Raw genomic sequence first — 1,025,235 nt, 5'->3', positions numbered from 1 at the left:
ATATACATAGCAAAATTCAGACAAATTCCGTGGCTTTGTTTTCGATTTGCGTAATTTAGTAGTCGCGTAAGTAAGGTCATGCCCTGATGCCCTCTTCTTTCCTTTCAGGGTGTCCACCGTCGATCGCAGATGACATCTGAGACTGTCGAGGGTGCGGAGACGGCGCCGCGCTCGCATCTAGCTCGATAAATCTAAAAACCGAGAGCGTTCTAACCTCAAAAGTCCACTAAAGAAGTGTTAATGGTTTTACGCGACAAGCACCGCGCGGCGGAGCCCCAGTGTACCGCCATGGCTTCGGACCAACCGGTAAAGAAGAAACAAAGGATAGACGCTCCTGATTTAACGGAAAATGAGGAAAATTATGAAATTTTCTCAAACAGTTTGGAAGGAATCACGGAATCCATCGATGCGAACGCGGGGTCGCCCGACAGCGGAGCGCCCAGTGAGGATGCGGTGGATTGCGTTCCCAATTCTCTCTCCGGTTCCGTCCAACGTCCACAGCGCTTCCTCATTTCGCAACCATCCACGTCTGTCGTGCACAACGGTATTCACAACCCACACTATCCTTTCACCGTTCAAAGTTTGAGTCCGTTTCAAGAGTACAATTCGTTTCCATCCAACTCTAGACTGCTCGCAAAAGACAATAGTGCCGGGGTGGAGCCCGAGAGTGTACTTTTAGAGGGATTCACATCATTTCAAGAACATTTAGTGCAACAGTGCCTGTGTCAGTTGAGCCGTAAATCTCTGCCACTGCCTTTCAGTCGTAGGATAGACATAGCGGAATGGCCGCCCGACAAGATACTCATCTTCCTATCCAACATGCAGCTCCTGTTCGATGTATATCTCAAGCAAAATCACAAAGGCACCATTTGCTCTCGACTCATGGACGTGTGCGACGCCCTGGTCAGAAACGAATTCGACTGGCTGGGAGAAGTGATAGATCTAGCCGACCATCGCAGTCAGTTTGTCAATTTCATGGCCGGCCGGGTTGTGTCAAGCTTTCTCATAGTCGCCAAAGATAACGTCGACTTAGGCTGGCTCGAAAAGTTGATAGAGAATTTTGTTTTCGATAAGAACACCATGAACTTGATCACCGTGCGCAAAATTAATTTTTCTCTGGACGTCATCAAGCGCATTGTGGAGTGGAAAGATATAGATCAACATCCATTGGAAGACAGCGCATACATCAATACGGCGAATCCGGTCCCCGCCGCATCAGAGTCTGGCTCCTCTGCGGCCGATGACACATTCGCTGGTCATTCCAATGAGACTAATCTGCAGAGCGCCTTCTCAAACCTTCACACGACCAATAATACCTCTCCAGCGCTTGACACACCCTCTGCATCTGCCCCTTGCGGTTCTTCTGTCAGTAGAATTGATACTTTTAAATTACATGAACCTGTATTAAAATTTCCTGTCAATCAACAGATACACAGCTTAGAATACTCCCACAACCCTTCAACTCATATGGCGACGTTGCCTGACCAAATTGATGATGATGAATCTGAAATTTCAATAGTCGACGACGACTCCAGAGTGTCAGAGGCGGATCGAGCACAGGAAGGCCGAGGCGGGTCTGGATCGTGCATGACTATCACTCTTACCGATTCCGAATCGTTCGACACATCGCCCATCAAATGCCTCGTCATCAGGTGTTTGGAAGGGCACTGGCCTACGCTAGTGAGCAATGTGAAACAGTTGTTAACTCGGTTCTTAAACATCCCAGGTTCAGAAAACTGCATACTCAGCTGTCTGTCGTTGTGGGAAAACATCATCAGTGTCAAAGCCAATTTATCCGTCGTTGATACGAAGCCTTTCTACATGGATTTGCAAAGTTTTGTTGAATTACTTCGGTGTACGACTCTCCCGTCACTCATATACACACAATTATTGAGCCTGTTTAATGAAGTTCTTTGCTACGGTTCCACTTTGGCATTGCAGGATTCTTTACCTGATGAAACTTGCAGCCTCGCTCACAGTATTGTGAGATTCGTTAAAGATTTTCTACTTTTAAATAACATCAGATTGAGGCACAGCCGGACAGGTTTCGGGTTTATCGGCCTCGAAAGCCCTCTAATAACGACATATAGTTTTGCAGATTATCAATCGAGACAGATCAGCAGTTCAGATTCTGTCAGAAATGTAGCTGATTTCGATAGTACTACAATACGAAATTACAGAATGGGATCCACCTTTGGCAGCGAAACAGATAAGACCATGCTCCAAAAAATGGTTCTGTTAGTTTTGAAATCAGTAGCAGTCACCGTGAAAGAGATGAGATGCGACTCGTCAGACAGTTCCATCGATGATTATAATGCCATTCAAGAAATGCAAATGGTTGAGAGATCCATATGGGACGTTTTAAAGAAGCTCGATGTGTTTTTAAAGAATGCTTTAGATTTCTTGCCTGACAGTCCTTTTACAAAGATATTAATACATTTGTTCAGCGAACAGGATGATTATTTGATCGAATCTATGGTCTGCACTTTGGATATTATCGTAGGAATCGTCTATGGAAATTCGGTCTTCCCCGATTTAATACCCATGCTCAATCCCATTCTTACTTTTATAGAATTCTTGAAAGTGGTTTCACACGACTCCAACGTGTTATTGGACTATTTGGTGAGCAATGAAACGTGTTTTCTATTATATCTTCTGAGATTTTTGAAATACGTTAGAAGAAATTGGTCAAAGTTTGTCGCTTGCCATCAGGAATTGGGTTCCGGGTCGAGTGACTTGGAACGCACTATGACAGTTTTAACACGGTTAAGATTACAAATTAGCAAGCTGGTCGCCAGGAATCTCTTCCCTTATAATATCAGCCCTGTTCTTAGGCTTTTGGAAAATTGTGAAAGCTTGTACGAAGGCAATGAACTCAGTTGAAAACTATATATTTCAAATTTTGACTTGGTAGATTGTCACACCTTTGATTTACTCACCTATGAAAAGATAACTTATATGAGGAGAAAAATGATGTTTCTCATCTTTCAGTGAATTAAGTACATTATCATTTCCAATGGCATCTTAAATGCTTACAATGAATGATTTCAGTCTAACACTATTTACTTAAGGCTATACTTCAGCGAGGCATGGTCTAAAAAGATCGTGACTACGCGATGCGCAGATTGTGCAAACGACGCATGACGACCAAAATATAATTTGTCATAAAAATTCAAATTGTTGAAAATTATTTGCCGTTTCACTGAAGTATGCTCTTAATAATTGTAATATCACGGAATATATTATTTAATACCATCATAATATTATGAGCTTAGCAATGTAGAACTTAGAAATGATTTTTACATTCATAAATCAGATTCCATGCTATGAAAGTAATTCATTTTAAAGTGAATATGAATTTGTTTTCCGATCATTGCCTGTGGACATTACAGCTAAAATACTATGTAATGCTATATTATTCGATCACTTACCCAATTCGACATACTTAATTTTTAGGCTATATAAAATTGAAAGGGGTGTTTTTCATTCATTGTTTTTTATCCTTTTTATTATATTTCACACCTGAGAAGAGGAAAATTGTGAAACAGTTTTTTTTCTATTTATACTGTTCATGTAATGTATTCATCAATAATAACCTAAAATATACCTTTACCTTGTACTTAGTTTTGAATATTGTTAATGGTTAAAGTTATGAATAAAAAAAAAAGAAGGAATGGGCATATGTACAAATCACAGCAATCAAAAAGGCCGGCAAATATGGCCAACATTGCGTGATACACAACATAAAATACACAAAATTACAAATACATACGAAGTTTATACGAACACGTACAGACCACGTGATATATTTGTTTACCCAAAATCATCGCTTTCCAAGATTGCGAATTTGGTTGCCCGTTTTTATACTGCAGTGAATCAGTATGTTCCCTCCTTTCTTTTTTTATTCGTTGGGTTAAAGAGATGGTTTTAGATTATCGTTATCAAAATAATATTATTTATGGATGAATTGGGTTGTCCTGTGACATAAAACATAATAGGCATATTTATTAATTTATGAGACATCAAATAATAAATAATTCTGTCCAAGGCTTATATCTAAATTAAAATTTCAACTATTAATTGTATAACAATACATGGGTATTATAGATAGGCTTCACAGGATGTGGTAAATGCTATCGCGTATTACAAAATTCTTATTATGTAACAAAAATTATTACGCTACCAACAATACTGAGGTGATTCTATTTACTGATTACTGAATGGGATATCGGTAATTAAATGCGGTTTGTAAATTAGTTATATTTTTCTCGTAAACTTTGTGTAAAATAATCCTGACCTAAATTGTTCTACACTATGCATTTATGAATCAAGCAATCCTTATATCATTGAACAATAAACCCGTTCCGTTCTTATGTTGAGTCGGACTTAATATTGATTTTATTCCCACAGAAGTTGGGTGACACCTGAAAACTCATGAAATTTCGCTTGATCAGTTGATTTATAATACCATTCAAGTTTGGAATAATAATTATATTACGCAAAAATAAATGAATTCTTTCGTCAATACTTCAATAATCTTAGCAACATTCTTTATAATATCATACAAGTTGTGCAATATTGTTAGTATTTTTCTTTAACTTCCACGCCTTTAAAATTAGATTCATTATATTTTTTGTACGAAGCCACTTTATACCGGTGATTAACTCCCTGCAGAATGCATTTCATTAAAGCAATTTGTACCTGCGGCTTATTTTATTGTATTTTCCCATTTTTATCATTGGGCGGGCAGGCTAATTATCTGTTTCATAAGAATTCATAAAATAATACTCAAAAAAACCTTGTGAAACTGACTATCCACGGTCACAGTCATAACATTAGTTCAGTATTATATTTATACCAAGTTAATATGTACGAATAAGATACAGAAACATTCTATATAATAATATGTAATAATTGAGATGTTATATTATATTACTATTTGTGTACAAATTTTTATCTTAATTTGAACTGCACACATTGCTTTAGCGTGAATCGTAAATCATAGACAATTAGAAATATATAAATTAACTATAAAAACAAATAATAAACCGAAGAATGTACTTACGTTCTTCGTAATAATATATAAGTAGGTACCTAACATAAGTTTAGAGTCTTTGCAATTTATTTAAGACGACAGGTGCATTATAGGTTAACCTAATTTAGTATTTTTGTTGTATGTAATATAATATACTTACGCTGTATATTTTTTATGTTATGCCAATTAAATCTGACGGACTGATGATAAATAAAAATAGTTATTAATATAGATGAATCCTTATCAAATGCTATACTTGCCAAGTACTGACAGTCATTTTGTATTGTATAAATTATTACATACATTGTAATTTACATCTAATTCTTTTAAATATTATACATACCGACTAATATAATTTTTATAAGATTATAATTGAAATATTGTCTATGTTCCGTATTCTGACTTGCTATTATAACATATTCCGATTAAGTCGTTACTGTTAAATCTTGTAATGTACCATTTTGGTGATATAAAAATGTATTATGAATTATTTCTGTATGTTTATTAATAAAGCACAACACTACAAAATTTATTAAGTTTTTAGAAACAAAGAAATGTGTTATTAGTTATGTTTTCCTTGCAGAAAACAATATAATCTATGGAAATTCTATATTACTTCATGTCTTTCAATGTAAAATAACCTGTTTTTTTTCTCATGAAGAAAACATTACTAATCTACCTTTTCTTTTAACGTTCGAAACAATGAGATATGACGTGTTATGCTCTAAAATGGCAATGTCTGAAAAATTTGTTTCAAGGTAAATGAATATTATAACTCCACTCATATGACCATTAAGCCGATGATCTTAGTATAATATGTAGTAGGTTTATAAATATTTCGCAATCTCCACTAATTTTGTCAATGTATTTATATGGACTATGGGTACTGTTAAAGAGCTACGAGGATTATTTATGGTATTTGCAGATCCAATTCATTTTTATTAGTGGGGGTAAAATTGTAACACCAAAAAATGTATTGAATAATTTAGTACTGATGATAGTAGTCATTGTATGAAATAATAGTTTTTTTTTAAATTAAAAAGTAAATATGTGACATCTTCAAGTGCAATTTGTATCTGAGTATGAAACCACCATGACTTATGTAGGTATATTAAAAATAATCTATTTAAATTTTGACTGATTCACAATTTCAATCAATGGCATGAATCTGACGGAAACTTAGGGATACGCATAATCTGTTAATGATGAATTCAAATTAGTAATATTAATTATTTACCTGCACACAGTATTCTTTTCCTATAATAATAGTATGGAAAAGTTGTTACTCGGTTCAATTGTTGTGAATAAGAATGAAATAAGCCATTCGTTTATAATATTTAACTCAGATTATATTACCATAGAACAATGTAATTGATTTACTGCATTACATATTCACATTTAGACGAAACACAGGTGTAACCATTTGCAACAACAGGTACGCTCACTTGCCAATACTTATGTTTGCGTTAGGACTTCTAGCTATGGCATCATTAAAACTTTACTTCTATGGAGTGTTGTCTCACTATATTATTATCATTATGAAATTGTTAGTTACAGCACAATACGTCGTTTTGGTTCCTTAAAGTTAAATAATAGTAGTGAAGAAACTGATGCACTGTGCACCAGCTATTTTTTGTCATGTTTATTAAAAAATATAGAACAAAAAAACTCGGATTGCCCTGTTGATTTCATAACAATTATAAAGTGTGATATAATTCTTCTGAAGAGATTTATTAACACCATGGCGCTACTAAAGGTCCTCTTACGCTACATATGCACTAATGCAACCACAACCGGCGTCGTTGCGGCACGATTATTAATTATAGTCATTGGTGGCCGCATTAATGCATGCTTAGCATCAGCACTATTTTTTTGAGAAAACGCTTTTAGTAATGGCTCTCTTTGTGTAATTATGGCAGATTCGCGTGTAAATTAATTATATTATCATTCCACTTGTATCTTAGATTTTCTATATCAAAATTTTACACTAATGAATTTTTTACTCTGTGAATAATAGTTTAACAATAAATAGCAAAATAAAATAAATTATTGTTTAAATAGTTGTCAATGTTAGTTTTTTACGAATCTCTTTGTTTTAAGAATATTATAGATTTTAATTCCGTCACTGCGTTGACAATTGCCATTTCTGTTTATATTACGTTGCGTACATTATATTGATATGTATAATTTTGAATAAGCAATACTTAATCATTTGTAAGTTATTTAAATTAAATTATAAACTAATTTCTATATAATGTGATATTTATTATTTCATCCCTTTTTTTATCCGGTTATTATGAATGGTCCAAGGAATATATCTTACATGGGCAAATTGTGAGCTTCGTATTTTTCCACTAGGTGCCTCTGGTAGGCAAGTATTCACCTTGGTATAAGATTTAATCTATAAATGAATAAAAATAATCGTAAATTTATTGGGTTATACTTATTACCTCCATCGCTCGCCCGAGCGGTATTGTGTTGACTTAAGTCTCAGATTCAAATCCAGGGTCTGGCATATTTTTTTCAATGTGTGTTTGGACTAATAGGTTGACCAAGTGACTAACATCCATTTCTCGTAAAATCAAATATTTGTTAATACACCATTCACTCTGGAGGCCCATATGGCACCCTCGCAACTAAACCGCCACAAGTCCAAATTTACGTGTTTTGAGTTAATTACTACGTATCATTGTCTATCGTTCATAGTATATGTACCGAAAATTTCATATCTCTAAGTCGTCAAATTAAAGTCAAAACTTCATTCAATATCTAAACATATTTCAAAAACACAGTACAAAAATGCGAAAGGTAAAAACTTCAAAGCTGATTTTCTTTGTTTGACGTTTTTTGGATTGTGGCAGTTTAGTTGCGAGGGTGCAATATGCTCTGCTTAAGATTGAATATGATAATTTACATACTTACGTTAAATAAATTAATAAAATGTTTTCCTATTTTTCTTAATCTTCAATATTACACCTAGTAGGTTCTCAAAACTCTCATGCTACAAAAGATTCCAGACCAGCATCCCGTTTAATTATGTTATCGGAGTATTCTTCACACTGAACAGATCATTCTCATATTATTTTTGTGAATGCCTCAGTATAAAATGAGTTGACGCATATTTTTATAAATTAAAAAAGAACAACAGACATAAAGAGTAAATAAAATAACGCTGTCTCAACAGCTCGAGGAGTAAACCACTGACAGGATAGCGTCCGCATTGCGCAACTAGTGGCTCCGTCTGAACACAACCATTTGTATGTATAATATGCAATGTCCTGACACCGGTGTCTCATGAAATGGGCTCTTCCATAAGACCATCTGTATGCAAAATAAGTTAATAGTACGAGGGTGGGTCAATAATTCCTTAGAAAAAAGCATTAAAACAGTTTTTATTTTTGTATTTTTTTTTTATTTCTCAACATAATCTCCTTGGAGCTCAATACACTTGGTTAGACGTTTCTCAATTTTTTTTAAACCGTCATAAAAATAAGTTTTCGGAAGGTCCTCAAAATAAGCATTTGTCCGATCGATGACTTCTTCATTTGAAAAAAAACGTTGTCCACTTAGCCATTTTTTTAAGTTTGGGAAAAGGAAAAAGTCACTGGGGGCTAAATCTGGCGAATACGGTGGGTGGTCGACCAATTCGAACTTCAATTCTTCAATTTTAGCCATTGATCGTAAACATGTGTGAACACGGGCATTGTCCTGATGAAAGAGGATTTTTTTCCTGTTTAAATGAGGCCGTTTTTCTTCAATTTTGTTTTTTAGCTGGTCCAATAAAGATGCATAATAATCCCCTGTTATTGTTTTTCCTTTTTCCAAATAGTCAACGAAAATAATTCCACGTGCATCCCAAAATACAGTAGCCATAACCTTACCAGCTGATTTTACGGTTTTCGCCTTCTTTGGACATGGTTTGCCTTTCGCAATCCACTGCTTTGACTGTTCTTTCGTCTCGGGAGTATAGTGGTGTATCCATGTTTCATCTACAGTCACATAGCGACGAAAAAATTCATCCGGATTGCGTTGCATGAGTGACAACAGGGCTTTAGAGGCCACCACCCTATTGCGTTTATTGTCGACTGTGAGCAAACGCGGCACCCATCTTGCAGAATTTTTTTTCATGCCCAATTTGTCATGTAAAATAGAAATGACGCTACCTTTTGAGATCCCTGTAACCTCAATTATCTCACTCAACTTTAATCTTCGGTCACTTAACACCATATCGTGGATTTTATTGATCATTTCTGGTGTAGTCACCTCTACAGCACGTCCTGAGCGTGGTTCATCCTTTGTTGATGTACGACCACGTTTAAATTCATTTAACCAGTTATAAATAGTTGCAAGTGAAGGAGCAGATATGCCGTGAACTAAATCCAACTCATTTTTTATTTCCTTTGCTGTTAACCCTTTTATATTAAAATGTTTAATAACAGCTCTAAACTCAATTTTCTCCATTTTTCCATTTTCCACAAGCAAATTTTTTTTTTAAATGTACGAGAAACACAACAACCCGACCAATCTGATTGAAACTTCGCAGTATACTGAATCGGTAGTGCCGCTGCATGAAAACAAACCGCTTACAGTACTAGTCGCGCCACCTGTCGGCTTTTCTAAGGACTTATTGACCCACCCTCGTACAATACACTAACAAGGGCTGATATTATTGCATATAGCCCATTTTTTGTCAGAATCCAATCAATTCAAAAGAATATAATATATTTCAAGTGATTTATTGATTACATGTATATCAATAGATTTGATCAAAACATCAAATAGGTAAAAAATTATAATATTATGTCCATCCAGTGTGATCGTCAAGGTCACCACTGCGACTAATGAGCAATGCTAACTAATCTTCATCACAAGTGCATTGTCATTTTCTTCAATGATGCAGTATTCACATATCCTCAGTACTCCACTTGTAGCTTTCAGCATCAAGTGCTTTTCTGTTGCTTTTGGCCTGGAAGTAGTTCTTCTCGTGGCCATTGGACCTGTCGACTCCGTCCCAGCGATGGCCGGGCCTTATATCAAAACGATTTGGAGGGTAGGGACCTTTGTAAATTGGTGGAGCTGAAAGCAATTTTTCATTAGTAACAGGTAAATAATTCATAATAGGTGTGTGTATCAGCATTTCTGTGTATGGCGTGAATATGTTTTTAAGTCTAAAAACATCAATTCTCAGGACAACTATTTGTACGTTTGGTGTCTGTGGTAAATCAGGCGTTTTTAAATTTTAGTTGAGAATTTACGATCGTTTTATTAAAATTCAAAAACATAATCTGATTTACCACAGAAAGCCAAGCATACAAATAACTGCCCTGAGAATTTATGTTTTTAGACTTACATATTCATGCCATACACGGATATATTATATAATTACTTATGACATTCGACCCTCATATAAGTATATGCAGTTTTCACAAAATGTGATAGAATTAGTGACTAAGACAACCGAACAACCCGATCAAGAAATTTTATAGTCAATCAATCGGGCCAAAATCAAACCATACATAAAACATAATATATTTTTGAACTGGTGATGTGACAATAAATAAATTATAGTCAAATATTAAATGGCTCGGAGAGCGATAACATTATAATGACAACAGCGAATTATTACACACGTTCTCATTAAACAGTTTATAATTTCTGTGAATATTTGCAATCTATAGATTGTAGTTTCAAAGTCGATAACCTCCATCTTAACTGATATTTTTCTTGATTCTGATTCTGCAAGTACTTTCCATCATATTTTATGGCTAGGTAACTGTAAACATGGTTTTTTTATTAATCCTAATGACTTTAAAATAAAATATTCTATTTGCAGTCTTAATTAATGTGCTTGACAGTTTTTTGTGATTATCTCAAATTGGCCGAATATGGAGGTTACCGCCTTTGAAACTATAACAGCCACACATGCATTATTTTCAGTTTGCAATAACAATATTAAGCAAAAAAGAAATCATTTGGGACTCATCATCATCAGGATTTCTTCATGTGTACTGCCAGGCCAATCCTTTCGCGTTGTCCATATTATAATTTTGTGGTTCTGATTAATTTTTGACAAGTATACAAATAATTTTGTTGATTAAAAATACTTATCCCGATTCGCCATTCATTTATTGAAATAGCACTAATATAAAAATTTTAATGAGACCTTTGCCTGTCAGGGTAAAGGTGGTATGATTCATAAACTACATGACCTGCACGGTGTACAGTAACAATATAATATTAATCACGGTCACTACCTTTGGTGACAATTAAAAACGAAGAGTAAAATACTTTAATATCGCATTTACTTCGGGGTCTTTTTTACCCCATGCATAATGTAAAGTTTCAGATATAATTTGTGTTATGACAAATGCATCTATCTATTCACTATTATTAACTGATTCAAATCGTTAACTAACCTTCAAAACCGTCAGTTTTCATTTTCTCCTGATCTATCTTCCTCATATACTCGAGCATGGGATCTCCAGTTCTTTCCCGTCCCATCAAAGCTCTATCCAGGTCTTGGTCATCCTTAAAGCGAGCTAAAGGTTTTGACGCCTCATGAAGGTAGTCCTTTACTTTCGCTTCTTGCTCTTCGATTTGTTTCAGGCTGAAAATAATAAGATACTGAAATATGTATAGATGTGATGTTGCCAAAAGAAAAATTTCAGTCATTGTTGGTCAAATAGTATGCTTCTTTCGATCGACTATTGAAGATTAAATATTAAACTAGGTGAGACTATCGAGATAAAAGTATATTTGTTATTACCCTTTTCCCCATCGACTGTATTTACCATCGGTCACTTTTTGCTTCTCCTCTTTTTCCAGTTGCTGTCTCTTTTCTTCTTCCGTATCTCGAGGTTTACCTGAAATTATTTAAATCGGTGTAGTGGATTGTCGAATGATGTTGGCATATTAAAAAATGCCGGATATCAGTGGCGAGGGGTGGAGGTAGGCTGTTAAGATTCAACATAAATAGTACACACTAAACTTTGTCAGTCATACTTATTTGTTTTCATTGAACTACGAATACAATTTGCAGATGGCACTGGTTAGTTTTTAAATTTCAATTAAACCCTGCCTATTGACAATAACACAGTTTTGAGATAAACGTAAATAAAGATTTTGCTAGTATATTAAACAATATCTTGTAACCGGATACATGTATGACATGGAGCTTTGTGTCACCAATAAATGATTACGCATTATCAAAACCGGGGCTAACTCAAAACATTAATTTTTGTAGATCTTGTGATCCTAAAACACCGTATTAAAAGTATGTTTTGACATTTTGTGATTATTTACATATGACATACCTATGCAATTTTTTTATAATTGTTCATCTAAATATTCTAAATACTTATGGTTCAGGGTATTTGTCTGCCTATTTATGTACAATAATTTATTGACTTAGTCTGTCTTTTTAGACTTATAAAATATATAAAGTTGAACATGTGTCGTTTTCGGAATAATCCATGTTTGTAGTAATTAATAAAACTACACAATCCATTTATAATAAATTGATGTTTTAGGTTTTATCTTGGTTCAATTGCTTTGTATTAAATAATTAAATGATTGTTGATTAATTTAATAAAATGCAAAATTTTTTAGTACTTATTCCACTTTTATTATTTAATAAATCTGGACCGGTTTCGTCCGCCTCAGAGGGACATTTTCAACTCAATGTCCTTCAGAGGCAGAAACCGGTCCAGATTTATTAAGTAATAAAAGTGGAATAAGGACTAAAAAATTTTGCATTTTATTAAATTAATCAATAATACAATGCAGTTCTACCATGAATCGACAGTTGTGTCGCTAAATTTCAAAACCCGCTATAACACTTTTTCATTATTTTGAGAAAATCAATTAAATCTTTTTGAATTAAAAAGGTTTTTGAATGTTACACATAGTGTCATAGTGGGAATTGATAGACGCATTGATTTTGTTTCATAAATGACAAATCGTAGCAGGTTTTGAAAGAGGCGATAAAATTTTCGTGTAGAGATTTTAATAACGAATACATTGATACATATATCTTAATTATTTAAAAAAAAAAGTGTTATATGTAGCGGGTTTTGAAATTTAGCGACATTGTTAACCCTACACTGCATGACATTTTCTTTTTGAACGAAAAAAATATATGTGTTGTGAATTATGATAAAAACCATGGGAAAAATATTTAAAAAAATATATATTAACTTTTTGTATTTTTTTTTTCAAATAAACAATATGATGCCAAATGGCATCTGCATGCAGTAACGTGAAGTACATTTTTTTCATTTTTTAAAGATATGAAAATTTTTCAAACAGTTTTTATTTTGTCTTCTCCTTGTCATTCAATGCTCGTTTTCTAAAATTCATTACAGTAAAGAAATTAGAAATTGAGAACCAAATCATTACTGAAGTACACGCAAAAAGCAGTCCGGCAATGCATGATGATGCCAAATGGCATCACAAACATTTTTCGAATTATTTCTATATATTTGATATTCAGCATTAAAATGATAATGGAATCATAAAGTACATACCTAAATGTATCACGAAATATTTTTTTTATGATCTTGAATGGACGTTCTTTGGCTCAAAAGTATATTTGAAACAGGTGAATTTCAGGTTCAACCGCTTTCACTTCCGTCAGAGTTTATTTGAAGTTTTGCAATAATTTGGAGACATCTGCTAATTAATCCTTTCTATGCCGCAATTAGTTAATTGATAGTAATTAACATAAGAATTGGTGTAATTAGGGCGTCTTTAATTTAAATACTTAACCGGTTAACTGTACTACTAATTACTTAGTATATTTACTAATAAAACATAGTAAAACATTTCAAAAACGAATTTGTAGATGGGGTTAATAATATTTGCATTAAAATATCATGATGCCAAATGGCATCACTATGCAGTGTAGGGTTAACACAATAAAAGAAATTATTAGATAATTATTAAATCTGACCGTGTGTTGAAACACATGTGGCTTTTGACAGATGCGGATAATAACAGTGTTAAGTTTGCTACAAATGAACCTGAAATTGGAAATAACTTGCAGCTAATTTAAGCATCAGTCTAAGTAACCTTATTTTGAATTTCACATTCATATAATTAGGCTCTGTTTGTTTTCTTCTTTGGCTTATACAGAATACTTAATTCATACCTATTATGTAAATAAAAAAAATATAAATGCATAGAAGCTTACCAGTTCTCATGTCTCTTTTAATTGTCTGTGCATTTTTTCCAGTGAATTCTTCAGATAATTTTCCAAACAATTCGCTCTCCTTTCTTCTAAATTCGTCATTTTCTGTTTTCAACTGCCTGGCATCTTGCAAGCCAGCTCTTTTCCCATCCAATGTCTTGTCCATCTTCCGATTTCTGGAACCATCTTCAAGCTCTTGACTCTCATACCCTTTGGTTCTGTGATCACTGCGATGTGATCTTTCTCTGTCTGAAGTATTTCTTCTGCTATTATCATTATATTTTTTCTTATCTATCGGTGATCTATTCCTTTCATCTTTTATTCTCGATAAGTCAAAACGTTTATCACTGTTTCGTCTACGGTCACTGTGATGTGGGTCTTTGACACTATCCAAGTCCTTATTTCGTCGTTGATGAGAATCCTTACTGTCACTTTTGGTAGTTTTGTTTTTTTCAGAATCAGACAATACTATAACATCATCATTATCAGTGTCATTCCAACGACTCTTTTTCCGTCTTCCTTCTTTTTTTTTATCAAGTCTCAAATCTTCTATTTTTCTTTTATTATCGGGCGATACTCTCCCAGAAATATTCTCTTTCTTAAGAGCTGTTCTGGGCGGAGAAAGATCAGAATCAGAATTGTGATTTTTATAATGGATTTTGCTGTGATGAGAAGAATTAGATTTGTTTTTTGATGACACATTTGTGGCAGTATTTATTTTGTCCTTTTTACTCCTAGGCGGGGAAAGATCAGAGTCTGAGTTTGGTAAATACATCAGCTGAACATCTTTTTTGCTAATCTTGCTGGAAGTTTGAGACCTGTCTCCTTTTTTGCTCATATTTATTCTATCATTTCTGGCAGGAGAAAGATCAGAATCGGAATTACCTCTTCCAGTATTTTTTTTACTTTTATGCGATCTACCTTGATCATCTTTATGATTTCTAGGTGGAGAGAGATCGGAATCTGAATTTTTATTTATTATTTTATCATTTTTGTTATCGGATTTAAAAGAGTCTACCCCTTTGTTTATAATTTTTTTATTGGAATTTCTGTCGGGGCTTAGATCCGAATCACTATTTGGTGGAGAGTTATTGTCAATCATTCTGTGTGACTTTTCTCTATTGGATATTTGTTCAATGGTTATTGATGCATTGTAGCCATCATCCTGCAAATAAAAAATATATTCTTCTAAAACTCGCAAATTAAGACATGATATAGAAATATTAACAAAGTAATGTTATTTTTAATTTGGTAGCTTTAATAAAAATCAGGGGTTTAGAATCACAGGGACTTAACTACAAAAATGTGTTTTGAGATAAGCCAGTTTTTCGGTAATGCTAAAAATCATATTTATTGTTGACACAAAGCTCTAACTCCTATGTATTGTCGTTTACAAGATACGGCTGGACATATCTATAAATGAAAATATAAAGTTAGAAACACAAAGGCATATTAACTGTGTGTATTGTGATAAAATGTTTCTTTAATAATAGTAATTTAGTTTCATAGCACCAAATTCTTTACAAAGAATTACAAACCTTAAAAATGATCACACTTCAATTATTAAACAATTAGTTCAAACACTTTTTATTATTTTTCCTGGTCATAAGGAAGTTTGAGAAAAATCAAAAAATATCAATATCACAAAAAATGTAAAACTCTTCCTACCAGAAAACTTGGCAGAGATACATTTACCAAAAGGACGCAGATAAACAGGAAATTAATAATTGTCTATCAAAAAAAATAAGATACTACGCATGTGTCCATAAATAATACTTCACTAAAAAATATCAGCAATTCTGGAGTGGATGGATCATAGTAGGGGTGACACGTAGTTAGTTGTGCATTCTTACGGAAACTGATAGCTTGTTGTCCCTTGCTCACCAGTGTAATGACGCACTTTTAGTCAGACTATGTTAATTATACTAGTTATAACAATTATCAGATTTAAATGACTCACTCGATTGATAACTTTCCACTTGTCGCTGCTGAAATTTTCCAGTTTTTTTATCTCCTCTGGTCTGTCATCAATAATGCCAGCAATTTGTGGAGCATCTTCTCTGTCACCAAACAGATCCAGTTCGTGGCTCTCGAGCATTCGCATCTTCGATATGTCCATAACATCGTCTGCGTCAATAATTTTCATTCTAAAATATTTCATACACATTGAGTAATCTACAGGTAACCCCCCTTTGGTCGCGGGGGAAACGTTTCGCACACAGTCGCGAGCCGGGATAATTTCGTGGGGTAAAGGTGATTTAAAAAAAACAATTTAATCTATGAAAACACTTAATAAAAAACTGAATAACAAATTAAATATCTTAAAGTAACTTTGCAATAAATTGAAAAAATAACATTCATTTTGATCCACGTTGTAAAAACGTTGTGTTGCGATGCATCGGCAAACTTTTGTTTCACTTGTGCTAGTAAAATTATTATATGTGAGCAAGCTAGAAAGATTATACACATGTCATTCCATTCATTGTGATTATTGCAAGGCAAGTGGCAAGTGACAAATGCCAAAACCAATCACACTCGCCTGGGTCACGATGTTTGTTTTGCTGTAAGGAACAACTTACCAACGTATTATGCACGTCCACATGGACACTTGGGTTACGTATTATTTTGGATTTTTCATTATAATCGATATAGGTTACCTATAATGAATCAAATACTTATTTACACTGTTTTAGACGCATATGTGTCATTGGCAAATGATCTAATTGAAATTATTCATACAACAGCCTCAATTCTTATTAATAGCGCCTGTACATGTGCATGGATTTACTGGCACCAATAGTGTGTAAATTAAACTATTGTGATAATAACTGTTTACACGCAAAAGTTCTGACTGTCTCGCCAATCTCATTCTTCAAGCGTAATCAAGAAGCGTTGCTGTGAGTATATGGTGCCATTTGATATGTTGTGAAAATTGGTAAATGTCAAAATGCTCTGAGCAGTGTAGTTCGTATTTTTCCCAGCAGGTTCGCCACTATCATTCTACAGACATGGAAATGGTAGGGTATGGAGGTCTAGAAGCACTTGACTTTGGGGTATCTGACTGAGTCAGAGATATCAGTAGCAATCCGTGGCCCATTTTTGTTATATCGTTTGTGTGCCCCATAGAAATCTCACAAATCCAATGACCCGATCGTTTAGAACGAATCGCCTAATGTAATAGGACTCGGAAGTGTTTCCTATTCACGCTTTAGTACCACACCTCTCATGGCTACACGGTTTGTCTTTCAGTTTGTTCATAAAACGAGAAATAGACGATAACCTAACTTTAGTATCTGCTACCTAACTATTTCCTTAATACATTTAATAATGGTTAATTTCATCTTACCCTACTCCAGTTACTTTGGTGCGTTTTTTCTTTTTCTTCTTTTCATCTTTCTTTCCACCGCTTAAATATTTTTTCAAATATTCTTTCTGATCTACTTTGGCTGACATTTCGTGAAACGACCAACGACGCGATTATTATTCAAGTTTGACAGTTCATATTCCTTGTGCACTTGACCAGTGCTGCCAGAATGCAAAATAAATTCATTTTCTAGTAAACCGAGGTGAGTTTGAGCAATACCAATCAAGGCGGTTTTTGGTCCCTCACATCTTAGGCCGGGAATATACGGGCAACTTCGTGTTGTTGCTGCTGGCAGTAAACAAGCTGCCGACAAGGCAACTAATGTTGCTGTGCTTGGCAGCAAATGTGTCAGCGGGAGCTGAAGTTTACGAACGAATATCGACTCATATCCAAAATGAATGTTGAAGGAGAAGCAGTGTTGTTTATGAAAGTGTTGTTCCTTGTGCTTTTAGTACGTAAAAGAAGACGTAGAAAAACTCGCAGATTTTGGACACATCCTATCATGTCTCAAAGGGCTGGACAAGGTGAATTTCATACTCTATTTATGCAACTACGGCACATTTTACAAATAAATCACATTTTAGATTCCAAATGCACTCATAGTTTTTTATGTCACTTATAAAAGTGACCGTGTCAAAATTATTGTCGTCCATATTTGGCAAAAACTCGGACTGGAATGACGGTGCGCATAACTACGCGACAGGCGGTGAGAGAGGTGGGAAGGGCTGAATTGGTATACCGGGCAGCTAAAGCTGCCGAGTGTATTTTTGACGCGGCGACAAATTAACTGCCGCAACTCGGCGGTTCCTGGCAGCGCGTCGACTGCAGCTGCCGAGGTCGGCAACAGTGAGTTGCTGTGTATGCGTCCATTATGAGTTTTGTATGAAAAATTGGGGTTCTCCGAGTTGCCACTGCCGACAGCAGCAACACAAAGTTGCCCGTATATTCCCGGCCTTATGCCAGCGCTCCATTGGCGAGCCAAAAGTCCGAGTATAATAAATCGTCCGATTTGTCTATGCTCTGCTACTGATCAACGAACGAATAAAAAAGTCGAGCTGTCAAAAGTCAAAAGTTGCGATTATCGTAATGTTTTCCGATAATCCTATAAATTTGTGTTATTTAGGTATATGAAGAATTGCATAAAATAATATAGCAGTGAAAACAATACAAGTTTTACGTTTTCTTTTATGAATTTCATAAATATAAATAAAAAAATAATTGTTAAATTTCTCATTTTCTAATGTCTAAATTAACAAATTAATCAATGAAAATGTTTAAAACAATTACAGATTTTTTACGGTCCGAATGATATTGCGTACGCGATCGACAGACGAAGTCTGGCAACTCGGAGACTAAAATATCAAACATGTTTGAAATCCAACGAGCTTGGGTCTGCGGATTAAAAAGGGCGTGCATTTTTGAAGCAAGTATTAATAGACAGTTTTGAAAAGTTTTTAAATAACAACTGTCAGAATTTTAAATGAATGGTAAGTATTTATTTCAAATTATCGGTATAAGCCCGCCAGTTTTAATGTTGAATGTAAAATATTGGTACAGCAAGAAATAATATTCAAAAATCAGTAGTAAAAATAAATAATCATTATTTAAATGACATGGGCCAATAGATAAAATCAATATCCATTATTATTTTGATAGTATGAAAAGTAAAAAACATTCAATGGGGCGCACGGCATTTTAGGGTTACCATTATCGCATATAAAGTATATTAGTCTATGCATTCATGAATATCGGTAAGAACAAACTATTTATGATTATATTATTATTAAAAGAAGATCAAATAAGAAGTCGCAGAGGTGCAGAAAAAAGAGCTAGATGGATATTTCACAAAATAAATGCGAATAACCTCAAAGATTAAATTAATAATTGATCAAAAATATAGGTTCTCTAGGTAGGTACTACAAATATTACAGAAATCATTTTTTTAAACTAAGTACATTTTTATTACCTATTATTGCCTAATTTTATAAAAAAAAATGAATCTCAGTTTGGGTACAACAATAATTAATAGTATGATATTAAATTTACCTCAATTAAAATTGTATGCTAAATTATTAATTAGTTAGGGATCGTGGATTTTTTATATTTTACATGTTTTTTACTCATCACTACAAAAAAGGTTTTTTTCAACGTGTTTTAAAATTACTAATTTAAGTAAGTATCTTAATTATTTATATAATATGTATATTATTATTTTTACTTTTAGTGTAAATGCTGAATCAGATAATAATTTAATATTGTTAATTTATTACAGTATGTAATGTAAACAAGACCGTGAAACGTATTGCCATTGGCGAGCCAAAAGTCCGAGGACAATAATTAATAAGTCGTCCGATTTGTCAATGCTCTGATACTGATCAACGAACGAATAAAAAAATCGAGCTGTCAAAAGTTGCGATTATCGGAATGTTTTCCGATAATCCTAAAATGTTGTTATTTATATGTAGACTTGCATAAAATAATATAACAGTAAAAATAACACAAATTTTATGTTTTCTTTTATGAATTTCATGAACGTTTTTAGTAATAGGTTGTACGTAATTGAAGGAAAAGATTTTTATGTTATCGTTTGACTGGGTGTGTATTCTAGATTATCATTTTCAATCATTCACGTCATTGATCGACATCGGTCGTTTTTAGTAATAGGTTGTATGTAATTGATATATCATTGAAGGAAACGTCTTATTCTGCATATTATGTTTGTTACCATTGATTATTATTGTGAATTTTTGAACACAAGAAATACATTTATTGTAAACAACTGAAGTCTGTCTTATTATTTAATGGCTTCAAATTATTTGGTAAGTATATATATGCATTAACAGCAAGTATTTTAATAAAAAATCGAGCAAGTATTTTATTAAAAAGTTGGGAACTATTTAATATGAACAGCAAGTAAAAAATGATTAGTGGTAAGTATTATAATATAACAATGGAAGTATTTAAATTATGATAGAGAATTATTTGAGTAATTTTCGGGAATTATTTAAATAATTAATGGTAAGTATAAATATCAATTTGTCAGTATAAAATCTATTTTGGACAGATTTTTTCTTTTACAGAAATAACTTATTTAGTAGCTTCCTTATTATGTTAAATTTAGTAGGATAGTATTGTTCTTTCTATCTGGCTCTCCAGAACAGATTGTACTATTATAATGGTATTTCTCTATTATTTCATCCCTTACGCTTATTTAGTGTAGCAGCATTTGTGTATCTATATAAAGGCTCAATGATGCAATGCGAGTCTCCTGAGCAAGCTTCTAGTGCCTTTAAGATACTATTTCATTTTAACTATCAGCTGTAACTTAACTTAACTGCACCTTCCGAACCATCAGTTGTAGGTAGCTGTTAGGCATACACTCTTGATCTAAGCCCACTTCAAAGATATAATTATGTAACCTTACCTTATGAGATTCAAACCCTTAATCTCTACTTCATTGCGGAGTTAAATAAATTGTAGTGTCTATTATATACATTTTCAACTTTGCAATAATAACAAGACATACTTCAGACTTGTATAGTGCTTATTACATATTATTTTCAGTATCAGAATTAAATAATAAGACAGACTTCAGTTGTTTACAATAAATGTATTTCTTGTGTTCAAAAATTCACAATAATAATCAATGGTAACAAACATATGACAGAATAAGACGTTTCCTTCAATGACATATCAATTACATACAACCTATTACTAAAGACGACCGATGTCGATCAATGTGAATGATTGAAAATGATAATCTAGAATACACACCCAGTCAAACGATAACATAAAAATCTTTTCCTTCAATTACGTACAACCTATTACTAAAAACGTTTATGAAATTCATAACAGAAAACATAAAATTTGTGTTGTTTTTACTGTTATATTATTTTATGCAAGTCTACATATAAATAACACAACATTTTAGGATTATCGGAAAACATTCCGATAATCGCAACTTTTGACTTTTGACAGCTCGATTTTTTTATTCGTTTGTTGATCAGTATCAGAGCATAGACAAATCGGACGACTATTAATTGTCCTCGGACTTTTGGCTCGCCAATGGCAATACGTTTCACGGTCTTGTTTACATTACATACTATAATAAATTAACAATATTAAATTATTATATGATTCGGCATTTACACTAATAGTAAAAATAATAATATACATATTATATAAATAATTAATATACTCACTTAAATTAGTAATTTTAATAGACGTTGAAAAAAACCTTTTTTGTTGTGATGAGTAAAAAACATGTAAAATATAAAAAATCCACGAACCCTAACTAATTAATTTAGCATACAATTTTAATTGAGATAAATTTAATATCATACTATTAATTATTGCTGTACCCAAACTGAGATTAATTTTTTTATATAAAATTAGACAATAATAGATAATAAAAATGTACTTAGTTAAAAAAAAAGATTTCTGTAATATTTGTAGTACCTACCTAGAGAACCTATATTTTTGATCAATTATTAATTTAATCTTTGAGGTTATTCGCATTTATTTTGTGAAATGTCCATCTAGCTCTTTTTTCTGCACCTCTGCGACTTCTTATTTGATCTTCTTTTAATAATAATGTAATCATAAATAGTTTGTTCTTACCGATATTCATGAATGCATAGACTAATATACTTTATATGCGATAATGGTAACCCTAAAATGCCGTGCGGCCCATTGAATGTTTTTTTACTTTTCATACTATCAAAATAATAATGGATATTGATTTTATCTATTGGCCCATGTCATTTAAATAATGATTATTTATTTTTACTACTGATTTTTGAATATTATTTCTTGCTGTACCAATATTTTACATTCAACATTAAAACTGGCGGGCTTATACCGATACTTTGAAATAAATACTTACCATTCATTTAAAATTCTGACAGTTGTTATTTACAAACTTTTCAAAATTGTCTATTAATACTTGCTTCAAAAATGCACGCCTTATTTAATTCTGATACTGAAAATAATATGTAATAAGCACTATACAAGAAGTATGTCTTGTTATTATTGCAAAGTTGAAAATGTATATAATAGACACTACAATTTATTTAACTCCGCAATGAATTAGAGATTAAGGGTTTGAATCTCATAAGGTAAGGTTACATATATCTTTGAAGTGCGCTTAGATCAAGAGTGTATGCTTAACAGCCACCTACAACTGATGGTTTGGAAGGTGCAGTTAAGTTAAGTTACAGCTGATAGTTAAAATGAAATAGTATCTTAAAGGCACTAGAAGCTTGCTCAGGAGACTCGCATTGCATCATTGAGCCTTTTTATGCTACACTAAATAAATGGGCGTAAGGGATGAAATAATAGAGAAATACCATTCTAATAGTACAATCTGTTCTGGAGAGCCAGATAGAAAGAACAATACTATCCTACTAAATTTAACATAATAAGGAAGCTACTAAATAAGTTATTTCTGTAAAAGAAAAAGTCTGTCCAAAATAGATTTTATACTGACAAATTGATATTTATACTTACCAATAATTATTTAAATAATTCCCTATCATAATTAAAATACTTCCATTTTTATATTATAATACTTACCAATAATCATTTTTTACTTGCTATTCATGTTAAATAGTTCCCACCTTTTTAATAAAATACTTGCTCGATTTTTTATTAAAATACTTGCTGTTATTGCATATATATACTTACCATATAATTTGAAGCCATTAAAAAGTCCGCAGATATGGGGTGCTCCACGCGAAAAAAAGTCCGAAGACTGTAAATCGTCTGACTTGCGTGCCAATGGAGCGCCGGCTTTACAAGGCAGCTGAGTTTTGTAACTTTTTACGTCATTTGTTTTCGGTAAATGTTATTAAAACCGTATAAAAGAAAATCAACAGTAGTTATTTTTTTATTCTATGTTTTTAGGTGGTATATTTGTGAAACCACAAAATAGCAGTATGACTAAAAAATATAATTAACATGTATTTTCGAAAACAATTTGAAAGTTTAAATGTAAGTATACTTATAGCATAGCAATTAAAATACAGACTAGAATTTATTTTTTATGGAATTTCTTCAATTATTATTTGTTGTAGTTCGTGCAGGACCAACGCGTTCCACGAGGTTTTTCTCTGGTACTTTACAAGCCACATCTTAAGTGCTATGTGCAGGTAAATGAGCAGACTGATACCACCTTCTTTCGAGTGGTACTTGCACTTTGAAAGCATTACCGTTAACAACTTCTTCTTTTGATCGCTAGTAAAATCTCGGATCAATTTCGTATGTACTTTGGAGCATATCTACCTTGTCGACATAGGTACCCCATGTGCTTATTAATTGTACTCCGAAACTACGATAGGACGCTATCACTCGTACTTACCAGTATTATTTTTCCGTTGAACAGTTGATGGTGCGGATTGTGAGAACGAGTAGCGAATAATAATTGAACAATCCTCCTGTCCATCCAGTTTACGCATACCTAATAACTTATCGATTGTTGTCCTGCAATCAAACTCTCCTCTTTTCAATTGCTTGTTCGGTTCAAGTCTTTGGGTATCCCCATTCTACCGTTTCTAATAGTACCACATGCATGAATTTTCTCATGTTTTAATTTTATCAATAGGGCAAGAGGTGAAATAAATTACATAATATCAAAGTAAACATGATAATTTTCATTGACAAGAGATCTTCGCTCACTACCTACTCTGTAACCCATTTTTTTCAAGATCATTGTTAAGTTTTCCCGTGTACCTATATTTGAAATTTATCGATGTACCTACCCGTATTGATCTGCTCTCACCCAAACTTGTACCCACTTCCATTTTATAGGTTTATCGGCATGAATTGCCGAACGCCAACCGGAGACCTTACTTTGAATTGTATCATGGACTGATCTATTGATATTAGGTAGTGACATATCTAGGGTTGTCGGGTAGCTCAGGTGGTGGTGTTTAGCACCCCTCAGTAGTACAATTTTTTTTTTAGTTATTTTTTTTAGTAACTTGTTATTTCTAGTCGTTCTCGTTGATTAGGTATATCCGGGTGTGAAACACAGTTTTATTTTATTTCCAGTAATAAAACGCTCGGAACTTTTCGAGTTATTGTTTATTCAGAACACAAGTACACATTATATTGTTTTCTCAATTATTTGGATAGTCACACACCACAAAAAGTTAGGGCCGCTTTCAGTGAACCCCTGGTTTAATTATAGTTCATTTCTAACTATATGTCGTTAGATAAAATTTATTACCAATCTCAATAATAGTTCACAATTAAATTTAGGTTCTCCCTTGGAGTACCTCTGGCTTAATATACTTCGCTTCCAACTTCAAAAGTTAAAGTTAATTTTATTTAAAATAAACTTCGTTAATATTGTCAATTAAATTTAGGGTCCACTTGGAGTACCTCTGGTTTAGTATATTTCGCTTCCAACTTCAAAGTTAAAGTTAATTTTATTTAAAATAAACTTCGTTAATATTGTCAATTAAATTTAGGGTTCCACTTGGAGTACCTCTGGTTTATTATATTTCACTTCTCACTTCAAGCGGTAAAGTTAATTTTATTTAAATTAATAAACTTCGTTAATATTATGAATTAAATTTAGGGTCCCACTTGGAGTACCCCCCTGATTTAGTATATTTCGCTTCCAACTCGTTAATATTTCACAATTTAATTTAGGGCCTCGCTTGGAGTACTTCTGGTTTAGTATATTTACTTATTTTATAACTTATTATTTAATTATATATAATTATTCTGTTGGTTATTATTTTTTTATATATATAAATAGCTAAGTGTCAAAGTGACGTTTCTTTATTTACATCCGGAGACCGGAGAATTCCAGAATGGCCACAAAACTTGGATTAAACGGACGTGGTGTCCTTTGAGGAGTAATTTACAACTGTTTTATTTAAAAGGAGTGGGCGGTCTCATAGGTCCGCAGCGGCCATTGCAAAGTTGTGATTGGTCGATTCCAAAGCGTCCATTGAGGACGCCATGCGTTTACAAAAAGCTGCGCTGTTTTTTCCACTTTGAGCAGTGACCGACCTTTCCAAAGGCTGTAGTGTTTTTTGTTTTCCTTCATATAAGTGGGTGTACTTGTCTCCAAAAATTCCGGAAAATGTTCATTTAAATCCTTTTGAAAATTTATCATTCCCACTCTTTCACCTGTCAGACGAACATTCCGAAAAAAATGAACCTTCTCCGAATCAACTCGTTGAGGTCTCAAAAGATAGGTAATCTCAATCCAGAAGGGAGATGCCAAGAAAATTACGAGCTCGCGGAATTATGATCGATTTGAAAATTGTTTCTACCCTTAGGCTATAGATACATCTAGACGCCACCCGTTGCATTGCTAAATGAAGCCGCGTGCCTTGCGTTTGGTTTGTGGGCGAGCGAACGCATTCGTCTACAAATGTTCGAGACCATAGACTATTTCGCTAGTGCTCGCCCAAAGTGCTCGCACTAGACGCTCAGAATTAAAATATAATTTTCTATATTTTTACGTTATATAGTATTTTTAACCGGTGAAAATGCAAGGTACAGATATCCATAATTTAAGTTATTTTAAAGAAACACTAGGTCACTGATATTAAAATATGTAATAAAATACAAATAAATTATCACGAACATGTATCAACTTACCTATGAAACGTAATACCATCTTTTTGCTTATCAGTACGGCTACCACATTTTAAGACAACACACAGGACCATCTTTTCTAGTTAATTAACTAAAAATATTTACCATTGACTTTATGTTAAACACAAAAAATATAAATTTTAGCAACTCGAGCTAGCAAGTTATCGACGCTATGTGAAGCGTTTCGCCCCGATTTGATGGCGATACTTTTGGAAACTAGCTCACAGATATGTAGACCTTTTATCTTACTCTAGCGCGTGTTGCAGAGATTGTAAGGGTGCCGAATACTTTCTCACTCGCACTCATGCATCGTTTTTGTTCTGGCCTTGTTTCTACCTGTTTTTTTTTTTGTACGCCGACTTTTACGGTACATTCTTAGTCTAAATCTTACATAATTATTAAATCGCATACTGGTAAATTACAATTTCACTATTCCTAATACTCAATATCTAATTATTTGCTTCCGCTCATCCCTTACCCACCGGCAAAATCCCGCTAAATAACCAAGTGATACGATCATAGGTTTTTCTGCTCCGCTAATTGACTTAGGAGGTCAAGAGCCGCATTTTAGGCCTAGAAAACCTTATTTCCGACTATGGGCATGTCAGTATGCTTGGTAATCGTATCAGAAATGATACCCCGATATTATGGTCTAAGTGTGTACAACTTATCGTAGTTGGCATAATCGCGTAAGGGTTAAACTACGTTGTTATTGAGATGCATATTTCCAAGAAGCCAATCAAAAAGCATCCTAGGAATTAATTTTGAAATATATGTATCTCGTAATTCTATATGAGTTGACCAATGGTCACGATAACTGGTGTCACCAGATGAAAAAAACCCCCAGTCCGCAGTTTCAAATCACATATCCACAACCTAATCATACGCCCTCGAATTAGGGTTCACCACCCCTGATTTACGAAATAACATCGCCACGGGACATTTCAACAGCGGCAAAAAGGGCGAATACCTAAGCCCAGCTACTAGGAAATGGTAACTTGCCGAGAGACAAACAAAAATTTACCGTAATTTTTGTTTCATCCCTTTGCCCCTCCCTCTTGCCTCATCACCCATAGATCCGTCGTAGATAATTGCTGGCAGTACAAGTTCTCCCGGGAGAGTGGTAGGTGTCCAGGACCACGTGCTCGGCGTGGCCTGGCCACGCTTGTCTCAATATGATAAGTTAGTGAATCTCTTTCCCCGTTATTGTGTTATCAATAATCCCTATAACCACCTCAAAACCACGCGTCGCGTCCCCGACAAAACGTTTTAACCCATAGTTTTGTGAATTTTATAAATAAAAATAAATTCTCTGGCGCCCTATTATTAAAAACCCTAAACAAACATAAAAATATAAACTCGCCCACGCTACATACCGATAAAACATAGTGAAAATGAAGAGACAAAGAAATCCGACAAGAATAAATTCGCGCGTAAACCAACGAAATAAAAATCAAAACCAGGGGTGTTCAACCTCATAAACAGTGTTTATAAAAATAAATGCGAGCCTTCAAAAATTAAAACGATGTTATAGTCCGTGAAAAGAAATCTAGTGAAACGAAACCCGAGAATGCCATGAACGTGGGTTCTCACAGAACGGACGTTCCTACGATGCTGCAGCCACCCCGTCTACTGGCAGCTGCCGGGGACCACCGACACCGGAGGTCCTGGAAAAGTCCAGGGTATAACCTGCCTGTCAAGGTCGCCCCCCTCTGCCCGACAACCCCTAGCACGAGAACTCAGCCCTGTCTTCGCATCCCCGCGTCAATCTTGCGACGGCGTCGCCGGACTCGAGCACACGTCCAGATTGCACCTCCCGCCGAACGACACCTGATCTCCGCAACCCTCCGCCTACCCCTGAATAGGCAACCCAGCCCCGACCACTGCAGCAGTCCGAAGAAGCCGATCATGTGACGACACCCTACCGAAACCGGCTACCCCTCCAGAACCGTTGGCACTTGCTGAGGGTATCTCGCAAGACGAACTAGAAACCTCGACGACATCACCCCATAACCACAAAACGTGCCCCATGAAAACATATCAATGTGTTACCAACGCGAACCATTCGAAACCCCCGCAATTTATTAGTAAGATTTTCTTTGTTTTGTCAATACACGCTCCATTCACATTACGTGGTTGCCGATATGAAATTTGAAACAAAAGATGGCAGGGTGGTTTGTCACCAGATGGAAAAAACCCCCAGTCCGCAGTTTCAAATCACATATCCACAACCTAATCATACGCCCTCGAATTAGGGTTCACCACCCCTGATTTACGAAATAACATCGCCACGGGACATTTCAACAGCGGCAAAAAGGGCGAATACCTAAGCCCAGCTACTAGGAAATGGTAACTTGCCGAGAGACAAACAAAAATTTACCGTAATTTTTGTTTCATCCCTTTGCCCCTCCCTCTTGCCTCATCACCCATAGATCCGTCGTAGATAATTGCTGGCAGTACAAGTTCTCCCGGGAGAGTGGTAGGTGTCCAGGACCACGTGCTCGGCGTGGCCTGGCCACGCTTGTCTCAATATGATAAGTTAGTGAATCTCTTTCCCCGTTATTGTGTTATCAATAATCCCTATAACCACCTCAAAACCACGCGTCGCGTCCCCGACAAAACGTTTTCGCGCCCGTTTGGCCAATGTGTTCAAACACGTGCTCCCACATAGTGCTCCCACATAGTGACTGTGCCATAGCTAAATCTAAGACTCCTTTAAGTGTAATTAATAATGTAACCCAACCAATGTCTGGAAAGTTAATGTAATTAAACGTCCCTGCGCAGGGAAATTGTCAAATCAAAGACGTGTTTTATCTTGAATTATATGTCCTGATGTCCACACAACCCTCAATCAAGGTGATACTCGTGAAGAACGCTGCCAGCATACATGTGAGTTCTCCAACCCATTCTTCTCGGTATCATTCTGGCCCCCGAACGTGGTGCGACAGGAACCGATGGGTTCCGCGAACGTACGCCCTGAGAAACCCAAGTGTGTGACATCAAAAACCCATAGTTTTGTGAATTTTATAAATAAAAATAAATTCTCTGGCGCCCTATTATTAAAAACCCTAAACAAACATAAAAATATAAACTCACCCACGCTACATACCGATAAAACATAGTGAAAATGAAGAGACAAAGAAATCCGACAAGAATAAATTCGCGCGTAAACCAACGAAATAAAAATCAAAACCAGGGGTGTTCAACCTCATAAACAGTGTTTATAAAAATAAATGCGAGCCTTCAAAAATTAAAACGATGTTATAGTCCGTGAAAAGAAATCTAGTGAAACGAAACCCGAGAATGCCATGAACGTGGGTTCTCACAGAACGGACGTTCCTACGATGCTGCAGCCACCCCGTCTACTGGCAGCTGCCGGGGACCACCGACACCGGAGGTCCTGGAAAAGTCCAGGGTATAACCTGCCTGTCAAGGTCGCCCCCCTCTGCCCGACAACCCCTAGCACGAGAACTCAGCCCTGTCTTCGCATCCCCGCGTCAATCTTGCGACGGCGTCGCCGGACTCGAGCACACGTCCAGATTGCACCTCCCGCCGAACGACACCTGATCTCCGCAACCCTCCACCTACCCCTGAATAGGCAACCCAGCCCCGACCACTGCAGCAGTCCGAAGAAGCCGATCATGTGACGACACCCTACCGAAACCGGCTACCCCTCCAGAACCGTTGGCACTTGCTGAGGGTATCTCGCAAGACGAACTAGAAACCTCGACGACATCACCCCATAACCACAAAACGTGCCCCATGAAAACATATCAATGTGTTACCAACGCGAACCATTCGAAACCCCCGCAATTTATTAGTAAGATTTTCTTTGTTTTGTCAATACACGCTCCATTCACATTACGTGGTTGCCGATATGAAATTTGAAACAAAAGATGGCAGGGTGGTTTGTCACCAGATGGAAAAAACCCCCAGTCCGCAGTTTCAAATCACATATCCACAACCTAATCATACGCCCTCGAATTAGGGTTCACCACCCCTGATTTACGAAATAACATCGCCACGGGACATTTCAACAGCGGCAAAAAGGGCGAATACCTAAGCCCAGCTACTAGGAAATGGTAACTTGCCGAGAGACAAACAAAAATTTACCGTAATTTTTGTTTCATCCCTTTGCCCCTCCCTCTTGCCTCATCACCCATAGATCCGTCGTAGATAATTGCTGGCAGTACAAATTCTCCCGGGAGAGTGGTAGGTGTCCAGGACCACGTGCTCGGCGTGGCCTGGCCACGCTTGTCAATATGATAAGTTAGTGAATCTCTTTCCCCGTTATTGTGTTATCAATAATCCCTATAACCACCTCAAAACCACGCGTCGCGTCCCCGACAAAACGTTTTCGCGCCCGTTTGGCCAATGTGTTCAAACACGTGCTCCCACATAGTGCTCCCACATAGTGACTGTGCCATAGCTAAATCTAAGACTCCTTTAAGTGTAATTAATAATGTAACCCAACCAATGTCTGGAAAGTTAATGTAATTAAACGTCCCTGCGCAGGGAAATTGTCAAATCAAAGACGTGTTTTATCTTGAATTATATGTCCTGATGTCCACACAACCCTCAATCAAGGTGATACTCGTGAAGAACGCTGCCAGCATACATGTGAGTTCTCCAACCCATTCTTCTCGGTATCATTCTGGCCCCCGAACGTGGTGCGACAGGAACCGATGGGTTCCGCGAACGTACGCCCTGAGAAACCCAAGTGTGTGACATCAAAAACCCATAGTTTTGTGAATTTTATAAATAAAAAAAAATTCTCTGGCGCCCTATTATTAAAAACCCTAAACAAACATAAAAATATAAACTCGCCCACGCTACATACCGATAAAACATAGTGAAAATGAAGAGACAAAGAAATCCGACAAGAATAAATTCGCGCGTAAACCAACGAAATAAAAATCAAAACCAGGGGTGTTCAACCTCATAAACAGTGTTTATAAAAATAAATGCGAGCCTTCAAAAATTAAAACGATGTTATAGTCCGTGAAAAGAAATCTAGTGAAACGAAACCCGAGAATGCCATGAACGTGGGTTCTCACAGAACGGACGTTCCTACGATGCTGCAGCCACCCCGTCTACTGGCAGCTGCCGGGGACCACCGACACCGGAGGTCCTGGAAAAGTCCAGGGTATAACCTGCCTGTCAAGGTCGCCCCCCTCTGCCCGACAACCCCTAGCACGAGAACTCAGCCCTGTCTTCGCATCCCCGCGTCAATCTTGCGACGGCGTCGCCGGACTCGAGCACACGTCCAGATTGCACCTCCCGCCGAACGACACCTGATCTCCGCAACCCTCCGCCTACCCCTGAATAGGCAACCCAGCCCCGACCACTGCAGCAGTCCGAAGAAGCCGATCATGTGACGACACCCTACCGAAACCGGCTACCCCTCCAGAACCGTTGGCACTTGCTGAGGGTATCTCGCAAGACGAACTAGAAACCTCGACGACATCACCCCATAACCACAAAACGTGCCCCATGAAAACATATCAATGTGTTACCAACGCGAACCATTCGAAACCCCCGCAATTTATTAGTAAGATTTTCTTTGTTTTGTCAATACACGCTCCATTCACATTACGTGGTTGCCGATATGAAATTTGAAACAAAAGATGGCAGGGTGGTTTGTCACCAGATGGAAAAAACCCCCAGTCCGCAGTTTCAAATCACATATCCACAACCTAATCATACGCCCTCGAATTAGGGTTCACCACCCCTGATTTACGAAATAACATCGCCACGGGACATTTCAACAGCGGCAAAAAGGGCGAATACCTAAGCCCAGCTACTAGGAAATGGTAACTTGCCGAGAGACAAACAAAAATTTACCGTAATTTTTGTTTCATCCCTTTGCCCCTCCCTCTTGCCTCATCACCCATAGATCCGTCGTAGATAATTGCTGGCAGTACAAATTCTCCCGGGAGAGTGGTAGGTGTCCAGGACCACGTGCTCGGCGTGGCCTGGCCACGCTTGTCTCAATATGATAAGTTAGTGAATCTCTTTCCCCGTTATTGTGTTATCAATAATCCCTATAACCACCTCAAAACCACGCGTCGCGTCCCCGACAAAACGTTTTCGCGCCCGTTTGGCCAATGTGTTCAAACACGTGCTCCCACATAGTGCTCCCACATAGTGACTGTGCCATAGCTAAATCTAAGACTCCTTTAAGTGTAATTAATAATGTAACCCAACCAATGTCTGGAAAGTTAATGTAATTAAACGTCCCTGCGCAGGGAAATTGTCAAATCAAAGACGTGTTTTATCTTGAATTATATGTCCTGATGTCCACACAACCCTCAATCAAGGTGATACTCGTGAAGAACGCTGCCAGCATACATGTGAGTTCTCCAACCCATTCTTCTCGGTATCACTGGGTAACCGTTTTATTCCCATTATGAAATTCTAAAAATGGTAAAGCTGTCGGCCCTGATAATATTTACAACGAAATGATAAAATTATTAGAAGAAGGTCAATTAGAAATTCTCGTTGATTTGTTTAATAAAATTTGCGAAACGGGCATAATTCCCGATGATTGGTTGAAATCGACATTCATCACTCTACAAAAAAAGGCGAATGCAAAGGAGTGCAGCGAGTTTAGAACAATAAGTTTGATGAGCCACATGTTAAAAGTTTTATTAAAAATCATCCATAATAGGATTTTTCGAAAATGCGAAGAAGACATGGATGACACACAATCTGGCTTCAGAAGTGGTTTGAGCACTCGCGAAGCACTTTTCAGCTTGAATGTTCTAGTGCAAAGATGCCTAGATGTTAATGTTGATGTTTATATGTGTTTCATCGATTACGAGAAAGCATTCGATACTGTTAGGCATCCTAAACTTATCGAACTCTTACAGGAGAAAGGCATCGATGCAAGAGACATTCAACTCATAGCTAACTTATATTGGAATCAAACAGCAAATATTAAGATCGAAAACGAAATCAGTGGAGAGGTAAAAATTCGTCGCGGTATAAGACAGGGGTGTATAATTGTCACCTCTGTTATTTAACATGTACTCAGAAGCTATTTCCAAGGAAGCCTTACAAGGTGAATCGGTGGGTATTATGGTTAATGGCAAACATATTAACAATATACGATATGCCGATGATACTGTGCTGATTGCTGATAGTTTAAAGAGTTTACATCAACTGGCAGAAAAGGTTATTGAGATCAGTAATTCTTATGGTTTAAAAATGAACCTCAAGAAAACAAAATTATTGCTAGTATCAAAAATAGCGACACCAGACACCAACACAAATTTTGTCATTAACAGCGAACCAATCGAACGTGTGACCCATTATAAATATTTAGGTACATGGGTCAATGAGAAATGGGACCAGTCTCAGGAAATAAAAATAGAATTGAGATCGCAAGTAGTGCCTTTTTCAAAATGAGACGCCTCCTTAGCAATCGAGATCTTAACCTAGGTCTGAGACTGCGTATAGTACGTTGTTATGTTCTCTCAATTCTTTTCTGTGGTATGGAAGTATGGACGCTAAACCAAGAGATGTCACGGAGACTTGAAGCTTTCGAAATGTGGCTGTATAGACGCATCCTCAAAATTCCTTGGACTGACCGGGTGACAAATGTTGAAGTTCTCAATCGAATGGGGAGGACCGAGAAGCTCTACGTAGTATCAAAACCAGGAAACTACAATACCTCGGCCACATTATGAGAGAACAAAAATAAAGCATTCCCCAACTTGTCATTCAGGGAAAGATCAATGGGAAGCGTAGCAGAGGACGGCGCCGTATTTCGTGGCTTAAGAACCTCCGTGATTGGTACGAGTGCAGCTCCACTGAGCTGTTCCGGGTAGCAGACGACAAAGATAAGATCGCCTTGATGGTGGCCGACCTCCGCTAGGGGATGGCACAATAAGAAGAAGGAAATTTATTCCCAAATGGTGTTTATTTTTGAGTGGCTTATAGGATTTGTTTGATTTGTTTGTTGTTCTACCAAACTATCTAAAAACAAGCAACTGAATAATATTTCTACAGGCATTTCAACAATATCTGGAATATCCCTAGGTCCACACCGTTCGGTAAAGTCATCAGGTTGAACATGCGAATATTCTGCAAACTACGAAAATACCTATATCATTTGTTGCAATAGCTTCAAGGACCAAACTACTTAGAGGGACGTCATCTTCCGAATTGAATACGTACATTATTTATTTTAGAATTATTTCCTCAGAATCTTGAATCACTGATTTATTGTCAAATGGAATTTCCGCAGAAATCAATTATTCATAATCCTGCTCATCCAAGTTCTATAATGTCTCCGAAAAAATTCAGTTTGTTTGTATGTGTGCAAAAAAACAGCAATGTTACACTTGTATGCAGCTTTGAGGTCGTTAGTTATGTACCTATACCACACTATATTTTTAGACTATAAAAATCACACGTCATAACAAAAAAACAGGATGCCGGACGAAATCCCAAAGGCCGAAATCCCGAATGGTCAAAATCTCATCAATCAAATACAATAAATAATATTATACAAAAATAGGTTTAATATTATTTTTATCCTTTTGGTATTTTTGATAGACGATCGTGAAATAAATCACACATTAAATTTGGTAAGCTGCGCTCCGGTTCGTTCTAGTCCATTTCGAGCGCTGATTGTCGATTATTTTTTCTGGGAATGCTCCGGATCTACAGCATCCATTGACCGCACGCAACTCATATAATATGTTATGATATAATATCATATATTACATAATATGCGATGTTGGATAATATATATTCTACAGAGTGAAATTCCGGGTAGCAAAGATTTAAGCCGATTGATTAAGGCGAATCCTCTACCTACCAGAGGCACCTAGCGGAAAATACTAAGCTTGTAATTTGAGACTTTTTTTGTATGTTTTGTATGTTCATTAAAAATAATGTTACATTCTTAAATCTTGTGAATTAATTAAAAATAGTTAATAAATATGAATCTGAAAACATAAAAAAGTAAAAAAATATTCAAAGATGAACTTACAATTAAAAAAAAATAATGTGAATTTTTAAAGGATCTCATCCAAAGAGATTAGGAGGATTGGGAGGAGTCCAATCTCTTTGATCTCATCTTATTATTACGTATTATTTTATGGTCATATTTATTATTAAAATTTAGTTTATTAAGTCATTAGGAGATTTTTGACTAATTCATAGTTTTATTATTTTTAATATTTATTTTAAAAAACATCGATTTTTATAAAAATGTAAATGTGTATAACTTGAAACCTTTTTATTTATATCAAATCTTAATTAGGTATGGTCACAATATTGAAGCTTGACACTGTACACAATAAAATATAGCAATAAATGTATTAAAATATGATGTTTATAATTTGAGACAATTTACGTTTTTAAGTGTTAAATGTCATTGGTTTTAAATGATCAATTTCGGAATGGTCACAATACTCACAATATTGAAGCCTTGTTTATAAATAGAAAGAATTTCAAGTTGTTTTTGATGTTTTTTTTTAATAAATATTAAATACAATAAACCAATGAATTATTCAAAAATATTTTCACTGCATTAGAGAAAACTTGATAAACTAAAGTTTAATGTTAAAAATATCTAGAAAATAATGAGAAATAATAACGAAATCATATTTTCTAACGTTCTTTAATTACTATTTAAGTTTATCTTTGACTTTAAATGAACAATATAATATTTTAGTTTTTATTTATTTTAGTTACGTATCAATTAATTAAAACACTTAAAAAAATAAAATGTCAACAAATTGGCTCAAATTACAAGCTTTGTATTTCACGGCTAGGTGCCTACGGTAGGCGGAGTATTCACCTTAAATGTGAGAAATGCTTGTATGGAAAATCGATTGTCGAATATAAAATTATAGTAAATTACTTAATATTAGATCTGTGGTGACACTTGTGTACAATTTTAAGATACTGTCTAAAGTCATACATATAGGTACACACAGAGAAAAAAATACAACGTAATAACATATTATTATGTGTAATAATTAAACTATTACAGCGCTCGAAATGGAAAATTTTATGAACTTATGGCTTGATAATTTTCCAAAATTATTTAAATAATGTAACGATTTTTTGTTATATCTATACCTACCGTCGATGGATAAATGCAATAACGGTATTTAATGTTCTGACATGTGACATACTGAAGATTGAACAGGGGGGGGGGGGTTGCCAACTATAAGTACATGACTTTAATAATGCATATGAAAAAATCTTACAGGTACTACCTATATGTGTAGTAAATTACTTATATTCTACTAATGTTTGTACAATTAACAATATAAAAAGTTATAAAAATATCAAATGTTTTGGCTGACATAAAAAGATAATTATCTTATTGGGTTTGTGATATTAATATAAAATATAATGCGTAGTAAATTTTCTATCCTTGGTGCTAACATTTTTTAGTGCACCACTGCTGGTACAAACACAAATGAGATAAAATAAAGAATATTGCCATGTCAAAGGTTAGGCTACTGATTAGAGCAGGGATTACCAACACTGTCTTGTATAAACCCACGGACTCATTTGTGAATTTTATAATTGTGATATATTGCTAAAACCATTTGCAAAAAGTGAGAATTTTTGGAATCTGGTTGATCGAAAATATCCCTCCGTAAAAAGTGAAGCATATAAGATAAAACCTCGCTTTGGTTCAACTTATTTTGCGGATCATTATTTTCAATAATGAACATAATAAAACCGAAAAACTGATCGCGACCTATGAAAAATTGATCAAAGAAATCCAATGCTGATCCCACTAATTGAAATGTCATTTTATGGATACAACGTCCATATATATTTTTAATAATAAACAACATATTACATATTTACAATTATCTGTTTTATTATAATGATGTTCGGTGACGTCCCGTGGGGGTAGGCACGTCATGTGTCAGGTCGTAGGGTCGACGAATTATAAATGGAGGTGAATGAAGGAATGAATACAAATATCACAACATTTTGAGAGGAGTGGCGGTTTTATATGAAGCAGACGATGTCGTTCCATTTGAAAGTATCGACATCTTAAAGCTTTAAGAAAAATCGAAGCACAAAAAAAATCCTGACAACATAACTATTACTATATTGTAATATATCCATTCTGCAAGCCCGTCAGCTACACATACATACTAAGACCACCACTGTCGAGAGGAGGATGTATCTATAGTCTAAGAGAGTAGGTTTCGTGGAATGGTCTATCTATGACCTATGTGATAGTAGATGGTGTGAATGCCAATAATTTAAAGATTTTAAATTTATTTGCCTGTTTAAGATAGCCGAGAGTAAATAATGAAATAGGTAAGTGGGTAATGAATTTGCAAAACAATTTGAAACTAAAAATGAAAGAAGACAGTATTCTAAGTCTGCTTAAGGACGACACTTTGCCTAGAAACGTTACTGATAATGTTATTAGATAAGATTTATTTTAAAGTTTCATTGATATACGAGGGTTGTCCTAGAATTAAAGACCTTTATCCATTTTTGGCGACGCGGATGTTATTTCTCTCAAAAGACGGCAGCACTGGCGTGTAGCGCGTTCCCTTTCCAGAACGAGTGGTGAGCTGGCTCGGTAGCTGCTTCAGTTACAGTATCTGAGTATGACCTTTGCGTACGTTTTAGATTTAGATGGACGCTCCGCTGTCGAATCCCGTCGCCTGCGAGGTGCGTTCAATCAATTGGTTTCTACACCAGGAGGGAGTCCACCCTGTTGAAATCCATCGTCGTCTGAGATTCAATTATGATAATGAGATGAACCAGCGGAATGTCAGGAAGTGGTGTACTAAGTTTTCGAGTGGTAGAACGAGTGTTGATGAGGAGGGGAGAGGAAGGAGGTCCTCGATTGGTAACGTTTTGTTGAAGAAAATCAATGATAAAGTTCGTGAAGATCGCCGTCTGACAGTCCGTGAGCTCTCAATTTTGATCCCAGACGTCAGTAAGTCTACGATACAAATGATTTTGAGGGTGAAATTTGGTATGCAAAGGGTGTTCATTGGGTGCCCAAAATGTTGACGGAAGCTCACAAGCAAAATCGTGTGAAAAGCGCTTAGGTCTTTTTGAACCTTTTGGACTCATTCAAATGGGATGTCCTCCATCATCCTGGCGCCGAGTTATTTCCATCCTTTTCTTCACCTGAAGTAACATTTGGCCGGAAAACGCTTCGAGACCGACGAGGACGTAGACTGCAGAGGAAGAGATGAGAACAATTTTGAGGATGTTGGCGCCGGAGTTCTATGACAAAGGAATCAAGGACCTAGTGCCACGGCTCACGGAGTGCATCGATCGTAATAGTGGGGATATGTACCTAAAATTTCATATGTTTTTTTATAAAAATAAAATTTTCCTGATTTTTAAAATAATAAAGGTCCTTTTCTTAGACATCTCTCGTGAGTTATTGTAAAAAATAGAACTAATTTTATTTGTCAAACATATACCTAGTATTTTCTGTCTAAGTTTTATTAGAAAAAAACCCGCCATTCCATTTTTCGCTATCCCGGTATAAATATGGTTGGGAACCCCTGGATTAGAGGGTGCTAAAATTAATCGTTCTATTTGCTTCCACAGTATTCAAGTCCGCAGTAGCGAAACGTAAACAAGAAAAATTGTCGCCCACTGTCGGCTCACTAATTAATAATTGTACATACTAATTTATAATAATATTATGTATGATGAGATAGTCGCTTCGTAGTATAATAATTAAACTAACCTGTACATTTATAGTTATTCAATAATTGTGTACAAGTGCAGTGTAGTGCACCAGATAATCGACATGTAAGAAACAGCATTTTAAAAATCGTTTCCACAACCCGGTGTGCATTTTCGTAATTTTTAGTTGGCAGTGTTTATTGATTAGATAGGGACTTTTTTTTGCTGAACGAGGGCTTTATTCATACCAAATTTTAGTTAAGTATTTATATACCACGCCCATAGGTGTTTGTAAACCTCGGCTAGCCTACATGCCTAGTAGATGGTTCCATTACAAAACAGAACAGTGACAAAACAGAACAACGATAAATATGACCTTTCAGTAAAAATATAAATTTAATATTGAAATTGTCCTATCTCTATTATGTTGATAGATTTTTAATAGCACAGATTTTCAATACGCCATAATAAATCAAATTATATACCTAATTTCTGCATTCCTAATCGCTAGAAAGCCTCAAATAAACGGGACTTAACTCGGTGTTGCCGGCAAGCTTAGGATATCTCAGCTTAATCAATATAATATGTTCAAAATGACTGGGTGACTAGGTATAACGAAATAATGACCTAACCTAACATAACCTAAATAGATTCCACGAAAATTAACTTTTCATTTTTCCCCTGGTTGTTCTGTTTTGTCACTGTTCTGTTTTGTCCGGTTACCATTTTTTAATTCTCACCAGAATGGACGGTCATTTGGTGTTTAAAAAACATACAAATTTTGTAATAAAAATGTTGTATTCATTTAACTATGTACCTAGTGTATTGTTAGTGTATCTCCGTTATTGTTTTTTATGGTTGTTGACTTTACTTATTCGATTTTCGTACGAGTCAACGCATTCTCTTCACGCATTATTGACGATCATTTTTTTTACAGGTTCGCCTGGGTTACTGTTGGACTTTACTTGATAGTGACTGTGGCCGCACATATTATAAGCGAGGACAAATGTATCACATCAAGAATTCACCTCGGCAACAACTTCTACTCACTTCCAGGTGAAATATCACGTCTCAACGCAAAACCGGGTAGAATACTTTTCCTTAATGGAAGAATAAGCTATGAAAAAAATGGCGTTATGATTGACCAAAAAACAGGAAGAAAATCTCCGTATATAGCAAAAAAGATAGATTCTACAATAATTCAAGATCAGCTTGGCAACAAAATGTTTATTGACAAACATAATGATATATTGGTATATTTAGCGAAAAACAAACAAGTATTTAAGATACAACCAAACATAAAAGACGCTCGATTCAGTATGAGTTTTGACCATCGAAATGTGTTCGTGACTGGAAATAGTCCTGGTGGGTTTGTGTATATGACTGATATCAGTAATGCTTGTAACACTAATAATGATGTGATTACACTTACGCGGGTCGATGAAATGGGAAAAGAAATATCATCAATGGCGGTCGATCCTTTGGATGGAAGAATAATTTTTGTTCGCAATATAAATAAGAAAAGTGTAATTTATCTAATGAAAAAGTTGCGTACTGATCCTTGTATAAAGGTGGAAGATAGAAAAGATGCGGACATGGAGTTTATGGATACATTAATACAGTCTGTCGATGAAATGTTGCTTACTCATCAAGGTAATATGATGTATGACTTTAATACATGCGAACCATCCACCCACCTCGTTGGTACGTGCGGCAAAGTTGAAGATTTGAAAACAATTTTTGATGTAAAACTTTCACAGATAAAGTTTGCTCATCAGAAGGTAATCAAGGAGTTACAATTGACGAACGATCGGCTGATGGATAAACTTAAGAAGACGCAGTCAGTAGGTAAACAATGCGGTGGGTTTGCTGACAAAGATATTTTTGAAGAATCTTTTAATATTGAAGCTGTGTCATACAAACCACCCAAATATAACTTACCAATAAAGCACCAAAAAAATTCGAATAAACATAAAGTACCATTGCCAAGAGAGAGAGAAAAAGATCAGTCGACAGCTGTACATCAGGTATTTGTTGGCATTTCAGAAGCTTCTGGTGATGGTATCGACGACTTTTTTATGTATCATATCAATCCAAGATTTGGAATTGATGATTAAATTCAATTTGTTATTTACTAAGAATGTCGATCATTCTTAAATGATATATTTTTTGGTACAGTTCGGTTATAAGGAATACAGCGGAAAACACATTTTGAAAATAGCCGATATACTGAATTATTTGTTAGGTTAACCTAAACTAACCCAAACTAACCCAAACTAACAAATAATCCAGTATATCGGATATTTTCAAAATGTGTTTTCCGCTGTATTCCTCATAACCGAACTGTACCATTTTTCTTTTATTAAATATAATAATAAAATTTGTTGGTGAAGCACAGGGGTTCCAAGTTCCAAGTGATTTCTGATCAGTAACATATTATTATGATCAAGAATGGAATGGCGGACACATATTTTGGAAATCTATCTTCCATAATTTTAGACACCCGTAACACTAAATACCTATAGCCTATAATTTAACGAACAATTGGTGGATTCTTTTTTTGATTGAGAAATCACAGTTTTTAACGGTTAATAATAAATAAAACATCCAAAATTGCGCCCAGGCCCAAAATTTAAGAACATTGTGACTTTTTATCAGAATTATTTACAATATTTAGAAGTGAATTGAATAACATTGAGAGGTTAATATTACAATAAATTAACCGTTTGTGGATGAAATTTTGTTTATTTTACTTTTGGACCGAATTGTTAGGTACCTACTTACCTAATTTCAAAATTCAAGTAATAATTTTTTACATTACTATGTACCTACGATCCTAAGAGGATCATTATAGTTCTCCACATAGTGGATGATGTATTAATAGTTTTCGTTTATTTAATAGATTTTTTACATAAATGAGATGATTATAATATACATATAAAACATTTCTTTTCTGTTTATCAACATTTTTATGCGGGTACCTTCAAATAGGGTTGGGAGCACATCCGCGCTCACGTGCACGCTTTTGGGAACTTTGGTATGGAAGTTTCTTAATATATAAAAAAAAAATAAGCATCCGTATGAAATAATACTCATTATGATAATTGTATATTTTAGAGGAGTAGTTTCCAAACTTTATGTTACTACGCCCCATTTAAAAAACATCTAATATTGGCGCCTCCCCCCATATTTTGTAAAATAATATACACACATTTTAAACGGTAAAAAACGGCCTACGTATTAATGCTTATGATTTCTAAGAAAGGAGACTGTTTCAATTAATCCATGTTTTCCATAATGTATACAAAATATTTTTTTTAAATTGTTTGAATGCATGGATTTATTTGGAAAAATAAAATAAAATTGTTCACGTTTTATCGTCGGGGTTCTCAAAATCAGTCAGTGCATCGGGCTACTACGTCACGTGCCACTGTCTACCGTTTATAATTTATTTCATTTACATGGGCGACAATAAACCTAATTCGGAAAGATGCGACGATCCAAAAAGCAACAGAGATTAAATGACTGTAGTAACTAATTGAATATACTGATCCAAATTTGCATGCACAAATCAAAAAAGCTCGGCAACTAAGCTCGGTAACCTCTGAATTTTCACGCGACAATTTGGATTGTTCGGTATCGGCGAACTTGCCGGTAAAAAAAAAATGACCTACACCGCGCAGACTCATTTTGAGGTTAACCGATTTTCACTACCTGTCAAATAGAACTATAAAATAACAACATCGCGTCTCGCTTATTCTTGAAGAATGAGATTGGATAGGCAATAAGCACTTTTACGTGTAAACAGCCATTGTCGCGATAGTTTAAAATACACACTATTACTGCAAGTAAATCCATGTACGTATACAGGCGCTATAATACACAATACGAATAGATTCCCAGGCTTCTTCTTTCGCGGTACACTTATAATAGCGACGATGGTTTGACAGACACTGCATTAAAGAATCTAAATGCCTTACGTAGGTGTACCATACGTTTTGTTAGTGTATAGCAGGGATGGCCACAGTTTTTTTTTCTTGGATCGACTAGTTGAAAATAATATTTATGGCGATCGACCGATATCACTTGTAATTATATCATGCGAGAACAATGAATATGTCATTGTGCGAGAACAATAAAAACCCATTTTTTATAATTCAAATATGTATTTTGAAAACAGATATTTTATACATATAAAACATAACGATACATAAACATCGAATTATTTAAAGTAATTAGTTATTAATTATTATGTCTTTCACTTCTAAAGAAATTAAGTAGGTACACATTAACTGTAATTTCAACATAGTTACACAATTTACCTGTAAATCGAATAAATTAGAAATTTTGTAGTAGCCAAGTAACATACAACACTTTGCCAGGAAACATACTTAAAATAAATTCTATACAATATGAATTAACATTTAATTAAGTACATCGAAAATCATATCACATCAAATTGCATCGCACAGCCATGTATTTTAAAAATTAAATATTCCTTGAGGAAAATAGCGCCGCAGGCGACTTTCGAGCAAATTTGTGGTTTGTGTTTGATTACTTAACTGGTCGACCCGCTGCGCCGGGCTTCCCTCAGGCTAGAGCCCTGTCAGACCCCCCCCCCCTTGTGGGAGCCATGGCTGCCGGTGTATATTGCAATGATAACTGATAAAAGTGGGTACTGTTTCCTCAATTTTACATAAAGTAATAAACGCAACATGATTCTCAAACATAGCAAGAACTCCATCAGTCGTTACCGATACTAGTTTATGAATAGGAAATCGAGTACGATTAATATAAGTACACATATTATATTTATTGGTACCAGATACTTATTTTTTCCAATTATTTTACGAATACCGGTATTCAATAGGAAATGCCGAAATACCGGTATTGATATTTTCAATCGGTATTGCAATCCCTACTTATGACGCTATCGATTGTCGCCGATTTGCAAAGCTAATCAAACCTTATTCACTGTTCTGGACGCATTAGCAACAGCTTATGTTTAACTATCGTATTCTTAGCTTATAAAATTATTGTGTGATTATATTTTTTTAACCAGTGGATTAAAATATATGAAGTTAAATATAAATTATTGTTGTTTTATTATCAGCAAACCCAACATATTATCTGATATCAATCACAGCCTGAATTTACTGTTTTGAAAAATCAGACTGTAGTAATATGTAGTCATAACAATTTCGTGTTATTCTGTATTGTCAATAATATTTTTAAATTACAGCATACATAGTTTGATAAGAACGGGACTGGCGTCTGTGGGGCCATTCAGATCGACCTCTCTGGGAAAACCAACCAATTTTTTTTTAAAATTAAAATTATCTTATTATTTTATATTTTACACATCATTACTATTGTTCTTTCAATGTAAGTATTCACTTGTCATTTGTGATACAATTGTGGCATAACTACGTTTAGTAAGGAGTGCTTCTACCTACAGTGAATAGTTGGCAGAAAAAAATGATTTTCTCAAAAAATAAACAATTTCTAGAAACTACCCACGTTTTCGTATATAATAGCATGCTAATTACATCTAATAGCCACCTGATCGTTACGCACTAGGCGCGTCGTTAGCGTATTTTCTACCTGTATTCTATTAATTCTATAATTCTACCTGTATTCAAATGGGCGTGGATTGTGATGTCATTAATAATTTATCAAAAAAATAACCAATACCAAATAATAAGAATCTTCACCACACCTAACTCAAATAAAAAACCCTAAGTTCTTGCGTGAAAGCTATATTGGAAGTTATATTGGAAAAGTCTGGTTTTTTTTCAAATATATTAGAATGAAGTAGGTATGTAAAAAATGATAATAGCCGTATTCTCCTAGGTGAACTAATTTATACAACAGAGTTTTCGGTATTCTTGGTTAATTAGCTAAGTGGCCAACAGATTACAGCACTCCTTAAAAGTAGAAATTTATGGCTACCAAAATACCTACCCATGATTCAACTACCTACCCCCTAGCACAATACAGCTTTGTGGGCGAGGTACCTACAGCCTATTTTACTTTTCTAGTCGAGTTTTGCAGTTGATATTTTCAATCAACCACTTCTATACAACGGTATAAAAAGTTAAATTAAAAAAATAAATAGAACGCGATATAGGTAAGACTAGGGATACATTATTCTAAAAACGTGGGAAATCCCATAGGAGGTTCGTTGTCATCAGATATTATTTGAAGTCATATGAATTTTATAATTGTTTTTTGACTGTTCGAATTCTACATAGTTTAATTAAGTAAATGTCATTTAGCTATTTATCTATAGCTAGTATTTTGTGCATTTAAAGGCCCACATGCTCAGCGTAGGTCAAAATGGAGCTTTTATGATATTTTCAGAGCATAATCCTGGACATTCCTTAAACGTTTTAGATAATCTATTTATATAATTTTGAAGCCTTATTATCCTTTATATTTATTTTAAACATTTGATGACTGCATAAAGTATTTTTATTACATAAAATAGTATTCTTTTAAACCTCTCGCTCTAATGTTTTAGAATATACTCATATTTCAGTATATCCATGTGCAGTGGTGTTAAGATTTTTTAGATGTATTAATTTTTAAACGCATTTATAACACCATTAGTAAAATTAATGTTAACATTATATAGTGACATAATTACGTTAAAAAAATATATTTTATAATCTTTGTGATCCCAAATTTGACAAGAATTAGGCATTTTATTATTCAAAAAATGGGCACGATTAACACGTTTGAAGATAATTATTCTAAAGATACTGATTATAAGCTATGTCTTTGACCATTCAAATGTGATAAACATCCTACGAATAATGATTGATTTATAATAATTATTGCCCTAAGAATAAGGTAGTATTTTTTTGAAATACGCCATTTCTATTTAACTACACTTACACTAGAAATGGTGTATTTCAAAAAAATACTATAATACGTTTAAAAAATAAATCTTAACACCACTTCACATGGACGTACTGAAATATAAATATATTCTACAACATTAGAGCGAGAGGTTTGAAAGAATACTATTTTATGTAATAAAAATACTTTATGTAGTCATCAAATGTTTAAAATAAATATAAATGATAATAAGGCTTCAAAATTATATAAATAGAATATCTACAACGTTTAAGGAATGTCCAGGGTTATGCTCTGAAAATACTATAAAAGCTCCATTTTGACCTATGCTGAGCATATGGGCCGTTATCATCACGATTCAAATATGATTGCCTCTACTAAACTTTGTGCAATTTTAAATCATCAGAAATGACTAAAATGCTTAAATATTATTATAATCCGTTGTGTATTTAGAATTATTATCTATTTCTCTAATTTAATCTTACTGGCACATTACTATTTAAATTTATTATAAACTTACCACTTCAGCAAAGAACCGATATAATATTATGAAAGTTTTTATAGGTACTAACTACTTGAATGCGTTTCTGCCATTCGTGAATCAGTCTGATATTTTCAGCGTTTTGTATAATTTTATTGTTTTTGTGTAAATCATAATATTATATTGTAACCACTTGTCACGGCAAAACATGATATTTTGACAATTAAACTAGTTTACCTTTCGGGCCCAGACACACATTAACCAAGTATTTATAGGTAGAGGCAAAAGGTTACAGTAAGAAAAATAACTACGTATTTAAATCGGTTTAATTTAAAATACTATTGCCGTTAGAATGCATCCTTCAATGTTTAAATTGTTGCTGTCGCCATTACACCGTATTTAGAATGGAATACTTCGAATGTCATTTACATAAAATTAGCATTACGAATTAAATAGAGTCAGTTTGCATGTCCACAACCCGTAATAATATAATATATTTAAGTATTTACAGTGTCCGTGCAAAAACTTATAAACGAATTCATATTTATGCTGTTCTACGGATATACGTTTAAGTCTGATGGTCAAGTTAACAGAATAATATGTACAAATTTATGATTGGGTTGATATCAGTGGCAAAAACTGTATTCAAGAAATGTCAACTATTGGTATAGGTATAGTACCTACCTACCTACTTTTGTACAGTCATGATCTACGAAAGTGGTTTTAAACTGAGTCCTTTCACGGCGGATTTAGTGTATATTATAAAGACTTTTTCTAGCGCCCTAAAAATCCGATCAGTGAGATCAGGGAACACTGAATTAATTGGGACTGAAATACCTAACGGGTGTGGAGTAATAGGCAACCGATCTCGAGTGTGAAAGAATATGGGATAAACTTAAACACGTGTCAAGAATACTTAATTCTAAGCTAGTCCTCTGTTCATAATATTGGTGTATTTGAAAGTTGCAACAGACACTATTGCACGTATAATATAATGTGTGTTTTATTTTAGGAGGACACTCACACATTAAAAACCATGCTTCAAAATGTAGTGTATTGGTGTATAGCTTGTGAGTGAGGTGTATAATTGTTCACCACACAGTTTCTCAAACCTTCGAATAATCTATTCCCTTCTTCAATACCATATTGAGGCTTTAGTTTTGTTACAGGTGCCGTTAAAGATCCAGTTTTGTAGGAGTAAGTAGTTGTAAATGGTACCTGAATTCGCTAAAACTCAACCAGTCTCATATTGATAAATTTAATGTCATTTTTAGCATGTTGTCGCAAAACAGTTTAATCAGATGCTCTTCTTCTGCTAACGTAAAGTACGTAACATAAAAATTGAACTCTGAATAGGTCTTGAATACATGTGAATTTCTGTATAATATTATCATATTAGGCGTAGGAGTTTTGTTGAGACTGCCTAAGTTAAACTTTTTTTTCAAAAATCTCGACGCGCCCTTCGATAATCATCACAGTGCCCCCGGGCGCTGAGGCAAACATTTTGAAACAATCTGGTTTACAATAATAAAGTAATACAAGTAGGTACAGTTGGTAGGTAGGCTAAGCGTAATAATATCACGATATGGCTATTAATTGATATATACGCTAGGTAGCCACTCACTATTGAATACGACATGAAAAATTGACGAACTTCTAATTTTTTGTAATTTTGTGTAGGTACTGTATGAAGATTGTGATTTTGGAAGTTCATTGGCTTATAAATGAATTGGTGTATCTTTTTTTATTTCTCTTACATTATTTATGTACTTATAATTAAGTTTTTGATATTTTGTTATATTCAATTTTTTGAATAAGTAATTTTATTTAGTGTTAAAAATGATTTTCTAAATTTCAGCTATTTCTACAAATTAAATAAGTAAGTATCTATTTATTTGCTTACATTTGACAAAATCTATGATTTTAAAATCTTAGTCTTAAAAACGCGACGTAAGAACTTTTACCCTGCAACCTGCAAATATTTTGAAAATTAAAATTCTATTGTTATTTTTTTTCGTACGGGTCCTCAAAATTCAGTCAGTACGTCAGGTTTCTACGTGCAATAGCCCCCCCATTTTATTGCCGTGTTGACATTGTATCTGGTCACTATATGGAAAAATCTATTATATATTACAAATACGGCGAATAATTACTGAATATTAGATAACAATATATCGTCATTGAGCTTTTAAAAGCTCCGATGTGACAAAATTAAATTTTACAGGAAAGACAAAAAACTGCTCGCAAAGATTTATACCTACGCACAAAAATGAATGTAAATTTCACTTCTCACTTCAAGTTTGAATGATTTGATTTATCTAAATAACAGGTAGTTAGAAATCCGTCATCTTCGAGTGTTTGTAATAACACCCATTAAGGATTGCAATACCAAATGAAAACACCAATACCGGTATTTGGGTATTCCCAATTGAATACCGGTATTAGTACCATTATTCGTGATATATATGGCAAAAACCTACCGATATAATATATAGATATAAAAATATCTTTAAAAAAATATTTTATAGCTAAAATATCTAAATAGGTACATATAATATGTCAATCTTTAAAAATAGGCAAAGGTAGTAATGCTGAAGTATCTTTCACTGCACTTTCTACTTCGAATGATCTTTCAATAAATTTATATAATGAAGAAAGTGTTAAATGTACATATTGTGCATACAATATTGCTCATTTATTTATATTATCATTAATATTATTATTATTCTTTAACCCGACAAAAAAATTACAGTCCTGTTAAAGCTTTTATGTTAATTAATAGGTTTTTTTACACTTTCAATACCAAATATATCAGTATTGCCTGATCTTTAAAACCGGTATTTCGGTATCGAAAAACCCTGGGATAACGATTTTGAAATACCGGTATGTGAATCTCTAACACCCGTGTGATAACTGCTTACATTTTAGAAATAACGTGTTTATTAAAATGATACACGTTACGTTAGAGGTTTCTACAATACATTGTATTTTAATATACATAAATATGTGAATTTGAACCCGTATAACCATTGGTGTCGCGCCAATCAGTACATTAACCAAATGCTACGAGTCTCCTATCTAATGACGACAATTTAGATATGAGGCTAGTATGGTTATACGGGTTCAAATCCCGTCGAGTTTCGTATTTTTTTTTTCAAATAAGTATATTTTTTTCTAGTGGGTACATATCTGAGGTGTTTTCAAGTTATGTATGTTCAATATATAGAATGTAACATTCTCAAAATCTTGTGAATTATTCATTTGAATAAAAGAAATGGTTTATTAAGTAATAGTACTAAACGTAAAATATATTGGGATATTACTCGTGTACAATAATATTGGTTGTATGATACATATATATATATATATATATATATACATATATATATATAATGAAGATTTATATTATCTGTATTCTAAAAGCCACATTTTCTAAAATATCATTGATAAATAATATCCGTGGTACCTACATGGAAACGTTTCCAATAACACAATATTAATTGTCTGGAACATTTCACCTAAAACCAACGGACTGAGATAAAAGTCAACGCCGGAAATAGTAAAACAAATTATTGCCATCTGTCTAGAGCACACTATACAAGATACATTTTCCTTTTAAGTGCCCTTTTATGGAGTAGTGATTTTTCATTATTTGTGATGGCTTTCATTACATTTCAAACTTAAGAGAAACTCTTTACATAATGGTTTTGAGTTTTTTTTTTCGTAAACCCTAGTTATGGGCTAATTCTAGCCTAGTTGGTATATAATAGAATCGTAATAAGTTCCTAGGTACTATAATATGTTATGTGCATTTAGACTGTAATACGTTACTATGCATTTCAATTTAATATAATTATATTTGTTTTAAGTTAGTTTTATAGTACCTCTTGCCACCTTCCCAAAAACGAACATGATGAACAGTTAACAACCAATTAATATTAATGTCTTTGTTCTTCAGCGGAGTACATTAACATAAATAAAGTTTTTATATCTTCAGGTTGTTTACGAGCCAAAATTATTCACCATTCGCTGAACACTTTAGGTCCTTGCTCTGGATCAAAAATACGCAGTGAATAAAAGTGTACGTATGCAGTTGGTCGTATCACAGTTTGCTATGACATATTGTATCGGAAATAGATGGCCGTATAGCATTGAGGTCAAATTCATATCTAAATAAAATACCTTATTATATTATATATATATTATATATAAAAATCACCGGCATATAAGAAAATGACAGAAGAAAATATGTAGGTATCAGATTTATTATTATCAGCTGATATTGAATACCAGTCAAACTCAAATTAATATTTTTAATGAATGCAATAATTGGAACATTACCGTCTGCAATTATCCGGGAACAATGCGTCATTTTTGATCTCAATACTATACCGCCATCTCTGACACGCTGATGAAATGTAATATTTACAATTTACATGTAACCGAATAAATTAGTCAACATGTAAATTTGCCAGACTCGAGTTCCAAACCAGTGACCCACGGCCACGCTCTGCCACTACTCCACCGCGGGTGTCAAGTACGCATAGTAATATACATAGGTAAGAATGATAGGAATATTCAATTTTAGTGACGAATACAGTCACCCGTATTCGTCTGGAACAGTTGCTGCGAGAAAAAAAATCATTTCTCATGACCAGATTACACGTCTAGTCATCATGTATGTTGGTTGTCAAGATAGATATCGTAAAAATATCAGTTTCGAGTCTAGCAGCACAGTCTGAAGCAAAATAAAAAAGTATCCATATTTTCCCGACAAGACTCTTAATTTCCTGCAAACAATACTGACAACGGCCGAAATATTATCCTTGGAAGAGCAGCACATTCACAGCAAGCTTTCAGCGTTATACCATGTTAGTCATAGAAATCCCGACAAACCGAAACCTCATCGGAAAACTATTAACGCGTTAAAACTATCGTTGAAAAGATGATATCGAGTTTCGACTTCCAATTACCTACTCTTATAATTCTGAACTTCAGACAAGAATTGCGGACGATTATTTATTTTCGATGGTTCAGTTAGTAAAAGTTGTGAAAATAAAATTGTTAAATATAGTTAAAAATAGTTAAATCACAACGAAGTGGGTAAAGTGATGATTGTGGTCATGTATCAAAAACTTTTGCCGTAATTTTTTTAACAGTTGATGACCACAAACAATTATTATCATTCCAAGTCCATTTTTTGTATCAAATGAACTGGTAATGCCATCTTGTGGAGAATTTCTTAATGTATTTTATGTGTAAAAACATTTTCGGAAAAATAAATCTGTGTCATATAAAAACGTGTTTCTAATAAAGGTGGTCAAGGAAACATCATTCCATGTGCACGAATAATGGGTAATATGTATTGTATTTTTGTCAATTGAGTAAATTTTCAAATAAATAGTAGTGTTTATTAACCATATTTTTATGTTAAATAATTATAAAAATCGTTTAAAAATTATAGTGAAAGATTAATTGTAACAACTATTCAGAGTTTGAAACTTTAAAAATCGATTTACTCAAAATGATACAGATTTAACATAGAATGATATTTGCTTGTGGTCTTCAGTTGTTTTCGACAGTGTTCGTCATTTGTTTTTCTACGGTGCGGTATATAAATTGTTCAATATCGTACTAAAACAATTAAATTTTATCATAGCAATGATAAATTTAATATGATGATCATACAATGATAATACCCGTTTTTGCCAATAAAATCTAATTAACCAAAGATTTATTTTTGGCTGGACAAGCAAAATTGAGTGAAAATCCTCAAGAGATTCATGAGGGTCGATTGCATTATAAAAAAATGATTGTCTGGAGCGCACTTTTATCTGTCGATGATTTCTTCCAAGATGAGGCTGGTGTTGTACTAACATTTAATGGCAGTGATTCCCATCATGGGGCTTACGCCCCATCGGAGGGCAATTTTAATGTTTTAAGGGGCAAAAAGGTAATCATGAAAATCATTTGAAGACGAAGCTTAGCACAATGATTGCATTAATTTTCTTCCAACTTGTACATGTAATACATATTTACTTACGAAAGTTAAATTAAATAATTACAAGATAAAAATAACTTTTTAAATACCACGTTTTTAAATTTTCTGTTGAATCATATAAACTTGACAATTCTATGTATTAATAAAAACTTTTTATTGCACTTGATAGAAATACTGAATAAATATTATAGAATACAGAAAAGTCATTTTAACATTTCATGTTGATTTCCATGGTAACGCACGTATATATTAATAATTTAGTTGCTAGGACCCAATTAGCAACCAATTAATAATAGTGAGTAGTAAATATTACTTTTAAGGATTTTTTTCCGAAACATACAAAACAGAATTAACTGAAAATGAATTCAATTCTGCTTAAAGATGGCCAAAAGTAGTAAAAGAATGCATTGTCGTCGTGTTCTGATATATTCTAAATGTTTCAAATGTCTAGCTAGTCGGGAAGTTAGTTAAAAATCTTGGACAAACAAGAAAATATTTGTACTGCACAAGAAAAAATCTGTACTGGACAAACAAGAATACGAGCTAATAAAAACGTGGTAAAATAGTGTTGCCTATGTGCATTTTTTATTTGAAGCAATTCATTTATTTTTCAGATCTAGTTAGGTAACTATACCTACATTTCATGGAGATTTTTGAAGCGTTGAAGTGGGGCTTGGCAGAAATGAGGTTGGGAAACACTGGTTTATGGTGACCGATAGCGTTCAATGATCCGAAATTATTTTCGACTTAAATTAGAAGATATTATATATATATTATGTGACAAAATTGTGGTTCCAACAAGACGGGTACACACTACATAATATGCTATAAATCCTTGGAAATCATGAGTTTACTGAAGGACCATTCAAATATTAGATTGCTTCCCGATAAAAAAATCCATATGAGGAATATGTTTGAAATTTTATATCTTATAACATTTATTAAACAAATATTTTTATTGTAATATCTCGTTGTAATAGTAAAGAGACATTGCTCTTCTTGCCTGAATCAGTAGCCAGACAGAGCGGCGTCGTGTATAACATTAAACCTACAGGACGAGACAAGGAGATCAATAGTGTATTAAAATATAACAAGGCAAAGATTTCTACGTCTCTTTTTAAGAAAATAGAATTTCGGTATAGACATAACGTATTCTTGTTCTCGGCTTGTCGACATTAATAGGCAGTCTATATAATATGGTAATTACTGAATAAATCAAAATTGTAATATATCTTATAATAATCTTCATAATATTATGCTCTAGAATTTAACTGCCAATAATCGATTCCTATTATTACTTTTTTTCTTTTGACTATGTCCAATCGTAATAGGTTTGTATTAACAGATTTTTTGTTTTTACGAGAAATGGATGTTAGTCACCTGCTCAACCTATTGTGTCCATACTCTGACTCCAAACACAAATTGAAAAACAATATGTGTATTTGCCAGATCCAGGATTCGAAACTGGGACCCACGACATTATAAACCAACGCGTAAGCCGCTCGGCCATCGTGGGGCCGATACCTATTATACTAAATATAAATAATTCATAGTAATATCATTATTGTTTTTGCACATGTTTCCCGAGCAAGTAATTAATGTGTTGGCTTATATTTTGTATTGTTGTGGGTTAAGCAAACGGTTAATTTGAATTTCTCTTAAAAATATAAAATCTGTTAATACAACCCAACCTCCATCATATGATTCTCTTAGTATCGAACATGGTAATTCATGGTAATCAGGCGAACTAAATATGTAGCTACATAATTCAAAGTATCTTACAGTGTCAGTACCTATCTACATAGTTTGCCAATTACCAATTTTGGTGCTGCTTCTATATACTTAACATTATTTAGTAGTTATCTAACTAATTTAACATCATTTTATTCAACAATTTTAGTGATCTGGCGTTGACATGGTAGCACACTACAATAATGATTTTGATTTTTGTTAATTCCACTTTTAAGTTATTGGTGGTAAATTTATTGCTAGTTTGTTTTTAATTATTGATTATAAATGTAGAATTAAATTAATCATTAACAATTATTATAGTATTATTATTTAAGATTGAATATACCTACGTTAGATTCAAGAATGTAAGATTCTTTTTATCGATACTAACTACATAGTTACCCATTTTAAAATCTCTGAATGATACGTATTAGAAAAAAATCTAGAGGAAATCGAACTCACTATCGATTTTCGCCGATGGCTATTATCCATTAACCATTAAGGCCATACCTCAGTTGAGACACGGTCTAAAAAGATCGTCGCTAGGCGATGCGCGGATTGCGGGTCGCGGGTGCAAATGAGGCATGTCAAACCAAATATAATTTGTCTTATAAATTTGTATTTAATGTTCTGTTTATTGTTTTATCAGTAACAATAATAATATATGCATTGACATGTTTTCTTTTTAAAGTAAATGGGTGACGTTTTAAGTCATCTTTACACGATTTAAGAATTATTACGGCCGTCGCCATCACGAAGCAAAATGACGTGTTTCCAGCTCTACATTCTCTCTCCGAATGGAAGCGAGTGCAAAATTTCGTCGCGCCTATGGTTGAAAATAAAATTATTTGCCGTTTCAGTGATGAATCACCTTAACCAACATCACGTCATTTGCAATACTGGTGGAATTGCGAACACCTCAGGTAGCGGAGTTATTAGCAACTATTCCTAAAATGAGAATCGGACAAGAATCATCGCTTAAAAATGAAAAATGTGATTTTCAATTCTCCTCGGCTTAAGAAAATCTAGATTTTTTTTTCCTAATAAGTAGATAAATGTTTTTGAGGTTTTTGAAAATATGTAGGATTCAAATATTATTTCCGTTAATGTCATCATAATCATATACGGTAGGTAAGTATAATGTATGTATCAGAGAAATATTTCCAACTGTATTACTAATATTGACACGCTTTATGGTGTAATTTCATAATTCGGTGAACGCAATGGTGTTTTCGCTTGAAGGTAGGTACGACCATCGAAATGCATTTGAGGGCTCTGGAAACAATAACGGCAGTTTTTATTTTCGTAAAATATTGGCAAGGCAACAAAAATGTACAAAATAGAATCGATTAGATGAGCAGTTGAATTGCAATATTTCAGTCAAAATGCATAGTAAAGTAGACACAATGTAGTAGGTAACGAGTGCGATGATCACATAAGTAAAACCACTGCCATTTTAATATACCTGTACATTCAATTTGGTTGCGATAATGATCACTTAACACCATTTATAATATAATATTGTAAGCTTATAAAATCTTTAAAATAAATAAATATTAGATTTTAACATAATTTATAAATATACACGTATATTTAGAGATTATGTTAAAACAATCCAATAATTTTACATAGTAGTTTAAACCTTGGGTACTCATTTCACCAAAACCAAAAACACTGCCTTTTTACTTAGGGCAGTATTGTGATATACCTAATATATTATGTATTTTAGTGGTACCATGGTTTTATTTTTTTGGAACATGAAAATAAAAGAAGAGCAGCACATTCACAGTAAGCTTTCAGCGTTATATCATGTTAGTCATAGAAATCCCGACAAACCGAAGATGCAAGTCCTCATCGGAAAATTATTAACGCGTTAAAACTATCGTTGAAAAAATGATATCGAGTTTCGACTTCCAATTATTACCTACTCTTATAATTCTGAACTTCAGACAAGAATTGCGGACGATTATTTAATTTCGATGGTTCAGTTACCATGGTTTTATTTTTTTGGAACATGAAAATTGATGGTTAATCGGTCATTAGAAGTAGGAATATAATTTTATCTGTATAATATAACAATACGGCAAAATATAAAACCAATAGTACCTAGTCCTTAAAACATTGAATATAATATATTATGAAAAGCTTATTTTTATAGAAGATATTAAATAGGTGTGGTATCTACATTTAAAAAAATCATTAACTTAAAGAAATACAATATACGGTAGATATTATCCACTTTGGATTAGAATTGATTAACAGTATAAAAGCTCTTTTCCACGTAACTGGAACTTTCTACCATATACTATACGGACATTAATGTTATTTTCATCAGGTTATCTGTGAGTAATATAATTTTGTTTACTGGAGGGCAAATAAGCAAGAAAACTCGAGAAAATGCCAACACGAAATGTCAGGAACCCAACGACAGAGCTTCCTAAATATTAAAGATAATTAACCAAAACAGTCTTACATTAATTTATTATTGTACTTGTTCATATTATGACTGCTTTTGAGTATTTTATCACATGTATTCGTAATTCAAGGATAACGCTTTTGCATTTTTAAAATTATTTAATTAAAAAATATTTTAACCAAAACACCGTTTGAATCAAAGTTGGTATTCATTGAAAATTATAAAAGATAGTCACCAATAAATATTACGGGAAATTAAAATATTCTTAGGAGATTTATGATGGTAACGATGGCTTAATTTATGAATAAAGCATACCGTATGAATCGCGATGTTTCTGGATTGACGAACACAACCATTTGTTTAAAACTCATAGCGTATTCACACCTACACACATTGACATTAAGTTAATGCCAAAAATGTTGAACCTTCTTCAGGATGGAGCCTTGCTCAAGCTCAATTGCCAAAGGCAAATTTAGTTTGATGTAAATACCGTTTTTATATGCAAAAAAATATGAATGCTTTCATAGTCTGTATGAGCGCTGTATGTAGTCTAGTCTAAATAATGGGGTGTCGGGATGGACTTTACACCTGAAAATGCGGGTGAATGTATATATTCGTAAATCTCCGGTAAGGAATCCGCAGCCATGACATTAATAAAATCTAAAATCTAAACCAGTCGCCATAGACCAAGACTTTGAAGGCAGTTTTGATTTATGACTTAATAAGAGGAAAAATATACAAAGCTATGCGAATGTCTTCAAATATAGTGAATATTAAATGACAAAGTGTTATATTGACATAAACAGTCGTAAATATTGAAAATAACATATAATTATTTAAGATGTGTTTATCTTATATTTTTGTTTTATACTAATTAGTTTTGAACAATTTTATTATTAATGTTAAATTATTAATTTAAGGACAGATGTGGCTATATTCATCCGGACTAGGCATTACAGTTTTATGCAGTTTGTGTGTACATAATATTATTATGATTAATTTAATTCTGAGTCGGATGGTGATGATAATAATATAATCATCTTGCTTATTCTTGCTACGTTTTCAGAAGCTGAGGTATTGGAACAAAGAAAATATGTAGGCGGAGAACGACAAAGAGTGTCCACTTAATAAACGACTGGGTTGTCAAAAGTGGAATATTAATTAAACAGATGAAAAAATACATACTAGGTACTTAATTACAAAGAAAGAAAAAACAATATATTGTTTCTGTGCAAAAGAAAAATAAGAATATGTACATACTAACAACATTTACTGAATAAAATACAAAAATTAAAGACCAGTTGTCAGTAGAGTTTTTGTCATTAAGGGTGTATTTCAGAATAAAACAAACGCCGTAATAGGTACAATGTTTCCGGAAGGAGCTTTTTAAAATTATGTTATCTTTAATAGTAGTTTTGTTATGTTACATATTTTTATATACCTACTTCAAATTGATAAATTAATTTTTAATATTAAAGAGAAATAAGAATTCTGTAGATGGGCAGACATCAATAAGAATACAGAGAGGCTGACTACTGAGTGTGACTGACTGGAAAGAGAATCCTAATTGACCATGCTGTCAGCTAAAATAGATTTATTTAAATGAAAGTGTTATAAAATATTGTTTAATAGTTTAACAATACAATGATAATGTGTTCATTCGCCTTTTTTGTTACTTTAATCCACAATTGCATTTTAATTAAAATATAACTATTTAAAAAATATTATGGTATTGTGGCAATAAAAGTTATAATATTTCATAAGTACCTAGAGTATACATTTTATGACTTTGCACTATTTTTGCACTTTTTACTACACTGATACGCCTCTTTGCTTGATTGTCTCGCATAAAATTAGATCAAATGATATTCAATTGTATTAATATGATATATAGTAATAAGAAATAAGTGGATAATATATTAAAAAAAAATCTTTTTAGAATATCAATATTACATCACAAGCAATATTTTTTTACATTACGACATAACGCGCGAAACATTCTTTTGTCACATGCGGAATAGCAACAGACAAAACTGTAAGAAATACAATTTGTGGGAAAAAATATTTGAAGAAATACATTATTTTACTGTTAAGATCAATTTCATCATATCGTGAGAAATAGTGAAATGTTTTATTACGCTTGTATTGAGTTAGCCATATAGGGTAGGTATCGTATATAAAGGATCTTCCGCTGGTTTTCGGTGAAGAACCTGCGATCCACGTGACGATTTCTAAGTTCCCGTATCGTCGAGAAAATATAATGTTTTTATGAATAATAAAAAAGTATTTGAAAATAAATAATATATCAAAAATTTGCATTACCTATAGGTACAACCGGTAAATTCTGAATCAATAATCTAATAGACTTATTAGGCATAATATGAAGGCGGGAAGTTGGACGGAATTAATAATGAATGAAATTATAATTAATTATTTGGTATTTGGAATATTATTGTATTTCCATACCCATTGATATAATAATTTTAATGGTAGGGTGTTACCTACAATAAATTATTGTTACAATTGAGTATGTTAAAAGCAAAAGAGCTACTCTCAATTTTTTTAAATGCATAAAAAAAACTCCGAAATATTCAACATAGACAAAATAACATTATTATTTTTAATTTCAACAATGTTCAAAGTAGCTCAGTATACTATATTAATATAATATAAAACAACTTATAATGTACTTACATAAAAACTGTTTAAAACTGTGTTATTATTTTTATGTGAATAATAACTCAATGTGTAAGTGATGGAGAGAAGCTCTTTCGCTTTTGACCCACTCAATAAGATTAATCATTAATCAATAATTATGTTCCTAAGTTAAAGAGGCAAACTTTAAGCTTTTAACATCAAAATAAAAAATATTACAAGATAAAAAGAACTTTTTATATACGTTTTTAAATTTTCTGTTGAATTATGTACGCTCAATATGCTCAAACTTGTACTTGATATGAAGTAAATAAAAAACAAACAAACAAACAAATACAGAATACTGAAATGTCATTTTGACATTTCATTTTGATTTCTATAGTAACGCACGTATATATTATTAATTTAGTTGCTAGGACCACCCCCTTAGCAACCGATAACAGTCTTTTACTTTTTACGGATTTTTCTGAAATAACTTTCTATACAAAACAGAATTAACTGAAAATGAATTCAATTCTGCTTAAAGATTGCTAAAAGTATTAAAAGAATGCATTGGCATCGTGTTCTGATATATTCTAAAAGTTTCAAATGTCTAGCTAGTCGGGAATTTAGTTAAAAATCGATTGCAAGATTTGTACTGGACAAACAACCACGGGACAAACAAGAATACGAGCTAATAAAACGTTGGAATATTAAAAAAAAAATAAGCATAGGTACCCACTTATTTAATTGTTTGTACATACCTACACGACTTGAATATAGGCACCATGGGTTGCAATTAAAATTCGAATTGAATGTTGATGATTGGCCCCCATCCATGAAAAATGGTTCGCTCTCACTGTCTTTGTTAATGTATTAATAATAAAGTTTATCCACATTGTAGATATAAATAGAGTGTATAAGTATAGTTATGGATGAAATAATATGTACATATGTACATCATACATCATTAAAGAAAAGCGTGTGGTAGTAATTACCTATTGCGTGGTAAATAGTAATAAGCATGTGCTAAAAATTTAATTACTTAGTTTAGTTGTTTTATTATCGCAAAGTTCATTACTTCAATTAATTACGGATAAGTAGTTATGAGTTTTTTGAGGTGGTGCCCGAGACATTATGCTTCAGCGGATATAGGAATGGTACATTCATAATAAAACATACTGTTATCAATCAACATTCACCTTTAGTGTATGATGTATAAATAGTATATTAATCGATAGTCTATGGTATCGAAGGACTAAAAGATGATGACTAGAGAGGAACAGTAAAGTTATTTTGGTAACCACAATACCTAATTAAGAGCAGACTTCAGTGAAACGGCAAATAATTTTCAACTATAGGTGCGACGAAATTTCGGACTGGCTGCCAATCGGAGAGCGAAAGTCGAGCTGTGAACACGTCAATTTGTTTTGTGATGGCGTCGGGGGAATTAATTCTTAAATCGTGTAAAGATGACTAAAAAACGTTACCCATTTACTTGAAAAAGAAAACATGTCAATGAATGTATTACTATTATTACAAATAGAACAATAAATATAACACTAAATGGACGCATGTTGAATTTTTATGATAAATTATGTTTTGTTCTGCACGCGTCGTTTTCACAATCTGAGCGTCGCGCAGTAACGATCGTTTTAGACCGTGCCCCAGCTGAAGTATAGCTTTAAATATTTCTACACTATAATAATTGATCGTTTACAACCAGTGCTGCCATCTGTCATTGACAGAAATATGGAAGATTTGACATAATATAAATGATAAAAAGCATTTCAAAAACTGATAGGTACGAGTATGTACTTATGAACATAATTTTCTTCAGAAAAAAGACTGAAGAATAATTTTAGGAAAAAAATAGTCATCGCTTAAATACGACCGTCGTAATTTTAATTAAATATTTCTCAATAAAAATCTTGAATAATGTTGTTTTATAATTAATGAGAAGAGGTACCTACAGTAGGTATCTGCCAATATTAGTTGCCTCTATTATTAATCGGTATGCGATATTTTAGAATAATGGTTTACACGAAGGGCCATTTTCCCATTTAAATACATTCCATCATCAAAAAATATTTAATAATCATTTGCATGTAATAAATAATAATATAGTAAATAAAAGTCTTTTACCATTATCCAGGGATTTATATTAAGTTGAAATATCTGAATCGTCAGATGAAAACCAATATAATAAGGTAATCGTCTGGTACATCATTGTACTTTTATGAAGCCTACAATATTATGATACCTAATCCAAGGTGACACATTTTCTTTTTTCTGTTTATATCTGTCTTTACTCTTTAGTACGTCTTATCATTATTGATTTTATGATTAGTAAACTTAACATTCAAGTATATAAAGAAGTCAAAGTGAAATGTAATTGAAAATTGAAGTGTTCTGAAATATTGAAAATTAAACTTTTTAATGTCCTATAGCATTCACACATAGTATGTTTTTAATTATTAATATAATCTGTTTTGTGAAAGGTATTTGGCTCTTGACTATAAGTTCTTTGTTAAAGGTAGCATCATCCGATTCAGCCAAAACCCAACGTCTAAAATAGGCTGGCCATGTGATACGTATGTATGATCAAGCATCGACGAACGATTAATTGTTATGTAACAAAGAAGTGAAGAATAGTCAAGATACAGAAAGATTTACGAGCACCGGGAGCGATCTATTGGAGAAGAAAAACTTGTAACACTAATGCAGTTAGCTTATGGCTGATAGGGAAAAGGTAAAACGCCGCAGTTTACCGGCTAGCGACCACTTTTATTTTTGTAAACTTTACGTACCTGTCAATGTCATGTCTGTGGCTGATCGCGTATGATCAGTCACGGATCACTATCGCCTCCCGAGGCGTTCCGGTCTTCGACCGCTTTCCGAACGCCTCCTCCCATGTTGTTCGTGTAAACAGGCTAATTTATTAGAAACTCATGGTTCTGTTTGATGGCGCGGTTGGTAACGGATGAATCGCGATATCTTACCTGCTCGTGTAGAATGGCTCTTATTATGTCACAAATAGAAAATTCTTAACCGTAATATTTAGCAGCGTACTTACATTAAAAAATATATGAAACGACTTTCAGTTAATTTACAATTATTATTAGTCATTGTAACCCTTTTCACCATCATTTTCATAATATCATTGGCCTATTATCGAACGGTAGTATCTCGAAAATAAATTGAATGGACTATACAGCTTTTGTTAATATTAAATCCTCTGTCCAACGGCGACACTGTTGTAACCTATTTTTTCTGGAGCTATTCACAAAAATATAGTCTTACCTACTTCTACTGAAATTATGCGCGTGCTCTGGAGTTGTCTGTGTTAAAATACTTAATGAAGTTAAGACGTGGCTCGAAATATATTACTGACAGATGTCAGTTCTATAAGGTTGTTTCTTGGAATTTGAACCCCTGAACAAAATTCTATTCATTATTTTATATTTTGGTTTGGTTTGGGCTAAAGTCTTTAGCATCAATTATCTGAAATATATGATTTATAACATACAACCTGGATCCAGAACAGCGATATAATAATTATGTAGTATTAATTTAAAATGTTATTTGAACAGAATTAACGTGTACCGTTATAAACATGGGCCCCACAAAAGGGGGGCTGACAGAGCTCTAGCCTGGGGGCCCGGGCTCAGGAAGGGCCCGGCGTGGCGAGTCGACCAGATAAGTGATATAAATATACATCACAAATTCTCCCTACCAGTAAAAAAAGTCGCCTGCATTATATAATTAGGAATTATGTGTTTGTACGATACAATTTTTATTTGTGTATCGATACTCGACAACTCCATAATTCAAATGGATGTACTTATTAAAATATTAAAAAAACACTAAAAATATACACATTAATTTTACCGCGTAAACCATTTGGAAAACTCTACTGTGGAGCATCACACTGGCTTTATCCTTAGCGATAGGTAGGGGGGCCGCCAAAGATCCTAGCCTGGGGGCCCGTTTCAGGATGTGGGAGCCATGGTTATAAATATACAGAATTAGAATACCTCAGATATGTCGATTATAAAAATACTTAAAACAAAATATTGGGTTGGGCGGAACTAGAACCCGAATCTATCGGGTTGCGGTGTTGTGTTTCACTGTTTTTAATACAGCAATAAATCAGAAACGATAATAAAATAAACATAACTCATGAACTAAATAAATATCGCCGTGGTATATATTATGCATTGATATCAATAATATATACCGATACATTGTCATTGGGTTAAAACTACCCCCAAGTAACCATTATTAATGACATTAATACTGAAGTAAAAGTTTACCGTCACAGCTCGATGTAAGGGACAACTTATTATAATATGGCTAGCGTGTCACGGATGCCCTTATTGTTTCTCTTATGACGTGCCAAGGGGTTATGATCGGGAGGGGTGGAATACAAAAAAAAAACAATACTTATAATACATGCCATATTATATTATTTTTAAATAGTTTAATTTTATGTAACCCGGAAACAACTGGAAAATATTATTTGTTTGTATTGTCTAAATAAACCCTGGTATTAAATGAAAAAAAATAATTTAATTCTAAGCTTAATTATAATTATCTTTTATTCAGTTAAGGGTCAAGATACTGTGCAAATGTACTTATCCTACATAGGTAATTTGTATACTTTGTTGGAAAGACGTACATTAGGTTATGTTTTATGGTATTAATATAATTTCATGTGCTCAACAAAATGTTAATTAAATTAAATTTTCGAAGACGACAAGAGAGATACTATCGCATTGACATAGTAATATACATTATTTCTTATAAATTATACAGATTATTTAGGGTTAGCTAGCGAAGACATCCCAAATACTTCCTTTTTTACCTCTTCATTTTAGCTTTTAGTGGTTTCTACAAAATGTAGATTATTGTTAAGATGAAACAGTAGAGTAAACCCAATGTAAATCTGACTATAATAATTATTAACTTAACTATATGTCAGCATCGTGGCCCCCACAAGGGGGTGCTGACAGGGCTCTAGCCTAGGGCCAGTCGACCAGATAAGTGAGATAAACACACAACACAAATTTGCTTTAATAGTAAAAAAAGTACTTTCCTTCATTAATGTTATTATATAAAATTACCTATATGGTTGTACAATAAAACAATTACTTGTGTATCGACACTCGACAACTCCTTAATTCAAATGGATGTATTAAAATATACAACAAAAAACACTAAATATACAGGTTAATTTTACCGCGTACACCATTTGGAAGACGCTACTGTAGAGCATCACGCTGCCTTTATCCTTAGAGATAGGTAGGGGGGCCCGCCAAAGATCCTAGCATGGGGGCCCGGTTCAGGATGTGGGGGGCATGGTCAGCGTTGTCTATCATAATCTACCTAATAATAATTGTAGTATTGTGCTGCATAAAATGAAAGAAAGTTGGTTATACGAGTACTATAAAAAATAATTCAACCATTACAACGATGTGAAATATTGATACTTCGAAATAACTGTATGATATGCTATAAATTTTGTACTTAAGTTATTGTAAAAATGATGGCAACACTGCATTCTATAATACTTATATAGTATTGCCTTCACAATGCTCTAGTGTCGAAAGTATTAGGATCATAATCTATTCCCATCAATTTTCCACCTGGCTCTTTTCATCTCGCGATGCCCGGGTTTGTTAAGGAGCCAAGACGGTTGAATGATAATGATACTGAATCCATCGAACATAGTCATTATATAGATAGACTGTTGGCTTAATAGTTCCACTATCCAGAAAACTGGAAAGGAATATAAAAAAATATATAGTAATATTTTCATTTATTATATTGGTGACTGAGTATTATGGAATAAGGATGGGTTTTGTTGATGCATAGCCCGAATTAACTTTCAACATTATACGATAAGTCTTTGTCGTATAAGCATACCTTTATATATCTTCATTATAGCCGCATAGTTTGCAAGACACAACGAGAGAGAATAAAATCAACCCCAGGGTAGTATAGTGTTGAAGGAGGTAACTGAGTATTTTATTGGCGTCTTGAGTTAGAAAATATTGTTGAATCTTTCAAAGGATTTAAATACTTAAAATTCTTCAATATAAATACTTCGAGGAAAATTCAAGGCTTACAATATTAGATGTCTAAACAAGTGCACGATATTATAATCATTTCTCAGTATACATAATAATAACTGATACTAAATCTTACAATTAAAATCCGTTTAAAATAGACTTTTATACCAGCTAATTTGACATTATAATAAATTTATAAATAGGTTCACTACTACTCTACTATTTTGTATGTGTATTTATTTCATTGAAATATCTACGTTGGAAGATATCGCTAACCCCTTAGATGCCAACATTTCTAGTAGAAAAATAATGTAAAAGTATTATAATATGATGTATGTAATCAATCATTGATGGACCAGTCATTGTTGAGGCGTTTTTATTCGTAGAAATATAATGGATTATAAATAAGGGCTCTTCTCTGTGTAATTTTAATACAGGCGGTATAAAATATTTAAATAAATTAAATAATTAGTTATAAATGATCAGTAAACTATAAAGTATAATCGGCAAACACTTTGATTTGATGAAATTTAACGTTTATAATTAAAACGTGAGAGATTTGTTAACAGGAATAGTTAGTTGTGATAATTGTGGATTGTCAACTAAATAATATGGTTTTTTTAGTACGTGGGCGCTGTTCTACAGAAAAAATGTTAATATAAACTTGCGGTATTTCCAAAATTCCACACGGCCAAGAAAACAATTCCTTCATATACATTTATTATTTCAAAGTCAGATATTATAAGCGTGCTGATCTTTTCTTTGCGCCTTACAGAATTCAGAAATAGTGAAGTCATCCTAGTTTCTGTTACAAATCCTCTTTATGTCATTAATATTTTTTTTATCCATTAGATATTGATTCAATAGGTACGGGAATAATTGAAAATAATTGGTGGCTATTGAGCTCCAAATTTACGCCATGGTACTTACTAGAAAAGAAAAATTTGAGAAATAAAAATGAAATCTGAATTTACAACACAAAACTAGGCTACTATCAAATATCCAGCATACAGATGTTATTTCTCTTCTTCTTTTACCGTTTACGCTACTTACTAGTTATGGCTAGTTTCTCAGGGGCATCAATCCCCCACGTAAAAATATATTTATTGTCAATTTAGAACTCGTTGTGAAACTTATATTTTGCTCATCCATAGCCATAGATTTGCTGGCGCTTGGTCCATTCCATTAGGTCCTTGCTATGGATTATACACAAATTTATAAAATGGCACCCACGGCTTCAAAAAAGGGTGCTCTGCCAAGTACGATATGGAAGAGATTATATAATATAATTATTATTATACGCTTTTAAAACATGTCATGTTGACCTACAATGAAAAATATACTTTATTACATAGAGGATGGCGTACGAATTTGATTAAAACACGCATTTTTAAATACCTATGGCAGATTTTGGAATATATTGTTTTTAGATGTGTGCTGAAAAGATTTTGAAAGTTATTACATGCTTTATTAACTTTTGTATTGAAAACACAAGGATAAAAATTTGTAATGATAGAATAAGTATTATGACTATAAAAAACAAAGCCTATCTGATGAGGGTGGGCAATAAAGATTATTCTCTCCTTCGTTAACAAACGCACGGCGGTATATCTTCAGAACATGATGGGAGACGTTGGTAAGCTGATGGAAGGTATACTTAATCGCTCTAACATATCAAAAAAAAAAAAATTAGAGGAGGGTATGTTTTGGTTATCGTAGTATAAAAATACGTCCTTAACATCCGTTGACAGTATAATATGGGATACACGACAAAGATAATATGATCTGATGCTTAAAGAACAATTTAAGATATGAAATTTTCAATATTTTAGACGAAATATTGAGTATCTGAGGTTTTAAGGATTAATAAAACACTTTTAATAAGTAGTTATGTAGAAGTATTAATAAATGTTGTTCTATTGACCATTTTTATTGATATATTGTTTTATAAAATAGTGTGATTATTGACATTTTAGATAGGATGCAGATGAAAGTACTTAATAAAATGATGTGTGATAGAATATGAAGTTTTGAGACAATTTTATTAACAACCCTATATGCCCTAACAGGTTTTCATCCGCATACATACAAAGAGAGCCTGTCGACAAGGCTACTGGAAAAGTCGTTTTTGTTAGTTTAGTTTCGACTTTCGTGAAGCAAACACGCCTTTCTATCGAACAAACAAAAACCTATTCGGCCATATTATTATTTAGTTTGACAGACGATAATCGCGGGAAAAATAAAAAACTCTTTTCAATAAAATGGCGCTTTGCTATTATGTGATTCGAATTTCAATTATTGGACACGTTCGGTTTTCACTGCATTAAAATTATAGTCAGTATTTGGACCATAAAATACCGATGTGTATGAACAAAAAACGGTGATACAGTTTTATGTTATTGTGCATTATATATGGATTCAGCAATAACAATATCTAATTCACATGACAGTGCAATAGAATACTATAGTTAACAAACAAATCTAGGTAGGATATAAAATGGAATCCTTTACATATTAAACTATACTTACACAATATCTTTAATAGAAGGGACAATGAAAACATCCATGGGAATATAAATAAATTTTCAATTACGTTTTTTCGAATGGCAACATTTAAGTAGTTAGTTTAAATATTAATTTTATAGATAATATGTCTTTATTTTTAATATCTACTTTTATAATATATAAAAGGATACAGATATCGTGTACGCGATACTGTGGTATAGGTAGGCACCGTAATATTTTAGTCTTTTTTCAAAGAGGAATAAGTACATTTTTTATCACTGTCTATGTTTATTTATAATAACTTTTCAATATTTCTAATACCATTTTTATATTATTCGATAATATTGTCAGAAGAAGCCGGTTTCAGAATGTCATAAAATGTGGAAAAGTTACTATACATTAAAACATTTAACATAATTATTAATAAATATTATAGTAATTGATGTTTGTTATTAACTATCTCATTGTTTTTCGACCAACTAATAACAATAAAATAAAACTAATAATTATTTGCTATAGGTACTAACTAAAAATGATATGATGTAATGATTATTAATTATAATATTTTATGATAAATTAATAACTCTTGATACTATTATGCAAAACTAATAAAACACAAAAAAATCGATATTCCTTACAAACTTGATTTTTAATTTAATAATACAGCTCACACGAAAGGTGATAATATATACGTAATTATAATATAATTTACAGAGGAGAATTTTATTTATGATTGTGAAGACTGTAGAATTAAAATTAAATATAATTTTAATTACTGATATTGTCTACAATTTTAATTATAAAACCCTTATTTTTTATTTAATTCATAAACTGCTCTTCCTACAAAACGAGATTGTAAGCATTCAACATTATTTGTTAAAACCCAATGCAAAAATTCATCTCTGATTTATGCCTAATAATACATTTTAAACAAACCAAAAAATCCAACGTGTAGTATTTTTTAACGTATTTTCTTGCCTCTTCAATTTTCAATCTTTGACAGCTAGCAGTCAACCCGAAAACCTTTTAACACATAATAAAACTCTACGATTTTTCAATGTGGTATTAAGCAAACTCTTCATTATAAAGAAACTGTCAAAACGTACACATACAAACAATACATGAAAAATGTAGGTGTGTGTACACGCTTAGAAACTTTTTTGACGTTTACGACATGTTTGCGTTAGGGGCGCGTCTTCCATTTTATGCCTTTTTTGCGTACCTTCTTCAGGTTTATTATTCACTTAACCAGTAACGTTATATTTTTTCAGTCATACATTTTTTAGTTGGTCTTACATTGAGTGGAAAACTCCAATTCGGAAAAGTAATATTCATGTAATGTGTATTAAATTAGAAAAACGTTATTGCCCACATGAGATATACGCATAACGGATGTATCTACTCAAGGTTCTCATTTTGGGAATAAAGATTTTGTATAGGTAGTCTTAATATCGTATAGATGTCAGAAAATATTGTATTTGAACTCTTTATATCACATTTAAAAATGACTTCTAAAAACAAATAAATTATTTTCATAAATATTTTTCCTATTAAATAAAAAATATGACAACGTTAAATAGGCATTTACATGAAATTAACCGATGAATACATAACTAAGAAGCCAACTCGATTTTAATAATACATATTTCTTTATAAAGAAGCATGCATGTCTACTACAGCTTGCAAATAATAATCAACCTATATTTATTTTTATGTAATTTGTTGTTATTCAGTATAGTTATATAATTAGTAATTAATCAGGATGGATTTTTCTACTTAGAATAGTGATTTATAATCTATATTGTTTGGATTCTTTGAACTATTAAATAAAAAATTTAAAGAACATCTATCTGGTTGATAAAATTATCAAGTGTTGACAGCCGTTGTGAAAATGACAAATATATTTTATTTAACCTCTAGTCCTAATAATTATAAATAAACATGGTTCATTTATATGTTTTGTGATGATTTTGACTTGATGTAATTATTAACTATCAATCGTTGGTGGAAAGTCATTGTAATACTTAAAAAAAACAAATTTATTATACTTATTCGATATATTCACAGAGTATCTTAAAAATAGTCGAAATTGATCCAGCTACTCATTAAAATGATAAGAAATAACTAGTATATTATGTTATGGTTTATTTTTATTAATAATATCTAAACAAGAAACATTTTTCAAAATGTGTCAATGTTAATTAATAACTATAAATAATTTAATAAGTCAATTTAAAAAACGGTAGCATGTGGTGGTTTACGAAAGCTTTTGTGAATTCTCGCGGAAACCTGGTTGGAAAACTCGAATGACGTTTGCTAATTTTTTACGGAACTTCTTATAGTTCGTATGTATACAATGATGGAATTCCTTATATATTTTAGCATTGCATATAAAGAATGCACTACAGATGAACAATAAGGTTTCAGATCAAATATCTCGAATTATTAGCTACATTTTTCCAAAAAGAATTTGTACCGTAGGTAAATGCAAATAATCGGACTGTACAGATTCATAAAATAATCGAACAGGTTTATATAAAAGTGCATACAGCACGTGTAATAGCGTTGTGACAACAGCTGTTGTTGACACTTATTAATGCAAAAGGTTTCTCGCAATCATTAAACATGACCAGTCCGTGTCATTTGCGCTTTGTTTTCTAGAATATTGGTAGGTACACAGCCGATATAATGTGTATGGATTATCATTACCTCGGCAATTTAGTACACAAGTAGTGCAGTAAAAGCGATCTGACTCAAATACTGTCTCATCCGCTAGATATAAAGTTTGAATGTGTGATTTAGGATTTTTCGTGAGACCCTTAATTGATTATTTTACCTCGCAAAACTCTATTTGAGAAAGGTTAACTGATTTATATTTATGGTATTTGTTGCTTTATCGAGCCCGTATACGTGCATGGATTTACTGGCAGCAATAGTGCGTACCTATTTTAAACTATCGTGACAATAACTGTTCACACGTAAAAGTGCTGACTGTCTCTCCAATGTCATTCTTCAAGAGTAGGCTAGACTCGATGTTGTCATTTTATGGTACTATTTGACAGGTAGTGAAAATCGGTTAACTTAAAAATGAGTATACCAAGTTTTTTTTCCGGCAGGTTCGTCACTATCATTTTGTGAAAATCCCTACTGTCGCATGAAAATTCAGAAGCTTCTAAACTGTTTTGATTCATGCATGCAAGCTTGCAACTGCAGGATAATACATGTTTACCCATACATTGTCTTGTTATGGCCGCGATAATACTTACTGTCAACAGTAAATACATTTACGTGTAAACGGGGTATTATTTAATTTAATATAAGACCATTGTGTTATTGTCAGTTTAGCTGTGATTTGACGATCAATATTATACGATGCATTTAAAGTTCAAAAACAAGTCTGCCAAGGTTGTATATTGTCGCCGGCACTTTTAAGTATTTATGTAGATAATCGAAACTAGCGAAAATAATATGTGCGATCTCCTTGGGTGGATTGAAAAAGCAAGCGCTGAATTCGGGCTTAGCATTAACGAATCTAAGACGAAATTAATGATAGTCGACTGAACTGACAAACTTGTCCTCACTGGTAGACTAACCGGAACAAGTGATCGATTTCATATAATACGTCGGCTCAAGCCTTAAGAGTTCGGTAGCTGTGAGAAGGAAATTAGGAAAATTGCGATTCTTAAGAATGCTATGAGTTGTCTTACTGTCCCACTAAAAATACTCATTTAAGCGCTAATATTTCCAATCTACCTATACGTCGTTGAAACCTGGACTTTAACAGAATCCAATGGGAAGAGACTTGACGCGTTCGAGATATGGTGCAGGCAGATGATGCTTCGAATTATATGGACGGCCCGGGGTATACATATCTCTGTACTAGAAAAGCTAAGTATCAAAGAATGCCTCTCATTCAACTTCAAGAGACGCGTTCTCCGATTCTTAGGGGTAAAAAGAGATCAAGGCAGCCTCAAGAGAAGAGTGATCTCAGGTGTCGTCAAAGGGAGCGTGCGCTTTCCAAATGGAGTGACACTATTAAGAAAGTGACAGAGTCAACAATAACTGAGGCAACAAGATCAGCATAAGTTCGCTCTATATAGAACGCTAAATGAATTTCGACGCTTGTAATTAATGAGATAAACTATAAATGAAAGATTATCATTTAAAATACATCCGGTTTAAAAACAAAAATGGAAACAACACGTGTGCTTACAGAAGCAGTAAACAATAATTGTACTGTATTGCACTGTTTTACAATGGGCCTGATGCGCCTCTGTTGAATATTCATAATAGACTGTTACGTGAAAACAAAAAGGCATTTCATGGCTATCGGCTTTATGGATCGCGATTCTCGGGCAAACCAACTTTTCCGACATGTCATGTGAACATTTTTTAAATCAACTCAACTAGTTGTCGCCGGTCGATAGTTAAGATACTCTGCAAAGTAAGGAAAACTCTTTGCTTTCCGTAAAGACTCCTACACACTAAAGCGAAATAGTTACGAAAGTTACTCATCAGTTAGTCAACGTGAAATTTAAAAAAAATATCCAAAGTAGGTACATACCATACCAGTTAGATACCATTACTATGGCATGACTTTTATGCTTCGAATGGATGATATACTAAATTTATGTCAACATAAGATTTTTGTTGTGTTAGTGTTGAAATTTTCATGACAATCGAGCTATTTACGCGGTTACCCGGCCGACTTGAAATCATATCAATCCACCTCGCCCAGATTTATCCACTTGATCATGTTTTACAAAGTGTCAAAACAATACTACTTTTTTTTACCATGCTCGATCCTAAGATAATAATATTAACCTACACAGAATGGAGATTGTATTAACACATTGTTATTTTTTACGAGAAATGGATGTAAGCCACTTGCTCAAGCCGCCCGTCCACATGCCAGTAATAGTGTGAAAATTAAACTTTCGCTACAAGAAAAGTTTACACACAAAAATGATGATTGTCGCGCCAATCCCATTTTAAAGTGTCAGCGAGACGAATTTGTTGTTGTGCGCATGTTGTATGTGCTGCACGGTGTATATCGTATATTTTTCGCCAGTGATGTATTTTTGTATATATTTGCCGCCACTATCATTTTACCGCGCATGCGTATTAACGTGAAACCATCGCATGAACATTTAGAAGCTGTCTTGAAACAACTTTTTTGAAACATACATGCAGTGTTGCAATTTGCACGACAATTCACATTTTCCTTTAATTTTTATGGTCGTGAAAATACGTACTGCCAGCAGTAAATTCACGCATGTGTAAATGGGCTATTAGTAAAAAGTGAAAATGGAAATTCCGTGCATAGTTGCTATACATTGACGATGGCGATGTTAAAGAGTACAAAAATGTAAACCAACATAGAAAGTTTCATTTCTGACGCTTATGTTCGCAACACACTATTTTTTTTTTTAACTGCACACACCCTTAATAGGCGCTATAGTTTTATGGAATATCTCGTGCAGCATAATTCCATTAGATAATAAAATATTAAAAATACGAAAGCTTTCGTAAATTAAAACATTTGAAAATCGAACAAAAATTATGATATAAAAATAAAACGGTTGACTACTTACCCTCCGTAAAAAAATCTATGCAAATAAATGTGTTGCAGTGTAACATAAAAGTTACTTTTTTTCATGACCGCGGATACAGTAAGACTAAATTGCGTCAATTTCATTTTATATGACATCTAATCACGCTAGGCTATTTCCCAGAATCAATTTTTATTATTTTCAAGTTGGTAAAATTTTGCGGCAACTAGTTTTTAGTTTATGGCGGCTATGGCGCTGAAGTCGCGTGGATATTAATTATTATTGTGGTCAATGTATCGATGATAATAATAGTATTCCCTACCATAGAAATTAGACAATGATGCTGAATCACATTGACTATTTTATATACCTACTTAATTCTCTATATAATGATTAGTTCTCAATTTGACAAATATCTGATTATACCCAAGTTGCTTTAACAAATATATTATTTTGAACTCAGAGTATCTCCTATATATTATTATCCTAAGAGATTTTGGAAAACGCACCGACTTTTTTATTTAAACACCGTTTTGTTGATTATTAAAGGAATTCACTTTTGCAGTCCCAAATCTGTTTCCATTTGAATCGGGCACAATCTGATAAAACGCGACACAATCACAGATAATATCGTTTTTAAATAGCGTTTTATATCCGTCACCATGCATTTTCGCTACTTTACTGTATATCTACCGCAAATTGATTATAATGTCGCTTAATACTGTCTGTTTAATCGAAATTTCACAAATCTAAATTAATATTCCACAAAATTATTCAAATCTGTAAGTAGCACATTGGCGTATTCTTGAGTTTTAACACAAAATAAATACATATTTCCTCACTAATTATTACGAAAATATTATCTAACACCATGTCACTGCTTTTTATCTGTCAAACTAATAGACTGATGATTGTCATTTGTTTTCTTTTGCGAACGCTTTCATTTGACGTGTCAGAATTCAAATATAGAATTTGCAGAATTAATCGAAAAAATGTGACATTTCTATTAGCATGTTAAATAATCAATTTCAATCAAGACCTTTTTATTGTAAGATGAGTTTTCTATTAATTAATATTAAATTTGATTTTTTTAAATACTTCTTTGTGGCTGTTCACGAACTCTTTTTTATCGAATAATTACCTAGGCTACTAATTTCCATAGATATAGTCATATTAAGTTGCCATTGCAAACAATGAAAGAAATTAATACGAATTGTTATAGTTAACAAAATGTGTGATATTGTATAATATCTACCTATTTTTATCATCCTTATCATTATCAATCTTGACCTATCCACTGCTGGATGAAGGCCTCCTTAGCCTTATTCTACTCCTTACTTACACATGAATTATTATATTCATCAAAATCAGTGATATTATACTATCTACCTATCTATATTTATAATGACATTATTATCACGAGCCTAATTAAATCCACTGCTGGATGAAGGCCTCTCTACGTTGATTGTATTCTTGACAGTATTGGATTTCATAATCATCATCATCAATCCACTGCTGGATGAAGGGTTCCGAAACGTGATTCTACTACTATCGGTTTAACGAATTTGTGTATTATACCTATTTCTATCATCCTTATCATCATCGACCTGAACTAATCCACTGCTGGATAAAGGCCTCCCATGCCTGATTCTACTCCTTAAAGTCATTTGAATTGCTGTATTTATCAAAATCGGTGATATTATATCTATTTATATTGCCATTACCATCATGAGCCTGAATCAATCCACTGGTAGATGAAGGAAGTTGTTTGTATTTCTGTCGATCATATGAATTGCTATATTTATCAAAATTGCTGATATTATATTTACCCATTCATAATATCGTCATTATCATCATCAACCAAGTTCAATCCACTGCTGGATGAAGGTTATTCCAACCTTATTCTACACTTCTTAGTCATATAAACTGCTACATTTTTTTTAAATTTGTGATTTTATATACCTACCTATTTATATCGTCATTATCGTCATCAACCTGTATCAATCCACTGCAGGATAAAGGCCTCTTTAAACTGATTCCACATTTTTAGGTTTTATAAATTCCTATTATTATCAAAATTGGTCTATTCCTCTCAGATATAATATGTATTGCTTTCTTATTTATTAACATTTGTCTCGATATAAATGTCCCGCACATTGGTTAAGGTTAATTTTGAATTAAAAATTTGATTTTTAAATATTATTCTATGGCTGCAAGCATTTATTTTTTATAGACAATGAAACAAAACAATGTTTAAATTTGTTTTTAATGCTACTAACCTTTTTTTATTATGTAAATGGTACCTGAAAGAGATTAATATTTGGATATATTGGATCGCTTTTAATGATATACACATAATATTGCTGTATATTCGAATGAATGAGATGTATAATTATTTATCATATTTAAATGCACATACTTACACATATATTGTATTAAAATTAAAATGTCATTGGTAGCAATCGGCAATTGCCAGCTGTTCTGCTAGGCCTAGCAGCCTGAAGTGGTGTCAGGTGATATTGTGAAGGCCTAACTCCAGAATAGCCTACGCATATGACTCCAAATTTGTATTGGCAGTGACGACATGCAAATCTTAAAACTGACAAATCAGCGAAATGTCAAAATGTCTGACGTAAATGAAAATCCATCCCAAAGGGAAAACTTTGGCGCTGCCTATACATACTTTACAATTATATTAAAATCCAACACCATGTCATTATGACGAAAACATGTCTGCAAGACCTAGCGAGACAGACTGGCGAGAGCCAGCTGGCTCAGCTAGTACAGTATAATATTATAGTTTAGAATTGTTCCGTTGCCTAGGCAGCGAATTTATTATTGTCGGCTATTTGCAATTCCTTACGTAAACATACGATTAAACGTCAGAGTGACAGTTGGTACTTTAAAAATAACCATTATATAATTTAGTAATATAAATTAAAGTGTATAGAAATAAACCAACGGCGTTCCAATAATGCTTATGCATGGTACCTACGTGAAATAGGAATCACAAATATCTATAAATATTTATGTTACCCTTACAGAATAAGAAATACTCAAATATTATGTTTGAACCTAGCTTACTTAAAAATAACCAGAATGGACTTGCTTCACTATGGTTGTGAAACACTCATATATAACCTATTTGATTAAATAATACATTATTTTTGTATTCCATCCAGGAAACACAAAAATAATGGATGTATGATACTGTCTGGGTGTAGCTAAAAGAAAGTACAATTATCGACTTTCTACGGCGATAATTAATGTACAAATCGTCTTTATCACATATTTAATAATTATCAATATCTTTTTATTATAAATACACATGGCATAAACATAATATAACAATCTCATATGACGTAATAAGTCTATCTAAATTAATATATCATTCGTATGATAGTTTTCCATGGTGTACACCATTCATAAATACTATTAATTATGACTGATGGATTAGTTTATGTACCTACCCAATTGATCGAAAAAAAAAACGTAAATGTCAACCTATCAATCAGCCCCTTACCAATGAACGGCTTAAGCATCCCCCCTTACAAAACGACGCCCCGTAAATATTTCGTTGGGCTTTTAATAATTCACTTACAATATGTAGGTATACCGGAAATTCAATTCAAGAAAATGCCATAGTATTAATGAGTTTCGCGCGGTTATGAATCAATTTATAATGAGCTTATTATTGTCAATATTTAATCTTGGCCAATTTTTAATGTACGATACGAAAAACTATGTTACCTTCTTCAACCCAAAAATCTCATAAAATAAGTCCTATTTTTCCAATAACATGACGTGTTCCAAATACTTACATTGTTTCTAAATCCAAGCCACATAGTTATTTATGATCATGGTCAAATTTCAATGCCCTTGAACCAACTAATACCATGTCTAATTGAAACATAGTTATAAACATAATCTTTCGAAGAATATGCTAACTGTATAAAATAATATGTAATATGTGACACTGTAACAGGATGGTTTGCTGTCACGATCAGAGTTGGACAAGCTGGCTTCTTTGGTGCTTTTTCATCGTTATCATACTATACCAATAATTAAAAACTAATCGAGGCATAGTACATAGCTGTCACCCCCCCGATGAAGTTATGTGATCTAGACTCTAGAGTACGCTGATGATGTTGAATTTTTGAAAATTGAAAATTTAGATATCTTTTCATATATGGGGTGCACATCACGGGAGATGATACTTGGAAAAGAGTTCTCGCTCGAGTCGGAATGGGAATGACTGGAGCACTTAATGCAGAATGCCTAGAACTCACCGTTATTATAAGTGGTCAGTTATAACCAAATGCTGCATGTTTAACGCATATGATGGTGCTGCTTTACGTTAATAAGTCACGGTACCATACGAAGACATAGAAACTTTATGTTGAGTTGCAACAACATATTATTATGTCAGTCGAGAAAACTTTATCAAAAACGAGGAGATAAGATAAAGGGTCATTAAGGGCAATTATCATTACATCACGAGTGAAAATGCATCGTTGCACCAGACTCAACCACATAAAATAAATTCGTCAAAAGAGATTCGACGTGCCCTGTTTATTTTTCAAGGGAACCAGATAACCTTGAAAGGTACATACTCATGTACATACATATTTATAGGTATTTGTGATTCCTCTTTCACGTACCATGCATAAGTGTAACCCATGGTATAGGTACCATTGAACTGTAATGCCGAAACGAGAAAGCCATAGAGTGCTTTTACATGACTGAGGAAAATACTATGAAGCTATGACCTAAACCTGGGACTCAGAAAAAGAATGGTTAAAAATATGGAAGATGAAAAATACCAAATAAATAAGCAGAGAAATAAAATCAATTGGTTGGCATACTTTGGTCACATCATGCGGGATCCTGAGAGATATCAACTTCAGTATCATAGCATTCAACAGAAAATCTCCAACAAGCGAGCTTAGGTAGAGGAAGGAAATTCTGGCTCAACAATATCAGAGACCGGTTTAAACTCAGCACTCAAACCCTATTTAGATCAACGACGGACAGCGGGGAAATAACTGAACTTGTCGCCGACGTCATATAATGGATATAGCACATAAATAAGAATATTATACTTGCCTTTCAGGTAAAAAAAATAATAGGTGTTCCTCTTAATTAAATGATAATAACCAGATTTAATATTATTAGTGTAAAATATACAAATAATAAAAGTCAACATATATTTTAATGATAAGAGAGGTGTATTCTCTGGTTTAATTGTTGAGAATTTTATTTGCGTATTTAAATTTTGGTTTAGAATGTTTAGATACTAATCTATCACAGCTTATTTAATGTGCAGGTTCTGGATTACAATAATTTGTTAAGACACCTGAATGAAAGCGACCTAACTTCGCGGAACCTGTTTGGAAAATTCTGCGCTATGAATGAGTATTCTTTATTGTTATGTTGTGACAATCGTAAAAGATTTTTCTCAACACAAAAATTATTAAGGTCGTCAACGTGTAATAATGAAGTTTGTTTTAAATACATATAATGCGTTAGTTAATCACAATCAGCATAGAGTCACGTTCGTATGATTAGTAAATTTTATCTGATTTGAATCGTTCGATTATGAACACTACGTTTAGTCAGAGCGTATGTAGTACGCCTTGAATGAAACGGCATGCTAGTTTATTGTTTACTTATTCGGATGATGTTTTTCTCGTTAGATTCGTGTTTATTTGATCGATAATTCGGGAAACCAAAGCAACAGAACGATTGTACGGTTACCTCTAATAGACTACATAAACACACATACAATGTACGTTTACATATTATGCTGTGTTTACTATTTTTAAATAACAGCTGTTGTAAGTTGTTCTTTTTTCAAATTTAGATCATGAATATATTTCATTAGAATTTTTATTAGTCGATAACCATAAAGTAATCACTGTGTCGTTAATATTCTCACGTTGGCCGAGTGGTAACCTGTTTACTCGGTAAATAAAGTCTCAGGTTTGTTTTCGTGGCACTATGCTTCTTTTATCATTCGTTTACCTTCATCCATAATATAGCCTACACCAGGGTTATAATTATTATGATGGATTGTTATTGATTGAATCTTTTTGTTATTATATTAACATAATATATAATATAACGTAAACTAATTTTTCTATTCAATTATTTAATATTATTCCAAATATTACTTTGGTAATTTTTATTTTTATTACATTTTCCCGATTGTGTATAATGCTTATAAGAGGATGCGGAAAATATTGACATGTTTATAGCTCAGCCAAACATCAAAGCATTTTTGTGTATCAAAATGTTTATGAGAGAATGTAACCGGCAAGTATAAATAATTATAATACTACATGGTTTAAGCTAACATGTAATATTATTATGAACATAACCATTATGAATAATATATATGTATTGACCGTGTTCGATCATAATTAGATCATAATATATGGGCGTCCACAGAGGTTTGTATTAACAGATTTTTATTTTTACGAGAAATGGATATTAACCACTTGCTCAACCTATTAGGCCCATACTATGACACCAAACAACAACAAATTGTAAAACAATACGCATTTTTGCCAGACCAAGGATTTGAACTGGGACTCACGACATTATAAGCGAACGCGTAAGCCGCTGTGTCATCGTAATATATATATTTTAAAATAATATAATCATTATTAATCTTGAATAAATTGAATGTATTAACAGTATTTAAATGTACAGCTAAATAAATCTCAGTTGAGACTTTGTAGTTTAATAATAAAAAAAAGTATTTGGAGAAATCATTGAATTACAAAAGTGTATATTCTAAGTGGTTTCTACCATAATATCATATTTATTATTTACAACACCGATTTTAGATGCTTATAAAAAAAATGAAGGGTGGATTATAAAAACAACATAATAAGTCAGTTTTTTTCATATTTGAGATTTGCATGTCATTTTGTTTTAATAAATGTTGTCTATATGCTCGCATTTACCATTTTTTTTTCAAAAACAGCCCATAACATTTATTAGTTAAAATGTATTAAAGCTTCTTTGATTCCAGCAAAAAAAATCATTTGACAAAAGAGTTTCTACAAATACACAATATTAATTATATCAAATGACATCTGTCTATTACACATTTTTCTGGTAGGTACTTCAAAAGTTCTAATGATTATTATTTCTCATTGAAAAATAAACATATATTATTGTGTAGTATCACATCAAAAAATTTTATTCATAATTCGCAAGGAAGAGATTTTATTACGTTTTTTGCTCTCCTGTAAAATTGTTCAGTTCTGATATATTATGTTATTTTTGTAATCCACCCATCAAATGTTTTGTTATCTACATACAGATGTTGTCATAGATAATGAAGGAAAATTATTATTACATTAATTACGTTTCCCCTTTTAATTATAATACATTGTACCTATGGGTTAATTAACTTTAGTGTAGTTACGTGATTAAAATAACAAATACGAACTAGTTTTTTTAATCTGCCGATTAGAATAGTCGTATTTTTTTTTAAATGAGACAACACCACTGCCAGTTGTAATAATAATGTCTTGCGTTTTCATGAAGCGGCACGCAGAATATTACGAAGCACGTATGCCATATTAATATAAGCAAGTACAACATTACGATAGCGTAGTTACGTATTTCTTTTAATTATATGACTCGCGGTTAAGTTTGGTTATGGATTGGGGAAACGTGACGCGCCCGTAAAGGGTTAGAAATGTATGTATATTATCTATGGTTAGGAAGTAGGTACTATGTAATAGTCTAGCCAGAAAGTACTTACGTAAATTATTACAGTATTTGTTGTATATTATGTAAATAAACACATACAAATTGATACTACGTTTATATCCGGTTGCACAAAGGAAACCTGACAGTATACTGGGGAAGGGAAATTTGTTTTGTGGCATACTAAATAAAACTCTCGCAAAAAGTTATATTCTTTATTCATATGATAATATAATATAATATTATTATATAGGTACGAGTACAAATTATGTCAAAATGGGGGTCTAAGTAAAACGTAACCCCTAATCTACATTCAGTAATTGTTCCAGTTTTATTATTATTTATTTTCATTATAAACCCAAATTCGCAAAAATACGACGATTTAAACGGCAACAGAGATTTAATGACTATAGTAGCAAATAGCACCTGTAAACATGGACGGATTTACTTGAAACAATAGTGTGTATTTTAAACTATCGCGATAATAACTGTTAATACGTAAACGTGCTGTCGGTCTCACCAATCTAATTCTTCAAGAGTAAACGAGACGTGATGTTGTCATTTTATAGTACTAGTGATAATCGGTTAACCTCAAAATGAGTCTGCGCGATGTAGTTTGTTTTTTTACCGACGGGTTCGCCAGTCGCCACTATCATTCTACTGCGCAGGCGCAGATATAGAAGAAATCCCAACAGTCGTGTGAAAATTCATAAGCTTCCGAATTTTTTTGATTCATGCATGCAATCTTGCAACTTGCACAATAATTCATGTTTACACGTACATTTTCTTGTTATGGTCGCGATAATATGTACCTACTGTCAGCAGTAAATCCATGCACGTGTAAACGGGGTATAATGGATGATATTTACTTCAAACCAAAATTTATATCTCTGGTCTGTACAACTGAAACATTAGATTATACTATCATCATTTTTTACTCTGAGCAACGTTTGTTCTCAGATAAACAGAACGATTTTCTAGAGGCGTTCGCACTCATATACTTTGTAGTATTACACAATAAATTATTTCTTGTCAATGGCTTCTGCAACGAGGCCGAAACGTCAAGAAAATAAACAGGAAGAACATGCGGTGACAACCCAAAAATCTATTATGATAGGTACTACTATTACGGCATACTTTTTATTTCTAAACCTACTTTCTTACTAGGAGTTAAGTGATTCATTTTATAATGAATGATAAAAGTCTTCTCTTGCCGCCTCTGCGTGTTTGTGTGTTCTCAGAAAAACTCGTGGAAATCTATCAAAATAACAAGCAGACAATAGCCGTAGCACTGTAGAAGAGTAGCACTATAAAGGCGTAGCGTTGTAGAGTCGGTGTCCCACAGCGATTCCATTTCACATTAAAAAAATATTACCATAATATTGACGACAGTTTCATAATTAATATTTTTCTATAATAATAGTATCTATTTAATAATAGCTGAATATTCAAACCCAGACAATATGCTTTATCAATTGAAATACCTGCACTCTAAATAATTAGGTACAATAAAATTAACTAATAGTCATACATCTAAAGCGTTTCACAAATTGCATTAATATTGGCAATTGATTTTTATAGCTTAGAGTTAAGGTAAGTATCTATTATGGGTACCTTTATACATTTGTAGCGAATGGGACTTGCCCCACAACCTTACCAATGCAGAAAGTGACAGATTTATCTGTTAAGCGTGAGATCCAATCACTAATTGTATAGCTGATTCTAAGAATATGAATTCCAAATTCTGGCAATGGGCGACCATCTTTTTTTATTTTTGAATCAAAGTAAGTAATAATAACAAAACACAATAATATTTTTTTATCTAATTATATATACTTAATACTTTGGACGCTTAAGACGCACAATGCGCGTAATTAACGTGCATTTTAAATGTGCTAATTAAAAAATCATTATCTACTCAGCAGCGAATGCTTTAATAGATTTAATAAGTATAGATTCACACTTTTGTTTAACAATAAGTTGGCTTGACATTATTCCTAGATAGTGTAATTTTATTTCAAAATTTTAATATCCGTGCACCATTTAATATTTTACAACGTTTTTCTTAGCTCATATTATTATTTGTCCGGTGGTTCTTTGTACGGTACAAATCTTGCAATCGATTTTTTATTAACTTCCCGATAAACTAGACATTTTAAACATTTTGAATGTATCAGAACACGATGCCAATGCATTTTTTTAATACTTTTAGCCATCTTTATGTAGAATTGAATTCATTTTCAGTTAATTCTGTTTTGTATGAAAAGTTATTTCGACACCATTATTGGTTCCTAAGAGCTGGGGTCCTAGCAACTAAATTATTAATATATACGTGCGTATGTACGTATGGTTATCAATATGACATGTCAAAATGACATTTCATCAAAAATTCAAGATCAAAAAAAGTTTTGATCGTTTAGGCTAGTCAAGTCAAGGTTATATGATTCAACAGAAAATTTAAAAACTTTGTATATAAAAAGTTCTTTTTATCTTGTAATTGTTTTAAATTAACTACCTAACATTTTTAAATTATTAATAAAAAAAACAATAAAATAAACTATGACATATTTCAGATAATATTAGGAAGAAATATTTGTTGTACAAACCGTATTACTAAAATGTACGTGAACGATTATGTGAAGCGATGTCTACAGACGTAGCCACGTAGAAGCGTAGCAGTATACTGACGTAGCAGCGTAGACTATTTGAAAGCAAACAAAGCAGGAGTTATTAACCCTCGACTTAAACACGCCAAGACACGTCTTTCAAAAGAACATATTAATTGAAACAAATCATTACTTTACCTATCGTGTGTAATGTATCATATTATTTGAAAAGTTAGGCGAAAATTTTATGTTTGCATTGTTTTTATGTCTACAATCAATTTAATATTACAGAGCTTATTGGTACCTCTTAAGTGCTGATCATCATTATAAATAATGATGTACCTATTGAATTATAAATCACCAATAGTTGACAAGCTATCGGTAATTATTATAACGATATTTATATTGATGTTCATAATATTGTATAAAAAACTATTTTTTTTATTCAACAAATAATTCACAAGATTGAATAATGTAACATTATTTTATTGAACATACATAATTTGAAAATACTTAAAAATAAAAAAAACATGATCCTGCTGGGTGTCATAATTTTTTTTTCAAAAATATTTTATCTTGTGGTTATATATTTCTCAGAAGTATTTTAAAATTATGTTTATATAATATATGTATATACTCTTTTTAACACTACAATTAATAGAACATGCATCACAAACACCCAAGTGTTGTTACCTTGCCAAAACAGAACCCGGTGCTCCCGAAAAAGAAGCCAATACCGGTGTCTCAAAAAATACTTGAAGTACAATAAAAAAATATTATTATCAATTTTCCTATGAATTAAAGACCTGAGGATTAAAAGGACTCTAGTGAATAACATGTGAATAATTGAATAAATCAACATCGGTTGCTTGTCGTTAGCGTACCAAGATATTTTTTATATATATTACTAGCTGAAGTACCCGGCTTCGCACAGGGTCGCTTCGTGGTTATATTTATCTTAGATATTTAAAAAAATAATAAGAGGTAATTATATTTTTAATATCAAAATATCTGTGTAATATAATATGGCAATATGGAAATAATTCTAATAGGAGTAAAGGTCAAACAAAAGACCACTAAATTAAAATCGAATCTAAAATATGTAAACGTTATTAGTGTTATTAATATGTAGTAAATAAAAATCTTATTGGATGGAACAAACAAACAACTGACAAAAGTTTCATCGCAATCGGATGAATGGTATATGCTATATGAACGCATACGAATAGAAGAAGAAGATGATTTTAAAATTCAGAAATCTTTGTGGGCATGCGCACAACAACTCACCAAAGTTTCATTGCAATCGGATGAATGGTATAGGAACGCATATGAATAGAAGAAGAAGATGGTTGTACTAATTCAGAAACCTTCGCGGGTGTTGGCACAACCACTAACGAAAGTTTCATTGCAATCGGATGAATGGTATAGGGACCATACGAATAAAAGAAAATAGAATGAAGAAGAAGAAAAAGATCGTTTTTCTGATTTAGAAATCTTTGCGGGTGTGCGTACAATAACTGACAAAAATTTCGTCGCAATCGGATAAATGGTATAGAAACCATACTAATAATATAAAATAGAATGAAGAAGAAGAAGAAGATGATATTTTTTATAATTCAGAAACTTTTGCGGGTATGCATACAACCACTTACCAAAATTTCATCGCATTCGGATGAATGGTATAGGAATGCATACGGGACAGACAGAAAGACAGACAGACAGACATTCATTTTTATATATTATAAGCCTATACTCTTCGCGCAAGTGTAAGCAATAAGTTGACAAAGTTTTATCGCAATCGGATGAACGGTTTGTTAGCACATAAAATACGAACAAACAAATATTGATTTTTATATTATAGACTAGCTGAAGTACCCGGCTTCGCACGGGGTCGCTTCGTGGTTATATTTATCTTAGATATTTGAAAAATAATAAGAGGTAATTATTTCTTTAATATTATAATATCTGTGTAATACAATATGGCAATATGAAAATAATTATAATAGGAGTAAAGGTCAAACATAAGAACACTAAATTAAAATCGAATCCAAAATATGAAAACGTTATTAATGTTATAAATATGTAGTAAAAAAAAAATCAAAATTGGATGGAACAAACAAACAACAAACTTTGTATGTTATATAATAATAATTTAGAAACCGCACACAACTGACAAAAGTTTCATCGCAATCGGATGAATGGTATAGGAACGCATACGAATAGTAGAAGAAGATGATTTTCTAATTCAGAAACTTCGTGGGCATGCGCATGACAACTCACTAAAGTTTCATTGCAATCGGATTAATGGTATAGGAACGCATACGAATAGAAGAAGAAGAAGATGGTTGTACTAATTCAAAAACCTTCGCGGGCTTGCGCACAACAACTGGTCAAAATTTCATCACAATCGGATGAATGGCATAAGAACGCATACAAATAGAAGAAGAAAAAGATGATTGTAGTAATTCAGAAACCTTTGCGGGCAAGGGCACAACAACTCACCAAAGTTTCATTGCAATCGGATGAATGGTATAGGAACGCATACGAATAGAAGAAGAAGAAGATGGTTGTACTAATTCAGAACTCTTCGCGGGCGTGCTCACAACAACTGGTCAAAATTTCATCGCAATCGGATGAATGGTATAAGAACGCATACAAATAGAAGAAGATAGAATAGAAGAAAACGAAAATAGTTGTAACAATTCAGAGACCTTTGCGGCGTGAGCACAACAGTTGATCAAAATTTCATTGCAATCGGATGAATGGTATAGGAACGCATACGAATAGAAGATAGAATAGAAGAAGAAGATGGTTGTACCAATTCAGAAACCTTCGCGGGTGTTGGCACAATTACTGACGAAAAATTTGTTGCAATCGGATGAATGGAATAGAAACGCATACGAATAGAAGAATATAGAATAGAAGAAGAAGAAGAAGAAGAAGAAGATGGTTGTACTAATTCAAAAACCATTGCGGGTGTTACCACAGCAACTGACGAAGGTTTCATCGCAATCGGATAAATGGTATAGGGACCATACGATTAAAAGAAGATAGAATGAAGAAGAAGAAGAAGATGGTTGTACTAATTCAGAAACCTTCGCGGGTGTAGGCACAATTACTAACGAAAATTTTATTGCAATCGGATGAATGGAATAGGAACGCATACAAGTAGAAGAATATAGAATAGAAGAAGAAGAAGATGGTTGTACTAATTAAAAAACCATTGCGGGTGTTACCACAACAACTGATGAAGGTTTCATTGCAATCGGATGAATGGTATAGGGACCATACGAATAAAAGAAGATAGAATGAAGAAGAAGAAGAAGATAGTTGTACTAATTCATAAACCTTTGCGGGTGTTGGCACAATTACTGACGAAAATTTTATTGCAATCGGATGAATGGAATAGGAACGCATACGAATAGAAGAATATAGAATAGAAGAAGAAGAAGAAGAAGAAGAAGAAGAAGAAGAAGAAAAAGACGGTTGTACTAATTCAAAAACCATTGCGGGTGTTACCACAACAACTGATGAAGGTTTCATCGCAATCGGATGAATGGTATAGGGACCATACGAATAAAAGAAGATAGAATGAAGAAGAAGATGATGATTTTTATAATTTAGAAACCTTCATGGGTGTGCATACAACCACTTGCCAAAATTTCATTGCAATCGGATGAATGATATAGGAACCATACGAATAAAAGAAGATAGAATGAAGAAGAAGATGATGATTTTTCTAATTCAGAAACCTTTATGGGTGTGCATACAACCACTTACCAAAATTTCATTGCAATCGGATGAATGGTATAGGAACCATACGAATAAAAGAAAATATAATGAAGAAGAAGAAGAAGATGATGATTTTTCTAATTCAGAAACCTTTATGGGTATGCATACAACCACTTACCAAAATTTCATTGCAATCGGATGAATGGTATAGGAACGCATACGGAACAGACACACAGACAGACAGACATACAGACATACAGACAGACAGACATTCATTTTTATATATTAGTATAGCCTATACTCTTCCCGCAAGTGCAAGCAATAAGTTTACAAAGTTTTATCGCAATCGGATGAACGGTATGGCTGCGCATTAAATACGAACAAACAAACACACAAACACACAAATATTAATTTTTATATATTAGATTATGTTTTATGTATCATGCACAAATATTATTGTCACACGAATGAATATTTTCATATGCATACATAGGAATATGAAAACTGCTTTTACTTATTCCTCACGTGTATTCCTTCAAAACTCAGCTACTCAATTACGAGTATTATTGTGATGTTTTATCTAGTATGGTTAATTAGTATTATGACATTTTCGTGATATATTTGGTAGTATATAGGTACATATTATTAATATTATGCATTTTAAGCTTCCGAAAGCTATATAAATTAATTATATTTAGTCTAATATTAAAAAAAACATATTAAATAATCTATATCGGTATAACAGAAGTATCAATATTATTTATTTATATATTTTAAATACAGTCTTCAACCCCAATATGAACGAGTTCTATTAACAGAGTAATTTTTAATATACTTACATATAAAGTGCTATACATTTTTGGTTACAAATATATAACAGAAATATAAACTAAATATCAACTGAACAGTTGGTGTCAACATTTAAAGTGCAACATTTATTAACTTTTATCAAAGTATGAACTGAATCCATTTATAAAAAAACGGAAAATAAACTAACAATAAACAATATTATTTTGATTAGTTTGGCACATAAAAATTTGGAATTAAATTAACAATTCATTAAGACTTTTGAAGTGCCAAATAAAAATAACTAAAATAAATTATTCAGTAAATGTGGACAATGGAACCAATTTATTACTATTATTACATTAATAAAATAATTATGGTGTGAATAACTGGTAGAAACCGTTGATGTACACACTTTTGTGAGAGCCTGCTGTGAGACTCAATAAAGATAAAGATGGGGTGTAATACGAGTCAAGAAGCTGCTCAGAAGGTGGAGGAAGAAACGAAGCAGATGAAGGAAGACATTAAGAAGTTAGAAGGCAACCACGTGACTGAAATAAAAGGTAGGAATTATAATAATATATTTTACTGTTCTTTTGCAGTGCTGTACGTACACATGACAGACATAAATGTAATTGGGTAATTGTGCCGCAGAAGTGGACACGAGCTTTTATATTTTTTTTCATGAAAACAGTTTATTTTTTACAATTATAATAAATACCCTTTTCTGTCGGCGCATCGGCTTTTCGATCCAATGATCGTTAACTGAAAATTTGAATTTTTCATATATTTTGATACACCATTATCACAAACTAAGATTATATGAGGTAATATTAGGTAGGGGTAGGTTAGATTAGGTTAGGTTAGGTTTGGTTTGGTCTAAAAAGAAAGTTGTAAAATCTCATTTCCACCTCTGCGGCACATTTACCTGTAATTGTTTTAGAAATAGATTTATATATATATATAAGATCAATAATATTGAACGACTGTGAATTATAAATTAATATACAATTTATCTTCTTCTTTGTGCGCTGCTTTCTAAATGAAGACTGATTGCCAAGATTGGCAACAATGAAAAGTAACCGTTTGGTATTGTCGATTCACTGACTAAGAAAATTCATCTACTTCATCGGTGTTTATATTTTCTATATAATTAATTAAAGCAGTGTAAATATGCATTTCCTATATTCTATCACGAAATATAAAAGTGTTTATTTTACCAGAATGAATGAGATTGCTTGACTTTGAAAGTTTCAGCCCATATTTTTGATTACCATATCGCGACGAATTATTTGTGTCCATGGATATCTTAAAGATCTCCCGTAAACCTATATCTCGAAAGCTTTTTCTATATCCCATTGATTGAGTAATAGTTCACGAGGCCCAGGGCGGACGTCTTCAGCGTGGGTCAAAATGGAGCTTTTTTTCTATTTTAAAAGCATGATCCTGGACATACCTTAAACGTTGTAGATAATTTATTTGTATAATTTTGAAGCCTTATTATCCTTTATATTTATTTTAAACATTTGATGACTGCATAAAGTATTTTTATTACATAAAATAGTATTCTTTTAAACCTCTCGCTCTAATGTTTTAGAATATAGTCATATTTCGGTACATAACTGTGCAGTGGTGTTAAGATTTTTTATATTTATTAATTTTTAAACGCATTTATAAAACCATTAGTATAATTTATGACGAGATAATAGTATTATATAATTTGACTAGAATTAGGCATTTTATTATTCAAAAAATCGACAAGATTAACACATCAATTTATGGCTACGGCCGTATGTTGTAAATTGACCACTAGGGGATGACAAAAGAAATGGCGTATTTCATAAATACACTACCTTATTCTTAGGTCAATAATTATTATAAAGCAATCATTATTCGTAGGATGTTTATCACACTTGAATGGTCAAAGACATAGCTTATAATTAATGTCTTTAGAATTATCTTCAAATGTGTTAATCTTGTCGATTTTTTGAATAATAAAATGCCTAATTCTTGTCAAATTTGGGATCACAAAGATTATCAATATAATTTTTTATCGTAAATATTTTACTAAAATTATCTCGTCATAAATTATACTAATGGTTTTATAAATGCGTTTAAAAATTAATAAATGTAAAACATCTTAACACCACTGCACAGTTATGTACCGAAATATGACTATATTCTAAAACATTAGAGCAAGAGGTTTAAAAGAACACTATTTTATGTAATAAAAATACTTTTTGCAGTCATCAAATGTTTAAAATAAATATAAAGGATAACAAGGCTTCAAAATTATATAAATATACTAGCTGACCAGGCAAACGTTGTTCTGCCATATAAATTATTTCTAGTGAATATTTTGGTTGTTAAATAAAAAGTAACGAATGTATCGTAAGTGTGTGGGGATGGGATCTATGACAGAAAGAGAAATAGAGCACTGTAGACGATGACCACCGATAAAAACAAAAAAACATCAACCATTCATTTTCTCAATTCAAAATGAGTAATGATGTTCATAATGAATGAATTACCTGTGACAGGATCTCGTTGTTTAATGTTTATGCAATATCCGTCTTGTCCCTTCCAGAAAATTAGCGGATATTGGAGAGCGTCGTATGAACGGTGTGTGTCAGCGATGAACTCCAGATTATTGTTTCTTCTTCGAATCACGATTTCTCGCGTCGATGTGCGGTCGCCAACCATGATTCCAGCAATGTCGTCAACAACTGTTGCATTGAATCGACGTACGTGCTCTCCAGCTGGTGTTTTATCAGGATTGATGACAATAGCGTGATTGTCACTTTGCAATTCGTGCATGCGTGCTTTAAAGAATTTCAATAATTCATTGTGCTCATTCAACAGGGAGTCCAGTTCGCCGACGATGCGCCTGGCATTAGGCGAATTGAGGCTATTGTAGCCGCAACGTGCATCCACATGATTGATGTCCTCACCGCCGCGCCCATGAAGTAGATTTGTAAAAATGTATGTGGTTCGTTTGGCATTAGCAGCAATGAGCCTACTTTGTGGTATACTTGACCTTTGATTTTGAACGTAGAATGGAATTGTTGACCATTTGCCGCAGTATTGTGAACTATTTCTGTTGCTCCGGACGAAGTCATTTGGAAGCATGAATTGAATGTGCGAATGGACTTCAGAAACAGGTTTGAATCTGGAACCGTGCCAATGAGCAAGCTGTTCAATGGTTGTGGTGGTATCTCAATTTCTGGTAGTTGCACTTTTCCTGATGCGCAACACATCCCGGCTGACTCATGTTTGAATTTGAGCGCATGACAATGGGGACATTCTTTGTCCATAGCACCAATCAGCACTTTCGGATGAGCGGAATATTCAATATCTGGCTCGTACTCGAATGCGAGACGAAGGAACGAAGCGGATGTAAATGTTCGATGTACTTGTTGGCGTTGTCGGTCATTTGCTCTGCGTGTGTTAACTACGAACCGGCGCGCTTGGCTCCGTTCCAATTGTCGTTGTTGATTTCGTTCAGCTCGTGCCTCTTGTGATTGAGATGCACGCAATTGCGACATGCTTACACGCACATTTTTGTTATCTTGTTGGATTTGTTCGTCTGTTCTTTCTACTCTACTATTTCGCATGTTTGTTGCTTTATTCGTTCGACGGCCTAAATGGCCCCCCTTGCGTCTTGCTGGCATTGAGCACTGTAATACACGCACATAAAAATAGATAAATAAAAATAAATCGTACAAAATTTTGCACGCACTGCGTTGTGATTTGCCGAATGAAATGTCAAAATGACGCGACGCTTCTCTTGAATTCTTCTCGGACGTAGTGCTATCTGTCATTCAACAACATAAATAATTTCGTTCTGTTTGAAATACGAACGACGGTTAAATTTGTTCATACAAAAATAATAAAATCGCGATTAAAAAATGGGAGGATGGGGGTAGGAAAGTAAAAATTTGAGGTTATTGGTATTTTTTATGCCAAATAATAAAAAAAATACAAAAAAAAATTGTCAAAAAAATAAAAGAAAATTTTTCTGGATAGAGATACCCTAATCACCTAGCGGTATGAAATATACTTGTTGACCTATTCTCATACCTAACAAATATACATAAAAAAATTCATAAAAATCGGTCGAGCCATTTCGGAGGAGTTCGACCACAAACATCATGACACGAGATTTTTATATATATAGAGATTATCTACAACGTCCGGAATGTCCAGGATCATGGTTTTAAAATGCAATAAAAGTTCCATTTTGACCCACGCTGAGCATGTCCCCCCTTAAGGCAACATTTTCTCCACTGACATAGAAACCCCTTTCCATTTTATTATATATTAATTTTAGCAGTTATAATCTTTGTGTATATCCAGTACCTAAGTATCTAAAGTGAATGGATATACAGACTAATTACTTTTATTAGGTTTGATGTTTTTTTCTCGTTCTCTTAGTGATTAGTCCATGCCTGATCCATCGTGGAAGCTTATAGACGACATGCGGCCGCTCACCAGTCTTCCCAAATCATGTCAGCATCCCGTAGTTCCGCCGTATACCCCCTGTGTATGATATTGAAGCATCGTATTGTGAACGTGAAAATCTTTCCACTTAGCTCATTCGGCAGTTATTAGTTATTGATTTATATTTTATTATATTGTTGTCTGTTCTTTATGCCCCTCTCTCACATGATGGTGTACTCTTAACTTAAATTAATAAATGTAAAAGCATAATTTAGTATGTACATAGCGACCTCAGTTTTGAGTAACTGCTCCTTAGATATTCTCGGGCATAAACAACTGGCAATGTTCCACATCAAACCTAGGAAATGGTAATCGATCGATTGAGACCGGGTGTGATGCGGGAAGTTTGTTTTGGAGGGTTCTTTATTGTGGATGATATTTTGCACCGTTCCATGATGCCAAATGGCTTGAATAACATGCGGTATTTAGTTTTAAATGCGTAGGTATAGCCTTGAATTCCAGACATTCCGCATCGTGTTGAATATTTTTAAATGAATTCCCATGTAGACAGCAAGATGTTTGAAGCCGTTAAATATTTTCATATAATGGTAACGGAACGTATTCGTCGTAACTGCCATTCAATGAATAGCATAGATATATTAAATTGCATTTGCTACAATCCTAGGCATTGAACCGATACTTGAAAATATCTTTTATGCACATAACACTAATTAAGTCAACTGTCATATTATTAAATGACTCGGAAACATGGTGCATAACCAAACACATGGAAAGAGTGCTGAGTTCATTTGAAAGTAGCGTGCTGCGCGGTATCTTTTTACTCATTCATGACACACAGTCAGAGTGGGGACAGAGTTACAAAAACGAGGAGCACGCTTTGAAGCCTGGACATTGTACGGTGTATAATATTGGGAAAGAAACTGACATTCGCGAAACGGGAAGAAATACATGGTAGACCTCGTATAAGGTAGAGAGATACTGTCGAATTAGATTTAAAGACTTTAAGTCTCCAACACTGAAGGGAAGTATCCTTGGACATTGTACGGTCTATAATATTGGGAAAGAAACTGACATTCGCGAAACGGGAAGGAAATACATGGTAGACCTCGTATAAGGTAGAGAGATACTGTCGAATTAGATTTAAAGACTTTAAGTCTCCAACACTGAAGGGAAGTATCCTTGGACATTGTACGGTCTATAATATTGGGAAAGAAACTGACATTCGCGAAACGGGAAGGAAATACATGGTCGACCTCGTATAAGGTAGAGAGATACTGTCGAATTAGATTTAAAGACTTTAAGTCTCCAATACTGAAGGGAAATATCCTTGGACGGACCTTGGATGGGGGCAGATTCCAGAGGAGGCCAAGACCCACACAGGGTTATAGCACCAAGAAGAAGAATAATTTTAATGTACCTACTGTAAGAATGAAACGTAAAGTTACGTAGGTAAGTCTCGAAAACATAATATTTAACGGAAACTAATAGCTAAACTGTTATTGGGCACACCGCTGCCTTTTCTATGCTATAATGTAATACAGGCTTTTGTATTGAAATGTAAATATATTTTTTGAATTTAGGTTGGGAAAATCAATAAGTAGTTAATCATTCGTGCACATTTTATTTCATGCGTATTTATCAATCACTTTTATTGTCGTAGACATGAGATTATACCATTTTAGTGTTATTCTGTTATTGGATTAATTATTTTATTGGTACTTGATAGTATAAATTATTGTAAGAAAATCGGACCAAACGTCACGTCACGCACGATCATGAAAATAATTTAAAACCCGATGAATATTTAGAACACTATTTTATATTGACATCTGTTGAATCGTAGCAAAACTAATTATTGAAAAGCGTGTCAAAGATTCGAACCAATTACAAATAGAAATAATTTTCACAATATAGGGGCGTGGCATTCGTTGAAATGATTATAATTCAATGAATTATATCAAGGTGGCATAATTACGATAATTTGTTTTTAGTTTTTCTTATAATAATTATTGCAATTCCTCACTGTTATTCACGGCAACTTTTGTCAATTTGCTGTTCAATGAAAGCTTTCAAATTCTTTACACGGTTCTGTGGACTTTGGGTATTTAGATACTACTGCCAGAGATTTGGAATTAACTTTAGTATTATTTCATTAAACTAGCAGCCAAACTGTTTAAAAGATGTGTTTATTGTTCTCAAACGATACTACATTGTTACTATTCCATAAAAAAAAATATTGAGTTTTATTGACGTTCTGTATGTGTGAAGCTATAAAATTCAGCCAACAATATTATGAAAATAACAACATTTTATATTTCAGAAATTCGTGGAGCGTACCACAATTTTAGGAATAAAATGCCTAACAACGTGTCATACAAAACAGTTAAATGTTTGAATGATATAGGCATAACATTATATATTATTATATAATAATTATGTATTGCAACATTATGACTTATCGTTCTTTACGGTGAACGCCAGAAAACTAGTCGTCATGATTTCGAGTCGAGGAGGTGGAGTGGTAGATCATTGATAATACGTAAGTACCTACTTCATTTACGGCCAGATTCTCCGTAAGTATTTTTTTAATACAACTTTTTAGCATTTGTTTTAGAAAGTACAAAATACTCGTATATAATAATATGACAGTTATACGATTATGATTTATCTAAGGCAGCGATTTCAAAACTGTGTCTCCATGGGGAGGCGCGGAGCATTGCAAAGGAAGGCGCGAAAAGTTTAACACAAATGTAGCCACAGGTTTGCAGTTTGCAATAATGCATAGTTTGTAAACAGCCTGGGGGTTCGGGCATAACAGACATCAGAAATTTACTCTATTAGTTAAAAAAAAAGTCGCCTGCTACTTTGTTTCAAGACTATTAAATATTTTAAATATGTGGTTGTGCATTTTAATTTTATGTGATACCTATATTATTATGATGATTTTTATAGGTAATTAAATGATAACTCTCGCATATAATTTAGGAAATACTACTTTATAGCACTACACTGCCCTTAGCGCCCTTAAGGCCCGCTTCATGATGTGGGGCTCATGATAGAATCCATTTGTCAATGAACGATGATGAATTTGGATTGACTACTATTGAAAAGGAAGAGATTGATAGAATTATCATGCGATAATTCATTGAAACAAAAACTGGAGTTCAATTTTGATTGAATCGAAGTGAAGAATAATAATATAATTACTTTGTCAAGAAAAGCAATGCAAGTTGTAAGTAAAGTACTGCTACTATTCGTAACATCATATTTATGCGAAACGGGATTTGCTGCATTAGCATTAGCATTAGCATTAGCATTAGCTGCAATGAAATCCAAATATCGACCCGTTAAGTAGAAAAAGAGCACTTTGTGATAATAAACAAGCACATCCATGGCATGAAAAACAAATAAATTTAAAAATGAATATAATGAAAGTAGTAAAACTTTGTTTAATTTTATAATTAAGTTATTTTTCATTGTTGTATTAAGTACTTTTTAAATTTTTGGCTATTTAAAAGGGTGTCTGTATTAATTAATGAAATAAAGGGTGGGGAGGCGCCAAGAATAGATTTTTTTAAAGGGAGGCGTAGTAACATAAAGTTTGGATACCACTGATCTAAGGTATCCAATTCTACAATAATAATACATTATTGTTTTTGTACCGACTTACAGTCTCGAGCCTATTTGATTTTTTTCAAATGTTATAATAGTAAATAAATTTGTTCTACTAAGTTTATTTTACCACATTTTGTAGTACATATGTACTTGGGTTAATTCTAATAATAATATATTCATATAGTTGGTAAATTTATAGATACTATCTTGTTTATTTCCATACAACAACTTAATACTGTCAAGATGAGAATATATTTTTCTATTGCTATCAATTACAGGCCAACCTTTTTCAAATCGCGACCTTCTAAAAATACATTTTCAATAAGGCAAAGAAATAATCACTTTATAAATAATCATCATCATTTTATTTTATTTTGTTGACATCTGAATAATTCGCAATCATCATATTATTTTCTTTTATGTCTGTGTCTGGTTTAACATGTTAACATAGTTAAGTTTTTAAGATAGGGTCTATCAAAGTTCACTCTGTGTGCTTCCATCTACTTTTATTTTGTTACTTATTTTACTTATTTTCTTATTTTAATACTTATTTTCTGTATTTTCATTTTATAAAATTATTAACACTTATTTTATGTCATGTCGTGAACGCTTTGAATTTATAATTTGTTATGTTCATTATATGTCAAATAAATAAATTTGATTTGATTTGATCATGGTTTGCTTTTACTTTGAAATTTGCAAACATTACAGTTATTTTTAAGTTATTTTTATTAATTAGAGTTATTTTTTTAAATGCTGTATAACGGTATTCTGTCACGTAAACGTAAACGTCAATTCTATCGATAGTTTATTTTTTTCACTGCCAAGCTTGGCTAGTTTTTTTCAGAGGGTTAGCTTCTATTTTTAAATTGCAAATATTACACTTGGTTTCACTTTACTACCTAGTCAATTTATTTATTATCTTATCATATATTAACTTTTCTAGGGTCTTGGAAACTATATTATAATATAATATATAATAATATATCCTTTCTACCGGAAACTATTTGTTTGTGAATAATAATATATTGACAATTGTACTTTTATAATCTTTATAACAATAACAACAAAACCTCTGGCATCAACGTTATCGAGTATCGATTTCCCAAGTGCCACATCATTTCACACGGACAATAATTTATACATTTTTCAGAATATAAATCCATGTATTCTACATAATATATGCTATTGCGCCCGAATAAAGTTCATATTACATAAACAATAAAAAATAGTACATATAAAAAAAAGTTGAATAATATATTAATGACATTTTTTTGCAGTTCACCTTGAATTGGTGAATTTGGGAAATGGTGCAAGTGGCCATTTCAGAGCAATATGAAATAATTTATTTTATTGGTCTCGTAAAATATTTTCCACTATCATACCCTGTAAAAAATAGAATGATATATATTTTTTTACGCCATATTATAATCTGTTTAGAAGCGAAACATGGAAATTAATATTTATTTATGTTACGTATAAAATCAGGGCTCGAAATGGTAAATTTTACGAACCGGAGCGCTCGATAATTTTACGAAAATATTGCAAAACATGCAAATACACAGCTATCTAATTTTATGTTTTTTTTTTATAAAAATAAGTGTGTTAAATTCTTTGATAGGTATATGGCTTATCAACCTCATATAGTCAAGTTATTTTTTTCACAAGACAGAGCGATAATTTTTGGGAATTTTATGAATCGGAACGGCGCTCAGGTCATTTCGAGCCTGTGAAATACGTAGGTATTATGTAATAATTTGTAATTATTAGCAAGGTGTTGCAGTGAGTATTTCAGTAATCGAATAATTATTATAATTTTGCTTGTCACTGAGTACGTCTGAGTGAAATTTTGAATTGTTACCCAAACACACATAACAAAAGTGTCAGACTGTTCATATTTTGGCGCCAACTCAACATGAAAATTGGCGAACAATGCTCGTTGTAGTATTGATTTTTAGTACAGAGAGGGCGGTAGCGACAATGCCGCGCGAAAAGAAAATAATAAAAGAAAACTGAAAGGCAACCTAATTATTTTTGATGCTCCTTTGTGTATTGTGGCATATCAATCACTATTGTTCTCTCTCATAATAAGACTATGCTTATTATTAGGTTACCTACTTGTGATATCTACATAATATTATAATGTATGTATTATATTTACAACAATACAGTTTTTCGCGTTGTTAATTAATTATGTTACAATTATTGATAAGCTTTATTGTAAGTCGTATACCTTTAAAGAAAAAAAATACAATCAGATGACTTCCATTAAAGTACACTATTTCGACTCGTTAAATGTGAAATAACAGTTATATAAATAATTATATATTATGATGTATTTAATTATATGTATGTATCTAAGGTTATCTGTTACTATTAGGATGCGGGTTCAGGATTTATACGCCATCTCTGCGAAGAACGAAGACAAGTACGTACAGCGTAGGTAATGATTTTACGATATTCAAGCAGTGTATCAGATAATATACTGGGCAAGCGTTGAAGTACGAGTGTCCCCAGCAACTGACCAAATAAATGACTCAGGCTACGATACGTATTAGCCGATTCTATTGTAAGGCTATCATGTCCTGGTATAACTGAAGCCTGCCTTCCCGGAACTGGGCAGTCTAGGCGGGAGGTTTTTGTTACAATTCTTGTAAACACAAAATAAATTAATCCATCAAACTGGCACTGGCTTGTTTTTCGAGGGCGCCATAAATATAGGTACATATCAGAATATATATTGATCACTGTTTTTTTTATTATAAATAAATAATGGATATAAAAAATATGTGCACATAATTTGAAAATAAAAAACATGCAGGATGGTTTTTAATATTCATATCTCGCAATGTTTTGCATTATCTAATTAAATTGTTCATAAAATCCTTATAAATGTTCATTGTATAAAATATGTTCATTATAATCCTTGTAGATCTCAAAAAATGGCCAAGATGACCTGGGACATCTTCTTTACTGGATAGTAAACTAACGTCAGTCTTGTACCGCAAAATAGGATATTAATTATAATATTGTACTTAAACCATCGTTAACTTTTCCAGGACTAAACGAAATAAGCCATACTCTAAAGCTCAGTTATGCGTCTTGATTTAATGTAACAGTATAATATCGTATTCTGTTTCTTTTTGACGGAAAGTACCTAACATATATGTAAAATTAAATTCGTTCTGTGGATTGCCGATAATGCAGAATTTCCAACCTCAAATTTAAATCTCGTTTCATGGATCTCTGTTAAGTGGAAAGTAACGGTAAATCAGATGGTTACAGTACCTAGCTTATAAGTTCATAATAATATTCTATAAAACACCCAAGTATTATTATAGGGTACATATACGTTAACTGTCTAGGAATAGCTTTATATGAATATTGAAGCAAGACCTCGATTTCAGTTCGTGTCCGGAAACTTGTACGTATGCAGTTCGCCGTATCACACTTTACCGTGAAATATTGTATCGGAAATATATGGCCGTATATTAGAGACCGTCCAATCTCTTTGGGTTGTATTTATAGTACTGACATAAAATTCATACCTAAATAAAACACGGTTCTTGTCGGTTTACACTTTACACTTCACAGGAAGCCAGCAGCAAACAAATTTTATATACTTACTGGATTATTTGTTAGGTAAGATTGTTAGGTTAGGTTTTTTTTTTAATATAATTATTAATAGCTATGTCGCTGCTTTTTCGTAACAGATGGTTGTTAGTAATTTTGAACAATCACAAACAACCAGGCTCTGAGAAAAACACATAAATATTGTGTCCTCGCCACGGATCGAACCCAGAAATCTCAGGTGGAAGGCCAGCGTCTTACTCACTGCACCACGAGAGCCACCGTTAGGTTAGATCAGGTTGTGTTAGGTTAGGTTTTCATTTTTCTTTCCGATAGAAAGCTCACGGTGAAATATTTTACGTACAATTACATGTAACCATTTCGGTTAGCTTTAGCGTCTTGTTGAATAGTTTCAAATCGAGTGCGCAAACGAGACGGATGGGTACTTATAATAATAACAAGGATATAGCAATGGTGATACTTCTCTCTTATAAACTCGGTATTCACCATATAGGTATAAAGATTGTTTTACGACACGTGTTCCGCTCACATAATGAGCTTTATTAAGCAAGAGTATCACAATATGATATAGTAATGTAAAATTATAAAATAAAAACGTATAATTGAAAATAACAATATCACAAATTACCTACCACCAAGTTATTGCTGAATCTCTTGAAAAGTGATACTTTGTATTTATTTTTAATACATAAAAATATCAATTAATATTTTTTAATTATGCGTAAATATGTCAGAATCCGTTATTGAATCTGCAAGCGTCTTTTAATATCGTTTCCTCTTAATGAAAAATAGAAATATAAATTTCCTTTGCCCGACGGAAGAAATAAAGTCTCGTATAGACTGTTTCCTTTTCCGGCCTACCGTCGGATTTATGTGTGTACATTTCTTTACAATAAAAAGTGTTTGAAAGAAAAAGCAGTTGGTTTCACTAATAAAGCTTCAGTGACATTATAATACTGTTAGATATAACGTAGGTATATCAAGTAGCCATATTATTAGTATAAATTCACCATTTTTATTTTAGTTTAATATGTACCATTAATTTGGTGCATGATGAATAAAATAAAGTATATTATTTCTTTAATGAAATGAGAATTGACTCTGATAATTAATGTATGATACCTACAACTACTGAACTAAACAACATGACGTAGCAAGATAAAAAGTTGCGATACGGGAGTGAATCCTGACAGCTAGATAAAATATCCTATTATAATATATTGTTTTTCAATCAATAATTCGAACGTAGAACATGTGTGTTAATAGTGTTTTTTTTTATCTTTTTCGTTTATATTTTACTGTCCAGAATGCAAGTGGTTGATAACCAATCGATGTGAAACTTTTATTAAGAAAAACATGCCTACCATATTTTGGTGTTTATACTATCATCAATTTGTAATAAAAATGTTAAATTAAAATATTTAACCTATTTATTTAATGTATAAAAGTTTAAAAGTAAACCAATGAATATGTACTCCATCCTAAATATTTAATCGTCATTAATGAGAGTGGTTTCTTTAGTCTTTATGTCATGGCGTGGCGATGAAGTATACCTACTAGGTACGAACTACCTATTATATTTTAGTAAATTTTTCATTAATTTATTTTGTTCATTAATAATTGTCTACGGATAAAAAATAGTACCTACCCATTCAATGAATTCTTCTTTGGTATAATTGGTAACATAATAGGTGTATTTTAATTCATATAAAAGCAAAAAAAACTTGAATACTTTAGACATATCGTTAGGACATATAAACACATGCTACATACAAGAAAAAAACTAAGGGAATGGTTCAACCAAAACTCGAGTTAACTGTTTTGGGCAGCGAGTTCTCAGATATTTTTCACTACGATTATCGCTGATTTTCAACGAATCATTGTCTGTTGAAAAATAATTATTATACTAAATACTAATAGTATTCGATATATTGAAACTGGCTTTAACTAAATATATACCTACATTCTTTGGCTTAGTATTTTTATATGTACGTACATTATCCATACAACGTGCTTGGTCCAAGGTATACGTTAGTAAACGTAGTATGTTATGTCGTATGACTTGTTAGGAATGCTTTGTGACTCTGCTCAACTTTCAACTACTTCAAAGCGAATACAATATACGTACTTACACATTCACAAGCACAATACTAATATATCTACACACAGATATATAACACCTAAAATAATATTTTTTTATTATTTGAAAAGTGCTAAAAAAGTGTCAAAGACTTTCCACGCCTTTCGATCCTCTACTTATATCAGGGCAGAGTGAAGGCTGTCCTCGGTTAGTAGGTACCTTAATTTGTTGGCTGACGCTCTTCTTCTGCTTCGCCTTCCTTAGAGACTACCGAAAACCACTAGTATATCCAAATCATTTGATCCGCGCCGAATAATGTGTCCAAGAAACAGTAGAATGTGTCTCAAATACGCTATATAAAAATAGTATTATCACACTATTACTAGACGTATTTCATTTGTAAAAGTGTTGACTTGTTACGTTTTATGTACATAATAATATTATAGAAAATAACCCTAGATATTGTATTTTAATTATATGAAAACATTATTTCATACATTATTGAAAGCCTTCTGTCAAAACATTATTTTGAAGTCGCTTACCATATTTTATTAATCTATCTATAGTCTATATCCATCATTAGCGAGTGGACCAAATTGACAATATTACTTGACTTAATTGAACAAATCAAATCAAATTTATTTATTTTACATATAATGAACATAACAAATTATAAATTCAAAGCGTTCATGACATGACATAAAATAAGTGTTTTTAAAAATTAAAATACAGAGAAGTGCGAGTTAATAATACAATAAGTAATAAAATCAGAAAATAAATAACAAAATAAAAGTAGATGGAAGCACACAGAGTGAACTTTGATAGACCCTATCTTAAAAACTTATAAAACAACGTCCACCTAAATTCACCCTCACGTAAGTGGAATATATCAATATCCGAAGCGATTTCATTAAACATGGTTACTGCCCTTCTAATTGGCATTATTAATGAATGGCAGGTTAGTTCTGCACCGTGGGAGAACAAACAACGGATGCCCTCGATTCTTAAGGTAATTATCAGAGACACACAAGCCAAAACCACCAAGAATGGCAGAGTTCACATTTACGCCGCGTATAAGTCTGAAAAAATATGTAGCTAAATAAAGATCCCTTCTAAATTTTAAGCTGCAGTACAGGTTGATACCAGGCACTACTGTGCTTTATAGAAGTTGGCAGATTATTGGAGAATTCAGTTACGTTTATTAAATCAGCAACATTGGCTGACTCATTGTAAGAGTGCTTATCTAAATCATTGGTGCCCAGGCGGACGAGGAGTTTTAAAAATCTTAGTCCGTATGTTTAATGAATTAAACTCTCATTAAGTAAATAAAAGCTTTTAATGCAATAATTATTCTCGACGAAAGAACTTGAAATTTATAATATAAAATTACATTATACGCATACTTTATAGTTTATTATTTTAATTATAAAATATTCAATCATGGAAAAGCTCTATGTTCTGTTTCAAATTGGATTCTTTATTTTAAAATGACAATCGTATCAAAACAATTTGGTATCATACACAGGTACTGTAACAAGATAGATCCCTTTTTCAAAACAACTGGTAAACAAAGACGAAAGCTTCGCTTCGAAAGATCACTTCCACTTTGTGGTGGATTTACGCCCACTTCTTACGAAATGAGACACGTGTATACAACGTTATTACTACGAAATCTACATGTATGTGAGAAAAAAGATCTTTTAAATTAGATAAGTCAACTAAATTTTATTTTCTGTTATACACAAAATGAAATCGACAATGTGTATCGAAGGGTGGAGGTAGGCTGTTAATATCCAATATGAATAGTGCACACTAAACTTTGTCAATCAAACGTATTTGTTTTCATTGAACTAATACTACAATGTGTAGATAGTGTTTGTAGGTTTTAAAAATTCAATTAAGTCCCGCCTAATCTAAGCCATAGTAGATACTAGCCAAAAATACTTGTTTATCTGTAAAATATCTAAAAATTTGCCATTAAACCATACATAAATAGTTTTAGATATTTTATAAATAAAGATTATTTTGTATCGATTACGGTTTGGTTTAGGCAGGGCTTATTGAATATAAAAAACTAACGAACGATATCTGTAATATGTACTCTTAATCCAATGAAAACAAATACGTTAGTATGGCTGATAAATTGTGTACCTACTATTTTTTTTCGGATCACCCATAGCGTACCTAAATTATTATGGATTGATTTAGGCAGGGTTGAATTGAATTTTAAAAATTAACCAGCACCATCTGAAAATTGTATTCTTCGTGCAATGAAAACAGATAAGTATTACTGGCAAATTTAAATGACTTAAAATTAAAAAAATAACATTTTTCTTTTTAATGTTTTCAGATACATATTTATTAATTAATACAGTTTAAATTGTAAATTACCATAAGAAATGTCACAAAATTTCAAGCTACGAGTTTTTCCGCTAGGTGCCTCTCGTAGGTAGAGGATTCGCTTTAAATGGATTGCCCTACAAGTTGTTATAATAAAGTGTTTGGTCACATTTTCTGTGTTTTTGTAGCGGAATGTATAATTTTGAATATTTCTTAGCGTGTCCGGAAATTTGTATCTATGCAGTTCGCCGTATCACACTCCACCGTGAAATGTTGTATCGGAATGTATGGTCGTATATTAAAGACTGTCCAATCTCTTTGGGTCGTATAGCACTGAGATAAAATTCATGTCTAAATAAAACACGATTCTTGTCGGTTTACAGGAAGCCAACGGCAAAGAAATTGTAAAAATAGCCGATATTCTGAATTATTTGTTAGATTAGGTTGGGTTGGGTTAGGTTTTCATTCTTGAATTCATGAAGGTTGCCAAAATCGGCTATGAAAATTGACGCGGTTCCCGCCTGGCTTCCTGTGAACCGACTTGTACCTAAAATCTTACAAAATACGTAGAAATATACTAATACTAATAATACAGTAGAAAATAGGTATGTAATCAAATTAGAAATATAGAACAATGCGTATTTTTTTCATCTCGGTGCTATTATAGAGATGACCGTATAGTATACAGTCATATCATTCAGATAAGAAAGCTCACGGTTAACTGTGCTATGGTAAAATGCAATATGTTCAATTTACGTAATGTACCTAACCGTTTTTTAGAGGTGATATGTGCTCTTTTAGAAGAACAAAACATCGTATTTATATGATTTTTTAATCAGTGTGTATCAGCTTAATACTAATTTAAAGTGGTCAAACGCATATATTATACAACGCATTTGATTGTCTTTAAATAGAATATTTCCAGTTAATTTCTTTGTCTTATGAACCTTTACCAGTTTTGTTCTTAATTTATTCCAAGAAAATCTGGTCACAGTAGTCACACTTAAAATAAATAATGAAATATTATTTTGTATTTTTTTTAATTTATAACTAATTTTTATTGTTTTATCGTATAGCTTAATAAAATCGTGCCGTGGATTCACACCCCACCCCGCTGGCTGAGTAAAATTCACATTTGTTGAATCTAGGGCTTGTTAATAATGAGTTTAAAATGAATAACAACAATATTTTGTAACAAGTATGTTTACATAAAATATCGAGGTCCATAATTATGGTCTTCAAAATTATATTTTATTTGATGCTATGTGAATACGTAATTATCATCTGGATCTGACCCGCTGTTGGAGGGAAGTCTCATCTAGCTCATTTTGTATTTTTGGCGACCTAAATTTTTATTAATTTGAATCAATTTATCACTATCGTAGGTTTTAGAGAGTTATATTGTAGCGATTTATTGCATATTGGAGAGCGATGTTTCTGTGCTATATCCTTTGTCTGGCGTCGGTGAACATTTTGGCCATCAATTCCATCTATCGCTGCTCTTAATAGGGATGGAGTATTGAGCTCATACATTTTACTGAGATTCTTGAGCCAAGAAGTTAATTTTCTGGTAGGGTCTCGCTTACCACAAATTTTACCATGAGTGGTAAAATTTGGAAGTTTATATCTCCTGAGGTGGCGCAAAATGTCACTAAATTATACGAATTTCATCTTTGATTATTTATTTGGCCCTATTAATTTTTGATATCACATCTATCTGAGTTCAAGATAATGTGATAAATACAAACAATATAAAAAACTTTAATTTAAAGTAAAATTTATTTTAAAAAATTTGAATTGTTGGTATTTTAACTTATTGGGATTTATTAGCACCCATTAGGTAAATAGAATCATAATAATTAAATGTTTAAAATTATTTTTAAATTCACTATGTAGGTGACAGAAAAAGAAATTCCATGTATGTGATATAATTATAAAGGAATTCTACTACGTAAACAACAATTCAAATAATAAATTATACCCAAACCCAAAGTGGAAGCCAATTTAGATTAACATTTAAAATAATTAATACTGATGAAAGTTTTCACTTTTCTACCGGGATATAACCAGTGAAACTTTTTTTTTGCGAATAGTAATAATATCTATCGTTGAATCTCGTGTGTTTTTGATTAAGAAAACCTAATCGGGTTAAAAACCAAATAAAAACCAAGAAAACAGCTTGAACAATACAAAACTTAACAAGACTTTATAACCTGTTTTTATTTAATTATTTAGTAAAATAAGTACAAACAAATTATAATAATAATTCTCCACTAATTTCATGGAAAGTTAAATTCGATTAAAAACATGAAATCGAACCCGGAAAAACAATGTTTTAGCCCACCCCTTCCAGCATTCAGCAAAACAATAATGTCTTATTTACAATATGAATAAAGATCACAATCGTCTACCATTAAAATAATGGCATATATTCGGTTTCGCTTCTCTCGCACACATAAAATTATTTCAAAAGCTCATGATATAATCGACGCTTTTCTTTATATCAACCGAGTGTATTTTCCTTCAAATATATGTAAGTGACTTACAGCTTTTTAGGATTGTACAATTTTCCTCCTTTCCCCTAATGAAATTTTGAATTTAAACCAAAAACACATTGTGAAATGGCTCCTTTTCTTCCAGTCCATAAAGTCTATTATTTCCTGCAGAATGAAATGTATTATAACTTGTTTTGGCGGAACATTTGAGCGTCACGAGGCCTTCCACAGTATCGCTTGTGAACCGTATCCGCAAGGCTTATTTTCACATGACTCTAAGTTTTGGTATATGTTTCAGTTTGAAATTGAGTTTTCACCAGTGCCACCCCATTTTCCTTCGTGTAGGTTAATCCGTGTCAGACTTTTGAAGCAGACGGTCGCGTAGACGTTTCAAATAAACACCGAAATATATTTAAATTTGAAGTTATCAAAGGTAATTTCGGATATTTATCAATTAAACCGTATTTAGATTACGGTTATTGGTCGTGTAATCAAAAACGCGCGTGATTTGACGGTAAATATTACATTTTCTCGCTGTTCTACGAAAATTAGCAGTGTGAAAGGTAATTTTTAGTCGATTAAATAGGTTTTTGGGCGTTGGACATTGCATTTGAAAGGTTATACGTGATCATAATTTATAACCGTTTCAAAGTGAACTGAATTGATTCAATAAATTCAACATAAAAATAAAACTGTTAAAATAAACTTACTGTTCGCGATCGCTAGGGGAATATTTTCAAGCGATTTCACACAGACTTATTCGTCGTCATTGTAAGTAGAATGAAAACATTGTTAGTAGATTTAGTTTTGCATGATTTGTTAAATGTCAATCATTAAATATTCGTAATAATATTACTGTTCAAAATGTCATTAAAAATAAAAAAATATTACTCAATTATTAACATTTTTTTTCGAAATTATAAAACTAAAACAATCACCGATACTGAAAAGCTTAATATTAAATGATAAAATATACAATTTGAATATAAAATACGAAAATATCAGTAACAAATTATTTATTATAATATACGCATTAGGTATTTGGTATTTTCATATAATTCTAGTACATAATATAATCCTTTTTAATTTTATATTAATAACTAGATATTTTATATTTTTACGTTATTTTAGTCAAAAACTAGTGCAATATTTATCGTATATACATAATTATTACTATTTTTTTTAAATCATAAAATTTTCTTAACATAAGAAATCCATTGATGGGTGTTGTTTTTATAAATACACAATCCTTTCATATAGTGGAATTTATAGAATAAATCGTACCATTTTTTAATATGTAAGCTTATTTTACTATTCTTAAAATAAAGAAACAAATCAATCTAAGTGAAAATCAATGGTCCGGATTTTTAATAGATTTTACGATCAACAAACTATTATATTATTATCGGCAGTCAATGTGTATAATAGGTATAAAATAATTGAAAATTTAACAACGTATATTTAATTAGATTTTAACCACACGTTGACGATTAATCAAACTCATTACACTTAGTGTTTCTAAATAACATAAATAATTGTTTGCATTTTGTTTACAATACTTTATTGAAATTATAATCGAAGAGATGTTTATACAATTCTTTATAATCGGTTTTGGCCACCGGGCTTCACCGGGGTATATATTATATATATATATGGTACGTATACAAATGAAATATAGTTACTATTTTAATAACTTATAAAAACTAATAAGGTATTAGAAAATGTTATGTATTACACATTTCGTATAGATAAAATATAAAAATGAGCTTTACTTTATAGCCTAATTAATAATTTAGTCTATTGTTCCAAATATTAAAACATTTTAATACCTAAATCTATATAAGTAGGTACTTTAGAGCAATTCTCTTGTACTTAAATATGCAATATTATTTTAATCACAGTTTGGTATGCAAATAGTAAGAAACTTGAATATTTTGTTGGTTGTATATATACCACGGGTAGAAACTAAACCCTCGGGTTACTAAAGCCGATACTAAATGGAATAAGCACACTGTCGTCAACACGGTATAGAATTAAAGCTCAATTCCTATCAATCGATACCATTCATTTTAATATAATCGATTGATTCGATATTATGTCTTATAGGTACGGCAGGTATTTTGAAAAGAGGAATTAGCTATATATTTTTATTTGAAATATTATTTTATTATTTTATAAAAAACATATTATAAAATTAGCAAATACATGTGAATACAAATTAGAAATAATTGAAAAAATTAAAAAATATCATCTAATTAAAAGATTAGTAGGTATACTTCTACATATTTATTAATCTTTTAACTCTTTTGACGAGGGCTTCATACATCTGTCACGGATGATATTGCTATATCAAAAAAATATTATAATTACTTTGTATAACGTTAGTGTGGTCTCGGGTTCGATTCCCGGGTATGAAAATTTCACACGTTGATTTTTAATGTAGGTATTTTGGACCCAGAGCATAAATACCTAATAGCTTGAGCAAGTTGCAAACACCAGTGTCTCGTAAAACATCTTTTGAGACATTTTTTCGAGGGATTGTAGAGCCAATAGAAAAAAAAATTGTAAATAAAGGAATTACATTTGTTGTGAATTTTATAAAAATATAAAAACCGTAATTATATTCAATAAATAATAATAATAATAATAGCGTACTGGTGACCATATTCAGTAAAACGACCAAATGATTCATTGTTACCTACTACTGTTAGAAAATATATTCATACTTCTTAATATCAAAACATCAAATTAGATACGTTGTAATATGTAAAAATATTCGCAATAGAAACAAATAGGTAGATAATTCCCAAAATGTTTAAAAACCAAATAGAATTATTACCAAGCTGATGCCATGTTTGCCATTTTGCATAAATAATGTACGTAGTTAATGGGACCTTTTAATTTCGTGAAATATATTTTAGCTTTTGAACAAGGCGAAACAAGGCACAGCGCGAAAACCTTGTCCATGTTTTCATAATGAACCAAACCCGCATCTTTTGTATTGGTTTGACCTAGTTCTTCATACAAATAGTTGCAGCACGAGAAAGACAAATAGGAGGTTGCGTCCGGAAACGGATATTTTATATACATTTTAGGCGAGTGGTTTAAATTGGCCAATGCCAGAATAATAATCGCGCGGCGTTTATTCGAGTTGATTGTAATTGGCAGTTGAAATGCCAATAGAAACTTCGCAACGAAGCTAAACTATGTTTTGTTAAAATAATTTATAGTCGTGCTAAACATAGAATCCGCTCATAGATTGGAATGTTAAAGTTGTGGAACGAATGACTATTTTGAATTATTACTTATATCAAAGAGTTTGGACTAAGTATATCTACAACCAATCAAAATGTCAACTTTTTAACACTTCCGTTACTGTAATGTCACCTTAGGTTACCCATTAAATTGAAAATATTTCAATTAATATGCACTTCATCATGTTCATATTTCGGCCATTCCTAGAATCTTTAATATTACATCTGAAATCGATGGTATTATCCAGTAAATACATATAATTGACAGACATTTACTTGTCATAAATGTACATTACAAACAGAGCATCGCATTATATTACGAAATAATTACAAGATAAAAAGAACTTTTTATATACAACGTTTTTAAATTTTCTGTTGAATTATTATGATCAAAAATCTACTTGATGTGAAGTAAATAAAAAACAAACAAACAAACAAATATAGAAATACTGAATACTGAAATTTCATTTTGATTTCCATAGTAACGCACGTACTATATATTAATAATTTCGTTGCTAGGACCACCAAGCAACCTTAGCAACCGATAATAGTGGATTGTATTACGGATTTCTTCTGAAATAACTTTTCATACAAAACAGAATTAACTGAAAATGAATTCAATTCTACTTAAAGATGGCTAAAAGTATTAAAAGAATGCATTGAGATCGTGTTCTGATATATTCTAAAAGTTTCAAATGTCTAGCTGGTCGGGAAGTTAGTTAAAAATCGATTGCAAGATTTGTACCGGATAAACAACCACCGGACAAATAAGAATACGAGCTAATAACAACGTTGTAAAATGTAGATAAATCCAAAATTATATGCTACAATGAGAGACACACTCAATAGGGAGAAAAATACGTGAAAGTAAGGGGTGAGGTCAATATAGTATTATGACTTGTAGGCTGTAAGAATGTGCAGAAATACTCGTGTAATTACAATAATTAAGATTTGAAGCTTTATTAAGATAGCAAATAATGATGATAAAACCTTACTTATATATTGCCTAAATTTACATTTTTCCCTTTTATCTACTGTAATATTGTTAATGTCGTACGGTAACCCAAGATCACATCACCGAAATGGACGAAATTATATTAGCATCGGATTAGAAGGTTAATGTAATATCTTTTTTAAATACCTATAATATTAAATTACACAAAACTTTGTAACACCATAATCAGCTGTTATTTCACATATCCTAATATTGCTTTAAAGTTACAGAACATTTTTTATTAGAGGCAATATTGGTATTTTTTATTTTAAATGGAATATTTATTTAAAAAAAAATCAGTGATTCATTATTCTTCTTATCGTGCCATTCCTAGCGGAGGGCGATCTTAGCCTTATCATCTACTACAAAGAAAAGTTTGGTGGAGCCGAACTCGTACCAATCACGGAGGTTCTTAATCCACGAAATGCGTTGTCGTCCTCTACTACGCTTATCGTTGATCTTCCTTTGAGTGACAAGTTGGGGAATCTGTGCTTTTGTCCTCTCATAATGAGGCCGATTTACTATAGTTTTCTAGTTTTCATACTACGCAGAACTTCTTGGTCTGTGATTCAGTATCTAGGTATATTATTCTGCAATCGATTGGCATAATATGAATACGTGTATTAATTAAGGCGCTAAGTACCAAAAACAAAAAAACTGACATTTTTATAGAAAAGTGTTCTACATACTAACGCCAATAACTTCAACTATGGTCTAAGTGCCTCAAGCAAGTCAAAAAAATACAACAAAATATTTAAACCTGTTGACGTTGTAAGTCCGTTGGCCTGTTTTATTTATAATGGTGTAAATAGCACTACAGTGGTCAACCTCATTCAATATAAAATGGCTGTCGATGGTGTGTTGACACTTGTAAGTTCTTAATACCTAAAATTATAGAAACTGCCGTGATTGCTTCACACTGTAAAACCACATTTTTCAAAATGTCTGCTTCATGAAATTTTACTGCAATGACTCAGTATTTTGTAACTACAGGCAATACTACTTTTTGGTACTTAGAGCCTTAATTAATACACGTATTCATATATATCTCAAAATCAACCCTTTCACCATGTATCACTGTTGATATATATAAATTAGCTTAAGTAATCTGTTTTCAGTATCCCTTTCATATATTAAAGCCTAATCTTTATGGAAAAATGGTTTCTTCAACAACGTTCTTCTTTACATTAATATCCGTTATCGAACGTCAGCGAAGATTTTGGCCATATTTTCGGGTCTAGGACGATTTGGCGACGGGACAACTGGACGCCACGCAATTCGAAAATAAATAGACGTTAGGTACTTATACGTAATTAAAAAGAAATTTAATATTATTATTTATATTTAAATTTAAATTATTATATTATGATTTAATTGTTGGTGAGAATTTAAATATGCACACGTAAATAATGATTTAATCGTGCATATGTTTAAGTTCCAACGAAAAAAGAGTTTTTTATTTTTATATAAAGCCTTAGGCATGGTAATTCTCAATCCGCAATAAAAAAAACATTATGTTAAGAGTAAAATGGATTAAAATTACTAAGTAGTAGATAGAAATTGATTAAAATTCATCGTCTACGTTCTGTTTGCGTGTCTACGACAATGCGGCATCCAATTGTCCTGGCGTCCAGTTGTCCCATACCCATATTTTCCATGTCTGTTGCTGCTCTAAATCGGAATATTTAGTGATATTTTTTATGATCTACATACTGCATCCAATGGCCATATTATATTATAATATTGTTTATAATGCCGCTTCACTTACAAAGTTATATAATAAATTACTATCATGATGATGTATTATTAAATGAAAATGACTGAAACATTTATTTAAATCATTCACTAGGTTGTCATTTTTTCAGAAATAATACATCAAGTTATCTTATATTTTGTTTATTCAGTAAAAATACTATGGCGTTATAGTTTTTGGGCAATGTGCCAGATAGTATACGACAGACAAAGAAATTCATAGTGATACAAAGAAGATAATATTATCATAGAAATAAAAGTTGAGTATTATAAAAAAATAATATTTTATTTAAAGTAAATATGAGAACAAAAATAAACAATAATTCTTAAGGGTTTAAGCCTTATTAGTTTCAAACAACACAGCAATATTAACAGTGCTATAAATCGGTTTACCGCGTGATGAATTTAATCTTATGACTGTCTTGCGATGGAGTATTATGAATACACTATTTTTTTTAAATTTCCATACGACAGCAGACGGCGAGATCTAACTGCAGTAATGTACTATACGTAGGTTGGATAAAATCACATAATACATTATGACCTCACCGGGATGAAGACATACGCAATTACAGAAAGTGATTTTAAAGAATATTATCGAGTCAAGAGTATTATTTTATAATATATATATATATATCAATAAAATAAGAATATTAGCGATAGCCCGCGATTTCGTCTACGTGAAATATTCTGAATCAAGAAATAAACTGATTCAATTAGTTTTTTTCAAATCAACGAGATATAAAACGGTTGAATTTAGTCATCAGCCCTCACCACACTATCGCTGATATCTAACCACTTCATCATTATTACAAGTGCGATATATTCGACAATGTTTGGACATGAGCACGCGCCATTTTACCCGCAACTCACCGCTGCTATTTGATCACTGTACTGAGTGCGTTATTTTAAATAATTTTTTATCTTGTAACTTTGGATGCTTTTGAGATATCAAAATAAAACTATAGTTAATTGTTAAAAGTAATATAGTACATAATCTGTGTAATACACCATTCACACATGGATGGATTTATTGCTGACAGTACGTATTATCGCGGCCATAACAAAAAATTGCGCGTCTAAACACGTATTATCGTGCAAATTGCAAGATTGCATGCATGCAATGACATTATTAATGGACAACGCACTCACTACAGTAGCTAGCAAGTAAATTCGCGCTTAACGACATTCGCACATTTATAGGTAGACGTCACGTGACAAAATTTCGCAATTTCCATTATGCGATATCACGCATCGGGAATTTATAGCAATACCACCTTTATTGTAATGGCGTTAGAACAGTGTTTCTAGTGTCAATGTTCATTTGAGCGAGCGATATTGATATTAAAATATCCGATTCGGCAGACCCGACAAAAAAGTGAGTGTCATTTTTTTTCCAGATGGTCCATATTAATGTCATTGCATGCATGGATCAACAAATCAGAAGCTTCTGAATTTTCACGCGCCTGCGCAGTAGAACGATAGTGGCGAACCCGCCGGTAAAAAGTTAATGTAAAGAGGTTAAATAATTTACACGGCCTGTCATATAGTACCATACAGTGAGAACATCGCGTCTGGCTTACTCTTGATGAATGAGATTGGCAAGACAGTCAGCACTTTTACATGTAAACAGTGTTATTTTCGCGATAGTTTAAAATACACACTATTGGTGCAAGTAAATCCATGCGTGTTTGCAGGCGCTATAAGATTAAGCAAAACTCTTTTGGTAGCTTTTGAGTTACAAACAGGAGAGGAATAGTACATACAGATAATACAATTTTATTATGTAGGTACCTAGTATAGATATAATTTATAACTACAATATAACAAAAAAGAACATGCTGGGGTAATGATAATGTGAGATAATTGATGAGGAAGTTATATAAACATACATATTTCATTAAATAACAACCTAATATTATTTAAATGTGTTTGGAGATTGGCATCATATTATTATCACTGTCAATAAATGTTACATAGTTAATAGGTTGATTTCATTCAAAAGGTACACTAGCGCAAAGGTATATGAAATAAAAAGTTAACTCTTCTGTCACTCAATGTCAGTTAAAAAAAATCTTTTATTATACGAATTTTCCGACAAAATCTCGGCTTCTGTCTAATATACATCATATATATATATATATAGTGGAGTATATAATAATATTTCATACGGCCCAAAATTTATTCAAAGCATGAAAAGGGCCCCAGGTTTTATTCTCGTAAAATACATACCTACCACGTTGCGTGTCCTATAATGTCAAAAGTGGTATACATGACAGCTATAAATCTGTTTTTCAACCATCCCTCCTCTTGGATTCTGAGTATGCGAATCATTTAATATTTTAAAAGGTTAATGTGGATTTTTGTATTGTGGATTATTGAGGCGTTTTTGCTTTTGCAACGTAAAAATTGGTGGTCATTAAAAAGAGTGTTATTTATTTTTCCCATTTGTTGTAAAAAAAAAATATTTCCTGGGTCATAACATTTTTATACGTCAATAAAAATGAGTATGTACTTTGAAAAATTCATGACCATCAACAATAAGGGGAACTTGGGGTGAAATATAACAAAACAAAAATTTGCATTTGATTTTTTTTTAAACTATAATATTATACTTACGTTAAGCCTAGTACCCATGTACGTTCTTCCTCAACGGTTTTGATCGATCGAACATGTTGACTTGGAAGCATGCTCGTCGTTGCGTCCGCACAGTCGAGCAACTCGACACAAGACGCTGTGAGGCCACCATCGCACGACTTCGACCACGAGTGAGAGCGGGGCCACACGAGCCTTGCCAGTGCGTCCTCACTCCCTCAATCAAACTGCATCGGGCAAGAATTACGGACCTTGAATCTTAGCAAACTGCTCGAGCCAGATGGTACACACGTTGAGACATGTTGGAACGAGCGTAAAACCGTCGAGCCGTTACTATTAAAGGTGACGGATTGTTATGATTGAACCGGTTGATCACTTTGACTCGATTTTTAAATTTAATTACGTTTTGTATACAATAATATAATATATGATTGTGCAGTATTGCCAATCTTTGACAAACGTATTTCGTCAGATAGAGTAAAAAAATAAGTTAATCCGCAGAAAAAAATCTATAAACTAGCACTGAAAAAAACATGATGGTGAACGTTGTTTTAAATAGAATTGATAGTAAATCTGTGATTATTCGTATGATACCGTATGATACACTTATTCAATAATATAGATGTAGAAAATATTTTTAAAGGGTCATAGTTACATAAATGGTGCGAATGGCATATTCATACATTGATGCCATATTGCATAATTTTCCTCAAATTTGATCTAATCACAGGAAGTATTACGTTTTTACGCTATCATTTTATGATTAATAATGATTAATAGTAATTTACTAAAAGTAAATTATTTCAATCAAAATTCGCATTTCTCTGACGTATATTAATTATGTTTTGTTAACGTACAAATTCTCTCTATACTTCGTAAATGTTAAGTAAAATTCTACAAAATTAACAAGATTCTTAATTTCCGCAGTGAGTACTTGTAATGAACACAATGACGACGCGATTTTTGACGATAGTGTTGTCACTCAGCCATTGACAGCTGACATTTTGCATTATTACGCGCGCTGTCTAGTACGCAGTGACGTCACACGTGATGTTTCCATTTTTTCGATATTCGTTATTAGGTCGATCAACGGATAAATAGCTTATAAAATTTTTCGTAATTTCATGCATCAGGCTCTATTAGCGCCTGTACACGGATTGGCTTGGAAGGATTTACTGGCAGCAATAGTGCTTATTTTAAACTATCGTGGCAATAACTGTTTACACGTAAAAGTGCTGACTATCCACTGACTCCAATCTCACTCTTCAAGAGTAAGCGAGACGCGATGCTGTCATTTTATGGTACTATTTGACAGGCAGTCAAAATCGGTTAACCTCAAAATGAGTATAGTTCGTTTTTTTACCGGCAGATTCGCCACTATTGTTCTACTGCGCAATCCTACAGTCGCATGAAAATTCAGAAGTTTACAAATTTTTTTGATTCATGCATGCAAGCTTGTAGGATAATACATGTTTACCCATACATTTTCTTGTTATGGCCGCGATAATACTTACTGTCAACCAGTGTTGCCATCTTTTTCTATGCTGATTATAGTACAAAAGCATAAAGATTATAGTATTTCTGAAAAATATATAGTACAGAAACATTTTTTGTGTTGGATCCTTTAAAATTATAGTATTTTGGTATATTTGGCGTAAAACTATAGTATTTTACATTTTTCGCGGAATTAAAATTATAGTATTGTACTATAATTATAGTACGGTTGGCATCACTGCTGTCAACAGTAAAACCATGCACGTGTAAACGGGGTATAAGGATAGAGAGCATGTACATATAAATATAAAAATAAGATAATTCTATTAAATACGTCAAGGGAAGCATAATATCATTTTATTTTTGTTAAATTTATTGTTGAATGTTGAACAATACAATGATATGTACGTTCCCATAGATCAGTTTAACTTTAATTTTAGATTAATACATCATACTCAATTAAAAAATTATAACAAAGGCACTCCGTGACATACTGCAGCCTACAAATCACATTCAAATCGAAATGGCGTCGATGCATCGTTAACTCGTTCAGGGTTGAATTGGCTAAAGAAGAAAGCACCTCAACTTTATTTATCACAATCACTGCTGACCTTTTAATTACCACATTTAAATAACACATTATTTATATCTAATGACCAACTGCTCCAAACGTGCCAGTCGCGGTGTTAGCACTAAATGAGTTAATTCAAATTAAAAGTTGATCAACTTTGTTTAAATATGTTTCCCGCTGATCAATTTTATTTCAACTGCATTCAACATAAGGTTGAACGACAAAAATTGACGCATGGAAACGCAGCATTGATCAGTGGTTTAAAACTTGTCAATTTACAATTTATTAATAACTCGGAAATGAAAACAGGCGTACCTATATGACTTTATCCAGTGCTTGAGTATATCATTATATCGATTTTAATATAAAAGGCAATTATGTCCTTAGGCGCCACTTAGTCTGTGTGCATAAAAGATTAGACATGGCGCTTTAATCAACGGTTCACGTGATTTTTCTGTTGAAAAAATGTAAATAATGACACGAGATCATAAATAAAATTCGCTAATAGACATTTTTAATGACGCGTGTAAAGCGGCTCAAAGCGAATGTCGATCGATTCCAACAAAATGAACCTTCCGTACAAATAAATGAGAGCCTTTTCAATTCACACACTACAACATTTCAGTTTTGTTATAAAATGTACAAAGTTTTGCCAATAAATGCCGCGCTTTGAATCAAGTATCAATTGGTTATTTTATACACCTATTAAGCAATACTGATGAAATATATTCGATACACTACTTAGGTATTTTGTTGTTTAACTAGTAATGGCGTAATAATAGAAATAAACTCGTAAAACAACGACACTGATTTAATATAACACTGTTAAAATAATAATGCTGAAACTAACTATTTAATAAATAATAATTTATAAATTTATAGGCAAGGTTTTGAAATTCGATAAAATAATAAATTGTGAACGTAAATTTTTATAAACAAAATACACATACGTAGTTTTGACAATTATTTGACAACCGCAAAATCAAACTAAAATCAATCTACAGAATTTGATATGACTTTTTAGTATGTACTTATCATTTTTGTATATAAATATTGATGAGACGGATATTCCAGAAAGAAAATACAACATTAACATATTATTTTATACCCCGAAATGGTGTCGGTTAGGTTGAACAGGATATGTCATCATTCAATCTGAAATGTTACCCAAGAGATAAACCCATTGTATCCCTGGACCCAAACTGGTAAGTTAAATAAGTACATACAAATTACATATGTACTAACAGTGCCAGTATGCGTGTAAGGATATACAATACATATATTAAAATTAAGTCAGAAGGAACACATTGGATAAAGTTGTATAAATGATTTGATTTAGTTTTCTATTTTCGGTTTAATCGATTAGAATGTTTTGAAATTGTTTTAATAAAATGTAGTTTAGTTAATAGCATACATATATTATAAACAATGTTTTATATCATATTAGAGTGATATGGAATTTTACTATAAGTACATGGTTTCGTTGATCAATTAATATAAATTGTTTGTTAAAGTTTTATTTAGTTACTTCTTGATACCATATCTATAATCTTCATCTCAATAATTCGCGAAATTTTAAAAAAAGATGGATGATTTATATAAGAACTGATTTATATAAGAAAGTTTTCATAATTAATTATAACTGATGAACAAAATAATAGAATAATAATTCAGATAACATTTCACCAGGGCTCGAAATGGACCGGAACGCACCGGAGCGCCGTTGCGGTTCATAAAATCTCCAAAATTATCGCTCCGTCTCGCGGAAATATTAATTTGACCGCCTGAGCTAGATATGTCATATAATAAAAAATCTAACAGACTTATTTTTATAAAATACATATACAATTAGATAACAACGTTAATATTTTCATAAAATTATCGAGCGCTCCGGTTCGTAAAATTTTCCATTTCGAGCGCTGCATTTCACATTTATTAAGTGTATACTGCAATCAGCAAGTCATAAAAATACAAAATAAATAAAAATAATATCAAATGAAAATCATGTTTGATAATATACTTCTATCATATTATTATTATGTCATAAATAACATGAAAAATCATGTAATATTTAGCTAACTTAAACAAACCAGTCAAAAACTTTGTCTTTTTATCATAGATATGTATAAGTATAAAATACAAATTGTATTAGTATTATTATTAATCAAATACAGAGTAACAGAGTGAACTATACGTTTATACAAATGTACAAACATGTTAGTTACACATAGAGAAAACAACATAGATAAAAGTTTGAACAAAGAGTAAATGTTGTCGAACTTTGTTTCGCATTTCTGTCTCTTTATTTTCAGCGATTTCGTTATTTGATTTCAAAGTTTGTTTCACTGGTTTCATACAAACTTCTCATGAATAATAGTTATTGTTATATGGTTATACAATACGAACTCGTACATGCTGTGTTGTCTTATGATAGTTAATTCTTCAACTGAAGTCGGCACGTCTAGTTGTAATACTTACGGATACTGTGTTAACTGAAAACGGACTAGATACTCAATCAAATTACAAAAAGGTTTCGTTTAAACACCTAGCTTAATGGAGTGGACTATAAATACTGGTTTTCAATAATTAAAAAAAATACACTACGAAGATGTCAAAGTTTGTCTACGAATTTAAAACAAACCCGACATACACTGTTAATAAAACATAATTGAACGTAGTTATGCAGAATGTAGCCAGTCCACAATAATGTCCAGCTGAGATATTGGCACTTTAGCAACAACATGATATTAAAAATGTATGTTAAATTGTAAATAGTATTTTATTTCAAGAATTATTTTTTTGCGGCTTGGCTATTTTCAGCAGAACGTAGAGAAAACCTTCTCGCATCTGATCTATATTATATCCCATTTTTTTATTTTTTGTTGACTGGCTACTTTCTGCATAACTATGTCCAATTAATAGTATTTCAAAATATATTTTTTTATAATTTTGATGTTAACCATTAATCTATTTATCTAATATATTAAAATATAAATATTTAATTAAAACTTGACCTGTGTGTCCGTATCCATACAATAGTATTTAATATCCACCAAGCTTGGATAACCGGCTGTGAGTAAAATAATAAAATACAAATATACATAATATTTATATACAATATACTAGAAAAAAATATCTGTCAATATTCTTGCCGATGCGCTAGTTAGGTATCAATAATACTATTTTTATATCATAATCAAAGCAATATAGGGTAAGTAGCAATATTTATATCTAAATAACGCGTCGATGTGAATACCAATATATATTGGTAGGTATCTATTTCGATAAAGCCGATGTATGTTACGTGTATTTCATTGGTATTGGTTAAAAAAGCGTGTGAGCTATTTATGCATATAGTAACTAAGTGGTTGAGAGAAGCGCGCATTAAAATATTGTAATGTGGGTGTTCTATGTATGCGATCGCGCAACAAAGACGCTTTTTTCATGAAAAATTACGTGCGCCAGAGAGATGCAGTTTATTGTTAGTTATACATAGCTTTCACAGACAGAGAGAGCGAGGAAGAGTGTGTACAAAAATGGAACAACGCACTACCATATGAACGCCATATTGGTATCGTCATTCGAATGTCAGATTCTATCCAGTTGCGAGTCTTGATTGGGTAGTTTTCGACTGTGGCTCCAATATCAACTCTTCAGATAAGTTTGTAGGTCTGTATTATGTATGTTTGCTATGTAGGTATGATGTGTTGCGCTGCGTGACAGACAGACAAATCAAGTCAAATATATAATGTAATAAAAGGTCCCGAATCATTGAATATAAATTGATGTTAATGTTAACTATAGGACTACCAACATCAAAGCAAACTCGTCTTTGTTTTATGACTGAGGATTCAAATACATTTTTAAGAGTCAGCAAAGATGCACATTGTCTCAAATTATATTTAATATATACTTCAAATTGATCTTATAATGTAAGGATACTGAAAAAGTAAACATGAAAATAAATTTGTGAATGTTGATTTTGTAATATCTGATACTGTTACGTTCACATTCATGTACACGAGGAAACGTGCATGAAAAACTATGAACCGGGATAATGTGCTGAGAAAAAACTACACGTGTCGTAGCACGCCATGCGCAAATAAATTATTAATTCTTCGTCAAAACTGATTACAAGTTTTCTCATTCCGTGACGCGAAAGCTTTCGATGCTCGAACGACGCAACTTTGCCCACAGTTTTTCTATGGTAGAAAGTTTTCGGTTAAACGTAGATTTTTTTCACTGAAGTTCAATGAACCTACCGATATTTAGCTTCAATTTGAAGTCTGTATTTAAGTGGGTAATGGCTTTATCAATAAAGCAATTTGAAAAAGATTTGGGACTATAGGAAGAGACGGATTCAGATAAACTTTTCAATGGAAATTCTTGAATGGCTTAAATGTGGACTTATTTATTTTAAATAATTCAAAAACGTACACTACCAGTTTTTGTTCGGCCCTCATAGTTAGTTTTTCACATGGGGGTGCGCGTTTGATTCCCGGTGAGGTAACAATACATGTAGGTAGGTATGTGATTTTATTATAGCATGGGTATTTCCGTAATAGTTTCACTTCTACTGCTACACTATTTTTTCACTACGCTACTTTCACCAGACCTTGTGACCTGTTGTAGTGATAATAGAAATTGTATAAGTATATAATTAAAATAAGGACTATTTTTATTTCATACTAAATATACACACGATTTAAAACTGTTAATTTACATCAATTGGCCACAGTTAGGTTAGGTAGTAATGTTGTTTACCTTAATTGAATTGAATGTCCGTTGCCATTCAATTGGCGGAATTTGAAATATCTCAGAAAGAGTAGTTATTAAAAATAATTCGCATGAATCGAGCGCTTACATGATAGAGCTTTAACCAGGAAAGTGAAATATGTCAGTTCAAGTCCTACACGGTGAAACATTTTTTCTATATATTTTTTAAAATAATAAGTATATTATTGAGGTTTACCAAAATTATATATTATATAATAGGTATAGATTTTTACTCTTTGATTAAGCTTCTCATCGTTATTAAATTATGTAATATACCTAAGTATCATGTATTGTGTTTTATTTTAATTAATACAATGTGTTTCCATCTAAAATTGACGATAATACTGGTAAAGTAGATTTACCCTCAGAAAAGTGAATATTATTCATATTATTAGTAATTTTATATAAATATACCTATTTAAAATAACGTCTGCTGTTATTATTTTGATTCGATTACTTTCTCGTATACTACATATTATTATTATTTACAATGTTACGTAATTTTGGACCGTACTTACGGTTGTTAAATTATCAAAAGTTTGTCGATAATATAATATTAACTATTGATTTCAGTGAAGTAATCGAAAGTGGTATCATATAATATTAAGTAGCTATTTTTAAACAACTTGTATATTTTGATGCAGGGATAAGTTTACGGAATTGCCCCAGTCTAGTTAATAAATTTAGACCTCTATATAGAGGAAGTCCTTAAATTTTTTATCGGAAATGACGATGTTTCCTTTTCCCTTACTTTGAAGATGGCTTTAATAGAAGTACTTAAAACAACCTTCTTATTACTCATGGAGCTACTACCATAAGTAGTACACATTTACCCCCTTCTAATGTCTGCGTCTACCGAGGTCTGCCCAAAGTCGCTTTGCTTCAGTTTTAGACTTTCAATTATTTTCAAATTCAACAATTCCTCCATATTGTCAAGTCTATCAGCATTTGCTTTGTTTACTGGCTTCCCCAATCTAATTAATTTCACACTATTGTTATCCGTCATAATATATAAATGGTTGGGCCATCTAAGACGGCCCAATTTGATGAGCTTTATGATGTGTGGAATTTCTTGCAGAACTTTTAGAAGCTCATTGTTGTACCGTCATCTCCACCCCGACGATGTGTCATTGTCTGGTCCGAAAATACTACGCCAGACACTCTATTCAAATGGACACAGCACTATTTCATGTTTTTTTTTTATGCACCAAGTTTCCGATTCATCCATGACAATTGGTAATATAAATATTTCATACAGGATGCATTTCAAATATCCGTTTAATATCTAAAAACGTAAACACTTTGATTCAACTGAAACATGTCGTTACATTAATGCAGAAATAGCTTTTGTGCCTCAAGCTTGGGAGTTTTACCACTATTATTAGGCTTCACGGCCTCTTGTGGTGTTTAATAAAGAAACAAATAAAAATTAAATTAAAAAACTAAAAAACTGCGAATTGTACCTATTTACACTTTCTTAATTATATCATAATTCGTAATAAAAATTGTAAATAATAAAATAATTTAATGATTTTTTTTTAAGAATACTTTCTTTTATTTTGTTAACTGTCAATTCATGGTGGAACTGCATTGTATTGTTGTTTTTATTTAATAAAACGCAATTTTTTTATAGTACTTATTAAAAGTGGAATAAGTACTATAAAAATTGCGTTTTATTAAATAAAAACAACAATTAAGAATACTTATTTTTTGTTTCGTATACATACATATTAGGTATAACAATAAATGAAAAATATTCATTTGAATGTTAGTCAAACCAAACTGACAAACGTCCGCTTAAGATAGATTGTTCATATTGTGTACATTTATTTTGTACATGAACAATTTTTTAAATATTTTTTCAACCATAATGATTTTTAGTTACCTATTTTAATATTTTATCTAGTGCGTTAAAAAAGCGATTTGGTGCTCAGTAAAATAGAGGCATCTAATTCCAAATAGCAATTAGTCTCAATTTAATATTTGTGTAAGTACCTATAGGTTGTTTGTGTATTTTGACCGTAAATCGTTGGTTTAACATTAGTGTTTTTTTCCACCATACTAATATTCAAATTAGAGTGATATGATTTTATTTACCGACATAATTTGAGATATCGTTTAAATTTTTTAATATTTTTTGTACAATTTTCGCGAGTTTTGGAAGTTAAAGATCATTATAATATATTATATGAAATTAATCATGTGTACATTTTTTGTTATATTTTGAGTGTTTGTTGATTTATTAGTTTTTTAAAAATGGAAGCCTCAATATTTCTTTAACCTAAAATAGTGGCATACTTATATAAATCGTAAATAAAATATTTTCGATGATTCTCCAGTAAGTATATTAAAAAGAAACATTACAGTAATCCGTGTAAAAAACCGAAAACGAATATTGTTCATGTTTTTAAAATTCACGTACGCGTAAAAAATATGTTAATTGAAACAAATGTCGCAGGTACCGACGCTTGTTTTGATTTGGCTGTGTTTAAAACGCGATTTTAGCGAGAAATTAAAAAAAAAACAAAATTAAAAAGTCAGTGAAGTACGGAGGCAAATATTTCTTATGGCGGGGAAAAAACAGAAATATTCGAAAAAATGTGAATGCGAAAGTAATTTCGTCCTACCCATTGGCCTTGTCAGATGAAAAACATCCCGCCGTAATTTGTCAAAGGGAAAAATATTTATCTCTTCCTATCTCCAGTGGCGTTGACGCGTACACATGTGATCTCCACTTGAATCAAGTCTAGCAAAAAACACATTAAGTAACACACTACAGTAGGTAGAGTTTTTCATACAATTTTAATACGCGAATGGCATCCACTGGGTGCTATTACCGGACGGTAAAGTAACGCTTTTGTGAAATTAAGATAATTTGCTGTAAAATTCCCTTTTTGTATTATATAATATATATATTCTATAAATAAAACCTATGTAGAAAAGCTTAGTATTGATATGGAATAAATCGTGTAGGTACTTGTATTTCGTTCTAAATCCTATTAAAATAACATTGATTAATATTTTCCTCTATATCTTATGATAAAGGTTTAACATTTAATATGAACAACCAGAGTTTGTACTTTTTACGCCGGAAAATAGATCCTTCTGTAGATTTATGTACTGCAATACAACATTACAGTATTATTAAATTAACATTATCTCATATTTGCGACTGTTATAAATTTTAGGCACAAAATCATTGGAGGTAAAACTTTTCTCTAAAATTAAACGCATTTTATTTGAAGAAATAAAATCCGCAGGTCCAATTGGAACTGCACGCTTCAAATAGTGAATCTCTTCAGTTGATATCGCAAGAATTTTGCAAGGGATGTGTTCCGAATCTTCCTTAACATCACTACAAAGATAACGTGAAGAGTGTTTGCTCAAGAAACAGTTTATAACTATAGAAAAAAGGATTCTCATTATAAACTTTTTATATTAACTATATCTTTGACAGTAGTTCCAGTACGAGTGTATTAATTATAGTTGCTGGCATAATTAAAAAAATATAGTAAAAATATACTGTTATTAGCCATTGAGTAATTGATTATATAATTCTAAATAGTATATTTTTTTGTTAGTACGGTCCTGGAAAATACATATGTACACTGAATACAAGTATAAATGAATACGTAAAGCGAGACTACTTGCAGCTAACTTAATAATTAGCTTTAGTATTTTTTGACTTCATATAATTAAGTTCCACCTTCAAAATAATAGTGTTTTTTGAAATCTCTTTATTTATATCTTTCTTATACATTATGTCATTTATTTGATGGATACATTCAATAGTATTCAAGCTAGATAAATATTTATTTTGTTAGGTACATAAAATCATACAGTAGTGCCGACTCTAGTTGGCAATACTATAAAATCAGCAACTTGGGTAGACTTGCTCATTAAATATAGAAAACAAATAAGCTGTCTCCATTTATTTCGGGTGTGTAATTGTAGTTACTAAGGTCGTAATTGTAATAATTACTAATTGTAACAGAAAAAAGTCGAAAACTTACCTAAACAAATCATTAAAATAATAAATTATCACAAATTATTTTGTTTTCACTAATAACTCTTGATGGAATGGCAAGTGATTAAAAATACGATACATAAAATATATATAAGTAATTAAATATTTTAAAAAGTTTCTTTTTTAAATCAAATGTTAATTTGTTGATGATAACAATTTTCTTCGTGCATATAAGGCTTTACTTATGGTGTAATAATCCTAGAATTAAGTGTCTAAGTAATTTAATTACGATATTATTCATTGATGTTGTTATTTCAGTGCAAGGAGATAGATACTTATACATTATAGATTTGCTATGCGAAAGAAAATCCAGACATTCATTACCCAAAATACACCTGCGATTGAAGTTTTATTGACCTAATTAACTAAAATAAGCTTGTCTTATCTTTGAAACGTGATTGAAATACTTAATTTACGGCCGTGATTTTGAGTACCTAAGTGCTTTACGCAATCGCAGAATATAGGAGGCATCTATTTTCTAATACAGAAATGAAAACATATCAGCTAACAGCTAACATAATATATTCGTACATTAATTTGTTTATATTCAAAGGAAATTAGTTCATGTGAAAATTATGTAAATATGAACAACGTGTAGGTATAACTTAAAATCATTATACCAATTAGAATCACAATGGAGTAAATATTATAATATTACATTAAACTTTGCATAAGAAAATAGCTTAACATTTCCGTATATCGCCATATTGATTGTTCACATAGAAATAACTAAAAATGTATTTTTCAATTCTGAGCTGTCATCATTTATTTTTCTTTAACTTTATTTTATTAATCATGTCCTCGAAGTTTTTTAAAACACCACAGCAGAGCGGCTTTCGCAGTCATATGCCTACCAATACTATTTACCACAGACCACAGACCACAGACCACAGTATCATTAATCTTTTTTTAATGTATAAGGAGTGTGATTCGATAACATCTTCACTTTGATTGCTCATATAAAGCTCCAGCAAATGATTCCGAATGGTAAAAATTCAATTAACACCCCAAACAACATTAAAAGCCTTGTAATCTAAAATTGATGAATAAACACAGATTTTTTTTTAATATATTTCAAATTTGAGTCTGAGTAGTAAAATATTTATTTTCAATTGGCAAAATAGTATACGTCAGTAAACTTTATTCCCATAGGATACCAGCGTGTTGTAAGTTTGAGAAACACTTAGTGATTCCATTATTATTTAAGTTATTACAATAAAGCCTTGTCTTTTGTAATAATAATTAAATTATAATATAGAATAGTCTTGATTTAGTAAACTACGTTTATAGACAACGCTTCTACTTTATTATTTCTATAATAATATAAACAGAAACAACAATATATTATTTCAGCTAGAAAGCAAGTTACTGGGGTGTAGTATATCAGCATTTTACCAACAGCGATGTGGTGATATTATTCCCAACGTGGGGACCAATAAAAACTTTATTACGAATAAGAAATGTGGGGTCTTTCAATGGTGGGCAGATCTAGGGAAGATAATAATTCTGTGCTCAGTATCTTGCTGAGGCACATAAGGTTTCTTATTACTGCATTTTTATAATGCCTTTATATGGCAGAACTGAATGGATTTCAAAAATACATTGTTATACTTTCATAACAAGTTATTTTAAAAAAAGTACGCAATATAATGGCTTCTTTATTATACCAAGATATATTTTGGTGTCTGCATTTTTATGATGGTTTTATACGGCAGAAATTAATTGTTTAAAAAAAAACATTATCACACTTGAGTTGTATAAAAGCAAAAACGCCACTCTCCATATAAAAAATTAAAATGACATACCTATGAATGTAAAAATATTATTCATATTCTCATGTATGAGTATGTGTACAACTTAACAGATTAGAAAGAAAACCATTTAAAAAAAACTTATAAATTGGGTTTACATGCAGTCACCACTGTCCACACATAGTGACGTTATTCAAATCCACCATTGTTTAAATCAGCCAATTAGGAGACAGCATAAGAAATTAAAAAGCAAAATGGCTACCCTATATTACGTACGAACGTTGAGATGCAAACTCACCACTGTTCGAAAGTTACAAGCAAATTCACCACTGTCCATTACCAAATCATTAAATTTAGTCACTTGGATTAGATTAATTTAAAAAATATTTGTTTTTATTAATATCTATAATTGTTCACTTAAAACGCACATGTTCATATTATGAAGTATTAAAATTACCCTTTATTTGATTTTTAACTATATGACTTTGAAGGACAGTGGCGTTTTTGCTTTTATACAACTCACTTCATTCACATCACAATATCACAAGCTATTTTAAAAAGAACATAGGTACCTACCCATTGTTTGTTACGCTAAGTTACCATTGCTTATTAAATATATTTAAATTTGTGAAGATATTCATCATATCGACATTATTACCTATTATATTTTCGAGGTCAATTTCTAAATTTAAAAAACGTATTTGAATCGACTTATATTAATATATTCGCGTTATTAACTTCCAATACTTATAGAACTACCGAGAAGATTGTGTAATCTAGATAAATTGAAATGGGGTTTGAAGTATGATTTTTGGCATGGTAATAATACAATACAGGAATACTGTTTCATAAACAAGATGTTAACATTGAAGTGGACATGTTATCAAAACAGATTATTGAGTTGAACGAAAATCAGCAACTGTTATCATTAGTAGTTAAACATAACTATTAATTTTTAGGAAAATTTTATATATGTATAATATAATGTTACAGTAATATTTGACAGATATAGAGGCGTTAGCGGAATAGGATAAAGTGCATGCAGATTTTCTGTATAAATATTAGACTGTATTACTATGAATGAAGATATACGGTGTTCTTTTTTTAATACTGATATATTGAGTTTCTTTCACGGGAATTTGGGGATAATAAACTTAAGGTAATACTGGGATTCGGGATTCCTAGATTGAAAAGTTTGTATACCTACGTGTTACATCTACGGCTCTTGTGGTGCAGTGCGTAAGGCGCTGGCCTTTCATCTGGGAGCTCCGGGTTCGATTCCCGGTGAGGAAACAATATATTTATATGATTGTATCACTTCTATCACTGAATACACTACTGTCATTGGGCCTCTAGGCCTGTTTTAGAATTAAAAGAATATAGTATATATACAATAATTAATTGTGATATTTCTATTGAATAGTAGATTAACAGTGTGTGATGCCTAGGTATAATTTAAAAATTATGAATACTAACAAATATATTATAATATATACATGCATAGAAATTATAAATAATATCTCTAATAGTATTACTTTAAATAGAAACTGTATAAAAGAATGTCTGCCTGAATATTTTTCCAGTCGTTTGTATAAAATTTGCATTGTCTTGGAAAAACTACATTAAAATGATGATTTCATACAAAGCATAAAAGCAATGTTCTTTTATACTGGGTTAGTGTTCAATTTTATAAAAGTACAATACGTACAAAAGTAACTTGTATAGTAGTACAGTATGGCCAACACGAATAGACTGCAATGAATATATGTTTACAAAGAGGAAATAATATTTTTTGCAAAAACACGACTCTCGTTTCTGTATTGGCTATCGCGTTTTCTTAGCCTTGCTGTATTATTGCGAAGAAAAATAACTACACTAAAGCATTTATAAAATCTTATAAGCATTCAACTTTTTTTTGTAAATATAAATATTTTTTCATCCATTTAATATTGAATATTAATTTTGGAAATATACGAATATTTCAGCAAAGAATGCAATGAGATACTCTACAAAATACATACGCATATAACAATCATATCTATATAGCTATAGGTCCAATTTTAGACCCACGACTTCTGGTTGATATAGCGGCTGTCTCTAAAGTAATGATGTATGTTTGATGCAGAGCAAGAATCCAAAGGATTTGGCCAATGGTTATTAACCATTTCTCGTAAAAATGTCTCTTAATATTAAATCCACTTTCTATAGGTATTATTCAGAAATATATAAAAATAAAAAATCACTAAGATAACTAATTATTTCATTGACTGTACGCTAAATGTATTGAACATTATAAAAGAAACACTGATCTTTGTTATTAAAAGTTATTTTTGGTGAAAAAGAGTGATCAATATACAATTCGTTTGCTTAATCTGCCAACCAGTTGGCGGCTCTCGTGGTGAAGTTGGTAAGGTGCTCGCCTTCCACCCGAGAGTTCCTGGGTTCGATTCCCGGTCGTGACAAAAACATCTATGTGTTTTTCTCAAAGCCTGGGTGTTTGTGATTGTTCAAAATTACTAACAACACAACCACCTTGTACGAAAACGCAAGGACATAGTTAATAATGTATATGAAGAGCGGAGTTGTTCCATTTACGAAATTGGAAATTTGGCACCTGCAGTTAGGTGTTCTGTGTGAAGAACGATAACGCATTTATTTATAGGTTTAGTTAGGACCTTGAAATGTTGTGTGAGCATAGAAAACATGCTTTATAACAAAATGCCATGAAAATATCATTTTTGGTCAAAAGTGCAGTTAGCTGGTTTGCAGATTAAGTAGTCGAATTATTGTATTGTAATATCAAGGTGCTTATTAATTTTATTCAATATTCTTTCTTTCTTCTTTCAACCATGTCCGATCCAAATAGGATCATATGGGCATCCACAGAGTAGAGGTTTGTATTGACAGATTTTGTTTTTTACGAGAAATGGATGTCAGCCACTTGCTCAACCCCTGACACACACAAATTGAAAAACAATATGTGTACCTACTTGCCAGACCCAGGATTCGAACCTGGGACCCACGGCATTATAGTCCAACGCTTAAGCCGCGCGGCTACCGTGGGAATAAATATAGCATTGTACAAGTAATAATTATATGAATAAACTTGTAAATCTATGCTCGCGATCAATTTTATTATTCGCATTTCAAATTAAATTGACAATGTACCTCTGACCGAACTATCCTGGATCGTATCGATTTTTTGACATCCATATGAACATGGAAGGTATTTAACGTTATTGTGCAAAAATTTTCAGTAATTTTCTCAACCATTTACAAGTAATTTGTATATATCGGTATAATCTCGTGTGAATCAAATACGTTATAATGTTATTTATGATAATACGTTTTAACCTATTTGAATAATGATATTCACGACCTTTTGAACACTTATATTATACTTAACCAAACTATTTGTCTTATTGGATATTGGTAGGTACACGAAAGTTTTGGAAACTCTCGTCACCGCGAGTCAAATTTGATTGGCCAAGGGGCGGCTCGTGAAACTTACTTTTTGGATCGAAGCCTTCACTACGGAAACTAATATAATAAAAATAATAAGTTAATAAAATTACATCAATAATTTAAATATAGGGGTTCCGAGGGAAATAAATCATAAAACCGTTAGATGGATCATAATATAAATGTATCTAGATATTGAAGAAAATATAGTTTATGATCAGGGAACTATAGAATAATGTGTACAAATTTATGATTGGGTGATATCAGTAGCGAATACTGACCATTCAAGAAATGCCAACTACTGGTAAAAGTATAGTACATACCGATACCCTAGTTCAATAGGGGAACAACTCATAAAACCCTGTTCCAAGATAATGGCGTTTGAATTTTTTGCAGTAATTCTCATTTTAATTTTAAAGCCTTGATTTCGATGAAAGTGTATGTTTTTTTTATATTTAATTTAGTGGAATTCATCAACGCACAATGAAATTGTACATTTTAATAAGGAATTAGCCAAAAAAATTGATAATATAACGGAATTACTGATTAATCTCAGAAAGGGTTATTCGATTTTATGACAAATTTAAGACTATTTTTTTGTTGAATTACAAAGACCTTTCTACATGGAATGGCATTCTTAACTCAAAACCTTTACATTTTGAGTTGTTCCCCTATTGAACTGTGGTATCGATACTTGTACAGTCATGATCTGCAAAAGTGGTTTTAAACTGATTCCTTTCACGGCGGTTTTAATGTATAAAGACTTTTCTGGAGTCCTAAAATGCCAATCAGTGAGATCAGGGAACACAGAATCAATGGAAATTGAAATATATAATGGGTGTGGAATAACAGGCAACCGATATCGAGTGTGGAAGAATATGGGATAAACTTAAAACACGTGTCAAGAATACGCTTGTCCTTCGTTCTGACAACTGCTATCGGCTTGTGCACGGACGTTTATTCAATATTGGTGTATTTGAAAGTTGCAACACACACTATTACACGTCTATAATATGTGGTTCATTGTCGTAGGACAATCACACATTCAAAATCCTGCGACAAAATGTATCGCGTATCGGAATTCTATTGATTAATCTATTCTGTGTTTATGATATATCTATTCATATCCTTTTTTGAAAATGAATAAGTGAATGACCGTTCAGGTTTATCTGCATAGTTATAGTAGACTAATTCGCAAACTTAGGCTTTGATAGAACAGCAGTCGTAAAGCGCAAACTCGATCTGGCGGAAAGGATTTTAAGCACTAGAAGATCACAATCAATTTCAATAATGAGTTGGAGTCTGTTCTAACTCAAATATTCACAAAGACTCAAAAGTACAGTAAATTAATTATTTCGTGCCATTTGCCAAGTTACACTGTGCAGAGATCGCCAAGAGTTTGACACTGAAAAAGCGAGCTTCGGTGGTTTATGATAGATGTCACGTTTAATAACTACCAATCAATTAAGTATGTTAATTTGTAAAAATGTTTTCAAAATATCAACAATTTTATGCTTACGTAATAATTTAAATTTAAACAGTTATTGCAGTAATTTTATATTGGAGTGTTATCCTAAAATAATATAAAGAAATTAAAATTTAATAAATATAATATTTTCTAGATAAATATTTTATAAATATATTATTATGGAATACTTACAAAGGTAATGGTAAAAATAATTTTATTTGTTAAATTAAATAGGCACTTATTTTATTGCCGCATACATATTATGTAGGTCAAATACAAAAAGGCGTCTCTCCATCACTTGGACGTTGAGATGTGTGCATGAAAATAATGACACAGTTTTGAGATGTTTTTAGGTACAATATAAGTTTTATTATAATATATTAATATAGTGTTACTGAGCTGACCATTGCATATATTAAAAATAATTTAGATGTTTGGTCTAATTTGAACATTTCAGCAAGTGACTTTGGCATTTCATGGAGTGATTAGACTTTTTGGTTCTTACTTATTCATTTTAATTATTAGTAGGTAGGTACCTATCAATAATTATGGGAATGATATATAATCCTAGAATAAGGTATTAAGGATAACCATTATCTTTCCATTGATGTTTAATTGGCATATAGGGAACATAAAAAAATCACTGAAAGTTTGGTTCAATCGCACGTGCGATATAAACAAATATCGGCGGTTAAAAAAATGACTAATATTAATTATTAATTGTCAACACAGGTCGAAGCGAGACGATGTTGGTACATTAATATCAGCAACGTCAGGTGCACATTCTTTCGAAGCTGTGGTGATATATTGTATGTTGCCGTGGTCTCATGTGTCGATTTTTGTTGATCAACTTTGTGTTGAATGTTGAAAAAAAAATGAAAAAATATTCTCACGTATCAATTTAAGCTAAATCGATAGCCGTAAACCAATATGACGACGAGTGAATATATTATTATGTTAGTTCGTTAACGTCGCCGCCATGTGACGCATGACATAATATAACTATGACTGTAATCGCATGCAAATCAAAACAAGTCTGACGTGGCGATACAAAGAATCTCAACTTTGTTCAATTCAACTTACAAACTGAGCAACTTGTTAAACTGGGGTTTCCACTTATCATCAATAATTGACGTTCAACTGTCAATCAACATATAGTAGAACAACAAAAATCACCACACGAGAGTGCAGCATAATACTTATCATTTTCACTACATTTTGAACTTTTTATTGATCAAATGGGTGTTAATACAATCATTATTTTGTAGATAGATTTAATATTTAAATTGTTATCACTTCTCAGAAACTAAGTATATTTTTGGACCAAGACACACTCTTCAAAGTTGGGCTGGGGGTATACTAGAAAAATCTTCTCACGTCCTTGGTTCTGACTGGCGTATACTAGAGTTTATTGCAGAATTTTTGATACATAGTGTAATCAATATTGTAAAGAAACATGACCCGCCAATGTGTACTTAAGACTGAAAAAATGTTAGTCTCTAATTTGGCTCCAATACAATTTCATATATCTCACAAATGAATCATTTTTCAACCAGATTCAGCCACTACAAATAGGATCATATTAATAATAATATGTAATGCTCAAGTCACAATAGCAATACTAAATAAAACACAACGAAAGTGTGAAAAATATCTTTGCGATACTTATTCTCATTATCGGTTATAAATCAAAATGATTGACTGCAGCCGTATCGATTCTAAGCCCCTGCTTTGGCAGAGAGACACGGCGACTATGTTTTTTTCGTACCGAAATTTATTGCAAACGACCCCCTCGTATGACACCGACGGGAGAGGAGACAGGGGGGAGGCAGAACGATGTTTTTCTTGTTTTTTTAAACTTAATCCAATTTGCTTCTGACATTACTGTCGACGCGACGCCGGAATGGCGACTTAGCGCTAATTTCACGGCACTGCCATTGTGAGGACTTTACGTAATTTTAATTCAACTAAATAGCGTTGTGATTAATTATGATTGTCAACTGTTTACGTCATACGATTTTTAAAATGAAAAAAAAAAAAAAAATATTGTGATCATCTCGTTTAGTCTTTAGCAATTCAAATTAGTTATTCAGTATAATCAGCAACTAGAAGAAGTATATGAATTATTCTGGGATTATAATTATTAATCCTCGATGGAAAAGATATCATTTTTTATATGCATGTGCAAAAATATGTCCATTTATGTATGTTTTTAAGATATGAAATGCATGAGAAATGGACATATTATGTATTTGAATGACACAATATTTTCTCATATATATTATTTGAACTAACAATATTTTTACAGCATAAAGATACGATGCAGATGAACATTTTGTGCATGTTAACTTAATTTCAATAAAAACTGGACATGCAATATCTTTGCACTAAGCCAAATAAAGATGTTCCGTTATTCGGTATTTTCTGAACCCCTTTTGTCACAAATAATCGCATTATAATTTTTTTTTATTCCAGGAATAAAACACAGGATTTGAGAATGTATCTTTCTATATTATATTGAATAGATATAAATAATAGATAAAAATTTGACACATGACGGAACTTAAAACTGTATCTGCTGGATTCGCGCAAGTATGATTTTCCAATTAAGCTAGGGCATCTTACTTAATTGCGACGATTTTAACTAGTAGTTGTTACATGAAATGCTTATCGAATTGCGTTATACCGTTGTCTATCGGGCTTAGTATATTAAATTAACGTATGTATCAATTAATTCCTTAATTACTAACCAACGTCGTGGATTACTCTATTCTTTAGTTTTTACAATGTGTGTCGAATTTTTGTCTACAAAATGATTTTTTCTAGTATGTATATGCATGACATGTTTTCAAATTATGTATATTTAATCACATTATATCAAAGTCATCCCTTATTTTTGTGTGACGTCATTTTTGGACGCCTCCATAATCAGGAATATTATATTTATAGGTTTACAATTAATATAATATTTTGTAAATCGACATAGAATAAAACAAAGAATAATTAATGATTAATAAAGCAATATAAGTAACAACGTTTTTTTTTAAATAAACGCGCTGTACCTACCTGTTTTATTAATTTAAATGCATATAATTACAATAAATAATTAAATAATAGGTTTGGTGCATTTAATCCTCTCTTTACTATAAAAATACAGATAACAGCGAACGCATTACCTCTCGTTATCTTTACGCTTATTTTGATGTCACATTTCTCATTTGAACGGCATTTACCTATTTTATCAATAATTAATTAATAATATGTTTGTGACATTGTCCTCAAGGCGCGGGCCAAATGTCTCCATTTATTAATTGAATGGATGAGGCCTAACTGCATTTTGAAATAAAACCAATACATACCTATATATAGTGCAACTTCTGCAGTGATATAAATATATATAGTATATAGTCTGAAAGCTGAATTGAAAATAAAAATATAACGACGACAATTAATTAAAAAAAACCTATTATTTTCTATTAATTTGCTAAAGAGTCTTTTAGTGGCCTTTTGGACTTTTTTTTAAAACATCGCATTAATACGATGAATATTTTTGATACGAAATAAACGAGGAGTAATGATGATTATTATTTTAATGTATAGTATTAAAATTAAAGCGACCCATTTTTCAACGAGATCTAACCGAATTTTATTTTCTCCTGTGGAATTATGATTTTCATACGAAAATAATGCACGTACAAAAAGAATAATACCCATTTGCCATTAAAAAAAAAACAAAAAAGTCCTTGATGTAGTCTCGCGCTGGGGTTCTGATTAATTATGAAAAAACGAACCCCCCGCCGCATGGCTATACAACTTGCGAATAAAGAGAGAATTTGCACTTAAATTAATGGAGGTGTTTTCAGTAGATATTGTGAAAGAAAACAGAATACGTTATTTTGACCTGAGAGCTTAGAAAAAAAATAGAATTTTATAGACACTGCATTAGCACCAATAACAAAATTATAAATTTTAACCAATCCAAATTAATTTTTACAATAATAAATTATAAAACTATTTCTGTATATGTCCCCATAATAGCGTAGTTGGCATATTACGTATCTCTGAAACCAGCAATTCTGCGTCTGTGGAAAAAATGTTTTTTTTAACATGTCTTTGATTCAGAGCATAGATCTAATGGGTTGGACAAGTAGCTATTGAAAATTTTCCGTACAAAGTCTGTCAATATAAATATAAAAACTCTGTAGAAAGTCAGATGTTTTTCTGACACGGGCATAAATTAAACTTTTGGCTTATTATGGGATATAGAATAATCATACTTTTAGTAAGTATACATAAATATCGATATTGCTTTTACACAATTGGACAATTAAATTTGTTACAATGTTATAATATAAAGTCACATAAAAACTTAAAATTATTTTAGAAAATATAAATAATCTTTCTATGTTATCGATTTAATTGTTACAGAATGACAAATAATTTTGCCAAGTAAAGGGATTGTAAATAAATAGATACTGTACCTATCTTAAAAAACTTACAAGAAACATTCATATTACAGCAGGCATTATGTACATTATGAATAAGTAGTTTTAAAATTTGTCAAAAAAAACAAATGTGATATTTTCATTTCTCCTTTTTCAAAAAACAAAACAAACACGCCATGTCTCCGATGACCTTTATAATGTAATGGCATTCAGCAAGGTACCGCCTGTTTTTTCGATTACGTGATTGGTAGAAATGGTTTGACTGTGATTGAAAATAAAAATGCTGGATTTGTCCACTATCAACAACTAGTGCCATATTTAGTAGGGATCTAAACGATCTGATGCTAAATTTGGGGAGTTCTGAAAACCACATAATGTCAAGCACCCAGAATAGAGTGATCTTGCATTGCCATCATTTATAACATTAATGTACGTAGTTTTGATTTGTTATAGTAACTTATGGAAATGAGTCATTTAAATACAAACGGAAGTCTTTGCGTCAATTATTACATTCCATGACTCGTTCTGATTAATTAGGTCATTCTAGTCAAGAAAATCTCTTTTCAAATGCGATCATTGAGAACGCTCTGAATCGATTTCATTTTAAAACCGTTCACGAATCACGTCCGTTGGATAGAAACATACCTTTATAGTCGTGACGTCATGAGTCGGTCATGAAGGATGCGCGTAGGAGGTAGTGTATGATTAGCGGGCAGTATCTGTCTCATACAGATTGAATCAGTTGTCTATGAAAGCCGCACGTCTACAATTAATAAAATGTTACCATATTTGATCAATCAACTTAAAGTTTTTTCTGCTCAGAATATTTCTATTCTATCGTATATACCAATATTGCTTACATTTGGATTGATTCTTCGAAATTGTTAATTAAAAACAAATTAATAACAATTAGAATAAGTTAAGATTATGTTTTTGTCTTTTTATTTGAATTGGTTGAATATATCTTTATAAAACCATGTATAATGAATGATTAAAATAATTAAAGAATTATAATCAAAGCAATCCTTTAATGGTTGAAAATACAAAATATAGCGAAGATTCTAAAGCATGAACATAATGTAAATGTACAATAATTTGTATAAGGTTGTACTATTAACGGTAATTTATAACTAATGGCCAATAAAATACGTTATCTTCCATTTTGTACGCCGTTATCTGCTTTCGTGTGACGTCATCGTTCCTGTAAGCCAGGCGTTTTGTTTCAAAGCCTCTCTCATGCATACCAAATAGAGCCTTTTGAAAAAAAGCAATGATAGCAAGGTAGAATCTCACGTGTAAAAAAGTTGAAATGGAGATAAGAAGTAAGCTGTCTACATTTTTAATTAAAAAAGTTAAAATCTAATTATGTTTTAATTTTTAACGTTAGAGACAATACTTACGCAAGATTAATTAATGCAATATTTTTTATTAAGAATATGAAACACTTCAAATAGACAATTTAATAGCATTATTTTTTCAATTCCGTCGGCAGTATAGTTGGTTACGTTACAGGTAAGTCGGTCCAAGATTTTTTCAAGGATTGTATTTTGAAACTACTGTGGTGTAATATTAAAATTTTTGTTTTAAGGGTGATTCTCGATTTTGGGTCCACGGGTGTCTCGAAGGTCGGCTTAACTAAGTTTTTATATCGGGGGTTTCCTTTCCATAGACAAGAGCCCAGTTTTATGACTGCGTATTGTTATTATTTTATAATTATGTACATCTGTCCAATGAGCATTCTTCCCTACGGCTACGAAATTAAACTTACATTTTAAAGTACACGAGCATTGCGAAATCTTCAACTGAGAGAAAAACCAGGCCACAGCCGTAGCCTTGCGTCAAGGACCCGGTTAATTATGTATGCATTACACGTACCTGTACCCGTAAGAAAGACTCTATATTTTTTAATAATACACTTAAAGGGTGCTATTCATCAGTAAATATATGTATTATCGAATACATCATTAAAATATTACAGTTGAATGAATCTTACCAGCATCCTTAGGAATTTTTGATGCTAGAATATAAATTTACAATTTTTATTTGATTTAATCCGAAAAAATGATTCGATTTAAAATACAAGGATTCCCTGTTCAATACATTATATAAAAAAAATATATATAAAGTACTAAGTTACAATACATGTAAGAAGTAGATGGTTAAATTAAATAGCAGTCGAAAAGATGAGTGATTAATAATTTAGCTTAGATTTATACAAGTATTGATGATTTGATTTCTGATGAATTTGCATTATTTAGTAGACGTGTTCTCGATTTAATATTAAATATCTGCTCGTCTTTAAATCAAGTATTAAGTTGAAATCCAAGTCAGTTCTCGAGGTAAAATAAAATACATATTGAAGCGATCGATAAGTAATACTAGTGATCGTAAAATAAAATAGCCGATAAACTGGATTATTTGTTAGGTTAACCTAACCAAACCTAACCTAACCTAACCTAAACTAACCCAAACTAACAATTAATCCAGTTTATCGGCTATTTTCAAAATGCGTTTTCCGCTGTATTCCGTATAACCGAACAGTACCGATTTTTTATTATTATCAGTCTTTAAACTTCTTATATATAATATTGATAGTCTAATGTTAATATACCGTAAGTGACTTTATACAAAAATTACAGGAAGCTAAAACACTGAATATTTTTCTGACTCAATATATTATTTCCTTGGTTTTTTTATGTTTAAATACTTTGTATTATCCTAAATATAATAGATATGGCTTACTTCCATAAATATTTTCAGTTACAGAGCTACCAGACTATTCATTTTAGTTTACAAAGAAAATTAATAAAAGGTTTAAAATAGTTATCAATGAAATAATAACAATACAAGAATGTTATTGAAATAATTAAACAACAAAATATATCGCATTCATGTATGACGTATATACGATACTAAAAAAAATATTCAAATATTTAAAAACATAACAAAAAATTCTCATTAACATTATATCGGAAATCAGTTAAACACCATGTTATTGTGTTACTTCAATCAAAGGGTTCCTAATAACATCATTTTGCATACGTGCATTTTTACGTTATCTTTGTATTTAGGTAATAAATATACGTATACGTGGTACCTGTCCTTTTAGAGGAACCATTATGGGTTGCTTATTTATTCTTGGAAATATATTCCCCAGTATGTATACTTTTTTTCTTCCCTAGATGACTTCTTCCTCTAAAACTTCAAAACTCCATAAACTGTAATTATTTTTGGAGTAGTGAATATATTGTAAAACTGACTTTAGAGGATTTTTTCATAAATTAGATATAAATTTCTGCATTTTTTTAAATAATTTAGAGTATTTTATTCACTCCAAACCATTTATTTAAATTTAACTTATTTGCCAATTTCTAGTACCTAGATATTCAATAATATTGAATTCAATCGTACAGACGTTTGACGAAAACTGATATCTTCCATATATTTTTTCATCCGTTTCCACCAAGTCGTATTTCGCTCGTACGGTATTACTCAAAGCCATGCTACACAATAGGTGAAAACATGTTAGATTCAGTGAAAATGAGTCGACAAAAGTGTCAATAGCGCGACTTGTGACCTTCCGATAGCAGAATTTGAGCTTTCACATGACTCAGAAGGTCGCAGCGACCTCGCAAATCAGACCCCTGGAGGTACCGCGACCCACTTTTACAACCGATGCTACAACTGATTCGCGTTTTTGAAAAGAGGCTTACAATGTTGCATTGAAACGGAAATGTATGGATCACAAATCATAGCAATAGTTTAGGTTAGGTACAAGCGGAATGAATAGAATCGATAAACCGTTGAAGTATGTGTTTGTATTATATTTTAATAGTTTCTGTTACAATTAAAATTCATTAATTTGCTAGTGGCACTATAGAAACACAACTATAGATATTAATACAAAATAGCATAGTCAAATTAACTTCATTATAAAAGAACCGATAGACCAGTAATCCATGCCAATTAAAACTGAAAAAAATGGTAATAACGCTTTTCTATCGCACTGAATAAAGTAAGTCAGATGTTCACAGTTTTTTCTATAAAAAAAAATTGGCAGAACTATACACTCAAAATTGTTACAATAGTAACGTAATTGCTATTCATTGTTTTGTTAAAATCTACTTAAACTACCAACAGATGAAGCCATCCCGATGAAAATGAAAACATAGATTTATAGAACAAACGTTCCATTTTGTTTTAGTTGTTTTAAAAGAAGGTAGATTTTACGCGTTTGGTAAAATATTATTTCTCTTTATCAATTTAAATAAATGCGTAATTAAGAGATCGTAAAGTATAGTAATATTAATCGGGTAAATAATTATGAATGATTGAGAACATTAATTGTTTTTTGAAAAAAAATCGACAACTAGCAGGAATCGAATCTGCGTCTCTCGGGTTTCTCGCCCACGCACATCGACGCTATAGATATCCTATCTAATTTCGATAAATTTTAACTAATGGCTCTTACAATACTCTCTGAAGCGCTTTCCAAATTGAGTTACTATTGGCAATCGGATTTTGTATTTTAAATCAAACTAGGTAGACATTAATTACTTTAATTATTAACCGACTTCACGGATCACTCCAAGATTTTTTTGTTGTAACTTACTTGAGCGTGGTAATAGTTTAATTAACTATTTTTTTATTCGACGAATGAATGAATTATTCTAGTGTGTTGATAACATGCTTACTGTATTGCGATTAGTTGAACTCTCCAAAACACAGATACATTTAATGACTGTGTAGTCTAAATATGCGTTCCGTAATAATACTATCGTAGTACAATATATTTTGTCGGGTGTTCAATGTACGATAGTAGACTAGTAGAATATTAGTTGTTATACGTTTATATTAAGTAAGACAAACATAACATGATACTTTTTGAGTATTAAATACGAAAGCTCACGTAAGGCACATATGGTGGCCAAGTTAATAGAGTGGCTGTCTCTGACTGAGTGAGTTGGCGTGGGGGTTCGATCTAGTGGATGGGCACAAACAATTCTAATAGCGCAACCATCACTTTGTTTAGGTCCATTAATTTGCGCTGCTCACTAGCAAATATGGATTTTTTTTACCAGATACAAATAAATATCGATCAGTGATAGTTTTCTATTCGTATATATGATTATATTGATTATCTTTAAGTTTATTAGATGTTGTATACTGTACATTACTCAACGATAATCAATACAACAATATTATGGTGTAAAAATAAAATGCAATAATTCCTACACAAGTGATAATATATTATATCACTTGTGAGATTTTTTATTTGTTGCTGAGTGTTATGAAGCTTTGCGTGATACATAATGATAAAATTATTCATAAAAAAACTAATGAAAACTATAAAAAAAAATATAATTATCTATGGCATATTATATAACCGTTGATATTATATTTGGTTTTTTAAAAGCGCCCACGTTCGAATAAAATAAACATGTCACGCTTGGAATTATTTTAAATAAAAATTGCGCCAAGCGAAGAGCATTTCCACGCTCGTGTTCGTATATGCCCTTTTGAAGCGGATTTTATTTCATGCCCCAGTTAACTGAAAACTCACTGACTTGTTCACGAAGGCGATTTAATTTGCTCTGTTCCAGTAGGCAGGTTATCATTCACGGTTATACTGATATATTTTCAATAATTTATTCAGAGTCAAGTATGGGTCGTAATATTGTAAACCTTATATAAATTACATGTAATTGAGAATTTAAATACTGTAAGAAAGCGTTCACAATACTCACTAAAACGTATAAAAAACTTTGACATTCACATAAAAATATTATAATGATAAAACAATGCCATTAAATTACGTTTTCTTCTTGAGATTTTTTTTACATACTCGCTTTTTCAGTGGGCCACGTGAACACCACGCGAAACTTCTAAGGATCTTTATTGCTCATCAGTCTTTTTGCACTTTCAAAGGTCGTGCGAGAATCCTTTAACTATGCTGTACTCTTTGGAGAGTATTTTATCGGCTTTATATAATACCGAAATCCGGTTATCTTGAAAAAAGGCAGTCTATGTTACGACTCTTTCGAGGAACCCGTAGAATGTGACCGAGCCAAAGTCCTACCCTTATCTTGGATGAGAAAAGAACTTGTATGATCTGCTCTTAACGGTAGAGTCATGTCACTAATATCTGCTGCTAGAATCTGATCTGAAAACTAAGTATGCGTAGATCGGAGTTTGTATGGTATCATGATTCATTAGGGTAAAATAGCTCCGTCAGATTTCAGATATTTATTTAATTTAATAAAACAAAACATTGTGGACACAAGAAATCTAAATTGAAGACGTTCGCAACATGAGATTTACAGTATAACTAGTATTACCCTCATAAGAAAGAAGAAGAAAATATATTAAAATGAAAGTACAATTTTACACAGAAAAATAAAATTTTGAAAACAAAATATTTAGCACGTCACTGAAAATATATATGTCTTTGGAGAGCGCATTGACTAGTCTTGCACCCCTTGCCAATGTTGCCTGATAGGGTTGACACGATAAAACGGTTCCGACCCAGAATAGATCATGGCTGCGACCACGTAGGTAATTAACAGGTGAATGTAAATTCAAATTCTTTAGGACATCAGAATTGGAAACCATCCCTCGTGATGAAAAATGTCTGAGTAGAGTTAGTGACCTACGAGATTCAAGAGAGTGGAAAGTAAGCATGCATTGTAGAAAGGCAGTCAGAAAATAATCATTTGTCGAATTATCGAAAGGAAAATATGAATTATTGTACAATGCACCAGCCATTTTCATTCAGATAGAAATCTATTTTTTCCCGGTGGCTTCTCCAGTGATGTGCATCCCCATTTATTTAAATCTGTTGACTCTAAATGTTTTTCTTGTTGCTAATTAGGGAAAATTACAAATATTATAGCAGAACACATTAATTTTCTTCACATTGATTTTCAAACCAACCTGAAACAAATTAATGAGCGATACAAAGGGTTTCGATTGCTTCTTGAATACCTCCGATTGAGTTGTCATATAGAGCATCGTCATCTGTATACTCCAGGCAGTATAAATTTACCGTAGGGGTGCCAACTATTTCACCGCCAGGTGGTATTCATTACCTTTCTTAGTTTGAAGTCAAAGTGGATGAGCTTTTTGCTTATGTCTATAAAAGTAATTTTCTGTGATAAGCTGTTTAAGTTTTCTCTCGATGCTCTGTTCATCACTGATCAGACGTCGATCGGAATTGTCACAAATGATTTCAGATTGGTTATACAGTTTAGTTGGACACCCACGACGTAAGTCAACATTTATAAACGTACAAGGTGCGCCAGATGAGCGAAATTTTTTGAAAGCGTATAATTAAATGAATTTTCATATTTCCATAATATTCATGTGAGATATAAATACACATTTTTTAAAATAACGCTTGATAGATGAGTATCATTTCGACACAACCATTACTGTAATCTTACTTGGAATATTTCCATTACTCGTTTTCACATATCTGTTGGAATCATCGCAATTTATTTTTCGTTTTTTTTATTTATATTTATAATGGATAGGTATTGTATTTTAAAATAAAAAACAGGCCAAAAAATACGCAAAATAAAACAGAAGTGAATTTTCAAAAAACTAGTCTTTTGAAGGAAATACGTCATCAAAATTCACACATTTTTAAGATTAGACAAAAGTAAATTAGCATATGGATATCCACTGATTTAAAGTTATATTAAAATACTTTAAGGTACTAAGTTTTTGTAATTAAGCTACACACGCAGTAATGATGTCCAGAAAAGTAATGCATTACAATCGTCTAAAACTTTTAAACAAATAAACATATCGAAAGAAAAATTATTCCACTGTGATAATGATTGAATTCCCTTATGGTAACTATCAATTTTAAACTGCCATTATGGCAGCCAGCCTTTTTTTACAATAAGTGGTTATCAGTCAATCTCTTCAACCGATATGTTATTACACTTAATCAAACATGCATTGAAAATCAATAATATAATTTGCCACACATGGAATCGAACATGCAAACTAGGCGTCAGAGACGAGCGCTCTATTAAATATGCCACCGTGGCCACTTTTTTCATATTCAATTCTATTTTTTTTAATAAACCTTTTACTATTTTTTCCCGTCGTTACTATGTATTGTAATTACATATTCTACAGTGGCGAAGGGTGGAGGATGCTGTTAAGATCCGACATAAATAGTACACACTAAACATTGTCAGTCAAAAGTATTTGTTTTAAGCTAAGACTACAATGTGTAAATAATGTTGACTATATTTTTTTAATTCAATTAAACCCTGGCTAATCCACACCATACGTAGATAATAGTAAAAAAAATATTCATTTATTTATAAAATATCCTAAATTATGCCATTAAACCATACATAAGTTTAGATATTTTACAGATAGATGAATATTTTTTATCGATTATGGTTTGGTTAGACAGGGCTTAATGAATTTTAAAAAACTAACCAACACCATCTGTATAATATTATGTATTCTTAATTCAATCAAATCAAATAAGTATGACTGAGAAAGTGTGCACTATTTTAGTCTGATTGCCCATAGAATTTTTTTTTCGACCATGTCCGATCCTAATAGGATCAAACGGGCCTCCATACAGTAGAGGTTTGTATTAACAGTTGTTTTTGTTTTTTTACAAGAAATGGATGTCAGCCACTTGTTCAACCTATTAGGTCCATACCCTGACTCACACAAAAATTGAAAAACAATATGTGTACTTGTCAGACCCAGGATTCGATAGATTAGATAGTGATAGTCCAACGCTTTAAGCCGCGCGGCCACCGTGGGTGAGCCCATAGCATACCTAAATTATTATGTCTTGGTTTAAGCTGGGTTAAATAATTTTTTAAAAAGTAACTATCACCATATGCAAATTGTATTCTTACTTCAATGAAAACAAATACGTATGACTGAAAAATTTAATGTGCGCTATTTATGTCGGATCTTAACGGCCTACCTCCACCCTCGTCACTGAATATTCATTATATGAAAAGTTCTTTGAACAACATATAAATAAAAATGATTATAATCTTTGAATTTATTGAAAATTTTGATTTTCTTTCTAACTCAACTGTACTATTATTTATTACTCACGATAAGTGGACTTCGAAAAAAATATATAAAATTGACTTTGAATAAGTACTCTAATAATATTGCTTTGCAGGTGATTTACGGTGCACCTGTCTTAAGTTTATTATCGAAAGAAAAAAATATTTTGCGAGATAGATTACGTCTTGGGGGTATTTTATTAGGCGATTAAATCCAATATTTTTACATAAATCCTAAAGAGGGCTACTCATAATCATGATAACCAAATATTGTGAAATTTATAGCTGCGTAGATACTTTATTTTATTTATATCTATGAAATCTAGCTGATATGCTAATAATTTGGTAAACATAATATATTCTGTGTGTAGAAATGTTAAACTTTATGCAAACTATTTAAAAGTTTTACTTCAGCAGACGTTTTGGGATAAAATTACAATTTAACTATATACAGGTAAACACATGAAACACAGTAACGTTAATTTATAAGTGATGATTTAAATTCTTGGTTAAATAAATACTTCACATTATAAGCAAATCTTCGTTTTTGTTGGGTTAAAACTGCCTGTCTTTCTCGTTACCTACTATCAACACCTCGAAGTTATGGTTTTCTAACAATCTATTTTACCTTTGGTCCACAAACATGACGAACTTCGTCAAAGCTAAAATATCACATTACAGGTTTTTGATTTTGATAAATCTGATAAAACTCATTAAAGAGCTTATAAAGCTCGTGATTGTGGTAACTTCGTCAGATGATATCATCTGACTAGCAGATAGGATCAAAAATCTTTTGCAAGATTCTACGCCCGATTACATGCAACATTTTGAAATCGCTGACCGTTATTAACTTTCTTCTCTCGGAGTAGTAAAAATAATTTTCTACCCTTTAATAATAGAATTAAATTTTGTCTACACGAAAATTTTATCGTTTGTACAAATACATATACCAAATTAAGTAAATAATATTGATTAAATCGAGATACAATCTTCATGAATCTGCTTTTGATCCAGAGTAGAACTAAATGGATCGAGTAAATGGATAACGATTAATCCTAGTGGAAAAAAAAACAACATACGAATAACGAGTGGCTCACGCGTCGGCTTATAATATCGTAGGTCTCAGGTTCGAATCCTCGATCTGAAAAATACACATATTGTTTGTCAACGTGTGCTTGGAGTCAGAATATAAACCTAATAGATTGAACAAGTGGCTAATATTCCTTTCTCGTAAGAAATCTGTTAATACAACTCTGTGGGCCTCCCATTTCATGATATTCTTTGGATCGGCTTTGGTAAACAAAAAACAGTTATCATCACCCTCTCTCTACTCTATTGTGTTCAAATTGGCGATTTAACTGATAATTCTGCGGCCTGTAAAAGAATCAGCAGTCTACACCGAAAATAAAATACGATTTAATTACGATGTAATGATGTGGGTAGTTGTACTTAGTTAACGATTAGTTTCACTGTGTAACGTTATTTCTAGAAGTATAATTTGTACGAATTAGTTTTTAAAAATCACCATTTTTTCTTCATATATCGCATAGCGTGTCTTAGAGAAATTTCATTAAAAAACGCTTGTTAACTTCATTAGGTACCTAGTTATAACACATATATTACTTCCGAAATCGGAAAACCTTATGGTGACATTATAGTTGTGTTTTTCTGAACCATTTTTATTATTTTAATTTAATTTGTTTATTGTATAAGTGTTGTTTATATTGTAGTTAAATATTGTACGATAATTCATTAATTATATTTCGAGTTAAGTTCATCTTAATCTTCTAATTGAATTTATGCAAGGTAAGTCAAGATGGATATTTACCACTTGGAGTTCACAAATCCTAGTACCTACATTAGATAAAAGCTTTTAACTTATAGTGAACATAGTTTTTATTGTTCATTGTTTTATATTACTTTATCATTATGTAACTGACTGTCAATAATTAATGTTGTAAATACATTTCAGACATTGAACAAAACTAATTTTATTATACATCATCCACAAAATTGTGTAGATTAAATTAGTACCTGTGTTGATTGTAGTCATTTGATTTAATGGTTTTTAAACGAAGTAATTATTGTTAACTCTACTTTAATTAAGTCATTTACGTTGACAGTTGTTTCGAGCAATAAATCCATCTTTGGAACGGTGGACTATAGCTAAAGGTAAAGATTCGGATAACTTGTTTCTAATCTCGGGCTATTATGATAGAGCGAGATGGTATATAATATGTCAATATATTATGAATATCTGTTATGTTTATTAAGTACTATTTATTTTATACATACATATATGTATAATATATCACACACTTCACAAAAGGGCATATTCCGCTCCTTAGCCCATTGAGCAAAAAACATTTTTCAATGTTTACATCATGGGGAAACATAATAAAATATAATGTACACATTTGTAATTATATCTGAAAAAAATAGATATTTGAACAAGATTAAAAAATCTCTATTGTTTTATCAATTCTGCGTGTGAAAGATTGTACAACAAAAAGAAGGATATGTATATATCTACACACATAGAGAAGGTTGTATTTCTATTAAACATACATGTTCTATATTTTATATATATGGGAACTTTAATTAAGATACTTCAAGCATTGTTTAGATCCATATACAAATAGGAACAGAAATGTGATGAAGGACGGCTGGATTTAATCTAAACTTTTATCAATTCTGCGTGTGAAAGATTGTACAACAAAAAGAAGGATATGTATATATCTACACACATAGAGAAGGTTGTATTTCTATTAAACATACATGTTCTATATTTTATATATATGGGAACTTTAATTAAGATACTTCAAGCATTGTTTAGATCCATATACAAATAGGAACAGAAATGTGATGAAGGACGTTTCGGCACCGAGACAAATGGGCGGTACGCAATCAAATAAAATTCGAAAATAGACTTTCGTGAATTATATGTTGGTACTTTTAATATACATATATATTTAAGACTTATATACTATTATAATATTATTTAATACTTGGTTTGAATTTGAATATGCACAGTCACGTGAATCCTGGTTTAAATGTTCAGATGTTTAAGTTCTAACGAGAAGAGAGTTATTTTATTTTTATATAAAGCTTCAGGTATAATAATTCTCAATCCGCAATAGAAACATTATTTAAAGAAAAAAATCAAACTACTACATACTAAAAGTAGTACATAGAAATTTATTAAAATTCCTCGTATACTTTGTGTATCAAATTATAACGAACGTCAATTATTTATCTCATTCGACAGTGCGGCACCCACTTGTCCTGGCGTCCAGTTTTCCCAGTATCCAGAAATGGGAGTAAAATCTTTCGTTCTTTACTATTCTGAAGAGAAATTTATATTACGACTATTTTTATGTTAGGTATCATATAATAGTTTACTTGTTTAATAATACGTTATAAAATTCTGCATTATTACAACAGCGTTAATTTATTTGAATCCAGCGCTGTGTGAACAGATCTTGAAAGCAATAAATTTTCGCACGAGCAATTAATTTTATATTTATGACCCCCGTAAAGCGATTACATCAACTTATTAAATATGTAAATTTGGTTTAAACTGGCCGAAAAGAAAATTCTCCAACATGAAACACAATATTTACAACAAAATGGCGCTACCTGGAAACCGTTTATGTTTATTTTGTTAGGTTCGTTTAAACATGAACAGATACAGTATAAGAGTGTGAATAATGAAATTTAAATTATAATAATATATAAAACATATATTGAGAGTCAGCACATTAATTATTGAAAGTATATTGTGCAGTGAACAAAAGCGACACATTAATAATTATCGTATCGTGACCTGTGACCTGTGACCTGAATAACAAACACACTATAATTTAGCTGTGTCTTACTTAAGCCTTCGTGAAAGTCTTCGTAAGATTATTTATATCGATTTTGGAAATATTCTGACTTTCTACAATCGTAGTTTAGGGGCAAATACAAAGCTAAAGAGAAACGAGCAACATGCTTATTTTTATAAATAAATATTAGAATATACAACAAACTATTTACCATGTTATTTATCAGCGGGTATATTCTATACACAAGGCGACTATCGACCGCTTAAGTGATAAAGTATTTATTAAATATTTGTATTGAGCTATTATAATTGTTATAATAACTTAGCCGTCTAAACAGTCAAAAATGTCTATCTCGCTCTAAATTTTATCACAGTTAAGAGAGATGCTGTTAAAATATAGCACTTATTGCAACAATTACAACCAACTTATTGTAATTGTTACAATAAATGGTAATACTTTGATACAAACCTATCCTAGTTATCCGTCGTATTTATCACTTTATCACTTTAGCGGTCTATAAGTATAGAATAGACCCACAGGAATTATAATAATATTTTATGCTTCATAGATACCTATATATCATTTTAAAAATTTTAATTGATATTAAACCTTTTGTCACAATTTTCATAAGATTAACATTGACTGAAATTACATGCTTTAAGATTATAATATCTTATTTATGGTACCAAAAAAGGTGGTAATATTGATTTAGATATCTATTGATTAATGAAATTAGCAATTCTCCATCTAGAATTTTAACATGCATATTATTAAAACAATAAATTATTATGTCTTATATTTAAGTCGTATAGTATCAAAAGTAGATCTGTGCGTTATTCTTTATTTCGAGAAAATCACAAAAAACGTTTTGTTGGGTTTTTTAGTGTTATAATAGCATGAAATATGTTTCTACATTAAGAAATTAGAAATTCAATTCAAATTCAACAGTTCTACTTTTGTTTCCAAAGTATTGAACAGTTCTAATTCTGATACCAAGCCATATTTTCCATCACAATTTTATACCACACAGATATGATTTTGATTCGAATATTATATTGCTAGTCGTACATTATGGTCAGAAGAATAATTTGGCATACTTAGTGAAATTTCGATATATTTGCGACAGTTCTACTTTTGATACTATACGACTCTTATACCAATTTAATTTTTTTTCCGACCAGCATCAAGATCCAGAGTTTTTTTAGCGTTTCCTACAATTTATTTTAACACTCGGTTTGTTTTTATTTCCAAAAAAACCTCTAGCTTCAGTTTCTATTCCAAAACATTTTTTACCCTCCAACCAGTTTCGGTTTGTTTTTAACACATCCGGTATTTTTTTCAAACTAGTGCGTAGTTTTATTTCCCCATAGTATTTTTACCATGATCGGTCAGATTTTAATGCGATGTTAAGCTCATCTCGACTAGTTTAAATAGGGTAATAGCCTCGGAACGAGGTGCTGAATGGCTACAGCAGGTGATTCACCGCACTCCCTGTGGACAGGCTATAACAAACTGACCGGAGAGAAATGAGAAATGCGGTCGGGGCTTTAGCCCAGCTTTACGTATTAATCCATACACATTGCAAAACACGGTCATATAACCACCATACATGTAGTCGTAGTCCACGTAAATCAATAAACTAGAAGTACTCTCTATCTATATTTTAGTGAAGTATATTTTTTGTGGATTGAAAAGATACCTTGACAATCTTAAACGACAACTCGAATATTAATGTTTGTAATAAAATAAAAATAAAAAAAGAGAAACTTTAATTTTTTAGTACGATAAATATACAATAAACACTAAAATAAAGCGAAAGTATTTTCTGTTTTTCTCAAGTTTCTTTATGACGATATACCTAGGTAGGGTTTTTGAATCTTTAAACCAGTTTTACAATTTTATTATTTATGAGGTTTTTATTAAGAAATCCCATTAAAAGTCTTACAAGCCTGTCATGAGCTAATGCTGTGACATCATTGTCATATGGTTATAGTATAATAATTAATAAGGTACTTTATTTTTTATTACTTTACCTTAGGAGGCTATAAAGCTTACCCCTAGATTCATGAGTCGTGGGACCGAATCCCCCATCTGGGCCAAATTAAATTGTGTTTATTTTTCAATTAATGTTCCTTTAAACCCTATGCATCTGTATATCTATGGGTTGAACAAAATGAGCAATTTTAAAGTTTTTATTTTTCACCCTGCAGAAGAAATATTGATTTTCTTTTTAACGTATAATATATAATGTCGTATTATGAAAGTCTCAGACAAAAGTGTCTTACGAAAATGCCACGTTTTTTGTCGACATCCACATTACAAACGAAATATTTTTCGTGGGATTACGAGGTTTCAAAACCGTGCTTTACCAGAACCAAAACCGCGAAAGCTTTCGGCACGAAATGGCACACTCTACCCCTAGACTATCGGCGTAGTTGGGCAGAGTGAACAAGAAAACTATGTATCCGAACGCAAACAAACATATTTTTTTACTTAGACTTTTATTCCACAATTACTAACGGTATAAGTACTTGATGTAATAAACATTTATATTGATATAAAGCTTTTTCAGTATTACTATTATGGAAATGAAATATCGATTGGACAACTTCACATAGTACCTGGCTGCCGTACCTACCTATCACAAATTTGTCATCATTAACTAATAATATACTTCTGCATGCATATTCTTGCTCTCACGTTTGCTGAATGGAATTTATTACCTGTGCATGCACAATATTGCAATTCTATCAAAGAACATGCATTCACTTCACCAGTAAGCGTGCAAGTGTAATACTCCGCTTTAAGTGAATACACGTGCTAGAATACATAGATAATTGTTATATCGATATTGAATTAAATATAATTATTGCACACACAAAAAGTAAAGGAATATCATCACATAGTTGGATTTGGAACAACATTTTTTGGAGGCGGAATGTATTTTATGGACGTGAAATGTGAAAAATCACTTGCATAAATTTTAAAATATGTTTAAAAAGAGTTTTGCTGTTTTGTGGTTACATAGTCAGAATATAATATAATAATTTGTAAAAAGACATAATTTGCGTTAAATATTGTGGGTCGATTACATGGTCCGACCAAGTGAATTACGCTACAGTTAGAATACAGTCAGCTGTGCAGACGGCGGAATGACTGGACCGCTGGAGAGACATAATATTTGAAATGAATCATGATCCTCAACTAAATATTAAGAATTTCATTCAATCAACGATAAAATTTGTATAGCTTTCTCGTTATTGCAGTTCTGGATTGTTGTAAGTGTGATTTATTAATTTAGAGTTAATCGATATTTAAGATTAAATTCGAATATATGCGATGAAGTTATATTATATGGCTGAATATATGTTTTGTAACGAAGACTTATTTTTTTTACTGAAGTGACACCAACATTATATAAATGTGTGACAATAATCATTTAAAATGATCATAAAAATCATTTTTCCAATATATATAAGGAATGGGTTAATGAGAATTTCTCTAAATTTTAACATTATGTATAGATTTTCACTTTTACGTAAAGTAAATGATATATAATAAACTAAATACATGAATTTTCTTATTCTGATAAGTGGATAAACCATTTTTTGTGTTTAACATTAACATGTAACATAAAGTTTTAACTAAAACGTCTCTTTAAACGCAAACAGTAATTTAGTCAAGTGAGTTCCCGTTATGAGGCTACTCATGTGGAATGCTAAACACTACACACTAATTAGACGCAGTTAAACAAAAAATAACCAATCTACAAAAGTTAAAAAAAATACGTACGTACTTCAAAGATGTACGGCTTAATAGTATGTTAACGTTTTGACTGAAATAATACTTATTTGATCTATATCCGTCGCGCAGCTAAAACGATTGACTATTATGATAATTTGATGCAAAAGGAAATTATCGCTCTCAGCGAATTGTAGGTTGGAGGTTTATTTCAAAACAGTATATAATTTCTATGGGTCGAGTACCCTTAAAATATGTACATACATGAATAAATAAATCACTGGTAACGTCTAAATAGACCTCGGGGGTAAATACATATTATATTACATTTATTTGTATTTCAAAACGTATTCTTGTAGTTTCTATTGTAATAATAACCTGCGTGCTTATATATTTTCTATTATTTGTGAGTATTTCTAGAACATTTGGGTAAACACACTTATAAAATCAATGAAACATAATATCAGACCTTTAAAATACACAAATAATTAAAATAAAAAGAAATCTTTATTTATAATACTTCAACCCAATTCACGTGTTGAACGTATAAAAATTACAATTTAATATCGAGGAGACAGAAAATGAGTCATCCATAAAAATATATTAATAATAATTGATATTTTTTTAGTAGCACTGTAAACACTAAATTGTATTTAAATGTATAAAAAAATATTGTTCCTAACAACTTTACTGCTAATGCAATCGTTTGAAGTGTGAAAACGATGTATACAATAAAATTTATTTCATCACGGTTAATTCGCTGCCCGGTTAACATGATTCAGGCAAATCAAGCGTCAACTGTACCAATTAATAATCCATTATTGACTTGTTGAGTTATTGAGTTTTGAATTTAAATAGTTCATTAATATTAACGATAGGTGCCATTTTAGATTTTAATTTTAAAAATGTATACTAGGTACTAAAAAACTAAATTACTTTAGCTAACCTAACCTAGCCTTCAATGCTTAAGAAAATTCATTCAGCATGTTCAGTCAGTTCAACCTTTAATTATTTTGAGTTTTTTTATTATGAAGAGTTTTATAAGTTGCACCATTTGGATATGCAACATTTATTAAATATATTTAATAAGAAATCCAAAACTATTGAAAAATCAAATCTTCTGTAAGAAAAACCCACATTTTATATTAAATTGAGCCAAAAAAGGAAGGACTTCTGAGTACATTTTAAGATGAGAGAGTATTTCTGTATATTTTTTGCATAGAAATAGCACGTATATACGAACGTCAAACTGTATTTTTTTTGTATTTTTATAAGAAAACCACGGAAGGCTCCATTTATAAGAAAATTCAACAACTATTGTTATTGTTAATATTTTATAATTAATTTTGCAGTTTTGTATAAATGCATGAAATTTGGCATGATCGCATAAACTAAGAGTCATTTTAAATATATTGAGCCGCTTCAAAATTTACCCAGGTGTCCCTAAATTTCAAAATTACAAAGAAAACATATTGGTAATTGTGCCACAGATGCCGACATGAGCTTTTACGATTTTTTTTACGAAAACAGTTTATTCCATGTAGACAATTATAATAAATACTTTTTTATGTCGGCGCATCGGCTTTTTGTTCCAATAATCGTTAATTTAAAATTTGAAATTTTCATACATTTTGATGCATCATTATCACAAACTAAGATTATATTAGGTAATATTAGGTTGGGATAGGTTAGATTAAGTTAGGTTTGGTTTGGTCTAAAAAGAAAGTTATAAAATATCATAACGGCACGGCAGCTGCGGCATATTTACCAACATATTTTATTTTATAATTACTGTCTGATTTGATTAATTTTCTCTATGGATATGTATCTTATGGTGTTGAATACTAGTTCGAAGATCACACTTGACAATTAAAAATTGGAAATCTATTAAATACCAAGACGGAGTTCAAAATGTCAACTGTCTGTAGATAGAGTCTAATTTTATTGACTTTCAGTTTATAAATTCTAAATTCGAAGTTAACGTTGAGATTTTATAATTAACTGTAAACCTATAAAATATCAAGATCTCGGGCAAAAAACGGATATTTATATTTTTTCTGATAAGATTCATTATTTATAGGACTAATAATAATTATTGTCAGTGATCGCTGTGAGATCGCATGTGAGATAGTTAGGAAATAATTAATGTTACTTTCCTGTTAAAGTATTTTTTCAATTTTTAATAATCAACCAATCCCACTGTGATACACATTACATAACATAAATATAAGATAATACACCGATAGTTTTTTAATGAAAAAATATTGATTCCGGTCTGAAAAATGATCTGGAAAAATTAATTGATCATCGTTAGATTTAGCAAGTCACTTAGTTTGCGATAAGCGAATCATGTTGAAAGAATTATCGATGATAAGACACCTACAGTATAAACTAAGCGGGTATCTCAGTGAACAAAAGCGGTGGGTAGGCCAAATAAAGGGTGGGATGATTGCGTAAAGAAAATATGGAGTAGCGTAAGAAAGCCTGGAAACCAGAGGAGAGTGACGAGGGATGTATCGTTATCTTATTTATTAAGTCCAATCAACGGGAAATTTACAGAAGTATGTAATATTGATAAATATAACATTAAGGATTGCAATACCGGTATTTGAAAACCGGTATTCCAGTATTTATCAATACCGAAATACCGGTTTTAATTTTCCAAAATACTGGAATTTTCAGTTTTAAGAAAGCACACTAATTTACGTTTTTGGAAATGAATGCAACAGATGTGAAATAATGAAAAAAAAAACAAAATCTATCAAATATATTATAAAATTATCATAATATAATTTCGAAATAGTAAACAATTAATGACAAATGTTCAATTATTCTATTATTATTGATGAAGCGTTGAATTTAAGAAGCTTTTCCTACAGCCGCATTATTTGCACTTGATGAACTAGCCTTTTTGAGGGCTTTAATTAAAATCATCAATATATTAAAATTATTTGTAAAAGTCATCAGTTCTACTATATTATGAACAATAGATATTTTTAAATGTCAACATAATAACTGTAGGTATATCGGTTTTTGCTATAAAATAATGTTTTAAAGAAATTTTAATAGACACAAGTAGTACATCTGTTTTTTTATGTTTTAATGAATACCGGTATTAATACCGGTATTCAATAAGAAATACCGAAAAACCGGTATTGACATTTTCATTCGGTATTGCAATCCCTATATAAGATACATCAATACTAAATACAATATAATGGTCCCAGTAGCAAGTAGAAAGAATCATTAAATCAAATTTCTAATATAAAAATGATGTTGAAGTAGGTAATTAATTCACCAGAGAATTAACAGCGCGTCTATTCTTAAGTACGTTTCTATTATTTTCATTGGTCCAAATTAACATGGAAGGCATTCCATACGCAAGACGGTGATCGATAGCTATCTAAAATAATTGGTAAATTTGTAATGCGGTGAAAATTTAGGCTGGTAGACATGTCGGTCAAATTCGAGTATATTCGTGCTGGCGGTTATGGCCGAACCCAAGCGGATACACCTGAACTAATGTGGATACGCCAGAACACAATAATTTTGTATTGACACGTCAGACATAATCAACATAACCAATATTTTTATAGTCATACCATTACGATTTCAGCACAAAATGTAATTGCAGTAAAACAAATATTATGTTACTATTAGCTTTTATACTAGCCACTCGATATTTGACAACTCGCGGGGAACTATAAATTAAAACGGCGGCCGTGATATAAATCTGCAGAAAATACTGAAACTTATTTTTTTATGAATGAATGTTATTGTTTAATTAACTACAACAGTATATTAAAGATTTTGAATAAAAAAAAATGTTTGAACAGTACCGGAAGTAAAGTATTAACAATATAATGCAAATTTATTAATTATTTATAAACAATAATAATATGTAAGCAATAGATATATGTAATTTCGAATGAGAGGGCAACCCGCATCAATTATTGTGCGCAGATAGGCAGTCAATCATACCAAATCACTACTATTAATAATATTTAGATGAACACTCACAAAAATTATACTTACGTAGTAACCAAACGTCAAAATAGGCTACTACCGTCTTTAGAATTATATATTTTTATATGGATACTAATTCAACCACAAAGTTTGTGTATTTCTGTTTTATTGCTGCTACGAGCTGATGTTTCACTATTACTACACTATTTGTTGTAATTGGGCTTCGTGACCTGTTTTTTTTAAATTAATAACCATGCCCTTGCTTTTTCGTACAAGGTGGTTGAGAGGGTTAATTATATTACATATTATATGCTGTTAATTATGTTCCTCTATTTTGTCTTTACTTTCTTTTTATTCTTTTACGGTAGCCGCGCGGCTTAAGCGTTGGACTATCATGCCGTGGGTCCCAGGTTCAAACCCTGGGTCTGGAAAGTACACATATTGTTTTTCAATTTGTGTTTGAGTCAGGGTATGGACTTAATAGGTTGAGCAAGTGGCTGACATCTATTTCTCGTAAAAACAAAATCTGTTAATACAAACCTCTACTCTGTGGAGGCCCATATGATCCTATTAGGATCGGACATGGTCGGAAAAAAATTATGTCTTCAATTTTCTTTATGGCCAGAATTAAATATTTGACGTACCTAGCTTATGTTGTTTTGTTGTTTAGTATTTTGTGAGGTGTTTGGAGTTCAATTTATGATATTACATCGCTTCTTTTCTAGTATTTAGCAGACGTTGATGACATGCCACACAGTTTAGGATGTATCGCCGTCACATGGACACCAGTCATGTCATGTTATTAAGATTATTGTTTAAACTTGTTGGTCATTGACTATTAATTTTCTCTTCATGGTATAAAACAAATAATTACAAGATAAAAAGAAATTTTTATATACAACGTTTTTAAATTTTCTGTTGAATCATATAAACTTGACTGACTAGCTTAAACGATCAAAAAAAATTGTACCTGATAGAAATACTGAATAAATAAAGAATACTGAAATGTCATTTTGACGTTTCATATTGATTTCCGTAGTAACGCACGTATATATTAATAATTTAGTTGCTAGGATTCCAGACCCCTTGCAACCAATAATAGTGTTTTACTTTTAACGATTTTTTTCCGAAATAACTTTTCATACAAAACAGAATTAACTGAAAATGAATTTAATTCTACTTAAAGATGGCTAAAAGCAGTGGCGCACCCAGGATTTAATATTGGGGGGGGGGGTCCAAGGAGGATAATGTAAATTAGTCCATAGGATCTTTTTCTTCTTCACAGCCCAATTTCTCGTTTATCGGCCTTTTGTCTATTGCATTCGTTGTACTTATACCATGGTCCCCACATCCTGAAACGGGCCCTCAGGCTAGGATATTTGGCGGGCCCCCTACCTACCGTTTCTCAACCCGAATTCGGGTGGACACCGAGAATTTTTTGACAGTTCCATTAGGGATTGGGTTTCTAAAAAAACCTGATATTAGTGTTTTGAAATTTTTGTGTTAGAAATTTAAATCTAAGAAATTTTTATAAAAAGGGTGCTGGAGAATTACAAATAAATTTTTTGCCGTGTTTTTATTTGTCTAAGCCCAAAGGTATAGTTTATCGGCTTTCAATTTCAATGTTTAAAATCATTCTGATAATTTTGGGGGGTGCCAGGGCCCCTCCCCCCCCTGGATGCGCCACTGGCTAAAAGTATTAAAAGAATGCATTGGCATCGTGTTCTGATATATTTTTAAAGTTACAAATGTCTAGCTAGTCGGGAAGTTAGTTAAAAATCGATTGCAAGATCTGTACTGGATAAACAACCACCGGACAAATAAGAATACAAGCTAATAAAAACGTTGTAAAATACATTTAACTACTACCTATGTAAATGTAATTATGTTGACAACGATCAATTAAAGTCAGTAGCTTAATAATTAAAGTGTAGAAGTAATTGCTCTAAAATTATTGGAATGATAACAATTTTCGACGAACGAATTACGAAAACTTTTCTTAAAATATCCAAGCTTTTGCGTATATATCAAAGCCAAGAAGAATAAAACCGCGACTAATTAAGGTTGTAAATTAAAGACATTTAAACACTGTTATCATAACGAACAATCCGAAAACTCCATTATAATGGCTGAACGTAAAAAAATCTTTTAGTTCTTTGTACTCCATTCGTTAGGGAATAATTTATTTTTGTGAGCGTTAAAATATTTCTGAACCTGACAAGTATCTCAACTATATTTTTTCATGAATTAATTATACATCTTTTTTCGCGTTTTAATTATATTCAGAGATCTAAGAAAATGGAATGACGCTCGGATATCTGATTCAAAAGTTCAAAACGATTTCTTTTATTGTGTAATCTTTGCTTAATTACTTGCTAAAAGTATTGTTCACCCACTCATCGCGGAATAGAGGTTAGTAAACTGCGTTGTCTAAAGCTACCCGTATACGATTAGTATTATACCCCGTTTACACGTGGATGGATTTACTGCTGACAGTACGTATTATCGTGCCCATAATAAAAAAAAATCACATGTAAACACTATTATCGTGCGAGTTGTAAGATTGCATGGATGATTAAAAAAGGTTCGGAAGCTTCTGCATTTTCACGCAATAATTGGTAATTTGCATTGTGGGTGCGCGCGCATGTGGAACAGAAAGATAGTGGCAAACCTGCTGGAAGAAATGCAAGCAATATCGTACAGAATATTTTGACGTTTACCGATTATCTACGAACTTTTCCAAACCTGTATGAATCTGCCAAATAGCACAATGTACGATGTACGACGGCAAAATCGAAAAAATAAATGGATGCAATCGGATGAGAATCATTATAATATCAAAATTCAAATTTAGTAAAAACACGTTAAAAGTAATAAAAATATAAATATCAGTAGATACCGACAGTGATACTGATCGTGGAGGGTCGATTAAACGTGGACGTCATTTTCATAAATACTGTCAGTAATATTAATCGTGTGCGGTGTGCTTTTTGGTGAATTTAAAAATAATTTATATTACGCAATGGGAACCAAATAACTGAAAACACAATATTTCATTCAGAATTCAAATCGAAATAAGGTGTGAGATGTTTGGTATTTGCTGTATTCATCAAGTTAAATTCAGATTAACCCGTATGTTATCATTTCTAAATAATTAAAGACCAATATTTAACAAAATTAATTAAAATAAAACACAATATGTATTCCACATAATTGTAAAATGATAACACAGATTGTTTCATTTGCCCGCTTTAATAGAACATTCTCAGCTGATACAAAAATATACATCCTTGTAATGATAGCATGATTGCAATAATTATTATTAATTAAATCCTTATAACTCAGACTAGAACATAGATTAATAAAACTCATTTTACATAACTTAAAATACCTAACTACTATTATTTTATACCTTCATGTCTTCAATATTTTTTTTTTAAATTCAACAGTATGAACACCTTTGAGAACTTTTCTCGTATGGCAGCATGGTGTATGAATTATTATCAACACTGATGAAACAGGGAGATATTACAATATTCAGTTCCATCTCTGTGGAAACTTAGGTATTATTAGATGATTATAATATTGATTATGACGCCTCTTATAAAAACAATATATTTTTACGCATCTGGTTAAGTACAGTATAATGTCTATCGCTCTATTCTATTCGATGATGAATCGGATCCTATGGAAGCGGACAAAGCCAATTTTCATTAGCATTAAATTATGTGAAATAAGTATTATACTATAATATATTGTGTCTTATGTAATTTCATAGGTGCAATGCCTTTCCTCCAAAATTAGACAGTTCACATAATGTGATCAGTGACCAAGGAGTCAAAAAAAAGTTAACTCACTGAAATAATTTACTGCAAAATATTATTATATTTAACAATAAATACGTAGAGTTAAAAATATAATTTTAGACGAAACGTACCTAATAATATGAAAAATTCACTTACTTCATATATCATTGTGGAATCAGTGTACATATAAATATTATATTATACAAAATATGTAATGCGGTTTGTCTAATAAAGAATAATACAAACTTTATCATATTTACATAAAGGTATATTTATAATGGTAATAGAATATTATTTACTTATAATATGATTAAAACGTCTCGTAACAAATTGGTACCTACAATGAATGTTTAAAATTCTTTACATACATGAAAATATTTGTTAAATTCACCACTTTTGTAATTTACAATGTTCCGGTATGGGCAAAATATGTAATACACTTTGTCTAATAAAGAATAATACTTAAGGGGGGACATGCTCGTCGAAGGTCAAAATTGAGTTTTTATTGTATTTTCAAACCATGATCCTGGACACTCCTTAAACGTTGTAGATAATCTATTTATATAATTTTGAAGCCATATTATCCTTTATAGTTATTTTAAACATTTGATGACTGCATAAAGTATTTTTGTTACATAAAATAGTATTCTTTTAAACCTCTCGCTCTAATGTTTTAGAATATAGTCATATTTCGGTACATAACTGTGCAGTGGTGTTAAGATTTTTTACATTTATTAATTTTTAAACGCATTTATAAAACCATTAGTATAATTTACTACGAGATAATTTTTGTAAAATACTCACGATAAAATTTTTTATTGATAATCTCTGTGATCAGAAATTTGACAAGAATTAGGCATTTTATTATTCAAAAAATCGGCAAGATTAACACATTTGAAGATGATTCTAAAGATATTTATTATAAGCTATGTCTTTGACCATTCAAGTGTGATAAACATCTTATGAATAATGATTGCTTTATAATAATTATTGACCTAAGAATAAGGTAGTGTTTTTTTGAAATACGCCATTTCTTTTGTCATTCCCCAGTAGTTAAACTACAACATACGGCCGTAGCCATAAACTGACAAACTATAATTAAAGTAGGGAGTAAAATTGTGTTAACGCGCGTGTTTGAACATGTACCTAACCGAATTTTTTTTTATTTTTTTTTAAACGGTACATGTTCAAACATGCGCGTCAATATAATTTTACTCCCTACTTTAATTATAGTTTGTCAATTTATGGCTACGGCCGTATGTTGTAGCTTAACCACTGGGGAATGACAAAAGAAATGGCGTATTTCAAAAAAACACTACCTTATTCTTAGGTCAATAATTATTATAAAGCAATCATTATTCATAAGATGTTTATCACACTTGAATGATCAAAGACATAGCTTATAATAAGTGTCTTTAGAATCATCTTCGAATGTGTTAATCTTGCCGATTTTTTGAATAATAAAATGCCTAATTCTTGTCAAATTTTGGATCACAGAGATTATCAATATAATTTTTTATCGTGAATATTTTACAAAGATTATCTCGTAATAAATTATACTAATGGTTTTATAAATGCGTTTAAAAATTAATAAATGTAAAAAATCTTAACACCACTGCACAGCTATGTACCGAAATATGACTATATTCTAAAACATTAGAGCGAGAGGTTTAAAAGAATACTATTTTATGTAACAAAAATACTTTATGCAGCCATCAAATGTTTAAAATAACTATAAAGGATAATAAGGCTTCAAAATAATATAAATAGATTATCTACAACGTTTAAGAAGTGTCCAGGATCATGGTTTGAAAATACAATAAAAACTCAATTTTGACCTACGACGAGCACGTGGGCCGTTAATAGAATAATAACTTTTTCATATTTACATGGAGGTAGGTATATTTATAACGGTAATAGAATATTATATACTTATAATATGATTAACACTTCTTGTAACAAATTGGTAAATATAATGAATGTTTAAAATTCGTTACATACATGAAAATATTTGTTAAATCCACCATTTTTGTAATTTACAATGTTCCGGTATGGGCAAAATATGTAATACACTTTGTCTAAAGCCTCAATTACTCGTACATTGAGCTTCTTTACGAGCTGTTTATTGGCGAATTTAAAAGCGGGCGATTCAGCTACTGTGATTTGATGATTACACACAAAACTTTCCATTCGCTGAAAAGCCACAAGCCAGCCACTATTTTGACGGAACGTAGTTCATTTTTTTACCGGGAGGTTGGTACTGCGCTCTACTGCGCAGACGCAGTAGGCCCACACCCCGGCGTGTAGCGTGTAAAGTTGACCGGCTTTCAACTTTTCTCGGTAGAGTGTTTACAACCTGCTTATTAGCTTATTCGATGATTACACTGGGCGTCTTTACAGGCAGATTGTAAATTCGCCAATAAACAGCTCGTAAATAAGCTCAATGTAATTGAGGCTTAATAGAGAATAATACTTAATAGAATAATAACTTTTTCATATTTACATAGAGGTAGGTATATTTATAACGGTAATATAATATTATATACTTATAATATGATTAAAACTTCTTGTAACAAATTGATAAATATAATGAATGTTTAAAATTCGTTACATACATGAAAATATTTGTTAAATTCACCACTTTGGTAATTTACAATATTCCTGTCATGTGTAAACGTATGGGTAAGGGATTGCAGGTATTTTAATAAATATAGGTCTTCCAGTAAGTCTATGATAAGGTGAAGTTTCAGTATCACGAAGCTGCGATAGCGTTGAATAGACTATAGTATTATTATATAATTAAGTAAGTAGGTACTTAACGGAGCTTAAAATTTTGGCAAATGTTCGCATTGTGGAAAACAAAGCAGTGGGGGATTTCGAATGAATTATATTATTATTCGCCGAAAGGGGGTTTTATTGGTGATGTTTGCTTTCAATGAATACTAGGTACTAAATACTCTGACCTACAAAGTTTGGAGTTTATTAGAGGTTCATTTTATATTCGATGGTATAATAAAATTCAATTCGAAATCAGTCACAATTCAAACATTATATAATTTATGATAGTTTGATAAACAAATTGAATGAGATAGTAATTTAACAGGACTATAAATAATTGGTATCAATCTACTATTTGATTAAAATAAATATTAGATTATAGTTCGGTATGTTATATAGTTTTCATTTAACAGTACAGCAGTGGAAAATGAGATTCGTTATATAATATATTTTTATTTTTGAAAAGAAAACCAGTCATTCGTCAAATTAATACAAGTTAGATGCAGTTATATCTAATTATGTACTATCATTTAAAACTATTAATGCTTGAATTTCTGGCTTTAACGGCTCACATGACTCCATGCTCAGCGTAGGTGAAAATTGAGCTTTTATGGTATTTTCAAAGCATAACCCTGGACATTCCTTAAACGTTGTAGATAATCTATTTATATAATTTTGAAGCCTTATTATCCTTTATATTTATGTTAAACATTTGATGACTGCATAAAGTATTTTTATTACATAAAATAGTATTCTTTTAAACCTCTCGCTCTAATGTTTTAGAATATAGTCATATTTCAGTACATCCATGTGCAGTGGTGTTAAGATTTTTTAGATATATTAATTTTAAAACGCATTTAAAAAACCATTAGTAAAATTAATGTGAACATTATATAGTGACATATTTACGATAAAAAAATATATTTTATAATCTTTGTGATCCCAAATTTGACAAGAATTAGGCATTTTATTATGCAAAAAATGGGCACGATTAACACATTTGAAGATAATTCTAAAGATACTGATAATAAACTATATTTCTGATCATTCAAATGTGATAAACATCCAACGAATAATGATTGCTTTATAATAATTATTGACCTAAGAATAAGGTTGTATTTTTTTTTTGAAATTCACTATTTCTTGTGAAATTTCCCACTGGTTAAGCTACAACATACGATACATGTTCAAACACGCGCGTTACCATGATCTTACTCCGTACTTCATTTATCGTTTGTCAATTTATGGCTAAAACTAAAGAAAATTATCAGAATAATCTATAAATTTTGACTTACCTAAATATAAAGATAGATATATAGCATGAAAAATTAATAAACATCATAACTAAATATAAATGCACAGTATTTGGCACGTGGATTTGAGTGTGAAAAAGCTTTGCACTTTGTGGGGATCGCTTTTTCACAATTTCGTCCATAAACCCATACACTGAGCATTCATTAAACATCCTATCTTAATAATAGTCTTCAATGAGTGGAGGTTTGTATCAACAGATTTTTGTTTTTACTATAAATGGATATTAGCCACTTGCTCAATCTATTAGGTTCATACTCTGACTCTTAAAGAAATTGAAAAACAACATATGTATTTGCCAGACCCAGGATTTAAACCTGAGATCCACGATATTATAAACCGACGCGTAAGCCGCGATAATACACCGAAATATGGATGTAATACTGTTAATATTTAAAGTTACCCACCACTGTATCTCGAAGATCTCTGTAAGGCGTGAAGAATTTAATAGATGTTTACTATCAGTAATGCAGTATGCATGTAAAACATTGTATGTATGCTAATATCCACAAATCAAGAGCAGCGTAGCGCGGCATGTAAATGTGCATGCAGGTGTAACTTTAAAAGACCAAAAAATAAATCAATATAAGAGGAATAAAAATGGCTCAGGAAGAGCCCGGCGTGACAAATCGACCAGATAAGTGATTTAAACACACATCACAAATTCTATCGAATAGTAAAAAAAAGTCATCGATATTAATAATATTTTAAATTGTGGTTGTACGATACAATTTTTAATTGTGTATCGATACTCGACAACTCCATAATTCAAATAGATGAATTAAAATATACAAAAAACACTAAATATCGGTACATATTAATTTTACCGCGTACACTATTTGGAAAACGCTACTGTAGAGCGTCACACTGCCTTTATCTTTAGCGATAGGTAGGTGGCCCGTCAAAGATCCTACCATGGGGGGCCGCTTCAGGATGTGAGGGCCATGGGAATAAGATATGAGTACCTATGTAATATATTATAATATTTGTTGTTTAACTGATGAATTGGGCTGGATACGTAAAGAATATGCAGGCATATTATAGTGGTACTAAAAAGGCACTAATCTATTCTGTAATCCGCTGAAATGAGAAAATTCATCAAAATCTGTTGAAGTACGTCATAAAAACAGAAATAATAAAGAGTGGAAGGAGCAGTAGGAGATTTAATCCTGCAATATATCGACGCAAATCGATTATAATGATTACTAAACAGTGACTTTTATTTTTTGGTGATATTCAAGTCCACACTACATTCATACAGATATTCGAGCGTAAAATATTTTGCCATAGCAAAATATATTGAGGAAGAATCATGAGCTGTATATTAAGCTCTTTGGTGAGCCTGGTGTCATCATATTAATCAAAACCAATACCCACTATATTCAGGTAGGGGCGCGTAATTCATCTTTGGTCGAAGTGTTAGTTATTGTTCATACAAAGAATACAATAAACTATATTATAGTAAACTCGAATATCGAAAAGATTAGTAATTCAATTTTCAATTTCAATTTATTTATTTTTTAACATATTCTGAACAATAAAAAATATAAGTTTAAGACGTTCACAACATGATATGAAACATTATTATAAAGAAGAAAGAAAAATAAAAGTAATAAAAGGGATAAAAATGAAAATTTATAAAGAGAACATAATAATATAAACATATAAAAGCAGTGAAAATACAATTATACATCTATAAAAGTTCAAAGAAGTATACCAAGTTTGCTAAGGAGATCCTATTTTAAGAATTTATAAAATAGCATCCACCTAAACTCACTCACGGAAGTGGAATATATCAACACCCGAAGCAATTTGGTTGAACACAGTTATCGCCCTCCCACTTGGCACTACCAGGGCTCTGCACCTTGGGAGAATAAACAACTGATGCTCCCTATTTCTAAGATAGTTATCAGGGACATACATGTCAACACTGCCCAGAATGGCAGAGTTCTCATTTATACCTCGTATAAGTCGAAAAAATACGTAGCTAAATAAAGATCTCTTCTTAATTGCAGACTGCAGTATGTAAGCATACCTAAGAGAAAATCAGTTGGATAAAGCCACCGATAGTATCCATACAACCTCAAGTAAAGGAGTCTCAAGAATTTCTTCTGAACCCTCTCGACCAACATATATATTATATCAACAATAATTGTAATTTATTGCGGACTTGTTACCGCAATGCACTCAACGTCAAGCAATAGCTAGCACTACCATATCACATTGGAATCTGTGCCGCCGTCTAACTATAGACGGCCTTGACCAAAACGGATCACTAAGTAACAAATATTGATGATCAAGCACAGATGAAAATACGTTACGCTTAGCTGCACAGAAGAAAAATTTAGTGCGAAAAGAGCACGATGTAGAGACAAAATAAATAGTAAGAAATTTATGCATGCTAAAACAGAAGTTGGAATGGCTTGAATAACTAGTGAGAAATTGAGTTTTTTTCTATAACAGTTTTGAGCTACGTTTTGGAGTGGAACTTGTGATTTATATTAGTCTCATATAATCGGTTTTTGCGAACCATCACTGGTCATATGAGATAAATTACTTTAACATTCTCGAATACTGACTTTAGAGAGATTATTTGTATGTATAAAAAAGTAACGGCCTAGCCTACAGAATTTAACAGGAAATCTAATTAATGTGTAAACGTCCTTGGGTATCGTAAAATAGTATTCTTTCAAAAGCAAGCAAATATGCTACTTTACATTACATCTACATTATTCAAAATGTCAGGTTTAGTATAAAAAAAACTTGACAGCATTTCTGTAACGATTTTTTGTATGATAAATTTGATAGCCTGACCAATTTTTCACTCAATATCGCTGTGTATCACTGGCAAAGGGTGGGGTGGGCTGTTAAGATTCAACATAAATAGTGCACACTACAATTTGTCAGTCATATTTATTTATTTTTCATTGAACTAAGAATACAATTTGCAGATGGTGTTGATTAGTTTTTAAAATTTAATTGAACACTGCCTTAGCCAATCCATAATGGTTTAAGTATGCTACGGGTGATTATATTATATTATATATCAATTAATGATACATATTACAGATTATGTTTGTTAGTTTTTTTTAAATTCATTAAGCCCTGCCTAAACCAAACCACAATCGAAAAAAATATTCCTATATCTATAAAATATGTATGGTTTAATGGCATAATTTTATATATAAACGAATACTACTATCTCATATATATATATATATATAATATTATATTATTACTATTATCAAATATAGCTTGGATTAGACACGGTTTAATTAAATTTTAAAAACTAACAAACTTAACACGATTTGCAAATTGTAGTCGTAATTCAATGAAAACAAATACGTAAGACTACAGAGTTTATTGTGCACTATTTATATCGGACCTTAACAGCCTACCTCCACCTTCACCACTGCGTGTATCGTCATACTATAATAAATAATATTTAAGCGTAACATTAGGCAGATGGAATTTGAAAGACTATGGATTGGTCATAGCAATCATAAAAGTTATTTGTGGAATTAACGGTTTCAGTGACTTAACAAATATTTGAAAGATTTTTGATAAATGCAGGTGACAATGTAGTGAACTAAACTAAATATTTGAAATGAATTGCCGTTAATGTAAATGATCGAACGTCAGTCATTTTTGTTTCAAATTACTTTTATATAAGTATTTAGACACCAAATAGTAAAGAAGATCATCTCCTTCAATATTTTTGTTAAAATACATACTTATATCTTTTAAAATCTAAATCGTTCACGTTAATAATGTTTTTTTAATATGACTCAAATAAAGATTTTTTGATAGATAAAGATGAAGCTCAATATTACAGTTATTTTAACTGTAATATAATAAAATGATTCAATGTATAAATATTATATTGCTTAGATGAGTGAAAAATATTAAACAACCATATTAACCCAATTGTTATCATACTAAATAGCCATAGCGCACTATATAATACTTAAGTGTATATCTTGTGTATTTAATTTAAATACGGCGTACGACTTAATCAGAATTTACCGTTGCGGCTCTGTAAAATTGCTTAGATATAATTTATAATTTTCCGGCTGTACGCGTAGCAAGCTATGCGAAAGCAGCAAAATATGAACAGGAAATGAGAATCTATCTCGGGGAAGGCAAAAAAATTGACCCGCTTTACCGGAACAAGCGTCGCGGAAATCCTACACAATAGAAAATAATCGCATTTTCTCTTTTCAGTCTTCAAGCACTGAGTTATATTGAATTTAATTTAACGTCAGTTGAACTGTTTAATCTTGCTATAGCCATTCTATGACTCTAATTAAGCTGCTGCTTACTTACTTTCAAACAGAATTTTACTTAGTATTTCATTCGTAGTATTCTAGCACTGATATCAGATACTAGTAGGAATTTGTAATTTTCCAGATGTTTATTTAAGATATTTTAATTAATTTTCAGTATATCAATTATATACGTAAGTATAGTAACACAAAGTAAAATAATAATCATACTTGAGTATCGTTTAATATAAATATGCTTATTATTTTCATGATCCTCAGTACAAACTTTCAAAATCAACAAAGGGGACTGTTGTAAATTCTTAAATAACTTAATTGGACAGTTTAAATTAGTTAAATTGTCCAATATATAGATACATTACTTCTGTAATTTTCACGGATTCTTTAGTTGTCAATATTTAGTCTGCTAGCAAAATTCTTAAGACATTTTGATTATGCGAAATAACTGATATCGAGATTAAATGTACTGACAATGATATTAAGGGGTAAAATATTAGCAACGCAAGATATAGACAACCCCAGAAAAACACATAAATTTTCTTATAGACTATAAATCAAGTGATATTTATATATTATTTATTAACGCATTAGTTTGTCGGGGACATATTCTCAATTTTGAGTCGAATGATAATTTACAAAGGCAACGAGTCGCCAAAATTCGTTATAGATGGTTAATATACGTAGGTATATTTTTATGAAACAAAATAATCAAATGAATTAAGCAATAAATTTCAATGATTCTGTATTATCTATATGTATTTAATTTTTGAATGATGCGTTCGGAATAATGATTTGTATAGTTTTATAACAACTTGTGAATTAAGTACTGTATTTATTGCATATTATAAAGGTTATTAAATTAAACCACACCTATAATAAAATGTAACGGAACTCAAAAGTGATAATTTAAGAAAAAATAACTAATCGATTTTTGATAATTATTAATGCGTAAAATATAAAAAAATTAATCAAATATATTTGTAGAATGTTCTAGATTTTTTATTTATTTATTAGCTGATTGAAGAGATAAATACATATTAAGAAAAATATAAATAATAAAACAAATAATAAATATTAACTATGCGATAATAAGTAATATATATTTTGTAAACTAAAAACAAAATACAATTTAAATACAATATGTTAAAACGAGAAAATAAAAACCGACCATTTCGTCGACAGGTTTTATTTTCTTGATTTTATTTCGGTCCGTTTTCATTGTAGGACCTACCGTTACCGAGCAATAATCCTAAACCACCCATCCAACCCGCAGGGCGCAGCCAGCGGCCGATTTCCAAAATGACTGCCCTCGTGGCTCTAGGATTCTCTGTCATACTTAGTAAGTCTTTTCAAATACGCTTTGACAGTAATACTTATAACAAAATAATTGGTAACACTATCAAAGAAGCACCGGATTAATATAGCATACACGTGGAATGGTTGCAGTGCCATAAATGATGACACGTGGAATCCAAGACGGTAGCGTTTCACGGACAGGTCGATCAGGATGATACTAAACACTACGAGAGCAGGATCGCTGTCAATCAATTACTAACTTACAATTTTATACTACTACAGTTAAATAACTGAAAAATAGGTTACGGTAGGTAATACAAGACTGACGCTTCATTGGTATGGGTAAAGTGTCGTCACGTGATATTTATGTTGACTCCCTTTGGCCCTTTCACACGCACTATTTACTATCAGACGATAAAAAGACGGTACGTATGGCACATTATACAAAAACGCAATTACTAAGGAAAATTGGTCGTAACGATTAGGGCTATTCACAAAAAGTAGAAAAGCGTTAAAAGCAACTACTTATTATCAATTAGCACTTTGCACAAAAAGCAAATTTTTATGAATTAAAAAAAATAAGTAGCATTGATTTCGGATGCATACAGAATTTATATACAAACAATTAAATAAGTGAATAGAACATTGGTTCTAAATTTAAAAAAAAATGATAATAATTATTACGGTGTAAACTTACTTACTTACCGTTTAATCATTAAACATGCTTTATATACCTAAATGCTAATACGAGTTTCTTTATAAAAGGTTGCACTTATATAATTCATCCAAATTTATAATTATGTAATATCGGTAAGAAATAATGTAAAAGTGGAACATCGTTGGTTCTGCTGAAGCTACTTATTTATAACAATCGTGAAAATTACCGTATTATTAGTATGAAATATTAATTCGTCATTGTTTTCATATAAATTTCGTATCGTAAATAAATGTCAATTATTTTTAACAATCGTTCAAAATAATCGCTTCGGCAAAGAGCTGATAAATAAAATTTCCATTCAATTTCAATGCTTTCTGCCATTTGTGAATTGACCTCCTAATGATTTCAGTAAAAAATCCTTCGTACGTATATTATCATATAAATTAAGTGTACGTAAAATATGAAATATTGCTATGATTCTACATACGCAGCAAGAATCGTCTAATCAAAAATGGCGCGTATGAACGGGGATTACCTGGGAGATAAAACAATCGTACCCACTAAAGTTGCGGAAAAGTTAAACATTAAAGTGTCTATCTTACTTTTATATATCATAGTCAAATATAATTATGTCGCCAAATTTGATTTACTTCTCGTATCCGGTGCTTCCTAACAGTGTTACCATATAAATACATAATTTAGTACGCCAAATTCATCAGCTTTATATGAGTTATTAAAGCGTATAATAATTCTTATTTTGTTGATATACCTGTATCCTGAGCGCATGGCACAATGTTTTCAATCATCTTGTTGTCTATATATTTCTTTTACACACACATGTCCTCTCTACTGCAATATATTGATAAGTAATTTGCTTTCCTTATAAACCATGAATTAACTCATCATTTTTTATATTCTAATAAGATTAGCATAAAAAAAATCAATAGATCACGAAAAAAATATACCAAATGAGGAAAAAAATATATCCATTTTATTTAAAAATTTTAACGTTACAAATGACAAAATATGGGTACGATAAAAGTGAATTTATTACGGATTTCAAAGGATAAACTAGACTAAAATATTATATTAATAAAAAATGTGATTTATTCTGAATCATAAAACAATGAAAATATTTCTACATTGACTTCTCAAAATAAAATATTTTGAAATAGTAATAAATAAATTAAACATCCAAGAATCATTAAAAAAATGAGACAATGCAACCAGATGACAATTTTGCAGTATACGTTGTTATATATAATACATATTTTATAAATAAGCTAGTAACAATATATCGTTATATACTTTTTGATCTGTAATATGCTTTTCTAAACATTATAAAATGCTTTCTAAAATGTTTTAGATGATTTTCTGCAGTGTTTGTATATTGATATAAAAAAAATATACAATATACCTCATTAAATACTGTTTGAATAATAAATAACCATGAAACAGTCGTACAACCCATAATTACTTGCTTCCTATTACTCATGTTCATAATCCTTTCTCAACTTTTGGCACAGATTTCCACTTTCGCTCACAATGTAAGTAATTCCGCTTTAAATGTTCAAATTATAAAAGCTTTCGACAACATGTATTATAGCTAAAGCTTCTACTTAGACTAAGCCGATTACACATCTGATTCTGTACTAGTAAGATAAATCACGTATACTGTTGTTTTATGAGTTATGTGTTCGTAAATACTCTATGTAAAACAAAATGACACGAATTTTATTACAATTATTAATATATAATATTTACATATTTTACTATCCGTGACTATTTAATATTTATTTGATTATTTGGACAAAATTTGTGGTATTTTTTTTATCACAGCTCATTTTGCTTAAGTAATATTATATTTTAAATCAATGGTGTAGTTGAAAACGTCTTATTGAAACTGACGAAATCAGTTTTGGCTCTTATTAACAATTTCGAATAATAAGTAGGTACCTACTGCATATTGTGTTTTATTTATATAATACACTTGTAGATTAAAATTAATAATATCCGATATAATTGATGTAAATCAATGTAGGTAAAAGTAAGGTTAAGGTTAACGATAAGGTTAATAAAAATAGCTCTTACCTGCTGAAATCATATGGAAATTTTAAATTAATCTACAATTCCTGTTAATATTAACTTATACGCTTAGCTGAGCACGTGTCACTTGATAATATAATAAAGTTGCCACTTTATAACTTTGCATCCGGTTCTAGGATGAAAATGATGTAATATATTCTAAAAATATTTATTTATTACTACATATTAATAATACAAGAGAATATCATTTAATTTAATTTTATGCGACGTAGTCAGGCAAAAAGGCATATCAGTGTAGTAAAAAAGTGAAAAGTTAAAAAACGTATACTCTAATATTATTTAGGGTATTATTTTGCAATATCAGTTACCCCTACCTTCATGTGTTAAAAATTAGGGGGCTTAAATTTCTTTCTATCATAAATATTAGTTCATTATTATTTATCAAATAAAATTCCTTCTGCTATTAAAATTGTGTTGGAATCTGTTAGTAAGTTGCAATATCGGTACATCTGCATCAATATAGCTGTACCTGCAAGCCAATATAAGTCAAAATACATTACTTTTAGGAAAATGCAATATAAAATTTTCCAGCCGTTTGATATTTGAAAACTTTCGGTTTTTTGGTTTCATAAATTTTAGGTTTCTGTTATTAATTGGCTCTGAAAGATATGGTACCTGTTTTGGATACAACATCTATTCTTAACTAATTTTTTACAAAATTGTACACACGACATACTAACTCTGAGTACAAATATTATTCTACTAACGGTAATTCTGTCGTCATTTTCAATATCATATTTTTTAAACAATGCGTTAGTCAACGCAAATATTTTATTTTTATCGTTATATAGTAGTTTAATATAAATAATAATATGGGTTTTATAATAATAGGGGTTATAATATGTATACGGTTACCAGATTTAACTTTTTGCTATTTTTATAGAGGTAATAAACTTACAATTTTAGCATAATGTTACAGTTATTTATATATTTACAACACTCGTTTGCTACAAATAGCAGCATATTTTCCTGCAACAAACTGATATCGATTCAATATACGTTAATACTCTACACCGTTGCAATTTTCAATACCGGTTCTTCGAGTATTTTGCACCTGTTTCTTTATTCAACATTCGCATTATTCTACTTTGTAATAAAAACGGAAAAAAATGTTTTACTTTGAGTAAGTAGCGTTACATATATGCACGTTAAGAAAGCACTCACGTAAATAAAGAAAAATAAAGAAAAGCACTTTGCTGCCGTAGATGTCACTCGCTTTTGCTAAAAGACATTATGCTAGTACTGATGATGTTAAATTTGAGTCTGCAATATAAGATCAAAATAAAAATCTTTCAGTAAAAGCTTTAGTAGGCATACTTATTCAATTCAATTAAATTTATTTATGTTTAAGCAGCGTAAATTTAAAAAAAAAACACTTTTTTATGCCCACGTTTACATATATTTTTTCAAACAAATAAGAAAACAAGCTATATATGCAGTATTTAAAGAATAATATATAATTAAAAATACAATAAGAATAGTGAAGACTCTACCAACTGAGTCAAATTAAATAATTTTGGTACTGTTCGGTTAAAGCGGATACAGCGGAAAACGCATTTTGAAAATAGCCGATAAACTGGATTATTTGTTAGGTTAACCTAACCAAACCTAACCTAACCTAACCTAACCTAACCCAACCTAACCTAACCTAAACTAACCCAAACTAACAAATAATCCAGTTTATCGGCTATTTTCAAAATGCGTTTTCCACTGTATCCGCTTTAACCGAACAGTACCATAATTTTTATTAGTGAAATAAATTCTATAAATTTGAGTAAACATAATTATCATAATAATATTAACGCAGTATTGAAAGAACCTATATTTTGGCATTTGGATATATTCATATAATTTATAAAAGTCGAAATATGTTTGTTTGATTTCCTTTTCCTACTTGGCGTGGCCCCAACTGGCATCGACATATATTATAGAACATACAGACATTGTATTTTTCAAATTACCTTTCATGCCTTTCCAATATTGAAATTTCACGACAGATTAAGATAAAACAGCGTATTTCGGATTCGATTTTGATTTTATGTTCTTTTGATTGAATTAGCTGCCATAATTATTTTCATTTTGACACTTTGTATGTTTATTATTGTTTTTTTTTAATACTTAAGATACCTGTATATTAAGCAACCTCGGGCAAAGCCGAGTACTTCAACTAGTTTTACATTAAACTAATTTAAAACAAACATGTTTATAAGATAAGTAGATATTAAAATAGATTTAACTATCATATATCATAACATCGGAATCCGATCAATATACTTTACCAATTTAGCTACCTACACCCTACTCAATTCCGACGAATATATCCAATAGTCTCATGCAACTGAGTCGCTTCGCAAATGACGTTAATATTGGTGACTGGTTTTTATAGTTTGAATCAAGGTATTAACGAAATATAAGAGGCGTTTCAGTTGTATAACTATTAGTGTTGCAATTACGTACAGCATATTCTAACTATTCGAAATCTTACATTCTCAAATCTTGTGAATTATTCGTTGAATAATAATAATTACAAGATAAAAAGAACTTTTTACAAACCACGTTTTTAAATTTTCTGTTGAATCATATAAACTTGATAATTCTATGTATTAATAATTTAGAACACATGAGGCAATTTGTCAACAAATCATTTTTTTGCTATTTTGCAACAAATAAACATACAAATATAGAATACTGAAATGTCATTTTGATTTCCATAGTAACGCACGTATATATTAATAATTTAGTTGCTAGGACCACACCCTTAGCAACCAATAATAGTGGATAAGATTACGGATTTCTTCCGAAATAACTTTTCATACAAAACAGAATTGACTGAAAATGAATTCAATTCTACTTAAAGATGGCTAAAAGTATTAAAAGAATGCATTGGCATTGTGTTCTGTTATATTCTAAGAGTTTCAAATGTCTAGCTAGTCGGGAAGTTAGTTAAAAATCGATTGCAAGATTTGTACTGGATAAACAAACATCGGATAAACAAGAATACGAGCTAAGAAAAACGTGGTAAAAGTAGTTTATTACCATCAACAGACTTTATACGTAGAGTCATTATTATTCGTTCAAACTATTAACTGTGGTATTAAAAAATGTAATCATAGGATTCGAATTCGTATAGCGTTCATTCCATTACAGCACCAATAATTCATTCATACTTGTTCATTATATAATTTATTACGATCTTTCAAAGATATTATTTTTTAAAGTTCGAGTAACACTATAATTAAATTAAAAATAATGTGATTTCTGATTAATGATCCATCGTATTTGATTCAAAGCCTATTGTCAGTTTAATATGTTACACTGCAATAAATACTGCCCATAAATTCTAATTTAGCCAGCTTAGAAATCATGCCACTGCGTATTCCGGGGGAAATGTATCAACGTTTCACGATATTACGTAAGGAAAACCTTTTTAGGTTATGATATAGGCTCTGCTTCGAAGCTTATTCTTTGGATACTGTGAGGCAGTGACTGGAAATATTTTAACGAAAATACTTTCTTACAAAATAAACAGAAATTTATTAGAAACTTTATCGAAAATATTTTGTTTGTTCATTGGTATGGTAAAAGTAGATCAATATTGTGTTCGAATGAAAATAAAACAGTCTAAAATCACTACATACTTTTCAGGTAAAGAAAATTCAGTTTTTCATTTAAATTTAAAATTTATTAATCTAGCAGTGTTGATTCGACTTAAACCTTTTCCTCTTTAGTCGTACTATGTATCATAATAAATTTGGCATATTCAATTTTTTTATTTTATAAAATGAGTCTACCATACAAGTATTCAACACCATGGCCCCCATATCTATCTACCTATCACTAAAGGAAGTATGTCGCTTTTCAGTAACGTTTTCTACATAATGTTCGACGTAAAATTAAGAATATTTAGTGTATTTTTAGCGATTTTTTGTATTTTTAATATATCCACTTAAGTTATTGAATTGTCAAGTATTTATTTTTTCTTCTAAATGCCTCTATGGATACCTCGCATTTATGTTTAAAGGAAATTAGCGCCGCAGGCGACTTTTTTACTATTAGAGTCAATTTATGATGTGTATTTATCTCACTTATATGGCCGACTCGCCACGCCGGGCACCTCGTAGAGCTAGGGCCCCCAGGCTAGAGCCCTGTGGAGGGCATGTTCAACACATATTATAAAAAATATTTTACAACACGTATTTCGCTCACTATATATTTCTTATATGACAGTGGTAATTACTAAATGATAATCTTATAATTAGAATTATCTTCCTTTTCATTTCGTATACGCTGCTAATCGGAGTATAGAGCGTGGCCAAGCCATATCTGCACTATTTAACGGAATTCAACGTCAACTACGCATCTTGCCATATTAGACATGCCGCGCGTTGATCAGGTGTTTAATTACGTGTCCTTGTAGCAACGAGCTGCGTTTCGGGTGTGCAGGGTGTCGCACTCATGGGCATTCGGAGAATATGTCCGAATCATATGAAACACCTGTTCAAATATAAATTTACAAAATTTACATAGCTGTTAGCACAGGAAGGCCCGTTAGGTTAAAATACCTACGCCTACTGACAAATGTTATTTGCAAATTATATTATTTTATATGTTAATAGTCAATTAAAATTAATTTTTCTTAAGAAGGTAGAATTTAATTAATCGCCTAATATGAAGTATTCGTCACTGGTACCGGGTCATGATTTTTTTCATTCATGGTACTTGTTAATAATATAATGATTTCAATTATTATTAAAACAATCAAATAGTTTACGTGTACAATAAGGAAATATGCGTGCATGCATGTAATTACTATTCTGCTAATTTCAATACGCGATTATTATTAGCGTGTATAGCGAAATCCGGCAAGCCAAAAGTTATGAATTGCTGTTCCGAAGATAACACAGGGCGGTATCTAGATATTTCGTCCGGTTTCTTCTAGTGGCTTTTACCCTTGTTTCAAAATATCCGCCTTTCCCCTTTACCGAGTCGCACACCTTCTGTCTCATTTTGCCTAGCTTCTCCGACGCTTCGTTTCTGCTACACCTCGCGCCCCCCTTTCCATGTCGCCCGAGTCTCCTCTTTATACCCTCGTCGAGTTGATTCTTGGACCCTAGGGAAGTGCCCCTTTTCGCGCTAGGATATGATCAGACCCGTATCGGCGAATGCATTGCTATATAAACGACACGTTAATCTCTTTTAATGATCAATAACAATTAAATCAATATTATAGTCGTAAATATTGGTGTTTGATATCTATTAATTTTGATGTCGACAATATCTTATAAAAATAAAATTACATATTTTTTTAAATAAATCGGTACTAATATTTCTTGAAATGTTGTACCTACATTATGTATTTACATGACTATGTACTGCATTGATTTCTTAGACATAGAGTCTAAAACGTTATAAATAAATATTATTTCATTATAATAATATATTAGCGAAACCTGCAAAAACTAATAAAAAAATTACATAAGAAAAATATTTGTTTATTTTATCAACATATCGCAAGCAATACGCAATTGCCACAATTCAAATATCTTCTCAAATAGAGAGAATCCGCATAGAACTTATTACAATTATTGTAGGCACCAGTCCGAAAGGGGGTGGGTATTAGACTAATTTTCCATTGCGATACCGTATTTAATATTGCCAATCAATCTGCTGACACAGGTAAACAGTTATTTACCGGTATATGAGTCGCTGGGAATTTGTTATTGCGGTCGAATAATGTGATACATTAAAAATAGATATATTGATCAACAATATACTGACACACAATCATCAATAAAATTATATTTTTTACTGTTATTTTGAAATATATTCAGAAATAACACGTGCTCTGTATTAATATTACAATATTGCAGTTAAATATGATTTTTTAACCTACTATTTAAGTTGAATTAATTATTTTTTTTATAATATGAAACTATTAGTGTTAAAGTCGATTAGATTTCGCAACTTTGAGATAATCGCAAAAAAACTGTAAAGCAAATTTTAGGACTGTAAATAGATTATTCTCTTTTTGCCAAAATGTTCATGATACAAAAAAGACGAAGAGCGAAATAAAATGACCTTAAGTTTATATAAAAACATATTTAAAATCAGTGAAAATATACTTATATAAAAATGTTGCGTGATTATAACTGATTTTGCAATCGACCTCCGGTTTAATACTATTTTATGATAAATGGAGACGGACCTTGAAAACAAATAAAAAAATAGAGGTAGGTAAACGACGTTGAAACTAATATCGTCATAATGTCACATAACAAAATTGACCTAAAATTACCTTATTTGTTGTTTATAAGTATAGTGAACACAACAATTATTTTGATATGATAGATACCTACATATTATTATAGTAGGTAACAACTATGGTAGACTCGTAATACATATTTTTGGAATTGTAAGAGTTTCATTAGGGATGTTACATGTTCAGAATAATCGATGTGAATTACAATGTTTAATTTATTAGAAACAGGATTGAAATCCCGAGCAGAATTTTCAATTATTAAGGGATTATGGAGTTAGTTATTTTTCAATTCGAGACAAAATACATTAAAGAAAAATAAAATATCAGTAACCGACGATATAAAAATTTATAATAATAAAAAAATACAAAATAGCAATCTTACATTTTGTAATACTTTCCTGAATGATGATTTAGTGTAGGTACATTTATAATTAATTATAAAACTTTGTATGAAGTTAATAATGCATTTTTTGAGATATAAATATAAATATATTTTTAATTATTTTACCAAAGATGTATTTTTCTTCGAAGTCTTATAGAATGTAATTTTCAAATTCCACCACCCCTATTTTAATCCAAGGATTTCCGGATCCGCCGTTACCAACCCTAGTTAGTAGGCACATTTGCGGTAAGTATATATTTCTATAATATCAGCTGTTAATACTTTAAAAATTTGAAATGAATGTAATGTATGTAAATTGTATCTTAATATTGGGTCAACTATTTAAGAACAGCAATGATACCAGAAAACCTGGACTTGAATGAGACTAAAGAAAATGGGCCAAAGTATATGGATAGATTTTCACCATAGGGCATCATTAGAAAAGGGGAAATGGAATAAGTCTATTCTACCATCACCATGAGAGGTGCCCTGGTTTGTAGAGTCTACTTTGACGAGGAATGAGCTTAAGTTAATACTGAGGCTAAGAACAGGGCAAACAATGGGCAAAAGATTTGATGTCCTCATGGGAAGATGCGAATCACAACTCTGCGATGAATGTCATGTTTTAGAGGACATTGTACATATAGCACTACAGTGCCCTAAATATGAACTTCACAGAGTACAACTGCGAATTGCGGATATCTATGAGAATGTCAACGAATTGAAAGGTGTCCTGGCGGTGGGTAAGACGGAAGAGCTAGGCAAAATTGTAAAGTTATTTAACAGAATAGGAGTGAGGACCTGATCGACTTCTAGAAATTTCATTCTAGAAAAGAAGAGGCGATATGACAGCGAGTCGCAGTCAAAGCCTCGGTAAAATCACAAAAAAAGAACAGCAATAAAAAAATATATGTTTAATTTATATTGAAATGGAGTTGGTGTTTTAAAATATTTCAAATGCGGTCCTGAGTATAAATTTACTAAAAGAGGTATAGGTACTCAGTTTGATATTGTAAAGGGACTAGAGGTGATAAAAGACCAATTCACGAGAGATGAATGCTTATTCATTGTAAAAATCGTTTTTTTCCATACGCAGCTCACGATTTTTTCTAAAGAAAAATACATTTTATATTCGTACACAAATTATTAAAAAAGAGGCTGCATTCAATTTGAAGTTTTATATTAATGGTTATTTATTTACGCAAATTCTCGTAGTATAAGTATCTGTTGTATTGTCTGTATATTGTCATTAATATTATTATTCAACATAAGAAAATATTATTAAATTATTATATATATATAATATATAACAACCTTGGGAGAATAAACAAATGATGCTCTCTATTTCTAAGATAGTTATCAGGGGCATTAAGGACAAATAACATATAAAAATTATAAAAGTGGCAGAAAAATACATTGCATTTGAATGTTTCTTCTTGATTTGTACAAGTGTAGCGGTTCAAGATATCAGACGATAAAGTAAAGATTCCTGATTGGTAGAATTGGTAGAAGATTGGTCGAATAGAAATACAATTTAAAAAGTCACGTTCTTCTTCTCTGTCATTATTTGATAGTCTTACCAGATTATTCCAGAAAGATCTAGCTCTCAATATGTACCTTGGTTGGTATTAATAAACCTTGTAAAATGCCGAAATCCAGTTGGTTTGACGACAATAAAGGTCAGATTGAGACTCACTTGAGTAACCCGCAGCACATTCTAGGTTCAATGTCATGTCTTCAGCGTACGTGTAACAATAGCCTGCATGGTTAGCTGTCTTATCTGACTAACTTATGCTTTACATTATGTTGCAAGATAGGTATATCAGATTATGTTTCTAAGATCTTGTAAGATGCTATAACTTGCTAGCATAAAAACTATGTAAAAATGTAAACATGTAAATTGTGCGTATTTCACCGTGGCACAGTTAGCCGTGAGCTGATTTTGGCAAAATTTATCAATTAAAAAATGAAAACTTAACCTAATCTAACAAATAATCCAGTATATTGGCTATTTTCAAAATTTGTTTGCTGCTGGCTTCTTGTAAAGTGTAAACCGACGAGAACCGTGTTTTTTTTCATTTAGACATGAATTTTTATGTCAGTACTATATGACCCAAAGAGTTTTGGCGGTCGGCCATATATTTCCGATACAACATTTCACGATGTGTGATACGGCGAACTGCATACGTACAAGTTTCCAGACAAGATAACCAAGATGATTAAAAATACACTATTTTTATAGGTATCACAAGTGTATTTAATAATATGTATATGTATATTCTTACATTAAGAGTTAATACAAAAAATATAATTTTAAAAAACGTCAGCCGTATAAATCCCAGGATTTTTTTGTGTAGATTTAGTATTGAATAAAAACTATATCAATCACTGGCCACTTGCTAATAAGTGTTTTGACCGTAATTAGACGTAAGGAATATTTCTTTTATCATCTTATTTTAATTGACTACCTTCTTCATTTCTTAGGGTTACGTCATAATATGAACACTAAAATTATGTTGATAGTCTCGAAGAATGTTAAACCGGGTATTGCCGAAGCCTGTTAGATTTCGTCAGGATCATGTAAAAATACCTAAAAAATATTATTATTAAGGCATTCATATTTGATGAATTCCGTTAACCTTTTACAACAATGTTTGGAACTGATTTTATGATAATAATTATGTATTAATAAACAGGTAAAATAGATTATTTTTACTCAGATAGAAATTCAACCAAGAAAATTAATGTCACCGATTTTACTTGTTATTTATGATTGATGAGACAAACTTTTGGGCAACTATTCAAAGTCTAAAGGCATTCGAGCGTCTACTAATGAATTCATTCCGTTACTTGTAGGTACATAATTTTATTTCAGCATATTATTATAATACGTTTTTCTTCTTTCGTACAGTCTATTCAGCCATAAAAGAAAGCATGGCATAAGCAAGATCGATGAAACTGTCGGTGGAAAGCAAAACAAACTATTTACACCACTTTCGCAGCGAAAACTTGCTTTATGTTTGTCGTTTTCATTTTTTTAGGAAATGGGAAACGCTCTTATAGGTTGTATTTTTTCCTTTCAGTGACGTCAACGGGTTTCTTTCTTTTGAGAAAAAAAGTCCATGATATTTGATCTACAGAAGCATTTGAAAAATGTGGCACTTTACTATTGTAGGGAGTTTTGCTGTGGAAACCGTATTTCCGCGTATATCACAATATATAAAACGAGGATAATATACTTAATACAAATACATTTGGCTTTAGTAGAATACCATAAAGTTTATCTTCATTAGTCATGATTGATCCACTCATTTTACCAGGTCTATCTTAGCTCATTTCACACTTCTCGGTCCTTACTTTTTTCTTCCACTGAACTAGGCATTGAAATACCGGTATTTAATTATTTCTCGATACCGAAATACCGGTAATTTCGGTATTAAGTAAACATACAAGTATATTTTTTTCAAAAATGAATTTAATGTTATTTTTTCATTACTTACCAACCACTATATTGTGTACTAATAAGGTGTATGCTGCCAAAACGCAAATATATTGACTGAATCTAACAAAAGTTAAATAATATGAAAACAGAACCTTTCAAAATAAATATACTTATAGAATTGTCGCCATGAATTAACATGTTTCGAAAAAGAAAACATTCGTGGCAAATATTTCCAATTATTCTATAACTATTGATCCAACGTTGATAGTACATCCAACAAATGTTGAATTTCAAAAAGATATTTTACTAGTATTTGTAAAAAAAAAATTAGCAGTAGTTCTAAAAAAATATTATGATGTATACAATATATTTACAAAAGTCAATATAATAAATGTAGGGATTGTTGCTATAAATTGGTGTTTTAAATAAATTTCAATAGTTATATTTAATGATAGGTATTTATTTTTTTTCCATATTCCCGGTATTCAATAAGAAATACCGAAATATCGGTATTGATATATTCTTTCGGTATTGCAATCCCTACACTGAGCTTGATCGTTAAATTCTTAGAACTCGGGTACTACACTAAACCTGTATTTATTTAGGTAATTTTAATTTCACCATCTTGAAAATGTCTATCGTATCACATACTCTGTTTTCTTATACACTGGTTTCTTCTGTGGTATTTTGATCTAACCGCATTATGCCCACCATGTACTTTTTATGGCACGTTACGAACGTCTATTTTTTTTTTATTGATCAGAATCTCATGACGAAGGATCGCGACCCATATTATTTAGGTATCTGTCACTTGCCTCTTTTCTCCATAGTTCGATTTTACTGCTATTAACCTATTACGTATTTATTATTTTTATTTATTAGCTATTACCCAAGCCTTTTAGGCCATTAGGTACTCTTGATGTGGTCTAGCATTTCATCGTTCATCTTTGACGTTTGACCTGATCAACATCCACGTATTTTTTAGGTTATCATTCTGCATACGGAGAAAGCTAGAGATCCCAGCTAAGATAAACAGATGTGAGTCTATCAACCTCTTACATTAAACGTCCATGTTTCAGATGCATACCTTAGCACTGGTAACATATATTGGTTAAACACTTTGCTTAGGCACAACCAGAGGTCAGTATTGAAGATACCTTTTTAATGCCCATGGAAAATTTAGTAAAGATGTAGATAAAGTACATTAGCATTGAAACCTAAGTAAATATAGGTAGGTATGTATCAAAGATATTGAAGAAAACCTTATTCTATAAAGATGGAACCCGAATGTATAAGAGTGACACTGAAAATAGGATTCATGGTTGACTGAAATGACAAACTGAAACGTCTTATTAATTTTTATTGGCCTTCATAATTTCATATAATTTCCATTTATTCACGTTCTACTGGGTCCAATAATAAAAATAACCATTTTATAAACAACTGGTTCGTTCACTGTAATTCTCAGTAATTTAAAAAAATAACAATGGCTACCAAAGATAAACTGGGTCACGTGTAATAAATTATGAATGTTCGCCCTAAGGGCAGGTTTACTGAAAGCCGAGTTTTCAAAAGTAAACACTCGCGGGATCGTTTTTTTTGTTCATTTGTTGTACTTACTTCATTGGAGGTAAAGCCTCTCTCTCATAGTTGAGAGGTGCAAACACTAGAATCAAAACCACTCCTTTATTATTTCACACAAGATTCTACCTCGTTCGTTAACTGCTCTGGTATTACTACCCTGTGTGATGCTTTGTTTAAAATACCGGGTGAACAATAATTATCAATATCCATGTTATATAATTAATAATATAATATAATTAATATAATAATATAATTAACTATTTTTTTTATTCAACGAAAAATTCACAAGATTTATGAATGTAACATTATTTTATTGAACATCCATAATTTGAAAACACTTCTGTGAAATATATAACCAATACAAAAATTCTTTTAAAAAATATTTTTTTTTTATAATACTACAGAACATATTAATAAATAGAATTCCGAAAGGCTATATCCCAATACAGTACATTTAGATGCAGGGTTTGAAATGTGTGAGTATCCTATGAAAATGAAACACGCATTATTAACGTACAATAGTGTGTGTTGCAACCTAGGGGCAGCAGGTTATATGAAAGTATGGTGAAGCAGGCAATTATGGTGAAAAGGTATGGTGAGATAGGTTGGTAATCAATTTGCGCCAAAATTTAAACGTTAACATTATTTTATATGGGTACGTTATAATGACCAAAGTAAACTCTTCGTGATAGCCTGCATTTTTTTCATCGCGTCGCTATTTCTCGTAAGTTGTCGGCTATCGCTGGCCTGCTTTATTCATTTGTATGAGAACGCCGATTCCTTGCCCCTCTTTTTATTTAATATCTTTATGGTTGCAACCTTCAATACAGCAATATTAAATGAGCGTCATTGCATAAACTGAGAGCAGTTGTCAATATTCGACATATGACGTATTATTGACACGTGTTTAATTTTATCCCGCATTCTTCCGCAAGATTGGTTGCCTGCTTCTCCACACTCGTTAGATATTTCAGTTCCCATTATTTCTGAATTCCCTGATGTATACGTATATTATAATTTAAATTAGATTAAGATAATTATAATATTACTTTTAATGCTTTGCATTGCATAGTCATATACTTCGTCAGATATTAACTATGTTATCGATCCAGCCGCCAGCGACCTCTAGATCTAACATTCACATGTTTTCTACCACTTAGATATGGTAGAATGATATTATGTTATAGATTTGTCCATGTATTTTCTTTGTGCTATATATCCCACCTTTAACAATTTATAAAAGAAAAGTCTTTCACATGATTTCATTAATTGCTTCATATATTTTATTGTATTTAGAAAATTTGCGACGTCATACTGTCGACGTGAAGATTTCTTTACTTAGATTGTTCAGCAGTTTTGTATAAGATTTTGTTGTTTAACACATCTTATTTTTAATGTGCCTCTATGTTCTCCTTTCTTCAGGCACACTTCAGTGCATGGTGACCTAAGTCTTAGGGCAACTGCTCCTGAAACATTCCCAGTAATAAAAAATACGGATGCTTCACAACCAAACGTAGGGTTTCTTGATACGCTCGATTAAGACCTGGTATTGTGCGAGGCATGTGTAGTTTGGTAGAACCATTAACTTCAATGTATTCCATTTTTGTCCTTATTATGTCCACACTAAGTTTCTGGACGTCTTTATTATGTATATTCTCGTGATTACGGAGAGTACACACTTATTGAAGAATTTGCGTTTTAGGTAGGTACAATGTAAAATAATATAAAACATATTTCATGAACACCCGTTAAAAGTCTCATGTCGTACTTTCGTCGGCGCTTTGAGTATTAACACTTCACAGAGTATCTATACATTTATAGAAGCATGTCTCCCGGATTTCTCTCGAAGTTTACAGTATCAAACCACGACGCTCTATTTAAACACAATGCTGATATCCGACACAGATACCTATACGTTGGTATGTCGAAAGTTAATTAGCCGAGGTAATCACTTTCTTACTGAAATCTAAAATGTCAAAACTAACTTAAACAGCTTAACATTTATTTTCTATTCAATGAATAAATATAAATAAATAAACTATTCAAAGAATTATTGACAAGATTTAAGAATATAAGATTGTTTTATTAAACACACATATTAATTTGAAATCGCAATTTAGAAATCGTTTAAGAGAGAATTGTATAAATTACCAGTTGATTTCGTAGTAATTAGAAAAGACGCACATAATTTAGTTGGTAGAGCACATGGCCGTAAATCCCAGGAGCGTTTTTTCAAATTATGTATGTTGAATAAATAGTTTATTAAATTATTAGCAAGTGAAAGAAGGTTGAAACTAAAATGATATCATGACGTCGTCTATAAATAAAGGTAAGCACCTATTATTGGTATCTAAATTTAAACTACACATGTTGATAGCGGCTCTCGTGGTGCAGTGCGTAAGGTACTGGGCGGCTTTTCCATCTGGGAGCTCTGGGTATCGATTCCCAGTGAGGTCACAATATAATTATGTGATTTTTCTCAAAACCTGAGTGTTTGTTTCACTTCTATACACTACTGTTTCACCACACTTTCATTGTCATTGGGCCAGGCCTCAGGCCATTTCTATTGAATAGTAGATTAACAGTGGGCGATGCCTAGGTATATTTCAACACTTACAATAATTATTGGTAAAATTCATTGGCCGGAATACAATGAATGCGGATTTCGTCCCGCGTCGTAATTTTTAAAAAGATTTTTTCTCGTATGTATGTTGTATGAGAATATTTTAAAGTTAAACAGGTAAAGTTGTGTTGTGTTTGCATAACTTAAATAGGTACTAATTAGCAAAAGTGGGAGTGTATCCTAGCAAAGAGGTTGGAACCTTTCCATTAGATATTCGATTCCAATGGGAAAAAAAATAATTAATGACCGTGGATACATGCGTGATCGAGTGTTTGTGACGCGATTGCACCAATTAAGTATACCCCAGAAATATTTGGTGAATACATCGATTATCATAACCCAAATATACCCATACCCCATACCGTTGGTCACTTGATACGGTTTACTATGTGAGCGAAATACATGTCATATTAAATATTTTTAATGAGTCGTGAACACCAAGTTATAATCAATTAATAAACACATTTTATAAAATACTTTGTCTTCTTTCACATGATACACTATTATGATTTATAATATATTTTGCGTGAAATATATAACATAGAATTTATCAGTTTTATTTATGGAATTTTCATTGAGGCGCTACCCCAAGCTACCATAATATATAATGTTTTTTAGTGTAGGTACCTGGCATTATTCGTAGAATATAATATTATTTGTGTATTCACATAATGTAGACTCTGTGTATTCGTTAAGCGGATATTCTGAACACGGCGCCTGGCGGAAGTGGAGGCTTTCACGCATCGATTCAGGCATTTTCTTTTTTATATTTTCGTATTATTTTTATTTCGCAGGTCAGCCTTAACAAAGAGCCACCTGGCTTTTACCCGAAAGACTACATTTGACCCGACCAATAGAATACAGCTATAAGTAGACAGGCACCATTATATTTTATGACACATTTGATTTTTAACATAATGTAATGAATGGAGAAAATATTGACGTAATAAAAAAGGTACAAGTGTATATTTTATACCTAATATAATAATTATATATTCCTACACCAGTTCTAGTAGTTTTTACTTAACTTGTCATAAGTGCGCATTTGGTATTAAGGAAAAAAAAGACTTTCAGAAATAATAGTCATGTCACGGATTTGAATACAAAGTGTGTCAATAACAAAATCAACATACATTGTGATTTTTTTTATTCAGGTGTGAAAATCACATTCAATCAAAGATTTTCAGTAAGTATATTACTTATATTACTCTGCACTATCAGACCAAAATTTCATCAATGTATGACATATTGACATTCGTTTCATCAGTGATGAATACAAAAGTATTTATACATTCACAGATTAATTAATGTCTTCTTTATCTATATTTATTTTTTATATATATTTATCAAACGTTATACGAAATCATGTTTCACGTACTGCAGCGTTTCGGATGTTGATATATTCCATCTACGTGAGGATGAGTATAGGTGGACGTTATTTTATAAATTATTAAAATAGGGTCTGCTTAACTCATCCAGTGTACTTCCTTATACCTATATATTTTTTTTGTATTTACACATTTATACTGTAGAATAACTTAATACTGATCTATCTCTTTTGTTATGTACCTAATATTGTTTTACTAATATTTCGTTGTTTCTAAATGTCATGTTGTAAACGTCTTAAACTTAAAATTTGCAATGTCCACAATATGTAAAATAAATGAATTGAATTGAATTGAATAAGACTTATTACACTTAGTGTCCCATGATGAACTGCATACGTACAACTTACATGTGACCGCTCTGTTCTTAAAGCTCAGTATGCAAGCGTATAGCTTATAATAAATATTTATAGTAGACTGATGAATATTTTAATAGGTTTATCAACTTCTTGAAAATAAAAACTATATCTATATACGTTTTTTAATAACTCCATGTTTTTCCCATAATGAATTGACCTTTAATTGTATATAAAATATGGTATTAAACCGGTAATAGGTGAAACATGAACCCTCAGTAAAAGATAGATGCTTAATATACTTGGTAAGGATATGTGGATACTGGGCATGGCGCTAAAGTATAATAAACGGAATGTTTGCATAAGGGAACGTACAAGGGTATGCGATATAAAAGAGATCGTTAAACCATAAATATAAATGACACAATTTGAAGAAGGAACAACTGATGGATAAATCAAGTGGTTGGTGCCCAAGAAGTCGAAAATGTTTGAAAGGTTCTTCGGAAATATAAAAAAATTGAGAGAAGTCAATGCGGCTTGAAAAGGCTTTTGTTAAGCAGTGGATAGATTTAGGCTGATGATGATAATGACGATGATACATCACATTGTAACTCCGAAATTTTCAATTGCTTTAAATCACTAATCAAAAATAACAACCCCGCTAAAAACGTTTTGACCCATCAAAGACACATAAAATGTGTTGCCAGAAAATAAATAAAATTTTTGAATGTATGTACCTAATTCTTCTGTTATTTCACGAAATTTTATATTAGGTATACTATTGACAATTTATTATATTCTTACACACGCGCACATATACACAAACATACACTTTCTGTCGGGCAACACACACAGTACACTATGAACAGCTAACAATAACCTGTCTCTCTCCAACGCACATACATTTGCATGCAAAAGAGTTTGCATCTTTGTTGCGCGACATCATAAATATAACACCCATGTTACATCCCTCTCATGCGGGCTCAATTTAATCGCTCAGTCGCATTATATGCATTTCACCCACGTAAATTGCAGGGCTTTATCGAAATTACCTAATCGACAGGTTCTTCAGCTATGAATATTGTTACCCCACATTGCTTTGCTTATGATAATAATATAAACAGTAATACTGTTAGTTATATTACATTATTTTTGAGAGCAGCGACAAGAATTTTGAAAGGTCACCTGATATTTTTTTCTCTTACCAAAATAATAATTGTGTTCACTATTTCAGTTATAAGTGGGTATTATCTCAATTTATAATTGTGTATAGTTTATTCCAGGGCATTTAGTGGGCAAGTTGCAATCTCAATATTTATGCAAACTAATCCTAGCTGTGTTCAGCAATTTTTCATATGACTAACTTCGTTTTATATCCTTACCGTTCTCTCTTTCGTGATCTTATATCTTATTAGCTTTATCTGACAATTATGTTGGAATCTTTCTCTTGGCTATCTTTCTCTCACCATCTCCAAGAATTGTTAAGTTGTCAGAGAGTCTTCTTAAGCAAGCGACAGCAAACTTATGGAACGCGTGCTACGTTTGGCATGCACTGAAACTCTGCTGATATACGAAGGAATTTTAGAACGCCACCCGAGATGACACTGGTGACAAAATCTGGCAAATAGATGATAAGCTAAAAAGCACAATGAAAAACTTTTTTTGGAAAATATAACTAAGCAGCAAGGTAATCTCTATATTTCTAGACAAAAAATAAAATTGGCAGTAAAAGCTAAAAAGTGCTCTTGACTTTTTTATGAGCTACGTCCTCTCTAGAGAATTCATGTTCACTCAATATAACCAACAAATGTCAAAAGGTTGTATACCTATGCTCTAACGGAAAATCTTTTCAAAGAGAAAAGTGTTTATGGGGACATAAAATGCTGTTCGCTGTTTTCTTAAATTACAATAGGCCTTTTATAAAATACATTAACAATAATGTTGTGGTTTCGGGGTGAATTGGTTGCAGCTGAGATAATCAGTTTTGAAAAAAAAACACAATTTTAAAAATACTTCTACTTATAAGTTAATTAGTAGTGTATCTTATTTTTATTCCTTATAGATTACTTATGTATATATTAGTTTTTGATATTTTGTTGTATTCAATGATTTAAATAAGTAATTTTACTTAGAGTTAAAAATGATTTTCAATTTAAGCTATTTCGACAAATTAAAATATCTATTTATTTTGCTTACATATTGTGACAAAATCTATGATACACAAAAACAGCATACCTCTGTATACACACTTACATTAAAATCTTTATTTCGTGAAAACGTGACTTAAGAACTTTTACCCTGCAACCACATAACTATAATAATATAATGAAATTATATTGATGAAATGGTATATTTTGTTTTGATTTTTAAATAGGTAAGCAAATAATCTTTCAATTACATTATGGATTTATGATTTACTCATAAAAGCTGACCATTTCTGGCTTAACATTTTTTTTCCTAATGATCGCAAATAATAATCATGTTTTACGACTTGATTGTTATTTCCGCTGGTCATGCCATCGTCAGATAATGCGATCGTAAAGTACTGCTGTAAATTCCTGTTGATCAATTAGATACGAGTATATGCTGTTTAGATAATTTTACCCTGTTAACACATAAAAATTTATTTCATATTCTTGAATGAAAATATAAAATTATTTTCAAGTAAACTGTACTCGGCTCATTGTCATCACATTTGAAAAACATATACTTATAAATAATAGATAGATTTTACTTATTTAATTATATTTTTGTATACCTAACGCTCCTTTGTATGTCTGTATTTTTAATTCAATTTAAATACACATATAATTTTTTTCATAAATACTAAATTTATTTGACCCACCTGTAACCTTGTTTAACCAAAGTTTTAATGAATCTAAATATTACAGAATAATCATTTTTTCAATAACATATTTTGTCCATCCACTTTTACGTTCGTTTAAAAACTTCAAACATTAAAAAACGATTATCAAAAAAAGTAACAACAGATATATCAGAAGGTTATGTTAAGTTATTTTTAATTAACAAAAAATACTTCAATCATAAAGTAACCAGGTATGTAAAAGCTCTCGACTCTGATTCTGGGCTGAAAAAATTGCTTTATTGGGTTATAGCTAAATTAATGCGTCCTTAAATAATGAGAGGTTACCTATCGAAAACATGATTTTAAAAGATATTTAAATACATACTATTAATTAAGTGATAATTGAAAAAAGTGTAAACTAAAGCGGGAATGTATACTTAACTAAATAACCCATAATTTTTAACTTCACATTAATAATTTTAAATAGTTATAATATAGAGATGAAAATAACGAGTATTTGAAGACTTTTATTAAATAAAATAATGCTTTTACTATACTCGTTCTTTTTTAGGTATGCTTTAATTTACAATACCAAATTATCTAAAATATAGGACTAAATATCAATTTAACTTTTGTTTTTATTTTTGTATATTTGTAACAAAAAGTTTTCACGTGGTAGGTGATTTATCTTCTTCAAAACATTATCAAAGCGTCATTATCTATTCTGATATTGATTGAAAATGTGACACGTGTAGTCAAGGAAAATAATATACTTAGGTACTTATAATATATCGTACAAGAAACATTTTCATATTGGATTTTTAAAACAGTGATTTTTCTATATTCAACAGGCAGCCAAATTCATTAGACTTGGTTATTAATTATATACTCGTATATAATTAGCTACTTAGCTACATATATTTGACATTAAAAAGTCATTACACCATAAACATCATCTAAGTGTAATTAGACTAACTATTTGTCGGAATAAATGTTATTATATTGTAAAATTTAAAATCACGGGAGGATGGGAGAGTGAAACAATGTTAAATAAAAGTGATATATTATACTGGTATATTTTAAAATCATGGATTAATTATCATGCAATTATAGTGTTTGAAGTTTAATTATAAATTATTATTGATTACTGTGTAATTACTTATATTTTTTATCATTTATTGCTACAGTTAATGTAAACTACAGTTGTAAATACGAAATAGTACTATATATACCAAATTATAATTTGAATACTTGCATGTTCACTACTTACAACTGAATCAGCGTTTCTCATTTAATTTTAGTCGCGGAACCCTGTTATTTATTGTACAACATAACCAAACTCCTTAAATATTTTACCGTGTTTATATTAACAAAAGTGCGCTGAATGCAAAATATTGTATATTCGCTGCGAATTTCTTCTTGGGTATTGGAAAATAGTCTTATTTTTCTCAACAATTTTGATTAACAATTGAAACTAATGGACAATGACAATATTGGTGATCTCGCATCAAAAATGTGTATTTTTTGTGATTGACTTTATGGTGATTGATTTTATAGTGATGAATATTTAATTTTGTAATATATCCATTTTTGATAACCACAAAATATTATTTAATTGAAATCTATGAATGCCATATATATATATATATATATATATCAATATCTCTTGGATTGAAGAACGTACTAAGAGTAAAAACAGATATATCCATGAGCAAAATTAATATATATAATATGTAAATAAATGATGAAGAAATACGTTAATTAAATATAACTTAATTTGTCATCTGTACTCATTATTGTCCGGGATAGTCGTTTATCCGTGAATTGAAAAAAATGATCGTGTGATAAAAAAATCCAGGACGCATTTATTGTAATTTTCCGGCAACCTTGTTTCAATACTTAATTGAATTTTATTGACCATTCTCTCACATGACTATCAAACACAGTCATTTATGTTTTTATCGGCATTGAAGTTTTCCTGGGTGAGATAGTGAAACTAACAAATGGGGTATGGGCTCGGAAAAATTTCCGCTGAAAGCTTTAACAAATATAACCATCGCCATTTTTGTTTGCCCGTAAAATCCGCAATCTATTTTATGAGGGATTTATTACTCTTCGCAGATTACTTTCAAAGCGATTTGAGGATATTATCATTTATGATTACGACTCGTCAAATAAAAATAAATCGTTGGTAATTTTATTCATGAAGCATTTTTATTAAAACGTAAATTACAAGCTAACGGTAGATAATTTATATACAATTATTATTGTAACTAAAACTTTCTGTGTAGATAGAACTTTTGGGGCCCTTGCGGTGGTATAGCTGGTGTAGTGCTTTTCTTTAAAGCCGAGATTATAGTTGATATTACGTCTGGCAAATATTATTTCATATAAATACAAAAAAAAATACTATTATAACTGGTAATAAAAGAACATCCACATAAATTGACCCCATGCAAGTGATTTATAGATATATAAAGAAATTTGACAGGCTGTAATATTTAAATGAATAATTACTTCATATTACGTGGGTTGTATCTGATCTGTTAAACATTTCAAGGTGGCAAAACTGTATTTTTTTAAACCATAGAACAGCAGGTAAACTTTCAATTAATTGTTTTTTGATTAGTCTCTGATTGACTTGATTCATATAATTAACAGATAGTAGAAGAGCTTGTCATCTTTGAGTGTTTGTAATCTCCGACGTGATGACTGCGTATAGGTATTACTGTCTTATTACATGTTAATTGGTTTTTTGATAGGTAATTAATTATATATTTTAATTTTGGTAGTACTGAAAAATACAGAGTAATATATTATATTCACACAGATATATAAACTATTTTTACAAAATTTTCTGATCAGCAAAATTATATTAGTTCAATTTCAATTTATTTATTTTACATATTATGGACATTACAAATTATAAGTTTAAGACGTTCACAACATGACATTTAGAAACAAAGAAATATTATTAAAACAGTTTTATGTACATAACACAAGAGATAGATCAGTATTAATTTATTCTACAGTATAAATGTGTAAATATAAAAAATATTAAGTATATAGGTACAAGGAAGTACACCGGATGAGTTAAGCAGACCCTATTTTAAGAATTTAAAAAACAACGTCCACCTAAATTCACCCTCACGTAAGTGTATTAGTATAGTGTATGCATTAGCAATCAATAAATGACTGGATACCATGCATAATACCGTTGGGTGAAATGAACGACTTGTGTATCTATTAAGTTTAAGGGATCATAATATCAGAGCTTAAATTAACCGATATGTATTTCGGAAGCTTATGGTTATATTTTAATGACATTATATTACGAAACTCAATGATCAGTCCCCATTATCACAAAAAAGCTTTTAACATATTTTAAGTATTTTGCATAATAAATTGAATAGTGCATGTAATTAATTCCAATCCGTTTCTAATCGAAAAACATTATTTTTTAATAAATTAATGTAACTACTATGCTCAAATAGCAAGTATTCATAAATTATAAAACTGATTTTTTTTTCCATAATACTATCTTGCGGTTAATTAATTTAATATCGCCATTCGTATTAATTTTCTTTATATAAAGTATGTAAGTATGTAATATTTTAAGGATGCGTGCGTCTACAGCCATATCTCGGAATCCTCAACTATCCGTGATCCTCTCCTGACTTAGCGTCCATACCTTTATACCCTAGAAAAGAATTTAGATAATATAGCAGCGAATCATACGCAGTCTCAGATGTAGGTAAAGGTCTCGATTGCTAATGAGGTGTCTTATTTTGAAAAAGAAACTTCTTGTTATCTCAATTCTAGTTTTTATTTTTTGAGACTGGTCTGGAGACTGACCCATGTCACACGTTCAATTGGGTTGCTGTTAACAACAAAACGACAACAATTATTACAGATCAATAATGACAGTATAAACTCTAGTTGACGTATATGGAATAATAATTCAATGTCCACCATTCATGGCAACTGCACTCTATTAAGTAAGTCATCATCATCATCGGTCTGAATTTATCCACTGCTGGATGAAGGCCTCTCCAAGCTGATTCCACTTCTCTGGATTCTGTGCATTCCATTGCCACGCACATCTATAGAGTTTAACCATTTCATCGATTCAGCGGCGGACGTTTTGTACTTCTAGGGTCTATATGACTAGATTTGTCCAGCGATTGTCTCTTCTTTGAGCTATGTGTCCAGCCTGTTTCCATGCGAGGTTTTCAGCGAACTCTATAGCATCGCAAGTCTGTTTCCTTATCAAATCATTCCGCTTTTTGTTCTTTTGCGCCCAGCATGCACTTCTTCATACTACGCTGAAGTACTCTTAGTTTATGGATTTATCTTTTACTTAGGGTCCAGTTTCACAGGCATATGTGATTACAGGAAGCACAACCTGGTTGAACACTTTGCGCTTTAGGCACAGTGAGAAGTCATTTTTGAAGACTTTATTCAAGCGACCAAAAGCAATCCAGCAGACACTTGTTGTCCCAGATAGATGTAGTTTTTCACATGTTCGAGCGCCATTGCTGAGGATCTCTTCTTAGGCCACAAAGCAGTTGAACATTACTTTTGTCTTTGTTACTTACATTTATTTGCAAGCCTATTTTCGTTGCTTACTTCAAAGAGTTCCTGCATTCTGCTTTAGAAGTCTTCTGAGTCATAAAGGGCAGATGACTCAGGTATTCTCCATTTATATCCCTTTGTCATTCCATTCAATTTGCCTGAATAAGTGTTCAAGTGTAACTGTAAATAGTTGAGGTGAGATTGTATCACGTTAAGTAGGTACTTCCTATAGTAAATTACGTGTCAGGAAACTTGTAAGTATGCAGTTCGCCGTATCACATTTCACTGTGAAATGTTGAACCTATCGGAAATATATGGCCGTATATTACAGACCGTCCAACATATTTGGGTCGTATAGTACTGACATCAAATTCATGTCTAAATAAAACACGTTTCTTGTCGGTTTATACTTTACGTGAAGCCAGCAGAAAATAATTTTTGAGAATAGCCGATACACTGGTTCAATTTTTGGGTAAGGTTAGGTTTTCATTCTTGAATTCATGAATTTTACCAAAATCAACTATGAAAATTGAATTAATGTTCATATATAATCTAATAAAATTGGAGACCGCATAGTATACAGGCATCCCTTTCCGATAAGAAAGCTCACGGCGAACTGTGCCCCTATGAAATGTTTTACGTACAATTTATAATATGTAACCAGCAAATTATTGTATTTTTTATGAGTCAAGATAAGTATTATCACTATTAGGTATTTAATCATCATTAGCAATATAAAACAATCATTGATTTATAGTTTCATATTTAATATGTACTTACTTTTAATATTTAATTTGTAAAACATAAAAACGACGGAAAATGTTGAAAAATATTGATAGATTGTGGTTCAGATAAAGTTTTAGTGGTCTGTGTAAACAAACTCGTTTGTATTATAATAATTTTCTTGCGTTTCCGTTTAAAATTAGTACGCGACGTTCTTAGTTCAAAAACACACGAAGGCGGCAAACAAAATTCAGCGTATCAAAAAGCTCGGCGTGCTGTCAATTTCGAAAGTTCAAAAATTCTCCCCTTTCACATTGTCGACCTCCAAAGCGCCACTAAAAAAAGACTGAGGTCAAACGGGTTATTAGCTCGAGGTCTTTATTTCAGAGACCCTCTAAAAAGGCTCTACATCAGTCGTGGTAAACACTAGGGAATCCAAACGTCTTGCTTATTCGCCGTAATTTTGAAAGAATGGATATTCGTTATTCGTCTACTAGACAATTTATTTTAAAATAATGACAATAAAAATAAATCATTGAATATCAAGATCTACTCAATGTTCATTTTTATAAAATATAAAAAAAAATATAATTTAATTTGGTTGACACCAACAGACTTCTAAAATGATTTTTTGTCAACGAAAACTTACTATAGATACCTACTACTTAACTAACGTAAGTTGTCCGCTGAGTGAGGGTGCTACGTGTTACGAGTGTTACGACTTTACATGCTACGACAGTAAAATTGACATACATCATTCAGAATTTTTTAAACTTGCTGATCTCAGTTCCAAATTCAAAAACCGGACGATTTATATTGGTATGTTTATACGTAGAATCAAACATAGTCAAAATTAATAACTATTCTAAGCATAACAATACTTTGCATTAAGCCTTTATTTTAAACTGTTATATTATATATATAATACATTTCAAAAATAAAGAACGGAGGAGGTAGCCAAACGATACGACTCGATCTGAAACTCAAAACGATAAAATATAAAGCCCTTGTTGCTCAGTAAGTAAGGCGCTAGACTTTCATTCGGGAGCTCCGGCTATACGATTCTTGGTGAGGTAACAATACATTTATGTGATTTGCTGAAAGCCTGGGCGTTAGTGATTGTTTCACTTTTATTACTAATTGCACTATTTCGTCTTACTGCGGACGTGAAAATGACGTCTTCACGTAATTTTGTTTGTCCGTATTATTTTAGCTTTATTTTTTGTGTCGTATATATCATTAAATTCATTTATTTCTGTTAAGTCCCCGTGCCTTTCTCTCCCTTGGCACTTTTTATTAAATTACATATTTCAGTAAACTCAGTCAAAGCTCACTTGACAGCGTGGCGATCACAGTCTTGATCTTGATCTCACAGATCTCTGCTCCTGAGACATTTTCAAACTTACAAAACTGCTGATGATTCTCATCCAAACATAGGGCCTCGTGATACGCTCGATTAACACCGAGTGTGGCGCGGGGTTGGTTAATTTGGAGGGGTCTATGTTTGTGTTGCACTACTGTTTCACTACATTACTGTCATTGGGCCTCATGCCCTGTGGTAGTGTTAAAAAGAATATAAATACTGTCGGAGATAGCATACACAGATAGATAGGAATAAATGGTATTTGCACACTTTACTTTTACTTTCATACCACTGTCGTAGGTACCACACCTACCTATGAATATTTTTAAACCATTTTGCCATTGTCGATCAGATTGCTTACATAGTCATATTATTATGATTTAGCTAAGCAATTTATCGTAAATTTTAATCCTCATATTAGTTTTAATTCAAATTTGTCTATGCGGAGTTACCAATGTCTAACGTACACTTAATATTAACGTTACGGTTAGGGACATATAAAAATAGTTACTGGAAGAAGCCAATACTTTTACGGGTTTGTAAGAAATCATTCAAATCCTTATGGTTGAAAGTCACTAGTACCAGGGTAAATAAGTACAAGGCACTGTTTCGATATTGCAAAGGAGAAAAAACTAATTCCATTTAATACAGTCTTATCCCGCATTGAAATTGTTGGGTCTCTCTACAGCAAATAAGAAAAACTAAGACAAACGTTTGAGAGAGCACTTTGGTTTTATATTTTACTATTATATCGTGATACATAAGTTTATTTCTGCCAGTGGCGAAGCCTCGGCAATACTCGACTTCGATATGTTGATATGTAAAATATACCCAATAATTGAATCATGATTGTAAGAAACACCTAGTAATTGTAATAAATTGTTTTTTTTTTTTTTTACCACGTTTTTATTAGCTCGTATTCTTGTTTGTCCGGTACAGATTTTTCTTGTGTGTCCAGTATAAAAATTTTCTTCTTTGTCCAAGATTTGTATTGGACGATTGAAATTTTTTAACTAACTTTCCGACTAGCTAGACATTTGAAACTTTTAGGATATATCAGAACACGACGACAATGCATTCTTTTAATACTTTTATTCATTTTTACGCAGAATTGAATTCATTTTCAGTTAATTCTGTTTTGTATGGAACGTTATTATTGTTGGTTGCTAAGGGGGTCCTAGCAACTAAATTATTAATATATACGTGCGTTACTATGGAAATCAATATGAAATATTGTCAAAATGACATTCAGTATTCTCTATTTATTCAGTATTTCTATCAAGTAAAATATTTTTTTTTATTAATACATAGAATTGTCAAGTGTATATTATTCAACAGAAAATTTAAAAACGTAGTATATAAAAAGTTCTTTTTATCTTGTAATTATTCTGTTTGTAAGAGTATTGAAAATATGGCATGTGATACTAGCGACGCTATACAATTATTATGAATTTTTCCAACAATAGTTCACATTTTTTTTAATCTATGAAAAGGTACAACTCAGTATAGACATATAAAAATATAGATTATTTACAAGTGGAACAGTATGGAATTGTAGGTAAATTTTTAACATGTGGACAATTCTGGGACATTGTTCGAACACGTCACATAGATTTATTTGTAATTGGTATATAGGTAAATGCTATTGTTAAAGTCACCGGGAATACAATTTGTACGTTTGTCAAATGTAATTATATATTTTTTAAATACAAAATGTTATATTGTCTGATTGTTTTTAAAATTCTATAAATTTTGCAGGTGTGTAAATTATTATTTATTCAATAGTTTCCAGCGGAAATATGTGGCCGTGGCGAATTTATCAATCACCTACTTAAATTAAACATGAACGTAAAGCCATAAAACATAGTTTATGAAAAATACTAAACATTTTCTAGGAAATTTTCTACACTAATAGACACTATTAAAAAAAATACACAATAATGTACCTACACTAGAAACCAATTGCTGTCGTAAAGCATATTGATTATTGAATCCATTGTATTCGATAGATTACTCTCTCTAATTAAAATATGTCTTTATCGAGTATGATAAATTTTAAATTACTTAGAAAGCTCTTGATATAGTCATTAGGACCTCATTTTTAGTGATTATGCTAATAATTATCATCATTAGCAGGCAAACAATCCGGAATGGGTCCTGGTTTCATTCAATACTATTTTTCACGTGTCCTTATTCAATTTGGTGCACTAAGCATACAGCATTAAATTTGTCAGTAGCTCGATACACTAACGGGGCGTTTTACGTGGGCGATGTCGCGCGAAGCGTTGAGCGGCACGCGCAACTCAAACGTATAACCGTGTGTAAAAATGTTCGTAAACAGTCTTTTTTTGGTTGTACGTTTATACGTTTGAGTTACGCGTACCGTTCATCGTTTCGCCGACGTCGCTCACGTAAGATGAGCCGTTAGATCGTTAGATTTTGGGTATGTCTCTTCTCTTACTGAACATTGCTTTTGGTAAGACTATAATAAGATTATTTTGTACAAACTGTAGAGGTCAACATTGTGTCTTCATTATGAACGATAGGTTTCTGAGGTATAGGTTAGTACACGCTGTACAAGTCTCTTTATGTTACGCGCATAGAGACATGCATGATTAAACGTGTTATTAATTCGCTAATATAGTAAGCATTAATTTGTTCACTAACGTGATTCTCTTATTTATTACGTACCTATTTATGATACCATTATGTTGAATTCATGAAAGAACCACGTTTTACAAAACTAAGCTCACGACTAAGCATATCAAACAAATTGTATGCATTTAGAATTTTGTTGTCGTTTCTCGTGGCATGACAAAGATGATATATTTTTTGCCTCGTTTACGTTTTAGACCCATTTTTGACTGAGAAAGTATCAAAGCGGTAAATGCTATTTTCAATACAAATTTTGAGAATTAATTACTATCAATACCATCGGTGTATGCCTACTACTATATATACTCCGTAAATATTGTGTCGCTGCTTATGCAGGGATATTCCAGTACGTTAATTAACTCCAAAAGGTGATAAATATGCTATGTCGTATTCCGAGAGTTAATTATCCGGGATATGACTGTAAGACGTAACGGTACGTAGCGGAATTGAGTTGTCGGTCTTTCTTCTCGCCCTTGCGCCTGTTTTTTATGGTCATTAAAATGAATTACGTCACGTCACCTACTTTGTTCACTACCAAATCAAACGCGTTATATGGGCGCAGCACATTTTTGGTACTCGTGCGTAAAGCGTGGTGAGACACTCGCCATCTGGGCAATGGCTAACAGCCATTGTGCATGCGCTATGATGCCACTGTATTATTTTTTTTAAATATTATTACACAATGAAATTTTACTACAAGCGGGTGAGTAGTATGACAACTCTGACTTGATGACTCGGTGACGGCAGTGACGCAATCTTAATATTAATTTTCCAAATCGATGTAATTGTTGTTCTCTATCTTGCTCTAAGCAGGTAGGGCACACAGTTTCTTTGCGATGTTATATTTCGCGATAACTGGCAAGATGTATTCTCGCCAGTATACAAGCTAGGTGACGTAATTTATTTTGTAATAGCCATACAATCTTTCGTCTCGAGCGCGAGGCGTTCGTAATTCATTTTTGAATGGCTATAAACGTCGCGTTGTCGAGAGTCTCGCGATTGTTTGCGCTTGTCGTGTGAGAGATAACACCGCAAGAGTGCATGTAAACGGCTCAATTAAGTCACTTGTACATGGAGAACGCGCGACGTGTTACGAGCGAGTCAAATCGCGCCATCTGATCAAGGCCTTAAGTGTCAACTTGCAATTTAAATAACCGCCTTGTATACAGAATTAACCCGAGCGATATCCGTGTTATTTCAGTATGAAAACTTGGAATACTTCTGCTGGCATTGATATATTTATATCCGATATCACATACTTCAGTACAATATTATAGATTAGCTTTGTCAGTATGTCAGCTGGCTTGTTGTATCGTTATAAATGGATTAGAATGGCACAGATCATGATAGTAGTATAAAGGCAATTAAGTCTTAAATTTCAAGCAAAAGAATAACGACGGTAAGCAATATAAATACTTGCCGTGTCCTTATTTTAATCAAAACGAAATTCGTGATGTGAATTTATTCTGTACAAAGTTATGGACGGTTGGAAAGATAAAAGCGATTATTCATTTTTAGACTGACGCTTAAGGCTACAAAGTTTTTTCGAGCGAGCATTCTTTTTTTTTTTGCTAAACAAAAGGATCAAGTTTTTCTATAGAACTCAAAACTTGCTAAATTTCGGTACACTTGTTAAACGATAACAATGAAAATTGTTTTTATTTTTAATAAAAAAAAATTACCATTTTTTGTCGTAACACTTTATAGACTAGTTAAGCGAGATCTAGTTTTCTAGTTCCGTCAGAAATACAAAATTAAACTGCTATCTTTGCTTCTAAGAGGAACATAATAATATGAGGCTTTATAGAGGAGAGGATATATTAATACTTTGGACGCGGAAGACGCACACGGTGCGTAATGACCAGGCGGCCGATCGATGTAATTAACGTGCATTTTAAAGGGGGCAATTAAAATCTCATTATCCCTTCAGCAGCGAAAGCGTTAATAAACTTTTTTTATATTGACTGGTTGTTAGCTATTTTCGCAATCGAAGGAGTCTGTGCTCACAATCAAATACACATTGAATGGCTGAATCAATCGAACCCACACTATTAGCTTTAGCCAAAGGCGCTCTACATGGAACACAATAGCACATAGAACAACCAGAACATAACAGAATAATGTGAATTATATTATTTTACACTAAGCTGAGAAAGTTGATAAAATTGAAATTATATTTTAAGTAACTACAGTTTCATAACTCGTTTGTAATTAATTTGTAATGGCGTTTCATAAATCTACTTCTTTATCGGCAAATAATTTTTGATCAATCAAAATCCTTAGATATAGGTTAATTTAGGTTAGGTTAGATTAGTCTATGTATGGTTATATTAGGTTAACAAACTACTTCTGTTATTCAACGAATAATTCACAAGACTTGAGAATGTAACATTCTTTATATTGAACATAATAATATGTAGATACGCCATATTTTTGTAATTAAGATTTTTTTAAATATGTATATTAGATTAGATTTGGTTATATCATAAAATATTTGAAATATAGGAAGTAACCAGATGTGTCCACACTTTGACGCGATTTTGAAATGTTACGATTTTAGCTATTAGGATTATAACCTTGATCCACATTTCTTCTTAAGCGATGGCTAGACGCTCATGCTTTACCACAAACTTACCTGCACAAACCGGTTTACATCGGGAAGACCGTGTGTATGGACGGGAAAACTGAAGCTCGCGCAAACTGAAAATACTATACAGCGCATGCAAGTCGCTGCCGTTTAGCCGGCGCACACATAGACAAATCAAAATGTTATGATATATTATTTTGAAGTACATCGCTTTCAGCCATTATTAAAAATACTGCATTAGAAATATATTATAAGCATGATTTGTTTTATCATTGTTTCAATATTTTGTTACACAACATTCTCTCATCACAGCCTGATATTAATTTGTATTAGTTTTTGTTTCAGGTAAGTGAAAAACGATTTGTATCTTAAAGCGAAAATTAATCTGGTAAGCCATTTTCTTTCAAACATATTAAGATGTATTTTGAGTATGTAATTAATACTTCAATCAATTTTTAAATAATTTAAATATACCTTATTTTTAAATTTTATAAATTAACTTACTGTCATTTAAGTTTACTTTTACGGAATATATTAATAAACATAGATTACATGTATATATATACAACGATATACAATTTGAGAGTAGAAACAATCAATACTACAGACTTCTTGTGTATTTATCAGCAACTGACACATCAATGCGTTTAGCTATCTAGAGGTGGTAAGAACGAAGTGGAAATGAAGATAACACCGGGAAAATTTATTGATTAAAAATACGACGTGGGAATTTACCCAGCATGCAGGATTCATATCGGGATCAACAAACAGCAAGTGGAACGTGATTTTATTTTAGACTAGTAGGCTAATCAGATTAAATTTGGTTGTATTTTTGTTATAAAACTTTTTTACTTAAGCTAACTTCACTATCATTTCTCACTTTAACCTTTAATTTGAATTGTTAATAGCTGAATGGTGTAGAGTGACTGTTGAAAGTAGGTAGGCTATGAATAGTGCATAACGTAGGTCCTTGTCAGTCATACTTACTGGACAATGATAATAATATTATGATGTTACTAGTAATGACACCGTAGAATTATAGTATCAGAGAATTAAGGAAATAGATGGCGTTGGTGACTTAAAAAGATAAAAATTTATTGTATTTTAAAAATGGCAAAGATTTCTTTTGACACTATTGAATTTTTTTAATGAATAATCCATCAATCTATAGTGAAATTTTCCGATGTTTTACGATATTTTTCCTGGATAAGTGACGATATTCAGTACAAAAATATTATATATTTACGTACGGATTATTACAGCCTTTGAACCCATTATCATATGACGCAGTACAGCTGTAGGTTAATATATTTCGATAACATTTCTTCGTCGACACATTCAGTCAAATCTTGACTAAATGATATTTGTATGTATATCGGTAAAATAACGTTTAATAGGTATTATACATTTTTTATGAAATATGCTTCATGATCTTATTTCATATTAAATCATAAAATGGCGATCGGACACCGATGATACGATAAAAAGTAACCAAGCCTCACGATAATAACAATAATATTACTCCGTAGTGATATTGGAAAAACAATGAAATTGACCATTCCATGCGAGTTTCTCGTTTTATGTTCGCATCCCATGCGAGAGTATGAAAATCCGGAATATATTGAGAATTTTACAGCAGTGTTTATTTTATTATCGTAAACCATGTAATAAAATAACATTTCTTTACCATCGTATCATGTCCGACAAAATATGGCTTGTAAAATAATATGGCCTATTTTTTAAAGGAAGCACATTTTATGCCTCAAAATTTCAAAAAATTAAGGTCAATATTATTTATTTTCAATAATCTAATTTTTCTATACCGGGGATTCATTATATTTCAATTGCATGTTTATTGACATAATCAACACCTCCGTTCAAACACTGGAGCATTGCAAAATAACACATCCTGAAGTTTTAAATATTATTACGCTATTCTGAAAGGGTAAATTTTAGTATTGTCTTCCAAAAGACATTAAGTCAAATTGAACAGTTAATGAACATACATAATTTTGAAAAACACTTTCTGAGAAAATATATTACAACCAATAGACAAAATCTTTTTTGAAAAAAGTAAGCCACCCCGGCAGGGAATCGAGCCCTGCATCTCCCGGGCTTACGCCCCGCCCCATCCGCGCATTACCTCTATGCTACGCGGCGACATACTAATTGCGAAAAATTTTAACTATTGGCCACTTTTAATACCCACTCATCAGCACTCTTCTAAATCAAGCTACTTTGGCAATCGATTTTTGTTTATTAAATCAAAGTAGATACCTATTACTTCAATTACTAACCGACGTCGTGGATTTCTCCAATATTTTTTATGATGTAACTTACTTGAACTTGCTAATAATTTATAAATAACTTTCTTTTATTCAACGAATAATTCACAATATTTAAGAATGTACCATTCTAATTATTGACCATACGAAAATCAAAAATCAAAAAAGATTTTTTCTATTGATTAGAAAGTGTTTTTCAAAATTATGTATTTTCAATAATTAGAATGGTACATTCTTAAATCTTGTGAATTATTCGTTGAATAAAAGAAATAGTTAATTATGAACAGTTAATATTTAGAATCTATTGTTCTAATAATATTATATTGAAAAAAAAACTTTTTATAAAAGTATTTACGTACTGATTTGGTAACTAAACTAATTTTAAAAGTAAAATGTATTGAATTACTACATCTTTGTAAGTACGTCATTAGATTCACCTTATAGCACAAAGTCATGTTTAATATGCCATATTTTATGATTAAATTAGTTTCAAATTTCGAATACGAAAAAACTAATATTGTTCTCTCCACCGACTGACAGGCGCCTATTACATACTTAAACTTTTTGTCTCGTTCATTTTTTTATTATTTTTCAAGATATAACAATGGCTCTTGATGGCCTAACCAAACAATAATTTTGCAAATTTTGTGCGTCTTATATTTTATTTGTATATTCTCGTAGGAATACGTACTTACAAAAGTCTCCCAAATCTGTGTAAAGTTTGCTTCGAAACAGATGAGTGTTATATTTTTAAATATATATTATTACATTTTTAATCGAGAGGCCGCAGTTTAAAATAAAGCCTCTTTTAATATCGGCATCAATATAATATAATAATATCGTCGCATTATAAATATAAAAAAATATCATCATACAGTTATCAAAGAATCGCACGGTAATAAATATCTATTATAGTTACAGGAATAATATGATACACCGATACAATGTTCCTATGTAATAATACTAGTGTACTACAAAGTAAATGACAACGAAGACAGTCATTAGTACTATCGACTGAGGGTACTTGATGGAGGTTGGTTGTAAAATAACCACACATGAATATACATAGTGCTTGAAGAAGACGAAATAAGGGTCACTAAAACGATTCAAATGGAATAGTACAAAACTTAAATCAATTAGAAAATAGTAAACCTGTACATAGTAATAACTGTACTAGTCAAAATAATATATCATTTAAAAAAAATACACACACCATAGATCAGATATCCACTCCACGTTACTTTGCATCACGAATGCAGGCCACATGCTGACCGAGTATGATATTTTTGCGTATATTTGGACCGAGAGCTTCTAGTTTACATTCCACCACAATTTTTGGTTCTAAAAGGATCATAATATAGGCTTCCACAGGGTGGAGGTTGTATTAAAACATTTTTTTTACGAGAAATGGATGTTAGCTACTTGCTCAACCTATAAGGTCGGTACTCTGGGACCAAACAGCATGTAACTATGCCTGACCTGAGATTCGGGATGGTTACTTACGATATTATAAGCCAACATGTTACCGCTCGGCCATCATTAGTGATATGAAATAACCATTTGTCGATAAAAGGCCATTGAAACTTTCTTGATACATTAGAAATCAGTTATGTATTCCATTTTAATACGAATATGTTTAAACGTAAATATCAAATATTAATCAAATTGATTTACAAGCGTTTTAACATGAAAAGGGTTTCTTCGTTATTAATAAAGAATATAGTCAATCAAGTTTCATGGCAAAATCTTTATTTTTACAACGCAATTGAGAATGAGCTGGGGAGACTAATATAAGGAAAATTTAAATTAAACTTTCTTTTCAAAAGCGGTAATGTAACATAAAATCGCGGCCTAATAACGCGATGTACTTTTACAAATGAAAACCAACTCCATTTAAAAAATCCCACTTTAAAAATGAAGTCGCATGTCATTAACCAAATCTGATTCTATCTCGTCTTTATTTTGTCTTATGTTTAGCATAATTTTATTGATAATATTTTATACCTATATTATATGAATGCAAATAGCATAGTTTTTCATTTATAATATATCTGCATCGCTCGCAATATTTCAAATGGGTTTTATTATTTTATAATGTTCGTATTTGTAGTAGTACGAATATTATAATGTACTAATGGAATTCAGCCCTTCAGGGAACTTTTGGCGGCTCAATATCTTAATTAGATCCCTCAACTAGACCTTCGCTACACGAGCTAAACGACGATGCATACAAATGCAATGTATTCATTCCATCCAAAAATATTCATTTCTAGAACTCTACTTTGTATGCCATCATCATCATTTATGGTACTACAACCCTTGGCGGATCTTGGCCTCTTTCAAAAACTTCCAGCTCCAACACTCTCCAATTATTTTAACCGAGCATTTTTAAATCTCCCGTGGCACAGCCCAGCCATCTCAATTTCGGCCGTCCAGATCTTCTCTTGCGACCGGGGGTTGCGTACATAGCCCGCCTCGCCGATATATCCTCCGGCATTCTTTTCACGTGGACAATCCAGCGCAGTCTCAGCATTTTTATATTCCACGTGATCTTTTACCCCATAAAGTGTGTATAGCTCCTCATTATACTTTGACCTCCAAATGCCATATTCTTGGACCGCCCCAAATATTCTTCTGAAAACTCTCCTCTCAAAGATATTCACTGTAATATAAGATATAACTTTTTATGTAGACATCGATAATGTTTATATGACAATACTGTTCCTTAAAATGAATAGAATCAACTGTCACCACTTCGGTACCTGTGTACTGAATTCATCGAGGTCTTGATACAAGAAATAGGAGAACATTAAATTGAGCGTCCTAGTAAATCATTGCAGATTTTATTTTTTTCTTTTATATTATTAACCAAAATCATCTAAATTATGATTTTATTAGATCCGTTATGCTTAGTATAAGGCTTTTTAGGCGTATTATTAAAATTAAATTAACGCACATTATTTTTTATATTGATACGAATAAGATAAGAAATCAATAATTACAAGATAAAAAGAACTTTTTATGTTCAACGTTTTTAAATTTTCTGTTGAATTATTATGCTCAATATGCTCAAACTTGTACTTAATATGAAGTAAATAAAAAAACAAACAAACAAATATAGAATACTGAAATGTCATTTCATTTTGATTTCCATAGTATCACACGTATATATTAATAATTTAGTTGTTAGGACCACCCCCTTAGCAACCAATAATCCTCTTTTACTTTTTACGGATTTTTCTGAAATAACTTTCCATACAAAACAGAATTAACTAAAAATGATTCAATTCTGCTTAAAGATGGCTAAAAGTATTAAAAAAATGCATTGGCATCGTGTACTGATATATTCTAAAAGTTTCAAATGTCTAGCTAGTCGGGAAGTTAGTTAAAAATCGATTACAAGATTTGTACTGGAAAAACAACCACCGGACAAACAAGAATACGAGCTAATAAAACGTTGTAAAAAGTGAAGGATTCGTCGTGCCATTAAAAGAGTTTTTCTCTATAATTCAATAAAATAATGAAGGTATTAAATATTGAACGTATTACGAAATCGCAAAACCTTTTCAATATGAGGCAACGGTAACCATTCCATTTTTTCTTAATTCTGATTCTGTAACTACTTTTCCATTGTATATATTCATGAAATACCAAATCCTGCAATGTTTTTTCATTAAATAAAATAAAACCGGGGATTGATTATAAAATAGTCTATATTCATCAGCCGCTATTTGTTATATTTTATGTCTAACTTTAAACATGTTTTTTTTTATTAACTGTAATAATATTTAGGACATTTTGTTTGTCTGTTTGCTTTTTCTAATTGTTTACATGTTTGCCAAAAGAAAATATTCTATTTCCAGTCTTAAATGTGCTTGATATGTGTTTTGCGATTGTCTCAAAATGGTGGAATATGGAGATTATCGACTAAAAACTAACATCCTCATATATTATCATCATTATTATTATAGTTTTTTGTTGGAATTTTTAGATTATTTCCTGATTGAATTATAAAATTTCGTTTAATTTAAAAAACAAAGTTTTCATTTTTAAAAAGTGTTGCAAAATGTTGAAGCTATTCATATTCAAGGATATAGTTTATTGAATTAGTTCCATATTTAAAGAACTAAGATATAGATTGATATGTAATTTTTTACATTATCCTATTTCTATCTAAATAATCCATAAGATTTATTACGTTTGATTATCTGTTCACTGGTATACAATAACTTTCATGAACGGGAACTTGTAGCTGTCATTCACATTTACACATTGTTCAATATGATAATTAATTGAAAATCAACGGCATCTATCGAAAACAATTAATATTATCATTTAACACACTGTTCTATTATTTGAATTTCATAATGAAAATTGAAATAGGCGTAACATTCACCACGCGTTAATAATAACAATTTAAAAACATAGACAATTATTTTGATTTTTATCGGATTTGGACGATACATCAAAATAAGTTTGTAGCAGAAAATTAAAAAAAAAGTTAACCATAACGTGAGTTCTCAACCTTTATTTTAATGCGAATTATGTTATGGTATCATCTAGAATCTAGATTCTAGACAATACAATAAAATGTGTTTTTTACAACTTAAAACGAACTTAAAACTTATAACAAATACAGTCCAGAATCAGGTTTATAAGAAGTCATACGATTAGAAGACAAAGAAAAATCTCATCTATACTATTTTTTCATTAGTCACCAGAAAAAAAACAATTTATCTCCAGTCGTCCAGAGAGTAAACAGTATAATAACATTTTTTGACATGGCAACGAAATTTAGGGCGGTAAATATATTCGTCACTATCTCGAAAAATCTTTCATTTATCTCGATTATTTTTTTCGATAGACATATAATATTCGATGTCGTGGGTGATATTCAAGACCGTAATATTATTATACACGGAGGATGGGTAAATTATATTTGCTTGCCTAAGACGATTAGAAGTGTTGCCACTCAATATTATCGAATGGGTGTGTATATTATTCTATACACACCCATTCGATTGAAATACAATATAGATTTTATTAATATTAGTATTATTGATATTTACCATACATCTACATTAAAACAAAAAAATGGTCTATTTATACTAAGGAGTTTTTATTTTACTTTAGTACCTAGTACTTTCTAGTGAACATAATAGACATAAAACATCTCTGATATATACCTACTAAAAAAAATATTTAACAAAAATACATAAATAAAAATTGCGTTCAGCGATTATGCTTATTTTTTCTTAAGGGGTTCGTTAATAAGCGGGGTTGTCACAATAAATGGAGTGTTACCAATTATACACACTACATTATATTTACAAAAATTTACCGTTTGGTGCGGTTTACACGCAGGTGTGATCATCGGACTTTATTTCATCAAAATTTAGCCGAATCTCGTATTACGGTCAGTGGAAATTGTTACCAAGCCAATACAATGATTTTTTTTTAAATATGGATGCCATTGATCCGGACGAGATGTGATTTTAATAGTATGTCGCTATGTGACATACGACGATCGCAACCATCGACGTATTGAAATCAAAATATATATTGGCGATAAATTGATTTCGACTTGTTAGTTGGCCTCCAAGGTCAAACGATTTGTCATCTTTGTGACTTGTTTGAATTTGTTGAATTTATGACTTGGTTGCCAACATTTTTCGTGATATTCGTGATTTAGGTATGGCCAGCAGTGCTCATAAATGTGGCCCAAATTGTACATCCAGAATGCGCTTCATCAAGGACAGCAGCGGTGGCATATGCTTGAAATCATTTTTTTCAACCATATCCGATCCTAATAAGATCATAATATGGGCCTCCACAAGGTGGAGTATTATATTAAGAGATTTTGTTTTTACGATAAATGGATGTCAGCCACTTGCTCAACCTATTAGGTCCATACTCTGACTCATACACGCATTGAAAAATAATAATATGTCTACTTGCCAGTCCCAGGATTCGAACCTGGGATCCACGACGCTATAGGCCGACGCTTAAACCGCGCACAGTCTGTAAAAATGTCCTATATAGTCTATACCAAAAGCAATGTTATGTAGGAGGAGAGGCAGGTCCAAAAGTCGCTAGATGGATCGAGCTATTGACAAATGCCGTATGCTTAGTGCACCAATTGAATAAGGACACGTGAAAATAGATTAAATGAAGCCAGGACTCATTCAGGATTGTTTGCCTGCTATTGATAATAATTATCAAAATTAAGTTCTAATGATTATATCAAGAGCTTTCTACGTAATTTTAAATGTACTACTCAAAAAAGACGCAATTATTTAATTGAAAAACAATAATGTGTACTTGCCAAACCCAGAATGCGAACCTGGTACCCACGACGCCATAGGCCGAGGCACGGTCATCGTGGATTTCAAATATTAATGATGACATGATTATAAGTTAATTTTCACAATTTAAGGTTCTATCGGGCTTAAAAACATCTTTTATAACCGATACTTGGTCTTTGATTTTATGTATTCATTGGCTAACATTACAAGGAGTTATTTCGGTTCCTGTCGGCTTAAGGGAAGCCAGTGACAGTTTTTTAAAATAGCTAATACACTGGATTATTTGTTAGGTTAGGTTTTCATTCTTGAATAATTCATGATTTTTGCTAAAATCGGCTATGAAAATTAGCGCAGTTCTCGACTGGTTTCCCGTAAACCGACTTGTACCTACTGGTATTTCTTATTTCCTAGCTGGTATCATTTTCACATACAACATGACATACATGACATGAGGAAACAAAGCTTTTGTTTCTTTATCTAAATATTTAATCAATATTTTACAATTATTCATTTTATATATTGACTACTTTTATACATAATTATTCTATAATAATTCATACCGCAATATACGTAATGATGAATGTGATAATAATGTTGAGTAATATAGAGAACACAAAAAAACCCAGGGTATATTTTTTGTAACGATAAAAATCTCTGAAATATCGCTTTATTTTGTGAAATAAGTGCCGCTCGGACAACACAATGTAGAATAAAGCTTACGCGATCATTAGAATAAGCCTACAATACGACAGGTATATTGATTGATGGTGCTAATTATGACACCGCATTTTATTTTCAGGTGGAACGGCCTGTCAATATCGATCGAGCTTTCCTGTGTCATTTTTTGGATACTTTTAAAATGATAATAATTAATATAAAGACTGTCAATAATGGCATAGGGAAGCTATACGCATGTCACTTATTGATCATATTGAGGTTTAATGAAAATACTTTTACAATACATTTCATAATATGTGTTGGTTTATATTACTCCATAGTCCATTCTGTAGTTAAATGTAAAATCTTGCCTCTTTATGCATGTTAACTTTGGGTAACGTATATTGCTCTTATATTAGGTACCGCTGATATAATGATGAAATAATGAATTAATAATTATTTAAACACTAAACTTGCAAAAATTTGCAATCAAAGTGTTAAACAAAATCCAGAAACCAAACCAGGTAAGTGGATCTTGTATATATAAAAGTGTAACTGAAAAATACAAAAATAGCTGCAATTCATTTCGCATTGCAGATCCATTTTTTGTTACAAGCGTCACATTTGAGTTCTCAAGTTTAATCCGGGTCACATTTCGAAAAAAGCGGTCTTGCATTAATTCCTACAATAACTGTACTTGAACTTGATAGAAATACTGAATGAATATAGAATACTGAAATGTCATTTTGACATTTCATATCGATTTCCATAGTAACGCACGTATATATTAATAATTTAGTTGCTAGGACCCCCTTAGTAACCAATGATAGTGTTTTACTTGTTACGATTTTGTTTACGAAATAACTTTCCATACAAAACAGAATTAACTGAAAATGAATTCAATTCTGCTTAAAAAAGCTAAAAGTATTAAAAGAATGCATTGGCATCGTGTTCTGATATATTCTAAAAGTTTCAAATGTCTAACTAGTCGGAAAGTTAGTTAAAAATCTTCAATCGTCCAATACAAATCTTGGACAAACAAGAAAAAATGTGTACTGGACACACAAGAAAAAAATTGTACTGGACAATACGAGCTAATAAAAACGTGGTAATAAATAGTTACACAAAATATTATATTACCCTATTTGGGTAGTTCGATATATATTAATAAATAATAACGCCCTAAAACCCTCTGAGTAGACGATTTCATAAAGTTCGGTGGATGTACGTGGCACCAAATAACTAGGGACCATAAAGATTGGAAGGAGCTAGGGAAGGCCGAGCAGTGGATCGATCCCGACTGATGATGATGATGATGACACAATAATTATGATATATTATTATTATTATATTATATCATACTATAGTTTTAATTTATTAGGATATATAAATAACATAAACACTAATAATATCCCTCTGACTATGAATACCAAACCACTTAGAAATTATGCCATGTATTTCGATTATGTGAGTTTATTGGTGTCACCTACTGTCAGTTATTAGTGGAAAGTCATTATATTACTTAATTAAATTAAAATAATACATATATTTGGTGCTTAAACAACGTATTATATTATTAATATTGATCAGGGCTGAAATAAAGTATTTTTAGTAGCGAAATTAAATTATCGATAATAATTAATTAAATGTATTAAATAGTATTATTTAAATATTGTAAATATCAATAATATACAAGATCTAAAAAATAAATATTTATATGCATATCTTGCATAATAGAAGAATAAAAATATCATCGATTTGCCAAGCCAATTGATACATTTAATTATATTTAACATATTATATTTTAAAAAGATAAACTAGTGTACCACCGCAGTGTAAAATTGCTTAAAAAGAGAATTTGAGATGAAAAATTACTAATAAATATAGTAAAGAATCAGATTAGTATAATATACCAGGAGGTATATGGGTGATCACATATGCGTGTGAAACATGGACCCTAAGTAAAAGAGAGATCCAGAAACTTAGAGTAGCACAACGTGGTATGGAGAGGTGCATGCTGGGCATAACGCGAAAGGTCAAAAAGAGGAATGAGTGGATAAGGAAGCAGACAAGGGTTTGCGATATAACAGAGTTTATTAAAAGCCTTAAATGGAGATGGGCTGGACACATAGCTCGAAGAAGAGACAATCGTTGGACAAATTTAGTCATCCAGTGGTATCCAAGAAGTACAAAACGTCCGGAAGGTAGACCTAGAGGCCGCTGGATCGATGAAATGATAAAGTTCTGCGGAAGTACGTGGCAATGCAATGCACAGGACCGAGAGAAGTGGAAGCAGCTTGAAGAGGCCTTCATCTAGCAGTGGAATAGATTCAGGCTGATGATGATGATAACTAGGAGGTAGGTATTTGATTCTGAAACAAATGAGCAATGAGAAAAAAAAAAGTCAAGTATAATATTATAGAATATTCGAAATCAAATAATTAAATTTCAGATGAAATAATTGATTATGATTTCAGAAATGCTCATTTTCACTAATTTTTGTTGTATGATTAAATGACTATTTCATTATTGTAATAAAACACAAAGAACTTTTCTAAAAATTCTCTATATTTTTGTACTTTTAACATGTATCAAATGGTCAATTTACACATGAATGGTAAATACTATTAGGTTTTACTTCTGTCACACGTGAATGACAGATACATTTTTTTTCAACCCAGTGAAGTTATAAAATAATACTTATTATTAAAATAAGCAATAATTAATATTATAGAATCTCATTATTGGATTCATCGCTCAATAATAATCAAAATTTGACATAATAATCAACTCTTTCATTACCTATTGTATCATATTGTATAGTCGAAGAGCCGAAAATAGCATCGAGCTTTTAAAGCTATGCAATCCAGTGTCTCCGCTTAAAGCGGCAGTACTTCAAAGAGCTTTGTAGGCCGTAGCTTTCCCTTTGAAGTGCTCCCCGTTGGCAAATTTTTAAAACAACGTCACGTGACGTACTCACGAGGCCTGACTATCAGTAAGTTGAACGTCAGCTCTGTTTATTCAGATATTGTCACAACACTGATGACAGTGAAGTGTCAATAGTGAAATTATAAGGTACACACTCGATATAGGAAACGACATGATTGATGGCTTAATAATTTTAATAATTAAAAAATAATAATGCAAATAAAAATACGTAGAACAATAACTAACAATTGTATTAATAATAGGTCATACTCAATGGTATTTCAATATGAAAATATGAAACGATGTTATAATGAACAGCTAACATTAATAAACTATTTTTTTATATTCAACGAATAATTCACAAGATTTTAGAATGTTACATTCTTTATATTGAATAAAGATTCAATATAAATAATATTGTATTCACAAGTCTTGTGAATTATTCGTTGAATATAATTAAATAACATATCAAATTATTAGCAAGTGCAAGTACGTTATAACTAAAATTTGGAGTGATCCGGGTGTCGGTTAGTAATTAGGGCATTTAATAAATTTCTTCGTAATTGATTAGGATGCCCTTTGCTTAATTGCTAAAGCACATTGGTGCGAATGCAGTAGTAACAGATTCAAGTCGCGTCGGGTGTCGTATTTCTTCAAAAAAGAAAAAAAATCCAGTAGGTATATATCTGGGGTGTTTTCAAATTGTGTATATTTAGTTATATATTAGTTTCGGTGATAATTATTTTATTAAAAAATAAATATTAGGTACGAATCATTACAATTATCTACATTCGAAATAATTAAATAAGTAATTATAATGGCGGCCAGTACGTAAGGCGCTGGCCTTTCATATGGGTGCCCCTAGTTTGATCTCTGTGAGGTCACAATATATTTATGTGATTTTATAAAAGCCTGTGCGTTTATGGTTGTTTCTCTTATATTACCAAATACACTACTGCTTCACTATAGTACAGTCATTAGACTTCATTGCCTGTTGTAATTTTAAAAAGAATACATATTATATACAATTATATTTTTAATACTTATGGTTTCATCATTTGAGAATATTCTCATATGAAAAAATAAGTTCAGCCATCCATTGGATACGATAACTGATTAATTACATTATGTTAAAAATGCGGTTTCATTCGTTATAAAATACATAGAATGTTTCATTATTTAGGTACCTATATATAAATTTCTTCCATGACAAATACAAGAATAGTAAAGATACAGACAGACAGTATAAAAGACAAGAGGTAGCGAGAAGCTAGACGGATTTAAATGTGGTTTTGGAGGCGAATGTTTCTTGGACAAACTCTACTCGGTTTATCTACGAAGGATTAAACATTGTTGTTTGGTCATAATATAGCCCGCAGTGTGAATGAAAATACGGGACAATCGTGGTATTTAATCCATAATTCTTGACAAATTTTATCAGTGGTCATTTGCGACGAAGCAACGACAGAAAGCTGTTGCTTTGTAGAAAATACTAATAAATATGCGTATTTTTTACAATCTGAGTATAAAAGAATCAAACATTTTTTTTTTAATTCTATGTATTACGTTACTATTGCTATATTTTCAAAATATGTAAGGAGATATCCAAACCTGGCACCACTTCGGGTCTCCAGCGCATCTATTCTATACTTACACAAGGCTGTTATCGGCGGCTATCGAGGGTAGTTTATCATGTATTTTTTTATTGAGGTGGATAAGTCGTGCAATGCGCAAACCGCGCGTAGAAATTAACACTATAATTAAATGTGGTCATTAAGCGGTCAGCATTAATTGCTACAATAAATTAACCGTCTGAAATGTCAAAAAGTGTGATGTTTTAACAGCACCTCTTTGGCTGTGTTAACTTTTAGAGCGAGATAGACAGTTTTGATAGTACAGACGGCTTACTTATTGTAACACTTATTATAATACCTCAATACATAAATATTATAAACTATTTGTATAAAATAGATGTGCATTTCTACATAAATCTTCCAATGAATATTATGGGGTGGGATATATAATATGTTATATATGAAAATAACCATCAGGCACTGGTTATAATTACGAGGTGTATAATTTTTTCTACAATTTAATAAAAGTAAAATATAATAGTTTTATTGTTTCATAGCTAAGAGGTCAGAGTCAATCTCGTAATTGCCTGTTATAAAAAAAGCTGCTTTGTAAAAGTTTGGCCAACTTTTAACAGCGTTGTCAGGAACGTATATTAATTATCTCTGTTCTTGCCATTCGTCCAATAACTTATGTTCGATGCAGGTACATTTAAATGAAACAATTATAAACGATTCGTATTACTATTATAACAAACTTTTGTTAATACTTTCTTTATAAAGTATTAAGTAGAATTATTATATTTTAGGTGTTGGATATCGCAATATATAACCCCACCAACATTCTCTCTAAGCTGGGTCTATATTTGTGTTGCATAACCATATTACAGGTACGTTACTGTATTTTGTGGTAACCAAGTTATATAACATCACAAAACTCACACTTGCTCCGACCCACACTTGACGCCGTGACCTAATTGCGTTCAATTTTTTAGACTATTATCACACTTATGGTAATGATTAAAGATACGTCCAAACTCGTTTAAAGAGGTAACGCATTACTTTCTTTAGAGCGGGTTAACTTACTGACACCTTATTAAGTAAATGAATCGGGTAATAAATAACGGTATGAGGCAATATGATAAAATCTATATTTTGTTACCAGGTAACGGTCCTAGAGTACTGGATCTGAAGCGAGCAATGTGCATAAAGAACTGTTGACTCGGTTTAATACATACATAAATCGTCTCGAAGCGATACAAAAGCGATTTCCTAAGCACGTTAATTTTAAAGCTTACTGTTATGATTTATCTAATTCTATTTCGACCACTGCAACTTTTATGGTACCATCTTTGGAAAGTCGACGTTCTATATCTCATCAATATTTTCTTTTTAAAATTATCAATGGTTTTGTTGACTCGCCAAATCTAATCGAAAGGGTGGGTTTCCATTGTCCATCAAGATTTACGCGAAACCAAACTTTGTACCATATTAGTCGTAGCGGTTCTAATTATGCACAAAACTCTTTTATTCGGCGCTCTTGTTTAAATTATAATATGTATTTCTCCACCGTTGATCCTTTTAATAATTCACCTGTTTCATTTAAACGCGCTATCTCCAAAATTTTGTATAAATATATATATTTTTTTTTTTTATGTTACTTTTTTTGTATATAATTTTATTATTCATTATTCTTCCTCATTTTTCTTATATTGTAATTTCTTTATATTTATGTTATTCTTACTCTCTATCTTGTTAGGCTTAACTATATTATAATGTGTACATGGAAACTTTGCTGGTTGCAATAACTAACTATAAAAAGTAATCAATATGTACCTAATTGTTTGTTTCCTTAATAAATATATATATATGTGTGTGTGCACGCGCACACTTTTTAATATTACAATAGACAATCCCTGACCGACCATTATTGTCACTAAAGCTGGGTTTATATTTGTTATATAAGTGTGTTACAGGCACTCGTTACTCTGTTTTTTGGTTCTCCGCGACACAGAAATAATCAATCTTTCGTAAAAGTAGCCTTTAAAGATAGTGAATGAAGCATCTAAAAATTTAACGACAATTAATAATTTTTCGAGTTCATTTATCTACGAAAAAAAAATATATAATTTTTTTTTGTACAACATGAACAACTGAATTGAGCAACTTTGAACAACTCAGATGAGTTTATGACTCGTACTTATACAAATTAGAGGGAACGTTATCCCCTAAATCGCATAATCCACAAACTATACAATTTAAAATCTTCCAAAACTCATTATTTACTTAGTCAATTACGAATTTAAATTACAAGTTCTAATTGATATCTAAACATTTTAGTTACAGCGTTAAAGCGAATTCGCTAACCGGAGACCGCAAATTTTGGGTGAGTTTGTTAGTTTAATACGGACCGTTAAAACTTAATTTGCTTAACAGCAAGAGTTTTTTTGTCTAAAAAAAATCTTGACCTTTTTGTGGACTGAATACTTTAAATATTTGCATGTATTTATATTAAAGTACAATTTGTATTTTTAAACTTAGGTACAGGAAAATATTTAAGTTGTTAATTGTTTCGTCATATTATTGATATGGTTCATACTTTGGAAATCAAGATTTGACCAAGTTATTATTACTCCCATCACTAATCAAGTATTTGTTTATTGAATAGTAATAAAAATTAACAAACATGAGTAGCATAATCTTACTACATTAATCAAACTGCAGATAGATTACGATCATTTTACAGATTTAACGTTTATTTGACAATCAATATCTTGTTTAAATGCAAACATAATGTATTCATATTTACTATTAAAACCTAGATATTATAAAAAACAGAATATTATATTGAATATAAAAAGTTGCAGAATAAATAAACAAATTGCAGTTTTGGTAGATAATTATAGTATTAGAATGTAACATTTTCACTTTGCAGCTGGCTTACTGGTCACAAAAAATATTATATATTATACATAAGTAATCGATTTTTTTAATAGGCTTTTATTTGTTCATGTATTTGTTATACTTAAGCGTGTTCAAATATCGAACCAAGATGACTTTTCAAAACCCTGCTTTTCTTTTTAAAAGGGTCACATAAAATATTATTAAATTAAGTATTTTGATTAAATTATAAAAATGTGACAAGTTTTATATAAAAATTCTTGTGTAGTTCTGGACAAAATCCTGAAGAACTTGCTAAATCACTAATCGCGCTAAATCTTATTAAAAGATACTGATTAAAGTACCTACAGAGCCTAAACATTAACTCATTCACTGCGGACCTGTTAATTACTAATTAATTACCACATGTAAATAACATGCTAATTATATATAATGGCCATCTAATGGGCAACACAATAGTTGCGTTGGATGCACGTACTGAGTGAAGGATGGTATTTTAGTCGGAATAACTAAATGCCTAAACACATTTTTAAATAGTCACCTTATTAAAATGTTTTATTTTTTTTAATATATTCAAAATTCAGTATATTTATTGCAATTTGTTTCGTTTCACAAAACCCCTCCTTTGGTATTCTTTTTGACTTAAAAATAACACAAAAACAACGGTTTTTATTTTACACCTATCACGTCAATATAAATATAACTATCAAATATTACCATATGGCAGCACCATTTTTCAACACTATTATACGTCTTATCCCTATCTCCCCATTTCTTTCATACGATTACGTGTCTGTTCTATCTTACTGTCTTTGTTCTAGTATTTTAGACTAAATTTTTTGTATGTGAGCTGCTGTTTCAGCTGGAGGAGTCTTTGTAGAATTTCCGGACATTGCCGACTACGCCATCGCTGAACTCGTTTATTTCTCAAACGGCGACGCTTAGCTGATGATTCTTCCTCATCTATAACCTATCTATTTTTGATTGTTGTTTTTTTTTGTTTTTTTTTTAATGTTTTTGTATGTTGCATAAGGTTACAGCACCAAATAACTATTATAAATAACGTAAAATCTCTTTGATAATACTACTTTTTTTTTATCTAAACGACTCTTTGTTGATTTTTTAAAAACTTTTACTCCGATTTATCCATTTCCCAAAATCTCTTCAATTTAAAGTGAGTATTTTCTCATAAAAAACGACATTTTCAGAGATAATATATGATTTTCAAAATCATGTTTCCCATCCGATACTATCTACTTCTTTATACCTTTCCGTTAACATTTCATAAATTAATTGCATTCAATGTTTTCTGTATATTAGATATGCTATTACTGCATTGTAGGCATCTATCTATCTATTATAGGAATATCCTATCATAAAGTTTTCGTTCATTACCCAATTAATAAAACAAATGATTCCTATATTTGTGTATCAGTTTATATTTTTAATTTATAATTAGCGGTTTACATGTGTGAATACGTCTTCTCCCTGTTTCGCTCATTAAATATTTTTATATTTTCTCAACATATTAACTGACATAAATAATGATGATGACAAGTACCCAAATTTGAAAAGAAATGTCATGCAATTTATTATTCACAGTACACTGCTATCACGAAAAAAAATAATTTGTATGAGTGGACCCATATATTTTCTAGTAGGATCGTCTACGTGGGAGTTTTATTCTTCAGATGCAGTGTTCATTAAGAAATAAAGCCAATGTAAGTATATATAATTAATGTTTATAAACAGTGGTAAAAAGTTGAATACATTTTATTTGTACTATTTTAAAAAAACAGTATCATTATACTCTTAATATATTCAAACATATTACTACAAATTTATAAGTAAATACCACTGAATAAGCCAGATATAATTTGCATGAATTAAAATCAAGGTATTTGATAAATCAAGAATATTTCAATATTGGCATTATTTCTTTTTATCCAAATAAAGAAATCGTTAAAATCAAAATTTATTATCGTCATTAATTTTAAATTTATCGTGAAAACTTTGTTAAATGAATTCCAGTAGATTGGCGCGCAGGCTATATGGAAAGCTGTATCCCTCAAAGAAATCCACTTGAAGTTTTAAAAAGTTGGCCGGGGGAGGTTGGGGTTTGCCCACACGAATTTCCATAAACATGAGAATAAATATTGATTGACTAAAACGGCCTATATTCCGGCACGGCGAAAGCAGTCTCGGCGAACCTTTTTCATACTCACGCTTTCAATGCGCCCCATGAATATTGTAATGTGCTTTTATTGGAAAATGACCGCTGCCTTTTGGCGGGATACGATTTGCATAGTGTATGGAATAGAATATCAGTAACCAAACATCAACGGGAATTATTATATTGACTATCTTTTCTAAAATCAACATTCTTAACATACCGTTCAACTCAATAACATACTAAAATATTATTTTAGTCTCTTAAAATAATACTTTCTTCCTTCCGACATATTGAATCGAGATAAAAGATTTTTGTTTCTACAAGAATTATTCTAGTTTAATAGTATTAAGAGCTCAGTAATTAGAAAGTATTATAATTATATTACAAAAAGGCATCACCCTTATTTAATTTGACATGAAATGTTACACTAGTAAAATTTTTCTTACACAATAACTTTGATTTTAATAATTAAACATATTATAATATCTTCCAATCTGGTGTCTTTGGTTGACGCAACTGAACTATAGACTATCACCCTCTCGCCTTCATATTTATAATAACTGCATTCATACAGCTAGTTATTGTATACTCTTAGGCTAGGCCCACACTACGCGGAACGCCAATACATTTTATTACATATAATTTACGGTCATCGGGCACATTACTCGGAAGATCGGTTGTCCTCAACATCGGCGTTTGCTCCATCCTCCGCGAACCGATCTTCCGTCAGCGTCAGATCAGCAAAGTCGCATTGTACGTTACTTAAGGTGACGCATCAGTGAAACGCCAAATAATTTTTAACTGTAGGCGCGACGAAATTTTGGAATCGCTCGCATTCAGTGAGAGAATGTCGAGCCAGGAACACGTCACTTTGCTGCGTGATGGCGACGGGCCAATTAATTCTAAAATCGTGTAAAGATGACTAAAAACGTTACCCATTTACTTTAAAAAGAAAACATGTCAATGAATATATTATTATTGTTACTAATAGAACAATAAACAGAACATAAAATGGACGTATGTTGGATTTATATGACAAATAATATTTCGTTTGACAGGCGTCATTTGCACCCGCGACCCGCAATCCGCGCATCGCCTAGCAACGATCTTTTTAGACCGTGCCTCAACTAATGCACGGCCTTAATGCAACGCGGCACATTCGGCGGATAGTCGGCGTCGCGTGCGCAAGTAAATAAGCTTTGGCAGTCGACTGATAATCTGCCACGGAATATTGAATGTGGCTGCAATGTTCAGTAACGGATGTACCGCGACGTAATTTCAGCGACGGAACTTCCATCTAGTGTGGGTTTAGCCTTATACATTATCTTTTTAGAATAGGCTCTGCGACGAACTCAAAACATCAACTAAAAAAAAAAAATAGAACATACGGTGACATCAAAAACCAAAGGGTGTGATTTTACTTATATGATCATATCGAACGCTTTGAACAAACGCATGTAATATGTATCTACTAACTATGTGATCATTGCATAATTATGCGAAATCACCCCTTAATACGATTACATAGATCGTAAAAGTGTCAAGTAATATATAATAATACACAAATAAAATAGTGTCTCATCCAGCCATTTACGTATCTTAGCGCGTAACATCTTTGGATTTTTATGCGTATTTCTCGGTACTCTGAATGGTACTTATACTAACTGTCAGCTTACTAAAAATAGGCGGCTCTCGTGGTGCAGTGCGTAAGGCGCTTGTCTTCCGCCCGAGAGTTTCTGGGTTCGATTCCCTGCCAGGACACACAATATTTATGTGTTTTTCTCAAAGCATGGGTGTTTCTGATGGAGATGGTTATTAATAATTCTAAAAAAAAAGCTAACTGACTAATATTTTTCACCGTACTCATGTGTAGAAATGTCTTTGAACTTATTAAAAGAAGTCGGATGTTACGTTAAATTAATAAGCAGTACCTAGTAGTACTTGTATGACGTGCATAACACCATTTATGGTTTTCGATAGCCTATCAATACAGAAACACCTACTTACACAACATATTTTCCCGGATATCTATATATCTTTATTATTGTTCCACCCGTGTCCTCTTTATTAGGTAAGTTGAAAGTATGAGAAGAGGGGAATGTTCGGAAACAACACGTTCGCAATATTGACGGTACGAATTTTGTGTTTTTTGCTGGCAATGCGAAATAAATTAATTCGTGGTGGTGCGGGAGGCGACATTTTAGAGCGCGGTGGTGGATTTTTTTTCGCATTGAGACATTATGAATTTTATTTTATGCCTTTTCGAAGAATTTTTCGATTAAATCGGCATAAATTTAAATTAAAATACTTTCCATACACCCGAACATTTTTGTTATAGACTTACAGGGGCATTTATTTCGATATCTATTTTTGTTGACGAAACTCTACTAGTCTAAAAAAAGGTCATTTACGTAGGTGGCCGGTAAAGTCATGTTATTAATTCTTTAAATAGACTTAAAGCAATGAATCTAAATTCGGCATACATTATTGACATACCTTATAGTTTTGTTAATAGTAAAAGATTTTATCGTAATGCTATAAGTTGATTTGAATTTTTGACTTATTAGGAGCCTATTTATATTCATAGATTACTGAGGTATTGATATTTATAATCAATATAATTTCGATACATTTTCTTCATTGAGTATGATGAAATATCGGACTTATTTACTTCTCTTTATAACATGTAAATACTTCACCCTGTCATGCTCCATGATCAAGCAAAAAGTTGCGGCATTTCTCTCTGACACTTCTCATACTGTTATTGTAATATATTCTGTCAATATGACCGAATATGCGTTGTTATAATATAAGCAGTGACGTCCCGTGGGGGTAGGCAGATTGAGCGTCGCTTGGGGGCGGCAAATCGAGGAGAATCATTTGCCATATATAGAAATAGCTACCTAAACTGGGTACTTAATAACTAAAATATATTTCTTTAAAAAAATCAGCTCACTGGTTGGAAACAAAATGTATTAATTAACATAAAAGGTTAAACAGGATTGTAATTTTTTTTCGGGTTCGCTATGTCTAGGTTACTTTCATTATCATAAGACATCCTTGGTGACCAGAAACGATACGGGCACGAATGATAAAAAACATTGTATAAAAATGGGGCGGCATTATGGCGCTGCCCAAGGGCGGCATTTTGTCTAGGGACTTCACTGAATACAAGATCATGGAATGTTAAACTCTAAAGCGTCATTCATACACCCGCATTTTCAAAGCGACTTCTTCGCCTGTGAGTGTCCATGCCTTCACTCCGTATAGAGTAGAACCGAAAAAAACCATTCCCATTTTGATTATCAGATTTAGGTCGTGGTTACATAGTAATTTTCTGAGTTGTGTAAAAACTGTGTCATGCGTGTCTGCGACGATGTCATTTCAGTCAAATGACATGGTCGCAGTATCAAGATATAATGGAATATGATCGGTTTAAAGACACTTCATTTACTATTTAGTGTACGATTTGACAAGTATTTACATACAATAATATTAAAATAAAGTGATAATTTCAGTTATGCGATGATCGCACCGTATTTATAGGCCCTGGAAACAAAAAAGCCAATTATTACTTTAGTAAAATCTTGTGCAAGTCATAAATAAATATATCATAAATGAATGTAATATACTTTTTATTGAACAATCTTAATTTGAAAACATTTCTAAGAAAAAATATCTTCTGGGTGTCGTATTTTTTCAAAAAAGATTTTTTCTATTGGTTATAAATTATGTAGTTAAATATATATAAATTATTTCTAAATGAATTACACTAAAATTGTTTATTAAAAAAAATAACATTTTAGAATTGTTTACTATTAATTTATATTATAAGAAAAAAAATAAGATTGATTTTTACGAGAATAGAAACTACCGTTTTTGTTTCCAGCGTTTTTTGTTTTATCATTTTTTCAATGCGACTGCTGAATTACAATAAAATGTATGATTGTAATAAAAATACGCATACAAAAATTCAATGAACAGTTGCATCACAATGCATTTAACTGCAATACGATCACTGTACAAGTAAAATCACAGCCATTTAAATGTACGCATTCCATTCGGACGGCTGAACACTAACGAAATATAATACTTTTTGTTGAGATATAAATGCAATACTATTTATAAGGTACCTACCTAATACACATGTTTCGAAACTGTGCATGGATTGCTGACTAACTTTAAAGGAATTTAATTTGAAATTGACAATTACTAATTGAATAATTGATGTCTTGTGCCTATTTGCAGCACCATACTATAAAACAAACTTCTACAGACTGCCCATTTCGTAAATTCCAAGTACAATGTTGAGCAATCATTATAAAATAGTTCCCAATCGTATAGGTATCTCCAGTATCTATATTAATCTTCTTCAAGCTACTAAAGTTTTTAACATCAAAGCAAAATAGACTTTGCCCCGATACAGCCAACCTATTCCAATTAACTCAGGCAGGCCGAGACGTCAATCTTACCCTTTGCCCTAATTTATCACTGAAGCACTATAACTAGGCAATTTAATTGTATAACATTGAAAACTAAACTTAAGAAGCGCATTCAGTTCAAGTAGTCACTTACTTATAAATTAAGGGACTATGAATCAAAATATTCTTAATCATTATATTTTTGAAATTGTTGAGATTGAAAGTTCTTTTTAAGTCACATTTTTCAAAAAAATATTTTTTTTTGATGAAAACCGCAAAAAATATTATTGATATCATCTTATAATAATGACAAAATAAAAATAACTTTTTATGTACAACGTTTTTAAATTTTCTGTTGAATCATATAAACTTGACTTAACTAGCTTAAACGATCAAAAAAATGTGTACTTGATAGAAATAATACTGAAATGTCATATTGATTTCCATAGTAACGCACGTATATATTAATATTAATAATTTAGTTGCTAGGACCCACTTAGCAACCAATAATAGTTTTACTTTTTATCGATTTCTTCCGAAATAACTTTTCATAGAAAACAGAATTAACTGAAAATGAAATCAATTCTACTTAAAGATGGCTAAAAGTATTTAAAAAATGCATTGGCATCGTGTTCTGCTATATTCTAAAAGTTTCAAATGTCTACCTAGTCGAGAAGTTAGTTATAAATCTATTGCAAGATTTGTACCGGACAAACAAGAATACGAGCTAAGAAAAACGTTGTAAAAAATAAGTTGCAACACTTCAAACCTTCAATGCTAAAGATAAAACGCAATTAACATTTTGTCCATGAGAATCAGAATTTACTTACTAATACCCGCATCTACAGGATTCGCGCTAATGTGCGATCTAGGCAAGTCTGCACCTCATCAATTCACCGCTACTAACTGTCAACCTCACGTAATCGTGATAAATTGTTGGAAGTCCGTTATTTTTGAAAAGATTTTCAGAATGTTTCGAGACATCAATATGAAATCTTATTAAATTTATAGCTATAAGTCTCAAAATCATGTTGCGGAGTAATTGCAATTAGAAGTTTGATATGCCTCTAAAATCAGGCATATATAATGCTATTTTTATACTTTATGTACATCTTCTATAATATATAGAATAACCTTGATTTTTTTCTAGCATACATATTCATATATAAACACATAATCCGTTGTTAAATCTAAATACATAAATTATCGACTTAGCATCATGAAATTCGCAACCGCACCATGTAGCCTACAATATGTGCAAGTTTCATTTTGAAATGAACAGACAATTTAGAAAAAAATATACTTCTTATTTACTCAGCTGTAGCGAAGGGTGGAGATAGTCTGTTAAGATCTGCCATAAATAGTGTACACTAAACTTTGTCAGTCATATGTATTTGTTTTCATTGAAATAAGACTACAATTTACATAGTATGGTGTTGGTAGCCATAATAGATAATAGTCAAAAAATACTCGTATATGTATAAAATTATGCAATTAAATCATGCATAACTTTGGATATTTTATAGATAGAGTAATATTTTTTACTTGTTATAGGTAGGTTTAGGCGGGGCTTAATGAATTAAAAAAAATGAACCAACAATATCTGTAATATTATATTCTCAATCCATCGAAAACAAATAAATATGAATGACAAAGTGTACACAATTGGATCAAAAAAAATGAAAAAATGCAAACAATGGATCATGCATCATAGTATAGGTACTTAAACTAGTATGGTTTGGTTTAGGCAGCGTTTAATCGATTTTTAAAAACTAACCAACAGCAGCTGTAAATTGTAGTTTTGTTCCATAAAAAAATACGTATGACCAACAATGATTAATGTGCATTATTTATGGCGGATATTAACAGCCTACCTGCATCCTTCGCTACTAGTAATTAGATATCGTAAAATTAGTATAGACTTTCTCGTTTAGTGCTAACACTGCGACTGGCGCGTTTGGAGTCGTTGGCCATTACATATAATTAACATATTGTGGTATGTAGAAAATTGTATGATTGTGACATAAAATCACAATCACAATACGAAATACATTTCAACTCAGTTGAGACATGAGACAATTACGGGTTTGGGGTCGTGTGTTACCTGATCTTCGGAGCACATCTGTCATACCTACCACGGCTTCTCGTCCCGGCAACAATTCTTCGTATGCTATATTAATGAAATGTTAAGTTACCATTAAAGTTTATCCCGCGGCAGACGCCACGTGGAATAATAATTGAAATTGAAAGACAAGTGTAATGAATAGGGAAGGGCGCCACACTGTTGGTTAGACAATGAAATTAATCTCGAAAACAAATAAGATATGAAAGACTAATAAAGAAAAGTAACATTAACAAAGTTATATTCAGAAATTGACAAAGGAATATTCAGGTATAAATAATAACGAACGGCATTGAAACAAATTGTAGAATATGAATAATTACAAACCAACGACTAAACTGAAATCACAAGATTGTAAAATAATTAACGCTTCTACGGTACGACGATTTTGTAAGAAACAAAGTTCGATGGATCAATTACAAATAAAATAAAAGAAGGTGTATACTGATATCGACCTCCGGCGCCGATGGCCGTGGCTCCAGTCTTGGGACGTCTTTCTCGTTCAGCAGTAGATACTTAAGAGAGAACTTCTCACATTCCAGCCAACGCTTCAAGTCCACTTCGCGCCGGAAATTCGAAGGCAGCGGCCTCTCGCCCGTAACGAAAAACTCTTCCAACTTGGCCATAGATAATCCATAAGGTTGCCAGTAGCGACGGGAATAGTTGGTCATGTTATAGATAACCAACGCACGTATTATTTAAATGTGGTGATTAAAAGGTAATTAAAAGGTTGACAGTGATTGTGATAATTGGGTACAAAATTAAATATTCCGTACTATATAGAAAATACTAATATGTGGTCATAAATAGCAGATAATAATATTATTATAATTACTTGAATAATAAAATTTCTTTCATATAGGTACTGAAAATAAATAAACACGCAATATTGACCAATCGGAATTCGAATCGCACTTTACCTATGTCGATAACAGGAAGCGCTATAAATAATGTATACTTAATCTTTTCAGAATCTACGCTTTTGACATTTATTTTTTTACACGCTGGTGTTTTTATTTCGGCGAATTTCGATGAATTATTATATTTTACCTTTGTCGTGAAATATTCATGTGTCCAAATCAGAGCTTCCCAACTGATGCAACGTCATAAAACATTATTACGTGTGTACAGTAACACTCGGGTCTAGAATATTTTGGTACCGCCGCGCCGTCCGGATGCTGTCGACTGGACTCAATTAAATTCGATTACTGACCGATTTTATTATAATTGTATCAAAATATATTTTTTACGTTAACTTTTCAAGCATCTGTGAATCTTAGGTTAGGAATCAGTGGGTCTAGAAATAGAAAATATAAGCGATTCCTCTAGTTCTAATAATGGTACAAAAAAAAATTTTCAGCTTCGGTGAAAATAATTACTTATAATCTCATATATTTTCAAAATATATTCTTTGAAAATTATTGTATTTCCGCGACGATATTAGTCGAGAAAATTGGCTATGTTTTTATTTATTCTTCTGCGGAAAATACGAATAGATATACGTTATGCATAAATAAACTTATTCGATTTGTCTTTTTTTAATCAATGAGATAGATGGTGGTTGGATCTAGGCTCGCGCTTATTTACCAGCGTCTTATCGCACCATTACATTCCTCCATGCTATGGATGCTATGGATGCATGCATGCTAGAGCTATAAATTGTTGCAATTCCGTTATAAGACAACAATTGGATGTAAGCGTGCCTACCTATCTACCTACATCTCACCTCACCACTCTACCGCCACTAATTTATCACTTTTCTTGATGCGTTATTTTTAAGGAATTTTATATTGTAGCTTCGGAAAACCTACTAAATTGGTAAGTAATAAAAACATAGTCTACGAGCTGTGCCAAGTTCATCAATGTTGATGCAGTAGTTTTCGAGTTATAAGATCGGAAACGGAGAGACAGTATAATAAATTTTAGAAATTTAAGGCAAACTATGCAGTCAATAAACTGGAGATAGCCTTCAGCTTTTATACTTGTTCCAAATAGACAGTCGTGATGGTATTCAACCTCTGGTAGGAGAAACCCATTAAGAAAACACATATAATAGGTATAGGCTATTCCACACTAGTGACTTAATAATATAATTGAGAAGCTTGATAAAAGAGAGGTCTAAATAAAATAGGGAAATTTCGTTATAACTTGTTTTAAAAAAATTGATTTTTGATTCAACGTGTCACCATAAAACATTTCGATGTGATGACTGTTTTTCTCAAACCTATATTTTGACAGTTCCCTCTTCTTCCTAGCTCCTCAATTACTATGTTTCAGTAGGTACCTTTTTTGTGAATTAGAAAATGATAATTCCAACGTATTTTTTCGTAATCTTTTTATTTATTTATTTAGGCCTCTACGACTAATCTACGTCTCTTCGCCTAATACACACTTCTACGCCGCTACGGATATACACCTCTACGTCGCAGATAGTCAATCTGTACGGTCCTGATGAAACAAAATATATTGATAATTGAGCCACATGAACATATTATAAAATAAATTTCAACCTTACATGAGAACAACGATTTGAAATAATATGCTTTTTATTGATTTCGTTATATCATTATATTTTATATATGTTTACTTACTTGGGATTAATGGCGCTACAGCTCTGTGTGAGCCCTGGTAACCTCAATCATTCCTCTCCACTATCTTCTTTTCCTTACATTGGAAAGTAGTTGAACACACTGAGTCTGGAGTACTTTAAATACTTCGTTCAGCGACCGGGGTGATGATCTCCCAGTGCGTCATCGTCCTTCCAGCTTGACGTCATCAAGCACTTCATGCTTAAACAACGCTACCAAATTATTCAATTTTAATTTGAAAATTTGTCATCATTACGCTCAACTTACAGACGTCTTCGTGATTTTTACGGCGCACATAATCGTCCGTATAATAGAAAAGAATGGAACTTCAGATAATAATATATAGAACTGTCATATATATAACTTATCAAGCCAAACACGGAACGCAACATGTTGCAATTTCACCAAAATTACGAGTCGATTACAGGCTTCGTTGACTAATTTACCAAATATTCTTTCTTCTTTTAATGATGTCAGATCCTAATAAGATCATAATTATGAGCCTTTACGGAGTGCAGGTTTGTATTAAAAGATTTTATTTTTACGGGAATGGTTATTAGCCACTTGCCCAACCTATTAGGTCCATACTCTGACTCAAACACGTATTTAAAAACAATATGACGTGTATTTGCCAGACCCAGGATTCGCACCTGGGAACCACGACGTTATGGTCGAATATATTCGACTATAATCTGTTTTTTTTTTTATGAAAGTTGAAGATGTAATTCGTGTATTGACAAAATAATAATTTGAAATTTGAAAAGTACTATAACCACGGATAGCTGATGTACCAAATGTGGCTTTATTCTCATTTTAACACGACGATGTTAACAATATTACTCTTTTATAATATTAATATGTTTTATTTAGTCAATTAATGATAATTTATAACATTTTAAAAGACAATGTATCATAATGACATATCATTATTCATTCTTTCTACAAAATCTACAGATTTATTTAAGCTATGTTCGAAAAGACAGAAGAGTCAGTTATAAAAGATACATAATAGTATGTATTTTTCAATGCTGCAATTAAAATTTATGTTAGTTTTTAATCATAATAAGAATTCATAGCTTTCTGTTTATTGAAACAAATTTAATTTTATTGCATGGAATGTATGTGAGAATAGTACCTCTAAAATAGAGGAAAGATACTTTGTCTGTGGTGCGAGATAGCCTCCCCCAGGGTACCTCGTAAATCATCTGCCTTAAATTTATCGCTGCCTTGTCCAACGACTACGAGGGTCTACGTTCGTCATGTACAGTGGTTTAAAAAAGCTGCATACCCTGTTAAGTTAATTTAATCCAATTATATTTAGTATATAAGTGAGAATTAGGAATTCTACCCTTTATGTCTTTCGTTTAAAACAACACAGAATACATGTTGATATGACATGATATAATATTATATTTTTGATACAAGTTGTACAAGTTTATACCCAAAGCATAATAATAATACTATCTATAATTTAAAAAATATTTTATTGCAATGGAATTTAATTAATGAGGTAAATGTACTATAATGAGACTTAAATAAGTGACTAACTTTCGTCGTATAAGACGTACTACGTACTACTCAGTACAATTATTATTGTACTGTTTGTATATCTTTTTGTTATCGTTTCATCCCTGAAAACTTAAAAGTTAAAAATATTGAAATTTACACAAGTCATAGACTATGTATATTGTCAGTACTAACGAAGTGAAGTTTCTTATTATTCTGGAGCTTTAAATATGATATCCCTATACAACCTTCTTCCAAAAAAAACAAACTTTTGGACAATAAATAAATATAAAAAAATACTGCACTGGTCAGATATCATCGCAATGGTGTCTCATCATGTCATTGGTGAGGTACGCATACATCCAAATATTGTCGATACAAAATCACAAGCTATCCAAGTCCCAAGCTATCCTATTCAAGTATGTATTATGAAAAATTTATATTTCATTTATTTATATAAAAAAAATAAATGCAATTACAGCAGTGAAGTAAACCGGTTGCATAAAATCCAGGAAAATCACATAAATATATTGTAAGCCCACCGGAAATCAAACTCAGAGCTCCCTAGTGAGAGTTCATAACAGTTCATATTATCAATTGAGAATATTATTATCTCACAATCAAGAATATTAACAAATATCTACGTAATTTTATAATATATACGTCTTTAATTAACATCCAACTGATGCAATTTCATCTAGAACGAAGGTAGTTGTAGTCGCTCAGTTTGATGTACATAGGGTCTTTATCATTTACTACCAGCAACATGCATATCAATGACACCGATCTCATGATTTCCGTTTCACTTTATAGCTTGACCAGACATTACTGTCGACACAAAGAGGTTGGTAGCATATCACCCAGCCAAGTGAACGATACTTCTGACATTTCAATACCTTCAGCTAAGCGGACACCACGATTGCTACTAACTAAAATTTACTAAAGGGAGAGTAAAATAAAGAATCAATTTATTGAATGGAATCACACACCACAGAAAATTTTCCGATTCTAATGATGAAATCTGAAACCAATTTACGAATAAAATTCCGCATAGAAATTGAGATCAGTCTGCTTCAATGAACAAATAGGTAAACTTCAATATTAATATCGAATGTGGCAGATAGATAAATTATTATTCATTATTCAGCAGCCGTTATTTCCGAGTCGCGTGGTATGTGTGTATAACTTTTCTTTTGTGAATTTTATGGCAAATGATTGCACATCTAATTGTGATGGATAGTCTGAAACATCTAGGTACGAAGGATTGGGTGCAATATATTTTTTTCTTTTTGATTTATTATTATATTTTGCATCAACTAACTATCCACGCAGTATGAATAATAATAATGACGTTTCATAATATATAAACGAGTGTGGATAGAATTTATAAGTTAAATTATATTGAGAATATAATTGTGGAAGTGGTCGATGTGAGGGTCGATGGTGTTGTAGATGAAAGACGATCGTGGTTATTCGCGGTAATGGAGAATTAAGAGTTTATTTATAGTTAGTATAGTACATTCGGTACAATAATATAAATAAACTGACAGTAAATATACTGAGATAGTAACGGACCAGGTACTTAGATTCTAGTGACGTTTTTCGATGAATTATTATTCGCTATTTATACAATCAAAATAATATTCTTTTTATTGAAATAATCGAGTCAATTGATGACTAAGTGAAAAACGGATATGCAGAATTTATTATTGAGGTTAGCTCCTTACCGAGTTTGCTATAATTTGACACTACGAAAAATATATATTTAATTTGTAATTCTATATCTCTATATAATAATTATCATATTGTAATGAATGGACGATGGTATAAGAATCTATATAATCTATCTAATAAAATAGTATGCTTAGGATATAATTAAGTTGAAGAAAGATAAATTATACGTATAAAACTTTTCTTTAATATAAATTAATAAGCCTTTAGAAATAATATTTCTTTTTGACCGACCATTGCGACTTCTACGAGGAAAAAATTCATTAGCTTTCAAAAAGTTTGCGTCATCTTATAGAGAGCGAGAAGATTTCTTCACATAAAAACTCGAATATAATAATATTAAATCCAATCACGCATACTCCATTTTTCACACCAACCAAGGTCTTGTGAGGTTGTATATTATTATGGTAATAAATAAAAACCGATTGATTTTTATCAATGTTATGGTTTATTAAAGTATTATAATAGTAATTTAGAAATATTTTATTTTGAAAAACCTAAGAAACATTCGGATCATAAAATATCTCAAAAAAATATTGGACCTAATGGGAGGGATTCAAATTAATATCTGGGTGAGTACTTTTTTATGCAAAACTGTCGATTCGCCAATAAATTACGCGAATCACTATTCAAAGGCCCACTATAGTCAGGTCGTGACACGAAACTGTCAACTTCTATGATACCACTAGTTATTGCTCATACTTCGAATGCAATATGATAAACTGATGAATGTTGAATAAATTGTGTTAATTTGAATTCAATCAAAAATCTTCATTTATTGCGAATATGTTACCGAATTACATTCGAATATGATCAATGAATTGCACTACCACCATAATTCACATTTCAGTACCATGACATATAGGTATATAGTTGGCATTGTATCTTTCCTAGCAAACTTCACCAAAAATAGTAACCAGATTTGTGAATAAATCAAAGTAATACTTATCAAAGTGATTCATAAACGATGTCAGGTGTTTACCATTTTTTATGACGCCAGACACTTATTAATTAATATCGTCAATTAAATTATTTTGGTTGAGGTGTGTTTCTGAAATTTTTCAACTTACTTCTGGTACTTATTTATCTTCAATAATAAGAATCTAACATTCTTAAATATAAAATTCTGTAGGTATTGAAAACAAAAATAATAATGTAATTAATAACAATTCGCAATTCTATGGCTACAGTATCTATATCTTTCAATAATAATCAATTACATTCTCGTCATCTTAGAACGAGCTATGACAAAATGTCTCTTGTGTTTATTTTTAATCTCTATTTATGAAAGTATGCCCTTCTCGGATACCGGGATTAATGTCGCAGCAAAAAAAAAAAATTTATGCTTTCTTTAAACATTACCGAAGTTTATTCGCGTAGGTACGCTTTACGCACCTGCGTTTTAAAATATTATTGCATAAAAAAACCAGAGCATGCGAAAAAGTTATTCCTCAATGAATAATACCCACCTAACGTTTTCATGTGACTTTTATTACGTCCGCGTTATTATGAATGCAAAAGCTGTTACACCGAAAGAAAAAACTTTTTTCCTTACCTTACCTTACCTACATAACTACTCCACCTCTTTTATTATGGAAATATAATTCCCCGAATCGGCCGGCTGTAAAAGTGGCCACGTATCAGCTGAATATTTGAATTAAAAAATAAAAATAAATTTTGTTCGAATTTCAAAATGACACAATAACATACCAAAGATACGGCATTAACCAAGATGATTTGAAACCAAATATAAAATGATAATATAAACAAGCAAGTTGATATTAATTATTACTTTACTTATATTATGTATCCAGGTTCAAATAACATTATCTATATATCAGTCACATGTCGTTATTTTTTTAGTCAACCATTTGGATTCAGATAATCATATTATGGTGCTTGGCTTTTTTACATAATGTACGTCTTCTCATTCACAAAGAGGTAGATATACCCCCTACATATTATATATAACCGACATATTGACACGAGCAGAAACGCCGACCTTCAGTTAGTGTTTGTGGCAGAGTATGGTTTAACGACATAACTATACAAATCTAGCCTTGTAGTCAATTCTACTTCTCAATAGCCTTGCGACAACCTCACGACACGGTTCAGACAGGATATATAAGTCCCATGGTTCTAAACTATGGAAGAAGCGGGGAAGAAATGGTCGAAAGAGACCATGAACAGGTAACCAGTAGCGTAATCGTTTAGTAATAGGAAGTAAAATGTATGTTGTTAACCTTTTCTTTGTAAATGTAATAAAATTTTACGTAAAAAAATTTCGCCTCCGAAAATCGAGACTGCTAAAGTGTAATTGGAGCGCTGTGACCACAGGCCTCGAAATGACACGTCGCGTAGATTCGGCGCGATCTAATTTGGAAATAATTTCCGGGAAATCTCCATTAAACTTAGAAAATAAGTTATGGAAGAGATTGTTTACGTAAAATTTGGCAAGTACATGCTTCAATAACTTTTATAGCAATAATGGAAATGTATGAGAATTGAAAAAGAAAATTGAATATTTATAAATTTATATACTGTATAATTATAAATAAAGAATTTTAATACTAATTTTATCAATACAAGATAGAAGCTAACTACCGTTATAAAAATACTGTAAACGCGTACCTATACTTATAGACGCGTAATTATAATTATAGATTTTGTTAATGCTATAACTTGCTGACTATAATGAATATTGTAAAAGTAACAATTGGAAAAACTTAAGATTCTGGTATAGATGGGTTTCTACCCATAAACAATAATAAATCTTAATCGCATCCTAAGTAATAAAAGAATCAAAAATCACAACTAAAAATACGAATTATCGCTCAACCTTGAACTTTAAAGAAAATCTATTTCAGTCAAAAGTACCGACCAGCTGGTTCACGTCGCGAGACAAAAATAGATTCAAGGTTGCATTCAAATTACTACATAAAAGCTACCATACAAGATTAAATAAGTTAGTAACTGCTCATGTATAAAATCTTGTTAGAATTAAGCATTTATATACTTAAGTGGAAATGTTAAGTATAATATTATAGTATTTTCACGTAATAATGTTCGTCCGAAAGGTAAATATCGAATGAGAAGTTTCTGCGGCTCCAAACAGTTTTATTAAAACTTAGTAAAATTCTATTGGCCTAAAAAGGCCAAGAGTGGTGGAAAGGACTAGTACATGGGTGTCAACCTTTCGTTTTGACATTTTAAATTTAAAGACTGCCATTCCCTTATTTAGTACCCGAATACTTATTCCGATACCTCGATGGAAAGCTAGAAACTTTCCCCTTCGTTTGAACACAAAAAATCATATAAAATCAACTATTTTGCTTACGTCATCCTAACTGCGCATTTAAGGGACATGTTCTAGAGGGTGCTTGAAACACCCCTATTAAGTCTTAATTTTGCGAAAATAAAGTAGAGTAAATTTAACCCGACTAAATTAGAAGATATCTCTATTAGAAAGTTGCCAGGAACGGGAGATATACGTAAATTTATCCCGTGAGAGAAAGATATACATCTGCTATCCCTTACGGACTGTTTCCTGTTAAACCTCTATCCGAAGGGTATAAAAGGCGACCACTTTTCCCGTAAAATCATTAGTTTCTACACTCTTCACCAGCGATCTTCAGCAAGCAGCAGTCCTCACTGCAAAGTTGTGAGACATGGTTCTCAGTACATTCGCGATTCATACGTACCAGTAAGTCCCCTTCGGCGGGCAAAACGTAGCGCGAATATCTCGTATCTGTCGGTAGTGACGTCGGCCGCTAAAACGTAGCACGAATACCACGTATCTGTCGATAGTGACGCGCTCGCGGAGTAATTTTATTTTTCATTACTCATCATACGAGGTGACGTAATCGGGATAAATTACGCGATCGGATTTGTTTTATAAAAACAAATTAATAAACTCAGTCTGTAATAATAAATTTTACAAATCTTTTCGGGATTATAAAATAAATTTTTGAAACTTTATTAAGTAAACATAATTATAAAACAAGTTTTGGTAAATAAATTTGTAAACATAAAAACAAATTTTAGTAAATAAATTTGTAAACATTAAGCAAACCTTTTGTAAACAAGTTTGTAAACACAAATAAATATTTGTAAACATGCTGTGAACATAAATAAACTTTATAAACAACAATAAAATAAATTCTATTCTTTTTATAAACCTAATACTGTGTGACCAAAGAATAAATTATATTTTCTTTCTTATGGGAAAATATTTCATGAATTAAAAATATCCAAAGAATATCTGCGTATACATTCTCTGAATTAGGTGTGCCTTTTTGGGAATTTGTGAAAGATTTCACAGAGATCCTATAGTGAACAAATAAATAGTTTACTGATACTTTAATGAGATTTAATTACGGGAACAATGACAGTTAACCTTATTGTGTGACCGTGAACTCTAGAACCCGAATAAATTCGGCACCACACCAGCTGAGAGTTTTATTTGGGAATTCAAAAGTTGTGATACTACAAAGGAGATCCACCTCTCCTAGTTCATCACTAGTCTCCTCAGTGACGGCCCGGTAGCATTATTGTGCTAGCCGTGAGCCGGGTCATGTCAATATTCGCAAGATATTTCCTTCATTTTTGTATGTCTATGTGCCTTGTCTGGAGAAAAATGTTTAATAATAATATTAAATTTCACGACGGAGTTGTCGTGCGCCGTAGGTGTGGTTTCGCGTCTAATAACTACGTGTTATTTTGTGAACGTGTGCTTGATCGAGGTGACCCGATGGTTTTTTAAATGGCATACAACCATTTTTCATAAAAACCCTGTTAATATAACTGCCACTGTGTGGTAACCCATGTGCCCCGCTGAGGAGTGAATGAAAATGGTATATTTTTTTTTTAATATTGTTGGATTAATGTGATTAAAAAGACTGTCTACATATATAAAATTATTCTACATTAGTGAATATGTAAGTATTTATAATATCGTCTAACATATTGTTAGCAATATTGTCATGTCATATAAATAAGGGCTTATCTGTTAAATATAATAAATACACCGAAGTCTCAAGATCGGATTAAAAAGAAAAAGTGTGCCGTTAGAATTTCGAATATGGAATAATATTCGTTTTAACATCTGCCACTGATATTGCGATTGGTGGATTTGCATAAATATTCGGCCAATCGGTCGTGTGTAACGTATTTCTCAAATTGATTTTACAGCCCATTCAGAATTTGAATTTCCGCTATTTGGCACACGGATAGGTTTGTAATAGGAAATGAATACGCATTTTCCATGTTGTGTTATACTCCGTTTACACGTGCGTGGATATATTACTGACAGTACATAATATTATCATAGCCATATCAAGAAAAAGCAGTGTACATATATTATGTATTACCGTACAAGTTGCAAGATTGCATGCATGGATCAAAAAAGTTCAGAAGCTTCTGAATTTTCAGGCGATAGTTGGAACTTGGATAACATATTATGCACAGTTGTGGACATATTGTGCGCAGTAGAACGACGACGGCGAATCTGCCGGAAAAAAATACGAACACCATCGCGCAGCGGATTTTGACGTTTATCAATTTTCACAACCTATCAAATAGCACCAGACAGAAACAACAACGCGTCTCACGCTTGAAGAAAGAGATTGACGAGACAGTCAGCACTATTACGTGCAAACAGTTATTATCGCGATAGTTTAATTTACATACTATTAGCGGCAGTAAATTCATGCACTTATGCACGCGCTATTAATATGTTATATTTCAATATATGTGTATTTTTTAAAAAAATATTTAATATGGTAAATAAAAACTGTTTTATGCTACTGAAAAATTTAATTTGAAAACGTTTTTGTCCCTTGTTGACATATCAGTTCATTTATAAGATGGTCTCCGTTCGCTTACTTCATTGGAATATACCATAGATTAAAACGCAAGTACACGTGAGAGAATGCTTTATTTTTTTTATTATTTAATACTGAATAGACACGAAATTTAAGAATATTAAATTCCTATTTTTTAAAAATAATAATTTTGAAATACCTCAGAAAACACACATACCTACTTGTTACAAAAAAAGTCCACCTTCACAAAGATTGTAACACATCATTGCGCGTGTGTATTAGATTTACCTTTCATAAATTTAATCATGGGCAGACCAATAGGTGAAAGGCTAGAGAAGTCACCTGGATAGTAAAAAAATTTGAAGTTCAAGTACATTTAACAACACTTTTTTTTAGGATTTTATAAATTTATGTATGTTTTCTGAAGATTTAAAAATTGTGTGCTTTCAATACCTAAGGGAAATATATTATTAAAAATAATGCATGTTTGTGATATTGAGTGGATACTGGATATTAAGATTCCTGTCCACGTATTAAATTGGGCCAAAAAACAATGCCCATACAGTGCCCATCTCGCAGATTTGCATCCTCTCAACAAACCGAATGTATAGAGCAGTTTCGCAGCGAGGGTGTGCTTCTGTAAGATAAATACACTATACATATTTCTGCTGCTAGAGGAATACATAAATTGTATTAGTACTAGATACAATCATTTAATAATAGCCATTATTTCTATAATTATATTACGCGTGTTGAATTCTTGGCGATAAATTCAATTGTCTCCGGAAATTTGACAGCATTTTCTCACATAATCAGTTTCACAGATTTCTTTAAAGCATTAGACTCTAGTAACTTAAAAAAATAACAATCATATAAAATTGTATAACAAAGATAATTATTTTAATTATATTGATCACTTAACGATAATATTGTATTTTACAAACGGTAACGTCTTATAGTCAATTAAATCAGTTAAACGAGTGAACTGCTCCTTTAATCCATACCTAAAATGCAGCAACCATAAAGTAAACAAAGTTTGTTTTTTAAAGCCCGGAACTCAAATATTAGATACTTAATGAACGCTCTTTTTTTGTATGCAGTCAATTTTATATTAAGTAATCAAAACGTGTCTGTAATGAATCATTGAATGTAATGCAAATTTTTTGTGGTGGATGGGAATTCGGCAATTATTATTATGGTTACTATCTCAACTATAGTACCTAATTCATTGCCTTCCCGCCCTCGGAGCCCATTCGACTACATCTTGTTCATGGCAAAACTATTCTCAAACTTGTAAATATCCATATACCACAACTTGAAACATACGGACATGATAACAGCTGAGTTTTAAATAACATTTATTGCATGGTTGTTAAAAAATATATGCGTGGGTAGCTCAATCGGTAAAGCTCACCACCCGTGTCGGTTTTCTTTCTAATTTATTAGTTTTTGAGATCGTTCTAAATTGTATTTGCTACTTTTCACTCTAATACTTAAATAGTGTGGTTAACGTTAACGGAAAAAGCTCAAAGTTTGGACTTTTTCCAAAAAAGAATTATTATGAGGTCGTAACGGGTTAACTAAAAATCATGTAAGCCTTGCTTTTTTCGTAATAAATTTTCGTTTACGGCCATCTAAACACAAAAATTATACAGAAAACGCCGTAAATAATACAGCAACTGCGAACAATAGTTGAAATTTGAAATGTCACGGCTCTAATGTAATATGTTAAAGTCCAGCTAAGCCGAGTAATAAATGTATTCAGATCATTTCAACTTCTGCCCTGAGAAGGGTTAAGCCGGAATAATATCATTATTCCTGATATACGAATACTTAACAAGGCAATAATTTGAATGTTGGGTAAACAAACAACATACAGGAATTTATTCTAAGAATCAATACCAGAATAAGCCCACGATGAGATGTAATACGACGTATTATTTGTGGAATTATTACCATGTCAATTTATTGAACTGTTGTTCTCGTGGATATTAACAATATTATATTATTTTTTTGTATGAGTATAATACTTTTTGCTGACTCAAAAGCGATCTTCGTTCATTCAAAACAATCGGGTCAATAACTAAGTCAAACTCGACGATATGACAAGATTGCAAGATCATAAAACCAAACTGGCATAGAGAGTATTGGGATGCCTGAAACGTTATTTTTTTTCAAAAATTACCTCAAATTGTGCTTAAAGCAAAAATTATTCAACAAATTTAATGTCAGTACTCACGTACGCACACTTGTGACTAAAGTGAAAACTACGTGTTGAGCATGACGCGGAAATACTCTAATGGGTAAACTGATGCAGACTAGAGTACGTGATGTGTATAGAGGTCGCCAAGCTGATGAAATGGAGTCCAACACGTCACTCGGCGAGTGGACAGCCACTGAAGAAATGCAGTCATTCGGTGGCATTAAACGACTACATGGCCACCTTAAAATCTGTCAGATCGTTGAACTCACCAAGTACGCGCCAACAAAACACTATAGACTAATTCAGCTGAGTGGGTTACCAATATCAATGAAGATCCTATCGTATTCTTAATATGGTCAGTCCACCATATAGTCGTTGTTGCTTTTTCTCTTTTACCGTTTAAGCTGCCAATCGATCTACGAGGGTTGTACGTAAAATAAGGTCTCCAAGGCGCTGAAGTCGCGAATACTGGCGTGTAGCTTGGTTTCCCGCGTACAAATCCGCACCACTCCGAGCTGTTTACGACGCTTAGTCTTGGTTTGGTAGCCGTTCGCGATGGAGCATCCACTCGCTGCTACCGCCAGGTGTGTGTTACGTTTTGTTATTCCTTTTTTGTGTGCTAATGTTACTACGCCTATATAATTTTATCGACAGCTATCTAGAAATTGTATCTATCTATCCAAGGTGCCTTCAAAATCATATGGCTAAAGAAATGAAGACTAAATCATCTTAGTTCTTTCAGTCCTCATTTAGATAGTTGGGTCTAATTTTTCGGTATTCCTGACTGTCACAGGAGATCTGAACATTTACCTCTAATACCATATCTAAATTTATAGATGCTATTATGATACGCTGCATTTCTTAGTATATTTTTCTTTACATCAATAAAATAATATATTAAATAATCACCAATTTGTATTCATAGTGATCAGTTTTAGTCACCTTGTAAGTATAGTACCTACCTATACTTACATATTACGTCAATCATTTATGCAATTTCTTGGCCTGACTCTATTTCCACATCCTTTTAGATTTCTCGTAGGTTCATTGTTACTAGTTTATACGGTACAATTAATGATCTAGCCAATGTAATTTCTACATCTTAAATAATATAGTAGATACGTAGATTGTTGAGAGCTTGTTCGTAAAGGAGTAGAAGTGTGTTCTAATTCTGCATCTTACAAACACAATTGTTTTTCTTAGAATGTGGAGCACAAAAATTTCTCGTAAAAAGTTTGTTAATATAATATCTAGTCTGTGATAGACCCTCTTTCCGTTTATAGATTTTTAGTCTCTATATTCATAGAAAAAGGTTTTCTTGAATATATCTACTATATTTTTATTTATTAAACAAAGAATGAATATATCCGGTTTTCATATAATAACATTTACAAATAAAATCTTCTTCGATTTGTTTGTCTTTGCTACGTTTCAAAATACAAGATAAATACGTACCTTTTCAACGTGAATTTACTAGATCACTTTTAGCACACAATGAGTTTACGATGAATTCATTTTTATTTCTTTATCTCTTATGTTCACGCTTAGAAACTCTAAGGCAGAACAGAGCCTTACAAAAGATTGATAGGTGTATCGAATCTCGGAAAAAGCACGTTCATTATTTGAACATGTTAGTCCATAGTTTATTAGGTAAGTATATACGTAGGTAAGTTCAAATCAATGTCTAATATATATATAATCAAATACTTTATTATCTAGTGATTTAATGTGGAGAACTTCTCTAAACTTCTTTCTAGTCAATAATAATTATTACCTATAGTAATTTTAGGAATAATTATTGTAAATAATTGCAACTTTGCAAAAACTATTTTTTATTAAATATTATATTCGTTAAGCGCCGATGTGCCGTATAAAAGGGTTAAAGAATTAAATATGTGGGTTATCTTTGAAACATCCGTCTAAACATTATGTGGACTTTATATTATGTCCTATCTTTATTAATTCTAGAAATCAATATACCATAAAGGGTTATTATTGTAAATGTTGACGTTTAAAAATTAAAATAAAATATTCGAATTGTGTCGCTACATTTCAAAATCAGCCAAGTCTTTAGGTATTTTTGACTTTTTTGTGAATTGCTGAAGAACTACTGCTTTCTAACATTTCTGCATTATCAAAATGTGGAATTTATTAATTTTAAATATTCTATAATCGAAATAATATAAACTTTCACCCTTGTGACTGTGTATTTGAGAAAACAAAAAGTTGTTTTTCTCCTATTCATCTATTATGGCTGATTTTGAAATCTAGCGACACAATTCATCTGGGTTTCAATGGAAAATATTATATTGACAAGTTGGAAGACGTATTGTAATTTTTTGCTAAAATTTATATCTTCAAAGAGGTATTAACATGTTGTACGTTTGAGAAACACTGATTTACAAAAGAGGCAGCTTAAGTCATTATTTATGGTCATTGGGTGTTACGGTAACCCTTAATATAATTACTTTCCAATAATATTCTAATATCTACCATCAGACGTCTTTAGTATTCCCCCATTATAAATAGTTTTAATAATTAATATTGAGTATCCATGAAGTCTTATATCGAAATGCATATTGTTTTATAATATTTTTAAGTGCTTTGTAATATATTAACGACGTAGTTATGTAGTTACAAATGTTGTGATTTATTACAAACGTTTAGATACACTTAGAAAAAGTAAGAGAAATATCTCATCTTACGGTTTTAAGAGAAGAAAAAGTTACATTAAATCCCAACTTACTGCCTCGTATTTCTCACGATTTATTTGAAAAGGTGTTTTAGTGAGTCGCAAACAATTGCTCTTTAACACATACATTTACATTTTTTTTTTATTAATTTACATAAACTCATGTAACACATACTTGGACACAAGTTCGTATTAAGACCACATGGAAATTATTTATTTTTTCATTGGCTCCCAAATCCGATGTAGTCCATATAGTTTTTTTTATGAGAAATTGATAATAGCCAGTTATTGCTCTACATATTACAACAATGTGCTCTGGGTTCAAACACACATAATATTCGCGGTTACATGTAAATTATACGTATTACATTTCGTCTTACCACAGTTTACTATGAACTGTCCTTACTAAAGAGATATCAAATCAATCAAATCAAATTTATTTATTTTACATATAATGAACTAACAAATTACAAATTCAAAGCGTTCACGACATGACATAAAGTAAGTTTTAACAATTTTTAAAATAAAAATACAGAGAGATGTGACTTAATAATACAATAAGTAATAAAATAAGAAACAAAATAAGAAAAGGTATAAAATAAAGCAACAAGTATAAAAGTAGATGGAAGCACACAAAGTGAACTATCGATAGACCCTACCTTAAAAACTTGAATAAAAAATTGTGCATGGAGCATTGGAGACAGTAACTAATGTTCCAATTTTATTCGATTCAATAATAACATTAATTTAGTAGTCATTGCTATCAAATCTCTGATAATAACACTGTCACTATTTGATAGGTATGACTTGATACTTACGAGCATTTACCAGAATAATTGTATATAATAATACGATATGATTGTATTTCTAATTTAATTAACTAACTATTTTATTCTGCCCTTTTTTGTATTCCGGTGGGTTTTGTTATGTGTTTTTTTAGACACGTATTTGGACTCAAAACTAAGTGGTAAAAATGCGTGATTTTCTTCTTCATCTCAAGTCGAGCCCTGGTCTCCTCCACCGCCGTCCTCCAGCCGGAACGGTTTTCCGCACGTATTTTCCAGTTCCTGATTTTTAGCAGCTGGTTGGCATCATTTGTAATGTTATCAAACCATCTTGTGCGTGGCTTTCCCACTGGCCTTTTCCCCCCTGGGTTTCCTTCGAGGATCTTCTTCGGTATCCGTGACTCTGATTCCGTGATTTTCACTCCATCTTACTTTAAAAGTGTTCGTTGAGCATTGATATACAGTAAACACCATTCCATACAATATCTGAACACAAAACAGGATACTTTTTTCTAGAAAAGATCATAGACATATGGCAAAATCTGTAGGAATCACTTTTATTACAATGTACCTAGCTACAGTTCAGTTTTAAGTACCTTCATACAATACATATTATACTCCTTATTTTTGCAATAAACAATTTATAGGTAAGTAATGACGTACGCAAATTGACGCTTGACCTTTATTTCACTTTCTTTTTTATATCACTTTCATCGATATATAAATATATTTATATAAATACAGATAACTGTTTATTTTTTTACAACGTTTTTATTAGCTCGTATTCTTGTTTGTCTGGTGGTTGTTTGTCCAGTATAAATCTTGCAATCAATTTTTAACTAACTTCCCGACTAGCCAGACATTTGAAACTTTTAGAATATATCAGAACACAATGCCAATGCATTCTTTTAATACTTTTAGCCATCTTTAAGCAGAATTGAATTCATTTTCAGTTAATTCTGTTTTGTATGGAAAGTTATTATTGTTGGTTACTAAGGGGTCCTAGCAACTGAATTATTAATATATACGTGCGTTACTATGGAAATCAAAATGAAATGTCAAAATGACATTTCAGTATTCTATATTTGTTTGTGTTTTATTTACTTCATATCAAGTACAAGTTTGAGCGTATTGAGCATAATAATTCAACAGAAAATTTAAAAACGTTGTATATAAAAAGCTCTTTAGACATTATGTCAAAACATTGCAATACTTTTACACAATATAAGAAAAGAGGTAGTTTAAAACTTGGGTTTTCATATTTTCACTAAAACCAAAATCACTGTCCGCAGGGCAGCACATTCTTCATCTTAGGACGATCATTTGAAGGAAGAATTACGTTAGTTACTACACGGACTGGTAGCTGTGATGATTTAAAATGATCAAGTTTGGTATGCAAAGTTTTCTCTAATCTAATTTCATACATAAAATAATCGGGTATCACCGAAATCTAATTTAATATTAGTGAAATTGCTTCTACTCTGTACAATAATTTACAAGTTGTACGTTGTATATAAAAAGTTCTTTTTATCTTAAAAGTATTATTAAATAATGTAGGTATAATTTTATTTTTTCAACACTTTGTTTAATACGTCAATTTCGTAGAGATGGTTAAATGACTTATAACCATTATTAATAAACAGATAAGATGCTTCCATATTGTGATGATTCATCTTATAGTAGTTTTAGAGATAAAAATGAAAAGGTGACGAACATTCTGCGTACCTTTATACAAAAGCATTATCTTTTATCATGAAAAAAAACAGCTCCCTACCAGGCCTTTCCAATCTTGTGATCTTTATCGCCCCTTCTATCAAACTAATCCCGCCTTTGTCTTTGGCGTTCGCAGCTTCTCGCTTTGGGATTAGCAGAGGCCGGATTAACAAATACAGTGGTTCCAAAACGGTGTGAACTCAAACCCGAGCACCGAGTAGATATTACAAGTCAAAACAGCATGAATATTTAAATATCATATCCGATGGCATTGTTCTTCTTCATAATAGCCGACACGAGATAGCGTCAACCCATGTTTATTATTAAACACCACAAAATTGTTTTCTTGTTTTTCAATTTTCTTAAAACTTGACACGTGTCAAGAAAATATTATATTATTTCAATTATTAATGTTATTTTATATCATTGGAAATTTTGTTTTGTAAAATGTATTTTCTTTAGTCCTTAAGATCATCTAGTCTAAAATATTTTCTCTAAGTGAAATCTTTTTCAGTGACAGATTTTGTATTAGTAAAAAGTGATCTCTTTATCAGAAAGTCCAAAATCATAAATAATCTTAAATCTTATTTTTAAAGTAAAATAATCCTTGTAGTATAAACTATTCTACTGTATTTTTGAAAATAAGTAGCGTCATATTGCAATCTAAATTTCAAAAGAGGAATCTGTCAAAAATACGAACAAATACTACATATCATAGAAAGGCCATCAATATTTTTACATACTACAAACTTAATATTAGAAAATATGTTTTTAAAAAATCTACCATAAGGCAGGCATGAGGCATTAAATCTTAATTACGTTTAACACGGATTGATTTCGAAAATCAAAGCGATTCAGTCCAACAATCTGATCATTGCTTGCCCTATTTGGATCGGGATCATGGAGTAAGCTGACTCATTAGCAACGTCTAAGGTCTGCCTTGGAGCCTCAAAACACATGACATATTCGTGTGTTACATCGCTTTTATCCACCCTTAGTACCTTTATACCCTTTCTCCAGTCCACACTATATTTTTATTATTAAAATTTCACATACTTATAACAATATATTATGTATTTTTATTAAATATTAAAATTATAAGTGATCGATTCCGACGTATGTTATTTTACAACGTTTTTATTAGCTCGTATTCTTGTTTGTCCGGTGGTTGTTTGTCCAGTACAAAGCTTGAAATCAATTTTTAACTAACTTCCCGACTAGCCAGACATTTGAAACTATTAGAATATATCAGAACACGATGCCAATGCATTCTTTTAATACTTTTAGCCATCTTTAAGCAGAATTGAATTCATTTTCAGTTAATTCTGTTTTGTATGGAAAGTTATTTCAGAAAAATCTGTAAAAAGTAAAAGACTATTATTGGTTGCTAAGGGGGTGGTGCCAGCAACTAAATTATTAATATATACGTGCGTTACTATGGAAATCAATTGAAATGTCAAAATGACATTTCAGTATTCTATATTTGTTTGTTTGTTTGTGTTTTATTTACTTCATATTAAGTACAAGTTTGAGCATATTGCGCTTAATAATTCAACAGAAAATTTAAAAATGTTGTGTATAAAAAGTTCTTTTTATCTTGTAATTATTTATAAATTGAAACTGATTTAAAATTTCGCCAGGAAATTTCTGACTTAATAGTGTCATTTTTATTAGTTCCGATTTTAACGAAATTTAAAAAATGAAATAAATATACGCAATGCAACATTTTTTTAAAAATTTTTTTGACAAATTTCAGAATGCTAAACAAATTAAGTCGATGGATCACTGGATAATGAAGATAATATATCAATATCAAAATACTACCACACATTTGTGACAAGTGATGACAATTCAATAAATCATTTTCCTCTTACAACTAGGTAGAAACAGGGTAACGAAATATATTATGTCAATGTAAATGGCAGGTAACTAAGTATGTATATTTCATACCGTATAATGTGACACGAGGTACACCCGACTACAATGGTGGATAAAGAAATTCATCATTTATGGCACAACAACCTTCTGAGGGTCTTGGCCTCCTTCAGAAACTTCCTCCATTCTGGACGATTCAGCACCAACATTTTCCAGTTGCTTTGACAGAGCATTCTTAAATCTTTTGTGGCGCAGTCCAGCCATCTCAATTTCGGCTGTCCAGGTCTTCTCTTACCCTCGTAGATTGCGTATATCATGCGGTAGTCTATGCATGTGGCTAGTCCAGCACAGACTTTTCATATGCCATATCTTTTCACTTATACAAAGTGTGTACAGCTCCTCATTACACCTTAACCTCCAAATGTCATCTTCTTGTATAGCACCAAAGATTCTTCTCAAAATTCTCCTCTCAAAGATATCTATATCTCTCATGTGGATAAGGTAGATTGCTTTAATTTTGAGTCAACCACGTAAATAAATCAAAACTCACGCGTCTTCAGAAACAACAAAACAAAAATTGTCGGTTGACATTCAAAGCATCAAAGACAATCTATAATATATTTGAACTAAATTGGCCATTTTGTCATATACGCGTACAAATATGTCAGAAACTTGTGAGTAACTTTGTGATTATGCGAAGAACCGATGAAAATACAAATTTAAAACGGACAGAAAAATAAAAAAAGTTGGTAAGTAGATAGAAGCGGGATGACATAATGTGAAATTTTAAATCATTTTAAGTCGTGATTAAAACATAATAATACAGACTAAAGTATTCAGTTCACTACCAGCCATTGTTTTAATGATTAATGTCGTCGTATAATATAGGTACACTCCTTAATTTTACAATGTCAAATCATTTTTATTCCACGCACCGCCCCCATTAATATAATTTCTTTTTTCGGCGACCATTCCTCCTTTACCTTAAACCCTTTCCAACAAGCTCATTTATTTGAGTCACGGTTCGTTCATTCTGTGGAAGTGATTAATCAGTCTCGCATTCCATGTTCTGGATGTAGCCGTAGATTTTCAACTTGGCGGCAATTCACGATTTGAATAGAGAATTATCCGCCATTTTAAAACAAAGAATAAAAACGAGGAATCAAAATGGCAGTCAACATGTTATTATTATATAATTTAAATAGTTTAAGTAGAAATACATTATATTACAAAATATGAATTAAGTACAAACTATTTTTTTTAATTCAATGAATAATACACAAGATTTAAAAATGTAGCATTTGTTATTAACAATAGATAATTTTGAATATAAGGAACATACCTAATGATTAAATATTACTTAGCGTCGTGGACTAGGACAAATACAAGGTTGGGCTTCTTCCCTCGGTGAACTCTCGCGCCTCCTGCCATATAAAACCTACAGCACGTAGATCGTTTGTATAGCACCGCTGCATGGTGAGAGAGAGCCGGCCACGGCGACGGAACTCTTGAGGTTGTACCACAAGAGTACGAAGTGTGGCTCTCTCCATGATTAAAATAATATACGAGGGTGGGTCAATAATTCCTTAGAAAAAAGCATTAAAACAGGTTTTATTTTTGTATTTTTTTTTTATTTCTCAACATAATTTCCTTGGAGCTCAATACACTTGGTTAGACGTTTCTCAATTTTTTTTAAACCGTCAGAAAAATAAGTTTTCGGAAGGTCCTCAAAATAAGCATTTGTCCGATCGATGACTTCTTCATTTGAAAAAAAACGTTGTCCACTTAGCCATTTTTTTAAGTTTGGGAAAAGGAAAAAGTCACTGGGGGCTAAATCTGGCGAATACGGTGGGTGGTTGACCAATTCGAACTTCAATTCTTCAATTTTAGCCATTGATCGTAAACATGTGTTCACACGGGCATTGTCCTGATGAAAGAGGATTTTTTTCCTGTTTAAATGAGGCCGTTTTTCTTCAATTTTGTTTTTTAGCTGGTCCAATAAAGATGCATAATAATCCCCTGTTATTGTTTTTCCTTTTTCCAAATAGTCAACGAAAATAATTTCACGTGCATCCCAAAATACAGTAGCCATAACCTTACCAGCTGATTTTACGGTTTTCGCCTTCTTTGGACATGGTTTGCCTTCGCAACCCACTGCTTTGACTGTTCTTTCGTCTCGGGAGTATAGTGGTGTATCCATGTTTCATCTACAGTCACAAAGCGACGAAAAAAATCATCCGGATTGCGTTGCATGAGCGACAACAGGGCTTTAGAGGCCACCACCCTACTGCGTTTATTGTCGACTGTGAGCAAACGCGGCACCCATCTTGCAGAAATATTTTTCATGCCCAATTTGTCATGTAAAATAGAAATGACGCTACCTTTTGAGATCCCTGTAACCTCAATTATCTCACTCAACTTTAATCTTCGGTCACTTAACACCATATCGTGGATTTTATTGATCATTTCTGGTGTAGTCACCTCTACAGGACGTCCTGAGCGTGGTTCATCCTTTGTTGATGTACGACCACGTTTAAATTCATTTAACCAGTTATAAATAGTTGCAAGTGAAGGAGCAGATATGCCGTGAACTAAATCCACCTCATTTTTTATTTCCTTTGCTGTTAACCCTTTTATATTAAAATGTTTAATAACAACTCTAAACTCAATTTTCTCCATTTTCCATTTTTCCATTTTCCACAAGCAATTTTTTTTTTTAAATGTACGAGAAACACACAACAACCCGACCAATCTGATTGAAACTTCGCAGCATACTGAATCGGTAGTGCCGCTGCATGAAAACAAACCGCTTGCAGTACTAGTCGCGCCACCTGTCGGCTTTTCTAAGGACTTATTGACCCACCCTCGTACCTAATATTTACACCAATCGGGACATGATTCCATATCAATCGCATTACGGGAAAAATGCTAAAACGCCAAAATTTACTAACTGCATTTAATAGATTATTACAAAAATTCTTTGTGTAATCTAACATATATCGATAGAAAAGTATTTCGCTAAAAAGGGAAAAATATTTCGCAAAATAATCTATTCGAAATAACTTGAGCTAATGTCAGCATTAGCCATATTTCAGAGACACGTGCATATATTTAGCTCTACCTACACACGTGTTGTATACACAACTATCGGAAAACGAAATTCACACGCCATTCGCCACACGTATTCACGGGGCATGTTTTCTTCAACCCTTGAAGAATATCGTCCTTAATTATTTCTGAAAGGGGCGCTAATTTCTTGGCTTCTACAGTAAAAAAAGGATTTGAAAATATATCTGTCTACCAGTGGCGTGCGATGCATATATGCTACGGATGCGTGCCTTAATTATTCTATGATTATTATTATATTATATCCTTAGATATTCATAATATTATGATAGTATAATTTGTCCATAAGCCCAATAAATAAATTTAATAACATACTAGTTGCCTGGAACCGCTCATTCTGGGAGAAAATATGGTGTGGTGTGGGACTTTACTATTAGGTGGTATCTTTTCCATTGTTCTTTAAGAACTTTTTCAGCGTATAATTATTCAAACCAAATGATGTAACAGTAACACTATATTCATTTGTTTTGAAAATCTGTCATCGAGTATTCTGTAGATGTAATGTAAATTTGACTTTCTAGCTTTAGAAAAACATGCCACATCTCAAAGACACCGCCATTGGTATTTACCATTATTAGTAGGGACCAAAGATATCAAATAAAATCTCCTTCAATAGAGATGAAGTCTAAACATACAAAAATAAGTTAAAAAGAGACTTCTAAATTTTAAAGTAACGTGAAATGAGAAAGTATATCTAAATTACGTCAAATTACAACATTCATCAGTGATTTTATAGGAAAATCATAAAAGTTGCGATTTAGAAAAATTTTCAACATTTTCAATAGGAAACTTACTTATTAGGTACTTGTTATCCAAATATGTTTAATAAAACTTCTTCTATAGTCCAAAATATGTATTAGTACCCAATACATAATAATGTTGAATCAGTGGTTGCAAAAAATTTTCACCATATAGAAACATGAAACTTTGAGAGATGTATGCTTGTAAAAATCATATATGTTCTTTGGCACGTACTGATGTTTAATAAAGCGGGTACAGTGAACAGTGGAGGTATGTCAGTCGTGTATAGAATGTGTTTATATAAATGGCCCCTTGAGCCTCTGAGGGTTAATGAAATACAAAACGTTGAATAACCAGCATGTCAATACACCTTCAGGTTGTAAATATGGCGCGAGAATCAGTATACCCTGAATGAACGAATTTGAAAAGAGAAACGTCGGCCATTTTGAAAGCGGTAAATCAAGATGGCGGGCGAGTATGTCGCGTCAAAAAGTGCCGCGTAATCCTTTCAAAAGAAATATTATTCAAAACGCTGGCGCGGAAAATATTTTCGGTTCTGCTGAGTCCTTTGTAAACAATTTAGGCAGATGATAGCCCGGCGGCAGGGCTTATAAACATGTTTTCGTTTGTTAATTCGCGCCATTTGCGGGTAGTATTGCGGGGGCTTATCAAACGGCCGATAACGCCGTCTGATCCTCTCACTAAGCCAGCGAATGAGAGGGCCAATCGGAATTTTGGTTGTATTATTAAAAACATAACGACTACACGCAGGTGTTCGTTCGCTTCGATATGACAACTCAAAGCCTACTGACACACGGACACGATCAACCAACACTTCATTTGGATGTTATGTTGGATAATCAACTAACTAGGTAAGTTGCAAATGAAGGCAGAGTAAAAAGAATCACTTCATGTAGTAATTATGCAGCTTAATACGGACTAAAAAGCTTAAAAAGGCTAAGGTATACAATGCAACCATAATGGTTGATTAAGAGTCCTGATCACACGTAATACATTATCCGTGAAGGGATCCGGCTATGCAATTATACACCTGTAAAAGTACACGATAGTATATCTTAAATTTGATTTTTCTATGACTAAACAGATTCGTATTGTGGTTTTCTACTAATTACTATTTTTGTGCTGGGATATTCATTGGTATGATTTATTGTCAACGGAAAAGAATAGAATTCTAAAGTAATAAATAAATAATATTGTGTTTTAAAAGTCTGTCACGGGATCTACAGTATGTCACTTAGCGAGGCGTCGTACCATATAATTATATATCCATGTTTGCTATAATTATATGCATTGCATGACTGATGAATCTGAAATTCAGACACATGATTGGACAGAGGTCTCACGGGGTAATAATATTTTAATTGTAAATAGTCCCGGCATTGCAATATTTTTTATGTTTAGCGATCTAACTTTGAATTGAATCAAAACACAATATAGTACGTATGAAAAAACAGGTGATCACCGCTTTTTTATTTATATGATATTTTTAAGCAAATTTTTGACAACCTCTCAAAATTGGATAAAATATCTAATAACCGCGTACAAATAATATTTGATAGATATTATCTACTTTCGAAAGATGTTTGTTATACAAATATGTGACTTCACTCGTGTAAAAGAAATATAACTGTGATAATTTAACAACAAAACAAGTTACTATTTTTTAAATATATTTATCTTTCGGTTGTACACTTTCAATAGTCATCACCAGGATTACACATTAAAATGAGATCCATCAATTCAATCAATCAATGTGCAATTAAAGCTAACAATAATGATAGTTCATAAATTGTTGGTTTTATCGATACATATTGTATTCATACCTATAGCAAAGCGAGATATCAAGTTTTTTAATTGAAACTATTGAACTTACATTGTTTTTACAAATTTTATAATAGGTAAGAACTCTTGAAGTTGGTTGTACGTATGTAAATGTATAAGTATATAATTTTATATGTATACCTACTATGAAAACAATATCGTATAAGTAATTTAAAACAGTCGTTTATAGGTAATTCTCTGGTTAATTTCATGTTAATAATTGAAGAAAATTTTACGTTTAAAAGTATTTAAGTATTTTATAATCTTGAATTATCTGTTAAATAGGTATAAAAGAAAACATATGAAAATGTGTAAGACCGCAACACAGAGAGATATTAAACATGTTGGTATAAACGCAAATTCTAAATTTAAAAAATCGGAGGAATCGTTTATTTTAATCAGGTCATAAAATAAAATAAATGGCATTCTCATATTAGTTTGACAGCTGATGGTACAGACCTACAGACGTATCTAAAGAATGGATGGGGGAGCCACTGTCGAAAACTACCCAATCAAGACTCGCAACTGGACAGAATCTGACATTCGATTGACATTTTCAAAATGGCGTATATGTAGTTCCATTTTTCACCGTTCTTTAGATAAGTTTGTAGGAGTGTGATAGCATATCGACTGAGTAGAGTATCTTGATATTTGTGTGTTATCCAAGAGATTTAAGAGTATTTATAATAAGAATAGCGTAATTATAAAAAAAAATAGAAAACTTAGAGATAAGGAAAAACCATCAGCTGAGTGTCCCCGCTGGACAAATGAATAAGTTCAGTGATGTTGTACCAGGCAAATTCAGGAGACTACAAAAACTCTGCCAGGCTGATGCAGCAGCTCACAGACAAATAATGGAGTCTGAAAGACCAGAACAAAGACAGTAAGATAGATCATACACGTACACGTACGAGAGAAAGGGATACATGGGATAATAGGTATGAGAAAGTAGACGGGTGGTACTAACACCTGGTAATATTTGCTAGTAGTACCTATAATAAAGTATCTGTATCAACTACTCGTAATCTGTACTAAATCTTATTTGAATGAATTAAAAACTCCTAATACTGCGAAATAAATCACTTTTTATTTATACTTAAATATCGCAAATATTAATGTAAAGCAAAGATGGTTTTAGTTACTAACATCTTTCTAGTTTAATCGCTATCAACACATTTTCCAAAAAATACCTCTCGAAAGCTACATTAGGATACCCAAAATTAAATATTTAAAAAATGTTGTCGTTAAAAGGAAATTGATTTTGCTATATTTGAAAATATATATTAATTTATTTAGCCCTTAATACTTTCAAAAATATTTTAAAGTCCAATGTTTTCGTTTCACAGGTCATGGAAAATCTGTCAAATTAGTAAAGCTCTTAGTGTCAGGCGAGCGAAGTATTTTGTAAGGGAATTATTCAACTTTAAAAGTTCTCCCGGCTTACAAAGTAGACAAAATTATTTATAATTTTTACTATGAATAAAACCTTCATAAAGTAGGGAGAATTTATTCTGAAATAATAAAAGTAGAGAGCTTCTGGAAAACTATAAAACTCTGTAAATAGCATAACTATGTTGAAAGATTTTTTATTATCGTTGTATTTCTTCGATATGAATAAATAACATATTAAATTAATAACTTTTTTTCTAACTACTTTATATTTTTTAGTCAATGGATAATAAATACATAATATTTAAAAATGCAGAAAATTGACACACCTTATATTATCATATTAGAAAAATTAAAGTCCATATCGCATTTTTTGTATATCCGAGATATTATTTCAAATTCCGTCAATATTGGCGACCACCGTTTATAATTTTGAATCAAAATATTTGTTGCAATTATACTACTCGGCATTAAATTAGTGACACACTTTAATATGTAGGTTTTGTTGTTAAAACAAAACATTAGAGCAATAATAATTGTCAGCGTTTCCTCAATCATAACTAGATCAGTAGTGGTAATTACGACAATATCTATTGTAACATAATTATGTACTGCATTAATATAAATAATAAGAACAATCTATGAATCCTCACTAAACTCATCGAGTCCGTCACGAGACGAGCTGCTATTGTCACGAATTCTTCACTCGACATTGTACATCCGTTATTCCACTCGAATAAAATCTCTCAGTGCATTCGTATAATTAAACTCTTGATCATATCGATCTCACCATTACATCATTACCTCGTGATTATAATCTCACGCCATCATCCTTATTATATTCAGTGTATTTTTGTATCAACCAATAAACTCTCCTTCAAACAACTTTAAAGCAAGACGACTCTTCCATCTACCATCTACCTCCACCTCATTCTTCTTCTTCGGCCATATCCGCCCCTTAGTTGGAGCATATGGACACCACGTGGCGCCTCCAAGAATCCCTGTCGTTCGCCAGTCTTCTTGCTTCGTAGCATCCCGTAACTTCGTCGTATACACTCTATAGATAGTATTTAGCGGCCTTCCAGGACGCCGGGATCCGGTCGGCTTGAAGAACAGGCAAGCCAGATTGAGATACTCTTCTGGCATCCGTTCCACGTGGCCGAGCCAGGTCCAACGTCACCTATTCACTCTCAGCGTGATGAGAGGCTGCTTGGTGCGTTCACTTATCTCCTCGTTGCTCCTAAAGTCATACCATCACGACACATCTAGTATCCGTCGCAAACATCTGTTTTCGAAGCTCAGTTTACGGTTGAATACAGCCTAATATTTATTTATGAAAAATCACATTAAAAAAATATCAATACCTGGAGTTGGGTTTAATCGGCCAAATTTTCTTATTCGTATCTACTAACAGTAGGTATATATAAATTATAAAAATGTAGAGAAATAGTTTTAAAGCATTCATTTATCAGCGTCTTTTGTACAATCTTAAAGAAACATTCTTCAATTACTTTAATTCTAATGGAATGCGAAACTTTTCTGACATTAGGTGTGTATTGTCTATATTTTCGTTGATAGAGCTAGGTTAGCGATAGAAACATTTTTCAACTTTAACCTGTTCGCTTATTTTGTATGTAAGTTGGTGGTACTTGGTACACATTGAAAACATGATAATTTTATTTATCGACCTGGAAATGGCACCATTAATATGGCAACAAAGGCGTACTTGAAACGTTGCGAAATTTATTGTAATTTCGCTCAAAGAATCGCGTGCAGACAGCTACGGAATATTACTTCAAAGTTACTGTACATTATGTAATACTGTAATGTATGGCCATGGTAAAGTTTCCGAATAACTTTGGCCTTTACAATGAAACATGCATGTTCATTTCCAACTTTGATTGATCAAGTAATATGGTGAATCGATTTGTTCATATGGAAAATGTAATTACTCTTTGTAAATACGTAGTTCAAAAGTTTTCAGCACTCGCTTCACTGGGTACAAAATATAGTTGAAAAGATTAATAGATTACACGCAGTATTTCATATTAGTTAGTTACCTGCATATTTACGTTTCTAGCCAAAGAATTTTGACTATATAAATAGAAGGTATCTTATTTATATTACAATTTTTAAATTATTTTTCAATTGCATGAATTATGGTTAGGTTGGCAAAACTCCATAAATATTAAGATCATTTGTTGCATTGCCATTCCGATTTTCTTAAGGGACCCGTAAACAAGCATCAAAAATTGCAGATTGCCGGTACAATTGCCAAAAAAAATGGTGTAACTATTGCCCAGTTGCTGGGCAATGTATGACCCCTCATCAGTGTCGGGCAAGTGAGGCTGATGTATTTTGTGCGTACACGTGACAACAACGACCGGCTATGAAGTTTCTGCACCATATTATCTCGTCCTAAATAATCACATAAACAAATCTAAAATAAAATAAGGATTTGGATCGTGTCCTACTTAAAAAAACGTGAAACAATAAGTAATATAAACCAGAAATTAGTAAGTATTGATAATTATTTATTTAAAAATTTTACAAGAATGACAAAAATTGACTTTTAGTAGGTATTTGTTAAATACAATAATTAGTGCGAAGAAAAAGAAAGTAGATACAGTTATGAAGAAGGCAACACTGATTACTTGATTAATATTATACTGCCAGTCACTCTTCGATTTTTGCCAACTGGAGATTCATACAGGAGTTAAATGTATTTATTCAGAGTATTCAACTCTTTGATTGCTCATATTGTTCCAGATCCAGACGTTTGTTCAGCTTTGATAATTGGCCTTTTCATATTTTGATCATTATATAGTTTGGCTTCCACGTTCCCATAGTTCAAGACGTAAATAAACCTCGTTAATAAGCTTCAATACCCTGTTGTGGTTTGTTCATTTATTCATTGTACGTAGTGTGAATTGACGATTAGTAATAACACCATAATAATATTAATAACGACACAGCGAAAAATTATAATAATGTATTGTTGAATCGGCTGTCACTACATACAATGTTTTTATTGTTGCTAGGGGTGACGTCAAACAGAGATGCATTCATGAACCAAAGTGAGAATGAAATAGATTTATCTAGCAATAATTATTGCCCTATTTTCGATTGCGTTCGATATTACATATATCGACCAGTTGCCTGAAAGCATGGGTAATAGATGTAAAGTTTCGGCAACGTAGACTACTATTGTCGTGTTTTGGGGAACTATTAACGGCGACACAATTGCCGTATAAATTGCCGTAAAAAGTAGCTCGTTTACGGGCCCCTTTAGATACGCAATGGCGGCAATTTTTTTAATCTTCATTGTGATTCTGATTACTTACTCGTGTGCAGTTATAAACTGTTTTACACAAGTTTTATATGATTCTTCAACTAAATAATAATTCCGAAGTGTAGTATGTTTGCCTGTTTATCCACTCATCGTGGCGGACTGTGTTTTTAAACGGCCTGCATACTGGCTAATAAAAATGACACTGCAAATGATGAACCTGCAATGCGTAGTAATTTTTAGATAATTTCATGTGTACCAGTGGTTATTTTTTTGCTACAATTTCCTACATTTATGCTATATTTCTATAGAAGGAGGTTTTCAAGATCTCAGTAGTTAAATATCTAAACTGGACATATATACCTAAAATTAGTTAGCAGCGGAATATAATTCTACAGCTGGTTGACTTTCAATAATTGCCAAAAACATCAATTTCATATTGGACAGCGGCTTTTAAAAAATGGTGTAGCATTCAAATCAGGAGATGTCCGACGTTAGTGACAATCATAATGGGCAACGAAAAGTCAGCCTTTTTTAAATTTTACTCTCAAATTTCATGCGAATTTGTAAAATGTATAACTACTTATGTTATTGTGTTAAGATACAGACAAATGCAACAAAATTTTGAAAAAAAATACATAAATAATCTACTGAGGATTAAAGCTTTTCCATGAAATCATGAATCTCTAACAGCGGTCGTTTTAGGTAGGTACGTGGAAGTCTGATACGCTGAAAAGTATGGAGGCTCCTTGAGATGTTTTAAAACTAATTTATCGGTACTGCTTCCATAAGTTGTAATGATCATATTCGTTTGGCGGGCCCCCAGGCTAGGATCTTTGGCGGGACCCCCTACCTATCGCTAAGGATAAAGGCAGTGTGACGCTCCACAGTAGCTTTTTCCAAATGATGTACGCGGTAAAATTAATGTGTATATTTTTAGTGTTTTGTTTTTATATTTTAATACATCCATTTGAAATATAGAATTGTCGAGTATACACAAATAAAAATTGTACCGTACAAACACATAATTTAAAATAATAACACTATTGAAGGAAAATGACTTTTTTTTACTATTAGAGAGGATTTGTGATGTGTATTTATATCACTTAATCTGGTCGACTCGCCACGCCGGGCCCTTCCTGAGCCCGGGACCCCAAGCTAGAGCCCTGCCAGCCCCCCCTTTGTGGGGGCCATGTCCTACACCCACGGGACGTCACTGAAAATCAGATTCATTTAGATTTTTTTTAAATTACATCATTGCGGGCAGCTCGAATTACAGAAAAGTCGATTTATCTCTGAACCGTTAATAGTGGATACCTACATAAAATTTTGACTGACATCCACTGACTTTTTTTCTAGGTAATCTGAGATTCATACAGTTTTAATGTTCAATGTAAAATTATCACAAAAAGCTGCATAAGAGATTTTACGCAATGTCATAAAAGGGTAATCCATTATAATCCCGTTAATAATTATATTATAATATGTAATCTAACCGAGATTTATAAGCGTGAACGCGTGATACAAAAATCTATTATAGCTGTATAAACATAGTAATTTCGTCGTGGGTCTGGCTTAAAAATGATCAACCCACATAATCCCAAAATGATGAGATGCTGGGAACAACATTGCAGACTGTTTTAATAATGTGCTTAGGAACATATCAAACAAAAAAGACTATTGTGTTTTGGTGTTTTGTGTGAGCGCCGAACAGTTTGTCGCCACTTTGCTCATACACCTCTCTGCTAATGATCCAACTTTTAAGCGATGCGAAAGTTTTGCCAGAGCTTTCGGACCTACTTGAAGGCTTACTGTGTGTATGAGTTTACTGGTTTCCTATTTTAATATACAAAAAAATCTTCTACTTGCGCCAGATTATGTCGTAAGAGTTTTTTGTGTAATGTACTTTATAGCTTTTTTATTTATAGCCTTAATAAAAATGTTCCTGTCGAGAATAATAAACCGTATAAAATTGTTTGTCATCAGTAACACATTTTAAAGAGACAACCTTTTCTTTTACTTTTACCTATTTGATATAATAATGAAAAATAAAAAAAAAATAGTTTTCTTATTCGATAAAAGATTTCAAGTATATTTTTATACATATATTTGTACTAATTTTATCATAGATAAAAGAGCTGTATATTTTAATTAATAATATGTAATGTGGAAAAAAATATTTTGTATTTATATATATGTCTTATTTAAATAGTTATTTTCTGACTGTTTTTTCATCGAGACATGCAAGAGATAGCAACGCTACATTCATTTATTTTAAAACCTTTCATTGTGTATTTAAAATTTACAATATCCGGCGTGATAAATAATAATACATTTCTAAATAGTTCTTACCATTTTAATTTAATATAAGATACCCACGAAGGGGAATCGTTACATGGTTTGTCAAACGTAAAAAAATCTATTCATATTATGTTCTGGTGGTTTTCCATTTCTATTCAGAATACAAACTTTTAATATATGAGTATTTTATGAGTGATTAGCTAGATTAGCTACACAGCGTGCCTTAAGTTATGGAAGAAGGCAGCAACAACTTCCAGTACTGGGCTATAAGACAGTATGGTTCGCATGTTATCTACAGAAGCATAACGGCTAAACCTAATACTAAGCAACAAGGGAGATAAGACCGTATTACACATAAGTAATTTGTTAAAGTTTTTCTTTTTTTATTGTAAAAAAAACTATGTTCTAACACTTTTCAACGTTTGAATAGTAATAATATCTATTCATATGGAGATTTGGTAACTAAAATAATTAGTTAAGGGGGGACATGCTCGTCGAAGGTCAAAATTGAGTTTTTATTGTATTTTCAAACCATGATCCTGGACACTCCTTAAACGTTGTAGATAATCTAGTTATATAATTTTGAAGCCTTATTATCCTTTATAGTTATTTTGAACATTTGATGACTGCATGAAGTATTTTTGTTACATAAAATAGTATTCTTTTAAACCTCTCGCTCTAATGTTTTAGAATATAGTCATATTTCGGTACAGAACTGTGCAGTGGTGTTAAGGTTTTTTACATTTATTAATTTTTAAACGCATTTATAAAACCATTAGTATAATTTATTACGAGATAATTTTTGTAAAATATTCACGATAAAAAATTATTTTGATAATCTCTGTGATCCCAAATTTGACAAGAATTAGGCATTTTATTATTCAAAAAATCGGCAAGATTAACACATTTGAAGATGATTCTAAAGATACTTATTATAAGCTATGTCTTTGACCATTCAAGTGTGATAAAAATCTTATGAATAATGATTGCTTTATAATAATTATTGACCTAAGAATAAGGTAGTGTTTTTTTGAAATACGCCATTTCTTTTGTCATTCCCTAGTGGTTAAGCTACAACATACGGCCGTAGCCATAAAATGACAAACTATAATTAAAGTAGGGAGTAAAATGATATTGACGCGCGTGTTTGAACATGTACCGTTTAAAAGATGGGCATACATGTTCAAACACGCGCGTCAATATCATTTTACTCCCTACTTCAATTATAGTTTGTCAATTTATGGCTACGGCCGTATGTTGTAGCTTAACCACTGGGGAATGACAAAAGAAATGGCGTATTTCAAAAAAACACTACCTTATTCTTAGGTCAATAATTATTATAAAGCAATTATTATTCATAAGATGTTTATCACACTTGAATGGTCAAAGACATAGCTTATAATAAATATCTTTAGAATCATCTTGAAATGTGTTAATCTTGCCGATTTTTGAATAATAAAATGCCTAATTCTTGTCAAATTTGGGATCACAGAGGTTATCAATATAATTTTTTATCGTGAATATTTTACAAAACTTATCTCGTAATAAATTATGCTAATGGTTTTATAAATGCGTTTAAAAATTAATAAATGTAAAAAACCTTAACACCACTGCACAGTTATGTACCGAAATATGACTATATTCTAAAACATTAGAGCGAGAGGTTTAAAAGAATACTATTTTATGTAACAAAAATACTTCATGCAGTCATCAAATGTTTAAAATAACTATAAAGGATAATAAGGCTTCAAAATTATATAAATAGATCATCTACAACGTTTAAGGAGTGTCCAGGATCATGGTTTGAATATACAATAAAAACTCAATTTTGACCTTCGACGAGCATGTCCCCCCTTAATGAAAAATATTTTATCATTTTCTATTTTCATTTTATTTATACTAGTACTTTCTTATCTAAACTTAAACTTTCAATTTTTATTTTTCAATGGTATTTTTCAGTATCAAAATAGTTTCACAGCAGTTTGAGAAACTTTAGATATTATAAAAGTATTTTGCATACCCAAGAAACTCAAACTTTAGCACTGTACATCGCTTTATTAAAAAATAGTACAAAGAGTATCAGCGTACAATAAAAATGATACGAGACTAAACTTTGCCTCTTTGTATCATGCCTTTAAGAGGTTATTGTAGGTCTCGCGTTAACTTAAACTAATTTATAAAGTAAATACTACCAGTTCGAACTTAGGCTTCTACTCGCAGTGGAATTTCTTGGAAGTTGTTTAATGTACTCGTGCCTACGCTTTGCATTGCTATCCAAACGCAATCTTATATCATCCTTTGTTATTTTAGGAAACAAATAATACACATACGTTTGATTCCTTCCGAAGATTTTAGTTGGTTTACTGTTGTAGCAAATTTATAATTAGACATTCTAGATATTATTGCTATAGCATCTATATTGTCGAAAGATTAAATTGAAACGAATGTATTATATTTTGCTATCTCTCATCATTAGGCAGTATTCTACACATGTGCCCAATAGTCTAAATGGAGACACATTCCACTTTTTTATAAATGAGACGTCTCAATGGATTCTTTAATAATCCTTACACACTTAACATAGAATAAATAGTTAGTGAAACATATGACGAAACGAAAATGTTGAACAAAATCTTGCATGAGATCAGTAAAATTAGCGTTTTTTAAATTACTGTTTAATTTTTCAAATTGCCAATAAAGCTCTTTTTGCATAGTTGAATTTTCTTAATATATGCAAATATTTGTGACGTAAAAAGGGCGTAAGTAAGTATTTGCAGCTAACAGGAGAGCAGTTTATAATATGGATCCTTTTCATTTATTTACTACCAACTACGTAAAAAAATAGTTGTAAATTCGTCACTGATAGAATAATTCTTGCTGACGCACTTTTGTAAAACTGAAGATGACATTCTAGCAGGGTTTCCTAATTTTTTTTTGCGATGGAACACTTTGCCAATTCTAAAACTTCTTCTTCTTCTTCAAACCTAAATAATACATAATCAGTAAAATTTGAAAAAAAATGAGAAAAAACAATAATTATTTATTATTTTTAAAACATAACACATAACAATGGAGTTCGATGATTTAGAGCATTGAAGTCAAATATATTTGAATTTGTTGCAGCCATTATTTATAGCATATAAAACCGTTCCAGGTTTTCGCGGAACATAGTCAGGAAAACCCTGCTAGGTTACTAAAGATTTTTTATGATAGGTATATTTTTATGTGTTTTAAAATTTCGTTCAATCCCTAACATCAGGGATTCATAACATTTTGAATAGTTAATCTATCGACATCTTGAATACCCTATTTTATGCGCTCAATTGGTAGGTATTTTTTTTTTAATTTACAATAAACCAGTGTGCAGCAACATAAGTATTTTAAACTCTAATTGATCCAAGTTTTATACTTTACCATTTATGTAATATTACGCGACCCAGGTTCAGTCTTTCGGAATCTTTAAACATACTTCTACTAGGTACCTATAGATTCTACAAGGGCTACAAGCTATATAAACCTGGGTTACCTTTTCCAACCGTCAGAATCTTTAAAGCAACAGCCTGTAGTCTTTTAAATCGACACAATGAAGATGTTGTAGAGTTTTTAATATGTTTGGACCCAGTGTATATGCTATAATTTCTCATAAAAAACCTAGATTCATACCACACTTTAGATCAAATTTTAAAAAATCCATTCCACCGGCTTAATTTTTTTTCCGTGCCAATGTTTGTGTTTTGCTTCTTGATTTATATCGTGATATTACGTTTGAAATTTACATTTTAAATAAATTTAGAAACTTTACGATGCGTAAAAAATATACAATATATACATCTTTTGATAAAAGAAATAAGTTACAGATAATACAAAACTGAAACGAAACCTACGTACATACATATTGACAAAAATCACACTCTTAATAGTTTGGATTAAGATATTTATAATATTGTTATTGTTTTAACCAGTTGAGTCCCAGCTATCTTTTCAGTATTTTTCTGATGTCACCAGGAGGACGAATTCTTTAACTTCCCTATCTGATTTTTTTGTGGATCTCCAATGACTATTTTACCACGTTTTTATTAGCTCGTATTCTTGTATGTCCAGTACTATTTTTTTCTTGTGTGTCCAGTACATATTTTTTCTTGTCTGTCCAAGATTTGTATTGGACGATTGAACATTTTTAACTAACTTCCCGACTAGCTAGACATTTGATACTTTTAAAATATATCAGAACACGACGACAATGCATTCTTTTAATACTTTTAGCCATTTTTAAGCAGCATTGAATTCATTTTCAGTTAATTCTGTTTTGTATGGAAAGTTATTATTGTTGGTTACTAAGGGGTCCTAGCAACTAAATTATTAATATATACGTGCGTTACTATGGAAATCAATATGAAATGTCAAAATGACATTTCAGTATTCTATAATATTTATTCAGTATTTTTATCAAGTACAATAACAAGTTTTTATTAATACATAGAATTGTCAAGTTTATATGATTCAACAGAAAATTTAAAAAACGTGGTATATAAAAAGTTCTTTTTATTTACTCTAAGCTGATATTATATAATATGAACCTCAATTTATTATGATGATTGTTGATTATCTCTTTCCACAACCTATTAAGTCCATACTCTGCATCTATATATGTGAATTTAACTTATTTTTCTGCTAGTTTACAGATTAAAAAACAATCGTTCAACATTTGTGTTTCATCATCTGGAACTGCTCTACAAATTTAATTCTTTCATACACAACAATGTAATTGGAAAACAAACCATACATGCATTTGCAATAATAACTGTGATTGAAAAATTATATTCATGTATTAACATCATTATTGTCGTATTCTGCTATCTTGGCTATATACGTATGCTTCAATATTGCTGCATACACACATACATTCGATTGTACAAATATACTCCAGTCACTCTGCAATAAGAGTGATTGTGGCAAAGTTACGTTCACATCTATAACCTATTTTGTGTGTCAAATGTCAAATGTAATATTGAAAATGTATTAATGAAAGTAATTCAATGCTGTGTTGTCTTTTTCTGTACAAAAATATATGTATAATTTGATGTGTTTTATCAATATCCTGTGATAATGATATTTGAAAAGGTTGACAAATTGTTTGAAATACAAATACGCCGTAAAGAAATATACCGAAAAAAAATATTTTTTATATTTTATCAACATGTAATTTCAACGAAATCGGTCGCAATTTCTTTCGCGTATCTTATAGAATGATGTAAAATGATATTTTTGTGTATGGTATTATTGTGATTATAAATCCACACGTGTTCCAAAGCTTGTCACGTCATGGTACCTTATGCTTTTATATTGATCCACATTTCAAAATTATTATATTTTATATATCTATCTACTGGAGATTATAGTTTCATTATTACAACATACATCAACAGCTAAATCATTACATAATAAATCAAAATAAGGTAAACGTTTATAAAACCATATATTATAATAATGGACAGTATTGCCAACAACACTATAATTATTATAGTACAGTTTCCATAATTCCGTATTTGTAAATAGTAAATTGTACTATAATTTTCGCTATTATATGCCAAAATTATTATTTTTTTAAGGATTTATGCGAAAAATATTCCAAATAACACTGATTTAGAAACTATTTGAATCGTTTTACTAATCATTTCTGGGTATAAATACTATTCTTGATAGAATGCTATTATATTTAACCGAAATGCGTAATATAATTGATTTTAGTCCTGTACTATTTCATTTGAATTATTGATGCATGAAGATGTCGAAAGGCGAAACCCGAGTCGTAAAAATTACTCAAAAGGAATAGTATTAATTTTATCATCATCATCATCAGCCGGGGTCAATCCACTGCTGGATGAAGGCCTCCCTAAGCTTCTTCCAACTCTCTCGGTCCTGTGTCGTTCGCTGCCACGTATTTCCGCCGAACTTTACCAGTTCGTCAATCCAGCGGCTTTTAAGGCGACCCTGTGGCCGTTTCGTGCCCCTTGAGTACCACTGGATGACGGCATTTGTCCAGCGGCCGTCCTTTCGGCGAGCAATGTGCCCCGCTCATCTCCATTTCAGTTGTTTGGCAACGTCTATTACATCGCGTACTCCTGTCTGCTTCCTAACCCATTCGTTTCTCATACGGTCCTTTCTCGTGATGCCCAACATACACCTCTCCATGCCTCGCTGATTAATTTTATAAACGCATATACCTAATTTTACTATACATTGCTTTGCAGAGCGTTTCTGAAAAGCTATGATTTTTTTTGGAAACATTTTAGTAACGTCATGGATACTGGCTCTCTCAACAAAATCCGATATCGTCTCTGGCACACTTGGATTAAATTTATTTTATATATAATTAATACAATATTATCAACTAGTATATTTTTACTTTGAGCAACGTTTGCTATCATCTACTTAAAAGATTTGTATATGTTACACCGAATGTGCGAAATTGACTATTACATGAAATGGGCAAAATTTTGGCTAATTCATGTAATAGTCAAGCCTGTTGCCTTATTCATGAATTAGGTAAATTTTCTGCTGAGTACATGAATTCGCCAGGGTATGGAATTCTTGAACTGTCAACATGACAGAAGAAAAAGTAAATTTATTACGGATGGTTTTATTAGTTATAATTGGACATAATATAATATTATTATTATTAGGTTAGGTTTTGTAATTCTGAATTAAACTATTCAACTGAATGTCCATTTTGAGGTTAGCTATCAAGTGTCAACAAACTATCACAAACATTCAATCGACCATTGCACGTTTGATACCCAAGCACGAATCAAATCGCGAAAATACTTTTCAATAAAATTCTTCCGTTATCATATTATAGTTCTAAATTTTTTTTGCGCATAGTAAATGGATATGAACGTCATTGTAGTTATTGATTGGTATATTTTTATATTATAGTCAATGACATTTCACACATTTTTTTAGTTTGATTAGTTGCAAAAAACACCACCGGAGCGCGACATCTATTTTGACCATAGATAATATATGTACATTTTGACCAATGCATGAGCATTTGATACATTTAGTTTAGTTGCAAAAAATACCACCGTAGCGCTACTATCTAATTTGTCCAATACATGAACTAGGCAGAATTACTGCCGAATTCACGCACTCTCCAGATATTTTGTCTAATTCATGAATAAGGCAACGGGCTTGCATTTTTCATGATTTAGGCAAAATTTTGTCCATTTCATGTAATATTCAATTTCGCACATTCGGCGTAACATATATACAGATCTCTTTGAGCAGCGTTCGGTAACCGAAAAAGTGGGCTTGATTTTTCTTTTTAATTAAAATACTTTCAATATATTACAGTAATAAAACTTATTTGTGTTTAATTATATTATCATAGTGAATTCTACACTAAAAGTTATTTCCATTTGGGAGAAGAGTAATCAATTCATCACAATTTATCATTGACCGACTTTCCTAACCGAATCCTTGTTTATAGTAATTAATTAAATTTACTTAATTCGTGCACGAGGGATACGAATGTAAGTCGACATACTTGTAAATTATTTTACAGAGTAGAAGCAATTTCACGTATATTAAATTAGATTTCGGTGATACTCAATTATTTTATGTATGAAATTAGATTAGAGAAAACTTTGCGTACTAAACTTGATCATGTTAAATCATCACAGCTACCAGTCCGTGTAGTAACTAACGTAATTCTTCCTTCAAATGATCGTCCTAGGATGAAGAATATGCAGCCCTCCTGACAGTGTTTTTGGTTTTAGTTTAATATGAGAACCCAAGTTTTAAACTACCTCTTTTCTTATATTGTGTAAAAGTATTAGAATATTTTGACATAATGTCTAAATAATTACAAGATAAAAAGAACTTTTTATATACAATGTTTTATTAATTTTCTGTTGAATTAATATGCTCAAACTTGTACTTGATATGAAATAAATAAAAAAACAAACAAACAAACAAATGTAGAATACTGAAATGTCATTTTGACATTTCATTTTGATTTCCATAGTAACGCACGTATATATTAATAATTTAGTTGTTAGGACCACCGCCTTAGCAATAATAGTCTTTTACTTTTTACGGATTTTTCTGAAATAACTTTCCATACAAAACAGAATTAACTGAAAATGAATTCAATTCTGCTTAAAGATGGCTAAGCGTATTAAAAGAATGCATTGGCATCGTGTTCTGATATATTCTAAAAGTTTCAAATGTCTAGCTAGTCGGGAAGTTAGTTAAAAATCGAGTGGGGGCTATGCACTAAAATTACATTAATTAATGTTTTTTTTATTTGATAAATAAGTTAGTTAAAAATCGATTGAAAGATTTCTACTGGATAAATAACCACCGGATAAACAAGAATACGACCTAATAAAAACGTTGTAATAAAATAGATACTGTCATTTGTCACATTATGTCACATCATTTGTCACATTATGTCAAAACAATCCAATAGTTTTATTTAACATTTACATTTCACAATTTTACACGGCAATCGATATTATACCGGTGCTCTTTGCTATTTTTTGTTTTTTCTTTTCAAGCAGAGTAAAATAATAACACAATCTTTTAATGTATCAAATGTCACGACTTAAAGAAAAACAACGCCGTTATTTAATGTGTTCTTATTAAATTTCGTTACAATTCGAAGACTGATACAAAGTTATTTTACATATTAGAAAATAATATTAAAATATACGTCCCTTTTTGAAGTTATGCTTCTTTTGGCGCGTTTGGTAAATCAGATCAGAGTGTATTTTTGGCGTGTGATATATAACACATAATTTATTTTTGACACGAAAAAAAACGCACTCGATTGTATTCGAACCACCGATTGTTCGGTTATCAGCCGAACGCACTACCTTTACGCCACAGTATGATACTTCAATCGTGACGATTATACAGTATCATATTATAGTTTAGAATTGTTCCGTTGCCTAGGCAGCGAATTTATTATTGTCAGCCATTTGCAATTACTTATTACGTAAACAAACGATTAAACGTCTGAGTACAGTTGGTACTTTAAAAATAAAAACAACGAGAAACCATTATATAATTTAGTAATATAAGTTAAAGTGTATAGAAATAAACCAACGGCGTTCCACTTAGTATTTAATTTAACAAGATAATTAAGAGCTAGTCAAAGAATCTAGTTTATCACAAGTTTTGTTTTTGTTTTGTTACGCCAAAGAAGTATAACTTCTAACACACATCGATTTTTTTTTTGTGTAATAAATTGGGTATACATGATGAGAATGTTATCTGTTATGTTATGGAGTACTTTTATACTTGAATAAAGAAGCAGAATTGCATAAAGCGATAATGGATTGTATATTCGTCAAACAATATCCCAAAGTGCATGATTAATGGCCACCATATGTTCGTCGTCTTTCTAAATTACCCCTGATACAAATATGAAATACCCCCGTAATGAAAAGCCTTGGAATATTGTAATTGCAAAGCTTTTAAGCCCACCTGCTCAGGGCTGGTACAATTTTACAGAAATAAAATTGCATTAACGGCAGTACTGCAATAAACAAACTAATTTTCATTTAACCGACATACTACCCGTAGTTAAATATATGAGTTTTCAAATTTAATTTAAAGCAAAAGGATTTATTACCATTTTTATTTCAATTCACAACAGTCACACTCTAAAATATCCAAACTAGACTAAAATATAACAAAGTTATTGTTGATTTAATTAATGGTCAAAGTAGCTCAGTTATTAATGTATTATAAAAAAACATTAAGTTTGTACTTCAGCTGAGGTTTGGTCTAAAAAAATCATGACTAGGCGATGCGCGGATTGTGCAAATGACGCGAGCCGAACGAAATATAATTTGTCATCAAAATTCAACATGCGTCCTTTTATTGTTATGTTTATTATTATATTCGTAATAATAATAGTATATTCATTGACATGTTTTGTTTTTCAAGTACATGCGGAAAGTTTTTTAGTCATCTATACACGATTTAAGAATATATTCCTCCGACGAATTGGCAAAAACGAATTGACGTGCGAACAGGTCGACTATCGCTCTCCGACTGGCAACGCGGCCAAAATTACGTCCCACATACTGTTGAAAATTATTTACCGTTTCACTTATGTACGCTCTTAATGTAGGTACATAAAACTCCATTTCAAAACTTTGTAATTATTATTATGCGCATATCTCAATGTCTAAGTGATGGAGAGAAGTCCTCTTGCTTTTAACCTACTCACATTGCAAAATAATAGTATAACTACAACATTCATTAAATAAGTTGCTCTATTGTCCGTTCATGGTTGAATGATTACAGTTATCCCTCAAATAATAAATAATTGGGTAGTTATCTTTATATTATAACTCCACAGTAGACTAATGTTATAGTGAACATCTCTGAAACCGTGTTATATTTAGTCAATAGCAAGAACACCTAAGTCGTTTAACTAATAAATACTCCTGCCACATACAAAACATTCATTTGGGAATTTAAATTTTAGTGAATATTTTCTATGATGTATTAAGTATAATAAATAACATATGCGTGTGAAACATGGACCCTAAGTAAAATAGAGATCCAAAAACATAGAGTAGCACAACGTGGTATGGAGAGGTGCATGCTGGGCATAACGCGAAGGGACAAAAAGAGGAATGAGTGGATAAGGAAGCAGACAAGGGTTTACGATGTAATAGAGTTTATTAAAAGCCTTAAATGGAGATGGGCTGGACACATAGCTCGAAGAAGAGACAATCGTTGGACAAATCTAGTCATCCAGTGGTATCCAAGAAGTACAAAACGTCTGCAAGGTAGACGTAGAGGCCGCTGGATCGATGAAATGATAAAATTATGCGGAAGTACGTGGCAACGCAACGCACAGGACCGAGAGAAATGGAAGCAGCTTGAAGAGGCCTTCATCTAGCATTGGATAGATTCAGGCTGATGATGATAATATAAATAATGTGTAAAAATTTCCGGATCCATACAGTATATTTTTTTTCTGGCACTGCATTCTATGGTTGATGTTGGTCGTCTCAAGCAGGTGCCTCTATTCTGCCAGGTTCTTCACTCTATTCAGTCGACCACGCATAGTTTTATTTACAATTCAGTACGCGGTCTGATATATAGGCCTTGGGTATTATGGTAAACCGGTGCCGCCATTACCGGCAATAAAGCCCTGCGTTTGCCTCGCCTGCGAAGTATGAAGGCTTTCACCGCTCGGCGCTCACGCACACCATCGCGAGCGGGCGTGATGGATTCGCGGCGTGACGTCACTTCCGGATCCTGTCCGCCGTTATTGTAACGGCCTTGCCACCGTTACCGTTGCGACCGGCTCGCACCTTCTTTCAAATCGATTTCGTTCCCAACGAGTTTTCGCAAAATATGGCAGTTTGACTTTGGCGAAAAGTTTAGGTAAGTAATTACTTCGGCGAACATTGCCGTGGAGATGTTTATTGCGTGCCAGATATTAATAAATCTTAATTTTGTTTGAACACTTCAACAAGTCGTACTCTTTTGAGAGAAAAAAAAATATTAGTCTTGAGAATAATTGATACATTACGTATAGATAAGACGTTAAATATGATAAACTTTCATTGAATATTAACCAATTTTTACCATAGTATACTAAATGTGTCTTCATTGGATACGATAAGCTAATTAAACATGGTTTTATTTAGATTAAATAAAAATAATTACAATTAAATTTTCCGTTGAATCATATAAACTTGACTTGACTAGCTAAAATGATCAAAAAAAAAATGTACTTGATAGAAATACTGAATAAATATAGAATACTGAAATGTCATTTTGACATTTCATATTGATTTCCATAGTAACGCACGTATATATTAATAATTTAGTTACTAGGACCCCAGACCTCTTAGTGACCAATATAGTGTTACTTTTTACGGATTTCTTCCGAAATAACTTTTCATACAAAACAGAATTAACTGAAAATGAATTCAATTCTACTTAAAGATGGCTAAAATTATTAAAATAATGCATTGACATCGTGTTCTGATATATTCTAAAAGTTTCAAATGTCTAGCTAGTTGGGAAGTTAGTTAAAAATCGATTGCGATATTTGTACTAGATAAACAACCACCGGACAAACAAGAATACGAGCTAAGAAAAACGTGGTAATAACACAGATTTATACATAAATTAAATATATTAATATTATATTATTCATCTCGTATGAATACGTATGAATTTTAATCGTTTTTTAAATACTAAAACTCTACTTGTCATGATCAGTAATGTCAGTAGGTAGTAGTGAAATAATCACATAGCCAAGGAGACTTCAAATGATAAGCCAGTGCCATTTGCACTAGATTAGTAGGGATATTCTATTTAAATTAGGTGTTGCATTACGATTTTTTTTGGTGTATTTTTTTCTTTTTCTTATTTACAGTTTACAGATATCTACCTTAAATATGGGCTAGCCCAGAAAAGGGTTTATGAAAGCTATATATACTAAATAATCTTATAAATATGTTGAAAATGTCAAGGTACACCATAATTTTTCAATAAACTCTTGATTTTTTTTTTTAATTTAGTAAACTAATTGTAATATCTTTACTTTAAAAATACTCAATTTTAAAATAAATAAACAAATTTAGAATGTGTTTTTCCTGATTAATATACGTATATATTTTTTTAAATATTAATAACCATGCCCTTGCTTTTTCGTACAAGGTGGTTGGGTGGGTTAGTTGCATTGGTGTGGGGCTAATTAGGTTCCTCCATTTATATCTTTAATTTTCTTAATGGCCAGGATTAAATATTTTGTGTACGTTCTTGTGTTGTTCTATTGCTTATATCTTGCTCTATATTCTAGTTTTGAGAGTCCATCGCAAATGCGTGTTGAGTCGGTCATGTGTGAGAGTACGCTAATTGCATTGTTCCAAATAAAGGTGATTGGATTGTGATCTGAGATGAGATTATCTTGGTCTTCTACTGTCCAGTTAGCAATTATACGATATTGATTATTGTATGTATGATTATGAATAGAAATAGTAGGTATATAGAATATTCAAATACAACTTTCATTGCATATTGATCTTAATTAGCTGATTGATTGATTGTGTATGTGTGTATTATACAAAGAAATTTAATACAAACTACTGGTAAGATCCAAAACAAATATTACCAGTCTTACCTTTCACCATTAAACAGGAGCTTTTAAGTATCAGCTCATATCCTCTTTATAGTCATTCAATAAAAGTGGAGGCTTTAGTTCCTTTTTACACCGCCCAGAGGCAGCATTGACTGCTGTCGATAAAAAAAAACAATTGCTTTTTTTCGTAAATTTCTTTCACCATTGAAGGTGTTAATGGTATTTTTTTATATCTTGTTTTATTTAAGTACATCCATTAAAACGTTTCATTTGAATTTGGTAATAAAAGTGGTATATTTTAAAGCGGAAATGTGTTCAATTTGTGGTCTGGTATGAGTATAATGTGGACAATAATATAATGCAGAGAGCAGTGCAAGGTTATAATAATAATATTACATTTATATCAGAGGGGCTTGAGGTTCACTTAATCCAAGGTATTTTGTGTGGCTTTATAAAATACCAAATACACGCAAACATTCATAGATAAAACTCATTGTTAGTATCATTATGTTATATTGATTATAAATTGAATAAAAACATAACAAGCAAATTTATTATAGGTTCAGTGAATATTATTGAAATGGAGCAATAAAACAATCCACACATTATGACAATGCTTAATTATTTCTAATTTAGTATGTATTTATTTGTCAAATATATAATAACAAAATTAACGCAGTTCACATTGAAAATAAATTCTATTGTTTCTCCCATTCTAATGAATGTATTTTATTTATGTATAATTTTGCATCTAATATGAACCTTATTTTTTTAAAATATCTTTTTAAAGTGTCTGTCATGTATAGTTTCAACATACGTAACTTTATCTTAATACTATAAATAGCAATATTAGTAATACTAATATATTAAAAACTTACATTTAAAATTCATTCATTTATAAAATTTAACATACAAATAAGAATAACATACGCATAAAAATGTTCTGTATAATAAATATTTTACAATAAACACATTTTCTAAAGTACTGGTTTACCTGAACGGAGGTATTGCATATGTCAATATTCGGACAATTCGAAAGAGAATATTATATCTTTTGTATGAAATTAAGAAGCTAATAAAGTATCCTAATCATGATTTAACGCATTCTAAAAACATAATATTTCAATCTCTTCACAAATGAAAAATAATCGTAAAGTTGTGCATAGTAACAAAATGAGAAATTTACAGTTAATAAGTGAAACGTGCAGCATTTGCTGACTCGGAATCCAAAGAAAAATCAACGGTATGTGTAACAAACGACGACATCGCATTTTGTGGCGTAAAGTTAAGTAAGAGTACAGCTCTGCCGAACTGTTCTGGGTTACAGATGATAGAGCAAAGTGTTAATCGACTTCCAATTTGGTGTGACACGAGAAAAAGAAGATTATTGTATCGTTATATTATATAAGAGTAATGGGACATTGAATTGGTATAAATTTAATAATGAATTATCTCACTACATAGGTATTTTATCAAAATTAATTTTTATGGCCAAATCAAGTGAAATTACTGTGAAGTTTAAACAATTCTTTCAATGTTGGTTGATACCGTACAATTTTCAATCATACAAATTTAATAATATATACATTTTTCAAAATCAAACCTCAAATGCCAGAAAGATTCATACTGTCAAACGAGTATTTTTTTTTATTTTCAAAACTTTTTTTCGGGAGAGAGAGCAATAACATAGTACCAACTAACAGAAACATCTGGTCTAATTTATGACATATCGAAACTTTGAGCATTTTCTTTCACGTGAAAAATGGAGTACGCTTTGTCACACAATCTCTTTTAGTTTTTCTTTCGTGGTTTGAATTTAAAGCCTCTTAGAATTTGTTAGCCGAAGCCTCTTGAGAATTCTGCAATGAAAGAGGTTTTTTTCATTATTATTCTATACAAAAGCCCCACTGCTGGAGTTACGTACTAGTGAATACTGATTTATGTTAATTGATTTTGAATCGTGACTATAATAAAGTTTACCGTTGACTGACTTACTACTGAAAATTAAGGTGATATATCGTAATTCATTTTTAATATTTTTGGTAAACTTTGAGTATGTATATACTAGTGTAGCTGGCAATGACCTCGGGGTAATTATTTCGGCAATCAGCATATTCAACATGTGTGACATACGTTGATGTAGTTCGACCCTACCATAATATCATACCTGGTCATCGAAATGCCTCGAAGTTGCAACATGCAGCGGTCAGGAGATTTCCCAATTTCGAACTACATCAACAATGACTCTCGCAATTTACCGAATATATGAATATAACATACATATACATACATGTATATAAATCACGAGTCATAATTGATGGGTTACCCCACTCTCTCAGTGTCAGTCAGATATTAGTCCGTTCGGTAATCTCAGACCTTTAACATAGTCATCACTATATCACAACTGCTCCGTGCCATTTTACCATTGTACTTAATTATTTGTCAGCAATCAACTCTCTCCCCGGATCATTCGAGCCACTCCAAACGGATTTTCATCTCCTACACCTTCACCCCTAAACTAGTATCAATGAGTTCAGAGCTATTATTTTAAACTTACAGTTAAATCCGGTCAATTATCTTAAATGCACCAATTGAAAATAAATATATAAACCTGAGACAGAGAGTTAAGTTAGGAATAAAATATGTAAGTTTTTAGAAGAAGAACTATATTATGTTTTCTTTTCCAGATTGCTTTGATTTTAAATTACTTTAAAGTTTATTGTTATCAAAAAATTCATAGAAAATTGAATACATGTCAGATTTTAACCACCGTCTCCAAACCAGAGGGTTTCCAGGATCCAAATGTCTTGAAACCCAGGGGAAAGACAACATAATTTGGTGACAGACAATCGTATTTTTTTTACTTTAGTGGTCGACTTTTATTTTAGTGTTGTGTATGTATACGGTATAGTGGCGTATGATACCAATACGTTTTTTTTATTAGAACAGCTATACTATTATAATATTATTATAACATGATTTTGTTTATATTTATATCGAATTGAGCTTAATTGCACCCTATATCACTAATGCTCTGATATATAAACATGAAAAAGATGTCAGTTTACATTTATTTTCATTATAATTATATAAAAACAGATTTTTTTTTAAATTAAAATTTTTAATTAAAAAACCTTTCTTTTAGAGAAAATATTAAGCAACATTTTTAATGTTATTCATAACTGTAAAATAAAATGTAATAATAATAATAAGATTAAAGCCTTCAACGAATACACATTTCATAACAGAGGACAATGCACAATTACTTGTAAGTTTAATTTTCAATTAAAAATCTTTTTAATGTTTATAGATAGGTAGTTACGTTTTAATAATTTAAATTTAAAAAATCTGTAAAGTTTATTAAATTTGAAATCCTTCACCTGTTCGCGTCAGCATGCTGACACTCTATTTCGCCATTCTTCAAAATTACCCAAACCATATTAAGCTTCCATAGATTCTGCGGGCCTTAACAAATAATTTAAAACCTATATTTTTTATCTACATACATTTTCACAACTGAAAATGCAAAGTATGTAATATTATACATATGGCTAATAATTATTTATGTAAGCACAACACAATTAATTTATATGAGGAAAGTACACACCTATTAAAATCTATATACCATATGAAATTTATTTAACTTAATAACATTTCGTTTTCAAGCATTTTTTTTAAGGATAATGCTGGTCGTCTCTTAATTTAATTATACCCACCTTTTTATCTTTCATATTTTATGGTTGTTATTTTTGGGTAAATCTAAAGAGTCTGTTAAAATAAGTACATTTTAATGTATGACTAGATAAAACCTTTATGCAATAAAGAAGGTTTCGTTTACTTTTAATTGGATAAACGGATTAAAAATTTCCCTCCGCCCTCGCAGAGAGATCGTTAAAAGGTTTTCATTTTCACGCACCTTTTTAAAAATTCACAATCGCTTATATGAGTAAACGTTTTCCCAATTTAACCCACAAGCTGCCATGAGACTCGAATTAAAAATTCCGTTTGAGGCGACCAAATAATGTATTTTTACACATTTTCGGAAAAAAAATGTTAATCAGACGGTTTGGAATCGTATGCCATAAATGCAGAGCAACACTCATATGCTATGCACAGTCTTACTTAAGGCTTTGTATTAATATAAAATTAAGTATTTTGCAAGTACTCTAAAATGGTTGGTAGGCCTTAGTATTTAAACATATAAATTAAATATTATTGCGCATCTATTAAAGAATCTATGAAACTATTAGGAGCAAAGTCAACGTTATTCTATATGATTAAGAAGTCGCCTGGAGTATGATAATAATCTAGGTTCAAATCTCACTCAGGCCAAAATATTTTTAACGATTTACGGAAAGGTATGTTTCTGAATGCCCACGATCGCCGAGCGGGCAACGCCTCGTCGGTAATAGCGTGGGTCCCGATTTTATTGCGTGTTTGGACCATTGATATACTACTGGATGAATCATATGCTTCTTAAAATGACGCCCGATTTTCAGCGAGTCGGCCTTTGTTAAAACTTACTGAGTAAGCCCGGTCTAGCTTGCATCTTACTCTAACTAATAGTCAGCGCATGACGACTTGCTCTGTCTGTTTTGCGTTGCAGTCACCCTTAGGTTCACTATTCCAAGAACGCAAATTTAGTTTTACAGCCAGGGCAATACGGGTGAAATTCGGGAATCCATGTTAACGGTCTTAACGCATTATACCTACAAGGAAATATTATAAGACGATATTCGTTATATCTTTTGTGGTACATTTTTAAAATGACACTTGTATGGGAACTGCTCATTTAGTAGTATATCAATGGTTTGGACCGATAGTATAGACCTAATAGGTTGGGCAAGGTGTCTAATATAAATTTCTCATAAAAACAAAAATCAATTCCACCCTATGGAGGCCCATATTATGATCTTCTCAGAATCATACATGGATACAAAAAAGGGTTTCTTAAACCGTTACAAATTATCATGTATGTATAATTGATATACTTAATAATTCTTTTATACATTATCATTATTTGGTAATTCTGTGATTGTTTAACTGTTTATTCCTCACTTTTATCTACTATATTAACCTAATAAAATTGGTCCTAATGGACAGTTATAGTTTTAGATTGAGAAAAAAGGTAAAAAGTGTGTTTATATAAAGAAAAAAATACACACTAAAGATCTCTAAGATTTATATAATGATATTATATTTATAAACCGATTATAAGTCATTTCTGATAACAAAGTGAACAGTCAAAGTATCTAAAAGAAAGTAAGAAAGAGTAAGTAAAGTTAACCGAGCTTTGATACTTAATGCTATTTGGAAACAGAGAAACGAGCTTTATTGATATCTGAATGGCACTCCACAAGTCAACTGATCTCTATATCAAATACTACGCTGACAATACGAAATAGCTTGGAAATATCTCGAATCGTATTACAATTATATAATATCGTGTACACATTTCAAAGATGTTGTATATTTTCTACGTTAATTGAAAATATGTGGTTTTTTTACTAATTTATACAATTTTTAAAAATATGGTTTTATTGACAGTGGAAACTTTTAAAAAAAAAATATTATTAAGATAATAATAATATTATGTATTATTATTATGCGGGTTATCAAATAAGAGATATATTTTTAATTTTAAATAAAAATAAAACGGTATTAACATAATTTGAAAACATTAAAAAAGGTTTTTTATAATGGTTATAAATTTCTCAGAAGTGTTTTCAAATTATGTATGCTCAATAAAAATAATGCTACATTCTTACATCTTATGAATTATTCGTTTGAATAAAACAATATAATATTTTATTTTATTTTAAAGATTAATTCATGGCATTAACATTTAAAAATGATTACATATGAACAAATGCCTTTGGATTATTTTAAAAAATTGATTCTAGATCACCAATTATTGGTAATTTTTCCAAATAAATCTGCACTTATTTCATCAATGATACGAATAATGTTGGTTGAAAGTGTGTGTGATTAATTTATTAGAGTAAACCAATGATTTAACATAACCTTAGAGAAAAGGTCTAATGGAGTTATATCGCATGATCTTGATGGCCAGTTCACATCGACATTTCTTAAGACTTTGTATGGCATGTTGTACCATATTGTTGGAATCAACAAGTCCAAATCAAAATAATCGAATAATTATTCTAATTCATGCCAGAAATCGTGTTTCTGTAGCGTTCTCCATTGACAGTAACTGCATTACCAGTTTTGTTTTCAAAAAAAATCGGTCCAATTATACCTCCAGTCCGTAAACCACACCAAACCGTTAATCTATGTAGATATAAAGTTATTTCTAGAATATGTGGTTTTTCATTACTCTAAATGCGACAATTATGCTTATTTACGAAATTATTTAACCAAAAATGAGCTTCATCGCTTAAGATGATTTTTTTTCAAGATATAATGGTTCTCTTTCAAGTTGCTCTAAAGCCTTTATTTTAATAATTTGTATATGCTGCACAACTGTGTATCTCTATGTTGATTTGTCAAATAATACTGAACACAAATGTCAATTTTGGTGAGAATAAGAAAAGAAAATAAAGCTGCTATGACGTTTTAAAAATCTATAGTAGGTACTACTTTGATAACCCTTTACATACAATATATAGTAAATAATGCACGATCTAATCTTACTAATGATCGGACGCATTTTCATATAACTTACATAGAACATGTATTTACCTATGTGTTTACCAGTGGCGAAGACTCCATACTAGGCGATTATTTAAAGGGAAAATAAGTTTTAATTGCCTATTAACTTATTTAAATAATAACTTGATTATTTTATATTCTACAAAATGGGCAAGATTAACACTTTTGAAGATAATTCTAAAGATACTAATTACGTTTAAAAATTTATAAATGTAAAAAATCTTAACACCACTGCACATGCATGTACTGAAATATGACTATATTCTAAAACATTAGAGTGAGAGGTTTAAAAGAATACTATTTTATGTAATATAAATACTTTATGCAGTCATCAAATGTTTAAAATAAATATAAAGGATAATAAGGCTTCAAAATTATATAAATAGATTATCTACAACGTTTAAGAAATGTCCAGGATCATGCTTTGAAAATGCAATAAAAGCACCATTTTGACCTACGCTGAGGATGTCCCCCCTTAAGCCTAACAGGCCCTTTATTTTGTATATGTATACATTAATTTCTCTCTTCCCTCTTATCTTCAGGACTATCGTGATAGCACAATTTCGAGTTCGAATTGTAGTTGAGCCGGGTGGGCATTACCTTTTTAAATAACTATTTTAGTGCCTGTTGTCTTTTTTTCGTTTAATATCTATTACATATTATTATATATACATAAACATTAATATATTTTTTTGTTCAGTAAAATATTGAAGATGTGAAATACTGTGAATTCTGCCGTCCTAGAACTGGTTTTCAGTTATCTACCGCAGCCTACCTAACTTATACAGGCATCCTTTGCCACTGGTGTTTACATATACCTATAATCATTTTCTTCAGTAGCATAATTAGTTACAGTTTTGTAACGGGCAATTTTCAGTTAAACTAAATTCAAGGAGAGGCATATTAGTAAAGCTAACAATCCACATAATGTTTAGATTCTAGAACAAACCATCGTCAGCAGAATAATTTAATAAAAATCTTACATTTACATCAAACATACTACTGTATTGTAGGTAACTACTACGATATTTTTTTATTAGTGGACCGTAACACAAAGAACATTAGCGCCGCAGGGTTTTTTATGTTGCGTCATATATATTGCTGTCACCTTATTAGATGAATGGCAAAAAATATCTTTCTATCCTTTCTTGATTCAAACAACAGGTCTGCAAAATTTTATCGACATGACTTGAACTTAAAGACATATTGTACCTTATCCATTTTTTGTTTAATTAAATATACTAATAAAATATCAAAATCACTTAAAAAGTAGATTCTCTCACTTTAAAAAACATGATTTTATATTTTTTTAGGCTTTGACTGCGACTCGCTGTAATATCGCATCTTTTCATCTACAGGAGGATCCGCCGATCAAGCCCTCACTCCAATTCTGTTCAATAACTTTACAATTCTGCCAAGCTCTTCCATCCTATCCATCGCCAGGGCACTTTTCAATTCTTTGACATTCTCAAAGATATCCGCGATTCGCAGCTGTATATTATTATTTAGGGCATTGTACTGCTATAATTATGTACAATGTCCTGCAAAACATCACATTCATCGCAGAGCTGCAAATCGCTTCTTCCCATGAGGACATCAAATCTTTTACCCATCGTGAGTCCTGTTCTTAGCCTCAGTATCAGCTCATTTCTCTTCAATCGAGACTCTACAAAGCAGGGCACCGAACGTGGGGATGGTAGAATGGACTTACCCCATTCCCCTTTTCTAGAGATTCCCTGTGTGGTGAAAATCTATCCACGTGCTTTGGCACACTTTCTTTATGGCCTCATTAGTGTAAGTATTCTGGTACCCACTGATATCGCAACTTCGATCGGACAGCTTCTGTTGCCAGATCATCAACCCTATTTGATTTATATTGATGCATTTTTTGACGCTAATTTTTTAACACGTTGTTATTGTATACATTTAGTTTAAATGTCCTGTTTAATGATTATATTGTATCGCTAAGTCTGCATAAATATTTGTTTAAATTGAAATTTCTATCTGCAATATTATTCATTTGCGTTAAACAAATCGATTGTGATCTTTATTATTTGATGTAAATTAAGTAAGTACATACATATTTTATTTCATATTAACTAGTAAAATAATAAATAGGTAGATGTTTACGTAACTAATTTAAAGTGCTTTCTTCGAAAAACCCCAAAAATATCAAATTGATTTTGTATTCTGAGAGGCATTTATTGTCTCAAATGTTTACCTCTCTCGTGAATGCTACCGGGTATTGTATATCGACTTAAGGTATTAGCTCCTCGTTTCCTATCTTCAAGCAATATTGATCTTACGAGAGCGCATGACTTACGAATGGGTCATATTTGCTCTTCCTGCTACTTAGGGGTAGGAAGGGATTTCTTAATATATATAGGTATATATATCTATGTACGATTTTCTGTATTTACGTCCTTTTAAAAACAATAAAACACGCTGAGTTCTGTCAATTATTGTTTAAGAAAAATTTGAAATTTATATTGAAGTAAATAATATAAGAAAAAGGCTAATAATAAATCCATGTTGTCGTCATTCTGACAGTAAAGGGTAACTAATTCCATAAACAATGATTTGATATATTTTTTTGAAGTTATACTTCTTTTGGCGCGTTTGAGAAATCAGATCAGAGTGTATTTTTGGCGTGTGACATGTAACAATTAATTTATTTTTTCACACGAAAAAATATGCACTCGATTGGATTCGAACCACCGATTGTTCGGTTATCAGCCGAACGCACTACCTTTACGCTACACTATGATACTGCAATCGTGTCGATTATACAACATAATATTATAGTTTAGAATTGTTCCGTTACCTAGGCAGCGAATTTATTATTGTCGGCCATTTGCAATTCCTTACGTAAGCGAACGATTAAACGTCACTGACAGTTGGTACTTTAAAAATAAAAACAACGAGAAACCATTATATAATTTAGTAATATAAGTTAAAGTGTATAGGAATAAACCAACGGCGTTCCAATAAGCGGTCCTTTTTTTGAGTGTGTAATTTAACAAGATAATTAAGAGCTAGTCAAAGAATCTAGTTTATCACAAGTTTTGTTTTTGTTTTGTTACGCCAAAGAAATATAACTTCTAACGCGCATGTACATAAATACACACACCGATTTTTTTTAAATTTTAAACTTATGACACAACATAATATTATATTATGATAGATATATTGCATAAAATTAACCAATTTACAGTTGGTTTTCATAATTGGTAATATTTATACATTGTTTGAGACTTTCAATGTCATCTGTTAGTTTTTTGTTTATCATTGTGCATTCTTTTTCTTTTTTTCCTCAATGTTTCATTATTGTTATGTAGAGCATTTTCAAATAAATGCATCGAGCCTATGACGTTGAGGAAAGAAAGAAAACGAATTCACGGTGATAATTTAAAATCCAAATTCGATAATATGGACAGTTTAAAAAAAAATAATATTTAATGCAACGGGTATTACTTTTATGAAACAATCAGTTGACACTTTAATTAAGAATATATACAAGAAATTGGAATTTATTTTACACGTATGCTGTCATTAACGATGATAATACGTTGTTATAACTACACAAAAGCTACGTGTAACTTGATGTGCAGGTTGCTGATAACTTAAAAAGAGTACTAATACAGTTTTAGAACTTTTATAAATAACAAAAATGGACTGTTCGATGATATTGAGCTTCCAGTTTTCTGTCAGAATGAAACGAATCGACGTGAAATACTCTTAGTAGAAAGAACAATTAAAATAAGTAAATATGTAAGTATTAAAAACTATTACACTTCCATGTTCATTATTATTCGTGGTGCACGATTTGATTAATTCTTAATACAGACATAACCGGAGGTAATTTTCAAAAATAGCTAACTCTAAATTTAAAAAAGTACTGGCAATACTAGATCACTCACTGAAAGGTGATTTCAGAACTCACCAAATTAAACATCAAATCGTTTAATTTTTTAATAGTGGACAATCCAGCAGGCTTATTCAAACAGGGTCAAATCCATTTCAACCAATCACGTCACCGCAAAGGTGGACGTCATTTTTCCAAATGCGATACATTATAAATAACGTTATCAAAAATACAAGTATCATGTTTGTTTTATTTCTAGTAAATACAAACATTTTAGAAAGAAGGAGTAAAGGTATCGGATTTTCTCACTTTCTCAAAAGTTATTCTCATTTGACAAAATTTAAAAATTACCTCTTGAATTCATTTAACATATAAATTAATATGTATATCAATACCTCGCAGTATTAAGGTTTCAAGATTTGTAAAGGCAAAATTTGTATCGTAAATTATCATCCACAAAGATACTAACTTGAAATAGTGTCTTTTCTCAAAAGTTTTTTCAAAAATATCCTCCGTTATAGGACTTTAAATTTTGTTGACACACATATTTTTATCATGATACTTATATTTTTTCTGTGGGATCAAAATGACCACATTATTGGCTAACCTCAGAGCTTACCAAAGTGTACGGCTTATCACCCTCGGGTGCGACAGGCTATTCGAAAAATTTAACAATTTCAATCAACAACTTTAATTCAATGCGTTGCTACATGATTACAATAATAGATTTGCATGATGTAGTATTTTCTTTCTTTAGACAATAACAAAAATTTAGCGTAGCATATTATTATTTTCCTGTCATTAACATTACGGATGCAATAGTAATCGGATATGACCTTCAACCATTTTTCCATACCAGCTCAGAGATCAATTGTTTTTGTAAACACCACATATGTACGGAAACATAAATAAAGTTAGCCACTAAAAAATAATATTATAAAAAAGTAGGTACCTATCATGTAAGAATATTATTGAATATTAATTGTTTAACTTATAACTTTTAAAGACTGATATCATAGATTTATCTCATTAGTTAACTCCATTAATTCCCAATACGTTACCATTGTTCCCAGAATGGACGATTTTACACCTCTTGAGTGTAGTGCTTTTATTGTTTATAATTACTAATGATCTATTATTAGGTTTTGGCGATTTATTATACGCTTATCGTGTGTATTATTATTGATAAGGTAGGGGTTTTTTTACAAACACTTCAACTATTCATATAAATTTGTTTGTGATATAATAAAAAAAATAAAAAAAGCCTTTTTATTTCCTACAAACAAAAGTAAATGACTATATCGAATGAATATATATATATAACCTATGAATATATCTATTATGTATATATATCTATCTATGTTTGTATTATCTACTTATTTTCTAGTTTATATAGTATTAATTATTATTATTTTTTTATATTTTTGTATAATACATATTATATATATTAGGATTTTTTATTTTTGTATATAATACTATTAGATAATGTTTATAAATTAAACAATGATATGTAATTAGTTTGTTTGGTTTGTAAGAACCCCTCTTCGGGTGAAGGCCTCCTCCAAAAAGTGTTAATCTCTGGCCTCTCTGGTTTTTTTCTCCATACCCGTTTGATTTCGTAGCTAAGTAATCGTCTTGTCTGGGTTGACCTATTTTTGCATTTAGGTCACCCATTATTATAAAAGTTTTATGTGTTTGGTTAATAGCTTTGTTTACATTTGTATAAAAAGTATCAATTTCTTCTTCTTTCGCTATTTCTGTGGATGCGTATACTTGTATGAGAGATAATTCGTTTCTTGTATTTTTAAATTCAATAGTGCTACTCTATCTGTTATACCTATGAAGTTTTCTATGTTGTTCTTGTGTTTTTATGTATTAAGAATCCGACGCCATACTTTCCAAGTATCCAGGTATACATGCCTATGCGACTTGTTTGTGATATATATATATATTATTGTATCCTTGTCTTAATAGGTAGGTGATAAAATTTTACCTACTTTATTGTATTGATTTGTTATATAAGTTAGAGCTAATAGTGTTCGTTGTCAGTGTGTGTTTGCCTTTTGGTAAGTGTATACAATGCCTGAAGATGCCGAAAGGCGAAACTCGGGTCGTAAAAAACTACTCAAATGGAATATTAAAAAACTTCAAACATTTAGAATTTAAATTCAAATTCCATCAAGTACCTTCAATCGATAGTATTAATTATAAAGCTAGTAGTGTTTAGTTAGTTTGATTCTAATGTTTGAGAAATTATGTACCTAGCTTGCCCATTCCATTAAGTGATGTTTCTATGGTGTCGACAAAAAATCTTTGTATAGTAAGCACGCCGTGAAAAGAAAAAGTCTGAAAACCACCGCTTTAGCCTAGGATGAAATGATGCCATTAGAAAAATAAATCACACAGATGAGCACGATTCCTTACTATCTTTTTATTGATTTATGCCGTGTTTAATTGACTGTGACGGTGTAATGTCAGCAAATCTTTCATGTGAACCGAAAGCAGTACATATTATTATGAACGCTTTATGTCGTTTGATAATAATAATAATACATTAACCTAATGTAAAATAAATAATTATTATTCGCATCCGTTATGTAAAGCGGAAAGGAAGAGAAGGCCATGGATAACCAATTATGACGCATTGAGTTGCGGGTTCGAATACCGCGTCTGACTATCCAATTTCAACAATTATTTTTTGAAACCACCTTGGGAGAATAAGCAACTGATGCTCTCTATTTATAAGATAGTTATCAGAGAAACACAGGTCCAACACTGCCCAGAATGCCAGAGTTCTCATACATCACATGTAGGGAATCCAATCCCGAGCCAAAATTCTGATCCCGGGATTTCGGGATTACAATTTGACAATCCCGGGATCCCGGGACTGGTCCCGGGATTGGCATTTTTTCCATTGTTAATATAAAAAATTTATATTTACAAATATCATTGATAAAATCGATCAAAAATAAATCTAGTATAATTTACTTATACAATTTAAGACATTTATTGTTAATATTGTATACGTTCAATCTTGGAAATACACAAGTTTAACGGAGTAAATAATATTGTAATTTAAATAATAATGTGAATTTAATAGGAGATTGCTGTTTCTGATAGTAAAGACTTAATGAATGGATTAGCGAGATTTAAAATATTAAAGCAAATAATCATGGCGTATTTATGGCCTTTCCGCTTCATAAATCTAATTAGTCAGACAAATATGAAACTGCCGTAAAACGTATGATATACTTTGTTAAAAGTGCAAAGCATTGTTTTTTCCAATCTTTCCATTTTTAATAATTCACGTGAAAAAATAAAAGGAATCGGCAACCTACACATGGGTATAAATCAAACTTCATTCAAACTCAGTTTATTTATAATGTAGTTATTTTTTATTACAAGTATGTTTTCTGTTATATTTCGCTTTTATTTTATTTTCCATAAAAATTGATAAAAAAAATCAATCCCGAAATCCCGGGATTATGTTTATCAATCCCGGGATTCATAGGTATCGAAAATAGCTCGAGATCCCGGGATCCCGGGATTCGGGATCCCGGGATTGGAATCCCTAATCACATGCTATTTTTTAAGTGAAACTTTTTTACACACTGTATGGTACAAGTCGATTTACAGGAAGCCAGGAGGGAACCACGCCAATTTTCATAATCGATTTTGGCGAAATTCATGAATTCATGAATGAAAACCTAACAACCGAACCCAACAAATAATCCAGTATATCGGCTATTTTCATTTTTTCCGCTGACTTCCCTTAAACCGACAAGAACTCACTGTACATTAAAGTTACTAGTAGGCGCCAAAAGCATCATGGCCGACTTGAAAAATGAATAAATGCCCCCTACCAATGAACGAATTACCAACCTCTTGTTCTATAATCGAAGTTATCCATATTATAATACAACAAAAATATTTCTTATAAACAAGTTTTTTTAATAATACTAATTTCATAATCGTTTGATTAAAAAATAATAAAACAAGTTTAAAAGTTACATCTATCAATTTTAAATAGAGTTGTCAATAGTGTAATTATAAAAAAAGATTTATAATATGTGTTTACGATATGATATGATATAAGAGTATATGTATGACACTTGATTCACTTTCTACCTTGCGTGCCCCGCATGTAAACACACATTTTTAAATCCACACCATGTAGTTACACTCTATATATCCATGGACATAGTCCAGCTTTGCATCTGGGGGCTACGGGTTCAATTCTCGATGAGGTAATAATATATTTATGTGATTTTCTCAAAGCCTGGGTTTTTGTAATTGTTTCTTTTCTATTACTAATACACTTTTGACACCCACGGTGGCCGCGCGGCTTAAACGTTGGACTATCACGCCGAGGGTCCCAGGTTCGAATTTTGGGTCTGGCAAGTACACATATTGTTTTCAAATTTGTGTGTGAGTCAGGGTATGGACCTAATAGGTTGAGCAAGTGGCTGACATCCATTTCTCGTAAAAACAAAATCTGTTAATACAAACCTCTACCCTGTGGAGGCGCATAAATGATCCTATTTGGATCGGACATGGTCGGAAAATACACTAATGTTATATATGTCTCGTGGCATATTGTATTAAAGAATATTATATGTAACATATCTTTCAAATTGAATTACTAACCAAGTTTGAGTCTTTTTTTTGTACTCTTAAATATTGAATACATTTATTCATTTTTAATAATGATGGTAAAATACTAAGATATGGCAGATTATGAAAATTACCGGCATTCAGTGATTTAAATAAGACCTTGTTATACGTTTAACATATTGTGTCGAGAAAAAATTCGCAGCCAACCAGGTCCAGCCTTAGTTATTAATAGCTTGCGGCATAGAAAAGTATTGATTTCATATAAAAAAAAACGTTAAGTAACCTCTTTGGAAAACGGTCAAGATCCACATCGGATTGTAAAGCTAATACTGACAATAATGGTGGATGCTCACTAACAGCGAGTACGGTTGGCTCTCGTTTCTACAATGGATTAGTACAGTGAAGGAATTAACCTTATTACCTAGCTACTAGGTTAGGATAAGCTCATGTATAAAAAAACAATGTTTGAAGTGTTCGTAAGACCTGCATTATATACATTGAGTAGTCACTATTAATACGTTCAATGAGCGCATTAAATTATTCGTCATTACTCGTGAAAATTAATCCATTCGTTTTTAGTGTGCATTTACCATTGGTAATTTCGCATAGTGGCTGAAGATGCCGAAAAGCGAAACCCGAGTCGCAAAAAGGACTCAAATAAAATAATACACACCTTAAATCATCTAGAATGATAATATTATTTGAAAATCTTGTTTCTTGAAATGTAAATGAAGTATTATTCTGTAACCATTGTAATATGAAGTACTCGTCGTTTTAAAATAGAGACTTAAGTTATTTAGATGTTTGCGGCGTGTGAAATCTTCATATGATAGTATGTCACAACAACGCCAAGTTATTATTAGGAATGAAACATCAAAAGACGTAATGAATTCGGTTCCATTCCACTGTTTGAGGTATGCGGGGTTTATTTTCACTCCTCGGGCTTAGTTAACGGTCCTTTGAGCGAGGCTTTGTAAAGAGTGTAGCGGTTTAATTTAGACCCCGCGCAACCGGTACTCATCCGAGTACACCACACCGCCCACTGGCTCACACTTGCTGTGGACAATGGTCTACGCTGACAGACAAAGGGCAAAGGAATTATTGTTCAACAGTCTGAGTTGTTTGCGAGTGGAATATGAAAGGATTTCCTTTTAGTACAAACGTGGGCGGTGCATATTATGCTGGCAGGGTTGTTTAAGATATGTGTATTGTAGTTTCTCTGTTTTTTCAAATAATAAATATGATTTTTTTCACTAATTAACTTAAAAATTATAAAATCATAAACAAACATACTTAATATAAAAATATCGAGTGAGATTCCCTCACATCACTTCTGCCTTGGTGAGTACTATTTGTCTCTAAGCTATCGTTCCATCTACAATTCTTGCGAATTATTTATAATAACAAATTCTGCATTCAAATTATTCGATTGCTATAATTTGCTAGAATCGTTGGAAAATATTAGAGCACTGTAAAGACAGTGAATGATTTGAATCTCATTCGGTTCAACTGCTTTTTTCTGATTTTTTGAGGTTTTTCAGAAAGATGTGTTTTTTATAATAAGAATATCAATGGTTACATATTATTGTGTAGATCAGGGTTTCCCAAACTATGTTCCGCGGAACACCAGTGTTCCGCCGAACCTGAATAGGTGTTCCGCGACAATTTGGAAAGGTTTTAGACACTTTTGCAATATTTTCTGAAAACTAGTAAGGACGATTCCTGGGTTCCATTTTCCATTTTCCGTGACAGCTAAACCAGTAGGCTTAAGCGCAAGTGACTATGAAAATCTTATTGATTTAATTAGTGACTCTGATTTAAAGATCAGCCTTTATATGATTTCTGAGCGAGTTTCTCAGAAGTCAATTTTTCAAAACAAGCTATTATTGTTTTCATGGCCCCCACAAGGGGGGCGCTGACAGGGCTTTAGCCTGGGGGCACGGGCTCTGGGTGGGCCCGGCGTGGCGTGTTGATCAGATAAGTAAGATAAACACACATCATAAATTTGCTTTAATAGTTAAAAAAAAATTATTATACTTCATATCTATTAACATTTTTTGTTAATTTTAAACTATATAATTGAACGATATAATTTTTGATTATTGCGTATTGAATCTGCAACTCCATGATGAAAGTAGATGTATTAAAACTAGAAAAAAATAATTAATAATACACTAAATACGGTCCCTTAATTTGAGCTGTAACAAAATTTGAAAAATATTAATGTGATGTATCACACTGCCTTTAACATTAGAGATAGGTAGGGGGCTCGCCAGAGATCCTAACTTGAGGGTCCGCTTAAGAATGTGGGGGCCATGATTGTGTTACTTCCATTTTCTACTACCTATTTATCCGAAGCGGAATTTTCTATTTATGCTGCAAAGAAATCAAAGTGCAGGAACAGGCTCGACGCCACACCAGATATTAGAATGCAACTTACCAATATTGTGAATCAAGAAGATACGCAATTCAAGGACTCACAATTATCAAAGTCATTACCTAAGTGCTTTATTTATTCTTATTTTTATGTTTATATTATATTATAGTTGTATATTTAAAAATATGTAATTACTAAATAAATAATGTGTTTTAATAACATTTTTTTTAATTTTGACTAGTAGGAATCAATCTAAGAAATAAGCGTTCCGTTAAAATTTTTGGGTTTACGAAGCGTTCCATTGCGGAAAAAGTTTGGGAAACCTTGGTGTAGACAATGAATAATAAAAAAGTAATACTTACATACTATTATAGTTTATAAAATAAATCAATCACAATTTTTCCATCTATTATCCGTGTTATCGAAGACTACAAATTTTGATACAAAGGTTTTAATGTGATGAAAATAATAATTATTCATTCCATTAAAATTTGATATTGCATATTGTATCCGTGATAACTGAATGTATTATGTTGTAGTTACATATGTAAGTATAACATAAGATTTAAGAATGTGGTTATCGTTTGTGATTATATTTTTTTTCGAAACACATAAAAAGCCCAGCATCCAGAATGCTAAGAAACAATGTCTAATTCATGAGGTTGAGACATTGTGACAAAAAAATACTGCAATCTTATATTATATTGAATCACCACATTGATGCGATGCAAAAAATCTCTCAATAGGATATGGGTACGAGTCTGTTTACTGGAAGCCAGGCAGGTACAGTGGCAATTTTCATGAATTCAAAAATGATAAGCTAACCTAACAAATAATCCAGTATATCAGTTATTTTCAAAATTTGTTTGCCGCTAGCTTCCACCAAACAGACAATAACCGATATATGTTAATTATAGGTTTACACTGATGACAGTATCATTGTCTTTTTCAGTGAAATTCCCAATTCTAGTTTATACTTTGCTTTCTTTCTACAATCCGAGATTACATTTTTTTGCTCATCTTGAATTATGCCATGCAACCAACGTAATGCGTGACTCCTAACACTCCTCAAACTGAATGTTTTTTCGGCTTCAGCTGGTCAAGCCAAGTCCATTCATCGGACATGACCAGTCCACTTTCTCTGAAAATATTTATTATTGCTCTGAGAATCTTTCTTTCATAATATATTAGCGAATTATATTTAATGTATCTTATATCGAATTTAGTATGCAAGTGCAATCTTATCACACATATAAATTTATTATACAATCGTTACATTTAGTTGAATCTCTCACTGCTTTAGTTAATGTTTCAAAAATTCTATATTTGAATATGAAGAATAGCAAATACCTACATCTTCATATGATTATTTACCCTGGCATTGTATATTAATTTCATTTGACTACATTGCGAAATCCCTCCTTCATAATAATATGTTGATGGAACGTTTGTTTAATTTGAGCCTTGGACAATTAATTTTTGGTCGAGACTTATACATTACTAACAGTTGGTATCTGACATTGCATGTCATGCTTTTTTGTGATTGATGATAATAATAACATTTATTTTGTTATTTTTATCAAACAGTGACATCTGTTCCTATATATTATATATATATATATATATATATATATATATATTATATTCAAAATAATAAAACATAGACAAACAGTCATAAATAATGTTAGACTGAGTGATATTTGAATGTACCACGTTGTTATATACCTACCTCCGCTTAACTATTTCGGTGATTAGCGGCAGGTATTAACTACTTGACAATTTGATTTTTCCAGCGATTATATTATCTTAAAGTACCTATACTCCTTATTTATATTGAAAGTTTTTATCCTCTCTCTCTATTCTCTATTACATTATTTACTTCTCCCTGCCACGCCCCAGCATTGGGACATAGGACAAGCATTCGTCAGCTGAATGCAGAACTATTCTAACTTACATTTGAAATTTTTGAGGAGAGAGTTTTTTGAAACAACTTACTGAAATTATTTTTTATTTTTATGGATAAATGGATGCATCATATTTTAGTAGGACTATTGATGAATAAAATGGTGCATACACATTTCCATATAAATAATAAATAACTGAAGTAAGCTGTTTCAAAAAACTTTTCTGCAAAATATTTCAAATGTGAGTTAGAATAGTTCTGCATTCAGCTGATTCAGCGATGGTCGACCGCGAGACCTACAGCGCATAGATCGTTTTTGTAGTACCGCTGCAGAGAAATTGAGAGTCTTTGTCCGCTCACTTACTCTATATTATACCCTTCTTGCTCCTTCGTTCCTTTGTCCAAATATTTAAATTTTGGTTCATACGGGTCATGCACAACATGCACCTTTCCACACCAAGCTATGCTACTTTATATTTTTGGAACTCTCCAATACTGAAAGTTAGTTGGTATTTCGTGTCTACCTGTTATTACGGATAATACATCTGGTATAAAACTTTTCGTTTCTACATTCTAACAGCATTCTGCCCAATGTTGATGTACGAACAATTTGATTAACAATACACCAATCTATAGTCACCTATTCGTGTTGTTGATAAAGATTTTTTTCAGTTAGCAAAGCAGATAACAATATGACTTTTCTCGATTTATGTTAAATCGGGGCTTGAAATGAACCGGAGCGCCGTTCCTGTTCGTAAAATTGGTAAAATTATCGCTCCGCCTCGTGGAAAAATTAATTTGACCATCTGAGCTATATAAGCCATATAATAGAAAATCTAACACACTTATTTTTATGAAATACACATAAAATTGTAATATCTTCTACACTAAATATCTATACACCCACGGTGGCCACGCGGCTTAAGCGTTGGCCTATCACGCCGTGGGTCCCAGGTTCGAATCCTGGGTCTGGCAAGTACACATATAGTTTTTCAGATTGTGTATGAGTCAGTGTATGGACCTAATAGGTTGTACAAGTGGCTGACATCCATTCCTCGTAAAAACAAAATCTGTTAACACAAACCAACCTCCACTCTGTTGAGGCTTATATGATCATATTAGGAAAGGACATGGTCAAATAATAATAATAATAAATATCTTCAGAAATCTGTCGAGCGTTCCGGTTCGTAAACTTTTCCATTTCGAGGGCTGTGGTAAATAGACGTGTATTATTACAACTGATGCTTTATTATAAACTAATTATGTGTTTTTCTTTTTTTACAGAGCAGTTGACTGAAATCTTAGATTCGGGAACTGCTGAGGAAGAGAAGGCAGCAACGAAAATCCAAGCGGTGTTCAGAGGACACCAATCTAGGAAAACCACTCAAGGAGAAGACGGGACAGAAAAGACGATGAGTGCACAGAACGCTGAACCCGAACCCACCAAGGCCGAGTTGGAAGCGGAATTCAACCCAGCAGACAAAGGTTAGGAATTCATACTTATATACAAAGCTAATAACTTTTTAACCAAGTTTTTGTTTCTTATTTGGTGCAGTCATTTTTTGTGGGCAGAAATGAAATTTTTTGTTAATGTATTAATTAGCTTGGTCATTTACGCATAAAAAAAACATTTTTTGTGGAAAGAGAGACACAAACACATTTGTTCTACAAAAAATGGTTTTTTTCTCTTTTTAAACCTTGCGCAATTCAAGATAAGTGTTAAGATTGCGCAATTATCACTGTTTGTATTTTTTATTTTTCGAGATTTCGGCTTTCGGCATTCCGGCCATTCGGGATTTCAGCATTCGTAATTTCGGCCTTCGGGATTTCGGCTTTCGGGATTTAAACTTTCGGGATTTCGGCCATTTGAGATTTTGGCCTTCAGGATTTCGTCCGGCACCCCATTTACGCACAAATTGCAACCAGAATTGCTCCGATCAGATGAGGCATTCTCTCGCTACAGTGGTCTCAAGTATTGCAAATCAATCAAACTTCAAGGTTCGCGGCGCGAGATTTCCCGCCGCCTGATGAGATTAGTGCGATAATATTATATATGACGCATAAAATCTAAGGACCGACCTTTGCAATTATATATTTAAATTAAACGTAAAGCTTATTCTTGGAGAGTATTTGCCTGCTATTTTTTATACAATGCGATCTGCCATTTATTATTATTACCTATACGTATTTTTTTCTCTTCAAACGCGTGCCATTCAAAATTATCTCACGTACCACTGGTGGCACGCGTGCCATATGTTTGCCTCCACTATACTAGGACTAGTTACTTGAATGACAAAATTATTATGAATTGAAATTCCATGAAAATTAAATTAAATTAAAGACAATTTATAAGTGACGTAGAATTAAAGCTTTTACAAAACTTAAGGCAAACTTTAAAAAAGGAATATCGTGAGTTACCGTCATATCAGTGCCGTACCTACTCGTAAATTATAAAATATTACAAAAATTACTCACGTCGTGTTATATTATCGATTATTTACGTAATAAAGAGTTGTTCCGATTTACAATGTTTACTCAAGTCCTTTACTAACGCGACTCGGCAGGTGTTCTTGCAATTAACGCTATCAACAGTGCTAAGCTTATGCCAGGTACACTGAATATTATTATCAAGTAATTGCATACGATATTACGTAGTCTGTTTTCATGAATATGCTTATATTGCGTGTGTATTATAAAGTTTTGCTCGTACGTCAACCACGGGTAATCTTTTCTGATTACATGTTCATAATTATATTTTATCAAACATTAATTTACCATATTTAGTAAAATAATGTTAGCCTTTTATCTTTGAAATGATTATTTTACTTATGCGATGATCGCTTTAGTGTTTTTGTTTATTTCATTTGAAGGCTCCGGAAACAAAAATAGCATGTTCTATTTTAGTAAAATATTGTACAGATCAACAAAAATGTATAATCTCTTTCATATAAGTACCTATATTCTAAGCAGAGTATTCTAAAATATTAGTAAAAAATAACAGTTTAGAACAGTTTTTCAGAAATTACACTCATAAGAAAGATATAATACATTTTAATTGACTTGCCATCATTTTGCCACTTTTTTTCAATGACTGCTGAATTAAAAAATTTTTTTTTTAAATATCGTTTCAAAATCAAAACGATTATATGAGCTATTGCATTACAATGTATGTAAATGTTATACGATCATTGCATAAGTAAAATCACTGCCATTTGAATGTACACATTCAATTCGGTCGAATGCGATCATCGCAGATACAATTAGGGATCCCGAGCTATTTTCGATACCTATGAATCCCGGGATTGATAAACATAATCCCGGGATTTCGGGATTGATTTTTTTATCAATTTTTATGGAAAATAAAATAAAAGCGAAAATATAACAGAAAAAATACTTTAAAATAAAAAATAACTACATTATAAATAAACTGAGTTTGAATGAAGTTTGATTTATACCCATGTGTAGGTTGCGATTAATTTTATTTTTTCACATAAATTATTAAAAATGGAAAGATTGGAAAAAAACAATGCTTCGCACTTTTAACAAAGTAATTCTACCATGATATCATACGTTTTACGGCAGTTTCATATTTGTCTGACTAATTAGATTTATGAAGCGGAAAAGCCATAAGTACGCCATGATTATTTGCTTTACTATTTTAAATCTCGCTAATCCATTTATTAAGTCTTTACTATCAGAAGCAGCAATCTCCTATTAAATTCACATTATTATTTAAATTACAATATTATTTACTCCGTTAAACTTGTGTATTTCCAAGATTGAACGTATACAATATTAACAATAAATTTCTTAAATAGTATAAATTATACTAGATTTATTTTTGACCGATTTTATCAATGTTATTTGTAAATATAATAAACAATGGAAAAAATGCCAATCCCGGGACCAGTCCCGGGATCCCGGGATCGTCAAATTGTAATCCCGAAATCCCGGGATCAGAATTTTGGCTCGGGATTGGATTCCCTAGATACAATCACATATCGTAATATGCAATAACCGCATTGCAATATCGCAGCCAACTGACTTATACTAAAATGCAAAAAATCTATAATCGAGTGCGATAACATTTATTCAATTTTGATTTAAAAAAAAGAACTAAAATTTCAGTAAAACTACCGTTTAAGAAAGATAGTGAAATTAGTTCCCTTTAGATTATCGAAAATTTTAATAATTCTAAGAAATCTTACTTAAATGCGTGTCACTCACGTTGATATAATATTTATATGAAAACACAAATAAAGCTATTTTTCTCCAAAAAATATAGGTAAGTATATCAGAAGATGTCCATAAATGATTCAATTTTTAGCTATATCACCTATCTATAATATATCGTATATTTTCAGTGAGTGTTGGGAGTCATTAGTTAAAATTTGTCGTAATTAAGTATGACTCCTTTAGCATTGTGGTCAATGTGCGTAGGCGCAATATCCGAGAGATGCAGGTTCGATTCCTATGAGTCTTACTTTTTTCAAAAAGTTTTTTTCTATTTTTTTTTAATATATTATGTTCTCAAAAGTGTTTTCAAAATTATGTACTTACTTATATTTTATTTGGAATTTTCAATTATCGTGGTTTAATAATTAAACGAAACATAATATATTTTCAAAGTCTGCACTTCAGTGTTATATGGTAGTAATCGATGTTTTTGTGGTTTAGTCGTAAATGATTGATACAAATAATAACTATATCTCATTTTTTTATATCGATTAATCCTCCATAAGCAACAAATCGGACAGGCCGGTATTGGTTTATAAATTTTAAACAAGTTATCTGAAGTTTTCTGTATGGCACTGGATTTTTAAATTATTTGAGAGATTATGGACATTATAGATCGTTATTATATTTTTAGTAAAGTTTTACCATACTCGTAGAAAAATAGATGCCTCAAGTATTCAAGTTTTGTATGGTGGCATTTCATCTGCGAGATGGCTATTTTGTGATGGGGCGAAGCCAGTCTGGGCAGCCTCGAATCATAAAATACGCAATTACTCAGCTGTCGTATCCCCGCTTCGTAATACAACATTAAACTTCCTAATCCACATAATATGTGAGGATATATTATTATATCTCCCATATAACATAATATTATGTTCGACAAAGAGATTTTCACGACTCCCACATACATAAAGGTCATAGCTTAAGGTATTATCGCACTGCCCACGAGCTATAATATCGTATTTTACTTCGGATATAGACATGAAAATTTATAAATAAAATGTTGAGTATCAATTTTCGAGACACTGACGGATTTTTGATTACAAAAGAAAACTTCTAACGTCAAAATATAGCTACTGAAAAGACTTGGGACGACGCTTTTAGCGTTGGCGTGACTAAAATCGTATCCGGAAATTTTTACGTAAATAGTTCACCGCTGGACACTTATTCGTACGCCACAGTACGTGAAACATGAGTTCGTGTAACATTTAATCAAATGACGAGTTCTTCGTTGAACATTTATTTCTGCTAAGTAAAGACAGTTTTTAGTTTAAGAAAAATGAGAACCCATGTTGTAAACTACATTTTCTCTTATATTATGTAAAATTATCAATACACTGTGTATATTTAGAGATTATGTCAAAACAATTCAATAACTTTACATAATATAAGAGAAAGGGTATGGGTTCTCATTTCACTAAAACCAAAAACACTGTCTCTTTACTTAGCAGGGCAGTATATGCATGAGATGTTTTCAAACTATGTATATCAATATATACAATGTTACATTATCAAATCTTGTGAATTATTCGTTGAATAAAATAAATCGTTTATTATAATTATGATAAGTTAATTACGAGCATAGTACATTCAAAAAAATAAAATACAATTTAAATAATTACTTACCAGGTGATTTAGGTACGAGACAATATTATCAGCATATTATATTATGTACATTAAAATTTTTCATGGAACATTATTCGTTCATACTTCACAAAATAAATACGTGGGCGGGTACTTATTATTATAGTACCTATGTATAATCAAACAAAGGGTAGATGCGTGATAAGTAATTAATGAAAATATATAACCCCGTAAAAAAACATATACAAATATGTGATAAAGCTTTTATAGAATTAAAATTTACATTGATAATTTTTACTTTGTCGTTATTTTATTTGGCATTTTCAACTTTTATAATTAGAAATATTTTAATAAAAAAAAAAAAAAATAATAATTAGAAATAATTCAATATTTGGTCAATGAATATTATATCACATAACCATGCTCGCGGCTAAGGAGATTATAATATAGGGCTCCACAGAGTTGTATTAACAGATATTTGTTTTACGAGAAATGTATGTTAGCCACTTGCTCAGCTTAGTAGGTATATACTCTGGGTCCAAACACATACTAAAAAACTTCATGTAAATTTACCAAAATCGATCTCGGGATCAACGACACTATAAGCCGAAATGTTACCACTCGGTCATCTGGATATGAGTAAATATATATATCTCTATATATATAAAAATCTCGTGTCACGATGTTTGTGGTCGAACTCCTCCGAAATGGCTCGACCGATTTTTATGATTTTTTTTTATGTATATTTGTTAGGTATGAGAATAGGTCAACAAGTATATTTCATACCGCTAGGTGATTAGGGTATCTCTATCCAAAAAAATTTTTCTTTTATTTTTTTGAAAATTTCTTTTTGTATTTTTTTTATTATTTTTCATCAAAAAGTACCTATAACTCCAAATTTTCACCCTCCTACCCCCACCCTCCCATTTTTTAATCGCGATTTTATTATTTTTGTATGAACAAATTTAACCGTCGTTCGTATTTCAAACAGAACGAAATTATTTATGTTGTTGAATGACAGATGGCGCTACGTCCGAGAAGAATTCAAGAGAAGCGTCGCGTCATTTTGACATTTCATTCGACATATCACAACGCAGTGCGTGCAAAATTTTGTACGATTTATTTTAATTTATCTATTTTTATGTGCGTGTATTACAGTGCATAATGCCATCAAGACGCAAGGGGGCCATTTGGGCCGTCGAACGAATAAAGCAACAAACATGCGAAATAGTAGAGCAGAAAGAACAGACGAACAAATCCAACAAGATAACAAAAACGTGCGTGTAAGCATGTCGCAATTGCGTGCATCCCAATCACAAGAGGCACGAGCTGGACGCAATCAACAACGACAATTGGAACGGAGCCAAGCGCGCCGGTTCGTAGTTAACACACGCAGAGCAAATGACCGACAACGCCAACAAGTACATCGAACATTTACATCCGCTTCGTTCCTTCGTCTCGCATTCGAGTACGAGCCAGATATTGAATATTCCGCTCATCCGAAAGTGTTGATTGGTGCTATGGACAAAGAATGTCCTCATTGTCATGCGCTCAAATTCAAACATGATTCAGCCGGGATGTGTTACGCATCAGGAAAAGTGCAACTACCAGAAATTGAGATACCACCAGAACCATTGAACGGCTTGCTCATCGGCACGGTTCCAGATTCAAACCTGTTCCTGAAGTCCATTCGCACATTCAATTCATGCTTCCAAAAGACTTCGTTCGGAGCAACAGAAATAGTTCACAATACTGCGGTATATGATCAAGAATTCCATTCTACGTTCAAAATCAAAGGCCAAGTATACCACAAAGTAGGCTCATTGCTGCCAATGCCAAACGAACCACATAAATTTTTACAAATCTACTTCATGGGCGGTGAGGACATCAATCATGTGGATGCACGTTGCGGCTACAATAGCCTCAATTCGCCTAATGCCAGGCGCATCGTCGGCAAACTGGACGCCCTGTTGAATGAGCACAATGAATTATTGAAATTATTCAAAGCACACATGCACGAATTGCAAAGTGACAATCACGCTATTGTCATCAATCATGAGAAAACACCAGCTGGAGAGCACGTGCTTCGATTCAATGCGCCTGTTGTTGACGACATTGCTGTAATCATGGTTGGCGACCACACATCGACGCGAGAAATCGTGATTCATAGAAGAAACAATAATCTGGAGTTCATCGCTGACACACACTGTTCATACGACGCTCTCCAATATCCGCTAATTTTCTGGAAGGAACAAGACGGATATTGCATAAACATTAAACAACGAGATCCTGTCACAGGTAATTCATTCATTATGAACATCATTACTCATTTTGAATTGAGAAAATGAATGGTTGATGTTTTTTTGTTTTTATCGGCGGTCATCGTCTACAGCGCTCTATTCCTCTTTCTGTCATATATCTCATCCCCACACACTTACGATAAATTCGTTATTTTTTATTTAACAACCAAAATATTCACTAGAAATAATTTATATGGCAGAACAACGTTTGCCGGGTCAGCTAGTATATATATATTAATCACACTTCTCTAAAAGAATCGACTATAATAATATTATATTGTTTATTTTATAATATTAATACTATTGACCGAGGGTTTGAATTTGAATTAAAATTCTAAAAGATTGAATTTTTATACTACTTTTTATTAGATACTTTACTTAGTATGTAGGTATAGGTAATAAAGTTTTTACGTACTTTTATTATATAAGCAAGAATTAACTGTATTAGTTTTAAATATACATTTACCATTGGTGAGTGCGAATAGTGCATGAAGATGCCGAAAGGCGAAACCCGGGTCGTAAAAAACGACTCAAATGGAATAATACAAAACTTAAATCTATTAATATTTATTTTCAATTAAAATTTTTATTATTATTAACTGTACTATGAACCTGTTATGCCATCATGTTGTGTCTCAGTACGGCTACCAAATTTAAGCACAACCTTATTTTCTACTAAATTAACGAAAAATAATTACCACTAACTTTATATTTGACACAAAAACAATAAATTCCATCAATACGTGCTCGCAGCTTTTGAATGAATGGAGTCATTCAATCCAATATTTACCGGCGACGTGTACAAAAAATATTTAATTCAGCCGTAGAAATTCTATATTTACTTTAACGCATATTGCCGAGATATAAGCGTGCCGAATGCTTTCTCATTCGCACTTATCGTTCGTTTCTTTTCTTTTGATTACTTTTTCAGCTTGGAGAGACTTTTTTCCAGCAGTTTATTAATCCAGGCTTATAATCACGACGATGTAACATCTACTATATTAATAATTACAAATTAGTTATTAGCTACCTGCTTAATTCAGTTAATTTTACCAAACATTATACAAAAATATCCAGCAATATAGTTACAATGGATATATTACATAACAATTATGGTATTTGAAGGTTACTACTTATAGCAGTAACACATAAATTTACTTCATGTAAATTACATTCGGCTTCAATGTCGTAACAGTAGCATGGCTATTAAATTTAATATTTTCCATAACATACCAATGGGAATAATATTGAAGACTATCGTTAAACGCTTTATAGTTTAAATATACAAATTCGTACGGTATTGCGAGCTTTATATAAACTTAAACCAATCTCCTAATGCATTGGCCGAATGAAATCGGGTTTAAAGTTGAAAAGTTTTATGACCGGCTCGTGTACCGATTAGCTACCGAAATCCCATGGAGACTGTTTCATATAACAGTTCCAGTCACACACAGTACGTTATATTATGTATATGTATTTTCTATACATCAATAGGTGTTACTTTATTTCGTAACAGTATCATTAAAATAATTGACACTATTAACCCAATGTTAGCCATGAAAGCTTTCAAAAAAAAATCCACTATCATTTATCTAACAAAAGCTCACTACACTACGTGACTCTTAACGCGATGATTCGTAGGTAGACGTCTGAGGCAAGTATTTAATATTATCCCGTATTAGGTTGCATGCTGATTTGTATGATATCGTGAACCGGTTATGGTTATAGTATTGAAGCAGCATTAATATTAAAATTATGGTTTATATTAACCGAAGTTATGGTTTGTCTGAGTTATACAGTATGTATTATGTACAAACGTAATATAAGTCTGGAATTTGGACAACCGAGGATTAATTACGATATGGTATCAGTGACGTTCCTAAACAGAATACCGCCCCTAGGCAGCGCCAAAATGCTGACTCACTCTTTATACAGTATTTTTTATCATCCCTTCATGACTCCAATAATATCTAAGAAATATGTTGTATGGATACATTATTAAAAAAATATTGTCTGTCAATATTCATTAGTCACCAAGGACGCCGAAGAAAAACGAAAGTAAACTAGACATCGCGAACCCGAAAAAAATTACAGACCTGTTCAACCTTTTATATTAATTAATACATTTTGTTTCCAACCAATAAGCTGATTTTTTTAATGGAAAGATATTTTCGTTATTATTAAATTTAGATACTTAGCAATGTATATATATACCAAATGATTCTCCTCTATTTGCCGCCCTTCGAGTAACTGCCGTCCCTAAGCGACGCTCAATCTGCGTACCCCCACGGGACGTCACTGTATGGTTTTAAAACTCAATCATATATTGTTTCTTAAATTTCAAGTGAGTAAAAACTGATCGACATGACGTTGGCATTCAACAGGCTGTTTTTATTTGAATTGTTAAGTTTGTTTTAGTCTTAACACCTGGCGTTTGAATACGTCACTATATAAATACCGGCTACAATATCTTCAGTTTCTAGTATATATGCAGATATTGCTACAGTCCAACGATAATTTATATCTATATTTTACTAAATTTAAGCCAACTAACATTCCTTTTGGTATATTAAAGACGAGTCTTTTGCGTGGTTGAGGTGAAGTCGTCTAACTTTTGCATGTTAAACTATGGTGAAATCACTTTCAGTCCGTGCCTTTATACCTTTTGTACTACGTGCCATCTCAGAACATTTATGTTCTCAAAAATACGTTATCTCAATTTATTCGTTTCAACAGATTTCTAGTCGATCTTAATAGCTGTATCATCACTCAGTTAGAATAGTTTAATTCAAGAGTGTAAAATATAATACTCGTTTTAAAAATTGAGCATCGAATAATATGTATAACTGTCATGGAAACATAAATGTTAAAAATTGTATTAGTTAATACACCCACGATAGCCCCGCGGTTACACGTCAAGTTTATAATGCCGTGTATCTTGAATTTTGTGTCTGGAAAAATCACATGTTATTTTTAAAGCTTGTTTTTTTAAATGTTGGGACCCAGAGTATGAACATACCTAATAGATTCAGCTAGTGGCTATCCATTTATCTTAAAAACAAAATTCTGTTAATTCAGAGCAGCATGCACAATTTAAGATTTCGTTCCTAAGGATAAATCGCCGAAAAGGATGACTTAACTATAGACAATCCTGAGTATAGAGTTAAGGAATCCTTAACCATAGACTACTTTTGTTATGAACACGCCCCTTTCTGTATTACCATTTACCACTGACAGCTGCTGTCAAAATAAATTCGCATGTATATAAAACAGTCCATACACTCAAATTCATTTAACAATGTATCTCAATATGGCTATTGATAGTGTTAATTCGTTTGGCATGTACTTGCAGAATATTATTTTACTTTTATCCAGCCCGCAGAAATACAAAATGCCAGGTGAAGAATGACACTTGACGCTAGTGTTACCATGTTAAAAAAATATCTTGCGGTGCCTGTGGAATCACGTATAATGACTTATAACGGAAACATAAGAGTATTATAATTAAATAATAATATGTGTTTATAGTTATTGCATTTATAAAATGCAGTTGTCATATTTTTGTCATCGTTTAACAATTATAAAATAATTTACCTAAACTATAGGAAAGAGAATTTTTAAATATGGTATTATTTTCAATGGAAATCTTAACTTAGGACAATGTTTCTGCATAGTGTTTTCTGCTAAGGAAATTTTAGTTACGACAAATGTTTCTGCATTCCGCTCTCAACCTCTAATCTGTAGATTCCCATACGATCCTTTCACAGAATTAATGTGGTATATTACAAACATATTGTGTATGTATGTAATAATTCATATTCTGAGAAATCAACTACTTACCATGAATCAAATTGAGTAATCTTATTACTTCGATTTAAAATTACAAATAATGCAGTAGTGATATGTCGTCGGTTTAAAAAAAAATAAGTACATAATAATAATCTGATATAAGTTATCTGCAAGAAAATTAATTATACGAAACATTATTCCAAGAAAAAATGCATTTATTTGTGTTTAAATGATATTCAATCAAAGATTATCTTGAATATTTCTAATATGTACGTTTTATAGGATTCTCCATGTTATATATTTTTATAATCGTTTAATAACAATTTGATATGGGTAATGTAAGTGTTTTGTAACAGTCTCCGGAATTACTCCGTAAAACTGAATATATTCGCGCAGTTGGTTGCGTAACAACCAAACTTTACAGGTCGATCAATTATTACTCGCCGTTTCTGCTTGACGGAAAATCGAATAGACATACCTATTTCCTAATCTCCTAACTCACCGGAAAAGTTGGTAATAGTATTTTATTTGGCACGCCCTTACCTTAATCTCACTTTCATTTATTATAATTACAGATATTATTAAGTTACGCCAAATTCAGGTAATTTTATCATCCATTACCAGCACATTATCACTCCAGCATAACCTCTGTTGGGCGGGCTGGTTACATATAAGTTGTACGTATGCAGTTCATCGTGGGATACTTATTCGTGCGTCGCAGTACGTGAAACATGAGTTCGTATAACATTTTATCAAATGACGAGTTCTTCGTTGAACATTTCACCGTGGAATACATTTGTACGTATCTTACAAAATGTGGCGATAGTTTGCAAATAGTACTGTTCCAATTAAATAAACCCTAACCTAACCTAACCTGCTAATGCTAAAGGCTAAAGCCTAATGCTACTTTGGCCTGTTAAGACATTTTAAGTCCCGCATACTATCTCTCTTAGCTTATCTCTAAAAGCACTCGTACAAGAAACTTGTAAAGCCAGTGCTCACCTACGCATCGGAAACCTGGACATTAACTCTGCGAAATGAACGAGCCCAGAACATCTTTGAAAGAAAAATTCTCCGCCGTATATATATGGCACCAATTGGAGGAGGAGATATAATGCTGAGCTCTACGGGCTGTACGAAGATTGCAGCGCAGTTCAATCAATTACGATTGGGAGACTGCGATGGCTAGGTCATGTGCACCGTATGAATGACAATGAACCGGCAAAGAGAGTGATGTCCAGCAATCCAATAGGACGTAGAAGAAGAGGGAGGCCAAAGATTCGCTGGTTGGATGAAGCTGCCAGGGACTGCCGTATTCTGGGGGTACCGAATTGGAAAGCGGCCACACTGGATAGGGACAGGTGGAGGGAGCTGTTGGAGGAGGCCAGGACTCACACTGGGTTGTCGCGCCTCTGATGATGATGAACCTAACCTAACCTAACCTAGTAAAGACATCTCTACATGTTGTAGCATACGTACAAATATCACGGTGAAATGTTCAACGAAGAACTCGTCATTTGATTAAATGTTACACGAACTCATGTTTCACGTACTGTGGCGCACGAATAAGTGTCCTGCGGTGAACTGTTTACGTACAAATTTCCGGATACGGGGCGGGTTGTGTCTCAAAGATGTAAGATACCAAACCATCTATGATTTTCCCGTTTATAGATAGGAAAAGTAAACAAGGGTTGGGAGACCAAGATTGCGGTAATTTCACTATGAAAATATTCGTGGTACTAAAGCAGCTTAGATAGTTGTGAAAGACAGATAGGAATGAAGAGGATTCTTGGAAGCAAGCAAGCTTTATATTAATTGGGTTATCGTGTTAATGAGACTAATAATATGTGCCTCTCATAGGCCAATACTTACTTCACTGAATTCTCATCTAGAGACTTTGATTTTAATTTTCGATGAAGTCACAATACACACATGTGACTTTCTCAAAGCCTACGTGTTTATGTAATTATTTAGCTGCTAAAAATATACTATTGTTTTACTATTACTACTACGCTACCATCATTATGCTTCATAGTTTCTCATGTTAAAATAATATATCGTACATATATATGTATTAATAAATATGTAGGTTAGTCTTTTAATTATATATGTATAAGTAATTAAGTTGGCTATTCGATTCTGTAAGTCACGCAATGATAAAACATTTTTTTAAGCTCTACGTGTTTTTTAATTATGCATGTTTACTAGGTAATTACATGAAAGAAACTGTACAAAAGTAATTTGTTTAAAATGGGTAAAATAAGGTATTTTTGTTATTTCTTTAGAATAATGTATTGATCGCAAAACACGCATCGTTGCGTTCTTAGACTAAACATTTTGTCGCTTGTAAATTTTGTACTTAAGAGCCGGTAAATATCGTATGCTAAAAATAACACTTTCAAGTAAACGTAATTTTAGATATTTCAGTTGCTTAATATGTATAGATTTTACACATTTGGACACAGGAATATCAAATGTCTTTTATGAATAAACTATAAAAGTTAAACTAGTCACTAGTTGGAACAACGGTAAACAACAAGTATATAACAAATGAATAGTAAGTATAATATTTAGGGATTGCAATTCCTATTGAATACCGTTATTAATACCGGTATTCGTGAAATATATGAAATTATCTAACAAAAAATATATATAATATATATAATATATATATAAATAAATAATTAGGTACAAGATAAAAAGAACTTTTTATATACAATGTTTTTAAATTTTCTATTGAATCATATAAACTTGACTTGACTAGCTTAAACGATCAAAACAAATGTACTTGATAGAAATAATACTGAAATGTCATTTTGACATGTCACATTGATTTCCATAGTAACGCACGTATATATTAATAATTTAGTTGGCTGGACCCCAGACCCCTAGCAACTAATAATGGTGTCGAAATAACTTTTCATACAAAACAGAATTAACTGAAAATTAATTCAATTCTACTTAAAGATGGCTAAAAGTGTCAAAAAATGCATTGGAATCGTGTTCTGATATATTCTAAAAGTTTCAAATGTCTAGCTAGTCGGGAAGTTAGTTAAAAATCGATTGCAAGATTTGTACTGGACAAATAAGAATACGAGCAAAGAAAAACGTTGTAAAATATATAATATGTATAAAAAAAGTTATGGTAGAGATGCTGATGTTTATAAATACCTAGTAGTTGAACTATTGGCACTTTCTTTATGATTATATAAACAAACACCATTTAACCGGCATTTCAGATATATCTATAAAGGTACTTAAAAAGACAACTTCTAAAACCCGCGAGCGACTGGTGAAAATATTTGGATAAATTTCAAATTGCGGAAGTAGGTACCTACCTTCCTTTAATAGTTTAATGCAAATGTATTTCGCAAATCTGCACGTGCCATTGCTGGTCACCAAGAAAATCGACAGGAAACGGAACTACTCCAGACATCGTGTAACCCGATAAAAAAAATTACAGTCCTATTAAACTTTTTATGTTAATTAATACGTTTTGTTGCTATCGAAAAATACCGGGATACCGGTTTTGAAATAACAGTATTGCAATCCCTAATAACATTACACGCTTACACTATTTTTCATTATCTTAATTCTTATAAACCAAGCATTACTATATTTTTTATCAAACACGAGTTAGCCCATGCGATCGACAAAGGTTGGATGTAGCCGCGCTTCTCTCTACCCGTACCCCACCTCACCACTCCATCCTTGCTATCTGACCACTCGTAATGAATTATCGCAAGTGATTTATTTAGAGAAGTATATATTATAATTTCAAAATATTTTCAGATATCGATATAAAACGTTGACATTTATCATTTTATTTATGAGCTGTGCAAGTTTGATCAATAATGCTTCAGTAGCTTTTAACTTAAGTATGGTGAAACGAATAGACAAATGGACAAGATTAATATTATATATAAGTATTTAGGTATAACGGAAATAGCCAAAACACTGATCAATTGTAAATTGAATAATTCAAAATCAGACAGGCAGTTCAATTTTATAAGTCTTCTTCTTCCTCGGCACTAGATCCATCCCATTTGACTTTCTCCACAAGCACTGTCTACTGACTATTATTCTTCAGTAGTCGATTCCAGTTTCCAGGCCTCTAAAACTCACTATAGTTCTCCCCAACACAGTTACTAGTCATCCTATCTTTAGGTTGTCTCCGCTAGGGGGTGCCCATCTGGTCAGGATCTGTTCTCAACTATCATTAGATATTTTCTCAATGTGGTCTACCTATCGTAATCTTTGCGTTTTTCAAAATTTACCCAATTAGATGTCCTGTTCATGATTCATTTTTCGTATCTATGTAGTTTTTAGATTCCTCGATTAGTCAAAGTTTCCTCGCAATATTTTTCTTCTAAAGATTACTGGTTTATTTTCGTCGGTCTGAGTTTGTTACGATGTATCACAATCATAAATCAACACTGACCTTGTTATGGTTTTAATTTTATTATCAGTATAGAATATAATAAATTATTAATAAATATTATAACCTGTTACATTGTAACTGTTTTTCAATATATTAGAGTTTGAAACAACCCTTAGTGTATTGACCCTTTAATTTATTGATGTCCAACGGCAAACAAATCACATTAAACAAATGTTTTTCATTGATACTGTTGTACACCAGATGTCTGTCAATATTGGTATTAGTTTAGCTAGACTAACAAGTTTCATGGCTAGTGGAGTAATTAACCCGAAGATTAATTTATTACTTGAACAAAAGTCTAAACACACCCTTTTGGGTCGGTTTTAAAGGGATTTGGTTAACTACAAAAGTTTAAGTTTAATGCAGGACATTATTTTCTGTTATAATAAATAACATCAGTACACACACTATCAACAAATTTAATACATTATTTAAATTCAGAAAATATTCAATCGAATATTTTGAACATTTCTGATATGTGTCGCTACATTTCAAAATCAGCCAAGTCCACATTTAGGTATTTTTGACTTTTTTGTGAATTGCTGAAGAACTACTGCTTTCTGACATTTCTGCATTATCAATATGTGGAGTTTATTAATTATAAATATTCTATACTCGAAATAATATAAACTTTCACCCTTGTGACTGTGTATTTGAGAAAACAAAAACCTGTTTTTCTCCTATTCATCTATTATGGACTTGACTGAGTTTGAAATCTAGCGACACATATAATATTTTATTGATGAACATTCTGTTTTCATGGAAAACTCAAATGGAAAATAAAACATTTTGAAATTATTAGTTTTTACTGAATACTGAATAATATATACAAGATTTAAGAATATTGAAGATTCTTTATTATAGAAACTAACATAATTTTAACAAAATACTTAACAAAAATGTCAATAATAAAAATTTGGATCGCAACGGGCATCTGTTTCGATTACGTTAATAATGTTATTCATTTTAAACGGAAGTTTATATTAATCACGTTGGAGCCACCATTGTAAGTTTAGTCTTCGATTGTTGATCAGGGAAAACGTGAAATCATTTTGATTATTTGTTAATTTTATCCGATTATAATATTTAATGTTAATTGCACATGACTGTGTATCTTCTACCGAGGCCTACAATGGACTGGTTGAATGAGATCCGCTACAATCTTAATTAAACGAGTACAGAATAGATTACGTCCTGATTAGCAGAGTTATCTCAGTTAAACGTAGTTATTACAAATAATTCACGTAAATCGATAGCTTCACTCATCCAAGTCGAGATCAGTCATCCAGAAAGTGAGTAATGTGAGTTCGAGTTCTAAATGATTTTTCCATAAAAAGTTTATTGAATTGTCAACGATGTATTTCTCATTTTTAAGCTAAACTACGGTATTAGAAGTATATCTTACTTAATTATGAGTTGTTGTCTTAGCCCATCTTGCCTCCTTGGTTGGAGCATATGGCCACCACGCGGTGCTTCTAAGAATCCCTGTCGATCTCCACTTTTCTTGCGTCGTTCCAGTTTGTACCAGAATCTCGTAGCTCTGCCGTATACACCATATAATATTTAGCGGCATTCAAGGACGTCGGAATCCGGTTGGCTTGAAGAACAGGCATTCCAGGTTCAGGTTCTTTTCTAGCAGTAGCCGAGCCAGTTCCAAAGTCGAAACGTCGTTATTGTTGAGTAATGAAATATCTTTTTAAATGGACAAATAATGTCAATAATACTGTAAATTCGCATTAATTGAGCGTAACACGATGGGTCATGGATGGCATAGATAGGTATATTATTTTAGGCTTGGGTTCATCGCAAGAATACTTTGTTATTTCTATACATAGATTATAGAGCATTCCAGATGCATTTTGTTACTTTTTGAAAATAGTGAAAATATGTTTAATAAATAATAATTACAAGATAAAAAGAACTTTTTATATATAACGTTTTTAAATTTTCTGTTGAATCATATAAACTTGACTTGACTAGCTTAAACGATCAAAAAAAATGTACTTGATAGAAATAATACTGAAATGTCATTTATTGATTTCCATAGTAACGCACGTATATATTAATAATTTAGTTGCTAAGTCCCCAGACCCCTAGCAACCAATAATGGTGCCGAAATAACTTTTCATACCAAACAGAATTAACTTAAACAGAATTAATTAAATGAATTCAATTCTACTTAAAGATGTCTAAAAGTATTAAAAAATGCATTGGCATCTTGTTCTGATATATTCTAAAAGTTTCAAATGTCTAGCTAGTCGAGAAGTTAGTTAAAAATCGATTGCAAGATTTGTACCGGACAAAGAACCACCGGACAAATAAGAATACGAGCTAAGAAAAACGTTGTAATAATAATAATACTAATAAAAATGGGTGTGTACCTAGTTCCTTTGTAAGATGGGTGAAACAGGTATTATATGCTGTGTGAAACAGAAAGGTGGGTATTATGATAATAAATGAAAAAATAATTAATTGTGTGCTACAATATTTTATTTTATACTTTGAATGCATTGCACTTGGTAAGATTAATAACAGTCATATAATAATCACACTGGAATAATTGGTTGACAACCACACTAAACTATATAATTTGTTTGATTATTATGTACACCAATAATTGGCGTTAAATATTCAATCACTTAAATAAACTATTATTGACATGTTCACTATGTATAATCTATTTGAATTCGGTATAAATGTATTGATTTATTTACTCAAACGATTATTGCGGTATATTTTTAATAATCGTAATCGTTTCTTTAATAAATTAAATATAATACCAAACACTATTTCATAATGTTATCATATATACATATTGATGATAATTTATCATAACCACTCATATGACATTTATTGACATGTAGTAAACAGTCTATTATTAATATTCTAACACAAAAATAAAGTAGATGCGATGCGGTAACCTTCTAAAAACGCGGAAAAGAGACATAACAATGCGGCCAGGTGAACGCATCGATTTTATTCTGAACTGAATTTTAAATGAGCAGACACGTTTAACGCCTACGATAAGATAATACAAAAAACACACATTTGTTACATTTATATATACACATACTTACACTACGTAAATATACATAGTATTTAACTGGGCCCTGGGTGTTGATATAGTTTTAAATATGTATATAAGTATTGTCCACACTCTAGACCAGACATGTCCAATGCGTCAATCGATTAACCGATCGATCTTGGATGGATTTTGGTCGATCTGTTATGTCCCTAGGGGAGGAAGGCAAAGGAAACAGGTAGCTTGTGTTGACAGGAACCTAATGTTGCATGATGGTATTACCTTTCCTTCGATTCCTTACCAAAGACAAGACTTCTGTGCAACTCCTGATGTAATACTCACAGATGTTATGTTTAGAGATCGTCTTGAAGGTAAGACTAGATGGCGAGATTATAATCGGGAAACAATAAGTTTTCACGTTAAAACATAAAGTTTATTCAATCGGAAATGCAAGTACATAAAATGGATGACAGAATATACGCGTTACAAGACTTTAAAGTAAATGACAGGGCGCAAGTTGCGTGTCACCTTTTATATAAAATTTTAGTGATACATTTTAATTAGTGTATTGACCGTACCTCGTATGATCTGGCGTGTGTACAATGTCGAATAACTTCCGTCGCCTTTTACATTTGTGTTTATCAAGTTTAGAATATTATGTAAGAAACTGTATCATATTACAAGGTTATAGTTTATCAACCCTTATAACTTGTACAGTTAAGTAGGTATGATATACCTACATAACAGATCGCAGCATAGGCCTATAGTAATTTAGTCATCGAACTGTAAAAATCGTGTACATTCCAGATGTAAAATAACATAATTCCATTAAGATTTTGCAGAAGAAGAATTGACCATTCTTATATTTATTTCCATAATCAACTTTCGTGGAAGTCATTTTAAAATTAATCACAAGGAGGTACGTGCAACGTTGTCGTATTTGATTTATATTGTGCGTTGCTCACGGCCTGTCGCAGAAGCGAGAGAAATATGTGTGAATCCCCATACTTTAAACTAAGGCGTCGTTTTCTATTACCATCGTGCAGTAAGCTCTTTGCATAGTAGACGAATAATTTGACAATTGGTGCCCAAAAGAAGACCAAAATATTATTGTCACGACTAATCGAGTATTTTTTTTTGATGGTGAAGACAAGTGTTGCTATTTTTGGAACGCCTCGGTATCTAAATATAATACGTTTGTTCAAGTTGAAAAATGATAATGGCAGAATGTGGTGGATCACTATCAGTTTTAATACTGGATAGTAGATTACAGCCGACTTAAAATTGGATATGCCAGTTATACAGTAACGAACGATACTTCATGTCATAAAATCATGGACAATTTCTATGATAACAGTTTTAACAATGTTTCATTTTTTTTTTTAAATAAAAGGTATGAGAAAAATTCTTAAACCTATTCAAGAAGGTAGAGTCCTGAAAATAAAACACAATAAAATAATATTCACTTAGGCTATCCATTCAACTGCTGTGATTCAAGTGGTAATCAATGGATATTTGGGTTGATTTAGGCTGCAAAAGTCATTAAAATTATAAGAACTGTGTTAATGTTTAATATGTGCTATATCTTTTTGTTAAAATAACTTATTGTCAAATAAATAAAATGGTTTATAGTCAGAAAAATAATCACAAGTTAATTTTTCATATTATTATCTGATTTTCTTATTCTATAATATATATCAAACATGAAGCATATTATATTTAAGTCATCGATTTAAGGCACACTCATCCATAAATAATGTAAGATGTTTATAATGTATATTAATTATACGGAACAAATCCGAACGAGGAACAAATGAACACATTTAGATGATATACTCACTTTGTGAATGTATTATTTGGCATACAAATATAATCTTAACACTGTAACATGATTATCTCTCTTTACTGTTAATAATACTTGATGGAAACACAAGGTATTATAAATTACGAACCCTTAAACACAATTCACAATAATTATATTCAAACCAAGTTGGTTTCTTTCTAACGGATATTTTCAATTGGCATTAATTGAGGACACAGGTTTTCAAATTAGTTACATTTATAAACTAATAATTATAAATGTAACTCAAGTTTCAAGACAAAATAATATGCAGTAATTATTTTACATTCTATATCAATCATCTGGACCGGATTTTTCCACTTCAATGGGATATTAATTTATAGCCATTGTTGTTTGGTTGTGTTTTATTTAATACAATCTCTTTCTACGAATAATTGACATTTAACACAAATGAAGATACCTCCATAAGCTTTTTTTCTTATATATCCACAAAATATATACTATTTGTTTTGACAAATACAATACTCACTCTTAGTAGTATTAATTAACTAAACAAAAACATGAATTTTGAAATGGATCAGTTAAAACAGATTCTAACCATCAGCAAATGATATTTTTAATATTTTACAACAAAATAAGGTTAACTCTAGATAATGATTTATAATTACCACTTTTAAAATGCACATTAATTACATCAATCGTCCGCCTGGTCATTACGCGCTAGGTGCATCTTCAGCGTCCAAATTATTAATATTATAATTATTACAAGTAACTAAAACAGAATGAGCTTAATTTTATGATTAATTAACTATAACTAACGTCATAAAAAAGAACAATATTATTAACAACTACATATATTATCGTGGTAAATTGATTCTACAACACCCTAAAATATTTTTTATTAACAATAATATTATGTGGATAAATCAAATACATTTTAAGTATTGGTATTTTCAATTTAATGTTATAATGTATTTGCCAGACCATAATTCATCTGAAAATTTTGTTTTTTATGTGCATAAATGTGATCATTAGGTACTGACAATTATCTAAATACTCTGATTTTATAAATTCTAATTAATGCATTGAAAGCCTATACTCTTTCAGTACATTTCATAAAATGTATCTATGACAAAAGTATTAATAACTATATTATTTTAATTATTCATCAAAAATAAAATAATAATAGTAATAACTAAGCAATTACACAAATTTTACATTTATAAATAGCATTAGTGTAAAAAAGAGATTGCATTCAAATTTGACGTATTATTCTGAAGGAGAATGATTAAAATTTCTAATAAAAAGTGATTCTTCCGTCATAGCATTATAATCGGTAATTATTATTTTGAAGGGCAGAAGATGAGTTCAGACCCAAGGGTAAGCCTTTCAATTCGCAGGCTCATTCTCGTGTTAATAATATGATCCCGTCAATTTTGTACGCAATCTGTTGCATCATATTATCACCGGGTCGATAATTTTCTATCTCACCCCTTTTAAACGATTTTTCAAATAAAATCATCACCAAAAGATTGCCTAATAATTTCATAAACAGATGTACCTTTTTGCATAAATGTAACGTAGAAACTGATGCTTTAAAATATGTTGGTAAATTCTCCCATAGCTTATTTTAGGTGTTTATATTATGTACATCCGACTTAACGAGTTTGTTGATCCAGCAGGATTCATGGTGGTTCTGTTTTCGTTTTGCATTTGTCTAACGATTATCTACTTGTCGAGGGATATGTTTGGCCCATTTCCATTTAAAAATCATATACACCTCTATCAAAATAATAATTTTACCTGTCTTCTTATTCATTATTTTATTTTATGGTCTTTCTGCATTATTCCCAACATGGATGATTTCTTGTATTAAATCCATATTCCGCATTTCTCAATACATCGGTTTAGTATTTTATGCAATAAGAATATTGAGAGGTTACCTTTTGTTGAATTCATATGAGATAGTACCTATCATAATTTATAATTAGCATGTTATTTAAATGTGGTAATTAAAAAATAAATAAATGCTCAGCAGTGAATCAGTTCTGTCAACATTTCAGTCAGGTCTGATGCTTAATTCGCGTTTGACAGCCGAATGAATCCGTTACGCATTTTCCGTAACAATAAACCACGTGTTTTGACTTACAAACCACCCTCAATATAATTATTATAGTATATACACCAAATACTTACCAAATAAAATAAACCAGTACACTCTACGTCTTGCTAGTGCATTGTATTCTAAATTATTATGGATCGATTATCTGAAACACTTAAGCAGTTTCCTACATGCTTATTTTAGAGCGTTTTAAGAAGAAGTCTTTGTATTTTATCACTATTTTCCTTTTAATAATTTGCCAAATGATTATTTTCCGACTGCCTTTCTTCAAAGCATGCCCGTTTTTCACATTCCCTCAAAGATCTAGGTCACTTTTTCTCTTAAGACATTTTACATTCGACATTTTTGATTGTGATTAAAAAAGAGAATTTTAAAAAATACAATCTTAAACTTTGGATAAAACTGAAACGAATACACAATGAGCTTTTCAGCCGTTTGCCAAGTTAATCGCACTATTGATTCGAAACTGGTTAAACGTTGAACTTCGCTCGTGCAGAACTCGTTCCCTCTCCCTCGCGACCGACTTCCGGTATATCTAAACGGCGCCCCCCTTCAGACTGTTGTCTAAAAATAGCAAATAATTCAATACGGATGATTGATAAGCAAAAGGCAAAAGCTGGGCACGGTCGCCATGCGAGAGCACAGGTTTGCCGGCCCGACGGAAAGGTTACTTTGACAATGCGTCATCGTAAAATATTGGCAAATAGCAATTTTATTTGTATTCCGGTCATTTTTTATAGAAACTTAACACAATATTTCGTAAATAACTGCACATCAAAAAAAATCGGTGTGTGTACTTATGTACGCGCGTTAAGCGTCAATAACATTGAGATACGTTACGAGCTGCTTGTTGGCAAATTTACAATCTGCCTGTAATGTCGCCCAGCGTCATCATCGAACAAGCTAACAAGCAGATTGTAAACAATCTACCGAGAAAAGTTGAAAGTCTAAAGTTGTGGGCCTACAACGTCTGCGCAGTAGAGCGTAGTAGCGACCTCCCGGTAAAAAAAACGAACTCCGTTCTGTCAAAATAGTCGCTAGCTTGTTGGCTTCTCAGCGAATGGAAAGTTTTGTGTGCCATCATCACAATCGCATTAGCTGAATCGCCTGCTTTTAAATTCGCCAACAAACAGCTTGTAAAGTAGCTCAATCCCATTGATGCATTAGAAGTTATACTTATTTAGCGTAACAAAACAAAAATAAAACTTGTGATAAACTAGCACTTAGTTATCTTGTTAAATTACATATTCAAGATAAAGGACCGCTTATTGGAACGCCGTTGGTTTATTTCTATACACTTTAACTTATATTACTAAATTATATAATGGTTTCTCGTTGTTTTTATGTTTAAAGTACCAACTGTCACTCTGACGTTTAATCGTTTGTTTATGTAAAAAAATTCAAATGGCCGACAATAATAAATTTGCTGCCTAGGCAACGGAACAATTCTAAACTATAATATTATACTGTATAATCGTCACTATTGCAATACCATATCATGGCGTAAAGGTAGTGCGTTCGGCTGATAACCGAACAATCAGTGGTTCGAATCCAATCGAGTGCGTATCTTTTCGTGTGAAAAAATAAATTATGTGTTACATGTCACACGCCAAAAATACACTCTCATCTGATTTCCCAAACGCGCCAAAAGAAGTATAACTTCAAAAATTTTAACCTTTTATCAGATTTTTAATACAACATTTCTTTTATTCAACGAATAATTCACAAGATTTGAGAATGTAACATTCCATTATATTGGACATACATAACTTGAAAATACCTCAGATATATTTGTACATCCTGTAGAAAAAAATAACGCAATTTGATATAAGTATTTCATGTAGAACCTATTAGTTTAAATTATCGCAATTAGGTAGAACGCGTCGTTTCAAATATAATTTTACTAGTGGGTATTTATCTGAGGTATTTTGAAGTTATGTATGTTTTATCATTTTGTTTAATTGCATGATATATAAGCACATTACCTGGTTTAAACTGAAGCAAAGCATTCATATATTATGTTCCTATAGAATGAAGGAAGGAATAGTAGTTATTAGCCATTCGCTGTTCGGTTTATACATTGAATCAAACACATTTGAAACAACAACTTGGCCTCGGAATCAAACGGGTAGCCTGCGATTTCAAATACGATTACTCTACCAATTACGTCATTGCGGCTGCTAGTAATAATTATGCCAGTAATAAATACTTTGTAAAGAATTTATTGTATTGTATGTCTTTATTTATAAACGTCGAATACAACATTGCACCTGTAGCAAAAAAAAGCTTTAAAAAGCACATTGGCCGTAATCCAGTTCATACAGTTCCGAGTCTTGTTCGGCTTCATATTCGATTTCAAGATTTTTTTATATTTCTGAGATGTTTTTCATGTGTTCAACATTTCGGTGTAAATCGTAGCTGTCTACAAGTGTTTACGATAAAAAAATAAGCCACTTGCTTAACGTATTAGGTTTACTTCATGGACTCAAATACGTATAAAACCACTTTATACATAGACATAAGCAGGCGTATATCTCACGATTTACGGATTAAGAAGTGGACGTTTTAGCACTACTACATAGAGGGTGCAATTCATACTATGAGATACTGATTTTATTTATACCCCTGTTTTTATTGACATATTGCCTTATGATTGTGGATCAATTAATAATCTAAAACATATTGCGTTTATCTCATGAAGATTTACACCACTCAGTTAGTAGCATAGTGGTAGATAAATACAAACAATACACTGGTCTTTCCACGCAGTCGATGAAATGGATTCGCACCTTCGTGAGAATACACCATACCAATATACTTACTGTATTTCTAATTCATTTTAGTAAACTTTGACTCGTAGTACTATAATGTTCCTATCATTACATTATTTTTTATTTTTTTCGTTACTTCTATAATACTATTATATTCAGCCACGCGTTTACATACAAATACAGAGTATTTTTAAACTAACACATGCTAGTCAATCGTTTTATTAGTAAATTATATATTATTATTTTAATATAAATACTATTAATTGACTTCATAGAAGTTAGAATTATATTCTAATTGATAGGTTGTGTACTTTTTCATATGAATCATCGTTTTCATATTTCTTACTAGGGATTTCAATACCGAAAGAAAATATCAATACCAGTTTTTCGGTATTTCTTATTGAATACCGGTATTCGTTAAAACGTATAAAAAAAACAGTAGCACCTATCAGTAAATATAGCTACTAAAATCTCTGTAAAACATTTTATAGCAAAAACCTACCTACCTACATTTCTCTCTTCATTAAGTGCAAATATGTGCGGTTACAAGAAAAGCTTCTTAAATTCAACGTTCTAAATTTTATTATAGAATAATTGAACATTAATAATTGTCAAGGATGTTTTCTATTTCGAAATAATAAATTATATTTATTCATCGCGAGAATTTTATACACATATGAGATGGCTTTTATTTTATTATTATTGCACCTAAGTTGGATTTAATCAATATGTTATTTGCATTTTAGTAGCACATAACTTATACACTCAATTTAATTGGCAATATGGTACAAAGTAATGAAGAAATGATATTAAATTTATTTTAAAAAACATAAACGAGTGTGCAATAAGAAATTATACCGAAAATTTTGATATTTTTGATTTTTAAAATCGGTATTGAAAAATACTGTTATACCAGTTTTGAAATAACGGTATTGCAATATATATTATTTATAGTATAAAAAACTTTCAAAAAATACAATTCCGGCAATTAAACAAAATTACTTTCAAATTATTTTCATTTTCTCAATATAAATACAATATAATATAAAACCGCTGTTGTATATAACTTACTTATTTGTAAGAATTAAACTAATATGAATAATAAGTAAACAGAAGAAATTAAACTAGGGGCGGATTGGCATACGAGAATATTCAGGTATATTGTCTTGTTTTCGACAACGGAAATCCTTACCAATAGGCCTTGATCTTTCACGTCGTCCAGTGGAAAATTTATGTCGTTAAATAAGACTCGATAGATGTTAATCTTCAGTCATGTTTACTCGCCAATTAATCTCAAATATAGTTACATGGTATAAATAAAAGGAAACTCAGGAGAGTTTGATCTACAGTGAAACAACGCGGAGAATAGAGCTTATTTAAGTCAAGAACAAGTTGAGTGGTATTAGAATCATTTACAATGTTACAAATATGAAAATTGTAAGTAAGTAATATTAGTGACGATTATTTCATGTACAAGGGTTTATATGGTGTATGGTAATACAGCCAGATAAGGTGGATGCATTGGGGTTGATCAATAATATAATATTGAGTAGGTACATTGCAATAGTCAAAATTGCACTAATCGAATATTCTTAACAATGGGTAGCTACATAATTATTAACTAAGGGCGTCGATGAATTAAACAAAAGACAATATTGTCATTGGGGAGATATCACAGAGAGGGGAGTTAAGGATAAATGACAATATATATTATGTTTCCTCATCATTTTAATAATATGATCATAGTTATATTTTTATCTGATGGCTATGTTAATTACTTGTATTTTTTTTTTTAAATATTATTTACTATTTTTATATATTAAATACCTTATGCCGTAATCCTTATTGCAACACTTTATTAATTGTATCCATTAAATATGTAGCTTGTTTAAAAAGCTTTCATATTATTCTTTTGTTTAAAACAATAGTTTTTTATGAAAGCAATCAAATGAAACAAACTTTTCCATTGTTCGCGAGACCAACTACTATGACGTAGACCTACGCCGTAGAGCGTAAAGTTAAACAACGCTAAGGTATCCAACTTCTACGCTGAATAAAAAAACTATTCAATCAAATATAAGGCACTGTGAGCAATAAAATATTAATAAGTACAATTTCAATACACTGTTTTAAAGATCCCGGATTCATACCCTATTTATTTTTAAATATATTATTTGATCAAATAACATATTTCTACATAGGTACTTGTAATATTTAAACTTGCCATATTATATTATATTCTTTCTTGATTTAACTGAATGATAAAATCAACATTAAAACTGTTCATATAATATGTACGAAGGGAAGGAAACGAGAGGATTTGAGCTCGGCACTTCAATACACTATTTATATTACAACTGTACTCAGTATCTCAAATCTTATTTCAATTTAGCCTAGCAGTTATATTAGGGTTTGTGTAATTTTAAAACGTAACATACTCTACAGTTAGTATATAACAATACGTTTTCGCCATCTGGCCCGCCAGGACATTTGGACAACGGCCATCTTGATACTGATAAATATTAATGAAATACGTTACGAAATTCTCATACATTACGATTTTAAACTGCAAGTAGTCAAAGGAAATCTTATCTAATATTTTAACAAACTAGAAAATATAAATATAAACTATTGTAATATATATATATATATATATATATATCACAGTTTCGGGTAGATTATGTATCGCTTGGTAATATATTTTTCATTTGGATCTACAATCCTCTATGGATGTAGAACCTGCAATATTATATGTATAACGTATTATGAAGTGTATATTTTCAAAGTGTACGTATTAAACAAATTTTTGTATTATAATAAGTTACTTTTGTAACTAACTCCGATTTTGAAGTTCTAAATATGAATTAAATGCTATTAGGTTCTTCTATACAAAAAATACTTGTTAAAATGTTATCCTTTAAATTCTGGCATTCATAACTCACTTTCGTCAAGTAGTGGAATAAGTTCACTTTGAAAATACACCCTTCATATCACACTGATGCAACCCACATGGCGTGTATGTTAACTACATGGATGATTTACTGACAAACTTTGCGAAATATATTAACTTTTTAGTTTGTTATGTGAGTATTTTCAGTTGCCTTGGAGTAAAAACACTGCCGTGGAAATATTCCACTGTGTTGTACACAATATGCATTACCGTTATTATGAAGTAATTTTCTATACATTATTAATGCGACGCGTTTTGCCCACAACGCAAAGCTGCCACACTATAACGATTTAAGCTCAAAACGATATTGAAAACAGTTACGTTAACATGAATGGAATAATAACGTACTATAGATCAAAGACGTTGGAAAAAACGTTATTCTAAGAGATTCAAATTAATTCAAATTTAATAACTCACTTATAATATTTACAAGTTATAGATTGAAGACATTCACAGCATGGCATGAAAAATATAGTAATAGTATGAAAAGGGTAATAAAAAAAATAGAAAAAGAAACAGTTTTCGAAAAATAGTATTGAATTGTATAAAGACTAAATACAAAAAATATAACGTATCTACATGGAAGTATGCCGAATGACCTTATTTTAAAGATTTATAAAATAACGTCCACCTAAACTCACTCTCACGTAGGCAAAATATATCAACATCCGAAGCGATTTGATCGAAAAGAGTCATTGCTTGCCCGATTGGCATTACCAATGGCAGGTTAGTTACCTTGGGAGAAAAAACAAACAATGCGATAAAGCATAAACGTATGAAAGTGAAGCAAAATAAGAGGCCTTGGTATATTAACTGTCATACAAACTAAAAATTTAGATATAAACATGATGCCCAATGATATTAGTGTAGTGAAATAGTAGTGTGATTAGTAATTGAAATGAAACAACCGCAAATACCTAAAGATTGAGAAAATCACATAAATCTATTGTGGTCTTACCGGGAATCGAACTGGAAGCCCCCAGACGACGGCCGAGCTACATATGAACGCTAATTCTAAATTTGAAAAATAAACTGACACGCAAATAAAAGAATCGTATATTTTAATCGGGTCGTTAAAAAAACAAATGAGAGGATACTATCATAATAGTTTGACAGATTTTTACAATATAGTAATAGCATATCGCCACATCCAAAAATGTTGATAGGTGGATATTTTTGGCATATTTTGCGAAATATTTATAGTATTTCACATTCACTGGATCATAGAAATGATTATTTTAATTAGGTACTTATATCAGATTCAAGTTTTCTATAGATGTAGAACTAACAAATAAAATTTTAAAATCGTTAAAGTGGTAAACACAAAAATTCTAGTTCCATTACTCAATAATAAAGTATATAAAATATTTTTAAAGCATTCTTAATGTTGATACGATTATTTAAAAACACAACAGACCATTTCTCGGTTACCTCTAAAAATGACTTTATTTATGACAACACAATAGAGAAAATGTTAATTAGTAATATTATTAGGAACATCTTAATAATCACCTGTCACCGAAAGAGTTGAGGCTAATGTCAGCGGTTTCTAACACACTAAAAGGTCTGGGGTATTAGTGGCTACATGTGTTTATGTGTGTGCGTACATGTGTTAACGCTTTGCTGCCTGAGTCTAAAGTTGTGTTTTGCCTTTAAGCAATTAATGCGCGCAGTGTTTTTGACAGCGGCTTTCAATCTGAAACGTGGTAAAAGAACTACTTTGTTACTTACTTTCGAATCGATAACCCCTTTAATATTCCAATATTCTACAAATAAATAGGTATATTTAAAATATATTTTTGTGTTAAATTCAATGTAAATAGGTACTGAACAACTATTTCAAAAAAACGGATATAACCAAGTAGTTTTTTAACAGTAAGCAGTACAAATCATCTGTAATATAACATAATAAATGCTTGTGTTGTTACAATAATGCATAAAAATAATGATTATACATTATAAATATTTAAGTGCCCCCATGTAATCCATTGTGTATTGTACTCCGGGTGCAATATTAATATCAAAACCTTAGTGTTTCTGAGATTTTTCAATTGTCCAATCCTAATGAGATCATATATGAGATCATATTATATGGGACGTTTGTATAAACAGATTTTGTTTTTACGAGAAATGGATGTCAGCCACTTGCTCAACATATTAGGTCCATACCCTGACTCAACACAAATTGAAAAACAATATGTGTATTTGCCAGACCCAGGATTCGAACCTGGGACCGACGACGCTGGGACGGCTGACGCTTAACACATTAGACTATAGATACACTGTCAATTGCTACTACTATACTATTACTCAACTACTTATACACCACTGCCTATTATAACTACTTTTCATGGCATATTGTAGTTCTAAAATGAAAAAAAATAATGTTTCAATAAATACTTATTAATATGATTGATTTTATAAAAATGAATAATAAGTATTATTCATTTTTATAAAATCTTATTTTTGTGTATTCGAGTAAACGACTTTAATATGTAATGTATTTATTTATTAACACCCAAAAATAAATCTTCAACTACATAGAGATTTCAATTTCGAAAAGAATGTTCAATCTTCGGATTATATGATTAGTTTTTTTTATTACCTTTATAGATATCAATATGGCATAAATTTGTAATAATAACAAAGTAAATAATATACTCCGATACTTATATCACAGTTAATAACCACCACTTGAATGATTCACGATTTGTTTTAAGATTTATAATTATGCATATTATTTCTGATCCCGTTAAATGAATATTATTTCTCCTAATTTTTATTATTACACACATTGCTTAAATAACAAAAATAACACATTTTATCAAAAATAATTCCATAATGTCGGAATTCCAAAATCGCCTATCCAGGGATTTTTTTGATCAATAAATAAAGCGGGATCTCGAGATTGCAAATCCCACGAGATTATCATATTATCTATCTTTCATAAAAATGATTAAGTATCAGAAGCATTACCTAATTCATATAATTGTACGAAAAGCTTTATTTTCATCGCACTTTAGGGTTTCATTACTATATTATATTGTATTTATTTTTTATTTGAAATTAGCTAGAATGTTTTCTAGTTTATGAATATACTATTTCAATTAGGTAATGAAGTTACTACTATGTATGTAGTCCGATTATAATCCTTACCGAACTCCAACGAAATAAGCCCACGGTTCCGTTAGATCGATGCAACGAACAGACGCGCAACGAAACTGCATGGCTTGCAGCACTATTAGGAAATTACTGACCGTAACCTTAGAGATCAGAAGAAGATGATTGATGATTCCAATGCTTGATCTAGAGTGTAAGTAGTGTAGCTTCTTCCACGGCGCTAGATCCCGGGGTGGGATTTGGCCTCCTCCACAACCGCTCTCCACTCACTCCGGTCTCTCACCACACTTATCCAGTTACCGGGTCTTCCTATATGAAGCCAATCCACTTCTACGGCGTCAGCCCATCTTTTTCTTGGATGGCCTCTGGGTCGCTTCCGTTGGGGTAGCCACTTCATCATGATCCTTGGCGCTCTAGCTTCAGGCATTCTCTCCACATGTCCCGCCCATCGTAGTCTTTGGGACTTACAGTATCTTATGATTGTTTGCTGTTCAATCAGCTCTTCCAACTCGTGGTTCATTTTTATTCTGTAGTTCCCATTTTCCAACGTGGGTCCAAAGATTTTGCGGAGTATTTTGCGCTCGAAGACAGCTAATTTGTTTTCCTCGTTTTGAGTTAAGCACCAAGTCTCACAGCCATAAGTGACCACTGGCCTTATAATTGTTTTAGAAGTTTACTTCTTCGGCCTAGAATTTTCGACCCCACCAGTCGTTTGCAGGCATGCCAGCATTTATTCCCGGAGATAAGGCGGATTTTTATCTCCTCTGCTGTCTTATTTTGGGTATTTAGACTGTATCCGAGATACGTGAACTTGTCCACCCCTTCATATGCATGCTGTCCTATGTATATATTCTGCAGCGGTACCTGATCGCGTGTGCTGACCATATACTTAGTTTTTGAGTTAAGTAGTGTATATTAGAGATATATTATGTCAACCAATTGTAAGAACAAAATATCCTTTTTCTTTTCGTGATAAATATTATCAGTATTTTGACAATGACAAGGTTATTTTCAATTACCTTTATTGTTTAATTATGTCAAAGTATATTTTATATCTCTGCATTAACTACTGTGTTGGCAAAACTTAACTTCCACTATTATAAGAGGAGTAAGCGATGATTTATGTGGAATATATTGATCGTGTTTACTTTGTGAGCGTAAATTGAATGACAATCAACATACGCTATTTCGGGAAATCCACTTTCGAAAATAACCTCAAAGAAGGTTTTGTAATTTATAAGATAAGCATCAATCTATTTTTATACCTTATTTAATCTATTTCGGATTTATACTGTCAACATCTACCAGATAGATTATAGTTTATAAAGTTAAACGTATTAAATGTACTTTATTTGATAATTTTGTATTTATGTTTAATGATAATATATCACTTGATGTAATATTAAAATATATACATTATAATTATGTATATTTATAATTTGGTGGCGCTTTAGCAGTGGACTGTAATTTGAAGATGCTGGTTGGTGGATTGCGGATCTAGGGAGGGGGGTTAACATGATGCCAGACACTGACCTCTTATGCTGAGAGGGCTGGCGCGCGCTAGAGCCGGTTCGGTGTTTACACACTCACGCACCGGTAAACGGACGGGTCGGAATGTCACTCTTGTGGTTTCACTTGTGTTTATGAGTGATGAGAGCCGGTATCACGGCTTGCTCGGTATTCAGAAGTACCGCTTGAATGACGATCACAATATACCAAGCTGACCCGGCCGTGGTCTACGAACAGCTTCTGAATCAGTCTGTATAATCGAATTAATCAGTTAACGACGGTTTAGCTGTAACAAGCCTGCATGTGTCCGCTTTCTGGATGTAACTTAATGTTATTTGCAATCGCGGTAGATTCGTGACCCGTAACTGCTGGTTGACTGGTTTTGTGACTATAATAAGGAATTTGGAAGTAGGTGGGAAGAAAGGAATGAGGGCTAGCATAATTGGCCCAAACATAATTATAATGTAAATTTTACTTATCATTAAAATTAATATATTCAAAAGATGTTTAAGAAAGCTACTAAGCCCGATGGATGATTCAACTAATAATTCGTTAAATTAAAAGGCCTCGACTCTATCCAATTACAGTATTGATTAATTTACTAACCTTAAAAAATGTATTTTTTTTTTCAGAAAATGTATTAAATTGCATGGTTTATATTCCGTCGCTAGATGCCTCAAATAGTAGGTAGGTACTGCACTTTGCCTTAATATAAAGTTTGTAAAAAATATCATTGCTTATTATATTGCCAAATCCATTATTGAGTAGGAGGGCGTATCGCAGTTTTAATAATAAATTATTACTCACAGCAGTTATTTGCGACCCTTTCTTGGAAATTTCGATTCCACTAAACTCGACACGAACCGTAATATTTCTTCTGGACTCGCCTCTCGTGTTACTTTTCCGGATTTCTACATATATATTCCACAAAACCACAATAATAATAACCATTTTCCATCACATTCATTGTACTATCATTCCACTCATTTGGTTTTTTAAACTATATACCTACATATACTATTTATGAATAATTTAGGTTTCTTGACAACGGCTGTAAGAAAATCTTTTGTTATTTATTTTTGTAGTTACAATTTTTCAGGCACGTTTGGAAAATCAGATCAGAGTGTATGTTTGGCGTGTGACATGTAACACATAATTTATTTTTTCATACAAAAATAAACGCACTCGATTGGATTCGAACCACCGATTGTTCGGTTATCAGCCGAACGCACTACCATTACGCCACAGTATGATACTCCATCCATGACGATTATACAGTATAATTTAGAATTGTTCCGTTGCCTAGGCAACGAATTTATTATTGTCGGCCATTTGCAATTCCTTACGTAAACAAACTAATACACGTCATAGTGGCAGTTGTTACTTTAAAAATAAAAACAGCGATAAATAATTATATAATTTAGTAATATAAGTTCAATTGTAAACCAACGGCGTTCCAATAAGCGGTCCTTTTTCTTGAGTGTGTAATTTAACAAGATAATTAAGAGCTAGGTAGTCGAAGAATCTAGGTTATCACAAGTTTTGTTTTTGTTTTGTTACGCCAAAGAAGTATAACTTCTAATGCGCGTACATAAGTACACACTCCGATTTTTTTACTACTCGGTGAAAGGATCTTTTTTATTCTTTTGACCATGTCCGATGCTAATAAGATCATATGGGCCTCCACTAGGGAACTCAGAAATATTGGAAACTAAACCACCGAACGGGTGTGCACTAATAACTGGCAATCGATCTCGAGTGTGGAAGAATATAGGATAAAATTAAACACGTGTTAAGAATACGCTTGTCCTTCATTCTGATAACTGCTCTCGGCTTATGCACTGACGCTCATTCAATCTTGGTGTATTTTAATGTTGCAACACACACTATTGTACGTCTATAATGTGTGGTTATTTTTCGTAGGACATTCACACATTCAAAACCTTGCGTCAAAATGTAGTGTATTTGGGAATAGCGTATCGAAATTCTTTGTATTGTGGCGTCCTCAGAGTGGAGGTTTGTTTTAACATAATATTGTTTTTACGAGAAATGGATGTTAGCCACTTGCTTAACCTATGAGATTCATAATGTGACTTCAAACACAAATTGAAAAACAATATTGTGTATTTGTAATACGCCGGCCATCGCATAATATTATGTTAGTTGTATATTTTTACGTACTTATCTCTACAATTAAATTAATATAATAAGCCCGGTTTCTTCGTACTCTCCAGATGTGTATATTTGTCAATATCTAAGTAGCTACTCATTGAACTAGAAAAATATACCTATTATGTGAAACATGGACCCCACAAGAGGGGAGGGGCTAACAAGGCTCTAGCCTGGGGGCCCGGCGAGGCAATTCGACCAGATAAGTGAGATACATCACAAATTTCCTTTAATAGTAATTGCTTTAAGCTATTTTCCGTCTATAATATGTGATTGTACCATACAATTTTTATTTGTATCTCGATACTCGACAACTTCGTAATTCGGATGTATTAAAATATACAAAAAAAACAAAATATACACATTAATTTTACCGCGTACACCATTTGGAAAACGCTACTGTAGAGTGTCACACTGCCTTTATCATTAGCGATAGGTAGGGGGGCCGCCAAAGATCCCAGCCTAGGGGCCCGCTTCAGGATGTGGGGGGCATGATGTGAAATCTCATTTGGTCCAATCCTTTTTCTAATAGGTATGTTTCTCATGATTTTTCAAATTTATGTATTTTCAATATCGATAATATATAAATTTATTTGGTTTTATATAAAATACAATCCAAATATACAACTTTGTTCCAAAAAGTCTTGTCTTCTGCAGCTGTAGATAACGCCTTTTCTAAATTTGTGACTGATTATTGTCAAGTCAATAATTTTATGTATCTATGAGAGCTCGCCATAAACAATATTATAGACTACGTAGGAAAATGTACATGTCATTATGATTATTTGTCTTTTTCCATCCTATAAAAATACTCACTTTTAATTTAATGATTCATTTATATTATATAGGAAAATAATATAGTCGGTAATGTTTTGAAAAATTTGCGTTATAATTCAACTCGTAGCAAATTTTGTGTATTTTATGGAATATCATTATAATATAATCATTTGAAGATTTCTTTTATTTAATATATATTATGTCATAAAATAATTAAAAAAATTTTTCGTTATAAAATGCACATACTAATAATACTAATTTCAAGTCAGACATATAAAATATCGTCCCATTATCAATCCCTGTTTCTCCTCAATTATATTTCAAATAATTTTATATATTTTTTATTGTTTTTTTTTAATGCTAATGCTTGTAGCATTATTTAACATGCACATGATATCTAATGAACCATTAAAATTTAACTAGAAACTTAACATATTTTTTAGTCAATCTATAATACATTTACCAGGAATTCCGTAAAATATCGCATTAATTACACACAACGAAATCACATCGGCTATTTTTCCAGCAAGCTTTCAGTAATATTGATTGAGTCGTTAGGAAAACAATAACCAGAAAGCTTTTTATTATTCCCACAATTATATTATTAAAGATATCCGAACTTTTGATTCGTATGCTAATAGGCATGAAAATTTTCTTTATTGTAGTATTCACATAAATTGGCACTCGCTTTCGATTGAAATATATTCATTTTATCCGGAATTAATGACTCCTTGTCATACAATGTTAGAAATAATTTTAACATAATATTTAGCATGTATTTCACATTCTCTAATTAAAGATAAATTCTATTACTCACACGTAGATACTAAGTTATTTTTTCAATCTGTAACAATAGAAAATGAATCTTTTCTATACCATTTAAATGTGACATGATTTATGATATCCGTTTTAATAAAAATTACAATCAATTCAAATGACATGGGTAATAAATTATTCTACATACAGAATTTTATATATATATATATAGTGTTGTTTAAGAAAAGTCAATTTGTTTAAAAATTCATAATATAAACTGTTCAACTGTATCAGTTGTTGTATAAAAAATAGCTCATTTAATTAGGAAATATATTATTATATTAAACATATAACTTGTAAACACCTCATACCCACTAAATAAATCACATTTGAAAAAAAATACGATGCCTGACGGGTTTTGTACCCGTATATCTACTGAAATCGCGCCAATATGCTTTAGCCAATCAAGGTATGGGCCTCCTACTTAATTGCGATCCTAGATCCCCGATTATTTTTTTCAGATCTGAGGTATTCACAAGCTATATGCGTTCAATATATTATAGAATGTTACATTCTCATACCTTGTGAATTGTTCGTTAAATAAAAGATAAATGGTTTATGGTTATTAATTATTATATTAGTTCTGAATATTTTTTATTCTAAACTATTTTCAATATTTAATGATTCATCAATCTTTATTGAAAGTAGAAAAAGATTCAGTCTCAGTAGATTATTTCGCTAAACCAATCGCAAACAATAACGTAAACTATAGAGCAATATTATCATTTACGCCAAATATTTTTAATATGAAAATTATACTAACTATAATTATACCTATGAATTTTTATTTTTTCTACGAATTTCTGATTTTATCATATATGAAATGAATAAACCCCAGATTTTCTGTAATTGTTTCATTTAATAGTAACTTTGATTTGTATATATACGAATATAATAAGCAGACTTCTCTTATAAATGCCAAATAACAGCTTCTTCCAAGCACTATAATAAAAATATTGCAAAGTATACAATTGAATATAGTATACATTTAATCACAATGTCATTATGCAAAATAGAATGACAAGTTTTTGATTCATGAGCTCGTTAATTATTAATTCTTTTATATCAGCAAAAATTAATATCACGCTGTTATCACTGCTTTGTTCTCTTTTATATCAGTCTATTTTTACCTACGAATCGCTTCATAAACGAGATTGTTTAACCTTTGAAAACAGAGATAAAAAAGTTCACATCCATTAGGCGCGTTTCTATCTACAATGTATAATTCATTTTGTGACAACTTTTACAGGTAAGTATACGTATTACATTATTAGAAATCAGCCAGGTACGCTTATCCTCGTCTGCGTAATACGGCTTTAATGACCCAGCCCAGCTATCGGCAAAAGTTTCGCTAATGGTATTTCCCAGCAGCGGAGGAAGGCCATCCAGTGGAATCGTGGAAAATGGAGGCTTTCCACGGACTGGCAGTCACGCGATCAGGCCATCAATTCGGGGGCTGGGCGCGCTGGCTAACCCAACTGTGCTGAAACGCGGTACACCACTTGTTGGCGAGTGTGTAATATTTGAGATTGCCTTAAATAGTGAAGAGGAACCTTTTTAAATACTGAATAACCCTATTTTCTTAAATACGTATCTGTCAATACGACTAAAATTATCAAATCTCTAATTTTAAGGATCTCTTACCGTAACAGCAAGGTTTTATGAAACTATGTCCTTTAATTCTTTATACATAATATTTAACTTCAGTCCGGCCTGTTATTCCAATTATTCTCTCTTGCATGTTTTCCAAAGATAGCACTTTTTAATATGCATCCATTCCATACATATTATCGTGTGTAATAGCTCCAACTATTCTGATATTCTTTAAAATACCATGTAATTTTTTTCCCCGTGACTTCCGTAAAAACGATCACATCTATTACCACTGTATGGAAGTATATAGTAATCTCAATTACAACGAAATGAATGCTTTTACAAACAATAGTGTTCTCCATACTTTTTTTTAAAGTTGTTGAGTCATAGGCTCTGAGGGTAAAGAAACAGAGGGCAATATTGATGTCTTCAAAATATAATGTTTTTGCTGAATGTTTTGTATAATATTTAGGACAGAGTACATAATGAACCAGTCAATCATCAAAGTCATCCAGAGACTCCAGAAAAAAGAATGATCTTCGACGATATGCTTGAGATTCCTATTGCATTTTTTATATATAATTTAGCGTGGACGAAATAACTTATAGGGAGTTTACTGTGGCAGCCATTATTCAGCTCTGATAAAAACAAAAGACCATAAGGAATGGTGCATCTTAATCGCTGCATTTTAGGGTGGTCACGATCCTCAGCTGCGAAAAAACGACCGAGAAGAAAAACCAAAGTAATATTGTGGTATAGTCATATACCTTTGGGTTATGAATCACTATGTTGAATTACTCCAGTCGACATTTTAAATTTATTACCCGCCGTATTTGAACTGGCAGATTGATTCCTGATCGTCTGGATCGCTGATTTATTTGACTGTGTCACGAGAATCCTCTATTTAAAATCCCTGTCAATAAAATTCTCCAGGGCTTTGCCAATAAACATTTTACATTCGTTTTATGAATTGAGACATCATCGGATACGCCATTACCATGAATAAAAGTACCTACACTATTATATATGTATTTAAATTACTTAATAAAGTGTGTTTTAATAAAAATCATCTATATCCTTTAACAATAATATGGTATTTACTTTCAATAGTGCCAAATAAAATCATAATTAGTATTTCCTGTATACTGATCTACGATTCACGCTGATTCCAGTGTTAAGTTCAATAACTTTTACTTAATATATAGATCGCATACAAGCTTATTTTGTAATCAATTGACAATTATTGAGAACTATTCAAGTCAATCCGACCTCCAATTGAGCCGATCGCCTATTCCAACCTGCGCAGCTATTCTTAACAGTTAGCACTTTAGCACGTTTACGTTATTTTCATTGGTCCAAAATAACATGGAATGCATTCCATACACAAGGCGGTTATCGATGGCTATCGCCGGTTATTCTACAATCATTTGTAAATAAAATTCGTAGTACGGCGAATTTAAGTTGGTAGACATGTCGGTCAAATTCGGGTATGTTTATACTGGCGGATATACCCAAACCCAAAATTTCTGTATTGAAACGTAAAACATATCAAAATAACCTACAATTTTATTAATCATGCCATTGCGATTGCAGAAAATATTAGCATATTTTAAAACATATATTATGTTACTACTAGCTGCTAATAGTCACTCGATATTTGACAGCTTGCGGGGAACAATAATTAAGGCGGCAGTAAAAACAGTCGGATCTTGCATCTTAATTCTCAATATGTAAAATTGACGTACTCTATCTCGCTTTAAAAGTTAACACAGCTAAGAGAGAGCTCTTTTTGACAATTCAGACGGTTAACTTATTGTAATAACAGCCTGAATACATGAAGCGATATATTTATCACATGTAGCTCTTTTTGGATGTTAAGTGATATTGTATTAGAATAGCCTCGCTTACACTAATACTTAGCAAAAGTAGTTACATAAAACTATTATATTAAAAACAGTAATTTTAAAGAACATGAAAAGGCTTCCGGTATTATGCAAATGCAGGTAACATGATATAAAAAAGTATCGTTGACACTTAATACACTTAATAACACACCGGTCTCAATGTTGCTATCAAATGGGTTAACCGCACGATATGGAGTATTAAAAACGCCACATCCAACCTGCTATGGGGTATCTTAAAAATACCATAATTTTACTGTAATAAATCGTTGGCTATTGATGCATTTGATACCACCATTTTTTCAAGGATAACGTAATATCGTACATTTCTTGGGCATTGTCATTAAAACATCATTATAAAATATCTCTTTAATAATGTGCAAATACTTACGGATAATTAAAAAAGACATTTGTAGCTCTAAAGTTTATCTTATAAGACCATTTTTGAGAATATCTTCCTTGCACATAAAGTTTGTGTTGTGTAAACAAGTTTTAATTGTATATAATAACCGTTCTTCCAGGCTCATTTTCTCCTTGGCTAGTTTAATTTTTCCCCTTAGCTCTCTAAATATATTAACACAAGGGTAAGTGGGGCGCCTCTTAGAAAATAATTAACATAATTAATAGGCAGAGAATATGTGCTCAGTTTTCTACTTTCCGGTGCATAAGACACCTGTGGTCCATGAACAAAGCTTTGTATTAAGAGAAAGTTTTACAAAATTTGTCAGTTGTAGTATTACTAGGCGTAAACATAGCTAAAACAACATATTGTTGTAATAAGTTCGTATTTATTTAATATATATATATGAAAGGTTCTGTATAATGATAGATTCTGGATTAGTCTAGAGTAGTTTACAAAGTTATTAATAATGTAGGTGGGTGATTCTCCGGCTGTAATATTATTATAATCATTTTAGAGTGCAATTTGCAGTCACAGTAATAATAAAATTGATAAGTTAGTACGTTATATTATTATGTAAATATTTATTCACTTTTATTACACAAATATTTTAATAATATTGCAGATTTACCGCTTTCTACTAATCATGCTACTTCACCGGCCAACGTTCAATTTGTTACAAAACCTAAAGTAGATAATAATATGTGGTAAATAGTAGGCATATACCTAATATATGTCATTTTTAAAACTAAATTTATATAATAAAAAGTTACGACACACCACTGGTTAATATGGTGTAAGTAAATTATTTAAAAAGTAAAGTATATTCACATTTTTGCTACCACAGGAATGATTTTTACTGATTGATTTTAACTCATTGCGAACTTCCTATCTAGATTCGCACAAATACTTAAACAAATTCCATGTGATTTTTTTCCAGACGTGGAATTCAAACACACACCCAAGGTTTTAGTGAGCGGCGGTCTGGTACTACTGCACTGTAGTACCTACTTAGGCTACTATAATATAATGCAGTATTTTGATATTGCTCTACTCTCGGAGCATAAAATAAGCAAATTTACACCCTCATTGCTTCTTTTGTATTATCTCTCTTATGCTTAGTAGTTAACGGTGAACGAGGATAAATTATTGTGATAATTACCTTGTGACTGTGTCACAAAAATATTATATTGTACTCTCAAACACCACTCATCTTCTCGTGAACTGAAGTTATAATGTACAAAGGATACTAATTCTACCAAAAATACAATATTATGGTTATGTATAATAATGAAAATGAAAAATTTAAAGTTATTTCATATTCTAAGAACCTTTCTATTTAAAAATAAGGCAATTAGAATTACGTTGTTTTATAAAAGATATTGATATAATCATCTGCTGAATAAAATTAGTATTATTATAATGAATTTAATGTAAGTGCAAACATAATTAACAAAATGTCCACGTAAAAACCAATAGTAAAAGAATTGTATCTATTGAGAAAATCTCCTTGATTATTATTAAACAAAGTTGAATAAGTACTAAATATTGTATTTAATTTTAATTGTCGAACAATATTTTCCCGCCAAAAACTGACAGATTGCACGATTGAAATTGATTATTGTATAATATATTATTTATAATATTTTACTTGACAAATATATTATTTTGATGGCAGTAAAAAGTTTACAGAATATCATAAAATAAAATAAATATCTTATACACAAATAATATAATTCAAACAGAATAATATATGAGAGAGTCTTTGTTATTTTATTCTTTTTATTTGGGTAATGTTACCTTTAAGTAAAGGTTCGAATTCCCTGTGTTTTACCATTATTACATGTTGTTTGTGTGTGAAATTTTGGGCACCTAATACAGCTGCCGTTAGTTAGGTGAAATGGATTTATTTTACCACCTCGCTAACAAATTTGCTATAAATAATTACCTGTACACTACTAACGAAAGGTAGCTATATTCTACTTGACCAAGTTTCACTACAATTAATTTACTCATGAAGATACACCCAAATCATTAATCTATTTTTCTGTGTAATATAAAACGTACTTATAATTCATATATCAGTATATATATATATAAATAATATTAAATAATAAAACTTGCTTTAAAAATATTACTTTACCCGCAACTGCAAAACGTGATCGATACAAACCCCAAAAGCATTTCCGTATTTTCTATGAAATAAATATATGCAAACGATGTTTACGTTATGTATGGTGTGTTTTGGCTTTCAAATAATTAAATATCGGGCAACCCAAATAATAAACGTTGAGTTCTTAAAACATCAAATGGAATAAAATGGAAACTTTACAATAGCAAGGTAAAAGTACGATTTTTATATGAATCTCAATCTAAATACCAGATAATTGGAGGCCTATAAGATTAAAGTATTATAACAAAGATAATATTATATTGGACGTTTCCATAATTCTTCTTATTTTGGTAACATTATTATTATTTGGAAACTCGATATTTTACATATAAGCGTTTTATGTATTACGAATTGGAGTAAATTAGACTTCCTATTGCCAGTAAGATAAGAACAATAAGACAACAGGACAGCAGAAAAGTTGCATATTTCGGCCATCTGCGCTTTTTGCAGTGAACTGTAATTTGAAGATGCTGGTGGATTACGGATCTAGAGGAGGAGGTTTACATAGGATGCTAGACACAAATCTTTTATGTTGAGATGGTTGCGAGATGGGCGCGCTGGGGTTGGTTCGGTGGTCATGCACTCACGCACTGGTAAACGGATGGTTCTGAATGTCACTCTCACAGTTTCAATTGGGTTTTGGGATAAATGATGATGACACGTTTAGGATGGATGATAGACGCAACGTTCACTCAAACCGTATCAGATTTCGCGCAACGAAGGTTGAACAGAAGCATTCTAAATAAGTCACTATGTGGTTAACGCGGATTCGGTCGTATCGTATCAGATAGAGCGCGATAGCTTTAATAAGCCTAGGTGCTTCTGCTGTAACTGGATATAACGTAATCACGGTTGACGATAGCCCATGACTGCTGGTCGCCTGGTCTTGTAACAATATCTGGGGATTTGAGATAGGTGGGAAAAAGCGCCCATAATCGGCCAAACCATTTCTTATAAATTAAAAATTATATTTTAATTTAAGTGGTTTATAAAAACATTGAGGGTTTTATTTAACTATGCGATCTAATATAGGCAAACATAGAATATTAAAAACTCTATTTTAATAAAAAAAAATGTCACAAAAGAGGTTGTTACAACAGCTCAATGGCAATAATAATATGTAGTAAGTTTTTGTAAATCCCTAAAATATAATAAGTATGCTAATAATCACTGGCGATATGAAAATTTACTTAAAGGGGTTGGACCTACAATATTATTATTGTATTATCTCAGTGTTGTCATTATATATTTTATGTCATGCAGTGAACCGTTTTAACGTATAATTTTAAATACTTATTCTTGTAAGTAAATGAGTTTAAATTTAAGCTTGAAAGAAGATGGCGCATTTCCTTTCTGACGGCGACACTTCTCAAACTGTCAAATAATATATAACACAAGAATGTCAGCTGACAGAAACAGAACTTTGGTCCCTCAACAATAAATGGGCCAAATTAATTAAACATCGTCATAGTTACAAGACAATCACATCACTTACAAACAATTCGATTATACTGTATTAATAATTATTTTTATTATTATAAATTATATATTGATCTACGGATTGAAGTAACTCTCAGCAAGGCCAATAAGTGATATATTTGAGAGGAAAGTGCGACGTATGATATAATATGGGCACATCCTAGAAAGAGACGATTGACGTATTCAGCATAACCTTATAGCTCTAGAATCTAGAACCTTTTCAGAAAAGAATGTATCTCCGCATTCATTATACTCTTATGCTCCTTACCATCTAGCAATACTGACAGTGCTCAATCGCCGAATGAAATCCAAAGATACGAGACCAGATGGTTGGAGGTCAATTGGCATTCTTAGACTTCGGTTGTTGGATGGTGTCAACAAAGATGATATAATGGTCGGCGCAGACCCCTGGAGGATATTGACCTAGGATAAGGGAGATAGAAAAAGTTCTTCAAGAAGGCTAAGAAGAACCACCCTAGGTTGTTGGGCTACTATGATAATCAACACTTTCTTCTTCTTCTTCTTTCGACCATGTCCGATCCTATTAGGATCATATGGGCCTCCACAGAGTAGAGGTTGGTATTAACAGATTCTGTTTTTTACGAGAAATGGATGTCAGCCACTTGCTCAACCTATTAGGTCCATACCCTGATAGACATAAATTGAAAAACAATATGTGTACTTGCCAGACCCAGGATTCGAATCGGCCACCGTGGATGATAATCAACACAATCGCCAAAAAAAAACTTATCAGCAAGGAATGTGAATTCATGCATACACCTTTCATACAAAAACAATGTACTTTCTCTTAATTCAAAATAATATATATATCATTTATGGGTACATAATGATATATTTGCTTACACACATGCATACTCTGTATTGAAAACTATAATTTTTTGAAAATTATAATAATATCCATCTAAACGTTTTTTTTTTAAATAAGTAGGTAATGAATCGACACAATTTGACACCCACGATGGCCGCGCGGCTTAAGCGTTGGACTATAACGCCGTGGGTCCCAGGTTCGAATCCTGGGGCTGGTAAGTACACATATTGTTTTTCAATTTGTGTGTGTCAGGGTATGGACCTAATAGGTTGAGCAAGTGGCTGACATCCGTTTCTCGTAAAAAACAAAATCTGTTAATACAAACCTCTACTCTGTGGAGGCCCATATGATCCTATTAGGATCGGACATGGTCGAAATGTTCAAATAGTTTTTAATGTAATATCTATATTATAATTACATTGACAAATAACATGTTACATCTACATCAGACTTTTACAAACGTATCCTACTTCAAATAAAATAATAAAGTCCAAAAAATGTGAAATTGGAGTACATGTAGAGTGATCAAACGTACCGTTTTTTAACATTTTATCCTACTGTCCCTACAATATTTGTCGAGATAGTTACTAATTTAAATGTCCGATACTTGTGTACTTTTTGTAACAATCTATATTCACAGCACATATGAAAATAATATTTCGTAATAGTAAATCGATATGTTGCAAGCTATATATCAACAGAGTCAATAGTCAGCTTTACCTGTTGCGGTAACATCAAAATATATATACATGTTTTTATAAAACGAATTTATATTGAAGAATACAACATATTATTATACATTTTCGAATTTACAGCTGCATATTTTAAAATCACCAATTATTATTTCGTTGTGCAAATTGTAATTATTTTTAGATACCATAATTGCAAAAAAAAATACAATCATGTGGTAAAAAAAACCACAGCCATAATAAAAATGTTACTGCTTCATTTTGTAAAATAAAATATTAAATTAACTGAAAAAAATCATTTCAGTTATCAACAGAGATGCCAATACCTAATTATAATGTTGAAAAAAATACTGTAAAAGTCCCGTATTAATCTCGTATTACCAAAAATTTGGCAACCCTGATTAAATGGTGTTAAATGAATATATTACACTTTATAATAATTTTAAAACAGAACTTTTAATCGCTTTTTGGGACCAATCGCAGGACTCATTCGACCATTTTTGTCCAAAACATGAGTGCTGGAATGTGTAACATAATGCTTGTGTTAAAAAAATAAACCATGCACTTAGTGCTTGTCCAGTTTTATTTTTATTTTTTAGCCAGAGGGATTTTTCAGGCACATTGGACCTTTAAAGTGGAATTGGAAATGGCACATAAATATGTTGAATAAGAGTGTTCTATTTATTTCAGGTATTATAGATATATCATATTATTTTTTAATCGAGGCTTCCAGGTCACTTGTCTAATAATTTAAATTATAAATAGCAAAAAAACACTATCAATTATGAAAGGCAACAAATACCACAATTGACTATTGCTAACTTTTTAGTAGAGCATTAACAATAAATTCATGAAATCATGCGATGTGAAAATTATAATATAAAAAAAGTAAATAATAACGATACATCGTTTCGTTGTACTGATTCTTGTAACAGACCGCAAGGGCTTACAGAATATGCGATTTTGCTTTTTAACAGTCGAATATAATCACCAAAATAATCTGAAAATAGTTTGTTAATGTACACTCATAACGTAGGTATACCTTCACATTATAGAACATTTTTTATATTATAGTTGATTATGGAGGCTAGAAATATAGTCAGTATAAAATATTAAAACCAACAAATATAAATGACCTGAATTCATATACATATTCTCATACAAAACTCATTTTAAAAGTTGGTAAGTAAATTAGTTTAATAATTGTTTCATTCTTCTTTGCTATTTTTGGCGGAATTAATAGTATTTTAATAAAAACACAACACAGTTTGAATTAATGATTTATTTTTATTGTATATTTTCTCCTTTTATTTTTAACACTTACATAACCAATACTGTGAATTAAAAATATTTAATTGATGAATAAAATGTATTGGTAACATACTAAATAATATTCAACTCTTAACGTTAATCCATGCGTAAGACACTGGCTACTTATATCTCGCTTTCCGGGTTCGATTCCTTACGAGTTCACAGTGTGTGTGATTTTCTCAAATTGTTTCAGTGACCTGCTAAATATAGAGTTGCTTAAATGATAAAAATGATGACATATTCCACCTGCGTGAGGATGAGTATAGGTGCGGATTGTTTGATAAATCCTTAAAATAGGGCGTGCTTAGCTTATTCGATGTACTTTTTTGTATGTAATTTATGTTTTTTTTTTGTGTTTACACTTTTCTACTGTTTAATAACTTAATACTGATCTATATCTTTTTTATATAATACTGTTTTAATAATATTTCTTTGTTTCTAAATGTCATGCTGTGAATGTCTTAAATCAATATTTTGCAATGTTCACTATAAGTGTGTAAAATAAATAAAGTTTGAATTTGTATAACAAAACGTAATAATTACATTTTAAAAAAACTTTACAATAAAATATTTTTTTGAATAAATTTATACTAAATTGGTAGTTATCCTTATCATGAATTCTATTGATAATAATAAAAATTTATATTTCTATTTTGGTGACGATTTTGAACATGAGGCGTGAGATTTTCATTTTGAATCGACTGAATTTGAATTGACACCAAAAACACACTGTAGCAAGTGTGTTAAGCAAAAAGAGCTTTAGCAGGTTTTTGGGAAAAATTAACTACATTTTTTTGAGGAAAATATGTATATAATTTAATTTCCAACATCGAAAACGTCCCGTCAGCAAAGTTAATTGCGTGATGAAGCAACGTTTTTTCTCGTTAGGTTGTTTGTGAGAAATGTTTTAAAACCAATTAGAATTTTATTTCATGATGATCTTCTGTAATATTAAAATTGTTCCCTTATGCTCTTAGAGCGCGATGCAGAACCGTTGACTAAAACAGCCGTTCTAGCAAGAAAAACACGTCACATGTTCTTTCTCTCTTCAACGTTCTAATAATAATTATATATTATGTTTTTCTCACTGAACTAAGGTCGTCAAAATCGGCCCCTTAACGTTAGGCGCGTATCTTAGGGACTGACGCGTCTAATGCTGCGATTATAATCAAGCGCGACCCAAATTGAGGTGCATCTGCCTACTGTCACGGGCTGCCGCTACGGAAAAAAGTGTGTAATGTCGTTGTTCTTGGTGTTTAAAATGTTATCAGACTGATGCTCCCATCCCGTAGCACATTTTTAACCTTTAAACGAACATTGTCAGTTGGCAAAATCTTCCGTAATCACTAAAACAACCATGAGGTCATCTCACGTTGAACTGCACTGCATTGACACCTGCATGACGTTTTGAACGTTTTTATCATATTACACATGCCTAGAGTTTTCGAATGTCGTGTCAAAATCACGATTTTTTGTTTTTAGTGGTTGGCACTATGTATTTTCTATGAGAATGTTATCTATCATCTATGGTCTGCAGGTTGGATTCTATTGAAAATATTATCTATGGATGTCATGTCAAAAGTAATTTTAACGTACGTACACGTAGAAACTGTTAAAATTAATAATTGAAGTTAGCATGAATAATTAATAATAATTCAAATTACTAATACATTATAGTAAGCACTCTTCATCAGTGTCATTCTTCAGTGAATTTACGGAGATGGTGCACGTTCAAAATATTCTGCAAAATGACGAAACCATAGACTAAATTTTTACCGCGACAGAGTAACAGTAGGCGACATGCACCATGACATGCACCTCAATGTGGGCTGCGCTTCATGATCACGACACATCCTGGCACGGTGAAAATTTATGTATATGGTTTCGTCATTCCGCAGAATATTTTGAATGATCACTATCTCAATAAATTTAATTATGGAAAATTCCAACATTAACTTATCAGTATTTTGAAATATTATTCATTATTCATGGTAATTTCAATTAATCTTAACAGTTTCTACGTATGCGTACGTTAAAATTCCTTCCAATATTGCATCTATAGATAATATTTTCAATAGAACCCATCCAGCAGACCATAGATAATATACGTACATATGAGATATAGGTGATAATTGAATAGAAAATCCATAGATAATAATGTATAGGCATGAAGAGCATATTAAAAACGTTCATTCAGTCACACGGTTGGCGATGTAGCACTATACACGTGAGGTAATTTCATTGTTGTTCTGGCCATTTCGGCAGATTTTTCTAAAACTGACAATGTTCATTTAAAGGTTCAAAATGTTTTACAGGATGGGAGCATCAGTCTGATAACATATTAAATACCAACGAAAAACGACATTACACATTTTTCCCGTAGCGGCACCTTACTGTGACAGCACGTGGCAGCACGTAACGTGATGATAATGTATTCGAAACTATGTATAGTTCTGCATCGCACTCTTAGCATGTTAGTATGGTAAAACACTTGGATGTATCGAAACTACGTGGAAAATAATAAATAGATACCGATAACCTTTTTGTGAATGGGCCTTCATTCAGAACCAGAATTTTAGACGGGCTTACTCAATATAAAGATCATTATAATTATCCCTATTATTATTGCACTTAAATCGGGCTTATTAGCTTACATGATTTAATTCAGTGACTCATGGTTTCAAAAATAAATATTTTACTACTTGATCATCGCGAGCGCCAATAAAATAACAAAATTATAATTAGGTGGTTTAAATGAATTCCCATAAATTGATTAATTAACTAATTAAGTAACTAACTAATTAATTAATCAATTGATATTATTTATATAGATATGCTACCAACCGTAAAAAGTAAATTGCTTCCTTTGTTTAAAGCCCTCTAAGCGCAGTTTCATTAAATTGTACTAAACTAAGACTATTAAACTATATCTTGTGTTTGCGCTATAACCACATCTTTTGGAAAACAACCGCGCATAAAGTCTCTGGTAATCCCCCAAGTAGAAATAAACACCTTAGTAGGTTACTGTTACCACAAAAGAGGCGGTAGAAATTCTAAAACGAATCAGTAGAAAATGTTGCCCTTTTATAACTATCTGGAACTTAACTATATCCATAATATACATCAGACTACATTTTTCTGATTTTCTTTATACATGTAAATAATATCTCGGCACGTAATTCATTTGGAACGTGCCACATAAGACTTTTGTTTTGTTTAATGACATCTGGCATTTTTCATTTTTGTTACCATAGAAACGGCAATCCAATGAGATCTCGCCGCCTCCTGAAAACATATCATCAAGAGATCTTTCGTGACATATGGTTATTATCTATTATCTAAACCTATAAAATTGTTTTGTATTCAAACATATATTCAGAAAGTAATACCTATCTGAATATATAAAAAAAAATATCTAACCTGCAATTCATGGGGGTCTAGGACGATTTGGCGCCGGGACAACTGGACGCCACGCAATTCGAAATTAAATAGACGTTAGGTACTTATAGGTACTTATTAAAAATATATATATTATTATGTATACTTAAATTATTATATTATGATTTCATAGTTGATGAGAATTTAAATATGTATACATAAATAATGATTTAATCGTGCATACGTTTAAGTTCTAACGAAAAAGGAGTTCTTTATTTTATATAAAGCCTTAGGCATGGTAATTCTCAATCCGCAATAAAAAAAACATTTTGTTAAGAGTAAAATGGATTAAAACTACTAATTAGTAGATAGAAGCTGATTAAAATTCCTCGTCTACTTTCTGTATACGTGTCTACGACAGTGCGGCGTCCAATTGTCTTGGCGTCCAGTTGTCCCATTCCCATTCATGGCGTAACAAGTAGATATTCTTCCACTCCACTATTATTAGCGATGTTTTTATTATTTTAGATCACTACATCACGTGACTTCATTGACACTCGATTTTTATAATCCACATTTAATAATTTCCCTAACCGGTGACTTTATCTATATCGATATTATCGATAACGTTGTTAATATTCTATGATATCCTGAATCAAAAATCCGTATTGTATTTGGTTCAATCCACTGCAAGGATCTAATAACTTACAATCATTCCTCATAAAAAGTATCGTAATAAAATCTCCATCTTTTGGTGGTTCTTGTGCTTTTCTTACGAGAGAATCAAATAGTTTATTTATTAAAATTACTAATATACTACGCTCTGTTTACTGTGATTTAATTTAAACAATTATTTCTAAATTCTCACTACATTTCCTTACATATAAGCTTTATATTCTAAGGGTATAATAGTATATGTACATAATCCTTCTCTTGGGTACTTATATATTTCAGAATGCACTTTAGAGCAGGCCGCATACATTTAAGGCAAGTCTGCGGAAACTGGAGTGGACCACAGAAGCTATGTGGTATATATTATTACATTATACCCGGGGGCAGTTCCAACTAGAATAATATGTGTAAAAATAGTTAAATAATTGCACCCTATTGAATTCCAAAAAAAAGAGTCAATACTCATTTACTCAATATATATATTACATTTTTATTATCGTTACCAAAATCTTCTACATATTCACTGAATCAGCATCTTTCAAATATATCAGCTTCATGGCGTTTTTGATATATAAATTTATGTTCAATATAAATCTTTCATAAAAGAAATTCTAATCACTGATAGGGATGATAAGCTGTTCACAATACAATTTATCAAATCTTAAAATCAAACTAGACATAATACCCATCATTTCACTCCTAGAATTAGGTACCTACTATTAATTAGAGATTATACTTTTTTATAAAATTAGCTTATATACTTTGGTGTGAGTAATTCCCTGAGAATTATACAACAGATTTTGTTATCTCCTGAAACAGTCATGGAATCATATGAGTATATCATTATAACTGTGCATCAGCGCATTGACTTAAGTGTTTTATTTAATGTATTATGACAATTTGAAAGTCTCTGGACTAAATTATTAAAAAAAATAATAAATATGAGTTAGGAAATTCCTCTCCAATGACACCTCAGATCAAACTTATACTTAACTATGTATTATATTACTAAAGATACTCTCTTAGTCTCTTAAGATGTATGTCTGAGACGTGTGCTATTGATATCTAGTACATAAAATGTTTACTTGTTTTTTCGATTTATTTTTTTATTTATTTATGTCTGTGTTATTTTCTTTACGCTTAAATAAAAATTCAATAATATTTTTCCATACAATTTTATGTTGTAGATCACGTAAGAAAGTTATTTTTATACGTAAAACTTACTAGGTGCCTACGTACTTAAAAAAATACATCAGATTTTATTGATCTTCTTTACTGTTATATAGTTAAAATAAATAACAAAGTAATTATTAGTTCTTATCTAGAATGCTTTTCTACATTTTTATAATAAACTAGGACTGGTTTTAACATCTTACTTATTCATTTTGTAACAATAATATACAGTAATTGTATATCAAAACAAAATTAATAAATCATCGCATACATTCTATACAAAATGCTGCCATCGGCGGCTATGGATGGTAGTTTATCATATTTATGTATTGAGGTACCTATTATAATTGTTACAATAAGTTAACCGTCCAAACTGCAAAACTGTCTATCTCGCTCTAAAAGTTAACACAGCCAAGATATGGGCTTTTGACGCTTTTTCACAGTTAACTTATTGTAACAATTAATCGCCTCAATGCATAAATATGATGAACTACTGTCGATAGCCGCCGATAGCCACCTTGTTTATAGAATAGCTTTGCAAGACTAGTTTGAACATCATATTTATTCATTTTGTAATAATAATATACAGTAATTGTATGTATATCAAAACAAAATAAAAAAAAATCACATAAACATATATGTATGTCAATAATAATTCTAGGGTCTATGTCTGTGTGACCATTTTGTTCGATTATAACTAAAAATTAGTGGCCCAATAATGATGAAACTTCACGGGTTCATAAATATTGCTCCTCCACTTAAATAGACTTTCATTTCAAATCTCGAGATATCAAAAGAAACTTGTCGAAAAGCACGTGGTTATAAATCGAACAATTAATACTTCAAATCGGTCTATTACGTTTTTTTTCTGATTTCACGTTGAGAAAGTCGTGGACTATCACTAGTTATAATAATAATAATTATGATAATTTTGTTTAATAGTATTATTTTGTCTTGCAATACGTTTAAAAAAATACATCCATTTTATTTAACGCAACAGTGCAACAAAACAATAAAAATTGTGTATAAGATTTTCTTTGAATTTTAACTCATAACGTTTTACTATTTGCCAGCTTGTTGCGTATTGATGTTCCGCTCTTTTACAATTACGGCTTGAAGGAGGACTTTTCTGCAATATTCAGAAATTTGTTCATAGTATATTTTTTCTCCTGTTCTATATGGTGTGATATAATTTTAATCAATAAAAATCATCACTAAAATACCGACCTAAACCTTCAACAATATGTTGGGTGCCACTTCTTACTAAATTGAAATAATTACAAGATAAAAAGAACTTTTTATATACCACGTTTTTACGTTGAATCATATAAACTTGACAATTATATGTATTAATAAATACTTTTTTTTAATTTTTTGATGAATTATCCCATCAACTGATCAAATGCGTAATAAAGAGAGCAATTATAAGAAATTTTCAAACATTTATTAATTGAATAACATATGAGATTTTTAAAACTTGTACTTGATATGAAGTAAAAACAAACAAACAAAAAACAAGAAAGCGAGTTAATTCTTTTTTCAAAATCGTCGAACGCCGTTTCGCAAAAGTGCAAGCATTGAATTCGATCGAAGCACCGCCTTGCGGATTTTTTCCGAACTAATTTTCCATACAAAACACAGAATTAACTGAAAATGAATTCAATTCTGCTTAAAGATGGGTAAAACTATTAAAATAATGCATTGTCATCGTGTTCTGATATATTCTAACAGTTTCAAATGTCTAGCTAGTCGGGAAGTTAGTTAAAAATCGATTGCAAGATTTGTACTGGACAAACAAGAAAACTAGTTAGTAAAAACGTGGTAAAATATGATGTTCAGCCGAAATTCAATAGCACAATATATATTTTTTTTATCGTCCATGTCCGATCCTAATAGAATCATATGGGCCTTCACAGATTAGAGGTTTGTATTAACAGATTTTGTTTTTACGAGAAATGGATGTCAGCCACTTGCTCAACCTATTAGTTCCATACCCTGACTCACACACAAATTGAAAAACAATATGTGTACTTGCCAGACCTAGGATTCGAACCCACAGCGTGATAGTCCAACGCTTAAGCCGGCCACCGTAGCTGTCATATATATATACAAACACATTTATTAATACAATTTCTTTTAACCGATAATTGACACTATTGTTAGTATTGAGCCTCCCTATAAGCAAAGGTTTACTCACACCATCACTGCAACATTCACACAAATCAATTTTACTACTCATTTAGTTTAGGCCAAATAAAAATATATATATCAGGCCCATAATTAAATAATTCATTTTAAAAATTCTGTATCTCAAAAAGTTAAAAGTTGGCAGAAGTTAAATTTGTAACCTAGGGGCGGCAGGTTATATGAAAGTATGGTGAAGCAGGCTAGTATGGTGAAAAAGTATGGTGAGGCGGGCTGATAATCAAGTTGCGGCAAAATTTCCACGTTAACATAATATTATATGGGTACGTTATAATGACCAAAGTAAATCCTCCGTGATTCCCTGAAGTTTTTTTTATCGCGTCGCTATTTTTCGTAAGTTGTCGGCTATTGTTGGCCTGCTTCATTCAGTTGTATGAGAAATCCGATTCTTTGCCCCTCTTTTTATTTAATATCTCTATGTTTGTAACCAATGTAAAATTAGAAAAACAAGATGAATAAATATAATAATAAACAAAGTGCTTTCTTGATATTTATTCATATATTAATACGTTTCCATGGGTGTGGGTCGTTAAAAGATTTGATGTTATATTATTATGCTCTTTGTGGGTAAAACTTAAGATAATTCGGCGTAACAGTAGGAGGGTAATGGGTACTAATATTGAAAAACATTAATATAGACGCTTTATTTTTTCATAAATAAAGATTATTTTCATTACTGAAATACTATTTTATAAACTGTATTTCAAATTATCGTACTAAATTTCCCAGCCACTATTTGCTGATTACGATTCAAAGCAGTTTATTAAATCTATGAAATTCTCCTAAATTGGAACAGCGTCCACTGGCAGGTATTTATAATTAATGGGAGAACAAGTTTTCAACTCATCACTTGCATATGTATGAGCCTAAGCCTACGGCATCCAGATCGTAGTAATATATTATGTTGAACTAATTAATTTAAATACTCGCAAAAGTACGCAACTAATTTCATTATAACATAATTTATTCAAATGACTTAGAATTGTCTGTTGTAATATATGGAGAGATTAGCGATGTTTGAATTATGTTTAATACTGCAAAAAAATATATTACTAAATTTTATTACGTCATGACAAATTTCCCTTCAAAACTATAATCATCAGTGGCAGTATTTCTTTACATCCGCGTATCCTGAGTATTATCTTACAGATGACTGCAACGGCTCTCTAGCATTCTTGTCATTACAATCCAACCACCGAATGTTGTGTCTATTTTCGAACAATAACTTCTTCTCCACGTGTTAAAACTGTGAACTAATTAATCGCACTTCCGTTATTAAATGAGTAACGCCCCCAAATTTATCATTTCATTTCATGTTTCCATGGTATACGGATCTATCAACTTACATAATCTTTTTGTAATAAAAATATGTCTAAAACGATTAGGAGTGATGTTAGAATTATTAATAGTAAACTTTTGATTTATTGCAAAGAGGAAAAGGAGTCGCATCTAAAAGGAGATCCGATACAATATTTAAACACGCGTTGCCGCCATGACAGGTACGTCAATGAGAAGTTTTTTTTATATGCGACTACAACGACTTTCTGTTTTCGACGAGATCTTGTTGTCGGACAGTACCAGTTGCATCCGTTTAGTTTGTCGTCCAGAATGCCCTTTTGTGACCCACCCATCGGAGTCTAGCAACTTTAACAAATGTGAATGTATGTCGATTCATCATGGAAAATTGGGTTGTCTTCGGGTTATGTTGTATACGTCATTCGTTTTCTTCTAGTATATGGGGTCATACATCATATATGCAGCACATTTTTCTATAACACATTAAGCTCTAAGTCAGCCAATAGATTTGATGAGAGTGCACCACTCCGGCCTTTTTGGAGGTTTCCAGTTAGCATATCGATGTAGTTGAGGTAATATAATATGTCATTCAATAGATTTCACGAAGTATCATTAAATTTGCTTTAGAATGTACTTCAGTCAGAAGATATGCCCTTTTCCGTATTGTAATATTATATTATGTATAATCTTGTATTAAAGTTCTGTCCAAAATACTATTTCATTCTAGCTGTTTTAATATTCAGTAAACAGTTGTTCCTAAAAGATAATATATTTAAATAATTTTAATAAAATATTGCGTATATTTGATTATTTTATTATTAACACACAATTTTTCTTACATAAAATATCCGAATGTGTTCAAAGTCGAAAAAATAAGACGATTGTTATGTATGTGATTTTTTTCATTGCGTTATTCAATTTCTGAGAAGAAAAACATTATTGATGGTTATCAAATAATGAAAATATATTAATGGTACGGTGAATTCATACAAAAACACGATTGACGCGATAACGCATATTACTTTTTACCTACAAACTAAAATTACTTTAGATAAGCAATCCCATATATGTTGATTTTCGCATATCTTACATATTATATTACAAAAAATGACAATTTATACATAATATATAAATATCAAGTCAGTGTTACGCCCAAAATGGCATGTGACAATGAAGAACTTTACAAGAAAGTATATTCCATTATCGCCCTAACAGATTCATCCAACTTTCAACTCAGAATCATCGTGTCAACCGACATAATATAAGGTGACATTTCTTCAAATTGAAACAATATTTTTATTTGTTTCGTATCTATTTCACCACTAACACCAATCCAAAAAAAAATATCACTTTGCCACGGAATAACTCTTGCAGAAGTAAAATTAAATTATAAAAAAAATATTTCACCAACATATTGTCATTTATGCGTATTTATCTTAGCAAATGGTTTATGTGTACACCAATTAAAGATCACAAAGTGCATAACTAGTGGGTTTTCTTTTCGTAATTTTAGATTTATTCAACGCTAAAATATACACGATAAAAATATTATTACAACTGTAATATAAATATATCAAGATGTGTTCCAAATGTCTTTTCCCTTTCAACATCTGTATAAATTCTAAGCTGTATATCGGTAAAGAAAAATATTTTTTATGATTTATATATACACTTCTAAATATATATATTATAAATCAAAATATATATATTTATTAATGTATATTTATGATATTGGCAGTTTGTTGAATTAAGGTTCAAAATGTGATATTTTCATGTAAATATATCACCTACGAAGATGATTGATTGTTGCACTAAGAATATAAAACAAATATACTATTTTATAATTACGCATGCTTGAAATATTGGTTGTGTTGTATATAACCAGTATATCAAAGTAATAAATACAAACTGAGTAAATTCGCAAACATAAAAACACCGATGTTTCATATCAAACGTAAGATACCTACTCCCAATTATTAAGACTATGTGTGATATGGGGTGGATGAGGTTTGGTTTCGCCATTAACTGCAATATGCTCAAAACCTTAAAATACAAGCTTGTAGGTGCTACAGTATCGCTGAGTAATGATATTAGATCAACTGATGCGAATAAAAAAAATAAACACGCAGTTAATCGGCAAATTTAAAAAAATGAGGCGACGCAAGATTTGTACAATGTTGATTTCCGCCACCCGCACCTATCATGTACACTTAAAAAACGTTTTGGTATGTTGAGGATTGCTCCCCTCCTGGGAGTAATTCAAACAACGTTCATCCTGGATACACGTACATCAACGGAGAAATCATGGCGTAATAAGTATTTTCCAACAACCTTTACTTATTGGGATAGATGTCACAATATGTGATATTATGCTATAATATCATAATGAATGTTACAGTCTAATGAATGTTACAGGCTTCGAAATTAAATTAACTATTTTAAAATAACAAAATTAATGACTTTAAATAGTTTGTTGTCATCGGTTATTAGGTATTCAAGTAATATATTAAAAAAAACAAATAAGTAATATAATAGTAAATCTATTCCTATCTGAAACGCGATTAGGGGGCTCAAAGTGTAGAGCAAACACAAAGTGCATAACTGGCGTGTTCAGTTGGACCCTAGCCAACATTTTCAGTCGACGCGAAAACCAGGAGGTACATTATGTCGTGGCGTAGAGGGTATACGGTGGAGAGATGCTACGGCGTAGAGGGGCTACGGCGTAGACATGCAGGCAGCTAACCGACCAAATTCCCCGGTGACGTTGTATGTACATTCCGTACACGTACAGTATTTACGTTGGCCCGTGTTATTTGGGGCTGTTTTCATTGTAATTGGAAAATACATCTGAAATAAATCTAATTAAGTTTATTTAACGTAGTGTTTTGTTAACTGTATCAAAGTGCTTGATAGTAATTAATTTAAATTAAAAGATTATAAATCTATTGTTTTATCAAGCAAAATTGCTTTAGAAATAATTTACTGTTTATAGCACACCATTTTGTCAAAATAACTTTATTGGTTTCGTCAATATACTATAAAAAGAAGAGGTTTTACTGACAAACTTATGAGAAACTGATGGTAGCATTTTATATTATAATGAGAAGCCATGAATTTTCAAACCCTCTTTCGGTTAAGTAGTCATGATATAGTCCCATGCTCACTGTTGTGTTTATTACATTAATTTGTAATGTCCACAACTTCATAACTGGATGTTATACAACAAATAAAACTGAATTATTCCATATAATAAATTGATATTATTTTATAACAATGTATTCTTATTAAACGTATAATAGTATATAACAGTCACTATCCATTTATATAGTCATAGACTTTACATAATATACAGGATTTATTCTAAACAGCCTATAGGGTTACACTATGTAGAATATATTCTTTCCAAAATTACATCAGCAGAAGTTTTCAATGACAAAATATTACAACTATTTTTTCATATGTTAGTTATTGAAAAATATATGACAGCACCAATAAAGTTATTTTTTCAAAATAGTATTGCTACAAAATGCCAGTATTGCCTTTTCGGCTTATCTCCGTCTAGGTATATAATACAGTTTAACTAATATTTCTTGCAAAGAATTTTTATGTTGTATAGGAAATATCTATAACCTTTTTTTCGTTGAGTGGACGGATGGATGGACGGAGTAAGGCGGATATAACATTTACGACTTACCAGTTAATCAAAATCGTTTTTTATTATTGCGGAAACTGCAGAATCCTACCGCAAAAACATTTCTCTATCCGATTAAGTTATCCGTATAACGGCCTTATATATACTTAGTTTAGTATAATACGGCACTGTACCTCTTATTTTTGGAGAGGAGAAAAGCTTTTTATCTTCGCAGCAAACACCTCCAGACGATCGTATCAATTGTCAGGGAGCATTCTTGTTTTATCGACGATAAAAATCCTCTTTATTTGATATCGTAAAAAAATAGATCCACATGCATGGGGTGCCAAATTTTTTTAACCTTTGTAGTCAAAAACACATATCAACCAGATACGCTTTTTTAATTGTGTAATTGAAATATTACATTTGATTCACACAGCTTTTTATAATATATCTGCATTATCAAGCCATGACTTTTGTAAATATGATTTTTTTTTATTTTTATAATAATATAGCGGTGACTCTAAAAAAATTTAATACTGTTACTTACGATACAAAAAATAATTGCTGTAATTCACATATTATGTGAAAAATTAAACTTGGATAGATCCTGATGCCATATAGGAGTCAAAGTTACTACCTATTGTTCATACGTTGCATCAAATTAACAAAAGATGGTCGTCATTATTAACTGAATTTGAAACATTACCTCAGTTGCATATTTTTGGATGATTATCGGTTTAAGTCCTGTTCGGTGTAAATATTTTTTCCGTGTATGTTACGGAAAACTATGTATATGAAATATACAAATATGTAGCGAAACTTCGCATAGAAATCTGCATGTTGGGTATAATGCGGAAGGATCACAATACAAATCAATAAAATGGTAATCGGCTAGACAACTATTTTTTATCAATGGATTCAGTTGTTATTTTTATAAATTCGTAGATTTTTTATTCATTATCAGCGCTAAAATTGAATGTGAGTATTAGCCATCTAATAAAACCCTATTTCCTTATGTTCCTCCGCTTTCCATGTTTTTTTTATACAGTGCAACCATTTCAATCTACGACTCCCAATATATATTTGAAGATAAGTCTCTTGAGTGGGTAGGTGTCTCCTATTCTTGAGATATGGCCTGCCTAATGGAGTTACAGGGAAGTATTGTATAACGCTTCGTGATTATATCGTAAACTTGTCATATTAAAAATGCGTCAAGCGCGAAATGTATAAGGTACAACTACTGAGAAGATAGAAGCATATTAAACTGACTTGCTTATTTACTCCAACAAATCGAAACGTACGTCTATTCCTTTGCGCATTTAATTCAACTGTGCGGCGTCCAATCCTCCCGGAGGCCAATTGGGTCGGCGTCGAATTGGGTCGGCGTCCAATTGGACCGGCGTCCGATTGTACCGGCGGCCAATTGCCGGAGGCCAATCGCCGGAGGCCAGTTCGCGGTGCCAAATCGTCCCATTCCCGCTCAGATGACCTGCTTCAGAACATTTCATTGTAAATATTTTTAAACATTGTTTGGCTATTTAAATATCGAGTATCATACGTTAATTTTCCAAAAACGCTGTCATCAGTGACGTCCCTTGGGGGTAGGCAGATTGAGCGTCGCTTGGGGGCGGCAGTTATTCGAAAGGCGGCAAATCGAGAAGAATCATTAGGTATATATAGACATAGGTACCTAAACTTAGTAATCGCGGAAATATCTCTCCAATAAAAAATCAGCTCACTGGTTGGAAACAAATGTATTAATTAACATAAAATGTTTAACCGGAGTGTTTTTTTGTCGGGTTTACGATGTCTAGTTTACTTCCGTTGTTCTTGGACGTCACATCTTTGATGACCAGCAATGACACGTGCAGATTTGAAAATTATATTTGAATTATCGGTAGGTACATACTTACCTAATTAATTTATCCAAATATTTATGCCAGTCATTCGCGAGTTTTGAAAGTTGTCAGGTGTATTATATTTAAATGTATCTGAAAACCGCGGACTCACAATATTGTCTATTGAAGTAGAGATGACATTTAAATTAGATTTAGTGGTATATATTTTGTTAGTAATGTATCCATACAACACTTTTCTTAGATATTGGAGTCATGGAAGGATGATTAAAAATACTGTATAAAAAATTGGGTGACATTTTGGCGCTGCCTAGGGGCTGCATTTTGGCTAGGGACGTCACTGGCTGTCATAGTTATGTTACAAAACCAATTGTAACTATTATTGATAAGTTGAAAGAAAAAACTATAGTATAAAAATGCTTATAAGATTGTTTCGTTAAACGCTTTTGGCGTCCATTGTTTCGGGGTGCTTCTGTATCGCATACAAATGAAAGCATATAAAAACCGGCCATAGTCGTATTTTATTTTTTCGTCGGAGAGGCTTCTTGAAAAGTTTCGAGAGGTCGTAGCGGCAATTTGCCGCCAGGAGTGACCTCGCTCGCAAGAGGGTTAGCGGAAAGTTTGACGAGAAACTATCTTCGTAGAAAATGGCCTAAACCCTTGGGACTTGGAACATTCTGGGTACGCAGTACCTACGAGTCTACTTTCCAACTTTTAGCTCCATATAATTTCATCTAGTAATGTATTATGTACATATCTATATACGTACCTACTCAAGATATTGAATATTGTTTAGAAGTCTTGTCACTCATTTTACATGTTAGCAGAACATTAAAGATGGTCTCGTAAATATTTGAGCATATTATTATTTTTAAAAACTTTTTTTTAAATAAAATTTTATTCATAACTTCTATCATAAAAATTATGATATTTTAGAAGTATTAGAATTCTGAAACAATCGATAAAAAAAATTGTAAAAAAAATATATTTCAATTTAATTAAAAATCTCCCAGAAACACCTCACAAACATATTTGAAAATATATGATGTCGGGCAAGACTCGAACCTGCATCCGTCGATTCCGACCAATGTGCGACATTTGATAAACGCTTCAATTGCATGACTCTTATATTATTTTCATTTTGTCATAATCAGGTAGAGCGAAGGTGGCTAAATTACTAAAGCACATTGCCAGAAATCCGATGGATGCGACTTCATGTCGCATCCAGCATCATATTATTCACTGATGCCTATATTCATATAAATAATGTTACTTTCTCATTATATTGCGAATTATTTTGTTGAATAAAAAAATTATTTATTAACAATCATGATAAATTTCTGAGAAAAAATATTTTTTATATCGACCGTGTTTAGGAAAAAGGGCGTAACCCTCGATTGTATTAGATTTATTAGATATTAACAATGTATAAAACTAAATTCACGTTCTATAAAAAGAAAGTAAACCGCAAATGCCGAATTATTATCTAAATTCAGGTTTTAATTGAGGTTTATTAATTTTTAACTTATGGAAAAAAGCATTTATCCGCAATTTTAATGATTTTTCTGTAACAACTTTTTTAATTATTATTAGATCTAAAATATATTACACCAAATCATCAATCACCATGCACCCAATGTATGTGCTTATTTTTTTTTTTTAAATAATATTAAAATAAAAACTCTCAAAAAACGTTTTTTGCCTCTCCTGTAAAATTTGTTCAGTGAGGTTTACGTCCTTTTTCCTAAACACGGTCGATATAATAGTTTTATCAGTAAATCACAGTGAATTTTTACACTTGATTACGGAACCAATCCAAACATTTATTATAGAAAGCATAAGTTGTTTTTACTGTGTTATAAATAAAATAACTCTCTATTTGACATCATTAACTCGATACCTCATTTTTTAAACTAGGGTATCGATGATGTGTTAATAATAAATAAAGTCAATATTTATCAACAGTACCTAATAATAATAAAAACAAGGGTTGATCATTTTTTTAATTCTTTAAAATATAAACTGTATTCATGCAAACACGAAATAATATGATGAACTTTGCATGGTTTCATGAATACAAAATTATATTCAAAAATAATCATTTTGCAATGACAAATAACAATCTTAATCCGTAATATTATTATTATTTAGATATTTTTCTCATCAATTCAATATTTTCTTTTGCTATAATCATCGTCAAAGCAGCCATTTATTTCTTTTCAAGAGTCAAAAAGTTCAGCAATCCAACTAGTAGTTAGATGCGACAGTTACTTCAAAAGTCTGGCTGCATCTACCACAGTATTACTTTTTCTAGAAAACTTTCATTTCTGTGAAAAGATGGCTTTTGGAGAGTCAAAAAAAAGTTGTTTTTCTGTGGAGGAAGTTTATGTTCTTTCCTGGCGTTGTGCTGTTTATGGAACAACTTGAATTCAAAACTTCTTTTTTGTAAAAATAATGTGAAGATATTTTTCTAAGCTGGTTATGTTTATGACTGCGATTTTACGTTCCACATTATTTGTTGTTGTTAAAGAAAGAAAGAAAAAAAAACTTTTGAATAAGATGTCAAATATTATTAACCTATTAATTCAATTAAATTTATTATTCAGTGAAACTCTATTTACACTATTATTGAGACAATATAATATTTTAATGATATTATGATTGCCGAAAATACTTTTGACTATTTGTAGAATTAATTATGATTGCATATTGTAATTATGTAATCATTGTAAACTTGGTTTCTTATCTCATATTGTTTAATACATTCATTTATTGAAGACATATATTATTATTAATATATTTTAATTTATTCCACTAAAACTATGAGTCCTTGGCCGAAAAGTATTAAGAGCTCTAAGAACATACGATAAATAATATTATCTCTCATTTAGCGTTATTAAACGTATGTCCAATAATCAATTATATTTTTTTATTAATTAAACTGACGATTACTTGGTAAGACTCCAAACATACAATGAAAAACAATATTACGTGTATTTGCCAAATAAACCGATGCATAAAGCCACTCGGCCATCGTGGGACTGTGATTATAAAGTATAAATCCATCTCCAAATAGCTATCAACGTAAATGACTTAAACAAAGTAAAATTCACAAAATAACTTTGCTTCAAAACCGTAATTATTAATGCTTTTAGTAATTATAATAATTATATATCGCGAAAATTTTTATAAGGAATTAACTAAATATGCCACAACTTCGTATAATATAATATATTGTAGTAGGTAAGTCAAAACTAATGTACCTATAACACAAAGAAATCCCCCTATTTATAATCATGGCATATTTATGATGGGTATCCATTTAAAATACAATGTAACATTTGATGCTAATCAAATATGAATTCAATGAGGTATGGTTTCTATTAGTTCAGCATCTTTCTATTTTTCAACCTTTTTGTAATAATATGAATGTTTTGAAAAAAAATGTACTCATAATAGAGCTCAAATAATGAAGATTTTATTTTTATGTTGATGTTCAAATGTAACTTCTTTTGATGTATCTTTCAGCTGCTTAGTAGCAATAAAAGTCATCATTCAAATGAACATTTACATTAAAAATATATCAATATTGACAAGAACAAAGAAAATTATTCATTGCGGAACATAAAAACCGAAAAGCTTATCGAAAAAATTCGTTTAGCCAATATTATTCTGTCAAGGTTTATCTCACGCTTTTTCTTTTTCCATGATATTTTCTCGGGCAGGCACTACCGCACTTGGCCCGTGCCAAGATATGCCCCTTTGGCAATAAATCCGCACAAAGATATGCCATTTCTGGCAATAAAATTACATGAAAGTAGGTCACGTACACATCGCTTCACATAAGGATTCCTAACATGCACACTTTCACCCCCGTTTGCAGCTTTAAAAAGCAATTATACACATCAAATTACACAGTCATCCTTTTAACCTATAAACGATGCATTATTAATTGATTATTAAAAAATTTAAATACCATTCAATAACAATTCTTTTATATGAACTATTTAAAAACAATGATTTCTTTCCGTGAACTCTAGTCTAACGTAATACACAAACATGTCACAGATGATATTATTTCATTTTTTTTATATGCCGTCGTAATGTGTGAAATGAATAACTTTTTTGTTTGTTTGGTAAATAATCTTTTTGCAACACTTGTTTTGTCATCACATTCAAAATAAATTGCCGCAGCGATTCTCTTAGTAATATTAAGTGGTGCAATGCTTAAAACAAAATTTACTCTTCATTTTCTATCTTACGCCATATTTTTTTTTTATGATTACATTTCATAATTAGACATAGTGTGGCCAATATAATAATGCATTATAGCGTCTGTATCTACCGTGCAAGATTTACTTGCATCAATAGTGTGTATTTTAAACAATCGCGATAATAACTGTTTACACTTAAAGGTAGTGCTGACTGTCTCTCCAATCTCATTTTTCAAGCATAAGCAAGATATTGACATTATATGGTGCTATTTGATAAATTCAGACAGGTTCGTAGATAATCGGTAAACGCCAAAATATTCTGTGCGGTGTACCTAGTTCGTATTTTTTCTGGCAGGTTCGCCACTATCGTTCTACTTTGTGTGCGTACCGCCATATGCAAGCATCAATTATATCGTGAAAATTCAGAAGCTTCTGATTTATTTGATCCATGCATGCAATCATGCAACTTGCACGATAATACATGTTTACAAGTGCATTTTCTGGTTATCGCCACGATAATACGTACTACGTGTAAACGGGGTATTAATAATAAATATCAAATGTTATTATTAAAGAATAACACAATATTATGATAATTAAACACGCGCGTTAACATCATTTTACTCCCTACTTCAATTATAGTTTGTCAATTTATGGCTACGGCCGTATGTTGTAGCTTAACCACTGGGGAATGCCAAAAGAAATGGCGTATTTCAAAAAAACACTACCTTATTCTTAGGTTAATAATTATAATAAAGCAATCATTATTCGTAGGATGTTTATCACACTTGAATGGTCAAAGACATAGCTTATAATAAGTATCTTTAGAATCATCTTTAAATGTGTTAATCTTGCCGATTTTTTGAATAATAAAATGCCTAATTGTTGTCAAATTTGGGATCACAGAGATTATCAATATAATTTTTTATCGTGAATATTTCACTATAATAATGTCGATATAAATTATACTAATGGTTTCATAAATGCGTTTAAAAATTAATAAATATAAAAAATCTTAACACCACTGCACATTTATGTACTGAAATATGACTATATTCTAAAACATTAGAGCGAGAGGTTTAAAAAATACTATTTTATGTAATAAAAATACTTTATGCAGTCATCAAATGTTTAAAATAAATATAACGGATAATAAAGCTTCAAAATTATATAAATAGATTATCTACAACGATTAGGGTATGTCCAGGATCATGCTTTTAAAATAGAAAAAAAGCTCCATTTTGACCCACGCTGAGCACGTCCGCCCTTAATATTTTTCAACATTTTCCTTTGGTATACCTACCAGTTTCATAATATCTCTATATCTTGGTTGTCCAAATTTATAACATAGCAAGACACACTTTCTCAAAAATGGATTTTATTGTATTTTATACACAATCTCTCAATACAGCTCCTGTATGTAAAAAAAATACTTAATTTTCGAGATATTTAACATTTAAAAACCTGGCAACTACGCCTAGTTTACAAATTCATTACATAGTATCCAACATAAATTATTTTGAAACCAAGAAGGGACGCAACAGTCGCTTTGTTATGATTTAGGATTGTGGCATTTTCTTAATATTAAATTATGGTATTCTTATTGGACTATGGCCACACTATGATTTTAATTAGGGTTTTGTTTCATTGAGTATAATACGGATAAACATAAATTGATAAACACCCAGTTCTTTGAAAATTTCTTCTTGAATTAAATAATAGCACTAATGACATCTACGAGTGTCTAATAATTTTTTTTTTAAATTTGAAATGATTAAAATTTTAATAATATAAACGTCTAGAATCAAATGTATGTATATACCTACTCTATTTTCTATTAAGGAATCTTGTATTTATTATTCTTGTATATTGTATTTCACATTGATAATTATTAGTAAATGCCATTACATTATTCTATGATAATTGTAGCAATGCAATTAATAAAAACGTGCTTTTTGGGTTTTCAATTTTGACAGCCGATTTGTTGGCAGTTACCGCTTAAAAACTTTCATAGTCGTTTATGAACTACGGCGTACGAACACTATTTGATATAATAAGTTTACTTCATAATCATAAATTTATGGTTCTAATAATTATCAAAATACCTCACGCGTGAAATTTTGTTGTTTAATCAACTCTCACCGACCTATATGTACCAACCAATTTTTTCAGCATGCACCTTTCCATACTACACCACGCTATATATACCTGTCTTTAATTAACATTCCATATTTTGCATACATATTTGATTATGGAGAGTATACACTAGTTTAGTACTGTTCGTTTTATGCACAACGGATGGTTATTTATGAAAATATTATTCGAACGGTCAAAAACAATCTTGCTCGGTTTTAATCTGCGAACAATTTAATGAAATATGCACATTATCTGTAAACACGTATCATCATAGATATATATTAACTATTTTTTTATTCAACGAATAATTCACAAGATTTAAGAATGTAACATTCTAATTATTGAACATACATAATAATTTTGAAAACACTTCTGAGAAAAATATATATTATAGCCAATAGAAAAAATTAAAAATTATTAGCAAGTTCAAATAAATTACAATCAAAAAATCTTGGACTGATCCGTGACGTTGGTTAGTTATTAAAGTAATACCTACTTTGTTTTAAAATACAAAAGCCGATTGCCAAATAATAGCTCAATTTGGGAAGCGCTTCAGTGAATATTAAAAGACCAATAGTTAAAATGTGGCGTTATTAAGTATGACTCCTTTATTGATTTATATTAATAAAACGGAAAATTGTTTTGTATTTATTCCACTTTTTTATTCAATAAATTTGGACCGGTTTCGTCCGGCTCAAAAAGACATTTTAATACAATGCAGTTCCACCATGTATTGACAGTTAACGCAATAGAAGAAATTATGACACCTTTGGCATAGTGGTCAATGTGCGTGGACACGATACCCGAGAGATGCAGCTTCGATTCCTGTGGGGTGTCTTAGTTTTTTCAAAAAGATTTTTTTCTAATAATATATTTTCTCAGAAGTGTTTTCAAAATTATGTATATAGATATATATAGTTTGTCACCTGTTTGAGCTGAGGAAGCTGACTAAGATCTCTTCTAAGAGACTCTAAGGAATCTTTATCTAGTTATATATTATTACTATAAATCCATTTAATTAATTTTAAGTGTTAAGTTGTAGTAATAAAACTGTAAATATCTTTTCTATGTTCATTTGGAGACAAGTCATAATGAAGACAATTTATCAATTGGTCATATATAATTTTGAAAACACTTTCTGAGAGAGTATATTATTATAACCAATAGAAAAAATCTTTTTTTGAAAAAAGTAAGTCACCCTGACGAGGAATCGAACCCCGTATCTTCCGGGTTTACGCCACATCCGTCGCTTTTAACCAATATGCTACTGCGTGACATACTAATTGCGACAAATTTTAACTATTGGTCAATTTTAATACCTACTTATCAGCGTTCTTCCAAATCAAGGTACTTTGGCAATCGATTTTTGTTTCTTAAATTAAAGTAGGTAACTATTACTTCGATTACTAACCGACGTCGTGGAATTTCTCCAATATTTTTTAGATGTAACTACTTGCACTTGCTAATAATTTATAATTAACTATTTCTTTTATTCAACGAATAATTCACGAAGATTTTTTCTATTGGTTATAATATATTCTCTCAGAAAGTGTTTTTCAAAATTATATATGTTCAATAATCAGAATGATATATTCTTAAATCTTGTGAAGTATTCGTTGAATAAAAGAAATAGTTAATTTATCAATTGGTATTTGCCACATATAGACCGTTTTCGGTATAATGTATTGTAATTTGCACCAAATGAGACTTGAACCCATATAAATTATCATATTATGACTCAAGCAGAGTTCAAACTTTTTAAACATCGTATCACTTGTCAAGTTGCAAATATTCATAACTTTTCGGTTTGAGTCTATGAATTTATTTAATAAAATGGAAATAAAGTCATCATTGGACGCTTTTCTATTGTTTATTTTCCATTTGCCATGTAAATGAACTGAGCACTTTTTCAGTAAAGCTTAACGGTGGGAAAATAAGAGTGCGGAGTAAATTGTATTGTGCTGCTGGGAGAGAAAACACTCAATTTGCGGTCGCTAAGCAACCGACGCCGCAAGAAAATACCAGCTGTTCTTAGAATCATGAATACGGAATTATTTCGTGAATAATGAAGCACGAGGAGACTTCCGGCACGGCCTGGTTAAATCGCCTTCGCATTTCCGGAACGAAATAAACATCGACTGAAGAACTTTAGAGATTGAAAGAGATTTTTAAATGGAGGCTCACTTTAAAGTTTCTCATAGCATTAGCGTCTTTGAAAAGTTCATTTAAAACCACAATGTGTTTTTAAAACTAAATGAAGATTCAATTATATATCTATATTGAAGTGGATTGGAAATAAATTGAACTGAAGCCGACGAAAACCTGAATAGTCGAGATATTTGCTTTTATATCCTATACTATGTTGAAGAAAATTAAAGGTAGCGTAACCTTATTTTATTTAAATACTAATTCAGTGACGGATTTCAGTTCAGGACTTGGAAGCTCGAAGCATTAACTGATTTTGAGATCTCGTATAATAAACAATAAACAATAAAAAAAAAAAAAAAAAAATATCATCTGCGAACATACCTAGTCAAAATAACAATCTATCATTTACCTATTCAATCATTGAAAATTACTAGTGATGACACAATATAATAAATTAGTGGTTTATTTTTTTTTGTATGCAAGTACGTATCTGTTTGAGTGGTTAAGTTATATGCCATTTTAATGTTAATGTGTTATACCTACAAAATTTGTCAGGAATACACGTTTTATTAAGATTTTAGTATACCGTATGACTGCTGGCTCCTTTAAAAACTATGACGAATCGATTGCATCAACCTTCGTCAAAGAAAATCACCGCTACCTAGTAGTCATTCAGCAGCTGGGTCATCCTCGAAAAAATGGGAATATCAAAAGGGGTGCAGAGAAGCTGATAATTAATAGGTATTCCTTAACCTGATCCGTGCCACGGACGAACTAACTTGCTAAAGCATGTATGTCGCGTCAGGCCACGGACGAATATATTCGCGGGTTCTTGTAAAAACGTCATAACTTCTGAATAAACATTCTGTGTGTATTTTCTAAACAATATTTATCATATTAGTGTGAAAATATTCACGATAAACTCGATAAACATGTTGTGTTGCTAAATTTTCACAAATACTTATCATTCTTTTCCTATTTCATATTTTTTAAAGGATTTATTTTATTCCGAAAATAGCTGGCCTACAAGTGTCCACTTAGTAAAAATTGGCTGGCAGTGATAAGGTTAAGGATAATTGTGTAGTCAGCCTAAATATTGTATCTTGGCTGCCTTCCTAGGATATTTTGTTAACAAATTTTTACAAGAAATAGTTGTTTGTTATTCGCTTCGCATTATTGTAACGACCATTATGTTATATTATGATTATAAAAAAAATATATAATTAATGTGGAAGGAAGGTTTATTAAGCAACCAAAAAACTAATACATTAAGCATACTGATATACTCCAACTTCCCTTTTTTCATGCATCATGTATGATAAACTTTGTAAGAATATTGTGAAAGATAATAAAAAACAGTTATCATATGTATTTAATTATATTTTCAAGGTGCTAATTATCTATATTATGTATAACATTGTCTTATATTATTTATTCAGAAAATGTACTGTGGCATAAAAGTTATTAGAAAATTATAACTAACATACAGTAAAAAAAATATTATAAATTAATATAAGTAGAAATTAAGAAAATTCAATAAAATCCGTTCACTGAGTCAGCTTTTTCAAATAAATGAACTTACAGTAGTATAAACAATTATTTATAAATTCCACGAAGTTAGTTGTCACAACTATATAAGTACCTACTTTTGTGATGATTGATTATATATATTCAATTTATCGTCGATGTATGGTTAAGCAAGCAACTTAATTAGAAATGTGTAAAACTGTATACATTTAGCGATTTGTGAAAACGCATCAGTGTTGCCAACCGTACTATAATTATAGTAAAATACTATAATTGTACGCCAAATATGCCAAAATACTATAATTTTAAAGGATTTAAGCCGAAAAATGTTCCTGTACTATATTCTTTACAGAAATACTATAATTTTTACGGATTTGTACTATAATCAGCATAGAAAAAGATGGCAACACTGAAGCGCATGCACCAGTGCTGCCATCTAGCAAGGTAACGATTCAGATTTGGTCTATTTATAACTGTGCGTGTGCAAAAAGCCAAGGTGTTGAACAGAAAATAAAATAATATCTCTTCCTAAAAGTAGGGCATATTATAAAATAAAATCTTTATTTGGTTCAACTTATAAGTATATGAAAACAATTATTTTCAACAATGAACATAATAAAATCGAAATTCAGATCTCGACCCACTGATCGTGAATCAAAATGAATTTATGAATAGAAAAATCCACACACATTTCTAACTACGAAAAATTGATTGAAGAAATTCAATGCTGAAGATCTCTCATTATTTTCTCATTTTTTTTTTTCATATATTATATTTTTGCATACAATATTCATTAATAAAAATAATATAATAGCATACTTATTTCAAATTATCTGTGTCATTATATTCAATAATACATACCTTTGATTAATATTTAACAATTCATTAATAATAGCGTTATATAACTTATTATCTGTCTGTTTTGTAAGTTTAATTGGAAAAAAGTCCCCGCCATTCCATTGTTTGGCTAATAATGTGCTCCTGATAAAAAAATGGATATTATAGACTATAAAAAATAAACGGTTTCAATAAAAATCTTATTTGTAGATGACATAATATAAGGATTCCAATACCGAATGAATATATCAATTGAATACCGGTAGTCGTTAAAACATAGTAATTGTAGAAAAAAGAAGTACTTATCAATAAATATAACTAGTATAATCTATTTAAAGCAATCTAAAGTACTTACCTACATTTATTATTTTGACCTTTATAAATATGTATAGATCGATCATAATATTTTAGAACAGCTAATTTTTACAAATACTGTGTAAGTCTGGGTACAGGAAAATCTCTCTCAAATTTAACGTTTGTTGGATGTACTATCAATGTTGGATCAATAGTTATAGAATAATTGTAAATATTTGCCACGAATATTTTCTTTTTAATGCATTGCGACAATTCTATAAGTATATTTGTTTTAATATTATTTAACTTTTATTGGTTTTAGTCAATATATTTGCGTTTTAGCCGCGTAAAACTTATACAATAAATGTAATATACAATATACTTAGTAGTAACGTAATAAGCAATGAAAATATAATATTAAATTCATTTTCAAAAATCATGAACGTGTATGTTTTCTTAATACCAAAAATACCGGTATTTCGGTATAAATAAATAATTGAACAAATACCAGTTTTGAAATACCAGTATTACAAACCCTAATGACATAGGTCTAAATTTACTGTCTTCACTATTTTTTTTTTAAGTTGACTACAATTATTACAGGATATTATTAATTTCCAAGATGACTTCATGCATTCAAGATTGTGACGTTGGTAATTTATATTCTGTCGATAAGGCAAAGAAATTTATATGTTTAACTGTCCGAAATCGGTTAACTCGTATGGATTATCCATTATCACTATCGCAATGCATACGGCAGGTATTGAATCAATAGTGACTGACTGCAGCGATAAAGCAGTTCTCTGCAAATACTCCGAGCGGAAACTGACAGACGAAATCCACTGAATAAACATTCGACAACTCATGAATCTAATTGGTGCGATTTTACATATTACATGGCGTCAGCTATGCAGAGTACCTCATACATTTCACAGTAGCATATACGGCTATATTACAGGATGAATTCAATATATTTACGTCTGAGATTTCTGTAGGTTATTAATTTACATAGGTACATATCTCGCCGTTTCCATTGGTGTCATACACACCTGACACATCTCTTGTCAAGACAAATGACCGTAAACGAAATACAATAATCATTCTTCATAATAATCGACACTACTGTGTTTACTCCTCTGCATCTGCCGCAAGTTTCTCCACTATCTTAACCTCAGGGATGATGTATATCTTTCTACACAGTTTATAAATGATAATTGTATTTAAACGGCAAGCTTATAATAATATGATTTAATATCTGAAATAAATGAGTACATACCGAAATAAAGTTTTAGTTTTATTGCAATAATAATTTATATTTATGGGTAATTGATTGAAATTGACATTTTAGTTACAAATTGATGAAATATTTGTTCTATCTCATATAAATCGATTTCAGAAACTCTCGTTTTTTCTTTTCTAGTACGAATATCAATAGTATACTTTTGTACCAATTTATCAATGATGCAATTTAAAATTTTCTTCAATACCATGCTTTAATAATCTATTTTAGCCAACCCTATGCCTATACCAGGTAACAGAACTTGGTAACCGACCAAAGTGCAGCAATAAATGTGAACCAGTTACAAAGATATTCCAGGAATATTCCCAACTTAATTTGAAATGCGTTTTTAGTTAGTTACTCCATGCATGATGTCCTAGTGGTAACATTTCGGCTTATAATTTCGTGGATCCTAAGATTCAAACCCGGGTCTGGCAAAATCACGTATTGTTTTTCAATGTGTGTCGACCTAATTGGTTAATCAAGTGGTTTATACTCATTTATCGTAAAAATTAAAATCTGTTTTAATACAACCTTCACTCTGTGGAATCGCATTTATTATGCTCGTCTTAGGATCGAACAAGTTTGTATATCTGGGATCGGTATTTAATTCAAAATGCGATGACACATCTTACCACTATAATAAATATGGAAGAATCGGATAATTTCAATTGCCACTAAAATGATGCTTGTGCAAACATTTGTGTTTCCACATTTTTGTACGACGTCAAAGTCCCTGAAAGCAAGAAAGTGGAAGGCTATTGACAGTTGGCACCAAATACTTCGCATCTATTAGACAGATTCCATGACAAACCCGTTAACCATTCAGAGACTACAGATAAATGAACGGCTCTTGACTTGCCCTCCTTAGTAAAATGACAGTATTTTTAGTTTTGGTGAAATTAGAACCCAAATTTTAAACTACCATATTTCTCCTATAGGATATAAAATTATTGGATTGCTTTGTCATAATCTTTAAATAGACAGTGGACATTTAGACCTTCACTAATTCCTGAGATAAGCAGAGGACCGAGAGGGGTGGAAAATTTTGGTCGCTTGGAAGATGACGAAATTTCAAAGACATCACGATCTTCAGCCATGACCCCCAGGGGGGGCTGACAGGGCTCATGAGGGGCCCGGTACGGTGGATCAACCAAATAAGTGAGATAAATATACATCACAAATTAACTCTTAGTAAAAAAGTCGCTTGCGACGCTAATTTACTTCAAATATTAATGTTGATTGTGGTTTTAAAACATCTAGCTATGCGATGTAATTTTTGATGGGTGAAAAATACTAAAACTTGCTAAAAATATACTAAATACTCTTAATTTTACTTCGAAAACCATTTGTGTAACGTTACTGTAGAGCACCATACTGCCTTTAATCTTTGCGATAGATAGGGGGGCCTACCAAAGATTTTGGCCTGGGGGTCCGCTTCAGAGAGTGGGGGCCATGTCCTCAGCTATAAGAGAACGACCAAGAAGTGAGGATCGAACATAGAGATGTAATCATATGGAATACTATAAAAAATATCATCAATTCAAATGATTTATATTTTTGCCAGTATTAAATTGGCCCACTAAAAATGTGAGTAATAATAAATTATGAAAATAATCTTTCTTGTTTTCTTCAGTCTTTACCTTTCTGCGGTGGAATAACGTATGATGTACTGTCTACGAAAGGTTTCCATATTAAATATAAGCACGCAAAAACGTGCTTTGAACTGTCTAGCTCTTATTAAATATGAAATGCTTGCCTAAAAATAGCAGCCATCCATTTTAGTCAGAATATTATTTTCCATCGCGGCATTATGAAGCAGCGCCAGTGGGAAAGTGGGAAAATTGGAAAATGCGTCTGCCGTCTGACGTTTCCGGTAAAATGGAGAAAAAGTCATCGATTATATTTTTTTGTAAATTAGCCTGTCATTTTTTTTTCATAGAAAATTATTGCTTCGCTTACTCCAGGAAACAGAACTCTTGTACAAAATATTATAAATATATTAAGTGAGTGTTCTTGACACTTTTTACACAATGTAAATTATATAAATATATGTAAAATATAAATGTGTAAACTGTCGTCATATACGAGTATATCAGAATAACAATTGAATCTAGATTTTTATTTCACACTTGAAAATAATTTGTTAATTTTTAGACATTAAAATATAAGTACATATTTGGAGGTACGATGAGGTGGTGTTAGATGAAAAGTCGTTGTTGCTTGGTTGTTGAGATGAGAGTTTGTTAGTTGATACAAGAATACACTGAATATAATAATAACGATTATGACGTGAGATTATAATAATTGCGAGGTAAGGATCTACTATGTGAGATCAATATGATCAAGAGATTAATTATAAGAATGTATACTGAGGGACTTGATTCGAGAGGAATAACAGATGTACTATGTCGAGTGAAGAACTCGTGACAATAGCAGTACCTACGTCTCGTGACGGACTAGATGAGTGGAGTGTGAGGATTCATATATTGTTCTTCTTATTTATATTAATGCAGTACATATATTACTGTAGATGTTGTCAAACAAACACTACTGGTCTAGTTATGATCTAGGGAACGCTGAAAATTATTATTGCTAATGTTTTATTTATAACAAAACCTACATATTAAAGTGTGTCACTAATTTAATGCAGAGTAACATAATCGCTATTCTTATATTCATATCACTTTTTTACATAATAAATACAACTGAAGAAATAGCATACTTTTCCACAATTTTGTCTCCATATATATGAAAAATCATTTTGAAGTCGTTTTCGACCTTTGAATACACCTTAGTATTTACTTAAACTTCGAACCTCCAAAATGGCCGACGTGTAATAATAATTATAATGTAATATTGTTTTATTCATTTTTGGATGACGTAATTTACGAAAAGTACTCAATCTCTTTATAAAATCTTTTTAAAAAATAAGTAGGTACCTAATGAATCGATAGACAATGTGAAACTAAAAATAGTGGGAGACAGAATTCTAAGTCTGCTGAACGGCGCAACTAAGCCTAGAGACGTTACTGGTGGGGTGGTACTGACAAAAATCTCACCGAAAAGTAAACATCAAGTAAAAATCTAGTCTACAATATCATAAAAATATGAAAATATTTCGTGACGTTTCCATAATTATTTGTTACTTTATATTTTGATATTCGTGTTAAATTAAATCAATACACATGCTCTGTTGGCTATAATTGTTTTATGTTTTATATTATTTGATAACTGGATTCCATGTTTTAAGTTATTATATTTTGTAAGAAAGGTCTATGTACTTGATGGGTTTTGGAAGTGATATAATATAAGTAAGTAAATTGAATTTAGGCTTTAAATATAGCAGTCAGTATTTCTATTTCACAATAAATATAATAGGCACATTTATATTCCAAGTTGCAAACCTCTTTCTTGTTGAGATTTGTTACTTGAAAAATATTGCGACAGCAAAAAGTGTTTTTAATAACGATGCTGTCAAACGTCAAAATACGTTCTCTAAATCTAATTCACTAAAGTATTTATTTTTTGACATTTTTAATATAAAATGACTACGTTTTACAGTTTATTATTTATAAGTTTAGACAAGGCGACGCAGTGGTGTGCCTGCTTTTAAATATCGCATTAATAAATGCGATATAGAACTAAGCCATCGGTACCAGCAGCAGCCGTAGTATATTTAATAACTCACATGTTTTCATCGAACGCGCTATTTCATGTTATATAATGGATCCTTATAGCAATTCGAATGTTTTTTTTGTAATTATTTTTGCACTTCTCTTTTATTTGTAGCTCTATTTTTTTTAAATTATAACGAAACGGTTAACCAATTTAAAACATCATAATTAAGAAAAATATATGTTGGATGTAAGTGATGTAATTCTATTTGATAGGCAATATTATTTTTTATCATGTCTTTTTACATAGGTACTTACTTTTTTTTCATAGAAATACCTACTAATAATCACGTAAGTTCTGTTAACCGTGTAAAATTACCCAGTTTTTAGTTACTTTAGAAACATACGGTTACCCGGTTAACCGCTTTCGGTTTTACCGGTTTGGAAGCTGTATTTTACCACAAGGCTAAGTTTTATTATAATTAACATTTATATATGAAACCTTTACTGGTTGCATCATTTTCCCTTTACACATATTGCATAATATTTTATATTTTACAAAATACTGTAACGCAGATGCTGCATTTCATCGAACATATCGATTTTATAATGATCGTTATAAAAGTTCTGCTGTAAAAAGAATTCACACCTTTGGAACCTTCGGCTAATACAATAAATGGAGTGTCAAAAACAAATTATGTATCCTCATCATTGGCATGACATGCGTAACCGCGCCTAAGCTAAACCGGTATATACATGGCTTAAATTTCAGCTACCTTAATTCTCTCAAGAACCAAGATAAGAATATTAAAAACAACATTAGAAACCAAATTAATTCTACTTTAGTCTATTTGGCCATTTTACGTCCCACCTATTACACCAAGACCGACTATATTATACAGGCCGTGGCACTGAGTTGCGAATTACGATGGTAGTGCAAGTTATTGATTAACTTCTTTGCAATAAATGAAAAATTTTAATTGCATATTTTTTTCAAATCACGCACTTAATTTAGCACCACGTTCAAAGTTTACAGTTTCGTGTCACGCCCTGACTAATATATATTTAGTGCATTACAAGTTATTAATCCAAGTTATAATAGGAAAAGAAACCAAATAAAAATATTATAGAAAAAAATAAACAATGAAAAGCAATTTACTAAACAAAAATTGATGATAAAACAGAATTTAAAAAATAAAATACATCATTAAAAATGTCTACGTCTCTAGAAGGCGCATTGGCCAATCGCAAAACCCTACTATATTAAAGGCCTCGTTGTCATAGTTCCACGCACCCACAGTAAGCTTTATTTGAACCATGGCCCCCACAAAGGAGCTGACAGGGTACTAGCCTGGGGGCCCGGCGTAGCTAGTCGACCCAAAGTGAGATTAACACACATCGTCAATTTTATAAAATATATTTTAAAAAGACGCCTGCGACGTTATTTTACTTGTAGAGTAATAAATAACATTAAAAAATATCTGGTTGTTCAAATTAATTTTATGTGATAATGATGATTAATATAATTAATAATTGATACTTCGTGTGCATCATTTTATTCTTCTATTATTCTTAGTGTATTTCCTGACTTAACTTGAATAGACATAGCTATTTATCCAATATGGCGAGGGGTTGCATATTACTTGGCTACCACAAAAGCGGGTCATGATCAGTGCTTCATATAATGCTGTATGCTGACAGCTCTATAATTTAAGTGGATTTATTTAAAAATACAATCAATCTCTAAAATACTTCATTTTACCTCGCAGAATCATTGGGCTCCACGGAATACTATTTGAGAAATGCTGCTGTAAAGCATCACTCTGCCCTTAACTATAGCGATAGATGGGCTGCCAAAAATCCTGTCCTGGAGGCTCGCTTCAGGATGTGGTGGCCATTTGAACATACGTGTAAACTTTACGTAAAGTATGCTCACATTACTTTTGCGTAATGATAATGATCCAATATTATTATTAGGCTTCTTTCGTATAAAAAATACATGTTTAAGGAACATATTCATCACAGACAGGTGTTTATTTAGGTTGTTGATTGGAGTAATAATATTATTATTTGCTTGTTTCAGAGCTTTGTCATGCGGCGACCAAAATCCAGGCGTCCTTCCGAGGACACCAGGTTAGAAAGCAGGCAGAGCAGGCGACCGCCAAGGAAGTTGATGAACTCTCAGCTAAGGTAAGAAAACTTATAATATTATTTAATTGGATAATCCATGTGCAACAAGGATTGAACACTCTTTTTCAAAATATTATAATAGGTCTTAATAACCACGTGGTAATGAAGAGATAGTGTTGTAGAGAATCTTTATGGACGCCAATAAATAAATAATTAAGTTAAGTAAATCGTCATGTTTTAGTTTACATCATAATATATATTATGTGTGTTTATATTGATAATATTTCAGTGATTAGTGAAAAGTCGCGTTTTTACGAAATTAAGATGTTAGTCCCAATATGTGTAAAAAATTGTGCTCTTTTTTTTAAGTACAAATTTATATAATATTTTAATTTGTAGGAATAGCTTTTTTAACTCTAAGTATTTTTTTTTACTTTGAATAATATACTTAATGCAATATCAAAAACTGAATTAGCCATAAATAATGTACTTAAAAGTTATTAAGAGCATACTTCAGTGAAACGGCAAATAATTTTCAACAGTAGGTGAGACGTAATTTCGCACACGTTGTGCGCATCGTGCAATCGGAGAGCGATTGTCGACCTATGATGACGTCAATTTGTTTTGTGAAGGCGTTGGAGGAATTAATTCTTAAATCGTGTAAATATGACAAAAAGACATTAGGTATTTACTCGAAAAACAAAACATGTCAATGAATATATTATTATTATTACTTAAACAACAATAAACATAACATTAAATGGACGCATCTTGAATTTTTATGACATATTATGTTTTGTTCGTCACGCGTTGTTTGCACAATCTGCGCGTCGCGTAGTCACGATCTTTTTAGACCATGCCTCAGCTGAAAAAGAAAATCACCAATTAACTTCTAATCAAGAGTATTTTAAAAACTGTGATTTATTTCAAAACCATTTATCTCAGCTGGAAACAAATTGATTTAAGCAATTTTACTCCGAAACCATAAAATTATTGTACCTTGATCATAACTGATAAAATAAATGCATTAAATTAAACGCCTTGCTCTTATTTATATTATCGTTTTAAATGTGATACATTTATGATTTGCATTTTCCCAAAAAAAAAACATTATTATTCTTATAATATTACATATAAATATAATATGTATTCTAGCTGTCTGCTACTGCTCACTGTGTGAAAAGTTGGCATTACTATTTAGTAGTGATAATTAATAAAATATATAATATAGTGATATTCATAGTTAAATAAAATGAAGCAGTTATTTTTCAGTACGTAATGCAAATGATAGCAACACTGCATTAATTTGTTTTAAAATTCTCGAATAAAAAAAGTATCGAAATAATTTATTTAAAAAATGCTATTTGGCGTGACAAAAAATGTTGCATATTATAAATATATGTATACGATTACGAACAATACACATATATTTGAAAATATCCCTTACTTTTTTAATATACCTGTGTACATTATAATGTATTATACCTAAACGTAGATGATCTTATATTACATGTACCTAACGAAAACAAAAGTCGAACATATTCACTGTAAATTGTCTCTATAGTACTTTACTTAATAACAGCACTCACTCTCTTGCGTGTCATTTTCAATATATCTAAGTGTGTTTCGCGATTATCTGACGTCACTGAGAAACGAAGAAATATTTTACAAATGAAAGCACACTATTCGTTTTCGCTTTGATTCCTCTCACAGCAAACGCAAATGGATTCGAAAACTCGGAATCTCAACAGTCAATAATATTAAATTTTACGACGCACAATAACAACCGTTCAATCGTATTATCATATTTCTAGCGAACCATTTCAAGTTTTAATATTAGCGTCAGATTGAATTCATCATGGCGTCGCATAGACTGGTTTATATTTGTATTATGTTTAAATCATTTATCACATTGTATTATATGAAATAAACATACATTGTTAGATGACTCGGATTTTTAGGGTATTGAACGATTCGGCGCCGCCGACTGGACCGACTGGGCGACGCCAACTGGATTACGCCGATTGGACAGATCTGGGTACAGCACAAATTACACGTATATTACAAAGCTAGTATAAAGCAAGTCTTATTTATAGTATATATTGATAAGCGAGGTTTATATCTGTTGTAAAGATTGGAGTCGTCGATCAAATATATTGATTCGTCTGCTAAATGGAGCCGTACTATAATATTATAATCACAGAGTGGAGGTTGTATCAACAAATTATTATTTTAAGTCCATAGTTTGTATTTGAACACATATTTAAAAACAATATGCGAATTTTTCCAGAAACGGGATTCAAACCCGGGATATTGTAGCAGATGCGGTAACTGGTCAGCTATCATGAACATTATATGGTTTTCTCTTAAAATCACTGAAAACAACTTTTCAAAAGGTTTTCTTCGTTATCTTTGGTGCAAATGTTATACTTTTATATTCCAATCGTGTACTAAACTTCAGCAATATTATGCAATAGTACATATTAACATAAATTTAACAATATAATATATTAACGTTAGCCACCTATACCAACCATATGATCAATTAGATTAGGTAATGTTAGTGATATTTTTTTTCAATATTTCAAAACATATTTGAAAGTTTTCTCATTATAATAATTAATAACTAGTAAATTTCGCCAATTTTATTCTTCTTTCTTTCTGTCGACCATGTCCAATTCTAATAGGATCGTATGGGCCTCCACAGAGTGGAGATTTGTATTAACAGATTTTGTTTTTACGAGAAATAGATGTCAGCCACTTGCTCAACCTATAAGGTCCATACTCATACACAAATTGAAAAACAATATGTGTACTTGCCAGACCAACCTGGGACCCACTACGCTATGCTTAATCCGCGTGCCCATCGTGGGAGTTTTATTCAATGTTTTAAAAATACTGGGAAAATTTCTGGACTATAATTTAGTTTTACATAGATAGATAGATGAAAGTATACTATGGAAATGATTACAACAACCATAAACCTCGCTTTGTTACATTGTATTTATGTACATTATTATTTATTATGCTTTCTTATCTACTGGCTAGTCCAAGTTTTACGTGATTTTTTTCACGCATTTTATACATCTGTGCAGTGCCCAGATATCCTTATCGTATTGTTACAATCCAGCATTCGGTCGGCATAGTTTTTTCGGCGGCGTCCATTTTTGGCGGCACGGAATCATCCCATTCGTGTATATTATAATTATTACGTTAGCACATTTTTTGTCTTTTCTACGAGAGTTTCATAATTATTATGGTAAGCCAACTAATAATTATCGTCTATTTTTAGATTTGTGCGAATATTCTATTTAAAAAAACTTGTTGATATATTCGACATACAATAAAAAAATCTAAAAATACACTTAAACTATTGAAATGTGAGAAAACTTTACCCTTCTTTACTATACAACGTAAACCTCTTTCATATCTATTTCAGTGACAAAGACAAGATCTTTCTATCAATTTTTCAGAATGTAAAACATAATAGCGTAGTACCTACTCACGAGTGGTCCAACAAAAAAACTTTAGCAAATCAGATTATTTGTCCTCCGCAAGGTCAATGGATCTGTCACTTCCAAAGAGTGAGGTCTGAACATTTTTTTTAATAAAGGATCAAACAGTTTACGGATTTTAGATGGAATTTATTAAAATAGAATAAATCTGTTTAATAAAAAATGAACATGGCAAAAAGAAAAAACCACCTACCAACAAAATATTTTATAAATTGTGGTATTACTTCCAATAGTGTCCATATAATGATCTGATAATCTACTTACTTCACTCTGTTATATAATACTACTAACAGCCTCAGAGCATATTATAAACATAAAGTCACACCATTGTACGATGTCACTCTAGCACCGTTTGCACATAGTATCATTGTAGTAGGACGACGGACACCTTGAAATTGAGTTATCGGGTCGTAAAGCATCTTTTTGTGAAACACCAAAAACTCAAGCATTCGCCCACGGTATCAATCGCGTGTGTCGTGGTCATACCAGTGCATCAATACTCAAAAGGCAAGTCGCTTGACTTTTGTTCAGGTGCTAAGTTCTCACACAACCACTCAGGACTAGATATTGGTCTTCACATGATATAGCCGAGACATCCATGCGACTGTAATGCAGTTAAACGTGAAACCAGTCATACCTTTAGCCCTTGCTTATATCCTTACAGTAATCCTCGTTGTCAAATGTTTAAGGATCTAGCGTCTTATCCAGGTTCTCCGAGTTCGATCTCGGTGAGGTTATAATATATTTATGTGATCGTTTCACTTCCACTACTATACTACTGTCATTGCGCCTGATAGCTAGTTTGTAGCGTTATTTTTTTATACAGCGACGGCAAACTATAGAAATAAGTTAATTGAAAAATGGTTAATGAAATTAAACATCAAGAGTAACATGATTCAAATAAGACCTTCGTATTAAATTAATACAAAGGTCTTAAAGACATCTACTTCTATCATTTGCAAGTTCAATGAAATATTACAAAGTATATAGTATATAACATAAATAAAACATTCATATCTTGAATTTGAAATAAACCATTTATCGACCATCATAGGACCTCAACATTACAAGTTGCACTAGGAATAACACGGGTTCGGATTAAAGTGCTGCTATCTAGATACACTTCAATGTTATCACTGGGTCTAGATTCAAACCGAAAAAATACACTTCTTTTTTCCAATTAACGTGTGTATTTAGATATCTACCCTTTTATCTCTTTAAAACCCCTGTGTGCGGGTTGAGAATACCAAATTATCGTAATAAATAACGTCATAGTTTATTCATGAAGCTGGAATAATGCAAAAGAATTCTGAATTAAATTAAATATAAATCGAATTTGCTCTTGATTATCTCAATTACGAATGTTTTCAGAAAAATACTTATGAACAATTATTTTAATTTACTTGGCTATTTATGATTTTCAGACAACAATTATGAAGGTACCTACTCTGTTGACCATACATTTTTACAACCTTGTTAGGATCATTATTTTCTGAAATAAAAAACTAGACGAAACTAGATTATACTTCAACCTACGTAAATCCAGTTGCAAAGACTCCACACTAGGTGATCATTTAAACTTAAAGCCTACCTTCATAATAAAAATATTTTTAATTTTATATTTAAGGAATGTATTGTAAAATATGCCACAGCGCGAGCCATTTGTTCTCAACTATTGAATTATACGATTATTTTGAAGGATTTCAGAATATATTTTGTATGACCATCAGGTCACGTGACATCAGATCCGTCTAGGGGGATGTATGCAATTCGATTGGCTTTCGCGATCGGCATAATGTTATTGTCTATGACTGCAGCCTTGTCAAAAACAATTAATTATAAGTTTTTTTTTAATTCTATGAGAATTCAATCACATAATATAAATACAAATTATTAAGAAAAATAAAAAATAAATCTCATGATTTTATTTATCAGGTTAGTTCAGTCATAAACTTACATATTATTGATTTGTACGATTTGTGATTTAAATTCAGCGTATTATTGTGTTTTCTGAATGTGAATAAATTATTTGATTTTGTGCCTAAGTCTTTCATCCAGTGTTTTAAATATATGTGTTTTTTTAAATGTCTAGTTTTATGGGTGAAATTTTAAATTATTGTTATATGAGAAACCATATTTTAGATATCGGATTTTTAAATCTGACGTTTGACAATCTTCTTATTTCCCGTAAGTATAAATGTTTTTTTTCTCTGATTTCACAGCCTACCTCTTTCCAAAAACCACCCTTCACTATTGCGTAAATTTATATACAAAATATATTAATGATAACATAGTACAAAATATTCCTGGTAAACTAATTAATTCCTTTTTACAAAGGCTAGGATAGTAATAATATTCATCCGAAATATAATTAGCGCATAAACATCGATGTAGACATATTAATGCGAAGAGATTTTATACAACAGAAGCCATTTAAGTGATTTAATATTCTTGTATCTTTACTACATGTGTAAGGTTTCTATTCAGCTGACTACAGACTGCTTTGAAAACAAAATGCGTAGATACTTACCTACACAATCACTACCGTTAATTACTAGAATACTGTAACGTCATTATAATATTGCTTTAATAAGGCGAATATCGTATATTAAATTAATATGTTTTAAAGTAACTACCTAAAAAGAAATAAGCTTAAAGTCTTGATATATTACTTGGTAGTAGAGGTTCGTAATTTAATGCTCTTCCCTAAATTGAGTCAATCTATAGAATAAAATGTTGAATCTTAATAAGTGAATTCGTCTAATAAAGCTTTAAAAGCACACAGCAGGCTACTATAAGTTTCAATCCACCATCAACTGGTTAACATTTCAAGCTAATGGCCTCACCAAACTACAACCGCCGCGCACCACATCCGATCTTAATCGGGCGTATCACGGGACCCTACGTTAAGGTGTAAAGCATCAGTTTTTATGACTGGGCATGTCTCAGGAGCAGTAACCCAATACTAAGGTCGCCATGCACTCAAATGTGCTTTGACTGAATTTACATTACTTTAAGTTAAGGCACCCATGGGAGAGACAAGCACGTAGAGACAATGTTAAAAACTATAGTAAGGTGTTGTATTTATTTAGACAATGGTAAATATGAAAAAAATGTGAATACTGAATAAATTTGACTAGGTGATTAGCTTTCTCTACATTCGGGCGTTTTTTCATTCGCTAGATGAACGCATCGCAGTGCAAGCTTATCTTGCGCATTGCTTGCCTCAAACCGGTTTCAAAATGGCCTGTTTTCGTGATGTAACTGCCATCGCACGTGGCTCTATCACCGATGGATTTCTGTTCGATATTACGTGAGTGTTGCCAACTGAATAATTCCGTGTAAATTATTCTTTAATCTCAGTAGGTATTATATTGTTTTATTATTTTATTATTATTACCATGTTATTATTATACCTGATCACTGCCAGAGCCCAGTTAACTCGTCAAATCATGTATGTCGCATCAGGCCATGGATGAGTTAACTCGCGTTCTTGTAAACGTTATAACTTCTGAATAAACTATTTGTGTATATTTTCTAAGCAATATTTATCATTTTAATGTGAAAATATTCACGATAAACTCGACAAACATGTTGATTTGTGTAAGTTTTCACAAATATTTGTCATTATGTTCATATTTCATATTTTTAAGCGATTTATTTTATTACAAAAATAGCATGCCTACAAGTGTCCACCAAGTAAAAAATAGCTGGCGGTAAAAAAATTAATCATATTATCCATTATATATTACATAATATGCCAATAATCAGTGATAATAAAAAAAAAGTTTGATGGATATATCTGTAAAATCATCTCCAATGCTACGTTATTAGGTGACCTATATATTATTTTTAAATAACGATTTGCAAATATTCAAATATAACTGACTTATGCCGTAGATTTTAATGTATTTATCATTGTGAAAGAATACTGTACCTACTCAACGAGAGTTTAAAATTAATATCTCCTACATTTTCATACAATTTTGGCTCAAGACATACCCTTGCGAGATTATCATTCTAAAGCAGGTCACCCTATAATAATCTCAGGATAGCTCTACTAACGCATATACTGGTAGCACGTAGAGGGAACGCAGTGACTAAATTAATTGATAGCACCCGCTGTGTGGAATAACAGCTTCGACTTAATTGAAAATAAGACTGTGACCCCCCTACGCGCACCACTGCTTATTTTTGTCCTCTTCTACATAGATAATGTACCTTTATTCGTATTACACAGTGAGGTAGGTACTAAGTTTGACTGTGACTATCAGGGCTCCAATTTTATGTACATTCACGACTACGGGATACTATTTCGCGACATTAAATCTTATAAAATATTCTAAAACAATCTGATCATAACGTTTCTAAAAAGCTGACTTTATAAAATAACAGTGATGTGAAAATGATCTAACACGGTCCGCGTGTAGACCACCCTCCACGTAACCTTGCAATTTAGAATAGATTTTTTTGAATTATTTAATGAAATCAGGCGCGGGACATTTACTGATACACTAATACGCTATGCGTATACATACTAATCTTTTCACTGTGTACAATGGCAAAGTTACGTGGAGGATACTGTAGCAATTTCGCTAATTTAGAAAACATAAAATAAATAAAGAATTTATTCAGACATTATAAAATTAAAATGTTGGATATTTTGTGTAAAACAAATCAATTGGATTTAAATTCATATTCTATTAACTACTCTCAATTAATAGTATTAATTTAAACATATTAATAAATTTCACCTGCCATGAATTATTTTAATAATCACTTTAGGAATTATCGCAGCGATTCGGGGAACTAAAATTTCCATAAAACACTTAAATATCGACATTATTGCCACCTCCACGTGGCTTTTTAGTTTATTATATTCATAGCTCTTATTGCTTTACATACTAAGATTTAAAATATTTCAAATGGTTATATACTAAATATTGTATCCAATACACATAGGAATTCATATATTTTTATAATAAAAAAGTCAATTATATCAAACATAAATAACAGAAGTATTCAATAAATCACTAAATTAGTGAAATGGGTGATTTGTGGGTTTCACATCTAATACGTAAATAACGATAAATCGAAAATCTAAAATGGCTCACGACTCGAAGCTTTTGAAACTTAATTAAGTACTTATATTTTCTTAACTTTTTTAATTTACTCTACCAAATAAATGCTTATTCAATTGGTAAACAAAAATTTCAATAACCATGTCAATGTTAATTTAGTATGTAATCCCCAATGTATTACATACATAACTTAAAAAAATATTTCCCAAATAATTTGTGATTGCGGTCAAATGCAACAGATTTAATATTGCATTTTTTTGTTTATTTCAGTTAAACATATTTTTGGTATGAGTGATTTAATAAACGTTTTTATAGTAGGTACGTAGCTAAATATTTAAAAACACGACATTTTCGTCATCTCACGCTTGTCTGCTGTGCTGTCTTGGGTTTGAATCTCTAACCCGGAAAATTTACATGTAGTTTTATTTTTAAATATGTATTTGTACCCAGAGCATGTACCTAAAGGTTAAATAAGTGGCTAATAATAATTTTACGTAAATAAACCTCAAAATCCACATCTAATACTATATAATATAGAGAATTCAAAATACTATTAAAAAGAAAACAGGAGAAATGAAATGTGATTAGCTGAGTTATAAAATAATATGAACAACAATATTTGTTTTATGTCTATGTATGATGTATATAAAATATATTTTATTTAAACAATTTGTTAAATTAATAAGAACAATATATATTCAGGCTTTAGTCCAACAGAAGAAAATGCATTAAATATTCACTAATATTGAAAATAATTTAAGTATATATTTTTATAAATTTTTACAAATACTATTTTTTATAAATTTTAATAATAACTATTATAATATTTCATGTAATTTAACAAGTCATGAACATTATTATAACCATAGTTATAAGGGATTTCATATACCCATTCCACTAAATTATCAGCAAATTCATTATTGGTTATAATATACGTACTATATCCATTTTTTCCTTTATATCCATTATTTCCTGTATATTCATTATTTCCGGTATATCCATTATTTCCTGTATATCCATTATTTCCTGTATATCCATTATTTAATGTATATCCATTAGTTCCTATGTATACATTATTTCCTGTATATCCATTATTCATCATATTTTGTTCAGTGTGAAAGCTTTCATCTGATTCGGTCAGCATCGAGAACAATATTTCCTGAACTGCATTCGATAGTATCGTATTATCAGTCTTGTCAACCACATATTTTTCGGTTGCGACTTCTTGACCGTTTTTTGAGTAATGGATAACCAGATAGAGGGTCGTTGTTTTTTCCTCTGGATATATGTCAATTGCTTGAACAGTACCATTTGTTTTCAAGACACCATTCTGTGCTCCGTTTTGCGGTTTTTCAATAACATTACTATATCCATTGTCAACATTATGGCAGGCGCTCCCAGCAGCATTGTTACTATTTAATTCATATTCAACCGGTTCTTTAGTTTTATCAGTGTTCTCTGTTGTCACAGATTCATAAATATTTTGATTGTTATTAATATTATTTGTTTCATGATAATCATAAGCATTGTTAATTTGTGGCGTTACCGTTTCGTATGGTGTGTTATTTTCTTGTATATCAACTTTCTCGACGTATTTTTCGTCTATTATTTCCTGTGTGACAGTTATATTTTTTTTTAACATGTAATTTTTATTCATCTCGTTATCATCATTGGTGATGTTTGAATCTTTTTTATTTGTTGATGCGTCATTTGATTTATCATCTTTATTGTCTTCATTGATTTTATTATTGACTTCTTCTTTATTGACGCCTTTCGTGTTTTCTTTGTTAGTATTTTTTGTTGAGTCATTTAGTTTATCATCATTATTTACATCATCTTTTGTGATGCTATTTTTGTCTTCTGCATTTGTATTTTTTGTTATATCATTTGGTGTGTCATCATTATTGTTTCCATCAATTTTATTATTCACGTCATCTTTGGTGATATTTTCGTCTTTTGTTTTTGTTGGTTTATTATTTTTATTTTCATTTGTGTTGATCTTTGTATTTTCTGTATTTTTTGGTTTATCACCTATCATATTTCCGTCATTTTTATTATTTCCATCATGTGTATTGGTTATGTCCGTGACATCGGTATCTGAAGTTTTAGGTTTACCGCCATCATTGTTTATACCATCATTCTTTATTTCATTGCCATTTACTTCATTTGTGTTAGATTTATCATCAGTTTTAGAATTTTTATCACTTTCATTAATGTTATTTATTCCATCTGCGCGTTTTATTCTAGCATGCACTGGATTGGCATTCACCTGAAAAATAATAAAAAAAAATACGTCTTAATATAGTAGATAAATGGTAATAAAAGGTCATCCACGGTTTATACTTTGTATAAAACTTTATATATTATGTACATTTCTGGACTTCACACTGTAAAAATAATCCTAAAAATAAAAATTATAAGAATCAATTTTATTTTAAGCCACGTTACTTCTCCGTGTTAATGGCGAGAGAGAGACAAGGAATATTAAAAATAAAAAAATGCTTTAGTTTTAAATACATATATAAGTAGTGGTTGAAAAAATTAGTGTATGCATTTTGTCCAAGTGCAAACTCCATAATATGGACAAATCATTACAGCAACCTGTTCACCACCTACGTCACAGTTATGTCGTAACCTCCGTGTCTTCCGGTAAATTATATGTAAAAAAATGCACAAAAATATTATGGCAGAAAAACCGGCGCATACTCATTGCAGATGATTATGATTAGATATTCTTTGACAAATATTTCGTCGAACGGTAATTCTGTCCAGATGACAAAAACGGATTAAATGTTAAAATCATGATATACTTTTATTATATATGTATTACGTCATCTAGTCAGCTGCCAGAGATAAATTTACTGATATTCTGCAAACATAGGGTCACAAATAAAAAAATATGAAATCTTCAGTAAAAAATAATGTCATAAATGAATGTGTAAATTCTGTTAATACAATACGATGAAAACGTTTATTTCAGAGAACGAACGCAATAAGTTGGGTTAATAAATCGATGCGATTATAAAATTATCATTCATTAATGATTGTTTAATTATTAAATACGTATCATTTTTCAAAACCAGAGTATATTGTTTATTTCGAATACCATTCGAAAAGCAAACGAGTAAATCATTAAAATATATTCAATGATAATCAAGACTCTTGAACCTTTTTAAAAAGAAATCAAAAACATATTATAGAAACAATAAAATAACTCACTCTTTAACAAGACTATAGAGAATGGTCCCACATGTGATACAATACTTTTGGTATTGGAGACGAAAAAATAGTTAATAAAATTGATATTGAAGCTAATTTATATCATTTGACGTGTAGATGAGGTGAAATAGATAAGAAACAGGCAGTGGATAAGAGAATATCGATTGCATAGATTTAAGACATGTACATATTATGAAATGCGGGTTTTCCAGCGATTTTTAGGATAAATAAACAAACATTGTGTTTAAGGTGGACCCCAATTTATTGATGCTGCGTGTAGGGACCCTGAACGGTTAAAAAAAATACGCCCCTACGCCTTGCTAGATGTTCTTACGTTCAGGTATCGGCGCCAATATGTATTGCATAGACCCGGACCTGAATGCTCATTAACATTTTCTGGAAGAACTCCAGATGATAATGTCTAATTTGTGTATCTTATGCTTAAACCTGTCGATTATCCTCAGATAGTCTCTCCATAAATATACCTAATATTTATACTAATGCTTTGTAATATTCAATTGCTTAAGTAAATTTACTATTAAATAATATGTTTTATACTCTTAAATATTTTATTAAGTTATTAAGTATTTCAAATCATGCAAAAACTACGGAACCTATTTCGGTGTTTTGGTGGCTTGAATGAAAAACCTGAGTGCCAAGATATGTTTAAAAATAAATTATATTACAAGAAAAGAGTAAGCAAATGAATAATACAAAGCTAGTACACGTAGATTTTTTCAGATTCATCAAATGTTTTTGTCAAGCTTAATTTTAAAAACCGACTGAAAAATAAGCTCACATTACTTTCACTGGATTATTGTATGTAAAACAAAATACATAGTTTATAGTAGCATCTTTCGACATAATATAGAACTAACGATTTCAGTCTAAAATAAAGTACTCGTCCCAAAAACAGTTGATTTAACTGACATTAACTGAACTTATTGTATTATATATAATGAGTAGCCGATATCAAACCTTTCAATCGAGCAGTTCACAAATAATTTCTAAATTAAACAATATTTTGTCCGCAATAGACATATAACTAGCAGAATAATAAAGCCATACCATAATGTAATATTAAAATATACATGAAATAGTAAACAACCATACAAACAGTTCTGTATTTATTCATTTAAATGTGTATCCATACATATAAAAAAAAAACTAAACTTAATAGTTGGACGTAATACGAAATTAAAATATACTTCTGTATAAATATACAACTGCACATCATATTGTTACTAAAATTATCAATTATTGATGCTATTTTACTATGATGTAAAATGTATTAATGATTTTTTTGGTAGTACCTATAAATTCATATAATGTTGATATAAGACATTAAAAAAATCGGGAAAAACTAATATTTTTTATTCATCACGATGTTGAAAAAATAATGATTTCCCAATCTCAAAATTGAAAATTCTGGCCGGGACTGCAATGTCGAGTCAGAGGCAAACTTATGAAAATCCGTACTATACGTTATGGCTTTTGATAAATTAATATAAGTATAATAATCAAGTGTCTTACCTCGTGTTCGACATTGATGACGAAGAGCGCCACTATAAAGAATATTAATTTCATAGATATATTTGCCATGATTATACTTCGAAGTCACGGAAAATACTAAATTTGAGATCGCTTCGTGCGACTTACAACTTTACATTACGCTGTGAATTTAAAAATGTGGTATCGACAACCAATGGGCACGGTCTATAAGGATCGTGACTACGCGACGCAAAGATTGTACAAACGACGTCTGCAGAACAAAACATAATTTGTCATAAAAAATCAACATCCGTCAATTTAATTTTCTGTTTATTGTTCTATTAGTAACAATAATAATATATATATTCATTGAGATGTTTTCTTTATCAAGTAAATGGGTAACGTTTTTTAGTCATCTTTATACGATTTAAGAATTAATACCCCCGTCGCCATCACGAAACAAATTAACGTGTTCACAGCTCGACTTTCGCTCTCCGATTGCCAGCGAGTCCAAAATTTCGTCGCACCTATAGTTGAAAATTATTTGCCATTTCAATGAAGTATGCTCTTAATATAAAATTATTGATCTATATACTCGTATTATAATTTGTTATAAAGTTTATATTTATGTATAAACGTAATATCAAAGTAAATCATTTATTAACATTTTGGTACCGTCTTCTATTGAAATTTCAGTAAATCTCTCTATTTTCAGCCTGGTTCAAATTATACTAGTATTTTAATCAATTGGCGAGTGATTTACTTATTACTAAATGTTTTAGTCACTAAAAATTATCCGCACATAGTAGATTAGTGAGTGTCAGTCAAGACTGAATCGAGTATAACATAGTGTATATTAAAAATATTTTTGAAGTTATATTTCTTTTGGCGCGTTTGGGAAATCAGATCAGAGCGTATTTTTGGCGTGTGACATGTAACACATAATTTATTTTTTCACACAAAAAACGCAGTCGATTGGATTCGAACCACCGATTGTTCGGTTATCAGCCGAACGCACTCCCTTTACGCCACGGTATGATACTGCAATCGTGATGATTATACAGTAGAATATTATAGTTTAGAATTGTTTCGTTGTCTAGGCAGTGAATTTATTATTGTCGGTCATTTGCAATTCCTTACGTAAACAATCTATTAAACGTCAGAGTGACAGTTGGTAATTTAAAAATAAAAACAACGAGAAACCATTATATAATTTAGTAATATAAGTTAAAGTGTACAGAAATAAACCAACGGCATTCCAATAAGCGGTCCTTTTTCTTGAGTGTGTAATTTAACAAGATAATTAAGAGCTAGTCAAAGAATCTTGTTTATCACAAGTTTTGTTTTGTTACGCCAAAGAATTATAACTCCTAACACGCGTACGTAAGTATACACACCGATTTTTTTTAATGGCTACATTAGAATAAATGGAGAAAGAAATTAGATAGAGTAAGAGAGAAAATAAAGTAGATCAATATGAGAGATGTACAATGAGCTTATTTACTTTTATGGAGTGGAGAAAAAATTAATATTCCGACACAAATTTTAAAGTTATATCTCCAACAAAATAATATTTTTGCAACCATAATAATCAACTTAAAGATTCTGTCCTAAAGATTCAAACATGTCTCGCGGCTTATTTGTTATTTACTGAAGGGTGGTGAGCGTCACTAATCAACCGAAAAAATAGAAGAAAATGGATTCACTTTATAAAGTGATATTACTAAATTATTCCACTAATGTGTGATTGTTAATATATTATGTTTTGTTACTTAATTACTCGCCAATCGACTAAAATACCAACAAAATTTTAACTAGGTTTTAAGCCAATTGTACCAGATCCTCAACGATTTGGACATAATCCCCCTTCCCCTTACTGACGTTTCGTAGCTAAGAGAATTTTATTCCTTTCTCTACATTATGGGTAAGAGTAAATCCTACTTATGATTACGTAAAATAAGCATACACCTTATCTGCGCTTTTTATAATATACGTTTTTTTTTTTTGTGATTTTACCGAGGCTTTGACTGCGACTCGCTGTCATATCGCCTCTTCTCTTCTGAAAGGGGATCCGTCGATCAGGTCCTCACTCCTATTCTGTTAAATAACTTTACAATTTTGCCTAGCTCTTCCGTCTTACCCATCGCCAGGACATCCTTCAATTCGTCGACATTCTCATAGATATCTGCAATTCGCAGCTGTACTCAGTGAAGTTCATATTTAGGGCATTTTATATATATACAATGTCCTCTAAAACATGACATTCATCGCGATTCGCTTCTTCCCATGAGGAAATCAAATATTTTGCCCATGGTGTGCCCTGTTCTTAGCCTCAGTATTAAGTTAAGCCCATTCCTCATCAAAGAAGACTACAAACTAGGGCACCTCTCGTGGTGATGGTAGAATAGACTTACTCCATTTCCCCTTTTCTAATGATGCCCTATGGTGAAAATCTATCCACATACTTTGGCACATTTTCTTTATAGCCTCATTCCATTCCAGGTTTTCTGGTATCCACTGATATGGTACCCCTGAATGGCCAGCTTCCTTTGCCAGATCATCTGCCCTTTCATTGCCCATGTGCGATGGAATCCATTGAAGGCATAGATCTCCTCCTCTGTTCTAGTATACGTTGTATTGTCTTATTGGCCCATCTTAACACGTCCTCATTGGCAATGTGATCACGTCATGGGACGCCCATACAGCCACATCTCGAAAACTTTCAGTGATCAGAGTAACAATAAATAGAAAGCGGCTATTGTTCGGCAAAATGAAGCTGTTTTTCTTGCGTATAACGCACAGTAGAACCTCTATTTTATTATTATCAACTTAACTATGAAACGTTATACCATCATGTTGCTTCTTAGTACGGCTACCAAATTTAAACACAACATAGTTAACCGTTTGTTCTACTAAAATAACTAAAAATAATTACCTTAGTGGTACACCCTTTACATTTAACACAAAAACAATAAATTTCAGCAACACGTGCTTGCAGTTTTTAAATGAATGTAATCATTCAAATCCATATTTACCGGCGACGTTTACAAAAAATATTTAATTTAGCCGTAGAAATTCTATTTTACTCTAATGCACAATGCGGAGATATAAGCGTGCCGAATGTTTACTCACTCGCACTTACGGTTCGTTTTGGTCCAGGCCTTGTTCCAATGTTATTATTGTCCGTTCCTTTAACGTTCAGTTTACGACTCCTTATGATAGCATAGTTATTATGAAGCACTTAATCGCCCTCCATCGAGTCCCCATACATGTCTCGATTACAGAAGAGCCTCTTGCCGTCTCAATCCTGGTATTGATCTCTTAGTCTGGGCTCTGATCTTCGTGTAAACTGCAAGGTGTTTTACATGAGTCATCCGCTTTACAGACCTGGCTTCAATATGGGGGTAGACTCTTTATTTTTGTTGATTCAAGTCTCATTTAATATGATGCTTACTGTAGTCAGTAAATATTTAAGGTCGTCAGGATTATCCACCAGTAGTACTGTAATATGTAATGTAGCACATAACGAAGTTAATTTATCCAACTACCAATAATCCGTACATATTTTTGGATGTCCTGTCATCATGGCCCCCACATGGGCTGACAGGGCTCTAGCTTGGGGGCTCGGGCTCAGGAAGGGCCCAGCAAGGCCAGTCGACCAGATAAGTGAGATAAACACGCAGCACAAATTTGCTTTAATAATAAAAAAGTCTACTTTCCTTCGATAATATTATTACTTAAAATTGTATGGTTATGCGATAAAATTTGTAATTGTGTATCGACACTCGACAACTCCTTAATTTAAATGTATGTTTTAAAATATACAACAAAATACACTAAATATACACATTAATTTTACCGCGTACACCATTTGGAAAACGCTACTGTAGAGCATCACACTGCCTTTAACCTTAAAGATAGGTAGGGGGCCATGCATGTCATATTATATTATATTTAATTAATATAAAGGTTTTGACTTCATCAGCAATGCAAGAAAGTATTAAAAATTAAAATATGTCCTTATATAGATTATATGATTTCCAAGAAATTGTATATTTACACTTTTTTATTTGAAAGTTATTTTAACTTATATTTATATTTCATATCAGTACTTGTATAATATATTTTTAAATAGGGACCTACTCAATTTGTTACGATATTTTTATTTATGTTTCTTAGAGCTTTTACAATTTAAATTAATCAATATTTTACTCAATAATACGTCATTACGTTGTTATATATGTTATATATCTATCAGAACAAAATCTTTAAAAAATATTGCTGCTTTGTGGTATGTTTCTTGGGTGTATGTAGGTTCAATAAGAAATGCGACATTCTTAAATCCTATAAATTATTATTTATTGAATAAAAAAATAATTACCATATATATATTTATTTTAAGTAGAAAAATGTTCACAATCGCTACAATATTGCACTGTACTGCACATTAACTGTATATACTGAAAATTGCAACAGACTGTAAAATTTTAACTGTTAATTGCGAATTTGTAACGCGTCTTATTGTATATTTTATCATGCGTGTAATTATGTAAAATGTTTTATTGGAAACTTTTGAATAACACAGAAAAATAAATTATGTGATAACGTTAACTGCATGAATTCAATTATATTATGTCACTTGCTTATTTTGTCGGACTATGTAAAACCATACATATTACATAATATGATTATATTATAATAATATTGACCCTAACACTACTGCTTTTACTTTTAAAGTTTGTTTTTCAAGAATTCTCCTAAATAAAAAAATATTGGCAATAATTGCTCTACACACACGATAGAAGTGAAACTTACACATCGAATCACATCATTTTAGGCAGGGTTTAATTTAATTTTAAAAACTAACTAACTACTATTCTCTGTAAATTACCATTAATACTACCATCTGTAAATTGTATTCTTCGCCACTGCTGTAAATTAATTCTGTCAGAATTCAAACATTGAATAAATGTAGCATTTAAATTTCGTTATAATAATAGGCCATACATGGACTGAAACCGTATGCGGTTTCGAACCGTGTGCTATACTAAGCTTATATTTTCTGGTCATGGAAATATATTTCCACAAAGTATATTATAAGCATCTGATCGTATCCATTTATACCATACACTTACATTTACAAATTTAGTGAAAATGTATTTTCATGAAATCATAAGTTTAGTATGGCACACGGATCTAAACTGAATACGGTTTCAGTCCATGGATGGGGAATGGGACGATTTGACACCGCGAACTGGCCTCCGCCGATTGGCCTCCGGTAATTGGCCGCCGGTACAATCGGACGCCGGCCCAATTGGACGCCGACCCAATTCGACGCCGACCCAATTGGCCTCCGGGAGGATTGGACGCCGCATAGTTGAATTAAATGCGCAAAGGAATAGACGTACGTTACGATTTGTTGGAGTAAGTAAGCAAGTCAGTTTAATATGCTTCTATCTTCTCAAAAGTTGTACCTTATACATTTCGCGCTTGACACATTTTTAATATAGATTGAGAATAATTATTATGCCTTATGATGTTTATTAAAAGAAAATAAGTCTTCCCTCGCTAAAACTTAAAGATGTGCATAATCAATTAATTTATTGTCTATACACGGGTACTTATTTATATTTACAACAAATATTAAAAATAATGTTAGATGTTAGAATGAAAATTACATTATATTTCAGCGTTTTATCGACTTAATATTATAATAAAGCTTAAACATGTATATTATTATGCATAAATGCGTATTTTAAGATAGTATGAAATTAAAAACAAAATATTAAGTAAGTTATCTGCTAAGTATAAATGTTTCAGTAGTTTGATTGATAAACTACTTAGGTACTGGGTGCTGGACGAAATCCCGAAGGCCGAAATCCCGAATGGCCGAAATCCCGAAAAATAAAAAAATCAATAATTGCGCAATTTTTGCAAGAGAGACAAAAACCCATTTTTGGTGGAAATATAAAAAAAATGTAAAATACACACATCAATAATTGCGCAATCGTGCGCGCAATTTTTGTGAGAGAGACAAATCTCATTTTTGCGGAAAATGGGTTTTCCGATTGCGCAATTTTTTCAGGAGAGACCATTTTATAGAACGAATGGATTTTGTGTCTTTTGCAAAAATTGCGCAATTCGCGATTGCGCAATTATTGGTGTTTGTATTTTACTTTTTTTTTTTATATTTCCACAAAAAATGGGTTTTTGTGTCTCTTGCAAAAATTGCGCAATTATTGATGTTTGTATTATTTTTATTTTTCGGGATTTCGGCCTTCGGGATTTCGTACCAGTACCTTCCCAGTACCTTATCAGTAGCTTATCAATCAAACTACTGAAACATTTATACTTAGCAGATAACTTACTTAATATTTTGTTTTTAATTTCATACTATCTTAAAATACGCATTTATGCATATTAATATACATGTTTAAGCTTTATTATAATATTAAGTCGATAAAACGCTGAAATATAATGTAGTTTTCATTCTAACATCTAACATTATTTTTAATATTTGTTGTAAATATAAATTAGTACCCGTGTATAGACAATAAATTAATTGATTATGCACATCTTTAAGTTTTAGCAAGGGAAGACTTATTTTCTTTTAATAAACATCATAAGGCATAATAATTATTCTCAATCTATATTAAAAATGTGTCAAGTGCGAAATGTATAAGGTACAACTACTGAGAAGATAGAAGCATATTAAACTGACTTGCTTACTTACTCCAACAAATCGTAACGTACGTCTATACCTTTGCGCATTTAATTCAACTGTGCGGCGTCCAATCCTCCCGGAGGCCAATTGGGTCGGTGTCGAATTGGGTCGGCGTCCAATTGGGCCGGCGTCCGATTGTACCGGCGGCCAATTACCGGAGGCCAATCGGCGGAGGCCAGTTCTCGGTGCCAAATCGTCCTAGACCCCCATGGATGGCCTCTTAAAATAAAACTAGAGAAACCATACAAATTATATTTTTAGAGAATACCTACTCCTTTAGATATTCCTATTCGAGTATAAAATTCCCATTTGAGACGAAGTGCCGATAGCAACCTTAGTATTAATAGTAGGTATATATGGTGATTGAAAAAGTAGAATATATATTAAATAGAGTTTAAATAAATGGCCAAAAACTATTTTTTTTTTATAAAACGGTCTCTTATTATTAAACTAATTATGTAAGTATCTGTGGAATAAATGAACCAAATTAAGAATGCCTTACACAAATCTTTCTTTTCGCTGAATTCTGAAAAAATTCTAGCAACGTCGTGGAGACTAAAAAATCGCCCGGGTTTCGATCCTCAGTAATAGGGTTTGATGATGATTTGTGTTATTTAAAAAATAAATATGTAAATTTAATAAATAAAATAAAAATATGTATATTGTCAATATTTTGTCACAATAATATAATAATAATAATAATGATTAATAATAATATTATGACTATTATTATGTATAAAATTTTGTAGAAAGGCACTATTATACTTTGGTTTACATCAGCTGTATACCTATGTAAATAGAGTAATAAATCAAGCTGAGAAATATACTGAGTACGTCAGTCTTGGTTGACTTAACATTAGTTTTTTATAGGATCAATAGAAACACTTTATTATGTTAATATAAACTTTATAGGTAATAGCTTATTTTGCAAGCTTACTGAGTGCAACGACCGTTTTTATATTATCATCGTTGCCGGAGAACCTGTATATTATTAAGATAAATAAAAATAATATAATTGAACCAAACGTTACTTTCTTCAAATTTTCATTCCTGTCAGTTCTAATTTTGAATTAGATTTTAGTTTATTTTGTTTAATTTTAGCTGTCAGGATTATTTTCAATTTGATACACTGTACGCCTAGATATAGTACGTTTTAAGATAAAAGTATATAGATCAATGAAGCGACCTCGTGTGAAACCGGGCATTTCTCTAGTATTATATAAAGTAGATAGTATTCTAATCAAACGTATCCACAATATTTGATGATAATTATTATACAACTGGTAAGAAAAATATCACAGATTAGACACAGAGACAAAAATCGATGTCACCGTATCCGAAGTCGCTAGAATCTATCAGACAGGTTGTGGTTACTAATTTTTGGAAATAACGATCTCGCAAAAGTGAACAAGTGACAAACAAACGCTAAAAAACTTTATTGCTACGTCTAAGAGCTAGGAAAAAGTAGCAAAAAGACTTTTTTTAACATATTCTGTTTCCATGACTATTCACATAACGCCAGATGCAATGACAGAAATAAGTGAATGTAGGTTCCTTGACAAGTTTCAAAATATTCTAGCAGTTTCTTTAGATGTAGTTTTGGAAGAATAGAGGGAAAGGATGCTATATTCAGGAATATTACCATAACGTACTTATTGTCGGGATTTTCATCACCTTTCTTACAGCGTCTTCAGTCGACTTGCCTTTTTCTGGAACCGAATCGTGTATCTGAAAGTCGTGCACTTTCATCCAAATAAATCTCAATCCTAGTGAACAATAGGTTCTCTAACACATTGTCAAGAGCCGCCGATAATATGAGTATTAGAAGGTGGTATGCTTTAGAGTCTGATAGAACGTCATTGCCTACTTCGGGGATTACTTTCATTAAACCTTGCTTCCAGCAATCGGAGAATGTGCCACTTTCGATGCAGCCATTGAATAGATAAAGTACTACTAATAGACTAAATAAAGCGAGAGCTCATACATGCGTAAAAATGGTGTTATTTATGTAGAAAGGCCTGGAGCTTTACCGGAATTTAATGCACCTCCTGCTCGAAATTCAGAGACAAAAACTATAAGCTAAAAACACATAATGTATCTTGGTTATCCGAAGAGACAGCGATGAGTTATGATGGTAAAAATGAAGAAACTTCAAGTCGTTATGCCCCAAGTACCCTACCATCTGTAATTATTCGTTAATATATAATTTGTTTGTATGTTTATAACTGGATAAAATAAACTTGTAAGAAACGGTATACTTTTAAAGTGGGTCTACATCTGCGACTTTTGTTGTCAACCTCATAAAATTTAACGACTATGTCTCGGAATAGGGTAATAAAATCGAAGGTGTTGCTTCTTGTTGACGTTGCTCATTTGTCCACACAGAGAGGCAACGTGTTGCGACAACGTCATTTTTTCTTGTAAGCCACGGAACGTTCGTCTGATTATTATTATTTATTCGTATTTGTCGCGAGTCGGGACACGCTATACCTACCTACCAAAAGGCGCTCGATATTTGCGACTGGGACTCATGCACTCTTTAATGTAGGTACCTATTACAGTGGAAAATATTATAGGTACTTATTTATATATTAGTAAATGTAGGTAAGTAGGTACCTACTTCAATTTGGTCGATATCAAACTTCGAGAAAAAAGACAGCAAAATTATTATTTTACTTTACTATAAATTCTTCATAAAAACATAAACCATACCAATACGATAATAATAAATATCATTGTCTTCATCTATGGCATATTATTTTAAATCAAACCTCGATGTAGATATAGGTAGGTACATGTAAACACTTACAAGTAGGTTATCATTCTTACCTATCAGAGAATTATGGTTATATTTTTTTATTGCTCGCGTGTTATAATAATGATGCAATTAGGGATTTCAATACCGGTACATATTTCAAAACCGGTATTCAATTATTTATCGATACCGAAATACCGGTTTCAAAAATCAATCAATGAGTCACCTGTACCTCGACCGCGCACGAAAAGTGACACACAGCGATTACATCAATGGCTCAGTTCCATAGAAAAGTCAAAAAATTCAAGTTTTGAGCTATGTTGGCCATTATAGTGGTATATCGCTCCTCTTCTGTTCCACAAAATTACAACTCAAAAAAATTACAAAATGTCATCGAAGGTTCCATGTTTTTGTCACTTTTAGGTGAATCAAAACTGTGATCAGCCATTACTCAAAACTAGTAATTCCTAGTTCCAGCCATCGACATGCAAACGACTCAATTCACTTGTACCTGGAATGCGCACGAGTTTTTACGCGCGAAGTTACAGTTATATACCACTAACTAATCTCTAGCTATCTAGATAATAATATTAATAATCTAGATAATAACATTATCTAGCTAGGTACCTATTCTAACTCATACGGATTAAAGGCATACTAATAATTATCAGTACAATAATTATCAAATTATAAAATTTAAAAAAATATATATAAAGTTCCCACCTACCTACTATCACTTCCCTCCATTTTGGTAAGAGAATTTTCTCAACTGTCACTTTGTGTTTTGTTTTCTTTTTTATCGTCTGTATTTGGGATGAAGGTGGATAACTAAGGCACCGGAATTGTGATGGAAGCGGCGAGTTTATTTACGTTTATTATACTATATGGTTACATTTTTTAATAATTTAATTCTACGGAGGGCGAAATGTACGCGTTCGCGATTTTGCTGCTTGTCGCGATCTCCGCGCCATCTTGTGATTTTTTCCAACGAAACCGTCGTCGAAAAGAAAGCGACGTTGCAAATCTCCAACGGTTATATAAAATTTACGGCATTGCCGGCTGGGCTTTTTTATTATTATTTATTTTCGTAATCAGCGCTTTATTATTTGTTGGCTTTGATACCGATTCGGGCGTCTCCAGATACATAAAGACATCCCCAAATGGGGACTATACGGGGGTGTCACAAGCGCACCTCTCCGGAAAGGCCCGAATGAGGATCGGGCCAACTAAGGGCTGATTACGATAGCGTGTGTAACTGGACAGTGCGGCGGCTTGATAAGGGGTGTTTGCGTCTCTAGACGTTGAAGGATCGAAGCCCTCCCGGTACGTCGGCGGCTGGAGAGACTCGGATGCAGCACTGTAGCATAGTGGTTCGCGGTTCCCAGGCCTACCGTAAAGCTGCTGAGAGAGGAGGGCGTCGCGCCCAGCCCTCTCAATACCCTCGGACCGTCGGCAACCGGAGAGTTTCGGATGCAGCACTATGCCGCTTTGTGGGCGTAGTGGTTCGCGGCTCCCCATGTCTACCGTACGGGCGGATGCTGAGAGAGGACGTCGCACCCAGCCTTCCCAACAGCGACCGTCCGAAAATCAGTCGATCCCTCACGAAAATGCATACCGGCGCATTACTCGACCCCCTTTTTTTTTTTTTTGCTCGCTTGCCCTGCCGCGGCTATCGAATTACACGCACTGCACTGATATTATACTAATATAATATGCAGAAAACTTAATTTAATACTTAAAATGGCTTTAAAGTTTATAAAAATAATTTTAAAAATATATCAGGGCCCGAAATGGACCGGAACGCCATTCTGCCTCATACAACGCTCCGGGTTGTAAAATTTTCCACTTCGAGCACTGAAATAACTTATTATACATCGCTTCCAAACACAAAACACTTAAAACTAACTAATCTATGATGCTAATGGCTGAGGATGCTGCTTGGCTGCTATCCGCTGATGGAGGCTGCTTTGCTCAGCTGAAGAAGGCCGCTTTGTAGCTCTCTTCATCCTGGTGCATATGGGCCAGGGCTGATTGCAAGGCTCACAGACACGCTGCTGTTGACGAAGAGGGCTCAAGCGGCTGATGATGCAGGGCGTTTGATGCCGTTTTCCTTCGTTGGAGCCAGGGTCTTGCCCGATACACTCGTCCGTGGGCCAAGTTCGCTGGCGGATGCAGTTGGTCGGGAGTACATCGGGAGCCCTGACTTCGCAATCCGGGTGTTTCTGCTCTTTTCTTCACTGGCTTGGCTTTAGCAGCATCCTCTTTCTACTGCTTATTATTATACTTTGTTGAGCGCCACCAGAGGCAAGCCTCTAGATGTTTCTTCCTCGCCGTTTCCTATTCCGGTGTTTGGATCTCAGGGTGTGTGTCCGGGTGAAAGAAATTCCACCTGCTTCTTGATTCCAGACGATCAAAATCAAGAAGCGTAGTCCCACGTTGACTGGGGCCACATATCACTCCCTTCCATTTTGGTAAGAGAATTTTCTCAACTGTCACTTTGTGTTTTGTTTTCTTTTTTATCGTCTGTATTTGGGATGAAGGTGGATAATTAAAGCACCGGAATTGTGATGGAAGCGGCGAGTTTATTTACGTTTATTATACTATATGGTTACATTTTTTAATAATTTAATTCTACGGAGGGCGAAATGTACGCGTTCGCGATTTTGCTGCTTGTCGCGATCTCCGCGCCATCTTGTGATTTTTTCCAACGAAACCGTCGTCGAAAAGAAAGCGACGTTGCAAATCTCCAACGGTTATATAAAATTTACGGCATTGCCGGCTGGGCTCTTTTATTATTATTTATTTTCGTAATCAGCGCTTTATTATTTGTTGGCTTTGATACCGATTCGGGCGTCTCCAGATACATAAAGACATCCCCAAATGGGGACTATACGGGGGTGTCACAAGCGCACCTCTCCGGAAAGGCCCGAATGAGGATCGGGCCAACTAAGGGCTGATTACGATAGCGTGTGTAACTGGACAGTGCGGCGGCTTGATAAGGGGTGTTTGCGTCTCTAGACGTTGAAGGATCGAAGCCCTCCCGGTACGTCGGCGGCTGAAGAGACTCGGATGCAGCACTGTAGCATAGTGGTTCGCGGTTCCCAGGCCTACCGTAAAGCTGCTGAGAGAGGAGGGCGTCGCGCCCAGCCCTCTCAATACCCTCGGACCGTCGGCAACCGGAGAGTTTCGGATGCAGCACTATGCCGCTTTGTGGGCGTAGTGGTTCGCGGCTCCCCATGTCTACCGTACGGGCGGATGCTGAGAGAGGACGTCGCACCCAGCCTTCCCAACAGCGACCGTCCGAAAATCAGTCGATCCCTCACGAAAATGCATACCGGCGCATTACTCGACCCCCTTTTTTTTTTTTTTTGCTCGCTTGCCCTGCCGCGGCTATCGAATTACACGCACTGCACTGATATTATACTAATATAATATGCAGAAAACTTAATTTAATACTTAAAATGGCTTTAAAGTTTATAAAAATAATTTTAAAAATATATCAGGGCCCGAAATGGACCGGAACGCCATTCTGCCTCATACAACGCTCCGGGTTGTAAAATTTTCCACTTCGAGCACTGAAATAACTTATTATACATCGCTTCCAAACACAAAACACTTAAAACTAACTAATCTATGATGCTAATGGCTGAGGATGCTGCTTGGCTGCTATCCGCTGATGGAGGCTGCTTTGCTCAGCTGAAGAAGGCCGCTTTGTAGCTCTCTTCATCCTGGTGCATATGGGCCAGGGCTGATTGCAAGGCTCACAGACACGCTGCTGTTGACGAAGAGGGCTCAAGCGGCTGATGATGCAGGGCGTTTGATGCCGTTTTCCTTCGTTGGAGCCAGGGTCTTGCCCGATACACTCGTCCGTGGGCCAAGTTCGCTGGCGGATGCAGTTGGTCGGGAGTACATCGGGAGCCCTGACTTCGCAATCCGGGTGTTTCTGCTCTTTTCTTCACTGGCTTGGCTTTAGCAGCATCCTCTTTCTACTGCTTATTATTATACTTTGTTGAGCGCCACCAGAGGCAAGCCTCTAGATGTTTCTTCCTCGCCGTTTCCTATTCCGGTGTTTGGATCTCAGGGTGTGTGTCCGGGTGAAAGAAATTCCACCTGCTTCTTGATTCCAGACGATCAAAATCAAGAAGCGTAGTCCCACGTTGACTGGGGCCACATATCACTCCCTTCCATTTTGGTAAGAGAATTTTCTCAACTGTCACTTTGTGTTTTGTTTTCTTTTTTATCGTCTGTATTTGGGATGAAGGTGGATAATTAAAGCACCGGAATTGTGATGGAAGCGGCGAGTTTATTTACGTTTATTATACTATATGGTTACATTTTTTAATAATTTAATTCTACGGAGGGCGAAATGTACGCGTTCGCGATTTTGCTGCTTGTCGCGATCTCCGCGCCATCTTGTGATTTTTTCCAACGAAACCGTCGTCGAAAAGAAAGCGACGTTGCAAATCTCCAACGGTTATATAAAATTTACGGCATTGCCGGCTGGGCTCTTTTATTATTATTTATTTTCGTAATCAGCGCTTTATTATTTGTTGGCTTTGATACCGATTCGGGCGTCTCCAGATACATAAAGACATCCCCAAATGGGGACTATACGGGGGTGTCACAAGCGCACCTCTCCGGAAAGGCCCGAATGAGGATCGGGCCAACTAAGGGCTGATTACGATAGCGTGTGTAACTGGACAGTGCGGCGGCTTGATAAGGGGTGTTTGCGTCTCTAGACGTTGAAGGATCGAAGCCCTCCCGGTACGTCGGCGGCTGGAGAGACTCGGATGCAGCACTGTAGCATAGTGGTTCGCGGTTCCCAGGCCTACCGTAAAGCTGCTGAGAGAGGAGGGCGTCGCGCCCAGCCCTCTCAATACCCTCGGACCGTCGGCAACCGGAGAGTTTCGGATGCAGCACTATGCCGCTTTGTGGGCGTAGTGGTTCGCGGCTCCCCATGTCTACCGTACGGGCGGATGCTGAGAGAGGACGTCGCACCCAGCCTTCCCAACAGCGACCGTCCGAAAATCAGTCGATCCCTCACGAAAATGCATACCGGCGCATTACTCGACCCCCTTTTTTTTTTTTTTGCTCGCTTGCCCTGCCGCGGCTATCGAATTACACGCACTGCACTGATATTATACTAATATAATATGCAGAAAACTTAATTTAATACTTAAAATGGCTTTAAAGTTTATAAAAATAATTTTAAAAATATATCAGGGCCCGAAATGGACCGGAACGCCATTCTGCCTCATACAACGCTCCGGGTTGTAAAATTTTCCACTTCGAGCACTGAAATAACTTATTATACATCGCTTCCAAACACAAAACACTTAAAACTAACTAATCTATGATGCTAATGGCTGAGGATGCTGCTTGGCTGCTATCCGCTGATGGAGGCTGCTTTGCTCAGCTGAAGAAGGCCGCTTTGTAGCTCTCTTCATCCTGGTGCATATGGGCCAGGGCTGATTGCAAGGCTCACAGACACGCTGCTGTTGACGAAGAGGGCTCAAGCGGCTGATGATGCAGGGCGTTTGATGCCGTTTTCCTTCGTTGGAGCCAGGGTCTTGCCCGATACACTCGTCCGTGGGCCAAGTTCGCTGGCGGATGCAGTTGGTCGGGAGTACATCGGGAGCCCTGACTTCGCAATCCGGGTGTTTCTGCTCTTTTCTTCACTGGCTTGGCTTTAGCAGCATCCTCTTTCTACTGCTTATTATTATACTTTGTTGAGCGCCACCAGAGGCAAGCCTCTAGATGTTTCTTCCTCGCCGTTTCCTATTCCGGTGTTTGGATCTCAGGGTGTGTGTCCGGGTGAAAGAAATTCCACCTGCTTCTTGATTCCAGACGATCAAAATCAAGAAGCGTAGTCCCACGTTGACTGGGGCCACATATCACTCCCTTCCATTTTGGTAAGAGAATTTTCTCAACTGTCACTTTGTGTTTTGTTTTCTTTTTTATCGTCTGTATTTGGGATGAAGGTGGATAATTAAAGCACCGGAATTGTGATGGAAGCGGCGAGTTTATTTACGTTTATTATACTATATGGTTACATTTTTTAATAATTTAATTCAACGGAGGGCGAAATGTACGCGTTCGCGATTTTGCTGCTTGTCGCGATCTCCGCGCCATCTTGTGATTTTTTCCAACGAAACCGTCGTCGAAAAGAAAGCGACGTTGCAAATCTCCAACGGTTATATAAAATTTACGGCATTGCCGGCTGGGCTCTTTTATTATTATTTATTTTCGTAATCAGCGCTTTATTATTTGTTGGCTTTGATACCGATTCGGGCGTCTCCAGATACATAAAGACATCCCCAAATGGGGACCATACGGGGGTGTCACACTACGTAATAGTTGGATATGCACAAGTAGGTAAGTGGGTAACTCGGTAGGTACAGCATGCTGTAGGCTACTCAATTAAAAATATACCCCTTTAATTAAAGAAAAAATATTGTACAGAATAACTGCATAATAAATGCATGTTCATTTAAAACAAATTTCTACATGTTTAAAAAATAAGCCGATTTTTTGAATTCGTGGCGTTTATTGAATATATTAAAAAATATACACAAAAATGAAAGAAAATAAGGAAATATAAAAACATTTAATAACACGCTAAGTACTTAATTTTTAATACTTAACGGCCCACGTGCTCGTCGTAGGTCGAAATTGAGTTTTTATTGTATTTTCAAACCATGATCCTGGACACTCCTTAAACGTTGTAGATAATCTATTTATATAATTTTGAAGCCTTATTATCCTTTATAGATATTTTAAATATTTGATGACTGCATAAAGTATTTTTATTACATAAAATAGTATTCTTTTGAACCTCTCGCTCTAATGTTTCAGAATATAGTCATATTTCGGTACATAACTGTGCAGTGGTGTTAAGATTTTTTACATTTATTAATTTTTAAACGCATTTATAAAACCATTAGTATAATTTATTACGAGATAATTTTTGTAAAATATTCACGATAAAAAAATATATTGATAATCTCTGTGATCCCAAATTTGACAAGAATTAGGCATTTTATTATTCAAAAAATCGGCAAGATTAACACATTTGAAGATGATTTGAAAATCAGCGGTGCATAACTTATTTAAATAGGTTAAAACATCAGCCGTTGTTGTATCTCTGTGAAGCGGGCAGATGTGATACTGCTTCACAACAGTTTTTGCTCGTCCAGCGAGGTTTCCCCGAACTGCGACACGCCGCTTCCGTGCAAGGGTGGCCCATCCATCAACAATCCTAGGCGTAGGTAAATCTTTAACTGGTTTCGGTTGTGAGGCCTCGGGTGACAACGAGGAGTCCTCTTCTGGGGCGACTGCTGGGATAACCCCGAGTGCAGGATAATTTTCCTTTCCAGGACGCAATCGTTCTAACGCGGCTTTTTTTTGAATTTGCATCGATTTCTTGTTTCGTCGATGCTCGGCGCTTATTTTGTGCTCGCGTTTCAACAGTCATTTTCGAACTTGCTGTGCTAATTGGTTTCACCGTATTATCACTAATTACGGCGGACGTAATTACTGGCGAAGTCCACACTGTATTCACTCTATCAGAGTCACTAGGAGTTGCTTTATTTAATTTAAATGAATTTATTTTGAGGAATTCCTCAATTCCCTCAACTTTATTCATAAGTTTTTCTATGAGGGCACTTTGTTTGATTATAATATTCGTTAATTCAGTAATTTCAGCCATTTTGTTTCAAAGAAATAATAAAACAAAACAAAAATTTAGTGAGACAACACTATGTATGTGTCAACTGCGCGGCGTACAGTAATAGTATGAAGATATGATAGAATATAGGATATGAAGAATGTAATATTATAACTCAATTATAAGTATTGAAGATACATAATTTTGAAAACGCTTATGAAAAAATGCATGCTATCCCTTTCTAAAATATTGCTGTCAAATGATATCACCCAGCACACTGACTTAACAAAAAATTATATAGTAAAGTTGTCAAACGAGAAGCATAGGAAAGTGATAATGAATAATTTATAATTAACTATTTCTTTTATTCAACGAATAATTCACAAGATTGATTTAAGAATGAACTATTCTGATTATTGAACATACATCATTTTGAAAAACACTTTCTGAGAAAATATATTATAACCACTTGGTTGACACCAGGTCTTTGAATGTAGGTACATGATGCAATATAGAAAAAATACTTTCACACAAGTACGTGGAAAAAATTGTCAAGAACGAGATTTCGGAGAGTCCGAAAATACTATTATTTTGATTCTGTAAAAAATGTCACAAATGCGTAACAAATAAGTAATCAAAATAAGTGCTAGACATATGCTCCAATTGATTGGCAATCGCTACCTACACGGGAGAATAAAGAGTAAAAAATACATAGTCGATATCACTAAATTCCTGTACCTACCTACTTACGTAGCACTTCGTATTAAAATCAACTGGTATGTGAATTTTATTGATATTTACCGCCAGTCCTCGAAACAAGTGGTGACGTCGTCTCGCGACAGAAATTCGATCCGCAAATACGATAAAACCAATTAAAACGTACGGACTAAAGTGATTATTTCTAAGATGGCTGACCTCATTTTAAAATGTTGCCATTTGTTTATCGCAATGAGGACGGTTTTGGCAACTCCAACATTTATCATCTTAGTTCAACAAACGATTACTGTAATTTATGGTCCAATAAAATATGATAACTATCGTTAAATTTTATGAGGTTGAGAACAAAAGTTTCTGGTCAGGACTCAACTTTATGTTCATCTGGAGAAAATCTAAAGTAAATTTGAGAATACTTACAGCATTTTTCATTCAAAATACAGCTAGTCTTTAAAAACATGAATGTTAGAAAAAAATATGGAAAGAAGATAGGATCGAGTGCGTTTTATGAGTTTAAACCAATTATCACTTCAAAAGATGTGTATTTTTAGTAGTACACCTAATAATATTATTAGGTATATTTATTATCATCTTTAATAATGTATATTGAGATTTAAATATTTCAATCGGTTATTTTTCAATTTATGTTTCAGCGCCGTAATTGGCATAGAAAATGTAATGAAATGGTTTTTGTGCATTACAAAGATAAATAGATTAGGTATACAACAATGAAATGTTGCAATCTCTGTGTTACTGTAGCTACTGATATAATGTTAATCACATTGTTTTATCACACTATTCAACCTTATATTTCAATTTGCAATGCACTATATTATTATCTATGAATGGAAATGTTTACTTTATTGATTGTTTAATAATCAGAGCGCTATATTAAATGCAAATATATTTATTATAGACAATTAAAACATGTTTTAATTAACTAAGTGTTCTACCATAGTTTAAAAACGCATCAATATGAGTACTATATTAAAAAAGTGTTTTTTGAGAGTTCTAGGTAAATTTCTGTACTTATTGGGTTTGTGAAAATTTGAAAAACACATTTCAATGAAAATAATTTATTTAAATCACCAAGGTAACAAATCGAAAAATAACATATTGATTAATACATTAAACTATTAATTTACAATAGCTAACCATTAAGTTTACAATCAGGAAGCAGAATTAAGTTATGAGATTATAATTCTAAAAACCAAAGTTTTTGTTGAATCCAAAGTTTTTGTTGAATCCAAAGCCGTTATTTCCACCAAAGTTTTTGTTGAATCCAAAGCCGTTGTTTCCACCAAAGTTTTTGTTGAATCCAAAGTTTTTGTTGAATCCAAAGTTTTTGTTGAATCCAAAGCCGTTGTTTCCACCAAAGTTTTTGTTGAATCCAAAGTTTTTATTGAATCCAAAGTTTTTGTTGAAATTATTATTGTTCATACCAAAGAATTTGTTTGCGACTTGATTGTTTACCATATCAACGGCTGTGGTGATATCATCCATACCAACGAGATTATTCATACCCATATTATCATACATATCAAAATAATTATTGGCAAAATAATTGATGACTCCATCGTCCTGGCCCTCCTGGAACTGAAAAATAGCGAAAATTAGTCTTTATTAACGAATAAAATACACAAATCACTGCCATTGAATTAGTACTAGATTAATTTAAACAGTATTATATTTATTACTATTTCTATATTTGTCATTTTTTTATTATGATAAATCAACACTAAAAAACTTAGGTACATAATCAATAATTATGATAATCTCTGCTGTTTATCGCCTCATTTCTTTGTTCATTTATTACGAGATATTGTGGTTAATGACGTTTGATTTTTTCGCTGCGCTCATGGAGACGTTCTGACAAACGCAAATCGTACATTAGGTGATATCTCATTGGCCGCATACCGTTTAATATCATTACGCTGACCAAAAATTGCCGATTCATTTTATTTTTTCACATAAATTAATAAAAATGAGAAATATTGGAAAAAAACAATGCTTCGCACTATTAACAAAGTAATTTCACCATGATCTCATATGTTTTGAGGCAGTTTCATATTTGGCTAACTAATTAGATTTATGAAGCGGAAAGGCCATAAGTAAACCATGATTTGCTTTACTATTTTAAATCTCGCTAACCCATTCATTAAGTCTTTACTATCAGAAACAGCAATCTCATATTAAATTAACATTATTATTTATATTACAATATTATTTACTCTATTAAACTTATGTATTTCCAAGATTGAACGTATACAATATTAACAATAAATGTCTTAAATAGTATTAATTGTACTAAATTTATTTTTGACCGATTTTATCAATGTAATTTGTAAATATAAAAATTTTATATTAACAATAGAAAAAAATTCCAATCCCGGGACCAGTGTCAAATTGTAATCCCGAAATCTCGGGATAAGAATTTTGGCTCGGGATTGGATTCCCTACTCCGAATGCTTTTCTAAAATATCAGTAAATGTGTTTGCATCAAATCTATGTGAATTTTGTTAAGGGGGAGAGGCATGCCACCAGAGAACCTAGCGAAAAAATACGAAACTTGCAATTTGAGATTTTTTTTGATAATTTACAATTTCAACTGTATTAATTAATAAATGTGTATCTGAAAACAGTAAGAACATTTTTTTTTTAATTCAAAGATAAACTTACAATAATTGTAAAAAAATGTAATAAAATGTGAATTCGTTGCAGGGTCATAACTTATTATTACATTATATATTATGGTCATATTTATTATTAAAATTTCGTTTACTAAGTTTTCAATTTTTGACGGTTTAGATTTTTGACTAATTCATCGTTTTAATATTTTTTATATTTATTTTAAAAAAACATCGATTTTCATAAAAATATAAATGTGTATAACTTGAAATCTTTTTATTTATTTACTTAAGGGGTCATCATCTTTTATAGTAAATCAATGATTACGGTTTAGTGTTTTTCTCAGTATTTTAATTAAAATCAATGAAAAAAATATATTAAATGAGGTCCTCACGTATAAGATAGTTGCTTATGTATGTAATTACACAAATAAACTTTTTTTAAATTCCGGCGAATCTTCAAATCATTATAAGGATTATTGCGTAAAAAATTATATGTTGCCATGCTAAATGTTGACTATATATTTTATGTTGGATTTTATGTTTTATTTTAACTTATTATAAAAGAAGGATTTTGGTAAACATAAACAGAATTTATTTATTAATTAAATCAGCATAATAATTCAATTTTACAAATAATATATTCTAGGTATAAATGAATTTGCATTTACCTACCAAATATGAAATAATTATATTATGTATAATGGTAATGCTTTAAGGCATAGAATAACTCAAATTCGCAGGAGCAATATACTATAATGGTCTGGAGGAAAGTACATTAAATATTCTAAATTAATACAGTTTCAAAGGAAGTAGGTATTAATGTTGATTAGGTTATTATGTATTGTCACCTGTACGAAAGTGAATAATTATCTATTTTAATTTTATAAAGTTTCCATGTACATAGATATTTTTCTGGAATAGTAAGGGAGAGAGCCATCTCATTCATATGCGAGTCATTTATCTTTGTACCCTACCGAAATTTCGAGAATAATAGCAATATTACTCTAAAAGTCTCCTCAATCTATATTTATTTTCCTTCAGTAGGAGACAATAGAGAGGCCATTTAGCTCCTTCTCCATCTGCATAGATACAACAAATAAAATATTTTTCAGTGCCGACTCCGTTAATTTGAAGTATAAACCACTGTATGACCTCTATTTTTCCCTGTCATTATTTTTCTTCCCTCAGACCTGCGGCAAAGTGTCACGAACTTTTCGTCAATATGCATACAAACGATACAGGTGACGAGAATAAAAGGCCGTTTGGCCTTGGTGCCTCATATAATACCTATATATAATATGATAGAAATTACCGATGTAGTCTTGATAATGCTTTTACAACCGAAATAGTTATCCACTTAAAAATATCCTGTAGAATTTAATATAATTAAATATTATTATTTTGAATAATCTATTTATTTAAAATATTTCTTACACATTCTGCTCCAAGGAAACTGGCCACCACCAGGAAGAAATATGCGAAGTATTTCATTTTGGTATATAGTGATACTCTTGGATGTAGCTTTGATGATACAAGTTGGAATAATACTATACCAACCTTTTTCGATTAACGTTCTTTTATAGGTCCAACAAAAACGTTAAATTTATTTTTGTGTAGTAAATACGCATACTATAATCGAAATACCGAACATAATTTCCATAATCTCTAAATGCATTGTATTGATTTTAAATGTGATTGTTTCCGATAAATTACTACTTTATGGACGGTTAAAATATATTTTGTTTTATAACTATAACGATACTTCAGTAACAATGTTCCTATAAAGGGGGAGGCGGGGCTTGTTGTTACAAAAAAATAAAAGTTTAAATATCTCTAATCCGTTTATTTTAAGAACCACCACAGCTTATTTGTATCCATACATATCTTCCAAAAAATAATAATTGCATTAAAAACAAAAAATGAAAACGACGATGATGTTGATGAATGATATCAACGTGCCCCAGCCGTGGGCGAATTGTTTCATAATAGGGGCATATTGTTACCAACTAAAACAATAATTGAAAATGTATATAAAAGAACTCTTTTTGCTTTTGATTTACTTCGTATTTATATTTAATCACTAAAATCACAAGGCTGACACATAAAACAAACTTTGTCCCTACGAATACAGGAAATGTGAACCCAATTTTTGCATGTTGTGCATTGGATCCATTCTTGCCCAGGCTTAGAGCAAGCGTATTTTTTTCTCCAAACACACCGAACAGAAACATTCTTCAGTTTGAAGAAGATAACACCACTTTCTTTTTCAGTTTATTAAACACCATCAATCAAAATAGGTTTTACACCTTTTTTAGATTTGCGGCTTTTTTTTCGTTTCGCAAATTCTCTTCCTGTTCAATTTCATTTTTAATCAAAGTATCCGTTAATATTACTGATTTAATTTTTCTCCTTGAAATGGAAACTCCCTTCCTCGGTACAGCTTTAGGAAATGGTATAATTTGTTTGGGCGTTTTGTGGTGTCTTTTTAGATTTTACGTAATCCACTAACTTGGAAGTGGTCGGACGATTATCTTTACGTTTTATATAAAATTCTAGCTTGTAAAGTCATAAAGTTTACTTTGTATACTTGGGCAGCTTTTCTAAGAGATAATCAATTACTTCTTTACTCGCTCTGTCGGTTCCTCAAAAAAATTACCTCTATCGGTTTTCCTTTTTTATGTATATATTGTAAGATAACAAAGAGTTTTTAGTAAAATGGCAGTAAGTAAGGTAAGTTGTTACAGTATAAACCTGCCCCCACCTTACTATAACAACTAACCCCGTTGACCCAATTATCACGTAAATTGTAATAGTTGCTATTTAGTAAATAATCAAAATATTAGCAGAAATATCTATTTTTTTAAAAGCATACTCTGAAACAACTTACCTATTATAGTTTGGTTACAACCAAACTTCAAATTCAGCCAACCAAAGTTACTTTGAGACACGAAGTTTACTCAAAACGGTTTTATTTGAATTGCATACAATCAATGCAGGAGACCTCTTGTCAGCGACTCCGGGCAGGATATTTACATCTGATAGCGACAAATAAGCCAGAGGACCTTATGGTTGGAAAGTTAACCACTATGTAACAAGGTGCCCCCGTAACAACTAACTCCGCCTCCCCTACCGTTGATTTACCATACCTATAATATTATGTAAAATTAGTTTGGTATTGGTTTGATGAAAAACTACAATTGAAATTATATAAATTATTTTAATACAGTTTTATTTATTGAAAATATATAACTTAGAATAGCCAAAAAAACATAATATATCAGAAAGTGATTACACAAATATATCACTTAGCACACGGCGAGTGCTTTAATCAATTAAATTACTATAATAATAGCTATACATTTTTATTTTATACCTAGCAAATAAACAGTGTCGAAGGTTGGAGGTAGGCTGTGTAAGATCCGACATAAATAGTGCACACTAAACGTTTTCTTCTTCTTCTTCTATGGCGCTACAGCTCAAGTCGAGCCCTGGCCTCCTCCACCGCCGTCCTCCAGCCGGAACGGTCCTCCGCACGTCTTTTCCAGTTCATGATTTTTAGCAGCCGGTTGGCATCTTTTGTAATGTTGTCACCACATCGTGTGCGTGGCGTTCCCACTGGCCTTTTCCCCCCAGGGTTTCCTTCGAGGATCTTCTTCAGTATTCGTGACTCAGGTATGCGCTGGACATAGCCTGCCCAGTTTAGCCTCTGGAGTTTTATGAAGGTGGTAGTTTTGAATCTTGGTATAAGCGGTATAGTTCCGTGTTGTACCTAATTCTCCACTCCCCACCATCATTCATGTGTCCGTATATCCGCCTCAGGATCTTTCTCTCAAAGCAATCCACCATTTCAGCTGCTTTCACATTTAGCGTCCATGACTCGCACCCGTATGCAACTACTGTGCGTTTGGCGGTTTTATAGAGCCGGGTCTTAGTTTTTCTGTGGACATTTCTGGATTTGAATATGGGCAGCAATGAGAAATACGATTTATTTGCAGTGGTTATACGAGCTTTTATTTCTTCCAATTCTTTGTTCTCTTTTGTAATATTGAAACCCAGGTATGTGAACCGGTTGACAACCTCAAATTGATGATTTCCAAAACTTGACCTTTGGCACAGCCTTCTCTGATTTTGTCGGCTTTGCACCATGACTTTAGTTTTGTTTTCATTTACTCTTAAGCCAATCTCTAGTGCGGCCTTTTGGAGGTGGTCAAATTCTTTCTTCACAATCTGTATGGATCTGCCCATCATGCTGAAGTCGTCTGCGTAGCCAACCAGTTGACTCGATCTGCTTAATATAGTGCCGCTCCTGTTCACTTGAGACTTTCTGATAGCGTTTTTGAGGGCTAGGTTGAACAGCATGAAAGCCAATCCGTCTCCTTGCTTAAAACCTCGAGATACTTCAAAGCCCTCCGTCAGTTGGCCATTCACCTTCACCTGAGAGTGTATATTCTGCAGTGTAATTCTAACAAGCCTGACTAGTTTCGGTGGGAAGTCCAGAAGGACAGTGAATAGTTTTTCCCGGTCGATGCTCTCATATGCCTGCTTAAAATCAACAAAGAGCTAATAAATGTCCACATCGAATTCCCAGCATTTTTCCAATATTTGGCGAACTGTGAAGAGCTGATCCGTTGTAGACCTTCCTGCCCTGAAGCCAGCTTGGTATTCATTTACTATATTTTCCGCGTAACCTTCCAGTTTTGTCTTCAGGATCATTGTGAATACCTTATAACTTGTGCTCAGGAGTGACATCCCTTTGAAATTTTCACATCGCAGTCTGTCTCCTTTTTATATATTGGACAGATAACGCTGATCTGCCAATCCACTGCAATGCTTTCGGACTCGAAGATAATAAGCATTAACTCATCCACTGCTGCTATTAATCGGTGTCCACCATACTTTAGAAGTTCTGCAGAGATGTTATTGGCTCCTGTTGCTTTATGATTCTTGAGTGTCATAATAGCTCTTTCAGTTTCACTAAGCGTGGGTGGAGAGATGCATGGTTTGTCGCACTGATGCTGTAGTCGCGGATCCGGTGGGGGATTTTCATCCCGTAAGTTAGGGTTCAGGAGTTCCTTGAAGAATTCCATCTATCTTTGTTTAATTCCTTCTTCACCACCTATAATCTCTCCCATTTTCGTCCGGCATAGGCTGGTGGTGGGTATAAAACATTTTTTGAAAAAGTTGACCCCTTTGTATGCGTCTCTCGATCTGTTATTCCTAAAGTCGTTTTCCATTTTAAGCACTGTTGCGTTTAGGTATGCTTGCTTTTTTGTTGTTATAATCTTGTTTGCTTCTCTTCGCGACTGCTCATACTTGGCTCTTTTGTCTCTCGTTGGTCTCTCTAAGTATGTTCGTCTATCTTCATTTCTTTTCTGTATGGCTGCTGAGCAGTCTTCGTCAAACCATTTACTTCTGGTTCTTCTAGGGCTACTGCCTATACTCTTTTCAGCTGAGAGTGCGATAGCATTTTTATGTTGTTCTAGGCATCTTCAGTGGAGATTGTTGATATTGGTATATAACTTTTGGGTCTTCAAGGCTGTCGATATTTATTTGTGGCGCTCGTTGGTGCTCGTCTGTTTTTCTACACGTTATACGGTATCTATAGGACTTGCACAGTAGATAATGATCAGAGTCGCAATGGCGCCTCTATAGCTTCGGACCTTTATTACACTAGAGGAACTCCTTTTGTCGATCAGTACATGATCGATTTGATTATGGTGTTTGTCATCAGGAGAGGTCGATGTCCACTTGTGTATGTCTTTTCTAGGGAACTGGGTCGAGCTTATAACCATATTTATATTTTATTTTTTGACCGCTTCGTTGTAACAACGTCTTTTTTGCGCTCTCAGCATTTTTAAAGAATACGTATTATCATTTGTTGGTATTAACAGTCAGTCAACAATGCCAACTAATGACAAATATGTTCAGTGTGAGGATGTGTCGGTTCCTGAGAGAACATTGCTTTTGGTGGAATTATTAATGAAAAAAGTGGAACAGCTGGAAGAAAAAAATAATAATTATTCGTGTTTGTGTCAGTGCGTACGTCTTCCCCCGCTACCGCCTGCCACTCCGCAGTTAAAACCGAAGCCACTAATTGCACCGACGCTAATCGGCGTAATCGACGTTAATGCAGCTGTTAATGAGCCCAAACCACTGACAGCTCAAAAACACTCAAAGACCCGTGCAACAACTATAATAACAAGATCACAAAAAATTGCCGGAGATTTGAAGGACACAACTCGTGCAAAGGAGACTTCAGCGGGAAAGCGATATGTCACTCCCAAGGCCTCGACATCTCAGAAATCTGATGGGACACCGGTATCAGCAAATGATGTGTCTCTTGGAAACTCCACTACCGGTGAAGAATGGTCAACGGTAGTGAAGAGGAAGAGGGCAGCCATTGCGATTCGTGGTAGCTTTGGTGGGGCGGTGAGGGGGGTGGAGGTGGTTAAAAATTATCACTTCTACCCCTTTCATCGCGACACCACAGTTGCGAACTTGAACGACTATATTAAAAAAATTACAAATTGTACTGCTGATTTCACAGTCACATTTCACAGCTGAAGTCAAAAGGTGATTACGCTTCATTTAAGGTAGGGATCCCTACTAAGCTAAGTACGTTGGTTTTGAAGGCGGAAAATTGGCCCCGCCATTCATTTATTAAAGAATGGGTTGCCAGGATGGAAACACCACGGCTACCGAGTAGCTGACTTAATAATAACAATAAAAATAAGAATTGCCCTAAGCAATTATTATTCTACTACCAGAATGTTCGGGGCTTGAAAACAAAATCTGTCGATTTTTTGAGCAATGTTTTGGCTGATGACTATGACATCATAGGGTTAACTGAAACATGGCTCAATGGTAGTGTTTTTAGTCGTGAATATTTTGAAAGTGAGTACTCAGTCTTTAGGAGGGATCGAGACTCCGGCGCAGGCCACAGGCAGGGTGGGGGTTGTCTTTTGGGGGTTAGAAGTATAGAAGGGTTACAGGCCGAACGTTTCCGTGCTTTGGAGACTCAAAATGAGGACCTTTGGGTGAAACTGACCTACGACGGAGACACTATTTACGTTTGCGTCATTTATTTTCCACCAGCAAGTGACTTGGAGGTGTATAAGTGTTTTATTGAGAGTATGCTATCTAATATCAACTTAATTGGAGATAGAAAGATTATTGTAATGGGAGATTTTAATCTAAACTCAGCACGTAGTGGTAAAAGAGTCAGCGATGACCTTGAATTTCTATCTTCTGTTTTTGGATTTTCTTAGCACAATGATGTCTCTAACTCTAGCAGTGGACTTTTGGATAGGGTATTTAGCAATATCGACTTATCGCTTTCACGATGCACATCTCCTCTTGTACGCGAAGATGTGTATCATCCAACTTTAGTTTTTCTGCTCAGGTTTCGGTCGACTCGTCCGCTTCAGACTCCAATTCCCTCTTACAAAACCAACCAATTCGGCGGGTGGAGGTTTGAAGGCGGAAACTTCAAGCTACTTTACTCATTGATGAGTGAAGTGGACTGGAGTGAGTTGCTCGAAATTTGTGATGTGAATGAGGCGGTACAATGTTTTTACAATATTGTGTATAATATTTTTGATCAATGTTTTTCGAGGAAGTCGCCATGTCGTGGTGGAAGGCGATACTCGAGGTGGTTTTCTCGGGAGATTATTGGGGACATTAAGGTCAAGCATAACTATCATACAGTATGGAAGGCTGGGCATGATCAGACTGACTATATCATGTTTAACATCTATCGTTCGAAAGTGAGACAAGCTGTTCGACGGGCCTATCGAACATATATGGAAACGGTAGGAGATTCCATTCGCGAAAATCCTAAATTGTTTTGGAATTACGTAAAATCGTTAAGAAGAGATGGTGGGTTTACTGATAGGATGAGTTGGAAGGGCGAAGAGGTGACCGGACATGGAGTGGCAGAAGCATTTGCTGGTCATTTCAAGTCTGTCTACGCAAGTAGTATTCCAAATCTGGATGTTGCCTCAACGTCAGGAAAACCGTCATGTGGTGCCCAATCCGTCGATATTTTTTCAATTAATGAGGGCTATGTACTTCAGTTTATTAAAAAACTGAAGAATACTCGCTCTTTGGGACCTGATTATGTTCCTACATTTTTTTTAAAGGGTTGTATTGACTTCGTTAAAGGCCCGCTTTCATATATATTTAATCTCGCAATGAAGACAGGTATCTTCCCGGAAACGTGGAAGATGTCGAAGGTTACTCCAATCCATTGGAGTGGTACAGAGTCATCAATTGAGAATTACAGGCCGGTAGCTGTTCTCTCTGCACCAGCAGAAGTTCTTGAGATGATTATGCACAACATGATTTATCCAAAAATTGAGTCATTCATAATAAATGAACAGCATGGATTTAGAGCAGGCCGATCAACGGAAACTAACCTGATGGTATTTACCGATTATGTGTCATCGGCACTGGATAGAGGCCACCAGGTTGACTGTTCTTACAATGACTTCTCGAAAGCATTTGACAAGGTCGATCATGACATCCTGATGGAAAAACTCCAACTTATTGGATTGTCGGATCGATTTTTGAAACTATTCGGGAGTTATTTTAGGAACCGTCAACAATACGTATCGTACGGCCTTTATCAGTAACAGACCTTTTACACATTTTCTGGTGTCCCCCAGGGCTCAAACTTAGGGCCGTTGCTGTTCACGATTTTTATAAATGACATAGCATTGGTAATAAAAAATGCTATGTTTTTGTTGTTCGCTGATGAGTTGAAACTCTTTTTGGAAGTTGTCACCTTGGACGATTGTCGTCAGCTCCAACTTGATATAGATAATGTATTAAATTGGGGCAGGCGTAACAAACTAGAATTCAATATTGATAAATGCAATCTTTTATCGTTTACCAGAACCTCAAAAGTGTTGTTTTTCCAATACTCGATGCATGGCAGAGTTCTGTCACGAATATCATTTGTAAGGGATCTTGGCATTACGTTTGAGAGTAAACTGACATTTATTAGCCATATAGTTACCATTTGTAACAAAGCGCTTAAAATGTTGGGCTTCGTCATGCGTACTTCCCGGGTCTTTTCAGATGTTACGGTATTAAAACTTTTATTTAATTCTTTAGTTCGAAGCAGACTTGAGAGTGGGTCTATTGTTTGGGCACCGCACCAGTTGAAGTATGGCCTTATGGTGGAGAGGGTACAGAAGAAATTCTTGAGACTCCTTTACTTGAGGTTGTATGGATACTATCCGTGGCTTTATCCAACTGACTTTCTCTTAGGCATGCTTACATACTGCAGTCTGCAATTTAGAAGAAATCTTTATTTAGCTACGTATTTTTTTCGACTTATACAAGGTATAAATGAGAACTCTGCCATTCTGGGCAGTGTTGACCTGTGTGTCCCTGATAACTATCTTAGAAATAGAGACCACCAGTTGTTTATTCTCCCAAGGTGCAGAACCAACCTGCCACTGGTAATGCCAATTGGGAGAGTGATAACTATGTTCAACGAAATTGCTTCGGGTGTTGATATATTCCACCTACGTGAGAATGAGTTTAGGTGGATGTTGTTTTATAAAATCTTAAAATAGGGTCTGCTTAGCTCATCCGGTGTACTTCCTTGTACCTATCTAATTCATCTACTGATATATCTCTTTTTTTTATGTAATACTGTTATATTTATATATCTTTGTTTCTAAATGTCATGTTGTGAACGTCTTAAACTTATAATTTGTAATGTCCACAATATGTTAAAAAATAAATGAATTGAATTGAATTGAATTATTGGATATAGCAAAGTCTATGATCCGAATACCGTTATTATTGGTCTCATTATGTACTGATGACTGTTTTTGCCTATTGTTCTCTGATATTTTTGTTTTTTTGCCGATTTTTGCATTTAAGTCTCTGATTATAATTTTTATATCGTTTGAGGGTGCTTTATCATAAACATCTTCTAATTTAGGTACTGTAGAACGTATCATTTATTAGGTCATCTTTATCTTCTGTTTCTGCATGTACATTGATGATCAATAGGTTAAAAAATTTAGTTTTTAGTCTGAGTACACATATCCTTTCATTAATTGCGGTAAAATCTAGAATATTGCCTTTTTATTTTTTTGTCAACAATAAAGGCAACTCCAAATTCATGGTAACCGTTCTCCTTACTACTATGTAATGCCGTGTGAGATTTTAGGTCAAACGTCCCGCTGCCCATCCATCTAGTTTCTTGGACTGGCAGAACATTAATTTTATATTTGTCTATTGCGGAGACCAGTTCCTTGAGGGCTCCTCTTCTATACAGTGTTCGTGTGTTCCATGCACCAAAAATCAAGTCCATGTTTCGTTTGCAAGGTCGTCGTGGAGATGTTGCCGGTTTCCGAGGCTTTGGTTGAGAATTCGTAACAGTTGGGTTTTTACAAGGTGGGGTTGTTAACCCTACGCTCAACCCCCTTTTCAGAGGGCCATTTCTTCCTTATCCGTTAGTCCTGACCACACCTTCCACCAGGATTGACTACCTGATCTTAGGTATAGTTGCTCAGGCTTTCAGGATTCACCACATAGAGGTAGAGATAGGCATTGAGTAGGAGAGGCTATGCGACACTATCAGGATACAGTGTCGTGCGGTATACGTATGCACTACTCCGTTAGACACCCCCTAAACTTTTTCAGTCAAACGTATTTGTTATCATTGAACTAACGTTACGATGTGTAGATAATGTTTGATCAATTTAAAAATTCAATTTAACCCTGCATAATCCAAGCCATAGGAGATAATAGGCAAGATGCCATTAAAACATTAATTAGTTAATTCATAAATTATTTAAGTAATTTTGGATATTTTATATGTAGAAGAATATTTTTAATCAATTATGGTTTGATATATATAAGCATTCTTAATTCAACAAAAACAAAAACACATAAGTATGACTGAAAAGTAGGTATGCACTATTTTTGTTGGATTGCCCATATTTACCTTAACTATTATGGTTAGGCTTAGGCAGGGTATAATTGATTTTTAAAATCTAATCAGCATAATATGTATTCTTAGTTAAATAAAGACAAATAAACATGACTGACAAAGTTTAGCGTGCACTATTTATGTCGAACCTTAACAGCCTACCTCCACCCCTCGCCACTGATAGCTACTCTAGAAAAGTAAACTTAGATACGTCCTAATGGATTCAAGCTCTGTACTACTCCATTTAAGGTGTTTTTTACGACCCGGGTTTCGCCTTTAGACATCTTCATTTCGGTGTTGCGGTCGATAGTATTAATATTAGATACGTCCATTTTGATGGGTCACTCACTCACTTCTGACTTTCGGCTAATGATTGTTTGTTTTTTTTTATTATGTTTATTTCACAGTCTACCTCCACCTTCCGCCTAGGCATATAATATTATAGGTACATATGAATTGGTCATATAAAACATTTTTAATATCTTTTAATCAGATTTAATTAATATTTTTTTGATTTATTAGACAACAGCATAATTAACATAGATATAATATATTTTAATTAACTCCGGGTATTATTATTTTAATTTCACACCTAAAGATAAAATAAAATATCATCAAATAGTATTTATTGCTATGTCTGAGAGCTAGGAAACAATAGCTAAAAGACTACCTTTTTAACATATTATCCCCATCATCCACGACTATTCACATTACGCCAGATGCAATGACAAAAATATGTGAATATAGATTCCTTAACTTCAAGATATCCTGGTAGTTTCTTTATATGTAGTTTTGGAAGAATAAAGGGATAGGATGTAATGTCCAGGAATATTCCCATAACGTACTTATTGCCGGGATTTTCAACACCTTTCTTAGAGCGTCTTTGATTGACTTGCCTTTTTCTGGAACCGAATCATGTATCTGAAAGTCGTGCACTTCCACCCAAATAAATCGCAATCCTGATGCACAATAGGTTCTCCAACACATTGACAAGAGCCGACATGAGTATTAAAAGGTGGTATGCTTTAGAGTCTGATGGAACTTCACTGCAGTTACTTTTCACTACTACTATTCTTCTATTTTCAGTAAATCACTGAATAGATAAAATACTAGTAATAGACTAAATATAGCGAGAGCTCTTACATACTTAACAATGGTGTTATTTATGTAGCTTAGGCCTGGAGCTTTACCGGAGTTTATTGCACCTCCTGCTCGGATTTCAGAGACAAAAACTATAAGCAAAAAACACATAATGTATCTTGATTATCCGAAGAGACAGCGATGAGTTATGATGGTAAAAATGAAAAAACTTCAAGTCGTTATGCCCCAAGTACCCTTCCATCTATAATTATTCGTTAATATATATATTTTTAGTATGTTTGAAACTGGATAAAAAAAACTTACAGCAAACATACAGCATTTTCCATTGAAATTACAGCCAGTCTTAAAAAACGTAAGTGTTGGAAAAAATATGAAAAGAAGTTTGGATCGACTGCGTTTTCTGAGATTAAACCAATTATCACTCCAAAAGATGTGTACTTTTAGTAGTACCTACACCTTATAATTTTATATATTTATTATCATCTTTAATAATATATATTGAGATATAAATATTTCAATCGGTTATTTTTAAATTTATATTTCAGCGCCATAATTGGCATAGAAAAATAAATGTAATGAAATGATTTTTGTGCATTACTAAGATAAATAGATTAGGTATACAAATATGAAATTTGCAATCTCTGTCACTGTTGCTACTGATAATGTCAATCACATTCTTTTATCACAATATTCAACCTTTTATTTCAATTTGCAATGAACTATATTATTATATAATATGAATGGAAATGTTTTCTTTATTGATTGTTTAATAATTAGAGTGCTATATTAAATGCAAATATATTTATTATAGACAATAAAAATATGTTTAAATTAACCAAGTGTTCTACCATATTTTGAAAACGCATCAATTTGAGTATATTAAAATAGTGTTTTTAATAGTTCTAGTAACACACCCTCAATAGCACGACACAAATCTGGCTAGCTCACTTGTTAGTGCACGTACCATAGGGTGGTTATTAAATGTTTATAGTTTTTTTTGGAAATGTATACAATGTGAATTAAAGTCTTAAAGAAAATATTAAAATCTGTTTATTTATTTATTTTGTTATAAACACGGTCTTTTTATCATTTCAGACATTACAGGGTTATTACATTTAATTTTTTTATTAACTCTATATAAAACGGGTTATTTATTTAGGAATTTATTTTTTTGATATTCAATTGATAATATTTTTATTTATTTAGTTATTAACTTGCACGCCATAAAGGAGCGTGGGTTTTATACTATAATCCTATAGGAGCCGAATATCGAACTCAACTATCTTGTTAGAAGAGCGAAATCGAACTAAATCGAACTGATCACACTACTTCTATTTCGGGAGAGGACCTATTTTTTAAAGCCTGTCCCCCTTCAGAGGCACCACCTAATTAGCAGTGCGATCGCGCGTATTATTCCTTAACATTTAATTTGTTATAAACTCTTATTCTAATCTATAAACAACTAGGTAAAATTATTTAAAACATAATTACGGAAGAAAGCTACGCAGGAAGTTAAGTATTTAAGAAGTTATTTCAATTTTCAAATTATAAAAACATTGCGAAGAAAAAAATTTATATAGTGATCTCCCGCCGAAAAATTTTCTTTCTTTGTTTCGAATCGGTGTGAGCGGTGCACACACGCTATCAAAATAGTCCCGATTCACGCATATCGAGTGATTGACAGAATACGCAGTGCAGTGCGTGTATTATTTTAAATTTACAGATTTTATTTAAACAAGTTATTTATTTTAAATTATAAAATGCAGCTACTGAATTTAATTATACAAAAAAAAGCTACTGAGTTTAATAGTAACCCTCTTCGGTAATTTTGCTATACATGTTATTACATTTTTAATGAATGCTGATATTTATTTATCGTAGTTCTCATTCTCTCCGGCATTCATCTCTTTTATAGTATATCAATTTTACATCTTCCTCACATACGAGTATACATAACTATTAATAAGATATTTCTTTATTTAAAACTTACGTGCTATGTACATACCATATTATTTGAAAACATAATTAAACAATTTAAATATTTTCTTAATCTATTGACTCCATTCGTCACCTCGCATACTTGTTTCAATTTACCAAATTCTTCCCGCCTAGTGTACACCAGTGCATACACAGGGCGAGGACTTAAACTGAAATAGAAAGATAGATTGACGATTTTCCAAGGGATTTTAGTTACGAGTTTTATAAAGCCGCCGGGGTAAAGATTAGGTGACAATGTTTGGGCCATCAAATATATATTATATTATCATAGATATTTAAACGGTATTTTATGTTGGTGTTACTAGGCTAATTTATGTACTTATTGGGTTTATGAAAAATTGAAAAACATATTTCAATGAAAATAATTTATTTAAATCACCGAGGTAACAAATCGAAATTTAAAATATTGATTAATAATACATTAAACTTTAATATTAATTTATAATATCTAACCATTAAGTTTACAATCAGGGTGCAGAATTAAGTTATGTGATTTTAAAATCTAAAAACCAAAATTTTTGTTGAATCCAAAGCCGTTGTTTCCACCAAAGTTTTTGTTGAATCCAAATTCGTTGTTTCCACCAAAGTTTTTGTTGAATCCAAAGTTTTTGTCGAAATTATTATTATCCATACCAAAGTTTTTGTTGAATCCAAAGTTTTTATTGAATCCAAAGTTTTTGTCGAAATTGTTATTATCCATACCAAAGTTTTTGTTAAATCCAAAGTTTTTATTGAATCCAAAGTTTTTGTTGAATCCAAATTCGTTGTTTCCACCAAAGTTTTTGTTGAATCCAAGTTCGTTGTTTCCACCAAAGTTTTTGTTAAATCCAAAGTTTTTGTTGAATCCAAAGTTTTTATTGAATCCAAAGTTCTTGTCGAAATTATTATTATCCATACCAAAGTTTTTGTTAAATCCAAAGTTTTTATTGAATCCAAAGTTCTTGTCGAAATTATTATTATCCATACCGAAGTTTTTGTTGAATCCAAATTCGTTGTTTCCACCAAAGTTTTTGTTAAATCCAAAGTTTTTATTGAATCCAAAGTTCTTGTCGAAATTATTATTATCCATACCAAAGTTTTTGTTAAATCCAAAGTTTTCATTGAATCCAAAGTTCTTGTCGAAATGATTATTATCCATACCAAAGTTTTTGTTAAATCCAAAGTTTTTATTGAATCCAAAGTTTTTGTCGAAATTATTATTATTCATACCAAAGTTTTTATTTCCGACTTGATTGTTTACCATATCAACGACTGTATTGATATCATCCATACCAACGAGTTTATTCATACCCATATCATCATATATATCGAAATAATTATTGGCAAAATAATTGATGACTCCATCGTATGGAACCTGGCCCTCCTGGAACCAAAAAATATCGAGAATTAACCTTTATTAACGAATAAAATACACAAATCACTGCACTTGAATTAGTGCTAGATTAATTTAAATACTATTTTATTTATTACTATTTCTCTAAATCTCTGCTGTTTATCCCCTTATTTCTTTGTTCATTTATTACATGCTATTTTGGTTAATGAGGTTTGATTTTTTCGCTGCGCACAATATGGAGACATTCTAACAAGCGAAAATCATTGTCTGTACACCGTTTAGTATCATTACGCCGACCAATAAATGGCTCCGAATGCTTTTCGAAAATATCATTAAATGTGTTTGCCTTAAATCTATATGAGTTTTGTTAAAGGTTCATCATTCTATATAGTAAATATATGACTGCGTTCTAGTGTTTTCCTCAATATTGTCATTTAAATCAATGAACTAAATAATGAAATCGGGACCTTGCGTATAAGATAGTTACTTATGTATGTAATTACACAAATAAACTTTTTTTGAATTCCGGCGTATATCTTAAAATCATTATAAGAATTATTGCGTAAAAAAATATATGTTGTCATGCTACATCTTGACTATATTATATTTTAAGTTGGATTTTATGTTTTATTTTAACTTATTATGAAAGAAGGTTTTCGGTTAACATAAACAGAATTTATTTATTAATTAAATCAGCATAATAATTCAATTTCACAAAATGGTAATAGTATAAATTGTATTGTATAAGAATGTTGAATGTAGAATTTGCATGTACCGAACTAATATGGAATAATTATATTATATATAATGGTAATGCTTTTAAGGCATAGAATGACTCACATTCGCGGAAGCAAAATAATGGTCTGGAGGAAAATACATTAAATATTTTAAATTAATACAGTTTCAAAGGAAGTAGGTATTAATATTGAATAGGTTAATATATATTGTCACATGTACGAAAGTGAATAATTATCTATTTTAAATTTATACGATTTCCAAGTACATAGATATTTTTTCTGGAATAGTAAGGGAGAGAGCCATCTCATTAATATGGGAGTCGTTTATCTTTGTACCCTACCAAAATTTCGAGACCACGAGCAATATTACTCTAAAAGTCTCCTCAGTCTATATTTATTTTCCTACAGTAGGAGACAATAGAGAGCCCATTTAGTTCCTTCTCCATCTGCATAGATACAACAAATAAAATATTTTTCAGTGCTAACTTCGTTAATTTGAAGTATAAACCACTGTACAACCTCTATTTTTCCCTGTCATTTTTTTTCTTCCCTCAGACCTGCGGCAAAGTGTCATGAACTTTTCGTCAATATGCATACAAACGATACAGATGACGAGAATAAAAGGCCGTTTGGCCTTGGTACCTCACATTATACCTATATATAATATGATAGAAATTATCTATGTAGTCCTGATATTGATGTGACAACCGAAATAGTTATCCACTTAAAATATCCTGTGGAATTTAATATAATTACATATTATTATTTTGTATAATCTATTTATTTAAAATATTTCTTACACATTCTGTTCCAAGGAAACTGGCCACCACCAGGAATAAATATGCGAAGTATTTCATTTTGATGTATAGTGATACTCCTGGATGTAGCTTTAGATACAAATTCGAATGGTACTATACCAATCTTTCTCGATTAACGTTCTTTTATAGGTCCAACAGAAACGTTAATTTTATTTTTGTATAGTAAATACGCGTACTATAATCGAAATACCGAAAATAATTTCCATTAATATGTAAATGCATTGTATTGATTTAAATATGATTGTTTCCGATAAATTATTACTTTATGGACGATCGAAAAACATGATTAAAACATATTATATTATATTGTTTTATAACTATAACGATACTTCAGTTACAATGTTCCTATATAGGGGGAGGCGGGTCTTGTTGTTACAAAAAATTAAAAAGTTAAATATCTCTAATCCGTTTATTTTAAGACACATCATATTAATTAATATTAATTTTACATATATTAAGCTGTTACAATACGGCTTACTTGTATCCAGACATATCTTCCAAAAATAATATTTGCATTATAAACAAAAAATGAAAATTGTATCAATATGCCCCAGCCAGGGGCAAATTGTTACAGGGTAGGGGCATATTGTTACCAACTAAAACAATAATTGAAAATGTATATAAAAGTACGCTATTTGCTTTTGATTTACTTTGTATTTATATTTAATCACTAAAATCACAAGGCTGACACATTAAACTAACTTTGTCCCTACGAATACAGGAAATGTGAGCCCAATTTTTGCATGTTGTGCAGTGGATCCATTCTTTCCCAGGTTTAGAGCAAGTGTAATTTTATTCTCCAAACACACCAAACAGAAACATTCTTCAGTTCGACGAAGATAACACCACTTTCTTTTTCAGTTTCTTGAACACCATCGATCAAAATAGGTTTTTTAAGCATTTTTAGATTTGCGGCTTTTTTTTCGTTTCGCAAATTCTCTTCCTGTTCAATTTCATTTTTAAAGAGTATCCGTTAATATTAGTGATTTAATTTTTCCCCTTGAATTGAGAACTCCTTTCCTTGGTCCAGCTTTAGGAAATGGTATAATTTGTTTGGGCGTTTTGTGGTGTCTTTTTAGATTTTACGTAATCCTCTAACTTGGAAGTGGTCGGACGATTATTTTTACGTTTTATATAACGTTCTAACTTGTAAGGTCATAAAGTATACTTTGTATACTTGGGCAGCTTTTTTAAGAGATAATCAATTACTTCTTTACCCGCTTTGTTGGTTCCTCAAAAAATTACCTCTATCTTCGGTTTTCTTTTTGTATGTATATATTGTAAGATAACAAAGAATTTTTAGTAAAATGGCAGTGAGTAGGGTAAGTTATTGCAGTTACAACCTGCCCCCACCTTACTATAAACAACTAGCTCCGTCGACCCAATTAACACGGAAATTGTGTTTGTTGTTATTTAGTTAATAATCAAAATATTAGCAGAAATATCTATTTTTTTAATAGCATACTCTGAAACAACTTACCTATTATAGTTTGGTAACAACCAAACTTCAAATTCAGCCAACCAAAGTTACTTTGAGACATGAAGTTCACTCAAAATGGTTTTATTTGAATTGCATACAATCAATGCAGGAGACCTCTTGTCAGCGACTCCGGACAGGATATTTACATCTGATAGCAACAAGTAAGCCAGATGACCTTATGGTTAGAAAGTTAACTACTATGTTACAATGTGCCCCCGTAACAACTAGCCCCGCCTCCCCTGCCCTTGATTTACCATATAATATGTAGAATTAGTTTGGTATTGGTTTGATGAAAAACTACTACTGAAATTATACAAAGTACTTTAATACAATTTTCTTTATTGGAAATACATAACATAGAATAGCCAAAAAAACATAATATATCAGAAAGTGATTACACAAATACATCACTTAGCATACGGCGAGTGCTTTGATCAAATAAATTACTATAATAATAGCTATACATTTTTAATATACCTATCATATAACAGTGTTGAAAGTTGGAGGTAGGCTGTTAAGATCCGACATAAATAGTGCACACTAAACTTTTTCAGTCAAACGTATTTGTTTTCATTGAACTAATGCTACGATGTGTAGATAATGTTTGATCAATTTAAAAATTCAATTTAACCCTGCATACTCCAAGCCATAGGAGATAATAGACAAAATGTCATTAAAACATACGTCATTTTGGATATTCTAAAGGTAGAAGAATATTTTTTATCAATTATGGTTTGATATATATAGGCATTATTAATTCAACAAAAACAAATAAGTATGACTGAAAAGTAGGTATGCACTATTTTTGTTGGATTGCCCATATTTACCTTAACTATTATTGTTAGAACTATTATTGTTAGGTTTAGGAAAGGTTTAATTGATTTTTAAAAACTAACCAGCATAATATGTATTCTTAGTTAAATGAAGGCAAATAAACATGACTGACAGAGTTTAACGTGCACTATTTATGTATAATCTTAACAGCCTACCTCCACCCCTCGCCACTAATAGATAACTAAAAGTAAACTTAGATACGGCCATTTTAATGGGTCGCTCGTACAGTCACCTACGACTTTCGGCTAATGATTGTTTGTTTTTTTAATTATGTTTATTTCACAGTCTACCTCCACATATAATAATATAGGTACATATGAAATGGTCATATTGATCATTTTTAATATATTTTAATCAGATTTAATCGATATATTTTTTATTTATGAGACAACAGCATAATTAATACAGATAATTAATTATGATATACTTTACGTAACTCCGCGTATTCTTACTTTAATTACACACCTCGAGATAAAATAAATCATCAAATAGTATTTATTGCTACGTCTGAGAGCTAGGAAATTACTAAAAGACTACTTTTTTAACATATTATCCTGTCTCCATGACTATTTACATTACGCCAGATGCAATGACAAAAATACGTGAATTTGGATTCCTTGACTTCAAAATATCCTGGTAGTTTCTTCATATTATGTAGTTTTTCAAGAATGAGTGGATAGGATGTAATATCTAAGAATGTTCCCATAACGTACTTATTGCAGGAATTTTCATAACCTTTCTTAGAGCGTCTTCGGTTGACTTGCCTTTTTCTGAAACCGAATCGTGTATCTGAAAGTCGTGCACTTCCACCCAAATAAATTTCAATCCTGATGCACAATAGGTTCTCCAACACATTGCCAAGAGCCGACATAAGTATTAAAAAGTGGTATGCTTTAGAGTGTGATGGAACGTCACTGCCTACATCGGGGAATCCTTTCAGTGATCCTTGCTTCCAGCAATCGGAGAATGTCCCTCTTTCGATGCAGGCACTGAATAGATAAGTAGAGAGAGAGCTCATACATGCGTAAAAATGGTGTTATTTATATAGTTCAGGCCTGGAGCTTTACCAGAGTTTAATGCACCTTCTGCTCGGATTTTAGAGACAAAAACTAGAAGCAAAAAACACATAATGTATCTTGGTTATCCGAAGAGACATCGGTGAGTTATGATGGTAAAAATGAAAACACTTCAAATCGTTCAAACTCTAGTGCCCTTCCATCTGTAATTATTCGTTAATTAAGTAAGTTTGAAACTTTTATGTTCACCTGCTAAAGTAAATTTGAGAAAACAGCATTTTTCATTGAAAATACAGCTAGTCTTAAAAAACATAAATGTTAGAAAAAATATAGAAAGAAGTTTGGATCGAGTGCGTTTTATGAATTTTAATCAATTATCACTTCAAAAGATGTGTATTTTTAATAGTACACCTAAAAATATTTATAATCATCTTTAATAATGTATATTGAGATTTTAATATTTCAATCGGTTATTTTTCAATGTATGTTTCAGCGCCATAAGTATAGAAAATGTAATGAAATGATTTTTGTGCAATACTAATATAAATAGATTAGGTAAACAACAATGAAATGTTGCAATCTCTGTCACTGTAGCTACTGATAATGTTAATCATATTCTTTTATCACAATATTCAACCTTAATTTGCAATGCACTATATTATTATCTATGAATGGAAATGTGTACTTTATTAATTGTTTAATAATTAGACCGCTATATTAAATGCAAATATATTTATTATATACACTAAAAATATGTTTTAATTGACCTAGTGTTATAACATAGTTTGAAAACGCATCAATATTAGTATATTAAAATAGTGTTTTTAAGGGTTCTATGTTAATTTCTGTACTTACTGGGTTTGTGAAAAATTGGAAAACACATTTCAATGAAAATAATTTATTTAAATCACTGAGATAACAAATCGAAAATTAACATATTGATTAATACATTAAACTATTAATCTACAATATCTAACCATTAAGTTTACAATCAGGGTGCAGAATGAAGTTATGAGATTTTAATATCTAATAACCAAAGTTTTTGTTAAATCCAAAGTTTTTGTTGAATCCAAAGTTTTTATTGAATCCAAAGTTTTTGTCGAAATGGTTATTAGTCATAGCATGGTTTTTGTTGAATCCAAAGTTTTTATTGACATGATTATTAGTCATAGCATGGTTTTTGGCATTTATGGCAATTATGGCGTTTATGGCAATCCAAAGTTTTTGTTGACATTATTATCGTTGACATTATTATCGTTGATTCCGACATCATTGTTTACCACATCAACGTCTGTGTTGATACCATTCGTACCAGAGAGTTTATTCATACCCATATTATCATACATGTCGAAATAATTATTGGCAAAATAATTGATGACTCCATCGTATTGAAAATGGCCCTCCTGGAACCGAAAAATATCGAGAATTAACCTTTATTAACGAATAAAATACACAAATCACTGCACTTGAATTAGTGCTAGATTAATTTAAAAACTATTTTATTTATTACAATTTCTCTAAATCTCTGCTGTTTATCCCCTTATTTCTTTGTTAATTTATTACATGCTATTTTGGTTATTGAGTTTTGATTTTTTCGCTGCGCTCGTGGAAACGTTCTGACAATCGTACATTAAGATGATATCTCATTGGCTGCATCAAACCTATGTGCATTTTGTTAAAGGGGGAGGCATGCCAGTAGAGAACCAAGCGGACAAATACGAAGCTTGCAATTTGAGATCGTTTTTTGATAATTGATAATTTCAACTGTATTAATTAATAAATATGTACCTATCTGAAAACAGAAAAAAGATTTTTTTTTAATTCAAAGATAAACTTACAGTAATTGTAAAAAAATGTGAATTCGTTGCAGGGTCATATCTTATTATTGCATTGTATATCATGGTCATATTTATTTTATTATTAAAATTTCGTTTATCACATTTTTAATTTTTGATTGCTTAGATTTTTGACTAATTCACCGTTTTAATATTTTTTATATTTATTTTAAAAAAACATCGATTTTTATAAAAATATAAATGTAGGTATATAACTTGAAATCTTTTTATTTGTTACTCAAGGAGTCATCATTCTTTATAGTAAATCAATGATTGCGGTTTAACGTTTTTCTCGGTATTTTAATTGAAATCAATGAAGAAAAAAAAATCAGGACCTCACATATAAGATAGTTGATTATGTATGTAATTACACAAATAAACTTTTTTTTATATCCGGCGTATCTTCAAATCATTATAAGGATTATTGCGTAAAAAACTATTTGTTGCCATGATTTTGACTATATATTTTATGTTGGATTTTATGTTTTATTTTTACTTATTATAAAAGAAGGTTTTTGGTAAACATAAATAGAATTTATTTATAATCTGCATAATAATTCAATTTTACAAAATGGTTATAATATAAATTGTATTGTATAATATATTCTACATATAAATGAATTTGCATGTACCTACCTAATATGGAATAATTATATTATGTATAATGGTAAAGCTTTAAGGCATGGAATGACTCAATTTCGCGGAAACAATATACTATAATGATCAGCAGGCAAGTACATTAAACATTTTAAATTAATACAGTTTCAAAGGAAGTAGGTATTAAATATTGAATAGGTTGTTATATATTGTCACCTGTACGAAAGTGAATAATTATCTATTTTCAATTTTTACGTTTTCCATGTACATAGAATTTTTTCTGGAATAGTCCCATGGTAAGGAAGAGAGCCATCTCATTCATATGCAATTCGTTTATTTTTGTACCCTACCGAAATTTATAGACCACGTACAATGTTGCTCTAAAAGTCTCCTCATTCCATATTTATTTTCCTACTATAGTAGACAATAGACAGGCCATTTAGTTCCTTCTCCATCTGCCTAGATACAACAAATAAAATATTTTTCATTTCTAACTTCGTTAATTTGAAGTAGAAACCACTGTATAACCTTTATATTTCCCTGTCATTTTTTTTCTTGCCTCAGTCCTGCGGCAAAGTGCCATGAACTTTTCGTCAATAGTCATACAAACGATACAGATGACGAGAATAAAAGGCCGTTTGGCCTTGGTGCCTCATATTATACCTATATATATCATAGTATGACAGAAATTATCTATGTAGTTTTGATATTGATGTTACAACCGAAAAAGTTATCCACTTAAAAATATCCTGTAGAATTTAATATAAATAAATATTATTATTTTGAATAATCTATTTATTTAAAATATTTCTTACACATTCTGCTCCAAGGAAACTGGCCACCACCAGGAAAAAATATGCGAAGTATTTCATTTTGGTATATAGTGATACTCTTGGATGTTGTAGCTTTAGATACAAATTCCAATGGTACTATACCAATCTTTCTTGATTAACGTTCTTTTATATGTCCAACAGAAACGCGTACTATGATCAAAATACCGAACATAATTTCCGTTAATTTGTAAATGCATTATATTGATTTTAAATGTGATTCCTACATACCGCTGATTTACCACACCTATATGTACAATTAGTTTGGTATTGGTTTGATGAGAAACTACAACTTTTTCAGTCAAGCGTTTTTTTTTCATTGAACTAAGCCTACGATGTGTAGATAACGTATGATAGTTTTTAAATTCAATTAAACCTGCCTAATCCCAGCCATATGAGATAATAGTCAAAATACTATTAAAACATTTTTGAATCTTTTGTAGATAGAAAAATATTTTTTATCAATAATTATGGTTTGATATAGGTATTCTTAATTCATCGAAAACAAATAAGTATGACTGAAAATGTATGCGCTATTTTTGTTGGATCGCATATAGTATACCTAAGCTATCATGGTTTTGTTTGGGCATGGTTTAATTAAATGAGCACAAATAAATATGACTGACAAAGTTTAGCGTGCACTATTCATGTCAAACTTTAACAGCCTACCTTCACCCCACGCCACGGATAGATACTCTAGAAAAGTAAACTTAGATACGGCCATTTTGATGGGTCGCTCGCACACTCACCTCCGACTTTCGGCTAATGATTGTTTATTTTTTTAAATTATGTTTATTTCCTTGTTTACCTCCACCCTTCGACCAGGCATATAATACTATAGGTACTGAACATTAAAATTTGTTATATCGACCATTTTTAATATCTTTCATTCAGATTTAATCAATTATTTTTTTATTTATTAGACAGATATAATATTTTTAAATTAACTCCGGGTAATTATTACTTTAATTACATACCTGGTTTATTGAAATTTATTATACTCAGAGATAGATATATCAGTATACTGACAATGCGCAGGAGTAGATCTCCGAGCTTATGAGTCCCAAAATTTAAAAAATAATATTGAAAATATTTCTTCAATAAATACTTTAACCACTTAACATTTTAAAAAATTCACGATTTATAAGTGGTTGATCGAAATGATATTAATAAACTTACAAAATCATTTCACGCTATTTTGATTACTACTATCGGTTCAACTTATATCGATATGTAGAAATAATGCTTGAGACTACACTTTAACGGTTGTTTGCCATCGTAATTGATTTTTGGATTTTCTCTGCGTGTACTTCTTCTTTCTTTCCGGGCTCGTTACACAAAGATCGCCATCAAACTATTAGGTTGATGCACAAGTTCTTGCGATTCTAAATGTACTTATTTGTAGATTATGAAAACCACAGGACAGATAATAAATATAATTCCAATAAACAATATTCAATATACTACATTTTGATGCTGGGTTTTGAATGTGTCCTACGAAAATGAAACACGCATTATGCACGTGCAATAGTGTGTGTAATAGGTACACCAATATTAAATGAGCGTAAATGCATAAATCGAGAGCAGTTGTCAGTATGACGTATTCTTGACACGTGTTTAAGTTTGTCCCGGTTAATCTTTACTCGAGATCGGTTACGTGCTACTCCTTACCCGTTAGGTATTTCAGTTCACATTATTTCTTAGTTCCCTGGTGGGAAAGGTAGTTTTTTGTTTTATTTTTTTTTTGTTTTTCCACTCTCGTACACCCTGTACCTGATTATGCCAGTTTGCTCTCAACAGTCGATCGATTCGAAAAAAAAACATAATATATCAAAAAGTGATTTCACAAATACATCACTTAGCATACGGCGAGTGCTTTGATCAATTAAATTACTGTAATAATAGCTATACATTTTAATATACCTAGCACATAACAGTGGCGAAGGTTGGAAGTAGGCTGTTACGATCCGACATAAATAGTCCACACTAAACTTTTTCAGTCAAACGCATGTGTTTTCATTGAAGTAACGCTACGATGTGTGGATAATGTTTGATCAATTTAAAAATTCAATTTAATCCTGCTTAATTCAAACCATAAGAGATAATAGTCAAAATGCCATTAAAACATACGTAATTTTGGATATTTTATAGGTAGAAGAATATTTTTTATTAATTATGGTTTGACATAATATAGGCAAGGATGACACACAATTTGGCTTCAGAAGTTGTTTGAGCACTCGCGAAGCACTTTTCAGCTTGAATGTTCTAGTGCAAAGATGCCTAGATGTTAATGTTGATGTTTATATGTGTTTCATCGATTACGAGAAAGCATTCGATACTGTTAGGCATCCTAAACTTATCGAACTCTTACAGGAGAAAGGCATCGATGCAAGAGACATTCAACTGATAGCTAACTTATATTGGAATAAAACAGCGAATATTAAGATTGAAAACGAAATAAGTGGAGAGGTAAAAATTCGTCGCGGTGTAAGACAGGGGTGTATAGTGTCACCTTTGCTATTTAACATGTACTCGTAAGCTATTTTCAAGGAAGCCTTACAAGGTGAATCAGTGGGTATTATGGTTAATGGCAAACATATTAACAATATACGATATGCCGATGATACTGTGCTGATTGCTGATAGTTTAAAGAGTTTACATCAACTGGCAGAAAAGGTTAATGAGGTCAGTAATAATTCTTATGGTTTAAAAATGAACCTCAAGAAAACAAAACTATTACTAGTATCAAAAACAGCGACACCAGACACCAACACAAATGTTGTCATTAACAGCGAACCAATCGAACATGTGACCCATTATAAATATTTAGGTACATGGGTCAATGAGAAATGGGACCAGTCTCAGGAAATAAAAGCTAGAATTGAGATCGCAAGGAGCGCCTTTCTCAAAATGAGACGCCTCCTTAGCAATCGAGATCTTAACCTAGGTCTGAGACTGCGTGTGGTACGTTGTTGTGTGCTATCAATTCTTTTCTATGGTATGGAAGTATGGACGCTAAACCAAGAGATGTCACTGAGACTTGAAGGCTGTATAGACGCATCCTCAAAATTCCTGACCTGGACTGATCGGGTGACAAATGTTGAAGTTCTCAATCGAATGGGGAAGGACCGAGAAGTTCTACGTAGTATCAAAACCAAGAAATTACAGTACCTCGGCCACATTATGAGAGGACAAAATACAGCATTCCCCAACTCGTCAATCAAGGAAAGATCAATGGGAAGCGTAGCAGAGGACGGCGCCGCATTTCGTGGCTTAAGAACCTCCGTGATTGGTACGACTGCAGCTCCACCGAACTGTTCTGGGTAGCAGGCGACAAATATAAGATCGCCTTGATGGTGGCCGACCTCTGCTAGGGGATGGCACAATTAGAAGAATAATATAGGCATTCTTAATTCAACAAAAACAAATAAGTATGACAAAAAAGTAGGTATGCACTATTTTTATTGGATTGCCCATATTTACCTGAACTATTATGGTTAGGTTTAGGCAGGGTTTAATTCATTTTTAAAAACTAACCAGCATAATATGTATTCTTAGTTAAATGAAGGCAAATAAACATGACTGACAGAGTTTAACGTGCACTATTTAAGTATAATTTTAACAGCCTACCTCCACCCCTCGCCACTGATAGATACTCTAGAAGAGTAAACTTAGATACGGCCATTTTGATGGGTCGCTCATACAGTCACCTACGACTTTCGGCTAATGATTGTTTGTTTTTTTTTAATTATGTTTATTTCACAGTCTACCTCCACCCTCCGCCCGGTCATATAATATTATATGTACATATGAAATGGTCATATTGATCGTTTTTAATATATTTTAATCAGATTTAATCGATATTTTTTTTTTATTTATGAGACAACAGCATAATTAACACAGATAATTAATTATGATATATTTTACTCAACTCCGCGTATTCTTACTTTAATTACACACCTCAAGATAAAATAAATCATCAAATAGTATTTATTGCTACGTCTGAGAGCTAGGAAATTACTAAAAGACTACTTTTTTAACATATTATCCTGTCTCTATGACTATTTACATTACGCCAGATGCAATGACAAAAATACGTGAATTTGGATTCCTTGACTTCAAAATATCCTGGTAGTTTCTTTATATTACGAGTATGTAGTTTTGGAAGAATAAGTGGATAGGATGTAATATCTAAGAATGTTCCCATAACTTACTTATTGCAGGAATTTTCATAACCTTTCTTAGAGCGTCTTCGGTTGACTTGCCTTTTCTGAAACCGAATCGTGTATCTGAAAGTCGTGCACTTCCACCCAAATAAATCTCAATCCTGATGAATAATAGGGTTTCCAACACATTGCCAAGAGCCGACATAAGTATTAGAAGGTGGTATGCTTTAAAGTGTGATGGAACGTCACTGCCTTCATCGGGGAATCCTTTCAGTGAACCTTCCTTCCAGCAATCGGAGAATGTGCCTCTTTCGATGCAGGCACTGAATAGATAAGTAGAGAGAGAGCTCATACATGCGTAAAAATGGTGTTATTTATATAGTATGGGCCTGGAGCTTTACCGGAGTTTAATGCACCTCCTGCTCGGATTTTAGAGAGAAAAACTATAAGCAAAAACACATAATATATCTTGGTATATTGAGATTTAAATATTTCAATCGGTTATTTTTCAATTTATGTTTCAGCGCCATAAGTATAGAAAGTGTAATGAAATGATTTTTGTGGATTACTAAGATAAATAGATTAGGTATACAACAATGAAATGTTGCAATCTTTGTCATTGTAGCTACTGATAAGGTTAATCATATTCTTTTATCACAATATTCAACCTTAATTTGCAATGCACTATATTATTATCTATAAATGGAAAAGTTAATTGTTTAATAATTAGACCGCTATATTAAATGCAAATATATTTATTATAGACACTAAAAATATGTTTTAATTGACCTAGTGTTATAACATAGTTTGAAAACTCATCAATATGAGTATATTAAACTAGTGTTTTTAAGGGTTATATGTTAATTTCTGTACTAACTGGGTTTGTGAAAAATTGGAAAACACATTTCAATGAAAATAATTTATTTAAATCACTGAGATAACAAATCGAAAATTAACATATTGATTAATACATTAAACTATTAATCTACAATATCTATCCATTAAGTTTACAATCAGGGTGCAGAGTGAAGTTTTGAGATTTTAATATCTAATAACCAAAGTTTTTGTTAAATCCAAAGTTTTTGTTGAATCCAAAGTTTTTATTGAATCCAAAGTTTTTGTCGAAATGGTTATTAGTCATAGCATGGTTTTTGTTGAATCCAAAGTTTTTGTTGAATCCAAAGTTTTTATTGACATGATTATTAGTCATAGCATGGTTTTTGTTGAATCCAAAGTTTTTGTTGAATCCAAAGTTTTTATTGAATCCAAAGTTTTTGTTGACATCATTATTATTATTGATTCCGACATCATTGTTTACCACATCAAATTCTGTGTTGATACCATTCGTACCAAAGAGTTTATTCATACCCATATTATCATACATGTCGAAATAATTATTGGCAAAATAATTGAAGACTCCATCGTATTGAACCTGGCCCACCTGGAACCGAAAAATATCGAGAATTAACCTTTATTAACGAATAAAATACACAAATCAGTGCACTTGAATTAGTGCTTGATTAATTTAAAAACTATTTTATTTATTACTATTTCTCTAAATCTCTGCTGTTTATCCCCTCATTTATTACATGCTATTTTGGTTAATGAGGTTTGATTTTTTCGCTGCGCTCGTGGAAACGTTCTGACAATCGTACATTAAGATGATATCTCATTGGCTGCATCAAACCTATGTGAATTTTGTTAAGGGGGGAGGCTACTGGCATGCCTCCCTATACGATATCCTAGAGATACGATAACCTAGCGGACAAATACGAAGCTTGCAATTTGAGATCTTTTTTTGATAATTGACAATTTCAACTGTATTAATTAATAAATATGTATCTGAAAACAGAAAAAAAAAATTTTAATTCAAAGATAAACTTACAGTAATTGTAAAAAAATGTGAATTCGTTACAGGGTCATATCTTATTATTGCATTATATATCATGTTCATATTTATTTTATTATTAAAATTTCGTTTATTACATTTTTAATTTTTGATTGCTTAGATTTTTGACTAATTCATCGTTTTAATATTTTTTATATTTATTTTTACTATATAGTAAATCAATGATTGCGGTTTAAAGTTTTCTCAGTATTTTAATTGAAATCAAAAAAAAAATAATGAAATCAGGACCTCACATATAAGATAGTTGATTATGTATGTAATTATACAAATAAACTTTTTTTTAATTCCGGCGAATCTTCAAATCATTATAAGGATTATTGCGTAAAAAACTATATGTTGCCATGATTTTGACTTTATATTTCATGTTGGATTTTATGTTTTATTTTAACTTATTATAAAAGAAGGTTTTTGGTAAACATAAACAGAATTTATTAATAATTAAATCTGCATAATAATTCAATTTTAGAAAATGGTTATAACATAAATTGTATTGTATAATATATTCTCCATATAAATGAATTTGCATGTACCTACCTAATATGGAATAATTATATTATGCATAATGGTAATGTTTTAAGGCATAGATTGACTTAAATTCGCAGAAACAATATACTATAATGGTCTTTTAGGAAAGTACATTAAATATTTTAAATTAATACAGTTTCAAGAGAAGTAGGTATTAATATTGAATAGGTTATTATATATTGTCACCTGTACGAAAGTGAATAATTTTCTATTTTAAATTTATACGATTTCCAAGTACATAGATATTTTTCAGGAATAGTAAGGGAGAGAGCAATCTTATTCATATGAGAGTCGTTTATCTATGTACATTGACGAAATTTCGAGACCACAAGCAATATTACTCAAAAAGTCCATATTTATTTTCCTTATTTTCCTACTATAGTAGACAATAGACAGGCCATTTAGTTCCTTCTCCATCTGCCTAGATACAACAAATAAAATATTTTTCATTTCTAACTTCGTTAATTTGAAGTAGAAACCACTGTATAACCTTTATTTTTCCCTGTCATTTTTTTTTCTTGCCTCAGACCTGCGGCAAAGTGCCATGAACTTTTCGTCAATAGTCATACAAACGATACAGATGACGAGAATAAAAGGCCGTTTGGCCTTGGTGCCTCATATTATACCTATATATATCATAATATGATAGAAATTATCTATGTAGTTTTGATATTGATGTTACAACCGAAAAAGTTATCCACTTAAAAATATCCTGTAGAATTGAATATAATTAAATATTATTATTTTGAATAATCTATTTATTTAAAATATTTCTTACACATTCTGCTCCAAGGAAACTGGCCACCACCAGGATAAAATATGCGAAGTATTTCATTTTGGTATATAGTGATACTCTTGGATGTTGTAGCTTTAGATACAAATTCGAATGGTACTATACCAATCTTTCTCGATTAACGTTCTTTTATAGGTCCAAAAGAAACATGTACTATGATCGAAATACCGAACATAATTTCCGTTAATTTGTAAATGCATTATATTGATTTTAAATGTGATTGTTTCCGATAAATTATTACTTTATGGACAATCGAAAAAAAATGATTAAAACATATGTTTTATGACTATAACGATACTTCGGTTACAATGTTCCTACATACCGCTGATTTACCACACCTATATGTACAATTAGTTTGGTATTGGTTTGATGAGAAACTACAACTTTTTCAGTCAAGCGTTTTTTTTTCATTGAACTAAGCCTACGATGTGTAGATAACGTTTGATAGTTTTTAAATTCAATTAAACCTGCCTAATCCCAGCCATATGAGATAATAGTCAAAATACTATTAAAACATTTTTGAATCTTTTGTAGATGGAAAAATATTTTTTATCAATAATTATGGTTTGATATAGGTATTCTTAATTCATCGAAAACAAATAAGTATGACTGAAAATGTATGCGCTATTTTTGTTGGATCGCATATAGTATACCTAAGCTATCATGGTTTTGTTTGGGCATGGTTTAATTAAATGAGCACAAATAAATATGACTGACAAAGTTTAGCGTGCACTATTCATGTCAAACTTCAACAGCCTACCTTCACCCCACGCCACGGATAGATACTCTAGAAAAGTAAACTTAGATACGGCCATTTTGATGGGTCGCTCGCACACTCACCTCCGACTTTCGGCTAATGATTGTTTATTTTTTTAAATTATGTTTATTTCCTTGTTTACCTCCACCCTTCGACCAGGCATATAATACTATAGGTACTGAACATTAAAATTTGTTATATCGACCATTTTTAATATCTTTCATTCAGATTTAATCAATTATTTTTTTATTTATTAGACAGATATAATATTTTAAAATTAACTCCGGGTAATTATTACTTTAAATACATACCTGGTTTAATGAAATTTATTATACTCAGAGATAGATATATCAGTATACTGACAATGCGCAGGAGTAGATCTCCGAGCTTATGAGTCCCCGAATTCAAAAAATAATATTGAAAATATTTCTTCAGTAAATACTTTAACCACTAAACATTTTTAAAAATTCACGATTTATAAGTGGTTGATCGAAATGATATTAATAAACTGACAAAATCAGTTGACGCTATTTTGATTACTACTATCGGTTCAACTTATATCGATATGTAGAAATAATGCTTGAGACTACACTTTAACGGTTGTTTGCCATCGTAATTGATTTTTGGATTTTCTCTGCGTGTACTTCTTCTTTCTTTCCGGGCTCGTTACACAAAGATCGCCATCAAACTATTAGGTTGATGCACAAGTTCTTGCGATTCTAAATGTACTTATTTGTAGATTATGAAAACCACAGGACAGATAATAAATATAATTCCAATAAACAATATTCAATATACTACATTTTGATGCTGGGTTTTGAATGTGTCCTACGAAAATGAAACACGCATTATGCACGTGCAATAGTGTGTGTAATAGGTACACCAATATTAAATGAGCGTAAATGCATAAATCGAGAGCAGTTGTCAGTATGACGTATTCTTGACACGTGTTTAAGTTTATCCCGGTTAATCTTTACTCGAGATCGGTTACGTGCTACTCCTTACCCGTTAGGTATTTCAGTTCACATTATTTCTTAGTTCCCTGGTGAGAAAGGTAGTTTTTTGTTTTATTTTTTTTTGTTTTTCCACTCTCGTACACCCTGTACCTGATTATGCCAGTTTGCTCTCAACAGTCGATCGATTCGAAAAAAAAACATAATATATCAAAAAGTGATTTCACAAATACATCACTTAGCATACGGCGAGTGCTTTGATCAATTAAATTACTGTAATAATAGCTATACATTTTAATATACCTAGCACATAACAGTGGCGAAGGTTGGAAGTAGGCTGTTACGATCCGACATAAATAGTGCACACTAAACTTTTTCAGTCAAACGCATGTGTTTTCATTGAAGTAACGCTACGATGTGTGGATAATGTTTGATCAATTTAAAAATTCAATTTAATCCTGCTTAATTCAAACCATAAGAGATAATAGTCAAAATGCCATAAAACATACGTAATTTTGGATATTTTATAGGTAGAAGAATATTTTTTATTAATTATGGTTTGGCATAATATAGGCAAGGATGACACACAATTTGGCTTCAGAAGTGGTTTGAGCACTCGCGAAGCACTTTACAGCTTGAATGTTCTAGTGCAAAGATGCCTAGATGTTAATGTTGATGTTTATATGTGCTTCATCGATTACGAGAAAGCATTTGATACTGTTAGGCATCCTAAACTTCTCGAACTCCTACAGGAGAAAGGCATCGATGCAAGAGACATTCAACTGATAGCTAACTTATATTGGAATAAAACAGCGAATATTAAGATTGAAAACGAAATCAGTGGAGAGGTAAAAATTCGTCGCGGTGTAAGACAGGGGTGTATAATGTCACCTTTGCTATTTAACATGTACTCGGAAGCTATTTTCAAGGAAGCCTTACAAGGTGAATCGGTGGGTATTATGGTTAATGGCAAACATATTAACAATATACGATATACCGATGATACTGTGCTGATTGCTGATAGTTTAAAGAGTTTACATCAACTGGCAGAAAAGGTTATTGAGATCAGTAATTCTTATGGTTTAAAAATGAACCTCAAGAAAACTAAACTATTACTAGTATCAAAAACAGCGACAACAGACACCAACACAAATTTTGTCATTAACAGCGAACCAATCGAACATGTGACCCATTATAAATATTTAGGTACATGGGTCAATGAGAAATGGGACCAGTCTCAGGAAATAAAAGCTAGAATTGAGATCGCAAGGAGCGCCTTTCTCAAAATGAGACGCCTCCTTAGCAATCGAGATTTTAACCTAGGTCTGAGACTGCGTATGGTACGTTGTTATGTGCTATCAATTCTTTTCTATGGTATGAAAATATGGACGCTAAACCAAGAGATGTCACTGAGACTTGAAGCTTTCGAGATGTGGCTGTATAGACGCATCCTCAAAATTCCTTGGAATGACCGGGTGACAAATGTTGAAGTTCTCAATCGAATGGGGAAGGACCAAGAAGTTCTACGTAGTATCAAAACCAGGACACTACAGTACCTCGGCAACATTATGATAGGACAAAAATACAGCATTCCCCAACACGTCATTCAAGGAAAGATCAATGGGAAGCGTAGCAGAGGACGGCGCCGCATTTCGTGGCTTAAGAACCTCCGTGATCGGTACTAGTGCAGCTCCACCGAACTGTTCTGGGTAGCAGACGACAAAGATAAGATCGCCTTGATGGTGGCCGACCTCTGCTAGGGGATGGCACAATAGGAATAATAATATAGGCATTCTTAATTCAACAAAAACAAATAAGTATGACTGAAAAGTAGGTATGCACTATTTTTGTTGGATTGCCCATATTTACCTTAACTATTATTGTTAGGTTTAGGAAAGGTTTAATTGATTTTTAAAAACTAACCAGCATAATATGTATTCTTAGTTAAATGAAGGCAAATAAACATGACTGACAGAGTTTAACGTGCACTTTTTATGTATAATCTTAACAGCCTACCTCCACCCCTCGCCACTAATAGATAACTAAAAGTAAACTTAGATACGGCCATTTTAATGGGTCGCTCGTACAGTCACATACGACTTTCGGCTAATGATTGTTTTTTTTTTTTATTTATGTTTATTTCACAGTCTACCTCCACATATATTATTATAGGTACATATGAAATGGTCATATTGATCATTTTTAATATATTTTTATCAGATTTAATCGATATTTTTTTTTATTTATGAGACAACAGCATAATTAATACAGATAATTAATTATGATATACTTTACGTAACTCCGCGTATTCTTACTTTAATACTTTGGACGCGGAAGACGCACACGGTGCGTAATGACCAGGCGGCCGATCGATGTAATTAACGTGCATTTTAAAGGGGGCAATTAAAATCTCATTATCTACTCAGCAGCGAAAGCGTTAATAACACACCTCGAGATAAAATAAATCATCAAATAGTATTTATTGCTACGTCTGAGAGCTACGAAATTACTAAAAGACTACTTTTTTAACATATTATCCTGTCTCCATGACTATTTACATTACGCCAGATGCAATGACAAAAATACGTGAATTTGGATTCCTTGACTTCAAAATATCCTGGTAGTTTCTTTATATTATGTAGTTTTGGAAGAATAAGGGGATAGGATGTAATGTCTAAGAATATTCCTATAACGTACTTATTGCAGGGATTTTCATAACCTTTCTTAGAGCGTCTTTGGTTGACTTGTCTTTTTCTGAAACCGAATCGTGTATCTGAAAGTCGTGCACTTCCACCCAAATAAATCTCAATCCTGATGCACAATTAATAGGTTCTCCAACACTTTGCCAAGACCCGACATGAGTATTAGAAGATGGTATGTTTTAAAGTGTGATGGAACGTCACTGCCTACATCGGGTATTACTTTCAGTAAACCTTGCTTCCAGCAATCGGAGAATATGCCTCTTTCGATGCAGGCACTGAATAGATAAGTAGAGAGAGAGCTCATACATGCGTAAAAATTGTGTTATTTATATAGTTTAGGCCTGGAGCTTTACCGAAGTTTAATGCACCTCCTGCTTGGATTTTAGAGTCAAAAACTATAAGCAAAAACACATAATATATCTTGGTTATCCGAAAAGACATCGATGAGTTATGATGGTAAAAATGAAAACACTTCAAATCGTTCAAATTCTAGTGCCCTTCCATCTGTAATTATTCGTTAATTAAGTAAGTTTGAAACTTTTATGTTCACCTGCTAAAGTAAATTTGAGAAAACAGCATTTTTCATTGAAAATACAGCTAGTCTTAAAAAACATAAATGTTAGAAAAAATATAGAAAGAAGTTTGGATCGAGTGCGTTTTATGAATTTTAATCAATTATCACTTCAAAAGATGTGTATTTTTAATAGTACACCTAAAAATATTAAGTATATATTTATAATCATCTTTCATAATGTATATTGAGATTTAAATATTGCAATCGGTTATTTTTCAATGTATGTTTCAGCGCCATAAGTATAGAAAATGTAATGAAATGATTTTTGTGCATTACTAATTAATATAAATAGATTAGGTAAACAACAATGAAATGTTGCAATCTCTGTCACTGTAGCTACTGATAATGTTAATCATATTCTTTATCACAATATTCAACCTTAATTTGCAATGCACTATTTTATTATCTATAAATGGAAATGTTAATTGTTTAATAATTAGACCGCTATATTAAATGCAAATATATTTATTATAGACACTAAAAATATGTTTTAATTGACCTAGATCAATATGAGTATATTAAAATAGTGTTTTTAAGGGTTCTATGTTAATTTCTGTACTTACTGGGTTTGTGAAAAATTGGAAAACACATTTCAATGAAAATAATTTATTTAAATCACTGAGATAACAAATCGAAAATTAACATATTGATTAATACATTAAACTATTTATCTACAATATATAACCATTAAGTTTACAATCAGGGTGCAGAATGCAGTTATGAGATTTTATTATCTAATAACCGAAGTTTTTGTTAAATCCAAAGTTTTTGTTGAATCCAAAGTTTTTATTGAATCCAAAGTTTTTGTCGACATGATTATTAGTCATAGCATGGTTTTTGTTGAATCCAAAGTTTTTGTTGAATCCAAAGTTTTTGTTGAATCCAAAGTTTTTATTGAATCCAAAGTTTTTGTCGACATGATTATTAGCCATAGCATGGTTTTTGTTGAATCCAAAGTTTTTGTTGAATCCAAAGTTTTTGTTGAATCCAAAGTTTTTATTGAATCCAAAGTTTTTGTTGACATTATTATCATTGATTCCGACATCATTGTTTACCACATCAACGTCTGTGTTGATACCATTCGTGCCAAAGAGGTTATTCATACCCATATTATCATACATGTCGAAATAATTATTGGCAAAATAATTGATGACTCCATCGTATTGAAACTGGCCCTTCTGGAACTGAAAAATATCGAGAATTAACCTTTATTAACGAATAAAATACACAAATCACTGCACTTGAATTAGTGCTAGATTAATTTAAAAACTATTTTATTTATTACAATTTCTCTAAATCTCTGCTGTTTATCCCCTTATTTCTTTGTTCATTTATTACATGCTATTTTGGTTAATGAGGTTTGATTTTTTCGCTGCGCTCGTGGAAACGTTCTGACAATCGTACATTAAGATGATATCTCATTGGCTGCATCAAACCTATGTGAATTTTGTTAAGGGGGGGGGCATGCCAGTAGAGAACATAGCGGATAAATACGAAGCTTGCAATTTGAGATCGTTTTTTGATAATTGACAATTTCAACTGTATTAATTAATAAATATGTATCTGAAAACAGAAAAAAGATTTTTTTTTAATTCAAAGATAAACTTACAGTAATTGTAAAAAAATGTGAATTCGTCGCAGGGTCATATCTTATTATTGCATTGTATATCATGGTCATATTTATTTTATTATTAAAATTTCGTTTATCACATTTTTAATTTTTGATTGCTTAGATTTTTTACTAATTCATCGTTTTAATATTTTTTATATTTATTTTAAAAAAACATCGATTTTTATAAAAATATAAATGTATATAACTTGAAATCTTTTTATTTATTTACTCAATGAGTCATCATCCTTTATAGTAAATCAATGATTGCGGTTTAACGTTTTTATCAGTATTTTAATTGAAATCAATGAAAAAAATAATAAAATCAGGACCTCACATATAAGATAGTTGATTATGTATGTAATTACACAAATAAACTTTTTTTTATATCCGGCGTATCTTCAAATCATTATAAGGATTATTGCGTAAAAAAATATTTGTTGCCATGATTTTGACTATATATTTTATGTTGGATTTTATGTTTTATTTTAACTTATTATAAAAGAAGGTTTTTGGTAAACATAAACAGAATGTATTTATAATCTGCATAATAATTCAATTTTACAAAATGGTTATAATATAAATTGTATTGTATAATATATTCTACATATAAATGAATTTGCATGTACCTACCTAATATGGAATAATTATATTATGTATAATGGTAAAGCTTTAAGGCATGGAATGACTCAATTTCGCGGAAACAATATACTATAATGATCAGCAGGCAAGTGCATTAAATATTTTAAATTAATACAGTTTCAAAGGAAGTAGGTATTAAATATTGAATAGGTTGTTATATATTGTCACCTGTACGAAAGTGAATAATTATCTATTTTCAATTTTTACGTTTTCCATGTACATAGAATTTTTTCTGGAATAGTCCCATGGTAAGGAAGAGAGCCATCTCATTCATATGCAATTCGTTTATTTTTGTACCCTACCGAAATTTATAGACCACGTACAATGTTGCTCTAAAAGTCTCCTCATTCCATATTTATTTTCCTACCATAGTAGACAATAGACAGGCCATTTAGTTCCTTCTCCATCTGCCTAGATACAACAAATAAAATATTTTTCATTTCTAACTTCGTTAATTTGAAGTAGAAACCACTGTATAACATTTATATTTCCCTGTCATTTTTTTTTCTTGCCTCAGTCCTGCGGCAAAGTGCCATGAACTTTTCGTCAATAGTCATACAAACGATACAGATGACGAGAATAAAAGGCTGTTTGGCCTTGGTGCCTCATATTATACCTATATATATCATAGTATGACAGAAATTATCTATGTAGTTTTGATATTGATGTTACAACCGAAAAAGTTATCCACTTAAAAATATCCTGTAGAATTTAATATAATTAAATATTATTATTTTGAATAATCTATTTATTTAAAATATTTCTTACACATTCTGCTCCAAGGAAACTGGCCACCACCAGGAAAAAATATGCGAAGTATTTCATTTTGGTATATAGTGAGACTCTTGGATGTTGTAGCTTTAGATACAAATTCGAATGGTACTATACCAATCTTTCTCGATTAACGTTCTTTTATAGGTCCAACAGAAATGCGTACTATGATCAAAATACCGAACATAATTTCCGTTAATTTGTAAATGCATTATATTGATTTTAAATGTGATTGTTTCCGATAAATTATTACTTTATGGACAATCGAAAAAAATGATTAAAACATATGTTTTATGACTATAACGATACTTCAGTTACAATGTTCCTACATACCGTTGATTTACCACACCTATAAATGTACAATTAGTTTGGTATTGGTTTGATGAGAAACTACAACTTTTTCAGTCAAGCGTTTTTTTTTCATTGAACTAAGCCTACGATGTGTAGATAACGTTTGATAGTTTTTAAAATTCAATTAAATCTGCCTAATCCCAGTCATATGAGATAATAGTCAAAATACCATTAAAACATTTTTGGATCTTTTATAGATGGAAAAATATTTTTTATCAACAATTATGGTTTGATATAGGTATTCTTATTTCATCGAAAACAAATAAGTATGACTGAAAAAGTATGCGCTATTTTTGTTGGATCGCATATAGTATACCTAAGCTATCATGGTTTTGTTTGGGCATGGTTTAATTAAATGAGCACAAATAAATATGACTGACAAAGTTTAGCGTGCACTATTTATGTGAAACTTTAACAGCCTACCTCCACCCCTTTAACTCCTAACTTAGATACGGCCATTTTGATGGATCGCTCGCACACTCACCTCTGACTTTGGGCTAATGATTGTTTATTTTTTTAAATTATGTTTATTTCTTTGTTTACATCCACCCTTCGCCCAGGCATATAATACTATAGGTACCTACTGAACATTCCAATTTGTTATATCGATCATTTTTAATATCTTTCAATCAGATTTAATCAATTATTTTTTTATTTATTAGACAGATATAATATTTTTTAATTAACTCCGGGTATTATTACTTTAATTACATACCTAGTTTATTTAAATTTATTATACTCAGAGATAGATATATCAGTATACTGACAATGGGCATGAGTAGATCCCCTAGCTTATGAGTCCCCGAATTCAAAAAATATTATTGAAAATATTTCTTCAGTAAATACTTTAACCACAAAACATTTTTAAAAATTCACGATTTATAAGTGGTTGATCGAAATGATATTAATAAACTTACAAAATCATTTCACGCTTTTTTTGTTACTACTATCGGTTCAACTTATATCGATATGTAGAAATAATGCTTGAGACTACACTTTAACGGTTGTTTGCCATCGTAATTGATTTTTGGATTTTTTCTGCGTGCACTTCTTCTTTCTTTCCGGGCTCGTTCTATTAGGTTGATGCAAGTTCTTGCGATTCTAAATGTACTTATTTGTAGATGGTGAAAACCATCATAGAACAGAAGATAATAAATGTAATTCCAATAAACAATATTCACTACACTACATTTTTATGCTGGGTTTTGAATGTGTGAGTTTCCTACGAAAATGAAACACGCATTATGCACGTGCAATATAGTGTGTAATAGGTACACCAATATTAAATGAGCATAAATGCATAAATCGAGAGCAGTTGTCAGTATGACGTATTCTTGACACGTGTTTAAGTTTATCGGTTACCTGCTACTCCTTACCCGTTAGGTATTTCAGTTCACATTATTTCTTAGTTCCCCGGTGAAAACGGTAGTCTTTTGTTTTTTTTTTTTTTTTTGTTTTTTCACCCTTGTACACCACATCAGTTTGTTATCAACAGTCGATCGTGTAAAAACAAAAAAATAGCAATGGCTGAAAATCAAATTCATTTATGACATTGCATGTGTTCAAAAAAGAAGTAATGCCACTTTTTAGTTATTATAATGTTACAAAAATTATCAGTATAATTACTTTATTGATTACTCCCCATAATCCATTACACTAGTAGATTATGATATCATATACTACTACTAATAGTAGTTATAGGTACATAGTATAAATAAGTACGCATCGAAAATATAATGACAGACTAATTCGACATAAACAATTAATATTTCTGTGTATTTATTAACTCGTGTTCTTGTTTGTTCGGTACAAATTTTTTCTTGTGTGTCCAGTATAAATTTTTCCTGTTTGTCCAAAATTTGTTTTGGATGATTGAGGATTTTTAACTAACTTCCTGACTAGCTAGACTTTTGAAACTTTTAGAATATATCAGAACACGACGACAATGCATTCTTTTAATACTTCCATTCCAATACAGCCATCTTTAAGCAGAATTGAATTCACTTTCAGTTAATACTGTTTTGTGTGTTTCGGAAAAAAATCGTTAAAAGTAAAACATCATTATTGGTTGCTAAGGGGGTCGTAGCAACTTAATTATTAATATATACGTGCGTTAATATGGAAATCAATATTAAATGTCAAAATGACATTTCAGTATTCTATATTTATTCATTATTTCTATCAAGTACAAAAAATTTATTTATAAATACATAAAATTGTCAACAGAAAATTTAAAAACGTGGTATTTAAAAAGTTCTTTTTATCTTGTAATTATTATTTAAATAAATTAACAAACCAACGGTGATCATTATGTAATCTTTTCCATTGTACAGCGTAAATAATCGATGTTTTATTACGACTAATGTCATCTTTCATTCACCATTCTAATTAAATAAGTAATATGTTAAGACAGGGAATAGGACAACTGGGCATCAGGAAAATTGGGCATCATCGAATAGTATAAATAAATAGACACTCGTCACGATGTTATACTGAAATAATTGACGAGGAATTGTAATCAGTTTCTTTCTACTTACTTAGTAGTTTTAATTCATTTTCCTTTTAGCATATTTTATTTATTTATCATGCCTGAGGCTATATATGAAAATAAAATAACTCTCTTCTCGTTGGAACATAAATATATTATGCACAATTAAATCATTATTTACGTGTTCATATTAAAATTCTCACCTAGTATTAAATATATATCAGATAATAATTTAAATATAAATAATAATATTAAATATATATTTTAAAAGTACATATAAATAACGAACGTCTATTTATTTTCGAATTTTATTCGAATGCTTGGCGCCCAGTTTCCCGGCGTATATATAATAGTCCATTAATACAATTAAGACATTATAGCGATCATTAAGCAAAGGCTAACAATACCTATAATAATTCGTTATTTACTATTATAATACGTGAATCTTGGTATACCTTAGAATCTTAGATGTAACTTCTAAAGTAATTTAATGTTCGCCTATTATTGTAATCTAAAAACACCACACTTTTATTTTTTTTCGGCATTTAAGTATGTATATATGGATACTTTATAGTTTGTTTTATTATGTGTAAAAATAACGAACTTTTCTTTTTGGAATCAGTTCAAAAATGAGGAAATGAAAATTACATAATATGTGTTAGTCAATATCTGGTTTGATGTCATGAAAAAAAAATCTAAAAGAACGTTGTAGGATTCCTCCCATTTATATTTGAGACTATCCAATAGTATGCTCTGTCTAGAGTTAAAATAGTAAAGTAAAACCATTGTGCCCAAACCAAACCAAACCAAATTAGCAGATGTTTTCATTATAAAATATTTTCCATCATTCAGTACACCTGTCATAAAATAATTTATAGATAGACAATAGTGTATTTTTTTAATATTTTTCTGTAATCTCTTATACCATTATTCAGCAATAATATAAAATAATTAGGTTGTTAAGTAAGTGGCTTTTTATGGAAGGAGAAGAATGGCATATCCGACATAACCTGGAGCTCGACAACCTCTTCCAAGAAGAATGTGTAGGTGGCGTCGATGTGAGGGCCAATTGTGTTGAGGAGTGATGAGGAGAAATGAGAAGTCATTGTTCGCAATGATGGAAGAGTAGGCGTTTATTTGCGATTAAATAAGACAAGGGTACAATCGAATAATATGATATAATAATTTGAATAAACTGACAGTACTGGGCGATGTGTTTCTGTCGGAAACCTATAATCGAATTACTTTCAATCAATAATAATTGTGATACACCGTATATAATTCAATCAAATTATCTCTATATATATAAAAATCTCGTGTCACGATGTTTGTGGTCGAACTCCTCCGAAATGGCTCAACCGATTTTTATGAATTTTTTTATGTATATTTGTTAGGTATGAGAATAGGTCAACAAGTATATTTCATACCGCTAGGTGATTAGGGTATCTCTATCCAGAAAAATTTTCATTTATTTTTTTTGACAATTTTTTTTGTATTTTTTTTATTATTTGGCATAAAAAATACCTATAACCTCAAATTTTCACTTTCCTACCCCCATCCTCCCATTTTTTAATCGCGATTTTATTATTTTTGTATGAACAAATTTAACCGTCGTTCGTATTTCAAACAGAACGAAATTATTTATGTTGTTGAATGACAGATGGCACTACGTCCGAGAAGAATTCAAGAGAAGCGTCGCGTCATTTTGACATTTCATTCGGCAAATCACAACGCAGTGCGTGCAAAATTTTGTACGATTTATTTTAATTTATCTATTTTTATGTGCGTGTATTACAGTGCACAATGCCAGCAAGACGCAAGGGGGCCATTTGGGCCGTCGAACGAATAAAGCAACAAACATGCAAAATAGTAGAGTAGAAAGAATAGACGAACAAATCCAACAAGATAACAAAAACGTGCGTGTAAGCATGTCGCAATTGCGTGCATCTCAATCACAAGAGGCACGAGCTGAACGAAATCAACAACGACAATTGGAACGGAGCCAAGCGCGCCTGTTCGTAGTTAACACACGCAGAGCAAATGACCGACAACGCCAACAAGTACATCGAACATTTACATCCGCTTCGTTCCTTCGTCTCGCATTCGAGTACGAGCCAGATATTGAATATTCCGCTCATCCGAAAGTGCTGATTGGTGCTATGGACAAAGAATGTCCCCATTGTCATGCGCTCAAATTCAAACATGAGTCAGCCGGGATGTGTTGCGCATCAGGAAAAGTGCAACTACCAGAAATTGAGATACCACCAGAACCATTGAACAGCTTGCTCATTGGCACGGTTCCAGATTCAAACCTGTTCCTGAAGTCCATTCGCACATTCAATTCATGCTTCCAAATGACTTCGTCCGGAGCAACAGAAATAGTTCACAATACTGCGGCAAATGGTCAACAATTCCATTCTACGTTCAAAATCAAAGGTCAAGTATACCACAAAGTAGGCTCATTGCTGCTAATGCCAAACGAACCAGATACATTTTTACAAATCTACTTCATGGGCGCGGCGGTGAGGACATCAATCATGTGGATGCACGTTGCGGCTACAATAGCCTCAATTCGCCTAATGCCAGGCGCATCGTCGGCGAACTGGACGCCCTGTTGAATGAGCACAATGAATTATTGAAATTATTCAAAGCACACATGCACGAATTGCAAAGTGACAATCACGCTATTGTCATCAATCCTGATAAAACACCAGCTGGAGAGCACGTACGTCGATTCAATGTGACTGTTGTTGACGACATTGCTGGAATCTTGGTTGGCGACCGCACATCGATGCGAGAAATCGTGATTCGAAGAAGAAACAATAATCTGGAGTTCATCGTTGACACACACCGTTCATACGACGCTCTCCAATATCCGCTAATTTTCTGGAAGGGACAAGACGGATATTGCATAAACATTAAACAACGAGATCCTGTCACAGGTAATTCATTCATTATGAACATCATTATTCATTTTGAATTGAGAAAATGAATGGTTGATGTTTTTTTGTTTTTATCGGCGGTCATCGTCTACAGTGCTCTATTCCTCTTTCTGTCATAGATTCCATCCCCACACACTTACGATACATTTGTTACTTTTTATTTACCAACCAAAATATTCACTAGAAATAATTTATATGGCAGAACAACGTTTGCCTGGTCAGCTAGTAATTATTATAATAATTAGTCAGCTATTATCTAGAGTAAAACTATTTTCTGACTGAGTGAGAAACAGATATGCAAACATTATTGTTGCGGTCATCGATTTACATGGTTTGCTCTAACTTGATACTATGGAAATGCCTATTAATTTAATTTGTAATATTTAATATCGTCGATTGATTTGCTGACACATGTAATGAATTGTTTATCGCCATAAATGTATGAACTTGGTAGCCTCCGATGAGCGTGCCATGTAGCAAGAGTGAACAGTGCTCAACCAACGAGAGGAATCGACGGTCGGAGATCGATTGCCAGACTCAGAATCCGGTAGTTGGACGGTCTCAAAGGAGATGCAAGAACGACAGCCAGACACCTCAAAGACACCGGCCCGGGATAGGGGGAGATGGATAAAGTTCTTGGATGAGTCTAGGACCTGCCCTGGGATATTGGACTACTGACCACTGACATCTTATTTAGGTACGGTCCCAATATTGAAGCTCGATTTGATATAATTAAAAAGGATTTCAAGTAATACACATTTATATTTTTATAAAAATCGATGTTATTTAAAATAAAACATAAAAAATATTAAAACTATGAATTAGTCAAAAAATCTTTTAATTGCATCATAGAAAACTTAATAAACTAAATTTTAATTATAAATATTACCGTAAAATAATATGTATATAATAATAAGATGGGATCCTTTTACAAATTCACATTTCAGATACATATTTATAAATTAATACAGTTAAAATTGTAAATTTAAGAAAAAAATGTCTCTAACTGCAAGTTTCATATTTTTCCGCTAGGTGCCTGTGATAGATAAAGACTTCCCCGTAACAGTTTATTTTTTATGAAAGGACACTTGTCTTGTTAATTTCACTGGTTTCATGTTCTAGATCTAGATCCAAACACACATTTAAAAATAACAAATTTGCCACACCCAGGATTTGAGCTCATGACCCATGACTTCATAAGCGGATTTCAGTTCTCGAAATGGACCGGAGCGCACCTGAGCGCCGTTCCTGTTCGCAAAAGATATGTCATTAATATAAAATCTAACACACTTATTTTTATAAAATACACATGAAATTTGATAACCATGTAAATATCTTCAGAAAATTGTCGAGCGCTCCGGTTCGTAAACTTTTCCATTTCGAGCACTGGTGGATTTGTTCCCAATCTTGGCGTAATAAAATTTCTTTTTGGGACAAAGACTGCGCGAAATATATATATATATATATATATATATATATCTACATTATAATCCACTACTTATAGATTGTGCGAATCAAGAAGACCGGAATATTTATGAATTGTTAATTATTATTGGTAAACTTCTACAATGGGGTTATAAAAAATTAAAAAAAACACATGTCTGTAAAAAAAATATTTTATTTTCCGAAATTCCATAAGCGATGATAGTCGAAAAAATTGTTTTTAGCCTAAATCATTATAGTTGTCAGTCAGAGTTGAATCAAATTAGCTTATTTTTTAATTTTAAAAACCAAAATTTTTATTAAAATTAAAAAAATGCTTTTTTCCAAACGTGTTCATTCCCATGTTATTATTGTTGACGTCCATGGTTTTAATGAAATTGTAAAAATCATTCTGTTGATTGTTTCCACCAAAGATTTTGTTAAAACCAAATGCTGTGGTTACATCGTTCGTAGTCATGCCATTGTTTTTCATATCGAATATATTGTTATTATCATTAAATATTTTGTTGAATATCATGAACTTATTAAAATTGTCGTTATCATTCATATTAAAAAAATTGTTTAAATTCTTGTTATTTTTATTCATGTTAAAAAAGTTGTTAAAGTCAAAGAATTTATTAAAATTGTCATTCATAATATTAAAGAATGTATGGATATTGTCATTGTTATTCATGTTAAAGAATTTATTGAAATTCTTATTTTTATTCATGTTAAAGAATTTGTTAAAATCAAAGAATTTATTAAAATTGTCGTTCATATTCATATTAAAGAATTTATTGAAATTATCATTGTTATTCATGTTAAAGAATTTGGTGAATGCAAAAAATTTATTCATATCAACATTATTATTCATGTCGACAAAATAATTGAATCCATTGGGCAAATCCTGGAACAGAAAAAAATGTCAAATATATTTAATTATACACATAAATTTAAAAATTAGATTTCTGACTGGTTATCAATGATACCTATATCTGTAAATTAAATAACCATAATAACCATTTTAAACAAATTATTATAAATTTAATATTAGTAAACTTAGAACTATGAAAAATTACTTTATTTATATTCTCCATAAATTCTGTGCACAAAAGTTTATCAACAATAAAAAAATAGTTTATGTTGGCAATGTTATCTATTTTTATTTTATGTACTTGTTAAATATGAATTACTTAACTAAATTATAAAATTGAGAACTAAAGATAGTTACTTAGTAGATACTTCCAGAAGTTAAGTCTTTTAAGTTATCGACAAATTAACTGATCTTTGTAAATATTACTTCCCAAAGAATATTTGGGTTGGGTGATTTTATATATATTATGCTAAATAAATAATTTTATATAAATGATTTTAATTAACTTGAAATATAATATATTAATTTTTAATATTTCTTACACATTCTGCTCCAAGGAAACTGGCCACCACCAGGAAGAAAAATGCGAAGAATTTCATTTTGATCTAGAGTGATACTCTTGAGTCTTCAGCTTTAGATACAATTCTGGATGCTACTGTGCATATTCTATAACTTTGCCAGTTCTTTTATAGATCAAAAATACAATTTAATTTAATGTATCTTAATATTTAACAACAATACAAATGTAAAATGTAAAATATAAAATGGGAATTCCATTCATATGTAATTTTATATTGTTTTTAATGAAATTGTTTGTGATAAATTTGATACAAAACCTGCCTATAAATCGTTAAATTATTGAATTTTATCGAATCGAAACTTTATCTAAATCACTATTTCACCAGAACAATTGAACGGTCAGTGACTTTAATAAAACAAATTATAACAAAATAGCCGTAAAATACGCATTGACCATACGTAGATATTGATATCATATGAAGTGCCAACCTAAAATTGAAATGTAAGTAAATTAGTACTTAACAATTCATTATAGGCATAACTCGGTAACTGTGCAACAAATACATGCTCGGTAACTGTGTAACGAATAGGTAATTCACAGGATACAGCATGCATGTATATGCGGTGCAGGGTGCGCGGAGAGGACGCATAAAATAAGCTTAGATTGCGTCAGTATGAACGTATCTTAATAATAAATAGAATATGTCTTACCTATGATTAAAATAGGTGGATAGTAGCACGTATACTCTTATTATTACTTTTTGTAATTTTATTATATTGTAAAATATGTGATTTTATCCACAGGTCACAGGCTAGAATCTACACCTGGAAAAAAATTCTACGTAATAAAAATACCTGTTGCCTTTTCAATGATTATATAATTCCAGAGTATGGAACCAAGAGGTTGATCATATATCTGCCAATAATCTGTCTAACATACTCTAATATAAACCTCCAAATCTGGATTGTAAAGTCAATAACGGAAGAAAGAAGGATATTATGTGTTTGTTAGCTGATTGCAGAACTATTCTAACCCATATTTGATATTTTTTATAAGGAAGTTCTTTGAAACAACCTACTTCAAGTATTTATCATTTATATAAATAAATGTATACATCGTATTTTAGTAAAACTGTTGATGAAAAAATGGTGTATAAATTTGTTTATATAAATATCTAAAGTAGGCTGTTTCAAAGAACACTCCTGTAAAATATTTCAAAAGAGAGTTACGAGTAGAATAGTCCTGCATTCAGCTGATGGTTATTTTTTAATTTTGTTTTTAAAAAATGTAGATTTCTTGTAACAATAATCTAAAATATAAAAATTAGTTTTATTTAAAATTATTATAGCAATTTTTATTTAAAATATATATATTAATTACATCAAAAAGTCTCAACAAACCAATCAATCCTATCTAAAAATCTAGAATAGTAATGTGCACTCAGCGCGACAGCTGAATGTTTTTTATATTAATATTAATAATTTGGTATATTTTATAGCCTTTAAACTTAACTTGGGGCATGTATCTATTCGCATTTTACCCATAGTACATAATTTGTTTTAATTGAAAATAGAATATTGAGTCTCAAAATAATTTTTACTTTTAAGAAAGCGTTAAGTTGTCTAAGAAAATTTATATAACCATCATTGCTGCTAAATCTGCTTTTACGTTTGAAGAATTTATAATAAACCTCTACATAATCTTTTTAATTAATAATATTCAGATTCTGTACATATGTAGTAATCATACCACTCAGCATTAAATAAATGACAGACTTTAATATGTAGGTTTTAACTACATTAAAAAAAATTAAGGGGCACAAACTAAGACATGAGAACAAAATCAAAAGCAAGCGATATTTCTAACGATTTTGTTCTTGTAACGTTTTTTATTAATAAAAAAATCAATAGTTTTGTCCGACCACTAAATACATTTGGATATACCATAAGCTAAAAGGGCTCGTAAACGAGCCACTTTTTACGGCAATTGTGTCGCCGTTAATAATTCCCCAAAACACGACAATAGTTAGTAGTCTACGTTGCCGAAGCATTTCATCTATTGCCAATGCTCTCTGGCAACATGGTTGGTCGATATATTATGTAATATCGAATGCAATTGAAAATACGGCAATAATCGCTAGATAAATCTATTTCATTCTCGCTCTGCTCCATGTATGCGTCTCTGTTTGACCTCACCCCTAGCAACAATAAAAACATTATAGTGACAGCCAATTGGACAATACATGTATTATTATAATTTTTCGCTGTGTCGTTATTAATATTATTATGGTGTTATTACTAATCGTCAATTCACACTACTTACAAAGAATACATGAACAAACCACAGGGTATCGAAGCTTATTAACGAGGTTTATTTACGTCTTGAACAGTGGAACGTGGAAGCCAAACTATATAATGATCAAAATATGAAAAGGCCAATTATCAAAGCTGCACAAGCAATCAAAGAGTTAAACACCCAGAAGAAATACATTTAACTTCCGTATGAATCTCCAGTTGGCAAAAATCGAAGAGTGACTGGCAGTATATAGTAATCAGTGTGGCTCTCTTCATAACTATATCTACTTTCTTTTTCTTCGCACTAATTGTATTTAACAAATACTTACTGAAAGTAAATTTTTGTAATTCTTGTAAAGTTTTTAAATAAATAATTATCAATCACTAATTTCTGGTTTATAATACTTATTGTTTCACGTATGTTTAAGTAGGACCCGATCCAAACCCTTATTTTATTTTAGATTTGTTTATGTGATTATTTAGGACGAGTTGTGGTGCAGAAACTTCATTGCCGGCCGTTGTTGGCACGTGTACGCACAAAATACATCAGCCTCACTTGCCCGACACTGTTGACGGGTCATACATTTCCCAGCAACTGGGCAATGGTTGCATAATTTTTTTGACAATTGTATCGGCAATCTGCAATTTTTAATGCTCGTTTATGGGCCCCTTTAGGAACAGACAAAATATGTAAATAAAAAATATTTTTATGACAAATTAGTTGCCGCAGATCGATGGGCGGGCGATAGTTCTTCTGCATCCCTTTACTATTATCCCCATATCATAACCATTCCTAAAATGTATAACCTAGAGTCTAGACTGCTACTTGCGTCTAGCCGTCGTCATGTGCGACGAGCCATAGCGATCAAGTCAGAGTAGCACAAATTCATTTGGGTTCGTATTATCCTCTCTCAACAAAAACGTGTATTTTCCACACACTGTTAAGGGTAGTAACTAGGTAGTAACAAAATATTTCTTTATATGTATAGAAGAGTAGTACCTTCTGTAATAATTTTTTAAATTACGTGTTTTTGAAAAACAGTTCTTGCACCACAACTTGCACAAGGCTTAATATTCATTTTAGAGATATATATTGTAAGAACATGTTATTAACAGTAAGCACAGCTCCACTCTTTAATAAATAAAAAATATACATGGATACGTAAATAAAAAGAACATAGAAAATATATCAAATTTAAGTGTGTTGCCACAAACTTATAATAAAGCATAAAAAATATGTATTCGTTAAATATAGCAGTAAATCCTGTTGACTTTACTATTATTACAGTACTCGAAATTGAAAATTCTACGAACCGGAGCACTCGATAATTTAAAAAAAAATATTTACATAGTTATCTAATTGTTTGTGTATTTTATAAAAATAATTGTGTTCGATTTTTATTATATGGCATATCTAAGATCAGACGGTCAATTTAATATTTCCACAAGACCAAGCGATAATCTTCAGGATTTTATCTCCGCTACGGTGCGTTCCGGTCCATTTCGAGCCCTGTTATTATAATATATACTTCCTTGGATAAGTGGATTCAAACAAAAAATAAAGGTATTAAAAAATGTTTGCTTGATGAAATATTTTTTTTTTATTTGTTTAAAGGTTATAAGTTATAATACATCTGCAATGAGATGTCTTGACATAGCATTATACAAAAATTAAAAAGATATTAAAGTTCAAATATCAAAGTTTATCAAAAGATAATATCAAAGTTTGGTTTTTGTCTAGGACAATTCTGCGCCGGGACAACTGGACGCCACGCAATCGAATGAAATTCGAAAATCAATAGACGTTCATGAATTATAATATGTACCCAGGTACTTTTAAACTATATGTATTATTATTATAATATTATTTAATTCTTGTTGAGAATTACAATATACACACGTATATAATGATTTAATTGTGCATATGTTTAAGTTCCAACGAAAAGAGAGTTATTTTATTTTTATATGAAAACGCCTCAAGCATGATAATTCTCAACCCACAATAAAAAAAAATACGTTAAAAGCAAAATGAATTAAAACTACTAAGTAGTGGATAGAAACTGATTAAAATTCCTCGTTTACTTTCTGTATAAAATCGTAACGAACGTCTATTTATTTCATTCAACAGTGCGGCGCCCAATTGTTCTGGCGCCCAGTTTTCCCATTCCTTACTCTTTTGTATATAAATTTATCAAATGGAAAACAGAATAGTAATTTTTATTCGTTAATTTTAACGTAAATTTTAACGTCATTATTCCTTGACTACTCATATTTATTATGTTATTCGTAATTAAGAAAGCACGTCTTGCCTGCAACATAAAGCAATCCAATAGTTATTCTCAGGGTATTAAATCACTACAACATATTAAGTTTTATTAATCACATCTTGTACCCAAAAATATGTGATTCTGTAATTATTTTAGTATTGCAAAGAATGTAACTTGAGATAAAATATTATTAAATGGTCGTAGTGATTAGTAATTGAATCAATTACGAGTTCACACTCTTATTTAAAATTCCATCCAATATATTTTACTAAATAGAGGTTGAATAAACAAAAAACAAATTTCTGATAAATCTATTGAGATTATTGTTGTAACATTAAGGGCAATTTTAAGATCATTATTTTTATCTTACCAAGGTACCAAGTTTGACGAAGTACTATCATAATTATTATTAGAGTTGAACGAATCTTTCAAACTAAACCAGTTAAACAAATTTAAACTTATAAATTTTGCGTCTGGGTTTAAATCATTTTCGGTGAGAATGATATTTTCATATTCATCGCTTTCGTCCAGGATTTCTCGAAAATTATTGATTGTTGTCTCATCGGAGTTATCAATCTGTGAAACATAAAAACTGCAATATTAAATGTAGGCTTTTTTTTTTTTAGGAATTTTCTTTGGTTTTAAGCGAATCGAGTAAAAATTCGAATCCAATTATATATAACTTTCCGTATATACTGATGTTACCTTCCAATATCATGATTTTTAATACCTTACACTGATATAATATATACATATTATAGGGGATCAAAACTACACATATTAGAAATTACTAATAATATTTTTTTACCCTTACGTCAGGACATTTTTATTTAAATTTTAAAAATATACAATAAAGTTGCAACATTTTTACCATCAATACCCGCGTATATTCAAATTTTATACCTTCATAATCAGTCTATTGAGACTCTGAAAGAATTACTTTCAAGTATAACAGCTGTAATGTGGCAGTCATATATCGGAAATTTCAAAGTCAATAAAATATAAATATTATTTTGTATTAAAATATATAATAATATACTGCCTCCGTACATATACTGAATTATATCTCAATATAAAATTCAGGCGATGTACTTATATGAATTAAATATTCGTTTTAACAAAATTATTTTTTAAACAACCAGATATTTTGCTGCCCTTGAATCCTGCCACCCCGGTTAGCGTAGCCTTCTTTTTTCAGTAATAATTAATATTCAAGGGTGCGTCAGAATATCGACTATCTGTATTAGAAATCTCTGTGCCTTTCTCCCCCACGGCACTTTTTATTAAATTACGTCTTTCAGTAAACTCAATCAAAGCTCACGCGGGTTGGGCATCTGCTCCTGAGACATTCCCAGGTGTTAAAAACCGCTGATGGTTTACATCCAAACGTAGGGCCTTGTGATACGCTCGATTAAGACCAAGTGTGGTGCGGTGCGGGTTAGTTTGGATTGTCCATGTTTGTATTGTTAAGGTGACGCATCAGTGAAACCCCAAATAATTTTCAACTGTAGGCGCGACGAAATTTTGGACTCGCAGCCATTCACTGAGAGAATGTCGAGCCAGGAACACGTCACTTTGCTGCGTGATGGCGACGGGTCAATTAATTCTAAAATCGTGTAAAGATGACTAAAAACGTTACCCATTTACTTTAAAAAGAAAACATGTCAATGAATATATTATTATTGTTACTAATAGAACAATAAACAGAACATAAAATGGACGTATGTTGGATTTATATGACAAATAATATTTCGTTTGACAGGCGTCATTTGCACCCGCGACCCACAATCCGCGCATCGCCTAGCGACGATCTTTTTAGACCGAGCCTCAACTAATGCATGGCCTTAAGAAATCAGTTTGTTGGCAGTTTGTAATTAGAACATTTATAATAATTAGAAATGTATCAAACGCACAATGATTGTTAGAATAGAAATAAATTTTATTTTCTTACACAGACTACTTCATAAAAGAAGAACACAGCGAAGAAAAGCGTTGTTTTCATATTATTTTTATTAATTACATTTTCTGGTTTCAATTTTCAAAAACCTGTGTGCAAATTTTGAAAACAATATAGCTCTTATGTTGGAAAAATACCCTAGAGCTACCGTTCTTTCACAAACGACAGTTTATTCATTTTAACACTATTATTAATTGACACTTAATATTTCCGCTTAATCGAACGCAACTCGTTTTGAAATGAGAAAACCTATGAAATAAGTCATTTTATAAGCGATTGCAAAGCGTCATTAACCACTTATATTGTGGGTAATTAAATTATTATGTTTTTTTAATTTTTCTCCATAAATGCACAATAATAAATACGATGCGAAACTACCAATACCAATAAATAATACCATACTAAACTAGTTAACTTAATTTATATTGCTTTTCATATTATATATATCATATCAATACACTTGAATGATGCCATCTCGTGCAAGAACATAACATTCCCAGCACAGAAGTGTGAATATTTGAAGAATGTTAATTCATAATTAATGGTGAAAGTGTGAACCAACAAGATATTATATATGTGTTTCTTTTTAAATTAGCAACAACGTCAATTAAAAAACTGAAATAGATAATTAAAACGAGATTTATATATGACGCCAGTGGCGAGGGATGGAGGTAGGCTGTTAAAATCATACATTAATAGTGTAGATACACTAAAACCTTCGCACGTGTATGGATTCACCAGCGATAATAGTGTGTAAATTAAACATTCGCGATAATAACTAGGTACACGGAATACATGGAACATACGGAAAAGTGCTGACTGTCTCGACAATCTCATTCTTCAAGCGTTAGCTTCGGTAGTCAGGTTTTCCACTATATTTCTACTGCGCATGCACAGTATCGCGTGAAAATCAAGAAGCCGCTGAACTTATTTGATCCATGCATGCAGTCTTGCAACTTGCATGATAATACGTGTGTATACTTACATTTTCTTTCTATGGTTGGGATAATACATACTGCCAAACATAAACGTGGACCCTACAAACCAACTCGCCCCTCAGCAGACTCGATATATTATTATGAGAACAGTTAAATCAAACTCATATTTATATTAATTAAACTTCATCTATTATACGTCTCTAAGACTCATCAAGAATTACAGATAGAATTGATTGAGCTCTCAGAAGATAATTTGTAAGTCAACATTATAACAAAACATTGTAAGTCATTATTTGATTCTTATTATTATTATTGAAACATGAAAAATGCAGTAAAATATTTACTAGCTAAAAGCAATTATATGATATAAAACAGTACCTATTTAATAATACTACTACATAATTCAAATACGAAGAATGGTTTCATTTTTATTTTTTAGAAATATCCTTCAACTAAATATAAAATACCTACATAATATGAATTATTCCGAATTCTCAACTTCTTTAAGATAGCTTATCAAATTTCATTTTAATGATCACAATAATCGTAAAAAATATCATTTTTTTTCACTATTAACTTTTGATCGAACGACATGTTTAGAAATTAAAACACTTCAAATTGTTTAGTTATAATTTTATTAGTACTTATTCTGGGCTCGAAATGGGCCGGAGCATCGTTCCGGTTCATGAGATCTTCAAAATTATCGCGCGCCGACTTAATGACCGAATTTGAACACAGTTATTTTTATAAAAAACACATTAAATTAGATTCGAGCGCTCCGGTTCGTAAAATTTTCTATTTCAAGCGGTGTAAACTTATTCAACAATAATTATTAGAATACACCCACGACCAGTTCTATTTAAATGGATATTTACAATTATTGGTAACAGTTTTACGGAGAGATCTCGTTGGCAGTCTGCAATTTTCTAAATGCAATAGAATTGGCCTCTGTGGTGACGAGGTCGGACAGTCCGATGGTCTCAACAACAGAACAGATTAATAAATGGAAATGTAAAAACTATCGCCATGGACCAATGTTTTGAAGCATTGTACCTTTATGACAGTCAGGCCATAAAACCCATATATCGCACCAAATTGCCACAGTCTATTGAACTTTTTTGACCTCTATTTGAAGACTTAGAGACATATGAAATTGTCTCTACATGTATAACAAATGATAGACTATGAAACGTGGTACTTAACTCAATAAACATAATTTAGGACTTGGATGCTTAGTTGCGGGGGTGCGATATAACAAAGCGTACCGACAGCACTCTATATTGAATGCACGTTTCATTTACGTGATGAACGTGAATGCATATTAATATCATACAAACGTAACTATTGACAATAACAATATATTATTTAGCACGTGTTTAAGTTTATCCCATATTTTTTCACGGTTGACATCCGTAGCCTGTTATACTACACCCAGTAGGGTAAGACAATTAAGAAGGGTAAGAAATTCACTGGCAACTGCCTCTTCATCTTCGGGGAGCATCATAGATCGTCCGTTTAAACCGTATGGTAAGCATTTTATGGTTGATAACAACGCACTGCCGTGTCTACTTAAAGTAGTTGAACAATTTTGACCTTTTTTGGTTCTCAGTGGTATCATTATGGTATCTGCCCTTATTTTTAGATCTGTTGTATTCATTAGATCAGCCGAGGATAGGTATTGCAGATGAATTATGGAAGTAGTTGTTCGTGATGATGGAGGAGGCGAGAATTTATTTACTATTTCAAATAACTGCCAGGTTATAGGTAAATCGTTTTACAGTGGCACCATGGGTACGGCGGTAAACGCGGCTTGCAGTTGTAGTGGTATTGTTTGCTAGCATTGAAACAGGCATTGTCGCAAGCAATTCAATACACGTGCGAATCCCCTATGGTGCCACTGTAGAATGATTTACCTATACAATCGATGCAATATAATAAATATACCAGTAATTCGGTGTGATGTGTCTATAACGAAAACTTGTAATCGAGTGAGATATACAATCGATTCTGACCCGCTATTTATTGACCGGCGCACTATGAAATAATATGTTGAAATTATTATGAAATCATATTATATATAGGTGCTGACTGATTGTACATGAAAAATGAATATTTAATAAAAAATATTATATAGAGATCTGGGTTATATAGGAATCCGATGACTACCACAGACTTCCAAGCTTCGTGCCGATGATCATCAATAAAAGAGTTCCAAATGTAGAGATTTCATCGCCCTTCTTAGCAGCGCCTATTGCCCATTAAATTCACTATACTATCATCATAAATATAAATATTTCTATATCTATAGTATAGTATAGGGATAGTCTACGATGGTCAAGCGGTAACTTCTCGGATTATAATAAGTCGAGTGTTGTTTTTCAATGTGCGTTTAGAGTCAGAGTATGGACCTAATAGGTTAAGCAAGTGGTATATATTCATTTCTCGTAAAACAAACATCTGTTTATACAACCTTGTATAGACGATCGAACATTGTGATGTAAATGTAAATACTAGGGATAGCCATCATTTCAATTATTGTGTTTTACTTTTTGCAAGCTACCTTCTAAATTTGCATGTTAAATGAGTAAACAACATATACATTTTCGTTAGTATGTGTTATTTAATTTCTTTCAATAATATCAGTGCTTTGTATGTATCTGTATGTTTTTACCAGTAGGTACTGTGACACCCCCGTATGGTCCCCATTTGGGGATGTCTTTGTGTATCTGAAGAGGCCCGAATCGGTATCGAAGCCAACAAATAATAACGGCTGATTGCGAAAATAATTAAATAATAATAACAGAGCCGAACCGGCAATGCCGTAGAGTAGATTATAACCGTTGGAGATTTGCAACGTCGCTTTTTTTTCGACGACGGCTTTCGTTGACACAAGATGGCGTGCAGAACGTTACAAACAGCCAAATCGCCAACACGCCGATTTCGTCCTCCGCAAAATTAAATTATAAAAAAATGTAACGATTATAATATTAACTTAAATAAACTCGCCGTTTCTGATCACAATTCCGGTGTCTTAATTATCTACCTCCAAATCCTAAAACGCAGACGATAAACCAGATACTAAAAATAAAAGTGACAGTTGGTTTTTCACTTACCAAAATGGACGGAAATGATAGTACCTATACGACTAATGAACATTTATTTTAAATGAGTAAACATCGATCTGATTTTGCAACAGTATAATCTCTTATTCCGCGGCGCTACATCCCGGGGTTGGATTTGGCCTCCTCCACAACCGCTCTCCACTCACTCCGGTCTCTCGCCACATTTCTCCAGTTACCGGGTCTTCCTATGTGAAGCCAGTCCACTTTTACGGCGTCAGCCCATCTACTTCTTGGACGGCCTCTGGGACTCTACCGTTGGGGTAACCATTTCGTCATGATCCTTGGCGCTCTAACTTGTGAAGGCATTCTCTCCACATGTCCCACCCATTGTAGTCTTTGGGACTTACAGTATCTACAGTATAATAAGACGTCATCCAATATAAAAGGTATCAGAATATTTTCACGCAATTTAAATTTGGAATATTTTTATAATAATTATTGGTTATCCATATTTATTTTAAAAGATTTTTTTAAAGAAATATTTGGCCAACATTACATTTTATAATCATTTAGGCCACCAATAACGTTACTTATTATATTATATTATATTACTTTGTTATAGTTATCAATTCAACACACTCAATGCATCAAAAATCTGCTAATCTGTCAAAAACACAAATCATAATGGAAGCATACAGAAATAAAATAGAATATAATTACTAATACATAATACATAACTCAATCGATTCGACGCAAATATTGCTTGGCGATCATTTGGCCATACCCGCCATACCATACCCCATATTATATGCGATTGTGATAGTTTAATAAACTAGTAACAGTTAAATAAAAAGTCATTTCAATGCATAGGTACTGATGTAATTTGGTGAAAATCATATCATTTTAATGTTAAACAAAGAACTCTCTAGATCAGGGATCGCGAACCTTTGTACGTAGGCGTGCCAAAATTTCCCAAATATTATTATTCGACTGTCTGGCGTGCCGAACACTTTTTCACAGGGAAAATTTGTTTTTAAGAATTCTATTTAAAAAGTTTAAAAATTACAATTGTGTTCTATCGCACTGTTTCTAGCCGAAGGCATATGTTGGTATCTCTTATTCTTTGATTTTTTTTTACTTTCCTTGAAAAAGAGGTCGTGGGAGAATTTTAACCACGCTTCGTTCACACTTCCCCGCGGCCTGTTGAGGTCAGTGCAGTAATATTATGTGTGATGCATAAAGCGTAATAACCTACCTATACAATACAACGTAATGCTTATTCTTGAAGAGTATTTGCCTGCTATTTTTATACCCCAAAGCAATCTGTTATTTATGCATGAATTTCGTCGTTTCCGTTTCCTTGTCGATCGGTAAATAATATTATTGAAAATATTATTAAAAACCGAAGAAAATACGAACGGCTATGTTGTCATTATGTTTAAATATTATATAAATACATATTTTATATTTTTGTAAAACTTTTTTGTAAAACAAATATTTTATTAAATTGTTATAAGTAGGTACGTATTTTTTCTCTTCAAAATAAAACATTCGCGTCCCACTATTGGCGCGCGTGCCATAGGTTCGCCATCCCTGCTCTAGATATATGTGTCCCTATATTTTTACGATTTTGTAAGTGGTAAAAAATACGGGACAATATTTAATAGTTATCTACATAAACATAATAATTGAGTTGCTTAGAGTCATAATTCACATAGGTATTCCAAAAATCTAGTTTTCAGATAATCGCAAAAACTACCAGAGCGCTGTTTTTTGTAATTAAAAAAAAGTTTTGTACTCCCTTGAATATTAATGAGTGAATGAGTCGATTTACATTTTTTTTAATATTTGTAATAATATGTACTTCTAAGGCTGCAGACACACAGCATACTATGAAAAATAGAACTCCCGCATTGGTTAGAAAGGCCATCGTGACAAAATTCACATTATTCATTAAAAAATGTGAGATATGACACCAACAGTCAAGTTTATCAACGATTTTCACATGGTTTAAACTTTAAAGTGACTTTTAATATCCACCTATTTTTCTTTATAAGTATATTAATGCCTTTAGAATCACTTATTTTATAGTTAACTCAAAAATGACAAAATTTCAAAATGTAAGTTATGACTCTAGGCGACTCAATTATATGAATACATGAAATAAACCTTTTTTTATTTGGCCCTGCTGGAACGGCTCCAAAATTTATCTGAGTGCTAATTTCATTATTTTTTAGGCTCGGCACACATTAGGGAGGCTAGACGTAACCACAAATTGCAGAAAATAACAGTACAAATTGTACATTTGAGAAACGGTTCAGATAAGGCAATATTATGTGAGGGGTAATAAAAGTATCGCATGCCTGTCAATCCGCTTCGCGATCAAAATAGAGCTGTAGTTCGGGGGAATTTATTATTTACTTTTAATCGCGGCGCGAATTGATGCGTTCAAATACCTCGCTACTTCGTGCGATTTGTGGTTGCGTCTAACCGTCGTAATGTATAATGAGCCTTAGTGTTCTAGACAGAGCGCTCAAAAATTTTTAGTTCATTTAAAAAAAGATTATATGTGTTGAATACACTAACAAACACGCAGAGCTCCACTTTTTAACCCTTAACCAGGCCGCGTTAAACAGGAAATAGTAAAGTTATTCTAAATAGTGATTTGTACTTATGAAAGGCTTCAAAATAAAACATAGAACAAGTTTTTTTTTTTAATTTTATCGTTTTTATTGTAAAAAATGTGTGGGAAATATATGTCCCTATGCCCACATATGTACATATTCCTGTGGGAAGTAACAATCCCTATGCCTTTTTAGAACAAAAATATGGTATCAACAAAAATGAGTATAAAAACAAATAAACTTAAAAATGGTCAATTAAGAAATAATACATAAAAGAAATAATAACATCAATTCACAAAGGTTGTGGTCTGTGAAAATTTTTCCATTATGTGTATATAAACGTTGCAAATCTTACAAAATATGTCAACAGCCATAGGGAATATAATATCCCGCAGTTCAATAACACCATGTTCTTGTCGGGCAGGGGGTTATATATTAGTTCCCACAAAGTGCAAAGTGCAAAGTGCAAAACATTGCACTTAACGGATTTTTTGAAGACATTATTAGCAGTTTTATGCAGCTGATATGAAAAACCGTTGGCCTGAACACTCGCAAACTTCTGAGGTGTGTAAAATAAAAGCTTTTTGTTAAGTAGCGACATCTTTATGCCCAAACGATAGACAATATATCATTGTATCAAAATGACAATAAGCGGGACTTTAAAAACCCATGGCCTAGTAGAAATCAAACAAAAGTCGCTTGGGAAGTATAATATATCCCCCAGCCTGGTTAAGGGTTCAAAAACATAGACATAAATAAAAACAACTTAAGTAATTTATGCAATTTAAATATAATAGTTTCTTATTTTTTGATACAATGAAATAATGTGAGCGATGAAACTATCGTTTTGTTAATATATTATATTTTTAAATATTAATATACTTTATAATATATACCTATGTATTACATTATTATATTGCACGTGGTATAATATAAATATAAAAACTAAGCATCATAATTAATATATTGATAAATTTATATATATGATTTTTCGCTTTTTTTAAATTCTTTTTGGAGAATGATCTTATTCGTATAATTATTTTAATTATATTTATAAAAAAAATATTTGTTTTAAAAATTAATATACTTACATGAAAAAGCGTTTATGACTTTATTATTATTATTTATTATACCAAAGGTTTAATTATTTTTTAACTTGTTTATCGACAATGAATCATTATAAACGTCGTCACAGCTTTGCATATAAAAAATAATATACCAGCCCTTATTATTCTTCAATTGCAGTCGTAGTTCTACGAAAGTTCACTTGAATCCCCTAGCATCATTGGCAATTGTAGACATATACATCCGGTGCAGGCTATACTTGCTGATTTGAAAATATAGCACTTCGTGTCACCGATTTTAGTGTAATACATTCCCGTCAGTTTTTGGGCATCTTTACAACTACCTAAATCATCTTTACACATTGAGTATATGATCTGCTGGCACTGTCGATATTCTTTTGGATATATATCGAATGGAAATTTAAAAAATGATTTATCTTCGTTAAGTTGTACGTGCTTTGGACCCTCATAGCACTCTGGATCTTCGTAGTCAAGAAAACTGCTGTTTGGTGTATTATTATCAATTGTTTCCTGCAAAAAAAAAGTCACAATATCGTCGCCTGATAATTATGGTAGATAGAACTATTTCGCATATCTATTAATACTAAATCTACCCTTCCTAATTAAAATACCCTATAATTAATGCCAAAATTTCCTTTAAAAAATTAGATGTATACGACTGCTGGCAAATACCCAAGCTTTGCATTCCTTGCATTTAGAAAAAAAAATACATCCTCGACCTTGGAATGGCCCGAGAAAGTTACAAAAATTCTTAACGGTAATTTTCTATCGAAGCCGTTGGAGACTTTTGGAGGTTCTAAAAATCTACCCTCGCCCAAGTGGTTACATGTAAATTATTGTACGCAAAACATTTCACCGTGGCACAGTTTGCCGTGAGCTTTCTATCGGAAGGAGATGACCGAGATGAACATTAATTCAATTTTCATAGCTGATTTTGGCGAAATTCATGAATAATTCAAGAATGAAAACCTAACTTAACCCAACCTAACCGAACCTAACCTTACAAATAACTCAGTATATCGGCTATTTTCAAAATTTGTTTGCTGCTGGCTTCCTGTAAAGTGTAAACCGATAATAACCGTGTTTTATTTAGACATGAATTTTCGTCAGTATTACCTATACTACGGCGTAATAATACAGTGAACTGCATACGTACAAGTTTCCGGACACGCGTCCAAGTACCAATGCTAAACAGTATTATTTTTTTAAATATTTTATCCGTTGAAAACGCACCCGGCACCATAAACCGAAAAGAAATTTGAATTTTCTTTATGTTTTTGAAATACTTAGTTGCAACAATATTTTTTATGTTCGTTATAAAATCAAATTAAAATAAACATAAATTACATCAACTCAATCACAAATTCACTTATCTCAATAATACAGACATTTCCTCTTCAGAACAAGGAAGTCTTTTGAATTTATTTCATATACCTACAGCAAAAAAGGTTTGCACAGCCTTTGACACAGTTTTCGAAATGTATAAATACTGTAGTGAAACACGGGGTAAAACTGCCCACAAGAAATGTTTCATAATTAATTTACATGTGTTGAGAATATAGATAGTTTATCATTGTTATAAGTAATTATGTTGAAGACAATTTTGCCTTATCGGCATCAAAACCTAACATGTATAAAGATGTATTTAGATTTTTATAATGTGGGTAGAATAAACCTAGAACATGGATAATTCTTCTTTAATATTGCTTTAGTAATAACAATACACTGTGAATATAAGTTGATAGTTTTTGCAACCAATATAATTATCTTCCAATCAATCTGTACCTAATACAAAATAAAAAAATACCTAATAACAGACCATCGTAAAAAACGGCGTGGCTTTACTATTTGTATGCCCTACATTTTCTTATGTTAGAAATTAACATGTCATGTGGGTCTATTCTATACGTATCGACCGCTAAAGTGATAAAGTGATAAATATTATCAAACTTAGGGTAGGTTTGTATCAAAGTATTAGCACTAATTGTAACAATTACAATAAGTTTGTTGTAAGTGTTGCAATAAGTGCTATATTTTAACAGCAGCAAGAGAGGTGCTGTTACAATATAGAACTAATTGTTACAATAAGTGCTAATACTTTGATACAAACCTACCCTAAGTTTGATAATATTTATCACTTTATCACGTTAGCGGTCGATAATTATAGAATTGATCCACAGATCATATAAAATAGAATAAGTATTATCTACCCTAAAAAGGTAAAAGTAGTGTAAACGTCGTTGTTTAAAATTGAGACTCAAACCGTATTTTGATGAGATATCCGTGACTATAAAACTTTTTGGAATATTCTTTTATCCATACGTGCACTATGAATTTAATTATATGCATAACGAATAATATGTAATGAAAACAATATAAACAAACTTTTTATTGGACTTGGCCAGTACCTAGTAATTTCGGAGAACTTTTACTATTTTGCGTTTTGTATTAATTACCATGTTACATTATTATGTAGGTATGTATTATTAACTCGATTCTCAATTCTTTCTTTCCCATGCGGCTCCAAATGAAACAAATGAGTCGATCGCAACTATGTGTATTTCAACCATTTCTTTAGTTTTGCGTCGAATATCGAGAAGACATTTTGTATGTCGCGGAATGGCAGTCCACGCGAAAGAAATAAAACATGCATAAGCAGTAAAAGAGTTAGCACTCTCAAGTATAATTTCTTAAAAATGGTAAAGTTTTCACCACCAACGTATAGATAGATGTGTTCATTAAAAATGCGACAATAATTTTCGCTTCTTGAACCATGCGTAGATTTGTAACCACGACGGAATATGACAACAATCATTAGCATTAGATGGAATTGAATACGACTCCATTCGAGTTGAGCGACCGAATTTGCGCATAAATGATGATAACGATAACGGTGTCCTAAAATATGTACATATGCAGTTGGCTGTATCACACTTCACCGTGAGATGTCGTATCAAAGATATATGGCCGCATAGTATTTAGATAAAATTGATGTCTAAATAAAGCACGTAGATACATATTTTTTCTGATTATAACTATTTTTTGTGTACTTTACGATAACATAGTTATATTATTGTAAAAAAAATGAGAGATTTTTTTTATAATTTATATTTCTATATGGTTCAGGCGCGGGAACACGACTAACATTGACTTTATTGTAACCACCGGAATATAATGGAAAGAGAGAAAAAATAGGTAAATAAATTAAATTATAATCCATTAGAATTTAAATTCAAATTCCACCAAGTACCTTCGGTCGATAGTATTAATATTGTAAATAATTTCATTGAATTTTCATATTTATGAAAAATTCTGGTAGGTGCCCATAAGTATCAAATCTTACTTATGTTAAACATGACAGTGTTATTATCAGATATTTGGTACCAATCAATTTTAAATTAATGTTCTTATTGACTCTAACAAAAATGAAACATTACTGTCTGCATTGCTCCACGAACAACGCGTTATTTTTTTATATCTCAATGCTATACGACCATCTCTTTCCAGTTTGACAACTCATTATGAAATGTGCTACGGCGTAATGTAATACGTACAATTTACATGTAACCACGATACTAATGCAGTTGTGACGATGACATTATATGATGATATACTATAGAACGTTATAAATAAAATCTCACTCCGTCGGCTTCCAGAAAAATGGCAAGTACCACAAACAACATAAATGTAATAAGAAACCTCATGATAGATGAGTGACTTGGACACTTTTTAAAACCAATAATCTATATAGTCATGAAAAAAAATCTAACTCTTATATAGGTACCATTGATTTTTTTTAAATTGAAATGGTAATAAAAATATACTTTTATTATGTTACTATAAATGCCATCAAAATAAAAATGAAAAATACATTTTTACTTTTTACGGATAATTGATGATTGTGTAGGTATTGTATAATCACAGTATCATATAATATTTGTGTGTATTCCTATACTCTTTTAACATTACAATATACCGAAAATGAAACAGTCATACTATAACCACACAGATTTTGAGAAAATCATTTAAATGCATTGAAGACCTCAACAAGAATCAAGCCCGGAGTTCCCGGATATAAAAACAGTGTTTTACGCACTATATTACGATAGTAGAATTATTAGCAGATTTTACTTTGTAATATTGTATGCTAGAGCATACTATTGTAATTAAATTCTAAAATATTTTTAATAAATTTACCATTTTTATGAGAAAGAAAATATTTTTGATAGATAAATCACTATAAAAATGGTACCACATACACTTGCAGTTCGTTTATTTTGTTAGAAAATATAACGTAGTTAGATCGACGAGATAACGATGCAACAATAAATGCTTCATTGAGAACAGTCGGGAATAAGAACGGTAACGATAATTAAATTTATTCTATTTAATTCGTGCGCAGTAGAAGAAATTGAAATCTGCGCAATTATTGTGCAAGATTAAGGTGTTCCACTCAAAAACTTTCGACATCTGTGTACCCCTTCTATCATTTTCGTAACACTGAGTACCGCTCCTCAAAAAAAATGAATATACTTTAATAACAATCAAAATATATTTATTTTTTCCTTTTTAGTACATAAGCAAAATAGTAATTAACGAGAAATTCATTCATAATAAAATAAATGAAAGTTATATAATAAATAACATGCATTGTAATCAATGAGAAGAATTACATTGTTTATGTTGAGACAGATCATCATAATTTGGTTCCCCGATTGTTAATTTCAATCTGAGCTGCGTTCCACATCCAAAAGCTTGATGAAAAAGCAACTTCACATATATATTAAGTTGGAAAAGACAAGATGTATTTCAGGACTTTATCTGAAGCTAATTCCAACAATTGCTCTACTTCCACATGCGATAAATCTTCTAGCATTGATGTTGTATTGATGTCGTATTAATGCTTGTTGCACCAGGCGCAACCATAGCCCGGTGCAGCGCGTAAAGCTCTTACCGTACCCTAGGGGTACGCGTACCACACTTTGGGAAATACTGCACTATAAGAATATCGACACTTACCTATACAATTAGCAAAGGAAACCCCATTGAAAATGAAGAACTTTCTTAATATCATTAATGTCATAGTAATGTCCATATCACTATATGCAAGCAGTTTTATGAGTTGTGGAAAATTGAAAGCAGTTGTTTCCGGCAGTGCACATCAGGTTATAATATTCACCTAATGAAATATAATGTGTATTATTTTATGTAACTCAACCCTGGGTTCGAATCAAATTTTGTGTGATAAAATTGTATTTATAATACAGATCAACGCTATAAGAACACAATAAAATATTAAACAATAAAATTTAGAGGCGATTTGGATTTCCAAACCTCTGGTAAGTATCAATACAATGTCTTCCAAATAACATTGTTTTCGTGAATCCGTAATCCGTAATATAATATCCTAATCGTGGACGGTTTCCGAATATAAATGTGATAAAAACATGAGTGACATCGATATACTTTTTCAAATAATATAACTTAAGCATTGCATTATTGCGTGTCGTTTTGTGCATGTAGCGGAGGTTAGTAGGTAGATAGATATGTGACGGGATTCGGAACGGGAACTTGAAGGCCGCATCTTATTTAGGTATGGTCCCAATATTGAAGCTTGTTTTATATAAGTAAAAAGGATTGAAGTTATACTCATTTATCTTTTTATAAAAAATTATGTTTTTTTTTAAATAAATATAAAAAATATTAAAACTATGAATTAATCAAAAATCTTCTAATGACATTATGGAAAACTTAATAAATTCAATTTTAATAATTAATAATGACCATGAAGTAATATGTAATAAGATAAGATCCTTTAAAAAATTACCTGTTATAACATTTTTTAATTGTAAGTTTATCTTTGACTTAAAATAATAAATATTTTTCATTTTAATGTTTTCAGATTCTTACTTATTTATTAATTAATACAGTTTAAATAGTCAATTATAAAAAAACTATTTATGAAGATTGACTATTTATGATATTTATTTATTAACGACATTTGACATCTCGAGGTTGAACGGTCATGTGCGGCCTTGTTAAAAAATATCACGCTAGACGGTTACCTGTAACTAACTATATGTTAATAATTAACTGCCTTTATATGACATATTATTATAACCAGTTTTTTTTATTGATTGTGGAGTTAAGTGATGTTAGAATAGCCTTGCAGGTCCGTATTTCCATGTTTACGAAATCTTTCCTGGCTTGGCCTATCGCACGATATATCAAAGTAATGTTTAAACAATAGGAAATCAAACATTATTTTAATATAAAATATAAATTTAATTAGTTGTATAATAAATGTTTTTTCAGCTAAAATAGATATTTCTACTGCAATTTAGCAATGATATATAAATACACAACAAGTAATTTATTAAATACGCATTTGTTATTATTTCACCGTTTAGGTTAGTTTATAGGTACTATAAAAAAGGTATTTAACAATTTTCACATTTTGATTATGAGATTTTTACATATCCGTATAGTTTAATCATTAATTATACATATCGAAGGTAGGAAGCTGAAATTTGGTATTTTGTAGTTTTTGGTACCTAATAAGTAAACATTGCTCATAGTCATGCAAAATTACTTTACTTTTAGTTAATTACTATAGATACATATGTATGATGTATTTTTTTTCTTAAATTTTTGACCATGTTATTTAAATTTATCAGTTTTCAAAATACTCATCACATTTGTGCTATTAAAAAACAATACTTGTTTTAAATACAGTTACTTACGTCAATTATGGAATAATACATGTTATTTTTAACAATAAACAGTGTACAATATGATTTATTTTATCCTGGTATTGAGGTGTGGTGATGAAATATATTTATAGTACCTACTATAAGTATGACAGTAACTTTGTAAATATAAACAGAATATATTGTTGTATTTTTTTATTATTTTTTTTTAAATCCAGTATAAAAGTATCAAAAATATAACTAAATGAAAAAGAATATACAAAAAAATCATGATCTGGCGCCACGTAAACGCCGATTTTTTTGAAAAGAGTGAAATGGTAGGAAATTATTGTCAGCATGATGTAATTGTTGACATAATGAAATTTTGACTCTCGTTTATATGTTTATGTAAGCATCGAAAAACTTGTCATTGGTGATAACCAAAGTTTTTAACAAAGAATTTGTTATTCATGTTGTCCTGCTGTTCGTTTCCTTGGTGGAGGACGCCTTTCATCACGTGGTTTAACATCTTTTCAAGATTAGTATACTGTAAGAACAACAATAACATATGACTAGGACAATTTAAAAAAAGAAGGCGAAAGATATTCATCGGAAATTAAAATATTATTCAATTATCAGGATTCACAGTCTAGAATCTAAATGACTTGAACTAATAATTAAAGCATATACTTATAATAGTAATGTATTAGTACATATTCATTTGTAACAAGTTTCTAGAGTTATTTTCCAGGGCTGCACTGATATAAAAGCGGTATTTCGTGAGTGTTTTCATACATAAGCAACCAAGATGTAAAACTAGAACATCATAATATTGTCTATTTCCAAACATCGCAAAGCTCCAATCAATTGGATTGTCGTTTAGTGTTAGAATACAAAATAAGACCTTAGTATTAAGCTGGTCGCGCGGCTTAAGCGTCGACTTATATCGTCGTCAGTCCCAGGTTTGAATCCTGAGTCTGGCAAGTACACATATTGTTTTTCAATTTGTGTACGAGTCAGACTATGGACCTAATAGGTTGAACAAGTGGCTGACATCCATTTCTCGTAAAACCAAAACATGTTAATACAAACTTATACTCTGTGGAAGCCCATGTGATCTTATTAGGATCGGACATGGTCGAAAAAAAATAGTCGAATATCTTTGGCTTAATATGCTGGAATAACATTTTGAATGTCTTTGATTTTCAGCTCTTAAAGGAAAAGCACGGATGTAAAATAGTACAGCAATAAATAGTCGTACTTACAGTAATCACGAAAAATGGTTAAGTATGTTTTTATTTTCTAGAAATATCGTCGGTTTAATAAAAAAACAAATTAAAACAATGAACTATTAATAACTATGTGCGTTTTCGAGAACGCTTACCTTTTCGAACTTCATATATTTTAATCATTCTAATAGTCATAAAAGTACGTAATAATAAACAGAAACCATTCAACAAACACTTAGGTACATTTAGTATAACAGTTTTTTTTTATTTAACTTTATATTAGTTTGTCTCTATTTTTCTTCTTATTGTTTTTAGTTAGTTGATTAGATAATTTAAAATACTGTCCAGTAAACCGTATTTCAAAAATCGGTCACCAAATATTACACTCCACCTTATCAATAATAGGTCTAAGAAATCGAACTCGTCTAAAAAGGCTATTCTAATATATCACTTAATATCCAAAAAGAGCTGCATGTAATAAATATATCAGATTTATCACTTTATGTATTCAGGCAGTTAATTATTACAATAAGTTAACCGTCCGAACTGTCAAAAAGTGCTATCTTTTAATAGTCCCTCTCTTGGCTGTGTTGAATTTTAGAGCGAGGTAAAGTACGTCGATTTTACATATTATTGAGAAGTAACATACAAGATCCGACACTTTTTATAAATAATTAAGTCACGGACGCCACCTTGATTTATAGTTCCCAGTGACCTGTTAAATATTAAGTGACTAGTAGTAACATAATAATATATTGTTGTACTACATGCTCAATCGCAATGACATGACTAATAACATTGTAGGTTATATTGATATGTTTGACGTTTCATTGCAAAAATTTTGGGTTCGGGTGTATCCGCCAGCACGAACAAACTCGAATTTGACCGACATGTCTACCAACCTAAATTTTCGCTGTATTAAATATACCAATTATTGTTGATAACCGCCGATAGACGCCGATAGCCGCCATGTGTATGGAATGCTTTCCGTGTAAATTTGGACCAATGAAAATAACGGAAACATGCTAAATTTCTAAGTGTTAAGAATAGCTGTGCAGGTGTGGTTTTTTTATTATCTTCATTTTTTCTTTCAACCAGTTAAATTTACTACACATAAATTTACCCTACTCCACAGTAGACGTGGCTGTATCGATAAATCGTCAACTATTCGTTTCACTTAGCGTAGTAGGAGAATGTAAGTTATAATAACTTACAAAATAAATTAAAATTAATAATATTATATCCGTTACTTACGCAACTGACTTCTTGGTAAGAAATAGCCACCAATAAGAAAAAAAGTGCTACGTAGAATTTCATACTGATGCTGTTCCGTGGACCTTCTAGTTTGGATACTGAAAAACTTGTATACTTATTCTGTAAACTCAGGACCTTTTATTGTAAATTTCTGACCTTATTTTTACGGTTCAAATAATACAAATAATAGTAGAATAAAGTTTATGGTTCAATATTTACGCGCCATCAAACGCGACTCAATTCCTGGTCGATTTGCTTCGATTAGATATTGGAATCACAAATGTAATTTTAATAAAATAATTGATTAATTGATGAAAAATACTAAATATACGAGTATTAGATTTACTTACATTAGCAACAGCTTATAATCAGTAATTTTAGAATTATCTTCAAATGTGGTAATCGTGCCCATTTTTTAATAATGAAATGCCTAATTCTTGTCAAATTTGGGATCACAGAGATTATACATATAATTTTTTATCGTAAATATTTATATTATTTAAGTAGTTAACAATTTACTAATGGTTTTATAAATGCGTTTAAAAATTAATGAATCTAAAAAAACCTAACACCACTGCACATGGATGTACTGAAATATGACTATATTTTAAAACATTAGATCGAGAGGTTTAAAAGAATACTATTTTATGTAATAAAAATACTTTATGCAGTCATCAAATGTTTAATATAAATATAAAGGATAATAAGGCTTCAAAATTATATAAATAGATTATCTACAACGTTTAAGGAATGTCCAGGCTTATACTCTGAAAATACCATAAAATCTCCACTTTGATCTACGTGGCGCACGTGGGCCGTTAATATGTAGGAGAAAGGGCTTGGGACATTTTTTATTTTTTAAATTATTGTACAGCCATCTTTTGTTCGAGTAAGAAAACCTTTTAGCCTTGCACAGGCAATAACTAGTAACTGTAGAACTGCTGTAGCTTTTAGCTAACAATCATTTATTCTATCACCAATGCATACATTACTACTCATCATTCAAACAGATGGTTATTTTTGTCCAAAGGTACAACCGTTGTACCTTGGGCCAATAATGGTTCTACCTAGGGATTGCAATACCGGTATTTCAAAACCGATATTCCAATATTTATCAATACCGAAATACCGGTTTTAAAAATCCAAAATACCGGAATTTTCGGTATTAAAAAAGCGCACTCGTTTACGTTTTTGAAAATGAATTATAAATTATGTGCTGCGAAAATGCAAATATATTGAGTGAATCCAACAGAGGTGAAAAAATAATAAAACAAATTTCATCAAAGATATTTATATATGTAATTGTCGCGATGAATTATCATAATATTATTTCGAAATATAATATATCCGTGACAAAAATATCCAATTATTCTATAATTATTGATGACTGAGCGTTGAATAAGAAGCTTTTCCTGCAGTCGGACTTATTTGCACTCGATGAACTTTTGAAGGCTTTAGTTAAAATTATCAATATATTCAAATTATTTGTAAAAAATCACTAGTTCTACAATTATGATCGATATATATTTTTAAATGTCAACATAATAAATGTAGGTATGTAGGTTTTTGCTATAAAATAATATTTTTAAAAGATTTTAATAGCTATATTTATTTTTAAGCACCTACTTCTGTTTTTTTAATGTTTAAGAAATACCGGTATTAATACCGGTATTCAATAAGAAATACCGAAAAACCTTTATTGACATTTTCATTCAGTATTGCAATCCCTAATTGGAAAATTGGGGTATATATGAATATTGTAGTTTTTTTAGAAGATATGTTTTTAATAATTGCCTAGTATGGAATCTTTGCCAGTGCTGTACATAATTCAAGGCTTCTCACTATTTGGTATCTGTGACACATACGAATCTTGCCAAAAGTGATTTTACGTGTTTTTCTTTATCAATGTATCTTTGGAGAGCAAAGACACGATATCATGCCAGAATGACTAACGGTCATTTCATGTTTTAAGAAAAAGAGACCTATTTCGTAGGCTGTCGAAATCCAAACAGGACTGTAATATCCACTAATGACGACGATGAAGAAATTATTTTATATTCAACCTAAAAATCTATCGCACTGTAAACCATTGAGGATTATATTTATCTCGATAAAACTCCTTCACTCTTCTAAATCGACTGAAAGAAATATATTTCTTCCTACTTCTGATTGTCTGTCCCAATGACAATTGGTCTGTCCATATTTTTTTGTTCTTTTTTGCTTTTTGAAGAGGAGACTTTTCAATGAATGGGTGACTTCTATTCTTGAAACATAGCTTGCCCAATAAATGTGCTTTACTTAAAAAATAAAGGTATGTGATGTTGATGTGACGCTGTTATCGCTATAACTACTTTTCTATGAACAATAATCACACTTATCTCTGAAGATCGTTTACTTATAAATATTTTACTCACCATTTCATCTTAAAAGGGCCTGATTTATTATTGATAAAATAGTAAAATTGCCATTTCCATTGTATGTAAAGGGGTAACACAAAAAACTTTTTTTAATATCCAGTCGTTTAACGCAGTGTCAAAAAATTTATAACCACCCCTTTCGATTATTTATTTTTTAAAACAATATATTACTAGTCTTGCTAATGTTGTTACAACTGAAATAACTAACGACTTAAAAACAATTTTACTGTTGTTTTTTAAAGTGGAAATGCTAACTCAATTAATCATCATCATTTATAGCACTACAACTCTTGTTCCCCTTCAAAAATCTCATCCATCCTGGACGATCCAGCGTCGACACTTTTCAGTTACTTTGGCCGAGCATACTTAAATCTCCTGTGACGCAGTCCAGCCATCTCAATTTCAGCCTTCCAGATCTTCTCTTGCCCTCGGGGGTTGCGTACATAGTCTACTATGCTGATATATCCTATACACATTCACCGGCATTCTATAGACGTGGCCGATCCAGCACAGTCTCTGCATTTTTTCACATACCATGTGATCTTTTTCGCAGCCAATTATTTTCAACCAAAGTTAAAAATATACATATAATACTCCGATGTAATAAGTCTCATTTTGATAATCCCGTAATACGTATAATATACCTAAATAGTCAACACACTGGAGCTATTACAAACACCTGTTTTTTTATTTTTATGAACCCCCGTCTACGTGTTATTTAAATGAATCAAGTTATTCATAAGCTTAGAAAAAATTTAAATTCTACATTTATTTTTGTGCTTATAAAACGGTTTCTTGTCTTTATTGTATAATTTCAAGCTAATATATTATAAGGGAGTACTATATACCTACTCCACATCGTCATTTTGCTTAAGGTGTTTTGGCATGAAAAACTTAAGGCTATACTTCAGTTGAGGCATGGTCGAGGCATCTAAAAAGATCGTGGCTAGGCGATGCGCGGATTGTGCAAATGACGCGTGCCGAACGAAATATAATTTGTCATAAAAATCCAACATGCGTCCATTTAATGTTATGTTTACTGTTTTATTACTAATAATAATAGTATATTCATTGTCTTGTTTTCTTTTTTAAGTACATACGTAAAGTTTTTTAGTCATCTTTACACGATTTAAGAATATTTTCATCCGACGCCATGACAAAACAAATCGACGTGCGGACACCTCTCTGTCTGTCTAAGATAGCCGACTAGTGAGAAATTTCGACGCACCTACTGTTGAAAATTATTTGCCGTTTCACTGAAGTACGCTCTTAACACAACCTACTTATTTTTGGATGACAGTAGGTTGTGTTAGATTATGATTTGGTTGTTCATCTCAAAAGACCTCGATCACAAAAACGATATGGAGTAGACCAACCTCCACGTAACCTTGCAATTTGGAATAGATTTTTTGAATTATTTGATGAAATTAACAAATCAGGCGCCTGGCATTTACTAATACATTAATACGCAGTGTGTATTGCAAAGTTACGTGGAGGATACTCACCAATTTCAATATTGTCACATCGGTGGTTTCAACACCTCGGCGATCAAAAATATAGTACTCAATTAAATACTTATTTTTTAACTTGTGAGGTAATTAACTTCTCGGCAAGTGATCCATTATTTGTTTTCTATTATGAAATTATAATAAGCAAATAATGTAAATAATCTTTTATACGTGTAGTTTTTTGTATTAAAATCAACAATGGATTCGATATCTAGGTACTATAAACTTTGATGTTTTATAAAACAATCGTAACTTTGTATTAGCATGAACCAATATGGTTACAAACAATAAGTTTATTATTGATTGTTCCAAATAAACAATGCGTACCGAATGTTGCATTTAAACGCCAATTGAAATGTCGCAAACTCAAACAAAACAATATCAATAATTTTATTAATCAAAAGTATTGTTTTTACTATTATTTATAATGATATTCGTATGATTATCATTTATCAGTATCACTTATCAGCGTTGCTAACTTCTAATTTAGTGTTTGTCGACAACGCAAACAACTTAAAATTTCAACCTTATTTAAAACCTTACTAAAACTTCCTTAAAAATCAACATGCTATCCTCTTTTACTCTTTGTTCCTAATTTTTTTAATAATATAATATGATAAAGTAAGATACAATATTTAGCAATAACTACATTTTGTACCTACCTGATTAATTTTTGATTGTATGATTTTTTTATCACAAAACTATGTTCAAAAATATATTTTTAAGTGCTAATTTCTAGACATTATTTTAATAATCATAAGACAATCTAGAGGTTTTCCTGTCAACTAGCTTATTTTCTTAACCTACCTATCTGACATATTAATGCCAATAGCAGAGGAAAAATCCCGCAGCAAAGAAAAATATAAAAAAAGCCTTCATTGTGTCGACTCTCTTCTTTGACAAATATATAGTTCTTATTTGAAATAACGAGTGAACTAAAATGTTTAAATACATTTTTACTAATATAACACGTGCAATCCTACTGCAGTCTATTATGCAGTTTTATATTAATATTGCATGAAATTAGATTGTATTTGAATTAAAAGCATTAAAATTTTCTTCGGGAGTGTTCATGTCGCTGTAATGAAACTACTTCCACGGCGCAAAACTATTCATTACAAAGAGACTAGGAGCCTGTGAAGCCCTATTTTTTGTTTCAAATAATATATTTTTATGAATAACATTAAATAATTATTGCTGGTGAATCACAGCTTTCCGTAACATGTATGATATTATTTTCGGCTACATATTTTTTTTTAATAACTAACTTTTAAATAACCTTAAAGGTTTGAAATAACGAGTGAACTAAAATGTTTAAATACATTTATACTAATATAACACGTGCAATCCTACTGCAGTCAATTATGCAGTATCAAATTAATATGGCATGAAATTAGATTGTATTTCAATTAAAAGCATAAAAATTTTCTTCGTGAGTAATCATGTCGCAGTGATGAAACTACTTCCACGGCACAAAACTCTTCATTACAAAGAGACTTGGAGCCAGTAAAGTCCTATTTATAGTTTCAAATAATACATTTTTATTAATAACATTCAATAATTATTGCTGGTGAATCACAGTTTTCCGAAACATGTATGATATAATTTTTATGTTTTTATTTTAAACCTAACTTTTAAATAACCTTAAATATTATATAAATTTTGTCGGGAGTTTCGTCGAGGCAGGAGCTTCTTGGTGTTTGTCGACAAGATGGCAAGCGACCTGCCGGTATCGCGATGATTCCATTAGATGTATGGTTTGGTTTGCTACTGTGGTGGATACACTCGTGGTATCTCGTCTGAATAAATCAATTTAATCGTTAGGCTTAGCACTCTTAGCTGAGTCTAATATAGCCAAAAAATACGACTATCTGTCCCCTGGGTTTTGAGACATTTGGACCCTGGGGAGCGTCTGCTTTGAAGTCAGTGACTGAGATTGGTCGTCGCTTGACTGATAAAATAGGTGACTTCCGTTCAATAATTGATTGTAATTTATTTTGTTTTACTCTTTTATTATTAATATTGTTTCTCTATATTCTTTATTACTTCTATATATAATTCTAAATGTAATGTAGTATGTAACTGTTTGTAATTCAAATATATATATGAATAAAAGCTATAGTATATTCAACCAGAAAAACTATCTTTATGCACGTATTTCTTATTTAATTTGATAATGAAATACAAACATACTTTTATAATGTGCAATTTAAAAGTTAAACTTTACACGTGGGTGCTAATGCTGCTTTTCCGTGTGATGTCTCAATTTAATCAACGTATGAAGTTACTGATTTAATAATATTTTATAATTATATTATTCCATTACACTGACACTCAATTAATGTTATTTTGTAGTATATTGTATAATATAATAAATTTGATTAGAATTTAACTTTTACCATAACTTTCTAGATATCTATTGTTTAGACGCCATTGTTTTATTACATACTATAAAGCTTTATAACCATTGTGAATACAATTCAAGATTATGCAATTGACCATCTCTTTAACTAATGTTTCATTTCCTACTATTTAAATTATTACCATTCTACATTCAATTTCTAAAGAGTACTATGAAAAAATAGAACAACAAAATTGTCCATTCATATCGATACAGGTTATAAACAACATATAGGACTTGCCAACCACATCAGTTTCTGCCATATCTAGTTATATTCATAGCCATTTCCATGGCCCCCACAAGGGAGAGGCTGACAGGGCTTTAGCCTGGGGGCCCAGGCTTAGAGAGGTCGACCAGTTAAGCGAGAAAAACACACCCCACAAATATACCTTATCGGTAAAAAAAGTCGCCTGCTGTGCTATTTTCCTTATTGATTATTAATGTTTAAAAACATATGACTGTGCGATGTATTTTTATGTGATATAATTAAATGATAATTCGCCTGTTGAATTTTTTTAGGCGTATTACCTATAAAATTGTTTTTTATCCAATTTGGCGAATGGTTGCATATTACTCGGTTACCACAAAAGGAAGTCGCGATCAGTCCTTCGTAATAATATGCTGAGTGCCAACATCTCAATAAATGAACTGGATTTATTTAAAAATCGCTAAAATACACGGAATACCCTTAACTCTGTGATTCCGTGGACACCACTTAGGGAACACTACTGTAAAAATTACACTTCCCTTAACCTTAGCGATGGGTAGGGGGGCTGCCATAGATCCTGGCTTGGGGGCCGCTTCAGGGTGTGGAGGCCATGGCCAATTCTCTTTCTTTTTAACCTAATTCCTTAATTTTTTAATTCACTACTGTCTCTTTGGGTCGGCGAGGTTTTTCTTTGCCTTACATTTTCCCGTGTGTTAGTTTTTGTCGTGCATGACTCGCAATGGCATATCATCTACGCCTACGGTGACATAATTTGATGAAATATACGACCTGAGGGCTAGGTAGTGTTTATTATTCTCGTATATGTCCATCTCCAGTTCAACTGTGAGACATTGATTAGTTTAAAGATGCCACGCAGCACAATGTGCTTAAATAAGCCTCGCACTCATTCCATGTTTTTGGTCTTCTACTAGGATTCCAAACTGGTCAAATGGAGCATATTGTTCATCATCCAATTTCAACTGACAAAAAAAGGAATAACGTACTCAGCCGAGCCGATACCCAATGCGATTTGGAAGGCGTCTATCGGTATTTTTTTAAACTGTGGCTGTCCGAAAATCAAGCGGCTTGTTCTGGTGCTTGGCTCTGATGATGTATTATGTATCCGTAACACTACTGTCCGACAAGAAGATCTAGGCAATAACCGGAAGTCACTGGAGTCGAAGTGCGATTAACTAAATATGAGGGGTTTGTCAGTTCACAGTTTTAACACGTGGAAAACTCGTCGATAACCGGAAGTCGTTGCAGTCGAAGTGTGGTTAAAAACAGGAGGGGATTATTAGTTCACAGTTTTAACACGTTGACAAGAAGATCTTGTTCGACAGTATGTAGTATTATTTTGTACACTTGTTGAATTGCTAAATATAAATCTTTTTATGTTTGTTTATTTCAAGGTTTTTGAATTTTAAGTAATTGTATGTAACGTAACAAGTTCACTAGTGAGACTATTGACTTGTTGGTATGGTGACATCAAAAATAATAGATTTTGAAAAATCAAAATTATAAGCATTTTATTTATTATAATACTTAATAATATATACTTATGATATGCAATAAAAAGGTTTTGTTATTTGATAGAATAGACACACCTTTTTTTATATATCTATAGGTATAGGCCAATAACTCCTGTTGAAACATTCTATACTCACACCGCCAACACAGAATATTGTAGGTTGTTCATCGTTGTTTACTGTAAAAGAAATAACAATATATTTATGTTTCAAATCCAACATTATTAATCTATTTTTGTCCGTATTTTCTGTATACAATGTGTAACCAAATTAAAACCACCTTTGGCTGTTTTAAATATAATGCATTGCATTAACGTGTTTACCATATCTTATAAAAGAATAATATCACATTAATATAATCAGAGGTTAATTTAAAATATACAATTTATAGTCACGCCGGATATTCCTATTTTGTAATTCGTTATATTTCCTGTGACTTATGTGATTATGCCCTAAAAATTGCTCATCTAGCAAACTTGCCACTTTTTTTAAAAACTTATTATTCGCAATAATAATATTCAATTTTATGTACAATTTAAAATGTCTATTACACTTATTTTATTGTTCACAACCAAATACCAAATTCAAAATTATTTAATCCCACACTTGACACTACACCACATTTGGCCCCACAGGAAATAGCAACAGTCAGACATAATATAACCGAAAATTATATTTGCGTATCCTCAGAAATCATACTCTTTAAAACAGCATGTTACGATTTACTATACTTATATAATATGTAAAAAAATTAATTCATAATATTATTTACTACATATAAATATATTTTTTTTAAATAAAGTATCTTACGCAGCTGCTTTCGATGAAAAATGCCGCAGCAAAGAAAAATATTACAAAAGCCTTCATTGTGTCGACTCTCTTCTTTGACAAATTTTCTTATTTGAAATAACGAGTGAACTAAAATGTTTAAATACATTTATACTAATATAACACGTGCAATCCTGCTGCAGTCTATTATGCAGTATTATATTAATATTGCATGAAATTAGATTGTATTTGAATTAAAAGCATTAAAATTTTCTTCGGGAGTATTCATGTCGCTGTAATGAAACTACTTCCACGGCGCAAAACTATTCATTACAAAGAGACTAGGAGCCTTTGAAGTCCTATTTTTTGTTTCAAATAATATATTTTTATGAATAGCATTAAATAATTATTGCTGGTGAATCACAGCTTTCCGAAACATGTATGATATAATTTTCGAATACATATTTTTTTCAATAACTAACTTTAAAATAACCTTAAATAACTAAATATTATATAAATTTTGTCGGGAGTTTCGTCGAGGCAGGAGCTTCTTGGTGTTTGTCGACAAGATGGCAAGCGACCTGCCGGTATCGAGATGATTCCATTAGATGCATGGTTTGGTTTGCTACTGTGGTGGATACACTCACGGTATCTTGTCTAAATAAATCGATTCAATGTCAGGCTTAGCACTTTTAGCTGAGTCTAATAAAGCCAAAAAATTCGACTGTCTGTCAACTAATTGTATTGTCTGTCCCCTGGGTTTTGAGACATTTGGACCCCGTGGAGCGTCTGCTTTGAAGTCAGTGACTGAGATTAGTCGTCGCTTGATTGATAAAACAGGTGATTGCCGTTCAATTGAGTACCTGAAACAGGGAATAAATATAGGAATCCAAAGATGTAATGTAGTTACTGTTTTAGGTACTCTTGAGGTATCCAGGGTACTGGAGGAGGTATTTTATGTACTTGAGGAAAACTAGTATATTAGTGGTTTTATAATTTTTGTTATGTTGGTTTATAATTATATTTATATATATGCGGGTACTGATATCGTTTAATTTTACACTTTTTGTCATTTATTTTGTTTTACTATTTTATTATTATTATTATTGTTTCTCTATATAATGTATTACTTTTATGTATAATTCGAAATGTAATGTAGTATGTTACTGTTATTGTTCTATGTCCATCTCTAGTTCAACTGTGGGTCATTGATTAGTTTAAAGATGCCACGCAGCACACTCCGCTTAGATAAGCCTCGCACTCATTCCATGTTTTTGGTCTTCTTCTAGGATTCTAAGCTGGTCAGATGACAACTGGTCTTATTAATTAGTATTGTGTACTTTGAAGAAATAATTTACTCAATGCATGATGAAACGTCATGCATACAATGTTACACAGTTATATATTACGTTTAAAAAATTGGCTTGGTTACATTTTCGATATATATTTACATTCCAGTTTAGTTATAAGCAGATAATATTACGAGAATATTGTTCATCATCCACTTTCAACTGACAAAAAAAGAATTAACGTACTCGTCCGAGCCGTTACCCTATGCGATTTGGAAGGCATCTATCGGTATTTTTTTATACTGTGCCTGTCCGAAAATCAAGCGGCTTGTTTTGGTGCTTGGCTCCGACGATGTACTATGTATTCGTAACACTCTGTAGTATTATTTTGTACACTCGTTTAATTGCTAAATATAAATCTCTTTATGTTTGTTTATTTCAAGTCTTTTAAATTTTAAGTAATTGTATGTAACGTAACAAGTTCACTACGGAGACTATTGACTTGTTGGTATTGTGACATCAAAAATAATAGATTTCTTAAAATAAAAATCATACATATTTTATTTATTATAATATCGTACATAATATATACTTATGACATGCAGTAAAAAGGTTAAGTTATTTGATAGAATATAAATGCTTTTTTTATGTTTCTACAGGCCAACACACGCCATTTAAACATTGTATACATACACCATCAACACAGGTTATATTAGGTTGTTCATCCTTAATTTTTAAGGTTGTGTAGCCATTGCCAATGCCATTTAAATTCAATTTCCAAGTATACAAATCATTACCATTCCACAAATTTACATCTGTGAATCCAACGGTGTACTGTTGAAAAGAAATAACAATATATTTATGTTTCAAATCCAACATTATTAATCTATAGTCCGTGTTTTGTGTAAACAATGTGTAGCCACGTTATAACCACATTTGGCTGTCTTAAATATAATGCATTGTATTTACATTTGTATTTACATCTTGTAAAAGAATAATATCACATTAATATAATCAGAGGTTAATTTAAGATATACAATTTATAGTCACGCCGGATACTCCTATTTTGTAATTCGTTATATCTACTGTGACTCTATGATTATGCCCTAAAAATTGCTCATCTAGTAAACTTGCGACTTTTTTTAAAAACTTATTATTCGCAATAATAATATTCAATTTTTATGTACAATTTAAAATGTCCATTACACTTATTTTATTGTTCACAACCACCAAATTTAAAATTATTTAATCCCACACTTGACACTTCACCACATTTGGCCCCACAGGAAATAGTAACAGTCAGACATTACCGAAAATTATATTTGCGTATCCTCAGAAATCATAAATTCTCTTTAAAACAGCATGTTACGATTTACTGTATATAATATGTAAAAAAATTAATTCATAATATTATTTACTACATATAAATATTTTTTTTTTAAATAAAGTATCTTACGCAGTTGCTTTCGATGAAAAATGCCGCAGCAAAGAAAAATATAAAAAAAGCTTTCATTGTGTCGATTCTCTTCTTTGACAAATATATATATATAAGTTCTTATTTGAAATAAAGAGTGAACTAAAATGTTTAAATACAAGCCATTTATACTAATATAACACATGCAATCCTGCTACATACAGTCAATTATGTAGTATTAACTTAATATGGCATGAAATTAGATTGTATTTGAATTAAAAGCGTTAAAATTTTCTTCGTGAGTAAATCATGTCGCAGTGATGAAACCACCTCCACGACGCAAAACTCTTCATTACAAAGCCTATGAAGTCCTATTTTTTATTTCAAATAATATATATTTATGAATAACATTAAATAATTATTGCTGGTAAATCACAGCTTTCCGAAACATATTTATTTGGCTTTGTTTTAAATAACTAAAAATGTACCTATTTTAAATTTTATCATATATTTTCTTGCATATAACTTCTACGATGTATGATACCTGAAAAAGCTACTTGTGATTTGCATAAATACTCAGAATCGGGATGTCTATAAAACAGTTTTGTCTCAATTCAAGTTACAAAACTATGAAAAATATTGAATCCTATCCCAACATCTCCTATAAGTAATCAGAGTTAGCACCTAACGTCCTTCTAAAATGGTTTTAGCATTCACGGGATACAATATCTCTCACTAACCTTTAACATATTTCCAATTTTTGAATTAATTACTTTTTTTATTCAATGAATAATTCACAACATTTAAGAATGTAACATTATAATTATTTAACATACATATTTTTTTTAATCACCTCTGAGAAAATATATTAAAACCAAGAATCGAACCTGCATCTCTCTGCAGCCCACGCACTCATACCACTATGCTAAATGTACCATACTTAATTACGATAAATTTTAACTAATAACGCGTATAATACTTTCTGAAGCGTTTTCTAAATTGGACTATTATTAATTGACTATCAGCTATCGGCTTTTGTATTTTAAATCTTGTTGAAATGAAATCTAAAGTTGGAAATACTTTAATTATATATTATAAAGAGTATAGGTAATGTTATTATTAAAAAAAATAAGATGTTTATTTTTATTTCAGTATAAATATGCATATCATTAGACAGACTTATTTTTTTAATGATTTCCGGCAGAGGGGTGCCAATCGGGTGTGTTAATAAGATCGATCGCGAAATTATTTTTGATCGATCGCCAAAAATATTTTATTTATTTATTTACACTTTTTCATGTGGATATGTTGAAACTTGAAGAGGAAATAATTACAAAGAGCTTAGGAAGATAAATTTTGGAAATATTTACCAGCAAATAAGTATTCAAATCTATTAAAATGTGCTGAAAAATTTTACGCCTGTTTAGACATACTCGAGCGAATCAGCGTTTTCGCAAATGAAAATTATAAAATCGAAGTACAGAACAATTTTAACGAAGGGACATTTGAGAAATGGTTTGAGTAATTACACCCCCAATTTCAGAAAAAAATATTGTTCTTCTCCAAAGTAGATCTTATGTCAAAATTAGTTGACACCCCTGATATCGATTATATAATCATGTGGAATTATTATAAAGTAATATAAAATATTTTTCAGCCACAATATAAACTTAATTTATTCCATATCAATAACACAGTTAAATGACCTGTTAATAATGATTTTGCATCAGTGGTGTATATCGTAATATTATCTAATTGGAGAACGCATAGATTTTGTCGCAATACATATAGGTAGGTAGTCATGACTTCATAATCATAAGTCATACCATTGCCCACTGAAGAAGAAAGCCCCCCCCCCCCCCCCCCGTTGTCTATGGATGACCTGTCATTGTCTATAGAGTGCTCATACTGACGCGTCTGTCGTGTTCACTTGTTGGAGTATTCTTCCTTCTTTTTCAGGGCGTATTTACACAAGAAGCGTGATAAGTATAATAAGAGAATGTGAAGATCAATTTTTCAAACGTATGGACTTACTTGATTTCAGTTTCATTCATTACAAGCCATTCTATTTTCAGAAAACATATTCCGACACTATTCATAAGATATTGATACACTGCTAATAAAAATACGAGTATTAAAATGATATTACAAATCGATATTTCCAGCTGCCTTGACACAGGGAATTGTTTGATTTGGATAGATGAGTTAAATGTTAAATAATACACTAGCATTAATACACTTTCCACAAATGTAATGCATAGATTAATGCTACATAATTTTTGGAAATCGATATTATCACCGTTTTTTGTGTGAAGGACTAGTCTGACTTTGACAGCTGATGAATAACAAGAATGTATATTATTTATAAATAACACTGATAGTTAATATATTTGATTTGAGAATTTTTCATAATTCAATTTGAAACTAGAAAGGGCGAATCAATATGTCAAGCAATCTGGGATCTGATTTTGACAGCTGAAAAGTGGACCACTCGTTGCTTGTGCAAAAAGTTATACTCAGGCTTTAATAATCTAAATATGGCGGTGGTCATACTCATAAGTATGGCCAACAAGTCGATTACAGCCGTATTCATAGTTTTTGCAATATCGCACTTTTGTATGGTCTGGGGATCTACTTCTACATCATGACTGCATTATAAATAGTAGGTATATGATACTCGTAAAATAAATACCATACACTGGTTAATGTAATAACTAATAAATAATACATGTTAATGGTTTTGAAACATTTATTTTCTTGATTCTACGATACTCGAGCTACTTGTGCTGACATATATTTATGTAGTATAAGTGGTGTAGTTTTTATTTTTATTTTTAATTAATAAAAAACCATATGATTTTCATGTTAATAGACAATTTATTTCAAAATCATTACAATTGCGGTTTACAACGTAAACGCCGATTCAATAATTATAATAATATTTTTTTAATTACTTAACAAAAACTGATTTCATCTGGTGAGACATTTTTACCACAATATTTAACCAGGATGTACGGCAGAGAGGTGTCAAAATGTCGATTGTTAAAAGAACTTAACCCACACAAAACAAATTTTACAGCAGCCACAAAATGTTTTTTAGAAAGAAGTTAAAATATAAAATAAACATAAACTTGGATTGCATGATAGTTATTAATTTAGTGTTTTATTTTCTCAATCTTATCAAAGAAAAACCAATAATAATTATTATTATTTATTGATTTTGTTTCCCACTTTACTTTCTTATTTTCCGTTGCAGCTTAGATCATTTAGATATAATGTGTATTTAGTCGTGTTCAATGTTATTATCCAAAAAAACCTATTTTGAAAATACTGAGTGTGAAATCGTTTTGAATATTATAATATAAAGCTAAGTTAGGTTATTATAGGGTTATATATTTTTTCTCTTGTATTACCTAATTCATTTTGAACAGTTTTTAAAAATACAGTGAATATGATTTGTTGCCAATAATTTTGCTTCATTTATTTAGTAATTAATTAAAAATGGCATTTATTTTAGTTAGCAATATGAGTATGTATTGTGTATTATTTATTCAATGATTCGTAATATGACAAACGTGTAAATAGCATTTATAACAAGTATTATTTTCACAATAATAAGAAACACCTGTGTTCCCATGATGTTGCGTCTTCTTTACTGTACACACCCCATTGTTGCAGTTTGTGGTTGTGCTAGTGTAAACGTTTTGTTGGATAGGTCCGTTGCCATCTTCGGTGACGCTGCAAACTCCATTAATGCATGTTATCTGCTGCGTATTCCAATAATTATTAATATCGGATTTACCATTGTAGGCATTATCATATGAATTTGTAATCAGAACCGATGACTGCAACAAAAAAGATATCTACTGCAACAGGTGTAGATATTACAACATTTGAAAGCGATTCCTTATAGTACCTACTTGAGATAATAAATAATATTATTTCAAATTGTTTTTTTATTCAACGAATAATTTACAAGATTTAGGAGTGTAAACTTCTTTTATTGAACATGCGTAATGTGAAAACACAATAAAAAATATTTTTGAAGTATGCTCTGTAAGTGATAAAGAAAAATGGCCTAAATTATATTTTTATCAGGTTTCAAAATGGGCCGGAGCGCCGTTCTGGATTCATATAATCCTGAATATTATCACTCTGTGTCGTGGAAATATTAAATTGACCGTCTGAGCTAGATATGCTATATAATAAAATTCGAACACGCTTATTTTTATAAAATACACCTACGTACTTAGATTACTGTGTTAACTGTTCGTAAAATTTTCGAGCGCTGGTTTTTATTTACAATAAGTACAGTATCCAAAATGAGAAAGTGAATTTTTTTTTTAAGTGAAAGACAAAAGATTTCTTAATGCAACAATAATTATTATGAATGACAATTATTAATACAATGTATTATCAAAATAGAAAAACATAAAAGTGTTTACGCTCACGCATTCAACTCCTTTTAAAATTGCAAATGCAAGAAAAAATAATAATCCGACAACCCTCATTGTGTTGACTTTATTATATGGAGAATTTGTTTCAAATGATTTAAAATTGAATAGTGTGAATATTATATTATGGTATGCCAACACTATATTGTGAGCGGAACAATCTAAATAAATTATATTGTGTAATGGAGTGTGACTTTTCTTAATAAATAAATAATCGTATTTTTTACGATGTTTACTTTTTTAAATTTACACAGAAAAATATCAAATAAAATTAGAACATGAAAAAGTCAAATCAATTTTATGGGCAATTTCAATTCAAAAAAAAATTATTGTCAAACCTGTATTTTTATGAATATTGTTTTAAATAATAATTGTGACAATTATTATTATTATATTAACAGTGAATAAAATAATATTTACTGTAATCAAATAATATAAAAATCCTCGAGGTATAATCATCATCATCATTAGTCTGAATCTATCCACTGCTAGATGAAGGCCTCTTCAAGCTGATTCCACTTCTCTGGGTCCCGTGCGTTGCGTTGCCACGTACTTCCGCAGAAATTTATCATTTCATCGATCGAGCGGCCTCTAGGTCTACCTTGCGGACGTTTTGTACCTCTTGGATACCACTGGATGACTGGATTTGTCCAACGATTGTTTCTTCTTCGAGCTATGTGTCCAGCCTATCTCCATTTGAGGCTTTTAATGAACTCTATCATATCGCAAGCCCTTGTCTGCTTCCTTATCCACGCATTCTTCTTTTTGACTTATCGGGTTATGCCCAGCATACCACGCTAGGCTACTCTAAGTTTCTGGATCTCTCTTTTAGTTGGGGTCCATATTTCACACGCATGTGTAAATACGGGAAGCACACACTGGTTGAACACTTTGCTCTTTAGCTTCTTGCGCACAGTGGAAGGTCAGTTTTGAAGACATTATTCAGGCGGCTAAAAGCACCCCAACCTAGCTTTATTCTGCGAACAATTTCATCATAATATATATAATAGGTGACCTAAATGAATAACGGTGGGTATCCAAACCATTCTTAGACTTGATAATATAATCGGATAAAGCGAATGACAATCAATCATTTCTCATAAATAAACGTTAAGAAATTTCGTCGAGAGATGATCATGATTCTCACTGGGCAAGAGCCAAGTCTAGCCGATAGTATTACTAACACGATCACACATAAACGACCAACATGTATAATTGAGTTGCCTAGAGTCATAAGTCACATCATGGGCCCCACATCCTAAAGCAGGCCCCCAGGCCAGAATGTTTGGCGGGTCCCCATACCTATCATTGAGGTTAAGGACAGTGTAATGTTCTACACTTTAGAGTTCCCTAAATGGTATCCCCAATGGAACCCCAGATTTCCGCAGAGAAAAATTAAGGGCATTCTTTGTATCTTCTGTGAATTTTCATATTGTTATATAAATTCACTTAAGTTATTGAGTTGTTGGCACTTGGCAATCAATTATGAACTACTGATAGCTACCTCCTTTGTCGTAGTTAGAGATTCCAATACCGGGATCCCGAGCTATTTTCGATACCTATGAATCCCGGGATTGATAAACGTAATCCCGAAACTTTCGGGATTGACTTTTTTATCATTTTTTATGGAAAATAAAATAAAAACGAAAATATAACAGAAAAAATACTTTTAATAACAAATTACTACAATATAAATAAACTGAGTTTGAATGAAGTTTGATTTATACCCATGTGTATTGCCGTTGCAAGTTGCCGATTCATTTTATTTTTTCACATAATTTAACAAAAATGAGAAAGATTAGAAAAAAACAATGCTTCACACTATTAACAAAGTAGGTAATTCCGCTATGATTTTATACGTTTTACGGCAGTTTCATATTTGGCCGACTAATTAGATATATATATGAAGCAGAAAGGCCATAAGTACACCATGATTTGCTTTACTATTTTAAATCTCGCTAACTCATTCATCAATGAGTCATTACTATCAGAAACAGCAATCTCATATTAAATTCACATTATTATTTATATTACAATATTATTTACTCCATTAAACTTATGTATTTCCAAGATTGAACGTATACAATATTAACAATAAATATCTTAAATATATAAATTTTATGTTAACAATTGAAAAAAACGCCAATCCCGGGACCAGTCCTGGGATCCCGGGATTGTCAAATTATAATCCCGAAATCCCGGGATCAGAACTTTGGCTTGGGATTGGATTCCGTAGTCGTAGTCAAGTTAACATGCACCCTTTAAATAATTAACATAAATTTCTAAATGTGAAATATCATTTAATTATATCAACCATCATATTATCACATAGAATTGTATCATATGGGCACATATCTGTAAATGTTAATAATGTATGAAATAGCGCCACAGGCCACTTTTTTTTTGTTACTATGAGAGCAAATTTGTGGTATGTGTTTATATCACTTAACTTACTGGTCGACCTGCCACGTCGGGCCCCCTCTACGCCCGGGCCCCCAAGCTAGAGTCCTTTCACCCCCCCCCCCCCCCACGTTGTTCCACTCACATACTCATTCCAAAAATCGACTTTTGAGATAATCGCTAAAAACTACCAGAGCACTGTTTTTTTGTAATTAAAAGAAAAGTATTGTATATTGAGTCGATTTACATTTTTTTAAATATACATAATACTTCTAAGGCTGCAAACACAGCACACTATGAGAAGTAGAGCTCTCTGATTGGTTAGAAAGGCATTGATTACAGAACTCACAATAGTCATTGAAAAATGTGAGTTATGACACCAACAGTCAAATTTGTCAACGATTTTCAGCTGGTTTAAAGTAACTTTCGATAACCAACAGTTTTTCTATATATAGATTAATGCCTTTAGAATCATTTGGTATATTTATCAAAAATGACAAAATTGCAAAATGTGAGTTATAAACTCTAGGCGACTCAATTATCAAACGAGTGAATTTTTCTTGTATTGATAACATCCCAAACCAACTTAATAGATAAAAATATAATTTTCGAGGTATTTTACGTATATTTTCTAGTAATTTTGTGATATGTGTGTAAATTTATATAGTTACGTACCACTTGTGACGACCTCAGTCTTGGGTATCTGCTCCTGAGACATTACCAGGCGTAAAAAAACTGCTGATGCTTTACATCCAAATGTAGGGTCTCGTGATACGCTCGAATAAGACCGAGTGTGGTATTGGGTTAGTTGGTTTGGAGGGGTCTATGTTCGTGTTTATCTCGCTTTAAAAGTTAACCCAGCCAAGAGGGGGGCTATTAACATATAGCAATTTTTGACAGCGTAGAGATGGTTAACTTATTGTAACAATTAACTCCCTCAATACATAAATATTATAAACTACCATCGATAGCCACCAATAGCCGCCATATGTATAAAATAGACCCACTGGTATGATTTCGAAGAGGTCGTAGAGAGGACTTACTCACGGTAACCGATATCCATGAAGTGAAGTTTAGTATAGGGCAGTGGTCGGCAAACTCATTAGTCAACAGAGCCAAATATCAACAATACAACGATTGAGATTTTTTTTGAGAGCCAAATTTAATAAACCTAAATTACATACCTAGGTAGGTACACTGTTTATTAACTTAGTAAACTTTAATTAAAGTTTTAAGTCTAAATTTAACTATAGGTACACTAAATAAAACTTGATATCATACTTATTATTATTTTAAAACTTTAGCTGCCTTTTATCGTATTATAAAGATACCACCTTACGTTCAGTCTTGTATTTTTATCGACACTGTATTAATATGAAAACGATAGACTAAAAGGAAAATATGAAAGAAAAAATCATGTAAACCCATGGAACTCCATACTTATATATTTTTAATTGTGATTATTTTATTACATAGTCATACACAACAAAAATAACAGAAAAATATTGGGCATGTCGTTGATCGAAATAAGAATTATTGTAAACATTTTATTTATGATACGTTGTTGTATTATAAAAATGTGGATATAATCGATCAAGTTGGCCATGACTGCCTTTGACCTAATGTTTGATGCAAAGTTCATAATGATTGTAATTGTGCTGGAAAGACTCTTAAAACCCAGTACATCAACAAGAGAGTCAAAATTTAGATGACGACGACTACTTCATCATCACTGTAAAACTTAGCTTTAATGAGCAAGACCTTTATGTGATTAAGATTAAACTGTACCATATTTCACCCGTAGTAGATGTTCAATACAACAATGGAAGACAATTATATAATAATCCTATTAGAAATATATGGCGCCCAACGTGGGGCTGATGTTAGGTTATCTTAAGCATTGTTTATCATATCAATCAGTAAAACTTTATAATAATTATTTAATATCTACTTAATCTAACGTAAATGTCAGCGATATCGGCTAGTAGTTTGTTTTTTTTTCAATAATATATTTCCGTATTTTTGCATATTATTAATAACTGTTAAAAAATAGTCTAATTCAAATATGTGTTGACGTAATTGTATTTATTTATCATATCGGCGGCGTTGAAATATTCGTTGATAATGTATTTGTTCATCATATTCATATCATTGTAATATTTGTCATAGTATGTATTCAGATTATCGTTAACATTGAAATATTTGTTGACTTTGAAGTTTTTGTTATTGTTGTTGTTGAATTTAACGCCATTTTGATCAACATCTAATGAGTTATAGCCATACGGATCTGCAAGGGCAGCGTGGTATCCATTGATGCCAGTATCTACAGTGTTAGCCTGAAATTTTTAAAAAAATACGGATACTTTTTAACTTTTTAACAATTTTTAATTAAATTCATTACAATTTATCAAATAAATAATATTATAATCAGTCTCTTCTCACCCTCGATGACGATTTTCAATTTTAAAAAAGTAGTCCGAACTAAGAAGATCATAAATAGGCCTCAACGAACCTCCAAGAAATGTAAGATTTTTTTCTTTATATTATCAGTTATGCGATAAAAACACCTTTATAATATCTATTGAGATGTCACCGGCTTCAATGTTAGATACCAAATACAGATATTGAAAGTGTCCTTATAAAGAATTTCTTTGATTTAAGGGATTGAAGAGTTTTACGAAATAAATAAAATTTCCATGTCAATTGAAGACTTAAATGTCTTTATTAGACCCAAAAAGATGACGGACAGGTCGACAATAATTTTAGTGTAGTGTAAGTGTAGACAAACTTGTAGAGTTATATGAAACCGATGAACCCCTTTTAAAAAAACCGACCCTAAAGTAAACTCATCAGCAGGCGTTAATTTAATAAACAGTATAAAATAACTACAATTCATCGTGAATAAAAGTGCCTGTATACGTGCATGGATTTAAAGGCACCAATAGTATGTAAACTAAACTATCGCGATAATAACTGTGCACACACGATATTGCTGACTGTTTCGCCAATCTCATTCTTCAAGCGTTAGCGAACGCGTCTTTTGTCATTGTGTGGTGCTATTTGACAGATTCGGACAGGTTGTGAAAATCGTTAAACGTCAAAATGCGTAGCGCGGGGTAGTTCTTATGTTTTTTTCCGTGAGATTCGCTACAATATTTTTACTACTGCCAGCAGTAAATCCATTCACGTGTAAACAGGCTACTTATAGTATTTTTTTACATTTACCTCGAATACATTATTAAGCACGCTGCTGTGAATACCGTCTTCCCCTGTCGTGTATTCATTAATCTCTGACAGACTTTCAAGATGTTCTCCATTAAAATCTATGTCTCCATTAAGTATATGTTGGTTATGATAATAAAACGCGTCATGTTTTTTTGGAGTCTGAAACAAAAAAAAAACAAAAGATAATTCTACGTGAAGAAAGCCATTTTTTTTTAAATCTAAACGCATTCTAAAATTATGACAAGATATCCTCTGATTTGTAACTTCAGATAACATTTGAGATAAGAAAATGTGACTAATAGTTAAATGAGAAACCCTTATAGAGACGATACAATAACGATATTGTTTCCATAGTGAAACATCGGTTCGTTTTTCAACTGCAGAAAGGAAGTTGCGTGCTGCCAGCAGCAAATCAGTTGTAAAAATCGTTAAACGTCAAAGTGCTTAGCGCAGAATAGTTCGTATTTTTTCCGTGAGGTTCACTACAATAAATCCATTCACGTGTAAACGGGCTATAATATTTTTTGTCACTTACCGTGTATATAACAACATTATCTAGATTGCTGTAAACACCGCCTGCCCCTGCCGTGTATTGATTAGTCCCAAACGGATTTTGAAGATATCCACTAACCCATCCAATATTTTTAGCATTCTGAAACGAAAAAAAAACAAAAGATAATTTTACGTGGACGAAGCCAATTTTTTATTAAATCTAAATGGACTTTATTAAATCTAAATTATGACCAATTATCCGCGTATTTGTAACTTCTGATAAGATTTGAGATGAAAATATGTAACAAATAGTCAAATGAGAAACGTTGACGTATAGATAGAGAGGATACAACAACGGTACTGTTGCCAAAAAGAACGTAATTAAGCCGTATCCACATTGGCAACAAGTTTCAGGGCAACGTCGTTAAATTTCGATTAAAATAATTTTTGGTTAAACAAATTTTGATAATTATCGTGAAAAAAGAAGTAATTATTATATTAGAAGCACCCGATATACTGCGATTATCCAACCAATGCGGTCGTATGTATAAAATAATTTACGATTAGGACTGAAGACAATATTTATATTTCATCAATCAAACCACATAAAATATGTTCACATCCTACTTCTTTTTTTGTATAAGTAAAAAATATGGTAATATGGAAATGCTTTATGCATAGATGACGAATTAGGTTAATTTATCAATTTGTACTGTCTCCACGTTTTATTGCTGCTATCAAAGACATTGAAGGACAACGAAAGTAAACTAGACATCGCGTAAGCCGACAAAAAAAATACGTCATGATAAACCTTATTGTTGTTTTAATTTAATAAAACGCATTTTTTTAGTACTTATTCCACTTTCAATAAATATATTACGACCGGTTTCGTCCGCCTCAGAGGGACATTTTCAACTGTGTAGAAAATGTTGAAAATGTCGAACGAAACCGTTAAAATGAGGCGGACGAAACCGGTCCAAATATATTTATTAAAAATGGTACTAGTGGTAATAGTACTAAAAAAAAATTACGTTTTTTTTAAATTAAAACAACAATACAATACAGTTCCACCATGAATTGACAGTTAACAAAATAAAAGAAATGTTAAACCTTTTTTGTTAATTAATACATTTTGTTTCAACTTTCAATACCGAATACTATATCGGTATTGTCTGATTTCTAATACCGGTTTTTAGATATTCAAAAATATTTGTATTACATACGGTTTTGAAATATCGGTATTGCTATCCTGAAGTTTAGTATAAGTAACACAATAAAATTATTTTCACAGCGTGAACATTACAATTTAAATACAGTCATAAATTATTTTGATAGAGAGATAATAATGACGTGTATCGGGAATCCACAGGAAGGTAAAAAAAAAATTCTAGTACAATGGTAGACATGCTTATGCTATTATGGAATATCATAAAATTCTAGTTACGCTGCTAAAAAACTGCACGAGCAGGTATGCAAATAAGACGAAGTATTTCATTTGGGCGTTTTCCTTGTTTGGTACTAAAATGAAACACCAAAAAATCCAATGTGACTTACAATGCTCAATCTCTGCCTATTTAAGCAGATTTTTTTCAAATTGTTTTAACTTGTTGAACACGGAAATCATTATTCAATTTGACGCTACTCAATAACTTGTAAACACTGAATTTTATATATATTCAAAAAAACAGTACGTAATTCAATAACAAGTGATATTTTTTTTGTGAGTTTGTTTATTTTTTGCATGTTAAAACTTTCCTTTAGGGCGGTCTGGAACAGAGGCTGTGGTCTATAATTTGAAAAATACTGAGAAAACTTGATTCTTGTTTCTCAAGATTTTTTATTATTTAAATTTCATGATTTGTTTTCTCGAGAAATTATAAATGCGATTCTCGAAAATCACTTGTGCGCATCGTAATATATTCATTCCGTGAGATCTACAGAGTATAAATTCAAAAACAATATAGAAACTATGAAAAAAATTATAAGAAAACCTAAAATAAAAACTCTCAACTTCGACTCTGAACGGAAATAATAATTCAAACAAAGAATTCGAAAAAATATTCATACGAAATATTTCCCTCGCATAAAACTTATTTTTTACCATGTTCGATCCTAAGAAGATCATAAATATGGGCCATCACAAAGTAGAGGTTCGTATTAACAGATTATTGTTTTTACGAGAAATGGATATTAGCCACTTGCTCAACCTATTAGGTCCATACTCCAGAATTCAAACACATACTGAAAAAAATATGTGTTTTTTTCAAGATTTTCCAGTGCTCGGCTATTATGGGCGGTAATATTAATTGAAATTAACTTAAATTTCTCAAGAATTCAATAAACCATTCTTAAATTTCCAAGATGAAAATGTACTAGGTAAAATGTCATTTTCGATTTTTCCAATCTCTAGAGCACTTTGCTGTTTTAGGGTCACCCTAGGATCAATAAAAATAAATTAAATACACGATGAGTAATTTTTTCAGTTACAAAGTATCTCTACTTGTGTAATTATTTTTCCCTATTTGTACAAGACATACATTTGAACATTGCCATCCGTGATAGTATTGACCTACAAATTCCTAAAAACTATCTTAGAAATCGGGAATATCAGTTATTTATTTTCCCAATTTGAAGAGCTAAGCTGCCATTGATAATCTTAATAGGGACGGAAATAGCTATAAAAAAAGAGTAGATATTAAATCGTTGAAAATATTAAATTTTAATCCCAATGCACTTCTGCATAATCAAGCATAATACAATAATAAAAAATAACTTTAAAATGATTAAAAAATATTTATATTAAAAAAAGAATCGCCGAGAAAAACTAGCAAAACTAAAACAATAACACATGACGTGTGTGAGTTAGTGAGGCATCTGTGATTTTTCGGTTACAATAGGTATCCAAATCATATTTTTCGTCGCTGTCAAGTATGCTGGGTGTACATCTGACATCTTTAGAATACCTTAAAGTGTTTTCCAATGATCAAATCTTGTTCCAATTATGTTCCTTGTTACATATTGCAACAAAATCTCTGTTCATTTGAAAGTTGATCAATAAAGAATAAACTTAAAATTTAATACTGACATTTTTTCTGGATTACTTTTTCTATATCAGGATCGCCGATTAAATATAATTATATAATGTCAAAAAGTCCATTATAGCGTTAATCTGAGGTAAAAGATCTTGGCATAATGTTTGACACTTCATTTTCTTTTCACTCGCACATATTCTCTACAGCTCTATGTACAACTAATACTCTACGATTCATCATGCGACAAGCTAAACCATTCAAGATTTCAAATTCCATACTTACACTACGTCTCGCTAGACTATGATTGTATTAGTTGGAGTCTTTGTGAAATTTCCTACCACCTTATTTTAGAGCGCGTCCAGAAGAATATTTTTCGATGTCTTTATTGACATATAACTATATTCCTTTCGATAATTTTCGATAATTTAATAATAATCAGGACTGGGTTCGTCCACTTCAAAAATACATTGACAATTGAATAAACTAAGTGAATTTAATAGTAAATATTGTATTTTATTTTAATTAATACTGATAACTGGTGTTAGATTTAACTGAGATCCTTGAATTTTTATTACAAATGTCTATCCATAATATGCTTATTTTGTCAATTGAAATAAACCTGATGTTTTTCGATTATAATACACTTAATTATTATATTATATTACCAACAAATTTTCAGTGCCCAAACAGTAAATGAAACAGTAGTAAGTTATAAGCAATCAAAGTAAATATATATTTATATACTGATACTCTCCTCCGCAGTATGACGCTTCCTTGAGGGTGGGAGTACTTCATCTTGGGGTTTTAGTGTACGAGAGTCACATGTAGGGATTCCAATCCCGAGCTATTTTCGATACCTATGAATCCCGGGATTGATAAACATAATTTGATTTTTTTATCATTTTTTTATGGAAAATAAAATAAAAGTGAAAATATAACAGAAAAAATACTTTTAATAAAAAATAACTACATTATAAATAAACTGAGTTTGAATGAAGTTTGATTTATACCCATGTGTAGGTTGCCGATTCATTTTATTTTTTCACATAAATTATAAAAATGAGAAAGATTGGAAAAAACAATGCTTCGCATTTTTAACAAAGTAATTCCGCCATGATATCATACGTTTTACGGCAGTTTCATATTTGGCTGACTAATTAGATTTATGAAGCGGAAAGGCCATAAGTACGCCAAGATTATTTGCTTTACTATTTTAAATCTCGCTAATCCATTCATTATGTCTTTACTATCAGAAACAGCAATCTCATATTAAATTCACATTATTATTTATATTACAATATTATTTACTCCATTAAACTTGTGTATTTCCAAGATTGAACGTATATATTAATAACAATAAATGTCTTAAATAGTATAAATTATACTAGATTTATTTTTGACCGATTTTATCAATGTTATTTGTAAATATAAAAATTTTATATTAACAATGGAAAAAAATGCCAATCCCGGGATCAGAATTTTGTCTCGGGATTGGATTCCTTAGTCACATGATAATTCAACCATTGTCTGAACCATATCTGAATAAAGTAATAAAACACAGAACTTTTAATTTCTTATCTCTACGTTTTGGTATATTATTATTTACAAAAACGCTAACATTAGGGGTATATTATAAAGATCTGAAAATGACATAGTAGAGATAAATGATTAATGCTACACGTGGTTTAGGTAGATGCGATTTGGTTATTTCACTGACCGTCACTAAGTCATCCCTTCCATATCAATGATCTTAAATCTTTAGATCACTGACATCGAAGGGATACAAAATTACACTTGTTATGAGACGTACCTATTTGTTAGATTACGATCGATCTTATGTCACTTATTAAAAAAAAAAAATTCTAAACTCAACGCGGGTAATTTGACGTCTCGTGGAACCACTGTCCAATGGCCCTCCCTTGCTGGTGTGAATTTTCAACTAACTTCTCATCATATTATTCAAAAACATGACGATATTATGTCTATCGCCGCAGGGCACAAGGAGAGGTTTCCCTCGTGTGCGGAAAACGGGGAAGCCTTCTTTCTAGAACATTTTCAGCAGAAAATCACCGTTATCTTTCTGTTTCTTCATCGTGGTTGGTTAGCCTCAGACATATTTTTTTAACGAATGTACCAACCACCATGGGATGGATAAAATATTACGATTTTATATTATGTTGGCAGTATGCGCCCACGATGGCCGAACGGCTTACGCGCCGTCTTATAATATCGTGGATTCGAATCCGCTATTCGCTAACAACATGTCAAGATAGTTTTTTACGGTACCTTAAGGGGGGACATGCTCGTCGAAGGTCAAAATTGAGTTTTTATTGTATTTTCAAACCATGATCCTGGACACTCCTTAAACGTTGTAGATAATCTATTTATATAATTTTGAAGCCTTATTATCCTTTATAGTTATTTTAAACATTTGATGACTGCATACCTAACCGAATTTTTTTTAATTTTTTTTTAAACGGTACATGTTCAAACACGCGCGTCAATATCATTTTACTCCCTACTTCAATTATAGTTTGTCAATTTATGGCTACGGCCGTATGTTGTAGCTTAACCACTGGGGAATGACAAAAGAAATGGCGTATTTCAAAAAAACACTACTTATTCTTAGGTCAATAATTATTATAAAGCAATCATTATTCATAAGATGTTTATCACACTTGAATGGTCAAAGACATAGCTTATAATAAGTATCTTTAGAATCATCTTCAAATGTGTTAATTTTGCCGATTTTTTGAATAATAAAATGCCTAATTCTTGTCAAATTTGGGATCACAGAGATTATCAATATAATTTTTTATCGTGAATATTTTACAAAAATTATCTCGTAATAGATTATACTAATGGTTTTATAAATGCGTTTAAAAATTAATAAATGTAAAAAATCTTAACACCACTGCACAGTTATGTACCGAAATATGACTATATTCTAAAACATTAGAGCGAGAGGTTTAAAAGAATACTATTTTATGTCACAAAAATACTTTATGCAGCCATCAAATGTTTAAAATAACTATAAAGGATACTAAGGCTTCAAAATTATATAAATAGATTATCTACACCGTTTAAGGAGTGTCCAGGATCATGTTTTGAAAATACAATAAAAACTCAATTTTGACCTACGACGAGCACGTGGGCCGTTAATTATGTTCACAGTGCCGTCAATTTTGTACACAACATGAATTAAAAATTCCACCCAGAAACTGAAACCGACAGGATTTTTTTTAACTTTTGCCAAATTCCGTCCAAAACCAAATTGGAGAGTTTTTCCGCACAAAATAAATATGTGTTGACTTTTTGATATTATTTCACTTTTATGGTGTGATTGAATCGTTTAAGATTTAGTATTTTAATTTTTTTAATTAGTATCAAAAATACCGGTAGCTTTTATTTTTTTATAAAACCGATTTTGGTATCTATGAATAGCAGATTCCCGATTTTCGGAATACCGGTATTGAAATTCCTGCTCATACCTACCGAACTAAATTTAAATACAAATAGGTAGATTTTATTAATCAAATCAGTGGCTGTCGTTGATGTACCTAATGTTTGATACAAAATCCTTTACATTTACAGTTGCGCTGACAATATTGACACCCAGTCCAACGAAATGAGCAATTTTACAGATGACAGTAACGATTCCAAGCCCATTTTTGAATTCAATTTACAAACTTAATGTTGTATAGTAACTATACATATTTTAATGAGCAGGACATTTCAGTGATAATCTACCAAGTACGTTCGCTCGAGGTGTAAAGATGTGTGATACCAAAATTAAAGACAATATGTATGCATTCCTTTCACTTCTGCTTTATTACTGATGACATATCTAATAGATAGTGTTTAAGATTTATAACAATATTTTTAAAAATGCCTGATCAATCGTACATGTAACGAGTATCAGGTAGTCGTAGTTTTCATAATATATTGTCCATATTTATGTGTATATTATTAGTAGCATAATAGTTTAATTGAATTAATATTTGTTGTTCATCATATCGACGACAACAGTATATTTGTTGAAGTCATTGTATGTATTCATAGCATTGGCAACCTTGTAGTATTCGTTAATTTTGTATTTATTCATCGCATCGACAACATTGTAGTATTTGTTAATATTGTATTTATTCGTCTCATCGACGAAATTGTAGTATTTGTTGGAATTGTATTTATTCGTCGCATCAGCAGCATTGTAGTAGTTGTTTAAATTGTATTTAATCATCGCATCGGCAGCATTGTAGTATTTGTTGACATTATATTTATTCACCGCATCGACTAAGTTGTAATAGTTATTTAAATTGTATTTATTCATCGCATCGGTGACAGTGTAGTATTTGTTTAAATTGTATTTAGTAATCAAATCGTCAAAATTATATTCGTTCGTGATGTACATGGCTGCATTGGTATCAATGTCGTCATAATATGTATTCACCATATCCTCTAATCCGGTGTAGTCTCCATTGATACCTGTGTTCACAACCATCAAATAATTCTGAAATGAAAAAAAAACGAATATTTTTTAACGTCATTGAAATATACTTTAAAATAAATGTAGTACCTATACAAAATAGAATTTTAAAACAAAGTAGTATATCAAATAGAATCACCCCGAGAGATGCAGGTTCGATTCCTGCGGGGGGTGTCTTACTTTTTTCAAAAAATCTATTAGTTATAATATATTTTCTCAAAAGATTTTTCAAAATGTTATGTATGTTCAATGATACGATGCAATGTACGTATAAATAGAATTCATTCATAACAGTGATGTATGTACATTAGAAGACTACATTAAAATAATAACAAGATAAAAAGAACTTTTTATAGATGTTAAATTTTTCAATTTTCTGTTGAATCATAATATAGACTTGACAATTCTATGTATTAATAAATACTTTTTTTGTACTTGATAGAAATACTGAATAAATATTATATAATACTGAAATGTCATTTTGACATTTAATATTCATTTCCATAGTAACGCATGTATATATTAATAATTTAGTTGCTAGGACCCCTAAGCAAGCAATAATAGTGAGTAGTAAATATTACTTTTACATTTTTTTTCCGAAACATACAAAATAGAATAAACTGAAAATGAATTCAATTCTGCTTAAAGATGGCCAAAAGTATTAAAAGATTGCATTGTCGCCATGTTCTGATATATACTAAAAGTTTTAAACGTCTAGCTAGTCGGGAAGTTAGTTAAAAATCTTGGACAAACAAGAAAAAAATTGTATTGAACTCACAATAAAAAATCTGTACCGGACAAACAAGAATACGAGCTAATAAAAACGTGGTAATAATAAAATAATGCATATTAACCTTTTTCAATACATTGTATGAATCGCAACTAGGAATCCAATCCCGAGCCATAATTCTGATCCCGGGATTTTGGGATTACAACTTGACAATCCCGGGATTGGCATTTTTTCCATAGTTAATATATTTTTTTTATATTTACAAATAACATTGGTAAAATCGGTCAAAAATAAATTTAGTATAATTTATACTATTTAAGACATTTTTATTGTTAATATTGTGTACGTTCAATCTTAAAAATACATAAGTTTAATGGAGTACATAATATTGTAATATAAATAATAATGTGAATTTAATGAGATTGTTGTTTCTGATAGTAATTAATGAATGGGTTAGCGAGGTTTAAAACAGTAAAACAAATCGTGGTGTATGGCCTTTCCGCTTCATAAATCTAATTAGTCAGCCAAATATGAAACTGGCGTAAAACGTATGAGATCATGGTAGAATTGCTTTGTTAAAAGTGCAAAGCATTGTTTTTTCCAATCTTTCTCGTTTTTATTAATTTATGTGAAAATATAAAATGAATCGGCAAATGGGTATAAATGAAACTCAGTCTATTTCTAATTTAGTTATTTGTTATTTTTTTTTATTTATTTTATTTTCCATAAAAATTGATAAAAAAAATCAATCCCAAAATCTTCGGGATTCTGTTGCCAATCCCGGGATTCATAGGTATCGAAAATAGCTCGGGATCCCGGGATTGGAATCTCTAATCGCAACTATTGATTCAAAGACCAATAGTTACCATTGGTAATCGACTTTTTGATCTCTTTGTAATACCAGCTGATTTGTATGGTTTATAGCAAAAGTCAAGTTAAAATTAAATTATTATTAAAAATAACTTAGTATATTAAATCAAAATAATATTTTTTCATTTACCTTCGAAAGCCCCTTCTGGTTGCTGTGAACGCCACCTGCCCCTGTAGCCACATGGTTAGTCCCAAGAACACTCTCAAGATAGGTGTTATATCCAGTACTGTCTGTGTCCACATTATTTACTTTCTGAAATAATAAACAAACATATGATTTTCCACGTGGTTTAAAAATTATGAAAAATTATCCGCTAACTTCCAGTGAGGTTTAGGCATGAGCAAATCCATGACCCGCGTAACTCAACCAATATATCGGACATTCTTTATTTGAATTTCATTGTCTTATCCACCAAGAGGTACTACCCTCAGGGGTTCAAATAGTCAGTAGATACATATATTTTACATACGTTATTTGTAATATTAATCTAATAACAGTAATATTGTAGAAACAGGAGTGTAGTTAGTAGAAATGAAAATCACGTAAACTCCTAGGCTTGGGTGAGAAATGTTTGTTGGCTAAGCCGCGGCCATGAATCAAAACTTAGCAACTTCGTATGCGGGTATAGCAAGGCCGTACGAAGACGGTGGCGTCACTCGACAAGCCAAAATGAATGATGAAGTGCAACATTTCGGGATTATTCCCTGCGCTTCATGTCGGGGGAAAATAGTTGCATGTGCTTCCAGATGTTTTTTCAAACTAAAATGTTTTATTCCAGCAGTGTGCGAAGGTCCTTTGTTTTCCTACCACCACCCGTCATGTATGTACAGCGGTGGATATGCACGACCGCTTTCCATGACTATATAAACGTGTCTGAAAGAAGTGATTTTAAGAGCTCATTCCGTTCCGAAACGGCGCCGCATAGTACTGATGCTACAACCATACACCGTAGTGCTTAAAGAAGAAAGTTAAGAAAGGAAGAAAAAAATCGTTTTGGACTGGCTCTGCTGTCCACTGATGTTAAGCGCCCTATGCATCCGCATACTGAGCATCACGAGTTGAAATGGATGAGTCGACGGAGGAGTCGGGACTATCCCGCTCCTCATACGATGCTGCAAATTTCTCGAATCCGCAATGTTGGACTCGGTTTCTATCAAATCTGCGTGGCCAATTGGGCCCGTGTGATAACGGACTCTGGCAAACAGCTCCGCTCGTTCAGGTTCCATGAGCAGGCAATCCCAGAAGACGTATTCAACGCCTTGGTGGTCATGCCCGCAGGTACATCCCGGTCCATCTACTATCAAGTCAAACTCGTGGAGTTTGGCGGCAAAGTTGCCATGGCCGGTGAGGAACTGGCTAATCCAGTGCGAAGACTGGAGTCTTCTAGTTTGGTGCCTGCAGAATACGTTTGAAAAGAAACGGTAAGTGTACCAGCCCTTGGGGGACGCCGTCCACCTTATCTGCCATGCCTCATATGCGGTATTGTACACAATGTCGCTTACAGTCTTCCTGTAAGGAACGTCTCGGATCTCTGCGGTGGTGTCAGATGGACACCGGCGAGTGTAGTGCTGATTCCCCTCAAGAGGAGGGTGATCGATCCTCTGACTTGGACGTGCAGATTGAAGGGTAGCACCGCCGCGAGTACGGCAAGCACGTCAGTAGAAGTTGTGTGGTAGGCTTTGGTAAGCGAGATCAGCGCAAGTCGCTAAGGTCCATAAGATTACGTGTGTTTTGTGAATAAGGATGACGTCGCATTGACGTATTCGACACGTGGCAGACGAGACAAGCTTAGATGTGAGCCGGCTCTTAGTTTCAAATTCGGTAACTTCCATTGTTACTTTTTTTTATATATATTTCGATTCTGGTTGTGTAAGTACTTAGTACGCATAGTAATAAAATATCAAATCCAGCTTCGTTGTTAGTTAAATAGAATTAAACCGGAGGTTGTAGCAATATATTTTATCAGCTGCCATTATTTATATTCTGCGACTAACATAAACATGATTTTTTTAATAAAATTAAGTAGGTATACTACATTATTTCGCTCTTTTCTATTTTTTCTAAATGTTTACCAATATGTTGCCATTATCTCAAAATTGTGAAATGTGGAGGATACCTCAATTATTGTCATGAATCCCGGTGCATAAAAAATCTCGGTTGAGTAATCTATATTGTTCGATTTTGACTTTGAAGTCCTTGAGATGGGGTTTGCTCTTCCTTCTTCGCGTGAGGTTATATTCTACTAATTTATTTTTCTTTTTCTTGTCGTTGGTCATTCCTCCATTTTTATTAACTGGTCATACTCGCGCGTCCCTTATATTATGTCATAGTGCTTTTTTGTATATCTATGTAAATAATGGATATATGAGGCAAATATAGGAATGGTATTAGTAATGGTATGGAATGGTAATTGGTATGGAATGGTAAAGGTGACAAATTAAGTGTTAATATGGCAATTTACGATGACAAAGTATTAAATTTTAAAAGAGAGAAAATAAAGTATGTCAGGAATCTACAGAAAGGTGAGGAGGCGACAAAATAAAATTATCTTCTCAATGTACTATGAACTAAAAATCAAACGAGAAACGTTGACGTATAGAGAGGATACCATAACGATATTGTCGCCAAAGTGAACGTTAAACATCAGTTCTTTTTTCAACTTCTATTTTCTAGGTTCGCCACTATATTTCTACTGCGCATGCGCAGATATCGTTCAAGTTGCAACTATCACGTGAAAATTCAGAAACCGCTGAACTTTTTTGATCCATGCATGCAGTCTTGCAACGTGCACGGTGTTTACATTAAATTTACATTTCTTGTTATGGCCGCGATAACACATACTGTCAGCAGTAAATCAGTTGCAAAAATAGTTAGACGTCAAAATGCTTAGAGCAGTATAGTTCGTATTTTTCCGTGAGGTTTGCTACAATATTTCTACTACCGCCAGCAGTAAATCCATTCACATGTAAACGGGCTATAATATTTTTTTCATTTACCATGTATTTAATACCATTATTCAGTTGGCTGTGAATACCGCCTGCCCCTGTCGTGTATTGATTAATCCACAACGGATTTTGATGATATCCATTAACTCCATTAGCATTCTGAAACGAAAAAAAAGCAAAACATATAATTTTATGTGGACGAAGCCAATTTTTTATTAAATTTAAACGCACTCTAAAATTAAGATCAACTATCCGCTGATTTTTCCATTGAAAAAATCAACAATTCAACTTCAATTGAACAATTGATAAAATGTTACGAATAGTCAAATGAGAGATCCTTATAGAGATGATTTATAATAACGATATTATTTCCAAAGTAAACATTAAACATCAGTTCGTTTTTCATCTTACATTTCCAGTCATCATCACTGGAAGCACCCCCAAAAGACCTGGCCCTCCAAGTTGGGGGCTGCGGAGAGAATTAAAATCGACCATACCATGGACACATACTAAACTCATCTAGATGACCCGGACAGAAAAATTGATTAAAAATTGTTTTTTTTATCTAGAGCAGCACAACACCTAATCGAAGAGCTTTCCAAATATAAGGTCCATATTACCACTACACAATAAATCCGGTGGCGAGATAGCAGAGAGCTCATTATTGGACAACACGGCATATAATACAGCGGAAACTCAGATAACAAATATATATTTGGTACAGTTTTCGTAGTTGCTAAGAAAGCAGCCGATACTGTATTCTCCTTTGAATTAATCACTCACCACATAAATATTGTGTGCTTAGAATTAAAAGCCATGGTTTAACATAGTCTTTATTAATGTGCATATTTTACAGAAGCTTCTGAGAAGAAAGAGAAAGACGGTTTTAACGATGTTCTCGAACCCACTTTAACTGGGTAAAGAAACTGCTTACAAGGATATCTATTGGAAAAGAAATTCTGCATGACAAAACAAAGGGAATGAAGGTAGTTCTCTTCTGCAGTGCAAACAACGTGATAGGACAAATAATTGGAATAACATTTAAAAGTAATTTCAAAAATTTATACGCATTCCTGTGCAGAGGCAACAATACATTACATTTGGACGAATCTCTGCACGGAGACTGTAAACTCGGGTTACTTTTGGAAACGACTTTCACTCACAAAAGTATCCGCAAGGCGGCATGGGATGGCAGAATTTCCTATCAGATAAACACATTAAAACATATTTTATAGACATATAATGCTAGATGGCTGTAAAAGAAATTGAAACTACATATGCCCCGATTCTGATACCGATCACACTCTATCAATAACTACTGTTTTTTAACTCACGAAAACCACCCGCAAAATTGCGAAAACGAGAGTTACACTGTCTGAAAAAACAGACGAATAAGGCTCGAAATTATCTGAGAATGCGCAAAAGAATCTGTATCAAATGCCGCTTTGGAAAAATGGAGGCAGAGGGAATATAATCAATATCTGTTGCGAAGACTTAGGTGGACCGGTCACGTTCTTGGTGCGATGGAAATAGAGCTCTCCATAAAGTTTATGAAGTAAACCATAGAGGTATTAAATAGAAAGAGGGGCAAGGAATCGGCTTTCTCATACAACTGAATGAAGCAGGCCATGAATAGCCGACAACTTACGATAAATAGCGACGCAATAAGAAAAAATTCAGGGCATCACGGAGGATTTACTTTGGTAAATCAACCCGCCTCAACATACTTTTTCACCATATTAGCCTACTTCACCATACTTTCATATAGCCTGCTGCCCCTAGAAGTAAACCCTGTAGAAACTCGCCCCCTGGGCCGCCTTTGGTGGAAGTGGGTGGATAGCGTCAAGATAGACGCAAATAGTTGACTGGAGAAAGAGAGTTCGGGGTAGATATTTCTGAAATATAGTTGTGTAGTCGGCCATGGTCTGGAGCGCTTGATTAAGTTGGTAAATAATATACATATAAAATTTTGAAAGAGCGTATAAAGACGATACTGTATAAGTATATTCAATACGTGAACGTCACAGTTCCAGGTTCGAATCCTGGGTTTTGAAAATACACATTTTGTTTTTCAATTTGCGTATGAGTCCAGGGTACGGTGCCAATAGGTTGAGAAAGTGGTTGACATCCATTTCCCATAAAAACAAAATCTGTTAATACAAACCTCCACTCCGTGGAGGCCCATATAATCATATTAGGATCGAACATGGTCAAAAAAAATATATGGAATAGAATAAAATTTTACTTACGGTGCTAAAGAACTGCACCAGTAGGTATGCAGACAAGACGAATAATTTCATTTTAGCGCTTTCTTTGTTTGGTACTAAACTGAAACACTTATCAATCTAATATAACTTACAACGTTTGGGCTTTGCATATTTATACAATTTTTTTAAGCTAATCTAACTTTTTGAATACGGAAATTATTGTTCAATTACACGCTGTTCAATAACTCGTAAACACATAATCTGTTAAAAATATTTAAAAAACATTAAAAAAAAACTCGCATAGAAACCTACTAACTAATCTTGAAGAACAATATGTGGATTAGGATTATTGTGGACTAACCTAACCTAACCTAACCTAACCTAACCTAACCTAACCTAACCTAGCCTAACCCAACCTAACCTAAACTAACCCAAACTAACAAATAATCTAGTATATCGGGTATTTTCAAAATGTGTTTTCCGCTGTATTCCTCATAACATAACCGAACTGTACCAAAAAAACTTATGTCTCACTATTATCGTTCATCTGCTTTATAATAGAAATAAAAATGTTAAAACTATATACGTATTATAGTTATCGTAGTATCATTAGCAGTGAAATGCAACATCGGTAAGCTCTAATGCAGTGATCACCAAACGGTCGCTCGCGAGCTACCGGCAGCTCGCGGCGGCATCTTCGGTAGCTCACGCTATTTACATGTTATTTTAAGCCTGAGCTGAAATTAGCGTTATGTTTTGAAATTTTTTCTCGGCACTGTTATGTGCCATTCAAATTTGTAACTGTTAGTGGGTCAGCCAGTGGATTTGACTGGCTGAAACAATGAGTTCATTATTATTTTTACATGTTAAATCTTGTTTCATTTCTTAAGTTTCTTGCATCATTCAATTGTTCCTTTCTAGTAGTATTCCAGTATATAAAACACTCTTCAGTCAGACTTCTAACAAGAAACACATACTGTACCTAGTAATATTCAACCTTATATTAGTATACCAGTAAAAATATGTGATGTTGTGTTATAAAGTGGAAATAAAAGACAACATTAAATACAATAATAATATCTTTTAATAATTCCAACCCATAACAGCACATAACAAGGTCGTACGTCAACTTCGTCTTCATCCCCGAGACATTTTAGGTAGCTCGCGCTATTTTCATGATATAATCATAAATATGACTCTCAAATTTTATTATTGGACTCCGAAATGAAATATTTCTCGAACTAAGTTTCAATAATATGCTTAACAAGTTGCCGTTATAACATGAATTTCTTGGCATAACGATTTTGTGCGTACAAACGAAGTAAAATATAGAAGCAGTCAGTGATGTATTACGATGAGAATGCTCAAAATGAAGGCATTGTTTTGTTCTATCACTTTTGTGAATCAATGAAAATAGTTAAACGTAAATATAGAAACAGAGCCACAGATCTTAATAATTGCATTTGGATGAGAGTGACAAAGTATTCACCGAGAATTGAAATTGTGGAGGAAAGTGAATGCCATTATTTTCAATAATTATTTTTACTTTTACTCACACTTATTTCTAGATAGTTTACAATTATTATTTTGTTTATAAATAAAAAAATAAAGTACGCATTTTATGTTTTATTGGAAGTCCGATGTCCTAATTGATTTTAAGTAATATAATAGTATTATAAAAATGGTACGATAAAGGACGATGATAAAAAATATAAAGAAGGAATATGTATAAGTAGCTCACTAGACAATTTCAATTTCTGAAAGTAGCTTAATTCTTATTGAGTTTGGAGACCACTGCTCTAATGCACATTACATTTACTAAAGTACTAAATTAATTTGATCAATGATACTTACGCGTACCTACAAATGTAGACATAGCTATACAAGTAAATACATTGATATATAATAATAATATGATGACGCACATACTTATTTCGTAGTCATACTTGCATCGGGGATGGGATTCCCAACCCTGTGCTTGCGGGCGCAGATAGATTCGCGCACTTTGGGTAACGTCTGAGTTGTGTGTACCTAGTATAAACCAAGAAAGTCAGACAATTTAAGACTGATCGAGTAAAAAGTCTTATTTGCTTGCCTCGATCTCGAATGTGATTCTGAAAGTAAATTATGAACTATTTAATTGCCAGCTCAAAAAAATTGTATAACACAGTTGTCACGTGGGATTCGGAAAAGAATAATTATTTGGCATCTCAGGAGATAACCAAAGAAAAAATCCCACATAAAAGATAATGCCATGTCTTTGCGGAAATAATTTAGCGGATCCGAAAAATGTTAATGAAAATTAGTTAATGAAATGAAAAAAAAACCCGCACGTATTATTAATATTTTTGAACGTATTGAAAATTTTAAATATATTTTTTTTCCTTTTTTAAACCAAATTGTTTTTAGTCCACCCATGCGGATCTATACTCGATACGTGAATGACATTAGCCATTTTTCTTCAATTGCCAAAACCAGCCACCAGCATACTATCATAATAATATGTACCGTCATATTATAATATGAATAGGTTTCCTTTGCTCATTGCATCGAGCAAAAATTTCTAACTTCTTAGTCCCCATATATAATATGATTTAGTTTAGATTACTTGTTTTAATTTTCGTAATAGATTATTAAGTTAGCACCATGGGTTCTTCCTTTTTCTTTCCTCAGCGTTTACAGCTCGTCGCAGAAGCCATTCTCAAGAGATAAATATACATATTTAATTTATTATTTTTTACAACGTTTTTATTAGGTCGTATTCTTATTTGTCCGGTGGTTGTTTATCCGGTACAAATCTTGCAGTCGATTTTTAACCAACTTCCCGACTAGCTAGACATTTGAAACTTTTAGAATATATCAGAACATGCTACCAATGCATTTTTTAATACTTGTAGCCATCTTTAAGTAGAATTGAATTCATTTTCAGTTAATTCTGTTTTGTATGAAAAATTATTTCGGAATAAATCCGTAATCCAATCCACTATTATTGGTTGCTAGAGGTCTGTTGTCCTATTATTAATATATACGTGTGTTACCCATGTAAATCAATATGAATGTTAAAATGACATTTCAGTATTATTTCTATCAAGTACAATTTTTTTTTTTTTGATCGTTTAAGCTAGTCAAGTCAAGTTTATATGATTCAACAAAAAATTTAAAAACGTTGTATATAAAAAGTTCTTTTTATCTTGTAATTATTATATCTAACTGACACCCCGGAAGTCCGGGTAGGGAGGGGAGTCGGGGCCGCACGGCCGATCCGACCTCAGAGCTCGACTCGCCGGTCAACCGGGCGTCAATGAGGCCCTCGTAGCGTGCCGTCGGCAGAACGCGCGAGCCACACGACCAGCTTCCACCCTTCGACTAGCTCAGAATAGTTCAAGGCGGTCAATAGTAGCTGGTTTTTAGTCCGGTAGAGCACGTTCAGTGCACGGTAGGTCTTGACAGTTGGGGGTAAATGCAGGATTGACGGGATGGAAAAATGATGAACGCACGTTGTTCGTAGCACCAATCGTTGCCGAAAGTTTTATTACCTAATTAGTTAGGTTCACGAAAAAAATTACACAACACACATTACATACACAACACAATATTACTACACATTAACAATTTCACACTTTATAAATTTTTAACAGCCCTAAATTTATTAAAAATGGGCGCCTAGGCTGTCAATTAAAAATTAAGCTTCCACAGGGCACACAGCCTGTCGCGTTTGGGAGTCTTACCTAACTAACTTTCTACCTGCCGTGTTGCGGCTAGCTCTCCTTCTTTTGAGCTTTATCGCTGTCTCTTTCAATCTACCCCTGAACGACCACCCCTCTCTATCATTCTAGCATGCGGCGAATGTTTGGCCTTTGCCTGGGTTTTACCGTAAGGGTCGTCCAAGCTACCTTTTTGGCAGGCAGACTGAAAGTTACAGAGATTTCTAAGAATTGAGCCCAAAAGAAGCAACATTTATAGTTGATTACTAAAGAGCATTTTATGCATAAAACGGCGATGGAAGGATTTTGGCGGGATATGAGAAACATGAATGTGGCATCCATATCTTCGCTCGTGATTTACTATTAAGGGGTCCTCCATGCCCGTAGAAACGTGGAGGTATCAAGCGGCCCCATTCAGATTCGAGCGAAGTGCCCATTCTGTTTCCCGCCATCGTCCCTCCATCCTCGCTCGTATTACCGCAACACAGCGGTGTGCTCCTTGCCCCATTTACTTTATTGACGGTGACATGACCAAACTCAATAAGTTTACATATAACGGGCCCTTCTTAGGGTCAGTTTAAAATTATATTCTCGCAAGTAATTCATTACAATTCAAGAAAGGCATCGGGGCGTCGCCATGAGCAACCTAAGTTCACATAGTTTTTTTTTCAGACATGAAATATAATTCGTATCTATAAGGAATTTACATTACAAGACCGGACGTCATTGTCCGCCTCCATATCCTGCTTGAAGAGCTTATTAATTAATCTTATTAATAACGACCCTCTTCCATTACAAAAATATTTTTTTTTTTTTTTAAACAATGCCTTTCGCTACATTTCGCACACGTCACGAGTCTCCATGACGCAGCTACATTCGCGACTTCTATTTTAAGCTTACAACTTTCATGGTTATAAACAAGCACTAAGCAGCACTCACACACGGTTATTCTGGGTCCTCGCCATTTGGTCGCAACACCCAACCGTTTACCGTTACTTTGGGTTTACCAACGAGACTATCCCCCACCGTTCATATCCCGAGGGAGGGTCGACGGACGCCCCTAGCTGAGGTGAGTGGTTCAGACAGACCTTTGCGTGGTCGATCCCTCGCCCACATGCTCAGAGCGTGAACATCGCCCCCCATCGTTCAACCACCAGCAGAGTATACCTCGCTGCAGTGCCCCCGCGGTGGACAGTGATAACCAGCCTCAGTATATCCTGTCACCTAAGTAGCGGTTACAAAAACAAAGCACAATCTTACAAGGTGGAATCTGGCATGAACGACATCGTTACAGGCTCATCACCTTCAGTTCGCTACCAATTACGCACACCGGTATTCTTACTCGGTGACGCTACATTTGCGAGAAATTATGTTTTGACAGGCATAATCACAAAGCAACATCTATTACACATTACAATAAAAGAAAAAGAAGACAATTTAACAGCAATCGACTTCTGGGTAGAACTCTATCATTCCTGCCTCACTACGCTAGTAACAACTTATTTTTAAATCACAACAGAAATTCAAGACATAACTAGGATGAAAACCACAATTACAATCAATAAACAAAGTATAAAACCTTAAAAACTCGTCCCTCCGCCATGAGGTGACCCTGATGCAAGCTTCCTACCTACGTTTCGAACCGCAAGAAGAAGGCGAGTAACTGAAGTACCCACATCGCTAGGTTGCGAGCGATTGCGTCAACGACGTTTTCGACTCGTATGGCGGCAGTCCGTGCTATTTTAGTTTCTACCTGTTTATTTCTACGCACCGTTTTAGGTCGCGCACGTCTACGGTGGCTATCCCTACCGATTTCCGTGGTCTGAAACCTCCTCGATTTATATCCTTCTTGGTGAAGGCTTCCCCTTGCACCTTTATATAAATACCTTGAATTTCTAACTATAAGGGTAGATTCCGCACCACCCGTGTCCACTCTCCTTCGAAAGAGTAGATGGTGGAGCATCGCCCGTTTTAACTCCGCTGAAGGCCTATCCTCAACGCATACTCCAACACTACACTACTGCACTACTTTGCTACTTCACCCCCCCACTACTTATTTTGAAAAAAAATTAAAATGAAATTAGATTTTCTGATAATTCGGGTAGACACAACGACGCCATTCTGTCTCGCGGCTAAGCGAATGAATGCTGATGTGTCGCCCTTTCTGACACGGCTGAAAGCCCATTGTTATCTATCACGTTCGCTAAGTTTTCACAACAATGTTTCGGATTCACGTCCACTAGCTCTTAAAGATTCATCCTCACTCAGCGATATACAATTCACGAGAGGGTTGTGGCATTCCGACCTTGCATGTCAAATTACTAGAATATCCGGCACCGATCGATAAGGGACCCTCGACACATAATAAAAATACACCTCAATACTGGCCTCCGCCAGTAGTATCTCGACGAAGAGTCGACAATCGGCCCCTGCGGTGGTGAGAGGGTCTGTGCCGACATAGGTTTACCAACGGACTCTCACACAAGGGTGAGAGGGTCTTACCGAAGGCGTACGAGCCGGCCTCCCACACACTCGCCGGAGAGACGAACGGCGCCCCTCAATCAATCACCCCCGACAGAAGACAAAACCAAGGTGCCACAATAAAAAAACAAATTAAGCTTCGCCTCGCTACCCATTCATGCACGGCGGAATCACTCCGCCGGCACTACCCTTCGCGATCTAGGCTTCCTCTCGACACACGCGTCACGTCAAGTCTCCCGCTCACAATCGGTACCATTACCTAGATGCAAGTTACTTCCACAGTGGGCTCTCGCAAGATGGCGCGCGTAGCTAAGACTCATCTCGTCGACTCGCGGCAGCTCATCCTAACACCTCTATTACCACCTAACGAACGCGCACACTAAAAATCGTACCCTATATTCATCACCCGTATCTACATGCGTACATACATACATCCTTTCTGATACGGCTGAAGGCCTGTCGTTATCAACTACGCGCGCTAAGTTATCACAGAGATGCTGCGGATTCACGTCCGCTAGACCTCAAAAATCTGCCCTCATCACACGACACCAACTCACGGGACAGTTGTGGGGGACACACCGCCCATTACTAGAATATCCGGCCGCGATCGACTATTGACTCGTGACACAAAGAAAATACAAATAAAATACAAACAAAATTACGGCGTATCTGGTGCGAACAGATTCGTTACACACCGACGCCCGCCGCATCACTACTCTATCGCGCACACTATCACACGTGCTCAGTGTCACTACATTCGTGAGCCCGCCTATACTGACAGAGAGCCGACAGATGCCCCCTCGATCAATCGCCGATCGAGAGACATGGTCCAAACTCAACGAGCCAACCAACCAGCCGATGACGCCATCATCTAGTCAACCGCCCCGTAAGAAGATGCGCGTAGCTAAAACCTATTCCATCGGTTGACGGCAGTTCATCCCAATACCTCCATTCCTCCTTAACAAACGTTCCTCGCTAACGACCGTTACTACCTCTCGCCGTCATTAGGTAAATTAAACTAGGCAAAATTTATGGGATACAATTAACAAAATGTGCTTACAAAACAAAATTCAAAAATTTAAAATAAGTATTCATGGTTATCATACTTAGTACACCATCCCTCCGTACTAAATACGCAATACCGAGTCATCAACCTGGCCAAGGTAGATTTATAAATGATAATAAAGATTCATTTTCAACATTTTTCATCTCATCTTAATTGAGTGAATAAGGTCATTAATATTTAATTATTCTATTTTATTCCGTCGTGTCCGACAACATAGGTTAATGCAGTACTAAACTGCGGCATATACTGTAGTTAAATTGTAGGTCTAACAACACAATGACACATCAATAAGACATACACAGCAATGATAATAATACACAAGCATTACAACACGAAAATAAACAACAATATAAAATATGAATTTAAATGAAAGTTTTATATTGGCCTGGTCGTTCCTCCGTAGGGGGTCTCCTTCCTCGTCATCTTCTCCAGTTAGGGCCTGACAGGCGCTAACCGGCTGTGTGGCGGTCTGGCACCGCGTCGTCCGCGCCGCGATGGCGCATCACGCCTCTCCACGGACATTTCGTGGCCAGCATCCCTCTTGGTCCGCGCCGTCTTCTCGCAGATACACTGCACGGTACAACACTCAATAACTTCCATCAAGTCCGTATCGCAGTTATCCAACGTAAAGTTATAGATAAATTTAGTATTTATAATTTATTATTATTGTCGTTGATCCTTATTTGCACGCACTGACAATTGTTAGTATTGCAAAATTAACAGAAAAAATATAAACTTGAAAAAATATGTCCAAATGTCAAACTGACAGATGACAGCTGTCAAAAGCGACAAATGACAACACTCACAGCCGATCCAAGATGGCGGATGTCAACAGACTCAGCAGTTTCAAGATGGCGGACTATCACAACACCACAAACGCCAAAGTGACAGTTGACAACCCTCGCAGCTGATTCAAGATGGCGGATGTCAACGGGATCAGCCGTCCCAAGATGGCGGACTATCACAACACCACAAACGTCAAAGTGTCAGATGCCAACCACAACAACTGTCCTCGCACTATCACAAATGTCAAAATGTCACTGTCCACGTCAACTGTCAAACGTTTTAAGCACACTAAATTTATTACACTGAATTTAGCACTGACTCTATTTCCTAAGTCGTGGATCCGGTGAAGCTCCTTCAGTACTTCACTGCCCTATTTCTGACAGATGCTTGCCAACATGACAAGAACTGTCACAGGTCCACGTTGGGCTCGCCAAACTTGACACCCCGGAAGTCCGGGTAGGGAGGGGAGTCGGGGCCGCACGGCCGATCCGACCTCAGAGCTCGACTCGCCGGTCAACCGGGCGTCAATGAGGCCCTCGTAGCGTGCCGTCGGCAGAACGCGCGAGCCACACGACCAGCTTCCACCCTTCGACTAGCTCAGAATAGTTCAAGGCGGTCAATAGTAGCTGGTTTTTAGTCCGGTAGAGCACGTTCAGTGCACGGTAGGTCTTGACAGTTGGGGGTAAATGCAGGATTGACGGGATGGAAAAATGATGAACGCACGTTGTTCGTAGCACCAATCGTTGCCGAAAGTTTTATTACCTAATTAGTTAGGTTCACGAAAAAAATTACACAACACACATTACATACACAACACAATATTACTACACATTAACAATTTCACACTTTATAAATTTTTAACAGCCCTAAATTTATTAAAAATGGGCGCCTAGGCTGTCAATTAAAAATTAAGCTTCCACAGGGCACACAGCCTGTCGCGTTTGGGAGTCTTACCTAACTAACTTTCTACCTGCCGTGTTGCGGCTAGCTCTCCTTCTTTTGAGCTTTATCGCTGTCTCTTTCAATCTACCCCTGAACGACCACCCCTCTCTATCATTCTAGCATGCGGCGAATGTTTGGCCTTTGCCTGGGTTTTACCGTAAGGGTCGTCCAAGCTACCTTTTTGGCAGGCAGACTGAAAGTTACAGAGATTTCTAAGAATTGAGCCCAAAAGAAGCAACATTTATAGTTGATTACTAAAGAGCATTTTATGCATAAAACGGCGATGGAAGGATTTTGGCGGGATATGAGAAACATGAATGTGGCATCCATATCTTCGCTCGTGATTTACTATTAAGGGGTCCTCCATGCCCGTAGAAACGTGGAGGTATCATAACTACCAAAGTCAGAGCGCGTATAATATTTTGATTTGACGTCTGAAAAATATATTAGGTATTGATATACGCCTTCCGCAGGATGACGCCTTTAGGTGCTTCATTTTTGGGCTTTGGTGGAAAAGGGTGAAGGGGAGTGTTTACAGAGACTTCTAGTAGAATATAGACTTTAGAACACATAGTTATTTTTCAGTATAATCAAAGAAAACACAGAACTTGTAATTTGATACCTCTGCGTAGATTTAGGTTAATTATTATTAATAATACAATAAGATAGGGGCATATACAGACCGGACAACTGAGTGTCTAAAACATTTAAGATATTGGTATTAAAAAACCAAGTGATCTAGGTAGAAACGGTTGGAATATCTAACTGACCGGCACTTTGGGACACTCACATCGATGGGATTCAATATAACACGTCTTATTTTTAGACTATTTGTTTGGATTACAGTAAGTTGATCTTATGTCACGTATTAAGTAAGATAATTTTTAAACATTGCACCAAATAAACGCAGGTAATTTAATGTTTGGCAGAAACGCGCCGCTTTTTCAGAGTGGGACATGCCCAAGCGGGGGTGATTTTTCTAACTGACGAATATTCAAAAATAAAAATCTCAAGAGTACCGTAGGATTTTTTTCGTGCCTTGTAGCAACGTCCTGTGTCATATTAAGCTTTCTCTCAATTGCTTGGACATCCTTTACAAGTGGTATTTGTTTTTGTGCCAGTGGTTGTGAACATCCCACAAGTTCAGGATACATTGCTGTTGTATTTAATGTGTATTTTGACGTTGGCTATGATATGCTTTTAGATTTGTTATGGGGAATTAGGGCATTTTACAGGAAACTGTAGATTTGGTAACCATATTACCTTCTTATACCCTTAATTCATCTTTAAAAATCAGACAGAACTAAGAAAAATAAGAGGCGAGGAAAAAGGAAGAATCTAACTATTTTTGCGAGGTATTGAAGAGTTAACGGCAGGCCACACTTTTATGGTACTTAGGCTCGTTTTCAGCAATTTTATTCGGCCTCCGATTGGTACTCGGCAGGTTAGGGTTTTTGATGTCGTCAAGTCACTGACCCTTTTGATTTCTTTCGGCAGGACGTGCCATTGGCTTCAAAGAAATGGGAAAGCGGTTGGTGGAGGAGACCAGGTATCATTCGGCGAAAGGCAAAATCTTGACGCGTCTTCAGACGCGACGACTCATTATTTGCGCAAAATGCGGCAAATATGGCTGTATTATCTCTTGTGGGATCGTCGAACAGTGCGAAAATGGCCTTAACTGGCAGGTTAGATTCTGGGGTCTTCCAGGACCAGCAATGTTAAAGGTCCCCAGTGGGTGTTGGTAGATGATGAGTGGCTTCAGTCTCGTGAAAACGTCCATTTCATGAGATCTTATGTTCATGACATTTTAGGTAGGTATAGTATTTACACAAGGTTTATAAGTTTGTTCTTGGTTTGATTATTATCATAAATATAATTCTAATCGTAAGCGTGATCGATTAAATAATATTATTGTTGTTGATTATAGTTATCACAAATCTCACAAAATATTCAGTTAGGCATTCGGAGTAGGTCACTCTCTGAGAATAATTTGTCTCCCGACTTTAGGAGATCGGGTCCCACGTTGGGCGCCATATGATATACTCCTCCAACTAGATGACGCTTTTTGGTATGCCAGAATACTTCATTGTAGGGTTAGGGTAGATAAGGGAGCACAGGCAAATTAAACATTGTAATAAGTAACAGTATAAAGTATTACAAACACATAGATCAACAATGTTTAATGCATTTAAATGGAGACAGACGAGATAAATTACTTTCATTTTATAGTTAAATTTTGGTTACAGTGGTTAAAAGTTAATATTATGTAGAAGAGAATATAACGTTTGATTGTAGCGAAACACACAGTGACATAATTTTACATGGGGGTTGATTAACCTTAGATCCAGTGGCGGCTCTTCTACTTTCTATGTTGTGGGGTTTAATCATTCATTATTAAATATACATACCTATCTACTTTCTCATAGTATTATACATTATGTACCAAGCTACTTATAATAATATGATTTTATTTATGACTAAATAATAATAATTATTATAGATTGACCATTATCAGTTTTGAACAACGACATACACCGAGCGTTTTTACTCACCTAGGGGTTATTTTATTCGCTCCCCAGTATGCGTATACTAACGCTAATGCATTCACATACTTTGTAGAACTAGATTTGTACCGCGTCGACGGGCTGGGGCTGAGTGACTCTGGTCTGCATAAAATATACGTCAACTTTGTCTTCATCCCCGTGGACCCATGCACTTGCCTTAAGTCAGACTAAATTACAATTCTGTATTATAGATGTTTTGGTATTCTTAACATTTTTTATGGTGAATTAGAGCATTCTATAGGAAAGGGTAGATTTGGTATTAATAGGTAGGTACATTAAATTAAACAAATCACCCCTGTTGAAAGATATTTATTTTTTACTAAAACATACAAATAATTCGATACAAAAATGTTAATAATATGTGCCTACATTCAATGCCAATATTTCCATTTTTATAATATGTAGGTATAAGGTGTAAAATATAATTATTGACAACTTTCATAACATATTCCATTCGTACTTATATTACAAGTTTTATTGGCGTTATTGATTTTATATCTGAGTTTATATCTCCAATTGTTATGTCAAGATGTTCATTTTGATTTTTATTGTTATCAATATTATTTAAAATGTTGTTGAGTTGACCATTCGATTATTTGACATTATTGTTATTATTATTATTTGCATTCAAGTCATTTGACATATTTCAATATGTAATATCGTCATCTCCAATTTGTATGTCAAGAAGTCCATTTTGATTGTGATTGTTATTAATAGTATACGCATCGTTTAACATGTTATTTAAAATGTTGTTATGTAGTTGAGTATTTAAATTATTTTTATTGTTATTATTTGCATTCAGTAATTTAAAATATCTACATATGTAATATCGTCATTTCCAGTTATTATCTCAAGAAGTTCATTTTGATTGTGATTGTTATTAATAGTATACGCATCGTTTAACATGTTATTTAAAATGTTGTTACATAGTTGAGTATTTAAATTATTTTTATTGTTATTATTTGCATTCAAAATATCTACATATGTAATACCGTCATCTCCAGTTATTATCTCAATAAGTTCATTTTGATTGTGATTGTTATTAATAGTATACGCATCGTTTAAGATGTTATTTAAAATGTTGTTATATAGTTGAGTATTTAAATTATTATTATTGTTATTATTTGCATTCAAAATATCTAAATATGTAATATCGTCATCTCCAATTATAACCTCAAGAAGTCCATTTTGATTGTGATTGTTATTAATAATATACGCATCGTTTAACATGTTATTTAAAATGTTGTTATATAGTTGAGTATTTAAATTATTTTTATTGTTATTATTTGTATTCAAAATATCTAAATATGTAATATCGTCATCTCCAACTATAACTTCAAGAAGTCCATTTTGATTGTAATTGTTGTTAACATTATCAATGGCTTGAGATATTAGAAAATTATTTCCATCATATCCAATAGCGGCGCCCTGAGTCTCCTATAAATAATAAACAAATAGAATCATTACAATCAAAATTATATTATATTTATGACATTGCGTTAATATTCACAGACTGACGAATTTGGGGTGTATCTTAAGTCTCAATGACACTGTGCTACTTTACAAGCTACTTGTTAGCGAATTTAAAAGCGGGTGAGTCAGCTAGTGCGATTGTGATGATGACACACAAAACTTTCCACTCGCTTAGAAGCCAACAAGCTGGCTAGTTGAAACCGTCATTTTTGGTACTATTTTGACAGAACGTATTAAGTAGTACGTTTTTTTACCGGGAGGTCGCTACTATCGCTCTACTGCGCAGACGTAGTAGGCCCACACGCCAGCGTGTAGCGTGTAAAGTTGACCGGCTCTCAACTTTTCTCGGTAGATTGTTTACAATCTGCTTGTAAGCATGCTCGATGATGACACTGGGCAAGTTTACAAGCAAATTGTAAATTGGCCAACAAGCAGCTTGTAAAGTAGCTCAATGTCATCGAGGCTTTACGCACCCTTCCCCGCGCACGCCGCACTTTTCAGAACATGCGCGCTGTAATCATTTGATATCTTTGGACTTTGCACTTTTGACTCTCCATATAGATATCACTTATTACCCTCCGCTGATTCGTTTTTTAAAAATTGTTCTTAATTTCACTTCTACAGAACAACAACATATTATATAATGAACAATTGAACATGTTATTATTTTAAACGGCATTAAATTTCAGTTGTCATACATAGAAATAGTCAATATACAAATATTTACGAATGTATAGAATGAATCAATAGCTACGATAATTTACAATATACTGTTGCAATAGACATGCGTCTATTTCTAATGAATTATATCCTTAATGTTGCTTCATGTACGACCGGGCGCAGACATACGTAGGCATGTCATATATATAACATACCGAAATAGAGCTATACCTATGTCTCTATCATTCAAACACAATACCCTCATAAATATATAGAATCAACCAATAGCTACGTCAATATTAACGATGTACCTACTGTTGAGTATAATCCGTGCAACTCTTTCTAATTCATTAATATCTACGAATGTTTCAGTGTCATTAACACTGCCCTGCTACGTAAAAAAATAATATTTTGGTTTTAATGAAGTTAGAAAACCAAAGTTTTAAACTACTTTTTCTCTTATATCATATAAAAATATTGAATTGTTTAAAGATTATGTCAAAACAATCCAACGATTTTACATAATATAAGAGAAAAAGTAATCTAAAGCAAAATACTTATATCTGAGTAGATTCATATTTTTCTATAAGTACGTACTAATATTTAACGAGCAACTTTCCGAATGTTACAAGTTGCTTTGTTAATTAAATCCAACATGCCAAGTTTGATACCTACCTGTATGTCAAATAGGACCATAGTATACATAAAGAATATAACCTAATATTTACTGCTTATAAATAAGTTGTGGGCGTTTATTAGACAATTACCCAATAGTCATAATATGTGCAAGTGTCTTATTTTTTTATCTCAGATATATCTTAAAATAACATATATATTAAGAAAATAAAAAATGATTATATGTCGTGCAACATTATAATACTAAAAATAAATCGCCCGCCAAAATAAACGGGTCTTCTAAATTCAGTTTCAATGTGAAGAGCGTCAGTCAGCAAGTAGATGAGAATACAATAATAATTAATATTATATGCCATTGAAAGAGCACAACAAATAAATAAATAATATACCCACGAAACAGAGTCATACAAAAATATATATTTAAAAATATAATAATGCAATTTTGCATGTCCATAACTTTACCAAAAAAATGATAAATAGAGAGAAAATAATATGACATAACTTTAACTTAATTTATAATAATATTGTATATTTTGCTTACTTGAAAGAAGAACTGAGCCGATGTGACAACAAAGAAAAGAAAAAAGAAATTCATCTTGCTGTCAAATAAACGATCTACACCTGTGAATTTGTCAATCGAATGTGGTTTGATCCATTTACGTTTTGCAATATTTAAGCATTTTACTTAATGCGATTAACCATGACCATTTCCGATGTAATCTTTTTTAATTTTCCGCTAATTTTCTATGAAATTATTATAAGACTATTTTAACTGTATTCTTATCAATTTCATAACAAATATCACAATCTATAATACATTGTTTGAAATGCATACGAGCTGACAGATCTCACTGCGGCATCGTACTATCTTATATTTTCTAAATCTCACTATTTTTCTCCAAAAATATCAGTAGATTGACAATAATTATTAAAAGTCAACGATATAACTTTTGAGATTTTAGAAGTAACCATTAATGTATACAGCTTATTATAATCTTTTTTTATCTTTTAAAAACATTAAATACACATATAAAAAGTTATCTACAAAGATTTATACAAAATATAATTATGAAAAACTTCAAAAACATACATATAAGAAAAATCCTAGACAAACGTTGGACAAGTGGAAGTCAAACTCACATTTTCATACTCCATATAAGTGCTCTCGGCTATCTATCGACCCTTCGATGATTCATACAAATTATTCCTTATTACAACGTTTTAGCTGAGATACTTCAAACTCCGCCAATCAGGAGGCAATCAGTTTTGTGATCAAATAACGTACCTAGGTAAATGGCATTATTAACTATATCGATAAGAATAGGTATGTACCTATACTTTTATTGAATTATACATAATATACAATAAACTATTTTTTTAGTTCAACAAAATAATTCACAAGATTTAAGAATATTATAGCAATTCTTATTAAACATACATAATTCGGAAACACATCAGATATTATATAGTAAGTATATAAGAAAAAATCTATCCATCGGATTCCGGAAAATGTGATTTAACAATCTAGCAACCTGCGCCTCACTTAATTACAGCAAAATTAATCGGTAGTCATGCAACTGAAGTGCGTCTGCATTCCTTCCCTATCTGCACTTGATAATATTTATTTTTTACATACCTACTCGGATACATGGTTATTAAAAGAAAAAATGTTTAAAAAAATTAAGAGAAAAATTCGAGAATTTTCGAGATCTCGAGAAAAAAATATCCCAGAATTCGAAAATTTTCAAATCTCGATAAACGAAAAATGACGAGAAATCACAAGCTCTAACTTTTACATCGAGCATATTTCTTCGTTTTCTCTCATTTGACGCCGCTCTGACTGTGTCTTGTCTTATATCAATACCATCGCTTTTGGTATTTTTTTTAAACAATGACTTAAGTTCATTCATCTTTTTAAATAGAACATTAAATAATACGTAAAAGTTTATACTTATATTAAAAAAAATAATATAACTTTACTTACATTATGCTATAAAGGGAGAACTGATAAATTGGTATTTTTTTATTTCAGTTCGGTCCAGTCACAGCGTTTTACAAAAAAATCGTAATCACATTTCTTATCGATAGAAACACGCGTTTATAACAAATTACCTTCACTGTTTTTTGATAGAGAAACCTCAGAAGGCTTCATCTTCTATGTATACCTACATCATCTTTGATCGAAGTAGCCCATTTGATAAAATATATCTTGAATTACTAAAAAAAAATGGGTAGAGGGATAGTCATCAAAAAATAATGAAACAACATCCTTTAATTTCATTCAATGAACAGTGAAACTATACTTTGAGGTTATATATTTTATATTTTTTTTGTATCCGAACTATTAATTTATATATTTTATTTCACCAAATCAGTAATAGTTATATGACAATAAAATAAAACAATTTCATATTGCGACGGCATAGATTTTATTAGCCACACTTACCCAAGATTGTAGGACTTTCTTCTTCTCCCTTGGATGATAGCATGCAGGAGACCTTTCGGGTAGATTGCATGAAGTGGCCAAAATAAGCTTATTTTAGAGATTTGACTTCTTTGACCCCTTTAATTGTCGATATCTCCTAGATATTCATAAACAACTATGTAGTTCTAGTCAGCGCTCGAAATGGAAAAATTTACGAACCGGAGCGCTCGACAGTTTTCTGAAGATTTTTACATAGTAAAGTTATCAAAGTTTATGTGTTTTTTTTTTCATAAAAATAAGTGTGTTAGATTTTCTATTATATGGCCTATTCAGCTCAGACGGTCAAATTATTTATTCCACGAGACGGAGCGATAATTTTACCGATTTCACGAACAGGAACGGTGCTCCAGTGCGTTCCGGTCCATTTCGAGCCCTGGTTCTAGTAACAAAGAATAATATCTAGGTATGTATATACGTTTTGGGAAACGTTGAGTAAAAGGACACACGGTGGAAACCTAAAAATCTACTACGATAATATACTATTATGTGCTTACAATCTCAAAATAAGCTCATTCTAATCAAGATTAAACAAAATAAAAAAATGTCAAGTTGTACATAAAAATCAATGTTATTTAAAATAAATAAAAAAAAATATTAAAACTGCGAATTAGTCAAAAATCTCTTCATGGCATTATAGAAAACTTAATAAACTAGATTTTAATAATAAATATGACCTTAAAATAATATGTAATAATAATATGGGATCATTTAACAAATTTTTCACATTCTATAAGTTATAATATACAAATTATAAGTTTATCTTTGAGTAAATTTAAAAAAGTAAACAATTTTTTTTTTCAGATACAGTTTAAATTGTAAATTATCAAAAAATATCTCAAATTGTGCCTCTGATAGGTAGAGGATTCGCCTTAATCCATTGCAAATATTTTACGATTATTTATGTGGATTTTATTAAAAAAATATATATATTAATTAGTAGAGAAGGTAAATAAATAATGAAAACACGGCATGTCAGAGTATATCATTTATTATAACTATTCAGATAAGTAAGTAAAATAATTACAGTTTTTTTTTAATTCCATAAACCTATTAACAACTAGTACAACGTCCATTTAAATTTGAGCTATAAAAATTGTAGCCATAGGTATTTGTGATGTTCTGAAATTGAAAGTTATACTTACATAGCTGATCTGCTTTACAGATTTTTTTTAAAGTTAATTTACTCATTTAATATAATATTGAACTGAAAAGTGTTTAATGTGTTGATAATGTATTTAGGTAAGGGTCATTTCTTTCATAAATTAATTAAACACCATTTCACACACACAACAAACGTGAGCATGGAGTAGAGATAGGTATTTAATGATTGTTAAGCATTTTTTAATGAGTTTCTTTATTATTTCGTTTGTTTATCAGAATTATCACACTACCGAGCAGTAATATTATTGAAATCAATTTGATTTTAGATTTTCTGAATTCATTATTATTATTATACTTATTATGATTAAAGGTTTAGTAAAAATATGTAGACTATCCTATCTACGAGTATTTATGATCAGCAGACAGTATATCATATCAGTATACATATCTGATCAGTGATCATACATGATATAGTTTATTCTTATTTGTACTATCAAAATAAATATCATAATCAAATCAATAGTTTTATCTCTAATTAAAACAGTAAAAACCTTTACAGTAAGCCAATAGTTTAACCAACAATAATTATTATACATTTTAAGCTTTGTATATTTTATTGTTTTTTATTATTTTTTTGAGTATTTTGTTATTCTTATTATATTTTCCATCAAAACCAGTGTCTTTATCACCGATATAGTAAGTTTATTTGCTTAAAATGTTACTTATAACATCATTATTATTAAAGAGGCAAACGCATGTTTCCATTTTGTGCAACCCCAGTCTTCATTAATTGACTTTTGGGTGGATAGTATTATACTCAGGGCTCTTTTTCAAAAGCAATAAGATGAAACAATGTCCGCGTTTACATAGTACAAGTTTAATGAATTTTCCTGAATCATCTCATATGAAAAGACATATCGTGAAATCTATCGCGTTTGATATCTTATGCATTGAATTCAATTACCATTTTTTCAAGTGAATGAATCTAATAATTACCCTAATAAGAGGTTCTTTGAAGACCAAAACAGTTTCGGCACTTTTGTTCATCAAACTCATTGGACCACCTTTGACACTTTTTGATCCTTCAAAATACGTAGAACGGTGGTTACTCAGTGGAAGACATTCGTCCATAGAGTCTAACAAGAAAAGAAATTTGACGATTTGCCAGACGAAAATTGGACCGAACTTTGGAAATCATCATGGCCCCCACAAAGGGGGGACTGACAGGGCTCTAGCCTAGCATCGACCAGATAAGTGAGATAAACGCCCATGACAAATTTGCTCTAATCGTAAAAAAATTCGCCTGTGGTGCTAATTTCCTTCACATTTTAAAATATGTGGTTGTGTAATTGAATTTTTTGGTTATTGTAAGTTTGTTGATACACCGAATACCCTTAATTTTACCTCGAACACCATTTGAAAAACGCTACTATAGAGCGTCACACTGCCTTTCACCTTAGTGATAGGTAGGGGGCCCGCTTCAGGATGTGGAGGCCATGGAAATCACTATAACTTTTATTCAAATAGGTATATGATGTTTTTACAATTTTATTTTTTACAACTTTAGTTGTTTACTTATATTTATTTGTTTGTTTATTTTTTATGCGCTTCGTGGCATAGGAAAAGTTGCTTTACATGATATTTTAATATAATTTTCTTTAGTAGGTAAGAAGTTTGGCAAGAATTCAGTTCCGGCACCTCTGTTTAAAAAAAAGCCCTGATTATACTCATTCATCAATTGTCAACTAACCTAGTATGATAAGCATAATCAATAATTAATAAACCAGTCCAATAAACTGCCTTTTTGCTATTATTGTCGATGATGTCAAATCAAAGCGTATTTTTATCACTACCATAGTAGTTCTTGTAATTAAAGTTGTGGATGGCGTTGTACATATTATTTTTGTTCAATAATTGTCGATTGCCATTATAGTAATAATTATATAAGTTGTAAACTACAGTAAGTCATCGACTTACGCGAATTTGACTAACGTGAATTTGTACTTACGTGATTTATAAAAATGTATTGTTGTGTCATTCTGTGATTAGAACAATTATTATAATCGGTAAAATTTGAATCATGTTTCATGGTAAAAACAAATCGGTACCAATACAATCTAAGTTAAATAATAATAAAATAAGAATATTAATAGAAGAAATGGAAAATATATTCATATTATGGACATAAGATATGCAGCAGCAGCAAATTGTAATAAACGTTATGCTAATACCGGAGAAAGCAGTGAGTCTTTTTGGAGAAGTGTACAAATGATTATAGTATTGATACTCATACATTCACTGCAGGCCACTGATGGTTTCAAAAATATAAAATCCGTAATAAACTACACAACATCAAAGTAACAGGTGAAGCTGCCAGTTCAGATACAGAGGGAGCCAAGAATTTTATCAATAGTCTAGCAAAAATCATAAAATAAATGAGAATTAGAGAGATTAGGTTGTTTACTTAAATGTATGTAGGTCCATTTTATTTTCACCTATCCTTTGAAACTAATACATTCATTTTTTTTTTAAATCAACGATTTTTACTCTTATTCGACTTGCACGAAAATCTTCGCAACGAATTAATCACGTAAGACGAGGACTTACTGTACTCCAGTATTCTAACCAAATTTATCAATTATCATCAGATAATAAACCGAAGCAATGTGTTACCACTTGACCGTCATTATCGACGGCATCAAAACAGGGCGTATATTTATAGTTTTTGTAATTAGCGTTGTGGGTGGTTGTGAACATATTGTTGTTCAATTTCTGGTTGCCATTATAGTAATTATAATATAAGTTGTCAACTACTCCAGTATTCTGATCTAAGTAATCATCATCAACGCAATATGTTACCAATTGAGCGTTATTATCGGTGAAATCAAAACAGACCATATTTTTATCACTACCATAGTTCTTGTAATTAACGTTGTGGGTGGTTGTGAACATATTGTTGTTCAATAATTGTTGGTTGACATTATAGTAATAATTATATAAGTTGTCAACTACTCCAGTATTCTGATCAAAATAATCATCATCAATGCAATATGTTACCAATTGAACGTTATTATCGATGAAATCAAAACAGACATTATTTTTATAATCACCATAGTTGGAATTAAAGTTTTCCACGCTGTTTAACATGTTTCCGATATAATTATTAATATTTTCAACAATCAAGATGTCGTCTATTCCATCTGCGATGGCCTTCGCCCAATTTCCAACTAAGGTTTTTCCTACTATTCCATTTCCCACTACACCGACAAGGTCATTTTCAATGTACACGTTGTCATCATCGCTTATAATTTTAACACCATTCGGGAGGACATCAATATTGGGTACTACACCACCTTGCGCCACCTGCAATTCAAAACACAATATATGTATCAAATTTACGTCATTCCTGTATCTCATATCGTCACCACAAATATTACAATTAGTCATTGGCGTACGAGCACGTGGTGTACTAGCCAAAATTAAATATCCAAATAAGTACAAGGTTTTATTACATGAATTTGTAATAAACGTAAATACAATATGACATTTTTACTTCTCGAATGTCTAAAATTTAGTCATGATTTCCATCTAACATTTCTCGAAGTTCGATCAGCCAGTTTATCCACGTTTTTAGCTACAAAGATTCCAACACCTTATTCCTTTAGAATGTTGTCTGTGGTGAAGGATAAATATCGAAGTATACAAAGAAAAACTGAACACAAGAGACGATTTGGTCACTCCCATTATGAATTATGCTTCCCTCGTAAACAAACTAAGTGGGAATTAGACAACTGGGCGCCGCACTGTCAAATGAAATAAATAAACGTTCATTACGATTGTATACACAAAATAGACCAGGAATTATAATGAGTTGCTATCTACTACATACTTAGTAGTTTTAATTAATTTTTCTCTTCAAACATATGCACAAATAAAACTTTATTTACCTGTACATATTTAAATTCTCACCAAGTATTAAATAATAATATAATAATTTAAATATTAAATATATATTTTGAAAGTGCCTACAATTCATGAACGTCTATTTATTTTCGAATTTCATTCGATTGCGTGGCGCCCAGTGGTCCTGGCGCCGAATCGACCTAGACCCTACTTAGGAAACCTACACGTACGTAAAATTGACAACAAATGTAATAGGTATCGCATTGAAGTCGGTGGTAGGTTTTATAAAATTAGGTATTTAACGTTACAAATTATTCGTGTGTTGTATTTCATTTAATTATTTTAGAATAGCCATCTTGCTTTCAAAATACATTTGGTGTTAAATCAAATATTTGTGTATACTGTAAACAGTTTAATATTTCTCATTATAAATTTAGAATACAAAAATTGCTAGAAAATTATCATGATAGACTTTGGGACCTTATTTTTCTTCTTTATTTTTTAAAAAGAGCCAAAAACTTTTTTATAAGTAGGTATATAATTTGTTGGTAGTACTAATTTATATATTTTTGTAAGAATTTTTTAAAAAACCTGGCAAATTTTCTGCCTGGTAGCATATTTTCTAACTCGATCCGGAATATTTGCCAATATTGCCAGGTTGATCAAACTTATCTTTCAAAAGTATCCACAATTCTTCATGTTCTACCTCTAAATATTTAACAAAAAGTCGTTGTTTCAATTTTTTAAATGAAGATCGAAATTTTTCATAAAAATATTTGATCAATTTGATACAAAACATCCCATAAAATAGTATCTTAATAATGATCACTTACTGGACTGAAGATTTGCACCTTCACACACTTGCACATTCGGGAGGACATCAATATTGGGTACTACACCACCTTGCGCCACCTGCAATTCAAAACACAATATATGTATCAAATTTACGTCATTCCTGTATCTCATATCGTCACCACAAATATTACAATTAGTCATTGGCGTACGAGCACGTGGTGTACTAGCCAAAATTAAATATCCAAATAAGTACAAGGTTTTATTACATGAATTTGTAATAAACGTAAATACAATATGACATTTTTACTTCTCGAATGTCTAAAATTTAGTCATGATTTCCATCTAACATTTCTCGAAGTTCGATCAGCCAGTTTATCCACGTTTTTAGCTACAAAGATTCCAACACCTTATTCCTTTAGAATGTTGTCTGTGGTGAAGGATAAATATCGAAGTATACAAAGAAAAACTGAACACAAGAGACGATTTGGTCACTCCCATTATGAATTATGCTTCCCTCGTAAACAAACTAAGTGGGAATTAGACAACTGGGCGCCGCACTGTCAAATGAAATAAATAAACGTTCATTACGATTGTATACACAAAATAGACCAGGAATTATAATGAGTTGCTATCTACTACATACTTAGTAGTTTTAATTAATTTTTCTCTTCAAACATATGCACAAATAAAACTTTATTTACCTGTACATATTTAAATTCTCACCAAGTATTAAATAATAATATAATAATTTAAATATTAAATATATATTTTGAAAGTGCCTACAATTCATGAACGTCTATTTATTTTCGAATTTCATTCGATTGCGTGGCGCCCAGTGGTCCTGGCGCCGAATCGACCTAGACCCTACTTAGGAAACCTACACGTACGTAAAATTGACAACAAATGTAATAGGTATCGCATTGAAGTCGGTGGTAGGTTTTATAAAATTAGGTATTTAACGTTACAAATTATTCGTGTGTTGTATTTCATTTAATTATTTTAGAATAGCCATCTTGCTTTCAAAATACATTTGGTGTTAAATCAAATATTTGTGTATACTGTAAACAGTTTAATATTTCTCATTATAAATTTAGAATACAAAAATTGCTAGAAAATTATCATGATAGACTTTGGGACCTTATTTTTCTTCTTTATTTTTTAAAAAGAGCCAAAAACTTTTTTATAAGTAGGTATATAATTTGTTGGTAGTACTAATTTATATATTTTTGTAAGAATTTTTTAAAAAACCTGGCAAATTTTCTGCCTGGTAGCATATTTTCTAACTCGATCCGGAATATTTGCCAATATTGCCAGGTTGATCAAACTTATCTTTCAAAAGTATCCACAATTCTTCATGTTCTACCTCTAAATATTTAACAAAAAGTCGTTGTTTCAATTTTTTAAATGAAGATCGAAATTTTTCATAAAAATATTTGATCAATTTGATACAAAACATCCCATAAAATAGTATCTTAATAATGATCACTTACTGGACTGAAGATTTGCACCAGAATTACACCGCAAAATAGAAAGAAGAAATTCATTTTGGGTGCGATCAAGTTGACTGCACTGAAGAAACTTTCAACCTACTTTGACTTCTCGACTAGTCTGGACGCAGTTAATATATTATTATATTATCCGATTTCAAATTGATTAACCATAAAATTACAAAGCAATATTTTATTCAATTTTCCGCTGCTTTCGTCTTGTTTTTAATCTAAAACGGAAGTATGACGCCAACATTTTATTTTCAATTTATATTTGTGAATGTTATGTATTGCGAAATAACTTTAGTATCATTATTAAAGAGGTGAAAATACTCCTTACTATATACTCGTATTATGGAACACAAATAGTATGTATGTTCTAGGGATAGTGTAATGGTAGGTACTAGGGGTATCTAACCACACAATATGAAAGATGTAATTGAACGGTTACGTCATGTATGTTGTACGTATGCAGTTCATCGTGGGACACTTATTCGTGCGCCGCAGTACGTGAAACATGAGTTCGTGTAACATTTAAATAAATGACAAGTTCTTCGTTGAACATTTCACCGTGGAATACATTTGTACGTATCTTACAAAATGCGGCGATAGTTTGCAAATAGTACTCTTCCAATTAGATTCACTCTAACCTAACATAACCTAGTAAAGACATCTCGACATGTTGCAGCATACGAAAAAAATATACTCCACGGTGAAATGTTCAACGAAGAACTCGTCATTTGATTAAATGTTACACGAACTCATGTTTCACGTACTGCGGCGTACGAATAGTTTAGTGTCCTGCGGTGAACTGTTTACGTACAAATTTCCGGATACGCAATTGAACACCTTTTACTGATAATTTACATTTTAAACTGATGAATAAAAATCAATACTAACCCTAAAACAACATTATTGTAACCTTACTGAAATTAGATTTTATATAAATAAAAATAATTTCAAATTATACATTCTTATTTTCATTTTTTATAAAAAATCTGTGTTTTTTTAAATAAATATAAAAATCAGTAATTAAAAAAATGAATCAATCATATTACAATAAACATGACCAGTAGGTACGTAATAAGAATTAACTTTTTTAATTATTTTTTTTTAATTGTAAATTTATCTTTGACTTATATTTTTCATTGTAATGGTTTTAGACATCTACGTATTTATTAATTAAAACACTTATGTTTAATTAAAACAATGTGAAATATCAAAAAAAAATGTCTCAAATTTCAAGCTTTGTATTAAATTTGTGCGCTGGATGCTTCTGGTAGGTGGAGTACCTATTCACCTTGAAATGTTTAATAAGTTGTCTCGGATGTATTTTTATCGAATATTTTTTAATTTGTTATGGTTTTAATGTATTTTTCAAATAAAAAAATTTGTCATATTATAAACTTTCAAACTTTTGGGTCAAAGGTGTGCATTATCTTTGTCCCGAGACCCTCCGATTGGCGTTGCCAATTAGCATTTTTTTCGCCAGTTCTAGCGTTTTTGAATGAATAGGTATCTAATTTATAAAATTCGCATATGACGTATTGCTTTAAATTTAGCGTCTTCCGACACTGCAGACAGCTTAAATCGATTCATAATACAGCTAAAATGTGCCAGATTTTCTTGAAAATCAACATGCTGATTTGATTCTACGTGTGTGTACGTTACTAGTAATATTGCATCCATAAATAATATTTTGAATAAAACCTGCAGATCATAGATAATAGACAACGTTCTAATAGAAAATACATAGTTCCCGCCACTAAAAATAAAAAACACGCGATTTTGACATGAGTCGAAAATGTAGAAACTGATAAAAACCGTTCATCGAGTCATGAGGGTGACTCCATTGTTGTTCTGGTGATTTCGGCAGATTTTGCTAACTGACAATCTTCGTTTAAAGGTTCAAAATATACTACGGGATAGGGGCATTAGTCTCATAACATTTTAAATACCAAGAAAAACGACATTACCCACTTTCTTTCCGTGGCGGCAGCTTATTGTAACAGCACATGACTTGACTTTGGATCATCCTTCAGTGGTTATGGGGCTCACTGCGTTAAGCATTATCCCCTTCGTCTCTATTTTTTGGTCGCTGGTGAAGGATTCTCTGAGTTTACGTGTGCGATTTTACTCCGGGACTTGAGGAGACCCGTTTATTTCGGGGTCTTGAGGAGACCCGTTCGAGTCTTGAGGAGACTCGGGTGAGGTTTTTTCGATCCTCTATATGGCAAGGGGTGTTGTTTAAATAATGATTTTAGTTTTAATTTATATTTTTTTTTTAAATCTTAGTTAAAAATGAGAAGGTTTTCAACTAATGATAGATATAAGTCTTTTAGGCATTCACACTCGAGCCACAGCCCGGACCTCCGTCACCACCGTCCGAGTTTTTGCCCATCAGCCGATCATCAACCGCCAAAGGCCAACGGCGGTATTGCCTTTTTGCTTGGAGACGTCAGAGGAGGAGGAGTTTGAGTGTAGCATCGGGACATCGGAATCATGCACGGGGCGGAGTTCATCGTTGAGAGTCCGCCGCGCCAGCTCATTGTCCCATCCAGTTTTAGCGGGCTCGCCAGCACGCCATCTCAGGAGGCCTGTCATGTTCGTTTCGAAGCGTACACCACACCAGTCCAAGTGAATGAAGTCGAAGAAGAAGAAAGAAAAACGATAACCAGTCGTATTGGGATGTTAAGCCCATCATGATTGCTCATCAAAATTTGAGCCGCGGTGGGGTGAAAAACTCCGGGAGTGTTTGTGAGACTCTCCCGGCCAAAAACCCTGCCGCTGTGATTTGCATCTGTAAACTTTATTGTAAAAAGAACAGGTTAGTAAAAGGAAGGAAAAGGTTGCGGTCTATGTGTTCGAGAGAGGTGTCATCTAGTACGGGTCTTGGGCTGCTACCCTCCAGTCATCCATCTATGTGGGCTGTTGAGGCCAATTGACGCTCGACTCAGAGTTTTGAGGGCGGTTCGCGGCAGCTCGAGACTGTGGACCGAGAGGGGCAGCTTTGGAACTGTAATCAGATTTCAGATTTGGGTCTCGAATTTATTAGGCATGCGTTATGTTTGTGGTTGTTGGTCTGGGTTGTTGTCGTCTTTTTTTGATCTTAGCTGGTTCCCCGTCCGATTTTCGTCCTTGCGCTTTGGATGACCCTCATGACCCTCCTGGAACAGCACATGACAGCACATAATGTGATCATAAAGCGCCACCCAAATTGAGGTGCATGTCAGGGTGCTTGTCGCCTACTGTTACGGGCTGCCGCTACGGGTGAAAAAGCGTGTGTAATGTCGTTGTTCTTGGTATTATCAGGCTGTTGCTCCTATCCCATAGCAAAGTTTGAACCTTTAAACGAACATTGTCAGTTGGCAAAATCTGCCGTAATCACTAAAACAACAGTGAGGTCACTTCACGTTGAACTGCACTGCATCGGCACCTGCATGACGTTTTGAACGTTTTTATCATATTCCACATGCCTGCACTTTTCGAATGTCATGTCAAAATCACGTTTTTTTTTGTTTTTAGCGGTTGGCACTATGTATTTTTGATAAGAACTTTGTCTATTATCTACGGTCTGCAGGTTGGGCTCTATTATCCATGAATGTCATGCCGCGTGTATTTTAACGTTTGCACACGTTGAAACTGTTAAAATTAATTGAAATTAGCATAAATAATTAATAATAATTCAAATTACTAATACATTACAGTAGGCACTCTTCATCAGTGTCGGTTTTCAGTGAATTAACGAAATGGTGTACGTTCAAAATATTCTGCAAAATGACGAAACCATAGACTAAATTTTCGCCGCAACTGCGTAAAAGTAGACGACATGCACCGTGACATGCACCTCAATGTGGGTTACGCTGATTAATATATTTTGAACCTATAGCTACCACCACAACGTCACCTCACTTTCTCTTGTGCGTGCGGACACAACCTTTTGGACCGCACATGCGAAATTGATTACCAGAAACTTTATATAAATTAATCAGTACAAAAATAAATGGATCGATACACGTGATTTTCTCTATGTACAACCTTATTTGTAAAGTTATTCATGTATGAATGAGCACCTATGTCCTTTATTATGTCCAAAACATTAAATTCAACATTAAAGTCAGGAAAACATTAAATATTTTTCAGCCGCTTGTTGTCTATGAACTTTTGACTTTTTGGTTTTTGGAATTTTAGGTTTTGTTATGAATGAACTCAAAAGGTGCATTGGTTCTGAAAGATATGATTCTATGAAGTATAAAATCGTGTGTACTATCTCCAAGACACAGAAATATAGATAGTATTGCAAATACAAGAAAACATACTATTAATGGAGCAAATTCAATAATATAAATGCTTTTGTTTCTAATATAACCTTTAATCTTTATGCGTAATAATAAATGTATAATACTTGCAATACATATCGAATTAAGATTGTTTACTTTTGTTCCAGGTATGTATCCATTGCTGCGGAAAGTAAGCTTTAAAGAAAGTGCCTACCTAGTAAGTAGTAAGTTTTATATTATTATTATATTTCTTGTATCGTGTTTGTAAGTCTAAACCTCAACCATTGACGTATATATTATAGCCGAAGTGAGTAAAAATAAAATTACTTCAAAATTTTAATCAGCCCTGTAATAATATAGTGTGTGCCAGAATAGTTTTTTTTCCGAATTATTAATAACCATGCCCTTGCTTTTTCGTACAAGGTGGTTGTTAGTAAATTTGAACAATCACCCAGGCTTTGAGAAAAACACATAAATATTGTGTCTCCTAACCTGGAATCGAACCCAGGAACTCTCGGGTGGAAGGCAAGCGCCATACGCACTGCACCACGAGAGCCGCCTAAAATATTATTCCGTGTTAAACAGATAAATAGATGAAAATTACGTAAATAATTGAACTTTACTTTCATTGTAACAATGATACATTTCCAAACTAAATAAATTTATATTTATAATTAACTTTTTTTTCATTCAACGAATAATTCGCAAGATTTAAGAATGTAACATTATTTTATTGAACATACATAATTTGAAAACTCTTCTGAGAAATATAAATACAATAGAAAACATCTTTTTGAAAATAATACAAGTAGGATACGAACCTGCTACTCTCGCGGAGTCGAGGAATCGCGCTCATGTGCACTGACCACTATGCTATAGGTATATTATCTAATTGCGACGAATTTTACCTAATGGTTCTTGGTAATTGGTTACACATTTATCAGAAGTCTGATAGGAATGGTGTATCACATGCCCCACCCCCACAAGGGGAGAGTGACAGGGCTCTGACCTGGGGGTCTTGGCATAGAGGGGGGTGGCGTGGCGGGTTTATCAGTTAAGTGAGTTAAACACACACCACAAATTTTCTCGAATAGTAAAAAAAAAACTTATATATTTTACGTAAAGAATATTAACATTTTAAAAGATGTATCTATGCGATGCAGTATGACGTGATATGATGATTTGTAGGTATAATTAAATATTAATTCACGTGTCAATTTTATGTTATGTTTATTGTTATGTTGTGTTTCCTGACTATTTATCCAATATGGCGAAGAGTCGCATGTTACTTGGGTAGCAGAAAAGGGAGTCGCGATCAGTGCTTCATAATAATATGTTGCCGACAACTGAATGATTTAAGTGTATTTATTTAAAAATATAAAAAATCCCTAAAAATACAGAATACTCTTAATTTTACCCCGCGACACCCAATCCCAATATACCGCGCCATTTGAAAACAGTACTGAAAAACATCACACCTTAATAGCGATATGTATGGGGGGAGTTTCGGGATGTGGGGGCCATGGTGTATCATATACCTAGTGTGTATCATAATATAGTGTGTATCAATGCTCTAAACCAGTGGTCTTCAAACTGTGTTCCGCGGAACACCGGGGTTCCACAGCACCTCTCTGGGGGTTCCGCGAGTCAAAATAAAATTCGACAAATAGACCTAGACTTCGACAAATTGTGTAAAAAAAAATGTAATCATTTTAAGATATATTTTTCTAAGGATGGGATGGGGTTCCCCGAAAAAACTTATAATTCTAAAGGTTCCGTTAGTCGACAAATTTTGAAGACCACTAATCTATATAATCTATGCTCTATAAAATACATGCCGGTTCTCCACAGTGCAGCAAATTATAATACCAGCATTATTCTTAGCGGCAATTCTATTGTAACTGTGGATTCCACCGAACAGATTAATAAATAGAAATGTAAAAGCCATTTCCGTGGACCAATATTTTGTGGAAGGCAGTCAAGCCGTGAAACCCAAATACAACAAAGCATGCCAACGACACTCAATATTGGATCCACGTTACATTTACGTAACAAACTTTAATTCATATTATTACCATAAAGACGCAACTATTGAAAATAACATATTATTCTGGTTGATATGTTCCCTGGTGGATACATGTGTTTATCTAAGGTCCCTTGGTACAAACACTACGACATAGGAGATTTAAAAATGCTCGGTCAAAGTAACTGGAGAGTTTCAGCGCTAGATCGTCCAGGATGGAGGACGTTTTTGAAGGTGACCAAGACCCTTCAAGGGTTGTAGTGCCATAAATGATCCTCGAATCATAATCGTCGCTATTGATTCGACAATCTATGGTTACTTAGAACCTGTCCACATAGCGCGTTTTTACGCGCGAGTGACAAATCGCGCGTTCTCCAGGTACATGTGACCCAATTCAGCTGTCCACAAGCGCTCGCGCGTGATGACTCTCGCGCGGAATGCGCCGGGAAAACGCCAGACTCTCGACCTTGCGCGTGTTGTGCGCGAGTCGAGGTACTATGCCACCAATTATTGCGCCCAGTTACAACGGGATCGCCAACGTGCGCGGAAGTGATTTGTCGGCTCGTTTTAAAATATACATTATTTTTTTTCAAAATGGAGCGTGAACAGAATTATTTATTGATGGAATGAAAAAAAGGAAGGCTATATGGGACATGGAATCTTCTGATTATTCTAATAGAAATATAAAATTCACAAGCTGGGAAGAGCTCGTAGAAATATTTTATAAACCTGGTGATTCGGAAGAACAAAAAACAATTCTAGGTAAATGAAAAACTTTATTTCGAAAAATGTTGGTACTCTAACAATGAATTATAGTTAGTTATATAGTTATAGTAACTCTCAGTAACTAGAGCTGTATTTCAATTAAATTTACTTATTTTTGTTATTAAAATAACAGTTTGTTCAATAAATTGGTGAAAGTGTATTTTTTACTTGTTATTTAAGTAGGCTCGGTAGGTACATAAATGTCCTAGATTTTTGGACCGAATGGCCTAAAATACTTACATGTTGACCCTTTTCAAAAAAAAATTGTGACCGCTGCATTAGATCATCTTGTATGACCATCGACGGTATGCAAGCCACAGTTTCCTCGGTTTCCATGTTGAATACTGAGCGTAAAGCATTTTTGGTACTCGCGAAAATGCGCCATGTCGACAGGCTCTTCAATAACACATTTTCAGAGGGTTATTGTTATATAATTGTTAAATTATAGTGCCAAAGAACCAAATGCCGCCTATTCGACGCTTGCATTCTGACGGTGCTGCTTTACGGTCGCGAATCATGGCACCTTACGAAGGCTCAGAGCAACTGTATACTGAGCTTCGAAAACAGATGTTTGCGACGAATACTGGGTGTGCGGTGGTATGACTTTAGGAGCAACGAGGAGATAAGAGAACGTACCAAGCAGCCTCTCATCACGCTGAAAGTGAAGAGGCGACGTTGGACCTGGCTCGGCCACGTGCTGCGGATGCCAGAAAAGAACTTTAACCTGGCTTGCCTGTTCTTCAAGCCGACCGGATTCCGGCGTCCTGGAAGGCCGCTAAATACAATCTACAGAGTGTATACGGCGGACCTACGGGATGCTGGTTTGACCTGGAACGAAGCAAGAAGACTGGCGAGCGACAGGGATTCTTGGAGGCGCCGCGTGGTGTCCATATGCTCCAGTTAAGGGGCAGATATGGGCAAAGAAAGAAGAAAGAAGAATTGCTAAATTGGCCAGAATAAAAGTTTGTGCACCACTGTTATCCAGTTACTAAAAAGTCATGTATAAATTATTGAAATAATTAGCGTTCTTTATTTATTGAAAAAAAGTTTATTACAAAAATATAAAATGATCGTTCTTAATGTGGTCCTTATTTAAAAGGTTCCGGACTTCATTACTCCGGTTAAAATGTTAATCATATCAATTTTATTGGCGATGTAGTTCAAGACAGGGATATCATTAATATTGTCGGTATTCGCCCCAACGATTTTAACCAAATTTCCGACCATAGTTTTGCCAACAACCCCAGATCCGACGATTCCAACGACGCCATCCCCAACGTAAATATTATCCCCATCAGTAGCAATTTCAACGTTATCCATGGTCAGGGTATTGATTCCAAGTGGGTTCATGGGACTAGCTATAACTTTTTTGTCAAAAAAGCCGTTTATTGCAACATCGTTGAACATGCCATTAACGCCAGTATCGAAAACATTGTTGGTGTTTTCAAATCCATTCACACCATTCACATTATGATTCATGGTATTTACAAATGTGTCAATTCCCATATTGTTAAAATCTGTCGTGACAACATCGTTGACTTTAGAATTTATTCCGGTAAATGCGCCAATTATGTCATCTTTGTTGACTCCATTAATTCCATTAAATCCATTTACTGGTTTGAAGACAGCTACAGCATTCTGTAATAAACATATGAACACTTTTTACTCAGATATATTCAAATATTATACTAGAGGGAAGTGATATGAATATTAATTGATATTAAAACACCAGTGCAGTACCTAACCATATAAATATTTTGTGCATTGGCAGTAGGGATTGCATTACCGAATAAAAATACCAATACTAGTATTTTGGTAGTTACTATTCAATACCGGTGTTAGTAAAATAATTGACAAAAAACAGAAGTATCTTCCAATATACCTACCTATATCTTTAAAATATTAATATTTTATATGTGTCATTGGTGGTCACCAAAGATAATGAAGGACCACTCAGGTAAAATAGACATCGCGTAACCCGACAAAAAATACAGTCCTGTTAAACCTTGTTTGTTAATTAATACATTTTGTTTCCACTTTCAATACCGAATAATATATCGATATTGTCTAATTTTTAAAACCGGTATTTCGGTATCGAAAAATACTGGAATACCAGTTTTGAAATACCGGTATTAAAATCCCTAGTTGGCAGCACTGAATGCAATATTTGTAAACAAAAAATGAGATTTCGCTTAATTAATTCCGTACAGTATAACCTCGATTTAACGGACTAATTTGGACGAAGGTTATACGGTAAAGCTTAAAATCCGTTGTATAATAAAGTAGATTATCTGAATACGTATGTAAAAAATGATAAATAACTTTGTGTCTTTCTTCATTTGACCATGTCCAATCCTAATAGGAACATATGGGCCTCCATGGAGTGGATATTGAGATATTTACGTTTTCTGTGACTTCAAAGCCTCAGTTTTTCTCAGCCTTTGTTAACATTTTTTCAATTATATGTATTTTACTATACAATTTAAAAACTTTTTTGAAAGCAAACAATAAAAACACGCCAATCATGCGTCGAATATTGTTGACGAGCGGTGATTCACGATATATGGGCGAAAATTTTGTCCGTTAAATGCGAAATCAGTTAAATCTAGTTCCGCTAAATCGATGGCTTCCTGTACTATTATTTAAGATTTTATATTATTGATCATTTGAGCATTATTTAGCGGTTTTTTTTTCATTGCTACTTTGAAAAATTATTATCAGAATAAAAAGTTAAATTTCTTACTTATTTGACAGTGTTAATTATCAATCCTTGGAGGAAAGACATAAAAATTAATAAAAACCAAACATAATAATTAGTACTTATTATAGTATAGTCAATTAATCATTAACCTTTTCTAGCTTCACCTTTATTTATAAAAACACTTCGTCTAGATAAAATACCCGGATTTATATCACTTTTCTCGCGCTACAAAATAATCAGTGTACAGATTATTATTTTTTTGTTTTATTACTATCCAGCTGTACGTATATTTATACAATTGTGTTAAATTCAATTAATACAAGATAAATTAATGATTATACCTATTATAAAATATGCATAATAGATAATATATACATATTAGCTTCAATAATGTGGTAATATAATGTATACATGCAGATTACATTGTCTTTTTGATACGCAAACTCGATTTGATGTTTGGCTGAGCTGTAGACATATATTATCTTGATAATTTTGTCTTCAACAATTTTCTAAGAGCCTTCGTCTTTGACCATATAATCTACAGATTATTTATATCAAAAAAGGAGTCTCAGAATATGAATAATAATAATATATTCTTTCACTACTCTAATTTTTGAACAATGGGGTGATTTAAGAGTAATTTTCAAATATGGAGTTAATATTGTGTTGCATTTCTTATGAAATAAACTAAATCTTTGAGTAAATAATTTATTGAATAGTTTAAAAAGTTGTCAGTACCTAATCATTCTGACAGCACCCTTATAAGTCTGTCTACTGTTATACAATTACAAAACGTATTGAAGTGTATAAAAATTAAATACTTACTGAACTAAAAGTTAATACTATATATTCAAAATAATGTTTGTAATATTGTATTTCTTTTGAAATAAATGTTTTATTATTATTAAAATTATACTCACGCTGCTCAGGATTTGTGCTGCTGCGATAACCAAGAATACTAAGAAGTTCATTTTGATTTTTGTTTTGAACTGATCCGCAACAATATCAGACTGAATATGATTTTACTATATTATTTCTAGTCTATTTATACTTACTAACTTGACGTTGGCAAGATTTAACACGATACCAAACTATTACACAACACAGTTAAAGTATGGCACATATTTTTATTTCAATTTGCCGCTATTTATACTTATCAATATCATTTTATTGTATTCCTTTGTTTTCCCTCCACGGAGTCTGAATACGTTATCGACGCCGTCAAATCCTTTCTCGCGTCTTATCATTTATTAGATTTGAATGAAAACCTTACTATATAATTTTCAGTTCAGGGAAAATTAACTGCCGCCTATAATAACAACTGACCCGAGACAACAAAATAATGTTTACCCAAATAAACCTGAAACCAGACTAACAATAATTAAAATATACTGGTTACTCAATTCATTGGCTATAAAGTTTTTAAAGCTCAAAAGAAGACATTGGTATGAAGACACCCACGGTGGCCGCGCGGTTTAAGCGTTGGACTATCACGCCGTGGGTCTCAGATTCGAATCCTGGGTCTGGCAAGTACACACATTGTTTTTCAATTTGTGTGTGAGTCAGGGTATGGACCTAATAGTTTGAGCAAGTGGCTGACATACATATCTCGTAAAAAAACAAAATCTGTTAATACAAACCTCTACCCTGTGGAGGCCCATTATGATCCTATTAGGATCGGACATAGTCGAAAGAAGAAAGAATAAAGACACAGTATGGACACCAAATAATTAGTACGCGATCCTAATAAATAATTATTTAGCATCTAGAGTCGGTTACAGTATCTGGAACGGTTACAGTTACAGCTCGCTAATGAGTACCCGGCTTTATAAAGCAATTGTAAATTATTGTTTTGTAATGACATTGTCAAAATAATTGTAAAGAGGCGTGGAAAAGGTTGCTGGATGCCCCTTGAATGGTTGTAAAGCCAAAAATTCTTTTGTGCGTCTAGAATTAAGAAGACTTAAATTTCTTTATATTTCGCTTTGAGTGCGTGTTTTTTTATATCATGTAAATCTGTCCCCGCGTGTCATTATTGTCAAGGTATAGATTTTTTTTCAAGTACCTTCCTTCTTTAAGTATTGTAATATGAAGTCAAAAATTTAGTAAATCACACAAAACTGGTAGACAGGAATTTGATCCTTGTCATAAAGCGAGTAATGTAATTGCTTTTCGTGAGCTTTCATTTTTCATTTCATCATATAAATAGTAAGTACTTTTATAATACGCATCAGATATAGGATATTCCATAAGTAACTAAACAAATTTAAAAAAATCTTTATTATGTCTAATACCTATATATTTTTAAATTTTTGGTTCAAATTTTGAAAATTTGTCCCCTGAAAAATGATTATGGAAAACACTATTTTTTAATTCAAAATTAGTGTTTTTCTACTTTTCTAAAGCAGAGAGCATTCATACAATATGCACTATTACAATGTCAGTGATCCACTCACAACACCAGGAACATATCTCTTTATTCAAGGTATCAATAATACTCAGTAGTGTGTTGGTGATTTGGTACAGTATAACATACTAAAAGATGTTACTTTTTGAAGACGAGGTTGACAATACGGTTACAATGATCGGTTTTTTTTTGGTTTTTTGGGGCATCGTATTGCCCGCAATGGTAAAATTGCGCAGCATATCGCTGTGCAGAGGTGCCACGTGCAATCTCTTTCCATGCTCTTTATACAGAAATTTTGAATCCGCCTGCAATTGAAAGCAGTGGCTATAGCCTGGGGGCCAGGGCTGTGGGAGGCCCGGCGTGTCGGGTTAATCAGATAAGTGAGATAAACACACATCGTAAATTAGCTGTAATAGTAAAAAAAGTCGCCTGCGGTGCTATTATACTTCATAGCCATGAACATTTTCAATTATATAATTGTGCAATATATTTTTTGATTATTATGTGTCGATACTCGACAGCTCCATTATTAAAGTAGATGTATTAAAAATTGCCAATAATTCACTGTATAAGTACCCTTAATTTTAACTAAAACACAATTTTAAAAACGTTAATGTAGTGTTTGACACTGCCTTTAGCCTTAGCGGTAGGTAGGGGGCCCGCCAAATATCCTATCCTGAGGCCCGTTTCAGGATGTGGGGACCATGGTGTAGGTACACCGAGTGCAATCGACAAACGACCGATAAACGAGAAATTAGGCTGTCAAGAAGAAAAAGAGCCTATGGGACTAATTTACATTCTCATCCTTGCACCCCCCCCCCCATTATTAAATCCTGGGTGCGCCACTGATTGAAAGAATGGCGAAGTGTAGCTAGAGATGCGACTACGGTGCATTATCGATGCCCGAAGAAAAGCTGCTACCTAGGGACTTCGCAGTTTGGAGGACGATACATCAGATACGAGCGGGAGTAACTAGAATCAAAAACAATATGAAGAAGTGGGATTACTCCGTTGATCATTCAAACTGCGCTGAGGAAACTATAGAACATCACGTGATAGTCTCTCACTCGTTGCAACCAGCTACACTACACCATCGATTATATTTCGTCACCTCAATACTACAACTAGATAACTCTGATTTGGTCATTGTTGGGAAAATGAATATGAACATAAATCTAGGCTATAATTATTATTTAAAATAAAAATTGAAAATTGTGCTTGTCTAATTCGGAACAATTGAAAAATGTTCAATTGTATGAAAAAATATTTTAGATCTATTATTTTATTTATTTAATGCATTTATGGTTTTAAAGTTATATAATATTTTCAAACACAAAATTAATACAGATCCCATTAACTTTTGACTTAGGTACCTAGTTATATAAATTTGTAGAGAAGAAAATGTAAAATCATATTCAATAGCTATCTGAAAAACAGTGAAAATCTGTAGTATTAAGGTGACGATTTATTTGAATCCAATGACGCGACTTGTGGCCAAGGCATGATTAAAAAGAAACTAGACGCATCTCGCGACAGAAGAAGAAATGATAGGTGAGCGATTTTGAGGAATACTAGAAAATGTTAGGCATTCTGCAGTAAAGAAAAGACAGTAATAGCAATACTACTCCACACCCTCTTTTCATCGCCCAGATTTTAGACACTTTGTATTATTTAACTTAATTCAGACTTTACTTAGAAACAGATACTTTTCTTATTAATATGTAAGTACCTATATATGACAGCAAAGATAAAAACTAGAGTGATGAACTCATGTCTCCTACCATGCTTAACATATGCCTGTCAGACCTGGAGATACTCTAGCATAGTAAAGAACAAAATCACCAGCTGCCAACGCGGTATGGAACGTAGTATGATAAATATCAACAAAAGACAAAAAATAAGACACACAAAAATAAGAAATATTTCAAAAGCCACAGACGCTTTAATTCTTGCTCAAAGACTTCAATGGAAATGGGCGAGTCATGTAGCGCGACTACAAGATGAGAGATGGACAAAAATAATTACTTCATGGAACGGCCCAAAAGGGAAACGCTAAAGAGGAAGACCCCATGCGAGATGGCAAGATGACATCATAAAGACAGCGAGCCCAAATTGGCTACAAATAGCCAAAAAATCCAGTGGGACTCTTTGGAGGAGGCCTTCACCCGAAGAGGGGTTCTTACAAACCAAACAAACTAATTACATATCGCTGTTTAATTTATAAACATTATCTAATAGTATTATATACAAAATAAAAAAATCTTAATATATATATTATGTATTACACAAAAATATAAAAAATTAATAATAATTAATATTATATAAACTAGAAAATAAGTAGATAATAGATAAATTCAGATAACAGATAAATTCATAGATTATATATATATATATATATTCATTAGATATAGTCAATTAACTGTCAATTACTTTTGTTTGTAAGAAATAAAAAGGCTTTTTTCAAAAGCCTTATAGGTACTATCTTCTTCATATTTGATAAGAAGAAAATGTAACCCATTCATATTATATATTTTTTATACATATTTTCTTTGTTGTACTTTATTATAAAATAAAACAAAGAACAAAATTAACAAGCAAAATGTATTTAATGTTTAATAATGGTTGTGACTTATGGGCGACTGTATGATAAATTAAACCTCGCGTACCAGTAGGATATCACCCAATAAGATTCGTAATCACGGAAAAAAAATTCAATACTGGGATTAGGTACTTACTGCTTTTTCCAATCTCAGGAGTGAAGGTAATAAACGAAGCTTCTCAAAATAAACTCTCGAGGTTTTACCAAGTTATGCTAATGAAAGAAACCTTTACAGATATAGATACGTTGGCATTTTTTAGCAAACGTGGAGATTTAATGTCATTTAATCTACCGATATAAAATGTAGCACAAAGGACTTGACAAATATTCCTTAATACATTATCTATGAGTACATTCATGTCTAACATAATGCACCCGTACCGGTACATACAGATTGCCGGTTGAAGATGTTTGTCTGTTTTGATACTTGGCTGTATTTGTCTGCATGTATTTTTTATGGTTAGGTACACAGTTTTTTTTTAATATTATCTACTATAATTAGCTTTTTTTAATTTTAATTCGTATCGGCCCAACCAAAATAGATATTTTGTCATCATTCATACCAGAGTTTGAAATGGACCGGAACACTAAAATACTCGATATTTCGCTCTGTTTCGTGGAAAAAATAACAATGTCCTTCCGGTTCAGGAATTATTATGAAAATCATGATCTACAATAATTTACTTTTTTTAGTAAAATTGACATATCGTACACACCGATTTCTATAAATAATTTATGTGTTGTTTTATTACAAAGTTTTTAGGTTATCTTAAGGCTATACCTCAGTTGAGGCATGGTCTAAAAAGATCGTGGCTAGGCGATGCGCGGATTGCGGGTCGCAGGTGCAAATGACGCATGCCGACCGAAATATAATTTGTCATATAAATCCAACATGCGTCCATTTAATATTTTGTTTATTGGTTGCAGCATCAGTCCCGTGCGGCTCCGTCTCGGGACGGAATGAGCACTTAAAATCACTTCTTTCAGACACGTTTAAAGCGTCACAGAAAGCGGCCGTGCATATCCACGGCTGTGCATATATGACGGGTAGTGGTGGGAACCACATGTTTTCTTTTTAAAGTAAATGGGTAACGATTTAAGAATTAATATCCCCGTCGCTATCACGAAACAAATTGACGTACTGACACCTCGACGTTCGCTCTCAGACTACCAGAGAGTACAAAATTTCGTCGCGCCTATAGTTTAAAATTATTTGCTGTTTCACTGAATGAGTTTCACTGAGTATCGCCTTAAAAAAGGATAAACTCTGATTAATGAAAGTTTTATACCATTTCATAGTATTTGGATTTATTATTCCAGGATTCCCTTTCCGATTTCTTTAATGTCTGTGTGTATTGTATGATATTACTAATTTAACTAAATAAACGATCATAAAATAATGCTGTATTTATAAGTACAAAGCAATAACGTCCCGCGGGGGGTAGACACACCATACACTGCTAATATGCGGCAGATAAAGAAAAGAAAAATAATAATACCATTTTTGACATATTTCGTAAAAAGCATTATTTTTCGCATACAATAATATTTTCGTAAAATTATCGAGCACTCCGGTTCATAAACTTTTCTATTTTGAGCGCTGATCAATACGCTCTTGATGCAATACAAATGCACTTTAATTCTGTATTTGTCTTTATTGACACTCTTTAGGGCTTAGGCATAACGTAAAATACTTAGTAGGTGTTTCTTTTAGTTTTTTTTTAATAATGCGTTTGGTAGTCTGGTTGATCGAAAATATCGTGGCTTCTACGATAAAAGTTTGTCATCAGTGGACACATCTTAAAAGTATACGTAGACAGTATATTCCAAGGGGTGGTAAATTAAGGGTGGACAAAAAATCAAACCTCTTTTAAAAGTAGGTTTCATGGAGTGGAGAATTTTATTTCTCAGCGCCGCAGAAAAAAAGTATTACTGATTACTGCTCTATTCGTCAGTAGATATGAAAACCATACGTATAAATAGGTATTGCATTTATCGAAATAAAATATCTAATGTAAATAAATAGTAATAAATTTACAAACAACAAAAATGGAAAAAGGCGGCCGCCTAGGAGCCTCAACACGTCCATCTAGGACAGGGGTGGCGAACCTATGGCACACGAGATGAATTTGCACGGCACGCGAACGAAAACCAATCAAAAATTTCAAAAAAGTACAAATAAATAGTATATTTACCTACATATAAAAAAATAATGACGACATCGCCATGCGCTTTTCCCTGCGGCCCGCGGCGAAAATATTTTCCTAAAATAAACCAGCCGACTGTTTGGCAAGTCAGACAGAAATTTTGGCACGCGTATGTAAAAAGGTTCGTCATCCCTGATCTAGGATGATTCAATAATTGATAGTTAAATTGAAGTGGTCGGCAAACTTTTTTGTAAACGGCCAAATAGTAAATGTTTTAGGTTCTGCGAACCAAGAGGTACGCTCAAAGATGTTTATGTATTCTTCCTTCTTAAATAAAAAGAAAAATTCAGTTTTCACCTAATGAACAAGACAGAGCAAACAGGTGAATAATAATAATATATTACAAGTATTCTACAATAATAATTTTTGTTTAAAATCCAGCTATACTAACGAGAAAAATGATTTTTTTTTAAGATAAACATTTAACCAAAATGTTACCGTTCAATTTCAAATTTAACGGTAAATTGTGTTTTGTTATTGTTGGATAAATTGTACTTGATTGTATAGTTTCATTACTATTTTTCTGTATGCTTTGTTTTACTGTTGTATTTCATATTTCTTTTTCATTTCTGCATGCGCCGTTTATAAATAAATAAATCGGGGTTCAAAGTCAGTACTGCAGCGGGTCTATTCTATACAAAAGGCTGCTTTCGTCCGCTAAAACCGCTAACTAGGGTATGTTTGTATCAAATTATTAACACGTATTGTAACAATTATAATTAGCCGGTATTAATTGTTGCAATAAATGATATATTTTAACGGCATGCCCCCTGCCTTGCTAAAATTTAGAGCATGAGCGATAGAAAGAGAGCGAGAGAGAGACAGTTTCGACTGATTAACTGATTACAATACAATTACAATTATAATATTTCAATATAAAATGTATGTAACAAATACTAACACATTATCACTTTAGCACGTTAGCGGTCGATAGTCGCCTTTTGTATAGAATAGACCCGCTGGAGGGTCTATTCTATACACAAGGCGACTATCAACCACTAAAGTGATAAAGTGATAGTATTTATTACATATTTGTATTGAGGTATTATAATTGTTACAATAAGTTAGCCGTCTAAACAGTCAAAACTGTCTATCTCAGTCTAAATTTTATCACAGCACAGAGAAGTGCTGTTAAAATATAGCACTTATTGCAACAATTACAACCAATTTATTGTAATTGTTATAATTAGTGCTAATACTTTGATACAAACCTACCCTAGTTAACCGTTGTATTTATCACTTTATCACTTTAGCGGTCGATAAGTGTAAAATAGACCCACTATCATCGAAATCAAATGTGCTGACATGTAATAAATAATAGTCATCGCTTGGAAGACATTTACATAATTCAGTTGGATTGATCTCCCAAAGAATTCATAAATGCAAAATCTATTCTTAGCTCTTGGGCCGTACAAAAATAGATGTAGGCTGAATCCCACAGCTCTAGTAAAGATTTATAGGCTCTGAGGACGAGGCCAAGCGTCTCGTCAGCGCTCTGGAGACCTCAGAGACTGCTCTGAGTGTCAAACTTGCAGGAAAAAAGCAGCCTCGCATTATTATTTTTAATATGCCGGCTTCCACTACAGAACCCCAGCTTCGGGAGGCAATTTACAACTCTACAAGAGAGCAAACGGGTCTATCTGAGGAGGCCTACCAGGCCGTACGCCTCAGCCACAAGGCGGGTCCCAGGACTGGCAGATGCCATTATATCACGTATGTACCTGCCGCGGTGTGGTCTGCTCTCATTGCAGATGACAGACTGTACATGGGGTGGGACTCTTTCCCACTCCAGAACTATCTAGGTGTAACCAAGTGCAATAAATGCCACTTATATGGGCACATGGCCAAATCATGCTCGGCAAAAGACGTCACCTGTTCTTACTGTGCCGAACCAGGCCACGACCGTGCGGACTGCCCCGTGAAGGAAGCTTCACCAAAATGCGTTGCCTGCCGCCGTCACAAGCGGCCATATGACCACCCGACCCATAGTGCAACATGTCCGGCTCGCCTGTATGCGGAGCAGAGGGAGCGATCAATGACGGACTACTCAATTGAAATCCCTCACCCATCCTCAGCATGACTCGCTTATAATAAGCATCATTCAACAACTTCCGCACCTCGGTCATGCGAGATTTATTATCAAAATGTAAGAGGCCTAAAAACTAAAGTAAATACATTTAAAGAGGGTATATTGTGTGCCCGACCATCGATAATTGCTCTAAGCGAAACATGGCTCGACGACACCATATCGGCCAATGAGCTGTTCGGAAGTGAATATTCTGTGCATAGAACAGACCGTCGAAATGGTAGACGAGGTGGGGGCGTTTTGCTGGCAATTAGAAATGGGGTAGCATTATCCACACAAACTTTATATCCAACCAGATCAAATTTAACTGAATATGATTTTGATTTTAATTTGTGTAAAGTTAATTTTAACTTTTGTTCACTGTACTTGGCCGCTGTATACTTCCCTCCCGGCAGCTCAGCGACTACATACAGTGACTTTTTTCACATAATAGAAAATTTGGTACTGCCCAACAAAAAACTAATTATTTTGGGAGATTTTAATTTGTATTCCGCTGGTATAATTGAATCTGATTATACCAGCTTTAATAATTTATTTAATTTAAAACAATTTTCTTCTGTGAAAAATAGTCTCGGTCGGACGCTTGATTTGGTGCTATCTAACGTTGGTTGCACGGTGGTCAGCGCGTGTGATGAGCCTCTCGTTCCTGAAGATGTCTATCATCCCTCTACTTGCACAATTTTATCTTTTAAGCATGTATCGCACAGAAATGATTCGTCGATTCCTCCACTGAATAGGCATAATCCGCAATGGAATTTTTCAAATGGAAATTTTTTAGCGCTGTATAATTCTTTGAGTACTACAGATTGGACCTCTTTATATGAACAAATTGATGTAAACACGGCATTAGCTATTTTTTATAATAAATTTTATAATAGTCTGGACTCCTGTTTCCCTCGCCGGCTCGTTCATCTACCGAAGTACTCATATCCTAAGTGGTTTACGCCAGAAATTATTTATAATCTAAGGTCAAAGGCATATTATCATGCACTGTGGAAAAAACATAGACGGACTGCAGATTATAGTAAATTTTCCTGTCTTAGAAACTCATTGAAGTGTGACATCTCTTCGGCTCACAAATCATATCTAACGTCGATTGGTCGAAATATTGTCTCAGATCCTAATTGTTTTTGGAAATATATTCATTCGCTTAGTTCCAGTAGTACTACAAAAGACAATGCCATGATGACGTTGAATAATGATCCTATAGAGAACCATGTTATATCTGATGCATTTGCTAAGCATTTTGAATCACTTTATAGCTCAATAGAACCGCTACTTGACCCCGATTCTGCTGGTCCTTCGTCTGCAACGCAAGATATTCAAATCTCAGCTTTTGACGAGAAAGATATGGAATATGGGTTTTCAAATTTGTCTCCCAAAAGTTCATTTGGTCCAGATGGCTTGCCACCTTATGTGGTTAAGGGCTGTTACGAACATATATCCTTTCCGCTTAAACATATATTTAATTTAATCATAGCATCCAGCACTTTTCCTGATGCATGGAAAATAACCCGCCTAAGGCCGCTTCATAAAAAGGGATCTAGATCAGAGATCTCTAACTATAGGCCAATAGCAGTTCTTTCGGCTCCATGTAAATTATTTGAATCGATATTACATATAAACATCAACCGTCAAATAGACTCTCGCCTCTCCGATTCGCAGCTTGGTTTTCGACTTAGGCGGTCCACAGTAACAAATCTTATAGTGTATAATAATTTTATTTCAAATTCTATGGATAAGTCAATTCAAGTTGATTCTGTGTACACAGATATTTCCAAGGCATTTGATCGTGTTGATCACGATATTTTATTACAAAAGCTTTGTACATTTGGCGCGTCATATAGTATAATATGTTTTTTTGCTTCTTATTTGAAAAATCGCCGTCAATTTGTTGATTACCATGGGAATGAATCGCGGATTTTTAGAACAAGCTCTGGTGTTCCTCAAGGTTCAAATCTTGGCCCAATTTTGTTTTTAATATTTTTTGATGATATTGTCAAAGTTATAACCAATTCTTCTTGTTTGCTATTCGCAGATGATCTTAAACTTTTTCGAACTATTGAAACCCCATTATGCTGTGCGATGTTGCAGTCTGACTTAGATGCTATCTCGCAATGGTCTATCTTAAATAAACTTGAATTCGCTACCTCCAAATGTAATATTATTTCATTCAATCGTTCAAGGCACACCTTATTGTTCCCATACACATTGTCTGGTATAATATTGAGTAGGGTAACGGAGATAAAAGATTTGGGAGTATTGTATGATACAAAGTTCACTTTCAATCAGCATATTCTTAACATCAGTACTAGATCTAGCAAAATGCTTGGTTTTGTTATGAGGGTTTCAAAATCATTCGAAAACGTCCGAGTACTACGTACATTATACGTATCATTTGTGTTGAGTATTCTTGAATATGCCAGCATTATTTGGAGTCCTAATAGGTTCATGCACACAATTAAGCTGGATCGAGTCCACAATAGATTTCTTAGATTTCTCTACTTAAGAACATACGGGTTCTTTCCTTATGATAATGACAATAAAATGAATTTCCCGACTCGTTTTCTTCTGGGTATGCTATCAATGCAATCCCTGTCTACCCGAAGAGTGATTGTTCTTTTAAAGCATTTCTTTTTACTTCTTCGTGGGTTCATTTACAATCCGCATATACTGGCAAATATTAATTTTCATGTTCCCACCAATATCACTCGCAGCTCCACGGTCTTCAAGATACCTCGTCGCAGGACAGATGTTATGTTTCATGATGCTGTGTATCGTGCAATTAGCTTATTTGATGGCACCATAAAGGTTGATTTGTTTTTTATTAATTATATAATGTTTGTAGACGTTTTAAATAGGATAAATTTATAATTGTATATATTATCATATTTCTTTAATATTTACACATGCTGTCTTTTCCTCTTTCTTGTCATATTAGTTGTTATTTGTAATTAAGATATTTTTATATATTTGTATGTATTATGTATTATGGCGCATTGGCCAAAAGCTGTAATGCCGTAATACTCTTTTTTATAAATAAATAAATAAATAAAATTAGTAGGTACTATTGATTTTTAAAACGTCATAGCAGCCATTTTTTCCGATTTCCACCAAAATTGATATTTATGTTCAGTATTTTTTGGCAAGTCATCATGGAAAGATATACAGTTTTAAAGTCTATACAAGGTATTAAATGTATTACAACAAAAATGAACATATTCGAGCTACGTTTCGGACATTGCGTGAATGATCAAATTAATAATCGGCCTACAGAGCTTACTGTTCGTAATTTAATTGGAAAATTTCAATAAAATGATCATTTTTGTCTTGTTAAGAATCCAACTCGTCAAAATGTATACGTAGGTACTGCCGAAAACAACGATGTTGTTAAAGGTGTGAATGAAAATCAATTACACGTAGTTCTCAAGAGCTTGGCCTTTCTTATGACACTATATAGAAAATTTGCAATTTAAGCCGCATAAAATACAGTTAACACAATAAATTATACCGAATGACTATTTGATGCGTCGAAATATTACTGGTTCATTATTTCAGACTCATTATTTCATGAAAAAATCATCTTCGGTGATGAAGCTCGTTTAAAGGCTGAAAATCCAATGCTATTCTTGAAACACCTTTACATCCACAAAAATTATCAGTTCGGTGTGGTTTGTGGTCTAGAGGTGTAGTTGGACTGTATTTTTTTTAAACGAAAAGTGTAATGCAGTTAATTTCAATGGAGAATGCTACAGAAACATGACTACTGATATTTTGTGGCATGAATTACATGATTTTGATCTGGACGATATGTGGTTCTAACAAGATAGTGCAACATACCGTACAGATCATAAGACATCAGGGCTCGAAATGGACTGGAGCGCCGTTCCGTTTCATAAAATTCCCAAAATTAACGCCGTCTCAAGGAAAAAATATTTTCAACGTTTGAGCTAGATAGGTAAAATACCTAACAGTTTTTTTAGAAATACACATAAAATAAGATAATTATGTAAATATTTTCGTAAAATGATTGAGCGCTCCGGTTCGTAAAATTATGCATTTCGAGCGCTGCACCACATTCAACTTTTTAAGATATATGTCTTAAATATTTATAATATATCTTATTTAATAACCATATATATCGTGTAAAGTAGTTTGCAATAACAATTGAAAAAATAAAGTCAACAAAAAAAGATAAATGTTTTAATAAAATATGTGTATAAATAAAAAAAGAATAGGCAGTTGTGCGTAATAAAATAAAAAATAGATGTATTATAAACAAACACATCTCAAGAATGAGACGTAATTTAGTATAGTCTCAAAAATATGCCAATTAGAATGATTAAAATTGCAGCACGAAGAATGATGGTAATGAATTAAATACTAAAGCTATCGCACTATTTTAAATTCTGTCGTTATTTTTTTATTAAGTTTGCAATGTGCAATATTATAACGGTATATCATCAAAATAAATAATACTTTTTTATGTATACATGTGTTTAATATTATTTAATACTTGGTCAAACAATTTTATTTTTATTTAACTTTTCTATCATATAAAGACTATTCAATAAATAATTTATTAAATTATATGAACAGATGCAGATGTCCATTGTGAAAAGCATAATTAAATGTTAAATAATATCCAATTAAAAAGCTGAAGTTGTATTTGTCTTTATTTAGTATAATGGTTTTTATTACAGTAATATTAAATCGTTATTCAATCATAACAATAATGAAGGTTTATTAGAATTTGTATTAATTCTATAATAAATTGTTAGCATATGATTAACCCGGTCATGTGGAGACTGAGCTCATTTAGTTTGCCATTGTTTCAATCTTGTCGTTGATAGCATACAGGGCATTAAGGTCATTAATATTATTGGTGCTCTTAATTATATCTGAAATCAATATTGAGAGCAAAATTTTGCCAAAAGAGCCATTTCCAATAACTCCGATGGCGTCGGTTCCAACGTACAGGTTGGCTCCATCGGTATTAACCATAATATTTCCTAAGTATGGTTTATACATAGTATTCAACCCCAGTACTTGCTTCATGGTTAAAACTAATGGGTCTTTGGTCGGGTTATTAATGTGTCGTTTATTTGCATTTAATTTTATTTCTCCATTACCTGAAAAAACACTAGGGTTATCCCAAACCTCTTTATTTGCGAAATTATGCTTCGGGATATAAATAGGATCTGACCAGATTCCACTATTTGTTAGTTCGTTTGATTTTCCTGGGAACCATTTTGGTTCTTTATTAGCTGTAGAAGCAATAGGATTATCCCAGACTTCATCACTAAACTTCACAGTGGGGTTGTCCCAAACGTCATTTATCGTATGTCCGTTTACTTTTTTAAGATCCAATTTAAAATCTTTATTAGCCGACGAAGCACTGGGGTTATCCCAGACTTCATCACTAAACTTCTCAGTGGGGTTGTCCCAGACGTCATTTATCGTATGACCGTTTACTTTTTTATGATCCCGTTTAAAGTTTTTATTAGCTGACGAAGCACTGGGGTTATCCCAGACTTCATCACTAAACTTCTCAGTGGGGTTGTCCCAGACGTTATTTATCGTATGTCCGTTTACTTTTGTAAGACCCCATTTAAAGTCTTTATTAGCTGACAAAGCACTGGGGTTATCCCAGATTTCATCACTTAACTTCACAGTGGGGTTGTCCCAGACGTCCTTTATCGTATGTCCGTTTACTTTTTTATGATCCCATTTAAAGTCTTTATTAGCCGACGAAGCACTGGGGTTATCCCAGACTTCATCACTAAACTTCTCAGTGGGGTTGTCCCAGACGTCATTTATCGTATGACCGTTTACTTTTTTATGATCCCGTTTAAAGTTTTTATTAGCTGACGAAGCACTGGGGTTATCCCAGATTTCATCACTTAACTTCACAGTGGGGTTGTCCCAGACGTCCTTTATCGTATGTCCGTTTACTTTTTTATGATCCCATTTAAAGTCTTTATTCGCTGACGAGGCACCAGGGTTGTCCCAGACGTCATTTATCGTATGTCCGTTTACTTTTTTCAGACCCCATTTAAAGTCTTTATTGGCTGACAAAGCACTGGGGTTTTCCCAGACTTCATCACTTAACTTCACAGTGGGGTTGTCCCAGATGTCATTTATCGTATGTCCGTTTACTTTTTTATGATCCCATTTAAAGTTTTTATTCGCTGACGAGGCACCAGGGTTATCCCAGATTTCGTCGCTTAACTTCACAGTGGGGTTGTCCCAGATGTCATTTATCGTATGTCCGTTTACTTTTTTATGATTCCATTTAAAGTCTTTATTAGCTGACGAAGCACTGGGGTTATCCCAGACTTCATCACTTAACTTCACAGTGGGGTTGTCCCAGACGTCATTTATCGTATGTCCGTTTACTTTTTTAAGACCCCATTTAAAGTCTTTATTGGCTGACAAAGCACTGGGGTTATCCCAGGCTTCATCACTTAACTTCACAGTGGGGTTGTCCCAGACGTCATTTATCGTATGTCCGTTTACTTTTTTATGATCCCATTTAAAGTTTTTATTCGCTGACGAGGCACCTGGGTTATCCCAGATTTCGTTGCTTAACTTCACAGTGGGGTTGTCCCAGACATCATTTATCGTATGTCCGTTTACTTTTTTATGATGCCATTTAAAGTTTTTATTAGCTGACGAAGCACTGGGGTTATCCCAGACTTCATCACTAAACTTCTCAGTGGGGTTATCCCAGACATCATTTATCGTATGTCCGTTTACTTTTTTATGATCCCATTTAAAGTCTTTATTCGCTGACGAGGCTCCGGGGTTATCCCAGACTTCATCACTTAACTTCACAGTGGGGTTGTCCCAGACGTCATTTATCGTATGTCCGTTTACTTTTTTCAGACCCCATTTAAAGTCTTTATTGGCTGACAAAGCACTGGGGTTTTCCCAGACTTCATCACTTAACTTCACAGTGGGGTTGTCCCAGATGTCATTTATCGTATGTCCGTTTACTTTTTTATGATCCCATTTAAAGTTTTTATTCGCTGACGAGGCACCGGGGTTATCCCAGATTTCGTCGCTTAACTTCACAGTGGGGTTGTCCCAGACGTCATTTATCGTATGTCCGTTTATTTTTTTATGATCCCATTTAAAGTTTTTATTAGCTGACGAAGCACTGGGGTTATCCCAGACTTCATCACTAAACTTCTCAGTGGGGTTGTCCCAGACGTCATTTATCGTATGTCCGTTTACTTTTTTATGATCCCATTTAAAGTTTTTATTCGCTGACAAGGCACCGGGGTTATCCCAGACTTCATCACTTATCTTCACAGTGGGGTTGTCCCAGACGTCATTTATCGTATGTCCGTTTACTTTTTTATGATCCCATTTAAAGTTTTTATTAGCTGACGAAGCACTGGGGTTATCCCAGACTTCATCACTAAACTTATCAGTGGGGTTGTCCCAGACGTCATTTATCGTATGTCTGTTTACTTTTTTATGATCCCATTTAAAGTTTTTATTCGCTGACGAGGCACCGGGGTTATCCCAGACTTCATCACTTAACTTCACAGTGGGGTTGTCCCAGACGTCATTTATCGTATGTCCGTTTACTTTTTTATGATCCCATTTAAAGTTTTTATTAGCTGACGAAGCACTGGGGTTATCCCAGACTTCATCACTAAACTTGTCAGTGGGGTTGTCCCAGACGTCATTTATCGTATGACCGTTTACTTTTTTATGACCCCATTTAAAGTCTTTATTAGCTGACAAAGCACTGGGGTTATCCCAGACTTCATCACTTAACTTCACAGTGGGGTTGTCCCAGATGTCATTTATCGTATGTCGGTTTACTTTTTTATGATCCCATTTAAAGTCTTTATTCGCTGACGAGGCACCGGGGTTATCCCAGACTTCGTCGCTTAGCTTCACAGTAGGGTTGTCCCAGACGTCTTTTTTTGTCTGCCCATTTATGTTTTTAATATCAGACAAAGCACTGGGGTTATCCCAGATCTCATTATTTGCTTGATTTTGAATCGGGGTATAAATAGGATAGAATAAGTTTCCATTATGTACTTGTCCATAAGTTGGAAATGAATCCATAAAAGGGCTAATACTGTATGTTTTGTCTAGTACCTGCAACGAAAATAATAAAACATGTTTAGTGTTTGAAAAAAACCATAGTTCAACTACAAAAATTACAGTGTTGATTTTACTTATGGGATGAACGCATAGTAGGCATAAAAAACATAAAATCAAATACATTTATTTTTATTAAATATACATAAAATTTTGATAGTCTAGAAAACATATCGAGCGCTCCAGTTCATAAAATTTTCCATTTCGAGCACTGTAGTCATATAAAATTGGATAAATTATATGTGCATATACAAAATAATATGTTGTATACATTACGTTTAGGGAATCCAATCCCGAGCCAAAATTCTGATCCCGGGATTTCGGGATTACAATTTGACAATCCCGGGATTGGCATTTTTTCCATTGTTAATATAAAAATTTTATATTTACAAATAACATTGATAAAATCGGTCAAAAATAAATGCAGTATTAGTATAAATATAGTATCTAAATTTATTGTTAATATTGTATACGTTTAATCTTGGAAATACATAAGTTTAATGTTGTAAATAATATTTTTATATAAATAATAATGTGAATTTAATATGAGATTGTTGTTTCTGATAGTAAAGACTTAATGAATGGGTTAGCGAGATTTAAAATAGTAAAGCAAATCATGGTGTACTTATGGCCTTTCCGCTTCATAATTTTTTTTCCAATCTTTCTCATTTTTATTAATTTATGTAAAAAAATTAAATAAATCGGCAACTTACACATGGGTATAAATCAAACTTCATTCAAACTCAGTTTATTTCTAATGTAGTTATTTGTTATTAAAAGTATTTTTTCTGCTATATTTTCTTTTTTATTTTATGTTGCATAAAAATTGATAAAAAAAATCAATCCCGAAAGTTTCGGGATTATGTTTATCAATCCCGGGATTCATAGGTATCGAAAATAGCTCGGGATCCCTAATTACGTTGTCTACATGATTTACATAATATCATACATTCATGTACTTATGTGTTATAAATCAATGTAAATCGCCAGCATAATAAAGTCTCCAACTTTTAAGTAGGTACTGAATTACTATTTTTTTGCAATTAGGTAATAGTTAACAATAATTATCGTTCAATATATTTCTGATACATTTCGTCAACAAATAATGATGGTACCTATTTTCGTTGTCTAATTACTAACTAAACTAAAATAACTAAAATAATTTAGATACGTACGGTATTATGGTTCATTTAATGAAATATACAAGTAATTACTAAGTTAGATGCATCATAGAAATTTACACCGTGACCATACTACATAGGGATTGCACTACTAGTAAGTTGTCAGATGTATTTTTAAGTAGATATAAGTATCTGAAATCCAAGCTAAATACTATTCGTTTGTATAATGCCAACTCAATAACTCAACTGTATAATAGCAACTCAACTATATCTTACTTTTACCTATTTTTAAAAGTCTACATATAGAATGTGATTTAGATATTTTTGCTATAAAATATTAATATTTTAAAGAGATTTTTATATGTATACTTATTGTTAGATACTTCTGTTTTCCCATATATTACACAAATACCGGTATACAAAAGGAAATACCGATACCTATTGGTATTTTAATTCCACCCTTAATACCACCCACACTGTTGACTTAAAATAAAATATATTTTTCTTTTTAATGTTTTCAGATACATATTTATTAATTAATACAGTTGAAATTGTAAATTATCAAAAAAAAATTTCAAATTGCAAGCTTCGTATTTTTCCGCTAGGTGCCTCTTTAAAAGGGGCTCAGTAAAGGCTTTACCTTAAGTCACTTAGTACTCTTATCTTGACGACACATTATATCATGGCTCAAAAATACTACAAATTATTGATTTAAATGATCAAGGGATCAGTGAAAAAATATCATAATCGTGTATAACCCATTAAACAAATATTACTTTAAGAGTATACTCACATAAGTACTGTATACGCCATGTGCTAAAGCCATGACCAATACGAAGACAAAATACATGTTGCTTGTTTGTCCAGGGCTTCTCCAATGATAAACTAAAAATAATTTTACCGCATTACTTTTAGAATATTCAGTGGCGGAACTACATGATGCCAAATCCCTGGGGTGGGGGCATATTCACCATTATTAAAAAAAATTGGTGAATTGTCTGAGTTTATTATGTTCATGTCATGTTTTATTGCTATCTTAAAAATATCTCGTGATTATTCGTGAATAACAGATAATATAAGAATATTTTTTTTATTACATTAGTATATTAGCTTGTCGAAACGTGTATTAAACTTTACTTGTGCTTTTATTGTTTGAGATAAAATCAAATTCGTCTTTCCCCATTATTAAGTATTGTCATAAAAAATGCGTAGGCACCTCTCATCAAACAATGTTCGGAGATCCGAGAAATTCTGAGAAGGTACCTATTACTAATTACATATTGTCATATCTTTATATGAAACTCCATTCAATCACTGTCTGGTTTAGATTATTTTAATCGAGTGGCGAGTAATTTAGTAACTAAACTTGTATGAACAGTAAAATTTAGTCGAGTAATTTAGTAAAATCATTAGTTAAGTCAATACGTTTTGTTCTATTTGTTCGGTCGAGCAGCGATCCCCACCAACCCCTCACTAAATAGTAAATACCTAATAAGCCGCAAGATAAGTCTGAATACATTATATTTTGCTTCATTATTATTATCGCAGAAATGTCGTTTCGTTATAGCAATGATACAACTTATGTAATATAATATTAATTTTTGTCGGAATATTTAAATTTTAATACATGGGTTCCTTTCCGCTTTATAAAAATAAACAAGCGACCTAGTGCATCTCTTATTTTGATCTATTTTCTTATCTCTCTCGCTCTAATTTCTTACTCCATTATTATTCGAATGTAGTCATTAGAAATAAATTTATTAATTTATTTATTTTTACTTTTTCACTCGACTAAAATACTAGCAGTATCTGAACATCAAATACATCATACATCAAATTTTCAAACTATATACTTAGCCTTGTAATAATTAAATCAATCAACAGTATGTACACGATTGTTGACAATACAGAGTCACATGAAACAAAACCATGTTCGTGTCATCATTTTTCCAATGCCCATGAAATATAATCGAATTTAAGGAATAAAATATTTCTAACTTTTCATACAAACCATTTACATTATTGAATCCTTTTTAACCATAAATGTGGTGCGGAAACTGCTCCTAAATTATACTTAATTATATCGCTTGTACTCGTTAAATCATCAGCACCTCAATTGTAGTAACACTTAAAATAGAAGTTTTGTGTCCTCCTCACCCACCCATCACCAGGTATCATGGCCCCCACATCCTGAAGCGGTCCCCCTACCTATCGTTAAAGATAAAGCTAGTGTGACGCTCTGCAGTAGTGGTTAGGCCAATGACATTAATATGGACGAATCATCTGGGAATAAAAATGACACTCACTTTTTTGTCGGGTCTGCCGAATGGCATAATCTGTTTTAACGCCATTACAATAAAGGTGATATTGCTATAAATTCCCGATGCTTTTAGTCGGGTATGCCGAACGGTTCGGTTTGAACGGATTCGCTCAAATGAACATTGACACTAGAAACACTATTCTAACGCCATTACAATAAAGGTGATATTGCTATAAATTCCCGATGCGTGATATCGCATAATGGAAATTGCGTGACGTCTGCCTATACATGTGCGAATATCGCTGTGCGTGAATTTAATTGCTAGCTACTGTATTGAGTGCGTTGTCCATTAATAATGTCATTGGGTTAGGCGGTAAAATTAACGTGTATGTTTAGTGTTTATTTGCATATTACATCCATTTGAATTATGGAGTTGTCGAGTATCGATACAAAATAAAAAAATGTATCGAACAACTATATAATTTTAAATAATAACGTTATTGAAGAGAAATAGCGCCGCAGATGACTTTTTTTAACTATTAGAGAGAATTTTTTATGTCTATTTATATCACTTAACTGATCGACTCGCCACGCCGGGCCCTTCTTGAGCCCGGGCCCCCAGGCTAGAGCCCTGTCAGCCCCCCTTTGTGGGGGCCATGCCAGGTATATATTATGTCGAAATTTGGCCGTTTATTGGGGGCCCTGAGAGTTTTTCGCTGGCCGAAGTGTAAATTTGAGGCTACGGCACTGAATCTATTTTTACGACATATTGCTTACTAAAAATAATTATTAAATAATATTTTTATGCTTCTTTTTAATATTTCAATTTACCGCCATTTGGTATACCTACTATCGTTATCGGTTATTACAAAAATCTTCAACTCTTGAACATTGTTGAGAACCATCCACACAACTTGAAGAGAAACAAAATACGTAGAGAATAAGGCATTTTCATTTTCTATAAAATTCGGTCATATTCGCTTTACATTTGAATAAAAAAAAACATTAAACTGTTCTATTATAAAATACCTAATAATAAACAGCCTGTGTGCAATGAACATTCGTTTTAGCAGTTTTTTTAAATCGTAACTTTTACGTTGAATTAAAAAAAATGTATAATTATTTTTTAATAATATATATTATTGATGAAGCAAGATGTCTATTTCCCAAAAACTAATAATACTTTTTTGTCAAAATTGTGTAGGTATAACTTATAAAACCCACCAAAAGCATACGAAAAAGTATTTAAAATTGAGAGACAACTAATTTGAATGATACAAATAATGAATGGCGATAAGTTTTCAATTTAACAAGAAATTTCCATTCCTTATTAAATCGAAATTTATGTTGATGAAAATGAAGAAACCGATTCTTTTTACAATGTATATTATAGCTTTATTTTTTTTAATCTCAGTCGACTCGAAAGCTTTTAAAACAAAATAATTAGGAATTACTTTTATAATTTAAGGCTGAAACGTTTACTTTAATGAGATTTTTACAAACAACTTTTCTTTAGGATCAATCTGACATTATCTAAGAATGAAATTATACAAAATGATCCTTCAAACTAAAATGTTCGCTGTACATTTTGATCATACTAACAACCCCACACAATTAAAACATCAAGCGTTTCTTTGATTTCGTTCGACTTGTGAATATATGAACGGTGTTGTCCGATTTGTGAACATATGAACGGTGTTGTTCGATTTTATTATGAATAATTCCAAATTCACTCGAATGAGATAAGTCGATACTCATTATGTTTGACTCTTTTCGTACATATACAGACCTTTTATTTGCTGTAATTAATGAAAAAGGTATCCGATCCTGCTTAAGATAGTGGGGATAAAATACTCCCATATTATAATCATTAAGGCCATACAAAAGGGAATATTTATTAAATAGGTACACGTTGCCAAGACCTTTAGTTAAAATAGTGGTATAATAAAATTGACGTCAGTATTTTAAAATTTATCCATGTATTATAGTTAAATAAACACTCTATGGTTACAGATTACTTACCTAAGTTGTATATAAAAACACATTATGACTTATTTAAAATCTTTTTCTTTAGACCATGTCCGATCCTAATAGGATCATATGAGCCTCCACAGAGTGGAGGTTTTGTATTAACAAATTTTGTTTTTACGAGAAATTGATGTCAGCCACTTGCTCAACCTATTAGGTCCATACTCTGACTCATACACAAATTGAAAAACAATATGTTTACTTGCCAGACCCATGATTCGAACCTGGGACCCACAACGCTATAGTCCGACGCTTAAGCCGCACGGTCAATGTGGGAGTGCGGGAAAATCTAAGTATTCATTAACATTAAATTATTCATCATTTTTTTGCACATTTAATCAAAGTGGTATAATACGTACTATGTATCATTTTTGAATGTACCTACAAACAATTTTATTCGTTTAAATGTTTATCTGGCAGTTGTGAGTCGATTAATTTAAAACAAAATACGAATAAATAATATTAAGAAATTACAGTACAGTCATTGACTCCGATCGTAGACAGGCTCTGATGCCTATTTTCACTGGAATAATTATTTTTTTGACAAATAATAACATCTCACAGGCATTGTTTTAAGTTGTAACAACGGTACAGTTGGAGAGCTTGATTGCCCACAGCAGACTGTAAACCATTGTCATAAAAATAATAAAGCAGATACATAAGATCAGAATTTGCTTCCAATGATAATGATAGAAATATTTTCTAGGACAATATACTCATCAAAGAGCATGGAAATAATAAACACAAATACTTGCATTCTTCTTATTTAAAAAATAATATCATTACAAAGTTATAGAGATGAGTATAATATTCCATTGATATAAAAAAGAAGACTTTTCAAGCTACCAAGTGACAAATTTTATTTTAAAAAATACAAAAACGACAGATTGTGCTTATACATTAATAAATATCAATTCCTGGATAACCGAGCGTGTCATTTAGAACGTTAATGAATGCCATTCACCCCGGTCATTTTGTTGATCATGTCCACTTTGTGTATGACATTTTTCATAATATTGATATCATTAATGTTTTTGGTATTATCAACAATGCCCTGAAGCATTTTTGACATCAAAGTTTTGCCAATAACGCCTTTTGCAAGAACTCCGATGGCTTTTGTTCCAACGTAAACGTGGTCTCCGTCGGTATTAACAAATATTTTATCCACGTTAGAGTTAATCGTTGGCATTTGAATTGTCCCGTAAGAAAAATTATCAGCATTCTGAAACAAAAAATATTTTTCCATTATTGCTAAATTTGCTATGTAACGCAATTGGACATTCATGTGCAGAAAAGATCCAATTCACAACCTACTAGTTTTGAGATATTTGAGGAAATAGAAGATTGGATAAATAAAAAATCACAGTAAACTGCCAGCTTTCAAAAGTCATCGTAAATAATGGAATGAATATCTATCCTGCTAATGATGTACAGTTTATACAAAATTTACATTTCATTAATGAGTTATATAGTAATTTATGGGGTTAGTTCATTATTGTTTAAATGTGTTGTAAGAATAATTTAAAATGTAAAAATAATCTAATGAGAATTGGATCTTTTATGAATTTCTATTATGACTGGAAACATGCACGAAAGATCCAATCCATAACCTGCGTATATAACAATTATTGTTATACTATATCATGAGACAATCATCCATGAACAATCAATTATTTTTACACGTATGTTGTATTACAATGTAGACACACCATAGTAATGGGTTAGTGCATATATTTTGTATGTAACGTTTTTACCAAAATTGAGTTATTATGAACGAATGTCTCTTCCAGAGTCTCCAATAATCCTACATTTGAAAAGATGCCGGTTCGGGGTCCAAAAATTCATTATCAATGCTTCCAGTACCCATTTAGATTTCAAAATAATGAGGTGTCTTTAGGGTTTCAGGATTCCTATTTAACTAAAGTTGGTTATAACTAAGATACGTGAGATACGGAATACTTATCAGGATTATGATCCCTAATCCCCCTACCAAACAGAGGGAGAGCGGGTATGCACAAGGATACATCAAGTTAAAATGTATTACGATTGAGATAGAAAGCTCAGTATAGCTAGTCTGGAGGAGAGTAGTACACGATATGGACTTGGATGCTCTTTGTCACCAGATAAGTTTAATATTAACAATAACATGATTATTTTAAAATCTACTTACGGTCAGCAATAACTGCGCCAAAGCAATGACCAAAAAGATGAGAAATTTCATGTTGATTGTTTCTTTTGGACCTCTTTGAATAGAATGAACATAGTTGTAACATGTTTCTGCAAGTCTATTTATAGAAATTATTTTACAAATAATAAATTATTAAATAATACATAACAGGGCCGCTACCAGGAGTATAGCCGTAAAGAAATATTGTAAACCAGTATCGGTTTGTCCTACAGGTTTTTTGACATAGCAATCATTTTTAAAGCTTTCATAAAAATGAGTTTTTATAATAATTGTAAGTCTCCTTCACAATGATTGCAACCCAAGTCTTCTAAGACAAACAATAGCATCGAGAATCTAGCGTTATCTTGACAAATAATAATCACGTGTTCTTACCCCGTTTGGTATAATTTCACCAACAAAAGTCTGAAACAATGCGCCTTCTTCAAAAAAAATACATTTAACTAACTTAACCGTGTTTGAAAATCCTAGTAATGACGTTAAGATTAAATTAATACACATCAATTATAACATGGGAAAATGTATTTTAGAGCGGTATTGCATTATTTGCTTATTGGATATTTGTATCATAGAGCCCCAAAATAAGAATGCCAGACGTATGGCCCACATATCCTGAATAGATAACAATATTGTGTTACCGATTGTTAAAAATCCCAGCCACACACAGAAAATAAAGGTGGGTTTCGACATATTACGCAACATAACCATTAAAGTATGCAATTGAAAACATCATATTATAATGGTCATGTATAAATAAAATTATGGAAGAATAAATCTGCATTCTTTTTTATATTCAAATTTTTAGATTTGGATTGTTGGTTAAAAAATAAACTCCGGCTGTCTCTTGTATGATATAGGTACATAATATAAAAGGGGATAAGGCGCCCCTGTGCGTTATGTAATATGGTAATATTATTTTAATTTGTCGCCACTAACTCGTGTCGTTATCAATTCAATGTATTCAATAATATTTTATTTCCACGGAGTCTGCGAACCAAATGTAAACATTTTACGGGTCACAGAAAATTTATGGCCACGGACAATTATTGCCTATAGAAATAAAATGATTATCCGTTATGTTATTTACTTTAAGGTACGAGTATGTACCGTTTATTTGTTTAATTTATCGTCACTGCATTATTTGGCAGCGGATAAAAAGAAAAATCTATTGATGTAACTCGTTTAATTGAAGGCACCCCTCAAACAACGATAAGGGGCACCTTTCAATAAACTAGAGGAATGAAGAAAAACATCTAGTCAAAATACATTTATCATTGTTCTACTCACTTCATTTGGCACTTGTTTCCCTGGAACTGAGGCTCCCCTTTTGGAAATAATATATGGTTTCCCAGCATCTTTTAGTTTTTTTTTCCTTTTGACATAACTTCTATTTTCGATGATAATCTTCAATTTTCCGCCTCTATTTCGAGTGCTTAAAGTCAGACAACGTTATCTACAAAAAAAGTGTTTTTTTTTTTTTTTGAGAAAACGTTATTTTACATTGACGGCTACATGATAGTCAAACAACGTTATGTCAATCTTTTCTAATTTCTTATTAAATCGTCAGTAAAGTTTAACGCTAACTACATAAGTTACCCTTGTTTTCATATTTTTTTAAAACTATCCCTATAAATTTTAACATCATCATAAGCAAGATAAATGTACAATACACAATAAATTATAAAATATTAACATTAGGTTTTAAATAAACATTTCCCTTGTTGAGTTACTAGAATCTAAAATAACGAATTTTGGCTCTCCTGTAAACTTGCACTTTTGTAGATAGTGTTGTTTGACACTAAGCCCTCGATTTAATAATTGATTTTTGCCACTAGATGACTATGCTCACACCACTAACATCCACCATCTTTGTGTTGCTTATCGTTGTTCTTGGATAAAGCAGTTTTCAAAACCTTACATCACCACATATGAGTGAAGGATACACCTTTTCGAAACATTAAAACATTCTAAATGATCTACTTACTTAACTCAATATGTGAAATATGTGCCGTTTATCGTTGTTGGTACTGTTGGTAGGTACCTTAAATTTATCTGCAGAAACTACAATCTGTATATTATCAAACATAGTAGTTATTTTGTAAAAATACAAATTGAGATAATAAATCCACAACTAATCTGTTTTTCTAACTTTATATTGATTATTAAAAATGAGAATATTTGTTTTGAGAAGGCTTGCAATTCTGTACGCGAGTGTACAAATTATCAGTGGCGATTTAGACGATATTTGGTGATTAACATTTACCTACAAATCCTGCATGATAGGCAACCCGCTCGACGTACCTATTTATAATATGGAATAGTACAATGGTTTATATTTATAATATAGAATGGTACAAATGGAATAGTTCATAAATAAAAAATCCATTAGTCAATTAGTGCCTATTTGTTTTCAGGTTGATTTCACTATTAGAGAAAAAACATGTCCTGCGATATTATATTGTCACATACAGTAATATTAAATACAAGGGTGTATCGGAGTAAAGCCTGTCTCGTCTCGTCTCTAAAACACTGGCAAGATTACTTACATACATATTAAAGAATATTATATTTTCTATCACGAGATACTCAATACCCATGGACCGTTCTTGTCACACGGACAGCTAGACAAGAAGGCAGGGTCATTTTTACCATTTTCGATTATTATAGTAGGTACTTTTTAAATGTTCGGTATTTTCGTCAAAAATGAACCGTGAAACTAATAAATATTTTTTTGAAATAGTATTTTTAGAAATTTCATGTTTCAAATATTTTTTTCCTGATTGCAGAATTTATAAACACTATAAGACTTTTTCGCATCTCAATCATAATAAAAGTAATATGTCTGTAAATGTATAATTGAATACATGCTTTATTTACTACTATCGTACAAAAACTGAAATAGGTACATTAGCAAACTTTCGAAAATTTTCAAAAATTGCGGGATATTCTTATTAATGAAACCCTTTCAGGGACAAAATGATCATTAGAAAATATTTTTGTCACAACTTTTTCTTTTTACTTGGTGAATAAGACAAAAATATATTTTTTCAACATTCGATAATCCGGAAAATTTATGTCTCCGTGTACTCGGTGCACCTGAGGTTGTATTTTTTTGTATGTATGATTTTTTAAACATTTTATTATAATTTATATTTATGAAACAAATATATTTTCTGAATTTCATTAAGGCCTTGTCCACGTGGCGCGTTTTGACTCGCGCGTATTCCAAGTACATGTGACCTCATTGAGCCGTCCACATACACTCGCGCCATGACGGCTGACGCGCGCAGTCGAGTTACAGGTGACGTCATTGAGGTGTCCACATGCACTCGCCGTGAATCACGGGAAAACATGCGCCATGTGGACAAGGCCGAAATGTTTAGACGACTGATAATGCTTAAATTAAAATCTTATTTTATCAACCCCTAATCCACATTACATAATAAACATAAAGACTGGAAATTTCGGTCGTTAATAAAATTAAACTTATTTTTAATTATGAAATTATTTCCATAAGTATTTTTTTTCTTCGTTTCCATACAATAAGAAATAAATAATAAATTATTGTGGTACTACGCTCTTTTTAAACACCGAGTATCTAATTAATTGTAATATTTTGTTTTATTTATGAAAGCAATCTTACCCCCATTTCAGACGGGACACTGGTGTCGCGCTCGTATATAATAAGCAGGCCTTTGAATTCGAATAAAGGGGCCTTTGTATTATGTTTATGAACGCCCAGAGCTAATGAGTCAACGCATAATTTTGAGATATAAATTAGAACATAAAACTGGCTGCGGTCATAAAAACATGTGCATCGGCGGCTTGAGAATGTAGCGGCCGACGGAAAAGTGTACTGGACACGCGTTGACTCATTAGCTCTGGGGCGTTCATAAACATAATATATAAAGGTCCCGTCATTCGAATACAAAGGACTCCGTATTATATACAAGCGCGACACCAGTGTCCCGTCTGAAACGGGCCTTACAATCAAACATTGCAAAGAATGTACATCGATTGTAGTCTGTACCACAGTGATGTTATCTTCCAAGACTTTTTCCGCATTATAAAGTCGCTAATTTAAAATAGTTTTATTTAATTTCGTAAAAAATATTCTTTTTCGAAATACCAAAAGGTTAAATAATTATATAACAATAATGATATGTATCTTTATTTGGTCGTATTTAATTATGTTATACAAAAATTTTGTTTAAAGTTTTTTTCCACACTCCCTTTACTGACATATATAAACATTATTGGAGAGGTGTCAAGGGTTGTTCCAAATTATGTAAGTACATTTATTGTAATCACTGGATATTTTAAAAATAATAATTATTATCGGTTGCTTGACTACTTAATAATCCATTTAATATACTACACTATAAAATTAACGACTGATTTAATGATGGGGTTAAAATCTTTCGTTAATTCTTTCACACAGCCCTTAAGTAGTGAATAACCTTCGGTTAAAAGGGATTTATTTACATTCACGTTGTGTTCGCCAGTAGGCACATCACCTTGTCCTTCGTTCAATATCTTGAAGGCTTTGTCCAATGTCCCCGGAGTCAATATATCTGAAATTAGTTTAGTAACATGTTCATCGGCATTTAATGATTCCAACATTTTCTTCAAAATCGGACTATCTGGCGTCAGTAAATCATTCTTTTTGAGGTTTTTTAGTAACACATAGACAAGATCGTCCGTATCTATTAAATTGATTTGTTCATCATTCTCTTTTATATCTTGATATTCTGTCAACGATAACAAATATACAACATCTTTTGTAGTACGCTTATTAATATTTTGATAATTAGTATTCATCTCGAGGGAACTGTTTTTGTAAGTGTTTGCCATTTTAGCTATCACATCTTTTATCGTGACCATATCACCCAAAGTGTCGGTTGAATTGTCCATTTTGGTGGAATATATTTTGAAAAGGTCTTGTAGAATAGGATTGCTCTGGATTAATTTAATAGGATGATTATTATCTGAGGCATCCATCACAACATGATTGTTTTTCAGCTCATCATTATCATTATTCACTTTAATAACGTTAGTCATCTGTAATTCAAGAAAGGACGAATAATAATTTCGAAAGATACGTATAAAAATAACCAACTTACAAATTAAAATACCATGACAGAAGGCTTTTAACTTGTTATCGATTTTCTATTTGATAACTTATTTATTGAACATTTATATAAAACATTTTAAATAACCTTAGAAACACACTTAATAGAAGAAAAAAAATGAAAAAGTACACTGCCCTGCTACGTAAAAAAACAGTATTTTTGATTTTGGTGAAATGAGAAGCAAGTTTTAAACTACCTTTTCTCTTATATTATGTAAAATTATTGGATTGTTTTGACATAATCTTTAACTATATGCTGTTTATTTAGAGATTATGACAAAACAATCCAATAATTTTACATAATATAAGAGACACTGCAGTTTAAAACTTGGGTTCTCATTTCACTCATATCAAAAACACTGTTTTTTTTTGCTTAGCTTGGCATTATAATATGAAATACCGAATGTGACTCATATTTCACACTGCCCGAACTGCGATGGATGTAGGTGGATACATTTTTTTCCTGATAGGGATGTTTCTGAGGTTGTTCTACGCTATTTATGTTAAATAAAAAAGCTATATGTAGTATTCTTAAATTAAGTAAACACCCACGATGGGCGCACGGCATACGCGTCGGCCTATATCGTCGCGGATCCCAACTTCTAATCCTGGGTCTGACAACTACACATATTGTTTTTAAAATTGTGTATAATTTAGAGTGTGGACCTAATAGGTTGAGCAAGTGGCTGACATCCATTTCTCGTAAAGATAAAATCTGTTAGTACAAACAGTTTAACTAAGAAAATATTTTACTATTTTGTTTATAACAAAGATCAGTTATTAGATAATATACTTTCTACAAAATGTGATAATTATATAATAATTCTTGATTGATTATTGTCTCAAATACTTTGTATGTAATATGTATGAACACGTTTTTTTATTACGTGATTGGCAAATTTTCTTATACGAACAATAAAACTTCGTACCTAAAAAATCATAATAATAATATTATGTCTCTTAATGTGGAATAAGAGTATCAATTTTTAAATACAAAATAATTCACTATTTTAATAATGCAAATACTGAAAGAAAAATAGTCAAATTTTATACATTTTCATCAATCCCGATATTCGGGATCAAGAAAACTATTCCCGAAATTATTGAACAATAATTATATCCGGATTGTAATCCATGAATGAGTCATTGCTAGTGAGATTAATTGGACTTAAATATTGTACTTACGCAAATATTGAAAAGGGTCGCCTGCACAGTCAACAGAAATAAAAATAGTTTCATTTTCCTTTTATTCATCCAATCTATACCGATTTTACTAGAAACAAATACTCGTCGATTACAATAATTGGTGTCAAAAATTTGGGTTTAGTTTATTTATAAACAAGTGTTTATGTCACTGTCATAGAGTACAGCTTTATAGAGAGCAAATACACTAATGCTATTACGATAGCTATTTTTTTCAATTTCCATCTGAAAATTTTATTATTTAAGTAGCAGAATATAATTTTGTCGGAACTAACGCGCATTTAATGGCGTTAGAAAAAATGAGTTTTCATAATCTCCTGAACTTTGTGGTATTAAAAATGTTAACGCAGAATAATTGATTTACATACCGACATAATAATTATTTATACCATAAAATAAGCCAATCACGCAGTTTGTGCACTAGTCAATAATAAGTAGCAATAATCTTACCTATATGTAAGATTATTTACTTCTCTACATGATTAACGTCTGTTTAACTTGATTGATTTTTAGTTAGCACCGTTTGATCGGCGTTTAGGGTTTCGGGACCAGAATTTATTCCACTGAGAATAGAGGCACTTTTCGCTTAGAAATGCGTATGACCGCAAATTTTAAATATTGCATTTTGAAAATAAAAACAATAAATATCTATACTAAAAATGATACGAGAATTTTATCTGCAGTTGTTGGCAAGTGAATAAAAATTATTACTTACAATTAAATTATTTATGAATGTATACAGTAAGTATGTCTTTTTAATTGCAATATTACTGATTGAGTTGAATGGAATCCGATTATTGTATTTCCATACATAGATACTATTAATTGATTATTAATTATTTAGGCTATATTAATGACTTTATATAATGAAAGAAATCAACGGACACATTCTTGATGTTTATGGACCGGAGCATACCAGCTCGCAGCTTTGGCTCGTGAAATCCTCGAGATTCTGGCTCCATTGAAGTGGAAAAAATAAATATTGCGATAAATATATAAGAAATAATTAAATTCACGATTACATATTTTTTTAAATTTTACTATAAAACTTGTCGGAATCATGGTTAAAAACTAATATTTATGACGTATTGTAAGCACCGATTTTTGCCGGCGGTGCTAACAAGATTTCCATGCCCTGATCTTGCATGCCGCATATTTAAAGACATTCCAGTAGAGTTGACCATTTGAGCTTGGCAGCAGTGGCGAGGGGTGAAGGTAGGGTGTTAAGATTTGACATAAATAGTGCACACTAAACTTTATCAGTCATACTTATTTGTTTTCATTGAACAAATAATATAATTTAGAGATGGTGCTAGTTAGTTTTTAAAATTGAATTAAACCCTGCTTAAACCAAACCATAATAATTTAGGTATGCTACAGGCGATCTGACGAAAATTTTGAACACTTTTTCAGTCAAACTCATTTGTTTTCGTTGAATTAAGAATACATATTACAGATGGTGTTGGTTAGTTTTTTAAAAATTCATTAAACCCTGCCTAAACCAAACCGTAATCGATACATAATGTTATTCTATCTATAAAATCTCTAAAATTATATATGGTTTAATGACATCATTTTAGATATTTTATAGATAAACGAATATTTTTGACTAATATCTACTATGGCTTGGATTAGACAAACACAATCTACACATTGTAGTCTTAGTTCAATGAAAACAAGTACGTTTGACTAACAAAGCTTAATATGCACTATTTAGGTCGGATCATAACAGCCTTCCTCCACCCTTCGCCACTACTTGGCAGGTATATAACAAAACAATCTAATACACTTATGTTTGTATAATATAATATACAAAAATACGTAATAACAAAATAATAGTTACGGAAAATTATCGAGCATTCCGGTTCATAAAATGGGCGCTGTAATCATAAGTCTTCATTTCTTACTTCAAGTGAATTGGTGTCATCGATTTGTTTTAACCAATTTATATTTATCATGACGTGTAAAAAAAATGAAAATAAACAATACTGTGTGGCTAAAATATTCAAATTGTAAACGCGTACCAATTTTCCACAATCTAAGTATAAAAATATCAGTTGCTTAATTGATAAACGTTTATAAAAAAATATTTGAACCCATGTTTCTGATTATGTTTATTCAGTAACAAATGAGACATTCATAAATCTTGAATACAATTCAGTTGAATTAAAAAATCATTAGGTATATTTTAAATTGCATGTCCAAACAAACAAAAATCCGCATACACCACTTTTTTTATTGTCTACTGTTACTAAAAATGGCGTCGTTTGGCACCTTTTTGAGCAATTTCCTGAAACGGAAAATTATCAAAAAACGACAGCCAGGTTGAACTATTTTATTTGCTAGCTTACGAGTGATGGCATCGTAAAATACATTATAAAATCAATTGATGTTCAAATGAATACTATTCGATCTCATCAACATTCTCCAATAAGGGCATCCCTATTAATTGCTAAGACTGGCCCAAACTTATTTCCAGTGATGACCACTAAAATAATACAAACATTATAATTATTATACAATGCATTCAGCAATTCAGAGTTTAAAAACTTAAGAACATCCGTCATTTGTATTGGTGTAGCAGGTAGCTCTACCGGACTGTTCCGGGTAGCAGATGAGAAAACGAAGATCAACCTTATGGTGGCTGGCCTCCGTTAAGGGATGACACGATAAGAAAAAGACTGTTATTTGCGGGTGTCAATGTGATTGTGCATCTAAAAAATTATATTGTATTGCAGAGCTGGCCACGTTATTTGTTATCATGATCATTTTTTTGCCTAAAAACACAGTCGCAAACTACTTATTAAATTCGAACTATAAATGAGCAAATAACCCATTATACATTAAACCAAAGTGTCTTGATTTCAATGCGGTCCTATCAAATATACGTCAAAGTGATAAAATTAACTTATTATGTGAAATAACACATCTTAGTTATATTTTTCAGCTTTACCTTCATATATTTAAGATCTATCTTCATGGAAGAAGATTTTCATCAACCTTATACCTCATTTTTCATTAGAAATATTGAGTTTTTAATCCAGCTTCGCTATACTTACTTACATTCCTCACCCTATCCCACTTCGCAGAGAACCTATGGCACACGTGCCACTAGTGGCACGCGAGATGATTTTGCATGGCACGCGAATGTTCCATTTTGAAGAAAAAAGAAATTGCTATATTATATTTATTTAAAAAATGTTTTTTTTTATAAAAATATTTTATAAATAAATATATGACTCGGTACTTACTAACTTATATATAATGTTAAAAAATAATGATTACATAGCCATGCGTATTTTCTTTGGTTTTTCATATTATGTTTACTAATCGATGTGCAAACGGAAATTTATGCATAAATGACAAATCGCATTGTACAAAAAATTTATAATTTATAGCAGGCAAGTCCTTTTCAAGATTAATCATCACGTTTAATGTAAATATACAATTGCATAGATTGGTCCTTTATGATCGGGCAATTAAAAATAAAAATATTCAATCAACAAACCTTATGAAATCAATTATCGGCAGTCATTCAAATATAATAACTGCTTGTTATTTTGCCTCAAACATAATCTCTAAAAATGGAAAATCGTTTAGCGATGCAGAATATAATATGAGTGATTTAAATGCTTCCACGATCTCTTTTAAGTCTTTGAGAGGTTTGGAAACAAGGAAAAAAATATTCAAAGAATAAAAGATATGCCTTCGGTTTGAAATACGAGAATAGAAAGAATATCAAGATATAATTGTAATTTTTCAGCTACCTATTTCAATAGAATTCTTTTTTTAATTTAATATACTTTTTTTAATTTTTTTTAGAAAACTATAAAAAAAATTGCCATAAAAAACTGCTTGGCACGTCAGAAAGTCGAAAAATGTTATTTGAGAAATTTTGGCACGCGAACGTAAAAAGGTTCGCCAACCCTGCACTACAGCATCGTAGAATATGCATTGCAATGTTCCGTACCTTCTGCCATGTGAGACCTGCGAATTCACGAATCCTAGCAGACCGCTTCCAATGATCACGACTTAATTCGAACAGCGGAAAACATTAAACAGCTACCTCACAGCAACAATGAGATACAGTGAAAAAACGCCGATTTTAAATGCCAATCGATTGCTGAAAGCTGTACCTGCATAATATTGAGTCATTGTTATTTTAAAATGTATATAATACCCCATTTAAAAAATAAAATGCTGCTTTAATTATTAAAATTCCCATGTAACTTTAAAGCAACAGTGAGATAACAGAGATATCTCACTGGTAAAAATGTTACATAATATACAAAAATCCTACCATCATCATATAGTTAACTTTTTAATTTGTATGACAGAAACATTAAACTTCAATTATTATCTTGAAACTATTATTTTTGACATATCCCATTGTTGCTTTCATTTAGTAATATATGCAATAACGATGCGCATTTTTTGGCATTGCGAGCAATATACTAATATTTATTAAGTTTTTTTAATTAAAAAAAATAATAAGCAGTGATTTATAATGTATAATATTATATTTTGGTGATTTTCATACAATCGGTTATTATAAAAAGTGAATAATTATATTTTCATATAAAATAATATATATTATACGCTGAACTGAAGTAGACTTTCAGTGACCAACAGTAGCGTGCGATGGCTTTTCTTGTAGAGATTCTGTTGAAAAATATGTATAAGACCTAATAATTGTAATAAATTATTAGCTACTTGAAAAATATACTATTTATTAATTTCGGCGTGCATCCGACAAAGGTGTAAGGTATGTGGTATTGTAACCTGCTGGCTCCATTATATTTCAAGATAATTACATAATATTAATAATATAAAATCTTTAAAATTAAAGTTAAGTAAAAATTACCATACAATTATTGTACAATAAATACCTGCACATTGTACTATAACTCGATTATTTCTGAGTATGCGGAGCATGTACAGCATCTATGGACCGTATGCCACTGGTGACCATATTATATTCTCTTATGTTCGATTATGCACCTAATAAATCCCTTCTACTAAATAATACAAAATATGACAGTGATTCACAAATGGTAACGTGTCTGCTTATGAAGTCATGCTCAGACCATGGGTTTTAGATGTTTCTTTGGTCAAAGTTTTGTATTAGGTCATTCATTGGCCTCTCTGTGTCTTTGTCCCCGATGATCACTCAAAGTTTTAAAGTATAGTAAACTCATGAGAGTCGGCACTCTATAATGATGAAGCATCGATCGCAACCACTTTTTTGGTAGTCAAATAACATGAGACCCTTCAATTTAGTCTGGAAACACACTAAGAATAATTCAAATAAATTTCTATTTCATTATATCAATCATCATATAACATCATATAGACACAAATTTGTAAGTGTTAATATTTTTCAAGTAAAATAGGCGCGCAGGCGACTTTTATTTCAATTAGAGAAAAATTGTGATGTGTGTTTATCTCACTTAACTTGGTCAACCTGCTACATCGGGCTCCCAGGTTAGAGCCCTGTCAGCCCTTCCCTTGTGGTAGCCATGGCGGAGAGTTAAATAATTTATACTATCATGTAACTGTGGGGACAAAAACAATAGGAAAATCTAACTACAAGGCAAGACTGTATGAATGGAGATGCTATCATACTGGCAAAACACAACACCTAATGACAGCCAGGCGTGGAGAGATAACCTGAAAAGAGGCAATATCCCCAATGGATTGTAAAAGATGAATGAATGAATTTATAATAAATTTTAATTTTAATATTGTTACCAAGTACTAACATATTAACATTACACAAGCGACTCTTGAAAAAAATGAATGCCATCTACTTATAAAACCTTCAACTAAATATGAACAGATAAAAATAGAAAGTTTGGGAGAGTTTTTAATTAAGTATTATAGCGGATAGTACATTTATTTTAAGATAGGTAAAACTTTTTAAACAAACCATTTATTTTTGTAATTCTCACTGATAAATGTGTGTCGTCATCCACTTTTAAATATAGTATTACTCTAGAATTTTTTCAAAAACTTATTTTATTGTTTTTTTATTCTTGTCCGCGTCGCCCGTTTTTTCACCCAACTTGTTTTCAACGTCGTGAATTGCGCAATTGTCGTCACCCCCACACATGACTACACCAACCTTGCCTTCTTCCTTATTCACAAATCCAACGATTTTTTGACCAAGAGTACCGACATTTAAATTCACCTGTCCTATCACCTGGACAACTCCACAATTTCCAGTTGCACAATTGTCCAATCCTAGCATGTCTCCAACGATCTTTTTCCCCGCCACGCCTTTACCGATGAGTCCTATGTCTCCGTTTCCCGCGTAGAGCACGTTGTCTTTCATCTGCACAACCACAATCCCATCGTCAGTCAATCCAATGTGGCCGATTACATGTTGGTTAATATTGGTGATAACTTTGTTGACAGAGTCCTGGTTTTCAGCAAGTCCAAGCGCTTGGCCCCCTTTTAGTCCAGCCTTATTACCAACAGCAACATGATTAATTTCAAAATTGTTTCCTTTGTGGTTTTGAGCTTTCTGTAAAATAAATAATTTGCTAATAAAAAAAAAAAATATTTTCATCATATGTCATCATTTTAGTAAATTACATTGGTTATTTTATCATTTTTAGCACTAGAACAGGCCTTGAAAATCTGTGAACTGAATAATGAAGTTTTGAAACTGGCCACTAGAAGTAACATTGCCGTTCAAAGAAATTATCTATGGTATCTTTTATAATACGCGGCATATTCGACTGCCAAAATTCTAATGTTGTTTCAAATATATATATATGCATAATATGTATATCTCTATACTTAATTCTGACCAACAAATTAATAAGTTTTATTTCTTATCCGGCTGCTTATGACTCGATTTCCGATGAGATTATAATACAATGACGTTTTTAAAACTGAGTGTTTCTATAATTATTGTCCTTTTGGAATGGATGTCCATTAGTACGTGATGTATCCGGGTTTGGGTCAAAATCCCGAAGACCGGAATCCAGAAGGCCGAAATCCCGAATGGTGAAATCCCAAATGGCCGAAATCCCGAATGCCGAAATCCCGAATGCTGAAATCCCGAATGACCGAAATCCCGAATGGCCGAAATCCCGAAGGCCGAAATCCCGAAAAATAAAAAAATACAAACAGCAATAATTGCGCAATCTTGAATTACGCAATTTTTACAAGAGACACAAAAAACCATTTTTTGTAGAACAAATGGGTTTTTGTCTCTCCTGCAAAAAATTGTGCAATCGCAACACTTATCTTGAATTACGCAAATTTGACGAGAGACAAAAACCCATTTTCCACAAAAAATGGTTTTTGTCTCTCTTGTAAAAATTGTGCAATTATTGTTATTTGTATTTTTTTATTTTTCGGGATTTCGGCCATTTTTGATATCAACATTTGGGATTTCAGCATTCGGGATTTCGGCCTTCGGAATTTCGGCCTTCGGGATTTAGGCTTTTGGGATTTCGGCCATTCGAGATTTTGGCCATACGGGATTTTAGCATTCGAGATTTCGGCCTTCGGGATGTCGGCCTTCGGGATTTCGTCCGGCACCCATGTATCCACATAATCGCCATATGACATTCTACCATTAACCGTTAAATAATGCTAATCGATCATATCTAATGTTTAGTAGGTATTATAATAATTAAAAGTGGCACCTGTGAATAAAATCTACAACTATTTTTGCTCACTGCAGAAAACTGCAAGTTTTGAATATAATTTTATTCATACAAAAATATATAAAGAATAACACAGTTTGTTACTGAAAGAGGAAAATGGTAGAACACGAGGCTATTAAAATTTTACTATTCATTCTATAAACATGAAACTAACGACCAAAATATAACTAGGAAAAATATGTTTTCAGAAATGTTATAATAAGTCCCTATAATAAAAACTGTGGGTCTATTTTATCAATACGGCTTACTTTTAAAACAGAATTTGCCAACTGTACACAGCATGGTTACGTGTATGTATACTCAGCTTATATTATAATATAAGCAAGCGGAATCTATATACATAAAAATAAAAGTATTTACGTGTTACGTGTTATTATTTTCATTATTTTTAGTGATGGACAGTCCCACTTCCGTGCCGGTAAAAGTTACCTTGTCATCAATCGATTGATGCTTCCGACTTGCATAATAATATCATATGCGCATTCATTGTTACTATAATAATTTTAATCGCCCGAAAATGATGATAAAACGTAACTACTAGAGTAACCTCCGATTCACACGTAGCGAATTTTATCGCAGCGATAATTTTCCGCCAAGCGTTTGCAGTGGAGCATGGAACCGTATAGCAGCTTTCACATTACATAGAAGCGGCTTTTTCCGTCCGGTAATTTATATCGCAGGGATAAAATTCGCTGTGCGTTAAACTGGAGTAAAAAAACATAAATAGGTTCTACCGTACGATCAATGGCTATTAGTTTTGTTCTTCTGCCCAAGCAGAATAATTTTATATTAAATATATATAAATCTGTTATTCATTTTTTGTCAAAAGATTCCTACAAGAGCCCGACAGTATGCCGTGAGTACGGATTTTCTTCCCGCGTCTTGCAAATATTATACTTATGTTGTTTTCAATATGTGCTTGATCCAGAGATATGACTAACAATTCTTCATAAAATTCTGTTAATATAACCTTCATTATATGGACTGTGGTGGCCCACTTTTTCCGATTATTAGGCAAATTTATAATTCAATTCGAAAGAAAGTAACGAAAATACACTAAATTTCCGTGTTCTCGGCACAAAATTTGCTAACACTAAACGTCTTATTTATTAGCTTTCACATTTTTTTACTGTAGTATACACCCACCTAAAGTTTTTTTCAAAATTATTTAACAAACTAATTATTCTTTGGTCTAAAAGAATACCGTTAGGCACAACTTACAGTGTAACGTGGTCTGAAATGTAAATTTTGCAAATCCGATTTCGTATACGTGATTTGTTTCAATTAATATTCAGAATAAACCAAAGCAATTACATGACACAATTTATTTAGGGAAATACTTTTTTAATTTAATTGTTTCCGTCGTCGCTAGATTTAAATTTTAAATAATCTGCAAGTGGATGAAATTTGCATGCTAACTTACTTGCAAAGACTGAACTGTGCATAAACAAATAAATATGAAATAAAATAATAATTTAATTACCTGGAATATTAAATTGAAATAAATCCGTGTTATTTTAGGATAACAATATATAAACCAATTTTTGACTAAAACCAGCTGTAAAACTATTTAATGTTATCGCCTCACTCTACTCTTATATTTATATGAAACTACGTGAACCATAAATAAACTTTAAGCTTTAATGATTTTAAATTCACTTATTATGGAAACATGAGTGAAACACAAAAAAACGCAGGAATTCACTATTTTTCATAATAAAATACAATTCGTTATTTTAGTAAGATTAACCATTGATTCTTCGAGAAAATACACTGCACTTATTAAAATAAATTACAATATGTATAATAGATACTTATTTTAAATCTAGCAATGATCATGACCGGTTTCATCATAACTACAATAATGTTTAATGTGGAGCTAATTACATTTAATTAGGCATCTCTTCAATTTAATATATTTATCGTTAAATTTGTTATTTTATTATACATAGCTGTAATTTTTCATCATCTTCATCATTATTAATGTATGTGTAATAAGTACTTATTACATATTATTATTTAGTACCTACAATTAAATTTTAAGCCGTTGAAAACTGATATGAAATTCTTAATAAATATACTTGTTGACAATAATTTAATAATTGTGGTTTTATCAATTTTAATTTACACAATATCAAAATAATACCCTGTTGGGAATAGCGTATTATTTAATTTAATGCTTTCCTGTAAAGATTATAATATATTGTTTTAACTTACACAGTTTTATTATTTTTACCTGAAGAACAAAATAATATTGTTGCAAAGACGCATTGAAATTTTAAATACCTATCAACTTTACTGCTGTAATGTTGCTGTCATTTTAATTGAGTCCATTACTAAGTTGGTAAATGAATTTAATATCATGCACTTATATAATAAACGGGAACTAATTAAAGATATTATTCTTACAATGTTCAAAAACAGGAAGACAGCAACAACTAAAAATCCAAACAGCTTCATATTGGATTTTTATTGATTATATAACGTTTACCTTAAAATCTATTACAAGACTGTACATAAAAGCTACCACATGTTGTTATTTATCAAGGTTTTTTTTATGTCCCTTTACTTATCTTGGCTGTAAAGTGTAAACTGTAAACGAATGTTTATGTTTTTATTTCCAATCATACGCTTTTCAGAAGTCGTTTAAGCGGAGCTCCTAAAACAGACATTGTTTCGTGGAATCATAAGCTTGTATTGAAAAATGAAAATACGTCAATCGCTTTATATCATAGATTGTTCCGGGTGAGCTGGGCGCCAAATGTATTTTTTCTACGGCATTTACATACGTATTAGTTAGGTCATAAAATACTCATAACTTTTCCGTATAACTACGATGTATAATATATTAATTTCCCATCAAGATTATATCCAGCGTACAGAAACATAAAATTATAAGGTAGTAAAGTATGGCCTCTTTATCTTACAATAAATTAAAATAAATACGTACTACCTAATATTTCACTCCAAACCAATCCACCTGCTCACTAGATTATTACTTTTTAATTACCGCATTGAAAAAGCATGCTAAATATATCGAATGACCACCTGATCATTACGCGCTAGGTGCGTTTTTAGCGTCCAATGACTGGATCGTATCACGTGTTTAGATCTGAATCATCAGCATTTGTTTACACCTGGGAATGTCTCAGGAGTAAATGCTCAATACTAATGTCGCACTTAAGATTCTAATTAATTGACATATAATATGTAAAAACAAAGTTAAAATAATACGGAGATACTAAACTATATGAAGAGATCGTGCTTCCTGTCTTGGCCGGGGTCCTTCCTCTTGACTCGGCCATCCTGTGCATCCACTATATTACTATATACTGCCCACTTCTTTCTAATGACGGTGACCGCATCCACGACGCCGTGTTTCTAGCATATACTTTACTATTTATACAATACTTTTATACATTGATACTAAACACCTATATTCATTATGTGAGTGAAGCTTTTAATGAATTTTTTAACCATGTCCAATCCTAATAAGATCATGAGGCTCGTATTAACAAATTTTTGTTTTTACGAGAAATATATGTTAGCCACTTCCTCAACCTAGTAAATCCATACTCTGACTCAAACACAAATTTAAAAATAATATGTGTATTTGCCAGCCCCAGAATTTCAACCTGAGACCTATGACATTATAGACCGACACTTTAGCCGCTCGGCCATCGTGGAGTCGTTGTAATGGATTACCCTAGGGGCGGCATAGTATATGAAATTATGGTGAAGCCGGCAAGTATGGCGAAAAAGTATGGTGAAACAGGTTGGTAATCAATTTGCGGCAAAATTTCCACGCTTACATTATATTATATGGGTACGTTATAATGACCAAAGTAAATCCTCCGTGATCGCCATTTTCCTTGAGTTATGGGCTGTTGTCGGCATGCCTCATTCAGTTCTATGAGGAAGCCAAATAGTGGCCTCTATCTACTTTTAATACATCTATGGGATTACCTATCTATACATTACTGTTTTATTACTTGGAGTATTTTCTTCTTTTTCATTCTAAGTAACAGTTGTGTCATTGTGATGCCTTATCTTATCTTGCAGTATAATGTACCTATATACTAATAATGATTTACACAATAAAATAGTATTACTAAAAACCTTATAAATTGAGAATGCTTATTAACCATTCGTCCAAACCATTGGGTCCATGGACTGATCATACATATATTGAACAAATTGCATGTAAATTGAGCCAAACATAGGATCGAACCCTCACAGCCCCTCGAACCCCATTCAGGCAGGGGCGCTCTACCAATTTCGTCACCACTGTAATCTAACATTTCTATTTTTTTTCATATTTCGTTTCATTGAATGTGTTTATAACAAATAAGAAAAGAAAGATTATGTAATTTTAGATAAATATAATTTAAAAATACCATTTCATGTAATTTTTCATAGGCTGTTTACAGTGTTGTTTTACTTAATACTATTATGTTGTAAGTAAAGTTAGATAATTATAGAATGGGGTTGGCTAGTCGCTTCATGATTTAGAATAATTAATGTTATGTTGGATTTTTTTACAAATATAATGGGAACACCCAAGTTTCTGGTATTAATTTGACAGCCAACTCATTATTCAGGGTTAAACAATTGATTTCATTTGAGTCTTCGTCGTAGCTAGTGCACCAGGTATCAGTACCAGTCTTGTTAACCATGTGGACTTGTCCGTTGACGGTGACTGTGACGCATTTGTCTTTGCCATCGAGACAATATTCGTGGTTGATTATCAATTTAGAATCTCCCTCCCAACTGTCCATCAAGACAGTTATATCACCACTTTCGTTTATTTTTATACAATTACTGCCTTTATTGTCGTCACTAACTTTGATACAAATTAGCTTTGGCGAATGAAATTTTTTTCCATCGTTTTTTCCACTCGAAATACTTGATCCATTATCCGTTGGAATCTAAAAAAATATAACATATTTATTATTTACACAAAGCTAAAATAAATCATTGTTTTGAAGTTTTTAATAATATTTTAAAACATAAAGTACCCTGTTAATGGAATACATAGTATAATCTCCTAAGTATATATTATTATCCTACAGCTTTCCCGGGTTTTGGCGAGCGATTGTGTGCCTTATTCGTCATGTCCGATGGGTTTAAAAAATAATCGGTTCTCGGATGGTTAAAAATGGGTTTTCCATAGTTGACAGCCGCATGACTAGATTCCATTCGAATTCGATGATTTTTGTTCATTTCCCGATACATTTTCCAGCGACATGCGACTTTATTGACAACTGATTATGTCGGGATTTTATTTTTTCACAATATTTGCAACACTCAAACCAACTCACCAAAGAAGGCCGCTTTAAATTTAAAATGCGTTTTAACCGATATATACAATCAATTTTCACAAACTAATCATAATAAGATTAACCGAGAAACATATTAAAACTGATTTATTTAAATTTTTATGAATTAAATTCTTTGTTTCAAGTTAAGTTTCTACACCTCTGACGGAAAGAAAGTCTTTTGACACTACGTATTTATCACGCCATGTATACTAAACTACATTATTTCAATTTACTCACCACATATTTACTTATCGGATGTATTTGAGTGGCTATAATTCGAAGCAAGCACAATTTTATAAAACTCAACACAGTCACAAAAAAATCACTTTTAAAAACTACCATCCATCATTCTTAGGTTGTAATTGTTTATGTAAAAAACGACAGGTGATTATTATTTACGTCTCATAATGATTTAAAAATGCACAGCACTATATAATAACTCACATTTATAGCAAGTACCTATAGATAACTATAATAATTCAAATAAACAATAACATTTAAGACTGTTTATTTCATTTTATCCGCGGGCATGTTTCGCATTTCACAATTAACATAAGAATAATATTTCAAATTTTGATAACGTTACATTTATTTTTTTTGTACGGCTGTTGTATGATAATTTTTTTGAACCAATGAAACTTATATACATTTAATTAGCTCATATAACCCAAAAATATTTAAAAGGTATTCAACAATAATCGGTGCTATAATATACATATTATTTAAATCATCATCGACCTGAACCAATCCACTGCTGGATAAAGGCCTCCCTAGCCTGATTCTACTTCTTTCTGTCATTTGAATTGTTGTATTTATCAAAATCGGTGAAATTCTATTTTCCTACATATTTATATCGATATCATCATCATCATCATTAACCAGGATCAATCCACTGCTGGATAAAGGGTTCCGCCACCTGATTCTACTACTAGCGGTTAAACGAATTTGTGATATTATACCTATTTCTATCATCCTCATCAACATTGACGTTAATCAATCCACTGCTGGATAAAGGCCTCCCTAGCCTGATTCTATTCCTTTCTGACATTTGAATTGCTGTATTTATCAAAATCGGTGATATTATATTTATCTACATATTCATATCGTTATCATCATCATCAACCAGGATCAATCCACTGCTGGATGAAGGTTTCCGCAACTTGATTCTACTACTAGCGGTTAAACAAATTTGTGATATTATACCTATTTCTATAATCCTTATCAACATCATCCTGAACCAATCCACTGCTGGATAAAGGCCTCCCTAGCCTGATTCTACTCCTTTCTGTTATTTGAATTGCTGTATTTATCAAAATCGGTGATATTATATTTATCTACATATTCATATCGTTATCATCATCATCATTTACCAGGATCAATCCACTGCTGGATGAAGGGTTCCCTAGTCTGATTCTATTCCTTTCTGTCATTTAAATTGCTGTATTTGTCAAAAGCGACCGCCAGCTGGCTCAGCTAGTAATATATTAATATTCTCTGTTTTATAGCACTTGGCACAGTGTTGAAAAATTGCGTAAAAATATACCTATATCAGATAAAATTAAAGCTATTTGGGAGAGAAAGAAAGCATTTTTACTGTCTACTTCAAAATTTATTTACATTCTTTTTGCTAAAAAATACCCCAAAACTTTTCTTTGCATCAAATATCTACAAAATTTCATTCAGATTTAGAGTAGAGAGCTTTTATTTTACTTCTTTGAGCCAAATTTATTTACTATTTACAAAATTCAATACACACGCAAAATATTAATGAGCTTTTGGCTTCTCTCGAAAAAAATATGTTAGTTTGTTATTTAAAAAATTCAATCCCCAATCAGTCGACGTATTTTTCTTTAAGTCGTCCGCCAAATATTTTTTTTATTTTTTCCTGTAACTTTTAAATCAGTTAGATGCCCACTCAAGAACAATACTGGAAATTATGCATTTTTCGAGACTTAAACCAAACCATAATATTTTAAGTATGATATGGGCGATCCGACACATAATAGTGTAGTCTCTAGTGTAAAACAAATACGTTTGACTGACAAAGTTTAGTGTGCACTATTTATGTCTGATCTTCAGCCTACCTCCACCCTTCGTAACTGAAGGTAGTAGGTACCTACCTACTTATAGTTTTCACTCCACATTTATCAAAAAAATTATAATTTATACGATAAAAGTTAATCGTTGACATAATGAGTTGCATATGATTAATTTTCAAATAAATAATTTATATTGTCGATGTTATTTATCATTATTAATATGAGAAGAAAAAATATAATATTAAATATACTTGCACAACATTCAGATGCAACAAGTAAAAATACGCTCAATATGAGAAACCGCATTGTGACTGTTACTCGTGAGTGTTTTGTAATAAAAATGTCTTTGATTTATTTTTATCTGAGTAGTTTTATTCAGTAAAACAATAAGTTACTTTAAGCCGGTCACAAAATTACACGTTAATTTTCACAGTAGGTTTCAATTGACTGAAAGTTATTATAATAAAATAAAATGTAATAAATGATAATGATAATATTCAACGCACGTTTGAAATGATATATTTTACAGTTAATTTGATTGTAAATAGGTATTGACATAATAATATTGTTTTATTTTGTTTCATAAGCCAGCGTTTCCCATGTGGTGCGTCGCAGAAAAAAATTACTGGGCCGAGATGTTAATTATCTCTCAAAAATTAGAATACATATTTTTAACGAACGTGTCTTTTTGCTACTAGGGTGTGTAAATGCAGTGTCGTAATAGCTCAATTGTTTTATGATTTCAAAATAGCCTTAATACGGGAAAACATAAACTGAGTACTTTTTTCCAGAAAAGGTTATACACATCTTACGAAAATCTGGAAACATCGATCGCCATAATGCATTGTAAGTAGAGTTTCATTTTGAAGTAGGTGCATATGACATGCATTAATTTATAAGATGAACATCTGGCGTTGAAGTATAGGCGCATTGACGTGAAAAAACTTTAATGAATGCAACCAGAATGAAAAACTTTAATGTGTACAAATTAATGCACTTTGGAAATTAATTGACACGTATTCCAATGCAGATATAATTTATTTTTCCGTCACTTTCATCTATATTTATTAGTTTATTAGAAAAAAATATACATTTTTGGAATGATTCTGGCAGACTCAAATTTTGGTGTCATATTTTTCACACAATTCGTCCATTAAAGATATCGTCGCTATAGGAATTGTTTCCCGAATAGACCAAATGTCAATTTTACAGGAGACGAAAAACAAATTTCACTGTCGTATATTTTAATATCAGTAGATGTAACAATCATTCTTTCTATACTGTATGACTGCAACATTATCTAAGAATAGATTCCAAGAATAATATACTGGTATAAATCATTAAATGAACAGAAAATGCGTTTTATTTACAAGTACTCACTGTGGATATTCGGGAAATTTTTAGTGCTCTCTCAGAATAATGGATATTCGGGACAAAACATGGACGTTCGGGATTTAAGACCGTAGCGTATTGCTGCACGGCCCACAGATTACTGAGTGGTCAAAAAGTACGCGCCTCAAATGTTATATTTATTTACACGATAATTGTTAATAATTACCTCTACTACTTAAATACTTAATGATCGTAATTACCCAAGTTCGTATGTAATAATAACACGCGGCAATCGCTTTTTTAGGTTTTTTTCGGATTAAGTAATAAAATAGTTTTTAAGTAATTAACTATTTTTTTATTGAACGAATATTTCACAAGATTTAAGAATGTACCATTCTAATAATTGAACATACTTACATATTTTTTTTAAATCACTTCTGAGAAAATATATTATAAGGTATCTACTACTTCAATTACTAACCGACGTCACGGTCATTTCTCCAATATTTTATGATGGTACTTACTCGTACTTGCTAACAATTTTATATTAATACTTTTTCCAAAAAAAAAAAATCTATTTATATATATCTGTATATTATTATATATATATATATATATATATATATATATAAGTATGTCTAAGGGCAGTTGGTGAATCAAACCGTCCACAAATTACCGGAGTTACCTGATCATTTCGACTTATTGGCTCATTTGTCACTTACTTGATCATTGTCAGGTATAGATTTATATGCAGTTGTGACCAGCTCGACGAGCTGGTACCGTAGGTACCTATAACTCAATTTGATAAGGTAAGTGATAATTTCGAAGGCAGTAAATAGGCTCCCATATACTTTTTTATCCCTGAATATAGAACGTGACTTCGTTGATTATTTCCGTTCATTATTAATCGCCTTTAGCTGATCAGAGAGTGCGACGTTGCCACTGCAAAGGAAGAGGTGATAGGAAGGTGAGACGAGGGAGGTGAGGGAACGGTGCGTGAAATTTTATAATTTCAATGATATGCGAAAATATCCTTTGCGTAAACTGCATAAGAAATATTTTTTACTGTAGGTACAGGTGCTGGAGACGGGTCCATTGTTTACACCTGAATAAAGTGACACCATTATCAAGACTATTCAGATAGGCCGTTTGCCTTTGCTTAAATACTATACGTATAGGTAGATGAAGACAGAATACATTTTCTTATTCGTTGAAACAATATTATGACTTTGTATACTTATTATTAATTGTAATATTATAAATACTTTGAAAACCCTAAGTGGGTTTTTAATGGATATCAAAATACTTTTAGTATTTTGATACTTTTTTGTTTAGTATTTGGACTAGAAGTCATTTCAAGCAACGTTTCGATTCTGAATTGTTGTCTTTCACGATATTGAGAGTATCCACCGCTCCGGAACTTGCCGCAAGTATACTATACTATAATATTTTATAGTAATTAAACGTAAAATAACACATATGAATCAAATAAAATTGACTTAGCACGCCGCGTTCGAACACGCGATCTCCGGATTCGTAGACGAGAATCTTAACCGTTCGTCCACGGAGGTCGTCAAATGATTTGAATAGCAAAAAAAGTGCGTAATAATTGTATAGACTACATTTTAGTAGATATGTGCTTAACTATAAGCATACTATTAAAGTTGAAATAAATGGCACGACCTACCAGATGTTTTATTTTTTGCTTGCTTGTATTGATCCAATATGAATACATAAATACACTCAATAAATAAACATCTTTGAATTATTTCTTTTATTCAATGAATAATTCACAAGATTTTGAGAATGTAACATTCCATATATTGAACATACATAACTTGAAAACACCTCAGATATATACCCACCAGAAAAAATCATATTTGAAAACAAATACGAAACTCGACGAGATTTGAACCCGTATAACCATTGGTTAATGAATTTAATGCAACTTGGCGCGACATGGAAATTTCGAAAATTATTTCCGACGAAAATAATTACATATATGTAATCAAAATAATACCAATCACTTTACTTACACACACGCATCACCAAAAAGGTATTTTGTTTTTCACTTGAAAAAACAAAAATTTTACAGTTCGTCCACTATTGAAAAATTATGTGAAAAATGTTTTGTTTTGGTACCTGTAAATTTGACTGTATTTAGGGTTTTTAAGAAATTTTGGCTCTCATGTTTTTTCAAATATTGCATATTGGTTAAAATAACAAAAAATATAACTATTGATAAATAATATTATAATTTCTTGTTTTTTAATGATTTGGGTTCTGTAGGTAGATACATAAGCTAGATAACATTAAGATCTTCGTTGTTTTTTAGGTTTGCATTTATCAACAAAATAATAGTACAAAACAGGCATAATCTTCACTGTCTGGAAAGCCCACGAAAATACTCTTGGTATTCCTCTGGTATGTATTTAGCGTTGTCACTAAATCACGATATTTTAATTTAGAAATATGATTTCTTTGGATTCTTAATTATTATAGGTATATCTGGAACAATAACAGGAATTCTTTCTATATTTCGTCGTTAACCAACTACCATAAAATCATTTTCTTCAAATGATGTTTATATAAAAAGAGTCTCTCAAAATCATCTCTTCAAACGTGAAACCACGCCATATTGTATATGGGAACTATTTTACCACACAATGTTTTTTTGTAATATAAATTAAATGGTGCGTTGGGTTATCATATTTAGATGCGAATGATTTAAAAACCTGAAACGTCATTGATACAATGAATTTCCGCATTCTTTGACAAAATTACACCAGTCATTGAATGTGAAAATACTCATCGTAGACAGTTTTTTTTTTTTGCTTTATTATGCTTTGGCCATGGTCCCCACATCCCGAACCGGGGCCCCATGCCAGGATGTTTGGCGTGCCCCTTTACCTATCACTGAGGTTAAGGGCAGTATGATGTTCTACAGTAGTATTCCCCATATTATCCCCAAATGATATTCCGTAGAATCCCTGGGTTTGGCGAGGTAAAATGAATGGTATTCTGTGTATTTTTTGTAATTTTCAAATAAATCCACTTGAATTATTGAGTTGTTGGCTTATTATGAACCATTGATCGCGACCCCCTTTCATGGTAACATAGTAACATGCGACCCTTCTACGTATTGGATAAATAGCCATTTATATTAGTCAGGAAACACACTACAGATAACTATAAAATAAAATTCCAAATGTGAATTATCATCAAATTTAGATAATTTATTATATCACATAAAATTGCATCACATACATACAAATATTATAAAATCTTGGGTCAAGTTGACGCTAAGGTACAGATTTGGATTTCGCGTTATACACATTTTTATTTATCTAAAAAATCAAAAAAATGAATTATTCAAAATCATTTGAATTTGTGCTGCACAAGAGAAAAACCAATAATCATAGGGTGAAAAACATAACCATAAAATAAAAATTAATAATAAGATGGTATCATTTCACAAATTCAAATTGTATGGTTATTTTATTAATATGTACCTTTTAGGTGGAGAATTTATATTAATAAGTTATAAAATAGTTGGGGTGCATCGAAAAGATTAACAGTAGGCATAATAACAGAATGATTTAAAAAACGCCAAATATAAAATTTAATACAGTTCTAAAATCTAAAAAGTTTTTATGAATAAACACGGCATAAAATGAGAATCTCGTAAAATGAGTAATTTTTCAATTATTAGTAAACAAAAAAAGGTAGCCATTGTTTAGTGGAAAAAAAATAAGCCCAAGCAGTACAGTGGTCATAATGCTATGTATTGTTTTTACATGCACTTCACAAGATAATTTTATTCATACAAAATATTATTTAGTAGTATGGGTGCCACTGGCACTGGAGACAAATTTATAATTGCCGAAAAACTAATTAGATTTATTACAGTTCACACCTTCATCTGTCTTCTCCAATAGTATGTACATATCCCTGGTGTGGACGAATTATTTTTTTGCATGTACCTACTTACCTTAATAATTAAGGTACACCACACCGTACACCACACATGTAAATCATTCATTTAGGTACAATACCTATCGTCTTAATCATTTCTAAATACTTTTATTCATGATTTTATCAAGATACCGACTAAACAGATATTTTTCTTATCGATAGTCAAATTTCATTTTTCAAAGCAACAAACTCATTCCAAAATAATATATCAACTTGATTTTTTTTGTAATTGTCAAAATACAATATAATGTTAGTACACAAAATTTAATTTAATTTATTTTTCTAATATTATTATCTTGTAATTTACATTCAAATATAAAATGGTCTTAAAAACTCTCATCATAACAATACAACAGCTGTAAACATTAGTTGAACTAAGCTAGCTCTCAGTTCTGTGTGTTCTGAATTCAAGATAATTTGGCAACGTTGCATGAACGAACAAGTGTGTTGATCAAAATGATCAATGTAGAGACATTAAAAATAGATGATATTTTTTTGGGTATAAACATAATATTTATAGTTAAGTGATAGCTGACCATGTTTTAAATATAACGAAAAAGACAGCAAGTTGCTACCTCATCCATGTCATTATATATGACATGTGAAATAGTGATCGACGAAGGTCGTCTATTCACACATGAGCCGCTAAATGTGGTCGGATATAAATATATATATATATATATATATATATATATTTCTATAATTGACAATTAAACTTATTACAAACCACCAAATAAATATTATATATTTACTATTGTAAGGAACAACAACACAAAATAATAGCATGTATAAATTAATTACCATTGGCTGCTAATATTAGGTAGGTACCAATATCCTAAGTATATAATATCCACCAAATAAATAGTTACTAACATACATATTAAATTAAAATATTAATTATCAGCGCATTCAAAAATAAATAATAGCATCGCCTTTATTTTCATAGAAATACCTAGAATAAAAGTAAAATAAAGACAAACAATGTTTGATTAATAATAATTTGAAATAATAATTATTTTTTACGTCATAGTAGTTGCCGGGTCATACTGTAGAATTCATATAACCGTTGGGATTTTGTGTCATTTATCAAAATCAAAATGCAGTTATTTAGGTTGAAATACTCACTTCCACAACTCTATTGTAAGTTCAGGGCAAACTGGTGATGTATCAGCTATGAATGATCTCTTCAAATTTGATGAATTCACTATTAAAACAATAGTAACGTTAAAAACAATATCAATAAGACGAAATTTGAAAGAAGTCTCCAGACGGCGGAAAAATATGAAAGTGGGCGTGATTGTTTTAGAGCTAGACAGCGTGAATGTGGGAGCGAGATGCACGGCGTGAGCGCGGTTTGATTGGCTAAAGTCATATTCGGGAAATAAACACTCAGCCAGAGATATATTTCGACCGAAATTAACTTGGATATTCAGGTACGAATAGTTGGTCATTCGGGAGAAAACCACGGAGTAATTGTAACTTAACATGGCGTATTCGGGTTTTTTAAAAAAATATCTCTGTTTCTAGATAAAAATATATTGTTTTTATAAATGATTTCGGTAGAGTTCGATAAAAGAAATTGAACTGCATTAAAATGTCGATTTCGACAAAAATGGATATTCGGGAAACAAATCCTATAGCGACGATATTTCAATGATTGCAGTATATCATTATCATCTACCGGGGTTGATCCACTGCTGGATGAAGACCTCCTATCTCCTTCAACTGTTTCACTCTTTCATATCCACCGAACTTTATGAGTCCGTCCATCCAGGGGGTTTTAAGGCCTCCCTGTGAGCGTTTAATGCCCCTTAGGTACCACTGTATGACGACATTTGTCCAGCGGTATCATTTTGCTTAGCGACCTCTATCACATCACATATTCTTAAATACATACATAATTACCAATAACATTTGGAATAAATATTGGTGGTGTATAATAGCTCACCTTCTAGTATGACTTTCCTACTATTCATTTTAAATTCATGTAAAACGGTATCTTATTTTATGAGGAATAAAAGTTTTGCAGTCCAAATGACTCAATATGTATATTAACATTAATATGGTGATCTGCACATTTATAATGATTTTTAACCCATTACTCAATCAGGATTACTACCACCCTTCTTGAGTCTTCTAGCGCGACGCAAGGGCCAATAGCATTACTTTGTGGATCATTACTTCACGGTTTTTTAGGATCACAGAACCTAACCTAACATAACTACAAAAATGCATGTGTTGAGTTAGCCTCGGTTTCACAATGCCGTAATCACATATATATGTGAGACAAAGCTCTATGTCGTACATAATATATCCGTTTACAAGGTATTGTTGAGCAATGTGTGTTTTATTTAATAAAATTTTATTAGTAGCAAAATCTTTATTTGCGTGTATCTCAAAACTGTGTTATTGCAGATAAGCCCATGTTATCCTCAACCCCCTACTATAGACTGACAATCCGGTTTTAAATGAATTCATATAAATATTGTATAGTCCATCAGCAAGGGCAATAAATCATCGTGGAAAATTATTGCACATACGGGCTGACAAGCATATTAAAGATTTACCTGCTCACTGTAATATTATAGAAAATTTATAATTACTATTATAAAGTAAAAAATATTTACTTTTGTGAATTGGAGTAAATTATTTTAAATTTTGAATGATTCGAGTATCCAGTCAATAAAATAAATTACACCAATGTTTTTTTTATATTTTTATTTGTATCCATACTAAAAAGCCATAGCCAAAAAGAATTTAAAAACAATCAAAGGCAACATTGTTTTTCATCAGCAGCCAAATATCTAGAGTAATAAATTTTCCGTGAATCCAGTCTATCTTACATTTTATATCAGTAATACGCAACCTTTCTTCTCACGAGGGCCAAATTAAATACGAAAAACTTTTTCATTTATATAATATCTAATTGACACCCCGGAAGTCCGGGTAGGGAGGGGAGTCGGGGCCGCACAGCCCGATCTGACCTCCGCGCTCAACTCTCCGGTCGACCTCACGTTAATGACGCCCTTGGTAGCGCGCCGTCGGTCGATACGTGTGAGTCACACGACCAGCTTCCACCCTTTGACTAGCTCAGTGATGGTAAATTGTTCAGGGCGGTCAATCGAAGCTGGGTTTGGTTTTGGTAGAGCACGTTCAGTGTAATGTAGTCTTGACAGTTGGGTAAATATAGGATGCCGGGATGATAAAAGTGATGAACGCACCAATTAATCGACGCAAAGGTCAACGGTTTTATTATTAATTATGGTTCACAAAAAGTTAAATACACAACACAACACACAGGTACACAATTATTAAGTTTAACACAGTTTATAAAGTTACAGGTGCATTCGAGATTAACGGTCGGTCAAAAGTTTGCTGAATATTAATTAAATTTTCACTAGTAAGTTCATTTATATTTTTATTCACAGTGATCGCACGGCTACACTATTATTTATAGAAGGGTTATCTAAGCTAATTTCTCGATTTTTAAATTATCTAGACAACTCTGGGCGCCTTGTGTCGCCAGCAAATCGCGATTCACGTCACTTAACTGCTATGGGAAGTTAGTATGTAGTAAACACGTGTTGACTAACCGGATCGATTCCTGTCGATACAGAAATCGTTTTAAACAAATTATAATTCACACGGCGAGACGTGGTGTCTCTCTCCGACCTCGGCGTACTGACCTGGCAGATCGCACCATCGGTTATGTTCCCCTTTTTTTGGCTTTATCGCTGTCCCTCTCGATCTACCCCTGAACGCTCACCCATCTCTTTCATTCTCGCCCGTGGCAGAATGCTTGGCCTTTGCCTGGGTTTTTACCTTAAGGGTCGTCCAGGTCACCTTTTAGCTAGGTAGTCGAGAGTTACAGTGATTTCGGGGGAATCGAGCCCAAAAGAAACAACATTAGGTAAAATACGATTTAAAAACTAAAATTATTTCCTTTGAGTCTCGATCATACTAATCTCTCATGACCGACCTTTATCTCACTTAGTACATTTTTTCGTTAATAAATAAAAGTACAGAGCATTTTATTTGATCGAGCGGCGATAGACGGATATTTGGCTTAGCGGACTATAAGAAACATGAATATGGCATCCATAGCTTCGCTCGTACTTTACCCTAAAGGGGTCCTCCATACACGTAGAAACGTAGAGGTATCATAATAATATAATATATTTTTGTGCACAATTACTCAAACCGATTGTTTCACAGAACTTTATAATCTTATTCATTCTTCAACATGTTATTATTTTTTTAAATCTTTGCTAACCCGTGGAAATTTATCCGGGGGTGTGGCGCGTGCATTCCACGGGTTGGTCATCACTCATCACACTCATCACTCTAATAAACCATTAAAGTTGTGTTTAAATAAACAATGCTTCTACTTGTAAATTGTTTTTATTGAATTGAAGATTGTTACAGAATTCATCAATTCATATAATATTACTTTTGGTATACAACATTTAGCTTAATTTGATTGATATCTTATAATTACTGCACAATCGCCTCATGTTCGGTTCACATTACTTCATGATATTGAAAGAATAAAAGAATGTTAATCAGTTCAGTTCTCCGTCATTTTAAATCCTCCAAAATACTTCTACTCTGATAATCCTCTATTGACGGCGTCAATAATGTGGCTTTGTCCGTTATTGAAGGCCACGGCCTTGATTAATTTGTTAAGGTGATCCATAGGGGTGTGTAGGACAGAAATCGCACTGTTCTTGAAATTTTCAGTCGTGACAGCTACTCCACTTTGGATAAATTTGAAATGTTTGACATATCCATGGTTATTCACTATGATGCACGAGTCCTCAGTGTCGCATACGATAAGGTCGCCATTATTTGTCTTCAGGTTCATCGTTTGAACTTTGCCAAACGCGTTTTTTTTTTCACGCAAAGGTGTCCTTCAAGATATGGTGCTTTCACACATCCTGATACTGCATTTGTATTTAAAACATGTATTTCTGAAGCCTAAAACAATAATATGTAAGGAAAATGGTCAGGTTTTACCTCATAAGCTGAGCACAATATTGACTTTTACGGCATGGAAATGAGTCACTTAAATATGAACGTAATTCTTCGCATCAATTATCAATTACATTCCATGTCTTGTTTTGATTGATTGGGTCATTCGAGTTACGAACAACATCAAAAAATCCTCGAACGGGTTCATGGAGAATGCTCTGACTCACTCTTGTTTTAAAACCGTTCACTAACCACGCCCGCTGGATGTATGCATTTAGGCACATCATGAAATAGTTTACCACTTAATAACGGGCAACCTCTGCCTCGTACACTTTTAATTAGTCCAAAATGTACGTCACACGGCGACTCTACTCTGCGTTACGTTAACCGGCTTTTTAGGTGAAACGGTTGCTAACCATTTCGGTTAATACTCTTAATCAAACATTTTTAAATTACATGTCATTTTTGCCAGACGCAGGACTGAGACCTCAGAGATACGTGCTATACCAACTACGCAACCGGTCACAAGTCACAAGTAGATAATATGTCTTATATAATATTACATTTTCCAAAATGTTAAGCCTGGAATGTGCACGGGTCTTCTGCCCAGTTCCATTATCATAAATATTATTTAGGAATCAAATCATGACATAACAGATGATCAAAGCAAATAAAAATAGCGTTTTTATCATTCGTGTTACACACTGAACAAAACTGATATCAATTCAATTTTTTTTTTGACCATGTCCGATCCTGATAGGATCATATGGGCCTCCACAGAGTAGAGGTTTGTATTTTAATTTTTTTACGAGAAATGGATGTCAGCCACTCGTCAACATATTAGGTCCATACCCTGACACACACAAATATGTACTTGCCAGACCCAGGATTCGAACCTGGGACCCACGGCTTTATAGTCCAACGCTTAAGCCGCGCGGCCACCGTGGGTGATAAAAATTCAATTATATGTGAATACTTATAGAGATTCCTTAAAATGGTGTGGAAGATTTTTCAACGCATGAAAAAGTATTGAAAAGTTTTAGGACACATTCTAACCGTTTGGATGACTTCGTTAATTATTAATTATGGAATTAATACTTTCACAGCTTTTACAAAATTATGATTGGATTACGTAGTTACTAACTGTATACGAGAACTATAGTTCCTATATTCCGCCTAGTAAGATAATAATTTCGAGAAAGTTTAATTTATTTAATTTTAGTGCAAATTAATATGGACGAAAACTATCACAAGTATGACAAGTATCGTAATCATTTCGAAACAAGTCAAAGAATAAAACCCTGTTATGAGAGAAACTTACTTTCTCTGAGGTGTGTGATTCCCATTCACATTAAATATATTATGACCAATCCATGATCAGAAGACACCCTCTCTCTAGCTGTAAGAAGACATCACCGCAAATGTCATATATTTCGATATTTCTATTACAACTTACAAATATTTCGTTTTTGTCCGCTTCTTACGTGAAATATAATAAATAAATAAAATGCCACCATTCAGTACCTCCAAGCGCTATCAGAACAAGTGATATTTAGTACCCTTTCGAGAGACTTGAGAAAATTGAAATAGGTACAATGTAAAACATATTACAAAAAAAAAAACTTAAAAAATTAGAATACATTAATGCATCGAGAATACTCACACAATACGCAACTGCAAGTAGCAAGAAGAAAATAAGGAACTTCATTTTGAGTTTTGTTTGGACTGCGGACAAAAACTAACTATATCCGTTTCATTCTCCTAAAACACTTGTATACAATTTTTCGTTCTCCTGTCGACTATTATTTTTGCGATTGCACGGCTTTAGGATCACAAATATTATTTTATTTACCTGCAATAAATAATTTAAAATTGGTCTAGCTCAGGTCTGGGCAAACATTTTGGATGAAGGGCCACGTTAGGAATATGTATAAAATGAACGGCGGGACACAAGTAAAATACTATTTTTAGACATACACTATTATTACCATGAAAAGGTAATTTTAACATTAAAAAAATAAATGATTTTTAATAATAGTCAACAATTTAATGAGAAGAATGAAACTGCTTGTACATATTCGTCGGCGATGCTTGATCATAAAGAGTTTTTATTGATACTTATTCATAATTGAAAAAAACAATTAACAAGTTGACAAATTCTCTGCATTAAAAGGCGATAAAAGTAGAAATTTTAGAAAAAAAAACGATTAAAGCTCGCGGGACCCACAGAATTACTTGGCGGACCGCATGCAGCCCACGGGTCGTAGTTTGCCCAGGCTTGGGCTCTAGATCAGGGGAGGGCAAACTGCGGCCCGCGGGCCGCATGTGGCCCGCCGGGTATTTTTTTGCGGCCCGCCATCATTAATTGTACTTCTGATTACGAATAACTTTTTTTATACTTTTTTAAAAAATATTGACAATAGATTAAAATTTGAAGAATTTGTTGTTTCGTTAATGTATTATCTCAGTACGTCTTCCTTGCGTCTCGTCTCACACTATGTTACTACTTACTATTTTCTATGTTGAACATCGTGACACATTTTAATTCTTTTAACTCTGCGTTGCAAGGAAAAAAATATATGCCCACGATATGGTGAAGAGTTTGAATGGATTTCAATTATTAAAACTCAAGTTGTTCCTTCGACAAATATCGAATAACAACGTGGACCACTTTCCAACTTTGAAGTTGCTGAATATACCAGAATATAAATTTGAAGAATATGGTAAAATTATTAAAGCTCTGAATGACGATTTTTTCAACCTATGTATGTGAACAAACATTTTCGATCATGAACATCAATAAAAATTCTTTACAATCAAATATCTCCGATGCCCATTTACAAGCAGTTTTGAAAATATCAACCACAAAATTAACACCTGAATTTGAAAAAATGTTGAAAAATGTTGAAAAATGTACAACACTTTCATTCTTCTCATTAATTTTTTTGTAATTTTTATTTTTCGTGATAATAAATAGTGTATATCTAAAAATGCTAATTTACTTGCGGCCCGCCGCTCATTTTGAATTCTTGAATTTGGCCCTCCATCCAAAAAGTTTGCCCGCCCCTGCTCTAGATAAAGGTACAATAGAAATTAGTAATTCGTTTATTTTTTTAATAGCCATGAAATTATATTATTTTATTTTTATCCATTGAACTGATTTTGAACTTCGATATAATAAGTACTTTCGTTTATATTTCGTTATCTAATTGACCTAACTTCAACCGATATGGATATCTTGATAAAATGGTATAGACATCTACTTTTCGAGTTAAGAAATTAAAATGAAATATTGATAAAGTACATAATATAACACAATATGATAGATATACGACGTAGTTAAGAACATATTATATTGTTTTGTTTTAACCAGAGGTTGGAACGCACCCTTTTTTGAGTTACTCCGTTCCGGGACCTAATACTTGCTCCAGCTCCGCTCCAGGGTCTGCTCCGCTCCGGGTAAAAAGTTTTAATAGCCTATATAGTACCTATACAAATGTTAAAAAAATTAAAATGTAAGTAACTAGTTTTGAAATAAGGTTTATTATTCGTCCTTTTCATTATTAATTCTATTAAACAAAATTACCGTCAGCAAATCGTCGTTCATTATCTGCCTCTTCTGTTTAAAAAAAATCAGGCTATTTATCACTCGGCAGTGTTGCAGTATTTCAATTAAGTGTAGTGTTGCAAAGTGTCAAATATAATATTTTCATTTGATTGTTTGACGAAAATTTAATAATAATAAAATCATCCGGAGCAGTGTGGCACTACAAATTTTCGGTGCTCCAGGTAAAACCCCATTGCTCCACTGCTCCGTGCTCCTACTTCGAGCTCCGCTCCAATGCTCTGGTTTTAACGAAGAAGGTTCCGATTTTTGATTTCATGGAACCGGTATGCATAATATGCAAAACTTAAAAAAAATGAGTTCTGGCAGGCTTGGCCAATTAGACAGTTAGAGAGACGAACTCTTTATCGAGATTTTACCGAAGCAATATTATATTCTAATGCACGACGCCGTATACACAGCAACGGTATGCTCTAAGTGCAGGTCTTCCCAACCAGTATGCCGCCAGATTTAATCTTATTTGTTTTATAAATCATAAATTCTGATAAAAAACTATATTTTTGTACACTTTTACCACAAATTAGTTCTACGCGTATTATATAATGTAGGTATTTAGTATCTACAATAAAAAAGTATAATTTTCTTTGCTATTTATTATGACGGTACTTCAGTGAAACGGGAAATAATTGTCAACTATAGGTGCGACGAAATTTTGGACTCGTTGGCAATCGGAGAGCGAATGTCGAGCTGTGGCTACGTCAATTTGTTTCGTGATGGCGACGGGGGTATTAATTTTTAAATCATGTAATGACGACTAAAAAACGTTACCCATTTACTTGAAAAAGAAAACATGTCAATGAATATATTATTGTTATTACTAATATAACAATAAACAGAACATAAACAGGACACATGTTGGATTTATATGACAAATTATATTTAGTTCCGCACGCGTTATTTGCACAATCCGCGCATCGCCTAGCCACGAACTTTTTATACCATGCCTCAACTGAGGTAGCCTTAATAATATTAAAAACTTTTCACGTCTCAGCACTCTAAAATATACTCACACATTATCCAGCGCTCGGAATGGACCGGAACGCACCGGAGCATAGCTCCGGTTCGTGAATTCCCCGAGGATGGCGTTCCTGGGACTTCCAATGACCCGTTCATTTATTTATGTACATACTTAAGTTTTTTTTGAAATAGTGATATTGTAAGACATAATATTTGAGAAACAACCTTTTTTCAAGACAATACTGTATGGCCTTCAAAATGCACCAATAGACCTTTTCGCGACAATGGTGATAAAACAATAAAAGTGTATACAAAAAAATGCACTGGGGTTACGGGTAAGATTTATTGCCTTGTCCCATTTATGTAGAATAATGTATATTCAAAAAAAAGATTTTTAGGATTGTAAGGTAGGTAAGCGTCGAAGCTATTTTACATTGGAATGTAGGTACATATTATTGTAGTATTAATTTATCAAACGAGAAACTTATTTTTTTTGCACGTTCCTACACATTATTTCAATAAAGTTAAGGTACGTGCCAAAATATAGTGAGATAATGACGTACTAATTATAATCCACACTGGAACTTTTAAATTTTCAATTGAAACACATTAAATACCTACCTTATTTTTTAATCTAAGACTTTCCCATATCTTTAATGTGTAAAACATTTAATTTGTTAAATATTACACAAAAATAACATAGTAAAATAGTTTGAATAAAACTAAGTGCCCTACCTAAAGTATCAACTTCTGAGATAGGTAGGTATACTATATCTGTCCTACCGAGGGTTGAAATTCTTGAGCATGTCTATGATCAATACAAAAGTGATAGGCAATTGTTTTTTGTAATTTTATATAAATATGAATTGATGAACTTCAGTGGAAATACTTTGCAGTGAAAATTAAGTAGGTACCGTGAGAGATGGAATAAAATAAGGGAGGCCTTAATCGAGCACTAGATCAACCAAGGTTGATGGGTTGGGTTCTAAATAATTATTATTGCATATGTTACGCCAAATGTTCGAAATTGACTATTACATGAAATGGGCTAAATTTTGGCTAATTCATGTAATAGTCAAGCCTGTTGCCTTATTCATGAATAAGGTAAATTTTCTGCCGAGTACATGAAGTCGCCAGGGCATGGAATTCTTAAACTGTCAACATGACAGCAGAAAAAGTAAATTTAATACGGATGATTTTATTAGTTATAATTGGACATAATATAATATTATTAGGTTAGGTTGGGTTGGGTTAGGTTAGGTTAGGTTAGGTTAGGTTAGGTTAGGTTAGGTTTTAAAATTCTGAATTATTCAACTGAATGTCCATTTTGAGGTTAGCCAACAAGTGTCAACAAACTATCAAAAACGTACAATCGACCATTGCATGTACGATACCCAAGCACGAATCAAATCGCGAAAATACCTTTTAATAAAATTCATCCGTTAGCATATTATAGTTCTGGTTTTTTTGCGCATAGTAAATGGATATGAACGTCATTTTAGTTATTGATTGGTATATTTATCAATGACATTATTTGACACATTTGGTTAGTTTGATTAGTTACAAAAAATACCACCGGAGCGCGACCACCTATTTTGACCATAGACAATATACGTATATTTTGACCAATCCACGAGCATTTCACACATTTAGTTTAGTTGCAAAAAATACCACCGTAGCACTACTATCTAATTTGTCCAATGCATGAACAAGGCAGAAAAATTACTGCGGAATTCATGCACTCACCAGATATTTTGTCCAATTCATGAATAAGACAACAGGCTTGCATTTTTCATGATTTAGGCAAAATTTAGCCCATTTCATGTAATAGTCAATTTCGCACATTCGGCGTAACACATACATGAAAAAACCTAGCTATTGCAGCAGCTGTTCAATTGTTATATTTCCGAAAAATCTTGTGCTCTGACATCGTTTAAAAACTCTTTGTAGGTACTTAATAGCTTTAATTATTGTTTAATAGTTTCTAAGGGGGTGAAATATTTCAAATTAAATCTATTATATTTTACAGTGAGTGACAAAAAATATCATTTCGTCATATATATTTATTGTTTTAATTTTGTACGCATATTTTTCGGGTTGAATGAATTGTGTTTTTGATGGTTAAATTAATATTAATACATTTAATAACTTAACTAAAATAATTCCATATTCGTGATCATCGCATGCGTTTGGCGTGTGACGGAAGTTGCGCGCGCCGATGCAACACAATTTATTATTATGATTATATTCATTTTGGTCTCGAGGGTAGATGCGCATGCGCATAGTGTCATTTAGTTAGTCGATCAATACAACGAAGTAAACAGCACGTGTTGTAAACATAACCAATATTTCTACACTGTTAATTTATATTCATAAAACTTTATTTATATTGGAGTGTATATTTATTTTTCATTGTAAAAATTGTGTATCAAGATTTGAGGCTATATGTATGTAAGTATTATTTATGAGTAAAATTATATAAATAAATTTTGTGATTGAGTTTTGACTTGGTAAATAATTCAAAAAATATATTCAAATTTGATTTTGTATTATGGGCACTTCTGAATCGATTATAACCGCTGTATGGCAAAGATGAGTTTTGGTCCAATACAATAATTAAATTACAATTATCATGTGCTATATGAGACACAGATGAATCGCGTACGTTTTCATCAACATAATCCACTGTAATATTTATACTCAGGTAACGGCTTATTTTGTTTTATTACGCCAAAGAAGTATAACTTCTAACGCGCCTACATAAGTACACACACCGATTTTTTTTCTAATAATATGTACCTACACTCCTGAGGTTGTTTAAAATGATTCATATTTAATAAATAATACTACATTCGGAAATCTTGCGTATTACATATTTTTTAAATTAATTTATTATAAACCATGCCCATGCTTTTTCATATACGATGGATTGTAATTTGATTAAAAATAGTTTACTTAATCAAAATATTTCGAATTTACGAAGAATCAGAGCTTTGAATAAAGCGGCATGTATTTTGTTTTAACCAAGGTATCTTCATTCATATTTCTATCCACTCTTAGTTGGATATTTTTATTCAAACTCCTAACGAAACCAATAGGAAATTGTGATTAGTTTGGCTATTATTTCATGTCATTTAATAATGTTTCTCATCCCAATTAGATTCATATACATTTAGGTATTTATATTTGTATAATTATTCATGTTGATACCTATTAATAATGTATTTTTTAGAGAACGATTTCGCAAACTAAAATGATTATATATTTGTATGTTACCATTGATGATGAAAAAAGTACATTATGTAAAACTAAGAGTTATTTTTATATTACAGGAATTATTATATCTAATATTACACATTTTTGGACAATTATCGAGCGTTCTTGTTCGTGAAATTGTCCATTTCGAGCACTGACATTATCAGATTTTCGCCGTATACTGAACATTATTTCTTCATCTGCCTATTTCCCCTTAAAACAAATACCCGCATGAGTGATTTACCTCCAAAATTAAACCTTTTTTTTCTTTTCTTATCCGCTACCCGTTTACCTCTCAAAACACAATTAATACCAAGAATCCGGGTACAAGCTTGAGCAGTATCGAAGGGTAGATATAGGTTGTTAATATCTGACATAATTAGTGCACACTTAAGATTGTCAGCCATACGTATTTGTTTTCATTGAACTAAGACTACAAATTATTGCTGATGGTTTTTAAAATGTTATTAAGCCCTGCGTAAACCTAAGCCATCATAGTTGAGGTATGCTGTGCGGATCCGACAAAAATAGTATATGCTTTGTTCAGGCATGCTTATTTTTTTTTTGAAAATACATTGATTTGATGGTTATATATTTCTCAGAAATGTTTTCAAATTATGTCTTTCCTAATAACTAAAAATAATTATTACTGAAGATAACAGTGATGAGATGTATTGATATTAGTGGTTTATGCTTTTTTGTACGTAAGTAGGTAGGTATAGAAACGTTATAGTGGTTATGTTAAAGGCCCTTCTGTTTTAGTTTTAATTGCAGCGACTTGACTACGCTTTGGGTAATATTTTAATAATCAATCAGTGAGAAATACCTAGTATTTCCTCTGAAGGAGGATCCTTTTGCCAACAGAGAACCTTGCGGAAAAATACGAAGCTTACAATTTGAGATTTTTTTTTTTGATAATTTACAATTTATATATTAATATATTGTGATTATTATTATTATTAATGAATATGTATCTGAAAACTTTAAACTTAAAAAAAAGATAAACTTAAAATTGTAAAAAAATGTGCATTTGTTACATAATTATGTCTTCACCGGGTGTCAAATCGGGTGTTAAAACACACAAATTCAGATACTTGACGATTTGGTCTTATTGACTGCTGTGTTGAAGTTTTATTGAAATTCTCGAGAATTTAGATTTTAGACGGATGTGGTCAAAAATAGTGTAAAGTTTACTACAAAATAATTCGCAATGCGAAATCACTCGCAGCTTATTTTAATGATTACTCCATGAAATTTTCTCAAACGTCTTTGTTCCAAATACTCTTAAAATGCCTGTAAAATATAAACAATTAATTTATATTTAATATTATATTAACTTTTTTGTTTAAATTACAGCATTAATGACTTTTCATTACCAATTGAAAAATGTCGCCTATGGAATTTCGCGTCGAATATAATAATATAACGTAACTATTTTTTTAAGTGTTTGTGAATGTTTGTATATGCATAGTTCCGTGATATACCTACACGTATAGACACAATTATGTTTTCCATAAAACTAAGATAATCGGTTTTGAATGTTTGTATTTTCTGAACTATGTATACAATCAACACAGTGGCTTTCGAATCTCGGAAAGCAACGTGGGGCAATATTTTAAGTGTTATTTTGACAGTCATATAATTTACAGATTATACTAGTAACGCATTGTTTAATGATATGATTTTTATATGCTTTTTCAATTAGGTCAAAACCAAATAGGTCAATATGTATTTAATATATAAAATAATGTAGGTATATATTGGTACCAATTAACGTAATAAATGACCAATTCCTCATCTGAGTCTCAATCGAAAATTCTGTAATCGACAGAATTAGGGAGAAAGCATGCGCTGACACTGCTACGTCACGTGATTTTGCGTGCTGATACTATTACGCCACGTGCTCTTTGAATTTTGACTTGTCATACCATATACCTACTCTGTATTTGACACCATTGAGAGGAATTAAAAGCTTTTCTCTGCAATGCTCTTCGTCGGTTTCCGCAAAGGTTGAAGCATTAAAGCAGACTGAATTATGGGTGCGGGGAAAGTAAATTCAGCAGATGGGTTTTAGTTCCAAAAACGACCGTGGTGATGATGTAGAAGACTTGATATAAAAGTTGCACTGTATATTATCATCTCTGCTTGACAGCCAAATAAAAAATTCTACAATTCTGACATAACGTAAAGAGTACAGTTATATTCACCCCGCGTGGCTTGAAGGGAAAGTCAGTCGTCGTCGAGCTCTCAATAATTATTCGCCGCTGTGGCGCATCCGGAAAACTTTGATGCACAGCGTACTCACTAATATTTTAATAAGTCTTAAAAAAACAGATGTAAAGTTGGGGAATAAAGTAAATAAATGCTGTTTCTTTTCTAACAACAAACTTCCCGTAACATTTTGACGATCATTTGATAAACTTTCACCTATGTTTTTGTTACTTCTATGTCCTATATCTCATGTGAACAGGATAATGTTGTTATATTTATTGGCTCCGAATCCATGGTTTTAATTATTTCAAAACAAACCCATGCATCTCTCCATATCACTATTTATACATTTGATGTTGCATGTTGATAATTATTTATTTTCCACATTGACAGTTGCCTATTAGATTGAACTGTGACCAATCGTCGATAGGTGATATCTGCCATCAAAAGCTATCAAATGGCGCCACAATAGTTGTGTCGAATATCTGGAATAATAAATAAATGGATTGCATGGGTGGTTATATTTGCAAAGTAGCTAATGGTGATGGAGATGTTGACCATTTAAAGTTTATCACTGATTATGAAGCTGTAAAAAATGAAGTCAAAGAACTCAAAAAAAAATTTATGTTATGGTCAAATATATTGAGTCAAACGGTGAACTAAATAACAATTTAGGAATCGATATAATCAATACTGTTAACGGACTGGCAACCATTGTTAATAATTACAAAGCCGACCATAAACATATTCTTCCACAAACGTTGACCATGAAAAATATGATTTCTCAAATTAATGCCAATGTTTTGAACATCTAATCTCATTAAATTCAGTGAGGTTAAGCAAGCCTACAAAAAAATATAGCATTCGCAATACCAGTAATAACAACGAAAAAGTAATGTAGATCCAAACAACCATATAGCGATCGGTGTGGGTGACGATGGTATGGTGTGAGGTCTCAAAGTTTTCGTTTTTCAAATTGCAATGACTGTCTTTCAAATACCAGATAATTGAATATAGTCGATTATATCTACAACAACTGTAATGTTAATAATAATGATACAGTATTTAGTAACGTCTAATATATATATATATATTATATATATATATATACGTCAGTTATCTATGGTAACGTCTTAAATTCAAAGAGTGTCAACTGATACGTAGTTCTATTGGGGATCACTAATAGACAAGTTTATACAATATATTGTATATGATAAAATAACCAATGCCATCTATTGTTACAAATAAAAGTAGTTTAAAAAGTAATAATTCTGTAATATTTAATATAACATGACAATTGTAAATTCGTCCAGTTTGTTACGTGTCGATTACAGCTAGAAATACTGTTTAGTTTGTATATCCTGCAGGCATAAATAAATTATTATTCAAGATCTGTTTTTTACATTTATTCCTACCCAACCAGTGACGTCCCGTGGGGGTAGGCAGATTGAGCGTCGCCTGAGGGCGGCAGTTACTATAATTATTATTATTATTTATTATTAAACTGGCGCTAGGGGCCGTTCAGGTCCATGGCCGACTGCACAACGTTTCTCCAGGCATCTCTGTCCAGCGCTCTCTCTTCCCAGTTGACTATCCCCAGCCTTTCCGCATCCCTTTGAATGTTGTCCGCCCATCTCCGTCGAGGGGGGCCAAGAGGTCGAGTGCCAGCTGGTGTGCCTTTGTAAATCCTATAGAGAGTTCTAGATCGTACAACGTGGCCCGCCCATCTGAGCCTTCTTGACCTCAGAATATTAGTGATTCTAGGTTGGTATCGGTCGAAGAGCTCAGCGTTTGTGCGGATGCGCCACCGGTGGTTCTCATTGACGGGTCCAAGTATTCTCCGGAGGATTCTGTTTTCAAACACTTGGAGCGCCTTTTCTTGTTTTTCTGTTAAACCCCACGTTTCACATCCATACATGACGATTGGCTTGATGACCACGTTATACACCCGGAATTTCATTTTGATGGACAGCATTTTGGACCTGAACAGACGACTCAGCGCGAAGTACGCTGCATTTCCACTTCTCAGGCGGTCAGAGAGCTCTAGGGACATTTCATTTTTAGAGGTAATGTTGGAGCCCAAGTACTTGAAGAGAGAGGTTCTCTCGAACGAGGAGTTTCTTATTCCAATGTTTCCAGAGGGTTCAATGCCTCTTGTCATTTTCAAATACTTGGTCTTTCCCACATTTACTCGTAGGTTCAACCTTTTCGCTGTGTCCTCCAGAGGAGTGAAAATATCTCTGACTTCTTCTTCAGATTCTCCGAGCACCACCAAATCATCTGCGTAGCCCAATATTTTATGGGACCGGCAGTTACTATAAGGGCGGCAAAACGAGGAGAATCATTTAGAATATATATAAATACCTATTATTATTTTTAAAAATCAGCTCCCTGGTTCTGTTGGGGTCGCGATGTCTAGTTTACTTCCGTTGCCTTTCGACGTCCTTGGTGACCAGAAACGACACGTGCAAATTTATGAATTACAGTCTTAGTTATTAACCAGTACGCACGGAAGTTGCGTTGGTCGTCGAAATTAAAGATTCACCCTCCTCTTACAGAGCGTCCCACCTACCACTCCGGTCCACGATTTTAGTCTGTATCGAAGCGTCACACCGTCATCGATTATCGATTTAATAGTGCCTAAACCTTTGCGATCTCAAACTAAACATATCATTACAGTAGAACATATTTCTTAGATATTTTGGAGTCATGAAAGGATGATAAAAATACTGTATGAAAAATGGGGCGGCATTTTGTCTAGGGACGTCACTGTACCCAAAAACTCGGTTACCATTGCAGGTACGACAGAAAATATTCTTAATAAAGGTGTGTATTTTTTCAATTATCTTTAACTTGTATTTCAAATATTTAATAGGTAATGTCATTGAGATATGACGACCGTAGTACACAGCAAGCACGAGTGTGGATTTTAGTTATGTTATTACTGGTCACTAGCGCTGTGAATCTACATATTATGCAAAATGTCCTCTTTAGAGGAATAATTATCTATCCTGTTTGTCTTCAATAAACAATAATGATTAAATATATTGCGTCTTTTATATTATTCATACCAGCGGCGAAGATTTCTTACTGAGCGAGTATTTAGCTCTGTAGAATACTTTAACCAAGTACATTGTACATTAATCAAAAATTTATTTTAATTACGACCGAGCATTCAACACAACATATTATAAATACCCCGGTTTGGCATTTTATGTACCTATGTAGTATACAACTTACTATGTACATACAGTTAATTATCCGTGCATAAATTTAATTTTAAAAAAAATCGCTCACTTTTATTGAATTTGAAGAATATATACAATTATTTGGAAGATTTGAAACTCGATGAGACAGGCTCATATTGTAAGTGTTTGTCTACAAAGACACTTTCTTTGTCTAAAGAAACATCCACTCGAAAACAGAACCGATAATAAATAGAATTCCGATAGGCTATATATATATATATACCAATACAGTAAAGTTTGACGCAGGGTTTTGAATGTGTGAGCGTCCTATGAAAATGAGCCACGCATTATAAACGTGCAATAGTGTGTAAAATACACCAATATTCAACGATCGTCAATGCATAAACCGAGAGCAGTTGTCAGTATTCGGCGTATGACATATTCTTGACACGTGTTTAAATTTATCCCGTATTCTTCCTTACTCGAGATGGGTTGCCTGCTTCTCCTTAACGTTAGGTATTTCATGTCCCAATATTTCTGAGTTCCCTGACTTGGAGTCATTAATCATTTAAAGAACGTGTCACAATCATATTATGCTGAAAGTGAAGAAGAAGAAATTATCAATCGCATTAGTCACAACTCGGCACTGACTTGTATTGACACTTTATTTGAGTACAGCAACCAATGGTAATTCGAATATAACGATATAATAGCTCTTAGGAATATTCGAACTGATATTAGAAAATCATTAAAAGATTCCTACAAACAAACCAAAATCACAGATTTTCTTAATAAATAACGAGTATTAAACGTGTTAAAATAATTGTCTGCTTTTAGAAATGTACCCATAATATGTAGTATTTTAAAAAGAAAAAAGCATAGATCGCATTATCCGTGTTTTTCGTTTATCCGTGCCGCCTCTCCCCACCATCGCACGGATAATCAGGAGTCTACTGTATATTGAATTATTGGATATCACTACGACAAGAGCTTAACGTATTATTACCATCACGATAATTCATTAGTGATATTTGTTTTATAAACCGATGCATTCATTATTAATTACGGAGAGATAATTTAACATTGGCAGAGTCGCTCATTTTTTTACAAATTCCAAATTGCCGCCTTTTTTTGTAACTTGGCTTGCTTGATCTGGGAGGTGGGAAAAGAAGAAAAGCAAACATGCCCTTACCTAACTTTACTGGACACAGTGCCCAGTACCCATCGGAATCGAGTCGCTCAGTAGTTACTTGGAGACTTTCGTTCAATTGGAAGTAATGATCCGTTCTGACTGGTTCGTTCATTTGAGTCAGTTCGACACATAAACGTAATGCGCAATATCATTTTTAAACACGCGAGTCTGTTTTTTATTCTTCATCTTTCATGACGTCTCACTATTCTCGAAGAAACAATCATGGCATCAAGACATGAATCATGAAAACATGCTTATAATGCCATTAATCTGTATTTTGTATTCGCATAAAAGCTAATTAATGACTGTTTCACAGGCAGTCTCTGACTATGACTATGAATACCTAGCTTTTAGCAATGACAGAATAAGTCAGACACGACGCATTCGCGTAGGTACAAGATGGTGCATGAGAGATTAAAGTCCGAGGCACAGTGAAGTGCATGTCACGGTGCTTGTCGCTTGCTGTCACGGGCTGCCCTTTAATCATTAAAACAAGAATGAGCGCACTTCACGTTGAACTTCACTGCATTGCACACTCACTACACTGCATAATTGAACGACAATTGAACGTTTTTATCATATTCCACATGCCAACATTTTTCGTCTGGCACGTCAAACTTCTTTTTTGTTTTTAGCAGTTGGCACTATGTATTTTCTATGAGAATGTTGTCTATTATCTATGCATCAGGTTGTGTTCTATTATATATGCATGTCATGCCGCATTTATTTTAACATACGCACACGTAGAAACTGTTAAAATTAATTGAAATTACGATGAATAATTAATAATAATTCAAATAACTAACACATTATAGTAGGCACTCTTCATCAGTGTCATTATTCAGTGAATTTACGAGATGGTGCACGTTCAAAATATTCTGTAAAATGACCAATACATAAACATTTTTATCGCCGTGAGTTCACGTGATAGTCCGCGACATGCACCTCAATGTGGGTGGGCCTTAATGGACAGACTCAAGCCAAAACCCTCCCTGCCCCTCCTTTTTTATCAATTTAGTGCAGCTCAGATTGTAGAAAGTAGGATCTCTTTCGGAAGATATTTTAGGAGGAAAAGGTATCAATTAAAATAAAACACAATATGTAGTACTTTTTTCCATGGCCCCCACATCCTGAAGCGGGCCATCTGGCCAGGATAAGGTAAAATGCAGTCTGATGCTCTAAAGTGACGTTTTCTAAATGGTGTTCGAATTAATTAACACATTGGATTATGTAGTTGTCGAGTATCAGCACGGAATAAAGAAAAATTGCATCACACAACCATATATTTAAAAACGGTAATAATCTGAAAGTAAAATAGCACCGCAGGCGACTTTTTTTACTATTAGAGCATATTTAAGATGTGTGTTCATCTCAATTATGTGATCGACCCGCCACGCCGGGCCCCTAGACTAGAGCCCTGTCAGCTCTCCTCGTTTGGGGGCCATACTTATTCCACTTAGCTTAATAATAATCAGGATCGGTTTCAATATTGTCATGTTGATAAAAATATATGTGGAATAAGTTATTCCACTTAGTTTAATAATAATCAGGACCAGTTTCTTCCTCTTCAATGGTACATCGCCAACTGAAACAGCATAACAGTGTAGTACACTTGTGTTTTATTTTAATTAATTCCATGTCTTTCCATCAAGAATTGACAGTTAACAGCGTTAAAAAAGAAAAGACGAAAGAAGTAAATGGAAATTTAAACATCGAATGACCTATAGAAAAAAAAATCTCATCACAATACATGTTCACCAATCCATCATATCACCCCCCCCCCCATAAATTTCCTAAATTCACTCATATTTATATAAAGTACCTACCTACCTATATCTTTCTCACAATTTTTTTCCATGTATAAAAATGAATCGTGATAAAGTAGGTATATAATTATATTTTTTTTTCGATTATTGTTTAAGTATCAATAGTTCGCATTATGTTTTTGTGTAGTTTATTGTCTTGTATGTTGACAATTCATTATTGTGTGGTACATCGAAATTTTTGGTCTTAAATGTGAAACCTGGCAAAACTTTCTACTCCTGTCTGTTTCTTTAATCTTGTTATCTTGTCTTTTCTGTGCTTGTTATATTAAGTATATTTTGTGGCCTTTCCGTGTTTCCCAGCACCTACCAACCCACTCTTAATTTTTGGATACATAATTATTTTATGATAATATTTAATAATTAAACAATCAATTTTATTTATTTATTTTATTTATTTTGATAATATATAAACAATTATATTCGTTATTTTTTGATAATATATCTACGTCTATTCACGACTCGTAATGGTACCCCATACCGGAATCACAACTAGACTAAATGGCGTTATTAGATACCATATCCGTGTTGTTTTACTCCCAAATTATGAATATTTGCTTTGCCATTTGTATTACCTAGTCCTCCGTTCCACATGGTTGATTTCACAAAGGCATTCTTATTATATAATTGGTCGGTGCCTCCAAGATTGTGGACATATGCGTTATCATTGATAACATCCACCACATTTACTCCATTTGTATTGTCAAGTCCCCCGTTCAATACATCGGATTTCATGAAAGCATGCTTGTTATAATCTTGCTGAGTTCCTCCCAAATTATGAACATTTGCGTGGTCATTGATAGTATCTACGACATTTAGCCCGTTTGTATTGTCCAATCCCCCGTTTAAGACAATGGCTTTCGTGAGGACATTATGGTATGCCTGGTCAAACCCTCCCAAATTGTCAACATTTGCATGGTCATTAATGGAGTCAACAATGTTAAGCCCATGAGTGTTGAAGAGATCGCCGTTCAATGCAACAGCTTTCATGAAAGCTTTCTTATTATAATCTTGCTGAGTTCCTCCCAAATTATGAACATTTGCGTGGCCATTGAGAGCATCTACGATATTAAGACCGTTTGTGTTGTCCAATCCCCCGTTTAAGACAATGGCTTTCGTGAGAACATTATGGTATGCCTGGTCAAACCCTCCCAAATTGTCAACATTTGCATGGTCATTAATGGAGTCAACAATGTTAAGCCCATTAGTGTTGGAGAGATCGCCGTTCAATAGAACAGCTTTCATGAAAGCTTTCTTATTAAAATTTTGATGAGTTCCTCCCAAATTATGAACATTTGCGTGGCCATTGAGAGCATCTACGATATTAAGACCGTCTGTGTTGTCCAATCCCCCGTTTAAGACAATGGCTTTCGTGAGAACATTATGGAATGCCTGGTCAAACCCTCCTAAATTGTCAACATTTGCATGGTCATTAATGGAGTCAACAATGTTAAGCCCAATAGTGTTGGAGAGATCGCCGTTCAATAGAACAGCTTTCATGAAAGCTTTCTTATTAAAATTTTGATGAGTTCCTCCCAAATTATGAACATTTGCGTGGCCATTGAGAGCATCTACGATATTAAGACCGTCTGTGTTGTCCAATCCCCCGTTTAAGACAATGGCTTTCGTGAGAACATTATGGTATGCCTGGTCAAACCCTCCCAAATTGTCAACATTTGCATGGTCATTAATGGAGTCAACAATGTTAAGCCCATTAGTGTTGGAGAGATCGCCGTTCAATAGAACAGCTTTCATGAAAGCTTTCTTATTAAAATTTTGATGAGTTCCTCCCAAATTATGAACATTTGCGTGGCCATTGAGAGCATCTACGATATTAAGACCGTCTGTGTTGTCCAATCCCCCGTTTAAGACAATGGCTTTCGTGAGAACATTCTGGTATGCCTGGTCAAACCCTCCCAAATTGTCAACATTTGCATGGTCATTAATGGAGTCAACAATGTTAAGCCCATTAGTATTGAAGAGATCCCCATTTAGTACAACCCCTTTCACAAATTCAGTGTTCGTATGTCCACCTTCCAAAACACTTTTGGTCATTTTATTTATATTAACGACATCATTGGTAACTCCAATTATTTTGACTCCGTTAACTCCATTGCTTATAGCTACATTATCAGCGATGAACTGTAGTATGTCTACAGTTCCGTCTATGTTGGTTACCGTACAGATATTTTGGCCAGTGCAGTCAAGTTGTTGTCCAGACCAGGTATTCGCCAATACGTTTTTGGCTCCATTTAAGTGTTCTTGGACGCACACCTTACCAATCGGATGATAAAAACATGTCCCACCAAAGGGCAACTGTGAATACGGGAAAAAACATTCAGTTATTTTATTTTATTTATTTATTGTATTTGTTTCCTTATTAAACACCATAAGTGAAGCCCAATAACAGTGGTAAAACTCCCAGGTTTGAGGAATTTACATATTGGATTATGTAAATATATTTTGACCTCACCGGGAATCGAACCCAGAGCTCCAGGATGGAAAGCCAGCGCCTTACGCACTGCACCACGATTTATACTAGGTATGAATATAATATTTCAGCATACTACTAAAATTTCCACGTAATCATTTTATTTTTTAAATACATACGCTCTGCTTTTTTTACTTCAGTAGATAGATATGTCAAAAATCAACTTGATTAAATAAAAAAAAGATATTGCGTATTAATAAATGCAGACTATGCATAGTTATATAAATGTAATTATATAAAAAGACTGAGCTATGAAAAACAACTGCTAGTAAAACCAAAAAGTAATCGTTTCTTATAAATCAAAGATTGCATAAATTCGAAGCCAATTATCTCAGTTTCTATAAAATGTCGCCATGTCTATAAATGCGTAGCACGGTCCAAATATGTTTTCCAGTTTTTCTAATTTAAATACATTTTCAAAACTCTACACGTTTATTAAAATATATAAATATAACTACGTATGAGCTATACGCTTATACTGTTTCGGGCGTCAGGAATTTTTGTAGCCCGTAACGAATTACATAATTATTATTATAGGAGTCTTCAGCGGCAAATTTTCCATGTGGCTAAATGGGCTTATAGCTTAGGATCCCGATTGTTAGTTGGCTTGGAGCCGTAAAAATAATTGATTTTAATAAAATGACAGGTGATTTTGTAATCATGCAAGAGCAGATTAAAAAAATTACGTTTTAATGAGTTGGCTTTTTGAGGAGTCCGATAAATATTAGCACAGGCTCCTTACACGTGGACTTAAATCCGGCACTGTCTATTTGTATAATCTGTATATTGTATAAACTATTTCTTATTGGAAATTAACTAATGTGACATTTTTATTTCATGAAGTATCGATGAAAAACGATTTTATTAAATATAATAAAAGTGACACATATCATAAAATATTGACTGTAGGTATATAATATATTATTTCCAATATATATTTGTGTCGAATCTATTCAGAATATGTATGTTTACATATATATAACTATCAATAACCTAACGAGAGGCTTAAGATCACGTGTCGTTAAAAATACGTACGAATCTTCTTGTAGAGGCTACCAAGACACAAATCGGATTATAGATCAAATATGATCCAATATTTATAATAATAAATTCCACAGATTAATTTTTAGTACATGCGTAGGTATGGCTATTTTGATTGTTTTCTTATCAAGACTACCCGTGAGTTATAAAATATGTATTTATGTAATGATATTACAACCGAAATATTTACAGATTAAAAACGAATTATGTGGAATTCAATGTTACGAGTATTATAGCTAACATATTTTTCTTGATTTATCTATATATCTGTATGTCTGTAACGCATGGGAGAACACACGCGTAGATGTGTAGGAGAGAACAAGACAGTGAGAAGACGTATTAAAAAATTAAAAATATATAAGATAAAACATACATGCAATCGCAAATTCTAAATTTTAAAAATAAACCGTCACAAATAAAGGGTCGTGAAAGAAAACAAATCATAAAAGTTCGACAGATGCTTACAGGGCAGTACAATCATATCAAGTAACAGAAAGGTATAAATAATTATGGTGTCTGGTGGTGGTTAATCAAAATAATTTATGTTGCAAAACTAAGCGATAATCAAGAATGTTGACAGGTGTTATTATCTACTTAATAATACTAATATAATGTATTATATTGTAACGTGGAATTCTATCAAGTATCTAGGCGATCAATAATTATTCTATTAAGTATATATAGCTGTCCCGAATCTATAAGTCCACGATTATGTGACAGATGATTTTTTTTTTATATAAAACTGTATTTACATCGGTAGATTGAATGCTTAACTAGAGAAGTTGCTTTAAATTAAAAGTAATTAAAATACTCACAGAATTGATGAATGCGGGAAGCAAAAAACAGGCAAAGAATAAGTACTTCATATTGTTATATTGTGTTTAACAATTACAAAGCTCGAATGATATTTAAAAAAAAATCACACCTTTTTATACGAATAATATTTCAATATATCGGATACTTTAAACCGCTTGATATTTTTTTAATTTTCCGCCAACTTATAATTCAGGGTCGTAACTGGGAAATAATTCCCGTCTGATTTCTTATCCAATTAACGAAGTGTAAAAATTACAACGGTCACTGTGATTAAATAAATATGTTTTTGCTTAAGGCCCCGCGTATCGTATATTGGACAAAAATGAAGAATGTGGGGTATTTTTAGGTTAAACCTGAACATACTGTAAACATATTATATTATTTAAAATGTTATTTGTACTTATTCTTGAAGTTAACTAAATAGTTTACATAATCTACATACTCATTTCTCGGTGTTTTAAGAGATTATTCATCTTAAAAATAATGGTTTTAATTAACTATTTCTTTTATTCAACGAATAATTCACAAGATTTATGAATGTACCATTCCAATTATTGAACATACATAATTCTGAAAACACACATGAGAAATGAGAAAAATATAGGAGAGATCCGTGACGTCGGTTAGTAATTAAAATAATAAATGCTTTGATTTAGAGTACAAAAATCGATTACCTACCGTAACTCAATTTAGAGAATTTGTCGCAATTAAGCATGGCAGTCGTAGCATAGTGGTAATGCATAGGGCGCGAAACCCAAGAGACGTAGATTCGATTTCTGCCGGGTGTCTTACTTTTTTCGATAATGATTTTTTCTATTGGCTATATTATTTTCTCATGAGAGCTTTCAGAATTAGATTAAATTTAAAAATAATGTCAATTTATTGCTTTTGGCTTCGTACATTAAATTGACGATGGCCACGATGGCTGAGCGGCAACATAACGGCTTATAAAGTCGTGAGTCTCAAGTTTCAATCCCGGGCTTGGCAAAGTCACGTGTTGCTTTTTCAATCTACATACTATGTTTTGACCTAGACTAGTGCATTGACCCAATAGGTTGAGCATGTGGCTAACATACATTTTCTGTTAAGAAATCTATCTATTCGTGAGGCAGATCCACATGGGATTGTAGAGCTTATTTCGGTAATATCGGTAAAAAAAATGTTTATTTACATAATATGGTGAACTTTACAAATTACAAATCCATGATGTTCACAAATATGACATGAAAAGCTAATAAATAGTGTACTTATGAACACCAAGCGTACTCGTATAAGTCTTAAATTATAGCGGAATGCCGTAGTATAAGTTTTCTTCAAATGAACCTGCTCTGCGAAGTCACTTGTAGCTAACTTAATTCTTAACATTTAAAAAGAGCTAATTGTGATAAATATATCATATTTATCGCTTTACGTATTCATGCGGTTAATTATGTAAATAAGTTAACCATCTGCAGGCCTTGAACTGTATCTTTTAACAGCCCTTCTCTTGACTGTGTTAACTTGAGGAGCGAGACAGAGTACGTCCATTTTACATATTATTGAGAATTGAAGAAGATCCAACTGTTTTTAAATATGATTACATCACGGCCGCTGTCTTAATTTATAGTTCCATACAAGCTGTCAAATACCGAGTGATAACTAGTAGTAACTAGCAGCTAGTAGTAATATAATATTTGTTCGCAATGGCATGGTTATGTTGATATGTCTGAAGTATGAATACACACTTCTTATGTTCGGTCTTGTTTTAACCGTTTGGTTTCGGGTGTAACTGCCAGCACGAACATACCCGAATTTGACCAACGTAAATTTTCGCCGTATTACGAATTTACCAACTAAGATTGAGATAACTTACTGCTAATATAACGGAAACGTGCTAAAGTGATAACTGTTAATAATAAACCCGCTGGAGCTCTTTTTTGCTTCAATTTCATACATTTAGGCTCCATCTCTATATACGAATGTGTTTATCAACCGGCTACCGTAAATTGCAGCCCGTATGTTAATTTAATTCAATCAATTATCAATCAATCGAATCATTGACATATGAACTCCAACATGCCGTGCCTTATAGGCCATCCATGGACTGAAACCGTATGCGGTGTATAACCGTGTGCCATACTAAGCTTATCTTTTCTGTTCATGGAAATATATTTTCACAAAGTACATTATAAGCACCTGATCGTATTCGTTTATACCATACACTTACAAACAAATTTAGTGAAAATATATTTTCATGAACAAAAATCATAAGTTTAGTATGGCACACGGATCTAAACCGCATACGGTTTCAGTCCATGGATGGCCTCTTAATAGGTTGAATAAAACAAATCACAAACCTATTAAGTACCTACCCAGTAAAAAATATCAATGGATCTTTTTTCTATAATCACATCCTTTAACTAAAAATAATAATTATTACTTATGTCATTGAAGATGATATAGATGACGTAATATTTGACATTAGTGGTCAATTTATCATTATCAGTCTGTATCTATCCACTGCTGGATGAAAGCCTCTCCGAGCTGAATCCACTTATCTTGGTCCTGTGCGTTGCGTTGCCATGTACTTGCGTAGAACTTAATCATTTTATCGATCCAGCGGCCTCTAAGTCTACCTTGCGGACGTTTGTTACCTCTTGGGTACCACTGGATGACTATATTTGTCCAACGAACGGTCAATTATTTGTACTTATAATATTTTATACTCAATTTTGAGAATTATCTATCTTTTAAGTTTTTTGTACCACTAAATGATTATATATTTGAGATGTTGGTAATTGTGCCGCAGAGGTGGACACGAGATTTTATATTTTTTTTTACGATTATTCAATTTCATTTCCACTTAATATTATTGTCTATGGCAGGGGTCGGCAAACCGCGGTTCGCGAGCCACATGCGGCTCTTTGGGTATTGGCGTGCGGCTCTTTTCCAAATTCCGAATTCACATTTTTCACAGAAAAGGTATAATTATTGTCGTTTTAAATCCGCCCATTGCAAAAGTCGACAAATTAAATTTTTCTCCATTTCATATTGACACGAACACTTTTTAAATAGATTTTTTTGTAGATTTAACAAGAAAAGAGTTATGTAGCTCCAATTTTGTAGGTTTTGCCACCAAAATTGAAGATTTGGAGAGAGAAAAATGCAATTTAATTTCACAACACAGCGGAGCGCTCTAAAAGGTCTACATAATAAGGTAGATACTACGATTTTTAATACATGGTATAGCTTTCCGAACTCATATTCGAGTCTACATAATATTTGTGTGAACAATCATTTTCAACCATGAACAATATAAATAGCATTTAGAGAAGCCAAATAACTGATGAGAATTTGGAGTCGCGCCTAAAATTGAAAACTACAAGTTACAAACCAAACACACAGACACTCTCCAAAGAAATGCAAGGAAGGTCATTGTTCACATTAGTTTTAAGGAATGCGTGAAAATTGTATGTGACTCATTTTCTGTAAAAAATATATTTATAATTTCAACAATAAAAAACATATATTTTCGTTAGTTTTATTCGGAAAATCTTCTTCACTTGATAAATAAACAATAACATTCACTGAAATAAATCATATTTATAAAAATATATGTATGGCTCTCGAAAAAAAAAATAACCGTTATGATACTCATATTTGGCTCTTTCCATCCAAGAATTTTTCGACCCCTGGTCTATGGTATAAAAATGAACATAGACAATAATACTTCGATTACAGAGTTGGGTAAACCTCTACAAACATAATACTTTCTTTATTAAAAAAAAAAAAAAAAAAGACACTGTGAAGACGTGTGCAATATAGTTTTGCCACTGACATAGGCCCTTAAGGTGGGGTGTAATAGGTATTAACATCTATTGAAACAACGCCAATTACCTTTGACACAACATGATCAATACAAATAACGTAAATTTATTTATAAAATAAAGATTATAATCTTGTTTCTGTCAGATTAGCACCAACCAATCGATGGTGTACAATAAAATTCCAGTGACTATATTTCCTTGGCGTATTAGTAGACAATATATTGTTGTTTTTGTAATTTTTCCGATTTTCCGAACGCTTGCCACTAAATATTGTTGTTTTCCCATCAAAAGTGATTTAGCTTCTTCAAAGCCTTTTAGCTATCTCCCTCTGAAAAAAATACTCAACACGATCATCACCATTTGGTCTGCAGATGTGGACACGAGCTTTTATATTATTTTTTTTTACGAAAACAATAGTTTATTCCATGTAGACAACTATAATAAATAACTTTTTCTGTCGGCGCATCGGCTTTTCAATCCAATAATCGTTAATTGAAAATTTGAAATTTTCATACATTTTGATACACCATTATCACAAACTAAGATCATATGAGGTAATATTAGGTTGGGGTAGGTTAGATTAGGTTAAGTTAGGTTAGGTTAGGTTTGGTTTGGTTTGGTTTGGTCTAAAAAGAAAGTTGTAAAATCTCATGTCCACCTCTGCGGAACATTTACCCACCATTTTTCTTGTGCAACAAATTACGAGTCCATTTTACAGACATTTTACATGTTAAATGTTAATCTAATAATATTAGTCTATTGTACGAGTACATTTCCTTTCAGAATCAGATCAGGAGCTTTTTTTACTTTTTGTATAAATGGAAATTATGCGTTCACAATAATTAAACGTGAGAATTATCAACTGTTCATGTCTTCCAGGCTAACAATCGGTAACGGACGTCCCCTAGTAAAGGTGCAGCCCTTAGGCAGACTTAGGATACTATCCCCCTTTAGTTTTGAGTCTCAAACTGTATGCAAATTTGTTGGGTAGGTACCTACCGACCTATTTTATTAGTCATCATCTACTGCACATTAGAGCATTTCCACGAAACACATTCAACAGCGATGTTTTTATGAACGTGGATGTCTGTGTCGCTGACAGATTTGGAGGCCCCTAGTGATTTTTTCCTACCGTTGGATATTACAATACAAAATAGGAATAATACTATGTTTAATGCTAATATTATTTTTTAAACTCGTCTGCTTCGTGGAAAAACACAACTGCCCTCAAAAGTAGTACCTAATGTTCGTGTTCATTTCTACATTTTCCACCCTTACGTGGGATACATTCGATACGGGGAATTCACTAGTTCGGCATACAATTGTTACCTGTTTATTAAGCATACTCGCCGAATACTATTAATAAGAATCATTTTTCAATGACAATTATTAGTGTAGGTGTCGAAGTTGTGAGTACTACTGAGGACTACTTGGATGATTTATTGTGCGCAAGTAAGATTATATTAGATCTGCGCCTGCGCAGTAGAGCGATTGGGGCGAACATGCCGGTGAAAAAACGAACTACTCATTTTGAGCTCCGATTTTCAATACGGATATTTTATACAGGATAAAATGACAACCTCGCGTCTCGCTTACCCTTGAAGAATGAGATTAGAGAGACAGTCAGCACTTTTACGTGTAAACAGTTATTGTCATGGCAGTTTAAAAAGCACAATTGCCGACAGTAATTCCATGCATGCGTACAGGCGCTATTATTCTTTTTTTATAGATACCTACCTATTATTCATCGTATCTCGTCGTAGGTATATCAGCAGTATATTCTGGCAATTGTGTTTGGTCTCCAAGTAAAAGTTGGCACCTACGTGTAGGTATATTGTATCCATGGCCCCACATGCTGAAACGGGCCACCAAGCCATGCTCTTTAGTGGGTCCCCTATCAATTATTTCTAAAGGCAGTGTGATGCTCGACAGTAGCGTTTCCCAACTTATATTCTGCGGAACCCTTGGATCTATAGTATAATCAAAGAATATATAGTACACAGTAGGTACTTAGTATTTAAATGTTAATATAGGCGACTTTTTTTACTACTCGTGGAATAAATAATTAGTAATGTACGAAAATATTACATCATAATTTCAGAATAGATGACGACCCCTAGAAATCTTGCGACCCATGAGTTGGGAACCAACGATTTAGAGTTATTCGTAATAGTGAAAATATTTTTTTTTCGTTTTGCAGTACTACTAATGCAAAGAATTTTGTAAGTTTTTCTGTACCGTAATTATCATTTATTGAAGAGAAACATTTTATATTTTTTATTCCGCGACTATTTTTTTTATTGAGAAACGCTGCTCTATGGATTTAGGATAAAATAAATTAGTTTAAATGGTGATACATGAAGATAGTGCAATGTGGCTAGTAAAATAATATTGTTGGAACGGAAATTATAACAACTGGACCAGTTGAACGGGGGTTTACTCTACTTGATGATTATTCTGGATCATTGCATAATTTATTTATCATTTGCGCATGCATTGGTGAAGAGAGTGCCCATTCTTTGTTCCTTTGGAAATGGTGTCCTCGCGAATTTTGTGATTATTTTAGTTACGACAGTAAATGTGCCTGCTAGAACAAACCCTTGAGAGTGGAGTGGAAATTGGACGGTATTATGCAACAAGGAACCAACCCTCAACATGTTAAAATATGAGTTAATGCTATAATGTGGTTCCTATAAGAGTCGATTGTTTAGGAAAAAATGGAACACGTGTAAGTGAACGTTACTGCCATATTATATTTTTGTAAGAACCAACCAATCTATGGACTATGTCAGTTTTGCAACAAGGAACTAATCGACATTTTTTGTTAAAAAATGCATTAATTTCCTCAGATAAAGCAAAAGTTAAGTAGTCAATATAAATAAATAATTACTTTCAATATTGTTGAACTCCCAAAAGATTTGTTCATGAATACCACATTGTTTACTAATACATACAACTTGAAGGCATTTATTTATCTCAGAAGTAAATTTTTGTGGATTGGTTCTTTGTTGTATAATATCGTCCAATAATTGTCAAAGAAGAAAAGAATATAATAGTAATAATAATTATGTTTATTTGTACAAATATAAGGGTAAGTACCTACTTAAATTAAAAAAAACACATTCGTGATTTTAAGGGTCCTTGTGCTGTATAACGGTCGAAAATTATGAATTTGAGATCCCATTCTAAGATGTTCCAATCTCTTCATAATTACGAATTCATTGCCAACTCGAACTCCAATGGAAAATTTTAGGAATCGAATATATTTTACTATATAATCTTAAGTAAACATTACTAAACGTACAGATTCGTGTATTGATAAAATAATGATTTTAAGAAGTCCTTCGGTAGCCATGGATATCTTATGAAACAAGCAATCGCTTTATTCTCAAGTTTAGAACGATTCCATTTAGTATAAGTACTCTTTTAGGGTATTAATTCATTTTATAAAAATGTTGATAGATAAGAGATAAAACAGACCACCATTATAACATATACATATTTCATATAAAGTTTTCAGATTGTTCAGGCTTAGCTCCCAAAAATAAGTCATTTTCTTCATTATCGGCCTTAATACGGTACGGAGACCCTTAAGCGGTCAATTTGGCATAATTCTATTGTACCATCAATAAAATTTACAATCTCTCCGTAAATAAACCCGTGATAAACAACCCATATTCAATTCATCGATATTCACTACGCCACCCTTGAGAATGATATTTTTTAATAAGTTGGTGACTGTTGGTGTTGGGTTTGTCAGTTGATGTGGTTATCACAGTTATATCAACATTCGTGGTGGTCAATGCTAGCCCCCTTTGCCGGCAGGCGTCGGTCTCAAAACTGTGGTAACATTAATGGTGGATCCGGCATCGGCTTTCACCTGAACTTGATACACGTGTCCCGTCGTATTTGTGTTCACACGAATTTATCTGTCCTTCGTGCATCGCTTGACAATTTGTTAATATAAATTAAAAAAACAATTAAATTCTTGTTTTCTTATGTACATATTATTATTTAAGGCTGCCATTGAGTGACCTTCTGATAAAAAAACAATCACAGCGCACCTCGCCTGAAAATAATAAAACGGTACCTACGAAATTAACAATTTTTGTACCTATATCTTTGTTTTATTTATATTGTGTATAAATTTTGTTGTGGTGAATATTTTTTCTAGCGCAGAATGGACGTTCTATAAGAAATACTTACATCGAAATAATTTGATGGGGGATTACTGCAGCATTTAACATAATATAAGCGACAGGAAACATTATGATGGCTGAAGCCAAAACTCAATCTCGACTGTATGATTTCCAGGGAACTCAGAAATAATGGGAACTGAAATACCTAACGGGTAAGAAGAAACAAGCAACCGATCTCGAATACGGGATAAATTTAAACACGTGTCAAGAATACGTCATACGTCGAATACTGACAACTGCTCTCGGTTTATGCATTGACGCACATTTAATATTGGTGTATTACTCACACTATTGCACGTCTATAATGCGTGATTCATTTTCGTAGGACACTCACACATTCAAAACCCTGAGTCAAAATTTACTTACGATATGTATATAGCTAGGGTTTCCAATCCCGGGATCCTGAACTATTTTCGATACCTATGTATCCCAGGATTGGTAAACATAATCCCGAAACTTTCAGGATTGATTTTTTTTATCAATTTTTATGGAAAATAAAAACAAAAATATAACAGAAAAAATACTTTTAATAACATATAACTACATTAGAAATAAACTGAGTTTGAATGAAGTTTGACTTATTACCTGTGTGTTGCCAGTTCATTTTATTTTTTCACATAAATTAATAAAAATGAGAAAGATATAATATATTATGTAAACACTTAACACAATATTAACAATAAATTTAATGTCTTAAATCGTATAAATTTAATTATACTAGATTTATTTTTGAACGATTTCATCAATGTTTTTTATATATATAAAAATTTAATATGAACTATCGAAAAATACCAATCCCGGGATCCCGGACTCGTCAAATTGTAATCCCGAAATCCCTGGATCAAAAATTTGGCTCGGGAATGGATTCTCTATATACCTATAGCCTATCGGAATTCTATTTATTATGTGTTCTGTGGTGATTTCCTATTCTTCTTCGTAATCGGAACCATGATCCTTTTGTGAACCTGGAGATTTGGCCATCGGCTAGACTTCTCTAGGACTCGACTACACCCCTCATAGGTATTCTACGACACGCAGAGTTTTAGTGGAAACTCCTTAAAATTCTTAATTTGGCATGGTCTGCAGTGGATTTGACCCGAATCTGAAACCGTGAGTGTGGGTTTATTCGTCAGGCAAAAACCAAATGTTTTTCAATGTCTGATCTAGGACCCAAATTTATTGGGTGAACGTTTAACAACCATGCGTCAGAAATTTTAAAAGGGAACCTCCAAACCTAAATAGAATTATTATTAAATTATAGGTACCTACCACAATCTAAAAAAAATACGGATTTTTCATAAATTGATTTTGAGATGGATATCGATTTAGATTTCACAGAAAAAACGCTCAACAATCTTAAAATCAGTGACGTCATGTGGGAAGTAGACAGATGATGCGTTCTAAGAGACTAATAATGAATAATAATAATATACCTACCTACGTCATACACAGATTCCGTGGACATAAAATTAACGAAATTAGCACTAACGTCCTACCCAGGGATCACAATGTTCTGTTCTGTAGACCTGCCTTAATTGAAATTTATATACCTACCTATATCATCATCAGCCTGAATCTATCCACTGCTGGATGAAGGCCTCTCCAAGCTGCTTCCACTTCTCTCGGTCCTGTGCGTTTCGTTGCTACGTACTTCCGCATAAGCGATTATCCCTTCTTCGAGCTATGTGCTAGCCCATTCTCATTTGAGGTTTATTTTAAGCTCTACCAAAGCAAAGGTTAGTTCAATTGAAATAGGAAAACATTGATCATAAATTCATAAAATCAATGTTTTTTTAACTATATTAATGGTACGTATGGCACTTACGCAGTAGACGAATGCTGGCAGAAAATCACCTTAATTTTAATTAATTGTTTTGATTCTTCAGCACAACTATACACGTGCATTTGTGGTGCTCTTTTATATAATATGCGTCAGGATTACACTATTTAAATAAGTTCATATTTAGGCTCGAAGTGGACCGGAGCGCATTGGAGCACAACTCCAAGTTCATATCAGTTCAAAAATGTAATATTGTATTCCGATTCACGAATTATAAAAGAAGTTATTTAATTCACGTATTTTATATAAAAATAATAATATATATGTTTAAAAGTTTAATACGAAACTTTTTGAAATCATGGTAAAAAAAATAATATGTACTTATGACCATTTATTAATTTTTCGCCAACGGCACTGACAATATATATGCGACTGTTAGCAGACCGAGGCTGTTATTCTATTTGATACTATACTATCTAAACTAGGTAGGTACATATACTTAATATTTTTTAAATCTAACACAAGTATTTTTATATACTTATCTAATTCTTCTTCGATGGCGCTACAGCTCAAGTCGAGCCCTGGCCTCCTCCACCGCCGTCCTCCAGCCGGAACGGTCCTCCGCAAGTCTTTTCCAGTTCATGATTTTTAGCAGCTGGTTAGCATCTTTTGTAATTTTGTCACCCCATCGTGTGCGTGGCTTTCCCACTGGCCTTTTCCCTCCTGGGCTTCCTTCTAGGATCTTCTTCGGTATCCGTGACTCAGGCATGCGCTGGATATGGCCTGTCCAGTTTAGCCTCTGGAGTTTTATCAAGGTGGAGAGTTTTGAATCTTGGTATAAGCGGTATAGTTCCGTGTTGTATCTAATTCTCCACTCCCCACCATTATTCATGGGTCCGTATATCCGCCTCAGGCTCTCTCTCTCAAAGCAGTCCACCATTTCAGCTGATTTCATATTTAGCGTCCATGACTCGCACCCGTATGTAACGACTGTGCGTATGACGGTTTTATAGAGCCGTGGACTTTTCTGGATTTGAATATGGGCAGCAGTGAGAAGTACGATTTATTTGCAGCGGTTATTCGGGCTTTTATTTCTTCCAGTTCCTCGTTCTTTTTTGTAATATTGGAACCCAGGTATGTGAACCGGTTGACAACCTCAAATTGATGGTTTCCAAAACTGGAACTTTGGCCCAGCCTACTCTGATTTTGTCGGCTTTGTACCATGACTTTAGTTTTGTTTTCATTTACTCTTAAGCCAATCTCTAGTGCGGCCCTTCGGAGGTGGTCCAATTCTTTCTTCAAATACTCATCTAATATACCTACATAAATTTTCGAAACATCGAGCACTCCGGTTTTTAAATTTTTACATGTCGAGTGCTGATCGAACATAATAAATAGCTGGGACTAATCGATTTTGCACTACTAGTGTTAAGACGATAAAAATAATTTCCAATTAACAATCTAAATGCGCATATTTTCAATATTTTTGTACCTACCTACTTCTCATCGAACAACGACTGCCTCATTTGATTCATGGAAAACCGCCACTGAAAAAGAGTTACGATCGTGGACATTCTGTTATGAAATTTTCGCTAATCGTAGAAGTTTTGGCAGATGTTGCATAACAGCGTTCCAGCCGAGGTTACTATATAACTGTATTATGTATGACCTACGCGACTTTTGAGATTGTTCATCTAAATCAGCGAGGACGGACATTGTATGTTACGTGCCAAAAATCTAAGTAAATAAATTTGTAAAAACAAGTGACCAACGGCTTGTACTGGGAAAAATATTAATAAGGGACATCGTGTATACATTTACAAAAATAAAGTCAGTCAAACATGATACATTAAAACATAAATAATATGTAATATATTAATTGGATGTCTGTTCTTAACTTGATAAAAATATCACTGAAAATGACAGAAACTGGGGAAAAACAATTCACTTACAAGCAGACTTAGTTGGTAGAGACTTATTTAAAATGCTTGTGGAAAATCATTTAATTGCGATGATTGTTCATATATTATTATCTAATTTATAGTAAGCCTAGCAATAGGTAAATCTTCTACTATTTCAATAAAATTTTATCCCTGATTTCGAATTCTGAAATTAAAATGAAGCACACTAATGTCAACCATACTTATTTTTATAATATAGTTTTCCATCACTATATTTATGGTTATGGTTTATGGTTTGGAAAAGTTTACGAACCGGAGCGCTCGACAAATTTTCTGAAGATATTTACATAGTTATGAAATCGTATGTGTTTTTATATAAAAATAAGTGTGTCATATTTTCTATTATATGGCCTATCTAGCTCAGACGGTCAACATATTTTTTCCACGAGACGGAGCGATAATTTTACAAATTTCACGAGCCGGAACGGCGCTCCGGTGCGTTTTGTTCCATTTCGTGCCCTGGTCTGGCATTAAATAACATTGTATAATATAACTGGCCGCTTTGATATGTGACAGACTTTCAGCATATTTTATTAAATAAGTCGATAGTTTACTCTTATATTATACTTACTTATTAAATTAATGTTAAATAGATACTTGATAAAATTTATTTCATATTGAATTTTTTTGAATGCCTACAGAATCTTTTCATTCTTCTTGGATGCCATAGGTTCACACCACTGATCTAAATATTATAAATAATGGCGATTTGGTGTATTTCGCTATCTATATTACATTATGCACCTCCAGTCTGTTCTTTCACAGGCACTTATATGTATTGAGTGAAATACCCCATTTACACGTGCATGGATTTACTACTGACAGTACGTGTTATCGTGACCATAACAAGAGCATAATGGACTTGTAAACATGTATTATCATGCAAATTGCAAGATTGCATGCATGAATCAAAAAAGTTCGGAAGCTTCTGAATTTTCACGCGACAATTGGGATTGTTCGATATCTACGCCTGCGCAGTAGAACGATTGTGGCAAACCTACCGGTAAAAAAACGAACTACACCACGCATTTTGAGGTTAAACTATTTTCACTACCTGTTAAAAAGTACCTAGGTACTATAAAATGACAACATCGCTTCTCGCTTACTCTTGAAGAATGAGATTGGCGAGACAGTCAACATTTTTGCGTGTAAACAGTTATTATCGCGATAGCTTAAAATACCCACTATTGGTGCAAGTACCTAAATCCATGCATGTGTACAGGCGCTATAAATCTCTGTTGAAATGTTTGCAATTTTTGAGAGTTACGGGAGATAGGAGCATGAATTTTGCTGGACATGCATCTGTAATAAGAAATTGTTAGTCCTAATAAATTTTTTCTCCTTTACTTTCAAATGATTAGTCTTTCTATATAGATAATTTCTTCACATCTTTGATCGTAGATAACTAATATAAGTATCATTCTTACAACTAGTTAATAAACTTCTATTATAATAGCGCCTGGCAGCATAAGAGCATATTTTAAACTATCATGACAACTGTTTACACGTAAAAGTGCTCACTGTCTCTCCAATCTCATTCTTCAAGAGTAAACGAGACGGGATGTTGTCATTTTATGGTACTATTTGACAGGTAGTGAAAATCGGTTAACCTCAAAATGAGTATGGTTCATTTTTTTGTCGGCAGGTTTACCACTATCGTTCTACTGCGCAGGCACAGATCGAAGAAATCCTACTGTCGCATGAAAATTCAGAAGCTTCCAAACTTTTTTGATTCATGTATGCAATCTTGCCAACTGCAGGATAATACATATTTACCCATACATTTTCTTGTTATGGCCGCGATAATACATACTGTCAACAGTAAATCCATTCACATGTAAACGGGGTATAATATTACTATGTAATAGTACACTTTATGATAATGGATGAATATGCCAGTAATAAGACAGATATCTAAATATATCGTTGTTTCTGTTTTCAGGCTGAGGAGCTGGACATCGATCTGACAGACCCGGAGCTGAACAAAGCGGCAACAAAGATCCAAGCTTCATTCCGCGGCCACAAGGTTCGCAAGGATACCGACCAATAAATCCATACTTTAGAGGAGTTTCCGCGGTGAAGGTGTTGCCAGAATGTGGCCAACACATCCAATTAATAAAAGAAAAATAATAATCCCTTGATACGTCGTCGTGCTGGCGACACCCTGAGCATGTAGCATGTCATACAGGGCTGCCAGCCAACGACCAAATCGACAACTTAGAGCAATTTCTTGTATTATTATATAAAAATATTTATTACCTCTTGTATCCTTCATTTTTTCTATGGTTTGTTTCAAATTTTGTACTTTGAAAAGAGGAAACAAATGGTATTTATCGAATAAAATATCCGAGTCAAATAATATCATAACTAGACCGACTTCGTACTGATCGTAGGATTTAGTCAATAATAATTTATATTTTCTACATCTGTCAATTGCAAACTCAGAAATAAACCATCATTATATGTCATCATTTATATTTGTAAAATTTCCACAAGATCCCTATGAAAACAACACCCATACTTCGAGATTTTAATGTCATGTAAACTGAACAGGTATATTATATTATGCCATAAAATATCATCAAAAGTAAACAAATTTGACAGGTATATTTTACATTCTTCCATTTGAGTATTTAATTTGGCAATATCAAAATGAAATTGTAATACATTATTATTAAAGACGATACATTCCTTCTTGTACGAGTGTGATATTATATGACTCGCTTTTATTTGAATATAAAGGGAGCAAACTTTGACAACTTCTGGGTAATATGTAAAATTCGAAAATGATGTTTGATAAACTAAAAATTTAATTATGATGTACTCGCATAATTACTAATTATGTTGACAGTTTTTTGTGAAAAATTTTGCAACTTTTAAGTATCACCAAAATGAATGGATAATAATATGCCACGCATACATGAATGCAGAGACTAAACAACTACAAATATAATACTGATTTGTCGGTGATAAGATCATCTTGATTTTGTTTTTTACAATATCTATACCAATACGTTTAAAAATAACAGCTTTAAAATATTATCACCAACAGTAAAAATCTTCAATCATCATTGAAAAATGTTATCAAATTCAAATTTAAAAAAAGAGTATTATTTAACTACAATTTATTTTTATTTTTAATCATGGTGTGTGTAAATAATCTAAAAATTGTTTTAGAAAAGCATGGTAGATGGCAATCGATCGATATATTATGTATTCAACTCTAATTTCCAATGAAAAATATAATATGAATAAATAAGAAATTTATCTTTTTTTTCATAAAAATTAAAACAAATAAATATATCACCATCATTTTGTTGTATTATGATTTACGATACTTATTCACAATTTTATGTATGTATAATAAATGCATTTCAATTATATTATCGGTAAATGCTTGATTCCTATTATAAAACTAATTATAGTACATATTTATTATAATATATTATGCTATAAACTCATAATTAAACCAAAGATAATGTGATTCGAAATACTTTTCATTTCATGTACACTGGACAGTGTCTTTAATAATTATGTTCTATTTTGCTTTCCTAGATTTCTTAAAATAATCTAGTTTCATAGTAAATTTTAATTTATTTCAATAATTATTATGGATGAACAAATATGTATAAGTATCCGAATTGTTTTTTTTTTATTAATAAGAGTTTCTGTGTGTTTATCTTTTATGACAATCCTGTGTAGCGTTTTGGTATATTCGTCTTAATGAAATATAATAATTGTAATACTGAACCCTGCTGAACCATACGATAGTTAATTGTCATTATTTTCTAAACTCACAGTGCGTTTTACGTCTCCAAAAACTAAACAATTTCAGACACCTAATAGGTAATTTGAATGATAACCTAGAGTTGATTTCTATTCAAATATATTATAATACAGTACACTCTCAGTAATCCGCCACTCGATTATCCGACAACTACTATAATCCGCCGTTATTTTTACCTCCTCAATCTATAATCCTAAACCATTCAAGATCACTGAACAACTGGTTTTGTCAAGTGATTTACTGTATAAATATGTATAATTTAGTAAATATTTGAATTTTACTATAAAAACTGTAATTTGCTAGTACAGATTTCTCAAAAAAAGTATTTTTACGAAATACGTATTTTAATTTTTACGATATTTTGTATGTATACACTATAATCCGCCGCTTTCACTAATTGGACACTTGTCTGGTTTTTAGGGTGGCGGATTACCTACTGAGAGAGTACTGTATGTATTATATTATTATCATTGATTTATTATAATTATGTTGTATACCAGGAAAACCATTTAAGAAAATTAAAAGATGTAAACCTTTTGTTATTTTTTTTTTTGCTTTTACAGTTTATAACATCACCATAAGAAAATAGTTATGTATATTAAACGTCAAGCATATTAGTTAAAATTAGAAGATATATTTTGTGTGATTATTTTATTCATGGTGTTAATTATGTTTTATAGTCTCAACAAGTGTGAACAGAACGGGTAAAATGTAAGTTGTATTTATCGTTTTATTTTCAAGATGGCGTCAATTTAATTACAAAACTATTCCTCTGGAATAATTAACCAATAGAATTAAACATTAGTAACTTAACGGATGTTAAGTATAGTAAAATAGTGTTGGTAAATAGAGAATGATATTCAGTAAACTGCACCTATTATCATAATTGCACGTGAAAACAAAATACAATGTAGGCAGTGTAAAATCTCCGAACATCAATAAAGTAACGAAATCCCAGGGTATACTAATGAGAGTTTTCCAGTGTATTTTAAGAGTGATCAAAGTCCATTAAATTGAATAATTCACGAATAAGCAAAGAGAATAATATTCTAGAACCGTGTATTATCACTTGGATGTTTTTGTTGTAATATTGGCAGTTCTTTATTAAACCTAAAGACTGAAATTTGTGTATAAGAAGAAATGGGTAAATTATTTTCATTAATAATACAACAACAGATATTCAAACACCATATTATGTCAAAGATACATAGGAAATATAAGAGAAGTTGTTAGTTTAGAACATTATCTAACGTTAAATAAAAGAATACATACTGATTTGAGAGGTAAATAAATAATTAGCCATGAAGATTACAATGCAATGAACATCCTTATACATTGGAAGAATTTCATCAATCTGATACCTTTGGGCTATCGTTGTTTTAGCATTAAAATTGCTCCACCAACTTTCAAGGCAGATTCAATTGTATTAAATATTTAAAGAATATGTAATAATTGAAATAAAACATTAACTTAAGCTTTAATCTAGTTAAGGATTTTAAATCTGTATGATTTTAAGTTAATGAAAACCACTGTCCTTTTTGAATATGAAATATATTTAATACTATATAGACACATATTGTATGAAATTGCAGGTAATTTTAAAGTATTTGAAAAATTTTGAAGCGACTCATCGGCTGTGGTATTAAGCCCGTCTTCGCATGCATCATGTTTTACGACAAAATATGCAGGATACTTGTAGATGTGACATGATAAATATTTTTTTTGTTTGCTTGAACACTGCCTAAAAATGAATGAATGCGTTTTAATACAAAAATTAATAACAAAAAATAAATGGTCACACATGGATGATTACTGTTTTAAATAAGGCATGTAATGTTTCAGCTTTTGCCCTCAGATTAAATTAGATGAACAGTATTCCACATAATAATACCACCGATTAGCTTGGGAGATAAACTATGCTGTTTACTGGAATTGATCATACAAACACATGGAGCCATCTATTATTTTGTACTAGCTAAAATCAAGTGCACTAAAATTGGCCAGTTAATACTAAGTCCAAAAGATTTCATAAAACTTAATACAGGAGAGTTCTTTAAATTGTTTTATTCTCATTTAAAATGAAGAATGTTTATAACAGTCAATAAAAATGTCATTTACAATGACATGATAGAAGCATGGTGTATTATTAATTTATAATATATCCATTGATGAGATTTGTTATATGTTATTTCACCTGTACCATTGCCAACGGGTCGCTTAAAAATACAAATATGTTTACGATAAAATATTCTTCATTACTTTATTTATTATACAATATATGCGATATAAAATAGTGAGATATTAAGGACACTATTCATATTTTAATCTGTAATAAGATAAATGATTATTATTGCCATAACTGAAATTTGAAATAATAACAATATATTATTAGTCACGAATATTATTGCATCATATTATTCTATACTACAAAAATATACTAATAAGAAGAATTCCTAAGTAAATCAATAAAATATACTTACGGTATCCATCGTATTTGATGCTAAAGATTCTTAACGAATGTATAGCTGGCGACACACTTATTCTTCCGTCAGACAAACAAGGATAGAATATACTCATAGAGAAATAAAAAATATTTCTGCCAATCATCATACAAATTACTAAGATAAAAATTACTAATCTGAAAAATCAGTACTTACTTGGAAGAATAATGTGTCTCTGAACCTTATTAAACTATTTTAGGATTGCCAACACAAAAGCACTCCGGAATTGTTTACCTATCGTAATAAGAATTTTTATTTATAACAATTTTCAATCCAATTTATAGTATACCGCTTTATTGAAAGTATAAATAAATAAATAATAAAGAATCATGTGTTTTATTTTTGTCAGACTGCCTAATCATATTTACCACAAAATCTGCACCTGAAAGCCAATGTATTGTAAATCCAAAAAGAACACTTTCGGGAATACACAATATAACATTTTTCAGCCGTTTGATTTCTATGGATTTTCGGTATTTTAGTTTAAGCAATTCCAAGTTTCTGTTAAGGCTAATTACATCACCAAATACGCAGACCCAACCAGATTCAACAATCTACTCTGACCGGCGTAACCAATCGTCGACTTTAAATAGCAATTACACAGAACGATTTAGTTTCAACTTGATCGTGTGGACGATCAATTTGATTATTTCATAATAATATACAGTGAGGTGCTAGCATCAAGATTTATAAATATCTATTGGTCAGCTTGGTGGCAGCACTAAACAGTCTTACTTGTATGATGTTACTTGAAACACCAATGGAAACTATTGAAGATTACATTTAGACAAGTAACAAGTTGTTGATTGTATTTACTACAATATTATTTTTGTGTTGTATAATGGGTGGAAATTAATCACACATCGTGTTAGTCAAAATTCACACGAACAAAAAATATTCAAACATTTGGAAAATAGTTTTCTATAATATAATAAACTAAATAATACCAAACAAAAGTGACATATTATCCACCTTTTCGTATTTGAGTGTTACAATAATCTTTTGACAAGTGAGAACTATTTCTTTCCATAGTGAAAATCTACCATTTGACTGTTGCCAATCATTTGTGGAACGATTCATTTCCAATGTGAATTTCATCTTTTTAAATATAGTCGGGACTTTGTGGAAACAGTCTATTTAATTGTGCAAATATAATTATTCCCCTAAAATAATGAATGCAGTTTGGTCGCTTTTTTTATGTAAACCTCAAATTTGCGTTATATCAAAAGCAAGGCAGGACAGTCCGCATACAAACATACTCAGAAGCTCACGGTTAATTTGGATATTTTTGTATATTCTCGGTAATCTTCGACCCAAGTGTCACTGATCAGCGATTGACTCGAGGAAACAATCCAAAGTAACGTAGTAATGTTGCAGACGATCGAGATGAGATTCTGCCAATGTAAAGCTCAAAAGGTGAATTGGCTCCGAAAAATGAGTACATAACTCATTTCCTACAAAATCATACATACAACATACCAGGAAATAGACCAGAACATTGTGGCATGTAAGTATTTAGATTGAAAAGGTAAAGGTAATTATTAATACTAGGTACTTAAGGCTGATTTTATAAATTTATTAAATGATAAAAACAATACATCAATAAACTACATAATTTTAGATTTGACACGCAGCAATGTATTACAATCACAGACTAACCCTAGTATTCCGGTATTAGACCAAAACCAGTGAAAATATGCCCAAAAACTTGTTATATAAGTATGGTCTGGTGCCGATATAATATAAATAATATATACATATTAAAAAAAACATATTTCATAATAATTAAATAAGTCAAAACTAAACTTTGAGCCTCAGCATCAAATTATTCAAGAAAAGATTTCCGGTAGGCGACGCCCTGGCAAAAGAAGAACATCCCAACTTAACAATGTCGGAGAATGGTTTAAGTACAACACTATATCATTGCTGAGAATAGTGACACTACAGGGAAACCCATTGTCAACATCCAGTAACAGATATGGCTCAGAAAGAAGACCACTTTCTTAATATTGATAATTTAGCTTTTTCCCAATCTCAGAATATCATGAAAGTTGGGAGATTACGGTGAATACTCCACATACCAGAGGCACCTACCGGAAATATACAAAGCTTGCAAAAGCATCTAAAAACAATAAAAAGAAAATATTTTTTATTTAAATGTGTCTGTGTTGAAAAATGTGTTAAACAGACAGGTTGACAGACCGCACATAAAAATTTGAATTTGAGTTATCTCGTCTGGATTTAAACTCAATTTAATAGCCACTGTCTATTGCATTTGCATAATTTGCATAATCTAAAAAATTAAACACACAGTGACATCTATTTGAATAATTATGAAATACTAAGCCACAAATTATCGGTATTACAGCGATTTTAATAAGAGCTTCGCTTTACATTCAACGCGTGTCGTTAAAAACTGCGGCCTGTTAGATAATGTCATAGTAATATCGTGAGGCATAGATAAGCTTAAATCTCGACTGTGTAAGCAATATATTCTAAATACTCATTTCTAAGACACGTGTTCAGATTCTAACTGATTTAAATATGTACTATATCATCTGAATCGTCATATGTAATCCCCAAACCCTTTTATGAAAAGAGGAATTGCAAAGCCATAACAAATATGTAACATCTTTTACCAAGTGTTTCCAAGTAACTTTAATATTTTCATCTGCCAATATATTATATACACAGAATGAATAGGGCATTGTGTCTTATTTCTGATAAAATTATGCTTACATACATGTGGCCCATATACTATTAACTTATTTATAGCCGTGGCTGTACAATCAACACTCAGGACAAAAATTATGTCACAATAAGACAGGAAAACCTGTGTCATAAGATCAATAATCAATAATTTAAAAAAAGTCCATCATCCCCAATCTTCTGATTTTGATACATTCTGAAAATCCCTCATTGTCAACTTTCTGATACTGGGAGGAAGATTATAAACTCTATTCAATTGTTCTGGATAATTCCAGGACATTAATTCTGTTAAATCAGCATCTGAAGCCATTACACTCATAAAAGCTTGCCTAAGTTTCGGTGAGTCATTTAAACTTCGCTTCCTGCGGCTGGTAAACCAGGAATTAAGATTAAGAGTTTCATTTGCTGAGATAGCATCTTTAGATGTAGACGGATGATCTTCTCGGTCCACTGAAAATAGAATTAATAAATAATTTTAAAGCGGTTAAAATAATGCGTTCTTGTTGTTTATGTTAATATCAATATGTTAGGCCTAGCGTAGACTACTCGAGACTAGTCACAGCCCGGACAATAAGAACAAAAATTTGCGATGCGCACATTGACGAGACGTCTCATAGACAAAATGTAATAATAATAAACATTTCTGACAAACTGCTGTCTGCTTCCTTTTAAAATGTATGCAAGCGCGCAGACTATGACAAAACAGTCTAGCGTCCGCAGGGAAAAGACATGTTTTGTCCAGAACCATTTTTACGGAAGAGGAACAAACAACAAAGTTAATCGGATGAGGTAAAAAAGTGGCCAGTTCTTTACAATAAATTGACAAAAGAATATTCAGACATCAATTTAAAAGGGAAGAATGGGAAGAAGTAACTGATATAATAGCCTTATGTAGATTCGTGTCTTGATAAGTAATGTCCCAAAGTAAAGGCCCAATCAATTTTAACAAATTACCAAAGCTGGATGGATACACATATTCGAAAACATTCGAAAAAATTTCGTCGGTGATCTCATAAACTACTATTTCGTGTATAAAATTTTCCATTTATTAGTCTTTCACTATACATGAAATGGACCCAATAATCACTTTGCCTTAATTTACATATTGCCACGGTGACGTCCATTTTCATACTAACAAGAAATTTGTCACAGTCTATATAGTGATGTGACTTAGAGTGCGCTACATGGTATTCGAAAACGTGTTTGTCTAAATTTTTTTACGACAAAGACAAGTCTGGCTAGAGACCGTCTTGTCTATGGTCTGCAGAGACTGCATATAATTAAATGTCTACTCTTGGATTACTAGGTGCATACAATCCAAATGTGCACCACCACATGTGAAAATATGGGAAACAAACACCACAGAACAAACAAATGCTTATTCCAAACTGTGACATATCTTTGTTGAAGACTTGATACTATAAACATACTACATTAGTGTTGGGTTTGATAGTTTTAAAAGACAACAAGACATGTTCAGAGGTGCGCCGACTGGGAGAAAGTGACGCAATATTGTTAATATAAGTACAATCAATAACGCCAACTGTAACAATAATCACATTAACATTGTCTAAGTCCTGCGCACTAAAAAATCACATCTGCGCATAAAATAACACTTACTGGTAAACTTGTAAATAGTGAAATAATTATAATATAAACTATAATTGAACCATTTAATTATTAATATGCGAAGATGCGGTTTCTCCTCAGTACAGTTGCCATTACCAAATGTACTTACATCAAGTGTATCGCACTGCCTTCACACACTTGGGGCTCTTCCAAATATCATGCCAAAACTATCAAACCTCACGCTAATGTGGTGTGTTTATATCAACGCTATTTAAATACTAGATAAGGTATTAAATTATTGGATCTGTAATCGCAACTAATATTTGTTGGAAGATTAGCATAACTTTAGTATAGAGACACAGAATGTCATGTGTGAGACACAAAATGTCATGTGTCTTGCAGAGGACAAAAATCTTTGCAGTAACGACGATGATTATAACTAAGGTGAAAAAGATTACTCAAGTCAAGACAATGAAATGATTGTAACTACCTTCATATCGGATTGCATCCAATTGCTCTCTTGTGTAATGAGAATATTTGCAAGTCGAATCAAATGGACAATTTCCGCTCGTGTGAAATCTATTACACGGATTTTTCAAACTCTCCTCTGCCAATATCGTTCGCTTATCTGAAATTAGTGTCAGTACATATTATAAAAATATAGTTATCAACCAAATCAGGAATGCCAACAGTGGGTTGAAAATTGATCAATTTCAAAGAATTTGTTTTTGAACGAATCTAACTTATTTGGAATTTAATTTCTTAACAACAACGGATATCAAGAAATATATTATAATAACATTTTTGTCATCAAATATCTGTGAAAGGAATTATGATTGATTTATATTATCAATGTCTCTAGCTACTGCCATCTTAGATTCAAGACATCTAACAGGCCACCAGCCACAATTTCGAGTAAAACACCTGATCAATCATGATTGAAGAGTTCATAAATGTATTCCAAGTAGCCATTCAATTTCTTCATTCAAAATCCCACAGAATAACATAATTATGCCCTTACTTATTGCAATATGGGTGAGATAATTTTTCAGTTACATTCATAAATGCATTCATCTGTTTGAGCTACATAGTTTTTTATTCATATTCATACTCATGATATTTAAATTGTGGGTGGATATATTATTCCAATGACATAATTTAAAAGATTTCCATGTTAAAAGTTGGTATGTAATAAATAAATAACACAATATTATGATTACTTAAAAATAAATTACCGAACAAAAAATAATCAACCTACTATTATTAAACAGAGCACTGACATGATAATACACAATTAAAAATATACTAATATTATTAATTGAGTTAGCATTTACTTGGTAGAATTCCATTTTACAAGAAATGAAAATATAATTAATATTAAATTAACTAAACTATGTTCTGAAATCAACAATAGTCTTCATGATAAGATTCTCTTGAAGATAATATTTTTCCTTAAACAGATTAAACGAAAGCTTCCAATATAAGATATTCCACAATTGTGTAAAGGAATATTATTATAGCTTGTATGTCATGCTACATCCAGCCGAACTTCGTTTTCGACGACGACGCTGCATGTCTGACCTACCTATATGAATTTGTTAGTGGAATATCGAATTATTATTCAGATTTATTCATCGCCATGATGTCAAGCTAGGTGATAGCTACTGTGGTAATGGTGCCGCAGATGACCGCATCACCTTTTATAACTTTTTTTCTAAACCAAACCCAACCTAATCTAACCTAACCTTAGTGTGTGATATGATGCATCGAAATATATGAAAGTATCAAACTTTAAATTAACAATTATTGGATCGAAAACCATCTCCGCCGACAGAAAAGGGTATTTAATATAATTCTCCACATGGGACAAATTGTTGTCGCCAAAAAAAAATGATAAATGGTCATGCGGTCATCTGCGGCACTATAACCGCTACTGTGTATGGTGTATTGTATGATAAACTGGCAGCTCTGTGATCTCTTTAAAATAATATATGTAATATTATTATAGGTAACCTACATTAGTAGAATGAAATTGATAATCGAATTAATAAAATAATATGGATAATATGCTGTATTTCAAAATGATGTTATGACATACTATTTTACTGACATTGACCATGTTAACCTTTCCATATTGCAGTGTGTATACCTAATGTTCTTTCTGTTAACCCTTTGGCTGCTACGATGTTGTGCAAAATCCGGTCGAGGATTGCTACCAATAATTGTCGATAAATTAAAGTATTGTATTATTTTTAGACACCTTACCACTCTAATTGATTCTGCGAAATCGGAATATTATGAAAATACGTTTCGTAATTAATTTATCGTTTTGAACAGATAATGAGGTAATTAGATATCGCCCGCTGCATGTGCTATTAAAAGTAATTGACATATCTCTTTCTCGCTCCATCATACGGGCGATCGCAAGAGCGAGCGAAATGCATGATCCGCGCACGGAGTTTTGATTTTTATCAGTTATTGGAAACAATCGGTTATCCCACACGAAGAATAATATGTACAAAGAAGTAGAATTAGGAAACTACCCGGCTGAAAAGAAATTTTTTTGGATGGTGGCCTCGTTAAAAGATCGCGTACAATATGCGTGATTTGTGAAAAGGGTCTTAATGGTGTTTGTTTATTGGAACATTTAAAATATGCATTGGAAATGATTTTATTTCATTATTTTTTATACTTAAATGAAACTGTTTTTATATAGCACAAATCCACTTTACTTTAAACACTGAGTTGAGTAAAAGACTTTCCCATTGTTTCAAATGGATAAAATAAAATAAAACATTGTCCTTCTACCAAGAATTTGACTGTAAACGAATTTTTACATTGTAAACTGTAATTTGTATTTGGAATTAATGTTTTTACTGTGAAAAGGGTGATGCCATGAATAGTTAAGCTCAAAACATGTCCAGTAACAAAACATATGAATCGGGTTATATTACACAACAATACAACTAAATAGATGTTAAAACAATGTTTCGTACCACTGGTGCATTAGTATGTTCCCAAATCAACTTAACATTTCAGCCATGAAAAGCAAAACGACGATGGTTGTTAGCATTTCTGGCCATTATCAAAAATAACGATATATCGTTGCGTAGCATTCTAAGGGTTAAAAGATAAATATTAACACTACAAAGGCCATGAGGCCCAATGACAGAAGTACTTAAGTACTTTGTAAGTAGTAGAAGTGAAACAATCAAGCCCGGGTGCTTTAAGAAAATCACATAGGGTGTAAATAAATTGTAACCACACCGAGAGTTGAACAGTGAGCCCCGGGATGACAGGTCAGCGCCTTACGCACTGGATTACGAGGACTATCAGGAACATTATCATTAACGACCCGACCCGTTGTATGAAGACTTTTATAAATGAATACTTCGAGGACTCAGAATAATACAAAATTATCAACCAATATGTTCTAGATATTTTATAAAAAAATATATTATTAATCACTTTAAACAATATGTTCATAAGCTAACCTCTAAATTTTGAGTAATGAATTTTCTTTAAATTTTGGTGGTTTAATCCATTATTGTGTTTTTTTACAGCTTGTGGAGTATCTATGAATGATTTATCACAATAATCACAATAATAACGTCTTCCCATGCTGGATTTTCATTATTACAATAAAATTATCGAAAGAATACTTTCATCTTTCAAATTTGACATTTCTGCCAGCATAGACCATAGACAAATATACTATATTTATTTTGTCCATGTTCTGTCGTATTTTATAGTTAGTTAGTTAGTTAGTTAGTTACATACATAGTTATGTCCGTCTGATTATATAATTTTATTTACGGATATTGAGTAATGTTTCAAAAAAATCACTATGTAGATAATACTATTATTACTAGTTAAGTACTTAAAGTTATCTACTATACGACTAATTAAACTAAATTTTGAATAATGTTTACATTTTTACATTAATTATAGCCATGTCAAATTACACATATAACATGCTCTAATAAGCATATGAGAAAAGCGGTTAATGTTTTTATAACAATATGAAATTATTACATAGTAAATTATTTATATATTATTTTAAACTGCTTTTGATTTAATTTTTTTTAATTTCTCTTTTAATAATTAGGCTCCTTTTTATCGTATGTACTTAGTAAGTTTGAAAAAAGCCGTGCTTTCTGTAGTATGTGATTTGTGTTAATTTACTGCATACCCAATTGAGTAATGCATTTTTAATTTATTTTATAATGTTACAGTAAATAAAAATCAATTCCCAAAATAAATAATTGTAGGTACCTACCTACCTACTCTCCCAATTTGTTAAAAAAAACTCTGGCGCGCGTTCATCACGCTCTAAGTGCTCGTCCGTGGTGGTTAGGCGGGCGCGGGGCGGCGGCGGGGCGGGCAACTCAAACGTATGAACACGTCTCGACGTGTCCGTAGACAATGCGCGGGGACGGGTGTTCGCGCGTGTTGTTTTGGCGCGTCTAGCTCAACGCAGGCAAGATCGTACATGCGGCGGGCTCTTCCCATACTGCGCGCATAGAGGTGTCCGCACTGAATGGACGGGCACCGACGCGGGAAACGAGCGAGTTGCGGGTGTCTCAAACCATCATGAGCTTACCGCGTGCGTCTGGTGTATTTATGGTATTATTTTCACAAAGCATAGATAGTGCGAAGTGATGTAAAGTAGGTATACGTTGTATAACGTTGCACTTTTCACTACACTGATACGCCTCTTTGCCTTATTACGTCGCATAAAATTATATCAAATATATATAAAAATTATATATTCACTTGTATTAATATAATATGTAGTACTAAATAAATATATATTATGTAAAAATAATATCTTTAAATTTCAATAATTCTTAACGCACATATAATATTGTATACTTATTTTACTTATAGTTATAAATGTAGGTACATAAAAAAATGTTTTTTTTGTCTATAATTATTCAATATTCTTTCTCATTTATCTCTTTATCTAATTTCTCTGTATTTAAATTTTAATATGATTAACTATAATTATTATAATTTATATGGAAACTTTGCTTGTTGCAATATCTTTTTCTAGTCTATTTTATACATATTTGTAGTCTATGTAACTGTTTGTTTTCCTTAATAAAAAAATATAAACATAATAAAAATAAAATATATTAAGTAGGTACATCATTTCCATCCTAGAGCCGGGGTGCAAAGTTATGAAGCGTACATTCTACACCTACATTCACACCATATGAACCGAAAAGTCTGTTTAAACTTTAACTTACATATTATCCAATATATAATCAAATTATAAAATCGACCAAGGGTACTTGATGGAATTTGAATTTAAATTCATAAATATAAATTTACCAAATAAACAGGAATTAACTGTATCAGATGACAGTGCATATTCACCATTGGTGGTGTTTGAAGATGCCAAAAAAGGCGATAGTCGGATCGCAAAAAATTACTCAAAAAGAATAGATAAAAACTTAGATCAATTAGAATATACCTAATCAAATATTTTCTCATGTTACTCTTTTTCGAAAAACTTGTCTGGTTGTTCCCGCAATTTCTTGTATAAGTTATAAAATTCTTCTGCTAAATTAGTGCTTTCCATATTGATTTCATTGGCCCCATATTTTGGTGCAAAGTTTTGCCATTTCAAATAGGAGTTTTCCAGTAAAAACTTTTCTGTGTTTATGGTTTCCTATCCCTGATTTGACGCTGAACACGACTGGACGCGCGCGGGCTACTACGGACACTCTACCCGTGCCCGTCCCCGCGCCAATTCCGCGTCGAAGACGCCCCATGACTACGGCCAAGCGCAGAGTAATTATTCTGCGGCTGATCCATTGTAAAGAAAACCTGCTGGTTTTAAAAGATCGTCTGTATTTTTTGCTAGTGCTTGAGTTCGACTGACGATAGGGGTTGGTTGGTTTGCCGGACTAGGTACAATCTAAGTTCTTTCGTTACCGCCACTACGAGTTCAAGCTTACGGCACGTATAACAACACTATGTTCTATACTTTTTTTGATGATTGTGTTGTATTTTCTCATGATATATTTATGTATCTACTTGTATGTAAATAAATACCCAAATAACACGTTATTATAGAATTATTTGTGCAACAGTATTGTGGGTAGCGTGTAGAATGCAGACTGTAGACTTTTATTACTACAACAGGAAAATTTTATTATACCTACCTATTTACTCGCTTTGTCAATCTTCTGTTGTTCATTGTCAGAGCGTGAACAAAATCAAGAAACATTCAGCTAACTACCTACATTACGCCCTTTGGTCCTTCGTTTTTATAGTCAGATCATTATATAGGATGTGATTTTTTGTAATATACGTACCTACAATAAAATATAATAATATAATATATACCTACATACCTACCCAAAAAGAACGCTAGGTAGTTACTATAGTAAAGCTATCATTCTTTCCAATTTTCTGCCTCAAAAACTTTTTATATAGGTAGGTAGATGCTAATCTTCAAACATTATAATTTTTGTACCTACCTAGTAGGTATCATATCGTAATTTGCACCATTGTATAATAATACATTCTTTAGGTAGGTACCTACCTAGTTTGATAGCTTATTGAAGTAATTCATGGTATTTTTTAAATTGAAAACACACATATAAACGTCACTGTTCTACTTAATTATAAGTTGGAAATTATTTATCTACTGTTCTATTTTCACAATAATATTGTACCTACCTACCTACTCCCTTTTCATAACATACAAATAATAAATACCTAATGTTTATTTTGTGGGCGAAATAGAATTCGCAAATGAGTAATTTCGTGTGACGTGGAATGTCAAAATGATAACATTATATCAGATTTTAAAATATTTAAGACGAAAATACTTGAATCCCGGGTTTGGAAAAGTAATACTTTTCCAATCTCTTTGTTTTCCCTATATTTTCATCGGTGTAGGGATAATATTAAATTAAGTCGGTAAAAAAACTTTATATTACTGGTAACAAATTAGTACGGCGACGACCATGCATTTGTCAAGCGGTCATACGCGCCCGCGATGTGTCAATCCGCGACTGTTTATCATTCGTATATACACAACTCTGGATGTTATTACGCGGCAAAATAATGAGAAAACGCATTATAAAATGTATTATAATTAAGTGATTAGTTTTAGGTGGGATTCAGTGTTCGATGCGCTTGTGAATTTTTGTGTTTTTCTAATTGTGTTATTCGGGCAAAATGGCGGCCTCGAGGGGTCGTGTCCAGCAAACCAAAAACATATCCTCGATATTTTCGAAGCTTCAAGGGGCGTTCTCCGACGCAGTGTGTCCGCCAAAATTGGCGACAGATAAAAGAACATTGGATAAGACATGGAAATTGATGGACAAAGTTGTGAAACTATGTCAACACCAGAAGATGAACCTCAAAAACAGTCCACCGTTCATACTAGACATTCTTCCGGACACATATCAAAGACTGAGGGTTATTTACTCAAAATATGAGGATAACATGGCTGCTTTGAATTCAAATGAGCATTTTAATATATTCATTATTAATCTGATGCGAAAATGCAAGCAAGCGATTAAATTGTTCAAGGAAGGGAAGGAGAAAATGTTCGACGAGAATAGTCATTACAGAAGAAACTTGACCAAGTTAAGTTTGGTTTTCAGTCATATGCTGAGTGAGCTGAAGGCGATATTCCCCCATGGAACCTTCGCTGGAGACCAGTTTCGCATCACCAAGAGTGACGCCGCTGACTTCTGGAAGTTGAAATTCGGGAACAGGTATTTACAAACTTATTTATTTGACACCATTAATAGTTCTGAACCATAATATACCTATGTAATACGTATTTATTATCATCTAAAGAGCACGTCCAAATATTATTAAAATATAATAGAATAATTCATCACAACTACCTTAATAACTTAGTCATTATACTTTTAATAATAATATTATCTTTATTTTACCTGTCAGCGTGGTATGAAAACGAACAGGTGACACGTCCTGTCATTTATTTTAAAAAGCGAAGTACCTGTACATTGGAGTTTTCATAGATACTAATTACAATTAGGTATATCGTTTCCAGTCTCAATGCAAACACTGTAAACTGTAAAATAAATCAGAAATCAGAAACAACTTTATGCCAGTCGACGTCCATCAGTCACCAAAGGGAGATCTCGGAGTTTCCTGATATTAACTTTTATTACGCAGATAGGTATGTATCATTTTGATATGCCCTTATGAAACATGACAATATTTTTATCAATCAATCAATATCCAAAGTTAAATTTAATAATCGAATTCTTTTCCATTATCGTAATATCCTCCTTAAGTAGGTACTTCCTTGTTTCTTGGTCATTTCTCACGTAGTCATCATTTTTATTTAATTTTCAATATTCTAATCAAAGTTTTACTTTTTTACCGTATTGCACAAAGTGTGCCTATGTTTATAATAATTGTCCATCCAAAGTGATTGTTAAGGGCGGACGTGCTCAGCGTGGGTCAAAATGGAGCTTTTTTTAATTTTCAAAGCATGATCCTGGACATACCTTAAACGTTGTAGATAATCTATTTATATAATTTTGAAGCCTTATTATCCGTTATATTTATTTTACACATTTGATGACTGCATAAAGTATTTTTATTACATAAAATAGTATTCTTTTAAACCTCTCGCTCTAATGTTTTAGAATATACTTAGTCATATTTCAGTACATAAATGTACGGTACGGTACATGTTCAAACACGCGCGTTAACATCATTTTACTCCCTACTTCAATTATAGTTTGTCAATTTATGGCTACGGCCGTGTGTTGTAGCTTAACCACTGGGAATGCCAAAAGAAATGGCGTATTTCAAAAAAACACTACCTTATTCTTAGGTCAATAATTATTATAAAGTAATCATTATTCGTAGGATGTTTATCACACTTGAATGGTCAAAGACATAGCCTATAATGAGTATCTTTAGAATCATCTTCAAATGTGTTAATCTTGCCCATTTTTTGAATAATAAAATGCCCAATTCTTGTCAAATTTGGGATCACAGAGATTATCAATATAATTTTTTATCGTAAATATTTCACTATAATAATGTAGATATAAATTATACTGATGGTTTTATAAATGCGTTTAAAAATTAATAAACGTAAAAAATCTTAACACGACTGCACATTTATGTACTGAAATATGACTATATTCTAAAACATTAGAGCGAGAGGTGTAAAAGAATACTATTTTATGTAATAAAAATACTTTATGCAGTCATCAAATGTTTAAAATAAATATAAAGGATAATAAGGCTTCAAAATTATATAAATATATTATCTACAACGTTTAAGGTATGTCCAGGATCATGCTTTGAAAATAGAACAAAAGCTCCATTTTGACCTACGTCGAGCATGTCCCCCCTTAACTCTTTTTTTTGGTCCAGAGCCCATGAATTATTTTGTAAAATCTCGGGGTGACATTTAATAAACAAATAAAATAAAAATTAAAAAGCTTTTTTATTTTTTACAAAAAAAGTAAATGACAGTTAAATGACTATATTATCTTGTATAATACATAATATATACATTAAGATTTTTTATTTTTGTATATAATACTATTAGATAATGTTTATAAATTAAACAATGAAATGTGATTAGTTTGTTTGGTTTGTGAGAACCCCTCTTCGGGTGAAGGCATTTAATACGATAGGTTAAAATAAGACTAATCAATGTTACGCTATGTTTAACATACTAAATCAAAACAAACATTATATATTATTTACCTATTGATTAGGTTATAACTATTTTGTATTCATATTTAATAAGTATGTAGGTATTTTTATTACTTTGTCCAATAATAACACATTGAAGCTAAACTTTCAAAATGGTTCATTGTTTTATTAATAGCCCACGTGAAAACCTCGATTTTTTAATCTTTTTACTTAATTCATGAAGTTGCAAGTTAATATTTTTTGCACACTTTTGTGTTTTCTGACTGAACCTTAGCTAGACGATATTGACTGATCCAACCTAAATAGACTTTGAACATTACTTACCTGCCTCAGTTGTGTAGCTAGGTAGGGACCTCAATCACAAGACTATGCAAAGTATTGGGGCCAAACCGTACTAGGGGCACTAAATTGTGCTTGTAAATGATTTTTCTCTTTTATAATAGGCAGGTTTGCCGTTCACAGAAAATATAAATATTTTTATATTTAAAAAAGTGGAAGAAAAGCTAATTTCGCTCTGGACTTTGATTTTGGAACCCTGCAGGGGGAGGAAGGAGCCTTGCATATTTTTTGCATAGGAGCTCAATATTTCCAGCTACGCTACTGAGTTTACTGCTAATGTTGATGTAGGTACCTACATAACTACGAATATTAAATATATTTACCGACCCAGTTTCATAGTAGGTACCTACCTATATATTTTTAGAATCCTCTGTCTTGATTGGTATAATACATTTTTAATGAATAAAATACCTATATCTTTCCTATTAGCCATAAAAAATATTGTTCTATAATTTCTGCCATCATTGCATTTCGCTCAGTGATGAGTGTGATTACTGATTAGTGATTACAGATGACTAGCAAGATTAAAGACTTGTCGTTATCAGTGTTTTATTACACTTTTATCACATCATCACAATCGATTAAATATTTGCCTTTTTTCTGCGTAATGACGTTACTCAATTTTACTTTTTTTAAAATACGTAAGTAGATAGGTACTTGGTACAAATCGTATCGATAATTACTAGATTATTTACCAATCTTTTATTAGAATCTCACCTATACCTATTATCAGTCGAACCTTGAAAGCATTTCAGGTGCAGTGATATTATATTGGTTATAAATGTTACGATTCAAATTAATGACAAGGAAACACTAATAATTAAAGAAGTGCTGTTGTCGATGTGCCTGCGGGGTGTCAAACCTGTCTTTTACTGCACCAAAAGTGATACAACACCACTGATTACTGTTTTTTTTTTATTATAATGGGCATATTAAATTTGATATTGACCGGAAGATCCAGTCACTTTTATATTCTCAATATGACATCGTCGTTACATAGATCCATTACGCAGTATACCTAGGTATTATACAGTTTCGTATAATTAGTAGTATTAGGTAGGTATATAGCTATTCAAAATATTTGTAAATAAATAATAAATGACGTGTGAGACCATACTTTAACGATACATAAGATGTGCATAACAAAAAAAGAAGAAAAGCTCTTCCTGCAGCAGTGCCAGCGAGATGAACCTAAGTATTTAATATTCTGGAATTATAATATAGACCTGAGATGGAATAGACGCACTCATACCTGAGCATATTTTCTTGAACACATGCAATCTCAATATAAATCTCTCTAAAATTGAAACGGATGTCGATTTATTAGTGCAGCCTATTAATTAACATTAAATTGAACAATTTTACTATGAGTTTCCCTTTATAACTATTTTTTCAATGCACAAAGCGACCAATCTAAACTGCCCGTCGACACTGATTATTTCCTTCGCTTTGTATACAACTATGGTATAGCCGTTAGATTATACATACTATACCGGCGATGGCGAACCTTTTTATGCTTACGTGCCAATGGCTAATATTGGGGGTAAATTATAAATTAGCAACTACATCATGTGCCGATTAGTAGTAAGTATTAATTGATTATTATATTGAAGGATTTATATATATATATATATATATTATTTCCACCCTGTCGTCTCCAGCGATAGTAAAAATAAAATAATAAAAAAACTAGTTAAAATGCGATAATATGACACATATTGGTGAAACATCAATTAAATGAGATGTTGGTTATTATACAAGCAGAAGATTTGACCAGTTCAATACACATTCATTATAAACACCGAGGAAAAACCGCAACAAGCACGATATTTCTGAATTGACAATTAATAGAAGGTCCACCCAAAAATACAATGCTGGTGAGATAACCGATGACGAGCGATTTACATCAGATATACCTTCTTTATTAAAAATTTAACAACTTACAAATGTTCCAATGAAAATTGATTTCATCTAAGATTCATTCATTCGTGTGCCATATGTTCGCCACTGCTGTACTATTATACAGTAATGACAGCATAGTATATTATAGTACCTATCGATATACAATGGACGTGGAAGCCCCGCCCCCTTGATCGGTTTGCCTATTGTAGTGCACAGTCACATCTCTAACGATAATAATTATTGTGGACGATGAAAGCTCTTACGAGAATCGCCAAGTAAAATATTGCACATGATTTAATGAAATTATAAATTAAATGTAATATGTCGATCGGTTGTCTGACTAGGTTGGATAGATATCTGCCTATATGACATTATATATTTCTATATTTTATTTCTATACTATATTTATTTTAAATTGTCGAAAAACCACACGAGTAAGCCGTAATATGTATATAGTAATAATTTTTGTTTTTTCCTTCGTTTGCTACGCGAGTTAATCGAATTTTAAAACTTCACACAGAGAATAGTCCAAAAAATATAAAACGTATCAATATCAGGAAGAATAGGAACATGATTATTCATGATTATTTAAGATAAAGAAGCAACGCAATGTACCTATAACGCTTTATTTAATTTTCTCAGTACAGCGCCGGCTAGACGCTCATTCTTTACGACAAGCTTACCTGCGCAAACCGGTTTGTATCGGGAAACCCGTGTGTATGGACGGGAAAACTGAAGCTCGCGCAAACCGAAAAGCGCTGTAAAAGTCTATACCGCGCAGGTAAGTCGTCTAGCCGGCATTATATTATATTTTGGTTTAAAAATATATTTATTATATACTTACTATACTTACCCATATTATATTATTATTATATAATATGTTCTTAATTTCAGAAAAAGTAAATCGCGGAGGATTTTTCTTCTCCAAAGTAGGTAGATCTTATGTAAAAATTAGTTAACACCCCTGTTATATAGTGACTGAATGGGTAGCCCACTGTTCACTGGCGCCTTTGCGAAAATCATAAATTCTGAAGAGTTGGCCAATATTTTTATGCCTGCTGGTGCTGATACAGCGATGTTCGGAACATTGTTTTTCCATTATAATGTAAATTAAACGAATATGAATGAAGGAGGCCCGCTGCGTATACAATCCATTCATGTTCTGTGTTATCTTTGTTTATTTTCATATCCTCCGTAAAAATATATGATATAATATAAAACGATACCTGGATTGTTATGATTTATGAATCATAATAATTCTTATCGGAAGAGATGCGATATACTTGCGTAGGTGGAGATGGAACATGCACTATGTCAAAAACCTTAACATTTAGTAGGTAGTAAGCAATAAGCATTACCTTCGAAAGAAGTGATCAAATTTATTGAATTTAATCTAGTCAAGACCGAGGACATCTGTATACGAACAATGTTTTCCATCCGCGTCGGAAATCAAAAATACGTTTATATTTGTATAAGAATATATTTAATGTTAGGAAACACTTTTGATACAACTTTCGAACAGTTTGTAATAATATACGGTGTATCTTGATCTGGAATAGGCATTATTAAACAATCCAATATTCCTTGAATAATAATGCTGCCCAAAGGCCAAAATGGATATGTGTATGTATGTACCTCTGTGGCAAACTTGGAACCTACCACACCAATATCGTAGATTTCTATGAAAAATGATAGATTGACAGTCTTCCTACGTATGCTCGAGAAGTATGAATAGAACGAACGACCCACTATGTATTGTACAGACAGTAATAGGTAGGTACTCGTTGAAATATTTTGAATGAAAAATTTCTTTTATCATCTTGGTCAGTGATTCCCAAAATAGGCGCCGCTGCCCTTTGGGGAACGACAGAAAGGTCATCAAAGAGGCCACTGGCAGAAAAGGAGGCGCTGAAAAAGAATGGAGTGGAATAGGCGATGGGCTTCTCAAAAGGGCCATACAGTAGTGAAGTGTGGAGGTAGGCTGTTAAGATCCGTCATAAATAGTGCACATTAAACTTTGCTAGTCGTACGTATTTGTTTTTATTGAATTAAAACTACAATTATCAACAGATGACGTTGGTTAGTTTTTTAAAATCAATTAAACTCTGCCTGAACCAAACCATAAAAGTTTTGGTAGGTATACCTATTTTGGGCGATACGACAAAATTGTGCACACTTTTCATATTTGTTTTCTTTGGATTTAGAATAGGTACATATTATTACACAATATATTATTGTTCGTTCAATTTTTTAAATACATTAAGTGCTGCCTAAACCAAACTGTTTAGATTTAAAATATTATTCTATCTGTATTTCATGTATGATTTAATTGTATAAGTTTATATATTTTATAGATAGACGAGTATTTTTTGACTATTATCTAGTATGGCTAGGTTTTCGCTGGGTTTAATTGAATTTTAAAAACTAACCATCCATCTGTAAATTGTAGCCTTATTTCAATGAAAACAAATACGTATGACTGACGGTGTTTTGCACCCATGACTATGAGGATGAGGTTTACACATATAAAAAATAAAGCGTTTACATAATTTTTCAGTACATTATGTCACTGTGTGTTTTTAAGTGCTCAGAAACAGTAGTGTAATAAATAATGGAAGAGCAACAATCACAAACACAGGCGTTGAGAAAATCACATACTTAAATATATTTACCGAGATTTGAACCCGGAGTCCCTAGATGATAGGGCAGCGCCTTACGCACTGGACTACGAGAGCATTTTGCCTACGTCTGTATGTATGTAGGTATATTAACAAGCATCGGATTGTGTGTAATTTTACATATTTTTTAAGATGCGGCTCGCATTGTAGGTACCTACTAAGAACAGTGAATTTATATTGGTTAGTAAGTAGGTATATTATATGTATTTTTAAATAATACATATTTTGAGATTCATTTGGGTGCCCTTCATCGTCGAATAATAAGTATAGAATAGAAGTTACGCTTGACTTAGGATATCAGCGATTACATTATTTTACTGATCTTTTCAGTTGGAGAAGGGGCTGGTGGAAATATATGCTCTAATGGGGTCGGTACCCCGATAAATTCTGGTCTAGATCCTTGATAATAATGTACGAGAAAATATTGTTATATTTAGTTTTTATATCTCGGATACTTTCCCTGAAAAGCCCACCCGTTGGGAAAAGACTTCAGACCTCCGTCGTGTCGTTTCGAGAAGAAAATTGTTTTTCTGTGTTGGGATTCGCCAATGCAGTGCGCCTGGCAACTTCTTGACGCGAGCCAGAGATTGCCGCTTCGTTCCCTCGGGGCCATTAAATTTTTCTCTTCTGGTTTTGTCAATAGGATTATTTGTATTAGATTAGGTACCCGATGTTTATCTATTTCGTTTGTAAAGGATTTCTTTCTCGCATATTGTACTACATTCTTGCCTGTCCTGACTGTACATTTGTTTATCGGAAATACAATATGTAGATTGTAGAGTCTGTCTTCTATAAGCTGGCGTGCCGGTTTCCCCCCCGCTTCAGCATCCATCTCGTTCCCTTCCATTGAAAACTTGCAACAGTTGAACGCAATGGCACAATGCTTTCCGTGTGACGTGTACGCCAGTTTATAGAATACAGACTCTAGGCACTAGTGGCGTGGGGTGGAGGTAGGCTGTTCAGATTCGACATAAATAGTGCACACGACACTTTCAGTCATACTTTGTTTTCATATAAATATAACTAAAATTACAATTTTCAGATGGTGCTGGTTAGTTTTTAAAATTCAATTAAACCCTCTCTAACCAAACCATAATGGTCGTCTAGGTACGCTATGGTCTAAGATTCATTAAGCCCTGCCCTAGCCCAAACCATAATAGATAAAAAATATTATTCTAGTATCTATAAAATATCTAAAATGATGTATGGTTTAATAGCATAATTTTTGATATTTTATAGATAAACGAATATTTTTTTACTATGTATTAGGTATCTACTATGGCTTGGATTAGGCAGGGTTTAATTGAATTTTAAAAACTAACAAACACTATTTTTATTTATACACATTGTACCTACCTAGTCTCAGTTTAATGAAAACAAATGCGTTCGACTGACAAAGTTTAGTGTGCACTATCTATGTCGGATCTTAACGGCCTACCTCCAACTTTCGCCACCTACATATTTTGCGAGCAAAATGTTTTAACTATAACAAGAGGGAGTCATATGTGTTTTTTTATTCCAATGACTGACAGTTTTGAATAGGTAGTAAGAGAAAAATAATATTATGTACGTTGGCGCATTGAAACATGGCGGCTGTATACCATTGTCCCATTGTGTATAGCCACCATCTTTGGCGTTTCAGTATTATTTGCGTAAAGCGTACACCATTTTTGTGAGTGACCATCCAAACATTCTACGATTTAAATAGTGGTGATTCGATGTCCTACCTACCACTACCTACCTATATGTATAAATAATTGTCGCAGCTACTGTGTCAGACAGTAGTATGACTATTCGCACTAGAATATGAATTATAATTGGTGTTGGTACAAGTCGATTATGAATCGTGTTTGGAATAAAATTAGTCAAACAATACCGTCCATTTACCTGCAACAAATTTAGATTTCAGGATTTGTGTTGGTAATATACCTACATATGCATAATAAATTGATCGGATTGTGAAAGTGACGTCTAAAATTCTATAAAAAATATTTGCAATTTTTGACAAGTTCGGGCGATAATGGTGTGAAGTTTGCTTTAAATGTATTTGTAGAAAGAAGTATTTCTAGAAAATGTTGTATGCAATGTCTTGATGACTGGTTACTGGCTAATATGTTTCCGCCACAATGAGTCCGTTTCAACTTGGTGTCATAACGGTTGTATTTGATACGCTAAAAATAGGTACGGAATGCTTTCTCCTGATCAATAATATGCAGATGCCCACAACGAAATAGTTATACAATGTTTTGAAAATGTTTGGTCGGTACACAGATTCACGTGGACAACCACTTTTTTTTAAACTCAACATATGTCCACAGATGAAAACATTGCTGTCAAATTATAGATAGTTTAGTTCACATCGTACAAATTTGCACGTTTGAGTATTCCAGGAGACCACGTATATGGCTAATATCATTGCCATACTAGAGTATAAAGTCGGCTATGACCATATTAGGCTACACTTGCACGTGTTTTTGATATGCTGTGGATAAAAAAACATCGTAAATTGTACTTTTAAATGTGTTTATACAAATATTTGTAAATATTTTTTATTGTAAATATCAGTTTTTATACAGTATGTTGGTCTGGTCTAGAATTAATATATTTTTTTGAATGAATCATACCTCCTGCGAAGAGTGCTAAGTATATATTAGGGAAAATTAACACTATGTTTTTTCTATATCTATCATTCATATATGTGCGATATTAATTTTACATTGTTACTCATTGTTATTGTGTATGATAATTATTGTCTACCTAATCATATTATGTATTCAATGTATACATACTTACTAGTTTTATAGTTTATATTTAAAAAAATATATATTTATACATGTTCATCACATTTATTTGCAACATGAAATCAGCGTAAAGCGTGTAGTTTATGTACATACATACATACAGATACACACACCCCCTTCCGATATTTCGATTTAACAAAGGACATGGCAATTTTATTCGACTGATTCTACGAAAACAACGTTATAAAATTCGTATGATGCCTTCAAAGCCCCGTGTCACATCATTTATTAAAGTTACGAAAAGTAGTTGCTGTACAACAGAGTCCCTACTGAGATGTAGGCACCTACTTGCATTTGTGTTTTTTGTTACGAAAGTAACTTTCAAACTGTGAGTCCATCTATCACTATCTGAACTATACGTTTATATAGACTAGGTATGATGGCATTTATAGCCTTTTCATTTATTAGCGAGAGTATTATATTATAAGTATGTATTTCACGATCTATCCAAATGGTTTACATCAGGGGTTAACAAACAATTTTATATATTAATTATTTACTAATTAATTATAATAAAGAACATACAGCAGACTCGGCATTCTAATGATTTCAATTTGTATATAATATACCTTCGTCGATATTTACCATATATAAATAGAATATGTACATTAAGGGCCCACATGCCCAACGTAGGTCAAAATGGAGGTTTTATGGTATTTTCAGAGCATAACCCTGGACATTCCTTAAACGTTGTAGATAATCTATTTATATAATTTTGAAGCCTTAAGTATTATCATTTATATTTATTTTAAACATTTGGTGACTGCATAAAGTATTTTTATTACATAAAATAGTATTATTTTAAATCTCTATCTCGTTTTAGAATATAGTCATATTTCAGTACATCCATGTGTAGATTTATTAATTTTTAAACGCATTAACAAAACCATTAGTAAAATTAATGTTAACATTATAATATAGTGAAATAATTACGATAAAAAATATATTTTATAATCACTGTGATCCCAAATTTGACAAGAATTAGGCATTTTATTATTCAAAAAAATGGACACGATTGACACATTTGAAAATAATTCTAAAGATACTGATTATAAGCTAAGTCTTCAACCATTCAAATGTGATAAACATCCTACGAATAATAATTGTTTTATAATAATTATTGACCTAAGAATATGGTAGTATTTTTTTGAAATACGCCATTTCTATTGGCATTTCCCAGTGGTTAAGCTACAACATACGGTCGTAGCCATAAATTGACAAACGATAAATGAAGTAGGGAGTAAAATCATGTTATCGTGCGTCTTTGAACATGTACCGTTTAAAAAAAAAAACGATTTTTTTGTTTTGTTTATAATGCAAATGTGTATATGTACTTTATCCTATTATCTTTAAGGTGTTGAAATGTAATGTCTCCATCAATTTTTATATGTATCCAGATCTTTTCCTTAATTTGAATTAAATACCTAATATCAGTTTTATTGTACCTACATATTATGACATGATTATATCGCTTCCCCGTTGACATGATGTTTCTGTACCACTAAATATGTTTCCAACTAATATTGTTGGTGTCGCAAATTCTGGCAGTTGGTGTGAAACTGGTAAAATATTACACGTGCCACTGTTTCAGACCACTAGCGAACTCAATAAGGTGTGTTCGCCAGCCTCGCTTCTGCTCAAACTTTTCAGCACTACCGACTTGGTAATTATTAACGTTAATTGCTTTGTCTGAAAACAAAAGAGGGTCAAATGCGATTGGAGCTAAGCCGCTAATACTGCCGAAGAATGAGAATGCCCAATTCATGGTGACTTATTTGCAGTTTAATCAGGATAGTAACATTTCACTTTGGCACAGAAAAATGTCATTAGGTCATGACATCAAGATACATTCTAATTCCATCAAGCACCTTCGGTTGGTCGATAGTATTAATATTATAACATCAAGATGCATTTTATAGTTGAATATTGAATGAACCGTGAAACACCTTCATTGACAGTTGAAATGGAGTGGGCAGCAGCCTAACCGCTTGATATTAAATCTGATATTGTTTATTATGTCTGAACTTCATTTCATCAATAATAATTAATTAAAAAGACCAAATATAATGTTAAATTAAAAAAATAAATCCCAGAATAGGGAGATACTGAAATGATAATTAAAACAAACTAAATTTATTTATTTATAAATGGCGCATAATGTTTTTATCACAGTATGATGTGAAGCAATGGAGTTCTCATCATCACAATATCTTCACCTTCGCATACACACAGTTAAGTGGTCCTCCCACCGTGACAAGTTACTTCCCCGTAAAATACAAAATAATATACAAAGAAGGTATTTCCTATTATGGTCTGGCTTACAAAATGCTTTAAAAACAACCGAATTTCAAAGAAGGAAAAGAAGACGCTCCGAAATTTGAGTAATCTACCTATTGATCGAAAAATGGTTTTTACGAGTAGCTCTTTCAAGCATTGCCCCGTTCGTAAAAGTCACAAATATCTCATTGAAAGAATTGATCAGCTGTCATTCTGTAAAATTATTTTTAGCGGGGATTCAAAAAAAAAATAGATAAATGATATAACACGAAAAAGATTTGGAATTATGTACTAATTTAAAGTATAAAATCCTGGTTCTGTGCCATCGGGTAGGCTTTTTTTAAATTTTTGCAGACTACCGGTCCTCATATTTGATATAGTGTCATATAACAGTCAAGAGATATTCTCCGTGACATCACATGTTTCCCAGAACGCTATTTATTATTAATGAATGTATTCCATCCACAGAGCAGATTAATTATTGTTGTGTTCCTTGATTCCCAACCATAGAATACATAGATGATGGTTACAAAAGAATGAGGCAATGTTTTTACCGCTATCTTCTGTATCTGTCGTGTGCATCTCCGCTATAATGACTCCGTATTCTCCAGATCAGACACCATAATATGACGCCACATAATGAATATTATTTACACCTACATAATATGTGAAAAACTATGTTATTTTACTTGTATTCCCTACATGTTTTGAGGCACCGGGCATAATATAATAAAGAGCAAGTTTGACAGCAAACTTAGCATTATTACGGCTTGGCGACATGGTCGATATTGTTCGACCGTTTGGCAATCGGCGTTGACCCGTTCGGACAGTTATTCCATCAGACGTGACTTGCTGGACGGCATGGACGTCGACGTATAAGGAAGCCGCGACAGTGCGTACGGCCGCAGCCCGTATTATCGATTGTGGTCACTCACCAGTCTTCGCTCGTCACTGGTCTAACCTAAACACAAAGGGTTGGGTTTGTTTTTCATCGGCAAACTGGATTGACCGGAGTCGTCGATCGGTCACTCATGCGGAGGTAATATGCGGTTATTTTACCACTCGCCAATAGTCATCGCTCATCAGCAATTCGCAATGCATCATCGAAGTTCTCACTCTGGCTGATGTATTATCAATTGACATGTTATGCAGTGTGCAGTAGGTATGATGTCAGATTTAATAGATTTGTGTAACTTTGTTGAGATGTCGTGTTATTTGGCCGATAAAAGCGTTTCTTCATATCTTAAATTTCATCTAACTTGACTGTAAAGTAAGTAGTAGACATTAAATTTAATGCACTCTTTTTTTCAACCGCCGAACGCTGTTATGTACTTATATATCCAAGCTTAATGTAGTTAAATCAAAGACATCGAAGAATACCATCTGTGTATAAACGTACCTAACCCAGATATTATATGAAAGTGAAGCTGGACGAACACCTAAAAGATTAGTGAGTAAGTCATTTAGTAATGCAGAATAAATCTCGGAAAAATTTTGTTGCCACAGAATCTGTCATAAGCTGCAAGAATTTCAACACAATATTAGATTTACTCGAATCAGTCGCAAATTAATAATATGATAATCCCTGAAACATGATTTTTTTTTAAATTGTGAATTAATGATCTATTCTACTGCAATAGACGTTGACTGTGCCGAATAAGCATTTATTTGGCGTATACCGGAACCAAAGCATTCACTCTATAAAACAGAATGTATGACTGTCCGCGAAAAGACTGTCCGCGAAAAGACTGACTGCGTCAATTGTGCACCGATATTATACTGACAAATACACCTAATCATTACTTGGTCAAATCTTGACGATATGTCAAAACCGGTCCACATCTTTGATTGCGCTAACGTACAGAATATTATTTCTCTATATACCTACTACCAATTCCACCACATTTAAAGGTTGAGAATCACTATGAAGTGTTCGTTGTAATACAGAAAAGCTCATCGGATTCTTATAGGATTAAACTAGGTACCTACATCTAAGACGAAAATAACGTAGATAATAATAGGTATGATGGCTAATTATGTTATATATTACTAAAAATTAGCAGGATTAACCTAGAGTAGCTATAATATATAGCCGAAGATTTCCGAACATCCTCCGTTCCCAAAAATATTCGAGGTGCCACAACAAAATGTAACTGCTGTACCTACCGTAAATTAACAGGTGTTTTATTATGTTGATAAATGCGTCTTGAATTATTACGGCACCCGGAGATGATTCGTAAATAAAAAATTGTTCAATGTGGCGAGTGAGGAGGTGCCGCTCTGCCAGCAGTGCCAGCCATTATTGCATGCAAGGCTGGTGGTGCTTGGCGTGTATTATGCAACCCGTACACGTTTTCTGAGTAGGTATTAAGTACTCCCATGGGAAAAACCAATTTTCACAAAGCACACACAGGTCGCGTATCTATCGCAAAGCTGCGACAAACTCGGTAATGTAATTCAACGCTTGCCAATCGGTGTCACCGCACGGCCGACCACAACCAATGAATATAATCCACATAGGTAGGTATAGTTTACTCACCATTCTACGTTTTTAATATTATAGCAGCTGATATCCATTATTTGGTCCAATAGATTTAGGAATCAGACGAAGCTACATGTAATTAGTTGCAAGTTACTACTTTCGTTCAATGTTCGCGCCTTTGATTGTCGGACACAGAACAGAGGTCAGTCTGTTAGTGCCAGCGGGTCGAATAAAAGTCTCCTGCTGTTTCTCGCTACAATATCTATATAATATATACTCTCACAATACTGAATGGTAATCATGGCAACGCCTAATCTGTTATCTGCTCATCAACATAAATAATTCCTCTAAGAGAGAAAGTGGTGGCTTTTAATTTTGTAATACCAAGGAATGAACTTTGTAATTCTGTATTTGCGTGAATTGGTTCCCTTGTAGAATGTCAATACAGCTTATAGGTATACTGAGTGTAATAATCTCTACTGTGGTTTGTTACCACTTTTGTGATCCGGTTAACTAATTATTACACTGTGAAAGCGTGTGTCTTCCCAGACAAAATGTTTCTTTATTTCCTGGTGTACCCAACTTGTTTTTTTCCTAATGTTAATCGAAAATTTTAAATATTGTACAAACACAAGTCCACACTCGACAGCATCATATCATAAATAGCAAATAGGCTGGCCTAACCCATCATGGTAAAAATAAATTACTTAATTTGAGGTTGTAAAGTTTTTCTCTGTGTGAACAGTGCTTTAAGTTATTTATCCGTTATTTTTATGATGGCTTGCTCAATGATATTTAACGTATCGACTCTTCGCTTTGATAGCTGATAATCTTTTCGACTGTCTTGGAGTATATAGGTATTGCAAATCACTGGTAGAGGATTGGATGATAATATGTAGTTACATTTTGTACAACATTTTAAGCTCCGAATATGCCATAGCTAAAACATTTTCCTTCCTCTAATTCCAATATGCTTTCTCGCATCGCATGTTATGAAAGTCTTGAATTTGTAAAGTAAATACATTTGAATTTGAATCTCTCATCCCGTAACCATTTGGAGTAGGCGTTGTATAAAAATACAAAATATAATAACTTTTCTAGTTTTCTACGTTTGTTAATTGATTGCCCTTTCGCGCCTATTCTGCAATATGTACTCGTACTGGTGTTGTAGGTAGACGATACTATAATAATTAACTATAGTATTTGTACACTTTTGAAAAAGTACCTATTGAATATGACCCTGAAAGCTAAATATTTGATTGGCCGCTCGGAATAAAAATATCGAATCTGGTTACCAAGGGAAAATTTTCAATAATTATTGGTGGCCGCTTAGAAAATAAATAAGGATGAACTACGACCAATAAAATGGTACCTACCTACTCCTATGTTTAATTCATTCGTACTTCACATAATTGCGAACAATACCGATTCACATCCTCTGTAAACGTCCGCAGGTTTTTTTACCTTTTATTTTGATTTTGGTCGGAGTTCTTTCTGTCAGTGAGTAAATAGGTATTTTATTTAAAAAGGTTGTATCTGTCAAGTCTCTAAAAATAATGTAGACAAAATGCATGCATACTTGGAATGAGCTGAAACAATGGATGATTGTTTAGCGTTCGATCATGTCTCCTTGGCACGCTTTGTTTATTATTTTTATGATAAACGATTCATTAATATTGTTCATGCAATATTTTTATGTGCATTACGCAGGATCGTAGAGTTTACATATATTAATTTAATACAATAGATTCGATTAAATAAAATGTTGACATGGCACGACATGCATGTATTCCAGTATGCTTACTGAGAGCATAGGCATAGAAGTCCTTCGATTCTCCTTATTACAGGAATATTATCTTAAATAGGTAAATGAATCTCATAATAGAAACAATAACATAATGAAATATCGACGAAATCACCTGGATAATGTTATATGAAATAACTAATAATAGTTATAATATAAGATTGTTTATTTAAAAAAAAATAGAAACACCTCCGGGTTTAATATTTATTCAGAGTTCGTGATTGATCAACAATACAAGAGAATACTTCAACCGGTGCACGGAAATAGATTAACAACATAAGATGACTCGCTCGACCTAATGAGCAGATGAACTTGCGAAAGGATTAGTTCACTTCAGGTGCATATCGAATTTGACAACTAGATGACCACAATTAGCACTAGAAACGGATCTCAATGGTGTTAGGTGCTAAGTCTCAAAATAGAGAACCTGTATGATCGAAAGGGTCAGAGCTAATCAGACTCAGCTGAAGCTGAGAGATTGTGAGTGAAGGTTACAAAGTGAACATAGGGTTAAATTTTATTCCGTCTGCATAACGCTTGCGTTTTCCAGAGAAGTGGGCAGCACCATCTGTGGGCCTCTTTTCGAAGTCGTGGTCGCTACATTATTAACAAAATCACAGCTAACCTTTTAATTACTACATTTAAATAACATGTTAATTATATCTAATGGCCATTATCCGACTGATCTGAACTAGTCATTAGACACGAATTAAGGTGCTAAGGATTGAACTACTATCTCAAACGATCGTATATTACAAGTCAAGCCAAAACATTCGATAATAATAAACGATAATAATGAAAATAATGGCATTTTATACACCATGTCAACGGGATATACACCAATGCTGGGAATACCATTGCTTAATTATCTTTTCATACAAATCACTTTCATGCTTGATAACATAATATAATACTACTCCTACTTTTAAAATATTAATCTAACATTTACTAAAAATAACCTAATTCTGCAATTCTGAAACGTAGAGTCGTATTTACCTATTTGTTTAATCGTAAAGTTCTTTGCAAATCAAAATGTTCTAAAAAAGAACAAAGAAAGCATCTCCCAAAAATAGCTGCTGTAAGGATTTCTTAGTAATTAATTAAAAAATATGTTGTATTAAATAAAGCTGTAGGTATTTCGTTTTTGAAATATCATTTTCTGTGTCTACATTTTTGAAATGGCTCTGTTTATTAATCGCATTTTGCGTTCTCTCTCGCGCACAGTATCTCTTTCTGTCCCCTTCTGTCTGCCCTTTTGCAAAGCCCTCGGAAATACACGAACTTTGTGAATAATTATTTTGACGGCATACTTACTTAATATAAAATAATATAATATACAAACACTTTGAAAGCTCTCTGCTCCTTGGCAGAGTTATCCCAAAGTCTTGTGTTCTAGATTAATTGGTTTTGGAGATTATGTATTTAAACAACTGCCACTAAAATACATAATCTCCACAATCTGTCAGTTATACATCAACCATCTCGAAATTTCATAATCTTTAGAAGTTGTGTAACGTGTTGAATCCTGACGACATGTTTGACACGTCGGAAAACACGTCATAGTCAATTTGCTTAATTTATCGTGACATGAATACATCCGATCAATTTAATTTATCCATTCACTTTTCTTAAGATAAATGAAAATAATATCTCATGGCATAAGATAAGAAATATTAGATAATTGAGTATCAATATCTGTATCTGAGATCCAGACTACCTTATCTCTAAAAATAACACATCCGGGAAAATGCACTTTAACTCTTATACATGCGCATCTATTATGCCGGGTCCACACTGGCAACATGTCGCGCGACAACCTCGTTAAATTTTACGATAATTATCATAATTGCTTAAGAAATTTTACGATAATTATCATACTTACCGTAAAATTTAACGAGGTTGTCGCGCGACATGTTGCTAGTGTGGACCCGGCATTACATACACGAGACCGCTATCGGCGGTTATAGAGTGTAGTTTACCATATTTAGGTATTATAATTATTGTTACAGTAAGTGCTATGTTTTAACAGCCCCTCTCTTGACTGATAACTTTTAGAGCGAGATAGACAGTTTTGAGACGGCTAACTTATTGTAACAATTATTATACCTCAATACATAAATATGATAAACTACCCCCAATGGCCGCCGATAGCAGTTTTGTGAATATAACAGATACGATGGTGTGAAACGTGTAAAAACGGAATTGGTGTGTTAAATATATTTAATTCATCTGTTTTCATTTTTGCTTCCCCCGTGCACAAAACAAGGGTTTTTTTGAACGCATTTTTCATTTTCGGGGACAGACAGGAGTTGCCGGTTCTAAGTCTGGTAAACATGAACACTGGGATAAGTTTATCGGCTTGCGGATAAGGTGGCGCTAGTTGGCGCGCTTTCTTGATACCTACAGGATCGACGCGTTTTCTCACGCAACTATAGCCATTTCATCCTGTTGATTTTCATCGGTCACGAACAAATCCATTTCATCTCATATCAGAAGGGTTTCATTGATTTTTTATTCATTAGTGTTCTCATTCGTTTTCGACGTGTTTGGGTTAAGCTCAAATTACATTGGCAGATTGCGTCTGGCCCGATCGTCTGCCACGACTGTCTAAATGTATTCTCTATGGTTTTCAAGGATCGGGAGCGATCGTGAGTAAAGTAGGATAAATTCTATTTTCCGTCGTCCCGATCCAAGCGAAGATTGCCGAGAACGTACGAAGATATCCGAACACCGCCCACTAGGTTTGACAGCTCAGTTTTGACGTAAATTTGCGCTGGAATACTGTTCTGTATAACCACCAATCTAACGTAGAAATAGTTTTCGTTCAACCTATATTTTTAATAATAGCAACACTATGTTTATTTTAAACCAATCAAAAACAAGAACTGACGCGATTGAATCGTTGCGTGTAATTGCAAATAGTGTAAGAACGTTGGCCACGACGGTCGGCGTGGATCGTTGGATCGGGTTGGGTCTGCGCGTCTGCCAATGTAATCAAGCCTTTACCTGGGCGTTCATCGTCTCCGATTATCTTCCGACAATGTATCTATTATCTAAGCTCCCGACCATTGCTAAAACTTTTGTGTCACTCGGAAACTAGCGTACGTGACATGGTAACATCCCCGTGCACCTCCATCGACAATAATTATTGTAAACTTGTATTGTAGTTTAGAATGTATTATTTTAATTAGTTAATTAAGTTGTTTGGATGTTGACCTGAGAATTCTGTCCTAGTTTCCTCTCACAAGGTACCTACTGTAGTTCTCTAGTCTAACTTCTCGGTATTATTCGATTCGTTTGATGACATCAAAATTATTCACCCTGTCAGTTCAAGGCGTTTTCAGTAAACGTCTATACAGCCACACCTCAAATGCCTTTACACTCCGTGATATTTCTTGTTTCAGTTGATTTGATAATAAATTAATTTTCATTGCCGCCGATCTCATCAATATTGTGCGGTAGCTGTTCTGTCCGGCCGCCTTGCTGCGGTCCGTCAACAGTGGTGTTAATAATTCAAAGCTTTCCCGGCGGCCGGCTGAACCGGGACGCTCCAGATATCGGGAAAACTTTTAATGCTACTCTTAACCCTGCCGCCACTTTGGGATGGATATTAATGCAAAATGGTTTGACACGGGTCCCTTCGTCCCTATTCGTTTTCATGATTTTGCTTTCGCACATCAGGTGTAGGTACTACCGTAAGGTTTTGATGTGTATGGTATCTTGTAATTTTTTGTTTAAATCATGCATTCATCGTGTTATGTAAAGTTTGTGAATTATTACTGTTTATGACTGTCATAAGATAACCAATTAAAACATTGTTAAAACATGAAAACTCGAACACGGCTAGTTGTATATTTGCACTTTGGAAGTCCTTGATACGATTAAATAAATTGTGAATATTACCGCCTACCTTGGAGCAGTCGCGATTCTGCGCATCTATTCTATGCACAAGACTGCTATAGGCCGCTATCAGCAGTTATCGAGTTATTAATGTATGTATACCTATCATGTATGTAATATGTCATTACAGTCTTGTGCATGGCCCCCACATTTTAAAGCGGGCACCCCGGCCAAGATCTTTGGCGGGCCCCCTACCCACCGCTAAGTTTAATAGCATGCGTGATGCACAACATAAGTGTTTTCAAAATTCTGTGAGGGTCTTTAGCTGTTTTTTGTAGTTTTAATACATCTACTTGAATTATGGAGTTGTCGAGTATCAACAGAAAACAACCAAAATTGCAACTTACAACCTCATTTTTTAAATGTTAATAACCCCTTCGTGAAACAGTGCCTTTTTTTTGCTATTCAAACAAATTTGTTATGTGTGTTTATCTCACATATCTGATTGACCCGCCACTCTGGGCTCCCCCTGAACCCGGGCCACTAGGCTAGAGTCTTGTCAGACCCCCCTTTGTGGGGGGCATGGTCTTGTGTATAGAATAGATGCGCTGGTCTGCGTAAGGGAAAATTTCGGTAAGCCGACGAGTGCCATGTGCATGACTTTCGAAAAACGCGTAGATACCGAATATAATATTACATAAATTTGAAACTGTTGAATGAAATCGTTTTGAGAGTGTTGATTACACTTTTATCGCCTTTCGAGGCGTTTAATATCCATTCGAGCTAGAGAGAGAATCAAGATACTATTAAGGCATTAATTCAAGGTGTTGAAGTAATGTCTAACGACCAATCGTCATAATAGAATTGTTAAAATATCTCGGAGTAAATGCGGTATTTTTCGTTTATATAAAAATTAATATGTACTTTTAAATTAAATTATAGTTCGTCGCAATAAATGTTTTTTTTCGTTTTGTGGGAGACGTAATCCAACGTAAAAATCAAACCAACCGGGAAAGCCAACAAATTCAATAATATATTCAAATTCCTTATATTATCTAAAGCTTTAAGTACCTACGCTCAATATTATACGCGTATTCGGACACCCTTCTTATATGGAAGCAACTCCAGGACAGTTGAAAATCCATTTTTAATCCTTTCCTGAATAAATTTGTCTCCGAGCCTTGTATTAAACTTGGCATAATCACTAACGATTGAATCTTAGCTCCCTTCCTTTCAGTTACGCCTTGGTTTCCATTTCAGAATCAATATTACTAAGTAATCCATGTGTTTTGAATGGATAGATATTCGACTGGACTGGGTAGCTTAGTAATAAGTACATCGTAGAAAATAATAACGTATTATGGATACTTATATATTTTTTTCTACTGGAATGATTTTGGGGAACAAGTGTAAATTACCTCAATGAGATAAATGTGAAAATTTGTGGGTTATCTTATCATAGAGAGCTTGAACCTGATTGGACAAACATTTCTTCGTTGTGTTGGGGCAAGAAAGGCCCGGTATAAATAATCGTAATGCCGGGTCCACACTGGCAACATGTCGCGCGACAATCTCGTTACATTTTACGTATGTATGATAATTATCGTAAAATTTCTTAAGCAATTATGATAATTATCGTAAAATTTAATGAGGTTGTCGCGCGACATGTTGCCAGTATGGACCCGGCATTACAACAATCTGTTATTGTGAACAAGGTGTTTCTACCCTTAAGAACTTGAAAGCATACTACAGAAATCGATAGAAACACGAACACAGCATCAATGTTGTTCAGCATACATCATTTTGAAAGCGCCACACATACCTATTAGTACCAAAACGTGCAGAACCAACCTGCCACTGGTAATGCCAATTGGGAGGGCGATAACTATGTTCAACGAAATTGCTTCGGGTGTTGATATATTCCACCTACGTGATGATGAGTATAGGTGGACGTTATTTTATAATTTTTTAAAATGGGTCTGCTTAACTCATCGGGTGTATTTCCATGTACCTATATAATTAATATTTTTGTATGTACATATTTCTACTGTTTAATAACATACTATCTATCTCTTTTTTTTATGTCATGTTGTGAACGTCTTAAACTTATAATTTGTAATGTCCACAATATGTAAAAATAAATAAATTGAATTGAATACCTATTAGAAAAGTACCCAACTCTATCAGATTCCGGCCAATATGCTTTACCAATTTAGCCGCCTGCACCATACCTAATCACGACAAAATTAACCAATAATTATGTGTCTGAGGTGTTAATCGAATTTTTTAAAATATCGATGAATATTTTTTGCCATTTTGAATCACGGTGTAGGAAGGTACTTTCTAATAACCTGCGTTGAGGTATGTTTCTGAATTATGTATGTTCATTAGAGAATGCTATATTCTGGAATCTTGTGATTTTTACATTGGATAAAAAAGTAGTTCAATGTTTACATGATGAAAAATTAAACACTATTTTTCCAACACCTGAAAAGTGGAGTAGTTTTGAATGAATCGATTCACATAATCAATTTTTTATGTGTGCTATTCTTATTTACAGTACCTATAGTTTGGTTTTTTCCTCGTAAGTACTAGAATAATAAAAATGTTTCGGCTCGCCTGTGCATTTTTTCGTTTTAAATCGCTTGACACAGACGATGTTGCGATAATGTCAAAATATGCCCAAACCATATCGGAAATATTGATCACAACTTCATACATTTATTTTATATAGTCGGCGTACCTCCGGATTACGTTCTGACGCCATATCCCCTGCGCTTCGTCGCGTTTTCCGTCGCGAGTGAAGTTTTCCCGGAAGCTCTGTTTCCGCCCCCTGCCTCACATCCATTCTCAAGCTCCCCCCCCCCCTTCGACTCCGTGTTACGATTTTATTTATTGTCCCGCGGCAGTACGTTTTCAATTTATTCTCGGCTGGTGGAATGGAGCAACTATATTTTGGGTACGTAACATGACTAACGTGACCATTTATTTTTTCCCCCAAAACGGGACACCTAAAAAAAGGTAGGTACTTATCCATTTTAGGCGCCTCACACTTTCATATAATACAATTGACAAGATAGTAATGTTTTTTCTTGTCATATTAGGTTATCTATTTTATTTATTTATTCGAAGATTATCGGTAGGTATGTTTGAGTAGACGCATACGACGATAGAGTTCCTGCATCTTTTTAATAGTATATATTATTTTATTTATTAATGAAAAGTACACACAGGTAATGAATATATGAAAATTTATCTGTTATATTTTTGCGAAGAAAAAAATTATAATATATAAAAAATATCTGGTGTTGATTTCAAAAACGAAAGAAATTCTTGGCAGGATTTTTTCGAATTTACTTTTATAATTAACATTGATTTAAGGACATCTACTTTCAACTGTGTTTTTTCACTCGTCTACAACTTATTCATAAGAGAGAAGACCCTTTCTACTGGTGCATTAGTGCCGGGTAGACATAAAATATGTTCAATAATAATTATACGAACATTTTTGTGACCGCGATCCTGATTTTGCGAAAGTGTTTGAGCAACTCCACCCAACGACTTTCGGTTGAAACATTCCTAGTGTTCCATTCAGACAATTTTTGCGGTGTAATGTAATAGAAAAAAGTGAATACCTACTCATGAAATATTTCTGTTTCTTGGTCACAAGTTTCTTTCTTTTCGAAAGCGGGACATTTTGGCGTCCCGAATAGAGTTGGGTATTTCCCGAGAAAATCTCAATCTCGAGATTCGGGATTTCCCGAAATGATGAAATTTTGAATTGTCGAAATATCGGGATATTTTTAAAAAAAAAACCTGTAAAAATCCTAAAATCAGTATGAAAACAGATAAATTCCAAAAAAATATGATAGTATTTTTTATGTATGTAAGAAGACAAACAAAATAGAAGTAGGAAAACAAAAATAAATAAAAACATTACTTATTGAAATGGAATTTCAAAAAAAAACAGACTCAATCGCTGTGTTTGCGAAAATTGCGCTCATTTTGAGTGGACGTTGGCTTAATTGTGTTGAATGCCCGGATAAGTATTTGAACGTTTTGTATTTTCTGTCCGCTTTTTTCATATAGAAAATTGTTTTTTTCAATTAATATTTGATAATAAAGAAATCCCGAATCCCGAGAAAAGATTCTCGAGATCCGGGATTTCCCGAAATGTTAAAAAATTTCAATTCTCGAGATTCGGGATGGAAAATCTCGAAAAATTCTCGAGAATTCCCGAAACCCAACTCTAGTCCCGATGCTGTGTTCGGGAACACCGGGACACCCCGCCTGAGAACGGGACTGTCCCGGTGAAAACGGGACGTCTGGTCACATTAAACATGACGGTATTACATGAATTTTAATAATATCATTCGTTTCCTACAGTAACCCTTGTCAGTTTAATTTGTAGTATATTCTTTCACATCAGCTCGACATCTCTCTTACTCAATATTATTTAGAGTGTAGTTAGACTCTCCTTTAGCCGAAACCCCCATCGTTCACGTTCACGTCCCCTTGGATTTTCGCCTACTAACACACAACTTCAGTTATAGTTTTACTTAAACTTTTTTATCTAAGTAACTGAAAAAATATTTATTGCAGCGATATTTTTTATCGGTGTCTCCATATATGGATACGACTGTAAATTATGGACATATTTTTCGTAGTTTAATATTTAGATTTTGTTAAATGTTATGTGTCCAGTGACGTCCCTAGACAAAATGCCGCCTCATTTTTTTATATAGTATTTTTTATCATTCTTTCATGACTCCAATATCTAAGAAATGTATTGTATGGATACATTACTAACAAAATATATACCACTAATACAAACGAAATTAAATTTAGATATAAAAAGCAAAATAAGCAATAAATATAATATAGGTAATTAAGTTAGACATCCAAATCACCAGAGTCTGAGGTTCTATTTCTGACACATTTAGCAATACACAGAGCTATCATTTTCATACCCTTTTACTATGCTATTATTGTACAACATGTAAACAAAATAATTTTAGCTATTTCTATTTATAAGTATCATATTTCTATATACATATTCCAAATGATTCTTCTCGATTTGCCGCCCTTCGAGTAACTGCCGCCCCTGAGCGACGCTCAATCTGCCTACCCCCACGGGACGTCATTGTATGTTTCCATGTGTGTTTATGTGAAGTTCGAAAACACCAATGAGCATATGAGAGAATTCGGTTGAATAAAAGAAACAGACAGCTTCAGTATAAAATTAATGAATGGGCAACGAACAGTATACTTTCAAATAAAAACCATCAGTTACCGGCGGAAGAGATTAAAATTAGTCTTCGAGAGACTTGTAAGAGTGTTATGTTTAACAGTAAACAGAGACTATTGAAACTAAATGAATTGTTTGCTAAGTTAAAAGTGGAGCAAATTCACTGTGAAATATTGTAATCTTTGACATAGTGCAAGATCCCATAGACTTATATGCGGAACGCATTCTGACAATTGGAATAGATTTTAGGGGTCATAAAGATGTATAATGTCGATGTTGCCAGGCGATATTAGTGGTAATTTTTTTTTATTGAGGTTTTAATTTTTTTTCTTATAACCCACCAAAAATTGTTCTGAGTTCTTCAATAAAACCATGGCCGAATCAGGGATTGATTGAAAATGCAATAATTGTACCATGCCATCGGCATGGTCGTAGAACGGTTCGTCCCATTTGAAAAAATAAAAATAGCAGGTAGTGCAATGTGTTCTAAATTATCGATTCTTAGGATCCTCCTTGGCTTAAATTATTTTATTTAGTAATATTTTTGTATAGAATCACCCAGATTGGTTTCTTTACCATATATATGCATATGACCTTAGTTGTAGTATTATGGTCAATCCAGAAACAGTGTAGGTTGCACATATAGGTAGGTGAATAAATGAAATAACGATGACCACTAACCACACTAAATACACATTTATTAAAAAAAAGAAACAAGTCATGTGTTCAAACTGCTTTAAGTAACATTATCATAGTTTTTACAAACACTAATTACAGATTTGCACAATGATATAGATGTCAAAGCCGATTTCTTATAAATACGTGATAATGTACGGCAGTTAGAATTACATTTGCATGGTTTTATGAATATGGTTTAATGAACCTCTACCAATTTTTTTTTATTTATATTTAAATCATTATTATCACGATAGGACAAAATATTCATCGTTTTCCGGTCCAAACATAGAGTTTGTAGGTATTTTTTTGTAATTTGCTGCACATAAAAATATGACACTGAGCTAACGTACTGCCTCTCTGATTCTGATTAACGTAGAGTTGGGTTTCGGGAATTCTCGAGAAATTTTTGAGATTTCCTATCCCGAATCTCGAGAATTGAAATTTTTAACATTTCGGGATATCCCGGACTCGAGAATCTTTTCTCGGGATTCGGGATTCCTTTATTATGAAATATTAATTGAAAAAACGATTTTCTATAATATTTCATATGAAAAAAGTGGACAGGAGGGCAATTTTTGTAACATCAGGGATAATAAATTGACAAATCACAAACAGTTGTCATAATATATTTAATATTAATACTGTAAAACGTACGAATGCCCTTTATATTTCGTTTATCATGAAAATCCTTCTGAACATGTTTGATCAGTAAACAAATTCGTAAAAATATTTAGTTGAGTAAGGTCACGAAAATATATTAAGTATACCCTTCAAAAGAATGAAGAATCATACTTATTCTTTGAAGTTATTATGCGAAAAACTGTCTCGGAACATTGCTGTGCGTTATAGTGAAGCTTTCAGCTATAAGCGAAGTATTTTTACTAAGAGAACAAAATTAAAATAGTAATAATCTAATTTCTAACTAGACTATAAAATTGTCCGGGCGGGACTCAACTTTGCAAATATCTGTAATGAACCGAATAAAAACAAACCTAACTGTCTACAAGACTAGTAAGGAGAGTACCTACTCAAATCATTCGAAACTACACAACGATCTCCAGTTTCGTAACTGTATTACAAAATCCAATCGATTGCCAGCGTTTTGAATTTTATGTATTAGGAATATTAAGTAACTTCTCTTTACAATAATTGTGTTATACAATGTGAGTTTCTGCAAGATTCACAAATTAATGAAGCCATTTCAAATCGTCTTTTTATAACCTTACCAAAATGTACTATGTAAGATTTATATTGGTAGTATGGGGTAGACATCGCATTTTTTTAATGAGGGCACAGCTTTAATCAATTATACGATGAGTAATTGATAGGTACTCTTTGTTGAATCATTTAGAAATAAAAACGATCAAAAAGTTTATGCGATTTCAAATTGCGTTTTCATTCAACGATGAGTATAAATAGGTAGGTAGTAGGTAAGTATATGTTTATAATTAAGATGGCATGCAAGGCCTGAACAAAAATGAACCATAAGTGCGAGTGAAAAAGCATTCGGCACTCTTATATCTCCGCAATATGCGTTCGAGTAAAATAGAATTTCTACGGCTGAAAATTATTTTTTGTACACGTCGCCGGTAAATATTGATTTGGATGACTACAGTCATTTATAAACTGCGAGGACGTGTTGCTGAAATTTATTGTTTTTGTGTTAAATAATATAAAGTTAGTGGTAATTATGTTTAGTTAATTTAGTAGAAAATATGGTTAACTATGTTTTATTTAAATTTGGTAGCCGTACTGAGAAGGTGGTATAACGTTTCATAGTTAAGTTAATAATAAAAAAAAATGAGGTTATACTGTGCGTTATACGCAAGAAACACAGCTTCATTTTGCCGAACAATACACACTCTCTTTATATTAGGTATTACTCTGAGATGGCATACTATTTTTTAATCCCTTTAGTTTAATATTGGAAAATACTCATTTTTTATTCTATAAGTGCCTTTTGGAGACGTCGTGTCTTCTGTACAAAAATATTAAATATTATGCATGTTGAACGAAATTATTTGTTACCGCCCATGCCACGGTGAACCGCAGCATGTTTTAATGGCTATGTATTTTCTGTGTCTATATGGTATCCACCGTATTTTAATTAATTGAATAGCTGACGTCCTAGAATGATGAAGCCACTATTTTATGTACGTATGTGGTCTACCCCAGGCTATATGATCCAAGCACCCCAAAACCCTACCTGTGGGTACTTTTTCGACATAAATTCCCTGACAATATACATAATTAATTACGTCCCATTGGGTCATAAAAGAAAGGGTCTATTTTATGAAGCACCGACTAAAAAGAAAGGAAGAAAGCTATCTCTTTTCAATGCTTCGCTGAATAATATTAATTAATTTCTCTTTATTGCTCTGCCTACTCTTTTTATAACCGTTTTTTCAGATGCCTGAATTTGTACAAATCTTTCAATTCCATATCCGCTATCTTGCTATAGCTATACCATTTACGACATTTAGGTACTGTTTATGAATGAATGAATGAATATACAGAACATTGCGTAGTACCTACGTACAATCATTTTTAATCGTCTATTTCTAGGTATTTCACACAGTTGTAGATCAAAAATTTCAACGGATTGTTGGATGTTTAATTTAATAATCATAATATTTGTATCCATTTACCAATAAGTGTATAGATATGTAAGTAGTTACTTATATTATATAGATTTGAAAAAAATCGCATTCATGATTCCGTGAATTCCTAATATATTATGAACAATCATATCCTCTTTGGTTTGAATTTCTCGCTACAAAAAAAATAAAATAGAGTCAATTTATCACTGCAGAACTATGCTATGATAATTTACTTGATTTCCGTTATTGTGATTTGCTCTCGGAACGGCTGACTATGCTAATAATTGCGGCCACGTTTATCAGTAGGTTGGGTCCACGTTCGAAATGACAATGTGTTACTCATTTTTACGTGATATGCAATTTATCAGTTTAATATAATTATTGATAATATTTTATTCCACTATGAGGCAGTCCGTAGTTCTTGATCGGAAAATAAATGAAACGTTCAGTACTTACGCCTTCTTTAATACACGACAGTGTTGAAGTCTGACTGTTGGGCGGAGATAGACAATTATAACAAATGAACAGTTTGTAAAACGGAGATGTAATATTAGATATATACCTACGCACAATAAAATATACACCATTTTCACTAAGCGCCGACAACATTGAAAAAGATGAAAGTCAACATAGAAATGGATGGTTTTCACAAATGAATGACAACCGTCAAATGGTATATTTTCATTATGGAAAGTAATAGTTCTGAGTGTTCTGACTTATCAATAGATCGTTGTAACTAATCAGTAATCACCCATAACACTCGAAAATGAAAAGATGCATTAATAGTCATATTTGGTTATTATCGTTTAAATTAATTATAAGAATATTTTAATATGAATAATGTACCTACATAATATATTCAGATAAAATATTATCATAGCACTACCCAAATTATGTGATTTTTTTTTAAGTCGTATCAACCTGAACATGACAATTTATGAACTGAAATAAGTTTTTTTTATTTGTATTCCATGGTTTATTATTCAGTTATTTTTACATATTATTTTAATAATGTCAAATTAGAAAATAAAATAAGTTCAATAATTTTCAATTCTTATTCTCTCATATTAATTTGGTTTTATTGATATGGGATTATTAAAACAATAATTTCTACATCAATGTCATAAGTAGGTACATACTTAAATCTTTAACAGATCTGAATTAGGTATTATGTTAATGTCTCGTGCGATGACGCGACGTTGTCGCAGATTCCCATGGACTATTTTGCTTGATGAAATAATTTTTCGCTATGTGATTTCGGCCCTTTTCTGTGATTCAAATTATTTTTGCCAATGTGACTAGTTGTGAAAATTATGTTTAGGTACTTATATTTTTAAAATGTGATACGTTACTTTAGTTTGGTATTAAGTTTACGTGAAAACCATTTTCTAATCAAAATGTTTGAATGTTTTGTTGTGAATTTGATTTCAATATTCGATTAATACCCACCCTTTATAAATAAATATATATATACATACGAACAATATATTTTATAGAATATACATTATAATACAATGATCAGTTTATTTTAACCACATAATATTATCTTTATAATATGTTCATACACTTTAATTACGATGACAAACCAATATTTTTTACACATTTAAAGGGGCCGCTATGTAATTTCATTTCTTACGCGTGGAATAATCACAATACTAAATTGAATCTTCGCTATTGGTCCAAGTTTATCTCATTTTCACAATAAAATATTACTTGTATTATGTATATGTTTAAATAAAATGATGACAATGCATCTAGACATGATCTATTATAAATATAACAAACTCAAGCTAATAGGTATTATACCAGTTAAGAAGTCACCGACGATAATGTCGTTTTCAATAGCTATATTTAAAGTGGGTGGTTTCTCCATCAAATTGTATAATCATGTCGAGTAAGGTCAAGGGTTCGTTGAATGTCCGACAAATTACCGCCGTAAATGCGAATCAAATATTATGGTAATTATTTTCATCTGACATGCAAAGGCTTTTATCAAAAAGGGTGCTTGGGTAACTATTAGGTTGAGGGAAATAATAACGTCATTGACAATTTTGCGATTGATTTTAAATGATGAGATCTTGAAACGATAGTTATGCTAATTAGTACGAGTGCACTTACTACAGCAAACTTAGCAAGTATACATGTATCGCTTTGTTGATGTATAAAAAATAATTTCTTTGTTGTTATTTTTGCTTCGACGGCTTATTTGCTTGAATGAATAAATATTTGCTACAATCTTTCTGAATTATACAAATTTTATGTAAACATAAGTAGGTTTGTGTACATTGATATACATTGATAATTTCATTCGTTGCCATTTTGAAAGGTATCCTGAAAAAAGGTATTAGTGTCAGCTGTTTCAATTGCGAAAAGGCTTTCGGAACGCCTTTCTCGTATTAAATTTGTTTCACTAATCCCCGTAGAACCAAGAACAATAATTTTATTAATATTACATAATTAAATACATACTTTGGCGTGTATTGTGTTAGAATTTGCACAAAATTACTGTTTTTAAACACTGAACACAGTTGATGAAAACTTTTTAAGCCGCGTGAATTATCCCCAACGCGCTTTGTTGTCACGTTCATTGTTTGCGTATATTGTGTACCTATATAATAATATGTATTAATTAAAACCAACCCTATTATAGCCGATCGCCGATAGGTATATTTTTAACCAGTGCTTTGTCGTTGATGGAATACAGAACCGGATCCGTTCCTATCCCATGATAAACAATAGACTATCGCAAATCCTATATCTAAAAAGTTCGTTGCTAGGTACTAGAGCTTGTAATTTCTCGAATTTAAGATTATTTAATTCTCGAGAAGATTGCTTTATTGATTTCTAATCAGGCTATTGTAGGCCGGGACTATCTGCTAAACTATTTCTATTTCTGCAAAATTTCTCGGATTAGTTAATATGTTTCATGCCTCGAATCATATCGACGGTCCCTACGTAAACTAGGACATCTACCAAAAAAACCGTTTTTTACTTTTTCCTGCCAAAACACTTAAAAAACTTCCCCCTTGATATAAAATTAAGAGAAAAAAAATCTCACTTAATTTCAGAAAAAAATGTACATAAAAACGGACAAATACCGTAATTTTATTAAATGAACCGCGTAAACACGGATATGTTAATATGTCCGTATTTACATCGTACACGAGACAATTACTTCCGGTCACATAAACAGATAAATGCCAGTTATCTTTATGTAAGTCGTGCAGGTTGCCTGTTGTCTTTATATACTCCGTACAGGTGGCCTAAACAAAGTACGCTAGAAACGTTCGTGTATTATTTTGACTGTTTTCGTTCGTTATATCAGAGAATAGGTATTTTAAAATTAGCGGTCACATAACACATAACCATCGTAAAAATCCCCGAAACAAGCATGGCCTTCATAAACTACAAAAGATGTTTTTTATTGTAATGAACGCTGGTAGGTTCACAAACCTTGGATGTTTCAACCATTGGCGGCTCTATGCTCAATGATTTGGTAGGTCAGTTTTATATTATTTTAATTTGCCTTTTCGTTGTACACTTAAAAGACGTATAGCAAATTGGCTTTTTATACATTATAAAAGAAGTGATATAAATTGTTAGATAGTTAGATTAAAAAGATAGATACCTACTTAACCTTAAAAAAAAATGTCTATTTTCACATCAAATAATCAAAAATATTTAATAAAAACTCCGTAGCTTTTTCATTAAACTATCACTATCAGAAAAAGTGTTGTGTACTGTTATGAAATGGCGGGATCATGTATATATAAACACTTTTTATATTTCCACTGATTTTATTAGAAGGTAACTTTTACGATTAATATAGCAGATTACATTTTAAAGGGTAACTTTTATACAATGGTTTAACTGTTTAATACAATGAATGCAGTCGATGCGTTTTAGTCAAAGGTTGTATTTAAACTAAACTAAAAAGCTATTTTTGGTTGAGTACTATAATATTACAAAACAAACAATGACATTGCATAATATGAAACTTTCAGACAACAATAGGAAGTTTGAAATAATAAAAATATAAAAAAATAATACGGTTGAAACCATGTTTGGTAGGTAATATAATACATGCTCATGCTTAGTAGGTAATATAATACATGCTCGATGAAATCGCGAGGCAATAATAATTAATAACAGAACAACGTTTTATACCTGTTTCCTTTAACACACTGAAAAATGTATTGTTATCTCTTTCTGGGACAATGACGAAAATCTTGCCTATGCATCGTAAAAACAAATTAAAAAAAAGACTGGCGAAATGTGTGTTTTCTCCATTTCACATATGGAAAATGAGAGAGAAAGAGAAATAGGTAGAAATATTTTATTCCGGCATATTTCCAAATGCCCAAATTATAGCGACCGAGCGGATTCATTTTGTTTGAATTTTATACACACAGTTCGTTCGTCCGTGTGCGTCTCGCCTTGACGTGTTAGCCGATAATTATTATAATACATTGTACCTACATCTTAGATTATAACCTACATAGATTGTAAGATGTTTATTTTTGGAGGGTCATTGACCAATTGACCTAATGGACCAGCCGCTATTGGTTTCAACCATATGCGTGGATACTTTTTCATTATTGTCGGCGAAAACAACAATTATGTAGATACTTAGACACTTGACTAGTGTCATAAACGTAATCCGTCCCCGGCGGCATCCTGTCTGATCGGATTTTATTGCTTAGGGTCGAAATGTTTTTAAACGATCGACACATTAACAGTATTTTAGCTCGGTATATCCGATAAGTTGCTCCCTAAAACAGTGAATACCTACATGTATTTAGAAAATCATAAACCAAAATGTTAACGAATGTTTCCTCATTACATCCGAGATTTCGCTATGTTCGAGATCGTAATAACCGAGTTCGACTGTAGTGTGATTATTGTTTTATTCGCTGAATGATACCAATCCCACTGAGGAACACTTCAGAATAAAGAAATCACTCGCCAATTAAAAAATGAGGATAAAGCGGATAAACATCTACATTATTATTGATAAAAGATTTTTTAAATAAAAAATGTTAGTTAATAGGAAGACAATATTATTCTAAATAGTTATGACTGTTATGAGGATTTCATTAGTAATAAGTAAAGTTGCTAATAATTGATATGAATTCTTTCCCACATAAAGTGAGACATGTGGTAGTTGTCTCATTAACGGATGTTTAGAAATCGACGTAAAGTCGGACAACTACAGTTCTACCAAAAGTATATAATTTAGAAAGAATGTAATAATGAGTAAATAAACTGTGTATAGTATTTATCCCTGAATTTCAGGTGCCTAATAATAAAAACATAGAAGTTCAGTAGAAAACAAACTATTTTTACTTCAAATAGCTCTCCTGTAAAATTACGTTTTTGTAGATGTCCGAGTTTACGTAGGGACCGTCGATATTATATAAACCAGCATAAACTTAGGTAACGACATTGAAAAGATATATTCATTCCACCATAAATACTGGGCAAATGTAATATTATATTTTAATGACGTGTGATACAATATTGACGCCATTCGTTTACCATAACCACTTGACTTGGTGCGACAGGTTGCAGCGATTGGTAGGTGAGTTTCCCACCTGTTCATAGCTGGGATCAAAGCATGGACTATCTGGCGAAGTGCTCAATTGCGCTAACTTGCTGTGTAATTTTGAATTCCGTATGCAGACGTCCCATACGAATAGTATGTATTTACCATGGTTATTATGATTCGTTCCAATTCTTAATACTATTGATATCAATGTTGGCGTTCCAGTGTTTTTTTTTAATTTTCAGTCAAGCTTAGAAAAACAAGTACCTACCTACTTAAATCATTATCACAGAACACTGTATAGTGCCATTTTAGAGATGTTCCCCTCCGTCATTGTTGATTGGGCAATCATGCAAACCACTAAAGCCAACTAGCCTATATACCTACGTCATGATCAGCTTGTCGCGATTTTGATTTTACACAACGTATCTATTTCCGTCCTCACCCTCTCTGGCGATGTTGAACACTTTTTATCGTTCGCCTAACTTATCGAATCAAAATGGATTTTCAACCGTAGTAGCAATTTTATTTATATAAGTAGGTAGGTATGTATCTAAAAAGATTCCGAATCGTAACCGGGAACGCTGTCATTTACTCGTGGCTGTCGGTATTCTCACGTAGCAATCAACCAAAACTCAGGCGGGAGACGGCTGCTGTTAAAAAATAACGTTTTAAAAAATCCCAAACTATAAATGAGTTTTATTTGCGGCGCATGCCCTCGATTCCTAAGGTAATTATCAGAGACGCACAAGCCAACACCACCAAGAATGGCAGAGTTCACATTTACGCCGCGTGTAAGTCTGAAAAAATATGTAGCTGAATAAAGATCCCTTCTATATTTTAAGCTACAGTATGTAAGCATCCCCAAGAGAAAATCAGTCGGATAGAGCCACGGGTAATATCCATATAGCCGAAAGTAAAGGAGTCTCAAAAATGTCTTTTGGACTCTCTCCGCCATAAGGCCGTACTTCAACTGATGCGGGGCCCAAACGATAGACCCACTCTCAAGTCTGCTTCTAACTAACGAGTAAGTAGAATTTTTAGTACCGTAACATCCGGAAAGACCCGGGAAGTACGCAAGACAAAGTCCAATAAACTACCTCTCTCTACACCTCGCCATGAATTCTCCGCCCGTGAGATGGTTTAAATCGACAAACGTCGTTTCCATTGCAAAATTGAATATCTGCAAAATCTCAAGTTTTCAGGGGAGCATAAAAACAGTTTACAAAATGTATGGCACTTGAATCAATTCAAAAAAGGTTTTCATAATTTAATCGATAATGCAATTTTTGTAAATTGTGTTATTTTGCATGTGTGTAAAGGTGATTTTTGCGGTTTTAATTATACAAAAATGTCGAAAACGCATATTTTGCAGATATACAATTTTGCAATGGAAACGACGCAAAGCTGTGGCAGTAGAGGATCTGAATCTAAGGAACTACGATGTCTGGCGCCGTAAATGGCAGGTATCTAGGTTGACCCCCCATCTTATGATATAGGTACTCCATGATTAACGTGATCATTTATATGTTTCCCCAAACCGGGACATCTAAACAAAAAGGTAGGTAAAGGTACTTACCGTTTTAGGCGCCTCACACTATCACAAATACAATTGACAAGATAGTAATGTTCTCATTCCCCCCATATTTTTCCCACATATTTTTTCATAGTAAGTACATATTATTTTATTTATTAATGAAAACTACATCCAGTGGGTCTATTCTATACTTATCGACCGCTAAAGTGATAAAGTGATAAATATTATCAAACTTAGGGTAGGTTTGTATCAAAATATTAGCACTTATTGTAACAATTACACGAAGCTGGTTTTTATTGTTGCAATAAGTGCTATATTTTAACAGCACCTATCTTGCTGCTGTTAAAATATCGCACTTATTGCAACAATAAAAACCAGCTTCGTGTAATTGTTACAATAAGTGCTAATATTTTGATACAAACCTACCCTAAGTTTGATACTATTTATTACTTTAGTGTTCGATAAGTATAGAATAGACCCACAGGAATGAATACATGAAAATTTATCAGGTGTTATATTTTTCCCAAGAACAAATTTTCTTAAGTAGGTATATCTGATGTTGATTTCAAAAACGAATGAAATTCTTGGCAGCATTTTTTCGGATTTACACTTATAATCGACATTGCTTTAAGGACATCTACTTTCTGTGTTTTTCACTCGTCCACAACTTGTTAATAAGAGAGAAAACCCTTTCTACTGGTGCATTAGTGCCGGGCAGACACAAAATATATTCAATAATTATTCGAAAATTCTTGTGATTCAAATTATTGTGCGCGAAAGTGTCCACCCAACGACTTTCAGTCGAAACATTCGCAGTGTTCCATTCAGACAATTTTTGCGGTGTAATGTAAGTAATTAGAAAAAAGTGAATACTCATCAAATATTTCTGTATCTTGGTCACAAGGTTCTTTCTTTTCGAAAACGGGACATTTCGGCGTCCCGAAGCTGTGTTCGGGGACACCGGGACATGCCGCCTGAAAAGGGGACGTCTGGTCACATTATCCATGCCCCCAAATAGGTACATAATGGACCCAACTCGCATAGCCTGCGGAATACATGCGCATAGCCATGCTAAGCATAGGTGGGTATTAAATCCCTCTCTTTTGTATAATTGCTACGATAACTAAGCTGCTGATCAAATTGCTGCGTCTTGCGTCTCATGAGTCTTTCCTGGGGTACTTTCTGCCACCTACCAAGCTATTTATTTTGTTTGCGTTTGTGACTGGGCGTTGTTTTTGTGTCATCTACATCTTGCCGCCATACGAGTGAACTCAGTGAACACCATGAGTCTTTATTTTTTGTTAATACGCATGTCTTCTTAACTATAAGCTAACAAAAAAATTAAAATACATATTTCTATCAGAACCGTGGCCTAGAGAAATAAATACACGAATAACCCGTATTTCATTTTTAGTATGTTCACAGGTCGCGGTCATAAATTTAATATGCACCGAATCCGAAATTACAAAGCCTATTCGAATCGCGTCACGATATTTCCAGCATGCGAGTCGGGTGGACGGGACGGACACATAGTTAAATATTTTTGAGAAATCTCCGAATAAATGATAGCTTCGTGAATCATTTTGATATTATTTGTGTAGTGATGTCACCGCAATAGAAGGACATATACCTACATACCGTCGCTATAGGATTTGTTTCCCGAATATCCATTTTTGTCGAAATCGACATTTTAATGCAGTTCAATTTCTTTTATCGAACTCTACCGAAATCATTTATAAAAACAATATATTTTTATCTAGGAACAGAGATATTTTTTTAAAAAACCCGAATACGCCATGTTAAGTTACAATTACTCCGTGGTTTTCTCCCGAATGTCCAACTATTCGTACCTGAATATCCAAGTTAATTTCGGTCGAAATATATCTCTGGCTGAGTGTTTATTTCCCGAATATGACTTTAGCCAATCAAACCGCGCTCACGCCGTGCATCTCGCTCCCACATTCACGCTGTCTAGCTCTAAAACAATCACGCCCACTTTCATATTTTTCCGCCGTCTGGAGACTTCTTTCAAATTTCGTCTTATTGATATTGTTTTTAACGTTACTATTGTTTTAATAGTGAATTCATCAAATTTGAAGAAATCATTCATAGCTGATACATCACCAGTTCGCCCTGAACTTACAATAGAGTTGTGGAAGTGAGTATTTCAACCTAAATAACTGCATTTTGTTTTGATAAATGACACAAAATCCCAACGGTTATATGAATTCTACAGTATGACCCGGCAACTACTATGACGTAAAAAATAATTATTATTTCAAATTATTATTAATCAAACATTGTTTGTCTTTATTTTACTTTTAATCTAGGTATTTCTATGAAAATAAAGGCGATGCTATTATTTATTTTTGAATGCGCTGATAATTAATATTTTAATTTAATATGTATGTTAGTAACTATTTATTTGGTGGATATTATATACTTAGGATATTGGTACCTACCTAATATTAGCAGCCAATGGTAATTAGTTTATACATGCTATTATTTTGTGTTGTTGTTCCTTACAATAGTAAATATATAATATTTATTTGGTGGTTTGTAATAAGTTTAATTGTCAATTATAGAAATATATATATATAGATTTTTTTTTTTTTGGAAAAAGTATTAATATAAAATTGTTAGCAAGTACGAGTAAGTACCATCATAAAATATTGGAGAAATGACCGTGACGTCGGTTAGTAATTGAAGTAGTAGATACCTTATAATATATTTTCTCAGAAGTGATTAAAAAAATATATGTAAGTATGTTCAATTATTAGAATGGTACATTCTTAAATCTTGTGAAATATTCGTTCAATAAAAAAATAGTTAATTACTTAAAAACTATTTTATTACTTAATCCGAAAAAAAAACCTAAAAAAGCGATTGCCGCGTGTTATTATTTCATACGAACTTGGGTAATTACGATCATTAAGTATTTAAAAAGTAGAGGTAATTATTAACAATTATCGTGTAAATAAATATAACATTTGAGGCGCGTACTTTTTGACCACTCAGTAATCTGTGGGCCGTGCAGCAATACGCTACGGTCTTAAATCCCGAACGTCCATGTTTTGTCCCGAATATCCATTATTCTGAGAGCGCTAAAAATTTCCCGAATATCCACAGTGAGTACTTGTAAATAAAACGCATTTTCTGTTCATTTAATGATTTATACCAGTATATTATTCTTGGAATCTATTCTTAGATAATGTTGCAATCATACAGTATAGAAAGAATGATTGTTACATCTACTGATATTAAAATATACGACAGTGAAATTTGTTTTTCGTCTCCTGTAAAATTGACATTTGGTCTATTCGGGAAACAAATCCTATAGCGACGATACGTGTAAATGACAATTTATTCGACCTACGAATTGAGATAATGCGGCTAGGTCAACCAGTTGAGTGGTGACTTGGCGAGCGGAATTCCCGAGGAATTCGGCTGTTGTTAATAACGTTTAATTGTTGTTTTCCCGGGATCATATCCGCTGGCGGGCGGGCGTCTATCCTCGGCCGCCGTCGTCGCGTCACCAGTACGCATTATTCATTATCTTGATCCTCTTAAGTTATTTAATTAGCTAAGCCGGGTAAAATATGACGTCCGTACTTAATGTGTATTGTCAGGCTGAATATTCCCTACTCTCTACAATTAGCCTGAACACATGATGCCGCCGCCTAAATTAAATATTTATATAATATTTGAATTACCGTTATCTGCCCAGATGCCAGGTTTAAAATTCGTTAATAATTAGTATGTATGTAGACAACATCATAATGTATTAATTATTTGTCAGCATACAATGATTTCTACAATAATCAGTAGAGGGTTCTATGATAAGTTAGGTAAAAATAAACACAATTTCAAATCTCACATTATAGTGTCAAGTATCATTATCAAGTAATATTATTGTTACTAAACTGCATTAACATTTTCAGGCAGATTTGTCGTTTCTTTTTAACAGCTATTGAAGGAACAACCTCTAGTATTTTTGTTAAAATGCAAAAAAGTGAATGTGAAGTGGGTGTTGATAAAATATTATTTTCATTACGCAAACCATAACAAAGATTTAGAATTATTACGGGGACTCTTCGCCATCGATTAAAATGTTTCACAAGTGGCTTACCGATTTTCGTTTTGGGCATTCAAGCACTAGTGGTGCCGAACGTTCAAGATACCCATTTGAGGTCACCACACCAGAAGTGATTGAGAAAATCTATGATATTGTGATGGACGACCTGCGAGTGAAAATGCACGAGATTGGTGAGGCTGTAGGCATCTCGATTGAATGGGTTAAAACATTTTTTATAATTATTTGGATATGGGAAATATTTCCGCAAGATGGTTGCTACGATTGCTCACAGTCGACAATAAACGCACACATGTGACAGAAGCAAAGGCATGTTTCGATGTGTTTAAGCGTACCTAATCAAAATTAATTTCTGCATCGATTTACAGCTGCGAACAAAACATGGATCCATCACCATACACCAAAGAACAAGGAACAGTGGGGTGGGGTTCTCCTGGTGAGTAGCACCGAAGAAGACAAAGGTGGTTTACTCGGCTGGAAAGGTTATGGATAGTTTTTTGGGATGCATGTGGCAAAATCGACATCGACTGAATTAAAAGGGGATAAACGATTAATAGGGAATATTACTGCAATTTATTGGACTGTTTCAACGACGCTTTGATGATTCGATCGTATTTTGCCAGGAAAAGTTCTCTTCCATCGGTATAATTGATGGATGCACACGTTTCCATGGCAAAATTGCATGAATTGAAGTTTGAATAATTGTTTCCTCATCCATCATATTCTCCAGATTTCACCCCCTGCGACTATTTCCAGATTCAAAGAAATGTCTCGGTGGAAAAATATTTGGCACTAGCGACTAGTTCATCAATAAATAAATGCATATTTTCAAGGGTTAATATTATTGTGAAGGGAACACAAAATTGGAAAACACGACGGTGTATCGAGCTAAAACGGGTCAAAGTTAAAAAATTAAATGATTATTACCAGACTTACCATACCGCCCTCGTATGTCAATATTTATACATAGAGGTGTAAAAAAAGTGTCGATTCTCGCTATTAATCGTTATTTATACGCAAGTAAACGCAAAATAAATAAACAAATACATATTCCAAAAACACAATTGCTTCCCATTTGCAGAAATATTTTATTAAATAGGAACTTAATTCACAGTTTTCTCCATTACAGTGATGAACATATATGCATACGATCGGCCTGCGATTTTTCGTGTCTCGCTTATGATTCCTCTAAAGAAGATAATTTGCATTTTTTTTTCTATATGGGTATGTTTCTGGTGTTTTACGAAAATTTATATATTGGTCACCTGAGTTTCTTCACCCTCCCATTCACAATATTTTTTACCAAATTATCATCCATGTTCAACAATTTCCAAAGAGTTCTTGAATTTACTTGCAAATATCTAATAAACCCTTACATATTTTAAACCAACCACCAAGAATAATTTATGTACTTTTACAACACCCACGCCACTGCTGACCCTTTGGATGACAATATTAGATTTTATCTATTAATTTCAAATTTTCTTTAATAGCCGATTTTTATACAATATTTCACGTCCACAATGATTTTACTGAAATCGGTGATCGATTTCTGTTCAACTTGATACTATCTCGAATACAACGCAAAAAGGTAAGCCCACACGTCGATGTGTTTCATCTCAATCGTATTTACTTTATCATAAACCCCCGGTCGCCTCGCAATTGAGCGAAGGGGTGCCGGGGGCTATAGGATTCTGGCCGGGGGAGGAGATGGAGCCGGTTATCAGTTTCAAAACACAACTGCTCTATTCTCACGGGCAAACGTCTATAGTACAAGCTCAGATTTCACGTGGCTTCAATGTGGCAACAATAACGTAATGCACACACGTTTCTAAATTTGACAACAATATTCTTGTTCAGTAGATAATATTATGTTATCTGAACAATTCTCTTTTTTATTATGATTTTTATTTTTAAAATCACCCACTGTTGAATAGAGATGTATTAAATATCTCAAATCAATTACTAACCTAACCCAACAGTACCTTTCGGTTATCGTCATCGTAATCGTCGTCATGTTTCGTGGTGCAACATCCCGGGGAGGATTTTTACCTCATCAAGTTGTCTTCTCCAGTTAGATTACATCCTCCAATTTGGGATTCCAATCACTCGTGCATCTTGGGTGTCCCCTCATTCCTCTGCCCAGATCCGAATGAAAAACTTTCCGGACTAGTCGCCCCAGGTTCATTCGTTACATATGACGATCTTGTATTCGATCAATATTCTCTCCTGAGTATGAATTAATATTCCCTAGCTTTTTATAAGTTTTTTCATTGTACACTTGGTTTCAAAATATGTAGGATTAAATTCTCCTAAATAGTTTTATAAAATTTATCAGTCGCCTCCATCGAACAGTACAATGTACCTATAAGCCACGTCCACGTTTCCCACAATCGCATGTGGTTGATATAGTTACCATTGTGCATGATATTATTATTAGATTATTACGACTGCCATCTTTTTTCCTCACCACAAATCTGGAATTCTGCCATTCTTCCGACCGAATTGTGTGAATCGTGAGAAAGGCTGTATTGTTCTGCAAATTTTATTCCCGCCTTCCGTTTGTTTACCGTTCATTGATTGTGTCTGGCCCGGCCCCACTTGGCGAACATTTTAAGTACTGCCCGCCACCGTGTGTAGGTGTGTGTTGGTTTTTCGTTTTTTTGGTCCGCTTGTGTGTGTGTGAGAGAGAGAGCTCGGCCTTACAGAGGACTCATCCCAGTCTATTTTCGAGCAGTTTCATTCATTCAATGCCGATCCGTGAACTCCGCTCTGTCAGAGAATGTGCTCGGTTATTTCATTCATCATTTTTCATTCAAACGTACTCATTCGCGACCCTCTATTACGTCTTATCAGCTATCGGATTCGCGGCTCTTTATAAAGCAATAGTTTTACGTAACTATGGGCATGCGTTCCGTGATACACTTCAAAATGAGAAATCGTCGTCTATAATCATATATGACTGTACGACTGTGGTTTGAATTATCATTCAATTTGACATGGCAAAAATCTTTGTTTTATCTCATTACACTTGAACGGTTCCCACATTTTTACTATTCATGATACTCTAATTTCCTTACTTATTGACATCCCTTAATTATGTGTACATATTGATATAAAATTATGACTGGTTTCCTGACTTTTCAGAACAGTGGCTCTCAACCAGTGTGCTGCGAAGTCGAAACATTAGGCCTTTACTCTTATAAGTATGCATATGTTAATAATAATAATTGACATGCATATATCCATATGAGCTCAAAGAAGAGATAATCGCTCCACAAATCTAGTCATCCAGGGGTACCCAAGAGGTAGAAAACGTCCTAAAGGTAGATACTTTAGACTAGAGGCCACTGGGTTGACGGGATTGTTAAAAATTCTGCGTAGTTAAGTAGCAATCTGTGAAAACCTGCTCGGACGGAAGAGATTTTCAAAAGTAACACGGTATTATGACACTATAATAGTGATGGTCAATGCGCCACAATACCTACACAGTTACTAAACATGCCATAGTTATAAATGGTGAAGTAGAGAACATACAATAGACAGAATTGAATTACTCTGGATTACTATAAAAAATATACCATCATAAATCGTCAGGTGTTCGAATTTAGAACTAAGCTCATCCCATTATACAAAATATTGAATAATAAAATGTCAAATGTTAGCATTTGTGGCGCCTCACTCGACCGACAACTTATACTGGTGGATCTATAATAATAAGTTATGATCCCTCGGCTGTTAATTTATAAAGGCTTCAAATTATTTGGTAAGTATATATATACATTAACAGCAAGTATTTTAATAAAAAATCGAGCAAGTATTTTATTAAAAAGGTGGGAACTATTTAATATGAACAGCAAGTAAAACATGATAATTGGTAAGTATTATAATATAACAATGGAAGTATTTAAATTAGGATAGGGAATTATTTCAAAATTGTCTATTAATACTTGCTTCAAAAATGCACGCCATTTATAAATATGTGTGTTGGATGCAATGCTAGGACCCAATGCGTGAGGGCAAATATCTAACAATACTTCTTCGGGGAAAAGTCTGTTAATAATATAACTTTGCTTTGTGGACGCCCATTTGTTTCGTTTCATAGTTAAAATGTTAATTTACTTCTAATTCCAATACAATATACTATAATATACCTGCCAATAATTTAATCTCGGCAAAAAGGGAGTGACTGGTCAAAAGGTAAAATTTCAGTATTAATACTAAGTAAGAATTCATCCGGTGTAAAATTTGTCTTGGTTAAAGAAACATGTTTTTGAAAACCCCGTGAAGGTTTGATAACTAAATCAAAACAAAAAATATTTCATTACTAATCAATCATATTTTATGTATCTCACATTTGCGATATGAACAAGTTACCTGAATCTCTTCGATTGTTTGACGTTCACTGAAGTCGTCCGTTAACGATAGGTACCTACGTAGGTACATATTTTGTTTTGTCGTGCAAACTTACAACGAACGTAGTCTATTATAATATACTCGTAATCCATAGAAGACGTGATTATATTACGTGGGAGTAGCAGTGCCTAATGAAATAGGTACATAGTTATTTTATTACTTGAGTATATTATCCTTGTGTGCATTCAGAATCGCCTCGAATGAAATTTATATGCACCGAACGTGTTCGTATTCCAGTTCGATTTCATTGATTCGATTTGCGTATATGACAGTATTATCAACATCTAATTATTACATAATACGCGGTATGCGTGTTGCGTGTTGCATACCATGCACCGTGTGTTTGTAAATAACATTATTATCATCACTTTTGTCCTCCAAGACGTGTCGAAAGAATACATGTTATTATGTTTTCTATAATATATAATTAATTACTAATAAGTATACATACTAGTAAATACTAGTTGCGTTTCTGGAACAGTTCTTGTTTTTATAAATGTCATCAGATAGTTACCTATTAATTGTTTGTTTGGAGCAATGCTTGCCAATCTTATTCGTGCCACGATTATTTTCAATTCTTAAATTAACAAAAAATGCGTTCAAAATTCGGTTCGATCAAAGCAATTGTTTATAATTAACTATTTCTTTTATTCAACGAATAATTCACAAGATTTAAGAATGTACCATTCTAATTATTGAACATACACAATTTTGAAAAACACTTCTGAGAAAATATATTATAACCAATAGAAAAAATCTTTTTGAAAAAGTAAAGCTGTAATCGAACCAGCATCTCTTGGGTTTACTCCCCGTCCGCGCATTATCCTCTGCCACGAGGCGACATACTAATTGCGACAAATTTTAACTATTGCCCTTTTAATACCTACTCATCAGCGCTCTTCTAAATTAAGCTACTTTGGCAATCGGTTTTGTTTATTAAATCAAAGTAAGTACCTACCTACTACTTCACGGCACGGTATCATATATATTATATGGTATTCACTCGTCTGAACAAATCTTGACTCGCACTTTAGTCAGTAAAATTTAGAATTTCTTCGGCTGAAAATAATTTTTGTTTGAAGTTTTGTACGTTTCGCTGCCATAATATCATAACTTCATAACATGAAGCATCGGAATGAGTATTATTCCGCCATGACACATTGTCTATTTTTCTTTTCTTTTTATCGTACCTTAAATTTCATCTTCCGCGCAGATAAGCATGTGATGTGTTCAAAAAGAAAATTTCAACTTTCAAAAAGATTCGAGGAAACTTAATTAAATTTAAGGTTGAAAGCTTTCTGCGATTTCGGAATATATTTGCGTAGGTAATAAATCCATAACTCAGATTTCTGCGCGACGATCAGCAACATACATTTCCATCTGCTGTTATAAATTTCAGATCTCGTAACTATTGAATTTCTTCGTTTGGTTCGGTTTTCCCACTTACTCGTTATTTGAAGTCGTTATAATGTTAATAATTGATTAGCCTGAATAATTTATTTTTTCTAGACAGAACAAAGCTCTTGTACAAAATGTTATTTCTACTGGCAAGTATGTATTAAAATTATTTGATCTTTAAAAAATACGATTTATAAAGTTTTTTTAAACCAATCGTGATATTAGGGATTGCAAAACCGAATAAAAATACATACTAATACATACCGGTAGTTCCTATTTAATACCGCTATTGAAATATATGGAAAAAATTAGAATTATCTACCAATAAATATATCTACTTAGGTATAAAAATATCTAAATACGTACATATGTATAACTTTTAATAAAGGTTAATGTTTACATATGATAGAGATGCTGATGTTTGTCCTATTAAAACTTTTATGTTGATCAATACATTTTGTTTCCACTTTCAATAAAGAATCTATGTATCGGATATATATGTCTGATTTTTAAAACCGGTATTTCGGTATTGAAAAATACTGGGATACCGGTTTTTAAATACCGGTATTGCAATCCCTACGTAATATATATATCTGTGTTTATTTTTAATGACCTTATTGCCATGCGTGTGGCCCTTAATTACATAAAAGATATTATGCTTGGTACTCACTTTGGAAAAAAAATGCACGCAGACCGCTTTGACCTTTGGTAACAATTTCACGTGAAAAACTTATACCTACACGTCCGTCATGTCTGTAGAACTTTATCGGCAATACTGTCAGAAGACATTTATTTCTTCCATGTCCGCTTCCTCAGTCTGTTCATAATAACGCCCCCAAAAATCCCTGTCGCTCGCTAGTCTTGCATCTTTCCAGCTCTTGTGAGCATCCCGTAGCTCAGCTGTATACATCAGGTGGGTGGCATTCAGTGGGCTTTCAGAGTACCGGAACCCAGTTGGTTTGAAGAAAGGGCTGTTCAGATTGGCTTGAAGTATTCGTAGCACATGGCTGAATCCGATCGCCTCTCCTTCGGTGTGACAACAGGCTGCATGGTCCGCTTTCTTATCTCGTTAACCACACCTAGTCCCGGCCGCAAGCACATTTTCTCGAATTTCATTATGTATACGATTACTCTGAACTTTAGCATTGTACTGTGGCTCGTTACCGTAGAGTAGGACCGGCAGAAGTCAGAATCCAATCGTCAGACAGGCGGCTTTTAGTTTTAAATGCCTGTCCCAGACATTACCATTCGGATAGTTTTTTTTATCAAGATATTTTTGCGCAGTGTCATTAATAAATAGCCAGCATTATTTAACTCGATTTCGTCTTTGACATTTCAAACTGCCTGCGACAACACGACCCCTAGTAGGTAATCCGATGTTAGGTACCGTACGTATTGTCTAATTTTGTTGCATGCTGAATTGTTTTTTAAAAAAAATGTAAATTTGAATAGATTCAATTGTACAAATGAGGACTGGGACAGGATGGAAAGTTCCGTAAATCAGAAGCGAATGACACTTCTGGAGGAGGCCAAATCCCGCTCTGAGATATGGCGCCAAGAAAGTTTTTGAATGGATCGAATATGAAACTAACAGATTCCATAACAATCATCAACTTTGGAACGTTACTAGTAACGAGCGTACAAAAACCTAGAAATAATATTAGTATAAGCATATTGGGTGGGCAAACCAGAGCTGGATACCGGTAGTAGCATTGTAATATCGTTCGTATTAGTTTGTGTAATAAAAATTCGTTATAATTTGCTAATGTTTAGTTTCCGACGAATTGACGCACTATTTCACCAAATTGCAGAGCCAATCTCAACATTTAATTTGAGTATGTTTACGTATGCATCGTGTGCGGTATTCACATATATACCTACCTATATTGTATCCAACCTTTCCATAGTGAGTTTTCGGGCATGGATAGAATATAGAGATACCTGTTGCCATTTTGCGATAGTCCATATTCTATTTTGATAATTAACATTCTCTTGGCACAGCTGCCAGACACTAAAACGGAGTCAGATTATAAGGCCGTCACGATTTCCCATTCATGATTTCGTGTTTGACTCGGTGTGACGCGCTTCATTTATGTAATTTGGCTTTACACGAACCATACGCGATTTTTGACGTAAGGCACACTGGCCATATCACTTATCCGTCAAACTGCGAATGATGGTTTCAGCGTAGCGCCCGATTTCGCGGAATTGTAATCTGATGGCGCATATTAAACTAATTCATTCACATTGCGAATTTATTTATTGTCTTTTAAAAATAACGAGTGTATTCTCAATCTTACTGCCTAGTTCTAGTCCATACTAAGATAGGTAGGTACACCAAAATATCACCTGTTGGCGAGGTTGATCCGGCTATTTATTCTGTCGCTTACGTATTTAGTGTTTGCAACAAAGGGCCCTAGATAAACGAATGAATCCAGTGTGCAAAAGCATCGCCACCGAGGATAAGGCTGTTATTGTCATTTGTTGCACTGTGGATAACTGACATGTTTTTGTTTTACTTTCATTTATCATTAGTCCCATATTCGCCTCAGCTGACTTTACGAAATAAATGCCTTTTTGAGGGGCTTCTAGAGACCGGGAAATAACTTTGATATAATTGTTTATAACAAATAATAATACTTTATTTTGTAAAATCGTCGACTTCGATAATCCAATGGCCGCCCGGGCCTTCTCGGAATATATTCACCCTTGCCAACGTTCGTTTCAATTTTGTGTAATAATAAAGCAACTAAATTGAGTAAGGATTGATAACAGCAAATTAAATTGGGACGAGGGTATGGAGCGAACATTGAGTAAAGCTTTGGCTAGTCAAATCAGAATATTATGCAAAATGGGCATAATACTCGCATTTCCATACGGGCTGGCGCTATTCGCAGGAATGAATTATTATTGGCCGCCGTGAAAAGTTTCCCTCGTTTATCTTGGGTACCGCTCTCTTTCGCCGAGATGTGGGTCAAACGATCGATCTCCTCTCGTCCTTTCCTTCTTCCGTCGAGTATCCACCCGTCTTGTCGCTAACCTGACATCTTGTAAACCACTCCGCGAATGTGCCATTTTACCGCTTTTATTGTTTTTGTTTTTTCTTTTCCTATTTATTACACAACGGGTCAAATGTGGTCGTAGGTAGTAGGAAAGTACAAACGTTGAAGAACTTTATTGTAACGTATCATTTATTGAACAACTAAAAAACATTTAAGGGTGCCAACATCTTGAATGTATCCTACACCATAGCGTCACGTAACATAGACATATACTTATATTATAATCAAACTAAAATAGTATATAATATAAATGTTGGACCCTAACTACATGAAGCTCTTCCTCATGATCACATACATACATAAACAAGAGCTGGCGCATTTTCTAATGAACATAGTCAACGTAGATTAACACGGCATAATCAAATTACTAACAGTAATATTGGTTTTGTAAATTTATTATTGATAGCGAGTGTTCTACATTCAAGAGCGAAATACACAATGAAGGAATAATTCTGTATTTATTATTTTATTACATTCTTCTTTTTCGTTTGTTTACTGCTCATAGGAAATTCGGTATCATGGTCAATAACTTCAACATATAGCTATCCTAAAAGGGTTGACAATCCATGGAGATTACTTTAAATTTCACCGTGAGATACGTAATTCTCCTTCTTCAACAATTATTGTCTTTCCTCGAACTTTTGTCTGCAGGACCTACGACATGTATGATTTCACACTTCCTACTTATTATCACATGACCGAATGGATGACATTTAATTTTTTCTTTCGATTTTGGAAAGCTTTTATGACAATATTCTCCACTAACATTTGAATTGAATAGTATTCATATAGTGGGCTGTCATTTACTATCCACAATTAAAACTGACAGTAATCTAACACACTACCACTGTCACTCTTTAACTTGGACAATGTATTATAACATTTAGCTCGGGCGTTACGTCATGTTGAATAACTCTTATGCCGGGTCCACACTGGCAACATGTCGCTTGACAACCTCGTTAAATTTTACGATAATTATCATAATTGCTTAAGAAATTTTACGATAATTATCATACTTATCGTAAAATTTAACGAGGTTGTCGCGCGACATGTTGCCAGTGTGCACCCGGCATTACCATGACAAAGAAATAAATAAGTACCTCATTTTTCCATTTGTCGTGAAAATAAGTTTTGGTCTTGTAGTTATTCATTCCACCAATATACAAACTATTCTCCTACAGCACAACGGTACGAGGAACTACGCCTCGATTTAAAGTTCAATGATTCACATCTTCTTTTTCTCTCACTCCTGCGGCAGAATGGTTAAATTTCGTCTTCAAAATCACAATGAAATACCATTATATTACAACTGTATGTAGGTATGTGCTAAGTAAATGCGTTTTACATTATCATGGATGATTTCCTATAGAATCGATCAATATCCATCTTGCGAGCGACTCATTGGGCATTTACATGCCAAGCTGCATTATATAAATAAGCATTATTTATCTAGGATTTGGCGATCGTACTATGGGGGGTTTTCAATGTTAGGCTAGCGGCTTTAACTGTCTTCTGTATTTTGTTGGTGAGAACTTACCGATTTCGTTGAAAGAAAGAAAAAACAAATATTTGGCTAATGGCCGCTCATTCGCGTGTGTAAAGTGTAAAAATAATTCAACAAAATGCCCGGCAAACAGGAAGCGGTTATCGCTGAGCAGCGATTCAGCATCCGGCCTGCTAGCTCACATCAGCGCCGCCGAACTACACGTAGGTACCTACAGACTATTCATTAGTGACACTCAGCTGAATCATAATATTATTATTAAAAAGTAATCAATTGGTATGTATAGAGATTGTGGACATTCCTATGCTGTATTTTTCGAAGTGGTACTGGTCATCTTTCGTGTACCTACCAGTATTGTATTCTGATCAATCATCATACATTACCATTAACCTCTGATTTGTCTGATTTCCATGAAGGTAACAGTCATAAGCAAATGGGAAAAGATTATCACTTTATTTAACGTCCGTAGTCAGTAGTTTTTAACAGAGCGTTGAAGCGGACCCTTTTTGAGTTGCTCCGCTCCAGCTCCGATCCGTGACCTAATACTTGCTCCGGCTCCGCTCCAGGGTCTGCTCCGCTCCGGGTAAAAAGTTTTAATAAGTATTATATGTATTTATACAAATGTTAAAACAGTAAGTAGTTTTAAAATAATCGTCATTTTCATTATTAATTATATTAAACAAAATAAATGACAGCAAATCGTCTCTCATTATTTGCCTCTTCTGTCAAAAAAGTAAGGTTATTTATCACGCAGTGTTGCCATATTTCAAATAATTCCAGTGTTGCAAATCCAAAATATACCATTTTCATTGGATTTTAGGACAAAAATTTAATAATAAAAAAACAACCGGGTCAGCGGAGCACTACACATTTTAGGTGCTCCGGCTCCGCCCCTGCTCCGGGTAAAATCGCATTGCTCCAGTGCTTCTGCTCCGAGCTCCGCTCCAACGCTCTGGTTGTTATCTTAATTTTTCACTTCAACCTTGTATATTAGCAAATATGCACCTGGACAAATTACCACACGGACGGACGGAAAATAAAATATTTATATTAATATAAATAAAAAGGATTTCAAGTTATACACATTTATATTTTTTATAAAAATCGATGTTTTTTAAAATAGATATAAAAAATATTAAAACTGAATTTGACAAAAATCGCTTAGGTGATGCTTAGAAAACTTAATAAACTAAATTTTAATAATAAATATGACCATAAAATACATGTAATAATAGGGTGCGGATCGATAGAACAAATTCACATTTTATTACATTTTTTACAATTGTAAGTTTGTCTTTGACTTAAAATAAAAAATATTTTTATTTTTAATGTTTTCAGATACATATTTATTCATTAATACAGTTGAAATTGTAAATTATCAAAAAAATGTCTCAAATTGCAAGCTTCGTATTTTTCCGCTAGGTGCCTCTTTAAAAAAGGCTCAGTGAAGACTTCGCCTTAAATGAGACAGCAGCAGAGTTTTATTTGTATCCATTCGTGAATAATGCAAAAATAAATGGTTTAAAAAAAATCTGGCATTACATTACCAACATAATACTGTGATCGTCTGCGGTTAATTTAACAAACGCTGTAGTAGGTACTTAGTTAACGTGTCACCTATCTGAAACATTGGAGCGAAGATCATTTTGTTATTTGCCTTCAGCAGTTTCTCTTCATTGCATTTTACCACAATACAAAGAGCAGATTAGCACACAGTGGCGAAGGCGACTTTTGGAAAAAGGTAGATTGTGAAGATCAGAGAAAAACAACACACTTTTCAGGTATACCTACGGGAAATAAGAAGATAATACGACATTACTACTGATGACAACGACACACTTATTCCATAAAATTTCATAGCTCACTGACGACGTAAATTTGAGCGATGAGCTTAAATTATATATTTTCCTAAACATTTTTAAAAACAATCTATATTTATACCTATGTGATTGAATGCCATAGAAATTATTTTTTTAAATTATCTAATTATTAATTGTTTTGGACAAACGTGCAGTAGTCATCGACAATAATAGTATACGCAAAGATTTTAGTCTTAACCATCACAGCCTATCATATTGCATACATTGCGATAGACATGCTGAGGTCACGTGACACAAAGTCCATACAAAAAAAATCACCATTCCTCGGGCAAATAATCCGATAAATACGTTAAGACGGATGGCACGCTGTGGCATATTTTTTAAACCTTTAACGGGTGGTGCTGTAAGATCTGGGTATATATTTATAATATATTCCTACATATACGACAGATGTCGTTGGTAAATGAAATTATTTTTATGTAATATAAGTGAAGAAGGTAGGCTTTAAGTAATCGCCTAGTATGGAGTCTTCGCCACTGGATGAGCATATGACTGGCGTCGTTCACCTCACCACACTCACATTAGATGTCCTCACCGGTTACAGATGCCCCACCTCTTCAGAATTGTCACTACCGCAGCATAGACACTGGCAAATTCTATGTACCTACTCTATATTACGATAACACGCATTATCTTCTCCATAGAACATTTTTCAGAAACACTTACTGACTTAGCAGACTAAAGAACATTCTATTTTGTTATAGGAATAAACTTGACTGATAAATTATTTCACAGGCCTCGTGAATACCCTGTACCTAGTTATCCGTGTGTGCTAGATAGTCTGTATCGTTGTGCTCAGCCATATTCAGTTCATGTATGGATTGTATGCAAAGGTCGGAAAATTATGAACTTAGGTAGGCTAGCCGCTAGGCTGTTGACATCGTCTTTTACAATTTTTACATACTTGTCCAATACATTGACATTATTTTTATTCTTCATTCGTCCGGACCTCATGACAGGACTGTAACCTCGTTAATTCCGTCGGGCAGCAGCTTTTTCCACGGTTCGGCACCATCGTCTTCGGTATAAGTCGGCGTGCAGAGCCTGTCTCATTGGAAAACCCGTGAATTATAAGACACATTTTATAGCTATTGCCGCGTTGACACGGACCGAGTGCCATCCAAGCGCACTCGTATGAGACATCTTCATACTAATTATTCCTATCCAAGCTAGCTTGGATGAGTAGGACGCGGTCCGAGTAGCTTGGATAGGAATAATTAATTAGTATGAAGCTGTCGCTTGGATGGCACTCGGTCCAAGTGTACTTGGATCGTACTTGGACCGTGTCAACGCGCTTTTACCGAAACAAATATTCTATCTCTCGTTCACGATGAGAGGATCTATAAATAATAATAATATAGGTGCTTTCAAATATTAAATTATTATATTTTTATGTCTAAACACTCTGAACAATCCGTAGATGGAAAGCGAAGTGACAAACTATATTGTGGGTACTGGGATTTTGGTCCGCCCACCCGGAGGAATTTTTTCCTTATCCTCTCCCATTGTCTTTCGTCCCGACCAAATGCGACCAGAATTTTGCTAGGTTGTCAGCCTTCCTACGGGCTATGTGATATAAACAAACTAGCAGAGTCTGTCTCGTATAAAAGAGCTCACTGGCGATGGACTCGTTTGTCCGTTTAGCCAACCGCGAAATTCAATATCTGCCTCCAGCACCACATTTCAAGTCTCAGAAAAATAATTTAATTAACAGATGGATTGGTACTTTTGTTTTTGTCCTTCCAAATTGGTTGCAGTTTCAACATTGCATTTTGGCCTAATGAATCGTCTTCTGAATTGTAAGTATCAAATGCCAATTTATTTATATTCACTTTTGTAACTAGTGACATCCAATTTCCTGACAAAGGTATTATGCGTATAATCACCATTATGCGTAACTATTAGGTATTTACAATACCGTAATCCCATTACTGAGAGAGGTCTATTATACCGTGGACGTTGCTGTCTTCTGCTATGAACCGTTAAATGAGTCGCTCAAATAAATACAAACTCGTATCTATCGATAACCACTCCATCAATGCTATAATAATTGGATACTTAAAAAGAAAAAAAATAATATCGTTCTTTGAATAAATTCATACTAGGTAAAGTACTTACTATAAATTTGTAAATGCTTAACAAAAATATTCTTTTATTATTTTTGACATAGAAGATGAAGATGTCTTACCAGTTTCGCGGCCACAATATAATCGTGTTGTTTCTGTCATTTCGTTTAAACATTTTTACCAGAATAATATGTCTCATATCTAAACACAATATTATTTATACCCTAACCTAACCCGTAACAGATCTGATAGATTCCCGTATTTAGCGTTTCATGAATAGGCGTGTTTGCAGAGCCACGGATAAGATATTGTATTACGGTAGGACGCTTGGGCGGCTCATGTCGCCATCATGCAGGAATCGCAGCTACCGCAAATAATATTAATGGCAGCGAACCCGGAGGGAAGGAGGCAATTTTTAAAAACAAAACATGATTTGACTACGTCTCACTACTATAATAGATACGTAGATTGTAGAGAGATTGTAGATTGTAGAGCTAATAATGATTATGTACATTTGTATGCACATTATAAATATTATGTGATTTCAATTTATGAAATTACAATGTTGCCCGTGTTCATATTTCCAGACTTTTTAAAATACGTTAAGTGTCTTATATTTCTTTTCATTAATCATTAAAACATCACGCTTACCTCCCTACCCACATAACCGTTTAACTTCCGCAATGTGCTTTGGTACTGATGACTCTTAAGTACATATTGATGTTTTTTTTGTTTCTATACATTACCGGTTACCCTTTTGTTCCATGTCTCTTGTTCGTATAATGCTCACATCACGTCGCTTTTTTTTGCTAATTACCAAGCCAACAACGCCCGTGCAATTCGCAGCTTTTGACTTCTTTTGTGTCCTGCACTTGTGTCTCACCTGTCCGTTGCAAAAAAACTGACAAGTGGTCAGCGCTGTCGCAATGGCGAATCGCGATGCGGGGCGCTCACTTCCCGGAAAGGCGCTCGATCACCTGTCGCAGCTCAGCCGACCCACCCTTCTACCTGCCCCCGAAACTCTGCTGTGGAATAGCACTATTTTATTTATTATTCAGGAACCTGGAGACTTGTTTCGACTTGCTACCCCGTCTGCGGTGCTATTGTTGCGGCTTGATAGTTTTATATTAGTTTTGTGCTTGTTAACAAAATCTCCAGTTGCCAATGTAGGTACCTATTTTTGTGATGTTATCTTTCAGATGCTTTGCTCTCAATGTTACCTCTATGAAAAACATCTACATCAAATACATACAGGGAGGAAAGCCTTGTGATCAAACTGATACAACGTAGGATATATTAACAGACTGATAGGAGGAATGGTTGGCTTCAATAATATGTAAATTGTTTTACTTCATTTCGCCATATCACAGTTTACCGTGAGCTGTCGTAATGGAAAAGATTGCTGTAAGTATAACATTTTGTTCAAAAATGGCGCGTTCGTGGAGCATTGCAGATACTGATGTTCCAATTTTATTAGATTCAATAAAAACACTTATTTGATATTGGTATGTACGACTTGATACTTACGAGCACGTACTTGTTAATCTACTTTTCAATCATTTATAATTTTATATACATAAATAAATATGATATTTACCTACCTATTTTCTTGTTTTTCCCTTGTATTTCGGTGGTTTTTATTATTTATTTTCGAATGTTTTATTTATGCATGAATTTGAACAGAATGCTATACGGCCATCGGTTTCTGATATTTCATCTTACTGTGAACTGTGATGATTACAATTTTCGACACGGAAGATCTTCGCCATCTTGCGGAAAGTCAGTAGGTATTGGCATTATTTATGCCACAACAATTTTTTGTCGCGTAAATGTTTGATGGCTCATTCTGTATTTTTTTTTGTTTGTACTGTATGTAGTGGTTTCGATCTCGGGCAGCAACAATTTACTTTGGTCCTTCTATAAAGTAACTGTATTAATGACATGGATAGAAACTTGCGAAATATACAACATTTGTAATGTCCCCTTTTCTCTTGTATATAGACATTTTCGCTACACATGTTACGTGACCTGTCCTTTTCAAAGCAATTTCGGAAGTGAATGTTAATAAAAAAAACGAAGCCACGTTGAATCGATAGATAACAGACAAAATAATGAGATTACGGTCGACCGAGTACCCTGTTCCAAGGAATTCGCCGAGAATATTATTTGCTATTTACGATAAATTAATTATTTGATGACGTTACGGCCACGATGGCCGAGCGGCTTACGCGTCGGCTTATAATGTCATGAGTCCCGGGTTCAAATTCTCGGTCTGGCAAATACACATATTGTTTTTCAATTGTGTTTATGTATGGACCTAATAGGTTGGGCAAATGGCCAAAAACCAAAATCTGTTCATACAAAACCTCCACCTTGTAGAGGCCCATAGGATCGTATATGGTCTCTAAATAAAAAGTGCATAGGTACTGTGCTTGTTCCGAAGCGGATTATAATATATGCCTCCACAAAGTTGAAATAATATTAACATATTTTTACGGGGCATAGTTGTTACCCATCGGTTCCACTGACTAGATGAAATTTAATCATTGAAATAAAAACAACATGCATTTTGTTGACCCGTGAAACCATGAGTTTTCGTATTTATACAAAAACGACCGGTCTACCAAAAACTCCAGCGTGGTGTATTATTTAATTGCAAAAAAGCGAATTGACTTAAAATTATCTTTCAACCGTTGGATGACAGCATGCTGCTTACCAGTTGTTTTTTGCAACTACATATTGCATATTGCTCTCACGCACACATCTACGATAGGATAAGCATGCACACGCACACTATTGACGACTTGCATTCACTGCTTCCGTTTTGACGAAGGGCCGTTGAACTGAGCCCTCAACACGTTATCTCCTGTAAGATTGTTGATTATAAATTAATTAATTATCCCACACGGTTCTAACTTACTCTGTAAAATATCTCTGGCGCTACCTCCTTACCCATTTGCTTCTTGAGTGGCATATTTCCGCTATGCCCAACGTGGAGCTTTTCAGCACATCTATTAATTTTCATACGACATACTTCGACTGATAGCACATATTGTTTGAATCTTTCCTCAGGCACGATCATATAGGGTGCTTTTGAAATGCAGGTGTATATATTCTAATGTATCATGTTTCGTGATTGAGGTTGTTGAATTTCAGGTAAGATAACTGTAACTTACTGTATGATCAAATATTATTCCTTTAATACGTGTTGAAAAAAAATACTGTAATGTTATTTACTGCCTTCGCCGAGTTTATGCGTGGACTGAAGGAACCTCGAACGGTGTTTAAAAACGTAAACTAACGGCCCAATATTATTTTTAGGCCAAAATATTGTAGTAGCTAGAAATGCAATATTTTGATTTTATTATATAATTTGAAGTAGATAACTCATTAACGTTATAATTTATATTGAAATTGATGTGTTTTTTAGTGCATTGATTATAATAATAGTTTGAGGCATTGGTCGATTCAGCGATTATTATGAAATGAATAATAAACAGTGTCATAATGTCGACGATTTTTTTAATTTAAATTGTATTTAAAATATATATATGAAAATTGGTAAAGCTTTCAATAATCAATTATTACGTTTGTGAATTATTGATTGCGTAGCTAGATAATAAGTAAAACAATGTATATCACCCACTTAAGGAGAAGGGAAGAGAGCCTGATCCAATAACCAATAAATTAAATGAAAACTTCTTCCAATGATGACAACAGTCAGCTACAAAGCGATTGTTATTAATTCTCCTCGGTTTCCATCAATCTCCGACCTGTCCTGCACGCCAAGCATCTCTCCCCTTCACTCAGTGGATCCATCGGAGCCGTGGTCTTCCCACCTAGGTGTTCGGTTAGGTTTCTGAACTCATGTGTTTGGCATTATTGCGGTGAACATTTCTTGCCTACAACAGCCGTAACTGACAGTTTGATATAGATGAAAAGCCTGGGTGCATTGTATAGCACTTAGTTACGTCTAAATCTCCAGATTTCTCTGAACTTTTCAGGAATTGAAAACAATTTAATTTCGAAATTTCACCCTTTCGACACGGGATTCGAAATTCATTGACGAAACGCGCTACCTTTGAGATACGTCTGGATGATTTTTTCGTATTCAAGATTCACGTACCCGGAAAAGATTTTTTCATCAGTATCTACTATAAATTAACGTAGCGCAAACTGCACCGTTGTATTCCTAATATTATTGTGCAATGTTAGGGTTTTTTATGCGGTGGTCGTGAACGTGTTTACCGCTAGCTCTGCGGAATGACGTTTAATGGAGTAATGAGACAGGTGTTGCCGGCAAATCGATGCCCTAACGCAGCGGCTCTCAAACTGTTTCCACCGCTTCCGGATGCGCCCATAATCATCAGTAATCTAAAGAAATTCGCTGTTGGAAAGAATGCTGTTATTAAAAATATAATTTTTGTGAATCCATTCGAATTTTTGAACTTATTCATAACCAACATGCACTCTTACTGATATTAATTTTAAGAAAACGTGTTTTATTGTGTTAGAGCTCTTTCTGCGTAGGAACCGTCTAATGAATAGAAAAAAATATTATTCTTTTGAAAGATAGATAATAATATGGTTTCATACATTTGCTTCAGCGGACAATTAAGGATTTTGTCACCGGTAGAGAATAAGCCTTAATACTCTGATCAAGGACAGCTTATAATAGGTCAGAATATTTAAGACTGTTGTCTTTGTCGTCTTGCGTATTTCATTCCAATGATTGAGATACCTGAAAGCTGTTTTATTTAAATTAACCATTTTCGATAAATTTCCTCATTGTTTGTTTCTTTATGGTAGTTTCATGATTTATTATCCCTTGTTCCAGCACCCTGGTTCCATGGAAGCACTTCCGACAACAGCTAAACTTGGTGCACCCAATCACACCCGGTCTGGAAACGATGGCTCTCAAGACAACTATAGACTTAACCTGCAACGATTACATTTCCAATTTTGAATTTGACGTATTTACTAGGTAAGTTTTTCATATTTTTGTTACAGTATTATTGTGGAACAATTATTTAACCTTGGTTATGCACAGATGCGATTTCTTCAAATGCGCACGTATTAACAGAGAGAATTTAATTATTGTTACGGTTTCTATTCCCATGTTTAATGGCATCGATTTCAGGCATTCGGTTTTTAAGCAGGGTTCACTTTATTACTTAAGGGGGCCATTTAACAAGGGAGACGGTGTGCCGACTGACCTCAAATATTGAATGCGTGTTATGTTGACATGACAAACTTTAATGCTTATTATTATAAGACAGATATTACTATTGAAAATAACACGTGTTTAAGTTTATTCCATAATTTGCACTCTCGAGATCTTTTATATATATTTTTTTAACACTGCGACAGGCCATGAGGCCCATTGATAGTGGCGTATCTGAGAATCAATCACAAACCACACAGGTTTTGAGAAAATCACATAAATCTCTTGTGACCTCACTGAGAATCGTAGTCGGGGCCCCCGGATGAAAGGCCAGCACCTTACGCACTGGTCTACGAGGGTTGTACCGTACTATACTACACCTGATAGCGTTAGCCAGTTCTCATTAATTTTGTGTTCCCTGGTCAAAACTATCGAACTTCACACTAATGTGGTATGTTAATGAGAACAATATCAAGTCAAGAAACATTTTTATTCTTGTGTCCTATTGCAAAAATGTTAATATTTTAAAAAGAAAGAACTCAAGGATCTTCATATTTTATCTGAAATGTATGCAATAATGTTACACAATATTTATTGTACCTACACACTGGCGGCCTTAAGCCCGAAAACGGGGTAGGTCAATTTTGGATATATTATTTTAATTTGCCTTTTCGTTGTATACTTAAAAGACGTATTGCAAATTGGCTTTTTATACATTATAGAAGAACTTTTAGAAATTGTTATAGGTAGTTACTTATCCTTAAAAAAATGTCCATTTTTCACATTGCCAACCCATCGTTAACCGAAATTGCACCCAACACGATATAATTTTTTGTAAATTAGGTCAAAAACCAAACTTTGTGTGTCTATTTATATACCTAATAACTGTACCTAATACTATTTAAGTACATAAGATTAAAACAATCAAACACATTTAATAAAAACTCCGTTATAATACCTAGTGTTATGGAATGGCAGGATCATTTATATATAAACACTTTTTATATTTCCACTGATTTTATTAGAAGGTAACTTTTATGATTAATATAGCAGATTACATTTTAATCGGTAACTTTTATACAATGGTTTAATATAGAGAATGCAGTCGATGGGTTTTACTTAAAGGTTGGATTTAAACTGAACTACAATAATTAATAACATATGAAACTTTCAGACAATGATCAGTTTGAAATAATAAGCATAACAAATAAGGGTACTGTTCGGTTAAAGCGGATACAGCGGAAAACGCATTTTGAAAATAGCCGATAAACTGGATTATTTGTTAGTTTGGGTTAGTTTAGGTTAGGTTATGTTGGGTTAGGTTTGGTTAGGTTAACCTAACAAATAATCCAGTTTATCGGCTATTTTCAAAATGCGTTTTCCGCTGTATCCGCTTTAACCGAACAGTACCCAAATAAGAATAAAAAGGTTTGCCGCTCAAATGAGACCTTAAAACCACAGAACAAAACTCTTGAAACATTTAAGGAAAAAGTGTTGAGTAGTATGACGTTTTATATCATTCTGTTTCATTTGACATAATTGAAAATGTATAGCTATCTCGTTTTAGGCAATGACCAAAATTTAGTGTATGCGAGCGATAAAACAATATGAAAAAAAGGCGTGTTTTGTGCTTTCTCTCCGTCTCACATGTGAAAAATGAGAGAGAAAGAAATATTATTAACAAATATGAATCATAGCATTCTCTCAATTGACTGAGACAGCGAACGTCTGTGAGAGTTGAGATATGTGTGTGTGTATGGTGGTTAGACACATATGTACATATAAATTAGCGTGCGTCATGTTACAATCGCTCGCCAAAATGGAAAAAGTCGTAGGATAATAATATATAGGAGATAATTGACATTGTAAAATGTATATAGATTGTAAGATATTTTTTTTTGGAGGGTCATTGACCATTTGACCTAAAGGGCCAGCCGCCATTGATTGTACAAGCAATAATATGAATTTATATAATACAATATATAGTATTAACATGCCACATTAGCGTGAGTTTAATAGTTATGACAGAAAATTAAATATAGTTGGAGTGGGGAGTGAGAGAAAGTGATACAACTTTGTAGGTGTAAATGCAGTCCAATTAATTGTCCTGCCTAATTGCTGCACACTAGAAGAAATCGCAACTGCACATGTTCAAGGTTAAATTGTTTCACTTGACTACACGAACATTGTGATATAATATATCGTCACCGTTCAGGCAAAAGTCACCAACCCTGAAAATGGCAGTTTTGAGTTGAGTATGTCACACGAAGCGTAAAATTATGTTCTTTAAGATGCAAAAGTCACCACGGTACATTAGTTAGTAAAATATTGCTTAAATCCGAATTATTTGTTTTCCACTAAATAACTTTCGATAAAATCTTAACAAGCAAAAGTCATTATAGGTGAATAGACATTATTGACTCTAAAAAAATAAATCCTTCGTTATAAATATACAAGCAAAAGTCACTATACTATGAATGGTGAGTTTTACTGATTTGTCATTTGAAAACTTCTAACACTTGTCTGAAATACGCAAAAATAACCAAACAGGAATAGTTTACCTAAGCTTGTTATAATAAGATCGCTTTGGTCAGATTATTAACAAGCAAAAGTCACCAAACCATAATTGAGCTACCTTACCTCCTTCAAAATCTTCTAGATGTTTTAATTAGCATCAAAAAGTAAAAGTACCTTAAAGAAATTATTAAGAACACATGAGAAAATAATGTAATGTAGATAAAATCTTAAAAACATTTAAATCTGATTTTTCCTGCATTTTCAAACTTTCAAATTGCGATATCTCAAAACTATGTTTTTAGGGTTGGTGACTTTTGCCTGAACGGTGACGATATATACTGCTAAGTCTCCTCGTCACTTAACATAATTGTTATTTTATGTCCAGTACCACCATGTAACTCTAAATCGCTAAAAATGTACATAAGTTTCTTTGACTTAATGGGTTGAATTGTAATCCAAAATCAGCACATTACATCGCACCTACCCACCTAAGTACTAGGAAACGATGCGCACAGATTTTTATTTAGGTATTCAAATTTACCATGAATTTGGTCACTTGATTAGAAGAAGGACCTGCAAAGAAAAATATTACATTACTACACTGCTTATTAAAATGTATGTTGACAAGTGCAATATAGGACAGTTATTGCTTGTACATGAAAGAAGACAAATCATCCCTGGAAAAATGTAATTTTCAATATAAGGGTATTAATTGGTCTTGAACCAAGATTTTTTGCGACTACTGTGCATTTTTTACGAATTACACTAAATATATTTAAGGGATTCCGTTATTATGTACAATATATAAAAGGGTTTGTGATTAAATTTAATTGGGAAAGGCTGCTTTATGCTAATCTAACTTTATAATGATGCATTAATAGTTTTTGTCTTCTCACTCATACCTCCATTCTATTCCAGATTATTTCAACCGTGGGGTACACTAGTTCAGAATTGGCAAATTTTAGCAGTTACGCATCCTGGTTACGTGGCATTCCTCACCTACGATGAAGTGAAAGCAAGACTTCACAAGTACATCAGCAAAGCAGGGAGCTATGTTTTTAGGTTAGTACCAAATATATTATTAATTGAACTGGTATTTATTTGGTAGAACTTCATTATAATGGTTTTGAAACAAAGTTATTTTTGTTAAATCTACTTTAATTGAGTTATTTATGTTGATATCTGTTTCGGGTTATAAACCCATCTTTTGAATGGTCGACTATGACTATAAATAGTTATAACTTAGTCAAAACCATTGTACCAAACAGTTTGGACAATAACTTAAAGGGTTCTTTTGTACTTTTTGTATTATAAGGTTTTCTGTTTCTAAGATGCTATTATTATGGTTGAATCGGTAGCCATATTAATATCATATATTTTGGTGTTTTGAAAAATGACAGCTATAATTAAGATTGTTAAAGGAAGCTGTACATATTATTTAAAATGTTTAATTGTTTTAATGGCATAGGTACGGTTATTTGTAATTGTTCATCTTTTCAACTAAATCTCGGAGCACAAAATGGTGATGTTTTCTACATATGAATCTCGATGCATATGAGCGCGAAATTATTGATGAATTTCGAAATTAATTTTATTGTTAGCCTAATAACCATTTTTCAGCTTCACTGTTTGATATATTATTTTCATCCAAATTTTTTGGTGCAGATCTTAGACTATAGATACATCTAGACGCCACCCGTTGCATTGCTAAATGAAGCCACGTGCCTTGCGTTTGGTTTGTGGGCGAGCAAACGCATTCGTCTACAAATGTTCGAGACCATAGACCATTTCGCTAGTGCTCGCCCAAAGTGCTCGCACTAGACGCTCAGAATTAAAATATAATTTTCCATTTTTTACGTTATATAGTATTTTTAAGCGGTCAAAATGCAACCATTAGGTAAATATATCCATAATTTAAGTTATTTTCAAGAAACACTAGGTCACTGATATTAAAATATATAATAAAATACAAATAAATTATCACGAACATGTATCAACTTACCTATGAAACGTAATACCATCTTCTTGCTTATCAGTACGGCTACCACATTTTAAGACAACACACAGAACCATCTTTTCTACTTAATTAACTAAAAATATTTACCATTGACTTTATGTTTAACACAAAAAATATCAATTTTAGCAACTCGAGCTCGCAAGTTATCGACGCTATTTGAAGCGTTTCGCCCCGATTTGATGGCGATAGTTTTGGAAACTAGCTCACAGATATGTAGACCTTTTATCTTACTCTAGCGCGTGTCACAGAGATTGTAAGGGTGCCGAATACTTTCTCACTCGCACTCATGCATCGTTTTTGTTCAGGTGCAGATTCTTTTTGAAAAATCCCTATTTATATTTATGAATTGGATCTTCTTAATAATTCTTGCAATATTTTCAGATTATCTTGTACTCGGCTTGGGCAATGGGCAATAGGCTATGTGACAGCAGACGGAGAGATTCTTCAAACTATCCCCCAAAATAAGAGTCTTTGTCAGGCATTATTGGATGGATATAGAGAAGGATTGTAAGTTTATCAATACAATATATTTGAATGAGCTCAATATTATCATTAGTGGTTCGTATTGATAAGTTTATTTTCCTTGTAACCATTTGTGTTAATATTTCTAGTTACCTGTATCCTGATGGCCGGGACGTGAACCCGGACCTCAGCTGTGCGGTGCAGTCACCGAGTGAAGACCATATTGAAGTCACTTTGGAACAATATGAACTCTACTGTGAAATGGGTCAGTGCAAGATACATACTCAATCATATTTATCAACCATCCTCGAGAATTATCAATTATCCTGATTTCAATATGATCACCAGTTTTAATTTTATTTTTTTGCGGACTACCCTCATCCCAATTTGTTTAAATTGTGTTTACTGGGCACTGGAGGGGTCTCTAGGTGTTGATAGTCCCCAAGGCAATACATAGTAGGCATTGAGGAGCAAATTGCCAATAAAAAATATATAGCCTTAATGAAAACAAATTAGTAGGCTCATCTCTCTCTTTGTCACTCTGTCTATTTGTTTACTAATCATAGTGGGAAATCTAATATGTTTATATACAAATTCATTTTTATACATTGTTTTATAATTTCAGTTTCAAGTATCATTTCCAAACTAGCTTTTTTAAATTCATAAATTAATTGATTTTTTTATTAGTTGAGGTGGAAATAGAATTTACCTAGGGGCGGTAGGGGGGGGGGCGCCGAAAAAAAACTTAATGTCAACAAAGCTTGGGAATCGTGTTTAAGCCATCGAGGCTCTTAACATAATTTTCTTGTACAATTAATCGAATTCACAAAAGTGAAAACAATAAAATTAATTTAAAATTTTGTACAGAAATGAACAATAATAAAAAAAAATATTTGTTTTGGGTTACAAAATCTGTTTTCTTGATTTATGTAATGAGAATCCCACTAAGTATTGTAATACTGTAAAATAAAACAGGTATTCATGTATTAATTTGTTATTGAACTTGTGTTTATAATTGAATTTATTATTGTTTTTTGCTTTAGGAAGCACATTCCAACTGTGCAAGATTTGTGCAGAAAATGACAAGGACATCAGAATAGAACCGTGCGGCCATCTCCTTTGCACTCCCTGCTTAACAGCCTGGCAAATTGTAAGTCATGAAATATACTTTCAATACACTCTAACTATTTCTCTAGTCGATAATGGCAAATGCTGTCTATTACATTTTTGCTTTTTTTCCATTTAGGATTCGGAAGGCCAGGGTTGTCCGTTCTGTCGGGCGGAGATTAAAGGCACTGAGCAGATAGTGGTGGACGCATTTGACCCCAAAGGACAGAAAGGAGCTCGATATAAACACCATTCATCGTCTGCTTCGTCGAGTAACACCAGCACGGATGGAGGTATATTATTCATTATTATTCAGATAATATTTTCCATCGTTGATAATTAATGAAATTATTAAAGTAATTTAATTTATTTTCCTTTATGAATTCATAGAAGTTTGTAAATAATTATTAATCACTTTGATCACTTATCTTACTCGGTTGTTATTTTATAATCGTGAATTATCTTAATTGATTGACACAGCGGTAGGTATTTAGTTCATTATAATATTGACTAGATGCTATGTATTTATAAATAACTGGTTATGAAAGAACATACAGCCGGATATCAAATGCATGGACTGTCGCCTAATTTGGATATCCCAAGACCTCAGTCGAGCATGAGATAGATGTTCTGTCATAATTATATAACAACATATATGAATTAAAACTGGAATTCTGTTTGTGTCTTCAATGTGTGCGATACTGGAAAAAATATATTTGAGTGAATGAATGAATAAGTTATAGCCAATTTAACTCGGGCAGTCGTTAAGTTGCTTCTATTATATAAAAACACATTGCCATGTGCTTTATTTACATCTTACTCTTTATATAGCAGCCCTCTAGTCCAATGCATAAGGCATTGGCTTTGCATAACATTACATATTTTGTAATTTTCCTAAGTGTGAGTTTTTCTGTGATTGTTTAACTACTGTAGGTTAATTAAAAAAAAAAAAAAAACAGCGGCTTCAACCAGTGGTGCATGAGATGATTGGTGGTACATAAATAATTTGTGCAATATATAAAAATTGTTTTGGTGAAACACATTAAGGAAAAGATTGAGAACCGCTGCTTCATATGGTTTGGGTGAATATAACAGATATGTTTGTACCATTAATATAGGATCATGTGATCAAGTGCCCATATCCTCCCCGTCACAATCTCAAAGTGCTCGCTGTTGGTCGGCAGGTTCTCGGGACGAGGCGCACGGATCCTCCTCTTCGTCAGGGACCTCCTCGCACTCCAAATCCTCGCAGCCCGTCTCGCTCGCCAATTTTAACTCGCTATCAGATGACTTCGATGACTTGGAGGTGTGTTATTTAATTTCTTTTCTGCAGATCTTTCATCTACATCTCTTTGCAACTCTTTCAAACTGTTAAATGCATGATCAGTACCGTGGTTCGTATGATATATTGACTTAATTGTAATAGACAGACCATCTTATATAATTGGTGACCAGGTTTTTCCTCTATCCAGTATCGTGTTGTTGGATGTTTCCAAATTATCAAAGATACTGTATTTTTATCAACAACCGTGTTATCTGTGCATGCTTCTAATAATTTTCGAAGGAACTTTCATGGTAATCATACATATTTTGTGTTATATTATCATTTATGTTATGTATTTCTTTTTAAACAGATAAATTCAACAATCATTATTTATCCTAAAAATAAGCATTTGTCAATGAACCAGTATAATACCCATACGTCTATTGAAATATGAACAATATTTTTATAAAGCTAATTTATTCAATAGCATTTAAAAGTCTGTATCTTTGGAGGTAACCTCTAATTTACATGCTTTCCTAAATAAAAAGTATCGGCAATGCTAAGTTTCTTTTTCCATTCATTCAAGTCTTTAGCATAGTTAATAAGTTATTTATCATTTATAATAATATGTCATCCCATCTTTATTGTTTATTAATCTCACTCAAGTACAGGTACCTAATTTCTAAACAGTTATACATGAGCTTCTATGTTTACGAACTTTCATAAACAAGGATACTTTAGTTAGAGGTAGCATCACAGTAATGCAACAATTTAGACACGTCGAAATTAATACAACACCTTTGAAAATAGACATGCACAGGCTTTCATTACTATTGATTACAAACTATAGTTAGAATTGTACAAATACGTCTGGCAGCCATTTATTGAAAACATATTATTACATATTTAGTTGTAAGAGTATATGAAATACAGAATGTTTGGTAATATATACATTTTCATTCATGCATTTATTATCCAATTGTGGGTTTGTTGCATATTATACAGATATACATAAATGTCATAAAGAAAATGGTGTCATTGATACATAATATTATACGATAGTGATTATACAGTGATACAGGTAAGGTTGAGGGAAACCTTCATAATTTATTTAAATATTTTTAAATGCTTCAGTTTAAACTTTAAACAGTGAAATAGCTTCTGCACTCCTTTTAATACACATTAAATAAAATAATGTTGAATCAGTTTTAATGGTGGAAAATATTGTATAATGAGTTTTGTATTTCATATTCTCTTTCCTTGTTTCCATATAAATAATAATTATTGCTTCAAGCATACAGTAAAATTATACCAAATACATTAATAGTAAATGTTCTTCAACACATCGTTCATCAAAAACATTGTCACAAGGATAGTTTCAATAATATTAAAAAATAATTTAACACTACTACTGCTATTCACTGTTCAAATAAATCACAATTTAATATTCAGTGTGACATATTTCAATTAATTATTGACAAAAGATACAATGTTTTAAATCATGACTTCTATGTTCCTGCAATAATTATTATAGGTATTGTGTGTGTTTTTTTTTTTAAAGTTTCTTGCATCACGATTTTGTTTGTTTGCATTATTTTGTTTTGTCTGTTTTTTTTCTCCATTTTTTGCCTGCTTGCTCCTGCATATCTTTTTTTTTCTCTTTTCAGCACCACCCCACACCACCGCATGGCTGAAAACAGTTTTTATCTATATGGCCCTTTCAATACATCCAACTGTGCAACATAGACATTTAAAAAAATATATTTACAATCAGTGTTGCCGATTTCTCAAATCAAAACCACTCGTTACGTTCAGCTATAGCATAAACAATATGAAACATTCCACCTAGTTAGATCAAATACTTTTTTTATTATCTGTGACACGCTGAGAGTTAAAACAAAACCGAACGCTTATTCTTTTGTTGATTATTTTAGGTTTAGATTGTTGTAAAATGCTGTGTATATTATTTTTTCAACTAAGAACTCGTTTTTTTATATACATAGAGTGCATGTCTGTCTAGGGAGTGAATTTTTTTTATTCTCAGATGGACATAGTAAAGTGACTTATATTTATTTCATGTTTTAGGAGTAAAAACTCTCGTGTGGCCTCTTGATATTTTTTGTGTTAATTTTATAATTTTACGATCTCCGAATACTTCAATTGGATGGTTTTGATAGACCTGCTCAGTTTGAATAAACTTGCATAACACACGCAGCAATTAGTTGTTGCTTTTATATTTTTATATTACTCACTTTTTTTAGCTAATACTTATTTTACAAGACTGCTGTTTATTTAATTTATTGCTTTCAGGTAGTCAATATTTTATTTAATAGTTGTAGGATAATTTAAAAATAGTTGTGGATCTTCGAAAATCCTAATTTTAAATGTCAGGAGTTAGTTTATAACGGTGTTCATAATTTATAAAATTATCATTTGCAAAACATTCACGAGTATCTGATATTCATATATTTCTTATTGATATTATGAAGTCCTTTTTAGGAATAGTCCTTATGAACAAATTCTCTTGTTCGTTGAAATTGTACAGTTATTTTTTTAAATATACTGGCCTTCCGCTTCATCCATCCACTAAAATTAAAAAAATACTTATAATGTTAATTTTTCTACACAATGTAAAATGATATTTTTTAATTTTACGATTTATCACCTAAGTATACGTTCTTCCAAAGTTATCAATGTTCAATTCGATATTATATATTATACAATTTCTATGAAATAAATACAATATCTATTTTAATACGTAAATTAAATATTTTTAAAGTTATATTTTTTTATTTTATATTTCCCTTAATTGTCATGGTATGTGTGTGAAAATTATTATACAACAAAACCTAATCATTTGGCATCATTTTCTTTATGTTAAGGGTAATTATTATTGAACAATCAACATTCTATTGTACACATCAGCGCATCTATTAATTCTATACTTAAGACTGCTATCGGCGGCTATGGAGGGTAGTATGATAAAATACCCTCGTTAGCCGTCCATAGCACTCTTGTGTATAGACTAGATGCGCAGGGCTTGTCCATCATATATGACATCGCATTGCGCCTTAAGATGATAAGTATTATATCCTGTAATCATTTGTGATGAAAAGAGTCAAAGACTTATGGCGAAATGTAATGTCACAGAACCAACAAATATAAACATATATTCTGAGAATACAATATTCCGTGTGAACAATGTATGGAAATTAATGATTTCTTTTTAACGGATGGGGTGTTCAAAAATGTCATGTATTTTAGGCAGGATTGTAAAAGATTCTGTGATAATGGAGGGAGAGAGTATTAAAAGATACCAATGAGATATGACACATCTATTACGGTCAAAGCTACGTTTCACTGATTTTAACACCTGTGTCTCTAGCATTAATTATTACACTCAAATATCCTATTTCATGTTACAATAGACAGTACTGCAGCAGTAATCATCTTTCTACATTAAAAGTAAAAATATTATGTATAACGTTTCTCATTGTTTTCTAATGCTCAAAATTAATGTTTGTGAATCCTGGTCGTATAAATACTTTTATTACTGTCATTGATATATAACTGCACAACAAATTTTGTGGGCAATTTTCAATATGTTAAGACAATCCTGTCCTCAAAGAACCGAAGCTATCATCAGTTATAGCGAAACACAACCTGCGTACATGCTGCCATTTTTTTTGCGAATTACTATAACCATTCCCTCTGCGCATCTTAGGTCACTAATAAGAGGTATGTACAATTTATTTCATCTTTACTTTTATGGCCATGGCTTGTTTTTTAATGTTTTACCGTCCGTTGAATAGTTCAATTTGTATCGTATCAGGTGGTGATTGTTAATAATTTGGAAGAATATCAACTTAGATGAAGTTATTAATATAAAAAAATTCGACAAAATTAGTATGGTTATAATTATATTATTACATATTTTTTTATACTTGTCATCTGTTGAAATCGAGTGTAGGTAATGAACCATTTAACTATTCAAATTTTTAATGTCTTCAACCAGCCCTGATTTAATATTTTCAATATTTTTATAAAGAAGATTTTTATTTCACCTTTACAAATTTATTTTGGTTGCAGGACTGTCAAGAGTTCAACGCGGCCACCAGCTGTATTCAGGCTCTCATCAAACATCAGCGTTCCGAAGACATTCCCCATAGTCCGTTGGCCTCGCCGCGGCCCGTCCGAAAAGCCAGCCAATCACGGTCGGTGACTCCGACTCCGCCTAGTCAATCGCAAAACAGCATTTCCCCGCCGATAGTTCCTGCCCACAAACCGACTGTGAACATCAGCAATAATAATGTTCCCGCAATACCAGCACACAAAAACTCAGCTCCTTCGGTACCCCCTCAACCGCCTTCTGGCTCAAGATCAAATAATTCACCGGGAAACAGCGTTCCGGCGGTTCCCGCTCATAAAGTGATCAACCAGTCGCAGCCTCCGATACCGGTACCGTCGACCAGCGTGCGAAACTTGAATACGGTAACGCCGTCTACTGAAAATACTTACGGAGAACTGACAGGAACCGCTCCGAGACAGACTGTGGATTTAATTTCCGGCTGCCGATCGAGTGAACAGTTGTTGGGAAAGTCTGTTTTGACACCCAAACGCGTTCAAGATCTAACGGCTCCCCCATTACCCCCGAGAAAATCGGTATCGCCGAGTCCCGACGGCTCAAAAACTATAATGGATCTGTTAAACTCCCCCAACTCGTCATCATTCCGTAAGCCTTTCAACGGGCACTGCAAGCAACCCAGAGAACCTCCACCTTCTGATGGAATCGCACCTGAACTGCTGCAGAATGGAGGCAACAGAAGCCCACTCAGTAATGCTACCAGTATGATTAATCTATCTTTTCAAATTAACATGCAAAGTAATACCTGTAGACAGAATGGTCACAATAATCTCCTGGACGTGGCGAGACCTTGCATATCTACCAGCCGTAGTTCTGAAGATCTGAGTAAGTTTCCCATCGGACAGAGTATTATATCGGGTACTGTCTTTGATTTTAGACATTTTAACGATCAGAACGATCAGAATCAAACTGATAATGATAGGAAATTTAGCCTGGGCAATGCTGCCACAGGTGAAAATAGCCTCAGTTCCGTTATCTTGGGATCCACGGAAACAATTTCCGGCCTAATCGATACGAGGTATGAAGTGTTACCTATTCACAGGTCAGCGATTCCAGTGCAAGATCCTAGGATATTCACGAAGCCTCTTGTTTTAGGGAACACCGTCGTGCAATCCAACATCAGCAGTCAGCCAAGGCAGTTGCCTTTAAAGAATTGTAACTTAGAACAAAATAAAATCATTCAGAAACAGACTGAAACTCCTAATCAAAGGCTACACACAAGTCACTTTCAGAATGAATCTTTAGTGAATCTTAATGATTTTGATGCTGCTGTTCACAGGCAAATCAAAAACTCCTGCAATACTTTACCGCAAATTCGACAAATACACCCGATAAAAGTTCAGAATATTTCCCCCGCGCAAGTCAATGAAGGAGATATCCGTAAAAATGTTACAAATAAACCTTTTCTTAACCCGCCAAATGAAGAAAACAAGAATGGTCTATGTCAATATGAGAATGTTACTCTGAATAGCCAGGGAGTAGTCGTATCGATAAAGAGACAACAGCTGCCCCAAAAGTCACAAAATTCCGATCTAAACTCGTCACGTATCAATCCGTTGACACACAATCAGATGGGTCAAAAACTCGACGAGAGCTCTTCGGTGAATGTGCCGTACGAGAATATAAATCTGGACTACATCGCTCGATTGGTCAGCGAAGGGTATTCAAAAGATAGTGTCGTACGGGCGTTAGGAATCACACGGAACGATATTGATATGGCCTTTGATATCTTGCATGAATTCGGCACCAAGTCTGTCAAATGCCACAATAATAATGGAGTAGATTGAGAGGACGGGTGAAAAGTATAGTAGTTTTCATTTTATTGGATTGCTGATTCGCCTTGCAGAAATGATTGTGGATATCAATCAACCAGTGGTTTAAGGCATGGCATAATATGTTAAAATCCTAACATAATATGCTGCGCTTACACTGACTGCTTAGTCAACATAAGATAGCGCATGGTTAGTTAACGACGAGATGTTCCTTTTCACCACAGATATAAAGGTTATCAAAGTAGTGCTTCATGAACATACGTTAAATTCATGAAACCATAAAGAATAAAGAAAGCTTGTCATTAAACTCTTAATAAACTTAGATATAATTTCATTAGTTCTGGAGATACAAAAAGGTTACATAGAATAACTTTATTGAATCCTCAATTTTTTCTGAATCTTTTTAAATTGATATTTCTCAATTCAAACACAAGATACACCCAGTTGTGAAAATCAAATAATTCTGGAATTGAACCAGAGTTATTTAAAACTGAATGGTTGAATGTGTGGCAAAACACAATAAGTGGAAGGCTATATTATTTGGTATTCTCACAATCATCTGCATTTATATGACGCGTCACATCATAAGTTTCACATGTTCTATTGGCGAACTCGACAGATTAAACCATCATCCACATCCTCACATTTCTTCATTATGCACCGATTTCAAGGCATTGTGTGATGTCACGCTGGTCTAATCGATTTTCGATTCATTATCGTGTATAAGAAATAACAGACGTGCTCAGTATGTTTAATAAGTGTGGGTTTTGGATGCCAAAATTACAGACTGCATGTCTCCGATGCAAATATTTATGATTCCTATTTACTCATAATGCTATAAATATATAACGGATCTTACATAAATGCTAATTAAGGTGAAATAATGCTCCGCATAAATGTATATTTTAAAATTATGTAGTATGTATTTTATTAATTGTGTATAAATGGGTTGGTCAATATCCAAGTATGTTGGCACATGAAGAATTTCAAACCAAACTGAAATGCATTATTGCTAAGTATAAAGAGTATGTTACAACCTCGTATTTACGTGTATTGATCACAATACCATGAAAATGTATCTAAATTCAGTCTTTTCATATGAAATTATTGAATACACATTGATAGCATGTCAACTTGGTGTGATTCAAATTTAATAAAAATAAGTCTTGATTATTCATTTATACAGTTTATACAGATATGTATCTTGCACAATTTTTCTTTATTGAAGGCTTGTAAAAAAATAAAGTGTCACCTCGAGTTGAAAATACTCGTCATCCAAAACATTCACCATTTTAATGGGTACTATAAAAAACACTTCTATTGGATGTTTAGAATGACAGATAAAAATATGGGTGTACATCTTAATTGAATATTGTATTATGATTAGCTACCGTTCAAAGTCTTTGATGCATATTTAAAAAATATTCTCATGGAAGCACTGACTAAACCGAAAAAAAGTAAAACGCAAGTGTGTTATGAAGTGTTGTAAGAATAGTGATCTTACATGTGGCACGGTTGCACATATTTTGTGCGTGCTTTCCAGTGTATCCTCAGGGATATTCTCTTGCTATATTGTGGTACTAGACATAGACATACAGTGAAAACACACTCATAATGACAAAATTAATAGTGATACATATTCTGACTTATAATTGGTTTTTTTTTAAAACCAAGTACATAATATGTATTATATAATCTAATATGAAATTTTATTTGCACAATTAATCACATAAATATTTGTGGAGATATTAAAAGTTTAAACAGTATAATGAAAATCTTTCTTATTGTATAATCATATATGTATTTAAGAAGACTTAATTTCAATTATGTAAATCACATTTAACTTATTATAAATATATCCTAATTTTCTTAAAAAGTTAAGAAAATAAAATGATTCAGATATCTGGCAAAATGAATGAATTAATTGTGTCAGTTATTCTTGTATCGCCATCTAATTTTTGCCACATAATGCCATATTTTATTTGACACATTTATCTGCCGGTTTTATTCTGAATTAAAATTTTATAATGTTAAAAATAATATATGAGGAGTAATTTAATTTTTACGGGCCACCGTAAGATATCTAGTCAAATACTTTGATTAAAATAAGAATCGATTTACATTTTACATCACATTATTGATATTGATGAAATTTTGCATATTTTTGTCAAGTTTTTTCTCTGTGTAATGTACAGTTTTCCATTCAGCTGGAAATGTTTACAAAAATATGCTTGGGAAATATCAAATTGGTGATCTATCTATCTGTGTGAACAAATAGTGTTCATAGAAATCCACATAAATCATGACTAGTTTAACAATCATAAAAAATGTGTTATGTACATAGTAATGTTTAATTAGTTTTTAAAAAATGTTCAGAATAATCTGTGACAGAGCTAGCCTAAACTTAGGATAAGGGGGTCCCCGTATTCATTATTGAATTTACGGTAAATGAAAGGTATTGTGTGTTAGAAATAATTTCTCTCAGTAATGAGTATGGTACAATTTATTATGCGCTGGCTTTTTGATTGTAATAATAATATTACAGCAAATACACTGATAGGATATAGCAGTATGTCAACTGTTTCTCTAGTAAGTTAAGGACGTTTTGTGAACATATGAAGTATTAATTGTTAATTCAGTTATCAAATATTTCATATTAAAGCCGTAAATGCATTTGGTTTAAGTAATATCTATATAGTAAAATAAATTATTTTATTATCAGACTGGATATTTAACCGGAGACTAGTTCAAGTAGTAACTCAAAAACAAACTGAAATCAATAGGATTAATGATAAAGTTAAGATCTTGGTGTTTCTGCATTCATTTCAATATTGTGAGGAGATTCGAGTTTAGGGATAGTTATTTCACATAAATAATATATTATTATGAGATAAAGATCAGTATATTTTCATATTCCATTGTATTTTTTACTTCGCAGGTGAATTAAATAATACTAATGCTGGATTCACCCTTTAGGCCTATTCTTGTTCAATGTTACTTGCAGTAAAACCTCGTTAATAGGAACACGGATAATTCGAAATTCGCCCTAATTTGAAATTTTCGCAAAAAAAAAATTTCTTTGAACATTATTTTCATATAAAACCATACCTTTAATTCGAATATCGTAATTCGCAATGATTTCAGAGTCCTGGCATACAAATATATTCAATAAATCGTAATAAAGTACACTATTTCATGAGCCAGTTATTGAAAATTATGACAGATTTTTCTTAAAACATAAATTACTTATTTTAAGAAGGTAATATAAATAATCCCGACATTTTATGACCCATTAACACACACGGAATCGGAAATTTGGTAGGCTAAATATGATCATAAACGAAATTAATGAAAATCAAAAAAAAATATTGATTTTCGTTCCCATGGAATTCATATAAACGAGATTTTACTGCTACAAGATTATCTTTAAAATGTATATATACTTGCCATATCTGTTTTAATAGTAGTTGTCTTCATTGAGAAAAATTTAAGCGACAGCATTAATTATTATTTTATTGATACGCTACTTGCATTCATAAAATTATACACAATAGGAAGAAAGATAGGCTTGTGGGGTAAATCTCAGCGATGATCGTATTTCATAAAATAAGCAAACGCTTTATGAATAGCACATCATAAGTTACGCACCGCAGCTAGTTTAGATTATTTACTTCCGTTGTTGACTTAGAAAGAATGTGAAACTCGTACTCCCTTGAAAGTATGAGTATAATTTAGTATTAAAATATTACTACTATTGAAGTACGATAATATAACATTCTAATGTGATATTTGTAATTGTAATTAGATTACACTGTAACTATTATAGTTGGTGTGTATGTAATCTTTACGTTTCTTTTGTATATGTATTTCGTATTATTAAGTTTTATTGCATTTGAGTCTTTTAATTAAGACGCCATCTTATCACATCAAGTTAATTACAGACGTTCTTTGAATACTCGATGGTTACGTGCACTTCTTTTGATTGCCAATAATTAGAGTTCTTGACATGACATGAGGATGTCACCGGTGTAGGAGAGGGGGGGCTATATGAAAACTGTTTTTCACCATTTGTGCTCAAACCAGCATTCAAGAGTTGTGAAGATGGCATCTGTCAAACATGACTAATCTCCATACCGAGTGCAGTCATTTAGTGCTGATACCGCGACTAGCGCGTTTGCGTTACTTAGCCATTAGATATAATTAACATGATATTTAAATGTGGTAATTAAAAATTAATTAACAGGTCACAGTGATTGTGTTCAAGACAGTTGAAATTCTCTTATAGAAATTATACAAACAATCATGTCAACTGCATTGATTTGAATCCATTGCAACAACAATATACTCACTCAATCGTTTTAAAATAACACTTTCATATTTATTTATTTTCCGACCGTGACCGATCCTAATAGGATCATATGGGCCTCCACAGAGTAGAGGTTTGTATTAACAGATTTTCTTTTTTACGAGAAATGGATGTCAGCCACTTGCTCAACCTATTAGGTCCATGGACCCTGACTCACACACAAATTGAAAAACAAAATGTGTACTTGTCAGACCCAGGATTCGAACCTGAGACCCACGGCGTGATAGTCCAACGCTTAAGCCGCGCGGCCACCGTGGGTGTGTTCATTCATATATATATTTAATGGTTTTTAAAATACGAATGCACGTAATTATTAAGACATTCTGTAAAGAGATCTCTGTACTGATCTGTATTATTCTTCAGAACTTTGTTGGAAAATTGAATGTCCAGTTTATATTTTGTAAATTATTTGAAATCTTCGGGGTCCAAAAAAAAGGCACAGTTTATATCGAGCTTAAATTTTTTCACAGCACTTCTTATTATGACCTCAAATTACTGTACTGAACAAAAACCGACTTACTAAATTAATAAATTACTCTTGTCGCTTTGAGAATATCGAAGTAATAAAATTATAGTTCATCAAATTTTAATTTAACTAATATGGAAGCAATTTGAGATCGCTACCGAATAGATGACATGATGAAAGTCAGCCAGCGCCTCCCTGGTTACTAATTCGTGTTTCGGAAAGGTATTCGTTTGTTATATTTGTTGATGGACTATAAATTTTACAGAACAGCATTCTCACATATTTTCATAATAAATTCTATGTACATAGTCTAGTCACACAAAAGTATGTGTCCCAATTAATCACTTCCCCAGCAATGTTACTTAATATTTCTTTCTGTACCTATTAAACATGTATATGAGTATAATATCAATTTGAAGCAATATTAACACATTCGTATTGTCATGTTTTTATATGACTACATTGCGTGTGTTTGGCCGTTTTTAATATATACTCATCTATTCACTACACATATGGTAAGCCGATTGTAATCAATATTCATTAGCTTATTTCATGAAATCATCCAATATTTTCTACAAATAGTCTAAAATTTTACCATGCTAAAAGATGTTCCTTATAAAAAATAATCATTTTTAACGTAACATCTATTGATTCATGAAATCATTTGATTCTTCAAAGTTAGCTGTTTATCAATGGGGAATTTTTATAGTATGTACTCCGTTTTCTATCAATCCACTCAACATATCTGGAATCTTTGGAAAACAGCTTGATATCGCAAATATCAACAGACAATTACTATAATATGCCCATAGCAGTATCCCTGTGTAAAAAGCTATTGATATTCATTCATATGCATCTACCCATTGTTTATCAGCACCTCAGAATTAATGAATGTAAAATAATTAAGAATCTGGGTGGAATAATCACCGTGTTGAAATGAGCATTTCTTCGAGAAAACACAAGCAAACCCATTTTAAAAAAATTGTTTTATGCTTATTATTTAGTCCAAATTGCAAACTTTTTTAATCTTTGTATTCACAAAGTATTCTAGAATCAAGTAGAGTAAACTTACTTACAAATAGATATTTCATACAGGAACTGATAATCACATAAGAACATTCAAAATGCCGATGCCTATAGATCCACCAGTATAAGTTGTCCGCTGAGTGAGGACGTCACATACTAAACCTTGACAAATCATTAAATACTTTTTATACTGTAATGAGCTTAGTTCTAAATTCGAACACCTGACAATTTATGATGGTATATCTATACCTGTAATTTATTAGTAAACTATAAAATTTTTTTAATAACTGATGTATTTCTTCGAGTAAATAAGCATGACTCGAAAGTATTTTTTGTTACCTGCTAAATGTAGAAAATTGAGTACACGAACAGCCATATAAAATATACTTACATCTATTCAATGAATGCACCGTCGTCAAGTGATACAGTATGAAACTAATTTTTGTGAGAATTAAAAACAACGTGGGACTCTACAAAAAGGAGGGAAGCTCTTATTATATGTTGCGTGATTATTCCACCTGGATCCTCAGTTATGGTAGGTAATTAAGGTTTCATCAAATCAACTTTAATTAAGAAAATTTTCTTTCTAATAAATAATAATACGCAGTTTTGACATTTGGTGTATTTGAAATTGTTAGATGTTTACGGTTATGAATATAAAAAAAAAATAAGAGAGAAAATTAAAATCGGGCAGAGGCGCCTATCAAAAACTACCGCATTTTACAAATGGTCTACTTGTGACTGATGACAAAATATATATTATATTATAAGATGTAACACGTTTCAATGAAAAATTACAGTTCCGGTCCAACACACTACAATTTTATTAATTTCTCTGATGCGATTTTATAATATTGTGTATTTAACCAAACACCATATCAGTATGTAACCGAGCTAAAAATTATATTTAATTAAAATGTTTTGGTTTACAAAAGATGTCTATTACATATTAGTGGATCCTGAATAATTGAAAACATTTTTTTACAATATGCAATTTATTTGAGTTGTGTATAAAATATTATATTTATAAATTTTATTTAGTGTTAAATTTGTCATGTTTGTTATGTACTATGTAATTCCATTTGTCATCAATACTATCCATGTGCAATAATATTAATGTATGTATGATGACCAAAAATAGAATATACTCATATTTAATTAATTAGTAAAGATCGTAAAAATATTATTTATCTTGGCATAATTATATTATATATATAACTTATTTGAAGTTATAGGAGCAAAGGTAACAATGTCCCGCTTTACTGTTTTTTTTTTCAGAACTACTCCAGAATGTACTCAACTAGTAACTCATGTTTGCCTATGTTAAAAAAAAAATTAACAACCTTTTCAATGAATATTAAATTATCATTAATTTAATAATTTAGATTGTCTTTGCATCAAGCGGACTCCAGCGGGTCTATTCTATACACAAGCCTGCTTTCGGTCCGCTACAGCAGCTAAATAGGTTAGGAAAGTATAGAATTATTAACTCTTATTGTAACAATTACAATAACTTCCAAATTTGAAAAAATTAAAAAAACATCTAAAAACCCATTTTTAATGATTTTGGACTATGTGGAATTTGCTCCTAGTATATTCATTTCTTTCTTATGAAAACCTTTACAATATGAACAATGAATAATTAATTTTTTTTTTTCACTATCTTCTAGGAAATGTGTGCGAGATTCTTAGAAAATATGTCTGCAAAAAGCAATTTCTTTGTCTTATTGTTTAAGGTGATAATGTTTAATTATTCAGGATCTACATTTTAGATTTTAGTAGTCTTTTAATTGTAAGATTGCTTTGTAAATAATTGTATATATGAAAAATAATGAAATACCGTGTTTGTAAAATATTTTTGCTGGGATATCCTTTCGTCTACTTCGGTGACAATCTCTATCTAATCAAACAAATTAGTCTACCGTTGGAAAGATGTATGAATAAAAATCATGTGATATGAAATTGAATAGTTTATTTTATTTTCTTGTCATTTGTATAAATTGTATCCATAATTTATTTTGTACTTAACACCCACACATCACCCAAAATAGTTCAGCGCTATGTTTAGTGATTCAATCGATTTTCTTAACAAATTAAAATGGTCTCCAAATATATCGGTAAAAATTTTCATAGAAACATTTTGCACAATGATTCATTTTTACCACAAGTAATTGCATAAACATGATTCACATTATACTAAAAATGTTCAGTATCATTAAAATAAAAGAGCATTCTGCCACCTTCCTTTTCATACTCCAATATTAGATACTTTATTATTCACTAAACTCAATATTTGGTAGAATTTTAAACATTGCCCTTATATGGATCAAAGATAAGGCCTAGCTAAAAATATTTTGATAAGACTTAGATAGATACTGCTAGATAATTAATTTTATTAAAAGTCAACCATTACAGTCACTATAAAGATATGAGTAATCGCTAATCGCTACTCGGCCCTGTTTTTGGATTCAAAAGTCTGGCGGCATCAAGAGGTAAAGTCTTCATTTGAATGTTTGAACTGCAGCAACAATTGTTGGCATATTTTATGGATCGTAGATTTCAATTAATAAATATTTAGCGGTTATCCAAAATTGTATGCTGACATATTATAAAACTAATATAAGTGTGTCTTTCTTCACATTCCAGGAAAAAGCATTTTCACTGTTTCAGTTAATTTTGAATCTCAGCTGTGGAGAAAATAAAGGTATTTTCTAAACTATGCAGATTTGCATGAAGAATTTAAAAAACAAAATTTTTGTTACGGATACAAAATATAAAAAGGTTCCATTACTAAAATGAATTGTCTAACACTGCCATATACAATAAATTGGAGACCAAATAAAAGAAAATTCAAAGTAATATGACGTATTGTAATTATTATTGCAAAATGCGTTAATAAACACATCCATACACGGTTCATTACTTAGACATTAGATAACTAAATCAATCATTAATCTCTCCTGGTCTTCTTGGGACCATACTGTCCATGAGAATCTCCATGATGGTCCCTCTTTCCTGACCTCTGAGGACCCGATTGAGTGTTGCCACTCGCATTGCTTCCAACTCGGTCAGCTCTTTTGGCTTCTGTTAAGAAACGATCCAGACCGAAGGGATCAAAATCGGCATCCGCACGGTTGTTGGTTGGCTACAAAACAAAAGAAGCATTCAAATTAACACATTTTGCTATACTTCTCGCCCCCGTTTCTCATTGTTCTTGATTTTTCAATAATAAAATTTATTATAATATAATATAGGCTTATGATATAGATATATTATAGATTTATGTTTTTACAAGAAATGGATGTTAGCCACTTACTCAACCTGTTAGGTCCATACTCTTGACTCCAAACACAAATTGAAAAACAATGTATTTTGCACGATTTAAAAAAAAATAGCATATGATCACAATTTTGGACCTTGGCAACATCAGTCTAAAATGTCATAAAATCATGCGAAATAGATTTTCTTTGGACAAATTACACACCTGTGGTTCACTTTGCTCTCTGTGGTTGCCATCTTTTTCAAATTGGACTGGACCAGACCTCTGAGCTTGGCCGGACCATTTTTCAGCGCCTGAGAATTCTTTGTCAGGAACAAAACTGAAAAGTAATTATTGAAAATCAGAAATCATGCAGTAGATAATAAATAAATGAGAGATTCCAGAGTTGTGTGATTTACAGCCATCTTTGTCACAATAATAATTGTTTATGAAATTAAACCTACACCATACTTCATTGGAACTTGTTTTTAGCAACTTTTAAGAATATTTTACCGATTAGTTTTGATGATGGTTTCCAGATCTCCGCCGTAGTTATCTTTGTCGACATTTTTAGTTGGTCTGTAGAGGTGATTCCCGAGAGAATTCTGCTCACGCCAAGGCTTATCATATACATTGTACGCCTCATCATCTCCAAATCCTATAATATTATGAGGAGAGAATGAGCTATATCTTCATAATTATGATTACTAATTTGTGTGAAATAACACACAAATGAGTAATGGAACCAATAAGAATTATGTATAAGAAATTCTGTATGTGAGGAATAATGAACAATAAGCGATAATTTCCAAGCAAATCAATTTATATATATATATATATTATGTACTATACGCAAAAATAAGAACTACATTATCTATCATTGTTGTGTAATTTAAAACACTAAAGTGGTGTCATTAAAACCATTGGCTTTTATAAGATAGTTTTTTAGCTAATTTCTCATAGTTTTTGATAGTATAGAATGATTTTGTGTTTTTGGTCATACATTAATCTCTGTCCATTGGGTATGTGGTAGTGTATTTATAACCAACAAGGTATTATATTTCAATTTTATTGTATAGCAACTTCACAGTAATCAAAACTAAAAACTGAGCTCCATACAATTTTTGCACATATTGGCATCTCCATAAACAGTAGCAATAAAACTACAACAACTGTATAAACCTCCTTGTGACAGGTCAGAGCGGACCCTTTTTTGGGTTGCTCCGCTCCGGGACCGAATACTTGCTCCAGCTTCGCTCCAGGGAAAAAGGTTGATTATTCGTCCTTTATATTATTAATTCTATTAAACAAAATTGCCAACAGCAAATCATCTTTCATTATTTGCCTCTTCTGTCGAAAAGGGGTTATTTATCACTCGGCAGTGTTGCCGTATTTAAAATAATTCTAATTATAATAAGTGTTGCAAAGTGTCAGATAATATAATATTTTCATTGAATTTTAGGATGAAAATTTAATAATAAAAAAAACATCCGGAGCAGTGGAGCACTACAAATTTTTGGTGCTCCGGATAAAACCTCATTGCTCTACTGCTCCGTGCTTCTGCTCCGAGCTCCGCTCCAACGCTCTGCTTGTGACAAAGGCTCAATCTCTTATTGGTCAAAATTGAAAATATTCTTTCAAATTGAAACTTTCATGAACTGATTGTGGAAGCTATGGGTGTTTTGTTATTACTTACAGCTTTGTAAATAATAATTTACCAACATATGTATTGATGAAAGATTATTACCTGAGTCCATTCCCTTAGATGTGTTGAATAATCGTTGATCAAAAAGTCCTTCGCCTCCAGCATTGCTTTTGGCTGGCATGCCGAGAGCGATTTGTTCTGAGATATCTCTTTCACGATCCTTCACCAGCTTTGATCTGTAATAAGAAAGATTTTAAAGTGAGCATTTTGAATGAAGAGGCATTGCAATGATTGGGCTATTGAATTATAAATTAAAACTGCATTTGAAAAGTAAAAGCAACCTCATTTTTCAATGATCGTGCTTACACACACACCTGACTTAAAAAATTCCTAGCAATACTTAACCCTTTTACTCCCAGCTGATTTAGCCTAGCATATGTGAAAACTCCCAAGCGTTTTTTGCCAAAAAATCGTCGATTTAGTTTTTTTTAAATAAATAATTCTACACATGTTTTAAAAATTTTAAACTTATTTTGTGTGTTCTCAATGGTGTATAAAGCAATAATAAGTAATAATATTGATAGTTTACACCAATAAAACAAAAGAAAAAAAAAATGTATCAATATTTATTTAGAAATGAACGGATAAAACTATGTTTGAACCACAAAACAAGTGTGACAACATTTTTTTATTCATAATAAATTGATATATCAAATTCTATAATATAATCAATTCTTATCTAGTAACAGAAACAAAAATAAACATATTATTTCTCTATGAAATAGAATTTTTATAAAGTAATCAAAAAAAATCGTATAGTGTCAAGGTATTCAAGAATATTATTCAATTCACGAAATTGCAAGAGAATTCGATACAGTATCGAGGAGTAACTGATATGGGAATGAAGTAATTTCAAAAAATAAGTTTCAAACAAGGCCTGAACAAAAACGATGCATGAGTGCGAGTGAGAAAGTATTCGGCACCCTTACAATCTCTGCGACACGCGCTAGAGTAAGATAAAAGGTCTACATATGTGTGAGCTAGTTTCCAAAACTATCGCCGGCAAATCGGGGCGAAACGCTACACATAGCGTTGATAACCTGCGAGCTCGTGTTGCTAAAATTGCTATTTTTTGTGTTAAACATAAAGTCAGTGGTAAATATTTTTAGTTAATTAAGTAGAAAAGATGGTTCTGTGTGTTGTCTTAAAATGTGGTAACCGTACTGATAAGCAAGAAGATGGTATTACGTTTCATAGGTAAGTTGATACATGTTCGTAATAATTTATTTGTATATTATTATATATTTTAATATCAGTGACCTAGTGTTTCTTTAAAATAACTTAAATTATGGATATCTTTATCTAATGCTTGCATTTTGACCGCTTAAAAATACTATATAACGTAAAAAAAATAGGAAATTATATTTTAATTCTGTGCGTCGAGTGCAAGCACTAGCGAAATGGTCTCGAACATTTGTAGACGAATGCGTTCGCTCGCCCACAAACCAAACGCAAGGCACGCGGCTTCATTTAGCAATGCAATGGGTGGCGTCTAGATGTATCTATAGTCTAAGGTTTCAAAGCACTAAATCATTTATAATAATATTTATTCAGTGGGCATCCATTGTTTGATCAGTCAGTTCATAAATATTACAAAATTCATTTTGTAATATGACATATAAATCATAAAACAACTAAAAGAAATATCAGAATTTAAAATGTGTCATAAAAATAATGTTTTATTATTTTTATGACCCTCTGGTCTCGAGTTCGACAGCAAGAGCAATTATGACTTGTGAGTTATTAGGGTATGACACAATTATAAACAAGTGACACTAAAATAAATATTAGTCACACCCAACACAGAGTGAATATAGTGCTTTGTCTACACCAGACGAAATATGACGGGAAAAAATTTGGAATAAATCGTAAATTTGGTTCTAAACTTTCGGCCGATGAATCGGCCCAGATGGAGTTTTCGCATAGGTATGGTGGGCCGAAATATCGGCCGAATGGGAGTAAAAGGGTTAATGTGCCTACTCATACAAATTGCATTCTTTTGTAAGACAAGACAAAAATGTCATCCTTCTAAATGCATAAATTAATAGATTGAATCAACATTTTGCCTAACCTCTTATCTGGGGCTGCTCTGGCCATATTCCTATCTCGCTGTCTCTCTCTGTGTCTATCAGCCCTCAGTCTCTCCCTTTCTTCCTCGCCAACAACTTCACCATCCGGACCTTCGGATGGACCGACCATATCTAATTCACCAGCACCGTCTCCTAGCGTCCTGATACCTGAAATTGGCAAATATACATTGAACCTTCATAAGTCTTACTGTCAAAATTGGCGTTTTATTGTCCACAAACATAAATTGTCTAAAAAAGCCATGGATAGACACACAGGAGGACCTCGACTTTCGCACATAATTGGTTCCTGAAAATGTGTGTGAATGTTGAATGTTCGAAAGTAGAAAAAAGTAAAAAAAAAATTTAATTGTGTTTATTTTAAAATATTTGTTTATCAAGTAAATATAAAATGTATAAGAGGCGTTTAAGAGCATACTTCAGTGAAACTGCAAATAATTTTCAACTATAGGTGCGACGAAATTTCTGACTCGCTGCCAATCGGAGAGCGATTGTCGAGCATGAACACGTCAATTTGTTTTGTAATGGCGTCGGGGGAATTAATTCTTAAATCGTGTAAAGGTGACTAAAAAACGTTACCCATTTACTTGAAAATGAAAACATGTCAATGAATATATTATTATTACTAATAATTATAACATTAAATGGACGCACGTTGAATTTTTATGACAAATTATGTTTTGTTCTGCACGCGTCTGCATAATCTTCGCGTCGCGTAGTCACGATCATTTTAGAGCGTGCCCCAGCTGAAGTATAGCCTTAAGAGACATGTTTAAGTGGGATTTGCGAGTGTTTCCCTTAAAAAGTTATGAAGAGTTAACTGTTCGCCACTCTTCTTTTTCTTTTCTTCATATAGTATTTTAGAACATAAATAATCATTTTATAACAACATTAAACGTAGCTATCACCGTTTGGTCCATAGGCTGTATAAGGCAGGTAGTATTTCGAGGAAGAAACAACATTGATTTCTGGGTATAAATTCTGTATAGATTTTGGGTGTCCTGGACCATTGTCTAAGATTAATAATATTTTAAATGTTAAATTAACTTTACAATATTGCTTAACTGCTGGCACGAAATGTAAAGTGAACCAATCTTTAAATATTAACGCAGTAACCCAGCCTTTTTTATTTGATTTCCAAATGACTGGAAGCAATTCTTTATCTTTCCCTTTCAATGCTCTGGGATTTTCTGCTTGATAAATTGACATTGACATCAATTTTAAATCACCAGCTAAGTTCCAATTAAGAAGCAATGTCAATCGGTTTTTGGAAGTTTTATGCCCAGGGGCAACTGATTCTTCCTTAGATAAGAATGTACACTAGGCATTTTTTTCCAAAATATACCTGTCTCATCTAAATTAAATATTTGGCTAGAGGAATATTCTACATCTTCAATAATTTTGGATAATGAGGAGATAAATTCTTTTGCAGCATGTTTATCCGCATCAGCCGATTCTCCAGCGAATTTAATATTATGAAAAGAATACCTCATTTTAAAATTGTTAAACCAACCGTTACCTGCTTGAAAAATCGTGTTAGAATCTTCTTTTAATCTAGCCTTCTAATCTTTGTGCAAACTAAGAGCTTTCGCTTGAATAATTGAACTACTCAGAGGGGAACATCTATTTGATGTTGGTCATCGATCCATGATGACAAAGATTTTTCCATTTCATCCATAACTGTCTTTTGGAAACAATCTTTACAGATATATTTCCACAATTTTGAAATTATTATGGCGAAATATTTCAAATGAATAAAATTAGCAAAACGCACAACATAACACGCCCGCACGCACTCCTACGCAAGACTAAACCTATCCTAGCTAGATCACAGGCAAAGTGACGGGTGCGAGCAGGATGGAAGTGATACAAGAAATGCACTTGCTTGTGAAGCGAGCGAGAGGGGGATATCTTTACCACACACACAGCGCGACGTTTTAAAAAAAAGATTTTTTTGAAATGTGCGAAATAGCAAATTGTGCAAAGTCAAACGTTCGAAAGGCGAGGTCCACCTGAACTCCTGTCTGTAAACAACATCCACCGTTTTATTGACAAGTGTAAAACAGCAGAAAGGGTCATAGTAATAACCCAAATTCCGTTGTCTTCATTTAATCGTTCATAGTTTAAATAGATGCGCAAAAATAAATAATCAACAGCTTCCCAGCAAAGCATGTGGTCCTTTACAGAGAAGAGAAAATATTAATAAACCTATGAGGAATGCTTGTAGTTGTTTGCCCATTCCATTAGGCCCCTGCTCTGGACCAAATACACATTGGAAAACAACAATTTTTGCCAGATACAGAGATCGAACCTGCAGACACTGCTTCAGATGCAGATACTGTTACATTAACTACTTCACTGTGAGGCCAAAATATGTACATATTTGAAAATAAACTGACCATTTCTGTGGTCCCTGGCCTTCTGAGCCATCATCCGGAGGTGGTCTTCTTTCTTTTCCTTTTCTCTTTGAGCAAGTTTCCTTTCCAATTGAGCACGGGCTTCAACAGCTTCACGCGCTTTTCTGCATAATAAAAATACATAATCATTAGATATCTAACAAGGTGTATAGCATCTTGTTCAGTGTTTATTCTATTTTTGTATTAATCAATTAAAAATGTTAAAGCAAACAACTACATAATAGTACAAACCTGTCAGCGATATATAGCGCCTCTGCCAATTTTGAAAAGTTTTCATTGATATGTACTTGCTGTAGACCTCTTCCATCGGCTGCCAACCTTTTGTCCAGTGGAATTGTGTACCCTTTAAAATAAATGAAACAATTAAAAATTAGATATTGATACAGATATTAATGCTATTTCTGGTTAGACTACAAAGCTTAATTATAAATTGTTTAATGTCTAAAGTCGCCACATTAACATTGATTCTATCAGATGAATGTCTGTGTAATTAACATGTGGATAAAAAACCTTTGGAATTCTTCCAATGGCTAACACAAGGAGGAATTTTCCAGTCTCTTTGCTGGCGAACGGAGACTCTTCTAGGTGGAGAGTGCAATACGGGGGCGGGCGGCGAAGGAGCCCCTCGAGGAATTTTTTTGTTGATGGCAAAGCGTGGGGGTTCCATAGGATCCACTTGAGCCTCCACCATTCTGAAATAAAATAAAAATTCATTAAATACTGAAGATGGCTAAATTATGAACCTTTACATAATATGACAAAACAGATGCAACTCAATATGGAATTCAGGAAGTATACAGCCAGTCGGCACAACTCAGCACCACTCATATCCTGTCTACTAAATTACTGCATTCCGGCATACATTCCCCATGTTCAGACACTCTACGCTTAGATTTTAGCGATCCTAGCCTACCAGTCGGTGGAACTTATCACATTCACAAATGGATATCGTGTATGTGTGTGCGAGGTGGAAGAAAACCTTCTATATTATATAGATTGTCCCGAAAAAAAACAGGATTCCTAGTCCACTAATTTTCATACACATCATCACAAGCGTCATCTTCGGGCTTGATACATTAAAAACAATTCGACTGGGTCTAAGACGTTTTCTATTGCAACAAATATGTATTTCATCTTTGTGTTCGTTTAATTCAGCATGTAAAAGATAATTGCAAAAGACATTTTCTGTATGTTGACAACGTTAGTTGTAGCACCACCGAAGAAAATTATTCAATATTATTAATTAATTCTAGTATATATAAAATATTATAGACCTGATAACTCTCTGTTTCGCTCCAGAATTAAATGCCGCTCCCTGCTGTGCCGGAGTGTAGCGAATATATTGAGCCGGAGCCTGCAATATTTGAAAAATTGACCCTTTAAAAAATTGTGAATAAACTATCGAATTATTTCAATAGATCTAATTTCAAAGACAGTGTATGTTGAATTAAATTATTATTATTTATTGATACTAACACTCTTTTCCACGCATCTGACAGGCATGGCTGCTGATATTTTGGTTTGTGTCAATTTCTCTAAGGCCAGTCGCGTTTTTTCAGTTGTCTCATTCAATTCCTCATCGTCAGGCTTTTCCAACGACGGATCATCTTCAGCCAACACTTCAGCGGGTAAAAGATCTGATAATTTTGAATATATTATCTGGAAGAAAAGAAATTCTAATCCTATACTCCATACAAAGTATATTTATAATATGACTTATATTGTTATACATATTCGAAAATTTATTGTCACTATTCTTAAATCGAAAGAGTAGGAGAGAAAACGATTTGACAAAATAAAATGATTTCCATTGACAGTAAAAAATATATAATCATCTCCACTAGAGTTTGTAATATGTACTTGGGATGCCACCCAAATTCTTGATCGTGAAATTGTAAACTGTTAGACCTTGCAGATCGCTTGGCGTCCTAATCAAATAGAAATATTGATTTAAAAATTTGATTTTAATAAAATGACGAAAAATGTCTGTTTATCATGAAACCCATTGACTTGGCACGCTGATTACTTTATGTACTGTCCAACAAGAAGATTTAGGCACAAGCCGGAAGTCGTTGTCTTCGATTAAATAGGAGGAGTCTTAGTAGTTCACAGTTTTAACACGTGGACAACTCGTCGCTAACCGGAAGACGCTATAATTGAAGTGCGGTTAAAAATGGAAGGAGCTTGACAGTTCAGTTTTAGGGCTTGCGCAGACAGGCAGCGGTCAGGCGGTCTGCGTTCCGCGTTCGGAGTTCGGCGTTCTTTGTACTGTACGGACTTCATACTGTATGGGCACACAGCCGGCGGTCAGACTGCGCCGGTCAATTGGAACGCTAGCGTTCTAGAGTTCTATTCCCGCAATTACAAAGAACTCCGTACCTCTCAACCGTTGCAATGTCTGGATCAGAAAAATGAATCGATATAGAGAAGATTGATACTTGATTTAAGTGACGCAAATTATATAAATCGTTTTTAATACTAACATATTGTTTTTAAATCAACACTTGATTGATTTACGTGCATAAATACTTGATAATTTGGCGAGATTTATAGTTTTCATAGTTCAATAATAGAATAAATTTGACATGTGAGGTTATGGGTAAAATTAAAAGGTTAGAATCGAAATGTCAAATATTATAGATAGAGGTAGGTACACAAACAAATAAGTTTATATGTCACTTTGTTTAAAATCATCGATATTAAGTTTTTATTTGTTGTTGATTACAGCAGTAATTTTAGTACCTAGATTATATTTAGTTTACAAGTCAATGTCAAATGTAATCAAATTATATAATTCATCGAAGCTTTGTATTGAAATGCGAAAGTAAATAAAAATTTGAATGGAATTTGAGCAGTCAAACAACATAGAGCGAAACCACACGGGGGAGTGAGTACGCAACAGCGGTGCTTTCTCACTTCCACTCGCAGTCGGAATATAGCGGTCTCGCATTATGCAGCGCCTGTGTCACTACAACGTTTGTATACAAATGGAACGCATATTGTTGACCGCCACCTGTCTGCTGTCCCTGAACGCTAGCGGTCAACGGTCGGTTGAACGCAGAACTTCGACCGCTCTCTGTCTGCGCAAGCCCTTAATACGTAGCCAAGAAGATTTTGTTCGACAGTAGTAGGTAGTTTGGATGGAGTCGTAGTTTTTTCATTAGTTCGTACATTTAGATAATAAATAGCAGTAAAAATAATTTGCTGTTCATTCAATGGAGGGAGATTCCATTAGATTGAAAAAATTACTATAAAAACTATTTCTCATAAATGACTATCCTATATGACTACATGAAAGTGAAGAAAATAGTCAAATGAATTTAACTACCTATAGTGTGAAAAGTATAAGGAGATGTGCGGCAGCTTGGAGAACTAGATCCCCTCCTCTCGCGTTTCAGTACTTCACAATACTTTGAAATCGAAAACCATAGGTAAGATACAACACGAGCGCCGCCGCCAGGCCCCACGTTAAACTTTTCAGTCTCTACCTAAATGTTTATTATTCTCTATGAATTATTCTGACAGCTCAAATGATTCGATATTTGAAAGTAAATAATACGCATGAAAAACAAACGAAATTGGTGTAGTCTATCAAATGATGCACCCAGTGAAGTATCATTTTAGAGTGGAAGGATTTGATTAATCAATGCAGTTTTATATGAAGTTTTAATCTTTTCCTCCCTATAATAATTGTTGAACGCCAATGTGGCCTTATTAGATATCAATAATCATAACAAATGTTTGGAAAGAAACAAAGTATATTGAATGTAATTAGCGACGTGGTAGTGTATTATGATAACACTGATTTAAATGTCGAAAAAACTACCGAAATATATAGGACAGGCGTTTTTAAAAGTGATATTATCTATGATACGCCAAGATTTTTAAAATTGTGCTAGGAAGTAAGTTCAGGACTCAAAAATCGAAGTGAAAATGTTAAAAAATAAACAAAGTGTCTTTTAAATAAGAAATTGGTGTTATCTAAGATATTTCAAGATATATGTAGATTATTGATTTACATATTATTATAAAACTCCAACATGTATGCCAAATTTCAGCTTTTTAGATAACAAAATGGATTTTTGATCAATTATAGTCCATCGTTTACTGACCTATGTATGTTATAATATCGTATATTAATAAAAAAGTGGAATCAACCATAATAGGTATGTACGCATTTACTTTTTAGGAATTAAAGGAATCGCCAACATTTATACCCAGGCAGTGGACAATGGACTTCCAAACGCTTGAATCTATAGATCACAATACTGCCTATGTCCTCCAAGATTACGGCTGGCCTTTAATTTTGATTTTGAATAAATTTTAAATAATCAATAATAATCTAAATATAACCAATAACATAGTGACCGAAAAATCTGGCCAGCTCTTGCGTTTGTCAATAGCACCACCTACAAGGTGTACATTTAGAAGCTGTTTAACCTTATCTTTGGAGTGACCCTGTCTGGCGATGGCGTCATATTTCACCCGCCCCTGATCATCCAATCTGACAGCCAAGACGCCTCCCCTTCCTCCACCACTGGCGCCGGTATCCTTTCCCTTGAGACCCATTCCGAGGGGGTGCTGTGCCACCTGGATCTCAGGAAACGCCCCGCCATCTAGCAAGAAAGAAGCGGTTTGCATAGTAAAAAGCGAATAGAGGTGGTAAGTACTTGACTTTCATAAATAATCAGTTCTTAAAAATGTGTACAAAAGTAGAAGAATGTGAAAAAAAACAAAAAGGGTATTTTTAAATATTTATTTATTATTATTAGAGAGATAACATGGAAACGTACAGTTTTTGCATTATTGACAAAAATCTGAATTTTAAGAAATGTATGAAACAGTGAATTGTATTAAAGTCGAGGACCGCCTATATGATATTACAAACCAAATTTTAAAATGACTCAACTAAAATTTACTGAATAAGGCATACTGATAAATCATTCCACCTACTTTTGAATACATCATCTTTGATTCTACGATATCCGATATGTGCCACTTTTGTCAGTTTGTCACTGCCTACTGTTTAGCTTTAGCATGACCATATTGCAATTTATTACACTCAACTTTACTGTGTGTCAACTAAGTAGAGGTTCATGCGAGATTTAAAAAAAATGTTTTAAAGGTTCCATCAAACAAAAAAGGGTTTGGAATCAGTGGACAAATTAATAGTCATACAGTGGTATACAATGTCCTCCTAAAACCCGGTAGATTGATAAACTCACTGAGTTCGGCAAAAGTAGACTACAGCAAAGAACTAGTGATCAAGAAAAGTGGAAAGCAGTGGTATAATTCTGCATTAAATTAATTAATTAAATGCTTTTTTGTAGAAATATGTACAGTAGAACCTCAATATAACGGACTTACAATATAATGGATATCCAGTCAAATGTGAAAATTGTTAAAAACATCCTGTTAATGATTTACATCTTTAAATCCAAATGTCACCGCTCGTAAACAATGTTCTCAGCATGATAATCATGTTATACCTCTCTCACTCGAATTCGAGTCATAATTGCTCAGAGACTGAACGTAGCACTGACATTTGCAACGCTGGCCGCTATTCACACACCCGCACAGCGATTTAATTTGTTTACCTAAGTTAATGGATGCATTTATTACTCCATTCATCAAGTCCACTGATAAGATTGCATCTCGAGAAATCTAATAACATGTATTGACTATTCGTTAGATAACAAAATTCAACTATATTATACTGATTTTCATATTTTAGAGAGTTGATTATAAAAAAACAGCAGACTTCAAAAGTGCAAACAAAACTTGATTCTTTTTTGAAAGCAGGATTACCGAAAGCAGTGACGTCCCGTGGGGGTAGGCAGATTGAGCATCGCTTGGGGGCGGCAGATACTCGAAGGGCGGCAAATCGAGGAGAATCATTTGGTATTATATAGAAATAGCTACCTAAACTTAGTTATATTATAACCAGAGCGTTGTAGATGTTTTGTTCCAGATGTTTTTTTTTTATTATTACCCAGTAGGTACTCGCAGCGATTTTAGTATGATGTCACGACGCTCCGCTAGTGATTTTTTTATTTTATTTTTGACTGCTCGGTTTCGTATACAAATGCCAATAAAATTGGCGCCTAGACACATTATGAATATTTTTATAAATGTAAAACACCACAAACGAATAATAAATCAGTCATAATAATATAATGTCATTTACTCAGATTAAAGAGTTCCTTTCATAACAGTGGTAGGTATACTGCGCAAAATCCAATTATGTCGCGCCATAGTTATTAAAAGAAAATAATTATATTATATATATATCAACGTTGGTAACGAAACAAGGAGAATTATGGTAGAGATTTATAGGTAGGTACATACCGTATTTTTTAATTTATCCAAATATTTTTGCCAGTCACTCGCGAGATTTAAAAGTTGCCGGATGTAGGTACATATTGAAATAGATACCTATACATCTAATCTATACATACTAATACATCTGCGTAGGTATTACTAAATGCTTAGATTACCAGTACCAGAGTACAAACCAAATGTGTCAGACATATCAACCAAATAGCATCTCAGACTCTGGTGATTTGGGTAAGTGTCTAACTAATATTATATTTATTTATTAATATCTAAATTTAATTTTGTATGTTTCAGCTTAGTGGTAGTTATGTATTTTGTTAGTAATGTATCCATACCATGGCCCCACAAGGGGGGGCTGACAGGTCTCTAGCCTGAGGCCCGGGCTCGATAAGTGAGATAAACACATATCACAAATTTACTCTAATAGCAAAAAAAGTCGACTGCGGCGCTATTTTCCTTCAATAATATTCTTATTTAAAATTATGTGGTTGTACAATACTATTTATAATTGTGTAGCGATACTCAAAAAACTCCATAATTCAAATTGATGTGTTAAAATATAGGAAAAAACACTACTTAAATATACACAAATTAATTAATTTTAATGCGTACACCATTTGGATAACATTACTGTAGAGCGTCACACTGCCTTTATTCTAAGTGATAGGTAGGGGGGGGGCAAAGATTCTAGCCTGGGGGCCCACTCCAGGATGCGGGGGCCATGCTTCATACAACACATTTCTTAGATATTGGAGTAATGAAAGGATGATAAAAAAAAATGGGGTGGCATTTTGTCTAGGGACGTCACTGACCGAAAGCAAGCGCGTCGACATCGAACATTACTCCACAACGGGTGTCTGGATATATCATCCGAAGACAAATAAACAGGATTTTGTTTGTTTTTATATAACGGATTTTTGGCTTTAATGGATACCCCCTCATACGCCCCTACCCACTCCTTTATATCGAGATTCTACCGTACTCGTTATAGCGTCTATTGGAAACAATTTTTGTTTTGGACAGAAAAGTTGATGACTTTACTACACTTACTGCAATGTTTGCAGAAACAATACAACTTTGTTGGGGTCTTTTTACTGGTTCTCCGCCACTGCTCTCTGTCATCTGTCTCGAGCGCAGTGTTGCCAACCGAACTATAATTAAGTACATTTTGGTTCGCATACTTTTAAAAAAGTATAGTACGTCAAAAAAACCAAAATTTTGAAAAATGGAATTTATTGAATTCGCCGATTGTGCGAATATTCCCCATTGCTTATTTCATTGCGTTTAAAAGATGGCTATATTGTCGATGTTTAAAGTTCCATAAAATGTTCGTACTTCAATCACAGCAAATCGTAATAACGTGAAGCGAGGGACGTAGTAAGTATAATATAAATAATATAAGATCTTAGTGTGCGATATCAGTCTATGGACGCAGTCTTGCGTTGTATACTCTAAAAAACTAGCGTGACAGTTAATGACGGCGGCCGGTGTTAGCATTTTTCGGCCGTCAAAGGTGTTTAAATCAAGCAGGGCATCGGAATTTCTCGAATTCTCCGTTATGTTTATGTGACAAACAAAAAATTAAGATTTTCAACACGTCCTATAATTTTTGCCGAAATACTATGATGTCTTGGACCGCGTACTATAATTCGATGACAAAAAAGGCTCTATATTACGAGAGATCACCGTGGGTAAACGTCAGATTTTTTTCGTATACACTTGAAAGTATCTAAATGCCATTTTTTGAGCATAGACAACCATGGCTAACCAGCTATTATAATCGTAGACAATAAAAATAACCGCTATTATAAGCGAAGACAATAATTACGGTCACAGAGAACAGTGAAATATTTTAATAAACTTAATACCTAATTAACAATACAATTATTACGTTGGCTACAATACTTGTAGTTTACATTGCATAGGTATAATATTCTCTATACCGGATCTATGTTCTTCGTTCATTCTCTTGGCTGATCTCGACCGATGCACCACGTGCTAGCTGATCTGATCATCGGAATTATTCATTCTTCGAGTACGAATAAGTTTCGCTGCATTGCTGAGCTTCCACACACGTACGTACTAGTGAAGTATTTTGTAGTATTTTCTTATAACGTTTATAGGTTAGATAAGTAGGTACTTAATACGCATTTATTACGTGTTTCTCATAACGTTTATAGGTTAGATAAGTAGGTACTTAATGCGCATCCATCATGTCACGGTTTATACTGACAATTGAAAAAATTTATCTTCTTAGCAGTACCGAAGAGGCCGCACTTAGTTTTTTACAGGAAAGAAAGTGTGCGAGGCTGCAAGCACCTCTCTGCGGTACTTGCAACAGAATCACGACGTGGGTGCGACATGGGCCTGGACAACGCACAAGAGTTCTATACTGATTTTTGAAAACGGCGAATTTTATTAGGTAATTGCATTGTAAAAGATTTTTATATTTGTACTTATTGTCTATGCTTATAATAGCGATTTAGCAATATAATAGCATTTTTTCAATGATTGTCTATGCTCAAAAAGTGTCGCTTAGATGCTTTCAAGTATTGAATAAAAAAATCTGACGTTTCTCTGGGGTGTACTCTCGGTAAATTGAGCCACAAAAAAATAGCTAAATTCCAAAATGGCGACTGACAGATAAAGACAACGGAGAACCAGTAAAAAGCACCCTTTGTTGTTTTGTGTGAGAAATATTAAAAAATTATAGCAATCCTGATCATGGAACAGTTTAAAATCTCTTTCTATCGCTATCTAACTCTGGGCGGCTACAGATACAAGATGAGTTTAGTATGCCGGCTTAGCACCAGTAGGTAGATTTATATAACAAGAGTTAAATAACTTTTTAAATTCGCATACAAATACACAATTACCTCCATAGTCATCTTCAGTCCTCGGTATCCACCCTTTTCTTTTTCCGTAAGGAGGGACATTGGTTTGCGTGACAACTAGTGCGCTGCCAATCTTTTTGCCCATTTGAGAACGCCTCTCATCATCCCTGTCCCATATCTCTTGCGTTGGAGCCGGTAAAATGCTAAAAAGACAACGGTGTTTAATAATCAAATACCTTACACACATAATACAATTTCAACAGTCATCGGAATATTGCTGCAAAAACAATGCTGACATTTTGACGTTTCAAATCATAATATAGAAAGCGATTTATGTTGTGAAGGCGTATTTTTCAATTACGTTTAAAATAAAATACACATATGAAAAAATCTAACCTAGACAAAGACATCTTGATTAACGAAACAGCAATCTCGTTTATAAATATTTAATAACAATATTCTTCCATCAGATTACTGTCAGCTATGGACAAATTATCAAGCAGTGTCAAGCACCATCAAGAAAAGAAAGAAAGTATATTAGTCTATGGAAAGAACGTAAATTATTATCTATGAGCAAATTGTCTATGACCAATCCGCCACCGTGGATCACTGATTTTTTTAGAAATCGGCGAGCCAGTTACTGGTGAGATTATTATTTGATGATCATTTCCTGAAGAAACACATTGTGTTTCTTTATGGGGAATATATTATATCCGCACAATTTAATAGACTGTTTTCACAAAGCGCTGACGACATTTGAAAAGATGTTCGTCATATCGGAAATTTGTGATAGGGTGAATGCTATAGTAATGGGACATTTAAGGAAAGGACTTTTTTAAAAAGTGTATAAGTCAAAGAATATTAGCCTCTACGGAACATATCTGATATGTAAAGATGCGGACTTGAATAAATTTTAAGAAAATGCATGTTAAAATAATAGAACCAAAAGCATTTATTAAAAATTTATATTCTTCCGAAAAAAATGAGAAAACATAGAAATGGGACCCCTTTGACATAGTAATGGGACGCCAGTGGTACAGTTATGGGACACAACATTTTAATCAAATTACAGATTAGTTTAGATACCTAAAGTCTTAGCCTAAATGGAGGCTATACCTAAAAACATAATTAAATTTTTCAAAAAACAAAAATTATAAATAACCTATGTTGTAGAATCTGAAACACAATAAAAAAAAAAGTTTTAGTAATGGGACAATACGGTGTTATAGTGATTGGACACCTAGTCAATAATTGAACGCAAAGAGCTAATCAACTGAAATTTTGTAAATAAGCTAATAATAAATAAGCACGAACCATTAAAGTCTACAAAAATTCATTAAAATTAAATAAATTTAAGCAAACACACTAATTGGTCAGGCTGTCCAATTACTAAAAAATATTAAAATCTGTTCTAGTAATTGGACACACTTACATTTAGGGTTATTTTTCGAGCTGATAAGAAAATCTCAATGTATATAGATATTTCGTGGTCCCTCGCACTTCCCTAAGAAGTTTCTTCCCGAAATTCACAAAACTCATGTTAAAAAAATGCCACGGAAAGATCACTGTTCCTTATAGGAAGTGATAGTACAAACACGTGATTTTGCGATTTTGAGGTGACTTCAACTGAGAATTATATTTTGTAAGTAGAGCCAACTAGCAACGGAAAAATACAAATGCAGTCATATAAAGAGAAAATGACAAAATAGATCTGTCTCCTTCACACTTACAGAAATGCTTAGCTAATCTTATTTTGGGAGTTTAAATTTGAGGTGTCCCATAGCTAAACATGTCCCATTACTATAGCAGTCACCCTATTCACAAATCAACTTTCAAATAATCAATTTGCACTATGGAAAAAGTAATCTTCACGTATCAATTCACTAATTATTAATCGTAAATGAATAGGTACTAAGAAATATACTGTACTTACTAAGAAAAATAGATTTAATAATTTTAAACAATATTTTGGCAAAACATTAGTATGTTTAGGTACCTACCAACTAAGTGTACCGCAGATGCCGTCATGAGCTTTTATGATTTTTTTTACGAAAACAGTTTATTCCAAAGAGATTGGACTAGTCTAATCTCTTTGGTTTATTCCATGCAGACAATTATAATAAATACTCTTTTCTGTTGGCGCATAGGTTTTTCGATCCAATAATTGTTAATTAAAAATTTGAAATTTTCATACATTTTGATGCATCATTATCACAAACTAAAATTATATTAGGTTGGTTGTATATTGGGGTACGTTGGGATAGGTTAGATTATGTTAGGTTAGGTTAGGTTTGGTTTGGTCTAATAAGAAAGTTATAAAATCTCATGACAGCATCTGGGGCACATTTAATGTAAATGTACCAGTAGTTGACCATGTACCAGTAGTTGACCTTTTTTCAATAAAATGCCCAAAATAAGAAACATAGACACGGGATTGCTCTAAATTGTAAAGTTGAGACAAGTGAAGCCATCTGTGGTCGGATTGAGGAACTAACACATCACCATATGTCATAGGAGCGTCATAGCAGCTATTTGAAAAAAACACATCACGCCGTAAGCATTTTATTTTTAATTTCTTAAGTAAATTGTTAAGGATATCAGTGGATGTAAGCATATGGCAATTTAATGTTTTTGACTTCATAATATCAAGTTAATGCATTACGGGCAGTCATAATATTGAAGTATCGATATCATTTGTAATTTTTAAGTTATATTTACAAGGAAGCAAGTTTGTGGGGGGGTCAACTACTCAAACTTTTTTTAATACTTTTTCAGTAGTTGATCAGGGTGGTCAACTACTAGATAAATTAAATAAAATTATTTCACTTAGTTTTGAACAATTTTTACATTCATAAGTATGGAACGATGATTATTTATTAATTAGAAGTGTCTATGGTGGTTCTGTCCAGTAGATGACCTAGGCATCAACTTTATTTTTTTATTTTTTCAGCAACGGGTTTGTGTATTTTTTCTTCGGAAAACAATAATTTCTTGAATTATAGCCCTGAATATATAGCAACTGAATGAAGCAGGCCAACAATGGCCGACAACTTACGAGAAATAGCGACGCGATAAAAAAAATGCAGGGCATCACGGAGGATTTACTTTGCTCATTTTAACGTACCCATATAATTAATAATGTTAACGTTAGTTTTGCCGCAAATTGTTTATCAGCCTACCTCACCATACTTTTTTATATAACCTGCCTGCTTCACCATACTTTCATATAACCTGCCGCCCCTAGAGGAGCAGGGTCTTAGCCAAAAAAGGAATCGAGACAGTGTACCAGCAGGTAAATGACGACGATAAAGATTGCATAACCGTCATAAAAACAGGGAGTGTCGGTGGGGCTGTAACACCAACGACAGTCCTCTACAAGTACAAAAGAATTCCTCAAGAAATTTCCGAAAATGTGGACTTTGTCCATGGAGCCCTTAAGCTGTAACAGTACCAGGAGAATCATTAAGTGTGCCTTCAATGGTTACATCAGAGGAACCCAAGCGGTATTTAGAAAGAGTTCCTGAGTAAAAACATTGATGAGGAAAATCTTGAATCATTCCGCAAAAACAACTAACCTGATCAAGATGACAAGTCACTGTTCGCACTGTGACGAAAAGTAAAAAATGAGTTGGAAAATATCACTCCACCTGACCCGGTCAGACTCATCAATGAGAGATTGCAAGGAGAGGAATCCGATGATATGATGTCTTTGGCCGCCTGGAATACTATGAATTATTATGATGTTTCATTTCCAATCGCTAGGGCACCTGTGGTTGGTCTAACGACTTGTGATGGTGATTCGTCTCTAATCGCCAGTGCACCTAAGGCTGGTATAAAGATTTGTAATGATATTTCGTCTACAATCGCCAGTGAACCCATGGCTGGTCCATCAAATATGCGTAGTCCATTCAAGAGACATTTTTCTTCCCCGGTGAAGGGGAAGAAAAAGTCAAGAAGAAAGCAAAAAAGGGAAAAAACCCCCACCAGTGTTTCCGGTAAAACTTGCCAGGAGTATTTCCTAAACAAAAAGAGGAAGAAAGAAGAAATGGAACGGTTGAAAAAAGAACGAGCTGCAGAGAGGCAAAGAAAGAAAGAACTAAATGAGCAAGCAAAGGAAGAAAAAAATGAGGGAATTGAAAGCAGTCAAGAAGAAAATGGGTTTTTCTTCCGAGTCTTCTAACCCGTGTTGACATTTCAGACTCAGCGGAGAGTGAATGGCATAAGTCTAGTGATGAAAGCTTCAAGCCTAAAACTCGATGGTTGCCCGTTATGAAAGTCATTAATGAACATTATATTATTCCCGGGAAAAATCGTCCATATTTCTAAAGTAAAAGCTACTACTCGTATTTCAACGATGCAAAAGTGCGGGAGACTATAAAAATGGCCAGAGCGACCCGATGTACTTAGCTATGAATAAAAGGTGGTAGTATCCCACATAAATGACCCGACACAAGTAAGCAAAACTCGTAATCACAGAACACATAATAAATAGAATACCAATAGGCTATATTCAATACGCCGCATGGTGAAGCAGGCTTTTGAATCTGTGAGTGTCCTACGAAAATGAAGCACGCATTATGCACGTGCAATAATGTGTGTAATACACCAACATTAAAGGAGCGTAAATGCATAAACCGAGAGCAGTTTTTAGTATTCGACGTTAAACGTATTCTAGACACATGTGTAAGTTTAAACCGGATTCATCCTTACTCGATTCGGTTACCTGCTATCGCCTTACCCGTTGTGTATTTCAGTTCCCATTATTTCTGAGTTCCCTGCTCGTAATGTTTATTTAGTTCCGGAATTGGACTTTATTTGCAATATCTAAGGATTTTTATGTTAAGTTTTATTTTGGTAAGTACTGAGCCTATGTGTTACTATGTAGTATGTATGTACTTAGTTGCTAAAATAAATATATTTTTGTATTTTTAGTTTACTACTAGTTAGTAACTAATTTTGCACGTTTTGTTACCCGAACAAAGCTGATGATTGGCTTCAAACAAAATCCTCTCCTATGTAACTTGTTACTGAACCGCCCATTGCTACCAAGTTGATTCAAGTAGCTATAGGCTAGAGTGGTCTGACAGGAAGCCCTGAGGCAACTCTGATGACAGATATGCCATAAAGCCTTCTGATTAGACATGGTCAACTACTGAAAAATATAGTGGTCAACTACTGTAACCCCTGATTAGACACGGTCAACTACTGAAACATATAGTGGTCAACTACTGGAACTTTCAATTTATTGGATGGTCAACTACTGGAACAAAAACATGGTCTTGAAAAATTTAACGCAATTTTTTTGTAACAGACCCTTTATTAATTTTTGTCTTGTCATATTAATTAAGAAATTTGATCCATTATGAGTAGACTTGCTTTGCCAACATTCGGTGTAATGCTAAACGTTAATCATTATTTTTGTTGATTTTTTTTCTTAAGTGGTCAACTACTGGTACGTTTACCTTACCAAAACCTATATCGATGAACCGAATGGTGGTGTTATTTGGTTGTAGATTTACAATAAATCATAATAATATATGAACGATAGCAGCACGAATATATACCTAGGCAGTGACGTCCCGTGGGGGTAGGCAGATTGAGCGTCGCTTGGGGGCGGCAGATACTCGAAAGGCGGCAAATCGAGGAGAATTATTTGGTATTATATAGAAATAGCTACCTTATATTAGTTATATTATAACCAGAGCGTTGGAGATGTTTTTTTTTATCCAGTACTTACTAGAGTACATATTTTAGTATGATGTCACCACGCTTCGCGAGGATTTTTTGTTTTATTTTTGACTGCTCGGTTTCGTATACAAATGCCAATAAAAAATATTTTTACTACTCTTGGCACGTAGACACATTAATCATTATGAATGATAAATGTAAAACACCAAAAACCCATAATAAATCAGTCATAATATAATAATATAATGTCATTTACTCAGATTAAAGAGTTCCTTTCATAACAGTGATATTATGTAGGTATACGCGCAAAAGCCGTCGCGCCATAGGTGACGCCGAACAAGCGACGTAGGTAGGTATTGAAACAAAATAATATTACCTATATAGATTTTAACGTTGGTGACAAAACAAGGAAAATTATGGTAGAGATTTATAGGTAGGTACATACTTCCGTATTTTTTAATTTATCCAAATATTTTTGCCAGTCACTCCCGAGATTTAAAAGTTGCCGGATGTACCTATTGCAAAATAGATATTCATAATGATTATTAATCCATTGACATTTGTCATAATTAATTAGTATTCGTGCATATAATAGTATTTACATTAAGTACCAGCTAATTGTAATAAAAATGTACACTAGTAGGTACCTACTTATATTATATCGTATTTATCGTGCTGTGAATAACAATACCTTCTTTTCAGTCATTTTTTTGTAAACATATTTTGTGCTGATAATAGTGTGGATTTGGGTATTTTATTTCAATCATCAACGGTTGAGTGTTGAGACTATTAATTAATAGTGTATTTATGATTAAAAATAGGTTTATATTAAATAAATAATGAGGAAAATTATTGTGTTTACATATTGTAGGGTACAATAATAGCATAGAAAAAATGGTGTAAAAATATTACGTCTGCGTAGGTATTACTAAATGGTAGACCAATGTGTCAGACATAATATCAACCAAATGGCATCTCAGACTCTGGTGATTTGTGTAAGTGTTTAACTAATATTATATTTTTAATAATATCTAAATTTATTTTTTTATGATTCAGCTTAGTGGTAGGTATATATTTTGTTAGTAATGTATCCATCCATACCATGCCCCCCACAAGGGGAGGCTGACAGGGCTCTAGCCTGGGTCCCGGGCTCGATAAGTGAAATAAACACATATCACAAATTTGCTCTTATAGCAAAAAATTCGCCTGCGGCGCTATTTTCTTCAATAATATTAATATTTAAAATTATGTGGTTGTACAATACAATTTATAATTGTGTAGCGATACTCAAAAACTTCATAATTCAAATGGGTGTATTAAAATATAAAAAAAACACTAAATATACACATCAATTTTAATGCGTACACCATTTGGAAAACATTACTGTAGAGCGTCACACTGCCTTTATCCTTAGCGATAGGTAGGGGGCTGCCAAAGATCCTAGCCTGGGGGCCCGCTTCAGGATGCGGGGGCCATGCTTCATACAACACATTTCTTAGTTATTGGAGTAATGAAAGAATGATAAAAAAATGGGGCGGCATTTTGACGCTGCCTAGGGGCGGCATTTTGTCTAGGGACGTCACTGTACCTAGGTATTTATATTACTACGTTAAATATTATTTATATTGACATCTAAGCATCATTTTTACTTTTGCCTTCTAATAAATTGTAATGCCGCTACAATTATTACTTTGACATAATATGTGAATTTCTACCTTTTCTTTGTGCGATATACCTATTATTAAATCGGTGAAAACAATTTTACCAATGTGTGTAGTTGTCAAAATTGAGTGAACTTATATTATTCGAATTTGGTTTTGAAGTCCTTGAGATAGGGTTTGCTCTTCCTTCTTCGCGTGAGATTATATTCTACTAATGTATTTTCCTTTTTCTTGTCGTTGGTCATTCCTCCCTTTTTATTTACTGGTCATACCTACCTAACATTTGACATTTGGTCTATTCGACAAACCAATCTACAGCGACGATATGGTGAATTAAAATTTTCTTCAGATGATGACCTAGGTCCTAGAGGATATTTTTGTAAACAAACCCGAAGCACCCGATACACAGCACCCGAAGCTATGTGCACATGACAATAACTGTTTTGCAACAAAATTTTTAAGGAACAAAATAAAAGGTCATTTTTAGTGGCCGGCAGTGGATGATGTGGCTGATATTTATTCCGCTGGCATCAAAGAGATTGGACTCCAATCTCTTTGGCTGACATAGATAAAGTATTGACGCGGCCTAAAATTAGCCGTCGTGGTGTACTGGAATTTGGCTTTAATTTTATGAATTATTCAATTCATTGGATTTGTATTTGCATTTTATGGGTATGTACCAACCTGTAATATATAATTTTTATTCTGAGGCATTATTTTCATGGTTATTTTGTTACTTCTTTATAAAAGCAGCATTATAAATACTACTTTACCTACTGCATTGAAATATGAGCATTTATGAAAATTTAAGTCAAATGCTACAGCCTATTCTCAACTTAAGTATGGAAACAATAAATACAGTGATGTCCCTAGACAAAATGCCGCCCCTGGGCAGCGCCAAAATGCCACCTTATTTTGTATACAGTATTTTTATCATCCGTATCGTTTATGTTCACAATGGATGGAAGGGTGACGGACGTAAACTAGACGTCGCGAACCGATTAAAAATACAGTCTTGTTAAACCTTTTATGTTAATTAACACGTCATTTTGCTTCTATTGAGTAACTATAGTTAACTAGTGAGTTAAATTTTATAATGGAAAGATATTTTCGTTATTACTAAGTTTAGGTAGCTATTTCTCTATGTACCAAACGATTCTCCTTGATTTGCCGCCCTTCGAGTAACTGACGCCCCCAAGCAACGCCCAATCTGCCTACCCCCACGAGACGTCACTGAATAAATATCTCTATTTTTCAGGACATAAAATCAAAATCACTCACAATATGTATGTACCTTAGCCAAATGAAACCAACGACACCAACATTTGAACAAAAATTTATTGTGAGTAGGGAAAGTTGCAGCATTTTCCCTTATAATTGCCTGTTTTTTAAAGAGGTTTTAATTGTTATATCTGTATTAATGTGTTTTTCTATCAATACTGTACACAGTGACAAATTCTCTATCTAAATCAATTTTAAGATAATTAATTACCCTACTGATAGTCTATATACTGATGTCCCAATTTATTTTTTAGTTATAACTTATTATGCATGTTCTTTTTTATAAACTTTCTTTCCAATCTCTTATACTAGGTACCTGTTTTTTTCTCTTGTCTCATTTTTAACTTCTCCCTTTACTGTATTTATGCGATTATAAATGACAGTACCTATTAATGGTTGGTTTAAATAATGCCTTGTGTCCATTTATTGTTGGGATTTGGGACCATCACTTATTCATGTATTTTATATTTACCTTAACTCTGATTGATTGTCCTTAATAAATAAAAAAAAACACTAAAAAGGGTTTTTAAAAAATATACCTAGCTAACTATATATTTTTATTCCTTACCTAGATATTCTTTGATAACCCTGGATTAATGATGATATTTGTATGAAAAAGTCCATAAAGGGGATGGTAACATAGCCCAAATATTTGTTCTACAAAGTGTTGTTTATTATGCCTCAAACTTTATGGGATCGGTAAGTTTAGCCAGTTCTATATAATAGTTCATAAGGACGTAAGAGTAATGACTATTATTCAATGTACAAGATCAATGGGCAATGTTGAAAGAAATGGCTGATAATTTTGCCCGCTTCAAAAAATTCAAATAATTCCTAAAATAATTGCTTGTTTTGTATTTTAAACAGTTTTTCAAACTTATAATGATATTAGTGTTCATTTTTAAATAAAAACGCCAGAGTACCATTTTTTTTGGTAAAAATCTACGAATACATTAAAAAGTGGGCAATGTTGGATGATTTGACGGTAGCCTTTGACATTTCGTTAGAACTATCAAAATAAAATATCTTGGATGAACGTTAAGTGATCAGTGATTTAGGCGCAACGTCTGGAAGTCCATGAAGAGGATATTCTGAAAGCAATGGACACCAGACGGCGAAGCAGAACTGTCACAGGAGGAAAAGTTCAGCGTACGAGCATCGATTAAGATGCTGATGTTTGAGGTATCCTCGTTACGTACCTTATTTTAGCAGGGGGACCGGCAAGGAGTGGCACAACGCCTAAAACAATTCTTGGCGGCCCCTGCGTTCGTAGAGTTAGGGCTCAATGAAGAGTTGCGTCGGTACGACCACTCGTCATCAGCTAGCCATCTGACGGAGAGGACCATCGCGGCCCTCCAGAATGCGATGTTTACCCAACGGGACAGCTTCTGGAAGGGTATGCAAGGGTTAGTGGATTGGGCAACCAATCCTCAAAACATCATGGCAGCGATGTGCCTGTACAAAAATGAAGAGAATTTTGGGGACAACGCATAATAAAATTTGCGTGGACATGACTCAGATTCTCACCGGAAAACGCGCCGAGATTATACAAGCTCGGCGCCAGGTGATTTTGTCCTCAGTGAAGGATACCTTCACTCGGGAGGCACTATCAAGGATACCTCTGAGCTCAGAGTCGCTCGAACTCACATTATGGCCAGGGTACTCCCAAGGGGTGACGTCCTGTGGGAAGGGAGTTCTCCAGAGAAGGTAGGGGCTCCACCAGGGGTCCGTACTCCAAACGGAGGTGACCGCATCTGGACGACCAACAACATTGAAGGTCGCCTAAGAGACTTTCTGGGAGTCTGGATGGCTATACCAATATTGGTATAACTGATGGCCGGAGCCCACATACCTTTTGTGCGGAAACCACCATTGGTAAGTCGTTCTTTACTTTTACGGAAAGAATTTCAAACGCGACAATCAGTAAAGGTCACTCTCCAGATCGAGGATTTAAAGAACTCTGGGGTTCTAGAAGAAGCGGGTCCAACCCCCAGTTTTCTCTCAACCCTGTTTCTGATCAAGAAACGAGACAGGACCCTAGGCCCTATTTTCAACCGAAACCGTCTGAATGCATTCCTATAGCCAAAGCCATTCAAACTAATTCACCATTACAAGGTTCCAGCCTTCTTACAAAAAGAAGACTGGCTAGTAATAATATATCTAAGCCTGGCGTACCTCCAGGTACCCATAGCTTCTCACAGTGGCGCACCCAGGATTTAATATTGGGGGGGGGGGTCAAGGAGGAGAATGTAAATTAGTCCCATAGGCTCTTTTTCTCCTTCATATAATTATTTTTACATACTTTCACAATACACGGCGGTATATTTGTACAGTTTCTCCTAGTTTTTATTAAATTGGAGGCACTTACACTACCACCAAATAGTGGGTCTAGTCGTTCTTTTCACCGAATTTTAATTCGTCGATTTTTGGTTTTTTAATATTGATGTTCCAAAATATTAATTGAAAATGGACAAAAAAAGTATTAGTGCATTTAACTTATACGATACCTACACAAACCTACTCAACACAACACGGCCAAATTTCTCGTTTATCGGTTTTTTGTTTATTGCACCCGGTGTACCTACACCATGGCCCCCACATCCTGAAACGGGCCCTCAGGTTATGATAATTGGCGGGCCCTCTACCTACCGCTAAGATTAAAGGCAGTGTTAAATACTACATTAACGTTTTTCAAATTGTGTTTTAGTTCAAATTAAGGGTACTTATACAGTGAATTATTGGCGATTTTTAATACATCTACTTTAATAATGGAGCTGTCAAGTATCGACACATAATAATCAGAAAATATATTGCAAAATTATATAATCTAAAATGTTCATGGCCATGAAGTATAATAGCGACGCAGGCGACTTTTTTTTTTTACTATTAAAGCTATTTTATGATGTGTGTTTATCTCACTTATCTGGTCAACGCGACACGCCGGGCCCCCTATAGCCCGGGCCCCCAGGCTAGAGTTCTGTCAGCCCTCCCCAGCCATGACCTACAACCACTCCGGAATTCGGGTGGACACCGAGATTTTTTTGACAGTTCCATTAGTGATTGGGTTTCTAAAAATACCCGACATTAATGTTTCGAAATTTTTATGTTAGAAATTAAAATGCCCTGTTTTTATTTGTTTAAACCCAATGTATAGTTTATTGGCCTTCAATTTCAATGTTTAAAATCATTCTGATAATTTTCATATTTGGGGGGTGCCAGGGCCCCTTGCCCCTCCCCCTCCCTGGGTGCGTCACTGGCTTCTCAACATCGTCGATTCGTTAGACTAGCCTACCGAGGGGAGCTCCTACAATTCACTGCAGTACATTCTACTACAGTGTCTCACGTTCATGCTGTCAGCCGCTCTGATTTTGTTTGTGTCTCTGACCAATTGGGTCGCCGAACGCCTACGAAAGAATGGCTGAGAATATTCCATTACCTAGAGTCTAGACGACTTCTTAGTAGCCAAGCAATTCGAGAAACAGTCTTGGTTCAGGTGGAATACAGGATAACCTTCCTATAGTTTTTAGGGTGGATAATAAATATAAAAAAATCCTGTCTGATCCCTAGCCAACAATGAGGGTTCCTGGACATCACGTGGGACACACACATTAATCGGAGGTTCCTGTCGCTGGTGAAGTGTGTAGCTCCTCCACGAGGAAAGTTGCATTGCCGACGGCTTCAACTCTCCAATCATCAATATTGTCGAGGTCCCATCATCGCCAATTGGCGAATATCCCACCACAGGCCCAGCAGGACATCATGTGGTGGCTTCAGGCGATAGGATCCTCAGAGTTGACACACATAAGGACATTCAATCACTTCCTGATGACAGAAGCAGCTAACACAGGCTGGGGAGCCAAACTGAATGAACACCACCGTCACCACCTACAGGTCCAAATGGCATGCCATGGCATTAAAACATAAAGAAAATGTTTGCAGTTCTCTCTGCAATTCAATCTCGGATACAAACAATCAAATGATCAGATCTGCTTCTGCAGACAGACAACAAAACAGTGGTGGCATCGTGGCATCAAAGAGATTGAAAGACTGTCCAATCTATTTGGGTGGCATATTACATCAACAACCTATTCATAACAACTACCAGAGAACGATGGACACATCACCATCATAAGGAGAAAGGAACCCATTAACTTCTCTATTCAACCCTATGCATTGAACGGCACGATGGTCTATACCTCGTCAGTGAATCATTGTCACAACAGGAATTTGGCATACCGAACACCAGGTGATAACAAACAGATATCTCAAGAACTTCAATGTCAAATTCGAATAATGAAAGGAGTTTTACCTACCAATAAAACTTTTATTATTCAAGTTGACTTTCAAGTCCAGGTAACTTCTACCTGATTCCTTGAGCCATATCATAATGACAAAGGAGTCCCAAACTCCCTACATAATTATAAAAGGGACGCGCGTTTATGACCAGTAAATACAAAGGGAGGAATGACCAACGACAAGAAAAAGGAAAATAAATTAGGGGTGGGAATTAATCGCACAATGCAATAATCAAACTTCACAAAAAAAAAATAACTTTAACATTTGGAAAGTAGTTTTCACATATTATATTAAATGATTTCACAAATAAATAGATGAAATCACATAAAATAGTTTGTTTTACAAAACAAAAATCATAAATCACTCATTTTAAATATAAATTCACTCAATTTTGACAACTGTAGACATTTGTAAAATTGTTTTCACCGATAAATAATATATCGCACAAAGAAAAGGTAGAAGTTCACAAATGTTAAACTAATAATTTTGGCAGCAATACAATTTATTAGAAGACAATCGCAAAAATGATGCTTAGGTGTCAATATAATTAATGTTTAACGCAGTAATATAAATATGTATATATTCGTGCTGCTATCGTTCATATATTATTTGATGTAAATCTACAACCTAATAACACCACCTAGGTATATCTTTTTCGGCTCATCGATATAATTTTGGTAAATGTGGCGCAGATGCCGTCATGAGATTGTATAAGTATCTTTTTTGAACTAAACCTAACCTAACCTATTCTAACGTAACCTAACCTAACCTACCCCAACCTAATATTACCTAATATAATCTTACTTTGTGATAATGAAGTATCAAATTCTATGAGCATTTCAAATTTTAAATTAGGAATTATTGGATCGAAAAACCTATGCGCCGACAGAAAAAGGTATTGATTTGTATACATGCAATAAACTGTTTTCGTAAAAAAAAATCATAAAAGCTCATGACGGCATCTGCGGCACAATTACCTAAGTTTTAAGTATCGTCACTTTTTAAATAGGTATTTATAGTATTATTTGAATCTGAAAGTAGGTACCTAATACATACTTACGTTTTGCCAAAATATGGTTTCAAATCATTAAACCTAATTTTCATAGTGTTTGTATTCTTTTACGATTAATTGGTTACAATAGTATATTGATACGTGAAGACTACTTTTTCCTTAGTGCAAATCGATCATTTGAGAGTTGTAGTTGATTTGTGAATATCATCCATTTCCGATGTGACGAACATCTTTTTAAATGTTGTCAGCGCTTTGTGAAAACAGTCTATTCAATTGTGCGAATATATATTCCCCATAAATTAGTAGAATATAACCTCACGCGAAGAAGGAAGAGCAAACCCTATCTTAAGGACTTCAAAGTCAACACGAATAATAAGAGTTTTATTGGTAGGTAAAACTCCTTTCATTTACAATGAGTGATGTATGATTTTTGTTTTGTGAAACAAACTATTTTATGTGATTTCATCTATTTATTTGTGAAATCATTTAATATATGTGAAAACTACTTTCCAAATGTTAAAGTTATTTTATTGTGAATTTTGATTATTGCAATGTGCGATTTTCCCACCCTTTCTATATCATATTATTATTGTCTTGTGCATTATTTCCAAAGACTAATTCTATATTATTGCTATGGCAACAACGTGTTAGGATTTACGTCGTTTTTATTTTTTTAAAGCTTGCCACACTAAAGTCATAGACAATTACTTAAGTCAAGATTACAAATCAAATGCGGGTGTATTTCATATGTCTAAAATGTCACTTAGCCTTGGTAATTACTTAATTTCACTCTCGCATTATTTTTATAATTGAATTAATTACATTATACTATTTACAACGATTGCATTTTTCACTATTTTAGACGACATTTGATATTTTATTACTTTTTTATGATTTTAACATTACGTACATAACCTCACATTCGGTTCAAAACACGGGCTCAGAGCATAAAAGTATATTATTTTAACGTAGCAGTAGGCACCCATGTAAAATTGATATGTATCGTTAATCATACCGCGTTCAATTTCAGAACTTAAGCGCCGGCTAGAAGTAGATGATCAACCGTTATCAAAACGCTTACGTTTGGCCGAAAATGTGCTATCATCGCCCTTTTTCCCGGCGGTGAACCGAGAAGAGACAATCATAGAGTGGATTTGCTCAAATTTAGAACTGCCTGACAGACAACAACATGGGCCCGCGGTGATTGTGTCGTTAAAGACGTGTTTAAGAAACTCACTGAATTTCAAGAAATTTACGCCTGCTGCCAAGTCGAACCTTATCAAGGTACCTTCCACCATCATATTTTGTTTTTATTTCTTCAATTCTGTCAACGAAAATGTTTTCCCTGTGCCAATTCATACCAATATCAACTACTTATCTCAGACTGCACCATTTGTGACAATATCGCTAATCCTCTTCATGTAAGTGTACAAATTGTGAATGTACAAAATCACTATGGTGTGTCTTGTAACGAATTCTGCTGTACTAAATCCAAACTATTCGTAACATTAGGACATGCATAAGTATAAGTTGTAATGCTTTATACTTTGAGTGAAGACATAGGTACATGTCATGTTTTTGTAATTTTACTAATATTATACTTCTATCAAATGAATGAAAAAATGTGACAAACTTTATGACTAGCTACCAATCCGGGCACAATGTGCTGAAAAATTACTCAGCGGGATTTTAAAATGGTCAGTCAGACTTCTATAAACTGCTTCACTAACCGTGTAAAAAATGGTTTCATAATGTTTTTAGAGTTGAATACCTATGTTTCAAACTGTGGCTTTTTGGAATCAGGTAGTTTTCCTCACTTTACTATATGGTATGAATTCATTTAAGGTTTCTTTTTTTTTATTTCAGATCCTGTCACATTTACTTGAACAAAATTCTAAGCCCTCGGCCGACAACCGTTCTGTGAAGTGTGCTGAAGAAAATGTTGATTTGGTCGAATGCTGTTTAATTTTGATTGAAAACTCTAGTTTGACTGCACACTTTCAACAGTTTATCATCATATACTTTACATTCGTGCAACTAATTTTGAAAAACATATTGTTCAATTCGTCGGAGTCAAATTGCAAGAATGCGGTATCACAAAAGAACACATTGAAATCATTTGAAAATGATCTTCACATTTATATTGTATTTTCAAGAAGGGCTCTCAATGATTTGCAAAATTTTACAAAGAGTTTCAGCAAGAAGGCGTTACTTGTGGGCGCATTCATCGAGACTCGTCTTTTAAATATTATCCTGGAGATGTCCAATTATCCCAAATTGACACTGAAGGCATTGAGTGCTTGTCAGTTTATCTTATTTCCGAGTGCGTCTCTCGCTGTTTTTAAAAGTTATCTGAGTACCATTTTGAATGGATCAAGTTTATCAGCATTAATCGAAGAGAAAGGAGAATCTCTTCGACCCGTTGTAAAAATTATAGATGTCCTACTGAAATATGATGATGAATTCGACAAAGACTGTTCATTTCTCAGCAATTATATAAAATTATTTATTTACTCTTGCGCATCCAACGATTCGTTAGCGTTCGTTTTTAATGTACTTCTAACGCAATGCCTTGGTATTAAACAGGAATATATTAAGGTAGCAGGTGACATTGCTAATATTGCCTTGGCTGAAAATATGTCCAAACATGTATACTTTCAGAACTTGAAGTATTTAACTGAATATAATGTCAATCTAAATTCAAAATATCCTTTAATCTCGAAAGAAGCCGGAGAATCTGAATCTACGAAAAGTTTTATAAAATATTTGCAAGAAGTCATTGTAAATATTCTGCAGGATGACACAACGGCTACTGCAGATTCGCTTCTCATAATAAATCAAGCGTTCAAATTAGATCCCGCCATCTTGGAAAGTAATCTAGATGAAATACTACCGGCAATAATGATTGAGAAGAAAGTTGGCACACATGCCGGTTTCAATGATTTCCATTCATTATATCAGTCTGTTATGATTACAAATCTTGATCTTCATTTTAAGTTGAGCAGAGGGACAGACTTTGTAGTGAAGGCTTTGCCGAAACTTAAAATACAATTAGAGTCCATGAACAGAGCGCAAGAAAAGCTAATTCAGAAACAGAAGAAGTTGTTGGAAAATGGTGAAGACACTTCCAAAGTGAACAATAAAATAATTCTTTCTGAAGATATTATTTCTGAAGAATTTTGTGACATATTTGGGAAACTTGGTGCAACATTGACGTCCGGACAAAATATAGACATATTCAAGAGTCTTATAAATTGTTTTTATGAGTATGGTATCTCACAACTTGACATTCAAGTGAATTGTAAGTTAATCTTTTTTTACCTAATGTGTATTAGACATGCAGGCCCAGAGAACTCAAAAATTATGGAAGTGTTTACCTTCTGGGTGTGGCTGTAAGAAGGTACAATTTTCGAGTGGGGAAATGTGGGATAAACTTAAACACGTGTTGGAGAATACAATATTTCCAATGGTTATGTCTGTACCATAATATGTATTAACGTTTGTCACTTAAAAAAAATGTTTATCTAATATTGTTAATATTTGAGGAGACTCAGCGGGCTTTGCATTTCTTGAGTTTTATAAACCAAAACTGAAAAGTCTTGGTCTATGGCAACTGGGTTTCGCATTTCTATCTTATTAATCTGTTCTGTGCGTGGGTCTTAAAATAATTTATATTTTTATTAACATCAATATGTACCTGAAATTCCATTGTGTGTTATTGTACCAATACCTTTTTTTAGCGCCGAGTGTCATAATACTACTTGAAATATTATCATCGTGGCTATCGTCATATATGGATCACAACAAAATGGCCGACCAGAATATTCCTGAAGCAATTGTCCGTGAATTTATAGATACTTTCGAAAATTTTGGTTCTGAACTTCTTTCTAAATTTGGAGCCGCTGTAATCGTGCTGCCTTACGTAAGCTCTTTCTGTACATTTAAAAATCACTAAATATCTGACATTTACAAATATTGGTCAAAAGTTCATTAGCTATCATGTATAATGTATTTTTTTTTGTCTCGATTTTCTTGCAGAATGATAGATTGCTGTATTCACTTCTTCATTTGTGCCACAGCTATGGCCAATTAAAGTTGCTTCTTCTGAGGTTTCAGCCTTACTATGAATTGCACAAGCATCTCAAAGGTGATGACAAAATTGATGTTCAAAATGACAGCGTTTATAATATTTCAATGCTTCATTCATACTTAAGCGGCAAACAATGGAAAAGTATTTTCAAATTGGTAACAAAGAATGTTAATGAAAAATGTTCTTCCATGATGGTAAGTTGGTTTTTGTAATTTTTAAGCTTAGTACAGACCTACATACATCTACCTATATACGAATGTACACTGTTTCTTCTTCTTCACCAGGACTTCATGACAGGAGAATATCGTCAGTGTTTTGTAAAAAGGGCGAATTAACCAAAATGCTATTTTACAGGAGAAGGATTTTTAACTTTTGATATTTATTTATTAATTATCTGTGGATGATTATAAATGTCTAACAAGTTTATAATAAAGCTTAGAAAGAATACTGTCTTTATAATATAATATTTTAAAAGGCCTCATATGCAGCGGCGGCTGGTCTAATATCATACAAGTGCACTGCACTGCTTGCATTGCTATGAAACATCGTTCAACATCGTAAATCATATTTTTTCTTCATAGGTTTTTAATATTATCGCTCACTTATTGTAATGCAAACCATAAACCGATGTGCCCATATTGTCAATAGGCGATAATACAGTCACTATGCACCGTATACGTCATCCTCACTGAAATCATTTGCGCCCGGGCAATATATTTAGTTTACTTAAAATTAACCCAAAGCTTAGTATGAACTAAAGCCATTAAAAAACAACTTAAACCTTGCTAATAGTTTTCGCCATGCGTAAGTTCCAGAATATCATGCGCCGACCGGGTAAAATGACATCATATTGGTCTGAGTTGAGAGCAATTACAGATTTGAATTATGGTTTGTTATTATAGACGCCGTAGCTTACTGTTTACGGTCAAATTATGTTTAGTATCATATTCAGCAATCTCGTATGTAAAATGCACCTTGCTAATAGTTTTCGCCATGCGTAAATTCCAGAATATCATGCGCCGACCGGGTAAAACGACATCATATTGGTCTGAGTAGAGAGCAATTACAGATTTGAATTATGGTTTGTTATTATAGACGCCGTAGCTTACTGTTTACGGTCAAATTATGTTTAGTATCATATTCAACAATCTCGTATGTAAAATGCCTGTAAAACTAAAAACAATAGAATTCATTATTTTATAAATTTAAAATCGGTAAGAAATACAATGTCGGTAAGATATTTTGATTTATGTGTACTCCAATTTAAATCAGTGAAGATAAAAATTATTTTGCTACCTACCGCATTTCTGGAAAATTAATATTTCATTATCCTGTGTATTGACTAAATGCGAAATGATGTCGGTTATTTATAATATAGAAAATTATTAATTCATGAATTCTAGTGATGAGCTAATAAATCTTAATACTATTTCACAAAGTGCAGTTTCATAATAATCATTCACACAGTGTACAAATTGAAATTGAAATAGAATAAGATGGCTTCCGTTAAAAGTAAGAGGTATTTATCTACTATAAGAGATACAATCGTTTCTTAAAACTAATCCAATAAAGATTTAAGTAACTCGCATCATGTTTTATTAAAAATATAAATATACAGGTAATTTCCCAAATGTCAATAACCTTTTGTCAAATCAAAAACAACGTTGAATTGATTTCATTTTTGCACCCTCAAAAATTACAATCCAAAAAATCACCGGCCGCCACTGCTCATATGTCACATTCACTTTTTATTCGTAACACTAAGTGGATATTCGCCTTACTATTATTGTTTTTAAATACTTTCAGTTTTTAAACAACAAAACTAGTGAGGTACATATTGTTTTTTTATTAAAATCTCGATCGCCAAAATGGTTGATTCGCCTTCGCTTTTTACAAAACACCGATGAATGTAAATATTTTCATTAACGCATGCATAACTAGGCAGAAGCATATTATAGATGAGTGGGAAATAGTGTTTTTTTTTTTTTTTTTTTATAAATATTCATTGTTCGTTATTTGTTTCATCGAAACCTCACTACTGAGGATCGTGATTAAAATGTTTGGCCATCGAGCAACCTTCTCCATTCCTTTCGACAATTAGCGGCACGCAGGGTCCGGGTCCTGCTTAGAAGTCCTAAAATTTTTTTTTTATGTTATGTCAAGGTTAAAAAACATTGCAAATAGACTGACAAACAAGCAAAAAATGTGGACATGTTTGCAAAAAAAGGTTTACTCGGAGTTTTGAATGTTTACTGGAAGTAGTGACTCGTAGTCTCATGGAGTGTTGTTTTGTGTGAATTTTTGTAACTTTAACTGTCCAAGGTACATTTCATTCGATAGAAACATTTTCAGGTGTGTTGAGTTTAAAATAAATGTTTGGTTTAGGTAGGGTTTACTTGATTTTTAAAAACTAACTAAAACCGTCTGTAAATTGTAGTCTTAGTTCAATAAAAATAATTTCATATGACTAACAAAGTTTAATGTGCACTATTTATGGTGGATCTTAACAGCCTATCTCCACCCTTCGCTACTGATGTATACTCAAGAGATAATACATAGTCCCAATTGAAATATGTACATGTAGAATTAAAGATTTACGTAAAATTAATTATTTTGGAGATCTACTCACAAACCGGATGACATAAAACCAACTTGTTTTACCATAAATAACTTTGGGAAAATACTTAATAATATATCACAGGTTAGCCTTTGATAGCAGCGGCATTTATGAATCAGCATGCAATCGTTCTTCAATATTAAGGTTATCAAAGGTATTGACGTAAACGATCATTCTTTGATGTAATGGCGATTTCAAAATATTTCATCACACAAATAAATAAGCTTAAAATGTATGATTTCTTTGCTGGCAGGTGTACGTAGTTCTGTACCATCTATAGCTATACAGTGTACATGTATACTGCATTTCCTTATTTTAATTATGTATTTGCTTTGTTTTTAGAATTGTCTTATATTGCAAAAGTTGACAACTTTTGACGTTTTCAATATAAGGCCCGAATCGGTTGAAATAAAAGAGAATACAAGACGACATACATTTGAAAACTTGGACGGCCTCTGGCTATCGCTGATGACCACAGATTACAACACTCATATTCTGTTTTCTAATTTAAATGCGTCAGAAATAAAAATGGCTTCCTCAAAAATTGTTTCAAAGATTTTGGATGACACGGACACTGCTGATAATGCGCAGTCGATTAATGTATTAAAAATGGATAGTGTCAAAAACAATCAGAACTTGCTGTCTGCAATTTTGATCGAGTCAAATCGAAGCTTTTGGCGGTCATACGACAAACCAAAGGTGCTAAAAAAATATAAATCAATATTTGAAGCATCAGATATTGAAAACTTTGATTTAAAAGTGTTTTTCAATGAAAATATTGATGATGTAAACGGATACTGTGACACTTTGATTGACTGTCATATTTTAAAAAGTTCAAATGGTATTGAAAGGATTATGAGATTATTAGATTTACTTCATGAAATACCTATTCAATACTTAAAGGAAAATTATCAAATAGCAACCATTTTCTCAATATTTTTAATGAAATTGGCAGCGCATAGAAATGAAAATGAAGAATACGCAATCATATTTGATGAGATTGAATCAAAATGTGACAGAATAATTTTGAGAATATTTGAACTTTCATATAAAGCACCGAATCTTATGCATGTTTTCCCACCTAATTTCCTTTTTCAAATTGGAAAAAAAAATCTATTTGAGTTGACAACATATTCAGGAGGAAAATATAACATAGCATTTAAAACACTGAGGTTAATTTTCGATAGAACTGTTACGAAAGAAAATGTGAAGAGCTTAAAATATGTTGTCAAATATTTATTAGATTCTTGTGCGTCCGTGGAAGCTGTTGAGCCCACCAATCATGAAAAACTGCTGAATGTCCATTTCCAGACATTGTCAGTCTTGCTTATATATTTAGCAAATCTGAAAAAGGGAAACTTATCCAGTGACATAAAAGCACCTGTCATAAAAAATCAGAAAAAAGCCATCGAGGCAGTTCAGGGTATTTTTAATTCTATCGAATGGGAATCTTTTGATAAAAAAACCCTCGAGACATGTGGCAACATTAATACAAATGATGATACGAACATGGATGTGGATGAAATGCCGAGTACTTCTTTGGGAAATAACATCACATTTACAAATAATGAAAATAAAATAGAAAGACTTGTAAAGAATGACACGACATTAGCAATTTTAAATTTGCTAGAATCTTTTGCAATAGTTCTGAATGTAGATTCTGATTTAAATTGCGAAGAAGCGGATTCACAAAATTCAAAAGGAATTGGATTTTTTACGGATATTGCTGTAAGTATTTATTGAAACAAGTATTTAATTTATTCATAAAAATTAGTCAAAACATAAGAGTTCTTATGCATACAACATTTTATTTTTGTCAAGAATTTTGATATCATCATTAATGGTGTCTTCATCTTACAGCTTGCTGCAATATCAGACCAAGATGTGTGCTCTCAGCACGCAAAAGGCGCTTGTTGTCTATTGAGTGTTGCTTTAAAATACCATACACACTCCAAAGATCAAAAAGAATTCCACATGAAGGCGTGGAAGGCGACATTGGATTTTATCGAAAACGACACCCGAAGGTCAGGGAGTGAGTGGATGGAAATCTCCAGTTCGAATCAAGAGAACATAAAACTTATTTTTGAACTCTGCGAACCTAAGTTTATAAGTCAAGTTATGACCAAGCAGTTTTTGAATTTTACAACACAAGTTAGTATTTTTTTCCAGTTTTGTCCTAATTTTTAGTTTACTATATTTTCAGATAGTAATTAATTGATTATATTTTACGAGTTCAGGAAGAATTATAAATTTATTAAGAAAAAAATCAATATCGACGTTGGAAAGGAAAAGGGGCGTAAGCCTCAGTTTTTGCAAAGTGGGTTTTATTTGTTATTAGCAAAGTATTCAACTCAATACATGGTATGCCCAAAGGATTTAAGCTGCAAATGACTAATTATTATCAAAATTTAGCTTTTAGTTTTTGGAAATGAAGGGGGTGTGAATTTTACGTCCAGGAAAAGGGGCTTAAACCACATCAATGACATTATAAGTCGTTCAAGCAATCTTTTGTGGTAAGGAAAAGAGCGGTAAGCAACTTAATCCGTAAATGTATGAGAATAATGGCAGTTTTACTAAACGCTGACGACCGTCCTGGTCAGGTATGAACCATAGATGAAGATTAAGCCACCTACTAGTCTCGCCCGCTCGTTTGACAGTCAACACGTATTTCGACACTCTCCATTAAAATTCATTTAAAGTATACTAATCAAGTGAAAGTGGCAATAGAAAGAAGTTAAAATATTCTTAAAATTTGTGGTGTTAACATGGATGGAATAAACAACACAAAGAAAAATAGTAAGTCCTTAAAATTACGCCTTGGAATTTTTATGCCGCACAAGTGAAGCGTCATCGTTAATTCTCTGTAAATTGTTATAAAACATTGTGTCACAACTTATATTGTGTCTTAATCATTGGTTAATGATCTCTTGTTCTTATTAGATGATAAAATTAATAAAATATTTGCTATATTTACTACAAACACCACCGTGCGGTTTATAGGTTATGTGACGTGCCAAAAACAATACTAAACTGAACTGGGTCCTAAGTACGCTTATATCTACGATTAAAATCATTGTAATGGACAAAAATTATAATTATGCACCGTATTATTTATAGTAATAACATAAATCTCGAGAAAAATGCGTTTTGTTTTAATTTGTTGTCAGGAGCCACTGATGGAAGTGACAAGTGATTGTCAAGAACCAAATACATCCGCAAATATTGGTTATTTGTTATAATTATTGTAAATAACTAAGTTGAATCTATCTTATACTTATGTCTATCTATATATAATAAAATATTTGCTATATTTACTATTATTATTATTACTATTATGTAATGATTATGTGGCATTTATGATTTAACAAAATACTTTTTTTCTGAAAATAATAAATTATGATTGTTTTAATTTTAACCTTAACCTTTCTAACGCGGCAACTGACTTTAGTCAGCCTATACGCGCGAGTCATCCGCGCGTCAGCTGACTAAAGTCATTTCGATTTTCGTTTGCCTAGTACTCCTTTCGGCCAGGCGCGAATAATTCGAACATTGATTTAATTTATTCAGAAATCATCCTTCTCTTGACATCTGTCAATGGATAGCCTAAACTTTTGTTCTATCTAATTTAAATAAATATTTTTCGGGAGCGTGTCTTGAATAAAAAAATATCAGTCATCGGGCCAATTCAAATTTGCCGCGTATATAGTGTCTTATCGCTTCTTAGTGCATGTGCGTCGAAGACATTTGACTGACGTGTTTGTAACGATACGAGTTTGCGATATAATAAGTTATATTGTTTTTTAATGATTGAAAAACTATTTGGTGCGTAAACTGTTAAATAGAATATTCGAAATTTACATTGATCAAAGTGAATTTACAAAATATTTTTACAAAAGGAATGCTTTTGGAGATTGCATTCATTCGCCTATCTGCTATTATATTATCCGCGAGTAAATAGTTTCGGAAAATAATTTGAACAAGGTGTCATTTAAATATACCTAGGAGTCCGCGATTCAATATGTCTCTTTGTTTATCATTGATTAACATTTTTAAATACTATTTTCTGGTTATAGAATTAGGTGAAACAGACAAAAATTATTTATTTACCCTAGTTATCAGCCATTTATAAAGAAAAGACACGAACAATCAGATGCCCGTTCCCGCATAAATGCGGAAATTGTCGTATTACGCTACACCAGGTCCCGCGCTACTGAATTTTTATACACTGCGCGGCAAATCATCGTCTGCTGGTGTGAGACAGACACTTGAGAATTATTTTTTTCGTAACACTATTCAAAAGGGTTTGATTCATGACTACTATTTTTTTTTATGGAGAATTCTTCTTATATTTATAGTCGAAAATAACTCGAGTTACTTACTATCATGTCATTATAATAAAATAAGAGATTACCTATTCTAGTACCAGTGGGTCTATTCTATACTTATCGACCGCTAAAGTGATAAAGTAATAAATATTATCATACTTAGGGTAGGTTTGTATCAAAATGTTAGCACTTATTGTAACAATTACACGAAGTTGGTTTTTATTGTTGCAATAAGTGCTATATTTTAACAGCACCTATCTTGCTGCTGTTGAAATATCGCACTTATTGCAACAATAAAAACCAACTTCGTGTAATTGTTACAATAAGTGCTAATATTTTGATACAAACCTACCCTAAGTTTGATACTATTTATCACTTTAGTGTTCGATAAGTATAGAATAGACCCACAGGTTATTGAAGTAATATAATAAAAAAAAAAACAAATGAACTTGAAAATAAAATTGTGGTGACTATAAAGCATTTAGAAGTGCAAAAAGTGTTTGAAATTTAATATTTTACGAATTGTAATAGCCTAATAGGTATTCGAAAAATAAACCGTTTTGTTATAAACTATGTGTCATTCGATTCCATTCAGTTCGGGGTCAATGGTAGGTACAAACCAGGCACTGGTGGTAAGTACATTACTCTCAAATAGCCAGTAGTTCTCAAGGATGATTTATTTATACTCGACCTGCAGTGCTGCAATGTGTATGGGAGTTCAAATAAAAGTTACACAGTTTGAGATGTCCTGGATGCTATAAAAATGAGCTATTTATGACTGATATTTTTTTAACACACTCAACAAAAATGCTCATAAAAGTCATAAACCATATTATTATTCATTATGTGTATGACATATTTGTCGAAATCGTAGCCGTAGACTATAATACTGAACTGTTCTTACACTTGTTAATCTGTCATCGACGCATTAGTCCAGCACCATTTCGTAAGTGTCATGGCGCCGCTCGAGTAAGCCGGCATTTTTTCAATGAAGAAATCTTGTTCGTGATTTCTTATCAGTTTTAGGCGACGAATGTTTATTTTTAGAGTCACATAAAATATTAGGTTCAGTCATAATCATTTTTGAACTTGACTCCGATTTTTTACTACTCTATTTGTGTATGTTTGACTGACATTTATTACGATTTATTGATGCTTGAAATAACAACGCGCACTGTTGTACTAAGTCGGGATTCGTAACGCTTAGAAAGGGTTAATATAATTAAACCATGGGAAATGAAAAAATATTAAATAAACACCTAATGAAACACTATAAAGAAATACATTCCCAAGAATTTAATTTAAAATAAGTGAGAAAAAAGGCTATTTGCTGCGCAAGTCCACTGTATTTTATGAATACGACATTTGAAATTGGTAAGGAAAAAGGATGTTACCATCATTTTTCAATAACTTACGTAATTAATGTCAGATTGGGAAAATAATACACCAAATTATTAATCATTATGCACTTCAAGTCTGTGTATATTTTTTATTTTGATTTTGACAGGAAATCATTGAAAAAAGGTTTTTTGCTCCTGTAAAATTTGTTTTGTGTGGATTACGCCCTTTTTCCTTTTTACAGTCGATATGTAATATCAATTGCAATATGCCTCTCTCTGACAGATGTTTATTCGGACTCGTGTGTAAATAATTATTGTGGAATGTGGACTTTGTTCACTACATTGTCTTGCAGAATGAATGAGTGTATATTGGCTTTGTGTTGATGGTAATGTATATTATTATTATAATTGCAGCTAAAACCGAATGTAACCTCGACACAGATGACAAGAAAGTTATGGTCATGTTTCCTTAACACTAATTTCAAAGTTGCCGTGAAAAATGAAGCTCGCTCCAATTTGGTGAAGCAAATGTGTTGGCATTTCTTCTTCTGGCTGCGGAACAATTCCAGTGCGGCCGCGCAAGATGCTGGAGATTCGCAAGGAGCTGACGCAGACGAAGGTTTTGTCGATGGGAAATCGGAGAAAAGGGAGGCCATTGCGTTGACAACTAAAAATGTGGAAATCGCCAAAATTTATTTTGAAGTTATGACCGAATTTGTTTGCACTAAAAAGGTGACTAACTAAAATTGGATTATGTATTTAAGAAAATATATTTATTTTTATAATGCTAAGAAGTTGTTATATCAGTCAAGATTATGTAAAATGAATTAATAAGTTATGTAGAGAAAGGACAGATTCTTTTGGTATTGCAGCTGCGTTAAATCACTTTGGAACGGTTTTAGTTTCATTTGAAAGTAACGATACTAACACCTAAATGAGTAGCCTGCACTGCCACAAGAGTCTGACACACCATTCTACCTGCTTATCTTGCTCATTTCAATTTCTAATCTGCTAATAGCACTTTGACAATTTCCATAAAATGATGAATATAACAATCTAAAATAAACCAGCTACTGGAATGGAAGTGACAATTAATATTTCGTCACCGTTTTAGCAAAACCATCTATGTGTCACTTTTATCAAAAATGACTTTTAAATACCAAGTCATTCCTTATTTTTTTCTCTATAGGCCAGTAAAATGATCTATGTGTTGGGTAAACTCGCTCCGAAGTTATTTCAAAAAATAAAAAACAGCTATGTGTAAGGTTCAAAAACCACTATGTGTATATTATAGTAACATATATGTAGATGGTATTTTGATATCGAGAGTGTAATGTTTTTTTACAGTTTGGCTACACATACTTTGTTTCTATGTTATATGCTATGCATTATGGTCTTGCACGACGGTTTGAAAGATGCTTTCTCAAAAAGAGAGACAGGAAATATTCAATAATTTCTGGAAGATGCCTACATGGTCAATAGGGTATAGGCGAGAATTAATTTAAAAGTTGGATAAACAACTACAAACGTCTCGATGACAGTGGCCAATTGAAAGCAACAATGACAGGTAATAAGAATCTGACTGAAGATAAATAATTGGTAGTGCAACCAAAAATCAAAACGGAGAGATTTGTGGAAAAATGTTACATTATGGTTGGATCTAATTCCAAAGTTCCCAGCCATTATTGCAGAGAAAATACCTCCAGGGTGTATGTGGAATCGTGTTTCCGATCCAAAATACAAATGCATGATGAATATAAAAAATGGTCTCTGGAAAATGGTCATAAAGCAGCAGAATATACTCCAGTATATTTACTACCAAAAAATCAGTATCCACCAACCACGTAAAGATCAGTGTGCCATCACTGCCATCTGCTGTAGTTATAAAATGAAGAATGTTTCAGAAATGGAATACAATAGCCACATTATTAAAAAAAAAAAAAAGATGCTAGAAGACCAAAAATGAAATGAAGGAGAGTACCAGAACGTGGACGGTTAGTAATCACAATGGATCTCCAAAGTGTGCTGCTATGTCCAAAACACAGGCACAAATGTATTATAAACAAAAGCTGCAACTACACAATTTCACCATATACATTCTTCATAATGTATCTTCTAATGAATTTGTCTCATCTCATCGAAAGCAGGACAATACAATGAAATAATTCTAATATCGGATGGGTGTGGATATCAAAACCGAAATAAATTATTCGCTACTGCTCTAAGTTATATCTCTAGAGAGAGAAAACATCGAGATTCAACAGCTTTTTCTGGAAAAAGGTCACACCATGATAGAGGCCGATAGTGCACATGCCACCTAAGAAAAGTATTTTAAGCCTCCAATATATTCACCATCTGATTATATAGCACGTATGCGGCTAGCAAGACCAACACAACCTTATAAAATTAATGTCATTGATTTTAATTTTTAAGAATCATGGATAAGATTAAATCTGGATTAAGTTCAATCAGACCAGGAAAACGAATCGGAGATCCTGTTGTATATGATATTAAAATGTTACAGTATCTACCAGATGGAACAATCTTTTACAAACTCAACTTTATCAGTGCAACCGTTTGACTGCCTTTGTAATATGTATAATGAATCATTGCCAATATCGCAGTCGAAATACATACATCTTCAGGAATTAAAAAGTGTAATAGAGAAAGATCACCACTATTTCTACGATAACCTAGCATTTAAACCTGCTAATAGAAAGTAAACGAACTTATAAATATAATATCATCTCACTATTGCATTAATAATTAATAAAATGATATTGCAATTTATCACTAACGCACTATGTATATTTCAACTATTATTTATGTAACAGTTTTTCATGAATTTATTATTATTCACATTTTGATGAATAAATTAAACTATGTGTATTTACAAAACGGTCAAAACAACTTATGTGACATCACAAACTGTATTTTTATTATTTTTGTATTAAAAATAAAAGATTTTTGTAAACAAAATAATCATGTTAGACCATTTTCTGATTATAATAAAGCATTCTTCATAATTTTAATGTTTAAATGTAACATTATTTTTTTATTCAGTTTTATCCTTCTCCTGCACAATTTGAGAAAGTGCACATAGATGGTTTTGCTAAAACGGTGACGATTTGTAAAGTTGTATTGTATGTAATGTTATTCTTTACAATTAATACTCTTTCAGATGGTCTTGTCTCATTCAATAATCGACATTCTGCTGCAAATGCCTGTGATAGTCAACTTTGATGTGCAAACGAGTCAAAGTTATGGAAATCAAGAGTCGCTGCGTATATTTTGCACCACATTTGAGAAATGCACCCTCCTGATCAATTCTATACTACTACACCGATCAGAATTGTTACAAGACAGGTATGCATTTAGGAATAATATCACCCATAAAACGTCAGATGCAATAATTGATTTTTTTCATTAATGTGACATTGGTGTTTTATTTTTCCAGATGGCCATGCTTCATGCAAGTTTACAGAAAATTGATCAAAAACCTTAGCATTAGGTCAAACCTGGAGAAAGTTACAAATAAAAATGAGATAGAGAAATTAGTTTCTCTCGCTATTAATATTGAAAAGTAAGAATATTTTGTTATTATTATCAATTAATATTGCCAACCAAGAAATAAATTTTCCAAGAATAATTGTATTAATTTTAGATCAGTACTATATTTATCTCAATCATTTTTGACCAGCAACAAACTACATTATCCAATCTCACTCACGCAAGTCACAATAAAATTAAAACATTACAAATCACCCTTACCTCTGTACAGAGAAAGTGAAAGTTATACACAGATGTGTAGCAGGCACATTAAAATGAAACAGCAATAATTGTATACCTACCAGCGCCTTTATCCCAATGCACCCACCGCGAGTGGAATGTATTGTGTGTGGATTATCAAATTGTCACCATGGTTACATTTAGGTTACTATCGGTTCTAGACGCAGGTACAATGTCAGTATTATGTCATTTTGGAAATTAAATATTTCCAGTTCATATTGTCAAACTTTAGGGTTTTGCTTGGACAAGATTTGCAATAATTGATTCAGCCATTTCTGACAATCTTTGGACCATATAAGTTAAGATTTAAAAAATAATTATTTCTACTATTTGTTTTTGTTTTTCAATATCTTGTAGGAAGCGCCGCAAATAGATCTGCAGACAATGTCGGGATGGGAACAGACTTTAATTCGCACAAAATAGTGCTTAATTTTTTTTCTTTGATTACAGACTTACACAGACTATGGTGATGAAACAGAGGCAAGATCTTGCAAGAATAGCATCCTACTTGGTTACTGATATTGTGGGAAATTTCCAAAAGACCCCTATTTGTCCGCCTGTCAAATTCCACTTGCAAAACTGCGCTTATTCCTTACTCCAATTACTTGATACACATGCTATCGGCTTCATAATGAGAAATATGACCGACTCGAGTAGAATTATGTTCCAGCGTCTCTATGACAACTATAACAAGTATTATAAATATACTGGAAAGTTCTAAGTTTACTTTTTTGTTTGTAAATAATATAAGTAATATGAATGTGAGTGTCAAATTGATTATTTCAATTTTGTCTATAAATTCATCATTGATAATAATATTATTATGTATGTAGAAGTTTGTCCCTCACAATTAGGTATATTGGGGGTACTAAAATGCTATCACCATTGCAATCATCCAATGGTAATAGTATTGTATGTATATATATACTATATTAATTTTTCACTTAATTTTTTTGTATATATTTATGGACTATTTTGGCTCCGAGTTCTGTATGTAGATATTGTCTGGTATGCAACTATGTAGTAAAGTTGGCAGTGGAGGGCGGGGAATTACAACATATGTGTAAAGGTCCTTTAAGACGTCAGTTTCGTTGTCCGTGCAGTCGAGGTTTTCATTTTGGTCTGTTCAGTTTTGAAACGGCGGTATATTTAGACGACCAGTCTCAGTTGACAGTTCAGTTGGGAAACGGCGATGTATTTTTTATCCACTAAAAATGAATATTATTTTTATAATAACTTTCTAAACATATTGGTTGGTATAATATAGTACCTATGTTTGAAAAAATAATAATATTTCAATCGAAATTAGAAAAGTAGTATGAAAAATACGGTAGCATAGAATTTACATGTCAATTTAACTGGCAACTCTAAAAATGGATACGATAACTGATAGAAAATCAATCCTGTCTCGTGACAGTTCAGTTGGGAAACGGCGATGTATTTTTTATCCACTAAAAATGAATATTATTTTTATAATAACTTTCTAAACATATTGGTTGGTATAATATAGTACCTATGTTTGAAAAAATAATAATATTTCAATCGAAATTAGAAAAGTAGTATGAAAAATACGGTAGCATAGAATTTACATGTCAATTTAACTGGCAACTCTAAAAATGGATACGATAACTGATAGAAAATCAATCCTGTCTCGTGACAGTTCAGTTGGGAAACGGCGATGTATTTTTTATCCACTAAAAATGAATATTATTTTTATAATAACTTTCTAAACATATTGGTTGGTATAATATAGTACCTATGTTTGAAAAAATAATAATATTTCAATCGAAATTAGAAAAGTAGTATGAAAAATACGGTAGCATAGAATTTACATGTCAATTTAACTGGCAACTCTAAAAATGGATACGATAACTGATAGAAAATCAATCCTGTCTCGTCTCTGTTTCGATTTCAGTCGGCCGCTTCAGTTTTGCATTTACAACTGACAACTCGACTGAAACGGAGACTGATCAAACAGCAAAACTGATTGTTTAAAAGCACCTTTAGCCGAGGTATGTAGCGTGTCAGCCAGAGTATAGGCACCATACTGTAATTTTTTATAATTGTTTATACTTATCATTGAAGCCATGATTGAAATACTGCAAAAGTGATCCTGAACATTTATCGCAGATGTGATGTTGAATGTAGGTTTATATTATAATGGTGTAAGGATGAACCACAAAAATTATTTTGTTCAAGAAATATGATCTGAATATTCAGAAACATCCTTTTATATCTTTGTATCTAATTTCTTACAAAGTTTCATATAATTAATTATTAGCTTATAGTTTCACAAGATTCGTCTTATGTATATAGAAAGTAATAATATTGCCATTTCAAACTGTTTAATTATCTATTTGTTTTTATGTTACGATAATTAAGTAATCCATGTAACATGTAAAGGACCACAATAATTTTGTTAAATTATGACGCAAATAAAATTATCTAAAGCTATTGATATTATTGTTTTCATTTACCTATAACGTTTATTTAAAAAGTTGAAAAACACTACCGTAAATGGAACTGTTCAAAGTTGCCACTATGCAGTTGCTTTGTAAGACTCAAGTATTTGTGCAAATCTTCGACATCAGACCAAAACCTTACGAATATGTCACTGTTTTAGTAATTGTAGTATAACCGTATTTTCATGTGTCTCACAAATTTCTTTGTTCATGTCTGCTTCTAATCCAATGTCAACCTTTTTTTTCTTCGGGCCAAATACATATATTTGTAAAGTAACGCGGGCCGCATCACTACTGATGTGACGAAAAAAATCCTGAAACCCCCCCTTTTTTACAAAACATTTTTGAGATTTTAAAAATTATGCGTGTTTTTTAAATTAATCGTGTGCAATAGCAACATTCTTATACCAGATCTGATGTGGACCATAATGACGATCCTCTTCGGGTGTCGAAAAAGTCGAAACGAATATCAAGATATACGAAATTCCTGATAATAAATGTGTTGAGTATCGCTGTTCTAATCTATAGCATATTACCTATGGACACCACACAGCGCTTCCAAAAATCTATATTCCTTGCCAGTCTTCATTATGCCAGCATCCCATAGTTTCTTAGTATGTATACACCCTGTGGATAGTATTTAGCGGCATTCCAAGGCGACAAAATCTAGGTGGTTTTAAACAACGGGAGTCTTGAGGTATCTATAGCATGTGGAATGGCCATGGATGTATGTGGATCTGGGGTCATATGAAAGAAAAAGTATCGATACATAATATCAGCAAAGTACCAATGCCCAAATGTTGATATTATTTCAAATATAAAAGATACAGGATTTTTTGACATAATAACCATGGTATGATACTAAATTTATGTAGCTAATCATGTGGGATTGCTATTTCAAATTTGAGGCGTGAAACATTAATTAGGTACAAAAAATGTTGAAAATAGCATTAGTCTGATCTCACCCCATTTCACGGTAAAATATATTTATTTCATTATACGTTTTAAAAAGTTTGTGTTGCGGGAGTTGGATGTTTTTGACACATTGACTCAAAATGGCTGTCAAATTATTACTTCAAAACTGTATTTATTGATTAATATAATATTATATTTATTGGCGAACAACACACATTTTTGATATCCCTAATCGCATCTTCAAATTAGATGTAACGAGAGACTACATCTACTGGAAACATTTGTTTTAAAAGCACAGTATACGGTTACTCTAGTAATTGTAATATGCCTTGACTTGGTTTGTTACTATTAACCCTTTCCACGCGGGCGGTACACCTGTTGTACACACACTAATTAATTGGCCATTCGATATAATTAGCATGTTATTTAAATGCGGTAATTAAATAGTAATTGAATTCTCCGCGCTCAACAAGTTAAGTAGCACTGTCAGTAAAGTTTTGAACATTCAGACATTCCACATTGAATTGAATGTTATCTAGTCATTCCTATTTGTTTAGCAAGTTTTTGCAAAATGTCATCTCCTATGATTAAGAAATAGAAATCTAGATCAGTACAGATATCTTTATATTTCACATTCTGTTAGTTTTCTTTGCGTTGATGTTCAGGCTGGTGCATGATGAATTGTTACGCAGCCTGTCAACTGTCTCTTGAATATTCTTGATAGAGTTGTAGCATAGGACAGCGTTATTGGTGTACTTACTCTAGGTTGTATTGCTTTACTGTCGGGGTGTCAGCTATACCTTAAATTTCATTTCAATTTCACATATCATTGCTATGATTAAAAAAAGCAGTGTTTTTATCAATTTTATTATTCAACAGTTTAATAACTTGTTATTTAAAACAAATTTACTCTTTTGGAGATCGTTAGGTACATTGTTTCTGACCTGTTTTATATTTTAATTTTAGTGTTGCTATCAGGTTTTTTAGTTCTATCGAATGATAGATGTATATTCAATAGTTTTACCATGAAATAAGACATGGCCAGAGGAAAATCAAGCAGGAGAAAACGATGCAATAGGTTTGATTAAAATACAGTCGAGAATAGAAACCGTAACAATGATCATATTATTCCTGTTTATGGTTAAATTATTCCACTGTAAAAAAATCATATTTTTTAATAAAAAGGAATATTTTCTTTTGATCATGTCCGATACTAATAAGACCATATTATGGACCTCCACAGAGTGGAGGTTTGTATTAACAGATTTTTGTTTTTTTTTATGAGAAATTTTGGCCTCTTCCTCAACCTATTAGGTCCAATTACTCCAAACACAAATTGAAAAAAAATATGTATATTTATCAGACCCAGGATTCGAATCTGAGCTAAAAAGGAATACAGCTCCTGTATTATTGATAATTATAAAAATAAAAACTAAGCTTATTATACGGACAGCAAAATTTATGTGAAGAGATCACGCCCGCAGTAAGGGCCCATCAGCTGGTTGGACCGACTCGAGTAACTCTTCCCTCTCGGAGCACATTATTTGACATCACATAATATTATTAAGAACAGTTTACTCAGGGCTGGATTTATTATAATAAGGCTAAAGGGGTAAGGTAAATAGCTGAATTGGTAAGGTTGCTTCGAAGCCAAAAAAATTAAGCCAAACAGCATTATATGAAAAATATGACGATTATTAAAATAATTACATTTTAATAAGTTAGGTTTTAGTACCCGCAGTACCCCTAGGGCCCTTCCAAGTATGTATACGGCCCTGAGTATACTGTTATCGTTGGTAGGTAAACCAGTATACAGTGGAGTGGCACCATAAGCGATTTGTGGGTGTTCAGAATTTTATCGTTTGCTGTAATATCTGTTTCACTGCTCGCAAAAAATAGAACTCCAAGCCACTTTTACCATGCCCTTGGTGCTACTTTATATGAATGCTATACCACATTATGGCAGCAGATTTGAAATTGGAAAATTCATATGATTTAAATAATATTCAATATTCCTTGACAAAGAGTAAAACTAACATTTTAGACGAGATTTATCATTAAATTTATGTACTTATGAATACTGTTATGAACTAGAGAAATTCATATAACATAATATATAGGGTAAATCGTATTCATGCATTCAAAAATAATAACACATTTTAACAATAATCATACATTTTACTATAAAATTGGAAATATTTTCTGAAACAATATTTTAAATATTCCCTCTCTTTTAAAAATGCAAGTAGTGATTAACTTCCGGCAAACCATATTTGGGCATATGATAAATCTCGTTACCTGATTGGTTGTAAATACTGTCTGATAAAAATGACTCATAAGGAATATATTATTATTAAAATAAAAGAATTATGACGTATTTACGCCCAATTATGGTATAACAAACAACAGAGATTATTTGTACTAGTTCGGGTTTATTTGAACGATTTTAATATAAATATGCATTGACAGAGTGATAGTCATGAACATCGCGCGGATAAGCGTGAAATAGTAATGTCATCAATATTCTGTTCTTTAAATCAATTTTACAAGTGATCTAATTAACCTCGGAAACCACGAAAACGAAAAATTTCTATTCAATTCACAATTATTCTAATTTATACCTATTCAAGAAAAATTGGAAAATCGGTATTTATTTTTAAAAACATCCGCGCATGCGCGGTAGTGCGTTGAAAAACGAAATACAGTGAAGCCAATAGTAGGAAGTGGAATACTGATCACTGATCAGTAGTGCCAACTAACAAACTGAAAAAGCCAGTTTTTTAAGTGTCTGTAATCGTGAGCTACGGTCGTGGATTAACATCTAGTGATAATACGAGTATTGTCATCCAAAAATGGTAAATTTTCAATTCTTTGCATCGGTATAAGTTACTTTTGGCCTTTCCGATAACCGTTGCATGTATCCATATTGCATAAGACGCTTTAATTGTTTCAAATGATTCGCCCTTACCGGCGTCGCCATATTATTTGCACACCCATTCGAATTTGCATGCTTTTTATCTCCACTTCAATAGAACGTACTCTCGAAAATTCGATGTCAAATGGTTATGTTTTTTCCTGTGATTGTTTATGTATTTGTATGCCAGTTATTATTAGTGATATTATTTAAACATTTCTACATACAAGACACCGGTGTAGAATTTCAGACCTCCTCGTGTGGGTACCTATTACTTTGCAACGCCTTTTTTGACAATCCGTGTCATATTTTTAACCAAAACTAATAATTCGCTGAACCGAACCGTCCAAAACTATCGTACGAGTGCGCTGGATTTGGAAATATAGTATTTCTTTAATCAAAATATGAGATTCGTGTAAAATTAATCCACCGGAAGATATTATAATTATTGTACAAATTCCAATTAACATTCATCTGCCAAAATGCATAATAAGTACACTTTGTGCAATCGTAAAATAGTAACGTTACCATTTTTTGGTAAACATCTGATTCATTAGCTGCTGTGCCATGTTATCAACAAAGGAGAGGAATATTTTCAACATTAGTCATTGCCAAGTTACCCGTCATTGAACCTGCAAAAAAACGAGCTCAAAATGAATGACAGTACTCGTACGTACTTCCACTTACGGTGCCGTTTACCCTTATATGGTCGTATTAATTAATTTAAGGATTTATTATGCCCAAACATGTTTAGTTTAAATGTACTTGTGTCGAGGGGCTAACGAATTATGCGGGAATATAAAATTTAATGATTTGTAATATTATTGTTAACCTCTCATATTTTCATGTCACAAATAATTAATTATCGTTGAATGTTAATATTATCGTCTGTGTAGTCTTTTTTACTTACTCTTGGAATACTCTTTTAAATAAAATCACGACGCGTTAATAATAATTGTATAAATTTTACAGTAAGTGGCATGATACACTGGATTAATTATACAACCATATTATATATATTATAACTACTTTTGCATGTTTCAATTATTTGTTTAAGCTTCATTTGAATTTGTTTACTTTTACATTTAAAATTTCAGTATCTTCATACGTATTAGGTACATACCTACCTAGTTATGCTATAATAAATTATTTAACTGATCTATGAAAATATTGATAATGTGTAATTGCCATAAAAATGAATTAAGTATACCCATTAAAAAAAACTCTATACCTTCATTATAATAATAATAATATTAAAGGTAGCTTTTTGCATAACCAACAGAATAATAATATACCTACCTAGGTAGGTACATTTAGTAAATCTCGAATAAATAATGTTGTCTATTATGGAACTTTCATCCTGAAATTAAATAAGGAAATTTTACACATTCGTAGACAATATATAGATAGCTGCAGAAAACCATATATATATCATAGGACATAGGTATATATATAGTAGGTATAATATAATTTAAAATTAACTCTGTACCTACGGATTGCTTGTCATATTGGTGGATATAATATGGTGGATGTAAAACATTTTTGAACTACTATATTAATAATAGTGTACCTAGTACTAGAAAGAAGAAATAAGTAATCTAAAATATTGATACACTTATGATATTTATAATTAAAACGAAAATATTAATATTGCGTTCACAGATTGACAGTCGAATTTGTAATCAAATAAATTATGCAGAAGTTCGTTCGCAAGGACATTGGCCCCTGTTATTGCAGGCAGGTCCCGGTTTCAGACATGCGATTTCCGTCACTTTTATAACAATAAACAATCATTTGGGCTTTTTTGTTGCATTTATGGTACTTACTTATTTGAAGCTTGCTATAATAATGTGGTGTTTATTTGGTATTCTTTAGTAGGTATTGTCCGCTTTGGCCGGCCGGTGATCGCTGTTGGATCAGTGTCTTTCAAACTTCTCAATTTTCATATTTCGTATATTATTATATTATGTAGTTGCTTACTGACCAATTTATTCAATACATATTCGCCATTTACGTCAATATGTCCGTTTTATACACCTTAATGGCACCACGCTATATTCATATTTTAAGCTTATGCTGGCTATCACAATGGCCCAAGCAGACAAATGTCGGTGGGTCACGTAGTGCCAATGACATTAATATGGACGAAGCATCTAGAAAATAAAATGACACTCACTTTGTGTCGGGTCTGCCGGATGGCGAAATTCATATTTTAATATCGGTATCCTACGCTCAAATGAACATTCTGCTTGCAAGCGGTCTGGCGACACCGCTGGGTCTGCCCATACAAAATTTCTGACTGTCAGGTTTCGACTCCACCGTTATTATTGTGTTACAAAATGCCAATGTGCCTAGTTAAAAATTGTAAAAAAAATCTATTAAACACTCCAAGAAAGATGGGATATCACTTTTCATGTGTTAGTATTATTTATTATTTATAAAATGCCATTTTAAGATAATGTTTATTCAATGCAATTGAATGACAGAAACCATTGGACAGTCGCCTGTGATTTCTGGGCTCACTTGCGTCTAATCTCCGAGAAGTCGTAAGTAACCGAGAATCTGTTTATAACGCAATGAGTCATGACACTAATACGCCATTACAATAAAGGTTATATTATTATAAATTCTCGAAGCTTGTATCGCATAATGGAAATGGATACGTCATATGGTCACGTGACATCTACCTATACATCTGTGAATGACTTTCATGCACAATTTCTCGTGCGCGCCGGTATGAAGTGAGTTGTCCATTTAATATGTCATTGCGTGGTGCTCACCATTGTGAAGGGCGACATTCGCGTTGGCCAACAAATGTTTGCCGTCAATCGACACACTGTCGGTATCTCAACTCGCATCAAAGGGCGTCAACATTTGCCTGTCTTGAGCCATTCTGAAGGGGGTCATTATACCTAATTTGTTCCACAGATTCGTTGTGATGCAATATATTATTACCAGGACTTCGAACCGGAACTGAACCGAAAACTGTTATTTTTTGTCGGAACGAAAACCGGAACCGAACCGAAAACGAAATATCGGTTTTTTTCGGTTCGGTACATGTTCAAACACTCGCGTTAACAATGTTAACATGATATTACCCCCCACTTCAGTTGTCGTTCAGTTGTCGTAGGCGCAACACGTCTTGACACTCACTACCATCCACTCAGAGCTAAACCAAAAACTGGAAAACCGTTATTTTTTTCGGAACGAAAACTGAAACGAGAAGAAATACGGTTCGAAGCCCTGATTACATAATATTATATTGCATTAGGAGGGCACCGCATCATATCGCCCTTGTAATTGCTAGTATATCACTAAACGGCTGATCTTCATATATCTTCATGTGATTCCCAACCTTTTTTGATTGCCGGAACCCGGAACCCTTGAGCTATTTTGGGCAATCTTGGGGAACCCCTACAGCCTACATCAGTGGTTTCCAACCTTTATGTTACTACGCCTCCCTTTAAAAAAAATCTTATCTTGGCGCCTCCCCCCCTTTATTTCATTAAATAATACAGACACTTTTTTAACACACAAGTTTTTACTACTTACTTATATTAAATTCATTTTTTAATAATTTTTTTTTTCATGCGACGAATGAGCTTGTTTATTACCACAATCAATTTTAATAGAAGTCAACCAAATTCATCATCGTTCATTGACAAAAATTAATGGATTCTATCATGGGCTCCACATACTGAATAGGGCCCACAGGCCAGGATCTTTCACCCATATATTTAAAATATTTAATAGTCCCGAAACAAAGCAGCGCCGCAGGCGACTTTTTTTTACTAATAATAAAATAATATGAAAAATGCATAAGCAAACTAACCAAGAACTCAGGAAATAGATTTTTGTTTGCGAGTGACATTTAAATTTGAGGTTATTGTTTTCATGCAACCAGCGGTCGTTTTGTGCATTACCGAAACAGAGCGTTTGCAAAAGCGCCATTTTTTAATTTCTCCGCTCCAAATATTTTTTAATATGATTTAAATATATGTATTATGTATTATATATTAAAATAAACATTCATGCACTGAATTTTCACTGTTACGTTAAGATATGAAGTTTTATTTATTTGTAGATATTATGGTATAAAAATTAATTTATTAAAAAATTTTGGCGCCTCCCCTGGCAATAGATCGCGCCTCCCAGGTTGGAAACCGCTGGCCTACATGGTACAAATCAATACCTGGATACATTTTTGTACACCACCTAACATGTTCTGATACAATTTTCCATGAATTTTTGTATTCTGGCGGGGATGGGAAGACATTGTTCAAATTATACATATACTCACGGTCTGGACTAGACTTTATAATGGAAAAATAGAGGCGACCGAAACTCTCGCATGCATTGACAGGTCACACCCCATTCACACAGAAAGTCTCAATATTAAAGCGGGAACATTAGCAGAATATGACAAATACATGAACGCTAATTTGCAATCTCGTCATCGTCAGCCGGGGTCGATCCACTGCTGGATGACGGCCTCCCGTAGCTCCGTTCACTCTTCTCGGTTCTTAGTTTTTCGCTACCACGCACATCCACCGAACATAGAGTTTTTTTTCTATCCAACCGGTTTTAGGGCGTCCTTGTGGTCGTTTAGGGCCCCTCGAGTACCGCTGTATGACAGCATTTGTCAAGTGGTTGTCCACTCGCCGAGCGACATGCCAACCCATTGCCATTTCATCCACTTACCGACCTCTATCACATCAAGTACTATTGTCTGCCTTCATTGTTTTATTTTGTGGTCTTTTCGCAACGCGTCCAACATGCACCTTTCATGCCACGTTGCGCTACTAGTAATTTTTGGATTTCTTTCTACATGTTTCACACGCATACGTGAGCATTGGTAGCACACATTTTTGACTTAAGACACAATGGAAGATCACGTTTGAATACATTATCAGACTCGCTCCATGCCAGTTTGGTTAGTGGTTAGCCATGATTAGGGATTCCAATCCCGGGATCCCGAGCTATTTTCGATACCTATGAATCCCGGGATTGATTAACATAATCCCGGGATTTCGGGATTGATTTTTTTATCAATTTTTATGGAAAATAAAATAAAAGCGAAAATATAACAGAAAAAATACTTTTAATAAAAAATAACTACATTATAAATAAACTGAGTTTGAATGAAATTTGATTTATACCCATGTGTAGGTTGCCAATTCATTTTATTTTTTCATATAAATTATTAAAAATGGAAAGATTGGAAAAAAACAACGGTTCGCACTTTTAACAAAGTAATTCCACCATGATATCATACGTTTTACGGCAGTTTCATTTTTGTCTGACTAATTAGATTTATGAATCGGAAAGGCCATAAGTACGCCATGATTATTTGCTTTACTATTTTAAATCTCACTAATACATTCATTGAGTCTTTACTATCAGAAACAGCAATCTCCTATTAAATTCACATTATTATTTAAATTACAATATTATTTACTCCGTTAAACTTGTCTATTTCCAAGATTGAACGTATACAATATTAACAATAAATGTCTTAAATAGTATAAATTATACTTGATTTATTTTTGACCGATTTTATCAATGTTATTTGTAAATATAAAATTTTTATATTAACAATAGAAAAAATGCCAATCCCGGGACCAGTCCCGGGATCCCGGGATTGTCAAATTGTAATCCCGAAATCCCGGGATCAGAATTTTGGCTCGGGATTGGATTCCCTAGCCATGATTAGTGGTTTGGTTAAAATGTTGTAAAGAAAGTTTACTCGAATTTGCAACGATGCCCCATATTGTAACGCAATGTAAATAAATACGTATGTATATTTTATTTTGCTTGGATGCCTTCTTCACATGATGCTTCCATTGGTAAATCAATGCTCACATGTAGAGTTGCATTTCGGGAATTTCCCGACGGGAATTCTCGAGATTTTCCATCTCGAGAATTGAAATTTTCTGTGGAAATACCCAACTCGACTTGCTGTGGCGTCTTTGATGATGACCGTTGACAATAAACCATATTACAATGAAAACAATGTGTTATTTCCTCTCCTCTCCTATGGATATTGTATTGAATAAAAGTGATATTCAACAATTATATCAAATTGCATGCTTTTCCCAATACGTCATGGATAGTTCCTGAATCACTGACTATCGCAGACCGAATTCGGAGAACGCTGATCTAAATGACATCTTCTCGTAAAATATTTTTATTATTTAAACCAGTGCTCCGCAACCGGTGTGCCGCGTGACGATGCTAGGTGTGCCGCGGTGCATTGCTACAAAATAAAATCGCAAATATTTTATATATTATGCAATACTTACATAATAGCAAAATTTGCGTTCATAGCTGGTAATATTTTTGAGCACCTGAATGGACTTAATAAAACAATACAAGGTCAGAATGAAAATATATTGACATGCTCTGATAAATTAGAAGGATTCGAAAATAAACACGAACTTTGGCAGAAAGAGATTATGATCTCTACAAATGTACCAAAATACCTACCAGACCACCATTGAAAACAAGCAATTAGTTGTGGATCTGGCTCAAAAACATTTAACTTTGCTGCAAAATCAATTTCATCATTACTTTCATACAATCAATACGACTGGATTCGAAACCCTTTTGCAACCAATGCCGAAAATTCCATAGGAACACTTTCCCTATAAATTCGACAGGAATTTGTTGAATTGAGAAACGACGGAACACTAAAACTGAACTTCGCCAATGTTCCATTGGCTATTTTCTGGATTTCGGGTAATAAAGACTAATATTCTCAGATTTCCGACAAGGCTATCGCAGTTCAGCTCCCATTTTTTACGACATATTATCTAGCTGAGCAAAGTTTTTCAACCCAAGTTATAATTAAAAATGATAAGCAGTCGTGCTCGAAGGGTCTTAACCAAGAACTTCAGGTTGCTCTTTCAATAATATCAAGCCAAATATATAAAACTTTTGAGTTCATTGAAACAAGGTCAGGTATCACATTAATTAGTTATTATATTGATAATAAAAATACATGGAAATATGTACATTTAGTTCTTCCTCGTGTGTTATGTATATTTAATTATATATCAAATAAAAAAAACATAAATTAATGTAATGTTGGTGCATGGCCACGACAAGGGGGGGGTGATAGAGCTCTAGCCTGGTGCTCCAGGCTTAGGGGGGGAGGCGTGGCAGGTCAACCAGATAAGTGAGATAAACCGAAATTACAAATTTGCTTTAATAGTAACAAAAAGTCGCCTGCGGCGCTATTTTGCATGCCCTACTATTAATATTTTTAAATATGCGATTGTGGGATGCAATTTTTAATTATCGTGTCAATACTCGACAACTAATCATAATTCAAGTGGATGTATTAATAAATACAAAAAATCACTAAACATACAATGCATACATACCATTAATTTTAATTTTTTCATTTGGAAAACGCTTCATCAAAGGAGTGGGGTCCATGTTTTGGTGTATAAATTGTTTTACGTTTGGTATGCCGTGGGTATGAATAGGTTGCGGAGCACTGATTTAAACTACACGTCATATTTTATCAAACACCACGCTAAACCTACCATATGAACAAAATATCTGACTGTTGTCGAAAGTGCAACCACATTTGGTATTTTACTAGTAGGTTATAATTACGATTTGCATTTTAAATGAGTGACGATAAAATCATAATGTAATCGCCTTTCTCTAAAAAAACTTCAAATTAGATCCGAACCAAATTCACGACGCGCGAGTTATTTGCAAACGAGTGGCGTGACTTTTTTTTTAATCGTACTGATATAGGACAGTTTAATTGAGAAGGCTATGAAATTGTGATATTAATGTTATTTTTCAATTCTATAAAAATAGACTCGTAAAGTACTTTCGTTGCTGCTACCCTCACAGTTAAAAAGTGGAATTCTAATCACGGCATTTAGTGTGTACTTATTTAATTTTACAATTTATTTCCATTGACTTAGGACTTTTCTCATTCATGGCAGTGTTTGGTGTTTGCTTTTATGTCTGGATACTCTCTTCCTTACTTAGGTATTTAAAAGGGACATGTTTTCACTACATGGGCTGTGGTGGAGTCTTTTAGCCCCGGCTAACTCAGACGCAGTCTGATTTTAACAATTGGAAAACAATATTTTGAATTTAGAATACAAAAGTCGATTTGGGTCGATTAAATGTACCTACTACACCGGTGTACACGGCAAGTGTTTGCAAGGGTCAGCCAAATCAGACTCCTCGAGTCTTTTTTTTACGCACTTCAGCGCATCTATTCTATACACAAGGCTGCTATCGGCGGCTATCGAGGGTAGTTTATAATATGTATGTACTGAGGGTGTTGATTGTCACAATAAGTTAACCGTACGAACTGTCAGAAAGTGCTGTTTTAACAGCACTTTTCTTGGCTGTGTTAACTTTTATAGTGAGATAGGCAGTTTTGATAGTTTAGACGGCTAACTTATTGTATCAATAATTTTAATACCTCAATACATAAATATGATAAACTACCCTCGATAGTCGCCGATAGTAGCCTTGTGTATCGAATAGCAAGAAAGAGCAACAAAACACCAGAGACCTCGATACTATAGATTTCTTGGTGTATTTTTGTCAAAAACTGAGACAAAACTTTGAAAAATAATCAATTAGTGGAATGCAAGTAGAGTTGATATTCCAATTACATACATGCATACAAAATATAAATTGTATGTGGCAATATTTAAGCGGGCATCGTCAGCTGAATTTTAAAATAATGCTGTAAAGGTAAACTGTAAAGTGTAGACATGATCGCGCATTAGTCTGTTTTTTTTTTAAACAATAATAATAGTTATGTTTATGACAGCAATACAATTTGTATAAGCAGCCCAAGATTTTATGAACGGGGGGGGGCTCATTTACTTATGCCAATTTATTCTTTACATGTTGCGTCGATTAGTCAATGCGTGTTTACTTCTACAGTAAACAAAATATTGAATCATATCTTGCATAACGTTTTAATCATATATCATTATATTATTGTGAGTGGAATCCATTTTTTTCTCCCGTCACTTTTGATTTTTGTCATCGCTTATCAGCGAATAGTAATATTCTCGTAATGATCCGCGTTCCTACTTCAATGATGGCAGCAGATGCAGAGAGAGAGATGGGAACGATTTTTTAAACGGTTTCTTCCTACCATTCGGTATATTCTCGTCACAGTTTGTGTTTTTGTGTCTACGCGATGTACTATTTTTAGTGACGGGGCACACTGTTTGGTTCAGTCTCCGCAACTGGATGGCTTCCAGAAATAAAATGAATCTCATAATATGCCGTTTTACAAAGTATGAAAGAGTCTTCGCGCGTATTTACACTAAATCATGTTTGTTAGCCAATTTTCGGGATCGGTGATTAAGGCCGCTCTAAATTGTGCCATCTAAATAACAAATCGACGAATTAGCGTTGGACAATGGACATGTCTATTTTTTGTACACTCGACCTATTACACGCTCACCCATGTGGGTTTTTTAAGCACACAAAAACCCCCTCTGTACATTATGAATTCTCTCCACTTTGTTAACGGGGGAAGATGCATATTTTAAATGTCTCACTTTTTGTTGGCCGCTTCGGCAGATTACGTAGAGCAGTGTTTCTCAAATAGTTTCGAGAGCTGAATTTAAGGGTTCCGTTTTTTTGTAAGATATGATTTTGACAAATATATTGAAAACAATACTAGTTAAACGTACTTAATCACACTTTATACTGTACTAGACGAGCGGTCCAGATTATTAATTCTATGAAAAGATAGCTATGGGTAATCACCACTCGGGCATACTGTTGCATTCTGAAGTCCTGTGGCATAAAGTACTCAACAGAATGATTGAACTGCGGGAAGAGTTGTTAGCATATTATTCCTGGAACATAACTTTATGCACAAACATATTCGTTGTTACTCATAATTATTGCATACCTTGCCGACATCCGCAAAATGAGAACGATACCATATTGTCATTGCAATTATTTCAGGTCTTCAAATGTGTTTTGGTAAAATATTTAATAAATAGATATTAGCAATGTACATGTACAATATATAAAAGGGTTCCATGACTAAACTGATTGGAAAACTCTTGTAGAATAAAGATCAGTTGTGATTATCACTCTTTCCATGGGGTACCAGCGTGTAGTTTCTTTACACGCCCCCCCCCCCCCCCCCTGATGGCCCCATATACCCAGAAAACAACTGTTTTTTACATTGATAGATAGCTAAGTTGATAAGACGATAAGATTAAGAGATAGGCAAATACGTACTGTCTATCCGGTGTTCTCGCAATTCGCTATTTATCATTAAATTTCTAACCACGTGTTTACGCACGTAACTTTTGTAGAGTTCGTTACACGATATCACACATATTTTGGGGACAATCCTTTTGGAAGTGGACACATTTAATAATAAAATGGTGAAATGTTGCACTTATTCCGGAGTGTGTCCGGTATTTTTTACGAGGAAACAAAATGACCGAAAACATTGCTCGATTCACAAAATAGGCGAAAAGCATTTTAGCCGAATTGAATTTTCACCAATCAGCACTTTTTTTAGAGCCTGTAATTTCTCTATTTTTTTCGAGAATTCGAAATTGGTTTATTGATTTCTCCAGACATATCTTTATTTTTTTTAACTTTTAACTATTCTTGAGATTCCCATAGACGATTTCCCGAAATTAAAAAAAACTCTAGATTCGAGATTCGCCTTTATAAGAATTGTCGCTCACAGCCTTTGCACCTTTTGATGATGCGGTGATTTGTATTTATTTGAGATGCGACATTTGTTAGAAAACAATGATATTCCACTTGGTTTAATTTCAAAGAGAGATTCAAAAATACCTAAGTAACTTTTAGTATTTTTTAAAAAGATTATTTAAAACACATTCTTATATAAAATACTTACCAATCGAACAGCTTCCATGCCCTTGCTGTCGCGGTCATAAACGAGTAGGTCTACCGACGATAATAGCTTCCGATACATAGGTTAAAATGAATAAATAATCCGATACAATTATTTGTTATGCTCTTATCATATGGGACACAACTTCGCAAGTAGTCGATTTTTTAGTTTGTAGAATGCAGATATTGCAGGACAAAAATTGACAAATTTACAAGCATTGGCTAGATTAGGTACCCCATCACCGTTGGCAATAATATTCCGTCAGTACAACATTCATTAATTTGTCGATTATAAAACCGCAAATACAGGCGGGTCCGCAGTTGACTCAGAATTCGTTTTTATCAATAATTACCGATTTCCAATACTGACATGATTAATCGTTCCTTTCATTTATAAAACGTATCGAACATTTTGTATTCACTTGAACTTCGGAAAATTATTGTTTTCAACTATGTATTATTTTTGTACATATGCCATACAAATGCACGTTTACAAACATTTATTTAAAATTCAATTCGCATCCACACCTGCAAAGATTGCAATTGAATTAAATATGGTTTGAATTGTCCACGTCGTACAAATTTGTGCATTTTAATCAAACCATATTTGATAAGACCACGCGTCGCTACTTCCGATGAAACAGTATTTTTGTCTTGAAAACATTGCATGTTACATTATTACACATGCCACACTAATTGCTTGCTTGTCAGTGCAGATGCACTGTTATATTGTGTCCACGGCGAAATAATAAGAACAGTATTATTAATTGTTTAAATATGTAATATAATTGTTTTAAAAGTTTTTTTTTGTTTAACGCCGTTTACGGAAAGATATACACTTGAACAGACCATCTATTCTATACATAAGGCTGCTATCGGCAGCTATCGAGGGTAGTTAACCATATTTATGTATTGAGAGGGTAATTGTTACAGTAAGTTAATCGTCTGAACTGTCAAAAAGTGCTATGTTTAACAGCAACTCTCTTGGCTGTTAACTGGAACGAAAAAAACAGGATGATTTTCGATTCTAGATTACCTAACTAAAGACAAAAGACAATCACCACGGATAAGTAAAGTTAAGTACCTACTGTAATTTGAAGCATTCGAGAAAAACATCGCAATGTGTTCGTATAAAATAAAATATGAATAGGTATAGGTAATTTTTGTGCCGCGGCGGTATCGAAAGTTGGGAAGCCACTCTTTAATCCCTAGTGCAGCCCATCTATTATATGCACAAGGCTGCTATCGGCGGCTATTGAGGGTAGTTTACCATATTTATGCATTGAGGTATTATAATATTGTTACAATAAGTTAGCCGTATAAACTGCCAAAACCGCCTATCTCGCTCTAAGCCTCTGTTCAGACACGGCGGATTGGACCGCGCGGAGTCAATTTGTACTAGCTCCGCCGCGGACAAGTGTGAACGAATATAATATAGAAGCTAATTATGTAATACAAATTGATTCCGCGCGGAATCCGCCGTGTCTGAACCGAGGCTTAGAGCGAGATATACGGTTTTGGCAGTTTATACGGGTAACTTATTGTAACAATATTATAATACCTCAATACATAAATATGGTAAACTACCCTCGATAGCCGCCGATAGCAGCTTTGTGCATATAATAGATGGGTTGCACTAGGTATTAAACAGTGGCTTCCCAACTTTCGATACCGCCGCGGCACAAAAATTACCTATATTCATATTTTATTTTATACGAACACATTGCGATGTTTTTCTCGAATGCTTCAAATTACAGTAGGTACTTAACTTTACTTATCCGTGGTGATTGTCTTTTGTCTTTAGTTAGGTAATCTAGAATCGAAAATCATCCTGTTTTTTTCGTTCCAAGTCTCCGGATTGGGTCCTGGTTTCCATTTTTCTAAACCTAGAATCTTCCGATACCGACTTCACGTCGTGGTGTCAATTGTCCCAGCGCTCTACTGTAAAAATGAAATTACGAAATGCATTTTTTACTAAGATGATTTTCGCGAAATCTATGTCTTTGAATTGGTCATAATTACTTATGCTAATTCATTCGATTATTATAAATTATAATATAACTAATACAGGGCGAAATGTGAATTTTAATGCTTTGATTACATTCTGTGACATTAGTTGGTACATATCTGTTGGAATGATTTGTTGTGAGTGTGGTGGATGGCTGACGTCATACGAATGAAATATGCGAACAGCTGTTTGGATGTCTCATTCATCTTGGAATTAAATTTACACTCCTCAAGAATGCATTTCTGTTTTTCGAAACCAGATTGTATACGTTTAATTATCATAATAATAATCTTCATCAGCCTGATTCAATCCACTGCTGGATTGAGGCATCCTCAAGCTGATTCCATTTTTATCGGTCCTAGGAATTACATTACCATCTACTTGTGCAGAACTTAACTATTTAGTCGTCCCAGCTGCCTCTATGTATATCTTTTGAACTTGTACCTTATAGGAGGAGTACCACTAATGACTAGAATCTAGATCTAGTTCTAGATGAATAGATTTGTTCAGCAATTTCTTTGAGCTGTGTCTTGCCCATTCTTTTTAGCAAGCTCTATTGAATCTATTCCATACCAATTACATACTATGTATTACTATTTTACATGAACGTCTCCTTATCTATAGCCAGCTGTCATATACCTAGTCATTAAAAAAAAATATGGATTTATAAAATTACTTGAATGGTATATTATTTAATTTATGTCTTATTGGGCGAGAACGGGGTTGAAGAAAATGGGGTAGGTACTTTCATAGAAGCAAAAAAATCTAGACTCAATTTAAAAAAAAGCTGACTAAAATCGATAATCTAGAATTTTTTTTTTGTGTTTCGGTTTTTGGAATGTGACATAATTTAGACAAAGTATTTCGCGGCAAAATCTGACGGCGGGGGTGAGGGGGGGGCTCAGGATACCCAAAAACACCTTAAAATGTGTGAGTAATGCACCTCCAGAAAACTATATTGGTGATTCCAATATAGTGGATTGTTAGCTATTAAAAGGTTGTTTATATTTTTATAACAAACATTAATCTCTATTTTAAAGTGTATATTAATTAGTTGTCATGATTCATGTAATATTCTTCAATTAAAAATGAGAAAAAAACGTGTGTTTAGACTACATACAGATAATAAAAAAATAATGTTTCTTTTGTTATAGATAGCATGACATAGTGTTTCTGTTTTTTGTTTGTTTGCTTCCGCTGCAAGAGTATTTATTCCGCACAGTTTTTGTTTGCATGGCTTTGCTGTTCCTGGTGAAGGTTCCATTGCCTTTCCTCAGCCAATTATTGAGGAAACGACTTCCGTGCCAGGGAGATGAAGGTACTCTCCGTTTCCATTTATTCACCCCCACCTCTCTATCTTGGGGTTTGCGGGGATTGCGTACTGGAAATATAGTTGTTTGTTTGTGGCACATTTGAATTGATTGCGACCTTTGTGTGTATGATCGATTGAACATTCGTAGTACCATCCCTTCCTTTAAAATACCTAACAGTAGTAGTGAAATCACCGTATTTATGTTATGTGAGTGTGTGTATTTATTTAATTCATTAATATTAATTCCTACAATATTTAATTAGGTCATTACCATAATATTTTATGGAAATGAATTATTTTCCGATGCTTATTCTCATTCTATCTCTGATATATCTATTTCTATTGTATGTCAAATATTAAGGGCTTTCCTTATACAACTAATAATAAATGATCCCTTATACACTGTTGTTGTCATTTCGGAATGTGAAACAAAATATATGATGTGGCTTAATCCATTATCTGAACTGTTTTTTTCCTGCTTAAATTCTTAGAAGGACATTATTAACAACTGATACTGACAAATTCATTGTAACAACTATTTACATATGTACATTTTTTAATTGTTATGTTTGACATGATATGAATATTAGTAGGGATTATATTGTATGAAAAAGTATTGATACTGAAGTCCAGTGTGTTCATAAGAATGATATATCGACATATTGAAGTATCAATATTCATCATCAGCCGGGGTCAATCCACTACTGGATGAAGGCCTCCCCTAGCTCTCTCCACTCTCCTTGGTCCCTAGTTCTTCGCTGCCACGTACACTTTATAAGCTCGTCTATTCAGCTGGTTTTAGGGCATCCCTGTGGGCGTTTAATGCCCCTTGAGTACCACTGTATGACAGCATTTGTGCAGCGGTGGTCTACTTGCCGAGTGACATGTCTGGCCAACAATAATCAAACAATCCTGAATACTCACAGAGCTTTATCTACTTCATTTATGGCCAATCATGTTGCTAAATATCAGAACTTAAATGTATATATGAATAAATATTTCACAATATTTTCTGAATCATGGGTGAAGGTATTGAAAGTGAATCACATTCAATACCTACTTATATGCGAAAGTATAAGATGATTTAACATTGACTGATCACTGACATTGACAATCTAATGCTTGGGCGAAGGCCACCAAACATTATTTCCTCTTCAAATATTATAATACTTTAATATTAACATTTTTTTTAATGATATTTTTTTCAATATTTACAAACAATCCTATTTATAGTCTGCTTTATTCCTGAAATATGGATTGTATGACGTGTAAGCTGACTATCCTATTAGAATATTGAACTGATCCTACAAAATTAGAGCATTTGAATCTATTTTACCCTGCTGCCCCAGATTCTGTGAATTCGTGATTTTACATCTGCTAAATTTCAACATAATATAAACAAAAAGAAAGGTGTGTTGTCTTATCTATTTTTATATCTTTATCTAATGACTTAACTGGATTAATAATATATCATGTTAATAATTATATTGTCCACTTGGATACTGGGTTATGTTTTACTGATGTTTGAATGTGGATAGTAATTTTAGATAGTGGTAATTATTGGGGTAAATGTCTATTTGCGGAGTGGCTTGGCATGTGACATTTGCTTTTATTACCGTAACTGTTAAATCATCATTGTGGAGGTGGTCTCAATTTAAATTGAAAATATATAATTTATTGGTCATAAACTTTGGTACTATTAATCAGTTAGAGTGTGTACATGAAAATATCTGGTGAAGTGCCAATATGCATGTCATTAAAATTTCGTCAACCATGTACAAAGCAAGTTTTCAAGACTGCTGCAGAAAAAAGGTAATAGCACATCGTTCCCTCATGTCAATAATTGCTACAGATTTTGCATTGTACAGACATGTTCGACACACTATGTATTGGTGTCCAAGCTCTTCTGTCACTATGATTGATGGGCACTAAGTGAGATAGAGTATCCCCTATCAATGTCTTAACATTGCTCACGGATCTCATGATTTCCTGAAATTTTTTTTGTGCATTACCTTTTCCTACAAGAAATGTATGTTAGCCCTATTGGACTAAAAACAACATGTGAATTTGCTTGAACTGGGTGAACCCGAGACGAGACTCAAGGTTTTATAAATGGACATGTTATCATTCTATCACAGGCGCTGCAAATACAAAATAATGGATGTTATTTATTAATTGAACTGGCGTTTACATGGTAGACCTCCATTATAATTTACTTTAACTTTACGATTTTCAAACGACAAGCGAACAGCAATTGTAATATAAATTATAAATTATTGAAACAATCGTTTTTAAACTGCTAAGGGTTACATCTGAACAGAAATAACATGGAATTTGAAATGTATTTTCTGTTTCCGTTGGATGTTTCTATTTTATTGTTTGACTTGACTTGAATGTGATAGTGCAGCACCATGAAAAAATAGTCCATCAATATTTATGATTGAATTCTGATTCCAGGCTTCAGGAGTAACAGTATCAGACATCTGCAAGACGACGTATGAGGAAATTAAGAAAGACAAAAAACACCGTTACGTTGTGTTCTACATCAAGGATGAGAAGCAGATCGACGTTGAAGTAATCGGAGACAGGAACGCCGAGTATGAGTCCTTCCTTGAAGACCTCCAGAAGGGAGGCACTGGAGAGTGCAGGTCAGATTTAGATTAGTTCACCATCAATTTTATTATTTACCACCTTTTCACATTTTGTTTTTTACCATGTTTGATTCTAAGATCATATGGGCCGATTTCTGTTTTTACGAGAAATGGATGTTAGCCACTTGCTCAACCCAATCAGATCCGTACTCTGGGTTCAAACACATGTGAATTTGCCAGATCCGAGATTCGACCCGGGATCCACGACATTATAAGTCTGACGCGTAATCGCTCAGCCATCGTGTGTTATATTATCATTATATAATTTTATAAAAAAGGTAGATCATCTTTTTGACTCCAAATAGAGGGATAATTACAATTACAAACATGTCATCATATAACACGGTCAAATAAACAATCACGTCTTCTATTACTGAGATCGTAAAATGTTGTTTATATTTTGGTTTTCAATTTTCCAGATATGGCCTGTTCGATTTTGAGTACATGCACCAGTGCCAGGGAACATCGGAAAGTTCAAAGAAGCAGAAACTGTTCCTCATGTCATGGTGTCCTGATACCGCTAAAGTCAAGAAGAAGATGTTGTACTCTAGGTTGGTTTTATTGAACTTTGTTATTTAAATGTGGTTTTTTTTCCAAGTGTTGGTTGTTATTCAACCAATCTTCCTTTCTGAGTCCGTTATATAGATTATAGTAAGATTATAAAAAGACATGGTGATTTTTGTTAGACACGGGATTCGAACCCACACCCACGGTTTCAAAGGCTGGCCTTCACGAGTTGTTGACTTTCATGTGGACCCGCATCAAACCCTATGTCTAAATTGTCCCCGCATTGAAAACATTGCCTGCGATTCATTGCAATGTTTGGTGGTTGTGTGTGGCCAGTCTTGTCTGTTGAACATTTGCATTGATTGCTAATATATTTTTGTTTTACCTTCAGTTCTTTCGACGCCCTCAAGAAGTCCTTGGTAGGAGTGCAGAAGTACATCCAAGCCACCGATCTGTCTGAGGCGTCTCAGGAATCCGTTGAAGAGAAACTCAGAGCCACAGACCGTCAATAAGAAGGGACTCAACAACTTAATTATAACATCATCAAACAGCATCATCATCATCATCAACTTTGCACACGATGAACTGACGCCCGGTGAGGTTGCCTGATGTTAGCCCCCAACTGATTGCATTGTTCATCGTGTGCGAGGCTATTTGGAGACGCAACATAGATTGTTATTTCTCTGATCATCGTCAACATTATCAAGAAGTACAGTGAAACACTTTGAATAAGACTGCCCCTTTTGAAATGCATTCGGCGCTGCCACGGCCACAGAACATTGTATACCATCAGGCCGCCGCTTCGGTCATCTACGATTCTGATTTCTAATTATTTTAGTTACATCGTTTGTGTGATAATGTGGTGAAACATTTCTCTGTTCTGTGGAGAATGTTAATTTACTTTCTCTTTGTGGTCAAATTACAAAGATATCGTGTGCAATTCGAATAAAGTATTGTTTTACATTTTAATGTAGCTCCGAGCTATATGTATTGAATTATATTATTTTAATATGCATATCTGTAGATTTGTTTATTCTATACATATTTGTAGATGTTAGTATTCTGACAATAAAATAAACTTTGTGTAATTTTAATTTTTAAAGGCATTGGACTGTGTCAAACGAGTAAAGCGTTCATGTTGCATTTGGTTTATTGTATTGCAGAGTTGTCAGATGACTATTGTCAAGTCTTACATTTATTAATATTTACATTAATTTTAGGAAGGCAAAAAACATGCATGTAGCGGAGCGGTTTCGCAGAAATAGACTACTTGAGATTATTCTATCCCTGTACTTTATTTACATTATATTTTGTAAAACGTTAATGAACTTTGGGAGCAGTATATTGCTTTTCTGTACTCATTTTATGTTAATAATTTTATGTACTATTTAATAAAGCTTATCTACTTTTTTTAATTATAATCTGTTTGGTTAATGTTGATGGTCGATGAATCCAAACGCTTGCGTGGCTTTGCGGGCGCGGTCAAAATGCTCAAAACACATTTTTTATGCCCAAATGAACATTTTACAATATCAATAAAAATATTTTCACGAGTCATTTTCATAACATGTACAGCGAATTTGTAATTTATGAAGAAAATAATAACGGTTACAACACAACACTGCAGTTTTTGTACAAGTTTACATTTTCAGGCAGAGGCTCCTGATTTAGGAAAAGGAGAAACCTACTTGACGCGTGATAAGGTTGGTAAAAAGATGGACACAAAGTTATATTAAAGAAAATCTTCTATGGCATTGAGTATGGTTCTGTGAGAATTCACAAAAAGCTTCCGAAAAAGGTACAACTTGGAACCGTTTTGCTGACGGAATAGAAAAAAGGCAACCCTATATTTAATCTGTGAGGCAGTTTGATTAGGCATTGCGCATCATGGTGATTATGATCGAAGTATCTAGGGCAGGGATGGCGAACCTTTTTACGTACACGTGCCACCCAAATATCATCTTTTGACTGTCTTGACGTGCCGAGCTGTTTCATTGGGAAAACATAAAAAAAAAATATTGTTAAGGCTATATCTCAGTTGGGGCACACAGTCTAAAAAGATCGTGGCTAGGCGATGCGCAGATTACGGGTCGTGGGTGCAAAATGACACATGCCAAACGAAATATAATTTGTCATATAAATCCAACATGTGCCCATTTTATTGTTCTATCAGTAACAATAATAATGTATTCATTGACATGTTTTCTTTTTAAAGTAAATGGGTAACGTTTTTAGTCATCTTTACACGATTTAAGAATTAATATCCCTGTCGCCATCACGAAACAAATTGACGCGTGTTCCCAGCTCGACGTTCTCTCTCTGAATGGCAGTAAGTCCAAAATTTCATCGCGCCTATAGTCGAAAATTATTTGCCGTTTCACTGATGTATCATCTTAAGAATTCTGTTTAAAAAGTTGGAAAATTACAATTGAATTCTTGAGATTCTATCTTTCGCCGTGTTTCTAGCCTTTTTATTCTTTGAATAATTTTTTCCATATTCAAAGAGATCGTAGAAGCATTTTATCCACCATCATAGTCTTCCATTTATAGCGATAATATTATGTGCGACGCATAAAGCCTATGGACCGACCTATAAAATTATATATTTACATTAATTTAAAAAACGTAATGCTTATTCTTGAAATTTGTTGTTTTGCATGCTATTTTTTATACAATGCGATCTGTCATTTATGAATTTCGTTGTTTCCGTTTACACATCGACAGGTAAATATTATTAGTAAAAATAACATTTAAAACCGAAGAAAATTTGTAAAACTTATATTTTTTTAATAGGTCATTTTTTCCCCTTCAAAATAAAACATTGGTGTGCCATGCAAAGCCACCAGTGGCATGCTGCCATAGGTTCACCATCCCTAATCTAGGGAGTATTTTACTTTAAAATTTTGTAGTTCTACATACATTGGAGTTCACACATTAGAAATGGCTGTCGGCACCCGCTATGCACTGTTCCGTCTGTTTTCGTTAGGAGTTTCAAGCACTAAAAATGTAGACACTACAGTTACAGCACAGTATTGATAGCTGTTTCAAGTTATAGTGAGGACCTGTACACGCGTTATAGGGGTGATGATTCATAAGAAAACATAGATACTGCACTGGATCAGCCATATGCATAGAATGCCGGAGGATATACCAGCAAGACAGGCTGGCTATATATGCGACTCCCGAGGGCAAGAGAAGACCTGGACTGCGCCACAGGAGAGGCTAAGGGTTGTAGTGTTACATCATTGTCATTCACAAAAATATGCCAGGTGGAGTAAGAAGATACGACCAACAGATAAATGTCAAGTACAATTTCAAAAAATTAAGTCATAATTATAAACATTTTTTCACAAGAACAATGATTGTAGAACATTTTTCATTTTAAAAGTCAAAAGAAATAAAAATTAATCCAGGTCTGAAATTTTGTTATGACTCGTAATGACATTGCATCAAATTGTATGTAACATCTATTTTGATAAAAATAGGTAGGTAAGGTATTTCTTTTGAAATTTACCCTTCGACCTTAATATTATGTCTCAGCCAGGTAGTGGTTCTCCAAGATTGTATAAAACGTTCTAAGGAATCCGTAAAACAAAGTAGCTTGGGAATTGCTATTCTATAGAAATAGACGGTTTGAAGCAAAGAAAAGACCGAGTTAACTAATCCTAAATGTAAGCTGAAAAATTGTTGGCTTATTGTTTCGTAGCATGCTTCTGTAATTTTGATAAGGAAACCACAGTTCCATCCGGCAGGACAGTTAATCCAACATCTTTGTGAATACAATATCCTATTTTGACCATGTCCTAGGATCATATGGCTCCTCCACAGAGTTGAGGTTTGTATCGACAGATGTTTTTGTTTGTTTTATGAGAAATGGATGTCAAAGTCACTTGCTCAACCTGTTACTCTTGACTTCAAACACAAATTGAAAAACAAAATGTGTACTTGTCAAACCTGGGACCCATCACATTATACGCCGATGTGTAAGCTGTTCAGCCAACGTGGGCTATTCTATGATTGTTAGATAAATGAGGTTCTAACCAACCTGAGAGTTTACCAGTACTTGGAAAAGAGAATATCTTGTGGAGTCTTAGCCGAGTTGTTTTTATGATATATCAATTTGTGTATATTATAAGTAGGTTTGAGATTTTTAGGTGCTAAAAAATGATTAATAGGTACCTAACATATTATGTAGATATAATTGGGAAATATGCTATTAAAATTTCATAAAATAACAAAAATAGGTGCTAAAAATTTAAATAAGTACCTATTACAATAAGTCATATATATTTCAACAGTTTAATTTATTATTTATTCACAAACAGAAAACGCTTTATTTTCAAAAGAGAATCTTTGACGATTTGATCTTAGTACATTTTTATACACGGAAAAACTTCTTTTCACTTCTACAGATGTTATTATTAAGTATGTAAATGAAACTATTTCTGAAGTAGAAAAAATTGAAACATCTGAGGAATCTGATGGATTTTTCAAAACAGCTTTAATATTCTGCAGCATTTGAAGTCCAGTATTTTTATTTAAAACACTATTTAACTGGTTCAGGAACATTGAAATTTTGTGTTTATGTGCTTAAACCTAGAATATGTAATGATCCAAAAATATTTAAAAATAGGTGCTAACAAATAGGGCTTAAATTTTTCAAAATTGTCTGAAACGGATAGATATTTGGTTGTGGGGCCGCTCAAAAAACATATTTAAATACCTAAGAATCCTAAGCCTAATTATAAGACATCTAATAGTAGCTCACGCATGTCCAAATTCGAGAAGCTGTGATCTATCTGGTATCAAAACTAGCAGTATTCTACCACTCTGCCATTGTGATTCTTCAACATACTTTGATATTTGGTGTAATAATAACATAAAATTTATCCTTTTACTGTCACAAAGAAATACTCCAATATTGATAAATTCTGGTCATTGTTTGGGAATTCATTGTACGAGGGTGGGTCAATAAGTCCTTAGAAAAGCCGACAGGTGGCGCGACTAGTACTGTAAGCGGTTTGTTTTCATGCAGCGGCACTACCGATTCAGTATGCTGCGAAGTTTCAATCAGATTGGTCGGGTTGTGTGTTTCTCGTACATTTAAAAAAAAAAATTTGCTTGTTTACAAAAATGGAGAAAATTGAGTTTAGAGCTGTTATTAAACATTTTAATATAAAAGGGTTAACAGCAAAGGAAATAAAAAATGAGTTGGATTTAGTTCACGGCATATCTGCTCCTTCACTTGCAACTATTTATAACTGGTTAAATGAATTTAAACGTGGTCGTACATCAACAAAGGATGAACCACGCTCAGGACGTCCTGTAGAGGTGACCACCAGAAATGATCAATAAAATCCACGATATGGTGTTAAGTGACCGAAGATTAAAGTTGAGTGAGATAATTGAGGTTACAGGGATCTCAAAAGGTAGCGTCATTTCTATTTTACATGACAAATTGGGCATGAAAAATATTTCTGCAAGATGGGTGCCGCGTTTGCTCACAGTCGACAATAAACGCAATAGGGTGGTGGCCTCTAAAGCCCTGTTGTCGCTCATGCAACGCAATCCGGATGAATTTTTTCGTCGCTTTGTGACTGTAGATGAAACATGGATACACCACTATACTCCCGAGACGAAAGAACAGTCAAAGCAGTGGATTGCGAAAGGCGAACCATGTCCAAAGAAGGCGAAAACCGTAAAATCAGCTGGTAAGGTTATGGCTACTGTATTTTGGGATGCACGTGGAATTATTTTCGTTGACTATTTGGAAAAAGGAAAAACAATAACAGGCGATTATTATGCATCTTTATTGGACCAGCTAAAAAACGAAATTGAAGAAAAACGGCCTCATTTAAACAGGAAAAAAATCCTCTTTCATCAGGACAATGCCCGTGTTCACACATGTTTACGATCAATGGCTAAAATTGAAGAATTGAAGTTCGAATTGGTCGACCACCCACCGTATTCGCCAGATTTAGCCCCCAGTGACTTTTTCCTTTTCCCAAACTTAAAAAAATGGCTAAGTGGACAACGTTTTTTTTCAAATGAAGAAGTCATCGATCGGACAAATGCTTATTTTGAGGACCTTCCGAAAACTTATTTTTCTGACGGTTTAAAAAAAATTGAGAAACGTCTAACCAAGTGTATTGAGCTCCAAGGAGATTATGTTGAGAAATAAAAAAAAAATACAAAAATAAAAACTGTTTTAATGCTTTTTTCTAAGGAATTATTGACCCACCCTCGTATTATTCATCAAACAATTCTTGGATCATGCAAACAGCCTACTGCGCGACTAAGATTAAACAATAGATTAGAATCCATAAATAAAGGAAATTTTTAGTAAGTTTTATTATTATAAAGAACTAGCTGAAGTACCCGGCTTCGCACGGGGTCGCTTCGTGGTTATATTTATCTTAGATATTTGAAAAATAATAAGAGGTAATTATTTCTTTAATATTAAAATATCTGTGTAATACAATATGGCAATATGAAAATAATTATAATAGGAGTAAAGGTCAAACATAAGAACACTAAATTAAAATCGAATCCAAAATATGAAAACGTTATTAATGTTATAAATATGTATTAAAAAAAAAATCAAAATTGGATGGAACAAACAAACAACAAACTTTGTATGTTATATAATAATAATTTAGAAACCGCACACAACTGACAAAAGTTTCATCGCAATCGGATGAATGGTATAGGAACGCATACGAATAGTAGAAGAAGATGATTTTCTAATTCAGAAACCTTCGTGGGCATGCGCATGACAACTCAACAAAGTTTCATTGCAATCGGATTAATGGTATAGGAACGCATACGAATAGAAGAAGAAGAAGATGGTTGTACTAATTCAAAAACCTTCGTGGGCTTGCGCACAACAACTGGTCAAAATTTCATCACAATCGGATGAATGGCATAAGAACGCATACAAATAGAAGAAGAAAAAGATGATTGTAGTAATTCAGAAACCTTTGCGGGCAAGGGCACAACAACTCACCAAAGTTTCATTGCAATCGGATGAATGGTATAGGAACGCATACGAATAGAAGAAGAAGAAGATGGTTGTACTAATTCAGAACTCTTCGCGGGCGTGCTCACAACAACTGGTCAAAATTTCATCGCAATCGGATGAATGGTATAAGAACGCATACAAATAGAAGAAGATAGAATAGAAGAAAAAGAAAATAGTTGTAACAATTCAGAGACCTTTGCGGCGTGAGCACAACAGTTGATCAAAATTTCATTGCAATCGGATGAATGGTATAGGAACGCATACGAATAGAAGATAGAATAGAAGAAGAAGATGGTTGTACCAATTCAGAAACCTTCGCGGGTGTTGGCACAATTACTGACGAAAAATTTGTTGCAATCGGATGAATGGAATAGAAACGCATACGAATAGAAGAATATAGAATAGAAGAAGAAGAAGAAGAAGATAGTTGTACTAATTCAAAAACCATTGCGGGTGTTACCACAACAACTGACGAAGGTTTCATCGCAATCGGATAAATGGTATAGGGACCATACGAATAAAAAAAGATAGAATGAAGAAGAAGAAGAAGATGGTTGTACTAATTCAGAAACCTTCGCGGGTGTAGGCACAATTACTAACGAAAATTTTATTGCAATCGGATGAATGGAATAGGAACGCATACGAATAGAAGAATATAGAATAGAAGAAGAAGAAGAAGAAGATGGTTGTACTAATTAAAAAAGCATTGCGGGTGTTACCACAACAACTGATGAAGGTTTCATTGCAATCGGATGAATGGTATAGGGACCAAACGAATAAAAGAAGATAGAATGAAGAAGAAGAAGAAGAAGAAGATAGTTGTACTAATTCAGAAACCTTTGCGGGTGTTGGCACAATTACTGACGAAAATTTTATTGCAATCGGATGAATGGAATAGGAACGCATACGAATAGAAGAATATAGAATAGAAGAAGAAGAAGAAGATGGTTGTACTAATTCAAAAACCATTGCGGGTGTTACCACAACAACTGATGAAGGTTTCATCGCAATCGGATGAATGGTATAGGGACCATACGAATAAAAGAAGATAGAATGAAGAAGAAGAAGAAGATGATGATTTTTCTAATTTAGAAACCTTCATGGGTGTGCATACAACCACTTGCCAAAATTTCATTGCAATCGGATGAATGGTATAGGAACCATACGAATAAAAGAAGATAGAATGAAGAAGAAGAAGAAGATGATGATTTTTCTAATTCAGAAACCTTTATGGGTGTGCATACAACCACTTACCAAAATTTCATTGCAATCGGATGAATAGTATAGGAACCATACGAATAAAAGAAAATATAATGAAGAAGAAGAAGAAGAAGATGATGATTTTTCTAATTCAGAAACCTTTATGGGTATGCATACAACCACTTACCAAAATTTCATTGCAATCGGATGAATGGTATAGGAACGCATACGGGACAGACACACAGACAGACAGACAGACATTCATTTTTATATATTAGTATAGCCTATACTCTTCCCGCAAGTGCAAGCAATAAGTTTACAAAGTTTTATCCCAATCGGATGAACGGTATGGCTTCGCATTAAATACGAACAAACAAACACACAAATATTAATTTTTATATATTAGATGACTTGATTATTAAAAAAATAAGGGTATTGTATTTTTATAGTGGCAATATAATTTGAAGTCAATTAAGAGGTATTGGCAATATCCATAGGCTGGACAGCCATACTGCATGTTTCACGGGATCAGCATTCAGTGTACAATTTACACTTTAGGCCCACACACAGGAAGCAGTGCCATGTGGGGTGCACAGCATTGTCCATGTTTGTAGAGAACCAATTGCCTATTTATATTTATGATATAAAAATTCTCAGCAATAGAAACAATATGGAAATGAACCCTACCTTTTTCTGCACAGTATTGATTTTTTATAGCTTAGTCGTATGTACCCGGATGCTCATATGAATTATATATAATACTTATCAGACTTAAATTTAATATTATAACTTTACCACTATGACAGTTCATCGAGGAAAGGAAATAAAGTAAAAATAAATGTAAAATAAGTTTTATATTCATGTACACTTACAGATAAAATAGTCCATTAGTACGGCTGGCGTAACGTATTACATAGTATAAGCATATTGAAAATGGGACGATTACATAAAAATATTTTTTCGTTTCCTCATATTAATTTGGTATAACAATGAAAGACTGAACAAATAAAACCTTTCTGAGAAAAAATTGCTACAGGAAAAGGTACCTTTTGGGTATCGATACTGGCATTGGATTGGTTTATGAATGCAAGTTGCTTTGACCCATGAGTTTTGGTCATTTATATGCAATTTTGTTAGTTGTGGGGACTCTTGACATCATGAATCCCTGTATTATGGCTTAGATTGAGGTCGGTAACATTTTTTCGATGTAAGGTTGCATTGAGAATGGACCGCCAAATTAAATATGATTTTTTGTTCGATAATGTGTCCTGGCCTGCCTCGATTAGATATCGTCCACTTAGTAAGAAATGAATATTGTAATGTTGGCAGTAACAACTGGATAGATTATCAAAGTCAAGTTCGCATCATCGGGCTAAGTTATATTTAGTAAATTGTAAAGTAATGAGTAATTTAAAACACAATTAATATGTAGGTGTGTATTTTATTGAAGGCGACGCTCGAATAATACTTTTATGGCACATATTGGTGATCTCGAGTAAAAAACAAATATGTTATTATATGATTGAATTTATAAAAAAGTGCCTTCATAATCTGTATTCAATTCGCCGATTGCCTATATTTGTTTGCATACATTGTCCAATGTACTAATATAGGACGAGTTAACAATCAAAATAATTATAATGTTTTTAAAAACATTATTTTTACAAATAATGAGTAGTTTTGATATTCTATAATCAGATGGCATTGTCAAAAAATATTAGGAACGCTCTTAATGATACACAGTTGTAATATAACATACATGTTTGACAATATAAAATAATAGCAGCCAATATCAGTGTGGCTACATTGAAAAAATTGACAGAGAAAGTAGGAATTCGTCTAGTTTCTTCCTCCTCTATTATAACTAGACCTCCCTCTTCCTCCTCCGGAGCCTCCCCTGTTGTCATAGCCACCCGCCCTGTCATCATGCTCATTTTGGTATCTGCCTTTGGATTGAAATCCTTGGCTTTGGCTTTGGTTTTGGTAACCGGTATTGGATTGGGACTGATAGCCGCCGCCGCCGCTTGGTTGAGCTTGGTATCCTTGACTTTGATTATAATTACCTCGGTTATTAGAGTTGTTTTGAAAGCCTCTATTATTTGTGCTATCTTGATACACGTTCGGGTCTTGGTAACTTTGATTACCTTTGAAATTAGCGGATCGATTGTTATCATTGTACCCTTGGTTGTTTCTGTTGTCATTATATCCTTGGGTATTTCGGTTATCGCTATAACCGGTACTGCTTCGGTTACTATCTTGCTGGTAGCTTTGATTTCCACGGTTATTATCTTGTTGGTAACCCTGATTCCCTCGGTTATTATCTTGTTGGTATCCTTGATTACCTCGGTTATTGTCCTGTTGGAAACCCTGGTTTCCTCTATTGTCCTGTTGGAAACCTTGACCCCTACCTCTGCCTGCGTGTCCGCCTCTGCAAGATATATTTTAAATTAGTACATACAACAAATGGTGTACATAAATCTATATATTTTTCACATTTTAATATCTGATTTTTGCTAAGCATAAAATTATTTCTTGTCGAATATGTATAGCATCAAAAATCAACATAAGTAATGCCAAAACTGTTCTAAATTTAAAATATGTTTTCACTTTTCCAAAAAGGTTTGTATCGCGATAATAACTGTTTACATGTAAAAGTGTTGACTGTTTCGCCAATATCATTCTTCAAGAGTAAGCAAGACGCGGCATTGTCATTTTATAGTACTATTTGACCGGTCGTGAAAATTGGTTAATCTCAAAATGAGTCCGCAGTGTAGTTCGTTTTTTACCCGGCAGGTTCGCCACTATCATTTTATTGCGCAGGTGCAGATACAGAATAAATCCCAACTGTCGCGTGAAAATTCAGAAGTTTCGAACTTTTTTGATTCATGCATGCAATCTTGCAATTTGCATGATAATACATGTTTACATATGCATTTTCTTTTTATGGCCGCGATAATACGTACTGTCAGCAATAAATCCATGCCCTTGTAAACGTTGTATAATTGTTTTTCTTGAAGGCGATTTGAAAAAAGTATCAATATTTTTCTTCTGATACGATACTAGTATTGATACTTTTTTGTCATATATTGATTATTGTCCGACAACAATAAATCAGCGATAAAAGGAAGTCGCTGTAGTCGCACGAAGAAGAGTTCTAGTGGCGTACCTGTCGTGGCAGCAACGCGTAATAGAGGCGTATTTAAATAATGTATCGGCTCTTCTTATAGATGTGACTCCTTTTCTTCTTCGCAATAAACCAAAAGTTTACTAATAATAATTCTATCATCACTCCTGATCGTTTTAGACATATTTTTATTACAAAAAGCTTTTTTTAAAGACATTTTTGCTTGAGATAGAGCATGGCTCTGTATTACGAGAGCTCACCCGGATGAAAACTAGCAATCTCCATTTTTTGACCATAGACAACCACGGCAAAATAGTTGTTTATGGTCAAAAAGTGGAGATTGCTAGTTTTCTATCAGGTAAGCTCTTGTAACATAGAGCCAGTATCTATATTTCAGTATGAGTATCAACACTTTTTGTTTCGATATGACGACCCTAGGGTTGACTATTCTTGAATATAGAGCAGAATTTATTTTGTAGAAGGTGTGGATTTACCTATTATCTTGCGAATTCCATCCTCCCTGAACTCTTTGTCCACCTCCTCCGAATCCAGACCCCCCTCTACCACCTCCGCCTCCACCACCGCCTCTGCCCCCTCCCTGGGTATACAAAACAAACAACACATTTAAAAATGAATCCCAAAAATTTAACCACTCAATCGACATAGAGAAGCAGACAGTCAATATTAAATGGGGAAAGATTTAAAAAATAATGGTATAAAGATGTTCAACAGTAACCTGTGTTCTCTGCTGCTGCCAAGAAGGCATTTCAGGTGGGGGAGGCTGCTGTTCAGACGGACGGCCACCGCGGTCGGGAACCTGCCGATATAAGATTGTATAATTGATATATTTATTTAACTGTAACTGGTTTCATAATATGGTACCTATTGAAGTCTCTAAAAACATTTTCACGCACATCAAACAAGACTGGATGAATGAAAGATAATGCACATTTATAAAAGTCTAGTTACACCAGTAGACAAGCAGATGTTACAACTTACGTCGATCATCATGAGCAATAAATTGTCAACCATATAGCAATCACACAGAACGATTCAGCTACCGAGTAGATAATGTTGACGCTTGATTTGATTGGTTCATAGCATAAAACGTTTTGACTACTTTTTATCCATCATTCCCACCAAAATTGACATTTCAGTTATTGTTTGGCGAAACATCATCGAAACCACACAGTTGTACGGCTGTATATTATGTATTCTAGCTACGTTTCAGGCATAACATGAAATTTACGGTTAAAATAATCTACCTACAGAGTATTCGTAATTTAATCGGAAAATTCGAGTCAAATGGTAATGTTTGTGATGCTAAAAATATCGATGTTGTGAATCAAAATCTAGAACAATCAAGTACACATCGTTCTCGAGATCTTGTACTTTCTTATGGCAATACATGGAATATTTTTCATAAAGATTTGCATGTGAAGGGGTATAATATGCAGTTAACACAAGAACTTAAACCGAATGAACATTTGGGGCGTCGAAAATTTGCTGATTGGACATTAGAGTAACTTGAAACAAACCTATTTCATGAAAAAATCATCTTCAACGATGAAGCTCATTTTTGGTTAAATAGCTTCATAAATAATAATTTTGGGTAATGAAAACCCACATGCTATTCATCCCAAAAAAACTGTCGCATTGCTAGTAAAACAATAAATAATATCTATTGGTCCACTTGGTATACAATCTTCCCTCATAAAATGCAAATGGAAACTATCGAGATTGTATTTGGACAACAAAACTCACAATGAAATTGCACAAATGGGACAGCCAATCAAAATGTGTCATTGAATCTGAGTGAATTTACAAGTCAGTCGATGTAATTCGTACTTATGAAAATTCATTATCGCATTTATCTTTCGGCTTTTGTATGGGAGAGTAACGAATCCGAACATGAAGGAACAATTTTCAATTGGCTACTCGAACCATGATTATTTTAGGGCATCGTGAAACAATCTGTGGGTACTGTGTACTGTGAAAGGAAACAGTTAGAAAATCACTGTTCTACCCTTACTGCTTGAGGATTGAACATTATTAATTATAAGTGAGTGTCGATGTAAAAAAAATTCTTACCCTTCCAATGACCACCTTATTGACTTGACTCCTGGTGTTGATCCTCACAGCAGCGTCGGAAGTTTTCTTCATGGCTAGCAAGCCACTTCTAGCGGCTAAGAAATCGCTCACTTTTACGGAAGACGATATTTTCATGGCATTTCGGAGAGGGCGATACAGCGTTTGGATTTGCTCTCGTTTGTCCACACCTTTGCCAGACCACTGAAAATAATTTATTACGAGATAGATATAGTTTATTGCTGCAACCGAAGGACAAATAGTTCTATCAAAAAGTAAATCAACTTCAGTATAGAAGTTTTGATCACATATCGTGGGTATTCTGCGAAAAAGCACTAAGTCTAAATTTTGCTGTTTTGACTTAATGATGAGGTAATCTTATTAAGAGTACGCTCTATAGTTTACAAAAACACACAGTCATATCTATAAAACTGGCGAAGATAATTTATGTTATAAGTCAAAAAGACATACATCTATTCAGAGAAAAGGCACTAAAGAGACTTAGTGCATTTTCTTCTCTCAATCCAGGCTATATTCACAAAATTCTGCCTGCGAAACTGCACTAAGTCATACTCAAAGCAATATCGCAGACAGGAATTTGCATTTGTATGAAGTTATTTTTTTGTCTCATTCGTATTTTGACCGTTGACAGGATAAGGGTATTACTGATTTATAAACGTACCTAGCTAAAAATGAGGTCACGGGCTGCGAAAATATAAAAAATGGCAAAAAAAAGTGAAATGTTGAAGCTAAATGGTAAGTTTCTTTTTCTTATTTTACTGTGTAACATGCTTATTTACTATTATGTGGATACATAACTTAAAAATGTTTATTGCTTTTACTGTTTTGTTGAATATCATTGAAATCTTTTGTTTTACTATAACAAAACTTATATTACATTAAAGTATACCTACTGTAATAATTATGTGATTGTTGAATATCTACATGTTGTTTTGTCAGATACATCATAATTTTGCTTTTAATTGTTTGTCATAAATGTTATATTATTTATTGTTAATACGAGTACTATCTACAAAATCTACATTACACTTATTTTCATTTTCTAGTGACAACTACTACTTTTACGGATTTATCACAAAAAACAAGTTGAATGGTACCCAAAATAAGAAGGAAATTAGATGTAGCCAGCACCTCAATGGACTTGCCAATTAATGAAGATAGTTTGTTGGATGATAGCCAAATACAATTTTTTACAATGATGGAAACATTAAATTTGCAGACTTTAGTAACGATGACATTGCTGATGAAGATTACATTCCAAGCCCATCTGATTCTTTGGATCCTTTAATGGCATAGAAGACAATAATTCTGGAAATGCTATTATTCAACCTGACGAACAACAGCATGATACTTACGTCTATGATTTATACTGCTGAAGATAATAGTTCTAGTGATCCGTCTATCCAACCTCGGCATATAGATAAATGTACCATTGAAAGGTGTCCAAAAGAAAATGCTCGTTGGCGTCAATCTAAGCCAAGTACGTGGAAGATAAATGTGGAGAAAAAAAACGAGATGATTACCTACCATATTTGGGAAAGCATGATATCTTAAAGCAAGCAAAGCTCCCTAAAACAATTGATTGTGCTAAATGCCGCTATCAGTGTTCTGCTAAATTTTCAGAAAATGAGCGTCTGAATGTATGTAAAATGTATTAGGCAATTGGATCTCATGAGAGAAAAAAGGATTTCATTTTACGAAACTTTTCTTTTGAACAAACATGTATAAAAAAATATTACTAATAGGGACAAATATGTTTTTTTCTGATTTTTATACTTTTGATAAAATATGTTTGTGAAACCATTGTAAATATTGCAAAATTGTATGAAAAAAAATATATGACATAGTCACCATATACTGTGTTTTCCGTTTTTGTACTTTAATTTGTCAAGTACTACCTTCATATTTTTTCGAAAAAGTAGCAAACCTGCGGTTATTTTTTAGTACCACATTAAGAAATTTGTAGCCAATAAAACGATCTGCAATTTGAAATGCATAACTACATGACCTTTTACATATATAAAAAAAGTTAAGAGCATGCAAACTTTCAAACTCGATTATCTCAAAACTAGTATTTTTGACTTAATGCTTATTCGCAGAATACCCACGATATTTGAATATTGGAAGTTGTGTGAATGCTGTTGCAAAAAATGAACCTGGGCTTACTTCAAAGCTTTGGATGGTGCAATCGAGACGAGTAATCAACATCTCCCGTCTCTTTTTATAGTCATCCAATAATGATTTATGTTGGGCGTCCACCTCTTTCCATTGGGCTTCGGTCAATGACTGGTTGAATACGGGCCTGCCCACATAATTTGCGCCTAAAATTACACGTCGGAAACATTAGATTCATTGAATAATTTCATAAAAACTGTAAAGATATAAATAATTTTTTTTTTTCGTCCGTGTCCGATCCTAATATGATCATATGGGCCTCCACAGAGTAGAGGGTTGTATTAACAGATTTTGTTTTTTTTTTACGAGAAATGGATGTCAGCCACTTGCTCAACCTTTTAGGACCATACCCTAAACTTACACACAAATTGATAAACAATATGTGTACTTGTCAGACCCAGGATTCAAACCTGAGACCCACGGCGTGATAGTCCAGCGCTTAAGCCACGTGGCCACCGTGGGTGTCATTGTGGGGTCACAGTGGGGTTATAAATAATAAATCGTATATATATTGAAAGCAGAACATTATGATTTCATAAAAAAATAACAATACTTCCATTGTAAAAGTAATATTCCATCATAAGTAACCAGCGTTCATTACAATAAACAACTTCTTTTGTAGTTTATGAATGCCATGCTTGTTTCAGGGAAAAATTCTAATTGTGTATTTTGGTTTGAATTGCGACTTTTTGTGTTATGTGACCGCTCATTTAAAAATACCTATTCTCTGATATAACGAGTAATGCTTATAACGAGAAAATTCAGTCGGTCCCATCTTCCTCGTAATAACCGAGTTCGACTGTACTTAGATTAAAAATTATTTACACTCACAATAAATCGAGTGCTTAAAGTCAGACAACGTTATCTACAAAAAAGTGTTTTTTTTTTTTTTTTAGATAACGTTATTTTACATTTACGGCTACATGATAGTCAAACAACGTTATGTCAATCTTTTCAATTTCTTATTAAATCGTCAGTAAAGTTTAACGCTAACTACATAAGTTACCCTTGTTTTCATATTTTTTTAAAACTATCCCTATACATTTTAACACCATCATAAGCAAGATAAATGTACAATACACAATAAATTATAAAATATTAACATTAGGTTTTAAATAAACATTTCCCTTGTTGAGTTACAAGAATATAAAATAACGATTTTTGGCTCCTGTAAAGTTGCACTTTTGTAGATAGTGTTATTTGACACTAAGCCCTCGAAATGATGTCATAATAATTTTACCTTCTTGCTGTAGCACAATTCGCAGTTTAGCCTTAAGTTTTTCAAAAAGCAATTTTGGTGTCACACCAGCCGGAGGGGCAGTCATTTTTAAGGCCGCCAGAATGTCTTTCAGGTCTTTGGCAGTCGGTGTCTCTTGCTGAAAGAGTTATGTTATAATATAATAAACTATTTTTTTTATTCAACAATAAGACACAAGATTTAAGAATGAAACATTCTATATATTGAATATACATAATTTCAAAACATCTCAAACATATACACACTAGAAAAAATCATTTTGTAGAAAAAAATACAACAGCCCGACGGGGTTGAAGCTGTATCTGCTGGATTCACGCCAGTATGCTTTCCCAATTAAGCTTATATTAATATTAATCCAATTAGTTAATTATGACGATTTTAACTAATTTCATCACAATGGTCAATAATCATTTATAAACAAAAAAAAACATTTTAAATCAACATAGGTAATATTATTAATTTATTGATTGAAATAAATGGTGATGTTTGTCAACTTACTATGGTAACTTCCATGAAAGCGTTGGTTTCTTGCGGCCGATCAATGGAGACCATCCTGGCAGCCATGAGCTCCGACAGGAGATAGTCTAATAAAAGCAGTCTATCTGAAGTACTCTGCAGACGCGATGACATGTGACCTAGAATAAATACACATTATGGTTATTAGAATGAATAACCTGAAGCATTCCAGGTTGTCATTCAAATTTAAAAATTATTCAGATGCAATGCTTACTTCATGCACCATTTTTTTGGTAGGTACACTGCCTCTTTTATCTCTTTTTCACCCTACGAGCCTGCAGGTATAGGTGGTCGAAATAAGATGACCTTTCTTTTATATATACAAGAAAGGATCTTGTGGATGTGTAAAAAAATGTTTTTCGTTGTGGACCTGCTGCCACAGGTTCGCCATCATGTTATATAATGTTATGCTTTTGTACGAATCTGGTAGCAGTTTCATCATTGTGTAGTTGATGAAATAACGGTTTTTTGTTAATTTCAACAGATTGTATTAGTAACTAATTGATTTGGGCCTAATAGTATGAAATGTATGTATGCACGCAAAACTAAGAACTGTTTCCAGACATGGCTGTGAAAAATGCATTAAGTTGTGTGCTCCAGAGTGCCATGTAGAGATACGTCCCGGTTATTCAAAATTATTAATTCAATACATTATTATATACAGTCGAACTTGATTATTACGAGGAAGATGGGACCGACTGAATTTGCTCGTTATAAGCGATACTCGTTATATCAGAGAATAGGTATTTTGAAATGAGCGGTCACAACAAAAAAAGTCGAAAATAAAAAATCTAAAAATCATTGTTAAAATCCCCGAAACAAGCATGGTTTTCATAAACTACAAAAGAAGTTGTTTATTGTAATGAACGCTGGTAGGTACCTACGAACTTCACAAACCTTGGATTTTTCAATCATGTGCGTGGATACTTTTTTGTTATTGTCGGCGAAAACAACAATTAGACACTTAACTAGTGTCATAAACGTAATCCGTCCCCGGCAACATCCTGTCCGATTGGATAATAATTAATAACTTCAGTTATTTATCATTCATACTGTATTACAGTACACTCTCAGTCAGGGACGGCTCTAGTAAAGGAGCAAAGTGTGCACTGCACTCCCATCATCGATTAAATAAAAATATATAATATACAACCCCCATGTATTCCGAAAAATACGATATCGAAAACTTATACGAAATCAATCATTTTGAATTCCGCGCGCATTCGAGCAATAGTGATTTCGACGCGCAACGCCACCGTCTACCAATACACACGTAACTACACCAATGAGACGCGACTAATACACACATACCTCCATCGGTGAGACATGGCAAGGAGCAAAATTCAAAGTGTACCTTGAGTTTACACTATTTTTCACGCATACATTTAAAAATTCACAACAGCAAATGAGGCTAGTAGAATCAAAACCAAAAAAGTTCTATAAGACTACATGAATCTTCGTTGGAAATGATGTTTTCCAAGTTAATTCTTCAGGAGGTTGCTTGTACCTAATGCCATAGGACACAAAGCTTAACTCGGCGTTCGGACAATAAAACCATACACTGGCCGATATAAATATTCCAACACAAGCGCTTAGGCCACGCGTCGAGATATAGTTGGAAGCCTAATTATTGATGACTAATGTCATGTCTATGCATGCCGTGCAAAAATAGAAATATATTCCCGACTTATTTATCAAACGGTTAGTTTAGTAAGTTTAGTTCAACGTACGCCGCTCCCGGTTTCACCGATTTCGCCGATATTACTCGTATTATGCTAACGTTGGTGGATTAATTTTTTTATTTTCATTTTGAGATTACCCTATTACTATTAGTGTTTCAATAGGTAGGTATCTTAAATTAGATGTACACACAGTTCAGTTCAGCTTGTTGATTTTTTTAATCAGGTGGGTATTTCACAGAAACGCTGTTATTGAGAATAAATAGGTACTTAGGTGTAGAATTGTAGACGTAGGTGGGTGGGTAGCTTTTAACAATTAATTATCCTAGTGTTTGTCGTATTGAAGTAGGTACCTAGTTACATAGGACTTATAATATTTATTATTACGTTTATTTTGTACAGATAGGTAGGTAGGTATCTATTCAATAAGAAGGAAATGGAGCATAGTTACTGTCGTTGAATGAGAATTTTACAAGTGGAATTATTATTGTTCATCGTTATTTTAATGAGCGATTCACATCGAGACGGATGACAGTTTACATTGGCCGACATTATAAGCTCAGCCAGGTATTCATTCATTGAACGGTACCTACCTACCTATTTATAATTTTTCTTATTTGAAACGATAATGGGGCCCTATTTCGTGGTCGATTTGAGATTAGGTGGTACCTATTTTGATAGGTAAGTAAGTACGATAAAAAGGCCCCATTTCTTTCGTGGTCATTTTGAGATTAGGTAGGTATCATTAACCTTATCATTAGGTAGGTAACTGTGTAGGTAGTATGTCGATAACTACCCACTGTCCTATAGTTTAATGGGAATTAATTTTCCGAGTCGAATTCATGAAGCAATTATTATTCACATCGGCGCATCATCTATTCTATAGGTGGGTAAGTATAAAGACTGCTTTCGGATCACAATAAGTGCTAATACTTCGATACAACCCTACCTTGGATAGCTGCCGTAGCGGCAGAATGTCATCAATGGGAATTTAGAGCATAAATCGACGATTCAATGCAATAACGTCATCGTAGGTATCGTGACAATGCATTCATTAAACGAAGCTGCGATTTTATATGACAGATCACAGCACTGTCGTGTCGCGGGAACGTTCTGCGATTTGAATCTGACATGGGCTGATTTTAAAGAAAATACCGAAGATATTGATTTTTCCCACTCAATATCGACGTTTCGGCTTAAATATGTTCAATAAGCATGTCACTCATCATGTTAAATGTGCCGAAATTCCTTCGTTGCAAAGTTTATATCATTTTTTGCAGTTCGACGTTTAACATAGGGGCAGATTGGCAATGCGCGGAGGTGACATTTATTTTTTATAACTTTTATTATAACTATCTTATTACTCGATGGACAACGTTAAAACTTTGGGGAATATGTAAATATGCATCGTCTAAAACATATCTACAATGCGGCTGCACGCAATGAATTTTTAAAAATCGGCGGTCACAGTTAGAGTTCCGTAAACAACGCGACCGAATTATGCCAAATTATCAGCTATGTTTCGCATTAATCATTTCAAAATCATACGTATATTTAAAATGTGTACTGAAGAGAGCTAGCCGCCTACCTAGCCGGCTGGCTTTATATTTTAGTAAATGAATTTTTTTAAATCGGGTAATTTAATACTTAATTATAAATAATGAATAATTATTATTAACGTGACAAATTTTAACTTAAAAATGAACTAATAGTCTTATACAGTAGAGAAGATTTCTACGTTACTGTTGGAGCATTATTGCTACTTCAACTTTTCACTAATAATAATTTACTGGAAGTATTTGGCAAAAGTGTTACCCTATTAAAAATAATTTGTACAATCCCGATGATTTCAGTAGGAAGTGAGCGTTGTTTCTCAACTTTAGAAAAGGTTAAGTCATTTTTGAGAAATACAATGACTCAAGACAGGCTAAATGCTCTTGCGATGTTAAGTATAGAAAAACAATTGATATCGTCAACACCAGACTTTAATGTTCGTGTTATCGACGTGTTTTCAAAATCGATGGAAGATGGGGACTTCTTGCATAAATAGGTGAGTTTTTTTGCACTTCCTCATATTCTTGTCACCGGCCGCCACTGCTTTCAGTAATGCGCCGTTCGATTATCCGACAACTACTATAATCCGCTGTTATTTTTACTAGTTGAAAATGAAAGAAAGAAAGAAAAAAAACTTTCACTTTCACTTCTAATGATAAAATAAATATTAAATACATTTTAACCGATCTGGCTCAAAACTATGTATCTACATTCTACACAATAACTGAAGCAACTCAATATTACTGAGATAGTAATCACCTAATGGATTCTATAATAATTATGTAAAATGTAAATGAGTCGTATAGTATCAAAAGTAGAACTGTGCGTTATTCATAATTTCGAGATAATGACGAAAAAAGTTTTGTTGGGTTTTTTAGTGTCATAATAGCATGAAATATGTTTCTACATTTAGAAATTAGAAATTCAATTCAAATTCAACAGTTCTACTTTTGTTTCCAAAGTATTGAACAGTTCTAATTCTGATACCAAGCCCTATTTTCCATCACAATTTTATACCACACAGATATGGTTTTGATTCGAATATTATATTGCTAGTCGTACATTATGGTCAGAAGAATAATTTGGCATACTTAGTTAAATTTCGATATATTTGCGACAGTTCTACTTTTGATACTATAAGACTCAAATGATACATCATCTCAGAGGAATGATAGTAGGAATTAAAAATTAATATTCACGGCAAGAACTTTCGCAGGGAAGAAAAACAGCGTTTACATAACTTGTTCAATAAAGTTGAAAAACACAAAATCAAGCTCTATAATTCACCGGTATTCGATTGTCAAATTCAGTAGTCCGCCGCGTACAAGTAAACAAAGCAGATGAGACGGGTTTATTTTGGAAACTTCTCCTTCGTAAAACGTACGTTCATCGCGAAGAAAGTAATGTACCAGGGAGGAATGCGCCCAAGGACCGCATCACAATAATTATGCAGTGCTCCAATGCAACTGGGACACATAAACTGAAGCTTTTGGCCATAAGGAAAGCTAGGAATCCTAAGTCATTCGAGAACATCTGCCTTACTGAACAACTGGTTGTGTCAAGTGATTTACTGTTTAATATTTAGTTAATAAACTTAGTTTATAAATATGTATAATTTAGTAAATATATACTTCATATTTATCATAAATAAAACCGTAATTTGCTAGTTTCTCAAAAAAAAATATTTTTACGAAATAACTGTTTTAATTTTTACCACATTTTGTACGTATGCACTATAATCCGCCACTTTCACTAATTGGACAATTGTCTGGTTTTTGGGGTGACGGATTACTGAGAGAGTACTGTATAACAGGAACATATTATTATTTATATATACTTATTATATTATCTATCCTTAGAGTTCACAACGACTCGCCAGGTTAAAACTGAAAATCTCACCTGTAATTAAGTTCATGTAAGGGCACCCCAGTTCCTTCAGAAACGAACTGAGTTCGAGCACAAAGGAGCTGGCATCATCGGGTCCATTAGTTTGGCTGACTGATTCTTCGAGAGAACACAGATCCCTCAGCTCTTCAGCCAGGCTATGAACCAGCCCCGTGTATGCCACTGATTTAGGTCCGCCATCTATCGCCTTCTCAAGATGCTCTTGATCTAATAATGGCCCTGTATAACTGAAATAAAGAATATGTTTGGATATATTACAATATTTAAACTTCCTTTCCCTCAGAGGTGATGGATGTTAGTGGCGAAACTGTGATTATAAATTTTGTAGCTCCGTGACTTCGAAAAGAGACCCATAGATGGCGCTGCCCATTGGGTGGAGCCGCAAGCATTAGGATTTAACTCTATGTTAACTCTGTAATTTTTATCTCCAGTCTTATGGCCAGTCAGCTTAGTCTGATTAGCTCTGACCCTTTTGATCATACAGGTCCTCTATTTTGAAACCAAGCACCTTACACTATCGAGATTCGTTTCTAGTGATAAGTGTGGTTTCTAGTTGTCAAACTGAACTGAACTAATCCTTTGGCAAGTTCATCTGGTTATTTGGTCGTGCGAGTCATCTTATCGTGTTAATCTGTTTTCGTGTACCCTTTGAAGTATTCTCTGTTATTGTTGATTAATCTCTGTGAACTCTGAACAAATACTTAACCGGAAGTGTTTCTATGTTTATAAATAAAACATACTATAATTTATGATTATAAAATACAAGCAAAGGTCTGGGATAACTAGTGGAAATGTGTGGAGAAAGAAAATGCTCAGTTTGAGGTGTAGCATAACCAAATAAGAACTTTCATGTAAACCCTAGAGGTAAATTATCTTTGAGGCAACCTTATTTATTTGTTACACACTACTTCGTTTCCGGTAACTCAATCTATAAAATATTTACAACACGATAACCAAAATTGGACATGGTTATGCAGAAAGTAGCCTTCCACAAAAAATAAAAAAATGAGATATGATATAGATCAGATGCGAGAAGGTTTTCTCTACATTCTGCTGAAAATAGCCAAGCCGCAAAAAAATACTATTAACAATTTGACATACATTTTTAACAATCATGTTGTTTCTAAAGTCCCATTATCTCAGCTCGACATTATTGTGGACTGGCTACATTCCGCATAACTACGTTCAATTTGGAGAATATAGGTACCTAGGTATTTATTAGATTGGTAAGTAAGTGAGGATCGAATAATAATTTAGTTTTGCACACGTTAAGTAAATCTGTATGGTAAACTGTTTAATATAACACACAAATCTACGTATTTGTCAAGGTATAATATTATTCACGAATATTATAAAATACAAATCTTACCGGAAACCATTGCCTACTCCTTATATTGAAAATGCACACGTTAAGTAAATCTGTATGGTAAACTGTTTAATATAACACACAAATCTACGTATTTGTCAAGGTATAATATTATTCACGAATATTATAAAATACAAATCTTACCGGAAACCATTGCCTACTCCTTATATTGAAAATGCACACGTTAAGTAAATCTGTATGGTAAACTGTTTAATATAACACACAAATCTACGTATTTGTCAAGGTATAATATTATTCACGAATATTATAAAATACAAATCTTACCGGCAACCATTGCCTACTCCTTATATTGAAAATAGCGTAAGTACAAGGAAATATATGCAAAATTCAAAAGCCATACTATACAAAACAGTAAGTACCCAATATTTGAGTTTGAATAACCTTAAATATTATAATGAAATACGTGGATATATTTTACGATCCAGCAGTATATTATAAACCCACACTATTTTTCAATTATCAAAGTATCTATTTACCATTAAAAGTAGTTTTACGTAAAAACCCACTTACTTAATGTCAGTCAACGCATCAATTACGCCGTTCAGCATTTTTATAATAATGGAAGAGTTATTGATCGACACAATAATAAATTATATTAAAATATTGCGATCGGAAAATATCAAAATATCAGCGGCGAGCAGACGTTTGCGTTTGCAAAAGTATATTAGTCTGTGGTTTGCACTGACAGTGACATGAAAATTGTCTATGATAAGATAGTGTTGCCACATTTTTCCATATTGTCTAGTACAAAGATGTAAAATTTATTTTATAACATAAAGGTTCAAATAGACTATAATGAGGATCGTGCACATAATTATATGCTAAGAGCGATTTAGTGTCCACGATCAAATCTATGCCATTCCGACATAGTATGCATAGGTAGGTACATGGTATGCATTTACGCTCATTTAATATCGATGTATTACACACACTATTGCACGTACATAATGCGGTCCACACACCAAAGCGAATATTCGCCAATCAAGCTCGTATTGGCTTACGGGAAAGAGCACGCTTGCGCGACCGCCTTGCGTCTTGAGTGCGAATGCTGCGATTTTGGGGAACGCTGTCGACAGCGAATTATTCGCGACGCACAGAATTCGGAAGGGAATTAAGTTATTATCTTACAAAGTTCAATATGGAGCGCTGCGATTGTTAGACGTTTCGGTATCGAGCATTCAAATATATCAATAATTTTATATTATCATTGATGCAATTTGTCTCCAACACTGCTATCCATTCGCATTTTTCTTCTTCTTCCACCCTGTCACGTCCCAACATTGGGGTATAGGGCAAGCACAAGTTGGCGCCACTTCCCTCGGTCCATCGCCAACTCCTGCACCTCCCGCCATGTCAGACCTACAGCACGTAGATCGCTTTTGTAGCATCGCTGCAGGGTGAGGGAGGGCCGGCCACGGCGACGGATCCCTTGAGGCTGTGCCACAAGGGTACGAAGTGCCGCACTCTTTGGCGGCATCCGGAATACGTGTCCCAGCCACGTAAATTGTCTCTTCGTGATAACTTCAATCACCGAAGGCTGTTGTGTCTGCTCACGAACTCGGGTGTTTGTAACGCGGTCGTAGCAATGTACCCCTAAGATTCAGTGGAGACATCGATTCTCAAAGCTCAAAAGCTGAGACTCTTGAGGCTTAGTAAGATGCCATGTCTCACAACCATACAGGAGCACAGGTAGCACGCACGCGTTAAAAAAACGACATTTGGTCCTCACAGAATACAGCCTTGACCTCCATTCGACTCCAAGTTGGTTGAACGCAGAGCCCGCCACACCCATGCAGATTCCAAGCTCACTAGAAATACCACCACCGGCAACCGTGGCACCCAAGTATTTGAATCTGGACACCAGCTCTACGGGCAGACCGGAGACCCGCAGAGGAGTGTCGGCGTCGATGCATGCAGCACTGCACATGGATTTGGTCTTAGCGGCATTCAGATGAAGACCCACACGCTTTGAGTTCGCCTCCATACTCCAAGTCGCACAGTCTTTCTTTGCATATATCGGTTGTGTCATCATGATGTAGGCGTATTCCACTGTCGGGGCACACCCATCTTACGCATTATGAAATCCATCATGATGATAAAAAGAAAGGGTGCAAGTACACATCCTTGCTTGACTCCTGACGTGATTTCAAAGAGGTCAGAGGATGTTCCGGCTGCTCTCACCCGACACTCTGTATTGGTGTAGAGAGCACTTATCACGGCGACCAGTTTCCGTGGGACACCATAGCCTAGTAGAATTTGTCACAGAGATTCACGATGATTCCTGCGCTTCAGTCTTTTGAAAACCTCTTTAGCTTCAGCAGTTGTCGGAGGATCTTCGCAGAATCCTGATGCAGTAGTGATTCCGAGGGCGGTGATCTCCGATGGAATATCGAAGGGATGCAATGGAGGTGAGCGATTCAGGACATCACTGAAATGTTAGCGCCATAGCTCCTGGACCTTTGCAGGTTCAGTGACTGTCACTCCATCAGAGTTGCGTAATGCAGTGACCACTGGACGTTTCCTACCGCAAATTGCCCTGGTGATGCGGAAGAGAGCACTTGGATTATTCTTGCAGGCAGCAGATTCCGAATCCCGAATGAGGTCATCCAGGCGTCGGCGCTTATCGCGGCGGGCAGAACGCTTTACCACGCGGTCCATTGTCTGGTATTCCGCGCTGCGCTGTGGGTCGTATGTACCATTGTCTCGCAATTCTTTCAGGAGCTTCCTCTTCTCAATCATCTCCCATTCAAATCAAATTTATTTATTTTACATATAATGAACATAACAAATTATAAATTCAAAGCGTTCACGACATGACATAAAATAAGTGTTAATAATTAAAAAAAAAAAATACAGAGAATAAGTAATAAAATAAGAAAATAAATAAAATAAGTAACAAAATAAAAGTAGATGGAAGCACACAGAGTGTACTTTGATAGACCCTATCTTAAAAACTTATAAAACAATGTCCACCTAAATTCACCCTCACGTAAGTGGAATTTATCAATATACGAAGCGATTTCATTAAACATGGTTACTGCCCTCCCAATTGGCATTACTAATTGCAGGTTAGTTCTGCACCGTGGGAGAACAAACAACGGATGCCCTCGATTCCTAAGGTAATTATCAGAGACACACAAGCCAACACCACCAAGAATGGCAGAGTTCACATTTATGCCACGTATAAGTCTGAAAAAATATGTAGCTAAATAAAGGTCCCTTCTAAATTTTAAGCTACAGTATGTAAGCATCCCTAAGAGAAAATCAGTGGGATTGAACCACGGATAATATTATCTATACAGCCGAAAGTAAAGGAGTCTTAATAATTTCTTTTGGACTCTCTCCACCATAAGGCATTACTTCAACTGATCCGGGGTCCAAACGATAGACCCACTCTCAAGTCTGCTTCTAACTAAGGAGTTATAGACAATTTTTAGTACCGTAACATCCGAAAAGACCCGGGAAGTACGCAAGACAAAGCCCAACATCTTTAGCGCCTTTTTACAAATGGTATCTATATGACCACTAAACGTCAGTTTACCGTCAAACGTAATTCCAAGATCTCTTACAGTTGATATTCGTGAGAGAACTCTACCATGCATCGATTACTGGAAAAACAATACTCGTGAGGCTTTAGTAAACGATAAAACATTGCATTTATCAATACTGAAGTCCAGTTTGTTACGCCTGCCCCAATCTAATATATTATCTATATCAAGTTGGAGTTGACGACAATCGTCCAAGGTGACAACTTCCATGAAGAGTTTCAAGTCGTCAGCAAACAACAAAAACCTAGCATTTTCAATTACCAATGCTATGTCATTTATAAAAATCGTGAACAGCAATGGCCCTAAGTTTGAGCCCTGGGGGACACCAGAAAATGTGTAAAAGGTCTGTGACTGATAAAGGCCGTACGAAACGTATTGTTGACGGTTCCTAAAATAACTCCCGAATAGCTTCAAAAGTCGATCCGACAATCCAATAAGTTGGAATTTTTCCATTGGAATATCGTGATCGACTCTGTCAAAATGCCTTCGAGAAATCATTGTAAGAACAGTCAACCTGGCTGCCTTTATCTAGTACTGACGACACATAATCAGTGAATACCATCAGGTTGGTTTCCGTTGATCGGCCTGCTCTAAATCCATGCTGTTCATTCATTATAAATGACTCAATTTTTGGAGAAATCATGCTGTGCATGATCATCTCCAGAACTTTTGCTGGTGCAGAGAGAACAGCTACCGGCCTGTAGTTTTCTACTGACGACTCTGTATCACTCTTATGAATTGGAGTCACCTTCGACATCTTCCATAATTCCGGAAAGATACCTGTCTCCATTGTAAGATTATATATATATATAAGTGGGCCTTTGACAAAATCAACACACCCCTTTAAAAAAAATGTAGGGACGTTATCCGGTTTCAAAGTGCGGTTATTCTTAAGTTTTTTTAATAAATCTAAACACGTCACCTTCATTAATTCGGAAGATGTCAACGGATTGGGCACCTCACGATCGTTTTCTTGACGTTGAGGCGACATCCAGATTCGGAATACTACTTGCGTAGACGGACCTGAAATGACCAGCAAATGCTTCTGCCATTCCATGTCCAGTCACCTCTTCGCCCTTCCAAGTCCCAATAATCCCAAAATGATTTAGGATTTTCGCGAATGCAATCCCTTACCGATTCCATATATTATGTTCGATAGGCCAGCCGAATAGCTTGTCTCACTCTCATACGATAAAGGCCAAACATTTCATAGTCATGCTGACCATGCTTAGCCTTCCAGGCTGTATGATAGTAGTGTTTGACTCTAATGTCTCTAATAATCTCCCGAGAAAACCACTTCGGATATCGTCTTCCACCTCGACATAGTGACTTCCTTGAACAACATTTATTAAACACATTATATACAACATTATAAAAGTATTGTACCGCCTCATTCACATCAAAAATCTCACGCAACTCACTCCAATCTACTTAACTCATTAAAGAGTAAAGCAGCTTGAAATTTCCACCATCAAACTTCCATCCCCCACACCAATTAGCTCCGTGTGAGAGAATTTCTGTTTGCAGCGGGCGAATCGCACGACTTACGTGTAAAAAAACCAATGTAGGGTGGTACACATCCTCTCGTATCAAAGGTAATGTACATCGCGAAATTGATAAAATAGCGTTACTGAAAATCCTATCCAGAAGTCCACCTTTATAGTTAAGAATATCATTGTACTGGGAAAATCCAAAAATAGCACACAGAAATTCCAGTTCACTCTTGACCCTTTCACCGCTGCGCGCTGAGTTTAGGTTAAAATCTCCCATTACAATAACCCTCTTATCATCAAATACGACGATACTAGATAACATATTTTCAACAAAAAGTTTATACGCCTCCACTTCACTTGCTGGAGGAAAATACACGACACAAACGTAGACAGTTTCTCCGTTACAGGTTAGTTTAGCGTTACCGGCCTGTGCGTATGCCGCTCTTCTAAGGCAGTAGTTGCGGAACTCATTATAGCTTCCCGGAATAATATCCATTTTCCTTCCAAGGGATCCGAGTCGATGTAAGACGTGAGAGTTCGAGCATCATATAAGCGCTTCCGCAGCTTCAGCTCATAGGTTGCACGCACACGGGTACTTTTCAGTTTTTCCACATCGAGTCTGACCGTCCTTTTGGGTTTTGGGACTCGTTTGAGGTCTAGTTCTGAGTTCGTGGAAACGGGGATCCGAGGCTTCCCTGTGCTTGGATTAATCTGTTGTTTTAGAGTGTACAGGTGATCATCCCACAGCACCCGAGTTCACTGGTAGGGCTGCCACCTTAGGGCCCGTGAACATGCCCTGGTTTTCTGTAGGGGTTTTCCTTCCCGTAGCCAGAATGTACCAGTTTTCAGGCGCTGGTGATTCGCCTTGCACCCTCCTCTATCTGCTACAGCATGCTGCATTGCCTAGGGACCCCCACGGAGAGGTTAGAGGTAGGATTTGTTGGCAGAGCTATCATGGATAGTCGACATACTCAGCATTTCAAATGGAATCACACCTGATCTGGCGTGAAGGCATACCCCACCAAAGTCATACCAACCTTTGGCCCATTCGCATTTACCCCGTCAAAATATCCCGAAAAAGGCACCCGCATCGGTATGGAAGGTCCGGTCAAAAGAGTCTCAAAAAATAGCCAAATATATGACAAATTGATGGCTTTCGTTATATCTTTAGATCTCCTACGTGCATAAATAGGTAGGTAGGGAACATTACAGCGGCGTTGGCTTTATTCGAGACTCTTTTGACCGGACCTTCCTTACCGATAGCGGGTGCTTTTTTCGGGATATTTTGACGGATGTACTTAGTAAAAATCCGAAATTTTCACGTAACTTCAATGGAAAAACCATAAAAAACACATGAAAACATTTGCAATAAAATTACTCAAAGGTATACATTTATAAAATGTGGAAAAAAAAATGTTGTGTTAAAACTTGACGGCCGCTCAAAATCTAATTTCTTATGTATTTAGTCTATGGCTCCAACCAATGCTAGCACATATAATACACTTTACGCGAATTGGTGAAAGTTGTAGCAATTCTGAAACCGCTATAGTGTACGTATATTTTTCATATTTAATTCATAAAAATTATAGAATATTTGGCGTAAAATATTAGTATTATTTACAATTTTAAATCTGGCGCGGAAATAAAATTATTTAGTCTATGTCTGCGTCGCTGTCGCATTGGTGTGATGCTAAACGCGAAATTAGCATCAAATGCAAGCGGTAGCGATAGCGATAGCGGCTGCGTTGCGAATTCGTTGCGAATATTCGCGTTGGTTTGTGCTAGCCTTTATTGCGTTCTTCATTTTCGTAGGACACACACATTCAAAACCCTGCATCAATATGCAGCGTATTGAATATAGCCTATCGGTATTCTATTTATTATCAGCAGTTCTGTGAATATATTATGTTAAAAATAATTTGACTAGATGAGAATAGTTAAATGACAAAAAAAATATTGTCAAACGTAAATACAGAAACACAAATAAATTATTATGAAACGATAATTATTTAAATTTGATATTCATTTCGATATTTTTAACTCCATTGCAATTATTATTTTCGCTCTACTAAAATCTAAAATATAAATTTATACTATAATTTTATGTCAAATATGACAAAAATTCTACAATTATTTTGAGGTAGAATATTCGCGGCGAATATTCGCAGCGAATTATTCGCCAATCAAGCTTGTATTGGCTTACGGGACAGAGCACGCTTGCGCGACCGCCTTGCGTCTTGAGTGCGAATTTGCAGCGAATATTCGCTGCGATTTTCGGGAACTCTGTCGACAGCGAATTTATTCGCGGCGGACAATTTCGCCAAGGGAATTAGTAAAATCAAAATGGCGAAGACATTGAGCAGCTGATCGAGTTGGTCCGGAAATATCCAATCCTTTATGATTTCTCTGACAGTGACTACAAAACATAAGAAAGAAAGATAAGATATGGGATGAAATTGGCAGGAAAATTGTTGAAAATGGTATGAAGGTCGTCATAATAATATTATGTAGGTATCTTTGTCTAACCAAAGTATGTAAAGTTTTTTGACAGGATGAATACGCTATTATAAATAAATAACTTTAATCTAAGGTCCCGATATTTAAAAAATACATATTATTAATTTGCGTCATGCACAGCCTTTAATAACAGAAACTTTATAGGTAGGTAACTTTGATTGTTAGTGCACTGACAGTTCTAACTTATTGCGATCGTTTGACGTTTTGGTTTCGACTTTCGAGCAGTCATATCAATAATGTTATAATTAGGTATCAGTTACAATACTTCAATCATATTCGGTATCGGTCACGTAAATACCCATTTTATATTCGTCGATAATATCTTGATAATATTTTTTTAGGTTAGATAGGTAGTCTTTAAGATTATTTTTTTGCTTCTAACATTATGCAGCATAGCATTTCTATTGTAGCTAAAGATATAATATACATATAGGTAGATAAGTAGGTACTCCATGTCGTCATTGTGGTATTTTGTAAGGTTTTAGACCAAAAACCTTACATACTACTTACTATCAGGTTATTTACAGTAGGACATACCTAGGTTGTGTTTGTTTTTTGATCTCAAGAGACCTCAATCACAAAAACGATATTATGTACCTATATACCTACTAGGTATATATTTCCTTCATTATGTATAGGTATATTGAGCTAATTAACTGGTTTTGCCCAGTGCCGACCGCGAACCAAGATAATATCTACATGTTCCATGTACCTACCTAACATAACCAATGTTTTCTGTTTCACATTAATTTGTATACCTACAAACATTTTAAACTTAATTGAGATGTTCTTAAACTTCTGTTCATGTAATATTATGTCATTTTCACACACCGGACGAAGGCCCTTACTTATAAATAAAAAAATACTTACGTGGTTGAGCAAGGAATCAGATTAGATGTTTTATGAAGCCGTTTCTAGAGGTCAGGGTTACGTTTCGACTTGAGCTACTAAATGATTATTTTACACCGGGAGAAGCCCGCCTGTAACAGGGGTGTATCATAGGTATATCTTGGTCTGCATTAAGCAATAAGATTAATAATTTTATGTGCATGTAAATATAAAGGTCAGGTACCTCCTCTAAGTACATAATATTATATTATCATCATGGATACCTACCTGAATGATGTTGGAGATATACTAATGCTTTGTGATGAATTTAATTTTAGCAAAGATCTTCAACCTTTCAACGTAGGTACAAAGCACCAGAAGAAATTAAAAATGAAACCCCCGGCATTAACAGGAATAAAATAATATTTCATCATAAACATCAGTCGGGGTCATTCCACTGCTAGATGAAAGCCTCTTCTAGCTCCTTCCACTATTTTCGGTCTCTAGTTCTTCGCTGCTACATACTTTTATTGTACTTCACGTGAACAAAGAGATCAACTAAGTGAAGTGTCAATCAACAAAAGTGGCATTTGTGCACAATGTTAATGAATTTTCCAAAACATTAAGTGTGATAATATAATATACAAGGATGAATAAGGCGTGGGCGAGGGCCAAGGTCCATTTTATGATTCCTCTATTGATGTACCTATTTTTATTAAGAAAAATGTTTGCCGTAGAATGGGGTGAATACTGAATAGACCCTTTTTAAAATTTCTATTTTTCTGCTACACATTATTGGGACAAACATGAATGACTTAAAACCTGTTTCTATGGACATAATCATACTCTAAAATATTTTTCAACTACCATTTATTATCAAACAGCCAATTTTGTGTGATGTCTCTTTCTATCCAGCGTTGGGGTGATTATAGACATGGCGGGTGGATAGAATTGAATAATGGTAATTTCCTAATGTTAAAAATGTAATTAAGTACCTACTGTACATTACAAATTTATGTAGGTACATTTAAGTATGTAAATCAAAATCAAAAATATAAATTTAAATGTTATACAACACAGTATCATGTAAGTATTTAAAAAAACATATACTTACATAAACATCTATTTATCCAAGAATTATTTGATACTTGAATCTGTATTTTATTTACCATATTCGATGGATGTATGTGGTGTATTTTGTAAAATATTTGGTACGTATTTATTATTTAACTAAGCGTATTTAATTTGCTACGTGACCTGTAGCTCTTTTATAATCACAAATTATTGTTGAATGTTCCGAAAATGAGTTTATGTGCCGAAACAGCTGTCAAGGTAAATGACTCAGTTAAAGTAGAATTAACAAAAATAACTATATTTCAAAACCATTATAATCCATCTACCATGTAAACACCATTTCAAGTAATAAAGAAATAAAAAGTCACCTAATTAAATAATATTATACTAGAAAAAATATACTATCTATATACCCACTTAATTTTCATTTAAAGTTGTAAAACGCCCGGTTACTAAATAGAGGAAGGACAGAGTCTTCTGGCACGACCGAATCACATTGGAACGGTGTTATTGTCATTTGAAAGTAACAATACTGACACCTAAATGAGTCGCCTGTACTGCCAGAATCATCTGAACCCTGTCTACCTATCTATATACAATTTATTGTTATTTTTTTTCATATTTGTCCATTTTATTACAATATCGTGTTACTTTTAAAGCTCATTGTAATTCTAATAATTATATAAATATTTTTCTTGTATTCTGTGCAAAAATGATTATTAAAACTTTCTTAACCTAAACCAAGTATTTTTTATTGAATGATCCTGCAAAAATATTCAAGTACAGTTAAGTGACATATTTTGTTTCGGTGTATAAGCCATAAATAAATATACATAAATTATATTTAATATATACATGTATACTGTATGTATAGCCACGGTTGGTCTTGCACTTGTTGCTGTAGCTATGCGATCTGGTGTGGTCCATTATCCAAAAACACTCAATCACATCCCTGATCAAACAGCGGGCAGCCGTGTAGTGAGTCTGGCTGGCCTATGGTGGCACTAGAATGATTTCAATATACACAGTCTGTTAATTTGAATATGTTTTCGACTGAAAGTTGTAAAAATATTAGAAATCAGGATTTAAATAATTAAAAAACTGTTTCATGCAAAATTTTGATTCCTTTGAAGTACCTATACAAAATACGGATGAATATAAACCAAACAAAAATATTTGTTACTGGTACTGCCATAGTAAAGTAAAGTTTAACATACTTCCCTAATAGAACAAAATTCCCAATTCTTGTCGTTCTGTAGATGTTTCATTTCAGTTTTTACCAACGATCCATTAAATATGAATTGGTCATAAACACTCAAAGGAAATCTGGCACTCACTGCCAGAATGTCCATGTCAGATACCTGCATAAAAATAAATGTCATGTTATGATATTATACGTAATGAATATGAATGTATCAGAAACAACATAGATTTTATTACGAATTTTACATTTACAGAAAATTTCCTGCGCTCATTTTTGAAAGTCTCCAAGTATGACGGGTATATTTGCACATGGGTGCAGTTAATGCACCCAATGATTTTCGGGAAACCTGCCCTTTCTTGAAGTCTGAAATTAAAAAATATTTTTACCGACACAAAATAATATTCCCGTTAAATTATTATTGAGTAGGTAATTTACTTGTGTCTATGTGCAGTTACTCTAGTTACATGACATGTACATTGTAATATTGTATAAATTGATCAGAGGGTATCAACACAACACTAAAGACTGTCAGCGCTGTATGGCGACTGTATGTAAGTATTACTAAGCACTGCTATTATGGCATCGGACACGTTTCCTATGCATCTGCTTACTGATGCCTGGCTCATTGCGCAGAAGACTTGGCCTACCCGTTTTTGGTACGCTCCCTCTGCGTAGAAACGCAAAATAGTCAAAACCTACAATTCAAATAACGGAGACATGTTATTTCAATAGCATATTACCTTCAAATCCTGTTAACCCTTCATGGTAAATGCTTATTTATAATATGTGCAGTTATGAAACTGAGTAAATCTATCTTACCTATGAGCCATGGCAATCTTGCCCTGTCATAAAGTAAGGTTATATTAAATGTCGATGTAATTTGTCGCACGCCATCTCATTATATCTTCAGCGTGTAATAAGCATTCAGAAGACGTGTACATTTTGTCAACACACAACTGTCACTTTGACATTCGTATATGTATTTAGTCTATGGCTGCATCCAATGCTGCCACCTTGTTTCAGATAATTAAAATACACTTTACGCAAAGTGGGTAAAAGTTGTAGCAATTCTGAAAGCGCTATAGTGTACGTATATTTTTCATATTTAATTCATACAAATTATAGAATATTTGGCGTAAAATATTAATATTATTTACAATTTTAAATCTGGCGCGTAAATAAAATTATTTAGTTTATGGCTGCGTCACTGACGCTTTGGTGTGGGGCCAAACGCGAAATTCGCATCAAATCCAAGCGGTAGCGACAGCGACAGCGAGGGCGTTTCGAATTCGCTGCGAATATTCGCTTTGGTTTGGGGAGGACGAAAAGTAACATTTTTTTTTTACTCACATGTCACTTAAATTATGTGAAAAATGGCAGCACTGGTCGCGAGACGCGAACTGTCAAAACATAAGTCTTAAAATTTATCTCAATATTAATAGGTATTATTAATACAATTATTTATTGTTTACGTAATAAGTTCACAAGTTCGATATACATGACATGAAATAAATATACATACTATGTTGCAAGCGATTTACTTATAGGTATATTTGTTGGTTTTTATTATTCAATTTTGCTGTTAATTTCAAATATTTTTTACATTATTTTTCTAGACGAAGACAATTTAACTATTTAAATTCATACGATTATAAAATAAGGTAATATCGAATTACCTTGTTATCAACGGCAAGACTCTCAAACATGAACGTTGTTCCCATTTCAGAAGTACATTTGGTGTAATATCAATTTTAAATTCTATACACAAAAGTAGCTAGAAATTTAATAAAAATTATTTGGTTTGACATCGTATGGAATTTTGAATTACAATTCATAGTAGTCAAGTCAGTTTTCAAGTTTTATTATATTATATATGTACAGTGTCCCAAGTACATATTATCCCAAACTATGTTCCGCGGAACACTGGTGTTCCATGTGACGTGAGTAGGTGTTCCGCGAATTTGTCCAGTTGGTACACAAGCGGCTATTGCTTTATTTCCGTTTGCTACGACATATTTATGTCAAGCAGGATTTTCTTGTTATCCTGCAACAAAGTCAAAACTCAAAGTCCACGAATAGACTCGACGCCACACCAGATATAAGAATTAAACTTTCTAATATTGCACCTGATATCAAGAAGATTTGCAATTCAAGGGTCCCAAAATCATCAAAGTCATTAAGAACGTCAATTTTTTTTACTTATATTTTTAAAATTTATTGATTACATATTATTTAAGTACCTACATTGCAAAAAAAACAAGGTGTTTCTTTAAAATGTCAGGATTTGCGAAGTGTTCCATTGCAGGAAAAGTTTAGGAAACATTCAGTGTAAACTTTTGAAATAGGTACCTATACAACCCTATACATATTTGTAAGATTTTATGAAAATGTTTACTTTTATCAAAATTGTACTACAAAGGTGATCTGCATTACCAGACAATGCATAATATTATTATAACTGACTACTGCCCATGTAAAAATAAAAATAAATAAGTATATGAACAGATTATTTTAAATAAATTATTAATTTAACTTTCAGATACTGGAAAATTAACAATAATTATTCATCTAGGTATGAGAAAACTCGAGTGAGAGGTTTCAGTGATTTTTTCCATTAAATTTGCATTATTTTACAGATTCTGTCAACTGTTTTTTTTTTTAATGGAACCATTTAAAGACATTTCCAGTACTACATATGGCTACAATAATTTTGTAGGCGTTGCTGCTGATTTGCCTTTTATAGTAAAGTGTGAATCTAATAGTCTACCTGAAATTGTATCTGTAGAAATGGATTCACTGCCAATTGAAAATTGTGACACAGGAAACAAGTCAAGTAGACTACATTCTATTATTGAAACATTGAAAATGGAAGTTACTTGTGAAGAGGACGAAATAGATGGTAAAGGGAAAAGGGTTGAAAAAGTTAAAGATAGTTTGAATTATTCGAGTGATGACGAAAACATACCCCTCTCACAATACTTGACAAAAAAACATCTCAATATTGGCCATTTAATTAATGAAGAAAATGTTACTGTAAAAGAAGAAATAATTAATAACAGTGATTATAAATTATCAATTGGAGTACTAGAAAAATTTGGAGCAGCCAAAATGAAAAGAAATGATTCTGTTTTACTGTCTAAAAGTCAGAGAAGAGAAAGAAGACGACTGCGCAGGGAAAAACGGTTAGCGAAAGCATTAAGATCTGTTAAATTGATTGAGAATGTAAAGGAAAAATTACCACATAAGAAAAAGAAAGTCTACGAGTATAAGAAAGGGAAGAAGGTATTCTGTAAATCAGGTAATTGATTATATCAGGTTATTAAATGTCATTCAATTAATTATGCTTATGAATCAAATGTCTAATCAGTGTCATTTTTTTGTTTTTGAAAATATTAACATGTTTTACTTAAACTTATAGTGCCTGTACATGTGCATGGATTTACTTGATAATAACTGATGTTACTGATTAATAACTGTTTACATGTTAAAGTGCTGACTGGTCTTGTCAATCTTATTCTTCAAGCGTATGAGAAGCGATGTTGACATTGTATGGTGCTATTTGACTCGTGAAAATCGTTAAACGTCAAAATAAGTCTGCATGGTGTAGTTCATTTTCAAATTCAGAAGCTTCTGAACTTTTCTGATCCATGCTTGCAATCTTGCATCTTCATTCGATAATACGCATTTACACGTGCCTTATTTGTTATGGCCGCGATAATACGTATTGCCACCAGTAAATTCATGCATGTATAAATGGGGTCTTACTACAAGTGGGAAGGCTGAAATTATTGTTATTTTGATTCAAAATTATGCCTGGGTTTTTATTTACTACTAATACTATTAAATTTTTTTCCAGGTTCTGAAAGTAGTGATTTTGAGATGTATGTCTACTTTGATGAATCAAAAACGAAAAGAAAAATCAAACTGTCTCAGGATGTATCGATTGAAAATTTGGAGAAAGAAATAATAGACATCAAAATGGAAAATATTTGTCTGATGAAAGAGCATGCGAGAATCAATCAAATTAAATTGAGAGAGAGATTACAACTTAGATTAGAAATTAAGAGACTTAAAGCTGTATTTATGGAACTGAAGGTAATTCAAAATTCATATACCTACTCCAATTTATATTCTTGAAGGAACTAAAAAAAAATTAAATAGCAAGAAATTGCAAATGGAGGCTCTGTATTTTTATTTGTTTATTAAAAAAATCATTCAAATTGGTTTGGTGCATATTTTTGACTTGTTTATATAAAACTCTGTCAATATCATACTTAAATTGATTTGAAGGTTTCGTTGTAATGTAAAAATGATGTAAACAATAAAAATGAAAAATGTCACTAAAAAGGGACTGTGAAATTCGACCCAAAATGAAGTATGATAAAAAATATTGTGTGCCCAGTTTTGCTAGAGTAAAAGATCGCCCACCAACTGTGTTCTGTAAACTTGGCCTTGTACAGTGCAGACGTGTCTATAAAAAGGAATGTGCATATGCGTCAGCAGCTTAACTGTGTAAAATTCCCCCTAGACATGACAGACTTATCCATAAAAAGAAATGCGCTTATGTATTTGCACATTCAATTTTCAATGATTGCCATGTATTTGAAATTGAAATTAATAATTACATGTAAAATCTGAGTTCCACTGTATATACCACCCCTATTGTGTAAATTTAAAGATGTACTTTTTATTATGCCTGTACTTTTCAAATCAAATCATAACAAATGGTGTCATATGATTTCTGTAGTAGGTAGTTCCTAAATACAATAGGTCCGCTTTGATGAAATGTTGGCAAACTAAATATTTTAATTACATGCTACTTATTAAAATCTATGACCTATGATAATATTTATTTTATAATGGTTTGTGTTACAAATATTCACAATAAAATGAATTATCTTCATAGTAGTGGAGGAGAAATTGACAAAAGAGTGATGGACTTTTATTGGTATTTGAAACCAACTGTCAAATTTAACGTTATTGGTCCTTGTTTCTAAAGCAGTCATGTCGATTTTTGCAAATGCTCGATACTGATTGGCTGTCTACAAGGTTGCATGAACTAACAGACATTTGGAACAAACCGCACCGTCTAACGTTGTTAGAAATTCATCGTGATTTTGAAACTTTCTTTTTACATAAGTTTTTCAACATTATATTAGTGTGGAAAGTTACTGTAGAACAAAATGTAATCATTGTCTCAATTTTTAATCATACTGAACTTACCGTATATAATGACTATATAACTCATATGGGCTTATTAGATCGTTGGTTTGTTGTAATTTTTACATATCTATATTATTTACATAACCATCCTGATTTTTTTTATGTGTTGTTTTTTATTTGTTTTTTCAGCTAGAAGAATACCTGAAAAATCAGTTGACTCCTGAAGTGGGTAGTACTGCAGGATTGATTGATATCTTAAAGAAACATTTAGACAATGTGGACTATTCACAGATGTCTATAGAAAGAGGACATGATCTGTATCAAAAACTTGAGATTATTTCATTTACTGATTTAAATTTTTGGCAGGTATTTAAAGAAATTTTGCCTACATTATGATAAATTATCATAATAACATAGCAATATTGTAGAAAGAAATATTATATAGATTACGAATTTAAATTTTCAGGATTTTAACAATATTGAAACAAACACAGATGGCATTAGTCCAACTCCATTCTGGGATGGAAACTTGGATGTAATTCAACCTAATGTTATAAAGTATTACAAACCTAATGTTGATTTGATGAATTCCAAAGATGATAAAAAGGGTGTATTCAATGTTGAAAATTATTCATTTACAAATTTTACATGGAACAAAAAGCCGTCTAAAAATTATGGTAAAATCATTTTTTTATAATATGAATTGATTTCTGTAATATTTGATATTGTAAATTTGCCATTTTATCATCCCTGCAGGGATGTATTAGTGGCGATCTGTGGACATATAAATCCCTCACTTTTTCACATAGATATCTCTGACCAGACCCCTGCTTCTGCCCTTTACACTACATACATGCATTGTAGTCATTACATGGGTTTAAGGCTGTATTGTATGTAGTAGTATAATTATTACCCATTTTTGCCATAAATATACCTATTTGGTATAAATGTTTATTTAATGATTTACAGATGCAAAATATACAAAATGGCAATCTCCTGATTTAAATATTACGGATGATCTGGTATTACCAGAATTTCATGATGAAGATACTCATTATTCAGGATCAGAAATTTACAATGCCGATTGGAATACTATTGCTACAAAAAATAGAAATAAAGCGAACCGAAAAAAAGAAAAGGAAAATATACCAAACTTTGAAATCGATCAAGAAAGCTATGATACCAAACAAAATGAAATGATAGGTATTAAAAATTAATTCATTTCAACATAGGTATATGTAAGTAGTTATATGAGGCGCCGAGTCGCTAAACTGGCTCCTGGCGATTTTTCGATAAAATGAGTTTTGAATGTACTTAGATGCTCTATCAATAGATCTATCGACTTTTCCAGTTGAGAGTTTCAAATTCCTCCCAAATTCATCAAAAAATCAAAATGAATATTGACGTGAGTCGCCAAGCGCGCTCTTTTAAAAAATAAGGAGTTGCTAAATTGTCTCTTCTTAACCGACCAATCAGACGCCGCCATTCAAATACTGATTTCAAACGTACGGTAAAATCTCTATACAACCGCGTTAAACCGTTCGCGCCTGTGCAGTGAGAATGTCTTGATTTTGCTTCGTCTATTTGATTGTTTTTACTAATTAATAATGGATGTTTCATTAGTAAGTGTAACGGAATCTCTACCAGGAGAATCAAGGAAGCGTTTAAGAAATCCAGCTGGCTGGAAATGTAACGTGTTACGCCAAGATAAGTATTTAAAAATTGACATTCCTAACATTAATTTTTGCTATAGATGTTTCAATAATCCAGTGGTGTTTCATAATAATATTTTTTGTTTCGTATGCTTTTTTTAAATTATGCCGTATATTGTATATTTAACGTGATGTAATTATTATGAGATCTCTAAGTACAGATTTTTAACATATTTTGCTTGTGTCAAAAAATAATATTATTGGGACCTTTAATAATTGAACATTATTTTTAATCCATAAGTATAATAAATTGATTTAAGATAACCGCCATAAATCTCATTGTATATATATTTACATAATATCTAAGTATAGTCATTATTTTATACTTTTTTATATATATTTTATTAACCTCTATCTTTACTTTTTATTTTCAAAGTTGTTGATTATTGTATTTTTCATAATTTGTTGCAGATATTCATCTAAAAAATTGCCCGAGTATCCTCAGTGTAATCATGACACTAGGAACTTCAAGTGCAGTTCATTAAATGGAACTGATATTAGACATTTCCATACTGCATTTTATGAAAAGGCAGTGAAACTTGCTCAAGATACATTTATAGTGAAGTATTGTGAAGGAGTTTCAGTGATGTCACACAGTGGGGTTGAAAGAAAAAAATCTTTCGATATAAAATATTATGCCCGAAAAAGTCAAACTGGTGCTTTGGTTCCCGTATGCCAGAAAACCTTTTTGGGTATTTTAAACATTAAAAAAGGTAGAATCCAAGGTGTTGTGTAGCGCTTTCAAAATAGAGCGGGAAAACTTCCCACCGAGAGAAGAGGCGGGGATAAGGCACATGCGAGTTTTATAGGGAAAATAGCAGGTGTTGTTGCATTTATAAAGAAGTTAAAAGGTAGCGAGCCACATTACTACCGGAATAAGACGCATAGTCGGGTATACTTAGCGGCGGAACTAAATATCACGAAGTTATGGAAGATGTATAATAGCATACATAGACTAAAACACCGCAATTAATAATTATTTATTATCTGTGGTCGATATACTGTAAAGTATATTCCGTTGAAACGATTAAACAATACATTGTGTTTTATTATGCTTTCTATGTTTGTGTTATTGGGACCATCACTTATTCACATATTTGGTATACTTGTGTAATTTCTTGCTCACTTCTCATTAATAAACACGATTCTTTATTTTGAAAAAATGCTTTTTTTTTATGTACATACATACATACCTACCGCTATAAATGCTAAAAAGATGCAATGTAAAAAAGGATTTACCATGTAGTAGGTAAGTATGGTTAGAAAATATTTGTTTGGCAAAATAAATTCTAAAATATCTATATTAATTGAAATAAATACGGCCCGCTACTGAACAGTCATTTCCGGCCGACCTTATTCCATAAGTGCCAAACTCGACTCTATTGACATGTAACGTCAAAGTGTGAGTCACAAATTTGGCTCCTTGCGACAGCGAGTGATGCAAGTGTGCTCTCCGGACAATTAAAATGCATTTATTTGGAATATTGGCGCATATAAATTGAATTTGACGTTTTAATTTACTATTCCATATAAACCGGAAACTAGAAAATAACTTAAATTACACTTAAAGTTATCACACTGCCCATAACAGTTTTTCGTGATTTACTCAAAACTCAAAAAACCCCCAGGAGCCAGTTTAGCGACTCGGCGCCTCATATTATTCATGGTAAATTAATATACAATCTGCATATTTTTTTTCACAGTTGCTGCTGGCAATGTTACAAAACTGGAAGAAAATTCAGTTGACGATGCAGCGTATGATTGGCATAACGAGCAGACATTTACGGATTCATCAAACCCACCTGATGATGATGGAGCTGACGGTGGCGCAATTTGGGACAACTCTGAACTTATTCAGCGACAAAATGTAATTGCTGAAACGGTTGAGGCGTCAAAGGCTGCCGAGGAAGGTAAATGCAATATCCGTTGAAATATTGAAATCTCATTATGTAATTGGAAAATCAAATCTTTGTCAAAGTGAATATCGTTCACGTTGAGGCGAAACTAAGAAATAGTTTTACCATTATTGTAATTTTAAAATTTTGTGTGTTTTATTTTTAGTCATGTAATAATGTTGGATAAGTATTAAAGGTTTTAGAGTAGGGGCTATAACACTGTCCTCTTGTATCATGGGTCACAAGCTCAGTTATCGGTCCTGGGTTAAATTCATATGTAATTTTTGGAATCAATACTGAAAAGCAACAGTGAGACAATTAAAAAGTACCTATAACTGAGATAATTAATCCTTTCGACGTGCGGTAAATAATTTATAATCTATTGATTAACTACTGCAACATTTGATTTGATGTTGACATGCCCAGTGCAGTGTGCTGGTTATTCATAAATAAAATTTATGGTGGATAAATAAGTGGTATTGGATTTGTGATGGCGGGAATGTAGGTGGCAGGCATGTCCCTCACTCTGAGTACCGGCTTTATCTCTTGGGCGTTGTCAACGGCATTTTCACACACACGGTTTATGTAAATTTTGTACCATACTGTAACCAGATATTAATGTTGCGTTCCTAATAGCCGGCGGAGTGAATTCAATTAGATGCTAGCGATAGCAATAGGTGAGCGCGAATAGCTATCAAACAATTCTAATTTAAATTATTAAGATACCTACACCATTGAAAGTCCATACGCATTGCTTTTGAGTGAAAATGATAATTACTACATTCGGCAATGTTTCTTTTCCTCTTTTAGCTGGCATTTGTACTGAATGTGGCTTCGATTCATCATGGTCATCATTTATATCCCGTCATAGAGAGGCATACCAAAAATCCATAAAAATATCACCATGCCACTCGTGTAATATGAGATTCTTGAAGTCAGGCCATTTTGACGGCAGACACAGGTGCGTATCGTTATACAGTATCTGCTACATTATGTTAATATTCATCCGATTATAAAGTGACATTATTCAGGAGGTCCGGATGATATACTAAAATGGTGGATTGCTATTAGCCAAGTGGAGTTTACTGGCCCTTTAAATTAGTATCTATAGATATACCATCATAAATCGTCAGGTATTCGAATTTAGAACTAAGCTCATCTCAGCATAAAAAGTATGAAATGATTGTCAAATGTTAGCATGTGGCGCCCTTACTCAGCATACAACTTATACTGGTGGATCTATAAGAATTAATGTAACTTTCACCTCAATTTTTTTTCAATCTTGCATTGTATGTAGTTTTATAATATTATTATAGTAGATTTAATAATTTTTCAGATTAAAACGTCCACCCCCAAAGAAATTCAGATCTCGGTTGTTTATGTGTGACACTTGTGGACAAGGATGTACGTCTCGCTCCGGATTGGCACAACACGTGTTACAGCACAAAGAAGCAAAGTATCCATGTCCGCACTGCCCTTACAGGTGTAGACGAAAGGCTTATATCAAGGTGAGACCGTAGTTTCATTCGGTTGTCTATCATATTTTAAAATTTATAATAAATACCTTCGGGATACCCACATTTCTAAAAGCCTTTATTTTATTACAAAATTATTCGATTGACTATCCATAACAGTATGCGCAATACAGGCGAATAAAGAAGGCATAGAATTTTGCGAATCGTGTATTTAACTGTTCAATTTGGCATCTTATTTCTATGTTTCTAATTTAATGAGTGCCAAGCGAATTCCCAAATGCCGAAATTCAATATCCAGAATGCCGAAATTCCGAAAAAAAACATTTTTCGTATTCTCTTTAAATATATAAAATGCATCCAATTACAATGTCAACTTGGGTATACAACTTAAAAATGGTTATCTAGTTACTAAGCTAACCTAACTATCTCATCATATCCATTGCCTCATTTATGAAAAATGAGATTGGCGAGACAGGCATGCAATTTTTCATGTAAACAGTTATTGTTGCAATAGTTTAATTTACACGCTATTGTTTCCAGTAAAACCATGCACATGCGCATGTGCTATTCGGTAGATATTAATGATTTGTAATTCTTTTGTGGCTTACAATATAGAGCTGAATTTTTAAATGGTGCAGTTTCAGTGGAAAAATCGTTTCCTATTTGCTTCTGTCAAATTAAAAATGTGCACCTCGGTTCTCGGCTCATAATAATCTTTTCAGTAATATTTTAATTATTACTGTAGTTTTTTTATTTTCTAGATACATATTGCAACACACAATAAAACTCAACAGAACCAAAAGAAACACCAAATAAAAGCTGTGAACCATGAACCAGGAACTAACATACAGCCATTCAATAAAACGTTTATTAAAAATGAACAGAATTTGGTAGTTGACGAAGAAGTTTCGATATCAAACATTTATAACTGTGATGAATGCACGCACACATCACTAAATAAAAAATTACTTAGCAAACATAAGTTGTCCGTTCACGGCTTTAAGGCATATACTTGTGAACAGTGTAATTACTCCACCAAAAAATCGAGCACATTGACGCAACATCTGAGGAAACACGCGAAGGAAAAGCCTTACCAATGCTGCCACTGTGACTATCGATCGTCAAGCAAATCGTATCTGAAGTCTCATGAACGATATCACACCGGAGTCACTTTTCAGTGTGAAACTTGTCAGTACTCGTGCGTGACTGCCTCTCGGATGAAGGTGCACCTCAGGAAGCACACTGGTGAGACACCGCACCGTTGCGTGGACTGCGATTACACATGTTCTACTAGTCACGGTCTTAAGGTTCACATGAAATCACATTTAGTAGGAAGCAAGATGGACTTATATGGAGATGTTTTGCAGAATCCCGATGGAATATCTTGATTGATTGTAATAATTGAAATGTAATACGATTATACGCATGCGTAAAACACAACACGCAAGCAAAGAAAGGACTTAATATAATAACTTAATAATATTAATTATAATCATGTCATGATTAATAATTGGTGTGAGCCGAAAATAAAATGAATGAAATTTTTGTGCCATATTAGATTAATAAATGTAAATTGAATTGGAAAATCATGGGACCAAAATATATAGCTAAAAATCCTAATCCAAAAGTTTGTAATATCAAAAATAAATATTTTTTAACTCCTAATAAAGGTTTGTGTATTTATTTTACCACAATTAAAGTATTATTAATTTTAGATACTTGTTATCCACAAGTGGCTTAGTGCTCGCTTTTGAAGTCATGGCTCACAGGTTCAAATCCCATCTGAGAAATTCACATTACTTTTTAATAATATGTTGAACGTGCTAATGACCGGCTATCAACCATTTCTAATAAAAGAAAAAATGTTATGAAATCTAGAGAGGTGGCCAGGATCCACATCAGATTTTAAAACCAATTAGCCAAGAAATAAAAATAAGAGTTAAAAAATAACAACCCGATTCTTATGTTTATTGTTATTATTCTTAAATGTTATTGAGCAGGTATATAGTATTTTGTGTGTCTTCAAAAATATTATATCATCATTTTTAAAGTTAACGAGGCCAAAACCAATATTTTTTTCTAATATCACAATTAACCTAATAAAACATTATATTGGATCGCATTGTTTATTATTTCATATATAATTTTTACATGTAAATAATGTCAAATGTTATAAGATATATAATATTATCAATTCATATTCTCTTGTATGCAATAGATTTTATTGATATGAGGATATTATGACAATTTATACAGTAATGTCATACTTTATTTGACAGATGTCATGACCATAGTCAACCATCTTAGCCATGAGTAAGGATTATTTTGCTAGATGAAATAATATTGTTTCGCTTTGTGAATTTCGTACTTTTTCTATGTGACTAGTTGACAAAACTAAGTTATACTTTTAAAATATTGTCACCGACTATATTGCGCAATATGCAATATCGCTAGCCAACTAACATTGACAGTGGAAGAGAGTGGGTGGTGGACGAAAATACGCTCGAACAGGGTTGCACAATATTTATTGACAGCAATATAGTACATAAAACACATAAGTCACAGGCACAACATGAGAATTGTCAACACAATGTATAAGTCAATAAGCACAACATGAAAATAGTCAAGGCGAAAAGTCAATAAAAAAATGATAGCCACACAAACTTTATGAAAATACTTCTCCCTGATACTGAAGTTATATTAACGGTAACTGACCGGGTTATAAAGAGAGGCACTGATTCTAACTGGCAGGAAAAAAATGGTCGACGGCAATGGTTGCTGGCTGGCTGCGCTGGTTACCCTCAAGAGGAGTCGACCAGACTTTCTAGGCGAGTGCTACTTGTCAAGCCGGAAACCTTCGTAAGGTGATAACCGTAACATGACTGACTGCTGGAGGTGGCCTACTAGCGTAGACTGATCTCTGGAGTAAACTGCCTGCACTCTAGAGTAGAGTGACTGCACTCTAGAGTGGGCTGGAGTAGACTCTTTTCATAGTGCTGAGCTCGGTATTTTATACCCACGGCGGGAGCATGGCGTTTTTGGTGCGGCAATCACGGGTACTAGTCATTATTTTGAAATCTCTGCGATGCGCAGACACGGTTCTATGTAAATCATAATCGTAATGCTTGCTATAAAATCTGATGCGCAGAACGGTGACTTAATTAATTTGTTCAACGAATTTTCGAATTAAGACAAAATAAAAATTACGTTTTATAGATAACATGTCTGGCTATCCGCTGTAATTTTTATAATCATAAGGATTAAAATTTAGAAGGTTAAATTTGATTCCTAATAAAAATTAATAGTTATGGATGAACGAAATTACTTTCATATTATAAAATTGATTTGACCAATAATTTGATATTACAAAAATCGATTTAAAAGTTCACGATTTTAGTATATAAAAAAATGTTCGAATTATGATAAAACAATTGCTGGAGGCTATTAACCTTTGCTAGGTTTTTACGGCGTAGGTATTTTTAATCCGCGATGTGTTTAAATAGGTACCTAAAATTACCTACATGAAGGTAGGTGCGTGGAGCGGCCCACGTCGTCTTCTTGCTTTGCACGTAATACCTTGCAGCTTCTGTTGGAAGCCCAAGCTAGTGGCTTCACGATGGTGTAAGGCGTTACTGTCTTCTGATGGCTTCCGTCCTTCAGGAGATGTTTTACATAGGTGTCAGCAGTTTTGCATGCCCTCCGTCATGATGTCATCGCTCCTGACGTCGCGAGTTTTCATCAGGTAGAATGGAGACTATTATTGTTTAATGCGCTGATTTCTTGCCAAGAGACGAAGATATCGCTTATGTCCATATGATGCTTCTGGCAAAAATGGCAGAATGTGAACGGCTGCTAGTGATAAAAAATGCTTCCACCGTCGCGAGTAGGTATTTTGTTGTAAAAATGGCTGCGTTCGTCTTCGAGTAAAGAATTAACATCCATCAGAGGCGGATGACATCGAGGAATACGAATATGAAGATATATATCCGATATCTTGGTTAGAAGTCACTGTATCTTGGATTAAGTGTGCCGCGGTTTGTAACGAAAATTGTGGTGATTTCATCAGCTGGAACTGCGTTGTCAGAGATGATCCGTACGTAACATTGCACGGGGCATCTTCTTGTGTCCTCAGAATAGTCGGGAGTCATTCGCTTTAAGGTTTACCACTTCTTCCAGCTGATATATGCCAGTGATAGTGTTGTCGCCCGGATTTTGGCGTTTATCAGCTAGCCGACTCGCAACCTTTTTAGTCTAGGTAGGGCGACGGTGGCCGATTTGAAATCAGTTGGTCGCGTATCGATGCGAATTTCTGCGAAATGGCCGGGTGGATCCCTTAGGGGCTGCAAAGAAAGGTTGCCAGAGGTAGGTATGGTTGACAGAATTATTGTTTTCGGCGGTGAAGCATTCCTGTTAGTATCTTGCGAGGTAGGTACGAGGTACGATTTGTACGGTGGCTGAGAATAACACCTAAGGCGATGGTTTTGGCGTAGTATGTATCGAAGGTGAAAGTCGGCCATCTTTAGTTGGTAACAATATGATACATTACTTTTGTTTGGTATTATTTAATTTATGTGAAAACTATTTCCTAAATGTTTGAATATTTGTTATTGGTATTTATATTGAATAGGGCGATGTGTGATTAATTCCCATACGCTTTAATCGCAGGTAGTGGCGGCCGGTGGTCTTCAGAATAGTATTTTCTGGTAGTGCGTAATGGTTTACCTTCTATACCCAGCATTGGAGCATAGGGTAAGCACAAGTTCGCGCCACTCGGTCCAACGCCAACCGCCTCCCGCCATGTCAGACCTGCAGCACGTAGGTCGCTTTTGTAGCACCACTGCAGGGTGAGGGAGGGCCGGCCATGGCAACGGAACCCTTGGGTTGTGCCATAAGGGTACGAAGTGTCACACTCTTTGGCGGCATCAGAAACACTTGTCCTCAGGATTTAATATTGGGGGGGGGGGCCAAGGAGGAGAATATAAATTAGTCCCATAGGCTCTTTTTCTTCTTCACAGCCTAATTTCTCGTTTATCGGTCTTTTGTCTATTGCACTCGGTGTACCTACACCATGGTCCCCACATCCTGAAACGGGCCCTCAGGCTAGGATATTTGGCGGCCCCCCTACCTACCGCTAAGATTAAAGGCAGTATGAAACACTAAATTAATGTTTTCCAAATTGTGTTTTAGTTCAAATTAAGGGTACTTATACAGTGAATTATTGGCGATTTTTAATACATCTACTTTAATAATAGAGCTGTCGAGTATCGACACATCATAATCAAAAAATATATTGCACAATTATATAAGTAATTGAAAATGTTCATGGCCATGAAGTATAATAGCGCCGCAGGCAACTTTTTTTACTATTAAAGCTAATTTATGATGTGTGTTTATCTCACTTATCTGGTCAACCCGACACGCCGGGCCCCCCATAACCCGGGCCCCCCGGCTAGAGCTCTATCAGCCCTCCCAAGCTATGACCTACACCACTCCGGAATTCGGGTGGACACGGAGAATTTTTTGACAGTTCCATAAGGGACTGGGTTTCTAAAAAAACCCGACATTAGTATTTCAAAATTTTTGTGTTAGAAATTAAAATCTAAGAAATTTTTCTAAAAAGGGTGCTCAAGAATAATTACAAATCATTTTATTTGTCTAAGCCCAAAGGTATAGTTTATTGGCTTTCAATGTTTAAAATCATTCTGATAATTTTTATTTTGCGGGGTGCCAAGGCCCCCTGCCCCCTCCCCCCTGGGTGCGCCACTGCTTGTCCTAGCCACGTAAAGGTTTTAAAGCGTCTCTTCATGATTACCTTAATCACCGAAGGCTGCCGTGTCAATAAGCTAAGATAATATTATCTTAGTGTATAATGACTGAAACGTCGTACTTCTCAGAAGTTTATTTACTACTTTATTTATTCTATTTCTTAAAAAAGTTTTTGAACAGTTGAATGATTTAATATCAATAAATAAATGTCACGGTTTACGGCTTTACGCTCTGAGCGAACAATGCGTCAGCCAAATAAATAACCGGCTGTTGTGTTTTTTTTTATTATATTGAATGTATTTGAGTGGTTTAGAAATAAATGCGGCGGTTCGTATTTTCGTAAAATGTTGGCGATTCATTAAATCTTAAATGAAATAATGTTAAAAATTAACTCGTCAACATTGTTATAAAACAGAAACTGGCGTTTTTGTTTCTAGAGTCCTAATTTCGTGCGCCGATCATAAAGTGTGTAAAAAATGCTACACAAAACGCTACTATAGGAACATTGGACCACGGTTTAAGAAGTATACAATGACCTCATTGTAATCCTGTGCAAACTGAAAATCTATTTGGATCGCAATCGCTTTGCGCCCATGAACGAAGTATTGTTCATAATACTGCTACATGTTCTACTTCGCGAAGTGAGTGATACACATATGAATAACAATGAAAAGTTGAGCGATGTCTTTAAAAATGCAGGCATGGTATTAGAGGAGCCGCCGCTGGTCGCAGGATGTAGGACAAGCATAAGGTCACTTTGTTTTTGGCAGGTCAGAGTCGTGTCCTCCATCTCTTTCCATACAATTGTGCCTTTGTATGGTACTTATACTCATTAGAATGGAATTAGAAACCATTTAAAATAATCTTTTAGTACATTGAACAGCTAAGTGAAAACAAAATCATAGTATCCACACTCATTTAGTGCTAACACCGGGACTGGCGTGTTTGGCCATTAGATTTATAATTAAGGCTATATTTCAGTTGAGGCATGGTCTAAAAAGATCGTGGCTAGGCGATGCGCGGATTGTGCAAATAACGCGTGCCGAACGAAATATAATTTGTATGTTTAAAGTTTGGAGTATTGACATAAAATGTTGTCTAAATAAAACACGATTCTTGTCGGTTTACACTTTACAGGAAGTCAGCAGCAAACAAATTTTAAAAACAGCTGATATACTGGTTTATTTGATAGGTTTGGTTAGGTTAGGTCAGTGGTCGGCAAACTGCGGCTCGCGAGCCGCATGTGGCTCTTTGGCCCCTTGAGTGTGGCTCTACCACAAATGACCACATACGGACTAAAATAGTGAAAGATTGAACAGTCAAAATGTCTTCGAATATAACCAACCAGCAAGTCGAAGATCTTAAATTGGTTTACTAAATGATACAGCACAATTTTGTACGATTTGTTTCATCGGTCTTAAAGAAAGAAGAACTTTTAGGATTATTGCCACTCAAAGGTCCAGTACGTGGAGAGGATATTGCAAATGCTATAATTTGAGTACATGGAAAAACATCATATTCCATTCGATAAAATTATGTCAATTTCAACAGACAGGGCGACAAGTATGACCGGCGTAAGAAAAGGGTTTGTCACTATTTTGAAAGAAAAAAATAATTACGATATACTTGCTTACCATTGCATCATTCGCCAAGAAGCGCTTTGTGCGCAGACATTTCCAGAAGAAATTTGTATAGTTATGGAATTTGTGATTAAGATTATCAACTTTATTATAGCTAAAGCTCTTAATCATCGCCAATTTAAAGATATTTTTAGTTGAAATGGAGAGTGAGTACGCAGATCTTCTGCTGCATAAGGTACGCTGGTTATCAAGAGGAAACGTTTTAAAATGTTTCGCTTCCTTATACTTACTATACTTACCTCAGTTGAGGCACGGTCTCGTGGCTAGGCGATGTGCGGATTGCGGGTCGCGGGTGCAAATGACGCATGTCAAACGAAATATAATTTGTCATATAAATCCAACACGTGTCCATTTAATGTTCTGTTAAATTCGCCAGAGCATACGGGGAGCGGGACACTCTCGACTCCCCTTGCGACTCTTCAAATTAAAGACACTCTGATAGTTGCCATATAAATTAACATCATGCATTCGCACTTCGGTGCAAGGTTGCATCACCAGTCCCGTGCGGCTCTGCTCGGGACAAAATGAGGGCTTAAATTCTTTGATCTGGCACACGTAAGGGTTATGTTAGCCGGCCGCGTATGACGTGGCTGCATATACATAACGGGGGCGGAGGTGGGAGTTTTACACATCATGTTCTCATGGCAAAGAATTGTTCGGCGAGAAGCGCCACATACGGCCATTGCACCGAGGAAGGACACGATAGGGCTGAATGCCCTAACATTAAGGCTTCCGGAAAGTGCCCGGCCTGCGCCAGGCACAAGAAGCCGCACCAAAATGCAGCGATCGACCCTGATTGCACTGCGCGCAAGTACGCAATGGCACAGGAGCGGAACCGAACGGATTATTCGATTCAATGATTCGGTTCGGTCAGTTAAATGCGGGCAAAGGGAGGGCTATAACGGCGGAGCTGATGAAGACGGTTCGGGAAATGGACATCGATTTGGTCCTGGTGCAGGATTCACAGGAGGATCATCATGGGGTGTCCCCAGGGCTCCGTCCTGGGACCCCTTTTGTGGAACACACTGTTTGACGACGTTCTGTCCCTGCCACTGCCTCCGGGCTGCACGCTCGTTGCGTACGCCGACGACTTGCTCCTGCTTGTTGGGGCGACGAGCCGACCGGCACTTGAGCGTGCAGCCACGGACGCCTTGGACAGAATCCTTAATTGGGGGTTGCTGAACAAGCTGACCTTTGCTCTGAGCAAGACGGAAGCTGTCCTCCTCAGGGGTAGTTCTCGGGTCAACATAACTCGACGGCCACTCACGGTTCGTTTTGGCCAGACCTCAGTGCGTTTCTCCGAAAGGGTTACGTATCTGGGAGTAATTCTTGATGACAAGCTGTCTTTCGTTCACCACGCCAAGACGACCGTCTCTAAGGCAAATTCGGCCTATCAGAGAATGGCCCGAATGGCGGGCAGCAATTGGGGACTTAAGCCTAGAGCCCTTAAGGTTGCATACGGCGCAATTTTCATGGGAATTGCCGGTTACGCCTCCAGCATTTGGCATTCCCGAGTAAACTCCTTAACTCTCGTGAGACGCGCACTACTAAGCGGGCAGCGACTTGCGCTGATCTCGCTTACCAAAGCCTACCGCACAACTTCTACTGACGCGCTTGCGGTACTCGCGGGGGTGCTACCCCTCGATCTGCACGTCCAAGTCAGAGGATCGATCACCCTTCTCTTGAGGGGGATCAGCACAACACTCGCCGGTGTCCATCTGACACCACCGCAGAGATCCGAGGACGTTCCTTACAGGAAGACTGTAAGTGACATTGTGTACAAGACCGCATTTGCGGCATGGCATGCGAGGTGGACCGCCTCCCCCAAGGGGCGGCACACCGTTTTTTTCCAGACGTATTCTGCAGGCACCAAACCAGAACACTCCAACCTTCGCACTGGATAAGCCAGTTCCTCACCGGCCATGGCGACTTCGCCGCCAGATTCCACGAGTTTGGCTTGATAGTAGATGGGCCGGGTTGTACCTGCGGGCATGACCACCAAGATGTTGAACACATCCTCTGGGATTGCCCGCTTATGGAATTCGAATGAGCGGAGCTGTTTGCCAGGGTCCGTCCTCACACGGGCCCAATTGGTCATGGAGATCTGGTAGCAACCGAGGTCAACTTTAGGATAACTCGGATAGTCCCAACTCTTCTGTAGACTCATCCATTTCAATTCGTGACACTCAGTATGCGGGTACACAAAGCGCTTAACGTCAGCGGACAGCAGAGCCAGTCCAAAAAACAAACATTTTCTTTCTTAACTTTCTTCTTTAGGCACTACGGTGCATGGTTACAGCATCAGTCCCGTGCGGCTCCGTTTCGGGACGGAATGAGCACTTAAAATCACTTCTTTCAGACACGTTTAAAGCGTCATAGAAAGCGGCCGTGCATATCCACGGTTGTGCATATATGACGGGTGGTGGTGGGCACTTTAACGTATGTTCTATCAGTAACAATAATAATATATTCATTGACATGTTTTCTTTTTAAAGTAAATGGGTAACCTTTTTAGTCATCTTTACACGATTTAAGAATTAATACGCCCGTCGTCATCACGAAACAAATTGACGTCTTTCCAGGTCGACGTTCTCTCTCCGAATGGCAGCGAGTCCAAAATTTCGTCGTGCCTATAGTTGAAAATTATTTCAAGTACGTGGCGCCGGCTGGGGCGCAGACTCAGACCAATACGACTCGATCTACCAAGAAGTATCCAATAATATGAACGAACTGATTGTGGCCTTCAGAGGAAAATAGGCCGGGGCTAAAGAGCGAATCAACAACGCTCTCCTTAACCTCTGGGAAGCACAAGGCCGGCTCAACCTCGCCATGTCAAAACTTGAGAAAAAGCCATTGCTCTGGAGGCCAAAAACAAGCATTTGGAGGGGCTTCTAAAGGATAGAACGATCGGGCTCAAGATCCAGAAGAAGGCCATATCCCATCTACATACACAAACCAAGACGCTCAAGACTATACATCATATCGCACCAAACAACATTGTGGCGACATCCACTCCAGCGACTACGTCATGGGCCACAGCCCTTGGCCGAAAAAGTCGCCCACTCATCGCCACCTCTGTCCCTCAAGCCGCCACTTCTGGCAACACCAACAACCATTTCCCGTCCCTCTTACCTCTCGCCCCCAGACCGGGCATTCTTTTCTTCCCGACCGGCTCTGGGGAGAAGAAATCTGACACCACCAAGGAGATCCTGAAGAAGGCCTTCGACCCCAGGTCTCTTGGGGTCCAAATAACCGGGATCAGAAATGTAAGGAACGGGGGCGTTATTGTTCACCCCCGTTCTGAAGTCGAGGCCAAGGCTCTTGTAAAAGCCATGGAGACCTTGGAGGTTGCCCTACGAGCTGAGCTCGCCGGGAAGAAGCAACCTCGAGTAATAATTTTTAACCTCCCATCAACTCTCACCGATATTCAACTCCGGGAAGCTATATACACCTCTACCAAAGAACAGACCAGCCTCCCAGAGTCCGCTTATAAGGACATCAGGCTAAGCCACAAGGCCGGGCCTAGAACAGGCAGATGCCACTTTGTGGTTTTCGCCCCGGCGGCCATCTGGTCTGCTCTCATAGCAGAAGATAGGCTGTACATGGGATGGGAATTCTTCCCTCTGAAGGACTACGTTGGGGTGGTTAAATGCAATATATGCCACCTTTACGGACATATGGCCAAAGGGTGTGCAAACAAGACCCCGACGTGCAGCCACTGCACTATCTCCGGCCACGACCCAACAAAGGAAACCCACCCAAATGCGTGGCCTGCCACAAACATAAGCAGCCGTCTGACCATTCCACCGGCAGTCTCGAGTGCCCAGCAAGGCTACACGCTGAGATGCGCGAGAGAGCGATGGTGGACTACACTGCCGCGTGATGATAACCTTCGCTCAGATGAACGTCAAACTGAGCGACGCCGGCTCGGCGGAGTTAATTGAGACTATGCGGGCCGCGGGCTTGTCTCTGGCGCTGGTGCAGGAACCGTACCACTGGGGCTCTGAAAAAGGCCCCAAGGTCACCCAAAAGGGACTCGGGTGCGCGGGCCTTTTCGTCAGTGCCAGATGTGCAGAGCCAAAGGCCTGCGTCTTCGCTCTTGACCCCCCGCCTTGGCGTGCTGTCGCTGTTGCACCTGTCAACCGAGCTAGTCGCGTGCGCGGACATAAGCTTTCCCGGAGGAGGCAGAGTGGTGGTTATCTCCGCCTACTTCAGCTTTAAGAGCACAAAGGAACACGTGGCATCAGAGCTTGACGGAATCCTACGCGCAGTTGGTGGCAGGGATGTCATCATCTGTGCGGATGCAAACTCGCAATCCCCCCTCTGGGCGCCCGTGGATATCCCCCTGTGCGACGTGGACGTCATCGAGGAGCTGGTGCACCAGCACAACCTGGTCGTCCTCAACGACCCCAACAGCGTGCCGACTTTTGTGTCGCACGCAAACCACGGAAGCACCCACATCGACATCACCCTGGCCACTGAGTCCGTCGCGAGACGAATCAGCGGCTGGAGAGTCCATGAGAGTGCTTCCATGAGTGATCACTTTTGAGCTGGCCGCTGACTCCTCGCACGATGGCGTCTCTGACGTATCCCCACCCCGCCTACGCGATTTAGAACGCGCGACGGGAATTGGGAAAAGTTTGAAGAGGTGCTTTCCAAAAAGCTTCACAGGACATCTAGAACCCGTTTTCCGGACCTACACTCGGCCGCCTCACGACTTACTGCAGACATCACCGGATCAGCCGAAGCTTCTCTCGGACGCTGCAAGCCCAAGGCACCAAGCCAGTCGCCGTGGTGGACGCAGCATGTTTCACGCCTGCGTGACCTTTTCAGAAAAGAACGCAAGGTCCATTAACGTGCACGCCTGCGCAAGCAACCACCTGCTTCCATCGATCCCCTTGCAACCATGGCCAAATCCACTCGAATGGAATACAAGAAAGCAATCGCTCAAGCCAAGAAGGACTACTGGCGTAACTTCGTCACCATTGAGGGAGGTTCGGACCCCTGGGGTCCTCCATACCGTGCATTGAGGCTGGAGACCGACGAGCCTCTTGTGCGGCATCGAGAAACTGGGTGGCGGATTCACCAGTACTGAGTCTGAAACGGCTGCGGTCCTACTCGAGGCCCTCATCCCACTGGATGATGACGCCATGAGGATGGCCCGCTTCGAGGCTTCTCTTCCCATCGACACGGATCACTCATCGTTGCCTTCCGAATCGACCATGGGCCGGCACATATATACGTATTTCCAGACATACAGTGGCGAATATCTGACTCCAGACCATTACACCAGTCAATTTGTGACTGGTCATGGTGGATTCCCTTGCAAGCTCTTTGAGCTTGGACTTGCAAGCCGTCCGACATGTCCATGCGGAGGGGAAATACAGGATGCCAACCACATCCTACGGGAGTATCTGAGTATGTGCTCCGAACGGGAGGAAATGCTCAGGTCGGTCCAACCAGCTGTTGGACCCATCGGCCCGTCCGACCTGGTTGCTACTAAGGCCAGTTATCTTGCTTTCAAAAAATTCGCGGCGTCTTACTACGGGCGTGAAGATCTCTTCACATAAATTTTGCTGCCTGTATGATTAGCTTCGTTCATTGATTTAATAAACAAGTAGCTTCATTTTCTTTTTAGTAATTTCCATGTGCTTTTTCTCTCCCTGTCACTTTGCATTAGAGTAAACTCAGTCAGAGCTCACTTTGAGCGTAGCAACTTAAGTCTTGGGCATCTTCTCCCAGGACACTCTCAGGCCAATTCTTAGATGCTTCACATCACCAATTGACGGGTCCCGTGATACTCTCGATTAAGACCGAGGGTGGTACGGGACGGGTTTGGTGGAGGAAATTTAACTTCAATGGTCTCGGCCATCCGTTTCCTGTATTGCCATAGTTCGGTCCCAGAGCGAACTTGTAGCAAAAATGTTGCTATTTAAATGATGGTTAATTTAATTCTACTTGAATGAAAAACAATAAAAGTAAGTGCTTGGCTTGACCTTGAGAACCTGGAATCGTGCCTAAAATTAAAAACAACAACATACAAATCTGACTTCCCCAAACTTTTTCAGATGGATATTTAGTGTTTGTCATGATTTAATTGTATGGATACCTAACTTACAATTTAATTTTTATCAATAAATAAGATTATTATTAAGTATGAAATCAAGTTTTATTCAGTGTACTTATAGTTTAATTAAGATTTAAAAATTTAATTAAAGTTCATTAAGTTAATAAACAGTGTACCTACATATATAATTTAAGTTTAAGAAATTTGGCTCTCAAAAGAAATCTCAATCGTAGTACTGTTGATATTTGGCTCTTTTGACTAATGAGTTTGCCGACCACTGGGTTAGGTCATTCTCGAATTCATGAATTTTGCCAAAATCAGCTATGAAAATTGAATTAATGTTCACATTGAATCTAATAAAATTGGAGACCATATAGTATATGGTCATCTCTTTCCGATAAGAAAGGTCACGGTAAACTGTGCCACGGTGAAATGTTTTAAGTACAATTTACATGTAACCTTAAGGTGACGCATCAGTGAAACGCCAAATAATGTTCAACTGTACGCGCGACGAAAATTTGTACTTGCTTCGCATTCATGAGAGAACGTGGAGTCGGACGCACGTCACTTTGCTGCGTGATGGCGACGGGCCAATTAATTCTAAAATCGTGTAAAGATGACTAAAAACTTTACCCATTTACTTTAAAAAGCAAACATGTCAATGAATATATTATTATTGATACTAATAGAATAATAAACAGAACATAAAATGGACGTATGTTGGATTTATATGAGAAATAATATTTCGTTTGACAGGCGTCATTTTCACCCGCGACCCGCAATCCGCACATCGCCTAGCAACGATCTTTTTAGACCGTCCCTCAACTAATGCATGGCCTTAAGGCAAATAATTTTCAACTATAGGCGTGACGAAATTTTGGACTCGCTGGCAGTCTGAGAGCGAACGTCGAGGTGTCAATACGTCAGTTGGTTTCGTGATGGCGACGGGGGTATTAATTCTTAAATCGTGTAAAGATGACTAAAAACGTTACCCATTTACTTTAAAAAGAAAACATGTCAAAGAATAACAAATTATATTTTGGGTTGGCATGCGTCATTTGCACCCGCGTCCCGAAATCCGCGCATCGCCTAGCCACGATCTTTTTAGACCATGCTTCAACTGAGATATAGCCTTAACATCTCCGGTTAATTCTTTTAATGGTTACTTACCTTCGTAGTAATACTGTAGCATACTTTTCAGAGGTTTCGTTCTGGAGATACTTGGTGAGTTGTAGGGAAAAAAAAAAAAAAATTTAAGGTTTTTTTACAAAACATGTATATTTTCGAAGAAACATACATACATTCACGCAACCAATATATGCGTCAATAAAGCACATTGTACATGGAAAGCAACAAGTGATCCCCAAAATGCTGCTTAATAAATCATTTATGATGGTTAATAGTTATTTAATTTGGATAAATTTACTTCAAATAAATTCTGTAGGTTGCCCTAATATCAAGATTAATTATATTCGAGAAATAAATTTGTTAAAATAAGGTATCTATATAATACATAATATATATATATTATTTACTGTAATAATCATTACATTTATTTACTAGTAAATTATTATATACTTATGCTTGTTCAAATCTTATGATTGTTATAAAAAGTAATAAAAATAATAATTTACATACATAAGTATGTACTACATTTTTTATGTAATCAGTAATTCTATAGTAAAAAGAGAGTCAGCATAATAAATAAATCAAATAAAATCTGTGAGCATTTCAGGGTAACAACTTAAACAATAATAATATAATGTACTTTTCCACATATCCTTATAAAGATAGATCTTATTATCTAAGGTGAAAACAGTTCAGGCAAGATAGCTTGATGATTTATTTGTCAGACAACAAAGTTTTTAAAACCACTTAAAAATAAAAGTAAGGCCCAATTCATTTCTAAACATCGACGAGTGATTTGAAAAAATGTTTATCATTGTATCAATCAGTCTTATTTAAACATAGTAATATATAATAATAGTCATATTATATATGGTGAGAATGCAAATTTGCTTAAATCATATTTATCATTTTTTTTTGAGTGCTGCAATTGGCTTTAATGTTGCAAAAGATGATTGTTTTATTTTGAATATTTATTATAGAAAAAAAATATTACATGTTCAGTTGGAAAATGTATAAAAATGAGTGAGCGGTGAAAAAAGTCTTTCGACATGTAAAATTTTGATCATGATTTATAAGTTTACATTAGTTTGTATATGTGTAATAATATGTTGGTAGTATTTTAAATTTATGATGTTTTAAAAGCAGTCATTTTGAATTAATAAATATTTTTCCAAACCACATAATAGAAGTTTTTTGATGATTACGACAACCTTATGTTATACATCAATAGATTCTTATCAAGAACTAATTAATTATTAGAGGACATCGACTGATATAAATATAACATTAAAATATTTAAGATAGGGAATAATTATACCTTTTACCAGACACCTTTAAGCAGACATCTAGTCAGAGACATTAAATTGTAGATAGTAATATCGCTTTTAGACATACCTGGACACTTTTGGTCAAGGACTAAACTGGACATGTCCAAAAATTGGACAAGGAAAATAAATTAAATACTAGGTAAATTGAATAGTTGACACCAGTGGCGAAGACTCTGTACTAAATACTTGTTTAGAGTTTGCCTTGACTTTAAAAAATAATTTGATCACGAAAATTTGTTAAATCCCACAAATAGTGTGAATTGATTTATTCTTCCATCAAGCATGTATTAAATTTACAACAGCTTTTGTTCAATGATTTTTTTTACCCATTACTGTATGTTCCTGCATAGTTATTTTTTTTTGTTTACTCATTGGTTTCATTTGTCCAAAAGGCACTCTTTGCCACTGGTTAACAACCGAGCCTAAACCGAAAAGTGAATGTCCGCTCTAAAGTTCTGTTATTCCAGATGTTTAAAAATAGTTGAAAATAATTAATGTAATAAATAAAATATTTTGGTTACGAATCACTTAGTTAATTTTAAAACTGTAAACATCAATCAACAGTTTTAAATGAAAAACTATTCTATATTATAATATATTTTATTAATCGTTATTTAAAATGTCGTTGATAGGTATACAATTTAGTTAGACAAAGATAAGTAGAGGTAACAAGTATTATTATTGAAGGCATTGAACAAAATTGCTATGTATTATGTATTAATTACGTTACATTTAAGTTTACAATAATTTACTACGTAACAGATTTTATTGCATTATATGAAATTATTATTATTTCAGCCCACTTGGAAAAAGCAAGCAGGCACAATGCAGATAGACATAATTATTAGCCCACATTGTATCCGAATAGATCATTTTAAAAACACAATGTTAAAAGCAGAATGAAATCGATGTGAAAAATATTGGGGTATTATTTTTGATCTTTTCAAACTGACTACAAATGGTTATCTGTGATATGATACTATTTAGGTATTAATTACAACATTGAAAACGGCGCAGTGATTGATTGCTTCAGTTGAATACATCAAACACAGATGGTGTAATTATACAAAATGAATTACTTCTATAAAGCAGTTTAAAAAAGAAAACAAATCATTATTTTTTATTCGGCTACATTGAATTAAAATGTATTTTATGAACTACAAAAATGGTTGGTGATTTTATTTTACTAGTAATATGTAATATTCATGGGGTTTATTAAAAATTGAAAAAAATCATTAAGTTTATATGTTATGTAATCTGCTTCAGAACCTTCATTAACCTAACATATTTTTTTTTAAATTCTGGATATGGTATTCTTTATTGATGAGCGACTAAATCTATTTGTCTATTGCTGATCAATCTACTATTGTAAATACTGAAAGCCTTTTCGTTTCATTAATGTTTTGAATTAAACATTGATATTTTTTACGGTTTCCATCATTTTATGGCCATTGATTAAATAAACGATAATAATATATGAAATCTATGAATGTTTTCTAGAATGTTTCAGTCATAATTATTATCACGCAAGGTTCATGAGATATTTTTTTCTGTCCACGTATTCCTTAAAATTTAAATCAATTACACAAAATTAAAGCTAAACAATTATCATTAATTACTTATAAACACAGAAAGATGGTCATTATAGAGCGGCCAATTTTGAAAAATATACCTCACTTTATGGCATATCCCAAGTTGGCTAAGCAGTGACCGATTTTTGTTTAAATACAAAGCCGCAGGGTCGTGGATGGTCGAAAATTGCGTATTGTTTTTTCAATGTCCATTTGATCCAGTGCAAGGAGCCAATGGGTCAGATGAATAGCCAAAAATCATTCCTCATTAAAAATCCGTTAATACAACTTCCACTTTGTGGAGGCCCAATGCTTTGATTACAATCGAACATGGCAATTTACTTTTTTATGTCTTCTGATATTTTTCCTATTTCACCTACTGTGAGTATATGGCAATCGATTATACATTCCAAGAATGAAAAAGACTCGTCTAACCATCATTTTGTTTGAAAATATTATAATATAGCGAAATAATTATTATGCCACAAGTATTTAAATTTGTAACATTTTTATGAGGGTATATATCGTCGGTGATTTGACAATAGTATCTATCTGCAGTTTTGGCGAATTTCTGGGTTATTGGTGTATTTTATACAAAATTTGGTGACGGATCGAATGGAAATATTATTGTTCTACGAAAAAAATCCTAAAGTGCTCAAATTTAACGCGGTAAATAGTGTCTATCTGACAATAAACTAATAAGAAATATTATCTACCTGCTCGATTTCTTTTATTATATGACATTACAATTTCCATACATCTTCTTTAAATCACTGTTTTAGTACTTACTAATATTAAATCATTTTTCATTTAATCACTAATATTAAAACAGTTTTTTGTAACCCCTGAAAAATTGACTATATGGCAGATAGATACTATTGTCAGATCACCGTCGATATATTATTTAAGCAATTTGTTTGGTATGATTATTCCATTGGCTCTCACTCGATAAATTGTCATAAACCTGTGCTTTTAAATAATAACTTAATGGCACACTTACATACAGCACATTGAAAGAATATTAGGTATAGTCTAACATTATTATCATTAACGTTTAATAAATTTAATTTAATTAAATTTAATAAATTAATGAAAATGGTTTTTAAGATGAAACACAAATGAGTTCATTTCTAATATAATGTAGATGGAATCGCTACAATAATGCAGAATATACGAGGGTGTTTTCAAAAATTATCTGACTTTTTCCCGCGGAAACAAGTAAAGCACTGGAGGTCACCGTTGTGGAGGTGGAGGATACCTTCATAGGTATGCTTGATTTTTTTTCTTGCTTAGAACATGCATTGCTGGTGGTCAGCCTGTGAGTGATTGAGTGTACTCAGCGCTCGTCGAATTTAGGATTTAGATAGGTTTTAAACAACCCAAAATGATGAGGTTATATCATGTGCGAACTTTGACCACGCAAGACCGTCGTACCTTCAAAAACTTGTGGACAATGTTGAGACAAGCATTGGTTCGGTACATTCCTTTTTGTTCTTACGGTTCTCCATTCCCAAAGACGCATAATGATAGGACCATTGGGAGAAGCGTGTGCAATCCCAGGGAGACTATTAGGACTATAAGAAGGTCGAATACATTTAAACATGATGTTATTTCTTATAACAGGTTCTGCAATATATCATTTTGATAAAAAAAAGAGAAATATTTCATCATTGAATAATGGTTATTTAAGTTTTTGGTTAAACAAAGTACAGTTATAATGAACTGAAATAAATTTGCTATCAGAGTCATATCAATCGAGTTGAATATATTTTCTGGAGTTATAATGATATATATATAATTTTATATTTACTTTACAAGCATAATATATTGATTAAAATAGAAAAAAACTTTAGCACAGCATACTATTAAAACATACATAAACTTAGGAACATTTTACAATATTAATTGTCTAAATAAATTATTGAGGATTAAAAGATAAGGTCATGTAATTTGCTTTTAAAGAAATAAAAAGTCAAACAACAAAGAAGTAGTAGATCTAAAATAATTTTAAAGAATCAAGCTCATTAGCAAACAATTTATTATATTAACATTTAAAAAATATTTATCATGGATTTGGTTTATAAAAATAAAATTAAAAAATAATATATTACACGGAATAAACAATGTGGTTACTAAATTACCGAATTCACTCAATTCAAATTAACATAATATAATATTATTATACAACATAAGTTAAGGGCTTATACAATACAAGTAACTTATTACATAGTACGAGTAGGTATATAGTTCATAATTTATTATTAAAAACGTAAAAATGTATTGTGATTTGAAAGGCAGAAACGTAATAACGTTTAAAATGATAAATTACGAACGTATAATTTTTTTTGAAACACTTACATATTATCTACAACACATATACTAAACAAGTTCACGTCATTCTATGACAACACAATAGATTTATTTACTGGATATCTAGAGCATTGATTAATAGCGGACGGTTGATATATATATATATATATCATCTTATTACATTTATAGAAAATAAGTAAATATTATTGCATACTAAGGAATAGGATTTTTAAAGGTTTAATACATTTCCATAAATCTCAGCACGTCATTTAAAAGTAAATTTTTGTCAAAGACAAGAGCTAACAAAACTCTTAAAAAGACGCACATGCCATAATAAGAATAACACGAGCACAACCTTAATAAAAAGTATTGAAAAATTAAAGTATTTTTTTTTGGTATTTGAATAGTGGTTTATGTCAGAGCAACTTGGATACTGTCATCGCAGTGTAACCCAAGAGGTTTCTGTATATTGTTTTTATGTTCATACGTGTTCACAAAGGTAGGCTGTTGCAAAACGGAGTAGCATCTTTGTAGGTTTGGTTTAAAATCAACAATTTTAAAATGTTTTTAAGATAATATATAAAGTTATATTTTGAACTTCATTAAATTAAAACCCCAAAATTTTCATGTTTGCATACCCTTTTCGAGAAAATTATCCCCGTTCCCCGCATTGCTTGCATGGATTATTGATTATGTCTCGTTCGTACTTTAAAAGGAAACCTGGAATTGTGATCTATGGAAATGTATAAACAGAATACAGATATGACATGACATCAGGCATTCCATGACATGACATCAGACATCAGAGAAAGTATGACAATAATATTAACTATTTATTGATTGTGGGTTAACGTATTTCGATAAGCGAAGGCTTGTACAAAAACTTACTATAAAGACACAACACTGATTTTGACAAACAATAATAAATAACTTAAAATTAGGATTGCACATTTCGATTGATCGTGATTGTAGCATTAATAATATTAATATATGTAATTCAGGTAAAGGGCCTCATTTACTTAAATATGTATGTGAAATTTTGTAATATCATTTACCATATTTTAATTATAATATTATAATAATAATACTGCAAAGAGTAAAATCAAAATATTATAGTAAAATAAATGGTACACAAATGTACTTTATTAATTTGTGGAATGGGGCAGTTTAAACTGAAAACACTTGAAACAAAATTACAATAAGTATACATATTCAAACATGTAATACTGTTATGGATTTACGTTGATTTTTGGCCATATTTTCAGAATAAACATAAATAATTACAAATAGACAATGAATGACAATGATTTACCCCATTTTCATTTAATTTTATAATGTATATTATGTACGCTATATTCGATACTCACCGATCACATTAAAATTTCACATTTCGATCAGTATGAGTACTGATTTAGAATGCTAACTAGAACAATATACACTGTTAAAATACTCAACACGTTACATTACATAGCATTTGAAATAGAAACCTTCATGAAAATCTGAAGACAATCATTATTACACATGTGATTAAATCTATATTGGTAAACGTTTAATTTTTGACCTAAATTGGGAGTAAAGATTACTGTTCGATCCCATTATTTGAAATTTGAAAAGTTTATCTATACTAATCAACAAACAGAACCAATCAATTTGGGTAAAATTATCCCCGGCTAATAAATAGACATAAATATTCGTCAATCTCCCTTTTACAATATAATAATATGTACTTCTGTTTGTACAGCTTTTTAATTTCGATTAAGTGTGTTCAATTTAGACACTACTGGCCAATGAGACAATAATATTGAGTAAGTTGTTTTGATAAAGTAGTACTTCTTTCTTTCTTTACCTTTAGTAAGTGTACTGAAATATCCAAAGTCAATAAGATAATGATATAGAGTAGAGTAAAATACCAAGTAGAATGTAAGTAGCTCCTTGACTCGACGGTTGGATAAGTAGCACAGTTCAGATGAAGTATCAATTTTTTAGTATATCATTTTACAAAATTCCATTAGGTTAACCTTTTCACGTGGAAAAAGGGGAAATAGTGAATGTGTACATGTCTCAAAACATTTTCAGAAGTCTTTTGCAAACGTTCACTGTATAGAACAGTTGTTTTTGCGTTGCAGTTCCACGTTTGAGAGATTTCTTTCTATTTCATCGTCGTCTTCAATTCTGAAATCAAAAAGAAAAAAACATTGAAACATTACCTCCAATAAATGAACATTTATACACAACAAAAATTGTCTTCATTCACATCAGATGAAAATGAACAAAAAATAGATATTTTAAAAACCATGTATTGAATTACTTACGCCTGTTCATGTTCGTGCATGTGATGTACAAGTTGATCTCTAGCATTAACAACAGTGAGAAGTTCTAAAAGCAGAGTGGCTTCTTTTCCTCTTTGGCCTTCAGACTTCCTCCATTCTTCCACTCCTAATAGCTCTCGAAGTTCTCCGTCAACTGCTGCATGGCGTTGCTCCAATTCGCTCTCTTGTTTGCTAGAATATAAATATACAAGGGTTGAAGCTTGATTTGCTAAAAATTGCTTATAATATTTTAAGGTGTTTGTATTTGGGACAGTTCGATTATTATTCACTCAATTGCTTAATTTTTGTTCTGTACATACTTTAATAAAACAACAGTTAATTTCCTTTGCTTCATGAAATGCTTTCATGGAAAACATGTCATAAAATTGATGATAGATCGATAAAAGTTAAAATAAACAAGATTTATTTTACAAAAATGGTACAAAGTAAAAAGACGTAACTCACAGTATATTAAGTTGCATTTGTCTTCGCAATAGAGCATTCTTTTTGTTTACTAGTGTAAACCACCGAGCCATCAAAGCATTCTCCTCCTAAAACAATAAAATGTACAATTATACAATTAGACAACTGAAGTAGATTTTTTGGATTTCAACATTTTTGGTCAACAGCAGAGCATATGGGCCTCCATAGAGATGCTATATTCAAAAACGTGGGCAAATGCGGCTCTTTGTTGGGTTAAGTGCGGGTCCCAATATCTCTTGATAAAAATAAATATTTTCACGAGTTTTCTATATATGTATAGCAATTAAGATTTGTGTAGAAATGTAATTAAATTTGAATTTGGGTATTTAATACTACGTGAGGCATGGTGTGGCTCTTCATATATATGGAAATTCAGAATGTGGCTTTCATTGACCTCCTGTATGCCCATCCCTGCTATATTCTCTCTTCATCGTCGCAACTGAGAGTCATGATCACTAACGGAAATCTGGATCAGCCTTCTCAAACTTCCGATGCTATCGATTTTCCTGTGAATACCTTTACTTGGTCACTCCATGTCATCGGTGTTCGCCATCTGCCCTTTTTATCAGGTACATTGCTTAAAACAAGTTATTTTTCGAGTTTCAAGGCCATGGTGAACACTGAACAGTATGTCTAAAGAATCGTATCTCGCCAATGTACAGCCTGTGCAGTCTCAAGTTATTGCTTCTGTATTCTATCCAGGATATTCTCAGCAGTTATATCAACAGGAAAAATGGTTGTTATCATTGCCCAACATATTGCTTTCTTGTTCAGAATATTATTGAAAATAATATGTACTTTTGTCAGATGCAGGATCAAATCCACATCTGTGGTTTCAGAAATGAGCACTCTATCAACTATGCCAATAAATATGTAGAATTTATACAATTATATTATTCATTTTATAAGGTTAAAAAATATTCAACTAACGGCTTCAGATTGTCCGCTTTCCATAACAGCTCTCAACTCTTTTTCCAACACGGCAGCCTGCTGGTCGACGGCAGTTTGTTCTCTTTCCAAAGCCTCCATTTCACCGAGGATATAGTTATTCATGTCCTTGCCAAACTAAAAAAATAAATAAAATACACAATATTACGATGGCAACTTTGGAGGTATCAATTAATTTAAAGAACATTTCACAATAAACTCACCCCTCTTGTGATAAATGATTCTTTATTAGGACTCTTTCTATCAATATTTGCAAACGATTGCAGCGGAGAACTTGACTTGTTAACTCCACCTTCAAAACTTCGCCTAAGCGGTGTAATGTTGCCGTTATTCTCAGGAGATTCTGTGAGAAAAAGAAGATTACATATTATTAATTATTTAACTTATGTAGAATATAAAAATTGACAAATTGATCAAATGCACATGTCTTACCTCCTCTCTTGAGTATATTATTTTCAGAGTCGGAATTGGTATTGCTCTCTGAATGTATACTTCTAGCCGGACTGTTGTCTAAAGAGCCGCTGATTGTTGAATTTGTCATGCCTATAAACAATAAACAACAGAAGACATGAGAGGATTGAAGGAAATATAGGTATATGTATATTATTATTTTTTGATTTTATTGAGAATATTAAATCATCGAAGGTTGAGAATTGAATGTAAAATCTGTAGTGTAGATAAAAATTACATAATATTATAAAATATTAGAATTGTTTTTATTCGGATTCTTGAGAGTTTTGAGTCTCCGGTTGACTATCCATGTTTTGGGAGGTCTACCGGAAAAACAACAGCCAGCGAGTCCTCCGTGTAACACAATGTTTGAACACATCTTTTTCACAAAGCGTTCTAGATTTTTCTTCGTTTTATTCCCGTCTGACCACATCCTCAACATGACAAAAATTTCTCGGATCTGTTCATTTGTTATGTGATCCCTGAGGGTTTGTAATATTATGAATTAATGTGCAATTACCAGTGGCCATTTGTTGTTCAGCTAGTGCCTGTGCCGCCGTCAATATTTCTACAGTCCCTCCTCGACTTCCTGGCGATGTGGGGCTGGAATAAAAATTACAGATTTGTAATTAAAACATTTACAGGAATGAAAGCGATAAGATATTGTGTCTTGTGGAATTTAAATAAATTAAAGTAGTACCTGTTAACTAGTCCAGCTCTGGCATCAGCAATTAGTTTTCTTGCTCTTTCTCTCAGTTGCGCTTGTCTAGCGTCCTCCGCACTCTATATAATACAACAAATTAACTTTAATACAAGTATGTGTAAACAATGGTTGACAAAGAAAAGTTGAAGCAATTTTAATTTTATACAATATGATTTTAATTATGTATTTATAATAAAAAAAATAATTCTACAAAATAAATGATATTGCAATTCTAATGTATTTAAGTTTTGTACTATTCCATTTAGGTCGTTTTTTTGCAACCTGGGTTTCGCCTTTCGGCATCTTCAGGCGCCGTGTACACTCACCAAAGGTATACACAGACTGACAACGAACACTCTTTAACTCTAGCTTATATAATAAATCAATACAATAAAGTAGGTAAAAACTGCATTACCTACCAATCAAGTCAAATGTCACAAAAAATACAACAAACAAACTATGAATAGTTGTAGTATCTGTAATATTTGGAGATACGAATTTTGGAATGACATTATTTTTAATACAACTTTTATTAAACCACAAATTTTGACACGCAACGCGAAATTTTAAAAGTAACTTACTGTATAATTCAATCAATCTTGCCGTACTAGCAATATTTATATTAATACTATCGACCGAAGGTACTTGATGGAATTTGAATTTAAATTCTAATGGATTTAAGTTTTGTACTATTCCATTTAGGTCGTTTTTTGCGACCCGGGTTTCGCCTTTCGGTTTCGCGTTGCGTGTCAAAATTTGCGGTTTAATAAAAGTTGTATTAAAAATAATGTGATTCCAAAATTCATATCTCGAAATATTACTGACACTTCAACTATTCATAATTTGTTTGTTGTATTTTTTGTGACCTTTGGCTTGATAGGTAAGTAATGGAGTTTTTACCTACTTTATTGTATTGATTTATTATATAAACTAGAGTTAAAGAGTGTTCGTTGTCAGTGTGTATTTACCGTTGGTGAGTGTACACGGCGTCTGAAGATGCCGAAAGGCAAAACCTCGGTCGCCAAAAATGACCTAAATGGAATAGTACAAAACTTAAATCCATTAGAATTAAAATTCAAATTCCATCAAGTACCTTCGGTTGATAGTATTAATAAATGATATTGATTTAAATTAAATAATACTTACAGAATTTGATTTAATCTTAAAATACAACTGAACATTCCTGTGTTTCTAGTTATAATATCAAATTGAAAACTAATTTTAAATGCATTTAAAAAAATATTACAATACCTTTATTTTGATAACATTTTCAACTCGACCAAACTGACAGAACATAAGCTAATAAGCAGAACAATATGGACATTGCTGGCCCCCGGTCGAGGACAAATTGCGATTTATATTATATATATAAAAAAACTATATGGTATGGTGTTTGAAACAAACAAATAATATGTCAGCTAATCTGCTTAGCGCCTGGATGAAAAGCGAGACCACACAACAGTCGCAAGATACAAAAAAAAAAATCATTCTAAATTCAAACCTTATGTGGGCTGGTAACACTACCGCCATTTTGTTCCTTTACCGAGTTGTTGCTATTGGCTGTTAGATCTGAGGGGGCAGAGCTATCGGAAATAGCAGCATCCTTTTCTCTCGCCTCCCGTCTGGCAGCTTCCAGTAGCTGTCTCGCTCGCTCTTTCAGCTCATCATGGCGGGAGAGCAGTTGCTGATTGGGGGATCCAGGAATTCATTCCAGTTTTTTTTTACAATATGATAAGGGCAAGGGATACAAACTTTCCGGTCGGTTTTGATTGTTTAAATTTTCAACTAAGAAACTACTAGGTTTCTCTATGGGTTGGTAAATTTTAGTATGTGGCTAGCAAAACCAAAATGATCATCATTTTATAATATAGAACACATGGAATTTTGTTGATCTTAAGTTTTTAGTATGAATAATAAAAAAAATGCATATATAAATAAATTTAGAACCTCCCAATTCATTGGTTGATTGCTGAACTTCCTTTGTATTTAGTGAACTAACGAATTTCCATGTATTTTTTTTATAAAATGGGTCATAACATAAGCATTGGGGATGATTTTGCGGTGAGTGAAATCTATGATGTATTCCAAAACAATGAGGATATGCAGACTATTTTAATGTTGTGGTGATTCTAGGATTCATTGGGAATCACTAATAAAAATATGTATAATATTTAAAATTAAATTGGGGTCTCTGTACGGGTGATTAATAACTAAGTTAAAGTTTTAAAAAATGCAAATGAAAAATAATACAAATTGGTCTACAATGAACAGGGTGATATATAAATCATTTGTCTTCGGATACATACCCAATGTATCACATTAATTAAGTACCTACATTATATACCAGGGATGGCTAACTCTTTTCTACAAGTGACAAATTACATGCAAAAATCTTAAAAAAATACTCTTGTGTCAGATAAATCATATTAAGTAGGTATATGTAATAAAAATCAAAATACTGTACCAAAAAACTAAATGTTTTTACACAAAAGTTTGTTATAAACTTACCAAAAAAGAATAAGTAGATGCCATATTATATTTTCTAAATTTACACACGTAATACTGAAAAATATTTTTTTACAATTTAATGAAATATTTGTATAATAATTATGTTTGTCTGATGTTGATATATTTGAGACTTCATGAAGATAACAAATTGAAGACACGGCTTATAAGAGAAACCTACACATGTTTCAGCCAAATCATTACCGAGTCGGCAATAAATTTTTGTTTTGAAATAGTAGTAAATTGATGAAAATAATTGTTCGCATTTAACGCAAAGATGGTCAAAATCGCGATCTGCTAACTTTTTCATTGGGTAATGAGATCCATTCTTTTAAAGTAGGTGGTAAATCAGTAAACTTGTGCATACAGAGTTCGAACTATGTGTTACTAAGTGTCATAGTCATCCCTGTTATATACAATGAAAATTAAATAAAAGATGACTGCTTATTTGAGTGGGTAGCTGTTTCACCTTGTTGTTTATTGTGAAGTCATCGAAAAATACATTAATTTATTTTGCTAATGTGTAAAAAACACTAATGAAAAAATTAAGTACTTTGATAAAAAAATATTTATTTTTATGCTAGATATTATGTTGTAGCAAGCATAATTATTACTGGCATTTCGTGATGTTATCAACTAAATTTAATCAAAATATTAGACGAATAAGATGAAATCTCATATACATAATCACCACCACTTGGTTTTAAATCATTGATCATGTTTCATGATAGAAAAACATTTAATTTTTTATTAATTTATACAATATTAATATATTAATATGCATATGGAGATTTCACCGGACTGTATAAAAATTGAGATAGTCGATTATCTAAAATTATTTCACGTCACTCAATAATAATGAATTTAATGAAATCAAAAACGAAAAAAAAAAACCACAAAAAGACGTTTACAAAGAAAACCACAAAAAAGAAATAAACAAAGCACTAAGAAAACATGAACCCTGTCAGCAAAATAGTCTTATAAATACCTGAGTGGGCTTGGGGAGGCATTCCATTGGGGAGAGGGGTGATTGGGACGGGTCTCTTTCTTTGTTGATTGGCATTGGACCAAGCGGATGGTTTATTTCTTCAGTTTTGTTTTCTGCCACCTTTTCTTCTTTCATTTCTAAAGTAGGCTGTTTTGATTTACCTAAAATAAATACAAATTAATCATATCGATTTCAAACAAAACCACTCGTAGATATGCGGAGGGAATGATGGGGAACAAACAAACAAAAGCTTACTGTCATCAAGGCGGACTGTCAGAATGTCTTGCACATCATCGTCTTCTTCGTCAGACGCAAACGGATCAGTCAATTGCTTTCTGGTCATCAGCTTGACGGGCCACGCCTCTCGGACTGTCGGAGTAACCATTGCTTGCGGAATTGAATCAGAAATCCTTGGATTGGGTTCTTTTCTGAGATTTTTGGATTCAGTTTCGGTAGGTTTTGGTGGATTTTTGGATTCAACGGATTGTTCTCTGAACCTGTTCAAAACAATGATAATATAATATTATATACATAAAGATATTATATTATATTCACCAGATATTAGGTGTTCTAAATAAAACTATCAGTTTCAGCGTCAAAATTAAAATAATGCATACATTCCTGGTTTTCTAATTTTATTATATGTATTTATTATAGAGTAGTACTACTACATAATTAATTATGGCAATATTTAAATTTCACAAATGTTCCAGGCGTTTACAGAAAAATAATGAAATGAAAATGCTTTTTATAGCTGCATGCTATTTACAGTGGAGGCAGTCAGAAAAATACCAGTAGAAAAGAATGTATGTCATTACTCAAGCTTGTCATTACTCAAGCTTGTCATATGTTTTTCTTAGTAAAAAGTATTAATTTAAAATTAGTAAAAAAACCAATTGATACAGTGAAACCCTGATTTTTCATTTTAACGTTTGTCTTGGGGACTGCAGACATGTCTATAAATAAAAACGCTAACAAGCATATACGCCATGCACTCATTGAATTGAATGTGCTCAAATAAATAAAATTTTGAATATTTCAGACGTAAATTGTGGGAAATAAAAATGTAAAACTGGGAATTAAATGTACTAAGAAACAAGACTGCAAATAGCGGGAAGGCGTGAATTCTGGGCACATAAAATCGGGTTTTCACTGTATTTAGTTTAAATACTATGACTAACCTATCAAATGGTGATCGCATATTGGACAGTTTTTCTTTTGTTGGAGACAAGACCTTGCCGAGGATGCTCTTGGATGCTAAAATCATCCCTTTGACGTCTCTCATGCCCCCGATGGGAGACTTATCCTTCTGTAAGTTGGCTTCAAGTCCAGTAAGTGACGTTCTATCTGGAGAATTGGTATTATGCCCCGTTTTATTCGGCAACGTCGCCGATGACCTGTCCTGGGAATGCTGAGAGTCAACTGACTCTTGAGAGCTGAGGAAAGGTGAAAAAATAAATTGCAGTTTGTATGTATAAAAGATACAACAGTGTGATTATTTAATGTTATATTAACCTCAAAGATGTTCTGTTAGTGGCGGGTTGAGCTTCCATCCTTTTCTGTCGCATTGAGAGTATTTCTTGAGAGAAAAGTTCAACTGATATGTCAGTGTCTTTATCAGTATTAAAACGACCAATCGTATATGAGGATTCTTCTGCCGTTTGACCTGAGATAGAAATTGTCAAGTTGTTAATTGACGGAGGTAAATTGAAAAATTGTAATCCCAACAAGAAAAGAGTACATTTTGCATGTATTATGATGTATACCTAAGTAGTATACTAATAAGTAGGAAAAAATGATAAGTCATCATAAGTATGTACTAACCTATTCTATCTACTCTCAATTGACTATGCGTAAAAAGTGCCCTAAGTTGATGCAGATACGTAAGTAACGCAAGTCTATCGGGTCCTCGAGAGCTGCGAAATTCACTGGAGTGTAATATTCCAGGAACACCGAGCTGTGACGACGCTCTCAACGCACGCTTAATATTTTCTTCAGGCTCTGCTCGTGTGACTGATGACATTTCACTGCAAGATAAGACTACAATTTTTATTCAATTCTTTATATATTTATAGTGGTATTGCATAAGAAGACTGGGCTAATCTCTATATTATCTCTGATCACTATGCAAGATTGCAATCCTGGAGAGAATTTTTAATCCCGGAATTAGACTAAGCACAGTGAAATTTTGCACATTTATTTTTGTCTGGTATTGACTCATTATGAATTTATAGTTTATACTAACAAAAAAATACACAAGAATTTTCACATTTAGTACTTAGCATGTTCTTGATTGAAGTTTTATTGTTATAGATATATTTCCGATCCTCCTTTTGTATGAAAGTTAGAAGATTAATGGTATTTTTCTTTTTGATTGGGTTGTTCTCAAAATCCTAGGATTGCAACATTTTCAAAGCCAGAATTGACCAGGTTCCTAGTATTGCAAGCCCTAGTTGCCATCGCTGACAATGTATAACATTGCATCCTTGTTACCCGCCCAAATCATTGAACCTAGTATTAAAATTTCAAAAAATGTAAAATTCAACATACATTATATCAGGCCTGAAGTGATGGATGATTGCACAGAAGGCGACGCCATCGGTCCAACTACCGGAGAGATCGGTGACATCGCAGTCCTTGTAGTCCTTGGTCACCTCTCTGCACCATTCCAGAAGATCTTGGGCGGGAGTCACTTCCTTTCCTTCGTCACCTGACGATGATCTTCGCACAGTCAACAGTGATTGGGGGTCACGATTGCTTACGTCTACGATGGGTGTAACTGATTCGCTGGCAACATCACCTAGAAAAAATAAAATCAATCGGTACTTCAGCAATGCACCAAAACACAGGGTCAAGTCCAAGGCATTGTGGAAACCTGATACTATTGTTCATTTGCAATACCATACAAAATTAAGCTGACTTTACTGCATGTTGATAAAAAAAAAATGATAACACTAATTACCTTACACATTTCGCGAGTGGAGAACTATAAGGTGTCAAGTGTTTGTTTTTGGTGAAACAAAAGTAACACTTAGGCAGTTTAGAATACTACTTCATTGTTGGGTTTGTTTTGTCAAAGATGAGCACTTAGAACCTTGTAGTATTAGGCTCGCGATTTCCCACACAAAGGTTTATATAAGTTTTTCCCAGCTTAAAAGAAAAGTATTGGTAGCAAAGAGTTGGAACTATAACTTTACTACAAGGAGTATTATGATTATTTTTATAGTAGAGCAGTTGATGGCAATTCCACAACATTTTTAGTGTGATTTAATAAGTAGCCATAGAAAAATGATTATTCTGTACATTGGCACGTCCTTTGCAACTGTTTTGACTTTTCGGTATTATTTACATATTATGTAGGTGATTTTTTGTGATTGTTCATTTCAAAATTCTAAATAATTACCATGATTATGGTTTCGTGCTTTTAGCTGCCCATCTATGTACAATAAATGACATGGACTGACCTTTCACAGGTAGTTATGGCTACATTTGCATCATAATTGATGGATTATACATGGATTACATGGATTTTTTGGTTTCGGTACAATTTGGACATCCTTCGTGTTTGAAATAGTCAATGTACATAGATAGTAATTAATATAACAATACAATCAATCCATTCATAAAAAATATCGAGTGATTGGGTGAAGCTAGAGCTGTGTTGAAATTATTGCAGTTTCTGACAAGATATTAGTGTGATGTTCGTTATAAATTAATCTGGAATGCAAAATGACTTGCGGTTAAATTAATCATCACTATTGATAGTTTTTTCAGTCTAAATTTTAAACATTTAGGCACCGTTTTAGAGACGGTGTTCTGTGTCTTTGGAGACAAATGGAGTAAAAAAGAGAACGAAATAAATACCTGAATATTTATAATCATTCAAATTCGTCTTTAATTCAAGCGGTTTCAGATTATCTCGCTTTGAAGAGTAATCCTTATGCAATGACAATGAGATGAAATTTCCGGGGGGTTTGTTAGTTGCCCCCAACGAGGGTGGCGGTGGATCGTTGAACGGATTTCCATAATCGTTAGAATCTTCGAGGCGCTGCATTGTTTTTCTGGCCAGGTGCTGTTGGTAATTGGTTTGATGGTCGTCCGATGTCGGCAGGTCGTAAGGGATCGGCGCAATGGGAGTGGAAGCGAGCGACGCGCAGCTGCCAGGCGTGTTGGCAAGGCTGGATGTCATCATATCCATTTGCTGTGTCAGGTCAAGCATCTATGGACGTGAACAAATCATGTTAGAATGAATCTTTTTATGCAAGATTATTTAAAAATATTTTTTCAGAGAGAAATATTATTAAATTAATAATTATAAATGGCAAAATGAATAAAAATAATCGAGTAAGTAAATTGCATTCAGTGACGAATATCAAATGTTACAAATGTGTGTATGCACTAGTATGGAGTGATAAAAAGTAGTTGAATCTGATGAAAAAATGGATGATTTAATAAATATTATGTCTCCTAACCTGTTTCTCCTCCCAAATAGCATTCTGGATTAATCACATTTCAAATGTAATTTAAATATTATAATCTTTACTAACAATTATAATAATCTAGTAAATTTTTTTTGATAGTTAGAATTACCATAGTCTTACAATTATATCAGGGCTGCAAACCTTTTAGCGGTGATATTCAATGACATATTCTTTAACCATTTCAGTACAATATGAAAATCTATAGCCCGACACACGTTATCGTCCTTTAAACTACATACTGAGCAACAAAATCACAACCATGACGTCATTATGGTTGTAGAAAAGAAGATTTATTTTAAGATTATTTAGTTTTAACGACAAAATACATTCTGAAAGCCGTAACACTTTCAATAGGTTAATATAAAAGTGAATAGATAATGAATACAAACCTGTTTCAGGCTGGCCGAGTTCTCTGACAAGCTGCAGTCATCTTCTTCAAAATCTTCCAGATGTCCGATGTCCGAGTTGTTATTCACGGACATCATGGAAGCCATAGACTGCATATCTTCATCGCTAAAAAGTAACAACAGTAGTTCAAACTGATGGAGTATTGTAATATTATAGTGTTTCGAATTTCTGCATTTTCAAGCTCTACGTATATCCAAGTGTAGTATATAAATAATCGATAAATATTTAAGTGTGTTACTCTTTATAATATATTAAACAAACTAATTAAACATGACATTATTTTATAAGTAAACTAGAATAGCAAATGAATTGGAAAGTTTTAATTTAATTAAATTAAAATACTTATTATGATAACCATTAATTGTTAATGCAAAGAAAAAATACTTACGCCGCGCTTCCTTCCCTGAGTAGGACAGAGCTTATTGTAACCTCCAGAGACGCAGAGACAATCTGCAAATAAGGAAAAAAGTCCGATTATTAAATAATATCACCTTCATAATGCATTATGTAAAATAATTATATTTCACGAAAATTTGAATCTAGAAGATTTATAAACATATTAAGTATTAATAGACAAACCTTTGCTGTGGTGGGCCGCAGCTGCAGTGACAAGCACTTCTGTGAGGGCCCTATGGAGGCCAGGGGCCGTAGGTTGACAGCAGCCTGAGCGATACGTCTTCTTCTACCCGTTGACGATACCTGGTCAATGTTCAAATAATAAATATTATTGATGCACAATCGTTAGGTTACCTTAAAATACCATCCATAATCGTGAATTGGAATAAGTATATTATATTAGTATATAAGTGTTTGCAGATGAATAATGAACACAATGAGATTAGAATATGCAAAATTACTTGTACAGGATTTGTTAAAGGCTTTTTGACTAAGAGGACAATATATTCTTGTATTTGAGTCGTTGCATTCAATAAATTGATAGCTGAGGATAAAAATGCTTTTATAACTCACATCTTCGAGAATAAATATCCAGTCTTTATCCTCAAGTTCGTTGGTTCTCTGGTCTCGGAAGAGAGTGACTGCAATTGTGTGATTGTCAGGGACCGCCCATATAACATTTCCTCTAAAAAATCAAAGTTATCATTCATCTTAATTCAATTCGCTGATACACGGTCACAGTGATAGATATGTCTGTTAACTTCAGCCAATAACAAAATTCAAACGCAGCATACTGCTCTTCCCTTATCGCAGACATTACACGCGGATTTGAAATCCGATAAGACTTCTCATAAAATTAATATTTGTACTATAATTTTAAACCGCATACAATGTACAGTAGTAGTATGTACTATAAATTTGAAATTTGGAAAAATTAAATTATTGTTGGCCATATATTGCCACGATGAATTGTATGTGAGAAAAAAACATTTGATCTACGGACCTTGTTTTTGAAGGAAATTTTTTCGATAGGCTGCTCTGAAGATTAAAAAAGGTTTGTCAATAGAGAAAAAAAATCACCAATGCGGAAGTATTCAGGATGCCATAAATTTTTTTTATCTATACACAAAGGGTGCCGTGAAATGAATAAGTTTGAAAACAACTGCACAAAAGGAAACTCACCATAAAGGTTTATTCTATTCACAGTGATTCATGACTGCAATAATCTTATAACTATATTAAAATTAAAATGAATTTCATCGAATAGATTTCTATATTAATTTTAACCGAGGAAGAAATATTAGACCATTGATATAATAGTCAAATGAAATGCATTAAGTACTGGCAAATAAAATCTATTCATATGAATGACTAGAATGATTGACAAATAAATTTGTTGAGACAAGCAGAGACAACAAGCTGGTAAAAATCATAACAATAACTCTTGATTGTCTGCATACATTATATTTAAATAACACATGAACACATACATAATAACCAGTGGCGTGCTGTGACTTTTGAGATCGGAAATGCTTTTCAAAATAAATGGTTTCGTTTATCAAACCTATTAAAAATATTTATTATTTGAACATCTTATCTATACACATAAAAATATATTATTTTTTAATTATCCGGGCACACTTAATTCTATGTTAATCAACAAACTTGTTTTGTATAAAATGAAGTAAAATTATTATAGTTGTCTCAATTACCCAATGAAATGAACAGAATAAAATGAATCATTTCACACAAAGTAACCATACTGTAGTGGCAAAGGTGACTTTTGGAAAGAGGTAGGCTGTGGAGATCTGAGAGAATGAGCACACTTGTCAGGCATACTTACGAGACTTATTAGGCATACTTATTAGTAATAAGATAATACGATGTTACAACTAATGAATAATTATTAATTAATTTGAACAAAGTGCAGTCATGACAGCAATATTATACGCGTAGGTTTTGGCGATAGGAGCCTACCATATTTCATACAATTCGATAGACTGGCTGAGGTTACGTGACGTAAAGTCCATACGAAAAAATATCACCATTCCTTGGCAAATGATCTGAGATATGTATGTATATTTTTTTAAACCTTTGCAGATTGTTTTGTAATCTGTATAATACATTACTACATATACGACAAGTCGTTGGCAAATAAAATTATTTTTATAGAATACAAAATAATCAAGTGATTGTATAAATAATATGTCATTATGCAATTAAAAAATATTTTTCTTAAGAAGGTAGGCTTTAAATAATCGCCTAGTATGAAGTCTTCGTCACTGTCATACAGTAAATATTTTTTCTATAATATTTTCTCATTTGTATGCCTTTTACAAAAAATTTAAATTTATTTAATGGTCATATAATAAGTATTTCAAGCATGCACGCATCCGCAGCATCTATGGATCGCATGCCACTGACGCCTACGCTCACCACTACTAAAGAGAATACTATTAATAATAAAAGAAAATAGACTATATAATACAAAAGCATGGCACGGGGTTTACTATCTTGCACAAACAAAAATAGTATTTTTGTGGCAATAACGAATGGATCACTGATTGTTAAAAAGTACCTATATAGAGGTATAAAAAGTCTTGACAAAAAGTTGATAAAATGTGGAATAGTTGAGTATATTATTGACATGACAGCTTTTGAATATTTCCTATTTCAAAAAAATGATTCATCACAAGTTATTTTTGTATTAATTAATCTAGTTACTGGAGTGTAGTAATTATTATTTTAAAAGCTAAGTATTTGATTAAGTTTCTTTCTGTGGTAGTTAATCACCAGATACACTTCTTTCCAAGGAATAATTGTTCATCATTTGCCCAACCCATTGGTCGAAATACACATTAAAAAAAAGACAACATAGCCGCGGTATTCAAAGTCGCAACCCACAGATTTAGAGGCAGGCTAGATTTTGACTACACCACTGTACCGAGTTTAATTTGTTAATTTTGCCATGTTCACAGATACAAACTTTTTTCAAACAGTGTACAAGGCAATCACAGCACACATAAATAATTGATTTGAAGTAGTGAGATATTATGTGCATACGTAATTTATAATATGGGACAGAGAGAAATTGAATACTTGCTAAGTGGCCTCTGACCTATATCTTGGTGTAATACTTGCTCACAAAAATGGTTTGCTGTAGTGTTTATTGCATTTCAATAAACTTTTAATAAAATAATATATAAACACTGCTGTGATAATATTATTTAAGTGGCTCATCTCTTCAGACAGAACAGATAACCTCAATAATTATGTTCAGTATGAAAAATAAGAAAATAAATATTAAATGAATTTCATCAAATATATTCACTAGTACATGATTTTTTTTTTTTTATATAAACACTAAAATGATGAATGCATAAATCGGTGTATGGCGTGACTTTTGAGTCTAAAGAGATCAATTAATTCTCAGGGCAGCTATTTGTAAGAATGGTTTTCTGTGGTAATTGAGAATTTATAAACATTTTACTAGGATTTTAAAACATACAAGAACGTATAATCTGATTTACCACAGAAACCCTAATGTACAAATAGCTGCCCTGAGAATTGACGTTTTTAGACTTATCAACATATTCACGCCATACATGGAAATAATGTTTGTTTCATAGGTGCATGTGCCGTTGCTTTTTATACCTAACATACATAATTTCATAACATAAACATAACACATAAGTACTAAAAAAATCTTTGAAAAAAATACAACGCCTGACAGGACAATTCAAAATAAAGAATGCTACATTCTTAAATGTTGTGAATTATTCATCGAATAAAAGAAAATAGTTAATCAAATATAATGCGTTATAATATATAATAATAAAGTGAACTTGAATATAATATGGGTTTATATTAACTATTCAAGAGGTGGATATTATGTTATTCCTTTACCGACATTGTATGTAGGTGAGCATACAAAAACAGACAACACTCTTATTGATGGCATTCGAGATAGCCTAAATGGGTTTAAAAATAGCACAGATACCACTTGATAAAGTGCAATTATTGGACAATGTACTCTATTTGTTCATACAATAAATTATTTCCCATTATATATTGTTTAAGTGTAACGTAGTATGGCATGGAAGGGTGCAAGTTGAGCATAAGGCAGGTGAATCAAAGGAGTAAATAAGAGTACATGGTATGAAGAGGTCTCTAAATTATTTGGATTTTGATGGATTGGACATGAGCTTCAGTGAGTGGATAATCGCTGGACAAAATTCACATGGTGATTATTGAAGATGCTCTATTAACAAATAGTTTAAATTTGAAGGATATAATATTATTATGTAGCAACGAAAAGCTATGTTTTCTGGGGGGGAGGCATTTGCATGGCAGGGAATCAACTATGACTGATGATAATGCCATTAGGCTTTCACTTACTTCAAAGGCTCCTTCATGGAAGGTTCCCAGTCGAGAGGATCCGCAACAACTCGCCGAGATCTTCTTGACCACACCACACTTAACTTGTTTGGTTTCCTGAAAAAAATAATGTTATTATAAACATGAATATTATTTTCGCGGAGTCCCGTTGTTGGGGGGATGAGACCGCCGTGTTTGGGGATGACCAGGAGATGTAGATGGAGGGTCGTCAAGAGGAAAGATGAGAAGTTTGGTGGTGGTTCACATCACTACATTATTCTTAAAATATTTTTGGGTTTGCTGTGGAGTATTGAGATTAGGAGTGATCGACTGGGAAAGTAGAGCGAAGGATTCTGTTCGAGACGGTGAAGCTCCAATTCAGACTGTAGTGCCAGAAAAGAAGTGAGAGAATTCTGGACATTACAATACCTTTACATGTCTCATTTATAAGATAAAACTGCTAAACTTCTATTGAATATTCATATTAAGATCAGATTCTGTGAAATGTAACCAGCAAACTATCTATGACATTGTTTTTATCTTTAACTTTATACTACAGAATGTTCTACTGTGCAAAACTATGAATCGCTATTATAGTGATTGAGCAGAACTGTTTTGTTCTCTTGCCTCCTTTAAAAATATTTACTTAATAACTGTGTACATGTAAATTGCCTGCTTTCTGTGGAATTGCTGGAACTGGATTAAATAATAATAGATATAGTCAGACCTTCGGTTGCGAGCATAATTCGTTCCTGATACATGTTTGTAATCCAAAAAGCACTAGTATATTAAAGTGAACTACTCTAAAACTCAAGATGATTCATTCCAAAACTCAAAAATTCTTATATAAAAATGATTATTATAAAATATGATTTTATATTTTTATTAATTTTAGTAATCGAATTTATTAATTATTGTGTAGGACAACTTTCACTGTGACTAATGGACTCACTGCTATCTGCTATTAAATTAACACAATCACTGCTGACCTGTTAATTTATATTTAATGACCACATTTAAATATCATGTTAATTATATCTAATGGCCAACTAATGTAAAACGCCCCAGTCGCGTCAGCACTAAATGATCTAATAATATAAGTAAATACAACAGGCCATGAGGGCAAATGACAGTAGTGTAAATAGAAGAGAAATAATCACAAACACACAGGCATTGAGAAAATCCCATAAATATAGTGACCTTACCGAGAGAGAACTCGGAGTCCCCGGGTGAAAGGCCACTCATGAGGTTGGCACATTAGTCTTTTTCTTTTTGTGCAACAAGGGTTCTATCCATTTTGAGAATTTTTCAGCGAGAGAGAGAGAGAGAGAAGAACCATTCGCTCAGTTGTGATCAAGTGACGCTTGGCATACAAAATGTACATGTACTACTCGTCTTGCAAAACACTCGCAATCCAAGGTTTTGCTGTATCTTTATGTACCTTAACATTATTCACTCATTTCATTTAAAAGTACAGTGAAAACTATGAAAATCTTGGCATTATTAGAGAACTTGGAACGACGGAAACCCCATTTTTTTACATAACCATGCAAATAAAATTCATTATCAAGTTTAAATATTGTTCATTAGTAATACCCACTTAATCTGAAAAAATAAAGCTGCATACAAATGGCGGCCGGATGTGTGAAGACCAATGATAAATTTGATATCATCAGTGTAAAAAACTACAAAAATCGTTGCATAATAAGCTACAGTGCATTTATATTATTATACACATAGTGTAGATAAATTTTCCATATTAAATATTATATCTTGATTATACCTATCACATTCACTTAGTGAGTGTAGTAACTAAGTAAAGATAATATCTCGAGTGTTAGAGATAAAACATAATATTATGATCAACTCAGATTAACAATAATTGATAATACTGAAACAGTATTGTCATTTGAATTGATATTTCTGACACCATTTAACATAGGCTGATATTAGTTCTGTTAATAAAACTGTAGAAAGAGAAGTGTAAAATGAAAAGTTTGCATACAAATAGATAAGGAAGCATTTGGGCGTAGATTAACATTCATAAGAACAGGATGAGCGTTTATTATCTGCATTTTATGAGATTCAGGTCTTGTATGCGGTTTTCATCAAATTTGAATTGCTCGATATAATACTCATATTATTAAGTATATATATTATATTTAATTAATTCTTAATCCAAGGGGCCTATAACGTCCTTGGTTTTGGGTTCAAATCCCGGGTTTGGCAACAAAAAAAAAACACATGTAGTTTTTCAATGAGTGTTTGGACTATTAGATTGAGCAAGTGGCTAACATCCATTTCTAGTAAAAACAAAAATCTGTTAATAACAACCACCACTCTGTGGAGGCTCGCCCATATGATCTTTTTAGGATCGGACATGGTTTAAAAAAAAAAAAAAAACTAAGGGGTCGTCCATGTATAATATCATGCCATATGGGGAGGGAGAGGCCATGATATAATGTGATGATTTGTGACGATGAGGTTAGAGGGACTGGGGTTCTAGAAATGTCGCACCGTGAGTGTAAAACCAAGGCATCTGCAAGAGACATATTTTGGATATATTAGGGTTTGAAGTCTTCATTTTGTTAGGAGAAATAGAGTTTCTAAAAAAAAAACATAATACTTGGTTTATATCTACATTATATTGCATGCTCTTTTAGTTACTTCACTTTTACATTATCAGGTTCACGACTTTTGCAGTTGTTTTGCATTTAATCTTGAAATTGAAAAATTTGTAGATGCGTTGGTTTTACACTCACGGTGCGATGTGACGTCGAAAACCAACCAAAATTATAACACATAATTTGGAAACACCTTAGAAATATACATATTAAAAAAAATATACATCACCGGGCAGGACTCGAACCTGTATCCATTGGATTCTGTCCAAATGCATAACCAATATAGTCACCTGCAGCCTAATCAAACGAATCACTTTATAATTTTCGCAATAATTATTGGCGACTGGCTTTTGTGGTTTGAATCAAGGAATCAATACGTACATACCTTGTTTACTAGCCAGCATCAAGAATCTCTAACAAATTCTTGTCTTGTACTTGTAACTTGTAATAATTTAATGTATTTTTGTCAACAAATGTCAACATGTTTCATTATGTTATATTCTCAAATCTTATTTAAAAACTATTCATTAAATAAAAAAAAATATTTTATAAAATTTGGCTACGGACATCATAACGGTGATTTGGGGAACTATGAACTTTTCAGGGCTTTCAGGTATAATTCTACACCCCTGACTCCCGATATTGTCCGTAGCACTACACACAGCTCTATAAAATTGTAGCCAAGATAATATGAAGGATATTACTCACCATTTTGCAGATGTCTCCAAATCTATTCGATGATAGGAAGCGGTGTACTGGAACTTTGCTGCGCGTTTATTGACTCGCTGCAGCCGTGTCCACACGAAGGCCATTGCGGATTGATTGTCTTGTCAAAGACTCACTATGACTATTTGCAGGCACGTTGGATTATTAAGTGTTTGTCAGACGAGGATTGCTGCTTGCCTCGAAGAATGACATGATGCTTTGAGATAATACTCATCAATCACTAGAAAAAATATCGGTACAATAGAGATGTAAGAATACATATAAGAATGCCTTAAATCACAAACAAGGATACATGTAAAATCGAGATATGAAAGCGCACCATTTTATTAATTTTTATTCATATTTGCAATGGAAACTGTTATCACCATTGAAAGGAAGTGAATGTCGATTTTGTTTTAATGATTATTTGTTTTATTTTAATCAGTAACTGAAAAAAAACCACAATTATAAGCAATATATTATTATTAAAATGTACAGCACGTTACTTACCCAAAGTAATGATTGTTTAAAACGGAAATTAGTTACCAACTTATTATTTTTGAACAGATAGAATATTGTCTGGAGATTTGGGATAGTTCTAACCTCAGACCAAGCATAAAATAAATTCTGTGATATTAAATACTATTAGAAAACTACGAACATAGCGGAACACATTGGAACCTAGTGATGAAGATTGCCTGTTGGGTAGAACTAGGGCATGGTTAACTGACAAAAAGTGCTAGGAAAGTATTATACTTATTTAACTCTTTTTAAATTGATATTTTACTAAAAAGAGACAACATGCACTCTTATTTGACTTGACGCCTGCATTCCGTTACCATCATAAAATCATTTCTTTTGAAATGCACTTTTTTTATTTTTCCGGTACGGCTTCACAACACCTATTTTTCCATACAATCTGGAATTATTGGTTGTTGGCAAAGTAAAGGTAGGTTTTAAATAAGTTTTCACCACAGATAGAACCTCAATAATCCAAACTACCTAATTGGGGATGACAATAAGTACCTACTTCAGATAATGATAAATTTATCCATCTAAATTTGTTGAAAATGATTGATTTTTGTAGTAGTACTTATCATTTAAACTCAGAATACTTTATATTATGTGGTTAGTTTCATGATTTGCGCATCTATTCTATACACAAGACTGCTATCGGTCGCTATCGGCGGCTATTGAGGGTGGTTTTTCATATTTTTGAATAAGGTATTATAATTTTTACAGTAAGTTGGTTGAAATTGTTACAATAAGTGCTATGTTTTAACAGCACCCCTCTTGGCTGTGCTAACTTTTAGAGCGAGATAGACAGTTTTGACTGTTTAGACAGCTAACTAACAATTATAATACCTCAATACATACAAACATATGATAAACTACCCTCAATAACCGCCGATATCAGTCTTGTGTATAGAATAGATGCGTTGATTCATATTAAATTTAACCTCTGTTACCATGTAATCAATGTTCCCTGTAAGGCAGCGGTTTCCAACCTGGGGCGCCAAAATTTTTTAATAAATTCATTTTTATACCATAATATCTACAAATAAATAAAATTCATATCTTAACGTAACAGTGAAGCTTCTGAATTTTCACACAATAATAGGTTTTTGCATGATGAGTGCGCATGCGCAGTAGAACGACAGTGGCGAACCCGCCAGAAGAAATACGAAATACACCGCACAGAATATTTTGACGTCTACTGATTATCTATGAACTTGTCCGAATCTGTCAAATAGCACCATACGATGACAACATAGCGTCTCGCTTACGCTTGAAGAATGAGATTGGAGAGACAGTCAGCACTTTTACGTGTAAACAGTTATTATCGCAATTGTTTAAAATACACACTATTGGTGCAAGAAAATCCATGTACGTGTACAGGCGCTATAAGTGTAGAAACTATGTATTGTCTATTCACCACATGTAGCAATGTGATATGTGTACTAATGTAAATTTTTAACTACTTAGTTGTTACTTGTACCCCATCGGTACTCAGGTTTCCAATCATTCATAATAACTTATTCAAAATACAGATACCTACACTGTATCATGTGATGTTATTAAAAAATATACTCAGTCCTAAAATCGTTTATATAAATTTAAAAATTGCAACTAATAAAAAAAGTACTTTTGTTTACAGAATTATGTAAATACTAGAGAAGATACCATTATTATTATTGGTTCATTTGAAAATTGTACTTTTATTAAATTTGGAATTCGCCCTGTGGACTGTAAAGATATCTGTCATACACTAATTATTATTAATATAAAATTTTAAGTACCTAGATGTAAATTAGTGCTTAGAAAATAAATGTTTTTGCAATCAATTATTATTAGCTTCTAAACAGGACATGTAGCTACATAACAGTTAATTGATTGTGATTCACTATTCCAAGAATAATATTGACAAACAATTCCACAAAATTGCGGATTGTCAAATTTCTTATTTTGACAGCTGATCGATTGTACAAGTACACAATACAATAATAAAATATGTATTATACCCACTGATGAAAATACCTCTGTATATACATTTGAATTTGCAAAGAATTGAAGTGGGCAATGATGATTACTGTTTTTTTTTATTTGACATGCACCCACAATGTTTTTGCGTACAAATTAATTTAAAAATAGAAACAGAAAATACGCAAATGACAGGGGGACTTACATCATTTTATAAGGTGAATTCATCACAAATGAATCCACCTTTTCAAGATCTTAAAATGAAGTTAGATTTGAAATAATAAATTGAATAGTTTACACAGTAATCGTGCTATTTATAGAGGGCATTTCCTGAGAAAAATGTATCCTTGATCGTTTTAGTCGATGAACAAAACAGAGGTCATCGCACACTCACTAAACTTTAGCTTGCAAAATGTCACAAAGGATCACTTACAAACAATTATTCACTCGGTTATTAAAACAGTATTCAGTTCTCGTTGGAGTTGTAAGGCTTAATTAAGAACTACCACTATTATAATCTTGATTTGTAAAAACAACGATTGTAAGTACGCGAACTATTGTATGTACCTATCGACTAATAATTCAATTTCTGACATCCGACAACCACGATCGGCGATTGTGGTCTATGAACGAATGATTAATTAAGTGTTGCCCGGTGCCCCCACGATTCACGATATTATATTTTTACTGCAACGAATATTAAATTTCCCATAAATAAACATGCAAGACGAGATCCTTCCAGTTAGAATATTAATTAAAACAAATAAGCTAACATAAATACGTCTAAATTAAATTTCTCATAATAAATAGAGTAAATTAGTTAAGTACCTACTAACCTACTGCAGCTATGCACAGTGGCGCACCCAGGATTTATTATTGGGGGGGGCCGAAGGAGGCGAATGGAAATTAGTCCCATAGGCTCTTTTTCTTCTTCATATAAATATTTTTACATAATTTCACAATACACGGCGATATATTTGTAGAGTTTCTCCTAGTTTTTATTAAATTGGAGGCATAGTGGCGGTAACCGTTGAGCGTGTCATCAGCGACTGGCGGATTGGAAGTGAACAGCGACCATGCTGGACATGTGTACCTAGTATGCTTAAACATTACTTAAATAATATCGGCTGTGCTACCCGCTTGCTCTAGAGCAGTGTTTCCCAAAGTGTGGTACGCATACCCCCTGAGGTACGGGAAGAGTTTGGTGGGGGTACGCGCTGCACCGGGTTATGGCTACGCCTGGTGCAACAAGCATTATTGCAACATCCATGCTAGAAGGTTTATCGCATACGGAAGAAGAGCAATTGTTGTTCAATTCAGACGGATTCTTGCAAAATAAATATAAGGAGTGTACTTAAACATCATTTAGGTTGCAAATGCAACATGTGGTTCCAGTTTTAACAGAGAAATTCCTGAAATACATTGCCTTTTTCAACTTCATATCTATGTGAAGTTGCTTTTTCAGCATTTGTAGACATTAAGTCAAAAAAAAGAACAGCCTTTGGGTGTGGAACCGCATCTCAGATTAAAATTAATAACCAGGGAACCAAATTATGATTATCTGTCGTTTCAACATAAATAATTTCATCCTTCTCATGGTTTATAATGAATGTTATTTTTTATAATATAACTTTTATTTATATTTTATTATGAATGAATTTTATTTTTCGTTTATTATTATTTTGTTTATGTACTACAAAAGGAATATATTTTGATTGTTATTAAAGTACTTATATGCATTTTTCTTTGACGAGGAGTACTCAGTGTTACGAAAATTATAGAAGGGGTACACAGATGTCGAAAGTTTGGGGAACACTGGTCTAGAGAGCTACAATATTTATGCCGAATTCCACCGAAAAAAGTGTTCTTTTGATTTACATCACCACGGTAGTGGGCATAGTCGTTCTTTTCGCCGAATGTTTATCGCAGATTTTTGGTTTTTTAATATTGAGGTTTCAACATATTAATTGAAAATGGACAAAAAAAGTATTATTGCTTTTAAATTATACACAACCTACTCAATACAACACAGCCTAATATCTCGTTTATCGGTCTTTTGTATATTGCACTCGGTGTACCTACACCATGGCCCCCACATCCTGAAACGGGCCCTCAGGCTAGGGCAGTGGTCGGCAAACTGCGGCTCTTTGGCCCCTTGAGTGCGGCTCTGCCACAGATGCTCTCTGCCATATTTGACATGGCTACAATGAAGAAACAAAGAAAATGGAAGAGGATAACCGTAAATGTAATGTTGAATAGACCGAGACTTCACGTTTATTCAAAACTTAAATGGCTTACCGACCTTTATTTATGTGTCGGGAAAAATTAGCGCATTCAAATTTAGAGAGATACTACAACTAAAAACTCGTAATTTTGCGCTAAATATTCTGTCGATGATGCAAGGAAGAAAGCAGCTGAGGAGAACAGTCAAGAAAAATAAAGTTCTGTATTTAATATTGCAAGTTTTGTGGTTAGTAAAAAGATTTCCAAGAGAGGAAATCAAGAGTAAATTGAGAAATCGATTTATTGATGAGAACCTGGAATCGTGCTTAAAATTAAACCAACAACATACGAACCTGACTTACCCAAACTTTACAAGGAGATGCAAGGCCATTATTCACATTGAGTTTGTCAGTCATTGTCATGATTCAATTTTATGGATACCTGACTTACAATTTAATTTTTATTAATAAATAAGATCATTATTACGTATGATATTCAGTTTTATTCAGTGTACCTACTATCACTTCCCTCCATTTTCGAAAGTGAATAGCAAGCTGTCACTTTTATTTTTAGTATGGTTTTTCGTCTGGATTCGGGATGTGGAGGTAAACAAATAACACACCAGAATTGTTTTGGAAACGGCAAGGTATATTTAAGCTAATATTATATAATAGTTACATTTTTAATAATTTATTTTACGGAGAACGAAATGCGCGTGTTTACTGTTTGGCTGTTGCAGCATATTACCCGCCATCTTGTGTTTCGCTTTCAACGAGAAGCGTTGTCGAAAAACGGCGACGTTGCAATATTTTTCAACGGTCATAATCTAAGGCATTGCCGGCTCGGCTCTATTATTATTATTTATTTTCGTAATCAGCGCTTTACTATTTGTTGGATTTGATACCGACTTGGGCCTCTCCAGATATACAGAGACATCCCCAAATGGGGACCATACGGGGGTGTAACACTACCTATAATTTAATTAGGACTTAAAACTTTAACTAAAGTTTATTAAGTAAATAAGCAGTGTACCTACTTACTACCTACGCATATAATTTCAGTTTAAGAAATTTGGCTCTTAAAAGAAATCTCAATCGTTGTACTGTTGATATTTGGCTCTATTGACTAATGAGTTTACCGACCACTGGGCTAGGGTATTTAACGGCTTACCGCTTAGATTAAAGACAGTGTGAAACACTACATTAACGTTTTTCAAATTGTGTTTTAGTTCAAATTGAGGGTACTTATACAGTGAATTATTGGCGATTTTCAATACATCTACTTTAATAATGGAGCTGTCGAGTATCGACACATAATAATCTGAAAATATATTGGACAATTATATAATTTAAAATGGTCATAGTCATGACGTTAATAGCGCCGCAGGCGACTTTTTTTACTATTAAAGATAATTTATGATGTGCGTTTATCTCACTTATCTGGTCAACCCGACACGCCGGCCCCCCACAGCCCGGGCCCCCAGGCTAGAGCCCTGTCAACCCTCCCCAGCCATCACTTATACTACTCCAGAATTCGGGTGGACACCGAGAATTTCATTAGGGAATGGGTTTCTAAAAAAACCTGACATTAGTTTTTCGAAATTTTTGTGTTAGAAATTAAAATCTAAGAAATTTTACTAAAAAGGGTGCTGGAGAATTACAAATCATTTTTTGCCATGTTGTTTGTCTAAGCCCAAGGTATAGTTTATTGGCTTTCGATTTCAATGTGTAAAATAATTCTGATGATTTTCATATTTTGGGGGGGGCCAAGGCCCCCTGGCCCCCCCTGGGTGCGCCATTGGCTATGCATAATAAATATTATGCAAAAATTGAAAACACGAAATTTTCTAAAGCATCAATGACGTTGAGTAACTTTACAAGCTGCTTGTTGGCGAATTTAAAAGCGGACGAGTCAGCTAGTGCGATTGTGATGATGACACACAAAACTTTCCACTCGCTCAGAAGCCAATAAGCTAGCGAGTTGAAACCGTTATTTTTGGTACTATTTTGACAGGACTTATTGAGTAGGCAGTTCGTTTTTTTACCGGGAGGTCGCTGCTATCGCTCTACTGCGCAGACTTAGTAGACCCACACGCCAGCGTGTAGCGTGTAAAGTTGACCGGCTTTCAACTTTTGTTGGTAGATTGTTTACAATCTGCTTGTTAGCTTGTTCGATGACACTGGGCGAGTTTACAAGCAGATTGTAAATTCGCCAGCTAGCACCTTGTAAAGTAGCTCAATGTCATCGAGGCTTAAAAAGAAATTTAATTATGGCTAGAGAAATTTGTATCAATCATGGCTAAGTGGTTAATATGTCAGGTAATAAAATAGTGGATCTCAGTTTCAAATATAGTTTTTCAATCTATAGGTTGAGTAAGTGGCTAACATCCATTTCTCGTAAAAACGAAAATCTGTTAATCCTCCACCCTGTGGACGTCGATGTGCTCCGCTTAGGATTAAACATGGTAATTTAATTATCTTATTCAATCGGAAGCCAACAGCGGTGGAGTGAGGTTGTACAACTTCGCTTGCGTATTCGGGACGCTATTCGCCTGGTTACTCGCGAACGGTTATAAATACGGGATACAACAAAAATAATATTGTTTGTAAATGAATTTGACAATAAACTCAACATGTGTGGTCCCATGTGATTTTGACAATCAGTGCCAGTGCTTGAGAAAAAGTGAAAAATATTTATTGTTGCACGGATAGTGCACTTTATGCGGGGAGTGCGTCAAACGCTGTGAAGCGAGGGGTTGTCCACACTGTTTTTTGTTCACACTGTTGCGCGAATTCCAAGACCGCGTGAACGGCAAAAGCAATAAAATGGAAAACACCACGATGGAAGTGAATGAAACCAAAAAAACGAAGAAGAAAAGAAACGATGATGAAGAGGAAGTGGTTGGAGAAAAAGAAGAAGAATGGCAGACGGTGACCTCTGGAAAAAAACCCAGAAGAGACTCTGGGGTCACTCCAAAGGGAAACCAAAACATCGTCATGATAGCGACGGGAAGTAAAATTCCATTAAAATTGAAAATAGCGCAGATGCTGCATAAGGCAGGAGTAAAAGTACAGAAAATTTACAATAAAAATTTAAAGACGTACATCCAAGTAGAAGACGAAAAAGAAGCAGATAAAGTGAAACAAGCTGGAGAACTCAAAGATCTCGGTTTTGTGACCAAAGAGAATGACTCCTGCTCTTATGGAGTAATAAGAAAAGTCGATATTGATATGGACCTCCAAGAACTGCAAATGGAAATCAAAAGTGATGCAAAAGTAATCAACCTTAAGAGGTTGACAAGAAAAGGTGATACAGGAGAGCTGACAAAGACCTCGTCAGTCAGTATTAAATTTGGGGAGAAAATATTGCCGAGAACAATTTACATATATGGAGTCTCTTTTGCTGTAGAACCGTATGTATTCAGGGTTATGCAATGCTACAAATGCTGGCGATATGGGCATATCGCGAACAATTGCGGACGTACAGTAGAAACGTGCCCTAAGTGTGGTGAAAATCACAAAACCTGCAAAAAAAATGAGGAAATTACGTGCATCAATTGCAAAGGTAACCACGCGGCAAACAGCCAAAAATGCCCAAAGTGGCAAGAGGAAAAGAATTGCAAAGAAGCAATGAAAAAAATGAACATACCTTTCAAGGAAGCAAAAAAAAATATGTTAAATAATAGCTATGCTGACATATTAAAACAAAAAAAAATCGTAGGAAGAGATGAAAGCGAAACAATTCAAAAAACTAAGGAAAACAAAAAGAAAGAAGAAGCGGTGGTAGAAGCTTCAGGCTCAACAATAATATCTACAGGTAGTAGCGTAAAGCCTACAAAAAATAAGAAAAATTCAAAGGGGAAGACAGAGGTTAACGCGATGGGAGAAATTATGAAAGTCTTGCTGAAAGGGGGAGACTGGCAGCAGATCATTAAACAACTAATAATTAAAGCAGTGGACTGGGTAGGCAAACAATTCAAAGAAGGACACTTAAAGGAAATTCTAGGGGAGGTTCTGGAGCAAAATGGATAATAAAAAACAAATTAGGATTTTACAATGGAATGCCAGAAGTATGAAGCAAAAAAAGGATGATATAGAACTCTACTTAATAAGACAAAAAATTTCAATAGCATTAATCTCAGAGACTTGGCTGAGGTCTGAATTAGACTATCTGAAATTCAATGATTACACGATGTATCGAAAATACAGAAGGGATGGATACGGAGGAGAGCGATTCTGGTGCATAAATCACTGGCGTCTAAAGAAGAAAGAAAGAAAGACGGAAGAGCTAGACAAAATAATTATAAAGCCATTTAACAGAATAGGAGTGAGGACCTGATCGAAGGATCCCCTTCTAGAAGAGAAGAGGCGATATGACAGCGAGTCGCAGTCAAAGCCTCGGTAAAATCACAAAAAAAAAAAAAAATTATTTTATTATTAATTAAATAAAACATAATTTTAAAAAAGGTACGACAGTGCGAAAATGATATGTTACTATACGAAAATACAGTGTTATGGCCGCCGTCGTGGCGCGCTGCGATCTATGCCAATATTGTAGTTCTCGAAACGGCCACGCTTCACGTTAAAATTGCCGCAGACTAATACAGTACTCTATATAGTGTCCAATTAGTGAAAGCGGTGGATTATGGTGTATACATACAAAATATGGTAAAAATTAAAACTGGTAGCAAATTACGGTTTTATTTATAATAAAATCAAGCATTTACTAAATTATACATATTTATAAACTAAGTTTATTAACTAATTATTAAACAGTAAATCACTTGACACAACCAGTTGTTCAGTGAGGTAGACATTCTTGAATGGCTTAGGATTCCTGGGTTTCCCTATGACCAAAAGCTTCATTTTGTGTGTCCTGGTTGCATTGGAGCACGGCATAATTATTGTGACTTTTGGTGTCCTTGGGCACTTTCCACAATGGTATATTACTTGCTTCGCGATGAATGTACGTTTTACGAAGGAGAAGTTTGTAAAATAAACCTGTCTCATCTGCGTTATGAACTTGTACGCAGCAGACTACTGAATTTGACAATCGAATATCGGCAAATTGTAGAGCTTGATTTTGTGCTTTCAACTAGTAAAAATAACGGCGGATTAGAGTAGTTGTCGGATAATCGAGCGGCGGATTACTGAGAGTGTACTGCTGTACCACTTATTTTTATTAAATATTAGTTTGGACCTGTTTCGTCCGCTTCAGAGACATTGTAACTAGTTCATAATGTCCATCTGAAGCGGACGAAATTGGTCTAAATTAATATTTAATAAAAAAAGTGGAATTAGTAAATACATACTAAAAATTACGTTTTATTTAATTAATAATACAATGCATTTCCACCATGAATTGACAGTCAACACTATAAAAAAATTGACTTATTTTAGTTACATAATAGTATAATATTGTGGCAGCAACATCTTATTATACCGCAGACAGTGATTCCCCATCTTCATTATTTACAATCTCTCAAAATATTTTCTAAAATCTCAGGCAAGTAATTTCCGTTATATTCAAGTTATATCTGATTTAGAGCCTGCCCAGATGGTTTGCGTACCAAACGTGTGCTGCACCCAGATACCGCGTTTCTTACACTGCATTTTGCAAAAAAATATCCATGCCCGACTGACCGACAAAATACACTCACAAAGGGTCTAGGACGATTTGGCACCGGACAACTGGACGCCACGGAATTCGAAAATAAATAGACGTTAGTTATAGGTACTTTAAAAAAAAATATTCAATATTATTATTTATACTTCAATGATTATATTATGATGTAATAGTTGGTAAGAATGTAAATATGCAGACGTAAACAATGATTTAATCGTGCATATGTTTAAGTTCCAACGAAAAAAGAGTTTTTTATTTTATATAAAGCCTTAGGCATGGTAATTCTCAATCCACGATAAAGAATACATTATGTTAAGAGTAAAATAAATTCAAACTACTAAGTAGTAGATAGAAACTGATTAAAATACGAGGGTGGGTCAATAAGTCCTTAGAAAAGCCGACAGGTGGCGCGACTAGTACTGTAAGCGGTTTGTTTCCATGCAGCGGCACTACCGATTCAGTATGCTGCGAAGTTTCAATCAGATTGGTCGGGTTGTTGTGTGTTTCTCGTACATTTAAAAAAAAAATTTGCTTGTTTACAAAAATGGAGAAAATTGAGTTTAGAGCTGTTATTAAACATTTTAATATAAAAGGGTTAACAGCAAAGGAAATAAAAAATGAGTTGGATTTAGTTCACGGCACATCTGCTCCTTCACTTGCAACTATTTATAACTGGTTAAATGAATTTAAACGTGGTCGTACATCAACAAAGGATGAACCACGCTCAGGACGTCCTGTAGAGGTGACTACACCAGAAATGATCAATAAAATCCACGATATGGTGTTAAGTGACCGAAGATTAAAGTTGAGTGAGATAATTGAGGTTACAGGGATCTCAAAAGGTAGCGTCATTTCTATTTTACATGACAAATTGGGCATGAAAAAAATTTCTGCAAGATGGGTGGTTTGCTCACAGTCGACAATAAACGCAATAGGGTGGTGGCCTCTAAAGCCCTGTTGTCGCTCATGCAACGCAATCCGGATGAATTTTTTCGTCGCTTTGTGACTGTAGATGAAACATGGATACACCACTATACTCCCGAGACGAAAGAACAGTCAAAGCAGTGGATTGCGAAAGGCGAACCATGTCCAAAGAAGGCGAAAACCGTAAAATCAGCTGGTAAGGTTATGGCTACTGTATTTTGGGATGCACGTGGAATTATTTTCGTTGACTATTTGGAAAAAGGAAAAACAATAACAGAGGATTATTATGCATCTTTATTGGACCAGCTAAAAAACAAAATTGAAGAAAAACGGCCTCATTTAAACAGGAAAAAAATCCTCTTTCATCAGGACAATGCCCGTGTTCACACATGTTTACGATCAATGGCTAAAATTGAAGAATTGAAGTTCGAATTGGTCGACCACCCACCGTATTCGCCAGATTTAGCCCCCAGTGACTTTTTCCTTTTCCCAAACTTAAAAAAATGGCTAAGTGGACAACGTTTTTTTTCAAATGAAGAAGTCATCGATCGGACAAATGCTTATTTTGAGGACCTTCCGAAAACTTATTTTTCTGACGGTTTAAAAAAAATTGAGAAACGTCTAACCAAGTGTATTGAGCTCCAAGGAGATTATGTTGAGAAATAAAAAAAAATACAAAAATAAAAACTGTTTTAATGCTTTTTTCTAAGGAATTATTGACCCACCCTCGTACCTCGTCTACACGTGTCTACGACAGTGCGGCGTCCAATATTGTCCGGAGGCCAATCATCCCATTCCCCTCAAACGCTGATGAATCGCGCGGTTACCGGGCGCAATAATTGCCACCATAGTACATGGACTCCCTTTATGATAGATTAATTGGATAAGTGTTTACGTTCCGAGAGCGATAGATTTGGGTTGAACCCCGTTCAGTCCAAGATTATATTTAGCGGTTTTTCTAACAGGTCTGTTCCAAATTATGTATATTCAAGTGTATTTTTCAATTTAGAAATAAATATTCTTTGGAACCTAGGATATGTCGTCACTGTTCTGGCAGAAGACACTAATTCGAAAAAATTACATGTTGTGTTAGTACCAAAATGTTCCTTATTTCAAAATTTACCCTCTGGAAACCTTCTTAATAAATAAACAGTCTTTATTTTAAAGTCATCCTTTTAACGATTACTTAATAAACTCACATGATAGACCATTATTTCAAACATTTTAATAACTTCAAAGTCAAATTACTCAAAACTAGTATTCTCCAGTTGGTGTGTTCTGCCAGAACAGAGACGATGTCTGCAAAACCTTCTTTCCATTAAAACTAATCCATCTAACAATACAATAATAGATTAGGCTGTCAGAGCTAGGATTTAATTCGAACAAAGTTTATCACAATCCTACTAAAATAAAGATTATTGACTAGAATGAGATTTTACAAGATGTTCAAGAAGTTCTTCGTGTATAAAGATGGAACCTAAAAGTATGAAAGTGAAGAAAAAAAAAAGAAGCAAATTCTCATACAAACTCTCAATGTTACAAACTGAAACTAGGCTTCACTGATTTTTATAGGAAAATCATTGAACGCCTGGAAGAACATTCGACATTTTTGGATATATGAGTTTTTCAAGATAGAATGACGAAATGGTGTTTTACAATATACCAATAGAATAAAAAACATAGTTTAGATTAATAGTTTTCATTTATTTCATAATAATCACAATAGCTGGTATATACAGGAATATTGAAGACAATACGAAACATTTTCATTCATTTATAATCTTTTGTACAAATCGTAAATACAATATATAAAAAATTAGTTCACCATCTAACATGTAACCTTTGTAATAGAAAACAGTGCACGATATTTTTACTATTATAGGAATCGATTATAATTTATAAACTGACGATTATGAAATAAATTGATTTACACAATTTATTTAAAATTGTACAATATATACTTACTTACATATTATTATATTATATATATGTAGCTATTTCAGCTTATTTAATGATGGTTTCAAATATAAAAATTTGATTGTACAAATAAATAGGTAAGTATATTTACAAGTAATTATTATACTTTTCATACCAAATTATTATATTATATTATAAACTGATTAGGCATATTGAATTGCTTGCAACACTGATTTCATTTAATAGTTTAGTGAAATCTAATTTTTAAAACACTATTTTATTAGGTACATATTATCAAACTTATGCCGAACATAATATTATTATAACAGATATTTCTATTCAGCAAATATATGATTTAAAAGTAAACTGGTGCAGAAATAAAATTATATGAAAATAATAGATAACATGGATCATATGACAGCGCCATTACAAAAGAAAGGAAATAAAATTTCAGTACAAGGTAAACGAAAATACAAACAATTGATTTGCAAGTGATTCCTTGTACCCGATGAAAATTGTGCAACAAGTATTATAATTATACTTACCTAAACATATAGGTTTGTTGAGAAACAAATTTATGAAACAGTTTATGAAAAATATTAAAAACTCGTATGACATTATTCAGCTTTTTATAATAGGTACCAAATTATCGTAAAGCAGTTATTTACACAAACCAAAAATATACATTATAATATAATAAAATAATATGGATCTTCCCAATTTTTTTTAGATAAAGATTTAAATTACTAGTTAATATTAACAACCTTATCAATGACTTGTTTTAACAGATAATTATTTTTAGATATCAACATCGAAATAATCAAAATCTACATCATTAAATTGGTGACAAAGAAAAAAATTAATACATATTGCACATTTTCTATGGTGTTATTAGAGCCGGAGAGTTTACATTCAAAATGGAAATACATCAGAGAGTATGACTGATTTTGTACAGTACACTATTAACATAAAACATGCATGACGATAAAATGCATATTTATTTCGAGTTCATACACTTCCATAGTGCTAGTGTAATTTAAAATATACTTCCTTTTTTATATAAAAGTAAATGGACAGTAACACAGGCAATTTTTATAGACAATGGAAATTTCAATAGAGCCAACTCAATTGTATATTTTATGGAACTTGTGGAGATAATGCAATATTAAATTGATTTATTCGGTAAATTATTATTAAATTAATATGTTATACATTGTTTTTTATTAGTATTTTGAATAAATACTATTAATCATTAGGTATATTTAAAAAATAATTTATACTTCCCAGAAAAGGTGCCTGATGAAATTTAAAGCTTATAAATAAGCATAACAAAAGTTATACAGTAAAACATAATTATGTAAATCAAAATTTAAGATGCCAACATACCCAAACGAATGAAACCATGACCTACAAAATGTAGGTATTCAAGATGGAATTTAATAATAATTAGAAGAGTGATCTCAAAAAAAATATTATGATAAAATATCATGCCATGAATTATGAAGAACTGATACAAGTTAGTAAGATATTTGTTTGGTAAAAACTAATTCAAATTATGAATTTAGAATTAAATGTATAATTGAATTCGAAAATCATTTTGACATAGGCAAGCAGTATATTGAAATTTTAAGTGGAAAACTTGGTAGGTAATCAGAAATTTAATTATCATATTCCAAATATATTAGAATAAGTTCAAAGATTCTACAGATATGCCATGATATACGATCCTTTGAATTACGATATTAAGAACTTGCAACTAATTAAATTGTTAATGAAATTATTGTAGTTCTGATAATTAGGTAGTTATTTTTATACAAATTTAGTGACTCGTACGCGAGTACAGCTATAACGATGTAATAAATCTAATAAATAATCATAAAATAATACGTATTAAACATGTCAAAGGATATAGCCAGATGACAGAAAATAAAGAGTTTATATTTTAATCCTGACTTATTGTTTACTTGACGTTAAACGTAATCACATAAAAAGTTGCAAACTTAAAAACGTAATACTACTTTATGGAAAATGACACATTTGGCATTTCAATTTTTTTTTCGGTCATTGCTTGACATGTACTGGAAAAACATACATTGAGTGCCCAGATGGTCACCGTTCATTTACCGGAATTTCCTTTCTAACTATCCTATGCTTTGAGGTTTACCCTTCCATTACCTATTTACAACGAATAAATCGATTATCAATGATTTTTTGTACCAAAAATCTTTCTCCTGATTTAAAAATGAAAAGAAGTTTTAATCACAAATCAACAGAATTTTGAGGTATATAATATATTTAAAATTAAAATAAAAATTTAAATATTTTGGATAAACTCAACTAACGTTTTAATCATGATCGTAAGTCAAGGAATACCTGTATATCAATATGTTGATAGTAAAATGTGAAAATAAAAAAATGGGGCCATAAAAATATTGAAAATATATTACAAAATTCAAGAGTTTGGTGGTAAATGAATCTATAATAATTATTATAATACACAGAGATAACGTGGGTATCTAGATTTAGTTTAAAAAATGTCACATGTAACTAATTATTCAAACATCCATAGCCATACTAAAATTAAAAATTAAAACAAAAAATATGCTCATAAAATATGCATATAAATAAATGCTGAATACTTTTGAATACCATATAATTTTGCAGATTGGCAACAAATATATTCCTATCATAAAATAATGTTGCAGTACATACAATGCTGGCTTTCAGTATGACCCAAGTCAGGTGAACGTATGTGCGTGGTCACGTGGTGCTCACCATTGTGAATAGGTCGACATACGCGTTGTGTGGCCCATGGTTGACAAATGTTTGCTGGCTATCAACACAGCGTCAGTGATTCAACATCTATCAAAGGGCGCCAACATTCACCGACGAGGGAGCATTATAATTCAATTGTTAAAATATACTTTTAAAGAAAACATGGTGAACATGCAATTGTTAAACTAAATTATGAATATCGGAAGACAAGAAAATCAAATGAAATTTGTCTAATTATTAACAAAAAAATTACAAAATATGTGGGTGTTATTGGCTGATGGCATGATAATTTATTTATGTCAGAGATGTTTACAATATTTTTATACATCATCAATATTACATTATAATTATGTAATGACAATTTCATTCACTGCATTATAGCTCATTGAAACAGGATGGAATGCTATGATGAAACATCATTAAACAAGTAATGTTGAAAGCTTTAAATATTCTCGATTTTGTTGAATCCTTACGTGTCTTTCAAAACATTCTTCAAAATGGCTCCCTCAGAGTTTCTAGTCTGATTTACACCGACATCAGGACTAGCAATCGGCATGAATAGTCCAAAACTGGGCGCCGAAGTTAAAACGACGGCACTTGCCGAAGCGAGGATGGGATTATCCAAAGAAATAGGTACCACCGGAGAAGGCACGGCATTCATCAGGGCATTGTTGGCTGCGGACGGTGAGATCCTGGTAGTGGATGGGGAACTGTTGGAGATTGATTGCGGTGAGCTTGTAGATATGCGCCCGCTTTGTGGTGAAGCATTCGTCATTTGCTGTACACTTGTCGAATGTCCTGAGGATGATGATAATGGACTGACCGGTTTAGGTTGGCTGTGGTATGTTGTGGCTAACGGAGGGGGACCTATTGAATAAAGATTTCATTAATATCTCTGTAAAAAAATATGCAGTATAGTTTACTGGAATATCCATTATTGAATAGACAGGTGTAGGGGTAAGAAGGAATCGAATATTATATATTACAATAATTAGTATAATGTGATTCTTAATCAATGACATTATTAATGGACAATGCACTCAATACAGTAGCTAGCAAGTAAATTCGCGCATAGCGTCATTCGCACATGTATAAGTAGACGTCACGCAATTTCCATTATGCGATATCATGCATCGGGAATTTATAGCAATATCACCTTTATTGTAATGGCGTTAGAACAGTGTTTCTAGTGTCAATGTTCATTTTAGCGAACCCGTTCGAACTGAACCATTCGGCAGACTCGACAAAAAGCATCGGGAATTTATAGCAATATCACCTTTATTGTAATGGTGTTAGAACAGATTATGCCATTCGGCAGACCCGACAAAAAAGTGAGTGTCATTTTTTTTCCAGGTGCTTCGTCCATATTAATGACATTGTTCTTAATACAATAATATTATATAAAGAAGATCGAGAGATGGTCACCTATTAATTGTTAGATCTGGTTACTATATCATGACACACATTATCATTTGAATTACTTATGATTTCAATGGATACATATATGATCACACGCAAGTTGACATATCAAAACCATAATGCAGTTTCCCAAACTGTGGTATGTGTACCTCTTTGTGATTTCAAAGGGTATGCGGAGGATTTTTTAAAATCTTAATTGCACCACACATTATATGAATTATGAATGTCTTATGATAGTTTAGTCCTCCCTCTTACGGTATTTAACAAAAATCATCCATAAGTTTGGGAAACATCACGTCATGAAATAAATGATATTTTTAATATATTCAATACACAGTAAACTCTTCGATTCTGATAAAGTAACTAAAAACTAATATAAGTATAAACCCACCGGCAGATTCGCGTTCAAGAAATCTGACGAATTCACTGGCCAGTTTTCCAGGTGGGATATTATTGGCGGCTGCGGAATTCTGGTCCTCTTCAAGCAATTTCAAGCCAAGGACAGACGACAGAAGTCTTAAAGCCTGGTCTCGTTCAGCGGGACCCTTTGCTGCTCTAACATAGGATGTCACCAAGTTCCCGATGAGCCTTCGATCGACCTTATCCTCCTGTGATGACACCGATTCGCAGTGCTTTCTCTTCCACTGTGCCACCTCTTGTTCCAAGTTGAGAACTGTTATTTGAATGGGTAAATAAATTGAATAAGAGTCAACAATAATTTCAGTACAATAATTACATAACCAAAATAGAGAATGATTATGCAGACAGAAATTGATTTTGTGGGATTTGAACCCAGCACAGTCTGAATATTCTGAAGAAAGTTTAGATGATAATATCTAAGATAACATAATATGTTACTAAATAAGAGAATTTTGATGATAACTTCACTTCGATGGAGTGAAATTCTGTCAAAATTATGAAGGAAAAATAATAAAAATACCTATTATTAACTAAACATAATATAAATAATATTAAAGTACCTATTTATACAAAAAAAGAATCCTTGCAAAAAAATGAAAAATAAAACCTCTAGATGCACAAAATTATAGTTGTCAAAAGAGTCATTCCAGCTGGGCTGCCATTGGTGCTTTTGCCAGATCCCAGATTCAAAGTATTAAACAAGCACTGGAGATGCATATAAAAAAACAATCAACAGCTAACACTAAAACACGGGCAAAGTGAACCCGAAAACGAGCAAAAATAACAAAATACAAATAAATATAATTCAAATATATGCAATCAATTTATTAGGAAAATAGTAGATGAATGCATGGCAATAATAAGTTCAATCATATAGTGAATTTAGAATGAGTGATTAGTTAGTGTGTACTATATTTGAATCAAAATAATAATCTTCCATCTTCTGTTATTTTACAGAGATCAGGGTTGCCAGTTGTCCCGCGAATAGGTTGCTGTCTATGCCTTATATATAGACAAGAATAAAACCAGTACCTGAAGTAATACTCAGAACCTAGGCGGCTTTATTATATTTTTGATGCGATCAAAAATGCGGCTGCTCACGAGAAATGCAAAATAAAGAAAAATAAATATCATTCACATGCTGTAAAAAATGAAGGTATATTTAAATTAGAACAACAAAACAAACCATTCAAGAATAAACATAAAAAAGAGCGTCTCATTTAAGAATTAAAGGGTGCTTTCTTACTTCTCTACAGTAAAAATTAAATATGAAATATATTTTATAATTTGATTATAAAAATAATACAAAACAGAATTATTTTATTTTCAATATTTAAATTTTTTTTAAATAATTGTCGGGAAAGATTTTATTTTTCGAGATTAACCAATATGCAAAGAATAACAAAACAATGTATGCATAATAGTGATTAATCGTAAAAACTGCGAGCATATCAATTAATATTAATATAGAAGTTGGTCTAAGATAAATTTAGGGGCTCAATAAGTATGTAGTGAGAATAGGTTAATAAATTAGATCCCACACTATTAATTTAATTGTATCAGTTTAAATCAACACAGTTTGTCAAATTTAATAATAATAACATTCACAAAAGATCACATGAAACTAATAACAATTGATGAAAAAAATTAAGGGATGACAAGTATGTCTATTTTATTATCTTGTGACAACACGTGTGACAATTATACCTAGGGTGACCAGACGTAGTGAATTTACGGGACAATTTCCATTTTTTAATAATCTCCGATAAAGGTTATGAGACCACTGAAATATTTCAATGCTACAAAATATTTTTTATGGTGTATCAAATAGTAATCAGAATGCTGAAAAATTGATTGTATACGTAGGATATAATTTTTCAAAGCAACTGATATATACATTGTAGTTCCTTTATTCCTATGCCTACGCATATGCAAACACAGAAAGAGTTCCTTTTCTATGATCAACTCATAGTGGCCAGATGAGTGAAATAAATTCGATATTATGTAATTTGTAAAAAAATTATAACTTGATACAAGAAAACAATGAACAATAAACAATAAAACAGGAGTTATTAAAAAATGTAAAAATATAGTCACACCGACAATGGCCTGTATTCATATTTTCCAAACCTGGTTACCCTGGTTAGACTAAAATTTACAGGTATCTGCATGATAACATTATATAGAATTATGTTCATGAAGTTATAGAAAATACGAGGGTGGGTCAATAAGTCCTTAGAAAAGCCGACAGGTGGCGCGACTAGTTCTGTAAGCGGTTTGTTTTCATGCAGCGGCACTACCGATTCAGTATGCTGCGAAGTTTCAATCAGATTGGTCGGGTTGTTGTGTGTTTCTCGTACATTTAAAAAAAAAATTTGCTTGTTTACAAAAATGGAGAAAATTGAGTTTAGAGCTGTTATTAAACATTTTAATATAAAAGGGTTAACAGCAAAGGAAATAAAAAATGAGTTGGATTTAGTTCACGGCATATCTGCTCCTTCACTTGCAACTATTTATAACTGGTTAAATGAATTTAAACGTGGTCGTACATCAACAAAGGATGAACCACGCTCTGGACGTCCTGTAGAGGTGACTACACCAGAAATGATCAATAAAATCCACGATATGGTGTTAAGTGACCGAAGATTAAAGTTGAGTGAGATAATTGAGGTTACAGGGATCTCAAAAGGTAGCGTCATTTCTATTTTACATGACAAATTGGGCATGAAAAATATTTCTGCAAGATGGGTGCCGCGTTTGCTCACAGTCGACAATAAACGCAATAGGGTGGTGGCCTCTAAAGCCCTGTTGTCGCTCATGCAACGCAATCCGGATGAATTTTTTCGTCGCTTTGTGACTGTAGATGAAACATGGATACACCACTATACTCCCGAGACGAAAGAACAGTCAAAGCAGTGGATTGCGAAGGCAAACCATGTCCAAAGAAGGCGAAAACCGTAAAATCAGCTGGTAAGGTTATGGCTACTGTATTTTGGGATGCACGTGAAATTATTTTCGTTGACTATTTGGAAAAAGGAAAAACAATAACAGGGGATTATTATGCATCTTTATTGGACCAGCTAAAAAACAAAATTGAAGAAAAACGGCCTCATTTAAACAGGAAAAAAATCCTCTTTCATCAGGACAATGCCCGTGTTCACACATGTTTACGATCAATGGCTAAAATTGAAGAATTGAAGTTCGAATTGGTCGACCACCCACCGTATTCGCCAGATTTAGCCCCCAGTGACTTTTTCCTTTTCCCAAACTTAAAAAAATGGCTAAGTGGACAACGTTTTTTTTCAAATGAAGAAGTCATCGATCGGACAAATGCTTATTTTGAGGACCTTCCGAAAACTTATTTTTCTGACGGTTTAAAAAAAATTGAGAAATGTCTAACCAAGTGTATTGAGCTCCAAGGAGATTATGTTGAGAAATAAAAAAAAAATACAAAAATAAAAACTGTTTTAATGCTTTTTTCTAAGGAATTATTGACCCACCCTCGTAGCACTGATAATCAGTTAAAAGGTTTATTCATAATGGTGAATAGAAGTAAGGTTATTTTATAAACAAACGAAACATTGTTTCATAAGAATTGTCAAGAGGTTGCCCAGAGTTCAGTCTCAGTTAAAAGAACATTAGTCGAAATTACTATAACAAGATAAATAAATGATATCTAAACTAAAATATACATACTTTTCAATCTCTTAAATATGGTGGTGAGATTCAATTGGTTTTTTAAATCCTTGATTAATTAAATACAATCCAAAATTTATACATGGTATGATTTTTTCTTTAATTGAATATTTATTTTACACAATTATAATGCTGTAAGTGTCTATATAATTATATTCATATTGCCATATTCAGCTAACTGCCAAATTTAGGTACATATTTTAAAAATAATAATAAAATTATATTTTATCTATATTGAATTTGTATAATTATAATTTTTAGGATGGCCATCCGCAGTTTTGTATTTAAATCGAAAAGAAAAATTACTTTGGCCTACTAGTATGTAGTGAAGTTATCCTAATCAATCCTAGACAATAAAAGATGTTTTAGTTTTAATTGTGGATAATTTCTTTTCGAATCTCACCACTTTTTCGATCACAACAAAACACAGATGCAAAGAAACAGTGGTGCCAATACGGGAACATTGACACAGCTGACATTATGACGGACGAGCAAAAAGCGAAGCACACAACAGTTGGCTGCACTGATAGCGGAAGAAAGTCAAACCCCATATGGCAAAATGAGTTGTGGGGCGACTCGGAATGATCCGGCCACCGAAATACCTCACAGTTACCAAATGAGATTACACCGTCTACCGCAGATGTGTTTTTGTTTTGTTTTATTTGACGTTTGCCTTTGCACAAACTTCATTCACTTGTGTATATGATGCACTAGTGCACATGCATTGCCGAGTAGACATGGTATAAAACAATGGAAACAGTACTATTTTTGAACATTGTGGTGCATCAACATTAAACAAAATATTTTCAATACCTTCCAAGAAAAATAATGAAAACAGAAAGATAAAATCTAACCAAAAGTTGTATATGATAAGAAATTTCAACTATAAATGAACTTGGTTTGTTATTTCCGAGATAATGGTTACAAAATATAAAATTTAACAAGAAACTGTTTTCAAAAGATTCAGTTTATTAAATTTGTATTCAACACATAAATTATTTAATGCAACATGTTTAAATATGTAGTCCCTTTTCTTCCCTCATCATATCCTCTAAAATCAATAGTAAAGTTTTGATAGGTAGAACATAGATTTTGTAAAAGGAAATTGGTTTATTCTAAAATTATTTGATTGTCACTCGGAAGGTATTGATTTATAAGTACATAAACAAAATACAAATACTAAAAAACATATGAGTAAACATGTTATTATGCAATATTACATTTATAAATTAAGAAAGGACATTAATTAAAAAAAATGTTATTCCATCAACTGTGCATAACACTGAAGATGAGTGCATACAATTAAAAAACAAATGTGGTCATAAAAAATATCACAAAAAGCAAAAGTGAAAAATAAAAATCTGTATGTTTTGAGTAAATAATATTACGAAAAAAACCTCAGTTACCATAAGCACACAAATGTTAGATAGGCTTTAAAACAAAATAATTTATTAGAAGTAACTAAAGCAAGACAAAAATAATTTTATTTCCTAAAACAGTCTATTTAAAAAAAAAAATCTTTCCCAAAAGTAACAAAATAAATTTCATAAAAATCATTCTAATAAATCTGGTTTAGAAATTCAATATTATTAAAAAAAAAAAATCTTAACCGATGTAAAAAAACGATGAAGAAATATTTAATAAGTGTTAAATATTTTTGATGCAGCAACGATTAAAACGAAAACCATGCCATCTTTTCAGAGTTTCTTTCGATATAATATTGAACTTCTGGACCATGACTTGTAAATTATGTAAAAACACAAGGAAAAATAGGCTATATTGCATCAATATTGTAAATGGCCAAATAGTTACCTACTTTACGGGGATATTTGAAAATATAGCGTATGTTTCCTTGGAAACCATAAACCACGAAAAACAAAAGAAAAATTAAAAAAATCATTAGTAGTGCCATGTCATTGGATGGTCGATTAGTGGTGTGGACAAGTGATTGAGAATTGTGGCCACTCGACTCGTATACCAGATGGAATTCTGGGATAGTAACAAATTGTGAACCCAGAATTACCAGCTGATATTTAGTTGAATCACCAAATTTGGAAGATAGACTACGCTCTACGGAGAGAATTATGCGATAATAATGCAGTTTATCAATTTTGTAAAGCATTTTGAAACCTCTGAGATATATTATATTGCAGGTGAATTGTGAGGTTTGAAGACATCAATTGTTTTTGTAAAATGTTGTGTAATTAATTTTTATTTACTTACTCATCGAATGTTGTAAACAAGATTCTAATATCAAAAGGGTGTATCTATAAAAATACAGTTATAAAGATGGTCATGAAAAAAAGTAGGCAGAAATTCAGTAATTTTTTGAATTTCAATAAAATATAATGTTTTTACAAATATATTTAGAGATACACACTTCTGCCATTAAAATTTAATATTTCGGATAAAGTGTACTATATTATATTGTAGTATGTCAAGAAACAAGAATGTAGCAATTCAATAATAAGAAATAATAAAATAGGTTAGTAAAAAAAATGCATTTAGACTTTTTGCTAAGCTGTCAAAATCAAAGTATCATTTGCCAATGTTCTATCATTCCTTATTAAAAAATATCAAATTTTATAACAGTATAATACCGATATGTAAAATTATCATCATGAAATAAATTAAGTATTATATGAGTGGTTGAGTGAGTGCATTGGAGAAATTCAAATGAGGTGTCTTTTTTCTGCCCAAACCAAAGGTGAATATCATTAGTCAATTTTCGGCAAGGTAAAACTTCTAATTCACCAGATTATTGTGAAATAAAAATGTTAAGACACAAAGCAAATTTTTTCTAGTATCGAAAAAAAATATGAAACTGTAAAAAGAAACGCAGAAAAGTAAAGAAAAAATCAATTATTAACTGCGTGCAAAATAATAACATATATGGATGGTATTGTAATTCAGATCGGGTTAGGATTCTTATGATTGGTGGATTGTGTGGGAAAACAGTAAACTTTGTTGCAATTTTATGCTACCACTCTGTACTCAATACGTGCGTAATCAAAACAATGGTACCTACAAGAACAAATAAATCTCCTGGTATCAGAGGTAGAACTTTATTATATCTATGTATTAAATATGGGATAGTTTATCTTTGATACCAGACGACTGAAATGCAAAATATTTTTAAATTACTAGGTTAAGGATTTTTTTTTAAATATTGATTATTATTACAATAAAGCATTAGGGCAGTACTCAAACCTTGTTCCTTCGCTTCAACGAGTTGTGCGGCTTTGGTATCGAGTTGTGAAGAAAGTCTCGCAGCTGCCCTTAAGCCTCCGTTTGATTCTTCCAGTTTCCTCTCGAGTTCTTCAATACTACTCATGAGCCTCGTGATTTCAGCATTAGATTCCTCGAGGTCCCTCCTGCCTTTGCCCGCAAGGGCTTCTCCGTCTCTCTCCTTATCTGTATTATTGTTTACATAAAATATTATTGGAATATTGTAGATTTAATAATTAAATATTAAGCCCCTCCTTTACTCGTAAAAGTATTTATTATTCTTCGCTGATGCAAATGTACGAGATGAGACCTTAGGTCATCAATGTCAGTATGTGACTATTTCAAGTAACGAGTGTAAATATATGATAAAGAATGATAATACATACAGGTATTATGACACAAAATTATTATATGGGTTGCAGTTTACATATATATTCCTAAATATTCTACATAGTCTGCAAATAAATTTAATTTTCTCACCCATTTGAAATTGTTCAAGTACCCATTGTAAGTTTGTAAGGGCTGCAAGATTTTTGCTATTCCTGTCTTCTGATTCGCCCAAATGTGATTGGATATCATCTCGCTGTCTCTCCACCAACCGTATTTGGGTACGGAGTGTCTCTACTTCCTGATTGGCTCGTATACTAGAAATACCAAATGAAATAATGTTTCAATAGAGAATCTCCAATGCGTTGATGAGTCAAAATTCCCCGGTCGAAAATACGTTAGTTTTGCTTACACTCTGCTACTGACTAACATGAACAGGGAAACATAGTATAGTTGATTTTTTTGACAGTAGCGAAAGTTAAACATACATACTGTAACATTTTCGGCATATGTAATGCATAACAAATTGCATTATCTTTGAGGCAGTTTATTAGATTCTATTAAAAAATTTTAGTGTTCAACACCCATTTCTTAATTAGTAATAATAAAATAATCAACAAAAATTCTAGAAGTGGTGATTTTAGTCCTTGAATTCGAGGTGATCTCAAAACCCTATAGTTGGCATGCAATGGCGTGCGGTCCATAGATGTTATAGATGCAGAGCATAATCTTAGAAATATTTGACAAATTAGTATGTACCTACCTAATAATGTTATGTATATATTGGGCAATTGTATGGTGTTACTTAACTGTACCTACTTCTTCTAAGAGTACATTATTATACATTGTTTAAGACTTTTATGGATGATTGGTATTGTACACATTCTATATTATGAATGACATTAATATGTTTAAAATATCGCATAGCTATTATTACCAGACAAAAAAAAAGACCCCAGCGCGACAATTTCAAATTCCAAATCCACAATCTAATAAGTCCTCACTAAGAGGGCCCCGACCAAAAGTTTGGCTTCCCTGCCGTGCGAGATGGCGTCCTCGCTTGACCGAAAATTTCTAAGAAGGGCCTATTCGCGCCCAAAATCTACAGTCCGAAGCGGCGACAAATAACCCGCCCCGCACCCCTCGGATACCGCGCCTTCCGAGCGCGAAACCGCCGATCCTTTAGACCTGTGACTTAGAGATTTGTGGAACAGTGCAAATTCTCGGGCGAGAGAGGAACGTGCCTAGCGCCACGCGCTACGTGGTCGCGCGGCTTTCCTCAATACAAAAATGCAGGCCGCGCTTGTTCCTAGTTCCTTTCAATTCAGTGAACCCCTGTTACCATTATTACGTCAATAGTGATCCACACAACCACCCTTAAAACGAATCGCATGTCCGATAAAGTGTTTCGGTGTTAATCCCGGCAATGTGCTCAAATAAATTAATTCGCCCAACATCAGCGCCGAATAAATTAAAACTGTTACGACAATGGCCCGTAATAATAATGTGTCTTCTCTGTTGCAACCTACAATGTAACCAATAATGTAATATCAACCGATGTCTGTATAATTTAGTGAAATTAAACATCCCTGCGCGGGGAAATTGTCAAATCAAAAATAATGTGTTTTATCGATATTATATCCTGTGATGTCCACACCCCTAACTGAAATAACGCTGACGAAGAATCCCGCCAGTCCACATGTGAGTTCCTTTCATTCTTCTTGGTATCACTATCTACGATATCACACCATACTACTTCATCTGTTGCCTGCCAAGGTTCAAGTAGTAACAAAACCTAAGTAGAAAACCTAACTGTATTTTCCAACAGCATCCCTACTAACAAAAGTCACCACACGCCACTGTTATCATGTTAATGTGTAAACACATTTTTGTTGTATACTGTGAGTTTAAATTGCCTACCTATTAGATGTGTAAACGGTACTGGAGTGCTTGGCTTTATCTTCAGCTACAGCGAGTTGAGTTTGAAGTTCCTGACATTTCTGATCGGAAACCACCAGCTCTCGAGTGTGGGCATCCTCCACTTCCAAAAGATGCGCTCGAAGTCTTTCCACTTCTTTGCAGAGAGATTGTTCCCGTTCAGAAACCTATCAATTATAAAGAAAAGAATAATATTTGAGATAGTATTTTACATGATGGATTTCAAAAATTAGTTTTCTTAGTTGATAAACATGTCTTGATACTTTATTTTTTTTAAAAATAGGCTAAAGAATAATGATTCATTATTACCAACCTGCAATTTTTCCTGAACAATCTGTTTGGCATTGCTTTGCTCGAGTAGAAGATTCTTGCCCAAAACGTCGCACTTTTCCACCAAAAATTGATTTTTCTCTCTTAATTTCTCCATTTCTTCAGCGGTTACTCCAGAATTCTCAAATTCTCTCAATCTTTTTTCAAAATGCATGCATCTTTCTTCATTTTCTTTTAATTTTCCAGCAATAGTTGCGCAATTGCTACATTCATGATTTTGAATGTGTTGTAACAGGTTAGATTTTGCTGCTTCGTGACCTCTTTCCAATTCTTTGTACCTCTCATTTTCGGCCATAAGCAATGCGCTTAGCCTCTGTATTTCACCATGATAGTTTAGGCTCTCTTGATGTTTTTGGGTGACTAGATTGATAAGGTCAGTTTTTTCAGAAGATAATAAATCAATCTGATTTTCTAATTCAGACTTGAACATCTCCAAGTTTTCTATCTTCTTTAACTGGTCATTTGAGATATTATCGAAGCCGATAAGTTTTGCTGCTAGATAAGAGTTTTCTTTTTCCATTTCTTGTAATCTACTTTCAAAAACAATTTGCTGCTCATTTACTATATTCATTGATTCAATTTTTTCCACATCACCTTTACATCTGTCTGACACGTCTACAATTTCTGAGTTTGCGACAAAACTTGACTCTTTATGGATAGTTTCATTGATACTTCCTTCTTCAATGACGTGCGCTAACTCCAATGTTTTTTCTTTCAATTGATCTTTAACCAAATGTAATTCATCACTGAGATGCATATTTTTTAAACTTGAATTCTCATCGGAAGCCTCCATTGACCTCATTGAGCTTTCAATTTGTTTGTTAAAATCAGCTTTGGTTTGCATAAGAGTCTCGTCGAGACGCACAATGTTATGTTTTAATGTAGTCTCAGTTATTTCGGCTTTATTTTTAAATTCCTGATATTCTTTTGTCACATTTTCCAGATCAAATTTCAATACAGCTTCGTTTCGAGCAGCCGTGAGTAACTCTTCACTATTATTGAACAATTCATTCTTCAATGCCTTGTTATCTTCTTGTAATGAACTAATTGTATTATTCAAGTTTTTAATTTGAGCTTCAGCTTCTTTGTGCTTTAATTCAAGTTCATTGTGATGGCTTTCATGTTGGCTAACCGATTTGGTTGCTTCTGTCATCAAATCTTCCATTCTTAATTTAAGAGCCTCGTTTTCTTTATTCAAAATCTCCACACTCATTTCTACTTCAGATAAATGGCTTAGTTTTGCCATAAGGTCTGCTTTTTCTGCCTCAACCTTCTTTGCGAAATCTTCTATGATGGATTTTGTTTGTAATTCACTTTTTAATTCACTGACCTCTCTCATGAGTAGAATTTTTTCATTATCGAGAATACTCAAATCAATTTTGCACTTCTCATTTTCTGAAGAGACCGAACATAGCTGTGTTTTAATTTTTTCTAGATCAGTTTGAGTAATAGTTAATGTTTGCTGCAACTCTAAACTATTAATGTCTCGATTGTCTCCTGGTTTCCTATTCATAACAGACAATTCGTTTTTGGCATTCTGAAGTTGTTGTTGAATGGATTCCAATTCAATTTTTAGGTCATCTCTCTCAGTAATAATGCATTGTTTTTCAACTCCATTTCTTTCCAATTCTGCTTCAAATGTCTTATTTAAGTTACTGCAGTCCTCCAAATCGGATTGCAGCTTTTCAACATTTTCTTCATTTTGCTCCAGAATCGGTTCTAACTTGGAGATATTTTTTAATGTCCGTAATTCAGCAATCAAAAAATCATTATTCTTCTTCAATTCTGAGCACTCATGCTCATAATGAGACAGATCACCATTTAAAATATCCATTTCTGAGCTCATTTCGTCAATACTCAACTGAAGGTTGTTGATGACCCTAGAGTTATCTGCAACACGTATTTCCAAAGTATCATTCCGGCTTTTATATTCCGAAAATGTTTTCAAACAGACTTCAACATAGCTTACTAGTTCATTTTGTGAATTACTTTCAACTTTTTTCATATCCGGCAAATTAAAAGTAACGTATTTATCTAAAAGATTTTTCACAGTTTTGCTAAATTCTGATTCAACTTTAGTTTGTAGATTTGCAGTTGATAAAGATTCAACTTCTTGCTTCAAATGATCTATTTCTAGGTTTAACCTTTTGATTTCTTCGTTGGTGTTCAATTTATTTTGCAACTCGACAATTTCAAATTTAAGTTTTTCAATGACTTCTTGTGCCTTTGAATCATGAAGAGTTTCACCCAATTGAATGGCTTTGTTGGGTACGCTAGTTTCAGCAAATTTTCTTTCCAGCGTGAAGAACTTTTCCTCCAGTTCTTTATATTTTTCATTTGGCACATGATTGTTATTGCCCTGGCTCTCATCGGCTGGTTTTATATTTTTCTGTGATTCTTCTAAATCATGCTGTAGCTTCGTACACTTTTCTTGAAGATTGAAGTTTTCTTCACTTAGATCCATATTTTCTTCCTGGAAACGTTCTGCATTCTCTTTTAACAGCCAGTGGACTTTATCTAGATTTTCATACTTGTGATGGAGTGTATCTAGATCTGATGACAACTTCTCATTTACTTCGTTCAGTTCCTTTAAATCTAGCTCTCTTTCTTCCGCGCACTGGTTCAACTTCGATTGGAAATTGGTTATTTCACTCTTCAACCCTTCGTGTTCTCTAAGAAGCATGTCATACTTAATTTGAAGTTCCTTTTTGATGTTTATCATTTTCTCCATTGCAATTTGGTTTTGGTTATCCAAATCATCTATACTCGATGTCAGATTTCTATTTTCTTCTGTCAGCATGTGAATTTTGTCATTCAGTTCACGGAGATTGCCAATATTAGTGTGGTCATCTGAAGAATCATTTTCGTGTTTGTTTTTCAGGTTGGATATCTCAGTCTGAAGTTTGTCGATATGCACCACCAGCCTCTTGTTTTCATCCTTTCGCGATTCATATCTGTTTGTATCAGTCGTCCCTCCTCCTTTTTCTTCGGGCGGATCCCAGAACCAATTAGAGCCCTCATCTTCAACGGTCGAATCTGCACCGGGGAGGCCATTACTGCTGCCAGGAGTCTGAAAATAATGAAACATAATATCGTTAGTCCAATTATAAAAACATTTTCAATCATCAAGAGTAGGTATGTAGATATGTGCATAATATATGATAGAGAATCATTATAATTATGATTAAGTTTTAAGAACCCGCTTTTATATTAATATTCATATTGATAAAGTCGCTGACTCCGGAATCTCGAATAGATAAATGTATAGGTACCAACTCAGTGTTGCCAACCCTACTATAATTATAGTACAATATTATAATTTTGAAACGACGAAAAATGTAAAATACTATAATTTTACGCAGATATGCCAAAAATACTATACTTTTAAAGGATTCGAGAAGAAAATGTTCCTGTAGGTACTATAGATTTTTTCAGAAATACTATAATTTTTACCCATTTGTACTATTATCAATATAGAAAAAGATGGCAACACTGTACCAACTACATATTTTTTGTAGACACTACAATACCTATTATTATGAAGAATAGTGCATACCTAATGTCTGCTAATATTACGTAAATAGAAGGGAAAAAAAGCCTTGTAAAATCTCTAAGTGTGTATGGTAAAGTAGACATTATAATTATTTCCATAAGTAGGTACATATTGCAAAATTATGACTTTTTAAAGACTTGAAAAAAAAATGAAATGGTTACTTTCATTAAGTTACATTTTTTTCGAAAATACGCTATTTATGACAAAACGACTTATAAAAATTAATCCCGTAATCGCGGGATCCCAGTATTAACAATCACGGGATTGCAGATAGTAACCAAAACCGATAATCTTGCTGAAGGGAGGGAAAATAAATACAAATCATTACAAGATAAAAAGAACTTTTTATATAAATGTTATACTTATTATAGAAATGTCATTTTGATTTCCATAGTAACGCACGTAAGTATATATTAATAATTTAGTTGATAGGACCACCTCCTTAGCAACCAATAATAGTGGATTGGGTTACGGATTTCTTCCGAAATAACTTTTCATACAAAACAGAATTAACTGAAAATGAATTCAATTCTACTTAAAGATGGCTAAAAGTATTAAAAGGATGCATTGGCATCGTGTTCTGATATATTCTAAAGGTTTCAAATGTCTAGCTAGTCAGGAAGTTAGTTAAAATCGATTACAAGATCTGTACCGGACAAACAAGAATATGAGCTAATAAAAACGTGGTAAAATAGCGACGCGGGAATATAATTATAAAATAAATTCGCATAAATTTGGTTACGTAAAATAATCACTAGTTTCCGGGAAATTACTAGTAGAAAAATAGTTGTCAGGCATGCTCCATTAAATTCAGACCCGAGTGTCTTTTTACCACCAAACATTAATCGTTGATACTTGTTTGGATTGTTTGCTTAAATAAACAGGGTGTTCTGTTTGCATTCGGCATTCCGATGGGCCACTTTTTGGTTTAGCCGTATACTCCACACAGCTGTATTATCTTGACTGCCATACTAAAATCACGATAATGCGTTCGCAAACATAGATACGTGTACAGCCCGCCCTTTTTTGGTAACAAAGACTCTTTCATATGAATAGCCCAAAAGGCAAAAGAATCAAACGGGAAGTATCAATTGTGCCCTTCACCGAAAAAATAGCGTTATCGCAACAACGTTCGTTTTCAGCAAATCAGTTAAAATGACGCACCATAGATATGAGTAGATACCGGTCAAAAACACATTATTTTTAATCTCGACAACAGATGGCATCACAAGTTTTAAGACCTCGTTCATCGAACAAAAAGCTTCTTCCATTAAACAGGCTAATTTGGATTATTTCGTAGGTTCACATCTGAATAATTACAAGATAAAAAGTACTTTTTATATACAACGTTTTTAAATTTTCTGTTAAATCATATAAACTTGACTAGACTAGCTTAAACGTTCAAAAAATTTGTACTTGATAGAAATAATACTGAAATGTTATTTTGACATTTTTCATATTGATTTCCATAGTAACGCACGTAGGTATATATTAATAATTTAGTTGCTAGGACTCCAGATAATAATAGTGCAACCAAAATAATAATAAATAAAAAGCAACCAATAATAGTGTTTTACTTTTTACGGATTTCTTCCGAAATAACTTTTCATGACAAACAGAATTAACTGAAAATGAATTCAATTCTACTTAAAGATGGCTAAAAGTATTAAAAGAATGCATTGGCATCGTGTTCTGATATATTTTAAAAGTTTCAAATGTTTATCTAGTCGGGAAGTTAGTAAAAAATCGATTGCAAGATTTGTACTGGATAAACAACCACCGGACCAACAAGAATACGACCTAATAAAAACGTTGTAATGATCATCATCAATGAAATGTCACCAAAAAATATTCTAGAGAAATACTTATCCATAGTTTGTTTTGTATAATAGGATAATGTAAATGCAAACTCTATTACAAAACTCTCGTGTCTGAAAATTTATACGTATGCGGTTGGCCGTATCACAGCAATCATCGTGGGCCGTTGTATCAGAAATAGTTGGCCTAATATAATTGAAGACTTCAATCTCTTTGGATAAAACACTATTAAAATACGTAATAAAAGCCACCAGAATACAAGGAAAAGACAGAATAAAATAAGAAGGTTTGAAATACAATCATACACCTATTGTATAATTCATATAAACTTCTGATACGTGCTCGTAAGTATCAAGTCGTCATCAAATTAATGTTCTATTTTAATCTAATAAAATTGGGACATTGGTATTTACAATGAACGAACGAGTTATTTTTTGTTCTCAATGCTATACGGCCATCTATTTCTGGTCTTCATGGTGAGGCCCAGCAGCCCAGACATTATCATAAGTCATGGTTTTTAAATTGACGCGTCGCGTTTAATCGCTGTCATCAAAATTACGATTTCAGGTCAACGAAACTTTTCCGGAAAGGGGCTTAATTTAGAGTTTTGTAATGTAATGTTTTATTTAAAGATTTTGAAGAATTTTAAGAGTTTGTATGCGGTGTTATGGAATAAATAGTGTTATAGACGTTCGATGGCTTAGTTATTAGTACAAAGATATTGTAGGTATGTCCAGTTTTTGCCGAAATTGAGTTAACATACACAAAACGTTCGTCTGTATCGTATCTTTATGCTGTAAAAGTATTGTACGTCCAAATAGGATATTTGAGAAGATATTGTATCTTTCAAACACATAATAATATGTCCATTTCTCATGCATCTTAAAATTAGATTTTCTCAAAACTTACAAAACTGGACATACAATAACTTATGCACTAAAACATCGATGTGGTCTGAGCAACATTCCATATAACTACCATTCGCACAACCCGTGAAGAAATGTCTGCACAAATAAAAAGCAGTAGGTAGGTATATATTATCATACCAGATTTTTGCTCATGATAGCCAATAACGTGTAGGCCTATGGCCTAAATGGTGAAAAAGGTTTTATAAGATTGCAAATAAAACTACCTAAACCTTCCTAGGTAAATTATTCTACAGTGGTACCATAGGCGTTTCGCGTATGTATTGAAATTGTTTGCTGCAATGCCTGATTTAATACTAACAAACAATACCACTACAACGAGTAGAATGATTTTCCTATACTGAGATATTAGAAACAAGAAATTCAATAAGCAGTAAAAAAAACTAAGTAAAAACATACAGATAATATTGTCAAACAATTCAGTTGTGTTGTGAAAGTACACGATCAAAGGCTGTCTCGTATTTTGTTAGGCATTCCTGTACTCGATTTGTACAACGAAAGTCTGTAAAACACCCATTGTACAATGCGACTGTGAAAAGAAAACATTACACTACGAAGCTCGCTTTGAAAAGTGTGTGTGTATTTATGTGTGTGTAGTAAAATAAAAATAATTGTATGCATGCATGCACCAGCGACAATTTTCTTACAGCATAATATACAAAAGGAGGAACGTAAAGACAAATCGTGGATCGCGGTCATAACAAGAGAAAAATAATGATAGATTGATCACTAAATAAAAAAAACGGGTCTAGGACGATTCGGCGCCGGGACAACGGGAAAGAATTTCGGAGCATTGAGTTAAGAAAGCGTCCTCTCCTCGCGCCTGAAAAACACTGTTCAGCTAGGGGAGTGAACTGTACGACTCAGTGGGTCCTGTAAAAAAGTCTGCTGATATAAACCTCCACTTTATAGAAGTTCGTATGTTCTGCTTAGGAGTGAACGTGGTAATTTACATTTTTTAAAGATACTCGTAATATTGTTTTATTAATTGCTGGTCGGGTTTTATTAATTTCATTTCATAAACGCCAATATATTTTTACGTACTCATAACCGCTGCAAAAAGGATTTTGCTACTCTGCCAACACCAGCCGGCTTCGTCTTCGGATCAAATTAAGTCCACAGTGATGCAACGAGCAAACTAGGTCCTCATGAGGAGAAGTTTATCATTTCTAAATGCTAATGTGCCATATTAAGTTAGAAAATTAAGGCTATACTTCAGCTGAGGCATGGTCTAAAAAGATCGTGACTAAAGCCTCAATTACATTGAGCTTCTTTACGAGCTGTTTATTGGCGAAACTAAAAGCGGGCGATTCAGATACTGCGATTTGATGATTACACACAAAACTTTCCATTCGCTGAGAAGCCACAAGCCAGTGACTATTTTGACAGAACGTAGTTCGTTGTTTTACCGGGAGGTTGGTACTGCGCTCTACTGCGCAAACGCAGTAGGCCCACACGCCGGCGTGTAGCGTGTAAAGTTGACCGGCTTTCAACTTTTCTCGGTAGAGTGTTTACAACCTGCATATTAGCTTATTCGATGATTACACTGGGCGACTTTACAGGCAGATTGTAAACCTGATCTAAGTTTAAAAAATCGATGATCTTTGTGTCATTATGATTCCATATCTTCTGCGAATCAACAAATAATAGATCATATATGACATATTCGCACATATACCATAAACGAGGAGGTACTTATTATTTTAACGCAGTCATTCTACGATTTAGAATAAAGTCATACATATTTGGTTTCATAAAATATTTGTGGGTATAACACTTTTTTCCACTATTGTTTTGTGAACTGTATTTAAAATATATATTAACTATTTTTAAACTAAACATCACTGTAACGGTTCAGTACATAAGAAATAAGACGTATGTGATAATTAATGAACTTATAAAATAAATATCATTTATCAATACATACATGTTCAAAATATAAGAACAATTCTTTAAAACAAGCAGATCTTCCAATTGTAAATAACAATTCCGATAATGTGCAACAACATAACAGTGGATATAATATATTAATATTATATAGATTTTAGAATGTTTTTAAAACGACGGCGTCTTTCATTTGAAAGCACCTGTCTAAAAAAAGTTGACACGTGTAACCTACACATTATTTAACTGTCTTAAAAACGCTACATTTAAAACAATCGATAGACCAACGTCTAAAGTCCGAACGATTAACGTAAATCTGAAATTCAAAACAAGGAGACGCCGAGTTGAGTTGCCACTTTGCCAGGGTACGTACCTAACCAACACTTATACTATCTCTCGTATAATACCGCCTTTTATCTATGGATTATATAATACAAATTTGTGAAACACTCTCTGGTATAGAAGGTAACTACCTAATGGAAACCATCACATCTAGGTTTTCAGGCTTACTTGGCTCTGTGTTAAATCAAAACGTTTATGTGAAATTCACTCTATTATAAAAACCGTGTTGTTTGGGCCCATGGTCAGGTGATTTTATTGATATGGTTCAAGATTGGACTTATTGAATACACTGGTGATGATACATTTGTACGTATGTTAAGAAATACGAAAAATATATCGGGTGTCAAAACGGTGTTAATTGACATCGATTCGCTGTACCTGCTCATATGTATTATAATAACACAGATTTATATTGATATCACTTAAGTATGATCAGGCTTACCACATGCCCCATAGCCCCCCGGTTTGTAATGTTATAGTATGTATTTTCTGGTCCACCAGCAAGATATACATATTTAGCCGAGATTATTATATATCATGGCGTCATGGATTGTTATGACCAGCCATCGCCAAAGAGTGTAATAACGAGGTTGTCGAGAATATCTTTTGTTGTCTTTGATTTATTGTTTATTTACATAATATTTGTTTCTAAACATTCCTCGTGGACGGTTTACAGATAGATATGTAAAAGTCACCGTCGATCTACTTTTCGGGATTGTGAAACTTAAATACTGCATTAGTGCATTTCGGTTTGCTTTGCGCGTATAGTTTCAAAATATAGTTTGATAATCAAAGCTTTTCGATTTTATGATTGTTCAAAATTAAATGATTTTTATTCAATACATATTTTTTCTCGTTTTTTATTTTCGTGTCGGTTTGGAAAAAAATATTGTACCTAACCCAATTTATGATCAATCGAGGAACTGAGAATTAAAAGGAACCTGTCAACAGTTAATCAAGTTGGGTAGATTGATTTCAAGGTTAAAATATATGCGAATGTAAATTCTACGTAAGTAATTATGTTCAAAACTGCATACATATGAGGTATTGTTCTCAAATGAAAGTATTGATATGATAGTATCACAACATTGTATGTATTGTAATATAATGCTAGGAATACAATGCTTATAACTTTTTTATTACTAGTTTATGGCCCCCACATCCTAAAACGGGCCCCCTACCTATCGCTAAGGATAAAGGCAGCGTGACGCTTTACAGTAGGTAGAGTTTTCCAAATGGTGTACGCGGTAAAATTAAAGTGTATATTTATCGGTTTTTTTTTTGTATATTTTAATAGATCCATTTGAGTTATGGAGTTGTCGAGTATCGATACACAATTAAAAAGTGTATCTAATAACATAATTGAAGGAAAATAGCGCCGCGTGTGACTTTTTTTACTATTAAGTAGAGCAAATCTGTGATGTGTGTTTATCTCACTTATCTGGTCGACTCGCTACGCCGGGCCCCCATGCTAGAGCCCTGTCAGCACCTCTTGTGGTGGCCATGCACTAGTTAAATGTGTGAATCCTGTTTCACACATATGTACATAATATGTGGTGATGTTAGAATAATTGTTCCTAGCTTTTATGTGCAACATAAAATTAGAGGGAAAACGCATCGCTGGAAAATGTTTAGTTACTCGTACTCCGGTACAGAGACGACTCATTAGAATCGGTCACGTATTTGTACGAGTCACTTGAAGTATGTACCTATTGAAAACAATACGACTAATAAAAAGAGCGAGTACTTACACATTATAGCTAATCGAATATGTACTGATGCAAATGAAAAAGCAACGCGTGTGACCCCCATTATGTGGTAATTTTTAATCGATTTGCTTTAAAACAAGAGGGGAGGCAGATGCGCAGGCAGTTGAATGTATCTATTATTTATCGATTGTATTAAAATGGCACGATTATTTATTTACTATTGATTGTTATGGATGAAGAAAGTTTTCCTGAGCCAAATATATTATTAACCGGATAAAATTAATTGGGATTGGGACTTAAATCCATAGGTGTTTTTTTAGTGAAAATAAAGACTTGAAATTCGGTTGTCATGACGTGTTAAATCATTGGAGACGATCTGCGTCAAAAATACAATTATAATTTGGAATAATTCAATTAAGTACAATTTTAAAAGAAATATTGAAATTAGAGAAATTAATCTGGCTGTTGGTCCATCCTTTCCTCCTTTTAAATCCGTCTGCAACGGGTTAATCGTTAATGCCAAGGCGGTCTATAGTCAGGCCTTGGCACTAAATTGAGATTTCTGATAGTGGTAGTGCTAGTGAATGCATAACTTTGAATGCAATGCGGTAACATGTTTGTAAATGAAGATTTTAGATTGCATATTTCGTTCATATTAATTAACGTATGACTATTTTTTTACATTTTCTACAAACAGTCCATTTTTTTAAATTATTATTAATAACCATGTCCTTGCTTTTTCGTACTATACAAGGTGGTTGTTAGTAATTTTGAACAATCACAAACACCAAGGTTGAGAACATCACATAAAAACATTGTGTCCTCACCGGGTCGAACCCAGAGCTCCCGGATGGAAGGCCAGCACTTTACCACTACACCACGAGAGCCACCACAAAAAGTTCATTATTATTGCATTCGAAGTAGGTATATACTTATAAGCAATAACTAACTAGAACTACGATCGATATTCACAGTTTCGTCCCGCGGCTTGAATATAGTGGGTCTTGGTTAATACGGTGACAATACTGAAATTTGGGAGCGGTCCGGTACTCCAAACAATGCCGCCTATGATAAATTCTGAATTCAACAAAAATACCACAACCTTATATTCTAGTAATGTTAAGTCGTCATTGATGCAATGAGCAAAGAAAAGTTTACATCTACGACGATGCCGTATTTACGATGTATTTTTTATTCAACATAGTCTGTATTTATAATTTCATTGCAGGAATAGTTACTGTTAGTTCATTATCTTTTTGACTTTGTTATTGTTTTCATTGTTTCCTTAAAAGTTTTCAATCAAAGGTGCTAGCCGTTATATTCAGTACATAGACAAAATGTTAAAGTCGAATTAAAAGCGTAGAAGATTTAATATCCGAGGAAAAATATATCCGTATCGATTCATCAGTTATCGACGGTACCGTAACCATGTCTATCAGGCTCTATCATATTACAAGACGGAAACATGTGTTAGTAGCCCGTATTATACAGAACAGATACGTTTATAAAGTTGACTTGCCAATGGTAATATATTCAAGCAGGAATAAAGGTTAAAATAGGAATACATTAAAAGCAGTCATTGCAGGATTCGGGCCCGGTGGCGAACTGTTACTTCGATGCGGGTAAATGGTGAATAAAATAAATTTAACTACCACGTCATGATAATGTTATAATATACACAGGTGGATCATTCTGTCTTTTTTTTTTTTAAATTGATAGGTAATTTAGGACATATGTATTACCTGGTGAATGCATTTTGATCAGTGACTTCCCTAGACAAAGCGTCGGTTTAATAGCATCCTCTTTCATTTTTAGTTCCAAATTGTGTGTAAATTTGTTAGAAACTTACTTACCTATATTATTATTTATTTTAGGTTATTTAAACAGATGGATACACCAAATTTAAAAAAAAATTCACACTCACATAATCTACCGAAAATTATAGCATTTACTTACACGAAACTTACGCTGAAACTGTGGTGGTTATAGGTCTGTTACACAGGACTAGAGTCGGGTTTCGGGAATTTCCCGACGGGAATCCTCGAGAAATTTTCGGGATTTTCCCATCCCGAATCTCGAGAATGGAAATTTTTAACATTTCGGGAAATCCCGGATCTCGAGAATCTTTTTTCGGGTATTTGCAGAAACAAACGCGCGTTCTACGATCTTCGGCGTGTTATAGCTTAGGTATATAGGTAAAACATATTATGCAAAATAACTTCCAAAGTGATTCAAACAATAGAAAATATATCGAAATTCGGGTATTTTCCGCTGAAGTGACCTCGCAAACGCCAGGATTAAATGAAGCTAGGTACTTACTCTACTAACAAGAAGCCTTCACCCAATTTGCTCTTGCCATGAGAAACGTAGGTACTTATACTAAAAAAAATCATTCACTAAAATTTCTGACTTTCGGGTCTGGAAGATATTTTTACATTAATTACGACATTTTCACTGAACACTCGACCACGCCAACAGAGAGAACACAGATCAGAATATTTTTTTAGGTTGACAAGGTATTGAAAATCGTGCAACGTAATTTTATATAAAGCCCGAGATTCCGTCGATAGGTTAAGCGACAAACCTAAAATATTAATCAGGTCAACCATCGGAAGGCACTCTGTGCATCTGGAAATTGACTTACAAAGAATGGACGAAGCATTTGAAGAATACAAATAAAAGTTATCACAAGCAAACATACTCTGGGTACATCTGGGTCTGTTAATTTTTTTTAAAAATATTTTTTAAACATATGGATTACGTGTTTGATACAATTTAATTATCTATTATAATTAAGAGTGCTTATTGCAAAGTAGATAATAGTGTTTTCCTATTCTGCTAACGTGTCCGCTCAAATAATGACGTAATATACAATTTACACGAAATATTGTACAGGTATATGGTTGAAAAATTAACTCTACCTGCATTGCAATAAGTGCGGTTAATATAATTCGCGTTAATGTTTTCCAGCATTGCTGTCACATTCTGATAACGTGGTCGCTTAAATGATACCACAACTTACAGGGGATATTGTGTGTGATTAAAAAATGAACTCTACATACATTGCAATAAGGATATATATTGAAAATTTGTGTGCCTATTGAAAGGCGGATCTTGACCTACTTGTCTACTTGCTCGTAGATATAAGTACATATATATAATAAATCCGGGTAAGTGATATAGTTGTGAATCTCATAGGAGGACTGGTAAATTTAACGGAATTTAACTTATTTAAACTTAGAAATAAAAACTAATTCATTCCTAGTCTCTAGTAGGTAGACCCACCCAAAGATGTTGAACAATTCCTTCTTCTGTCAGGTGGATGCTTCTATGGTTTTACGAATGAAATCGCTTAATTAAGTTTCAGCCGTTTATCTCCCCTGCACCGTGCGCGCATCGCACGGATTCTTGCAGTGTGCTCCGCCAATAAAGAACATCAACGCAGTTTGTATGAGAATTAGTAGAGCAGGACGTTTTTTACTTCACTTTCGATATATTTAGGCTTGATATCTATAGCAGAAGTTTTTCATCTACACCTATCTGGATAATACTTTCGCTGTGTTGCTAAGTAGAAAAAACAACATAATTAATACATACATACATTTTGAATTTCTCAGCACATGCTTAACAATAGCGTGGGATAAAAAATATAAACATACAACTTCATAAATGTAGCGAACGACTTACGACTTTGGATCGAATAAAACGAGTGAATCAAATCGCACTTGTTGAAATTAAAACAAACAAAAGTCATATTATTTTATCGAAAGCCTCTCGATATTTCCTACCATTGTGTTACTTAGCTGTTCATTCGTATTAATACGTAATGTCCAACGTACAATAAGCCTTAATATTTTTAATATACCTACCTACACTTATTTAATTTATTCGCTGGGTTTAAAAAGCTTTCTCTAACATTAGGGGTCGAATACAGCGGGTGATTTATAGTTAAATATTAAACGACATCGAATCGTTAATGCAATCATTGTGATACACCAATAAACAAATGTAAAATAAACTTTCAGTGATTTAATGAGATTCCAATAGTTAGTATACTTATGGTTATATGAAATATGTGTCTGCACCGTCTGCTATGATTGAGTAGGTAACGTAAAATTATTTAGCGGCCCATTTAATATTTCCATCAATAATGAAGAATGAATTTTGATACCTCATAGCCAACGTTCCCTCTAATTTTTCTATTGTATGTGCGGATCATCAACGCATGTGTGCAATGATGTAACTAGGGTTGGTGTCACCCGTCAGTGACGGGCCGTCACCCAGTGTGGTGAATTTACACCCCCCCCCCCCCTCACAAACACACATATACAATTTTTCATTAAATCTTATATTATTAAGGTGTTTATTAATTTCAGCGATTTTATATAATAATAACACTAACGACGATCATTTTTGAAGTAACTAAAAAGATAAACACTAAAATACGGTAGGTATAGTGATCCCGCTCGACGAAAAAATTCACTTGCGTGCTCGCGTTAGTCGCACTTGACCTTCGCCTTCAGAGAAATGAGTCGAATAATTGCGCATGTGATGGTTTCGTGCATTCGAGCAAAACTAAAATCTGGCAAATTTACAATATTTTTGTGTGATGACTGTGCGGGGGATGAAAACATGTGTGCGGACACATTCCGGTAGGGAAAATTGCTCATAGCCTCGTGTGCAGTCAATAACATAGCACGACAATGATATAGAAATGCTGTCTCCACGCATATGAAACAATAAAGGTAAAAGGCGCCTTTACTCGACTATACCTATGACATTAGTGTTTCGGGATTATGTAATTGTTTCCACGTGATCACTCCACGGATAATTTTTCTACTCTTTCCGCGACCTAGCTGACGCGCGCCGGTTATATTGCGCATGACGTATTTTCGTCACGATTTTTTGGGATAGTTGGGGGGGAACCAATATGTTTATAACTCAAAAAATACACTAATGTGCTTACATTTTTCTATGATGTGATGTGTAGTATTGTCGAACAAGAACTTCTTGTCCACGTGTTAAAACTGTCAACTAACAATCCCCTCCAGTACAGCTAATTGCACTTCCATTTTTAAATGAGAAACGTCCCCAAATTTATCATTTCATTTTACGCTTCCGTGAGGTACGGATCTATCAATTCACGTAATTTGAAACTGTGAATAATAAAAATATGTCTAAAACGATTAGGGGTGATGTTAGAATTATTATTAGTAAACTTTTGGTTTATTGCAAAGAAGGCAAAGAGTCGCATATAAAAGGAGAGCCGATATATTATTGTTTAAACACGCCTCTAGCACGCGTTGCCGTCATGACAGGTATGTCACTGAGAAGTCTTCTATGTGCAACTACAGCGACTTCCTGTTATCGCCAATTTTTTGTTGCCGGACGGTAGGGTTTGCAATTCCGAAATTGAAAAAGCTGGAATCAATGAAAGCTACGATTTCAGTCATTATAATTTAATATTTATTGCAAGTTGACATAACCACGTAACAATTTTACGAGACGAGTGTCCAAAGTAATATTTTTGTGTGCAAAATAATGAATATTACCTTTCGTCTGCGGTAAATTTATTGTTTGACCAATTTTCCGTAAATATTACCGACATTTAGTTAGTGTCGGTGACAGTAGGATGGCAATGAGTAGTATGTATTAAAAAACCCCATACGACAAACAATATGTTGATAAATGAATGCTTACCATCCATTTCAATTTACAAAAATGTCGGCAACAGTTACTGTCACCTATGGCAAGTCCGTCGTATGCCGTAGAACTCGAACAGTAGTATTGAATTAATTGTAGTCAACTGGTGGATAAACTACAAAGTAATTATTGCTTTGAACCGCACGAATCGATGTATTATTACATAAGTAAGGAATGCATAACACCGAAAACAAGTCGCACGACAACTCGTTAAATTTTACGATAAGCATGATAATTATCGTAAAATTTCTTAAGCAATTATGATAATTATCGTAAAATTTAACGAGTTGTCGCGCGACTTGTTGCCGGTGTGGCCGCACTTTAAGACACTAGCGACACTTTTCAAAACGATGAAATTATTGAAAGGACATAGGTATGTAATTAGCACCGTACTTTGGAGAAATGAGAAAAAAATTGTCTGAATACAAAAGTAATAATACATTTTAAATGAAGCCTAATAAAGTGCCGGGCCTTAGGTACTTGGTGTTAATACTTATAGCTATTAGGTATAATGTGTACTAAGAGGTACTTTTTCAAAAGTTTTCAACAATCTTTGAGAGTGCTTGATATGTTCAAACAGAGTTAAATCCATTTCAACCAGTCACACAATCTTACTGAATGCCATACATTATGAAGGAGAACTTTTTAGGGAGGAGGAATGAACATAAATACCTACTTATAAGCATTTTCTCACATTGCGAAAAAGATGAATAATTGATCAATATAGTAATATTGATAACTGTGTTTATGAAGGATTACTTTTGTAATAATCGCATGCTTCAATAGGCAACCTTCGTCACCGAGATGGATCGGTTGTGTAAAGAGTGCTGACAATCATGGTGCCCTCAAAATTCTCGTCGAAAATAGTGATATTACAAAAACTGCGTCGACCAAAACTACAGAATCCATCAGCTGTAAATCAATAAATGATTTATTACCTTTTCGTGCTGTACGTGGGGTTGAATTAAATCGTCAGAGTGGCCGCGAACGGGTTAACACCGCAGCGAGCGGGTCGCGAGGGCACGCTACACGGCAAACGCGATTACAATAAAATAAAATAATTTATACTTCGATTATTATTGAACGCCATTGTTATTTGCAGGCATTTGAATTGTTAACTACACAGCTCAGTTAAAGACTAGTGCGTCAGTAAACTAGAGTAAATAATACGTTGATTTCAATATTAGTTAAGTATACCTATGTATACGTATTATGTGACAAAGAATCCCTGCTGGACGGAGGTAAACTATTATCACAAACACATAAAATAACGAATTAACATTAAGCTATGTTTATATTTGTTCATTTCATCTTTGAATTCGCTTCAACGTTTCAACACCCGAGTAGTTTTGCGCATGCCTTCGATTGAATGTGTTACACTCCGTCACTTGCAAGTTAAACGGTTTTCAAATGTTCACAGTTTATTGCCATCTTTTCATATACTGATTATAATACAAATAAGTAATTTATTTAAAAAATAGTGTATATTTGGATTAATTGGTGTAAAATTATAGTATAATAAAGACTATGTGATATTGAACATAAATCCAATGTTGGTGGAACTACGTATGATAGCACGCTCATTACGAAAACCAAATACTATATTGAAACTGGTTTGATGCAGCGAATGCACACGCTACGCATGCCCTGAGTTGGGTTCATTTAGCAAACGAAAAAATGCACGACTGAAGCCATATCTAGTGATCAATGTGTTATAATTTATATACCTTCATAATTATAAAAACGCCCAGTAACGGTCGACAAATTCGGTTTAAATACATGAATGACGCAAGAGAAGATACATGAAAATACATGATTAAATTTGGAAGATATGTTGAATATGATCATTGATCAGTATTATGTACCTAAGAATTTTTTTTCATACAGATACAGATCCATTAATTTCATAGATGTCTCTAGTTTCTCTAGTTGTAATTTAATTAGGTTGATACTTAACGAGACATCCTCCCACTGTGTGTAGCTAGGGTTATCATTTTTTTTAAACAGTAATATTTTAATATCGTTAGTGAAAATATATACCTATTGAAGTTAACAACTGCTTTGTTACAACTTAACAATGGTCATTTGAATAAAGTTAATTACTATTGTTCTGATTTGAAATCATATGGACTTTGCAGTTTCCACTACCTACATATTATATTATTATAATATTATATTGACGGATTTTCTATAAGATTTATGAGCCAGATGACCATTGAAAATTAAATTAAACCAATCTTTTTCTAATACCTACATATTATGTGAGGTGTTTCCGAATTATGTTAGTACGTTAAATAAAGAATTTTACATTCTTAAATCTTGTAAATTATTCTATGAATAAAAACAATAGTTAACGTCTTCGCTATTGCGTTGAATACACGTGATGCACCAAGGAACACAACATTAATGGGAAGTGGGCAAAGATTTTGCGTTTGGGCTTTCATTTTCAGTGAAAACGTTTAGACAATGGTATTTCTTTTTACTCACGACGTTCAGACAAGGCATACTATGATACGTCAATAAAGTGATGATTGGAAATAGCAGTATTTAGAGTAGTGAACAAACCCCACGGTGAAGTAGTGACAGAGTGCGTGTCTCTGAAGGCAAAGGTGATAGTTAAATGCGTGTCTGATTCAGAGCAACAACCCAACGGGGTTGGCGATTCGTCGTAAAAAAATCCGGCAAACTTAAACGACACATTGTAGATGGTGATGTGTTTCGCGTAATTTACACTAAGTACCTACCTTATTTATTACATTTTACTTGGGAGATATTAAAAAAATTTCCCTGGCATTAGGTGGTACTAAAATAAAAAACCGGTACTGTTCGGTTATACCGGAGGCAGCGGAAAACGCATTTTGAAAATAGTCGATAAACTGGATTATTTGTTAGTTTGGGTTAGTTTAGGTTCGGTTAGGTTGGGTTAGGTTAGGTTAGGTTAGGTTAGGTTTGGTTAGGTTAACCTAACAAATAATCCAGTTTATCGGCTATTTTCAAAATGCGTTTTCCGCTGCCTCCGGTATAACCGAACAGTACCAAAAAACCTTATGTAACAATGAATCGAGTAGAAAAATATTAAGTTATACCTACCTAATATATTGTGTAGTAAGTAATAACTGTAACTTGTGATTTCTCGACTTTTCCGATACTTGAGATTCGAGAGGTAAGGAATATTTTTGTTGAGACGAGATTTTTCTATCACATCTACGTACAATGTTGTCATAATGCAACATTCAAGCGACAATTATCCATGACACATAAGATACATTTAATTAAAATACAGATTACATAATTATAATGCTTGTGTATAATAGCCATGGGACTACGTGCGAGAATAAAAATATTCTTTTTTGAAAAAATTGACAAAATAATACTTATTTCTCAAAGTCATCAATTACATTTTAATTGTATTGAATCATTAGATACCGACTCAGGTAGACAGCCGATACATTCACAACGACTGGTCTTACTTTTTCTGCCCCTCCCGTTTTTGTCTATGGGTGACCTGTCAATGTTCTATAGAGTGCCCATACCTGATGCGTCTGTCGTGGTCACACGGGGAATGGTTTGATTTGGATAGATGAGTTACATGATAAATAATACACTGGCATCAACATATCTTCTACAAATGTAATGCATATATCACTACTACATATTTTATGGAAATCGAGATTACCACAGGTTTTTGTGTGAAAGACTAGTCTGACTTTCACAGCTGATGAATAACAGGAATGTATATTATTTATAAATAACACTGATAGTTAATATATTTGATTTGAGATTTTTTTATAATTCAATTTGAAACGAAAAAGAGCGAATCAATATGTCAAGCAATCTGGGATCTGATTTTGACTGCTTAAAAGTGGACCACTCGTTGCTTGTGCAAAAAGTTATGCTTAGGCTTTATTAATCTAAAGATGGTGGTGATTGAATGCTATACAGTGTAGGTGCGGGAATTTAGGGCATTGTGTTATGTCTTGTGGTTACCAAGAATGTGACGCGTTAAAGTAAAACCATCACCTTAGTCCTAAAATATATTGTTATTTATTTGTCGATTGCGATAAACATTTTCCTAGTGGGAAAATCTTACATAATATTATATGTGGTATTTTCTATTTTATTCAATCAAGTGGCAGTCTAAAACCGCATCGAGTTCAGTTATGTTAACCGTTTCCTCAAATGATGCCGATGACTTTACTACATGCTATATCTACTAATTTCGTTTGTCTATTGAAAGTTCATTTTCTGTGTACTAACCACACACTTTCCACCCACTTGGTAATATAATGTATACTTATATGCATCTCGGCCTATATCTATAACATACTATATAAACCTTGCATCGCGATGTTAAATTGTTTCATCCTCATTCCTTGTTGAAAATCTGTTGCAATAATAATATTATTATGCATATTAGGTATATTGTCCAGAACATTTTAGTTTAGATGATTAATGACATCATTAATGTACGTATTTGAGTATTATGAGTTTTTAAAAAGATTTTGCCTCTGTATCATTCTAGGAATTCAATATCGATATTATAATATCTCGCCCACCTTTGCATATTACGTGCATATTAAAAAAAATAAACGATATCGTATCTATTATTTGTCCATTGTCTAGTTTGCGAGCGGCGAACGACTGTTCTATTACAAACTCAACCTTCAGTATGCAGTTTGAGATGCATTTTTTCTTTCATTTTACAGGTAACTGCAGCATAGCTTGCTAAGGACATCAGACATCATACCCATTCAAAAGGTATACTTAATACATATATATATATATAATATACAACATAATTACACACTGCAATCAGCAGCTGCCCGATGCAGTATTTGTTAGTCATATTATAATATTTCGTCACTAATACACATACATTAACTCATTCATAATATTGTGTGATGGATGAATGATGAACTATATTGACGTCATTATATTAATATAATTTTAGGATTCTATTAATAACTCGTGAGTAGTAGTGACAGTGGCGAATACTGTTTGTTGGAAGGAGGTAAATAGATGATTAACCATAAAAGAAGAACAATACACACTTAGACAGACTCAGATCAGTAATGTGGGGTAATTTGTCGCATAAGTGGAATATGTTTAATTTATTTACATTATTAATTTTGTATACGAACTGAATTTTTCGGTCGTATGTATTCTTAATTCAACGAAAACAAATGAATAATTACAAGATAAAAAGAACTTTTTATATACGTTTTTAAATTTTCTGTTGAATCATATAAACTTGACTTGACTAGCTTAAACGATCAAAAAAATTTATAGTTAATAGAAATAAAACTGAAATGTCATTTTGAGATTTCATATTGATTTCCATAGTAACGCACGTATATATTAATAACTTAGTTGCTAGGGCCCCAGACCCCTAGCAACCAATAATAGTGGATTGGATTACGGATTTCTTCTGAAATAACTTTTCATACAAAACAGAATTGACTGAAAATGAATTCAATTCTACTTAAAGATGGCTAAAAGTATTTAAAAAAATGCATTGGCATCGTGTTCTGATATATTCTAAAAGTTTCAAATGTCTAGCTAGCCACTAAGTTAGATAAAAATCGATTGCAAGATTTGTAATGGATAAACAACCACCGGACAAATAAGAATACGATCTAATAAAAACGTTGTAATAAAAAAGTGTGGACAATTTTGTCGTATCGCCTAAAATATACCAAAACTATTATGGTTTGGTTTACTCAGGGTTTAATTGAATTTAAAAAAACTAACACCATTTGTAAATAAAATTGTAGTTTTATTTCAATGAAAACAAATGATGTACCGTATGACTGACAAAGCTTAGGGTGCACTATTTATGACGGATCTTAACAGTATACCTCTACCCTTCGCCACTGCAGTATAGTGGGATTGGTAAAGTGTGCATAAATTAAGTCGTCAATCATGAACATGCTATAAAATGTGGAAATTATTTGTATTTATTTTTTCGGTTTTTGTCTAATTGCAAAGTACAAGCGCTTGGCCACAGTGATGGGCGGGCAACGGCGCGGCGGCGTCTTGCGAAACTCAAACGTATAACCGTGTGTATTATGGCCCAAAAAAGACACTGCCTGCGAACATTTCACACACGGTTATACGTTTGAGTTGCGCAAGACGCCGCTGCGCCGCCGCCCGCGCGACCACTACGTTCTTGCACTAAGTGCATTGACAAAATAGTAATCTCGCAATTCCGGAATTGAGAATTATTCTGTTCGTGATTGTAATCCCCTGTAACATTGGCCGACTAACTAGTTAAGTAAAAAAATACGTATTTTCAATGCCGCGTGGTGTACCTATCTGTGATAAATGTGACATGCTAGACTGCTAGAGTAATAGCGATGCATTTTGAGCAAAAAAAACCGTCAAAGTAGGTGGAATTGCGGCACGCGATTGGACAAATAGACGTCCTCGACATAGTAAGCGTAATGTAATAGTGAGAAAAGAATGGATGGAGTAATAGCTCATCATAAAGTGCATTCTAATTTTTTCATCTCAGTACCCGGTTACCCGAGTAGTAACCGTTTCCATTAACATACTAATTGATTCGGGCATCAATATATTATTGTATTTGCTACCTTTTTCCTCAGATTTAATAATTGGAATTAAAAGACCATAATCGATACAAAATATTTTATAGATACGAGGGTGGGTCAATAATTCCTTAGAAAAAAGCATTAAAACAGTTTTTATTTTTGTATTTTTTTTTTATTTCTCAACATAATCTCCTTGGAGCTCAATACACTTGGTTAGACGTTTCTCAATTTTTTTTAAACCGTCAGAAAAATAAGTTTTCGGAAGGTCCTCAAAATAAGCATTTGTCCGATCGATGACTTCTTCATTTGAAAAAAAACGTTGTCCACTTAGCCATTTTTTTAAGTTTGGGAAAAGGAAAAAGTCACTGGGGGCTAAATCTGGCGAATACGGTGGGTGGTCGACCAATTCGAACTTCAATTCTTCAATTTTAGCCATTGATCGTAAACATGTGTGAAAACGAGCATTGTCCTGATGAAAGAGGATTTTTTTCCTGTTTAAATGAGGCCATTTTTCTTCAATTTCGTTTTTTAGCTGGTCCAATAAAGATGCATAATAATTCCCTGTTATTGTTTTTCCTTTTTCCAAATAGTCAACGAAAATAATTTCACGTGCATCCCAAAATACAGTAGCCATAACCTTACCAGCTGATTTTACGGTTTTCGCCTTCTTTGGACATGGTTTGTCTTCGCAATCCACTGCTTTGACTGTTCTTTCGTCTCGGGAGTATATTGGTGTATCCATGTTTCATCTACAGTCACAAAGCAACGAAAAAATTCATCCGGATTGCGTTGCATGAGCGACAACAGGGCTTTAGAGGCCACCACCCTATTGCGTTTATTGTCGACTGTGAGCAAACGCGGCACCCATCTTGCAGAAATATTTTTCATGCCCAATTTGTCATGTAAAATAGAAATGACGCTACCTTTTGAGATCCCTGTAACCTCAATTATCTCACTCAACTTTAATCTTCGGTCACTTAACACCATATCGTGGATTTTATTGATCATTTCTGGTGTAGTCACCTCTACAGGACGTCCTGAGCGTGGTTCATCCTTTGTTGATGTACGACCACGTTTAAATTCATTTAACCAGTTATAAATAGTTGCAAGTGAAGGAGCAGATATGCCGTGAACTAAATCCAACTCATTTTTTATTTCCTTTGCTGTTAACCCTTCTATAATAAAATGTTTAATAACAGCTCTTTTTCTCCATTTTCCATTTTTCCATTTTCCACAAGTAATTTTTTTTTTTAAATGTACGAAAAACACACAACAACCCGACCAATCTGATTGAAACTTCACAGCATACTGAATCGGTAGTGCCGCTGCATGAAAACAAACCGCTTACAGTACTAGTCGCGCCACTTGTCGGCTTTTCTAAGGACTTATTGACCCACCCTCGTACTTCAACGAATATTTTTTGACTATTATCTACTATGGCTTGGATTAGGCAGGGTTTAATTGAATTTTAAAAACTAACAAGCACTATCTTCACAACAGTGGCGAAGGGTGGAGGTAGGCTGTTAGCATCCGACATAAATAGTGCACATTAAATTTTGTTAGTCATTCGTATTTGTTTATTATTGAACCAAGACTACAATTTACAGATGGTGTTAGTTAGTCTTAAAAATAAATTAAGCCCTACCTAATCCGAACCATAATACTTTTGGTATATTTTTGACAATCCAACAAAATTGTGCACACTTTTTCATTTATACTTATTTGTTTTCGTTGAAATAGAAATACATGTTGGCTAATAAGTCCTGCCTAACCCAAACTATATCTAATAGATAAAAAAATATTATACCATCTATGAAATATCCAAAATTATGTAAGTATCTAATAGCATAATTTTATAGATAGACGAGTATTTTTTGACTATTATCTATTACGGTTAGTTTTTTGCAGGGTTTAATTGAATTTTAAAAACTAATGCATTATTTATGACGGACCTTTACCCCCACCCTTCGCCGCTGATACCTACTATCCATTTTATCTTCCTATGGATACTATCTTCTAAACCTAAACTAAACTATAGTTACGGACCATAGAGAAAACAAAGAAATGGCAACAAAAAATTCGCGGAATAAAAATATAGGTAACTAAGTTTAGTTTGGCGCTCAAATGTTCCGATTTTCCGCGAATCTTACAAGGTGTTGTTACTATGCAAGGCATCATTGACGAGTTTGGTTTACTCGTCAATAAATAATACGTGGATTCATATTCATAACTCATACTTAACATAATCGTCCTGCCATTCTATAACCGTTACGTTTTAGATTATGAATATTACAGCTGTTTCCTTTATGCGCGGCGTCGGTCGACTAATCTGATTAATAGACTCCGGCCAGCCGGAGTTCTTTTTTTTTGGGGACGGACTCTAATATTACAACATTTTTTAATTAAAAAATGCGTTAATAATTTATGGAACCTATGTTTTTCAGAAAAATAAGGTGTACGATGTAGTAGGTACATTGAATTATTATGAAATAAATATTATTGTTATAGTATCTTTATGAATACCGAGGAATTTTCATTATGTAGAAGCGATGGTATTAGTATAGCTTAGTACCTACTTATTTAGACAAATTATTGAAGAATACAGTCACAGTAGTTCATTAACTATTTAATGTGATCTACGGCGGAGAAAAAAATAACAAGTATGTGAGAACTTCCAGAGATCATCGCATCCGAACTGAATGTGTGAATTCAAATGGCAGTGATTTTACTTGTGCATGCGATGCCATCATCGCACTCGATTCTACATTTTGTGCACTGTACTATGTATTTTGGCTGAAATATCACAATAGATTTTGATAAAACACTAAGTAATTTTGCAAACCAAATTACTATTATTTAATATGATGTTATTTGCATGGAGGATGTTTTGGCCCTTGGGTAAATCTACAATCTACCTCGAACAACTCTGCATGTTTTACTCCAAGAATCAAAACTCTTCGTCATCATAATGCGTGGACAGTATGTCAAACTTGTATCTACCTACAGACTATTCATATGAATTTATTCAACAAAATTTCCCATTGCGGTAGCTAATAATATTTATAATAATATGTTAACATATTTAAAATAAATGTATCATATGAAAATATATGATAGCTGTGGAGGGATGTATCTCTTAAATTTCAGCTTAGCTGAATATATTTGTGATGAATGATTTACATCGCAATTGAATATAACGCAGGTAGCTTAGTTGGCAGAGCACATTGGCGCGAATCCAGTGGGCGCAGGTTTGTATCCTGCTGGGTATCGTATTATTTTTTAATAAGATCTTTTCAGTTTTCTTTGATGTGCTTTCAAACTATGTAGCTATCTTCAATTAAAAATGTTACATTGTCAAATCTTGTGAATTATTCGTTGACTAAAAAAATAGTTAATTGGATGATTTATAATTTTCTAAAGCTCTTATTGTACATTTCGTATATTTATTTGTTGTATATTAAATATCTACTTACTTATACATAGGTGTGTAATATTATATCTTTGAATTCCTTACTTATTAACTTAAAAATAACAATAATGCATGAAATACTCATACTTATAATATATATTATATCACTTCAAGTACCTACCGATAACAAGGGCTGCGCGACTTATCAATACTCTGACTAGAGACGTATACATGTTGCTTTTTATTAGGTATTCTTATAAATTGCTTCACTTACCCTTATTTAAATAACATATCATTTGTGAACGTCGTGGATTAATAATTCTATATGTACACAATATCCTTTAAATAAAAAGGGAGTTAAGTAAAACATTGTCTTTATGGAGCTTTCTATATTCTGTTACGCCACTGAATTGTCTTAAACAACTGATTTAAGAACAATACGCATACATAAAATAATGATAGTTAGATGGATACAATTTTCAGTCCTAATTTGAAAACATATCTCTACGAAGTGCAAGTTATACCCACCTATTAACGTACCATTATTTACGAGGAATAATTATTATTAAGTCATTCGCCCAACCCACTAACTTCATTCAGTAGATCGAGTAGGTACACGCTGAAAAAACAATATGCATTATTTTTCCCATCTGCCGGATTGAACCCGCAACCCACAGTTTCATAGATGGCTACGCTACATCAGCCGCCGTGTGTACAAAATCTTGTATTTCGATAAAAAATATATACTATATTGGTGTATACCACAGCTGATGATGATAAATAATATTGTATTGAAAATAATTCATTTTAAAGTTGTTCACTTCCTTCATTTATGAAGCGATCACAAGCAATTCAAAATTTGTCATCGATAGAGAACCTTTTTTGACACCTACAGTTGATGAATTTTAAACATAGCAAATTTTTCAGTGATAAAGTTACCCATCTCATAACGTACTTATCTATATAAATCAGTCATTTAATAAATAAGTACAAATATCACCAACCAGTTAGTTTTTTATTAAAGTTAATTTTTATGTACGCAACAATATGCACATATATTTCGTTATTATTGTGTTATTCAATTGAAAATGTCTGTTACGATAAAATATGTTGTAAGTATATCAAAATTACAAAAGTTGAAAAAAAATTAAAACTTTCATATTAAGTGTTTATTAAAGTAATATGTGTCTAGGTACCTGTCGTTTTATATCATGAATAGTTTTTTTTACTCTTTATGTGCATTTAAATCAAATAATAATACCTAAATACATGAATAAATGGGCGTGTCTGGAAATCTGTAGGTACATACACAGTTCGCCGTATCCGAAATATTGTATGGGTAATAATATATGGTTGTATATTAAAGACTGTTCAACCTGTTTAGGTCGTATAGTACTGAGATAAAATTCATGTCCAAATAAAACACGGTTCTTGTCGGTTTACAGGAAGCCAGTGGCAAACAAATTTTGGAAATAGCCGATTACTTGATAATTTTTTGTTGGGTTAGGTTTTCATTATTGAATTTATGAATTTTGCCACAATCGGCTATGATAATTGAATTAATATTCATATTGAATCTAATAAAATTGGATACCTTATCTTATAGTATACGGTCATCTCTTTCCGATAGAAAGCTCAGCGCAAACTGTGCCACGGTGAAATGCATTACGTACAATTTACATGTAACCTTAAATGGGACGGGCGGTGACTTTTTTTTAAATTAACGGTAACCTACATTTTATCTACTTAAGGTTTTATAACTAATTTAATCACGGTAAGTAGTAAAATGTGTGGCATTGCGGATTGGTAGCTCTGTAATATTCTAAATCTAAATGTATTAACGTAATATTTATAATGAACATAAGTGCAAAACCTTTAGAAGAATGCAATTACGGCTGACGCAATACACAATATATAATAACATAATATATTATAATTACTTATATAATAATTATTCAAACGAATATTTCCAGAAAACCTATTGTTTTGATACTATACACATACTTGGTAATGGTATCAATATGATACTTTTAGAATATTTCAAGGTCCACGCACAAAAACTTTCAATATTTGTAGGTATCAATTAATTGGTATTTGTATGCATAGTAGTTGTACGTACCTACGAAAAAGTTCTTAGAAATATAATTATTAAAACATGTATTTTTATACGCATTGTATAAAATGGTTCACTATTGCTTACAATAAATTTGCTGCGATAAAAAGAACAATAAAAGCGGTAACTCGAGAATCTTAATTGGTTCATATTATTATTAATTGTTTGCAATACGCCGCTCAGCTAAAATTATTTTCGCAAGATAATTATGATAAGTACCTTCGCACCTGAGCTGGCAGAAAAAACAACTGACAAATTGTAGAAATCCATACTAAGAATCATTTGGGCAAAAGTCTCCTTAGGATATTGGATTCGTCCACCATTTTAATGTGTTTTTTTATGGGTTGACGGTTAAAAACGTGAGCTGGCCGGTGTTTACTGATTAATATTATCAGAAAAGCATTTCGAATAAAAAATAATCACAATGTACACACGATACGATGGGAATGAAATTAAAAAGGAATAATGAAAAAAAAACAACACTGACATCCGCCGTGTGGTTTATTAAAACGAAAGTCGATCGGTTAAACCAGTGTTTCCCAAACGTACATCATGATCATACTGGTACTTTCTGATACGACAGATTTATCAGCGGTATTCGGTTATTGGACAGTTAAGATTGAGATTATTCAATATATGGGGAATTATTTTAAATATACATAATTTGAAAACATCTCATGCATATACACACTAGAAAAAATCATTTTGTGAAAAAGTGATATATATATATATATGCATGAGATGTTTTCAAATCATGTATACTCAATATATAGAATGTTACATTCTCAAATCTTCTGTTGTATAAAAGAAAATAGTTTATTGAATTCTTTGAACTTAGCATCCGTTTAATTTTAATCATAATATGTTCAATTAACAATATATGACGCATCCTCGCATAGACGCATCCTCAAAATTCCTTGGACTGACCGGGTAACAAATGTTGAAGTTCTCAATCGAATGGGGAAGGACCGAGAAGTTCTACGTAGTATCAAAACCAGGAAACTACTGTACCTCGGCCATATTATGAGAGGACAAAAATACAGCATTCCCCAACTTGTCATTCAAGGCAAAAACAATGGGAAGCGTAGCAGAGGACAGCGCCGCACTTCGTGGCTTAAGAACCTCCGTGATTGGTACGAGTGCAGCTCCACTGAACTGTTCCGGGTAGCAGACGACAAAGATAAGATCGCCTTGATGGTGGCCGACCTCCGCTAGGGGATGGCACAATACGAAGCAGAACAATATATGCATCAACAGTAATAAATTATAATCCAAGTCAGTTCGTTGGACTGTGAACACCTCCGATGTGACAACATTGAAATTTTAAAGGAGATACCAAAAACTACTAGGTATATAAACATAAAATTGAAGGTAGATTTATTCACTGTCTATGAATAACTTGTTTTTATCAAAATGACATGTCGTCAACGACTAGAGTGTTTGTAATTATTCCGATGTGATTACCACGTAAATTGGACGTAAATAAGACGTGTCTATATTTAATAATTATATTACACTTTTGGTGGCAGATAGAACATTGGCGATATTAGTAAACTATGGTGTAAGTATATAAATGAATAGAGACTATAAAATAAACCGTTTTGATTAATGACAGCGTAGGTTTAAACAACTCGACGACGATATTTCCCATATGGAGACGATATACATTATACATAGATTAATATATGTAATACATAATATAGAATTTTGAATTTAATATCTGACAAGTCTTATATTTTAATTAAAAATGGGTTCAATCGACTACCCTTATAAATCTTTGGCGTAACAGTGGAGCTATGTACAATAATGTTGGGAAACTAAAATAAAACATAATAATATCTCTGAGAGGTGACCTAATGTCGATTTTCATATCGCGTATGGCTAACTTTGTTCGATAACAATTTATATATAAAAGAAAGACAAAGAAAATAAAAACGTTTTGGAACACACACGTGGAAAGAATGTGCGACATAAATTATGCTCCCAACGAATTGATAATTGTACATATTATTATTATGATATAATAATATGTAAATTGCAGCGAAAAATGAGAGATACCTTCATAAATAATCGTGCCTATTAAAAGCACACATATGATTTGATTAGGTGAATGATACATAATTCAGCACCGGTAGTGCTCGAATCTATCCACATAGTAAACATGGAAATTATTGGAGGGGTAGCTACCTATCATCAGCTATCAGTCTATAAGAAACGAAGAAGAAGGGACTAAGTACTTCGCATAAAAGAAAACGACTATATTTATTTTTTATTTTTCTTCATTTGATATGAAAAAACAACCAAATACCATATGCGGGTAGCAGAATGGGATAAGTATAACCCTTGCCTACAATCAGATAATCAATTTCTCGACTAGTAACATTAACAGTACATATGTAAATAATTTAGTATCAACGATATAGCAAACCATGCTCTGTAACTGGGCTGCGCGGTCTATGCGGACTGGAAAGGTCTAATACGAAAATATAAATTTCGCTATTCTGTTGAACCATGGCCATCTTTAGTATACAGGCCAGGCAGGCACAATTTTTAACTCTGTGGTCCTATTTTATAGCTGTCAAAATCAAATTTCACCTAAAAGTGGGGCCACACCGGCAACAAGTCGCGCGACAACTCGTTAAATTTTACGATAATCATCATAATTGCTTAAAAAATTTTACGATAATTATCATGCTTATCGTAAAATTTAACGAGTTGTCGCGCGACTTGTTTTCGGTGTGGCCGCACTTTAACACTCACTGTTGGTAACAAATAGCAACAATTACTATTATACTCGAACAGCATCTTCTTGGCTACGTGTTAAACTGTGAACTAACAAGCTCCTCCCATTTTTACCGGAATTCCATTATAAACTAACAAACTCCTCCCATTTGGTCGACAACAGCGCCTTCCTGCTTTTGCCTAAATCTTCTTGTTGGAGATTAGGTGTCTACATATTTTTTTGTGATAAGTCTCAATTTGTAGAATATTTATGTCACAAGACAAAACATAATATGGATAGGTTCCTACCTAAATTATTTAATTTTTATTAAAACTTGATACTTAACGACATCTACGAAATATGACCACATAATCTATTCACATAATCCCACTTAAGCGTCGGTCTATAGTGTAGTGGGTCCCAGGTTCGAATCCTGGGTCTGACAAATACACATATTGTTTTTCAATTTGTGTTTGAGTCAGAGTATGGACCTAATAGGTTGAGCAAGTGGCTGACATCCATTTCTCGTAAAAACAAAATCTATTAACACAAATCTCCACTCTTGTGGAGGCCCATCAATGACCCATATGATCTTATTAGGATCGGACATGGTCGAAAAAAAAATCATTTGTTCTTACGAAGAGAGCCATATTTTGATATAAGTATAAGATATTTTAACAATAGTAAAATACACAGCCTGTAAGTCGAACAATAGTTCAGTTGATAATAGATTCGATTACAGATAAAACTGTAATCGTACTATTTATTTATACAAAAAGGCACACGAAACAAACTTGAAAACTGTGCTTAGGATCGACCTGTGTATATTATGTTCTCGTAATGTTACTTATATTATGTACACAAACAAACATAATTAAAATTATATAGCGTTATCGCGCTGATTGTTATTATGAAAATGGAATGGCCGATATGGAATAATTGCCTGTAATAATTGCTTTTATTAACCATAAAGAGAAAAATATAAGAAAATAGGTATATATTTAAGATAATTAGTACAAAAACTGAAAAATCAAGAGTAAGGCCCGTTTCAGACGGGACACAGGTGTCGCGCTCGATATAATATAGGAGGCCTTTGTATTCGAATAAAGGGGATTTTGTATTATGTTTATGAATGAATAGCTAATGAGTCAACGCATAATTTCGCGTTATAAATTAGAGCATAAAACTGGCTGCGGTAATAAAAACAAGTGTATCGGCGGCTGACGGAAAAGTGTACCGGACACGCGTTTACTCATTAGCTCTGGGGCGTTCATAAACATAATACAAAGGCCCCTTTATTCGAATACAAAGGCCTCCTATATTATATCGAGGGTGACACCGGTGTCCCGTCTGAAACGGGCCTAAAGTAACACGAAGCATTGATACGTCAAACATTGTCCAATAATAAGCCACAGTAGTTTAGGTATGCTATGGGCGATCCGACAAAAATAGTGTAACCCTTTTCAGTCATACTTAATTTGTTTCCATAGAATTAAGAATATATTATACTCGTACGACAGGCGGTGTTAGTTAGTTCTTTTAAAGTTCATGCCCTGCTTAAACCAAACCATAATCGATTCAAAATATTATAAGTATAGATAAATGGACATCATTTACTAAGGCTTGAATTAGGCAGGGTTTAATTGAATTAAAAAAAAACTGAAAAACACTATCTAGACATTGTAGTGTTGGTTCAATGAAAACAAAATACGATTGACTGTCATAGTTTAGTGTGCACTATTCGATATATATCAACAAAAAATCTCAAATAGAAAAGTAAGTAACCAAAGCAAAACGTCACACAGCCGCCATTTTCTTCTTTTATTTACAAACAATGCTGATAACGAAGGGATAATTATTCTTTATATGTGGGGTAGTTTTACCAGAAAATACAAAAAGTGTATTGCCTTCTGGTTGAGACTGTAACAAGGTCTAATCCTCGACTCTGGATAAATATGGGATTAATTTAAACACGTGTTAAAGAATACGTACGTATCATAATATGCATTAAAGTTTTTCAATTACATATTGGCAATAAGTGACAACATTCAGGTGGGTTTCGATTTTTTTTTACGTTTTATGGCCTGACCGTAAAACGAAACAGACTTTAAAACAAAACTTTGATCCATGGCAGTCGCATTTCCATTTTATTTATGTGTTCTGTGGTAGTTGCCAATTGATTCCAACTACCTAACTCACATAGTTCTGTAACAATGACTGTCAAATGATAATTCAAAAACTTTATATGACTCCTTCTCGGTATAGTACCAATATTGTCAATTATAGTCCAAACTGTTTGGTGTTGTATGATTTCTTTCACACGGTGGAATTGTCATAAGTACGTTTATTTAGTAAACTTAATATTATCCTGTATATAACGACCAATGAGGAAGGGTCAAAAGAAAATATTCGCACAATGTAATACGAGAACGGAGGGATCAAATTAAACATGGTAACATGCGGCAATATTAAAAATATATGTAAAAACCCATGTGGGAGTGGACAAAGTTGTAATCACATAATATTATGTACTAGAACTAGATATAACATGTCACACGTTATTATTATGGTGCAATACAAGCGTGGTGAAAGTGAGGACTTAGTTACAATAGAATTTTCAGAAAGATCCAGACATTCAGTCATCCACAGAGATTCAAAGGTTGGATTGTAGACCGGAACGGTGTGAAAACGTCATTGTAGAATCATTTAAGACTTTATTTAAACTCGAGCGCATGTTCAATAAATAAATTAATTTTCTCACAGAAGGCGTAGTGACTTTACTTTATCAGTTAGGGGACACACATATATGGGTAAGTTGAGATAATATGAAAAAAATAAGGGCACCTAAAGGTTGTCAAAGGGAAATTATAAATGCCTTCATCCTGTCTGAGTATGTGACATCATAAGAGCTTGCTCCACTGTTAGCATTAGTAGTGAGTGACCCAAAAGGTGTGTTAATTGACGACACACAACACCTTCGTACATTTCCGCCGGCTCTTGTTACAATCGGCCCAACTCGGTGTGTGCACTCTACATGCAGTGCTTCCCAAACATACAACTATGATGCACAACGCAGCCCAACAGTCAAGTTCACGATCATGACGATGACACGCTGACATGGTACTGTTAAGAGCGAATACTTATATGAGTAGGTGATTTAATGAAATAAAAATGCAAGAAAATATGCAAAAGGACTAGAGAACTAAAACTGAACAGGATAGGGCGGCTCGAGGACCTCGAGAAAAGCGGCAGAGAAGACCAAGGCACTATTTGAAGAGTAATGTTATCAAGAAAGACAGTAAGAGTGCACTGGCTGGAATATCACTAAGTTTAGTTATCTTAACTAGTATAGCTGTATACGGATCAAACATTGGCTATTTATTCGAACGTAATATGTAATAGGTACCTATATTATGGCTAGGTTATGGGACGAATAAATTACGAAACATTTCATTTTGCAATTAAAAGAAAAATAAGTGATAAAAAAGTGAAGGATTATCGCGAACCCGAAGAATATATGACAATGATTCAATTGCAAGACATTTTTTTTTCTAATAGCATTCAATATACGATATTATGTTAAAATTCATCAACGTCAAGAGTTCAAACTCCATTTTTACAAGGCTAGCATACAGTAAAGTTGTGTGTTCAACAGTTATAGCCCGTGCGACAGGCAGATAGAAATGTACTTTGAGCTACTTAATTTTTATGAATTATTCTGCCTACATGAAAGCAATCAAAAGGAAAAAAGATATACCAAAGTAATGCAAATTATATTGTATGGATAGTTGTGAGTGTGGGTATTTGGATATAGGTACTATCATATATTAAATATAACTGGTACTAGGTATATTATAAATTAAATGTAGGTTTTGCTATATTAAGCAGTCAGTTCGGAAAATTTTGCAAAAAAAAAATATTTGACAATAACTGCCATTCCGTAAATCTACACGGGTATGTATGTAAAGAAGGCTATCGCATAGAAACAAAAAATATTTAAAAAAAAAACATGTAGAGAACCGAGGCGGGCGTGCAAACAAAGAGGCACATCCAAACCAAACAGCCGAACAAATAACAACTCGGAGACGACAAATGGCTATCTGTGTTTGAGAAGCTGTGATTTTCAACATGTTCTTTTTTCAAAATGGCATTTCGTTTTCCGCCAAGAAACAACAACAATAATTCGGCATGATTCATGCGAACAATACAGCCTTTGACGTAAGTAAATACCTACATACGTACTAAGTCGCATACGTATTTACGCATTTTCTCACGATTAGAGAGACGACGTATTTGGAAATGCGTTCGTTAAAAGATTCATACGAGTGTATAAGTTGAGTGAAAATTATTGAGAAACCTATGGTTTTGTTATTTTGTCATTTGAGCAAATATACATAAAACAGTTTTACACTCGTTTTTTTATATTTGTTGATACTAGGTATAACGTGATAATCATAACATAACATTCATGACAAATGTGTTGTAAATTTAAACGTATTTATGATACATAGTTGTAATATGAAATACACAGAGAGTAGACACTGCCAATTCCGAAATTAAGATAATGAATTTATATGTTCTTGGTCTTAGGACATTAAGGTTATACCTCAGTTGGGGCACGGTCTAAAAAGATCGTGGCTAGGCGATGCGCGGATTGCGGGTCGCGGGTGCAAATGACGCATACCGAACAAAATATAATTTGTCATATAAATCCAACATGCGTCCATTTAATGTTCTATTAGTAACAATAATAATATATTCATTGACATGTTTTCTTTTTCAAGTAAATGGGTAACGTTTTTAGTCATCTTTACACGATTTAAGAATTAATACCCCCGTCGCCACCACGAAACAAATTGACGTGTTCCCAGCTCGACGTTCTCTCTCCGAATGCCAGCAAGTCCAAAATTTCGTCGCGCCTATAGTTGAAAATTATTTGCCGTTTCACTGATGTGTCGTCTTAATAAGGTTTCTTCTATGCAACGAATTAAGGCTTTATTTTTTGTGCTCTGAGCAGCCAATTGAGATTTTTCTTTGCGAATGATGTGCTGTCATTTACGATTGTTCATCACAATATTCTGTCGTGGCGGTTCATTGTTCATAAAACTTATTTACGGCTTTAAACGCAATGTGTCTTTATCTCAGTGCGGACCTGACAAATAAATACATATGAGTACCTTGGTATCAAAGTGGGACATAAGCCATTGACAAAATTTAACAGGGGACTCTCAAACATGTGTGAAAAGTGTCCGTTTTTCATATAACATATCAACTTTAAACTCAAATTTTTTTGATACTTTTGGTGGATTTTTTGAAAAGAGCATCACTTGCACTACCATAATCAATTAAAACATGAATTTAGTGGGAGGTGGCGTTTGTCCCACTTTGATACAAAGGAACTCATATTTGAGCACAAGAGTCGAATATTTGGTACAAATAAATTTTCAATACAAAACACATTACAGATAACTTAATCAGCTGCGTATTCATATATTTAGGAGACATACTATAGAAGACGGTTTTCTTCAACTTCATTGGAAGAGTAACGTTCCAGTTCAGGTGTGCGCATATTTGTAAAAATATGTCTGCACAAATGTTTACAACCTTCATACAACAGTAAATTTCCAGTGGTATGCGATACTAGACCTTTGGATTACCTAAATTTAATAGACTAACCAATGATCAAATTTTGCACATTATTCAGAGACATATTTTTTACAGGACGAATGTCGTCATGATATTGTATTTTACGGCTATTAAGCTAAAAATACTATAATTTTGAAGGATTCAATCCAAAATAAAACCAGGTCCCCTAGTCTTTTGGTAATTACATTTTTATAATTTGTACAATCAACATACACGAATATGACAATGATTTCGGTATGTTAATAGACTCGACACCCATTGGAACTTTCCACGTGGTTGTCAGTTCGTGGGGAACCATGTGGAAAATTATATCACTTTACTTTTGCGCACAAGTCCGCAAGCAAAATATTTACAGTAATAATAAGTATATAGCATGATAAAGTGAGATATAACTGTATATAAGTGACAAAACAAAAGATAACAAGACAATAATGAAATGCGGCGTTGTTTTTCAAAGTAAAACGAAATGATAGCAATCAGATAAGTAGGTATGTAGTACTTATGCGATTAGATTAATTACTAATAAAATAACTATGCCATTTCATTTATCATTAAAACTCTAAGAAAACTCAATTATGTGTATGTTAATGTTAATAGCCTGAGACCACTGAGCGAAATTTTTCTGTCAATTGGGTCAATATTAAAATATGATATGTACATAAGTAATTATATTATAAATAAAATTGATTTTGCTTCAAATCTCCCTCTATCCCGTCGATCTAACTAGATGATTTTAATATAATATTAATACAATCGACCGAGGGTAGCTACTTGATGTTATTGAATTTAAATTCTAATGGATTTAAGTTTTGTACTATTCCATTGGAGTCTTTTTTGCGACCCGGGTTTCGCATTTAGGTCTGCGCTCGGATCGACTAGTGCCTGAAGATGCCGAAAGGCGAAACCCGAGTCGCAAAAAACGACTCAAATGTTAATGAGGCAAAACTTAAATCCATTAGGATTGTAATAAGTAATAATTAATGAATTAAGAACACGATTGCAAAATATTGATTACTGACTTATTTTAAATCTAGGCGTACCTATCTAAAGATTATGGATTTATTTTCAATAGTTAGATTATAGTGTTATAAACGCGCAGAAAACCACGTGGTAGAGAAGTAATGACCAAGAACACTATTATGGAGTATTACATTTTCTACTGTACATAGTGGAAAACTTCGTGTAAAAAAAACCGGTCCACTAGATGTAAGCTTGGGGATACACGATTTAATTTGATAGTAGTAACAAGTGTTTCCAGTAATCGCAAGAAAATGATGATAAAAAACCTCTATAAAGACAATAGGTAAAAACTCACCAATGATAGTCGCCGTGTTCAAGTAATTTCTCCAACAGCCGTCGAATTAGCGCCAATTTACGCACACACTTTAATCAGTTTTTCTTTCCAAAGTTAAACACGTAGGTACTAACATATTGTAGAAAATAGTTTCTCATCCAATACGGCCGATTCCCGCCTAACGAAAAAGAAAATATTTTATTAAAAAAAAAAGAAAATAATTACCTACTGATATTTATTATCGTTATTATGTCTCAAACGTTTCAGATATTTTTGACAATTAAAGTCATTATGATTGAAATTGAATTTAAGTAAAACACATAATAAATGTGCTTATCGTCTGATTATTTTGCCGCCAAAATGCCAGTATATTTTTATCAAACGGGAAGATTGTAAAACGAATATTATTCGGTAATTTATTATTATTGAATTAAAGAATCTACATACATACAGATAAAATATTCGACCGATATTATCAAATAAATAAAATAGTTAATTATTTCAAACATAATATCAAAGAAATTTAACTTTTTGCCGCCTTGCAGTTTTAGGCGGGCGGTGCAGTTTAGTTTACAATGCTCTAGTGACGAGCGCAAAATGCAACACTGACTAAATAATTCGAATTTCAAATATTGAAGATATTACAAATTAAAAATTGTGAGGTGATTGGAAAATATATTATACTAGTGAATGTAACGTTGTAGTAAATGTGCTGTACTTACATATAATGTTACAAGACGTGCAATCGTATGAAATATGAGACAAGACTATTCATAAGAGCAAAAAAAAACTCTCCGCGGACTTTGGTACTAAATTTCTGCATATACGGTAAATGGTTACGTTTACGTTTGCACAATGAGCGTGTTTTATTATTACAAAATAGTTTATTTAAAAAAAATGTTTGCCTTTTGAGCGAATAAAAAAGCGACCGCGCAGGCCAAAGGACAACTATCGACTGAGGCGACGCTCGCGTGCCAATATGAAAACTTCTTCCTGAAAAGTTAACCCTTCCAGCACTGAGCTAGATGACCCAGTCATTTTGTGCTCTATCGTTCAAGTATTATAATAGGGTGACAAGGATTTCCTGCATGAATATAAGACACTATTGTTAAAGCATTAATAAATTGTTTAATATGTTATTGCTTTATTTAGGCTTTAGACTCAATACAAATAGTTAAATAATTGTTTTAGGTTGTGACATATTATGGGTTTGAGGACAGAGCAAATATTAAAGACTAACAAAGTTTAGATTTTAGGACACTGTATCATAGGCAAAGCTTCAGATACCGTACAAAAAATGAACAAATCAGATACAAATGCGAAGTTGACAATGTGGACAAATTTATGGAATGTATTGAATCGTAACGTACAGAAAACCTACTGACTGTTCCCCCCGACAGATGGAAGAACAGTTATATGCAAGATTTAATTATATACCATTTTTCCCTTCGAATAAATTCGTCTCTAAGTCTCAACAATTTTTTTTGGGTTGGAAAAAATCGAAGATATTAAAAAAAATGTCATCTTTTATCATTTTATTATAACAAATAACTAAATTATAGTCATAATTGAAAAATAAATACACCGATAAGATAAATTTAACGATATGTTTTAGTTATGGGGTTAAAAATTACATGTTTTGTTATTACGGTATTTGGATAATATGAATAGGTACATAAAGTCAGTAATGTGTGTGCATTTACCTGTGTGCGAAAAGAAAATGGAATCTAAAATCAAAATCACTACTTTTCAGGAAAGCCAAAAGAACATTAGGTTTAGAAACACTTTTCTATTGAAGATATTATTTACTTCTACAACAACGATTCGACACGTCCCCCTTTCCAACATGTATTACGAATTTAAGCCCATTATTAGATTGTAAGAATATCTCCATTTTCCTTTCGTAGACAGATAATAAATAATAGTTATTAGGTTATTACAATTATGTTTATCATAATTATCTATAACGCATGAGAGAAAACGGATGTAAATGTGTATTAAAGAGTCAGACAGGGAGAAGAAAATTCTAAATTTGATAAATAAACTTAAGTACAAGAACATAAAGGAATCTTTTATTTCAATCAAGTAGTGAAATAAAACAAATTACAGAGTACTCTCATCATAGTTTGACAGATACTTGCAATGAGGTGTTAGTATGTCAAGTAAATAGAAATTACATTAAAATTGAGTCACAAATTTTCAAGTTTTATTCACATGCCTATTATAGAAAAACCTTTCTGTAATCTTATGTTAATGTACCTACTTATTTAGCAATTAAGAGTTCTGTGTTGTTATCTTTATGGGCGATTATTGGACTGTGACTAAACGTTAGGCGGTAAGCAATAGTAAAACTCGTGTAAAAATACTCTTGATAACAGATTGTCCAAATGTAGATGTACGAAATACCTACTATAATATTACGATATTGCACCATAAATCGTTATTTCTTTAAATAGGAAGACAGTTTGATAACAACAATGTGTATGAAGACAACTGTTTTAGTAGATAGGTACACACCTGGGTTGTATAGTAAAGTAACACCACATATCAGGAGGAAGTTTTCAAATTCGGTCCTATCCACTTTTTGACAAAGAGAGAAAGTGCGATTTTTTCATTCCTCTTCATAAAACGTTTGTATATTTTATATCTTATAAACGTTTTATGTCTTAAGCGTCAATTACATTGAGCTTCTTTACGAGCTGTTTGTTGGCGAATTTAAAAGCGGGCGATTCAGCTACTGCGATTTGATGATTACACACAAAACTTTCCATTCGCTGAGAAGCCACAAGCCAGCGACTATTTTGACAGAACGTAGTTCGTTTTACGTGGTTGCTACTGCGCTCTACTGCGCGTAGCGTGTAAAGTTGACCGGCTTTCAACTTTTTTCGGTAGTGTTTACAACCTGCTTGTTAGCTTGTTCGATGATACACTGGGCGACTTTACAGGCAGATTATAAATTCGCCAACAAACAGCTCGTAAAGAAGCTCAATGTAATTGACGGATATCTACATATGAAAAATACAAAGTTTGTTATCTTTTCTGCCAATACCAATTTTGAATTTTCATGACACATCAAGATACAGTTTGCATATTTTGGATTAGATTTTAATTTGATGTTCTTTTTTTGACGTAACTCTCAGAATTATATTCGTTTTGAAGTATGTCTATATACAGATATTTTAATATTTAAGAATGTAATTGTTATTGTTTTGTTAAGAAAAATAATGTAAATTGATCAATGAAGCGGCCTCGTGCGAGACGGCTACATACATAAGCTAGTTAGCAATAAAACAAACGCGCCATCTCTCTGATTACATTCATAATGTATATACGAAATACACCTGCAGGATTTGTCTGCAACCGAAAATTAGTTCGTTATTTAGTAAGCTTTTTAAACGATTTGATGTAGAATTTGGCCGGACTATTAATTACATATTGTTAAGCACTCCCAAGAAAATGTTTTAGGATTGCCCTTGAAAAAAAAATGTTTTTTGGAGTTGACCACTTACAAAATAAATTACGCCCAGTTCAGAATATTACGATCTGAAAATATTTTATTTGTCATTAATCCAATTCCACCGATTATGAGGAAATAATCACCATTTTGTACACGACACGTCGACTTCGTTTAAAATGTTTAGTTTTCAAATAATATATAAACTTGATGTATGTATATACATGAACCTAAACTTGATGTATGTACCTATACACATAATAAGTAGGTACCTATCGAGACAGTACCTATTATGGGATAATATCGGACATGGGGTTTTCGGCTGCGTTACGCATTGCATACCTACTTTGGTAGAGCCTAAATTATAGAATAGAAGTGATAATAAAGTTATTGGATATATCAGTGATTGTTATGATTTATACACTTAATGTCATTCAAAAATTGCTGCATTATAGTGTTCGTTATGACATGAAAAAAATGTTTTTAATCTATGCATTTTCAAACCAACGTCATAAATAACATACAATAATGTAGCAATTAAGTACGCATTACGGTTGCTTTTAATGTATATAGCGATCGCCAACATTGCGATATGATATTATGTATTGTACTGAACGGAGGAGAGACGGAAATTTATTAAATATTCGTGGTTGTATTTTGGTCGACGCTTGTGTCTTAATCCGTTGGTTGTGATTTTCAAACAGGATCAAATCCAAAATAATATGTTGGTTTTTAAATCAATGTGTGACTGGTTCAAAAGTATGAATAGTAAGTCATAACTAATTACCAATAATCGCAAAATAGGTGTCTTAAAATATCTCCAGTAAATAAATGACAATTCACTTTTATATACTGCTGATGTATCTAGAATAGGTAGGTATTAACTTATTAAGCAACGGGATACAATAACGATTATATACGAATATCATTAAAAGGATTCAGCAATTATTATTGAAACTTGCATATAATATGGAACTCCGTTTTGAGTACATCTCCCTGGTTAGCAGTTGACTATTAAAATATATACTGTATTGCACTGATTATTAGACGGACATATAATTCAGAGACACAAAAAACACGCGTCAGTGCAATACGACAGTGGCAAAGGGCGAAGGTAGGCTGTTACAAACTAAACTTTTCCAGTCATACTTATTTAGTTTTCGTTGAATTAAGAGTATTACAGATGGTGTAAACTTCATTAAGCCCTGTCTAAACTAAACCGTAATAGAAAAAATATTCTTCTATATATAAATAGACGAATATGTTTTGACTATTATCTATAGGCAGGGTTAAATTTAATTTTAAAAACCAACAAATACCATCTACACGTCGTCGTTTTAGTTCAGTAAGAGCAAAAAATACGTTTGACAGACAAAGTTTAGTAGGTATGTATTATTTGTGTCGGATCTTAACAGTCTACCTCCACATTTCGCCACTGCAATACGGTATATCGGTACCTAATGATGTTGTTTTAAATATACTATGTAAGTATTAGATTTGGCAATAATAATTTTATTATAGAAAATTAAATCAATAATACTGCCCTTCTAAGGAAGAAGGCGGTAACTCGCAAAATTTGTGAAATTGAGTTATGAATGCCATCCGTTAGGTAATTTTGAAAGCTATATATTCTGTTCACTTTAAAATCAGTATTATCACTAAAATACCGTTAAAATCCTTAGTGAAAAAATAGACATCTTCTAAAATAATAATTTTTTTTTTTAGCAAAAAGGCACTAATTGTACATATTCATTGCAGTTACTGCTTGTTTATTATTACTTTGTATTTTAACTAACTACTAATAAAAACTACCACCGTTTTTTTATTAATTCACAGTACTAAAGTTTGAGAAAAAATACATTATGTCATTTATCTCGAAAGTGTGTGAGAGTCAGTTACTGCCCTTCTTCCTAAGGGCAGAATAATTATTGATCGTGCACAAGTATATTAAAAAAAAAAAAACTCCACGTGGTGAGAGGGTTATGGCTATGGCCACATACTATTAAATAAGTAGGTACATAGGTATTTACGTATATGCAATTTGTTGTCACCGGCGCATAAACTAATATGATGCCATAATTTTACATTTTTATGTGAACGATCGTTGTTTATTATTGCGAAAGAGTGCAAACGAATCATTTTTTTTTCATTTGCCATTTTTTTTGCATTCTATTTCTGCTGTCTGTGCAGAAACGCAGAGTGGAAAAAGCAAAAGTGTCGTCGAAATGTTAAGATTGGAGCTATTAATAATAGTATACTTTTTTTTTGTTGTATTGTAATATCATTTAGGTACAAGGCTTTTAATTGACAGGCGGCTATCGTGGTGCAATGCGTAATGCATGGCCTTTCATCCGGGAGCTCCGGGTTCCATCCGGTGAGGACACACTATATTTATGAGATTTTCTCAAAACCTGTGTGATTGTTTCACTTATATTACTACACTACCGTCATTAGGCTTCTAGGCATGTTGTAATGTTAAAAAGAATATAATATATTATTGTATAAGTATATAAATATATATTTATATATTTTTCAATTACATAAAATAATAGATAAACACCTCGATAAGGCTATATTCTGTGAGGACAAAATGTCGTTTGTTCAATGCTTGCTTGCTGCCTGTGGTTCTGTATGGGTGTAAGACGTGACATTTTACTAAACTTCAAAAGTCTCGGATTTTGAGCATTCGATATCTCAGCTGAATCTTAGGGGTAAATTGGTACGACCGTGTTACAGATACGCGAGTTCGTGAGCGGACACGGCAGCCTTCGGTGATTATTAGTAATTACAAAGACGATTCGCGTGACTGGGACGTGTATTCCGGATACCGTCAGAGTGCGACACTCCGTACCCTTGTGGCACAACTTCAAGGGTTCCATCGCCGTGGCCGGGACTCCCTCATCCTGCAACGGTGCTAAAAAAGCGATCTACGCGTTGCAGGTCTGGCATGGCGGGAGACGCGAGAGTTGGCGATGGAACGAGGGCAGTGGCGCTAACTTGTGTTTGGTCTATATCGCAATGCTGGGGCGTGACAGGGAGAAGTAAGTAAGTAAGACACTTCGACATTTTCGCATGATTGACAATGGAATGACAAAGGGCCTAGGCGAGCGAACAGCACCGCGATTTCCTAACTCTCGTCTCGTGTGGCACCAGACGAGATGACGTAATTGTGTCGTCACGCTCGAGGCATGCCGACCGCGCACAGAATAACCATAGAAAATATTATTATCATACACCTATATGTGTATGGTGACAATGAATAGCGCCGCTGTCTGACCACTCGCTATTTTCTCGAATGCTATTATCACTCCGGTAGTACGTCATAATGATGTCATATGACGTCATCTCGACCGGGAAGCTTGCACTCGCAAGTTCTAACATAGAGCCCCTGGGGCTCTATGTTAGAACTTGCGAGTGCAAGCTTCCCGGTCGAGATGACGTCATATGACATCATTATGACGTACTACCGGAGTGATAATAGCATTCGAGAAAATAGCGAGTGGTCAGACAGCGGCGCTATTCATTGTCACCATACACATATAGGTGTATGATAATAATATTTTCTATGGTTATTCTGTGCGCGGTCGGCATGCCTCGAGCGTGACGACACAATTACGTCATCTCGTCTGGTGCCACACGAGACGAGAGTTAGAAAATCGCGGTGCAGGTGCTGGTCACATGTAGTCGTCCAGTGATACACAGTGGCCGCTTGATGACCACGGGGCCGGCCTAAAACCCAAGTAATTGACGGAGTTGAAGTAGAACTGGGGATGGAGCTATGTAAGGCGAGACCCCGGCTGATGATTGAGTTGAATAGTACCTACTAGCCACGATTCAATATTTAGAACTATCAATAAAAATTGTGTATCTTTTAAATTGTAAATAAGCCAACAAAATTTGGCATGCCCTCTCCACACGTGAGCAATGACAGCAAATACCAACATCCATTTGTATTCAATGTAGTTTGTATTTAAAAATAAGAATTCGATGTGTCAAAAAACTATATTTATATAGGTAATTACTACCTATATTCTTTAATACTACATAGTGCCATGATGTCCAATGAAAGCAGTGCAGGAAGCAAAACGAAAAACACATATATTATGTATTGTGACCTCACCGGGAATCGAACCCTAAGCCGCCGGATGAGAAACCGCTGTTACATGTTGTTAGTATGGTAAACCATTTATGTCACGCTATTTACCGAACTCGTTTAAAACTAATAACTGTTATCATATCTGCACGTTTTATAGTAAAAACTAGGGTCGGGAGTGGGTACATACCGAAAGAAAACCCAGAGTTTCCATGGGCTTACCGAATGGGAAAGTTTTCCATATGCTGTCAATATCTAAATTGGGTTGTAGTGCCAATGATGAAGTGATTTGAAGTAATCCAAATTGGTATTAATAAAAATGTCAACTTGTGTACTTGCTGCATGATCGAACTGTGTGATATTCATTATGTCTAATTATTTAGATCCAACAAAATGCACAACTGTATGAAGACTTTAATTATTGTCACCATTGTGCCATTTGAAAATATCGATGAAATGAATATGTACAATAATTACTACGAAGTAACTACCGGAAAGATAGTCAATACATAGTGTATGGCAGTACAAATGTACATATAGGTATGCAGGAAATTTATAATGACTATTTTGACATTTATAATAATATGTCATTTAAGATTTCACGAGAAAATACAATGTAGGTACTTCTCAGTTCTTAGCCGGACATGGTGGTTTTGAATCTTTGAAGTTTTGCTCGCATAGCCTACTTATGTGACGAATTGCAGGGTGGCTGTTCATATTCTGGGAGTACCTAATAATATCTTCTATTCGGTCCGACGCGTTATCCATTACGACTAGGTTTTTGTCTACGAGGGAATGTCTGAGCTTTTTTTATGGGGTGGGTATAATATATCTGAGGTGTTTCAAATTATGTATGTGCAATGAAGAATTTTACATTATCACATCTTGTAAATTATTTGTTGAATAACAAAATAAATAGTTTAAGTATGTATGAAATATGTAAGTAATCGATTTTGAATATCTCTATATTGGGCCCACAAGTCGATAGCAGTTTTTTTTTAGTCAGTGGAATATGCCAATGTAGCATAGTCCAGACATTGAAATTAAGTACCTAATATGTTTAAAAAATTAAAGTTATTTTATCTAATCACGTTAAATTTATGACTTAGTTTGAAGTCTTCATCATTCATAGATATATACTTACCTAAAGAGTTGTAGATTTTTGTCAATACATTTTATACTTCTATTATCTACGTTTTGAAAACCTTCTATAAACGGTCTGGATTGAGTTATGACTTATTAGTTTATTACGCAGATAAGTAAAATAAATAATCCAGTAATATGTTACATTTAAGATTCGGAAAGAATCAAAAATACGTCACTCTTTCGTCTAAAACTTCGACCTTTCACTGAGGTACAAACACACGGCATTATCTGTAAAAAAATAAACGTTGTTTAACGCTTTGGAATATATTGTAATGTGGGTTCCGCCGGCGGGACAGGATGTTTAAACAGCGACGCAATATTTTTTTACACGAAATGATAAGAAAAATGCTCAGAACCAAAGAAGTCTGAGGCCAATTTTCATCGCCGCACTGTGAAGGCTAGATTGTTTGATAGGTACGTTCGATATAAAAAAAGAAAGCGATTAAACAAGAAAATCTTTACGTTTCAATTCAATAACCACTAAAATGAAATAGGAAAGAAAATTTAGCACATAATATTAAATTTATAACGTACCTATGCTTTTTTTATAATACTGTAGATGCGAACAGGCGTGCGTTTTGGTACACTATCGTTTTTTTTGTTAACTAAGTAAAATCGAATCGATATTATATTATGATTATCCATTCTGGGATACATTGATTAGGAAGACGTAAATAAAATAGCTATTCAATTGAACACCTAGTTGTAAATATGAATTTATGCATATTTAGGGTATGACAATGTTTGGTTTATATTAAAATCTATTGTGTTTAAAATGTTTCGACTCACAGTGCGCTGTCTAACTTTTTCAACAATACGGCATACGTTGAAGTAGGTAATGCAAAAGTCTTATCAAAAACCGTTACACGAAAAAGATAATGCACGAGTAATGTAAAACACTTAGAAAGTAATAATATTATAAGTGAAACATTGAGTAGTGGCCCGACTTGGGTTGACAACATGCTAAAGTTGGAAACACGGATATGCTCGCCCATTAAATTTTCAAAAAAGGAATACAAACGATCATTTTAGTTTCCACTGTTTGGGCGGAGTTAGTAAAATAAATAGCCGCTGTATTGGTTTGACAATCTATTAACATATTTTTTTTGGTTTATAATTTTTCTCTGTGTCGTGCATGGAAAGTACAAGTTTTAAATCCTTTTAATGGGACGCCGCACTAATAAAATGTTCATATTTATTACTTTTCCAATATTTAATCGGCGAGTAGAACCGAGTTGCCGATTTTAGGAGATTGTCAACTTCTGTTTGTAGTTGTTCCATTTCACGATGTTAATATATATATAAATAATTAAGCAAGTAACATTTGATATTTAAATCTGTCACACTACAATGGCTCGTATAATTTTGTATTAAAAGAAAACAAAGCTTATAACGATAGCAATGCCTATATACTATATCGAGTGACAACACTTGCTATTAACGTTATTAATTATCTTTGCTACCTGTAATTTAATTGCGAAAACTGTGTAGACTGGTAGTGTCATAGTCGCAGGACTATTCTAGGAGTCACATTTACTGCTAAAGCCGAATAAAGTACACACTGTCGTGCGCACTGGCGAAGAGTATATCCATTATTTATTATTAAGACGCGGGTGGTATAAATTCACCCTGTTTCTCGGTATTGTAACAACGTTAAAGACAGCTAAAACTAATATCTGTACTAAGTATTTTACTACATTGTATAGGTTGCAATCCTTAGACGACACAGTACAAGCAATTCTTGCATAATTCTTGTCATATATCTAAGTATATATCTTCCCACTATGGAGGTTAATAATATGCTCTATTCTGCTCCGGAACGGTTGGCAACCCTACATATTAATTATAGCACTCATAGCATACGACAGTTGAAAATGTATACCAGCATAAATTTGAGATTGTTATGTCAACCCTGTCGCTGCCGGATATGGAGAGGTTACGGGGTCCCCCGCTCAGTTTTCTTTCAATACGAAGTGTCATTTCCGCCGAAGACGACATCCAATGACAGTTTAACATTATTTCTGATATGCGGTATAGTTTACGCTCTATGCGTGACGCATATACACAGGCAGGCGTAAGGGTCAAACCAACAATAATATGTAGAGGTTACGATTGGGAATGTCAAAAACTGTATAAATACTTTTCGACCGACGATACTACGATATTATATATTTGATCTATTAAATAATTATGAAAATGTACCCGACGAGTCATATTATAAGGAGCATTTCTATACGACACATTTTCATAATTATAACCAGGGGTGGCCTAATGGTTTGTTGTTGCGATCGGCTGTTTACTAAATTCGCTAATAAATAAAAGAAAAAAACATACATTTGGAATAGATACAACAAATCGTCCTCGATAACTTAAAAACTGTGAACCTGGGAAACTGGGAACTGAAATACCTAACGGGTGTGGAGTAGAGTTGCCGTTTCATAACTTTGTACTCCGGCTGTAGAATGAAAATTATGTGAGAATGGTCCTGACAGGGGGGGGGGGGCTGACAGGGATCTAGCCTGGGGGCTCGGGTTCAAGAAGGGCCCGGCATGGCGAGTCGACCAGATAAGTAATATAAACAGACAACACAAAATCTCTCTAATAGTAAAAAAAGTCACCTGCGGCGCTATTTTTCTTCAATATTGTTATTATTTAAATTATGTCGTTGTACGATACAATTTTTAATTGTGTATCGATACTGGACAATTCCATAATTCAAATGACATCCATTTGACACCTATTAAAATATACAAAAAACACAAAATGTATAAACATTAATTTTACCGCATACACCATTCGGAAAACGCTACTGTAGAGTGTCACACATTGCTTTTATCTGTAGCGATAGGTAGGCGGGGGCGCCAAAAATCCTAGCCTGGGGGCCCGCTTCAGGATGTGGGGGCAATGGATGTAAGTATATATGAATATATTAAAACATATTTTATACATTAATTATCTAGGTATTTATTTTCCTATTACTACGCATATTAATTAATACAGGTGAACATAATTTGATCTAATTTTATGTGAGGTAATCAGGCAAAGAGGCGTATCAGTGTAGTAAAAAAGTGCAAACTTATAAAACGTATCCTGTAACAGGCAACCGATCTCGAGTGTGGAAGAATATACACATAATAAATACACGTGTCAAGAACACCCTTGTAGTTCCTTCTGAAAAATGCTCTTGGTTTATGTATATTGGTGTATTTAATTCTATAATGTGTGGTTCATTTTCTTAGGACACGCATTCAAAACCCTACATCAAAATGTAGTGTATTGGGGTATAACCTATCGGAATTCTATGTATTAATATGTTCTGTGCTGTGAACCCAACAACTACTACTTTTTGAATATTTTTTCTGACTATATCTACTCATTATACTTATATACATATATCAAAAAATCTAATTCGAGCTCAATCGTCGTAAATATTAGACGGGAGTACATTTCAATATACAGTCGGTATTTTTTTCATATTAATAATATTTTTATAATAATTACGAATATGACCGCGACCCACCAGTTGGTCATTCACTCATACCCGATGTAGACAAAATGGCGTAATAATGCACTGATGTATTGTAATCTGTACCTAGTGTCTCTATTTTTATTAATTATTTAGATGAGTTTTCGCATCGATGGAAAGACATAAAATATGAACTTGGGTACCTACCCCATGGCTGTGGGGGGGGGGGGGGGGTGGCTGACAGGGCACAGATAAGTGATATATAAACATACATCACAAATCTCTCTAATAGTAAAAAAAGTCAAATGGGTGTATTAAAATATACAACAAATACTAAATAAACACATTAATTTTACCGCGTACAGCATTTGGAAAACGCAACTGTAGAGCATCATACTGCCTTTATCTTTAACGGTAGGTAGGGGGGTCCGCCAAAAATCCTAGTCTGGGGGCCCGTTTCAAGATGTGGGGGCCATGACCTACCCTAATACTATATAACTCATACTTTATAAACATGATAGTTGGTTACTTTTGCAACATGATGACGATATTATAGAAATTTCAGTGATCATATATTTTTACCGAGCGGAAATTGCATTATTTTTGTAACTAAAAATAACACGAAGTTACATTATAACAAATGCGAATAAAATACATTCAGTGTTATCTAGAGTGCCCATTCCAAGAAACAGAATAAAATTACATTTTAAAGTTCTATTTATTTAATATTTTTCAATATAAACCTTATCTCGAATAGTCGTTGGCGGTTTTTTGTTTACCGAAGAAAAATGTCGATATATCTAATGTGCGATATTAGTACATATTACAATATAAGTTAGCTATTATATTATTTTTATCGGATACAAAATAAAATTGAACATCTGGTAACGTGTAAAGACAGCTAGCGTAATTATTTCAAAATCAACTAGGTACATTATAAAAACATCATTACTATGCACAAGCAGTAGTTTAAAGGGTTTCATGAATAAACAGAACATGAAGAAATAGAACGGTGACACAACAGAAACATCGATAAACAGAACCATGACATTTCAGGAAAAATATAATATTTAATATAAGGTTTTCAATACGCCTTAAAATCATATTATATAATTTATGAATTCCTAATTGCTGGAAAGCCTCAATTAAACGGAACTCAACCCGTTGTAGGCTGCAAGCTAGCTATATCTCTCCTTAATCAATCTAATATGTTCAAAATGCTTGGGTGACTAGGTATCTACGATGAAATAATGAGTTTACTAATTCTGTGGACTTGTGCATGATTATTAAAATCAAGCAGATAAATTGAGGTTTTTACGCCAAAAATGGCCAACATGCAGTGATTATATATATTTCTTTTATATTTTTTATAATATTTATTTAAGTTTTACGACAAAAATGAATTTTTATTTTTCCACTGGCTGTTCTGTTTTGTCACCGTTCTGTTTCTTCGTGTTCTGTTTTGCGCGGTTTAAGGATATATGCGCAGTAACCAGTGTGTCATATTTTCATTAAAGGTATGTATTATTAATTATTATAGATACCTACTGCATTTTTTTTGTAAATGATGAACATCGCCATACATTTTCCGGGCTACACAGGAAATATAATATTATATAGGTAGAACTAACACATGTTTTATTTATTAATATATATACGGCAGGGTTGGTTTAAAAGGGCCCTTAGTGCAGAGGACATGGTGCCTGTTTTTTTTTTGGAGGAGAGTATTATTTTAAATTGCCGAAAATTAAAAATCACAACATCGATTATGTTCACTTCCTTCAACGTCAACGGAGACTAGAAATAACATATATTATTAGTTGAACCGGTAGATCATTATGATGGTTCTGAAATTAATTCTTTTTTAGTTATCGATAGTGACATCTGTTTCAGGGTAAAAAACGCTTCTTCCAACGATCTGTAGGTTTATAGTTCGATCGTTTTGAGGATGAATTTGTAACCCGAAATAATGGTCAACTGAACATATATGAAAATTGCAGAATTAATAAAAAAATGTCAAAATAGGTACGTTTTAACAATTTGAGCCCTCGATATGTATTAACTCAGGCTACCTTCGACGGTACATCGGACCTGAGTAGAATTATTGATGAATACTATTTTTCCAAGCACTCCAAATTGACATGTCACTGTATAAAATGTGTTTTCACACGTGTTTCACGTTTTTCAGTGTTTCCCAACCTTATTTGTGCTTCCCCACTTCAACGCTTCAAAAATCTCCATGCCCCCCCCCCTCCCTATCAAAATTTCATAGTTAACTAACAAATTCTGAAAAAAAAAATGAATTGCTTCAAATAAAAAATGAACATAGCCAATACTATTTTTAATTTAACTTTCGTAAGTAAGTACCTATGTATATTATATTAGAAGAATGTGTATTAACCATCATTTCAAAAAAATAGTAACATTGTTGAATGAATATGGAGAAAAAAATATTGTTTTCACAACTAATACAATAATAAGACGTGATATAGGTACATAACTAAAAATTAATCTAGTTACGAAATATAGTCATCGATTAATATTGTAAATACATTTATTTTATTGATGAAGGTATGCTGTACAAAATGCCAGTATGTTAATTTCAAGAAAATTCGATGTAGGTAATATTCTAGCTTATATGTGAGACGTTTTAAGCTATATGGGATACCATAAAACAATAGATTTAACGCTACACGCCAGATGCAAACTTTACAAGCTCATTAAAAAAGTTAGATCTGGCAAGAAAAACGCTAAGTTGGCAACGGTGTATGTGTGTATGCGATTCCGTGGACAATACACGTAATTAATAATTATTGGTTATTATGTACCTACTTACCCACATGCAATACGTATGTACATATTATCATGATTCATGAATAGACGTTTCCAATCATTACTTGTCAATTCAATACCTTACAATGAATGTCATGTGATTTTCTAATCTACAATAATTAAGTGTAATCATTGGGAGTGTTCAGTAGAAACAGTAAAACTTCGAAGGTATTTTCAGAAATACGTGAATTCACAAGAAAACAAAAGGAAACAGGTAAAGATAATATTTATCGAGTGTCAAACATCCTGTCTAAGATATACTATGCAGATAGTTCAGTTATACAGAACCGTTCTATCACTAGGGCCAATGTGTTCACTGTTTCTCATTGAACACATCGGCGCCGCTGTTACAGGATGCAGGTGAAAATCAAACAATTTTAATCATATTTAAATGTTTTTTAAAGTTGAAATTACGTACTTAATAATTAGAAGTAGCTATCATTTTATGATGTTAGTTATATACAGTCCGATATAATTTTTTAAAGAATTATTTGATTTATAAAATCTATTTATCAGTTTGGTAGGTATGAGGTGTTGTGTTTGAGATAGTAAAAAACATAATAATGGCCCTCTTATCTTCTAAATATCTTGAAGAGTATTAGTATATCTATATTTTATTATTTACTTCTATCATGGACATTTTATCTATGTCATTTTGTAAAAAACCATAAGTAAGTATATAAAAAAAACCCAAAAAAATATATTTTGCATGTTTATTTTGATTCCACTGATACACAAAGTTAACAGTAAAAATATAAATACATAATAGAAGGATTCAATGCCTATAAATATTTAAGAGATTTATTTGAATTAAATGAATAAAAAATTAGTTACATCAATTTTAGTAGCTATATGGCAAAATACTCTTTAAAGGCTATAATTAACGGTTAAAAGAAACATTTTCGCATATTATTTCATTTAGTCCGTATATGGGCATATAGACAATATGATTCATATACATCGAGTACCTATAGTAGAGGTATTTTCCCACATGCTTTCTTCAAATAAAACAATTTGTTTAAATGCAATGCAATAAGCGGTTCGGAGGGCCAAAGTTTTTGCATCACTGACATACGATGAATGGGGGGGGCATTCTACAATATACCAAATTGCTTAGTTACGTATTACTGGAATTATTTTTTGATTAAACTAAATATATTTAATTAATTAATATAACAAATCAATTGATAGCGAATCAATAAAAATATATTGAATGGCTTTTGAAGCGCTCCACGTGCAGATATATACATATTTTTAGATATTACTGGTTATATAATAAATTATAACAGTAATTTATTGCTGCCATGTTTCAATGCCCATGTTGGCGCCTACGATGGCCGTCTGTTTATAAAGTCGTGGGTGTCGGGTAAAAATCTCGGGTATGGCAAAAAATCACATGTTGTTTTTCAATGTGTGTTTCGATCCAGAGCACGGACCTGTTGGGTTGAATAAGTGGCCGACATACATTTATCGTAAAACAAAAAAAAATATCAAATCTCTTTTGTTCGAGATAACGATGATTTAAATATAAGGTCATGAAAATAATCCAGACCATCACTGCTCGGCAACGTGTAATGAGAGATCAGTGGTTGGGTTTCTAATCGCGGAATTATGTTTGTAATATCTTTTATATTATACTTTTTCATATAAATTAAAATAACCCATTCCCGTGAACCAAATATAATAATAATTACAAGGATAAAAAGAACTTTTTACCTATATACAACGTTTTAAAATTTTCTGTTGAATCGTATAAACTTGACTTGACTAGCTTAAACGATCAAAAAAAATTGTGCTTGATAGAAATAATACTGAAATATCATTTTGACATATCATATTGATTTCCATAGTAACGCACGTATATATTAATAATTTAGTTGCTAGGACCCCGGACCCCTAGCAACCAATAATGGTGTCGAAATAACTTTTCATACAAAACAGAATTAACTGAAAATGAATTCAATTATACTTAAAGATGGCTAAAAGTATTTAAAAAATGCATTGGCATCGTGTTCTGATATATTTCAAAAGTTTCAATGTCTAGCTAGTCGGGAAGTTAGTTAAAAATCGATTGCAAGATTTGTACCGGACAAAGAACCACCGGACAAATAAGAATACGAGCTAAAAAAACATTGTAATAAAAAAATAAACCAGCACCATAATATGCAAATAATAAAAACGAATAAGAATGACTGAGAAAATTTTGTGTGTACTATTTAACACTACATCCGGGATAACAAACCCTAATTTGCAGGAATAATATTATGTATAATGCTGAACAAACTGAATATAAAGCAGTCGTTTTAAATATTAAATTGTTCATCCGGAGTCCATCGATAAAGCACACACCTTTGAAAGCTAATAACACGTTAGGTATTCGTTGCAGTATACCTGGGCATAAATTAAAGTGTTACATTTAAAAAAAATGGACAGAATAGACAAAAAAATCAAGAAAGCAAAATATACTGACCTGGGTTATGTCTTATGTCGTCTTCCGTTCGATTTTTTATGCATTATGTAGATATATTTATAAGGAACAAAAGCGTTTAAAAAGCACATAAATTTGAATCGAAAATGAGACCCGCTGGGTCGCGCAAAGAATGAGACTTTCACATAGTAAACGGTACTAAATAATAATTTTAATCTACATATTATTCTATTCAAGCACATAGTTAAAACTTAAATAAATCTACATATACCTACGGAAGTCAAAAAAATTATAAGTAGGTATATATTTTCTTTCGATGGCGATACTGATTTTGCGTTTCAGATAGGTATGAAGTCAATGTAAAAACCCGTTTACATGATTCAATTTTGACGATAATCGCGGAAGAATCATCCCTAGTGACCCGTGTAAACGCACATTCATCAACGAATCATCGAAAGTGATCATCCGGAATCAAAAGTGAATGTTCAAATGGTTGTAGGTACATTTTGATTACTACGGATGATGGAAAAATGCTACGCCCATGAGTACTGTCATCATACCCCATGATATTACGTCGCATTACCCATGGTTTTATCCACCAACGCCTCTTTTTCCTATTCCTCTTTCTCTCGAAGAAATTTCTGCATTCATATAACAAATTAATAATCACAAATTGTATGAATTCCAACCTGCACAGCAATTTCATTTTACGCCATTTTGGAATGAATTGAGTATTTCACTTTCGGTGACACGTGTAAACAGAAAGTGAATGTCTGGATTCAATTCCCTGTGGATGATCATCCGCGGTGACTCTTCTAAATGAGCCTTTAGCCATAAAGGAACCTATTTTATAATACGCTGAAGAAAAAAAAAAGAAAAACAATGGTGTTGGTAAATAAATAAAATCTGAATATCTATCTGATAATCTGAAATCTACAAGGAGTTGCCTGGCAGCAGAATTTGAAATTAAAATCGGCAATACATAAAAAAGCTGCAAAAAGATATCCGTGATTCTATATAGCGTCTGTTTGGGTTTGTCCAACAAGCCAAAGACATTAAGGATACTTCGAGAAAATATCCGTAAACCAATACTATTGATCGATGACGTCATAACATGTACATTGTGTGATAACACTAATAACTAATAACTAATAATGTAATAATATACAGTACCTATACACTATTATACGTATTATAGCAAGGGTCAACAAATCGAGTGTCGAATGTTAAAATTCCATATAAAAAATATTATTCTTACCAGTGATATGGTAAAATAAATATATGTTCTGCAATGGCAACAGACAGCCTGTTCAAGCTTACTATAGACCAGTGATTCCCAACCAGATCCCCGAGAATTCGGAAAGCTCGTGAAAAAAATATATGGGTGCGGTTCCAGTTTCCGTGGCTCTGAGTGTTTAATTTTTAATTTATATTTATATTAAAAAAATACTTTCTACCATAATTTTGAATATTTGATGGTAGGTACTTGTATGGTAGCCCGGCGCCTCGCTCCATGTGCTACACCGCATGGCCGTAGCCATACATTTTTAAAATAAAATATTTAATTTTGATGAATTAGTATATTGAATTTGACACTGAATGATAACTGAAGGGTATGCACCTAATAGGTTGAGCAAGTGGCTGACATCCATTTCTCGTAAAAACAAAATCTGTTAATACAAACCTCTACTCTGTGGAGGCCCATATGGTCCTATTAGGATCGGACATGGTCGGAAATGATAACTGAAGTGGGGAGTAAGATTATGTTAACGCGCGTGTTTGAACATGCACCGCACCGAAAAAAACCGATATTTTTTTCCGGTTCGGTTCCGGTTTTTTTTCCGACAAAAATACGGGTTTTTCCGGTTTTTGGTTCAGTTCCGGTTCGAAACCCTGGTTCTACCCATCCATAAACCATTTGATCCATGCATGCAGTGTTGCAACTTGCACGACAATACGTACGTACTGACCCAATAGTAAATCCACGCATGTAGATAGTAAAAGTAACAATGTGTATTATACCTACTATTTATTATTAGATGTGCTTTATTGGCCAACCCATTAGTTTTGGACAATGTGAAAATTGTGGAAATATATTTAGATAAGTCGTATATGAAGTATGTAAATATTCTTTTAACATATTTTAGGATTCTGTAGGAATTGCAAAAATTTCGCCAACTATCAAGCTGTCATTGTTTGCGGATGTGTATAGATTACAGATTTACATACAATTTGAGACTAAAATAGTGAAATGCGGCATTTTAAGTCTGATTATGTGATTTCATGAATTCGGTAACCAGGTAGGGGTTTCTCGAAATTTTACAAAATGTTGCAAGGGTTCCGCCAACCGAAAAAGGTTTGAAACCAACGGTATAGATTTACATACATTTGGTCGCATACAAATAAACAAAATATAAAAACTGTTCATAGACATTTTTCATTTTTATACAGATGTACAGATGAGAATGAAAAACACGTGCAAATGCACTGAAAAACAAGCAAGTGTAGGGATTTATAAAATTAGTTATTCATTAAGTATTCGCCACAAATAAAGTAAAGATATGTGGTGAATACCAAGTGTTGAACTCATTTTATAATTTATCACGAATTACCACTAACTAAACGCTGAATTGCTTAAAAATAATTATGGAAATGCTTGCGGGAAATTGTTCACTCTTTCACTTGAAGCGGCGACGCGCGGTTTCGTGAAGATGTTCAAACTACATTTAATTACATTTTGATAGTAATGTTTGCAGGTGTCAACATGAATTGAGTTTCAAACGAATGGATATGCGGAGGGGCAAAAGTTTATAGGTCTACTCTGTACTAAGCTTCAGTGATATTTTTAGTATAATGTATGCATTAAGATTAAGCCAAAGGCCACGTGTCAAACGGAACGTTATACTGACGAATAAGACAGATCAAAGGTAACGACAAGAAAAGATTACAGTAGGCAGGTATTTTAGAAAGCACACATTATTATTACACAGTATGAAAGTTTTTCGTGCCACATAAAATTATCCCAAATTCGGAGGATACATAAATCGAGAGGTATGAGAAAAGTATGTATTATGTAAATAATTGAATTCATAGGTATGCCAATATGTTGAATATAATACGACATAATTATATTAGCTATTTGAATGAAGTTTACGTGCATACAATTTTAAGGTGGTTCATTTGGTAGTTATATACATACTAATGACTAATGAGGAAAAAAAAATAATCTTCATACTGCGATAATCGCTATCGATGAAAGAGAACTCACAAAGCTGCTACACCGGATAGAGAAAGAAGAACAAGACCAAATTAATGCTTATCGATCGGGCTAAACTTCTACCAGCAGCAAGTATACCTATTCCAAAATGTAGAAAAAATGGACGAGTTTGTATATCTGGGATCGACCATCAAGTGGAAAAGGCAGATGTGAAGCTGAAATAAGAATGCGAATACAGATTGCGAAAAATGCGAGGATCGAGGACTTTCAATTTTCATTAAAATTATGCATGCGGAAAAAATTGTGTTTTCGATATTTTTCTACGATATCGAGTCATGGGCCTTGAGAGCAATTGATGCTTTCGAAATGTGGCGTTGGTGAGGAATGCTTAGTATTTTTTGGAGACAGCACAGGATGAACCAGTCAATCATCAAGAGACTCCAAATAAAGGAACGGTTCTCCGCAATATATCTGAGGTGCATTCTCGAGTGTTTTGGACATATTATTCGGCGCCAACCTGGAGAGACTGGTGGTTTTTGGTAGCCTCTAGGAAAGGCGACGAAACAGAGGAGAGCGTCGGCACGCTGTGAGCGACCAAGTCAAGAAGCGTACTAATGGAAGCCTTCACTATGCCCTGAGAGAAGCAGAGAAGGGTGGAGTGTTTTGGTCGCTCTGAAGATGGCTAAATTTCAAGTAGATCACTATCCTGAGAAATTGGGGAAGAATCAAGATAAATAATAATATTCTGTGCGCTGGTTCAATTACAGACGACGACATATACAAGATGGCGGACTATTTTGGCGTTTCTGTCTCAGTGAAGCATTTAAATTAGCAATGAAAAATGACTTATTATTTCGTAACCCTTTTCAGCTGCACATACATACTTATTATATTCAGGCTCTGTTCATATAGATGAACGTTTCCTGTAGGTTGTAAATAATATACTTATACTAGCTGACCCGGCTAACGTTGTTCTGCCATATAAATTATTTCTAGCGAATATTTTGGTTATTAAATAAAAAATAACGAATGTATCGTAAGTGTGTGGGGATGGGATCTATGACAGAAAGAGGAATAGAGCGCTGTAGACGATGACAGCCGATAAAAACAAAAAAACATCAACCATTCATTTTCTCAATTCAAAATGTGTAATGATGTTCATTATGAATGAATTACCTGTGACAGGATCTCGTTGTTTAATATTTATGCAATATCCGTCTTGTCCCTTCCAGAAAATTAGCGGATATTGGAGAGCGTCCTATGAACGGTGTGTGTCAGCGATGAACTCCAGATTATTGTTTCTTCTTCTAATCACGATTTCTCGCGTTGATGTGTGGTCGCCAACCATGATTCCAGCAATGTCGTCAACAACAGTCGCATTGAATCGATGTACGTGCTCTCCAGCTGGACGGTGTTTTATCAGGATTGATGACAATAGCGTGATTGTCACTTTGCAATTCGTGCATGTGTGCTTTGAAGAATTTCAATAATTCATTGTGCTCATTCAACAGGGCGTCCAGTTCGCCGACGATGCGCCTGGCATTAGGCGAATTGAGGCTATTGTAGCCGCAACGTGCATCCACATGATTGATGTCCTCACCGCCACGCCCATGAAGTAGATTTGTAAAAATTTATGTGGTTCGTTTGGCACTGGCAGAAATGAGCCTACTTTGTGGTATACTTGGCCTTTGATTTTGAACGTAGAATGGAATTGTTGACCATTTGCCGCAGTATTGTGAACTATTTCTGTTGCTCCGAACGAAGTCATTTGGAAGCATGAATTGAATGTGCGAATGGACTTCAGGAACAGGTTTGAATCAGGAACCGTGCCGATGAGCAAGCCGTTCAATGGTTCCGGTGGTATCTCAATTTCTGGTAGTTGCACTTTTCCTGATGCGCAATACATCCCGGCTGACTCATGTTTGAATTTGAGCGCATGACAATGGGGACATTCTTTGTCCTTAGCACCAATCAGCACTTTTGGATGAGCGGAATATTCAATATCTGGCTCGTACTCAAATGCGAGACGAAGGAATGAAGCGGATGTAAATGTTCGATGTACTTGTTGGCGTTGTCGGTCATTTGCTCTGCGTGTGTTAACTACAAAACGGCGCGCTTGGCTCCGTTCCAATTGTCGTTGTTGATTTCGTTCAGCTCGTACCTCTTGTGATTGAGATGCACGCAATTGCGACATGCTTACACGCACATTTTTGTTATCTTGTTGGATTTGTTCGTCTGTTATTTCTGCTCTACTATTTCGCATGTTTGTTGCTTTATTCGTTCGACGGCCCAAAGCGTCTTGCTGGCATTGTGACTTTGATACACGCACATAAAAATAGATAAATTAAAATAAATCGTACAAAATTTTGCACGCACTGCGTTGTGATATGCCCAATGAAATGTCAAAATGACGTGACGCTTCTCTTGAATTCTTCTCGGACGTAGCGCCATCTGTCATTCAACAACATAAATAATTTCGTTCTGTTTGAAATACGAACGACGGTTAAATTTGTTCATACAAAAATAATAAAATCGCGATTAAAAAATGGGAGGGTGGGGGTAGGAGAGTGAAAATTTGGGATTATAGGTATTTTTTATGCCAAATAATAAAAAAAATACAAAAAAAAAATTGTCAAAAAAATAAAAGAAAATTTTTCCCTAATCTACCCTAATCACCTAGCGGTATGAAATATACTTGTTGACCTATTCTCATACCTAAAAAATATACATAAAATAATTCATAAAAATCGGTCGAGCCATTTCGGAGGAGTTCGACCACAAACATCGTGACACGAGATTTTTATATATATAGAGATAAATAAAATGCACGATGAACAATGGAAATTCCCAGGAAATAATTCGAATTATTATGATATTTTATTATCACGTAGCTAATTTATCATACCTAATATAAATTCCACCTACTCATCTTTTGTAGTTACTAACGGCCCACGTGCGCCGCGTAGGTCAAAATGGAGTTTTATGGTATTTTCAGAGCATGATCCTGGACATTCCTTAAACGTTGTAGATAATCTATTTATGTAATATTGAAGCCTAATTATCCTTTATATTTATTTTAAACATTTGATGACTGCATAAAGTATTTTTATTACATGAAATAGTATTCTTTAAACCTCTCGATCTAATTTTTTAGAATATAGTCATATTTCAGTACATCCATGTGCAGTGGTGTTAAGATTTTGTAGATTCATTAATTTTTAAACGCATTTATAAAATTAATGTTACCTAACATTATATAGTAAAATATATACGATACAAAAATATATTTTATAATCTCTGTGATCCCAAATTTGACAAGAATTAGGCAAGTAGGTATTTATTGAATGTACACAGTATCAAAATACAAAAAAAAGGTATATTAAATTTTATAAATTGCCTAAAAGACCTGCGGATAAAAGAATATTATTTTAAGGAACAGTAGCTGTTTAAATAAAATAACTTTTCTTTTGCGGCCGGAAATATTTCATATCATTCCTCATATTGCTACGAAACGAATTATTAATACCAATTTATTGAGTGTTAAAGTTACTTGCTTATAATTATTAATCACTCGTTATAAGCAAATATTCTGATAAAGTATTGTGTAATAAGTACGTAATACCTACATACAATATTTTATTAAAAAAAATGATTTCCTGCGTTAAAACCATGATTGCGGTTGCGATTCTAGCAAAAAACTCTGAATTGATAAAACTAAAAAATATTTATTTATCTCAAAATGCTTGCACGAAAAATGCAAATGTACACGAAGAATTATATTTCTTACTGGTACTCTTAGATGAATTAACATAATATTATGTCGGCATAATATTTTACAATACATTTAATTGTTAATGTTGGTGACTTTGAATACTTCAGTGTATTTTACTGCTATAAAAAATAAAAATATTTTACCTATATTAGTACCTACCTCAGTTAAAACGTAGTTATAAGAAATAATTCACACGAATCATAGACGGATCGATAGCTTAAAAACAAGAACGCACACTCGGTAACCGGAGAGGTGAAATATCTAGTCCCACTCGGTCCAACCCTTTTCTAGAGATTTTTCTAAAAAGTATGTTTTTGAAAATTATGTTTCTATTAAGTTACAAGTAAAAACGTTATACATATATCGTGCAACCTGTTGTAACTGGTAAAAAATGATTAAGTGCATATAATATGTACTAACTATTTACTTATAGATTAAGAAATTGGCGAAACGTATCGATTTATTTGAAATAAAACAAAGAAATATTACTACAAAAATAATCAGAAAGGTTAAATGTATTTTTTTTTATTTTTTTTTCACTTCCTATTATTTTATCATTTTACTTAATAGTGGTGATAAGGAAGTTATTTGATGTAAATAACGGATTTATATTATCTAGATGTAGTCTGATAATAATCTACCAAGGAAAAAGACAAGTCATCAGTGGAGGGGAAGAATTTTAAAACAAACTAGAATTGATCATTATTAGTTTATACGATTCATTTAATTCATTAGAATAATGCGAATGGGAGCTGACTGCGGAATTCGAAAACGCGCCCTCGATGATACGTACATGACGTATTCCTTTTAGTCATTACTCCACGGTGCTCCTCCACAGTGGGCGTTTGTATACTATAACAACACAATTTTAGAATACAACAACGGTATCGTATGGGTTTGCCGCTTAGCATTAGTTACAATTAGGGAATCCAATCCCGAGCCAAAATTTTGATCCCGGGATTTCGGGATTACAATTTGACAATCCCGGGATTGGCATTTTTTTCCATAGTTAATATAAAATTTTCATATATACAAACATTGATATTATACTACTGGATGAATCACATGCTTCTTAAAATGACGGCCGATTTTCAACGACTCGGCCAGTGTTAAAACTTACTGTTCTAATTTAAGCGAACTTAACTCGATATAAGCTCACTTAATATTTGTCTCGAAAACGACCTGGCAATAATTATGAGTAAGCCCGATCTAGCTTGCATCTTACTCTAACTAATAGTCAGCGCATGACGACTTGCTCTGTCCGCTCAGGCATCAATTTTTGGTAGCTTGCAAGCTTTGGGTTGCAGACACCCTTAGGATCACTATTCCATGAACGCAAATTTAGTTTTACAGCCATACGGGTGAAATTCTGGAATCCATTTTAACGGTCTTAACGCATTATACCTACAAGGAAATATTATAAGACGATTTTGTGGTACATTTTTAAAATGACACTTGTATGGGAACTCCTCATCTAGTAGTATATCAATGTATACAAATAACATTATCTAGTATAATTTATACTATTTAAGACATTTATTGTTAATATTCTGTACGTTCAATCTTGGAAATATTTCATAAGTCTAATTAGTCAGCCAAATATGAAACTGTCGTAAAACGTATGAGATCATGATGGAATCACTTTGTTAAAACTGCAATGCATTGTTTTTTCCAATCTTTCTCATTTTTATTAATCTATGCGTAAAAATAAAATGAATTTCAACACATGGGTAATAAATCAAACTTCATTCAAACTCAGTTTATTTCTTATGTAGTTATATGTTTTTAAAAGTATTTTTTCTGTTATATTTTCGTTTTTGTATTTTGTTTTCCATAAAATTGATCAAAAAAAATTAATCCCGAAAGTTTCGGGATTATGTTTACCAATCCCGGGATTCATAGGTATCGAAAATAGTTCGGGATCCCGGGATTGGAATCCCTAGTTACAATATTATCTATATTTTTTTTCAGTAAATATGAATTGAGTAAATTTATTTGTTTTTCAGAATTAAATTTGAATAAATTAAAAAAGCTCTACTTACAGTTCACGTCTCCATTTTGTTTTATCTGAATGCACTGATATTATGTAAAAATTCTAGTCTCAAACATCGACAGATTAAAATATTATAGGGACCAAAGACAATGCGTAAACATCGGAATAAAAAAATCAAAATAAGAACGCTCCTATTAAATTTAAGATCGTCGCTTTTTGGTATAATTTTCAAATATCGAACAAGATGGCGACGGCAAAAAAAACCAAAGAATGGAACAATTAATTTTGAAACGAAACAAGCATTAGTGATGAAATAATTCAGAAGGTTTTTTCCTGTAAATGAGAGGGTATCATCAACTAGGGTTTCTTTTATACCGTTAGATAACGATATATTAGATAACCTCTCTATGGCAATACGGATAATAATGAATTAGTAATCAGGTTGTTTCCAGGGTTGCAGATAAAAAAAAATCGAGGTGCAGTATGAAAAATGGTTGTTTTTTCTAAAATCTAGAATTTTAGAATGTAAGTAAGTAAATAAAATATCTTTCAGCTGTTTTCATTTGTACTATGGTGTTAAATGCAAATGGCAAACAAATTTTGAAAATAGCCGATATACTGGATTATGTATTAGGTTAAGTTAGGTTTTCATTCTTGAATTCATGAATTTTACCTAAATTGGCTATGGAAAATCCCGCCTGGCTTCCTGTAAACCAACTTTTACCTAAAACACACAAAATACGTAATAAAAACAACCGAAATACAAAGGAATGACAGTATAAAATAGGTAGGTACCTATGTAATTAAATTAGAAATACAGAACAACGCGTAATTTTTTTTATCTCGGTGCTATATAGACGACCGTATAGTATGCGGTCATCTCTTTCCAATAAGAAAGCTCACGCCGAACTGTGCTACGGTGAAATGAAATACGTACAAATTACATGTAACCATGAAAAGCACATTGTGCAATGAGTACTGGAAAACCAAAGAGTGTGGCCATATTTGGATTTGGTGATTTTGTAAGTAGCGACGCGTGATCTCATGGAATGTTGTTTTTATTAAAGCGCGTAAAATCGTATGATGTGGACTGTACAAACTTCATTTAAATTTTGAGTACGTGCATTTGTATAGCAGCAAAAGTTCAGATACCATTATATAATTTGTATGCGGTCATCATGTGTACCTTAGTCTGGACATTCGCTATTATTATCGTATTTTAGTGGTAACTACCTAACAAGCATAACATGGTCGCATTATCACAATTATTACTCTATTGGAAATATGTGGCCATGGTTTTAACGCGTGTAAAACTCAGATTGTTAATGCATCAGCCGCATTGAATTAAGATTGAAAGTTTGAAAATCTCTGATCTAAATAAATTTGTGATGATAATGGCACATCATATTATTGTGATACCTCATAAATAAAACGTGAAACATTTTGACTGCACCCAGAAAAATACTACCTAACGGTTTTCAACGACAAACCGAATAGGTGACTATAAAAAATCAATATATCATTGAATGACGAAACAACGTATTTTAACGAAAAGCAATGGGTTATATCGCAGAACAGATTAATATAAAATTCAACATACTTACATAATTGCACACTGCACATACTGCACGTCTATAATGCGCGTTTCATTTTCTTAGGACACTAACACATTCAAAACTCTGCTTAAAATGTAGTGTATTTTTGGTATAGCCTAACTGAATTCTATTTTTAATTAATTGCTTTTTTTATTCAACGAATAATTCACAAGATTTAAGAATGTAACATTCTAATTATTGAACATACATAATTTAAAGTAATACCGGCTTTGATTTAAAATACAAAAGCCGATAGCCAAAAGTAGCTCAATTTAGAAAGCGCTTCAGAGAGTATTATAAGAGCGTTATTAGTTAAAATTTGTCGTTATTAAGTATGGTACCTTTAGGATAGTGGTATATGTGCGTGGACTCGAAACCCGAGAGATGCAGGTTCGATTCTTTTTTTCAAAAAGATTTTCTCTATTGGTTATAATATATTTTCTCAGAAAATTTTCTTTGTTTTCAAAATTATGTAATTATGTTGAATTTTATATTAATCTATTCTGCGATATCAGAAGTCACTAACTCCAGTTTTGACGAAATTGAGATTTTAATATCATTATGTAGAAAAAGTAATGCTTCTTGAGTGGTAGAAGTTACGATTTAAGATTATTGAACATATAAAAAAATAGAAGTAATGAATAACTCAAAAAATAAAGATTTTACAACCATTTTAAGAATACCAAAAACACAAAACATTGATTATCTCAGAACTGTGTATTTGGAGTTAATGACTTCTGCCTGTACGCCCACGATATAATATAGTGTAATGGAATATAGCCTAACGGAATTATATTTATTAATCGCTTTTGTGCATAGATCGCTTGAAAATGAGGCAAGTTTCAGTATGCCGATTGCATTGACTGGCATAGTAGTATACGAATCGACCTTTACGATTACGTGTTCCAACGTTCTCAGCGATTATGACTCTCGGATTAGTTTAAATTTCATGGCCAACTATTTCGTTGCATTTTATTATATCTATGGATCGGCACATTGTAGATAGTTAGTGCGAGAACGCGGCGCGGCGGCGTCTTGCGAAACTCAAACGTATGACCGTGTGTAAAATGTTCGTAGACAGTGTCTTTTTTGGGGCATAATACACACGGTTATACGTTTGAGTTTCGTAAGACGCCGCCGCGCCGCGCCGCGCCCGCCAAATCACTACGACCGAGCACTTAGTTGCATTGCAGCGGCGCCCTAGAGAGCGTCGCGATATACCCTTAGATGATTCTACACAGTAGACAAAATGTCGCCCCCAAGCATCTCGAAAATGAAGCCATATTTTTATTATCCTTTCATTACTCCAATATCTAAGAAATTTGTATGGTCAGGTACATTAAATCCACTAAAACATACAAAATTAAATTTAAATTGTTTTTTACCCAAGAGTGGGGGGATTTTTTTTGATGTTGGTAATACGGTGGCTTCTTACGTGTAATTTTTGCGATACATTAATTTGCTCTACCTTGAGGAATTAAGGGGTATCCGCGTCGCTTTTCTTCTTCACAAAATTTCGCAACATTTGTAATGCAATTTTTAGCCGGAGATCGCAAAGGTTTAGGCATTATTAAATCAATAATCGATGAGGGTGTGACTTTTGGATACAGACTAAAATTATGGACCAGGAGCAGTAGGTGGGACGCTCTGTAAAAGGGGGTGCATCTTTAGTTTCGACGGCCAACGCAACTTTCGTGCGCACTGGTTAATAAGTCAAACTGTAATTATTGAAAAATCTGCAAGTGTCGTTTCTGGTCACCAAGGACGTCGAAGGGCAACGGAAGTAAACTAGACATCGCGAACCCGACAAAAACAGTCCTGTTAAACCTTTTATATTAATTAATATATTTTGTTTCCAAGCAGTGAGCTGATTTTTTTATTGGAAAGATATTTTAGTTATTACTAGGTTTGGGTAGCTATTTCTATGTAGGTATACCAAATAATGATTCTCTTCGATTTGCGCCCTTCAAGTAACTGCCGCCCTACCCCACGGGACGTCACTGGTAGGTACCTACTACAGTAGGTAGGTAGTAACATTTTTATATTGTAATTTGACATCAACGACTGGTCAGACGAGATACGGAAAAGGTTTTTCCAATATGTTGTCGAGAAAAAGTATGCCAGAGATAATAATTTCCTACGAATTTGTAATTATTCACACTAATTATAGTACGTACCTAAGCGTATTTTTTTATTATAAAGAAACAATATTTTTCCTAGCTCAACAAAATATTCTTCGAGGTTATAAATATCTATTTCCCTTATTCGTCCAGGAGTATTTTACTGTGCGAAGTACATATTATTTTAAGGGGGGACATGCTCGTCGAAGGTCAAAATTGAGTTTTTATTGTATTTTCAAACCATGATCCTGGACACTCCTTAAACGTTGTAGATAATCTATTTATATAATTTTGAAGCCTTATTATCCTTTATAGTTATTTTAAACATTTGATGACTGCATGAAGTATTTTTGTTACATAAAATAGTATTCTTTTAAACCTCTCGCTCTAATGTTTTAGAATATAGTCATATTTCGGTACAGAACTGTGCAGTGGTGTTAAGATTTTTTACATTTATTAATTTTTAAACGCATTTATAAAACCATTAGTATAATTTATTACGAGATAATTTTTGTAAAATATTCACGATAAAAAATTATTTTGATAATCTCTGTGATCCCAAATTTGACAAGAATTAGGCATTTTATTATTCAAAAAATCGGCAAGATTAACACATTTGAAGATGATTCTAAAGATATTTATTATAAGCTATGTCTTTGACCATTCAAGTGTGATAAAAATCTTATGAATAATGATTGCTTTATAATAATTATTGACCTAAGAATAAGGTAGTGTTTTTTTGAAATACGCCATTTCTTTTGTCATTCCCTAGTGCTTAAGCTACAACATACGGCCGTAGCCATAAAATGACCAACTATAATTAAAGTAGGGAGTAAAATTATGTTAACGCGCGTGTTTGAACATGTACCTAACCGAATTTTTTTTTATTTTTTTTTTAAACGGTACATGTTCAAACACGCGCGTCAATATCATTTTACTCTTTACTTCAATTATAGTTTGTCAATTTATGGCTACGGCCGTATGTTGTAGCTTAACCACTGGGGAATGACAAAAGAAATGGCGTATTTCAAAAAAACACTACCTTATTCTTAGGTCAATAATTATTATAAAGCAATCATTATTCATAAGATGTTTATCACACTTGAATGGTCAAAGACATAGCTTATAATAAATATCTTTAGAATCATCTTGAAATGTGTTAATCTTGCCGATTTTTTGAATAATAAAATGCCTAATTCTTGTCAAATTTGGGATCACAGAGATTATCAATATAATTTTTTATCGTGAATATTTTACAAAAATTATCTCGTAATAAATTATGCTAATGGTTTTATAAATGCGTTTAAAAATTAATAAATGTAAAAAATCTTAACACCACTGCACAGTTATGTACCGAAATATGACTATATTCTAAAACATTAGAGCGAGAGGTTTAAAAGAATACTATTTTATGTAACAAAAATACTTCATGCAGTCATCAAATGTTTAAAATAACTATAAAGGATAATAAGGCTTCAAAAGTATATAAATAGATCATCTACAACGTTTAAGGAGTGTCCAGGATCATGGTTTGAATATACAATAAAAACTCAATTTTGACCTTCGACGAGCATGTCCCCCCTTAAGTAGCTGTGGACTAAACACAACATATTCCGCACGCCAGTAGGTACGTCACTTAACATTATTATATTGTATTCATTTAGGATTTCAATCTTTGGCAGAATCATCAATCCCCTACTTCAGAATCAGTAATTCTGACCCCAAATCCATACAGAACACAATATAAAATCAATACAACAAATTGTCGGTATAGTTAGTAAATAATCGTATGCGATAACGTTAATTCTTATCGATGTTTTACCAGTAGGTAGTGTGGGCAACTATAAATATAATATATACCTATAATATCTAATTGGTTTATAGCACCTGCCTTTCCGAGTAAAAAATACAATAATTCTCTGTTTATTGTGCTGAAAAATATCTCAATATTCATCATTATACCTAGGAGGGTGGGGTCGATTCATTGCTGGATGAAGGCCTCCAACATAGCTATCTCCGCTCTTCTATGTTCCTAGTTATTCACTGACTGTTCGTTTAGTCCACTTTAGGTGCCACGATTTGTTCACGGGTTATCGACTGGCCAAGAGATATTTTGACCCATTGGATACAGCTTTCAAAACGTGAGCGTGATCTTTTTAAGTTACGCCCAACATGCATCTGCTTATGCCTAACTCTTAATTTTTGGATTTTTATTAAATTAGGGTTCATGTTACACATACACACGTTAGCACTGGTAGCACAAATAGGTTAGATACTTAACGGTTTAGGCACAATGGTTACTATAAATTTTAATGATACTATTTAGGCATCCGAACGCGTTTCTTGTCAGTTTGATTGTGCGAGCAATCTCGTCCAGGATAATATGTCTATATACATTTATTGTCCGAGATAAAAGTAGTTGTCGGCTTGCTCGATTAGACTACCATTGACGAGAATCACCTTGGGGTCAGCTTCATTACCTATATCTTCGAATTTTTTTTCTTCAAACGCACTTTATGGCTTTCATTTGTAAATTATAATGTTCCTGCATCATATCATGGAGGTCATGACGATTTTTTCATTGCTACTATAGGTACTGATGTCATTGGTTATTGTGATAAAAAGGAAACAAAAGAATCGTGGATCGCAATAGTTTATTACGAAGTTTGGAATTGGAACGAGTGCTTCAATAGATTCTTATATTAAGATTAAGAGAGATCATTATAAATGCACCGTTCATGAACGACGGACTTGAAACAGTGTGACTTCATGACTGATTCATGACGTCATGAGTGAAAAGCTATGTTACCACCGAGGCAATGTTCTTTATAAATAAACGCTCTTAAGACAGAAGCGAGTCAGATAAACGCAATCAATGGCCAGGAGAGGCGCCAGATGTGTGACTCGTAAGGTGAAAAGTGAAGAGAAATTTCGTTCACTGTGATCAGCTATGGCCTGGGATATACTCGTAGAAGTGACTTCTAAGAGGGTGAGGTGAAAGTATTTGGCTATTCGTGACTCAAATGATATAATCAATCATAATGAGATGTGACATGTGATTGACGCGAAGACTTAGCCGGCTCGCACATCTAAACTCGTCCCGTCTGCGGTACAGCTATAAATCAAACCTTGTAGGAATGTAGCATGCATGTTGCATATTCGACTGCGCACATCAAAGTCGTCAAACGCCATTGTACACAAATGCCATCAGACGCCGAAACAGCGATATTATGTATTGGTAACCGCAGAAATTTAAGTAGAAGGAAAAAAATATTGGATTTATCTGTTAATCAGGAACATCTCCTAGTATTCTTTTTTTCTTTTGACCATGTCCGATCCTAATAGGATCATATGGGCCTCCACAGAGTGGAGGTTTGTATTAACAGATTTTATTTTTGCGAGAAATGGATGTCAGCCACTTGCTCAACCTATTAGGACCATACTCTGACTCATGCACAAATTGAAAACAATATGTGAACTTGCCAGACCCAGGATTCGAACCTGGGACCCTCGACACTATAGACCGGCGCTTAATCCACGCGGTCATCGTGGGTCTCCAAGTATAGTCATATTATATACACGGATATTTCTCAATTTCTTCAACGAAGTAAATGTTGTTGCGCTCATCTGCTTTTGGACGTGGATAAAAAGGAGATACGGCGACTGATGAGCTTGACGTTTCAATAGAAATGGTCAAATGGCCGACTGGTAGCGTGTGCGTACGCGTAACTGCAACACGGATCGATGAGAGACATGCAATGCGAGTCGCGTGAAATTTGTTGCTAGCGACACCAGTTGTTTTTTTCAAACTGAAATGTTTCATTCCAGCAGTGTGCGAAGGTCTATAATATAACGTGTGTTTTGTGAATACCTAACGGTTACGTCACATCGACGTATTCGACATGTTACGAGGCGAGTTTAGATGGGCGAGCCGGCTAACGTTAACTCTGTGTTAAGTGACTCATTTCCAAAACCTCAAATAAAATTATAGCATTAGAAAAAAATGCATTGGTATTTGTATAAATGTTTCCCTGTACGAGTCTGTGTACGTTGGTTAGGTATACCTAAATAGTACAATATTGTGTTTAGCCAATAAAATAGCTTATCTGACTAGAGATATGACTAAAGTAAATATTGGCCATATAGATAAAGTGGATTATGTAGGAGAACACGCGCATCATTCCCAATTTTTACAGGCACAACGTGTATTCTGATACAATGTAATATTATAACATGTAACGAGTCATTGGTAAATAATTTGGAACATGGTAAATGGTTATGGTAAAGAATCTAAGTCAGTAAACTTTGTAGGAAAAACACTTCTGTGATTATGTTGTCTTACATTTTCTCACCATACGAATATTAACAAAAAAAAAACGTTTTCATTCTAAAGTAATGATGCTTACTTTCATGAGATACCTATCTGTGGTTAAGCACTTGCAAAAAAAAAATACGTAGGTAAAATTTTATGTGATCAATGGTGACTCGTATGGTGAGCAACGTTAGGGCATCACCATGGCCACCACAAAGGGGGGCTGACAGGGCTCTAGCCTGAGGGCCCAGCGAGGCGAGTGACCAGATAAGTGAGACATCACAAATGTGCATTAATAGTAAAAAAAAGTCGCCTGCGGCGTTATTTTACTTCCTATAACATTATTATATAAAATTATGTGGTTGTACGGTACAACTCCATAATTCAAATGGATATTAAAATATACAAAAAAAATCATTAAATATACACATTAATTTTACCGCGTACCTACACGATTTGGAAGACGCTACTGTAGAGCGTCACACTGCCTTTATCCTTAGCGATGGGTCGGGGGGGGCGCCAAAGATCCTAGCCTGGGGGCCCGTTTCAGGATGTGGGGGCCATGGGCATCACACATACCTTTCTTTCTGATATTAACCGATTATTCAACTTACAAAAAAAATAACAATACGTACAACATGACACGAAGTTCCGATTAAAGTAATGTTGAAGTAAGTACATAATAGTAGTGAAACAATCACAGAAACACCCAGGCATAAGAAAATCACATACATATATCGTGAACTCACCGAGATCGAGTCCGGAACCCCAGGTATGATAAACCAGTGGCTTACGCATTGGATTACAAGGGTCGTCCACCCTAGATATTCACTATATTCTAAATTCTTCATTTTAGACCTTCATAAACTGTTAACAAACATTTTGTTTTGTATCTGGCTGTTGACGGAAAACATGCGCACATGCATTAACAAACGAGTGGTGGCCATATTTGCGAGATTTTTTTACTGTTTCATCGGAAGTAGCGGCGTGTAGTTTTGTGAAATCTTGTTTTGACTAAAGTGCGAAAATTTGTACGACGTGGACTGTCCGAATCACATTTAATTTGTTAATAATATTTCCAGGAATTGAGTTCTAAAAAAATGTTTGTACACGAGCATTTGTGTGGCGGCAAAAGTTTAAACACAATTGTATAATTCATTTGCGGGCAGATGTGTAGACATTGGTCTGGACTACGCTTCTTAAGTTTGGCGGTTGGAATATGATGAAGCGTTGATACGGCTACAAATTTTCAGAATAACCCTAGTCCTTATCAACGTAGGTAGGTAACAGTACTTTACCATCAGTTAAGTGAGTACGAAATAGGTACGTTTCACAGACATAAATAATATTTCAAAATAGTGCGATCGATAAAACGATCGCGTTTGATACTGTCGATAGTGATGCCATCTGTAATAGGTACTAATACCAGCTACTTTTGTGACGGCAGGCAAACCGCTTGCTCTTGGAATACATTCCTCGCGTTCAGCCGTAAACTCAATTAACCACGCACTGATATGGGAATGCGACAAAAACCTTTAGTACAGCGGTCACATGTGACCAAATCAATGGAGTGTATTCCTCTCTAAGGCCTAAACGCCCTAAACGGCATAAACAAACGAAGAAAATTATTTTCATATTCAGTATTTGATTTTCTGCTGTAAGATTAGGACGCGTTATAAATATTTGAATACTTTCCTCAGACTATACTTCAGCTGAGGCATGGTCTAAAAAGATCGTGACTACGCGACGCGCAGATTGTGCAAACGACGCGTGACTAGAGTTGGGTTTCGGGAATGTCCCGACGGGAATTCTCGAGAAATTTTCGAGATTTTCCATCCCGAATCTCAAGAATTGAGATTTTCTCGGGAAATACCCAACTCTATGCGTGACGAACAAAACATAGTTTGTCATACAAATTCAACATGCGTCCATTTAATGTTATGTCTATTGTTATATTAGCAACGATAATAATATATTCATTGACATGTTTTCTTTTTCGAGTAAATGCGTAACGTTTTTAGTCATCTTTACACGATTTAAGAATATTTTCCTCCGACGCCATCACAAAACAAATTGACGTGCTCACAGCTCGACTATCGCTCTCCGATTGGCAACGAGCGCGAAATTATGTCCCACCTATTGTTGAAAATTATTTGCCGTTTCACTAATGTGATGCTCTGGAAATAAATACTACGTACTGAGACGTGCGCTGTGTACAATTTAATTTAACCAGTGACAACATTGTACTGTACCAATTTGTAATAAATTCGAATAAATCATTTTTCCAAAATATTAGTAAGTTTTCATCCTTCCTTCACAAAAACATTTTCTACCCTTCACTACCACGATTCCCCCGTATTCGTCCGGAGCTAGAAAAGGTACCTATGTTAGTAAAGGAAGGACAGATTATTCTGTCGAGTTGCCTGCACTGCCATAAAAATCTGACACCGTTCTACCTACTTGTTGGTCGTGTGGAAAAATATATCATCGCAAAGTCACCACAAAATGCATCACATCGATTATAATTTCCTAAGATATTTTTTATTCAATTAATAATACACAATACCTATTTAAGAATGTACCTAGCTTTACACTACACACATCAGCCATGAAATGTTGGTTGTAGAATAACCGGTTACACGTAAATTGTACGTATTACATTTCACCGTAGCACAGTTCGCCGTGAGCTTTCTTATCGGAAAGAGATGACCGTAGTATTGCAGACAATAATGTTCAAATTTTATTAGATCCTAACCAAACCTAATAAATAATCCAGTAGGTAGGTATATCGGCCATTTTCAAAATTTGTTTGCCGCTGGCTTCCTGTAAACCGACAAAAACCGTGTTTTATTTAGACATGAATTTTATCTCAGTACTATACGACCCAAAGAGGTTGGACGGTCTTTAATATACGACCATATATTTCCGATACAACATTTCACGGTGAAGTGTGATACGGCGAACTGCATTCGTACAAATTTCAAGACACGGTAGAATATGCATTCGGTGCACTAAAACTAAAAGATGGCCAGCTGCTATAACGCTTCGTTGTACTGGACGTTTTTTTGTTATCTACATAATTCAAATAATTATGCTTCATTTTATAAAACAATATTATACGCTTGTAATATAAACGCAAGGCGATCTTCTTTCAGTGCAGTCATGACAAACAAATCTCAATGCACAGGGGTGCCATCATGTCAAATGAATCTGCCATACAAAACAAACTGCAATTAATTTAATCGTAAGGCCTTGTCCAGATGGCGCGATTTGACTCGCGCGCATTCCAGGTACATGTGTTCTCATTGAACCGTCCACATGTAATCGCCGCGTATCACTTCTCGCGCGCGGTCGAGCTACAGATGACGTCATTGAGCCGTACACATGCACTTGCGATGTATCGCGGCGTGACACGCGTCATCTGGACAAGTTCTTAGATTTCGTAACATATTTCCCTTCATTTTAAAACATTTAGGCTCCGTCTCCAAGGAATAATATTTTATTCTTTTGTTAGATAAATAGCATTCGGACGACTATCGATGCACCGGTATAAATTGTCCGCTGAGTGAGGACGCTAATTGCTAACAATTTGCACATATCTCGTTCAGTATTTTTATACTGTGATGAGCTTAGTTTAATGGAACAGCGGACGATTATGTTGGTATATCTTTAATATACATTCATGTTATCCAAGCCAAAATGCCGGTTCTGCCGACCGGATTTAGGCGTACCTAATGGAAGGCCGCTAAAATTTATGAATATAATATCACGTATTTACGTAGGTCAAGACATACCACATAACAGATTAATAAATAGAATTAAGTTACATTTTGTACCAGGGTTTTGAATGTGTGAGAGTCCTACGAAAATGAAACACACATTATAGGCATGCAATAGTGCGTGTTGCAACCTTCAAATACACCAATGTTGAACGAGTGTCAGTGCATAAGCCGAGAGCAGTTGCCAGAACTAAGGACATGCTTAAAATGACGTATTATTGACACGTGTTTAAATTTATCCCATATTCTTCGAGATCGGTTCCCTGTTACTCCACATCGGTTAGGTATTTCAGTTCCCATTAATTCTGTGTTCCCTGGTACATACTGTATTCATGAGATTGCAGATCTATTCCAACTACGTAATTCCATAACATCTAATAACAACATTACGTTATATTTTATAGAATACCCCCAATGAGGTACGGATGTATTATGGGTGAAAAATGGTTATCTATAAGGCGAATCTTTGAGTTGGTACCCGTGTTTCATCCTTCGTTCGAAATCGTGTTGGCTTCGGGCGAGGTGTATGATGTCGCGTTTGGGTAGTGCGTTATCGCTAACGTCGCAATAAATGACATCTCGGTGAGGTATCCGTCATCAGTGTTATTTTTGACGTTTCATACTAAACGCATAGAATACGTCATAGTATTTTTACCATAATTCTGGATGATTTTATAGTCAAATGATACGATGGAATCATGGCCACCACATTCTGAAGCGGGTCCCCAGGCGAGGATGTTTGGCGGGCCCCCCTACCTATCGCTAAGGGTGAAGGCAGTGTGACGCGCTACACTAGCGTTTTCCATGGTGTACTTTTAGGGATTTTTTGTATTTTTAATATGTACATCCATTTGAATTATGGAGTTGTCGAGTATCGCCACACAGTTAAAAATTGCATCGTACAATCATTAAATTATTAATAATTATTGAACTAAAATAGCGCTGCAGGCGACTTTTTTTACTATTAGAGCAAATTTGTGGTCTGTGTTTATCTCATTTATCGGTCGACTCGTCACGCCGGGCCCTTCCCTTCCTGAGCCCGGGCCCCTAGGCTACAGCCCTGTCAGCCCCCCCTTGTGGGGGCCATGGATGGAATAGTCCGATGATGGGCGATATGATTGGTGTAAACATTTTTGTAAATACCTGGGGCAAAAAAAGACTGGGGTCCCGGCCAGATAAGTGAGATAAACACACACATCACAAATTTGCTCTAATAATATAAAAAAATAATTATTATTTGTCATGCATGGCTGTTTTAATAAAGAAATGTATTACTTGATAAATGATACCCGAGAAGGCATTGTAATCTAGCTAGTCGTTGGTGTATTGTTAAACGATAACAAGGAGCGCGTACTTACAGCTAATATGACGGAAACTACAGCATGCATTAGTCGTAAAACGCGAAACTAAACAATATTAGAACGATAACAATTCGTTGATATCAACAATTCTCTCACGTTACTTCAGTGGGTAAAATAATTAGTAATCTTGAAGTAATTCTGTAACGCGGGTTTCAAAAAGTCAAATTCCGGTTTACCACAATTTCCGGTTTGTTTTGCCGCCATTAATAGAAGCGTTATCGCTACACGGAAAGGACTAAGTATAAAATCAGCGGGCCATAGATAATTGCTATAATAATACAATTATCATTTACTTATATTAAAATGGAGAAATGCAAGATTGCACAAATACGCTTAATACTGACAGAGAAACTGGCTACACGTGACATTAAACTGAACTACATAAGCTACGACATGGCCCCCACGTCCTGAAGCGGGCCCCAGGCCAGAATCTTTTATGGCCCCCCTACCTATCGCTCAGGTTAAAGGTAGTGTGACACTCAACAGTTGTGTTTTCCAAATAGTGTTCGAGGTAAAATTAATTTAATTAATTATTTAAATTAATTAATTTAATACATCTATCTACTTGTATTATGGAGTTTTCGACACACACACATCAATACCAAACAATCAAAAATTGCATTGCACAGCCTCATATTTGAAAACATTAATATCCCTGAAGAAAAATAGCGCCGCAGTCACCTTTTCTTACTATTACAGCAAATTTGGAATGTGCATTAAACTCATTTATCTTGTCGAACCGCCACGCAGGGCCCTCCTTGAAACCGGGCCCCCAAGCTAGAGCCCTACCAACCCCTCCCTTGTGGAGGCCATGAGCTACGAACAACCCCACCATTAAAAAATATATAATGATTTTAAGCAAAAATAATAAACATTAAGGACCTACCTACATACACTATCTATAATCTTTTTTTTTTAAGAAACCACGAATAAATAGACATAACATTAATATACATATAATTGGATTGTATTTTATATAAATTAAAATATTTAATTTCATATACTTATATACATTATAATATTCTTAGCGACACTACATCACGCGATGAGGTCCAATGCTAATAGTGTAATAAGTAATATAAGTGAGATCAAAAAAGTAACAAACACCCACCGGTCGAACCCGGAGTCCCCGGATGAAAAGCCCGCACCTTGCGGACTACGAGGGCACGAGAGTTGACAACAGCTTTTCGCAGATAATTTTTTCATTAATATTATAGAAGGGTGTTAAATATAAATAAATTAAATTAAATTTATAGGATTTCAAAATATGACAAAATAAATAATTATATAAAGTTCTGTCAATTGCTATTAGGTATAGGTAGTTACCTAAATTATATTGTTAAACATAATATGTACATACTTATATTTTGGTGGTGCGAGAAGGTAATAGCGAGGAGAATTAAATCAGCCCATGATGCCGCAGAACTACGAAGTCTACGAGGAATTTAGGTGAACCAACATAATTTAGTGCATCAAAGTTTTCCGAGTAAAAGCTCAGATACACAGTACTACAGTTGCAGCGAGTCGACGCAGGTCTTATTTGATTCCAAATGCATCCGACTAGAATCTCCAGTTGGATAAAAAATCCAATTTTGTAAACTGTGTCGGATCCCCGGTAAGGTTTGGATCGACAAGCCCGGAAGGTTTTTGACGTGAATAAGTACTACATGATTGGATGGCATGGATCGTTACTTTGAATTGGAAGAGGATATATCGAAATGGGGACGTAGGGCCAACCTCGGGTTGTTGCTCCACAAATGATAACGACGATTAAGCATAGCTGAAAGGCAAAACGATTTTCAAAAACGTTCGAAGATATTATAATAAAATTGAAGCAAAATGATTAAAAAATGCATAATTATGTGGCCCGGCGATTGGACAGGCCACCAGATTCGACAAAGCGCGTGGTGCTTCGTAGCCCCCATGCACTCACTACAAAAATACAAAGTTGTGCGCGATAAGAGAGACCCTTATCTCGCGGGGCAAGGCGCGCCGGGTGCGCCGGTTTACCACGATACACTCTCATTCAAACAACAATTCCGATGACGATTAAAAATCCCATCTAAATTGGCAACATTAAACTGAATTTATTTAATTTTAAGCAAAGAGTAATATAAAATATGACATTTTAAACAATTTAAAAATGTTATGCGATCGATTATTTGTGTTATATAGGTTATAGATGGAGATTAATGCGTGAGCGTGTAGTTTTCTTAGGCGGAGTGGTTTGCAGTAGCTAGCTGTGTAGGAAGGAAGGGCCCGGTATGGCACCGGTTCCCAGAGAAGCCGAGCGGAGCCAGGGTTGGTTGACCGCGCTATCATCCACGCCGCCATTATCAACGAGGAAACAGTAACGATAGCTAATACTCTTGTAGCTTGTCGGTCGTGTGGCCGTGGACTTACCTTCGAAACAATATGTCGGAAGACGTCGTAAAAAGGGGAAACCATAAATTATAGATAATTTAGCATTGACAATACTTCACTGTCACTGAAAAATAATGTTATTCACAAGTAGTATCGGCGTCAAACGAACATCGTCCACTCTATTATTATTATTATTATATTACGAACGAGCATTTTCCATAAACAAGAAGATTTAAAAAAAATGGTAAATTCTAAATATAAACTAATGATAAAAAAATGTTGAGCGCATTTTAGAACACGATATATTTTAGCATATACTTTAACCCCTGAAAATTATCCCTCTAATTTCCCAATTCAATAATTTTTAAGAAAATGTGAAAATTGCTGTATGAATTTTGTATTATCGATTTTGTTTAAAAAATATCGAAAAAATGAAAGTTCTCATATTTATTTTTACAGATAGAGATAAAGATTGCAATTCCTAGAAGGTGAGTAAAGTTATGCATAATCATGCTAGCCAATGTTTAAAAATAAATAGCAAGTAGATAGGTAGATCATGATTTTTTCTGTTTTGGTCACATTAATTCATGGTGAAAAATGCACTGTATTAATTAAAATAAAACACAAAATTTATAGTACCAATTCCACTTTTTTTAATATTTTGGAATTATGTATTACATACTATAAATTTAACTACGCCATCTATAATAAAATAAGAAGCATAACACAATAGCAGTATGTACGTTTTCTATATATACATAAAATAGTAAGAAAATCTCTTATCGTGTGTAATAATTTATTAAAGTTTTTGTAATAAATATCTTTCGAGTCAAAAGACTTTAATTTTAACAATAATAAATTAACATCTTACCTTCGATACTGCAGAGCTTATTTTCTGTTGGAACTCTGCATTCTGTCTGCGTAATGTAGTGATCTGTGAGGAAAGAAACAAATAAAAATAATTACAATATAAAAAGAACTTTTTATATACCTAAAACGTTTTTAAATTTTCTGTTGGATCATATAAACTTAACTTGACTAGCTTAAACGATCAAAAAAAAAATGTACTTGACAGAAATAATACTGAAATGTCATATTGACATTCCATATTGATTTCCATAGTAACGCACATATATATTAATAATTTGGTTGCTAGGACCCCAGACCCATAGCAACCAATAATAGTGGATTAGATTACGGATTTCTTCCGAAATGATTTTTCATACAAAACAGAATTAACTGAAAATGAATTCAATTCTACTTAAAGAGGGCTAAAAGTATTAAAAATGCATTGGCATCGTGTTCTGATATATTATAAAAGTTTAAAATGACTAGCTAGTCGGGAAGTAAGTAAATCGAAGTAAATCGATTGCAAGATTTGTACCGGATAAACGACCACCGGACAAATAAGAATACGACCTAATAAAAACGTTGTAATAAGTTCAGCTGTGAGGGGTACAGCCGCCCATGTCTGAAAAAAGCGCCTAATAGAGCCTCATAGAGTTTGGAGTGTAGGTGCTTAGACTGATTCATAATATTAAGATTTGTATTACAATATTTGTTATCGATTCCAGGACGATTATGGGATGGTGTAATTGTTAATTAAAGAAAAACATATATTCATATCGAAATGACTTGTAGTTTAATATCAGGGCTTCAAATCGTTATTTTGTTTCGTTTCGGTTTTCGTTCGGGATACAGTAAAGAAATCGGTCCGGTTACGGTTTTTATTCCGAAAAAAATAACGGTTTTCGGTTCAGCTCCGAGTGATTAATTTTTAAATGTTTTTATTTGTATTAAAAAGTTATATTCTACTTGTATGATAATCCGGCGCCGTGCTCTAAAACCAATGGTGCACCGCACGGTCGTAGCCACGTATTTTAAAAATACTATAGGTATTATAAATTATGAAAATTATGTCAAGATGCGTCACATGATCGTGGATGGTTTCTTTGCTCCTTGAATTTGACACTATTACTATTTAAAATGAAATATATCCATAAATGTATTATGCTTGTCGAATTGGTGTTTCTGTCAATGACTAGCGTCGACTAGCGGCGTAATTGTAATCGTTAACGCGCGTGTTTGAGGATGCACCAAACCGAAAAAACTGATATTTTTATTCGATTCGGTTCGGGTTTTCATTCCGACAAAAACGGTTTTCCGGTTTTCGGTTCAGTAGTTCCAGTTCGAAGCCCTGGACTTTTGGATATATTCATTAGTCACATTGACGATTTTGTTAGCTTCACTTATATATTTATGTTATTTAGGCTCATTCTCCATACAAGGCATTGCATTTGGGAACTTTTCTTCAAACGGTTTAAAAAAAAAATTGTCAACTAATTATTTTAGTCAAGTATATGATCATTTATTTTCTAGTTTATAGCCAAATTATTGAAATTATAGTGAAACTATATTGTGGCCAATACGTGAAAGCACTTTATACATGTAAAGATATGTCAGTACATGAGATCAATGGGGAATATTTAGTTTCATAGAAAGTTGTAATGATGATGTGGACGTATATATGCAGAAAGATCCAAAGCTCATTGGATCTTTTTTAAATTTATTCTATAATCCGATTGAGGATATCTCATATACGTATATGCAAAAAAGAACAAGCCCGTAAAGTTATCAATTTCACATTTTGCGAAAAGAGTTCAGTGATAATTGGTCTTGATTCCAATGACACACACTGATTTTTTGTATTTTAATAATTGTTTTATTTAAAAATATTTTGTTAAAAAAATTGTTGGATAACAACAAAACAAAATTTTCACATAATATTAAAAAAAATGATCGAGAATTTCTGTTGTTAGGTAGGTACTACATACAACAAAACGTAGGTTATGGATTGGATCTTTCACGCATGTTTCCAATCATAATAGAAATTCATAAAAGATCCAATTCTCATTGGATTCTTTTTACATTTTAAATTCCAAAAACACATTTAAGCAATAATGATCCAACCCCATAAATTACTATATAACTCATTAATGAAATGTAAATTTCGAATAAACTGTACATCATTAGCAAGAAATTCATTCCATTATTTACGATAACTTTTGAAAGCTGGCAGTTTACTGTGATTTTTTATTTATCCAATCTTCTATTTTCTCAAATATCTCAAAACTAGTAGGTAGTGGATTTTCTGCATATGTATGTCCAGTGTCAGCGCCACAATATAAAGGTCACACCGTCAGTATATACATTTTTTTGCATTGTATTATCTCTGTAGCTTTCAGTGGCGAAGGGTGAAGGTGGGCTGTGGACATCCGACATAAATAGTGCATACTAAAGTTTGTCAGCCATACTTATTAATTGTTTTCATTGAACTAATACAAATCGCAGATGGTGTTGGTTGTTTTTAATTCAATTAAACCCTGTCTAAGTCGGACCATAATAGTTCAGGTAAGCTGTGGAAATCTGACAAAAATAGTGCACGCTTTGTCAGTCACACATACTTATTTTCATGGAATTAAGAGTACACATCGCACATAGTGTTAGTTATTTTTTTTTAAATTCATTTTATGCATAAACCAAACCATAATACCTAAATAAAAAAAATATTCTTTCATCTATTATGGCTCGGTTTACGCAAGATTTAATTGAATTTTAAAAACTAACCAACCTGCAAACGAAAACAAATAAAATATGACTGACAAAGTTTAGTGTGCACTATTTATGTCGGATTTCCACAGCCTACCTCCGCCCTTCGCCACTGAGTTTTAACCACCATTTTTATCTGTGTGTTTGTATCATTATATCATAATAAAATATCATATTTTTTTACAGAGCGATTGAAAGTAAATGGCAAGCAAAACCTAATAGGTATATATATATATATATATATTATATTTGTTTTAATTAAATCAAGTTATTACTTATTCAATCAATTCGATACATCAGTTCAATAGGGGAACAACTCAAAATTTAGAGGTTTTGAGTTAATAATGCCATTCGATGGAGAAAGGTCTTCTCTTTATAATTCAGCAAAAAAAAAAGAGTCAAAAATTTCTTCAATGTGTCATAAAATCGAATAACGCTTTCTGAGATTATCAGTAATTCCGTTTTATACTGAAATTTATTGGTTAATTCCTTATTAAACTGTACAATTTCATTGTGTATTGCTGAATTACACTAAACTAAATATAAAAATCATTCACTTTCGTCAAAATCATGGCTTTAAAATTAAAATGAGAATTTCTGCAAAAAAATTCAAACGCCATTATCTTGGAACAAGGTTTTTTGAGTTGTTCCCCTATTGAACTGAGGTATCGAATTGTACACAAGATTGTATGAATGCAGCATGCATTATTTATTTAATAATATTCATCCTTCAATTTGATAATGTCATATTGCATGGCTGTGTTATATGCATAGAGTACTTGGACATTTAAGTCCCCTTTGGTTACACCGTTGGTGTGAATTATACATATTTTAACCATTTATCTCGATTATGTCGCTTATCAGTAACTATAATAACATATTGTTGTGTAGATCTATGGAAAGTGACGAATTTTATCGAATATTTATATGAGGGAGACACAATGTGTACACAGCACTCGAAAACGTGATGGAAATGTATTTATAAAAGTCGATAAGTAAAACCGAAATACAATCATGTATTAGATACCACGTAGGTATTGAGAGCTAACGATACAGTGTCGAATAAAATGTTTCACACACGTATCGGTAGGCAGCTATTGTTGTCTCACCGACCAATAGTTTATAAGATATTCGATGAAAATGAAACAAAGATGTTTAAGAAACGCTTCTATATAAAGATGGAATCTACAGATGGATAAATACATAATATACCTATACATATTTCTATCATGTTCAATCTTAAGAAAACCACGGAATGGAGGTTGTATTAAGATATTTTTTTGTACGAGGAATGGATTTGCTCAATCTATTAGGTCTAAACACATATTGAAAAAAAGCATGTGAATTTGCCAGTACCCGGGATTCGAACTCGGGACCCCACAACATTATAAACCATCGTGAGCTTAAATATATATATATCTGCATATATTATATTATATACTCTAAAAGATGTTCGACTTGTACCAGAACCAAAGCATACAGATTATAAAATGAAAGTGGCTTGTAAAGGACAGATATCGTTAAATTACATAGGTAGCGAAATACACCGAACCATCATTATTTGAATATATAAAAAATAGACATATGTGCACAATAATGAGACATAATTACACAGTTGACCAAAGATGAGAGGTATAAAAATAGTTTATATTTTGAAGCCATCATGTTTCAATGTAGCAATGTGTAGAATAATAATTTTTCTCCGATTACAAATTCAATCAGACTAATTCATTGAAAAGATTATATGACTCCCTCCAGTTGTAGTCCAAAGACTTTGAAATGAAAGAAAACATATTACATTGAATAGTTTTTTTCTTCTAGTGGGCGTCATCAAATATTTTTAGGAAATGATGATTGTACTAGGAATCTTTATTGAGACGGTCAGATTCCACAATACAATTTGACAACTATACTTCTATAATATTAATATATTGATAAATCAATCTGATAACATCATGCTGGTAGGATCTGCTGTGCTTACAAATCCAACATGGGCCAGAGCTTTAGCGGTTGTCCAATAACTGTCCATTAGCAACACAGCTGAGTTAACTTCGGTGTTAAGCTATGTTTGCTGATAAGGAGTCTGTTTAGGTAGCATGCTATTGCCTAGCTATTCTATAGTCTGGGGCTGTTACAGAAAACTTCCAGGAAATAATTGATCACAGTCAAGAAGCTGACACATGAATTGGGCAAGCAACAGAAGATTCTGTAGTCCATCTGTGAAATAAAATGTATAATTTTGTGTAATATTATGGAGACGATCATTTTAAACGATTTGTAATGTATAGTTTTAAAAAATGGGCAGATTGATATTAATTGACAAAAAAAATGTAACAAGTTGTTCATACCTATATATTTAGATAATTAGTTAACCGTATTTTATAAATTGATTGTTAATATAACAGGCCATGAATAATGTGACAGTAGTGTAGTGAAAGAATTGCAAAAAGACCCAGGCTTTGAAAAAATCACATCAATGTATTGTAACCTCACTAGGAATCAAATTCAAAAATTCCTGAATGAGAAACTAGTGACTTACAGATTGGACCACGACGGCCATTTGTGAGAAAAATTTAAGTGTACATTATGAAGAACTCTTATTTATCGACATTAAAAGGTGCTGACAGCAATTAATAAGTGCATTCTTGTTGAAAACTAAAGGCACGATTTTGATTGGGTATGGAAAATTGGTTCAAATCTACAAAATTCAACATTGCCTAAATAGGTAGTCTAGTGACATCTTTTGAGCGAAATACTAGACAACATAATAAACAACTTAAGACATTAACCACTAGAGGGGATATGTTGATATTATTACTTTATATAATATAATAATTTTTATTATTATTTTTAACTTTAATTGCCTATGCATACTTTGAGATTTCAATCACTGAAATTTTAGATAGTATTGGGGATAGAATACTTATGTTTATTATGATACCATAACAATATAGATTATGGATATTGAAATTCATAGATTATAGAAATTTATCATCCATCATAGATAACCAAAATCCATCTATGATATTAAATTAAGATTAGCAGATTAAAATAGAGTTTATCATAGTAATTATGATTTTCGGCTGTGTGTTGATAATAAAATTAATATTTATATTGCTTTGAATAAGTTACACTTTATTTATAGCTGTTCAAATCGGTGGTAACAATCGTCAACCTGTATCAAAAACTGTAAAAAAATTGAATTTATGTAATTAAAGATATTTTAATTTTACGTTTTGCATTTGAAATAGTTTGGAATATTTTAAAGAAGTATAATCCTTTGATACGGATGATTCACAATTATTATGGTAGTCAGAATAATATATTACTACCAGTGGAAACATAATTAAAATACAAAAGTTTGCAAAATCTAATATATGCCATAAGTAATGGAGTTGCAATATCAAAAATTAACAATATTTTAAAATGGTATGAAATTATAGATTTGTAATCATAATTAACACTAGTGCCACACTTTGGAGAAATAAGAAAGATTCAGAAGTTTTTATACAAAAATTCTATTCATAATCAATCTCAATGACCGTTATTAGAAAATTTGGAGGAGTACCAAAGAGTCTTCCGTCATCATTTGTACTTGAGCTCGTCACCCACCAAAGAAACCCACCCCTTACTCGCTTTTTTGAGTGAGATAATTAATTACAATATAAAACATTTCTTTTATTAATTGCATAGATCTGTCTGGTACTTTTCATAAATGTTGTAAATGGGTATAAAACCATTAACAATCAGTAATGCAATGTCAAGCAATGTATTTTGCATAACGTGTGATTATAATATTATTAACTGCCATTTGTTTTACTTAAAAATGCCATCAAAAAGAACCAGAATTCAAAAATCTCACTGTCATCGGTTGAGTTTATAGAGTGAGCACAACCGGCATCTGACGAAATACGTAGTGTTGTAGACTTTTCGGTTGCCCGCTATCAAATGAATGTCAATAGTTTACCTGTCTAGTAGGTAGGTATATTGTTTCAAACCTCGCGTAATTCATAATCTTTTTCATACAACTATTACCTACTCCAAACTCGGAGCACAGGTAGATTGAAAACGAGATAACTTTTAATATGCCATTTGTGCCGACTAGATGGTAGAGCAGTATGACGAATAAATGTCGGTTGAAAGCTCAGCATTTACGAGTCTCAGAATTAGCTTAAATTTAACAGCAACATTTTTGTATAGTAACACTTCATCTGTTTATTTAACTCAATCTGACACCCTTACTCACTGCAATACTGAAGACAATTATTGTCTTAATAAAACTATAGTAAATGTGTATTGGCCACATTGCGTTTCATAAGAAATTACATTACGATAAGATATGATTAGAGCACCTCCGTCAGAATTTTAGAATAGTTTGAGTTAACAGATAATTAAATGAGTTACACCCAAAGAATTTGAACCCTACATAGAACGAGATTTACATTCCGTATTAGGACTTACGAAGGCAGTTTGTTTTCGAATTGGCTGGACATGTGGTTTTATTTGTCACAAATTCATTATTTATCTTCTTCTATTCCGCCCTGCTATCAGGTACCGCTGCAGAATATAGACATAGGACAGCATGCATATGAAGGGGTGGACAAGTTCACGTATCTCGGATCCAGCCTAAATACCCAAAATAAGACAGCAGAGGAGATAAAAATCCGCCTTATCTCGGGGAATAAATGCTGGCATGCCTGCAAGCGACTGGTGGGGTCGAAAATTCTAGGCCGAAGAAGTAAACTTCTAATATATAAGACAATTATAAGGCCAGTGGTTACTTATGGCTGTGAGACTTGGTGCTTAACTCAAAACGAGGAAAATAAATTAGCTGTCTTCGAGCGCAAAATACTCCGAAAAATCTTTGGACCCACGTTGGAAAATGGGAACTACAGAATAAAAATGAACCACGAGTTGGAAGAGCTGATTGAACAGCAAACAATAATAAGATACTGCAAGTCTCAAAGACTATGATGGGCGGGACATGTGGAGAGAATGCCTGAAGTTAGAGCGCCAAGGATCATGACGAAGTGGCTTCCCCAACGGAAGAGACCCAGAGGCCGTCCAAGAAGGAGATGGGCTGACGCGGTAGAAGTGGACTGGCTTCATATAGGTAGACCCGGTAACTGGAGAAGTGTGGCGAGGGGCGGTGTGAGTAGAGAGCGGTTGTGGAGGAGGCCAAATCCCACCCCGGGAGGTAGCGCCGTGGAAGAAGGAAGAATTCCGCCCTGCTAAGTAAAAAGACAGGTTTTTTGTTTTAGTGAAATGAGAACCCAATTTTTAAACTACATTTTCTCTTATATTGTGTAAAATTATTGGATTGTCTTGGCATAATCTCTAAATATACACTGTCTATTTAGAGATTATTTCAAAACAATTCAATAAGTTTAGATAATATAAGAGAAAAGGTAGTTTAAAACTTGGTTTCTCATTTCACTAAAACCATTAAGGTGACGCATCAGTGAAACGGCAAATAATTTTCAACTCATTCAGTGGGAGAACGTCGAGCTAGAAACACGTCACTTTGCTTCGTGATGGCGACGGGTCAATTAATTCTTAAATCGTGTAAAGATGACTAAAAACGTTACCCATTTACTTTAAAAAGAAAACATGTCAATGAATATATTATTATTGTTACTAATAGAACAATAAACAGAACATAAAATGGACGTATGTTGGATTTATATGACAAATAATATTTCGTTTGACAGGCGTCATTTGCACCCGCGACCCGCAATCCGCGCATCGCCTAGCAACGATCTTTTTGGACCGTGCCTCAACGGATGTACGGCCTTAACACTTACTTAGCAGGGCAGTATTATCTACTATTGCTAAGTTTAGATAACCTACGTACGCATTTCTTGGTGTTTTATGTGATTATTCATCTTAAAAATAATAGTTAGTGTGTAGCTTTCGGCTTCGTACATAAAACTGTTGAGGAAGTATCCTTCCACATGTATTTATAGCTAAATTTTATATTCAGATGTTAGTTTTGATACGACAGTATGAGATGCATGCAATGTCAAATTAAAGTCGAATTAATTTATACACTATCCAATCGTATAAATTTAAATATATAAAGCTTATTTTGACAATATTATGTGTTTGCACATACAATCACGTAGGTATGCAATTAATAAATTGGATGAATTTGAAATTATACAAATTCCTACAAAAACAAACCACACATTATACACGTGCAATAGTGTGTTGCACCCTTAAAATACACCAATATTGAATGAGCGTCAGTGCATAAACTGACAGCAGTTGTCAGAATGAAACATTTAAGTATCCCATATTCTTTCACACTCGAGATTGGTTGCCTGTTACTCCACACCCGTTATGTATTTCAGTTCCCATTATTTCTGAGTTCCCTGATTATATCAGTATCGGATACACATAACCTTCTTGTGAAACCGCTTTTAGACTCGCCTTGGAAATAAAATAATGTTGTTGTGTATTTATAAATTTCATGGTTAATGACGATGTGACCTGGGTGTTATAATGGATAAGATGAATGTTCATGCATACATCAACAAAACATTAAAATTTCTACATTTTATTCTTCGGATCTCTAGTTCAGACCAAGTTCAGTTCTGAAAGTTCACTTCTGTCGTATGGAATCTACAGTATGTTACATATTATATAAGCCGTCTCGAAAGAGTATAAAATTGATTTAAAAAGCATGTTAATATAGAACGTACTGTTATGGTTCATGTAACAGAAATGTAACATCTTAGAAAGTCGATGTTTTTTATCAGACCGGTATTTTATTATCAAAATTATAAATTGTTTAGATTCGCCAAACCTACTCCAAAGGGTGAGTTTCCATTCTCTATCCATCAAGTTTTCTATCATGTCAGCAGAAAAGATTCTAATTTCATTCGGAACTCTTTTATTTGATGCCCTTGTAATAATTATGATTATTTCTCCACCGCTCATCCAGTTAATAACTCACCTACTTCCTTTAAACACGTCCTTTCCCACATTTTGTATAATCGACCCTGATCGCAATTCAAATTGTATGTCTTTTTCTCTTCTCTGTTCTCTCTTACACTAGTATGTATGCATTTTAATAATAATACCAATGTATCTACATTGAAACCCCGATTCTACGATTTTCAAGGGATCCTAGAAAAAAAGATAAATGCGGGATATCCAAAAAAGAAATTTGAAAAAAAATCGTTTTCTCCGTCTTTCGACGTCTTGAATTATTTTCAGTTTATCAGCTAGAGTTTTAGTTTTCTTCATGGGGGACATTTTGGTTGCGACTTATAAAAATTTGTAATACGAGATGCGAGGCAAGCCTGAGCGTCGTCCGAACTGTGCAAACAAAGCGACGTGACTGAAAGGTCTGTAATAGTATGTATCATAAATAATTCTACGAAAGCGAAATGAAAAATATTCAACAAAAACGGTCAATCGGGATAATATTTGTGACGGGACTATAATATTTAGACGATAGATCGAGGAAAACGATAAATCAGGGAACGGTGAATGCGGGATTATTTAACATTGTTCTTATGGGTGTTTGGTGGGACTTTCAAAAATGAACGATCCGTGCGGGAAAACGATTTAAGCGAGAACGGTAGATCGGGGTTCCACTGTATATTGTTATAAAGATGTTAATTTATATGTTTTAAATTATTATTAATATTCTTTTCTCTTTTCTGATCTGGATTCTGACTTTACTGCTTGCCACATTTTTGATTTTATACAAATTTATAATCAATGTACTTAACTATTTGTTTTCCTAAACGAAACAAAACCAATAAAGTAGCTAGATACGGTAAATAACAATAGTCTTGATTGTTTAAATTTTTAGAAAACTCTCCACGATAATGATGAATATTTAAGACCTTCTGGAAGAATATTATTATTAAATTATCTGAAATATAAAAATAGAGATTTCTAACAAAATATAAATCAGTTTTCTACAATCGTAGGTATCGCATGGAATCCTATAAACTGTCACACACCTAATCAATACTCATGTAATATTATTATATTCACAGTTATGTTGTCAGAAAATTATATAGCAGGTAAATAATCGCACCAATGAAATCTAGCTTCATTGTATCATAATTCCATAAAAAATAGGTTAATTGTCATCGTTCGTGACACCGATTAGTATTAGTGAGATCATATAAAATTACAAATTCCTAACCTAACTTAAATGACAGTTCGGATATTAGGTTATTTATAATATGACATAGATGGCATGATTTAGTGATGGAAGTGTTGGGAATTGGTTACCTCGACATCCTGACTAGCACACAAGTTTTGTAGCTCATTTATTCTTCGATTAGCAGCCGTCAACTCAGTAAATGGGTCGGTGTCTACCACAATACCATCAGAAAGGACTTCATTTGCAAAATTGGTAATTTGACCTTTGATACTAGCAATACTTTGATTTAAGTTCAACCACGACATTTTGAATTGTAGTATTAATAATTTGGCACGTTTCAAGAGCCGTTAAGTTATAAACATATCTTCAATGCTATAGATCGGCGAAATTTTATAAACATTCAGACTATTTTGACATGACACTGCCTTGTTGGCAAAACAATCCACCATGTTTTTGTGCACAGAGCACAGAGCTGCCAAATTTGACAACATTCAATTTGACCATTGACAATAAAGTCATGTGTTTTATTATTTTTCGTTATGGCAACTTACTATATGAATGACGTCAAAAGTACTTGATAAATTATTAATTTTACCGTATTGTGCCTTTTGCTAGATTTTTCCTAAAATATCATTATTAAAAATAATATATTATGTAAAAATACTTCGATCAATAATTATTTGATAATTCACAGTTGGATAAAAATACTTATGTAACTGTTAAAATTATTGTCATATTTACCTACTTTCACTTTCTAGTATAAACCTACCTAGTAAAGTTCTAATAAATTATTCAATTTAATTCGATGCCAGTTGAATAATAAATAACTTTGATTAAATTATGTCAAAACTTATTATTAATAATGTAAATAAATTATTCATTATTGATTTATAGGTAACAATATCATTATCAGTGTCGTGCTGTGGGGATAGGCAGATTGAACGTTGCTTGGGGGCGGCAGTTACTTTAAGGGCAGCAAATCGAGGAGTATCATTTGATATATTATATAGAAGTAGCTACGTAACTAAACTTAGTAATAACGAGAATATCTTTCCATTAAAAAATTCAGTTTGTTGGTTGGAAACAAAATGTACCTATTAATTAACATAAAAGCTTTAATAGGACTGCAATTTTTTCGTCATTTATTAGCTATTGCAGTCATGAAAGGATGATAAAAAATACTGTATAATATCTCAGCACGGAAATAATGAAAAAAATATAGGGCGCCATTTAGGTGCTGCCTGGACACGGCATTTTGCCTAGGGACATCACTGATCATTATAAAGTAAATCATAATGTTAGCCATTGATCATCTTTGGTGTCAGTAGAGTTTAATGCTATTCTGTATTACCTACTTACAGCCATTTGTATCCCAGAACATCTCTATATATCTCTATATATATATAAATCTCGTGACATGGTGTTTGTGGTCGCACTCCTCCGAAACGGCTCGACCGATTTTTATGAATTTTTTTATGTATATTTTTTAGGTATAAGAATAGGTCGTAAAGTATATTTCATACCGCTAGGTGATTGGGGTATCTCTATCCAGAAAAAAGTTTTCTTTTATTTTTTTGACAATTTTTTTTTTGTATTTTTTTTTTATTTGACATCAAACAATACCTATAAACCCAAATTTTCACCCTCCTATTCCCACCCTCCCATTTTTTAATCGCGATTTTAGTATTTTTGTATGAACAAATTTAACCGTCGTTCGTATTTCAAACAGAACGAAATTATTTATGTTGTTGAATGACAGATGGCGCTACGTCCGAGAAGAATTCAAGAGAAGCGTAGGGTCATTTTGACATTTCATTCGGCATATCACAACGCAGTGCGTGCAAAATTTTGTATGATTTATTTTAATTTATCTATTTGTGTGCGTGTATTACAGTGAACAATGCCAGCAAGACGCAAGGGGGACCATTTGGGCCGTTGAACGAATAAGCGCGCCGGTTCGTTGTTAACACACGCAGAGCAAATGACCGACAACGCCAACAAGTACATCGAACATTTACATCCGCTTCGTTCCTTCGTCTCGCATTCGAGTACGAGCCAGATATTGAATACTCCGCTCATCTGAAAGTGCTGATTCGTGCTATGGACAAAGAATGTCCCCATTGTCATGCGCTCAAATTCAAACATGAGTCAGCCGGGATATGTTGCGCATCAGGAAAAGTGCAACTACCAGAAATTGAGACACCACCAGAACCATCGAATGGCTTGCTCATCGGCACGGTTCCAGATTCAAACCTGTTCCTGAAGTCCATTCGCACATTCAATTCATGCTTCCAAATGACTTTGTTCAGAGCAACAGAAATAGTTCACAATACTGCGGCAATGGTCAACAATTCCGTTCAACGTTCAAAATCAAAGGCCAAGTGTACCACAAAGTAGGCTCATTGCTGCCAATGCCAAACGAACCACATACAATTTTACAAATCTACTTCATGGGCGCTGAGGACATCAATCGTGTGGATGCACGTTGCGGCTACAATAACCTCAATTCGCCTAATACCAGGTGCATCGTCGGCGAACTCGACGCCCTATTGAATGAGCACAATGAATTATTGAACACACATGTACAAATTGCAAAGTGACAATCATGCTATTGTCATCGATCCTGATAAAACACCATCTGGAGAGCATGTGCGTCGATTTGATTCGCCTGTTGTTGACGACGTTGCTGGAATCATGGTTGCCGACCGCATATCGACGCAAGAAATCGTGATTCGAAGAAGTAAAAATAATCTGGAGTTCATCGCTGACACACACCGTTCATACGATGCTCTTCAATATCCGCTAATTTTCTGGAAGAGGCAAGACGGATATTGCATAAACATTAAACAACGAGATCCCACCACAGGTAATTCATTCATTATGAACATCATTACTCATTTTGAATTGAGAAAATGAATGGTTGGTGTTTTTTTGTGTTTATCGGCGGTCATCGTCTACAGCGCTCCATTCCTCTTTCTGTCATAGATCCCATACCCACACAATACATTCGTTATTTTTTATTTAACAACCAAAATATTCACTAGAAATTATTTATATGGCAGAACAGCGTTTGCCGGGTCAGCTAGTTATATTATAATAATTAGTCCAATTTTTGTATATTGTTTCATATTGAGTCTGTTAGCTCCACCTCATGATTCATGTAATGTAAGGGGTGTCTATGATGAGGGAATTTAAATATTAAGATACAATTAATATTTTCCTTGAGTTCCATGATAATTAATGTTTACTTGTCCTATATTGTAGCCTTTACATTGTATTATTTTGTTTTTTTTTTATTACCCCGATCTGCTATCATTTTTTTAGTCATGCACCGTAGAGTTGAGGCTTGCGATCAATATTATGTACCATCACTAGTTTTTTTTTATCCCATAGGTTTATCATCTTATTGTATTTTTAAAAAATATACTCAAACCTTTCATAGTAATAAATATAAGCTAAATAAAATCTGACATATTGACAATTTTATTTACATCATGATTTTTAATTTTCACTTTTGGCAGGTTTGAGAAGTTATAGAATATTGTAAATTGTGTAAATTACACATGTAATATGTATATATTTTTCTATGTAGGTATAGGTATATTTTTTGTTAAATTTCCATAATAAGTAATGTGAATTTATTGGTTTTTGAAAATATACACGTCATATAATTATTTATAGGTACCCGATTCGAAGTGGTTGAGCTGCAGGTTTTTCAGAATCCACATAATCTCCAAATGAATGTCCATACTGTGCTCTCTCTTTGAGCAGTAATCATGATTTCTTTCAATATACAAATTTCATTTAAATAATATACTTACTCATTTTACCCCACATTCAAAATAAACGGTTTTGTTACAATAATAGTTCAAATGTAATATACCTACCTACTTATACTGTTATCAGAGTTGCAATGCACTTAGTGAGTTTTACCTCCGATATGATAATAATCTAATATATAATAATCAATATTTGTTTGTTTGTTCGTATTTTATGCGCAACCATACTGTTCATCTGATTGCGATAAAACTTTGTCACCTTATTGCTTGCACTTGCGCGAAGGTTATAGGCTATATCTTATATATAAAAATGATTGTCTGTCTGTCTGTCTGTCTGTCCCGTATGCGTTCCTATACCATTCATCCGATTGCGATGAAACTTTGGTAAGTTGTTGTGAGCACACCTGCGAAGGTTTCTAAATTAGTATTATATAAAATACAAAGTTTGTTGTTTGTTTGTTCCATCGGAATTTGAATTTTTTTACTTCATATTTATACTATTAATAACGTTTGCATATTTTGGATTCAATTTTAATTTAGTGTTTGACCTTTACTCCTATTAGAATTACTTTCATATTGCCATATTGTATTACACAGATGTTTTAATATTAAAAAGATAATTACTTATTATCTCCTATATATTATTATCCTAAGAGATTTTGGAAAACGCACCGACAGCTCATTTAAGCGATATTTTATTGTTATTTTAACATCTTCACTTCGAAATGTGCGCTACCGAATTATCTACCGTTTGAATTGAACACATTTCAGAAATTTTCCATGATTTTGTAGGTATGTGACGTTTATATCCGATATTTTCTCATATACCATATACGATTCGCCACATTTCATTTAACGTACAGAAGAATGACGTCTTTGTCGCTTAAGACCTTCTAATCCTTTAATTGACAAACGGAATCGATTATTTTTATTCAAATATCGTAATGTAGGCATTGGCACACTTTTTTCAGATGAAAAAACCATAATCTTGGTACAATTCACTACGTAAATAAAAATCTGATAGGCGCGTCCGCAACTGTCCGCAATATCATAGATAACGTGATATTCCAAATTTGATTTTTTTAAATACTTCTTTGTGGCTGTTCACACACTATTTTTTTTATTGAATAATTACCTAGGCTACTAATTTCCATAGATCACGATATAGTTGCCATTGCAAACAATGAAAGAAATTAATACGAATTGTTATAGTTATTAAAATGTGTGATATTGCATAATATCTACCTATTTTTATCGTCCCTATCATCATCATATCCTATCCACTGCTGGATGAAGGCCTCCTCAGCTTTATTCTACTCCTTACTTACACATGAATTGTTATATTTATCAAAATCAGTGATATTATATTATTATCTACCTATCTATATATAATGCCATTATTATCACGAGCCTCAATAAATCCACTGCTGGATGAAGGCCTCTCTACGTTGATTGTATTCGTGACAGTATTGAATTTCTAATGTTATTTATCTACAATATTCATATCGTCATCATAATCATCAACCAGGACCAACCCACTGCTGGATGAAGGGTTTCGCAACCTGATTCTACTATTATCGGTTTAACGAATTTGTGATATTATACCTATTTCTATCATTCTTATATCATCGACCTGAACCAATCCACTGCTGGATAATGGCCTCATTAGCCCGGTTCTACTCCTTTCTGTCATATGAATTGCTGTATTGATCAAAATCGGTGATATTATTTTTATCTACATATTCATATCGTCATCATCATCATCATCAACCAGGATCCATCCACTGCTTAATAAAGACCTCCGTAGCCTGATTATACTCCTTTTGTCATATGAATTTCTGTATATATCAAAATCGGTAATGTTTTATTTATCTCCATATTCATATCGTCATCATCATCGTCGACCTGAACCAATCCACTGCTTAATAAAGACCTCCCTACCCTGATTCTACTCCTTACTGTCATATGAATTTCTGTATTTATCAAAATCGGTGATATTACAATTATCTATATATTCAAACCTATATATACATTATATACAAACCTCTATTCTGTGGAGGCCCATATGATCCTATTCGGATCGGACATGGTCGGAAAAAATATATTCATATCGTCATCATCATCAACCAGGATCAATCCACTGCTGGATGAAGGGTTCCGCAACCTAATTCTACTTATATATTATACCTATTTCTATCGTCCTTATCATCATTGACCTGAACCCATCCACTGCTGGATAAAGGCCTCCCATGCCTGATTCTACTTCTTTATGTCATTTGAATTGCTGTATTTATCAAAATCGGTGATATTATATTATATATATTTATATTTCCATTATCATCACGACCCTGAATCAATCCACCGGTGGATGAAGACCTCTCTAAGTTGTTTGAATTTCTGTCAGTCATATGAATTGCTATATTTATCAAAATTGCTGATATTATATTTACCCATTCATAATATCGTCATTGTCATCATCAACCAAGATCAATCCACTGCTGGATGACGGTTATCCCAACCTAATTCTACTCTTCTTGGTCATATAAACTTCTATATTTTTTTTAATTTGTGATTTTATGTACCTACCCATTTATATCGTCATCAACCTGTATCAATCCACTGCTGGATGAAGGTCTCTTTAAGCTGATTCCACATCTTTAGGTATTATAAATTCATATTCTTATCAGAATTGTTCTATTCCTCTCAGATATAATATGTATTGCTTCATTATATGTCTCGATATGAATATCCCGCACCGGGAAACTATATTGTGTAAGGTTAATTTTTAATTCAAATTTTGATTTTTTAAATATTATTCTATGGCTGCAAGCATTTATTTTTTATGGACAATGAAACAAAATAATGTTTAAATTTATTTTTTACACTGCTAACCTTCTATTATCGCAATGGAACCCGAAGGAGATTAATATCACGTTATATTGGATCGCTATTTATGATAATCACATAATATATTGCTTTATATTCGAATGATTTAGATGTATAATTATTTATCATATTTAACTGCACATACCTACACATATATTATATTAAAATTAAAATGTCAGTGGTAACAAACGGTGATTGCCAGGTGTTCTGCTAGGCATAGCAGCCTAAGGCGGTGTTAGACGATATTCTGAAGGCCAGACTCCTGAATAGACTACGCATATGAATACAAATTTATATTGGCAGCGACGATTTGCAAATCGTAAAAATGACAAATCAGCGAAATGTCAAACTGTCTGACGTGAATAAAAACCCATCCCGAAGGGAAAACTATGGCGCCATCTATGCATACTTCACAATTATATTAAAATCCAACACCGCCAAGCCGTCTGCAAGACCTAGCGAGACAGACTGGCGAGAGCCAGCTGGCTCAGCTAGTTATTTTTTAATTATCTAAGATAAATGTATCCACGAAGCGACCCTATGCGAAGCCGGGTACTTCAGCTTGTATTATATATTTTTGTATATAATTAATTATATATTATGTAAATGCAAAATCATGAAATAAATAATTCTTAATAAGTTAAAATACACCTACTTAATAAAGTGTCATGTTATCGGTAAGTGTGTCCAATTGTATATATTGTCGTGTAAATAACAGTAAAATGATTGGACGATATTTTGTTCTTTCTTCATTTTATTTTAATGGCATTTACAACAAAGTTATTACAAATTTTATATAAGTAACATTTTTTCTTTATTTACAACACACCTGTTTGATCCTACAGCAAGATAGTAAACTTTTGCTAATCTACAAAATATTTAGTCAGGAAAATTTTAACGGATTTTTGTATAATCTGTCGTCCAATGTTATAACTAATTTTTTTTTATGAAGTCTAGATTATACAGTAATTTATTGATGTCAAACATTACTGGAGATTGAGTGATTATGATATTTATGAAGATGTTCTAAAACAGAGTCTCAAATGACTAAACCAATAAGTATGCAGTGTACAAGTAAAAAATAGATTTTAGAAAAACCAAAGGCAGGAAAATTTCATTATCTATGCACTTATTACAAAATTATATATACGTAATTGTTAATATGAGCAACATTAGATTACGGTAAGGATTTAGCACTGGTTGAATGCCACTTTGGATGACTAGAGGCAGAATATTGGAGGTAACCCCGGGAGAAGTTAAATAGAGACATCTGTGATTACTTAAATGAAGCTTTTGGATAATGTCATATTATTTAGTTTTTATAAAACATATTATAATTATTAAGTATATTATGTAGATTCAAAACTCTCCCATAAGTCCCGTATCAAGCTAGCCAATTTTACTATCTTGGAGATCAAAAGGACTAACTACGATTTAATCATGGACATAAATACAAATAATTTTTATTTTATCTAACCTTAGTGTGCCATTCTTTTATAACAGAATCACTATGATCTCACAATAATTTATGACAGATTGAATTTTTAAAAATAATAAATAACAAATAAACAATAATATTAAGTTGTCTTATGTTTATACAACTTCATTGATGTTTTTCGTACTGTAAAAATATCCCAATAAAAACAAAAATACTTTTTTTTCTTATGCTAGAAACAATAAGTACATAAATTTGGTGTTTCCAGGTTTGCAATCCTTTTTTTTTTATTATAGTGATACATTTAGTTTAATTTTATTACATAGCGTTTTTTTATGTTTGTTATAGTTATCATTAAGCTTATCGAACATTTATCACAGCTAAAACTGGTTAAAAACTAGAAAAAGCGAAATTTCTAACTATACTTGAACAATATTTTAGTAAATTACTACATTACCCATTCTGTGTGATCAAATAAAATAAGAAGCTTCAGCAAATTAATATGGAATCCGTCTTCAATAGACTGCAAAATCTTTTGCGTGAGACCTGGCGGCGGCGCTCGTATTGTATCTTGTCTATGTTTTTCGATTTCGAAGTATCGAAAGTACTGAACCACGAGAGGAGGGGATGTAGTTCTCCAAGCCGCCCGCCTATCACCGTAAAGATTTCGCACTATAGTTAGTAAATTAATTGACCTTAATGAAGGCAAAGTACAGTGCTACTCTAAGTCAAATAGAGACATCTAGCAACAGAATATGAATCATACAAATGGTATGTCACGTCAATATTGAATCATGATTAGAAATATAATTAATAAAAAAGTGTAAACTAAATAAGAATTGTATTAAAACTATTTTGGATTCATCATCATCATCAGCCGGGGCCGATCCATTGCTGGATGAATGCCTCCCTTAGCTCCTTCTGCTCTTCTCAGTCCCTAGTTCTTTGCTGAGATTTATATCCACCGAACTTTGTGAGTTCATCTATCCCTCGGGTTTTAGGGCCCTTATGGGCATTTAGTGCAATTTGTCCAGCGGTTGTTATGTCCAGCCCATTGTCATTTCATCTGATTACCGACATCTATCGTATCACATACTCTTGTCTGGTTCCTCATCTATTAGTTTCTTTTATGATCTTTACACGTTACGCACAGCATTCACCTTTCTACGCCACATTGCGCTACTCGTAATTTTTGGATTTCTCATACATTAAGAGTCCATGTTTCACATGCATACGTGAGCGTTGATAGCACACATATTTGTTGAACTTTACAACACTTTGCACTTCAGACACAATGGGAGGTTAGTTTTGAAGATACTATTTTTGGATTAAAAAAATATAATAATATATTATATTATTTTCTTTAATAGTTTTAGTATTACTTTCTATTGCTAGATGTCACTAGTAGCACTAAATTACCCTCCATAAACAGTGAAAAGTACTTATGTATTATTGAAATACCATATTATCTTTTATGAATGGTTTGTTAAAAAGGTATTTGAAATTATTAATATGAATTATAACTGACTCCACTATTTAATTTATTATTTTAATAGTTATGAATAGATAATTAAAAAGTGAATTTGTCAATCAGCATAGGCAAAAGTCATATTGTTCAAGTGTAGTTATATTACTTATATACGTATTTTATAACTGAATTCTCATTGTTATTACTTATCGACATACAGGTACATTCAAATAAATAAAAATATATTTACATTAATTTATTATTACATTAAATATTTCAACATTCAAGAGAGTACAGATTTCCTAATAGATTCACATTGTAGATTAAATATTTATATTTTGTAATTTTTACCAGTTGGTAGGAATGTAAACTTCAAAATATGCATTTTCATAAAAATATTATTTATTAAAAATGTTAATTGAATAGTAGGTACCTATGATAAGAGTCCACTATATTGGAAAAAAGACTTTGGTGTTTACTGACATTGAAAAAAATACTAAAATTGTGTTGAAATTATTGGTTGTTTGATAATATATAAAAAAACTTGTTATAAATAATATGAAGCAAGTAATTATAAAAAATTTAAATTTGAAAACAAGTATTGTGTACCCACCTTTGTTAACTAAATTTATTGATAGGCATTTTAAAAAAGGAAGATTTAGTTATAGCCATTTTTTTTCAATTAGACCAGGTGCCCTATGTTATAACTTGTGACATGAAGTCACCCGACGACATGACGTAATTGTGACGTAACCTCAATATACGCATCGAGGCGAGCCGCCCAAGCACACGGCTCACCATAGATATTATTATGCTGAAACACCTATTTGTGTATGGGGACAATGAATAACGCCAGTATAAGAGTAGCGTTAATTTCTCGAATGCTATTGACTCACTGCGGTGGTACGTCACAATGATGTCATATGACGTCATGTCGACCGGGCGACTTCAACTCGCAAGTTACAACATAAGGCCCCATGCTGACAGTATGGTTCAGAAACATGGTGTATGACAAAGTGTTGGGCCCATTCGACTGATACGGAATACGGAGATACAACATTTAGGCCACCCATGGACGAAACCCATATATAGTTTTGAACCATGCGATTTACTGAACTTATGATTTCGGTTCATGGAAATTTAGTACATAAGCATCTGACCGTGGTCATACATCGAGTGCCTCTTTACCGTGCGTTTAATGATTTGACTTCCAAATTTGACTGATTGCAAATTACATGCTTTGTACGGTGGAATAGTGCATCAAATTAGGCCATCTTAGAAATTATGGCAGACGACGAGTGAAGCATAACAAAATACTGTTATTTGGGACGCCGGAAGGTAAATGAAGAGGTGGTCGACCTCATAGGTATAAGGTGGAGGGATATTGTCGAGTAGGATCTGAAGATATTGTGAGTCTAAAGATTAAGAGAATCAACTTTGAACACATCAGGGTAGAGGCGGATGCTAAGAACATTTTTTTGTTAGAGTAACACCCTCTTTTTTTGCACGCTATTGGTATACAATTGATTTGCCATGCATTTTGGTTTACGCTTACTCCTGATTCACGAAGTTCGTTCACCCTCATTTGAACTTT

The 1,025,235-nt window shown here is 32.9% G+C and overlaps 13 protein-coding genes and 1 long non-coding RNA gene across 20 annotated transcripts in view; 7 read left to right on the top strand and 7 right to left on the bottom strand.

The window, feature by feature from the left end:
- Nucleotides 1-3,654, top strand: part of lin (protein lines homolog) — a 4,610-nt gene extending 956 nt beyond the window's left edge. Inside the window, exon 2 of the mRNA XM_085954466.1 lies at nucleotides 109-3,654. Within this exon, the coding sequence (XP_085810592.1) occupies nucleotides 241-2,883 (2,643 nt within the window). The 5' untranslated portion in view covers nucleotides 109-240 and the 3' untranslated portion in view covers nucleotides 2,884-3,654. The remainder of the gene's footprint in view (nucleotides 1-108) is intronic.
- Nucleotides 3,655-9,490: 5,836 nt separating this feature from the next.
- Nucleotides 9,491-17,701, bottom strand: LOC147067054 (uncharacterized). Its single transcript, XM_085954347.1, has 6 exons — nucleotides 17,569-17,701; nucleotides 16,183-16,369; nucleotides 14,226-15,387; nucleotides 11,802-11,898; nucleotides 11,452-11,642; nucleotides 9,491-10,111 (listed from the first exon to the last, which is right to left on the bottom strand). The coding sequence occupies exons 1-6, from the start codon at nucleotides 17,673-17,675 to the stop codon at nucleotides 9,939-9,941; spliced, it is 1,917 nt and encodes a 638-aa protein (XP_085810473.1). The 5' UTR covers nucleotides 17,676-17,701; the 3' UTR covers nucleotides 9,491-9,938.
- Nucleotides 17,702-38,786: 21,085 nt separating this feature from the next.
- Nucleotides 38,787-42,103, top strand: LOC147067053 (uncharacterized). The gene is made up of 2 exons (XR_015071447.1): nucleotides 38,787-38,982; nucleotides 39,794-42,103. It is a non-coding gene; the product is annotated as an uncharacterized LOC147067053 (long non-coding RNA).
- A 64,787-nt stretch (nucleotides 42,104-106,890) lies between these two features.
- On the top strand, nucleotides 106,891-643,401 carry LOC147067052 (uncharacterized). The gene is made up of 5 exons (XM_085953678.1): nucleotides 106,891-107,313; nucleotides 171,127-171,241; nucleotides 297,447-297,647; nucleotides 376,294-376,400; nucleotides 642,252-643,401. Exons 2-5 carry the CDS (start codon nucleotides 171,202-171,204, stop codon nucleotides 642,357-642,359), a joined length of 456 nt encoding a protein of 151 aa, XP_085809804.1. The 5' UTR covers nucleotides 106,891-107,313; nucleotides 171,127-171,201; the 3' UTR covers nucleotides 642,360-643,401.
- A 5,833-nt stretch (nucleotides 643,402-649,234) lies between these two features.
- On the bottom strand, nucleotides 649,235-654,593 carry LOC147067051 (zinc finger matrin-type protein 5). Its single transcript, XM_085954436.1, has 3 exons — nucleotides 654,370-654,593; nucleotides 651,366-651,503; nucleotides 649,235-649,756 (listed from the first exon to the last, which is right to left on the bottom strand). The coding sequence occupies exons 1-3, from the start codon at nucleotides 654,494-654,496 to the stop codon at nucleotides 649,473-649,475; spliced, it is 549 nt and encodes a 182-aa protein (XP_085810562.1). The 5' UTR covers nucleotides 654,497-654,593; the 3' UTR covers nucleotides 649,235-649,472.
- Nucleotides 654,594-657,843: 3,250 nt separating this feature from the next.
- Cbl (E3 ubiquitin-protein ligase CBL) lies at nucleotides 657,844-731,431 on the top strand. 2 transcript variants are annotated; one of them, XM_085954482.1, is made up of 9 exons: nucleotides 657,844-658,617; nucleotides 717,544-717,690; nucleotides 721,306-721,449; nucleotides 722,786-722,911; nucleotides 723,016-723,131; nucleotides 723,910-724,016; nucleotides 724,113-724,266; nucleotides 725,092-725,279; nucleotides 729,327-731,431. In XM_085954482.1, exons 1-9 carry the CDS (start codon nucleotides 658,073-658,075, stop codon nucleotides 731,166-731,168), a joined length of 3,369 nt encoding a protein of 1,122 aa, XP_085810608.1. In that variant the 5' UTR covers nucleotides 657,844-658,072; the 3' UTR covers nucleotides 731,169-731,431. The 2 variants fall into 2 exon arrangements, with proteins under 2 accessions (XP_085810608.1, XP_085810609.1); XM_085954483.1 differs by having other exon boundaries at nucleotides 725,158-725,279; nucleotides 729,327-731,425.
- A 7,535-nt stretch (nucleotides 731,432-738,966) lies between these two features.
- Nucleotides 738,967-756,153, bottom strand: Bx42 (Puff-specific protein Bx42). Its single transcript, XM_085954484.1, has 13 exons — nucleotides 756,046-756,153; nucleotides 755,692-755,852; nucleotides 750,920-751,095; nucleotides 747,956-748,138; nucleotides 747,754-747,833; nucleotides 746,990-747,171; nucleotides 746,711-746,822; nucleotides 746,462-746,583; nucleotides 744,047-744,212; nucleotides 742,018-742,151; nucleotides 740,784-740,928; nucleotides 740,496-740,610; nucleotides 738,967-740,156 (listed from the first exon to the last, which is right to left on the bottom strand). The coding sequence occupies exons 1-13, from the start codon at nucleotides 756,057-756,059 to the stop codon at nucleotides 739,962-739,964; spliced, it is 1,785 nt and encodes a 594-aa protein (XP_085810610.1). The 5' UTR covers nucleotides 756,060-756,153; the 3' UTR covers nucleotides 738,967-739,961.
- A 14,140-nt stretch (nucleotides 756,154-770,293) lies between these two features.
- On the top strand, nucleotides 770,294-788,206 carry LOC147067048 (uncharacterized). The gene is made up of 11 exons (XM_085953664.1): nucleotides 770,294-770,359; nucleotides 770,618-770,871; nucleotides 771,454-772,888; nucleotides 773,328-773,509; nucleotides 773,626-773,871; nucleotides 776,637-778,022; nucleotides 778,155-778,445; nucleotides 782,374-782,691; nucleotides 785,141-785,325; nucleotides 785,417-785,542; nucleotides 786,199-788,206. The coding sequence occupies exons 1-11, from the start codon at nucleotides 770,335-770,337 to the stop codon at nucleotides 786,467-786,469; spliced, it is 4,719 nt and encodes a 1,572-aa protein (XP_085809790.1). The 5' UTR covers nucleotides 770,294-770,334; the 3' UTR covers nucleotides 786,470-788,206.
- A 3,693-nt stretch (nucleotides 788,207-791,899) lies between these two features.
- On the top strand, nucleotides 791,900-811,026 carry LOC147067047 (cofilin/actin-depolymerizing factor homolog). Its single transcript, XM_085953665.1, has 4 exons — nucleotides 791,900-791,980; nucleotides 808,707-808,897; nucleotides 809,320-809,451; nucleotides 809,799-811,026. Exons 1-4 carry the CDS (start codon nucleotides 791,978-791,980, stop codon nucleotides 809,917-809,919), a joined length of 447 nt encoding a protein of 148 aa, XP_085809791.1. The 5' UTR covers nucleotides 791,900-791,977; the 3' UTR covers nucleotides 809,920-811,026.
- A 7,443-nt stretch (nucleotides 811,027-818,469) lies between these two features.
- LOC147067046 (protein FAM98A) lies at nucleotides 818,470-834,008 on the bottom strand. Its single transcript, XM_085953663.1, has 9 exons — nucleotides 833,846-834,008; nucleotides 831,943-832,175; nucleotides 826,793-826,929; nucleotides 826,277-826,412; nucleotides 825,028-825,182; nucleotides 822,844-823,044; nucleotides 821,489-821,569; nucleotides 821,247-821,350; nucleotides 818,470-820,056 (listed from the first exon to the last, which is right to left on the bottom strand). Exons 1-9 carry the CDS (start codon nucleotides 833,881-833,883, stop codon nucleotides 819,468-819,470), a joined length of 1,674 nt encoding a protein of 557 aa, XP_085809789.1. The 5' UTR covers nucleotides 833,884-834,008; the 3' UTR covers nucleotides 818,470-819,467.
- Nucleotides 834,009-843,563: 9,555 nt separating this feature from the next.
- LOC147067045 (uncharacterized) lies at nucleotides 843,564-844,990 on the bottom strand. Of its 2 annotated transcripts, none has more exons than XM_085954272.1 (4): nucleotides 844,819-844,990; nucleotides 844,245-844,362; nucleotides 844,013-844,156; nucleotides 843,564-843,799 (listed from the first exon to the last, which is right to left on the bottom strand). In XM_085954272.1, the coding sequence occupies exons 1-4, from the start codon at nucleotides 844,827-844,829 to the stop codon at nucleotides 843,752-843,754; spliced, it is 321 nt and encodes a 106-aa protein (XP_085810398.1). In that variant the 5' UTR covers nucleotides 844,830-844,990; the 3' UTR covers nucleotides 843,564-843,751. The 2 variants fall into 2 exon arrangements, with proteins under 2 accessions (XP_085810398.1, XP_085810399.1); XM_085954273.1 differs by having other exon boundaries at nucleotides 843,574-843,799; nucleotides 844,251-844,362; nucleotides 844,819-844,988.
- A 390-nt stretch (nucleotides 844,991-845,380) lies between these two features.
- LOC147067044 (uncharacterized) lies at nucleotides 845,381-855,908 on the top strand. Of its 2 annotated transcripts, none has more exons than XM_085954093.1 (10): nucleotides 845,381-845,441; nucleotides 846,636-847,297; nucleotides 847,856-848,094; nucleotides 849,352-849,528; nucleotides 849,629-849,839; nucleotides 850,132-850,365; nucleotides 852,578-852,784; nucleotides 853,580-853,730; nucleotides 854,106-854,277; nucleotides 855,006-855,908. In XM_085954093.1, exons 2-10 carry the CDS (start codon nucleotides 846,661-846,663, stop codon nucleotides 855,630-855,632), a joined length of 2,655 nt encoding a protein of 884 aa, XP_085810219.1. In that variant the 5' UTR covers nucleotides 845,381-845,441; nucleotides 846,636-846,660; the 3' UTR covers nucleotides 855,633-855,908. The 2 variants fall into 2 exon arrangements, with proteins under 2 accessions (XP_085810219.1, XP_085810220.1); XM_085954094.1 differs by having other exon boundaries at nucleotides 845,381-845,546.
- A 19,704-nt stretch (nucleotides 855,909-875,612) lies between these two features.
- Ehbp1 (Eps15 homology domain containing protein-binding protein 1) lies at nucleotides 875,613-898,547 on the bottom strand. 2 transcript variants are annotated; one of them, XM_085953689.1, is made up of 23 exons: nucleotides 898,346-898,547; nucleotides 895,435-895,672; nucleotides 892,124-892,219; nucleotides 888,299-888,410; nucleotides 887,909-888,028; nucleotides 887,718-887,779; nucleotides 887,311-887,434; nucleotides 886,305-886,659; nucleotides 884,991-885,240; nucleotides 884,265-884,467; nucleotides 883,956-884,106; nucleotides 883,622-883,876; nucleotides 882,696-882,937; nucleotides 882,441-882,601; nucleotides 880,449-880,631; nucleotides 878,945-879,027; nucleotides 878,765-878,847; nucleotides 878,227-878,337; nucleotides 877,998-878,137; nucleotides 877,777-877,911; nucleotides 876,829-876,914; nucleotides 876,367-876,555; nucleotides 875,808-876,226 (listed from the first exon to the last, which is right to left on the bottom strand). In XM_085953689.1, exons 2-23 carry the CDS (start codon nucleotides 895,536-895,538, stop codon nucleotides 876,148-876,150), a joined length of 3,324 nt encoding a protein of 1,107 aa, XP_085809815.1. In that variant the 5' UTR covers nucleotides 895,539-895,672; nucleotides 898,346-898,547; the 3' UTR covers nucleotides 875,808-876,147. The 2 variants fall into 2 exon arrangements, with proteins under 2 accessions (XP_085809816.1, XP_085809815.1); XM_085953690.1 differs by lacking the exon at nucleotides 880,449-880,631 and having other exon boundaries at nucleotides 875,613-876,226.
- Nucleotides 898,548-908,573: 10,026 nt separating this feature from the next.
- Nucleotides 908,574-1,014,532, bottom strand: LOC147067042 (uncharacterized). 3 transcript variants are annotated; one of them, XR_015071445.1, is made up of 9 exons: nucleotides 1,014,202-1,014,532; nucleotides 1,003,208-1,003,270; nucleotides 922,718-925,804; nucleotides 922,387-922,571; nucleotides 920,620-920,783; nucleotides 920,122-920,325; nucleotides 913,187-913,468; nucleotides 909,147-912,243; nucleotides 908,574-909,099 (listed from the first exon to the last, which is right to left on the bottom strand). XR_015071445.1 is itself a non-coding variant. In XM_085953661.1 (8 exons), the coding sequence occupies exons 1-8, from the start codon at nucleotides 1,014,376-1,014,378 to the stop codon at nucleotides 911,846-911,848; spliced, it is 4,560 nt and encodes a 1,519-aa protein (XP_085809787.1). In that variant the 5' UTR covers nucleotides 1,014,379-1,014,532; the 3' UTR covers nucleotides 908,574-911,845. The 3 variants fall into 3 exon arrangements, 2 of the variants coding, with proteins under 2 accessions (XP_085809787.1, XP_085809788.1); XM_085953661.1 differs by having other exon boundaries at nucleotides 908,574-912,243; XM_085953662.1 differs by lacking the exons at nucleotides 1,003,208-1,003,270; nucleotides 1,014,202-1,014,532 and adding exons at nucleotides 960,426-960,582; nucleotides 961,127-961,361 and having other exon boundaries at nucleotides 908,574-912,243.
- Nucleotides 1,014,533-1,025,235: the final 10,703 nt, after the last annotated feature.

This window comes from Rhyacophila brunnea, unplaced genomic scaffold (genome assembly GCF_057557595.1).
Source record: "Rhyacophila brunnea isolate RB1 unplaced genomic scaffold, BYU_Rbru_1.0 scaffold_4, whole genome shotgun sequence".
Lineage (NCBI taxonomy): Eukaryota > Metazoa > Arthropoda > Insecta > Trichoptera > Rhyacophilidae > Rhyacophila > Rhyacophila brunnea.
This window is presented reverse-complemented; position numbering and strand designations above follow the sequence as displayed.

Coding starts and splice junctions, on each gene's coding strand:
- LOC147067044 (XM_085954093.1), top strand. CDS start 846,661: ATGGAACCATTTAAAGACATTTCCAGTACTACATATGGCTACAATAAT. Junction 849,529..849,628: donor CTGATTTAAATTTTTGGCAG/GTATTTAAAGAA, acceptor TTAAATTTTCAG/GATTTTAACAATATTGAAAC. Junction 853,731..854,105: donor CATTTTGACGGCAGACACAG/GTGCGTATCGTT, acceptor ATAATTTTTCAG/ATTAAAACGTCCACCCCCAA.
- LOC147067052 (XM_085953678.1), top strand. CDS start 171,202: ATGACTGCCCTCGTGGCTCTAGGATTCTCTGTCATACTTA. Junction 171,242..297,446: donor AGGATTCTCTGTCATACTTA/GTAAGTCTTTTC, acceptor CTTTTTTTACAG/AGCAGTTGACTGAAATCTTA. Junction 376,401..642,251: donor TTGATGAACTCTCAGCTAAG/GTAAGAAAACTT, acceptor TTCTGTTTTCAG/GCTGAGGAGCTGGACATCGA.
- LOC147067047 (XM_085953665.1), top strand. Junction 808,898..809,319: donor GGAGGCACTGGAGAGTGCAG/GTCAGATTTAGA, acceptor TCAATTTTCCAG/ATATGGCCTGTTCGATTTTG. Junction 809,452..809,798: donor AAGAAGATGTTGTACTCTAG/GTTGGTTTTATT, acceptor TTTTACCTTCAG/TTCTTTCGACGCCCTCAAGA.
- LOC147067051 (XM_085954436.1), bottom strand. CDS start 654,496: ATGGGAAGACGTTATTATTGTGATTATTGTGATAAATCATTCATAGAT. Junction 651,504..654,369: donor TCATTACTCAAAATTTAGAG/GTTAGCTTATGA, acceptor CACTAATTTCAG/ATAAGCGAACGATATTGGCA. Junction 649,757..651,365: donor GGATGCAATCCGATATGAAG/GTAGTTACAATC, acceptor TTCTATTTTCAG/TGGACCGAGAAGATCATCCG.
- LOC147067045 (XM_085954272.1), bottom strand. Junction 844,157..844,244: donor GCAGGAAATTTTCTGTAAAT/GTAAAATTCGTA, acceptor ATTTTTATGCAG/GTATCTGACATGGACATTCT. Junction 843,800..844,012: donor AATTTTGTTCTATTAGGGAA/GTATGTTAAACT, acceptor AAATCATTCTAG/TGCCACCATAGGCCAGCCAG.
- LOC147067046 (XM_085953663.1), bottom strand. CDS start 833,883: ATGCTGAACGGCGTAATTGATGCGTTGACTGACATTAA. Junction 825,183..826,276: donor AATTGTGCTACAGCAAGAAG/GTAAAATTATTA, acceptor GTGTAATTTTAG/GCGCAAATTATGTGGGCAGG. Junction 821,351..821,488: donor GGCAGCAGCAGAGAACACAG/GTTACTGTTGAA, acceptor TTGTATACCCAG/GGAGGGGGCAGAGGCGGTGG.
- LOC147067048 (XM_085953664.1), top strand. CDS start 770,335: ATGTCTAAAATGTCACTTAGCCTTG. Junction 770,360..770,617: donor TAAAATGTCACTTAGCCTTG/GTAATTACTTAA, acceptor GTTCAATTTCAG/AACTTAAGCGCCGGCTAGAA. Junction 770,872..771,453: donor CCAAGTCGAACCTTATCAAG/GTACCTTCCACC, acceptor TTTTTATTTCAG/ATCCTGTCACATTTACTTGA.
- LOC147067054 (XM_085954347.1), bottom strand. CDS start 17,675: ATGTCAGCCAAAGTAGATCAGAAAGAATATTTGAAAAAATATTTAAGC. Junction 15,388..16,182: donor AGTGGAAAGTTATCAATCGA/GTGAGTCATTTA, acceptor TTTTATTTGCAG/GATGATGGCTACAATGCATC. Junction 10,112..11,451: donor GAAAACTGACGGTTTTGAAG/GTTAGTTAACGA, acceptor AATTGCTTTCAG/CTCCACCAATTTACAAAGGT.
- Cbl (XM_085954482.1), top strand. CDS start 658,073: ATGGCGGCCTCGAGGGGTCGTGTCCAGCAAACCAAAAACATATCCTCG. Junction 723,132..723,909: donor TGAACTCTACTGTGAAATGG/GTCAGTGCAAGA, acceptor TTTTTGCTTTAG/GAAGCACATTCCAACTGTGC. Junction 725,280..729,326: donor ATGACTTCGATGACTTGGAG/GTGTGTTATTTA, acceptor TTTTGGTTGCAG/GACTGTCAAGAGTTCAACGC.
- Ehbp1 (XM_085953689.1), bottom strand. CDS start 895,538: ATGGCCTTCGTGTGGACACGGCTGCAGCGAGTCAATAAACGCGCAGCA. Junction 885,241..886,304: donor GAATGATTATAAATATTCAG/GTATTTATTTCG, acceptor TATTTTTTCTAG/GTGATGTTGCCAGCGAATCA. Junction 882,602..882,695: donor GACAGTCCGCCTTGATGACA/GTAAGCTTTTGT, acceptor TATTTATTTTAG/GTAAATCAAAACAGCCTACT.
- LOC147067042 (XM_085953661.1), bottom strand. CDS start 1,014,378: ATGTCGTGGTTGAACTTAAATCAAAGTATTGCTAGTATCAAAGGTCAA. Junction 1,003,271..1,014,201: donor GTGCTAGTCAGGATGTCGAG/GTAACCAATTCC, acceptor CTTTCCTCACAG/ATCACTACATTACGCAGACA. Junction 913,469..920,121: donor CGTTGAAGCGAAGGAACAAG/GTTTGAGTACTG, acceptor TTCAAATAACAG/TTCTCAACTTGGAACAAGAG.
- Bx42 (XM_085954484.1), bottom strand. Junction 747,834..747,955: donor TCAGATGCGTGGAAAAGAGT/GTTAGTATCAAT, acceptor CAAATATTGCAG/GCTCCGGCTCAATATATTCG. Junction 740,611..740,783: donor ACCATCATCAAAACTAATCG/GTAAAATATTCT, acceptor ATTACTTTTCAG/TTTTGTTCCTGACAAAGAAT.